The following is a 1,153,433-nucleotide window of genomic DNA, read 5'->3' on the forward strand; positions in this document are numbered from 1 at the left end:
GATATCATTGCTTAGCTCCATCCCAACACTTCTCACATTGTCCTATTTAATCTCTGCTTACTCTCCTGTTTTTCCCAATAAAGTTGTGAGCTCCTTGAAAGCAAGGGCTGCTATGTCCCTACAGGGCTTAGTAAATGGCAGGCATCCATTAAATGTATGTAACAGGACCAGGACTCACCCCCAGTGCAAAACCTAAGAGAGCTCCAAAAAACTCAGCAATAACACGAGTAATGGTTTAATGAAATGTTTTTTGAAAAATCAGGGACTTCCCCGGCGGTCCAGTGGTTAGGACTCTGCACTTCCACTGCAGGGGACACGGGTTCAGTCCCTGGTTGGGGAACTAAGATCCCACATGCCACACAGCTCGGCCAAAAAAAAAGGGGGGAGGGGAGAAAAATCAAAATCAGGATCAGTCACAGTGCCATGTTAAGCCATAACAGAGCCTGAGGCCAAAGGAAAAATCAGCAACAGTGATCCCATCTTTTTTTTAACATTTATTTATTTATTTATTTATTTTTGGCTGAGTTGGGTCTTCGTTGCTGCCCTAGGGCTTTCTCTAGTTACAGCGAGCCGGGGCTACTCTTCGTTGCGGTGCTCGGGTTTCTCATTGCGGTAGCTTCTCTTGTTGCAGAGCACGGGCTCTAGGTGCGGGCTTCAGTAGTTGTGGCATGCAGGCTCAGTAGTTGTGGCGCAGGGGCTTAGTTGCTCCGCGGCATGTGGGATCTTCCCAGACCAGGGCTCGAACCCGTGTCCCCTGCATTGGCAGGCGGATTCTTAACCACTGCGCCACCAGGGAAGTCTCCCGTCTTTAAAATATTGATGTTTTGGTCATACTAGGTTTTTTGCATTAATTTTGATTTCTTTAAAATATTTCATTAAAATATTACTTTTCTTGATTATTGAGGTTTTTTTGTGTCCCCACCCAACCCCCCTTAAACTTTGCTCCCAAGGTGAGCGGCTCACTTGCCTCATCCTAGTTTAGGTCCTGGGTATAATTGAATAAATGGTTGAGTTCACACACCAGTGTCTACATTTTACAGATGGGAAAACTGAAACCAAGGTGCAGAGAGATGGAACACTTTATTCAAGGCCACATAACTAATTGGTATCAATTCTTTTGGAATGGGAACACAGACTTTGTAACTTCTGGTATCTCAAACTTAGTATCTTAAAAATGGAATTTATGCTTTAGCTAAGAATGATGAATAGCAAAAATAAATGAAGTTCACAGGCAGGACAAAAATGTGAACCAATGGTTTTAAAGGTTGCGCTAAACATGGTTTTAAAGGTTGCGCTAAACTATGCATTATCAGCTACTCACATATGATAATATTGAAAAAACATGACTATTGTCATCATTTTAAAAGAATTTATAATCATTAATTCATTCAACAAACATTTATTCAGTACCTACCGTGGAGATTTCTCCTTTTTTATTATTTTTATTTTTATTTATTTATTTATTTATGGGCTGCGCTGGGTCTTTGCTGCTGCGCGCGGGCTTTCCCTAGTTGCAGCGAGCAGGGGCTACTCTTCTTTGCTGTGCGCGGGCTTCGCATTGTGGTGGCTTCTCTTGTTGCAGAGCACGGGCTCTAGGTGCGTGGGCTTCAGCAGTTGCAGCACGTGGGCTCAGTAGTTGTGGCTCACGGGCTCTAGAGAGCAGGCTCAGTAGTTGTGGCGCACAGGCTTAGTTGTTCGGCGGCATGTGGGATCTTCATGGACAAGGGATTGAACCCGTGTCCCCTGCATTGGCAGGCGGATTCTTAACCACTGTGCCACCAGGGAAGTCCTCCTTTTTAATTTTTTTAAATTTTACTTATTTTTTTTTTAAGATTTTTTTTTTTGATGTGGACCATTTTTAAAGTCTTTATTGAATTTGTTACAATATTGCTTCTGTTTTATGTTTTGGTTTTTTGGCTGCAAGGCATGTGGGATCTTAGCTCCCCGACCAGGGATCGAAACTGCACCCCCTGCATTTGAAGGTGAAGTCTTAACCACTGGACCACCAGGGAAGTCCCCTTTAATTTTATTTTTAATTTTTTCAATTGAAGTATAGTTGATTTACAATGCTGTGCCAATCTCTGCTGTACAGCAAAGTGACTCAGTTATACACATACAGACATTCTTTTTTTTATATTCTTTTCCATTATGGTTTATCACAGGATATCAAATATAGTTCCCTGTGCTATATGGTAGTACCTTGTTGTTTCTTTTGCATTTTTTAATAGAATCCCTACTAGGCCATAAGATGACCCCAAAACACAGGTAATCAATTAATTGTTAGATTAGCCTCTGGATAAACCAGCATTAATTGAAATGAATATATATATATGTACATACATATAGTTGCTACTTTCAATGAATAATGGAAAAGACAAATATAGCAACATATGTTAAATCAATAAAGCTTAAAGTCGTAAGAGACATTGTTTCTAGGAAATTCTTTGTGTTTGCCTGAGTCATCTGAGGTTGGTTATCTCAGTTATTTCAAGCAGGTTGTTAATGAGGTCACGGCCATTGACCAACAGTCCTAAAAAGCCCCTCAAAGAGCATGTCCTGCTAACAATGACTCATTCATTAAACAAACATTCACTGAGCACCTACCATGTACCAGGTTGTGTGTTAGATGCTGGGGATGCAGAGATGTGGAGTCAAAGCCTGTTTGGAAGTGGGGTGTAAATGGGAGAAGGTCAATAGGCAAGAGTTCAGAGGTCTATCAAGAGGGTTCTTGGAAGACCTCTCAGAAGGGCAAGGAGCATGCCAGTTTGGAGTTGGGGTGTTTGAAAGGGCCCAATAGATAACTCTCCCCGACCTGAAATCTGAATTACTTATAAAATAAAACAAAGAAGTTGGCAAGTAGAGACAAAAATATTAACTTTATCCCTGATATAGCAGATATTGGAGAACGTAGCTTAAATCTGCTAAAAAGAGAGCTTCCCAGTCAGAATTAGACTGACCCACCCAGCCAGCATTCGTGGACCAGGGCAGACCTTGCCCATTTCATGGACAGAGCCTGCCTCTGGAGCACTGGAAGAGAATGGTGGCTCACTGGGGCAGCTTGTACCCAAAAAGTTGGGATTAGACAATGCATGCCCACATATTATGTGTATGGTATAAACTGTGATGTAAATGTGTAAACGTGTATAAATGAACTTTAATCTAATCCTTAGAGGTGGTTAGTTAGCATTTGAATCCATATTCCAGAGTGATTTAAGCACTACAAATGTCATTATTTAAATCTATACCCAGAGGATTTGTTAATAACTATGTTAGAAATAATTTTTCATTGGTGAAATGACTGGTATTTGATATATATATGGCAGGCTAGAAAGATTATACTGGCCCAACTGTCCTCGCATGACAGAAGAAGTGAGGGAGCTCTCTGGGGTCACTTTTATAACGGCACTAATCCCATTCATGAGGGCTCTACCATCATGACCTAATCACCTCCCAAAGGCCCTACCTCCTAATACCATCACCTTGGGAGTTAGGTTTCAATACATGAATTTTGAGGGGGACACAAACATTCAGTCCACAGCAGGGACACAAGTTTGTAGCATCATCTCCAATTTCAGAGTACACAGGTAGGCACAATTCACAGAGAAGTATTCAATCTATAAATATTTATTGAGTCATTAATATATAAATACCAAATTTATAGTAGTAACTCTAGGTGGGAGATTGTATTTCCAAAGATACCCACCACAAACACAAATTTCCAAGGGTAAAATCCTTTTCTGTATACTATGTATATAGTGCCCAGAAATGAGGGGTGCCTTAACATATGTTTCTTATGTTTGGTAGATGATTGACCTCTGCTTAGGAAGTGCTTGGCATGTGGTAGTTTCTCAGTAAATACCTGCTGAATAAATGAGGGGATAAATCTAGATGCATAATACCCCCTGTGTGTTAGTGAGCCATTGCTGTGTAGCAAATTACGCCAAACGTTAGCATCTTAAAACAATAAACATTTCTTATTTCACAGTTTCTGCGAGTGAAGAATCAGGAAACAGCTTGGCTGGTTCGTTCTGGCTCAAGGTGTCTCACAAGGTTGCAATTGAGGTGTCAGCTGGGATTACAGTCATTCAAAGCCTGATGAGGCTAGAGGAACTTCTTCCAAAAATACTCACAATGTTGTTGGCCAGAGGCTTCAGTTCCTTATCAAGTGGGCCTCTTCATAGGGCTGCTCACACATGGCAGCTGGCTTGCCCCAGAGCAGATGATGATGATTCGAGAGGCCACACTGCCTTCTATGACTGAGTCTCCAATCACTGTCACCTGGGCCTTATTCTATTCATTAGAAGCAAGTCACTACTAAGTCCAGACCCCATTCCAGGGAAAAGGATTACACAATATCAGGGGATCACTGAGGACCATCCTGCTGGCTACCTACCACACCTTGTGAATTGTTAACTGACTGTGCAAATAGCAGCCTCCGAATGCTCAGACAAATGTGTTCTTTGCTGTGAAAGTGGTTATAAACTGTTTATCAACCTTTCTCTCATAGTTCTGCAAACATGGTAACACTATCACCTCTTTGTTCTTCCAATGCAAAGGGCACTCCAGCAGGTAAACGGATAGTGATAACAATTACATTTGCGCTGCAAAGATTCCAGGTAGGTTCAGATGAATTGCTTTGAGGCAGTTTTTGGTTCGTGTCTTTGAAGCACAAGATTGTTCCTTGACTAGAATAAAAGTTTAGTTTGTACTTCTCAAGCCCATCTTCACCAACCCAGCAAAGCTAGATACCAGTTTGAGCATTAAAGAAAAAGAACTATTGACTCTGATAATCCATTTTATTTAAACTCTTGGTCTGAGATGACCCGTAAAAACAAGCAAAGTATCACTATAATCAGGAATTTCTGAGTGAAAGTGATCGGTGTTTGCCAAAGAATGAAATGTGGATTTGCTTCAGGGAAGGAAAAAAATTTTTTCTTGGTTCTAAAACACACACACTTTTTCATGAAAAAAATCAAAGTAAGAAAAACTAAATGCTTTTTGCTTGTTAGTGAGTTTGCTAAACAGAGATTTTGGCTGAGTTAGCTAGAGGCAAAAGTGGTCTCACGTGAATATTTTCTAGTTGGTAAGCCTATATGGCCATTTGATGGGTTAGAGATATGGGCCTTTTGTCTATTTTTAGCCCATTACTTCTGCAGCCTCAACCAGTGCCTGCGCAACTTCACTCTGTGTGATGAGTCTCTTCATGCCAATTCCAGATAAAGTTTCAGAAGAAGCAATTAAATGTTCATGGTCAGTATACACGGTAAAGTGGAAAAAACAATTTTCCTCTTACAGATCATTTGAATAAAACTTGATATCAAACAAACAAAGATGACTGAAAGGAAATTTTCCCAATTATGCTGTGGGTATGAACATTTTCACAGACTTTCCCTAAAAACAGTTTTGCATGGCGGCTGCCAAACCTGGCCCAGATGTTTCACATCAGATGGTATCTTCACGGAGGCCAGCAGAAACTCTAGCTGAATTTCCCGAAACTCTACACCTCCAAGACCAAATCAATCTTAGTCCTTAGAGTTTTGTACTACCTTGGCCAGTTCTGTGTGGCTGGTAACCTTAGCCACAAACAAAATGCTTTTAAATCATTTCTGTGTAATAATTAGATTAAGATTTGTCCTTTGAAGTCTGCTTCTAGTTGGCATTTTGGATATCACTTAACAAATTTAGACTCTGCTTTTGTGCTCATATGTTGGGCCATGTGGCCATAGGACCCATTAAATTTTTACTTCAAGGCTGCATTAGTGGATAGGAGCAAGTTTATTAACACCAGTACATCTATGGAGAAAGGTGCTTTTATCGGGTAGTATTTTCTCCTTCTCTTAACCAGCTCTCTTTTCTATCAAATGTTTAAATAACCATTCATGTTGGCCTAGACTAGTACTTCTCAAACATTAATGTACATATGAATCATGAAACATCTTGTTAAAAACCAGATTCTGATTTAGTTAGGACTGCGGTGGGGCTGAAGAGTCTACATTTCTAATGTATTCCCAGATTATACTGATATTGCTAATTCCAAAGCTACTCTGAGTCTCAAGGGCTTAGAGCTAAACCATTTAAGGGCAAAAATTGCTTTGCTTTAATAGAAACCCAGTTCTTCTTAGATGAACGGCCCTAGGATTGAAAAACAACAGCTTTTTACGTAAAGAATCTCTCTCTCTCTCTCTCTCTTTCTGGCACAAGGCAAGCTCTTGAATTTCCTTTCAGCTAAATCGGCTTGAACAAAGAAAATACTGTTTGAACCACTTTAGATCGATAAACACATTCCTTGTTTCTAATGACTGTAGTAAGTAATGGAAATCGGATGGACATTTTTAGCAATTGCCTTTTCTCTTTAAAAGGTCAGCACATTAGCTGTGGTTTATTTACTTCGTTTGAAGTGACCTCCAATTCTGCTCAGGAAACACTCTACAAGCTACTTTAAGGTAATTAATCATATTGAATTTGTGACTGGTTTTTAAAAGGCTTTCTAAACTCAGTACATTCTCAAGGACTTTCAGTGTCATTTCACCTCTCTCTCTCTCTCTCTCTCTCCTAATTGGCCCACATCCTACAGACTCCACAAAGCTTCCCATACTACTAATAATTTAAAATACACACACAGAGAACGCCCATTTCTTTAAGGATGCTCCGCCTAGCTTCAAGAAGCAAACTAGCTAAGAGAGTAACAGAGACAGGGGATGCCACATCAGCTGTTGGAGGACCAGCAGGCTAGAGAAAAATTCCCTTTGCTTCTCACTGGAGAGTTTCAGGCAATTCCAGAGGATTGGCCACACTCTGTTTGAGACACACGATTTAATTTCACAGAATATGTTCCGTTTTAGGTCTTCCTTGAAGAATGTAGGGTCTGCAGAGAGGGAAAAGCAAATGATTCCCACTGCATCTCTCTCCTGAATGGGATTTATTTGCCAGGATCTTGTTGAGCAAATACCCAGGACAGAAATAATACAATTTCATAATTTCTATCTAAGTTACGCCAACGTCTTGGCAGGTCTAGAACATTTAGTTTTTTCATTACTCTATTATTCTTTGAGTTGTAATTTCATGGTTGACTACTTCCCTTACTTTAAAAAAAAAAAAAAAGGTAGTAGCTACCTTTCTGCTACATTACCGTAGATAGAGGAGCCTCAGGAACCACATTGCCAGGGATCAAACCCTAGCTCCTTCATCACTAACTATCTGACCTTAACTTCAGATGACTTAAGTTGCTTTACCTCAGTTTCCTCATCTGAAAAATGGGGATAATAAAAGTTCCTTCTCGGGCTTCCCTGGTGGCGCAGTGGTTAAGAATCCGCCTGCCAATGCAGGGTACACGGGTTCAAGCCCTGGTCTGGGAAGATCCCACATGCCACGGAGCAACTAAGCCCGTGCGCCACAAGTACTGAGCCTGTGCTCTAGAGCTCGTAAGCCACAACTACTGAGCCCACGTGCCACAACTACTGAGCCCACGTGCCACAACTACTGAAGCCCACATGCCTAGAGCCTGTGCTCCGCAACAAGAGAAGCCACCACAGTGAGAAGCCCGCGCTCGCCACAAATAGAGAAAGCCTGCACGCAGCAACAAAGAACCAACACAGCCAAAAATAAATAATAAATTTAAAAAAAAAAAGAAAGATGATACACTCTCTTAAAAAAAATAAATAAATAAAAAATAAAAGTTCCTTCTCTATGAGGAGCTTGAAGGAATACAACTGGCTCAGTAAAAATGCTCAATAAAAGTTATCTATTATTTTAATTCCATTCAACACAATTAACTACAAAATGTCCAACATGGATCAGTGCAACATAACTACCAGGTTCTGTCCAGGTAATTCTAAAAACAACTTGTCAATTGTCTGCATTAAGTCAATCCAATAGTTTGGTGGTATGACAAGGCAATCACGTGTGCCCATAACATCAGATGATAGCAAATGGAGTGGTCTCTACCCACCCTCCCACCCATGAGAACATAAGTGATAAAAATGCTTTGAAAAGTTGAATTCCCCACACTGAAAAAACACATACACAATAATAATTGCTATAAACTACTAATATATTACAACCCTGGATTTTATTTTTAGTTTCTGGTTTTCTAAAACCCTGTGTGGTACAGGTCAACCAATATGCAAGTGTGTATTAGGTCCACTGCCCTGAATTAGGTACAACGAGAACTTCAAAGGTGATATAAGACAAGGTTTCTGCCCTCAAAGGTTTGGCAATCTACACTGGAGAGATCAAGTTGTCTGCAGTTCACTGCAAGGACGGAGAGAGATGCTCCAGTACAGATTCAGAGAGCCATGGGGGGTTTCATAATGATCAAATGTCAACCGAGGCATCCCTATTTAGAACTAAGCTTTACATTTTAAAGAATTCTCGTTCATCCCCACAATGGCCATAAAAGTGTGTGTGTGTGCGTGTGCACAAATTTGCTGCCATAGTCCAGTCTAAAGCCACTATTTTTTTTTTATATTCATTCAACAAATATTGATCGAGAGCATATCACATGCGCTAAGAATTGTGCCCTATTTATTCTAGTCACAATTATACACACAAGTCCAGAGTCCTTCAGGCAGCGGCCTTTACAAAAATGAATAAATTGCGGTAAAAATCTTTCACTCTTCAATTACACAAAATATCCACGTAGGCCAATTTGAAGGTAGAGGATTTGTTTTAGAAACAGGCATCAAGACTCTGGTGGAGAAATCCAAAGTTTCGTTATGAATAGATGTGAACCAAAACCAAGAAACGGGGACTTCCCTGGTGGCGCAGTGGTTAAGAATCCTCCTGCCAATGCAGGGGACACGGGTTCGAGCCCTGGTCTGGGAAGATCCCACATGCCGCGGAGTAACTAAGCCCGTGCGCCACAACTACTGAGCCTGCGCTCTAGAGCCCATGAACCACAACTACTGAAGCCTGTGCGCCTAGAGCCCATGCTCCACAACAAGAGAAGCACCGCAATGAGAAGCCTGCGCACTGCAAGGAAGAGTAGCCCCCACTCGCCGCAACTAGAGAAAGCCCACGTGCAGCAACAGACCCAACGCAGCCAAAATTAAAAAAAAAAAAAAACAAAAAACCCAAGAAATGATTCTCAATACCTTTTACAGCAAAAGCAGAGTTGGTTGCCTATCTGAATGTTCCAGTGTCGTTCCATTGATATTCATTTTATTTTTTTAGTATTAATAGCTACTACAAGAAAATAAAATCAGGGTACAATGAGACCCTTACTGCAGGAGCACTGTAATAATATCCCAATTTGCTGGATACTGTGAGTAAAATCACCAGGCAGCTGAAGAGATGGGGCCATTTTATGTTCAGCTATAGCACACTCAACCTTTGATATGAGATCTGTTTGTGAAACAAGAAATGTTAGCTTAAACCCCAGGGCCTCTTAAACCCTTGACCTCTCTCAAAAATGCTGCAGGATATATTGAGGCAAATAGTTAGGTAAGTTCAAAATAGAAATAAATGCTCCATGAATGCATTTGAACCCTTGACATTGCAGCCCTATTGGTCAGGGAAGATCCTGCTATTTTCACAGGGAAATCCTTTCTCCCTTTAAATCACTTTGGAGGTAACATTATTTTTTCCTTGTCACTCAAAAATTTTTTTACTTGTCATAAAATAAAGTGAAAAAACTCTGAGCCCAAGTACATAAAAGCCTTAAATGCATGAGCTTTATCATTATCTTTCCTACCATAGTTCTGTTAGTCCTTAAATTTCATGGTGCTGAAAATATCCTTTTTGCATTTCTTTTCTGGATTGTTCCCCCTCTGAGCAATGGTTACCAGAATCTTTTAGAATGACATGTATTTGCTAATTGGATTAAAGGCGAGATAATGGAAGAGATTTTTTTTCAAATATCACTGTGACATTCTTAATCTGGGACACAGATGTTCCCACATCTTTTTGCATGTTTGTGTTCAGTGATTACACTAAGAAAAGGTTTCAGAATCTTCCAAATTGTTCAAATTCATCTTCCACACAGTTGGAAGCAGGAAGCCATTAAGATGAAGGCCTTGAAACTTACATGTAATAAACAGGAGGTAAAGGAAGGTAGAAAAGGGAGGGAGGAGTCCAACTTGTTCTTAGTTGATGTTTTCTATATTTCAGCTCTCAAAATTGTCCTTTTGTTTAATTCATTTATTGAAGTAGTTAATGCTTTTTATTATCCCATGCACACAGATAAAAATATTAAAATGCACTTACTAAGTGGAAGATGAAAGATAATTCTCATTTAGGTGGTTACACTACCTTCACTGTAGGTAGTTCTTTTACCTAAAACACCATAAAAAGGCAGTTTATCCACTAGGGAAAAAAGGTGCGAAATTTAAAACACATATAAAACCTCTTATCCTTCACAGTAATTGTGTCTCTTAACTTTCATCTTTCATCCAACAATGTTTATACACATTTTGTAGGCCATTGGTATTTGAGAAAATGGGAGGAAAATGGTTATTATCGAAATAGAGGTCTTAATGAAAAATATGGTTTCAAATGTTCAAATTATGTTTAAAAAAAGGCAAAAAAAATCTTATTACAGTAGCACCCTTGTTGCAAGTTTCAACAAATTTAGTCTTTAAAAAACCTTCAGTAATAATAACAAGAAGGATTCTTTGACTGAGTTTATCAGTGAGAGTGATTAATTTGGCATTATAAAAACCTCACATTTTCCATAACTGTTACTTGGAATCAAAGATGTGCAGGACCTCTGTCTACATTTGAGGTTATACAAAAGCCTTGGTGTGCAGAAAAGTGGAAATTCTTGGGTCCTGCACCCAGAGATTCCAATTCATTAAGTCTGGGGGGTTTGCCTGTGAATCTGCATTTTTAACAAAGAGCCCTAGGTGATTCTGATGTTGGTGGTCCAGGGACCATACCTGGAGAAGGGCGGTTCTGTAGCTCTTTTGAGATTGTAACAATGAACACAGCACAGCCCTGCCTGCCATCCTCTGCTTGCACAGCTGTTACTAAATATCCTCCAACAAAGATCTTTAGGGAGATGACTTTCATATAGTTTGATATCTTGAAATACATTCTGAGTTATCCTCAATTATGACAAACACCTTTGATTTATTCACTAAAATCCTCCTGAAATTAGTGAACATGCAAGGGCATATCTGGTAACTCTCTATAACCACACTACACATTTGGCCAGAATCCTCTGGTTAGATAATAGAGGTGGAGCTGCCTATTCACCCAGTTTTGAAATCCAAATGAAATGTTAGAATTCAAATGAAGGGCACTTAGCCTACCACCATTATATATTGGAGAAGAGATTATGTCATTTAGAGCAAATCCTAAAAGACAGTGCCCATACATTAAAAAGATGTGGAAGGGGTAAAGAGAAGGGGTTGAATTTAGCCCAACATCTGGTTATTTTGACAACTGGTATATAGTGTAGTCTTTTTTGCTGAATTTCACCAGCTCCCGCTTGCTTCTGTTTATCTTTCTAAATAAATTTAGATGTGTCGATGCAAGCAGAATTTGAGACAGCTTCTGGTGAATTCTAGATTGCCTCTGAGAAGTTTATCCCTCATCACAAACACCTGGAGGTGGGAGAGGAGCCAGAATGCTGCCACACCCACAGGATGGCTTTTCTCTACCTGCATGAATGCTAGACCAGCTCTACAAAGGAGGCTAGACAAGAGCTTACAAATGAGGCACAAGGCAGAGTTCCTATGGGAGCTAACTATTTATTTCCTCCGTCCTTACCCATCTTTCTTCTGTTGGCACCCTGCAGAAGGGAAGGTAAGTGTGGTAGAATGTGTTGTTTGTTTACAATTCTTCCTTCTATTCCCTTTACTGTGCCATAGCTTGACTAGGCAGATTATGCTTCTCTGTCCCATTGACCTTGAGCTTGGCCATATGACTTGCTCTGGCCAAGGGAAAATGGGTGGAAGTGATCATGAATGTGTTCTGAGCTGAGATATTAAAAGGCACTGCAAATTTCTGCCAGGCTCTTCTTGTACTTCTGTCATTCACCATGAGAAGTGCATGCCCCAGGAAGCTGCTGATTGCAGAATGAGACACATATGGAATAGACCTCAGTCTGATTCACAGCCTTAAGCAGAGCTGCCATAAGTGACCCATAGACACATGAGTGAGAACATAAATGATGTTTTAGTAAGCCACTAAGATTTGAGGGTGGGGGTGTTTCCTATGCAGCAGCATCATAGCCTTAACTGACTAATACAGGAAGGTAACTGCCATTTACTCAGGACTCACTCCTTGCCAAGCACATTAGTTCCTTTAATCTACAAAATTTCCTGCTGAGGTCTGTTAATGCTTCCATCTTTCATGAAACATCTGCCCAGAGAGGGCAAGGACTCACAGCTAACAAGTGGATGAGCCAGAAATTCACATTCACATGTCCAAATGCAATGATTATTCCATGGCTTTTTCCTATCTTCCTGCAGTTTACACCACGGGTGATAGCAACAACAACATAAAAAATAATTTCACTCTTTTATGAAGGGCTTTACAGTTCAATGCTCTTTCATGTATCTTTTTTCATCAATAAGAAAATGTCCAACTACTAATTGGGGTACTCAGTTCTGTTTAGTTCTGCTCTAGATTGAATCATAGCCCATGAGATTTGAAATGGCTAAGTCTTCAGTTCGGAAAGTATTGTGCTTTAGAAACCACAGGAAGCCTTAAAATAGACTGGAATATTCTGAGGTTATAGGTATGAGAGAAAATGTACCAGATAAAAACCAGTTGAGCCAGTGTTTGGAGCTTTTCTTGACCAAAGCAGACAGACTCCATAGAAACTACTCAGGATCCTCCCTGTGAGACCGCTGCAGGAGACAACCACTCAGAAAGCACCACCAGTATTGTTGCTATCCACACTCAGAAGGAATGATATTTTCCAACTCTGGCTGCACATTAAAATCACTTGGAGAACTTAGGGAAAAAAAAAAAATCTGGGTCCTGCTGACAAACAAACTGAATCAGTATTTCTGGGTGAGAGGTTGGGCATGTGTTTTTTTTGTGGGGGGCAGGGAATTCGTATTTTTTAAAGTTCCCCAGGTGATTCTAATTGGCAGCCAGAGCTGGATCCCACTAAGCTAGAAGATGGGACACAGAAAATATATTTGCTGATTTTTTTTTTTTTTTTTTTGGCAGCACGGCACAGCATGCTGGATCTTAGTTCCCCGACCAGGGATGGAAGCAGAGCCCCCTGAAGTGGAAGCTTGGAGTCTTAACCACTGAACCACCATGGAAGTCCCTTTGCTGATATTTAACATTAAAAACCAATTCCATTCAATGGCTCACACCTGGAGATTGGAGCGAGCCGTCAGCTTTGTCTTTGAACTACCCACCCACTCCCCTATCATCATTCTTTACCATTTCTCTTTCCTCCATTGAATATTTACTGAATGTATATTTATTTACTGAAATCCATATCTATGTCAATTCCTAAAGTGGTGTTTGACAACGGCTAGACTGTAAAAGTCTATAGAGTTTGTTAAGGAATTCACTGTTATCTGCTAACAACAGGAGATATGTCAGTGCCTTCACTAGCCAAATAAATAAATAAAAGCACAGACTGTCATTTGTATTGATTCTATACGTGGTTCATACTCTCCTATGAAAATTGTGGAGCACTGACATTCTGGTTTAATTTGCACATTCAAGTTCCCAAGGATTAGCTGTGATTTGCATAGCCCCAGACTGAGCTGGGTATGCTAACTTGCTCCTGCATACAGAGACCCCTTGTGGCACTTATCTGATTACCTCCTAGGTTATGTGGGAAACTTTCTATTTCTTTTACAGTAAGACACACAAGTCCCTTACTGCACTGGTGGCAATTGATTTCAATGCATTTGAATGAAAATAATATCTAAGATTTATGGAGTATTTTCTTTTCTTTTGAATTTTTGAATTTTATTTATTTTTTTATACAGCAGGTTCTTATTAGTTATCTATTTAATACATATTAGTGTATACATGTCAATCCCAATCTCCCAATTCATCACACTACCCCACCCCCCCGCCACTTTCCCCTCTTTTTTTTTTTTTTTTTTTTTTAAATTTATTTATTTATTTATTTATTCTTTTTTTTGGCTGTGTTGGGTCTTCGTTTCTGTGCGAGGGCTTTCTCCAGTTGCGGCAAGCGGGGGCCACTCTTCATCACGGTGCGCGGGCCTCTCACCGTCGCGGCCTCTCTTGTTGCGGAGCACAGGCTCCAGACGCACAGGCTCAGTAATTGTGGCTCACGGGCCCAGTTGCTCCGCGGCACGTGGGATCTTCCCGGACCAGGGCTCGAACCCGTGTCCCCTGCATTGGCAGGCGGATTCTCAACCACTGCGCCACCAGGGAAGCCCCACTTTCCCCTCTTGGTGTCCATACGTTTGTTCTCTACATCTGTGTCTCAACTTCTGCCCTGCAAACCGGTTCATCTGTACCATTTTTCTAGGTTCCACATATATGTGTTAATATACGATATTTGTTTTTCTCTTTCTGACTTATTTCACTCTGTATGACAGTCTCTAGATCCATCCACGTCTCAACAAATGACTCAATTTCGTTTCTTTTTATGGCTGAGTAATATTCCATTGTATATATGTACCACATCTTCTTTATCCATTCATCTGTTGATGGGCATTTAGATTGATTCCATGACATGGCTATTGTAAATAGTGCTGCAATGAACATTGGGGTGCCTGTGTCTTTCTGAATTATGGTTTTCTCTGGGTATATGCCCAGTAGTGGGATTGCTGGGTCATATGGTAATTCTATTTTTAGTTTTTTAAGGAACCTCCATACTATGGAGTATTTTCTATGTGCTAGGCACTATTAGTGTTCTACATGCATTAACTCATATAATCCTTAACTCTATGAGGTAGATGATTTATTAGTCCCATTTTACAGATGAAAAAACTGAGGCACAGAAAAGTTAAGTAAGGTACCTAAGGTCACACACTTATTAAGTGATAAAGCTGGAATTTGAACCCAGAAAGTCTAGTTCCAGAATCTGGATTCTTAGCCACTAGACTATACCACACCCCCTAGTAGGCAGGGGATTGGTGGAGTACATTTTGGGAGAGGATGTAGAGTAACCGGTAGTCTCATCACTGCTAGTGGAAGTGCAAACTGGTACAACTACAAACAAATTGACAGTATCTGCTAAGGCTGAACATATGCTTACCCTATGACCTAGTAATTCCTGGGTACATACCCCCAAACAGTCCATACTTGTGTTGACGAAAGGACATGAATTTGAATGTTTATAACAGCACTACTTGTAATAACACTGAACTGGAAACTACCCAAATGTCCATCAACAGTGGATAAATTCTAGTGTATTTATACTGCTATGCAGCAATGAGAATAAACAATCTATAACTACACAGAGTAATAAGGAAGGCTCTCACAAACATAATGCTGACTGAAAGGAGTCAGGAAAAAAGAGCACAGGCTGTATGATTCTATTTATATAAAGTTCAAAGGCAGGCAAAAAGAATCTCTGCTATTAGGGGTCAGGCTATTGGTTACCCTTAGAGGGAGAAGTTGTGTCTGGAATGAGTATTTGGGGGAGGGGCCTTCTGGGGTTGTGCGTAAAGTCCTCTTTATTTATTTGAGCCGCAGGGCTTGCAGGATCTTAGTTCCCCGACCAGGGATTTAACCCGTGCCCCCTGCAGTGGAAGCACGGAGTACTAACTACTGGACGGCCAGGGAAGTCCCAAGTCCTCTTTATTGATCTGGGTACTGGCCACAGCAGGACGTGTTTAAGTTTTTAAAGTTCAGTGAGCCGTACACTTAGGTTATATGCACTTTTCTGTATGTATACTATATATCAATCAAAAGTTTGAAAGGGTACTGTGATCAAATATTACCTAGAGTTAGGAGATTTCGTTAAATATTTAAAAATAAATAGTGCATATTTAAGGAAAATAGTCATTCCAGGCAATCAAAGAGTAAGTTTCTACTATCTCTAGTTCTTCCCTGCTTTCCTACCTCTTATCACAAATGCCAACCTGTTAATAATAGTAAGAGAAAATGATCAGCTCAGTCAGGTATATGGAACAGGTTCAGTCTGCTCGCCTCCAGACAGGAGTTCAAAGGCAGGGTGACTAATGAGAGTTGCATGAAAGTATGGTTGCTAGGAGGCATCAGAACAATGGGTCCCTGGCTCACGCCCTTTGCATCTCCTGGAGCACCCACTTCCAGGGGTGTGGAAATAGGTTTCTTTTGTAGAAATCTTCAAGAATGAGGAAATTGAGGTCTAGGGTATGAAGCGACTGACTCCACATGACATTCTGCCGAAGGGCAGTCCCTCTTAGTAGGGACTCGCGGGTGGGAGCGGCTCACCGTAAGAATTCTCACTATCCCTGCACACCTGTGGAATCAACTCATCAGCCACCCGTTACATATTTGAGAGGTACAGCCCAATCCACAATGCCCCATTTATCCCCCTTCTGCCTTTGAGAGAGAAAGACTTCATTAACTGTCACAAAGGCAACGCTTTGCCAGGGAAAGCACTAACTTCTGTTTGCTTTAAGAAGCATGCCTATAAAAAACTTTCATCACTACAGATGCCTTCAGCCAAGTTCTTTCCGGTAAGCTTCACAGGGAAGAACTTTTGAATCTAGATCAAAAATTATAATCAAAACAGCCACAAATTCACTTCTGTTATCAGGTAAGACAATGGTTCCCCTCCCTGTCCCAGCCCATGAATCTGGCCACCTTACCAGGTTTTCTTTCTCTTCCTCTGTGCATGGCACAGAATTATGGATAATTAAATATGAGATAACTTTGGCAAATACTTTTCTTACAATTCTGCTGATTATTCTCAGGGGTAAAATCATATTTAAAGGAACTAGGTTAATTTAATTACTGAATTCACTCATCAATCATTTAGTGAATTTGCTTCCAGGTCTGATTTCCACTTGCATTCTATTTTTTTTTTTTTAATTTATTTTTTGGCTGCATTGGGTCGTCGTTGCTGCGCGCGGGCTTTCTCTAGTTGTGGCGAGCGGGAGCTACTCTTCGCTGCGGTGCGCGGGCTTCTCATTGCAGTGGCTTCTCTTGGGCCGAGCATGGGCCCTAGAGTGCACTGGCTTCAGTAGTTGTGGCACGTGGGCTCAGTAGTTGTGGTGCACGGGCTTAGTTGCTCCGCGGCATATGGGATCTTCCCGGACCAGGGCTCGAACCTGTGTCCCCTGCATCGGCAGGTGGATTCTTAACCACTGCGCCACCATGGAAGTCCTCCAGCTCCATTTTTAAATCTCCAGCTATTTTCAGAATCAGATTTATTCCCCCCTCATTCTCCCCATCACCGCTCCCACTCCCGCCCTCTCTCTCCATTATAGACTCATCACTACTCACCTGAAGTCTTTCTTTCCCACAAGGGCTTAGTGGGACTGAAGCTCAGAATTCCAACATGGCTTCTGTGGTGGGAAGAATTTCAAAGACTTCCCTGTAGATGGGTCTGGATATTTAAATATTGTAAAAAGGCCTCCATTCCCTTCTGAACTACTGCTTGGGGACATTGCTCACCACCTCATTCCAGTTGTGTCCTTGGGTTGGAAGTGAGAACAGTCACCAACTTTCAAAGCCTTTTCAATGCCCTTAAGACAACAGAGCTGAGGCTTCCAACTCCCATCATTTCTGCAGACTCGATTTACTAAGGAGATACCAGGGGGCATGAAGCATCTGTAATAGGGAAGAACCTCTTTAGTTAATCACTAAAGAGGAGTTGCCTATAAGCTTAAATTATGCATAATGGCCCATCTCTGGGAACCCTGCCCCCCAGGTAATGAGCATTAAGCTAAAATACCTTTGCTCAGCTCACAGTAAACATCCTGACCAGGGCCACCTGGGAACAGCTGCAGGAAGAAAGAAATTAACACATCCCCTCTGGAGTCTGGCCAGAACCAGGATTTTACCACCTCCCTTTGTAGTATAAAAGAAGCGTGAATTCCAACTTGGGGAAGGTGGTTCTTTGGGATTCTAGTCCATTATCTTCTCAGTCTGCTGCAACTCATCTCTCCATTCACTGGTCTGTCATGCGGTGACATGAGCTTTGGTAACAGGTCCTCATGAAGCAAGGTGTCCTAGCTGAGTCCCTAACCAAGAGTCAGTGTCAGCAGAACCACCAGGCTACAGATACCTGCCATCCTGGTCTTACCTGAGTTGATCTGAGGTGTTTTCATTTGGGGGCCAAAAGAGGAGGAAAGACCCCTGGAGAGAGGGGTGAGGGAAGACAAATTCTTGGCCTGGTGTCTGCCCTGTGTCTGATCTGATGAGAGCTCTGAGACCCCAAAAAGGGAAGGGTTAGGGCCTAATGGCTGAAGGGGTTCCATTCATCAGAGGTTGGGCCCAAGAAGGGGTTATGTGATTACTATGCAGAGGAGATAAAATATGAAAAAAATAATTACTCAAGATAAAGTAAAAAAAAAAAAAAAAGGGGTTACGCTCTCCAGCCCTACTCTGCCAGAGACCATGACATAGCATTGGCACCATAGGGCCTTAGAGTGGGCACTAATGGAGAATGGCAGTTCATAGAAGAGAAATAGGTGGCTACCTGGCAACTATCAGAACTAGGTACTTAATAAGGATAGCTTAGAAGAACGTGGGTAAGTATTTTCTTGAATACCTGTAAGACACTTCCCCTGTGAAGTCCCAGGGATATCAGAGGGATTTCTTAGGGGTAGTTGTATGGTCAGGCCACTCAAGATGGCTGTTCTCTCTCTCTCTCTCTCTCTTTTTTTTTGGCTGCGCCGCGCGGCATGTGGAATCTTAGTTCCCTGACCAGGGATAGAACCTGTGCCCCCTGCATTGGAAGTGCAGAGTCCTAACCACTGGACCGCCAGGGAAGTCCCAAGACGGCTGTTCTCTTGCTCTCTGTACACCCCTGCCCGACTAAGGCCAGCTTCAACTACACCCTACTCACAGGACTGACCCTCGTACGTACCTGCCCCAGGTCCCAGCTAATAACTTATCCAAGGGGCGGTGAGGGGCGTGGCCCTCTACTGGTTTCCCTGGTAACTAATGAGCCCACCTGAGGTCAATTCCTGAATTCCTCCCCCCTCCCCCCGCCCCCAGCCCAGGAGCGAAGCCTGCCGCCATGTCCTGCCCGCCGGCCGCCGCACACGGTGAGGTGTCGCTCCAGGACCTTGCTTCAGACAGGTAAGCTCCCCCATCCGTTAAACCATGATGTCTCTTGCTAACCCCGCCGGGCCCTTTCTTCCGTCTTAAAGCTGGGCAAGCGCCGGCCTTGTAGGCCTGCGGGGTGCAGCCTAACAGCGGACAGAGCGGCCAGGAGACCGAGGAAACTCCCGTGAGCGCCGCGATGTCGGGAAATACGGGGTGGGGAACGGAAAGCCGCGGGGGCCGCCTACTACCACGTGGCGCCCGAAAGTTGTGTGGGTGATCTCGGGGCGGCTTCCACTAGTTTGGGGGGTCCTGTGGTGGCCGTCCTTGCTGACTGGGGCTGCCGAGAGATCTGGACAACAGTGCCTCCAATGGCTCTGCTATCGTATCAAAGTGAGCCTTTTGTAATTGGTTAAGCTAGCTTTCTAGAAGGGATTGGTATTTCTCTTGTGCCTTTGGGATGTAAATGATCCACCTGGGCTCTCTGGCACGTTAATCTTCTGTGATCTCTAAGAGTAAAGGAGAAGAAAGAGCTTTTAGGTAAACTCTGGAAATAATAGTGTTATAACTGGTAATTCCCCGGCGCCACTGCGCGCCTCCCCCCAGCCCCGTGTCCATGTCCTGCCCGCCGCCGGCCGCACACAGTGGGGTGTCGCTCCAGGACCTTGCTTGAGACAGGTAAGCTCCCCCGTCCATTAAACCATGATGTCTCCGTCGCCGACTGTGGGCCCTTTCTTTGGTCTTGTACCTGGGCAAGTACAGGCCTTGTAGGCCTGCGGGGGTGCAGCCCAATTGGTAGAGCCAGCGGGGAGACCGAGGAAGCTCCTGTGAGCGCCGAGATGTCAGGAAATAAGGACGCGCAACGGAAAGTTGCAGGGGCGTCACCTAGCATGAGGGGCCTGAAAGTTCCAGGGGTGATCCTGAAAGTTGCAGGGGAAGTCCCGGGGTGGCCGTCCGCTAGTATGTGGGGCCCTAGGGTGGCCGGCCTTGATGAATGGGGCTGCCAAGACAGTACCGAAGGACTCAGTCACCCCAAGGCCATGGCGGAGATATTGGCGCCATTACGGTGGGAAAACGAAGTGGCCGCAGCTGTGGGCTGGCAGGTGCGTTTTATACCGAGAAAGGCCACGGAGGCTGAGCTAACAGCTGAGGTGAAGGTTGACTTGAACGCTGATTCTTTCTCCTCTGAAAGTGAGGCATGTGCATGTGAGTGACTGATAACGTGTTATTGCCTATTACTGTTGTTTAAACTGAATTGGCTTTTTAGAAACTGAAAAAAAAAAACTCTGAAAATGTCCACGATGGGACTCTTTTGACATTCTAAAACTGGTTTTTGCATATGCCCTTAGAGGAAGTTAGCTTTCTAGAAGGAATTGGTATTTCTCCTCTTCCTGTGCCTTTGCAATGTAAATGATCCACCTGGGCTCTCTGGCATGTTAATCTTCTGTGATCTCTAAGAGTAACGGAGAAGAAAGAGCTTTTAGGTAAACTCTCTGGAAATAATCGTGTTATAACTGGTAATTCCCCGGCGCCACCGCGCGCCTTCCCCCAGCCCCGGGAGGAAGCCTGCCGCCATGTCCTGCCCGCCGGCCGCCGCACACAGTGGGGTGTCGCTCCAGGACCTTGCTTCAGACAGGTAAGCTCCCCCGTCCATTAAACCATGATGTCTCTGTTGCTGACTCCAGGCCCTTTCTTTGGTCTTGAGGCTGGGCAAGTACAGGCCTTGTAGGCCTGCGGGTTGCAGCCCAACAGTAGTGGAGGGCTAAGAGTCCTTAACAGGGCATAAATGTTGATGTGACATCATTTGTTGAGGTAAGCCACTGAGATTTTGGAGTCAATTCTTGTTGCAGCATAACCTAGCCTATCCTGACTGGTACAGGGATTCAGTAGCCCATTAGCACATTAAAGGACAGGAGAAGTTTTTCAGTAAAGACATCTGCTTGGTGTTATTTAATCCTATGGGACCATGGCGCACGTGGGGAGTGAGGGCTTGCATCCTGGCCCACCTTGAGTCTACCTCCTGCCACCTCCTCACCTCCCCCGATGAGTTCTTGACCGCCCCCTCTCCTCCATCCACTGGAGCCCCAGCCTTGCCTGGCCTCCCCTCTCCGCCCTATGAGCACTGCCACCCTCTACCCTGGCAGCGTCCAGGTAGCACTGCGAGGAAGAGGTGGAGTGGTGTGGGTAGGATAGGATAGGGGTTCGGGGGGACAAGGCCCATGTCTTACCTGACACAAGTGCCAGGAACGTTGCAGTGGGGGTCTGGGTTGGACATGTGTCCCACTCGGAGTCTCTAGTGGGGCATGCCAGGCTGTCCTCACCCTCGGCTGGCAGCGCCACGGTGGGTTCAGGAGACAACTTGGCAAGTGTGAGCCTCTAGCCCATCTCTGATCCAGGTATGGAAGTTGCAGTCCTTTGAGGGTTGGCCATCTGCCATGGGTTGGGACGGTGGGCTGTGGGAAGGGGGATTGACTTCCTGACTGGGGCGGGGACCCCGCACAGGGGCCCAGTGGCTGGTGGGAGGGGGAACTTGGCAGCTAGCAGACCACGTGCATCTCATCACAGAATGGGATCCTCAGGTGCCTGTGAGGATTCGGTGTGATGTTAAATAGGAACTAAGAGAGAGTAAGGGGAAGTGGGAGGGAGAGGGAGAGAAAAGAAAGAGAGCAGAGGCAAGGAAATATATTTTAGGACCTTAACGGCACTCTTTTCCTGCTTTTTGAACAAGTGGCCCTGCATTTTTATTTTGCACTAGGCCTGACAAATTATGTAGCCACCCTGGCCTACAGAATATATTTTCAATAGTTACAATGAAAGGAAAGGGAGCCATGTCCACCATCTTGCCACAGACTGGCCTGGAGACGGGGGCAGTGCCCACTAGTCTACATATCTATAAGCGTATAAGTAGCCCCTCTCAGCCCACACTTAAATATTTTGCTTCTGTTTCCTGTTGGCTCTGGGACCGCATGTTGCTGCCTGCTGTAGGACCTGGGAGCAAGGATTTGGAGTTGTTCTTGTTGCTGGTCCTGATCCTAAAACTTGAAGTTCTAAATCTCATCGTTTTGCATTTAGAACATTTTGGAGCTTGTACCAGCTCCCTCTTGCCTTCCTGCCTTCAGCGTGCATGTGCCTCTCGTGTCTTCCAAGCCAGCTGGAGCACATCGGCTAACATTCAGGCACAGGCAGAACTTTCTCGCTTTAAATGGTCTTGCCCCACAGGTGGGTGACAGCAGAACGGAAGTGTTCATGAGACTCCCCCAAATGTTGGAGTAGCATTTGGTGGAGGAGGAAAGGAAGGAGAAAGGGCACCACATTTGTAAAGTAATGTACAGTTGTTTTACCGTTTTGCCCCTTTAAGTGTTAAAGTGGAAGTGTAGTGAGTAATCTAATAATTAACCAAAACGCACACTTCCATGGACAAGCCTGAGTGGAACCTGAAGGTGTCAGGCAGTGGGAGAAAAAAAATACAACCTTTCTGCTTTGAGAGAGGTAGAGGCATTTCCCATTCCAAATTAAAAAACAAAGCAAAATAAAAAACTCCAAATGAACTTCAGTTTCAGGATTCATGGGTAGCTCAGGAAAGAACTGTTGGGTCAGCTGTGCTGAACGTTTTCTTCGGTTACGCCCATCAGTGGTTGAGCTCATCAATTTTGGAAGGCATCCTAGTATGTCTCATTAGGCTGTTTGAAACTATTGATGTCAGAATATAGCACTCTTATCCCTTCTCTTTTCATTGCTAATTAATGAATTAAAAGTCCACCATAAGAGTGTTAGAGGGCTTCCCTGGTGGCGCAGTGGTTGAGAATCTGCCTGCTAATGCAGGGAACACGGGTTCGAGCCCTGGTCTGGGAAGATCCCACATGCCGCGGAGCGGCTGGGCCCGTGAGCCATAATTACTGAGCCTGCGCGTCTGGAGCCTGTGCTCCGCAACAAGAGAGGCCGCGATAGTGAGAGGCCCGCGCACAGCGATGAAGAGTGACCCCCACTTGCCACAACTAGTGAAAGCCCTCGCACAGAAACGAAGACCCAACATAGCCATAAATTAAAAATAAATAAATAAATAAAAATTTAAAAAAAAAAAAAGAGTGTTAGAAGCTATAGCCTAGGAAGAAGGTGGTCCTGGACTGTTGCCTAGTTGCATCTGATCACATCCAGTGCTGCCAGTGCCTGGCCATCAGTGTGTATTCTGAGGGAGACAACAAAAACCCACCGGTGAGACATCTGGAATGCTTGCTAAGTTTAGAGGCATCCATTAACAGACCCTTGCTTTTAGCAAAATGGAAGTTTGTTATTTAGAAATTTTGTTTTGAATTATTAATTTATGTAGAAATAAGAAATGCTTGGATTTTTAGCCAGGTCAGCTTGGGTCCGCAAAATCATTCTCCTTATTTTAAGATGAGGAAGGACCATCTGTTTGTCCGGAAGAGAACTGACCAGTTCTTGAGTACCTTGTAAAGTAGCAAATGATGAACCATTTTAAGTGGGATGGTTTAGTTAAGTCTACAGCCTATTCAGTATTTTAACTCTCTGTTTATAGATAGGCCATAAGGTGAAATGAGAATAAACCCTAGTTCTGGTGACATCTGGCTGTTCATAGCTCTTGCTTAGGACCTTTAATTCTAACCATAATAACTTCTACTTAGTGCTTACTATAACCCAGGAATCACATTCATTGCTTTCAATATGCTGGGCTTTTTGTTGTTGTTGTTTTGTTTTTTTTGTTTTTTGGCCACGTTGTGCTGCTTGCAGGATCTTAGTTTCCCAGCCAGGGATTAAACCCGGGCCCTCAGCAGTGAAAGCTCTGAGTCCTAACCACTGGACCACCAGGGAATTCCCTCAATATGCTGTTTTATCTTCACAAAAATCTTAGGAGCTAAATATTATCATCCACATTTTAAAGATCAGGAAACTACCCTTTAATAGGGTTAAGAACCTTCCCAGGGTCCTACAGCCATTAAGGAACAGAGGCATGTTTGCAGACTCCTAAATCCAAGCTCTGGGGTTTGAAGAAAAAGGGAAAAGGCCATATAAAGTGTTGAATTCTAAACTCTCAAATGGTAAAACTTAGATGATCGTCATAGGACCAGTCCTTCTGACATATTTGGAAACCTGGCAGAATCCACCTTGTTCAGGAGGAAGGACACACACACACACTCACACAAAGATACACTTTTATACATATGCACACACACACAACAGCCCTTGGGCATTCATACCAGGGCAATCAGCAGACACCCATATTCTGGGATCCTTCATGCTCAGAGCCAAGTTAAAAGGCAGACCAAGTGGATAAACGCTCTGAACACCAATCTATAAGGGCAATAACATTCCCAATGGAAATTAGAAATATGGTACCATTTAACTCAGACCTCCACATGTGACTACTTCTATAACCATCAAATTATAAATCAGTCTCGCTCATAGAAAGGAAAAAAAAATTATCTTGGTGCCAGTTCCGCTCCCCCATTAAGAAAATGTTGCATTAATACTGAAAGGATATCATCAGAAGTACACCTAATTCTTAGTCTGCCTTGAGCTCCAACATATCTTGGTCCAGACCTGTTTGTGCTATGGGTGGTCTACTCCTGGCACCAAAGTGCCAGAGTCTCGAGCACTATGCCTAGTCTTCCATTCCAGCTACACTGTTGTCTTCATCTCTCATGTGTGGTCCAACGCATGAAGTCCAGTGCTTGTTTCTGAATTTGGAGAACAGATCTTGGTTGCCTCGCTGGCCTTCAAGCCTCTCCCAAGTTTGACTTTACATACTAGATTTCCATTTTGGCTTGGGGTAAACTACTTTTCTCTTCTTGTTATTTGGGCAGCAGTCATGCTGCTGAGTCCATCATCCTGGGCCTGGCCTGGCCTGGCCTAGCCTTTGGCCACCTGGGGCCAGTAGCCTTCTCTTGCTTCCCAAGCATCCCAGGAATGCTCCTGGGGTGCCCCTGCTTATTGAATGTTCAATATCTGTCCTCTCCTCTGAATGTACACTCTTTATTCACCACTCTTTCCCCAGCACCTTGCATGGGGCCTGCTGTGTAGAAGGTGATAAATAAGTATTTGTTGAATAAATAAATGAATGGATATTTATTTACTTACTTTGCAGGTACATGGCACTTACTATGTGCCTGGGAATGTTGTACAGATTGTATACATATGAAACTCATTTAATTTTTTTTTTTTAACTTGCTGTTTACTCCACTAGACTACTTGTTTCTTGAGGACAATTTGTGCTGATCTCTAGTACAGTGTCTGACAATAAATACATGTTGATTACATGAAGACATTTATAGTTTTAATTGTTAAAATTACATTTCTGAATCTCTACTGGAAGCAACATGAGGACTCACATATCTTAATTTGTCAATTCTCACATTTAAATGGGCTGTCATGGCCAAATTATCTTAATTTGATTTTCTTGCATGAAAATTTCTGCTGCTGTTAAGTTTCATGTTCTGTTCTTTTCTTTTACTGAACTCTATTTGTCAATATCCTTTGCTTTGGGTCAGATTTACATTGAAAAATGTAAAATAAAGGACATTTTTTGGGGAAATTCTCTGCAGGTCCAGTGGTTAGGACTCTGCACTCTCACTGCCAAGGGCCTGGGTTTGATCCCTGGTCAGGGAGCTAAAATCCCATAAGCCCTGCAGTGTGGCCAAAAAAAAAAAAAAACAAATAAAATTTTTTTTTGGAAGGAACTTCAGCAGCTGATTGTAAATGATGTGGAACATGGAACTTCAAAAGATGCTATGTTTTCTCCCATTTTTTTCCCATGATTGTTATATATAACTTCTAGATCCCATCAATCTGGAAGATTCTTTTTCTTAGAGAAATTTCTCTGCTGGCAAGACACACTCTGCTTCATCACAGGTCAGGTATTTTCAAAATGTGTCCAAAAAATGTAATACTTCAGGTTGGTCGCTCAATGAAACACCACTTTGCTTCCCTTGCAGCATGTTTTTTTTTTTTTAATTTATTTATTTTCTTTATTTATTTATTTTTGGCTGCGTTGGGTCTTCCTTGCTGCGTGCGTGCTTTCTCCAGTTGCGGTGAGCGGGGGCTACTCTTCGTTGCGGTGCGTGGGCTTCTCATTGTGGTGGCTTCTCTTGTTGCGGAGCACGGGCTCTAGGCGTGCGGGCTTCAGTAGTTGGGGCACGAGGACTCAGTAGTTATGGCACGGGCTCCAGACGCGCAGGCTCAGTAGTTGTGGCGCACGGGCTTCATTGCTCCGCCGCGTGTGGGAACTTCCCGGACCAGGGCTTGAACCCTTGTCCCCTGCATTGGCAGGCAGATTCTTAACCACTGCGCCACCAGGGAAGCCCGCAGCATGTTTTGCCTAGGATATTCAAACACTGTTTTATTCAATTGAAGTTAGGTGTTCCCTTCCTACCCTCAAAGTGTGATTTCTGAGAGAATATGAGGGTGTTGAATTAGTTCTTGGTCACTGCTTTGAGACATTGGAAGGAAGGTAAAAGCTTGAAATCAAGGACTATGATTTTGGAAGATTAGCTGGAACCTGCCTCTTCTCTTCCTCTTGAGGAAGAAAGTTTTGAAAGGGTAGTAATATCTTATGGGGCCAGGAGCCTTTTAGTTTTTGCTGGAAACAAAACTTCTGAGCTTTTTTTTTTTATTTAAAGGTAGGATTATAAGAGAAAAATAAACATGACAAATATTCCAGCTATCTATTGCTGTATAATGAATTACCCCCAAATTTAGGGTTATTTTATACATATTAAAATTTCATTTTGCTCTCCATTGTGTGAGTCAGACATTCAAGGAAGGTTCAGCCAAACAGTTCTCTCTGGGATCTCTCACACAATTGCAGTCAAGTGTCCACTGTACCTACAGTCATCAGAATCTTGACCGGGCTGGACATTCATGATGGCTGGGCCACAAGTCCTGGCTATCAGCTAGGACTGCAATTAGGGCTGTCCACTTGAGTACCTATACCTGGCCTCTGCATGTGGCCTGGGCTTCTCAGAGCATGGTGGCTGGGTCCCAAGAGAGAGAGATCTGGAGAGCAGGTATTAAGAGAGAACTAGGCAGAAGCTACAAGGCCTCTTCTGACAAGGCCTTGGAAGTCACATAGCATCACTTTTCTAAATTCTGTTGCTTCCAAATAATGCCAGCCCAGATTCAAGACAGTGGAAGGGGAGAATTAGACCCTACCAATTTATGGGAGGAGTGTCAGAGAATTTGTGACCATCTTTTAAAGCTTCCACAAGGTTAGCACTGGACAGATGAATGAATGAATGTATGTGCTGCGCAGCTTGTGGGATTTTAGTTCCCCAACCAGGATCGAACCCAGGCCCTCAGCAGTGAGAGTGTGGAGTCCTAACCACTGGACTGCCAGGGAATTCCCTGCATTTATTCTGAAATATTATTAGGTCCAAAATTAAGACAGTGTTTTTATCATGAGAAAGGGTCTGCTTATACTAACTTCTGGGCATAACGTAAAAGGAAGGAAAGAAGAAAAATAGAATGAAAGGCAGAGCTGGCATCTACTCACCTGGAAGGATCTACCTCCCCAGATATCTCCTCCTTCATCTATTTCCATACTTGAAATCCCTCCAATGAAGGCTTTTCCTTCTACTGGATCTTGAGGAATTTCTCTCTATAGAAAACACTCATTGTGATACAGACAACACTTACAGATGAATAGCATGTTAGTCTTTTAAAAATATCACCCCTTGGGGGTTAGAGTGGGAGTGAAGAGGAAGCGGAAACTTTGGGTGGGGGAGGTAATGAAGGCGTTCGAGATTTTCCAACAGTGATGACTGAGAACAAGAGCCTCCATACTCTGGAAGTGGAATATAAGACAGACTAGGAGTAGGAGGAGAAAAATGAATGGTGAGGTAAAAAGATTCTAAAGGTTAACCTCACATTTCAAAATGCCCAAAACTGGCCCTGTATGGTAAGTTGACAGGTTGTCAAGAGAACTTATCCTGACCCACTAGGGAACGTGTAACAATACTGATCCTCCTGTGTACCAGGCATACATTCACATATTAATCATTACAACAGTGCTTTACAAGAATAGTGTTGTTATATTCATCTTACAAATGAGGAGGACAGAGCCACAATGTAGAAGGAGTCTGGGCCCCTGGATAGCCATGTAGGAGGCTGTTCAAGCAGAACACTCCTGTTAGACTGTGATGAGAGTGAGAAATAAATCCACTGAGTATTCAAGGCTTATTTGTTACAAAACCATTGTTACCTTTAACTAATACAGCCTTGGTTAATTCTGCATCTCCACTAGTCACAAAGATAACATATTCCGGGCTTCCCTGGTGGCGCAGTGGTTGAGAATCTGCCTGCCAATGCAGGGGACACGGGTTCGAGCCCTGGTCTGGGAAGATCCCACATGCCGCAGAGCGGCTGGGCCCGTGAGCCACAGCTACTGAGCCTGCGCGTCTGGAGCCTGGGCTCTGCAACAAGAGAGGCCGCGATAGTGAGAGGCCCGTGCACCGCGATGAAGAGTGGCCCCGCTTGCTGCAGCTGGAGAAAGCCCTCGCACAGAAACGAAGACCCAACACGGCCAAAAATAAATATAAAAATAAATAAATAAATAAATAAAGATTACTGTTAAAAAAAAAAAAAAAGAAAAACCAAGGGAAAAAAAATTAAAAAAAAAAAAAAGATAACATATTCCCATTGGTAATAATACTCTAGAGGTGGGGGGGAGACCTGGAGAGGAGGAGAGGTGCAGAAGAATGTCTTAGGAAAGGCATATGTATAGTTTTAAAGTCTCCCACAATGCAATCCCCTCCCACCTCCACCCCTACTCCCCAGGTAACTTGTCTTCTGCTCACCCCTAGGGTTACAAACCATTGCACTTAAGGTTTTAGAGTAGGAACACCACGTGAGCAGAGGTGTGCAGTTAAGAAAATGAGTATGGCAGTGTGATGTTGGATGTATTGGGGTGGTGGAGTGGTGGGTGGAAGCAGAGTGACAAGTAAGGATTTTCCGGGAAAAAGTTGTAGGTAGCTCTAAAGTACCAGATTAGAGAAGGCCATAAAGAGTATGGGTGCAGTAAGAATCGGGAAGATAGAAACATACACAGGAGGACATGAATGGACTGACTGGATGGGGGGCCTAAGGAGAGAGAAGAGCTTTTGAATTTTGGGGACTGGGAAAATGGTAGTGAAATAAACAGATTTACAAGAGTCAGGCTTGCTCAATATCCTCGTTATATCATATACGTGAATGATTTTGGACAAAGGTTTTACAAATCATTTGGCTAAAAAGGAAGGCAACAATCAGCCTCTACAACAGCTGAAGGAATCCGGTTAATCTCTTCCACTAAAAAGCTGGAAAAAAACACACTTTTCCCTCTAGGGGGCCCAATAGACAGGACCCAAGATGAGCCACAAGACCCTCATCTGATCCCTAAGAGACACTCCTATATCCCTTGACAAAGTCTGGATTTTAAGCTGGTCCAACACAGTAGCCCCTCCTTACCGGCCCCCAGAGCAGTGGACCTGCCCTTCTTGGATGCTCTGGATGCCCGGGCCTCAGCCCTCCACTTCGGCTTTTCATATCTCTGCAGTAAACACTTTCCAAAGCTCCCAAGCGGCCCTCCAGAAGTCTCCCCCACAAGGCTAAAAGTGAAGGAGGTTGTGGTCCTTCGGCCCTCAAAGCACAGCAAGAGTTCTCTCCAAAGAAACTTATTCACAAATCTCCTCCCCTCCCCACACCCTGACCTCTTATGATGCCCTTGTTCTGGTTGAAGGTCCCAGAGCCTTAGAAACAAAGCTTGAACACTTCCCCTGTAGTTTCTGCTTCTGGGGTTTCGTCTCCAACTCACTTTCGTATCTGATATCTGCAGTTCTGACACCTCAGCTGAAACTGTGGTGGGAAAATTCCATTCTAACCCACTGTTACATAGATTACACTATTGTATTAAAGCTAGACAATCATTGATTTTTTTTTTGAATTTTATTTTTTTATGTAGCAGGTTCTTATTATCTATTTTATACATATTAGTGTATTTATGTCAATCCCAATCTCCCAATTCATCCCAATCATTGATTTTTAAAAATCATAATTCCTGCCTTCAAAAAAAAACCACCTCAGCTGACATTTTACAAAGTCCAATGTCATTTAAGACTCCAGCTTCTTCAACTCAGTTGTATCCATATGCCAATAGTCAGTGTAATTTTTCTCTGATCCTTGGCAATTTCTTAGCCAGAGATCACTTTTCATCATGTAACAGTCATTTCTAAGCCATCCCTGAGATTTGTAGGGCCAAGTACAGTGACTTACATTTTTGCATTTCTTACTCCAACCAAATTAATCTAAATGGAGAAGTCCATTGGGAAACAAGTTCAGAGGAACAAAAGCAATTTCAAGTGGCCTGTCTGAATCAGCTCCAGTGCCAGTGCTACGTTGTGTAGACTCCTTTACCAGTGGAATGTTTAATATAAATTGTGGTGTGTTCATAAAAGTCGTGCTTAAACAGGCATTTTAATTACAAGAAGGAAGAATGTTTATCTCGGTATTTCTTTCTTAGTGGTTTTTACATAGTCCACTTCTTTTACTTTTTGGCCGTACCGCGAGTCGTGTGGGATCTTAGTTCCCCGACTGGGGAGTGTTAACCGCTGGACCGCCAGGGAAGTCCCCCATAGTCCACTTTTTAAAAGAGACCATATCTTACTTTGATAATCAGTATATTTACACATGTATAGGTTTACATACAACACACACACACACATATAAAGAGTGAGAGAATGGGATAGAAAATTCAAATGGTCTTTACAGTGCCGTCCAATAGAAATATGATGCTAAACACATACTGTAATTTTAAGTTTTCTAGTAGCCACATTAAAAAAGTGAAAGAGGTGAGCTTAATTTCAATAATATATTTTATTTAACCCAATGTATCCAAAATATTATTTTAACATGTAATCAATATAAAAATTATTAATGAGATTTTACATTCTTTTTTTTCATACTAAGTCTTTGAAATCTGGTGTGTTTAATACACTTAGGGCACATCTCAACTTAGAGCAGCCCCATCTCAAGTGCTCAAGAGGCACGTGGGGACCTCCCTGGCAGTCCAGTGGTTAAGAGGTCCAGTGGTTAAGACTGCGCTTCCACTGCAGGGGGCGTGGGTTCGATGCCTGGTCGGGGAACTAAAGAGGCACGTGTTTATATTGGCTACCAAATGGGACATCACAGCTCTATAATCTCAATGATGAGCTCCTTATCATACGTGAATATTAAAGATCTTATTACGCCTTGTTGATTGAACATGGATTTGTTTTTATGTGCTTGATCAAAATTCTGGGAAAATCCAAAAATTTGCCAAAAAAAAAAAAGAACTCAGTTATTTCAGTAGAACATTCTTGTATTTGTCATCCTATGAAAGTTATATTTATGAACTGAACCTCCCATTCCTTTTAGTGATTTGGTAAATCCCAAAGCAGTGTCTAGATAAACAATAAATTGCATCTCAACCCTAAAGGAGAATGGATTCGTGCACATCATCATGTGATGTATGGAGACCACTGCTCTCTATTATTTATTGGTACTTATCTCTTGAGGTAACACCTTCAAATCAATAGTTCTTTTCTATTTTTAATGTCCTTTTGCCATTAATCTGTTCTTATGTCCATTTTTCTTACTCAACAAAGATTTGTGCAGAGGCTTGAGTGTTGTTATAGGTTTTTTTTTTTTTTTTTCCCTCTGTAGGAGCAGATTGTATTTCATTTGGAGTGTGTTAAGTCACATCAGGCATTAAAGACTGGTAGTGTACCTTCATTTTAGAAAAAAGGGAAGTAATTCTCAGGTGTGCTGTATGAAAAATAAAACTCGGGTCTTATGTCTCTTTTTATATTATTGTGGTAAAAAACACATAACATTAAGTTCACCATCTTAACTGTTTTTTTTTTTAATATATATATATCTCTATCTTAAATTATTTATTTATTTATTTATGGCTGTGTTGGGTCTTCGTTTCTGTGCGAGGGCTTTCTCTAGTTGCGGCAAGCGGGGGCCACTCTTCATCGCGGCGTGCGGGCCTCTCACCATCGCGGCCTCTCGTTGCAGAGCACAGGCTCCAGACGCGCAGGCTCAGTAATTGTGGCTCACGGGCCCAGCTGCTCCGCGGCATGTGGGATCTTCCCAGACCAGGGCTCGAACCCGTGTCCCCTGCATTGGCAGGCAGATTCTCAACCACTGCGCCGCCAGGGAAGCCCTCTTAACTGTTTTTAAGTGTACAGTTTCAGTAGTGTTAAGTATGTTCACATTGTGGTACAGCCTTTTGCATTTCTGTACTTTTTTCGTGTACATCTTGGTCAGAGAAGCAAGTAGCCTCTCACCCTCTGTAGACCGGCTGATCTGTTGTCTAAGACCTCAGACATGGTTGAATGGAGAATTTAGAATTAGGTCATGGGCCTCTAAGAAACCAGGGAGGCATTAACTCCATCTGACTCACTATGCAATGGAGATAGACAAGCCATCCTCTCTCGTCGTTATGAGGTTACAGGATGGGGTATTATCTTTACTACATTACTGCTTGAGTTTCAGAGCACTCTGTGCAAGGGTCAGAGTGATCACCTGTGCCCCTAATGTTTCTCCTGTGTTACTCTCAGTCAGCTTGCAACCTTTAGCTTTTAGCCGTCAGTAGATTGGTGAGACTCATCTGATGGTGACAAAGCCAGAATATACACATGTAATTTCAAAAGCTCAGATCCTTCAGTTAATCCACATCTTAATACCAACTGTACAGAGGGACCCAATAAATGTATTTTTAGGTACTAATGTTCAGAAATTTGCATGTTAATAGGTTCCCACGTTAAACAGTGTTGGCTCTGACAATCCTAAAGAGTAATTTTCACTGCTAGAAATCTTACCGGCCAGTGAAGTAAGAGTTGTTCCTATTTTTGACATGCCAGTGATCAAATGATAGATATGAAACTGTATGAATTTTAGATTGCAACTGGTGACCTCAATTTTGCAATATCACTACATGATTTCTTAGTTTTCTAGAGATATTTTATTGTTATTAACTTTTTCTTTTGAAAAATTTTAAACCTAATAGAAAAGTTGCTCGAATAATACAGTGAATTCCTGATGGTCTGTACCTAGATCCACCAATTGTTAACATTTTGCTACATTTGTTTTTTCTCTCTCACTAGACATGTATTTTCTTTATTGAGGTGAAATTTACATAGCATAAAATTAACCATTTTGAAGGGAATAATTCAGTGGCATTTAGTACATTCACAATGTACTAATCTCTATCTAGTTCCACCTCTATCTAGTTCTAAAACATTTTAATTACCTCAAAATAAAACCCATATCCAGTAAGCAGTTACCCCTCATTTGCCTTCCCCCCAGCCCCTGGCAACCACCAATCTGCTTTCTGTCTCTATGAATTTGCCTGTTTTGGGTATTTCATATAAATGGAACCGTACAATATGTGACCTTTTTGTGTCTGGCTTCTTAGCATAATATGCTGGAGGTTCATCCACAATGTAGCGTGTATCAGTACTTTCACCACAGATACTTTTCATTGAGTTGTCAGTTGAGTGTGGGGCAGCCTTCTTATCACCTATGTTCTCCTGGTCCCACTTCTCCCCACAAACAGACTGGATAGGATCTAGTGTTCTTGAAACTGAGCAGGATTCTGTGGGACCTTCCTGGGGACAGACCCCCCCCTGCCATGTCCTCTACCTCTTGTTTGTAAAAAAGCTTTAGCCTCCCAGGCCTTCCCTGCATTCCAAAGAGCAAACTGAATCAGAGAAGTGAGAAAGTGCAGAAACAAAAAAATAACAAACAAGACAAAATAAGAATAGTTTAGCCATAAAATAAAGTCAAGGACCTTTAGTTCCTCCTTAAGGGTTATAGATAATATCCTGAGCTGTATCCTTGAGTTGTTTTGCAGATACTGAAACCCCACCAAGTGGAAGAACTTAACTGCATGCTGACCACAAGCATGTAGACTCCAGACTGGTTGGAACCAGAAGGTTGATTTTTTTTTTTTTTAAATGCTGTGAAGGTTGATGATGTTAACTCCCAAAATATCACCCAGTGACCTCATATCCAACCAATCAGAAGCATGTCCACGAGCTGATCATGCACCCTACAACCCTCAAACCTAATGTTGCCTTTAAAAACCCTTCCCTGAAAGCCATCAGGGAGTTCAGGTCTTTTGAGCATGAGCTGCCCATTCTCCTTACTTGGCCCTGCAACAAATGCTGTACTTTCCTTCATTACAACCCGGTGTCAGTAGATTGACTTTGTTGCAAGTCAGGCAAGCAGACCCAAGTTTGGTTCAGTGACAGTCTCTTAAGTCCCGTAGTTCCTTTTAAATCAAGTGCCTCTCTGGGGAAAAAGTGGGTGTTTATTCAAGTACATGTGTGTCACATTCCATAAACTTATTTAATAGTTTAAATGGGCATAAAGAAGAAAATACCCAAAGATAACCACACTAAATAGCTATATCACTCTGGATATGTCACTTAATCTCTCTTACCCTTAGTTTCTTCACAACCAGACTGGATCCAAGCCCTAAGAGTCATTGTAATGAAAATTGTATGATTCTATTCCCCAGACATTCTGGCTTACCCATTCATAAATCTATTAGTCCAGAGAGCTACTTTTCCTCTGTGGTATATCAGAGTAAAATTGGTATTGATGAACCACTGGGTGTGTGACCCTGGAGGTTACAAATTATAGCTTGGATGAGTTTACAATTCAATTGGAGCTAAGAGATAGATGAGCATGTGACAACCGGGATATTTATAATTGGAGGACAAATCTTGTTAAGAGAGATTAAATATTCATTGTTGAACCACATACATACCCTGTAGAAAACTGGTAAAAATGACAACAAGAAATATCAGACTGCCCTCATCTTCACATGTCACTACCCTCTTTGATTTGATTGCTCATCTGTGGGTCAAATGGCTACAGAATGCTTCTGGAAAGCAAGTGGCATTTTAAGATTAAAGTTTACCTAGCTGGTACGCCAGACAGATCATTCTCTCTTGAGTTTTAGTGCTGGGTTTGTTTTTATTTGTTCCAAAATTTTATTATAAAACTTTTCAAACACAGCAAAATTGAAAGAATTTTATAGTGAACCCCTATATACCTACCTCCTAGAGTCTACCATTAACATTTTCCTGTACTTGTTTTATCACATATTTATCCATCCTTCTATCTGTTCATTGATCCATCTTATTTTTTGAAGGATGTCAAAGTAAATTACAGACATCAGTATGCATGTCATTAATTAGAGTTTTAGTATTTGTTTATCGATTTTTTCTTTTGATGTAAAATGTGTGTACAATGAAATATGTAAATCTTAAAGTATACATTCATTGAGTTTTAAAAAATTAATTAATTTTTGGCTGTATTAGGTCTTTGTTGCTGCAGGTGGGCTTTTTTTAGCTGTGGCGAGTGGGGGCTACTCTTTGTTGCAGTGCACGGGCTTCTCATTGAGGTGGCTTCTCATTCCAGAGCTCGGGCTCTAGGCACGCGGGCTTCAGTAGTTGCGGCACGCGGGCTCAGTAGTTGTGGCACGTGGGCTCTAGAGCACAGGCTCAGTAGTTGTGGCGCATGGGCTTAGTAGCTCCACGGCATGTGGGATCTTCCCAGACCAGGGCTCGAACCCGTGTCCCCTGCATTGGCAAACGGATTCTTAACCACTGTGCCACCAGGGAAGCCCCACATTCATTGAGTTTTGACAAATGCACACACCTGGGTAATCCAAAATCCTATCAAGCCAAATAACATAGCACTTATTTTTAATTTAATTTTTAATATAAATATGTTGTTTTTAAAAATATGATAGCATGACTAGTCTTAAACTGAAAGACTGCAGTCACCTGCCCCTTACTCCCAATCCCATTTTCTGCTTCTCAAAAGCAACTACTTTCAAATCTTTTACATGCTTCTTCTGGTAATTCTTTATATATTCCTGTATAGAATGTTAGTACTTCTGTTTCTTAAGTTTTCAAGTTTAGAATTATCTATCAGTTAGCTACTACAGAAGAATAGGATTTAGCTATCTCAGACAATTCCCTAAACATATACTTTTTCTTCCCTCCACCCCCAATATTTATAGCATAGATTTGGTTAAGTTAATATTGAATGTTTATATTATTTTAACTATATAAATATTGTTCATAGTTGATAGTAGATATGATCACATTCTATATCCTATGTAACTTTGGTTTTTCCCCAGTTACTTATCACCTATTTTTTGTTTGCTTTTTATATGTCTCATCAATTCATCTCTAAACTCTCTAAGAAAACTTAAAAATTCCTTTCAGTGTGGTTTAACACATTAAATAGTGCATCAGTTCCATTTTCTCTTGGAGGCATTGCTCCAGTCTGTATTATTTGTTCCCTAGGCCCATAGCAGGGCTGCCCCCAGGACCCTCCTTCACCTCTTCTAGCCTGTGTTGGATTCCTTATTTCTGGGTCCTACATCTTCCTCATGGTTTCTTCCCTCCTCTTTTTTTTTTTTTTTTTTTTAATATTTATTTATTTGGCTATGCCAGGTCTTAGTTGTGGCATGCGAACTCTTAGTTGCGGCACGTGGAATCTAGTTCCCTGACCAGGGATCGAACCTGGGCCCCCTGCATTGGGTGTGCGGAGTCTTAGCCACTGGATCACCCGGAAAGTTTCCCAGGTGATTCTTATCAAGTAAATTTGGAAAATGCTGCTTCAAGGACCGGTGGACACTAAACACTGAGCTTTTGAGCCATTTCGATGGCCTCACAGATCCATATGTAATGTTGGAGGGGAAGACGCCTTGGAGGTTGTGTGGCACAATTTCCCCCTTTTACTGATGAGAGAACAGAAGTAATTGATTTGCCAGAGTCGTGTGGTCTGCTGGAGTCAGAGCTGGAACTAGAATCTAGGTCTCCAGATGTTCTATTTTTATTCTTTCCACTGCATTTATGTGTGTTCTTCAGACTGAATGGGTGGGGAAAAAAAAAACCGTGCAAGTGGTATCTGGTGTACCTACCTCAATCCACATTTGATTTTGAGGCAATAAAAGGTACCACTTACTGAGTGCCTACTATGTACCAGGCACTGTACTGTGTGTGACTTACATGTTAAGTTTAAACCCTCACAATGAACGTGTAAATATTATGCCCATTTTAAGGATGAGAAGAGTAGAAATATGTTCAAGTTCACAAATGGTAAGTGGCAGGGAGGGGGTTTGAAATAGGGTCTGGCTTCTGGGCCATGTCCTTCCCAGCCTGCAGTCCTCAAAGACAGAATGTCCTGCCTACACATGCTGCTGAGGCAAGGGCTGGGGGTTCTAACACTGCACCAAAACGGAGTAATGAGCTTCCACTGGCATGTGACCCAGTCACTGCTGCCATGGCTCTTCCTGATGATTGGGAGCATTTCTCCACCACAGCCCCCTTCTTCTGAAGGTTGCCAGTCCCCCTCAACCCCCTGCTGTGGACATGATCTTCTGGTTCTTACAGCCATCATAGCAAGGATGGGAAAAGTCATCCTACCCTTTGCCTCTACCCTAGCCACATCTCCATCCATAGCTCCAGTGTCTAAAGCTCTGCCGGTTGGACTCCCAGGTTCTCTGTTCGAATTGCAGCTGGGGAAGATTCCTCGCATACAAATTTGCCATTCCTTGAATTTGGAAAGTACATCCGCTGGAGGAACATGGTGAGGTGGCCATGCCTCTGTATTTGGCTTGGCAAACATCTAGGAGACCTTTCAAGTATTGGGGGTTGGTATAATCTAGAACCTAGTCATTAGTTTGGAATTCAGTGAATATTTTCAGGAAAATGAAATTGTCATGTTCTGATTCATATACACACACACAACTCAGGAAAATGTGTGTGTCTGGAGGGGGTTGATGAAAGTCTTAGAATTGGTATTCTGTGTTCAGAATAAGCAAGGTTATCCTTCTTCCACTTCATAGAAGGATGGGGAGCTTAGAGCAAATACAATTTCTAACCTTGACCCACACCCCGATGTTTTATAAGTGGGTAAAATCAGGTCAGAATCTACAAAAAGCGATCATGGAAATTAGCCTTATGAGAGAAAGTCAAGAACAGCATGCAGAGGGGTAAGCACCAAAAGTGGGGGCAACCACAGCTCTTTGCCTTTGGGACTGGGTAAATGGATTGACCACGGGGATAGTCACCAGGACAGACCAGCAGCACCAGCATCAGCATGTCTTGGGAGCTTGTTAGGAATGCAGATTCTTGGGCCTCACCCCAGACCTACTGCATCAGACCCTCTGGGGTTGGAGTCTGGCAGTCTTTGATTTCACCAGTTCTCCAGGTAATTCTGATAGTGCTTTTGGACAGTAGTTCTCAACTACTGGTATGTCGGCCTTGTACCATGGGGGCACTTTGGGAAAAAAATGGCATTCTGATTTAATTGGTCTGGAGTGGGCCTGGGCATGTGCACACTTTAGAAGCTCCCCGGGCGACTCTAATGTGCAGCCAAGGTTGAGAACCACTGCTTTAAGGACTGACATCCTCGATCCTAGGCCCAGCTCTGCCCCCACCAGCTATGTGACCTCAGACACTTCACATATCTGCACCTCAGCTTTTTTCTCTCTCAAAAGGCACTGGGAAGCCAGTTGTTGTCATTGATCTCTAGGACACTGTCCAGCTCTAACAAGCCTGGGAGCACTAGCTGGTGGTGACCCCTAAAGCTTCCTTCTAAATCCCTGCCTAGTGCTGCTAACTGGCGAGTCATGCCCCTAATGGGTGGCATCCAGGACTGAAAGGGCTGACTGACCGGCGGCTGAAAAATGACATCCCCAAGGAGTTGATATGAAGTGTCCAGCTTGCAGAAATGACCATCTAGAAAGGCCTCAGTCTCTTATCATCTGGAATGATACATCAGTGGGAAGAATTTCACTTTATTTCTGTAAAATTGTTCAGAGGCCAAAGGTTTTTTTTTTTTTTTTTTTAAATTATTATTTCTGAGGAAGGCTTTGCCTTGCCAAAATGTGCTCCATGGATGGGCAGTGTCAGCATTACCTGGAGCTTGCTAGAAATGCAGTTGCAAGCTCCACCCTATACCTACTGAATCAAAATCTGTATTTTATCAAGATCCTCAGGTCATTCGTATGCACATTAAAGTTTAAGAAGTGATACTTGGAGCAGGTAGGAGACTTTTTAGTTTGGGGCCTGTTATAGACTGAACTATGCGCCCCCCCCCCATTCATATGTCAATGCCCTAACCCCCAATACCTCAGAATGTGACTGCATTTGGTAATTAAGGGTAACTGAGGTCCTAAGGGTGGGCCCTAATCCAGTATGACTGATATCCTTATAAGAAGAGGAAAAGACATCTAGGAAGCTAATGCACAGACAAAGGGCCATGTGTGGACACAGCAAGAAGGTGGCTGTCTTCAAGCCAAGGAGAGAGGCCTCAGGAGAAACCAAACTGCAGGCCCCTTGATCTTGGACTTCTAACCTCCAGCACTGTGAGAAAGAAATTTCTGTTGTTTAAGCCACCCAGTCGTTTGTTGTGGCAGGCCTAGCAAACTAATGTAGGGCGCCTGCTAGAACATAAGCTTCAAGAGATTTTGCTCACTGATGTATATCCGCAGTATCTGGCACATAATAGGCATTCAAAGAATATTTATTGAATACAAAATAAAATGACAAATTCCCACTCATTTGGCATAATCCAGGGACATATTCATAGAACACATCTTTGAGAGGGAATGTTTATAGGGTGTTCTGTTCATCTTTTCAAAGAAATAGTATAAAATGCCAAGGGATATTCTTTTTCCAAATAAGGCCTTCAAGAAATCTGGGAATTTGCACAAAATCTCCAGTACTTCTCTTCTCTTCTCTACACTAACCTCTGCAGCACATTTTGCTGTGTGACCAGTATCTTTTTAATCTCAAAGAGGTCTCTGCATTCTCAGATTTTTTTCCAGCTTCATTGAGGTATCATTGACAAAAAAAGGTTTTGTATATTTAAGGTGCACAGTGTGATGATTTTATATATGTATACATTGTGAAATGATCACCACAATCAAGCTAATTAACACATCCATCACCTCACATGGTTACAATTTTTTGTGTCGTGAGAACACCTAAGATCTACTCTCATCAAATTTCAGGTATCTGATGCAGTATTATTAACTATAGTCATGATGCTATACATTAGATCCACAGAACTTATTCATCTCATAACTGAAAATTTGTACACACTGACCAACATCTCCCATTTTCCCCACCACCCCCCAGGCCCTGGAAACCATCATTCTACTCTCTGATTGTATGAGTTCGACTTTTTTAGATTCCACATATAAGTGAGAGCATACAGTATTTGTCTTTCTCAATATTTGTCTGGCTTATTTCACTTAGTATAATGTCCTCCAGGTTTATGCATGTTGTCACAAATGGCAGGATTTCCTTCTTTTTCATAGCTGAATAATATTCCTTTGTATATGTATACCACTTTTCTTTATCCATTCATCCACCAGTAGACAGTTAGGTTGTTCCCATATCTTGGTTACTGTGAATAATGCTGCAATAAACATGAGAGTGCAGATACCTCTTAAAAGTAGTGATTAAATTTCCCTTGGATGTATATGCAGATGTGAGGTTACTGGATTATATGGTAGTTCTAATTTTAGTTTTTTGAGGAAACATCATATTGTTTTCCATAATGCCTGTACTAACTTATATTCCCACCAACAGTGTACAAGGGAATTGTACTCTTTTCTCTATACCCTCACCAACACTTATCTATTGTCTTTTTGATAATAGCAATCCTAGCAGATGTAAGGTGATATCTCACTGGTTTTGATTTGCATTTCCCTGATGATTAGTGATGTTGAGCACCTTTTCGTATACCTGAGGGCCATTTGTATGTCTTCTTTGGGAACATGTCTATTCAGGTTCTATGACCATTTGAAAATCAGATTATTTGGTTTTTATGCTATTGAGTTGTATGAGTTCCTTACATATTTTGGATATTAACCCCTTATCAGATATATGGTTTGCAGACATTTTCTCCCGTTCCATATGTTGCCTTTTCATTTTGTTTATTGCTTCCTTTGATGTAGAGAAGCTTTTTGGATTGACGTAGTCCCCACTTGTCTACTTTTGCTTCTCTTGCTTGTGCTTTTGGTGTCATATCTGAAAAAATCATTGCCAAGACCAATGTCAAGGAGTTTTCCTCTAAGAGTTTTATGGTTTCAGGTTTTATATGTAAGTCTTTAATCCATTTCAAGTTAATTTTTGTGTATGGTGTAAGATAGGGGTACAATTTCATTCTTTTGCATGTGAATGTCCAGTTTTCCCAACACCTTTTGTTGAAGAGACTCTCCTTTCTCCATCGTGTATCCTTGTCTCTCTTGTCAAAGATTAGTGACTATATATGTGCAGGTTTATTTCGAACACTTTGGTGGAGTCTTTAGGGTTTTCCATATATAAGATCATGTTATCTGCTAACAGAAATAATTTAACTTCTTTTCTGATTTGGATGTCTTTTATTTATTTTCCTTTCTAAATTGTTCTGACTAGGACTTCTAGCACTATTTTGAATAGTAGTAATGGCGTCAGGGCCGCTTCAGCATGCACAGACTGAGGTCAGTGGGCCTTCCTCTGAGGGCATGGACAGTCTCCCACTAGGTCCCTGAGCCAGCAGGACTGCTCCTCAACCTTGGCTGAGAGGGGCTAGGGGCTGCTTCGGGGTCCACAGCCAGGATTGAGATTGGTGGGCCTGTTATCCAAGGCATGGGCAGTATGGCTCCTTCCAGGTCCCTTAGTGGGTAGTGCTGATGGCAGGACCAAGGCCACATAGGACTGTGGCCAAGTCCACAGGGAGACGGGGCTGTTTCTGGGTCTGTATCTGGGATCACAGTCTGCAAGTCTGCCGTGGTGGCGTGGGCCTGCCTTCTCAAAATGGCCCTCCTCAGTCTGGGGCTCCACCAGGGTTTTGCAGCCTCCTACCTGGATCCCAAAGCTGCCACGAAGGCACTTTTGTCGGTGGATGGCTGCCAAATTATTGTTGCTGTGGGGGAATATGTGTAGGGGAGATCTCCCATTCTGCCATCTTGCTGACATCACCCTGTTACTCAAAAATTTTTTACAAGGATGGTTAATGCCTCCCCAGGGAGAAAGGTAAGCCTTGGAACTATTTGCTCACCAAATGCCAGGTTATCTGAAATTATGGAGATAGAAAACATACACAGTACATGGAAGCAAATAAAGATTGTTTAACTGTAGCTGAAGCCCACCCAGCTTAAATGTTCTCTTGGTGAAAGGCTAGAAAAGGAAGGAAGGTACTCCCAAACTCAAGTGTAACAAACTTGTTCAATAAACTAATCCCATTCGTACAATGGAATACTACACAGCTGTGAAAAAAAATTGAGGCAGCTCTAAATATCTTAGATGTTACAACTTACTAGATATAGAAAAAAACCCAAACTTTGGGGGCAAAAAGGGGACATATGAACTTATGTATACTTGTATATATATAGAATATACCTAGAAGGAGAAACAGGAGTGGTTTACCTCTGAGGATAAAGTCTAGGGTTCCAAAATAGAAGGAAGAGTTACTTTTCATTACATGCCCTTGTGATCTGTCTGCACATGTTACTTTGAATTTGTATTATGTTTTTAATTTGAAATTTACTTATGTGAAAAGAAATAAAAATTTGACAAGTTATTCCAGAGCTTGAAGCAAAGTACAGTTCCCAAGCCCTCTCTGGAACAGAAAGAAAAAAAAGATACTTTCTTCTCCTCTGGTGCGCCTGCCTTATGATACTCAATCCCCAAAGCCATACTTAGTGCCACAATGACACTTGGCCTCTGTGTCTTGTTAGTGTTGCAGGGAGGGAGACCCCTTCCAGGGCCCACTAACATTAGTAGCACTTTTCTTCCATTCAGTCAATCCTTTGACCAATATTTTTTAAATGTCCAAATATCCATGACTGGAATCATTAAAAAGAAATCTAAAACTAACCCTTCATCTACCTGTATGGTCAGGCCACTCAAGATGGCTGTTCTCTTGCTCTCTGTACACCCCTGCCCGACCAGGGCCTGCTTCCCCTACACCCTACTCACAGGACTGACCTTCCTTCGTACCTGCCCCAGGCCCCAGCTAGTAATTGTTCTTATCGAAGGGGCAGTGAGGGGCGTACCCCTGGGCTGGTTTCCCTGGTAACTAATGAGGCCACCTGACGTCACTTCCCCTATAACTGGGAACCTCCCCTTTCCCCTGGGAGTGAAGCCTGCCGCCATGTCCTGCCTGCAGTCTGTCGCACACAGTGAGCGGGGTGTCCCTCTAGGACCTTGCTTCAGACGTGTAAGCTCCCCCATCCGTTAAATCATTAATGTCTCTGTTGCTTCAGTGCAGCCGAACACCACCCAAAAGCCCTCCCACCCCATCCCCACCACTAGCTTGAGAAAATGTTATTTTTTGTTCATATTTTCCCTCTTCCTGAAATCAGTATGTTTAGGCACTTCCTTTTCAGAAGAGATGCAACTCATCCCCATGAGGGTTCGGAGGGCAGCTCCTTGGCAGCCATACCCCCTAGAACACAGGGCCCTAAACTTTGAAATAAGCAACAACTGAAAAGGCTCCAGAACACCTGAAATAGCAGTTGTCACCAAACCCTATGTTAACATTCTGGACTTTGTTCCTTAAACCAGTGATTTTTAAACTTGAGTGTGTGTCAGAATCACCTGCAGGGCTTGTTAAAGCACAAATTGCTGGGCCCCAGCCCCAGGGTTTCTGATTCAGTAAGTCTGAGGTAGGGCCCACTTCTCATTTCTACCAAGCTCCCCGGTGAGGCTGCTGGTCTTGGTCTGGGGACCACACTTAGAATCTGGAAATTGTAAGGAATTAGCCTAAGGTACTGATCTTCATTAAAATCTTTACTAACTGAAATGTATGTATTCTTAACATCTTTATCATAAATATAGTGCATATTCATTAGAGGAAATTTGGTTTAAAAATGAAAAGTAGAAATTAAAATATATCACCCAGAATGCCAATATTCTGACCTAACCACTCTTGACATTTTTTGGGATCTACAATTCCTGATAAGCCTGATTATCGAGTTCCCCAGGCCACTGCAGATGAGAAGCTGCTCTCCAAAATGTCATGGGAGTTCGGAGACAACTGATAATGTGCCCAAAGATGGCCTTGGTGAGAGGCCGCTGGGAGTGAAAGCAGGGAGAGGACAATGTGAGTGGACGGAACTATATCAGCACGTGATCAAATTACGCATGGTCTTCACCTTGACCCCGTCATACGCACAGGGCACTGTGGGACCTCTAAGGAGGAGAATCCGTCTCAGCCAGCAAGCGTGGGCAGGGAAGAAGGAGGACTTTCTGAAAGAAGGGACTTGAGCCTCAGCCTAAAGGGAGAGTTGGAACTGAGGCGGCAAAGAGGAGGAGGAAAGGTATTCCAGGTCCAGGAGACAGGAGGAGCGAGGCCTGGAGGCTCCTGTGTGCAAGAGCCTAAGCAGAGCTGTATTTCAATCAGAGACGTAGGGAAGGTTAGAGGGAAAAGTTTGAAACTCGGAGGCTGTGTCACTGAGCTCTCTTCTCAAGCTTGGGCTTTATCCTTCAGGCAACTGGAAGCCATTGAAAGATTTTCAAACAACAATATGACATTAGCCGGTGAGTATTTCCCATGGACCATCAGTGAATGCAGAGTGGAGATGCGGCTTTGCCAGTGGTCTAGGTAGAGGGGGTGGTGAGCTCCAGAAATGGGGCAGTGGGAGTAGAGATTGAAATGAAGGAGAGAAATAGGTGACAGAATCAACAGGGTTTGAGGGCTGACTGGGTTGGGGTGCAAGAGATGGCGCTGTGGAGGCTGGTTCTCTGAGGGGCTGTGTGGTTGGTGGCACCTCCACCCTGGGACAGAGGAGGATGGAAGCAGAGCCTGCTCTGAGGGGAAGAAGATGTGCTCAGGCTGAGTCATGGTGAGGAGAGGCTGGAAATGATGTCCCCCTGGGTGAAATGATTTTCCATATTCTCTTTTAAAGAAAGCAGCAGTGTAGATCACACTTAGAAATCATTTCATTTTTTTTTTTTAAAAAGAAAAGATTTGGGCACCCATAGGAACTAGCTCCAGTAGTTTTCAGAAATTATGGTCTGTGAGTGTCCTCATTCCCTGAAAAGTCAGATAAATGAGACATTGCTATGATATAAATATGCCTGCACATGAAGTGAATTACATTAGATGGGCAGCTTGTCCATCGATCTTTTCTAAGACTCTTTGGGACTTAGAAGTTGAGTATTTTATGCATCTGAATCTCTACAAAACTGTTTTGGAGAAGCTTTGACCTTAGCTCAGCTTTTCAATGACTTGCTTGAGGGCAGAGGTGAATGTAATCATCTTCTTAGAACACAGGTGGATTTCCTAGAAAAAGAGCAGCAGGGAACACCATGAACAGAATTGCCTCATGCTCTTGGGACAGTCTATTCACCACCCAGGTCACTTGAGAAAAGAAACCCAAATCCACGTCCAGAAAGTGAAAAGGGAGGGAAAGGCAGAATTATCAGAGCCTCCAAGTGCTTCTGCTGGTTGAGTCCACTTCAACCTTCACCACAAACCACTGATAAATGAAAGTGGGGCTTACACACTTCTATTTGCAATACTATGGGATGTAAAAAGTCTGAATGAGTTTGTTAGCATCCTAATCGATGGTTTTTTACATTTGGTGACCTTCAGTGAGGTGTTTGAAATGTCAGTCTACCTGTTAGGCTTGCTGCCAACATGAACCCCCAAATCAACCCAACAGGATGTGTAGCAAGAGCCGAGCACATGTAAACTCCCTGCTTGTGCTTTTCTTTTGTTAGGTGAACTGAAATTGAACTAGATTTCAAAAAGTAAGATTCCATGTAACTGTCACTAGGGTGTATTGAGAACTAGTCACTGTTGTAAATCCTTTACGTTTGCAAACTCATTTACTCGCACACACAATCCCATTTCACAGATGAGATTGTGGAGGTGCAGAGAGGGTCAGTGAGTTGTCCAGAGCCACAGCCGAGACGTGGAAGAACTGAGATTCAAACACAGAACTCTGGAGCCTGCATTTTTAACCCCCATAATATACAGCCTCTACCACAGAGCAGAGACCCCGAAAGAGGAGAATGGGGAAGGGGATAACACCATGCTTTCATACTGGGGGTTCTGGCAGGCGCTGGGTGGGCATGGCAGGGGATACAGAGGTGAAGCAGGCCATGCCTCCAGGAGGTCACTGGTTTGTAAGAAAGGGTGAGGCAAAGACAACAAAGCACGCCACCAAAAAGTAGAGCAAGGAAAGTGCCGTGAGAGAAGCACAGATCAGTGTGGACGTGGGATCAAAGGAGGAAAGAGTTCTTTTTTCATCAGTAGAAGCTCCCTGGAGGAGACAGTGTCAGGCAGTAATTCCTTCCGGCTGCAGTGCATGCCAGAGGCAGGCAAGCAGCAAGAGGAGAGGTGGAAGGAGGGGCTGGGGCCTTGTTTTAGGGGGCACAGCCCTGTCCCCGCCCTGCACTCGAAGCCAGCACGCCCGCACACGGAGCAGGAACTGAGCTGAGCTCCAGAGGGCGAGTTTCCAGGTGGGAGAGTTGGCTCTGCTGTCTCCTGGCCCGGAATCTTACCGCTCCCTTGCACTTTTGTCTTGTTGATACATGTTGCTGCTCCTGGCCCAGCCCCATCTGTGCCCTGACGCTTCTCCTTCTTTAGAATTCTGGCCAAGCATGGAGAAAAGCCTCTTTCTTGGCTTCTTTTGTCAAGTAGGGGCATGCTGTCACTTTGAAAAACTGCATGTCCCAATCCCAGGGTACTCTGAGTTTGAGTTTCATCTCTAAACTCGGGATAATGAGTAATGACTAAATGGGTATTGTGTATAAAGTGCCTAGTACGGTATATGGCACACAGTAGATACTCAATACATGGTAGCAGTTATTAAGATGATTTAGGAAGATAATTGTGAGCAGCATAAGGATAGCTAGTAGGGGAAAGGGAAGCGAAAATAACACACTTATCGAGAGCTTACTGTGTGCCATGCACTGTTCTGAGGACTTTATATTTAAACTCAGATCTTACAGCAACCCTCCAAAGTAGGTACTATCATCCCATTATATAGGTGAGGAAGATTGAAGCACAGAAAGATTAAATAATTTTTTGAGATCATACAAGCTAGGAAGCTGTAGACAAAGAATATGAACACAGGCAATCTGGCTCCACAGCCCTTACTCCTTATTTTTTGTTGAGGTATAATTGACGTATAACATTACAGTTGACTCTTTTTTTTTTTTTAATAGACTTTTTTTTTTTTTTCTTATGGCTGTGTTGGGTCTTCGTTTCTGTGCGAGGGCTTTCTCTAGTTGTGGCAAGCGGGGACCACTCTTCATCGCGGTGCGCGGGCCTCTCACTATCGCGGCCTCTCACTATCGCAGCCTCTCCTTGCGGAGCACAGGCTCCAGACGCGCAGGCTCAGTAATTGTGGCTCACGGGTGCAGCTGCTCCGCGGCACGTGGGATCCTCCCAGACCAGGGCTTGAACCCGTGTCCCCTGCACTGGCAGGCAGACTGTCAACCACTGCGCCACCAGGGAAGCCCAGTTGACTCTTTTTTTAAAAAATTTATTTATTTTATTTATTTACTTTTGGCTGCGTTGGGTCTTCGTTGCTGCATGCGGGCTTTCTCTAGTTGTGGTGAGCGGGGGCTACTCTTCGTTGCGGTGCATGTGGGCTTCTCATTGCGGTGGCTTCTCTTGTTGCGGAACACGGGCTCTAGGTGTGTGGGCTTCAGTAGTTGTGGCACGAGGGCTCAGTAGTTGTGGCTCTTGGGCTCTAGAGCGCAGGCTCCGTAGTTGTGGCGCACGGGCTTAGTTGCTCCGTGGCATGTGGGATCTTCCCGGACCAGGGCTCGAACTTGTGTCCCCTGCATTGTCAGGCAGGTTCTTAACCACTGCACCACCAGGGAGGTCCCCATTACAGTTGACTCTTGAATAGCATGAGTTTGAACTGCACGGGTCCACTTATATGCAGATTCTTTTTCAGTAAATATACGCTACAGTACTACACAATCCGCAGTTGGTTGAATCCAAGGATGCAGAACCTTGGATACAGAGGGCTGACTGTAAAGTTATAGGTGATTTTCAACTGCATGGGGGGGTGGGGACCCCTAAACCCTGCATGGTTCAAGGGTCAACTGATTAGTTTCAGGTGTACAACATAATGATTTGATATTTGGGTATATTGCAAAATGATCACCACAATAAGTCTAGTTAACATTTATCACCATAGTTACAAATTTCTTTTTCTTGTGATGAAGACTTTAAAGATTTACTTTCTTAGCATCTTTCAAATATGCAATACAGTATTATTAACTGTACTCACCATGCTGTACATTACATCCCCACGACTTAATTATTTTATAACTGGAAGTTTGTACCTTTTGACCTCCTTCACCCATTTAGCCCCTCCCCCAGCCCTTGCTCTTAATCACTAGGTGTACCACCTCTAAGCAGGGAGGCCTTTTAGAAGGGAGGATGGGGAGTTCACATGAGCCAAGAAGGAGACCTGGACTAATCTAGTGCCCAAGGGCATGCAAAGTGGGAAACAATGAAAGACACAATGCAGAGACTATAATCTAGCAAGCTAATTTAGTAACCAACTGCAAATAGTGAATGTTGGATGAAGAGGCAAAACTCATTTCTACGGTGTATGATTTTCACAAATCATGAAAAGATAAAAATCAGTTGTATGTTACCAGGGGATTGGGGGGGAGGGATAAATTGGGAGATTGGGGCTGACATATACACGCAGTACTATATATAAAATAGATAACTGATAAGAACCTGCTGAATAGCAAAGGGAACTCTACGCAATACTCTGTAATGGCCTATGTGAGAAAAGAATCTAAAAAAAAAACCAGAGTGGATATATGTATATGTATAACTGATTCACTTTGCTGTACACCTGAAACTAATACAACATTGTAAATCAACTATACTCCAAAAAAAAAAAATCAGTTGTATGTCCTAAGAAATTACATCACATCCTGTTAAGTTTTCAAGAGATATTTGAGAAACTTGAAACATCTTATACAGTGGATGGAAAATCAATCTGATTTTGGACTGCCATTGTTGAACTATGAGAAGACACATGAACCTCTACTTCGTCCTTCTTCAACCTAGAGGTTCTACTTCTATGGTTATGCCAAAGCCATCCATGTCAGAAGTGTCTTCTGTCTTAAAGTCTTAAGTAAGTGAAAATTAACAATATGCATATCTGACTCCAATATGGCATGTCTGTCTGAAAGTCAGTCACAACTCTCCACACCTTCCAAAGAATGACTCCCTCACACGCCCTCCACCAGTATCACTCACCAACAACTCTTCTCTCTTCCTTCTTAAATTACAAATTCAAAGTTATTTGCTTTAAAATTGTTGTTTATTACACATAGAAACATGTTTTCACTGTCCAATTGATCTATTTTTCTATCTGCAAAAAGTTGTTTCAGTATCTTGGGTTGGGTTAAGTATATCATGATTTTTTCCATTGAAATTAATGGAAACTTTTTAAAAAAAATTTATTTAGTTTTGGCTGTGTTGGGTCTTCGTTTCTGTGCGAGGGCTTTCTCTAGTTGCGGCGAGCGGGGGCCACTCTTCATCGGGGTGCGCGGGCCTCTCACTGTCGCGGCCTCTCTTGTTGCAGAGCACAGGCTCCAGACGCACAGGCTCAGTAGTTGTGGCTCACGGGCCTAGTTGCTCCGCGGCATGTGGGATTTTCCCAGACCAGGGCTCGAACCCGTGTCCCCTGCCTTGGCAGGCAGATTCTCAACCACTGCGCCACCAGGGAAGCCCTCTGCAGCTTTTTTTAGGGAAACTACTCTGTTGTGATTATCTTTCAACAACAAGCTATTGGGAAATCATTTAGGTTGGTGCTTATTATGAAAACACTGTTATTAACATTATTTCATAGTCTGCATTCCTGAAATCTCATTTATTATATTTGAGAAGGAAACAGCTGAGCAAAAATTATGCTGAGGATTTAGAGGTTAAACCAATGTAATATTTAGTGATAATCATTAAAAAATTAAGGCCTCAGGTTCACAAATTTCATTGGCATTTCACATTATAAAATCACCCTATTTATACCATAGAATCGCTGGGAGAAAAAATGGAGATACCCTATTCCACAATGTTGATAAAAGCTGTCATGTGGCATGATACAAACCAAAAGAGACTCCAAAAGAACAAGCAAGCCAGTTCAAAACCTTGGTTCGATCAGTTTAAGTATCTGTGGAATATGATAGCCAAAGCCAATCAGAAATAACTTCTGAACAGGATGTTTGCACATTCCCCATTAAAGAACTGATAGAGACAGCTTTTCCCCAATAAGTCACTTGGAAGTTCATGGCTCTATTTGTACTTTTGCTTCATGATCCTTTCCCTTCCAGTTGCCTGCTTTGCTTTCCTCTTGAGCATCTCCAGGGATGGAAATGTACCTGAGAAAGAAAAGGAGAAAAAATTGAGACACATCTTTGAGTGGTTTCAAGGTTTAACTGAAAGATTTGCCTCAAGAGGAGGTGGCAAGACATGGACGGTGTTTGTGCACTGTGCATGGAGCTCACATATCTGTGTCCTCCTGGACTCTGTTCTCGTGGGCACCTGGCTCTATTTCTTCTGTTGGTTGCATTTATAATCCTTAGTATTCAGACAAAGATGAGGCTGAAGAGTTTCACATGGAGTTATCAGATATTTGTATCTACTGTATATCTGCTGTGAGACTCTCTAGCCTGTGCGGGATGTGGGGATGCAGGTATATAGGACTTGTTTTCCTACCCTCAAAACACTTATAGTCTAGCTAAGGAATAAAAAACTAAGTCATACTGAAGTTTTCGCTTTTGCTTCTTTTCCTCCCAAATTTTATAGCTTAGAGGAAGCCTTTTTTTTTTCAGTGGCCCTGGGCCCTCAGCAGTGAAAGCGCAGAGTCCTAACCACTGGACCTCCAGGGAAGTCCCTTAGAGGAAGCTTTTGGATCATTGGGTTTAGCTGTCCCCTTACACCGATAAACTCTCTGGGCCTCAATTTTTTTTTTTAATTAATTAATTTATTTTGGCTGCGTTGGGTCTTCGTTGCTGCACGTGGGCTTTCTCTGGTTGCAGCGAGTGGGGGCTACTCTTCGTTGTGGTGCGCAGGCTTCTCATTGTGGTGGCTTCTCTTACTGCGGAGCAGGGGCTCTAGGCATGTGGCCTTCAGTAGTTGTGGCACACGGGCTCAGTAGTTGTGGCTCACAGGCTCAGTAGTTGTGGCGCATGGGCTTAGTTGCTCTGCGGCATGGGGGATCTTCCCGGACCAGGGCTCGAACCCGTGTCCCCTGCATTGGCAGGCGGATTCTTAACCACTGCGCCACCAGGGAAGCCCCTGGGCCTCAATTTTATTAAGAGGCTTACTGAAGGTCTCATAATTGATAAATGATGGCAACAGCACCCTGGGCTTTTTGGTTCTCAGAGTAGTGCTCCCTTTCTGTCCCTCAGTGCCTCTCGATGAATAATCTTGAAATACTTTGTTCACGCAGCTTCCAGGATGCCAAACTGTCTTGGCTTTCCTCCTACTTCACTGAGGGCTTTTTCTTGGTTACCCCTGCTGATTCCTTTTCAACTGCCCAAACGGTAAATGTTGGAAGGCTCCAGGTCTCTCTTCTTGCAGCACTTCTCTGTTTACCCTCCCTCCCTTCCCTGGTGATCTCGTCCAATTTATAGCTTTAAATATTACCTGTGTGCGGATGCATTTCCCCCTTCATTCTAGATTTACATATCCATCTGCTCCTACCTGGCATCTCTATTTGGATGTCCATGAGGCATCCTCAAACTTAATATACCCCCAAATTAACCCTTGCTCTTCCCCCCAAACCTGATCTTCACAGAATCTTCCACAATTCAATAAATGGCAACTCCGTTCTTCTCTATTCTCATTATGCTTTTATTTTTCTCCTTTGCATTTATCCCGTATGACATTATCATGTTTTACATATTTATTTGTTTATTATATTAGTTAGACTATTGTCAAATGACTATAAGCAAGAAGAAACCTCAGAGTACCATGGCTTGAAGAATATAGAAGTGAACAGTCTACACCAGTGGAGTATCTGCTCCAGTCATTCAGAGATCTGGGATCCTCCCACTGTGTTGCTCTGCCACCTCCTACAGCACTTTTCTCACATGCATGATTGAAGCTGGGTTACTACCAGGTTCAGGTCGCTGCTGGCTGAAAAGGGGAAGAGAATGTGAAGGAGGCACAGCCAAAGTCTCAAAGCCCAATTTAGGAAGTAGCGTAAGTCACTGCCACTCACACTTCATCAGTGAGAACTTAGTCACATGACCACACCTAACTCTAAGGGAAACTGGGAAATATAACTTAGCATCCCATTTTCCAAGGGAGGGGTGGAAAATGGATTTTTGGTGGACAACCATCAACGTTTCTTATCTGTATCCTTTCTCATTAGAATAGGAGCTCAATGAAGGTAGAGATTTTTGTTGGTTTTATTCATTTCTGTATTCTGAAAACCCAGAATAGCTCCTGGCACATGAAAAGAGCTCAATAAGTATTTGTTGAATAAGTGAAGGAATTGCGGCTGTGAAGGCTTTCTTCCTGGACTTTATAGGAGAAAACATATCTCCCCTAGGACAACCTGGCATTGAATTTTTTTACTTTATCACATGAGAGCTCAGTAGAATACTTCACTCAGGGAAATGGGATCTAAGATTTCTCTTACTGCGTCTCACTAGTGAAGCAGTTGCAAATTCTTCATCCACTAGTATCATACAGAAGCAGCCCCACAAACGGTCCCCCTGTATATTGAAAGATGACCAGGGCTAAAGGAAGAGGAGTGTTCTCCTTGGTTCAGTAGGGAGTCCTAGAACTAAGTCCTACAGTGATTCGGGATGGCAGGAGTCAGAAGAAATTTTTGCATCAATTAAGGACTGTTGGTTGAAATCTTTATCTGTTTCATGTTTCCGAACTCAATAATTTTGTATTAACAATACAGCTCCCTGCTCCTAACCATAGGGGATGTTTGTGCTGCTAATAAACTAAAATTGAAAGGATCCCAAGAGCCTGAAGAGTGGCCAGAGAAAGTCTCTGATGGTCTGTGAACTCAAGCTCCTGTCCCTCATACCGCCTCCCTTCCCCGGGCTGACAGAACCCTTCCTCACCTCACTCCCATTCACAGATAGAGCATATTCCCACAACACTTGCCCTTCAAATGTTCAAAATATAGCCTTTTAAAACTTACTGAGTAACCCAAAGCTCCTTGCAGTAACCTTATAGGGCCAGTCGTATTTTACCAAAAGTTTCCTAGTGCAAACAGATGCCTCTGATGTAAGGGTTGGCTCTTTCGGGCTCCAACAGTGGAAGAGAGGAAATAACCATGAAGCCCAGGAACAGAAAAAAGTTTCCTTCCTTCAGGAGAAAAAAAATCCCAACACCATTTTCAATTTAAACTGAGTAATGGAACAAAACATGGGACTGCGACATTTGTCTCTTTAACAGCCTTTATTTATCTATGTTTGTACTAACATTCTCAATGGGTGTTGTTTTAGCTATCAGCTCAAACCCAAAAAATTAAGCTCTAGTGTTAAGCTGGCTAAAGTCATTTAAAACAAATAATAGTGAGGTGTTCGGGGGTGTGATTTTTGTTTTGCTCTTCACATCTCAAAATGCAAAGATTGAAACTCCAAACCCTCCATGTGATTTTTATAAATAGAGCCAAGTTTGAGGCATCATCCCCGCCTCCTTTTCAGAGAATATGTTGCTAAGTCACAGTATGTTGATGAGCTCTGGTGTGGAATCCATCTTACTAAGAAGACCAATGGCAAATTTGTTTTTGGAAATTACTGAGTTAACTTATTTATGGTCCCGAAGCCTTCTTTTCGGGTCTTTTGGAAAATGGTAAATGCTCCAAAACTCTTTAAAGATACTGACAATTTAATTTGTATGCCTCCCTTGTTGAATATTCTGGGGCACTGCACAAAAATATTAGAGAGGAAAGCAGCAGTGAATGAATAGAAAGAGATTCAAGACAGGGTTTTTTAAAGAAAGGAGAAATTAAAAACGCACACAAGAGGGAGACGCAAGAGGGAAGAGATATGGGGATATATGTATATGTATAACTGATTCACTTTGTTATAAAGCAGAAACTAACACACCATTGTAAAGCAATTATACTCCAATAAAGATGTTAAAAAACAACAACAACAAAACAACACACACAAGTCAGCAGACCCATTATCTGTGGTTAATGTTTGCTTCTATCCACTTCCAAATGATTTGATTATCTTTTGGCCTGTTTTTATGTTATGCTTTAATAATTTGATTATCTATTCTTTTTAATCCATTCTTTCAAATGTTAAAAAAGATATGCTTGCATGAGAATATTGTTTCATTTGTCTTTGTGTTTGAATTTCATGAAAGTCCTGAAAAACACTGCTCAATTTGGGGGAGCTGAAGGAAGAACCTGTCATGCAGACCCAGATCTACAAGAAAGAATACACTGGTTCCTTGTTTAGTTAGAAATTTGTTAGGACAATTTTGAAGGAAAAAAAACCTAACAGCTTCTATTGAACATATTGTATTTCTGGAAATACAATTAGCATTACCCTTTCTGAGTTTCCTTTTCATGCTTCAGTTTAGATTTTGGGTAGTAAAGGCTGTATGTTAGCCATGAAAGGAAAGTCTGTGTTCCCAGTTTCCAAAGAGCACCTAAAAGTTGAACCTTAAAAAATAAAGTATCAATCATGAAATGTCCAGAATGGGCAAATCTATAGAGACAGAAAGATTAGTGGTTGCCTAGACCACGGGATGGGGGGTGAAGGGAGATGGGGAGTGACCACTAATGGGTGTGTAGTTTCTTTTGGAGGGGAAGAAAATGTTCTAAAATTAGATTGTGGTGATGGTTGCACAATTCTGTGAATATACTAAAAAACATTGAACTGTACACTTTAAATGGGTGAATTGTATGGTATGGGAATTATATCTCAATGAAGCTGTTTTTTTTGTTTGTTTTTTTTAAAAAAGCATGAGCCATGACAGGCTTAAAGCAATGCTTTGGACAATGCTAAACACACAGACACACACAGACACACACATACATTTTTCCTGCCTCCCCCCCTTATCAACTCCATCCCTGGCTCATGAAAGCAGGACAGATCTAGGCATCCACTAGGCTGGCCTGAATGGAAAGAACAGACTTTCTTCAGCAAGAGAGATTGAAAATAAAAAAAGGAAATTTGGATCATTATTGTTTCCATTTGTGAGAAAATCCATTGTTTACCTCAGTCACCACACACATTTCTTTTTTTTTTTAATTAATATTTATTTATTTATTTATTTATCTTTGGCTGTGTTGGGTCTTCGTTTCTGTGCGAGGGCTCTCTCCAGTTGCGGCGAGCGGGAGCCACTCTTCATTGCGGTGCGCAGGCCTCTCACTGTCGCGACCTCTCTTGTTGCGGAGCACAGGCTCCAGACGCGCAGGCTCAGTAATTGTGGCTCACGGGCCTAGTTGCTCCGCGGCATGTGGGATCTTCCCAGACCAGGGCTCGAACCCGTGTCCCCTGCACTGGCAGGCAGATTCTTAATCACTGCGCCACCAGGGAAGCCCCACACACATTTCTTAAATGCTGAATGCAAAAGTCTGTGAGTCCCCTCAGAAACATGGGTGATAGACAAAGTCTCACCCCATAAACCTTTGTTCACACCGCTGCTTGGGCAAGTGACAGTGTGTCATTTATCTCCAGGGATGGACAATAAAGGATTTCAAAATGTTGGAAGTATGTTTTGAGTTTTATGAGAGAAGCTAGCATGTGAGTAGGGAGGACTTCTACAGACGGGTATGTGGAATTCCCTGGTGGTCCAGTGGTTGGGACTCTGTGCTTTCACTGCCGAGGGCACGGGTTCAATCCCTGGTCGGGGAACTAAGATCCCATAAGGCTCACAGGGTGGCCAAAAAAAAAAAAAAAAACTACCTGGGTATGAAATGAAGAAAGTTAAGAAGGAAGCAAAAGGAATCCTCAATATTTGATCTGCTTACAGCTGGTCAGAGTTGAAGGAAGGTACAATGGCCCTGTTCCCCCCTCATCCTCTTTGCCCCTTTTGGGATCCTAATTCCAGAAATGAGGAAGGTTAGCTGCTTTGGGGTACAGGAGGGTTTGTTTGTGTGTGGGGGGTGGTGTTTATGATGGTGTGTGTGAATGCATGTTAATTCTGCACTTACCGCTTCTGTCACAGCCTGCCTCAGGGAGGGAATGAAAATCACAGACTGCTCAAAATGTTCAAGGTAGGATAATTTTAAAAAAAGAATTCCTTGAATATTGACTGGACATTTGATAAGGAATTAGTGTTAAACATTTTTAAGAAGTGATAATGGTATCATGATCATATTTTTGAAAGAGTCCTTACCTTTCTGAGATATACACTGGAATATTTATGAGTAAATATTCATAAATGAAACAAATATTTTATTATAAAATATAACAATATTATATTTTGGATTTGCTTCAAAAATTTAGGCAAAGAGGAAGTAGGCGGGTGTAAAGGATGAAATAAGACTGGCCAGGAACCATTAATTGTTGAAGTGAGTGCAACAAGTGAAGGGGTTCATTATAATGTTCTGTCTACTTTTATAAATGGTTGATGTTTTCTATGAAAAAAAAGATTAAAAATTTAGGAAAAATAGATTTTCACAGACATTCAGAACAAAAGTTCTAAAGATGCTAAAGATGCTAAAAAGGGGGCATTTAGTAGAAATGAAACATTTGCCAAAATAATATTCTAACATTACAATAAAAGAACAGTTGCCAAACATGAATGGTAATGCTACTTTATAATCAAGTTCAAGTGGATGACAGTATTCTAGCAGTGTCTACCTCTGTCACCCATTTAGAAGGGAGTTGACCCAAATAGGAAGTGGCCCCTCTCAGGCTGATTGGGAGTAGCAGGCTGACGCCGGGCAGTGCAGAGCGCACTGGCCTGGCGGCCTCTTGGACTGCACATGCTGCCAATCCAAGAGGAGTTTCCCAGCTGAGAGCAGGAAGAAGGGATTTAAGAAAAGAATGGAAAAACAACCTTTTTTTAGGCTGGAAATGACTCTTTTTTTTTTTTCTTTGACAGGAAGGACAAGAATTAAAGTTAAATTCTTGCCTACCTCAACAACATAAATGTCCTCCCTCATAAAATTTTTTATTCCTTCACTTCGCATTCATGCAATTTGACCTTTCTATAGTGTGACACATATTGGGATTTCAGCTCACTAGCATGAAACTGATGAGGGCCTTCTATTAACTGGAATTTTGCTACATTTTCTGTTCAAGAGAAGTTTTAGACTACTAACCAAAAAAAGGTATAGGAGGATTTGTTACTTTTCTCAAAGAAATTTTGTACATTTTTTACACCTAATTTGCATCCACAGTTATAGTGTTTTATTTATAACTATACTGTAGATCAGGGGTCTCTTTCTATACATAGTTTGGGCTCTGAAGGCCCAATGGTCTCAGCTGCAGCCACTCAACTCTGCCATTATAGCAGCCTTGCACAATATGTGAACTAATGGGTATGGCTGGGTTCCAATAAAACTTGATTTACAAAAACAGGTGGCAGGCCAGATTTGACCTGCAGGCCATTATTCACTGACCCCTGATAAACTTTATCAATAATGGGCCTGTATTAGTTTCCTATCACCACTGTAACAAATTACCACAAACATAATGACTTAAAACAATGCAGATTTAGTATATTACAGTTCTGGAGGTCAGAAGTCTGAAATGGGTCTCTCTGGGCTACCATCGAGGTAGTAGGAGGGCTGTGTTGCTTCCGGAGGCTCTACAGGAGTGTCCTTTTCCTTGCCTTTTCCAGTTTCTTCAGGCTGCTGGCATTCCTTGGCTCATGGCCCCTTCCTCCATCTTCAAAGCTAGCAATGGCCGTCCGTCTTTCTCACATCACATCACTCTAAAACTTCTCTCTCTCTTCCACATTTAAGGATCCTTGTGATTACATTGAGCCCACCTGGATAATCTAAAATAATGTCATTTTAAGGTCTGCTGATTAAGCTACCTTAATTCCGTCTCAATCTTAAGTCTCTTTTGCCATGTAACATAATGTATTTACAGATTCTGGGAATTAAAACATGGACATCTTTGGGGGAGTCACTATTTTCTCTGTCACAGGGCCAAATAGGAAATAACCCATCCACTTAATCACACTCTGGTTAGGTTTTTGCTCATTCTTGGCAGTTGGCTTATGTCATTGGCAAGGATGAGGGTACATCAGCAGAGGAAGAGTTAACACTTCCAGTTTTAAAAACAGGACAGCTAGTTCACTGTGATACAGAGGACTGTGTGTGCATCAGTGGGTATCAGAGCACACTGGGGAAGCAGCATGGGACACAACTGAGAGCATGGGTTCTGGAGTACAGTGATTCACATCCCTGCTCCAGCACTTACGAGACCTTGAATCAATTACTTTCCTTTTTTGTGGCATCAATTTCCACATGGATCAAATGGGAATAATAACACTTACCTTGCAGGGTATTGTGCATATTAAATGAGATTAAATAGGAATGAACCAGCACAATGCCTAGCCTATAATTTAATGCTATTTCTGCAGAACAATGGGATTCTACTTTGAGTCAAACCCTGTCCCTTTGAACACAATAACCACTTGGAGAAAGCATGCTATGGCCTAATTTCCCTGCAAGGCCAATTTTGGTTCTACCCTGACTATAGCATTATAATTGGGTCCTAATTATGAAGTCCAAAGCAACATTCAGGACTTCCCTGGTGGTGCAGTGGTTAAGAATCCGCCTGCCAATGCAGGGGACACGGGTTCAATCCCTGGTCTGGCAAGATCCCACATGCCGCAGAGCAACTAAGCCCGTGCACCACAACTACTGAGCCTGTGCTCTAGAGCCTGTGCTCCACGACAAAGAGAAGTCACCTCAATGAGAAGCCCACGCACTGCAATGAAGAGTAGCCCCCGCTCTCTGCAACTAGAGAAAGCCCGCGCACAGCAACGAAGACCCAACACAGCCAAAAATAAATAAATAAATAAAAATAAATAAAATAAAGCAACATTCAGAGGGCCTTAAAATAGCACTATACATAAGCACCTAGTTAATTAAAACCTCAGGGTGATAGTACCTCAAAATATTTACTCAAATTACTCTGGCAGACCATTCACTGGGGACACTGCTGAGGGCTTGCCAAGTACAGCGTTCATCATATGTTAAAAATAGATGTCAGAAGGCCATTCAATAAATGCAGCAGCTTTTATAGTCTTAAGAAATGACATTAAATTGGTTTAGCCAGGGTATAGGGTAAAGCTTGTTCAAATATATCAGCAGAATTATTATTCTCATTTTGAGAGTCAATCATGAGATGTTGTCAGTAAACAAAGTTTCAGCTAATTTGGTACATAATACATGTCCTCTGCCAGTAAGGTATTTGTAAATATCTCATTGGCATCTCAATTATTTGTGTTTTAGCATTTTGCAGAACCTGAAAAAAAAAAAGGCAAAATTAGTTGCCCAAGGCTACCAAAAAAACCCAAAAAACCAAAAAGCAAACTAATGGCAAACCAGAGAAGTGTTGGCTTGCAAACTGGCCCCAGACACAGAGGGCAAGGAGAGACCTAAGAGAGGCAGCCTGCTCCAGATTGGTAGGTGGCAAGTTTAACAATAAGCAAGGGAACTTAGCTACGAGGCTTGTCTTGGGCAGCCGCAAGACAAGTAGATCTCCACAGCTGCCCACCACAATCTTAAGTTTATAGAGGACTTAACTGGATTTAGTCACATACACAATCCAGATGTTCTCATCACCACATGGCTATCTCAAGGCTGTATCCTTGGGGCAACTTCTGGGAGTGGGGGAAGGCAAGTGGAACATACATTCCAAGGGCAGGGGAGGAAGTGAGGAGCTTCCAGTTGCCCAGATCCAGCTGGAGGGTCAACCACCGGTCACATGTTCTTGATTACCTCCCCCAGTAAGAAAGGAATCCTAAATCCCATTTTGATGCCCTGACCACTAACATACTCACTTGTAGCATTAAGTGAAAATAAATCATTCCCTCATGGAGAACTTCCATAATCTCAGGAGAAATATTGACATTGCATCTGAGTCATTTTTCTGTGATCTGTCTGAATATCAAAATCTGAAGCCCTCCGAGCTGCTCCAGATGCACACCTATTTTGTTTTTATCCCGAACAGCAGCTGGAATGAAGAGATCATTCTCAAATGCAAACAATTTCAACATTCATATGGTTTTCATGGCAGTTCATATAGAAAGGAATTTTTTTCTTTGAAGAAAATTATTCCAACTACGAATAGCTTTCTCCTTCCTCATCCCTAGGGCTTCCCATGTTTTTTGAATTCTCCACTTCAGAGTAAATCCTTAAAGTGAAGCTGACTCATGTACCCCATGATTAACTGTAACTTCTTTTCCTTTCTTCCTTCAGATCCTTTCCACAATGTGAATATTTCCTGTGGCAGCTAGCCAGAATTCCTCAGCCAGCCAAACTAAGCGAAAGATGATGACCAATTTTTAGTAAGTGAATGGTCTTTGAAAGCAATTTCAGGGTCTCCAGTGAACTTGGATATAGGCTACTGTCTAATTATATTTTTAAAAATCTGCTTATAATAGCAATAAAATGAGGACAGGGCACAAATTGATAAAGTGGTTGTTGACTGCTTCACCTAGCTATTTAAATCAGCATCAATGGTTTTGATGATTTGTTTATCAAAATAGATTTATAAAATATAATCAAAAGTTATCTTATGTCCAAGGAATGTATGTAATTCAACCAGATTCCAAAATTTAAGCCCTTGGAAGAACTGGCCACAGGCATAAAAGGATGTCATTTCCATGCTGTGAACATTGAATTTGTTCCTTCTTCATATTTACCACTATCATTTCATAACCATATCTTAGTCTTGTTTCTCTTAGCTGGCACATGAATTTAGAAGTATGCAACTCTCAAAAGAAAAACACATTTTTTAATGATAAAATACCCATTGGTAGTGAGAATACGAAATGAACCCCAGACACTTCTGATGGAAACTAGAATAGCCTCTCTGCTTTTTGGCAATAGTGTATTAAAAGCCTTAAAACTATGCATCATCTTTGATCCAGGTATTCCATTTCTTGAAATTTATTCTAATGAAACCATCAGCAAGGCATGGGAAAATGTATACTTTTGTACAAAGAGGTTCATCACAGATTGTTTATAATATCAAAAAACTAAAAACAGTCCATCCCAAAACAGTTAAATACATTATAACATGTTCATATCATGTGATACATCTACCCACTAAAAATTATATTTTAAAAGAATTTGGTAAAATGATTTAAGATATAGTATTGAGTTAAAAAATAAATTACACACAACATGTACAGGTCCCATAACTGCAGGGAATCGGGGAGTGGATCTTAGGCATTGGCAGAACTCAGTTACCAGAAACAGGACATAAAGTTGAGGCTAAACTAGCAGCCATGGTGACAGGCTGAGTCCAACAGAGATAGGCTACATTTCCTTAAATCTCTCCTGAAGATGTCAGAATTGTTCTCGTTATACTCCCGAATTCTTGTTCCATTCTGTTTTCTCCCCCCTCTGAATTTATTTATTTATTTATTTATTTAGGCTGCATTGGGTCTTTGTTGCTGTGCGCGGGCTTTCTCTGGTTGCAGTGAGCAGGGTCTATTCTTAGTTGCGGTGCGCAGGCTTCTCTTATTGCGGAGCATGGGCTCTAGGTGCGTGGGCTTCAGTAGTTGCGACGCACGGGCTCAGTAGTTGTGGCTCACAGGCTCTAGAGCGCAGGCTCAGTAGTTGTGGTGCACGGGCTTAGTTGGTCCGCAGCATGTGGGATCTTCCCGTACCAGGGCTTGAACGCGTGTCTCCTGCATTGGCAGGCGGATTCTTAACCACTGCGCCACCAGGGAAGCCCCACATACCATTTCTAATCTTTTTCTTTATTTTTGGCTGCATTGGGTCTTTGTTGCTGCGCGGGCTTTCTCTAGTTGCCGTGAGCAGGGGCTACTCTTCGTTGCGGTGCATGGGTTTCTCATTGCGGTGGCTTCTTTTGTTGCAGAGCTCGGGCTCTAGGCACGCGGGCTTCAGTAGTTGTGGCACATGGGCTCAGTAGCTGTGGCTCGTGGGCTCTTGAGCACAGGCACAGTAGCTGTGGCACATGGGCTTAGTTGCTCCACAGCATATGGGATCTTCCCGGACCAGGGCTTGAACGCGTGTCTCCTGCATTGGCAGGCGGATTCTTAACCACTGCACCACCAGGGAAGCCCTTATTCCATTCTTATGTAGGCCAATTTATCATCTCTTTAGTGCTTCCTTCCAACCTGTGGCTTCGGGGCTTCCCTGCCACCTCCATAAGCTTATCAAAGGCCTTTCTGAAACAAAGACATTTCCTTCTTTTAGAGAACTTGGGTACCAGCTGGAAAACATATTTTTGCTTGCCCCACTGCACATAGATACCTTTTGTGTCAAAACCTAATAGAAAGCCCTTAAAATGGCTAAAATGAAAATGACTGACAATTCTAAGTGTTGATAAGGCTGTACAGCAATTAGAACTCTCATAAGCTGCTGGTGGGAGTATAGAATGATAAAACAGTTTGGAAAACTGACAGTTTCAATAAATTTTAACACACATCTATCTTTTGACTCAAGCAATTCCACTGCTAGATATTTATTCAAGAGAAATAAAAAAAACATATGTTCCTGGAAAGATTTGTACAAGAATGATCATAGCAGCCTTAATCATAATGGCCAAAACTTGAAACAGCCATGTGTTTTTCAACAGGAGAATGGATAAACAAATTGAGGTAAATCTATACGATAAAATACTACTCAGTATTCGTAACATGGGTGAATATTACATTATGCTGAGTGGAAAACAAATGGACACAAGAGTACATATTGAACAATTCTATTTCTATGAAATCCTAGACCTGGCAAAACTAATCTATGGTTATAGGCATAAGAAAGTGAGGTAAGATAAATTTTCTATATCTTTTGCTGGATGGTGGCTACATGGGTGAATATAACAGAAAAAAACTCATCTAACTATGCACTTACAAACTATGTATTTTATTATATGTAAATTATATCAATTTTTATAATCAGAAAAAGAACCACCCCAAAATATAACCTGCTAGGACACATTTGGACCTTAAAACGAGTCTTTAACCCCCATAGGGGAAAAGGTGGGAATTAATTTTTGGGTTTTGCTGTGTACCAGGCTCTGTGTGAGACCCTTAACATAAAATAAACAGACTTTCCCCTGAAATACTAGGTAATTCCAGGAATCGAATGCAGTTCTGTGACATTTCCTATCAGGCCCTTTCAAGAGTAAGCATTTCAGGCATTTTAATGGCAGATGGAACTTTTAAGGAATTTTCATTTCTAGGTGGACTAATAGTTTTCCCAGTAGTTTATCTTGAAAATGATGGTAATACCCATCCAATTTACTACTACAGTAAAGAAAGTATTTCTACATAAATGCCTGATGAATTTTATTTGTCCCAACAAGATTATATTTGTCAGTTGAAGGGTGTAAATTGGGATTGAAATGCTAAATTTACATATGACAATGGTAAGTGTTCCACCAACTTGAAAGCACACCAAACAGAATAATAAATTTTCCTTTGAACCACAACAAATCCTTTAATAAAATTTTATTTCAAGAATATAACAATCCAGGAAAATTCCAGATGTTCATTTTAGAAAGCCAAAACGAAGAATAGAACAAGAATAATCCAGAAAACAGAAGTTGCTCTTTGGGAGACAAAAAAATGAAGTGTTCAGGCAAAGAAAAATGGATTTAGGTTTTCTTAAGAGATAAACAGAAGATGAAAGGCTGTTGGTGAATAGAATCTATTATCACTGTACTTGTTGACTACACAGATATGACCCTTGGCTCTTTAATTTAGTGCGAAAAGACATTTGTGATTTCAAGGAATTTACTTTTTACTGTCATTACATATTTATATGATATCTTTTGGAAAGAAATTAAAAATTCTTTACTCTCAGCTGCCAGTACTTCTCTTTTGTCCATAAAAGGAAGTCTAAACTTTAAGCCTGCTATTTGAAGTTTTTCATAATCTGACCCAAAGTTATCTAACCCTTATCTCCTGCTGCTTTTCTACACTTGCACTTTGGTCTAGCCAACCCTATTTACTTGATGACTCCAGAGTGACTTACTGATTCTCACCTCCAAATTTTGCTCATGCCATTATTCTTGGTAGGATGGAAGCAGAAAGAGCATGAATTAAGTTATCATTCCATACTCAGTTACTAATTAGCCATGTGATCCACTCATTAGCCACGTCTGTAATCTTGAGCAGGTCTCTCAATCTTCCCTAACATCAATTTTCTTATCTCTAAAATAAGAGTACTATTATCTACCTCTATTTTGATATTTTAGTACTTTATTTTGAATATTAAATGAGATGGCTGATGTGACTGACACATCATACATAATAAATACTACTTCCCTATCAGGTTTCATCCTCACTTCTGCCTAGAATTCATCGTCATCTTGATGCTTTCCTAAATTCTATCCTTCCTTCAGAGTCCAACTGAAGTCCCACATCTGGAAAGCTTGTCAAACCACCCTTTACCACTCAATTGGCCCTTAATACCTTACTGTCCCATATTGCTGAAAACTTCCCAAATTTGATGCAATACACGAATATAAATATCCAAGAAGTTCAAGAAATTCCAAGTAAAATGAACGTAAAGAGACCCACACCAAGGCTCATTAGAACCAAACTTTTGAAAGACAACGGAAGAATTTTGAAAGACAAAGGAAGAATTTTGAAAGCAAGAGAGAAGTGACTTGTCACAAGGGATCCTCAATAAGATTATAAGCAGGTATCGCATCAGAAACTTTGGAGGCTAGAAGGCAGTAGGCCAATATATTCAAAACGCTGAAAGAAAAAACTGTCAACCAAGAATCCTATATCTGGCAAAGCTTTCCTTCAAAAGTAGGGGAGAAATTAAGACATTTCCATGTAAACAAAAGCTGAGGGAGTTTGTTACTACTAGACTTGCCCTGCAAGGAATACTCAAGGGAGTCCAGCAGGGTGAAATGAAAGGACACTGTATAGTAACTCAAAGCTGTATGAAGAAATAAAGATCTCAATAAAGAAAAATACATGGGCAATTATAAAATCTAGTATTATTGTAACAGTGGTTTCTAACTCCACTTTTTTTTTAAACATGGTTTAAGAGACTAATAAGTTTAAGAAAAAACAACTATTGGTCTAAAAATTAGTATTATTGTACTTTGGTTTGTAACTCGAAATTTTGTTTTCTACATAATTTAAGAAAGTAATTCATTTAAAAGAATTATTAATTTATGTTTTGGGGCACACAATGTATAAAGATGTAATTTTGTGAAATCAACAACAAAAAGGGGTGGAAACAGCTGTAAAGGAGCAGAGTTTTTTAATGTTATTGAAGTTAAGCTGGTATAAATTCAAATTAGAGTGTTATAACTTTAGGATGTTACATGCTATTCCCGTAGTAAGTATGAAAAGTACCTATAGAATATACACAAAAGAAAATGAGAAAGGAATTTAAGCATTTCACTACCAAAAAAATCGACTAAAACACAAAAGAAGACAGTAATGCAGGAAATGAGGGATGAAAAATCTATAAGGCATATAGAAAACAAATAGCAAAATGATAGAAGTAAGTCCCTCTTTATTAGTAATTACTTAAATGTAAATAGATTAAACTCTCCAATCAAAAGATAGAGATTGGCAGAATGGATAAAAACACATGATCCAACTATACACTGTTTACAAGAGACTCACTTTAAATCCAAAACCACAACTTGAAAGTGAAAGGATGGAAAAAAGTATTTCATGGAAATAGTAACCAAAGGAGAGCAAGGGTGGCTATACCAATATCAGATAAAACAGACTTTAAATCAAAGATTACAAGAGACAAAGGAAGGACATTATATATAATAAAAGTTTCAATACAGGAAGAAGATATAATAATTATAAACACTTACACACCTGATGACAGATCAACAAAATATATGAAGCAAAAACTGACAGAATTGAAGGGAGAAATAGTTCTACAGTAATAGTTGGGGACTTCAATACCCCACTCTCAATAATGGACAGAACAACCAGACAGATGGTGAATAAGGGAACAGAGGATGTAAAGAACACAATAAACCAACTAGATCTAAAAGACACATATGGGGGCTTCCCTGTTGGCACAGTGGTTAAGAATCTGCCTGCCAATGCAGGGGGCACAGGTTCGAGCCCTGGTTCGGGAAGATCCCACATGCCGCGGAGCAACTAAGCCCGTGCACCACAACTACTGAGCCTGTGCTCTAGAGCCCATGCGCCACAACTACTGAAGCCCGTGCACCTAGAGCCCGTGCTCTGCAACAAGAGAAGCCACTGCAATGAGAAGCCCGTGCACCACAACAAAGAGTAGCCCCTGCTCGCCATGACTAGAGAAAGCCCCCGTGCAGCAACGAAGACCCAATGCAGCCAAAAATAAATTAAAAAAAAAAAAAAAATGCTGAACGTTGTACCCAACAACAGCAGCATACACATTCTTTCCCAATGAACATGGCATATTTTCAAGGATAGACCATATGTTAGGTCACAAATTACGTTTCGGACTTCCCTGGTGGCGCAGTGGTTAAGAATCTGCCTGCCAACGCAGGGGACGCGGGTTTGAGCCCTGGTCGGGGAAGATCCCACATGCCGCAGAGCAACTAAGCCCGTGCACCACAACCACTGAGCCTGTGCTCTAGAGCCTGCAAGCCACAACTACTGAGCCCACGTGCCGCAACTACTGAAGCCCACGTGCCCTAGAGCCCGTGCGCCACAACAAGAGAAGCCACCAGAATGAGAGCTTGCCACAACTAGAGAACGCCCGCGTGCAGCAATGAAGACCCAATGCAGACAAAAAAAACAAAACAAAAAACAAAAAAAATTCCTAAAAAAAACAAAAAAACAAATTAGGTTTCAGTAGATTTTTAAAAATAGATATCGTATGAAGTATCTTCCCCAACTACAATGGGATGAAGTTAGAAATCAGTAACAGAAGTAAAACTTGAAAATTCACAAGTTTGTGGAAATTAAACAACACACTCTTAAACAACCAGTGGAAGACAGAAGAAATCACAAGGGAAATTAGAAAATACTTAGACACAAATGAAAACAAACACACAACATACCAAAATTAATAGAATGCAGCAAAAGCACTACTAAGGGGAAATTTAATTATAAATGCTTACATCAAAAAATAAGATTTTGTGCTCACTTCAGCAGCACATATACTAAAAAAATAAGAAGATATCAAATCAACAATTAGCTTTACAATTTAAAGAACTAGAAAAAGAAAAAGAACAAACTAAATCCAGAGCCAGCAGAAGGAAAGACATAATGAAGATTAGAGCAGAGAAAAATGAAATAGAGAATAGAAAAACAATAGAGAAAATCAATGAAACCAAAAGTTGGTTCTTTGTAAAGACCAACAAAATTGACATAGATAGACGGACTAAGAAAAAAGATTCAAATTACTAAAATTGGAAATGAAAGTGGGGACATTTACTACTGATTCTACAGAAATAAAAACGATTATAATTACTGTGAACAATCAAATGCCAATAAATTTGATAATGTAGAAGAACTGGATGAGTTCCTAGAAACAAAAAACCTACCAAGACTGAATCACCAGGAAATAGAAAATCTGAATAGACATATAACTAGTAAGGAGATTGAATAAATAATAAAAAAATCTCCTGACAAAGAAAAGCCCTGGACCTGATTGCATCACTGGTGAATTCTAGCAAACATTTAAAGAAGAACTAATACCAATCCTTCTCAAACTTTTCTAAAAAATTGAAGAGGAGCACACACTTCCTAGCTCATTGTATGAGGCTGGCATTACCCTGATACTAAAGCCAGACGAAGACACTACAGGAAAAGAAAACTATAGGCCAGTATCCCTTATGAACACTGATGCAAAAATCCTCAACCAGATACTAGCAAACTGAATAGAGCAGCATATTAAACGGATTATACACCAAGACCAGGTGGGATTTATTCCTGGAATGCAAGAAATGGTTCAACATACAGAAACTGATTAATGTAATACACCACATTAATAGAATGAAGGAAGAAAACCACATGATTATTTCAATTGATGCAGAAAAAGCAATTGACAAATTTCAGCATTTTTCATGATAAAAATATTCAACAAACTAGGAATAGAAGGAAACTACATAACAAAAGCCATGTATGAAAAACCCACATCAAACACCATACTCAATGATGAAAGACTCAAAGCTTTTCCTCTAAGATTAGAAACAATACAAGGATGCCCGCTTTCACCACTTCTATTCAACATAGTACTGGAATTTCTAGCCAGAGCAGTTAGGCAAGAAAAAGAAATAAAAGGCATCCAAATTGGAATGGAAGAAGTAAAATTATCTCTGTTATCAGATAATATGTAATATGTAGAAAACACTAAAGATTCCACACACACACACACACACACACACACACACACACACACACACACACACACACACACACACACACACACACAAACCTGTTAGAGCTAATAAATGAATTGAGCAAGGTAGCAGGATACAAAGTCAACACACAAAAATCAGTTGCATTGCTATACGACAGTTAAGGACCTGTCAGCTTACTGTCAGTCGAATCCACCAAGGTTTGCCGGGGGGGCGGGGGGGGGGAGGTGGTGAGAAGAAAAAAGAAGAGGAATAGGGCAAATTCATACCATATATTTCATGCAAAATCACATCTATTTTTAAATAGAAAATTAGCTCCTGTGTGGTTATTATTGAAGATTAAGGTTATGTAATCCAGAATCCTGGTATAACCCTGGACCACATGTGATATTTCAGGATCCCCATGAACTAGACCTAGCTCCACATGGGGATTTTTGTTTCCAGTCCCATTTCCCTCTCATATGCATGACAGAAATGGATGGCATGACAGATATGGCCATTCACTGCCCTGCCAGATTATTTCTATAAAGGTTTCTAGTAGGGCTAACTAACAGTTGTTTTTGGAAGTCTTAGTTGGAGATTGCTGTCACTGTGTCTACCTTGTTAGAAGGGTCAAGTACCCAGAAATGGGTCCTTTGATCCTGCAAGTAAAGGCCACAGACTCTAGCATGGTGTGTATCAGATCAGCTCAGTTCCAGTTTCTGGACCTGACAAGATCATTATTCAAGAAAATGATTTTATATCTGACTTACAGTGATCCAGTGATTGGACCAAGATGGTAGGCTGAAGTCACATGCCAGTCTCCCCCCTTCCATCCTCAAAGCTGTTGAAATGACAGAAAAGATACACGCACACAGTTTTAAAAATGATTAATGCATGTCAATGCTAGAGAATAGGACTCTCTAATCTGAAAGACTTCAAGCAAATGAGACCAAATAGAAAGCAGAACGCAAGAATAAATTAGATATTTTAGAAATGAAAATTTTGATTGTTAAAATTTTCTGCCCTGCATTTCCTGGTTACTCATAAGAAGTCTTGATAGGGGAAATAAAGGGTCCCAAGCCCTATGTTCCAAGCAACAGGTACCTCGCAGTTAAAAGCACAGAGAACAGCTCTTTATAGATGAAGATAAAGATCAAGTAGAATCATTACCAAAGTTTGGATTTGGAAACTGGCAGTTCTGAAAGAATGAGGCAGGTCTGACCAATTTGCTAGCCCAGCAGGAAACAAGATGTTACTTGTATAATGCTTGAGTGATTAGCAAATCACACCTTCCTAGCGATGAAAAAAACATCATGAGATTCCATACAGTCCAAACCAGACTTAAATTATGACAAATGCCAAAACTATATTGGAAGCCTTGAGAGAACCACCTGACTTTTTCATACAGTTAGCAGTCCCTAGGCTTTTCAAGTCTTAGCTGGAAATATTAGAAACAGAATTTTTTCTGGTGTTTTGAAGTTTGCCTACCAAAATCACAGAGTGATTCTGGTGCTTAAAAAAAAAAAAAGTTTAAATGTGATCCTGTAAAACAAAGTAGCGTGTAATGAAATGATTTTAAATAGTCTAGTAAATTCATTATCTGCCTGCAATATTTGGCATGATTACAACAAAGCTGCCTTAAAATGCAGGATCTATAAGAGAAATATGGAATGGTCAGGATTCAGAATTATCTAATTTCTTAATGAAGAACAAAAGGGCATTTGGTTGAGAAACAACAGTGCCTTTGAATTACAAATTAACTCAATATTAGCTTATTGTGGTTTTAGTGTATTTAATATTTCATCACAGTAGGAAGTCTACCAGGCTTGAGACAGGAAATCCGAATTCTACTTTCAGATCTGTTGCTACATACCTCATGACTTTGGACAAATCAGTTAATCTCTTGGAGCCTCAGTTTCCTCATCTGTAATATGGACTGGGCTAAAATATTCTCAAAGGTTTCTTCTAGCCCTAAAATACTGTCGTTCCGTTTCTCCCCTCACCCCCAGCCCTTTTTGATCCCCATACCTCCCTCCTCTATTTCAGGCTCCCTAAGCTACTCCTGCTGCCTGTACTTTCCCCACTGCCCAGGGTTATTCTCTGTGACATCTGCCCATCCTAGACAACAGCACCTGCCCCTGGCTTCTTCCTCAGGGACACTAATCAAAAAATACTCTCATGTGTCCCAGAGCCATGCTACCTATGGATGTAAAAGACTGAAATAATTCTGAGGATTTGAGCTACCGTGGCCAGGTCAGAGTGGGTGAAAGATGGAGCTCTGCTTGCCTATTCCACACTGCTGTAAGCCTCCTCTGAGAATTGAAGCTTGTGTGCTTGCTTCCAACGAGGGTCTATCTGTAAGGAGGGTCCTGGTGGTTTTAGAGACTAGGGAAGGCGGATGCTTGCCTTGCTTTGAATAAAATCAAAGGGAATGACTTTCCCAACATGCATAAAAATCATTCTATCCAGCCGCTTCAAATTTTAATTTACATTTATGGGAATGAGACAAAGTATATGCAAATGCGTGTATGTACATAATTATCCATTATATAGAGTATTATAATACATAATTTATACATCTATACTTACAAAAGCAACTAAACACACAACATAAGTGGTTTCTTTTTTATTTTTGCCTATGGGGGGCGGGTCTCAGCCAAAACCCTTCTGTGTTTGTCTAATTCCCTCTCTTAGCTTTCTTCTCCCCACTGTGGGCTGGGAAGGGAATTTGCTGGGCAGTGAAGACACCGAGACATTAAGAATAAAAATTACTTCCTAATCCCATATATTGCCCCTCCCCTCAATTCTCATGAGTCAGTGGGCAGATTTATCCTATAACCCTGCTGCCACGACACCCACCCTGATGTGACCCTGACGCAAGGTTACAAAAGCACCATGTGTGACTTTTACAAGCTCTCCTGAAACAAAAATCTTCTCCCTCCAAATACCGAATTACCCTGAGTATCTCTCTCCTGGCTGGATTGACATGGTGGTAGCTCTTGAAAACCTAAATGTCAGTGTGTATTTGTGCACATGTGTGTGTTTATCATACAGCCTGAGTGATTGCATCTTAAATGTATTTTTTTTAAGATTTTTTTTTGATGTGGACCATTTTTAAAGTCTTTATTGAATTTGTTACAATATTGCTTCTGTTTTATGTTTTGGTTTTTTGGCCACGAGGCATGTGGGATCTTAGCTCCCTGACCAGGGATCAAACCTGCACCCCCTGCATTGAAAGGCGAAGTCTTAACCCCTGGACTGCCAGGGAAGTCCCTGCATCTTTTCTTTTAACACACTTAAGTGAGAGATGTCTCTGGCATATAGGCTAAAACTTGATTTTCCATTTTAACCAAAACCCTATCTCTCTCCTGTCAATATCTTGGCCCACGTGTTGTTCTTGCCAAGACAGAAATACTGAGTCGGAGAAAAACCAAAGTCAAGGAAATTCTGCGTCGTCTCCTTTGGAACTCCACCTCCCAACCCCCACCCCCGTGTCTAGACATTGCCGCAGGCTTCCCAGTTACCACCCTTTTTTCCCGCCACATTTCATTAATAATTGTACAAGTCAAACAATAGCCAATCTGGCAATTATGCACAAGTTCAAATGCTGGAACACGTTACCCTGCGTCGCCTGCCAAATCACACTAAAATTTGGATCAATGAAGGTGCTGAAAGATTTTTCAAAAGTTTGTCCTGCCTTTCTTCCTGCTTTTTGGGCAGATTTCTAAAAGGAACTGGAGTTAGTGGTTCTAAAAGCACATCAACAACAGCAGCATGAAACCTGTCTCCTTGTGTCTGTTTTTCATAGTGAAACCAGAGTCTGAAACCCAGAATCTGGGGGCAGGGAAGAAAAAAGGGGAGTGAGGCACAGAGTACACACACCCGGAGATAATTGCATCAGAGTGAAAGAATGAGCACCACACCCCGGGCAGTCAGCTTTCTGGGATCATTTAATCATGCTGTGTACACCTGTGCTATGAGGGCAGTGCAGCTGCAAAGACAAACGCTGTTGGGCTGAGAGGCCAATGTTCCTGTTCCCCCCTAGATTTATCTACTTCCAAATGTCCAAGATTAGCTGCAGAATTTTTGAGGAATGAAGTAAAGCAGAAGCAGGACTGAGTCTGCTGTGTGCTCTTCCAGAGTCAGTCTCGGGACCAAAGCTTGTCTTCCATGCTCCTCCATCCTGTGCTCGGGCTTCCAACTGCCCAGAGGACCTCAGCAACCTGTGGCCGTGGTGTCCTTCAGATCCTTTGTGCATGGGGTGAGCTGCATAGACAAGGGTCTCCAGTGGCCTCCAGAACTCAGATTCAGCCCCTAAAAATAGCATCAGCTCTGTCCATACCTCCTCCTCCTGGGTTTCCTTGCTTCCAGTACTCCCAGTAGATATTACTAAGAGGTGAGAACATGAACACTTGCAGGAAGCAGAACATCATTCATTTCTTCATGACTGATTTCCATTGAAATCCTGGAGAAGAAAGAGAAAGCAAGTCGACTGAAGGACTGCTTTAGGCTGAAGTCGGATTCTCATGAAAGTTCAGTCAGGGAGACCTTACCAGACAATCTCAAAGGCCAATTCAGACCTGAAATGCTTCAATTCCTTGTCTTCACACCTGATTGGGGTTTGGATCTGGATTGGGAGCAGGATGTAATATACCAAGGTCATGCTGGGCTCCGTATGCAGGTGATGGAGCCTGGCTGCTGAACCTCTTGGGTTCAAAGGACATGGTTGGTTGCTCGTCTCTCCAGAGATTGGGTCTACCTCACAGCTAGAGGCAAAGACTCAACATTTGAACAGGAATCCTGGGCTGGTTCTAAGATTGGCCTCGATGATCTCAAACCTACCAGAAGGACCCAGCTGTCTCTTCTCTCTAGGGCAGTTAAACAGAAGAGGGCCTGGGGCTGGCCTGGAGCCTCTGAAAGCAACTACCGGCAGTATCCCCTTCCCTCATGGGAGTCCACTTCGATCTTCACACTCACCTATTATATCTAATACACTCTGTCTCTTCTTTCAGTGGCTTTTTCTCTCTACAATAGGAAAAGCATGACATTACTGGGTAAGGACACAAAGATGAAGAGAACATGAACTTTGTACCCAAAGACCTCAAAGTCCAGACAGTAACAACCACTCTAAAGTGTGACAAGTCTATAATGGGGATATGAACAAAGTGCTGTGGGAGCAGAGGAGGAAAATTACTGACTTGACTTGGAAAAGACATCATAGCAAGTCCCTCTCTTCCTACAAGCTCCTACTTATCCTTTGAGATTAATTCACCTGTTACCTCCTCCGTCTCTTCTCCCCTCTATCACTTTCTGAGGCTCCCTCAGCCCTATGCAGAATGAATCCAACCATGGTCCCACAGCACACCTTTTTTTTTTTTTTTTTTTTTTAATAACATCTTTTTTTTTTTTTTTTAACATCTTTATTGAAGTATAATTGCCTTACAATGGTGTGTTAGCTTCTGCTTTATAACAAAGTGAATCAGTTATACATATACAATATGTTCCCATTTCTCTTCCCTCTTGCATCTCCCTCCCTCCCACCCTCCCCATCCCATCCCTCTATGTGGTCACAAAGCACCGAGCTGATCTCCCTGTGCTATGCGGCTGCTTCCCACTAGTTATCTATTTTACATTTGGTAGTGTATATATGTCCATGACACTCTCTTACCCTGTCACATCTCACCCCACCCCCTCCCCATATCCTCAAGTCCATTCTCTAGTAGGTCTGTGTCTTTATTCCCGTCTTGCCACTAGGTTCTTCATGGCCTTTTTTTTTTTTTTTTCCCTTAGATTCCGTATATATGTGTTAGCATACTGTATTTGTTTTTCTCTTTCTGACTTACTTCACTCTGTATGACAGACTCTAACTCCATCCACCTCATTACAAATACCTCCATTTCATTTCTTTTTATGGCTGAGTAATATTCCATTGTATATATGTGCCACATCTTCTTTATCCATTCATCTGTCGATGGACATTTAGATTGCTTCCATGTCCTGGCTATTGTAAATAGAGCTGCAATGAACATTTTGGTACATGACTCTTTTTGACCTATGGTTTTCTCAGGGTATATGCCCAGTAGTGGGATTGCTGGGTCGTATGGTAGTTCTATATATTACATTATTTTTTGAAATAATGTCTATCAAGTTCTTAGAGTAGGAGGAAATTTCTGCAAGCTAGTTGAAGTGGGAGTCGGGCCCACCAGACGCCTGATACATGCTGGCTAAGGAGCCTCCTGAGAGAGAACCTAATCTTGGACACAAAGAACTTCAGCCAGTGGGAAACCTTGGTCCAAGAGCCAAAGGATGGGAAGCAATCCTGAGTACAAAATGATGTCTGTCATTCAGATTTCCTTACCTCCAGACTCCCAGTGGAAACTCACAGCTTCAGGAGCTGGAAGGCCATAAATGGAAGCCAGAAGAGTTGCTTCAGTAAGAAGCTTTAAAGGATTCAGATATCAGCTGCATGCCTTGGAAGCCTTCTAACAGACTGAAACACAAAGGGGAGACAGGCATTCTCCCCTTCATTGGACTACAGCTCTGGAACCACAGGAGCTCTGATAAGCCTGGCTGAGCAGCAGTGGCACCTGGCAAAGACTTCAATGCCTAGAGTAGAGAGACAAGCACGCCATGAGACAAGATAGCTCTGTGGGGTAGCATTTGCCAAATTGTGGGGCCTGATGCATTCGTGGGTCATGAAATTAATTTGGTGGGTCATGACCAGCAGTTTTTTGATAGGCTAGAATAGGATGAAAAGCAGCATAGTTCCTCACAAGTAGTAAGTTTTACCTAAGTAGGTATATACGTATATGCCAGTGTGTGTGCATGTGTGTGAGTATCTGCAGCTATGTCCTGGGTCATTATGTAAAATATATCTCTACCTGTGGGCCATGGTTTAAATCACAAAGGGTTTGTCTGTGGAGCAGAAGTGGTATCTAGTAGAGTAGTTATCTTGTATTTAAGTTCATGAAGATTCCCAGATGTAATCAAGTAGGGCTTGCAAGGGTTCATTATGGTAGCCAGTAGCACATGTGGCTATTTAAATTAATTAAAAGTAAAAATTCTGTTCTTGAGTCATACCAGCCACATTTCAGGCACTCAATAGATACCTGTGGCTAGTGGCTACTGTATTGGACAGTGCATATGTAGAACATTTCCAACATCTCAGAAAGTTCTAGTGGACAGCACTGGCCTTGCTCTAAACCGAGTGGATCAGAATTCTCCGGGATGGGCATGGAAACCTATATATTTTTAAAGTTCTACAGTGATTGTGAACCGCAGTCAAGGTTGATACCATTCTTGACCCCAGGCAGCAGAAAATACAAATATGGAGCTTGAGAAAGAGGTTAAGCTGGAAATTTTAGAGCTGGAAGCCATCAGCATGTTGACGGTAGTTGAAGCAAAAGGAGTAGATGAGCTCAGTCCTGGAGATTGGAAAGTAAGGAAAGAGGACCAAGCACAAAACCCTGAGATGGAAAGAAGAAAAACTAATGAAGGAGCCTAAGAAGTGGAGGTCAGAGAACTAAGAGAGAACATCAGGAAGCATGTTTTTAAACGCAACCAACAGAATATCCTTGCTCACATCAGCTTAAACAATAAGGAACCTAATTATGTCATGTAACAGTAAGTTCAGAACTAGCATGGACTCCAAGCATAGTACATTAGGGCTCCAACTTCACTTCTCTGTAACTTGTCCAGAACAGTGTTGGCTTCCTCCTCAGGCAGGAGGGAAAATGGCTGCAGAAGTTCTCAACGAAAACATTCGTTGTTAAAGAGAAGAGAACCACCATGATTGGCTTAGACTAATCATATTTCAGTTTGAATGAATACTGAGGTGTTCCTGTGACCATGACAAAAGAAAGACAATAGAAATGAGTATCAGAAAAGCCAGGGAAGAAAGTAGGGTTCCGAGTAGAGTCACAATGCTGCCTTGAGGTCAGAGTGCGTACCTCGCGCATAGTGGAACTGAATGATTTTTAATAAAGCATATTGTTTGGTGGTTGATCATGATGAATTCACCTTATCCAAGTGGAACCAGCTCAAAATTCTAGCAGGTCACTCAAAAGAAAGAGATCAAGAAACAAAGAGGATCATAGTAAAAGAGGACAAGGAAAAAAGAAGGGAAGGTCAAGAGCAAGGAGAATCAAAAAATGCCTTGAGTTGCCGTTAACAACATAGAAGGCCTCCCCCACCATAGCCAAGAAAAAAAAGTAAAAATAAATCAGCCAGGGAACACATATTCCAAAGATACAGAACTAAGAGCAACTATAACTTGGGACTTAACGGTAAATTTAAAGAACTTCAGTGTTTTGTTGTACTTAGTGTTGTCAAGGCAACCCCATAGCCTTGAGAACTTTGGCAAAGTGCACCTTGGCCAATGGAGAAACCATCTCTCAGAGGCCTCAGTTGGCCATTGCCTACTATGCAGATGCGTTCCTTGATGCTATTCTCAGAACAAATTTTCCAGCAGATGCTAAGTCAATGAAAACACACTGAGAATTGTAAGATAATTTATTTTCTATCTCTTTTCACCTGTACTCAGTTGAGAATACCAGCTCATAGCTGAGGCAATATATTACAGAGGCCAGGGGCTACTCCACCCGTATTTCATAAAGTACCTATGGTGCCAATTTTAGCATTGCTGCTGTAAATAACAAGACCCTAGAGTCATAGGAAGTGATCTCATCCTCTGACACACATCCAAAGCTTACAGAAGGCTAGTGTGTCCTTATGGATCATTGTGTTACTGATGTTGCTGAGCTCACCAAAGCTCACGTGGTCCAGCTTGATTTCCTCAGGGCTCCTCTGTACATGCTCCCCACCCTTCTCCATCTGGGAATTGCCTACACTGTTTCCCAGGGACCAAAACCTGAGAACCATGCACTAGGAAATTTGGTAAGAAGAGGGGGAGCCACGTCATCTCCACTGACATAATCAGGTAGTTTCATTGTTGGGGAAATTTAACAGCAAAGCACACTGGAGGCATGAATTGAGAAAATTCTCCTTCTTAAAATCTGTCAGCAGCTTTTCATGGTCTTTGAAATAAGTATCAAATTTCTAACATGGCTTCCGAAGCCCTCAGGGTCTGCCAGCCCCTCCAGCACATTCCATACTGCTCCCACTTCTCACTGTCCTGTCCTCTGGTTCCTTTTGCCAGAAGAGGCCCAGTTCCCTCTGTTTGAAATCTTCTCTACCTCACGCCCAGTCTTGGTTTTTTGTTTTGTTTTTGTCCATGCCCCACGGCAGGCGGGATCCTAATTCCTGGACCAGGGATCCAACCCCAGCCCCCTGCAGTGGAAGTGTGGAGTCTTAGCCACTGGACCGCCACAGAGGTCCCACACCCAGTCTTCATCTAGTTTATTCTTTTTTCTTAAAATTTTTATTTATTTATTTATTTTTGGCTGTGTTGGGTCTTCGTTTCTGTGCCAGGGCTTTCTCTAGTTGTGGCAAGTGGGGGCCACTGTTCATCGCGGTGCGCGGGCCTCTCACTATCGCGGCCTCTCTTGTTGCGGAGCACAGGCTCCAGACGCGCAGGCTCAGCAATTGTGGCTCACGGGCCTAGTTGCTCCGCGGCATGTGGGGTCTTCCCAGACCAGGGCTCGAACCCGTGTCCCCTGCATTGGCAGGCAGATTCTCAACCACTGCACCACCAGGGAAGCCCCCTAGTTTATTCTTAATAATCCTCAAAAGCTTAACTCAAACATCACTTCCTCAGAGTAGCCTCCCTCCCTTCCCAGATTAGATTGGGGTTCTCCACTATACCCTTTCCTACTATCTGTATTTTTCTCCTAGGGCATTTACTCAATCGTGTGATTAGTTATCTTGTGTGTTAGCGCACTCAAAGTACTATGAGTGTGGTGACCATGCCTGTCTTGTTCACTATCCTCAGCTCTCAGCCCAGACCTGGTACATAGTACCTCAATAAATATCTTGCTAAGCAAATAACTGTGGGAGTGAATTGCCATTCCTTATATCGTTAGCGCTAAGGCAGGATGATCTGTGATGTATATTGAAATAGAGCAAAAGTTTTTTCTTACGCTATTTTCTTTTTTTTTTTTTTTTTTTTAAAGAGCAGGTGATATACAAGCTGGCTTTTTATTTTTATTTATTTATTTTTTTAAACACTATTTTATTTATTTATGGCTGTGTTGGGTCTTCGTTTCTGTGCGAGGGCTTTCTCTAGTTGTGGCAAGTGGGGGCCACTCTTCATCGCGGTGCGCGGGCCTCTCATTATCGCGGCCTCTCTTGTTGCGGAGCACAGGCTCCAGACGCGCAGGCTCAGTAGTTGTGGCTCATGGGCCCAGTTGCTCCGCGGCATGTGGGATCCTCCCAGACCAGGGCTCGAATCCGTGTCCCCTGCATTGGCAGGCAGATTCTCAACCACTGTGCCACCAGGGAAACCCCTCTTACGCTATTTTCTATCCTATTTCTCCCCTTTGTTCAAACACTTTTTAATAACAGTTTTATTGAGATACAATTCACATACCATACAATTCATCCATTTAAAGCATACAATTCAATGGCTTTTTGTATATTCACAGTTGTGCAACCAACACCACAAACAAGTTTAGAACATTTTCCTCATCCCAAAAGGAAACCCTGTAGCATTAGCAATCACTCCCCATTTTCTCTCAGCCCTATGCAACCATTAATCTACTTTCTGTCTCTATAGAGTTGCCTGTTTCGGACATTTTATATAAATGGAATCCTACTACATGTGGCCTTTTGATGACTGGCTTCTTCAATTAGCATAATGTTTCAAGGTTGTAGCACATATTGATACTTCATTTCATTTTTATCGTCAGATAATATTCCCTTCTATGGATTTACCACACTTTATTCATCAGTTGATGGACATTTGGGTGGTTTCCACTCCTTTTTTTTTTTTTCCCAATAAATTTATTTACGTATTTATTTATTTTTGCCTGCGTTGGGTCTCTGTTGCTGTTCATGGGCTTCTCATTGCGGTGGCTTCTCTTGTTGCAGAGCATGGGCTCTAGGCGCATGGGCTTCAGTAGTTGTGGCACATGGGCTCAGTAGTTGTGGCTCACGGGCTCTAGAGGGTAGGCTCAGTAGTTGCGGCACATGGGCTTAGTTGCTCCGCGGCAGGTGGGGTCTTCCACGACCAGGGCTCAAACCCATGTCCCTGCATTGGCAGGCAGATTCTTAACCACTGCGCCACCAGGGGAGTCACGGTTGTTTCCACTCTTTAGTTATTATGAGTAATGCTCCTGTAAACATTAATATACAGTTTTCTGTGTGGACATATGTTTTTATCTCTCTTGGTACATACGCAGGAGTAGAAATTCTGGGTCATATGGGAACACTATGTGTAACCTTTTGAGGAATTGTCAAACTGATTTCCAAAGCAGCTACACCATTTTACATTCCCACCAGAAGTATATGAAAGTTCCAATTGCACCATATCCTCAAAGAACTTGTTAAGATCTGACTTTTTGGTTATAGCCATCCTCATAGGTGTGAAGTGGTATCTTATTGAGGTTTTGATTTGCATTTACTTGAAAGCTAACGATATTGAGCATCTTTTCATGTGCTTATTGGCCATTTGTGTATATTCTTTGGAGAGATGTCTATTCAGATCCTTTACCCATTTTTAATTGGGTTATTTTTTATCATTGAGTTGTAAGAGTTCTTTATATATTCTAGATGCAAATCCCTTATCAGATATATGACTTGCAAAATTTTTTTCCCATTTTGTGGGTTGTCTTTTCACTGTCTTGATGCTGTTTTTTGAAAAACAAAAGTCCAATTTTGATGGGACCAAAATGATCTACCTTTTTGTTTGTTGCATGTGTCCTCACATGGTGAAAGGGACAAACTGGCTGTCTGTAGCCTCTTTTATAAGCGCACTAATCCTATGCATGAGGGCTTTGCCTTCATGACCTAATTGTCTCCCGAAAGCCCCACTTCCTAATACCATCACCTTGGGCATTAGGTTTTCAACATATGAATTTGAAGGGACACACATATTCAGACCATAGCAGCTGTCATTCTGTTTAGTCCCCTCTAATACGGATCAGTTCCTCAGCATTTGTCTCTTAAGATGTTGACATTTTAAAAGAATACAGACCTTTTTCTTTTTTTTAATAGAATGTTCCTTAGATTACAGTTATACCTTCCCATCCAGGTACTGTAAGTGTTGTGTCCTTAGGGTATCACATCCATCTGATGTCCATCTGACCCTCATTTGTGATGTTACTTCTGATCTCATAGTTGAGGTTTTACCCAATTCTATTTAGTTACTAATATTCTAAAATTTTAACATGTATCTTTCCTCTATTCTAACTGTATATCTTCAAGATTTTCCCTGTCAATAATTTGATATTTCACCTTGTGTCAATTCTTGTTGTTTCTAATTAATTTATTCAACTTCTAATAATATTGTTCTGGTCCTCAATTTGTTTCCTTAACTTTGACATCTCCCTTTTTAGCCACATCTGCTGTTTTAGCGTTTCATCTTGGTTTTTTGTCTTATTTTCATTTTCTCATTCTCAGTGTTGCCAGCTGTCTGGACCTTCTGTTTTCTTTGACATGTATGAGCGAATTTTTACCCTCTTCTAACTTACCTAAAATTCATTTATCTTCCTCATATAGCTCGAGTTTGAGGTCTAAATATGGTATTCTATATACTTTTCTCTATACTGATGATAAGGTCATGGGGTAGAGGTAGACGGTTCAGCTGGAGTTAGGTGCTCCCTTTGTTGGGGGACATGAATTCTCTTTAAATAATTTCTTCTGTGTTCTACCCTAGGAGTTCAGACCTTATGCTTGGAGACATAACCAATTTTTAACATGTTGTATCCTTAGGCTTGGAATTATGCCCTCAATTTTTTTTTTTTTAACATCTTTATTGGAGTATAACTGCTTTACAATGTTGTGTTAGTTTCTGCTGTATAACAAAGTGAATCAGCTATATGTATACATATATCCCCATATCCCCTCCCTCTTGTGTCTCCCTCCCAGCCTCCCTATCCCACCCCTCTAGGTGGTCACAAAGCACCAAGCTGATCTCCCTGTGCAATTATGCCCCCAATTTTGTATGAATCCATAGTAAATGGCACACTCAAGATTTTTTTTTTTTGTCTCTGATGAAACACAGGTCTTTTTGTTGATTTTTCCTAGGGTTTCTTACTTTCTTCATCAGTTCACTTCTGTCTAAACTGAGAGTTACTGATGAGAATTTGGGTTTTTGTCGATCACTGTATTCTCCCCCTGTACCACTTCAGGTGATTGTCAGTGGAGGTGGGAGTGAGGTTAAGAGCAGCGGTGTGGTGGTAAATGTTTGGCAACTGGCTCTCAGAAATAAAAATCCCTAATGTATAGTGTATGCCAATTTCCATAGTATAAATACTCCCACCATAGCCAATTTCAAGCTACCAATATGACATTACTGAATGTGGAGTTGGAACACATAGCACTGTATAGCATAGCACATTATACAGTATTTCCACCATATATAAAAGATACAATAGATGCAAATACCCTCAAGAGCATAAGTAATAATAAAATGAAGTAAAATAATTAGGAAGTGATGTTTTTTGAGTATTTATGAGCTTTGTTTTAAATATAATTTACTTAATTGTAAGTTTATATCATTATAGCATTTAAATTTTTTTTAATTAAAAAATTTTTTTAAAAGCATTTATTTATTTATTTATTTATTTATGACTGCATTGGGTCTTCGTTGCTGCGCGCGGGCTTTCTCTAGTTGCGGCGAGTGGGGGCTACTCTTCGTTGTGGTGTGTGGGCTTCTTATTGAGGTGGCTTCTCTTGTTGTGGAGCACAGGCTCTAGGCACATGGGCTTCAGTAGTTGTGGCGCATGGGCTCAGTAGTTGTGGCTCACAGGCTCTAGAGCACAGGCTCAGTAGTAATGGCACATGGGCTTAGTCGCTCCGCAGCATGTGGGATCTTCCTGGACCAGGGCTCGAACCCATATTCCCTGCATTGGCAGGTGGATTCTTAAGCACTGTGCCACCAGGGAAGTCCCATATTATTTAATTTTTAATAGTTGCTCTGTTTAATACCTGGCTTGGAAAAAATCCCTGAAAATTGGACTATCAGTTCTCGTAAGCCACTGTGAACTTGCTCCAGTACATCACTGAGCCAGAATATGAGCCCCGATTATCCATTTCTTCCTCTGACCACCATTTCTTTCTTTTTTTCTTTTCCTTTTTTTTTTTTTTTGGACAGCAGGTAATACCTCTTTTCTTCTATGATTGATTGCTGTTGGTAAATTTTTGCTATTTTGAAAAAATCCCTTTTTGTTCATATTAAGGGAAAGAGATTCTGTGATTGGTTTCATCCTGCCACCTTACTCTAGCTCTCTCTCACTAAAAGTTTCTTTGGGTCTTTTTAGGTTTCATGTATTATTTAGAAGCAAGAAGAAGATAATAGCATCTTAGACAGTAGCCATAAGTCTTCCTCTAAGTACAGACACTACTAACTACAGTTGGAAAAACGGTAAGTAAGCACTCTTTTGAGGAAAGTTAACAAAGAAACAATTGTAGAACTACACAATTTCAAATAGACAATATTTGAGGATAGTAATAGAAATAATTCACTTTGAAGAAAGACTGATGTTCCAACACATGGCAAATAGCCGGCCTCTTATACATTCCTTTGAAAGGAGACTTCAAAGGATCAGATTTCTTGAGAGGTGTTTCAGTGTGCCGAAGAACATAAGGGAGTTGCTCAAATATATAATGTATTTCATGTATGTGTGAGTGTGTGTGCATGTGTGTGTGTATACACATATATAATTTTTTCAAAATTTCATTTTCAGGCATTAGGGGCATTTTAAAATGATTCCTTATTAAATGATTTCTTACTGAAACAAATCATAGAATTCTAGTCAATATTTCCAATAATGCAGTTCTTCTTAGCTCTGGCTGGACATTAAAATCACCTAGGGAGATTTTTAAAAACACAGATGCCAGGATCCTACTCCAAAAAATTCTGATTCAATTGGTCTAGGGTTGGGCCATGGCATTTAGTATTTTTGAAAAGCTCCCCAGGTGATTCTAATCGGCAGCCAGGGTTGAGAATCCCTGTCATAATGTAACATTTAGTGTCATATTAATACTCTAGAGAATCTACTAAAGTAAATATATTAACCCCCTAAGATGGATGGTAATGAATAGGAAAATTTGTAAAGTTCCTGAAGATGTTTAAAGAAAAACAAGATAATAATCACAATGTTGTCCAGGTCTTTTTTGCTTGGGCCTCCAAATGTTTTGTAATTTAAAACAACTATGCAATGATTTATGGAGCAAAGTTTTATTAAATGCAATAATACCTTGAAGCTGAAGACTAAAAAATATTATGTTTTCAGTTTTTCTTTTGGAAGGTCAGAATTGTCCATGATTGGGATATCAGCATGTCCAGTTATTCGTCAGGCTGAGAAAGATATAATGAGCCTTCTATAATAAAATCCCATTGATGTGTTTTAGTTAAGATGGGAGTCAAAATGTATCCTTTCTGAGGAAACTATTTCTCAGGAGCACAAATTAAAATCATAAATAAGATCTCTAAAAGATTTAAGCAAATAAACTTCCCCCAAGGGATTGACTACAAGGGAATTAATTAGGCTTATCGGATGCCATAATTATCTTATCACTGAAACAGGGTCCCTGAGGATGTCTTCTACTTTCTAGCTTACATTTAATTATTGTATGTATTTAAAATAATATAGATTTTGGACAACCCTGGTGGTGCAGTGGTTAAGAATCCGCCTGCCAATGCAGGGGACATGGGTTTGAGCCCTATTCCGGGAAGATCCCACATGCTGCAGAGCAACTAAGCCCGTGCGCCACAACTACTGAGCCTGTGCTCTAGAGCCCACGAGCCACAGCTACTGAAGCCCATGTGCCACAACTACTGAAGGCCGCGTGCCTAGAGCTGGTGCTCTGCAGCAAGAGAAGCCACCACAATGAGAAGCCCGCGCACCTCAATGAAGAGTAGCCTCCACTCACCACAACTAGAGAAAGCCCGCATGCAGCAACAAAGACCCAACGCAGCCAAAAATAAATAAATAAATAAATAAATAAATAAATAAATAAATAAATAAATAAATAAATTTATAAGAAAATAATAATATAGATCTTTTTCTCTATTAATCAGGACCTTTTCAGTTGCAAATAACAAATCCAATTTAAACTACAGTTAAGGAGAAAAGGAATTTATTGGTCAAATAACTGAAAAGTCCAGAGGCTGACTTCAGGCAAGGCTTGATTTAGGGGCTCAAACGATGTCATCAGAAGTTGGTCTTGCTCTTTCCACCTCTCTCTGTTTTCCCTCTAAGTAGACTCCATTCTCAGGTGACTGTCTCCTCATGGTAGCAAGATAGCTGCCAGTAGCTCTAGGCTTTAATACAACTGTTCAGCAACCCCAGCAGAACACTCCTCCATCCCAAGAAATTCAACAAAGACCATGGAACTGAGTTATATTGGCTCAGATTGGCCAGACTTTGGTCATGTGCCTTTCCTTAAACCAATCCCCATATTCAGTTGGGTGCATTACTCTCACTGGCCAGGCTTGTGTCACATGTCCATCCCTGGTTGGTACTGGAGTGGGTCAGCTGTACCTGAATTACAGGGCTGAGGGTGGGGTACACGGTGGTTACCCAGGGAGAGTCAGATTGTTATCAGAGGATTTGGGGATGGATACTGAGCAAAGAAAAACAGGTTTGCCACAATTTAGAAAAACCATTTCAAATTAAATTTCCCTGCCTCTCTTTCCTCCAATTTCTCATTTACCTGTAGCCAGTGAGGTTTTATGGTATCTTAGAAATTATCTCATTTTTCAAAAGTTAAACATATTATCCTATAGCATTTTTGTATAGTGAATAAACCATCTTCTGATAAGAGTTAGGCACTTAAGTAATAAATGCTGTAAGGGTTGTGCTATTAGTAAACTTCATATTATCAGTTTTTGTTTTTGTTTTGCTTCAACCAGCACTATAAGTTATTTGGTACGAGAAATGCAAGTTTTTAAAGAATAAAGTAACATGGCTGAAGACACTGCTTTCTAAACACTCTTTAGCCACAGAGACAAAAAGCCCTATGTCCAAGTTTCCCTTGAACCCAAAGTAGATGTCTTGAGATTATTTTCAAACTAAGAGAACCCCTTCTGAATGAAGATATGAAAATATACTCCTTCAGAAACACCATCAGCTTCCACAGTTCTGAAGTGGACTGTTAGAAGTGAGTTAGTGACCAGTATTGAAAAAGTTCATGGTTTGTGTTTTGTTAATCCAGGTTGTCATGGCAACCAACTGGTTCTGCATAAAGCCTGAAGCCAGCGGACTTGTAATGGAATACATTCCTCCGAGTGAGTCAAAGCCTTGTTGAAAAGGAAGCAATCACACAGTTATGGAAATAAATTATAAACTCCTATGAACTGCTCAGGGTTGAAATAAGCAACTTTTTTTGGAATCACATTTCCGCCTCTTCCTACATATTTGTGATGATAAGTAACTTGGCAATGCTTCATTTCTGATGGGACTGCCCATCACATCCTTGAGAAGAGGCATAGTAATATGTGACCTGCCTACCTCACAAGGTTTCAGTGAGGATCAGTTGAGAAAGTGTGTGTGAAGGGCTGTGAAAACTTCAATGGACTACACTAAATGACTAGTGCAGTGGATTAAGAGTCCTTAACATTCAAAAATGGAAGTTGCAGATATTATTTTAACCCACCCCCGAGCCATTAGAGATTACTTCCTATGACACACATACTAATATTTTGTTCAGTCTAAAAACCCAAATGATGAAACTTCCGCTGTTCCCCAGGCATCCTACTCCACCAGAGGGCCAGAAGTTTATGCCAATCGAATACAGTGTTTAACAGCTTGGACTTTGGAGTCAGACAGACGTGGATTCATATCCCAGCTCTGCTGCTTTGTAGTTATGTGAACCTGGCCATTTACTTCGTCTTTGCATCTCAGATTCTCATCTATGAAATGGGGGTAATGGTATCTACTTTATAGAGCCGTGAGGAAGATTCAGTACAATAATGTTAATAAAATCCTCTAGCAATCTTTGGCACAGAATAAGAGGTGAATAAATGTCAGATATTGTTATTAGCTTTACTCCCATTGGGGCATGACCATCTTTACTTTCTTGCTAATCCTTCGATTATTTGCTACCATATTAAATTCATTTTCCTACTTGATCTAGTCTGTTGCTTTCAAATGCTACTTCAATACTTCCTGCTATTTTAATCCCCGCCTTTTGTTATCTCTTTGATTAGGACAAACCACTGACTGGTTTATTTTCAAAAAGTAAATTCCATAATAAAGATTGTTAGCATTTGTAGATACTTATTATCCACTATTATTATTAGCTCTGTTGGGCCCAATTCACCACCATCTTCTTATAGGACCTCATGGGCTCAAAAATGAGAACGTTCTTAAAGTATCCGTAGGATAGCCCGCTTCTGACGGGCTGTATAGTAGGGGTCAGCTATGACAGCCACACCCTTCCCCGTACCCTCACCTGGCAGGGAGCTGGGCTCGGGTGGTCCACAAAGCCATGTTGCACAACTTTGGCCATGAGTTTCATCCGCCATTTATCCATCACTTGAACAACCTTGTTACATTCCTGCAGCCTGAGCCTATCTGAGCTCTTCATCATTTTAGTGTTGTCAGCCTGAGCAGACCAATTTCTGCTTCTAGGAATGTTCCTTTGAAGAGCAGAAATTTCAGCATACTCTCAAGTGCTCTTCAAACTCCAGAATTGCTGAGGTCCTTGAGCTGATTCTTCTAATAGACTCAGAAGAATGGTATTTGGAGCTGCAAATTTGCATTGGTCAGTTTTTCCAAGAAACGTGGTCCTTCTTTTGGATAATTAATTTGGAGAGGTTGGCATTTCCTTCCACCTGGCCACATTTGTTTTCTCATCTTCTTGGAGACTGACCTTAAAATAGTTTCTCCATCTCCATCCTTTCAGCATTTTTGTCTATGCTCTTCCAGCTTCTTCATTAATTTTAATACCAGGCTGATTTTTCTTTGCCATAAAAGGCTTTTAGCTTCTTTAATAGCTCTTTGACTCTTTCTGAACCTGCTTTCCCAGCACAGAGTAAGGTTTAACAAAAGGTTTTTTTTGTTTGTTTTTTTTTTAAAACAAGCACACAATGTCCCTTAGTGACAAACAGTGTAAGACACTCTTGGCCTCTTCTTTTAGCAGCAAACCTCAGTAGTTGGGGGTGGTTAACAGTAGTCCATTCCCAGAACAGATTTTTTCCTCCTTACTCGAGGACACCTTGAGGACCTCATGTTCAAGCCAGAACTATTTCGGGTGGAAAGGAGATAGGACATCTGATACCTTTGTGTCTGGTAAAATCCTTCCCAACTAGCACTAGATTCTCATCTCTTCTTTGCAGTTGCTAATGGTTAAGATGCTAGGTCTACTACCCTCTCCTTGGTCTGCACTCTGAACCTCAGACCACTTTCTTTGGAGCCGGGCATCTCTTTAGTTAGAACCACAATCTGAAGAGAAAATGCTTTTGATTAGAGAAGCAATTTTAAAAAAAGACTCCATGTGCTCCAAAATGATTTTATTCCATCCGACCAACTAGCCTGGTTTCTATTTTGAAAAATGTTGGTTGTAACATAAAAATGCAATAAACTTGCCATTCTCAAAACACCACAAACTGTTAAGGCAATAATATATATATTTTAAAAATGTGATTATTTTACTATAAGCCAGGTTGCTTTTTTGTTTTGTTTTTTAAAATTAATTAATTAATTAATTTTTGGCTGTGTTGGGTCTTCCTTGCTGCGCTCGGGCTTTCTCTAGTTGCGGCGAGCGGGGGCTACTCTTCATTGTTGTGCGCGGACTTCTCATTGCGGTGGCTTCTCTTGTTGCAGAGCATGGGCTCGAGGCATGCAGGCTTCAGTAGTTGTGGCACATGGGCTCAGTAGTTGTGGCTCGTGGGCTCTAGAGCGCAGGTTCAGTAGTTGTGGTGCATAGGCTTAGTTGCTCCGTGGCATGTGGGATCTTCCCGGACCAGGGATTGAACCTGTGTCCCCTGCGTTGGCAGGCAGATTCTTAACCATTGCGCCACTAGGGAAGTCCCAAGGCAATAATATTTAATGAGTGATTTATATGATATTGGTAAACTAGGGGTACCTAACTTCATTGGAGTGTGGTTTTCATTTTATTTTATTATTATTTTTAAAAATATTTACTTATTTATTTACTTTGCTGCGCCATGTCTTAGTTGCGGCACGTGGGATCTTCAATCTTCGTTGTGGCATGCGGGATCTTCTAGTTGTGGCACGCAGGATCTTTAGTTGCAGCGTGCAGGATCTAGTTCCCTGACCAGGGATTGAACCTGAGCCTCCCGTATTGGGAGCACAGAGTCTTAGCCGCTGGACCACCAGGGAAGTCCCTGGAGTGTGGTTTTTATTTATTTATTTAATAAATTTATTTATTTGTCTATTTATTATATTTTTGGCTGCGTTGGGTCTTCGTTGCTGCGCGTGGGCTTTTCTCTAGTTGCGGGGAGCGGGGGCTACTCTTTGTTGTGGTGCGCGGGCTTCTCATTGCAGTGGCTTCTCTTGTTGTGGAGCATGAGCTCTAGGTGCTCGGGCTTCAGTAGTTGTGGCACGTGGGCTTCAGTAGTTGTGGCTCGTGGGCTCTAGAGCACAGGCTCAGTAGTTGTGGCGCACAGGCTTAGTTGCTCCGCGGCACGTGGGATCTTCCCAGACCAGGGATCAAACCCATGTCCCCTGCATTGGCAGGCGGATTCTTAACCACTGCGCCACCAGGAGTGTGTTTTTTAAATTGCAAAGTTATGAAGATCATTTAGCACTAATTTCCTTGCTAACAGAGCTGAAATTTTAATGCAGAGAAGGGTTTCTCAACCTTGGCACTATTGACATTTGGGGCTGGATCATTCCTTGTTGGGGAGGTTGTCCTGTGCGCTATGGGGCGTTTAGCAGTATCCCTGGTCTCTCTCCACTAGCTGCCAGTAGATTCCTCACTCCAGTGGTAATAATCAATAATGTCTTTAGACATTGCCAAGTGTCCCCTGGGGGGGCACAGTCACCCCTGGTTGAGACCACTGATGTAGAGGACCTGGTAGAATAGTTTTTCCCTTGCTTGCTTTTCTGGACTATGAAAATCTTAGAGACCAATGAAAGATGAGAACACATTAGGTCTTGGAATGTGCTATTTTGATTCTGTTATTATAAAATCCTTAACTTTTCTCAGTTGAGATTTTGAGAAAAACAATTAAATTTCCAAATATAGCTACAATATATAAACATAGGCCCCTGGCATGTCTCACCCCTCTGCTAATGGGTCAACAAGAACAAAATTTTTCATGAGGTTTTTCAAGAGTTTGCAGGGCCCCTCTCTGGCCTAGTTCACTGAGGGCCAGGGTAAGACTACTCATTAGCAAAGTGAGTAATGCACAGGCTTATTAGTTGAAATAGTCAGCGAGGGGAAAAGGAGAGTAATGTTTCCTGTGTACTGTTTTCTTTTTTAAGGCAGAATATGCAGTAGTCTAATGAGTGGCCATATCCAAGTTGGTTTTACAAATTAGCAAGTTGGGTCTTTGCTGTCCAGTACTTGCTTCCAGACTCATCAGGATTTCCACAGACCCTAAAGTGAAAGGAAAATGGTGGCCTTCCAGGCATTCTCTCTGCTCTAATAACTGCTCCTCTCTTTGCTCCACTCCCTCTTTTTCATCTACCCACTGCTTTTTCATGACTTGGGCTTCATTGCTATTCTGAAGGGGTGGGGGGTGGAGAAGGGCAGACAGGGAAGCAAATGTGAATTAGAATCACCTGGAGAGCTCTTTACCCCACATAGACCCACAAAACATCTCACACACTCCCCACACCAACAGGGTCCCAGCTGGAAACAGGAGGCACACTCAATTAGGAGTTGAGGAGAGTTTAAAGAAGGGACCATTTGCAGAGATATGGTCAGGGTTTAGGGAAATCCCAAAGGAGAGCTCAGTACAGCAGGGCAAGTAACAGCAGGAAGCCGGTACCACTCCTCACGCAGGGCAATGAAGGGCAATGAAGAGAGCAGTAAGCAGAGCCCAGAGATCGGCCGTGGGAGCAGCCATCTTGTGGGAGCTGTTTCTTCCACCACACAAATCAGCAAGCCAGGTTGACCTGGAGAATAAACCCCCCAACCTCACTCTCCCCCACCCTCCAACTTCCCACCGCTACCTCCCTTTGGCTGAAGCCAACCAGAAAAGGGAGGGCGAGGGAGCCTGGTGATGTAGTCCACACGGGCATAGAGCAGGGTCGGGGTGGATGGAGGATGGATCTGGGGAGCAAACAGAAGATATCCAGCCTGCACTGCCATCACAAGGAACATCAGAAGCCCTTGGAGTGGGCAAAGTTGTCATTTGAAAGGTCTCCCCAGTAATTCCTCTGTATCCCCTGGGGTTGAGATCAGCTGCCTTAAAGCGTGATGGACCTTTTCAAAGCTCTCTAATCTCCTCCAAAGGGTTCCATTGCTGGACCACCCAGAAGTAGACCCAACTTCTACAATCACCATTCCATTCCCTGCCTTTTCCATTGTTCTGATTTCTACACAAATCTGCAGGAAAATCATCTGCCAATCTGTTTTCTCCTCACTTTAGTGTTCGCAACCACTTAAACTCCATGTTGTAATCTTGTATAAAGCAAACATTTCATTTTGCACTGGAGGTCAAGAATAGTCCTAGGGTGCTTCCAGGACAGGATTTGGGGAGTGAGCCTTTCCGAGTGGGAAGTGAGCTGGGCAATGCTAAGAGTTGGGGCTGGGTAGACGACAAAGCCAAGACTAATGCTTTCACTGTCCATCTGCTTCTTAGAAAAGCGCAGGCATCATTAGCATGTGAGCAAACTTTGTGTAAGCTTCTGGGGGTTCTTTTGTTTTTGTTTTGTTTTGGCTTTTTTTTTTTTTTTTTTTGACAAGCACGCAAAGTCACACTGTCTTCTGGAAAAGCTGCCATTTCAAATTAGTAGCACTACAAAACTGTGAAACCCTAGAGAACAGGAGAATTCCATTTCATTTACCCATCTAAATTTGAAAAATGTCTCCCAAAGCATCTTCATTATTTAGAAATATCAGTGACAATGTGGTTTCTTGCCAGCTACTAAGACAGTTTTACAGGGCATGGTTTATAAGCTAATTTAAATACATCAGTCTTTCCACATAGCAAAATAAGTAAATCTCACAGAGAAAATGGATATGGGGAACTAGTGTTTGTATCATCAAAACACAGTAGAGAAGAACAATGGGGAGGGGTGTATGAATCACCCTTTAGTTTACACTTACATTTACAAAGGTACTTATTTTGTGATAGTTATACCTACATAACTCATTAGTGTCCATTCATAAGTAAAGCATTTATTTGATATGCATATTTGAACTTTACAACTATTGTATTATGTGTAAAGCAAGAAGCCAAGTTTACCCAACTTCAACACCTTCAATTTTAAAAGAACTGGAACTAACAAATATAGACAGACCATGGAGATATGGCAGGTTCAGTTCCAGACCACCACAGTAAAGCAAAGATCACAATAAAGCGAGTCACATGAAATTTTTAGTTTCCCAGTGCATATAAAAGTTATGTATACACTACTGTAGTCTATTAAGTGTACAATAGCATTATGTCTAAAAAAATAATGTACATACCTTAATTAAAAACACTTAGACTAGACTCCTTCTGTTGTCCCTTCAAATGTCAGCAGATGATGACTCTTGGCCTCTGGGATCAAGTGCTATGACATTTGCAGTCATTTTAAGTTTGGGATTTTCGACATCAGCCCTAGAGACATTTTATTTCTTCTGCACCACTGCCACTGTAAGGAAACGGAAAACAGCAATGCCTGAGTTCAGAAGGTGGATTCCCTAAGGTCCAGACAATAGAAGTTGGTGGGGGGATGGGGGCGGTGAGGGGGATCACACACTTCAGTCAATGGAGGATTTTCTCTAAACATGAGTAAATATCCAGTAATCACTATTATAAAGCTGATTATAATTTTCTTTCAATGGAAAACAACCTAAACAGCAATCAACAAGTGATTGGTGAAATTATACATTTCTAGGCAACCATTAAATATTATTATGTTTGGACAATTTTATTGACATGGAAAGTTGACATAATGTATCATGGAGTGAAAAAAAATGGGAGGTTACACCACAGCATGTTTGTCTAGCAAAGAGTATATACATGAGTGTTGGTATTCACAAAGAAATGCCTAATTTTCTTTAAATGGAAACAATCTAAACAACAACTAAATGCAATGCCTGACCGTAGACTGCATCCTGTACTAGAGGTGAAAAATGCTATAAAAGACATTATTGGGTCAACTGGCAAAACTGAAACGCAAATGGTAAATTAAATAAAAATATTGTATCAACATTAAATTTCCTGATGTCGATAACTGTACTATGGTTATTTAAGAGAATATTCTTTTTCTTAGGAAATGTACACTGAACGTTTCTCCAAGTTTAAAATGATTTCCAAATAAAGAAAAACATTTAAGGCATATTTAAGAAGTTCATAGAACCTCTGGGGCGTGGGGGAACTAGGAAAATTGCCCAAACCACCAGTGGTCTGCTGCAGCCCAGAGCAGGCTACTTCTCAGACAGACCCCGCAGCTCCCACAGATGGCAGTGGGGACTGCATGCCCAAAATTCAGCCAGTGCTGCCTCCAAAGAAGGTGCCAGAAATTGGGTTCCTCATATCACCTGCTCCCACACATTACTGGCTTTCAGATCCAAGTCTTAGCCAGGTGCATCTGGTCGGGGGAAAGTCGCTGAACTTTGGGAAAGCAAATGTATGATTTCAATCTTTAAAGAGTCAGCATCCATGGAGGAAGTTTTCCAAACATAAGGTGGGTGTTCAAAAGATGCCAGGTGGCCACAGATTGCACAAATGTCACCAGGAGAAAAAAGTTATCCTCTAACGAGAATGACTTTCGTGGAGTCACCTAGCCCGTGTCTGAGAAGCCTTCCTTGTGCTCATCCACTCACTTCCTTACAGAAGCAGCTGCCTAAGGCTGGCCCTGACACAGCAGCCATGACCTAGTCACTGTGCCCTCAAATCTATGCCAGAAATGCAAAGAGAGCTCAATGAGACATCACTACATATCCACCAAAATGGCTAAAGCATAAAAGGAAGGCTGACATACTAAGTGATGCTAAAGATATGGAAGAACTCTCACCTGTCTCACGTTGTTGGTGAGAGTGTAAACAGGTAAAACCACCATGGAAAAGCAGAATCTATGTACACTCTATGACTGAGCAATTCCCCTCCTAGTATCTAACCAACAGAATTCTTATGTCCACCAGAAGACAAGCACAAAGTATTCATGGCATCGTTATTCATAATAGCCCCAAACTGGAGACAACACAAGTGTCCATCAATAGTAAAATGGGTAAGTATTGCAACATGTGCAAAATGGAATACTACACAGCCATCAGGAAAAGAATGGACTACTCTTACACACAATAATGTGGATGAATCTAGCCATGAATGTTGAGAAATAAATGGCAGACACAAAAAAGCACATGATTCCATTTGCACGACGTTCAAGGACAGATAGACAAATATATGACAAAGTGTTAGCAGTTAATCTTAATGTGAGGGTGAGAGATACTGAGAAGGGGCATGAGGGAGCCTTTAGGGTAACAGAAGTGTTCTTTATGTTGATCTGGGTGGAGATGTTATGGGTGTACACCCATAAAATTCAAGCTATGGACTAAGATCTGTGCACTTTTCTGTGTGGAAGTTACATCTCAATTTTTTAAGAAAAAAAGACTACAAAAATAGAATCACAGATTTTTAGAGCTTTAAGAGACCTTTTCTATTAAAAAGAAAGAAAGAATCATCATCTGAGGAGTATGAAGTCTGCTAAAGCTCTGAAGTGACTTTGGTGTCATGCTATGATCTGTGCCAGGTTCAGCTGTCGACACCATTTTCCTGACTCTGCCTCACCCCTTTCCATCCCTTCAGGAAAGTAACTTTTTGCAATTAAGCCCTAGGAAACTAGCTGAAAATGGGTGTATGGAACAGTCCTGCATATTTTCACAGTGCTTTGCCATTCACAAAGAATAGGGAACCTCATTTGATCATTGCAACAACCTTGGCAGGCAGGCAGGGGTGAGCGTTCATCTTCATTACCACATGAAAGATCTGGAGCTTAGATAGGTTAAAAGGTTATTTAGACTCAATGCTTCTGACTCCTAATCTAATGCTTTTTAGTGGTGTTCGTAAGTGCTGATTACTATACAATAACTAAATACAGCAAGTCATCCTGGATTGGATCCTGCGAAGAAAAAAATGCTATAAGGGACATTATTGGAACAATTTTAGTGAAAATTTTTCCCTGTAATTTTTATTGGTGTATAGTTGATTTACAGTGTTGTGTTAGTTTCAGGTGTACAGCAAAGTGAATCAGTTACACATATACATATACATATATCCCCTCCTTTTTAGATTCTTTTCCCATATAGGTCATTACAGAGTATTGAATAGAGTTCCCTGTGCTATACAGTAGGTCCTTATTAGTTATCTATTTCATGCATACTACTGTGTATATGTCAATCCCAATCTCCCAATTTATCCCTCCCCCCCATCCCCTGGCAACCATAAGTTTGTTTTAATTTTAGTGAAATTTGAATACAGACTATATGTAGAGGATAATATTGTATCCACTACTTTTAAATTTCTTGATTTTGATAATTGTAGTTTTATAAGAAAGTTTATAAGAAATGCATGTGGAAGTACTCAGGGTGAGAGGTCATCAACTGGTCAACAGCGTGTCTACAACTTACCCTCAAATGGTTCTTTAAAACTCATATCTAGGGGGCTTCCCTGGTGGCGCTGTGGTTGAGAATCTGCCTGCCAATGCAGGGGACACGGGTTCAAGCCCTGGTCTGGGAAGATCCCACATGCCACGGAGCAACTAGGCCTGCGAGCCACAACTACTGAGCCTGCGCGTCTGGAGCTTGTGCTCTGCAACAAGAGAGGCCGCGACAGTGAGAGGCCCGCGCACTGCGATGAAGAGTGGCCCCCGCTCGCCGCAACTAGAGAAAGCCCTCGCACAGAAACGAAGACCCAACACAGCCAAAAATAAATAAATAAAACTCATATCTATATATCTATATCTATATCTATAGCTATATCTATATCTATATCCAGAGAGAGCACAAGTGTGTAAAAATGTTAACAAAACGTGCATATGTTATAGGGAAGAACAAAATCTGACTACACGTTGGATCTGTTTCTTTTACTTTAACCTGTTTCCCATTGCTTTTGTTCACTAAAAGGATACTGTCTATACATAATGGCCTGCCTCGGGGAACCCTGCCCCTCTGCCTGAATGTTAAACCAAAGTGCCTTTGTTCAGGGAAGCATCCTGACCCTGTCCACCTGTGGATGGCTGCAAAAAGAAGAAATTAACACATCTCCACCCCGAGGTTGGCCATTCCAGGAGATATTGCAAGACTTAATGGCCTTTTTACTTTACTTCCTCACCTCCTCCCACTCTCTGTTCTATAAAAGAAACTGGCATCCAGTCCCCATAAGATGGTTCTTTTGAGACACTAGTCCGCCATCTTCTCGGTCTGCCGGCTTTCTGAATAAAGTCATATTCCTTGCCTCAGCACCTCGTCTCCCGATTTATTGGCCTGTCGTGCGGCGAGCAGAGCGAGCTTGGACTCGGTAACAAATGTAGGTGAATGGTGTATTAGGATCTGTTGTACTGTTCTTACAACTTTTCTGGAGAAATGAAAATTTTTTTCTAAATTAAAAAAATCTTTAAAAATTCAAGAAAAAATATGTCTTTCAGGTAAAATCAAGTTGTGCCTTCTGTTGTGCACACCCCATTAAACCACAGTCATCTTGGGCAGTGCAGAAGAAAATGACAAAATTGCACCCCTAACAGATTTATTCATTGCTTCATTTCATCACCACACAAGCAAAATAATCTTTCTCTGATTAAGTTAGCATAGTCTATGGGACTTCCCTGGCAGTCCAGTGGTTAAGACTCCATGCTTCCAATGCAGGGGACACAGGTTCCATCCCTGGTCCAGGAACTAAGATCCCACATGCCATGCAGTGTGGCCAAAAAAAAAAAAAAAAAAAGCATAGTCTAGTGAACTTAATAGAAGCACTTGCTTTGCTGGGCACAGATGTAGTTTTCATAGAATACCTTAGAATATTCTATTGTAAATCCTTGAGGGAGGGGAAGAGTCTGCAGCCTCCTGATCCTTGCTGCATTTGTTGATGACTCAGAAAAATTGCAAGCCCGTGGTACACTCGGGGACACTGAATCCCAGGAACAGGGACTCCATGACCCAAGTGTGTCTTGGCAGCTCCAGAACTGCTGAACTTGAAAGGGAGCTAGGACCCTGTCCAGTACAGGAAAATGGCTGATGACCATGAAGCAACTGTACAGCCTAGAGAAGACTCAATAATTGAGGTCAAATTTCCCTCCACCCCGGGTGTCCAAAACTGAATTTATGTAAATAATAAAATGATGTTTTTATATTTGAATGTTTTTTTTTTTAATTAATTAATTAATTTATTTATTTATTTATGGCTGTGTTGGGTCTTCGTTTCTGTGTGAGGGCTTTCTCTAGTTGTGGCTAGTGGGGCCACTCTTCATCGCGGTGCGCAGGCCTCTCATTATCGCGGCCTCTCTTGTTGCGGAGCACAGGCTCCAGACGCGCAGGCTCAGTAATTGTGGCTCACGGGCCTAGTTGCTTCGTGGCATGTGGGATCTTCCCAGACCAGGGCTTGAACCCATGTCCCCTGCATTGGCAGGCAGATTCTCAACCACTGCGCCACCAGGTAAGCCCCTATTTGAATGTTTGAACTGAGAGTCATTCTGATTACATTAAGTAACATGTATTAAAACGGAAGCTACGCTAAGCACGTTATAATGACTATCTCATCTTGTCCTCACAACACCTCTGTGATTTAGGTAAAATCATTCCTATTTTACAAATAGGGAAACTGAAGTTTAGAGGGGTTAATGACTACTTGCCTGCAGTTACACAGCAAGTAACCGGTGGAGCCGGCTGAACCCCAGCAGCCTGGCTCCAGGGCCTAGGCTCTTAGCCCCTCTATCATGCTTGGAGGTGGCTATTCATTACCCATAAAGCCAGTCCATTGCCGGTAGCAATTCCCACTTTTAACTCCCAGCTTGCAGAACAGGGCCTGTGATTTATTAAAGGAAGATGATACTCTGTGGTGTAACAGAAATGTAAGAAGACTATCCCAGCCCAAGAGAGCACAAGAAAATCATTAATTCCATCCCTTTCAATAGGCAGCCAAACTCTCCACACTGCAGATGACTAAAAGAAGAGCTAATGTGCCCAGGAGGGTGAGTGGGGCGCTTCCAGACGACACTGGTGTTCTCCACTCCCCCCATGGATGTGTAACTTAGGTAAGCCTGTCAAAGTCACACACTGCGCCTCATCCAGGGCCTGAAAAGAGGTGGTCCCCCACTAAAGGCAATTTGCGAAACATAATTAATTGCAGATTCCTTCTGGAGCTGCTTAAGCTCCTTGATGTCTCAGATGTGTGGTCAGGATGGAGCTCTCCTTGGCAGCTGAGGATCCTTCCGCCTCCAGCTGGAGAGGAGGTCCAAAGACAGAAACCAAGGACATCACTCAGATTGAGTTTGGCCTTCCCAAGACTTGGTGGGGTGGACTCGGATGCATGAATGCGGCTTTGGGGAGCCTACCCTTCCAGGAGGTCCAAACCACACAGATCACAGCAATCCACTGAAAGTAATTTCTTCCTGATGCACTGACGGAGCGTTAGTGACAGTGTCCATTTGACTCAATGGCACGCTGGGTGGGGAACTGATGCGAAGGGCCTTTTCTCTCAGTAAAAGGGGCAACATGATAAGCAAAGGACATGTCCAGTAACCGAATGGGAAGGTTTCCCCAAGATAACATTTGCTTTCTGTTCAGAGAATCACATAAGCTTTGATTCTGCTACTGTACTGTTTCTAATTATATTTATTATCTCTTATTATCAAATCACAAAACTAGTATGGATAACCGCTATCTATAAATTTAATTCTCCCCCAAACCCTAAGACATGGCTGTCATATATCCCATTTTGCAGATAAGTAACCAAGTTAATGTAAGCCTGAAAAGATTTTAATTTTAATCAAGGTCAAATCAAACTTAGAAGCAGAGAACATCCAACAACGTGGGTGAATGTCATAGATATTGAACTGAATGAAAGAAGCCAGATAAGAAAGAACACATACTATATGATTCCACTTATATGATGTTCAAGAACAGGCAATACTAATCTATGGTGACAGAAATCAGAACAGTGGTTACTTCTGGGAGGGTGGTATTGACTGGAAAGGAGTATAACAGAGCCTTCAGGGATGCTGGAAACATTCTAGATCTTGATTTCAGTGGCAGGTGTATACAAATGTACAAATTCATCTAGCTGTGCTTTTATGATTTGAGCACTTTACTGTATTTAAATTATCTCCCCAAAAGCGTTCACAATTAATTTATGACAAAGGAGTCAAGAGTATACAATGGAGAAAGTATAATCTCTTCAATAAACGGTGTTGGGAAACCTGGACAGCCACATGCAAAAGAATGAAACTGGACTCCTTTCTTACACTGTGCACAAAAATCAACTCAAAATGGATTACAAACTTGGATGTAATACCTGAAACCATAAAACTCCTAGAAGAAAACGTGGGGGGTAAGCTCCTTGACATTGGTCTTGGAAATGATTTTTTGCATCTGACACTAAAGGCAAAGGCAACGGGCTTCCCTTGTGGCGCAGTGATTAAGAATCCGCCTGCCAATGCAGGGGACACGGGTTCGAGCCCTGCTCTGGGAAGATCCCACATGCCGCGGAGCAACTAAGCCCGTGCACCACAACTACTGAGCCTGTGCTCTAGAGCCCGCGAGCCACAACTACCGAGCCCGAGTGCCACAACTACTGAAGCCTGCGTGCCTAGAGCCCGTGCTCTGCAACAAGAGAAGCCACCCAATGAGAAGCCCACGCAGCACAACGAAGAGTAGCCCCCGCTCTCCACAACTAGAGAAAGCCTGCCGGCAGCAACAAAGACCCAGCGCAGCCAAAAAAAAAAAAAAAAAAGTTTCTGCATAGGAAAGGAAGCCATCAACAAAATGTAAAGTCAACCTATGGAATGGGAGAAAATATTTGCAAATCATGTATCTGATAAAGGGTTAATAAGCAAAGCCCTGAACTGACAATCAGCCTTTATTTAGATAGCTGCAAGCAGATAGTTTTTATACCAGTTACCATAAAAATTCAGTTAATCCATACTTGTCCTGTTTGTTGACTTCATAACATTGCCCTTAAAAAGAAAAGAACAACAAAATCCAAAAAGTTTCCTGAAGCCTTGAAAAGTTTGCTTTAGTGGTTCCCAAGACTATTGACTTGTAGACTTGGAACTGTCAATGTTTATTATAGGAAGTTACATTTGTTAGAATATTTGTTCACTTAAAATTACAGCCTCTGATTGCTATGAATGATTTTATTCAACCTCCTTTGATTACCTAGATTGCCATGAGTGTGATCTAATGCTAAATAATCTAATCGCTCCAAAAAAGACTGTGTATTCCATGGAATTAAGAACATAGTTAAAGGCATTTCTCCTTGAAAGGACGTTTAGAAGGCAAATGAAGTGACCAAATATATTCTCCTAAAACACACAAAAAAATCTTGAAGCTGAGGGATGAGATAATTACTCCTGCATTGCATGGCTACCAAATATGAGAAACAGGCTGGAGCTCAAGCCTTCTGGCTCCTGACCTCATCATCTTTCCATTGTCTTGTGGCTCCTTGGATTTTTTAAAAAAATTTTATTGAAATATAATTGATTTACAATGTTGTGTTAGTTTCAGATGTATAGCAAAGTGATTCATATATATATATATATACATGTATATTCTTTTTTTTTTACATTCTCTTCCATTATAGGTTATTACAAGATATTGAGTTTAGTTCCCTGTGCTATACAGTAGGTCTTTGTTGGTTATCTATTTTATATATAGTAGCATGTATATTTTAATCCCAAACTCCTAATTTATCCCTCCCCCACTTCCCCTTCGATAACCATAAATTTGTTTTCGATGTCTGTGAGTGTATTTCTGTTTTGTAAATCAGTTCATTTGTATCATTTTTTTTAGATTCCACATATAAGTGATATCATATATTTGTCTTTCTCTGTATGGCTTACTTCACTTAGTATGATTATCTCTAGGTCCATCCATGTTGCTGCAAATGGCATTATTTCATTCTTTTTAATGGCTGAGTAATATTCCATTGTGTATATATACCACATCTTCTTTATCCATTCATCTGTCAATAGACATTTAGGTTGCTTTCATGTCCTGGCTATTGTAAATAGTGCTGCAGTGAACGTTGGGGTGTGTGTATCTTTTCAAATTATGGTTTTCTCCCGATATATGCCCAGGAGTGGGATTGCAGGATCATAGGTTTGCTCTATTTTTAGTTTTTTAAGGAACCTCCATACTGCTCTCCATAGTGGCTGTACCAATTTACATTCCCACCAACAGTGCAAGTGGGTTCCCTTTTCTCCACACCCTCTCCAGCATTTATTATTTGTAGACTTTTTGATGATGGCCATTCTGACCGGTGTGAGGTGATACCTCATTGTAGTTTTGAGTTGCATTTCTCTAATAATTAGCAAGGTTGAGCATCTTTTCATGTGCCTTTTGGCCATCTGTATGTCTTCTTTGGAGAAATGTCTATTTAGATCTTCTGTCCATTTTTTTGCTTGGATTATTTGCTTTTTTGATATTGAGTTGTATGAGCTGTTTGTATATTTTGGAGATTAAGCCCTTGTCAGTCCCATCATTTGCAAATATTTCCTCCCATTCTGTAGGTTGTCATTTCGTTTTCTTTATTGTTTCCTTTGCTGTGCAAAAGCTTTTAAGTTTAATTAGGTCCCGTTTGTTTATTTTTGTTTTTATTTCCATTACTCTAGAAGATGGATGCCAAAAAACATTGCAGTGATTTCTGTCAAAGAGTGTTCTATGTTTTCCTCTAAGAGTTTTATAGTATCTGATCTTACATTTAGGTCTTTAATCCATTTTGAGTTTGTTTTTGTGTGTGGTGTTAGAGAGTGTTCTAATTTCATTCTTTTACACATAGATGTCCAGCTTTCCCAACACCACTTGCTGAAGAGACTATTTCTCTCCATTGTATATTCTTGCCTCCTTTGTCATAGATTAATTGACCATAGGTGTGTGGGTTTATTTCTGGGCTTTCTATCCTGTTCCTTTGGTCTATATGTCTGTTTTTGTGCCAGTACCATACTGTATTGATTACTGTAGCTAAATCTATTTTATATTTAAAATGCAAATGTGCATGGAAAAAAGGTCTGCTTCAGTGTAATAAAATTAGATATTAACAGAAAAGCATGTCCTTCCCCAAAAAAGTTTCTCATGTGGAAGTTTAAAAACACATTTTTCATTATTTCTTGGGTTATCCTACTCCACCCCTGCTCCTACCCAAGACCCCTCCTCTGCAGCTACAGAGGACGGGTCTTTGAACACTCCATGCTTTGTCAGTCTTCAGTGTGCCTTTGCAAATGCTGGTCCCTCTTATTGGAATAGTCTTTTCTCTCCTCTCTACCTGATGAATTTCTATGGCTCCTTTCATATCTAGTACAATTATCATTTCCTCAGCAAGCCTTCTCCCAAGCACCTCAGGCAGAATTCAGTCCCTCAGCTGGGTTTCCTTGTACCTCTCTGGGTAATTATTTATTTATGCTTGTCTCTCCACTGAACCGTGAGCAGCTTGTCAAAGGCAGGGTCTGTGTCATGTTCACTATTCTGTCTCTAGTGTCCAGCATATTGTAAGTGATCAATAATGTTTGTTGTATGAATAAAATAATTTCTTGAGCTGCAATGTTAATTAAGAACACATAATCCTAAAAACAAAAACAAAAACAAAAAACACATAATCCTAAGTATGCCCACTGTGGAGGGGCAATTATGAACTCTACACATCTGGGGATGCCAGAGCCATCTGCAGAAGCACCATCAGATCCTCAGGGTCCAAAAACTCCTGCCCACTCCGTCCTGCTCTGTGATGGCAGGTCATGAAAGGAAGGCTTTCAATTTCTTAGAGTAGAGCTTCAATGGGCCACAACAATCTTTTATTTTTCTGCTATTGACCATCTCCCAAAGCCTATTTTGTATGAATTGAAATACCATGTTCCATCAAAAACTACTCTTCTTAGGGGGTAGACGATAGAAATAAGAGAGAAGGGCTAGGAGGAGAAAATCCCAACCTTTCTTACAGAACACTTTCCCTACACCTAACATCCTTGGAGATTAACAGGCTCTCATCTGAAGGTCCTTGCTAGGTTTGTTTGTTTTTTTTAAAATAATTTTTATTGGAGTATAGTTGCTTTACAATGTTGTGTTAGTTTCTACTGTACAGCAAAGTGAATCAGTTATACATATACATATATCTCCTCTTTTTTGGATTTCCTTCCCATTTATGTCACCATAGTGCATTAAGTCAAGTTCCTTGTGCTATACAGTAGGTTCTCATTAGTTATATATTTTATACATAGTATCAATAGTGTATATATGTCAATCCCAATCTCCCAATTCCTTCCCACCCCCGTTGCTAGGTTTTTAAAAGTAGGAGCTACTGACATTTCACAACTGCAATTTGTCTGAAGATGTACAGTCTCCCATGCCCACCTTCCTGGCATTCAGAAAGCTCAAATGATTCCCATTCTCTGTAGCCCATAAAGCAGAGGGCAGGAAGGTGTTCTGATAGGAAACTCAATGCCAGACCCCTCTGGAGCCAGGAGCCACAATGAGGAAATCAACCCAGGTGGAGTTTTTTAAAGTTCACAAAGATGAGAAAGGGTTGAGAAAACATGACCTTTAAGAAAGGAAAAAAGAGAACCAGACAGGTATCTTTGCATAACATCATTTCAAATGACTGTGGAAAAGCCTCTGAAATAAAGAAGTGTTGAGTTAAATGTCTGAGTCTTAAATATACTAAATTATTTTATCAGTCAAGATCCCGGCAGAAAACAACATGCAAACTGGGTAAGTCAAGACATGTTTAATAAAGGGTTTATTCATAAAGAATTGGGGGCCCTGGTGGTCCAGTGGTTAAGACTCCATGCTTCCACTGCAGGGGGCATGGATTTGATCCCTGTTCGGGGAACTAAGATCCCACATGCCACGTGGTGCAGCCAGAAGAAAAAAAAAAAAAAAGGATTGGGAAAGCATTACAGAATTCCACAGGAAGGAATTCCGCAGGGACTACTTACACTGACCCCACTCAGCCCCCATCTCTTGCTAGTGTCGCCCACTGGTTGGACCCAAGAGGAAGCCAGAGAGCAAGGAGGTCTATGGATGTAATGCATGCAGGTCAACCTCCTGGGCCGCAGGATGGGGAAGGATGGAGAAAGCAGAGAGTGGAAACTAGATAATCAGCACTGCAATGAACACACATCTACTGGGACTCTCCCTTCTTCATCTCCTTCTGCCCAAACTACCTGCTCATTTCCTATACATCTTACAACCCTTTATTTGTGTTTGCTGTCCAGTCTCTGGGTGTCAGTGCCTTTCATGTGCTTTGACCATTTGATGGTATCTCCCTAAGCTTGTCCATTGTGATAACCATAGGCCAGCGTGGCTTGGATGAGGAAGTGACGTTGGAGTCGAGAGAAGAAGGTATCTGTGCAAAGATCTAGGGGAGACCGTTCTATGCAGAAGGAAACAGCAAGTGCAAAGTTCAAAAGTTCTGTCCCTCTGAGACCGGTGGGAGTTTGGAATGCCTGGGGGACAGAAAATGCATCCCAAGGTCCAGAGCTGAATGCTTAGTTACTTGTCAATTATTGGAATGATCAGACCCTTTATCCCGCACATAGGCACATGGAGTCTATCATTGGATGGACCTGTTTCATTTGTGAAGTGCCAAGCTTGACTGGGATCTTTCCGGAGCTCACCTCCTGCTCTAAAATGGTATGACTCTTCTTCACTCAGGCTAAAATTGTAACTCTCACAAACTCCTTGGGGAATTTTCTTGCATTGTTGCCTCTATGTGCATACATGGAATCAGTAATCACTAAACATTAGTGACATTCGTTTTTTTTGAAAAATACTCAGTGGGCCTCTGCTGTGTGTTCACTACGGGCCCAGTGTGGCTGACACCGTCAGTGCACCAACAGTAATATCTTTGGCACTCACCATCCCCTTGCACACTGATGACTTCCTCCTGCAAGCGCCTGTCACTCTCCTGCAGGGGCTTTCTCCTGCCATGGGAGCACACCCAGCCTGTGTGCAAGGAAGGCCAGAGTGGCACTGAGTTGTCCCAGGAGCAGCCCTGGGCCATGATGAATGAATGAGAGTGGGAGGGTCAATTCCCCAGCTTCTTCCCCCTCAGGTGGGACAACTCTGAGGTGTGCCCCATACATTCTTCTAGAGCTTCTCAGGGTAGTGAAGGCCCAGTTGTCCACAGAGGTAGCTTACTCTTGCATTGGCTTCTCTCCATTCCCTGTCTCACTTCCTCACGGCCTGACTGGTGCTTCTCCCAAATAAATGACTTGCACTTGAATCTTATCCTCAGATCAACTTCTGAGGGAGCCCCACCTAAGACAGCCAGTTACAGTGGACGATACCAAGGAGTGTAAATATTTCCCCAAGCATAAAGAGCTCACCATGTAGTTACTAGTTTTTTTTTTTTAAACTAAGGAATTACTGTTTTTTAAAAAATAAATTTATTTATTTATTTACATATGGCTGCATGAGGTCTTAGTTGCTGTGCGTGGGCTTTCTTTAGTTGCGTCGAGCGGGGGCTACTCTTGGTTGTGGTGCACGGGCTTCTCATTGAGGTGGCTTCTCTTGTTGCAGAGCACAGGCTCTAGGCACACGGGCTTCAATAGTTGTGGCACACGGGCTCAGTAGTTGTGGTGCATGGGCTTAGTTGGTCCGCAGCATGCAGGATCTTCCTAGACCAGGGCTCAAACCCGTGTCCCCTGCATTGGCAGGCGGATTCTTAACCACTGCGCCACCAGGGAAGCCCTGTAGTTACTAGTTTTTAAAAGTAGACATTGGAATTCCCTGGCAGTCCAATGGTTAGGACTCCGCCTTTCACTGCCGGGACCCGGGTTCCATCCCTGGTCGGGGAACTAAGATCCCGCAAGTCACGTGGCATGGCCAAAAGTAAAATAAAAGAAAAGTAAACGTTAAAGCCTTGAAATACAACTTTTGATCTAGCAGTCCAACTTCTAAGAATACATCTGATGAAAATTATAGTTGGATAGAAACTTAGACACCAAAATGTTCATCTCTCATCAAAGCATTGAAAATAATAGATAAAATTAGAAGATGTAAAGGTCCTATGGTGGGGAAGTGAATAAATAAATAATGGTACATCCATACAACAAAATACTATGCAGTCATTAAAAACCACGTTGTAGAATAATACTTAATAACAAGGACATGGTTCATGAGGCACAATTTAAAAAGAGTTACAAAACAATATATCCAGTACATACAACTTTTATTAATAATAATATATGTGCACAGGAAACAAATCCTAGAAAGCTAAAACACCAAAGGATTAACAGTTGCTAGCAGTTTCTTGTCTCTGAGTTTATCTATATTTTCCAAAGTTTCCATAAATAACATGTGCTTTCTTACAAAGTCTAAGACAGCATTTTGCAGTCTCAGCACTGTTGACATTTTGTGCTGAATCATTGTTGTGGGTACTGTCCTGTGACAACCAAAAGTTATCTCCAGAAATTGCCAAGTGTCTCCTGGGAGCAAAAGCATTCCTGGTTGAGAACCACTGGTCTAAGAGAACCTCAGATCATAAAACAATGATAGTAGTTAATGACCACGAAGTGAAATAAGATTATTCAAAAGTTGTTTCAGATTTGCATGAGTTTTTTTTTTTTCTTTTTCATTTTGAAGAAACCAATGTCATGTCAACATTTAACCTAAAGTAATATTTCTTCCAGAAGATGGGGCCACTTCCTCAATTGTGTAAAACAGCAGCAAATAAGAGGTTCCAAGGCATCATCTGTTCAGTTTTTAAGAAGTTTAGACTTTAAAAAGTTGAAGACTTGCCAGCCTCATGGGATGTTCGTTTCCCATCTGTCCTGACACTGGACGAAGAACGTGAGATAAACAGAGCCCCCTGAAATGTTCTATATCAAAGACTTCCTAAGTACCATTATGTTCCGTGATTAACTGTGATTCTACGTATGGCCACAGATGCAACAATACAAGAAAATTCCCCAAGGGGTTTATAATAGTTATGAGTTAGCCTGAGTAGAGAAGATTCCGTCAAGACATGCTCATTGAGCACCTACTGTGTGCCAAGCACTGTTCTAAGGCTCTGAGGATACAGAGGGGAACATGATGCTCAAGATGCCGACCCTGGAGGGATCCCCCATTCTAGGGAGGGGGGCAGATGATAAACACGGGCACATCTATGCCAACAAGCTAATTCTGGGAAGAGAACTAGATCCTGTGGAAGAGAGTCGCTGGGTGGCAGGGAGGGAGGGCGTGACTTTATCTGAGCGGAGTGCAGAGGTGGTGGCATGTGTGCAGAGATCTGGGCCTAGACTGGTGAAAGCCCGCCTCCAAAGCCCTGAGCTGGGAATGAGTTGGAGTATTTGAGGAACAGAAAGGGAAGCAGCTGGACCAGAGCGAACAGAAGGCGAGGGAAATGGGGGGAGTGGGAGGCCAGGTCAGGTGGCTCCTTTGGAGGTCTTCACGGGAAGTTTGGGTTGCACTTTAATTGAGAAGGTGCTGGAGGGTGGGAAGCGGGGGAGGGACAAGATCTGGTTTCTGCGTGGGGAAGATCCCCTTGGGCCCCAGCTGGGAATGAACCGGAGCAGGCCGAGAGGAGTCCTGGGAGCTCTGCTGCTGGGCCTCCGCAGGAGTCCAGGCGAGCCCAACCACGTTGGAGGGGTGGAGGTGAAGCGCTTGGATTTGGAAGGAGATTCGGGAGAAGAGTTGGCATCCTGTGTGGGCCTGGCAGCCCCGGTGCACTGAGCCAGCTATGGGCGAGCAGAGGCCCGAGTGGAGCTGGGGGCTTGGCAAAGCGCTTGGGCTGCTTGAAGCCGAAGCTCCAGGGAATGAAGCAGTGACTAATGACAGACAGCAAGCATGCCAGGGCCTTGTAAACCCATTTTTATTTTTAAATAGGCTAACAGCCAGGAGGTAGGGCATTTTGTAACTTCCTTGGGACTCAGAGCCAAGTGGCGCCAGGAGCTGCTGGCTTTGGAAGCAGCACAGAGCAGAGGCCAGAACACGGCGGGCTTCGGGGGAGATCCTCATATTCTTTCCTGAAGAATCCCTATTCGATGGCTGATGCCTGAAAGTCCACCATTTGCAATGTCTTTTGGGTTTAGGTTTTTAGTTCAGGACAAAATGCAAATTCCCTTCCAAAAGGCAAAGCAGAAGGCAGTGATGGAGACTGGGCCCTAAGGAGCAGTGTGACTATGAACTTCAGTGCTGTCAGAAGTCAGATGGGACAGAAGATTTGTTCTGGGTTAGAAACAGCCTTAGGGCTGTGGCATTGAAAGTCCTGACGGTGACGGCTGGGTGAGCCGGTTTGGATGGGGTGAGGGGAGCTCAGAGAGGAGGAAGCCGTCATTAAGGCCTGAAAGAGTGGGCAGGAGGGCAGGAAGGCAAATATGGCCACATTTCCTGAGGCCACTCTGGACTCCTGTGTCTGATCTGCAAATTGGAAGGCCCTTACCTCTTCCTCCCATGGCTGCTGATCCAGCCCAGACTTGGGGCAGAGCAGGAATTTCTCTCGGAAGGATGAATCCTGAGGGGACCCTAACAGGAAGCTTTCCCAAGCTCCTCTGGGTGAATAACGTCAACACTTAATTCAAAAACCAACTTCCAGAGCATTTACATGACTGAAATAGTTTCAACAGCTATTGAAAACTCAATCAAAACCATTTTGATAGGCTGTTAGCCTATTTAAAAATAAAAATAGTTTTCTCACTGAATTTTATCCTTCTAAGTAATCTTTGGTTTTTCTTCTTTTAATTCACTAACTTAAAAAAAACTCTCACCCTTGGAAGGCATTAAAATGAACATCATTGTCATTTCTGTCTCAATTACATTTTCTTCTACATTTCACCCTACCTGTCCAACTGCAGGGTACAGAAGCCCTGGGAATAGAGCTCAAAGAATCTAGATTTTTATTCTATTTATGTTTTCTTCCCTCCTTGTTCCCTGGCCTCTCACAGTTTTATTCAGTCTTTCATTTATTGAATTTCTATTATGCATCAGCTACTGTAGGAGAGGCTGGAAAGGTAGAAAAGTTAGATATTTGGTCTCTGCCCTTGAGGACCTACTAACAGTGGGAAGAAGGTACAAACAAATAATTAAAAAGCAGAAAACAAGCACTATAATTAAGATATGCCCAAAGCACTTGAAAAGATATGTACTAAATTTTTATTTACACTTTAATTTACTAAGTAAATAAATCCTATGTTTATTGTCACCTATGTCATAATCTTTTTTGCTTAAAAGACAAAAGAATTCCATTCACCCAAAAGCCAATTATATCTATTTCTTGTGTTAGAGTGCCATCTAGTGGAAAATGTCTGGAATGACAATGCCAATTTTTTCTATTTCTTATGTTAGAGTGCCATCTTGTGGAATTTTTATGTAATTGCAGAATGAATTTTTATTTTTATGTTACAGCGCCACCCAGTAGTTTTATCATGTATTTGCAGAGGCTATACTTTTCTTATTACTCAGTTAAGAGTGTCACCAGGTAGAGTTTTCATGTAATTGCACACAGATAATGTTCTTCTTATTATTCTGGTTAGAATGTCACTGGATGGAATTTTCCTGCAATTGCAGATAAATTTTTCATATTTCTCAGGTTAGAGTGCCATCGAGTAGAATTATCGTGCAATTGCAGAACATGTTTTTCTTACTGCAGGTATCTTCTGCTTTCTGAAAGTTATTCTTACACCACTTTGCTTTTATGAGAGACCTACATTAGTACCTAATTTTCAGTAAGCAAAAGAAACCTGAAGAGGATTTTTGCTTTTACAAAAAAAAAAAAAAAAAAAAAGGCATTACTGACTGTACTAATGTTGGTCTTTTGTTAAAGTGGCATAACTCTAACTTTTAGAAAGCGGGGATTGTCTATGCTTTTCCCCATTTCTGCTTACAAAATGTTTCATAGGAACTTTACCTTCAGATAGCGGGGGAAACCTGTAATAGGGAAAAAAGAAACACGTGTTCTGCACTTATATGATCATTCCACCAGGTGGCACCCCAGAACGCCATCTGGTGGAAATACCATGTAATTGCAAAACAGTTTTATTGCTGAAGTTAGGGTGCCACCTAGTGGAATTTTCCTGCAATTGCAGAACAGATATGTTTTCAATTTCTCATGTTAAAGTGTTACCTGGCAGGATTATCCAGCAGCTGCAGGAAAAAAAAAAAAAAAAAAAGTTTTTATATTCTTGTGAAAGAGTGCCACCTAGTGGAATTTGTTCTTTGTTATAAAGTACAGCAGTGGTCCTCCAACTTGGCATCCGAATCACCTGGAGAACTTTTTAAAACAAAACTTTCATGTCCCCATGCTCAGAGTTTCTTATTCAGGAGGTTTGGGATAGGGTGTGGGGATTTGCATTTCTAACGAGTTTCCCAGTTTATGTTGATGCTATTTATCTGGGACTGCACTTTGAGAACCACTGAAATACCCACTCCTTAAATGTTAGTTTCACACATACCTGGGATTTTTTTTTCCTGTGTAATTTCTAGAATTGTTTCAGTTCTGAAGATCTGTAGGGATTGGAAACCTTTGCTCTCCTGAGTCTTTCCAAAGAACTCAGGATACCTGTTGACTAAATCTACCAGTTGCTTTTGATACCAGTTTTTGCGAACTTATCTAAGCCACTTTACAATGTGGGATGAATTCTGTTTGTTTTCTGTATCCCCCAATCCTAATAGAATAGGCTCTCCCTACATATCTGTTGGATGAATGAATGAATTTAGGCCTTCAGCATTGCCAGGTTGTTAGGATAAATGTGGCAGCTTCCCACAAGTGAAGTAGGAAGACAGTTTGTCAATTTCCTTCTCCACAACTTCCCTATTATATTACAATGAAAGAAGCTGCAGACAGAAATCTGTCAAAATCATTTATTCATATGCAGGCACAAATCCTGCCCTACAGCCTGTTCCTAGAAGCAGGCAAGGGCCTGCTCTGTTTTTTAGGCACTATGACAAGCTCCTTCCTGACGTGTTGATCCAAGGCAGAGCCAATGAGACAGCAGAGTCTCCGTAAGAGGCGAACACAGGACCGCTAGTCCAAAGGTGTTAGCCCTCTGGCTTGTCAGACACTTATCCTCTGTTCATGCAAGGGGTGGGTCCCTCATCATCATTTTAGCTAATCACATGTTTTGAACACCACTCATTTCACCAATTAAAAAGTATTCCTTACACTTCTTAGGTGAATTATTAAGCTCTGGTGCAGATGGAGATAGGATATTTGCAGGTCCTCTAAAACATGGAATCCTTATCAGGGTCCTTTGAATGTTAATGACCTAACCTGCAGCGTGGCTCCCTGATTAGAGTGCTTCACAGGTTAACTGACTGCCCCTCTGGTAGAGAAGACTAAAGTTAATTTACAGACACATTTATAGCACTTCATTTATGCAGAATTCTGTGAAAGTAAATTGCAGACAGTATAAATCCAGGAAACCTGAGGTTTTCTTCATGCATTTATTCACTAGCTCTTTATTAAAAGTCTAACATATGGGATTTTAGGCTAAAAGTCAGGAATTCTGAGTTCTGGTCTCAGCTCTGCCACCAACTAGCTGTGTGATCTCAGACAAATTACTTAACCTCTCTGGGCTTTAGTTTGTTCATTTGCAAACAAGAAACCTGAACTAGCCATTACTAAAGCTATCTCCAGCTCTAAAATGTCATGATTCCATTCTTTCAGAAAATGCTAGGACGCATTTGCAATTCCAGTTACCCTCTAGCCTTTCTTGGCCTCAGTGAGGATTAAACCCTGATATCCCAAAGCATCCACTGTATGTAATGAATTAACTTCTCTCTTATACTCCTAGAATAGGAGTCATGTACTCTCTCTGGCAGAATGGAGAAGATAGTCACTCCCATCATTTTCTGTGTTCTGTGGTCCAGATGAGGAACCAGGGGTGAGAAAGACTTGCAAAGTCCTCTAAAGGTCATCCAGCACAGAACACCCAATGGGGTGCCACAGATGAGCTATGCCAAGATACCAATTTGCTTGCCTTCAGTGGAGGCTGGAAGTCCCGCGGAGGCCCAGGTTGGTGTAAGAGCCACCTGGCCCATTGATTCCACCGAGCTGCATAAGTAGCACTGTTTTCTCCCTGTGGTGCGACATGAAAAGTGTGGTAATCACGTCTCTGTCGTAGAGTGCTTGGAAATGTGCAGTTTAGGCCACGGGAATCATGGTCCTGACCCTAAATGATGCCCGGCGGAGATATAAAACAGAGGTTGCCAAGCTGGTGAGGGGGAGGGCGGCCAAGTCAAGGGGAACTCTCCTCGCTCACTGGGGCGCCGTGTTCCCAATCTTTTCTCACTGTAGCAGACATCTGTTCTATTTCTGTACAAAACTTGGTGGCTCAACACAACAAACCTTTATTACTTCCCAGTTTCTGTGGCTTAGGAATCCAGAAGCAGCTGAGCTGGGGGTTTGGGGCTTAGGGTCTCTGGTGAGACTGTGGGCTGGGCTGCAGTCATCTGAGACGGGAGGAGCCGTTCCCAGCTCCCTGGCTTGGCTGCGGGCTCCACGTGGGCCTCCCCACAGGGCTGCTTGCCTGCGGCAGCTGGCTTCTCCCAGAGCCACTGTGACCCAACAGACGGGAAGAAGCCTAGTGCCTTTATGACCCAGTCTCAGCAGTGACAGATCACGGCTTCTGCTGTGCGCTGACGGTCATACAGACCAACCCTGGTGCAGTGTGCGGGAGCAAGACTCGAGAGTGTGACTGCCAGGAGGCGGCGCCACTGGGCCAGCCTGGGGGCCGCTGCACCTGCCTCTGCAGACTCGGATACTGCAGCCGCCAGGGGAGCCACGTGCACATCGCGGTTGAGAAGCACGCCCTGCCCACCAGGCGGATAGCATCCTCTTGAGGGAAGGGAAATCTTGTTGCCCGCTGCTTTCTCCAATTCCTCTCACTTGCCCCTCTTTCAATATTCTTCTCTCCAGAGAAGTCACCACTTTCTCCCCTTTCCAGCCAGACCTCCCAACCCAGGCGCCCCTGTCCCCCACTTCTCTCTCTCTTCCTATTTTTCTTATCTTCCCTCCACTTTCTTTTTCTTTCTCTTTCTCTCTTGTTTATTCATTTTCCAGAAAGCCCAGGAGGATTTAATTTTCAAAATGATTACCAGGAATGAGCCCAAGAGAAATGATGAAAACAAAAGTACTATGGCCCTTTGAGACTCGAGTTCTTCTCTCTGAAAAGACACTCTTCTTTTAGAGCCTCAAAGCTGCCAAGAGGAGCAAATAGCTTTTCCCAGTGAAATATTTTATTTAAGGCATGGAGGCTCATTTGGGGGAAATGCTGAGATGCGGGAAAACTTGCGTCCCCGCGGCGAGTAAGCACAGCTGATTCCATTCCCCGCCCGCCTCCAGGAAAGGATTCACAGGGACCCTTCTATGAGGTAGTCCCTCCTCCACTGCGCTCTGTTGCCTTTAGAAAAGTGCAAAATTCCTTTAAATCCAGGCACTTTGGAAACTTCGCACAGCTGAGACTGATAAATACTGCTCAGGCACAGGATTTAAAGCAGAGTTTGAGCTGCTCCCCTATCAAGCCGCATCAGTATCACCTGGGAGCTCTTGGGAGCGGCAAAGTCGGCCCGGCCCAGGAGTCCCGGATGTGAAACCTGGGGGGCGGGACCACCAAGTCCATTGCAAGGAGCCCGCGAGGGAGGTTGGCGCGCGCTAAATTGGAGAAGCACTGGTTTGAGAAAAGCATGGGTCGAAAGTACACATTGGGACCCTGCCATTAACGGAGGGAAAAAGCGGGGAGACACCAGCAGGTAAGACAGAAAAAATAATGGGATGTGACATGCTTAAATTTTCTAGGTATGAAAAGATACATGGGGCTGGCGTTCTTTCCCTTGCCTCTGATCGCCCCCCCTCCGCCCCCGCTTTCCGCTCCATCCCCCCTGCTCAGGCACCAGCACACTAACGGGAACCAGCCCTGGTTGAGTGTGGGGGGTTGGGGGGGGAAGGGGTTATTTTGTTACCACATTTTGGAGCCAACAAGCTTTTAAACCAGAGAGCCGCCGGCTGTGAAGCAATGCTCGAGTGCGCCACTAGGGGTCGCCAGCAAGTTGCCTATCACAGCCCAATGCCAGCTTTTTTTTTTTTTTTAGTAGATCTTTATTGGAGTATAATTGCTTCACAATACTGTGTTTCTGTTGTACACCAAAATGAATCAGCCATATGCATACACGTGTCCCCATATCGCCTCCCTCTTGAGCCTCCCTCCCATCCTCCCTATCCCACCCCTCTAGGTCTTCGCAAAGCATCGAGCTGATCTCCCTGTGTTATGCTGCTGCTTCCTGCTGGCTATTTTACATTCCGTAGTGTATATATGTTGATGCTACGCTCACTTCACCCCAGCTTCCCCCTACCACCCCGTGTCCTCAAGTCCATTCTCTATGTTTACATCTTTATTCCTGCCCTGCAACTAGGTTCATCAGTACCTTTTTTTTTTTTTTTTTAGATTCCATATATATGCATTAGCATATGGTATTTGTTTTTCTCTTTCTGACTTACTTCACTCTGTATGACAGACTCTAACTCCATCCACCTCATTACAAATACCTCCATTTCATTTCTTTTTATGGCTGAGTAATATTCCATTGTATATATGTGCCACATCTTCTTTATCCATTCATCTGTCGATGGACATTTAGGTTGCTTCCATGTCCTGGCTATTGTAAATAGAGCTGCAATGAACATTTTGGTACATGACTCTTTTTGACCTATGGTTTTCTCAGGGTATATGCCCAGTAGTGGGATTGCTGGGTCGTATGGTAGTTCTATTTTTAGTTTTTTAAGGAATCTCCATACTGTTCCCCATAGTGGCTGTATCAATTTACATTCCCACCAACAGTGCAAGAGTGTTTCCTTTTCTCCACACCCTCTCCAGCATTTATTGTTTGTAGATTTTTTGATGATGGCCATTCTGACCAGTGTGAGGTGATGCCTCCTTGTAGTTTTGATTTGCATTTCTCTAATAATTAGTGATGTTGAGCATCTTTTCATGTGCCTCTTGGCCATCTGTATATCTTCCTTGGTGAAATGTCTATTTAGGTCTTCCACGCATTTTTTAACTGGATTGTTTGTTTTTTTGATATTGCGCTAGCTCCATGAGCTGTTTGTATATTTTGGAGATTAATCCTTTGTCTGTTGTTTCATTTGCAAATATTTTCTCCCATTCTGAGGGTTGTCTTTTTGTCTTGTTTATGGTTTCCTTTGCTGTGCAAAAGCTTTTAAGTTTAATTAAGTCCCATTTATTTATTTTTGTCTTTATTTCCATTACTCTAGGAGGTGGGTCAAAAAAGATCTTGCTGTGGTTTATGTCAAAGAGTGTTTTTCCTATGTTTTCCTCTATGAGTTTTTTATAGTGTCTGGTCTTACATTTAAGTCTTTAATCCATTTGGAGTTTACCTTTGTGTATGGTGTTAGGTAATGTTCTAATTTCATTCTTTTACAAGGCCAGCTTTTTATAACAAATAGTTTTAAACACACTCTTTAAAATCCTGAAATGCAGTTCATAGATAATAGTACCTAACTACACACATAATTTTTAGATTTTTTAAAGACTATAATATAACGAAGAAATGAAAGCAAAGTAATGTGTTACAAACTAAGATGTATACTTGGACGACTACATTAGAGCCACAATGAAGTGGTTGGATGCTTGCACCTGAACGTAGAATCACTGACTGTGGCAGCTGCGGGTGTAGACTGAAGTGGGGTGTTAAATCACTCACTTGAATACCACTAGCAGCATTGCCACTGGTGATACGAGTTTTCTGCAGTTGTAAACAAGTCTTGAAAAACCTGGAAGAAAACAAATTATTGACACAATCTTTCCTCAGTTTACTTACTAAATACCTATGTATTCCTGGAAGATTCATTCAAAAGCTATTTTTTATTTCTCTGTAGAATGGAGGTAGGATCTAGGTCCAGATATTATATACAGGTTTTAGATGCAGGATTTCACCTACATAAATGTCCAGAGGAACATTTGAAAGTCATGTGAGAAATAGAAAATGTTTCCATCACACAGGATGTCGGGAATCTAAGTTCAAGGGTATTCCCCCCCATCATTGTGACAACAAACCCCCAGCCGCAGAAATGCCCATGGTAAGCCATAGGGAGCAGCTCGGCTCCCATTGAGAATCACTGGGAAGGGAGGAGCAAAGGCAAGACAGGAGAGACTAAGGAAGGCACATGTAGGCTCAGGACGGGCCATGGACCATAGCCGTGTGGCAGATGCAGCGACCCGGGGGCCTACTCGGGCGAGGGTGCACATGCGCACTGTTGGCAGTCAGTGTGCCAGGGAAACGGCATTCACTTTTTGTCCAAGTCTCACTTTTTAGCCCTCTACCACCACCCTTGGAGTCAACAAAATATTTAAACATCTGGAAATCCTTTTTAAAAATATATATGATATAATGTTCTCTTTGGGCCCCAGGGGGATTCCTGAAAATGGATTTAACGCTTCCTAAGGGGCAAAGAGTATTATGAATCAGATCCCTGAAATGTTTGCATATTGTTGGACCCAGCAATTTCACCTCGAGAAATTTGTCCTAAAAATAATAATAATAATAATTTGGATGAGGTGATAGCTACAGATATACTCAAGCATAGTTTATGATTATAAAAATGGAAAACCATCTAATTGTGCAACAATGATGGATTGGTGGAATAAATTATAGCTACAGTGGAATATTAGGAGTTAAAAATCAGGTTGTTAAAAATATTTACTCACCCGTGGGAAGGGGTTACAAACTATTAGGTACCTTCTGACCTCATTCCTATAAATTTTTAAAATGTGTAAATGTGTAGCAAAAGTATATTGCTGGGGGGGGTGATATACTGACATTAACAGCACTTTGTGTGGCCTTGTATGGTTGTAGAATATTTTAATTTTTTTAATTTTGATTTATCTGTAGTTTCCAGAATTTCTACATGGAACACGTTTCTTTTGTAATAAGAAAAATGCTAGTTATAAAATGATGAGAAACTACTTTAAGAAAGAATCCTATTATAGCTATTTGGTAAAGTCCCTAATTGCCCCTCCCTTGTGTTTGGTAAATCCCGATTTTCGTTTCTTAAAGGTTGGCAAGTTTCTTAAGACTGGCAAGCTTTATCGACGGTTAAGCCAGTTGTGCAGACAGTTGGCAAGGCCTGGTGGATTTTTTTAAAATTAATTTTTATTATTGGAGTATAGTTGATTTACAATGTTGGGTTAGTTTCTGCTGTACAGCATAGTGAATCAGTTATACATATATCCACTCTTTTTTGGATTATTTTCCCATATAGGCCATTACAGAGTATTGAGTAGTTCTGTGCTATACAGTAGGTTCTTATTAGTTACCTATTTTATATATGGTAGTGTGTATATGTCGATCTCAGTCTCCCAATTTATCCCCCCCTTCCCCCCTTGGTAACCATAAGTTTGCTTTCTACATCTGTGACTCTATTTCTGTTTTGTAAATAGGTTCATTTGTACCATGGTTTTAGATTTGTTATAGGAGATATCATATGCTATTTGTCTTTCTCTGTCTGACTTACTTCACTCAGTATGACAATCTCTAGGTCCATCCATGTGGCTGCAAATGGCATTATTTCATTCTTTTTTATGGTTGAGAAATATTCCATTGTATATATGTACCACATCTTCTTTATCCATTCTTCTGTCAATGGACATTTAGGTTGCTTCCATGTCCTGGCTATTGTAAATTGTACTGCAGTGAACATTGGGGTGCATGTATCTTTTCGAATTATGGTTTTCTCAGGGTATATGCCCTAGAGTGGGATTGCTGGATCATATGGTAGCTCTACTTTTAGTTTTTTAAGGAACCTCCATACTGTTCCCCATAGTGGCTGCACCAATTTACATTCCCACCAACAGTGTAGCAGGGTTCCCTTTTCTCCACACACTCTCCACCATTTATTGTTTGTAGATTTTTTAATGATGGCCATTCTGACTGGTGTGAGGTGATACCTCATTGTAGTTTTGATTTGCATTTCTCTAATAATAAGTGGTGTTGAGCATCTTTTCATGTGCCTCTTGGCCATCTGTATGTCTTCTTTGGAGAAATGTCTATTTAGATCTTCTACCCATTTTTTTTTTAAAGTTTTTTTGATGAGGACCATTTTTAAAGTCTTAATTCAATTTGTTAACAATATTGCTTCTGTTTTATGTTTTTGTTTTTTGGCTGCAAGGCATGTGGGATCTTAGCTCCCTGACCAGGGATCAGACCCCTCACCCCCTGCATTGGAAGGCGAAGTCTTAACCACTGACCTGCCAGGGAAGTCCCCCGCCCATTTTTTGATTGGGTTGTTTGGTTTTTTAAAAAATTTGAGCTGCATGAGCTGTTTGTATTTTGGAGATTAATCCCTTGTCAGTTGCTTCATTTGCAAATATTTCCTCCCATTCTGTGGGTTGTTTTTTCATTTTGTTTATGGTTTCCTTTGCTGTACAAAAGCTTTTAAGTTTAATTAGATTTCATTTGAGGCCTGGTGGATTTTCATGAGTGGAGAACCTGATCCAGAAAGAAGCTTTGAGCTGCAGGATGAGTTCAAAGGCCTCTGAACACCCCGATCCCACCTGCCATTGGACATCTGCCTTTGTTTAGCCACGTTGTTCAATTAATGACCTTTGGCTAAGTACTACACTGACAGAGGTTCTTTCTGTTTATGTAGTAGCTCTTGTTGGTGGCCCTAAACAGTAGTTAACTATTGACTATAAAGATAGCAGTCACCTCTTAAACCTGCTGAGTACCCAACTGATTCTTTCTCAAAGTGGACCTGGAAAATAGAAGTTTCTAGAAGTTGCTTTACTAATGAGGATAGTGAGGCACCAAGACGTTCAAAGATTTGCACACCAACCAAATTCTAGTAATAGTGCTTGTTATGGGTCAGGCACTGTTCTGAGGGCTTGACAAATATGAATCTGTATAAGCTTCATAACAGCCCAATGAGATGAATATTGTCATTCCATTCCTTTTAAAGGTGAGCATGTCCAGGCACTGAGAGATTAGGCAACTTGCCCCAGGTCACACAGCTAGTAAGTGGTTGAGTCAGGATTTGAGACCAGACAGATTCCAGAGTCCAGATGCTATGCTGCCTCTCCACAAGCCTATTATTAGGTTTCCAAAGGCTGCTTCTGTTTGGAAATCAGCCAAAGAAAATGACTGACAATAACTTAAGGCCACACTAATCAGCCACGGTCTGCGTGATGGGAGAACAAGGCCAGACTTAGAAGAATGTGCCATGTGATGCAGTCTGTGGTTTAGTGAAAGCCAACCCAGGGCGACGCAACCACAGATGGAAGAAAAGGTTTGCCCTACTCTTGTCAGGCCATGCAGAATAGGGCAAAGGCAGCACCATAGTTGAACTGCAGATCTGGTGGTCCCAGCATTTCATGCTTAAATTCTCTTCAACTTGAGCACACCCACATTTCAATAGGGAAGAGTTTAGAATCCTTTTTTTTTTTTTTACATTTCTACATTGGCTATTAGAAAGAGATGATCATACCCACCATTATTCACACATCTTACCATGTTTCAGGAAACCCATGCTTCCAAGAAAACACTATGGCGCCTCTTTCAATGAATTTCCCTTGGGGTCCTGTCATGGGTGGGTACATCTTATCTTCCATATGTACAAAATGCAAAGCTAAAGTTAAAATACTTCTTTGACTTCTCACTGTTCTTAGGACAAATGTCTAAATCCTCAGTGAGCCTAAAAGGACCAGGATGATCTACTGCCAATCTTGTTTCCATTTCTCAAAAGCACCTTTGACCTGGGACTCTGCCGGGCATGCCCTGTTCCTGCCTCAGCTCAGCTGGTTATTCAGTGCAGCCTGGTTAGCAGATCACATCTGAAAGGCTTTTCCTCAACCTTTCCTGATCACCCCCAGCCCTCCATAACACTCTTTATAATGGAAATGTGCACTGTGTATGTAATTTATGCATTCAATATCTATCCCCTTCTCCCCCAGACCCTAACTCTATGACAGCCATCATGTCCCTGTCACCTACAACTCCAGTGTCTGGTTTACAGGTGTTCAATATGTATTGTGAAATGAATGAGTATTCATAAATGTTTGCAATTGCCTGACATAAGCAAGCCCTTCTGTAGCTTCTATGCCCTGTAGCAAATACCAAAAGGTGAAACGTGAATTTTCTTAAAACAACTAGAGATAATTGTTCAACATGTAATCCCTGATGTCTGGCATCTATACTGCTCTTTTTGTAATGAGAAATTTTCAAACATCTGCAAGAGTAGAGAGAAGAGTACAAGGAACCCCTGTTCAGGCACCACCAGGTTAAACAGTTATCAGCTCATGGTCCATCTTGTTTCCACCAGTGTGGCCACCACTGTCACTGGATTATTTTAAAGCTACTCCCAAGCATCGTATCATCTCAACTGTAAAAACTTGAGTATGTATCTGTGACTCTTTATAAAAGTACTTTAATAACATTTGCATGCCTAAGCAATTCTTTAATATCATTACATCCAGTCAGTGTTGAAATTGTCCAAGTTGTCTGATAATGTTTTTTTCTAGTTGCTTTTTTTGGAATGCAGCCAGGATCCACAGGTTGCTTTTGGCTGATAAGTCTCTAAGTCTCATAACATGTGACGATTCCTGCATCCACTTATTTTTTCTTTTATCTTGCCATTTGCTTTTTAAAGACACTAGGCCATCTCTTCCGTAATACTTCTTGCATTTTTTGATTTTACAGATTCCATCCTGTAAGCTGGCAGGAAGCCGGAAGGCTTGATGGGATTCCAGTGTGATAGGAGGCAAGAACATGCCTCAGGTGAGGAGGCACCTGAGCTTCTCTTGGGGCAGGAGCATGGGCTGCTGGTTGACCAGATGTTCTCAATTTGATCCTACTTTATAAAGTTCCCCAATGGCTAGATCCATCATCTCCTTGAGGGTTGCAAGATGGGGATATTAAAACTCTAGGATTCCTTCTTTATTAGTGAAAACTTTTCTATAAAGAACTTTCGGGGGGGGTGGTGGAAGGATAGGGGGAAGGGATAGTCAGGGAGTTTGGGATTGACATGCACACACTGCTGTATTTAAAATGGATAACCAGTGGACCTACTATATAGCACAGGGGACTCTGCTCAATGTTAGGTGGCAGCCTGGATGGGAGGGGAGTTTGGGGGAGAATGGATACATGCATATGTATGGCCGAGTCCCTTTGCTGTGCATCTGAAACTATCACAACATTGTTAATCGGCTGTACTCCAATATAAAATAAAAAGTTAAAAAAAAAAAAACTTTCCCCTATCAGCTATTGGTTTACCTTGAAATTCAGTCTGTATAGGAGAGGGAGGATAAATCCTCAATTCTTTCCCTTTACCAGTTTTCAGAGTAATTACTATTGGGCGGCTCTTTGCTTCTAGGTCTTCCAGTGGAGAGAGTTAGGATGTATATTTTTTAAGGGGAAAATAGTCATGAGTTTATACTGTTATTTCCAATTCAAAATCAGTACCACTAAGCTTCTTTTACTTTCATTTTATATTTGTGTCTCTTTTGTTTCACGTTGAAAATCTTGGTTCCTAATGACATCAACATAATTATATATTCACTTTATCGGTGTGTGTGTGTGTGTGTGTGTGTGGTCTCCAATAACAATGACACTGATAACTGAAAACAATTTAAGCCTTTTTAGGGAAGTTCTTTTTTTCTGGCTTTATTACTGTGTTGTTCAGGTCATTCCCTGTGGGGTTAGGTCAACAACTTCGTATTTGGTTAAATTCATTTGTTGCATTTTGTCACCATTTGTGTTGCATTTTGTCTCCATTTGTATCCATTTTGTGTTATGGTTATGGAAAACATTTCTGTGGCTCCGAAGTCAAAAGAGCCCCTAGCCATAATCCTTCCGACAGGGAATCCCCTGGTGGTCCAGTGGTTAGGACTCTGCGCTTTCACTGATGAGGGCCTGGGTTCGATCCCTGTTCGGGGAACTAAGATTCCACAAGCCACGCAGCTCGGCTCCCCCCAAAAAAATAAATAAAAATAGTCCTTCCAACAGCATGGAGTCTAGCACATCAAAAACACTCAAATATTCATTGACTTTTATGATCTGTATATATGATTTTTCTAAGTCATCCACTGGGGGGATGGCTCCCACCAAGAAAGCCCAAGGCATGGTAAGGACCACGGTTTGCTCTAAAGTTCAGCTTGATTGAGAAGTTTTAGGGTGCTTTGTAAAGGAAAGGTCAAAAGGCATATTTCAAGATCCCTAATCTAAATCCTCCGGCTTCACCCAGAGAAGCTGGTCATAAACTGGCCAGGCTGGAGTGCTGGAGAGAGGAGTCCCTCATCTCCAGTTCTACCCAAGCTCTGAAACCCTCCTCTCTTCTTTTCTTTCTTTCTTTCTTTTTTTTTTTTTTACATTATTATAGAGACTGTCAAAGTTTATTTTCCTTTAAGAAATGAAATGGATCTTTTTCTATTGAGGTATAATTGACATACTATATTAGTTTCAGGTGTACAACATAATGATTCAATATTTATAGATATTGTGAAATTATCACAATAAGTCTAGTTAACATCCATGACTATACATAATTACACATTTTTTCTCGTGATAACAACTTTTTTAATTAATTAATTTATTTATGGCTGTGTTGGGTCTTGGTTTCTGTGCAAGGGCTTTCTCTAGTTATGGCAAGTGGGGGCCACTCTTCATCGCGGTGTGCGGGCCTCTCATTATCGCGGCCTCTCTTGTTGTGGAGCACAGGCTCCAGACGCACAGGCTCAGTAATTGTGGCTCACGGGCCTAGTTGCTCCGCGGCATGTGGGATCTTCCCAGACCAGGGCTCGAACCCGTGTCCCCTGCATTGGCAGGCAGATTCTCAACCACTGCGCCGCCAGGGAAGCCCAACAACTTTTTAAGACATCTGTTCTCTTAGCAACTTTCACATATGCTGTATATTACATCCCCATGACATTTATTTTATTTTTTTATTTTATTTTTTATTTATTTATTTATTTATTTTTTTAAAGAGAATCCTAATGTGATTTCTTTATAATGTGTGTGTTCCTTATCTTATCCTAGTGTCTAAATTCTTCTCCATGGCTGGACCTCCAAATAATATTCCTTTACGTGCTAAGGGGTATCTAGAGAGTGGGATAGGTTTAATAACTACCCTAACCCTAACACGTACCCTAACCCTAACCCCTACCCTAACCCTAACACGTACCCTAATCCTAAACCGTACCCTAAACCGAGCCCTAACCCTAACACTAACCCTAACCCTAACCCTAACCCATACCCTACGCCGTGCCCGAACCCCTACCCGAAACCATACCCTAAGCCGTACCCTAACCCTAACCCTAACCCTAGGCTACCCTTGACTGCTTCTGCCTCCCATAGATTTCCTAAGCACTAGTGTTTTAAGGAACAGCTTAAAAAGAGAATCCTAATGTGATTTCTTTATAATGGTTGTGTTCCTTATCTTATCCTAGTGTCTAAACTCTTCTCCATGGTTGGACCCCCAAATAATATTCCTTTACATGCTAAGGGGTATCTAGAGAGTGGGCTAGGTTTAATAACTACCCTAACCCTAACACGTACCCTAATCCTAACCCCTACCCTAACCCTAACACGTACCCTAATCCTAAACCGTACCCTAAACCGAGCCCTAACCCTAACACCAACCCTAACCCTAACCCTAACCCATACCCTACGCCGTACCCGAAGCCCTCCCCGAAACCGTACCGTCAGACGTACCCTAAGCCTAACCCTAAGCCTGAACCTAACCCTAGGCTACCCTTGACTGCTTCTGCCTACAATAGATTTCCTAAGCACTAGTGTTTTAAGGAACAGCTTAAAAAGAGAATCCTAATGAGATTTCTTTATAATGGGTGTGTTCCTTATCTTATCCTAGTGCATGACATTTATTTTATAATGAGGAAAAAATTAATCAATAGTCAACCTAAGAAAGAAATGGAAAATTTCATTTGAGCCAACCTGAGGATTATAACCTGGGAGACAGCCTCTCAGAGAGCTCAGAACTGTTCTGAAGAGGTAAGGGGGCAGGGAGGCCAGTATGTCTGTGATTTTAGAGAAGGGGTACATGCAATCAGACACACATCTTGGCAGAAGGTTACTGCTGTTCATGAGGGAAGAGATATCTTAGTTAATGGTTTTAGTGCTTTTCCAAGTATGGGAAGATGCAAGAAACTGGGTTCATAAAATTTTCTCCTGAAAATATCTAACTACCTGAGGGCCAGTTCTGCCAGTTTTCCCAGAGCACAAAATGCCTCATCCTGTTCTTCACCCTGAATTCCTTTTAGGGTATATTTTAGGTCAGTGACTGCAGCAGCTTACAACTTGATTCTTGTAGAACTGGATGGTGGGCAACATTCTTTATTTTACAAACCCCTCCCTTTCGGTCTTAATTTAGATCAAGGTTTGGGAGGCATTTCATGACCAATTTGGCCCATGACACTAGGAATGCTCATTCCCAGGTAAGGCCAGGATTTCATTGATAGGACTCTCCATGTGCTATTAGTGGATTAGGCCCTGTTGACAGTAGCCCAAAGCCTCTGGACCGCCTGTCTTACTGGTCTGCTATGGTCCAGGAAATGGTTCCCTCTCGTTGCTTCTTCCCATAGCTAGAGTTACGCTATTACCATCATTGATCTTAAGAGAACTATATATCAATATTTGGTGAATCATTTCAAGTCACCTAGTCATTGTTATTTTTATCACAGGCTCAGTCACACATCTGGTGATGCAAGAAACAATCATTTTGTAAAATAGGCAGGATATAAACAATATAGCTAGTGACATTAATAAGGTCATATGTAAGTATTTAAGCTAAGAACTTCCATTAGGTATGGCCCCGTATCTCCCCAGGTCATGTGACCTGGTCTGTTCTGTACCCGTCGCTATCTTTAAGGGAAATGATATATTGGCATTGTACATAAAATTCACCAAAGATGTATGCACATCCAAGGTGAGTGGTGGGTCATCATGATCCCTTACAGAATTGAGAAAGGAATGTTATCTCCAAAGGGGTTACATGGCTGGTGCTAGAAAAAGAAAAATTGATCTTTATGGTTGAGCAGGTATTTCTGCCATTAGGGAGTTCAGGTTAATGCATAAATGCAGATGCACAATGCACACAAGAGGGGAGGCAGGAGGCCCAAACGGGCAGAGAAAAACCAATTTGTTTAAATTTTTCTTGTCTTGCCTTAAAATATGAATTTTATTTCATCAAATCCTAGCTCACAGTAGATAGGGAAGACTTACAACTGTCACATGATCTCTAAAAGACAAGTTAGCAGCAGAACCATTTATAGAAACCAGGTGTTCTGTCTTTTGGCCTCCACCAGGCATATTAATCTTCACCATCTTGTGTATTGAGCAAAGGCTCAAAGTTGCAGCACCGGCAGGGCTGGACGCTCAGTAGGATTGGCCTTGCACGATCGTGTGTGGCTCAGCTGGGGTGCAAAATCCAAGAAGGTCCTTTTCCCGCGGGGCCTGGAAGTGTGGCCTCACTTTCCCACGCAGGCACCCTCAGGTCTCCGGCTCCTCACCTGCCGGCTGCTTGGTGACGGAAGGATCCCGCAGCCTCGCCCTCTGGCTCTGACACCCAATGGGCGGCCGCGGGCCTCTCAGGTGGGCGGGGCACGCCCTGGGAGCCGTTCTGGTTGGCCCGCGGCCCGGCCAGGCACATGACGTCTCCGTCGCGTTGTGCTGGCGTGAGTGGTAGCGTCCGCTCCGGGAGCCTGAAGGAGACTTGGAGGCATCTGGGCCGCGCTGCTTGGGTCGTTGGGAGTCGCCGCTGCCGCCACTGCCCGCACTCCATGAGGAAAATGCTCGCCGCCGTCTCCCGCGTGTTGTCGGGCGTCGCCCAGAAGCCGGTGAGGTGGCGTGAGCGACCCGGGGTGGGGCGCGAGTGGGCCCGAGGCCGGAGGACGCCAGAGGGCAGGGCGAGCGGGCTGAGTGGGCCGGGCGGGCCGGGCCTCGTGGAGCCGCGGGCCTTTGTCCTGCCTCCACGTCGTGCGCTCCGCTCCTGGCCGCGAGGGGAGCGGTGGCTCGGCCCTCGGGCGCCGACTGAGGGAGGGGGAGCTTTACAAGGTCCGCGTGGAGGTCAGGCGCGGCTCCCGGTGCCGGCCTGATCGGTGCGCTCTGGAAGGGCCCGTTCGTTTACCTCCGACAGAAAAGGGGGCCTTGGGCTTCCTCGAGTCTCCAGTTGACCGCCTCTTCCCAGCCCACTCATTTTAAATCTTCCTCTTGACCGGGAATCCGGAGACAGAGTGGCTCGATTCAGACTTCAGTTTCACTAGTTACTAGCCCTGTGACCTTGAGTAAGAGGTTTTTGTTTTTTCTTAAAGATCCCCGTGCTCAGTTTCCTCATCTCTAAAATGGAGATGAGAGTACTTACCCCGTGGGGTTGTGTTTTTTTCTTAAATGAGGATGAGAGACAGTGAGGCTTAAACGAGTGACAAGTATGTAAACCTTTCCCAGTAGCGCCTGGTACATAGTAGGTGCTACCTGTGTTAAACATTGTTATTATCATTTAGGATCTCTGTTGCCTTATTGATTCTCTGCAAGATCTGTCCATTGATGTGAGTGGGGTGTTAAAGTCTGCTACTAGTACTGTATTCCGGTCAATTTCTCCCTTTATGTCTGTTACTATTTGTTTTATGTATTTGGGTGCTCCTGTATTAGGTGCATGTATGTGGACGGGTGTAAAATCCTGTTGTATTGATCCTTTTATCATTATATGGTGTCCTTTATCTTTCTTTATGCTATTTGGGTCCACCACATCCTGCCCAGTGCCCCCAGGGTTTGGGCCCCATCAAGAGTCCCCTATATGTACATCTCACTACCTCCGCCCACCCCACTTACCAGTGCACCTCCCTGCCTTCATTCAACCACGTTCCCTGCTAACTGCTAAGTCCTGGCACAGCTCGGGCCTTGACAAGCGCATGAAGTGCTCCCAACGTGGTGGGGAACACATGGACTGGGGATCAGGAACAAGTCATAGAAGAGGTTCTAGCAAAGAATAAGGGCAAAGGGAGACCCATCCGGTGTAGGAGGGGTGCTTGGGGTGCTGAGGGTGGCAGAGGGGTCACCTCTGGGGCTGGGGTCACCATCTCTGAGTTGAGTAGGCAGAAGGTTGGGGAGGGGAGACCTTACAGGGAAGCTGGAAGTTCTTGGGAGATTGAGAAGATGGGCAGAGGTTCTTAAAGGCCCTGGCTAATCTTTTTTTTTTTTTTCTTTGCCCGCACTGCATGGCATGCAGGATCTTAGTTCCCTGACGAGGGATCGAACCCCTGCCCCCTGCAGTGGAAGCACAGAGTCCTAGCCACTGGACAGCCAGGGAATTCCCGGGCCTGGCTTATCTTCAGCCAGGGTAGGTTTAGTATTGCTGAATTCTTTTAGTTTTTGCGTGTCTGAGAAATTCTTTATTTCTTCTCCTATTCTAAATGATCATCTTGCTGGGTAGCGTATTCTAGGTTGCAGATTTTTCCCTTTCAAGACTTGAGTATATTTTGCCACTCCCTTCTGGCCTGCAGCATTTCTGTAGAGAAATCAGCCGATAGCCTTATGGGGATTCCCTTGTAACTAACTTTGTTTTTCACTTGCTGCCTTTAAAATCCTCTCTTTAACTTTTGCCATTTTATTATAACATGTCTTGGTGTAGGTCTGTTTGGTTCATCTTGTTCGGACCCTCTGTGCTTCCTGTATCTGGATATGTTTCCTTCTTTAGGCTTGGGAAGTTTTCAGTCATAATTTCTTCAAATACATTTTCAGTCCCCTTTTCTCTTTCTTCTCTTTCTGGAATCCCTATTATGCGTAGATTGGCACACTTTATATTATCCCATAGGTCTCTTATATTGCTTTCATTTTTTTTTCACTTGCCTTTCTGTCTGCTGTTTTGATTGGGTAATTTCCACTATTCTATTTTCGAGGTCACTTATTCTTTCTTCTGCATTATTCATTCTGTTATTCATTGCCTTTAGCTCAGCTTTCGTCTCAGCAAATGAAGTTTCTAATTTTTCTTGGCTCCTCTTCATAGTTTCTAGTGTCTTTTTACAGTAATCTGCATTTCTGTCGATAGCCTTTCTTAAGTCCTTCAGTATTTTCATTATCTCCTTTTTGAACTCGGTATCTACTAGACTGAAAAGGTCTGTTTCATTGTTTGTTCCTTCAGGGGAATTCTCTTGGTCTTTTAACTGAGAGTGGTTCCTCTGCTTCTTCATTTTGCTTATATTTTTCTTACTCTCTGAATTTAGGAGAAACAATTATCTACTGTAGGCTTGGAGGGCTACTTATATGCAGGTGCCTCCCTGCGTAGTTTGTGTGGGTTTAATATTTTTTTGGCATGAGGGCTGTTTTTGGTTTGGATTCTTGCCGTCTCTTTCCTCTGCGTGTGCTGGTCGTTATCCCCTTGATAGGGGATGTGCAGGTGCGTGGCCCGCCTGTGCTCCCGGGGAGGGTGGGGGCAGTGGTTGGTGCCCAGTCACGGGACCGTTGGCAGCTGCAGTGGTCTGCGTCCGCCTCTGGAGTCCGAGATGGCAGTGGCGGCTCGAGTCCGCCCCCCGGACCTCGTGTAGGTGGTGCCCTGCTGCCTGAGAGTGCACGCACGGAGAAAGAAGCTCCTATGGCGGTCCCACCCCTCTCTTCGTGCACCCCCCAACAATGGCCCCTTGCCTTTCTGGCGGGCCCAAGCTTCTTCCCGTATTCCCTCAGTTATGGTGCACCACACTCCAGTCCCCTCAGGCTGTCTCCACGTAGCCAACTCCAGTCCTCTCCCTGGGTCTGACCTCCGAAGCCCAAACCTCAGCACCCAGCCCTTGCCCAGCCCAGTGGAGGAGCGTCTCAAGCTGGGGAGTGCAAGGTCGTGGTACCAACCGTCTGTGTAGGTCTCTCTCCGCTTTGCTTTCCACAAACCAGTTGCTGCACTCTCCTCCGAGGTTCCGAAGCTACACCTCTGTCCTGGGTGATATCTCCACCAGTGAGGGGACTTCTCAGGGTGTAGAAACCTTTTCTTTTTCACAGCTCCCTCCCAGGGGCGCAGGTCCCGTCCCTATTGCCTTCTCTCTTTTTTTTTCTTTTTTCTTTTGTCCTACCCAGTTATGTGGAGATTTTCTTGCCCTCTTGCCCTCTTGTCTGAGGTCTTCTGCCAGAGCTCAGTAGATGTTCTGTGAGAACCGTTCCACATGTAGATGTATTTTTGAGGTAGTGATATTTGTGGGAGAAGGTGAGCTCCATGTCCTACTCCTCTGCCATCTTGATCCGAATCTCCCTCACACTTCTTTTTTTTTAATTTTTAAAAAACATTTTATTTATTTATTTATTTGGCTGTGTCAGGTCTTTAGTTGCAGCACACAGGATCTTTCGTTGCGGCTCATGGGCTTTTCATTGCGTGTGGGCTTCTCTCTAGTTGTGGCACATGGGCTCCAGAGCGTGCGGGCTCAGTAGTTGCGACATGCAGGCTCTCTGGTTGTGGCATGCAGGCTTGGTTGCCCCGCGGCACATGGGATCTTAGTTCCCCGACCAGGGCTCGAAGCCACGTCCCCTGCATTGGAAGGTAGATTCTTAACCACTGGACCATCAGGAAGTCCTCCCTCACACTTCTTTTTTTTTTTTTAAGTTTTATTTTTATTTTATTTATTTATTTATTTTATTTGTTTATTATTTTTGGCTGCGTTGGGTCTTCGTTGCTGCGCACAGGCTTTCTCTAGTTGCAGCGAGCGGGGGCTGCTCTTCGTTGTGGTGCACGGGCTTCTCACTGCGGTGGCTTCTTTTGTTGAGGAGCATGGGCTCTAGGCGTGCGGGCTTCAGTAGCTGTGGCACACGGGCTCAGTAGTTGTGGCTTGTGGGCTCTAGAGCGCAGGCTCAGTAGTTGTGGTGCATGGGCTTTGTTGCTTGTGGCATGTGGGATCTTCCCGGACCAGGGCTCGAACCCGTGTCCCCTGCATTGGCAGGCAGATTCCTAACCACTGCGCCACCAGGGAAGCCCCGAAGCTCAGGTTCTTGATGTCTCATCGCAGAAAGAATTCAGTGAGAGACAAAGTGATAGGTAAGAAGTGGATTTATTTAGAGAGAAACACACTCCACAGAGTGTGGGCCATCTCAGAAGGTGAGAAAGGCCCCCCTCACACTTCTGATATGACTTTTGGCTTAACTTTCACTTAACGTGGCTCCTTTCACCCATTATATCAGTGAATCTTACTATTTTTGAGATTCATAGTAATGAAATGGGAGAAAGTATGTAAGTAGCTTTCTGACAGTCAAAATCTTTGACCTTATCCTCTTGCTTTTTATTATGTAGAACTGTCATTCTTTGTTGTCGGCAATTTAGGATGGAGAAAGAGAATTTTTCGTTTTCTTGGTTACTGTTGCTTGACTGGTTTGGTCGTTAGTTTTCAGTCTCCAAAATGCAGTTTCTGTAGTTGTATCTGGAAATTTATTTTGCAAGACAAGATATATATTTCTGGCCCCACAAAACAACTTAACTGTCAAAAATAACATATCTATTTCATGATTGCCAGACATAACCTTTTGTTTGTCACCTCATACTTCTCAACTTCTTCCCAAATTTCTCAATTTTCTTCACTTATTCTTAGATGTATTGGACTCTCTCAATCTCTAACTTAACTGAAGCATTTGTCTCTAGCATTTCAACTTTTTTCTCCAGCAATGTCATGGTTTTTGTTGGCTTTATCGGATAATGGTATATTGATGGGTGAAGAGATCACTAGATAATAGCTTTCTGCCTATTGGCTTGTACACTTAGTAGATCAACCTTACCCCTTCTCATCAAGATCAAGTCCATTGCTACAAGTTGGATGGTAAGGTAACACAGTGTATGAACATATCACATACTTTTTGTGGGATCTGAAGAATGTTCTTCAAGTCTGCATGAGAAGAAGTCATATTGGTTTACATATGTGTGACGTGGCAGAATGTGGCTAAAGTAGTACAGTACTCCTAACTGATTAAATGTTTGTGGTCTAACCTGGACCTTAGCCATCACATAGAGTACTGTTGCTGTGAGCAGAGTGAAAAGGAAACATTTCTGGCAGTTTTTTAACCCCCCCGCCCCAAGCAGTGACAGCCAACTGAACATCAAGAAGGGAGCACTGGGGACTTCCCTGGCGGTTCAGTGGTTAAGACTCTGCACTTCCAATGCATGGGGCGTAGGTTTGATCCCTGGTCGGGGAACTAAGACCCCACATGCTGTGCAGCGTGGCCAAAAAAAAAAAGAAGGGAGCACTAGGACTCTTCGGTGGCCGTGCGGGTTTGAGGAGGCAGCTCGTGGGGGTGAGGTGCTTAAGGTGAGGTAACACAGACCTTGGAGCCAGATTTGCTGGGTTTGTACCCCAGCCCCAACAGTTAAGTGCTCTATGGCTTTGGGCAACTCAGGTAGCATGAATCTCATCAGCACAGAGAGAAAGCTTCACTGAAAACTCATTGCAGGTTCCACCCCCTCAACTCAGATGGCAACAGTGCAGTCAGAGGCCTGCCCTTCTAAGCCTCAGCCCCATGTAGCAATAGGAATTGAGGTTAAAACACAGATGCCACTAATCTGCACACCAAATGGCATGAGTCAATGACACCAGCTCCGAGATCTGTTTTGAGCCCAAGCAGTGGTCCAAGTTGCACATAGGTCACCTTGGTTGATCTAACAACAGATCAACTTCAGAAAGAGGCATTTTTGTCAGAATTTCACCCACTGAAAACACAGCTGGCTAATCTGTTTTTTTCCCAGTAATAAATGAGAAGCATTTATTTTATCTTTTTTAATTTTTGAATTTTAATTTTTTTTTTTATACAGCAGGTTCCTATTAGTCAGCAATTTTATACACATCAGTGTATACATGTCAATCCCAATCGCCCAATTCATCACACCACCATCCCCACCCCCCCACGGCTTTCACCCTTTGGTGTCCATACGTTTGTTCTCTACATCTGTGTCTCAACTTCTGCCCTGCAAACCAGTTCATCTGTGCCATTTTTCTAGGTTCCACATATATGTGTTAATATACGATATTTGTTTTCCTCTTTCTGACTTACTTCACTCTGTATGACTGTCTCTAGATCCATCCACGTCTCAACAAATGACCCAATTTCGTTCCTTTTTATGGCTGAGTAATATTCCATTGTATATATGTACCACATCTTCTTTATCCATTCGTCTGTTGATGGGCATTTAGGTTGCTTCCATGACCTGGCTATTGTAAATAGTGCTGCAATGAACATTGGGGTGCATGTGTCTTTTTGAATTATGGTTTTCTCTGGGTATATGCCCAGTAGTGGGATTGCTGGATCATGTGGTAATTCTATCTTTAGTTTTTTAAGGAACCTCCATACTGTTCTCCATAGTGGCTGTATCAATTTACATTCCCACCAACAGTGCAAGAGGGTTCCCTTTTCTCTACACCCTCTCCAGCATTTGTTGTTTGTAGATGTTCTGATGATGCCCATTCTAACTGGTGTGAGGTGATACCTCATTGTAGTTTTGATTTGCATTTCTCTAATAATTAGTGATGTTGAGCAGCTTTTCATGTGCTTCTTGGCCATCTGTATGTCTTTGGAGAAATGTCTATTTAGGTCTTCTGCCCATTTTTGGATTGGGTTGTTTGTTTCTTTAATATTGAGCTGCATGAGCTGTTTATATATTTTGGAGATTAATCCTTTGTCAGTTGATTCATTTGCAAATATTTTCTCCCATTCTGAGGGTTGTCTTTTCATCTTCTTTATGGTTTCCTTTGCTGTGCAAAAGCTTTGAAGTTTCATTAGGTTCCATTTGTTTATTTTTGTTTTTATTTCCATTACTCTAGGAGGTGGATCAAAAAAGATCTTGCTGTGATTTATGTCAAAGAGTGTTCTTCCTATGTTTTCCTCTAAGAGTTTTATAGTGTCCAGTCTTATATTTAGGTCTCTAATCCATTTTGAGTTTATTTTTGTGTATGGTGTTAGGGAGTGTTCTAATTTCCTTCTTTTACATGTAGCTGTCCAGTTTTCCCAGCACCACTTATTGAAGAGACTGTCTTTTCTCCATTGTATATCCTTGCCTCCTTTGTCATAGATTAGCTGACCATAGGTGTGTGGGTTTATCTCTGGGCTTTCTATCTTGTTCCATTGATCTATGTTTCTGTTTTTGTGCCAGTACCATATTGTCTTGATTACTGTAGCTTTGTAGTATAGTCTGAAGTCAGGGAGTCTGATTCCTCCAGCTCCATTTTTTTCCCTCAAAACTGCTTTGGCTATTCAGGGTCTTTTGTGTCTCCATACAAATTTTAAGATTTTTTGTTCTAGTTCTGTAAAAAATGCCATTGGTAATTTGATAGGGAATGCATTGAATCTGTAGATTGCTTTGGGTAGTATAGTCATTTTCACAATATTGATTCTTCCAATCCAAGAACATGGTATATCTCTCCATCTGTTGGTATCATCTTTAATTTCTTTCATCAGTGTCTTATAGTTTTCTGCATACAGGTCTTTTGTCTCCCTAGGTAGGTTTATTCCTAGGTATTTTATTCTTTTTGATGCAGTGGTAAATGGGAGTGTTTCCTTAATTTCTCTTTCAGATTTTTCATCATTAGTGTATAGGAATGCAAGAGATTGCTGTGCATTAATTTTGTATCCTGCAACTTTACCAGATTCATTGATTAGCTCTAGTAGGTTTCCGGTGGCATCTTTAGGATTCTCTATGTATAGTATCATGTCATCTGCAAACAGTGACAGTTTTACTTCTTCTTTTCCAATTTGTATTCCTTTCATTTCTTTTTCTTCTCTGATTGCCGTGGCTGGGACTTCCAAAACTATGTTGAATAATGGTGGTGAGAGTGGACATCCTTGTCTTGTTCCTGATCTTAGAGGAAATGCTTTCAGTTTTTCACCATTGAGAATGATGTTTGCTGTGGGTTTGTCGTATATTGCCTTCATTATGTTGAGGTAGGTTCCCTCTATGCTCACTTTCTGGAGAGTTTTTTTTTTATCATAAATGGGTGTTGAATTTTGTCAAAAGCTTTTTCTGCATCTATTGAGATGATCATATGGTTTTTATTCTTCAGTTTGTTAATATGGTGTATCACATTGATTGATTTGCGTATATTGAAGAATCCTTGCATCCCTGGGATAAATCCCACTTGATCATGGTGTATGATCCTTTTAATGTGTTGTTGGATTCTGTTTGCTAGTATTTTGTTAAGGATTTTTGCATCTATTTTCATCAGTGATATTAGTCTGTAATTTTCTTTTTTTGTAGTATCTTTGTCTGGTTTTGGTATCAGGGTGATGGTGGCCTCATAGAATGAGTTTGGGAGTGTTCCTTCCTCTGCAGTTTTTTGGAAGAGTTTGAGAAGGATGGGTGTTAGCTCTTCTCTAAATGTTTGATAGAATTCACCTGTGAAGCCATCTGGTCCTGGACTTTTGTTTGTTGGAAGATTTTTAATCACAGTTTCAATTTCATTACTTGTGATTGGTCTGTTCATATGTTCTATTTCTTCCTGGTTCAGTCTTGGAAGGTTATACCCTTCTAAGAATTTGTCCATTTCTTCCAGGTTGTCCATTTTATTGGCATAGAGTTGCTGGTAGTAGTCTCTTAGGATGCTTTGTATTTCTGTGGTGTCTGTTGTAACTTCTCCTTTTTCATTTCTAATTTTATTGATTTGAGTCCTCTCCCTCTTTTTCTTGATGAGTCTGGCTAATGGTTTATCAATGTTGTTTATCTTCTCGAAGAACCAGCTTTTAGTTTTATTGATCTTTGCTATTGTTTTCTTTGTTTCTATTTCATTTATTTCTGCTCTGACCTTTATGATTTCTTTCTTTCTGCTAACTTTGGGTTTTGTTTGTTCTTCTTTCTCTAGTTCCTTTAGGTGTAAGGTTAGATTGTTTATTTGAAATTTTTCTTGTTTCTTGAGGTAGGCTTGTATAGCTATAAAGTTCCCTCTTAGCACTGCTTTTGCTGCATCCCGTAGGTTTTGGATCGTCGTGTTTTCATTGTCATTTGTCTCTAGGTATTTTTGGATTTCCTGTTTGATTTCTTCAGTGATATCTTGGTTATTTAGTAACGTCTTGTTTAGCCTCCATGTGTTTTTTTTTTTTACGGTTTTTTTCCCTGTAATTGATTTCTAATCTCATAGCGTTGTGGTCAGAAAAGATGCTTGATATGATTTCAGTTTTCTTAAATTTACTGAGGCTTGATTTGTGACCCAAGATGTGATATACCCTGGAGAATGTTCCGTGCGCACTTGAGAAGAAAGTGTAATCTGCTGTTTTGGGATGGAATGTCCTATAAATATCAATTAAATCTATCTGGTCTATTGTGTCATTTAAAGCTTCTGTTTCCTTATTTATTTTCACTTTGGATGATCTGTCCATTGGTGTAAGTGAGGTGTTAAAGTCCCCCACTATGATTGTGTTACTGTCGATTTCCTCTTTTATAGCTATTAGCAGTTGCCTTATGTATTGAGGTGCTCCTATGTTGGGTGCATATATATTTATAATTGTTATATCTTCTTCTTGGATTGATCCCTTGATTATTATGTAGTGTCCTTCCTTGTCTCTTGTAACATTCTTTCTTTTAAAGTCTATTTTATCTGATATGAGTATTGCTACTCCAGCTTTCTTTTGATTTCCATTTGCATGGAATATCTTTTTCCATCCCCTCACTTTCAGTCTGTATGTGTCCCTAGGTCTGAAGTGGGTCTCTTGTAGACAGCATATATATGGGTCTTGTTTTTGTATCCATTCAGCGAGCCTGTGTCTTTTGGTTGGAGCATTTAATCCATTCATGTTTAAGGTAATTATCGATATGTATGTTCCTATGATCATTTTCTGTAATTGTTTTGGGTTTGTTTTTGTAGGTCCTTTTCTTCTCTTGTGTTTCCCACTTAGAGAAGTTCCTTTAGCAGTTGTTGTAGAGCTGGTTTGGTGGTGCTGAATTCTCTTAGCTTTTGCTTGTCTGTAAAGCTTTTGATTTCTCCATCGAATCTGAATGAGATCCTTGCTGGCTAGAGTAATCTTGGTTGTAGGTTCTTCCCTTTCCTCACTTTAAGTATATCATGCCACTCCCTTCTGGCTTGTAGAGTTTCTGCTGAGAAATCAGCTGTTAACCTTATGGGAGTTCCCTTGTATGTTATTTATCGTTTTTCCCTTGCTGCTTTCAATAATTTTCTTTGTCTTTAATTTTTGCCAATTTGATTACTGTGTCTCAGCGTGTTTCTCCTTGTGTTTATCCTGTATGGGACTCTCTGCGCTTCCTGGACTTGGGTGGCTATTTCCTTTCCCATGTGAGGGAAGTTTTTGACTATGATCTCTTCAAGTATTTTCTCTGGTCCTTTCTCTCTCTCTTCTCCTTCTGGGACCCCTATAATGTGAATGTTGTGTTTCATGTTGTCCCAGAGGTCTCTTAGGCTGTCTTCATTTCTTTTCATTCTTTTTTCTTTATTCTGTTCCGCAGCAGTGAATTCCACCATTCTGTCTTCCGGGTCACTTATCCGTTCTTCTGCCTCAGTTATTCTGCTATTGATTCCTTCTAGTGTAGTTTTCATTTCAGTTATTGTATTGTTCATCTTTGTTTGTTCTTTAATTCTTCAAGGTCTTTGTTAAACATTTATTGCATCTTCTTGATCTTTGCCTCCATTCTTTTTCCAAGGTCCCACATCATCTTCACTATCATTTTTCTGAATTCTTTTCCTGGAAGGTTGCCTATCTCCACTTCATTTAGTTGTTTTTCTGGGGTTTTATGTTGTTCCTTCATCTGGTACATAGCCCTCTGCCTTTTCATCTTGTCTATCTTTCTGTGAATGTGGTTTTTGTTCACAGGCTGCAGGATTGTAGTTCTTCTTGCTTCTGCTGTCTGCCCTCTCGAGAAGCATTTATTATTTCAAAAAAAAAAAAAAAAAGGAAGGGAGTTGTAGAGAATATCTTCCTTCTGGTGCTGTTCGAATCATAAAACATCCCTCAAATCTTTTGTTTTTTTAAGTCAGGGAATGCTAAGTATCTTTTCTTTTGTCTTGTACATTTCTCACTAAGGTGTTTATCTCATGCTTTGTGTAGTTTAAAATATTTTTCTTATAGTACCGTTTCATAGGGAAGTGATTTGCCTGAAATAGGAGTTGAATCATAGTTTTATTTGAAGAACAATTCTGAAAGTAAAGCATTAGCTTGCTCAGCCTATGTGGTTGTGACTAAGAATAGCATAAACATACCCCACAGATTATCTAGTCTCTTCAATTTGGCCATTAACTTCATTATGTTTTCACTGTAATTTCTTTGAAAACAAAGTGACTAAATAGACGGGTTTCTGCAGTTTGCCTTCAGATGGGGGTACAATCATGTTTCATTGGCCAAAGCATGGATTCATTTTGGAGGATAAGATCCCAACACAGTGAACAGAATGGAAGATAGCCCATGAATGTGTTAGGGCTTTTAGAGTTCTAGGACTGCATCCTGATAACTGATTAATAAGGATAACAACTCAAAAATAACCAACAATAAAAAGCACTGATATACTTGTATATTTTGATCTTTCAAGGCAAGCAGAGTGCTGGTGGCATCCCGTAATTTTGCAAATGATGCTACATTTGAGATTAAGGTAAGAGGTGTTTTGCTTCGTGTTAAATTTTTTTCCACAGGTACACTTTGATGTATAGTTTTACCTTTGCAATAGAGCATTTTGATATTCATGCTTTTCACCATTTTATTCCAAATATTCTAGAATCGAAGATTCAGAGAAGTTTAGCAAAAATTAGAATTTACTCCTTTTATGTAGCAGCTTTTTGGTAGTTCGGAGCAGGAGAGCAAGCTAAAAAAATTAAAGACCTACTCTAGGACTTAAAATGTGATTTGGTAACATGTTTGAATAAGAAGATTCTTAGAATGCTTCTTTGAAAGTTTGTCTTTCAACCTATAACTCAGTTGACTTCTAGGGGTTTTCAGTGAAAGTCATCTTAGAAAGATTTCCTTCCTCCAAAACCCCATCTCATTGCACAGTGAGTTTTATGAAGGAATCAAAAGCAATCTGCAGCATTTCTGATGTGCTCGCCTGCTGGTTTTCAAGTTCAGTATTTGCTGGTTTTCGATTTAAATATTTCGAGTTAGATCTTAGAATGGGTTGGCAGTGTTTACATTGTAGTGACTGAGAGATAATTGTCTGATTCCATTTCAGAAATGTGATCTTCACCGGCTGGAAGAGGGCCCTCCTGTCACTACAGTGCTCACCAGGGAGGATGGGCTCAAATACTACAGGATGATGCAGACTGTTCGTCGAATGGAGTTAAAAGCAGATCAGCTATATAAGCAGAAAATAATTCGTGGTTTCTGTCACTTGTGTGATGGTCAGGTGGGTGGTAGTTTTGTAATAAAACTGTGTTACTTAGGAATTGAAGTATGGTGTGTGTTTATTGGCTTTTACCCTGTTTTATCTGTCTGAAGGATTTGAGGCTGGTATTTTAGAATAAAAATGAGAATGCTGAGACCTGCTAGGAAGCGATGCTAAAGAATTTACTCATGTATCACATTGCTGACTTCCTGTGCCATTACAGCATTATGATCACCTGTACTGAGTATACTTTTGGGGGAAGGGTTTTTGTTTTGTTTTTTGTTTTGTAGGTTTAGGCCAAGGTTTACAAAATGAAATGCCTACCAGGGACCAGTTAGGTAGAATAAATGAGTGAAGGCTGCCAGCTGTATGAAGAATCGAGAATGGTGACAGGGACTGGTGGTGAAGTGGAGCAGACAGGCCCCACCCGCAGGGGTAGAGTCATAACCGGCTGGTAGTACAGCCACTTGGTGCCATGTGGAAATACGGGGCTGCTGCTTCCTGTTGCTGACGTCTTCGAGAGAAGACAGACGTCTCCATTTTCATGTGAAATTCCCCAATATTTTAATGTTCACATTTGATTCAGGATTTTTTCAAATTACCATACAGGCTTAAAAGAAACAATGTATCTGTGGATTGCCAGTTTATGGCTCTGGCTTGGGCCTTGCCCTCTACGCTGTTTCTGGTGAAAAATAGAGGTATTTGTTGTTATTAATGAAGAGTTCTACTAGGCCAAATGTTTCATAATAGTCTAGGAAATCTTTTAACTAGAAATGTGTACTGTACTGACTCATTGCCACTTCTTTCTTGAATGCAGGAAGCTTGTTGTGTGGGCCTGGAGGCCGGCATAAACCCCACAGACCATCTGATCACAGCGTATCGGGCTCATGGCTTTACGTTTACTCGTGGGCTTTCTGTCCGAGCAATTCTCGCAGAGCTTACAGGTTTGCTATTAATTTAAAAAAAGGGGAAATTAAGTTTTCAGATCTCCTATTAATATGCTAACCGTTTATAGTTAACATTGAAACCTTTTTGAGGGTTAAAAAAAAAAAAAACTGAAACCAAAAAAACCTCTCTCTCCCTTTTGGTGCTCTGGTACCTCTATTGTGCTTTTGAGTAAACTGACCATTTTTGAGGTTATCTGGCCTCTCAGGTAAAAGGTCAGCTCTATAAAATCAGAATAGTGTTTATCAGTCAAGCATGCCAATAGAAATCTAACAAAGAAAGTAAATTGAGTATAAGTATTTCATTGGGTAGAAATTAAATTCTAGGAATCTTCTCAATAGTCCCTTTGTCCCCCTTGACTGTTATACCAGTGTAGGAGAAATCGAAAGATGTTTGTAACTGGCCAAAACAAAAGTCTAGGGTACCACACTAACATCTGAAGAAAACTCAGTGATTAGAGAGCTGAAAAAGTTGGAAAGGTCAAGGACATGGGACTGGTCTGACCTTCATTATAAAGGGGCCAGGAGACAAGGAGGACTTGTCTATGTATTTGCATAGAGGGACAGGTGCTTATGTAGTTGAATCGGTTTCTGAGTTTTAATGGTTGAGCCTCTACGTAAATACTCAGGGTGTAATTTTGTTTGTTTTATATATTTGGTTTGTGATGTGTCATGTTTGTGTGATGCCACTTCTAGGACGAAGAGGAGGTTGTGCTAAAGGAAAAGGAGGATCGATGCATATGTACGCCAAGAACTTCTACGGGGGCAATGGCATTGTGGGAGCTCAGGTAGTTGAGGGCTAGGATTGTATGATTTTCTGGATTTGGCCCTGGCCCACATCTGTGCAATATTTTGTACCCCAGAGAACTTCCCTCTGAAGTACTTCAGTACTTGGGGGGCACAGTGTGCTTTAAATGACCTCTTGCTTCATACCCTATCATTTGATCATTTAATAAATAGATTTGGACAGTGATTTAAAATGTTTCCTTTTAGGTATTTGTTATGTTTTATAAGTAAGCAAGAGCCTCTAGCAGTAGAACTATACCTTTGCCTTTTAATTGATATTTAAGTACATTAATTGCTTTGTCACATCCTCTTGGCCACACCTCTCTCCCTGCTGTAGACAGTGCTGGCACTGGTACCAGACCAGGAGAGGCAGGTGGTCAGGATCTTAAGGGCCTAGTTTGAATCTAAAGCCAGCTTCTGTGGTTATACCGTCCTCCTTGTTCTCATCAGTTAGTAAATAATCAACAAGTAACAGTATAAGATCGTATCTAGATTGTTCGGTTTACTTTCTAATATATTAAGGTTCTAGCATCTGGGTTTTTTTGTTTGTTTTGGGTATTTTTTTAAATTCTTGGTTTCTTTTTCTTCTTTTGGCTTTTTAGTATTTATTAGCAGTTGAATCTCTGAATGCATAAATGTTATTGCTAAATGGTTGACATAGAATACGATAGTAGTTATTCGTGTTACTTTGCCAGTTTGTTTATAATATTGGGGGTAGGGTAAGCAGAGACAGGGTTGGGGTAGGGACAGTGTCATTTCTATCTCACATTCTGGTCAGGAGTTAACATTCAGAGCATTAACTTCTTCCCTCACGCATTTCTGTGGTTCCTTTCTTGGTTGTCCTTAATATTAGGTGCCCCTGGGAGCTGGGATTGCTCTGGCCTGTAAGTATAACGAAAAAGATGAAATCTGTTTGACTTTGTATGGTGATGGCGCTGCTAATCAGGTGAGTATGTGTCTCTTAACTTTGCAATAATGATTACAGTTTTATGTCCAAAGTGTTGAATATTCATAGTTCAGTTTGTGGCAAAGTAGTATATCGCTTACTAGTTGAAATGGCCATTTATATGGCAAGCTAAAATTTGGTTTTGTGGCCACATTAGAGATTTACATCCTGGCATTGTTTCACAAGTGCTTTATATAGGTGTACTCCTGAGAGTACGCTCACCTCTGCTCTGCCTCATTGCTCCACAGACTCTCTGGGGAAGGACTGATTTACATTTTAACCCTTGGCAAACCAGTTCTTAAACCAGTACTGTAATGTACAGACTCATTCTCCTGAATGCCAAGGCGCTGTCAGACTCCTCTCGTAGTTTCTGAGCCCTGACCCCTGCTCTTCTGTCATGGTCTGAGTAATCACCAGTCTGTGGCTGACACCCTGCGAGGCCCTGCTCTGGATGCTGATTCTCAGACACTGGTTCACTCTGGTTATCCAGAGGGTCTCATAGAATTTATAATAAAGCACAAAACTAGGCAGCTGTAGTACATTCTTACATGTTGATCTTTTCCCATTGTATTCTCTACTGCTGCCTTGGCCCTACAGAAGCAAGTAGTAGTACTTGGTTTGTCACTTCCTTAGCGGCAAAAGAGATGATGCGTTTGCTGCGCCGTGCCCCCCCACCCCCACCCCAAGCGCACACACTCCTTTGCTTCAGAAGCTTAGTTGTGGGTGAGGCGTTTCATCCTATGAAAGCTTTCTCTGCTGGGTAGAGCAGCGGCTGTTGTGGATGATGAAGTCTAGAGAAAAACAGCAAAATGAAACCACTTGAACTTTTATACATACTTCCAGGGTCAGATATTCGAAGCTTACAATATGGCGGCTTTGTGGAAATTGCCTTGTATTTTCATCTGTGAGAATAACCGCTATGGGATGGGAACATCTGTGGAGAGAGCGGCAGCCAGCACTGATTACTACAAGAGAGGCGACTTCATTCCTGGGCTGAGGGTAAGGACACCTGTTGTAGACCCTCATGGCCTGATGCCCGGGCACTCTGTCAAGTGCCCTTGAAAATCTCAGACAGATCAAAGAGTTCTGTTTTCTTAGTGGATGAACAGGTCGTGTAAGATGAAAATGGTTTTAGGCAGTTGGATTTATGCTCTGCCCCTTTCCTTTTTATTTTTAAAATTGTATTGAAGTATAGTTAATTTACAATGTTGTGTTTAATCTTTCCCATTTATTAATAGGTAGATGGAATGGATATCCTGTGTGTCCGGGAGGCCACAAGGTTTGCAGCTGCCTATTGTAGATCTGGAAAGGTAAGATTTTTCTTGTAGGCCTCTAGGCTAGAGATTTCTAATGACATTTATCTGTCTTAAAGTTAAAAGAATGCCTCCTGTGTCGATTGTAGCAATTTAGGAGTAGCTGCTAATTGAGGTGTAAAAGATAGAAGCAGGGTCCAGTTAAGCGAATCGGGTCCCTTCATAAATAACATGGTCTTGATAGCTCACGTCTTGGGAAACATTCCATGTTAGCCCCATTTGGGGTAAATCTTTCCTTCCAGTGCTCCCTCAGCATTCTGCCTCTGTCTTCATTGTGACAATCTGTTTTGCCTTTTGGTTTGGTTAATTATGTGCCTCTAACTCCCCACCCCCCCCATCAATCATAAGCCCCTTGAGTGAATAGACTGGGGACTCCTACAGTGCCCTGCACAGAACTTTGCTTATGTAAAATAGGCATCCAGTATAAGTTTGTCTTCTATAAATTAAATAATATGTTTAAATTATGTAGTCTTAGTCACGCTGTTTCAGTCCTAAGAATCTTGACCCTTACAGTTATAGCAGTGGAGGGAGAAGGGAACAGTGAGATTGGCCTAAAAAGAGGCTTACATGCCATCTGAACTGGTGGAGAGATGTTCTTCTCCCTAAATCAGTGTTCCACAACCCAGAAAGCAGGCCCCTGAGGTTTACCTTTCAGTGACTTCCCCCACGCACGTGTTTGGGCAGTAATGCAAATAAGATTTGGCTGGCAGTGATGAAAATGGAAGAGAGGGTGAAGAGGGGAGGGAGCTGTAGAACGGTTGAACAAGAAGAAAATGAGATGACTAAGATGGCAGGTTGGTGGCAGTGGGCTCAGTGGTCTGTATCAGGACTCTGAGACTAGGGGTCCACGCCCTGGGTGGCGGGTATCATCCCCCTCTCTCCCAGTTCCTGAAAGAATATGTGGCGTCCAACAGTATGTGGAAACAGGATCAGTAGTTTATAGTGTGTGTTGACTTTCTCAGCCTGACCAAAGCCTGATCTTGGAATTAGGGGAGGGTCTGGAAAAACCCCTTCATCACCATCCCCTTAGCCTAACCAGCCGTGCTTCCAAATGGCTACGGGATGATTGATTAACAATCAATCAATCAATAGGTGACAGTTACTGAGAGATGATATGTCAGGCAATGCGCTAAGCACTTAGGTATTACCTTTTTTAATCGGCGCAACTCTGAGCTGGGTTAATTACTGTTTTGTAGGTGAGGAAACTGAGGTATGTCGCTACTATACAGTACAGCCAGAACTGGAACCCAAGCACTTGGATTCCATCCCCCGCCCTCTTTTAACTACTACACCAAACTGCCCAAGGATCCTAGATCCACCCCATCCCCTCTGTTCGAAGTTGTCTTCTAAAAGGGGGCTGGCGTAGCATGAGCAAGCTACCTCGTGGTAGCCGGACTCTCCCAGTCGCAGGATCAGCACCTGCCAACTTTCTGTTACACACTAGCCAGATCTCTGTGAAGCAGGATTGGTTGCCGTCCGCTACAAAACACTGCATGAAATGGGTGTGACGTAGAAATTCACCTATCCAGCCTCTCTTCATGTGTGCTGGGAAGTGGAGAAGTACGAGAGGACTAGAGGTTAGCTTTTGTTAAGGTTTATGTTAGTATTTTTCTCTAGCCTTGATCAGAATGCTTATAGATGATTTCACCTGTGACCGGGGGAGTGGGCGGAAAGGCTAGCATATTGACCCTGAAGATAGATAAATGCCACCCCTGCTTCCTGATAGGCTTTTCTTCATTAAATCTATGGTGTTCTTAAAGAATTATATATCAAATGCAATTCTGGTGAAATAGAACCCATTGACATTACATAAAGAATTGTCTGCCTTTTTGATTCAAAATATGCTGCAGGGGGTGGCTTTTATTAATAAGTTTCTGTTAATAAGAAGAAGGATGAAACATGCAATAAATAGGTAATAGAAATGAGAAGAGATAATCATCAGTCAGTCAACTAAGAAGAAATTCTTAACAACTCAGATCTGATGAAGGTATTTGATCCTGAAAGGATGTACGTTTGAGGCTGTGGCCATTGTTTCACGTAACCTTCACTGGGTTCTGTTTTAGGGGCCCATACTGATGGAGCTGCAGACTTACCGTTACCATGGACACAGCATGAGTGATCCTGGAGTCAGGTATGGTCGTGGGAAAACTTGAGTGTGGTATCCGAAGTGGATGGGCTTTGAATGGTGCTACTTACATGAAAAAGCAAAGCATTTCAGTGTTTGCTTTTGAAGCCAGACACCAGTTGGCTTCATGCATTGATTTAGTAGTTAGTCTGAGCCTGAAAGCCATGCCTTCCAATAAATTGGTTCCAATATAGAAAGCATTCTGAAAATTCCTACAGTTATCTAGTGTGTACATGTTAGTTAGCATGAGCACCAATAAGAAAACAATTGCAGAGAGGAATTGTTGCATAAAACAGGACTGATGGTAGAGTAGTATACTTGGGGGCATTTACCTTTTGTAGGCATTACCCCAGATTCTCTCATGGCATATTCCTCTTCTGGCTGGTATGGAGCAAGACCAAGTAGCACATGGGATATTCCATATGTTGAAATAAATCAGTCAAAAAAAAGGAGTTTTGTCACCTGGTAACTCTGGCATGTAATGCTGCAATCCCGGAGTGTGGCATAATTAATTAAGAGTAGATTTAGTCAAAGTAAGCCGTAATAAAGTCTTTGAGTATAGAATGAAGGTCTAAGGGAAAATGTTATGAAGAGCAACTTATATGGAAGAAAGCACTTGGTGTAATTCTGTTCTTAAAAAAATGGTAGAGCCTTTCTTTGCTTTTAGTGTTATTTCAAATGCTGTAGGACAAGGGTCAATTCTACAACCAAGAATCGGAAAACCTCTCCAAGTTTTTGCCACCACACTGCTCTGTGGTCTTAAGGGAGAAAGGCAAGGCACATATTTTTTCCTGCTTAGCCTTCTGCTGCCTCAAAGGTTATAGCTATCACCACAGAAAACCATCTCCCCTGCCTCCACACACTTAAAGAGGCTCCACCACTACCTTCATGCCCTACCTCTAGATCAAAGCAGCAAATAGAAACTTGGCCCCTGTTGTCAGAATGCCAGAGAAGCCAGGTGAATTGCCATTGTAGAGTTTTCTATAAAGACAGAGCAGCTCTTTCTTTCTTACAGAGTATTAGGATGAGTTTTTGTATGTTGAAAGTATATAATTCTGCCCTTCCTACGGTGACCTAAGTACTGATGTGCTCCATTTGTCTCAGAAACATACTGCTGTGTTTCACAGACTGTCTTTGCTATACCGGCACTGGTCTTATCTACTTGTAACTCTGTTTCCCTCCCTATAGTTACCGTACACGAGAAGAAATTCAGGAAGTTAGAAGTAAGAGTGACCCTATCATGCTTCTCAAGGATAGGATGGTGAACAGCAATCTTGCCAGTGTTGAAGAACTAAAGGTACAGTGACTCTTGATGGTTTAAAAGTCTGCCTTTGAAGGTTGGCTCTCCTTTTTGAGCAGTTTTTCTCTACACAAGAAGCTGCCACTCCTAGGTAAACTAGGTAAGTACATGGGAAAGTACATATTGTATTGGGTTGGCCCGTAAGATGGCATGGGAAAACCCGAACGAACTTTTTGGCCAACCCAGTATTTTTCACGGGACATTAAACTCCTCCACCATCAGTTCTTCTTTCCTGAAAATATACTTGATTTTTAATTCATAAATGTTCCCTCGCCAGGGTATATGTCTAAAATGTTGGCATCTGTACTCCAGAGTACTCCTTCGTGGATCGTTGTGTCATTTTTAAAATAACATTTTCAATAATAATAGGTATACTTCCAGTACTAGTAGAAGCGTTAACAACTAGCAACAGGTTCCCAGTAGAACAAGTTGGTACCTAAGCTGCTGTCTGTCTATTCAGAACATCTCTTGAACTATAAATCTGATTGATTTTTAGGAAATTGATGTTGAAGTGAGGAAAGAAATTGAGGATGCCGCCCAGTTTGCTACAGCTGATCCTGAGCCACCTTTGGAAGAACTCGGCTATCACATCTACTGCAGCGATCCGCCTTTTGAAGTCCGGGGGGCAAACCAGTGGATCAAGTTTAAGTCCATCAGTTAATGCGAGATGGTTACACATTCAGTGGGCTATTCGGCAGCAACTGTAAGGAATGCTTTGGGTTCTCAACTTTGTTAAGGAGGAAAAAAACCTATAGAAAGAAAGTGTAGATTTAGATAGATAGTGTAATTGCATGTGGTTTGTACAGTGTTGCATTAAAAGGTATGACGTCTTTTAATGTTAAATCTTAAGGATAGTATGGATCTTATAAAGGTTATTTTAGTTATGTAGGTCTAAAATAGGTAATAAGAGTTTGCTTAACCCTCCTTCAAATTACTTCTTTAAAATAATTCTATTTGGTTTAGTTGTATACTAGTTTAACAAATACTTTTTTAGTTACTAAAAGGAAAAACAATTCCTTATATGCCTGTCCAACTCTGCCACCTTTTTGTGGGGCGATCATTGTCCTGTCCCTCCCAGTGCCCAACAGCTTACCTGGTGTACCCTAACGTGCACACACGCCCCCATTTGTGTGCATGTTGGTGCTGAAGCCTGTTCACACTGAACCATCATTTCTCCTTAATAAAACACAATATTTATTATAACCAGGCAGGGGTGGAAGGACAATTCGATTTTTAAATAAGACTACTTCATTTTAAAGGCCAAATAACTTAGTTTTCTCCATTTATGCATTCAGTATAAATATGAAGCTATTTTCTTAATAGTTTTCTATTTACATTCATATCAAACATTAAATACAAGGCATATTCTTATCAATTTTATCTTTTTTGAATTTTAAGTGCAATTCCAGTTAATAGTAATAATGTATGCAATGTATAATCTAAAACAGTGATTCCCAGCCTAGTAATGTATGCAATGTATAATCTAAAACAGTGATTGATTCCCAGCCTAGTAATGTATGGAATGTATAATCTAAAACAGTGATTGATTTCCAGCCTAGTAATGTATGAAATGTATAATCTAAAACAGTGATTCCCAGCCTAGTAAAATGTATGAAATGTATAATCTAAAACAGTGATTCCCAGCCTTTTTGTTATTTTAAACACCTGTTGTTTCACCTTTCCAGCAAATATTTTTCCATTGAAGTAAATTAAACTAAAATTCATTTTTAAGGATTCCCTAATACTCTACTCTGGGATGTCAAGACCAGGTTTTACAGTCACTCTTTCTTTTCACAATACATACAAGTTCTACTCACCTTGAAAACATGTTGATAAATAAAAGGTTAAAATTTTTTCCATAATTCTTTAAAACTTCAAGTTCTTAAATTGTTCATTGAACATGTGGTGTTTCCCTTGTGTACATGCAGCAGAATTCGTGTGTATGTTAACAGAAGCTTTAACAACAAAGATGTCAGCTCTTTGCTCCCTCTGTCCCCTGGCTTAGCTGATTGATTAAGCCTCATCTTGGGTTGCCGGGGCCCCCTGAGCCTGTCTTCTGTACTGGGAGACTGCAGTCCAGAGCCTGCAGAGGAGACCACCACTACGAAACAAACAGGAGTCTTCTTTAGAGTCGTAAGAGAAGATAACTTCAAAGCAACACAGCAAAATACTTCTTTAGGAGCCCTTATGGCAAAAGCTATAGTATATACTTCCAGACTTGTGTAGGTTTGCTGTCTAGTCTTAAAAATGCAGTCCCTAACTTAAAAACTTAACTAAAATAGCAATATGTTCTCTTCACATATAGGAATATGTTCTCGTCACATATGGAGGTGATACTTGTGCCTTAGCAGGAGTGGGACATGGCCTGAGAGGTATTGTACAGGAGTGCTGGTGCATCTGTGCAGAGCAGGCTATTTAAGATGACATGGGGATGAAAATGCAGGGTGCAAGTTAAAGAAGGAAGGGTTTGGGTGTAGCCCACTGGCATCTCATGTCTCTCTTCACTCCACTCCCAGCCAGGCCTGTCTCTTGACTTTTCTTACTGGGCCTTTAGCTTCTGCCCCCTCTCCGCTTTTCCCCAACTTTAACCTTGGAAAACTCCAGAGTTTGGAGTGAGGTTGGTAGTTTTTTTCCTGACTAAGCCATAGAAAAGGGAGTTAACGTTAATGAAGGGGGGAAAGTTACCAGCAATTTGTTTTCTACTGCTTTACTTAAAAGCCTAATTACACCAAAAAAGTCATCTTCTGTTCCACAAAGTGTTTGTTTTGAGGCTGTTCTTACCGTAGTCTAAGGTACCTTAGGTCTTCCTTAGTGATATCATTAAGAATATCAGAAAGTGTATAACCTTCTTCAAGAATCTGAAACAAAGATCAAATACATTAATAGCTAAGCAGCTCTGTAATGATAGCACAGGAATGGTTTGTTTGGTTATAAGTTTACCTTTTCAGTTGTTTTCGTATCCGCTCCTTGCAGTTGCAACCAATCGACAAGCTCTGTATCTGTTCTCTGCCCGTAAGACCGAGGAGGGGACGCTGAGTTCTCTGTAATCTCTGTAATGATTAGAAATTTATGTTGTATACTGATGTGTAACAGCAAAACTCTTCAAGTAACAAGTTGGATGAAATAAACTTTCCAGAATGTGATGTGAAAAGGAAATGGATTAAACCTGGCTCAGCTGCTCTGCTACAACACTGTGCAACAGTCCATAGTCCTTGGAGTCACTTTACAGAGATTAAAAATATTCCGTACCTGTGATACCTTTAATATATCGAACTTCAAACTAATTATCTCCTACTTTAAATGTGTATTCCCATCTTTAAAATGCCTTTTCTAAGGAATCATATCCCTAACTGCACTGGAATTCAAATGAGGAAATAGGTTTTAATACTGAGATTTGGCCTCACAGCTTATCCATTCCACATTCCAAGAGGCAGCTGTAGCCCTTTTGGGCACCAAATGCATAAGGCTGGTTGACTGAGGTATAATTTATGCCGTAAACCACCCTTTTTAGGTATGCAGTGCTAAGAACTTTGACAAGCAGAGTCACGTAGCCACCACCACAGTCAAGATAGAGATATTTCTATCACGCCAGAACGTTCTCGTGGCCTTTTATCATCAATTCCACACCCCCCCCCCCCACCCAGTTCTGATTTATTTTCTGTCCCTGTAGTTTTGCCTTTAATAGAATACTGTATAAATGTTCTACATGTATGGAATCATAATATGTAGCCTTTTTGAATCTGGCTTCTCTCACTTGCATAATGCATTTGCGATTCATCTGGTTGGTTTTGAATGTACTGGTAGTTCCTTTTTATTATTGACCAGTATTCCAGAATCTACTGGAGTACTTACTGGTCTGATCGAGAATAACCTCAACTGTTTCAAGGCTGACTAGAATACTAGCCAGATTTTGAATGGTCTCACACACACATGTCAGAGCAAGTGGAAAATCACTCACCATTAGATTTGAATTGTAACTGCAGGTGATACAATTCTTGAGTTTTCTGTTCTAGGGTTTGCCGTAGAAGATTCTGGTAGTCTCTCTCTTTTTGAACTAGATGTTCCAAAAGTCTGGTTTAAAAAAAAAAACAAAAAAGCCATCCTCCAGAGAGAGCCTAATACCATTCAATTCAATTCAAACATTTGTTGAACAGAGGCTTAAAAAAAGAAAAAAAATGGCACAATCCCAATGGTCAGTCTAGTTTCTTCAAAGTTGTGTGATCAAGTTCCAGCCTGTACGTGGGCACCTTTCTTGTGCTTCCTCCCCTTGTAAACAAAGACCAACGCTCAGGGCATGGGTATATTTTGTCTCAGAATGTATCATGAACCAAAAGATGACCTGATGGTGATCAGTAGAACTCAGCCAACTTGTCTCCCTAAGTCAGGTCAAGTCGCTGAAACTAGTGGTCAGGCCCTTCCCTCCTCACCAGAGACTAAGCCAAGGAGAGAGAGAAGCCCTGCTGCTGTTGGAACAGCTAGGGGGAAGGAGGAACTGCAGGAAAGACGCTGCTTGGAAGGTGGGAGGGACAACACTTACCCAAGACCGCGCTAAACGCTTCACGGGGCTTGGTCTCACAGACACTACTCAGGACAGATGTGTTACCCTCATCAGCATCACTCAGGGCAAAAGGTGCCTTCCTGCTGTGCCCAACAGCAGCTAAGGCATCTCTATCCTACAAGGGCAGGCATGTCTGTAGGAGCTGTGCGTCTGTCAGCCATTTGCAGTCAGGTGCTGGCTGCTGTCTCATTACTAATTCTACTGAGATGGAAGATAACAATATTGACCCTGGAAGGGAATAACCTTTGAACCCATATATAACATTTTATGAATTTGGTGATTATAAACCTTACCAGAAACACATTTTGAAGAAGTGCTAAGTACTACTATCAACTTTCACATGTGTCATTTTTTCAAAACTTAAAAAAGCTTTGCCACCACTACCAGTTAATTAAAACTCTGGGCCTTTCTAAAAAGAAATGATTAGATCTGCCTAAAATTAAACTTCAGAGATCCCTAGGGGTGTATACACCTTTTCTTCCGAAATAGGTACGCCTGACACTGTTTGTCCCCGTTAAATTTTAGCATTCCCAATGACCACTGGGCAACAAGGCATCATTTGGAACCAGTACCAACTAGTTTGCTAAGCCCACTGACGACGTGGTTCCCCAGAGCAAATGGGAATCATTTTGTTCATTTAACAAATATTTTTTTGAACACCTACTATGTGCCTGGAAATGAACAAAAGAGCCCAACTCTTGTGGGAACCTCACGGCAGTGCCAGGGTCCGCTGTCTGGGAAGGCGGTTCACTAATGCCTGCCTAGGGATCATGATAAAACACAAGGGAGAGATTCAAAGAGGAGAGGGCAGACTTCCTTGGGGTCAGGGTTATGGGATACCTGTCCATCGACGCAGGTGCTAACTGACCCCCAACTCGGCTACTTCGGCAGGGGCGGGCCGCAGATGTCCCCCCGAGTTGCTGGACCCACACACCATGTCAGGGAACCCATCTCTGTAGAGACAGAGAAAACTCCGAGATGCTGCTGCCTTTAGTATGGCTTGTGGCAAGGCACTCTACGTCTCTGACTCCTAGCATTAAAAAAAAGGGAGGCATCCTTCTAGTCCCCCAGCTGAAGCTGAGACTGTCTCCTTGCGCAGTTCCTTGGGGGTAAAGATGCTTTTCTGAGACCTGGGTGAGGCACTCGACCACTGAGTTGCCGGGCTGGTCCGGGTCATTGTCCCACCCCTGCCCACCTGTTGGTCTCCTGCCTGAGCTTGCTCAGCTGGAGGCTCAGATGCTGCTGGTGGAGCTGCTGGGGCTGGGCCTCCCGGGCAACTGCTGGAACGGGCCCGCTCCACCCACACGCCGCCTGCGCCTCGCTGCCGCGTGGGTCTGCCGGGCGATAGTGCTCTTCCGCCTCATCCGTGTCCTTATCCACCCCTTCGGTCTCTGAGGCGGCCTCAAAGTGGGCTCGGAGCTCTGTGGAATCACAGAAGAAAAGGACCACGGTTCAACAAGGCCAGGGCTTGGTGCAGCTTACGTCCCGGGCCAGCAAACGAGGCTGTTCAGAGGCCAGCCAGGCCAATGCGACGCTCCATCAGGGGACTGCTGACTTTATAAAACGGAGGGGAGACTATTTCACTTAGCTCTGCAGTGAAAAGATGGTCCCCACCACTTCACAGATAAGGAAACAGACTACAGGGTGTTAAGTTAGTTAGCCAAGGGCAGTTTTAAAAAGGGACAAGCAGGCTTCCACCCAGGCCCGTGTTTTTACTACAGACACTTTCCTGCTTGGACTGGGGAATAATGAAGTCCTGGGGTTTAACAAGCCACTCCCAGAAGCTGAGCCTGGGCAGAGTGCATTCAGGGGAGCAGGCAGAGGATGACAGGGAGGGAGCAAAGTAATGTAGTGGCAGTGTTAACCGAAGCGCTGCATAACCTCCCTTCCTAGGAAGAAGGCACCGCAGAAGGAGAATCAACTTGGGTATTAGGCTGCTCTAACATTTCAAAAATAGAGCCTATAAAAGCCAAAGATTTCTGCAGCTACCACATGATGATTCTGAGAGAGGAGACTGAGCCGTTAAATCGTCAACCAACTAGGAGGCATTGCTGAGCACACAAGATGATGCACTGTAGGATCCAGGCCGTCAGGCTCGGTGCTCCTTTGAGATCCTGAGTTTAGTCTACCTGCGGTGCGTGCTCCTCAGTTATGCCTGGGGGCATGTAAAAACACATCACCAGGAGATGTTCTTAGAATCACAGAATCTTGGCCCTAAAGGGGTCTGTGACATCATTTACTTAATTGCAGGGACGTATATAGCCAAGATGGGAAAGGGAGAGCAACAATTGGTGAGTACAGAGGACCTGTCTGACCTTTTCCATAGCCACCTGAAGTTGACCTTGACCGAAAAGAGGGCCCTTACCTGGGATGAGGATGGTGACTGCAGCCTGCACCGCTCGACGGATGATGTTGTCCATTGCAAACATCCAGTGGGGCCTAATTAAGTGGTTCCTCAAAATTTTATTTACCTACAAATCACAAAAATCCAGATTTCTGGCCCATTGTACTTTTAAGAAATAGTTCTTACTAATTCGAATTTGCTTCTACTCTGAGATAAAGGGTTAACCATGCTGCCCTGAGTTTCTACCTGACTTATGTTTCTTCTGGACTAAGTCTTCCTTTAAGCTGACCCCAAGTCACACGGGGGTCTAGGGGACAGGTACAGAGATCGGAGCTACCACATGGGCCTCTTCATTGTTTATTCAACGAACATTTATGAAGCATCTATGAAACCTCAAGCTCTGTGTTGGGGACTTGAGACACAAAGCTAAGCCAGACATGATCTTGGGCCTGGAGCAACTCACACCTGTCGGGCAGACACATAAGCTTAAACCCCACACCTACCCAGCTGGCAGGTGCCACTCGTTCCCAAATCCTACACTCCTGCTCTCCATGGCCAAATGCAATCAGACCAGTCACTTGTACACACATATTCAGTGTTTAGAAAACTGCTGACACTCGGGATTCAGGCGTAAACAGGTGAGAAGAGATGGAGACTACGGGAGATGATGGCAATCGAACTCCATGGTCTTGGCTGTGAGCCACTTCAGTGGGCTTCCTACCTTCTGGCATGTTCTCTAGGGCCAAATGGAGCACTTACAGCATCCTGAAATCCAAAGAGTACCAGATGAATCTGATTGATGGACGAGCTGTCAAAGTCCAGGTCCACCTTTAGCTTTGATATCGTGGATGCCATCACCCTGTGCTCCGGGCAGTGGATGAAGTCTCTCAGGATCGCAATTATTCGCTTGATGTGGCCGACTGAGAGATGCAACTCTTCTGAACTCTGATCACCAACCCCCCACCCAAAAAAATCAGTCACTGAGTAATTCAGAGAGAGGGAGGGAAAATCCAAGAAGTACTGTGGGCAACGAGATTAACCAGACTGTCCATTATCCCTTTGCTGATGGAACTGGGGACTTCCCAGGTGAGACATGGCCTCTGGTCCTGGCATTTCCTCCATATCCTTCCTGTTAGAGGATTATGTGGCCCCCCTCTCCTCTCTGGCCCGCAAACAACAGAACTAAGCCCCTCAAGGAATGGTCTGCCATCCTGCTTAACCCCTTGTAAACCACCCTCCACCCCCAACAGGCCTTGTCAGAAGACACAGTTATAGTGGGCAGTGGCCTCTTGCTAGAAGGACCTTTTCCCATCCAAAATGAGTTAAAACTCAAATATTTCCATCCGTAACCTTTCTTCCTAAAGCGGCTGTTCTCCCAGCTTCTGCGGGCAACTGGTGCAGCTGGGGGTTAACTGGGCTTTGTGCTGCCATTTGGCTTGCTTTCCACCAGGAGGCAGCACTGCCCCATCAGTGCCTGGTTTTACCGCAGTGTTAACGCAAATGCAAATTCAGGCTTCAGAGGAGTCTATTTTTTTTTTGTATTTTCTTTTGTTTTGCTGGAAAAGGGAAGGACGTTGGGAAATACTTAGGGTGGTTACTGTAACTGTGCAAATGCTCTAGGGTAGCAGGAACACCAGGCCCATTTGGACCTCTTCTGGGACCTGGCCTTGGGCGGAGGGGGTGGGACTGCAGCTCCCGCACTCGGCCTGTACCTGGGCCACGCACTCCTGCAGGTTGGAAGCCACCTGGTTCCGCTGCTCCCAGAGGATCCTGTAGAGGATGGCACGGCGCTCGCTGTCCTTGCGCAGCAGGAAGAGGCCCGGGTCCCTGTCCTCCAGGGACGAGGCTGCGCTCTGGTCCTCTGAGGCCGAGCTCTCATCAGGAACACTGCGGACAAACGCAGGCGACAATCCCCCGCCTCCCAGGGACACCGTGGGGGAGGGGCTAAGAGGTGGCTCCTCCGCAGCCCCTCCCTCAAGAAGATGCACCAGTGTTGGGGGCGAGGGGAAAGACGGGGAAGGGAGGAAGGGCGAAGGAGGGGGGTAAGAGGGAGACAATAAGGGGTGACAGGGGCGGGAGGAGGAGGAAGCAGGAGGGAAGGGGAAGCGACGAGGGGGAGAGGAGGAAGAGGAGAAGGAGAGGGGAAGGGACAGAGAGTGACCTCACTGCCCTCCTCACTCTCACGGTCAGTGGCCGCCCCGGCTGCCCTACTGTTCGTGCAGAAAGGAAGGAAGCGAAAGCCCTTCATGGCCATCTGGATTACACCTGGGAGGGACTCTGTCCCCTGAGGGGTGGGTGGCCGTACCTGAGCAGGTGGCTGAGCCGGTGCGTGGGCGGCGGGGACTTCTCGAAGAACACGTAGGGCTGGGCATCGGAGTCCGGGGAGACCGAGCCATGCTCGCTGTTGCTGTCGCCCCCCATCAGCTCCCCCGCCAGGGGCAGGGTCAGCGTGGCGCCCCGGGGACCCTCTGTGCGGGGCAGCCGGGGATGGGGAGGGTGAGCCCCAGGCAGCCCCTTGGGCCACGTGACCCACCCAGGGGCCTAAGCCTGCGCTGCTGTAACTGGGGGTGCAAGCGATCACCCAGGGAACCTGGGGAGGTGGAGGTTCTGCTTCAGTGGGTCCGGGATGGGCCCGAGACGTTGCATTTCTAACCAGCCCTTCGGACACGCTGAGACAGCGAGTCGCTCTCTGGGTGCAAGATGCTGAGCCACCATGTCCCAGCTCCCGACCCCATCCACACCGGGACCACTCATATCACTGCCCGGTAGGACTTACTGCCCCAGAAGGGGTTGCTTGCTTCAGTGGCCTGCAGGACAGACACCCTTTAATCAAGGTCGGGAGCAGCACAGGGTGACAGGCCAGGCTCTGCAAAACCCCAGCCAGGGTACCGCCCGCCTCCCTCCCTGGCGCAATCCCAAAGGAAGGCTTTAACGGGGCATTGGGAATGTGAGGGTACGTCGCTGTCACCTATGGGGCTCCCTGTGTCTCCGTGCCCCACACCTAATGCACCAGCCCCACCGCTCTTCACAAAGACGGGCACCATGTGGGAAGCTCAGCGCTCGGGAGAGCTGTCACCCCAGCCATCCCGGTAGGCCTCACCTGCCGACTTGAAAGCAATTCGGTTCTTCTTGCCCTTGTTCACCTGCCTTAAGAAACCCTCTTGGAGCAGCCCAGCAGCGGTGACACGTTTGTGGGGGTCAGGCTCAAAACAGCATAAAACGAAGGCTCTGGCTTCAGCTGAAAGGGTTTCTGGAATCTCAGGGTGAATCTTAAACATCCCCACCTGCATTGAAGGGAGAGGTGACCGATGGAACAGTGTGGTCTCGGGCAAATCCAGGTGTACATACCTTCCACACAAAGCTCCTGTACCTGCCATCCTAGGAGGGGCTGATGATGGATTCCAACAATGGCCTCAATGACTGGTATCCACGTCCTGGCCCCGGCTGGCCTCTGGGGACTTTGCTTTGCCCAGCAGATTGTGGGGGAAGTGATACTGGTGGGGGGTTCAGAGTCTAGGCCTTAAGAGGCCTCGGGGCTTCTGCTCTAGTCCTCTTGGAGCTCTGAGATCACTACGCAGGGAGGACGCCCAGGATGAAGGGCCACGGGTGAGAGGCCCTCCGAGAGCATCGCGCCCCAGCCAAGCCACCACACCAGTGAGCCCAGGCAAGAGCAGCGCAAGAGCCAAGCATCAGCCCACAGAATTGTGAGAAGTCAAAGGTGATTATTTTAAGCCTCTAAAGTTCTGGGGTCGTTTGTTACGCAGCAGAAGGTAACTGAGATGAGTCTTGGATGACAGGCTGCAGCAGAGGCACCTGTGGTCTGTTCCTCGATACACAGGGCCACCGAAAGACACCCGCACACGTCTCGGTCTCTGCGCGTTCACAGCCCAAATCTCCAACCTCCAGCTGTAAACCACAGGCAGAGCAGAGCTGGAGGCTGGTAACTCAGGGCCCACGCCCTCATCCCCACGGGGCGCAACTGGCTGAGGGAGGCGGCGCTGCCCTTTCCTGTTCAGGCTCCTGCTGCAATTTCTGCTTCAGCTCCACTGCTGGCCAGCTCATCATCGTCCTGCTACAGGCTCTCTGTCCCTGCGCCCTGTAGGGGAGCAGGAGTTGGGGCTGAGTTGTCACGTCTCACTGTGACATGGGAATGCTTCCACGAGCCCCGCTCATCCATCCTGCATAACTGTTCCCGTCGGGGATGGCTCGCCATTCATCTGAGGCGTTGTCATCTTTAAAGTTCAGGCTTCTCCTCATCGTTTCCAAGCCCACCCAATGAGCCAGGAGTGGAAGCCATTCTGTCCTCCAGATCCACCCCATTCCCAGCTCCTCGGCAACCATGGGGCTGGTGTGGCCTCCCCTGCCCCCTCAGTGAGACCGGGGCACTGCCGAGAGCAAACTGCAAGCCTCCGACTTCACAGCCTGAAGTCCCTGGACCAGGGGCGCACCAACCGCTTCTGACACGCAGCTCCTCATGGGCAGGATGGAGAGTTTGGCATTGAGGGGAGGGGGAAATGGGGTATTACTATCCACTGGGCACACATGGCACTTAAACAGATGAATAATTTCTAGCGATCTGCTGTACAGTACTGGACCTTGAGTCAACAATACTGTCATGAGGGTAGATCTCATGTTGTGTTCTTACCACAATAACACAACATTTTCAAAAAACAAGTTTTGGATTTTGAGAACACTAAACACTGGATAGAATTCAACCCACAAGATCTGAAATGCAGGGCACATTCCAGCTGGCACCCCTCGCCTGAGGGGTGGGGACATAAGAGCACTAGGGGGGTCCAGAGACAAAAACTCAGGACAAGAACTCAGAGAGGAAGGGAGTAGCTTCTCCCCGGGCTCTCGAGAAGAAAAGAGCAAACATGGGCACTATGTTATTTATTTTTTTTTAATAAATTTATTTTTGGCTGCGTTGGGTCTTCATTGCTGCACGCGGGCTTTCTCTAGTTGCGGCGAGCGGGGGCTACTCTTCGTTGCGGTGCGCGGGCTTCTCACTGCGGTGGCTTCTCTTGTTGTGGAGCACGGGCTCTAGGCGCGCGGGCTTCAGTAGTTGTGGCACATGGGCTCTAGAGCGCATGCTCAGTAGTTGTGGCGCACGGGCTTGGTTGCTCCACGGCATGTGGGATCTTCCCGGACCAGGGCTCGAACCCGTGTCCCCTGCATTGGCAGGTGGACTCTCAACCACTGTGCCACCAGGGAAGCCCACCAGCTGGTATTTATTCCGAGGCCTGTAACTGAAGCTGCAGGAAGATCTTTGCCAGCCCCAGGTGGCTCCATCCTAGACAGACATGGAAAGGCTGGAAGGTCACTGCTGCCTGCCAGCCGCGGTGTTCAGGGTCTTGTTGGGATTGCAGGCGCCAGGAGACACTCGTCAACTTGAGATCTTGGCTTTAGGGCTACCTGACAGCCGCTGGGAGGGTGGGAAACTCAGAGAACCTTCTGCAGGGGCTGGGCTGAGGAGTGCACCAAGGCATCACAGCACAGGGCGTTCAGAACCCGCTGAACAGGCTGCACCCAGCTCATGGGCAAAGCCCTGCACTCGGGCCTTTGAGTTCCTTCTGCCGAAGAGACTGAGCCAGAGGGCCTGGCAAGGATGCAGGCGGTGAGGCTGCGGGGCTGACGGGACTAGGAGGCCACCAGGCTTGGGAGAGAAGCAGGAAGAAAGGCCTCTGGAATCACGTTCCATCAGGCTGCTTCCATGTACTGTGACCTTGTCATCCGTAAGCAGTGGCCATTTAGGCTTCTGGGACCCTGCTCTCTTCCTTCTTATCTTTGGGGCAAACAAAAGTGCTCTGTGGAAGGTCAGTGCTGGTAACAACCTCTGAAGGCTACAGCTGCTCTTCAACTTCTCCAAGCGTCCACGGAGCCAGAAGCCACAGACCTGACCTTGGATACACTGGCTGTCCTCGCATCAGCTTCCCTTGGGCTCGCAAGCAAGCATGTCCCTTCCCAAGGGAGCATGTCCAGCGTAAAGCCCCACCCGTAGGGCCAGTCAGTACCATGTGGGCCTCAACACACAGGTCACCCTTTCGGTCAGCTCTGGGAAGGCTTTTAGAAGGACAAAGGAGACAGCATCTGATACCCAAAGTTCCTCCTCTCCAAATCTAGACAGAAACCTGTCCTCCAAAGACACTCACCCAACGCAGCCCTTGAGCCTTACCCAGTGTAAGAGCAGGTACAGATTAACTGAGAAGCTTAACTCCCTCAGTTGGAAAGAAAGAAAGAGACACCCCCCCACCTTTCTCAGAGCATTCACTTTAGAAAACCTGTCATTCTAAGTTCTGTGTCTCTCTTCGAGATGCATGTAAATCTTTTTAAAAGCCAAATAAGCCTCTTGCCAGAAATATCTTTCTCAAGGACCTGGGAGCCATCTCTTTGAAATGCCACCACCGAGGAAGGTGGCGCTCCGATGTCCGGGTTTCTGTGGGAAAGCAGGAGCCTAACTTCAGTGGAGCCTTTTGCTCCAAAACTACCTCCTGTCCTAAAGGTTTGAGAAGTTGATCTTTCCTTTGGGTAAAGCCAATTAGCTAACACAAATGGTCACCCTAGTTGTCAGGGGAACCTCCGGTGAACTCCTGTGACCAGTGGTGCTGTCTAGTCCTTGCACCTGAGGACTAGCTAGCATTTCTCTTCAGAACATGGATATAAAGGGTTGCATCTGCTTGGCTATAGGAAAGGCTGAGTTCCGCTTTCCAGTCTCTTAGCGGATTGCCTGTGACGCACATCACATTCTGATTTTATGCTTATTCAAAAATAAAACAAAACAAAACAACCTGTTTGCTTTCTCTTCCACCTTTGTGGAGAGGTTTCTGGATTGGGAGATTTTTGATTTGAATTATATCTCTCCAACACCAGCAACCTAAATCATCCAACATGTCTTACTTTGAACATTGCTGCCTGCGGTTCACCGAGCTCATGGAACGGAGGCCTGCTGGTGGCCATCTCAATGATGGTGCAGCCCAGGGACCAGATATCAGCCGGGGCACCGTACCCACGAGGTCCTCGATCAATAATCTCGGGCGCCATGTACTGCAGAGTGCCTATTGGGAAAAAATACAACAAAGATGGTGGGCACCATATTGTTTAAAAACTAAGTGGACCATTAGTAAACGAGTGTGTGAACTTTAACTCTCATATTAATGACATACGGGGGCTGGTCTCATGCGTAAATGATGTCATTGCATCTCTTCATTGACCAGAGACATGCAACATGCCTTTCTTTAACACTAGTCACGTTGACAGAGGATCACTCAGCCCCTCGAAGGATAAATGGGCCCAATTTAATTCAATCAACACATATTAGTGCATGGCAGATACAGGGGGACCAGAATGTAAGAAATGTGGTGCCTGACCTTTAGACGCTGCCTAGTGGAGGAGACGTGGTGACGAGGAGGGTGGCGACAAGGAGGGTGGTGACGAGGAGGGTGGCAGTGGTGATGCTGAGTGCGGTAAGTGCTCTAACAGGTAAACACAGAAGGCGCTGAGAACATGGATGGAAGAGTGCTTGATTCTGCCTGGTTTGAGTCAGGGGAAGCTCTAGCTGTGTCAATTTGGGTCTCTGAGAAATATACCAAGTCAGAATTAGACATACAAGAGATTTACTGGGAGAAGGGGTATGACGGACGGATAAAGGGGGAGGGAGCAGGCTGGGCAGGGGGAGCTGTCAGACTGCAGCGCGGGTCTGACACCCGCGAAAGGAGCGGGAAGGAAGCGTCTCTGATGGCAGAGCACCTCCGAGACAGCTTTGGGCAGGCCGCCGGGGAGGCCCTGACCCACAGCTGCCCACTGGAAGAGTGCCGCACTGGTTCTAGTACCCTCACCATGCTCGGTCATTGGCCAGGAGCAGGCAGGGCAAAGCATGACCTTGCCATGAACATGGTGGCCAATCCAAATGGGTGGTGGCTGGGCTGCCAGTGAAGTAGACTCCTGCCATGAGGCTCGAAGAGGTGGACAAAGGAACAGGAGAACTTTTAGGCAAGGTGAAGAGCTCGAGCCAAAGCCCGTGGGTGTGAAGTATAGAGTGGACCCAGGAGCGCTGTGTGTTCTGAAGGCTCTGGCTTTGGACTTTCTCCTGTGGATCACGAGCCACCAGGGGCTGCCACAGGGAAGGTGGTGATCGGGGGGGGAAGGGGTTGCTGGAGAGATGGGGCAGGGAGGTCAATCAAGGGCTCTAAGAGTAAAATCTTTGGTTTTCCTTGAAACTAATCCTGAGGAAAGAAGAAAGAGGAAAGGGGAATGTGGAAGCAACAGCAGCAGATGCTATGTGCTGGCAAAGAGGTTTATAATAAACAGCGAACTCAGAAATGATATTGGCCATGGTGTGAATAGAGAACACCGATGGCGCAGAGAAATTCCAGTCTCTGCCTCAAGATCACACAACCAAAGTAGGTTTCCTGAGTCTTGATCAATGAAAACAAAGGGCTCATTGGTTAAAATAAGCTTGCAGATGCTACCTACTACATCACCCTCCTCTTGAACATCCAATGTCTTATCAGCTTCTTTCCTATGAGCATTTTAAAGGCTCTAGGACAGCTCTGACCAATAGGATGTTCTGCAATAATGGAAATGTTCTATTCTGTGCAGTTCAGTATGGTAGCCACTAGCCACGTACGACGGTTGGGCTCTTGAAATGTGGCTGGTGACACTGAAGAAATGAATTTAAATTTAAAAATTTTTTAAACTTTATTTAATTCTTCCTTATTTAAAGTTAAATATACATTAGGTTGTATCAGTGAGTGCAAGAAATCAGCAGGGCAAAAATGATGGCTTTGGTCTCCCGAGCTGAAAGCCTGGTGGGGAAGTGTTCAGTTGGCTGCAGGGTTGGGCAAGATGGAGGCTCGTAACACTTGTTGCAGTGTCAGGAAATCTCAGAGCCCCAGGAAGGGAACTTTCAGTGACACCACATCCCCTACAGGCTCCTACTACAGTGAACAACAGAGAGAGAGAACTTGGCAGGGAATGTGCCTTCTAACTAACCCATAATTCATTAACTTAGGAAAGACGTGACACTGTGCTGTTTATTAAGCTGTTATCTCTCAGCTCTGCTACGCTGGGTCTGGGACTGTGCAAGCCACATTTCTGCTTTGCCTGCTGCTCCCTGGTGGGCTAGGAGGGGGTGGGGGAAGAGAGCGCGCCTGCGCACAAGCGACAGGAAGGAGAGGTTAGTTAGCAAGCGTCACTTTGGACCCTCAGTTGGTTCCAGTAGCAGCGCTTGGCTCATTACCAGCTTTTTTGTCCCCCCATACTTCCAGAACCGGCCTCATCTTGACCCCTCAGAGTTACGTGCTCCAGCCCAGTGGCACCCCCCCCCCCACTGAAAGGTTTGAATCCCACACTCCCCTTTGCTCCCTCAAGCCCTAGGGATGTAGGTTGCTTTCTGATAACTCAGTCCCAGGAAACAGTTCTTTCAACTAAATTCTCTCTGTAAAAATAACTGCGGTGATTTCAATTTTCCTGCCTGGATCCTGACTAATATAATTACTAAAAGTTAATTCTTAAAAGAGCAAGAAAATAAACTTAGAAAGTTATGCAGCAGTAGAAAATAGCACTAAACCAAATTGCAATGGCTTATTGATCCTGACTGAATAACTGTCCTTAGTACAACTGTTTCACAATTGGAGGATTAGTCTGCTTAATGCTAAATTTGGAGATTTTCTTTATATGGAACCATAGTGAACATCACTCTTTCTAAAGGTAGGGACTTAGCAATGACATCCACATTAGTTATTTACTGCTACATAATAAATTACCCCAAAGGAAAAAGGAGCTGGAAGAATCAGGCTCCTGGACTTCAGACTATACTACAAAGCTACAGTAATCAAAACAGTATGGTACTGGCACAAAAACAGAAATATAGACCAGTGGAACAGGATAGAAAGTCCAGAGATAAACTCACACACCTATGGTCACCTAATCTATGACAAAGGAGGCAAGAATATACAATGGAGAAAAGACAGTCTCTTCAATAAGTGGTGCTGGGAAAACTGGACAGCTACATGTAAAAGAAGGAAATTAGAACACTCCCTAACACCGTCCACAAAAATAAACTCAAAACATATTAAAGACTTAAATGTAAGGTCAGACACAATAAAACTCTTAGAGGAAAACATAGGCAGAACACTCTTTGACATAAGTCGCAGCAAGATCTTTTTTGACCCATATCCTAGAGTAATGAAAATAAAAACAAAAATAAACAAATGGGGTCTAACTAAACTTAAAAGCTTTTGCACAGCAAAGGAAACCATAAACAAAAAGACAACCCTCAGAATGGGAGAAAATATTTGCAAATGAAGCAACCAACAAGGGATTAATCTCCAAAGTATACAAACAGCTCATGCAGCTCAATATCAAAAAAACAAACAACCCAATCAAAAAATGGGCAGAAGATCTAAATAGACATTTCTCCAAAGAAGACATACATATGGCCAACAAACACATGAAAAGATGCTCAACATCACTAATTATTAGAGAAATGCAAATCAAAACTACAATGAGGTATCACCTCACACCAGTCAGAATGGCCATCACCAAGAAGTCTACAAACAATAATTGCTGGAGAGGGTGTGGAGAAAAGGGAACCCTTTTGCACTGTTGGTAGGAATGTACATTGGTACAGCCATTATGGAGAACAGTATGGAGGTTCCTTAAAAAACTAAAAATAGAACTACCATATGACCCAGCAATCCCACTCCAGGGCATATACCCAGAGAAAACCATAATTCGAAAAGATACATGCACCCCAATGTTCATTGCAGCACTATTTACAATAGCCAGGACATGGAAGCAACCTAAATGTCCATCAACAGAGGAATGGATAAAGAAGATTTGGTACATATATACAATGGAATATTACTCAGCCATAAAAAAGAACAAAATAATGCCATTTGCAGCAACATGGATGGACCTAGAGATTGTCATACTGAGTGAGGTTAAGTCAGACAGAGAAAGACAAATATCATATGATATTGCTTATATGTGGAATCTAAAATAAGGGTACAAATGAAACAAAACAGAAATAGAGTCACAGATGTAGAAAACAAACTTATGGTTACCAGGGGGTAAGGGGGAGAGGAATAAATTGGGAGACTGGGATTGACATATACACGCTACTATATATAAAACAGATAACTAATAAGGACCTATTGTACAGCACAGGGAACTCTACTCAGTGCTCTGTAATGACCTATAAGGGAAAAGAATCTAAAAAAAGAGTGGATATATGTATAACTGATTCACTTTGCTGTACAGCTGGAACTAACACAACATTGTAAATAAACTATACTCCAATAAAAAAAAATAATTTATTGCATGCTAGGAAAAAAAATTAATAAATTATCCCAAACGTTAGCAGTTTAAAACAACAGTTATGATCTCACACAGTTTCTAATGATTGGAATGTAGGAACAGCTGGGCTGGGTAGATCTGGCCCAGGGTCTTTCATTAGACTGCAGCCAAGGTGTTGGCTGGGGCTGCAGTCATCTGAAGGCTAGACTGGGGCTGGAGGATTCACTTCCAAGCTCACATGGGGGTTGGGAAGAGCCTTTGTTTTCTCACCACATGGGATCCTCCATAGGGCTGCTTAAAATATGGCTTCCCCCAGAGTGTGTAATCCAAGAGAAAGCAAGAGGAATGCCACACTGCCTTTTCTGACCTAGCCTCCAGGTCACACACCACCACTCTGTCCTAATCTATTCACTACAAGCAAGTCACTAAGTCTGGGCAGTGTTCAAGGGGAAGGGAATACAAACAAGGCTGTGAATACCAGGAGGTGAGGATCACTGGGGGCCATCTTGGAGGCTTCTGGCCACAACATGTGACTTTCAATTAGCACTCAATGGCTTACAAAGCATCTCCATGTAGAACTGTCCATCTGACTCTCACAACTCCATAAGGACGGGCAGAAGAGGTATGATGTACTGTTGTTCCCATTTTACATATGGGGAAACCGAGGCTCAGAGAAGCTAGGGAATTTGTTCAAGCTAAAGCCCAGGTCTCCTGTCTTCAACTTTGGAGCTACACACCATGATATCCCTGATCTAAGTAATGGATCCAGGAGAAGCACAACTGAAGAAAAAGCTGCCTGATTAAGAGCAGCTGATGTAAGAATTTCCAAAGCCATAATGTGACTTCTTTCCATATAACTTTCTTTCCATATTAGGCCCAGGGCGATAATAGAAAACTGGGTGCTCCATTCTATTTACTACTGTATTCATAGGGAAACCATCCAGTCACAGCAAGCAGCCAACAAAGAGAGATAGATCCACACAACTATTTCCAAGAGTCAAGGGACCATCCCGGGGCAGCGTGCACATTGTGGGTGTACATCAGCTGTACCAAAAGACTGGCTTCTGTGGAGAAAACCAAGTGAAGATGCCATGGGGATGGGGGAGCAAATGAATGGAGAAATCCTGGAAACGTTGCTCGCCTTAAATCTGGCTCTCTTAGGGGTTTCCTATGGTCCCTCAGGTATCTACACGGGTGCAGTGGTGCAGAGTTCAGGACAACGTGATCAGGAGACCCACAGGCGTCAACCCAGTCCCCTTGGGACATGAAATCCATTGGGGGCTCCTGGACAAGTGCCCAAGAAGGATTTTCAAATTATCAGCAAAGACAAGACATGACACGGGACGATAATTTAGGAGTTTTGACTGAGGGGCCAAGATACGACCTGGATACCAAGACAAGGGGTGAGAGAGGGACCACAGATGCATGTTTCTACGGGGGTCTCAGAAAACTGGTTACACAAGCCGTGGGCCCCCAGCCCAGGGGCCTCCCACCCAGATCAAGGGTTAAAAGGGGTGAGAGAGCAGAGCCTGCGCTGGGAGGTCTACCCTCTCTCATTACAGGTGTTGGGGATGAGCTGCCCCCAGAAGGGTGCGGGCCCATGTCGACTCAAGCAACTCAACATCCGCCCAGGATAAGTGCACTTGAAAGGAGGCCACACATGTTTGCACCTTCTACAGTCCCCTTGAGACAGTATTAGAGCCCAAAGTTTCAAAATTTAATATTAATAAAGTAGCGAAAAGAGAAATAAGGTACAGCTTTCCATGCCCCTGGGGTAGGCTCCTCACTGGGCCCACTCAGAGCCGCATATGTATGTGTCCCCTGCTAAGAAGCCGCACAGAGGACTGGTTCCCATGGGAGCAAAAGCAGCTGACAGCAGCAGAGTGGGGACCATATGGTCTGGGAATATCACCACACCCTCTTTGACAGCGGGTAGAAAAGGGACACCAGATGCAAAACCCGTTGTAGAAATATTGCTTTAGGCTCTTTTTTGTTTTTTTGGGTTTTTTTGGCCATGCAGCTTGCGGGATCTTAGTTCTCCAATCAGGGATCAAGCCCGGGCCCTTGGCAGTGAAAGTGCAGAGTCCTAACCACTGGACCACCAGGGAGTTCCCTGCTTTAGGGTCGGCCTGTCTGTCTATCCATCTATTTATTTATTTATTTTTGGCTGCATTGGGTCTTTGTTGCTGCGTGCGGGCTTTCTCTAGTTGCGGTGAGTGGGGGCTACTCTTCGTTGCGGTGCGCGGGCTTCTCATTGCGGTGGCCTCTCTTGTTGTGGAGCACGGGCTCCAGGTGTGCGGGCTTCAGTAGTTGTGGCACATGGGCTCAGTAGTTGTGGCTCGCGGGCTCTAGAGCACAGGCTCAGTAGTTGTGGCGCACGGGCTTAGTTGCTCTGTGGCATGTGGGATCTTCCCAGACCAGGGCTGCAACCTGTGTCCCCTGCATTGGCAGGCGGATTCTTAACTACTACGCCATAGGGTCTTTTTAAAAGGGAATCCGGCCCAAAGACAGCCTTCCAGGCCTGGTTCCCTCAGTAGAAAAAGATGGAGGGGTAGTTATAATGTGCAGGGTAAAAGATCAGGGTGAGGAGGCAAGGGGTAGTCAGCCAAAGGAGAGGCCCCTGTCCAGGACACGGGAGTTATATTTAGAGGGATCCGGCAGCAAAGAGTTAATAGCAACCATCAGCCAGACCCAGAGCACAGGAAGCCAGCTTAGAACAGTGCTAGTCAAGTGACAACTTTCTGCCCCTTTCCTCTCCTGCCCACAGCTGGTGAGTAGGGAAAGAGGTGAGGGAGGGAGCAAAGACCGACACCCCGACCAGCGGGGACGGGGAGAGGAGTCTGCCCTTTAAATGAGGACGAGCGTGTGGATGAGTACAGGCAGAGCCCGGAGATACTGCAGGTTCGGTTCTAGCCCACCACAATAAAGTGAATATGGCAATAAAATGAGTCACGAGTTTTCTGGTTTCCTAGTGGATGTAAAAGTTATCTTCACGCTATACTGTAGTCTATTAAGTGTGCAGTAGCATTATACCTAAAAAAACAAAGTACAGACCTAAATTAAATAATACTTTATTTCTAGGGACTTCCCTGGTGGTGCAGTGGATAAGACTCTGCGTTCCCAATGCAGGGGGCCTGGGTTCGATCCCTAGTCAGGGAACTAGATCCCATGTGCATGCCGCAACTAAGAATTCGCATGCCACAACTAAGGAGTCTGTGCGCCACAACTAAGGAGCTGGCAAGCCACAACTGAGCTGATGAGCCACAACTAAGGAGCCCGTGAACTGCAATGAGGGAGCCCGCCTGCCGCAACTAAGACCCGGTGCAACTAACTAAATAAATAAATAATACTTTATTGCTAAAAAGATGCTCACCATCATCTAACAACACAGGATTGCCACAAACCAATTTGTAAAAAAAAAAAATGCAGTATCTGCGAAGCACAACAAAGCAAAGCGCAATTAAACAAGGCACGCCTGTATATCAGCCAGAACCCTTTCAATGACTGGATTCAGACTTTGTTTGCTTCTCAAAGTGCCATTAAGACTTTCTCTTTCTTTCTCCAAAGACGACATACAGATTGCCAACAAACACATGAAAAGATGCTCAACATCACTAATCGTTAGAGAAATGGAAGTCAAAACTACAATGAGGTCTCACCTCACACCAGTCAGAATGGCCACCATCAAAAAGTCTACAAACAATAAATGCTGGAGAGGGTGTGGAGAAAAGGGAACCCTTTTCGCTGTTGGTGGGAATGTAAATTGATACAGCCACTATGGAGAACAGTATGGAGATTCCTTAAAAAACTAAAAATAGAACTACCATATGACCCAGCAATTCCACTACTAGGCATATACCCAGAGAAAATCATAATTCAAAAAGATACATGCACCCCAATGTTCATTGCAGCACTATTTACAATAGCCAGGACATGGAAGCAACCTAAATGTCCATCAACAGAGGAATGGATAAAGAAGATTTGGTACATATATACAATGGAATATTACTCAGCCATAAGAAGGAAGAAAACTGTGCCATTTGCAGAGACATGGATGGAGCTAGAGACTGTCATACAGAGTGAAGTAAGTCAGGAAGAGAAAAACAAATATCGTATATTAAAGCATATATGAGGAATCTGAAAAAATTGGTATAGACGATCTTATTTACAAAGCAGAAATAGAGACACAGACATAGAGAACAAACGTAATGATACCAAGGGGGAAAGGGGCGGGGTGGGATGAATTGGGAGATTGGGATTGACATATATACACTATTGATACTATGTATACAATAGATAACTAATGAGAATCTACTTTATAGCACAGGGAACTCTATTCAGTGCTCTGTGGTGACCTAAATGAGAAGGAAATCCAAAAAAGAGGGGATATATGTATATATATAGCTGATTCACTTTGCTGTACAGTAGAAACGAATGCAACATTGTAAAGCAACTATAATCCAATAAAAATTTAAAAAAAGAAATAGGGATTGATAAAATTTTTTAAAAAATTCTCTTTGTTATCTAAGTGTGGCTGGAAGAGTCACGGGAAAGGACCATTGCCCTGGGCAGGCGTGAGAGACAAAAATAAAAATAAAAATTACACCTTTTGAGTCCGACAGGCTCAACATGTTAGTTATGCACATAAACTTGATTCTCTCAAAGGCTCCTGCGAGCTCTAATGACCAGGGACTTCTAAGTGCAAATTAGCATTTAGTTCACTAATGCAGACTTCAGTTGCACTTGCTATGAGCCAGGTACTGGTTAAAGCACTTCATCAATATTAACTCACTTAATCCACATAAAAACCCTCTGAAGTCGGTATTATGAGCATCTCTGTTTTATATACTCATGAAGAAACGGAGATACAGAGAGCTTAAGTAACGTGCCCAAGGTCACACAGCTAGCAAGTGGTTGAGCTCCTGTCCCGAGTTCCATTCCTGGGTATCCACCGGAGAGGGATGGAAACATCTCTCCACACAGAGGCTGGTATGTGGATGTTCACGGCAGTATCATTCACTACAGCCAAAAAGGGGAAACAATCCAAATGACCATTAACTGGTAGATGGATAAACAAAATGTGGTCTATCCATACAATGGAATACTATTCAGCCAGAAAAGGAATGAAGTACCGATACACACTACATATAGCACAGGTGAACCTTGAAAAGATTATGTGAAGTGTAGGAAGCTGGATACAAGGGACCACATATTGTATCATGCCGCTTATAAGAAATCTCCAGAGCAGGAATATCTATACAGAGAGCAGGTCGGTGGTTGCCTGGGGCTGGGGAGGGCATGGGGGTTGACTGCAAGGTGGCACCTTTTGGGGGTGACAGAAATGTTCAAAAATTGGATTGCAGCGATAGCTGCACAACTTGGAAAATTTACCATAAATCATTGAAATGTGCACTTTAAATGGGTGCATGTTACAATATGTGAGTTAAACCTCAATAAAGCTGTTGCAAAACCAAAAGCAAAGGGGGCTGACCCTGGCCATAATGGCCCTTCCTCCTGTTCTAGCTGGTTTACACCTATGGTGAAAAGCCTTCAGAGGAACACAGGAGGGGAGGACTTCGGGCCAGGAAGTTGTCTGAAGCCTTTGTCTCTCCTTCCAGGCTCCAAAAGCCTCCGGGCATTTGCGTGGAAACGCCCCACTGTGCCCACCCGTACCCAATCGGACTGTGGCACCAGCAGCTGAGATTTCTTTACAGAACCGCTCTGTTTTGCAAAGAGTAATTATATGCAGGGGAATTTCCTACCCCAAATGACACCCCTTCTTTATTATCCTCCAAACACCCCTGCATTATTTCGCAATGCAAAATTCATGCCTCCTCAAGCCAATTACTTGGGAAAATGTGATACGCAATGATGAATTATACATGCGTTTTCTTTATGATTTTTTTTTCTCCTTGGGGATGGTAATTATGAGATAAATTGTTGGGGGTTTTATGTCTTGAAATAACTCCTTGCCATATCAGAGCCCCTCTTGCTACATATTGCTAAGCTAATTGGTGGCTTCCAAAGAGAAGGACAGAAGTCATTTTTAATTAGGCTAGTAAAAAAATATGCCAGTCATACATACATACATACATACATACTCACTGATACATACATGTTGAGATATATATATTTATATCAGAAACAATGAATGAAAATTCAATACACTCTTTGGGAGATTCCAGTGGGGTCCTTGGTGTAATAGTTCCCCATTTTGAGGTGCATGTATCTCCTCTGGTGTTACAACTGAGAAGTCATTTCTGATGCATAAAAGTTCTCTTTAGATAGAGAACGAGTCTCTATTGTGGGCGTCCAGTGGCTGACATAACAACAATTCTCTTGTTGAAGAAAAGTCTTTCAAAGCTGAGACAATTATTCACCAAAACTAAGGGCAAGTCTGTCCACTCTACAGTTTGGTGTTATAGGGATAGAAAACAATCATCTGTCTTTTATAACTTATATCGGAGCTATAATATTATAAGCGCTGTTTCATAATTCCATCAAGCAAGATCTTTGTGATGCTTTCATTACACCCTAGGGGGAGCACAAAGCTTTACTTAAATCAAAATCAGTACTTCTGGGCTTCCCTGGTGGCGCAGTGGTTGAGAATCTGCCTGCCAATGCAGGGGACACGGGTTCGAGCCCTGGTCTGGGAAGAGCCCACATGCCGCGGAGCAACTAGGCCCGTGAGCCACAACTACTGAGCCTGCGCGTCTGGAGCCTGTGCTCCGCAACAAGAGAGGCCGCGATAGTGAGAGGCCCGCGCACCGCGATGAAGAGTGGCCCCCGCTCGCCACAACTAGAGAAAGCCCTCGCACAGAAACGAAGACCCAACACAGCCATAAAAAAAAAAAAAAAAAAAAAAATTAAAAAAAAAAATCAGTACTTCTCTCCAAGGATCACAGTTTCTGTTTTGCTTTTAAATGGGAATTACAAAAAGCCATAGGTAGCTTTTGAGCATCATTCTACTCACTGGTCGTGTAAATGGAAAGCTAGCTGGCAATTTTATTCTACCCTTTGAATCCAGTCCCTCTCAACACATAAATGATTCCATCACTGACACATGGAAAAGAAAATTCAATTGCTCAAACCCACTTAGAATACCAAACCCATCTTAGAATACCCTAAAAGAATCAGCCTCTCTTGGAAACATAATCATATTAAAGCACGAGGTACCAGAATTCCCTAAAGTACAGGCTATTTTTATAAAAGACCGATAAAATGTTCTACTACGTTGTCTGAGGGATACTGTTATTCAGAATTACCCACGATTCTGAATAATGTGCTACTAACTTAGAAGAGATGCTGCCATTTTGCTGACTGGTTAGAAACCCTCGGAAAACCTCAAGCAGACCACAACACCTACTCAACCTTGGAAGACAAGGAAGAAAGTAAGGCAATCTTGTTGCCACAAATAGCTAAGTGCATCATTATGACAGAGTTCAAACACTTTGAAGTTGGGGACGATACACCGTCCACTTCAACTACCAGTTGTCCACAGTGCACACAGGTGCTTGGTGAGTAACTTCCAAAGGACTGCAGTTGCAGCAAGCCTAACTCCAGGATGGCGACCCCACGCCAAGCTCTGTTCTGCTTACCAGCAAAAGTCTCTGTACATGGATTCACTCCTGCAAGACGTTTAGAGGTGCCGAAATCGGAGATTTTCACCACTCCGCTATAGGTATTCACCAGAACGTTATCACCCTTCAGAAAAGGAAGAACATCAAATGCTTAAAAGACAGATTTAAACAAACTAATGTAAAACAGACTTGGACCTTAAGAAATGGTCATGTGTCTCTAGGAAGACTAGACTCTGCTCAGTCCTCTCCCCTCCGTGAGCTGGTCCACCTGCAGACACTCCAGCAGCTCATGTGATCTGAGATGCAAAGTGAAATCTAATTGGCTCAGACAAGCAAGTACCTTTATGTCTCTGTGCACAATCTGGTTTTCGTGGAGATACTTGAGGCCTTCCAGGATTTGCTTGGTGTAGAACTTGATGGTGGGCTCCTTCATCGGCCCCCATTTTGATCGCAAAAGAGCCGAAAGGCTTCCTGGAAACGGACACAGTAAAAAAAAAACAACTCATCAGGGAGATGAAGAGTCGATTATAAGGGTTCAGGGAAACACAGTGAAGTGATGTTTCTAACCTAATGTAAGCACTCGTGCCCACATCACTGTATCTGGGCTAAGTGCAACATCTTTCCTCCCTCTCTGTTGCCTGTTTCCCAGATGCACAAGCAGCGCGGCCAGAGAAGGGACGGGACGTGAACCAGCATATCAGCCCGACCAGAGGTGCAGGGTGGAAAGGAATCCCTTGTGACCCCCGAAACACAGCCAGGCCACCTTCGGGCTTAGCTCTGTTCAGCTGCACAGAATCAGGAAGAGAGCGCAACAGTGCTCTCTGAACTCTGAAGGGCTGGCCGGACACTGCACATCCTGCACGAGAGTCCAGCCATTGGGCTTGGGTCAAAGCCACGTTTTATACCTCACCCTGAAATCAGAGGTGGACAGGGGCAGAGTGAGGGGCCCTTAAGGGAGACAGGGGCCCGAATCGGAGGAGGTTGGGGCTCTCTGTCCTCTCTGTGAGAAGCTCCCAATGCCAGGTCCCGGGGGCAGGACTGCCTTAACACCCACCCCGCCCCGACCCCAATTATACTATTAAACATTGAACTTTGGGGCCAGAAGAAAACCTCCCTTCACTGCCTTCTGACCATGTGTTTCAGAGATTATTGTCCAGGCGCTCAGCATCAGCTGTCGCCCTTACACAGTGCTATGGGACCTTGCTATGCCTCAGTTTCCCCATCTGTAAAAGGGGAGGTGCACATCTATCTCCAACTCTGCGGTCATCCTCAGACCTCACGGCTGGAACACCAATCAGTATTTTCTGCTAGACTATGAGCAATCTGAGGGAAGAAGAAACTGTACGTTATCATAAATGTAACCCTCAAAATCTAGCCCATTGCCTGGCTCTTAAGATATATAGTTAGGTTTTTTTTTTTAATTTTATTTATTTATTTATGGCTGTCTTGGGTCTTCGTTTCTGTGCGAGGGCTTTCTCTAGTTGCGGCAAGTGGGGGCCACTCTTCATCACGGTGCGCGGGCCTCTCACTATCGCGGCCTCTCTTGTTGCGGAGCACAGGCTCCAGACGCGCAGGCTCAGTAATTGTGGCTCACGGGCTTAGTTGCTCCGCGGCATGTGGGATCTTCCCAGACCAGGGCTCGAATCCGTGTCCCCTGCATTGGCAGGCAGATTCTCAACCACTGCGCCACCAGGGAAGCCCTATAGTTAGGTTTTTAATGTAATGGCAGACTCTTAGTAACTATGAGTTGAAAGAATGAATGAATACAGATTTCTAACTAAAGTTTTTATATTTGCATTCAGATTACTATTAATTTTATCATTATTTTCTTAAAATGAGCACTTACTGATTTCTTGCTCTCTGCCTGGCACCGTTTTGAGAGCTTAACAAACATTATCTCACTCACCCCATCCAACAAGCCACTAAGATAGTGTCATTATGACTCCAATAATTACTATTCCAACTATGATAGTACTTATTAATAATCCAATTTTAAAATTCATTTATTCAGTCAGAAAACTGAGGTCACACAGCTTGCAGATGGAGGGACCAACTCAAACTAGATGGCTGGGGTCTTCCCTGGTGGCACAGTGGTTAAGACTCTGCGCTCCCAACACAGGGGGCCCGGGTTTGATCCTTGGTCGGGGAACTAGATCCCACATGCATGCCTCAACTAAGAGTTCGCATGCCACAACTAAGGAGCCTGCCTGCCGCAACTTAGACCCAGCGCAACCAAATAAATAAATAAATATTAAAAACAAACAAACAAACAAACAAAAAACCAAACTAGATGGCTGGCTCCAGATCTGAGGAACTCCTACCCTCGTACTCTACTGCCTGCCTTTGGGGATCTTGTGGATAAAGCGCTGGTGTTCGATTTCACTGTCAACATGTTATTTTGCAATGTCATTTAAAAAAAACCTCTGTTTCCTCTTCTCCAAAGCATATTTCAACTCCTAGACTGTGAAGGCCTCAAGGCCAGAGACTATGCTTTATTCATCTCTATGTCTCTAGTGCTCGGCCCAGCAGCTGGCACTCAGTAGATCCTCAGTGAATACTTGATGATTGAATTATCAGTCCAGGAATAGACTGTTTATGTGACACTGGAAAATCTGTATCCAACTCCTCTGGGAAACAAATGGTCTCCCACACCTAAAATGTCTGTCATTTTTTAACAGCAGGATGAATAACGATGTTCATATTATGTTTTCATCAGTGATTTTCAGGGTATGAGACCAGAAGACCAGTGACTACTCACCCCCAGGCACCTGCTCCATAAATATCTTAATGTAGCCGTCCTCGGAAACAGAGCCCAGGTACTGAACAATATTGCGGTGCTTGAGGTTCTTGTGCAGGGCGATCTCCTCATGCAGAGGCTGAGAGTACCTGATAAGAAAAACAAAGCCAGTGTCACCTGCCAAATCCCTGGAGCTTGGAGTCCATATATCGCACCTCACCAGTACCTGCCCTGCTGCTGGCCATCCCTTCTTTGTGGGAATGTTCTCTCCCTTGGCTCCCATGAGACTATTCAGCTTCCCATCTGTAGAACAGGGGATAGTAATACAAAGCATGCAGGGCTGCCGGGGGCCAAAGTGTGTCAAGTTTCTCAGGCACCCAGTGGAGTGCCTGGTGTGTGGCAAGTACCCAGTGAACGGCTGCTGCTGTTACTATGGCTATTGATAGGGCTTGAACTCTCCAACCATCCTTTGTCTCTCTCAACAGCCTCTCTTCCTCTGCTCCCCCATGAAGGGAGCTGTTCCAGAAGGTTCTGTCCTCAGCTGCCTTCTAGTCTCATTCCGCAGACTCATTCCAGACTACAGCAACAGCCACCTAATGGACCTCCCAGCCTCAGCCTCCGGTCTCTTCAGTCTATTCTCCCCTGGCCACCATATTTCCCCTTCCTAAAACACACACCCCATCACATCACTTCCCATCCTAAAGTCCACATAAAGACCACATTGTTTAACACGGCACACAAGGACCTTCAAACTCAGGTCAGACTACATCTTAAAAAATGTTTGCCTCATCTCAAGAGCCCCCCCACTGCCCTACATCCTACAGTCGAGTCACAACAGACAATTTGTTCTTCTCTCCATACACTCTGTGCTTAACAGCTCTGCTTCCCCTCAGCATAGAATGCTCTGGCCTCCTTTTCTGCCAGACGAACTCCTACTCATCCCTCAAAGGCCGGCTCAAAGATGATTTATTTTCTCAAACTTGCCACAGCTCATCCAAGAAGAGCAATTCATTCCACTCCTATGCTCTACAAACACTCTGTGAACCTCTGTATTACGGCACTTGTCACTTTGCTCTACCAAACTGGGCACACCCTAACATTAGGACAGTATCCTACTCCCCTTTCAGTCTCCAGTGCCAGCCCAGAATCTGGCACAGAGAAGGTGCCCAATATCCTAACTTCAGCCTGTAAATTTAGGGAATGGGACAAAACAGTCTCTAAGGTCCCTTCCAGCTCTAAAATCCCAGGAACAACCATCAGCAGTGAAGAGCTGAAATGACTAATACAACCAACTGAAGGAGGTGGTTCAAGCCAGCAACTTCCCCCCAACAAACAACTGCAACGCCTTATCCATCATGAGAATAAGAGACAGAATACTGGAAGAGGAACTCAAGAGACTGGATCCTAGTCTTGTTTCTTCATGTCCTTGGAGAAGTCATTTAACCTTCTTAGCCTTGGAAGAAGTTGGATGAGTTCATTTCAGACCCTGCTTTATAATTCAAATATCATAACACACAATCCCATTAAAAATGAATGGAAGAACAAGCAAACGAATGAACGAATGAATGACAAAGGGTCTTACAGCTGCTAGAAATCACTTGTAATCCATCCCTAATAATTCACTGACACCTGGATGGAGGGATGTTTGCACACAGCCATCAGTGTCCAGCACTGAAGGCAACGCTGCAGATGTGGTCTGAGCACGCCGGTGGAGCATGGAGCTATTATTTCTTATACTGTGGCCATTACTGTATATGTAGCTTCTCTACAAAAACACTTGACAGTCAACACGTTCTTGTTTAGAATTAGGAGGGGTATGAATTTAAAAAGGAATAAACCTTTAGTTAGACTCTTAAAAAGTGTAGGAGAAATAAATTGGTAGTACTTGTGGTTTAAAAAACAATAGTCCAAAATCTATGGGTGAGGTTGAAGGGTAGGGTATTAATAAAATAGTCTGTATAGCAAAAAACTAAAAATTTTTTTTTTACCACATTTAATTTTCTGTAATGATACATCTGAATAAATAATAGCCATTTCAAATTGTTACAATGTGAATTAAAGCACTGAGTCATATTTTAAAATATCTGCAAACAAACATCTACGTAAAAATGTAAAACTTTATTTCCTCCTGACGGGTGGAAATAAAACTACAGTCTTCTTTTAAAATGTGACTCTGCAATCCACATGCCTCTAAGTGAAGTTGTTCCATTTTCTCCATTTATTTATAATATGTAGAGCACAAAAGCAGATCACCCTTATTAGAAGAGAATTACAAATTTTTTTGATGACATAATGCTTTCATTATGCACCATCAGTGGTGGGCACGGGAATTGGGGTATGGAGGTGGCAACTGCAGAAGGCGGAAGGCCCGCCCTGACTTGCCTGCTGTCTCTCTCTGGAATTTCTTTGATGGCTATTCGCACTTGATTGCTCAGATCTCTGCCGGCATACACGATCCCATATGTGCCCTTCCCCAGCACCACTCTCTCACCATTCGCATCGTGGTCATACTCATACTAAGGAAAAGCACCAAGATAAAAAAGCACACAACTTGTGGTGGAGAAACCCCATAAAAGCCCAAACATTGTCCTGCAATTTTTAAAAAATTTATAAATAACATTATTTGAGTACCAGGCAGGTCACATTTCTTGGGTTATGTACTTTTCATTAAATAATTGCTTTCAAGGGGTAGCGTTCTCAGTTACTCATATATTCATAACATGATTTTATGAAATAGAATGCAAGAAATTTAAAAATACGGCTCATATGTAACTTAGTGGGCTCACCTTTTGGAGAACTCCCCTCACTTTGATGCTGCGATTTAAAACTGCTTCTAAGCATGCCAAGTACCCCAAATAGGTGCCTTCTTACATGATCCCTTATCAACTTGCCAGGAAAGCAACCACTTTCCATAGCCCAGAAAAGAACTGAAGGTAAATAAAACTAAAATTTTCTTAATAGAAAGTACACATGCTGCCCCACTCCTGCTTTTAGAGGTACAGATCTAGCATTAAACACATACTGCAAAATTCCACCTGTAATTAGTATTGCTCTTTTATTCCCCCAATCTTATCATCAAAAATTGTACAGCTGCATTCCACTTGGTTCTTCTCAATGATTAAAACAAATGTAACTCTAGACTGAGCAATATTTATTTAAAGCAGAGGCAGCAAGGGATTCTTTCTGTTATTTTCTATGCCCCCTATACCTGCTTACAGAAGTGCACAGAACGCGTGTGCATGTGGACGTGTCCCTTCCCATCCACTTCTAGGGATGCTCACGACAATTAAGGTTACTAGTGGGTCTCATCACTGTCTGATTTAACCAGACATCCGCCTGCTTCATAACAGGCTTTTATCTCCCACCTTTCTCTGTTACCTTCAAAGTGCATCACTCAGTTCGTTTCTACAACAAACTTTGATTCTAAGCTAAGAATTCGAGTACCTGACTCAATTATTAAAATGAATCCCTTTGATATTTTCTGAAAGAAATCTCAAAGAATTAATTTCAGCCCACTTGAAAGTATAGTAAAATCTCACTAAATTACAAGGACCTGAGTTAGTGGCAAGTCATAATAATTGTGCAAGGTTTAAACACATGCGTAGTGGTGCAGTATCTGTGGACTACCACTGTACTGTCCAAAAGAGCTTATGATGACCCTTTCTGAATATTAAGAATATTAATTTCTTAATATTACCATATTTAATATATTATATGCAAGTAGATATAACTAAAGTCATTTTAGGCATAAATGAAAAAGTCTGCTTCTATTTGCCCAACTATTTCTCTTGTAGTTTCACAAACATTATTCATTAGCATAGAAAAACCTTTTCCATCGGTTGTACACAAAGGGAATTTTAGTCTAGTCCACGTCAGATTTTCCTTACACATTCTGCTTGATAGGATCCCAAAGTAATGAGGTGTTTCTATAGAGATGCATTAAATTTAATCTCTGACAGTCATAAATAGTGATAGCTAGCTCGTTCATTAATGAGTATTTTAAAATATACGCATAAAGAACTTTCACACAAAAAATGGGACATTTTCTTTAAGCATCAAAGACACAGTAAATAACTTTTTCCATGTCCTAGGTCTTCTGTGACTCACCTCTAAGGTATCCCCGTCGGTCTCTCCCTCCAGCTCCACTGTACTGCCCACTCCGCTGGCTATCATCTCTTTGACCAAAGAGCAAAACCTAGAACACCAAATGTCACAAAGATGCCGCTAATTATGATCACTCCTATTCCTTTCCTCTAACTTGGCCTTACTACATTAAACTGTGATTAAATAAACCAAGCTTTTACAAGTTATGGAACAATCACTCCACTCCTTGATTTGACATGGTAGTGTACTGGTTATCTAATCTAGTTCAAATACCTATATGATACTTGAATGCCCTCTATACAATATCGCCACCAACTGGCTGGCTAATTGATGCGTGAACACCCCCAGTGACAGAGAACTCATTACCTCACAAGGCAGCTCATTCTTTGGTGAGAAATGCTTCACTTATATTGAACTAAGACTTTTTTTTTTTTTTCAAATTTATTTATGGCTGTGTTGGGTCTTCGTTTCTGTGCGAGGGCTTTCTCTAGTTGCGGCAAGCGGGGGCCACTCTTCATCGCGGTGCGCGGGCCTCTCACTATCGCGGCCTCTCTTGTTGTGGAGCACAGGCTCCAGATGCGCAGGCTCAGTAATCGTGGCTCACGGGCCTAGTTGCTCCGCGGCATGTGGGATCTTCCCAGACCAGGGCTCGAACCCGTGTCCCCTGCATTGGCAGGCAGATTCTCAACCACTGCGCCACCAGGGAAGCCCGAACTAAGACTTCTTTGATGTGGGTCTCATCCATAGACTGCTTAGAATTAGTCCCTTTCTACATAACTGCCCATTAGAAATGTACATAATTTTATTATATCCCTATAAGTCTTTCCTTCTTGTTCCCTCAACGTTTCCCCCAGGACTTGTTTATGAGTCACTTCACTAACTTGTAATTCTTCAAAGGTGTCCCTGTATTATTCTTCAAGTCTGGTCCCGGGACCAGTGTTCCAGGGGTGATTTAATTAGTGCTAAGGATAGTGGGACCATCACCTCCCAAGCTGCCAGCACTCTAGCTCTTAGTGAGAAATAAGGTCTTGTATAAGGGGAGAGGTGAGAAGGAAGTGTGTAAGACGGCCTCATCGTTCTGTTGACATAGACTAAGCTTAATATCAACTATAACCCATAAATCTTTCTCACAAACGCTGCTGGGCCACGTCAGCCACTCCCTAGACTTGTGTAGCTGTTTATTCACATACAAATGACTTGACTCAGAAGATTTGTATTCAGTATTCTCTCTTAAGGTGGCAGGGAAGAATATTGCATACTTTAAGATAATTTCCAAAAAACACTAGAATGTTCTTTTCTCTAACCCATCCCACCTCTGCTGCTTCTAATTTTTGAAAGCTGGGACATGCCAACAGTCAGGCTTCTTAGGAGACATATGGTATGCATGCAACAGAATAACTAAAATTTAAAAGACAGTATCAATTGTTGTTCAGAATGTGGAGCAACTGGAACTCTCATATGTTGCTGGTGTAAGTGTAAATTGATAAAACTACTTTGGTATCAACCAAAGCTGAATGTAAACCTATCCCATAACCCAGTAACTCCATTCCTAGGCACATACAGTGCAGAAATCAATGAATATGTTTACCAAAAGGCATGCACAAGAGTGTTCATGGCAGTTTTATTCATAATGGCCCCAAACTGGAAACAATCCAAATGTTTGATAAAACAGATAAATTGTCATATATATTCACACAATGGAACACTACACAGCAAAGAAAAGAATGAACTAATACAACATGGCTGAATCTCATAGATATTATTTTAAGAGATACAAGTGAGAAATAAAAGAGTACATACTTTATGAGTATATTTATTTGAAGTTTAACAACAGGCAAAACTAACCACTGGTGATAGAAATCAAAATAGTTACATTAGGAGCGGGTTTAATGACTGGGAAGGGGCACAAGGCACCTTCTGGGGTGCTGATATACTTAACACGCTCGTCTGTATATTACACCTCAATTAAAAAATTATTTAAATGTATGGCAAGAAAAGGCACTGAGGACAGAATGAGAGACAGAAGGTAAACTCTGTAGTAAAGGGATGTTCTGCTTGATATTTGGCAGCATTTTCCAACTCTAAAATTGAAGATTGTGACCCAAGGGTGCCCTGGTCTGATATTTAGTCTGATTTCTAAATACGTTGTTATAATGATTGTCTGAGACACACTGAATTAAAATGTTCTCAAATTACATGATGCAAACTCTCTCAACAAACTACAAATAAAGGAATCTTCCTCAACCTGATAAAGGTTATCTATGAAAAACCTACCAGTAACATCATGCTTAATGGTGTAAGACTAGACGCTTTCCTCCTAAGATCAGGAACAAGACAAGGATGTCTGCTCTCGCCACTTCTACTCAACATTATACTGCAGTCTAGTCAGGACAATTAGGCAAGAAAAAGAAAGAAAGACATCCAGTTTGGAAAGGAAGAACTATAACTATCTCTATCTGCAGATGACATGATCTTGTATACAGAACATCAATAAAAAACTATTAGAACTAAAAAATGAGTGCCAGTTTGCAGGATCAATATACAAAAATCAAGTGTATTTCTATACACCAGCAACGAACAATCTGAAAATGAAATTAACAACTCCACTTAGAATAGCACCAAAAAGAATAAAATACATATATATTTAACAAAAAAGTATAAGACTTGTACATTGAAACTCCAAAAATTGTTGAAAGACATTAAAGAAGACCTAAACAAATAGAAAGATATGCTATGTTCATGGGATGGAAGACTTAATATGGTTAGGATGGCAAAGCCTCTCAAATTGATCTGCATATACGAAGCAATCCCTGCCAAAACCCTAGTGGCCTTTTTTTGAAGAAATTGACTAGCTGATCCTAAGATTCACATGGATATGGAAGCACCTGCAATAGTCAAAACAATTATGAAAAACAAGAACCAAGTTGGAAGACTCACATTTCCTGATTTTACAGCTTAGTACAATACTACAGTTATCAAGAAAATGTGGTAATAGCATAAAGGATAGACATATAGATCAACGGAATAGAAGTGAAAGTCCAGAAATAAATGCTTACATTTATGGTCAACTGATTTTCTAAAAAAGTGCCAAGACCATTCAATGGGAGAAGAAATAGTCTTTTCAACAAATGGTGCTGAGACAACCACATATCCACATGCAGAAGAATGAAGTTGGACCCCCTACCTCAGACCATTTAAAAAAAAACAAAACAAAACTCAAAATGGATCAGAGACCTAAATATAAGAGCTAAAACCATAAAACTCTTTGAAGAAAATAAACACCAGAGAAAACCTTGGGTTAGGCAAAGCCTTCTTAGATACGACATCAAAAGCACAAGTGACAAAAGGAAAAATAGATAAACTGGACTGCCACAAAATTTAAAACTTTTGTGCTGTAAATGATACCATCAACAGAGTAAAAAGATAACCCACAGAATGGGAGGAAGCACTTGCAAATCACACATCTGACAAGGGCCTTGTATCCAGAATATATAAAAAACTCTTAAAACTTATTAACAAAAATACCAATAACCCAATTAAAAATGGGCAAAGTTCGGAGAAACTTGGCAAACATCACTTTCGCCAGGTGAGCCAAGTTAATATCACCAGTAATGAGACAAAGATATTGTATGTCTCCCAATGTGATGTACTGAGGACAGGGCATCACTTCTATGGTATTCCTACCCCAGATGCATAACACTAATATAATCATGAGGGAACAGCAAACCAACCCAAATTGAAGGATTATACAAGATAAACTGCCTGTACTCTTTGAAAGCATTAAGTCAAGAAAGACAAAGACTGATGAAGAAATGTTCCAGATAAAAGGCGGGGCTATACAGACGTGACAGCTAAATGTTAATATGTAATCCTGGTTTAGATCATGAACCAGAGAAAAAATATCTTTCGTTTCACTGTAAAGGACATTAGTGGGACAATAAGTAAAATTTGGCTAAGGTTTGTAAATTATAGAACCATATCAATCTTAGTTTCCTGATTAGATAACTGTACTGTGATTACATAAGTGAATGTTCTTGTATTTAGGGAAGCACGTACTGAAGTGCTGAGAGGTAATGGAGCATTATGTCTACAACTTACTCTTCAACAGTTCAGAACAAAATAGTCATCTGCATATAGAGAGAATGTAAAACAAATGTGGTAAATGGTTAACAGTGGGGAGTTCTGGGTGAACTTTCTTGTAGGTCTGAATATTTTCCAAAATAAAAAGCTAAAAAAATGTTTTAATTGGGCAAAGGATTTGAGTAGATAGTTCTCCAAAGAAGATATATAAATGGCCAATTAGGTCATGAAAAGATCCTAGGTATCTTTAGTCATTAGGGAAATGCAAAACACAACCACAATGAGATTCCACCTAACACCCACTAGGATGGCTACAATCAAAAGGACAGACAGTAACAAGTATTGCGAGGACGTGGAGAAACTGGAACCTTCATACATTGCTGATGGGAATGTAAACTGGGAAAACAGTCTGGCCGTTCCTCAAAGTTAAATAAAGAATTATCATAAGACCCAGTAATTTGGCTCCAAGAGAAATTAAAACATAAGTTGACACAAAAACTTGCATGTGAATGTTTATGGCAGCATTATTCACAATAGCCAGAAAGTGAAAACAAACCAAGTGTCTTTCAAATCATGAACAGACAAATCAAATATATCCATACAATGGAATATTATTCAGCCACAAAAAGGAATGAAATTCTGATACATGTTACAACATGGATGACACTTGAAAACATTATGATAAATGGAGGAAGCGAGTCACAAAAGACCATATATTGTATGATTCTATATATATGAAATGTCAAGAATAGGCAAATTCGTAAAGACGGAAAGTAGATTCAGTGGTTGCATAGGACTGGGATTGGGGGGGTGGGGTTAGGTTGAGAGAAAATGGGGAGTGACTGTTAATGGATACTGTGTTTCTTTTGGGAGTGGTGAAAATAATCTAAAATTACATTGTGGTGATGGCTGCAAAACTGTGAATATACTAAAAAAAAAAAAAAAAAAGACCTAAATATGTAAGGCCAGACACTATCAAATTCTTAGAGGAAAACATAGGCAGAACACTCTATGACATAAATCACAGCAAGATCCTTTTTGACCCAACTCCTAGAGAAATGGAAATAAAAACACGAATAAACAAATGGGACTTAATGAAACTAAAAGCTTTTGCACAGCAAAGGAAACCATAAACAAGACCAAAAGACAACCCTCAGAATGGGAGAAAATATTTGCAAATGAAGCAACTGACAAAGGATTAATCTCCAAGATTAACAAGCAGCTCATGCAGCTCAATAACAAAAAAACAAACAACCCAATCCAAAAATGGGCAGAAGACCTAAATAGACATTTCTCCAAAGAAGATACACAGATTGCCAACAGACACATGAAAGAATGCTCAACATCATTAATCATTAGAGAAATGCAAATCAAAACTACAATGAGATATCATCTCACACCAGTCAGAATGGCCATCATCAAAAAATCTAGAAACAATAAATGCTGGAGAGGGTGTGGAGAAAAGGGAACCCTCTTGCATTGTTGGTGGGAATGTAAATTGATATAGCCACTATGGAGAACAGTATGGAGGTTCCTTGAAAAACTAAAAATAGAACTACCATACGACCCAGCAATCCCACTACTGGGCATATACCCTGAGAAAACCATAATTCAAAAAGAGACATGCACCACAATGTTCATTGCAGCTCTATTTACAATAGCCAGGACATGGAAGCAACCTAAGTGTCCATCATCAGATGAATGGATAAAGAAGATGTGGCACATTTATACAATGGAATGTTACTCAGCCATAAAAAGAAATGAAATGGAGGTATTTGTAGTGAGGTGGATGGAGTTAGAGTCTGTCATACAGAGTGAAGTAAGTCAGAAAGAGAAAAACAAATACCGTATGCTAACACATATATATGGAATCTAAGGAAAAAAAAAAAAGGTCATGAAGAACCTAGTGGCAAGACAGGAATAAAGACGCAGACCTACTAGAGAATGGACTTGAGGACACGGGGAGGGGGAAGGGTAAGCTGGGACAAAGTGAGAGAGTGGCATGGACATATGTACACTACCAAATGTAAAATAGATAGCTAGTGGGAAGCAGCCGCATAGCACAGGGAGATCAGCTCGGTGCTTTGTGACCACCTAGAGGGGTGGGATAGGGAAGGTGGGAGGGAGGGAGACGCAAGAAGGAAGAGATATGGGAACATATGTATATGTATAACTGATTCACTTTGTTATAAAGCAGAAACTAACACACCATTGTAAAGCAATTATACTCCAATAAAGATGTTAAAAAAAGAAAGATTGAATTCTATACTTTAAAATGAGCAAATTGCATGGTATGTGAATTATATCTCAATAAAGCTGTAAAAATTATTTTTCATAAGTTAAAACTTTAGGAAAGGCAGTATAGCAAATAAATATTTTTCACAACAAAGACCCTTTAAAAGTGATTCACCATAATTAGATTGAAAATACCTGAATCAGATTAAAACTCACCTACTGCACTGGTCTTCAGTGGAAAAGTAGATTTGAAAGTCATCAGAATTATCATGGACGTAAAGAAAACAACACTGTTCATCAAACTTGGATATGCTGCAAAAGTTCAAAACGTAAGAATGCTTATTATATATAAATTTTGATATCAATTTAATTTTTTTGAGAAAGATCTAGAAACAGCTTTTCTTCAATTTTACAAATTTGAAAGTTTCATTAATGTTTTAATACCCCCCCGCCCACCAAAGTGACTTCTATTTCTCTATGAAATTTAAATAGGAGGGGCATTTATCTTGCTGATGTTTGAGTTTGTATTCATCAACAGACTTTAATATGTAGCAAGAACTTACTATCTATTCAATGTTAAGCAAAGCATATGGGCAGCAGGAATGGGAATAAAATATGGTTTCTGTCTTCAAGAGTTTATAAGGTCATTAAAAAGGTATTTGTGAAATAATTTATTGTGATATCAAAGGAATTTCTAGACTTGAAAAATATTAGGACACAGTATTTGTGGCCACACAAGGGAAGTGGAAATAAACATGGCATTTTAGCTCAAGAAAGGCCTTTAAATGTTATCTGGTCCATCCCCACCAAAGGCCTGGATCTGACTCTACAGCTCCTTGAACAGGCAATATTCAGTTTGCCTGGAATATCCAGTGACAGAAAATCATCATATTCCATCTCCTGATGGATTTCACTGCTAGAAAGTTCTTTACCTGCACTGTGCCAAAGCCTACGCAATGGCCCTCATTTTGCCAGGTGGCACTATGCAAAAGGCTAGATTCTATGATTAGCCCTTCAGACAAATGAAGCCACTTTATCTTGCCCTTTCTAAGTCATCTCTTCCTGAGATTATAGCTTCTTTGACCATTCCTTACATGTTATGGATTACATGACAAATAACGAGTTGAAACAGCAACAGTACAGGGTGATTTAAAATGAATTAAAACTAGCTTATACATGAGTAACTTTTCAAAACCAATGTTTAAAGGAACCACCACAGTTAGTTGGATAGCCTTGGGAATGTTCAACACATGCTCTTCATGTCACATTGGTTCCAGGGTCTGATTCACCCCAGGCCCTTTGCACATCCCTGTTGATGGCTAAAATGGCAGCAAGAGGTATCTCTATGAGAAGGTACAAACAGAAGGTTCTTGACTACATGTTATCATACAACTTAGTTTCTGAGTAGTACATGTTTGAAAATGTTTAACACCTTTTGAATTATATTTTCTGAGCAGTATTATTCAAATATGCTACTGTGTTCTTAAATGATTTCTCTCCCTTTAAAAGTGATGTAAACATTACTCCAATTTAAACACTGATGTGTCTAGGAAAGGATCATGCTGCATCTGGGGTAACAGGGATTCATTCATTGGCCTGTGGTCTGAGAATCAGAGAAAAGACAGAGTTCTAGTCCAAGCCCTTAATATGATGGAAACTATGAAGATACTGAGTCCTAGAGAGGCTGAATGATTTGCTCAAGGTCAAACAGCAAAAGAGGGATTAGAACTCAGATCTACTCCAGAGTTCCTCCCACCCTTGGGTGTGCTGGCAGGGTCAGACTCAGAGTGCAGCCACACAATTCAGGCCCAAATGGTCAGCGCTCCTGAACCAAACAGCAAGTGGCAGGCCTCTCCTGGGAATACACCACCTTACTCACCTGCCAATAACAATGCCCTTGGCTCCATTACTCTGCCCAGGAGATCCCAGCCAAGTATCATTATCAAGTAACTCCCAGCTTCAGTTCTGGGGGTCCCTGAGCACATGAACATCATTGGCTCAAAGAAGAAACACTTTATCTTTCTACACACATAACATCTTGTTTTAAAAAAGTTTGAGACAAGAGAATTTCGTCTGTTGGATACGAAAACAGCTACTCTGCTATAACAAGCCAAGAAGCCCTTACTAGCAGCACATGATGAACAAGCTCGGGCAGGGCAACGAGAGAGAAAATAGTCTGTTTTGGATTCTGTTAAAAATGAGAACACCACATATTATAAATAAGTAGAAACAAAGTGATAAAAACAACATCATTATTTGTATTAAAACAATAATTACATTTTCTCTTATGTTCTTACCTTATTCCTCTAATGGAAGAGGCTGTAAAATTCCATTCATGAATTTGTTTCTGCAGGAATCAAGGACAAAAGTCAGTAGTTTGATGTTTTCCATGCAAAGAATCATTTTTGGTTTCATTCTATGGTCAATCGCTTCTGCTATTTTTTACTTTCAATAGAATTTAGCAGTTAAAGCAAGATATTTCGCATAACTTGGAACACCAGAAACATTTTCTAATCTATTGTAAAAATTCATTTGTGTCTCTAATCCAGTTTAGAACAAATGATCTAAATTTGAAATAGAAACAATAGGCATACAGTACATACACAGTGAGCAGCCTTTCATCTTCTGTCAACGTATCAGGAAAACTCTAAGATGAGTTTGGGAACAGCCCACTGAAGTTGAATGACCCACAAAAATGTTTGGAGAGGCAAGAATGTGGCAGACACCAGTCAGTGTTCACCGATCTTTCTTTCTTTTTCTCCCTGGGCACATAACTAGACTACATTTCCCAGCCTCCTGAGCAGCTAGGTGGGGTCATTTGATGGAGTTCTGACCAATGGGATGTGAACAAGAGTGATGTGCTCCACCTGTGGGCTTGGCTCATTAGAAACCTCCACAGCAATCCTCTCCTCTACATTCTCTTTCCCCATCCACTACCAGATGGAATGGGGACCCTGCCAACCTGGACATGACATGAGGCATAGATGAACTTTTATCATCACAGATAAACTGATATTTGGGGGATGTTTGTTTTAGCATCTAGCCTACCATGACTAATACAAAGACTAACTGGGATTCCAATCTGTACAAGACGCACTTAAAAAATACATATAGGGGCCTCCCTGGTGGCGCAGTGGTTGAGAATCTGCCTGCCAATGCAGGGGACACGGGTTCGAGCCCTGGTCTGGGAAGATCCCACATGCCACGGAGCAGCTGGGCCCGTGAGCCACAATTACTGAGCCTGCGCGTCTGGAGCCTGTGCTCCGCAACAAGAGAGGCCGCGATAGTGAGAGGCCCGCGCACCGTGATGAAGAGTGGCCCCCGCTTGCCACAACTAGAGAAAGCCCTCGCACAGAAACGAAGACCCAACACAGCCATAAATAATAAATAAATAAAAAAAATTAAAAAAAAATACATATATAACTCTGTCCTCTCCCTCCACCACCATCCCTTGCTCTTAAACTATGAACAAAGCTAAGCCTCAGAAGGAGTGTCTGAATTCCCAGTTTTAGAAGGGCCATAGGCTACAATACCAATACATTACAACAACAGAGAATCATTTTAAATAAGCAAATACATTAGGTTAGCCTGAGGAATGCCATAAATGACCAGCTAAGCCTCCCAGAGAAGAGAAGTGTGAGAGCCAAATGACTGAGCATATGGCTCAGGAGAACAGCCATAAGCGATCGGGTGACAAGTTTCCTGCCATCCTGGAGCAATGGCAACAGGCACAGCTGGGAGGATGGTTCCCAGTGGGAGAAGATCCATCCAGACATGTTGATGAAACACCTATTATGCACTAGGCAACGAACCAGCAGGGACATGACAGAGAATGACAAAACCCCTGCCCTCATGGGGCTTACAATCGAGTGAGGGGAGATAGATAATAAATCAAATAGTAAGTGAAGAGCATGGTGGAGGGTGAAAAGTACTATGAACACAAATAACACAGCAAAGGGCATTAAGGTGGGGCAGGAAGTCATGAGCTTTCAAGCAGAAAGCTAAAGGGGGTGAGGGAGTGAGCCATGCAGATTAACTGGGGGACCAGTTCCGGGCAGAGGAAACAGCAAGTGCAAAGGCCCTGAGGCAGCAGTGTGCTTTGCAGGTTTGGGGACCAGCAAGGAGGGGAGTGAGACGGGAGCGGAGTGAGTGAGGGGGGAGTGGGAGAGGAGGTTAGGGAGATCATGCAGGCCTCTGGAGGCCATCAACAGGACTTTAAGCCTCCCCTCTGTGTGAGAATCACTGAGAGCTGTGAAAGATGAAAGTGGATGAAAACATGAAAGCTATCACATCAGACCCATCTTTATAGAAAGACTCAGTGTATTTCAGAGGAGGGATGTGTTCCAAGTCACTGAAAGAGAGTAGTGGTGGAGAACGGGAGTCTGCTTTGGATTCAGGTACAGAAATATGAACGAGGGCAGATTCGAGAGAGCCTGCAAGAGGCTGTATGTATATAGAAAGCTCAACCACACAAGTTTTCAAAGTATTCCCGGACGGTAGGTTTACTCTAGGGTAGCTTTAGGGAACTTCTCGATTCAGGAGGAAGATTTACTGGTTAAGAAGTAAACCACATGGAGGGACTTCCTTGGCGGTCCAGTGGTCAAGACTCTGCACTTCCACTGCAGGGGGCACGGGTTTGATCCCTGGTCAGGGAACTAAGATCCTACATGCTGCGTGGTGCGGCCAAAAAAATTAATAAAATTAAATTTAAAAAAATTAAAAAAAAAAACAGAAGTAAACCACACGGACCTTCCCTCCGCTTTCCCTTTACATCATAATCAATAGGCATTGGGTGGGGGGTTCCTGCTTCATAGGTCCTACAGATATAAAAATATAGAAGTCATGCATGGGCTTGCAGAGCAGTTGGGGAGACACTTTGGAAAACGGATAAATAAGCGATAGGATATACTTCGCACATGATACAGACAACTGGGTAGCCAACAGACGTTCAATGGAAGGATGGAAGGAGGGAAGGGTGGTTAGAGACACCTTTGCAAAAGTTAGGACTTGGGTAATTGGAAGAATGAATTCCAGGGAGGGAGAAGGATGAGAACAAAAGAGCAGATGTGAACTCCTGCAGGGCCAGCTCAGGGGACTGTGAGATGACAGATGAAGGTCTGGCTGGGGCTGAGGGTCGGGGAGGGGGAGGGGGAGGAGAAGGAGGGAGGAGAAGGAGGGCAGGGTTATATAGGGGCTTGACACTTAATAAAAGAGTTTGACTTTTATCTGGAAAGTCACAGGATCCAATAATGATTGGGGAATATCAAGAGGGCCACTACAAGTGTTTTTTTAATTATTACTAAACTTTTAAGCTGAAATAGAGCATACATTCAGAAAAGGGTACAGTGATCATCTCAATAAATTTCCACAAAATGAAGAGCCACTGTAACCAGCATCTAAACCAAGAGACAGAACATCAGCAGCAGCAGATTCCCTCAGACCCCCTGTTCCCAGTCACTGCTGTCGACCCAAAGGCGACTGCTATTCTCACTTGTCCCACTGTGGAGAGCGTTGCCTGTTCTGGAATATTATACAAATGGAACCGTGAAGTCTGTGCTCTCTTGTATCTGCAAGGGGAGTCTTTCATGAGCTATCTGGTGGTGTCCTGGCGGGTCAATCAGGAAAGCTATGACTGTTCTCCTCCTGTCCCGAGCCTCCTGTAAGGCAGCATTCTAATCTTTCCTGAGAGGGGATATTTCACCAAATCATGATGAGGAAACAGATTCAAGATTTTAGCTTTCCACAGTGCCAGAAGCCCCCAGTAACAGTGCATTGGAAGCAGAGCCGGGCTGGGCTCTGGAGAAATGGGCCGGGAAGTCAGAGGGAGGGGACTCCTTCAGGATCCCCGAGGTGCTGACTCAGCCTCTGCCCTCCTACCCCCAGGATGCGGACTTTCAGGGAGGGGGGATTTTTGTGTTAAAAGCATAGACTTTTTGTGTGAGATGTTCCAGTCGCTAACATAAGCATAAAAGGCACCTCCCAAAGAGCTTTCCAAAACCAGCAGCCCTACCCGTATGGATAGCAATGGTGGCCGCAGTGCACCTGTTGGTGACTTTGGGGCCCACGAGAAGCTGAGGGAGAAACACCGCATTCGCTCCTGCTCTGTGCAGTCTGCCCGCATCGCTGTGCTGGGCGAGCTCGCACCAGCTTGGGAAGCCATTGTACACATCTCTTCCTAACCCTATGCTCGGTGACCTGATGTTGGTTGCGTGAAACTGGCCATGATGGGAGTATTTACACCACAGAAATCAGTAAACACTACAAATCGGTCCTCTGCTCCCATATCCCCTGGAGAGCTGGTGGTTAAACACTGACCAGCGTACGTTTCTGAGTCCCCGGCTGATGACGCAGACCTTAACCTAATGTTACAGCGGTGCTGTCTGCAGGTGAGCGTGTGCCTGTGTGATTGCTCCCCACCACCACAGCCCACCGGGAAGAACCGCAAGTCTGTGCAGAGAAGTTATCCTTTCCCTCCAGGCTAATCTGCTTGCTTCCACAACCTGCAGAATTTCGAAAATGTAAATGAAGGCAAAAGCAAAGCCTTCCTCTCAAAGAAAAAAAGGCAATTTATATTTCCCTCAGACATTTGCTCTGACAACTACCAAGCACTGTGCAAAACATTTCCTCAGTCAAGGAAAACTACCATTTGCTGCTTATATAGTTCTTTCTATTTCTTATTACAGACTATATACAAACAAAGTAAAACATTTACAACTAGTGAGATACTATATGTACCGATGGAAATTCCCATTAAAGACCTGCAACCATTATAGGTTTGTAGAATTCCATGAGAACAAAACCATTTTGCTCTAAAAGTATGAAGAGTCACTTTAATATGATTAGTTTCTTCCATAACTACTTGTCAAAATATGAGGTGTTCACACCACTCAGAATGGCCATCATCAAAAAGTCTACAAACAATAAATGCTGGAGAGGGTGTGGAGAAAAGGGAACCCTCTTGCACTATTGGTGGGAATGTAAATTGATACAGCCACTATGGAGAACAGTATGGAGGTTGCTTAAAAAACTAAAAATAGAATTACCATATGACCCAGCAATCCCACTACTGGGCATATACCCAGAGAAAACCATAATTCAAAAAGACACATGTACCCCAATGTTCACTGCAGCACTATTTACAATAGCCAGGACATGGAAGCAACCTAAATGTCCATCAACAGAGGAACAGATAAAGAAGATGTGGTACCTATATACAATGGAATATTACTCAGCCGTAAAAAGAACAAAATAATGCCATTTGCAGCAATATGGATGGACCTAGAGATTGTCATACTGAGTGAAGTAAGTCAGACACAGAAAAACAAACATATGATATTGCTTACATGTGGAATCTAAAAAAAAAAAAGGCTACAAATGAACTTATCTACAAAACAGAAATAGAGTTACAGATGTAAAAAATAAACTATGGTTACTGGGGGGTAAGGGGGGGAGGGATAAATTGGGAGATTTGGATTGACACATACCCACTACTATATATAAAATAGATAACTAATAAGGACCTACTATATAGCACAGGGAACTCTACTCAATACTCTATAATGGCCTATACGGGAAAAGAATCTAAAAAACAGTGGATATATGTATAACAGATTCACTTTGCTGTACACCTGAAACTAACACAACATTGTAAATCAACTATACCCCAATAAAAATTTAAAAATGAGGTGTTTTGTTACCTCTATCAATGGAATAGTGAGGTTACAGATGAGAATTTTGAAAATTCTCTTGCATCACAGTGGCATCAATGACACAAACAATGTAAGCAAGGTTGGCCTCTAGTACAAGAAGCCCAACACTGAGGACAGGGTGCTTCATGGCAGTGGTACCTGGAGGGTGGAACATAAGTAGGGCTTTGGGGGGTGGGGGCCTGCTAATGTTCCCTTCCCTGGGTTGCACTGGTTACTTAGGTGTGTTCACTTGATAAAAAATCCATCAAATTGTACATTTATGAGTTATGCACTTTTGTGTGTGTGTTATACTTCAATAAAAGGTTAAAAAAAACCCCAAAGAGGCAAATTTAATAGAAGATACATGCATTCTTCAAATGAGATATATCTGTATGAACACTATGTATGTATCTTATTCTAGCTCCTTCTCTTTTGCTCAAATATTTAAAGCACACAGTGCAGGAAAAATACCCCAGCACATTACGGCGGCTCATCTTCACTAATGGCTACTGACTCTCTTATCAATGAGGAGAAGGTTGCTTCGCTGTTAAATATTAGACAAGGTTACTGGCTTACATTTGTGTTACAGACTTAATGTTTGTGTCTCCACAAATTCATATGTTGGAGCCCTAGTCCCCAGTGTGATGGTATTTGGAGATGGTGGCCTTTGAGAGGTGATTAGCTCACCAGGGTGGAGCCCTCGTGATGGGATTAGTGCCCTATATAAGAAGAGACAGGAGAGAGTTCTGTATCCCTCTTTCCATTATGTGAGAACAGGGCAAGAAGACCACCATCTGCAAACCAGGAGGAGGGTTCTCTCCAGAACCTGACCATGCTGGCACCCTGATCTCAGACTTTCCAGCCTCCAGAACTGTGAGAAACAAATTTCTGTTGTTTGAGCCAGGGGTCCCCAAACCCTGGGCTGTGGACCAGTACCGGTCTGCGGCCTGTTAGGAATCCGGTTGCACAGCAGGAGATGAGTGGAGGGTGGGCGGGCGGGTAGGCAAGCAAGCGAAGCTTCATCTGCCACTCCCCATAGCTCACATTACCGCCTGAATCATCCCCCCCGCCCCCCAGGTCTGTGGAAAAACTGCCTTCCACAAAACCAGTCCCCGGTGCCAATAAGGTTGGGGACCACTGGTTTAAGCCACCCAGTCTGTGGTATTCTGTTACAGCAGCTCAAGCAGACTAAGGTAACTTGAAATATCATTCATGACTATATATTTTTCATATGTACCTTTATTGAAGTATAAGTGATATAGAAAGAACTGCACCTATTTAATGTGCATAATTTGATGAGTTTGGACATATGCCAACACTTGTAATACCATCACCACAATCAAGGTAGTAGATATATCCAACACCTCCCAAAGTGTCCTTGTGTCCCTTGGGTTTTGTTTTTATTTGTGTGTGTGGTAAGAACACACATGATATTTACCCTCTTAACAAATGTGAAGTGCACAATCCCATATTGTTAACTATAGGCACTGTGCTGTACAGCAGCTCTCTATGACTTATTTATCTAGCGTAACTGAAACTTTATGCCCATTGAACAATGGAAAGTTGTTGTATCATGACTATTTCTGATAAAGTGTTTCCAATATGATTCTGAGTCTCTCCTTATTCTCTGATGTTGTATTTTATTTTTGAGGATATTGCTTATTTTTACCTGATTAAGACATAATTGCTCACACTCTTGTTTCCAGGGGGAAAAAAATCCTTCTTTGCCAAGTTGATGGCAGAACTCTCCCCACACTCCATGAAAACACAGACATAGCAAATAGATCTAATGCACTTGTCAAAGGTGCTACCTCTTTTTATTACTACAAAATATTTTATTAAGGAAAAAATCTGATGAAGTACTTTAGACAAATACAGATGAAAATGTAGCTGTTACCACAAAACATGAGGCCTGGCCCAGCATTTGTGTAATATCTTTAATGGGCAATGAAAATGTTTCCTCTCCTATATTGCTGGTGTAAGTATAAATTAGGATGGTACGAATTTGACAGTAGCTATCGTATTTTAAACATATGTAGTCTTGAAGCCAGCAGGTCCAATTCTGGGACTCTTTGCTCCTGAAACATCTACATGTGCGCGGTAGGGTGTAACCGCCAGGATGTGCACTGGCGTATTTACCATCAGCTAGAATGCAAAACTGAAACCTAAATGTGCATTAGCAGGAAAGTGGTAAAATAAATTGTGGCTCATCCATACCCGGAAATGCACCACCATGATATGGGAATATAGGGAATATCACATTTTAAAAATCGGGTGGGTCAGTGTGTGCTATGTGAAAAACTGTCCATGATGTATGGATCATTTAAAAAGAGTAAGTTGCAAAATAACAAATCTCACCATATGATCTCACATTAATGAAAATGCTTCTTCCCCCTATATATATGTATATTATATATATAATGGATATATGTATACACACATTATACATATATAACTGAGCTTAGAGAAAGGTATAGATGGACATCCATCAAATCATTGGTGACGGGAATACATACCAAGTTTGGGGGATTTGGAGGGACTTTCACTTTATTCCTTATCCACTTCCTTCATGGTTTAACTCATTTTTTTCCACAAGTTTATGTTCATTCGTATATAAATACATATATATATATACACACACACATATATATACACATATGTATATACACACATAGCTATACATATAATACAAATATATATATTTGGAAAACCCTGCTTCCTTTCCTCCATCTGTGATTACACTCTCTCATATACTCCCGTAACTCAGAAGCTAGGCATGGGTGCCTGTTCTTTCAAGTACAATATAGTTGACTCTCCTACTTGAAAACTGAATTTTTCATTAAATAATACAGAATAAAGAGAGAGCTGTTTATGATTGTTTTCTTACCATTTCCGTGGGTGAGACGTGCCACAGAGAAACTGTCCTCTCCTCAGCTTCACTGTTTATAGAGACATACGAAGGCTGGTAGACTTTGGTTGGTTCTATCACCAGAACCTAAAAGAACAGATTTCTGTAATGTGTGGGAACATGCCACATAGGTTATCTTGCCCAGTGAGGAAGTGGGAAGCTCTGGACTCCACAGATTCTCTACGTGTACCTACTATGCAGCAACCCTGCTCTAGGACCAGTGGATACGGCGGCCCACAATCCCTTCCCTATGGGAGGTCTATGCTCTGATGGGGCAGACAGTGTAACCAACAGACAAGGATATGCAATAACATAACATACAGACCTTTGAAGAAAATAAGGCAGAATAATGGTGAGGAAGGGGTGGGGGACACTTCTTGAGACAGAGGGGCCAAGAAAGGCTTGCCCGAGGAAGTCACAGAGAAGAAAGGAAGGCTACAGTTTTTGAGAGAAATTAGGAAGTAAACTTGAGAATCCACAGGTAGGTACCCAAGTCTGCAAAAAATGCAAGAGGATGAAGAGTGAGGTGACAGTCCATCAGTCATATTTTATTTTGCTGGGGGAGAGGGAGGGAGGGAAGGAAGGAAGGAGAGGAGGAGGGAGAGATGAAGAGGAACGGGGTAAAAAAGGGGGAGAGAGATAGAGAGAGAATGAATTTCCAAAGCAAATGTTTATTGCTAAACTGGGGTAGAGATTACATGAGTGTCTGTCCCATTATTTTTTTTTTGTACCTTTCAATAGGTTTGAAATATTTCATAATTCAAAGAAGATTTAAAAACTTATTACCCAGGCACAAAATCATTATCATAATCATTTCAAACAACGTAATCTTTTACTCGATGTTTCATGAAATTCTGAACACTGAATGTTCACAAAATCTTATGACATAAACACGAAACACAATTATCTGAAGTTCAGTTTCTGGGATGCTTAGATGTCTTACTTATGACTCCTTATAAGATGATCATAAAACTGAAACAAAAACTCAATGAAAAGCTAAAAGCGGTTTTGCTTTTCAATAAAGTTTTAAAAAGTAATTAGTGGCATTGGAGGCAAACCAAAGCTCAACAGGAAACAGCTGTGAATTTGAAAATTTTACTATTAGTGTTGCATTGTTGTGGAATCAAGTTTCTCCTCCTCAGCACTATGGACATTTTGGGCTGGATAATTCTGTGTTGGGGGCAGGAGACTGTCCTGTGCATTGTGGGAGGTTTAGTGGCATCCCTGGCCTCCACCCCACTAGATGCCAGTAGCAACACCTTTCCCACAGTTATGACAACCGAAATGTCTCCAGACGTTTCCAAACGGCCTCTGGGGGACAAAAATCACTCCTAGTTGAGAACCACTATTTTAGAGGATATAGCCAGCTTTTTCTAGTGAGTTGATCTCTCGCTGGCTGATTCTACATAAGATTGATGGCTCTCTTAACATTTTCAGTTACTCTAAGGGTTTCTTCCTTTCAGAGTATTCAATAATTAGATAGTACCAACCCCAGTTTCTTTTTTTTTTTAATCTTAAAAAAATGGATTTAGCATCTCTTACTGGAAATCTGAGTCCATTAGTAACTTCATTTGTTGCCTCAAAAATTATATCTAACCAGAAGTTCAGCCGTTCTTGCCTGGGTGAATGTTCAATAATGGGTTTCTTGAAGCGCTGAATTAATAACAAGTTCTGAACTAATGATCGCAGGTACCTGGAAAAATCATGAGCACCAATAAATTAGATTCCCAAAGAAACGGAATTCAGTTCTACTCCCTTTAAAAGAAGTTTCCCAAAAGCCTTATTTCTTAAATTCATAGTGTGTAGCAAGTACTTCTTAATAATTTGGCAACCACATACTTAATTAAAAGAAACCCAAACGGGGCAAAATAAGCTTGTCCAACAAACATACAACATTGCTTTTACCAACATTGGGCTAAACCTCAGTTTTGGTACATTGTGTTCAAAGCATAGAGACTGGCAAGCATTTGCTATCTTAATTAACAAGAGCAAGTGGTTTGAACCTCAAAGCAACTGCAAAATGACAAAATTTCAAACTCAGTATCTTCTTCTTTTCTAACTACCCTTTTTATTTTGAGGTAATTATATATTTACATAGTTATAAGAAACAATACAGAGAGATCCCATGTGCCCTTGGTTTACCCCAATGGTAACATCATGTAAAATTCTAGAATAATATCACAATCAGGATACTGACATTGATACAGTCAAGATAGAAAATATTTCCATCCACAAGGATCCCTCATGTTTCCCTTCTATAGCCACGCCAACTTCCTTCCCATCCCCATCCCCTCTTTGACCTCTGGCAATCACTAATATTAAACTCAATGTACTTTCTTTTAAAAAAAATTAGATCTGACCTGGTAGATGTTGAATTTATAAGGTCTTCAATCTCACCACACCTTTACTATCTTTAGGCAAACTGAACTCTTTGAAACATAGTTGCCAGACAGTGGTAGTCACATCCTCTCTGGTAGTGAATGGGGTTGGTGGGGAGGTGTTTCTGCTGATAGTATCAGAGTATTATTTTGCCCTTTGAGGATAAAGTCTGGAGCTATCCTGGGAAGGCAGATCAGCTAGGCTCTGACTGACTTGCTTGGGTACTGTGTAGTAAAGGATGAATTCAGCAGGACTGGGTTGCCCAAGTATACATTCCAAAGAAAGGTGTGGCCCTTGACTGGCTTCTGAGAGATCACTTCTAAGCCCTTGGGATATTCTGCCTGCTAAGAGTCTCTGTCTACCTGGGGCCTTGCACCAGGCCAGCTAGTTTACGCTAACAGTATGATTCATGGTGGGGACCTTGGGCCATGCTGTATCAGTGTGATCTCCAGAGAGGCTGGGGACTCAGTGACTAAGGTCAGCTATGTGGGTGCTTCATGGCTACATAATTGACCCCCAATAAAAACCCTGGACACCAAGGCTTGGTGAGCTTCCCTGGTTGACAATAATTTGTACATGTTGTCACATATCATTGCTGGGAGAATTAAGCACTGTCCATGGCTCCACTGGGAGAGGACAACTGGAAGCTTATGCCTGGTCTCTCCTGAGCTCTGCCCTATGTGCCTTTTGCCTTTGCTGCTTTTAATCTATATACTCTTACTGCAATATACCATAACCATGAGTAGAATAGCTTTTCTGAGTTCTGTGAGTTCTTCTAGCAAATCGTGAACCTCAGGGTGGTCTTGAACCCACAACAATAGGTACCAACACTGTAAGTCAGTCCAGGTTCTGATGTAACAGGAATGTATTCACGCCTCAGGTCTCCTCTGCAGAGTCAGCTCTGTCTGGCTCAGATGCAACAATGCACCTTAAAATTAGAATTCTGCAAACAGCAGCCACTCCAGGAGGGCTGGAAGCTCAGCCTGCCTCTGTGTTCTCTCAGCCTCAGAAAACTTTCAAGAGGTTAATAGGGTTTCAGGGTCAAATTTAAGTCCTCCAGATGGGAAAGAAATACAGTCAAACTAGATATGAACGCTGAGATTCCTACCCCTGAGAGTCCAGATTGGCCCACTGAGCTGAGAAATAGAAGGGGACAGACGAACATGGATCGTTAAAAGTAAAAAATTTTAAATTATGTAAGTAATCCAAATGCATTTTAGACAAATCAGAAAATAGAGTTAAAAAAGCAGATTACAAACTTCTTAACCTGCTACCTCCCTGAGACAGCCACTATCAATATGTTGGAGCAAATCCATGACTCACCATTTTCTCATTATACAAATATCTACTGAGACTCTATTATGAAACTGTAGCAATCAATAATATAACCACAACTCTAATGGAGCTTAATGTCTACTGGGAAGTCAGCTATTGCCCAACCCTCCCAGACCCTCCTCTGAGTCACATATGAAACAGAGGTTTTTAATTAAAATGAGTCCATATAAAACAGTAGTTCTCAAAGTGCGGTCCCCAGACTAGCGGCAGCTTGTAATTTCTAAATGCAAATTCTCAGGCCCCACCCTACACCCTTTGAACCAGAAATCCGAAGGGTTAGGCCCAGCAATCTGTGTTTTAATCAACACAGGTGATTCTGATAATGTCAAAGTCTGAGCACTGATATAGAAAAATATACCCTGCATCTGGCTTTTCTTATTCAGTGATAAACCATGAACACATTTCCATGTCTCCAAGTATTCTTTCTTACACATTTTAATGGCTGTATAATGTGCTAACCTAGGGCCACTGCTGGGCCACCATTTTCTTGATCATATCTATAATTGGTGTTTTAGTTCCAGTTTTCATTTGTGATGAAAATCATTTTCTTGGGGTACTTTTAGCTTTACTATCTGCTTTCTCACAAATGCACAATATGTACTGATACCCAAGAATGTTCTGCTCTTGAGGACCTACGTGGCCTGAAAAGATTAACAGGGCTGAGAGTTTTGTCTTGGAGACATAGCATGTAGGGATACATTCTGTGTGTGGGTGTCTGTCTGTCTGTCTTTCCCTCCCGTCACATAAAACCAAGCGAGGCCTCAAGAGTTGCTCTTTCTGCCCTAACTTTGCTTTAATGAAGAAGTCAGAAGGAAAAACATAGCAACTGCTATTATTTTTGGCATTCACACCTTTTCCTCCTGGGGGAAACCTTTCAGAACAAGATCAGATATTGACATGGGTGATGAAAACACATAGACCTGACTCACCAGACTGGAGGTTTCAGTTTGAACAACCTCTCTGCTGCCTGGACAGCTTTCCCAACATCATTGGCCAACATGCTGACGTTGAAGAACTGACCCACATCCCAGTAATTGTTCATTTTCTCCAAGCTCCCTTTTCTTCCCAACAAACTGTTCAGCCGGACACCTTAAGAATTTGAATTTTAGATAAAGTTATGAAAAGTCTTCCTAGTTTCCACCATATTATGTAAGCCTTTAGAGGAGAAAATGGGCATTTTATTCGGGCTACTGCCTCAGGTGTGCTATCATACAGTAACTGTTCCTTTTGAAATATAATGTTAGTTATTTGGACATAATTTTTAATGCTGAAATTGTGTTACCAAAGCATATCAACAACTGCAGTCATAAACAGCTTTACCTATTTTCCTTAGCTCCATGGAAGTTTCAAATTGCTGTCCAGCAACTATCAGCAAAACTGCAAGGTTGATTCCTGAATAAAGAGATGGCTGGAGCTCAAACCCTTTGCAATACCTGTAATTACAGAACCACCAAATTCCTATTATATCATTTTATTATGGTAGAGGGAAAAAGGGCAAATACTAGCACAAACCAACCTTCTCATGAACATTTTTACTACTCTAATTTATTGTTTTACAGCTATCCTCCAGCCACCCATGTTTACTAACAGCCACATGTAGCAGTCAGATAGCTTCTTAAAAATGTCATAATAGGGACTTCCCTGGTGGTCCAGTGGGTAAGACTCCACGCTCCCAATGCAGGGGGCCCGGGTTTGATCCCTGGTTGGGGAACTAGATCCCGCATGCTGCAACTAAGAAGCCCGCATCCCGCAACTAAAGATCCCGCGCGCCACAACGAAGATCCAGCAGAGCCAAAATAAATAAATACATACATACATAAATGTTTTTTAAAATGTCATAATAGCAACACAGTAGCTAACACTAGAGAGTTTTAAAATCTTTCTTCAGAGGGTTTAGAGTTTTAAAATAAAAGCCATGATCACCGTATAAAGTAAGGAAACTATATTAAAGGGTACAAAAGAAATTTAAAACCTATTATAATTCTACTCCCAAAAGTAGAACACAATTTGATGTCCACATATCATTTTTAAAGTTATACTCCATTTGCACATTGAGCATTTTTTATTTCGTGGCAATCACAACAGGAATAGGCTCTTTCTCTGCAGGCAGTCTGTTTGCTTATATCATGAAATGGAATTATTTTTTCATGTATGAAACAGTACTGCCAAAACCCTGGATCGCAAAGAGCAGTGGCATATAAAGTGAGAGAAGGGGGCTTCCCTGGTGGCGCAATGGTTAAGAATCCACCTGCCAATACAGAGGACACAGGTTCGAGCCCTGGTCTGGGAAGATCCCACATGCCACAGAGCAATTAAGCCCGTGCGCCACAACTACTGAGCCTGCGCTCTAGAGGCTGTAAGCCACAACTACTGAAGCCCGCACACCACAACTACTGAAGCCCGCATGCCTAGAACCCGTGCTCCGCAACAAGAGAAGCCACCGCAATGAGAAGCCCGCACACCACAACAAAGAGTAGCCCCCGCTCGCCACAACTAGAGAAAGCCCGTGTGCAACGAAGACCCAACGCAGCTAAAAATAAAATAAATAAAATAAATAAATTTATTAAAAACATAATAAAGTGAGAGAAGGGGCAGGGATCTATTACATTAGGATAAAGAACAAGATCCAAAGCTGTGAATACCATTTTTATACCAAAAGGTTAACCATGCCTTTTTTAATTCTCTTATTTATTCTTTTTTCTATGCATAAAAATTTTCTTTCTCTTCCATGAGCGAGTATGAACATCATGATCAGGAAAAAAAGAATTTGATCAACGAAGTAATGATGTAAAAATTTCTTTTTGTAAACCAGGACTGATTTTATCAGTCGTGTGACAACAGGAGGATCAAACACCAACAAAACATTAAATTGTGGAAGGGAGAACTTATCAGTTAAATCTGACCATAAATCATAAAATCAGTTAAAATCTGATTTTATGAGCTTTGGGGCATGATACAAGTACCCTCAGAGGGACTAGAGGATATCAAGAAAGTCATTCCAACCCTAGTCAACAGAATTCCAATAAAATTGAAACCTCTCCCCCACTCCCCCGGGTATGTCTTGGGGATTTTAAATTCCATATCCTACTGTATTTGATTTTTCATTTTCTTTTACTATGAAAAGTTATCTGGGAAGAGGGCAGAGAGGGTGACTTCTCTGTGCTTCTTATTCACAAATGAAACAGGCCCGGCTTGGGGACAGACAAGTCTTGAACTCGGAGTCAGGACTGCAGTCCCAGGTTTGTGTCTGACCAGCCCCGCGACCTTGGACCAGCCCCTGCCTCTCTGAGCTGCGTGTTCCACATCCCTATCTGAGAGCAAGGTGACCCTCATGGTCTCACCGGAGCCATCATGCCCTGACCAGAAGACTACGCTTTATTTGCTCCTGTATCCACTGCCACGACCTTCTCAAGTGCATGCAGAAGGCTCCTCTGACTTCCTTGAAGGAGCCACTGGCAGTAATTTCCTGACCTGGAGGTTGAATTCTTGGCCATGATGGTGGGAACACAGCTTCCTATTTTGGCTGTACCAAACTTTAATTTCCCTTCCTTTCCCTTCCCTTCAACACCTTGAGTGATTTCTCTTGAGCATACAGTGCACTGGTGCTACTGGGGATTAACTAAGACTAAAACAAGGTCCCCGCCCTCTAAGAACCTATACCATGATGGAAGTGATAGTATTTTCACTAATTGTGTGTAATTTTCATGAGTGTGGTAACCTAAAACCACACAAATCCAAGTCTAGAGGGACTCACAGAAAACAGAGAGGCTTGAGATGCGGCATGAAGATGGATAGAATTGTAACAGTAGTGATTTAGAAAGGGAACCCCCAGCATAGAAAATGGCAGGAGAAGAGATGGGAGTTTGGGGAGCTCCTAAGGAACTTCAATTTACTTGGACATATATCAGATAGTGGGAAACAGGGCTAGGGGCAGGTTGGAGAAAGTCTGCAAAGTGCCTAGAATGGTGATCTAAGAGTTTGAAGTTTTATTTAATAGGGAGTGGAGAGCCATTTTGGATCTTTGAGCTTTAGGAGGAGTAAACTGTCAATCTATGAAGGACAGACTTTAGAGACACCAAGCAGAGAGCCTACTTGGGATACTGTTCTGGCAAGAGAGCAAAAAAAAGTGGCGCCAATTAGGGGTGGTGGTGATGGGAAAGGATGGGTAGGGAGTGAGGGAAGACTCACAGAAGGACTGGAATTGGGACCTGACTGTATGGGGAGATAAGTGAGTGAAAGTTATCAAACATTAACCAAAAGTGTATGCCTAGAAGGCTGAAGAATGGTTGTAAGAAAGCAAGACAATGGAAGCCATCCCTTGTGGAGAGGAGGAAACGACTTCAGCCTTAGACATGTTGAGTCTTAAATACCAGCACCATCTTGAGGTAGAACAGGTGGGCGAAGAGAGGGGTGATGTGGGGCCAAAGCTTAGGATAGAGGGTGGGCTGGAGATCAACTAAAGGTTCCAAGGTGTGGGAGTGACTGGGATCACCAGGGAAAAGTGTAGATGGAGAGAAGAGGGAAGAGGACAAAGTCCAACGTGTATGGAAGGAAAACAAAGAGGAGGCAGGAGAGGGGGAGAGGAAGCAGTTAGAATTAAATGAGACTGCAGCAGCAATACCAAGAACTCTTGTGATGGAAATGGATGGTGTAGGCTGTTGGCTCTACCTTTAAAATATATCCAGGTTCTGACACCTCATCATTTTCATCACTACTACCCTGGTTCAAGTCCCCATCAGCTCTTCTCTGAATTTCTGCAGTATTCTCCTAACTGTTCCCTGCTTCTGCCCTCACCCATGTGATAGATTATTTAATAACCACAAAGCCCTCCCATCCCACTATGCACACGCCTTTGCCATGTCTCCCACCCACAGACTGGAGTCTATTTCTCCACCCCTTTGAATCTGGGCTGACCATGTGATTTGCTCTGACCAAGAACATGCGGCAGAACTGACCTTATGTGAGTTCCTGAGCCTTAAGAGGCTTTCTGGCTTCCACATCCACTCTCTGAGAATGCTGCCCACCATGTAAGAGAGCTGGTCTACCAGGATTAGAACTACCCGTTAGAGAATGGAGGCTCACCACCAACAGCCAGCACCAGTTGTCAAGTGTGTATGAGGCCATTTTGGACCTTCCAGCCCTGCTGATTCTCCAGATGACTACAACTTTAGGAGTGAGCTCAGCACTTAAGGAGTGAAATGAGCAGAGGAACTGCCTGGGCAATCCATAGAATCATGAGAAGTCATAAATCACTGTTTTAAGCCACTAAGTTTTGGAGATGCTTGGGGGGTTTTTTTGGTTTGTTTTTTTGTTTTTTTGGCCAAGCCGCGTGGCTTGCAGAATCTTAGTTCCCCGACCAGGGATTGAACCCAGGGCTTCGGTAGTGAGAGTGCAGAGTCCTAACCACTGGACCACCAGGGAATTCCCTGGAGATGCTTGTTATGCAGCAAATGATAGCTGACACACCCCCTAAAATGTATTCATAACAGTGAGAGTACTCTGGTTAAAATGCATGTCAGATCTTGTCACTCCTCTGCTCAGAATATTCCAGCACTGTATCATCTCACTCAGAGTAAAAGGGTCTTCTCTCCCATTTCCTGCCACTCTCCCCCTTGCTCCTGCCTCATCATCCTTGAGCATGCTCAGCATGCTTCCTCCTCAGGGTCTTTGCCCTTGTTATCCCCTCCTTCTGGAACACAGTTATCTGCAAGGCTCATTCCCTCATCACCTTTACATCTTTATTCACCTTCACTTACCATCCTATATAAAACTGTAGACAACTCCCAGTCCTCCTTTCCCTCGTCCCTGATTAGCTTTTCCCCCTCACCATCAGCTGACATCCTATATATTTTACTGTATTTGTTTGTCTGACTTTCCTTACCAGCAATGCAAGGTCCATGAGGGCATGGATTCGTATCTGCTGTGTCTTTATCCCACCATCTAGAAAGTTACTGGCATGCAGTAAACCCTCAATAAACATTTGTTGAATAAATGAATGAGTAAGTAATGAACGGCTCATTGAGAAGATAATGCTACGACGATGGTGGAACAAGGTTCTGGAAGGAGTAGCTGGGAAGGAGTAGCTGGGAAGGAGTGTGCTGAGCCTCCTCGCCCCTATAAATGAGTGAACTTGTGGAAAGAATGTCACCAGTAGAAAAGCCTATTTCTAACGGTTTCCTTTTGGAAAAAGGAATCTGGAAATTCCCAGACCACATTTATGGCATTTTTTTCACTGCCAGCAAACAGGCAGACACACATATGTAGGGAAAAGACCTGGATCCTTAGCCTGTGCAATTCTATCCTTTGCAAAGATGCACGTGCTACTGACTAGGGCTGAGGGTTTACCACTCAATGGCATTGTCTCGGCTGGCATCATCTTTGCAGTCCGAATCCAAGAAGATGTCCTTGTATATCCTCCCGCAGAGGCAGAACATGTCGGGGGCCGGGTGGTCACAGCTCTGCAGAACCTGGAGCATGACCTGCAGAGCCTTCTCACGATCGCCTGTGCTGTTTCTTCTGAAAGATTCATGTGATAAGATGACAAATGTCTGAATCAAGACACGGGAGTATAGATGCATTCATTCTGTGAAAGGCTTGTGCTTTAGCAGGAAAAAAATCTAAATTATATTTCATTTTTCATATTCAAATGAAAGAACTGCTTAGGATCCACACCAGTAAGTTTCATTCAATCATACTCTGTCCTACCTGATCCTTCCTCTTTAAATTACACCTAGACTGTAGATGAAAGCATATGCAGATCAATGTATTTGGAAAGACAGAAAAAAAATAATATGGCAGCCTCCTGTCGTTGGATGGGAGAGTAAGGATTTCAGAAGCTAAGCCTGAATCATGAGGATGAGACAGTTTGACACAAGGTTCTTTTGGAAAAGTGGCAGGTCCCCAAATTCAGAAAGACAAGATGAATTTAGAAATGTACTCTGGCATTTCTTGACCTGAAATGCCTTGCCATCTTCAAACGGGGAAGGACTCTAGTAATTCCTGTTATACTCATCGGAATAAAAAATTATTTATATATTCATAAATCACAGTCTTCTTTATTATTCCATTATATGGTAAAATTTTCATTTTATGCACAGGAAATGGATTCCTTAGACAGTTGTTAAAATAATTTTTTGCCACAAAATAACTTGAGTTTGCGGCTGTGAAATATTAACAGTGTTCCGTTGAAGGTTTGGAAGCACAGGTCCATCAGAAGTGAGGACTGATTCAATCAACTATGGCTAATGATATTCATATTGTAATATAAAATATTAAACATTATAAAAAGAAATGAAACAACGTCTATGTAATACTGCTGTGGAGAGATCTCCAGAATATCCTGTTAAGACAAGAAAGCAAGATGTTGAACACTGTGCACAGAATGCTACCTTTTTATTAAGAAAAGGGGGGGATGTGAATAAATATATGCATCTGCTTTCATTTTTTCAAAATGGAAGATAAAATAAAAGGTAACAAAAATGGCTACTGATAGGTGGAGGGAAAAAACACAATGAAGGGGGCAGGGACAGATAGAGGTTACACTTCTTGGAATTTGACTTTGAAACTACTGATACATAAGATTTTTACATAATTATAAAAGAAAATGAAATAATTTTGTAAATGTTGCCTAAAGACACTTTGCCAATGAACATACCGTCTGAATTTGCGGCTGGGGCAAAACAAAACAAATGAACCTGTGCATCCGGTTGATGGCTTTACCCACAAAAGAGAGAAACTAATTTATCACATGGCTTAAAAACACAGCAATTTGACTGTATTTTCCTAAGAGGATATAACCTAAGGAAAAAAATATAAATGCAAAGAAATCTTAAATAGTTTCCAGTAATCATACTGTTAGTGATAATACTAATACTGGTATTTTGAAAATGTTATATATTTACAGTATAGAATACAACAAACAATGATGTTAATTTAATATCATGAGGAACCAGATTTTTCAGCATAAGAGATACAAATACAAAATCACAGAAATAAAAATCCTATAGTCCTCAATTTGAATTGAAACATCAGTATGAATTCATGAGGTGGTTTCCCCAGCACTGTCTACCAAAAAGGCCCAAAGTAATGACCAACTGAGTAGCAATGAGAACCTCCAAGCCCTGACTGGGGTCTGTAAACATTATCTCTCACTAAAGAAACCAGGACTCCTTGAAAGAATCGTTGATTCCAGATATGTCTAAGATGATGCTGGAACATCTTAACACACAAAGAAGCAAAGAAGCTACTAAACTCATATCAAAGACTCAGGAGCCAACCGGAATCAGTTTTTGGCCAAAGAGGGGACAACTTGAGCGTTAAGAAGAACAATAACTATAAAGTATTGAAACACATCAACTATCACTAAAATTATGAGTTCATAATGATCTTATAAAACCTCACTGGTCACTCTTGGAGGATGCTAACAAACGAATTCATTGTTCTTGAAAACTGATCAAGGCAAAATTAAGCATATAGCTTCCTTTTCCCATACAAACTGTACACCAGGGTAACCAAGTCATTGATGAGTGAACATTTCTCTTTATAAAGTATTTGTGCTAATAACTCAGGAATTAATTATAAAATTCAAATATCACCATTTTACAACCCCTAATGAAATAACGGATCTAGGCAATGATCGCAAGGGCCACTAACATCACAAAAAGAGAAAAAACAGATAAAGTACACAACTATTAAGTATTCTTTAAAAAAAAAATCAAACCAATCTAAATAGATATTTCTCCAAAAAAGACATATGGATGGCCAAAAAGCACATAAAAAGATGCTCAACATCGCTAATTATTAGAGAAATGCAAATCAAAACTACAATGAGGTATCACCTCACACCAGTCAGAATGGCCATCATCAAGAAGTCTACAAACAATAAATGCTGGAGAGGGTGTGGAGAAAAGGGAACCCTCTTGCACTGTTGGTGGGAATGTAAATTGGTACAGCCACTATAGAGAACAGTATGGAGGGTCCTTAAAAAACTATAAATAGAGTTATCCTATGATCCTGCAATCCCACTCCTGGGCATATATCTGGAGAAAACCGTAATTCAAAAAGATACATGCACCCCAATGTTCATTGCAGCACTATTTACAATAGCCAAGATGTGGAAGCAACCTAAATGTCCACTGACAGAGGAACGGATAAAGAAGATGTGGTACATATACATGATGGAATCTTACTCAGCCATAAAAAAGAAAGAAATAATGCCATTTGCAGCAACATGGATGGACCTAGAGATTATCATACTAAGTGAAATAAGTCAGACAGAGAAAGACAAATATATGATCGCTCATATATGGAATCTAATTTTAAAAAATGATACAAATGAACTTATTTACAAAACAGAAACAGACTTACAGATCTTGAAATCAACCTTATGGTTACCAAAGGGGAAACATGGGGCAGGGAGGGATAAATAAGCGTTTGGGATTAACAAACACACACTACTATATATAAGATAGATAACCAACAAGGACCTACTATATAGCACAGGGAACTCTGCTCAATATTCTGTAATGACCTATATGGGAAAAGAATCTGAAAAAGAATGGATATATATATATATATGTATAACTGAATCACTTTGCTGTACACCTGAAACACAATATTGTAAATCAACTATACTCCAATATAAAATAAAAATTAAATTAAAAAAATCAAACCAGAACCTGAAATAAGCATCCAGATTTAACTACCAACTTATGGGTATTGGTGGAGGGAGGGATTTACTAAATTACACCAAAGGGATATGATCAGCAAAATCCAGAATTTTGGAAATTCTGCAGGACAAATGGCTTCTTTAACAAATAAATAATAAGGAAAAGAAAAAATAAGAGAAGGAGAAAAGTTGATAAGACTTAAGAGTCATATCAACCAAACACAATGTGTAGACTTTGCCTGGATCATGTCAAACCAACCCACTGTATTAAAAAAAAAAAAAAAAAAAAAAAAGACACAGACAGGTAGACACACACACACACAATCTGGAAAATTTGAAAACTGATATTAAGGAATTACTGTCAATTTTTAGTATGATAACATAATCATGATTATGTTTTATAAAAGTCATTAACCTTTAGGGACACACACCGAAATATCTAGAGTTGAAATGGCATGTCTTTGTTTCATAATTAACCCAGTGTTGCAGTAGAGGGAGTGGGTGCGAGTGAGCGGGAAACAAAACTGGCTTGTGATGATAATTACTGAAGTGGATATGGGATAAACGGGGGTTTGTTATATTATTCCTTACTTTTGAATGTATTTGAAATTTATATAATAAAAAAAGGAAAAGGTACTCATCCTGACTCAACAATTCTACTTCTGGAATCTATAATATAGAAATAATTATACACACACACACACACACTCTCAAGAATTTTTGAACAAATGTTTATCATGGCATTGTTCATAACAGTGAAAAACTAGAGACGATCCAAATGTCCATTAACAGAAGAGTGGTAAAATATATTTTGTAACAACCAAACTACGGAATATCATGCAACCCTTGGAAAGAGGCAAATCCGTATGTAATTATGTAGAAGAACGTCCATAATAGTTCATGGGAAAAAAAATTGCTGAACTAAATGAATAGCATGATCCCACTCTTTGCAGTAAACTCTATTTACATATAAGTTTATGTGCAGAGACAAAAGTCTGGAAGGATACACATTAAATTGTTCAAAAAAATCAGTGTTGAGATTTGTACAAGGTGTTCTTGTGTTTTTTTTACTAATAACTATTCTAATAAAGGAATAAAGAGATTATTCTTTTTAGTTTCTTGGCAATTTTACAACAGGCTCTTTTTTGCTTTCTTTCCTGAGGACCTGTACCTGAAAAGACTACTACGTCATCCAAGAAGACAGATTAGTACCTAAAATACCTTTCTCAACTGGGGTCCTGCTAGAGAATTAAGCCCTAGAGAAAATTATTTGATTATTTGAGTGACTATTTTCTCCATTCTCCCAAGGATGGTACACAGCTAGCCCCATTAAGGATGAATAAGAGAGCTCATTCAATTGATACAATGAAGGCCTTAGGGCATTAGGGCTTAATTCTCTTGCAGAACCCAACCTGGGCTGAGAAGGGCTAATCCAGACACTTGGCATCCTTCTGGAAGCCTGCAATAATTAAGCCTCTATTTCAACTCAGACTTTTTCTATTTTCTACCTTGGTCTTGTTCTAATACGTTGGATCCTTCCTCTCTTTGGCCACAGAATCCAACTTTACCAGCCTACGAACAAGACCTGTTGATAAGCAGCTCACCCATGATATTCTTTAATTTTTAAAAGCCAACAGCTACCAACTCAACTCTAATTTACTAAAGCATTCATATAATTTCTAGAGTCTGTGGCGAGAAAATGAAAAAGATTGAAACTTTAACGAGGTACAAAATTTCTATACCTGTTATGAGCCAACTTTTGAGGTGCAAAATATTCAGGATTCTGAAAAGATGTACTTAACTCTTTTAAATGCTTAATTATTGATCTGAGTTCAGGTTTGTTTGGTTGGTTTTCTTTAGACCAGTTACATCAAGATTTCCCTTGAATTTTTCCATTAACTTGAAACGTACCCCTGTTACTCCAAACAAAAGGTCTTTTGAGGATAAACAAAACAAAAAAATCAAACATTTGCAAAGAGTGAAAAGCAAAGGGATTTTCAGCTTAAAAGCCACTCTGAGACAGGTTCTAAATAGCTAATCCCTTTAGTGGTTAATAATCAGTTTTCAGATCCCAAAGTATCCAAGAACAAGCCTATAGATAAATACTCCTGTGTGTAATCACTCCAGCCACATCCATTTCTGATAACAAGGCCATTTCACAATTTAAGAGAGGAAGTTAACTAAGACAGTGGGGTCTCAACCTTGCCTGCGTATTAGAATGACCTGGGGAGCTTTGAAAACCTTGGTGTCCAGGCTGTACCTCAGACCAATTAAATTAATCTCTGGAGATGGGATTCAGGCATCAGTGTCTAATCCTGGACATTCTGATTCAGTAGGTCTGCATCATTGCTAAAACCACTGATCAATTCTCAGCCCTTCTCTTCTCTGACCTATCAACAGCATTCGACAGTTGAGCACTCCATCCTCCTTGGACCACCTTCTTTATTCGGCTTGCAGGATACCATACTTTCCTGATTTTCCTTCTACTTCAGTCTAATTTTCTGGTTCCTAGTCACCTCTCTGATCTTTCAACATTGGAGTGTCCCTAGGCACAACGCTTGGACTTTTCCTGTTCATCAGAAACTACATCAGATCCCTTGGTGATATCATCCAGTATCATGATTTTCCAAACCATCTATATTCTGATGACACCCACATTTCTCTCTGCAGCCTAGAGTGCTCCCCTAAACTCCAGACTTACATATCCATTGCCTTCTTGGCATCTCGCTTGCATGTCTAATACCTCAAACTTAACATGTCCAAAATGAAACTCCTGACTGTCCCATCAAACCTATTCTTCTCACAGTCTTTTCCATCTTATTAATAATGGCCAATCCATTCTTCCTATTATTCATGCCAAAACTTTGGAGTCATGCTTCATTCCTCTAACACCCTTTGTTCAATCAACAAAACCTGTTGGCTTTTATTTTAAACCATATCCAAAACTGGCCTATTCCTCATGAAATCCACAAGGACCACCCTGGTCCAAGTAACCATCATTTTCTGTGTCCACCCTTGCCCTTCTGTAATCTATTTTCAACACAGCAGTCCAAGTGATCCTGCTAAACTCTAAGTCAGATCATGTCTCTCAAAACTCTCCATACAAATCATATATCTGATAAGAGGTTAACATCCCAAATATATAAAGAACCCATACAACTCAAGAGCAAAAAAAAAGAACCTCAAAATCTGATTTAAAAATGCACAGAGGATCTAACAAACATTTTTTGAAAGAAGGCATGCAGATAGCTAACAGGTACATGAAAAGATGCTCAACATCATTAGTCATCAGGGAAATGCAAAAACAATGAGATATTACCTCACACCTGTTAGAATGGCTATCATCAAAAAGACAAGAGATAACAAGTGTTAATGAGGATGTGGAGAAAAGGGAACTCTTGTGTACTGCTGGTAGGAATATAAATTGGTACAGCCATTATGGAAAACAGTATGGAGGTTTCCCAAAAAATTAAAAATAGAACTACCCTATGATCCAACAATTCCACTTCTGGTCATTTATCCAAAGGAAATAAAAGTACTAACTCAAAAAGATATCCACACCCCCATGTTCATTGCACCATTATTTACAATAGCCAAGACATGGAAAAACCTAAGTGTCCATAGATAGATAAACTGGATAAAGAAAATGCAGTGTGTGTGTGTGTGTGTGTGTGTGTGTGTATACACACACACACACACACGTTCACAATTAACTATTATTCAGCTATAAAAAAGAAAGGAATCTTGTCATTTGCAACAACATGGATGGACCTTGAGGGCATCATGCTAAGTGAAGTAAGCCAGATAGAGAAAGGAAAATACTGTATAATCTCACTTATATGTGGAATCTAAAAACAAAAACAAAACTGAATTCATAGGTATAAAGAAAAGACTGGTGTGCCAGAGGGAGGGGGTGGGAGGTGGGCAAAATGGGTTAAGTAGGTCAAGAGTACAAACTTCCAGTTATAAAATAAATAAGTCTTGGGGACGTAATGTACAGCATGATGACTATAATTAATAATACTGTATTTGTATATTTGCAAATTGCTGAGAGAGATCTTAAAAGTTCTCATAAGAAAAATTTTTTCAACTATGTGAGGTGATGTATGTTAACTAGAATTACTGTGATCATTTCACAGTATATACATATATTGAATCATTATGCTGTACACCTGAAACTAATATAATATTATATGCCAATTACATCTCAAAAAAAAATCCCTCCAGTGGCTCCCATCTCAGAGCAAATGCCAATTCTCTTATAATGCCCTACAAGGTTCAAGGTTCTATAAGATCTGGTTTCCAGTTATTTCTCCAACCTCATCTCTTAACATCCACCCTTCTCCCCCCACCATCAGCTACTCTGCTCCAGCTGCACAAGCCGCTCTGATGTTTCACGTGCTGATGCCTCTACCTGGAATGCTCTTCCCCCACATGTTTACACAGTATGTTCCCTCATCTCTTTTTTATCTTTTCTCCAAGTTACTCTCTAGTAAGTGAGGTCTTCTCTGAGCATTCAACTTATAACCGCAATCTCCCTGTCCCACTAGCCTTCCTTATCACCCTAACCTGTTTTAATAATTTTACTTATTTTTAAATTATCTCTCCCCATTTGAGAATATAAGCTCCAAGATGGAAGGATTTTGTTGTCTGGTCTGTTTTCTGCTGTGCCCCAGTGCTTAGAACTGGATCTGCTCAAAAAAAAAAAAAAAGTCTATTAAATGAATGACAAACTGAGCAGGACTAAATGTACTGACATGGAAAGATCTCCAAGCACTGATTGCTAAGTGAACAAAGAAAATAACAGAACATATCCTGTATGGTCTTGTATTTGAAAAACCCTGCAGTATGACATAGTTTAATAGTATGTAAACACATACAAAATTGTCTGAAAGGACATACACCAAACTGACAAAAGAGGTTACTTCTGGAATATGAGTGGGATCAGAGATGAGAGTTACAAGGCACAACTACTTTAAATGTTTTTTTTTTGATTTTTCACAAGAATATATAAACATATTCATATATTATTTACACAATAAAACGCACAGAGTAAAAACAGAATACTGGACTGGGAATCATATAAAGCTAGAGTCTGGTTATTTTCACACATGTACTACCCATCTGAACTTGGAGCAAGTTAATTGCCCTTTCTGTGCCCCAGTTCTTCACTTGGAAAGTATGTTTGACTTTGCTTACCTCACAAGGTTACTGTGAGCTACAGGTCTGCCAGAGCATTGATTTGTCACTAACCATCCTGTCTGCCTATCCATCTTTTCTATACTGTGTGCCTATGAGAGAAAGTTCATGGGGTGGGAGACAGAGTTCCAAAAAAACCTTTCTTCTAAGCCAGCCCTAAGAATTAACAAGTAAAAGGTCTCATTAGACCAGTGTCCTTTCTAGAACAAACTGTTTCTTAGGTTGCCCATCAAAAACCTTTTAAGAGACTTCCGCTTCCAATTAGGATGTAGAAGAAGGTGAAAGGCCTTCAACTCCTTTGGTAACAATAAAAATCCAGACAAAACAAAAATTATACTGAATGGAAGGAAGAACATCCTTGATTAAATGAATTCTAGAGAAAAATGAACCTTTCAGATGTGAGCGGAGAGCCGCGATAGCTTCCATATTTGGGTGCCGCGTCTAGGTACTGATGAATGGAAGAGAGAGCCTTTCATAGAGAAACGTCACAAGGACAAGGAGAAAATCAGCCAAGCTTTGAACAATATTATGGGCTGATGGGACAGAATGGGATCTGGAAGGGCCCCCAAGCAAACACAGATCACTTAGTGTAATAATTCTCACACCTACCCCCTGAATTTTGCCAAGGAAGCCACAGTGAAGGAAAGGCTCAAAAGTAGAAGGATACCACAAAAATTGTCACAGCACTCAGATTTGGGGCCCTGCGAAAGCTGAATCTGAAGATTTCAGAAATATCAGCAAAAACCTTCTCTGCTCAAATACTGACAGGATCAAAAAGGCAGCAGAGGGGCAAGAGGTTGGGGTTTGGGCTAATCACAAGTAAACTAAGTCTAACTAAAAGGAGGGCCCAGGAGGAGCTTCAAGATGGCGGAAGAGTAAGATGCAGAGATCACCTTCCTCCCCACAAATACATCAGAGATACATCTACATGTGGAACAACCCCTACAGAACACCTACTGAACGCTGGCAGAAGACCTCAGACCTCCCAAAAGGCAAGAAACTCCCCACTACCTGGGTAGGGCAAAAGAAAAAAGAAAAACCAGAGACAAAAGAATAGGGACGGGACCTGCGCCAGTTGGAGGGAGCTGTGAAGGAGGAAAAGTTTCCACACACTAGGAGCCCCTTCGCGGGCGGAGACTGCGGGTGGCAGAGGGGGGAAGCTTCGGAGCCACGGAGGAGAGCGCAGCCACAAGGGTGTGGAGGGCAAAGCGGAGAGACTCCCACACGGAGGATCGGTGCTGAGTAGCACTCACCAGCCTGAGAGGCTTGTCTGCTCACCCGCCGGGGCGGGCGGGGCTGGGAGCTGAGGCTCGGGCTTCGGTCGGATCGCAGGGAGAGGACTGGGGTTGGCGGCGTGAACACAGCCTGAAGGGGGCTAATGCGCCACGGCTAACCAGGAGGGAGTCCGGGAAAAAGTCTGCAGCTGCTGAAGAGGCAAGAGACTTTTTCTTGCCTCTTTGTTTCCTGGTGCGCGAGGAGAGGGGATTCAGAGTGCTGCTTAAAGGAGCTCCAGAGACGGGCGCGAGCCGCGGTTATCAGCGTGGACACCAGAGACGGGCGTGAGACGCTGGGGCTGCTGCTGCCGCCACCAAGAAGCCTGTGTGCAAGCACAGCACACTCTCCACACCGCCCCTCCCAGGAGTCGGTGCAGCCCGCCAGGGCCAGGGTCCCGTGTTCCCGGGACAACTTCCCCGGGAGAATGCACGGCGCGCCTCAGGCTAGTGCAACGTCACGCTGGCCTCTGCCGCCGCAGGCTCGCCCCGCCTCCGTACCCCTCCCTCCCCCCGGCCTGAGTGAGCCAGAGGCCCCGAAGCAGCTGCTCCTTTAACCCCGTCCTGTCTGAGTGAAGAACAGACGCCCTCAGGCGACCTACATGCAGAGGCGGGGCCAAATCCAAAGCTGAACCCCAGGAGCTGTGCGAACAAGGAAGAGAAAGGGAAATCTCTCCCAGCAGCCTCAGGAGCAGCGGATTAAAACTCCACAAACAACTTGATGTACCTGCATCTGTGGAATACCTGAATAGACAACGAATCATCCCAAACTGAGGAGGTGGACTTTGGGAGCAACGATATATATATTTTTTCCCTTTTTCTCTTTTTGTGAGTGTGTATGCATATGCTTCTGTGTGTGATTTTGTCTGTACAGCTTTGCTTTTACCATTTGTCCTAGGGTTCTGTCTGTCTGGTTTTTTTACTTAAAAAATTTTTCTTAATAATTATTTTTTATTTTAATAAACTTATTTTATTTTATTTTATCTTCTTCTTTCTTTCTTTTTTTTCTCCCTTTTATTCTGAGCCATGTGGAGGACAGGCTCTCGGTGCTCCAGCCAGGCATCAGGGCTGTGCCACTGAGGTGGGAGAGCCAAGTTCAGGACACTGGTCCGCAAGAGACCTCCCAGCTCCACGTAATATTAAACGGCAAAAATCTCCCAGAGATCTCCATGTAAACACCAAGACCCAGCTCCACTCAACGACCAGCAAGCTACAATGCAGGACACCCTATGCCAAACAACTAGCAAGACAGGAAAACAACCCCACCCATTAGCAGAGACGCTGCCTAAAATCATAATAAGGTCACAGACACCCCAAAACACACCACCAGATGCAGACCTGCCCACCAGAAAGACAAGATCCAGCCTCATCCACCAGAACACAGGCACTAGTCCCCTCCACCAGGAAGCCTACACAACCCACTGAACCAACCTTAGCCACTGGGGACAGACACCAAAAACAACGGGAACTACGAACCTGCAGCCTGCGAAAAGGAGACCCCAAACACAGTAAGTGAAGCAAAATGAGAAGACAGAGAAACACACAGCAGATGAAGGAGCAAGGTAAAAACCCACCAGACCTAACAAATGAAGAGGAAATAGGCAGTCTACCTGAAAAAGAATTCAGAATAATGAGAGTAAAGATGATCCAAAATCTTGGAAATAGAATGGAGAAAATACAAGACACGTTTAACAAGGACCTAGAAGAACTAAAGAGCAAACAAACAGTGATGAACAACACAGTAAATGAAATTAAAGATTCTCTAGAAGGGATCAATAGCAGAATAACTGAGGCAGAAGAACGGATAAGTGACCTGGAAGATAAAATAGTGGAAATAACTACTGCAGAGCAGAAGAAAGAAAAAAGAATGAAAAGAATTGAGGACAGTCTCAGAGACCGCTGGGACAACATTAAACGCACCAACATTCGAATTATAGGGGTCCCAGAAGAAGAAGAGAAAAAGAAAGGGACTGAGAAAATATTTGAAGAGATGATACTTGAAAACTTCCCTAATATGGGAAAGGAAATAGTTAATCAAGTCCAGGAAGCACAGACAGTCCCATACAGGATAAATCCAAGGAGAAACACGCCAAGACACATATTAATCAAACTATCAAAAATTAAATACAAAGAAAAAATATTAAAAGCAGTAAGGGAAAACCAACAAGTAACACATAAGGGAATTCCCATAAGGTTAACAGCTGATCTTTGAGCAGAAACTCTGCAAGCCAGAAGGGAGTGGCAGGACATATTTAAAGTGATGAAGGACAAAAACCTACAACCAAGATTACTCTACCCAGCAAGGATCTCATTCAGATTTGATGGAGAAATTAAAACCTTTACAGACAAGCAAAAGCTGACAGAGTTCAGCACCACCAAACTAGCTTTACAACAAATGCTAAAGGAACTTCTCTAGGCAAGAAACACAAGAGGAGGAAAAGACCTACAATAACAAACCCAAAACAATTAAGAAAATGGGAATAGGAACATACATATCAATAATTACCTTAAATGTAAATGGATTAAATGCTCCCAGACACAAACTGGCTGAATGGATACAAAAACAAGACCCGTATATACGCTGTCTGCAAGAGACCCACTTCAGACCTAGGGACACATACAGACTGAAAGTGAGGGGATGGAAAAAGATATTCCATGCAAATGGAAATCAAAAGAAAGCTGGAGTAGCAATTCTCATATCAGACAAAATAGACTTTAAAATAAAGACTATTACAAGAGACAAACAAGGACACTATATAATGATCAAGGGATTGATCCAAGAGGAAGGTATAACAATTGTAAACATTTATGCACCCAACATAGGAGCACCTCAATACATAAGGCAAATACTAACAGCTATAAAAGGGGAAATCGACAGTAACACAATCATAGTAGGGGACTTTAACACCCCACTTTCACCAATGGACAGATCATTCAAAATGAAAATAAATAAGGAAACACAAGCTTTAAATGATACATTAAACAAGAAGGACTTAATTGATATTTATAGGACATTCCACCCAAAAACAACAGAATACACATTTTTCTCAAGTGCTCATGGAACATTCTCCAGGATAGATCATATCTTGGGTCACAAATCAAGCCTTGGTAAATTTAAGAAAATTGAAATCGTATCAAGTATCTTTTCCGACCACAACGCTATGAGACTAGATATCAATTACAGGAAAAGATCTGTAAAAAATACAAACACATGGAGGTTAAACAATACACTACTTAATAACCAAGTGATCACTGGGGAAATCAAAAAATACCTAGAAACAAATGACAATGGAGACACGATGACCCAAAACCTATGGGATGCAGCAAAAGCAGTTGTAAAGAGGGAAGTTTACAGCAATACAATCCTACCTTAAGAAACAAGAAACATCTCAAATAAACAACCTAACCTTACCCTAAAGCAATTAGAGAAAGAAGAACAAAAAAACCCCAAAGTTAGCAGAAGGAAAGAAATCATAAAAATCAGATCAGAAATAAATGAAAAAGAAATGAAGGAAACGATAGCAAAGATCAATAAAACTAAAAGCTGGTTCTTTGAGAAGACAAACAAAATTGATAAACCATTAGCCAGACTCATCAAGAAAAAAAGGGAGAGGACTCAAATCAATAGAATTAGAAATGAAAAAGGAGAAGTAACCACTGACACTGCAGAAATACAAAAGATCATGAGAGATTACTACAAGTAACTCTATGCCAATAAAATAGACAACCTGGAAGAAATGGACAAATTCTTAGAAAAGCACAACCTTCCGAGACTGAACCGTGAAGAAATAGAAAATATGAACAGACCAATCACAAGCAATGAAATTGAAACTGTGATTGAAAATCTTCCAACAAACAAAAGCCCAGGACCAGATGGCTTCACAGGCGAATTCTATCAGACATTTAGAGAAGAGCTAACACCTATCCTTCTCAAACTCTTTCAAAATATAGCAGAGGGAGGAACACTCCCAAACTCATTCTACCAGGCCACCATCACTCTCATACCAAAACCAGACAAAGATGTCACAAAGAAAGAAAACCACAGGCCAATATCACTGATGAACATAGATGCAAAAATCCTCAACAAAATACTAGCAAACAGAATCCAACAGCACACTAAAAGGATCATACACTATGATCAAGGGGGGTTTAATCTCAGGAATCCAAGGATTCTTCAATATATGCAAATCAATCAACGTGATACACCACATTAACAAATTGAAGGAGAAAAACTATATGATCATCTCAATAGATGCAGAGAAAGCTTTTGACAAAATTCAACACCCATTTATGATAAAAACCCTCCAGAAAGTAGGCATAGAGGGAACTTTCCTCAACATAATAAAGGCCATATATGACAAACCCACAGCCAACATCGTCCTCAATGGTGAAAAACTGAAAACATTTCCACTAAGATCAGGAACAAGACAAGGTTGCTCACTCTCACCCCTACTATTCAACATAGTTTTGGAAGTTTTAGTCACAGCAATCAGAGAAGAAAAAGAAATAAAAGGAATCCAAATCGGAAAACAAGAAGTAAAGCTGTCACTGTTTGCAGATGACATGATACTATACATAGAGAATCCTAAAGATGCTACCAGAAAACTACTAGAGCTAATCAATGAATTTGGTAAAGTAGCAGGATACAAAATTAATGCACAGAAATCTCTTGCATTCCTATACACTAATGATGAAAAATCTGAAAGTGAAATTAAGAAAACACTCCCATTTACCACTGCAACAAAAAGAATAAAATATCTCGGAATAAACCTACCTAAGGAGACAAAAGACCTGTATGCAGAAAATTATAAGACACTGATGAAAGAAATTAAAGATGATACAAATAGATGGAGAGATATACCATGTTCTTGGATTGGAAGAATCAACACTGTGAAAATGACTCTACTGCCCAAAGCAATCTACAGATTCAATGCAATCCCTATCAAATTACCAGTGGCATTTTTCACAGAACTAGAACAAAAAATTTCACAATTTGTATGGAAACACAAAAGACCCCGAATAGCCAAAGCAATCTTGAGAAAGAAAAACGGAGCTGGAGGAATCAGGCTCTTGGACTTCAGACTATACTACAAAGCTACAGTAATCAAGACAGTATGGTACTGGCACAGAAACAGAAATATAGATCAATGGAACAGGATAGAAAGCCCAGAAATAAACCCACGCACCTATGGTCACCTTATCTTTGATAAAGGAGGCAAGAATATACAGTGGAGAAAAGGCAGCCTCTTCAATAAGTGGTGCTGGGAAAACTGGACAGCTACATGTAAAAGAATGAAGTTAGAACACTCCCTAACACCATACACAAAAATAAACTCAAAATGGATTAAAGACTTAAATGTAAGGCCGGACACCATCAAACTCTTAGAGGAAAACATAGGCAGAACACTCTGTGACATAAATCACAGCAAGATCCTTTTTGACCCACCTCCTAGAGAAATGAAATAAAAACAAAAATATACAAATGGGACCTAATGAAACTTCAAAGCTTTTGCACAGCAAAGGAAACCATAAACAAGATGAAAAGACAACCCTCAGAATGGGAGAAAATATTTGCAAATGAAGCAACTGACAAAGGATTAATCTCCAAAATTTACAAGAAGCTCATGCAGCTCAATATCAAAAAAACAAACAACCCAGTCCAAAAATGGGCAGAAGACCTAAAGAAGATATACAGATTGCCTACAGACACATGAAAGGATGCTCAACATCATTAATCATTAGAGAAATGCAAATCAAAACTACAATGAGATATCATCTCACATTTCCCAGCTTCCCTTGCAGGTAGGTTGGGCCATTAGACTGGATTTTGGTCAATGAAATGTGCTAAGGAGTAACAAACATCACTTCCTGACCAGACTCATACAAATCTCCCTGGTACAGTCAAAAAGTGGAAACAACCCAAATGTCCATCAACTGATGAATGAATAAATAAAATGTGGTCTATCAGAACAATGGACTATTAGTCAGCCAAAAAAAGGGAAGAAGTACTGACACATGCTACAACATGAATGAACCTTGAAAACATTTTGGTAAGTGAAAGAAGCCAGTCACAAAAGATCACATATTATATGATTCCATTTATATGAAGTGGCCAGAATAGGGAAATGCAGAGGCAGAAAATAGATGAGTGGTTTCCTAGGGCTAGGAAGTGAGGTGGGGGAATAGGGAGCAACTGCTAATGGATTGCCAAAATACATTAGTGGTTTTTTTAGGGCTGGGGAGAGAGGTTAGTGGAAAATGGGGGGGAGGGGTGGCTGGTAATAGGTTCACGGTTTTGGGGGCAGGGATGATGGAAATGCGCTAAAATTGATTATTGTGATGGTTATACAACTCTGAGAATATATTGAAAACCACTGACTTGTACACTTTAAATGGGTGAATTGTATGGTATGTGAATTATATCTCAAAGCTGTTACAAAACACACAAAACATCCCTGGCAATTCACCACAGTCTCTCTTGTCGTTTGTCTGAAAGGAGATCTCAGGAACTAAGAGAGGGAAGAACGTGAAAATGGAAAGAGACTAGATTATCAAGCAATCACCTAAAGAAGAGATTGCCCAACGAGGATACACCCACCTTGGAACGCTGCATAAGTGGGAAAAAAAACTTTAATTTATGTTAATTCGCTGAAATTGTGACGCCATTTGTTATAGCAGTTACCCTACCCTGACTAATACCAAGTCAACAACACTAAGAAGGCACGGGTTTCCTCAGTGAGAAAGATCAACTCCCCACTGAGTGTGCATCGAAACTTGCTTAACAGACACCTGGGATCCCCCACTAGGAAGACTTCCATCACCACTGACCCTGACCTAGCGTATGCAGCCCTACAGTTTTCTGAATTCCTGCTTTGGGCCCTGCCTTACTTCAATGGTTATCTTTGAATGGTGGTATTACCAGTAATTGTTTTTATATTTATCTGTATACACTGAATATGTATGACTTAGTTGTCTTTGGTTTTACACATATAGAGAAAAAATACAGTAGATCTGCTTTCTACTACCAAACCCTTAACTGTAGCACCCAGGTACTCATTATATGGATCTCCTCCAACTATATACCACAGCTGTGATCATTTAGTCATTTATTCTTTCATCCACTCAATGAAACTTACTGAGCACCTACTATGTGGTATGGGGTAGACAATGGCCTAGTATACCATGGCCCCTGCTCCCCTCTGGCTTACAATCTAGGAGGAGGGAATGGTAAATACTAAACGTGTAAACACAGAAAAGTGAGTGCTACGAAGGAAAAGAGCAAGTGCTGTGAGAATGAATAATAGCATCATTTTTAGATTTGGTATTCTTTGCAATATCAACCTCTCTCAGAAAAGGACATTTAAACTAGACCTTGAAGTGCCATTTGGGACAACATGGATAGACCTAGAGGGTATTATGATAAATAAAATAAGTCAGAGAAAGACAAATACTGTATGATTTCACTTATATGTGGAATCTAAGAAAACAAATCAACAAACATAACCAAATAGATATAGACTCACAGATACAGAGAACAAACAGGTGGTTTCCAGCGGGGAGGGGATGAGTGAAATAGGTGAGGGAGATTAAGAGGTACAAACTTCCAGTTCCAAAATAAACGAGTCATGGGGATGAAATGTACTGCATAGGGAATAGTCAACAATTATGTAATATCTTTGTACGGTGACAGATGGTAATTAGATTTATCATGGTGATCATTTTGTAACATATAGAAATATTGAATCACTATGTTGTGCACCCGAAACTAACAGTGTTGTAGGTCAGTTATACTTCAATTTAAAAAACATGTAGACACTGGGTGGAAACACATCAAAATGCTAATGGAGGTTATCTCTGGGGGGTGGGGATTATGGGTGATTGCTATTCTTTATGCTTTTATGTATTTCTAGTTGTCTGCAATGCACATGTATTGCCTGTAAAATTAGAAAGAAGACAATAAATGTAAAAAATAAATAAAAGATAAAGGTCAATAAGCAAACAAACAAGACTCTGAAGGATACACAGACTCAATTAGGTAACAATGAGCGTTCAGACCGAGGAAACAGCTTGTGCAAACACCCACAGGGGAGAACAGTCTGCTGCTCTTGAGAGCTGAAGGCAGGTGAGGATGGCTCTAGGGCAGTGAACTAGGAGGAGCAGGATGGGAGGCAAGGCAGGGCCAGGTTTCTCCGTCAAGGGACTTCTACCCAGAAGAACTGAGAAGTTAGTCACTAACTTTCACATTTTACTCCAAATGGCTTTCCAGATCCTAGCTCTTCCCAAGAAGCCTTCCCCAAATACCATCACTGAAGATGACATAACACTGGTGGCTGGGATTCTCTGCTGGGAAATAGAAAGGCAATTAACATTTATCCAGCATCTCCTATGTCCCAGGAACTGTGATAAGTTTTTTTTACTTATGATATTCTTATTTAATTCTTAAAACCATCTCATTAATTCCCATTAACCTCATTTCTTCCACAGTGGTTCAGTCCATGGTTTTGTGGGCTGTAAACAGCAGAATCGTTTTGAAATATTTCTCAAACCCCTCCAAAGTTAAATGCTCTCTAGACAACCAACTCCTGGTCAGCTAAGAGCTATGGGCAACATATATACAATGGAATATTACTCAGCCAAAAAAAAAGAAAAGAAAACAGAAACAGACTCAGATTTCGAAAACAAAATGCAGGGGGAGGGATAAATTAGGAGTTTGTGATTAACATACACACACTACTATATATAAAATAGATAACCAATAGGGACCTACTGTATAGGACAGGGAATTCTACTCAATATTCTGTGATAACCTATATAAGAATCTGAAAAAGAATGAATATATGTATATGTAAAACTGAATCACTTTGCTGTACACCTGAAACTAATACGACATTGTAAATCAACTATACTCCAATAACATTTTGAAAAAAGAGCTATGGGCAACTTTTTGTCTAAATTATTAGTAGTTTTTCTTATTTACTTTAAATAGCCATAATTTCTACAGACTAAGCCAGTAAGTCACTTCACATTTGCTATGTTGACTCCTCTGCAATCTTCCCCCGCTGCAGGGGTTACGATGTGATGATCTAACATATGTATGCACTGTGAAATGATTACCACAATTAAGTTAGTTAACACATCCATCATCTCACATGGTTACTTTTTTGTGCGGTGAGAACGCTTAAGATCTACTCCCTTAGCAAATTTCAAGAATACAATACAGTATTACCAACTGTATAGTCACCATGCTGTACATTACATTCCCAGAACTCATTCATCTTATAACTAAAGTTTGTACCCTTTGACCAACATCTCCCCATTTTTCCCTATCCACCAGCCCCTGGCAATCCCCATTCTACAATCTGGTTCTATAAGCTTGAAAATTTTAGATTCTGCATATAAATAAGATCATACAATATTTGTCTTCCTGTGTCTGGCTTATTTTACTTGGCATAATGTCCTCCAGGTACATCCATGTTTTTACAAATGGCAGGATTTCCTTCTTTTTTACAGTTGAATAATATTTCACTGCATATACACACACACACACACACACACACACACATTTTCTTTAGCCATCTGTTGACTGACACTTTGGTTGTCTCCATACCTTGGCTATTGTGAATAATGCTGCAATGAACAGGGGAGTGCAGATATCTCTTCGAGATACTGATTTCATTTCCTTTGGATATATACCCAGAAGTGGGGTTGCTGGACCATATGGTAGTTCTATTTTTAATTTTTTGAAAAACCTCCACACTGTTTTTCATAATGGCTGAACCAATTTACATTCCCACAAACAGTGTACAAGTGTTCCCCTTTCTCCACACTCTCACCAACACTTACCTCTGTGAGTTCTTTATATATTTTGGATATGAACTGCTTATCAGATATCTGATTTGCAAATATTTTCTCCCACTCAGTGGGTTGCCTTTTCGTTTTGTTGATGCTTCTTTTGCTGTACAGAAGCATTTGAATCTGATGTAGTCCCAACTGTTTATTTTGCTTTTATTGTTTATGTTGCTTTTGTTGCCTGTGCTTCTGATATCACAGCCAAAAAAAATCAGTGTCAAGGACAATGTCAATGAGTTTTTCCCTATGTTTTCTTCTAGAAGTTTTATGGCTTAAGGTCTTAGATATAAGTCTATAATCTATTTCAAGTTAATTTTTGCATATGGTGTAAGATAGGGTCCAATTTTATTCTTTTGCATGTGAATATCCAGTTTTGCCAACACCACTTATTGAAAAGACTATCTTTTCTCCATTATGTATTCCTGGTGCCCTGTCAAAGATTAGTTGACTGTATGTGCGTGGACTTATCTCTGGGCTCTCTATTCTGTTCCACTGGTCTATGTGTCTGTATCATTTTGTCAGTATCATATTGTTTTGAATACTATAGCTTTGTAATACATATAGTTTGAAATCAGGAAGTATGATACAGCTTTGTTCTTCTTTCTCAAGATTGCTTTGGCTATTTGGGGGTCTTGTGCGGTTCTACACGAATTTTAGGATTGTTTTTTTTCTATTTCTGTGGAAAATGCACAGAATTTTGATAGAGATTCTGTAATCTTTTTATATCACACTAGGTAACCTCCCCATTTGAATTAAGAAGTGAAAGGAGGGGATAAATGAAGAAGGAACCGAACTTTTATTAACAGCCATCTAGCTGCCAGGGGCTGTGCAGGCCACCTGCATGTGGTGTATCTCATTTATTCCGCACCATAGGGATCTCCAACCTGGTTTACAGATGAGCAAACTCAGGCTTAAGGAATTTAATTACCTTGTCAACATCATATTGCTGGTAAGTGATTCAAACATCAAAATATATGCTCTTTTCACAACCAGAATGACTCTCTATAAAGCAGTGGTCTCATGCAAGGCTGATTTTGTCCCTAGGGGACACCTGGCAATGTCTGTAGACACTTCTGGTTGTCACAACTTGGGGGTCAGGTTGCTACTGGCACCTAGTGCGGAAAGACTGGGAGGTTGCTAAACTTCCTACAATACATAAGACGGCCTCCCAAACAGAGAAGTACGCAGCTCTAGTTGGCACTAGTGCGAAGTTGAAAAACCTGTTATAAAGTAATCAACTCTGAATTTTACTAAACACTATTCTTTTTTCTACAAATATCTACACTCAAACAAACCCTGTCTCATTCAAAATCATCACCTCAGAGGACCATTACTTATCCCAGCGATGTTTTCATGCTAACAGCACTTTTATCAACATTGCTTTATGAAATTTCTTCCTCTAAACTATCTTCCTTGGTGGCAAATCTCTGTATTTTCCTAGTAGTTTTGATATTTGGAAATGGTCAAAAGTTTTCTCTTAAACTTGGTAAAAATACGGGTAACCAAGCTACACAGTAATAGTCACAGCCTCAGCCACAGCCAAACACCTGCTTCATGCCAGGATTACTCCCTGGAAAGCTTACTGCAAGGTAGATGTTAGTATCCCATTTTACATATGAGGAAGGTTATGGCTTCAGGAGATTTAGTGGCTTGACCATTGCCATAAGACTTAAGTATAGGAGCTGGAATTCAAACCCCAGTCTGTTTGCCTTCAAAGCCCACAGTAATGATATTGATTTCCTATATACCGTGTTAGCTGACTGTTAAAGCAATTCTGAAGGAAAAAAATACCCCCCCAATGATACAATGATATTCTGAATAATGGCAGCATTGTCCAAGGGAGAGCACTGCAGCATGATTAATATGAAGAGAACAAGTTCACCTGTCTGTATAAGTTCAAGTATGTAATACATACACACGTGATTACATTTTGAAATCACGCGTTAACTTGAGTCACCCCTAACGAGCTCTCTCCTTCTTTAGCACAAAGCCCTTCCACTGACACACAAATAAGTCAGTAAATGAAGGAAGGACAAAAGAAAGGGAACTAAAGCAGTAATTTGACAGAAAAGGAAGATAACATAGGCTCAAAGAGGCCAGCGGGGAGGAAGGAGGACAGATGGAATTGGTAAGTTCTTTGGATAAATATGTTTCAAAAGGAAAATATGTATTATTGGCCAGGCCACTGCCCAGAAGATAATAAGATGGTCCACTTCTCAGAAAAAAAAAAAGCAACTGGTCTTTTGGTATAAAAAGTGTTTATTAGGAAAGTGGTTTCAATATTCAGCTACTGTCTAATGCTCTCAACATACATGAAAAAGTAGGACATGTAACAGTATGGCCCTACAATTCCAAGAGGCCCATGGCTTATTTTAGTTGCCCATTTGTTTGTTTAGTTGCAAACAAAATATAAGCTAAAGCTTTCTGGGAAGAGTTTCGTTGATTATGCCATGATATTATTAAATTAGTGTATGTAGAGCACTGTGCTAAAATTGGGGAGTTCTGGTCCCAGAGCTCTTATTGACCAGCTATTTTATTTTGGACCTTTGCCTTTCTTTCTTCCCCTTCTCTCAAATAAAGGATTTAGACTACATCAGGGGTCCCCAACCCCCAGGCTGGGGACCGATACCGATCCGTGGCCTGTTAGGAACCGGGCTGCACAGCAGGAGGTGAGCGGCGGGCAAGTGAGTGGAGCTTCATCTGCCGCTCCCCACCGCTCCCCATCGCTCCCATTACCGCCTGAACCATCCCCCCTCCCCGCCGCCTCCCCGGTCCATGGAAAAACTGTCTTCCACGAAACCGGTCCCTGGTGCCAAAAAGGGTGGGGACCGCTAGACTACATGATTCCTTGTAAATTCACAGATTTTGTGTTTCTCTTCAATCACCACAAATATGTATCCTTCTTTTGCAACATGGTTTTAGGTAGCTGAAGGCAAATGAACTATAAAAGTAGGGCTATGTAAACCAGACAGAGAAAGACAAGTATCACGTTATATTGTTTCTATGTGGAATCTAAAAAAATGATACAATTGAACTTATTTACAAAACACAAATAGACCCACAGACACAGAAAACAAATTTATGGTTACCACAGGGAAAAGGTGGGGAGGGATAAATTAGGAGTTTGGGATTAACAGATACACAGTACTATATATAAAATAGATAAACAACAAGGACCTACTGAATAGCACAGGGAACTATACTCAATATTTTATAATAACCCATAATGGAAAAGAATCTGAAAAAGAATATATATATGTATACACATATACATATATACATGTATATGTGTATACATATATATATGTGTGTGTGTGTGTGTGTGTGTGTGTATATATATATATATATATATAAAATCACTTTGCTGTACACCTGAAACTGACACAACATTGTAAACCAACTATATTTCAATTAAAAAAAAAAACAGAAAAAAAGTAGGGTGATATCATCATTTTCCTACTCTTTACAAACATGTAATAAAAAATGGCTATTTATATAAACATATGGCGAGATCATACAGTCAATATAAACAAAAGAAACCAAAAAAAGGAGGCTGGTGGTTACTGCAGAGACAACAAGCTCTCACCGTCCCTCCACCTGAGCAATGACCTGGCTGGGCAGCCCAGAGGCCAAGGATGAGCTGACTGCTGTAGGTTCTGTAACAAGCCTGCAGACCCTTTGGTGTGGGCTGGATTCAGTAACTTTCACCTAATATTCCCCCCACACACGTTTCTAGGGCCCACAGACTATCTTCCTCTCTCCATCACTCCCCTTAACTCACTTACAGAGAGACACATCATATTCCAATAAACGTGTCACACATTCAGTTTCCCTTCCACTTGCTGAGTAATTCAATGAGTTCAATTTTGCCAAGGCTGGCAGTCTGGACCCAAAGATGCAGGGAGTAGAATATGAGTACACTCCTGCTTTGAGACAGGCAAGTTTTGTTGTTTTTAAACCCAGGACTTTGATTCTGTTATTCTTCTTCCAGGCCATGCCTCTGCCTGCTGCCTGGATCCCTGGTCAGGATCTTCTGGCTGCATTAGCATATCTAATAAAATCCTGTCTGTAAAAGTAACAGCAAATAAAAACTGTTCATAAAGGTTCCATGCCATTGGGAGGCAAGCAATTTAACGGCTCAGTGGAAACTTGAAGTAGCTTTGAATGGGCTTCTAAGGCAGTGAAAGGGAAGCTATCAGGAAAAGATGCCGACTCAAGGCAGCTTTCCTAATACAGGGAGCCCTTGCCTAATACAGGGAGGGTCAAATCGTTCATTACCGTCAACTTTTAGTAACACTGATGGCCATCATTTGTTCCACTTCCTAAGAGTTAGTGGTCAACTGTAAGGCAGGAAAATTCATTATTTGTCCATCACTATATTCCCCTTTACAGAAACACGGTGTCTCCATAAACTTTCCCAAAACTGTACATAATGCGAAATCCTACTGTGACTCTGCTGACAGCTGGCCAAATTATACCTAAAGCAAAGATGTGAAATTCAGGATCAGATTGCATGTATAAATGAAGCAAATATTGCAGTTCTACAGAAAATCCCTCGCTGGTTGGAGAAAATGAGGTTCTTGGCACTGAGGAGGCTAGCCAGCTTCAATATACATACTTGTGGTGATTGTTCGCCCGGCAGTGAAGAGAACCACTGTCTAATAGGGAGCCATCAGACTAGAAGGAAAAGACCCATCATCAGAAAGGTGGCTGTCTGGCAAGCAATCCCAACCATTCTGCTTCCAAATGGGAAACATATATCCTCTAGGAATCACTTCATCCTGCCACACCCGGTTCTCTTAGATACTGATTTTCCATTTCAAAACATGTTTTATTCTTTCATTACTTTGAGTGGATGGTAATCAGATTATTTCATTCTGCTTGACAACCATTACCTCTGCTAGGTCCGGGAAAAGACTTGGTGGTGAGTGCTTTAAAAGGCCCTCTTAGTTTTAATTTAATGAACCATTTTTTAGAATAGCACTTAAAGTGTGCCAGGCATTTTTCCAGAAACTTCACCAGTGATAAGTCATTAATCCTTGTTAAGTCAAGGATCGACCAAGTATAATTTAAGTATAAATAAAAGCAGAACCCACTACTCTGGGGGAAGAGAGTTACAAAACTTTTTTTTTTTTCAGGCTTAAGGAAGATGCCCTTCCCAATGTTCCCCGCCTTGGGATGCTGAGTTTAAAGACTGCTGGGACGAGAGAAGGCACATTTTCATAGAGACCATGAAGCCCCTCCGCCAAAAGGAATCCAAATCCTGACTACCACTATTTGCCGGTATCTAGTACAGCAGGACACAAGCACGTGCTATGTACCCAACAGAAATGTGTCCATATGTGTGCAAAAATCATGCACAAGAATGCTCACAGCAGGACTGTTCTTAGTATCTCCAAACTGGAAACAACCTAAAGGTCTATCAGCAGTAAAATGGATAAATCACTTGTGGCATATCCACACAACAAAATACTCCACAGCAAGGAGAAAGAATGAACTAGTCACACACCCAACAGCATGGACGAATCTCACAAACACAATGCTGCGTGAAGGAAGCCAGACACAAAAGAGTACGTACTGTGTGATTCCATTTATACAAAGTTGAAGGACAGGAAAAACTCATCTATGGAGACAGAGGTTACAATATATCAATAATGGCTGCCTATGGAGGGGTGGGGACTACCTGCAAAGGGGCACAAAGGTACTTTCTGGGGGGGGGATTGGAAATGTTGTATATTTTGATAGGGGTGTTGTTTACATGTGTATGTCTATTAAAACTCATCAATTTGTATAAAGATCTACGCATTTCACTGCCTGTGCATTTTACATACTTCAATATAAAAGAGAGATGTAGCCTCATATGCATTACAAGAATCCTGAAGCCATGGGCTTCTGTGTTGCTGCTGTCAGGCAGGTGCTGCCAGTGGCAGGTCCACAATCTATAGCTTAACCCAGCTGCTGAAGCAAAGAAAAGCCTCTGAGATATCAGACCCCAAAGTCCTCTAACTCGGGTTACCATCGACCCTCACTTTATTCATTTCCTGAGGAAGATGTTGGCCATGGAAGGTTGATAAGAAGGTACCAGAACTCTTTGGTTCTCAAGCCATGTTTGAATATCTTCTCAGAGGTTTTTGCCATGTGATTCAAACATGACCAATTCCTGGCCCCAGCAGAGGACAGGCCCAGTGGGAAGTGTATTTGGGCGTGGTTCTCACCATGTTCACCTAATGCCACCCCTCTTCCTGTATCTTGCTGGGGAGGAAGAGTGACGGTAGGACTAAGACATTTAGGCAGCTTGGATTTCGTGAAATTGGATGTGTCAAACTCCTAGTTATCCTCCAAATCTATAGTAGCCAAGTCTGAATGGGCACATGGCCACCCAACTAGCGACTACATTTCCCAGCTTCCCTTACAGCTAGATAGGGGTCATGTGACTATGTTCTCACCAATAGAATGTCAGTGGAAGTGGCATATGCAAATTCTACTTGCTTTAAAGGAAACTGCTTGCCCTGGGCTTCCACTATTTACTCCTTTCATTAGGCTGGAACACAGAGTAGCAGTGACCTAGCTTCAACTAGAAGAGGACAACACTCCTGGGAATGAAAGAGCTACAAAATGGTCAGAAGCTAGGACCCTGAACAACTTCTGGAGCAGTACTATGCAACTAGTCTGGCCCACTCACCTCTAGACTGCTTTGTAAAAGAGAAATTTCAATCTGATTTAAATCACTGCATTTGGGGGCTCTTTACTACAGCATCTTAGCTGACACCCCTAGCAATAAGCTTTTGAGGCTCATGGTCTCCAGGCAGGAATTTCCAAGTCTCACATACTCTACCTAGCCCAGTAATTTGTATTCCAAAGTTCAGATTATACTAGTACATAAAGACTAGTCTTTCCCCACCATACAACGTTAATCCTGTTGTTAAACCTGCCCCCACCCACCCAGCCTACAAGACACTCTCAGCTCCTTATTTGTGTACACAAGGTCCTTTCAAGACACAGTCCCACCCTCCACACTCTGCTCACTGCAGACATTTACTTCACCTACATCTCATGTTCTGGATGTTCCCAGAAGGCAAAATGCACATGAAGAACTATCTGCTCACACTTCTGGCCAAGTGGAATGGCCTTTTCATCACTCCCATCCCACACTCTATCCCACCCATGAGGCAATTTTTTACTAAACCTTAAAAACCCAGCCCCAGGGCTTCCCTGGTAGCACAGTGGTTAAGAGTCTGCCTGCCTATGCAGGGGACACAGGTTTCATCCCTGGCCCGGGAAGATCCCACATGCCGCGGAGCAACTAAGCCCGTGCACCACAACTATTGAGCCTGCGTGCCTAGAGCCCGCGAGCCACAACTACTGAAGCCCGTGTGCCCAGAGCCTGTGCTCTGCAACAGGAGAAGCCACCGCAATGAGAAGCCCACGCACCGCAATGAAGAGTGGCCCCCATTCGCTGCAACTAGAGAAGGCCCGTGCACAGCAACGAAGACCCAGCACAGCCAAAAATTTAAAAAACCAAATAAATAAATTAATTAAAAAAAAATCCAGCCCCACCCAGGTGTCCACTCCTCTGATGAGACGGGGCTGGGAGATGCTCTCTTCAGCTCCTTGCCTGGGTGGGCAAGTCAGGCTCTAGGGCCAGCAGAAATCCTCGTTTGAGGGTCCCACCGAGTTCCCTGCTCAGAGTGCTGCAGCTGAGCAGAGCGGCTGCTTGGGACTACTGCTCGGGCACTGCAGAAAGCCTTCTTGGAATCTGACATGTTATCACTTTGGGACTGTTGGCCAGCTGCTCCTGACTTGGCCACATGAAGGCTCAGACTGTCCCAGTCTCTGAACTGAAGAGAACAAACACTATTAGCATATCTCTCACCACCATGAATGCAAGGTATTTCAATGAAGAGTATCAGGAGGACATCTACAAATCCCAGACTGGCATGTGCAAGTTCTGAGGAATGCTGGAATAACCCAATGTATCTGGGTGACCTTTGGAGAAAGCTGAGACAGAGCTACAACAGGGCAGTGGCTGACACCCAAATCATAGCCCATGTTCTCCACCCGTGTGGCTGACAGGGTCTTGGTGTTCCGGCCGGCTGTCAGGCCTGAGCTTCTGAGCTGGGAGAGCCAAATTCAGGACATTGGTCCACCAGAGACCTCCCAGCCCCATGTAATATCAATCGGCAAGAGCTCTCCCAAAGATGTCCATCTCAACCCTAAGACTCAGCTCCACTCAATGACCAGGGAGCTACAGTGCTGGGCACCCCATGCCAAACAACTAGCACGACAGGCACACAATCCCACTGATTAGCAGAGAGGTTGCCTAAAATCATAATAAGTTCACAGACACCCCAAAACACACGACCGGACGCGGTCCTGCCCACCAGAAAGACAAGATCCAACCTCATCCACCAGAGTACAGGCACTAGTCCCCTCCACCAGGAAGCCTACACAACCCACTGAACCAACCTTACCCACTGGGGGCAGACACCAAAAGCAACGGGAACTATGAACCTGCAGCCTGCGAAAGGAGACCCCAAACACAGTAAGTTAAGCAAAACGACAAGACTGAGAAATACACAGCAGATGAAGGAGCAAGGTAAAAACCCACCAGACCAAACAAATGAAAAGGAAATAGGTAGTCTATCTGAAAAAGAATTCAGAGTAATGACAGTAAAGATGATAAAAAATCTTGCAAATAGAATGGGAAAAATCCAAGAAACGTTTAACAAGAACCTAGAAGAACTAAAGAGCACACAAACAATGATGAACTACACAATAAATGAAATTAAAAATTCTCTAGAAGGGATCAATAGCAGAATAACTGAGGCAGAAGAACAGATAACTGACCTGGAAGATAAAATAGTGGAAATAACTACTGCAGAGCAGAAGAAAGAAAAAAGAATGAAAAGAACTGAGGACAGTCTCAGAGACCTCTGGGACAACATTAAAGGCACCAACATTCGAATTATAGGGGTCCCAGAAGAAGAAGAGAAAAAGAAAGGATCTGAGAAAATATTTGAAGAGATTATACTTGAAAACTTCCCTAATATGGGAAAGGAAATAGTCAATCAAGTCTAGGAAGCACAGAGAGTCCCATACAGGATAAATCCAAGGAGAAACACACCAAGACACATATTAATCAAACTATCAAAAATTAAATACACTTCCCTGGTGGTGCAGTGGTTAAGAATCTGCCTGCCAATGCAGGGGACACGGGTTCCAGCCCTGGTCCGGGAAGATCCCACATGGCGTGGAGCAACTAACCCCCGTGTGCGATAGCTACTAAGCCTGTGCTCTAGAGCCTGTGAGCCACAACTACTGAGCCCGTGTGCTGCAACTACTGAAGTCCGCGTGCCTAGAGCCCATGCTCCACAACAAGAGAAGCCACCACAATGAGAAGCCCGCGCACAGCAACGAAGAGTAGCCCCCGCTCGCCGCAACTAGAGAAAGCCTGCACGCAGGAATGAAGACCCAATGCAGCCAAAAATAAATTTAAAATAATAATAATAATAATAATAATTAAATACAAAGAAAAAATATTAAAAGCAGCAAGAGAAAAGCAACAAATAACATACAAGGGAATCCCCATAACGTTAACAGCTGATAGTTCAGCAGAAACTCTGCCTGTCAGAAGGGAGTGGCAGGACATATTTAAAGTGATGAAGGAGAAAAACCTACAACCAAGATTACTCTACCCAGCAAGGATCTCATTCAGATTTGATGGAGAAATTAAAACCTTTACAGACAAGCAAAAGCTGAGAGAGTTCAGCACCACCAAACCAGCTTTACAACAAATGCTAAAGGAACTTCTCTAGGCAGGAAACACAAGAGAAGGAAAACACCTACAATAACAAACCCAAAACAATTAAGAAAACGGTAATAGAAACATACATATCAATAATTACCTTAAATGTAAATGGATTAAATGTTCCAACCAAAAGACATAGACTGGCTGAACGTATACAAAAACGAGACCCGTATATACGTTGTCTACAAGACACCCACTTGACACCTAGGGACACATACAGACTGAAAGTGAGGGGATGGAAAAAGATATTCCATGCAAATGGAAATCAAAAGAAAGCTGGAGTAGCAATTCTTATATCTGACAAAATAGACTTTAAAATAAAGATTATTACAAAAGACAAAGAAGGACACTACATAATGATCAAGGGATCAATCCAAGAAGAAGATATAACAATTGTAAATATTTATGCACCCAACATAGGAGCACCTCAATACATAAGGCAAATACTAACAGCTATAAAAGTGGAAATCAACAGTAACACAGTAATAGTAGGGGACTTTAACACCCCACTTTCACCAATGGACAGATCATCCAAAATGAAAATAAATAAGGAAACACAAGCTTTAAATGACACATTAAACAAGATGGACTTAATTGATATTTATCAGACATTCCATCCAAATACAACAGAATACACATTCTTCTCAAGTGCTCATGGAACATTCTCCAGTATAGACCATATTTTGGGTCACAAATCAAGCCTTGGTAAATTTAAGAAAATTGAAATCGTATCAAGTATCTTCTGACCACAATGCTTTAAGACTAGATATCAATTACAGGAAAAAAACTGTAAAAAATACAAACACATGGAGGCTAAACAATATGCTACTAAATGAACAAGAGATCACTGAAGAAGTCAAAGAGGAAATCAACAAATACCTAGAAACAAATGACAATGAAAACACGACGACCCAAAACCTATGGGATGCAGCAAAAGCAGTTCTAAGAGGGAAGTTTATAGCAATACAATCCTACCTCAAGAAACAAGAAACATCTCAAATAAACAACTAACCTTACACCTAAAGAAACAAGAGAAAGAAGAACAAAAGAAACCCAAAGTTAGCAGAAGGAAAGAAATCATACAGATCAGATCCAAAATAAATGAAAAAGAAATGAAGGAAACCATAGCAAAGATCAATGAAATTAAAAGCTGGTTCTTTGAGAAGATAAACAAAATTGATAAACCATTAGCCAGACTCATCAAGAAAAAAAGGGTGAAGACTCAAATCAACAGAATTAGAAATGAAAAAGGAGAAGTAACAACTGACATTGCAGAAATACAAAGGATCATGAGAGATTACTACAAGCAACTACATGCCAATAAAATGGACAACCTGGAAGAAATGGACAAATTCTTAGAAAAGCACAAGCTTCCGACACTGAAACAGGAAGAAACAGAAAATATAAACAGGCCAATCAGAAGCACTGAAATTGAAACTGTGATTAAAAATCTTCCAACAAACAAAACCCCAGGACCCGATGGCTTCACAGGCGAATTCTATCAAACATTTAGAGAAGAGCTAACGCCTATCCTTCTTAAACTCTTCCAAAATATAGCAGTGGGAGGAATACTGCCACAGTCATTCTATGAGGCCACCATCACCCTCATACCAAAACCAGACAATGATGTCACAAAAAATGAAAACTACAGGCCAATATCACTGATGAACATAGATGCAAAAATCCTCAACAAAATACTAGCGAACAGAATCCAACAGCACATTAAAAGGATCATACACCATGATCAAGTGGGGTTTATCCCAGGAATGCAAGGATTCTTCAATATACGCTAATCCATCAATGTGATAAATCATGTGAACAAACTGGAGGAGAAAAACCATATGATCACCTGAATAGATGCAGAAAAAGCTTTTGACAAAATTCAACACCCATGTATGATAAAACCCTCCAGAAAGTAGGCATAGAGGGAACTTACCTCAACATAATAAAGACCATATATGACAAACCCACAGCCAACATCGTTCTCAATGGTGAAAAACTGAAACCATTTCCCCTGAGATAAAGAACAAGACAAGGTTGCCAACTCTCACCACTATTATTCAACATAGTTTTGGAAGTTTTGGGCACAGCAATCAGAGAAGAAAAAGAAAGAAAAGGAATCCAAATCGGAAAACAAGAAGTAAAACTGTCACTGTTTGCAGATGACATGATACTATAGAGAATCCTAAAGATGCTACCAGAAAACTACTAGAGCTAATCAATGAATCTGGTAATGTAGCAGGATACAAGATTAATGCACAGAAATCTCTTGCATTCCTATATACTAATGATGAAAAATCTGAAAGAGAAATTAAGGAAACACTCCTATTTACCATTGCAAAAAATAAAATACCTAGGAATAAACCTACCTAAGGAGACAAAAGACCTGTATGCAGAAAACTATAAAACACTGATGAAAGAAATTAAAGATGATACAAACAGATGGAGAGATATACCATGTTCTTGGATTGGAATTACCAACACTATGAAAATGACTTTACTACCCAAAGCAATCTACAGATTCAATGCAATCCCTATCAAACTACCACTGGCATTTTTCACAGAACTAGAACAAAAAATTTCACAATTTGTATGGAAACACAAAAGACCCCGAATAGCCAAAGCAATCTTGAGAAAGAAAAACGGAGCCGGAGGAATCAGGCTCCTGGACTTCAGACTATACTACAAAGCTACAGTAATCAAGACAGTATGGTACCAGCACAAAAACAGAAATACAGATCAATGGAACAGGACAGAAAGCCCAGAGATAAAGCCATGCACATATGGTCACCTTATCTTTGACAAAGGAGGCAAGAATATACAATGGAGAAAAGACAGCCTCTTCAATAAGTGGTGTTGGGAAAACTGGACAGCTACATGTAAAAGAATGAAATTAGAACACTCACTAACACCATCCACAAAAATAAACTCAAAACGGATTAAAGACCTAAATGTAAGACTGGACACTATAAAACTCTTAGAGGAAAACATAGGCAGAACACTCTATGACATAAATCACAGCAAGATCCTTTTTGACCCCCCTCCTAGAGAAAGGGAAATAAAAACAAAAATAAACAAATGGGATCTAATGAAACTTAAAAGCTTTTTGCACAGCAAAGGAAACCATAAACAAGACGAAAAGACAACCCTCAGAATGGGAGAAAATATTTGCAAATGATGCTACGGACAAAGGATTAATCTCCAAAATATATAAGCAGCTCATGCAGCTCAATATCAAAAAAAAAACCCACCCAATCCAAAAATGGGCAGAAGACCTAAATAGACATTTCTCCAGAGAAGATATACAGATTGCCAACAAACACATGAAAGGATGTTCAACATCACCAATCATTAGAGAAATGCAAATCAAAACTACAATGAGGTATCACCTCACACAGGTCAGAATGGCCATTATCAGAAAGTCTACAAACAATAAATGCTGGAGAGGGTGTGGAGAAAAGGGAACCCTCTTGCATTGTTGGTGGGAATGTAAATTGATATAGCCACTATGGAGAACAGTATGGAGGTTCCTTGAAAAACTAAAAATAGAACTATCATACGACCCAGCAATCCCACTACTGGGCATATACCCTGAGAAAACCATAATTCAAAAAGAGTCATGTACCACAATGTTCACTGCAGCTCTATTTACAATAGCCAGGACATGGAAGCAACCTAAGTGTCCATTGACAGATAAATGGATAAAGAAGATGTGGCACATATACACATTGGAATATTACTCAGCCATAAAAAGAGACGGAATTGAGTTATTTGTAGTGAGGTGGATGGACCTAGAGTCTGTCATACAGAGTGAAGTAAGTCAGGAAGAGAAAAACAAATACGGTATGCTAACACATATATGTGGAATCTAAAAAAAATTGGTTCTGAAGAACCTAGGGGCAGGACACGAATAAAGACTTAGACGTGGAAACTGGACTTGAGGACACGGGGAGAGGGAGGGATGGGCTGGGACGAGGTGAGAGAGTGGCATTGCCATATATACACTACCAAATGTAGAATGGATGGCTGGTGGGAAGCAGCTGCATGGCACAGGGAGATCAGCTCGGTGCTTTGTGACCACCTAGAGGGATGGGATAGGGAGGGAGGGTGGGAGGGAGACGCAAGAGGGAGGGGATATGGGGACATGTGTATAACTATGGCTGATTCACTTTGTTATACAGCAGAAGCTAACGCACCACTGTAGAGCAATTATACTCCAATAAAGATGTTGGGAAAAAAAAAACAAAACAACCCAGCCCCAAAGACCCCAGAGAAGCTTATTTAAAACCCCAAAGCAAAATGCCTTCCTCCCTCTACTATGCTTCAATATTCATTAAGATATTTATCATTCTGAGCTGTATGGATTTAGTTACATGTCTGACCTCAGAGCTAGAATATATGTTCCAAAGACAAAGTCCCTGAAGGTTAAGATCATGCCTTGTCCATTTTGTTTACTTTAGCATTCAGCTCAGGATCTGGCTCATACTCAATGAGGGCTGAATGAAAGAAGGAAACAATTTAACAGCTGGCACGTTTCAAAACTCTATACGCACATTATCACTCTCACCTATTCAGTGCAAATGCATAGTGGAATTTAATGTTATGCTGGTCAGCCAAATCAGACGTCGGCAGCATTTCCAGTGTTTCTACCAGCTTCACCATTGCATCATAGTCCTGTTGGCAAGAGGTCCCAAGGTGAGAAAGACAGGAAACACCGCTCTTCGCAGGTTATTTTGAACGAACATGAGACTGCCTCAGCATTTAAGTACAAGCCTTTCCCTACAGGCAGCATTTAGTGACGTTAAAGCCCTTAAAAGAATAGCAATGAGATTAAAAACAACAAGGTGGATGAGAGAGAAGTCAGAGAAAGAATCACTGCTATCAGAGGTCACAAAAGGACCGAGGAAAGGAAGTTAGATTCAAAGACGATAAAAGAAAACAAATGAGCCCAGCAGCCAGGAAAAGCTACCACATTTTGAGTGTGGGAGAGTTAACACCAGCAGGGCTGTGGGTTAAAATGAACGGGACATAAACATGTAGGAAATCTTACAGTTATTTGCCATGTAAATGGGGGGAAACATCCCAATCCTTCCTATTTTGTCAGAAACAATCACATTCATCTAAACTAGAATTTCTCAACCTTGGCACTACTGACATTTGGGGGCTGGATCATTCTTTATGGTGGGGGCTGTGCTGTGTATCGTGGGATGTTAAGCGGCATCCGTGGCCTTGACCCACTAGATGCCAGGAGCACTTCCCCCTCTCTCCTCGAGTTGTGACAACCAAAAATATCTCCAGATACTGCCACATGTCCCCCGCTTGAGAACCACAGCTCTAAACTGCATAATTACCCAGGGAGAAATTGCTACCGTGTTTGTCTCAGCTGTGTCCCCTCCGAGCAGTGCCATCTGCTACCCTTTCAGCCGGGCTTACAATCGTTTCGGGCCAACTCGCTGACAGCCAGCCACAGTTAGCAGATGAGGATTTCCCACTGAAATCTCATGTCTGTTTTGTGGCTTTACACCTCGATGCTGCTACCCAAGGAAAGGGAAGGCAGAGTATTGCCAAGAAGCTTCCGGCTCACCCTTGAGCCCGAGAGTCCCACCAACGGAAGGTTATAAAGAGGAGGGATGCGTGAAAGCAAGGGCAGAAGGAAGCCAGCAGCTCAACAGAAGAAAAACTTCAAAAAAGGTCATTCCCATTCTCTTGTTCCATGGGGCATAATTTAATCATCATAATTCCTAATAGCATCTGCTATTAAAATCAATTAGATGCATCTGTTTATCACCAGGGGCACGTTCCCTAAGTGGCTGACTCTGTTCTCGGTTCAGGTCGTAAATGGAAGTCTCTCTCATTCAGATTTAAAGACCCGTGGCCAACAACCTCCAATATGGCTTTGTAGAATTCTGCAGGTTATGTACGTTGCCCTGCATTCCTCCAATGGAAAGGAAGGAAGGCAAGACATCCTTAGAAATGGCTCCACAGCATTAAACTTGGAGGGAGGAAACGACTGATTTCCTCCATGGTACCATATTCTACAAACCCTGTCTCAAGAACTCTCCAGAAGCCTCTGTCACTTGTCTTAGAATAAACCCCTGCATTCCCTGGGTCCTGGACTTGCCTCTGCTACTCCTGCTCTCCCTTTCACTAACAGGCAGTGGTAAACAAAGAAGGAAGTGACAAAGGCCTAAAGGAAGTAGCAGAGGAGTTAAGAGCAAAGAGGACAGAGCCGGTTGCCTCAGTTTGAATCTTGACTTTGCCAACTGCTGTGTGACCTTAGGCAAGTTACTTAACTTCTCTGTACCTCATGTTCCTCATTTGTGAAATGGGGATAATCCAAGCGTACACCCCATAGGCTTATGAAGAGGAGTAAGTGAATTAGGACTTGCAAAGGGCTTGGAACAACGCCTAACACAAAGTGCACATAAACTGTTTAATTCTAATTCCTTTTATTAAGCAGTACTGTTTCTGAGATTTTGCTGGAGTGGCCTTCTGATATGACAAAACCTTCTTCAATATTTCCACCACAACAGATATGCGAGGTGACCTATGACCTAGCCACATCCCTATTTTGTCTGTAAAACAGCTACCTAACCATACATCCAGTGTAAGAGTACTTCATATGAGAAATTCCTCATGTCAAGGAAGAACTGTGATAGCCTCAGACAAGCATATTTCATACCTGGATATCACGATAGGACAGCAGTAAATTAATGACGATGTCTGAGGTCAGAACCTCGGTATTGTCCATGCGGAGTTTGATGCGAGCCAGCTCCTTCGCCAGTTCATCACCCTGGTATTTCTCTCTGGCTCTCCGGATGTCATTTAACAAGGCTTCTTTGTAATAAGCACTGGAGAGGAAAACAAGAAAACCTCCAGTCACATCCATGTGCATCCAGGACTGTGTTGCCCTTAGCAGCTCAAACAAACTTGGTTCTCGTTGACAGGACTTAGGCTAACACATGGGGGCCTCGCCCAGACCTCAGACTCCCTGCATCAGCAAACAGGAGACACGTCCTACTTGTGAGTGACATTCTGTAAAAACTCACCACTAAACAGTAACAAAGAAATATCAGTTCATTATGACCTTGAAAATATTTTCAAACTTGACCCCATATGTATCTGGATGACCCACAAGACTTGCTACCCACCCCAGCCCATCCCCCTCTCTCTGGTATTTTCAAACACAAAGAAGACAAGAAAGTACCTTACTTGAATAGTAATTTCCCCCACGATGAAGAGATTTTCACAAAGCTGAACAAAACTCCAAAGCCATGAAACAGAGTAAAATGAGAACTTCTTTAAAATGTATCTATCAGGTGTCCCCAGCTAGTAATCACAAAGCTTTTTGCAGCTGGTCGAGAGCCAGAACCTGGATGTGTCCACGAGCAATCCAAGAAGCCGTGCCTGGACGCTTATGGGCAACCTCGGCCTTTTACCCCCTACGCCCCTTGTCATTTTTGACAGCCAGAGTGCTTTTCTAATGTAAGACGTAAAACTTCCTTCATGTGGGCGTCTAGATAATAATAGGGATGTATGACAACATTTCGAACAGTTTAAATCCACACTGGAATGTCTCACCATAGCCCCTCAAAGAACCAATGCTAGTATCTGGTATTTGGTTTAAAATCTTTAAAAATGACCGAATTTGGTATACAGAGGCCAACTTATAATGACCATAGATTGACTTAAATATGTTGTCTACGCTCCAAGTAATTTTTTTTTTATGGAGACTGGGCCTTGCCAAGCTGTAATACTGTCAACCCATTAAGCAGTTGAAATGTTTTAACTGTAGACAGTAAAATTAGGCTGTTTGTTAAAAAGAATAAGTTCAGTAAGTAATATTCTTCAGAGAATGAAAAACAACACCTAAGAATAACAAATGTCACTTTTAATAGTTATAAAACTATGTCAAAAAAAGTGTTTACCGTACACAGCCTGGTCCAATGCTTATAATAAGATCTCAATGAATATTTCAGGAATTAAGTGATGGCCCTCAGAAAGTGCTCTGATAAAATTATCAGTGCATTGCTTTAATTTTTATTTCCTTATTTGTCTATTGCTTATTACCCCAATGATGAGCAAATTAGCAGATTCTACTAACGTTTAAAATTCTATGATTAATCAAATGAGTCATTAAGTTGGGTGACAACCATTGTCCATTTGCTGGACTATAAAGGCATCAAAGCTATGAAAGTGTTATTAGTTCAGCCTGACAAGTAAAAATTTATACTATAGTTTAGACTTGTTTTCAAGGGTAATTCTGAAAAATAGTTTTAATAAACTAAGAAACCTAATAAGAATGGTAACTTGTAAGTAAATGAACAAAACACTGAATTAAATATGGCTTGGAGACATCATATACGTAATAAACATGCAGCCATTTCTGCCTCTGGTAACCAGGGAAGATGTTGCTAATCAATGTGGACTTAGAAATGGCTTCAGGGACTTCCCTGGTGGTGCAGTGGTTAATAATCCGCCTGCCAATGCAGGGGACATGGGTTCGAGCCCTGGTCTTGGAAGATCCCACAAGCCGCGGAGCAACTAAGACCGCCCGCCACAACTACTGAGCCCGTGCACCACAACTACTGAGCCCTCACGCCACAACTACTGAAGCCCGCGTGCCTAGAGCCCACGCTCCACAAAAAGAGAAGCCACTGCAATGAGAAGCCCGCACACCGCAATGAAGAGTAGCCCCCACTCGCCGCGACAAGACAAAGCCCGTGCACAGCAACAAAGACCCAACGCAGCCAAAAATAAATAAATAAATAAATAAATTTTAAAAAAAGATTAAAAAAAGAAATAGCTTCAAACCCCTTTTCCGCACAGGGCTCCGGGTAGCCTTTATCAATCTATCAAAGTTGGCACTTGAGCTGAAAATTTATCTGCCATCCCTGTTACAGATGTTTTAAACCATAAGCACCATTTACCCTCTCACCAACCCTTGCCAGCTATCAGGTAGTTCAAGGAGTGGAATCAACTAACAGGTACTTCAAGTTCTCTGAAATTAAACCAAATCAAAAGAGTTGTTTTCCTACTGAAACATACATGAAGTGAATAAGAAACAAACTTGAATCTACTTGTTGCAAAGACCTTGCTCATCTAGCAGACTCAAGCTAGCCTACTTCCTTGTCAGACCTGAAAAGATGATACTGAGAGAGTTCTCTCCCTGAGCTTCACTAAAATGGTCACTGTGCAATAAGACAATAGTTAGCAAGGGGGGACTGAAAGAGGCTTTCCAGGGGTGTGCTGCAAAAGGTCCCCCATTTGCTTTCTCTGTTGGCATGCGGTCACATATGTCTGGGTTTCCAGTCTTCTTTTCCCACTACAATCTGTAGCAGAAACTCTGTGTCCAGAGAAGAGGTGATAGGATAGAAAAAGACAACAGACTGTTAGCAAGTGTGCACCTCACACCAACCCTACAGTAGTAACGCTCCACAGTTCGGGGAGCCACAACGCGAGCCACAGGGACGTGTGGTCCCTTACATTTCATTTTAAGTCAGTTCTGCCAGTGCTTCGGACTTTCATTTGTTTTGGAAGGACAAATCCTTCTTGAGACGTAACTTTCAGGAGTAAATCCTTTAAATTGGCCACAGGCAAGAAAAAAAACTCCCCAAAACTGGATCCTTTGGTTAAGTAGAATAATTTTTCTGCCTTCAAGTTTTAGAACAGGGATGTGTTAAGGACTGGTTTCTTGAGCACCGAGGCTCAAAGAGGTGAGCTGAGTGTTCCAAGGCTACACCGTGAAGAAGCACCTGAGCCGGGATTCAAACCCAAACTTGTCAACTCCTGAATCACTACTCCAGACCTTCTCTGACATAAATCTACCAAGAACACGTCACAGGACACGCTGAGGTCAGGACGGCTTCAGCTTGACTCAGTACATCCCGACTTTTACAGCACAAGGACTTATGGTTGGAATGACTTTGCTGACGCATTTTAACAACCTTAACAGCTGATTGGTAGTAGGGAGGAAATCACATTCAGAAATGACCTTGAAACACAGAATCTCAGAGTTGAAGGAGCATGAAAGAAAATCAGTGACTTAAGTTCCTTATTTTCTAGATGAGAGAACAGCTACAGAAAAGTTATTTGTCAAGGTCACACAGGGAGTTGGAGCCAAACACAAGCTCAACCCTGACCTCAACTCCAGTTTTATTTCTTTTGGTTACACCTCAACGGCCCAACTTAGTGAGACAGTAAGGAACACTGGATTCCAGGATGACTTCAAAATAATTGGTCGGGGTTTCCCACTCTCTGGGCACTAAGGTCTCTTGAAGTTACGTCACCTCCATGGACGTGAAAGGAAAATTTTGGCAAAGCTCCCAGTGTTGTTGACGGTTGATGGGAATTACCATGAGGTCACATGGATGTCCTTGAGGAGGCTAGTAAACCTGTCCACCAGGGGCACACACAGCGGACCCAGGATGGTGTCCCAGTTGGGCTGCATGTACTCCGAGGCACGTCTCTGGGCGTCACTCTCGCAGCAAAAATAATCAGCGCATGGTGTCATGATGTACGGGATGAAATAATAATTTCCACTAGATGCCTGGGAAGAAGAAACAAAAATGTTTCACGAAATAATTGATGCAGAAGCACAGCTGTGGACTTGGGCAGGTGGAACCTTGGTGGGACAGGAAAGGAGAAAATGACTGACGATGAACAACTTGCACAATATGACTATGAATCTATCATACGCAAAACAGGAAACCACTCAATTTCACAAGCTCTAACACATGGACATACGACAAAAATTTGGTTTCAAACACTGAACTGATCTATATATGTTTCTGAACTTCATCAGCAAAGATTTTAGGGTTTTAAGTCTCAGAAATTACATCGTTTCATTACATATCCTCCCAAATCAGAGGGAACTTCAGCCCAATGATAACCAAGGATTACGATGTAAAGGCTTATTTTCTTTCTTTCAGCATAGGTGGAAAAGCCTTGTTATTTGATAATTTAACCACAGGTGAACTATTTATAAACTTTGTTGAGTAAAAACTGTTTTGCAAGAAGCAGATATTAATAAATATGATTAGTCTCAGAGATGTTTTGAAAAAAAAGGATCTGTTTAAAAATTTTTATATTGTCAAACAATACTCAAGTAAAAGAGTATCTTTTTTCTATGGAATAATCATGATTCATAGTCAAATTGGAATCCTTTGTAAAGCATAAACACTACCTTTAAATAGCATTAAGCCCATGCTCAGTTTTTAGCATATTTGGAGGACTATAATATGTTTTTATATGACATTCTTCTATCATAGTCAATCATTTGTCTATACTGTCATAAAAAGCAACTAGGTTAAAATTTCAGACTTTCTAATTCCTTTATCTTCACTAAGTTTTAAAGAATTTACACGATGCCAGAAATAATTTTGGCATAATGCAGACATAACCTTGGGAAGTACACTTTCACCAAGAAAGAGAAGTCAAAGAAACAACACAGTTTCATCTAAATTAAAAAGAAATTCATTCATCACAGAGACAACTGTCAGAATGCTACAATCTCAGATCAAACAGAAGTCTTGGGAAAACTTTCCACATTGGGGAACTAGCTTGAAACAAATATGTGACAGATATTTTAAAGTTTTCCTTTTGAATAAGATTTGCTTACACAAGGACAGGTGGCATTCTTATTTCTATCTAAATTCAAAATACAAATAATTGTCCTGCAATTCTCTCCCTCTTTTGTACCTTCTAGGGCATCTATAGCACTGTCAAGACATGTCTTTAGGCCCTAAAATAATTCGTTAAGCAAAAATGACTAGCGCTGCTCCACTCAACCATATTTGAGACGGTCAGCAAACTTTTTCTGTAAAAGGCCAGATGGTAAATATTTCTGGTTTTGTGGGCCATATAATTTCTACTGCAACTACTCGACTCTGCTGTTACAGCATGAAAGCAGCTGCAGACAACATGTAAACACATGAGCATGGCTGTATCCCAATAAAACTTCATTTATGGGCACAAATTTGAATTTCATATTTTCACATGTCCTGAAGTATTCTTCATCTTCTGATTTTTTTCCAAGCATTTAAAACTGTAAAAACCAATGTGAGCTCACAGGTCATACCAAAACAGGTGGTGGGCCAACCCTTGTCTAACACTAAGCTTCCTGATGTTTCATGATTCCTGATAATAGGTTTTATGAGAGTACTTACCCTGCTGCAAAATAGCAGCTGGACACTGTCCCCGTGGACACTAGATATTGGGGTTAAACACCTCAAACTACAAATGTCAGTCTGTTACAAAGAGAAGGAGCAAAATTTTTGGTGTGTTGGTGATAACTGGGGAATAGGAGGAACAAAGACCCTTCCCCCTCTGGTAATATCTTCAAATTCTCAAAGACAGGTTCAAATTGCCCAGCAAAGTAAGGTTTTGGTAGGTTAGAGACGAATTTCTCCATCATCTATAACAAGAAAGCCATGTTGCTAAAGTTAATTAAATTAAATGCCATTTATACACTCAGAAGTTAAACTGCTTGTTCTTCTACCTGAAATTGGTCGAGTTTATGGTAAAAGATTTCCTAGTTCAGACTAAGAGGGAGAAAAGAGCTGTGTGAATCAGTGAAGTCCAGAAGGTAAAAAAAAAAAATTTTTTTTTTCTTCAAAATTTCTCTATTGAAAAAATAGAGTTTGCTATTTTCAAAAAGTTAGAGCTAGGCTGGAGGTGTGTGGAGCTCCTCAGATCCCCTCCCCAGAAAAACAAACATAACTCGTAACAAATATTTTTAAAAAACCATTTAAAGTCTCTATAAATTGTCTTAAGAACATACAGCAAATGGAGGAACCTTTACTCGAGAAAATCGATTAAATCTTGATAAGAAGACTGAGACTCTAGTATTTGAGCTATAACCTGCTCTTCCCCTACCCTCGAGCCCAGAGTGACAAATTCTATTCTGGATGGGTACAGCCAAGAAGATGGGACCCCCTCCCACCCTCAGCTTCAAGTCTAGGGTGGCAGTTTCTCCCTGGGAAGGTTAGGCCACCAGCATCCTCATTCACCACAGCCCTGTCCTGTAGAAGCTCTATTCCAGGCAAGCATGGTCAAGAGGACCAGGGCTCCATTTCTCCACCGCGTTCCCACTTGTATGGCAGAAGCTCTATCTTAGGTGAAACAGGCCAAGAATACTGGGCCCTGATCATCTATGTCCCAGCTCACATAGGGCAAAGGTTCCATGGCAAGAGAGGCAAGCTGAGAAGATCAGGGACTGCTACCCTTGCCCAGCACCCCGCTCATAGCAGGGTATCACTCTGAGAGAGGCAGGCTGCTACCCCCACCCCTCCCCAGCTCTGGAGCAGTGGTGCAGAGGCTCTGCCTAGGGTAGAGGCATGCTGTAAGAACAGACAGCTTTGCAGCTCTCCCTAAGGGGACTGACTTTATGTGAAACATAGCATGGAGAAGTTCAAACCTACAGGCACTGTCAAAGACAATGGAGATTTTTATGGCAAGAAATTAAGAGGAGGCTGGTAGCTCCATGATAGCAATGGGTAAAAGGTAGACAAGCTAGAAGTTTAACAAAGAGAAACAGGGGAAGAGAGAGTTATGAAAGGCTTCCTGCGGTCAGAGTGAACCTTAAAGACCAGCTTTAAAAACTACCCCTGCAAAGAAGCCCAATGTTAATGATATTAGACTGTGGAACATTTATGTCTCTGGTGATTGGCAAAAACAATAAAGCAATCAGCTAACAATTAGGGGAGACTAACAACTGGATGTAATATCAATAGAGGAAGATCAGTCAGAAACTTAACAGGGAAACTGGGAAAAGATATAGTCAAAGAGAGCCCAGCTATAACCACTGTCATCCCCAGGTGGGGATGGGAGGGTTAGGGTAGCTGTGTGCATGTTCAAGGCTGCACCTTCTGAGGTGTGACATCAGAGGCTGCACACTGGAGGAAATAGACTTCACTGAACTAGTCCAGCGAAGTCACTAAACAAATAAACCAGCAAACAGGAACAAGTTCCAGAGGCAGGAGGGAGAAAGTCAGTATCCAGAGTTGCTACATTATCTAAAATGTCTAGTTTTCAGCAACAAAAAATACAAAACATGCAAAGAAACAGGACAGTGTGATCTGTATACAGGAGAAACAGCAGGCACCAAGTAACTGCCTTTGAAAGGACCCAGGTATTGGACTTTGGAGACAAAGACTTGAAAACTGCTATTATAGATATGTTTGAAGAACTAAGGGAAACCATACTTAACAAATTAAAGGTATAACTACAATGCATCATCAAATACAGAATATCGATGAAGAATCAGGAATTACCAAAGAAGAAGCAAATGGAAATTCTGGACTTAAAAAGCATAATAACCAAAATTAAAAATTCACTGAAGGGGCCCAATAGGAAATTTAAGTGGAAGAAAGAATCAGTAAACTTGTAGACAGATCAATAGGGATTATGCAAACTGAAGAACAGAGAGAAAAAAGAATGAAGAAAAATGAACAGAGCCTCAAAGAAATGTGGGACACCATCAAGTGCACCAACAAACACAACTCATAATGGGAGTCCTGAAAGGAGAGGAAAGAAGCAGAAAAATACTGAAAGAAATCAGTGCTGAAAACTTCACAAATTTGATTAAATGAATCTACATATCCAAGAAGTTAAATAAATTCCAAGTAGGATAAACTCAAAGAGATCCACACCCAGATACACTGTAGTCAAAATTGTGAAAGACAAAGTCTTGAAAACAGCAAGAGAAACAAGTGTCTTATTGTGTACAAGGGCAACCCAATAAAATAAACATCTGACTTTTCATCAGAAACAATGAATGCTAGAAGGCAGTAGGACAACATATTCAAAGTGATGAGAGAAAAAAAAGTGAACCAAAAATCTTATATCTAGCAAAACTATCTTTTAAAAATGAAGATGAGGGACTTCCCTGGCGGTCCAGTGGTTAAGACTCCGCACTCCCAATGCAAGGGGCACGGGTTTGATCCCTGGTTGGGGAAATAACATCCTGCACGCCGTGTGGTGCACCCTTAAAAAAAAATCAATCTAAAAATAAAGGTGAATCTAACGTCACTGAAAGTATACAAGGTTTCTAGAGAAAATTTCAACACTGTAATAAAGGATCTGAAAGAAAATCTGGGGGGAAATAAAGACATTTTCAGGTAAACAAAAACTGAGATAATTTGTTCCTAGCAGACCTGTCTTACAAAAAATATTAAAGGAAGTTCTTCAGGCTGAAAGCAAGTGACACCAGACAGTAATTTTAATTCACATGATAAAAATAAAGTATGCAATATAGTTAGTTATACAGGTAATTGTAAGAGACAATATAGTTGCTAATTTCTTCTTTCTTAACTGGTTTAAAAGACAATTGCATAAGATGATGTATATAATCATATGTTGGGGCCTGTAACATATAGATATGTAATATATTTGACACTAGAAGTACAAAAGATGCAGGTGGAAACAAAGCTGTATTGGAATAAGGAAATAGCACCATTTGGTAACTTGAATCCACAGAAACAAATGAAACGAATCAGAAATGGTAAACAAACAGGTTAATGTAACTCTATAAGTACTTATTTTCATTTCTTCTCTCAGCTTTGTTAAAAGGTAATATTATACAGAGTAATAATTCTAATAAAAATACATACAAAGATTACAACTAGGGGCTTCCCTGGTGGCGCAGTGGTTAAGAATCTGCCTGCCAATGCAGGGGACACGGGTTCGAGCCCTGGTCTGGGAAGATCCCACATGCCACGGAGCAACTAAGCCCGTGAGCCACAACTACTGAGCCTGCGCATCTGGAGCCTGTGCTCCGCAACGGGAGAGGCTGCGACAGTGAGAGGCCCGCGCACCGTGATGAAGAGTGGCCCCCACTCGCCGCCACTGGAGAAAGCCCTTGCACAGAAACGAAGACCCAACACAGCCAAAAATAAATAAATAAATTAATTAATTAAAAAAAAAAAAGATTACAACTAAATAAACCTGAGTATCCATAAGAGGTAGGTAAGTTGAAGGTGCAGGAATCCAACCTATTTGGATAGAATTGTTACAGGTTTTAAAACTATTTCCAAAACAGATATTTCTACTGAAATCTTGACAGTCTTCCTTTAGCAAACCTATTCTACCCAAATAGCACAAAAGTTAACTTTGCCCCAGTCCTGCTCTAATCCTCAATAATGAGGTGTGAAAAAATAAGATTTTGACAAATATATGCTCTGTGCTGTCACAGGTTATGGCTCAAGTGGGCGGAGCAGCAGTGGTGGAGGCTGGTGAAAGCCTGCCCACAGCTGGAGCGGATCTGATCCTCTGAGCAAACATTTAGCCTCAGTTTGAGAAAATAAGGAGAAAGAAAGGGAACACATGAACTCTGAAGACAACTGAACAAGTTTAATGAACAGGACTGAGGAGACAGCAGGCATCTGGAGCCTTGGGAAAGTAAAAATACTTCCTTTGAGAAAATCCTTCATAAAGTGTATATAGAAGTTTAAGAAATTTTACAGAAAGAAATTGGGGCTCATGACTACATTTTAAAAAGCAATTCATAAACTTCCAAATGAAAGCACAGGCTCTTGAGTGCAGTACTTTTGTTCTTACAAAGAATAGGCCCAAACATCTTCAAATGATGGAACACATTCAGTCTTTTGTTGGTGGGGGAGACCCAAAATTAAAAAGAAAAACATTGATTAGCATAACACATGTTCAATAGCAAACCATGCTTGGATATTTGTAATTGTTACATTTATAAATGGAAACTTCTCAAGAATCCAGCTCATTAAAACAAATTAAACAAAGGCAGCTTAGTTTCCTACATAAAGGGGCATTAGAACCAGTATGCTAGGCACATAACTATGTAAACCCTTATTCTAAACATTCTTCAAGTATTTCCAAAAGGATGATTCTGATACAGTAAGTGAAGTCAGAGAGCAGAGTAAAAGCCACTGGTCTCTGACACTATGAGGGTAGGGAGTGGAGGAATCTGTCCTCTGAAGTTTTTAGCTCTAAACTTAGCAACTGAGATTTCCCAAACTACTACCATCTACAAATATCACCACAATGAACAGTTCATCCCATAGCATCACTAGGTTAAATAATAGGTATCTTTAAAAGAGCTCTCATTACAAAAGTGTGGTTATAAAAATGCCATAATTTTTAACGCCTGCCTAATATACCAACTGGTGAATACATATAATGTACTTCATCATTCTCTTATTATTTAACTTTGTTTTGAAATTTCTTACTATACACTGAGATGAACACCTTTGCATATGGCATCTTTACACTGTGGTCTTTTCCTAAGAATAGCTTCCCAGGAGTGAGATTACTAGAGCAAGTTTAAGGTTCTTGATATGTGTGGCCAAGTTGCTGTCAAAAAGGATGGAGCAATTTATACTCCCACTGGTAGTGTACGAAGGCACTTCAATTTCATCACTGTCTCAGGAGAGCTGGGTAGTGGGGTTTTTTTTTTCACATTTGCTAAGTTAGGTAAAAAAGAAATAACTTATGATTATTGAAATAGGAAGTCAGTATCATCTCAGCTCAAGCATAGCAAGATAGTGGAGAATTTGTATAGCCAAAGATTGAATCCCAACTCTGCTCCATACTAGATGATGACCTCGGAAAATGTACTTATCCACTTAAACCTCAGTTTTCTCATGTTTAAAATGAAGACAATAATACTGTCAATTTCTTTAAGTGATAGAGGCTTAAAGACAGTCATGGCACACAGTGGACATCCAATAAAAGTATTAGCTATGTTAGATAGTTCTAGACCAGACCAGACTGGGAATTCTGAACCCAGAGCCCATTAATTCTTGGGGGTCTGTGAGCTTGAATGAGAAAACAAAATTCCACCTCTGTCATCATTTGCCTTTAATTGAAATGCAACAGAGCCTTCGATCAGGAATGTAGGTAACCCATTCTTGTTTTAGCAGGACATGGGACTTTGTCACTAATAGAAATCACAGAATTTTTCATGTCATATTACAGTTCCTGCAGAGGTCTCAAAATAACTTTTATACTTATCACTACTCCAAGATTATGACAGTTTTTAGACTTGCTGCTTCATTTTATTATTTGAGACATTAGTAAAGGAGGACATAGATTACAATATACAACTTTAAAAATATTTTTGATAACTATATTTCAGTATAAATATAGTCATACTGAAATATAGTTGGTCTCCTTTGTAATCCTTTGTATTTATTTAAGCACTTTAAGATACATTCTGAGAAGGGGTCCATAGGCTCCTCCAGACTGACAAAGGAGTCCCAGGCCCCCAAAATGTAAGAAACCCTGCTCTGGACTCCAAGCAGATGTTTCATATAGAACAGCCTACCTGCAGCCCTAAGACATCAGAGATTCTTCAGTGGGCTTCATATATGAACATTTCCATGATAATAGTGTGAGTCTCATCCATAAACAACTGTCTGGATTCTCCAGGACAGCCCAGGAGAGCAGAGCATGTTGGGGTCTCAACCTAATTGCCCATCAGGTTCAACCATGGCCACTAACCAAGAACACCTGGGACGCACCGCCCAGCAGGCTCCTCTGCAGGCGCCCTGTGCAGGAAGGCCAGCGGCCCAGGAAGGCCAGCACAGAAACACAAGTGAAGGGGCCTCATTACACCAGCACTTAGTTTTGTTTATGGCTAGCAGCAGCTCACATAGTTGGTTAAAAACAGCACAAGTTTTATAAATTAATTCTTTGGAGCAAATAAAGTGTGTAAGAATTTATCCCAACCAACTCATGATGAGACTTTCAGCTTGACCTTCCACGGAACATTTTAAAAGTAATGATACAAACATTTAATCAGTCAACAAATGGCCTACTCAAAAGAAGGGGGAAAAATCTAAGGCAGATGGAAGGTGGTTTAATACTACCCATGAGAGAAGCTGATTTCTGAGCACTTATGGAAGAATGCATATCTTGATTGCTGGCAGATTCAAGCTTTGGAGCTTATATCTTGTAATACAAATGGGCTGCAAATCCTTAGTGAAAACTAGAATTTAAACAGCATAGAAAATTGTTCCCAAGAAAATTTAGGGAGCAAATGCACAAACCTAAGACAATTCAAAAATTATTTAACATAACCATGTCTGACAAAGTCAATTTATTAAGGAAGAAAATCTAGGTCAGGTACCATTCTAAAAAAAAATGATTACAAGGTACAATTCTTTGTCTAGTCAGTTAAAGGAGAATTTTTAAAAATCAGCATGCATGCACATCAGGGAAATGCATTTTTTTAAAGATCAATGCAAATAGCATTCTACATTGCTATCTTTCTATATTGGCCTGGTCATAAGAGGAACAAATGCATATACAGAAGCTGAGTAACAATTTCAACTGGATAATCAGACTACTGTGCCACTGAAAGGTGAATGAAGATATCCCTGCTGGAAACATGCCATGTAGCACCAACTGAGCTATTCCAAGAGTCCATCTGCTTTGTTCAAATAACAGAATGGCTATCATAAAGTCAGAGAATTATTTCAGAGCTGGCACAAATCACAGTAATCACCTTATTAATAATCATCTCATTTTATAAGGGAGGAAACCGATTCCCAGCAAGGTTAGCCAACTGGCCCACAGATGACCACAGAGCCAGGCAAATCTCATGTCCTCCCCCTCCCTTCCTAGACTTCTTGTCACTAACCGTCAATCCAGCTTAATTCTGAAATATCCTTAAATAGACACGGACATGACATACAAAACAAAATGCCCAACACCAACAGATGAGTGAATGGTGAAGTTTATGGTATGTGAATTACATCTTAAAGAAAATAAACGGGTATCATGGGACACTAAAGACTTATTCAGTTGGTAGGCAGAATTAAATATTTATATCTCAGTTCTGACATTGGCCCTGTGAAATGTGACATCACTCCTGTGATATTCAAGAGGTACAGAGAAAAGTTTTATGGTTCACACCTCCAGAGTACTCCAATTTATTTACTTATTTATTCAGAGTACTCCAATTTAAAAGAGAACACAGACCACAGGCATGAAGGGGAAAAAAAGACAAAAAAGACTTGAACAGAGAATTTAAGAAGAGGTAGAAATAAAAAATAGCTATACAAATGAAATAAATATTCAAAGGGCAGACATTTTTACATAAATCACATTCAATGTGTAAAATAAAATTCTCCCTCTCCATCTACTATGAGAGCTAGCTTTCTTGTTTGAAATTGAGTCTTAATTAATAAAAGTGGTAGAAATTCTGATTCTGAATTCAGAAAACCCAAAGGATATGGAAAGTAGAAAAGAAATTTAATTGCCTTTTTACCAAAGTGTCCCTAAGCAATCTACATCATCCTCGGTAATTTTGGATCCCAAGCCAAAGCAAACTGAAGAACTGAGGAAGGCAAGAGGGAAGGACCAGGAGAAATTCTGTTATTCTAAACTTGAGGCCTCAGTGTGCTTGTAAGCCAGGTAAAAGACTTCCAGTATTGTAGACAATACTCCCAATACTGCCAATGTCTGTTTCTCAAAGAATTTCCACTTTACTGGGATCATAGAGATAACTATTTTGATGGGAACAATGAGCTTCTTTTAAGTCTCATTGGCTTTCCAGAGGAAAAAAATAATTACCTAGTCCAGAGGTCAAGAACCAGATTAGTTTTTTAATAACGTGTCTTTTAGTAACATGATCCTAGCTTGGAAATTTAACTCTGCTTTTAAAAAAACATCTCTGATCTCTGGCTTTAGGACATGACAAATGAAAAGTAAGGTCTAGTTTACTTTGAACAATTTCTTCTACAAGTATTGAGTGGAAAACCTCATCTTCTGCTAGTAATTTTCCTGGGGGACAAGGAAGGTTTATGTCCCCATGCTTCCTCTCTGGTGAGGCTACGCATAGCTTCCAAATAATTTCCCACCAATTCAAAGGAAAAAATTATTTCTGTGCATCTCAGCTTTTGAGGTACATGCTTAGTCTTGGGGTATATGTGATTTACATATTTCTCAAGTAAAATGATTATAAGGTGGTGGACACTCAGGCGTACACCCACATCCCCCCTTCAAGGAAGGACGTGCTGCCCCAGCTACCAGGAGCATTGTAGCTCTCACCCCTGCTGTCAGCCCATTCTGGAACTGCCTCAGCTGCAGAGAGCACTTCACTCAATGTCACTCTCCTTCCAGTGAGGGATGGATACAGGAGAATAAAGGCCTGGCCATCCCATCCCAACTCAGAACTACTCCAAAAGGTCATTCCAGCTCAGAGCTCCCCAGGGGGAATCGGCCAAGGCTGCCACTGAGCCTCCATCCCAGTTGGATTTCTCTCTCTTCCCAGTCCTGCTTCCTGCCCTCCTCTCCCTCAGAGGTGATCCCAAGGGCACTCCTCAATAAATCTGTTCACTAAACTCAGTCTCAGAGTCTACTTCCTGGGGGGAATCAACCTGCAAAATATAACGTAACTTTGAAAGTATGGTTATATTTACAAAGGAAATTAAAACAAACAAAGAATACCTGTGGACTATGTACAATAATAACAAACTACCGGGAAGTTCCAAGGTTTAATAGATAAAGTAGTCTCTTGGGGTTGGCTACATTTTCACTCTTGTTTTCATAAAGGCTATATTTTCACTCTTGTTTTTGATTGTTCATCATATAAATATGTCTTCTGAAGGGATAAAATGCTGAAAGGGTCTATCTTTGTTATCTCTAAAGCAGTAGAAGATAGTCTAAGAATGAAAATGTATGAAAATAATATATGAAAAGAAGTCATTTTTATGGATCTCTGATCAAAAACTGAATTATATTTTAACTCAAATACTGAATTATGAAGCAAAATATGACGTGTTAAAGATTTCTGTGAAAGGTATTTCTTTTTAAAGTTTTTAAAAAAATACTTATTAATTTATTTATTTTGGTTGTGCTGGGTCTTAGTTGTGGCAGGTGGGCTCCTTAGTTGCAACACATGGACTCCTTAGTTGCGGCATGTGAACTCTTAGTTGCAGCATGCATGTGGGATCTAGTTCCCTGACCAGGGATCGAACCTGGGCCCCCTGAATGGGCAGCGTGGAATCTTAACCACTGTGCCACGAGGGAAGTCCCGAAAGGTATTTTTTAAAAACAAATCTTGAAAAGGAAATTAAGAAAACAATTTCATTTACAAGAATATCCAAAAGAATAAAATATGCAGGAATAAATTTAACAGAGAAGGTAAAAGACTTGTACACAGAAAGCTATAAAACATTGCTGAAAGAAATTAAAGGGGACCTAAATAAGTGGAAAGACACCCTGTGTTTTTGGATTGGAAGACTTAATATTGTTAAGTCTTAAAGTGATAAACAGATACAACGCAATCCCTATCAAAATTCCAATGGCCTTTTTTGTAGAAATGGAAAAGTTGATTCTCAAATTCATATGGAACTGCAAGTGGCCCCAAATGGCCAAAACTGTGTTGAAAAAGAAGAACAAAGTTGGGGGAATCAGATTTCCTGATTTCAAAACGTACTATAAAGGTACAGTAGTCAAAACAGCGTGGTACTGGAATAAAGGTAAACATACAAGTCAATGGAATAGAATTTCAAGTCCAGAAGCAAACCCTTACATTTATGATCAGTTGGTTCTGACAAAGGTGCCAAGAAAATTCAATGGGGAAGGAATAGTCTTTTTAAGAAATGGTGCTGGGACATCTGGATAGCCACATGCAAAAGAAAGAAGCTGGACCCCTACCTCACACCAGACACACAAATTACCTCAAAATGGGTCAGAGAAATAAATGTAAGAGCCAAAACTATAAAACTTTAAAAGGAAACATAGGAGTAAATTCTTCGTGACCTTGGGTTAGGCTAAGAGTTCTTAGATACCAACACCAAAAGCATGAGCCATAAAAGAAGTAATTGATAAAGTCTCTGATAAGAGCCTTGCTTCCAGAATATACAAAGAACTCTACAGCTCCATAATAAGACTAAAAAATCCAACTAAAAATAAGCAAAAGACTTGAATAGACATTTCACCAAAAAAAGACTATGAACGGCTAATAAGCACATGAGAAGATGCTCAACATCATTACCCACTAGGGAAATACAAAACGACAATAGGATACCACTCCATACTCACTAAAATGGATATAATAAAAAGACAGACAATACCAAGTATTGATGAGGATGTGAAGCCAGACCTCTCATTGCTGATGGAAATGTAAAATGGTACAGCCACCTTGAACATTATTTTGATAGTTTCTTACAAAGTCAATCATATATTTACTATATGATCCAGCAATTGCATTCCTAGGTATCTACACAAGAGGAATGAAGACATATTTCCAACACAAAGACTTGTACTTGAATGTTTATAGCAACATTATGAATAATAACCAAAAAGTGGAGACAATCCAAATGTCCATCAACTGGGGAATATATAAATACAACGTGGAATATGCATACACTAGAATACTTTTCAGCAATAAAAAAGAACTACTGATACTTGCTACATCATGGGTGAACCTCACAAACATCATGCTAAGTGAAAGAAACTAGATGCAAAAGACCACATTATTGTATCCTTCCATTTCTATGAAAAGTCCTGAAAAGGTAAATCTATAACACATAAAGCAAATTAGTGGTTGCTTGGGGCTGGGATGGGAACAGGCATTGTCTGGAAACAAGTATATTTTGGGGTGATGGAAATGCTCTAAAACTGGGTTGTAGTAATGGCTGCACAACTCTTAAAAATCACTGAATTGTGTGTACACAGGTGCATTTTATGGTATGTCAATTATACCTAAATAAAGAGTTTAAAAAAAAAAAACACGAGACTATGAGCATCAGCTGAAAAAAAAGGTGAGCACAAAAGGTGATACTGTGTTTCCGAAGAACAGAAGAGCCCAGAAGGGCTGCAGGTCTGGTCCAGCCCGAAGCCTAGAGATTGGCTTCCCATCCTTTACATCCCTGCAAAGCAACTTCTCCTAGAAATGGAAGCAAATGTAGCCATCTGTGATGGCTAATTTTGTGTGTCAACTTGACTGGCCACAGGGTGCCCAGATTAAACATTATTTCTGGGCGTGTCTGTGAGGGTGTCTCTGAATGAGATCAGCATCTGGGTCAGCGGACTCAGTCAAGTAGACTGCCCTCCCCACTGTCGGGGGGCATCATCCAATCCACCGAGGCCTGACCAGGACAAAAGGCAGAGGAAGCAGGAATTTGCCCTCTTTTTCCTGCCTAACTGCTTGAGCTGGGACACCTCATCTCATCTTCTCTCATCTACACCATCGGCTCCCCTGGATCTCAGGCCTTTGGACTTAAACCGAATTACACCACTGGCTTTCCTGGGTCTGCAGCCTGCGGATGGTAGACTGTTGGGCTTCTCAGCCTCCATAATTACATGAGGTAATTCCTCATAATAAATATCTCTATCTCCCTCTTTCTGTATCTCCAATTGGTTCTGTTTCTCTAGAGCAGGGGTCCCCAACCCCTGGGCCGCGGACCGGTACCAGGCCATGGCCTGTTAGGAACCAGGCAGCACGGCAGGAGGTGAGCGGCAGGCAGGCAAGTGAAGCTTCGTCTGCCCCTCCCCATCGCTCCCCATCGCTCGCATTACCGCCTGAACCATTCCCCCCCTGCCCCCGCCCCCGTCTGTGGAAAAATTGTCTTCCACGAAACCGGTCCCTGGTGCCAAAAAGGTTGGGGACCGCTGCTCTGTAGAACCCTGGCTAATACACTATCCCTCTACCAAATGAAGCCGAGTTCCATACATCATCAGGCACGATTCTAGAAACATAAAATACTCCCTGAAGACAGAGATCTCAAAGCATCTTGGTTTCCATATATTCATAAATCACTTCAAGCACCCAGCTGCATGTTCAGTGTGTGGCATTTAATCTGTACCTGACTCACAGGACTTTATAATTCACCAGCTACAACTATGTTGTAGCTCTCTTTTTTAAAGCTATCCAATTATCACAGACCCACAATTTCATCAGATTCTCTCTCAAAACCTCTGGTGTTACACGATCCATACCCCTGCTTCCAAGCAGCATTACCTCCATCCATGTGGAGGGGACAAGTGAACAAACTCTTCTTAAAAGTCAGCTGATTTACTTTGACATTCTATTTCAACGTTTAATCACCATTACTTGTGAGATGTCCATTCTGCTGACCCCAACCTTTTTTCAGTTTGCCCTACTTCCATGACATCTGGAGTAGAAGTAACCGCTTCCCTGCTTCCTGAAAAGGGATAACATTTGAAAATGACCATGAACAATACCTCCTGAGGTTTGCTTCCCTTCAACTTTTCCTCTTAGGTGCTATTTTCAACCCTTCCAGTCACCTCTGCTCCTTTATTTTGTTCTCCTGAATGATCTAAATTTTCACACCCCATCAAGCATGACAACCAGTCCTGGGCACAGAATTCTAAAGTAATGCCAAATACAGCAGAGATATTCATTGCCAAATCGTTTAGAATAAGTTTGTTCCTAAAAAACAAACAAAACAAACAAAAGCCTAGGGAGAATGATGCTGCGGTAGAATTACCAAGAATGTGAAGGAATTCCTGGGTGTTTAGACAAGGGAGAACATACCAGAAGGGAGGGTATGTAGTAGAATGGTAACAGAATGACACTAAGTCTCCCGGAGAACAGGATTTCTAGACTCCGACACAACTAACAGTCAGGATGTAAAAATAAAGAGTTTTCTTCCTTGCACCTTTCCTGAATGTAATTCTTGTTTTAGGGAATAACTGTTTCCTAGACATTCCTTGTATTAAACCCAAGTTACGTCTTTTCACTTGTACAACAAATATGGAAGACGGACAATGAGTGCTGGAAGTTATCTATGAACGAAACGACAGAGTTCAACCTTTTCATTTTACTGACGAGGGCACTGAGGATTGGGGTGGCGGATGGAATGACTGCCCAAAGTTACTATGAGACAGAGCTGGGAATACACCCTGTGCCTCCCAGCCTCAGGCCCAATCCCCTTTGACTGGATTCCTGTCTCCAAGAAGGAGGTAGTTTAAGAAATCAAGATCTAGAAAGAACAGGAAAGAGCCATAAGTGGGCAGTATTAGCATGTAAATGGGACAAAATGAAGCGACAAATCTTCCCATTTCTTTTCCCAAGAAAACCACCTTGATGCCTTATTTTCAGGTCAGCTTATTAAACCCACACTCCAGTGGTAATGACATAAACTGTACTTGTTTTGTTTCTAGAATTTCATCCCCGGGCTTGGAGGAGGAGAGTCAAGGCTTCCACCTCCGGCAGGGAGCTCTGCCTGGGTCCTGGGGAAGCCTGGGCCCCGCGGCTGCAGGGTGGGGCCTTCTGTGGAGGGGGGACGTCACGCCAAGCTCCCGCTCCCCTGCGGAGGGCGCCTTCGGGAGACCTCTACCTCCTGGGCCCTTTTCTCCCTCTCCCTCTGGGAACTCCAACTGGACTAGGAAAAGAGGCAAGAGGCCCTGCCCTTCTAGAAGGGTCAGTGGCTGAGGGCCAAAGGAGAAGGAAGAAAGAACTGTCCTTAGTCTAGGTCACAATTTCTCGGAGGATGGGCAGTTTTTTGGGGGGGGGCATTCAAAGGTACAGGATAACCGTGGCACTATTTCCAAGGACATGATCTTATTTGAATGTTTTTAGGGTGGGGGAGGGTTTCATGATACAAGTCAAACCAACACGGTGTTATCACTATGTCACTGCAGGAACTTTTAAGTCAAATCAGGAGACTCTAGCACATAAATGGAAAGAAGTGGAATTCCATCCCGCTTCTTTTCAGCTTGTGGCAGGGAACTTTGGGCTAGGCTCCCACCTTAACTCCAGTATAAGTTCATGTCTCTGTTGTGAGGGAAACTTTGGTGGGAAGTATGGAGGTACTGGCTCCAGCAGAAAGAATCCTGGTGGTCCACAGGAACACCGACCCAGCTCAGAAGACAGCCGGGTGGTTCCAGGCTCAAAGTCCTAGTGTGTAACGAAGAACAAGTACACCTGCCTGACCTTGCCCTCTGCCCTGCACCCTGGGCAGCTGAGTGGGGCTGATCCAGCTGGCAGCTTGAGGGGTAGGGGGTTCTAGGTGTCCCCCTTAGAAACACAACCAACAGGTACAATTAGACATCACTTGGCTATCTGTGGGATTTTCAGGCAAGCATTTTATATGTTTACATTCACAAAGTTAAAAATCTGAAAATACAATACTTACTGTGTTTTTTTGAGTTACTATATCCTGAAAAGAAAAGATAGGATCAATATAGCTTTTTTCCAAAACAGTTAATTTCCATAAGCACTAGTAAGCACTTTGTCCCCATGCCATCATCTGGCACCCATTTTAGAGCAAGAGTTAATCATCTGAAACCTCCCCCATAAAAAGCTTCAAAAAGAATGGGCCCCTAAGAAATGTAAAATTCATGTTCTAAGGAAAATTTATCATGATTGGTTAGCTTTGGAATTCCTGGGGGACATATATGGTTATAAGGATTTTCCCATAGCAATGGCAATGCTTCTGTCCAAAGATATTTTGAGATTCAAGTTCAGGGCTCTGAATGCCCTGCACCTCGCCTTCTCAGTGACAGCAATGAAGCGCATGGGCAGCCCATGGTAACCTCGGGCCTGGAACCATTTCTTGAGTCATCAGTGTGAAGGCTGCAGGCCACCCCCCGCCCAAGTCAGCCTTTCTACAGAAGGGGTGTTGCTGATAGGATTCCTGACACCTCACTATAGGTATTATATTTATATATATTCACTGTAGGAATTTTCAAACTCAAACTCAATGACAGCAATTTTAGTCGGTTAACTTAGCATAATGGTTATGCAGCCCTTGACTGTATCATTTATGCGCTGCAAGCCATTTGCTGAAAAAAGAAAACATAATTAAACAGCTGTCCCCGTAAAATGTGCTTTACGTATTCTGAGATTTCTATTTTCTGACAAGTGCAGATCGCTTCTTCTGGCGTCAGATATAACTGAGTACCCATTTCTGTTTTAGGAAGTATTTTTCCGTATCATTAAAAATTAAAACTTATCTAGGTCATGGGACTTTCCAGAGGAGTTCACTAACGCACAAATGAGGAAAAAAATTTATTGAATTGGGAAAAAATACATTCTAGTTTCATGTTTCTCATCAAAATACAGCTGAATAATCTACCCTTTCACATTTTCTAATTCTAAATATTTCTAGGCATAACCACTTTAGTGAATATCAGTAAAAGAAAAAAAAATCTAAATATCTAAAGTAATTTAGATTGGTTTATAGCCCTTTGGGAAACTATTTTACAATGTAAAGTATAATAGCAAAACAGTTTCTTCTTCCACTGTCACATGAATGACTCTTAAAATACAGTACTGTGCTAGGACGAGAGAGGACACACCTATGTAAGGTGTATGTGATATATTAACACATACAGGTTACACATCTGAGATAGGTAGTATTTCTACCAGGAAATAATGCCAAATTGTTACAGAACCCAGAAACATCTGGTTAATATTAGACCTTAAGAAACACAAACAAAAATGTCCAATTTGCCATCACAAAACTGTGTCATTTATATACTAGTGATTTTTAATGCTAAGGTAGCTAAACATTTAGAAATGACGTCCATGAAAGCTAACTCTGAACCACTGGTTCTCACCTCTGGCTGCACATTTGGGAGGTTAAAAAAAATCCCCTAGAGACTGTGACATAATTGATCTTGGTGTGGCCTGGGTACTGGGATATTTACAAACCCCCCAAATGATTCTAAAGTGCAGTCAAGGTTGAGTAACACTGCTGTAAACAAACTAATCTTTTATTCCTGAAATGATTTAACATAGACCAGGATTTCCTGACTAATGTTAAGATATTAAGCAACATTAATATTAGCTAAATTTTGTAATAACTCACATCCGACCTTCACATTTTACAAACAGGAGCATTTTTAAAAGTACAGTTATCCAAAAAAGCTTGTATCAAATTTGCAAAAATACATTTAAAAATTCTCAATAATTACTGAGCTGTGTATGAACACACAAGTTTTCAGTTTTGCTTGGCTTTAAACTGGGGAGAAAAAAATGACAGATTAAATACTGATTACATCTGTGCTAAACGTTTCTACCCATTTTGGTAACTGTTAAACATCTTCCTATTATTATCCAAGTTGAGATTTTTTTTTTTTAATGTGCAGGTTTGGATCAAATTGCCCAATAGAGGATTCAAAGTGCTGTGTTTGCTTCAACAGAAACTAACAGGAGTTTTTGCCTTCACTTCCCCAATGAGCTTAGAAATATTCAAGTTGCCTGCAAACGCACATCTCTAGCACATACGCTCACAGAAGCCAGGAAGTCACCTGCGTGAGCTAGAACCTGGGGTGGGAAGGAAGGAACTGCACAAGCAAATGTTTATTGTTTTTCTCCAACCTCCTCTGCTACGTGTACATTTCAACTGAACACACAATACTGCTTTCCCAAAACAAAGTATTCAGGAGAAGGTGAACAATACTCTTTACCTTCAATGAAAGAGCAGTGTCAGCATCGGTGTCGTGGTACAGGATCACATTATTGGCCATGTCAAAGCTTTCACGGACTCCAAGATGGTAGAAGAGGGAAGGTTGTCTGGAGACATCGCTCATGTCCACCACGGCAACATCTGAGATGAACAAGGAGGGGACAAGGTCGGGGGAGAGAGAGGTGATCGACTTAATCTGCTTTCTGATGATTGCCAACGGGGAGCTGCTGCAATTTGTATTTCTACCATCAGCCTTTTAGGTAAAGCAGAAGTAAGGAATGATCTGACTAAAATTACCCCCATGAACTGTGGAAGAAAAGCAACAGGAATAAAAACTAAAAACCAAAAAACCCTTCCTTCTTCAAAGTGCTGAGAACATAGTCTCACTTAAAAATTGCTGGTGGATTTATTTTAAATGTTATTTTTATTAGGAAATTTATCATATCCAAAGAATATATTTAGCTTATATATAAAGCATTAAGTATAACGAAATGAAAAACCATGCACGCACCATGCAGCCCAAGACACAAAGCGTTATCTGTACAGTCAGAGCTCCATATGCCTCCCCCTAATCACAGCTCTCCCTCCTGCCCAGAGAACGCCTCCATCCTGATCTCTGCATTTATCAGTTCCCTGCATATATCTGTAGATGCATCTTATATATTATTATAATTATGAATTCCTAAACAGTATATTGTTTAGTTTTGTATGTCTTTGAACTTTATATAAATAGTATCATACTGTATATATTCTTTGACTTGCTGGTTTTTGGTGTGAAACAACCAACTTGTATGTCTAGCTCTAAGTTCATGCATTTTCACTTCAGCACACATGATTTCTTCTTTTCCTATTTCAAACTGTTGTAATGAACATTCCCACACCATGCTCCTGGTTCATATGTCACCATCAACTGGATGGCACAGATCACATGCCCCTGGAGTTGTGTCCTAGAGAGACTTTAACCAAAACAGAGGGGCAACACAGAGCATCAATAAAGAACAAACTTAATTTGCCTAGTAGCATTGAACACCATTTCAAATCTAGTCATTTTCAAGAGAGTATCAGAGCTCCAAGTTTGACTGGACTTTCTCCACGATGTACAGCAGAAATTTGGGGAAATAGTGCCCAAACTTATGCTTGTGCTGCTGTGACTCACAGGAAGTCACTGAAAATCCCAATGAAACAGAACAGAGGCAAGGTGAACAGGGACGTGAAGAAACAAAAAGGCAGAGAGAGATGCTGCATCAGCACCAGGCACAACTGGGAGACCTGAGACCGAGCCTTGGTAAGTCCTGGGTGGGCCTTTTTATTCCCTAATTTATGGGTTGCCTGCTCTATGCCAGGCACTGTGCTTGGTGCCAGGGATAGAAGTATGAACAAGGCGTAATCCCTTTCCTCAAAACCATGTTTAATACAATGGAGGCGACGGGAAGGGAGCAGTGGTTAGAATCAGTGTAAGGAAGGCTAAGATGAGAAGAACAGTGACAGAGGCACCCCTGGGGGGCACCGAACCCACACGCAGGTGGAGGGCAGTCAGGGAAGGCTGAAAGCATGTGAGCTGTCTGGAGCCTGAGGGTCCATATGAGGCAGGAAAACTGGGGAGAAGATGAGCGGATGGAAAGGGAGGGAAAAAGCATTGTAGGAAGAGAAGGCAGCAAGTACAAGCCAGAGGTCAGGGGGGTGTACATGTTGGGGCCACTGCAAATCATTTCACAGGACCAGAACACCTAAGAAGATGAACCTGGAAGGGTTAGTAGGTGCCAGACAGGTGAAGGGGTCTGAAGGCCATGTTAAGAGGGCTGGACACTAGCTTGAGACAATGGGAAACCTATGGTAGGGTGTGGGGTTTTTTTTACTTTTCATTATGGAAAATTACAAATATATATGTAAAAGTAAACAGAATAGTATAATGGAACCCCTGTAGCCCCCCACTTCCCTCAGCAATTATCAGCTCAGCCGGACTTGTTTCATCTCTACTGCCGCCCATACCACCCCTTCCATATTATTTTGAAACAAATCCCAGGTGTCATATAATTTCATCTCCAAATACTTCAGTATGTTTCATTAAAAGAACTCAAAGAAAAAAAAAACAACAAATAACCATAGCATGAATGTCTCATCATTATTTTTAAAAAAATAATCATGAAGGGCTTAAACAGGAGACTATCATATCCAAATTTACCCTTCAAAGGTTACTGCTCAAGAAAGGACAAATGTATATGCTGAGGAAACACTTTTTACAACCCAGCCTGGTTAATTTATCTCAAATGGATAACTGTTCCCCAAAGACATCTGCTCAGAGTCAAAAACCACACTGCAGCTGAATAAATTAGACATTCTGCCCATATGAGTTTTCCCTGGACTCTAGTACCTTCTCAGATTAAAAAGAATGTGTTTCCTACTAATGTTATTAGGAAGTGGCAACACAAATGCTAATTCCAAGGCCGTGGGGACTTCTATAATTAGTGAACAAAGGACAGGAAGCAAATGGAGGAAGACAAAGGAGAGTGGTGGGAAGGGGCAGAGCAGGGATGAAGGATGGCAGCCCCCAGTCATGCAGACCATTTTCACAGGAAACCTGCAACTTGGTGGAGTAGCTTGTAGCCAAGTAGATTAAATGTTAATCTGGTGACATGAGTTCCTGCTCTCCTCTGCCCTCTCAATGTTCTGTACTGAGACCTGTACACTGGCCTCACCACATCCACTAAGGAGCCCCTCCGTGGCTTCACCAAGGGTTGGGATGGAGATTTTTCTTGGTGCCTCATTAAAACAGGACAGATTGAAGCAAGATGGCTACTGAGTGACTCAGGGGGGAAATGCTGGACACATGATGGATTCCAGCCCTGAGCAGGACAGCACGGGACTTCATCACGCTACCTCAGAAAGGAAATCCTATTCAAAAGGCATGGTTGAGCAAAGCTTTTACACAGTGAACTGCTAAGGAAAAAAGGGCAGAAACAAAGACATGTTTGCTGGAAAATGGGCAAGATAGTTTCACGTCATCTTAATTAATCTTTGCAACAACACTCTGAGTACTCCCCAGTCCCGGGAGCGCGCAAGGGCCGCTGTGCCTGCACACCCATATCAGGGGGATAATGGCCAGCACACGCTGAGGAAAGAGGCAGCAAGCATCCAAACTAAAAACAGCCACTCAATTCCAGAAAAGAGGGTGGAATAGACGGACTTGAGCTCATCTTCTCTCACAAAAACACCACAACCACAACTAACTGCTGAACAACCATTGACAAAAAAGACTGGAAGCTACCAAAAAAGATTTTTTACATTCAAAGACAAAAAAGAAGCCACAATGAGATGGTAGGAAGGGCACTTTCAGAACATAATCAAATCCCATACCCACCAGATGGACAACCCACAAACTGGAAAATAATTATGTCGCAGAGGTCCTCCCATAAGAGTGAGAGTCCTGAGCCTCTGAGTGAGGTCTCAGAGACCTCTGGGACAGCATTAAATGCACCAACATTTGCAACATAGGTGTCCCAGAAGGACTAGAGAGAGAGAAAGGGCCTGAGAAAATATTTGAAGAGATTACAGCCAAAAACTTCCCTAACATGAGAAAGAAAACATTCAACTTAAGTCCAGGAAGCGCAGAGAGTCCCATACAAGATAAACCCAAGGAGGAACACACCAAGACACATATTAATCAAATGGACAAAAATTAAAGACAAAGAAAAAATATTAAAAGCAAGAAGGGAAAAGTGACAAGTAACATACAAGGGAATCCCCATAAGGGTATCAGCTGATTTTTCAGCAGAAACTCTGCAAGCCAGAAGGGAGTGGCACAATATATTTAAAGTGATGAAAGGGAAAAACCTACAACCAAGAATATTCTACCCAGCAAGGCTCTCATTCAGATTCAACGGAGAAATCAAAAGTTTTACAGACAAGCAAAAGCTAAGAGAATTCAGCACCACGAAACCAGCTTTACAACAAATCCTAAAGGAAATTCTGTAGGTGGAAAAGAGAAGGCCAAAACGAGAATCAAGAAAATTACAAATGGGAAAGCTCACCAATAAAGGCAAACATAAAGTAAAGGTAGGAAATCATCCACACACAAATATGATATCAAAACCAGCAATCATGAGAAGAAGAGAGTACAAATGCAGGATACTGGAAATGCACTTGAAATTAAGAGACCAGCAACTTAAAACAATCTTGTATATATACAGACTGCTATATCAAAACCTCATGGGAGGGACTTCCCTGGTGGTCCAGTTGGTAAGACTCTGCACTCCCAATGCAGGGGGCCAGGCCTCGATCCCTGGTCAGGGAACTAGATCCCGCAGGCATGATGCAACGAAGAGTCTGCATGCTGCAACTAAAGACCCTGCATGCCACAACAAAGATCCCGCGTGCTGCAAATAAGACCTGGTGCAGCCTAAATAAATAAATAAATAATAAATAAATAAATATTTAAAAAATAAACCTCGTGGGAACCACAAACCAAAAATCTACAATAGATACACATACAAAAAAGAAAAAGCAATCTAAACACAACACTAAAGACAGACATCAAATCACAAGAGAACAAAAGACGAAGGGAAGAAAAAAAGACCTTGAAAAACAAATCCAAAACAATGAACAAAATGGCAATAAGAACATTCCTATTGATAATTACCTTAACTGTAAATGGATTAAATGCTCCAACCAAAAGACACAGACTGGCTGAATGGATACAAAAACAAGACCCATATATATGCTGCCTACAAGAGATCCACTTCAGATCTAGGGACGCATACAGACTGAAACTGAGGGGACAGAAAAAGGTATTCCATGCAAATGGAAATCAAAAGAAAGCTGGAGTAGCAATATTCATATCAGACAAAATAGACTTTAAAATAAAGAATGCTACAACAGACAAAGAAGGACACTAAACAATGATCAAGGGATCAATCCAAGAAGATAACAATTGTAAATATATATGCACCCAACACAGGAGTACCTCAATATGTAAGGCAAATGCTAACAGCCATAAAGGAGAAATCAACAGTAACACAATAGTGGGGGACTTTAACACCTCACTTTCATCAATGGACAGATCATCCAGACAAAAAATCAATAAGGAAACACAGGCCTTAAATGATACGTTAGACCAGGTGGATTTAATTGATATTTATAGAGCATTCCATCCAAAAGCAGCAGAATACACTTTCTTCTCAAGTACACATGGAATATTCTCCAGGATAGATCACATGCTGGGCCACAAATCAAGCCTCAGTAAATTTAAGGAAATAGAAATCATATCAAGCATCTTTTCCGAGCACAATGCTTTGAAATTAGAAATCAATTACAGGACAAAAAGTGTAAAAATACAACACATGGAGGCTAAACAATATGCCACTAAACAACCAATGGATCACTGAACAAATCAAAGAGGAATTCGAAAAATACCTAGAGACAAATGACAACGAGAACACAACAGTCCAAAACCTATGGGATGCAGCAAAAGCAGTTCTAAGAGAGAAGTTTACAGCAATACAAGCCTACTTTAGGAAACAAGAAAAATCTCAAATAAACGACCTAACCTTACACATAAAGCAACTAAAGAAAGAAGAACAAACAAAACCCAAAGTTAGTAGAAGGAAAGAAATCATAAAGATCAGAGCAAAAATAAATGAAATAGAGATGAAGAAAACAACAGAAAAGATCAATGAAACTAAAATCTGGTTCTTTGAGAAGATAAACAAAATTGACAAACCTTTAGCCAGACTCCTCAAGAAAAAAAGAGAACTCAAATCAATAAAATTAGAAATGAAAAAGGAGAAGTTACAACTGACACCACAGAAATACAAAGGATCATAAGAGACTACTACAAACAACTATATGCCAATAAAATGGATAACCTAGAAGAAACTGACAAATTCCTAGAAAGATACAACCTTCCAAGACTGAACCAGGAAGAAATAGAAAATATGAACAGACCAATCACAAGTACTGAAATTTAAACAGTGATCTAAAAGCTTCCAAAAGGGACTTCCCTGGTGGTCCAGTGGTAAAGAATCCTCCTTCCAATCCAGGGCATGGGGATTTGATTCCTGGTCGGGGAACTAAGATCCCACATGCCGCAGGGCAACTAAGCCTGGGCACCACAACTACTGAGCTCGCGCACCTCAACAAGACAGCCCACGTGCTGCAAACAACAAGAGCCCAAGCGCCCTGCAGCCCACATGCTGCAACTAGAGAGAGAAAACCTGCACTCCACAACTAGAGAGAAGCCCGCACGCCACAATGAAGAGCACATGCCACAACGAAAGATCCCGTATGCCTCAACTAAGACCCGACACAGCCAAAAATAATAATAATAATAAAGAAAATTAAAAATAAATAAATAAAAGCTTCCAACAAACAAAAGTCCAAGACCAGATGGCATCACAGGTGAATTCTATCAAACATTTAGAGAAGAGTTAACAGCTATCCCTCTGAAATGCTTCCAAAACATTGCAGAGAAAGAACTCTGCTCATTCTATGAGGCAACCATCACCTGGATACCAAAACCAGACAAAGATACCACAAGAAAAAAAAATTACAGGCCAATATCACTGATGAACAGAGATGCAGAAATACTCAACAAAATACTACCAAACCGAATCCAACAATACATTAAAAGGATCATATACTATGACCAAGTGGGATTAATCCCAGGGATGCAAGGATTCCTCAATATCCTCAAATCCATCAGTGTGATACACCACATTAACAAACTGAAGAATATACAGCTTCAAGATGGCAGAAGAGTAAGACGTGGAGAGCACCTTCCTCTCCACAAATACATCAGAAATACATCTACGTGTGGAACAACTCCTACAGAACGCATACTGAACACTGGCAGAAGACCTCAGACCTCCCAAAAGGCAAGAAACTCCCCCATGTACCTGGGTAGGGTAGAAGAAAAAGGAAAAAACAGAGACTAAAGAATAGGGACGGGACCTGCACCAGTGGGAGGGAGCTGTGAAGGAGGAAAGGTTTCCACACACTAGGAAGGCCCTTCGTGGGCAGAGACTGCAGGTGGCGGAGGGGGGGAGCTGCAGAGCCACGGAGGAGAGCGCAGCCACAGGGGTGCGGAGGGCAAAGAGGAGAGATTCCCGCACAGAGGATCGGTGCCGACCAGCACTCACCAGCCCGAGAGGCTTGTCTGCTCACCCGCTGGGGCGGGTAGGGGCGGGGAGCTGAGGCTCGGGCTTTGGAGGTCGGATCCCAGGGAGAGGACTGGGGTTGGCGGCGTGAACACAGCCTGAAGGGGGCTAGTGCGCCACGGCTAGCCGGGAGGGAGTCCGGGAAAAAGTCTGCAGCTGCTGAAGAGGCAAGAGACTTTTTCTTGCCTCTTTGTTTCCTGGTGCGCGAGGAGAGGGGATTAAGAGTGCCGCTTAAAGGAGCTCCAGAGACGGGCACGAGCCGTGGCGATCAGCGCGGACCCCAGAGACGGGCATGAGATGCTAAGGCTGCTGCTGCCGCCACCAAGAAGCCTGTGTGCAAGCACAGGACACTATCCACACCTCCCCTCCCGGGAGCCGGTGCAGCCCACCACGGCCAGGGTCCCGTGATCCAGGGACAACTTCCCCGGGAGAACGCACGGCGTGCCTCAGGCTGGTGCAAAGTCACGCTGGCCTCTGCTGCTGCAGGCTCACCCTGCATCCGTGCCACTCCCCCACCCCCGGCCTGAGTGAGCCAGAGCCCCCGAAGCAGCTGCTCCTTTAACCCCGTCCTGTCTGAGTGAAGAACAGATGCCCTCAGGCGACCTACACGCAGAGGCGGGGCCACATCCAAAGCTGAACCCCCGGAGCTGTGCGAACAAAGGAGAGAAAGGGAAATCTCTCCCAGCAGCCTCAGGAGCAGTGGATTAAATCTCCACAATCAACTTGATGTACCCTGCATCTGTGGAATACCTGAATAGACAACAAATCATCCCAAATTGAGGAGGTGGACTTTGGGAGCAACGATATATATATTTTTTCCCTTTTTCTCTTTTTGTGAGTGTGTATATGTATGCTTCTGTGTGTGATTTTTGTCGCTATAGCTTTGCTTTTACAATTTGTCCTAGGGTTCTGTCTGTCCGGTTTTTTTTGTTTGTTTGTTTTTTAGTATAGTTTTTAGCACTTGTTATCATTGGTGGATTTGTTTTTTGGTTTGGTTGCTCTGTTCTTTCTTTCTTTTTTTTTATTACTTAAAAAATCTTTTTTTACTAATTATTTTTTATTTTAATAACTTTATTTTATTTTATTTTACTTTTTCTTCTTCCTTCTTTCTTTTTTTCTCCCTTTTATTCTGAGCCGTGTGGAGGACAGGCTCTTGGTGCTCCAGCAAGGCGTCAAGGGCTGTGCCTCTGAGGTGGGAGAGCCAAGTTCAGGACACTGGTCCACAAGAGACCTCCCAGCTCCACGTAATATCAAATGGCAAAAACCTCCCAGAGATCTCCATCTCAACGCCAAGACCCAGCTCCACTCAACGACCAGGAACCCACAGTGCTGGACACCCTATGCCAAACAACTAGCAAGACAGGAACACAATCCCATCCATTAGCAGAGAGGCTGCCTAAAATCATAATAAGGCCACACACACCCCAAAACACACCACCAGACATGGATCTGCCCACCAGAAAGACAAGATCCAGCCTCATCCACCAGAACACAGGCACTAGTCCCCTCCACCAGGAAGCCTACACAACCCACTGAACCAACCTTAGCCACTGGGGACAGACACCAAAAACAACGGGAACTACGAACCTGCAGCCTGCGAAAAGGAGACCCCAAACACAGTGAGTGAAGCAAAATGAGAAGACAGAGAAACACACAGCAGATGAAGGAGCAAGGCAAAAACCCTCCAGACCTAACAAATGAAGAGGAAATAGGCAGTCTACCTGAAAACGAATTCCAAATAATGAGAGTAAAGATGATCCAAAATCTTGGAAATAGAATGGAGAAAATACAAGAAACGTTTAACAAGGACCTAGAAGAACTAAAGAGCAAACAAACAATGATGAACAACACAATAAATGAATTTAAAGATTCTCTAAAAGGGATCAATAGCAGAATAACTGAGGCAGAAGAACGGATAAGTGACCTGGAAGATAAAAGAGTGGAAATAACTACTGCAGAGCAGAAGAAAGAAAAAAGAATGAAAAGAACTGAGGACAGTCTCAGAGACCTCTGGGACAACATTAAATGCACCAACATTCGAATTATAGGGGTCCCAGAAGAAGAAGAGAAAAAGAAAGGGACTGAGAAAATATTTGAAGAGATTGTACTTGAAAACCTCCCTAATACGGGAAAGGAAATAGTTAATCAAGTCCAGGAAGCACAGAGAGTCCCATACAGGATAAATCCAAGGAGAAACACGCCAAGACACATATTAATCAAACTATCAAAAATTAAATACAAAGAAAAAATATTAAAAGCAGCAAGGGAAAAACAACAAATAACAGGCAAGGGAATCCCCACAAGGTTAACAGCTGATCTTTGAGCAGAAACTCTGCAAGCCAGAAGGGAGTGGCAGGACATATTTAAACTGATGAAGGAGAAAAACCTAAAACTAAGATTACTCTACCTAGCAAGGATCTCATTCAGATATGAAGGAGAAATTAAAATCTTTACAGACAAGCGAAAGTTTAGAGACTTCAGCACCACCAAACCAGCTTTACAACAAATGCTAAAGGAACTTCTCTAGGCAGGAAACACAAGAGAAGGAAAAGACCTACAATAACAAACCCAAAACAATTAAGAAAATGGTAATAGGAACATACATGTCAACAATTACCTTAAATGTAAATGGATTAAATGCTCCCACCAAAAGACATAGATTGGCTGAATGGATACAAAAAGAAGACCCATATATATGCTGTCTACAAGAGACCCACTTTAGACCTAGGGACACATACAGACTGAAAGTGAGGGGATGGAAAAAGATATTCCATGCAAATGGAAATCAAAAGCAAGCTGGAGTAGCAATTCTCATAACAGACAAAATAGACTTTAAAACAAAGACTATTACAAGAGACAAAGAAGGACACTACATAATGATCAAGGGATCAATCCAAGAAGAAGATATAACAATTGTAAATATTGATGCACCCAACATAGGAGCACCTCAATACATAAGGCAAATGCTAACAGCCATAAAAGGGGAAATTGACAGTAACACAGTAATAGTAGGGGACTTTAACACCCCACTTTCCCCAATGGACAGATTACCCAAAATGGAAATAAATAAGGAAACACAAGCTTTAAATGATACATTAAACAAGATGGACTTAATTGAAATTTATAGGACATTCCATCCAAACACAACAGAATACACATTCTTCTCAAGTGCTCATGGAACATTCTCCAGGAGAGTTCAAATCTTGGGTCATAAATCAAGCCTTGGTAAATTTAAGAAAATTGAAATTGTATCAAGTATCTTTTCCGACCACAATGTTATGAGACTAGATATCAATTACAGGAAAAAATCTGTAAAAAATACACACACATGGAGGCTAAACTATACACTACTTAATAACCAAGTGATCACTGAAGAAATCAAAAGAGGAAATCAAAAAATACCTAGAAACAAATGACAATGAAAACACGACGACCCAAAACCTATGGGATGCAGCAAAAGCAGTTCTAAGAGGGAAGTTTATAGCAATACAATCCTACCTTAAGAAACCGGAAACATATCAAATAAACAACCTAACCTTGCACCTAAAGCAATTAGAGAAAGAAGAGCAAAAAAACCCGAAAGTTAGCAGAAGGAAAGAAATCATAAAGATCAGATCAGAAATAAAAGAAAAAGAAATGAAGGAAACAATAGCAAAAATCAATGAAACTAAAAGCTGGTTCTTCGAGAAGATAAACAAAATTGATAAACCATTAGCCAGACTCAGCAAGAGAAAAAGGGAGAAGCCTCAAATCAATAGAATTAGAAATGAAAAAGGAGAAGTAACCACTGACACCGCAGAAATACAAAGGATCATGAGAGATTACTACAAGAAACTCTATGCCAATAAAATGGACAACCTGGAAGAAATGGACAGATTCTTAGAAATGCACAACTTACCAAGACTGAACCAGGAAGAAATAGAAAATACGAACAGACCAATCACAAGCACTGAAATTGAAACTGTGATTAAAAATCTTCCAACACACAAAAGCCCAGGACCAGATGGCTTCACAGGCGAATTCTATCAAACATTTAGAGAAGAGCTAACACCTATCCTTCTCAAACTCTTCCAAAATATTGCAGAGGGAGGAACACTCCCAAACTCATTCTACGAGGCCACCATCACCCTGATACCAAAACCAGACAAAGATGTCACAAAGAAAGAAAACTACAGGCCAATATCACTGATGAACATAGATGCAAAAATCCTCAACAAAATACTAGCAAACAGTATCCAACAGCACATTAAAAGGATTATACACCATGATCAAGTGGGGTTTATTCCAGGAATGCAAGGATTCTTCAATATACGCAAATCAATCAATGTGATACACCATATTAACAAATTGAAGGAGAAAAACCATATGATCATCTCAATAGATGCAGAGAAAGCTTTCGACAAAATTCAACACCCATTTATGATAAAAGCCCTGCAGAAAGTAGGCATAGAGGGAACTTTCCTCAACATAATAAAGACCATATATGACAAACCCACAGCCAACATCGTCCTCAATGGTGAAACACTGAAACCATTTCCACTAAGATCAGGAACAAGACAAGGTTGCCCACTCTCACCACTATTATTCAACATAGTTTTGGAAGTGTTAGCCACAGCAATCAGAGAAGAAAAAGAAATAAAAGGAATCCAAATCGGAAAACAAGAAGTAAAGCTGTCACTGTTTGCAGATGACATGATACTATACATAGAGAATCCTAAAGAGGCTACCAGAAAACTCCTAGAGCTAATCAATGAATTTGGTAAAGTAGCAGGACACAAAATTAATGCACAGAAATCTCTTGCATTCCTATATACTAATGATGAAAAATCTGAAAGTGAAATTAAGAAAACACTCCCGTTTACCATTGCAGCAAAAAGAATAAAATATCTAGGAATAAACCTACCTAAGGAGACAAAAGACCTGTATGCAGAAAATTATAAGACACTGATGAAAGAAATTAAAGATGATACAAATAGATGGAGAGATATACCATGTTCTTGGATTGGAAGAATCAACATTGTGAAAATGACTCTACTACCCAAAGCAATCTACAGATTCAATGCAATCCCTATGAAACTACCACTGGCATTTTTCACAGAACTAGAACAAAAAATTTCACAATTTGTATGGAGACACAAAAGACCCCGAATAGCCAAAGCAATCTTGAGAACGAAAAATGGAGCTGGAGGAATCAGGCTCCCTGACTTCAAACTATATTACAAAGCTACAGTAATCAAGACAGTTTGGTACTGGCACAAAAACAGAAATATAGATCAATGGAACAGGATAGAAAGCCCAGAGATAAACCCATGCACATATGGTCAACTAATGTATGACAAAGGAGGGAGGAACATACAATGGAGAAAAGGGAGTCTCTTCAATAAGTGGTGATGGGAAAACTGGACAGCTACATGTAAAAGAATGAAATTAGAACATTCTCTAACACCATACACAAAAATAAACAAAATGGATCGAAGACCTAAATGTAAGCTGGACACAATAAAATTCTTAGAGGAAAACAGAGGCAGAACACTCTTTGACATAAATCTCAGCAATATGTTTTTTGATTCACCTCCTAGAGTACTGAAAATAAAAACAAAATAAACAAATGGGACCGAATTAAACTTAAAGGCTTCTGTACAGCAAAGGAAACCATATTCAAAATGAAAAGACAACCCACAGAATGGGAGAAAATATCTGCAAACGAAGTGACCGACAAGGGATTAATGTCCACAATATACAAATAGCTCATGCAGCTCTATGTCAAAAAAAACCAAAAACCAAAAAACCAATCAAAAAATGGGCAGAAGATCTAAATAGACACTTCTCCAAAGAAGATATACAGATGGCCACAAACCACATGAAAAGATGCTAAACATCACTAATTTTCAGAGAAATGCAAATCAAAACTACAGTGAGATATATCACCTCACACTGGTCACAGCTGCCATCATCAAAAAGTCTACAAACAATAAATGCTGGAGAGGGTGTGGAGAAAAGGGAACCCTGCTACACTGTTGGTGGGAATGTAAATTGGTGCAGCCACTATGGGGAACAGTATGGAGGTTCCTTAAAAAACTAAAAATAGAACTACCATATGATCCAGCAATCCCACTCCTGGGCATATATCCAGAGAAGACCATAATTTGAAAAGATACATGCACCCCATTGTTCACTGCAGCACTATTTACAATAGTCAAGACATGGAAGCAACCTAAATGTCCACTGACAGACGAATGGATAAAGAAGATGTGGTAGTGGACTCCCCTGGTGGCACAGTGGTTAAGAATCCATCTGCCAATGCAGGGGACACGGGTTCGAGCCTTGGTCCTGGAAGATCCCACATGCCGCGGAGCAACTAAGCCCGTGCACCACAACTACTGAGCCTGCACTCTAGAGCCTGTGTGCCACAACTACTGAAGCCCTCGCGCCTAGAGTTCGTGCTCCACAACAAGAGAAGCCACCACAATGAGAAGCCCGCACACCTCAACAAAGAGTAGCCCCTGCTTGTCGCAACTAGAGAAAGCCCTTGCACAGCAACGAAGACCCAATGCAGCCAAAAATTTTAAAAAAAGAGATGTGGTACATATATACAATGGAATATTACTGAGCCATGAAAAATAACGAAATAATGCCATTTGCAGCAACATGGATGGACCGAGAGATCATCATACTAAGTGAAGAAAGCGAAAGGCAAATAGCATATGGTATCACTCATAAGGGGAATCTAATTTTTAAAAATGATACACATGAACTTTTTTATAAAACAGAAACAGACTCACAGATCTTGAAATCAAACTTACGGTTACAAAAGGGGAAACATGGGGGAAATGATAAATTAAGAGATTGGGATTAACATATACACACTACTATATCTATAAAATAGATAACCAACAAGGACCTACTGTATAGCACAGGAAACTCTACTCAATATTCTGTGATAACTGATGTGAGAAAAGAATCTAAAAAAGAATTGATATATGTATATGTATAACTGAATCACTTTGCTGTACACCTAAAATTAACACAACATTGTAAATCAACTATACTTCAATAAAATTTTTAAAAAACAGGACAGATTGATATTGCCACTCAAAAAAAAATTCCAAGTAACTCATGTTCAATTGTAAAAACACCTCAAACCCAAAGTTGACATTTTTGCCTGACATTTGTCACTCGGGCCAATTGATTGAGCTTGCTTGCAGAATTTCTACCACAATATTTGACCAGCTTACTTTTAGAACTTTTAAGACACTAAGTTAGTAGATTATAAATGATAAATATGATAAAACGCCAGACTGGAATTTTTATTATATATGCAGAATTGAGCTTTTTTCCCTAAAGGGACTATAAATTTCCTAAAAGCTTTAATCATCACAGCAGTCACTTGCTTTGCCGTTTACAAAACACTTCCATAGACATCTTGGTTGAATTTCAGAACCACCCTGTGAAGCAGGCAGCATTGGTAACTGGCTCTACTTTGCAGGTGGGGAAACGAAGCAGAGAGAGAGTAACAGATTCGCCCAAGGTCACATAGCTAGGGCATGGCAGAGTCCTGTGCTCTCCAGGGCCCAGATGAGGCTTACTACTTATTGGACTCACTTTCTGAAACTGAGCCACCAGGGGGAGGGAGGGGCAAAACAGTTTATTTATCAATCTTAGGCAAACAGATCACAGAAAAAAAGGAAGAGGTCAAATTCAGATTTTCATTGACAAATGCACCCTGTGCTCTAATTACCTTCTAGTTCCCCCTGACGCAGGCCAGTCTCAGGGGAAAAGCCTGCATAGAATAAACCATCCTCCTTGACCGTGGACCCCACATACACCCTCTACCTATCTTGGCTGAACAAACCTTAAGAAGTGATACGCCATCAGGGACTGCAAAAAGCCAAGGTTAAAATCTATTCTTAGCAGGAAAGTATCTGAATTTAAAAGCAAAGTGCCCTTCAAACAAACAATTTAAGAATCAATTATAATGATCTCACTACATGTTTATATAAAACAAGAAAGACGGATGATGTATAGGATTTTAGTTCATTAAAAACTTTTGAACATTATTTTATTGAAATGTCTTAAAAGGAGTAAGTAAAATTATAACTTTCTACTGTGGTTTAAAAGTATCTGATTTCCAAAGCAAAGCATTAGTCAGTGAAACGATATGATGGCAAATGATTTACCATCTAGTAATCCTGAGATTGTACTGGCTCATGCCGGTCCTTAAATATATTCCAGGTTATCTGTAAGCCTATCTTGCTCCCAGCAGAAAATAAGAAATAACGAATATAAGTAAGGTTGGCTGTGCCTAAATGAAAACAACTAGATTTTAGAACAATTTTCCTGCTAAAGACATTGTTAAACAAAAAAAAAATCTGATTGGATTTATGGCAACACTGGCCATCTAAAAGCTACCTAAAAACAACAGAGCCCAGATTTACTGGACAGGAGGTACCTCTACTAACTCCTACCAGAATTTAGATCTTACTTCATCCACTGCTGCTCAATTCCAACATACTTGAGGGCAGGTCAATGGAAAGAATGCTGTGAAGTGGAGGAGACAGCCTACGAATTCAGTGTCAGGAAGTCAGCAGATCCTTACCAAGTGCCACGTGGGATGGGTACTAGTTGCTTGGAGTATTAAGTTTCAACTGGGAGTGGGGTTGGGGAAGAGTGGGGACATCAGTAAACTGTATCCGGTCCCCCATATTTTGCTTTCTAGTATCTTTTCTGGTAAGAATGACCTAAAAATAAATCATTTTTATACTTTATAAGTATGATTGAGATATGTCCATTTACCAGTTTTTTCCAAAAGAAAGATGCCATATATAAGCAAACTATGTTTACTCACAGAGGTGAATGGATTCACTGGGCTTAATTTCAGACCACTCACAGTGAAATATTTGTGATATAAAGTACAGCATGATTTAAGTCACGTACGTGTTGCTCTTCCAACTAACAAGACAAAAAGAAATGTGCAGCATTATACTGCAAACTAGGGTGCATTCATCACTTCAAATGGTAACAGTATCGTCGTCATCATCCGTGATGTCACACTTCACAGTTTCGCCTCCGGGTTCCCTGGGAGCCTTTGACTATACTACCTCATACTTTCATCTTCGGCAGCTTCCTTCAACTCTTCTATAAAGGGATCTGCTTTGACATGACTCTCTTGGGCAAACTTTTTGCAACATATTTCTTAAAGGCTTTCCTAACCAGCAGCTAATGACCTCCTCTTCTAAAAGCTCTGTGTCATACATCACCTTCAAGATGTGGGCAGCTTTAGAGAGGAGGAGAACTTGCTGTACTGCTACTGCACACTGCGAGCTGTGATGAGGGTACTGCTGAGCTTTTCTGTTTACAGTGGCAAAATTGTAGGAAATTTCTTAATTCGTTCTCTAATCGTCTCATTAAAATGACCACCAGTCAACACAAGAGGACCCTTGGCTTTTACATCTACTTCAACAATAATGCCCTCTTTCTTTTTAACAAAATCAACTGCTCCTTCAAGGTCATCACTAGGTGCCGGGCCTTTTGCTGAGTTGTCACCCATTCTGCGCTCTAAGCCTCCCAAGTGGCGTCCATCCCCACAGCCTGTGGAGGGCAACTGAGTTCATTTGGTGGTGGTGATGGTGGTGACTTGTTGCTAGATATGGGGCCATTTTTCTTTCTCTTTAACCCTTCTAATTTCCTTTTTTCCCCCCATGTACCCATTTCCTTTTTCTTAGGTGGTTCTTTGGAAAATGAATATGCAGACCTTATGATCTGCATCAAGCATGCCTCGCTAGCCACAGGCTTTACAAAAATTACTTAGCAAGGACAAGTATTTTGGATGCAAGGTTTTCATTCTCAGGACAGAGAACACGTTTTTTAATGAACCCACCCAACAAGTCTTGAAACTTTAGCCTTGTGAGATCCAACGACAATCCAATGGTCATTCTAAACATCAAAATGGTCTTTGCTCCCAGCTCACAGCCAACATATTCAGAGGGATACACTGGAGGCCAATCAAGCACCTTTATCATGTCAACCATCTCCTTTTGTTCCATTTATTCTATTTCTTTTGCCCCCAACCTTAATAGTCACACAGAGTATCAGGTATGGACAGAACTGGTCTGATACAATGCAGCTGGCATTGAGGCTATTTTTGCTTACTGGTAAGCTTGATAAGAGGCAGAGATATTTTATTATATTCTGGTTACTACTGCTGCGTGAAAAAATCACCTCAAAATTTAATGGTACAAGTTTGAGTTCTGGTTCCAAGTAAGATGGAATAAATACATCCCACCCTGTCTCTCCATGAATGTAGCTATAAAAACTAGAGAGTGGATGAAATAGCTATTTTAGGAGTGTGAAAAGTAAGTGGTAGCAAGCAGCCTGGAGAAGACGACTAGATTTCAGAGAACCACCAGATCAACAGCAAGTTTCACATTTTCCCCCAGTCTCCCCCAGCCTGGCCTAAAGGCAGCCTGAAACCCAGAACTGGGTGTTAGGTGCGGACATAGAGAGCATCAGGAGAAACCCTCTAAAAAAAAGGCAGGAAAGGGGCCCCTAATGCTCAGAGAGAGTGAGGGAAATTCTCTGCTGTCTTCCTCTTCCTTGTCCTCTTGTACCCCCAGGCCCCCGGCAATCCCGCAGTGGTGACAGCAGAGACAGTCAGTGGCAGAGCGGGCCCACAGGTGCCTGGAACTCCGAGAGGGGAATCTTTTGCTCTGATTGAAGGAGCTGTTGTCCCAAGGGAGGTGGCGGTGAATCTCCATTGCTTTTTTTTCTCCTTCTGAACACCTGGCTTCAGACATGGGCCCAGTTGTGGGAAGTGTGAGGTCGAATGGAATAACTGGCCACAGGACTGAAAAGGGAGCCCCAGTAAACCAGAAAGCACAAAGCTGAACAGCACTAAAAGGGCTTTGAAATCAGAACTGACACCACAACTGAAACGGACCTTGGCAGCTTGAAACAACTAGGCCGACTGCCTGCTAAAGCAAAAATATCAACAGACTCCATAGGATAGAAACAAGGGCCAGAATCTCATAACATAATATTCAAAATGCTCAGGATAGGCTCCTAAATTACTTGGCATTCAAAGACGCAGGAAAATTTCAACTCACATGAGAAAAGACAATCGACAGACTCCAATGACAAGATGACACAGACATGAGAATTATCTGACAATGACTTTAAAGCAGTTATTATAAAAATTATCCAAGAAGTGAGGGTAAACACTCCTGAAAAGAATGGAAAAAATAGAAAGTCTTAACAACTAAAGAGCCAAATGAAAATTTTAGGAACGAAAATTTTAATAAGCAAAAGAAAAAACTCACTAGAGGGGCTCACAAGAAGAATGGAGATGACAGAGGGTCAGTGAACTTAAAGATGGTTCAACAGAAATGATCCAGTCTGAACAACAGAAAAAAGACAAAGGGTTTAGGCCCAAATGCAGAAAGATCTCCTAGGGACTTCCCTGGTGGCACAGTGGTTAGGAGTCTGCCTGCCAATGCAGGGGACACAGGTTTGAGCTCAGGTCCGGGAAGATCCCACATGCCGCGGAGCAACTAAGCCCGTGTGCCACAACTACTGAGCCTGTGCTCTAGAGCCCGTGCTCTGCAACTAGAGAAGCCACCGCAATGAGAGGCCCGTGCACTGCAACGAAGGGTAGCCCCCGCTCGTCGCAACTAGAGAAAGCCCGCACGCAGCAGTGAAGACCCAATGCAGCCAAAAATTAATAAATAAATAAATACATTTCTTTTTTTAAAAAAGAAAGATCTCCTAGAAATCAAGACCCTCTTCCAAAGACCCATAAACCAATAGGAAAAAAGGGGGGAGGGTTATGGATAGATAGCACTAAGAAAAAAAGGGAAATATGCTCAACTTCGCTCAGAGTAAGAGAAATACAAACTAAAACTAATTTAGATATCATCCCTCAACCATCAGGTTAACAAGAGTCTAAAATACTGGCAACCTATTTTGTTAGTGAGGCTGTAAAGAAAGATAATGGTATAACCCACAGATAGGAATCTGACACTATTTACCAAAATTACAGGTGCATTTATTCTTTAATTCACAAATACCACTTTTGGCTACCTAATCACAAATACACCCATACATGTATTAAATGGCCCATGTATGAAGTTATTCATCGCAGCTTAGTAGCAAAAAACTATACATCCAAGTATCCCGTAAAAAAGGTATTGGTAGAATAAACAATGATACATCCACCCAATAAAGTACTATTCAGCTATAAAAAGGAATAAGGAAGATTCCCATATTCTGATTTGGAAAGGTGTCCAGGCTAAACTGTATTTAGTCTGGTACCTTTTGAGTAAGAAAGGGAGAATAAGAATGCCAGATAGTACATATTTTCGGCTCTGTGGGCCACACAGTCTCCACCCATTGTAGCCCCAAAGTGGCCACAGGAGAATGGATGCGTTCCAATAAAACTTTAGTTACAAAATAAAGGCAGCCAGCTTGCAGGTTGTAGCTTGCTGACAACGGACATAAAGAAACACTGCAAGGATAAATAAGAAACTAAAAAAACTTAGAGGAAACAGCACAGAAGGGATAAAAACAGATAAATTGGACTTCAAAATTAAAAACTCATGCGTTAAAGAACAGCATCAAGAAAGTTAAAAGATAAATCACCGAACAGGAGAAAATATTTGCAAATCGTGTATCTGACAAGGGATTATGTCTCCAGATTATATAAAGGATTCTTACAGCTCAACAAGATGTCAAATAGCCCAAGTGAAAAAAAGGACAAAGGATTTGAAGAGACATTTCTGCAAAGATATACAAATGGTCAATAAACACATGAAAAGACATTCAACATCCTTAGTCATCAAGGAAATTCAAATCAAAACCAAAATGAGGTAACACTTCAAACCTACTAGGATGGCTATAATTTAAAAAAAAAAAGACAGAAAATAACAAGTGTTGGTGAGGATGTGGTGAAATTGCTGATGGGAATGTAAAATGGTGCAGCTGCTTTGGAAAATTTTTCTGGAAAGGAGTTCCTCAAAAGGTTAAATATAAGGTGGATGCAACCCAAGTGTCCATCAATGGATGAATGGATAAACAAAATGTGGTCTATCCATACAGCAGAATATTATTCAGCCTTAAAAAGGAAGGAAATTCTGACACATGTTACAACATGGATGAACTTTGAGGACATTATGCTAAATGAAAAAAGCCAGCCACACACACACCCAGAACACTGTACGATTCCACTTACAAAACGTACCTAGAGTAGTCAAACTCAGAGACAGAAAGTAGAATGGTGGTTACTGGTAGCTGGGGGAAGGGCAGAGTGGGGAATCGTGGTTTAATGGGTACAGAGTTCTCGTTTTGTAAGACGAAAAAGTTCTGGAGATTGGCTACATAACAATATGAATGTACCACACTACTGAACGGCACACTTAGAAACAGTTAAGATGGTAAATTTTATGATGTGTTTCTTTATCACAATAAAAAACTTTTAAAAGAACATTAGAGTTACCATATGACCCAGAAATCCCACTGCTAGGTGTATACCCAAGAGAAATGCAAACACAAGTCCACACAAAAACTTGTAGCATTATTCACAACAGCCCAAACTGGAAATAACCCCATCAATGGAAGGATGGAAAAATACAACGTGGTGTATCCATACATCAATACTATTCAGCAATAAAAAAAGTAATGAAGGGGCTTCCCTGGTGGCGCAGTGGTTGAGAATCTGCCTGCCAATGCAGGGGACACGGGTTCGAGCCCTGGTCTGGGAAGATCCCACATGCCGCGGAGCAACTGGGCCCGTGAGCCACAACTACTGAGCTTGCGCGTCTGGAGCCTGTGCTCCGCAACAAGAGAGGCCGCGATTATGAGAGGCCCGCACACCGCGATGAAGAGTGGCCCCCACTTGCCACAACTAGAGAAAGCCCTCGCACAGAAACGAAGACCCAACACAGCCAAAAATAAATATAAAAATAAATAAATAAATAAAAGATTACTATTAAAAAAAATAAAGTAATGAAGTACTGATATATACCACAACATGGATGAATCTTGAAAACACATTAAGTGAAAGAAGACAGTCACAATGAACCAGCATTACATGATTCCATTTATATGAATAAACAAATCTCTAGAGACAGATAGTTGTTACTCCTGGCCAGGCTGGCAAACAGAAGCGATCATACTCTGAGGTGCTGTCGGCATTCACTTGTCTTTTTTGATCCAGGTGCTGGGTTACATGGTGTGTACAGTTTGTGAAAAGTCACAGAGCAGTACACAAGACTGCACCCTTTCCTGTATATATGCTATACCTCAATAAAAAGAAAAAATCAAGAGCTCATCACAAAGCGGGGTTTTGTGCCTTCTCCTCACCTCCTTCCTGCAGCACAGGACCAGGAATGGAGTTAGCATGAATCTCCAACCTCAAAACTTAGGGAAAAAAAATTTTTTTTTTACCAACTGCAGAACTATAACACGACCCTACAACATGATGATCGTCCAAAGGATCTGAGCCTCCAGTCTTTACTATTTCACAGAGCACATTTCCTTCCATACTGAGGTTCTGGAGTGTTTACTGCTGGGAGCAAGAGGAAGGCAAAGACATGGGGGACTGACATTTACTGCGCACTTACTAAGTTCAGGGCACTTGCTTGAATCTCTACCTCGAGGTTTTTAAAATGGGGGTCAGAGATGTTAAGTAAGTTATCCAGGGTCACACAGCCTATAAATGACAGGGCAGAAATTAAAACCTGATCCGTAGAGCCAGTGTCCTTTCCCCTCTGCCACTCGTATTGCTGGGCGCAGTGGGACACAATGATGGAACACATGTTGGTAAAGTTTCATCACGGATCTCTTTTGTCAGTTTTTACTCCAGAAGGCAGAAAGGCAATTTGCCTAAAGGACAACCTGCATTTCATATACGTTCCTGGATGGTGAGATGAAAGAGAGGCAGCCATGGTCCTGCCAGCTAGACTCCAAGTCCCTGGAGTACTCATCCTGGGGCAAGACCCATCTCCCAGATGTCTGAAGCAAGGTGTCAGGCTTGGTTTATCCAAAGTCACCTGTGTCAAACTGAATTTGAGATGAATCACAGCCCTCAATGTAAAAGCTAAAACTATAAATCTTTCAGAAGAACACGTAGAAGACGAGCTGCAAAACCACAACCTGGACGTAGGCACAGATTTCTTAGACAGGACACAGAAGGCAAACTTAACAGGAAAAGAGCCTAAATTAGATTTAATCAAAGTTAAAATTTTCTGCTCACCAAATGTCACAAGTAGATGAATAAGCAAGCCACAGTCTGGGATCAAATGTTCACAAAGTATACTTCCGACAAAGCACTTGAATCCGGAATACATAAAGAACTCTCCTAATTCAATAATAAGCTGACAACCCAACTAAACGGGTAAATGGCTTGAACAGACATCTCACAGAGGAAGATGCCTGCATGGCTGAACAGCACATGAAAAGGTGCTCAACATCACTGATCATCAGGGAAAGGTGACTTAAAACCATAAAGAGAAACCACCACACCCCCCAACTAGCAGGGCCAAAATAGAAAAGCTCAGCAATACAAAGTGCGGTGAGGGCAAGAAGCCACGGGAACTCTTGCGCATCAGTGCTAGGAACGTAAGACGGTACCACTTCGAAAAAAATTTGGAAATTTCTTAAATAGTTTAACATACACCTACCCTTTGATCCAGCCATTCCACTCCTAGGTATTTACTCGAGAGGAATAAAAAACATTTGCCATCAAAAAGACCTACATACAAATGTTCACAGTAGCTTTATTTATAATAGCCCCAAACTGGGAACAACCCAAATGTCCTTCAACAGGAGAATGGCTAAACCACCTGTGATATATTCATGTGATGGAATAGTACTTGGCATTAAAAAGGAACAAGCTACTGGTAACAGCAACAGTACGGATGAATCTCAAAAAAGTCACGCTGAGTGAAGGAAGCCAGACACTGAAGAGTACACACTGTCTGAGTCCATTTACACAAAACTCTAGAAAAGGCAAATCTAATCTAAAGTGACAGCCTAAGAGTCATCGCCTGGGGCCAGGAATGGGAGTGGAAAGGGGAATGAGTGGGAGGGGACATAAGGGAACTTTCTGGGCAGATGGAAACTATATTGTGATAGGATTTGCTTACCTAGGTTTAGTCGTTTCTCAAAGTTGTACAACTAAGATTTGTTGCACTTCAATGTATATACATTTTTACACTAACAATGTTGAAAAGTATAATCAAGTACGGGGTGGGGAGTGGGTAGAGGTCAAGAAGAAATAAAGATGGCAGAATGTTAATAATTGTTGAAGCTGCGTAATGCACATGCTTGAAATTTTCCATAATAAAAAAATTGAAGAGAAGAAAAAGAATCATCTACATTGAATGCTCCCACTCTCCCCCTGCCCCTCCGTGTCCAGTTCTGCCTGGCCCCTGGGCTGCCCTCCCGCAGCCCCAACTCCTGAGTGAACTCTGCTTCCTGCCAAGGTCTGCCGCTTGACTCCTTTCTGCTCTACAACTCCCCACCACCAACCAAGCCCCTATAACCGCCAGGCATTTTTGCCAAGCCCTGTCACACCCAATAGCTCAAAACCTGTTCAAGGGACTGGGAAACAGGAAGTTTTCCAGATTGCTTTCCAAGAGTTCAGTCCTCTCCCGCCTACACTGTCTGACCGGGATTTAAATGGCACCTATCTCAAAGCCTGATACTTAGAAGGTTTTAAAAGATAGTTTATGGCTTGTATTCCCAAAATACGTCTGTAAGTTGATGGCTGGGAACTGAACATACATTTTCCCGCATAACAAATAATATACAGCCAGTAATGCAGCGGACCAGTCCACAAATATCTATCTACCCACTCTATGCACTCAAGGCTCCAACAGCAATGCCTCAATTCAATGCTACAGGTGCAATGCTTCTCTCATCAGCCAGTTCACGTGACTAAGAGCTGAGGAAAGTTCCAGGCTCAATGCTGAGTCAGTAGCAGTAAAAGTGGTTCAAAAGGAAGGAGGCTCAGGGAAGGGCCCCTCTGGGCAAGCCAGCAGCCACGTGCAGCAGAGGACAGCTGAGGTCTGGCCAGGGGCTCGTGTGCACGGGGCCCTGGATGTACAGTCATTGTTGCCTGGGCCTGAGCCGGCCGGCAGGGAGACAGGAAGAGTGGGAGAAGGCTTCTGACTTACAGCCCCATCTTTAATCTCCTACCGCACTTGCTTGAAATAAAATCACATTTGTAACATAGAAAATAAACATTATAGAACATGTGGACAAACAACAAGAACCAGTCTGCCCAGCACACGATCCAAACCACTGTTTCCATTCCAGTGTGTCCGGTGTGAGTTCTTCTAGTCTCTTCTGTTAGATATGTACCACTCAGAAATGTGTCGTTAGGATGTATCTTATTGTTTAATAAAATCACAATCGCACTATGCCTGGCCACTGTTTTCAACTTGGTTTCTAGAGGAAACCACATTCTGATTTCCTTTTGAGGGTCCCCAACAAATTTTGCTTCATCTCGACAGGAGAAACCAAGTGTCATCTGTGTCCACTGAGAGTTATTCTAAAAAGGAGCTGGACACATATTCCTAGGAAACACTCAAAGGGTAGCAAAGAAAACTGCATCTGGTTCCCTGCCATCGAAGAGTTCACTGTCTGGCAGAAGATCAATCATTAAATCAATAATTATTTAATCACAATTGTGTTACTTGCTAGGAAAGAAAACCACAGTGTGCGTACAACTGACGAGGGGGCGGGAGAAGTTCGTGAAGGCTTCCTTGAAGACCTGAGATGTGAAGGCTGAAGGAGCTTTGGGCAGAGGAGGACTGCCACGTGGCGGAGGGTGCCAGCATACGGTGGCTTCTAAGCAGATGACATGTGAGCTGGAGGAGAGAAGCCAATGCTTGGACCAAGATGGTGGCAGGCATTTCTAGCAGAATGCACAGCAAGCTGTATTAGTCAGGACGAGCTAGGCTGTGCTGCCACATCAGACAAATCCCCCAAATTTCAGGGGCTTAACTGCCATCTTGAACACACAACCTTCAAGTTTGCCATGACGGAGGCAAACTTCCCTGGTAGAGAGAAGGGAAGCAGGTTTGAGAACCATCTGGAAGCAACAGGCTGGATTTGGCAATGAGGGAGAGGGTGGCATCAAGAATGACTCCTGGGTTTCTGACTTGAGCTGCTAAATTGATGATTTCACTCACCAAAGTTTACTTACATATGGGAAGGCAATGTCTAACTATTGCCCTTACATTCTGCTGGAAATATTGATAGATTTGGCCAGTCTCCCGACCATGTATATAGATGGCACACAAAACGTGCATTCTACAACCACCACAGCCATGTGTCCACAGGACTGTCTTCCTTGGAACTTCATGCATTTTCCAGAATGGTGAGGAAAGAGTATGCACCAAATTATTAGAAGTCTTAAGGCATCTTTAAGTCTCTCTCTCCCTCTCTCTCTTTTTTAAAAAAATATTTATTTATTTATTGGGCTGCGCCGGGTCTTAGTTGCGGCATGCGGAACCTTTTTAGTTGTAGCCTGCAGGATCTAGTTCCCTGACCAGGGATTGAACCTGGTCCCCCTGCATTGGGAGTGTGGAGTCTTAGGGTCTTCCCTGGTGGTCCAGTGGCTAAGTCTCTTTCTTAAGCAGGAGCCAATGCACCTGTGGATTAAGCCCATTAAAGTCAGCTGAGAGATACATTCAGGCATTTCTAGCAGAATGCACAGCAAGCTATATTAGTCAGAATGAGCTAGGTTATGCTGCCACATCAGACAAATCCCCCAAATTTCAGGGGCTTAACTGCCATCTTGAACACACAACCTTCAAGTTTGCCATGACAGAGGCAAAGAGAGATGGAGGCGGCGTATCATCTAACTCTCAGTCGCTTTCAAAGTGACACTTGTTGATGCTGCTCACATTTCATTGGCCAGCACTCGTCCAAAGAACCCCAGCTAACTGCAAAGGAGATTAGGCAACGTGGCAGACTCTACGGAAGCCTGGTGGGCACGCTCTATGCCACACAACGCATCAAGCGAACGAAGAATCCATGAATAACATCTTAGAAGGTGAAGCGAGACACAACCCACATGAAGGGCAGAGAATGGAACTAGAGCTGGCCGTATTTTAAACCATTATATATCCTTTTTTGTTGCAAAAATCCCAATATTACTGTTGGATAAAAACTAACAGAATCACTCCAGTATCATTTAATACAAAAGGAAAAAATTACCTAGCCTCCAAAACCAGTGAAACCAGGGAAGAAGCTAGAATGTCTCCTCCCATGGCTGATATGAACCTGATGGCCCAAGCATTTCCATTCCATTCTCTTGGCCCACAGCAGCACAGTGAGGGGCCCCACGATTGGCATATATTATTACCAATGACAGTCCATTACATGAGATGATACCTGACCTGACTTTCTCTTGGAAAGGCATGCCCTAGGAGACAACTTGCTAGCAGTTGGGCTATATTTTCATAACCCAAGTTGCACTCTCTTACCACTGTAAAAACCACCCCCAAGCCTTAGGAGCCTGACTCAATAAAAGCTTCTCTCTTGCTTATGCAAAATCCAAAGTGGATGATCCTGGTCCAACAGCTATCCTCAAAAGAGTGGTTCAGGGATCCAGGTACCTTCCATCACGTGCCACTGCCATCTTCTACAGCCAGCCTCCAGGGGCCCCACGGAGACCACAGAAAGGGATTAGAGAGTATTAGAAGATCTACAGATATGCCAACGCCTTGGCCCAAAGTGATAGACATCACTAATACTCACATTCCATTGGCCAGAACTAGTTATATGGCCCACACAGACTCAAAGCGTGCTGGAAAACGTAGTCCCTGCTTCCCAGCAACAACTAGGAGCATCGGTCTCCTGACCACCTAGCCACCTCTGCCACACTTCGTATCCTCCAAATGACTCTTGCCAGAAAAGGGGAATCTTCAGGACAGAGTAAAGTCAAATAACTAACCTGGAGACTGATGTCTTGGTCTTTTAATCAATGTTCAGGAAATGCAAGGATTTCCTGTTGCAGGTGGCAATACCTCCCAACGTTTAAAATCACTGTGAACATAGCTGAAGAAAAAAATCAGAAGCAGGGCCCCCGAGTCAGGAAAGTAGCATGTACGTGCGGTTCAGAGAGGAGGGAGGGCAGGCAGAGCGAGGCACATCAGGTATGGGAAGCTCACCTGAGCCCCAGGGCCTGATCAAAGGGGCTGTTCTTGTCATTGCAGCAGTTAATAGCTAACTCAATAACCACAATAAGTGTATTCAACTACAGCATCCTGGGAGAATAGTTTCTGTGGTCAAAATGTTTGGAAAGCATGAGACAGAGTTACCCAGGTTTCCTTCCTGTAGGATGTCTGAGTTTTCCATACATTCACAAGCACTGAGAACCTCCAGGAGGGAGACACAGCATGCACCTGAGGAAGCAGAAGAGGCTGCTCTGTGCAAACACACCCAACACACACAGTGCACCAGCTAAAGTCGTGACTATGAATTCTGTTCAAGTAGAGAAATGGGCACCTCAACAAAAAGTGCCAAGGCATATCCAGAAGAGGCGGTTTCCTCTAAAAAAACAAAAAAAAGAGATGTTTTGTTCTCCAAATCCTAGAAGTAACCGAGTGATTGACCCTCACTTGCTGAATTTGATAGCTTTACTGAATTCAAGACTCTCATCTGTGAGGATGGATGCTGGATGTTAAAAAAAAAAAAAAAACCCAAAAGAAACAAACAAAAAACCAGGACCTTCTATGGGCCAAAGGCACACCACCTCTGCTAAAAGTAAAAAGAACGTCCCTCAAAAAATTAAACACAGAATACCGTTTGACCCAGTAATTCCACGTCCAGGTATACACCCAAAAATGTGAAAGCAGAGACTTGAACAGAAATTTATCCACCCATGCTCATTACAGCATTATTCACCATAGCCTAAGACATCACGCTAAGTGAAAGAAGCCAGTCACAGAAAGACAAATACTGTATGATTCCACTTATATGAGGCATCTAGAGTAGTCAAATTCATAGAGACAGATGGTAGGACAGTGGGTACCAGGGGCTGGGGGAGTGAGGAGTGGCAAGTTATTAAGGGGTACAGAGATTCTGTTTGGGATGATGAAAAAGTTCTGGAAATGGATAGTGGTGATGACTGCACAGCAGTGCGACTGTACTTAATGCCTCTGAAATCCACACTTAAAAATGGTTTCAACAGCAAATTTTATGTTACGTACATTTTACCATAATTTTTTTTTAAAAAAAAGTCAATGAGCTGCTCCTCAGCCCTCATGGCTTACGGCGGTTTTCTTTCACAGCAGTGCCCGCGTGCCCCCTTGCATGGGTTGATGGCTCTCCTGCAGCCCATCAAATCACCCAGGCACTGGTGACACATAACCTCCTATTCAGACCCACAAAGGACCACATAAAACTGCACGAGATGGAAAACACCATCCAACCCAGCCTTGACTTATTATGACAACAGGAGATAGGAAGTGCTTAAATTTCACACCGACGATCCTCTCCCCCCCCGAAACACACCTGGGACAGTTCAATAGTTCTTGGAGAGCAAGGTTGTAGAACTTTTACAAAAAAGCCAAAGTGACAGATTTATATCTTTTTGGCGGAGACACCAAAAAGCTGTGAATGGCAGAGATCAGGGGTGGGGGCGCAGTGCCTGTTTAAATCCATGAACCGACTTCTTGGAGTTTCATATCTTGTTTGTCAAACCTATGAAAAGAGCTTATTAGTTATGATGATGTACTGAAAAATGATTTATTCAAGACCAGGCCAAGGTCAACCAAAGGAGGTACATACTGCAGCTGAAAATCCTAGGCAATCAGGACCCAGAACAAGAAAAGGCCATGTGCTCTTCGTGTAGCTCTGGAATTGAAAGCCCAAGATTTCTGCCTGAATGAACCTTCACACCCAACCAGAAGGAAGGGGTCCTGGTAGTAGATGAAGGCTTGTTTTACACACACACACACACCCCCCAGAGAAGCAAAGCCACTGCACGCCAATTATCAGAGTCGGCACCAGCAGGCAGGAGGCTACAGCTGTGCCTAATGGCCAAATGGACATTTAACCATTCAGAGAAGAGTCTGTTCAAACTCCATTTTCAGCAGAGAATGAACAGAAGTCGAGAAAACCGAGTGGTTCCAGGTGAAATGGGCTCCTGAACAACTTTTCTAAAAAAGATGTTGCGCTGAAGAGTCTACTCTGAGTGGTCAGCAACATCCGGGGAGTGTTTTCAAAGGCCCAGCAGCCACTTGTTTGAACAAGCCCGCTACCCCACCCCCCTTCCAGCTGGGGAGGATTTGCTCTGCAGAAAACAGATCCGGGCAAAGAATGGATGGTAATAAAGCTAGCTTACCATCTCACCAGCACGGTGTAGCCGCCGCCATTTACCGTCTCACGAGCTTTTGGGGTTAGCGCAGGCATGTTACTCCTGTTTGACCAGTGGAGAAACCAAGGCACAGGGTGTCCCAGGTGAACTACTGTCTCACAATGCTTGTGACTATCACCCAAGTACCAGAGGCTTGTCACATAGCTTCCAAAGGTTCGGTAAGGAAAACAGCCAAGCAACAATCCGTTCCACACCTGGAGGAACTCGTGCCAACCAAAAGTACTGATTTAAGGCTGGGTTCTTCTGGCACACTTATTACAGTGAGCTGAGGGTCCCGTTCCAGCAACGGAAGAGATCCTGAAGCCGGGAATGTTTGTGCATTACAGGATAACGTATATCTGTCAAACTGGTAGTAGAGCACAGCCCCACTGTTAATCTGTGTTAAGTGCGCAAAAGAACACCGGGGCATTTCTAAGAGACGCCCCTCCCCCCATCCCCCTCCCCCACTGTAATAGACCATTACCCACTCTTGACTGCAAAATGGAATCATGTGGGAAGCATTCGACAATCCTGAGGCCTCAGATTGTGATGTCATTGGTCTGGGATAGTCTGGGCATTAGGAGTTTGAAAAGCTCCCCCAGGTGATTCTAACGTGTAGCCAGGGTTGGGACCCACAGGAGTGAGAAAGTAACAGTTGAATAAGTAGCGGGGGTCGGGGAACTCAGCCTCGACTGGGTTATAGGCTGTTTCTTGGATCATCTGATGTTTAAGAAAACTGAAGGGGCCTCTGTTTTCTTATCTGTAAAAGGGTACAAGGCTACCTACTCTCCCCTCCCCAAAAGGTGGGGCGGTCCTGTCGAAAGAGTCAGCCGGTGCTAGGATGGGGAGGAGGAGCTGGTGCTTCGGCGGCGTGGGCGAAGATAAGGAAAACTGGGAGGAGTGGGATGGGGGCGAAAGGGGTCACCCGCCTCACCTGCGTCGTAGAAGGCGTCGAGCACGGCTGTCTCCCCAAAGTCGAGCTTCCCGAAGGGCACGGAGGTGAGGTGGGCGCCCTCGGCCTCGCAGGCCCGCAGCAAGCACCGCCGCGCCCCCTCCTCGGGGCCGCCGGCCGCGCCGCCCTGGGGGCTCTCGCCGCGCACGTACACTGCCCGCAGAGCCCGCCGCGGCCCGCCCCCGCCCTCGCCTCCAGCCCCCTCGCCCTCGGCCGCCCCCTCGGGCTCCAGCGGCCACGCCGGCCCCGCCGCGCCCTCGTCCCCCGGCGGCAGCGGGCACTGTGCGGACTCGGACGCCGCCCCGAGCGCCCCAGCCGGGGGAGCCCCGCCGCCGCTCTCCATGTGGCGGCCCTGCGCGCCCTTCCTTGTCCCACCTCCGCGCGAGCGGCCGGCGGCTGTGGCACCTGCTCCTGCTACGCGAGAAGGGAGCTGGGGGACCCAGCGCCCGCCGGTAGCCCCGCGACGGGCAGGCGGCGGCGCCCCTCGGCTGCACGCAGAAGCTCCAGCCCCGCAGCCCCCGAGCGCCCTTTGAAGGCTCGGGAGGGAGGGGCGGGGGCTAGGGACGTCAGGGCGAGCGGAGGGCGGGGGGAGGTCTGGGAAGGGCGGCGGGGCAGGAGCCCGCAGGGCGCCCCCTGCCGCCTCCCACGGACAGCGCCCTAAGAAGGGCGGATTCACGAATTTCAGGGTTTTGCTGCTGTTGCCGTCCCTCCAGCCTTAGGAGTCCCATTTTTTTCCTCAAAACAATTTGAGGCTTTTCAAGCAGAGTAAAAGCTCTTTCAAAGCGCCGGTTGGTTGTAAATCTTCAATTCCAAACTAAATACAGATGTAGTGTTAACGCAGAATCGAGATGAGAAGATGCTTATTTAAAATACCTCTGAGTTTGTACTCCTTGTCCCCAGTTGCCAAGAGCATGGCCCTCCTGAGCTCATGCCCTGGAGACCCGCTTGTCCTGACTTTCACTGTGACCTTGACAAAAGCACCGTGATGCACCAGCATCAAATTTTGTTGGCCTGGAAAATAGACTCCAAGTAGCCTGCCTGCCGGATCTAAGAAATGCTGTGAACCCAAAGGGCTCTTTACTCTGGATCTTACCCACCTCACGATTTTAGGCCCAAGTATTAAAAAGTAGTATTACCACTGCAGGTAGTACTTGTATTTATTTAAAAGATAGGATGCACTGGACGTTGTCACAAGGTTTTGGGGTTTTGGTGGTCTTCATTTTTAATAATAGTTTTATTGAGATATAATTCACAAACCATCCAATTAACCCATTTAAATAGTTTTCAGTTTACCCACGGAGTTGAGCAGCCATCATCATACTCAGTTTTAGAACATTTTCATCACCCCCAGAAAACCCCAGTACTCATCAACAATCTCTCTCCACCTCCCCCAACACCCCTCAGCCCCAGGCAACCACCAATCTAATTTCTGTCTCTATAGATTTGGCTGTTCTGGACATTTCCTATAAATGGAATCATACAAAGTATGGATAGAGGTTTTCATTTGTTCTGGGTATATACCTAGGAATGGGATTTCTGGGTCATATGGCAACTTTATGTTTAAGCTTTGGAGAAGCTACCACTGCTTTCCAATGTGGCTCCACTGTTTTATATTTCCACCAGCAGTGTACAAGCATGCCAACTTCTCCACACTCTCACCAACACTTGTTATTGTCTTTTTGATTATAGCCATCCTAGTGGGAGTGAAGTGATAGCTCACTGGGATTTTGATTTGCGTTTCTCTTAAAGACTAATGATGTTGAGCATTTTGTCGTGCGCTTATCCTCTATTTGCATAATTTCTTTGGAGAAAAGTCCATTCAGACCTTTACCCTTTTAAAAACAGGGTATTTGTCTTTTTATTATTGAATTGCAAAAGCTCTTTATATATTATAGATACAAGGCCCTTATCAGATATGTGACTTGCAAATACTTTCTCCTCTTCTGTGGGCTGTCTTTTTACTTTCTTGATGGTGTCCTTTGCAGCATATCACAAGCCATTTTGACACAAGCAGGATAGGACTTACCTTATAAAACAACACTTTGCCTTCTCTTCATGTTTCAGCAATAATATAGTCCATCCCTCTACCTCACCCCCAAAAGAAAGCAGAAATCGCCAGCATAAATCTTTGGAGAAATCCTAATTCCTGTCCTGGTAGAAATTAGCAATTTCACAAGTGATATCAATGTGCAACCTCTTTTGTAGTCAATGAATGGAAAATGGGCTCTGAGGAAATCTGTAAAAACACACAGGCCAGAATTAGGAAGAGGAAAGCTAGAGAAAACTTCCAATACTTCTAAGATTTTTTAAAAGTACGATGCTATAAAAGGACACATTTTCTTTGTAACCTTGTAATGCATAATAATAGTAATTTTCCTAATGTGCCTGTTCATCTGAGATTATTTCAATGACTGGCACAGCCTTCAGAAGGGCAGAGATGCCCAGTTCACAATTGCTTGCCAATGTCTTGCTGTTGCCCGCACTGCAATCTTCCTGTTTCTTCCAGCTCTCACTGGGCCCTGCTGACTGAGACTCATAGGAGTTGTGAATTCTGGCTTGAATAATATCTTTCTTTAAACACAACCCCTGCTGAGTAAAGAACCTGGCTAGCAGGCGCCTTCCTCGCAGTTGGCATGCACAGCCCACCTTCTCATTGTTTCTAGTAATTCGCACACCTGAAACATGCCCCAGTCCCTTCTCCCAATGTCCTTCCTACCTCCCCTGCCCCAGCCCCACTGATGAGAAAATTGCAGAATGCTGGATTAGTCTTTTCCGTTTAGTTGAACAATTGTCTGTTCTTACCTCTGCCTTGCCCCTTACTAAGTGCACATCCTGGAAAACACTTTGCCCCAGTGCAGAGGTGTCATTTGGACTGGCACAGGGAATTGAAGAATAGAGTGGAGGCACTGTAGCTAAAGAGTAAGATTAAATCTAGGTGTTCTTCCCATTTCCTCCATTTTATTTTAGGTTGGTAATTCATACCAGTTGTGGTCCCACTAGTTAGTTCTTTGACTCACACTGTAAACACTGTAAATATTTTAGTTACCATTTGAGTGGCAATTTCATTACTTTTTTCCTAAGAAAATACAGTGTACCCAAGGGCCAAGCAAATAGTGACAAAAGGGAAACAACCAGGTTGCACAATAGTATATGTATTTGGAAAAACTCTAACATATGTAGTAATTCAACAAGGATTTCTTGAGCATCTGTTGTGTGTCAGGCACTGTCCTTGGTGCAGAGGTTATCATAGTGAACTAGACAGCCAAAGTCCCTGCCATTATGTTATAAGTAGATAGACAGATATGTCTATAGACAGATATACCTGTGTATAGATGCTATAAATATTGTATGGACATAGATTATTGTAATCTGCCATAAAGTACAAGAAAAACAAACAGGGTGGATGAAACTCATAAGAAGCATTAAGCATAGATTATACGTAAAATACTAGTTTATGAAATATAGGTGAAACTCATAGCATGTTTTTTTAAAAAATTTATTTATTTTTGGCTGTGTTGGGTCTTCGTTGCCACACACGGTCTTTCTCTAGTTGCGTTGAGCGGGGGCTACTCTTTGTTGTGGTGCGTGGGCTTCTCAATGCGATGGCTTCTCTTGTTGCAGAGCACGGGTTCTACGTGCGTGGGCTTCAGTAGTTGTGGCATGTAGGCTCAGTAGTTGTGGCTCGTGGGCTCTAGATCGCAGGCTCAGTAGTTGTGGCTCGCGGGCTCTCGAGCGCAGGCTCAGTAGCTGTGGCGCACGGGCTTAGTTGCTCCGCAGCATGTGGATCTTCCCCGACCAGGGCTCGAACCGGTGTCCCCTGCATTGGCAGGCGGATTCTTAACCACTGTGCCACCAGGTAAGTCCCCATAGCATGTTTTAATTATACACCATGAGTGAGCAAGTAGATTGTGAGAAAAAGGTGGACTTCATAAGATTTAGTAAAAATAATAAGTTATTTCCCTCTACGACATGTTGCAGATGGAATATATGATGGAACAAACAAGACTATCACTCACAGATAGATAGGGATGGAAAGACCAAGTCATTAGGTATGAGCATGCAATCTCTGAACTCACAGTTATGTCACCCCTAAATCAACTGCCCATTCTGGTCCTACATGTGCCCTCTACCTTCTCGAAGGTATAGAATATAGTTATAATAACTGTTTTAATATCCTTGTTTATGAATACTATTATCTGTTTTATTACTGGATCTTTTCCTGTGGGTTGATTTTTCTCCTCATTGTGGGTCATTTTTTTCCTGCTTCTTTGCATGCCTGGTAATTTTTTATTAGATGCCACACATTGTGAATTTTACCTTAATGAGTACTGTGTATTTTTGTATTCCTATAAATATTCTTGAGCTTTGTTCTGGGACACAGTTAAGTTACTTGGAAATAGTTTGATCCTTCTGAGGCTTCCTTTTAAACTTTGTTTTAAATGGGATCAGAGCAGCCTTTAGGCTAGGGGTAATTAATCCCTACTACTGAGGCAATGCCTTTCTAAATATTCTACCCAATGTCTTGGGATTTATGAAGTTTTTCCATTCTGGCCAGTGGAAACAGAAACTATCTGGGCCCTGTGGGACCTCCAAAGATTGTTCCCTCTAATCCATTCAGGTAGTTCTTTCCCCAGCCTTGAGTGTTTTCTTTACACACAGGTGCTGGTCCGTACTCTACTGAAGATTCCCGATCTACACACCTCTGGAACTCTGTGCAGCCTTCTCCTCCCCAGTACTCAAACCGTGGCCTCGTTGGCATTCCAGCTCCATAAGCTCAACTTAGAATGATAACCGGGCTCCCCTCGGCTTCCCTTTCTCTGTTCTATGGCCTGGAAACTCTCTCAGGCCCGTAAGCTGGGAAATTGCAGGGCTCTATTTGTTTCCCCTTTCTCTGAGATCTCTGTCCTGTGTTGTGCTCCTTGTATGATTTTTGCAACTCTTTCTGGAAACGTCTAAAATTCTTTTAAGATGAGAAGACTTAAAAGTTTCAACATTAAAAAGAAAAGCATTTCTCCCTTCTCCACTCTAGGCCTGCTCCAGGCTGCCCACTTGCAGCAGGAAAAGGAGGAGCAGTGTTGGCTTCTCCCCTCTTCCACCATGCTGGCCACCTCTCCAAGATGGGGGTGTGTAGGGAGAGGAGCTAAGGCAACCCCACTAATGGGTTTCTCATGCTGGGACCATACCCGGTCCAGGGGAAATGCATACCCTTCACCCCACACTTGTCTTCCATGTCCTGAAAACTTCTTGGGAACATACGTAGCAAGCCATCTTTTTTTTTTTTTTTTTTTAACATCTTCATTGGAGTATAATTGCTTTACAATGGTGTGTTAGTTTCTGCTTTATAACAAAGTGAATCAGTTATACATATACATATGTTCCCATATCTCTTCCCTCTTGCATCTCCCTCCCTCCCACCCTATATTACTCAGCCATAAAAAGAAACGAAATGGAGTTATTTGTAGTGAGGTGGATGGAGTTAGAGTCTGTCATACAGGGTGAAGTAAGTCAGAAAGAGAAAAGCAAGCCATGTTTGAGTCCTTTCCCTAGGCTCATGGTGAGTAGTAGGCAACCCCCATTGGCAGAGATGAACTCACCAGCACACCAATCTCTCTCCAAAACGCTCTTCTAATTTCCAACTCTCTTTTCTGGGAATGCCCAGCCTCACTGAAAATGAGTATTTTGTTTCTGGTACAAGACCTTCCAGAGTGCTCTTTTCTCTCTGCCTTCAACTTTCTGCTGCCAGTAACATTCCAGATGATACCTGCTTCATCAGCCTAGGGCCTGGAGTGAAGATGACGATAACATGAACCAAAGCCCCCACTTGACTTAAAATGGACATTGAAGAAGAACTTGAAAGAGATAAGGGTGTTAGCCATGCAGATATGTACAGGAAGAGCATTGCAGGCAGAGGCAAGGGTCAGTGCAAAGGCCCTAAGGCATCCTAGCATGCTCAAGCAACAGCAAGGCCAGAATCTCTAGATATTTAGAATCTCATCATCTCATTTTTTAAACACAACTAGTTTCTAGAAAGTTCTTCCATATATTTAAATGAAGTCTTCTCTTATAACTACCACCCATTTACTCTAATTTAATTCTTCCACATGGCAGCTTTCCAAGTACTGCCCTCAGGTTTCTCCCACCTCCCACACCCTTCGATCATTTCTGCATGACATAATATCCAGGCTACTCACCACCTTGATGATTCTCCTCAGGAAGAATCCCTATTTGTCTCTATTGCTGTTCTGTGTGTACAAAAGACTTTTTTAAAATTAAACTTTATTTTGAGATGATTGTAGAAATCATACAGAGATCTGGTGTACCCTTTAACCAGTTTGCCCCAATGGTAACATCTTGCCAAACTGTAGTACGCTATCAAGGATACTGATATCAAGATATCAGGACATTGACATTAAGACAGTCAACATACAGAACAGTTTCATCAACACAAGGATCCCTCCTGCTGCCCTCTGACTGCCACACCCATCTCCCTTCTCACCCCTCATCCCTAACTGCTGGCAACCACTAATCTGATCTCCATTTCTATAATTTTGTCATTTCAAGAATGTTATATAAATGGAACCATAGAATATGTAACCTTTAAGGATTGTCTTTTTTCACCCAGCACAATTCCCCTGGGATTCATCCAAGCTGTTGCATCAGTAATCCTTTCCAATTACTGCTGAGCACTATTCCATGGTATAGATGCACGACAGTTTCTTTAATCATGCACCCATTGAAGGACACCTGGGTTGTTTCCAGTCCTGGGTTATTATGAATAAAGCTGCGATGAACATTCATGTACAGGTTTCTGTGTGAACGTAAGTTTTCATTTCTCTGGGATAAATGCCCAGGAGTGCAAATTCTAGGTCATATGGTAGTTGCCTGTTTAATTTTTTAAGAAACTGCCAAATTGTTTTCCAGAGTGGCTACACCATTTTACATTCCCACCAGCAATGTACAAGTGATCCAGTTTCTCCACCTCCTTACTAGTATTTGTTGTTGTCACTTTAAAAAATTTTAGCCATTTTGATAAGTGCGTAGTAATATCTCACTGTGGTTTTAATTTGCATTTTTCCAATGGATAATGATGTTTAACATCTTTTCATGTGCTTTTCTGCCATTTGTTTATCTTCTTTGGTGAATGTTTGTTCATATCTTGTGCCCATTTTCTAACTGGAATATTTGGTTTTTTACTGTTGAGTTTTGAGTGTTCTCTATATATTCTAGATAGCAATTCTTTGTCAGATATGGGGGTTGCAAATATTTCTCTCCCAGTCTGTAGCTTGTCTTTTTATCCTCTTTAACAGATAGACCAAAAGCTTTTAATCTTCTAAAAAAATTCTTTTCCATTATGGTTTATTACAGGATACTGAGTATAATTCCGTGTGCTATACAATAGGACCTTGTTGTTTATCCATACTATATATAATAGTTTGTATCTGCTAGTCCCAAACTCCAAATCCAATCCTCTCTCTCCCCACCTCCCCCTTGGCAACCACAAGCCTGTTCTCTATGTCTGTGAGTCTGTTTCTGTTTTGTAGATAAAGGCTTTTAATCTTGATGAGGCCCAATTTATCAGTTTTTCCATTTATGGATGGTGCTTTTGATTTCAAGTTAAAGAACTCTTTCCCTAGACCTAGGGCTCAAAGGTTTTCTCCTCTTTTTTTCTAAAAGTTACATAGTTTTACATTTTACATTTAAAATCCATTTTGACTCCCTCACCCTGCGTTCTTCTAAAAGGTGCTCGTCCTTCCTGTGTTTACGCCTCTCCAAACCAGACTCCCTAGAGCCCTCAAGCACTCTCTATATGACTTGGCTTCAAATTACTTATGTACAATATCCAACTCGGCGTGTATCAAGAATGATTCATCATAGCCCTGTTAAGTAGGTTGCCCCAAACTTGATCCGTATCTGCAGGTTGAATCAGACTGGAAGCAAGAATACCTTGGCATTCCCACTTGAATCAGGAGAAAATATCAGAGACTGGGACTTATACCATTGGCACTCCTGAGGCCTTTGGACTCAGACTGGAACTACACCACTGGCTTCCCGAGTCTCCAGCTCCCATAACACAGATTGTTGGACTTCTCAGTTTCCATAATCAGCCATGTGGCTGATAGGGTCTTGGCGCTCCGCCCTGCTGTGAGGCCTGAGCCTCTGAGGTGGGAGAGCTGAGTTCAGGACATTGGACCACCAGAGATCTCCTGGCCCCACATAATATCAATCGGCAAGAGCTCTCCCAGAGATCTCCGTCTCAATGCTAAGACCCAGCTCCACTCAACGGCCAGAAAGCTCCAGTGCTGGACGCCCCATGCCAAACAACTAGCAAGACAGGAACACAACACCACCCATTAGCAGAGAGGCTGCCTAAAATCATACAAAGTTCACAGACACCCCAAAACACACCACCAGACATGGCCCTGCCCACCAGAAAGACAAGATCCAGCCCCCCCAATCAGAACACAGTCACCAGTCCCCTCCACCAGGAAGCATACACAACCCACTGAACCAACCTCACCCACTGGGGGCAGACACCAAAAACAACGGGAACTATGAACCTGCAGCCTGCAAAAAGGAGACTTCAAACACAGTAAGTTAAACAAAATGAGAAGACAGAGAAATACACAGCAGATGAAGGAGCAAGGTAAAAACCCACCAGGCCAAACAAATGAAGAGGAAACAGGCAGTCTACCTGAGAAAGAATTCAGAGCAATGATAGTAAAGATGATCGAATATCTTGGAAATAGAATGGAGAAAATACAAGAAATGTTTAACAAGGACCTAGAAGAACTAAAGACTAAGCAAACAATGATGAACAACACAATAAATGAAATTAAAAATTCTCTAGGAGGAATCAATAGCAGAACAACTGAGGCAGAAGAACGGATAAGTGACCTGGAAGATAAAATAGTGGAAATAACTACTGCAGAGCAGAATAAAGAAAAAAGAATGAAAAGAATTGAGGACAGTCTCAGAGACCTCTGGGACAACATTATACGCACCAACATTCGAATTATAGGGGTCCCAGAAGAAGAAGAGAAAAAGAAAGGGACTGAGAAAATATTTGAAGAGATTATACTTGAAAATTTCCCTAACAGGAAAGGAAATAGTCAATCAAGTCCAGGAAGAACAGAGAGTCCCATACAGGATAAATCGAAGGAGAAACACGCCAAAACACATATTAATCAAACTATCAATAATTAAATACAAAGAAAACATATTAAAAGCAGCAAGGGAAAAGCAACAAATAACATACAAGGGAATCTCCATAAGGTTAAAAGCTGATCTTTCAGTGGAAACTGTGCAAGCCAGAAGGGAGTGACAGGACATTTAAAGTGATGAAAGGGAAAAACCTACAACCAAGATTACTCTACCCAGCAAGGATGTCATTCAGATTTGATGGAGAAATTAAAACCTTTACAGACAAGGAAAGTTAAGAGAATTCAGCACCACCAAACCAGCTTTACAACAAATGCTAAAGGAACTTCTCTAGGCAGGAAACACAAGAGAAGGAAAAGACCCACAAAAACAAACCCAAAATAATTAAGAAAATGGTCATAGGAACATACATATCGACAATTACCTTAAATGTAAATGGATTAAATGCTCTAACCAAAAGACATAGACTGGCTGAATGGATACAAAAACAAGACTCATATATATGCTGTCTACAAGAGACTCACTTCAGACCTAGGGACACATACAGGCTGAAAGTGAGGGGATGGAAAAAGATATTCCATTCAAATGGAAATCAAAAGAAAGCTGGAGCAGCAATTCTCATAACAGACAAAACAGACTTTAAAATAAAGACTATTACAAGAGACAAAGAAGGACACTACATAATGACCAAGGGATCAATCCAAGAAGAAGATATAACAACTGTAAATATTGATGCACCCAACATAGGAGCACCTCAATACATAAGGCAAATGCTAACAGCCATAAAAGGGGAAATCAACAGTAACACAATAATAGTAGGGGACTTTAATACCCCACTTTCACCAATGGACAGATCACCCAAAATGAAAATAAATAAGGAAACACAAGCTTTAAATCACACATTAAACAAGATGGACTTAACTGATATTTATAGGACATTCCGTCCAAAAACAACAGAATACGCTTTCTTCTTAAGTGCTCATGGAACATTCTCCAGGATAGACCATATCTTGGGTCACAAATCAAGCCTTGGTAAATTTAAGAAAATTGAAATCGTATGAGTATCTTTTCCGACCACAGTGCTATGAGACTAGATATCAATTACGGGGAAAAAAACTGTAAAAGATACAAACACATGGAGGCTAAACAATACGCTACTAAATAACCAAGAGGTCACTGAAGGAGTCAAAGAGGAAATCAAAAAATGCCTAGAAACAAATGACAATGAAAACACGACGACCCAAAACCTATGGGAGGCAGCAAAAGCAGTTCTAAGAGGGAAGTTTATAGCAATACAATCCTACCTCAAGATACAAGAAACATCTCAAATAAACAACCTAACCTTACGCCTAAAGTAAATAGAGAAAGAAGAACAAAAATACCCCAAAGTTAGCAGAAGGAAAGAAATCATAAAAATCAGATCAGAAATAAATGAAAAAGAAATGAAGGAAACGATAGCAAAGATCAATAAAATTAAAAGCTGGTTCTTTGAGAAGATAAACAAAGTTGATAAACCATTAGCCAGACTCATGAAGAAAAAAAGGGTGAAGACTCAAATCAACAGAATTAGAAATGAAAAAGGAGAAGTAACAACTGACACTCCAGAAATACAAAGGATCATGAGAGATTACTACAAGCAACTATATGCCAATAAAATGGACAACCTGGAAGAAATGGACAAATTCTTAGAAAAGCACAACCTTCCGAGACTGAACCAGGAAGAAATAGAAAATATAAAACAGACCAATCACAAGCACTGAAATTGAAACTGTGATTAAAAATTTTCCAACAAACAAGAGCCCAGGACCCGAAGGCTTCACAGGCGAATTCTATGAACCATTTAGAGAAGAGCTAACACCTATCCTTCTCAAACTCTTTCAAAATATAGCAGAGGGAGGAACACTCCCAAACTCATTCTACAAGGCCACCATCACCGTGATACCAAAACCAGACAAAGATGTCACAAAGAAAGAAAACTACAGGCCAATATCACTGATGAACGTAGATGCAAAAATCCTCAACAAAATATTAGCAAACAGAATCCAATGGCACATTAAAAGGATCATACACCATGTTCAAGTGGGGTTTATCCCAGGAATGCAAGGATTCTTCAATATATGCACATCAATCAATGTGATACACCATATTAACAAATTGAGGGAGAAAAACCATATGATCATCTGAATAAATGCAGAAGAAGCTTTTGACAAAATTCAACACCCATTTATGAAACACACCCTCCAGAAAGTAGGCATAGAGGGAACTTACCTCAACATAATAAAGGCCATATATGACAAATCCACAGCCAACATCGTTCTCAATGGTGAAAAACTGAAACCATTTCCACTAAGATCAGGAACAAGACAAGGTTGCCCACTCTCACCACTATTATTCAACATAGTTTTGGAAGTCTTAGCCACAGCAATCAGAGAAGAAAAAGAAATAAAAGGAATTCAAATCAGAAAAGAAGTAAAACTGTCACTGTTTGCCGATGATATGATAGTATACATAGAGAATCCTAAAGATGGTACCAGAAAACTACTAGAGCTAATCAATGAATTTGGTAATGTAGCAGGATACAAGATTAATGCACAGAAATCTCTTGCATTCCTATACACTAATGATGAAAAATATGAAAGAGAAATTAAGGAAACACTCCCATTTACCACTGCAACAAAAAGAATAAAATATCTAGGAATAAACCTACCTAAGGAGACAAAAGACCTGTATGCAGAAAACTATAAGACACTGATGAAGGAAATTAAAGGTGACACAAACAGATGGAGAGATATACCATGTTCTTGGATTGGAAGAATCAACGTTGTGAAAATGACTATACTACCCAAAGCAATCTACAGATTCAATGCAATCCCTATCAAACTACCAATTGCATTTTTCACAGAACTAGAACAAATAATATCACAATTTGTATGGGAACACAAAAGACCCCGAATAACCAAAGCAATCTTGAGAAAGAATATCGGAGCTGGAGGAATCAGGCTCCCTGACTTCAGGCTATACTACAAAACTACAGTAATCAAGACAGTATGGTACTGGCACAAAGAAAGAAATATAGATCAACGGAACAGGATAGAAAACCCAGAGATAAATGCACGCACATATGGTCACCTTATCTTTGATAAAGGAGGCAAGAATATACAATGGAGAAAAGACAGCCTCTTCAATAAGGGGTGCTGGGAAAACTGGACAGCTACATGTAAAAGAATGAAATTAGAACACTTCCTAACACCATCCACAAAAATAAACTCAGAATGGATTAAAGACCTAAATGTAAGGCCAGACACTATAAAACTCTTAGAGGAAAACATAGGCAGAACACTCTATGACATACATCACAGCAAGATTCTTTTTGACCCACCTCCTAGACAAATGGAAATTAAAACAAAAATAAATAAATGGGACCTAATGAAAATTAAAAGCTTTTGCACAGCAAAGGAAACCATAAACAGGACAAAAAGACAACCCTCAGAATGGGAGAAAATAGTTGCAAACGAATCAACTGACAAAGGATTAACCTGCAAAATATACAATCAGCTCATGCAGCTCAACATCAAAAGAACAAACAACCCAATCCAAAAATGGGCAGAAGATCTAAATAGACATTTCTCCAAAAAAGACATACAGATGGACAAGAAGCACATGAAAAGCTGCTCAACATCACTATTTATTAGAGAAATGCAAATCAAAACTACAATGAGGTATCACCTCACACCAGTCAGAATGGGCATCATCAGAAAATCTACAAACAACAAATGCTGGAGAGGGTGTGGAGAAAAGGGAACACTCTTGCACTGTTGGTGGGAATGTAAATTGATACAGCCATTATGGAGACCAGTATGGAGGTTCCTTAAAAAACTAAAAATAGAACTACCATACAACCCAGCAATCCCACTACTGGGCATATACCCTGAGAAAGCCATAATTCAAAAAGAGTCAAGTACCACAATGTTCACTGCAGCACTATTTACAATAGCCAGGACATGGAAGAAGCCTAAGTGTCCATCAACAGATGAATGGATAAAGAAGATGTGGCACATATGTACAATGGAATATTACTCAGCCATAAAAAGAAACGAAATTGAGTTATTTGTAGTGAGGTGGATGGACCTAGAGTCTGTCATACAGAGTGAAGTAAGTCAGAAAGAGAAAAACAAATACAGTATGCTAACACATATATATGGAATCTGAAAAAAAAAAAGGTCATGAAGAACTTAGGGGCAAGACGGGAATAAAGACACAGACCTACTAGAGAATGGATGTGAGGACACGGGGAGGGGGAAGGGTAAGCTGGGGCAAAGTGATAGAGTGGCATGGACATATATACACTACCAAATGTAAAATAGATAGCTAGTGGGAAGCATCCGCATAGCACAGGGAGATCAGCTCGGTGCTTTGTGACCATCTAGAGGGGTGGGATAGGGAGGCTGGGAGGGAGACACAAGAGGGAGGAGATATGGGGATATATGTGTATGTATAGCTGATTCACTTTGTTATAAAGCAGAAACTAACACACCATTGTAAAGCAATTATACTCCAATAAAGATGTTAAAAAAAAAAAGATCCACAGAGAAATAAAACTTCTTTAAATATTTGATAGAATTCTCCAGTGAAACCATTTTGAACTGGAGATTTCTTTTTCCGAGCTTCAGAATTACAAGTTCATTTTTTCCAGTGGTTATAGGATTGTTACGATTGTCTATTTTATTTTGGTTGAGTTTTGATAGTTTGTGGTTTTTGAGAAATTGGTCCATTTCTTCTAATATGTTGAATTTATGATCATAAACTTGTTCATAGTATTCCCTTATTATCCTTTGAATGGCTATAGGATCTGTAATGATGTTCCCTGTTGCATTCTTGATTTTGTGATTTGTGCCTTCTCTTTTTATCTCTGTCAGCCCTGCTATTTATTTAAGTAAATATAAATATTTAAGTCTGCTGATTAACCAAAGACATTCTTCATTTCTGTTATTGTGTTTCTGACTTCCAGCCATTTGAATCTTTCTTATAGTTTCTGTCTCTGCTGAAGTTACCTATCTGATCTTGCATGTTGTCTACTTTTTTCATTAGAGCCTTTAACATCGTGATCATAATTATTCTAAATTCATTCTCTGATACTTCCAATAGCTGTGTCATATCTATGTCTGGTTCCGATGATTGCTTTGTCTCTTCAGACTGAATTTTCTTGCCTTTTGGCATGCCTTGTAATTTTTTGTTGAAAGCCAGACATTTTGTATAAGGCAGTAGATACTGTGGTAGTGTTGAGGTTTGTTGTCTCTGTGGACATCAGAGACACAGAATTCCTCTAGTGATCTTTTTTGGTCCCCCCTCTTGGTTTTGGGGCTTCCCTTTGTGCTGTTCCCAAGACAGTCTATCTCTTGCAGCTCTCCCTGCTGTAATCCACTGTTGTTATTCCTGGAGATTTGTTAGTGTGCTAGTGGGGCATGGTGGAGAGGTGTCTCTAATATGCTAAGCCTCAGTTTCATCAAAAGTGCTTCTGTCCCTCCTCCAGGGATAAAGCTTTCCTTCTCTTTCCCCAGATGCAGTGGGTATCCAACGGCATTCTCAACCAACAGCCTTGAGGCCCTTTTCCCTGAAGAGTAAATCTTTTTAGGTGAGATGGGAATTGAGGCTGAGTGGAATTGATTCCTCCACCTGCAACGGCATTTCACCGGTGTCCGTAGACCATGTCCGCCCCCTGTAGAATAAAGCCTTTTTCTCCTTAAGGGATAAGGATCTGACTGGAATTCTCAGTGATTCCTGAGCCAGCACTTCCAGCCTGCACCATGAATTTTCTCTGGATTTTCCCTGATCCTCCCTGTAAGAGCCAGGAGGGGTTCTTAGAGGAAATGTCTGTAAAGAGGTTTAACCCCTCTCCCCAGGAGCGTCATACTCTCAAGCTAGTCCACACTAAGCCTCAAGCAATTTGCTAATTCTTCTAGGTTTATATTCTTTTCCATTTCTATAGTATCTGATGGCTTCTGTCCCTGGTAAGCAAATGCTCAGGTCCTGTGTCTCAAGAAAAGTGCCTGTCTCTCTCCAGAGTTTGAAATGGCTGTTTGCTCTGAAAACTCAGTTCTCTTTTACTTTCCAGTCTGTCCAGCTTTTTTCTTGTTGTAAGCACGGGAAGGACATCCTGCAGCTTTCTGTGTCTCTGAGCTGAAACTGGAAGCCCTATTTAACCATATTTGACCTACAAATGTCAATTCCATATGGTTTAACCTAACAGACCATGGCATAGTTTCTGGATAGTGCACCTTGTTTTGCTGCAGCCAAAGTCTAACTAGAGATTTCCGGAAAAGATTGCTATGGGTTATTCTACACACAATTCATTGAGAGTGAGATGATCCCCCCATGACAGTGGTCCTCAAACTTGAGCATGCATAAGAATCATCAGGAGGACTTCTTAAAACACAGACTGCTGGGTCCTTCTCCAGAGTTTCTAAATCAGAAGGTCTAGGTCAGGGCCCAAGGATTTCCATTTCTACCACTTCCTGGTTGGTGATGCTCTTTTGGGGATCACACCCCAAGAACCCTATGGCATGTCTCAGAGGCTCAGGGCTCATCTACATGTCCTACTTATTCATCACTTTGAGGGCAAATGGTCAGCTCTGAGGGGCAGCGATTAGGTTCTCAGCTGACTTCAGAGAAGTGTCAGGAGTGAAGGATCAGGAATACGCTCACCCTTGAATTCATTCTTTCTCCAGAGTGAAGCTAAGTAAAAAATAATGCTTTATGTCTTAAAACAGAGGTAGCCACGGTTTTCTAATAGTCGATGAAAGGCTTAGAGTTAGTGGTGTACAGACCATGTGAATTTGTTCTAAGATCCATGGTGATGTAAGCACACTCCTTTGGGTCCAGGTGTTGGCCGAGACTCAGGTACAAGTAAAGCGCCTCAAGGCTTTCTTCATAACTGTTTTCTTATGTCATGAATCCCCCCGAATGCTACAGTTTTGTGCTTAGAGTTTTAGTAAAGGTAAAACTACACTGCTCAAATTTATAGAATAAATTCCATTTGGCATCAGTCACAATTACCAATCCATCTATTCAGTCAACAAACATGTATCAAGTGCTTAGTATGCACCTGGCAATGTTTTAGGTGCTGGGGACATAGCAGTGAAGAAAATAAAGTCACTATCTCATGGCGGCTTCATTCTAGGGAGAGGAGACAGAAAACAGACAAGTAAGTAGGTGGGGTGTGTGTGTGTGTGTGTGTGTGTGTGAATGAAACAGAATGAAACAGACTCTCCTATGGGACAGTCTGAGGGAAGATTGAGGCTAAAGTTGCTCTTGTATTTAGCGGGTTAGGGATGGCCTCTGTGATGAGGTGACATTTGAGCAGTGACTAGCCAGAAGGAAGAGACCCAGACTTGATACCCATGGAGGTTTAGGCGACTACAACTTTAGTGGCAGATGGGTGGTTAGTCACTTTTGTATACTATACTAACGTTAATTCAATTATGTTTACCATCAGGCAAAAACTATTCTTGCTAAAAATCTCAGGTAACTCACACTCCACTTCTAGGGATTGTCTTAAGGATAAATTGGAAATCTGAACATAGATTTATGCCCAAAGATGCTCATCATAGCTTTATAACATAAAAAAAATTGGAGTTAACCAAAAATGCCCTTCTTTCCCTGACCTCCCCACGCTCAAGGCTCCCTTGGGCACTTCTGCTCTGCAGTTCCAAAGCCCCTGGACTTCCCTCTGTGGTCATGCTCTCTTCCTGTGGAAGACTTGCCTGCTTACCTGTCTATTTTCTCCCATTTGAGCTCCCTGAGGACAGGGTCTACGCTGCATTCAGCACCCATCACGGGGTCCGGCACATCGTAAGCACTCAATACATGGTCCAGAAAAGACTGGTTAAATGCTCTCTGGCATATCTAGAGACAGAGTATTATGCAGCCATTACAAATCATGTTTTTGAAAAAAAAGCAATGACAAAGAAATGATAATACTAAGTATAAAAACCAGACTATAAAACTATAGACACAGAATGACCTCCATTACGAGACTCCAAAATTATTAAAGGCTGTATCTGAATGACATTCGGACAATTCCTGCCTTTCTATTTTTTTTAAATTCAAAGCATTTCACATCTCTTTTTATTCTCTAATAATCTCACTGCCCAGACCATGCAGACACATTGGCCAGGAACTGCCCCCGCCCAACCACAGGAAGGCCAGAGGGTACAATCCTACCAGGTCCCTGTGGTGGAGATGTGGAAATATTAATCTGCCTTTCTCTTTATCATTTTTATTTTCTACTTTGGGTATAACATTAGCTTCATAATCAGAAAAAAAGTAAGTTAGTTAAAAATACTCAAGGTGACTGACAGGGTCTACATTTGAACCTACACTCATCACCCTGGCCCTTTAAACCTTAGAGGATTCGTTGGTACGATCCTTGTCAACAGGCCCCTCCTTAGCATGTGCTGTCCTCCATTACCTTGAAGGTTCTCATGCTCCGCTTGGCCTCCCCGTTTTGTCTTCCTCATCACCCCCTGCCAGATTCTCAGCACTAGATGTGTCCCTTCAAAAGTGGGGCATTTATCCTTCCAGGCCTGAAGTTCCCTCTGAGATGTCTCTCTCTCTCTTCATTCCAGATTCACTTCCTCCAAGGAGACTGCCCTGATTGAGAACAAATAAGAACGTTTCACGAGAGCCTCCTGGGGCCAAGGCAGGGGGGCAGGTGGGTGTTTCATACAAGGGTCCCAGTTCACCTACCTCCTGTCAGCATTCGACAGCAGAGCTTCAGCCCCAGGCAAGTTCCTGGTCCTCTCAGATTAGGCCCCAAACTAAGAGAAGAGAATCCTCTCCCTTTCTCCTAAGACATCTCTGTTTTTCTCCTGGGGAATAACCTTGGAAATGCTATTGACTTCTTTGTGGTTTTTCTTTTTAGCTTTAAAAATTGGTTTGAAAACGCTTTAAAACTTTTTAAAAAAATTAACAAATTAATAATGAAGTTTTGCATTTCCAGGGCACTTTCTCATCAAAGCGCTCAAAGTTTGCCAACAAATCTTGGTTTCTTGGAGAACTAGTCATATTCTATAGGGGTGAGAGAGAAGGGAAGCATTCACGACTTAAATGACATTGTTTATCTGTATAATTTAATTAAACGTGTTGCCATTTAAAGAGAACTGCCCCATGAAGCTGCTTCTCTAGGAACTCAACTCTCCTTTTTTAGTCAGTTTTTTTTCCCCTCTATTTTTTTCCTTAGAAAATTCTAGCTACAACCTACTAGGTTACCTTGTTCTATTGTTTGGTTCAAATATTTTTATCACCTATTGCTCCAACAAGAAAAAAAGAATAGCCCATTTTACTGTGAAACCTGGATTCACAAATACGATTAGCACACGCTTTCATTTATGGAAAGAGGCTGCCCTCACAGCCACTCCGATTTGGGGTCACTTAAAAAGGCATGAAATAAAACTACCTCTGAGGAATCTGCATCTGCTTCATGGATTCTCCTTGGCTTCACGGGCTGCCCTCTGCTCCACGTGTTCGGAAACCCTAGGGACGGAACTAGGAATGACAGCAAAGGTTCATCGCCTTAAGAGACATGACCCCTCTCTGTCCTTACACCAGTGACAAACATTTATTTCTGGCCGCGAAAGAGTTTCCTCTGCCTAGGTCATTGTGTTTCCTCATTAGAGCCAGTTTTGGGAACGGCATCTTCTTCCCCTGGCTTGGGTCAAAAGCGCCAAGCCTTCCCTCTGTTGGACACTGCAGTCAGCCACGCTGAGCACCTATCACCCACACACGCGTTGCTTTGTTACAGTTTGCATTTGTACAAAACCAAAGAGAAAAGCTGTTTACCAAACCCTCTTGGTGCTAAAACATCTTGACATTAATTTGTGCTAAAATAACTAAAGGACTAAAACCTAATCTAATACAAAAAAAGAGACCATGATGACCTCAGGTTACAATACAAAGACCTTTGTGGGACCTGGGGATTATTTTTATACAGACCATGGCAACTGTAAGCAATAAATTATACACCCTGTGGTTTTCCCATCAAGGAGCTGGTTACGAAAGGAAATAAAAGCCTGCTATTAGTAACCAAAGACACACATGTGATGATAGATACAGGCTGTCTTTATGGGAGAAACAAATCATGTGCTTGAGTATGCTGTCTAGAGGGCTGTGGATGAATAAAAATGGCTTTACACAATTATTTGAATAATAATTTAATGATCTTTACACTAAAAAAGAATTTAGACCTAACCAGAATTTTCTGCTTAAATATGAATGTAAAAGTGAACAACTTAAAAATGGAATTCACAGCTACAGATTTTACTGGATTATTTCTCTTCACTTGGGAAAGATGAGAAGGGGGGGCACTATATTCCATGTCTTCTGAAGACATTAAGACATTTCTCTGAGAGTAACCGAATTGTGGAAAATGGAGGAAAATGACTTTAATTCCAAGATATCATTCCTCTTGGACCATGACAACTTTGAACAAAAATATTTCCACAAAACTTCATTTTAATCATCTTCTTTACAAAGCACAATACTTAAGACTTTTCTAAATACAACTTTAGAAAATGAAGCAAAAAAATAATCTCCACAGATGCTGGTCGAGTCCATGCTGAATGCAAAAGAATTTTTTCAAAAGTGATACTTCCAAGCTGTTCAATATTCTTCACAGGCCCGTTTTGTAAAGAGTAAAGATGGTGGCTGTTCAGGCAGCGGCTCATCCAGTTCCATGACTGTAGAATCCTCTTGCTGGTTAGCCCATAGGGCAGTAATGAAGCTGCATACGCCAACTTCTCCTTCTAGAATTGCTTCTCTCTCTCCTGATACAAAGAAAGCCAATGGCTCTATTTTTCAGGTCGCCAGTGCCCCACGAGGGCACTCCAACCTCTCAATTTAATTTATTCACAATCTTTCTCTGTATACACATTATATAAAACTATACCATTAGGGATTTTCATGATGAGTAAATGAGAAATCCAAATGTCAAAGAATCCAATCCTCATTCTTATATTCGGTGGTGGGAAATTTCTAAAGGCTTCAAGTTTAACGTAGAAATGCCTAGAACAGTCAAGGGGTATAGGAATGTTTTATGTTGCCCTTGGAAACTTGGCGCTCCTGGCCCCAAGCACACTGAGGGCAAGGCTGCTGGAAAGGCAGTATGTCCAGATATGAGAGTGAAGGGTGTGAGGCTTCTTTCTTTACACACTCCCTTCCCTTAACTGTGCCATCACCCTGGAACCGCACCTGGAAGACCAGGATGTCCGCGGCTCTGTAAATACTCTGGAGGAAATAGCGGCCTCCAGCAACAAGGTTGAATAAGTAGGTAAGAGGAAGGCGGGGGAAGGGAGAGAGGCAGAGACATTCATTTGTAATACTTTCGATGATCAAGAACGTGTGATGGTTTTTTTTTTTTTGCATCACTCCTTCAGTGTTATCAATTCTCATTCTTTGTGGTTGTACAAATCTACTCACGTTTAGTAGTTTCACTCTAAAACTCAGGAAATGGACAAAGCAGCTTTGTAGAAACACATAAAACACCTTCAGGGGCCATGAAGGGACCACCCCCCCAACCCCTAATCCCCAAACTATCTTGCGATACAGTATGCTCCCCTTATTTTCTGCTAAGGATGAGAAAACAGTTACATTAGTCTAAAGCTGAACTCTTCATTGGCTACAAAGATAAAGTGGACAAGCAAACACCAGTTTCCTCGGGTCGGAAAAAGCAATTCCATAAATGCAAGAGAGAGCCAATGGCTACGCTTCAACAAGCGCCTCCCCCCTTTCTCTTGGACCTGAGGAAGGGGTTACAAGAGAGCAAGGCAAATGAGATCATGTGAGTACAGTTTCAACAACAGCACACACGGATAACCTAGTGCAGGAAATAATACAACTCCCCCCCCGCCTGTTTTCATTTGCATTTTACTTTTATTTATTTTTGCTTTAATAATGCATATTCCGTTCACTCAAAAGGTGCAAAGGACAGGAAGCAGGGGTTTAACTTGGCTGATGAAAAATCAAGCAGGGGTGACATTTCTAGTTCATGAACAACCTAAAACTAGGAGAACTTAAAAGTCACAGCTGGTACCAAAGAGCACGCCCAACTTCACAGCTGTCTCCTCTTAGGACCTTTGGTTAGGCGAGAGAAGCTTTGAAGACAGTGGCCTCTAGTAGACTTTGATAAGTGACTAAAAAAAATAAATGTGTGTGTGTGTTTTTTAAATCATGGTAGCTGCATCACAAAAGCTCCAATCAAGAGGGTGGTAAAAAGAAGGCACAGATCATTGCAAATACCAGATTTTCTCTTTCTCTTTTTGTAAATATACCATCATATATAAGCTAAAATTTATCTTAGGGTGGTGGGGTTTGCTGGCAGGAGAAGGGACAGGTTGGACCTAAAATTGCATATGTAACAGACTCCTTGAGGGGGACACAGAGCGAGGCAGCTTTCCGCCTAAAGCAAAAGAATGGGATGCTCGCTCCGGACTATGTGTAATACAAACACTGGGGGAATCTGTGGCAAAACACGATTAAAAAAATCATAAAATTATAAAGCTTGTAAACGAAGACTCTAAAATTACATTTTATTAATGGAAAATATCATCAAAATAGTACCACTATGGACTAAACTGCCTGAGTTTTCGTTTCGCGTGAGATCTCATAGTAAAAAAGCCTTTAGCACAATTTGCTCTGTTTAAGTCACAACCAGTGCCAGACCCAGGACTATACCATGGGGAAGAGTCTCCTCTTGGATGGAATTTGTGTTGTGCTATCAAGACTTTTGTGCTAATCTTTGAAACAGGGACATGTTGAGGCAATTTTTCATCTTTTGGCACAAGGTTATTTTGGCTGGGGCGGAAAATTTGAGTCTTGGACTTGGGATGAATAATGCGACATTTCATTTATCAAGTATTCATTTTGATTGAAGAGCTTTCTTTATGTCATTAACTTCCATCTATAAAGGAAAAACAAGAGCCGAACAAAATCACAATGAATTGGCTGGTTGGATAAAAGCTGAAAGATAAGCAACCTGGTTGATTGAAAGCAAATAACCAACCTGACAATTTGAAAGGGGAAATGGGTGAAATGACATCTGAATGAAGAGTTGATCATGATGCCAGAAATTGACATAAACCTAAAGAATAGGCACACCAACTCGAAGCACTAGGAAAGGGTGGATGTTTGAATTCTCAGGCTACCAGTATCCAAAATTTGTCAGAAGCAACGATACAACAATAATTCCAGTTTCTTGGCCAGAGGGTGGAGCAGGGTGTCCTGACACACTGGACCACTTGGCAGGTTTGGAAGGCAGCTGTGGTTGGGCCCAAGGGGGTGTCTATCAGCACCCGCAAAGTGATGACAAGCCGTTACCTATCCTTTAAGCACCATGGATCCAAGTCACCACCAAGGGCCCCAACTGCATGAGAGCTGAACGCCTACCATCTCCAACTCCTATACACTCTCTACCCTTTGGTAAAGGCTGAGTTAGATCAGAGAGAGGCTGGAGAAAGGGTGACAGAGCTCTGATGCCCTGCAGGACTGACACGGCTGTCAGGGAGAAGTAAAGGGATAAAGAGCAAGTGCCACGTGTGGTCGGCTGTGGTCCTTGGGGTCCCAATGGCGGCATGACAGAAGCGCCAACGGGGTCTCCCTGGCGCCATATGCCCTCTGGCAGTTACGACAATGAGGCCTCTGAAAACTGAGGGGAACTTTTCACAGAGGAGATGTTTCAGATAAATTCCAAATGAGAAACCCAACTTGGGGCACGTTTGCTAATGCCTCCCTTCCCCAAGACTTCCTGGATCCCAGGAGAGGATGTGAAGGGAGGCTATATAGTTCTAAGAAAATTCTCACAGGAAGCGCATCGAAATTGGTAGAGAAGTAACTATCATTTATTTTCTTTATTTTTTTTAACATCTTTATTGGAGTATAATTGCTTTACAATGGTGTGTTAGTTTCTGCTTTATAACAAAGTGAGTCAGCTATACATACACAAATATCCCCATATCTCCTCCCTCATTTATTTTCAAAATAAAGCCCGGACTCTGCTCCCACCCCCAACTGAGCCTCTCACGGGGTAACAGGACCCCAAGGGACCCACCTGCAACCGAAGCCGGATTTTCTTCTCTTCATCCAACTCTGACAGTAACTGCTTAATCTCTCGTCTGCAAAGCAAATGACAAAGTTAAACAAAAGCCTAGACTTCCCCAACAAGAGATATGAAGTCTCTTATCATTACAAAATCCATCTGATCCTTTTACAAAGAAAGTGTGGACAGAACATTACATTATATTTTCTTTGCACGGCTATTGCTTAAAGCCTGTTGCAGATGGAAAGGCCATTATTTCTGGGCTCCCCAAATATGTAGCCATCAAATAGTAGGTCTGAAATGACCTTTGAAATCCCTTAGTGCAAGTTTCTCCTAAAAGAAGATGGGGAAACTGAGGCCCAGAGAGGTGGCCTGACTTGCCCAATGATGACACTCCAGGTATCCAGGCTCATATTCGGTCATCTTCCCTCTAACTAGTCCTTTATTACAGAATCACTGGTCTTTACATGGACTTACATAATAATATTCATTGCAGACATTTTTACCACTCCATATATATTTCTTTTATTTTCACAGAGTTTTACATTACTGAAAGGTTAGTGGTATGTTTTCAGAGATTCTCACAAAATCGTGCAAATAGTAACACCTGAAAACTTGGAGGTAAAAGAACTGAACTAACGATATGGTAATCATGTCATAGAGAAAGTAGACACGAGTTAGAACACACAGTCCAGTGCCCTTCCCAACAGTAAACAATGAAGTAGAACAAAACTAATCATCTTGCAAACTCAGGCTCTACACTTAGGACACTGCAACCATCCTAACTCTGGTCAGAGAGCTGTGCTCCATTTTAGGGTATCAGACACTCCATTTTACGCATACATTTTTATAAACTGGACTGGAAAATCAAAAAACAAACACCGCAGAACCAGCACAATAAACAAGGTAGACGTTATGTAGCATTTGCTCACTTCAGATGAGCACCATGATGGTCCCTGAACTTGGGTCAGTGTCCCAGCACTGCTGTCAACACGTTGGGCTCTCTGACATTAACCACCTGTGCTGCGTTCCTGCATTTATTCAAGCACACGCTATGCTCCAGCAGTCCAGGTTGGGGAGTTAGCTGGGGAGGGAGGTGCGAAGAAAGTCACTAAGTCTTGAACTAGTAAAAAAGGGTACACGTCTACGAGGAGGGAGGAAGATGGGGGAGTTGATGGAGAAGAGCCAGGACAGAAGCAGGGAGGTGAGAACTGCATGTTTGGGGATGAGGGGAATCAGCACAGACTTGAGCCGAAGGCTGAAAGGAAAGTGACGTCAACAGCTAAGGTGGGAGACTGGGGGGGACCCAGTGCTCCTGGGCATGAAGGCCAAGCTGAGGAAGGCTGTGAAGGGCAGGCCTTGGAGAGGGGCCACTGTGATGTCTGATTCAAGAAGATGTTGGCTGGGGAAGGACAACTGCAGCCACCCATGCCCGGGTTCACAGTGGAGAGAGGAACAATGGGGTGGAGTGGCCCCAAGGCACTGGCGATTCTGCACTCAAGACTCAGGCACAGGCCATTTCAGAAAAGTTCCGGGCACTTTTCAGAGCGAGGGCCCCAAGGGACGAAGCCCTGGATCCAGGAGTGTCTGACCTGTTTTGTTCAGGAGGCTGAGAACCAGGCAGGGGACACCTGTCGCCTGGACATGGAGGGGGCCTTTGGGTACCCAAAGCTATACTGTGCCGGGTCAGATACGAGCTGGGGACTTGGAGGAGTTAGCGGCAGCCTGTCTGGCCCCTCAAGACCCGCTCTAGTCCCATCCTGCGGTTCTGCATATTTATCTGATGAGCCTCTTCCCGGCAGGGGGTGAGTCCAAGAGGCCCCCAGTTCATACGACACCTCCAGCCTGAGTGGAGCAGAAGCGAATAGAGCCGCAGTACTCAAAGTGAGTTCCATGGACGCCTTGTCCTAGGATGCTCTGGGGAAATGGACTCCGTGATTAAGTACGTTTGGGAAACACTGCATACGTTATCCTCCATCTTCCCACGCACAGCGAAGGCTCTGAGCAGCCCTTCGGAGAAGAAAGTAACTTTGTTTAACCCAATTATTCCCCAAAGTACACAAAACACTTCAGGGCCCTCCAGCTGCAGGCGTCCTCCCGAAGGTGTGACTGCGGGTCTGTGGCCCCATTGCCCGCCACTGCCCCGGGCAGCTCCCGATCTGGGTGGCCAGGCACCAGGAATGCACTGACCTGCCGGGCCGCTCCACGTGCCTGTGAACCTGCCCGTGCTGTGCCCTCTGCTGGGGTGCTCTGCTCTTGGCAATGCTAGGTCGGCTTTCGAAACCCTACTCAGGAAACACCTCGAGATGCCTACCCCGTTCCCTCCAGAAACAGCCAACGGATCCCTAAACTCTCTGCGCCTTCGTTTATTCAGATAAGTGCCTCCTGACTTCTAATCCTTTTACCATTATTTTTTAACTGCACACAGCATCCTGGGTGATATGCGTGTGATATTTATTTTGGCTTGCAGGTCCCTCTCCCCATCTAAGCGCCGCTTGAGGATCAGAGATGTGGAGTGCGTGTGTGCAGGCACGCACGGAGGCTGCTCGGGTCTCCTGGTGAGAACATCTTGCTGAGTGTCAAGCCTCAGTTTTAAAGAGTCCCTGCATCTTTTGCATACATTGTACCCCTAAATGCAAGCCAATTCCTTCATGGGGCAGCTAACTGAAGGAACTGCAATTTTTCTGGTGCTAGAAGAAAAGCTGGCTGTTGGGATTATTAAGAAGGGGTGCATGCACATACTGTGTCTTCTGGGGATTTGAAGATCTTTCTTTTTCGCAGCCTGCTGAGCACGTCCCTTGTAGCTGACTCCTCCCCCTATGCCCCGGCGCCAGCCCGTGTGCAGCTGGCCCAGTTTACACGTGGAGCCGAGCTAAATGAAGCTCCTCGGGTTCACACACCCGCTCCCACCCCTGCTGCCACCATCCCCAGGGAGGCGGCCCATCCTCGGGGACAGGCTGGGACCCAAGGTGGCAGAACCAGGCCCTGACCCGGTGGAAAGCAACCCCTGGAGGCAGTTAAAGAAGGGGCCGCAGACACTCACTTCTGCTGGTCCTTCATGGTCTCGATGATGCTCCTCAGCTCCCGGACCTGTGTCCTCAGCTCCTCCACGGCCGCCTGGCTGCTGGCTGTAGGCTCCATCTTTGGTTTTCCTTCCGCGCCGAACAGAGACGGGGAGTTGGCTCTGTGTCCAACTGTTCCCAAAGAGGACGACAGGGGAGAGGGTGCTGCTGAGGACAGAGGGGCCGGCCCGCCACTGCCCGCAGCCATGGTCCCCGGCTTGGGCGGCAGCGATGCTTTGTTGTCGGACACCTGCGATGAGTGAGGACAGGGATTCAGGCTAGGGATTCGTGTGCTGCACCTCCCCGTCCTGTTTACGAAAACCCGCTATCTACGTCACTGTCCCCGCAGCCCTCCGTATACTCCACTCACTCATTCCTTCATCCACAAGCCCCCAAGGGCCTACTTGGTGCAGGCATCCCCTTATGAATTTTAAATTTGACCACCTTTCTGAACAGGTAGTTCCTGACTGGTTTAATGTACACATCCAGAGGCCCATGTACCCGCTAGGCTCTGCAAACCCTGAAGTGAGCAAAACATTTTCTTGGCCCTCAAGGAGCTTAGAACCCAGTGAGGTGCAGACAGACAGACCAACCAACACACTGTAGATGAGGGGGGAGCGTGCATGCAGGGAGGGAAGCACACAGAGCCGCAGAAGTATATACAGAATACACAGAAGGGACCAAGCATCCCAGAGGGAGGGCATCAGGAAGGAGCCGACAGCCTCATCCTGGAGGAGGAGGACCAAGAGGTGGTCAGAAAAGAGTAAGCGGGGGGCGGGGGGTGGGGGAAGTTCTAGAGGAGGGAACGCGCTAGGAGAGGCCTGGAGACCCGAGAGTGAACTGCATTCACGGGAAGCCAGAACGTCAGGGGGACAAGAGAGAGGTAGGGTGCACACAGGGGGCTTGCGGAAAGGGTTAAAAAGACTGCCTGCTGAGCTCAAGATCACTGTGGCTGCAGAAGGGCTGAAGGGCTGGTGGGTCTGGAGGTCTAGACAATTGCTAGGAGACTCTCATACAGTGAAAGCTAAAAACGGTGAGGGTCTGACTCAGGAAGCGGCCAAGAGGATAGAGAGAAGACAGCTTTGAGAGATGCGGCAACGGCAGGCTCATCCAACCAAGAGACGCAGTCCCTGCCCTCCCAGAGCAGACACCCCAAGGCCAGGAGGATGTGGTCCTGGACAGGCCCTAGCGGGTGAGGAGGAAGTACGGATCAAGGGCCATGGGTGGGGATGGAGGAAGGAGGCATTAAGGTTGACCCTTTCATGGGAGGAAGAACAGACTGAAGGCTCAAACAATGATCTCAGTTTTGGACACATGGAATTTTAGGAGCCGGAGGGATGGCCAAGGCGGAAGGCCAATGGGCAGAGCCAATGACTGAAAAAGTGAGTTGGGCCAGAGAAATCACCAGAGGAAGTGCAAGCCATGGGGGTGGATGACAAAGAATGAGAAGAGGCGCAATGATAGAACCTGCGGACGCCCCAAGTTGAAGAGGTGGAGGGAGAGGGGAGAGCCCTTGGGGACTGGGACAGAGTGCTGGGAGAGGGGATGGAGCCAGACCAGGAGAGGGCCTGGGTCATGGAAGTCCCCTGCAGGAGTTTCCAGAGGATGCTGAGAGGAAAATTAGGGGGGAGCCCATTTGGTGGAGCCAAGGGAGACTGAAATCTGATCAAGGCAGGTTAGCGCCTGCATGGGACGTGAGGGGCGTGGCCTGCAAGTTTAGAACTCTTTCCAAACACTCGGCTGAGGAAAGAAGATGGGAGAAAGGGAGAGAGTGTTCGTGGAGAAGCCTCAGGAGGAGACAGGATCAAGGAGGCGTTTTGTTTGCTTTCAAAGATGGGGGAGACCCTGAGCTGGAAGGTATCTTGAGGGTAAGAGCCAAGGCTGAAGATGGAGGAGGCAGGCAGGGGAAGCCTGATGGAGAAGTGTCCTGAGGGGGCATGGAGGGCACAGGGAACACAACGGTCATGGGTGGGGGGAACAGGGGCACACAGCAGGCCTAGGGGAGGCGGCAGCTGCAAGGAAAGGTGAGATCACAGGTGGGGTGCGGTGGATGGGGGCAGGTAGTAGACAGGACATTGGGGGGTGAAGCGGGGGAGGGGAGGGAGCTGAGGCTGCCGGCGCCCAGGGCGGGAGCCAAGATGGGGCTGGGTTGGCACAGTGAGGAGGCAAAGTCTGGATTCAGGCTGTGCTACAGGGAGAAACTGGGCAGAGTCAGCCAGAAGCAGATGGGCCATCATTCCCAGCCTTTCTGCTCGCCTTTTCTCTGCCAACTTATCATTGAGGAAAATCACTTTCTGCTGCCAGGGAGAGCGATCCACCATCCTGTGCTTATTGTTAGCAGGAGTCATAGTCAGAGGGGCGAGGGACTGACATTTACGGAGCGCTGGTTACATGCCGGATGCTGGCTGGACAACTGAAATGCGATTAGTTGGCACACAGGCTTGACGGAGCAGGAAACTGAGGCTTAGGGATGTGGCTGAGGAATTCCCCAAGTCTCACAGCTCATAAGCGGCAGAACTGAGATTCAATTCCCTCCCCATCAGCTGGACCCTCAAGCCTGGTACCGTGACCGTGGCTGCCTGAGTCTGAAGATTCATGCTCTCCTGACCTGATTTCCTTCGCTTCTTTTCTATTCCCGGGTTCATACTTTTCCCCATTTCCCACCTTGCATTCTCACGCACCTCCCGCAGCCCACTGATGTCCTCACACTGTCTGACTTCCAGGCACTTTTTGAATCAACGCTTCTCTTTGCATTTCCTACGTGACTCGCTCCCCTGTCCCATTTCAGCTAACAGGCACTTGTTATAAGCCCTCACAGACTATAGGCCACCAAATGTCCTGATCAAATTAGTTCAGGTGGAATTTCTAGAAGCAATAAACAACAAGACATGACAACTCCAGGCAAGTGAAATAGGCTAATGGGATAGAACAGTGCAAATCAGAAACGTGATGAGCCACTGCCCACCAATAGATGTCACTATAGAGACACCCTAGGGACGTCGGAGAGGCTGCAACTATAGGCATTCCTATGGTCACCAGAAAAAACGGATCTAAATCCAATTTCTGTAAATGGAAGCCTTTTATAAAGGAAGACTGCTTCAGTTTTGTGAATAATTACAATCGATCTGTTTTATAGGATCATATTTTTGCTGACTATATCAGATTTTTAAGAAAAGCTATACATGTAAATTCTTAAATCTATCAGAAGAAAATTCCACATCACCTTTGATTTCTTTGTGTGAATTCGTGCTTCGAGTGCTTTAAAAATGACTTCCATTTTCTGCTTTTAGACAGAAGGCAGCTGCTAATGTTTACAGAAAATAATTCCAATTGATTGGGTTCTCTTAGCACGAGAAAATGGAATTTTAAAATCTTACTTCACAATCATAGGACGAACAGAACTCGTACAGGGTCCCCTTCAGAAGCCACATGCAGTTGCTAAACAATGTGTTCTTTGTTCCTCACAAGTCAATAATAAAAGAGCTATACCATCCCCTGGGCGTGCAATGAAATTAATGTTTTTAAACATTTTAAACATTAAAATGACTATAAATTTATCCTAATAAATGAATCCAAATGAGCTTTTCTTTAAGAAATCCCATTAGTTATTCAAATTCATGAACTGCCAACCATAATTTGTGACACCACCAGATTTGAACATAAAAGTCACAATCTGTGGGCAGAGGGCACAGCATTTAATATATTTAATGTAGTCTTTCTAGACACCTCTAGGTTTTTAAAGTTGTTTTGGTTCTTGTGATGGTGATGGTGGTGGTGGTGGTGGTGGTGTGCGAGGGCATTGTGTGTGTGTGTGTGTGTGTGTGTGTGTGTGTGTGTGTGTGTTTGACGGTATGAAGAGGAGATCAAACCACAAGAGAAAACATGGGATTCTCCCCAGTTTTGGAGACTGTCACATTCCTTAGGGATTTTGATTACCAAAGTAATCACTGTCACCAAAGAATAATAAAAATTTGTGTTGCCTGTTGCAATGGACTGAATGTTTGTGTCCTTCCAAAATTCATATGTGAAAATCCTAACCCCCGCTGTGATGGTATTGGGAGATAGGACCTTTGGAAGGTGATTAGGTCACGAGGGTGGAGCTGTCATGAACGGGGTTAGTGCCCTTCTAAAAGGGACCCCAGAGAGCTCTCTCACCCTATTTCCTCCATGTGAGGACACAATGAGAAGTTGGCAGTCTACAACCCCGAAGAGATCCCTCATCAGAACCTGACCATGCTGGCACCCTGATCTTGGGCGTCCAGCCACCAGAAATGTGAGAAATAAACTTCTATTGTTTATAAGTCACCCAATCTATGGCGCTTCATTTTAGCAGCCCCACATGACTAAGACATCTGTTTATCCTTGTTTGGTTTATAACTCATCATCAGAGCATACACGTAAAGGTAGGGATCCCGTGCTGTCGGGACACCCTCGCCACGGCTGGCCACTCACTTGGGATATGGTAACAGTCTTTGAAGTTTTCTTTGACGCATCCACTCCTCTGTGTGCAAGCGAAACGTGTTCTTCTTTATCTTCTTCAGGACTTGGGGAGTCAAAGATATCAGGGCTTGAAAGGGAAGACTGGATAAAGCCAAAAGAAAATGCTCTTGTCAGAATTACACCTTAGCTGACATAGCTTTTGTTAGCATAATGCAGTGTGCCTTTCAAAGCACTTGACACTTCTATTTTGTTTGTCTCCTCATTATAACCATGAGGCAGAAAGTGTGCTATTATCTGTGTGCTAGAGAGAGTGGCAGAACTGGGACTAAGATTTCCTAGACTAGGGATCTTTCTTTCTATGGGATCCTTCCACTGATGCCCGTTGGTCATTTCATCCACGTGAGCATCTGTCATCCATCTTTTCCTGCTCAGAGCCTCTCTCTTTTTTGTAAACATTTGCTGCCGTGTGCCAAGCACTCAGCTTGGTACTGAACTTAACAGTGACATGCCAGACATGGTCCCTGCTCTCACAGGGTTGACAGTCCAGTGGGGAAGGACACACAGGTGGAGAGGACGTTGCCTCTAACCTGCCTCTCCTCCATTCCCTCCTGATCCTTTTCCAGAACCACCAGGTCTATTGCATAGTGAAGTGTCTAAAAGGACTTGTCTGAGAGGAAACCATTTCTGGGGGCAAAGGATCACTACCCCTGCGGATCAGTGACCAGCATTTCTGCAGCCCCAGAGAACAGCCCTGCCTGCCAGCACAGCAAGCTCAGGTCTAATTTGGTGCCTGCTGCTAAAACGCTGCCCTCATTGTTGTGGACAATCATTTTCCATTTTGGATCCCATCTTTGCTAAGGTGTACTTACAGAATGGCAGCATCTCTTGGTAAAATATGGGGATAACACTCCTACTCTTTCTGCCTCGCTGTGAAGATCAAAAGCTGGATGAATGTAAACCAATTCACTGGAATCACTTGGTCAAAAATGATTACTGTACTAGAATTTCCCTATTTTAGAACAAAGCAGAGGAAAATAAGAGTTCCTGTGGCAAGGAATCTTTTTAAACGAAGAATCTTCCAGAGATATCTTTAGGTGAGCTCATATTCAGCCTTACCTCTATGCCTTCTATCCCTGTGGTGGGAAAATAGTCATATTTCGAATCACCCTTGGCACCATTATAGAAAAAAAATCACACTTACAAATACTGTTTGTTTTCTTCTGTTTACTTACTAAGCAATACATATAGGGAAGTTTAAAGCAATGTTTTAAAATGAAAAGGTCTTGTTTGTTAATCTTCATTTAATCTGAAAATCCAATTACCTAGAATAACACCCGCCTCCAACCAAGCTTTCTTTTAATCTAAGCTGAACTACCTTACAATGCCTGTATCCTTTCATTTTGAGATTTTATTCCAAAAGACAGTTTCCTCCTCCATAACCTATGATTCATGAGCTGCCAATCAAAGCTTGCTCTTTGAATTTGATAAACATAAACAGCTCAAACTAGGTTGAGAGGCCCCAGGATGGGGAGTCATGACTAATGTATTTCCTCGATCGTTCCCTTCAATGGCCTTTTAGGAATATGTCCATATCCACCAATCCCATTTTGCTATGAAAAACCTACAGGTGCTAACAGGAAGAAGAGTAAACATGAATTCAATGTACATATCCATATGGGGATGGATAGGAATGAAGGGAAGCGAGTACAGTAATTATACTTCTTTAAAGCACAAATGTATCCTGTTGTTTTAAGTCCACAAGTAAAATTGTTCCATATCAAATGTCAAACTTTGAGCCACCGTTGCCATAAGCTTCCTGCGGTCAGGGACCATGTACCTCTTATTCCCAGTTGCAGCCTTCGTACCTGGCACAGAGCTTAGCCTATAGGAGATGCCCATCAGTATTTGTTGAATGAGTGAATGAATCAATGTGTGATCTAAAAGTGCAGAGAAGATGAGATGCCTTTACCAGGTCTCCCCCAAATATATACAAACTCCCAGACATGGGATGTAGGGACCAAGGGTGGGATGGGGGGTGGTAATTCAAATTTCTCTGTATTTAATTCTGATGCATCAAGGCCCTCTAGATCTTGAAAAGTTAGGAAGGATTTGGAGGGGAAACAAAAATGATGAAGGATTTATAGAGAAGATATGGGAGGTAGGATTAAAAATTTAAATACAGAGATACTAAGAAGCAATTAAATAGGCTATGCGTTTATGAGGTGTTTGGGAGGGTGTGGAGAGGTGAGAGGGAAAGGGGAAAGAAGGTGGTATTGACACAGTACTCTATATAAGAGTGAAAAAGTAAGCCACTGTTTCAAGTCTTTCTCCCCCAAAGATGGCAATACACAGATATGTTTCCTACAAAGAGGAAAAATAGGACGACTCAAACCACACTTCCAGAGCCAGTGGATATGAGAGAAGAGGTTCAAAGGAAGTGGCATTCTTTTTCTTCTAAATGATGACCCCTTAGGTAGAATTAGTAGAAAGTGTCCTGGGAAACCTGAAAAAGGTTAATGCCCTGGTATCTGGGTGAAGGTCCTAAGGCCTTAGTCCTGCATTCCCAGCAAGGACAAGGCAATTCGATACATAGAGATAAATAGACAGACAGAGATATACACACACACATACACTGCTTGCAGAAGCACCAAGATTTTTCTACAATGACATTCACTTCAGTGTTTATGATGAATGGAAGCAACATAAATGTCCAGTGACAGCGCACCGACTAGATAAACAAACGCTCGTATATTCCCAGGCTAGAACTCTAGGCAGCCATTCACTGTGACGTGACGGAAGGATGTGTAATGACAGGGGGAAGGTGTACAATGTAAGGGGGAAATGCAACTTCTAAAGCCACGTGTTCTGTGTGATCCCATTTTTGAAGAAATAGAGGATATACAGCAAGAGGTTAACAGTTCCTAGCTTGGGGGAGCAGGATTACTTACTTACTTCTATTACTTTCTTCTTTATGCATTTCGTGCTTCAAATTTGGTACAATAAATGTGTTACAGGTTTCTAATAAGAAACAAAGTTATTCAAAATGACCCAAACAAAAACTTCTAGGGGTTATCCGGAGCGTTCTGACTGTTGTCTCCTGCATGACCAGGTGCCTCGTATGTTTAAAACCCATCTCCTAAAGGTCTGTGGGGGGTTCCGTGGAGGGATGCCAAGGACGGGGCTTTGAGAGAAAAAGGCTGGGCCACTGCCAAGTGCTGTATAGTGGCAGATCCCTTTCTTTTGCTTTTTTTTTTTTTTAAGTAAAGTTCTCTTTTGTTCACAGACCAAACCAGCCTTGCTCTCCTTTCCCACCAGAAAACATGCCATTTTGTTCTTACCAATTTCATTTTGGGTTCAAACAAGAATCAGTCTGGAAGGAGAGAGAAGGAAAGTGGGACTAGGGGTTCCCCACCTCGCTGGCAGATACACAGAGAACAAAATGAAAGAAACACTGCTTGATTCCAGAAGACTCTCAAATCACTTCTGGTCAGCAGCGTATCTCATGACCTCCCTCTCCCAGCGCGTCCTCGAATCAGCTGCTTGCAGAACAGTTCTTAGCTAGAGTCCCCGATCTTTCCTGCCTTCCAGCTGTCAGGAAGCGAGGAGGCACTTACGGACGTCAGGGACTGGGACGGAGGCCTCCTCCCCGTGGCTTTTGGTCTGCTTGTGGTTGGGTGACTGAGCTTCTCAGTAGATGACACCACGGAATCAAACCCTTCTAGGTCTAAAACAAAAGTAAAACAGATTTTTTAAAGAGCATCAACAGGAGTAAGGGAAGGTTCTTATAACATGCCATAAGCACCTCTTTTCCTTAATAATCATCCTTTACGTCTGGATTACGCTTCATCATTTATGAAGGCTGTTTACATCCTTTGGTTATCCCATCAACGTGATTCAAACTGAATGAAAGAAATCACCTCCTCCTCCGTCTAACAAGCTATTATGGAGGAAAGAGAAACGTGATTCTTCTTTCCCCCTTCAACAGTCAACAGCTATATTCATACATCTTTAAAAGCTACAGAAAGAGGAGTAAAGGAGGAATCCTCTTTCTTCCACAAATCCAAGTCCATTTTGGTAGATAAAACATTCTTGCAGTCACAATACAATAAGCAGTTATCTCAAGGTACAATATCCTTGTGCAAGTGAATGCTGGTCGTTGATTCCAGAAGACAAGAGAGGGCAGCCTCCTTCTCTGGCTGTACAGCAATACTCTGACCATCACCCTACCATTAGATTCTTAACCCCCTGGAGACGGAGAGCAAGCTTCTGTTTCTCCAGATGACTCACAGAGCCCCACACCATTCTGTTTCCAGAAGCATCGCTCAATGGAGAAAATATCTTCTTCAGTCATCAGTCTGCTCACTCACTCACTCCATTATGACTGAGCAGCTACTCTGTGCCACACACAGAGCTAGATACTAAGGCTACCCCGGTGAGCACGGCAGAAACGAGCCTGTCCTCAGAGAGCTCCCAGCTCTGTGACTGACATCTCAGATGAACGGAGCATCTTTCAGCCAGATCGTCACTGCACCTGGCATGTGTCCAGGAGGAAGGCCTTTGCCTTCACTTTGCCACCTCCTTCAACAAATGATCAGGCCAAGGGAGTCACCTGGTGCTACAGAGTTCTGGGGATTTACAAACCAAGTGTAGATCTGTGTATGATGCACAGATGGATGGCTGGCAGATAGGGGGAGACCCTGAGACTCATTACTGCTGGTGAATGGGGACACGCCATCTCTTCCTGACAGGGAGACTGCTTCATTCGCCATGCCAGGCGCTGCCTTCCCAAACCATTCCCATTCTCCCTCCTAACAGAGCCCCGGTTCTGTTTCAGGACAATGTGCCCAGCAGAGGCACGTCTGGTCTAAGCCAATGATGGCAATCCTGTTCCTCTTTGCCAGTGATTGGTTTAGAGGTAGCCACGTAGCCCAATTTGGATCACTGAGAAATAAAAGGAAGTCTACTGAGAGCCACTGGGAAAGAGATTTCCTCTCTGTCTAGAGAGAGGCAAGTGAGGCGAAGGTCATTTGTGTTGCTGCTTCCTCTTCCCTCCTGCTTGGGAAGCTGTTGTGTAAGAATAGGATGCCTGGAGCTGTGGACAGGCTTAGTGTCCTTATAAGAAGAGAAAGAGACTCGTGCCCCCTCACCCCCTCCACCATTTGAGGACACAGCAAGAAGACAGTGCCTGTGAACCCGGAAGACGGCCCTCAACAGACACGGCATCTGCTGGTGCCTTGAACTTGGCCTTCACAGCCTCCAGGACTGTAGGAAATACATGTCCGCTGTTTAAGTTCTGTTATGACAGACCTGGCAGACCAAGACAGGCATGAATTCTGAGCTAGGTTGTCTGGGTTCAACTCCCAGCTCCACCACTAGCCGCCACCTGTGTATCTGGCACGTTTCTAGCCTCTTCCTGTTACTTCTTGCAGCAGTAGTTTTCAGCCTTTTTCCTGCCATTGTGGAAATGACTAACACATGAGATGGATGCTCTTGGAGATCTTGAGGATAGCAGAGCAAAACAAATGGAAAGAGCTTGGGTGACTGACCGCCCCAATGAGCCACTCACCAACCCTGAATGACCAAGTGTCCAGGCTTCTCACCGTGTGAAATGAATAGCCCCCTGTTATTTCAGCTAATTTTAGTCAGATATTCTTGATTTGCAACTGAAAATATCTTAAACTGCCATAATTGCAAATATGCTGGCTCAGGACAGAAAAGATAAAAATGATGTGTGTTTTTTTTCCCTCCTTATTTTGGGGAGAGCTCTTTTGTTGAGGGTTATCATACAGGGTCTGGCTGTGTGACAGCTTTCTTCTATTAATGAACAGTTAGGTGTTGCCTGCAAACTACTTCCTTTAGTGGAAATATGCAAAACTAAGCACAAGTCACTGGTCAGGACAAACCATTACATTACACCTGGGATTATATTACATGACTTTATTTCAGCACCTGGTGAATGAATAATTATTCAACATGAACTCATTTTATCAGGGCAAAGCAACTGTAACCAAAGGTTAACTCTCTGAAGAGACAGCACAAGAAAAGTATCAGTGGTGCTCTGAGGCTGAGGAGAGAATCTTATTTTCCTAAAAGATTCCCCTTGAGACCCCACCCCAGGACTCACCTCTACCAATTCCATGTTGTTTGAAATCGAAATTCCCAATTACACACTTGGATTGATGCCAAAAGCCATTATCTGACATTAATGTCCCCCCAATTAATTTTTTAAAATCAACTTTTCTCTGATTACAGAAGTAATATGTGCACAATGCATAATTTTTAAAAGCCATAAAATGGTAACAACAAAACAAAGTCAACTATAATCTTGCCACACCGAGATGAGTACTATTAGTATTTTGGTATATTTCCCTTCAGGCTTTTTTCTATAAATAGATAGCCTAGTTCACATGATACATAGTATTTCATTCTGCTTATTTCACTAAACATTATATGCCATGACGCCAAAAATCCTTCATAAATATTTTGATTGTTGTAGAATCTTCTATTGCATTGCAATTCATGATTTAGTGAATCAATCCCCTATCGTTGGGTAATTGTTTTCAAATCATTCCCCCTCTCTCTGTTGTTGTTGTTTTTTTTTTAATTAAGGAAAAGTGCTGCACAAATATCCTTGCATGCACTCTACATCCGGTGAGTTTAGCGGGTTCCCCTGCTGGGCCCTGGAAGTAGGAATAAGGCCCAGGGCAGGGAGGTCTGCTGGTGGGGAGGTGGGCGTGAGGGGGCTGGAGGACATGAAGCACACGGGGCGGGGGAGGGGGTGTGCCAGTGCTGAGGGCCTTGGCTGGGCGCTGCCAGGGGCTGAGGCCGACCACCTAGGTCATGGCTCCATCCTGGAAACAGAAGCCAGCTCAGGAGGCAAAACCGGAGCAGGCTGAAGTGATGAAAGAACAATTAAAGGCCTGCTGGCTCCGGTTCTCCACCTTGGCTGCAGAGTGGAGCCACCTGGACAATTAAAAAAAAAAAAGGCTCCTGCCTGGATCCCACCCTGGGACTGACTGGATTAGTCTGGGGCGCCGTCTAGGGCAGGGCAGGCTCTCCGTCTCCCCAGGTTTATTAGTTTGTTAGTAGCCGCCACGTGCAGAAGCGCTGCTCCGGAAGAGGCTGGGGGATGGGGAGGGACACGCCAGGACTTGACCACGCGGAGGAGAGGAGAGGGCGCCGGGGCCGAGGGCCATCGGGTGAGCAGCAGGTGACCCAGCGCCGGGCCCGGTGAGGCATCGGCAGCAAGGCTCCTCACAGGGTGGCCCCCCTGCCGACCTGGTGTGTGAGCAACAGAGGCGATCAAGTGGCAACCAAAGGCTTGGGTGACCACTGGTGACGAGTCAGAAACACGGCGGCTGGAGTGAGAAGGAGGCACTCGAGGGGGCCGAGCATGCAGAGCGGGGCGGGGGAGGGGAGCGGATGGGACGGCCGCAGGCCCCCCTGAAGATGGACTCAGCACATCCCCTGGTGTGCGGGGACAGACAAGGTCGCACCCAGGAGACTTCTGCCGGACTCCATCTGGGCTCCCTCCCCACCCTCCTGGGCCCCCTGAAATAGGGAAGTCCCAGGGGGAGCTGAGGGCTTGACCACGTGTGAGACAGGGGTCTCTCCTAAATCATACTTTCGAAATGACTCAGAGGTGGCCTGGTGTCTGTGTGACGCACTTAGACTGTGAGCCCCAGGAGGGCAGGGACCCATCTTTGCGCTCTCATAGTCTAGCGCCTTCCTGGGGCAAACATGCTTGACATTCTGTGAATGAAGGAACAAATGAACAAGCCCACGAATGAACCAACTCTCTCAAGAAAGAACTCTGATTGCAGGCGTGCAGCTGCAAAACAGAGGTGACTGCTAGCGGGCAGTGAGGCAGCAGCTTCGGGGTGGAAGGCAGCCTTCTATGCCAGGGCTGCAGAGAAAGCCTGGCCGGCCCAGTTCGTTTTACTGGCTGAGGTCTGCACTAAAAAGCCCTGCACATGCTGAAGCCTGGCCGCACTCAGCGAGCACACTCAACCAGAGTCTCCATGACAGATGGCCCAGAAGACTGCCTCATCTCTGTCACTCAAGAGTAAGAGGAGAGGGACTTCCCTGGTGGTGCGGTGGTTGGGAATCTGCCTGCCAGTGCAAGGGACACGGGTTCGAGCCCTGGTCCGGGAGGATCCCACATGCCGCGGAGCAATGAAGCCCGTGCACCACAACTACTGAGCCTGTGCTCTAGAGCCCGCGAGCCACAACTACTGAGCCTGGGTGCTGCAGCTGCTGGGGCTCGTGCTCTGTGGCGGGAGAGGCCACTGCAGTGGGAGGCCTGCGCAAGGCAGCGAGGAGTGGCCCCCTGGCTCGCTGCAACTAGAGAAAGCCCGCGTGCAGCAACAAAGACCCAACACAGCCATAAATAAATAAATGAATGAATGAATAAGTAAGTAAGTAAACAAATAAATAAAAGAGTAAGAAGAGGGCCGAGTCCTGCAGGGGAGCCGCACTCTTAACCTCCTCATGCAGACTCAGCTACAATGAACTTTCTACATTTGAGCTCAGAAAAAACACTTTTGGGAAACAACAGACAAAACCAAAGTGCCGGAAAGAAAAAGACACACCAAGGATGAGGTCACTTGATGAAAAGGGAACCTCAGACCTTGAACTTCGACTCACTTCTGCTTTCTGACAGTGAAGGGGGAAACTCTTCAGCACTGTAACGTAAATTTTCAGTGGCACAGAGCATGCTCTCATGACTGTGGTCGCAGTAGCTGAGATTAAGGCAGAATTTCCATGACTAACCCGTTGTGGTGCAAAGAAAATGTCCCAATTTTCATGGTAGTTTTGAAATGAATCAGGCTGAAACTTGATATGAGCTTTCTCGCCTGGCTAGGAATTTTTCCCTTTAATAAAAAATGGTTTTAATGCCCATAAGCCAATCCAAAACTCTGAAGTGGAAAATGTTGGGTATTTTTTAAAAGTTAGTTTCATAAGGATGAGAGGCCCTTGGCTTTTCTGATACTTGGAAGACAAACCCTCTACAGACATACAGGGATAATTCATGTTGGACACGGAGTCAGCTTGGAAAGGCCTTTGACTCTTCATGGCACACAGAGTTGCCCATTTTCCATGAATTTCAGTCACAGCCTATTTAGTTCAATTAGAAAATGTGGGCTCATTTTCCATCAATGGGAGGGATGGTACCAGTGACCACAGGTGACCTAAGACACATCCACTGAAAACCAGGAGAAGAAATAGTCAAAAGTCTGAGATGGGCCAGCTGTCACCAAAGGAACTGTTTGTGAGCTCCTAAATGGCTCTGTTTATTTATTGTAGTTCGCTGCTCTGGGCTTGAGAACGAGTCCTAGAATGGAAGTTTCCTACATTTGAAGCCTGGCATTGTCGCTCCCTCCCAATATCTCTGGAAACCACCTCATCTCCTGCATGTCTCTGTCAAGGATCATTAAGTCTGCTGGAACTTCTTGCTTGGAACTGCTGTAATGGATTTCTCACTCCAAGTCCTGTACCACTCCACAGGCTGGCTACCACCAGAGAGCCAGCTACCACCAGAGACCGTAAAGTGCAGGCCTGAGCACGTCCCTTCACTGCTTCAAGTCCTTCCTGAGTGCCAACGAAATCCCAGTGCCTTAGCATGGCCAACACACCTCTGTCCCTTGGGTGACTTCCTCCTCTCCCCTTCCCCTCCTTTCCTCCCTTCCCCTGGAGACATCAAGGCTTGGCTTGGCAACTAAGACCTCTTCCAAGAATGCAGCCTGCACCCTAAAACTGACCTGAGCACTCCCTAGACACTCATCACACCAATCTCCGCATTTAGCACCCTGAACTAACAGTCTTTGCTGACCTATCTGTCTCCCTTACCCGCCAGGGAAGAAGCCGTGGCTCTTACCTCTGTTTTTCCCAGGCCTAGCATCATACCTGGCTTGCAGTGAGTGTTCAATAAATGATTATTGAATAAATGAACAAACAACCTTTCTGGGCTTCAGTTTTCCCACCAGAAAAAAAGGAGAGAGTTATCTGAGCTATCAGCTTTGCAGGGTTATTCTTTTGTAAATGAGAGATTATGCGAAAACCCTTTCAAATCACGCAGGTAGAATTTTGTTTTCAGACACCATTGATGGAGTTGTGGGATTTGGGAGCAGAGATTTAAGAGCAAGGCTAACTGTTAAAAAAAAAACAAACCCGTGAACAAAATTTTTTTTTTAAGATTTAAGATGACAAAACCCTAAACCCACAGGGCCGCAGGTACCTTCTCTACAATGAAGAAGCATCTCAAGGTAGTCTGGACAGGAGGAAATCTCACCCTGCATGTAAATCCTTTGACTAGCGTGGAAAACCTGTGCAGACTACAAAGATGGGCCCATTATTAGGGGTCAGTGAACACCTGTGTTAGCTGAGTCACCAACTGAAAAATTCTCATTTGAGCAATGATTAGATTCTGCAGGAAAATAAGCCCTCCAAAATGTGTATGGATATAGCAGATTTGCTGCTGCGTTTTCATTTATCAATCAGGCGTGAAGTTTTCAAGACACAAGCTGCTGGGAGTAAACAAGTTTGGGCTACCGGTGGGCCACCCGACCGCTCCACCCTTCGCACGTGCGTGCTCATTCAATCCTCACAAAAACCCATGCCGCGCAGGCTACTCTATTCCACAGAGGGAGAGATGGAAGGTCAGAGGTTAGACAACTTGAACAAGGTCACAATCAGAAAATGGCAGGGCCCACACTCAGATTCATGCTGGTGGAATTCTTTCCACTACAGAGCACTGGACAGACAGCAGGAACATCTGATCTTCCTTCTTATCCAACTGATAGTGAATTCTGAGAATTGTTTCTACATCAATAACAAGAAAAGATGCCAGGAAATGTAGTGTGTGTGTGTGTGTGTGTGTGTGTGTGTGCACGCGCGTGCGCGTGTGTGAACAAACCACTCTATGTTCTGATAACAAGCTGCCTTTGTTCTATTTTATTACAATGTGTTTTTAAAAGGACCAAAAAGGGGGCTGGCTTCTTTAAAGAAATCTCTGGCAAGAAATGTAAGGTGTTAGGCAAGTAAAGGAGGAATGTTTGGCGATTCAGTACAAAGCAACTTTTACATGGAAACTTGTAGCTCAAGAATAAGAGAGGGAGATAGAGTTTATTTACTCATTCACTTAGTCAAACATTTATTAAATATCTACTGTGTGCCAGGCATAGTGAAAGTTCTGAGAATAAAAGTACAATCGCTTTACATCAGCACTATCCATTAAAACTTGCTGTGAAAGGTCCTTTTTGACCCACTTCCTAGAGAAATGGAAATTAAAAAAAATAAACAAATGGGACCTAATGAAACTTAAAAGCTTTTGCATAGCAAAGGAAACCATAAACAAGATGAAAAGACAGCCTACAGAATGGGAGAAAATATTTGCAAACGAAGCAACTGACAAAGGATTAATCTCCAAAATTTACAAGCAACTCATGCAGCTCAATATCAAAAAAAAACAAACAACCCAATCCAAAAATGGGCAGAAGACCTAAACAGACATTTCTCCAAAGAAGATATACAGACTGCCAACAGACACATGAAAGAATGCTCAACATCACTAATCATTAGAGAAATGCAAATCAAAACTACAATGAGGTATCACCTCACACCAGTCAGAATGGCCATCATCAAAAAATCTACAAACAATAAATGCTGGAGAGGGTGTGGAGAAAAGGGAACCCTCTTGCACTGTTGGTGGGAATGTAAATTGATACAGCCACTATAGAGAACAGTAGGGAGGTTCCTCAAAAAACTAAAAATACAACTACCATATGACCCAGCAATCCCACTACTGGGCATATACCCTGAGAAAACCATAATTCAAAAAGAGTCATGTACCACAATGTTCATTGCAGCTCTATTTACAATAGCCAGGACATGGAAGCAACCTAAGTGTCCACTGACAGATGAATGGATAAAGAAGATGTGGCACATATATACAATGGGATATTACTCAGCCATAAAAAGAGACGGAATTGAGTTATTTGTAGTGAGGTGGATGGACCTAGAGTCTGTCATACAGAGTGAAGTAAGTCAGAAAGAGAAAAACAAATACAGTATGCTAACACATATATATGGAATCTAAAAAAAAAAAAGGTTCTGAAGAACCTAGGGGCAAGATGGGAATAAAGACGCAGACATAGAGAATGGACTTGAGGACACGGGGAGGGGGAAGGGTAAGCTGGGACAAAGTGACAGAGTGGCATGGACATATATACACTACCAAATGTAAAATAGATAGCTAGTGGGAAGCAGCCACATAGCACAGGGAGATCAGCTCGGTGCTTTGTGACCACCTAGAGGGGTGGGATATGGAGGGTGGGAGGGAGACACAAGAGGGAGGAGATATGGGGATATATGTGTATGTATAGCTGATTCACTTTGTTATACAGCAAAAACTAACACAACACTGTAAAGCAATTATACTCCAATAAAGATGTTAAAAAAAAAACTTGCTGTGATGACGGAACAAGCTATATCTGTACTATCCAATATGGTACCACTGGCCCCATGTGGCTACTCAGCACACGGAATACAGCTAAGTGTGATGATTTAAATTAAATTAAATTTAAATAGCCACATGGGGCTAGTGGCAATGAAGATCTCTAACGTGATCCTACATCACACTATTTCTTCTCATATATGCTCCGTTGCTTCATTCAGCCCATATTTCCTAAGTGAGTCCTATGAGCCAGGCTCTGGGCTAGGCAAGGGAGGGGATGCAGGGATGAACAAAACAGCCATGGTCCCTGCCCCACGGAGCTCAGAGCCCCCTGAGAGGGACAGAATTTTACAGACATAATTACAAATTCTGCTAGCTACTATGAGAGACAGGTAAAAGATGAAATTAGCAATGATAGCATGGTGACCTAATTTAGATCAGCGGAAGGGTTCTGGGAAGGGGGTGGGGCACATCCTACTGAAGTCTAGCGCTGAGAAGTGAAGAGCTTCACGTGCATCCATAGCAAGCAGTATTAAGGGGGGAAAAGTAACATTTCACTTTTGCATTCATTTTTTTCTGATATTGGCTACTCTTTTTTTTATAACATCTTTTTTATAGTAATTTTTTTAAATAGTAATCTTTTATTTATTTATTTATTTTTATATTTATTTTTGGCTGTGTTGGGTCTTCGTTTCTGTGCGTGGGCTTTCTCCAGTTGCAGCAAGCGGGGGGCCACTCTTCATCGCGGTGCGCGGGCCTCTTCACTATCGCGGCCTCTCCTGTTGTGGAGCACAGGCTCCAGACGCGCAGGCTCAGCAGTTGTGGCTCACGGGCCTAGTTGCTCCGCGGCATGTGGGATCCTCCCAGACCAAGGCTCGAACCCATGTCCCCTGCATTAGCAGGCAGATTCTCAACCACCGCGCCACCAGGGAAGCCCCTATAACATCTTTATTGGAGTATAATTGTTTTACAATGGTATGTTAATTTCTGCTGCATAACAAAGTGAATCAGCTATACATACACATATATCCCCATATCTCCTCCCTCTTGCGTCTCCCTCCCATACTCCCTATCCCACCCCTCTAGGTGGTCACAAAGCACCGAGCTCATCTCCCTGTGCTATGCGGCTGCTTCCCACTAGCTATCTATTTTACATTTGGTAGTGTATATATGTCCATGCCACTCTCTCACTTCGCCCCAGCTTACCCTTCCCCCTCCCCGTGTCCTCAAGTCCATTCTCTACATCTGCGTCCTTATTCCTGTCCTGCCCCTAGGTTCTTCAGAACCTTTTTTTTTTAGATTCCATATATATGTGTTAGCGTACTGTATTTGTTTTTCTCTTTCTGACTTACTTCACTCTGTATGACAGACTCTAGGTCCATCCACCTCACTACAATTAACTCAATTTTGTTTCTTTTTATGGCTGAGTAATATTCCATTGTATATATGTGCCACATCTTCTTTATCCATTCATCTGTCGATGGACACTTAGGTTGCTTCCATGTCCTGGCTACTGTAAATAGTGCTGCAATGAACATTGTGGTCCATGACTTTTTGAATTATGGTTTTCTCAGGGTATATGCCCAGTAGTGGGATTGCTGGGTCATATGGTAGTTGTATTTTTAGTTTGTTAAGGAACCTCCATACTGTTCTCCATAGTGGCTGTATCAATTTACATTCCCACCAACAGTGCAACAGGGCTCCCTTTTCTCCACACCCTCTCCAGCATTTATTGTTGTAGATTGTTTGATGATGGCCATTCTGACTGGTGTGAGGTGATACCTCATTGTAGTTTTGATTTGCATTTCTCTACTGATTAGTGATGCTGAGCATCCTTTCATAAACATTGCTCACTACAGGCCCAAATTTGCTGTTGAAAATGATTTAGTAAATAAATAATGTATTTATTAGAAATCAGACTTACGCTATCATTCACAGGAATGTAAATAGGCACAGCCTTTTTGTAATGCCATTTGGCAATATCTATCACAAAACGTAAATGTGTACACCTTCAGATATTCCGCTTCTAGAAGTTAACCCACAGCAATGTTTGTGTACGTACAGAATGACATATTTATGAGGCCAGTGGTGTTCGAACTGTTTACCAGTGTACCTCCTAAAATAAATTTTAAAAACTATGTACTCCCCCCCACAGGTTAAGTTGACATCTAAAATTTTACACAAGTTTTAGTCACAAAGGATATAATTTCTGCTATATTCTAAATATTGATATTTTAAAATATAACTATTGCTGTCTTGAATATATTCAATATAAATTTGAATACCACAGCAATTTAATGACCGCCACCATGCACTTTTAAAAAATCATTAATAAGCTTTTCTCTAACGGTTGGAAATTCTGAGTCATTCCTTTCCCTCTTTGAATTCATATTTCCATCATACTTCCACCACTGAATTTTATTCTAACGTAATGTTTTATGCTTTTGTTAATTTTGTCCGTTTTTAATTTTTTCATCTTTTTCTGCTATAAGAACATGTATATAAATTGAAAATTACAACTTTTTCATTTCCTGAAATCATAAGGCTCTAGGTGTAAAAATTACTTTTTTCTGGATTGAGTTATCCTTACAATTATTATTACTATGCAAATGATCAAAACATATGTATACACACACTACTCATTTTGATAAGGAATTTAATAGCATAACAAAGTAGAATTTTATTGGGCTTCTCCCACAATCACTTTAATTGTATTTGTATGACTCATCACCAGAACGACACGGTTTGGTATCGATTCTATTCCTATTTTTCATTTTATAGATGTAAGTGCCAAGAAACTTTGTTAACACAAAAATAAGTAGATAGGAATGGAAAGAATTTTGTTATCACAATGTCACTTAATTCTGTGAAGTCCTTCCAAGTTACATACCAAAAATCAGACAGTGGTCTAGCATCATCAAGAACTATTTTTAACTATCTATCAATGAACAACTCAGTGGATGCCTCCTTCAATTCTGATAGAAGCAAAGAATTAGAAACCAACCGACTTGTAAAAGGAGTTTTTGTCCAGTCAATTGAGTCTTTCAGTTTCTCAAGTCTAACACCAATCTCAGAATTGTCTCTGAGTTTGCACCAGGGGTTTTTATACCCCTGGAGTGGGCAAGAGATTGGCTGTGCCGTGTGAGGTGGGAGAGGGTGAATGGGAAAGGGGAGTGAGAAAGGAAAAGCAGCATGGCACCAGGGCTCTCAGGAGATGAGTCTGAAGAAAGAGCACATAAGAAGATGAGGCACTGTCCGTGGCCTGGGAAGTCTCCATGGTCCCCCAAGGTTCATGTCGTCCTATTTGCAGATCACTGTCCTAGGGTGATCTTTGCAGCATTGCTCCTAGTGAATTGGTTACAGTAGAGTCATGCAATGGAATATCATGTAGCCTTTAAAAGTATAAGGTTGACCTACGTGACTTATGTGGAAAGATGTCAAACATACATTATTTAGTACAAAAGAACAAGTGTGGACTAGAACTGTACTGTATTAACACGATCACATTTTTAAAACATCCAACCATCCATCCATCCATCCATCCATCCAACCATCCATCCATCCATCCATCCATCCATCCATCCATCCATCCAACCATCCATCCATCCATCCATCCAACCATCCATCCATCCATGCATCCATCCAACCATCCATCCATCCATCCATCCATCCATCCATCCATCCATCCAACCATCCATCCATCCAACCATCCATCCATCCATGCATCCATCCAACCATCCATCCATCCATCCATCCATCCATCCATCCATCCATCCATCCATCCATCCAACCATCCATCCATCCATCCATCCATCCATCCAACCATCCATCCATCCATCCATCCATCCAACCATCCATCCATCCAACCATCCATCCATCCATCCATCCATCCAACCATCCATCCATCCATCCATCCATCCATCCAACCATCCATCCATCCATCCATCCATCCATCCATCCATCCATCCAACCATCCATCCATCCATCCATCCATCCAACCATCCATCCATCCATCCATCCATCCATCCATCCATCCATCCATCCATCCATCCAACCATCCATCCATCCATCCAGTCACAGAAAGACTTCTAAAGGTGTGTACAACAAATTAACAGTGATTACCTCAGGGAGAGGCTGAGATACCAGGGGACTTTCACTTTCTAACTTCCTGAGTTCTTTCATTTTTTGAAAGTGAGCACCTTTTCCCTTTGTAATTGGGGGGTGGGGAGCAGCTCTTTAATATAAAAAGCCAACTGAGCAAATCATATGAAACGATATCCGATACAGCTGTCAAAATCTCAGCTGATTTATGTTACGTGTTCAAGAACTTTCCTATTTTCCAAGAACAGTAGTCACGGTAAGAATGTAGGTTGATACTTGGTTCTTCTCTCTATCCGAACTGCAGCTGTACCAACTACAACTCAGAAAGCGCCTGTTTTGTCTCAGCCACGCCACACCATGTCTATATTTTACAACAATCCTCTGAGGTAGGTGGGCATTAGTAACTAACCCTGTCATAAAGAAGAGGAAAATGGAGCTCAGAGTCACTCAACCTGGACTGCAGAGCTAGGAATTCAAATCCGAAGCCACCCCAAGAACTGGTATGCATTCATGACAAAGTTATCCCCAATGCATACATAAAGTGCCAAGAAAAAGAAGGTCAACATTGCTAGTCTCCCAGTAAGCCAAATGTGTTCAATTTTTAAATTGGAGATTATATCCTTTCTAGCAGGCAATGGCATTTGTTTTTTAAAATGTGCTTCATTAGTAAAATAAAAACCAGCAGTCCCTCAAATGAAAAGGCTTTTTTTGGGGGGGGGGGATTGGGGGTAAGTGAGTCTGTGAAATTCCAAAGATCATGAACCACCTCAGGAGAAAGGACTCACGCCTGGGGAGGTGGAGAGTGCCACTACAGGTCATCGGGAAGCTAAATAAAGATTCTCTGGCTTGAAATCAGGCCTCCCTGTTCACTGACACCTCATCTTTAGCTTGTCACCACCAGATCCAGCTTCCTTCTAATGGGGCCCCCAACCTCACTCCACAAGTGCTCATCACTTTCCTCATTTAATGAACCAAAGGCAGTGGGAAGCAGAGTGGGCTGAGGTTCCCAGACCACGCCCTAGCAAGAGTCCATGGCTAGAAGGAGTCTGAGAACTCAACTTTCCTCCTTCAGAAAGGGCAGTTTGTCTACAGTGCTGTTAGTATGACAAAGGGGTACTTGAGCATGGTTTCCTGGCAGGTTGTGTATCCCTCTGGATATTTACAAGTCAAAGAGAAGCCATAACAGGGCTCTGCCGATCCCTGAATCCACAGCCAGTGGGTGGAGGGGGCATCAAAGGCCAAGTAAATGCCACGTGCAACCTGAGAGCTGACTGTCACCTGTTCCCTTCTTGCTTCCACATTCATTCGCAGCTCAGAGGCCTCAGTGGGGCACACTGCGGATGTAACACAGGTTACTACATACGTCTCTTTGCTGTGTATAGACTACTTTGAACCCACTAGGTGTCCCTCTGCATTTGTATTCTTAAAGCTGAAAATGGTCTCAGAGTGTAGCAAAAGCAGAAGTGTTTAAGCAGCTGGGCTGAACGAAGAATGCCACGGCCCTGACCACAGAGAGGGAGGCGACCAAGATACCAGGGGAGGGCACACCACCCCTGCACACAGGTGAGCTTCTGGGGCTGGCCACAAGTCCACACAGCTAGCGGGCACTGTGACCCTCTCCAAGCCAAGACCCATCTGAAGGATGCTTGCTGCACACCCAAATGCCCCCCACCCAATCTCACCAGTCACTCGCTCTTGCTCAGGGCAGGCTGCTGGCTGTGGGTGGCTTGGGCAGGATGGCACTGTTCGCTCTCTGTGTTTTAGAATAATTCACACCCCCAGATACATCACTCCCAGGAGGTTATGCAACACTTATGATCGTCAGCCCCACTTGGATCTGTTTAACCTCCACCTGTGTTTCTACAGTTATCATGAAACTTTTCTTACTGGCACTTTGAATGTTTACTGCTTTTGTGCTTATTGGATGTGATGGGGTAGAAGTAGTTTGTGGAACCCATCAAAACTAAGCACGAACCTAATCAATGCGACAGACTGCCAAAGGCCAGGATTGCCCTGCTGGGGGCCAAGCAGGCAGAGGTGAGCACCTCAGTTTTGGTCTGGACCGATGTTTCTAACTGTGAAGATCTGTCAGTGGAACCCTGACAGATCAGACTCTTGGAAGTGCTGAGAAGGACAAGGGCTTGCCATCAACCCATCTTCTCTAAGACTGTGAGGTGATTTGGAAACCAATGCTGCTGGCCAGATTGACCTCGTTTACTCAGCACAAACCTAGGCTGTGAGCCCTAAGAATCTTAAGTGAGAGGTCGGGAACCAGGGGAAGGGGCACTGGATGGGGAGGCCCAGGCAGAGAACCTCTTCTGAGCCAAGGCTAAGGGCGGGGAGGAAACCAAAACCGGTCAGAGGGACTGACTAGGTTCAAGACCCAGCAATCACAAGCTCAACCTGTTTCACTTCCTTGGTATAAAGCATTTGACCCTAAGCACAATCTCTTTTGCTATCACCACACTTGAGAAATGCATAGTGCTTCTCAAATCATCCTGATACAAACTGAAGTTTGGTCATGACTGGTGTCCCTGGATAGGAGCCAGAGCTCCACACATGCACACCCCACAGCCTCATGTGCAGATTCGATGGTGACATAGCAGGGACCACATCTTCATCTCCTCTGCACGGGTAACGCCAGCCACCTTCCTGATCCCAAAGACCATGTCTGAAGGTCACTGGCAAAGGGACACTGTCTGTAAGAGTGAGCTGTGGCTCTCAAATGAAAGCTCTCACGTCAGAGCAACTAACCCCAAGAGAGCCGAGAGGTGTGGCTTGTTCACACACACGCTCAGCCAGCAGTCCTTCTGGAACACTCCAAATGTCACCCATGGTGTTCTTTAAGACAGGCAGGACACAGTATATGTTGTCCTATTAAACCCGAGAAATTGCTCAATGACCTGAAATGTTACAAGGCCCAGTAACTGGCTGTCTAATTCCAAAAGGGGAAATTTAAAACATAAAAACGGGGACAGAAAAACCAACAGCCCAAAGCCTAGGATCTAACTCTTCCCCTGAAATCTGTCCAAGAAATCCCAAGAAATGGTTTCTTATGGTAAAAGGCAGAAATTTCAAATAAGTTAAAAATTTAATCACTTGTTTATAGAGGTTTGGTGTCATATTGACAAAAATTTTGTGTTACTGGTCACTATTAAATTGCTTTATACTATATACAGTCTTAAGCTTTACCACACAGATTTCTAATTTAGCATTGATTAAATTTCATGTTTGTTGTTGTCCTTTCATTTAATATCCATTTAAACACTGGGTATTAAATCTTGGCAGAGTATCTAATCCCAAACATAACACCCTTTCTGTATGAAAATCAGATGCAAATGATATCATTTTTTTCCAGGGCAAGGAGAAAGAGGATGAGCGTTCTCTCAAAGGTCGTGGCAACTCCCTTGGTCCGTGCTTAGGTGAATAACTTAAATATATTTACTTTTTTGTATATAAACTCACCAGTTTCCAAAAGCTCTGAAACCATTTTCACACTGCGTTTCATAGAGATTCTCAGGAAATTAGATGGGCCATCCCAGGACCACAAGGCTGCACTCAATTGAGGGGACGCTGTCCCTAGCCCAGCTGTTCCTAACTCACCACTGGATTCTTGGCACTGACTGGGCTTCCTCAACTTCAGTGCTACTGACAGTGGCACCGGATCAGTCTTTGCTGCAGGGGCTGCCCTGTGTATTGTAAAATGTTTAACAGCATTTCTGGTCTCCACCCACTAGACGCCAGCAGCATCCCCACTCCCACCTCCACCCCCAATTTGGGACAATCAAAAATGTCTCCAGACATTGTCAAATGTCCCCTGGGGAGAATGGTTGAGAACCACTGATATAGACCAACCTCATATACTGGAAAATTTGGGCTCCACGGGTCAGGGGGAACTAGACTAGTTCAAATCCAACTCTGTGATTTACCAGTTGGTTAACCTTGCCCAATTTACCTGACTTTCTTCATTCCCTGTCCAGTCCCTGTAAAACGAGAGACATGACACCTCCCTCACAGGGCTGGTGATGATGAGAAATATATAAAATATACCAAACGTCTAGTAGGCACCCAGTGACTATTAGTTCCTTCTTTCCTTTTGCTTGCTCGCTCCCATTGCTATGATTTCACCACTATAACCTCAGGACAACAGTAGAGGGAGATGAAGAGAGGGAGCGTATGCTCTTCATTGCACTGGAGGAATGATTCTAACACTAGGACGTTATACCCACAGTTATGTTACTCAGAAGGAACTATCACAAATTGTACCTCAAAGAGGAATCAAAGATTATAAAGGCCTGTTATACCCCCAAATATTCCTAGAAAGCACTCCTAAGTCTTCCAAACGCTTTGTGATTATTCTATCACCATAGCTGTGACGATAGGTATCAATGCCCAGGTGGGCCCCAATTTAAGAAAACTGTGTAAAACAATACACTTGTTTAACACCTTGAAGGAACTTACTTGTATTACAAAAGGATTCCACTACAAGCTTTTAGAGAGCTTCCTTAACACATCTAAAACATAATCCTATTTATAAAAGATTGGTTTATAGACAACTCAGAAAGACCAACATAGTGGCTATTAAATAAATATACAAAGCTGTTTTATAAAGTGAGGCAAAGGTGTGTATACCTTTTTTTTGACATTGAGACCTCAAAGTGAATGCTCAGAAAATTTCAATTAGCTCTCTTTTCTTTTCAATAGCTTTACTGAAGTATAATTTAGATACCGTAAAGTTCATCCATTTCAAGAGAACAACTTAATTAAGTTTTAGTATTTACAGAGTCGTGCAACCATCAGCACAATCCAGCTTTAGAAACTTTCCAGCACCCCACCCAAAATCAATTAGCTCTTAATAGCACTCCCAGGGCATAGGTACGGAAGTGCTTTTACATTTCCTGGTCTGAATGAACCACAGGCCCAGAGGCATCGGTGAGAGATCCGAGGACAAGTTGAAGTTTGCCTTCAAAGCTTCCAAACCAGTTCCACATCCTAAGACCATAGACTGTAAAGCTGGTAATACTTGGCCCCAAACTGACTGGCATGTGAAGTGTGGGTCTGCGGGGTCAGTTGAAAAGATAGAGGGGAAATCAGCTTCCTCAAGTGAACAGGGGTGGTGTCCATGTAAAGAGATGGAAGTGGGAAAGGTATGATGAGATTTGAATAGAATGGAAAACAAGAGTCAAAACAAAGAAGGCAAGCAACTGAAGAGGAATGAGAAGGGCTTTTTTTTGAAGTCAATTAGTTGAAACTAGACAGCTCAGTTCCCAGGCTGCTTCGCACCTGGAGGCCTGTTGCTATGTGCTTTAGTGTGAAAGGAACAGAAAATCTCCGTAGCATTGAAATGTAACAATAAATCCCACCATGCCGTGGGAACTACAATATACTACATAATAAAAGTAAATGTTATGGCACTTGACTTCTCGGCCTCTAATCTCCCATTCAATCGGAACAGAGATTCTTCCGTCAGCAAGAGAAAACCAGACAATTTAATTTTCATTTCTATTCATGTGCAGGCCTGTGTTGGAGCTCATCCATGTTTCCTATTATGTTACTTGAAATATGGCCGCATAGTTTGATACAAACAGTATCTCAAACTGACATCAACAAGTTAGCTTTGGACCAACTGATTTCATTCTAAATTATCTCGGGCTGACAGATGCTGGTAGTTGCCCACACGAGATCTGAAAAAGCCATGTTCTCTAATTTAATATGATAATAATTTAAAATTATAGCTTTATTAAGAGGAAACACAGATTTATTTATAGCTAACAACGATGATTTCCAATGGCTTTCAAGGCTGTATTCTGTTATTCGCGGTGGCCCGCATTTGGATAGCTTCAATTGTCTGAATCACTAACAAAACATTCTGGTACAAATAATTTCCTTCTTGATTCAAAACAATGAACAAATGCTACAAAAGCAGATATACAAAAGCAGCCCTGAAGAGAGCCAGCCCCTTGGCAATGTCCTAATCTTGACCGACCCATCTGCAAAGAACATTTCTGCATCTGGACCTAAGACACTTTGCTTAAAATCCTCTCCTCCGTTGGCCCCTGTGATGTTGCAAGAGCCCACTTTTCCCTTAGATGAGGGCTTTGCACAAGGTTTAGTCTTGAGTTCTAGGTCCTTCTTTCTCTTTTCTCATGGTAAGGATTTTATTTATCTTCTTGACTTTATCACTTTTAAGCAAACAACAACATTAATAATAAGCATCTCATCAACTGATTTTACATAATTCTGGAAGACAAGGTGAGGAAGCTTAGAGAGACGTTAGAACTCTTTATAGAGAAAGAAGCTGAAGCTCAGAGAGTTGGTGTAAGTTACAGAAGGTCACCCAGCCAGGAAGCAGCAGAATCAACAGCACTCAAACCCAGGTCTGCAGACGCCAAGCTCTGCCCGCCTCTCCGGCCTCAGCCTCCACCTTCAAGTCCTCATCCAGCACTGACGTGGGATGTCCAACCAAATCTCAATGTCAACATGCTTAAATTCATCACGTTTCCCCCCAAACCAGTTCCTCCTCCGGATATGCTTGTTTCTACCCAAGTCATTTCCCCTCCACCAATCAGTCACCCAACCCTAAAACCTCAGAGCTAACAAATCATTCTCTCCTCCTCCCCACTCCCAAATCCCATCTGTTCCCGAGGACCAGCGATCATTCCCTCGCATTGCTGCTTGCGCAGCTACCCCTTGTTTCACCATCCTCTTCTGAGCAGCTCCACTCTGGCTCCCTCTCACTACCTCTCAGGCGAACTATCAAATAACCTGACTCCCTGACACCCACCTTCCCTTCATCTGATTGGTCCCACAAAGCTCCATCACTTATTATCTGAATTTTTAGACCCGATCATGTCACTTCAGTGTCAACCATCAACAGCTCCCGCTGCCTGCAGAAAAAATGACAAATCCATCCCTCTCAAACTCAATCCAGCCCCGACTTACATTTCCGGGTCAGCACCACCCCTCCACGTCAGCGCAAGCTCTCTGCTGCAGCCAGGCCGACCTATGCTCAGGTATCAGCCCTCCCCCTGTGATTTCCCTGCCTGCTTCTGCCTCTGCCTCTGCCTCTACCGAAGCGAATCCAACTTCCAGATCCAGGTAAGTCTGTCCCCCTTCATGGAGCCTGCCCTGACATCCTGGGCACCAAGGAGCAGCCCCAACTCTGATCAGTCTTACTTTCTACCACTCCGTCAGCATTTAGACAGACCGTCAGTGTTACACGTTCCATTTGCCGTCTTAGGGGCCGCAACAGACCCAAAGCCCCTGGAAAGCAGGGCCTGTGTATAAGTAGTATAACCTTGCACTTGAGCAGTAGGTACTCAAGGACTTAGTGGTTGCTTACAAGGCTGCCAGTCATCATTTCTGGCAATGCAAATAATATATACATTAAATTATTAGCTTCAGGAATTATAGTCTTCTGGGATTAATGTCTTCTTGGCAAAATGAGAGTGAGCCAAACCTCAGCATCTCTTTCTGGGCGCCCAGACACATACACAGTATGAACAGCTTCCATAGGCTAACCCTCCCCCATCAATGTCCCCAACGTTTCCAAACTAGCTTGTCAGACTGCAAAACCTTGGATTAGTGTTTTGGTGACAGCCACCTCAGCCATCTCCAGACCCAAAGAAAACAAGGCTCAGAGGCCAACGCTCTTCACAAGCAAGGCACAGCCCTGTGCATCCTGGAGGTGGGTGACACCTCCCTTCCTGTGCGGGGCCCCGTGTGACCCTCACTGTCACTTCGCCAACGGTCCAGCCTGCCTTAAAATGGGGCCCAAATGTTGAACCACAGCAGTAAAACCAGAACTTAATCAGGCTCATTCTGATGATTCCTTCCCATTCACAGCCAATCGCTGCTCTGCTCTTCTCTGCCCTTTAACCAAGTCCAAAGCTACAGCAGGCTAGTGTTTCTATTATTATTGCATCAGTCCAAGCTGTCAGAAGCTCCTGGTCACGCTTCCTGACTGGGCTTCTCAAAGGCTAAGTGAGGATGTAAAACAGTTTCTAGAACCAGGGCAAATACTTTTGGTATTTACGGTCACGACATATCCTACTCCCAAGCTGTCATAAGATCAGACCAGAGACTGCAGGTCAGCAGTTGCAAAGATGCAACTCTATTAGCAGGTTCAGAAGAAAACTGCACCCAGAAAAAAGTAACCCCAGGTGATAAGAACGCTCATGTTGGGCGCCCTAGTGAGCGTTCTCTTACAAGGCCTGCCAACTGTCGGACATTTGTTTCTAAACTGAGCGGCCAATGCAAATCATGCTGGAACCTTCCATGTCAAATCAATCCTTGATAGTGGCTGCCAGAGATTAGGGAAGAGGAGGGGGGAGGGACGTGTGGTTAGTGGTTATAAAAAGGCAACATGATGGATCCTAGCAGTGAGGGAAATATTCTGTATCTTGACTGTGGTGGCGGATACACAAACCTACACATGTGACCAAACTGCAGAGAACTAAAGACACATAAGTACCACTACAACTGAGGAGTCTGGTGGGGTGTATCAACGTCAATATCCTGCTTGTGACCTTGCACTACAGTTCATAAGATGCTACTGCTGGAAGAAACCGGGCAAAGGGTATGTGGTTCTCTCTGCACTGTTTCTTACAACTGCATGTGAATCTCTAATTATTTCAAAATAAAAAAATTTAACTTATGAAAGGCAAAGTCCAAAATGTATCCCTCTGTGTCATGTAGAATATGAGAGAGTGCTAACTTCTGACCATGACAGGTACAAACAAAAGATGTAAAGCTGAAAGAAATGGGGTCCCTGAATCTGGATTTCTTAAAAGGGCTGCCACCCCGTCAGACCAACAGAGGCCTCAACCAGCACGCACTTGACCGCACTCCACCCACGCACATCCCCCCAAAGCCCTCTGCCTTGTTTACCCACGGACTCGAGGTACCCTCCCATCTGTCACATGGTGGTATCTTGACCTCGGGAAAACTCACGTTCGGAACTAAGTGGCAATTACCGCACCAAAGCTCATTTTTAACTCAAAGTCAAAACACTCAGTGCTGTGTCTACAGTGAATTCTGCTATGCTGTATGTCCATCCATTCACCTTTTTAGACTAAATACATAAATTGCTGGAAAATATGAATATAAGTGCTAATGCCCACTTCTCCAAAAGGTCTGTTCAGCATTTCTTTTCGTTAGACCTTGCAAGGAATTTTTCCTAAGGCCGGGGAGAGTAAAAATCCCAGGCGTTCTGTTTTAACGTGGAAATCACCATCACTTCCCATCTTTACAAGACTGCGACATCTAAAACCAACTGAGGGTTGTTAGCCTTGCATTTAAATGGCTGTGTTAGTTCTCATCAGGCTGGTGGAAGGGGCAAACCAAGCTCTGTGGTTCTTTTAAAGTTTTGCAAAGAGAAGCGAGAATGCTCTCCTTACTCACCGATGTCATTGCTGCGGTCCGAGAGGTCCTTGTCCAGGATGCCAGATATCGAACTGCCCGCCAAGTCGATCTTTGGACCGTCACCCCTACATTAAAGACACAAGTCCGGGCATTTAATAATTGGCGTGTGTCCTTGCCATTTTGTCAGCTTTCTCGCTGCACACAAGTTAAGGAGTGTGCTGCATGGGGGATGGGTCACACTGTCGCCTCGGGGTGACCAGCGGGAGCTGACAAGCTGTCTAGCCACATGGGCCTTGGTGCAAACCGGCCGACAGACTGGAGGCCTCCTCTCCCACACACATTTTCAGAGATGGCTATTTTAATAACGACTGTTCAGCAATGCACCTTCAGCCACAAACCCTCCTGTTGGTCCACAGGGCACGACGTGGGGCCCGCTCCTGCCCCATGGCCAAATAAGCACCAGCAAACGATAAGCAGGAGCTTCCCTTTTAAGGAGCCAGGAATTTAGCCAATGTTGCTTGTCAAAGGTCGGCTACTTTTAACCTTGAGAAAAAGGGTTTCTGGCCTGGAGCGGAGGCATCAGCCAGGCTGTTGACAGGCACAAGGTGTCAAGTTGAGATCTGGCAGCCTGGAAGCTGGCGCTGGGGCATGGGCCTGTAAAATTAGACAGCTGTTGGGTGGGTGGCCCTGTGCCCATCAGGACACGAGAGACTTCCCTCTCTATCTGGGCTAGGAGCAGCCCTTTGGGATGATGCGGACAGGCCCCCAAGACGATGAGAGAAGCAGCCCACTCATGCGTGGGCAGAAGGTTCCTCCAAATCCCTCCGAACGGGCAGCTCTGTGGACCCTTTCAGGCGGATGAGCCCTGAACAAGATTATCCAACGTCTGTGATGGCAAGTGAAATAGGAAAAGATCCTTGACCTTAAAATGAGAGATTCTTGTCCATAAAATGAGAGGGAGAAGCCAAGTAGTTGTTCCCGGGAGAGCAACAGAAATAGTCCATCTCATAGCCCCCCTGTGCTCACCAGGCAGCCAAACCACACAACGAGTAACAGATTTATTCCAGGAGCACTTGTCAAATACCCACCACGCTGGGGGTGATGAGTGGGCCAAGCCAGGTCGTACCTACTCTGCAGGGTCTCGTGGTCTAAATGGGAGAAAGAGACAGACAGACAAGCTGGAGCCCACACGGCATAGGCTGGGTAAGATACAGGCACATCCAGGTCTTAAGGGAATCAAGAACTGGGTCAAGACACAGATCTGCGGGGCGGGCTGGGAGCACACAGAGGAGGCGGCATTACAGTTGGGCCTTGGAGGAAAAGGGACAGAGGACATATCAGTAAGAGGCATGACGGAGCAAGGACCCAAGGGTAGGTGGGAGTGCCCAGTGTGGCCGGGCTAAAGTCTGAGATCCTCACAGAGCAGTGAGAGGAGAAAGGTTGGCAAAGGTCAGACGGTGCTGGGCTGAGTCCCTCGGGGTTCAGTTTGTCCTGGAGGCAATGGGGACAGAGGAAAGCTGAAGCTGGCGACCTGTAAAGCTGGAGGTAAGGAGCAGACTTCTGGGTTCCCCACCCAAGAAGGGGTGATGGGGGTGGCATTCAGCGAGACATGTGTATCCTTGTGACAGTGGAGAAGGCCCAGTAGACAGAGGTGGCTTCCCTCAGCTCCCAAGTGAATAAGACTGACTCTTAACCTCAAGCACCCTCGGCCAGAAGACAAGCAGAGGTGAGAACTCCAGGGAACCAGGGCTGGGCCGAATGGCTTAGTCTCCACCAAGAGAAAGTACAGCTCTAAGACTGTGTATGTGCCTTAGGAGACTGCCTCACCTCAACCTCCCAAGGCTGTGGGACCCCCGGGCCAAGTTTCTGTAGCAGACCCCCTCTCCACCACCCACCCCGCCGGCTACCAAAGCTCAGGCCCCACGGGGCACACTCCCTTGGACAGACACCGAGCCAACAGGAGTGGCAGGATTAAGGATGTTTATTTCAAAACACTTTATTGGCAGGGCCCGAGCATCTGCTAACTTGAATGTAAACTTCTGAATCAAATGTTTTAGAAATGTGGTATTATTAGTAAGAAAGCATTTTCTTTCTTTTTTTTTTTTATTCTTTAAATTTTTGGCTGCACTGGGTCTTCGTTGCTGCACGTGGGCTTTCTCTAGTTGCGGCGAGTGGGGACTACTCTTCGTTGCAGTGCGAGGGCTTCTCATTGCGATTGCTTCTCTTGTTGTGGAGCACGGGCTCTAGGCGCGTGGGCTTCAGTAGTTGTGGCACGCGGGCTCAGTAGTTGCGGCTCGCAGGCTCCAGAGCGCAGGCTCAGTAGTTGTGGCACACAGGCTTAGTTGCTCCGCGGCATGTGGGATCTTCCCAGACCGGGGCTCGAACCTGTGTCCCCTGCACTGGCAGGCAGATTCTTAACCACTGTGCCACCAGGGAAGCCCAGCATTTTCATTTTTAAAAGTTCTTGAGGGCTCTTAATCTTATTACTTAGTATCTACAGAGCCTGAAAGATTTGGTGCTGTCATCTTCCTGACTCAGAGACTGAACTCAAGTTATACTCACAGCCAGACAGCTCTGTCCTTTTGGGAACACACCAAGGATTAAAATTTACGAAAACACATGTTCTGTCCAGGGAGAGAGGTCCCTCAGGCAAAGAAAGTCCAGTTAATTCCACTGACCTTTTTTTTTGGCCAAAGGTGAGGATGGTTGGAGGTGACACCCTGGTGGGCAGCTGGGGAGAACGTCATTTGGGGGGGGTTGGAGGTGCAGATGGGGGAAGGAGCTTTGCACGTCAGTGAACCATGTGTATCTCAGAACAACTCGGCTGCTTCTGAACATGTGGCTTATTCGTGCATTTTGGTAACTGTGGATCTTGGAGCTACCAGTTCCCTCTTTGGTTTGATACCTGGAAGCTTCTAGTCCAATGTGAGCCTCTCTCTCTCGATGGGGGCCGTAGAGAACTCTATGCCCATTGCGGTGCTCATCCGATCTTGGGCTGTATTACTTTTCTGCCCTTATTTCCCCTTTATTGTCACTCTTAACTATTTTATTCTTTTATATGCATTTTTGAAAGTTACCTCCAAGCCTTTGGGGAACAGGGCAGGGTAAAAAGAAGTAATTTTTAAGAACAGGGTGTATATCAATAGTATTTAAAACGTTCATCTGGGGGTCTATGCTAAAGAGATAGTCTGAAATACCCAAATGGGTTTTGCGGATCAAGATGTTTATCATAGCATTATTTGTAATAAAGAAAATTGAAAAGAACTGGAGTCTTTCATAAATAGGGGAACAGTTGAATAACCTATGATATTTGATGGACTTTTATACAGCCATTAAAATGATACGTATAAACAGTTCATGACAACAGGGACAGATGCTTATGTTACAATGTCAAGGCGACAAATACAAGTTAAAAATGACATACACCTCACTGCACATGCACCCACATGCCCTTCTGATATATTAGGAAGAGGGATTTTTCTTTTAAGGCTAGAAGAACATGTATTTATAGTGGTTATTCCTGGGGAGTCTGATGGGTGATTTCTAGCACCAGCCCAGCACCTGGTACATGTCAGGAGCTGAAAAATACTTGTAGAATTAATGAATATTTGCCTTTTTTTCTGAAATGGGAATGCATTATGTATTTATAATAACTGCATTATTCTCTAAAGACATAACGTTGTATGACATTCAGTATGACCGCACCTATGTAAAACCAATGAAAAACAAACCAAAATATACACAGGAAAAAGATGGGCAAGAAACAGTCCAAAATGTTAATAGCAGTTGTCTCTGCGATAAGCCTATAGGTAAATTTTTCATTCCTTTTAAAGTTCACTCTTTTTTTTTAAAACTTCACTTTTAACAACAGAGATTTGTACAATTCAGGCAGCTTACGTTCGCTCTCCTTTCTCCCCAACAGTATCATCCAGGTAAAAGATGAGATTGCCTGGCCCCTACCTACAAACTCTCCTTTAAGGATCTCCCCGACCACAGGTGCCTCTGTGATCCCCTGTGACCACACCTGGAACTCACCTGGGAACCATTTGGGGGGGATGGAGTTACAAATCCTACACTGAGAGGTCCAGGTCATGAGGGATCCCCCCACCCGAAGAAATAGGAAATAGCAGCTGTGAGTGACCCCTCCCCAGATTCTAAAGCGCCAGCCGTATTCTGAAAGGAAGGAGACTGGGGTCCCCCCATCTCTCTAAGTAAGTCCTGATCCCTCATGCCAAGAGCAGACACAGGCTTTCGGCTGAAATTATCTTCTACACAGGGCCAGAAGCAAGCCTATTTTGAAAACACAGTAGGTGTAGTTTAAAAAAGGTTCTGATCCTTCCAAGTAGGGAAGCTGCAGCTGGTGTTTTGACAGTGTTCAGACTGTGGGTGTGGAAGCATTTTACAATGTCTATTTGTAAATGCCTTTCACTGTATTTATAGACGTTTACAACAAAGCTAATGAATTTCAGTTCCGAAAAACAGCAGAATTTCTGAAATTCTTCAAAGCACACGTTTGGAGCAGGTGACACCCAATGAGGCTGCAGCTCTCGATGGTCCCTGTTCTCCTCCAGTCTGCCCAACACATGGGTACCATTTTGGCAAAAAAGATGTTACTAAATTCAACAAAAGAGGAAAAAGCTCATACTTTTGTAGTTTACTAGCTCCTGCGAGGGTTTGGTTTTTTTTATGGTGAGTTTCTATGCCCACAGCTGTTAAATAAAGGGAGAAAATAGAAGAAAGCAGGCACATCCCCATATAGCCAAATATCGGAACATGGCTGCCCTTACTCATCTCTGATTGTTAAATCAAAATAATGTTATTTTCTTGTATTTCTTCAGCAGGTTTGGTTATGGATATTTAAAACACGTGACTTGGATAGGCAACTAGCAACTAAGAGTCTCCTTGCTTCGCTGGCCAGGGACCCTAAATCGCAGGGAACAGGTTGACCAGCCCAAGGACACCCAGCAGGAATAAGTGGAACCGACAATCCCACAGAAGTAACAGCAGCACCTACGCTTTACTGACTGCCTGCCACAAGCCAGGCACTAGGATAAGCTCCTTCCACGTATGATTCAATCGCCCCAACTGCCCCTTGAAGTATCTACTCTGCATGGCAGACACGGAGCTGCACCACCCAGAGCCCCCTTCTGTGAAGGGCTGGTCGCCCCCGCCGGTGGAAATGCTGTTGGCCCCTCCAGGGACCACCTCAGCTGCAGAGAGCCTCCTTGGCCTTTCCAGGGCGGCCCACACTTCACGGTATAAAAGTCTCAGCCATCTCAGCCCAACAGAAGACAACTCGGAGGGGCCATTTTAGCCCCAAAGCCCCCATGGACTTGGCCGAGGCTTTGGGGAGCCAGCATCACAACTTTTCTCCCTCTGCCCAAAGCGGCTTCCTTCTCCCTCCCCACAGGCACTGAACCCTACACAGATCTTGCATACTAAAATTTGCTTCCTGGAGAAGCCCACCTGTGCGGCCCTGCTTTTCATTATATAGATCAGGAAACTCAGGCTCAGTGAGATGAAGTCACTTGCTGCCAAAAGGTCATAAAACTAGTTGAATGGTGGGGTCTGGATTTGAACCTACTAACTCTGCCTCTGGAGCCCAAGCTCTTGACCGCTTCTCAAAGCTGCTTCACTCAGCCTCCTGGTCCTGGAGACGGTGAGTCACCGAGGATGCCAGGCAGCCTGTGTCACCACAGCTCACTGCCAGCTGGGTGAATTGCCTTTGCTCCCCGAGTTAAAAAGTACTATTAATAAACAAAAATCCCATACCCGACCCACCCAGAGGGGCCTACTCTTTCCACTGAGACCTGAGACGTGAGATGGGGCACGTGAACAGTTGGAAATGTGGAAGATGCGCCACGTGCATCCCTTGAGAACATGAGCTCAGCAAGTGGCATGCCCCAATTTAGCCCAAGTTGGGACAGTTAAGACAAGACGTGTGGCCTGGAAAAGATGCTGAAGTGCACAGGAAGCCGAGGCAAGCAAACGAGTAAGTAAATAAATGAACAGCAGCATTAACAGCAGCAACTAAAAACCACCAAAAAGACCCCACACGCTTCTGGAGGTGACTGGGGGGTGAAGGGGAAAAAGAGTCGACTGATTCCTAGCAAGCAAAAGATCCCAAGTCCAGATGATGAATCTTTTCGGCAGTCTCCGCTCCCTGCCCTCAGAAGGATCTATTACCATAATGTAAATGTCTGGGTTTTAAGTGCCTAAAAATTGTTATGGGGGCAAGAAAAAAAAAAGGCTAGGAAAGGAAAAAGAAATAGAAAAGCCCCATCCCCTGTACTCAGAAAACCACTGAGGTGCACCCTTTGAATCCTCCATTTTTCCCCAGCTTTCACCCCACCTGGGAGTTATCTACTCATAGGGACGATGACAGATGGCAGATGTGAAGTTTCTAGAGAAACGACTAGAGATCCCCTCTCTTCTCTCTTGCTCCAACCCCGCAACCTTGTTTTATCAGCCCCTTCTAATGTAAAACCACCCTGTCCTATTGCTCACCGCACTCATCCTGATCCAATCATGCACTGAGGATGTGAGGTCAATGGAGATGAACGCTCCCTCCCTGCTTTCCTGGCTGCCCGCTCACAATGTCTCAGACTTAGGCTCTATTAAAACTGGGTATCTGTTTTTCTCTTTCTGACTTACGTCACTCTGTATGACAGACTCTAGGTCCACCCACCTCACTACAAATAACTCAATTTCGTTTCTTTTTATGGCTGAGTAATATTCCATTGTATATATGTGCCACATCTTCTTTATCCATTCATCTGTCGATGGATACCATATGCTAACACATATATATGGAATCTAAAAAAAAATGGTTCTGAAGAACCTAGGGGCAGGACAGGAATAAAGACTCAGACGTAGAGAATGGACTTGAGGACACGGGGAGGGGGAAGGGTAAGCTGGGACAAAGTGAGAGAGTGGCATGGACATATATACACTACCAAATGTAAAATAGATAGCTAGTGGGAAGCAGCCGCATAGCACAGGGAGATCAGCTCGGTGCTTTGTGACCACCTAGAGGGGTGGGATAGGGAGGGTGGGAGGGAGGCACAAGAGGGAGGAGATACGGGGATATATGTATATGTATAGCTGATTCACTTTGTTATAAAGCAGAAACTAACACACCATTGTAAAGCAATTATACTCCAATAAAGATGTTAAAAAAAAAACTGGGTAAAGATTACCTGGCTCAGGCCCCCATTTTATTACGGACAAGGGTCCTGGGCTCTAAGGCTGGGAGTTATGAGCCCAAGGCCACACAGCTAATTGGTAGCAAAGCTAAAACTGGATGGAAGCTTCTTGACGCCCAGCCCCATCTTTGCCCACCACACTTGGGGCGGTAATAATCAAAATGCACATGTTTGATGCTTCTAGAGATTTTTCTCTTGCAAATAAGCAACGATAAGAGGGCTCCGCCCATCTGTGGAGGGAGCAGAGATGAAGCCAGTCCTTCAGAAGCGTTCTGTGAGGGGCCATTACTGCCCGGGGAGGTTGAATCCTTCCTTCAGGAAAGGACAAAATTGCACCAGCAGTGAGCCCAGTTTCCTTTGCTCATCAGCGGGAGGGCAGGAGGAGCCTCGCTCCCCTTTCCCAGAACTGTGGATCCAAAGGCTCTGCCGATCCTGTGGCGCCCCTCCACACCCACCCCACGGCCTAAAATGTCCCAGGAATCACAGGCATTTTTTGACTACGGACTTCCCGTCTAAATGTGGGGCAGCCTGAGCGAGGCCAGGGGCGCAGGAAGCGGGAACCAGAGTGGTTTTCCTGGCAGCTCTCCCCTTGCTCTGTGTCCTTGTTTGGATGAGCACAAACAGGCTTGGCTATTTATAGTTGGTGAAGACACGTTGGAAGGTGATGGGACACTGCCCACTCAGTTCCCCTCCAAATTTCTGTTCTCTGTGCAGACTCTGCAAGTGTGGGTGGAAACAGGCCTCCGTCTAGAGCCCATCCAGGGCACAAGCCCCAAGCCCCTAAGGCCAAAGGACGATGACACCCGCAGCTCCCATCTGCAAACCCACAGCTGGGCCTCTCAGAGGGGCAAGGGTCTTTTGATGCCTGGAGGAGGGGATGCCATCAGTGCACAACTCTGAGAAAGTTTGTGGGGTGTCACTTGGAGGAAGTGTTCAAAAAAATAGCCCGTGGGAAAAGCATTATACGAACCGATTAGTACCTGTGCCCGTGCGGGGCGTTAATATCCCCTACTGATTCCTTGCCTGCTTCTGGCCATCACTGGCAGGAAAATCAATGTGGCTCAGTCTGAGCTGAGGCTAAACCCATCACTACTGTTGTTGGATCTTGCTGCAGGGAATGAAATTTATTCTAGGTGAGGATGGAAAGACGTATGGAGAGAAAGTTATACATACAAATGAAATGAGGCCAGCCAATAAGGTAGACATTTCTACAGTGTGACAAGGTATTTTCCCTTGTGGGATTCCTATGCTCCATAAACCACCCACCGTCCCTCAGTCCCTAGCCTTCCCTGAGTGCTGGCTACCCTGACGCTCTCGCGGCTCTGCTTCCACTCCCTAGAGACCTCTCGATGTGCGGTCTGCACATTGTGTTTCCTCGCTCCCTTGGGGCTGCTGAGCATGACCTGTTTGTCACCATGTGGCAACTCCTCTCCCAACAAGGTCACCCACTGAGCTCTCTCAAGGGAGGAAAAAAGATTGGTTGAGGGCCTCACAAGTGCCAGGAGAGGAGCTAGGTGCCCTAGGAGCGGAGACGGAAACTGAGACACAGAGAGGTGTGCACCTTGCCTGAAGCTACAGGGTAAGGAAGCAGAGGGGTGGGCTTTCCACACTGGTGGGCCTGGCTCCAAAGCCCAGTAAGCAGTGGGTGGGCAGGAGGCATGTCTGGCCTGGTTACCGTAGCTAACTACCACCCAGGAGAGGGCCTAGCCAAATGGAGGCACTTGATGAATTTCTGAAATAATGAATGACACCACACACAGCACACATACAAACACGCACGCACACACACAGAGCACACACATACACAGTCCTCTCTTATCACTGGATCCATATCTAGCACCCAATTTCCACCTTTCCCCCACAGCCGAGTTTCTCACAAGACAAGTCTACACGTGCTTGGTTGCCCGCCTGTTCTTTTTTCACCTCAACCCTGAGTCTGTCTCTTGCCCCCAACTATCGTAGAGGAACCACTTGACTGGGATCACCAAGGGCCAGCTAGTGACCAAAGCCCCTTCAGTCTTCCCGGCTCTCACTTTGGTGGAGGTTCTCATAGTGGGCTTGGCTAACCAGCGGCGGCAGCAGCCCCGGGAGCTTGCTAGAAACGCAAATTCTCAGGCCGGAACCCAGACCTCCTGAATCAGAAACTTGGAGAGCAGCGATCTGTGTTTTAACAAGACCGCAGGTGATGCCAACGTACACTCAAGTGTGAGAGCCACTGGCCAGTAGCTGCTCCACCCTCCCTCCTCCTAGCTCCCACGGCCTTGCAGTCCACTCACCCTTCTCCACAGCTCCTCGTCCTTCCTCCACCCTGTAAGTAATGGTTTTCCCCACTGTTGCCTGTACTCTCTCCTCTTCTTCTCTGTAATCTCCTGGAGTGATTATAGCCATTCCATGCCTGTAACTACCATCTGTGAGCCAATGACACCCACCTCTGGAAGTTCTAGCCGAGATCTCTCTCCTGAACTCTCCAAAGACATGTCTTGGTCCTGACTTGTAGAAAAGAAGGGAAACACTCAAACACCACATGCCACATCCCTAGGAATCTTTGAAAAGACATTTAGAATACTTGAGCAATCCAAACTCAAAATGATGGCTCACCACCCAGGTACACATTCTATCTGCCTGCTTAGGGAACATTTGTGTGCACCCTAGCTATCTTTCTTTCCCTGTTTTTTTTTTTAATTAAATGATTGATTAGCTTAGAGCTAATAAGAGCAAAGGTCTTTTTTAGTGCGTTCTTTTGGTGGGCATGGGGACCACACACCTCACAGAACCACCAGGACCTAGAAGTTTACTTTCTGCTAATTTGTATCCTGAGGGGCTTGAAGCAGCTGGGATGCCTTCCTAAATCTAAAGAAAAATTAACTTCAGTGTGGGTAAGTTGGTCTCCAGAGAGACATCTGCCCTTCCCTAAGCACTTAGTTGATGTTTGGCATACAAATGTTTACTTAATCTTTGCCTCAAGCTAAAATGTCTCAGGGCTCAACAGTCACTAATCTCCCAGTGTTTCTCTGGTATCCAGGGCTCCCTCTTCATTACAAGGAAAAAATGTGCAATTCCACTGTCCCTCTCCCTGGATCCGTGTTCCAGTTCTCTCCGTATAGCCTTCAGCCTTTCATGCGAAAGGTACCTGGTGTGTTTAAGATTTAAAGCAATAGGCCATCTGCAAGTGGCACAGGTCTGGGAAGCCACTAGGCCTCCTGCCCACAGTCTGGTGTCCAAGACCCAACTGCCCACCTTCTCACTGAGATTCCTCATCTGACACAGGCTTCCACATCTGAAGTCAGTGGACAGTGCCCTCTGCGATGCTTGAGCCACAGTAAGCAACTCCAGCCATCTGGAACCTCTTGACTTAGTGACCTGCTACCACCCTGACTATTGAAACTTTCTTATCACTGACTGTCATCAACTCGCAGAACACCCCGACATCCACCTGGGAGGACACTGGCTTCGAGAACATCAGCCTCACCTCATTTCAGCTCTTGCCATCTTCCTGAGCCTATGACAGCCAAGTGGGCAATCCATCCCCTCCCTCCCCTGGTCCCTTCAGCCCTTATGACCTTCATTCATCCTCAGTCATCCACATTCAGGGCCCCTCCCTCTGTGGATATGTCCATCTTCAGACCCACTCCGCCTCTGAAGTTGTGGGCACCAACCTCCCCTTCCTGACCAGCATCTCCTGTACTTCCGGCCATCGACTTTTCCCACTTCCGGCTTCCACTCCATCCCTGCTCAGCTCACCTCCTCTTACTTCTTTTAGCTTCACTTCCTTCCTCTCAGTCCCAGAGCCCCTGTCTATCACTCAAGCCCCGCCTCCACCAGCCCCACTCGTCCCCGCCCTGCCAGTGGCCTGCCCCTCCACTCAGCGCTGGCTGCTCTGTGCTGCAGCAGACAACAGGCACGGCTCCCTGGCAACTTGGGCCAAAGGTCCTGCTCCCACTTGCCCGCTCTTTGGGAAGAAAATGAGATTATTTACAACTTGGGGTGGCCATGTTTGGGAAGATTAACAAACCTGTTCTGGTCTCTTCAGCCTGCTTCTACCTCTTTCCCTATCGGGTTTATTTTCTTTTGAAGGCACACACCTGCTCTGCCCCTCAGGTTTCTGGCTCGCTGCCTCCCGCTGCATGCAAACTGCTAGGGCTCAGGACAGCCTGCTTCTTTCCAGCTTTTCCTTGGATTTTTTTTTCTTTTGGACCCTTCTCCCAAGTTTCAGGGCCTCTTCTCATGGGGGTTTCAGACCCCATCTTTATTAAATCGATAATACACATTATGAGACATATAACATCACGTGTCCATGTGTGTGTATACAACACACACACACAAAAGTTTAGGTATATTCTGTCATTTGAAATATCTTTATGATCAAATATCAAAACAAGTGAGTAGGCGCTATACTTTTGAGACTCCACTTTCTCAAGTGTGAAGATAGAGGTAGACAGAATGCTCTTTGTACCACGACTACCTTAGTTATATGGTGGGCTGGACGAGACCAGCAGACGCTGTCTTTATGCTGTGAGATAATAACTGATCCATCCCCAAAGCACAGACTCTCAAACAAAGGCACTTATGACCTAGGGGAATCTCCTATCATCATTCAATTTTTAAGTTAACTCTGGTACTAAGTTTTTTTGGAAAAAGTCTCTTTCTTTCTGTTAAATTTCTACCTACATTTACTATCTGGAAGTAAGTATGTTAACGGCATGCTGCTACTTGCTCAGATGGACACAAAATTGCGCGGGTGTCCTAATTCCTTTAGACATGATTCCTGAAGACCAGGATCTATAATGGCCAAGCCCCACCATTACTAAGATCCAGAACAGTGCCTGGTATACAGTAGTCCCTCAATCCATTTCTGTTAAGTAAATGCATCTAAAAATGACTCCCCTCTTCCTAAACTTAGGTATTCCTTTTTGTAAAAGATGCTAGTTCCTGTTTAAATAGAAAGAAATTCATCTCTTCTGGAAGCCACATTTGGCAGCGAGCTTTCTGGCTGGTGAGAGGAAGCTTGAGCCCAGACATTGCAGCTGGAGTGGCAATGCCTCATGCCTCATTCCCAGTAAGAACAGCAAATGGTGACTGTGCGTCCATGTGTTCAACCATCCGTCTATCCATCCGCCCATCTACCCATCCCGTCAGGTAAATCCTGGCGAGGATTTGGGTTTGCACAGCAGACAATACCCCTTTTTGGAGGACTACCGACACAAAACTGTTTGACGTTAACACTCCTACCTCAACTACCTTGGCGGAACAAAACAAGTTCATAAACTAGTATACGTGTTGGTTGTCCAATGTAATTGCTTAGCAAAAAATATGAAGTGCATGAGATACTGAGAAACAGCAAGCCTTTCTTCGATCTTCTTAAATTTTTTTATGTTGAAATCCATGGCACACTAGGTGACTTAGAACATAAGACGCACATGCTACAGAGCTCGTACAGGGGCTGGGAAGGATGACAGGAGAGCAAAAGTGAACAAAATGTAAGCACTGGCACCTCCCCCCCCTTTTTAGGAGCCATGGCATTCAACAAGTGTATTAAATGAGCCACTACCATATGCTCAACCCCGTAAACCATGTGGAGATGACAAAACACACTCTTGATCTGCTTTAAATCTGGTAAAGGAGTCCGGGGGTGTGAGCATCCCAAGTGGCACAGCATGGGGCCCCGCACCAGGCTAAACACGGGGTGTCAGGCGTTTGGAGGAGAGAGCAATCGTGAGAGATGAGGGAAGGCTTCCAGAAGAGGGGCGTGCTAACTGGGCACTGAAGTCGGGGAGCACTAACGGACGCATGAGAGGCAGCCGGGGAAGGAGGGTGGCACTGCCAAAAACCTGAGATCCTCACAGCGTGGATGTGGACCGGCAGCATCAATTCCCAGACCTACCGGATCAACGACCGTGGGGGTGGGCCCAGCAATGTGTTTGAACATGATCTCCAGGTGACGCCAATGCACGCTCAAGTTTGAGAACCACCAAGCTAGAGCAGGCACCGTCCTCCCTTCAACTGGCTGTGCAAGCGGTCAGGGCAGGTAGCGGCTCCTCAAATGCTCCCAGCCTTGCCCGGGTCTGCCACCTCCAGGGATTGGCAGGAAGGAAGCCTGGGGCTTGCCTCTCGCTCCCTCCTTTCTGCAAACCAGTGCCCTGGGAGCTTGGGAGGTCGGGGACTGCCCACCCTCTCCCAGGCTGCTCAGATGCCACACACAACGTAAAGCAGCGTAAAAGCAGTTACGCTTCCCACTGGCTTCTGTACAAACCCCTCTCACGCATCTTCCTTGGTGGCTCGTCTTTCTGATCCACAGCTGGATCTCGGGAGAGCTGGAGGTGCGGAAGAGTTCAGCAGAGGCGGGAGGAAAATGGGGCTTCTGTGAGCCCAGAGGGTCGGAGGTTATCATTCACTCCCTGCTCCCGTGCAGGTCTAATCGATGGCTCGCAAGGCCTGCACCTATCTCCTAACGAGACGGCTGAGAGCAGCCTTTGAAGGCGCAGAAGCCATTGGAACTGCACTTTGCTTTGGATCGGATCATTAGAGCAGCAGGAATATTCTGGAAATCGTTATTGACTTCATCGAAATGCCTGTGGTCCCTGGAAGACTATAAGAATTTGGCAGAGCGTGGCTTCTGTTCTCCTTTCACCCACCACAAAGTGATGTACGACCCCTGCTGCTCCCTCCTCCCTGTTTGTGGAGCTCATGTTCTCTTTGGAAGCACTTAGGTTTACATAACCTTTTCCTTCTGAAGTGCGAGCTCTGGGCTGACCACGCTACTGAAGTGGCCCTTGCTAAGGTCATTGGGGCTGTCAAGTGGCCTCATCGTGCGTGTGTCAGTCAGCAGAAGAGGACACAACACGTAGGGGCCTGACCCACTCAACAGTGGCCCTGGTCCCGTTAGTTTCCCCAGGGGCCATCATAGGGGAGCAGTTGTTTGATTGGATCTTGGGGGACACCTGCCGAATGACACAAGTGAGCCAGCCGCTCCTCCAATGGGCTCACATACCTGAGAAAATTTTGTGTTATGTGTATTTTACCACGATTTAAAATTTTTTTCTAAAATGTAAATGAGCTATTTTTGTTTCACTCCAGTATACCCAGTTTGATACACAATCATAAATAAGACAATGAAAGTAAAGTTGATTTACAGGCCCGGGGCTACATACTCGGGAATTACATCCTTCCATCCTTTTAGATGCATTCCATGATCATCCACAATGTACAGACAGGGAAGGTGAGGAGAGAGGGGCAGTGACCTGCTGGGGCTCCCACTCCTACTATGACGTGAGCCCGGAAGCCTGCCTGACTCTAGCACGAGGACACTGAAGCCCCATGAGATTCTCACCATGCAAACTTAGCTCAGAAGAACGAAAATTCGCTGAGTGACTGTGTGTTGACAGGTCCATGTGAAGGCCTCTAGGCCACCGACTGGCTCCAGTATCTTACATCAACACGTATAATATGCACGTAACGGTAGAAAGTTCCAGCAATGAACTTGTGGAGAGAACGTGACACTTCCTTGTCCCTTGTGGTGGGCATCTCAGGTCTGGAAGGCACAATGTGCAACTCTGATTCCGTATCACTAACACAGGTGTCCAGCCAGCCAGTAAACAAATTTGAGTTTTGCCAGGCCCGTCTCGGAACTCGTGCCTGAACGAAGCATGCCCCTTGCCTGTGAGGGTCTCACAGTTCACGGACATGGCCACTAAGACAACGTTTGCCAGACTGGGTCCTGGGTCCCCCAGTAGGGCTGCGCAGGCAAGAGCAGAGGGAGCCTGGGAGTGTGGAGGGAGCCACCCCAGAGCAGGGAGAGGGCCAGGGGATGGAGCTGCCAGTGAGACGCACGCACCCAAGCCAGCAGGACATCCAGGGGTGAAGGCGGGCATGCCACCCGCACTTCCGGTCGGAAGGGCAGCTGGCCTTGCTCTAAGGAAGCACAGGGGGAAATCCCCACGCGTGAGCAGGGCCTAGATGCCACGACCTGGATTCTCATCTCTAATCCTGAAACCCACGCTGCGCCCCCAGCCTCACACCCACTTCTGCCTGAGCATGGGAGCAAGGACCCAAGTGGCTGGAGTCCAACGTCCTGCGGCTGCCCTGCCCCCGCCCCCGCCCCCAGCGCCAAGAGCGGAGCAGTACCTGGTATGGGTCAGGGGACCCGCTGGTCGCTCCGGCCTCCTCGGGGGCAGCGCACCTGGTCTGCTGAGAGAATTGGTCTTGGGTGGCCGCGGCTTTTTGGGCGGTATGGCAGGAACAGAAGCCTTCTGTAAATCCAGCTTTGGCTCTCTCTCTGGTCTTTCTTTAAGTCATTGTTTAAAGAAGCATAAAGAAGACAGATAGAACTAGTGTAAGTGACAGTACTGAAGACTGCTTGTTTTCTGCTTAAAAAAATCACTGACGCTGTTTGCCAAGGTCAGGATGGAAGGCGAAGAGCATCATCTATTCTTGATCAAGTTAGAAAGAGACCTATACAATCACAGCCCACTGTTCACCTTTGCTCATGCGGGTCCCTCTGCCTGAGGGCCCTTCCGGCCATTGCCCACCCTTGGAAAACTCCTACTCATGCTTCATTGGGCCTACTCACATTTTGCCTGGCTGAAATGTGACACGGTCATGTTCCCTTCTCAAGAGCTGGACCCGCCCTCAGAGGCAGACTTTCCTACTCCCTCTCCTGAGCTGCAAAGGACAGCCCTTTATAAACAGGCTCCACTTGAGTACTTGCTGGGTGTCTGCATGCTTGGCACGGCCTGCAGGCAGTCAGCCCCCAAGGGCAGGGCCCACGTCTGGCCATCTCTCTAGAACCCGCGTGGTGCCTGGCACTGAGCAGAAGCTCGGTAAATGGCTGATGGGTTTGGTCAACGGCCAGCGGAACCTGTTGGGTGTGGGGAGGAAAGAGGCCTGACGTCTCCCAGGTCAGCTTGTGTAAAGCACCAGGAGCCAACAATTAGTTCTGGATTCTTTCTGTGCACAGTTTCACCTTGGAAGGTAAACTGGGACTTCACAGGTATTTGGTTTCCGAGGGTTTTGGGTGTCGGAGCTATTAGAATGAAGTTAAAGCCAGATCTGGTGCCATACTGGGCAGTGCTTGGTGGCAGCTTCATGCTTCATGTCCCCATGTTTCTCTGTAAAGACAGAGCTTCAGAGAGCTGCCCACTGGACAGGCAGCATCCCTGTGCTCACTCGGAAGCTGGAACTGTGAACACGTTTTACTTGCAAACACACACTCGCGTCGTCTGGGTGACCAGTCAGATTGGCAAAGCTTTAAAAAGCCCATCAGGTATTGTACAGACACCACTGGGCTCATCCCCACAATATCTCAGTAAGGGAACGTGCTCCATCCAGGAATGCTGGGAACTCTTTTACTGGTCCGCAGGGACCAGAGGAGGCACCAGAGGAGGAAGGGCTCCGCTAAAATACAAAGGAGGGGGGATTCCTCCTGCCTCCTGGGAGGGATGGAGCTCCAGCAGCCTGCAGAACGAATGGGAGAGAGGGTTCGTGCCCACCTACGAGGGAGGCCAAGTCTCAAGGTGGGGCTGGTTTGCTGTCTTCCCTGCTGCTTCTGACCAGGGCTTCTGTCTCCTGACCCACTGCGGCACAGAACAAGGCATCACGGGAGGGGAAGGAAGCAGAAGTGTGTGGCCACTTGGCCAACCAACTAGGGCGGCTGTTCACACGTAAGCCGAGTACATATGCTAGTCAGCGTGGAACAGAGCGGGCAGTGTCCTCATCACAGAGCCTGGCTACGAGCCCAAAACCAGCCATGTGTCTTCCGTGAGGACAGAGGCGGTGTTTGGTTATGTCACAACACGCACACTTTTATCAAAGAACTATTTGTATGGTACACACTCAATAGCTATTTTTTCATTGATCTGTGACGCAGACCTGGCCTTCACAATGAGCTTCCACAACTCAAGTTTTAACTGTTCACTGTGAAAGAGAGAGGTGTAACTTCCTAAGAACTCGCAATGTTGGTAAAACTTCTGGCAGGCTGATATAAAATATTAAATTTCACAATAAAATTTCATGAGGCCACCCAGGAGCATCTCCAAATAATTACATGCATTAATTCAGCATTTCTCTTGTGACTTACAAATAACTGCTTTTTAAAAATGGAATTCGCTCTGCCTCCTGTTCATAATAATAACGTAACACTTTCCCCGTAAAATGTGTGATCAATCAAACCTTAGACACCTAATAAAATGAGTCCTTCCACAGCATGCAGATTTCTTTGGGAGGGACACGCAGACCATAGGAGTCAAACACATTCATAAACCTGACTGCGTGATATAGGTTACGGCACTTCCCTGAAAATGACATTTTTGACCCCGGTAAGGGGACTGTGGGCCCTGGGCTGCTTCTCGCAGTTTTGCCATGCCACCCCCTCCCTCAACGTTCCTGACCGAGGACATGTGTCTGCAGTATAGTAGCCAGAGTCCAAGGCCCAGCAGTGACTGACAGCTTTCATTTGTCTGGATGGGAATTTCTCTAAGCCACACCCACCCATCAGCAGTTAATGAGCACCTGGGGCACTAGGCTGGCTGGGAACCTTGGCCGGTACAGCGGGGCCCTCTAGGCACTTACAGTCGGCATGCGGACTTCAGGATGCTGCTGGTGTGGGGAGGGCGGTGATGGCAGGAAGACTGGGGTGGGAGAGCCCCAGTGTGTTAAGTGACTAGGCTGGTTGTTTTTCATTTGATGAGAAATGCCGGCCCAAAGAGGCACCACATAACCCTCTCTCCTATTTCTTTAGAAACAGGAAATTTAAAAGCAATCAAAACAAAACCATAATCACCATATTCCAAAGAAAAAGCAAATTCTGTGGGTAATAGGGACTAGCCCTGTGACAGACAGCTCTGTCTCTTGCCGTTCTAGAAGTGTCAACGAAGACTTGATCTCATACCTTTTTCTTCTGTTCTATTTGGAAGCGTTTCTGGCCTTTCAGGAGGTATCTTTTTAATTTCATGTTTTCTTTCAGTGGTACCTGGCGGGGAAAGGATGGCAACGATTAGGAAATGTTTCCCCCATCCATTTATTAGATGCACTAGCATTTTAAATATTTATCAGGTACAGCAAAGTCAATAGGTTTTTTTTCTTTCCTAAGCTGAGTGCTGGTGTTATCTGGCAAACACAAGCTGCGTAGAAACGGAGCAGAAGCCATTTCTGGCATATGTCATTAAGTTTGCCTGCCTATGCATCCTTCATTTACAAGAACACCACTAATATTTATTGATATTTAAATCTGCCTGCCTATGCATCCTTCATTTACAAGAACACCACTAATATTTATTGATATTTAAATCTGACTTCCTTACGCATCAAAGTAGTCACAGGAGACCACTTGGTGTGGGTGGGGAATGTATATAAATAAATAAACAAATCCACGGGCATGAGAAGATCGTTGTTTTACGCCACCAAGTTTGGAGTGCTTTGTTACGCAGCAATAGTAACTAGAACGTGTATTTTTTTTAAATTGAAGTTTAGTTGACTTACAATATTATATTAGTTTCAGGTGTACAACACAGTGATTCAATATTTTTATACATTACACACCATACAAAGTTATTAAAATATTATTGGCTATATTCCCCATGCTGTACATTACATCCCTGTGACTTATTTATTTTATAACTGGTACTTTGTTACCTCTTAAACACATTTTTAAGTGGAGGGATGTACAGAGAAGATACGGTGGTTCTCCCTAGGTCCTTTGCATCTGAATCCCCATGTATTACATTTTCCCAAATGTGCCAATTCACCCTTCCTCTTTACACGCCTGGACCACAGCTGCTTCCCGCACCAGGGAACTTCATCAGTGTCAGCGGCCTCAGGTCCGTAAGTGTACTTGGAAAATAGCTAAAGCATGAAACCCATCACAAGTACTCCTCTGATTTATGGACTTGGTTGAGTGCTTGACAAACTCCTTATATGACCAACCCTATGGATGTGTGCTTGGTACTAAAATCTCAATTACACAGCACCAGAAGCCAAAAGAACTTAAAATAAAATCCACTGAACACACACTTTACCTTAACTCTTTAATGACTCACTACAAGTTAAACACTGTATCTGATTTCTATCAATTCTGTATCTGATTTTTTTCGTCAAATAACCAAACACAAGGAAAACAGGAATATCTACCTCCCCATTACAAAGCAGTTCCCAAGATTATACAGCAGGATAAATGAGCAGTAGTAGTAATCTAGGAAGATTAAATGCCATCATGCTTTGCCCCTAGAGATCCAGCACAACCTTTTAAAATTGTCTTAAAAGGATAAGAATTTGCCTACCATGCTACAATCTGGTCTCCTAACGCTAATGAAGAATTTCAGTACCACTCCTAGAGACAGAGGAGGAACTGACAGTCCTACTACCATGAAGAATCCAACCCTAGTTACATTCTAGGCCACCTGAGCCTGGGACCACTCAACTCACCTCCTTGGTCTCTAACCTGTCACCAAGGCTTCTAGGGGAAAGGATCTTCAGAAAAAAAGCAAATCAATAGTCTGCTTTAATTTCAGCAAAATAAAATATTTATCCAGCCAGAACCACTAGGTGGCAAAATTAAACTGCTCAACACAAACAAGGATGGGGGCTGAGCAGGAGATGTAATTAACATCCCATTTGGGGGCTTAATCTCTGTAATTCTCAACTATGCTGAAGGGAATGGGAAAGGAATGTGAGGTCAAGCTGATTTTTTTCCCCCAACTTGGTGGGCCAAAAGAACGGCAAAAAATCACTCCTAATAAATCTGCTGAATAAACCAATCTGGAAATGTATTCATACTTTAAATGCTACAGAAATATCATAACTATGCATGTGTAGAATTAAAAATATCCCTACTCTTCTTCAGTTTTAGTTGTTAATTTTTTAAAATGCCACTTAACTAGTTATTCACGGAGGAATTTCTCCCTAAAATTTGTGTTAACAATGATAAAGAGGAGTTCTATTGGGAACTAGGAATGCTCATCTTTATGTATGAGACGCCAGTGTACAATGAGTTACCAAGTGTCCAACGACATCAAGTCTTCCTATAGTATTCAACCTTAACATCTGAGCCACACAGGAAAAGTGAATTAATTGGATTCTTTTCCAGATGAGAAAAGAATCATGAGGGAGGGAAAGTATTGCTAGAAAAACATTTTTTGTTGCTGGGGGCAAGTGAAGTAAGTACAAATTTTGGTTAACCACCCGGGACAGAAATCGAAAATTCAGCACTGCTATACATGCCCAGTGAAGTTGTGACCCACGGGAAGCAGCTCTTCCCAGGCTGACCCTCGACGGGCAGGCACAGGCAAAGCAGACAACCAGTTCCTCTCTCTACAAAAGGGGTTTATTTAAAAAATAAAAACAAAGCAAACAAAACTGGTTTATTCCGAAACAAAGTCTTTCTGGTCATTCTCTTTGGGAGGCTATATCAGGGATACATTTTAATGATATGTTTCTTTGTTAGGGAAAACAGTAAGAGAAAGACAGTGTGTTGACGGAAGTGAAAGGTACATTACCTGCCCCTTGCTTGATGACGGGAGCCGATGGAGGAGGTGGCTTCTTGGGTCTCTGAAAAATTAATCAAAATGATACCACATGAGATTGTTGACAGGCCTGGCCTCTCACATGAGGACCACAGACAGTGTTTTCTAGATGTAGTTTGGACAGTCCAGAGAAGCTCTCCAAAAAAACTGAGCAATTCTCTCTCCAGGGATGTCAGGTTTTGGCACCTTTAAACAAGCACCAAAATAAATTCAGTCTGCAAAACAAAGCTCTGATGGACAAATGAAATACCATTTCCCCCTTTCTAAATTTGTAACAGCCTTCTGGAAAAGCGCGGCTCAGCAAAAATGGCCTGAAACCAGCAAGCACAATGGTACTCCTACGCTGAAACCGCATTTGCAATTAAGATTTAATCTGCTGAATAACCAGGCGATTCAGAAAGAGTCACTGGGATGGCTCTAAATTAGATCCGCTCTGGATGTGGGACCTGCAACAAAATGCAGGCTGAGGGGCCCCTGTGGCTGGGTAGGGTTCTAAGCTTTCTGCCCCTTTTCACCCCAAGGCTGGTAGGCCATTTGCGAGGTTCCCCCACAGACCAGTCATACCCTGGAAACTGGAATGGAGTTTCTTTGCATATCAGCCACTATTTGTTTTTCTCTCACACCTTATCATTCTGGAGGGGATGAGGCAGCAATGCAATCAATGGCATCTCCTTGCTCACCCAGGATTCGCTGTAGGTGGGAGACAGGCTGGGCTTGGCAAATGTCCTAGGGCCGAGAGTCCAGCTAGGGCACAGTTCTTGGGCACCATTCTTGCACAGGGGAAAAGGGGACCAAAGGCAAGGAGAGAGCCATCTCATTATCAACATCATTAAGGAACGATGGAAATGGGGAGGGTTTGAGCATATGATCCATGTTGCTGCTGACACCTGTCCTGACCCTCTCTGGGTATCATATACTTGTGACTTTAAAAAAGCTCCATGGACTCTCTTCTGCATGCTGAAAAAGTACTGATGTGACCAGCAAAAGCACCCGACCATCCTCAGCCCGACCCACCAGTGCCTCCCGGTGCCTGATGCAGTACCAGGACACAGGAAGAAATGGTTTTAAGTAAAACCCACAGAATACGAGACCCACAAAGAACTGTCTCAGGGAGCATCACAGCACGTAGGCTCTGGATCTGACATTTCAACTCTGCTCTTTACTAGCTGGGTGATTTGGCCAAGTGACCCCAAGTAAGAGTATAATATGGTGGGCAAGCAGCGGGGCTTCAGAATGTGGCTGCCGTTACACATCCCGGCTCTTTCAGTTTTTAGCCGTGGACCCTGGGCAAGTGACCTCACCTAGATGAAATTTCTCATCTGTAAAACGATAATATTACTTCCCTCTTAGGAGGAGGCGGTTTCACAGAGGGAGTCAGTAAGCACTGCCTTGCCCAATCCTCGTGACAACTCTATAAGGAGTGATATTATTATGCCCATTTTGCAGATGAAATAATTGAGGCTTCAAGAGATGAAGTCATTTCCCCAAGTCACCAGGCTAGTAAACGGGGCAGGGGGCCAAGAGTCCAGTCCAGGGCTATCTGCCCCACAGGAATGCTCTTTAACCACTGTGAAGGGGCCATCCTGCCAGAGGGCATCCACAAGACAAACCATCTCACGGCCATAAACCACACAGAGTTTACAAAAGCACAAGAAACTGTAGTATGTCAACATTAAGGGGAAAAAAAAGGGTATTGAATTGCAGCTACAGTATGAGCTCAACCATGTTACAATATATTCAGAAAGGGAAAAAGACTGGAAAGAAAGAAATTTATAGTGCTGATCTCTTGTAGGATTATGAGTGCATATGTGTTTCCTTCTTAATATTTTTCTGTACTGTCTATATGCATCCAAACTTCATTATAAAAAAAAGAAAGAAGGACGTTCCAAAGGCCACCTCCGCATGGGTACAGGCCCTCCACCCTGAGCTTACGACTCTTCCCCTGTTGCCAGCCCCTTCCAGCTCTCTACCCTGACTCCTTTTTCCTTCCTCTCTTCTCTATCTTTGTAGAAATTAGACTGGGGACAGATGTGTGTTTACCTAATGAAGTTGAAACCCTGCCAATTAACCTTCCTTTACCTCTGGATCAGAGTAATTTCTTATGCAGGAAACTGCCAACACCCCGTGGCCTAATTCTTCCCAGCTCAGCCCCAGCAATGCCCACCCGCTGGACGGCTTCCTCACTCTCAGTTGTTGGAACATTTTTCTAACCAATTTCACATGAGCCTCCTCTTACCGAGGCCGTTACCCCAGCGACCTTGCCTCAAACCACAGGGCCTCAAATAAAAAAAGACAATTACAAGTCATCATATTTTCCAAGATTACTGTGCAAAGAAAAAAAAACCCTTAGTGTTGTGTCAGATTTGGCATGTAATACACGAAATGCAACAGGGCAGGGCGGAGGGGCACCGAGAGAGGGGACGGGAAGTATTGTGCTCCCCAACAGCGTGTGGAGAGCGTGGTCATGCCAAGTGCCTGCTCGGAGGGCGGAGGAAGCAGGCAGGGGTGTGAGGCTATGTCGGGAGCCCTAGCAGCTGCGGAGGCAGGTAGGGCAGTTTGGAGAGGAAGCAGCAGTTTGTGAGCTGTCTGTCTTGCATTCACCAGGCCTGATCAACGCTGGCCAGGTGCCTGCTTTGCTTAGTAGCAGAGGAGGTTTACAAGTTGTCCTGTTTTTTTTTTTTTCCTTGACTGACTTTGGCCCTGATTCCATCAACCTTAGCCTTCCTGCCTCCTTAGATGAGAAATGATGCCACATTTTTCAAAGGAGATGTCTTTTAAGGTAATTCGGAACAAAAACCAGGGTCAGGGTTCCCTGTAGCTCTAGACCACCCCACAAACGATTAATAAAGTATTCACATGAGCTGACAATGATCTTTTTTCTTTTTCATTTTTTTGGCCGTGCCTCGCAGCTCACGGGATCTTAGTTCCCCAACCAGGTATCGAACCTGGGCCCCGGCAGTGAGAGCACTGAGTTCTAACCATTGGACCACCAGGGAATTCCCCTGATTTTTTTTTTTTTCTTTTAATGTCACAGGAAGACAGGGCAGTGAGAACTGAGAAGGCAGCGTGGGTAAATCGGTAGCAAAAATATGGCAGTAGAAAATTCATCATGGGAGTTCATGATTCTCAAACAAAAAGACATAAGCACATCATGTAATTGATTTTCCAGGTTAAGCAGTAGGTCAACGCTTTCTCTGTTGAATTTACCAGCATTAACTAGCTCCTGCAGGTGCGCAGACAGAAACATCCTTTCAACTCAGTCAAGTATTTTGTCATGAATTTTTTTTTTAACATCTTTATTGGAGTATAATTGCTTTACAATGGTGTGTTAGTTTCTGCTTTATAACAAAGTGAATCAGCTATACATATACATATATCCCCATATTGCCTCCCTCTTGCATCTCTCTCCCACCCTCCCTATCCCACCCCTCTAGGTGGTCACAAAGCACCGAGCTGATCTCCCTGTGCTATGCGGCTGCTTCCCACTAGCTATCTATTTTACGTTTGGTAGTGTATATATGTCCATGCAACTCTCTCACTTTGTCCCAGCTTACCCTTTCCCCTCCCCATATCCTCAAGTCCATTCTCTAGTAGGTCTGTGTCTTTATTCCCGTCCTGCCCCTAGGTTCTTCATGACCATTTTTTTTTTAGGTTCCATATATAGGTGTTAGCATACGGTATCTGTTTTTCTTTTTCTGACTTACTTCACTCTGTATGACAGACTCTAGGTCCATCCACCTCACTACAAATAACTCAATTTCGTTTCTTTTTATAAGTCATGAATTTTTTAGAGGCACTTGTTCTATTTATTCTCCTCCCTCCACAGTGAAAATAAAACACTCCAGCTCCAGGCCCAGGTGGCATCATCCTGCTCAACTGGCAGGTCGGTGCTAAGAACAGGGGACGTCAGAGCTCTGAGTGATCAGAGGGTCCCCTTTAAGCTGAGAAAACTGAGGCCTAGAGGGGCCATGTTAACAGCTAGGTGGGAGCTAAAATGGGCCCAGAACTCACATCTCTCAGTGTTCAGACTGGCAATTCATTAAAAAAGAGCCAACATGAAAATGTTCTTAAGAAAGTCAATGGGCGAACGTTTTCTGATTTCTGGGAGAGCAGAATGCCTTCCATGGCCTTCACACGTGCAGGGCACACAGGCCTGGGTGCACGTGTGTGTACATTTCCCTGCGTGTAGATCTGCTGGCTTGGACACAGAAGCAAACACCATTCTTCAAAGGATATACGAACTAGATTTCATTTCTTACCGTTATTACCGGGAAGGAAATAGATCTGAACGTTCTGGAGTGAAGACAGCAGCAAGGCAAGTTTTGCCTCCTGCTAAAGGATTTCGTAATTGATTCTGCCCTTTGTTTGGCAAGTCTGGCCAGCCCCGAGCGAAGGAGCACGTCAGTTGGCTCAACTGTCCTCCCTGGCAGGAATTATGATTTGCCACTTGGCCTCTCAAGCCAGTTTGCCTTCAGAGCTCTGGGCCCAGACATGTGACTTGTTGAAAAGGGTACCCCTCAGGGGGCTTTGTGAGAGGAACATGGTAAGGTTCTGGAAGCGATTTTCAGCTTGATTTTGAGTCTTGGGAAGCCCTCCTCCAGGCATCTGGCTAAGTTCTCTGGAGGTGTCTCTGTGTGAGGCCGGACAGGGGACACAAACGGACAGTTCCTGACCAGGGTACCCCTCATGGCTCTAGAAACACACAGGGGCCTCCACTCTGCCCTTTTCTCTCCTGTCCCTGGCGGATCGGCAGCACATGTGAAGAGTGCATCTGGGGCTGGGCCCCTCTGCACCCTACAGAGTCCCCAGCACAGGAGATCACCGGGGGCTACCACAAAACCTGCTCTTGGCAGGGTCTCTCTCTCTTCCTCTCCTTGGCCTCTGGGCTGGTGGCCTACATGCATGGTATCCCTCTTGGCTGGACCCATCTAGACTGCTGGCCTGTTGGGTGGTCACCCAGGCTTTGGTGTTTGGTTTCTCTCTAAGATGCTCTCTTAATTCACTCCCTTGGCTTACCTCTTCACGCCATCTACCACACCCTGAAAGTGGTGCCTTGACTCCGTGCCCAGACCTCACACCCGGATGGATGGATCTGGGCTCCCCTTTGTCTGGGAAGACAAATCTGACAAGAGACCTGGCTTCTTTCTGCCCCTCCCTCTACTCTTGCTCCTCTTTCATACTATCACAGGAAAGAGCAGCTAGTAAGAGGGGAGGGACAGAAGGAGAGGAAGGTACACCTTGTCACCAAACGACCAAAGGACAAGGGATTCCTGAGTGCCAACCATATACCAAGCATGCTGCTAAGGACTGAATATTTGTCCACTGAATGGACACAAAATTCTTATGTTGAAACCTAATCCCCAATATGGTGGTGTTTGGAGATGGGGCCTTTGGGAAGAGATTAGGTCATAAGGGATTTCACTCATGAATGAGATTACTGCCCTTATAAAGTAGACCCCAGAGAGTTCCCTCACCTCGAGGACACAGCAAGAAGACAGCTATCTATGAACCAGGAAGTGAGCCCTCACTAGATGCCAAATCTTGGACTTCCTAGCCTCTAGAAGTGTGAGAAATTTCTGTTGTTTATAAGCCATCTAGTCTATGGTATTCTGTTATACCAGCCTGAACTGACTAAGACACACACTGTTAGACCCTATGAAGGAGAAGCTTGGGACGCAGGTCTGCCTTCAAAGAGATTACAGTTCATATGGCATGATGAGAGAGAATCACTTCAGGCAAGAGTATATTGAATGAGGTGCTCAGTTGGGAGAGTAAAGGCTATAAGTACCAACAGAGAAGGGAGAAGGAGTGCCATCCAGGCCATGTCAGGGAAACTCAGCTGGGGCTCTGTCATGAGGCCATACTTGGGCAATATCAACACCTTGACAATCCCCATCTCTGCAGGTGAAATTACCCAGAAAATTAAATGTACAGACAAATAATGTCAAAGGTGAGTTTTATTCATAATGTTGCTTATTATAAGCACAAATTTGTTCCTTTTTGGAAGACTAAAAACAGGGAAATAATTCATTGGGCATCTTCAAAAATGAGAAAGAAGAGTGGTTCTCAAAAGGCTGAAGGATGTGACTAGGAATAAAGAAAATTTTGGCTGAGGACAGTGCTATAACTGAGTTGTCAGATGATGGGGGCTAAGGTAAGGGGCCTCCTTAGAACTTAGTAAAGAGAATGTGGTCTGAGTTAAAACCAGCAAAATTCACCTACAGTGGATTAGCCATTACGGGAATCAAGCAAGAGACATCCTTTCGTAGGCAAAGAGGGAACTTACCTCAACATAATAAAGGCCATATATGACAAACCCAGAGCCAACATCATTCTCAATGGTGAAAAACTGAAACCATTTCCACTAAGATCAGGAACAAGACCAGGTTGCCCACTCTCACCCCTATTATTCAACATAGTTTTGGAAGTCTTAGCCATAGCAATCAGAGAAGAAAAAGAAATGAAAGGAATCCAAATCGGAAAAGAAGTAAAACCGTCACTGTTTGCAGATGACATGATACTATACATAGAGAATCCTAAAGATGCCACCAGAAAACTACTAGAGCTAATCAATGAATTTGATAATGTAGCAAGATACAAAATTAATGCACAGAAATCTCTTGCATTCCTATACACTAATGATGAAAAATCTGAAAGAGAAATTAAGGAAACACTCCCATTTACCACTGCAACAAAAAGAATAAAATATCTAGGAATAAACCTACCTAAGGAGACAAAAGACCTGTATGCAGAAAACTATAAAACACTGATGAAAGAAATTAAAGATGATACAAACAGATGGAGAGATATACCATGTTCTTGGATTGGAAGAATCAACATTCTGAAAATGACTTTACTACCCAAAGCAATCTACAGATTCAGTGCAATCCCTATCAAACTACCAATAGCATTTTTCACAGAACTACAACAAAAAATTTCACAATTTGTATGGAAACACAAAAGACCCCGAATAGCCAAAGCAATCTTGAGAAAGAATATTGGAGCTGGAGGAATCAGGCTCCCAGACTTCAGACTATACTGCAAAGCTACAGTAATCAAGACAGTATGGTACTGGCACAAAAACAGAAACATAGATCAGTGGAATAGGATAGAAAGCCCAGAGATAAACCCACACACCTATGGTCGCCTTATCTTTGATAAAGGAGGCAAGAATATACAGTGGAGAAAAGACAGCCTCTTCAATAAGTGGTGCTGGGAAAACTGGACAGCTACATGTAAAAGAATGAAATTAGAACACTTCCTAACACCATCCACAAAAATAAACTCAAAATGGATTAAAGACCTAAATGTAAGGCCAGACACTATAAAACTCTTAGAGGAAAACATGGGCAGAACACTCTATGACATACATCACAGCAAGATCCTTTTTGACCCACCTCCTAGAGAAATGGAAATAAAAACAAAAATAAACAAATGGGACCTAATGAAACTTAAAAGCTTTTGCATAGCAAAGGAAACCATAAACAAGACGAAAAGACAACCCTCAGAATGGGAGAAAATATTTGCAAACGAAGCAACTGACAAAGGATTAATCTCCAAAATTTACAAGCAGCTCATGCAGCTCAATATCAAAAAAACAAACAACCCAATCAAAAAATGGGCAGAAGACCTAAACAGACATTTCTCCAAAGAAGATACACAGATTTCCAACAAACACATGAAAGGATGCTCAACATCACTAATCATTAGAGAAATGCAAATCAAAACTACAATGAGGTATCACCTCACACCAGTCAGAATGGCCATTATCAAAAAATCTACAAACAATAAATGCTGGAGAGGGTGTGGAGAAAAGGGAACCCTCTTGCACTGTTAGTGGGAATGTAAATTGATACAGCCACTATGCAGAATACTATGGAGGTTCCTTAAAAAACTAAAAATAGAACTACCATACAACCCAGAAATCCCACTACTGGGCATATACCCTGAGAAAACCATAATTCAAAAAGAGTCATGTACCACAATGCAGCTCTATTTACAATAGCCAGGACGTGGAAGCAACCTAAGTGTCCATCGACAGATGAATGGATAAAGAAGATGTGGCACATATATACAATGGAATATTACTCAGCCATAAAAAGAGACGGAATTGAGTTATTTGTAGTGAGGTGGATGGACCTAGAGACTGTCATACAGAGTGAAGTAAGTCAGGAAGAGAAAAACAAATACCATATGCTAACACTTATATATGGAATCTAAAGAAAAAAAAACGGTTCTGAAGGACCTAGGGGAAGGACAGGAATAAAGACACAGATGTAGAGAATGGACTTGAGGACATGGGGAGGGGGAGGTAAGCTGGGACGAAGTGAGAGAGTGGCATGGACATATATACACTACCAAATGTAAAATAGCTAGCTAGCGGGAAGCAGCCGCATAGCACAGGGAGATCAGCTCGGTGCTTTGTGACCACCTAGAGGGGTGGGATAGGGAGGGTGGGAGGGAGACGCAAGAGGGAGGGGATATGGGGACATATGTATACATATAGCTGATTCACTTTGTTATACAGCAGAAACTAACACACCATTGTAAAACAATTATATTCCAATAAAGATGTTAAAAAAAGCAAACGTATTAAAAAATAAAATAAACCATGATAAATGTCAAAAAAAAAAGATACATCCTTTCCTATAAAAGTTTGGAACGTACAAAACTCCCGCCGAACGATCTTAAGGTTGGCACTCAACTGTAATGGAGAATGTGGGAAATCTACTTGCTTGAACCGCGATATGTCTGGAGATGGACAATGGATGGCAAGGGGCTGATCAGCCATGAAAACAGAGAAAAATGGAGAGTTGCTGAGGTCACAGGTGCGGGGCTCTTGCCAGCATCCTCTGGGCTTAGGTGAACTCAACATACAGTTCCCTTGGCTCACTCTTCCCCCTAGTGCCTGAGGGGGCCTCAAGTTGTACCTGCAAGACCCTTCGTGAAAATAACTAGCTCCTCTTCTTTTCATTCCTTCCTCTCCCGGAAATCACCAAGTAAATGTGGTTTCCTATAGAATCTGGCTTTTAAGGAATCAGGCTGAGAGGGAGCAAATGCCCAGGGCAGGCAGACCTATGTGCTTCAGACGGGCTGAAATTTCAGTTCCTGTTGCGATTAGTAAGCTGCCAGTTTGATCCCCGGGTAAGTCTCTGTGAGTTTGCAAATGTGAGCCCGCATCACAGTTACAGGCATCCTTAGAAGTCTCTGAGGGCAGGGTTCTGTATCCCTGAGGCCGAGAGGCAGACCCTCCACTGTAGAGCATTCACTGGGGAAACGCCTCTGGGAATCTCAGCAATGCCCTGGTTTTCAACATGGCACAAGCTCACAAGAGCCCCTCAAATCAGCGCATGCAAGAACAGTACCATCTTCTGGTGATTTGAACTCTTTCTTTTAAAAGAACTGGATCCTGAGACTTTCTTAAAACACTATCTTTCAGAAACATCATCTTTCAGGATACCTGTTCTATTGTTTTTTTTTTTAAATGACAGGAAGATGTTGTTTCTGCAGTTCAGAGAGTCCAAGTTCCCTGCTTTCCTTCAGTCCTGACGACAGAGCATGCACGTCGCTTCATCAGAGCTCTCAGAATATTTCATCTTTCCATTCTAATATTCAATTTTACTGTCGAGGCTCAAAATAAACAGGCAGCCACTGAATCTAGGTTCTCACACAAATAGCTTATATAATTGCTCTAAAATCTGCACCAAGAGATCGACTGGTGCTCTCTGGGAATATCTTGGGGAAAAGCCCCAAAGCCCTTACTACCCCGGTGAGAGAGACTCTGCTGAGCACTGTGTAGTAACCACCTGAATCTGCACCGGAGCAGAGAATACACCTGCTTCGCCAGAACGCTTCGGTGATGCCTACTGATTCAAGAGGTCTGCCGTTGAATAATGCTGTTTGCCCCTGTCTACCCTAATCGTCACACATCGTCCTCTTTTCCGGATGAATGACTGCAACCCCAGCTACTGGCAAGACAAGATGACATCTGCTGACACCGATGGCAGAATAATGTTTCAGACTCTGTCATTCACATAGTACATTTGTGTTAATGATTCTAATCATCTTTACACAGTCAACTCAGCACACAACAGCCCTGTCTCCAGTCATGCTGTCACGAACTCACCAACATTCCAGGTGCAGTTCTAAAGGCTGGTGTAACAACCAATGCAAAGCTGGTTGGTGGGTTTTATAGGCCGGAGGGGATGAAAAGGATATAATACTTTGAATCTTCTAAAAGCTAAATGTCACATTATACAATCGCTTCTCAGCTGTAGGTATTAGTTTGTCTGACAGGTATAACTACTGTTTCCCTAAAATTGAGTTTTCTGCTTCTTAGGAACAAGGTTAAAAGACCTATCAAAGAGATGGTGGTTGCTTGTCTGGGGTGGGAAAGATGCCCATGGGCCCCAAAGAGCGTGCGTGCCTCAGTGAGCAAGCCAAGACGAGTCCACTCATCACTGACAACTTCACTCTCTCAGCGGGAGTCCTCCGGTAATACCTTATGTAACAGAGCAGAGCTTCTAGAAAAGTATGCCATGGAGTCTCTCTCACTTGAGTGAATTTATTGCCCCCCTAAAATATGGCTGGGGACTAGAAGGCAGGGTGCTACAACGTAGGCAACCACAGGCTTTGCCCATTTGTTAAAAGAATTATCCAGATTTTACCTCAGCCTTCAAAATCATACTACCTCCATCAGGACCAAGAAGGCGGCAAATGTCTGGTAGGAGGGCGTGCTTGCTAAGATGCCTTGGCCAAAGGGAGAGGCATCACCATGAAGGTCTTGGTATCCAAATGCTTTGGATGTGAACACCTTTTACCAGGCTCGCAAAGATTAGGGAGAAGGGTGAAACGGGTAGTCTGGGTGGCCCCCTGCTGCCCAACACTAAGCCCACAAGGACAGCGACCACGTGTGTCCTCTTCACTTCCCGTCAACCAGCATGGCAGCCAGCCCAAAGAAGGGACCCAATAGATACAAAGTGAATGAATGAATAAACATAAAACATCACTGTCAGGCAGCAGATCTGCCCCCCTCCCAAATATGCAAAATGACATGAAGGTTATGCCATCCTGTACTTGCTTGTCTCTGCAAATATATATTATAAGGCACTAGATTTCTTTTTCAAGGCTATTCATCAAAGTTCTTAGATGCATTTGGATCCCCAGGGAAGCTCACCAAGACACCAAGATAACTCTGTGCTGATCTGATGAACTAGAGTCAGATTTCTATCATTACCGAACAGTTTTAGCTGGAGCCTTCCAGCTAAAACTTGTGCTAATAGTCATTATTACAAAGACCAGAATAGTTAGCACGTATGGGGCGTTTGCAAAGGACCAAGCGCTGTGCTAAGGAATTCATATGCATCATCTCAGTTAATCTTCTCAACAGTTTAACAAGGTAGGTATGATTATTCTTGCAATTTTATAGATGAGGACACAGTCGTTAGTATTTGTGGGAGATTGCTTCCAGTAACCCCCCACAGACAGCAAACTCCACAGATGTTCAAGTCCCTCATATAAAATGGGAAAGTATTTGCATATAACCTATGCACATCCTCCCCTATACTTTAAGTCATCTCTAGATTACTTATAATACCTAATACAAGGTCAATGCTATACAAATGGTCGCAAATACAATGTAAATGCTATGTTAATAGTTGTCATTGCACAGCAAATTCAAGAAATTCAAGTTTTACTTTTAGGAACTTCCTGAAATATATTTTTTAGTATTTTCGACCCAAGGTTGATTGAATCCACAGATGCAGAACCCGCAGATACCGAGGGCCGAGTGTACTGAGGAAACATTCAATGAGTTGACCTTGAACAGAACAGCTAAGTGACAGGGCCAGGATTCAAGTCCAAGTCTATTCAATGTCGCAGCCTAGAGTCACAACCACCGCACTCTATAAATGTTTGCTAAACCTCATTCCTGTGTCTTACTGTTTTAAACATTTACTATATAGTCATTACTAAGTGCTAGCGTCTGTTTTTCTGGAGGATGAATTCTGTCAGCTGATAACCCACCATGGCAATCATTATCAACAAAAATGGGTCAAATGATTTTGCTTGGTGGAAAATGTCTTTACTGAATGGTGAGCCCTTCTCTGTTCTGTGGATTTATTCTCCTCCGAAAATATGGCTGGAAACTAGAAGGTGGGGATGTCATCACTTAGACAGATACCTGCATCTACACTAGAGCTTCCCAAACTGTAATGTGTAAACAGATCGCCTGAGGATCTTGATAAAATGCAGGTTCTGAGGCACCAGGTCTAGGGTGGGGTCCGAGCATTTCTAACAAGCTCCAGGTGATGCTGATAAAGTGTGGTCCACGGACCAGCAGTAAGTCTCAATGATCTAGAAAACACTGGGAAGCAGAATATAGATTCTCTGAACCTCAAACTTAATTCCTAGAGAGAATAACAGATGTGGAACAGAGCATCCTTCAGCTAAACAATACAAGAAAGAAAGCTATCAAAAAGCCTAAAAGGTGTGGCCCTTGGCTTCAAACCAATCTACAGGCCATAATCTTGGTGGGTACCTACACCATCTGGCTCCTTGAACAATCATATCCATTCATCTAAGCAGTGCATACACCATCAATGCTGTTTAGTATCCTTGGCAACCAATCCACCAGTATTGTAGTTACCTTTCCCGAACCTCAGCTCCATGGGAATGGTGATGGGTCAAGGTTCATGGTCCAGTAATAGAGCCCCCATGGGCATGAATAGAATGCAGGCTGGGAAAGGTGGGCAGAAGTCACATGAAAGCCTGACCAAAGAGCCCTGAGGTGTAGAACTGGTTGGAAAAGACCAAACTGCTGCCCCCTTAGAATGTAAAGTGCTTCCGACTTTTCAACATTTTTTGTTACATTGTCATCAGAGAAACAATATGCCTGGAGTGAGGCAAACAAAGATGGACTGGCTCATTTAAACCACAGCATTGTAAAATGGGTTCCCACAAAGAAAGAAAGCACAGATCAGAGGTGTATACACACACACACACACACACACACACACACACACACACACACACAGGCATGCATGTGTATTCATGTCCACATACACACACACACACACAACACACACAGAGTTAGGAAGATTAGTAGGCCTCACCCTGTATCCTTAGCTTAACAATGTGCTTTTCAGCCACTTCCACAATATTGGCCACTTTACCCCCAAGGACATGCGATGCAGGATGCAGGCCATCCACTTACTAATGGAGCACCTAATGGTTCTTGCTGTTTATTTGGGTGCTTAGACGTTCCAGGTACTGCACCAAGTGCTTTACCCACATTATCTTGTTTAGTCACACAACAACCCTTAGAATAAGGCGCACTGATGAGGAAACTGGGGCTTGTTGAAGTTAACGGACTTGTTCACACACATCAGGTATGGGGCAGCCGAGGGCTCAGAACCCGGGTCCATCAAACTAAAATGCTAGGGCTTCCCTGGTGGCGCAGTGGTTAAGAATCCGCCTGCCAATGCAGGGGACACGGGTTCGAGCCCTGGTCTGGGAAGATCCCACATGCCGCGGAGCAACTAAGCCCGTGCGCCACAACTACTGAGCCTGCGCTCTAGAGCCCGCGTGCCACAACTACTGAGCCCACATGCCTAGAGCCCATGCTCCGCAACAAGAGAAGCCACTGCAGTGTGAAGCCTGCTCACTGCAACGAAGAGTGGCCCCCGCTCGCCGCAACTAGAGAAAGCCCGCACGCAGCAACGAAAACCCAACGCAGCCAAAAATAAATAAAATAAAATAAATTGATTAAAAAAAAAACAAAGAAACTAAAATGCCAGGGCTCTTCAACAATAAACTTCCCCACCCCACATCGCCAGCCCCGTCATGGAAGCCACAATTCTGACAGCAGGCAGCGCACTGAGATCCAAGCCACAGAGACTTACATTCCCCTCCTTTTCAAAGTCCGGCGGAAGTAACTTCACGAAGTTGTCAGGGAACACTCCGCGTCTGCCATTGAGCTCTCCTTCCCACCAGCCTACATCGATGCAGTCCTAGGAAACAGGAGAGCAGAGTGAGAAATGGGGTAAGCACCCTACAGGGAGCTCTGACACCCTTTCTAGAGAGATGGAGGAGCTTTCCTTGAGGCTGCTATCAATGGTTACTAAGACTAAATCAGCACAAACCCCAAAGTCGGATGGGAGAACAAAAGCTTAAGTGCGCTAGAGCTGTCCGCTGGGACTCAAAACCCAGTGTTGCTTTTGGATGCCTTAAGATCAATAAGATCTTTTGTTTTTCCCTTAAAGATAGGAGGATATGTATTTTCTTCATTTTAATTTTACTGAAATAAAATTATTTCATTAACTGAAAATGTGGGTTAGAAAACATCACACGCACAAATGTTCTCTCTGATTAGCCTGTCACAAAGCTTGTCGAAATTAAGAAGGGCTTTGCAACAGGCAGCCAAGCGTAAGAAAACTCACACTCTATGCAAGCTCATTAATGTACCCTCTCCTTTCCGTGCTGATGGGGCACAGTTGTCATCATGAAGAGCCCTTCCCCCCACCTTACAGAACTTAATGTTTGCTTACTAAATGAATGAATAAATCTCTTCATTCTTCCAGATCAAACCTGCTTCCCTTTGAATAATCCCTATTCTGTTCACTCACTTGTCAAACGTTTATTGAGCACCTACTCTGTGCCAAGTGCTAGGGAGAGAGTGAGAGCTCAGCCTTTGCAAGCTTCCATCCTGAGCCTAATGGCCTCATGGCTCTCCCAGGCATTCAACCTCATGCCACAGAACCACCTCTATTTTTCCCTATCCCCAACTGCTTGGAAGTTTGATTTGCTCTAGTCTGATAATATATCTCGCATTTGTCCTCTGGGTCCAACTCCACTTCTCCCACCCCAATCCAAGACCCACCTGTCCTGCTGTAAACCTCCTCACTTGGGCATTTCTTCCTTCCCAGTGTATGTACAACATACACACCACTGTCAAGTACAGGTCCTTGAGTAAAAACCCAATTCTCAGACTGTGGTCAACAATTTCCAGCTAAAGCCTGAAATGAGCGAAGGCTTTCCAAAAAATGCTAGTAACACAGAGGACTTTGAAAATAAATGCTCAGGAAAGTGAGGAATTCCTGCTCAGGGCCCACGGAGACACACTCATGGCCCTCCACAATACCAGTGGGGCTGGGGGAGGGGGGAGGAGGCCTCAAGCAGCAGATGTGCAGCTGGCCTAGGGCCTGGTGATAAGCCTCTGGAGGCCCTGGCTTATGTGACTCACTATGTGCCTTGCTAGAGCATCCATTCCGGCAAAAAGAGAAACACATCTGAAGTTTTCACCATTATACCCCCAGCCCAATGCACAATATAATAAATATTTCTGGAATCAAATAAGACTCTTTCTAACCCTGAGTTCTGTGATCTCCCACAACCCAAGACTAGGATTACTGCAGGACAAGATAGCCTCCATCTACCCCAGCCTGTGAGGATTCTATGTAAGTTAACACAGGGCCACCTCAGGTGAGAAGTAAATGCTCACCATCATCTTTTACCCCAGTGGTATCTGCTATAAGGATAGACTGACCTGAGTCCTTAATCACACTATAAATTCTAGTCCCAACCAACACCAAAAGACAAAGACACTTGAAGCATCAAGTTCAGATCTACTCAGAACAAATCAAGGTTCAGGAGACTTACAATATGAAAGAATGCTTATCTTTCTTGGAAAATGACAATGAGGAGCCCAGGTAAGTATTCTGGCCCTGCCCATGTCACATCACCCCCTAAACAATCTGGCAGTAGTCCCTAAGAAGGGATTCATGAACAGGGGTGGTGGTGGCAGAATCGTATGGCTTCTGAGGTTCTTCCGTCCCTGAGAAACTGTTATGTCATCGACGATATCAGAAAAACTTATGAAGGAGTAGGGGGTGGAATTTCTTTACTCCTAATCCTTAGAAATTAAGTCTTTCAATCCAGAGCCTCTGTTTCTGAGGAAATGCCTGGCATAATTTTTTTTCCTCTTCTTTTTCTGGACAAGTCCCTCTCCTCTTCAAAGCCCAACTTGAAACTCACCTTTAGGAAAGTGACTATAATGGAAGCTTTACCTTTTCTCTGACACTCAGAACTGTGTTAATTTGCATTTCACGATATCCCATTCAACAAAAAACTATTATATGTAAAGTATATTTAAATTCATTCTGTAGGCACCAAACATTAAACATGCAAAAGAACATGATCCTTAATTTCAGGGAGCTTAGAGATTTGTGTGAAACACACACACGCACGCATGTGCACACATAACATACAAGGTCCTTTTTTGATAACAGGTATCAACCATGAGATCTAGTACCAAAGAGGAGAGAATCATCAACAGCTTTTCAAATAATCTTAAATCTTTTCATGTGTGAAGGGTTTGCTTATGTGAGGAGTGGACTTTTCTCCACATTCATTTCAGATCATCTGATACAGAATTATGTCCATAAAAGGCACTCAAATATTGTTTAGTGCTATATTTCTTTTGAAGGCTTTCTTTCAAATTTTCTAAATGGTTCAAGGCTATGCTTCCCATCAGCCTTACGCAATCAATAACCCAAGAACCACTGTAATGAAGCCTCCTGCTTCATATGCGAGAAAAACAACAAAGAAAATTTTAATAAGCAAAAGCATATCCAGAATAACTTCAGAACTTATGCACGCCTACAGGGGAAAACAGTGCATGTGACATTATATTTATTATACCTCCCATCAGTGGTGAATAGCTCGAACGGCTCATCTATGTTCTGCTTTTTAAGGAAAACATTAACAGTGCTAATCATTGTGTAATTCAAGGTAAGAGAGGGGAAGCATGAAGATAGAACACAGTATGTCTAATTGTTCTGACTGGTATAAGAACAAATACAAAGCTCACGGATGAGATAAGTATGTTGAAAAAAGAAAACTGACAGCGTGACTTAGAATACTAAGAAAAGTGAAAGGGAGTCTGCTGCAGGACAGAAAATAGCCACAGGGTCAAGATGCCTGGAGTGGGACAGAGATTTAGAGAACTGAGACTTTTTTTCCCCTAGCAATAGAAGCTAATTTAAGGGAAGCAGGAAGAATTCTGACAGCAAAATGAGAAATGAAAATAAGTCATCTTCAACCAGACAAAAACCAGACAAAACCAGACAAAAGAACTAGGCTTTTGGTGACAGAGATGAAGAGAGAATTATTTGTATGAGGGCTCTGCTTCCAGAAGTGTGAAAGAACAGCAAATTCAATTTATTTAATGAGGACCTAAAACATGCAGGATAGGAGAGGAATTCAGGGGGAAAAAGAAAATCATCATGTCCTTATGGGGCTCCCAAGCTCAGAGCCTAATGGGAGAGGCAGACACAATGAATCAACACGGCACTGAAACACCGGCAGGAGTGCTAGGCTGGATTAACAACAAGTGGGACCAAGAGAAACCAGGCAGCCTGAAAGGAGAGAAGAAGGGCAAGAATCAAGGTAATGAGAAAGGTCAAGGGTGGGATCACCAAGTGTGAAGGAAGGGAAGAGGGAGAGTGGGAAGCTGGGGTCATAGAAGAGAACATTCAAGAATTGGCACTTAGAGAGAAGGCAATGTTTGGCTCCCAGGAGGTTCCAACCAACCTCTACTGAAGAGTCATGTGAGGGGTGAGGCAAGATGGCAACCATGAGTGATGGGGGGAGAATGGACAGTCAATGGTTTGTGAGGCCGGAACATCATCAGGATGGAGTTAATGTCCCCAAGGAGGATGGCAGGAGGTGGGTGAAGGCAGGACAATGAGGCAGTAGGTGACCACTAAGGAGAGAGGCAGTGTTGGTAAAATACTGGAAGATTCTAGGGTGACCGTATAATTTAAGAGGGAGTGTTGGCAAAATACTGGAAGATTTTAGGGTGACCGTATAATTTATTTCCAAACCTGGGACACTATTAATAATTATACCACAGGCGTAACCCATGATGGTTATGCCAAGATCTACCCTAGTGGATTTTGAGATTCCAATAAGGATGAGGAAAGGGCAGCGTTTGCAGGTGAGGGGATGACCTTTAAATGAGGCAGGAGTTTGCAGTGGGAAAGAGTAAAAGATCAGCATGTAGACGAAAGTTTCCAGAACAATGATGATTAGAAATAAGATCTATTCACATGTAAGCAGAGGAAAGTAGACCTCGGCCTTTATCAAGAGTCAAAGAGTATGGAAAGAATTATATTTCTGACATAGAATGTTCACTCTTCTATGATTAAGCCCTCAAAATGGTCAAAATGGTTTCTCTATGCCTCATCGCCAGGCAGATATTAGTGTAAAATATATTTTTCCTTGTAAAATACAAATGATGTTTTTCCTTTTAAGGAATGAATAAACAGAGCCTTAGGTGTGCTGTACTCCAACCTCTATGTTCTGCACTATCTTGGGTTAGCCAAGATATCTCAGAGAGAGGAGGAGGAGAGCGAACTTGGGCCATCTGATATTTAAGTGGTCCACTAGTGATAAAAACTCTGGGTCTCAGTTCCCTGATACACAGGAGAAGATGTCTGAGGCGTAAAGAGCAACACAACTGCTGCTGGTTTGTCGTCATTACTGTGATTCTAGGGGCTGGTCCCAGAGACCCGGAGGGATAATGAGGCCAGGAAAGTGTCTTAATTAAGCACACACACATCTGTCATGTGACTCAGCACCATCTTCCGGTGAAAGCCCCTGGCAGCAGCTCACACACTTGGAGGGCTCAGGGGAGGGATGTGAACACCACAGGGTGTGTCTGAGGAGGGAGGTCCGGCCCAGACCTCAATGTCAGGCCTTAGTCCGCTCCATCATGCCACAGGGGCCCTGGGGAATGTGGCGGAAGCACTCCACCACTGCACACAGCTCTCCGCTGGGGATCAGCTGAGAGCCGCTCCCTGACATCCAACCTGGCGGCAGGGAGTCACCTGTGAGCTCTGCTGTGTCTGCCTCTCGTCTAGGCACTTTAAATCTTTAGAAAAGACAAACTTGCCACTTGTCTTGTAAATTGCAAAACCCGGCTGCAACCTCACTTGGGGCTCCATTTTGTCAAGAGTGCAAAGCAACATCTTAGACCAGCGTTTCTCAAAGCTGGCTGCACATTTAGAATCACTTGGGGCTTTTTTTTTTTTTTTTTTTACTGAAATCAAGATGCTTCCTTTTTAATGTGGGGTAAATCATGTGAATTAAAGAGAAATTTAGGAAAATTTTTTTAAGGAATAACAATTTCAGGTAGGCAACTGTAAGGAAGATAACAACCATGCATGCCAAGGCTACGTGATTCCTCCACAGGCCCCAAGGCGAGAGATCGATGCCCTGGTTTTCCAGAAATTCTTTGCCAGTACATATTGCATAGCTATAGGTACTGTTTGTTGTTACATTGAGTCCTGGGCAGAAGTTCTGTCCGAGAAATTCATTATGCTGCAAAGCCGCAAAGCCATATCGAGGAATGCTGAAGTACTGAAGCCACGAGAGCCAAGGCACAACGGTTCTGAGATTTACCAACAGCCCTGAAAATATCATCATAAACAGAAAAGAGATGGTCGTGAGGAGCGTTGCTATGGATACCACGCTCTGACCTACTACTATGGCCAGTGCCATTGAACTGGCTGAATAAGCCACCATCATCACGGTAAACATCATGATGAAGAAGGCCTCCACCTGTGGTTTCAATCCTAACAGGAAGTATGTTATACTAGTAAATATAATACTTGGTAACATCCTCATGGGGAGTAAATCAGATAACAGTGTTCCAAAGAAATAAGATGACACTCTGTAGTATCCACTGATATATTCATGTATGAAGAGCTTCTTCTCGACCACCAGGAGCTCCACGGCTGACACACTGCTGAAACACTGGTTGGTGGTCAGGAAGAAGAGCACCCCGGCTCTGTTCTGGATTCCTGTAGGATCATTTTTTAGATAGAAAATGGCACCTGTAACCAGTCCCAGGATGACTGTTACAATTATCTGAGCTATAGAAGCCTGGGGATTACCCAGTAAGTTTTTGAACGAACGCCTGGAAATCCATCTGAGCTGATGACAGAAGGAGGTGGCATAGGTGATCTCCTTGTAGACTGAAATATTCTTCTTCTTCTGACCCCCTGAGAGTTGATCTAACTCAACTTTTGTTTCCTTGAAGAAGGAGGAGTTGGCATAAAACTCGGTTAATTTTCCTATGAGCGGAGTATCTTTCTTGGAAGGCTCTTCAGTCTCCTTGGCTTCACCATCTGTGTCTCCTCTGTTTAACACCACGGCACAGGAGTCTCCATTAATGACGTCCAGGAAGAAGTCTGCAGGGTTATTATAGGGCTCACAGTGGTAACCAGTGGATGGAAAGTAACCCAAGGCCTCCTGAGCAGGCCCGTGGAACATTAATCATCCTGAGGCCAACAAGGTAAGGCTATCAAAGAACTTGAAGATGGAATAACGAGGCTGATGAAAGGAGAAAATGATTGCCCGTCCTTGTTTAGACATCCTCTTCAGAAGCAAAAGGACAGCATTTGCTGTGCTTGAATCTAAGCCAGTGGTGGGCTCATCCAGGAACAAGATGGATGGATCAGTAATAAGCTCCATTGCAATACTAGTCCTTTTTCTTTCTCCTCCAGACACACCACGGATAAACTGAGTTCCAACCTTGGAATCTGCCACTTTATCCCCACACCAATTACATTACAATTCCTTGGGTGGGGGGGTGGTGAGATCGAGAAATCAGTGCTTTTTAAAGGTCCCTAGGTCCTTCCAATGTGCAGGCTGAGAATCAATGATTTAGACCAGTGCTTCTCAAATGTTAATGTGTATACTATCCACTTGGGGATCGTGTGAAAGTGACAATTCAGATTCACTAGGTCTGGGGCTGGTCAGAGCTTCAGCATTTCTAACAGGTTCCCAGGTGATGTCAATGCTACTGGACCACACTTGGAGTAGAAAGGTTCTCAAAAATGGTAAGCTCCTTGAAAACAAAGGATCTTTTTTTTGTATCTCTGTATCCACCAAATACCTAGCACAGTGCCTGGAAAATATTGATTATGAACACACGTTGGCTGAATGGATGAATCGATGGATGGCCCAATCTCCCCCCACAATACTAATCTACTTCCTGCAATTTCCAAACATCCGAAGTGACGTCAAGTTGAACGAGGAAGAGGCAGGTAAGATTAGCTACACAAGAAAGCTTCATCTATTCAATCAGGCTTACCTGTTGGTCTGTACTGAATATTTGTTCATAATTGTGGTAACAACTTAAAAAGCACCTTTAAAAGATAGGTCACATTTTCTACGACGTCATAAGTGCCCTGTTTGAGTTTGGACAGGAACGTATAGCTCAGAAATCGCCATAGCAAACCCCAAAATGATGGGTTCACCAGCTGGTCCTCTTGAAAAAGAAAAGCACTCTGCTTGGTCACTTCCCCTGGTGGTCAGCTGTCCCCACACTCCCTAGTACCGATTTCCCAGAAATTATCCAGCATGGCTGTTTTTCACGACCTTCTCTGATGACTGAAATATCATTAGAGGAGAAAGTGAGTGTTGTTTGATTTCGGTATGGCTGTCAAGTGAGCCTCTGAGTGCCCCGAGGGGGGCCTCACACCCTCAACATCCCACAGCAGTACGAAAAGTGCTGTTTAATGTTTACTAATGAACGCCTTCTGCATGGAGCTTCAGGGGGACTGTTGGGAGGAAGCTCCACGGAAGCCGAAGCCCATGAGCACTCAGTTCTACCTCTGCTTGTTAACACCTCCCCAAGAGATGCAATTATTCTGCATGGCTGGGATTTCTGCTCAGAATTTCCAGCATCCCATAAGGCAGTTACTCGAGCAGGCTCGTCAACATCACAGTTTATGAGGTAACAGGAGAAAAAGAGAACCACGGTCTATCTCAGCGTCAGAAGAAATGCCTGGCAGACCACAGTTAATGAGGGAAGCCGAGGAGACCGTCCCAGGGACAAGCCCACTCAAGAAGATGTCACATTCCAAATATCAACATCTGGGATAGGTGAGGTTTAGGCAGTCATTCACTGTTTTGTGACACTGGGAAGTCATGACCTCAAAGAGATTGTCTACTTGTAAAAAAAATCCTGACTTTTGGCAACAACTTACAGGCTCTCCTATACTAACTTCTGACTTTTTCATTTTACATATTGTATAACTGGTAACAAAAAAATTGGATGAGTAACACACAAAAAGCCGTAATCAAGCTTCCTTTTAGTTATGTCGATGTTAATTAAAGCATGTCGTGATGCCTGAACACAGTATTCAGAAATGACCACATGCCTTTTACAAGCTACCCATACCATACCCTCACATTTTCCTGCTTCTTCGTACATCTGGTAATTTGTGACTGTATGTTCTCAACAGCCGTGCACTGCACGCTACATTGTCGAAGGACTGAATTTTGTTGTCTTCCTTGCAAGAGTGTGGAGTTTCGTTACGGTGGGCATGTTACTTGCAGGTCAGCTTGACCTGTCAAGGCTTGGTTTTGCGCTTCATTTAGGGTGGGTCTGGGGTAGCGCTATTCCTATGGCTGACTTTTCTGAGTTGTCACTTGGATGCCAAGTGTGTTCAACAAAGTTTTTCCATTCTGCTTGGCCAGAACTCCAACATCTCCTATCACTGGTGACCTCTGGGATATCCACTCAGCTCACAGCCCACCCACACACCCTCCTCCCCCATACTTATTTTCTGCCGGGTCTCGTGCAGTCTTGCCCTATTGATGCACAGCCTAGTATTTGGCCAAAGACTCAAGGGACCCTTATACATAGACTTTTGGAGCTCTTTCTTTGCACAGCTCGTGCTCCTCTGCAATTCCCTGCCCTGAAAGTTCCATCCACCTCGGCAGCCGTGAGTTACAATCTCCGTTGCTTCAATCCAATGAGTCTTCTGCTCTCTGTTTAGGCTCCAGTGCCCTGTGCTGCAGTTTAGAAAGTGCCCCCAGGCAAAAAGCCAGGGTTGCCGTGGAACTCACCTTATGCTTCCGTTCTCTCAAGGACCACAGCCCTGTGCTGTGCATCGTCCAATGCCTCAAAACAGCTGGTTCATGTATTTTGTCCAATTTTAAAGTTGTCTATGGCAGGAGGGTAAATCTAATGCTCTTTACTCCATCATGGCCGCAACTGGAAGTTATATTCTCACTTTAAAAGATTGCTTCTTTAATTAGAGTGAATTTATTTTATTCTAGATAGAACTTTAAGCTCTATCTTTGAAAGTCTGAGCTATTTCAAGGTCTAATTCCCAGAAGAGGTCCTAGAGAAAGAATTTCTGAAATGAAGACACGTACAAGAGTTTTTAATTATCCTGGAGTTTCCTTTGCTAGTCATATACACTCTTCTCTAACAAGGAAGGCGGAATATTCCCTAAGGAAAAGTAGAGTTACTGTTAAACATCTTTATATGGAAAAGGTAAATACAATGCAGTAAGGTAGTGCCACCCAACCTTTTCCAGATAATGGCACACCTATAAAATGATAATATTTTGATGACATGCTGCTGGAGGCCTGACGTTGTTGGACACCATCAACTGGGAGGGGGTGGGGGTCTTCCACCCACCTAAGGCCCTTCCCACCCACCCAGGAGAGCTGAGGGGATCACTATCCTATGCTCCTATAACCCACTCAGAGCACAGGGGTTAGCAAATGCTACAGAAGTAACGTTTGAGTCCAGATGTCACCAAGAAATGAGAAAAAAGTTGAAACCCAATCTCAGTCCCCCGAAAGAGAGCAGAGGTTTCACAGGCATCTTGAGAGGCAGGCAGACAGGAATCAGGGAGGCCTGAGGGGACTTTAATAGGAGACAACCCAAAGCGGAAGCTCCAAAGGCCTCAGGGCTCATAGATTGTTTCCCCCTTAGAAAAAGATGTTTCTATCTGGAGCCTCTTCATAGAACAGCACCCAACAGATGCTGCCATACTGGCCCAACTCCAGGGTCATCACTCACATTGGACATGTCCTGGAGTTGTGGGACATGGCCGTATGGTTTGTCACAATGTATATATAAGAACTGCTTACTGATTTCATTATTTCATTTGCAGCTTATACAGTCCTAAGTCTTAGGAAATGTTTATGCTTTTAGCCTTTTTTTTAATAGTAGAATGAAAGACTTTCTACCCCCTTAAATTCTACTTCAAAAATCAGTAATCATGTGAAAAGGAGACGTTTGCAGGGAGGGCCTTTCCTGGGTACTTGTAATCTGGCTTTAAGAATGACCAGAGACGTTAACATAGGAGGGCAGGTGAACAACTCACACACCAAATGCAAATCATCAAGGTGGCACTTTTGCACTTTTTTGTCCATTTAAATATAATCAAGCATGTGAATTATGTAACAATATGTTTTCACAGAAACTTCTCATTTTCTACTTGTTACGTCATTTACATTGAGAAGACCACTTAATGCTAAATTTTAGAAGCTGTTTCTAATGGCGCCTTCAGCTCATCCAAAGCTTATGGCTAATGGCATAATTTACCTCTCAAGGCTGTCCATCCTACAGCTGAGATTTCATTTTCATTTATGTTTAGGGAAATATATCGATTCTGCATCCAAATACATGCCTTTCTTCCATTAAAAGGATACTAGATATAATACAAAATCATTTTGCTTCATTACAAACACAGTGGCATTGATAAAGCATCTTTCATTATGTTTTAAGAGCTGTTCTTAGCTCCTGCACCACCTCTAAGAGATACAAAGAAGGCTGTTAGGGTGAGGGCGGAGGAATCTTCATTTCCCAAATAAGCATCAGGAAGGAATAAGAAGTGAAGGGCATAGCCATGATCATTATGAAGGTCAAGAACATCCAAGCCAGCTGCAGCAGCTGTTGGTGAATTCTTACCTTCCATCTCCCTTTTTTTACGAGACAAATCTACATTTCTTTTAAGTCTTTCTTTTAGGAAAGCTTATTCCTTGGCGTGAAAATTTGTTTGGAGTCTTTTTCTCTATACACAGCAAATTTAGCTTCTAGGCCTGTGCAGTGAGTGAAAAAATATAATTCCCAGGTCAAATCTCAGTTCTCAGGCAGCTCATCTAAGTCCAGGCCTGACTAGTGGAATATGGCTACACTTGTTTGCCACCTTGGGGAGAAAGTGGCACAGGGGTACAGAGGTGGGGTGCAGGGGACGGCTCTGCTATGGGAGATTCATGGTCTTGTCTTACAAAGTATTTTCCCAGGAAGACTCAGAACAAAACCAAGGTCCTTGAAATTCATCCAATTACGTATCAAGCAATTATTTACTAAACACTGGGGCTCAGATGACCTTGTAAGAAAAAGAGACCAACCAGCAACATTCAATAGTATCTTTGCAGAGCAAAAGTTGTAAATTTTGCCGAAGTCCACTGCAGCAGTTCTCTCTTTCATGGATTGTGCTTTTAGTGTCATGTCTAACAACTCTCTTCTCCTATGTTTTCATAAATAACTTTTTAATGTCTTATGTTTTCTATGCAGATCTGTGGTCCATTTTGAGTCAATTTTTGCATAATGTGTTAGATTAGGTTAGGGCTTTTTTTTTTTTTTTTTTTTTTGGTCTAGGTATGTTCAATTGTACCAGCACCATTTCTTGAAAAGATTATCCTTTCTTTCTTAAATTTTCTTTGCACTTCTGTTGAAAATTAATTGCCTATATTTTTATGGGTCTGTTTCTAGACATTCTATTTCAAGGGCTAGCAAACTACATCCCATGGGTCAAATCTGGCCTGCTACCTATTTTTGTACAGCCCTCAAGCTAAGAATAGTTTTTACATTTTCAAATGGTTTTTAAAAATCAAAAGAATAGTATTTCAAAGAATATGAAAATTACAGGAAATTCAAATTTAAGTGTCCGTAAATAAAGCTTCATTGGAACTCAGCCACGCCCATTCATTTACACCTATGACTGCTTTTGTGTAGTTGAGATAGATACTATATAGCCCATAAAATATAACATATTTTCTCTCTGACCCTTTACAGAGAAAGTTTGTGAAGCGCTGGTCTAGGATATGAGGATCCTTACCCATGCCAAATCTCGGGGGTTCTCTGAATGCCGCTATAAAGAGAATACTGTAAGGACAGAAGCCTTAAATAGAACCTCTGAAAGCCCTGAGGAAGGCAGAAAAGGAATGCATTTAATAGCCAGCTACCCTTTCATACTAGGACTAAAATATAAAAGCCTTAAGTAAAACTATTCTTAAAAGGATGACTTTTACTGCACCATGTAGTTAACTATAAAATGGGGAAATTTTAAGTCTAAAAGGTATTTACTTTTAATGATATTTTCTTAAATATCTCTATGAGTCATAAACTGAGAAAAAACATTTGTAATGTGAAAGATGACAGGTTAATGTCACGAATATAAGGTATTTTTATAAAAATCAATTGGAAAATGACACATAACACTTTCAACGTGAGTAATCATTTTTAAAAATGCATATGCCTATCAGAGTAGCAGAGATTAGAAAGAATGATAATATCCGGGCATGACAAGCATAGGGAGACATTCTCATAGGCTCCTGGGGGGAGACTAAATTGGCACAATCTTTCAGAACATCACTTAAATGCCTTTAAAAGGCACTGAAGCATCAATACACATTTAGCAATTGATCATCAGGAAATAATAACAACTGCTAACATTTATACAGAACTTACTATGAGCCAGGCATTCCAAGTGCTTTACCTCCTTTAACTCAGTCTTTACACCACCAGGAGGTAGGTACTGTTATCATCCCCATTTCACAGATGTGGAAACAAACTAAGGCACAGAGAGACTGAGCAGCCCGTCCAAGGTTACACAAGTAGCAGAAAGTGGTAGAAATAATTACGTTCATGAAGATCTACAAACAAGGTGATGACTACATGCAACATGGTGTAAAATAGGGAAAAACCAGAAACAAGCCAAGTATAAAAGAGGATCGTGGTACTCCATACACTGGGATGCTAAGGAACCATTTAACCGTGCTGCCAAAGATAGGCATGATATATTGGGGGCAAAGGGGGTAAACAAAAGAGTGTATATGATATGACCTTATTTTTATTTTTAACTGTAATTGTGTGTGTGTGTCTCTGTGTGTGTATAAAGTCTGGGAGAACAGAGCTCAAATATTAAGAGCGGTATCTGACGGTGATGCAGTCACAGGTGATTCTGACTTTCCTTCGTATTTATCTGTTTTGTTCTCATTCTCTAAGAGTAAGTTTTACTTATTTAATTTTAAAGTGTTACTTAAAAGTGCATCCCATGCCATCTCAGAAAAGTATATTTTAATAAAATGCAAATGTGAATGTAAGACCTTTGCGATACTTTAAGAAGATAGGGGCTACACAACTATTGAATATAATAAACTACTTTCATCCTAAGAAAAGTTAAAATAAATAACACAGGGGCATTTCAGGGAAAGTACTGACCTTAATTTCAGGAGAGTTCAATATACCAAGAGAGAACTCCCAGTCAATGGGCATTTGTCTTTTCTTCTTCCGATCATAACTTATCACAGCAATAGCTGTAATTTTTTATTTCTAAAGCACTTTCAGTCACAACATCTCACTTAATCCTCACAACAGCCCTCTCAGAGTAATAGAAATAGAAAGAGTGGAGAGAGAAAACAGAAGGAGTTTCTCTAATTCCTTAAGACACCTGCAGAGTTTTCTGTGTGTTGCAGGAAAAAAACATCCCAAGATGCTGTAGCAAGGATTACTAATGTCCTGCCACTAAAGCACAGCACTTGGGAGAGAGATGACAATTAGGCTGAACGAACACAGGGTCCCTTTAGACAGTTTTATATAATTTGAAGAGGCATGTAAAGCTGAGAATCTGCATCAACTGCAAACTCATCTGTCTATGAGAAATCTGCAATCATCAAAATTTCTGGGTGGCACTGTTTTGACTGTCTACTGGTAAACTAAAGCGAAATGTTCTCCCACCGCCAAGTCCTACTTTCACCAACCTCATCTAATTTAAAACTGTGTCTCTGTGATGGTAAACAAGCTCAGGAGGAAGAGTTTGGGTGTTTTGTGTTTTTTTAAAAGATTTTTTGATGTGGACCATTTTTAAAGTCTTTATTGAATTTGTTACAATAGTGCCTCTGTTTTATGTTTTGGTTTTTTGGCCCCGAAGGCATGTGGGATCTCAGCTCCCTGACCAGAGATCGAACCCACACCCCCTGCATTGGAAGGCGGAGTCTTAACCACTGGACCACCAGGGAAGTCCCAGGAGAAAGAGTTTTGATCAAATGTGTTTCTGGTGTCAGGAATCTTCCCATCGGTCCTGGTGTCCAGGTTACTTTAAAGAGGAAGACAAAACAGCAGCAAACTGTATTCCTTGGGATTTCTAATGCTCTGAGGAGGAGATATATTGTGACTGCTGTCCCCAGTAGGGACATATGCAGTCTAACAAGACAGGCTATACTGCAAGAAATACATCCTATGACATAAATGACTCATTTGCTGAACGCTGACATTTTTCAAATGTGTGTAAACCCAGATGATCCCAGACCTACACTTAACTTCTTCATTTACTCATAAAACATGTCCTTCTAATGGGTCTGTCAGTGTGTCATCATTTTCAGGGTGACACCTGCTAATTTACTCCTCATCCCTGAAACCACATTTAATCCTACACTTTAGCTCTGCTAAAAGCTTCAGCAGTTGAGAGAGAAAGGGTCAAGGCCAGCAATCTATATAGCTGATCGGCTTTCTTATACCAAGCTGAGAACCCTTCATGAGATTTCTAAAGCCACTTTCCTGTGGGGAGAGAAGCAAGGAAGTCTGGAAGCATTTTTCTCAGGAATAAATGTTTCAATTAATAAATTAATGGGAGGGAGGCAGGAAGGGAAAATAAACATTAGAACAAACAAAAGAACATATCATCACAGAATGACTTAGGAAGGAGCTAGGGATGCCTTTTCTTTCTTTCTCTCTTTCCCCCCCTCCCCACTCTCTCCCTCTCCCCCTCTCCCTCTCTTTCATGGTGACAGCAAGCAGAAAACTAACCTGGGTCCAGAAGAACAGAGGAAAGCAAAATAGGCTGGGCATGGGAAGAAAGAAGTGGGAGAGGAGGGCTTTAGGCACAAAAAGAAGCAACGTTAGCCCTGAGCTGAGCTCATCATGTCCTCTGCACTACCATTCCATTTCTGTAGATGTGACAATGGAATCAGAAAGTCCTGGATGATCCTGACCCTACGAGGTCAGAGACATGGACACAAAAATGTCGGAAACAGATGGATGGGGGAATGGCGTGGTAATATTGTTTTCCTAATAAAATAATGATAATGTCATTAATTTAAAAAGAAAATCGCACAGGCACGTGCCCTAGATATACCCAGCAACAGAGCATGACTCAATAAGTAGACAAGAGTCACCTCGGGGAGTGACTGAGCCGCACCTACCGCAAGTATCCACAGCCCCACAGGAAACAGAGCAGTCCCGCCCTGCCAGCCCCCACGTTCAGGGTCAGGAGCCGCCCCTGCCCTGGCTCGGCCGCTGATTACTGTGAGGCCCTTGGGAAAGTCACTTCCGAGCTCTGGGCCTCTGTTCCTCCTTTGCCATCTGGACAGAACACCATGGTCCCGCCTAGCTCCCAGGGCTGCTGTGAGCATGCGTGAGGAGAAGGCGGGGTGCTGAGGGGTCCCGGACTCTTGCTGCCAGTGGCCCAGAAGGGTCCTGCACTGGGAAGCTCTGGTCCTGCAGGAGCTATTACTATTTTTTTTTTATGATTCAGATTTTTAAAAAAATTTATTTAATTTTATTTATTTTTGGCTGTGTTGGGTCTTTGTTGTGGTGCGCGGGCTTCTCATTGCAGTGGCTTCTCTTGTTGCGGAGCAAGGGCTCTAGGCGCGCGGGCTCAGTAGTTGTGGCTCGTGGGCTCAGTAGTTATGGCTCGCGGGCTCTAGAGCACAGGCTCAGTAGTTGTGGTGCACGGGCTTAGTTGCTCCGCGGCATGTGGGATCTTCTTGGACCAGGGCTCGAACCCGTGTCCCCTCCATTGGCAGGCAGATTCTTAACCACTGTGCCACCAGGGAAGCCCGGAGCTATTACTATTAAGCTAAATGCTCAACCACTGTCTGGGAGAGGAGGAAGGAAAACACGTTGAGGGAGAGCTGGAGGAAGCTGGTGAGTTAGTATCAGTCCTAACTCTGCCCTCACAGCAGCAGGTCTAGCTCAGACATTTGGGGTCCCTGGTTTGATACATCCCTAAGAAAAGGCAAAATTCCTAGTTGGTATTTTTTCGTAGTGGTGACCGTCTACCTTTAGCTACTCCACTGGGTTCCCTCTTTCTTGAGAGATGCATATATCGGTTTTCTCCCCCGAACATCAATGCTGTCCCCTTCTCCTTCCTTCCAACTCCACCACGCCGTGACTTTAGTCAATAACATTACCTTTCTCTGTGTTTACCTTGATGTTGTCAAATAGGCTTTAAAACCATGAAGAAATGGAGGTTTCTCTTTGCTTTGTAACGGGTCAAAGACACAGCCACTCAGGGGAGCCTTTTGATAAGAAATACCCGAAGATCTTTGTTTACAGAGGGGTCACATGAGAAGCCCTTCCTCCTAGGTTACCGGGGGCTGGGAGGAAAGGGCCATTGCTCTGAGGCCAGGAGGCTGTTGGCCAAGGGCAGGGGCATCGCCCCTCTCCACAGCTGGGCCCGCCCTGCCCCAAGCGGCAGTGGTCAGGGCAAGGCACGTGCTTCACAGTAGAGCCTCGCCTGACCCCACCAGGCTGCTCTCAGTCCTTCTCCAGGGAGCTTCTCGGGTTGGAAACCAGACCCAGAGGCTTCTGAACCCTTTCAACCATGCTCTGAGCACAAATCAGGAAGGCAGGGATGGGGGCGGCAGGAACACAGACGAAGGAGCTATTTTTGAGTGACTGGAAATAAATGCTAAACACAGGTGTGTTCTGCACCCGTGGACATGTTCCCAAATCCACAAGAATTCTATTTTATAAATAAACTAAAAAAGAAACCATTCGGGTTGCCACATTTCATCCTAGTTTCCAGGGACACACACAAATAGTTCGGGCCTTTGCGCATTATTTCAGGAATTGAGGAGGGCGTATAGGCACCCACTAAAGGTGTATGACTCATTTTCTAGAAAGCTATACGAAGTGACAATCTAGGGCTAAAAATGAGGGCAACGTCTGCCCTGTGACTCCTGCCACAGCTCATAAAAGCAGGGCAAAGGGAAACCACCTTAACCGACTATAAAATGAAATCACCACCCGAATTTGGGGTAAATCAAGAACGTCTACAGCAAAAGCCATCAAATTTAGAGAAGAGCTATTTCATCTCAACTCATAATACAATAAAGAGGCATATCAAAGTGCATGTTAAACAAATTGTGGCAAAACTATTCACTCTGCAATATGAAAAGCACACAGTCATCTAAATGAACTTCTGGGCGATACCTAAACTCAGAGCAAGAGTAAGACTTTTCTATAAAGCAGGGTTTGACAGACTCAGATTCCATCCTTCTCACCTTCAGCAGGCAAAATATTTATGGCATGTTTTCTTTCCAAATTCTTGCTGAAATCTCACCCATTGCGAATTCCTACCCACTGCAAATTCTTACCTATTTTAGGTATATATGTTTTTACTACTGTTATCTACTTTATATCACGGCATTCCAGCCCCAGCTACAAACTGGGCCCAGCCACAAGAGCCCTTGCATTCCCATTTCTGAGGTCAGAGAAAGAGCAGAGATGAACTGACAACTCCTAGGATTACAGGTACCACTGATGGACCCCTCCCTGCGAGAGGCACTTATACACAGCATCTTAGTACATCCTCACGGCTGCCCTGTGAAGTCGGCTTTAGGGCTGAGGAAACTGAGTCTCAGAGGGGTTAAGTGACATGCCCAAGGACACACAGCTAGGAACGGTGGAGCTGGGACTCAAACCCTGGTGTCTCTGAGCTGGCAGCCCACATGGCACTTGTCATTTTAACATGATGGTTCCAACAAACTGGAATGCTAGATCAAGGCTGGCAGATATTTTATGAGAATGGAAGTCAAAATCTGCAGAAGTACAAGGAGTACAAGAGACCTGATTTCACAGATCATATAAAACAATAATAAAAACAAAATGATAGAGCCTAAGGGACTTTTTTTTTAAGGAACAAGCTCAAAATGGGCCCAAGCACATGACGCAGCATGAGTTAAGACTGGTTGTATTATTAGCTATTGAAAACCAGCTACGTGGGTAAGCAGAGGCATCCTTGGTATCGGGAACATGGTCTGGGTCAAGTTAGGGAGGAGGCACTGGTAAGAAGGGGACAGCCTGGGAGAGTTCGTGGAGAACAGCAACGTGAACAAGGCCAGGAAGTCAGACTGTGGCCTGACCACGTGGCCGGATATCTAGCCTGATCTTACAGTGAAGGAGAGAAAGTTACCAAAGCCCTTCGCTGGAACAGAGAGGTTACACGAGCAGAGGCTGTTATGGGATGATAAAAGGCAGGGGCTAGGGTGATAGGGATGCAGCAGGTGGAAACGAGCTGGGGAAAGCACCCCTCCATTGGTCAGCCCAGGGCTCTCCTCTGGAGCATGCTCTGTGGAAGGTGCTGGAGAAAGGAGGAGGGAGGGGGCCCTGGAGGTGCAGACCAGGGCCTGGCTCTGCCAGGGACAGAAGTGGCAGGGAGGCAGGAAGGCAGGATCCTCGGGGGCTGGCGCTGCTGGGCTTGGGAGTGAGGGCAGGGTGAGACCAGGAGGAGCAAGTGTCAAAATGACCCACCCGGGCGCTCTGGCCTGAGGAGCACAATTAGTGTGCGAGCCAGGACAAGGGACCAAGGGGACAGGGGGGATGCCAAGTGCTCGTTTTGCAAGTGTAATTGTAACATCTGCAAGCTGCTTCACAGGCCCAACTGCTTCTAAATACATTCAGCTGTGGAGCCGGGGAAATCAGATGCAACCCTCAGGACACTCCTGAAAGCAGCCTTCCACCGCCGCCCGGTTCCTTTCTCCCTACTGTGTAGACAGGACCAGGAGAGAGTCCCTCTCTGACTAAATAAGCTCTTTAGAAAACTTCAATTCCTTTTATTGGACTGGATGTCAGGCTGGGAGGGAGGAATGAAATCATCAGAATGAACGTGTTCTCATCGTATATAATCAAATGACAAGGACTGGAATATAAGATGTTAAGGTAGAAATAGATGTGTTCAGACAAGACACCATCCATGGTGGGCTTTTCTTTCCCCCAAACCTTAGTCAATGTTATTGTACATCTGGTTTTCAACTGAAAAGAGGGTGTCCCCCCAAACAAAAACAAAAACAGGAAAGTGAGCCCCCCCATTACAAAGAGTGGCAGTTGTTTAATCCTCTGGTCACTATGTCATCACGGGGAAAAGTGCTCTACCCCTTCCCCTGTGGTAGTAGAACCAAGTCTCTGTGCCAGTTATCAGAGTATTTGTATCATGCTTCACAGTCATTTCATGTATTTGGTTAAGGGTCTGATTTAAAATAGGAAATGCACCGTGCCTAGGAAAGCATCCCGGAGGAGGCCCGCCCGCAGGACAAGGGGAAGGGTGGCAAAGAAACAACCGCTTTGCCTCCTCGGCTGAAAAGAACGAGAAGGGCAACGTTTCCCCTCCTCTGATTTCCTCCGGCCACATTCAACACCTACAGAGATGTACTGAAACAAGTTCATGGGAGAATATTTTACAGGTGAAAAGATGGATGAGTTCTGGGGCCATCAGCAAAGCAGGGAATACTTTGCTAGCCCAGAAAGGCGCCCTAGCATTGTCCAGCACACCACTTTCGATGGAGAGGGTGAGAGCGCCAAGCTTTCTCCCTAAAATAATCTGACCTTTGGCAAGCTCCTTAACCTCTGGGGTCATGCATTCCCTGGCATCTATGGTTCAGGCTCTCAAAACACACAACCTCCATAGCCATTTCTTATAGGTAACTGTCCTTGATTATAAGGTCATAAAGGGAAATCCTACCAATCACTTATGGACACACTCGGGGATGGGGGATGGGGGACGGGCAACACCATGGTCCCTTGCCTCTCAGTAATGGCCAGAGACAGCAGGACCCAGGGCCTGCCTCCCACCCTAAGCCCCTGTTCTCTCTCCCCTTTCCCTGCACCCTCCACCCTGCCAATGCTGTCCAGCCCCGCATGAACCCAGGCAGCCACATGATCCCCCAGTCACGCCTGCCCGTGCTAAGGGAATTCCACATTGCTTGCCACTTACCTGGATACAAGACTAAAAGCACCTTATACATCCTAAAGACTGCTCAGCTTTTCGTCATATTCAACCATCACAAAAACCCTATACTTCAGAGAAAAGGCCATATATTCCAGGAATTACTTAAATAATGGATCTTTCAACCACCCACTTGGTGAGTACCACTGCATGAAAGCATACACAGCACATGGTCCAGGCCCTGTTAAGCTGTGTCACTTCACACAGATGTAGTCTAAAATCACTGCCTGTAGTGATAATAAAATCATCCGAGCTTCTCAGCCTCAGCAAGATGGGTAAAATTCTCTCAGGCACGCTACCTGTCTTTGATCTGTACAGTAAACATTCTTTAAGCCTTTTCTGCCTGTGAGGTATGACCTTGCCTTTTGAAAGCCCCTCCTTGGATACCTCATGGCACAGAGCTTTGCAGCCAGGGCCGCTGTGGAGGGCGGGCTCTCTGACCAAGCAGGCCGCCTTCCACCTTCCGGGTTAGCCCTCCTGGGACAGGGCCGTGCACATCTGCAGCCGGCTCCAAGGCAAACGGAATCTACTGGAGTTTCAAGTTCATTCATTTACCTGGCTACATTTGGCTTAGCCTGATTGAAAGATGTAAGATTCTTCCTTGGGAATGCAGGATCATGAAAATTAAGTGCTTCAAGGGTTAAAATATAAGCGCGTACTATCCAGTCAAGACCTCAAAGCGGTTCGTAGTTTAGAAGGCAGGAGGGAACCTTTGTTTACCTTATTGATGAGAGTGACTATATCTCCTTCTTTGATTGTCAATTCATCGTCGTTCTGTGCCTCATATGGAAATATTACTTTGCAGTAATCCTTGGCTGTAAGAAGAAAAGAAAACACAACCTTTAAAATGCTTTATCTAATGAGCTGGCCCAGAAGGAGATGTTACATTAACTTCAGAGAAAAGCACGCTTAACAGAGAGAACACAACTACTCCCTAAAGAAAGAAGGGTCACCCTCGGAAAACTACCCAAGATTGCTCATTTTTGGTTCATGCATATTTATTCTCATTTTTCCCTCAAAAATCATGTGACATCATGAAAGCGATTGACTGCTTTGCTTCTCTCAGGCAGAAAAGCAAAAAAGGTTTCCTTGGTCTCAGAAAATAAATGTGCATTTTTGAATACTCTTTATTTTACATACCATTTTTTTTTTTTTAGATATTCGCCATGTATTTCTTCTTTAGGTCATTTTTTTAAAATTTATTTTTATATTTATTTTTGGCTGTGTTGGGTCTTCGTTTCCGTGCGAGGGCTTTCTCTAGTTGCGGCGAGTGGGGGCCACTCTTCATCGCGGTGTGCGGGCCTCTCACTGTCGCGGCCTCTCTTGTTGCGGAGCACAGGCTCTAGAGCGCAGGCTCAGTAGTTGTGGCTCGCGGGCCCAGCTGCTCCGCGGCATTTACATACCATTTTATATATTCTTCAGGTGAATGCATAAGTAGACATAATCTACAAAGAGCAAAAAGCTTAAGTTTTGCCCTCACTGTCTTCTTCCACACATCACTGAATCAGAAACAGGGTATCTGTATGTTGCAAAGCTGACATGGCACTCAAAACAATGAGAAAGACTCCATTACGGTCCATCTTAAGAGCCAGATGTCAATGGAGTTGTATGTGAACATGTGTCAACCACAAATGGCCAACAAATACTGACCAAATGCTCTTCGCACACGTGTTGGGGGGGCGAACTTTTCAAATATGTCCCATGGTCTCTCTGTGGGAACCTGCCTACTCAGGAACCTACGACTGTTCATCAGCAAGGAAATGCAGCAGCTTTCACCAAACAGAGAAAAACACTAAGGCCACTCAAAATCCATTCAAATATGCCCTGAATTATATGCTTCTGAAAGTCTACCTGATATTAAAACCTTCTCTATTTACACAAAAGCACCTGTTTAGAAGACACTGAAAACATTTGTAAGGTATTTGGGAAATTAAGACTTAGAAAACAGGTTTAATGACACAGGACAGAAGGTGGAAAGAAAAATTCAAGAGAATTAGTATCTACCGGGAGAGGTATTTATTAGTGTGCATCAAAGTCAACAACGCTAATGGCTTTGAATGGCCTTAAATATTGCCCAACGATTAGGCCAATTCCTGCAGACAGATTACAGCCTAGAGCTATATACGTAAGTATCAATTACAGTGCCCCGAGTACAATTTTTATCACGAAAATGTGGGGTTCTTTTTATTATGGTTAATGTCACATCAATCAAAGAGAGTGATATATAAAATCAACGCAATAAAAAGTCTATAATACAGACACACTGTGGTCTAGCGTTGGGATATGACAGAGAATAGGGAGGGGAGGAGGGAGGAAAGGGGAGAGGGAAAGAGAGGGACTTACTTTGTTTACAGATGCTTTTGCTTTCTGTCCAATGGCTTGAAGATATCAGTTACACCCCCTATCCTAGTGCCGGAAACCTTCTGTCTTAGGTACTCTGGGAAGCTGATGCCTTTTGCTCCTTAATTCATGCTAAGAGGCACTAGTTCTAAATCCCATCAATACCAATCCGCCCATATATTCCTAAGCCCACATAGTTCCATATCTCTTAAATTCGTTACAGCAAACCTCCCAAATTCTGAATTGGCCCAAATGTTCTAAAGGGAGGGAAAAAGTTAAGCATCTTTAAATTGGATAATGACAGCTCCTTACCAATTTTCCTACTGACTGTGCTAGTGAAATATGACTACCCAACCTCAAAACTTACAGCAACACTGAAATAAATACAGTACTATTGAAGAACTGCCCTGCAGAGTCCTGGTTTTAAGAATAATTTGTTGAATCAAAATCATGGAAACGTTTTACACAGAAGATAAGACATCCGTGGCCAACAAAGAAGAGGTACAAGTCATGTTTTTATTCCTTTCCATCAAAAAAAGTCAATTACATAGAGAATGGACTTGAGGACACGGGGAGGGGGGAAGGGTAAGCTGGGACGAAGTGAGAGAGTGGCATGGACATATATACACTACCAAATGTAAAATAGCTAGCTAGCGGGAAGCAGCCGCATAGCACAGGGAGATCAGCTCGGTGCTTTGTGACCACCCAGAGGGGTAGGATAGGGAGGGTGGGAGGGAGATGCAAGACAGAGGGGATATGCGGATATATGTATATGTATAACTGATTCACTCTGTTATACAGCAGAAACTAACACACCATTGTAAAGCAATTATACTCCAATAAAGATGTTTAAAAACAAAAGTCAATTAAGTGTGGTAGACATTGTTGGTTAACTTCCCGGCCACCATTCCCCATCCCCTTCCCAGTTCATAGAATCCTAATTTGCTCAGGCATTATACTCAGGAACGAGGAACACTCCCACAGCCTTAGGGATGACTCAAGTATGTCTAGGCAAATATTTTTTATAATCATTTTAAAAATTGAAGTATAGTTAATTTACAATGTTATGGTAGTTTCAGGTAGACAGCAAAGTGATTCAGGTACACACACACACACACACACACACACACACACACATTCTTTTTCAGATTCTTTTCCCATATAGGTTATTACAAGATATTGAACATAGTTCCCTGTGCTATACAGTAGGCCCTTGTTGGTTATCTATGTAGTAGGGTGTATATGTTAATCCCAAACTCCCAATTTATCTCCCCCACCCCCCACCATCCCCTTTCGCAACCATAAGTTTGTTTTCTATGTCTGTGAGTCTATTTCTGTTTTGTAAATAAGTTCATTTGTACCATTTTTTAGATTCCACATATAGGTGATATCATATTTGTCTTTGTCGCACTTACTTCACTTAATATGACAATCTCTAGGTCCATCCATGTTGCTGCAAATGGCATTATTTCATCCCTTTTATGGCTGAGTAATATTCCATTGTATATATGTATATATATGTACCACATCTTCTTTATCCATTCCTCTGTCGATGGACATTTAGGTTGCTTCCATGTCTCGGCTATTGTAAATAGTGCTGCTATGAACATTGGGGCGCATGTATCTTTTCGAATTAAGAGTTTTCTTCTGATATATGCCCAAGAGTGAGATTGCAGGATCATATGGTAACTCTACTTTTAGTGTTTTAAGGAACCCCCATACTGTTCTCCATAGTGGCTGCACCAATTTACATTCCCACCAACAGTGTAGGAGGGTTCCCTTTTCTCTGCACCCTCTCCAGCATTTATTATTTGCAGGCTTTTTAATGATGGCCATTCTGACTGGTGTGAGGTGATACCTCATTGTAGTTTTGATTTGCATTTCTCTAATAATTAGTGATACTGAGCATCTTTTCATGTGCCTGTTGGCCATCTGTATGTCTTCTTTGGAGAAAGGGCAAATTTAGGTCTTCTTAGGCAAATAATATTAATTTCTCTCCCCTTTGTTGGTGATTGGTTGAGGGGTGAGCATGTGATCCACTTCCAGCCAATGAGACGTGAGAGGAAATGTGCTGGGGGGGGGCGGTTAGATTTTGTTCCCAGATAAAAAAAGATACATGAGGAAAATAGTTGCCCCTACCTTTTTGCTTTTAACACTGTTTCATCCTTGTTGGAAGATAGTACACAATTTGGTGCTGTTGCAGCCACATTTCACCCATGAAAGGAAAGCCAAAAAAATCAAAGAGGAGGTGACCCTAAGCCCTGACATTGTTGAGACGTCTGTTGAATTAACCAACTTCAGGGCACCTGTCTCTGGATCTCCTATTATCTGACTTAATATAACTCTATTGCTTATCATTACTTTGTGGTCAGGTAGGTATTTATCACTCAAAGCAGAAGGTTCCCTGACATGAAGGAACTCAGTAGAAGAAAGAGGACACTTCCAGTAACCTCCTCCGAAACACTTCACTATAATCTGCCTCCCCCACCAAACCTTCTTGCAATGTATCTTTGTCATTCCCTTTTCCCCCAACTCTTCCCTTGCTACCTTAAGACCTGGTCTCCTAGTAGGAGGTTCGTAAATGACTATGGAATTGACTTGTAACCAACATAGAAAACATTTACAAGAAAGTGCCAACATGCCTTTAAAATGTTTCACGGGGCCATTTTGTTTTATGCCCACAGTTTTCCTATAAGCTAAAGGAGGGTAGGTGTCCCTCTGTCTTTTTAAAAAAACAGCTTTAATGATGTATGATTTATATACTATAAAATTCACATATTTTAGTTGTACAGTTTGAAGAGTTTTAATACATTTATATACTTGTGTGGCCATCACCATAACCCAGTTTTAGAACACTTCCACCATGTAGCTCTGCTGTTTTATATGTGAGGCCTTAGACACAAAACTATCTATAAAGCACCAATTTTAGATAAAAGGAAGAGATAAAGGTGCCAGTGGCTACCATCAACTACCTCTCTCTGCAAAGCAGGTTCCCATACCATACCTCGCCCCTCTTTGTATCCCCAGAACCTGACACAGCTCCCACTCAATGTTTCTTGATCATCCTCTAGCAACACCTAAAAAGTAGAGGAAAATCTGTGGGATAGCAAAGTAGGAAGAGAAGATTCTGGGCTAGAAGTCAGGATAGTCAAGACTGGGTTTGGTCCCCCCTGGTCTTTCCCAAGCACACAACCTGAGGCAATCACACCGTAGCTCTGGACCTCATGTCCTCACGTGTAAAAGTGAGGCCGGCCAAGGAGCGCCAAGAGGAGAGTTTGGTTAACTTTAGCAGGACACTTTCAGCAAAGTTAAACTTATTCCAGAACTCTAGTATAAAATAACTAAAAACAGAGCTGTCTGGTTAAATTAGAGAGTGGGGCTGGTCCATCTCCCACCCAGGTCCCCAGAAACATCCCAGTGAAATGCTGGAGGTGTCAAGGAGCACACCGGGCTATACCTACGTCCTCGCCAGCTCTGACAGTTCGCAGCTCTAGTCATGAGCACCGTAACTCAGAACATTCCTGACCAAATATGGCAACCCTTCGCCTCACATTTTAAGTTATTATGATATATTTGAAAATAAGAATTTGTTTTTACTTCTGAGGCATTCGGGCCCTAATTCAGCAGTACTGGAAAATAAGAACATTATGTTGGTTTGGATGTTCCAATGGTTTTAAGATACTCAAAAAAAAAATTCAAATACAAAAAAGTTTATGAACTCTGAAAATACGATTTTAACTTTATAGTATATGGAACGAAGATGTTGCCTACTTTAATTCAAACATTTATTGAGTCACCACCATGAAAAAGATATTGTCAGTTCCTGGGCCTGTGATATACAGGTCAGTCCAACCACGCCCTCCCACCCTCGCATGGAAGTGACAACCTAATGCCTGGAGAAAGGCGAGGGGAGAAGAACGACAGTAAGAAAAGACAAGTACACAAATAAGCATCAACTCACTATGACTGAATATTGTCATGGTGTTTCAGAGAAAGGCAAGACTGCATGCAGGACAGAGATCACAAAAGAGGAGGCATTTGATATGTCTTGAAAGAAGAGTATAATTCCAAATCCTTTTTGAACGTGGGAAGATTATAAATTTTAAATGAATAGCAGACAGAGATAGAGAGGAAAGGACTGAAGTTAATTTTTGGAGGCAGGCATTTTCCATCTATTCATCAATTAGATGGATTTAATTAGTCCAAGATCAAATAGGAATGAATACACACACACACATAAAGAAATAAAGGCACAATTTATCCAGTAATTAAGATGATTTTGCCTCTATTTTTTCTTTAGAAAGATTTAAAAATACTAATAAATTAGCATAAGACTGAAACCTTAAGTCAGTTCTTAAGCTTTTTTGTCTTAGAGTCCCTTAAGAATCTGATAAAAAAGCAATGACTCTGTCTTTCCAGAAAAAGGAAAACAAAAACATAGACACATTCAAAGGTACAGAGAAAATGTGGTGTACAATATCAGAAGGGTCAAGGACCCTGAATCTCTTGCCCAGTTCCCAATCAAGAGCCCCTTACTAAGTGATGATTGGCATTCCAATTTTAAGATACGCCAAGAAGTCCACTCATAATTCACACCACCTCCAAAAAAAACCCCAAAAAAACAAAACCCAAAAAACCCATTATGTCAATCTCTAAATTTCTAGAAATTTACATGAGATTAAAAACAGATTGTTCACAGAATTGAAATCACATGACCACATCTGATGACACCCTTCAGCTGGCTTTATAATCTATTCATACAAAAAACAAACAAACAAACTTAAGAAAATACCCTCACCTTAAAAAAAAAAAAGCAGAAGAAACAGAATAAACATATCAGCAAAGAGAACATATAAACACACACCAAGAAAATAACATTAAATTTAGAACAATTCTCTGGGCTCAATTTAGGACATGAAGATCAAAACCCCATGTGTCACAAAGTCTGGTAGGAAGCCTTCCAGAGCTTTCAGCAGGGATGGAAAGTACCAGGTCATGCCTGGAATTGAAAATTTTCTTTTCCTTTGGGACACTAGAACAAACACATCAAGCTCAGTGGTGTCTACTTTCACCAACATCAAAATCTGAAAATTCTTTCATTAAACTGACAAATATTATCTGAGACACTACTGGTTCATAAGCCCTTACCCAGAAGCCCTGGGGACAGAATTTTTCAGATTTTAGAAAGGAAATACATTGCACATGCCATATAATATGTAACATCCCCAGCTGGAGTCTGGGGCTGCACCCAACCATCAAATACATTAAAATTTTGCAGCAAATGGATGATTCGTCACCCCAAGTGGGATAAATAAAGACTATACCTAGATGCGCATTAGTCCAGGACAAGTTTTATCACCCAAGGAGTGATAAAACCTTTTGGTTTTCGGGAGTTTTTTGTATTTTGGAATTGCAGTAAGGGTGTTGACTTCTATCATGTTCTGGGGAAAAGAGAATAAGTTAAATAAGACTAGTTTTCTGGTTCTCAGGGAGCTTATAATCAAGGAGAGGAAATAAGGCATGTATACGCAGAGCTCTGGACTAGGCAGCAGTGAGGAGAGAATGAGAGTGATGTGTTTGGCTTAAAGCCTCAGAGATTCAGAAATGGGGAAATTACTTCCCACAGGAGAGTCTCAGGGTCCCTTCTGGGAAGAGCAAAATGGCACTGGCCCCAGCCTGGACAATGTTCTAGGACTTTGACCAGAGGAGGAGGAGGACGAGGGGTGTTTCTCAACCATTCCCGATGACAGGAATGATGTAGGGCACCTGTTTCTTCTATGCCTTCCCAGATCCCTTCCCTAGGGATTCCAGTCCCCAGGTCTGAGGTGGGACCAGGAATCCAGCAGCTAAACCAGCACCACGTCCCCCAACCCCGGAGGATTCTCATCAGCAGGGATGCTTAAGAAACACGAGTCTAGGTTAGGGGTCCTCATGCTTGAGTGGGCATTGGCATCAGGTGGAGGACGAGTAAAAACAGAAACCCCAGGGTTTCCGATTCCACAGGGCTGGAGCAGGGCCCGGGGATTTGCATCTCTAACAAGTCCCCAGGGGATGCTGACGCTGCTGGTCTGGGGACCACACTGATCTAGCCATGGGTATTAGCAAAATGTCAATGCCAGGAAGGAGCAAAACAACCGTGGGCACCTGGAGGGTGGGCCAGCGTGGCGGCAGTGCCGAGGCTGTGTGTGCCGTATGAGAGATTTAAGTGAGAACCGCAGCTCTGCGTCAGTCTCAGGACCCAGGGCTCGCGGGGAGGGGTGAGATGAATACATTTGTTCAATAAGTATCAACTGAGTGTCCAGTGTGCGCCCGACAGCACAGATATAGGAGTGCCCTCCTGGGGCGTACGACAGTCTACACCAGTGGCTCGCAACTGGCGTGACTTGGCTTCCCAGGAGACACTGGCAATGCCTGGAGACATTTATGGTTGTCACAACCTGGGGGGAGGCGGTAATAAGTATAATTGACATCTAGTGGGTAGAGGCCAGGAAGCTGTTAAACATCCTACAATGGACACAGGACAGCACCCCAGCAAAGAATGATCTGGTCCAAATGTTAATAGGGCCAATGTGGAGAAAGCCTGGTCTCTACCTAAACTCAGACAGGGAAACAAAACACAATGCATTCGTCACTACATTGTCAACTCCGGTCTTCACAAAACGCCTTCCTCCACGAAAAAGCTGACTGTGACCCCTCTGGTCTTGGATGCTGCTGGGAATATGACTTTCAAATTATTTTACAGCTATGAGTTATGCCACTTTCTATTCTCTCACTTAAAAAAGAGAAAACAATTTGTTTTTAAAGAAATCAAAATCTGACAAGCAAGGGAAGCTTTTCTGTTCTCTAGTATGGAGTAGATCATGGCTTGTCTCAATGGCACCTTCTCCTGCTCAGATGAGGAGAAGCGCTGAGTCTTTGGGAGGAAGGAAATCCACCAGGAGAGTAGAAAGGGAGTTCACTTTTTTCCTCCAAGCGGGCTGTATTTGAAATCCAGGTCATCTGCAGCATGGGTAGGCTGGGCACCCTCGCAGAAGGACCCCCCACTCTGAATCTAGACAGCAAGGTCTGTGCTGGCGGCACTCGATGAAAGGTGCACCCTAGGGACAGAGGGGGACCTGAGACACCGAGCCTGGGGGCTTTAGTACATAACAGGTGTGGGAGGCGCTAAAGGGCTGGGTAGGAAACATGCTTCACATTGGATGTGCCCAAATTCCCAGGTCTGAGGGTGAGTGAGCTTTGGAGAAGATAAGTGAGCAAAAAACACCTATCCTGGCAAAATAGATTAAAAGAGTTCCCAGGTAAGGCTGAGAAAAATCCCAACATAAGGGAGTCGACCCTTTTTTCTCCTATTCAAACATGTGGTGACAAGGCAAAAATTAGCTCAGACTGAGAAAGTAAAAATCTGCAAATGCAGATACAAACGCAGATAGAGCCAGCTGCAAAATGAACCGGAAATAGTATTTCTCCCAAGCACACACACTACAGCTGGAAAGGGTCCTAACAACCCCTTCTCTGAGTGACGACTGCTTTCTTACTCTCTGAGAAACTCTGTCCTCTAAGACCACAGACTATCAGAAACTTTGCTTTTTTATACTGTATTAGTAAGAATGAAATGTTTCACCCTTGGCTGAAAGAAACAAGTCACTGTGACACAGAGAAGAAGCCTTGAATCCCCACACAAGTGCAGGGCCTCATGTAAGGGGTTCTGGACACAGCCCTGCACGTCTATCTTAACTTGGTGGTTCCCAAAGAAACAGGACCTGGGTCCAGCTCACAGACCAGACCTGATGTGGCCCGACTCACACAGCCCTGTTTTGCTTGGGGCCTATCAAAACACTGCTGCTTCGTTTATATTTCACTCACTTCCATTTGTCCTCCAAATCTGTAACTGCTCAGTTTTGTCATGTTTGGTGTGATGCTCCACAGGTCCTCCTGGGCAGTCTCCTCGTTGCAATGAGCCCATAAACTTGACTTTGTCAGACTAGACTAGTTTGTCCCTGGTGCTCTTGGGCTGACTGGGCTGGGGCAGTGGCTAGAAAGAACAAGGGTCTGTCAAGCCCCACAGAGCAACCATTGCCGACCCTCCAGAAATCCGAAATAAGCTCTAGGGTCAACAAATGTGTTCTTTTCTTCCCGGTGACTGTGAACTTGGGAAAGGAGACCCGTGGCTACTATGCTGCTTTTACAAGACTCTGTTAGATATAGAGCCTGGTAAATTGAAACCATTTCTAATTCTCCATCTGCCCAACCACCACTGTTGCCAGTGCCCACTGAGTCCATGGCACTTTCCCGGACTGGATGGTGGGGATGTCAGGTAGAAGACACAGCCCCCTCCGCGAGGGACCAATGACAGCCACAAGGCACTATGTGTCACCATCACAAGGGACAACTCCTAAGAAGCAAGTCAAGGGACAAAGTGATCAGAAAGGTGGTACAAGTGTCTGGTGATAACGTGAGGGGAGGTTAAACAGAGAAAGTTTAGCCTTTGCCCCACAGCCATCATTTATTCAGAAGCCTGACCTGCCTTTGTACAAATTCTGTCAGGGACTATTTTTTCCCTAACCCACCTGCTCAACTGGTCCTCTGCATCTCTAAGACTGAACTGTTTGTTCAAGAAGACGCTAAATAATCATTTCTCTGGGCTATTTCTCTATCCCACCAAGGCCACAAATCATCTGCATCAACTGTAGTAAGAAAGAGGGAAACTCCAGATGTGGGGAGTTGGAAATACCTCAGAGCACTTCATTTATGAATACTTAAACAGTTTTCCTCTTGTTATGAAAATTACGGCAATCTGCTCCCCAACCCACATTTCCGATGAATTTCAGTATCATAAAAGCTTCACTGGGGGAGGGGAGATGATGTTAGTTGTTTAAATAAATCCTGATCAGCTGAGTTTCACTTTCTCTCAGAAGATATCAATCCACATGAACATTTTTTGAATCATCATAACTTACTCGTGACGTGAGCTTGTATTTGAGCGCGCTAAGGAGACAGCTATGCGGGAAGGGGCTTCTCTCCTCTGTACCGCTGGGCAAGTTTCGTTACGGGTGTGACTTCCATCCAGAAGGAAGGAGGCTGTGTTGTTCCCAAGCTCCGAGTCATTTCTAAAAGTGGGTCGGCACTCTCTGTCCTTCCACCTGAACTTGGGTGCTGCATCAAAATCCAGAAGCAGCGAAAGGTTCCAAATGGAAGGGGCTTTCTAGTGAACTAGGGTGCCTCGTGGAAATCATGGGAGAACCATTACCCCAGAATTTGCTCTTTACAATGAAAGCCAGAGAGTGTGTGAGGGGTGAGATTAAACTGCAGCAGTTCTTACTCTGGGTCCATGAAACACGTCTGTCAATAAACATCTCTCAAGTCTTCACTGACAGTGATAATTCTTCCCGACCTACCACCCCCTTACACACATATTTATATCCATGGCATCTTTGCCAAATGACATCTTCTCATATTCCTAACTCAGTTGTTCGCATCTTCCTTTTGTCTCTCCCATCGGCTGTTCAATTCTTTGAATGCAGAAAGCTTTCACTCTGAATTGTAAAGCTTTCGGAATTGAATCAGAGAGTGAAGATGCTGGGAGAAACCTGAGGGCTTCACTCTAGTACAACCCTCGGACTTCACAGACAGTGCAGACCACGAAGAGCACAAGGCCAGAGAAATAAAATTATCTATCCAAGCTCACACAGCTAGCTAATAAGACAGCTAGTCCTAGAATCTGTGCTTCCTAACTCTTAGCCAAAACACACCACCCAGCCCTGTAAAACCACTCTTTATTAACAACTCACCCCCGCTCTGTGATGCATCTAGAGATGGACGTAGTTAATAGATACTTGTAGGCGTGAACAAGGCTTGGGCTAGACTCAGGATCCTCCCACATGCTCAAGGGAGCTGAGCGTGATGAACTGTGTTAAAATCCAGGCCCAGGAAGCCCATCTTAGATCCCAGAATTACTTTCGAACTACGCTGTTCAATATGGTGGCCCCCTAGGCACATGTGGCTATTGGGCACTCAAAACGTGGCTAGGCCAAGTTGAGATGTGGCATACGTGGAAAATACACGCTGGATTGTGAAGACTCATATGAAAAGAGAATGAAAATATCTCATTTAATAATTTTATATGGGTTACATGTTGAAGGGATAATATTTTGGATATACTGAGTTAAATAAAACATATTTAAATTAAGTTCACCTGTTTCTTTCTTTTTTTTTTAAACCTGTTTCTTTTCTGGTTTTTAATGTGGCTACCAGAAAATGTAAAATCTAGTATGTGGTTCACACAGTACTTCTACTGGCCAGCTCTGCTCTAAAACACCTTCCACCCACACCACCTAACCCTGCCAAAAAAGACTTGAGTCTCCTGCCCGCAGACATTACAGAGGGTAAAAAAAATATATCACGGATGTGCTCTTATCCTAAGGTCAGTTCTTGAGGCCTGAGGATTGATTAGTCACTTAAGCATGCCCTGCAGACTGTCCTGTTTGGTGCCACAACCTTACAAGGGACACTCAGGTTCCCCCTGCTTAGTCTCCCCCAAAAGCAACTCACCGGTCACCCAAGGTTCTATTTACTCTGCAGAGAGAGGAACAACCTATAGGGAATTTCTCTTTCACTTCTCTTGAAACTCTTTTCCATTGAAAAAATTTCTCTGTTTCTCGGATTATTATTTCCGCAAACAAGAGTGAGGTTGGTGGAGGCCACTGGTTGTCACACGTCACGAGGACAGACTGTCCCAGGGACTCCGTTCCAATTACCTTGGAGGTTTGATGCGTCTTCCCCTTCTCCTGCCCATCCCCCACTCCACCCATCCCAGCAAACTTGCCTAATAACCTGGATCATTTATAAACTTGTCAACAGCCAGAACTACAGAATGAGCAGTTGAATGGAAGGAAGGATAGGCTACTGTCCAACAAGAGGAAGTGTTATCAGAAGTGGTTTAACTGTGAATTCTTGAAAAAAAAATTTCAGGCCGCTTCAAGAATCTTGAAGGTTTTAGTGTCTAAAGGTCGGTTTAGCATGCAAAACCTACAACCCGCGTGAATAAATGCGGGGCCAGTTTGGCTCTGGGAACATCTAGAAGCTCAGAACCCTTCCTGAAGGGCGGGCCCTCGACTAGGAGCAGCAGCAGCACCTGGGAATTTGTTAGAAAAGCAAAATTTCAGGCCCCACCCCAGATCTGCTGACTCAGAAACTCTGGAGGTGAGGCCCGGCTCTCCAGGTGATTCTGGGACACACTGCTGGATCAGAGCATTAGACTAGTGCGCTTCCCGCCTATTAGCCACAGTCTGACTGTACCATTAACAGACTGAAGGCATGCAAACCTCATCCGAACCTTAAACATTAAGACAGAGCTCCAGCGGCTGCATCTATAACATCCATGAACGTATTTATCTAAACCACCATTTCGGGCTTGGCAAGTCCCATAAATTCATTTTTTAATGCCTAAGGCAGTATCCCTTATTTGCTCTCAAAACTACCTGTTTTGCACTACAAAAGCAGTTCCTGGTATATTTTTCTGCAACAAAAAGAATAAATCTATGCTTGCTCTTATATTAATCATAGTTACATATGTATGATGTATCTTCTCTCAACCTTTGGCTTTCCAAACTAGATTAGTAGTCTGTCCACATTATCCTCATAAGGAAATCTGAAGCTGGAAAAAAAAAAGTTAAAATCCCTAGAAGGAACTGAAGCACTTATTTCTGACTAGAGCACGTTCAGAACGTTCCAGTTATTGGAAGAATGACTAAAGGAATTGGAGAGTTGCCAGATTTAGCAAATACAAACACAGGATGCCCAGTTACATTTGAATTTCAGATAAACAGCCGATACTGCATGGGACATACTAAAAACAAAAAAAAAGTATTCATTGTTTATCTGAAATTCAAATGTAACTGGGCATCCTGTATTTTATCTGGCTACTCTAGAACGGGGAATACTGACCTGTGGGAAGGTTTGGGGGAGACAACTGTCCTCAAATACTTAAAGGACTGTTAGGAGAAAAATGGGCTAATATCAATATAGACCCAGAGACTAGAACCCATGGGTAAAAATGACAGGAAGAGCATATCCGGCTCAACAGAAGAAAGACATTTGTAACTATAGGAATTCAAGCAAAGATGTGCTGAGGAGAGTGGCAGGAAAGTCAAGATTTGGGAGTGTCTGTTGAGTGGTTAGGCTAAAAGATAAAGCCTCTCTGACCTGAAGGCCTATGAATCCCTAAATTGCTTGAGTTGCCATCCTCTAGAATCTTCCTGCCTCGTGAACTATGCAAACTGCTCTGGGTATACACGGATAAGCCCTGGCTCTGCGCGTGGGCGAGAAACAAACGGCAAGAAAGCATCTTGGACTTCCTTGGTGGCGCAGTGGTTAAGAATCCGCCTGCCAATGCAGAAGACACGGGTTCGAGCCCTGGTCCGGGAAGATACCACGTGCCGCGGAGCAACTAAGCCCATGCACCACAACTACTGAGCCCGTGTGCCACAACTACTGAAGCCCTCACGCCCTAGAGCCCGTGCTCCACAACAAGAGAAGCCACTGCAATGAGAAGCCCGCGCACCTCAACAAAGAGTAGCCCCCGCTTGCTGCAAATAGAGAAAGCCCACGCACAGCAACGCAGCCATAAATAAACAAACAAACAAACATATAAATAAATAAATAATTTTTTTTTAAAAAACGCATCTTGTTCCATCGAGGAACTTGTGCCCGTCCTACTGGTAGAGCCTAATGAAACATATTTGTGAGCATTTTTTCCCCATGTACTTTAAAAAAGCCATTAAGATTATGTAAGGATTTTTCAAAAGCGTTTCAATGATGATAAAACCCTTCACTGCTTTCAAACATAAAACAGATACATAAGGAAACTCACCCTTTGTCCTGCTGTCCATTTCTGTTTTTGACGAGTCCGGAGTTGCTGCAGTCGGAGGTAACTTCTTGCCAATAGTCTGAGGGGAAAAAAGATGATCTTTACTCATCAAGATGATTCTCTCCATCAAGCAAAGGAATAAAAAGAATCAAGATCATGATGACGAAATGCTCCCAACTGGTCCTAAAAACCTCATACTTAAGTTTTGGTACTGCTCTGTGTCTTGGCTGCCATTTTTCCATTAGGCCTGGACCTCAGTGACAGATAGGTGGGAAAACCAGGTTAAAAAGGCTTTATCCTTGTAGGCACTCCGTATCTCTTATTCCCATTCTTCCTTGGTTCTTATTAGAAGGTTGATTACTTTCAGCAGAGAAAACAGGGACATTTCCACTCAGTTTATGAGAAGCTGACTCAATCTATGGCCCAGAGGAGGTGTTCAAAGTGTCTGCAGCTTGGAAGGAACGGTAGGAAGAGGGAAGGCACAAAAAGACAAAGAAGGAAGGGATGGAAGGATAGAGGGCCAGAAGGACAGACAGATGATGGGCAGGTGGAAGGACAGGCAGAAGTCAGAGTGTCCAGGGCAACTGCGCCTTGTCGTGTCTCCTTCTAGCCATCCAAAAGCCAACTTGCTCCAAAGGTGGAACAAGCAGGGCCGGCAGCTCCCTTCCTTCCCACCAGCCTTTTAACCCTCCAGGGCTTTCAAAAAGGCCAATGCTGCAGACCCGAGGCACCTATTTAGTAGTTAAAAAAAAAAAGAGGGCTTCCCTGGTGGCGCAGTGGTTGAGAATCTGCCTGCTAATGCAGGGGACACGGGTTCGAGCCCTGGTCTGGGAAGATCCCACATGCCGCAGGGCAACTAGGCCCGTGAGCCACAACTACTGAGCCTGCGTGTCTGGAGCCTGTGCTCTGCAACAAGAGAGGCTGTGATAGTGAGAGGCCCGCGCACCGCGATGAAGAGTGGCCCCCGCTTGCCGCAATTAGAGAAAGCCCTCGCACAGAAACGAAGACCCAACACAGCCACAAATAAATTAATAAATAAATAAATTAAAAAAAAAAAAGAGTCTGTTTTGAGTTCATTTTCTTCCTTTCATTCATAACTAATTCTATTATCATCCATTATTTATGAACCATCCACAGAAAAGACTGGATATTGTCTCTAACTAAAGATATTCCCCCAAACACAGGCAACTCAGCGGCTCAAAGCAACAAAAATGAAAAACGAGACGAGCAGCAAAATGATGTTTCCAAAGGTGAGGTCTGTCCCCACTCCTGTCCTTGGCCATCACGTTTGTGTGATGGTGATTAACGCCCGAGGAAAACGTCGACTGATACCAGGGAAACAGCTCTCAGAACCAAGCAGCTGCGTGAATCTCCCCAACAATGAGGAGTTTCCCCAGTGAGAATTTCGGCCACTGGGAAAACCAAACATATCTGCTCCTTGAACACATGAAGGGGAATGAACTGCATAATTGACATACTGGCACGGTGGAATTTTTCTTCAAATACGACTGATTCACCACAGTTTTTAATTTGAAAAAGTTCTTCATGCTTCAAATGTTGAAACTAACATTAAATATGAATAAATCACAGAAAGAGGGTAAGATAAATCTAATCCTCAGCCCTTAGTGAATTTTTAAAAACATTTGTGACAGAAAGCCTTTACATTTTACACGGTGACGTTTTTATTTAGTGCTGCAGGGCTTTCTACATTGGATACAAAATGAAACCCAAAATATTATGCCGCTCCTCAACCGCCACTAAGTACTCAAGCTAATAACACTGTGTGATTCCGAGGAAACATCAAGGAGGAAAAAAGCTTGTTGTTATTTGGCCATAAGGTCACATTTGATGAAAAACTGTTCTTAGAATCATCTTGAAAAATCAGGAATTGACAGTAAAAACAGATGCACTCATAGTGTCATTCGCATCCCTGCTCGCACTTCCAACAGCATCTCCATCACTCTCTTTGTTTTTCCCTTTTGTGGACCAGAATAAAGCATCGCTGCTGTTAACACATTAGGAAGAAGAAAACAAAAACGATTAATCCTTTAGTTATTGCTGACAGTAGGGAGAGGAAATCAGGAAAACACAGCGGTAAGCACTACGTCCAATCCTGACTTTGCTGCCGTTCCTGAAAAAAAAATCAGACATCCAACGGTTTGGGCCTTAAGCCAGATGCCTTCCTTTAGAGAAACTTTCACAGGTTGTGTATTGTTACGACACCCCCTTACTTGGTAACAAAAGGAAGTGTTGCCCTCCATCTCTGATGTCCTGGTTTACCAGTGCGTCCAAGCTAACAGACATCAAGAAAGGCCACCAGCTAAATATACTTACTTCTGAGCAGAAAGACATAAGAAAGCAAAGCTTACTCTATTATTTTTTTTCTTGCTATTTCAGAAAATATAGCACACTGGTCTCTGCGTGGATCCCAGCATCGGGGGGGGGGCAGTGAAGCTGATATTGCACTCATCTTCTGGGGATGCTAGACCTTAACTCCTTTCTTCTTCCTCATGGGCCTTGAGGAAGGTCTAGAGTAAGGCCAGTTCCTCCCTTCTCAGCCTGGTCTTCCAGGCGTCCCAGAGATGAGAGCTGTTCAGGTGTCTCTCTCTTCTCTAGGACCCAGACCTAGAGAAGTATGGTTCCCAGACCTGCGGCACTAGCCTCACCTGGGAACTTTGTTAGGAAGTCAAATTCCCAGGCCCGCCCCAGCCGTTCTCAATCGGAAACTCTGGGGATGGTGCCCAGCAGCTTCTGTCTGAACACACCCTCCAGGGGATCCTGGTGCACGTTCAAGTTTGAGAACCACCAACCTAGATGTAGGAGGGATTCCGTTAGCATTAACCAAATCCCTTTTCTGGGATTAACAACTCGGGCGCCTATTCTCATACCTAGACAAATTATAAAACATCTTTTTCACTCTTCTTCCTCTCTTCTCTACCTCCTTCCACTAAATGCCTTCCCCCTTCTCTATTGTCACTGGCATAAGAACTTGTCATTGCTACTGAATAAGTCGGTTCAGAGAAGCAATGAAGCTTAGTAGAGCAGACAATGTGACAATATCACTGAGGGAGAAGGAGGGGGAGCAGAGGTGGCCAAGAGACCCTTCACTGAAGGAGTACTGAAAGGATGAAAGGATGAATGGATGGATGGATGGATGGACAGATGGATGAATGGACGGTAAGACCGCTTTGAACCAAAAATGGAAGACTGTATCTAGCCTCTCTGGGCTCAGACTGCCGTGAAGGCCAAGTGGGCAGATCCCCATGACTGTGTCGACCTTCAGGGACAGCCAAGCCCTGCTGCTCCTCTGTGGTGCTTCCCTTTACTGGCATTTGGGGTGGGACATTTCTTCGTTGGAGAAGACTCTCACACACTACAGGGCAGCTGGCAACACTAGCTCCTGCCCACTAATAGCCTACGGTGCTCCTTCCTCACTGCACCCACCCCAAACACCCCACCCCTTGCCAAACACCCCATTTGAGAAGCTCTATCCCTTGCCCTTCCTCTAAATATAAGAACAAAGACAAAGGTAGTGAATTACTGCGTTCTCACCAGGCTTCCAGCTTCCCCTACCTCTGAAAACATGTTTGGTCCATTGGGCTAAATGTGAAGAGAAACCCCAGCTTTTAAAGGGCATGCGTCACGAGAGCAATGCCAAGTTCCCGTACACACATAGGTCCTACATAGCTGAAGGGCAGCCGCAGTGCAGGCCTATGTGGACGGACACATTGGGGAATCACATCCATGCATCTCTCATCCACCTTGCAGGCAGTAAAGAAGGACGCTAAGCTTGCAGAGGCTATGGAAGAGCATTCGGGATCTCCACTTGCGGCTTCCTTGGCAGAGCTCAGAGTTCCTGCCTTCCTGGGTGTCACAAAGAAGGTGTTATCCAGGACAAGCACGGGCCACACACTTAGGGGTTGTGTTGACGCTGCTCAGGACGCAGCTCCTTCACCTCCTAAGAGATCTGCAAACAGGCCCATTTTACCGCATGCCTTCGATGGAGGGACTCTTGGGCTCTGCTCCATAGCTCAGCCCAACATGTCCTCTTCTACTCCATGCCGTGGCTAAAGACTTCCTAGGACCCACATCTGCGATACTCTGCTCTGACTGCCCCCCAACTCAGAGGCTGCTGCTTGATCTGGGAGTGGATGTACATATGGAGCTGAAATGTATGAAATGTATGTATGAAATCTATGGAGCTGAAAGCTCTACAGACTATTACTATCAACCCACTTCAACACACAGTAATCACCAAGTTGGTGTCAACTTTTGTCTCTCCTGTCACACCCTAATCTCCATTTAAAACCTGATTTTTAAAAATTAATAATTCAAAAAATTCTTCCCTTTGAATATGTAATACCAGAAGTCCCCCTGCTGTTAGCTCTCTTGACAAAAGTACTAAGTAAAGTTTTGGGGGGTTTTGTGTACAGTAGGGGCATCATATATACTCCTAGCTCTGTAAGATCTGATAACACAGCCCCAGGACAGATAACCCACATATGATTTCAGTTAGTAGAGCTAGTAATTTTTTTTCCTTTCTGTGTCAAAATGAAGAAACTAATGCTTGTAGGAAAGACAATCACTGGATTGGACTCCAGTGGAATCCAGTTCCCTAATGACTAATATATCTGTTTCTCTTCACAACTGCTGGAGTGTGAGACCAGGATCCTGCTCAAACCAAGTGCAAAATCACGCCTCTGACTTTATTCTAATTCAGATGCAAGCTCCTTTGAGTGTAAAAAAGTTTCCAGTTACAGGACAATGTTAAGGAGAAGAAAGTTTACGTCCTATCTCTGAAAGTCTCTTCTCAAATAATACTACAGAAAACTCTGAAATCACAAAGGCAACCAGGTTCGCTGGGTAGGGGGAGGAGTGAGAGAGCTCCTTGCATCCTAGCAGTTGGTGAAGCCCCCCTGTTGGTAGACCAGGCTTTCTGACGCCTATTCTAGAAGAAGGTGATCTTCTGAGAAGCTATACGGAGACATTACTCAAGTGCTTACACAAAGCCAAACACAAGACATGACTTTTCAAAAAGCTGGTAAAATACAAGATAAAGGATGGCTCTTCGAAGGCACGACTTTGACTACATTAGTATCTGACAGTATCTTCCCTTTCTGTTCAGTACAGATTTGTTAAATACCCATTCGATGTGAGACAGCGAAGCAGGTGGAAAGGCAAGAGGACGCTGAACATCGCTGCACACACTGAAACAGCAATTTGCTGGGTTCTCCACAGTGCTGTTTTGAGGGGTGCCCAACCATTCAGCATGGTTACCCAAATCCCGGTCAATATACAGGAAACAGAGAGACACAGGCTACGGGAGAGAGCGATGAGAAGAGAAACAAAACAGTGTCTGTATATGACCATATCCACAACCTTTCAGCTTTCCTTTTCCACCACAAATCAGAGAGCTATACAAACTGCTATTAAAAGTCACTGCCAACTTTTTATATTTATTCTTACATGCTCCTTTCATGAACATCTATGACTGATGGTATTATGAAAAGTCTGCTTGGTGCTCAGCAGGGAGCGGTAGGAGCAGGGCAGAAGCCCCTTATGTAGGCAGCTCCTGTCTGAGCCAGAAGAGAACTGGTACAAAAGAGTGTCCATACAATGGAGTGCCTGCGTACTTCTAATGGAAGGCTTTTCTACTCGCTGGGAAATTTACATTAGCAATTGTCAATTCACCCGCCTTTGGTTGGCCCAGCTTAAACGACTTGCTATCGACAGAAGATATGCCAGAGTAAAATACAACTCCAAATTCTAAAAATCAAATGCACGGTCCAGTGAAAGAAAAAATATATTTGTAGCTCCATTCTACGGACAGAGGTTACCTCTGCAATACCTCACATACCACTGTGTTAATTCTGACGTCTCCAAAGGGGTATGCTTCATATAAGTAAGTCTCCTTTAAACTTGGCTATAAGAAAAGATAAAATGTAAAAAGTTGTCTTCTGATTATGAAGTTGGGCTTAAGACTTACAGTTATTCATATAATGTTTATTTCCCTGGTTGTCTTGAAATGTTAGTGATAATTCAAGTTACATTAAACCTCCTTGCCCAACCAGAGTTAAAGACCTTGTCAGATTCACAGCTGCTTTAGAAGTATTTGTTAGCTGTATTCCACTTAGAAGTTTAGGCTTTTCTCCTCCTTTCTCTTCCGAAACAGTGCACTCCTTGAGGGTAGGACCTAGATGTTAATTATTCTCTTATCTCCACAAAGTGAAGGGTTAGGAAGTGTTTGTTGAGTGGAGCCAGGAATTTGGGGGCACCATCCCCTCACCCTTTGCCCTACCATGAGCGTCCTACCACATCACAACAGGTAAATGAAGGGAGCTGTCCTCCTTGACAAACTAGACTCCTCTTGGAGCCCCACTGTTCGTCACTGTCATGTATCAGCTCTTCCAGCCTGATCTCTGGTGACAGCACATTGTCCAGGATGTCTTCCTAGACCTCTCTGGCCCCTGCCTTACTCCCCTGTTCTCATGCACATGACCCCAACCTCCGATTAATTATTGGTTGCCATAAAGAAGAATCCAATCTCAGCCATGTTTCTGGTGGACCTTTGTCTGCCTATGATGTCCAAATACTCTTCGTAGCCTGCTCCCTCAGATTTTCTCAAGTTCCTATTATGATCAAAGGACCCTCGCTTGGAGGGGTCATTATCATCCAGGTATGTGTGTACATACACACACACACACACACACACACACACACACACACTCCCAAGATGTTCCGCCAACCAACCAACTAAATACCAAAACACCTAATGCCACAATCTGGTAAATTTGGGAAACACAGGATGCTTGGTCTAATCCTTGCATAATAGCATATTAAAGGCTCTGAGAAGTCCTGCAGTTACAGATTAATTTTATCCTTAACATTTTCTCAGTGTTTTCTAAACTTATCCACACAGAAATCCTACTTCTTATGATACCTATCGACACATCACGAGAACGAGCAGTCCACAGAAGAGGTAGGTGAAGGTCACCACTTCTGCTTCCTAAATTCTCTTGGCTCGTCCTCTCTGGCTCCTAGACTCACAATGTGGAACCCACCCTTGACTACTCTCTTACTGCACCTTCCCATATCAAACCCACCACCCAGTCCCTGCTTTCAGCTTCATCCCTTCCTCTTTGACCCCAGCCTATGGGCTTTGTTACTAACACAGGAACTATTTCCACAGTTTTCTAGACGAGGATCCTATTCTCCAATTCAAGCCACTTCATTAGCTCTCCTGTAGACTCAACTTTTAATCACCCTCCACCATCACCCCTTACCATATCTACTTCAAAACACTCAGAATATATACTGCTTCTCAATGGCTATTCATGTAATTCCCAAAGCCCTGAAGACATTCGAGGGTTTACTTCTGATTGCTGCAACTTGGCAGATCTCTCAATGGCTGGCATCTTTCTCTTGTGCTCTTAAGATGAATAGCCAACTTTGACTATAAGACACCTACTTCCATCTTAGATGCTTCCATTAGATCTTCTAGGGTTTACTCTTTCTCTCTGTCCAATAGATACTTCAGTATCTATCATTTTACTGAACATGTATATATGAAGTCTGTTTTATATTTGTATATTAAACACACATGCACACTCTCTCTCTGAGACACGTGTGCCTCAGTAGAAAGATGTACCTAAGAATTTGAGCCAATTTCTAGAATTGACCATGCACTTTAACTTCTGCCAGGATCTGATCATTTGGTTCATTTGTTTGCTTTTTGAATACCTCAGGAGACCATGCCCTAAAAAGCTGGAAAGAACCAGCCGACGCATGCATTCACAGGATGAATAGGATTTTCTCTTTGTCAAAGCAAAGTAACTTTTTGAAGGTGTAGTAGGGGCTTCCACTTGTGCCGGGGAAATGCAGTGCTGAAGGAGGAGTCAAAACCTACTTAAGTGCTCAATGAGGTGGAGGGTGTACATTCAGACAACATTAAAATCATAGAAGGCAGCTCTCCAAACGTCTGACAGTATATGAAAATGCTGTTTCTATTTTCCCCCCACTGTTCCCAAGAGAGGAGCCTGCATGCTATTTTGTTGTCGGATCATCTTATTCACAGAGGATAAACAAGCCAGAGTAAATTTCCATTTCATATACTACTTCGGCAAAACACAGTTCGCCAGTACGCTTTCAAAAGACTACTTTCTGCTGTTAACGACAGATAAAAGGAAATCTCAAGCCTTTCTTCTACCAGAGGATTAGTTTTATCTTTTGATTAATAATGCCTTCCTTTTAGATGCATTTGGAGAATTTAAGAAGAGTGTGGGTAAGGAAGAGAGAAGGATGGTATGGGAGCAGGGAATATCATGGGGCCAGTTTGAGTTCTGTTCATCCAGTGCTTTAACATGAAACTGGCTGTATATACACGGACCAAGTCCTAATTTTCTAATAAAATAGTTGTATGAATTCGATTAACATACAAAGATCCTTTCCAGCTCTACAATATTTTGACTTACTCAATCCCAACACAGTCCAGGCTATTCCCCTTACCTGGGATGGCACCTTCTCCTCCAGTATATTTGAATCCCATCTCACCTTTAAGGTGCAACTAAAGTCCAGCTAGCTAAATGTTTTCTACTGACATGCAGCCCACATTTGATCATGACATTTTTCTGTGTATGAGATACTTGAGGGCAAAGCCACGTTTATTCAGTTTTCCTTTCTGCATTTAAAGTGAAGCCTTGCCTCAATCACTCTTCCTCCGTCCCTCCCTCCCTCCCTTCCTTCTTTCCTTCCCTTCCTTCCTTCCTTTCTTTCACTCACTCACTCACTCATTCATTTATTCAGCATTCTTTTTTAGAACTACTATGAGCCATGATCTATGCTGGAAGCTGCATATACAAAGATGAGATGGGCAGAGTCCTGGATCTCAAATGAGTTCAAAATTTAGCAGTGGAGACAGATTAATTAACGAGGCATCACAGTCCAAGGGATAAACACTACAATAAAAGTGTGCATAGAAAAGAAAAAAGGAGCCATTAACAAGTCTACATGGGGAAATAAGCCTCACAGCAATGATGCAGCTTGGGTTAAATTCTGAAGGATTAGTAGGAATTTGCCAGGTAGAAAATGGTGGAGAGAGTATTCGAGCTAAAGAAAAGCAGGAGCAAAGGTGAGAATGTAAGCAGGGAATGGGGGCTTTGCAGCACAGAACGGGGCCAATGGAAGGGGGGATCCTGTAGGTGGGGTGAAGGGAGGAAGAGCTGCTTGGGCCAGGAGGCCAGCAAGGTAAATGGAAGCCAATGTTACTGTTTGTGCTTTATCTTAAAGGCAACTGGTAGTTAGCAGAGGTGTGGCATGATCACATTTGTGACTTTAAGACCAATGATCTGGTGGCATTGGGAGGAATAAAGAAGAAAGGAAAGGGCATGTGAAAGTCAAGGAGATAATTAACTAGGAGGTTGACGCAATGATCCAACTGAGGCAGTGAAACTAAGGATGCGGAAGAGAGGCTGGAGAAACACGTAGACTGCCGCCAACCTGCCCATATTCCACAATCACGACAGGGATAAATCAGTGACTGTGAATTGGTGTGAATATAGATGGAAAAATACCCAAACTCTGTTATGTTCTTGAGTCAACATATATGTATTCTACAGAGGTACTAAGTGCCAATGGTGTACAAAGAACATTAAGTTCAGACCCTGACCAGAGAGGCAAAAGAGCTAAATAGGCTCAGGGAAGCATCATGGAAAATCTATCCTAATGAGAAGAATCACAGTGGATGTGTTTCTCAGGTCCCTGATGCTGGTGTGGTGACATTAGTAAAAAAGTAGTAGGCCTGTGATAGTTTTGAACAGTTAGCTTACTGTTAAAACACCAATCAATCTACCATTTGAAAACAAAAACATTTTTTTAAAACAGAGGCACATAAGAAGCTCTGGACACATAAGGAAAAGCATCTTTCTAATCTGACAAATTTCAAGTAAACAGTTTAGTCAAATATGTCTCCAAAAATGTCTTAAGCTAGAGACAAAAATGGGAAATTTCTTTTCCCCAAAAGAAATTTCCAGAGAAGCTTTTCTCTCCTTCAGAGTAAGGAAAGGAAATGAAACAGTTTCAATCAGAAAAGAGGTAAAACTTGGAGCAATGCTTTGTTGCTTGGTTTTCAAGTAAAATTGCTACTTAAAAGGCTAGGGCATACAATGGAATATTATCCAGCCTTAAAAAAGAAGGAAATTCGGACACATGGTATACAGCATGGATGAACCCTGAGGACATTACACTAAGTGAAATAAGCCAGTCACAAAAGGGCAATACTATATGATTCCTCCCATATGAGACACCCAGAGTAGTAGAAATCACAGAGACACAGAGTAGAATAGTGACTGTCAGGGGCTGGGGCAGGAGGAATGGGAAGTTGTTGGGTACAGAGTTTCAGTTTTACAAGATGAGAGGAGTTCTAGAGACAGATGGTGGTGATGGTTGCGTAACAACGTGAGCGTATTTAATGTCACTGAATTGTACACTGAACAATGGTTAAAATGGTAAATTTTATGTTATGTATATCTTACCACAATTTTTAAAAAGGCTTAGGGTATACTCCTCTTTCCCTACAAGCCTCTCTTTATGTAGGAATATTGACTAAAATGGCAAAAAATTGCTCACGAGGCTCTGATATCCTGCTATTCAATATTCAACCACAAAATAATCAGGGGGTGCATACAGCATGTAATGAGGTGAATTAGAGAACAAACCCATCTTTGTCCAGAAACTCACCTCAGTCTTACGGGAAACACTCCTTACACTTCTAGGAAAGATAACCTACTGACCCCATAAAGACAATCTCTAAATCTGGCTAATGCTAAATAGCTCTGGCTTTAATCCTGTATGACTCATTCTTTACTTTCATCAACTGTTCCACAGACTCCCAAAGAATAACACTTTTTCCTTTTTTGAATCATCCGGACTCCCCAATTTTATAGAAGAACAGAAGAGAAAACAGGATCAAAGGTTAAAGACTCAATGATATTATCTTTATATTTTATTCTTACTAGAAAGAACAAGTTCACATCACGTACTTATGCAAAACAGGGACTTCCAAAGTACACTCAGAGGTCAGGTACACATTACTTACATCTTCTAGACGTCCAGCGGAATACCTAGAAAGATGACCCCAAGGTGCTCCAAGAATGGAGATTCTCAAAAAGAGATCAAATTGAACTCAGGGCACTTCAATGACTAGTTACTAAGACATTTAACAATGAGGGGTGAACCCAAATTGTGTGCCTTCCATAAAAATATCCTAGATGCCAACTGTTGGAATTCTCTCTCACCTCCCCCTGCTCCTACTGAACTTGCTTTGAATCTCGAGAACAGCACTCACCACCCTCTGCCTTGTGATTATGGCTACTTATGTATGTGTCTGTTTCACTGACGGGGACTTTAAACGCTGCAGGAGGGCAAGGGCAGTGTCTTGGTAATCTGTATTCTTTGATGTGCCTTGCACACTAGAGGTACTAAATATTCATAATTTACTGCGGTCAACAATAAATTCAACATTCAACCAAAACATTTAGATTTATGGGGAAAGTACTGTGTGCAATGCATTTTCTAGGCACGAGTGATATAACAATGGAACAAATCAACCTGTTTCCTCTTTCACGACAGCATCTGGTGGTAAGAGGGAATTAGTATTGAGTAGGAATTCCCCTCTAAGATCAGACTTACCAGCTATGTGATCCTGGGCAAGTTACTTAACCTCTCTAGACCTCAGTTTCCTTGCCTGAAATGGAGATAATAGGTACCTCATAGATTTTGCTAAGAAGATTAAATGGAAAAAATGTATATAAAGTGCTTAACCATTACTACTGTTATTGAATTTTACCGAATAAAAACAATCATCATAATGCCTCTTTATGAATCTAGTTACAAAGAATGACTGTTTCAATTACAACATCTTTTAAAAACAGCAGGTTAACTGTCACTCCTTTGCTTGGGGACTGGAGAGCATGAAGCAACTTTTACAAGACAGTCGCACAGCAGAGACGGGCTCAGAGGAAAGTGATAATTCTGAAAAAAGATCAAGGAAGAAAAGCAACAGCCATTGCCATATAGTCGCTGCTCAGGAGGCAAGGCAGAAAAAAACAAAGAAAAGAGGAGAAACGACAAGGCCCAGAGCCGACAACCCACAGAGCTTTCAAGTCAATAAAGCTTCGGTTAAGGTGGCGCCCAACAGTGAGTGGCCGGAAGACTGTTCCAGAAGCCCCTCAAGTACGAGCCCATGCCGACTGCTTCTGGCCGCGTCCAAACTGTTATCTACTGTTAACGATGGAAAAACAACAAGGCGTGTGTCTGGGGAAAACGGCCTGTTGTCAGAGAACAGAAAGCCTTTTACTGAGCATTTTGATACTCAGGAGCAAACGCACCACCACAGAAAATCACCCCACGCCATCTTTTACAAAGCTTGGCATCCATTCAATAATGGATGAAGAAATCCTAAATTGCTAGGCCAAACAGATACTCCTCCCAGGCAGTTCAGGAATCGGGGCCAAATGAGACCATAAACTCACGTGATACAGATTTCTAAAGCCACTAGTGGAAATTACTGACGGACACTTAGATGTGAAAAGCTGGATTCACAGGCCTCTACCTGGAAGGGGCCAAGACTTCCTGCCAAAGGCTGCTCTTAAAGGCTTCTTTCAATACCAGCAAGGAAGGGACAATTGGAATTCTGTTTGGATCCTATAGGTAGTACATTAAATTCAACAAACCTTGAGGAATGCCTACTGCTACACAGCCCACAAGGCAAAACAGCTTTCCCACGTTATTTTTATCTTTACGTTTTCAAGAAAGTGCCGTGTTCTCGGCTATAATATTGGAAATTTAAACGTAGTGTTGACAGGAGTCAATGCAACCACCAGATTCCAGATCTCCCAGATCCTCTAGGTATCTAGAGCCTCAAAACGGAACATTCCACAGCCTTCTAAAGAAATGTCTACTGAGAGTTTGTAATGACATGGGAAGTTATATATAATGCTGAGTGGAAAAAAATACACAATTATGTGTGCGAAAAAAATTATGCGTGTGGTATGATCTCAACCGGTTAAAAATGTATGGCAAAAGGAGTGAAAGTAAATATGAAAAAATGTCGACAGTGTAGGCCCCGGGGTGATTCAATTATAGTGCTTTTTACTTTCTTTTATATTTTTCAACTTTCCAGTGTTTCTACAAACCAGTGATTACTTTTACAATCAAAGTTTTAAGAAAATAGCACACACTAACATAGGTGGAAAGGATGGCCCACCTCTTCACATTATTAATGCCTTTCTTCAGGTCTGACTTGATTTGCAACACCTCCTAACTAGAAATCACATGCAGCTTCCATTAGCGTGTCATTATATTTCCTTTTCCAAGTCATTAGTAAGGATGTTAAGAACATCAGATGTAAAATGAGTCATGATGGTAACTCACAAGATACCACCCATATATATAGAGCATCCCCGGTCATTTATCATCACACTTTACTTACAGTTATTCATCAGTTCATATCCTCAGTGATTAAGTGGATGATATAAAGTCACTTTCAATTAATGTTGTTCCAAATAAAGTATTGAGTCATTTTATCAAATGTTTTCAAAGTCAAAAAATATATTTCCTGCTCTTCTAATTAAACCCATGAATTCCGATTCATACATGTGAAGTTGAATTTACTTTGTAACTATTTTTACGTGAGTCCTCATTTCCCAGTATTTGAAGAAGTACTGGTTTAAGGGGTGTGACCTATCTGTGCAGGGTCCACAGCTTAACTGTTCTCAGTTTTCTACCAGTTCTCTAGTTCTTCACAAGCAAAAACTCTTTTAAACACAAACCAAAGGAATTATTACAGTTTCTCAAATGGGAGAAAAACCAAGTGTGATGAGAACCAGGCCCCCCAAATTTTGAGGTCCACTTAACGTGAACATACTTTGATTTTGCTGCCTTTCAAAAATCAAGCCTGACTTTTTAAAAAATGAGATTCAAAGGCTTCCCTGGTGGCACAGTTGTTAAGAATTGCCTGCCAATGCAGGGGACACGGGTTTGAGCCCAGGTCCGGGAAGATCCCACATGCCGTGGAGCAACTAAGCCCACTTGCCACAACTACTGAGCCCACGTGCCAGAACTACTGAAGCCCACGCACCTAGAGCCCGTGCTCCGCAACAAGAGAAGCCACCGCAGTGAGAAGCCTGTGCACCGCAACGAGGAGTGGCCCTCGCTCGCCGCAACTAAGAGAAAGCCCGCGACAGCAACGAAGACCCAACGCAGCCATAAATAAATAAATAAATAAATAAATAAATAAATAAATAAATAAATAAATAAAAATTTAAAAAAAAATCTAAAATGGGATTCAAGTTTGGGGTGTGGACAGATTGAATAACTGCACTTTTAAGAGGAACCTTTTTGTAGAATAACTTCTGGTCTGTTGGAGCAAAAATTCAGTTCAGTCTGTGCTTGGCTGCCATTTATATTCATTCATTCATTCATTCATTTATTCTAACTTTAGTTTCGTAGCAAGTGTCTGGAGGAAAAAGAGTTCTCTTAAGGCTATAAATTCTCTTTGGGATGCCTGATGAGTTTTAGGCAAAGCACATCTTCACCATATGAACAAATGGTATGTCTTTCACTACTCACTTGGCATGGTCTCGCTTTCCTGTACTGAAATATTCCCCCATTCTCTTCGCCTTTCTCTGTAACGTATACAAAGACTCCAAACCACACAAAATAGAGGGGAAGAAAACCCTCATTTAAAAAACAAAACACGAAATCACCTATTTTAATCATGTGTTTCCTTAAGTGGCACTTTTTGTGGTTATATGTTATTTTCTAAAGGCATATTTTGGTTTTTTATGGGGGCGTGGGGAAGACAATATGCACAGAAAATATCCCAATTGATGCATTTTCTGGTCTTGAGAAATCCCTTGCCCTTTTCTATTACAATGGAGAACGTTCATTTCAGTGTCCTCCACGTTTGAGTTCCTGAGAGCAGCAATTCCTCCTTGTGCCTTCCAGAAAGATGTGCTATAGACTCAGCACAGGGAAAACAATACACATTCACGGAAGATGGTGACGAAGGAGGACAGAGACCAGTGATGGTACTTCTGGAGTTTATAACCCGTTCCCTACTCCTGAGTTATTATACTTAATCTATTTCAGACAGGTGGGTTTCAGATGGCCATCTACAGGGGCTTTCAGGGAAAGATTTCCACACCCTTCCCATCATAGGACAAGGAAGAATTTATCAGTGCTCACTATTGGCTACTTCTCCCTTATTCCCAGGCTGGCACCATGTCTCAAATTAAAGGGGGCTCCCCTTTTTTCAGCCATCAATGGCACCAGAGAACGGTCAACCATCAACCCCAACATAATTCTTCATCTCCTCCTCAACTCTGTTTAGCCTTCTCTCTTTGCCACAGTGACCATCACTGTTCCACACTCCAGACCAATCACCTGAGTTCTAGTTTCCTGACCATCTTCATTCATTGCCTCTGTCATCGCCTCTTAGAGTACCCCTGCCTCTTTCTAGTCATTCAGTTTCATGACAAGACGATCAACCCATGTTAGATCTTCGTTTCACATAGAATTTCTAGACTAATGTCAGGGTTGGGCTACCCACGAACGCACTGCTCTCTGGCCCCATAAAACCACTTTTAGTACTTGGAAACTGTGATGCCTCCCTGACCTGGCTATGTCTCTTTTGGTTTCTCAGGATCTCTTGTCATCTCTTATCTGGACTGCTTTTCTCCTCTCCTGCCTAATGACCTATGACTGAAGGCTCTAGTCAGAAAAACCTGGAGTTGTTTGAGCTCTTGGGCAATGAATACAAAAATTACACCAAAATGTCAGAGATGCTATAACCCTTGACTGTAAGCACAGTAAGGTCACCCATCAGTTACACTCTGCTCACCGCTATACTGCAAATCGACAATGTGACATGCGTCGCTTAGGCAGACTACTTCCATGCATGGGCATAGAGTTACCTACCAGCTTTGTAATGTTTCAGCCTCTTCTGAGTCAAAAATAGCAGTATCTGTATTCACATCACTTGAAAAAACAGGATTCTATATTATGAACAAGTCTACTTTCTCTGCTTCTAACAACACCTGAATGCAGACGGGACTGGGGTTTGAAGCAAAAGAAACTAAATCTAAAATTGAGACATATAAGACAGAAAACGTGTCCAGCTCTCCCAATGCAGTAACTGCTAAGCACTGTACCAAGAGGACGAATTTGGACAACTCTAGGATCTAAAGTCTTGACATTTTACATCACTACTTCTCTTATTATCAATTTTGTTAATTGTCTAGAAAAGGTACCCAAGAAGTTTCAGAAAAGCTGCCTCTAGTGAAGGAAAAAATGAGAAACCCAACTAAGAAATCAAAATAAAAAGAACAGACTGAGCAGATGCTACCAAAACAAATGGAGCAAAACATATTAAAATCACTGGCGGGTGAAAATGCTTAGCAAGTGAAAGAAGAAAAAGAAAATGAGGCAGTAAATCCATCTTTACCACTTCTAACTTCCTCATCTTAAATGAGCAAAACAGAAATATAGCATCTGAATGATAGAGACTCCAAATATCTGCCTTCAATTTTCCAAACATTGCCTATTTTATTCCTAAAAGTTCAAGGATGAGTTTAATTGGGGTGACACTCCTGAGTCACAGGCCATCTGTGAAATGGCTTAACGATAGCCTTTTGATGAAGAAGTGGCTTTTAAGGCAATTCTGGAAAACTCTTAATTTGTAAATTGTTCATTTTATAGCCCAAGTTGAGAGAGAAATCTCTATTAGAGGTGTCAGTAGGGGTTATTGTACTTATGCTTCCATGTGTTTCTAGAGCACTTATGGGTATACATTTATTTAGGATCTGGCCTCCAACATCAAGAGCCTGAGTTGAGAATAAGGCTGTCATCTCATAATTTTTAAATGGCCTCAGATGCCACAGAAAAATACAAAACAGGTTGCTGACTAACTGAATGATCTCTGTGATCTAAATTCTTTCAACGGCAGCAAAGACAGACCACCATGCAAAGTAAGCTGGATAGCTTGTTTTAAAGTTGCCAGCTTTCATAGAGCATTAAACTTAATCCATCCCATTGTTCTAGTTGCCTAGAACATCATTTTACAACTAGGGAGAATCTCTGAGAGAAAAAGACAAGCTAGGTACTGAAGCATGATCATTTTAACGGCCACACAGAAAATTTTAAACCCTCAAATTTCAGGAGTCACAAGCATCTGCAAACTCTAGGATTATAAATATTATGAAATAATTGTTAATACATGAACAAAAGAGGGCCACGATGAAATACTTACAGATACCTCAGCCCACCCCACTGAAGAACGTCAATTGAAGCAAATGAACGTGTCGGCAAACAATGTACAAAAAGAAGTACTTTCATTTCCTGTCCCCAAGGAATTCCAGAGCAGAAGTGAGGAGAGCAAATCAATCATAAAACTGGCTTTCCCCACAACGTAAGATGAAACGAGTACTATCATTTAGAATTAAAAGAGCGCAAAAGAGAAATTCACCTTTTCTCAAAACAATGGTTTTGAATCCGCTCTCCATAAACCTGTGAGGGGCTAAGTGAGACGCCGCAGTCCTGTCACCCTTAAACCTCTGAAGCCAAGTGACACCAAGGCTCTCCGCTCATCTTTTTTCCAGGAGCTGCAGGAACAGGGGAACTAGTCCTTCCTTGAAACAATCTGCAATCTCTTGGGATCGTGTAACTGACCTGCTAGTTCGTGGGGGTTCTCAGACAGAAGACCTCTTCCTCCACTCCTCATTCTAAGATGAGAAGAATAATATCCTTTCCTATTAGTGATAGGCAACACGAACACACGTTAAACACCAATTCCAACCACAATGAGATACCACTTCACACCCTTTAGGATGGCTATTATTAAACAAAGAAAAAAAGGACTTCCCTGGTGGCCCAGTGGCTAAGACTCCACGCTCCCAATGCAGGGGTCCCGGGTTTGATCCCTGTTCAGGGAACTAGATCCCACATGCCACAACTAAGAGTTCGCATGCCACAGCTAAAGATTCCACACACGGCAACGAAGCTCCCACGTGCCGCAACTAAGACCTGGCTCAGGCAAATAAATAAATAAATAAAAATTAAAAAAAAACAAAAAACAGAAAATCTCAGGTGTTGGCAAGCATGTGGAGAAATTGGAACTCTTGTGCATTGCTGGGGGGAATGTAAAATGGTGCAGCCACTGTGGAAAACAGTATGGCGGGTCCCCCAAAATTAAAGAGAATTACCAGATGACCCAGTGATTCCACTCCTGAGGATATACCCCAAAAAAACTGAAAGCAGGTGTTGGTATGCCAGTGTTCACTGTAGCATTATTCACAGTAGTCAAATGGTGGAAACCACCTAAATGTCTATCAATGGAGGGATGATTTTAAAAATTGTGATATATCCATACAATGGAGTGTTATTCAGCCTTAAAAAGGAAGGAAATTGTGACACATGCTACAACATGGATGAGCCTTGAAGACATTATGCTAAATGAAATAAACCACAAAAGGACAAATATTTTATGACCCCACTCTCATGTGCGGTCAAATTTGGAGAGACAGAAAGTACAATGGTAATTGCTAAGGGGAGGGGGAATTTGGAGTCAGTATTTAATGAGTACAAAGTTTCAGTTTGGGAAGATGGAAAAGTTTTGGAGATGGATGGTGATGATGGTTGTATAACGATGAGAATGTATTTAATGCCACTGAACCGTACACTGAAAAAAGAGTAAAATGGTATCATATTATATATATTTTACCACAATAAAAAGATTCTATATTTCTACAAGAGTAGACAGAAACCTTTTATGGGGATTTCCATTGGGAAGTAAAGCTGAGTGTGGGATTGAGAAAGTCTTAGTTTTGTTCTGCTGGAATTTTTTATCATATACTTGGGTTATTTTCATTAAAAACAAAACCAACCAGAATTAAGTCAGCTTATAACCTGGAAGTTCCTCTTTTAAAAATTCAGCCAGAGGAAATAATCAGGGAAGGTACAATAATGTATATATAAGAATGTTGTTTTTAATAGTAAAATTGTGGAAGCAACATAAATAGTTACCACACAGGGACTGGTTCAATAAATGGTGGTGCATCTTGACAATGAATGATCACACAGCTCTCTGACAGAAAAGGGGGACCCATAATATGTTAAGTTTTAAAAACAGGTGACATTTAATATGACCTCATTATTGTATGAAGAGTGAGGTGTGTACTGCATGCACATTCAGGCTCAGATAAAAGTCTGGAAGGATACATAGAAAATGCTGACTACGATTACTCCTGGATCAGGACAGGAATAAAGACGCAGGCATAGAGAATGGAGTTGAGGACACAGTGGGGGGAAGGGTAAGCTGGGACGAAGTGAGAGAGTGGCATGGACATATATACACCACCAAATGTAAAATAGATAGCTAGTGGGAAGCAGCCGCATAGCACAGGGAGATCAGCTCGGTGCTTTGTGCCCACCTAGAGGGGTGGGATAGGGAGGGTGGGAGGGAGTGAGATGCAAGAGGGAAGAGATATGGGAACATATGTATATGTATAGGTGATTCACTTTGTTATAAAGCAGAGACTAACACACCATTGTAAAGCAATTATACTCCAATAAAGGTGTTTAAAAAAAAAAAGGGCAATTTCTATTTATTTCTTCATATTCTTTGAGTTTTTATTATTATAATAATTTTTGCAAAGAGCTCCTGTAGTCAGAAGTAACAGAGCTATTTCCACTTTGAGAAACAAACAAGCAAAGGGTTTGGGGGGCACTCAGCAGTACAACGTGTAGTTTACAGGTCACTAACTTTAAGGGGCCACCCTTCCTGTCCCATTTCCAGGCCCTAGTCTGACGGAGCCAGAGAGGCCATCACCAAGACTCCCACGTTTCACAAGTTACACTCCATCAAGCTTTCACTCATTTCCCAAATGAAGAGTCACCATCTGAATTTTGCATATAAGTACCTAATTCTGAGTTTTACTTTTCAGAACTCAGATCAGTGACACCCAGCAATAATAACAATCAGCAAGTTTCAGATACCTTTCAATAGGAAAATTCTCTCAAGCCACTGCAGAGGAATATATTTTTATTTTAGCCAGCTGCTCCCTTCTAGGCAAGCAACAGACACCATTCAAAAAATTTTCAAGAAGTCCTCCTACTCTTAAAATAATGTGTTAAAACAATGTGTTTCCTTTCTGTCACGCTATTTTCCTTTTTTTGAAATTTTGAAAATATTATAAGTTAACGGCGACAGAAAAAGACATAGATATATTTTACAGATACCATCAACTGTCCCCTTAAAATTTTTTTTGCAACAAGAAGCAGCAATGTGGAAGACATATGACACATTGTAAGCTTTACTTACCCTGTGGTTTATTTAGGGAATTTTATTTTGTGTTTGGAAAATGACAGACTTCTGCTTTTAGGTAGACAAATATGAACAACTCACAGAGAGAAAGCAGAGCACCTATTACTAGCAAGCTTTTAGAAAATCAAATAATTTAGCGTCTCTATTTTACTCTGTATATGAGCAAACGAATATAAATGTCCAGGACTACAAAATTAGCCAAATATCTTTAACTCAATAAAAAGCAGTTCAACAGCACCCAGAAGTCACTACTCACAGCTTCTCCATTCGCAAGGAAAACTCCAATGTCCATGCCCCCCAAGAGTGAAATGCCCCAGGGCTGGTTTGCTCTGCGAGGACGTGTTCTCTCCTAAGCTAACCTGAAGAGCAAGCTGGATTTGTTTACCGCACAAACATCTGTAATTGCTAAACATCTCGGTGACATGGGGTAACAGTTACTGCTTATGCAAACTGCCCATCCAAATTACTCTCTGCAGTATGAGCGCATGAAAACCCAAGACACAGAGAAATTGGAAACATCTGTAAAAATTAATGGCCGAATTAACCAAAGTTGGGGGCTGGTTAAAACAGCTAAATCGTTCCAGTGCAACATTTGATTTGAGAAAATAATCCTCCACGTTATAGGTTGCTCCTTAGCCTATCCACAGCCCCCCCTCCGTGGGAGGTCCTCGCTGGCAAACACTTCATTGTAACCTACCAATGCAAACCCATCACAAATCTTGTTAACAGAACAGTATAGATAAGATACAAGTTAAGAGAATTTATTCCATCTCTAAAAGCAAAAAAAAAAAAAAAACAAGAAAAAAGAAAAAAGAAGAAAAAAGAAAAAGAAATACCTCTTCTCCCATCATGCAGGCAGCCTCCTCTCTTCAGTTTGAAAAGGTCCCAGAACTACCCTGGAAGCCTCCCACTTCCTTCCAACAGCCAAAGGCATGGAGCCTGAAGGACCCAGCCTAACCCTGAGTCATACTTGGGACCAAATGAGCAACGGGGAGAACAAAGCTCGCATTTGTTTATGGCTCAGGAAGCCAGGGCCGATTCATGGCTTGGGTGGCTTCGAGAAAAGTCCTCCTTCCTCGCCTGTGTCGCCACAGGAATCTAGGCTGCCTCCTCGTACCCACAGGTGTGACCGCTTGCACAAGGAACACACTCAAGGAGCGTTTATTTGGCAGGACCCAGCAAGCACTTCTGGTTAAAAACATCAGAGAGAAAATAAAAAGCCCACTATCTTTCAATAGATACCGTGATGGGGAGCAAGAGCTGTCTAAAATATGGTTTGTATACGAAATGCCCATCGTGAAAGTGCCTGTATTTTAAAGAAATAAAATTAGTTGTACCACACAAAAATTACTCATTAAAAAAAGAAAAAAACTGAAGAAGGAAAAGCAGCCATGCCTTTATAGAAACACTTCCCCTAGGAAAAAAATAGCAAGATTGCTGCCAGCCATGTCATCGGTAGTAACCTAACAGATCGGAATAAAGTGTTTGAATAGCAATCTTGTTTTTCGCCCACATGAGATACCATTTTAATTACCATTGTAATGAATTCAGAGCCCAGTGGTTAAGAGTTCAAAACTCTATACGCAGGGTGTCTGAGATCAAATTCCCAGCTGGGCCACTTCCTAGCTGAGTGATCTTAAGCAACTTATTTGGACTCTGTTCACCTCAGTTTCCTTATCTATAAAATGGGGATAATAGCACCAAGATACAGGGTTGTCTGGAAGATTAAATAAGTAATATATGTAAAGTGTTTATAAAAGTGCTTGGTACACAGGAAGCAGCCTATGAGCTACTATTACAAATCCAGGACCACTTCACAAAGCAGGATGCCACGTCAACAGTATCCTCACCTTACCACAGTCCTCATGTACAGAGACTCTGATAACCGGTTTTAGTTATTAACTGTTAAGTTAATTTAAAAACCATTTATTCAATATTTATTAGCCACCTGCAGTGCGTAAGGGGCTTTGAATAAGATGCTGTCCCAGTCCTCAAGAAACTTGCAATCTGCTTGGATAAATAACACATAGATCTGTTTATGTGTCACGCAAGAAAACAAATGTGGGAAATGTCACTTGGCTGAAAATGGCAAGTGTGATCCAAGTGCCAGAGAATTAGCATTTTGAATTTAGAGGACAGATAAGAAATCACCTTATCAAAACCTAATTAGGATGGGAGGGATGAGACAATCATCTGTGCCGAAGAATTCCAAACAACGAATGTAGATACTCTGCCCTAAAGGAGGTGAGCTTAACTCCCCACTCCTTAAGAGTGAGGCGTGTATAGTGACTTCTTCCCAAAGAGTTGATGTAGAAAAGGGGAAAAAACAGACCAGCTTTACAGTGGAGAGACCTCAGCCGGGTGACCAAGGTCAACATCAACAGTGAGAAGTCATCTTCAGACCATGTACCCTTGATCTGATGGGATGAGAACGGCACTTCACCTCTGTGGTTCCCCCCGCCCCAAACCCATCACTTCAGTCTTATCATGAGAAAAACATCAGACAAATGTCAACTTAAGGACATCCTACAAAACTCCTCAAAATCGCCAAGGTTATCAAAAACATGGCATGTCTGAGAAACTGTCACAGCCAAGAGGAGCCTCGGGAGACAGGGCGAGCAAATGTAATGTGGTCTCCTGGATGGGATCCTGGACAAGAAAAAGGACTTTAGGTAAAAACTAAGGAAATCTGAGTAAAGGATGGATCTTGGTTAAGAATCGTGTAGCAATATTGGCTCACTAATTGTGACAAATGTACCATATTCATGTAAGATATTAACAACAGAGGAAACTGGCTGTGGGGTATGTGGGAACTCTGTATTATTTTCACAACTTTTCTATAAATCTAAAACTACTCTAAAATTAAAGGTTTATTAGAAAACAAATTAGGAAGATGAACCTGCTGAATGTACATATATACATAAATAAATATATCTATGTGATTTGTAGACACACATGATGATGCTCATGAGTGTGTATATATATATATATATATATATATGTATGTATGTATTTAACAATGCCCTCCCAGCTTAATTTTTTTAATCTCTTTATCCTTAGCCTAGCTATGAACATAGATAGTCGAATGCTGACTCCTGGCTTTTTGCTTTCCATAATACACAAAAGAGTTTTCTTTGAAAGGAAACTTGGCTCTTCTGTCAGTTCTGCTGCCAACCCAGGCTACGGCAGCCCAACTCAAAGAGTGTGCATGAGGTGGGCCCATCTGCCCCTTTCCAAGAGCTACTAGCTACAAGAGCTCCAAGCCAATTCGTCATCAACCACAGAGCCCCGGGGCTGGCAACTCTCCCAGCTACTTCCTCTCCCATCTCCACTCCACACTGCCTGGCACCTCCCCAGTTCTCTCTCTAAAGTGCCAATCTGATCATGACACTGCCCGTCGGAACCCCTCCACCAACGTGCCAGCCCACCCAGAAGTGCAGCCTGTGAGTGGGCTGGCAGAGACCTGAGGGAAGAGGGTCAGGCTCCCCTCCAACTCCCTGCCCCCAAGTCCCCTGCAGCCCAGCCAAACCCAGCCCTCGTCCATCACCACACTCTCCCCTTGCCCATGTGCACGCTGCCAGTACCATGAATCCCCAGTTATCTTTTAACACTTTGCTCAAATATCACTTTCCTTGAAAAGATCTCCCTGACACGCCATCCCCTCCTTCTAGACCTCCAGGAAAGTGAGCAGCTCCTTCCGCTCTATTCTCTTTGATGCTTTGGACAGAGCTCTGCTGGTCCTTTTCCCCTGCATCATAATCACTTTTAATACGTACCCACTTCTCTCCCATGTAGGGACAATCTGAAGCGCTAAATGAGAGGCCTGTATGTGACAGCTGATCCAAGGTGTGATGTGGGAGAGGAGGTGTTAACTCCATTCCAGTTAACTACACCAGACCCCCGCAAACAAATAACCTGCCAGGCGAAAAACGTGCACACGTTATGCTAATACAGCCTCCAGACATGCTACCTAGCCAATCCCCTTCCAAATGAATTGCCATTCCTTAGCTCATTTATCTAGAAATTCCAGAGCTGCCACTGCTGGTCCATAAAATACATTCAATAAAGCTTCAGTGAATGAAGGAACGAGCCAATTAATGAACAAATGGAAGAGGAAATCTATAGCCAGACTACAAGCAAACCCCAAACAGAATGAGTCTTCCTTTATGATTGCGATTGCATTAGGACAAAACATATTCATGCATCCAGTCACAAAATATTTATTGAAGGCCAACTATAGTTTTTAACAATGATTTCCAAGGAACTATAAATACAATGGTGACTAACAAAGACAAGGTCCAAAATCATGGCACTTACTTTCTTTTTTTTTAAGACTTTATTTTTAGAGCAGTCTTAGGTGCACAGAGAAAGAAAAGGAAGGTATAGAGATTTCCCAGATACCCTGTGCCTCCTCGCATGCTCAGCCTCCCCCGCTGTCAACATGAGAGTGGTACGTTTGTTACAGCTGATGAACCTCCATTGACTCGTTATCACCCAGGGTCTGTAGTTTACCTTAGGGTTCACTCTTACGTTGTACATTGTATGAGTTTGGATAAATGTATAATGATATGTATCTATCATTATGGTATCATACAGAATACATACAGAGTACTTTCACTGCCCTAAAATCCTCTGCATGGCACTTACTCCCCAACGGCCAATACTGAAGGCTTGGTGATGTCAAACAAACAGCTACCACAGATGGAGCAAAATTCATTTTTCCTTCTCTGAGTTTTAAAATTTCCGTAATAAAACGTTAAAGAAATGATCCCGGAGACTGCACTGCTATTTATAGGCACTCCTGTTCTAATAACCAGAAGGGCAACAATAATAACTACTAACGTTAATCTAGTGATTATTCTACACGAGGCACTTTTACCCATTTTTTGAGTTACTTAATCCTCCTAACAACCATATGGGCCAGGTTCTCTTGTTATTCTGATTCTACAGATGGGGAATCTAAAGCATTGAGTGCTTAAGTAATTTGTCCCAGGAAGAGGCAGAGTTGGGATGTGAACCCGGGCAGTCTATCCTGCATGCTTAATAACTATATTCCTAAAAACACAATTTTAAGGCCTCCTGGGAATGTGATTCTTGGTGACCATCTGGCTGCAATTAAACATTTCATAGAAAATACACTATGCTGAATGTTTTAGAAGGTATATATCAAACATACATAAAACAGTAAACAGTACCTAATATGTCAAAGAGTAACCCTGTATACTATTTCTGGTTCCCTTTTCCTACCACCGGCCCTCTCCTCACTTTTCCTAGATAAGGAAAGATAACACATAAACCCAAGTCTGAAAATCCCAGACACTTCATTCAGCTCAGGCGACCAGTGGGCATCTCAACACCACCTGCTCTTTAAAAATCACGGGTCTTTCAACTGCTCAAGAGATGTCACAAAATCTTATCTTTCAACCACTATGAGAGACATCCAATACTATGGGTCTCAGATAATCATGCCAAGGTTCGACCCAGTTGTGTTTCATTAGTCAAAGTATGTAGCATTAGCTTCTGGGATTCCCCAGAGCTTATTTCTAGTCTTCAAAGGATTAGAGACATAAATCTCTCATTTTTAAGGAACTAAGATCATAACTTTCAATGTTTACATGTTTTAATTTTACATCAGTATACAGCTTGACGAATTTTTACTAGTATGGATAAAAAGACTGCCTGAGGTACATATGAAGATATCAGAATTTCTCTGGCTGCAATTTGGCTGATTAAAAAAATTGATTAGTAGCTCATTTATATATGATTTTAATTCTAATTCTCTGTTACAAGTAAAAGCTACAATGTTGATATTATAAAGGCATTAATTTGGATGACTGTGATTCTATAAATGAGATTCAAGATGATGAGAGCTGAAAAAGCGACTGTCACAAACACAATGTCTAGTTGTGGAACATAGTAGAAAACAGAGAAAGAAAACAGAATCATTTCAAGAGACAGAGATCAGAAGTCACTAATGGAAATCAACTAAGACAGGAAGACCATGGAACTTCTTGAAGGATTTCTTTGTAGGGACTCCAATAGTGTAAACAACCAACCTGGAAAAATACCTTTTCCAATCTGGCTGTTTGAAGAGCCCAGGCCAAAAAGACTGCTTTTCTCAATAATTAAGGGGGCCAAGACTAGCTGTGCCTAGGGCACTTAAGCATGGAATAAGCTCGCATCCGAAAGCCAGGATTATTCTACATAAAGACATATCAGCTTAGGTAGGTCCTGGGACTCACCTGAGCATCTGGAATTTACCCACCCATGTGTAATACCTGACACTCCTTTCCCAGAGTATTTGGCCAGGAGTGATCATCTGAGTGGCTCACGAAAAGGGAAGGAGTTCAGAAAAAGGGTGAGGCCAGGCTGGGATTGCAGGGAAGCAGCCTGATGAGGAAGTTCTCTCTCAGGTCCACCGCTGGGAGACAAGATATAAGCCATATTCATGAGAATAAGGTCCTGTCTGGGTTGCCTTCTTACAGTCTCCCAACCCAATCTCTAGGCGGATGACTCCAAAACCTACATCTACAGTTCTCTCCCCATCACCAGACTTATTTATCCAACTGCTTGCTGGATGCCTCCACCTGATGGTTCCACAAGGACCTCAAAATCCAGCTAGTCTAAGACTGAACCCATGACCTTCCTCCCCAGATATCTTTCTCCTCCAGTGCTCTCTTATCAGGGAACGATACTGCCATCCACCCAGCTGCTGAAGCCAGTTGCCCAAGGCATCCTCTTCAAGTCTTTCCTCTCCTTTATCTCCCACATACTATCAAACTTCTTGATTCTATCTCCAAAATATTTCCCCCAAACATTTATGATAATAATTCAAAGATGTTAGAAAAGCTGTTGGTCTTATCTTGATGTTTCCTTCCATGTGAAAGGGAGACCAAATGGACACTCTCTGGACACACTTGGCCTCCGGGCAGAATTGAACACTCTTGGAACTCTCTATCTCCCTATTCACTTTCTCCTGGGAGAGTGAAATGACTTCTCTGATACTTGAATTTAGGAAAAATAAACTGGGCATGCTTAGCTCAGCTCTTCTCTTTCCTCCTCTTGGAAGTTGGCCTTCTCTGCTGTTCCTCAAGGAGCTGGCCCTTCTACCTCACATGGGTCTGCCCGAGTCCAGCATTGCTGAGACTGGGTGGGTGAGTCTGTCTAATTCTGGAGATCAACTGCTAGGCCCATTTGGCTCTCACACTAATCTATATCCTCCAACTTTGCCTTCATCAATAACAACACTGTAATATAACATAGGTAGAGAAAGATGTACAAATCATAAATATGTAACTTGAGAAATCTTTACAAAGTAAAATAAGACTTACATAAATAGATATACCATGCTCATAGATCGGAAAGGTGTCAATTCTCCCCCAAAAGTATCTATAGTTAACGTACTCCCATTCGAAATCCAGGAGGTTTCTTTGCGGAGGGAGGTGGAGATTGACGAGCTGATTCTAAAATTTATATGAAAATACAACAACGCAGGAAATCTTGAAGAAGAGGAATAAAGATTGTGGACTTACACTACCAGATGTCAAGACCGACTACAAAGCTACAGTAATTAAGGTAGTACAGAATGACCACAAGGACAAACAAACCAACAGAACAGAGAGTCTGGAAATGGACCCGCACATACACAGCCACTTAAATTATGACAAAGGTGACCTTTCTGATAAACAGGTGATCTGCAGAAAGGATGATCCTTTTGATAAACAGTGCTGAGTCAACTGGATATCCATACTGAAAAAGTGAACAAAAATAATATTTTGATTCTCCATCTACTGACTCATTAACTGGTTTAGAATCTACATTGAGGAGGGGGATTTACTGGTAGAGCCAATACAAGTTTCTGTTAACCTCTCCCCTGAATTCTAGTTATCCTGTATTCTGTAATCCACTCCTCCCACTGAAGCTTGGAATACTTTCTCTAAACCATCTATGTGATCATGTCACTCTCTTGCTGAGAATTGCTCCCCATTGATGGCTCCCCATTGCCCTCAAAGTCAAGTCCAAACTCCTTAACAAGTCTCACCAGGTTCTTCCTGATGTGGGCCCTGCTTTCTTCTCCATTCTCATCTTTCCCCACTTCCTGCTGGAGCCTCGACACATGCTCTGTGCTATTTCCTTTTCCCTTCGAGGCATTTATACATGTTGCTCTTCCCACCTTGACAACTCTATGCTCCTTTGCTTGATGAATGTGTACTGGACCCATGGTTCTCAGCCTAAACATCACTTCCTGTAGGTCTAAAAACATCACTTCCTACAGGTCTAAACACCACTTCCTGTAGGAAGTAGGTACACACACATGAATATACACTCTCCAGCCTCCCTAACAACTCGCTACTTCCTGCCATGCCCAAGGGCTCCTACGGCACAGTACTGTGTTCTCAGCCTGGTCACGGCATTCCCCACACTGTATTATTATTGCTTGTTTACTTTTCTGCAGCTCCCTGAGGGGCAGTGACCTGGTCTTGTTTACCACTGTATCCTCAGTACGGAGCATATAGTGAGTACTGAACAAATACTAGCTGAAATGAGTTACATTTACAATTTCCAAGTATTTTCAGCTACGTAGCATTTTGTAAAAGTCCTATGAGGTAGGACAGGCATAAAGAGCATTCCCATTTTACAGATGGTTCAATTGAGGCTAAGTGACTTTGTCAAGGTCAATCAGCTAGGACAATGGTACCATGCCCTTCTAATCTTATGATATTTAACTTGGTTCATCTTTAGCCACAACGCATTTTCCACTGTTTTGATATAACACATACGTACCTCTGGGCTTAGTTTAAATGGTACATTTTTCCCCAAGGTTCTTTTCTTTTTTCTTTAACCTTTATCAAGGGAAATTTCCAACATATACAAAAATAGAGTACAGTGTACGGAATCCCCATGTATGCACCACCTAGTTTCAACAATTATCAACTCATGACCAATCTGGTTTCCTCTGTGCCCCACCCACTCTTCCATCTTCCAAATTACTGGAAGCAAAATCCCAGACATTAAATCATTTCACCTATAAATATTTCAGTTAAATGGTACATTAAACACATCATTCACAGGCATGTCAGGTTGGTAGTATTAAAAAGACTCATAAATGGGGTCCTTCCTTATAGCTCAGTAAGAGAAGCAAGAATACTAATTATTTCCTTGTTGGTCGGGGGACTGTTACAGATACACCAGTATCTCTCCTGGTGTATAATCATCAGCATTCAACCACTCTGGGTAGGGTGATATGGATTAAAGCACAGGTAAAATAAGCACAAAATTTTCAACTGACTCAGAAAAGTGGATCTCAAAACTTTGCAAACTTGAACGGAAAGTATACTAGGATGCTTGCAGCTGTTAATAATTATCATAGACCTTTTTTCCCTCATGCGAGTTATCAAACCAGTCATGTCAACAGGTCAACTGTCCCAGCCTGAGTGGAAGACCTGCTTGGGCTTCACCTAACACAGATGCTGCCACATGAGATCCAGTTTGTGCTTCTGCAAAATCGAAACAGCGAGCTCAACTCTCATAGGAAACTTCCTTCCTTAAACATAAATCTTAGACACAAAACCATCTCAGAAGCGATGAGAACCAGGTCGTACACAAGTAACACATTATCACACTCATCAGCTCCCATGCCAGGTTGTGCAATAACATAATGGATCCATAAATCTATGTAACTATCCATGGCGCCAACAACAGGGGGGGGAGAGAGTTTTGAATCCTCTTAGATGCTATAAAAATTGTCCGCAGCCAGTAAAGCAGGCTGGGAAGTTTAAGTTTTCCCCAGAGGCTTCACAATGAGAAGCAGGTTAAGGGAGCTGCCAGCACATGGTTTCATTCTGCAAACAAATCATGAATCAAGATGCATACACACGCCGTACATATATATATTACTCTGATGAAGTTAACATTTCTTGTCTCTAAGACCAATGCAATAAATCTTCTGTTTCACAGCGGTGCAGTGAACCATACAACTACTATATTTCCAACTATATAACTGTTATCCCACCCGGTTCCCTCATTTTATAGATGTCTGTATTCTTTAAAGTGCTATATTAATATAGTTTGAATATTATTCCTTTAACTAACACTTACTGAGCACCTACTATATGCCACACACTGTTCTAAGCACATAGCATACATCAGTGAACAAAACAAAGAATAAACATAATAAAAAATAAACATGTTAGAAGGGGGCACATGCTAGGGAAAACAAAAAATGCAGTGCAAGTAAGCAGGATGGGCCAAGGGGGCAGGTTTCAGAATGAGCAGGTGTCAGGGAGGAGAGGCAGGCAGCCACAGCCGGCAGGTGGAAACAGAGTGTCCAGGCAGAGGACACCACCATGGCAAAGGCCCCCAAGTGGGAGCGTGCGTGGCATGCTTGAGGAGGAGCGAGGGGGCCAGGATGGAGCAAGCAGGGAGAGAGCAGTGAGGGAGGAGGTCCAAGCGGCAATGGGAGTCAGGTCATCCCAGCTCCTGGGCCTCAGGGAGGATTTTCACTTTGGTTCACAGGGGAGCCTCTACAGGTGTGCGAGCGGAGGAGTGGCATGACCTGACTTCGGGTTTCAAAGGCTCACCCTCCTGGCTTTGATATTGACGCTAGACCGTAGGAGGAAGGGAAGAAGCAAGAAGACCACTTAGGAGGCCACCGCAGCGATGGCGAGAGCAGGGGGAGAGCAGAGGTGATGACCACTTAGGAGGCTGCGCGGATGGGGTCGCCTGATGGATCAGCCACGGGATGGGAGAGAACGAGGGGAGTCAGGGACAACCCCAGGACTTTTCTTCTGAGTGATGGGAGGGGGAGTGGCACTGCCTTCACCTGAGATGGGGAAGGCTGTGGGCAGAGTGGTCTGAAGGGGACGAGGATGAGTTCAGGTCTGGACAAGCTGCTAAGAATTTAGGACCTCCGAGTGGAGATGTTCAAGATGGCAGTTGGACACGTGGCTGTGGAGCTCAGAGAAGTGTGCTGAGGTACAAACTTGGGAGTATTATATTTGTCGCTGATACTGCTATTAGTAACAAGCCAATTTATTATTAGTGGTTAAGACAAATATTAGTATCAATAATGAAAGTTATGCACACACAATGTCCTTTTACACAGAGAAGAATAAGACTGAGAATCATAAAACAAACAAAAGGAATTAACTGTTTGCTGACTGAGTCAATGGTCATGTTCATTTCAACCACTTGAACAAAATGAAGAAAAACTGTATTCATCGTTCCTTTCCAAGATGGGAACTTGCTCTTTTGTAAATATTTATGGGAATCTGAAAGTGACCATGTGAAGCAGAAATGAACTCACAAGCTGGGACACTAACTAGATAGTTTTCAGATCTTGAGAAATAGCAAATCGACTAGAGAAGCTTCCACAAAACAAGAGTTTAAATGAAACAGTCCTTCCTTTTTAAGTATCTGCCCTTTCTGCCTTATTCATCTCTAAGGGTATTAAGCATCCAAAAAGTTTCCTTTCCCGATTCTGTTTCTAATGCATGATGACACTGGGCAAGGTTGCTGGTGGATGGCGGGAGGGAGGTGGGTGGAAGTTCTACAGCTGCAGACGATGATGCAACTTTTAAAAATTCATCTGACAGAGAAATGAAAAACATTTAAAAGCCGTCGATAAACCTGCAGTAGAGATGTTGCCCATGCCCCATCCCCGAAGCCTGCTGGCACAAACGTCAAAGCAAAAATTTCAGCACTAAATCAAATTAACAAACATTCTTTAAGCACAGCACGAGTGTAGCTTATTACAATCTGGAAAATTCCACAGTATTTATCAAATCCTAAGCAAGGCTATGATGCTTAAAAGTGTACCACAGTAGACGTCACTGACAGCCACAAGCACAATGGCTCTGGGTGTGTTGCTGTGGCAACCACGTACTCAGCAGCAACACGCTGTCTGCTTCTCGCCAACCCAGAACCAGGGGCAGGAGAAAACAGCCAGCTTCCTGATGGTAACAACCCAGGGATTCACAGCGAGGGCCATCTCCGTCACTCACACACGCAGGAGACTTCCTTTCAGTAGTCTGAAATCATTACCACCAAATACCTTGAGAAAAAAATGCACAACCCCTCTCTCTACTGCAGAACCAGTCAACACGCCCAAGCACAAATCACAAGAGAAACATACCAGGAGAGAAGAGAGATTGAAAAGTACCAAGGTTATGTGTTTAGCTGGGTCCAGGCATGAGTGGCTTTTCTGAGGAGGAAATACAGAAGGGCCGGTCTATTTGAAAAGTCATCCTGAGAAACATTCCATAGAGAGGAGATCAGTAAGAAAAGCAACAGTAAACTAGAGCATGAGCCTTTCGAGGAAAGCTGTTCCTATATAGAAGGAGAGCTGCACACGAGGACAATGAAACCTCAGAAGAGGCATAGGAAGTCGTAGACGCCAAGCCCTACAAGGTACTTTTTGGATACACCACATTACGTTGAAATAAAACAGAAACTGTCGAACATACCTTTTCCACAGGCAGAAAGTCATTTTCTACTTCAATCGACCTTGGTCTTAGCTTTATTGGCTTGTCTTTGAAAATATCTCCAAAGCCCACTCCCTTAACTTTCTTCGGCTGGATTGCGGCCGTTGCGACTGTCCCGTTGGCACCCTCGGATTTGGTACTGCTCGAGTCACCCCCATCACTCTCGGAGCCTGTGGTTTCCCTTAAACCTGTCAAGAGCGGGGATGGGGAAAGAAAGAGCTCAGAAATCAGCCATAGCTGTGAAGCACTTCATAGCCAGCCAGGAACCACTGCTAAAAGTGTCACTGGGTATGGGATAACTTGCACTGCGGTTTTTCATTTAGCATGTGAATATGTTGCATGGGGGCGGCTCTGAGTTTTGTTCCATCTCCCCACCCCCCAGCTTTTTTTTTTTAACATCTTTATTGGAGTATAATTGCTTTACAATGGTGTGTTAGTTTCTGCTGTATAACAAAGTGAATCAGCTACACATATACATATATCCCCATATCTCCTCCCTCTTGCGTCTCCCTCCCACCCTCTGTGCCCAGCTTTTAATATTAAGAAGTGAATCAAAACTTTTCAGAAAATCTAATTTCAAAGCAGATCTCTTCGTAAATGTGACATTTCACCTCTTTTCAGCCAGAGCCTGGTTCTCAGCCAAATTTGTTTTGCTGCAGTCTGTGCAATAACAACTCTTCCCGCCCCCTCCTCGCCTCCCCACCTAGTCAGTACCACATACTGTACCTCCCATTTCTATGACTCATGTCAGTTAGCAATTAGCAATGAAAGTAACATTTCCTAAAGGGAAACTGTAAAGTTAAAAGCCATTTAAACAAATTAGCAATTAAAGAAACCACACAAAATTATGACTGCCAAAGAATTAAATCTCTTTCGATGGCTTCACAAGGAATAAATGCACGCAGACATGTTTCTCGAGGAAAGCATTAAACCAAACTTGACATTGAAACACTTTCACTGGCAAGATGATTGTATTTGTTAAAGAGGGAAAGGAAGCTGCCCTCCGGGAGGCCAGAATCCCCCAAGCCTACAGTTCTTCCTCCCTCCTCTGACACCAACGTCTCCCCAGAGCTGAACTCCTTTCCAAAGAAGGACACTGGGGACGTGACACCTTTCCTTTGACCTCCGGTGGCATGTGTTGGAAGTCATCAAATAGATATCAGCAAGACAACATGGACACTTACCTCCCCAGATTCTTTTTTTCCCCAGGCTCTGCCCATAGTCATGTTTCTAAAAGGAAGAGCCTATTTGTTTCTAGTTAATTTCTGGGTGTACGTTCTTACTTTGATGGTCAGTACATTAGTCATGCCATCAAAGGGCAGGATTAAAAGGATATCTTATGGAAAGTTCCATTAAGCCTGTCTCTAAAAGCCTCTAGATGTGTAGAATAGCTCCTGAACATTTACTATATGTCTCCTGATGACAATGATGCCCTTGGGATGAAAGTATACCATCAAATTTTGTTCTCTATTAGCCACACTGTGCATTATCTTCCTACACGTAAGGTGGCCTCTTAGTACATAAGAATGATACACCAAATAATTGCTCACATAAAATGTCACAAAATGTTGAAGTCATTCAAATAAAGAAGTCTCAGTACAGGAAGAAACTGTTAAATGAAAACAGAAAAATATAGAAAGGTCATTATAAATTGCTAACAAGTTTCAAAATCAAATCCTTTAAACAATGGCTGTGTTTCTTGTTGCTGCTGTTTTCAATAAAATGGTATTTGTAAGCCAAGAAGGAGGGGGCGGGGAGGAAGATCCCTGGTGTACATTTTAATTAACTAAAGAACAGCATTTATGAGCAAGAACAGAGGGAAGAACGATGAGGAACAGCCCACAGCAAGGGGGTCGGCTCCAATTTACAGGGCTGGATGCGAGTGTGCAAACATGGAGAACCTCCCTGGATTAGCTATCCATTCGTGTGTTTATCTGTTCATTGTTTTTGGAAATACCCCTGCTGGAGATATAATTTTGGAGTCTAAATATTGTGTCATTTCCCCTTTAACATGTTCTCATTTTGCCGTATGGATTCTTTCTGTGTGATAAATGGCTTGTATATTCTTTTCTGGTTTGGAAAGAAGCATTTGAGAGCGGAATAAAGAAATGGTTAGTGAACAGAAAACATCCCTGCTCCCCTTCCCTGCCGCCGCCACCACCAGCACCACCAGCAGAAGGCAGCAGGGCAAATGGATTCGGGCAAGTCTGTTTTAGTTCTTCAAAGAGAAGAATTTGAAGGGTTCTTTTATCATACCTCATTAGCTAGAAACACAATATTTTCAACCACTGCCAACCTGATTTCACTGAGCTTCTGGTTTTAGGGATTTGCCACCTTCCGGGCTCATCTTAATAATATCATATTAATCACTGTGAGAAATACTCTTTATGTTACACAGGGAAAGGTTGCACGGTCATTCAACCACACAAGCATGGGCTGGGAAGGAAACACATGGCAGATTTTTCTTCTGGATATTCTGGTAGCTTGCTTCTATCACTTTTAAGTACTATGAAATTAAATGTCTGAATACCTGGGTTGACGAAATAGCTCAAAATCTAGTTCCTTCCCTTCGGAGGAAAAGAAAGGTGGCTTTTCATTTTTGGTGCTGTATCTTTTAGCCACTGGTGCTCATAACACACACTATTATGTAAACTATCCCTGTGTCATGCTCGTAATGCCAGGTGACACTCGAGGGCAGTGCAACCCAAAGTGAGGTCTGTGGACTGGAGCCAAGATCATGAAGGGCTCGTTCCTGGTACACAAGAGAGACAAGCACAGAAAGTGTCCGTGTCTGGAAATGCTTATAGCAGTGTGCGCTGGTGCTACTTCCGGACGTGCGGCCAACAGACGCGTCTGGGTGAACAGGGCACAGACCAACGTCGGTCGGTCTGCCTGCTCCTGCTGGGAGGGGCGGGTGGTGCAGCGCATGCGCAGTGAAGGCAAGCCAGCAGTACCCGGTGTCTGTCCGCAGGGGAATGGAAATAAAAATACACTTCACTGCAGACAGTTTGAGAAGTGTGGCTCCGGTGTTCACGCGTGAACCTTCTCTTTCATCACTGTGTATACGTCTCTATGTACGCATATGTGTACATGCACACTAAGGTGGATGCTTTTCCTTCGCAGTGAAAAAAGAACAAAGCTTCCTCAAGTTTGCTTTGGCCACTCATATAACTGGCCAAATTACACAAAAGTCATTGCCAATAATTTCCTTAATATTCCAGCCCGTGAGCCATTTTTGTTTATTTTCAAGTTTACACTCACACGTGTAGTGCTTACTGTGTGGCAGGACTGTTCTAAGAACTTCACGAGATTCATTCATTAACCTCATTCATCTCCTTCCCCTCAACTTTTGGCAGCTTTCTTTCACAGCACAAAAGGCTACACACTGGCCCTGCCAAAAGAAGTCTGCCGTGCGGTGATTGGCTGAATGAGCAAAGCAAAATACCATTTCTGGCACGGACTTTTCTTACCAAAATCTTACTTCTTTGAACCCCGCAATGAAGAAATGACTTACTGGTTTCCAATGACCCACTCAGTAAAAGCAATAACCACGAGAGGTTGACATCTCCACAGGAAGCCATCTTACACCACCCCAGAGGCCCAGAGATACTGGTACAAACACATATGCCATGACCAATGTTACTGATCCCTTCTCTGCACGCATGGTTCATGCACGCATGTCACACACATGACAGAGGCACAAAGCAAACAAGACAGCGCCAGGGGCTGGTGATGGGAATGCTCCTGCAGCACACACCAAGGAGACGGCACTTATCTCAGGCAAATAAGTCCATGTCCTTGGATCAGAAATTCACACAGACACTTGGCAGAAGCATGAGCAGCTCAGGAAAGTGCAGCTGCATCAAAAAACACAAGAACCCAGATCTTATCTTTACAATTGCCTCCTCCTGTTACGGTCACTCACTGTAATAGCGTCTGTGGCCCTCCGTCTTTCCCGGTGCAGCTCGGTACAGAATTGTCCCTTCAAAGGTAGTCTTTCCTGACAGTGAATGAGAGAAGAGAAGGGGAGAGAAAAACAAGAGAGAGGGAGGGGGAGCAAATGATGGCAAAAGAAGGAAGAGGGAGAGTCTTTAACTGAACTTGTCTTCAATGAATCCACTGCAAGAGCTTCATCCACAAAATTAATTAGAAACCATTAGGCAGAATTTAAGAATGTTACAGAATGAGCCCGAAGTCCCCATGCAAGCATGATGGCAATGAGCGCCGGAATTAGGGCTCACCTCTGCAAATGCCTGGCATGTGGATTATGCCCAATTTAAACCTGGAAGCCACTTCAATATTATACCTCGAGAGTAGGAAAACCTCAACCAGAGGAAATCCAATCAATCAGATTCCTTAGTTAACTCATTCTTCTCCTTGGACAGTGTGACCCGAACATAATATAGATTTTGGTCCATTATTCTTTATCTTCTACCCTTAGAGCCCAGTATGATACAAACTGATATTCATGACCCCAAGAGTCTAAACAAGGCACAAAATCCCTTTTAAAAGATTTTTCATTCTTAGTATCTTTAAGCAAGAAAATGTACAAGTATTCTAGAGGGGGACTTTTACCAATGAAGTTTGAAACCAATCGTGGCTTCCATGTCAATGTAAGGGGTTTTCTGCTTAGCACCAAAGACATCAGAAAACCCTATTTCCTGAAACATCTTAATTGAGGTTTTGCCATATCAGTCATGAGACTGTACTTAAGCATGAGGACATAGGACTCACCCAGTGTCAAATGCAAATTATCTTCTTTTTTGTTGTTACAAGTAGAGGTTATCAATAGCATAAGACTGGACACATGGCTAAAGCCCAAATCTCTCTGGAACCATGAGTAAGTACATAGACTACACACACTCTGCCCCAGTTTGAGGGTGCACACACACACACACACACACACACACACACACACACCCTACAGAGAGTACCATCAGCAGGTAAAATGGTTTGATAAAGACAAGCTCAATTAATATATGCATTACTCTAAGTTATCCAAGAAATTGGTCCTATTATGGCTGTGAGCTAAATATCGAACTGGAGGCCAGTTACATAGCTCCCTCATAATAAGTCTGAGGGATGAAAAGGTAGGCTACATTTACAGAGAGACAGAGAGTGGAACTGAGTGAGAGAGAGCAACTTGTCTCACTTTTTAGAAACATTCTTCAGGAAAACGGGAAATTCCATTAGGGACCATCATGTCAACTTCTGGGCCATGTCACTCCTAATAACATGAAAGGGATTGTAAATGATCAGATCAACAAATTAAATGGAATCAGGTATTGCCAATTTCTGTGTCCTACAGACATGGTGGTACACCACTGCTTTGAAATCTGCCCTTTTTGACAGATGTGCTCTGTCCAATTAAAGCAAAACCTTAGATATTCAAATCACTGGCTACATAAGGATAATCCAAAGAAACAAGTGTTTCAAATGTTCTCCTTAGACTTGTAGCTCTTGAGGACTTTGATGACAAAGTGGAACAAGTAACAGTGGCTAGTTTTTATTTGGGTGAATTTTTATTCTGCTTAACTTCAATCACTAAGGTAACATTACTCCCAAGAAATACAGCTGTTTTGTGATCCAGGCCCCCCAGAAGTGAATGGCAGCAGTCCTTCTGGTGTCAGAAAAAAGTAAGAAAAAGAAATCAGTATTTCAAGAAAGTTCCTCCAAGTACAAGAGAACCTCCCTTTCTTCTTCCCCAGGACCAAGTCTGAGAATCACTGAGGTAGACATGGCCCTGCTATCTCTGAATGGCCAAGCATTTCTGCAAAATACCCACCCCCCACCCCATCCACTGGCAGCAAGAGGACTGGAAATGGAACCTGGGATGGGGATGAGTGAGGACACACACGTTTCATCTAGAGAACAAGAGATGGGCAATTGGAAAGTCCATGAATATGAGTGCTGTTTATTTTGGGGGAGGGAGGAATATTCTATTGTCACTATTAAATATTAGTACTTGAAGGCAGCAAACACTGTAAAAGGGAAGCATTTTAAAATTTCAACACAAAATCATATGCTTACGCTAGCATCTAATTTTGCCTGAAACTCTATTTCATCAATTTGCTAATTGCTCTTCACTGCCAACAGAACCTCATACACAAAACAAATAACATTTAATATTAAAAAGTATAGAGACACCAAAGCGTGTGTGGGGGGGTGCCAGCCTGGCTTTAGCTCTTATAGGCAAGGGGCACAAGCAATCCATTTCTTACAGCTAATGAAATAAAATATTTCTATATCATGGGAGTGGTTTGCCCTAAGTTTTAAAAGGCCATCTCCATCTTTGCCTTCGCTTGACAAGTCACTAAAGTATCTGAACCTAAAATTCAAACATAAGGAATTAGGAAAATAAGAAAGTCAATTCAAACTTAAATATCATGGCTATTAATGGTTATAGAAAGAAAATGCAAACTTTCTCCCTCTGAAAACTATGGGAAATAGCTTAAAATGTTTCTGTAGCTAAATGATATTTTTCTTTAAAAAAAAAACAGGAATACTTTTCAGTTTTACAAGAATTATTTTATAATCTAAGAAATGAAATAATATCAAAAAGATGTTAGAAACAGGAAAGTCACATTTATATCTTAAATGTGAAGCAAAGTATGTATGAAATTGAAACCGGACAGTAGTCACATCTGGATTTCTTTGCCTCTACATCCAAATAAATCTTACAGATCAAGATATTTTCTGATTATAATTTAATGCAATAATATCAATATAATTTGTAATTAGTTCTATTTCACATCATTTAGTCAATACTCGCATGTGCAAAATTATAACTGAAAAGGTAATTAACTCATCATAGTCTGTGATCATAAGAAGAAATAAGTTAAACTGTACTCAGATTTGAAATTTGTCAGATGCTCCGTGAAAGGGTAAACGACAAGCCATAATGGGAGCAATACTAAAGTATGTGCAAATTATATGCAGGAAGGCCTGCATGTAATGGTGGCTTCATCGCTCAGAAGCGAGGCCACACCCAGGACTTCATCTCACTGGGCTTTAGTGTTCTCATCTGACACCAGGCTAGATGAGCTCTCAATTCCTTTCCATCCCTAACATAAGATCCTGCCTGCACAATTATTGCAAACCCTTGGATGTTTTGTTTTTTAAAAACCTAATTTACTCAGCATTTTTTTTTTCACTATTGATCTGTTACATGGGAGCCCATTTCACTCTTTTTTAAAAAAAAATTCCCTGTTTTGGTACCATTTTGCAAGCCCTAATGAGTGCATAGATCTGGGTGATAATCATCAGTGGCTGCTAATATTCAAAAAGAAAGATAGCCAGACATTATGAGCCTCCAGATAGACTATCCATCAACACCTATGAAGCAGTTCTGTCCCTCCACCCCAAAAAATCTCTCTCTCAAACCTGAGTTTAATCAAGGCCCTACATGCAATTATCAATTTATAGGAATATAGAGTAAATGACACAGCAGAGATGAAATCAGCAAAAGGCAGGCTGTGGGAAACTAATGGACAAAGGACCTCAGTTTCTTCAGCAAAAAGTAGCAACGAAAAGAGGCGACATGGAAGAAGAATCAAGAGAGTTGAGACATATCAACCAATCACAAGGTATGTACTTTCTTTGGGTGCAGATTCAAACTAACAAATTGTATTAAAAAATAGAATACTATTAGGGGAAAGTGAACACTGACCATATAGGTAATTACTTTGAGGAATTGCAATTATTATTATTATTATTATTACAATTTGGAGTGATAACAGTATTTAAGACACCCTTTTATTGACACATATTGAAATATTTATGGATGAAATTATATGATATCTGGGGTTTGCTTCAAAATAATACAGGGGGGGATTGCGCAGTGGTATAATTACAATGAATTGGCCACAGGCTGCTAACTGCTGAAGCTGGGTAACAGGTACACAGGGGTTCATCATACTATTCTCTCGATTCGTGTATGTTAGAAAATTTCTATAATAAAAAGTTGACAAAAATCTTTTTGAAAAAGCACCTTTAAAGTTCCATAAATGCTATGAAAGGTAAAGATGCTTTCAAATTTAAATATACAGCAAAAAGTTTCTGCCACTACCTGACAATGAATTTTCTTGTTTGAGATAAAATGTTTAAATCAACATATCAACCAACACAACTGCTGTAACTCTATCCTTGATAGATTAGATTACCCTGAACAAAGATCTAAAGTTTAGAGATTTTCATAACCAACTACCATATATAAAGATACATCAGGGTAAAAGAAAAGCAAGTTCAAGCAATTTGTACCTTTCATTCAAAGCTAAAAATGCCTCCTCAGAGTAAGAAGGATTCAGCAAGCATTTACTGAACACCTACAATGTGTCAAGCTGTCGCGGCACACTTCCTTATAAATAAAATGCAATGTTTCTTCAATTGCATTCATCCATTGGTTAACGAAACTCAACTGAATAACTATCCTCAAAAACCTTCTGAAAGTAACAATGTGAAGAGTACAAACATCAAAGAAGTGTGTGCACATACAGGGGTAGGTGTGTGTGTGTGTATAACAAAGAGATGTATAAGGATACACTGTTCACAAAGTTTTCTTCATATGTACCAGGATACAGATTTTATCTGTCTTAAAAAAAAAACCTCCCCCAATGTCTACTAGCATTTAAATTGAGAGGATTTTTATATGATGTCACTAGGATCTCTAAAAATTACCAAAATGGTGCAAACATTAGGAGTTTGACTTACTCCCAGAGCCATGTATTTTTTTTATATAAACTTATTTATTTAATTAATTTAGTTTTAGCTGCATCTGGTCTTCGTTGCTGCGCGTGGGCATTCTCTAGTTGCGGCTAGCAGGGGCTACTCTTTGTTGTGGTGTGCGGGCTTCTCATTGCGGTGGCTTCTCTTGTTGTGGAGCACGGGCTCTAGGCACGTGGGCTTCAGTAGTTGTGGCACGCGGGCTCAGTAGTTGTGGCACGCAGGCTCAGTAGTTGTGGCGCACGGGCTTAGTTGCTCCGTGGCCTGTGGGATCTTCCCAGACCAGGGCTCGAACCCATGTCCCCTGCATTGGCAGGTGGATTCTCAACCACTGCGCCACCAGGGAAGCCCCAGAGCCATGTATTAATTAAGCAGTCTCTGTGAAAACTGTAATTTATGAAGGGTATTAAGTGGGCTGGTCTAACAAAGACCTTTATTAACTACAGTTCAGCTCATACCAGAGTAAAAACATAGATATCTTTTGTGCATTAACTACATTTGTCTTTCTCAGTTCTATGATAAAAGTAAATACGCATTTACTGTAGTTATACTAGATGTTATCCCTGGGGGAAACTGCATGAAGGATTCATGGGACCGCCCTGTACAGTGTGTTTTATTTGGTTTTGTTTTGTTTTTTGGCAACTTTCTGTGACCCTATAATTATTTCAAAACAAAAATGTGTTTCTTTTGTAAAGTAAAGTACACTGAAACTACTAACACCATTCTCTGGGGACAGGGAATGAGCAGATTCACTCTAAAACCAAAGGTTCCAAGTAGACAAATCCTACCAGTATACATAATTTCTGCATGTGATCTGATCTAATTACATATATTTTACCATCAGAGTGTAAACAGTTACTGAACAGCCTGTGAGAACACTGAGAGATGGTATTTCTCTCTCTTTCAGGGGATTATTTCAATTTAGCAAGCCCTAGGGACATTATAATCACATCTGCTTCCCTATGAAGCCCTTTGTGACCACCGCTGTCCCTACATCCCCATGGGACCGGCCTCTCTCTGCCTGTGTATCCCACTTGTCCTCAGATACCCGGCTAGCAGAGCACGTGTGGCACTTTCCTGAACTGTCGCTGATTTGTGCACACCCTTTCCACAGGGCGAGCTGACTGAAGACAGGGACCCTATCTGATTTGTCTCTGTATATCTTCAGTGCCTTGTACAGCATCTTAGTAACAACAGGGGCCAAGTAAAAGCTGAATGAATGAAGAATAGAAGAAAAGAAGGAAAGCAGGAAGGATGGATGGATATGGACAGACAGATAGAAAGATCAATAGATGGGCCCCCTTCTCCTTAATTGCACATACAGGAAGATTACAAAAGCCATGTACTTATTTCACAAGCATCCATCCTTGTTAGGAGAACATGCCTCTCCAGAGACCTCAAAAACCCCCTTGACAAGGGACAGTTCCTGTGGTAACTAAACATGGCTGCCGGAATTATTAGGCTCTCCTAGTTCTGAAATGGCAGGTTTTAATTGAATGAGCGTTGGGGACAGCAGTCTCCATGAGAGAAACAGTCCCTTCAGAGCATGTGACAGAAGGCTAAGTGATTGGGAAGACCATTCCACTCCGCCTCCTAACCTCCTGCCCCGGGAATTCCAGCAATGTGTGCTTTGAGCTAAGGGGTCAAGCAGGGTCAAATGTCCACATTATTGACTTGGAGTAAGAGGAGACAGTTTATTTCAACAGTTCCAAAAATACAAGAGCATGACTTCTCTGAGCTCCAGCTCTGAAAGCATACCTAACATGGCAGGATATCAAGAGGTCAAGGTTCTCCCGAACATGTGGTCCAATACCTCTCCAGATCTCCTTTTCTGCATGAGTACAGGAATCCCAAAGTACTTTCCAAATGCAGAGACAATGCTTCAGCGAGCACAGTACTAATCGGTGTGTAAGCAGCCTCAACTTACTAACTGGCTACGTCCCAAGAATTCATCATGATTAACCATGAAAGTGACCACTTAATAGAGGGTCTTCTATAGGTGAGGTGGCTTATATACATTATTGCTATTGGAACTCATAACACACTTCCACAGAAATAATGGTATAATGACCCGATTTGGTCCTCCCTCCAAGAAAGCCCATTTAATCCACAATATCCTTAAGATACAGTATTCTTATTATAGGATCCAGTTACCAGGTACAATACTATTCTAGTATATGAAAGGAGACACTATGGCAGTTAGAATTCTAATGTACAATTTGGAAGCCATAGAAGTCCCACTACCATGGGGTCAAGGACACTTTCTGCCCTCCCGGCCATACTCATCAGTTGGCCCATGTTAGCAGAGAATCTCCTTGCCCCAAACCAGAGAAGGCAGCAGGAGCTTCAAGATGCTTCCTTTGCCCCAAAATCACCTCCTGTCTTTCCTATCATAGACCCCAGGATGGAATGAGGTTCAGGGATGGGGAGCCCCAGACTTTGGAAGCCACTGAGCCAATCAGCCAGTGCCACTGAAACACCAAGTGAAGGAGGTGGCCTGAGCACGACTCCAGAAATGGCTTTACCTCCAAATTAGGGATTTGCCCAATCATGCTACTGGTTAAATAAAAGGGACACAACTAACTTGAAAATACCACTCAAGTCAGATTTTTCCAAATGGAAAAGAAAGCTGTTTAAGAATTATTTTGACAGGACTGAGCTGTCTTCTTGTTAGAAAGGAAAGTCTGCAGCCCCAGGTAGTGCCGAACCGCTAAGACACAGTCGAGCCTCTACGACATTCACACCCATGACCTTGGCTCAAGACGGCACAAGAGATACACAGACGCCCACGTAGGAAGTTGGGTTAGCGACTGGGAGAACAAAGTTTCCCGGTCCTGACCTTTTGTTCCGTGAGCTGGAAAAGGCAGCAGAGAAGCTGGAGGGAGGAGAGCTTCAGGCCCTGGAGAGAGAAAGACCTGGAGTTCGTTCTCACCATCACAGATGGACATGCATGCTCACCCAAGGTGGGGCTGGGCCCTCAGCTGGCTTGGCACACTTTCAAGGGAGCTGGCACACACACGTCCTGAACATTGCCCTTCTCCCCATCAATGATTTGTGTGGGGTGTGTGTGTGTGTGTGTGGGTGTGTGTGTGTGTGTGTGTGTGGGTGTGTGCCATTTTCTCCAAGTTCCTCGAGAGATGCTGAGAAATATTAACAATCTCATTTGGTTCATTTTAAAAATAATTATCAACTCGCAGTGAGTGACATTTTAGAAGTATACGGAGGCACAGCAACATGGGCCATCCACGGGGGACTATGAAGGCTGACAGTCACCTATCCAGAGATGTTCACAGTGTGCACCTGCACGGGGTAAAGGTATGCACGTCACACCTTTACAATGATAAACCTACTAAACCACGGTGGGTTAAGGCAGCATGACCAAGAAAATATTCATGAGCTTCTGTCACAGTCGCTCAGCACAGGCAGTGGAACTGAGGGGAGGCTGGAGCGGCACCTGTGGGTACCCCCACCCCTGTCCTGCATGGTGGGAGGACTTCCTTCCTTACTTGACTTGGAGAGCTGCTCATCCTGGGAAATGCCAAGGTCGTCCGACTCCCCCGACAGCTCCTTGATGAAGTTGGAAGGAAACATTCCAGTCTTTCCATTGAGAACACCTTCCCACCATCCTTCTTCTACCTGCACAGATGTGAACAGAACAGAGGCAGGGTTCAGGTTAGATGTGGTACTTGCCAGTTTTCTCTCCCATCTGTACAGTGCCGAGTGCAAAGCCCACACAGGGAGAGCTGCAGGACCCAAAGCTTACAGGTTAACAGGGAATGAGAATGTAGACTTCACAGGGTCTCGAGATTCAGACTCAGGAAGGGGGGTTTAACCTAGGGACCATAAACGCAAGTGGAAAAGAATTAACACTTCACTTCCACTAACATCCAACTGAAAATTGGCATTTCCTTTGATTAGGAATATACGTAACATACCAGAGTAATAGAAGGACCTGTGACGTGACACCAACCAAATCGTATTTTCATATCACATCATAGATACTGTGGGTATTTCAAGATATCGTTTGCACTCATTGCTACTTTGAAGTGGTGGTAGTTATCACACCTGCTGGGAGACCTTGTTATTTAATGTATTAATAAGGAATTATTTATTATTTATAGTAAAGAAGTACACATAGATTAGTATACCAAAATTTGCTTTTAAAATAGCTTGATAGCTACTTTAATATAAATGGTTCCTTTTGTAACCTTATGTGTTTTATTTTATGCATATAAAACCATTATTTAAAAACTGAGAATGGCTTTCCCAGACTACCAAACCTAACTTGATAGCCTAACAAAAACAGTTAAGAATCTGTGGAATAAAAACTCAATCAGAAGGTAGAAGGACTCCCTGCAGCTTTCTTGAAGGTTCTAGATTACCCTGAGATGAACTGATATGGGATGAAGGGAGGTAGGGAGGGCAGCCAGACTGCAGTCATCTGGGTGGGGGAGTTGAAGGCTGGATCTGGGGAGGGGTGAGAATGAACAAGGCAGGTGTGGATTTGAGAATCTGTGAGGGATAAGCTGGTCTTCAGCAACCAATTGGCTGAGACGAGGGAAGTGTAAACAAAAAAAGTCATCCCCAAATTTTGTGATGGAGCCACTAACAGAACAGCAGAAGTCAGCATAGTGAACTGGCTTCTCGGAGGAAAATAACAGGGCATTTTGAGAACAAGGAAGCACTTACTTACCAGTATGGTGTAGTATAATAGAAAGAAACCTAGAAACTTTTTGGAATTTTTTTTGGCCATGTACATGTATTACTTCTTCAAATCAATAAACACAATTTAAAAGCTTAAAAAATTAAAACAAAAAACAAAAAGAAAATTAGAGTCAAAAGCCCAGGTCAAATCGTATCTTGTGACTCTTCGAATGTCCTACTAACTGAACCCTGGCTTTCCTATCTGTACAGTGGGATAATTAGTACACTTGATCAGTGTTAGAAATAGATGTATTATGATTCTACACTAGGGGCTAGGGACACAGAACTGTACAGGACATATCCTTTTTTTTTCCCTCAAGAAGTTGACAATCTACCAAGGTAGAAAGGGCACATGGTTTAAAGATGGTGGAGGGTGGGCATGACCAAAACCTAGCAATGCAAGGTAGATAGAAAAGAAAACACCATGACTTAGCACAAACCAAATGTGTTACACAAAGTTGAGCTCGCCGAGATCTGGGATGCTAAAGGAAGGCTTGGAGAAAAAAAGGCATCAAAGTTAAGGTTGGCCTTGAAGAGCAGAAATGCCAGATATAAGTAGGGGAGGGTGTGTGAGAGAGACATTCAGGAGGTGCTGACACAGCCTCAGAATGGAGACAACCAGAATGGCATTTTAGAGCACGATTTAGGGAGCTCATGGGATACAGACTCACAGAGTGGCCATTATATCTGTGTGATCACAGAATCTTTGGGAAAGAATCCAGACAATGGCACCCGTGCATGACTATCCTTATTCAATACCAAATCACGGCATTGCACAACGTTTCCGTTGAAATCATTCCATGTGTCTATGTCAACTCAACCGTTATGTATTATCCTTTCAAGGAGCTTTTTATAGGATTAGAATGGTTAGGAAGATTCACCATAAGCCTGAATATAAATAGTCACAGGATTTGTAGCATGGGGTCCTTTGTGCTTGCCCTGAATAAGGAACCAGAAAATGACCTTCTTTCTCCCAGAAATCACAAGGCAGGAGGGAAAGACCAAGGGCACGGACCACAAATGAGCAGTCCCTGGCGTAATCCCCGACAGCGCAGGGCAGCTGGGCCAATTCCATTTGATTCAGTTTGACAGTATCTAAAACGCTCCTGTTCCCAGTAATAAGTGGCTCCAGCCCGAGATCCCTGAAGGAAGTGCTCCTGATGTGTGGGATCGGCAGGCTGCCTGCTGGGAAAACAGGGGTGTGTTCCCCTCGCCACGTCCCCACATGCCCGCATCCCTGTCACAGCACAGTCTGAGAGGAATGGCCAACAGGGAACCGGCAGACGTCTATCATTAGCCTCACGGCGCGCAGAGGAGCAGACAATCAAACCACGGCTCATCGCCTGGGGGGCACACTTCCCATTACAGGCACCACGGAGCGGGCGGGGGTCTGTCCCCAGTAGCAGAGAGAGCTGTTCGGTGCTATTTCTTCCTAAAGACTGCTGCTCTGGTTGCAAGATTCAGGCCAGTGATATGAGACAAATGATCCCCAGCCCCACACTATCCCTCTTCAGCGATATTCTAGTTCAACTTCCTGCATAAAGATGATGACACTGAAGGCCATAGTGATTACACTCACTCATGAATGGATGGATGGATGAATGAATGCATGGCAAGGAAATCAATTGGGGGAAATCCTCCATGGGGGCCTATGAAGCTCTGATTCCCCCACAAAAGGAATTTTCCTTCCTGTGAGGAGCAAAAGGGACCAGGAGACCCTGACTATATTGCACACTGTTCTTAATTAGGTAACACCACACTCAGGTCTGTGTGACCCTCCCGATTCCACCAATATTTAATGAGCACCTATTCTGCACTGCCCTAGGACTTCGGGACAGATTCACTGGTGAACAAAACAGATAAAGACCCCATCCTTGAAAAGCTTCTACAATAAGAGTGGAACATACAGAGTCTGCACACCACCTGCTTAGAAATCAAGTTGCTTATGTTTATGTTTCTATATTTAAAGAGAGAAATGCATCCCTTTGTAATAAAGTGAGGATTATGGATGTTACGAAGGGCTTATGATTTCCTTCCCAAGGAAAGCATTAGAAGGGGACAGACACCTACCTTCTCCCCACCAACACATACTCATCAACAGGCTTCTGCAGGCCTTGGCTCTAGGTTGAGAACAAACCCCTGTGATCCTCGGAGACCAACCCAGCCAGCTCTGGAGCCCATGGCTATGTTCCAGGAGAGAACCCCACCTTCAGCCCAGAGCTGGGAGCAGGGCAGCTTTACATGGTAGTGTTTGAGGAAGAAAGATGCAGTAAAACCACTTAAACAGTTTGTGTCTGTGTGCCCTGCAATTCTTAAGTCTTCACAATCACCAGCCTCTAAGTGGTTCAGGGCCCAAGGAAGTAGTTTCTAGTTCTTAGCCCTGTTGCAAGTTGGGGAAGAGGCTGGGTGAATTTCAACATCTCCACCTCCACCCAATCTTACAAACATTATCTACATCTGTAACGCACTGAACAGGATGTCTGTGAATACAAAGATGACCTTGCTGTCTGGGGTATCTAACTACCCAGAATACAGGCACACCTATTTTATTGCACTTTGCTTCACGGTGCCTCACAGATGTTGCTTTTTTTTTTTTTAACAAATGGAAGGTGTGCGGCAGCCCTGCATGGAGCAAGTCTATCGACGCCACTTCCCCAACAGCATCTGCTCGCTTCGTGTCTCTGGGTGACATTTTGGTAATTCTCAAATATTTCAAACTTTTTCATTATTATTATATTTGTTATGGTGATCGGTGATCAATGATCTTTGATGTTACTACAATGACTTGAAAGCTCAGATGATGGTGAGCATTTTTTAGCAATTAAGTACTTTTTAATGAAGATATGTACATTATTTTAGACATAATGCTATTGCACACTTAATAGACTACAGGATAGTGTAAATATAGCTTTTATACGTACTAGGAGACCAAAAACTTTGTGTGACTCACTTTATTGCAATATTTGCTTTATTTCAGTGATCTAGAACCCAACCCGCAATATCTCTGAGATATGCCTGTAGTTCCTACTTATCACTGTTGAAGTTTTACCTGTTAACTGTACCAAGAAGGGGAACAAGATTCATCAAGTCTGAAGTCTACTTCAGGGTACAAGCAGCAAGACAGAAAAATCCATTTAAGGGTTGCTATAGCTTTTTACATCCAATTGCCCTTTGTTACCCAAACCTCAGTCAGAAGCACACTGAAGAGGTAGGTGTGAGGGAGGAGGGAACATGGGGGAGGGAGAGGCACACAGGCAAATGGAGTCAGCTTCATTGTTTCAAGAGCTGTTTTACCATTCTTTCCAAAAAGAACAATGGACAAATCAAGCTCTAAGGAGAGGCCCACACCTCAACATTACTAAAATTTTCCTCAAAATTTATTCATACTTGGTAGGTTATACGTTTCTGGGAATGTATCCATTTATTCTAGGTTGGCCAATTTGTTGGCATATAATTGTTCATAATAGTCTCTTATGATCATCTATATTTCTGTGGTATCAGTTGTAACCTCTCCTCTTTCATTTCTGATTTATTTATTTGAGTTCTCTCTCTCTTTTTTTCTGAGTGAGTCTAGCTAAAGAGTTGTCTGTTTTATTTATCTTTCCAAAAAACCAGCTCTTGGTTTCACTGATCTTTTCTATTGTCTTTTTAGTCTCTATTTCATTTATTTCTGCTGATCTTTGTTATTTCCTTCCTTCTACTAACTTTGGGCTTAGTTTATGCTTTTTCTAGTTCCTTGAAGGCATTATGCTAAATGAAATAAGTCAGACAGAGAAAGACAAATACTGTATGATCTCACTTATATGTGGAATCAAAAACAAAAACAAAAACAAACACATAAGACACAGACTCATAGATATAGAGAACAGATTGGTGGTTGGCAGAAGCAAGGGGTGGGGAAGGTGAGCAAAATGGGAGAAGGGGGTCAAAACAAATTTCCAGTTATAAGATAAATAAATCCAGAGGATGTAATGTAAATAATTACCAATACTATACTGTATATTTGAAAGTTGCTAGGAGAGTAGATCTTAAACGTTTTCATCACAAGAAAAAAAACTGTAACTATGTGTGGTAATAGATGTTAACTAGACCCACTGTAGTGATCATTTTGCAATGTGTACATATATCAAATCATTTTGTTGTACACCTAAAAGGAATACAATGTTATATGTTAATTAACTCTCAATTTTAAAAATATATTCAGAAATAGTTAAATGAGAATTTCAGTACCAGTCCTTTTTCCTACCTGTGAGAGGTAGGGGAAAGCATTTTGGAAAATTTTTTAAACTAGAAAAATATCAAGATAGTTTTTTTAAGTTTTTAAAATTGAGATATAATTCATTTAAAGGTACAGATCTTAATGGTACAAGTTGAACAGTTTTGACAAATGCATACACTCGTGTAACTTATAGTTCTACCAGCATACAGAGCATTTCCATCATTCCAGAAAATTTCCTTGTGTTCCTCCCCAGTCAATCTACCTCCAAGCAACCGCTAATCTTATTTCTATCACCTATGATTGGTTTTGCCTTTTTTAGAACTTCATGTAAATGTGTTAAGACATAGTTTTACCTTTTGAATATTGCTGAAAAAAATACAAATTGTTTTTAGAAAACATCCTTTTCTATTTGTGGAATTAGTGGGAAAAAATATTTTTGAGGGAACCACTTCCTGAAGTCATAAATACCTACATTATTTTCTATTTTTATTGCTTTAAATAACCATCCCTGTTGATCTGGGGACATGGAAAGCTAGTCATGCCAACTATAAACAAGTGTTATCTTGGTTCTAAATGCCTGAGCCAATATTTTCCCCCAATTCCTATGTCCTTCATTGTCTAATTACCTCTTCCAGGCAGGGCCAGAACATTCCCACACACAAAGGAAGTTGATTTTTATCCCCTCCCCTTATTCTTTTGAGAATAAGCCTAGTCCACATGAGGGGGTCCCTCACAAGAGAAACCTGTAGGGTCATCCAGAGGGAAATGACTTAAGAAGAAAAATAAATGATTTCTATTTAAGACTTAAGCAAACTTTGTCCAATGAGACAGAGCAACATCCATGATTTTCCTGACAGTGGCAAGGGTTTCTGGTAGGGCTCTTACAGACATTCTTCAGCAATGCTTGAAAGTCCTGTCCTTCAATACAGCTATGGGCTAGTCTACAGGTCCCCAGATTCCTAAATGACTCTAGGCTATCCTTACTATCATTCCAGCTTGAAAATATGAGCAAATAATAAATCAAGCCAGAAAGATAACCTTTCTGATGAATCAAGATCCTGAAGCTTTATCCTGTAACTATTCCCAGGTGAGTGAATTGTCTATGGGGACGCGTTCACCTTAGAACAGCCACACGTAAGGAAACTTTGAGGGGGGTGTTCCTTTAAAAGTTCAGTGTGCAGATGTAGAGAATGGACCTGAGGACACGGGGAGGGGGAAGGGGAAACTGGGATGAAGTGAGAGAGTAGCATTAACACATATACACGACCAAATGTAAAACAGATAGCTAGTGGGAAGCAGCCGCATAGCACAGGGAGATCAGCTCGGTGCTTTGTGACCACCTAGAGGGGTGGGATAGGGAGGGTGGGATGGAGATGCAAGAGGGAGGGGATATGGGGATATATGTATATGTATAGCTGATTTGCCTTGTTATACAGCAGAAACTAACACACCATTGCAAAGCAATTATACTCCAATAAAGATGTTAAAAAAAAAAGTTCAGTGTGGGCAGCAGTGTCATTTTTCCCTCCACCCCATTTGATTGCATCTGCCAGCTCCTGCTTCCTGTACTACACACCTGCTCCCAAAGCTTCACAGGTCATCCCCAACCTCAGAGCAAAGCTGTACTAACGTCCTGCCCTCCTTCCTCGAGACTAGCCTAGCACCTTACACAATACAACTGTGCTTGGTGAGTGAATCCAAATACTCCTCACCTTCCACATGTCCAGTTGAAATGGCACCTATTCTAGGAAGCATCTTCTTCCCTCTCACTGAGTACCTTTGTTTTCAAATTCCTCTCTCATTTGTCAGCACCATTATTCGCCACTCTAACAGTATCTCGGGTTATTAGTCACCTTCTTAGTTGAGTATATCTTACCCTCTCCGACTATACCAAGCATGTTTCAAAGCAGAGTTCTGTTCAATAAATCTTTGGATCTCTGTAAACACAGTTTCTCTCACCAAGTAAGCACTCAAATATTTGATAATTCCCATAGCTATGCCAATCTATTATAAATACACTTAAACTTGCAAAGATGTTACTTTTATGTGGTTGTCGCCTGTTTTGTATGCCAATGATTCTAATCTAATCATCGTTGCTTCTAAACGTGGCTTCCCCCTCCTTAATATGAACGTCCTACCATCTCTGTGCATTAGGAAATCAGAGATGTACACCCCAAAGTTATTTGGAAAAATAATTGTAGAGCAGCCTGGGCTCTTTAGATTATCAAATTACAATTTAAAAAATCTTACATTAATGTTATCTTTTTTTGAAAAGGGATACAAACCCTTCTAAAGCAAAGGGTGCCTTAATGGGTAAGAATTTAGGTATGCTTTGATCACCTATTAATCAGCTTTTAAAGGAACGTGACTTCCCGTGGGCAAGCACAAAACAAAAAGGCCTCCTTTTGCACATGCGAGAACTCAGAGTTCTTACACCAAAAATGAAAGGAGGACAAATTGCCCATCCACACCCACAGAGGTTGTCTGATTGAGTTAAAGTTTTGAAGAATTTCAAGGGCCTCTTTAACTCCTGCTGAGAGAACCAAATCTCTCTCCATGGCACAAGAAGTAAGATGCCTAAGTTTCTAGGAAATGCAAGTGACCTTTCTTTGCAAACGACAAGGCCAAGTTAAGCTCTAAGTCAGAAACTGAAGCCTTCAGTCTCTAGCCAGCCTGACTGGGGACCACTGGGAAATACCTCAAAAACTAACCACAAAGAACAAACAACAGCCAGAATCTCTGAACACCCCTTGGGCCACCACGAGGAGAGACTGGATGAGACCAAGCTCATCTAGCACAAGAGGAAATGCAGCGCCTTTCCCAGGCTCTAGATAACATAGATAGGAAAACAAAGAGGTTTCAAAGCACTTTAAAACAAAAACCAAACCCCAAAAATAGGCCAGCAAGCCAGTTTCAAAACTTCAGCGGCCCTCAAATGCCACTTCTCCTGGTAACCCAGTCCATGTGCCATCTCTGTTCTTACCATCAGAACTTCGCCTGCACTGTTCAATCATCCCCATGCTGGACAAAAATGTCACAAGTGTGTATTTACAATGATTTCCTTAAAAATGCCTACCAGGGATTTAGCCTGTTAGCTTTCCTTTTGGATCGGCAGCCCAGTCCCATTAAGTTCACAGTGACTTTTTTTTTCTCCCTGCAGACCAGCCGGGAGGCAGAAGCGTGGTGAGCGCTTCCTGAGCAACCTTCACTTCGCTCACCCCGCTCATCCCTGGACCGCCCCACACTCTCCATTTCTCCTCTAGCCACGCTGCAGAGACCCATCCAAGCTGAGCTGCTAACTTCTGCCAGAAGGGCTGTTCACCCTACCAAGGGTCACGGCCGTGTCCACCCAAACCTGTTTCCGTCCACTGCTCTTCCTGCTAGCACACAATTTGGTTAAAGAGTACAAAATGTGTAGGTTTGAAGAGAAAAAGCTAGTGGTGAGAAGGAATAGGATAATAATTTGAAGGTTTAAAAAAAACGGTGCCAAAATAGGTGTAGAAAAAGACAACTAAAAGAGATTAGGGGTGAGGGAGTGTAGAATTTTAGAAGAATTATTAACCCTGATTGTTTCACTTATGTTGTCCTCAATCCACTTTAAAGAAGCCAGTGGGAATAGCAGAGGATGCATCATGGATGCAGAGAGGATAGAATTCAAACCAGCAAATCCATAGTTAAGGGAAATGCCCTGGCCCTACGAGGCTGTGTTGACAAATGGCAGACGAACATACATTTTTATATTTTAAGCTAAGATTACATGTTAAGATATATGTATATCATTTTTTAGGATTCTCTACTTCATTCAACTGTTCTAAAAAACCGGTCCATACCTTCAAAGTCTTCCTAGGAATTGTCTCTTGGGGTGGGAGGGAGTATGGGCATTTGTGTGTTGTATAGCTTTGGAATACTGTAGAATTAATCTATTAATCAATCAATAAAAATATATATACACACCTACACAATACAATATGTTATATTTTTATTGACCAATAGATTGATTCTATAGTATTGCAAAGCTATTACTATGGTCTTATCTCAACCTGCTCCTGTGATTTAAGGGTTTTTGTTTATTTGGGGTTTTTGTTTATTTTGTTTTTAGTCTTCAGTGGAATTAGACAATAGCTACTCAATGGCATTTAAATAACACCCATTATAAGAGAAAAGGACAGATTTTATATTATACAGTGACAATGGCCCAGGATCTGCAATATGACAAGTAAATTTCAACAATAGGGAAATTAATTTTTGATGATATAATTTAAAAAATATGGATTAGAAGGTAAACCTTTATGTTTTCTTTTACACAAATAGCATAGGCTACACAGTTAATTTTCCTTTTTCCTGCTTGAAGCAAGCCCAGAATGAAGCCTAGCACAGAACTGGCAGGGATGGAAAGGAGGCTGGGACCGTAGATGGTGGTGAAGCTCTTCTTCCAGACAAGGAGAATAACAGCCCTGCAATCATTCCTCTCCTTTAGCGACCCTCGTTCGGCTTCCCTGGAGCCAACAGGCAGTTGAGAATGGGCAATATTTCCCAGAAATTTATTAATAATTTTCCTTACCTTAATTTGTATTTCTTAAAATATTATTACAACATTAAAGGAAAAATCATCTCCTATGACAGAACCATTTTCAATTCTGGGTCCCTTTCCATCTTTGATCACATGCACAAAGATAGATTTTAGACGACTGTATCCTACTGTATGCAAATCTGTGGCTGATCTATTCATTTATTTTGAAAAAAAACTTTTCATACTTCCATTTATTCATTTACTTATTCAGTAAGCATTTATTAAAGTATATGTTAGGTTTCAGGCACTGTTCCAGGTACTATGAATATAAAGATAGGTAAAAACCAGATCCCTACTGTCGAAAAGCTCTCAGGTTAGTGGAATATAACATAATTACAACGCACAGCATTGTAATAAATACAGATTTAAAGGCCTCTGCGTTTACCATCTTAATGGCTTCACGATCTTCTAGCTGGATAATATAACTTAATTCACACAACTATTCCCTTTCTTGATGACTTTTCATTATCACAAGCATTGCTGCAATTAACATGTTTCACATATTTTTTTTCTGTTGACCATTTCCCTGGATAAATTCCTAGGAGTAAGATTACTGAGTCAAAGGGTATTAATTCAGATTTTTAGAGCTATTGATGTGCTTGTTAAGTAGCTTCATACAAGGATCATAAAGATATACAAAGTCACCAGTTCTTCTAAGCATTGCCAAGTCTTACCACTAAATCTGTTTTAGGATTTTCAAAAGGAGGTACCCATTATTGTCTTAATTTGATTAATTAATAGCAGGGCAGAACATTTTCTCATGGTTAAGATTTTTATTTCCCTTTGTGGGATGTGTGTTTATAGCAGATCTATCTATACTTTATCATTATTATAGTAGCTTTCTAAAATATTTTCATATGTTACATACATAATAACTTTTCATCTTAATTTATTGCAAATTTTTTTCCTGTTTGTTGTCCTCTTTGTTTAGCTAAACTTTCTTCAAATCATACCAAAATTTTAACTCTCTTTTATTTTTAGTCACAACTGTTTATTTTTTCCTCTGGAATTTCTTCCATGGTGTCAGTCTTAAGAACTGTGTCCTTCTACCATTGGCACAAATGTTCTACTCTGCTGTGCATTCATTTTTAACTCATTCAGCTTTCAACAAATGTCTCCTATGTGCTCTGCTTGGCACCAGGAATAAAAAAATGATGAATGAATGACATACTAATACAAATTATCCAAAGCTGGGAAATAGGCAAAAGGGGTTACTGCATGTCCTCCCAGTATCACACTGGGAACCCCATTAATTGATTCTCTAGCGACAGGTATCTTTGCTTGACACACTATTTACTATTTATGAGATAGTTTACAACTCTCTTAGTGTAGATGTTAACAGGTAGAAAACCAAAAGCAAAACAAATGAGTCTTGTCAGATAACCATGAAAATAAACTTTGACCAGCAGAGATGCAAGAGATTCATCCCCTAGAAAAGATAACCTCAGAGGTTACAGTTTCACTACCCTGCAGGACGCTATGTAGTTGTGCATCTAACTTAGCAATCTTAATCAAGTTTTTTTCTCTTTCAGTCATTATAAATACTTTGCTGTTTCACCATTCTCTTTGAGCCAGCCTTACCATCTTGCAGATGCCCTCATTAGTGAGTTAAATAAAGCTTTGATGCATGCTCACTTCATGTTTATATGAGAGCCAAGAAATCTGGCTGCTAGCATCAGCCCTGCCACTTCTACCCACGTCATAGTTCACTTAACCCTTTACCTCCTCCTTGACTTCTGGCTTCCTTTTTTTGGGGGGTGGAAATCGTGGGTTTCTGTAAGGTTGAATGGTATTCAGGAAACCAAAGCAATTGGAAAACTGTATTTCTATATACAGATACATATGTTGAATCAGAATGAATGATCAGATTCTAAGTTCGAAGCCCAGGATCCCCCAGGCCTGAGGGAGTGGAGCCTGAGAAGCCCATGCCAGTGTCTGGTGGGACACTTCACCAGCAGGGCTGGCTCCGAGCAGCCAGGACCACACAGGAACAAGGTTATGTAGTGCAGTGGAAAGAACAAGGGTCTCTAGCCAGGTGGACCTGGCTTCAACCCTCAGCCCTGCCTCTTCTAGGGTCTCTTGAGCCTCTTTCTTTTTCTACAAAATAAAGTGGTTACGATGAGTCAATGGGCCCATGCGTAAAGAACCTTGTCACTACTGTCACATACTAGGTCTTCAATAAATGCCACTTCTTTTTCTTTCCCTGCTGGGTGGCAGGCCTCTCTGGAGGAATTTCCTCTGGAAGAGACTGAACCAGGCGATGTCCAAGGTCTCTTGAGTTCTAACGCCCCCCACAGCAAGGCCAACCAGCCAGGGGTGGGTTCTGACAGCCCGTGCGAGGCCACCGCGCCCACCCGCCTGGCACACGTACCTCTCCTACCACCTCTATGATGTCGCCAACTTTCAGCTCAAGCTCATCATCGTTCTGGGGCAGGTAGCTGAACGCCACCTGGCACCGGCGCCTCCGTCGCTCGCCTGCATGGGAAAAGCAAAATATTCAGATACAGCTCTTGTCTCAAAATTAGATTTTAAAGAGAGGCATCCTAGGCATGCAGGCAAATTAAGCTGACTTGTTTCAAATATGCTCTCTGGGACATGGCTAGAGGCATGGCAGCTCTGGTCTCTGAGAGAGAGGCAGGAGAAAGCAGAGCAATGCTTCTTGGTCTTTTAAAAGCTGCTGGGTCAGAAAGGCATGGATATGAGAAACCAATCCATTGGTGCAGAAGGCAGAACCCCACCCCTGAAGCGCTGGAGCCCAGGGTTGCCTTAAACGGTTTTCCGTGGATAGGGCTTTGTATTTGCTGCTGGTGACTTTTAATGAAAGCTGATGTGATATGGCAGAGGAAAAAGAATGGTCTGCTTCTAATGCTAGCAGGGCAGAGGAAATTTTTCCCAAATGTGCAAAGGAAAAGATAAAGTATCCTGGCCTTTTTCTTACTAATCATCACCCTTTTAACATCCTGGAACTCAGGCTGATAAGCAAAGGCTGATTTACATTTCAGCCTCCTCTTGGTACCATTTCAAATGCCCCACAGGGGTTCAGCAAATCCACTTTTGTCCTCTTCCCTCTGTCCCAGGGGATCCATTAGCAGGATCGCTGGCTGCTTACACAGAACCAACCCAGGCACATCGAGATAAAAACCAGGGCCACACTTCACTTGACTGAAGGACCCTCAAGGTCACAGCATCTCACTCACCCAGTGTGGCCCAACCGGGAGGTCCTGGCTTAAAGCGGTTCAAGTACAGATGCAACTAACTGTCCACGCCACAGACATGCACTGTGGGGGGAAAGAACATGCATGTGGTGTGTGTGTGACGGGGCTCGGGGAGCGGCGGGGCAGAGACAGACAGACGGCAGTGGAGGTCCAAGCTGGGAAGAGGTGGATAAGAGAGAGGAACCGAGACCAGCGTTGCTCAGAAGTTTGCCACTCAAGGCTGACCACTTCACCTCATCCCTTCCTGCCACCGCATGGCCTTGAAAACCAAAGGGATCAACGACTTCAAGGAAACACATTTAGAAATGCTTACATTATTTTTGGATACTGCCTACAGGGATTCTTTTCCTTTTCTAACCTTTCCCTGAGAGAGCAAGTCCCCGCAGGAGTGATCACAGGCCACACTGAGACCCCCATGCAGGGTGACATCATACAAAGGGGCAGGCCTTTGCTACATCTGACGTGCTCACTGATCAATATTTATCAAAAGCCAGTGGCCTAGTTCTCTCTGTTCCATTTTTTTTCTGCCTGAACCTCACTAAGGAAGAACAGAGTTGAACAGAGGGAAGAGGGCAGAAGTTCAGAATCAATATCTCGTCTAATCACATCTTAGGCGACGATGTGAATACACTCCACCCCTTTGTGCGAAATCACGAGCCGGCTGGTCTCGATGAGAGCAAATGCAGAGCTCTCAGGCCAGTTCCCAGGTGCTAACTGCACCGTCAGCAGGCAGAGTAGGGCAGCCCAGGGCTCTCCCAGGGACAGAGGGCTCACCCCAGATGGCTCTTCGCAGGCGGGAAGTCAGGAAGAGCGGTCTCCAGGGCAAATAACTCCACCGCTATTCCCTGGCTTCCAACACAAAGGAAGGCAAAGCAAGCCCTCTGTCATAAAGGATACAGATTTCTCATTCTAGCCAAGAAAGTCTAGATGACGAGGTGATCTCGGCACCTGTCTCCTACTCCCTGTGACTCCCCTGCCCTCATGTACACCTCTTAAGATGAAGTTGTATAAATCTTTAAGAGCTTTATTTGTTACATGTTACGTTCAAAACAAACTCTGCAGATACAATCTGAATACGAAACAAGTAAACATGACAAGTGTCTGAAACTCGACACTCATAACCACAGAGGTCACCAAAGTCCTGACCAAAGTGACTTAAAAATAACATCTAAAGACCTACTGTGAGCTGAAGTCATAAAACTTAGTTAAATGTAAGTTCGTATCTTCACAGAACCCTCTGTAAAAAGTAGCATCTAACCCAACACTACACAAAGGGTGAAGGAGAGGCAATATATTCTTCGAGAAAAGACTAACCCAGCAGAGTCAGGACCTAGAACAGAATAATATTTCTCTCGAACCAAATCTTTCCATCAGAATTCTGTAGCGCCCTGTCTGGAATCAGAAAGAACAGCACACTTACTAATCTCTCTCTGCCAGGCTAGTCAGTATTTCTTAACTACCTCTAAGGTTATTCAACTGGTGGCACAAAGACCTATAAAGCACACTGCCAACATACAAGACCAAGAAAAGTGAGCCCGACAGGGAAGTATCCAGAGGTCACTGGTGGAAAAGGTCACCTGACACAACCCCAAGCAGAAACAATTATTCCCACCGACACTGGGATAGTTTGTGATCTTTTCTAAAGCACCCCTGATACCCATCACCCTAACTTATCCTGCCAACCACATGAGTTAAAAAGAAAAGAGCCAGAATGAGCAAACATTTTACAAATGAGGCAAGTAGGGCTCAGTGACTTACCCCAGGTCACCAATCTAGTAAGTGGCAGTATGTCCTTGGCCTGAGTTCAGAGCTCTCACTCCAATGCTGGATGAACCAATTTAGTTCACACCTCGTCCCAAGTTCTCTGCAATCTGTACTTAGCTGCTTCCCACAACACTGCATAACACAGCCTTAGGGCTTCTCCACGGCTTTCACATTACAGATAACTCCCAAACTCCTGCACTGCTGCTTTCCAGTCCTCGACTTCTGCAAATTACTGTTTCAATCTTGTTTGCCAGTTCCACCCAATGTAAAACCCAGTTCGGGGGGAATATTTGACGTTAGGAGACACTGCATTTCAGTGGCTTCTGTCCATCTTAAATTTAAGGGAATTTAAGGATGTCATTTGCCATTTTTTCCTTTCTTGGTATTTCACTGATGTTTACTAGTTGGTCTTGACCTTCCTTGAAGAGGTATGTAGACAACAATGTCATCCCCTTTCAATAGCTGGTATAAACTGGAGGAAAAAAATGCATGACTTGCCCAAGGTTGTGGTTCGGAATCCTTTCGTTTAAGCTACCACCCTCACGCCCAGAGCCCCATCCACACGAACTCAAGTTTTAATACATTTCATCGGGCTTTTTTCTTTTTGCCACTGTGTGTGTTTTTTAGGCAGGACCACTTAACTCCTTACACATAATTGAAAGAAGTAACGGACACGAGTTTTATGGACATACAAGCAAATGTATATGGGCACATGCACATGGCTTACCAAAAAAAGTATGACTGAGGCAGACTTCATAAGGCATACTTGACACGTCTCTCTACTTTACTGCCATATTGTATGACGGCCACAAAATACACATGCATGAACATGCATTCATATAGAGGAACACAGGCAAACACAGGTGACAAGGCAGGCACCCTCAACTCCCTCATTAGATCTCGTAACCACCTTCCATTCATGACCAGCTTTGTTTAATAAAATAGTAACAGCTAACATTTACTGAGCACCTACTGTGTCCCAGAGACTACTAAGGACTTTATATGCATTAGTGCATTTAATTCTCACATTGAACCTCGAGGGTAGATCTTGGACCCTCCCTTTTACAGACAAGGAGACTGAGTATTTTACCAGAGGTCTTACAGCTAGAAAGTGCTAGAAGGGTCAGGGATTTCAAGTCAGGAGATGCAACTCCAGAGACTGCCTCCCCTGTCTGACTGTTCTTAAGAAGAATCCTTGGCTATGAGTCTTGAGACTGCAGAAGGGAGTAGCTGGGCTAACATGGGACATGGTTAAGTTGTGAAACCAGGAAGTGACAAACCACAAATCAGGAGAGTTTCCTTACAGCTGCTGGCAACTGGGGCCCATATTTTAATGAAATAAAGCTGGTTGGATGGGGAGGAAATGTCGTATATTCACATTCTCTAAAAATGAAATAGCAGAAACTGCAAAGGATGCCATGACCCAGCCTCAGAAACAGCACACACATCTATATTTTAGAGCCTTCTGGGGTCTTACAACATGTGAAAACTTTACTAGGTCAATTCATTCAATGACCACAAAAATATAACAACAAATAGTGCAGTGGCTGAAAAAAACCTTTGGGTAAACTGAAAAGTTTCAACACTCATACAGTCTATTTTTTTTTTTCATCTCACATCCTCCTTGACAGAACAAGAGTATAACTACCAGGGTTGATATTTCCAAGAAACTCACTAAATTAATCAAATGGAGCCTCACCACATGCCTAGGAAACACAGCAGTGTCCTGATGTCGTTTTACAAAAGAGAAAACATTTATAAAAGCAAAGAGGAACATCAGAAGAAGCCCCTAATCCTCAGGGTTACTTCTGGCATTTTCTCCAGACATGGCCTGGGGTCCACCTGGGTCAGAATGTTGACCTGCAAGGCAGACCTACAGAACTGCACTCTCTGAGGTTGAGGCCAGGGGCCTGCATTTAAACCTGACTCCGCAAGTGACACTGCCCACAAAAATCTAAACCTCAACAACGAATCAGAGCCACTAATTACACGTGAGAACAGGAAAATACCTTGTTGGGAACAAGTGGTCTCCCTTTGGAGGACACTAACCAGTGGTTCTCAATCTTGGTTGCACCCTGAAAGCACCTGCAGAGCTTTCATAAAACTCCCCATAACGTCCTAACAGCAGCCCCTGAGGAACAAGGTCTCCATACAAAAATGGCTTCTTCCAGGGCTGGGGCAAAGAAAATACAAAGTGAGACTGGAATATGTGGTTATGACAATATTAACGAAGCACTCTAAGGCTTGAGGGGTCACTTGTAAAGGACACAAGGCTCAGCTTGGTGGGGCTTCCACTGGTCAAATCTGGGACAACAACAGCATGTACTAAAGGATTTATTCATTTCAAAAAAAACTCATGAGCCCATAATGATACATTCACTAGGTAGGTTGAGAGCTAGCTAGATGAATGGATAAGATTAGATAGGTAGGTATGGGCCAAGAGGGGAAAGCTCTTCTTCACAAAAGAATGTCAACTAATGCATGTAGAAATGATAGAAACACATAATCACCATTTTATAACCATCATGGCAACAATTGTTTCTGGCAAGAATCAATGGTTGCTAAAACCACTGGGTGAAATCCTGTTGGGGATTAGGATATTTAGAGAGTCTCAAAGTATCTCCCCACAGACTATTCATTGATTACAAAAGGAAATGGTCTCCTGAGTATGGAGAAACCTGGCAGACACAGCCTCAAAGTTCATGTCATCAATGATGGGACAAATTAACATCAGGTGCCTCCTTACGTGATGCACTGAGAAGGGCTTAACATCACCTACAGAACGCTCCCGCCCAAAATGTTTAACTGAAATCTGACCGTGAAGAAACATGCAAATCCAGATCATGCAAATCCAAAATGAGGGACAGTTGACAAAAACTGACCTGGTTTAAAAAAAATCTTTTAAAAATCAATATCGCATAAGATTTTTTAAAGGTTAGGGGACTGTTCTAGATCTTAAAACAGTAAAGAGATTTAACAACTAAATATAATGCAATCCTTAACTGGATTCAGGGTTTCTTTTAAAGGTTATAAAGGACATTATTGGAAGAAATGGGGGAATTTGGATATGGACTAATACTAGATAATAGCATTATATTAATGTTACATTTCCTGAGTGTGTTAATTCTATTGCAAAAAAAAAAAATTCTATTGCAGTTACATAGGAGAATGTCCTTGTTCTGAAGTATTTAGGGATGAAGTGTCTTGATATCTGTAATGTACTTTCAAGTTGCTTAAGGAAAAAACAAAAGGAATGTGTGTGTGTGTGTACACATACATACAGTCACATATGTATACACATATACATACAGAAAGAGAAAGAGAGAGAGAAAGCAAATGTGGCACGATGTTAACAATGGGTGAATCTAGATGGGTGTCCATTGTACTATTGTTACAACTTTCCTGTACATTTGAAATTTTTCTAAATCAAATATTTAGGGTGAAAAGGAAAAAAAAACAGATGCCTGGGCCCCACCCCTAGATTCTCTGAAGTCACCGATCTGGGGTGCAGCCTGGGCATCTGAATTTTAGGAACTCCCCAGGTGATTCTAGCATAGAGCCAGGGTTGAGAGACATCTAGACAGGTCAGTTGTCAAAAAATAAATGGGACTCTTCCAGACCATGCTATACAGGCCCTATATTCGGCTTCTCCCCAAAGGGAAAAAAAATCATACTTATTTGGCCATGTTATCCTAATACATAACCCAGGTGAATGTTGCTGTGCTGGGATTTTCATTTCACAGGCCTTTGGGACAGTTGTACTAAGCAGTCTCCAGCTCTGGAAATGTGTTCCTGGGGCCGGGGGATGGAAAAGATGGTAGTCTCTGCTATCATTAATTAGCAAACACTGCCAGGGGTGCAGCAACTCCCCAAGTTACTGAGCAGCATTCCGGATTCTTGAAGAAGCTGTTTTTTGAGTTGGAAACATCAATTTATGCAAGGGGCCAGGTTTCCTATTTCAGGATGGAAAAACAATACAAAGGGAACTAAATAAAAGTGGAGAATCACCCATTTTACTCAGGATATCCAGTACATTCTGGGTGCAAGGGAAGAGAAAGCTGAATCACTGACTTTGTGGACCCAGCATCATACCCTTTCCCGGAAAAATTCCCATGCATCACCCTGTTTCCAATGTAATGTAACTCAGACGAAGGGGAGGGCACTTCAGAAGCTGATGGCACGCCAGGAAAAAAGGAACTCGTGGGTCTTTCCTTACAGACCTCTCTTGGCTGTGGCTGGACTGTTGCAGTGGAAATGTACAGTATTTAATTAGCCAGCACTGTTTGGTCCCTGGAGATGCGCCTGCTCGATTCTCCAAGGGATGTGTATCATCAACATCTCTGCAGGGAAGAAAACAGTAAATCCATTTGCCTTCTCCTTCAAAGGCAAAGTTCATCTGAAAAGAGGTTAGAGCTATGCCAGTGCTCATTTGCTCCCAAGTCCCACCAGAACACAGGAGGAAAATGTAGACCCAAGAGGGAACCATTTAGTAGGGCCTCTGAGTCACAGGGGACAGGGAGGGAGGTGGGTGAAGTCAAAAGTCACATAAGGAAAATCAACTGAATCTTGGAGATGAAGGAAATGAACATTGACTAGGTGTCTGCTATGTGCCAAGAACCGTGCTAGGCACGTCGTGTGCGTCCCCTCAAGTCCTCACACCAGCACTATGAGGTTAGGGGTGCTGGCCCCATCTTGATGGATGGGCCCAGAAAGCCTGGATAACTTGTATGAGGCCCATGAGTAAAATAGGTTGTGGTCTGCAGCCCTCTTCTTCAACCAACCCAAGATAATACCAGGAAGACAGAGCAGGAGTGTGTTTCCGGGGGACTCTGGATACCAAGCGAAGGATGAGGACTTAATTTTATGAGATCCTGCCCAGAGGACGTTTCTGGGCAGAGAACTGGCAGGAAGATGTGAGGAGGGCAGTGATCTAGGGAGAAGTGCCTGATGCGAAGGGGTATGCAGAACAGCGTGGGGGAGGGAGCCCAGAGGCAGGCAGAGGGCCCAACAGAGGACGATGAAAGAGAAAGTCTGAAAAACATGGTGGGAGGAATCAGATACGCAGGGAAGGAAAGGTAGACACACAGTATCATCATCAGGTGACACTGGGGGCCAATGACCCTTTCTTACTTGTCTTTGACCCCAGTACCTAGCTCAGTGCCTATTAGAGCAGACATGTGATCCATTCTGGATAAATGGATGGATGAATGAACTAATGAGCACCTAGTCCACATTCTGTCTGTGAGTCCCTGATTTTGTGAACACAAATTCCCAAAGGAGCACTGAAGAAGGACCAGAAGGGTGGAAGAAAAGAGTTAAAGCCTCAACTTGATGTTAAGCAGGGTGCCCACTAAAAGCCAATGCCAAAATGGTTAAGATGGTATATTTTATGTTATGTGCATTTCGCCAATTTAAAAAAAAAAAGCCAATGCCACCCTGACCTATTGCAGGGATGGGAAGATGGTGGCCCCTGTAGTCTTGCCACTGTGCTGAAGGTGTCTCGTTCTCCACCAACACGGTAGCCCGAAGCATCGGTGATACTAAACAGTGCCTGAGATACTCCTAACTGCTCTCTTCTTCCAAGTTTATGGTCCACTGTCAATTATACTTAACAGTAGAGCAGGGCTAGATCCCAACAACAAATGATGTATGTTTGATTTTAAATTTAGTCCTCTTTAAGACAGAAAATACTTGTTTCAAGTAGGAAGAGATATATGTGTAAGCATGTTCAGGGAAGCATTTCTTCTAATAGCAAATGCATACACACACAGAGACCCACACAGGAAACATCCTGAATGTCCACTGTGAAGGAATGGCTCCATTAATCATGGTTTATCCAGGCCATGGGAAACTCAGCAGCCAATTAAACCGGGCAAGCAGCTCTATGTGTACTGCTGTGTAAAAGGTGCCCATCGTACATTAAGTTAAAAGACCAAATCACATAATATGTATATGATCCCCACATTGCAAACGCATGCACGCTCACACACACACACACACACACACACACACACACACACACACACACACACCACCTCCCTCCCTCCTTAACTCCCACCAGGGACTCTTTTATTTACCCTATTATCCAGAACCTATCAAGAGTATGCAACAAATGCTTGTTAATGAATAAATGGATTCATTCAACATTCAGGTGATATGTTAGGGCCTAATACAATTAAATGAATGAGAGAAGGAAAGTGTGTGTGCACGAACACACTTGTGCAGGCACAGAAGATGGTATGGAAGGGCACACACACACATACACTCTCTGCCGTTGGGGCCCCTTCTCTGGGTTCCTCTAACGACCATTGCTTTTCTCTAGCACCGCCTGCATCCCACTGTATTTGAAATATCTCTGCGTGTCAGTGTATGTTTTTCTCCACGCCTTCAGCTCTGACGCCTCTAACGCTTTCATGCACACCTTTTTCAACAAATGCAACTCATTTACCGACACCCACGTGTGCCTCACGATGGTTCTGAGGATGCTGTCTCATCACGAATGCCCACTCGCCATCAATCTGTGAGCCCAGGTGCCAGGTATCTAGAAACAGAGGGAGGGACGCAAATCCCTGATCTTCCCTCAGTCCTAGAAACTTCAGAGTCTAATGCCTTGTTTAAAGAAGCCACTGAAAGCAGTCTTAAAGTCAGCCAATTAACACACGACCAAAAAAAAAAGAATCAAGTTTCTACTGCAAGCGAAATACAGAAAGGGGCCATCCATTTAACAAGCTGAGTTTCTGCTAAGAGGAGCTACACATGGATATTTTCAATGTTAACGCTGTCACCTGATATTTCCACAGAAGCCACATAATATAATATGGGCGCCAGGGGCATGAAGAACTCCTCCAACCACAACGGCCTCCACCTCAAACTGACTCATAAAACTGGTGTGAATTAGCCGCCTGAAAGGAAACACGAACTCTGATTTTCCAGCTCATGGACACGGGGTTCATAACGATAGCATTAAGGCACATAAAGAGAATCCTGGGCCTCACAACACTGAAAAGACAGATAACCCAGTGGCCCCAGCACTGCGACCGCACCGTGCAGCCCACTTGAGCTCTCAGCCTCAGTTTTTCTCATGTATAAGATTAGAATGATGAGAGCAGACCTACTTTACAGAAGGGCTTGCTGCCACCTGACTCCTGCCCTTTTTTCCAATTGTCTTTACATGAACGAATATGCTAAAAGGCAGCCTTGTTCACTATTTATACCAGTTCAACCAATTTTCTGTTTGCCAACCTTCCCTTCCCAATAGAGTGAGATAAAGGAATCACACTGGAGAACAAACTCAGCGGCATCTCTAAACATCCTCCTGGTTTTCCCCTCTCCTTAGGCTGGTCCCAGGGTTTGGTTTGGTCTTTCAGCACAGTCCTTAATCCAAATGACCAGACCCACAGCAGACCACACTGGGGGACAATTCTCCAAAGCATCCCTGGCCCGATTCCCCCAGCGCAGGCCGCCATCTCTCTGGGGGAGGGAGTCTGGAGTTCAGAGGAGAAAATCTGATACATAAAGCACACTGCTTTCCTCTGCTTTAGCAAGGCTGATTTGGGCAAAATGCCCAAAAGAATTCAACATTATTTATAGAGTTTTGTTTGATCTACTTTTAAATGCTCCATGCAGAGTCATTCAAGTGAAATAAGAATACAGAATTTCAAAGGGAAAACTGAAGGAAAATTCTAAATATAAGTGATTTGTTGAGCATAAACAAGATTTCTCCTTTCTATCCAACACGCTCCCTCTAACATCTCTATTTTTAAAGGCCTTCTCAAACTTTGTTGCTGACAAATGGACCTATCAGACCCCTAACTTTTACAGTGAAGCGGGGAGGCAGAGGGAACAAGACGAGGGGAGAGTGAGTGATGGGGAGCGCTCACGTGCACGTGCATATCAAGAACAGTAACAAAGGTCTAGGAAATTCCAGAAACCCTCATCTGGGGTCCACCTCTCTTGCCTAGAGAATTCGCAGGGGAAAATACCCACCATAAACAAATCTAGAGGATCCCAGTTCTCAAAATCAGTACCAAAAAATGGCCCTGGGAGATTCAGAGAATGACAGAAAATTCCATGTATCTTTCTCTTTAGGAAGTAGGGGAAAGATCTTTACTGCAGGTAATCAAAATATTTGCTAAATTCTGACTCATTTTTAATATAGTTTCCTTTCCCATCCCTATCAGAATAAAGAGGGGGGAAGTGTAAGTTTTATAAATTTTCTTGATGGAAATGGGGGTTTTCATCCCAATTCCTTCTTCTGTATCTAAAAGCAGAGATTCTTAACTGAGGTTTGTGGATGGATTTCAGGGGGTCTCAACACAGATGGGAAGAAAATTACATCTTTATTGTCACTACCCTCTATCTGAAACCTGGTCTTTCTTTCCACTCTGCATATAGACAACAAGCCACACTGGGATTAGCAGCACCTGTAGATTTTATTTATTCCCTATTACGTGGAGAGATATTTTCAGTTCACATCATGGTCATTGCAGCTACCTTGAAATATCATTTACCCTCATCCCTACTTCAAAATTATGATCGCTTCTAGACTCACTGCTGGATCTTGCTATTTAATGCATGAATAAAGGAATATGTATTGCTTAAGTTTTTGCAATATTTTGATACCTGTATTTCAGTATAACTGTATTCATTTGTAATCCTATGTATTTTATTTTATTCATTTACAAACATTATTCTGAGAAGGGGTCCATAGGCTTCACCAGACTGGCAAACAGGTTCCCAAGCAATTTTTTAAAAAGTTAAGGGCTTCCCTGGTGGCGCAGTGGTTGAGAATCTGCCTGCGAATGCAGGGCACACGGGTTCGAGCCTTGGTCTGGGAGGATCCCACATGCCGCGGAGCAACTGGGCCCGTGAGCCACAATTACTGAGCCTGCGCGTCTGGAGCCTGTGCTCCGCAACAAGAGAGGCCGCGATAGTGAGAGGCCTGCGCACCGCGATGAAGAGTTGCCCCCGCTTGCCGCAACTAGAGAAAGCCCTCGCACAGAAACGAAGACCCAACACAGCCATAAATAAATAAATAGATAGATAGATAGATAGATAAATAAATATATACATAAATACATAAATACATAAATTAAAAAAAAGTTAAGAACTTCTAATCCCTGCTCTCAAGATGATGGTTTGCAAGGAAACTCAAAGGTGCAAGGGGGAATTATACAGACACACACACACACACACATAAAATAAAGCAGTAAACATGACATTTGGACTCTGTCTGCCATAATGTTTCACAGACTTTGGAGCAGCACATCATGACAGAAGAACCACATTGGGTGGGCTTCCCTGGTGATGCAGTGGTTACAAATCCGCCTGCCAATGCAGGGGACACGAGTTCGAGCCCTGGTCCAGGAAGATCCCACATGCCGTGGAGCAGCTAAGCCCATGTGCCTCAACTACTGAGCCTGAGCTCTAGAGCCCATGAGCCACAACTACTGGAGCCCGTGCGCCTAGAGCCCGTGCTCCACAACAAGAGAAGCCACCACAATGAGAAGCCCGTGCACTGCAACGAAGAGTAGCCCCCGCTCACCGCAACTAGAGAAAGCTCACGTGCAGCAACGAAGACCCAACGCAACCAAAAATAAAATAAATAATAAAAATAAATACATTAAAAAAAAAAGAAGAACCACATTGGGCAACTTGACAGGTCCTGATCCACGAACAGCCGTGTGGCACAGTGTTCAGGAGGCTGCTGGCCAAGTGCCCTCTTATTACCAGGGTCAGTGGCTGGCAAGAGCCCTGCTCTGTCATCTGGCACCTTGGCTCAGCTGAGCTCAATGCCCATTGCTCCCTTCCACGAAGGCCAGCACAGCTAATTTGCAGGCTGCCACCTGCCACCGCCTCAATGTCCCCCCTCCAACCAAGCCCTGCGTTTCAAACCAGTAAAGTTATAGAAAGCATCACAAGGTCCCCCTGCCGCCCCAGGATAAAGAGGTCACTTGGGCTTCCGTGCACCCACAGACCTCCAGATACACCTCTTCCTCCCAGCCCTAGTCAGCTGCACTGTCTTCTTTGCGTGCATATCCCCAGTGCCTGCTGGGCAGTCAGTGCACGAATGTTCCATGAAGGGAGGGAAGTTTGTGCCAGTGTTTATAACTGCACAGGATTTGCCTGGATGGGCTGCCTGGCTTCCACCGAGGTCCCATCTTTGTGGTATCACTGGAGGATGAAGGACCCTAAGGTCAGCAAGTCCAACTGAGACCAGGGGCATCTGACCAGTTCTTAAAAAAAAAAAATTAAAATCCAGAAAAGAGCAATACCACTTTTAGGAAGCTATGCTCCAGATAACTTACATGAAATGTACAAAGATATATGCATAATGCTCAGTGCTACCTTGTTCAGAAGAGTGAAAAACCAGAATCATCCTAAACGTCCGTCAATTAGGGGACTAGTTAGTCAAGTCACAGTGTATCTACAGGTGGACTATTAAACAGTGGCACTGCTCTAAATGAACCGCTATGCCAAGAGTTCCAAGAGTCTCTTCAACCTAACGTCACGAACTGCAATACACTATAAACAGCATGATGCTATCTGTATTTTTTTAAAATACCAATATGCCTGTATCACTATGTGCTTAGATTAGGTCGTACCATGTGAAATTGACACTTCTGTGGTCGAATCTCTGCAATTTCTTATGGTTCATCCCAATAGACATGGGTGGAGATCTTCTGAGGAGATAACCACGAGCCAGGTCTCCTCTGGGGAATATGAATGAGGAAAGGGATTTTAAGTTACTTTTTGACTTTTGTTACCATGACATTCTTTTATTAATTTTTCACACTGAGCATGTATTATTTTTAAAATAAGTCTAACAAAGAAAACTTAGGGTGAATCTAAAACAAAATGTACAACTTAAATTTTAAGAAAAGAGCAGTGAGGTCTATACAACACTATAGCACAAAAGCTGCCTTACAGAGCAGGCGATTTTTTTTTTTTAACATCTTTATTGGAGTATAATTGCTTTACAATGGTGTGTTAGTTTCTGCTTTATAACAAAGTGAATCACCTATACATATACATATATTCCCCTATCTCTTCCCTCTTGTGTCTCCCTCCCACCCTCCCTATCCCACCCCTCTAGGTGGTCACAAAGCACCGAGCTGATCTTCCTGTGCTATGCGGCTGCTTCCCACTAGCTATCTATTTTACATTTGGTAGTGTATATATGTCCATGCCACTCTCTCACTTCATCCCAGCTTACCCTTCCCTCTTCCCCGTGTCAAGTCCATTCTCTACGTCAGAGCAGGCGACTTTGTTGTGATCAGAACAAAACCCGTTACTGTGGGCTTCCTCTAGGGGCTACAAAGAGTTTTGTTGCCAAGGCCCCTCTGGAGGAGTGTCATTCAGAAAAGGATGGGTTTCTAGGCAAATGAGCAGTGCAGATAAAGGGACTCGGCTACCTGTAAGGAAAGGTTTTTTTTTTTTTTTTAAACTTTTTTTTTATGTATGTATGTATGTATTTATTTATTTATTTATGGCTGTGTTGGGTCTTCGTTTCTGTGCGAGGGCTTTCTCTAGTTGTGGCAAGCGGGGGCCACTCTTCATCGCGGTGCGCGGGCCTCTTACTATCGCGGCCTCTCTTATTGCGGAGCACAGGCTCCAGACGCGCAGGCTCAGTAGTTGTGGCTCACGGGCCTAGTTGCTCCGCGGCATGTGGGATCTTCCCAGACCAGGGCTCGAACCCGTGTGCCCTGCATTGGCAGGCAGATTCTCAACCACTGCGCCACCAGGGAAGCCCTGGAAAGGTTTTTAAAGAGAATTTTTTCCCCCTAAACAAACAGTTTATTGATACACATAGTTATCTCCTTGTTCAAGGCAAATAAAGGTTTTTCTCCTTTACTGAAGCAAGTCCTACTTTCCTTGGAAATGCGGGAGAGTAGCAAAGGTACATTTTTAAAAATGGTATCTCACACTCAGACTTTTCATTTTCCACACCGATCTGCACCTTTACTCTCCCCCTGGAGGGAAATGAGTGTCATGAAAAGTGTAAATTTTGAAACTGTAAATCTAGAAGGTGTCAATCTAGAAATTTGGAGGCAAGAAAATGAATGTAGATTCATTCGTGGAATAGAGAAAGGAAAAGCAGAGGGAGAGAAGTAGAGAGAAATAAGTGCGCATGGATTCCTCCAACAACGCTGATTTTTGCCTGCACCGCTTGCCTCAGCACTTAAATATCTTTTTTTTTAGAATAAATTTAATTATTTACTTATTTTTGGCTGTGTTGGGTCTTCGTTGCTGCGCGCGGGCTTTCTCTAGTTGTGGCGAGCAGGGGCTACTCTTCATTGCGGTGCACAGGCTTCTCCCTGCAGTGGCTTCTCTTGTTGTGGAGCACGGGCTCTAGGCACGTGGGCGTCAGTAGTTGTGGCATGCAGGCTCAGTAGTTGTGGCTCGCAGGCTCCAGAGCGCAGGCTCAGTAGTTGTGGCGCACGGGCTTAGTTGCTGCGTGTCATGTGGGATCTTCCTGGACCAGGGCTTGAACCCGTGTCCCCTGCATTGGCAGGTGGATTCCTAACCACTGCGCCACCAGGGAAGCCCAGCACTTAAATATCTTTACGTCAACAGGCTTCATGATCAAGTTTTCTATATACTATACCTAAGTAAGTCTCCTTTTGCAAGATCAAACTTCCTGGAGGGCAGGAATTGAGTTTTCCTATCCGTCTACATCAGGGCTTTGCAAACTTGTTCTGTAAAGGTCCAGAGAGGAAATATTTTCGGCTTTGCAGGCCACACAGTCTCTGTGGCAACCAATTAACTCTGTGGCTGTAGCACAAAAGCAGCCACAGACCGTATGTAAATGAAGGGGCATGGCCATGTGCCGATAAAACTTTATTTCCAAAAATAGGTAGCACCAGATGTAGCCCATGGGCTGGGATTTGCCAGCCTCTGGTCTACAGAAAGGAGAGGTCAGGGTCCAAATCAGAGACCAGGGATGATTTTTCTTTTAAGGAAGAGCAAGAAACATTGCTAAGTTTGCATCGTCAGCTTAGAAGCAAGCCCCTCTCAGACGCCTTCCCTGACGACCTCTGAGGCAGGGCTAAAGTGCCCCCATCACCACCACCATGGGACAGCACGGCACCCAGAGCACAATGCTCTCTTCACCCTGATCCCACTGTCCCCACTGCCCCTGCTGCCCGGGACTCTTGGATTCTCAAATCCTAGACTCCTGTGAGCAGCAGCTGAGACGGCCGCCTTGTAGATTATGAGAGGTTAGCCCAGAGCCCAGCCCTGAACAAGCCTTTAGTAATAATCTCAAAAACAAAATGAAGTATTGATGGGAAGAACTGAAGGCTGGGATGATGCTGCCAATGAAAATGAAGAAGCAAGCAGGAGTGCGAGTCCGACAGGCAGGAGAATCTGAGGCTCGGCCACGTGGGGACAGCTGGGGACTCCACGGCAGACAACCGAACCCCGGGCTAGGTCCAGCCAGGGATGGGTGCAGGGGCGGGTGGGCAGCCCTAAGCCAGGGTGGCACAGTGAGAGACAGAGATGGGTCTGCCCTGGGCATCTGAAGGAAGAGAGCCCCTGTCCTCCCCCCACTAGGTATAACCAGGGACGCCCACTGCCCTATTTGCTGGCCACAACACAAAGCCAACTCAACGAGAAGCAGGGTGGAGGGAGAAGAAACCTGGGCCCCAAGGAGTCTGCTCTGCCTCTGGACTTCCTGTTGTACAAGATAGACATTTCCTTACAACCTACGCCAGGTGAAACCAGGGTGTCTGTGACTTGCAGCCACGAGACCACTAACCAGAACAGGGTGGCTGAGAGTGGAGGTGAGGGAAGCAAGGAGGGAGGTCCGGCCCAGAGGTGAGGTTTGGGGACTCGTGTGCTTTGTGGCAGTGGCTGAGCCCAGGAATGAGTAGACAGAATCAAAGATGCCAAAGACAGAACCATAAAAATAGCTTACACTTGAGGAGTTGGCAAAATATAACAGAGAAAGAGGTAGAGCAGGGATGAGAGGGGTAAAGACATAGAAGGCAAAACAAGTGTTTTCAGAAAGAGGCAGTAATCTAAAGTGTTGTGGAGTCAGGCAGGGCAGCATGGAGGAGGGAGTCTTAAAGACAGAGTAGATTTCCCCACCTGATGTGACTTGTTTTAGAAAACAAAGTGAAGTGGAGGTAGCAATGTGCCAGTTTGGAGCCCAGGCCTCAAGGGAACTCGGATGTTTCCACTTGCTCTGGTGCACCTCCACTATTGCCATATGAATGTGCTCAAGCTAGCCTGCTGGAGCATGCAAGACACACAGAGCAGGACTGAGGTGCCACAGGCCTGCAGCTGAAGCCGAACCAAATGCTAGCGGCCCTCCAGAGACATGAGGAAGCCCGGTCAAAACCATAAAGACTACCCAGCTAGCTCCCAGTTGATCCCAGATTCAGAAGCCATAAACGCTTACTGTTGTTTGCCACTGAGGTTTTATGGTTATTTGTTATGCAGCATTACTGTGGCAAGAGGTAACTGATACAACAATGCCTGGCACAGAATAGGTCCTCAAAAAATGTTTAAAATACACACACTTGGAAGCCCTCCTGCAAGGCCATGAAGATGAGCCAGCTCTGCCTCTCTGCATCCCTTCCTGTCCTCCTGGGCACCCTGGCGGCTGGCACCCAGAGGGATGAAACCAATACCCCTGCCCAAGCCCCGCAGCCTGCCTTCTGCCTGGAGCCTCCTTACGTGGGTCCCCGCAGGGCCCTGTTCTTCAGGTACTTCTACAACGCCAGCTCCAGGCTCTGCAAGACCTTTGCTTATGGCAGATGCAGAAGGAAGCGGAACAACTTCCTGGATAAGGAGGACTGCATCAGCACCTGCGGTGGCTGCAACAGGCCCCAGAAGAGCTGGGCAACTGTGCTCCCCTGAGATGCTGAAGTCCTAGGAGGTCCCCCACAGGGCTGGGCTGTGGCTGCTTCTGAAAGATTTGAGTCTCCTCCTCTGCTCCCTTCTCAAACCTACCCTCCTCGGCAGAACCCTGCCGCTTTCCTCACTGCATCCCCACCTTCATCCCCCACGCCACCATCACTGCACTCCTCGGAGGGGGCAGGAATGGAATTTCTGACATCCAGTTCTGAGCGTCAGTGGTGGCACAGGTCTTTTCACTAAAGAAGCCCCTTTCCCCACAGTGATGTTGCATATTATCTGTCAGTGGCTTCGACCTCTGGTCTTATATTTAATAAATTCATTTTCTAATTAAAAAAACACCACACACACACACACACACACACACACACACACACACACACACACACTCAGGAAAGATAAAGGCTGCAAATACACTATCATTCTTCTATCCTGGTAAGTTAAGTGTTTTTCCCCTTGACTGTTTCTCCATATTCATCCAGCCCCAAAGGGTAAAAGAAGTTTCTAGAAAGATTTCTTTTTATAAGTTTCTAGAAACACTAATTTTAAAGGCCAGGAAAAGGTTACTAATTTCCTACTTGTTTAGTATGTTTGTCTTTAGCTAACAAATGCAAGCGGAAAACAAAGCAGAAGGAAAGTTTTCCTATCCCAGAATTCTATCACCCAAGTCATCCTTCACTCCTCAAAAAACACACAATTCAATTGAGGTAGGGTAACATATATGACATGTCAATGGTAATTATTAATTTTTAAAATTTCTTAGCTGATGGTAGGTAGAAGGGTGTTGAGTATTTGCCATATCATTCTTGATTCTTTTTTAAAATTGTGGTAAAACATACATAAAATTTACCACTCTAATCACTTTTAAGGGTACAGTTCACTGGCATTAAGCACATTCACATTATTGTCCAACCATCACCACTAGTCATCTCCAGAGCTTCTTTTATCATCCCAAACTAAAATTCCATATCCATTAAACAAAACTCCCCATCTCCCCACTCCCTCCAGCCACTGGTAACCACCACTCTACTTTCTGTCTCTATGAATTTGACTACTATAGGGACCTCATTCTAGTGGGATCATACAGTATTTGTCTTTTCATGACTGGCTTCTTTCACTTAGCATAATGTTCTCAAGATTCATCCATGTTGTAGCATATATCAGAATTTCTTCCTTTTTAAGGCTGAATAATATTCCATTGCATGGATAGAGCACTTTTGTTTATCCATTCATCCATTCACAGACACTTGGGTTGCTCCCGCCTTTTGCCTATAGTGAATAATGCTGCTACGAACATAGGTGTATAAATACCTGTTCAGGTCCCTTCTTGAGCTGATTTTATATATCTTTATTAAAACCTTATTTTGAAATATGAAACAGGCTAAAGGACCTACATCACTCAGCTAGCAGTCTTCAGGCATCATCTAACCAAGTTGGGGGAATGGAATTGGTACCCACAGTTTGCAATTTAACCCAATTTGCCATGAATGATTTTATCCCACACCTACTGAAATAAAAATGGAGATGATACAAAAAAGCCTTTGGGGGAGGTAGGATTCTGAAACATGCTAATGTGAACGCAAAATGAATACACATCTCACCACCCATTCAACCCCGCACAATCAAGCTGAGTAAAGAACCCGCACTGCCGTACAGTGGGCAAGAACGAGTGGCTTACCAAAGGCAGAAACACTGTTTTAAATTCATTACCCAATAAAACCACCATGGGGCTTTCTCAGCAAAGAACCAAAATCCTCTAAAGCTCTCCAGAAATTTCTGATAGGGCATGTGGGAACCTGATTCATCCAACAAACATTTGTTGGCTATAGGAGCTCGAATGGGTTGTGGAGAATACGTAGAATGGATCCCAATATTCCTTCCTGGGGACCCTGGATAGCGTTTGCAAAGAGAAGAGTGGGATCCTTTAGCTTTTTAACATTCCAAACGGCTTAATAGCCAAAATGAGGGCACACAGGTTAAAATGTTTCACAGGACTATATATAAACAGTACCATGACCCTAATCTGAAGACCTAGTTATGTGCTAACGCAGATATGGAAATTTGTCATCCAAAGAGTCAAAAATTTTTAGAAAGGGTCCCCAGATTTAAAAAATACTGAAAACTTCTCAATCAACCTTCCAGTCTGCAAAGGAAGAAACTGATGCTTCAAAGGTGAAATGACCTTCGCAAGATTGCTAATGGCTGTGAGAGCTGTGAACTATCCGAATGCCTCATAAGTCCTCAAATGAAGGTCTCTGACTCATCCTGGGCAGAAGCATAAGGGAGAAAAAGGTACACAAATGGTTTTCCAGCCTCAATGAACTCACAGTCAAGTTCTAAGCCACCGAAAATGGATAGGATATTTGTCAACTGTTATCAAGTCTTGCTGGTTACCCAGACCCCATCTGCCTCTGGCAATATGCAGTCTAAAGGTTGAAAGGGAGGCCATTCGAGTCTGTCTGGTTTGGTTTGGTTTGGTTTCAATACAAAGCTGACACTCTTCAGCTCTAATAAATGATCACTTTCCATTTTCCACTTCAACTTGGGCTTTTGATAGAATGAGTCCATACGTCAATATGAACAGATCGATACAGTTCATAATTTATGAAGATGTAGGCAGAGGGAGAGATTGATTGTGCGCAACCACCCAACTGAGGCTTGCCTCTCTTCCTCTCTTCCTTCTTGCTGCTTAGGTTGGTCACTTTTTAATTTATTAACACCTCCACCTGAGATGATCAGCAAGGAATGAGAAAAGTGAAATAGCATCCTACATAAGCCTTTCTAATAAACCGCAAAAGGGTTTCTGTGGGTCTAACGTGGATTTCAATGATCCGTGTTATTCCAGTCAAGCCTCCACAAATGTAAATAAGAGCTGGTGACACACATTTAATATACGCAGATATATGCACACCCCGGGGCCTAGTTCCAGAATGGGATGGAGCTTAAAGAGTAAGACATCACAGAGGGAGGATGGAGAGGGGGCCAGGGGGACAGGGAAGGAAGAAAGGAAAAAGAGAAGGCGGGAAGGAGGCTTTTAAGCACAACTGTGAATTGCACACAAATTCTGTGCAAGAAGGTCAGGGCTATAGAGCCGAAGCTCAGGAGGCGAGGGTGAAGTATGTTCTGAAGCGTACATATACGCGCAAAACAGAATCAGAACTTCCAGTGCTGGCTCATCTGGGTTTGCTAGTCCCTGTCCACACACTGTCAGACACACCGGCAACTTAGGTACTTCTTCTCTTCCTATATAACTTCAAGTGTCTTACTGTTTATCTTAATGATTTAGACAAAGGTAAATTACAAAGGAAGCTAATTTCTTCAAAAGAAACAAGCTACTCCCAATGATATTATCAAAGGGTTGCTTTAAAGCTTTTTAAAAGTTAAACTTAAAACGACTGGTATCATTTTTTTTCCTAAACAACATTTTTTTAAAAAGAGAACTATTCACAATAGTTCTTTTTTGTATGTGTGTGCTTTACTCTGTCAAATACCAGGATCTAGAAAAAAGGGTTAAAAGAAATAAGGGGAAAACTCAGTAACAAAACCTTGGGAAATCTGATTTTCCTTTGCAAGCAATGACAATACTGAAGAATCCATCCAAGGGGGAGTGGGGAAGAGGGCTCCCTGCTCCAAAGTTCCAGCATCTTCAGCGAGCCAACAAGAGGTGGCTACACAGACAGATTTTACTTAAACTGAAATCTGAAAACATGATACTAATCACTGGTAATGCATAATAAATATGGGGTCCCACACAAGCAAAATTAACATATAATCACATAATCCAACCATCTCTTTTGATGAGTATCTTCACTTTCTCTCCCTGGCTCTGTCGATGGTGATGCTGAGCACTCAAATATCAGAGGAAGGAGTCCAGAAAGGAGGGAAGAGTGGATGCACTGCTGGACGTAAAATAAACTGAACCCTATACAGTCGCATTCAGAAAACCTTGGGGAAGGGTGTAAAATCAAACACAGATTAAAACGATGACATAAAATCTAAATCTTCCCATGCCCCAGATATATTTCATCTCATGTTATACTAGGAAACATGAAACATTTAGGAGCCTTCATGCAAACACACTTACCCTTATAACTTAATTCTACTTTCAATCTTGTTACTCAAGACCTGGTTCAAATTTCCTCCTCTGGAAATGTATTTTGCTGTCTCACTCTCTACTAATGGCCCATTATCAGGCCTAGAGCTAAATGTAGTCCTTTTTCTCATAATCCACTTTCCAAACCAGATACTGAGTAAGTCTCCTCTCTCCTCAGTACTCAGTAACCAAAGACAATTTCTCTGAATCACAGAATTTCAACAGTTTCTCCCTAAATATATAACTTAATAAGCTTGTTCTCCCTCTGATAGTTTTCCTTTTGGTATTTCATTTTGCAAAAAGGTTGGGGTGTTTGAGAACTACATACAGTTGACCCTTGAACGACGTGTGGGTTAATCTGAGTATAATTTATAGTCGGCCCTCTGTATCCGCGGCTCCTCCACATCCACGGATTTAACCAACCATGGACCATGTGGTACTGCAGTATTTACTGTTGAAAGATATCTGTATATTATGCGGACTGCACAGTTCAAACCCACATTGTTCAAGGGTCAAGTGTACTTTCATCCAATAATTAAAGCTGGTTCCAAGATGAATACAATGTGGCTTCTTCCTTCAAGGAGTTTACAATCTAGGAAAGAAAATCAAAATCTAAACACACACACACAAGGAAGAAGAAGACTGTAAGTGTACTATAGAATGAAATGCAGTCAACAGTCACAAGTGTCCAAAAATAATCATTAAAGATCAGCCACTCACTAAGGCTTTTCTGACACTATTACTTGTATTACTGCATATACTTCTGTGAGATGAAGGCAGCAAGAGACCTTCCGTGTCTGCCTCTATTGGTGACTTGGGCAAATCATTTCTCACCTCTCCCCACCTCAGTTTCTTTATATTTAAAATGGACTGGTAATGATGCTTCTCTCACCACCCTTCACAGGGTAATTCTAAGAAGTGAATGAGTCACTGAGTCTCTCTCTCTATGTAAACTGTAAAGCTCTATGAAAGCCAAGGAATTTTTAAATCAACTATACTCCAATAAAATTTTAAAAAATAAAATAAAATAAATAAAACTAACGAGAGGAAATCAAATAAATTAATCTTACTGAAAAAAAGAAGTCAAGGAATTTTTGTTTATAAAATGTCATTTGTTCTGTCCATCGACAGACGAATGGATAAAGAAGATGTGGTACATATATGTAATGGAATATTACTCAGCCATAAAAAGGAACGAAATTGGGTCATTCGTAGAGATGTGGATGGACCTAGAGACTGTCATACAGAGTGAAGTAAGTCAGAAAGAGAAAAATAAATATCGTATATTAACGCATGTATGTGGAACCTAGAAAAATGGTACAGATGAACTGGTTTGCAAGGCACAAATAGAGACACAGATGTAGAGAACAAACGTATGGACACCAAGGGGGGGAAAGCGGGGGGGTGGTGGTGGTGGTGGGATAAATTGGGACATTTGGATTGACATATATATACTAATATGTATAAAATGGAAAACTAATAAGAACGTGCTGTATAGCACAGGGAACTCCACTTTGCTATACAGTAGAAACTAACACAACATTGTAAAACAACTATACCCCAATAGAAAAAAAAAAGAAAAAAAAATGTCATTTGTTCAAATATAGAATTTTGTAATTTCTACTCATCCACCTTCTAATAAGTACTAGCAATTCTCCTATATCAAAGGGGAATATTTTTTTCATTAACAAGAGTATTCCACAAATGGCTGTTATGACAGAAATATTCCAAAGTTAAATTCTTCTGTGGATTGGCAATAAGAAAAAAATATGAAGGGGAAATGATCCTATTTACAAAAGCCAACAATAACCACAATCTACACAGGAAAAGGATTATAAGGAGTAAGCAAGGCAGCACAAATAAAACCATAACTTGATTAAACAGTAATATCCTATATGTCAGTGAATCACTAGAATCAGCTGTTTAGAATTCAGAAGGGGATACATGTTTTAATGTGGTGATATATTTGCAAGAATTGGACCCCTGTGACGTTTGGGGTAAAGGGGAGAGGGGGAGAAAAGAGTTTCACTTATGCACCTGTATATAAAGACAATTTATATGACACAATACAAGACTTTTAAACAAAAAAAGTCAGGAAAATGTCAGTTCTTTCTAAACTGACATACTTTTATGTAATTCAAATCCAAATACCAATGGAATTTTTAACTTGATAACATGATTTCAGAATAAACAAGTGAGAGCAGCTAAAACATTTTTGAAAATGAAGAGTGATAATGGGAAGGACAAAAGCCATACCACAGAGGAGGAACCAAGATGGTGGAGTAGAAGGACGTGCTCTCACTCCCTCTTGAGAACACCGGAATCACAACTAGCTGCTGGACAATCATCGACAGGAAGACACTGGAACTCACCAAAAAAGATACCCCACATCCAAAGACAAAGGAGAAGCCACAATGAGACGGTAGGAGGGGCGCAATCACAGTAAAATCAAATCCCATAACTGCTGGGTGGGTGACTCACAGACTGGCAAACACTTATACCACAGAAGTCCACCCACTGGAGTGAAGGTTCTGAGCCCCACGTCAGGCTTCCCAACCTGGGGGTCCGGCAACGGAAGGAGGAATTCTAGAGAATCAGACTTTGAAGCCTAGTGGGAATTGAATGCAGGAATTTGACAGGACTGGGGGAAACAGAGACTCCACTCTTGGAGGGCACACACAAAGTAGTGTACACACTGGGACCCAGGGGAAGGAGCAGTGAGCCCGGGGGAGACTGAACCAGACCTACCTGCTAGTGTTGGAGGGTCTCCTGCAGAGGCGGGGGGTGGCTCTGTTTCACAGCGGGGACAAGGACACTAGCAGCAGAAGTTCTGGGAAGTACTCCTTGGCGTGAGCCCTCCCAGAGTCTGTCATTAGCCCCACCAAAGAGCCCAGGTAGGCTCCAGTGTTGGGTTGCCTCAGGCCAAACAACCAACAGGGAGGGAACCCAGCCCCACCCATCAACAGTCAAGTGGATTAAAGTTCTACTGAGCTCTGCCCACCAGAGCAACAGTCAGCTCTACCCACCACCAGTCCCTCCCATCAAGCCTCTTAGATAGTCTCATTCACCAGAGGGCAGACAGCAGAAGCAAGAAGAAGTACAATCCTGAAGCCTGTGGAACAAAAACCACATTCACAAAAAGATAGACAAGATGAAAAGGCAGAGGGCTATATACCAGATGAAGGAACAAGATAAAACCCCAGAAAAACAACTAAATGAAGTGGAGATAGGCAACCTTCCAGAAAAAGAATTCAGAATAATGATAGTGAAGATGATCCAGGACCTCGGAAAAAGAATGGAGGCAAAGATCGAGAAGATGCAAGAAATGATTAACAAAGACCTAGAAGAATTAAAGAACAAACAAACAGAGATGAACAATACAATAACTGAAATGAAAACTACACTAGAAGGAAACAATAGCAGAATAACTGAGGCAGAAGAACGGATAAGTGACCTGGAAGACAGAATGGTGGAATTCACTGCTGCAGAACAGAATAAAGAAAAAAGAATGAAAAGAAATGAAGACAGCCTAAGAGACCTCTGGGACAACATTAAACACAACAACATTTGCATTATAGGGGTCCCAGAAGGAGAAGAGAGAGAGAAAGGACCAGAGATAATATTTGAAGAGATTATAGTCAAAAACTTCCCTAACATGGGAAAGGAAATAGCCACCCAAGTCCAGGAAGGTCACAGAGTATCATACAGGATAAACCCGAGGAGAAACACGACGAGACACAGAGTAATCAAATTGGCAAAAATTAAAGACAAAGAAAAATTACTGAAAGCAGCAAGGGAAAAACGACAAATAACATACAAGGGAACTCCCATAAGGTTAACAGCTGATTTCTCAGCAGAAACTCTACAAGCCAGAAGGGAGGGGCATGATATACTTAAAGTGATGAAAGGGAAGAACCTACAGCCAAGATTACTCTAGCCGGCAAGGATCTCATTCAGATTTGATGGAGAAATCAAAAGCTTTACAGACAAGCAAACGCTAAGAGAATTCAGCACCACCAAACCAGCTCTACAACAAATGCTAAAGGAACTTCTCTAAGTGGGAAACACAAAAGAAGAAAAGGACCTACAAAAACAAACTCAAAACAATTAAGAAAATGGTCATAGGAACATACATATCGATAATTACCTTAAACATGAATGGATTAAATGCTCCAATCAAAAGACACAGGCTTGCTGAATGGATACAAAAACAAGACCCATATATATGCTGTCTACAAGAGACCCACTTCAGACCTAGGGACACATACAGACTGAAAGTGAGGGGATGGAAAAAGATATTCCATGCAAATGGAAATCAAAAGAAAGCTGGAATAGCTATACTCATATCAGATGAAATAGACTTTAAAATAAAGAATGTTACAAGAGACAAGGAAGGACACTACATAATGATCAAGGGATCAATCCAAGAAGAAGATATAACAATTATAAATATATACGCACCCAACATAGGAGCACCTCAATACATAAGGCAACTGCTAACAGCTATAAAAGAGGAAATCGACAGTAACACAATAATAGCGGGGGACTTTAACACCTCACTTACACCAGTGGACAGATCATCCAAAATGAAAATAAATAAGGAAACAGAAGCTTTAAATGACACAATAGACCAGATAGATTTAATTGATATTTATAGGACATTCCATCCAAAAACAGCAGATTACACTTTCTTCTGAAGTGCACACGGAACATTCTCCAGGATAGATCACATCTTGGGTCACAAGTCAAGCCTCAGTAAATTTAAGAAAACTGAAATCATATCAAGCATCTTTTCTGACCACAACGCTATGAGATTAGAAATCAATTACAGGGAAAAAAACGTAAAAAACACAAACACATGGAGGCTAAACAAGACGTTACTAAATAACCAAGAGATCACTGAAGAAATCAAACAGGAAATCAAACAATACCTAGAGACAAATGACAATGAAAACACGAAGATCCAAAACCTATGGGATGCAGCAAAAGCAGTTCTAAGAGGGAAGTTTATAGCTATACAAGCCTACCTCAAGAAACAAGAAAAATCTCAAGTAAACAATCTAACCTTACACCTAAAGGAAGTAGAGAAAGAAGAACAAACAAAACCCAAAGTTAGCAGAAGGAAAGAAATCATAAAGATCAGTGCAGAAATAAATGAAATAGAAATAAAGAAAACAATAGCAAAGATCAAGAAAACTAAAAGCTGGTTCTTTGAGAAGATAAACAACACTGATAAACCATTAGCCAGACTCATCAAGAAAAAGAGGGAGAGGACTCAAATCAATAAAATTAGAAATGAAAAAGGAGAAGTTACAACAGACACCGCAGAAATACAAAGCATCCTAAGAGACTACTACAAGCAACTCTATGCCAATAAAATGGACAACCTGGAAGAAATGGACAAATTCTTAGAAAGGTATAACCTTCCAAGACTGAACCAGGAAAAAACAGAAAATATGAACAGACCAATCACAAGTAATGAAATTGAAACTGTGATTAAAAATCTTCCAACAAACAAAAGTCCAGGACCAGACGGCTTCACAGGTGAATTCTATCAAACATTTAGAGAAGAGCTAACACCCATCCTTCTCAAACTCTTCCAAAATTGCAGAGGAAGGAACACTCCCAAACTCATTCTATGAGGCCACCATCACCCTGATACCAAAACCAGACAAAGATACTACAAAAAAAGAAAATTACAGACCAATATCACTGATGAATATAGATGCAAAACTCCTCAACAAAATACTAGCAAACAGAATCCAACAACACATTAAAAGGATCATACACCACGATCAAATGGGATTTATCCCAGGGATGCAAGGATTCTTCAATATACACAAATCAATCAATGTGAGACACCATATTAACAAACTGAAGAATAAAAACCATATGATCATCTCAATAGATGCAGAAAAAGCTTGTGACAAAATTTAACACCCATTTATGATAAAAACTCTCCAGAAAGTGGGCATAGAGGGAACCTACCTCAACATAATAAAGGCCATATACGACAAACTCACAGCAAACATCATTCTCAATGGTGAAAAACTGAAAGCACTTCCTCTAAGATCAGGAACGAGACAAGGATGCCCACTCTCACCACTATTTTTCAACATAGTTTTGGAAGTCCTAGCCACGGCAATCAGAGAAGAAAAAGAAATAAAATGAATACAAATTGGAAAAGAAGAAGTAAAACTGTCACTGTTTGCAGATGACATGATACTATACATAGAGAATCCTAAAGATGCCACCAGAAACCTACTAGAGCTAATCAATGAATCTGGTAAAGTAGCAGGATACAAAATTAATGCACAGCAATCTCTTGCATTCCTATACACTAATGATGAAAAATCTGAAAGAGAAATTATGGAAACACTCCCGTTTACCACTGCAACGAAAAGAATAAAATACCTAGGAATTAACCTACCTAGGGAGGCAAAAGACCTGTATGCAGAAAACTGTAAGACACTGATGAAAGAAATTAAAGATGAAACCAACAGACGGAGAGATATACCATGTTCTTGGATTGGAAGAATCAACATTGTGAAAATGACTATAGTACCCAAAGCAATCTACAGATTCAATGTAATTCCTATGAAATTACCAATGGCATTTTTTACAGAACTAGAACAACTCATCTTAAAATTTGTATGGAGACACAAAAGACCCCGAATAGCCAAAGCAGTCTTGAGGGAAAAAAACGGAGCTGGAGGAATCAGACTCCCTGACTTCAGACTATACTACAAAGCTACAGTCATCAAGACAATATGGTACTGGCACAAAAACAGAAACATAGATCAATGGAACAAGATAGAAAGCCCAGAGATAAACCCACGCACCTATGGTCAACTAATCTATGACAAAGGAGGCAAAGATATACAATGGAGAAAAGACAGCCTCTTCAATAAGTGGTGCTGGGAAAACTGGACAGTTACATGGAAAAGAATGAAATTAGAACACTTCCTAACACCATACACAAAAATAAACTCAAAATGGATTAGAGACCATCCATGTAAGACCAGACTCTATAAAACTCTTAGAGGAAAACATAGGAAGAACACTCTTCGACATAAATCACAGCAAGATCTTTTTTGATCCACCTCCTAGAGTAATGGAAATAAAAACAAAAATAAACAAGTGGGACCTAATGAAACTTCAAAGCTTTTGCACAGCAATGGAAACCATAAACAGGACAAAAAGACAACCCTCAGAATGGGAGAAAATATTTGGAAACGAATCAACGGACAAAGGATTAATCTCTAAAATATATAAACAGCTCATGAAGCTCAATATTAAAGAAACAAACAACCCAACCCAAAAATGGGCAGAAGACCTAAATAGAGATTTCTCCAAAGAAGACATACAGATGGCCCAGAAGCACATGAAAGCTGCTCAACATCACTAATTATTAGAGAAATGCAAATCAAAACTACAATGAGGTATCACCTCACACCAGTTAGAATGGGCATCAACAGAAAATCTACAAACAACAAATGCTGGAGAGGGTGTGGAGAAAAGGGAACCCTCTTGCACTGTTGGTGGGAATGTAAATGGATACAGCCACTATGGAGAAAAGTATGGAGGTTCCTTAAAAAACTAAAAATAGAATTACCATATGATCCAGCAATCCCACTACTGGGCATATACGCAGAAAAACCATAATTCAAAGACACATGCACCCCAATGTTCATTGCAGCACTGCTTACAATAGCCAGGTCATGGAAGCAACCTAAATGCCCATCGACAGATGAATGGATAAAGAAGTTGTGGTACATATATACAATGGAATATTACTCAGCCATAAAAAGGAACGAAATTGAGTCATTTGTTGAGACGTGGATGGATCTAGAGACTGTCATACAGAGTAAAGTAAGTCAGAAAGAGAAAAACAAATATTGTATATTAACACATGTATGTGGAACCTAGAAAAATGGTACAGATGAACCGGTTTGCAAGGCACAAATAGAGACACAGATGTAGAGAACAAACGTATGGACACCAAGGGGGGAAAACCGCAGTGGGGTGGGGATGGTGGTGTGCTGAAGTGGGCGATTGGGATTGACATGCATACACTGATGTGTATAAAATTGATGACTAATAAGAACCTGCAGTATAAAAACAAACAAACAAACAAAGGGAAAAAAACAACTAATACTAAAATTTCTTTGGGTTATTTGTATGGAAGTATGTTAATATAAATGTTTCAGACACTACATGAAATTTCTAAATATCTTATGTGTTCTGGTATAATGTTATAAGTCATAATTCTAGTTATTACTTTAAAATGTATATCTCAGAAATAACTAAATTTCCTTGTCAATTGCATTATTATGAAGTTTCATCAAATCTTTACCCGTGGTCATTTTTAAGTCTTTTGTCATTTACAGAGAGTTCTGGGTGTACTCTGATGCTTTTGCAAAAATGTTCCTATAAAAGGGTTTCATCTTCAAGGAATTCATGGAAAAGACTCTGACAAGTACAGGTTTCTGGTAAGTGACTGTACTGCTGAACTGAATGAATAAGCATTTTCAGTACTCTAATGGAAAACTGATGAATTCATAAAAGTGGTAACAAAAGATCAAGATGAAAAAAAATTAATTACATGGGACTGAGTGAACTGATGAGGATGATTATAATTTTTGTGACTTTCTGTTAGAATAAAAAAAAAATCCCACAAGGACTCAGAGGCAAAAAATATACAAATCAACTTTCACTGCAAAGTAAAGGAGCTATTACAGTGGAGGATTACTGGACTGAATGTCAATATTATGACATAGTATGAGTGTGTTTCGTGTCTGGTAATTGCAATCATTGTTGCTTTTGTTGTGGTCTTCCAAAAAAAAAAAGAATTGAAGGAGGGGAGGGAGGGTGTCTACTATTGCTTTACTCACCACTGTATCACACCACTTAACATAATGGTTAGCACAAACTGGTACTCAATAATATTTTTGAATTAATGAACAAATAAATAGATGAAGTTTGATTATCTAAAAAAAAAAGCCATACCATATATTAAAACATATTTTAAAGCCAGCAGAGCTAACTATATTGATACAATTTGGTAATTTGGTTAGACAAATTAATGGTATAGAATTGAAAGTCCAAAAGAATTTATATGATAAATGATGTATCACAAATTAATGGGGGGCTGGATTATTTAATAAATGGTTCTGGAAAAGTGGCTAGTGCAAAATAAAAATCAATTTGTACACTAACCTCATACTGTATATCAAAATTTCATATCAATTAAAAATTGGAAGTAAAAAATGAAGCCAGTATAAAGGAGACAAAAAATTAGGTGAGAACTTATTCAGAGAAAATCTCCAAAGAAAACATCAATATACGAATCTGCATAACAATGTACTATTTCTGTACATCAAAACCAATTGTAAATAAAATGAAAAGCTCACAAACCGGGAAGCACAATCTGCCATGAATGACAAAGGAATAACACACTAATCAGTAAGAAAAATACACAGATCTCAATGTAAGAGCCAAGAATACCAACAAACAACAGAGGAAAAAAAATGTTCAAGCACCCTATTAATCAAAGAAATTCCAGCTAAAAACACTAAGAAGCACTCTCCCCACTTCTGGTGGTGGGGTAAGCCTTCAAGAAATCGATTTGATAACAACTTAAAGTCCCATAAAATATGTACATGCTTTTGTCCAGTGATTCCACATCTAAGAATCTTTCCTAAAGAAATCATCAGAGCTGCAGATAAAGATTTAGGAGCAAAAATGGCCAACGTAGAGTTACTGACAATGGCAAGAAAAACTGGAACCATAAATGGATTCTTTCCTTTCCAGCAAAGGCTCTGACTATGAAGCACAGAACCTAGAATATAAGAAGTTTGGCTTTTGATTTACAGGAAATTCTTTTTCTTTTTTTTTTCCTCGAGAAATGAACAATAGAATGCCACCGTCAGTTCTCTACCCTTCTCAAATCGATTACCTAATATTTAGGTCATCTCTAGCAAAACAGTGTCTTCTTGATCCCTCAGACTCACCATCTCCTAGGCAACTGATTGGATGAGGAAAAAATAAAGCTTCACTGAGAAATATATAATTTGTAAAGACTTGAATAAATGGAATGACACATCTTGTCCCTCAGCTGGGAGGAGGTAATGGCAGAGGACGGAAAAGAGAAAGAGATGGACAGACAGATAGGCACAGCCAGATGCTGCATTTTAACACTAATTTGTGCGGTAATCTTTCTTCTTTTAAACAGCTTTACTGAGATATAATTTATATACCATAAAATTCACCCATTTTAAGTGTACAATTCAATGGTTTTTATGTACTTACAGAATTGTGCGACCACGACAACAATCTAATTTTAGAACATTTCTGTCACCCCAAAAAGAAACCTCATGCCCATTAGCAGTCACTTTCCATCCCCACACCCAGCTCTGGGCAAACACTAATCTACTTTCCATCTCTAGGGATTTGTCTATTCTTGACATTCATATAAATGGAATCATATAATATGAGATCTTTTGTATCTTCCTTCATTTACCACAGTGCTTTCAAGGCGCGTCCATGTTGTAATATGTATCAGTACTTCATTCTTTTTTATCACCAAATAATATTCCATTGTATGGATTAAACAACATTTTGTTCATCCATTCATCAGTTGATGGGCATCTGGGTAGTTTCCATTTTTTGGCTATTAGGGATAATGTTGCTATGAACATTTGTGTACAAGTTTGTGTGTGGACATATGTTTTCATTCTTCTTGGGTGTGATATGCTGGGTCATATGGTAACTATACTTAAAACTTTGAGGAAATGCTACACTGTTTTCCAAAGTAGAGGTACCATTTTACATTCCCACCAGCAGTGTATAAGTTATTCGTAGTATTCCCTTATAATTCTTTTAATTTCTCTAAAATGAATAGTGATGTCCCTTTTTTAGTTCCTCATATTAGTAGTTTAAGTCTTCTCTCCTTTTTTCTTGATCAGCGTAGCTAAACTTTATCAGTTTCATTGACCATTTCAAAGAGCCAACTGAAACTTCTGGTTTCAGTGATTTTCTATACTGTTTTTCTATTCTCTATTTCGTTTATTTCCACGCTGATCCTTATTATTTCCTTCTTTCTGCTTGCTTTGAATTTAGTTTGCCCTTCTTTTTTCTAATTTCTTAAGGTAAAAAGTTAGGCTATTGACAATCCCACTTCTAGTATATATCCAAAGGAAATTAAATCACTGTGTCAAAGAGATATCTGCACCCTGATGTTCACTGCAGCATTATTCACAACAGAAACAACCTAAGTGTACATTGATGGAAGAATGGATTTTAAAAATGTGATACAAACACATGCACACACATGCGCATGCACACACACAGAGGAATATTATTCAGCCATAAAAAATAAGGACAACATGAATGAACCTTGAGGGCATTAGGCTAAGTGAAAGACAAATCTTACATGTTCTCACCACCACCACAACCAAAAAAAAAAAAAAAAAAAGGTAATGATGTGAGGTGAAGGATGTGTTAAGTAACCTTATTGTGATAATCATTTCACAATATATATGTATATCAAACCATTATGTTGTACACCTTAAAATTACAGTGTTATATGTCAATTATATCTCAATAAAGCTGGAAAAATAAGTTAGGCTATTGATCTGAGATCTGTTTTCTTTGTGAATATAGGCATTTGCAGCTATAAATTTCACTCAAAGCATTGCTTTAGCTGCATTCAATAAATTTTCAAATGTTGTGTTTCCATTTTCACTCATTTCAAAGTATTTTATTCTTTTCCTTTTTTAAAAAAGATTTATTTATTATTTATTTATTTATTTTAGGCTGCATCGGGTCTTAGCTGCGGCACACGGGATCTTCGTTGAGGCATGCAGGATCTTTCACTGAGGCACGTGGGCTTCTCTCTAGCTGTGGCGTGCAGGTTTTCTCTTCTCTAGTTGTGGCGCGTGGGTTCCAGAGTGCGAGAGCTCTGTAGTTTTGCGGCACGCAGGCTCTAGTTGAGGCGCGTGAGCTCAGTAGTTGTGGCACGCGGACTTAGCTGCCCCATGGCATGTGGGATCTTAGTTCCCTGACCAGGGATCGAATCCGCGTCCCCTGCATTGTAAGGTGGATTCTTTACCACTGGACCACCAGGGAAGTCCCTCAAAGCATTTTAAAATTTCCCTTGTGGACTCTTCTCTGACCCACTGGTCATTTACGAGTATGTTGTTTAATTTCCATATATTTGTGAATTTCCCAAATGTCCTTCTGTTGTTGATTTCTAATTTCATTCCACTGTGGCCGGAGAACATACTTTGCATGATTTTAATCCTTTTAAAATTATTGAGACTTCTTTTATAGCCTAGCATATAGTCTATCTTGGAGAATGCTCCGTGCGCATCTGATCACTGGTTGCTTTGTGGAAACAAAACTTTATTAGTTTCCATGTATCAATAATTTCTTCCCAACACTCTGGGGCCTTACTAGCAGTTCATCATTTTTAATAACAACTACTACTATATTCAGGGAGTGACTCCCCGCCCTACTTCAATCTATTACCACCCTCTGCCCCTAAATTTATTCTCTCTCCTAATTTTTATCCTCACAATTTCCCTAAGGAAATCAACAAGAGTAATCTCCTTATTTTACAGATTAGAAAACAGAGTATGAGAGTTGCCCAAAGTCCCACAGAAACTTTGGGGGTGTAGCAGAAGGGGGGTCTGGACTCTGCCTACAGCCATTTTTCCTGCAACAAGGCCCTGCTGCCACTGAGCTTATTCAGGTCTCCAGAGAAACACTAATGGACCAAGCAGTTTAGTCCTCCTCTAATGTGCTTCCCCCGCCACGTGCACACACACACACACACCCAGGGGAAGCTTTAAGCTGTTCTTTCTTTCCCTTTCTAGGTGGGGACAAAAGGGTGGCCCACGTAGCACTGTAACTGGGCCTGCTGTCAGCTTGACAGTGGGTTAGGAAGATGGGCCATGAAATGTCCTCATTGTTCAGGGCATAACAGTCCCAGAGCTTCACAAGCACAAAAAGCCACAAGTCCAAAGACTAAGCTGAGCCTGCAGGTGACATGGGGGTACCAGGCTGTGATGACAGACCAGTAGGACCAATCTGTGTAATTAAAAGAGAATAAGGAAACTTCAGAAGAAAAGGCCCCTTTCCAGGGATTTCTCCACAAGTGAGGACAGCTACTGTCCCAGTACAATACCTCTAATTAACTATTTTCAATTAACCTACCAGCTCTCTTCCGAGAACACTCTCCCCCTTTGAAAAGGAGAAGCCCATGTGGGCCTTAGCAAAGGTCAGTCCCCCAGACCACAGGCGTGCCCTTTCAGGTCCCCTGGGCAGAGACTCCATGGGTCCCTGTATCAGGCCAAAGGCTGGGTCACTATCAGGGACCTCAGCCACCTGAGGAATTCTATGATTCCAGAACTCTGAAACATCAGGCTACATGGCTTGTCCTCATAGCTCCACAGGTGGGTTCAACACCTGAACTCAAAATGGCCGTCTCTTTCATGCGGAAGGGGAGAGAATGAACAAAGCTCTTCTCCATGTCCAATCAGGTTTTAATAGTATCAGGAAAAGCTAAGATTCCCTGCATTTCTATCGAAGCAGATAGAGAAGGCAATGGGAATGTTTTGACTACGGGGGACCACCATTCTGTCATCATTATAAAATCCGCCCCTGGATTCCCAGGTTCTGTCCTGACTCAAGTCCCAGGTGGACCTGGCCTCGCAGTTCACTGGGTCTGCCCACTCAGCCCACTTTTCCTGCCAAAGCCCAGCCCAGGGGGACACTCCTAGCTACAAGGACCCAAAAAACGATCAAGGGAAAAAATCTCTTTCAGCTTGTCACTTGAAAAACTACCAAAAAGACTGGCTCTCAAGTTTTAGATTTGGGGAATATTCTCGTAGCATCATCTAACTTGTTTTTTCACGGCCATGGGCTTGAGAAGCATCATCAGTCATTTCTTGCAGTGCCAGCACCACCATCTATGCTCACTCACTCTAACATTACCTGTGCAAGGTAGACTCTGAAGATGATCCTGGACATGCTTAGACAGCTCCTTGCTCTGCACTTTAAAGCCCAGCACACCCCAAAGCAGAGTCCTAACTAGTCTTCAGTAAAATGTGGTTCAGTGGTCAAAGAGAAGCAGGTTTCCTTACATAGGACATCTAAGAGCCTGCAAGACGCTAATTCATTTGTTAGTCTCTAAGAGGGTGCTAGTGCGTGCAGCTGTACCCAAAAGTTATTTGTCCAGACAGCCAACTTTCTCTCTCTCTTTCTCCCCCTTTTGTGGAATATTTTATAGGGCTACAATTCTGCACAACATGCGCTGGGAAATGCTGGTCAACATCTATCTGAGCTTGTTGCATGGTCTCCTCTGCAGTAGATGGAAATATACAACAGCACCCTCTTTTATTACAACATGCCTTATACATACAAACTTGGGCACACCAAGGTCCAACTCAGGACTTGTGAAAATAAGCACTGCGTACAATGGTGCAATGTGGCTGAACCCAGAGCTATCCTTGGAGCCTGGTGTATTGCACAGAGCTTGTACAATTCCAGCATTCCGCACCATGTGAATCGTAAACTCCTCTACGGCATGAGAAAACTTCAGTTATCCCCACTTATATGGACTCTCTGACTTTTAAAAGGTACCTAAGGCTTTATGCCAGCAATATAAAAACAAAATAAAAAATCAAGTCAGATTTACAAGTGGGTTATGCACTATGCACAGTGTTTAGAACTCCAAATCTTTTTCCCATAGAAACAAAGTCATAAGTGGTGATTAAGTTCCCAGACTAACCCATAATGTAGCTAAAACAAGGCACATCTGCAATGTCATCAAGTAAAAAAAATTTTAAACAATGAAATTAAAGAAGAAACAAATTTATTTATCAAGAACACTTATGCTCGGTGGCACACCCAGACGGGGGCAGGGGGGCAGCCCGTGCCTAAGCAGGAAGGAGCATCCTGTAGAGAAGTGACAAACGATAATGAAGCCAGCAAAGTCAGTTGGCTCTTTATTTCACCACCTGCTGACAACTGAAAACAACATCAGTAATAAAATACTGCTCCTTTGAGGAAAACTGGGTTCAACAAGAAGTGAGGAAGTAGTTAGGGGTACTTGGAGCTATTAAGGAGGAGACCATGGCTTACCAACATGGATTTTAGTGTAATTCTTTATTGTGTCCAAATTAATATCTATACCTAGAGTCGTGCCTATAGGAGTCTTTTTTTTTTATGCTTATCAACAATGATCCTGGTCAGTAGGGGTAAAACAGATGGAACAAGGATGGAGAAACAGATTCTATGAGTTCAAGGAGCAAACATTAGAAGAGAAAGGAAAGGAGCTAAAGAGAACATGTGTATAATGTGAGAGGCCGTGGGTCTGAGATGGAATTGCATGGACTGAGAACACTAAATCAGAGGAACAAAAGGCATCCTGCCCAAGACTCTCCCCGGTAGAAAGAAAAGGTGGGGAGGAGGAGGAGTTTCCTAGGAGAGCCACCAGGTGGAGCCACCATCACAAAACCACTTCAGGGATGGTCCTCTGGGTGGACTTGGGTGGAAGTCTAAATCATTATTCCACGCGACACTCATGACTCCACTGTTAATGGCTTATTATTAAGACACAGAGATTAAAAGGAGGTAAATATAATAGAAGAAAAATTCTAAAAACAATTTTGTCAATGACCCACACACTAAAAATTACAGAAAAAATATGAAAGCAACATCCCTCTAGAATGGCTTCTTTCCACCCATTTCACAACCACCCCTAAGCCCAACAAGCAGTACTACTCAGATAAGAAAATGGACAAGGGCAACATACTCTAACATCAATTACTGGTCCTAACACAGGCTCCTAATAAAACATGTCAGAAATGCAGCCAAGGATCATTTACTGTACAAGACCTCTTTATGGCCCCTTTACTCTCAAACTTTCAAGAATGAAGGCCCACGGGTGCAAAAAAAACCCCCCAAAAAACCATAAATGCACATACAGATACATTCACACAGGCATATATATTATTGAATGACTATATATGATATTCATCCACGTTCACTGCCAGATGGCAGGCTTTATTTTTATCTTCCCATGGGAAAGAACAGCTCAGGTGATAGCCAAGAGCTTCCACACAATAGTAATGCCTTCTCTTAACTCTTACTCTTCTATCTGTCCATAAAAGCCAGCAATCTAGGTAAAAATGATAGATGATTTGGAAACTTGAAGAAAAATCTGACCCAACACACCACATTTTCCGATTCCTAGTTAACTGGAGGTAACTCACATTTGCTTCTCCAAAAAGAAATGTGAAAGGAAAAAAGTCTTGTTTCTAGAAACAAATCCCCAGATCTCACATCTACCTTAAACAACAAAGCACTAGAAAACCAAAGTGGTTGACATTTTCTTTATCAAGGACATACTTTTTCCATCTTTTGTTTACAGTTTCATTTCAAACAAAGAGCCCACAGCCTATCAAGATCCATGCCACTGTCTCTGAGCCAACACAAGAGTGCCACGGCAGCACGTGCACATTTATGTACACACGCACACACTCACTCACTCACGTTCTGATGAACAGGCCAATGGATATCTCAAGGATATTATTCCAAGTTGCTAAGTAAATGCTAAAGACATGAAAGCTCGAACAAACGTTTCCCCTTCAGTACAGTCAAGGGAGGGAGGTCACTATGGCCAGATGTGTTTAGGGATTGAATGACAAGTGCTGAAACTATGAGAGAAAGAAAGATAAACAGTAGGTAAAATTCTTCTGACAGCTACAGGCAGCAGACCAAGATGGAGAGCCCTTCTGTGCGCAAACACTAGGCCCATAGTATGTTGAGGGGCATGTATGTATCACCCATCAACACACAAAATGAATTCTGGAGAATTTCTGCACTAACTCTTAAAGCAACAATGTGTCACCAGAGGCAGAGCAGCTGTTGGTCTCTCTGTCAAGGAAAACTTTTGAATTAAACCCGTCTGAAGGACTAAACACACGAGAAATGAGCCCCAAAGAGTCATGTTCTACAATCACAGTCATATCCACATACCAACTTAGAGAGCAACTCTCCCCCATCTCAACTTGAATCTTATCTCCTAGCGTCAGTGCTATACCTGTTACAAATAATATCCTTTAAGCCATCAGATCTTTCAGCACTAATCTCTGGAAGGGGCAGTAAAATGCAAATGCATAACAAACCTTAAATAAAGATGGTAAAAGCAGATTATCTTTCAGAAGGCAGATGCCAGAGTAGCAGAGCGACTTAAAAAGATGATTATAAAATACATTGTATATCAGGAGAGCATAACAACAACAACAATAATAATAGTAGCAAAGAATAATAAATGTGCAAAATACAATAGAGACTTACCAAACACTGAATTCATGATAAACTGGAAATAGAAACAAGGACATATAAAGCCAACCAGAAACACGCGGAGTGGCTTCACATTCAGAATGACAGAAGTAAATAAGAGACATATCCCCACCTTGCCAGAAAAATGATATAAGGAATGTGCAGCACTTTCTCAACATTTCCCAAGTGATACAATAGATTGGAACTGCTTAGAGGCAGGACCAGCTGGTGTTTTCTAGTTTTTCTATCTGCCCCAGCACCAAGCACAGGGCCAGGGCCATAGTAGGCACACAGTAAACATGTGTAATTGAATGTCTGTTAGTACCCACCCCAAAGTGAGTAAGGAATAACGTCCAAAATTATAGGCAGCAGGAGGGGTTCAGAGAGAGGCAGCTTCCCCATGAGGTCTGCTAACAGTGCAAAAACTGGGAAACTACAGCCCTGAAATAGAAGCTGATCCTCACACAGGCCAGCAGGGTATTGATTCCAGCCTGGACACTTAACCTATCACATGGATAAAGTTGACTGGGGAACCCTTATAAGGATGAAACCAAAAGATTTTTTTATTCCATTTTACTTCAAGTAGAAAAGAGCCCATATTCAAATGAACAAAATCCTCCTTGCTCATTTTTAAGGATATATTTATTGTATTTGCTGTTAACTGCTAAAGTACCTATTCTGTTCAATTTTGGTTTGAAACTCGAGGTATGAATATCTTAAAAAAAAATCTTCCATATAGCAAAGTTCCAATTTAGAAGGGCCCATCACTCTCTTATATAGGTTCAATGATAGAAGAAACAAAAGAATAAATCATTCTCAGAAGGAAACAGACAATCTTTTTCTTTCTGGTTCATGAGAATGACTTCTGGCTCTAAGAAAAAATTTTAGATTTTCTGGCTGCAATTTGTCAACATTCTGGAGTCTGGGATAACTTTAGGATATACAACATCCATGCTGCAAGTTTAAATTAAAAAATGACCTCTTAAGCCTTGGGGAAAGCTTGTCTTAACCAGGAAGCTCCTTCACTGTGACTTGGGTAAAGCCCAGAGAAGTGGCCAAGGGTGAGAGCAGACACAACTGTCCTTAACAGTGCTACTGTCTGGAATATATAGCTGATGGCTGCCAAGCCAACTGGATGATCTGCTCGCTCTCTCTCTCTCAATTTCAGTCACATCTTTTTTCTCAAATAAAAAGCCTGTGGAGTCATTCCAGTACCTCCCTAAATCAACTCTGTAGACATTTGCAAAGGTTAAAGCTGAAAACTGAAACGAATCGGTCCCCAAACTAATGTTTCCATGGTCCTGGCCTTTTCTCAAGGCTATGAATAGCTTCCTTCAAATGTAGAATATCTTTTGACCTTATGCAGGTGCCTGGGGAGGGCGAGCTCATCCCACACTGTGAACTACTACAACCCATTCACCCCTGCTGCAAAGTGAGGCATGTCCCCAACGCAAAAATCGCTGGACACAATTGGGCAAACTTCTTCAGCTCAGTGTATCTCAAGTTCAGGACACAATGAAATGGTTCAATTTCAGACTTTTCATAGAAATAGACTTCAATCTTTCTTTATTAAACCACTGCTAAGCCTGCATCAAATGATATGGCCCATATAAAGTGAACAGTCATCTCATCTTTGATAAAGATGAAGAAAAAGAACCTGTGTTAATTCTACCAAATTCACACAGGGTCCAAGGCTGAATCACAAGGTGGACTCATATACTATAAGAAAATCCCATGTTAGTGAATCAAATTAGCCTGTTACTAAACTCTGAAAGCAACTTCCCTCCATAACAACAGCAACAGACAAAAGCATCCAAGAGATTTCTAGGGACAAAGCCTGATGGAAACAAAGGGAAGGAGGAGGCTTCGGTCATTTATGATAACTCATAAAACTTGAAAAATTAGTTGGACGGAAGTGTTAACAAGTAACTAGAATCATCCCACAGATTTAGCCTCTGATCCTTGTTTTAACGGGGAGAAAAAGTGGTTTTTCATTGATTTGGGGTGGGAAAAAAATGTAGCTTTTGAGCTCAGCACAATGAACTATTTATGTGGCCTGACAAGGCCAATCAATCCAGCCTGCTGTTTATTATAAGGAGCAGTAGGATATTGTTAGCTCTGGTGGGTGGGGGCGGGGCCAAAGACGGCACTGGCCCTGGTACACAATTCTTCCCTTCAGCTGGAAATTTATGTGTGGCCCAGGTGACCCGGGGGTCAGTATGAAGCCTGGGACAGAATGAAGATGGTTTGTTATGTGTTTCATATTTACAGGACGCCCCCATGTGCTATGGTCTCAGAGCCACTGGCAGATTATGACCTAAGAGTAAGAAGTTGGTCATAATCAGGCTGTAGGCCTAAGGTGGAGGCTTAGAAAGAAAACATTAAGTCAGTAAGCCGGTCCCTTTAATGCCATTTTCTGGTTAATGAAAAATTCTGTAGGGGACCTCAAAGGTCAGATTTTTCGTTGTAAAGAGACAATTATCTAAAAAGTTCGATTCCTTCATTGATTTAAAGCTCTCAGGTAATTTTATCGAACTTATCTGGATAATCACCTTAATTCCTTAACTTAATTAATTCCTTATCTTGTTAAATTAATGAATTACCTTAATTCTCTTATTTGCTTTACAAAAACAAGGCTGGCCAGAGAGGCCTTGCCGCTGGTCTACGTGTATGCCATTCCTCGGCCCACTGACCCAAGCAGCATCAGGAGAAACGGGAGAGGCTCAGATCAGCAAGGGAACTCTAGCTCTCCAAGTCCAATAAGGGCAGGCCTCAGGAGTTCTGGAACCTATTTGCAAGAATGCAGGAGGTGCTCTGGGGGATGACTATAGTTTTAGAGCTAGGTAGGCCTAAATTCTTAAAATGGGAAATCCCCTCCATTGGCAGGATGGGGTTTAAAAAAAAAAAACCAAGAAAAGAAAGAAAATCCTATAGCTGCTAAACAGCGTGGGCCTCCAGCCAATATTTCATCTGAATAATTCAAAAAAGGAAATGTAACCAAGGGCAGCTGGAGGGGGTAGAGGAAGAAGCAGGAAGGAAGAGAGACACAAAGCTGAAGTCTCAAGCACTATGATCAATGGACAGTTTATTGGACAAATTCTTATGCCGTCTAAAATTGATGAAAGATTAGCTGTTCTTCCCTGTGGTTATGTAAACTTGCCTTTTTTTTTCTTTTTAATGGAACTCTTTGCTAATACATTTCCGGCTCCTGCTTTTGAACAGCTCTATGTTTCTCTTTAAGGAAGTAATAAGCCCCTGAAAAGCCTGCAGCTGAAAGCTAACCTGCCTCGGGCGTGCTTAGTGTGCACCCGGCCTGGTCCATGGGGAGGGTGGGCTCAGGAGAAACTGAGGCAATCCAGATTCCATTTTAGTATAAAATTGAGTCGGGGTGTCTCTGCCATCTTATAGAATCTCTCCTACCATTTCACACAACAATGTCACAAAGGGCAGATAGGGGAGAAAATAAAACTCCAACAAACTGATACCTGAAAAATCTGCCTTGAGGCCTAAGAAGGGGGAAACAAGATGGTGAAAGGTTTCCTGGTTAGACAGATGGATGGATGAGCTATATCTCTGTAAATACTGCCTCTTAAACCGAGAGAGACAAAGCGGAGCCCAGCAGTTAGAGAGAGAAAGACCCTGCTAAAGCCTGCCCTTACATTAAAAAGAGAGCGTGGCCAGACGTGCCCGGCTCAGCTGGCACCATAGTGTTCTCTGAAGTCACCTTTCAGCCAAAAAAATAGATATGAAAGCGAAAGCTAAAGTCCTAGAAAAATCATCGTTTACAAATTTAGTCTACTTTCCCACTGTCAAAAAAATTTTTTTATTAGTTCCCTTTAGTATAGTTATTGTATCATTACTTGCCGTGTGTGTGAGTGTGTATGCACCCAAAATTTATACAAAAATCAAAACCAAAAGGGAAAACGCCATTCAATTTTCCAGCAATGCAAAATTTGATACAGTTCACCCAGAAGTTTCCAGTTTGGGTTTGTGTGTGGGGAGGGGCTCTTTCTTCTTTGCCATACCTCTCTTGTTGGTTCTTAGAATTGTTTCAGAAGACAGCAATGCATTTCCACTGGACACTTCGTGCATGGGCTTTTCTGGAGCTTTGCTGGAGAGAGGGTCTTTCTTCATCTCTTTCTTTATTTCCTGTGAGGACAGAGAAACGGAAAACAAGATTGTAGTTTAACATTTTAGAATGTCTCTGACTATGTTAAGCTTCAGCTTTCTGGAAATGAACTATAGTGACCTCAACTCAGCATAACATTTTATTTTATTTTAACATCTTTACTGGAGTATAATTGCTTTACAATGGTGTGTTAGTTTCTGCTGTATAACAAAGTGAATCAGCTATACGTATACATATGTCCCCATATCCCCTCCCTCTTGCGGCTCCCTCCCACCCTCCCTATCCCACCCCTCTAGGTGGTCACAAAGCACCGAGCCGATCTCCCTGTCAGCAAAACGTTTTAAAAACACCATTTCCTATATGTTGTATTTTGTTTTCCTTACATTTATTAGACAAGCACCTGGTCCTATAAAATATAATAATATCCAATACAATGCAACCTTCTGTGACTATGGTCATTCCAAGGGATCAAAAAGGCCACCATACAGCTCCAAATGACAGCCTGTACTATTTTTTGAACAATGACAATCTTTGGCCAAGCAGAATCGCCCCTCAAAGGCCTTCTGGTTTCTATTCTTCCCAACAGGGGTTTAAAGAAGTATATTCCCAAATCACCATTGTGCTCACAATTATGCTAAACCCAAAAGAGGATGATTTAAGTTCATTTACAGTTACCAAGTTCCTCTGGCTTTTTAATCCCTGAGAGAGAAAAATATAAAAGATAATAAAATAAAATAAAATAAAGACTATCATTCTAAGCCAGGGGTCGGCAAACTAAGCCCACCACGTGTTTTTGTAAATAAAGTTTCATTATAACACAATCCCCTTCATTTCGTTTAGGTATTTCCTATGGCTGCTTTGATGCTACAACGGCAGAGTTGAGTAGTTGGAACAGACATCCAAGCCAAAAATACCTGGCCCTTTACAGAAAAAGTTTACACTAGGTGGTCTCTTACCAAAGCTCCATTAAGATCTGGATTTTTAAAACCTGATGCCTGATACAATTATTTCAAATGATTGATATTCGAATAATTTACATAATTTTTTTCAAAAGCATTAATAGCCAGAAATGATAGTAACTCACAAAGTGCAGATCTGGGCAGGGGAGGTTCTGGGCTTGTCTGCATCCATGATCACACTGACTTGGGAAAAAGAGAAAGCTAGAGCCAAAGCACGGCTGGGTGGCAGGAAGGGCTCAAAGATGAGAGATGTGTTCTCTAGAAAGAGCCTGGGACAAGAATTGGACATGGGTCCTTCTATGAATGAACATGAAGATGGAAAATTCGGTGGGAGGCCACAATTTGGCCTGGGCAGAGGTGGAAAAAAACAGAACAAAAGCTTGTCAAAACATAGCCACTGCCTGGCAGCTTCCTACACACCCGAGCGTTAGTTACCGTATCCAATTCCCCGATTGCTGGCTCTGTTCACAACAGCCTCGCCCTCTCTCCCTCATGAGGGCCTCACCGGAAACCAGCAACTGCGGTTGGTGCTCTGCTGGGTTGAGAGTTTCAGCTGGCGCCCCAGGCCAACCCAGCACAAAGCAGTGTGCATGCGTGTGTATGTACACGCACTCCCACCTCAGCAGCCCCGGCACCTGCTAGAACAGCAGTTGCTGGGGGTTTCTGCAGCCTCACAGGCAGATGGCATCAGGGGACAATCTGCAAACATTGCCAGCCTGAGCCGCATGAAAGGATGCTTTCTTAGTGATGGCTGCCAGCCTGCTATGGCTCTAGAAGTAAACAAGGCACCATGGGGCCTCATTCCCCAGTGGTTGCTTCTTTGGGGGTAGAGCAGTTGCTCAAACATCACTCTCCACTGTAGGGTGGGTATGGCTGTGCAAACACAAATTTCCCACCTAGACACAACATAACACAGTGATACAACATCCAATTTTGCCAAGGAGTAATTCAGTGAAATTCAGTGGGTTGCAGGTGACATGGTAAGCACTTGCTTAGCACTAACCACGAATGGCATGCAGTTAGGCAGGGGTGAGGGGGTGCAGATGTTTGACAGACTGGGGTGGTCACTGGAGAAGGGCTGAGAAGCCACGGTTGTCAAGAATGTTCACACCCAAGGCTTCAGAGCAGCAACCGTGAGCTTTGAAGGACTGATCTCATCATGCAGGTGCTTAAGGGCTGAGAAACCAGCAACAGGAGAGAGGTTGGTTCATAAGTTTCAGATTCTGTTGTCCCCCCAATGATTGTTTCCATTTGCCAGATACATAAGCCTCATGATGACCTAATTTCTTAAGTTGCTTGTTAGATTCAAGCAGGGAGGAGAAAACTTAAAATATGCCCTGCATTTTTCCAAAGAAACCAATCAGACACGTAGGCATGGCGGTGCGTCCTGCAGACTCTCCATCTGCCCAACACCCAGGTACACCAGGCTCAACGCAGTCCTACCCAAACCCAACATCGTCCCTCCAACCGGCCCCTTCTCTGGGAGAGACGGGAGCTATCTTGCTTGACAGCACATCATCAACCCACTTACCCAGGCTGGAAAACTCAGTGTTAACCTTCATATCTAACCAGCCACCCAGTTGGGCTCTATCTACTTCCTCAATCTGTTTCTCTTCTTCCTCCCAAGCTGCCTTAAAAACATGAGTACCAGGCAAGGAACCTGAATAGACATTTCTCCAAAGAAAATATACAAATGGCCAATAAGCACATGCCAAGATGCTCAAATCATTATTCACCAGGGAAATGCAAATCAAAACCGCAACGATATACCCCTTCATTCCCACTAAGATGGCTAGGTTTTTTCTTTTTTCTTTTTTTTGTAAAGGAAAACAAGTGTTGATGAGGACGTGGGGAAATTGGAACCCTTGTACATTGCTGGTGGGAATGTAAAATGGTGCAGCCACTGTGGAAAACAGTATGATGGTTCCTCAAAAAGTTAAACACAGAATTACTGTATGACCCAGCAATTCCACTCCCAGGTATATACCCCAAAGAGTTGAAAGCAGGACCTAAACAGATACTTGTATGCCAACATTTACTGCAGCATTATTCACAATAGCCAAAAAGTAGAAACAACCCAAGTGTCCATCAACAGATGAACAGATAAACAAGATGTGGTATACACATACAATAGAATACTGTTCAGCCTTAAAAAGGAATAAAATTTTGATAATGCTACAACACGAATGAACCTAGAAAACATCATGCTAAGTGAAATAAGCCAGACACAAAAGGACAAATATTGTCTTATTCCACGTATATGAGGCACCTAGAATAGGCAAAATCATAGAGGCAGAAATTGACTAGAGGTTACCAGGGAGTAAGGGGATGAGGGGATGAGAGTTAATGTTTAATGGTTATGGAGTTTCTGTTTGGGGTGATGAAACGTTTTGGAAACAGACAGTGGTGACGGTTGCACAACATTGTGAATGTAATTAATGCCACTGAATTGTACTTTTAAATGGTTAAAATGGCAAATTTTATGTTATAGATATATTTTTACCACAATAAAAAATACACATAAATACCAGCTTACATTTGAGAGCTTGCCATGTGCCAAAGCTTCCTCTAAGAGCTGCACCTGGATTGCAACTTTTAACCTGCATAACAGCCCTATTCACAGATGCACACGCCAAGTCACAGAGAGCTAAGGAAACCTGTCCGAGGTCAAACAAGTAGGCGCCAGAATTGGAACTCAACCTGTCTAGCTTCAGAGCTCATCTCTTAACCACTCCTCCCCCCAGGTCCTGCCTGCCTCCAGTCCATCCCCTCCCCTCTCAACCTCCACACTGCCTCAAGGGACACTTTCCTAAAACAACTGTCTGCTCTTGTCACTTTCCTACTGAAACCCTCCAGTTACTTCCAAAAGACCACAGGGCAAGCTCTTTCCTTCAGAAAGTTTTCAAATTGCACAGCAAGCCACATGTCCCTGTGTACTCACTTCTGGCTCAAACTATCTGACATACATGCTGACCCCAGGGTACCAATTACCATGCAAACGCAAGGTAGGAGTGCATTTTTTGAACACCCTGATGTTCACAGACATCTGATGTCATGGACTCCTATTGGTAGGCTCCAAAAATAGGTGACGATGCCAGTAATGACACAACCTTACACAGGCAAGGGCTTATATAAATTAAAGTGCTTTAACAGATCTTTTTTCGCTTGCTCCTCACAATAACACTGTCATTTTGTTACTGAAAGAAATCCTGATTTTTCCAGACTGATATATTTTTGCAGACAAGAATCATGAGACTCAGTCAGAGAGGATGCAAGATCATCAAAAGGCTACAAGGCTAGTAGGGGGCAGGGCAGGCCATGGGACCCAGCTGCGGGCCTTCTAGGCAGAGCTCTCCTGTTTACACCTCACCTCCCAGGAAGAACCAGTGTCATGGCTACAGCAGGGAGAGTCAAAATCACCCCACTGGTGGCTCCAGTGGAAAATTTCACTTTCCTCCACATCTAAAGAATCTAATTTATTGCTTTATCCGTAAGCCCACAAGTACAAACGCTGAAATCCTTGAAGACCCGTATCATCCACACAAAAAAGCTCTTTGCTGCAAAAGAGGGCGGACTTGGCAGTGCAGTAACTCCTGCCTGCCTACAGCTGCCAGCGTCCCTGTACCTGGAGCTCTCCGAGGTTCTGATCCAGGTCATGGGACTCTAGACTTCCTGGGTATGAGCATTCCTTGCCCCCAGCCCTCAGTCTCAGCTTTCTGAACACAAGGCCTAGACTTTTAACCATTTGTTAAGAACATGGATCCTACTATCTCAGTGGTAGAGACTACACCCTGGTCCAGAACTGTGGGCCACGGGGGCTTACAGAAATTCATACCTGCCCACATATATAAATCAGCAATGATTCTACTACTTGCTTTAAAACACAACAGAATAGTCGGGGTATCAGCAAACCTCTTTAGGAGGTAAAGGAAACCCAGTTTATCTCAAATCTAATGCCTTAACAATGGAAACTCGGCTTGTACAGTAAAACTGAGGCCATCAATAAACTATCGATGCTCCAATGACACTCAAGCTGTTGTCACAAGGACCCCCCGAGTGAAAGGAGAGGGGAATTCACACCATTTCTGCTTCCCAAAGCAGTATGCTGATCAGAGTCTGAGATGGCTTACCCACACCTGGAGGCCAAGAAGCTCCAATAATGCCACTCTAGCAAAAATTCTCTGTGACACATTTAGCAGCCTGCAAACGGCAGCCTCACTGGGCAAAGGCATAATTTGTACACAACTGGAGCTAAACTAGCATCGTCTGTTTTCTGATCAGCGGAATTGCCTGGATGTGGCTGGTAGCCAAGCCCAGTCAGCTACCTCTTTGCCTCTCCCTCCCCCATCCGTTACATACTATACAGGTGCTAGAGGGTTGCCTCAGCTGAACCTTAACTTCTTTCAATTAACCAAAATACTACACAGTAAAACATCAGTGAAGGTCTGGTTGGGGGGCCCCTCCCTCCTCTCATCCTTTATGTTTTCTACCAACCTTGACACAAGTTAAGACAGAGGTATCAGAGTGGACAGAAAGAGCGCTGCTGTGAGTCAAAAAACCAGAACTAGTCCTGGCATCATCATTTATCAGGTGAGTGACCTTGCGGGCAACAGTGAAAGCCTCTAAGCAGCTCTTTTGTCATCCCTAAAAGAAGTCTAATGCTAAATGCTTTGGCACCATCACAGAGGTGTCTTCAGGATTAAAGAGTGAATTGGAGAGTAGTATACAAATTGATTACTTATTGTCATTATTAATGTCATCATTAAATAGTAAGTGCTACAAAAAAAAAAAAGATATACACCTAATAACACAGATGAATGTTCACAGTCAGAATGCTGAGTGAAAGAAGCCAGACCCAAGAGATCACATACTGTACAATTCCATTTATGTGAAGTTTAACAACAGGCAGAACTAATCAGTGGTGAGTGATCTCAGAATAGCAGTTACCCTTGGGAAGGTACTGACTGGGAGGGGTACAAGACAACCTGCTGGGAGGATGAAAATGTTCTACAGTTTGGTCTGGGTGATGGTTTGCACAGGTGTACAAACACCTAAAAATTCATTGAGCTGTATTTCTAAGATCTCTGCACTTCACGGTATGCTATTTCAATGTAAAAAGAACAACATAAATGCGTAAACCAGAAGAATACAGATTCTTTTCAATCGAAATGTGCTAATATTTCATCCTAGGAGGTCAAAAACCGGAAAAGCTAGTGCTTGGGTGTTTTAATATTCATCTCAGGGGGTGGAAAGCCTTCTGGGATCAATATTAAGGGGATAAATGGTCAGAACATGCCAGATGCACCCTACCAAGTAGGTGAACCAAGGGGCATCTCATCTAATTGACACACTCAGCTGAGTGGCTCGGCTCCCTCCAAGGCGCCCTTCCTCTCCACCTCAGCTGCTTTCCTCACATCTCACAATAATTCCTTCTCTCCTGCCACCAAGAATACAGGCACACAGAGCAGGCTGGTGCCACTAATACCAGGGGAGCTCGGTGCTGCCCTGACCAGCAAGAAATGCTGGTCCTGGGCTTCCCTCGGCATTAGAGTGAGGCTGGGCAGGGTCCCCTAAAGCTCAGGGCTGACGCAGGGCAGGGAAAAGAGGCATCGTTTGTCAGCCTGCCCTCAAACATGGTCTGTTTCTTTCTGAAGGGTAAGGTTTCCTTTAGAGCTAGATGTGGGTGTGGGATCACTAGTACTAGTGCCCCCTACACTAGTTCATGGAAAATCTTTCTGCAAAATTACCATTGGCAGGAGATAAAAGGAAGTCACTAAAAACAAACCCTTACCCCAAATCTACTGATCAAGAGAGTTTTGAATAGATACAGAATCCTGGAAGAGCACATCGCCACGCCCACCCCCGCCACACACATGCATGATATCTTTCTGCCCGCTCCGCACACAAAAGGCAAGTTTAAGAAGCAGCCACCCCATGAACATTCCCTGCTCGCAGAGACTGTGCTTTCCCAGCATTTGGCTCCCTTCACAATAGGCTAGTCAGTCTCAAAACACCTGGGAAGACACGGCAAGTATCCTGAAAGTAATAGTAGACACCGAGGGAGCTTCAGCTCTATCTGTAAGACTCCATTTCTTTAAAAAAATACATCTCATTATCACAATATTTTTTGAAATACCCATGCTGCTGAACCACAAAATGCACCAAGTTCATTAGAGAGAATTGTAAAGAAAATGTATATAAAATATCTGAAGTAAATATGGCAAAATATGAGGATATGATAAAGCAGAGTGGTATTTGTTATTCAGTTTCTGTCTTTTTCCAATGCTTGAAATATTTCATAACTTCCCCTGAAAAGTACATAGTGAAACCACATTGATGTCTCATATCACAATGGCTTTCTTACATTTCCAAATTTCATTGCCACTTAGAAAAGTGCTCTGACATATCATCATAAAGACACCTAAGATATTTTCAGCTCAAAAACTAATTTTTTTTAAAGTAACAGGATACCTATTGTTATGTCTCCATGTAAATCTTCAACTGCATTATCTACACTATCATGTATTTGTAGTATTATCTCCCAAGAATCACCAATAGCACAAGCCCAGGCAAGAGGCCCTTGACCTGCAGGATGGGAATGAATGCTGCAAAGAGCTCAGCCAGTGCTAGATTCCGGACAAATATAAGACCAGCTACCTTCATGTTCCGAAGAGATGACATAGCTTCCTGATGTAAGACACAATTACCTGATGACAGTCAATGCCTTTATATATGCCCATGCCCTGCTAAACAGCTAGATTATTACCATTCGATCAAAGGGTATCAATACTAACCAACTGTTTGTACATGCTTTAGTGAGCACTTAAATATTTGTCAAATGAATGGCCAATTTCGCAGAGTGTTATGGGCAAGATAGCTATCTACAGGCAAGGGGGAGTATTTCAATTCAGCCCAAAGCTATGACAACATGGAAATCTGTATCATCCCTACAATGATACAACTGGTGCTCACTGGATCACAATCAACTTCTCACCTAAGAGGATGCAGATCTGGCTTAAGAGTGGTAGGAAGAAGATAGAGTAAGAAAATTCACACAGTGCCTCATGGTTTTAAACAAGCAATACCATTTCTTTTTAGACTATGAATATTAGATATTCAAAATAAATTTACTCATTTAAAAAGTAAACCTTAAAAACACTAGAAGAAAACATGAGAGAAAGATTTTACAATCTCAGAGTGGGAAAGACTCTTTGACACTGACACAGAATCCAGAAGCCACAAAAGAAAGGGTTGATGAATTACAGAAAACTATAAATACAACATAGAAAAAAAAAGTTTATCAAGAAAGACAAAAGTCAAAGCATGAGAATATTGCCTGTTATAAAGACAGACCTCTTTCCACAAAGTATCAGCAAAGAGATCAATAACCCAACAAAAAATAGCAAAGGACAATTCATAGAAAAAAAAATGACTCAAACACGTGAAAAGATGCTTAACCACGCTCATAAGAGAAATGCAAATTACAGTGGGATTCATCTGACCATATGTGTGCAGTACTCACTACAGAGAACGACCCTGAATCCTTTTGGCTATTTTCTTAAATGAAAATTGTAGCATTTACACCTTCTGTGTTAGAATGTTTACACAGCATGTAGCACAGTGCCTGGCATACAACTGGTACTCACACAGAGAATAAGTATGAGAGATACAGAGAACAGCAAGCACAAAACTCTCCAGAAGTTGACAGTCTACATAGAGAGGGATGTAAATAACTTCTTAATTAAGAGATACCTTTTTTTCTTGATATTAAATATCATAAAGTTTCTCAATGGACGTCTCTGATACCCAGTGGATTTCTTACTCCTACTGATGCAAGATATAGTTTTTATCTGTCATATCGGCAACAATCAAAAAAATTGGTAATATAATGTTGGCAATGATGTAAAGAAAGATACCCACTCATACTTTCCACTGAGAGTATAAACTGATGTATAAATTGGTACAACCTCTGTGGGAAGCAATGTGGCAATTATCTATCAGAAATTTAAATGCCTACACCTTTTGACTCAGTATTTCCACTTCTAGGAATTTAAACTGCAAATACACTTGCACATGTGCAAAGTGGCATATGTACAAGATTAATGGTTACAGCATTGCTTAACTTAGCAAAAGACTGAAAGAATGTAAACGTGTGTCAGTAGAGAACTGGTTCCATGAATCCACACCATGCAACTCTCTCCAAGAATGAGGCTGGTCCATAAGTGCCAATAAGAATATACACCGAGACATGTTACTAGGTAAAAAGCCTAATAATGTATGCAAGCATTTGTGTGAGTTTGTATGCATGCCTCATTTTGTAATACAGAACAACAAACTGATAACTGAGGCTGCCTTCAGAGGGGGAAACAGGGTGGCTGAGAGACAGGGAAAACATATTTTGTCCCTTTTAATTGGTACCATGCGCCTGTGTTAACTATACAAAATTTTAACTGACTTAAAAATTAATAATTAAAATGTGTTTAGTATTTCCCAATCATTAGACTATTGACTGCTACTTTTTCTGCAAACAAGGGATAAGTTAACACTGCCCCCTAATATAATTTGGTTATATCATTTCCACTGCTAATTTGAAAGATCCCAACATAACCAGTCACAGTGAGAGCAGTATATATGAACAGATACAAAGCTTTAAAGAAAGCTCTTCAGTCCACATATTTCATCAAGAAGGGGACACAGGAAAGTTAAGATGTGGGAGAAATCATGCCAGGCCCAATAATCAATTGTTTTTTCAATTATTTCATACAAAATTCAATATTATGGAAATATAATTATAATTAATGGCATGACAACAACCGATAAAGACAAATAAAATGCATATAAAGAGGCGATATTAAATCTTTCTTGTAGTTTTATCATGGGGAGAATACATTCTGCTTTGGTGCCCAGAGTTCAAGTTACAAGAGTTAAACAGTTTGGGATTGGTTAATTATACTCAAAAAGGTTAATTAAACAATGTCAAATTGAGCTCCCCCAGGAGTGGGCACTTTCTCCATCAATCTCTTCCAGAAAAAATTTTAAATGTTTCTGATAGCATCATACCTACTCCATGAAGCAGTACTATCTGCAACACATAAATTATTGGGTGTTTTGCTAGGTAAACAGCTCGCTCTTGAAGAAAAAAAGAAGAAGGGACATCCAAGGTCCAACAGCCATTTCTTCCATCTTTTTTTCCTGTCATCTTTTTAACAGCTTTGATGATGATTAAGAGCCTGTGCGTCTGTGGCCCTTTGTTGGATTCCTGGCCACAGCACTGACCACTGTATGAGTCCAAAAGTCTCTCTCTCAGCTACTTTCTAAGTGCCCCAGGGGTAAGAAATAGGTCTCACTCATCTTTCATCCCCAGACACTCAATAAGTCTTGGCCAGCAGGCACTCAATAAATGTTAGCCATTACCATTAGCTCTATCATTCTTTTAACCATTATTTGAGTACCTACTGTGTGTCAGATATAAATGAAAACAGTACATGCATCTAGCTGAATGTTAATTTTTACAGTCACAACCACTTCTAAGACTAATAATCTAATGGAAAAATACAAGGCAATCTACCTGAGAAAGACTTCAGAGTAATGATCATAAAGATGATCAAAGAACTCGGGAGGAGAATGGATGCACAGAGCAAGAAATTAGAAGTTTTTAACAAAGAATTACAAAATATAAAGAAAAACCAAACAGAATTAAAGAATACAAAAACTAAAATGAAAAATACCCTAGAAGGAATCAACAGTAGATTAAATGAGGCAGAAGAACAGATCAGTGAGCTAGAAGAAAGAGTGGTGGAAATCACTGCTGGTGAACAGGAAATAGAAAAAAAGAATGAGGACAGTTTAAGAGACCTCTGAGACAATATCAAGCGCACTAATATTCACATTATAGGGGTCCCAGAAGGATAAGAGAGAGAGAAAGGGCCTGAGAAAATATTTGAAGAGATAATAGCTGAAAACGTCCAAAACCTGGAGAAGGAAACAGTCACCCAAGGCCAGGAAGCACAGAGTACCATACAGGATTAACCCACCAAGGAATACACCAGGACACATTGTAATCAAAATAACAAACATTAAAGATAAAGAGAGAATATTAAAAGCAACAAGGGAAAGCAACAAATAACATACAAGGGAACTCCCACAAGGCTATCAGCTGATTTTTCAGCAGAAACTCTGCAGACCAGAAGGAAGTGGCACAATATACTTAAAGTGATGAAAGAGAAAAACCTACAACCAAGAATACTCTACCCAGCAAGGCTCTCATTCAGATTTGATGGAGAAATCAAAAGCTTTACAGACAAGCAAAAGCTAAAAGAATCCAGCACCACCAAACCAGCTTTACAACAAATGCTAAAGGAACTTCTCTAGGCAGAAAAGAAAAGGCCACAACTAGAAACAAGAAAATTACAAAACGGAAAAGTTCACTGGCAAAGGCAAACAAACAATAAAGGTAGGATATTATCCACACACAAAGCTAGTAGGGAGGTTAAAAGACAAAAGTAGTAAAATCGTATATCCACAATAAGCAGTTAAGGGATACACAGAACAATCATATGTAAAATATAAAATCAAAAGTAGTAATCGTGAGGGGAGGAGAGTACAAATGCAGGGTATCTAAAAGCTCTCAGAAATTAAGAGATCAACAACTTAAAACTAGTGCATAAAAATATATACTCCTATACAAAAACCTCATGGTAACTGCAAAACAAAAATCTATAATAGACGTGCACACAAAAAAGAAAGAGGAATCCAAATATAACAGTAAAGATAGTCATCAAATCACAAGAGAAGAGAACAAAAAAAAAGAGGGGGGAAAAAACCTACAAAAACAAATCCAAAACAATTAACAAAATGGCAATAGGAACATACATATCGATAATTACCTTAAAAGTAAATGGCCTAATTGCTCCAACCAAAAGACACAGACTGGCTGAATGGATACAAAAACAAGACCCATATATTTGCTGCCTACAAGAGACTCACTTCAGATCTAGAGACACATACAGACTGAAGTGAGGGGATGGAAAAAGATATCACATGCAAATAGAAGTCGAAAGAAAGCCAGAGTAGCAATACTTATATCAGAAAAAACAGACTTTAAAATAAAGATTGTTACAAGAGACAAAGAAGGATGGCAGATAATGGTCCAGAGAGAAAATCAATAAGGAAACACAGGCCTTAAATGACACATTAGACTATATGGACTTAATTCATATTTATAGAGTATTCCATCCTAAAGCAGCAGAATACACATTATTTTCAAGTGCACATGGAACATTCTCCAGGATAGATCACATGCTGGGCCACAAAGCAAGCCTTGGTAAATTTAAGAAAACTGAAATCATATCAGCAAAAAAAGCATGCTTTTATCAGCAAAAAAGCATCTTTTCAGACCACAACACTATGAGGCTAGAAATCAACTACAAGAAAAAAACTGCAAAAACATAAACATGTGGAGGCTAAACAATATGCTACTACACAACCAATGGATCACTGAAGAAATCAAAGAGGGATTCAAAAAAATACCTAGAGACAAATGAAAATGAAAACACAATGATCCAAACTCTATGGGACACAGCAAAAGCAGTTCTAAGAGGGAAGTTTATAGCAAAACAAGCTTACCTCATAAACAACAAAAATCTCCAATAAACAACCTAACCTTATACCTAAAGCAACTAGAGAAAGAAGAACAAACAAAACCCAAAGTTAGTAGAAGGAAAGAAATCATAGAGATCAGAACAGAAATAAATGAAAGAGAGAGTTTAAAAACAAGAGAAAAGATCAATAAAACTGGTTCTCTGAAAAGATAAACAAAATTGATAAACCTTTAGCCAGACTCATCAAGAAAAAAAAAGGGAAAAGGCCCAAATCAATAAAATAAGAAATGTAAAAGAAGTTACAACCAACGTCACAGAAAGTCAAAGGATCATAAGAGACTACTACGAGCAACTATATGCCAATAAAATGGATAACCTAGAAGAAATGGTCAAGTTCTTAGAAAGGTATGATCTCCCAAGACTGAACCAGGAAGAAACAGAAAATATGAACAGACCACTTACCAGTACTGAAATTGAATCAGTAATTTTAAAACTCCCAACAAGCAAAAGTCCAGGACCAGATGGCTTCACAGGTGAATTCTACCAAACATTTAGAGAAGAGTTAAAACCTATCCTTCCTAAACTATTGCAAAAAAATTGCAGAGGAAGGAACACTTCTGAACTCATTCTATGAAGCCACCATCACAGTGATAACAAAACCAGACAAAGATATCACACACACAAAAAAAGAAAATTACAGGCCAATGTCACTGATGAACACAGATGCAAAACTCCTCAACAAAGTACTAGCAAACTGACTCCAACAATACACGTAAAGAATCATACACCATGATCAAGTGGGATTTATCCCAGGGATGCAAGAATTTTTCAGTATCCACAAATCAATCTATGTGATACACCACATTAACAAACTGAAGAGCAAAAACCATATCATCTCAATAGATGCAGAAAAAGCTCTTGATAAAATTCAACGTCCGTTTATGATTAAAAACTCTTCAGAAAGTGGGCATAGAGGGAACATACCTCAACATAATAAAGGCCATAAATGACAAACCTACAGCTAACATCATACTCAACGGTGAAAAGCTGAAAGCATTTCCTCTAAGATCAGGAACAAGATGACCACTCGCACCACTTTTATTCAACATGGTTTTGGAAATCCTAGCCACAGCAATCAGAGAAGAAAAAGAAATAAAAGGAATCCAAATTGGAAAAGAAGTAAAACTGTCACTGTTTGCAGATAACATGATGCTGTACATAGAAAATCCTAAAGACACTACCAGAAAACTACTAGAGCTCATCAATGAATTCAGTAAAGTTTCCTAGAGTAATGGAAATGAAAACAAAAATAAACAAACGGGACTGAATTAAACTTAAAAGCTTTTGCACAGCAAAGGAAACTATAAAGAAAACGAAAAGACAACCTATGGACTGGGAGAAAATATTTGCAAACAATGTTACCGACAAGGAATTAATTTCCAACATATACAAACAGATCGTACACCTTAATATCAAAAAAGTAAACAACCCAATCTAAAACTGGGCAGAAGAACTAAATAGACATATCTCCAAAGAGGACAACAAAATGGCCAATAGACACATGAAAAGATGCTTAACATAGGGGAAATGCAAATCAAAACCACAATGAGATACCACCTCACACCTGTCAAAATGGCTATCATCAAGAAGACAAGGGACAACAGGTTCTGGCGAGGATGTGGTAAAAAGGGAACTCTCATACACTGTTGGTGAGAACCTAAAGTTGGTCCAACCACTATAGAAAACAATATGGAGGTTCCTCAAAAAATTAAAAATAGATCTACCATATGATTCAGCAATTCTACTTCTGGGCATATACCCAAAGGAAATGAAAACAGGATTTCAAGAGATATACTCACTCCCATGTTTATCACAGCATTATTCACAATAGCCAAGATTACGAAACAACCGAAATGCCCATTAGTAGATGAATGGATAAAAACTATGTGGTGCATATACACAATGGAATATTATTCAGCCACGAGAAAGGAAGATATCCTGCCATTTGCAACAAGATGGATAGACCTTGAGCACGTGATGCTAAGCGAGATAAGTCAGACAAAGACAAATACTGTATGATATCACTTATATGTGGAATCTAAAAATTCAACAAGGTCCTACTGTAAAGCACAGGGAACTATATTCACTCTCCTGGGATAAACCATAATGGAAAAGAACATATAAAGAATGTACATATGTGTATAACTGAGTCATTTTGCTATACAGCAGAAATTAACATTATATTGTCAATTAACTATACTTCAATAAAAAATAAATTAAAAAAATAAAAATAAAAAAGTTAAACCTATAAAAAACAGAGAGTAAAATGATGGTTGCCAGGGGATAGGGGGTGGTGATAAGAGTGACAGTGTTTAAGGGTACAAATTTGTAATGAGAAGTAAATAAGCCATAGAGACCTAATCCATAGTATAATGAATACAGACAATAAGACTGTACTATAATTATGTAATGTGATAAATATCGCTACACTGGCCACCATATTACAATACACAAATGTATCAAAGTAACACGTTGTACACCTTAAACTTACACAATGTTACACATCAAATTTATTCAATTTTTAAAAGGGGGAGTGCTGGGTGAGGACTGATTACTGGGCAGTCCTGTAGCCAAGCCTGACAATTACAGCACGCTCCGCCCACAAACCGTGTACATTCCTAATGCTGCCCTTCCCTTGCTCCAAAAGGTCAACTGACATTTAAAAGAGGAGAGACAAGGAAAATGACCATAGAGTAAACTTCCAGAAGGGACTAGTGTGAGAGCCAACGATTTGAAAGCCACTCCCAAGTAAAGAAATCCTTGAATTTTTACCAACAAAAAAGCACCTGTTTACTGGTTGTTGAAAGATTGTTTACACACATTTCCATCCAGGATCACTCAATTGTCAAGAATACATTATTCCAAGCCTGTGACAAAACAATGTCATTTCTTGCTCATATCCTGATTAAAGCTTTTAGACAGCTGGGCATTCTCATTTCTCAGAACTGTAGGGAGCTATGCAAATTTCCACGCAGCAACTCCAAGATCATTAATCTAAGGAAAGCATGTGCCAACAGAATACCAGATTTTATGTTGTTTCAGTAAAGAGGAGGAGGGGCAGGTTAATCTAATTACCCTGTGTGTGGTCACCTGACTGTGGTTAACAAAAAGATCAAATGCTAAACTGTACAATCAGCAGAAAACTGCTAAGTAATGAGGCATTTCATATTACAAAAGGAGTGGGAAGAGGGGGGTGAAATTCTTACATTTCTTGGAAACAGATACTGTAGCAATAAAAATAATCATACCAAGCTTACAGGAATGATAGGTGGAGCATTTTAATTATCACAAGGAGTTAGAAGCATAACTATAAATCAGTCTCTCTCTCTTCCACCCACCCACACACACACATGCACATGCACGCGCACATGTGCACATGGCACACACAGTCAGTAAGACTGTAAGATACTTCTAGCAAAGGATGGCTAACTAGGGCCGAAGTCATCAGCAATGAGAAACAGGTGGGCACTCATAATTAGACTCACTGTACAGCCATGACCACGCATTTGGCACTCAGGCCCCACTACTGATATTTCTCTTTCCATTAAGGAGCAGCTGGGCTTGGAAAGGTAGCGGCACTGGCTCAGGAAGCTGACACTTCAGCTCAAGTTCTGGCTCTGACACTGCTGAGGGCGTAACCTTTGGTGCCTCACTTTTGTTAGCTGTCAAATGGGAGATTAAAATATTCTGAAGATCAAATGAGATCTTGTGGATAAAGGCACAGCCTCTGGGTCCCAAGGTTGTCAGGCTCTGATTATCAGCAGGAGAGGGAACCCCACCCACCAACCTGTACAGGGCCACATACTGAGGGGTGATGAGTATTAAAAGGGAAAAACTTCCTAGTATAACAACTCCTAAGTGCAGTTGGTCTGGCAGAAGTCTCAAAAATGTACTTCCAGGACTTCCCTGGTGGCACAGTGGTTAAGAATCTGCCTGCCAATGCAGGGGACAGCAGTTCGATTCCTGGTCTAGGAAGATCTCACATGCCGCGGAGCAACTAAGCCCATGCGCCACAGCTACTGAGCCTGTGCCCTAGAGCCCGCACGCTGCAACTACTGAGCCCACGTGCCACAACTACTGAAGCCCGCGTGCCTAAGCCCATGCTCCGCAACACGAGAAGCCAACGCAACGAGAAGCCCATGCACCGCAACGAAGAGTAGCCCCTGCTGGCTGCAATTAGAGAAAGCCCACGCACAGCAACGAAGACCCAACACAGCCAAAAATAAATAAAATTTTTAAAAAAATTTTTTTAATGTACTTCCATGCGCTCTCTCTCAGAAAGCTATTAGGAAGTGTGTTCTACCAAATCAAGCGAGTAAAATGAGAGAGAGAAGGATCCAGGACCCAGGGTAGGCAGTAATGAAGGAGAGGTGATGGGGATTTCCTGGCTGACCACCAGGCAGCAGCTTCAAGAGCGACCAGTTCAGCTGGAAGGCACTGGTACTTTTCCAGGCAGGGGAGGGGAGGAGGGAGGAGTAGAGGGAGGGAGTGAGGCGGTGAGGGAGAGAGGAGAGACAGAGAGAGGGACTAAGAGGCATTTCATAGAACTGTTTCGTTCAAGGTATGAGAAGATTTGGATATCCTAGGACAACTCAACAAACAAACAAAATTATTATCTCTAGGGAAAATGAAAAGTTATATAAGGAAATTAATTACAGTATATTCATGCTTCAATAAATGTCAACATCGCTATAGTAATGAAAACACTGAATAGAGATTAAACCAAAACCTAAGATATGAGCACATACAAGGAGGATGGCATATGGGGGTGGTGGTGAAAGAGCTAAATTCTTCAACTACCATCATAGGTAACAGATAATGTCCTATAAGTGACAAAGCAAGAGATAGCAGCACTTGCCTATTATTTAGAAGTAGAGCAGCAAATACTAGAAACAACAGCTCAAACAGAAAAGTGATTGTCTGTTAAAAGTAAGACAAGGACATGAGAAGGGACAAGGAGCTGCTGTTTACTCAAATAGGAGTTTTAAAGCATATACACACACACATACATACACACACACGTATATATTATACACAAATATTATACATATACATTATATATACCATATAACTTTGATTAAAAAGTTAACAATTTTAGGGCTTCCCTGGTGGCGCAGTGGTTGAGAGTCTGCCTGCCAATGGAGGGGACACGGGTTCGAGCCCTGGTCTGGGAAGATCCCACATGCCGTGGAGCAACTAAGCCTGTGAGCCACAGCTACTGAGCCTGCGCATCTGGAGCCTGTGCTCTGCAACAAGAGAGGCCACGATAGTGAGAGGCCCGCGCACCGTGATGAAGAGTGGCCCCCGCTTGCCACAACTAGAGAAAGCCCTCACACAGAAACGAAGACCCAACACAGCCATAAATAAATAAATAAATATTTAAAAAAAAAAAAGTAAAAGTCTATAAAAAAAAAGTTAACAATTTTAGAGGCGTACATGCTTGTCCCCCCAAAATAAATCAAACAGTAAAAGAGGGTATAAAGCAAAAGGTAAAGGTATACCCATTCCCTCGAAAAATCTCATTCCTCCTCCCCTAGGAACCATTAATGAGTAGTGTGTGTGTGTGTGTGTGTGTGTGTGTGTGTCCCCAGGTGCGTCCCTACTTGTTTTTAACACAAATGGACTCTTAAAATATGCAGCGTTTCCTCTGTTGAAGCAGCACAGAATCGAATCGAACTCTAGAGTATACCAGTATCAGAGTGGACGATCTGGCTGTGAGGGAAAGGAGATTACAGAACGTGGAAGTCTGACCAATCAGAAATACCCAGATTAAAGGGCGCTAAATCAGAGCTGGGAGCAAGGGGAACCTGGGGAAATGGGAGGGTGGGAAATCAGAGGGCAGACACCTCCTTGGGGACACGCGGACACTGCCTCTGCCTTCCACTCCCCCAGATGGACGCATGGGGAGCCACGTGTTCGTCACCATACCATAAACGGAAGTACACCCACTGTCACCGCTGGCTCTCTGGCACACTGATGGAGAAAAAGACTTGTGGCACATCAAACTTCGGCTGTTTCTGAGGTCTGGCAGAATCTCCACTGCCACATATGCCATTGGGACTCAGGGGGTAGAGACTGGAGCATAAAATATACACCTCACGTCAATATATACCTCATCTGCTCCTGCCCTGAGGCCATCCCCCTTCTGCTAAGTTTCTGTATCTTTGGCTGGTTAAATGGATAACTTATTTGAAGCTGGGGCTGAAGACAGTCCTCTTTCCTCCAGGATATAACCCACATAAAACCATGCAGTTGTCTCCAGTCTTCAGCAATTACAAACAACACCACGTCAAGCATCACTGTGTCTGTAACTTTGCACACATACACAAGTGTAACTGGGGACAAGTTCCCAAAAGGTGAAAGCTCTGGGTCAAACATTTGGTGCATCCTTACTTTTAACAGATAAATTAAAACTGGCCTCCAAACAGTTTGTCTCAATTACACTCCCACCAATAGCATGAAAGAGTGCTGGTTTCTCCATATTGGGTATCTTTAAACTTCTTAATGTTTGCCAGTGTGTTAAGAGAAAATGATATTTAATTTACATTTCTTCAATTAGTAAAAATAAGGTTGATCAGCTCTTCATATGCTTACCATCCATTTGACTTTCTTTTCCTGTGATCTCCTAGATTTAACTCTATGGCATTCAGGACACAGTAACAGAAGAATAGAAGAAAGGGCATGCAACATCACTTTTAAATCCTTTTGCCAAGGTTATTAAGTCTCAACTATGTGCCAGGCCCTTCATCATGCAGTGGGGTTCAAGATGGCCCCTGATCTCCAGGGCCTCACCACCTAGCAAGGCTGGTACCCCAAGTAGAGTGGGCATGCACACCAGCTCTTAATCACCGGGTGACCTCAAACGAGGTACTAACCTCCCTGAACTGAATAGTCCTTATACTAGTTTCTTATCAACAAAGTGGATTTATTCTCTTAAAGTTCTGGAGGCCAAAAGTCCAGAAACCGTCTCACTGGGCTAAAATCGAAGTGCTGGCAGGGCCGAGTTCCTTCTGGAAGCTCTAGGGGAGATGGTTTCCATGCCTTTCCCAGCTTCTAGGGGTTGCCTGCATTCCTTGGCTTATAGGCCCTTCCTCCACCTTCAAGGCCAGCAGTGTAGAATTGTCAAAGCTCTTTCTTTCTGACCTCTGCTTCCATCGTCACAGACACTGATCCTCCCACTTCCCTCTGTTTATTTAAATTTTAGTTGTGGTCAATTACACATAACAAAATTTACCACCTTAACCATTTCTAAGTGTACAGTTCAGTAGTGTTAAGTACGTTCACATGGTGTGCAACCAGTCTCCAGAACTTTTTCATCTTGCAAAACTGAAACTCTGTACCCACTAAACAACAACTCCCCACTCTTCCCTCCCCCCAGCTCCTGGTAACCACTGTTCTACTTTCTGTCTTTAGGAGTTTGACTACTTTAGATACCTCATATAAATGAAATCATACAGTATTTATGTTTTTGTGACTGGTTTACTTCACTTAGCATAATGTCCTCAGGGTTCAACCACGTTGTAGCATGTGTCTTCTTCTGAATAGTATTCTATTGTATGGATATACCACATTTTGTTTATTCATGTATCCACTGATGGACATTTGAGTTGCTTTCACCTTTTGGCTATTGTGAATAATGTTACTATGAACATGGGTATACGATATGTTTTTGAGACCCTGCTTTCGATAATTTTGGATGTACACCCAGAAGTAGAACTGCTGGATCATACAGTAATTCCAGTTTTAATTTTTTGAGGAACCGCCATACTGTTTTCCATATTTACTGCACCATTTTACATTCCCACCGACAGTACACAAGGGTTCCAATTTTTCCACATCCTCACTGGTTCTTGTTACTTTTTTGTATAGCAGTCATTCTAATGGGTGTGAGGTGATTTCACTGTGGTTTTGATATGCATTTCCCTAATGATTAGTGGTATCAAGCATCTTTTCATATGCTTATTGACCAACTGTAAATCCTCTTTGGAAAAATGTCCATTTAGGTCCTTTGTCCATTTTTAATCAGGCTATTTGCGGGGGAGGGGGTTGCGGTTGCTGAGTTATAAGAGTTCTTTATTATTCTGGATATTAGCCCCTTACCAGACATATGATCTGCAAATATTTTCTCCCATTTCATTTTATTTTCACTCCGTTGATTGTGTTCTTTGATGCACAGATGTTTTTAATTTTTATATAGCCCAATTCATCTATTTTTATTTTTGGTGCCTTTATGCCTCCGTCTATAAGAACCCTGGTGATTTTAATCTCCCTATCTTAAGAGCCTTCACTTAATCATAGTTGCAAAGTCCCTTTTGCCACATAAGGTAACATATTCACAGGTTCTGGGGATTAGAATGTAAATGTCTTCGGGGAGCCATTATTCAGCCTATCTCATCTTTTAAATGAGAATAATGGCAGTATATAACTCAAGGGTTGTTACGACAACTAAATAAAATAATACATGAACTGAGCTTAGAACAGTGCCCGGTAAATGTTAGAGGTTATTATAAAACAATACAAAGTGCTACAGGAGAGTAAGGGTACGGGTAAGAATAGAAGCTGGGGCCATTCATTCTGCCCGGGGAGAATGAAATACCTTCCCGAAAGGGATAACATACCAATTTGGTGATAAGAAATGAGTAGGATTTGGAGGGTCTGAAAAGGGAGGCCAAAAGGGAAAATTCTGAACTTTTTTCCACATTCTTACACTGGCATTAACATCTCAGAAATCTTGTTTCTTTCCCAAGAAGCCACATCTGCTTTCAGACAGGAGCTACACGGTGATTGATATACATATATATGTATATGTATATATACTTTTTAATTTACTTATTTATTAGGAAACACAGCTGAATTTCTGAGTCTCTCTTTAATAAACAACTCACAAACTTTTTCCCAGCAAACTATTTTTAGAGTAGAAAGGGATTTTTTTAAAAGGATCGGCAGCAGCTCATATTTATAAAATTTGTCCTTAAAGCTTAAAAAGTGATCTAAAAATTTGGTGACAGCCCTGCCCCACCCTCATCCCTCAACACCAGAAAAGGCAGGCATAGCATGCTTGAGACTCTGGGTTTTTAAAGCTATCCTCTGCTTGGCAGCTCTTCTCCCTGGAATGTTCACAGTAAATAGCAGGTAGATGCAACAATGAAGGAAAATAATCTCTATTGCAGTTATTCTCATTTCTCCTTTCATACATGCTGGGAAGCTGCAATAATTAAACGGCTGAGATGTTGAACAATTTCTCAACTTGCCCTTGTCCTCTCATGATCAACCTTCTCCCTGCCCCCACCACTGATAAGAGAAACTTAGCTTCGGTTCCTGCAGAGCTTCAGTATTTCTTCCGTGGAGGTTAATTTGCTCTGAACCCAGGGCACACTGGGGAGCCCGACAAACAAGCCGTGTGGTTTTCGGTCACACATAGGAGACGTGTTGATAACAATGCATCGCACTTTTATCAATTTTCCAATCGACTGCAATCAAACACGAAACACATGGACACATAAAACACACATGCTGGTTGCAACTTACGAGATTTTTACCCAGCCACAAACACAGATGCAGAGAACTGCAGGATTTATTATCCTCCTGAGCCAGCTTGTTGTTCTCCGTCCACTTGGGCCAATCAGCTATAACCATGCCAGCTCAACAATAAAAGGCACCGCCAAAAGGTTCAATACATAAAGGGCATGCTGGTGACTCTGTTTTAAGGCTCCATGATATGTTGCAGGGGAAAAAAGTGCACGGTAATACGTAGGGTTCAACCAAAATTAACAGCATCGTTTTATAGTTCATACCCCCACCTTATAAATGAGAGATCTGAACTCAATACATGTTGTCCATGACCCCAGTAATCACTCAGAGTGAGGCTAAAATCCACCCAACGTAACTGACTCAGCCCCATAACCAAATAGCATGTATCATGGGCATTCCCAGACGCACGGAACAATTTTGGCTGGCATCTGTCTTTGGGCTCAGACAATATGAGCAAAGAACTGTGTTCTCCTTGAAGGCAAAGAAACAAAGATACAAAATACTTATTTGTGGTGTCTATGTTTGGAAGAAACAGAATATGCTGAATTTTCAACATGAAAGATGTTCACAATAGGAAGATTAAAATGAAGCCAAAGTGTTCCAAGACTGATACCCAATTCTGCATTTTCTGATGAGTAATCCCATGGCCTGATTTATGAGTCAACACAGGAGTACAACATTAATTATTTCAGACACTTCCAACATCCACAAAAGCCTAGATGTGACTGTTGAAGCATTCGGGTTGAAATGTCGGAGAGAACTCAGCATTTTACATCTTGTTTTCCTGTCGGCCCAAGTTCAGTACAGAGTTTATTAATTAGTAAGATCCATGTAAAGTTTCCTATCTTGAAAACAGATAAACCTCTTGTTAAGTAAAAAGAGGCTCTCCACTCTATTTATAATTTATTTTCATTGCAAATAATCACTGCATGTTTTTGCTCCCTTTCAAATCAATATTATTATTGATTTAGCATCACTTGGCAAACAAACAGAAGGAAACAAAAGTCTTAAGTACCTTCTAGGCAAAAACACCCAAAGCCACAGTGCTATTTGTAAGGCTGACGTTACTCATGACATAAATGCCAAAATGAACATGGGGCACTTCATGTCTTTCTCAAGTAGAAGATGTTTAATACAGTGTGTGCTTGTAGTAAGTCAAAAGATTGAACTCTCACATTCCAACGTGACCATGGAGTAATACAGATAAACAAAACCCCTAGGAAAGTCTCCAAACAAGGCAGCCATTGGCTTTAATCTTCTCTCTAATCGATATTATGAAGCATTTCTAAACGGCAGATAAGACATACAATATCATATAATCAGAGATCAAAATCCAGAATGTTATCCTTTCCAAGTTCTTAGGTTGAAATCAGACTATGATAATAATCTCAGCCCACAATCCTCCTCGCCCACTTAAAATGTAAACATACAGTATAGACCAAGGGTTCTGACCCTGGGATTCACAGACAAACATCTAAATGTTAAAATGGGCAAAAGTTATGAATAATAGTTCACCAGAGAAGAACTACATATGGTCAACAGACATATGAAAATATCAACTTAGTAGTAACCAGAGATGCAAATATCAAACAATGAGATACACTGCAGGAGACACTGAATTTGTAAGGGAGATTCTAACCAGGGAATGGGGAATGGAGCCTTCTCCTGCGCTACTGGTGGCAGTCCAAGTTGGCACACTTTGGCGAAGACCAGTTGGCAACAGGGATCATATGTCTTGGGGAAAAAAACGAAGCAAAAACCACTCATGCTCTAAACCCTGTAACTCGACTTACAGGCACTCATCCAAGGGAAGTATTTGCAGATGTGCTCAAAGGTGGATTTAAAGGATCACAATTTGCTCTTTATGAAAAAATTAGAGCAATCTAAGATATTAACAATTGGGACACAATGAGGTAGGGCTTTGTGTTTTCAAAGTCGACCTCTGAGAGTAGCCGGGATGCCTAGGACCCCTCAAAGGCTATGGGGAGGGTGGCCATGGACCGTGACCTTGAGACGATCGGCCTGGGTTCCCCACCCCTACCTCAATGGTACAGCTCTGCTTCCATCTGACTTGCCTTTGAAGAGAGGGTTCTGCAACTTCAAAAAGCTTGCAAAACATTACCAGTGTTGTAGAAAATGAAGTGATACTATGTTAAACTTAAAAATTGGTTATAGTGAAGACTTGGTATCCAGGTAAAATGACTGTTATTTCTTTTAAGAGTGTATCTTTTTAGTGCACTATTTTTAATTTTTTTCCTTTGCTAAGCATTTGTTTTATTTTAGTTGTTTTATTTATTCTAAAAATAAAAATATTAATCGTTTTGAATACTTTAAAAAATTGGTTACAATTTTGTTATGTGTATTTTACCACAGTTAAAACCTTATTTAAAAAATTGGCTGCAAAACACCACCTACAGTATGATCCCATTTTTGTAGAAAAATAATACTTATCCATGTTTAAGACAAATGACTGGAAAGTGAGAAAGTGAACTCTCAACCATGGTTATCTCTAGAAGGTGGGATGAAGATTATTTTCATCTCACGTTCCTTTCTTCATTTTATAAATTTTAAATATGTACATTAAGAAAGAAAATACCTGTATTGGTGGTAAAAAAAAAAATTAAAGAAATTCAAAACATTGATTAAAGTGGAAGAGAAAAAGAGGGAAAATAGCTCAGGAAAGTTACTCAAATTATTTTTGATGACAGTGTCCTTTTTAACACTCAAGGTTATTACCGACAATAAGAGAGTCCCTTCTGCTTCTGAGAGCGATGTTAGGAGAAATCCATTGCTAGTGGTGAACTCAAATAGCTGAAGAGCAATCGTTCAATAAAGGGAGTCCCCAGTCACCTCTAACAGCTTTGGGAAGCTTTGGGACCGTCAAGGCAGAAGCAAGGGGGAAAAAATGGAAGGAGAGAGGTCAAAGGAAAGATAGCAATCAGAAAACTCAGGCCAGAACAGCTCGGGGCCAGTTTTTTAAATTTTCAAGGGGAAAATTCTAGACATAATAAGGGATATTTTCCCAGCTTCCTGAGTCACCACCCACACTCCCTCATTTCCTCTCCTTTGCAACACTGAACACTGAACATGAAAATTAACAGGAGCTGTAATAATGACTCCCAGGAGGAATAGTTTCTGCACAAGAGAAAGTCAAAGAAAGCATTCAGAATTCTGGGAATATCCCATGGAGATGGGTGAGGGTGAAAGCAATGCAAAATGATAAGTGCGGGGGTGGTTTGTCAGGGAAAGGGTGGGGCAGGGGGTGTGAGCTCTAAATTACACACAATTCCAAAACTTCCAGCTCTCTCCTCCTCCTCACCTTCCCCCCCCATGACAGGTGCCACATGACCATGAGGAAACCTACTCACCGGGTGGGGCTTTGAGGCGCACCTATTTTTGTCTGCTTGCAGCATTTTTTGCACTGGTCAGAAACCAGATGTAGCTTCGACTCAGCCCAGCTCACTCTGCCTGACAAGAGTTCCTGGAGCAGCCTATTTACTCCAGGAGAGAGAGAGACCCACACACTGACACACAGAGGCACAGACATACAGACAGACACAGACCCACAGACAGTCACACACAGACACACATAGAGGTGGACACAGACACGTACAGATGGACACACGCAGACACACACAGATAGACACAAACAGGCATAGACATACAGACATAGACATGTACATAGAGAAATATAGACAGACAGACAGACAGACAGACACACACACACACACACACACACACACACACACACACACACAGATACACAGAGAGCAGAGACACCCAGAAGAAGAGATCCTTCAGGCTCCAGAGGCGATCCATCGTGAAGGTAACCTTAATAGCTGTGTTTCCTTCCTCTCTCCACCTCTAGCTTACCAAGCTGTCACTCATTCTAGGGGCTCCTTTGTCCTAGATCACAACTTGCTCCTTGGAATTCTACCTCATTTCCAATTATTCAAATTGAGCAGAAAATGTATTTTTCTTTTCTCTAACTGTAAAGCCACAGGGTCATGTGCATATCTGAGTCATCCACATTCACTCGTCTTCTTTTGCCTGCTGCTTTCACAGATGTCAGGTCCTATCTCTGAACTCAAATGCAAATTTCACCCAGCAATTCACAGTCCTGTGCGCGCGCACACACACATCTATGCGAACCATCATTTTCAGAACAGCTAAATGAACATCCAGGGAGGGTCTGCACCGGCGTTTCCTCCCCAGGCCCCAGCTGATGGCACTCCCATGTGAAAGGCATGTGGCTTTGGGAAGCGGCTTATGTCCTGAGAACACCCTGTCACCCACTGCTACTCTTCTGTACAAAACAGAGTTAGCAGCTGTTCGTCAGCGTTCGCAAAGGCTACACGACTTGAAGAGGCAGAATCCTCGGAAATCAGTCACTGTCGCCAAAGTCAAATGGTCCTCATGGATCAAAAAAAAATCTCCCCATAGTCCTAACTGTAGGGTCTTTTTTTATTGTCTTTTTAAAGGGTTTGACCCTGATGTTATCTTTCTCCCATTTTCTGCTATAAATAAAAGTGCTTGATTTCCTACTCTGTAGTGTGTGCTTTGGTTTTTACATCTTAACTTTTATAAACAACCATTTGAGCAAAGTGAAACAAATTTTCAGAGTATATCCTTTTGGTAATCTTCAGAGATGCTAACTTGGTTAACTCTTAAACCTGAGGAAATTCTAGTTCATACTGTTTTCCCCAATAAACTGAGAAAATGTGTTAAAACCTCCAAAAACGAATCTTCAACTTTACATTTTAAAAGCTATCTTCTCAAATTCTAGAGAAATCCAGAAAGGTCCTGGCTAGAAAAAAGTAATAATTGCAGGGGCCATCCTACTTTGCAAAGCTAGACCTCAAAACACACCAGACCTGCCAAGAGGCCGTCTGAGCGGCGCTCCACCCAGGCTTCTGAAGGAGGGGGCGGTGAGTAAAGCCGACAGCTGAGCAGCTATTCCCCCGCTCCCCTCCCCGAAAGCCTGAAGGCAGTGCCCAGCCAGGCTCCCTCCGTTCCTGTCAGCCTGGCTGAGGTAAAGCACCACGCCACTGGCAGAAGCTCCACCATATGCCAGGAAAGGGACAACATCACGGAACCAGAGAAGGGTTTCTTTTCTTTCACATTCACTTGGCTTCTCAACGACTGAAATATTGGGCAGGCTTGATTTTCTTCCAATTAACTGCTCTTATTCAGCCTATAAGTCTTTTGGGGAAAGTTTCACCTCACATTTTCAACTACTGATTTAAACATCATGCCTCATTCAATGTTGCTCATGAAATATTAGCACTGTACCTTAAACCGACATGCCTGCTTACTCGAAATCCTCATTACTGGGGGAAATTTAGTGTAATTAACTCCAAATAGAAGAATTAGCTGTATTAGTCAAGTGTTGATTCTGGTCCATTAATAAACCACACAGCAAATTAGTCCTTGGTCTGTTCGGAATACCTGGGCCCTTGATGGTGCCATTCTGTGTTTTAGGCACCTCTGCTCCACGTTTATTCACCTTTTTCAGAGACCCACTCGCCCCTATCTGTGCTTCTTAATGACCCAAAGGCACTGAAGATCTGGCTTAAATGGCCTTAAAGAAAATTACCTTCTCAGTTATAGCTAGGAAAGTATCTTAGCAGCTGTTTTCACTGAAACGGCTATAATATCAAAAGATTTGCAAGCTACCTCACATTTATTATCCCCCATCGATATTTAATAATTTCACTCTCAAGCACCGCAGCCTAATTTACCCCTTGCACACTGGCAACAATAAGACGGTGTCCTTCTCCCACAGTGTCCTCGCGGAGCTCAGCTGATATTCAGCAGCAACATGATTAGCCCAAAGGATGAGACAGAGCGGGCCAAGAATTCTTCCCCCCGAAAAGGACTGATTTAGCTGCTTCCATCAGTTTACAGAAAATAAAGACCTCAGAAGACACTTTCTTCAAAATGATCTAAAGTCAGAACTCTCAAAATACCACACACTTATAAGCAGTCATACTTCCTCGGGGTGGGATTTGGAATCCCCCTGCTGTTGGAGGGAGTCTGATACAGAAATGTTTTCTGACCTGGGCCTGCAGATCCCTGCTCAGGTGGTCTAGCAAGAAGATGCTGGGGGGCTTCCCTGGTAGCGCAGTGGTTAAGAATCCGCCTGCCAATTCAGGGGACACAGGTTCGATCCCTGGCCCGGGAAGATCCCACATGCCACAGAGCAACTAAGCCCGTGTGCTACAAATACTGAGCCTGCGCTCTAGAGCCCGCTAGCCACAACTACTGAGCCCGAGTGCCACAACTACTGAAGCCCACGCACCTAGAGCCCGTGCTCCGCAACAAGAGAAGCCACCGCAATGAGAAGCCCACGTACCGCAACAAAGAGTAGCCCCTGCTTGCCGCAACTAGAGAAAGCACATGTGCAGCAACGAAGACCCAACACAGCCAAAAATTTAAAAAAATTTTTTAAAAAGAAGAAGATGCTGGGGGAGAAGGGAAAACACCACCTCACAGATGCAGCTCTGTGGAGCACACACTCCCAGAAAGAGTAAGGGTAGGCGAGGGCCTGAGGTGGCCACGAGGCAGTGAGGGCCCTGGACTGACGGACAATAGAGTTAAGTGTAAATCTAGCTTAACAGCCAGGCCCTTTGAGCCAATCCCTCTATTAGTTGTCACAGGAGCCCTTGCCATCCTGACTATTTTAATGTACCCCTGATTTATAACAAACTGCCAACCACCTGCCACCCAAACCTGTACTGAAACAGCACACGGCCACCACCAAGGCTGCAAAGGCCCATCAAAAGATGACTGATGCCCTCCATCTCCCCTAAGCCAGTAATTGTCCTCAAGCCTTTTGGGGTAAATGGAAAAGCTAAGCCCTCGAGGTCCCACAGCCCATTCCCTCCCCATTTCGCTAAGGGCCGTAGCTTCCACCACCAGCGGGCTGGGGCTGTGTGGGGAAAGAGCCTGCTGCCACCGGGGCCCTTCCAGGAGAAGCCGCCCTGCCCTAGCTGAGGCGAAAACCCTACGCGGGGGAGAGGAAGTCAAGAGAAAGAGCTGGGGCTGAAAGGTTGTAATGTTCAGCTCAGCCCCGCGTGAAGGTAAATGCAAGGGTCCCGCGCCTGCTGGCTTTCTGGATCAAGTTCCCTCAAGGCCCTAAGGACCTGGGGCTCCTGTTCATATCCCCCGAGTCCCCTATTTCCCTAAATGACTCAGTAACCCCGGTCCAGCTACGTGAAGCAACTTGAATGAGCTGATGTTCCTTATACTCAGAAGGGCCTATCTAAAGCCTCACTCATTAGCCAAATTTCACCAACCCAGCGAGCAAGCACTCCCACAGCAAGGCGCTGCATCTGGACGTCTGGACGTGATCCTCGGCTGCAGGAGCCTTAAAAACACAGGTCCTCCAGCGTCTTGTTTCACTAACCTGGAAGTGATCGCCGGGGAAGAAGGGAGGCCCCGAGCAGTGGCTCTAGAAGGGGAGTTCCAAACCAGCAGCATCCCCGGGGAATTGCAGAAATGCAGATTCTCTGGCCTCACCCCAGACCTCCTAAATCAGAAGTCAGAGGGGTGGGGCCTATAGCAGTCTACGTTCCACCAAGCCCTCCCGGAGGTGCTGACGCCCATGCTGGCGTGAGAACCACTGTCCAGAGGAATAAGAAGGTTGCCCGCACCGCAAGGTTACAGGAGGTCTAAGACCCTCGGAAGTGGTGAGCTGGATCTGAACTTGCAGGAATGAGCACTTTTATAGCATGCTCCTCTCTACCCCCTACCCGCCAGGAAAAAAACTGGTTCTTGCCAGGAAATATTATAGCCATGGAAAGCTCAAAGCACATGGCAGTACAGAAAAGGAAACGGGAAAATTCTGACTCCCCCTCTTAGAAGCATCCAATTCCTCCTCGGTCTAATGACCCTGGCAAGAGGGCAGATAAGAGGCAGATATGCGAGGCCTGATCTCCTCACTTACTTCCCAAGGACCCAGGAACGAGGGAGACCAGTAAATATTTAAGAGACTACGATCCTTGTGACAAGTGGGAAAACTGAATTGAAAGCCTAGTACATTCTGAGGAAGAGACCATCACTCCCATGTCCATGACCTCCCATCCTGGAGGAGTGGTGAGCTATAGACTATATAGGCAGCAGGGGCTTCCAGGAGTGACACGTTGGGCTCCTTGCAAGGGAAGAACTAACCAATGGAGGTTGGAAGGTTACGGAGGACAGGATTCTAACAGAAGAGAAAGTTAGTACACACAGGTCCAGTTTTTTGCCACTTTCTATTTCACCACTGCTTAGTAACAACCTGTACTTCACCTTTCGGTGACATTTTCATTCACTCATCTCATTCAACAGTGAAGCTGAAATTCAAGAAGATGGAGGTGAGAGTTAGCAAGATGCTCTAACATCAGACACTGGGGTCCAGATTTCCCATTATCTGCTTGGCTTGAGGTCCAGTTTCCAGGAAAATGGTGCATTAAATGACCAACTACACTGATCAGCATTTATACACACTTTCTAAATTTTAGCAGTATATCTATAATGATTGCCTTAGGACAAATTCCAAGAAATGGAATTACTGGCACAGTGGATGTGAAACTATGCACAAAGATTTACATACAAAGATGGCCACCATAGTTTTATTTTCAGTGGCAAAAAAGATAGGAAACCTGATGTCTGCCCTGAAGTGGCTGGTTAAACAGATTGTGGTATATTCTTACAATGGGACTAAAATGTTCTCAGAAAAGATTTAATGATTTTTGGGAAATTCTCCTAATATACTAAGGGAACAAAGGATCAATATAGTAAATACCATGTTTCAGGGCTTCTATAAATCTAAATGGCATAACAATCCCCTGGAGATCTTGTTAAAATGCAGATTCTGATTCAATAGGTCTAGGGTGGAGCCTGAGATTCTGCATTTCTAATGAACTCCCAGGTGATGGGATTGTATTTCTCCACATTTTACAATCAGAAAAAAATGTATTTTTTAAAGTTTTCAATGAAACTCTACATGAAACATCCAGAAAAGGCTGATCTATAGAGACAGACAGTAGGCAGTGGGACTGGGGGGTGGGAAAGAGAACTATAAATGGGCATGAAGGGTCTCGTTGGGGTGGTGAAAATATTCTAAAGCATTTTATGGTGATGGTTGTACAGCTGTGTACATTTACTAAAAATCATTGAAATGTATATTTTAAATGAGCGAATTACATGATATGTAAAATATGCCTCAATAAAATCATTTTTAAGTGTTTTTTTAAATGACCAGGCAGATTTTTTTAAATGATCACATAGCACTTCTAAAAAAACTGAAAGAATTTTAAAATAATAATAATTTGAGGGAAGGGTAAGTGGGGTGTTCATGTTTAATGGGTACAGAGTTTCAGTTTGGGAAGATGAAAAAGGTTTAGAGATGGATCATGGTGATGGTTGCATAACAATGTTAATATATTTAATGCTACGGAACTGTACACCTAAAATGGCTGAAATGGTAAACTTTGTGTTATGTACAATTTACCACAATAAAAATGATAATAATAATTAAATACCTAAATATGAACAGGAGCTGCTTTAAAGTATTGCCAAAGAAGGGTTTCTTTCTCTGCTTCCTTCTTGAGGCCCACAGTATGATTCCTGCAAGGGCCCCATCCTGGCTTGGTGCTCCCACTATAGTGGGTTGAATGGTGACTGTCCCCCCAAAAGCTATGTCTACATGCTCATTCCCAGAACCTGAAGATGTAATTAAGTTAAGCATCTTGACTCACGACCCTTTTTCTCATTGCAAATCCCACTATTTTTTAAAGAATTTCTTTCTTTGAAAAGCATTCATTAGGATGATAGAATAACAGACCCCAGATCTCTGAACAGCTCTCTGAAAATGGGGAATAAAATCAGATGAGTGTATTTTAGATGTCTATTCGTATTCATTAACTCAGTTTTGGAAAACAAATGGGCAAAAACTGTAAACACTAAAAAAAAAAATTCTCATCTAATTTTACAAATTTTACCACTTCTAAAGCTGGACATTTGTAACTAAAATAACTATCTCCATATCCTTAACTTTCTATCCCAAGTACATCATGCAATCAATTCATTGGTTCCAATTTTCCATGGGTTACTTCCAAGACATTAGAGAACTCAACTTCCAAAAAAACCCTGCTGGCATTCAAAGACCAACAGAATTACTAAATCTTCTTACTGGAAAATCCAGGCCACTGTTCCCCCAAATGGGCTTAAAATGAACATATATCAATTATCTGACGACCATCTGGTTGCCAGCAAGAGACTTTTGGAAACCGGGCTTAAAACAAAAATGCAGAAACCAGCACATAGTTCAGAAAATCAACAAGATTCAATACTCAAATCACATCTCCCTCCATAGTTTTTTTACCAGCTTTTGGATCTCTGATTCTGGAAGCTTCATTTTCCTTAGTTGCTATTCCCTTGACTTCTTCTCATGGTAAAATTATAACGACAACTTACTCTGAGATTCTTTGAAAAGACGATGATGTGAAGAGTAGGTTTGTTTTCTATTCTTGTATATCTAAGAAACGTGGTACACAATTAAGCTAAACTCAAAATAACTGTTTAGCTGGTGGCTTTCTGTTATTCGAAGAATGTTATCACCACACAAAGAGGAAATCTCAAATCCAAAATGTTATTTTAAGAAACACTCTATCCTGGGGTGGTTCTATTTGTAGGCGACTGCCTCTGGGGTATAATTCAAGGGGCACTGAAAACGTATCTCCCCAAAAATCCCTCTCCCCCATCCCCACTCTCCAGTCTTCCAGAGTTTGAAGTTTTCAGCATGAGATTTAATAATGGACTCAAACAGTGCTAGAACCAAAAGGAGCCTTAGAATTCATCTGGTTCAACTCCCTAAATACACAGATATGGTTATGCGACTTGTCCAAAGTACGGTTCACTCTGTAACAAACATTTCGTGAGCACCCAACCAGCACCAAGCACAGCGCCAGGTACCAGGCAAAGGGAGATACCTCCCCACCCTCTGTCCCGCTCTCTCTAAATTCATAATCTAGTCTAATGAGAGACAAAATTCAATACCAGAGCTTTAAGAAAAAAAGGTGCCCTCAGTCACAAGAGCAGAAGGGAAGGTTTGCTGGTCTTTGCAGGTCAAGTTTTTGGCATAAAAATTCTCAAACTGCTCAGGATTATTCTCTTAACTGGAAGATGAGGGTGCTGTGGCATGAAATTATTAGGAGCCACAAAACACTATATTCTAAATGGGGGCATAAAGTAAACCCCAGAGTCCGTTGATAGATGAATGGATACACAAAAATGTGGTCTATCCCTACAATGAAATATTCTTCACCCTTAAAAACGAAGGAAATTCTGACACATGCTGCAGCACAGATCAACCCTGAGGACATTCTGCTAAGTGAAATAAGCCAGTTACGATAGTACACATACAGTATGATTCCACTTATATGAGGTACCTAGTGTAGTTAGACTCAGAGAGACAGAAGGTAGAATGGTGGTTGCCAGGGGCTGGGGGGGAGGAGGAACGGGGAGTTGTTCTTTAATGGCTACAGAGTTTCAGTTCTGCCAGATGAAAGAGTTCCGGAGATGAGCTGCCCAGCAATGTGAATACACTTGACACTACTGAACCATACCTTTAAAAATGATTAAGATGATAACTTTTATGTTATGTGTATTTTACCATAATTTTTAAAAACTGCACCTAAGGAGATGAGCCAAATTCAGTTAAAGACAATTTTTTCCACCTCAAGCATCCAATTTTCTCTGCATGTCTGGGGCCATGGTGGGATCCAGGAGGTCTGAGTCATAATTCTAAATAAAACAATGAGAAAGGTGCTGCCTGCAAAAGAATCAAGGTCAGGAGTGGAGGGGAGAGTAAGGAGGAGGGAGAACTAATGAAATGAGATTGGCCAGCCGCTGGTGATTGCTGGAACTGGACGATGGGTACAAAGAGGGTCATTATACTATTCCCTCTACTCTAGTGCACATGTGAAACATTTCTAGTGGTAACCCATAAAAGTGAAAACCTGGTTAAGAGAATTTCCTTCTCTGGGCAAATGCAAGAGCTTATCCCTTAGATGTCTAGTGTAGCTGGTAATCTTCATTCATTCTGTCCCTGCAAGGCAAAGCCCCCGAGACATTGCAATCAATTTCAGAGTAGCAACAGTGTGAGCTAACACTACTGTCAACATGCCTAGCTTTCTTTTTACCCTTTTGAATAGGATACACTTATATCATTCAAATCTCTAAAATAAAACACACACACACATACACACACACACGCACAGACACACACAATCTAGCTCCCACTACCCTAGTTTACCACTACTGCTCCTAATTGTAATTAGTTTCTTGCATATCTTCCAGTTTCTTTAAGCAAGTATCATATGTTAGTATATGATTCACGCTCTCCCGATCCTTGCTTTTCTCACTTAACAATATATTTGGGAGGTCTTTCCATGTCAGTAAAAAGTGTTCTCATTCTTTTTTCTGGCTGTGGAGTATCCCATATAGTATGGAGATGTACTATAATTTATTCTTCCCAAGTTGATGGGAAGCTTAGTTGTTCCCAATATTTTCCTATTATAAACTAGATCATACCTATGCTATGAGCAAAATTAATTTTATTAAAACAAGGTCGCTCAATATACACTGGGACTATTATATACCTCCACAGTGCGTTACTATTATTCTGGACTAGTACTTTTCTCTTCTCCTCGGATCTTTACCTGTTCCAGGTGTAGCCTAAGCTTAAGCTAAGCTTGTCCACAAGGCCTTTCCTGACCCGCTGGCCCATGGCGAGCACTCTTTTCTTCTTAATTTCTACACTACACATCCTCGTTCAACTTTGCATGGATTGTTGTTTATTTTTTGACTGTTTGGTGCAAATGAACTGTGTGGCGCTGGAGGCCATAACTATTATCTATACTACCTACTGTCTGCACAGCACCTAGCAAGGTTTTAGCAAATAGAGCATACTCAATAAACACAAACCGATTCACTGGAATCAGTAAATGCTTCCCTTACTCATAATTCGTAGGTTTTCTAGACCTGAGAGGTCCTTCAGAGAAGGGTTCTAGCCAGTTTTGCTCTGTGAATTACTGTAAAATCATAATCAAGTTGTAATTCACTGCAAAAAAAAAAATTAAAATCCAACAGATTGAGTCCTCCTGGCATGCTCTGCACACAGAACAGGAAACATCATGACATTCGGGAGGTGCCCGACATCTCAATTCACAGGCACAAAATGATACTTAAATAGCATCTGTAGTGGTGACACAGCCAAGATATACAAGAAAGCTACAAGTAACATTTATGGGGGGTAGAGAGAAGCTCCCACACACTGTTAGGGCAAAATATCGGCATAATTCTCAGTCACATTTCAATTTTACTCCGTAATCTATTTCATTCATTCAATCAGTCTATACTGAGAGTAGCTGCAGAAGAGCTCTTTGAGGGGGTGACTTCTGAGCTAAAACCTGCAAGACGAATGGAAGCTGTAGACCAGGCGAGGACACTTCTCCTGGGAGGCTGCCAGCTGCAGGCAGAGGGACACAGATGGCAAATTGGGTTCCAGTATCATTGCTGTTATGGCTTGAATTGTATCCCCCAGAAGACGTTTAAGGTCCTACTCTCCAATACCTGTGAATGTGACCTTATTTGGAAATAGGGTCTTTGCAGACGATCAAGTTAAGATGAGGTCATTTGAGTGGGCCTTGATCCATATGACTGAAATCTTTATAAAAAGGAGAAATTTGGAAATGGAGATGTGCATGCAGAGAGAACGCCATGCGAGAATGAAGGCAGAGATCAAGGGGATGTATCTACAAGCCAAGGAATGTCAAAGATCACCAGCAAACCCCCCAGAAGCTAGGATAGAGGCCTGGAACAGATTCTCCCTCAGAACTTCAGAAGGAATCAACCCTGCCCACTCCACAATCTTGGATTTCCAGGCTCCAGAACTGTGAGACAATACATTTCTGTTGTTTAAGTACCCCTAGTTGGTGGTACTTTGTGACAGCAGCCTTAGCAAACTAATACAGTGGATATTAGGTACAGGAAATATACCACACCCAAAGGTGCTTTCAATTAATTTTAGCAGCAGAATCCTTGTCCTAAATAAAATTGTACCTGGAACCCCAGTATGTTAGGAGATTAAAAGGATGAAAAGGATTACTCAGAAGGAAATATTTCATTGCTTGTTAAATCCATGAAGTACCCACTTCCTCTGATCCCAGGAGTTCTTTGCAACCCTGTTTGAAAAGCACTTAAAAGGAAAGTAAAAAAAAAAAAAAGAAAGAATGAAAGAAAGGAAAAAAACCCTCAAATCAGGCTGAAGCCAGAAAACCTAGGTGGGGGACAGGGCGGTGGTTTCTATCATTACACTATTAAATCACCGGCACCATTTGTGAGTACCTGCTCTAAGCCAGGATTATGTCTGTCCCTCACATAGACTCTGAAAGGCAGGTGTTGTGGTCCTCTCTTTAGTGATGGGGGAAGCAAAACTGGAGGAGCTGACTTGCTAAAAGCACCTATATTCATTTGCTAGGGCTGTCGTAACAAATACCACAGACTGGGGGGCTTAAACAACAGAAATTTATTTCTGACAGTTCTGGAGACTAGAAGTCCAAAATCAAGGTGTCAGCAGGTTTGGTTTCATCAGAGGCCTCTCTCCTTGGCTTGCAGGCGGCCACCGTCTCGCTGCATCCTCACATGGTCTTCGCTTGGTGTGCGCATCCCTGGTGTCTCTCCGTATCCTAGGCCCCTTCTCTTACAAGGACACCAGTTAGACTAGCCTCATATGAATTTGGGGGGGGGTGTACAATTCAGCTCATAACAGCTCCTTAAGGAAAAAGTCACAGAGCCCAAATTCCATCCCAGAACCATTTGGCTCCAAAGGCCATTTTCCTTGGATCACACTGTCTGCCTCTAAAAGGTCTTCTTTATTTGCTATAAAAGAAAATCTATTACTTGAACAATAAGAAAAATAAAGTTCTCCGGCTTGTTTCTTTTTTAAGACTCCCTGCTGAGGTCTAGGCCATGCCTCTGGAAGCTCCCCGGAGAGCAGTGTCACCGGGGCCCCGGGTGTAAGCCCTGGAGGGATGAGGAGAAGGCAGAGGAGAGCCCAAGGAGCCCCGCTGGAGGCCAAACCTAAACAGACGTCAGCTTCCACCTTCAGGGCAGGGGCCCCATGCCCCAAGTTCCTAGGTCATCTCCTAGCATTAGCTACAGCACTGGACAAGGGGGTGCAGACCAAGAGTTGCCCCAATTTCAGGCTCACTGTCAGGAGAAGTCAGTCTCCTCAGCCCTGCTTTCCTCTCTGTATCTCGGCCTCAGGGTGGCTCACCCCAGGCTGACTCAAAAAATTCTGGCCAAGACTGCAGTGAGTGAACATTTGAAGTGCCCATCAGAAAGCCCCCTGACTTCTCAGAAAATACAGGCCCCTCACACTGTTACCCAGGGCTGTGGCAGCTGCTGCGCCCACCAGGGGTCATGGAACCATCTTCAAACATCGGCCAGCCTCCGCGGCTTCAAATACAAAATCAGTAAAAGATGGCACCTTGCTGTGCCCTCCCTTGGGCAGGAAAGCAAGGCCCTTAAGAGTGAGGCAACAGAGACCTTAATGATCACCGTCCTGGGGGCCAAAGGGGGGCCGTCCAGGGATGGTCCTCTTTTACCAAGCCCCGAGACCCCATAAAATAAGGAGGATTCTGAAGTGAGCAGCCAACGCAAACACGTGCTAGGGCGGTGAGGACTAGAAACCAAAGGTTGGTGAACATTTGATCAGGGAGACAAAGCTGGTCACAAATAAGATAATAAAACAACAAAAGGCGCAAAATGCAGCACTGACCATAATTATCAGGTTTTTAAAAGGACACTACAAAAAATTATCAACATGGAGTGGACAAAGACGGAGAAGGGAGAAACATCAGAAAAGACTTTACAGAAGAGGTAAGGGGAGTGAAAATGGTTACGAAATGAGTGTATCACATTATATTTACATTTATTATATTGACATGTTACATTTAGTACATTGTACCAAATGCTAAATGACATGCTCTTCTATTTCAGAGACTCACTGAGAAGTAAATATTGCAACCTCTTTAGTAACAAAGGTCCATTTCTAACCACCTCAATTCTAATTGAGACACTCCATCAACCATCACCAGAAAGTCACCTACCTGGGTACCGTCTCCCAGCTTTACACATGTACTTCTTACTCCACGGTTGACAAAAGTAAAAGCCAGTTCCAGACCAATTCCAGGAGAAAGCCAGTAAATAAATATCCCCCTTGGTTCCCCCAAGGCCAGGAACCAATCCCTAGAATGGTCACTAGGGAGACTATGGGCTCCTCCTAACCAATTATGGCCCTTCCCATTGATGAGGTTCAACCGCAGGGTTTATTAATCCATAGTTTATGCCAGGCAGAAAAAAAAATGCCTGCTGGAAGCAAGCCAGGATATATATGTATGTATGTATGTATGTATGTATGTATGTATGTATGTATGTGTGTGTGTGTGTGTGTGTGTGTATATATATATATATATATATATATACACGATTGGTAGAAGGGCAATTAGCAGTATCTATGAAAATTCTAAGGACAGACTCTTAACCCAACAACTCCACTGCTAGGCATTTATCCTACAGGTGGACTCACATAAATAGGGTGCTTTGTTGCAGATGAAAAAGAAAGGCTTGAAATGACCCCGAATAGGGCACCAATTATACAGAATAAGGTGCAGACACAGAAGGAAACTTTAACTGAAAAAAGCCAATTGGATCAGACCTTGCATACTGTCTAGTTTGTGGGGTTTAAAAAAAAATTTTGTATGTTTTTATTGTTTGTAGTTGCATTAAAAATATCTAGGGAATTAAAAAAACAAGGGGGGAGTAAAGTAGGGAATATTTAAGCTCTTCTGCACTGCTTCAATGTTTTTACCACGAGGTTTTTTTTCTTCCATTTTAAACACGTATAAGAAAAATACTTGAGCAATGAGAATTCATGAGAACATAGCCCTAAATTACTCTCAGCAGTGAACAGAGTGTTAAAGGAAGACTCACTGATTGTCAATGGGCTGTAATCCCTACTCAGGAAGTAGCCTGATACAGTTAAGAGTGGTTTTCATGAGCAAGGCCTGAAACCTAAATGGTTTCTCATTAATCATCATTTAATCAGAAAACCAAAGAACTTTCCACACTCCATTCTGCAAGCTGAGTGCATAATCAAAATTTTACCAATGCACTTTCCATAATTTTAAGGGGCAAAAGTACGTAATATAATCAAAATACAATCCAGCACATTATGACTTGGATACCTTGTTCATTAGATGCTAAAATTTCCTTATTTCTATAAGGAAAAAAAAGCTGTGAAAGGCTTAGATGCACACACATGAATCCTCAACAAAGCTCTGCATGTAACAGCAAAAGCAAAAGTAGAAACAAAACAAATGTACACAACAGGAGGCTGAGTGAATAAATTATACTGTAGCCATACAATGAAATGCTCTGCAGCTCTATATCATAGATATAGAAAGATATCTGCGGTGATTATAACAGCATTTGTGTCACAGCCCTATTTGAAAAACGATACACATATTTATACACACGTGTTGGAAAAGGTTAGAAGGAGTGAAAGCATAATGTGAATTGTATCAACAGTTATCTCTGGGCAGTTGGGTTACAGGAGATTTTGTATGTGCATATTTCAGCTGATCTCTATTCTAACTTTTCTATTAAAAAACATTTTTAATTGTGTGATTTTTGACTTTAAAAAATGCTGGCTATCTTATCCTTCCTTGGGATAAGAACCCAATGTTCTTTTGTGGAAGTGAATTCCATGTGAAATGTGTTGCTTGTCCTCTTTTCTGCCCCTTTGTGGGGCTTCCAATAGTTTTTCTGGTGCTTTAGAAACTAGAGAGAGAGGGAAATGACAGGTCTAACCAGGGGCAATTGTGTCGCAGGGTACATTTGACACTGCCTGAAGACATTTTTCACTGTCACAACTGGGGGAGGAAAGGAGGTGTGTGCTATTGGCATCTAGTGGGTAGAGGTCAGAGATGCTGCTAAACATCCTACAGTACATAGGACAGCCCCACAATAGGCTTAAATAGCCAAAAATGTCAACAGTGTCGAGGTTGCGGAATCCTGTGTTGGGGTTAATGAATCTCCAGGTGATGTCCTAATGCTCCATAAACAGCACCCTCGAGGTATAAACTAGTGTATGTAGGATGCATAAACAACAAGGTCCTACTGTACAACACAGGGAACTATACTCAATATCCTGTGATAAACCATAATGGAAAAGAATATGAAAAGAAGAATGTCTATATGTGTATAACTGAGTCACTCTGCTGTACAGCAGAGATTGGCACACCATTGTAAATCAACTAGACTTCAATTTAAAAAAAATAAAATTTAAAAAACCCCACAGCACCGTCGAATAGCTGCATAAGGCGTGGCTGGCAGGGTAGAAAATGCTGATGGAGGCAGAATATCTGCGTCGAATCAGGGATCAGCTCCTTTTCTGGCTGTAAAACCTCAGGCAGGTGACCACATCGGCCTGCTGACCTTGCATCCTCCTTCCGAAAATGGAAATACCACCACCCACGCCACAGGGCCAACAAGAAGTTTCAACACAATACAGTAGGAGAAAGGGTTTTGTTAATAATAAAGCACCAGGCATTTGTGAACAGTATTATCACTTCGGGCTACTCATCATCTAGATTCACCAATGAGCTCACACAGAGGATTTCAATGGGTCTTCGCCTAGCACACTCCTACTGCCCTTAGTCACACATCACGGCGGTGATTTTCACTAAAGACTGGGACTGGAAAACATCAAGAACGCTGTTTTTATACTACATGTTCCTTGACCTAAATTGTGAAGCAGCAGAACTTAGTGGTCAAATGACAAGATCTGAAGTTTCAGAGTGAAAGAATTTATCAGGACTCCCCTGGTGGCGCAGTGGTGAAGAATCCGCCTGCCAACGCAGGGGACACAGGTTCGAGCCCTGGTCCGGGAAGATCCCACATGCCACGGAGCAACTAAGCCCATGTGCCACAACTACTGAGCCTGCGCTCTAGAGCCCGCGAGCCACAACTACTGAGCCCGAGTGCCACAACTACTGAAGCCCGCGCGCCTAGAGCCCGTGCTCCGCAACAAGAGAAGCCACCGCAATGAGAATCCCGCGCACCACAACGAAGAGTAGCCCCTGCTCGCCGCAACTAGAGAAAGCCCACGTGCAGCAACAAACACCCAAAGCAGCCAAAAATAATGTATATAAATAAAGTAAATAAATTTTTTAAAAAAGAATTTATCATCTGAACCAGGACATTTTGGAATGAAAAGGACGCTATCGATGTCAATGCTAGGACAACAGGCAGACACCAGGACAGTCCCCTGGCAAACAGGGACATGAGCTCACTCTAAAGGTAAGGATATTCACAGTGCCCACCTCAAAGGCTTGTTCTGATGACTAGATCAGATAAAAGAGGCAAAGCACATAGTACATACTAGTAAATGCTAGCTATGGTTTTTTTCCTTTCTCCCTCCATTCATCCAGCAAGTACTAAGTGCCCTGGCATGACGCTCCGCTCCAAGAAAGGAACAGTAAGTCATTCTTTTTTATTTTTTTTAATAAATTTATTTATTTGTTTATTTTTGGCTGCATTGGGTCTCCGTTGCTGTGTGCAGGCTTCCTCTAGTTGCGGCGAGCGGGGGCTACTCTTCATTGCGGTGTGCGGACTTCTCATTGCGGTGGCTTCTCTTGTTGCGGAGCACGGGCTCTAGGCACGCGGGCTTCAGTAGTTGTGGCTCGCGGGCTCTAGAGCACAGGCTCAGCAGTTGTGGCGCACGGGCTTAGCTGCTCCGCGGCATGTGGGATCTTCCAGGACCAGGGCTCGAACCCGTGTCCCCTGCATTGGCAGGCGGATTCTTAACCACTGCACCACCAGGGAAGTCCCAATACAGCCACTCCCTATCCCCAGCAGGGTGCCTCCTCTTGGGCCACAGTGTGTGTGTGTTACAGTCCCAGGACTTTTCTTGCACAAACACAGTCATGACACATGCAGAATTAAGCACCAACCCACAGTGAGCACCACAGGTCAAGAGCTTATCTAGTCCACAATGACTAAAGGATTTTATTATTATCCCAAAGTCCCTGATTCAGGGATGCTTCTGCAGTTTGACAAAATTCACTATCATTTCATTTCACCAAGGGCATTGATTACTCAAATTTTGTAACAGCATGTAATGTTTAAAAGCCCAGTAAATGCTCTCTTTCATTTCTGCGGACATCCCATTACAACGAACTGTGTACAATTTGTCCACCTAGACAGCCTTGCAGAACACACATGTTACGAAAGCTGAGTTACTCTAGCTTGCGTTTGTATTGAGATGCATTTATGTCTTTCGCCAAGAATTAAGCAGTTTGCTTCAGTGTGCTAAAACAATTTTCTCTAAAAGTTAATACCCCCCATGAGAGGTAGATGTTCCTTATTTCACACAAAAGTTCATTGGCTTCTAGGGGCCTGGGACTCTAATTACAAGTTCCCTTCCCTCCTTCCCATTCACACCCCTCCCCCAAATTTCAGTAAAATTGGTCTCAATTACTATCACCATAAATCCTCACACCTGAATGTTTCCATATCCAACTTCGGGGCCTGGCCCTTTCCCCCTCCTCCTCGTTGTTCATATTTTGCCAGGCCCATGCTCAGCCAGCCTCCTTTTCTGCCCATTTCTGACAGCCCTTACAGAAGCCTTGTTCCATTCCTTGGGTGGTTGTTAGATCTAAAATACCAGTCAGGCCCCATCACTGGAAACACAAAATATCGATCTAAAAAGAGAAATTCTATCAAGTAAGCTGGATGTGCATAATTCAGAACAAATCGTGGGCATATCTGTTTCTGTTGTACTCCATGCCTGCCTGTCTTGATTCAAAGAAGCTTAAATCAGTGGTGTGTGTTTTGATTTCATGGTTACACAGATATGTTCAGTTTGCAAAACTTCAACAAGCTTACTCTCATGTGTATTTTATATATGTATGTTATACTTCCACAGACATTTTAGAAAGTAGCTTACATCGTGTAAAGCTCTATGTAAAGTAAGCATATATTACATATCACCTACACTAGTGTTTGTCAAGCTGTTTCCAAAAGAGTTCCGGTTGCTGTCAATTACTGGGCCATGCAATCAATTTAGAAGGTCCACATTATGTTTAGTGTCATATCTCTTTAGGATACTTCTGTCTGTGATCGTTTTTCAGACTTTCCTTGTTTTTGATGACCCTGAAAGTTTTAAGGGGTAATGGTTATGTATTCTGTGTCACTTCCTCTTTTGGGATTTGTCTGGTGTTTTCCCAGTGGTTAGATTGAGTTATGTATTTTGGGCAGAAGACTGCAGAGGTAAAGCGCCATAGTCAACACATCATGTCAAGGGTACATATTATCAACATGACATTGATATTGACTTCCATCACCTGACTGAGATAGTGGTTGTCAGATTTCTCCACTATGAAGTTATTCTTGTTTCCTTTCTTCTATAATTTAAAAGGAAGTCATTATGCATAACCTAGACTTAAGGAATGGGGATTTAGGCTCTCTCTCCTTGAGGTCAAAGTATCTACATAAATTATTTGGAATTCTTTGGCAAGGGGTATTTGTTTATTTGCCCCATTTATTTACTTATTCAATCTTCTTTCCATCAATATGGACTCATGGAAATTTACTTTATACTTTAGGTTTTAATCCAATACTAATTTACTTTGTTATTCAAAGTATTTCAGCTTTGGCCACTGGGACCTCTTCAGTTGGCTAATTTGTCCCTTTGACATACCTCCCTCAATGTAGACTTTTTAAAAATCACTTTCTGGCACTACAAGATGCTCTGTCTCATCTTGTATATTTCCTGCTTCAGTCCTGGAATCATTTTTCCAAGGAGCCTTGGTTACTTTGCTAGAGGATGTTTTTAGAAACCTAAATCTGACTGCTAGGTGTGCTTTTGCTACTGGAGATTCACTTCTTCTAGGTCCTGTCAGCTGCTAGAATATGAAGCATGTTAGTACATGTGTGTACTAACCTGTATATATACATATATCTATAAATACTTAATATATGAAATCATCTGAATCTATTTTCAGCTAAACATGAGTTCAAATTAATGTCTTCAACTATAAATCATTACCCCAAGAATCATTCTAGCCTATTCACTTCTATAACCTCCCGTCCAGTCAGTGAGAAACTTGGCTCTCCCATCTGCCATTCATTTACTTAATTGTTAAATTCCAGTACAGATGTATAACAGTATCAGAATTTCTAACCTGTACCCCCAGGGGAAACAGCTTCATCAACTAAAGTACAGCACTTATGTGCAGTTTCTTTTGCCTTTACTCTTACAGATTCTACTCATTTCCAAAGTCATTTAGGGCCACGCTTTACCCCCATCCCCTTCACTAAGATTGTTTTATGCAATTATAAAACAACTAGGGCTTCCCTGGCGGTGTAGTGGTTAAGAATCTACCTGCCAATGCAGGGGACACGGGTTCGAGCCCTGGTCCGGGAAGATCCCACATGCCGCGGAGCAACTAAGCCCGTGCGCCACAACTACTGAGCCTGCGCTCTAGAGCCTGTGAGCCACAACTACTAAAGCCCGCGCTCCCCGACAAGAGAAGCCACCGCAATGAGAAGCCCGCGCACCGCAACGAAGAGTAGCCCCCGCTCGCCACAACTAGAGAAAGCCCGCACACAGCAACAAAGATCCAACGCAGCCAAAAAAAAAAAAAAAAAACAACTAGACTAGCTTGTCACAGTATGCATTCCTTCCTAGGATCACTCAACTACTTAAATGATTTTTAAAGTTTGCATACATTAATATTTACTCTTTGTTCTGCAAACTACTCTGGGCTTTCACAAATGCATGTCATGTATCTAGCATCGAAGTATTATACAGAATATTTTGACCACCCTAAAAATTACCTGTGTTTCAGCTAGTCAACTCTCCTTCTATTCCCTAAACCCCTAGCAACCACTGATCTTTTCACTGCCTCTACAGTTTTGCCTTTTCCAGAATTTCCTATAATGTGGGGTCATACATTATTGTGCCTTTTCATACTGGCGTTTTCCACTTAGCAATATGTATGAAAGATACATCCAGACCTTTCCATAGCTCAGTAGCTAATTTCTTTTTATAGCTAAATAATATTCCAATGAATGTACTATAGTTTGTTCATCTATTCACCTACTGAGGGGCATCTTGGTTTTTTCCAGTTTCTGGCTATTATGAATAAAGTTACTATACATTCATGTACATGTTTTTGCATCAACCTAAGTTTTCAAATCAGTTGGGGAAATATCTAGGTGCATAAGTACTAAGTCATATACATTTAGCTTTATAAGAGTATGTTAACTTTTTAGGAAACTGCCGAACTGTCTTCCAAAGTGGCTGTACCATTTTGCACTCCCATAAGCAATGAATGAAAATTATGGTTGCTCTGTAACCTCATAAGCAGAGGTGAAGTGTTGTTCAGGTATTATTTTTAATTGGGATATATGTATTCTTATTTCTAAGTTTTAAGTGTTCTTTTTAATATTTTAGACACGAGTCCTTTATCAATGTGTTTTTGAAAATATTTTCTCCCAGCCTGTGGCTTGTATTATGTAGAGAACAAACGTATGGATACCAAGGGGGAAAGAGGGGTTGGGATGAATTGGGAGATTGGGATTGACATCTATACACTATTGACTCTATGTATAAAATAGATAACTAATGAGAACCTGCTGTATAGCACAGGGAACTCTACTCAGTGCTCTGTGGTGACCTAAATGAGAAGGAAGTCCAAAAAAGAGGGGATATATGTATACGTATAGCTGATTCACTTTGCTGTATAGTAGAAACTAACACAGTATTGTAAAGCAACTATACTCCAAAAAATTTTTTTAAAAAAGGAGTGAAATAAAAACAGTTGAGTTCAAAAAAAAAAATTTTAGAAGGTCCTCACCAGCATTTTGTGTGTGTGTGAGGGGGGGTAAGAACACTTCACTTGAGCCTACCTTCTTAAAACTTAAGTGCACAACACAGTACTGCTGCACAGCAGAACTTTACAGCACATTCATCTTGCATAACTGGAACTTTATACCCACTGAACGGCAACTCCCCATTTCCCTCTCCTCCCAGCCCCTGGCAACCAAGGTATGGAAACAACATCCATCCATTGATGGATGAATGGATAAAGAAACCATGGCATATATATACAATGAAATATTATTCAGCCTTTAAAAAGAAGGGAATCCTGCTATATGCTGACCAGCATTCTTTGAAAAGAACAGAGAATGAAAGAGTGCATCACACACAGTGAAGGCAACTACTGCTTCAGGAAGTGTTTTGCAGCTACATGTATGCGTACATATATGCACATGTGTACTGTATGTGCACATGTATGCTAAGTTGCCAGACTGTTTTTTAACTGTAAGACATAGTCAAAAAAAAAAAAAAGCCTTGGGGCTTCCCTGGTGGCGCAGTAGTTAAGAATCCGCCTGCCAATGCAGGAGACACGGGTTTCAGCCCTGATCTGGGAAGATCCCACATGCCGCGGAGCAACTAAGCCCGTGCGCCACAACTACTGAGCCTGTGCTCTAGAGCCCACGAGCCACAACTGCTGAAGCCCAGGCACCTAGAGCCCGTGCTCTGCAACAAAGAGTAGCCCCCGCTCGCCGCAACTAGAGAAAAGCCCACGGCACAGCAACGAAGACCCAATGTAGCCAAAAATAAATAAATAAATTTATATTAAAAAAAAAGCCTAAGAGGGAATTCCCTGGTGGTCCAGTGGTTAGGACTCCACGCTTTCATTGCCGAGGGCCTGGGTTCAATCCCTGGCTGGGTAACTAAGATCCCGCAAGCCGCGCAGTGAGGAAAAAAAAAAAAAAAGCCTAAGGAACACTGAGTACACCAACAAATAATACGTGGATTTGGAAGCCAGAGAGACCTGGGTTCTGATTCTGGCTGGTTATGACCTACCTAACCTCTGTGAGCCTCTATCTCACCACCTCTAAAATGGAGGTAATACTATTTACTTCCCGGAGTTGGTGTTAAGGAATCAATGAGCTGGCAAACAGTCCACCAGAAAGCACTTAGACACCATCCCCACCCCTGCCGCCATTTACATGGTGCCCTGGGCTAGGTTCCGGAAGGACGTTTAAAGGAAATATACAAAGATGGGCACTGTCAACGCCAAGCCCCCATCACAGGACCCCTTCAAGCCTCTCAGGAGAACAAATCATCACCATTTGAGAGCCGCAGGGTGGGGAAGCTATTGCCCAGCACACTGGCTGATAAATCATCCAGCTTTGGATTCTGACCAGAGGGAAAAATCACTTTCCAAGATAAGAGTGTTTTCCCATTATTCTTGGCAGGAGGTGGGGAAAGGCAGAAGGGGAGGAAGGCCTTGGTAAAGAAATACGCATTTGTTTTAAGCAAATCACTTTGAAGACGGGTGGTTTTCATTTTGAGAAAAAAAGTGATGCTTAAAACAGAGGGTGACTCCTGATACCAGCCATGGGTTTGCCAGGAGAGGGAAGCGGGGCCCTGGGGTCTGGAGTGCTCCCAACGTGCCAGAGCAGTGACGGAGGCACATGGGGTGGGGAGGGTCTGGCACAGAAAAGAGGGAACTAACTTTATCAGCTTGCAGTCGCACACTACTTAAAAGGCATCCACTGTATCAGTCATCCAAAGCCTCTATTCATTCAACAAATATTTGTTGAGCATCTACTATGTGTCTAGAACTGAGTTAGGCGCCGGGGATACAGTGGAATAAGACAGACAAGGCCTCTGCCCGCACCAGGGCTGAAATTCCAGTGAAGGAGACAGCAAGTGCCAAGTAAATCAATGAGGCAACAAGGGATTTACAGGCTGTGATGTAAGCGCCCTGCAAGAAATAGATGTGGTGATGTGCCGGGAAGGGAGAAGGAAACTGAAGATGGAGGAAGTCCCTTTAGATAAGATGGCTCAGGAGGGCTTCTCTGAGTAACACCTGAAAGCAGAGCAAGAGCCAGCCAAGCAAGAGAGCACCTCAAGTGCCTGGGCCCAGCAGCAGGAAGGGGCTCAGCAGGTGCCGGGGTGGCCAGGGCGGTGGTATGGTAGAAGGAAGTGGCCAAGTGGGAGGGTGACCACGACGAGGCTGGAAAGATAGGCACGGGCCAGATCATACAAGGCACAGCCGGCGGTAGGCAAGAAGGTGGATTCCAATGAAGAGCAACAGAGAGCTACTGAAGGTTGGTACATTGTGATACATGACTTTGATGTTGATTAAGGAAAAAAAGGCACTCTTAAATCATTGCACACAAAGTGTACAGATGATACAATGTCTCCAAAATCAACGATAAAAATTATCACTGTGTTAGAGCTCATGGGTACAGTTATTAAGGAGTCTTGCCAGTTAGAGACAAACTGTTTTAGCCTAAATATGAGATGAAATACATGGAATTCAATGGGGGCAAAGGGGTGGGAGAACTTGTAACTGACAAGGGAACACTATTATTAGCAATTAACTCACAGTCAGCAAATATAAAGCACATGGTGAAACTAATTAACAAGACAGGCTCTAGAAAATCCCCCTAAACAAGCAAACACACATAATGGTGGGAAGGCAGCTGGGAATTGACCCATGTGCATGGAGGTTGCCTGAATCCACGAACAGGATGACTGAAACAACTGGACGTAAAGTCATCACAAAGTAGCTCTACACCTACTTCGGAATCAGAAATCAGATAAATTGCTGAGCAGCGTTCTTCAAGGTTTATCTTTTCTTTTTCTTCTCCCTTGCGCCGGCTGAACATAGGTATTGATAACGTGGAAATTCAAAGCTGAACCAGAAATGGCTCTTCTGAATGATCACTCTCCTTCTAGGACTCACAGCACAGCCTCCCCAGTCCCCATGATCTCTAAGGCAAATAGATCTGTGAGACATGAGCGTGACCCACTCACACCTTCTCCCCGACACCTCCTTGTTCTGGGGAGTCATGTACCCATGAATAAAAGGGCAACCAGGCCAACTGGCCGACCTCAAGATAAACCTATGACACCAACCAAGAGAACTCGACATCCACAAAGGCTGCCCCCAAACAAGCTGGGGACAGCAACATGGGTGGCATTTCAGAGCCCAGCACACTGCTTGCACTGATGGTCTAATATCTCACTGAGGAAGGAAAAGGGGTAAAGGAGGGCAAAATACATCGCTTAGGGAGTGCTGACCAAGTGCCAGGTGCTTTCACACTCATCACTCCAAATAATACAGCAATCCCATGAAGTGCAGTGATCACAATTTTCAAATGAGAAAAGTAAGACCAGGAGAGATTTTTGTTACTGGCCCCAGGCTACAGTTAGCTGAGTGAGGATTTGAGCCTTGCCTACCACCTGGGCTGGCATCGAGCAACAGGCCAGTGGTATGAAAAGACCCCGATCTAACTTTCTGTCCTGCCTCCCTGTCATTCTCCTCTCCTGCCCCCTTACTCCTTCCCACCACAGGAAAGCTGGATTCCACACCTGGCTTCATCCCAGCCTCCCAACTCTGTCAGCTGCCTCAGAAATGTTACCTGCTCCCAACCCTTCACAGGGACACTTCACCCGTGAAAGGGCCACCTGCAGGCGTGGGGACTCGGGGGTGGGCTTGGCTGACTGGGGTTGTCTCGTGTGCCGTGTCCCCTGGAAAAAACTCATTGATAGCGGTCAGGAGAAGGAAAGAGCCATCCCGCCAGATGACAGGCCTGTTCCAAATCTTTATAGGTGCCGCTACCAAAGGGGCTCAGCCAAAAGCCACTTCTGTCACTGAGGAGGGCTTGGGGAAAGAAATTCCCTTCCTCCGCAAGCAAGAAAACTGAAACACCCGGGTCCAAATGGAACACGGTGTTGCTCACCATCTCGGAAGGACTGAGCCAGGACCAAATTCCCCATCGTGCCTCCCTCCCGGCCTACGAAGCAGTCGGGCAACAGGCTACAAAAGAGGCAGACATAATAACAATCGAAACAGATGTATGGCCTACTTACAATCTCAGATGCATCGGCAGCACTCGGGGCTTTGGCTGCGGAAAGCTCCATACCGCGGAGTATGAAATGGTGAGAGCAGGCTGCCTGTGTCTGAACTCTGGGCAGGAGTGTGTGTTCCCTGCTCGCCGAGAACTGCAAGTCTCTGTGATTCACTTGGCAGCAGAATTATTCTAAGCATCCTGTCCCGTACCCAGCCCACCCGCCCCTCCCGCTACACATTCACACTGGGTGGGTTTTTTTTTCTTTCCTCTCTCTGCGCTTATTTCTGTCACAAATCGAGTGAAATGCGTTTTTTTTCAAAATGAATCCAGTCTCTGGCACTTGAGAGTGTGGAACCTTTATGACCCCGGGGAGAACGAGGAAAAAGAGCCACCTAATTAGGAAGAAGTTGTAACTAACATCAGAGAGGAGAGCTGGAGAACCACAAAGTCTGCAGTCACAGCAAAATGGAGATTATTCGAGACAGCTGAAACACTCCACCCAGCCTCCAGGAGGGGACATGCACGGGAAACAAAGGGCATATGGTGTTTGCTTTCTTCAACATCCGTTCTCACCATTAAGAGCTGCACCAGCAAACGCTCAGTACTTACATGAGGACAAACCTCACTCCAAAACAGACTTGAAAATACAGCTCATAATCAAATAAATGACTGTGCAAAGCAGAGGCCTACCTTGATTTTTCTACTACATATAAAGCAAAGTTTAATAAAGTCCAGATAACTGGCAGAATGTCTATTTGGCTTAGTGAAGTGTGAATTATACTTGAAAGAAAGTCAATTTTTGTTAATTCCAAGTTCATATAGTAACTCGAAAACTGACATATTCAGGACAGGATTTTATTTTTTTTCCTCCAGGAGAGATTCCAAGGGGCTAACTTAATAACTAGATAAGAATGATGTTCTATTATTTACTACTAGTGACATTTAAACATTTCTATCCTAAAGCAAACAGGTTTTTCTAAAGAGACTTAAATCATTAATATCCCACATAAGTTAATGTTACCACCATTCCCACTACTGCCCACACTATTACATCATCCAAAGGTAAACTTCAGAGCACTCCCTGACCAGACGGTGATGAACTCCTGAACTGGTGAGATCTGAATTGATGACACTTTTCACAGAGACGTAAGGCTAGGGTCAGCTTCAAAAATGCTCAGGTACCATTACTCACAAGCCTACCCAGCAGAGTCCACTCTTGGTCACAGGTGCCCACCTATCCCCCATAGAGCCCATTCCCAGCTCCAGAGTGGCAGCCTAATTAATTGTAAGCCAATTATTGGTTCAGGGTGGGCAACAGGAACTAAGCTCACCCAATCAGACTGCAGGAAAGGGCTCCTCCTACATACCAGCTATGAACAAGGAAGCAGAGGGCCCCGCTGCCAAAGGATGCCATCCTACAACTGCCTGACAACCACAGAGAAACCAGCCCTTGGGTGAAACTACTGCCAGACCGATACCATGGCGGAGAGACAGCAAGAACACAGGTCTATGATGTCACATTAAGCAGCTGATCACACTGCCCTCAGGGTCCACCCTACCTGTAGCCTCCCGATTACTGAGATAACAAATATCCATGTTTAATCCAGTCCCAGAGAGGTTTCTGTTACATGTGATCTAAAGCACTGCTGACAGGAACGGTCTGGGGAGCCAAGAGCAAGAGTTTGTAATGTGGCAAAAGAGACTCCTCTAAAGTTAATAAAACACTCACGGAAAACATTCCGCTTAATGTTAAAGAAAAGGAAGAAATTACAAACATGAGTGGTTGCCTAGGGCTGGGTGTGGAAATGGGAGTGACTGCAAATGGGCACAAGGTTTCCTTTGGGGGTGATGGACAAGTTCAAAAGTTAGATTGTGGTGATGGTTACACAACTCCGTAAATATACTAAAAACCACTGAATGGGACACTTCTAATGGGTAAATTTTACAGTATATAAATTAGATCTCAATAGAGCTGTTTAAAAAAAAGGGGGGGCTTCCCTGGTGGCACAGTGGTTAAGAATCCGCCTGCCAACGCAGGGGACACGGGTTCGAGCCCTGGTCCGGGAAGATCCCACATGCCGCGGAGCAACTAAGCCCGTGCGCCACAACTACTGAGCCTGCACTCTAGAGCCCACGAGCCACAACTACTGAAGCCCACATGCCACAACTACTGAAGCCCGTACGCCTAGAGCCCGTGCTCCGCAACAAGAGAAGACACCGCAATGAGAGGCCCGCGCACCGCAACGAAGAGTAGCCCCCGCTCGCCGCAACTACAGAAAGCCCGCGCGCAGCAACGAAGACCCAACGCAGCCAAAAATAAATATAATAAATAAATAAATTTATTTTAAAAAAAAGCTACATGGGAGCAGATGCTCATTCAGGAGAAGTCACAGGTTGAAGAGACTTTTCCTCCATCCACACCTGACGGCAGCACGCCCCTGCTTAAAATCCTTCCTTCAGTGCTTCCTGATTCCCCATAGAATCCAAGTTCCTTACAAAGGGACGCAAGGTCCCTGTCACCTCCCGACCTCACTTTCCCCACTTCCCATTTTACTCGCTGGCGAGGCTCACTTCCAGAAACTCATCAAATTGTTTCCCCTCTGCCTCTGCTCACAAGGCACCTGCTTCCTCGCTCGCTCTAGCTATCCTCTTCACCCGATCTAGTCCTTCCTATCGTACCCCGGCTCTTAGGTCCCCTCCCTTTGGGTTCCCTGAGCAGACTGACTGCTTGTCACAATGGGTGAAAAAGTATGTTTCTGGGTCTATCTCTCCCACCAGGCTAGACTCCAGGGCCTAGAACAGCACTCCAGACATGACAGACACTTGATGGACACCCACTGAACTGGTCTGAGCTTTCTCTTTGGGGAAGGACACCAGCTTCTCCTATAGGTCCCTTGTGTCATTGACGTTGGGGGTGGGAGAGCCAGAGGTAGGTCCCGAGTGTCCTGGCTCCCACCCACACCCACTTTCCTAGAGCGACTTCAGGCTCAGAAAGGGACACAGGGGACCACAACATGTACATGCCACCCTGTAAGAAATCCCTGTCTCCGACCATGCTGAGCACTTCTGCTTCTCGGCTCAAACGCTCCCTGATGCAGAAGGTAATGGTGACAGTGCACAACATCTCTCTCACTGTGTACAAGCTTTCAAGAAAAGGAAGAGCAGGAATGTCCGACTTTTTTTTCTGATTATGGAATGTCCCTTATTTTTTTTTAACCCTTAGACAAGGTAAGGAACTGGGGTACCGAAAGTCACAAACACAACAAGAATGGGAAACACTTGGTTTTAAAGCAAGACTACACATTTTAAAAAGGACCCAATAGATGCAGGAATGTTGGCAAGATCGTCTCCACCTGGTGTCTGATCTTCCTGCAGCTCTCAGGGGAAAAGATTAATAGCAAAATTTAAGAAATGTTAAAAGGCCAGTTCCTGGAGAGTCTCGGTGTTCACAAAAAAGAAAAAGTCACTCTGTGAAAGGAACAACCTGCAGAAACCCACCGTGGAGTTGGTGCTTCATCACAACAAAGATATGGCCCAGCCCTCCTGCTTGTCCCGGCTCTCGCTCTCGGAACACCACCAGAAATGAAACTCCAACACAGGAGAGCAAGGAAAGAGCTGAAACAACACTTCAAATATTCGCAATGGTAATTTCAACTCCTACCTCATAATCATGACTCCTCTTTCCCATATTTGGGCCCCAGCTTCCCTGGACACACTCCGGGAGCCTTCACAGACATTATCTAATGCTAAGCAGGTCAGCAAACCAACCATTAAGTACTCTCCTTTTTCTCTATGCTCCCTGATTTAAGCCAGTCTGGGCACAATCTTAAAGAACTGGTCAATTCCCTTGGCGGGGCCGGGGTGGGGCGGGGTGGGGCGGGGTGGGGCGGGCTTTCTCAGAGAGTTTAGATCAAACAAGAAGCCCTTGGGATGTCAGATAGTTTGTCTTTAAACATCTCAATCTGATTCCAACAGTGAAGTTTTCAAAGCTGTCATTATCCCCCTTCTCCCCCCACAAAAGAAAAACAAAGGTGACAGATTTATTACCAAATCACTTCAGTAGCTTTTTTTCTCCCTAAATACCTGCCTAGCCTCAGCCCCTGTGACTCTAATCCAATCAGTTTGGTGTGTGGCCTGGGAATCCATGGTGTTCAAACTCCCCCAGGTGATTCAGGGGATCAAGACAGCCCCAAAATAGAGGGCTGGGTGAAAAGGGTCAGTTACACCCTTGCTACTAAAAGAAGCATCAATCTCGGCCTTCCCCCATTCACCCAGCCTAGACCCCCTGAATCCAAATCTGCATTTTAATAAGATGGGAAAGGATGGATCCGGAAAGCTGGAAGGCACGATAGAGTTTGAGAAGCTTGGGCTACACCATCACCTGGCTTCACAATCTCCTAGGCTGTTTTGTTTGTTTCCGCTTCACAAGTGAGAGAAGCAGCAGTGGGAGGTCACCATCAGAATTCACATCCCACGGTTTGTCAGGATCTTACTGATGAACGACAAAAGGGCCAAATCCGGCTCCCTCCCTCCCACCCTCCCAGAAACTATTAGATTAAATGTAAAGGGAGTCAAAAGACTAGACACAGCCTGTTTTTTCAATAAAAGCAATACATTTTTCCATTTGTGCTGGCAGCGTCAACACTTACATTACTGCGCATGTTTAAAGCTACCAGCCACATTCGATTCCTACAAGGGCACAGCAGCAGGACCTGCAAAGTCTTTGAGTATTAAAGAGCTCTGCGTGGACCCAAAGCACGCCAAGGTGAATAATTCTTAGGACTCATGAGAACTATTAATTGCATCCATTCTTAAAAATCAATATACTTCAAGAAACTTTTAAAAAATTCATATGCTTATTTCTCTTGTTCAAATAACATCATAAGGCATTCACAGGAAGTCGTGGTTCCAAGTGAATGTAGCTGCGTATTAAAAAAAAAAAAATCTCTCAGCAGCCTAACACCCAGCTCAGCAAAGATTTCTAGCAGGTTCTTAGAACCTGACAGATTATGGTACCAGGTACCCCTCATGCTAATTAAGCTCCACATTGTTGTTGTTGTTGTTGTTTTAATGTAGCCAAGGCCACCCAGACAATCCTGTACCCCTGCACCATAGTACAGTCAGGAGCGAGAGAGCATGGACTCGAGTCAAACCACCAACAGGTTCAAATTCAGCTCTGGCATTGACTATTTGTTCTCCCCTGGGCAAGTTACTTAACCTCTCTGGTCCATGGGAAATGCTGTATAAGAGCAGACCTACTAGAGAATGGACTTGAGGACACGGGGAGGGGGAAGGGTAAGCCGGGACGAAGCGAGAGAGTGGCATGGACATATATACACTACCAAATGTAAAATAGATAACTAGTGGGAAGCAGCTGCATAGCACAGGGAGATCAGCTCGGTGCTTTGTGACCACCTAGAGGGGTGGGATAGGGAGGGTGGGAGGGAGATGCAAGAGAGAGGGGATATGGGGATATATGTTTATGTATAGCTGATTCACTTTGTTATAAAGCAAAAACTAACACACCATTGTAAGCAATTATACACCAATAAAGATGTTAAAAAAAAAGAAATGTTGTATAAGAGTTTGCTGTTTTTCCCTCCCAGTATGTAGTACCATAAATGGTACAGATAAGAGAACTATGTACACAGGAGGTGCTCAATTATTACTACTGGTTAGAGAACACTCCACCCAGATTGCATTTCCTTCAACGAATGTTTCATTACCCAATACGAGTAACCTTCTGGTTGTAACAAGAGAGGTGCTTGCGGGAAAGTTTTTTTTTCTTTCCTCTAATGGCAAAAAAAAAAAGAAAGAAAGAAAGAAATCAATGAATATATAAAGTTCTCCCCCTCAAATCGTGTACTTAATATGGTTTATTTATATTATGACTTATTTATTCTCAGTGGATAAGCATTATTATAGAAAAAATTATGAAAAGCATTTGAGCAGGTGAAAAATGCATTCTACAAAACAGGAGACTGGTACCAATGACATAACACTTACTGAGATCACAAATGCTGCTTTCCAGAACGTTCTGGGTAGGCAAATGCCAGACAACTGCCTTCACAGTATTAATACTACATAGTAATATATGTAGTAGTAAGACAGCAGAGGGAATTGGGATGTTGAAACTGTTTAAGCTACCCATTTTCATCTGTTTTTAAGCACTCATAACAAATGAACAAATGATAGATCATTCAGTGTATTTATTAAATCCACTTCCCTGGGCAGTTTCACTAGCCAACACTTTAACGTAAACTGAGTTACCCTAAGAATTAAACAATAGTGTTCCTTTTTTTTTTTTCCCCACCAGAGGCTCACTTTCAGAATACCCATCCTTCCAGTTAGTTCTTACGAGGCAATCATGCGAAGTTGGGCTACTGGTGTTCAGATACCAAGGCTGACCTATAATACAGCTGCAATCTCCATCAAGTCAGGTAGCCTCTGTGGGCTTCAGTTTTCTGTCTGTAAGACAGGAATAATCACTACCTGGGGTGGGGTTGGGGTAAGGATTAGCTGAGTTAATGCACATTCCCTACAATTAGGAGAGGAGTAAGTAATACACCCTTACTGGATAAATAATAAGGCCTCTACTCACAACAGCAAATTCACATTCCTTTTCACTCTGTGCCAGGTCCTGAAGTGGTTATAAAAAAGGTATAACAGGCTCTCCCCGTCCCCCAAAATGGGGGGGGGGGAGGGGAGAGGAGTAATTACTGTCTGTGTTTAAAAAAGAGAAGAAGAATGTGAGCAGAAGGGAACCCACCCACTACTTCCTCCCTGGGTTAGCCTTGACAGTGACTCAGCTGCAAGGGTCACGCTCATCAGCAATATCTCCCTAGCGCTGTGACCTTCTAAAGCTGAGGGGATCCAAGCTTGTTCATGCCTCAGGGCCTTTGCACTGGGTGTTCTAGACTTAGATGGCCCGAGTAATGGCAGGAACCTCCTCATCACTCAGGTGTGAGCTACAATGTCACCTCCCCCAAGAGGCCTTCTCTGATGACTCTGGCTGAAACAGCTAACACACTACACCGGTCAGTCAACACTATCCTTTCCCCCTCCTGTATTTCTTTGTTGCATGTTTCACGGTTTATGGTTTGTTTGGTTTTTTTTTTTTTTTTTTTTTTTTGCTTGTCTGCAGTTAGGCTCTCTTTCCTCTGTTAGAATGTACGCTCTCTAAGGGCACAGACCTTGTGAAGCACGTTCCTAAAATGGCACCTGGCACATGGAGGGCACTCAGTGGACAGAGCTAGGTAATACATGTGTTTGATAGTTTCAACAGCTGTGTCATATCTGCATCTGGTTCTGATGATTGCTTTGTCTCTTCAGACTGCATTTTCTTGCCTTCTGGCATGCTTGTAATTTTTTGGTTGAAAGCCAGACATTTTGTATAGGGCAGTAGCTACTGAGGTCAATGAGCCCTTAGTGTGGGGATTTATGTTAATCTAGTCAACAGTTGGGCTATGTTGACGTGTGTTGTTCCTATGGACATCAGAAACTTCAAATTCCTCTAGTGATCTTCTTGTTTTTGGTCCCCCTCTTTGCTTTGGGGATTCCCTTTGTACTGCTCCCCAGAGAGAGCCTGTCCCTAGCAGCTCTCCCTGCTATGATCCACTGTTGTTACTCCTGAAGGCTTGTTAGCATGCTTGGGGCGGCGGGGGGGCGGGGGGTTGGGAATGGGTTCTCGAATATCCTAAGCCTCAGTCTTTGGAGTGCACATGGGGCCTGGGCCTGTGTCTGGAAGGTGAGGGTTCGCCTTCACAAGCGCTTCTGCCCCTCTTCCGGGGACAGAGCTCCGCCACCCCTTTTCCCCAGCTGCAGGGGGTGCCCTCCAGCGTTCTTAGTCCACAGCCTTGACGCCCTTCTCCATGCAGATTAAGACTTTTTTTAGGTGAGGTGGGGGGCTGGGGGCTGAGTGGAATTCCTTCCCCCAGCTGCAATGGCATTTCACAAGTGCCCTCAGACCATGTCCTTCCCCCTGCAGAATAAGCCTTTTGTTCCTTAAGGGACAAGGGTCTGAGTGGATTTCTCAATGGCTCCTGAGCCAGTACCCCCAGCCCACACCGTGAGTTTTCTCTGGATTTTCCTCAGTCTTCCCTGTGAGAGCCAGGTGGGGTTCCTGGAGGGAAAGCCTGCAAAAGGGTGGGACCCCCTTCTACCCCAGTGCTGCCCCCAGGAGCTTCGCACTCAAGCTAGCCCACACTCAGCCTCCGGCAATCTGTCAAAACTTTAGCTTCATCTTTCTACCTTACTGCTATGGTGTCTGGTGGCTTCTGTCTCTAGTAAACAAAAGTCTTGTGTCTCAGAAAGTGCCCCCCTCTCTCTCCAGATTTTGAAATGGCCGTTTGCTCTGCGAACTCAGTTCTCTGTTAATTTCTAGTCTGTCCAGATTTTTTCTTATAAGCGTGGGAGGGACGTTTTTGCAGCTCTCTCCATCTCTGAGCTGAAACCAGAAGTCTCTTTACTGGTTTTTAAAGAATCAAAAGTAAGTATGAGAAAATGGTAACATTTGATAAAACTAGGTGGTGGGTAGGTAGATGTTGTTTATATTCTCGTGTCCTTCTATTATTTTAATATTTCAGTGACATTTCAAGATCAAGGTGTGGGTGGCCACGGTGGAAAACAGCACTACTGTATAAATAGACTGAGATATGTATACAACATCTGGTTCTTGTTCAACAATATATAGAAATCACCTGAATTTTAAAAAACAACCATCATTTTTGGCAACACTTCAGAAACTGTCATGAAAATATATAAATCACCCCAATACCATTAAAATTTAGTGTTAAAGAACTAAAACAAGAAACTAAAATAGAAAAATTAATGTCCTGAAAGAGAACAATTTGTGCATGTTTATAAATCAAAGTACATGACAATATTACATGTTAATTGGTTCACTGTCCTTTAAACTGATAGCCAACCATTATTATTCATATTCATGGGAATTTGAAGTTACTAATGCATGTGCCTGTGGACCATAGGTCATTCAGCAAGTGCTGGATCCCAGGCCGCAGTATATCAGGCAACACGTGGGAAGCTAACATCGCAAATCTCGGACTGCCACGCCTCCCCTTACCTGCATTCCTAATTTAATATAACCGTTAATCGCATATAAATGAAAGCAGCAATGGCTTGGTAAGATCCATCTCATGCAAAGAACTTTCCCTTTTACTTAAATAATTCACTACCTTAGATAATAGCAAGTAAATTATATGCTATGAAAATAAATGAACCATTAATGACTCCAAAACTTCAGATTAATCTTAAGGATTGTATATTAAAGTCAATTAAACTAGATGAATATTTAACACACTTCTTCTCTATACTTACGACCATTCTAGCCACTCTGGGGGAAAAAGTGGGTAGACATGAATAACCTACCAATCTCTGCCATCACAACAGACCCCATGATGGGTTACAGGGCTGAGAGGAGCCTGCGTGACCACGCAGTCTGGGAATGGCAAATGCCTGGCACAGGCGAAGAAGGGCCCTACGGTACGTTGCATTAGCAAAGAGGGTGACTTTTAATTATTTTTATGCTTTAGTATTCACTTGTACATGCCAATTAAAAGGAAAAAAAGGAAATATCATTTTTAGTAAAGTGGATGCGTTTGGCTTTTATTATGATGAATGAAGACAGGCCTAAGTTTGCCTGTAATGAGCCTTAAATGGGGTGACTCCACCAATGATGAATCCGTAGCTTTAATTACCATGTGTGGCTCTGTTAGATGTACCCCAGGTAGAACTGGAATCAGGGTGACCAGTTAGACAGCTAAATAACACACTTTCCCCTGCCTGAGAACCATCGCTTGCCAACTGTGCTATGTCATTACCAGAGCTGTTTACACATCAGCTACATCCCTGCATTGCAACAGGCTTGAAATTAAACTGCACCTCCAGCTCGAGGGCTGGGGGTGATGTTCGGCTGACAGTTGGCAGCACCCTAGACTGATGGTCACCTTAAAATACCTGTTAATGGGGCTTCCCTGGTGGCGCAGTGGTTAAGAATCCGCCTGCCAATGCAAGGGACACGGGTTTGAGCCCTGCTCCGGGAAGATCCCACAGGCCCCGGAGCAACTAAGTCCGTGCGCCACAACTACTGAGCCTGCGCTCTAGAGCCCGCGAGCCACAACTACTGAGCCCGAGTGCCACAGCTACTGAAGCCTGCGTGCCTAGAGCCCGTGCTCTGCAACAAGAGAAGCCCCCGCTCGCCACAACTAGAGAAAAGCCCGCGCGCAGCAACAAAGACCCAACGCAGCCAAAAATAAAGATAAATTTTTTTAAAAAAATACCTGTTAATGGAACCCATTCAAATTCCAGCTCTAAAAAAAGGATGAGTTAAATTGAATAAAAAATATCAGAGGCTAAAAGAAAGGTATATGGATTTTTAACCACCACTGACAGGAGAAGCTCACACTATAATTGCACGGATTATATGTACCAAAGAGATCATCTGTCATGTGACATTTTGAACCAAATAACAGAGTGTTCCCTGAAAAAAAATATCAATAAGCACAAAGAAGCAATATCTCAACAGCTGAAACCACACAAACCTGACATGCTCCAGGTTCAAATGTGTTTCAAAATTCATATTATGTGCCACCAGAGCCTAATGTCATAATTATTCATTTAACACAGAATAGCCGAAGCTACTTTCATATGGCAGATGTACTTTTTTTGTAGTCAGGTTGGCAATTATTCCAGTTTCAAGATTCGGAGAGAAAAAAGTTGTGCACACACTCACGATTTTGCCACTGAAAGGAATAGTTAAAGACTGAATACAAGCCAAGCTGTGAGCAGTTACAGAATGACAGCAATAAACCTGATTCCTTTTCTATTTGTGCCCAGAAGGCCTCAATATTACAGTGTGACTACAGGTCTAGCAGTTTTAACTTGATAATAATTATGGTGTTAAACACTCATAATGTATCTTTTGCCCATAATCTGCCAAACTATTGATTTGGATGCCGTTTCTTTACTATGAATCGTATGTGGTCAGAAAACAAATCCTGAGTAACCGAAGCCTTCAGCAGCTGGCATCACGCTGCAGACAATGAGATGCTGTCCAAACACGCACGGCCTTGCTAAGAACATACTCACGTTTTAACACATCAATGCCAATTATAGTTTATTATAGTCATGACTAAAATGCACATCTATGGTAAATCTTTTAAATACAATCTGAATTTATTCTTTTCTTCCATGATGTGCAAAAACCGGTCCTTTTTCATTGTAACCTGGCCCCCCACTGTACTGAAACTAGTTATCTCAGCTCTTGACCATGGCCTTGTTTTACAGCCAGGAAAATTACAGCCCTGAGAGCTTCAGCACGGCCACCAATGAGCTGTCCTGCCTCCTTCGAAGAAAGGCTGGGCCTAAGAGGAGACAGAGGTCAAAGTGTCCCCACACCACCTGGGAACGGAGCGGCGTCCCAGGTGTCTCGGGGGAGCGAGGTCCACGGCTCCTCGGCTCCTCGCTCTGGGCCTCCATCTGGGACCACCTGCCTCAAGAAAGCCGGGGCAGGATGTGGTTTGGCTCGGATAACCTCCCGGCTCACAAACGCAGGCCAGCCCTCTTTGTTTTCCACCCGGACACCCAGACACAGGATATCATCCCTTTGTCGGTTTTCTTGAGAAAAACCTGGTGGTCCCAGAGGGAGGATGACAACAAATGAAACACTCCTTCCTTCATGACGAGCAAAACAGGCAGCGAAGGGCGAAAAGGGGCCAACGTCATGCACCTCATTCCACAAGTAGCTAAATACATCCGTGTGTGGCTTTCGTGTTAACGTATGCAGTGACCACATATTAAAGAGACATTCACATTTTCACCTTTACTCTCCCTGAACCTCCCTCAAGAACTTCTTGTCTCATGTTCCTCAGTGGCAGAAAGATGATGAAATTTACCCCTGAGCCTGGGGGCAGGGGGAAACACGTTATTTCAAATCCCCTTGGGAGTTAAGAAACTAAAGTGAAACGAAACATCTCCTGGGCAGCCCTTGAGGTGTGCTGCCCACATGTCCCTTCAGGACAGACCTCGTGTCTTCAGCATCTGCCCCAGATCCTAGGTTGCTTTCAAGCTGAGGTCGCGCTCCCCTCAGCAGCCCCTGCCAATCACTGCCCTGGGGGGCAGGCGGGGAGTGCCAGCGCCTGGCCACTTCTGCCTGTTTCTGCCCATTCTGCTCCTCCGTTGGGCAGCCTTGGCTCAGAAGCTCCCTGCCAGGCTGACTGGGACGAAGGGCATCGCAGACTGTGGCCCTCCCTGCACAGCTCCCCCGCCCTTCCATCTTCCAGGGCTTCTACTTCCCCCACCACAAAGAAAACCTGCACCCCTACCTCCAGCTCAGCACCACTGCCCACAGCATCCAACTGACAAACACCATCTCTGTATTTTTCCAGTCTCTCAGAGTGGTTGAATACGTCTATTAATAGCTAATATTTGTTGACTGATTAATAAGTATTAAACACTCCTCTGAGTTGCCCTACACGTGTGATCTCATGCATCCTTCCAAGGACACTAACAAAGAGGTATACCGTTGTGGCCTTCCCATTTTTCACGGGAGGAAATAAATGGATACCTGGGCATAGGGATTAAACAGGTTCCCCAAGGTCTTGGGGCTAATAAATGCAGACTCCGGCTTCTAGATCACTGGGCACAAACTGCTCCAGGTCAAAGCCCGCTGAGTCCCGGGCACAGACCTCAGTAAGGACGTGCTGAATGTGGCTGACCTGACCAGGCTCACAGATCACAGCAGAAGAGGCTGAATGAAATGACTTAGTAGAAAGACAAGGGCACAACAGGCTCTCTTCCAGCACACAATGTATTGTGGGGAAGGGGGAAGATCAGCTTTTCAATATTACCCATGCTACAGACGTTTTATATATATATATATAAAGAAACCTTAAATGAAAATATGATTTTTAAAAGGTCATCATCAGGACTTCTCTGGTGGAGCAGTGGTTAAGAATCCGCCTGCCAATGCAGGGGACATGGGTTCGATCCCTGGTCCAGGAAGATCCCACATGCCACGGAGCAACTAAGTCTGTGTGCTACAACTACTGAGCCTTTGCTCTAGAGCCCGTGAGCCACAACTACTGAGCCCGCGTGCCAGAACTACTGAAGCCCGCACACCTATAGCCTATGTTCCACAACAAGAGAAGCCACCGCACCACAACAAAGAGTAGCCCCCGCTCACCACAACTAGAGAAAGCCCATGCACAGCAACAAAAAGACCCAATGCAGCCAAAATAAATAAATAATTTTTTTAAAAAGGTCATCATCAAATAAAAGTCGAATGGACGAGTTGAAAATCTAAAACGGAGAAGTTTAGTTATCATGCAATTTGTTCACGTATGAAAACTTTTATTCTAAAAATTACCCTTTTTATTTTAAACGACTACGATTGATTCCATTTCATGTTCTTCAATAAACTTTGGAAGATGGCATACATTCCTTAAGGGCTCCTTAAATAAAGATTTTATACAATGCATCAAATTTACTTTGTGCTATAAACTTGGAATGTTCTGCTTCCTGTTTTTGGAGACGACAACTTTTTTTTCACCTCGAATTTATCAGCCTGAAGAATTCGTACATTTGGCGGGCATGTGAACCTAATTTTTTTTTCAATTCTAACTCTTACAATGTGGTTTAAGAGCTCCAATACTACTGATCAGATTTTTTAAAACCTTAGAGACATTCTGTACTTAAATGCATGAACATAATAGGAGAGTGTTATATTTTGCGGTTAAGCATAGTAGCAATTTTCATTTATATGCCCAAACCTGGACTCATTCTGGAAGGGTGGGGGGGAAAGCCCCTACCCTGAGCTCCCATTATACCAGGTGCTCATCATTATTAATAACAATATTAATAATGTGTATCTGGACTTAACATACATTATTATTTATTCATCCTTGTGTTCCCAGAGCTCCCCAGTACCTGGCACGTAAGAAAATAACTGCAGCCCTTACAAAAACTCTACCAGGATCTGAACTGTCTCCTTTCACAGATGAGGAAGCTGCTTCAGGAACTTCCCTGGCCGTCTAGTGGTTAAGACTCCTTGCTTCCACTGCAGGGGTCGTGGGCTTGTTCCCTGGTTGGAAAACTAAGATCCCACATGCCGCGCAGCACGGCCAAAAAAAAATTATAAAAAAAAAAGAAGAAGAAGAAGAAGCTGTTTCAGAGGCAGAGGAACCATCCGAGGCTGCTCCGCTGCTCGCCATGGGCAGCGATCTGGGCCCAGCCACCTCCCCCCACCCAGATCCCCCCCTGCAGTTCATGCCCCACGCTGGGAGCCACCTGGGGAGAGGGTCTGGGCCCAAGTGACCACTCTCTCCCCCTGACCTGGAGCACCTTCTCCTCCTACCTTCCAGAACATTCACTTGCCTGGCTCTTCTCCTCCCCTTCTGACCACTCCCTGTCAGTCTAAATGCTGGTTTCACTTTCAACACTGGATCCAGGACCCAAGACTCCTCTCTCCTCTGACCACACTCTTGCCCCTGGTGACCTTGTCCAGTTTGGGCTTTGAAGGACCCCCAAATTCCTATCTCTAGCCTGGCCCTGCCCCTTGAAATCCAGACTCACCTCCTCAATCTGCTTCCCAGGGCTCAGTACAAAAACCTTAGGGTCACCCTTCTCTCCTCTCTCCCTCTCTCACAATACACATCCAGCCTTCTCAGCAAATCCTGGGGGCTCTAACTTCAGAAATATCCAGAATCTGACCACTTCTCCTCTGGTCTCACCTGGATTCCTGCATTGGCCTCCAAACTGCCCTCCCTGATTCCACCCTTGCCCCTTGCAGTCTGTTCTCAACACTGCAGCCAGAAGGAACCAGTGAGAGCATCCCCGGCCACATCACTCCACTGCTGCCGTGAAAACTTCCCGTCTCACTCAGAGTCCCAGGGCTTACAGCGGCCCCGTGACCTCTAAGCCCATCCCCTGCTGCTCTCCCCTGGGTTTCTCCCCTCCAGCACAGTGGTCTCTGTTGTTTCTCCAATGCACCAGGGACTTTCCCTCCTCAGGGCCTTTGCACGTGCTATTTATTGCCTCTGCCTGAAAGGCTCTCCCACAGATCCCCACAGGGCTCCCCTCCTCACTTCCTCAACTCTTGACTTAAAGGTTACCTTTTCAGTGAGGCCTTTGCTGGCCTCCTTATCACAAACTGCAATCCCATTCCCAACATTCATATTCCCCCTCCCCTGCTTTTTTTCCCTCCAAATACTATATAACTTATTCATTATATGTAAGTCACACAAGAGCAAGGATTTTTGTCTGATTTGTTCAGTGTCTTCCCTGGTGCCTATAACACAGTGAACACGCAATAAACATTTGATAAATGAATGAAAGAAACTCAGAAAGCTTAAATAACTTGCCCAAGGTGGGAGAGCTCAGCTCTGAACCCAAAACCAGTGCTCTGAGTCATCATCTGTGATAAAATAAAGATGCTTTATCACTGCACACTCAGATACCTACAGACCTGATAAAAATTCAAACCAAGTTACATAGCAAGGGGTCCATTAACCCAGCTCATTTGCTGCTTTCATTGACCTGATATTCTCTTGGAAGACTAGGGGGATTTAAAAAACAGCAGTTTAGAAAAAGTAACATACACCTGGGAGCTACCCCAATCACAAGAAGCTGAAGGATGAATGCACCTCAATCCCTGAGGAGAAGTAAACAAATCAGATCAAAATACATAATTTTCCATTTTAAATAAACTTTTAAAAATCTGAGAAATAAAGAAACCAAAACCCCTACTATTAACATTTTAGCATTTTTTTCCCCTGTACACACTTTGGTAGTTTGGGTAACATGCTACATATACAATTATGTACCCTGCTTTTTCACTCATAGCATACGTATTTTCTATATTTCTGCATACATCCTTATAGCCCCCAAATTTAAGGCTATGTGGTATCTTGTCAGCAGGCAATGAAGTCTAAGCTGGTAAAAAAACAAAGAACATAAACATCAATTCAACATGGAAGCCTGAGACCGCTGCTCAGCATGCCATCTTCAAATCGACTGCTAGCTCCACCACTGAGCTTGACCCAGCTGCATTTCCCAGGGGCCAGGAGGATCAGTTCCTTTGGCAATCCTCAGGCCATATCGCTTCTGGAAGTCACAACTTAAGACCACGGGCTATTTAAGTGGCCACTGCCACCACTGTGCAAAGAGTAAGGGCTAAGTTTCCAACGGTGCCAGTAACCACAAGTGTGGGGAAACAAGCAACAAAGATAGTCACCCATTCAACAAACATGGAAAAGCACTGCTGTGCGCCAGGCACCGAGGACACAATGCTGCACAGAGGCCATGGACCTTCAGTCCAACAGGGAAGAGGGACATCGTCAAATAGCCACAAAAACAGATTTTAAATCCCAAGAGTGACAAGTGCTACTGAGCAAAGAAATATCGCACCACAAAGGCTCACAGAAAACGGGTATTTATAAGAGTCAGGAGGTTGAGGATGGTTTCCCAGGCAGAGAAGGCATTAATGGGGTGCAGGGAGGGGAGGCGGGAGACAAGGCCAGAAAGAAAGGTGGGGGTCGGCAGCCCACGGGCTGACCACGTTCAAGAGTTTAGTCTCCAGCTTAAACCAAGGGAAAGGCCAAGGAAGGATCTTTAAAGTATGTGCAGTACCTGGGGAAAGGGATGTGATCAGATTTGTATTTCACGATCGTCACTGGAGCCTCAACGTGAGGCAAAAGCAGGACGGCTGTCAGAGCAGTCCCAGGAGGAGTTTGCCCCAGGAGACCTGCCAGGCAGTGTCCTATACCCAAGCCCTTTCATCAACACTGTCTCCGAGGCCCTCCACCTCCTCTCGCCTGCACCCACTTCTTTCCTCCTCCACTCTTCTCTCCTCCCGTTCTGCTTCTCTCATTGGCTCTGCCGGTCTCCAGGCCAACCACAGACAGGTCAAATGGTGACACCTCCCTGTACCTGCACAGTGGGCGGGGCTCCCCTAAATCCCAGCCGTGCCCATCACAACACAATGCAGATGACAGAATCTGACCACGGGAGAGATGACTGGAACACCCAGGACAGGCTAGAGAACTATGGCGTAAGGAAAAGAGGATGGTTGTTTGTTTGTTTGTTTTTATTTAAAGATTTGTTAATGTGGACCATTTTTAAAGTCTTTATTGAATTTGTTACAATATTGCTTCCATTTTATGTTTTTTGGCCACGAGGCATGTGGGATCTTAGCTCCCCAACCAGGGATGGAACCCTCGCCCACTGCATAGGAAGGCGAAGTCTTAACCACTGGACCACCAGGGAAGTCCCTGTTTGTTTGTTTTTAATTTAATGGAAAACAAGAACAAGAGTTAGGAATCCTAAAACATACCAATGCTGGGACTCACGAGCAGAGATACAGGTGGGTCTGGGGCACAGCCTGGATGTCAGGATTTTATAAAGCTCCTCAGTGGATACTTAGGTACAACCAAAGGTGAAACCCAGTGGCATTATTTTTTTAACTTTTTATTTTGAAATAATTATTTACTCACAGGAACTTACAAAAATAGTGCACAGAGTCCCATGAACCCTTTACCCAGCTTCCTCCAGTGATGGTATCTTATATGACTATAGTACAATATCAAAATGAAGAAACTGACATGGGTACAATACTGATAACTACACTATGCATCTTATTCAGTTCTCATCCGTTTTTGCATGCCCTGATTTGTGTGTGTGTGTGTGTGTAACTCTATACAATTTGATCCAACGTATAGATTTGCGTAACCACCATCACAATCAAGATACAGAACTGTTCCATCTCCACAAAGTAACTCCCTTGTGTTACCCTTTTATAGTTCCACCAGACTTCTCCCCGCCCTGTCACTGTCCCACAGCAACCAGTAATCTGTTCTCCAACTCTGTAATTTTGTCATTTGGAAAATGTAATACAAATGGAATCATACAGTATATAACATCTGAGATTGGCTTTATTCCCAAAGCACAATGCCCTTGTGATCCATCCAAGTTGGTGCCTGTATTCATTCCTTTTTATTGCTGAGTAGTATTCCATTGAATGGATAGACTGGAGTGTGTTTTTCGTCTTTTGTTTTTAACATCTGTATTGCAGTATAATTGCTTTACAATGTTGTGTTAGTTTCTGCTGTATAACAATGGAGTGTGTGTAACCATTCACCCACTGAAGGACATTCAAGTTGCTTCCAATTCGGGGCTATTATAAATAAAGCTGCCGTGAACATTCCTGTACAGGTTTTTGTGTAGACATAAATTTTTATTTCTCTGGAATGAAATGTCCAAGAATACAACTGCTGGGTCACTTGGCAAGTGCAAAGTTAGTTTTATAAGAAGCTGCCAGACTATCTTCCAGACTGCGTGAACCCTTTTACATTCCCACCAGCAGCGTCTGAGAGAACCAGTTTCTCTATACCCTTGCCAGCATTTGGCATTACTACTATTTTTTTGTTTCAGCCATTCTAGTGCTCATTCTAATAGATATTAGAATACATAGTACTATCTCATTGTGATTTTAATTCTCATTTCTCTAATGGCTAATGATGTTGAACATCTTTCCACGTGCTTATTTTCCATCTGTATATCCTCTTTGGTGAAATGTCTGTTCACATCTTTTAACCATTTTTAATTGGATTTTTTGACTGCTTACTATTGCATTTTGAGAGTTCTTGATTCATTCTGAATACAAGTCCTTTGTCAGACATGTGGTTAGCAAATATTTTCTCTCAGTCTGTAACCTGTCTTTTCATCCTCTTCACAGGGTTTTTCACAAAAGTTTTTAATTCTGAAGAAATCTGACTGATTTTTTTTTCTTTAATGTTCTTTTGGTGTGATGTCTAAGAACTCTTCACCTAGGCCTAGGTCCTGAAGATTTTCTCTTGTGTTTAATTCTCAAACATTTATAGTTTTATGTTTTACATTTAAATCTATGATCCATTTTGAGATAATTTTTATAAGGTGTAAGGTTTAGGTAGAGGTTCATTTTTTGCCTCTGGCTGTTCAACTGACCCAGTACCATTTGATGAAAAGACTCTTTCCTTTATTGGATTGCTCTTGTACCTTTGTCAAAGATCAGTTGGGCCTATTTGTGTGGGTCTATTTCTGGGTTCTCTATTCTGTTCCATTGACCTCGGTATCTTTCCCTCCACCAATACCACAGTGTCTTAATTACTTTAGCTGTTAAAGTAAGTCATAAAATCGAATAGACGCCTTCTACTTTGTTCTTCTTTTTCAAACTTGTTTTACCTATTCTAATTCCTTTGATTTTCCATATAAATTGAAAAACAAGCTAGTCTACAAAAAAACACTTTACTGGGACTTTGACAGGAACTACAGTAAACCTATAGATTTGGGGAGAACTAACATCTTTACCTTGTTGACTTTTCCAATTCACGAACACGGTATCTGCCTCTCCATTTATCTCGATCGCCTTTGAATACCTTCACCAACATTCTGTAGCTTCAGCACACACATCATGCCCATGTTTTGTTAGATTAATACCTAAGTATTTCAATTGTTTTAGGATTGATTATAAATGGTATTGTGCTTTTAATTTGTGTTTCCATATGTTCATTTCTAGGACAGAGAAATAATTTTTGTGTGTGGACCTTGTATCCTGTGATCTTACTGAATTTACTTATTAGTTCCAGGAGTTATTTTGTAGATTTTTGGGATTTCCTACGTAGAGAATCATGTCATCTGCAAACAGGAACAGTTTTATTCTTCCTTTCCAATTCGTATGCCTTTTATTTCTTTTCTCAGCATTGTGCTGACTAGGATCTCCAGTACTGTGAGGAATAAGACTAGTGAGAACAGACATCCTTGCCTTGTTCCTGTTCCTGGGGCGGGGGAAGCATTCAGTCTTTCACCACTTTTAGCATGATGTTAACTGTAGATGCTCTTTATCGAGCTGGGGAAATTCCCCTATATTCCTACTTTGCTGAGAGTTTTTATCATGAATCTGTGTTGAATTTTCTCAAATGATTTTTTTGCATCAATTTATAGGATTATGTGATTATTTTTTCCTCCTGTAGTCTGGTGATATGGTGGATTACATTCAATGATTTTCAAACAATGAAGCAGCCTTCCATACCTAGAATAAACCTCACTTGGTCACAGTACATAATTCTTTTTATATGTTGCTGGATTTGTCTTGCTACTACTTTGTGAAGGATTTTTGTGTCTATGCTCTTGAGGGATGTTGGTTTGTTGGGTTTTCGTACTGTCTGTCTGGTTTTGGTATCAAGTTGTAATGGCCTCATAAAATGAACAAGAAGGCATTCTCTCCTCTTGTATTTTCTGGAAGAGATTATGTAGAATTGGTGCCTGTTCTTTAAATGTTTAGTGGAAATCTCCAATGAAACCTTCTAGTCTTGGAGATTTCTTTTTTGGAAGCTTTTAAATTATGAATTCAATTTCTTTAACAGTTATAGGACTACTGAGATTACCTATTTCATCTTGGATGAGTTTTGGTAGTTTGTGATATTCAAGAAATTGGTCCATTTCATCTAAATTGTCAAATGTATGTGTATAGAATTGTTTGTGGTATTCTCTTACTGTCTTTTTAATAGCTGCAGGATCTGTAGTGATAGCCCCTGTTTTATTCTTAATATTGCAATTTGTATCTTCTTTTTTATCTTTTTCAGTCATCTTAAAGATTTAACCATTTTACTGATCTTTTTAAAGAACCGGCTTTTTCATTGATTTTCTCTGTTGTTTTTCTCTGTTCAATGATTCCTGCTCTTATCTTCACTACTTCCTTTCTTCTGCTTGCTTTGGTGGGGGCAGGGGGTCTTTTCTCTTTCTAGTTTCTTCAGGTGGGAACTTAGATTATTGATTTCAGATCTTTCCTCCATTCTGACTTAAACATTTAGTGCTATAAAATTTCCTCTCAGCACTACTTTAGCTGTGTCCCATAAACTTTAATATGCTGTGTTTTCATTTTCATTCACCTTGATGTATTCTTAAAAATTTCCTTTGAGACTTCCCCTTTGACTTATGAATTATTCAGAAGTGTGTTATTTGATTTCCAAGTGTTTGGAGATCTTCCTGTTATCTTTCTGTTGTCAGCTTCTAGTTTGATTACATTATGGTCAGAGAACATACTCTGTATTATTTCCACTCCTTTAAATAAATTGAGGTCAGTATTATGACCCAGGGTATGGTATAACTTGGTAAATGTTTCACGAGTACTTGAAAAAGATGTGTTTTAGGCTGTTTTTTGAGTGGAGTGTCCTATAAATATTAATTAGAACTGCCTGGTTGATAATGCTGTTCAGTTCTTCTATATCCTTGCTGATATCTTATTTAGTAGTTCTTTCAAATGCTGAGAGAGAGATGCTGAAGTTCCCAAATATTATTATTGTGGATGTGTCTGTCTTTCAGGTTCTATCAGTTTTTGCTTCATGTACTTTGCAGCTCTGTTGTTTGGTTCATACATATTTAGGATTGTTGTGTTTTCTTAGTGTAATGACATTTTCATCATTGTGTAATGTCCCTCTTTGTCTCAGGTAATTTTCTTTGCTCTCTAGTCTACTTTATCTGATATTATATATAGCCATTCCTGCTTTTTTTTAAATTAATGTTTACATGGTATATCTTTTTCCACCCTTTTACTTTTAATGCACCTATAGCAATATATTCAAAGTGAGTTTCTTGTAGACAGCACATGGTTAAGTCACATTTTTTATCCATTCTGTTATCTCTATCAATTGGTATATTTAGACCATTTACACTTAAAGTAATTATTGATGTTAGGGCTTAGGTGTGCCATTGTATTATTTGTTTTCTCTTTATTTCCTGTTTATCATTCCTCTTTCCCCTTTTTCTTGCCTTCCTGTGAGTTACTTGTACATTTATCTATAGACTTTTTGAGTATATCTCATTGTATAGCTTTTTATTGGTTTTTAGTTTTTTTAGCCGTTTGGGGTTTTTTTTAGTTATTACAATATACATATGGAACTTACCAGAGACTACTGGTATCAATGCTTTCCCATTTCAACTGAAGTGTAGAAACCTTACTTCCATTTGGGTCTTCATTGCTGCATGCAGGTTTTCTCTAGCTGTGGTGAGCGGGGGCTACTCTTCGTTGCGGTGTGTGGGCTTCTCACCACGGTGGCTTCTCTTGTTGTGGAGCACAGGCTCTAGGCACGTGGGCTTCAGTAGTTGCAGCAGGCGGGCTCAGTAGTTGTGGTACACGGGCTTAGCTGCTCCGCAGCATGTGGGATCTTCCCGGACCAGGGCTTGAACCCGTGTCCCCTGCATTGGCAGGTGGATTCTTAACCACTGCGTGACCAGGGAAGTCCCTCTCCCCACTTTTTAATATTCTTTTTTAAAAATATTTATTTATTTGGCTGCGTCGGGTCTTAATTATTTATTTGGCTGCGCCAGGCCTTAGCTGTGGCAGGCTCCCAGTTGTGCCATGTGGGATCTAGTTCCCTGACCAGGGATCGAACCCGGGCCCTCTGCATTGGGAGCACAGAGTCTTAACCACTGGACCACCAGGGAAGTCCCCTCTCCCCACTTTTTAAACATAATTTCTCATATAGTATCTCTACATATATTGACATCACACCAGATGATATTATAACTTATGCTTCAACCATTAAACATAATTTTAAAAGCTAATAAGGATAAAAACAGCCTATTGAACGTACTTCTATTTTTACCCATCCACTGTTTTTGTTTTGTTTTGTTTTGTTTCTTTCTGGAGTTCCAGGCCTCCTCCTGTTATCATTTACTTTTCTGTTTAGAGAACTTTCTTTAGCCATTATTTAAGGGTGGGTCTGCTGTTGACAAATTTTCTTTGTTTTCCTTCATCTGAGAATGTTTTTATTTTCTCTTTATTCCTGAAGGATATTTTCACCAGATGTAGAACTCAGAGTGCAACGTTCTTTTTGTTCAGCGCTTGGAAATGCTGTGCACTTCCTTCTAGACTCCATGATTTCATATTAGAAATCCACTGTCATTAAAATCATTCTTCTGCTATGGGTAATACATTGTTTCTCACTCTCTGTTTTTTCTTTGTCTAAAGACAAAGAAGTTTTGAGAAGTTTGATTATTATGTGTCTTGGCATAGATTTCTTTGGGTTTATCCTTTTTGGGTTTTGCTCAGCTTCTTGATTCTGATGGTTTATCCCTTTTGCCCAATTTGGAGAGTTTTCACCCATAATTTCTTCGAATACTTTTTATTTCTATAGTCTTCTCTTCTCCTTCTGGGACTCCAATGACACAAATGTTAGACCTAATGTTATTGTACCAAAGGTCTCTGAGGCTCTGTTCATTTTTTTTTTTTTAGACTAGTTTCCATCTGTTGTCTGGACAACAGATAGACAGGGTAAATTTTATTGATCTGTCTTCAACTTCATTGATTCTTTCCTCTGTCATCTCTATTATTAAGCTCATCCAGTGAACTTAATATGGTGATTTATTTTTCAGTTCTATAATTTCCATTTTTTTAATACCTCTAATTTTTGCTGAGATTTTCTAATTATTTGCTTGTTTCAATAGTGTTCGTAATTGCTCATTAAAGCATTTTTCTGATGGCTGCTTTTGTCAGACAGTTCCAACATCTGAGTCTTCCCAGTGTTGGTATCTGTTGATTGCCTTCTCATTTAAGTTCCAATTTTCCTGGTTCTTGGTATGACAGGTGATTTTTTTTTTTTTTTACTGTATCCTGGGCATTTGAGCTATTATGTTATAAGACTCTGGATCCTATTTAAATTTAGCAGGCACTGACCCTATTTAGATTAAGCATGTAGATCCTGGGCTACTTTTGTGGGCTGTGATGCCGATGACAGTTTAGTTTCCAGAGCCCTTGCAAGGCTATTCTGGTCTTCTTCATTTGTGTTACCTAGAGGTCACTCTGAAAACCTGGGTGGCATTTCACACTGTAGTTTATTTTCTCAAACTTTTTGGCACATTAATTCTGGTCAGATTCATGTATGTGTTGGTCAGGATTTTGCTCAAGATTTCCTACACGGGTTTAATGAATCCCTTTCTCCAGCTCCCTCCTCTGGAAGATCTTCCCCGCGATCTAGTGGAGAGGGTGAGGGGGGCCACTTACTACTGCTGCGCCCAGGGCAGAGGGTGAGAGTCCAGACTTCCCATTTGGTCTCCACTGACAATACGCCAGTAGGGAAGGAGCAAACTGCCCCAGATACAGTTTGCTATCTGTATTTTAAGCCACACACAACCAGGCTGGACTCTTATCTAGAGGCTCGGGAGGACAATCCACTTCCAAACTCACTCAGGTTGTTGGCAGAATCCAATTTTTGAAGCAGGAGGTCTGAGGTCTCCATTTCCTTGCTGGCTGCCAGCCAAGGTTTGCTCTCTGCTCCAATAAAGTTGCCTGTATGCCTTCTCACATGACCACTCCATCTTCAAAGCCACAAGTCCTCCTCACACTTTCAATCTCTCTGACTTCCTCTTCTGCCACTAGGCAGAGAAATTTCTCTTCTTTTAATGGCTCACGTGCTATGATTAAGCCCACCTGGATATCTCTCTTTTGTAAAGTCAACTGCACCATATAACATCACATTCACAGGTTCTGGGGATTCAAGGAGTGGAATCTTGGGGACCACTGCTAGAAATTCTGCCCACCTCACTACCACTGGGTAGAAGGCAGCGTTTAGTCCAGTGTTTAGTTAATCCAGAGTATCTGCAATCAGAATGTATAAATTCTAATGGACTCACATAGAGCAGTTTACATATTGGTACGTTGTTTTTGTATTTGTGGTACACATTTTTTTTTTTACAATTTCCAGCATGGTTATGTTTCCTTATACATTCATAAAGGTACTTTAGAAATAACATAATATTTTCAAATGTAGAACTACAGGTCACAGGCTACCAAGCCTGCTTGAGAAAAGATATTAAAGAGGATGACACTGCCCATCAGTCCCATTGTACAAAAGGAGTGCCCAAGCTTCATCAAGCAGCAAGTCACATGAACTTTTAAAAATATTCCAAGGCCCCTACACCAACTCCTGCCCCTACTCCAAACTTCTGACGATGCAGTGTGCCTGGAGCAGGGCCAGACTGGACACTCAGTGGTTTAGGGCCCCCTGTGGGACCACCACACTATACAAGTTTTAAGTGTCCAGTAATGATCACAGCAACATCTTACATGGTTTAGATGTTGACCTGTTAGAAAGCTGGGGGTTGAAACACATGATTCCAAAGTCCCTTTCTAAGCTCAGATTCGATAATCCGGTCATTAAGAAGATAAAACTGCATTATGCATAATCAGCAAGATCAATTCGGTCAGGGGACCGCTCTCCCTGAGTCACAAGACACCCCTCCACACACACACACACACACACACACATTTCCTGCGCTGCAAGTGACAAAGCCTGAGGAATCTGCCAACTGGTGTGGCTTTTATTGGCAACACACTTGTCTTTAATTACTCCGGACCCTTCCTGGAGTACCATTTTTTATAACAGCATCTAACAGGCTCCAGTTGTTAGTTTTAAGATTTTGTTCCCTAAAAGAAAACTATATATTGAAAGTTTAAAGAATAATTCGAGTTGGAATTGGTTGTTTGCAAGGGCCCCATGGATGGGGAACAACTAGACAGTCACACAACTGGATTATTTACCACTCTTAGAAAAGACAACCAAGATCCTTCTGAAAAGCATATCCTAAACACCGCAAAATAACAAGCCTCCTTACAAATGAGTAAAATGAAATATTTTCCCGAATTGACTTGCTTTCAGAATTCATAGGACAAACAGCACCAGCCCATAAATCCAGGCAAAGATTGCTCTTTTGAGCTGAAATACCTGATTTCTGAAGAGAATCCTTTAAAATGCAGAAAACAAGTTCACAACCATGATTCTGAATATAGAATAGCAACCTGGAAATCTCTACTTGATGCCACTTGTAAAGTAACTTTGTAATTTTTTCTTAACTCAAGACTAGCAGGGGCTTCCCTGGTGGCGCAGTGGTTAAGAATCCGCCTGCCAATGCAGGGGACACGGGTTCGAGCCCTGGTCCGGGAAGATCCTACATGCTACGGAGCAACTAAGCCCGTGTGCCACAACTACTGAGTCTGCACTCTATAGAGCCCGCGTGCCACAACTACTGAAGCCCGTGTGCCTAGAGCCCGTGCTCCACAAGAGAAGCCACCGCAATGAGAAGCTCGCGCACTGCAACGAAGAGTAGCCCCCGCTCGCCGCAACTAGAGAAAGCCCGTGTGCAGCAATGAAGACCCAACGCAGCCAAAAGTAAAAATAAATAAAATTTTAAAAATGTGCAAAATATCGACAGGACACTCAGGGAAGGCAGGATGCAGCGGGTAATAATGGTGAGGGGCTTAACCCCATCAGAACAATTTGGACACCCAGATAGTGCTGCCTGCTTCAGCTCAGGGTCTAGCGCCAGTCTGCTCAAGTTCCAAAGTTTTCTGCTCCTCATAGCTTGTAAGTCTTTTAACCTTAAGATGCCTCAGTTATCTCTTCTAAAAAATGGGCATGATAAAAAAAAATGGTACCTATGCCATAGAGTGGTGTAAAGGATTTAATGAGATAAAGCATGTGAAGGGCTTAGGCTCATTCCTGCCTGGCGTTAAGTGTTCAACAAATTTGATTCCTTATACACAGACAGACATGAGCAGATTATACATAATGCATACAAAGCCAGGCAGCCAGCAAGCCTGCAAGAGAATGTTGTCATTATTATTCCATAAAGTAACACAGCAATCAGGGCCAAAAGATAACTGTAGGTTCATTTAGCGTGTTCCAACAGAGCTGCCTGATGAATCCAGTCAAAACCCTCACAAGTGGCACTTTAATCAGGATCATATTTGCAGAACAGTGTCTAACATGTGCGCCCCAGAGTAAAGTGTGACCAAAGGCCAGGTCACAGGAGCTAACACTGTCCTCCTGTGGAAGAAGTTACATTCGTAACGATACCTTGTTCCATTTCAGGCGTCTCATTTGTGCTCACAGCCTCTGGTGCCAGCACGTCGCAGACGCCCGGTAAACGCTCCCTGAGGAGTTCGGCAGACCCCACCCCCGAGCACATCACCGCGACGTCGTGAGCAGGAGGAGGCTGGGCACGCTATGAAACACACCTGGAAAACGCGCGCCACCTTTCCAAGAGAGACAAGTACCTTGAAGACAATATCCCATATACTTCACAAAATCAGTGGCCCTTGGGGTGAAAAAGCAAAGTGAAACTGGATCCAAGAGATCTACTTCAGGGTCTCTGAGTATAGAATAGCAACTTGGAAATCTCTCCGTTATGCCACTTGTTGAAGTAAATTTGTGATTCTTTCTGAAATCAAGACAAGCAAAGTAAGCATGAGCTTTATCTCAGACGTGCAAATATGCAAAAGCCTCACCTTCCACCTCATCGATGAAAAAAATGACCATTTTCACCAGCCACTTTACACAAACACAAAAAAGGCTCTGGATACGCCAGACAGAGATCTAAAACACCTAGCAGATTAAAGCTGAGGCAATAGGAAACCGAGCTGAAAACTGTTACACTCAGCATAAGACCTGCAACTACAAGTAAACACACCTCGGCCTCCGACAAAGGGGCCTGTGGCTGCGGCACGTGCTACGCGCACAGAGCGACTTAAAGATCAACAAGCACATTCTTTTAACCCCTGCTGCAGCTTCCTGCTTTCTACTCGAGAGCCTGGGTCCCACTGCCCCTCACCAAAGGTCGCCCCCCAAAGCAGGCAGAGCCGTGCGTGGCGGTCCAAGCCATGGGTTCAAGGCCTCTCTGCCTTTTGAAATTCCGTCGTCTGTCTGGATACACGTCAGGAGAACTCAGGAAAAGGCTGCTAATAAATCCTTTGCTGGACTCATGGCCACTGTTGTCTGCCTCTGAGGTAAGGTTCTGAAAGGGGGACACTGGTCAGTGAATCCAACATGGGGAAAATGAACCCCTGTGAAAGAGCCCACATCTGCCTCTCATTGCTGGCTGTCTAGGTGGTAGTTTCAGGTCTCAGGAGGGCAGGCATTTTGTTTTTAAATGAATGACTTTGAGGATTTCATCCTAGTGCCTCCTACTATTATATACCATATTATGGTCTATTGTGGTCTATGCAGAAAAAAATACCCAAAACTTGGAAATGAAGCCAAAAATGATCATCGTGTGAACTTTTAATGTCATGCTGATCCATTTCCTAATAAGTGTGCCCCCCGCACCCCGAAGGGTCATCTGATTCCCTCTGAAAACATAACCTGATTTAACCAACACTTTATTAGGACATTTTACAACTCTATAAAAGTCCGAGGATAACATGTAGAAAAACAATAAGGTATGCCATAGCCTCTTTTTCTTTTCTGGTAGAGATGATAACCCCAGAGGTTAAGACTTTACTGTCCTCTAAGACATGAACCCATTTTGATCTTCTTTGTCCTTTTTTTAAAAAATTTTATTGAAGTATAGTTGAATTTACAATGTTGTTTTCATTTTGATCTTCTTTGAACATTCCTTTTTCCAGGGACTTTTTAATCAGTTCCTCACATCCTCACTGAATCAGTTTTGTGATTATGCTAGTTCTCTCATTAGATGAGTTCAATAAAACTTTGACACATGCTCTCTATTGGCATGTTTTTAACAATCTAAGAATGAGCCTTTGATAGTTCATGGGCCCAACAATCAAATGATCCCTGGGACATTGAGTTCTGTGCTTAAGGACCCCTCAGTGGTCATACTCAAAGGTCAACCATGCAAAGACCACCACACTCAGGCACAAATGAGGCCCCAGCACAGGTGGGACACCCCACCTGCACAGAGGCCACAGATTTAAACAGAGAAAAACATATATGTTGAAAGTGAGGGAGGGCAGTAATTCCACTCCTACACGTATATACACAAGAGAAATGAGTGCCTGTCTCCATAAAATACCCAAACTGGAAACAACCCAAATGTCCATCCACAGGAGAGTGGATAAACCAATTACAGTTTATTCATAAAATGGGATACTATACAGCAAGAACAAAGTACTGCTATACACAACAACATTTTGTTGTGCAAAAGTAGCCATATATAAAAGAGCACATATTGTATGATTCCATTTACATGAAACTCCAGTACAGGCAAAACTAATCTATGATGACAGATTACCTATGAGAGGGGGAATGACTGGGAAAAGGCATGGTGGAACTTTCTAGAGGGATAGAAATAAAATTGATCTGGATGATGCTTACAGAGGCACGCACTTACATTAAAAAAAATTATCAAGCCATACAATTATGACTTCAACATTTTACTCTATGTAAATTGCACCTGGAAATGAATAAATTTTTTAAAGGAGGACGGATAAAGAAAAATGTATTCTAAAAGAAGTGGATGAGAGAGAGGTATAGAGAAGAAAGGGAAGAGGGATTTTAAGATTCTTCTTCTACATGTACAGTAAATAAATTAAATAAGAACTAACTAAATAAAAGAAAAAGAGGAACAAACCCAAAAGGCCATGGGGCCTGGTTAGGTACATTTATGGGTGCCAACAAATCTCAACCCCAGAGGTGGCAAAGCCCAGGCATCTTCTTAACGATGGGGTGGCCGGACTGCCTGGTATTTTTCCTTTGAGAAATTGAGACAATACAGAGTTGCAGGTGGATACTGAATCCACACACTTTAGGAGATCAGGTTCATTTGGGACACTGATTAAGGATCCGATAAATGAATCAAGAAAATGCTTAAGGTAAGCTCTCTGACAGTGGTAACTGGCATAAAAGTACACAAATAAACAACGGGATGCCACAAGATTACCCAATTCAGTCTGGGGACAAATGATTCTTAAGCTAAATAAGGCATGTGTAAACCCACTTCCAAAACTGTGAACTTATGCCAATATGATTATTATTACCTAAAGATGTATTTTCAGCTTCTAGAACTCTCTACGGCAGTGTTCTTTATTGTTAAACTGTACGGCCTCCACCTACTGGATTTTCAATAATAGGCCTAAAACATTCCCAGTGGGTGAAGACTTGAAGATAGACTCAGCCATCCGAAAGAAGAGAAGTTTCTTTTTCTGCCAAGTCTAACAACCACAAGTGGTACAGCCCCAGCCGGTCCTGTCACATCCTTTCTGGCCCAGGGGGAACAAGCACCTCCCAAGCATGAGACTTCCCCTCCCTGGAGGTGCTCTAGCCTAGGTGAGACAAGTGTTAGGCAAGGGCAGGGGCTTTCAGGCCAGGGGAGAGGGTCCCTTCCTTCACCACAGGGACAGCGGCACACTCGGAAGGTGGCCGGCCACATGCTAAGTGATTTCCACGCACTGTCTCCTCTAATCCTCAGACTAGCCTGATGAAGTAGTCGGGCTCGGGAGGGGGGAAAAACCCAGATGGCACACTCGAGTTAGGTAATATGAGGTGGGATTAATAAAGTGACTTTTACAAAGTAGGTGAGGTAGAGAGACGCTCCGGGGCGGCAGCTGAGGGCTGGAAACAAGGGAGCCCCAGGCCTGCCGGGATGAGGGGAAAGGAATGCACAGAAGAAAGGGACTTGATGGGAGCAGCCACCACCTGGTGGAGGGACACAGCCAGACCCAGGCAAGCCTAGAGCGGGGAGCCGGCGGGATAACCCCTGACCTTGCTGGCCTCCCTCCCGCCATCTCCCACCAGCCTCCCCTTGAGACAAAGCCCGTGGGCCACCGTGGGGCAGGACCCGCTGCCGTGGCCCACGCTGGCCCAGCCCAAGGCTGAGCGAATGGAGAGGGCTGGATAGAGGTCCTGGCAGTGAAGCACATCACTCCCCTGGTCACAGTGACGAGCTCCTGTTCCCCGGCGCTCCTGGGGCTCTTCCCGCGCTGCCCTCCCTGCCCTGGCCTCCACAAACACTTATGGTGCCCCGGCCCTGAGCAAAGGCCAACCTTGAAGTTTCAGAGTCTGTGGATTTGTGGTTTGGAATAAGCCAACAGGACACATTAAAGGCTTCCAAAGCAGGGCCCACCTTCTAAACTGGAGCTGGAGTCCCTTCTCCTTCCCACGGTCCTCCTCCCTCTTTCCGACAGTCCTCCCCTCCTTCCCACGGTCCTCCCCTCTCACTCCTTCCTCCTTCATCTTCACTGCAAGCTTTGCCTCTTTTATCCAGAAAAGTCCCCCTTCCAACCCAGAATTTGGCTCAACTTCAAGGATGGTCCTTGTCCCCAAACTGGGGATTTTGTTTAGAAGGGCAAAAGAATTCACCCTCATTTACACATCAGTAGACTCAACCCAAGGGGACCCAGATGTGAGGCTTTCCTCCTCTTAAAATGGGAGAGAGAGGGCTGCCAGGTTCAACTGTAGTCCAAGAAGAAATGTCTACCCTCCCACGACTGTTCACAGAAAGCAAGGTTTATCAGCATGTAACCCACAAAACTCTCCCCAGCTTTCTGCACACCAAGAAGAAAGAACAAGGAAAAAGTCAGCAGGATCCTCTGAGGCAAGATCCTGAAGAAAGATGAAACTGGCTTTCTATTTGTTCTAGACTGGGGGCGGGGGGCAGGGTACCGGTAGAGGGCCCAGGGGGTGAAGCCTGGAGCATATCACTGTTCTTCCTCAACAACCCCCTTCCATAAAACCCTCCCATGTAGCCCACATGGCTCTTTAAGGGGGGCACCTGCTTCTCTGGGCCCAGCGTCCCCTACACCACCTGCCCCCCACGGCCCCAGGTCTCAGGCATGGTCTGGTGCCACCGGAACTACATCAGGGGCCCCGGGGATTCCTGCACGCAGCCCTCCCCACCAAGAACAGGCCCACCTGGTCCAGCGCTGGGCGGGAAGGATACAGTCCAGGGACTTTTTAGACCCACTTGGTATTTCCCTCTGGGATCAGCCTGCAGGTGATTTCCCGCCCCCCCCCCCTTTAACCTAATTCCCACTATTATTTACAACTGTGTGGTATGAAATTTCTTAACATGACTGAGTTACATTTTTGTAATTAACCCTTCTGCAGAGAGCATAAATTTCAAAACCTTACTGAAAAAAATAGATTTTACTCAATGCTTCATGGCCATAAAGGGGAAAAGGAAAATAATACCATTCCTATCAAAAAAGCAATATGATACAAAGGTAGAAACATGGCAGAATTGGAATTCTGCATTTAGTCTGACTGCTACTTGATTTAAGTGGTCAAAACTGAGTTTCACCTCCATTTTGAATGGAATGGTAAAGGGCAAGAGTCTTTGAAACTATCAAAGCATATAAACAAGTCCACAAATAAAACAATTTGACAAGCTTGACATTTTTCCAGCATTTTCTAAGTGATACACAGTTTGGAAAGAGAACATTCCGGGCCTTAAGAAAGTGATTTCAAAACAAGTACCCCCCGATATCAAGGGCAAAGCTATACGTGCTCCTCTTGACAGCATCCAAGAGGTCAAGCTGTCATCTCATCCTCTTAAAGAGTCCCATGAAATTCCTCCGCAAGTGCCACCACAGCTTTGGTCAGTAGAACCCACACAGGAGACAGGAAAAGGGTTTCGCTTTGTACTCACTCTTACAAAGTTGTCAGGGAACAAACCTCTCCTGCCATTGATCTGTCCTTCCCACCAGCCTCCATCCTCCTTCCTGATGTTGGTGATGATCTCACCCACGGTGATCGTCAGCTCATCATCGTGCTGGGCCTGGTAGTCAAACTCCACTATGGCCTCCACTGGAAGGAACAAGGACCAAACAAAAACAAGAACAAAACAAAACAGCACTTTAGATCAGATGTTGGAGAAGTCCAAAGCCCAGCAGCCCTGGAAGGTCAGGAAAGTCATATTCAAGGGGCTTCCCCTCTACCAATACTTAAAATAACAGGGCCACACACGGTTGCCCGACTTTGGTTAACCTGAGGCCTGTAGCACAGAAACCACAAAGTGCTGGTCTGCGGTCAGGCACAGGCAGAGTGGCCTACAGGTCTCAGGGCCAGCAGGGGCTTCAGAGGGGAAACCACACAATGACAGAAGGCCAACAACACTTGTGCACCACCCCGCCCCCAGACGGAGTCCAGCATCATTTCCCCAAGTGCAGAGGTGGCAGATAACTACAGGCGCAGCTTTGGCTCTCAGACGCTCTCTCCTTCACCAAGGCTAGGTGATGCTAACCTCTCTGGGCCTCAGTTGTGCAAAATGTGGGTGATGATCATTCCCACCCTACAGAGATAATGCCCGCCTCTCAGCGACAACTCGTGTGAACACAGCCGATACAGAGGGCCCCGCCAGCCCAACCAACAACTCAGACCGCTCACATCTGCGGGCACAACTGCCTTCACGACAGATGGCTTCTTAGGCAGCAATACCATTTTAAACTGTTCTCCCAATCCACGGTGATTTTGTATACTTGGTAATAGATGGAGGCAACGGATGAGGCAGACGGGTCTTCTGGTACCGATGCAAATTAGCAGGGCCAACCAATCCAGAGGCTGGTTAGTTTATCTATACATGGATTAAACAACTCATGTAGTCTTTGGGCCTTGCCTCATGCCCACCTCAATCAGTCAATCTCCTGTCCTTTTCCTTTTTTATTTGCAGCTTGATATGAATGAATGGATGGACGGACGGACGGACGGATGGACAAAGGGCAAATGAATAAATACAAGGGTAGTGAAAATTAGGTGTAACCCCAAGCAGCAAATTAGCAACTTAGAAATTACAGTAAAAGAATGGAAGTTGAAAAGTTAAGTGAGCTCTATAAAGAACACATACGCAAGAATGAACTCAAAATGAATCATAGGCCTGAACGTAAGAGCTAAAACTGCAACATTTTTATAAGAAAGCATAGGAGAAAATCTTAGTGACCTTGGGTTTGGCAAAGATTTCTCCAATGGGGCTTTGGTGGCGCAGTGGTTAAGAATCTGCCTGCCAATGCAGGGGACACAGGTTTGAGCCCTGGCCCGGGAAAGATCCCACATGCCACGGAGCAACTAAGCCCGTGCGCCACAACTACTGAGTCTGCACTCTAGAGCTCGCGTGCCACAACTACTGAAGCCCACGCTCCTAGAGCCCATGCTCCGCAACAAGAGAAGCCACTGCAATGAGAAGCCCGCGCACCGCAACGAAGAGTAGCCCCTGCTCGCCGCAACCAGAGCAAGCCCGCGCATAGCAACAAAGACCCAACACAGCCAAAAATAAAAATAAAAAATAAATAGATGTATATAAAAAAAAGATTTCTCCAATAGGAGACAAAAAAAGCCCAAATGACTTTTACAAATTCAATATATTGGGGTAGGTTTTCCAGGAAAAAGGTTGGTAGGTGAGTGGGCTCCTTGTCAAATGCACTTTGCATATCCATTAGGGATAAATTCCCAAAGTGTTTCCAGATCAAACGACCCCATCCACCCAGACTGGTGTGCTCACCTTGTCCACTCATAATGTCAGCTAACCCAGACAGTTCATAAGCAACTCAAAGCAGAAGTTCCTTTCCGAGATTATTTTTTCATTCCAAAATTAGCTGGCTGACTCTGCTGTCAGAAATCTGCCCAGGCTGAAGTTGAGCTGTGAACCATTTTCATCACTTATCAACAGAAAGGAGAAGCCTAGGAGCATAAACAAGGCAACCTTTTCAGATTTCTCCTGGTTCCTGACAAGTACAAAGGCAGAAACACTCCAATTTTCTTGTATCATATTCTCACCCCAGCAGTTAAAATGAGTCATCATAACAATCAGAACCAGGTCGATTAAAAAGCAGCTTTCTTCAAATTACCTAGACATGGATCTATTGAAGCTTTGCTATCGGAACGGAGATTACAGTAACCACTGTTTATGTGCCAGACACTTTTCCTGCATTATCTCACTTAATCCTCACAGTATTATGATGCCCATCTTCCCAATTAAAGAACCTGAAGCTTAGCAAAGCAGTTAAGCTTATTTTCTGAGCCAGTGCCCTCCAAACTGGGATGCACTCACTTCAGCAATTAGTTAACATGATGAAAAAAAAAATGAGAACATCTATTCATTTTGTTTTCATTTTAAAAAGAGAAAAATTCAACTTCTCTAACGTTCCATTTGCAGAATGACACCAGCTCCATCATCCAGCCTGTAGGTCAGGCAGTCAGGGGTGCTCGGAGGGCATGGAGCAGCCTGAGGGACAGCTGCGCCCCTAGACAAGGGTGCCGCCAGTGCCAGCTTTCAGCTCCATGCGGCGCCCTGCAGTTCTGGGAGGCCTCTTGGTAGAGCCTCTTTATGACTATTACCCCTTTTAACTAAAATCACCCTCACTAAATGGATGAGAGACTTGAGAAGATTTGGGTAAAGAAAGTAGGGGTTGTAGATAATACTCAACACACGACCAAGTCAACAAGAAAATGGTGGAGCTGCCACTTCAGCCCCTGGGTGGGAACTCTTTGTCAGCCATGTTGGGGGGTGAACACGAGGACAAGCCAATCAGCACAAAACACTCTGAGTTATCAAGATAATTTGTAATATGGGTTTTCTCCCACCCTTGATATAGGTTTAAGTTACCTAATTATAATATGGAACTATTGGGTTTAGCAAGATATTTAAAACTATGTACCTGAGCCATGAAGACAAATGTCCATTTTTCACCAATGTCTAAAATCATATAATAGTCAATCTTATGCTTTCCATAAGTTCATTAAACCTAATAATAAATATTTAGAAGCTTCTTTTGGGTTTTCTTAATCAACTAGTACAGCAATATATGTACATGATCTATAAATAAATATATGTATGGAGATAGTCATTTTTTTAAACAACAGGTATTATTTTTTTTTTAAGAAGAAAAGGCTTGGAATACTGACCTAGGCTCCCCAAGGCTGATCCTATTTTAGTACTTAGAGATGAAAGCTCATAGTTTTTCTGATGGGGACAGAAAATCGCCCTAAGTGGAGTTGGAGGGAAGCAGCACATGGGGCCTGCCTGAAGGAGCGGGGGGAGGAATCTGGTCAAGGGTCCATCTCGACGCTGAACTTAAACCCTGTGTACTCTGGAGAACTCAGAACCCCATCCACTTCCAGCACACAACCTTGCTTCTCCTTTCCTCAACAGCAAGTCTCATTTTCTGCATTCTGCACGTGGGCTCTATCAAGGTAAAGCTGGAAGAGGGCAAAGGAATCTGCTTCAAGAAGATAGGTCCTAAGAAATAAACAGCTGCTGCCTGTTGTTGAAAACTGGAGAGAAGCACATCCTGGGTTTGCTTCCATCTCCCTCTTATGAGGAGTCCAAGAACACAGCTTAACTGATGGCTGCTAGAAGTAAGGCTGGGGATTAGGGACTGGGGACTCAGGGATATATAAAGCATAACTGCATAATTTTCAAGTCTTCCCAACATCCTATTGAGCTGGTCTTTCCTGATCTACCCTTCCTTTAAACTCCTGGACACTTCATCACATGCACTTCGCCTGCCTTCTGGGCACAACCCGGCCCTACGTGCCTCCTAGCTCCTTCCTGGCTCATCCAGCCCCCAAGCCTCCCTGGGCCCTGGTACTGAGGCAATTCCACACTGTGGTGGCTGCATGGGTGTCTCGCCCTCCCAGTGAGCCTCTAAATGTCTTCTGGGTACAGATCTCCCTTAGTTCTGTCGTGACCCCTACGAGCATCCCTGACATACAGTAGGTACTCAACAAAGCCTTGAGAAACTGATGGTTCAGCTTGCATATGCATTTTATAATGGCAGATAGTTCTCTGCCCAACAAAGATGCTACTAAAATGCCAAGTGTCAATCACATTTTTGCAAATTGAGTCAGATCTTCAGTGCACTAAGGGAGCTTGCTATTTAAAGGATCCTGCGGTTAATTCTTTTGTAACATGAATAATCACTTCCTGCTTTACCTTTCCTGTCAAGAAGAACTTTTACATATCAGGTTTCTCTAAGAGAAGGAAACCTATGTATGGCTTTATTAAGAGCTCACAAAACATGAGGCTATGTCTCTCCTACCCCTTCTAAGGGCTCTTCCTGTGTCCCTTGTAAGCCTTTGAAAGGTTTAGAACTTTGCTGTCCACTAAAGTGTCACCTGCCACATGTGGCTATTGAATACTTGAAGTCTGGCTCGTCCAAATTGAGACATGCTGTAAAATACGCAGCAAGTTGCAAAGACTTATGAGGGAAAAAAAAGAATGTAAAATATCTCGTTAATTTTTATATTGATTGTATGTTGAAATGATCCTATTTTAGATATGCTGGGTGAAATTCTTCAATTTCATTTCAAGCATTATTCAAATTAATTTCACTTGTTTCTTCTCCCTTTCTGAATGTGGCTACTAGAACATTTAAAATCGCTTCTGTGGCCCGTATTATGTTTCTATTTTACAGAGATGCTTTAGGATAATACTTGACAGACAGGAGCTCTAGACCTCACACAGCACAAACACAGTCGAAATATTCACAAGAGCCCATGAGAAAGTGTGTGGCCCCAAAACCCATTTCCTTGCCTTCAGGAAGCTGCAGGTAGCTGCAGCAAGGATAAAACCCGACCTACAATTTTTTTTAACAGTACCCTTTGGGAAACTACCTCTGGGCATGAGCACAAAATTAAAACATTAAGCTAAATAAAATATAAAACAGAGGTGTAATTAGGCCAACAGTAAACAAAATCCCATATTTAAAGACACCATAAATTACAAAACTTAAGGATGTCTCCCTGTCAGAAAATACCACCCTCCAGCTGCCTGCCTCCACAAGTCGGCTCCAGCTACCATCGCTGCAAAAGCCAAAGCTACAGTTAACCCGAGGGCACAGAGAGACAGAGGCAGAGCCAGAGGAGATAAGAGATCTGCCTCGAAATGCAAAATGCTTCAACCTCCCCATCTCCGCCTTCAAACCTGCTGGGATGTCTCCTCCCCCCAGAGATGAAATGGGTGGTTTTAACCGTCGGTTGGCTAAGCCAGCTGCCAAGCAGCTTCTCACGGGGGCAGACTTCTCACAGTGGCGGTGGCATTTCAGAGGCCCCGCTCTGTGACCGGCCCCTCCCCACCTCTGTGCACTGAACTTGATCTCTCCCGGGAGCTCACCACAATGCGTGAGCGTTCACGGCGGCTCATTCCAATCAGACTATGAGCTCTTGCTGGGAAAAGCCCTTCTCTTTTTCAGGATTCCACCTCCCTTGGCCAGCATCAAGTTTTATTCCAGTCCTCTGATTGAAGAGAGCAGATACAATGAAGAAGTAATTTTTCTTTTTTTCTTTCAGGATAGATTTTTTTTTTAATTGGAGTATAGTTGCTTTACAATGCTGTGTTATTTTCTGCTGTACAGCAAAGTGAATCAGCTATACGGATACATGTAATTTTTCACCAAGAAAGATTTCACCAAAAAAGATCACAACTGCTGGTCATTAGAGATAGAAAGCACATGAGTTATCATCTTGTCAAACCCTTTTCTTAACTTTACAGATGAGGAACTGAGGCCTGGAAGGTTCCATGACTGAGGCTTACAGAGCTAAAGAATGGCAGCATCAAGACTAGGACTAAGCTCTCCCATCTTACAGTCCAGGTGAGAGAAGGGAAAATCTAAAGGAAAAAGGAAGGAAAACTGAGACCATGAGGTCCAGACTTCCACACCGTTGGCCTTTTTTCCTTCTTTCTTTCACCCATAGCATAGTTTGCAGGATACCCGGAAAAAATTACACCGGTCAGGAACCTATGTTCAAATCTACAGAAACAGAAAACAGATGAGTGGTTGCCTAGGGCTGGAGTGGGAACGGGGCCTGACTGCAAAAGGCTACGAGACGTCTTTGGGGGGGACGGAAACGTTCTAAAATTAAATTCTGGTGAGAGTTTCAGAATGCTATAAATTTACTAAAATCATTGAACTGTACACTTAAAATGGGCAGAATTTTATACCTCAATATAGCTTTTAAAAATACAGAGTTTGTGTAATGTATATTTTGGAATTATGAGTGTAGAGATTCACGCATCGAGGTGGCTGCCTGTATCTGTGTCCCAGGGAGAAACCATCCGCACTCGGGGAGGGGAAGCCGTTTGGGGGACTTTCCCCTCCCTGATGAGCTACAGTCTGATGGGACTGTCCATCAACATGCCCTGCCCGCTGCCAGCACAGGACTCAACTATGTGGCACAGCAGCAGCTGTGACAAAGACTGGAACCGGCTGCGGCAGATCCCCCAGCAGGGCCCCCAGATGAGGCAGGGATCCCCGGGGCTGCCTGGGTGCCATCTTTCCCAGACCTGATCCTCCAGCTTTTCCTTCCACCCTGTAAACCAGCCCGTAGCCTTCCAGTAAATCCTCTTCCCTATTTTAGTTAAAGGAGAGTTGGTTTCTGTTGCTTACGGCCAGAGAACCCTAATGGATACACTCAAGCATCAACTTTTTTTTTTTTTTTAATTTTTTGGACTTGCCGGCAGCATGTGGGATCTTAGTTCCCCGACCAGGGATCGAACCCATTCCCCCCGCAGTGGAAGCACGGCGTCTTAACCACTGGACCACCAGGGAAGTCCAAGCATCGACTTTTTAAAAAACCAGACCCTTCCCAACACGAGTCTGCACGAAGCCCAGTTCTCATCAGCTCATTCTTTCTCGGTAGTGTCAGGGCTAAGGGTTTGGGGATCTGAACTTCCCAGGTGAGGACCACAGGCGCTGCAGGGCTTTCAAGTCCAACAAAGCTGACCTTGACACCAGCCATGTTTTCCTTTGGTGTCTTCACAAACACACCACTAAGGGGCACCAGGCCAACAAGGGGGTCATTCCTAAGGCCTGAAACTTAAAAACTGAGTGTTAGCTCCCCCGAGGAAGATAGGCTCAGAACGCAGACCTCAGTGAACAAAGAGCCACTGGGCCTGAACTCTCTCCCTGGGTAGGAGGCAGCAAACCGTTGTCTATGGCGGGCCAGGAGCAGCTCCCAGAACTGGGCATCAGCAGGGAAGTGGAAAAGAGAGAAATCAAGATGAGAAAGGAGAAACCCAGCTGTGAGAGACGAATGAGGCCCACCACCAGCTGCCACAGCCAGCACTAAGGCCACTCCTGTCACACTGCTTTCTAGAACAGCCCAAGGAACCCGGGCCTCCCAGCCCATCTCGCCCCCTCTTGTCATCTCTAAGTGTCTTTACAGAGGATGTGAGGTGGAAGAGAAAGAGCACAGGCTTTGGAGCCTGGGAGGCCTGGGAGTGAATTCCAGCTTAGACATTCACTAGCTGTGTGACATGAACCCGGATACCTTGCTTGAGTTCACCTCCTTTGTGCTTAAAATTGGGAGATGATCTATCCACTGGGTAGCTGCAAGGAGAAGGGACGATGCCTGTAAACTCCTGTACACAGAAGCTGCTCCACGAACGACAGCCACTAGTCCCACCAGCCCTTCTCATGCTGTGCTGTGACGGTTTCCCTGTGCCCGTCCTCCCTGTCTGCCCCCTGGAATGGGAGCCCTTAAAGGGCATATCTGAGTGTCCCCACCCCTCACCTGGCACAAAGTAGGTGCTCAGTAAATGATGGTGACTGAGTACATGTCCGGAGAAAGTGTGACCCCCCCAAAACAGAGCTTATCACTCAGCACAATGAAATGCAGTTGCCACTGGGAGCCTAGTTGTTTGGCCGGAAGGCTAGAGAAAGTCCAAGATCGGGATGACCAGACAGCCACAGAACAAGTATGGCGCACTGGGCCAAGCCTCTTGAGTGCTACTGGGATCAGCCTCAACTCCATCCCCACCTCTGCCATGACCGGACCACTGCCCCTGACAGCAGAAGGGCACTGGATGAAAGCTGAGAACGGGATGCAGGGCCAGGGCTGGGCCGGGCTGCCCCGCTCCCTCAATGGGGAAGCTTTTCACAAAGCCAGGGGTTAAGTCCCTCACAGCCTGCGCTAGGAAGCCTACACCTCACCAGGGCCTCACCCAAGGAGCTAAGAACAATGAGTTATTAAACACTTCCCGACTAAAATTAACCCTTGCACACCTCATGCACAGCTCTCTTAAGAGCATGCATTAGACAGACTGGATGAGGATAAGTCAGCCAGAAAAAGACTCTTTAAATGAAAAAGGAAACACAGAGAAAGTGTGCAGATGGTTTTGCAGGTTAAAAAACAAAAGTGAAGACTAAAGACAATTGATTAGAGTTAGATAAGCCTGTACAAAGAAGGACTCTGCATAAAGTCATGGAGGGGAAAATAAACTGCCTCTTAGAAAACCAATTTTGTAAAAAGTCAGTTAAATCAAAATGGTTTAGCCACTTAAAGAAAACAGAACCTTTTTTTAAGCAAAAGAGAGAAAGCACATGAATGTTGCTTTCTATAAATATTTAACAGTTTTAAGTAATAAAATGGCTTGAGGATAAGTAGAGATGCTATTTTTTTTCCCTGACTTTATAATGACAGCCTGCTTCTCAGACTCAAAGGAGATCCAAAGATAGGTGCCTGATTCCAGAGTGACCCCCTATTTTCCCCAGTGAGAAGATCCAAAAGGTTTGGGGCCAACCAAACTTTAAAAGAGAAGATGAAACAGTCAAATGTCTGCTTGTACTATGTATTAATTTAATTAGAGATTACATAAAATAAAATACTCAGAAAATATTGCTTTGGGGACTTCCCTGGTGGCGCAGTGGTTAAGAATCCGCCTGCCAATGCAGGGGACACAGGTTCGATCCCTGGTCCGGGAAGATCCCACATGCTGCGGAGCAACTAAGCCCATGCGCCACAACTACTGAGCCTGTGCTCTAGAGCCTGCGAGCCACAACTACTGAGCCTGCGAGCCACAACTACTGAGCCCGCGCGCTACAACTACTGAAGCCAGGGGCCCTAGAGCCCGCGTGCCACAACTATTGAGCCCACATGCCACAACTACTGAAGCCGGAGCACTCTAGGGCCCCTGTACCGCAACTACTGAAGCCCGCGCGCCTAGAGCCCGTGCTCTGCAACAAGAGAAGCCACAACAATGAGAAACCCACACGCCACAAGTAGAGAAAGCCCGCGCCCAGCAACGAAGACCCAATGTAGCCACCCCCCCAAAAAAAAACAGAAAATACTGCTTTTCCCCCAACACCCACTCTTTTCAGGAACCGATTTTATTCAACAGACGCTACATGGATTGTTGAAACACGATTATGGATAAGGTATCTAAAAGGTTTGCTTGAACTTCTTTATTAAAAATTAATTTATATTAATTTATAGAGCCCTAAAGTGCAAGATCCTCTGTAAGAACTGTAAAAGAATACATGATGGGGGCGGATGGGAAACCGGCTTCAGAGTTGGACACGTGTGAAAGAAAAAAGGCAAAAGCCTTTCCGTTGATTTCAGTGTAGCTAAGCTGAATCAGCTTTAAGAGGCAAGAATGTTTAGAAGAGTGGAGAACAAGGTCAAAAGGAGGGAAGTGAAGAGGATTCCAGAGAAAAACATGGTCAGTCTGCCCGGGGCGGGTTGGGGGCGAGGGCTGAGTCACTGCCTGGCTTTCTGTTAACAAGAAATGTACTGTCTGGTAAGGGAGAAAGTAGACAGAGAGGTGACAGGAAACCACAGCGAACCTTTGCTGCCGAGTTAGTGCCCCTCTTCAGGCTTTGTTTATACCCCAGGTATAATAATCCTGCTAAACTGTGAGCCCCTGGAAGGCAGAAGGGAAGTGTAAAGCTGAGGCTGTGGGTCTCCTAAAAGAAAAGTCGCACTGCCCAACGTATCTTCCTCCCTCAAGTGCTGAGCTGACTGGCCCCATCAGTCACTCAAGAAATGTTTGTTGTTGAGTGGGGAGAAATTTACCAGGGTATTTTGACAAGAAGCTGAGAATCCAAGAAGATGGGATCTGAGACAAAGGCACAGGGCTGAGAGCAGAAAATAACAGCAAAACAGCAGCTCTTCAAAGCAGTCTAGAGTTTCAAACTGTCAGAAGCATAACTACTTTGAACTCCCCAACAGCCAAGTGGGAGATAACACCTAGAGCATTTGCAACACCATAACGTGTAGGTTTTTTGGGCTGGCACATGTCATGGTTTCATACATGATGTTATACAGTAATTGTGACTCTTTCCACACTATAACCACCAACAGTTTCCAGGTCTTTTTGATTGGCATGTTTAATAGTAGGACAACAATTTGAATTGAAAGTTGCTAGTCAAGTATCCACTTCAAGAACATTCTTAATCAACTAAATTATACTTTGTCACGATATCAGAAAACCACTTAGTAAGTATGCATCGTAGATTAACAAAAAATGGAAGTAAAGTTAAAATCCAACATTGTTCTTTCCTTTGAAGGTTATAATTTAAAGTTGGACAAACAGAAAAAATACCTAAATAAACTGGACTGAGGCTTAAAACTTTGGAAACCTTTTCCAAAACTGAAACAGGAGGTTAATAAAAATAAAGAAAACTAAAAGGATCAACTTCCCCACATCAACAGACTTCTAGGATGATCTGAGTAGATCAATGTGTAATTTTTTTTCAGAAATAATTACATTGTCTCTAAATATTATTTTTCATTTTTTAAAAAATGCCAGGTAGCCTTGGAGAAATGGCTGATTCCAGGTCTGGGCAGGAAAGGTGACAAGACTGAAATGTTTTGGCATACAAACATCTTGTCAAAAACAAGAAACATCTTGTCAAAGCAAGGAAGCCATCAAAGACAGAGTCATGTCAAAAGAATTCAGAACTGAAGGAGAAAAGGCTCCCCCACTCGCCACAAATGGGACAATATGACTATCAGTAAGAATAACTGCAGTGGATTGAAACACATCAAATAGGTTCCATGTCTCAAATTGATACATGTTAATGTGAATCTATGTTGCAGAGTGATTTTTTTTTTTTTTAAATCAAGGCTAGGGAATCGACTCCCTGTTCTGAAAAGTGGTAAATTCAGGGAAAGAACCAAACATTTATCCTGCTTTTTCCATATGAATTCAGGATAACCGAACTGTTGATGAGGAGAAACTTCTCTTTACAGGAGTATTCTGGCCAGTAAGTGAAGAACAAATGAGAGAATTAGACAATCGACATTTCGCAACATCTAATGTAATCAAGGACATGGGCAATGGTCACTAACGGCTGCTAACATTACAAAAAGCGAGACAACCAGGCTTCGAGAGCCTCATGAGGGAAGTACGCACCATTCCCATACCGTGCACTTGCCAACGAACGGAACCTAAGTCAGATCAACCTCTGGACTTACTGCCAGTTTACAGGGAGGACAGGGGTCCAGGAAGATGTTCAATGGCTCCCGAAAGTACAGTCAACCAAATCCAGACTGTAGGAAACTGCACAAGCAAACACGACTTAGTTTCTTCAACAACAACAACAACAAAATTGCAAAGGAAAAAGAAAAGAGACGGGAGAACCTAGATTAAAAGAGACTCAGAGACAAGCAACCAATTAGAAAGTTCAGACTTCCAAATCCAGATTCAAACAAACGCCTTTTGAAATATTTTAACTATGTGTAATAATTGGACATTTGAACTGGCTGCCTGATGATAAGGAAACATTGTTAGTTGTTTTAAGTGTAAAAATGATACTGTGATTATGGTTTTGAAAAGAGTCCTTATCTTTAAGAAATACATGCTGAAACACTTCCGGATTGTTAAAATGCTCTAAATGTGCAAGGAGAAGAATAATGTTCTACACTGAACCTAAAAGATGAAGAGAAAAATCTTAATGCTGGTGTAACCTGAGCTGGTGTAATCAGTAGTTTCACAAGTGATTCAGCTACCCATGTTATACATAGCAATGCACCTGAAAAGGAAGATGGGGTTTATAAAGGCAACAAGACATTAAAAGTGTGTGTGTGTGTGTGTGTGTGTGTGTGTCTGTGTGTGTATACCTGAATTTGTTATTAAGGGCACTAAGTATCTACAGATATTTTTAAATAAACAATTGACCCAAAAGTATTTTTCCTTTTTAGTGCTACAGTTTATTCTCTGTGAATAATTATAAAATATACCTCCAGTAACCAAAACTGTGATTCTCTCCCTGCAAGACATGCTTTGTAAGAGAAATCCTGAGGCAGCTGGGACGTAAACTGTTGACTTTGGAGGGTGTACAATGCTTAATCCTAATTCCTTTGTTAAGATATACTTTCAACTACTTAATACAATAAGCAACAAGCACCATGAAAAGTGTGTTTTAAGACTTGTGGTTGCCAAGGGGGAGGGGGTGAGGGAGAGGGATGCACTAGGAGTTTGGGGTTGGTAGATGCAAACTATTACATTTAGAATGGATAAACAACAAGCTCCTACTGTGTAGCACAGGGAACTATATTCAATATCTTGTGATAAACCATAATGGAAAAGAATATTAAAAAAAGAATGTATATATGTATATAACTGAGTCACTTTGCTGTACAGCAGAGATTGGTACAACACTGTAAATCAACTATATTTCAATAAAAAAATAATAAAATAAATTTTTTTAAAACGTATGTTCACAGAAAACTATAAGACATGGATGAAAGAAATTAAAGATGATACCAACAGATGGAGAGATATACCATGTTCTTGGATTGGAAGAATCAACATTGTGAAAATGACTATACTACCCAAAGCAATCTACAGATTCAATGCAATCCCTATCAAATTACCAGTGGCATTTTTTACAGAACTAGAACAAAAAATCTTAAAATTTGTATGGAAACACAAAAGACCCCAAATAGCCAAAGCAATCTTGAGAAAGAAAAACGGAGCTGGAGGAATCAGGCTCCCGGACTTCAGACTATACTACAAAGCTACAGTAATCAAGACAATATGGTCCTGGTCACCTTATTTTTTGATAAAGGAGGCAAGAATATACAATGGAGAAGACAGCCTCTTCAATAAGTGGTGCTGGGAAAACTGGACAGCTACATGTAAAAGAATGAAATTAGAACACTCCCTAATGCCATACACAAAAATAAACTCAAAATGGATTAAAGACCTAAATGTAAGGCCAGACACTATCAAACTCTTAGAGGAAAACATAGGCAGAACACTCTATGACATACATCACAGCAAGATCCTTTTTGACCCATCTCCTAGACAAATGGAAATAAAAACAAAAATAAACAAATGGGACCTAATGAAACTTAAAAGCTTTTGCACAGCAAAGGAAACCATAAACAAGACGAAAAGACAACCCTCAGAATGGGAGAAAATATTTGCAAACGAAGCAACTGACAAAGGATTAATCTCCAAAATTTACAAGCAGCTCATGCAGCTCAATATCAAAAAAACAAACAACCCAATCCAAAAATGGGCAGAAGACCTAAACAGACATTTCTCCAAAGAAGATATACAGATTTCCAACAAACACATGAAAGGATGCTCAACATCACTAATCATTAGAGAAATGCAAATCAAAACTACAATGAGGTATCACCTCACACCAGTCAGAATGGCCATTATCAAAAAATCTACAAACAATAAATGCTGGAGAGGGTGTGGAAAAAAGGGAACCCTCTTGCACTGTTAGTGGGAATGTAAATTGATACAGCCACTATGGAGAATACTATGGCGGTTCCTTAAAAAACTAAAAATAGAACTACCATACAACCCAGAAATCCCACTACTGGGCATATAGCCTGAGAAAAACCATAATTCAAAAAGAGTCATGTACCACAATGTTCATTGCAGCACTATTTACAATAGCTGTAAATATTAAATAACACTATTTACAACAGGACATGGAAGCAACCTAAGTGTCCATCAACAGATGAATGGGTAAAGAAGATGTGGCACATATACACAATGGAATATTACTCAGCCATAAAAGAAATGAAATGGAGGTATTTGTAATGAGGTGGATGGAGTTAGAGTCTGTCATACAGAGTGAAGTAAGTCAGAAGGAGAAAAACAAATACCGTATGCTAACACATATATATGGAATCTAAGAAAAAAAAAAAGGCCATGAAGAACCTAGTGGCAAGACGGGAATAAAGACACAGACCTACTAGAGAACGGACTTGAGGATATGGGGAGGGGGAGGGGTGAGATGTGTCAGGGTGAGAGAGTGTCATGGACATATATACACTACCAAATGTAAAATAGATAGCTAGTGGGAAGCAGCCGCATAGCACAGGGAGATCAGCTCGGTGCTTTGTGACCACCTAGAGGGGTGGGATAGGGAGGGTGGGAGGGAGATGCAAGAGGGAAGAGATATGGGAACATATGTATATGTATAACTGATTCACTTTGTTATAAAGCAGAAACTAACACACCATTGTAAAGCAATTATACTCCAATAAAGATGTTTAAAAAAAAAAAAAGAGTCATGTACCACAATGTTCATTGCAGCACCATTTACAATAGCTGTAAATATTAAATAACACTATTTACAACAGGACATGGAAGAGACCTAAGTGTCCAACGACAGATGAATGGATAAAGAAGATGTGGCACATATATACAATGGAATATTACTCAGCCATAAAAAGAAACAAAACTGAGTTATTTGTAGTGAGGTGGATGGACCTAGAGTCTGTCATACAGAGTGAAGTAAGTCAGAAAGAGAAAAACAAATACCGTATGCTAACACATATATATGGAATCTAAGAAAAAAAATGGTCATGAAGAACCTAGGGGCAACACGGGAATAAAGACACAGATCTACTAGAGAATGGACCTGAGGATATGGGGAGGCAGAAGGGTAAGCTGTGACAAAGTGAGAGAGTGGCATGGACATATATACGCTACCAAACGTAAAATAGATAGCTAGTGGGAAGCAGCCGCATAGAACAGGGAGATCAGCTCGGTGCTTTGTGACCACCTAGAGGGGTGGGATAGGGAGGGTGGGAGGGAGGGAGATGCAAGAGGGAAGAGATATGGGAACATATGTATATGTATAACTGATTCACTTTGTTATAAAGCAGAAACTAACACACCGTTGTAAAGCAATTATACTCTAATAAAGATGTTAAAAATAAATTTAAAAAATAAAATAAAATGGCTACACAAAAATTCACCCGTTTTGATGTCTTTTTTTAAATGCACGCTGATATCACAGCTGTCACATACAACCTAAAAAATTGTTTCGAATGAAGTTAAAGACAACTAAGTGCTACTAGAGCCATCTTATGGAAAAAACTGAACAAACCTTTTCGCCAGCCCAATACATACCACATTTTCTTTACCCATTCATCCATCGATGGACATGTAAGTCGTTTCCTTGGCTATTGTGAATAATGATGCAATGAACATTGGGGTGCAAATATCTCTTTGAGATAATGATTTCATTTCCTTCTGATACATACCCAGCAGTAGGATTGCTGGATTATATGATAATTCTATTTTTAATCTTCTGAGGAACCCCCCCAAACTGTTTTCCATAGTGGTTATACCAATTTACATTCTGATTTTGGGTTTCTTGAATTGGTTTTTTATAAGGAAGGCTGTGGTTTTGGTTGTTTAGGTGTAAAAGTGATATCGTGATTATGGTTTGTTTTTTTTTTATAATTTTTTTAAAAATTTATTTTATTTTTAGCTGTGTTGGGTCTTCGTTTCTGCGCGAGGGCTTTCTCTAGTTGGCGGCGAGCGGGGGCCACTCTTCATCGCGGTGCGCGGGCCTCTCATTATCGCGGCCTCTCTTGCTGCGGAGCACAGGCTCCAGACGCGCAGGCTCAGTAATTGTGGCTCACGGGCCTGGTTGCTCCGCGGCATGTGGGATCTTCCCAGACCAGGGCTCGAACCCGTGTCCCCTGCATTGGCAGGTAGACTCTCAACCACTGCGCCACCAGGGAAGCCCCCGTGATTATGGTTTTTGACAGAGTCCTCATCTTTAAGAAATGTGCTGAAACATGGCAGAAATGTGGTAGGTCACCTGCCTAGCCCTCGACGACTCACTCTCTCTGCAAGCTGGCTCTCGTCTGGCGGGGGCAGGCCTCAATAGGCATCTCTGCCTGTCCCTTGCTGGTACTACCCACGCCCCTGCTGGCCCTGGCCTTACCCAGCCCTACTGAATCAGAAGCTGCAGTGTAACAAGATCCCCAGGGGACTGACACACACAGTGTCATTTGAGAAGTGCTAGTCTATACCACATGAACTCCTTACCCAGGGGTCAGAATCACCTGTGCAGCCTCCCCTGCCTCTCCGCTCAGCCTGGGCCACGTCAGAATTGCGGGGGGAGCACATCTGGTTTGAAGACGGTCCCCCAGGTGACTCCACACCTCCACCACTCTCCTAAACCCCTTTTTAGGAAGGAGGAACATAAGTCTACATTGAATGGCAGGGTCAGGGGATGCTGGCAGACCCTGGGCCTGACGATTTCTGAGGCATCTTTCATGGCTACAAGACTACAGGTCCGCAGAAGTACCACTATCAAGACAGCAGCGAGCAGGATCATTAATGCTGGGCAGACCACCCTTCCTCAGCGTTCATTGGGGGAAATTCATTTCATTCTCACTTCAAATGAAACAAACAAATACAGATGCTCAACCAGTCCCTCTCCCTGAAAGAAATGGAATCCCAAGTCCTTATCACAGATCTAATCGCACTGGATTGCCACCTGTGTCCCCTCAGTGAAAGCTACAGGAGGGCAGAGAGCACATCTGCTGTGTTTGCCCCTACAGACCCAGTGCTGGCCTAACACCTGGCATATAGTAGGAATATAATAAATAATTGCTGAATGAAAATATACTTTTAATTTCCTGGTGCCCGTTGCCTTTATCCTCATCACATCATTTAACTATAACAACCACTCTGTGGCAGATTATATTTTCCAGGATGGCTGCAGCAGACTTTCCCATCCCTCTTGCTCTTCTAGGATGTGACTCCAGCCATCAACAAGGGAAATCTAATCTCGCTCCCTGGGCCTTTGAATTTGGGCAGGCTTGTGAGCACTTTGACCAGGAGAGTGCAGGGAAGTGATGCCGAGTGACTTCTGACGCTGGGTGACAAAAGGCTAATATGCAATTTCCAACCCACTTGCTGGAATACCCCAAAGACAGCCATGTTGTAAGAAAGCCCAGTCATACAGAGGGTCTACACGTAGGCATTCACCACTGAGTTGCTGAATCATCCCAGCCCAGGCCAACACGTAAGTGTCAGAAGCTTCAGATGATTCCAGCTTTCCCGCTATCAAGTCACCCTGTCTTCAAGTCTTTCCAGCTGAGGCCTCAGACACTATGGAGCTAAGACAAGCCATCCCCACCATGCCTTGTCCAAATTATTATTTTTTTTTTATTTTATTTTTGGCCGCGTTGGGTCTTTGTTGCTGTGCGTGGGCTTTTCTCTAGTTGCGGTGAGTGGGGGCTACTCTTCGTTGCAGTGCGCGGGCTTCTCATTGTGGTGGCTTCTCTTGTTGCGGAACACGGGCTCTAGGCGCGTGGGCTTCAGTAGTTGTGGCTCGCGGGCTCTAGAAGCGCAGGCTCGGTAGTTGTGGCGCACGGGCTTAGCTGCTCCATGGCATGTAGGATCTTCCCGGACCAGGGCTTGAACCCGTGTCCCCTGCACTGGCAGGCGGATTCTTAACCACTGCGCCACCAGGGAAGTCCTGTCCAAATTCTTGACCCACAAAATCCATGAGCATAATAAAATGGCTGTTTAAAGGTGCTGAGTTTGGAATAATTTGTTACACAGCAGTAGTAACTGACACATACTCTATGACGTGTCTATTGTGGTTCCAAATTTATGAAGAATCTGGTTCCCAGAGAGATCAGATAACCTGTTCAAGGGTAGGGAGCTGATATCCAAGCCACAGCCAGTCTGAATTCAAAGCCTGTCTTCTTGCCCCTGTTCCTGCTCATATTTCTTCAATCAATGAAGATTTTCTGAGACGTAAGCTCCAGACACTGTGGCTGCACAGATAATAACGTGAAGACACCAAAGGGCACACATGAATGCAGGTAGTATGCCCAAATGTGAAACCAGGCCAGATTAGGCCAGCCTGCCCGCATAAATCCTTAGCTGACATTTTCTTGGACAGAACAGCTCTTTGATCCAGTACGTATTTATTGAGAGTCTGGGGGATACGTATTTATTGAGAGTCTGGGGGAAAAGGGGCACTGGGCTGGACAACATGAATATGAGTCAGGGGCCCAACACAGGAAAGGATGAAAAAGGAAGGAAGGCTATTTCCTTCTCTGACGTTAGATAAAAGAGGATAAAGGGGGATATGTGTTCCAACAGCAATATAAAGACATAAAGATGAGGGTACATGAGGGAGCTGACACCTTCCCTCACATAGAAATCAAGGTCATCTGTTGGTGACAGTCAGGTGTGAGAAGAGAATCTGAGGAGCTTGAGAAAACAGTCTAGAATAAGCTCAGTGCAAAATGCACATGGAATTTTCTTTTGCATAGTGTGTGTGTGTGTGTGTGTGTGTGTGTGTGTGTGTGTGTGTGTGAATTTACAGAAGAAAACAAAGGAGTGGATGAGAGGTCAATGGAAGCATTGGTGGGTGGCTGTGAGGACCCAGCAGAATGGGTAAGAGCCCCTTGCCCCACCCCTGCCACCTCTCCAGAACCCACGACAGGGCCAGAGACAAGCATGGCATGGGCGCCCTGGGGCTTGCCCAGGAAGGAGAGAAAGGATTCAGAGTTGAGCTTAGTGGCCTCCAGTTACTGATCTAGGGGGAGTGGGGGAGCTCGATGCCGACCAGCTGCCAAGACGGCAGGATACAGGCTGGGAGGGGGTGGTCACGGAGTAGGGGAGATGGTGGCAGCTGGAAAGGTTATGATAATCCACCAGCTGCATAGGGCTGGGGATCCAGAGGCTGAAAGCACACACCCTGTGAGGACGTGTGCAGGGAGTTTTACAGACCCAGACAAAATGGCAGACAGTACTGAAGCTCTAAAGGAAAGCAAGAGACAAGGAAGTAGCCAAGAATGGGCACGGCCTCCTCCTTCCTTCTCCCCTCCCAACCTCTCTCATCTACACAACATTCCTTTCCAGAATTCCCATCTCAAAAGACTCTCCAGAACATTGTCACCATGGAATGGGAGACTGCCTATCCACACAAGTCTCCTCGTGTTAGTGGCCTTCGGGGGATCTCAAGGTTAAACCTCTCTTAGAAATGACAGCTCTTTCTCCAACACACCTAGAACTAGCACTACATGAAACAAATAAGCCTCCATGAATGCTAACATCCCCTTGGGGTCAACCACATCACAGGTCTGAAATCAGTATCTATTGTGTAAGTGAATGTTGCCTTTGAAAGAAAGTACATGTTTGGGGAAACTCAAAGGCCACCACCACATGGTACAGGTTTGACGTTGACAAGCTCAACTGCATTTACACCCTGCTTCCAAGCCCAGCCACAACTGGATAGTCCTGCTCCCCATCACCCCACACACTCTTCTCCAGAGGGCATGGTGTATATTCTCACCCACGAGCCTTGCTTCTTATTCCTCGCATCACAAAGCGCCCTCCATCTTCACGGCTGGAGGTCAACTTCAAGCCCCATCTTGGGACACCCACCACTATATTCCCAGACTTACTAACTACAGCATTAACTACCTAAATCACTTCTAACTATCAGACACTGCCTTGAACATCTTTTGAAATATTGTCTTAGACTGGGGGTTGGTAAGCTTTTTCTTAAAGAGTGAGAGAGTAAATATTTTAGGCTTTGTGGGCCATATATGGTGTTCCAACTACTCAGCTGTGTCATTACAGCAAGAAAGCAGCCTTGAACAACACGGAAATGAATGGGCACGGCTGTGTTCCAATAAAACCCTATTTACAAAAATAATCAGCAGGCCAGATTTCGCCTGTAGGTCATAGTTTGCCAACCCCTGTCTTAGACTGTTATTTTAATTCATCTCATAAATTGTATGTCGTGCCACCCTAAAACAGATTTAAGTTCCTATAAAGGAAGTGAGCCGGTAGTCAATATTTTCATTTACACTTACCCCTACCTGGCAATAGTGCTACACACAGAAGGAACAGACACATTTTCTGAAAAAGCCTTTGAGTATATGTTGAATGATGGGCCACATATCACAACTGGACTCCTCATTTGGCGTTTAAGTGTGTACACTGATGGCGCAAATATTAATTTCTAAGTACTAACTTAATCAAACTGTGTGCCATAAAGTATTTTTTCTAACGGTCAGCTCTTATGCCAGATTTTTTTTTTCTAGTCGTTTCTACAGATGGCTTAATACCCTCATTCTACCAGTGACTTATCAGACTGGCACATTCCACGAGTTATTTGACATCAGTGGCAGGACTTCAGCAGGCTCTCTGCAGATGTGCACTTCGGCATTCAGAGTTTCCCCCATCATTCCACGGGAACATGGAGAGAGAAAGATTTGCACAGGTAAAAGGGAAGCTTTCGGGGGGAAAAAAGGAGATGAAATCTATTGCCGCTGTTCCCCACAGAAGCAAACATGAAATAATTACGTGTAACCAAAATAAAATTAACTTCACAGTGGGTTAGTGACAGTTCCTGTCAGATGCTTCTAGCTTACTTCTAAATCAATAACTGAGAACAGAGAGAAAAGAAAGTAGACATCTTATGAAGAATTTCAAATACGCAATCAACTACATTGCCCCCCCCAAAAAAATCCTGCTTTTGAATATGTTAAGGTAGATCCCATAGCTAAAAAATAATTATGCTCTTTCAGAATGAAATGATAAACGGGTCCCAGAAAGCCCGAGACTTTGCTTCTTGGCGATAGTGACTTCACACCCATACAGTCCTCACTTCCTTTTATCACCTCAAACGAAGGCCAGAGCAGCACAGGCAATGCTCATCAGCTTAGTGAAAAGTTCATCCAATAAATGACTCAACTCCAAACTCTTCCTCCCTAGCCTTCACTGCCTCTTGAGAGGTCCAGGTGCATCGATGGGCTGCTCGTTTCATCCTCCTTCCAAAGCCTTCTGACTTGGGGGACGGGGGTATGTGTGGGGGGGTGGAGCACGGTGAAAGTGACGGTGCTACCCACGGGGCAAGGTGGGTTCTGACCTTGATACAAGCTCAAGAGACCGCAGGATCCGCAAGCCCGGGAAGGAAGGGACCAGAGGTTTGGGAGCAGAGGGGAGATACAACCATACATGTGGGTTCTCGGAAGATACCTGTGGCAGGAGCGGGACCCATGGGCAGAGGCTGCAAGGGGCAGAGAAAGCAGTTAGACGGCCAAGCAAGAAGGGGGATGAGGACCAGCGCTGAGGCTGGGGAATCTCTACAGACACAGGGTGCTTGATTAAGAGGCATTCCTGGGATTAAAAAAAACAAAACAAAACTATACAAACAAGGACCTACTGTAGAGCACAGAGAACTATACTCACTCAGTATTTTATAATAACCTATAAGGGAAAAGAATCTGAAAAAGAATATGAATATATATACACACACACACACACACACACACACATATGTATATATACATATATATATCTGAATCACTGTGCTGTATACCTGAAACTAACATAACATTGTAAATCAACTATACTTCATTTTTTTTAAAAAAAGGGAAAGAAAATGTTCATAATACTTTACTGCATTTAAGAGGAGGTTAAAAATCTATTTTAAAAAAAGTCTACAAGGACTTCCATAGTGGCGCAGTGGTTAAGAATCCGCCTGCCAATGCAGGGGACACGGGTTCGAGCCCTGGTCCAGGAAGATCCCACATGCTGCGGAGCAACTAAGCCCGTGCGCCATAACTACTGAGCCTGCTCTCTAGAGCTCGCGAGCCACAACTATTGAGCCCACAAGCCACAACTACTGAAGCCCACGCACCTAGAGCCCGTGCTCCGCAACAAGGGAAGCCACCGCAATGAGAAGCCCACGCACCACAACGAAGAGCAGCCCCGCTCGCTGCAAATAGAGAAAGCCTGCGTGCAGCAATGAAGACCCAATGCAGCCAAAAATAAATAAATAAAATTTGTTTTAAAAGTCTACAGAAACAAATGGCATTCTAAGAAATATGAGTGAAAGCTAAAACAGTCCTATTTAAAGATAAAATGACATCTTTCCTCCACACCAATACCAAACTTCCCGAATTCTACCTTTGCAACTGTAATAAATTCCTTTTAAAAAAGGGGTGGGGGAGGGAAGATGCTTTCTAGATAATCTGAAACAAAGAATCAAAGGCCAGAAAAATAAATCAGAGAGTCACAGAGCTAAAGGAAAATTATAAAGTTCAGACCTCGCTTCAAAAAAAAAGTCTCTAAGGAGGCAGACTTCGCTCCAAAACTTTTCTCATTCAAGATCAAAAGTTCTCAATGATTTCTTAGGTATTCCATCATCACATCCTAACACATTCCACATAGGTTGTGGCAGGTCCCAAGAATTCATGCAGTAAAGCAAAAATATATTGAATAATTATGATCGGAATAAATACAGTTAAAATGTGAAGAGCCAGGAAAAGTTAAGGTATCAGTAGGTATGATATATGACACCGTATAGAGACCTACCACTTGGTCAAGCCAATTTGGCTTTGAGTTTCCTAAGAGCCAAATCAAAAAGGGAAACATGATCAATTACATAGTTTACAGTGTTTATGGGGTGGAGGTGGCAGAACCCATAGAAAAAGGAAAACAAACTGGCACAAAGAACTTCACATGTAGGCCTTCATATAGCACTGTGTTTTCAAGCCAAGGGCAATCACAATAGGCTTTTTTTTTTAAAATGGAACAGTACTGAATCAAAAATATCAGAGTACATTTCACGTACAGAAGTAAATGTTTTCTACGAGATGAGTATTTCAATCGTAACTAAGGATGAGTGTGTGCACCAGGCTGCAATGCAAAAAGTATTTCTTACTGGGAGACATGGTCACAAAAATCTGAAAAAGAGCAAGAGGAGATAGTAAGTGGATTTAATTTCCAGCCCGGCCTGCACCTGTTCCCTCCTGTCTGGCTCTGGGTGGTAAGGAATGAACCTCCCCTACTGCACCGCAGTCCTGACTCAGCTTGACCCTGTGAGGGTCATGGTCCTGACCCATCCTCCACCGGTCCCCTCGGCCTTTTGACTCTGTCCAGTGGTCCTGCTTGGAACCTTCTAGACCTTCCCCCAGTGGCGGCACCTTTGGGCAAGTATGACAGTCTGGCTCCCTCTCTCCTGCTGGCCCCTCAGCCTTCTGGCATCCATCTCTGAATACCCCTCCCTCTCACTGCCCCGCCACACCCCAATCTCTCTTTCTTCTGTGGAAGCCTTCATCCCACAGGGCATGATGGGAGAAACAGAAGAGTAACTTTTCCTGCCAGCTCCAGCCTGTATCTTTCTCAGTTTCTCCACATTCCTTTTGAAAATGTGAACCAATTACTTATACACCCATGTTTATAGCAGCAATATTCACAACACCCAAAGGTGGAAGCAAGTGTCCATGAACAGATGAATGGATGAGCAAAATGTAGTCTCTCCACACAAAGGAATGAAGTTCTGACACGTGCTACAACATGGATGACCCTTGAGGACATTAGGTAAGTGAAAGAAGCCAATGACAAATGGACAAATACTATATGATTCCACTTATATGAGGTACCTAGAACAGGCAAAATCACAGAGACAGAAAGTAGAAGAGAGGTTATCAGGGGCTGGGGGGAGGGGTAATGGAGAATAACTGCTTAATTAGTCTGTGTTTGGGATGATGAAAAAGTTCTGGAAATAGAGAATGGTGATGGTGTCACAACATCAGGGATGTACTTGATGCCACTGGAGTGTATGGCTGAAATGGTAACCATTATGTTATAGATATTTTGCCACCATAAAAAAATACATGACCTCAGTCCAATCATGAGAAAATCCAATGTGAGGGACATTCAACAAAAGTGTCAAGGTCAAAAGAGACAAGGGAAGACTGAGGGACTGTCAACAGATCACAGGACACGAAGGAGAAACAACAACTCAGTGCAAGATGGGACCCTGAGTAGGACCCTAGAACCGAAAAAGGACATTAGTGGAAAACCGGTGAAATTAAATAAAATCCTTAGTAAGTAGTATTACACCAATGTTGATTTCCTGGTTCTGATACCAGTACTATGATCATGTAAGATGTTAACATTAGGGGAAGCCGAGTGAGGGATCTATGGAAACTCTCTATACTGTTTTTGTATCTTTTCCTTAAGTCTAAAGGGAAATTAAAAGTAAAAAACAATTTTTTAAATCAATCCATACTTTAAAAGAAATAGATAGTGTAACATACAGATGTACAGTCATTAATCCTTACCCTGAAGGTGGTCAGTTCCTATGTGAAGAACCCAAATCAGAAAAGAACACTCCAAGGATGGGGGGATGGGTGGGCAGCATTTGAAAGATTAAGCAGAGTCCATCTGCATGGGAGCTGGTCAATTAGCATAATGGAACCGAGCAATTATCTCCCTGTTCTCTGGATGGAGTGAAACATTGTGCTGGCAACTCCATCTTAGCAAGAACCACATAGAAGAATCTAAGAAGACCAGCAGTCCACCCACTTCAGCGGGGAGGGGGCCAGGACTCCATCAGGGCACATGGTCGGCCATGAAAGGAGGGCCCTGTCCCCTCCCAGGGGGCTGGCGGAATCCTCCCACTGGAGCACCATCACATCTGCCTTGACTGTCTCTCGCTTGGCCAGAGAGCTCGAGCCTAAGGAACAGAAGGAGGGCTCTCCCCGTGCCTGCCTGCTAACAAGTGGATGCGTGAGTGGCCCAAACTGGTCTGAGACTTGCTCTCCCTGTCACATATCTCCCAGTCGTGGGACTGTGGGAAAGAACGCACAAGGCTCCCATCAACTGTTTCCCAAAATAATCTGACAATTCTTCAAACGTCAAACCAGTTTAGGTCAGTTCAAAACAGATCATTTCTTAGGATTCCTGAGAACACATTTGCCGTTCTGTGAGCATGCGCCAGGCCGGGTCTACACTCTCCAAAGCAGAGCCCTCCTGGGACGGGGTCTCAAGCTGGGCTGCTGCTCCCTCCAGAAAGCGCCGTTTGGGCAGTGACAAGCCTCCCCTGGGCCACCAAGTGTCCGCACCGAACCCCTCGGGCTTGTCGGTGCTGGAGTGTACTGGATGCCCAAAATGTGACCCAGGTCTCCAAGTTGACGCAACAGTGAAATAAATCACAAAGCACACGACAAAAAAGCCCAAGCTTTTGTTTTCTCTGGGGCCAGATGTAATCAACCCCATCTTCTATTTTCTTCCTCCCAAGGGGCAAATTCATCTGTCATTTCCTGTCCCCGTCCCCCTGCTTCCTCATTCCTCTCTTGCTGCTCAGCCCAGCTGTTCCCAGCCATCCCGACTCCCCACTCTCCTTCAACGCCACCCCAGACCCCAGCAGCCCTGGGAGGGTAGCCCTTGGTGACAGACCCAGCTGGGATCATCAAAACTCCAGGAGGGGCCTACAAAGAAACAAGGTATCTGACAAACTTCACAGCCTGCCAGGCTGAGGGAAGCCTCCTTCTCAACTTCTTCAAACTCTGCAAAGATGGAAGCTGTCTCCCACGCACACTGCCACCTAAACAACTGCCCCTTTGGCCCTACCTGACGTGGAGATCAAGAAAAACAATGTCCCCAGTGTGGTCGGCAGAGCAGTGCCCACCCTCCCCCAGATGCTCACATCGTTACCCCCAGAACCTGTGAATACATGGCAAAGGGACATTAAAGTTGCTGATGGAATTAAGGTTGCTAATCAGCTGACCTTAAAATAGAGTCATTAGCCCAGATTAACCAGGTAGACCTAATGTAATCCTGAGGCTCCTTAGAAATCTAAGTTGGGGGCAAAGAAAGGGTGAGAGTGATGCAATGTGAGAGGGACAGGACCCACTGTTGCAGGCTTTGAAGATGGAGGAAGGGGGCCATGAGCCAAGGAAGATGAGCAGTCTCTAGATGCTGGAAAAGGCAAGGGAATGGAATTTTCCCTAGAGTTCCCAGAAAAGAACTGGAAACACACTGATTTTAGTCCAGTGAGAGCCACATCAGACTTCTGACCTACCGAACAGTAAGACGATAAATTTGGGTTGTTTTAAGCCAGTAATTTTGTGGAAATTTATTATGGCAGCAGTAGGAAATGAATACAACTGGTTACCAAATGTCATAATAGTAGCTTGTTTCAGGCCTAATGAATATGTGATTCTTACCTAAGTAAACCTGTCTATGCAAAGTCCACAGCACTTCTAGTTGCCTCTCTTGAAGGTCTGGCTCCATGCCACTGGCTGCCATTGGCCTCCATTCTCTTAGGCCTTCCCTCCAAAGAAACCAGTGCCCGGGGACGGCAAGCACACGTGGTTTCGTGTCACAGGGCAATTCTAAATAGAACAGTTCGCCTGTGCCATTTTTATGAGGTATCTGCTTGACACAGATCTTTAAAAAGAAAACCCACTCAGAGTTATTTCTGTAACTGAAGGTGGGCAAGAATGGGGATAGTAAAATGAGATTATTACTTATGAAATGAGCAATGGAAGTTAAGCCTATTCTTAACCTATCTTTGAATTCATCAATTCGCAACTAAGTATAGTGATGACAATTTCCATTTGAGACCACCCCAACCCCACAGTGTGTGGGTGTGAGTCTCACTGTGGTTCTCCGATGGCCTCGAAACTGGTGCATTCCAATCTGTTCCGGTTTTTGGTTTGACCAGTGCTATAAACTGAGCCAGATTTCACTCTTTTCGACCTATTTTTTCTGCAGCAAGTACCCTAAACGCAAGCGGAATTCTCCCAAATAGAGGATGGGGGTAAAGAAGGGGAGCCACATGGCGGTCAGCCTCTATCTTTCCATAGATTTGGATCCTCTTTCCAACTGGCTGGGAATGAAGGTTCAAACTCTAACAGCATCCAACTGACTACGGTCTTGCTCAGTGATTCTTCTTCCCCAGGCTTGAAAATAATTAGGGCTAACAAAGGCTGGCCTAAAAATAAAAAGCCATGCTTTCCAGTGCCAGAATAGTGAGGCCATTTAAGCTCTGTTTTTAGCAAGTCTCAGTTACCTGGGCAGCAGCATATGGCTCCTATAATTCTCCAAAGCATGAAAGCATTAAAAGATTAAAGTGCCTGCCAAAAGTGGGCTGGGCCCCCAATGAGTGTTCACATGCTCGACCCCATTGGTTTCCACAGGGACTGGCCACCACGCTGCCATCTCGTCCCCATTAACCACAGTTAAACTATTAAGCCAAATGACAGGCGTTTCCACTACCAAATTATGATATTGGAGACTTTATGTTTTTGACAGGAGGGCATTTTCTAAGCAATTACTCCAGAGAGAGGAAGAAAAGCATCCTGAAGCAAAACGCCAGGGACTGGGGTCAGGCTAACGAAAAAGTCCAGCAAGAGGAAAAGCGAAGAAAAACATCCCGTGGCTCAGGGCGCACAGGGGACCGGCGACACTTCCCTAAAATGCAGGATGAGAGCCCTGCAGAAACGAGCCCGCAGGCTCCCTTATCGCAGCTCTACTCTGCACAGCCCAGGGCACAGGCACGCGCTTCATCATGCCCCCGGGCGGAAGTGTGGCAAGCCTGAATGCGGACCACAACTGAGAAAGATCAAGGAGATTTCTTCTGTGGTGGACCCGGGGCAAGGAACCTTGGAGGAGCAGTAAAGCAAGCCAGCCTGCCAGCTGCCCTAATGACAGAGCGCGCCCCCCACCAGGAGCCACCACTGGTCTTCTCTTGACAAGTTCAGTGCGACACAAATGTCGCTAATGGCTGATCAAGAGCCACAGGAAGATTCCTGTGTGTGCAGTCGAAGGGGTCTGGGCACAAGTGCTGCTGTGCTGGCAAAATTCTACGGAGACCGCGTCACGGATCATTTTGATCCATTTCTTGAGGTCTTTCAAAAGAGATATGCTTTCAAACATGTGAATACACCTTACAAAACGACGGGCGAATGGCAGGGAAGACTCTGAGAGGCGTTGACTCTCTCCATGGCTCCTACCGACGTGCAATGTGTGCAGGAGATGTGAATAAGCGATACCATTAAAGATCAATTTCTGGCCCAGTTTGGGGAAACGAGACTCTGGCTTGAGAGTCATACATCATCCATTGTTTATACTCATTCAACAAATATTTTTTCTTTTGCTGCTCATTCTGGCTGAGACACGAGGCCAGGTGCAGGGGTGCCAGCGTGGAGGAGATGGCCATGGTCTTTACCTTAGCGCCGAAGGAACTACAGTCTACGGAGCATGATTTCTGGGGTCCTTGTGGTCCCTGGTGGGGCTTCCTGAGCCAGCACGTGCCCTGTGCCCTCTCCTCAAGCGGTGACCCTTCTCCTGCACACCCGGAAGCATTCACATCCCAGTTAGGGGTGGGGAGGGAGGGAGGAAAGGGAAGGGGGATGATGTCTGGCTACAACAAATCGGATTTCCTTGTGTTTTCCAGCAGACCAAGTAAAGCGAAGATAAATAAGATGTCTCATGATCTCTCCTCAAAAATAAATTACTCATCCCCAATTGGCGGTTTCTTCCCGTTCATAACTACAAACTCTGGGAAGGGAACTTATGACTGCAGCGTGCATGAATTATGCCAGCCCAGCGTGCTCTTCCCTTCCACCTCCTAAGCAAGAACTTGTCAGCTCCAGGCTGAGAGCCAAGATTTCCCAGGACAGGGCCTGGGACAACATGGACAGAAGGGACCAGACAAAGACCTAGCAGAGCCCAAGGAGGGCAGGGAAGTGATGGGAAGGCACCCAGGATGGCGCTGTTGGAGCCAGCAGACTAAGTCTCATGGGGCCATGAGACTTGAAGACTTCAAAGTCATCACCACAGAAAGTTTCCCCTACCTTACATACCAAAATCGGAGCACCGAAATTTGGCAAATTATCGACTTAGCACACACACCCCACCCCCAGCCCCCGTTATCAGAAGGAAGCAATCGATGGCAGAAAAAAAAAACAAAGAAGATTCCTAAAACAAGCTGCCAGCTGAGGGGGGCTGAGCTAACACAGAAATCAGATGAGGCCCTGCTCCACCCCCCGCCCCTCCCCCCTACACCCCGACCTGCCCCCCCACCTCCTCAACAAGCGTGGGAACTTGCTTTCCCACAGCACTCCCCAAACTGGCCCTGGTTTTACTTCTCTATATCCCACCCTAAATGGATTGATTCAGAACTCTCCAGTCATGCTGTGCCTTTAAATATCTTTTCCTACCATGGAAGGTTCACCACCTGAGTGCTCTTGACAGGACAATCTATTTTAAAACAGCGGCTCCCAAGGCACATTCAGCCAAGAGCCAACACACACGGGTCAGCAGCCAATGTCAACAATGGTCTAAAGAAACTGCAGCAGACACTGGTGGTGTTTCGTGCTCAAATTAAATCTCAGGTGAGTGGGGAGAGCCTGGGATATTGGCAACTACTGGTATTTCTTACTCATGGGCCAGGCACACACATGGTGGGCCCAAGGGTATCAGATGAAAACCAACATATCAACACTGCTGGGTGTGATGGGACATTCAAAGGAGAGTGACCTGGGGTCCATCATTAAAGAGCAGTTCCACCTAAAGGCTCACACAGTCCTGGTGACCTGCAAATTTTCAGCAACTCCCTCTGTAAGAATGATTCAGCCCCACCAAGTAGAGACAATCTGGTTGTAATTTCACGAAAGAATTCAAACTCTTGAGGTCAGGGGTGTTTGAAGGCCCACTCAATGGTCTCCTGAGGGCACCCAAGAGGGTAAGGAGATCTGGAAACAATGGCACGAGCCTGATTATCTCTACCAACTGGCTGTCAGTCCTGGCTCATGTCTGGGAGGCAAAAGGGCATGGTAGGGAACATGGCAAACTGAACCCACATGCTCGCCATGTGAACAGAGCTGCCACCACTGCAGCCAAGCAGGAATAGCAACCCAAGCTTTCCACAAGACCCAGCATTTCAGAGTAGCCAGGGATCTAAAATGTTATGTGAGGACTTCCCTGGTGGCGCAGTGGTTAAGAATCTGCCTGCCAATGCAGGGGACACGGGATCGAGCCCTGGTCCAGGAAGATCCCACATGCCGCGGAGCAGCTAAGCCCATGCGCCACAACTACTGAGCCTGCAAGCCACAACTACTGAAGCCTACGCACCACAACTACTGAAGCCCGCGAGCCTAGAGCCCGTGTTCCGCAACGAGAAGCCACTGCAATGAGAAGCCCACGCACCACAATGAAGAGTAGACCCCGCTCGCCGCAACTAGAGAAAGCCCGCGCGCAGCACCGAAGACCCAATGCAGCCAAAAATAAATAAATAAATAAAATGTTATGTGAAATCTCAATCTGATTCTCAAACATGAGTGGTTCCAGATCTGTAAAACACCTCGGGCCACTTTGAGACAGCTGGTGTGGCTCTCACAGCCCCTAATGATCCTAAGATTATTTTCTACACTGAATTTCCGGGACATCCCCCACAGCAAAGACCCTTCCCACAACCTTGTTACTCATAAGCCCAGTGTTCTCAGCCCCCACTCTCAGTCCACACAACTGAGTCCAGCACACCATTTTAAGATGCTCTGAATTCATTGGAGAGGTAAGTATTGATTTGTTTTTATGTTATTTCTACATTCTGACAGAAGAAGACTTTAATCATTTCAGATGATTCAAACTGGGTTATTTTCCGAAACTTCTGTGTATCTCTTAACAGTGATATAAAAACTTGCAGTCTTCCACCAGAGAGATAAATTCAGGGACTGGCAAATAGACCCCACCATAGTTCTCCTGGTTCCCCCTTCTCTCCTTGCTGTCTTAGTCAGTTTGGGGTGCTAAAACAAGAATACCATAGACTAGGTGACTTAAACAAACATGTATTCCTTACAGTTCTAGAGGGTTACGCTTCAAGATCAGGGTGCCAGCATGTCAGGTTCTGGTGAGAACCCTCTTCCTGGTTCCCTCATATGGTGGGATGAGTGGGGGGAAGGAAGGGTGGGAGAGAGGTGGGCGGGGGAGGGAGAGGGAGAGAGGAAGCAAGCTCTCTCCTGTCTCTTCTTACAAGGGCACTAATCCCATTATGAGGGTTCCACCCCCATGACCTAATAACCTTCCAAAAGCCCTGCCTCCAAATACCATCACATTTGGGATTTAGGGTTTCAACATATGAATTTTATAGGAACAAAAACATTCAACATTCAGTTCATAGCACATGCCAAAAAAATCTGTGAGTGTATGTGTGTGTATGTTTTTGTCTCTGTCTGCTTCTCTCTGTATCTCTCTCTCTCTCTCTCTCTCTCTCTCTCTCACACACACACACACACACACACACATACACACACAGAAAGCAGATGTACACACAAGATGGAGGGTCAAAAGGTACCGGGAAGGTATTTGATCAGTGCACCTACTGTGTGCATAAAACGTATGATGAGGGGGTCTTTATACATGAGGGGGTTCTGGCAGTGTGCCAGTGTGGCCTTTTGTTGTTATATATTTGTAACTCATTTGAGCCCCTACTCTGTGCCAATAAATACATTCACCATTTATTTAATCCTAGTGATGCTAGTGGCTCTGTTAGCTTCTCCGAGGAAACTACAAGCAGAACAGCACTTGGAAATGGGCTTCAGGAAAGGAATGCGGCCAACGGAAGATGCACAGAGGACACTCACTCGTGACAAAGGATGTAGGCCTCAAAAATAGTTTGCGTCGGACTTCCCTGGTGGCACAGTGGTTAAGAATCCACCTGCCAATGCATGGGACACGGGTTTGAGCCCTGGTCCGGGAAGATCTCACATGTCGCAGAGCAACCAAGCCCACACGCCACAACTACTGAGCCTGCGCTCTAGAGCCCATGAGCCACAACTACTGAGGCCACATGCCGCAACTACTGAAACCCACACACCTAGAGCCCGTGGTCCACAACAAGAGAAGCCACCGCAATGAGAAGCCCGTGCACCGCAATGAAGACCCAATATAGCCGTAAATAAATAAATTTTTTAAAAAAAGTTTGCTTTTGTGATTATTTAGACATGTGAACCCCAAGAACCACAAAGTATGAGAAAACAAAGTCCCATCTTCAGCAAGTTCGCCAGCTCTGACAATTTAATACTTTTAAAATCTATCCACAGGCATGAGATGGGCAAAAACGCAGTCATATAATACAGCAGAGACTAATCATTATCTCCCAGTATCGCCTTCCTCCTTTTAGAAATGGAACACTTCCCTCCCTCCATGGTAGACGTAATAATGTCTCCCCCCCCCCAATATGCCCACATTTTAATTCCCAGAACCTGTGAGTATGTGACCTAACCTGGCAAAAGGGACTATGCAGATGCGATTAAGTTGAGGCTCTTGAGATGAGGAGATTATCCTGGATTACCTGGGTGAGCGCAGTATAATCACAAGGGTCTTTAAAAGATGGAAGAGGGAGGCTGAAGAGCCAGAAAAGGAGACATGATGACAGAGGCAGAGGACACCAAATGTTGGGCAGAATAGGAGCAGCAGAAATGTTTACACTCTGGGAACACACATTGTGAAAACCAATTAGGTATTCTCTTCTAAAGCTCACATCCTCTCTCCTTCAATGAATATAGCATTCTCTCCTTCATTCATTAGTTTATTCGTCCACTCCTTGGTTGGGAACATGCTGATACAACCACTCTGGAAATCCAGCAACTTGCAACCCAGCAAAATCACTCCTTGTCATACACCTTTCAAAAACGTATTTCACATGGGCACCTGGAGACATTGACCAGCATGGTGATAGGACGTCCATTCATAGTAGCAAAAATGGGAAGCAATGCAAAAGTCCATCACCAGGAGAAAGGAAAAAGACACAATGGCACATTCAAACAATGGAAGATCAGACAGGGAAAAGAAATGAAGTATAAAACGAGAGACAGCAAGTCACAAGTCTCTGTGCGGTTTGGATGCCGGTTATATAAAACTAAAACCAAGCAAAACCAGACAATATGTTTTTAGGAGATACATATGGAAATGATCAAACTATTTCTTAAAAAGAAGGGAAAGATGATTTTTTAAAAGGCTCCTGATGCTTGTCTCCTCTAGAGAAGGCAGGAGGAGAGGACGGAGCCAGAGCACATGTGGAGGGATGGGTGCATGAGTACGTATTTTATACTGATGCTTCACGCTGTCCACACGACATGTGGTCTGTGTGCATCAAATATCCGATCAGCTTTCAAAACCGGTTCTAATGCACAGCACCCCCGTGAAAAGGTCTCAGAGAGCACTGTGTGAAGGAAGGATTCTCACATTGGTTCGAATAGAGAAGAGACGAGAGAACCAAGTGAACTCAAAAGACTGCACCACAGCATGTGTTCCTTGCCGCCTCGTCAGCAACAATGGCATCACTGAAACATGTCATCGTGTCTCTTATTAGTGTTAATTTGAGTTTTATTGGGTTAATTTATCCTTAATTTGTGAATCTGTTACAGGTTTATACTTCCAAATGAGCTAAAAGCAAAAGGAGTCTGTATCTAGTTAAGTACCTATTTTTCAAGAAGCATCATTATTGAAAAGTTTAAGGTAATTAAAAAAGAATGAAATTCTGACACACGCTACAACATGAATGAACCTTGAAGACACCACACTAGGTGAAAAAAGCCAGACACAAAAGCACAAACACTGTATGAGTCCACTTAAATGAGGTCCCTGGAGTAGTCAAGCTCACAGAGACAGAAAGGAGAATGCTGGTTGCCAAGGGCTGGGGGGAGAGGCAAACGGGGAGTTGCTGTTTAAGGGATACGGAGTCTCTGCTTTGCCAGATGGAAAGAGTTCTGTGGATGCATGGTGGTGATGGCTGTACAACAATGTGAATGTACTTTATGCCACTGAACTGTCCACTTAAAAATGGTTAAGATGGTAAATTTTATGTTCCATATATGTCACCACAATAAAAAAAAAAGAGTTCAGTGGTAAATTTTCTGTTATGTATATTTTACTGCAATTAATAAATAAATAAAAGCTAATAAACATTTTTTAAAGTTCAAGGCAAAAGAGGGCTTCTTGGTAAATACTTCCCTGGTAAAGGGAACTTCAGCCTTACTCATTTGAGAAAGCCTGTTCTCTTTGGTTTCTCTAGACCTGCAGTGAGGAGGGAGTTTCAGAGACACTGACTAGCAACTGTTATCTCAGAGAGTTGTCTTCTAACTTGATGTGTGTTCCTCAAATGGATATCTTTCCTTCTTTGTGGAGAAACAAAACTTGTTCAAACAAACACCCTTTGGTTTAACTGCTTATTTCATCATGTGGTTCGTGAAATGATCCCATCACAATCTCCCACCCGATTAGGGAAATGAAAGTTACCGAAAATGTGTCATTGAGGGGAACTTCAGATATCTCCGAGTCCCTCTGGTTATCAGATCTCACACCTAACAGGCGCTCAATAAAGACTTGTAGGATCTAACTGAATTCCAATGTACGGCAGTACTGAATCAAGTGTCTTGTCTGTCCTGCCAGTGCAGGCCAGTTATGTTCATAATTTGAAACTGAAACAAAGGGAGAAAGGATACGGTACCCTTTAGCTACCAAGGTTTCCTAACACGTGTTATTATAAAGTTTAGAACTTTCAGAGACACTTGGCCTTGAAAGGGCATCATAAATATTCAGCTCCTTTTTGGCCAGGTACACGAGCAGGTTTGACATGCGCACGGTGGTTGAGGAACGAATGCTTTACACAGTGCTGTGCATTAACAAAACTGATGCGTCAAGAAGGCAGGCTTCGAGATGGTTCTCCCAACCTGGATCCTGGGGTTCTAGCCACCCTTATCTGATGCCCTTTGAAGCCAAAAGCCCAATTTTTTCAGGGGAGTGTATGACAATGACACAAAGCTAAGCTAGGAAATCACAGGACGGTTATTACAGCCACGACCTTTCCCTCGTCAGCATGGGAGTTGGACCCATATCCCAGCCAAACGTGAAGTCCCATTGAGGACACAGGGCCTTTGGGACACAATTCTCCCTGTGGTTCTGGGAAACAAAATCCCTTTAAAATGCCAGTCAGGGTGTGAAGTGGAAGGAGGGAGGGAGGGAAGGGGGAAAGAAAGAGAAGAGAAGGAACCAAGTCCTTGAGGGTTTTACCTTTCACTGTGTATTCCCTATTCTCATGCCTGAGCACTGAACCAGGATTAATCATCTCAAAATGGCGTGAAGAATACGAACGCGTTGTGGAATAGGAAAGCCCCACCAGCAGTCTCCTTCAGAGATGTCTCCCTCTCTCCCCTCTCTCCCTGTCTCTGTCACACACACACACACACACACACACACACACACACACACACAGCATAGAAGGGATGATAAGCCATATGAGCAGAGTTTCTTGAACTAAAACTGAAAGCAAACACGGGAATGGCAAGTACGCTGCCAATGCACATGTAATGACTCTCATGGATTTACCATCATAATCATCAGCATGGGCCATTCCAGTCATTTGGAGGCTATGGAAACAAAGAATGGATGTGGAATGTCACCCTGTGTACAACCTGATTTCCTTAAATAATAAAAAGGAAAAGAGTGTCCATGCCATCCTTACTTATAATATCAAGATTATGGAAGCAACCTAAATACTCAAATGGCAGGGAAATGGTTACATAAGTTAAGATTCAGGAACTCACATATTCAGCTACTACAAACACTAGCTTCGGAGATGACTATGAAGTAAAAAACAAAAAACAAAAAAACCCAGGATGTACAATTATATATACTACATATATTAATATTATCCATATATTATATTATCTTCAAGTATATAGTAAAAAGTCTAAAAAGACACACACCAAAATAAACTGAAAGTGGTTGTATTGGGGCACTGTATGAGTGCTCGACTTAAATTCTCCTGCTTCCAGACTCCTCTGACTTGCTAGGGCTCTTAGGCATCAACATGGCCACCACCATGACCTCCCCTTAATACTCTGCAGTGTGGCTGGGACCAGAAGACATTATTTAAAGAAGATTTTATTGAATCTAGAGGGTAACAGGAAGGGAAGAACTAGGCATACAGCAAAAAATAATAATAATAAATTTTCCTGCTTCCTATTTTCTAAACTCTATTATAGAATCACTATATATTTATAACAAAATTTTTTTTTCAGGGTTAGAGAATATTGGAACTAGAATAAGACACACCCATCCGAGAATCTGCCCCTCCCCTCGGTCAGGGATGGAGCCCTCTACACCATCGTAGAAGAGGTTATCCTTTAAGACAACCACCCTCAATGGCGGGGAGCTGGTCACCTGGTCCCTGATGGGGGGGGCAGAAGCCCTTCCCGCACATCCTCATGTGGCCATCTTGACCTTAGACTGCACTGAATACACGAGCTTCACCCAGCTCCACCAGCGCAAAGGAGGTGGTGCTATCAGCTGAAGATGCTGAGGCAGGGGCAGTACCATGTGGGCAGGGCCTAGAGGGAGAAATGGGAGGGCTGTGAGACACGGGGGATTTCAGGAGAGAAAGGGGCTTGAGGGAGAGAGTGTTGGCAGAGGGGGGCAAGAGACCACAGAGAGGGAAGGGTGGTGTTCAAGGGAGAGAGCTGGGGGAGGGAGAGATGGGGGAGAGGAGAGAAGAGAGAGGGTTTGAGGGAAAGAAAGAGGGGGGGAGAGAGGGGGAGAGAGGGGACAGAGGGGGATGGGGAGGTGGAGGGGTGGGAAGAGAGGGAGGAGAAAGAGGAGGAAGAGGAGGGACTTAGTAGGAAGGGGGAGGAGCAAGCAGGGGGGTGAGGAGGGGAGAAGGTGTGGACAGAGGGACCTGGAGGAGAAGGGGGACAGACACGGGGATGGGAGAGGAGGGGTGGGGAGGAGGTGGGGGAGGGTATGAGAAAGAGAGAATGAAGGAAAGGGGGGAGGGGCAAAAAAGGGGGGCCGAAGGGAAGTGGAGAGAGAAAGAGCAGGAGGGAGGGTCAGGCATGGGTGGGGGGACAGTGAGGGGAGAGAGAAGGTTGGAGGGAAGAGAAAGTTGGGGAGAGATGGAAAGTGGGGGTACAGAGAAGGTGTGGGGAGGGGTGGGGGAGGGGGCAGAGAGAGGGTGAGGGGGAGAGAGGAGAAAAAGAGAAGAGAGAAGGCGGGAGGGTGGAGAGAGCAGACAGCGGACACAGCAGCCACAGTCCCCTGCCCCCTTCACCGCCATCACCCGGCTCCAGCAGTTAACTCACCAGGCCAGGCGGTGGCTGTTTTTCACAATGTCTTCATCTTTTCCTCCATTTAAAAACCCATAGGTTCCCTAAAAGAGCCAGACAATGTCACAAATGCACCCTGCCCCCTGTCACAAATTCATCGACCCCTCCAAGTGCCCCCAAAGTCACATCCACACTTTTTTAAGTGTTGCCAACTCAAAAGGAGAAACCAAGTTCAGTCACACAACTCAGGGTCTCAAAGGGTAAAAACAGCCGTTACTCACTCGGAAGCATATCGTGCCCGGCAAGGCCAGGAGCCACCCCTCCAGGGAGCCCTGTGAGGGGGACTCCAAAGGTGGCCGGCTCATCCTTGAAGGCTCTAGCAACACCTCACACCGATCGCCCCTTTGTCAAGAGAAAGCCAGGAAAAATGGGCACAGGGCACCTTCAGGTATGTTGGCTTATGGCTTTAAAGCATCCGCATGTATAGTACCTGCCCCAGGAGTGGCCCCCAGACATCCCCATCCCCGAGAGACAGGGCTGCATTCTGGTCAGGACTGTCCCAGCACCTAGCATTCACCTGGCACCGAAGAGGCCCTCCTTAAACACTGACACAGGACTGGAAGCGGGCAGTCCCTCGCCTCACAGATGTGGGAGAATAGCAGCCACCTGTGTGTCTCCAGGGGGCGACACCCTCCATGGGGCTCGGAGTCACCCTAATGGGAATCTGGAACTGGGATCGAATCAAGTCACTCTGAACACGAGGTTGGAACTGTGGCACGTGCCCCGTGAATGACTGCACAAAGAAAGGGGGCAGGGGCAGGGAGGAGAGATGGCAGAAGGGCCCACCGGGCAGCTGGCCCATCCCTGGTTCTGGGACTCCTTGGGGCCTTTGGGCTGCACGAGAGGCCCCTGTGGTCCCAGAATAAACCCCTTTTTTCAGGTTAGCAGGCTCTGCTTGGCTTCCTCACTTGAAGAAAGTCCTTACTACACACACGACATCAAAGTGGGAAGACACCTCCTAACTCAGTTCAGAAGTGAGGTCGAGATCGTGTAAGATCCAGGATCAAGTTTCTACCAGTTCAGAACCCAGCTCAGTTGAGATCAGGAGTGCACAGCAGAATTTCCTGGAGAACGCTTCCACAATCCACCTGTCTCCCCATCAAAGTCGGATGGGGAGAACCCAGGCACAGGGTTCCGATGCACATCCCCAGGGGAAAAGATCACCAGCTAGAAAGTCCTCCCATCGTCAATTAATCAAGAAGTAGGGGGTGGGGAGGATAACAGAAATACCTATCTGCTGGTATAGGCACCACGTCTCCCTGGAAGAATTCACGAAATATCAACAGTATATGGGGAGGGTCACTGGGTAGCCAGAGGACTGGGATGGGAAGGAGACTTTTTAGTAATCACTGTTCACCTTGTAAATGTTGAGTCACGTATAACCTATTCTAAAAACTAACTCTAAAAAACAATTTAAACACTTCTCTGGCAAGCAGCTGCAGTGTCTCTGCCCAACAAACATGAAACAGGGCAAACTGCAGCCCCTTTCAAATTGTTTCTTCAATTGGTGACACACCTACCTGCCTTCTCCCCTCTCGACCCCCCACCCAAAGCTAATTACTTTCATTTCATTTCTTTCCCGACAAAGGTAGCAATTAAGCCAAAAAAAAAAAAAAAGGTCACTGTCAATTAACAAACACGTTGTCCAACCTGCCTTAGGTACCACTGATGAGCTAATTGACAGACGTATTTGGGTTGGCACCTCTGTGCTCCATCTAATACTTTATTGAGAACAAAGGGCCACTGAGAAATCACTGGTTAAATGGTGAAAACTGTCCCATTTTGTTCAAGTTGTCAAGAGGTTTTTTTTTTTAATTTTTTGTGTTTTTAATGATCAAAATAGGAGAAAGGCAAAGCCTGTTTACAAAGTTATTCAGGACCAGTGAATTTCGCAAGTGAGCACGGAAACTACTCAAGCAGAAGGTAGCCAAAGGTAGCATCCAGAAGGGTCTGGCACAGAAGATGCGGATCCACGGAGAAGCTGGCTGTGGGGCGGGGAAAGCGAAGCCAGAGCAGACTTTCCCAGCTCTCATCCAAAACAAGGTTCAAGCACCTCCTTCTAGCCCCAGGCACAAAAATGAGAACTAGCTGGAATAATTAGAGAGGACACTAAACTAATTAAAGACTTTTCACACAGGGAGTGGGTGTGCAATGGATAAAACTGGTGCACCCCCAGAGGACCAGACCTAGAACTGGGCCCCAAGTCTTCCAAGTCTAGAAGAGTCCAGAAAAATCCAGCAAAAACACAAGGGCTGATGTTTGAACACTGACTGGTAGGAAGCTGAAGTTTAAAGAGCTGGTATTTTCAACTGTTTATACGTGCTGCACTTGGGTGCTTAAGGACTTAGATTTGTTATGCAAAATGAGTAATTAATCAGCACTAAAATATTTATAGTATTTAATCCAAGACACTGAGGAAGAACCAGCAGCATGAATTGAATAGCACTTCATCTTGCTGCTCTGTCCCCTGCGCCTGGGGACAGACCAGACTCCTGCAGTGGCCCCACCACTTCCCGGGCCACTGCAAGGAAATAAGCTGAGGCCTTTACTGGGCTTTTCTTGCCAACTGAACACCATTCAGGAAGGACAAATATCCCAGGATTTTGTTGTTGTTGTTGTTATCAGTGTTTTTTCCTCCTGAGCCTAACTGTAAGCATAGTTTACCAGTGAGGTAAGGTCCACGAGCTCCATTTGGCTTTGTTTAAGTGTCCCCTAATGTACAGGACTGCCTGTAAGATATTTACCCATAAAAGAACAATCAAGTTGAAAACCAAGCACTCATCATCAACCAGTTGCCGGTGTAACTTTGCCAGCTGAAGGAACAGAAGCAAAGAAACGTGGCACTCCATCAAGTCTCCACGTCCACGTGTGGATTCCAGAGACCAGTTTGGCACCGCAGTCTTTTCTCCCACATTTGAAATATTCTTAATGGAGCCCAGTAACTGCCAAGGAAGTTGCCCAAGCAACTAACTCACAAGTGCTTCAGGATGTAGAAAGAAAATCAGAATTCCCCCACAGGATGAAAGGGATGGAACCAAGGGAGCTGCGTGGAGGGACGGAGCAAAAATGAAGTACCCCCGCAAAGGAAACATCAGCAAAAACCATTAAAAAACAACAAAACCATACTTTCTCTTTTCCTGTATTCCTTTGGAATCTTAACTGGGATCCTTGGGCTTCTACCCATGTGTTCCCCAAAATGGCTGAGTGGTCCAGGAACCCCTCCAGGGGACACGGATCCTAACCTTCCAGTTAGAAATTCACAGGGAGGGGTGATGAAAAAGTTTTCGAAATAGATAGTGGCGCTGGTTGCACAACACCGTGAATGTACGTCATGCCACTAAGCTGTGCACTTAAAAATGGTTAGAACGGCAAATTCTGTTATGTATGTTTTACCATAATTTTAAAAATGAATGTGGGGAAGATCCCACATGCAGCAGAGCAACTAAGCCCGTGCACCACAACTACTTAGCCTGCGCTCTAGAGCCCGCAAGCCACAACTACTGAGCCCACATGCTGCAACTACTGAAGCCTGCCTAGAGCCCGTGCTCTGCAACAAGAGAAGCCACCGCAATGAGCAGCCCACACACCGCAACGAAGAGTAGCCCCCGCTCGCCACAACTAGAGAAAAGCCCGCGTGCAGCAACGAAGACCCAACGCAGCCAAAAATAAATAAATAGATAAATTTTTAAAAATAAAAATGAATGTGATATATAAAAAAAACATTGAATTGCACACTTTAGATGGGTGAACTGTATGATATCTGAGTAATATCTCAATAAAGCTGTTTAAAAAAACTTACCAGGGAAACAGGCTGTAGAAAGTGCCTCACTGGGGGGAAGCAGGAGCCTGATATTTATTGAGCACCTATACAGGTGGCTGGTTCTCTCATATTGAAACGGAGCTGGGTTCTGCAGCTGGGGGCTCGTGTCACTTTGCCTCTCTGAGTCTCAGTTCCATCATCTGATGGTGTGGGCCATGACTGCCAAGGGCCCTACCAGCATTTTGGTTCCAGGGATCCATGTGTGGGCGGCAAAAGGACTCATCATCTGTCACCCAGCATATAAGCACATCCCACTAGGAAGGCAAAACATCAGGGGAGCCACACATGGAAGAAGCAAGTTCAACAACTTCATGACCCAGGTATGGACAGAAGGGGGTCAAGAGCTGTATTAAGACACTTTCTACTCAAAGGACAAAACGGTGATGGTGAAGAAGTACCAAAGAGTCCTGCTCTCCAACGACTTCTTGGTTCATTCATAAAACAAAGGCTGTGGCCACAGGGGAAAACCTTATGTTCCAGAGCAGCTGAGGATGAAGGAAGGAAACGATGCTTTGACCATCTGTGTAACGCCCAAAGCAGGCTTCCCCAGCACTCGGGGCCGGATAACCGTGGTGGGGCTACCTGTGCCTTGCAGGATGTGGAGCAGCGTCCCTGGCCTCTGCCCACCAGATGCCAGTAGGCTGCCCTTTCCCCACCAGCTGCCACCTCCAGACACTGCCAAATGTCCCCCTGGGAGGGGGGGAGCAGAATTGCCCCTGGTTGAGAATCACTGCCAGAGAGAATTTGCTATCTTAAACTTGCAGCTCTTTGTTGAAGCCACGTGACACATGTGGCACTACCCTTCTCACCCACTGCAGTGCAGGCCACCGTGAACTGTCAGCAAACAGACCTTGTCATCACGCTCTGCCTGGGGGATTTTGCAGAAGTGCACACACACTCCTGGCAGCCAACAGCCTCAGAGAATTTCAAATAGCAACTGTACTTGGGTGAAAGGGTTATTCATTAATTCATTCATTCATTAACATATGGCACTTACCGTATGCCAGGCAAGGAGCCAGGGCAATGTAGTTGGGGACACCCAGTCAGAGATGAACAGACTTAATACAAGACGAAGTGTTATACAGAAACCTTTGGAGCAGGCCTCAAAAGATGAATAAGGGGTGTGGTAGGCTGAATAATACTCCCCCGCAAATGTCCACATACTAGTCCCCAGAACCTGTGAATATGCTACCTTCCATGGCAAAAGGGACTTTGCAGATGTGATTAAGGGTCTTCAGATGGGGAGGGTGTCCTGGATTACCCGGGTGGGCCCAGTATAATACAACAGTCCTTATAAAATGAAGGCAGGACTGTCAGAGTAAGAGAGAAGGAGATGTGAGGACAGAAGCAGAGGTTAGAGTGATGAGGCCACAAGCCAAGGAATGCAGGCTGCCTTTAGAAGCTGGAAAAGGCAAGGAAATGATTTCTCCCCTGGAGCCTCCAGAAGGAAACACATCCCTGCCAACACTTTGATATCATCCCAGTAAAACGCATTTTAGATTCTCTGACTCCCAGAAGTGTAAGATTATAAATTTATGTTGTTTTAAGCCACTGGGTTTGTAGTCATTTATTAAAGCAGGAAGAGGAAACTAATACACGGACACTACAAGGCAGAGAAGACAGTGAAATCCATTCCCCATCAAGAGAATGACGTGGGAGAGGCTCAGAGGCCTGAACAAGCATGGAACAGAAAAAGGCAAGGGTGACTGCTCAGCTTCATGAAACCTTTGCTAAGGCATTCAGGATGGAAAGTACCTGCAGAACAGTAAAGGCATGGTGTCAATTCCAGAAACATTTGGGACTTGACTGTCCTTTGGAAGGGGCTGAGATAGGGGGAGGGGGAAGGAAGAAGAGGCAAGGCAATGAGCAGAATACTGATGGAAATGACAGGAAAGGTGGTAATACCCTCAAGGACATGGGGAATAAATGAGTCAAGATGGGTGTTATGGAGGAGAAATGCTGAGCTCAGTTTGCAGCAGGCTCCGTTTGAGATGTCTAGGACACACCTCGGGGAAGTTAGCTAGAAGGTGAAGAATAATAATGAACTCAACCAATCTTAATTTTAGGCTTACCATGAGCCAGGCACAGGGACACAATGACCAAACAAATGCAGCTCATGCCCTCCTTAAACGTGGAAGAGAAAGGCAGAAAAATCAGTATCAGAGTGATACACTGAGAGAGACTTGACTGGCCCATTGCTGGCTTGGGAGGTGGAAGGGAGCCATGAGCCAAGCAATGTGGGCAGACTCTAGAAACTGGAAAAAAACAGAAAAGGGGTTCTCCCCTAGGCCTCCAGAAGGAAGGCAGTCCTGCCAACATCTAGATCTTAGCTTGATGAAACCTTGTTGGACTCTGAACTCCAGAACTTCATTCAAGATAATAAACCTGTGGTGTTTTAGGCACCAAGTTTGTGGTAATTTGTTACAGCAGCAATTGGAAGCTAATACAGGCAACCAGGTATAGAAAATCACAAACAAATATCAAAGACCCTCATAATGCTAATAATATATTTTTAATGCCCCTTGTAAAGATGATGGAGGGGGGCTTCCCTGGTGGCGCAGTGGTTGAGAGTCTGCCTGCCAATGCAGGGGACACGGGTTCGAGCCCTGGTCTGGGAAGATCCCACATGCCGCGGAGCAACTGGGCCCGTGAGCCACAATTACTGAGCCTGCGCGTCTGGAGCCTGTGCTCCCAACAAGAGAGGCCGCGATAGTGAGAGGCCCGCGCACCGCGATGAAGAGTGGCCCCCGCTTGCCGCAACTAGAGAAAGCCCTTGCACATAACCGAAGACCCAACACAGCCAAAAATAAATTAATTAATTAATTTAAAAAAAAAATTTAAAAAAAAAAAGATGATGGAGGGGAAAAAAGGGGTGATGGGAAAGACCTGTGTGATACTCCAAGTGACTAACACCGAGATGGGCCAGCTAGTGTCACTAATGCCCAGGTGCTGGAGGTGGTCTGGCTTGGACTGGATTCGTGGATGAATCAACACTGAACTGTTCTAGTAACTCCAGGAGAGGTTTGTTCTGAACTAGGTGCACATTTTTCTCCTTCTCTGAGGTCTTATGTCACTTATAACGGCATCTTATTTTACGACCAGAGTGCCCATGTACCCGCGCCCTCTGGACCTCAGCTTTCTCCTCTGCAAGGCAATGAGGTTCTACACTTGACCTTGACCATGCATCAGAACCCTCTGGAGGGCTCATGAATACACAGATTTCTGGGCTCCACCCTCAGAGTTCCCCACTCAGTGGGTAGAACTGGGGCCAGAGAACTGGTATCTCTAACAGGATCTGGGGAGGCTGAAGCAGCTGACCAGGGGACCACATTCTGAGAACCACAGCATTAGAGACCCTCCTTCTCTCACACTGAAAGGATTCCAGTACTTTGCTGCCCTGCATCTTTCCCATTAAGGGCCGTGCTGCTTCTTGGTTCTCAGCAGCTTGTTCTGTTCCTCTGGATCTATCCCGGGTAGAGCGTGTGAGTTGTCCGATCTCTGAATGCTGAACAACAGTTCCCAGACTGGAGCTGGCCGATGTTAAGGAAGCCACCCCCGAATATACCTAGACAGCCACTCTCCCCACCCCACCACCTCCTACTCGCTGCCCCCACTCATCACGTACTTGACAAGACCACTCCGTAATCATGTCAGAACACGGACAAAGCAGGAACTTGTCCAAACCACCAAAGTCACCCACCCAACGTCCCTGGGTCCTGGCTCCTAGAAGAGACTGCTGCTTCTTCACCAATCTCAGCCTTTGTCTGGTCTTCCCCGCTTCTCGGGTGAGATGACTAAGACTCCTGATCAGGACTCACCCCTGCTTCCTGACAGCATCCAATCCAGAGCGACGCCCGGCTTCCTTAAACGCTCCCCAAAGCACCAGACACAGGCCCCACTGCTACGTGTGGTCCTTCCTGACGCCCTCTCGCTGTGATGCCCCGCGGGTCCCCATGGTACACGGCTGTTCCACTGCAGGTGCTCCTGAGGGGGGCGGGCAGATGGAGGGCAGTGATGGCTCCTAGCCAACTTGCACATTTCAATTCAAACACAGTCTCCTCAAAGACACTGTCCTTACCCCTCTGCAGCCTAAGTCAGATCCCCCCTCTCTAATGTCCTTTCAGGAGACCTAGCTGGGCTTATAATTACACATCGTTGTAAGTACTGCACTCAAGCCTACCTCTCCCAGTAGACTGAGAAGCCCAAGCCGGCAGGTCTGTGTGTGCTGTGCGCCTGCCGCTAGCACAACACTGGGCACAAAGCAGGAGGTCAATAAATATCGGACGGATAGATGGATAAATGGATGAATACTGACCACTGTGTGCAACCGACTTTAAAACAATTACAGGGACTTCCCTGGTGGTGCAGTGGTTAAGAATCCGCCTGCCAATGCAGGGGACATGGGTTCGAGCCCTGGTCCGGGAAGATCCCACATGCCACGGAGCAACTAAGCCCATGCACCACAACTACTGAGCCTGCGCTCTAGAGCCCGCAAGCCACAACTACTGAGCCCGTGTGCCACAACTACTGAAGCCCACGCGCCTACAGCCCATGCTCTGCAACAAGAGAAGCCATCACAATGAGAAGCCCGCACACTGCAACGAAGAGTAGGCCCCGCTCGCCGCAACTAGAGAAAGCCCACTCGCAGCAACGAAGACCCAACACAGCCAAAAATAAATAAATAAATATATTAAAAACAACAACAACAACAATTACAAATACGAAGGTTAATCAGAGAATGTCAGTAACACAAAAAGAACTGAAGCCATCCGAGAAGAAACAAGCAAGGTCTGTGCAACCAGGAGGGTAGCAAGGCTTTGCCCCAGCCATGATGGATGGAAGGGGGTAAAGTAAAGGTCATGATTGATAAAGGTGGAGTCTTTTCTTCCATTTCTAACTGGAGTCTGTTTGTGGAGGCAAACATGTTATACTCATTTTAGCTTTAGCTGATTTAGCATAAAGCAGTCTAGCACCACCAATATGATACAGTGCTAACGACAGTCCAAACTTTGTTGTTACTCTGGAATTCTTTAAATGGAAATCCTTCGCTGGGCTTGCAGATCCTCCACGACTCACAAATTTCAGTGGTAATAATATTTGTGCAGTTGTAATTACAAGACCCTTTCCCTGCATCTGGCACTGAAGGCATCTCCCCGCAAACTCAGATGGCACATTCTGACTGGACTTTTATAAGAGGCCATTTCACAGCTAACTGGCTTCATTTCAGTGTTAGGGATTTGATGCTTTGCAGTTGTTTTTCAGATCAAAGACTATGTAATACAGCTTTACTGTGTTATCCATCAAGGGAAAAATCCTTATCAGACCCGGTAAGAATGGAAGTATATCAAACTGATAAACTGGACAAATCTTCTGAAAACCAAAGAGATATGGGAGACTGGGGAAGGGGGGGTGTGCCTGTGTGTACACACACACCTGCTTCAGAAATAGCACTGTTAGGCGTCTCCACTGGAAGACATACAGAATAAATTGTTAAATACCTGTACTTCATCACAAATACACTCCTGAAGATGCTTAAGAAAACAGCATGTGATCTTTAGCCCCCAAACTACTACCAGCATCTCAAATCCCACTCTAAACATTTTAATGAACTAAATGACAGCATCCATCTTACTCTTAGTGCCTCAAAGTATTAACACCTGAAATAAATGAAAATCACTTTTGGTGCCCCCCCCCCTTTGTAATGGTTACAGTAAAAAAGATTAAGCCTGAAAGGACTATAAACTGCAGAAGCACTTTCTAATTTTCCTAGGAGGTTCTTGATAATGAAAACAGTTCAGACTTGAATGATAAACAGGTCTGTTTCTTCTTAAACAGAACTCCGTCCTCTCCCCACTGAGATACAGAAAACAGAGTCCAGCCATGGGAGAAGACATTTGGATCTAACATCTTTTTTTTTTTGTACAACCCTTTAGGTGACCCACCCAAAATGAAAGGTGATCAAAACAGCATTTTTGGTTACCTCAGGAGAAACCAATCTGTTGTGAAAGTAATGGGTGATGTTTAAAGTATATACTTTGTTAATGAACTAAATCATCTTATTAGGTGCCAAAGCAAAACAAGAGTGCCAAGCTAAGTGTTTTGCCTTCCACAGAGTAGGAGGGTTTCCTACCTCCTCATTCATTCACTCATTCATTCACTGATTCAATAAATATTTATTTAGGGTCTGCTCTGTGCCATGTACCAAAGAAAACAGTGCTGAGCAAAACAGTGCAACATAGCAATGTCCCCATGGTCATGGAGCTTACAGTAGGAGACAGAAATGTTAAACTCAAATAAATATGTAATACTGCCAATTTTTTTTAAGGAGAAAATGTAACAGAAAGGAACTGATTTAGACTGGGAGTGGTGCAGGGATCAGAAAAGGGCACTGAGAAAAAAGTGACATTGAAGTTGAGAGGCCGTCAGATCGTCACCACTTTGGAAAAGGAAAACCATTTATGGCAAATGACCACAAATGGGATTTGAACTTTGCCTGTCAACAGCTGACAGGGTTAGACCTCCCCCCTTCCAGTGCATCTGTCTTCACGAGCCTCCCAAGACTGCTGGCTGATCACTGTCTGACTCACCTACGTAAATCCTATGACCTGAACACAGAAAGGTCTCACTTCATTATGATTTATTATAACCTACAGTCTTCCTATGCTTGGCCTAGAAACACCCTAAAGTAATCTGCCAGAGGCATGAAAACAGACTGGCTGCCAGCAAGAATATTACCTGGGTGAGCCAAACATTAGCCCTGGCAATCTCAAGTCCATTGCCCAGTAAAGTGCCAGGTCCTCTGGGCAACGTGGCTCCAATACTCCTGGGTCTATACCAGATGGGACCCAGGGGGCCTAACAGTTAGTTGCCTACTTGGAACTGATCTTCGACCAATAAATCAAGGACTAAATCACCGTTTCCAGTTCCCCAAGCCTGCAGACTTAGAGGATGTGGGAAGTGGCCTTTGAGCATCACCGAGCGGCGAGCTTGCCAGGCTGGAGGAATGCAGGCTGGCAGAGAGGGGGTCAGGGCCGGGAGGAAGAGGGATGCTAAGGGAGGCGGGTCAGGCGCTCCAGACCCGAGGACCGCACGCCAGGCCGGGTACTGGGGCGTTTCCCGCCCCCCCACCACGTCATCCACCCGCAAAGGCACCCGGCCCCCGGCCGCCCCGAGACCCCGCGATTCCGGCTTCCCCTGCGGCGAGGCCAGGTGGGCACAGCAAGCCCTGCGCAGGGCCGGAGCCCACCAGCTCCCGGTACCTGCGTCCCCAACGCAGAGAAAGGCGCGCCGGGGGCGAAAAAATGGCCAAAACTCTCCCCGCCCACCCGAAAAGCCAACCACACCCCCCGCATCCCTCAGCCCCAGCTGCCCCAGGCCGGCCCCCGCGATCCTCCGCCCAGGCCCCCGCGGGGTTCCCTCGGCGCCGCGCGGGCTCGGCAGGGACGCGGGCGCGAGTGGGAGTGAATGGGGGGTGCGCGACGCAGGCAGGGTGCCCACCGCGGTGTCACCCGCTGGGGCCCTGCTCCCGGGGCGCCCTCCTCGGCTCCGCGGTCCCGGGACAGGCGCGCCGCCCCCAGGCTGAGGTGGGCACCCGGGCGCCCCCCACTCACCCATTGGCGTCGAGCCGGGCCGGGCCGCCGAGGCAGCGTGAAAGTTAGCGGAGGCGGACGCGGGGGTCGGGGCGCCGGGACCCGGGCGCGGGAATCGGGAAGCCGGGATGTGGGCGCGGGGATAGGGACGCGGCGGCGTCTGGGCCGGCTTCTTCCTCAGTAGCGGCGGCCGCGGCGGCTCAGCGCCGCCCGCTGCTGCCTCTGCTGCTGCTGCCGCTGCTGGCCCGGGGCGACTCCTGCTGCTGCTGCATCGCGGCCCGCTGCGCCCGGCTGCGCCGGGTTTCCTGCTCCCCGCTAGTGGAAATTGCGAAAAAAAAAAAAAGCGCCGCCCAGCCCAGCGCCCGGCAGCCGCGGCCGCGCCGCCCGCTCTCCCCTCCTCCTCCTCCTCGTCGTCGCCGCCGCCGCCGCCGCCGCCGCCGCCGCCGCCGCCGCCGCCGCCGCCGCGATGCTCCTGCGGCTCCGCCTGCCGGGGACGCGCGGCCGCCGGGGCGGGGGCGGGGCCTGAGGGGCGGGCCCTTCGAGGGGCGGGGCCTTCGGGGGCGGGGCTGGCGCCCGGGGCGTCCCTGTGACTGCTGCGCTCCGGTGCCCCCCTTGCCGCCCAGTGGGGAGGGACCCAGCTCCGCGAGGCCGCCCCCCACCCTCGGCGGCTCGCCTAACGCCACGGGAAATGCCGCGAGACTCCTCGAGACCAGAGGAGGGGAGGGCGCGTCCGAGTGTAGTGGCACGTGGGAAAGGAGATGGAAGGAGCCGACCCCGAGGGTGCGACGTGAGGTGGAGGACAGGCTGGGGGAGGGGAGACCATGGGAAGGTGAGGGGTCGAACACCTGCTGAGTGATAACAGGTAACCCCGGGGTGTCGAGGCAACCCAGAAGAAGGCTTCACAGAGGGGGCTGTTGGGAAGGAGAAGGGGTTCATCCCATGGAGGGAGAGAAACGCTATTTCCCTTCAGTGCAGCGTGGGAACGGCAGGCCAGGTGCGAGTTCGGCTTGTAGGAGGTGGTGGGATGGAGTTGCAGAAAGAGAAGCGAAGCCGGTGGGCTGCATCGCCCCACACCGACCCTCATAGGGACCCCTAACCCCGCACGCCAATGCCTGGGTCAGGTGGGTTTCATTGCTCAGCAATGTTCCCAGGCTCTCATGTTCCCAGGAATCCACTGAGGCAGTTCCTCCCCAACAGGAATCATTGTGCCATATTGACCCCCAGACCTGGGCCGGCTACCCTTGAGTGGGCACTAAAATGAAAACGGAATTTGTGGTAATTCACAGGTAACTCACAAGCTCCTTTTGGGGTCCATTCACTACCACACCTTTCACCATACTCTGACAGCCACCACATTCATTTACCGTCTCGTTATTTCCTTTTCCCTTTCCACCATCTGGTGGTAGGAAGAGATAGTGAAATAGATGGGAGACATTCAGGAAGAGAGAAAATAAAGACAATAAAGAAATTAAATTTTTTAAAGAAATTAAATTATTAGCCCCTGAAAAATGGAGGAGGCTGAAGGTTAGTGGATCCACAAGTGACAAATAAAAGCTGACCCCTTACCCAATATACGCTGTCTCCATGCCTCACCTATAATGTTGGGGCAACTCTTGTAAATTGGTTACATCCTGGGATTTCTGCAGAAAGATGTCCTTATAAGTGTTTCATTAGCTTAAAAAAAAAAACCTCAAAGTCAGGGTCTTACCAACAAGAGATCAGTAGCATCATCTTTCTAAATACTTTGTGTGTGTGTCAGAGCAATCTAAACAAGAGACTAATCAAGGGGCAGAAGACCCATCCAACACAGCTCCTGAGAAGGTGGTAGTGACATCACTGACAGACTCCTATGGAAGGGATTAAAGAACATGGAAATTAAGAATCTGAAGCGTTGAAGGCACAGATGAATACTCAGCTAGACTTGCTCCAGGCACCATGGCACCTCACTCATTACATGCCTTGCATATCAGGGCGATGAGACCTCGTGATATATGATCTCAGAGCTGACAAACACTGAAACTCATAGAGCCTGACTAAGGCCCACTGTTACTGGGACTTTTATTCCTTGAACCCCACCCTAAAACAGCAAACTGGTGGCTGAACTCTGTAGGGCAAAAAAAACAAAACAACAACAACAAAACATCAGCAGCGTGTCTTATGTCCTGTCTTAATCTAATTCACCTCTGTCCTACTTGGAGAAGACAATCTTCTTTACTTGTTCTCCCAGCTTCACACGGGCAAAGAGGTGACCTGAACTTTTGTGTCTTGTTTTGGCTCTGGTCTATTTCAGAACATATGTTTTCCTTCTTGACCCAGAGTCCTGTGTCCCTACTCCTTGATCTGGGTATGCTTCCTACATGGACAAATTTGTCATTTTATCACAGAAGAAAAACTGACAGCGACAATATTTTTGAAAATTCCAGAGCTGTGCTCTCATTTTAATGCCTTAAGTAAACTAAGTTGTATCAGTTCTATCCATAACACTATAGACTTTTTTCATTTTAAATTGCTCTAAATTATAAAGATGGACATTCCTTCCCCTCCACCACCCCCCACTTATTGTTTGGTTCTTCTGAATTATTCCTATTGTCCTTTCATTTCTCCTTTGAGAAACTTTTGCTGACTAGCACAGGAAAGTTAAAATCAAGATTCAAATCCAGCTGCTGACAAGAGTAGATGTATAATTCCTCATCCTGCCTCCCTCTTACAAAAGTATTTTTTAACAGAATAGTTAGTGCACTATTTCAAATTATGTGAATTCATCTCATGAATATGACTAGAGAAATACAATCGTATTTAATACGTATTTAATACATCTTTGTCCCACTGAACTCCCATTTCTACCAGAGTAGATGAGGCATTTGGGGGAATGGAGAGTAGCTGAACTGTCACACTTAAAAATGCCATCACATGAAAAGGCCCCACTGTGTCACTCAGTGGGGATAACATTTTGGGTGCAGTGGAAGGCATTGAGCCTCTGCCTGTGTAGCGCTCATGGCCTGTCACGCTCTCGCTCTTGGACTTGACATCTGTAATTTGCATGTGATGAATGATAATTTGCTTTGATAACCTTTAATATCATCTTTACATTAATATAAATTACATGCAGAGTGCTTTACAAAAGACAGTCATTATCTGGTGCTTCTGACGAGCTTTATGGAGAAATGTAGAAACCTCATGGTACCAGAAAATAGAAAGTGATCAATAAAAATGACGGGGCAAGTCAAAAGGGCATCAAAAGAGCTCCCAAAGGCCAAAGCTGGAACAACCCAAGGAACAAAATAAATAACGATTTTATTGGATTATAACCCAAAGAATAAAAGTCCTGTCCCTATGGATATAAATAAATAACTGACTAAATAAGTAAATACGTCAGGGAGAGGGGCCAAGTCTTCCTTACTGAGGAATTCCAATTAATAAATGGAAAGAAATGAGGGAAAGAGAAAATCACCATTGAGAACACCACAGTCATGTTTAATGTGGACATGACGCCCCTCAAATTCTCAAATGGGTGGGCGCAGGTTTAAGGAGAAACCCTGCAGACAGCATGTTAAGCAAGCAGTCAAGGCTCCGTGCTCACACTTTTGCGGCAGGCTTTTCCCGCCTTCCTCTGCATCATGCATACTGGGTTAAAGGTCACCTGCCCAGATCAAGCCACAGAGATAACTTCTTGCTCTATCCGGTTGACTCTGCTTGATAACCACTCATAGAATGACCCACTCATTGCCCATTTTATCTTTTTCATTGAATCCTTTGCAATACATCTAAGAAAACTGGTTTTACCAGCTCTACGGAGATAAAAACTAATCAACTCAGAGAAGCAGATCGTTTACAAAACTAAACTATGATTATTTTTACAAAGTTTGTAGGAAAGGCTTGCTTTGTAAAGGAAAACACAAAGGAAGTAAGTAGATGAAATGTGCCCTCCCACCAGACCATAAAACAGGAATAGGTGTTCTTGTTAACAAATCCAAAGAATGCCTGAGTAACTGCCTTCAAAGTTGACCAGTCAGAGGAACTTGCATCTAAAACACACAACAAGAGCCCCAGTGTACAGACTAACTTGCCAAGAACATCTTCCATCCTTTTCACAGCACTGCTTTGTCTAAGAAAATAGGAAATTGGGAGAACAGTCCTAGGAGATTAACAAGCAATACGGTTTCTACTATTTTCTACCTACTCTACCTGGCCTCCTTCCCCCCAAGATTACAAGGGGTCCTGTGCAAAGAAGGGCATTTTCACAATTAAAAAGTGAATCAAGTGATATTCCCAAAAAACTTCCAAAAGCATTGGACATTAATTTAAGATCATGTGTGTGAAATATGCATTGTGATAAATATACACAACTTTAAATAGAGTAATTGGCGTTTAACATCAGAATAAACCATCCCGGCAGGCCAGTTTTTTTAAATAGGAGCTAATCAACAATAGGGGGCTTTATGCCATTTGCAGCAACATGGATGGACCTAGATATTGTCATACTGAGTGATGTAAGTCAGACAGAGAAAAACAAATATATGCGGATTCCAAAAAAAATGATAACAAATGAACTTATTTACAAAACAGAAACAGACTCACAGACTTAGAGAATGAACTTATGGTTACCAGAGGGGAAGGCTGGGAGGCAGGGAGGGATAAACTGGGAGTTTGGGATTGACATGTACACACTGCTATATTTAAAATAGATAACCAAAAAGGACCTACTGTATAGCACAGGGAACTCTGCTCAATATTATGTAACAACCTAAATGGGAAAAGAATTTGAAAAAGAATAGATATATGTATATGTATAACTGAATCACTTTGCTGTACACCTGAAACTAACACAACATGGTTAAAATCAACTACACTCCAATATAAAATAAAAAGTTAAAGAAAAAACCAATAGGGGGGTTTTGATCTTACCAGTAACGAAGATTTAAAAGTAGGGATTGCTCAGAGGCCCCATCACAGACTGGTGTTCTATTGGAGCCCCGGCACTCCAGACAGAGGGAAGGACGCGTGAGAATGCTCAGAGTCTGGGGAACAGATGATCTTGCAAGGCAGCTTGTGTGGAAAGGGCGGGAGTGTGGCCAAAAGTCTGACTGGAGGAGGTCTCTGCGCCAGGCCCAGTGTGAACAAGACCCTGCCGGCCATGGGAGGAGCACAGGTTTCCAAGCAGACCGATTTCAGGAAGGTAACTGACCAGCCCGCAGAAGCGGGGCTGGAGGAAGGAGAGCCTGAAAATAGGAGGCCATGGACAAGCCAGAGATATTAAAGGCAAGAAATGTGATGGCGTTGACACTGACTGCAAGGAGAGGTCACATTCTAGAGTTGTTTGGGAACCACATTTGACAGATCTGGTGAGGCAGTGGATTTGAGGAGAGGGTAGGGAACACAGATGGAGGATTTGAAAGAAAGGTTTTGTTAGCTGGTTTGGAAGCTGAGTAGACGGAGAGATCAATCAAGTGGAGGAGGAAGCCATTGGGGGTGGGGAGGAGATACTGAGTTCAAATTTGAATCTTCTTAAGAGTGAATACAAAAGGGAATGAAGCAGTGATCCACGCTACAGCATGGATAATCCTTGAAAACCTGATGCTAATTGAAAGAAGCCAGATATAAAAGGACACATAATCATGTGATTCTGTTAACATGAAATGTCCAGAACAGGCAAATCTAAAGAGACAGAAAGATGATGAGGGGCTGGGGGAGGGGACTGGGGGAATTGGGGAGTAACTGCTAATGGGTACAGAGTTTCCTTTGGGAGTAACAAAAATGTTTTAAAATTGATTGTGGTCATAGTTGCACAACTCTAGGAAGATACTAGAAAACTGTTAGATTATATACCTTAAAATAGGTGAATTGATAGTATGTGAACTATATCTCAACAAAGACTGTTATATATTTGAAAAGAGTGGGACTTCCCTGGCGGTCCAGTGGTTAAGACTCTGTGCTTCCACTGCAGGGGGCTCAGGTTCGATCCCTGGTCTGGGAACTAAGATCCCCACATGTCACTTGGTGTGGCCAATAAATAAATAAATAAATAAAATAAAAGAGTAATAATGGGGGCAGAGTTTCAGTTTGGGAAGATGAGAAAGTTCCAGAGATGGATGGAACAATGTGAATGTACAGTACATTCACATTGTTCCATCTGAACTATGCACTTAAAGATGGTTGCAATGGTAAATTTTATGTTTATCTTACCACAATAAAAAAAAGAGAGAGTTACTGCATTTACGGGGCCTGGTGGGGATGGTTTTCCCTGTGTTTTGCCCCCTCCATTAACAGCCCCACATTACTTCCCAAACAGGACATCAGTATTGCAATAACCGCTACCCCATCACCCTTAGTGTCACCTCTTCAGGATTCAAGAGAAACCACAGCCAGTGACCTGAGCTGAGGGTGATGAGCCACGGCCACACCCCGGGTTGTGAACACAGCCAACCCAGATGGGTCCTCAAGTCCCAGACACCACAGGACTTAATTGAAAAGCCTCTGAACCAGGCGCCCAGTTACAGGTGTACCTTGTTTTATTGCACTTTGCTTTATTGCGCTTCACAGATACTGCATTTCTTACAAATTGAAGGTCTGTGGCAACCCTGCCTCGAGCAAGCCCATTTACCCCCTATTCCCAACAGCATTTGCTCACTTCATGTCTCTGTGTCATGTCTGTGTAATTCTCACAGTATGTGAAACTTTTCCATTATTATTATATTTATTATGGTGATCTTTGATGTTACTAGGACTTGCTGGAGGCTGATGGTTAGCATTTTTTAGCAATAATGCGATAGCACACTTAATAGACTACAGTATAGTGTAAACGTAAGTTTTATATGCACTAGGAAAACAAAAAATGTCTGTGACTCATTTGATTGCGATATTTGCCTTATTGCTGTGGTCTGGAACCCAACCGGCAATATCTCTGAGGTCTGCCTGTAATAAGGTAGCGTGAAACCCTTTTCTGGCACAACTTCTTGTTATATAGAGCCAGTCAAATCAAGTTCCTCTCCTCAAAAATAATTACAGGCCAGCCAGAGGCAAAAGTGGGAAGTAAATCAAGTTCATCTTTGTTTGGCTTTTTGTCTGTTTGTTTCTACTTTTTTCACTTTTTTATTTAAGTATAGTTGGTTTACAATGTTGGGTTACTTTCAGGTATACAGCAAAGTGATTCAGTTATATATATATATTTTTTCAGATTATTTTCCATTATAGATTATTACAAGGTACTGAATATAGTTCTCTGTGCGATACAGTAGACCCTTGTCGTTTATCTATTTTATGTATAGTAGTTTGTATCTGTTAACCCCATACTCCTAATTTATCCCTCCCCCCCCCCCCGCTTCCCCTTTGGTTACCATAAGCTTGTTTTCTATATCTTTGAGTCTGTTTCTGTAAGTGGTGTTGGGAAAGCTGGACAGCCTCATGTAAATCAATGATATTAGAACACTCCCTCACACCATATACAAAAATAAACTCAAAATGGTTTAAAAACCTAAATTTAAGACATGACACCATAAAACTCCCAGAAGAGAACATAGGCAAAACATTCACCGATGTAAATCGTAGCAATATTTTCTTAGATCAGTCTCCCAAGGCAAAAGAAATAAAAGCAAAAATAAACAAATGGGACCTAATCAAACTTAAAAGCTTTTGCACAGCAAAGGAAACCATCAAGAAAACAAAAAGCCAACCCATGGAACGGATGAAAATATTTGCAAATGATGCAAATTTCCAAAATATACAAACAGCTCACACAACTCAATATTGAAAAACACAACCCAATCAAAAAATGGGCAGAAGACCTAAATAGACATTTCTCCAAAGAAGACATACAGACGGCACACGAAAAAAATAATCGCTAATTATTAGAGAAATGCAAATCAAAACCACAATGAGGTACAACCTCACATGGGTCAAAATGGCCATCATGAAAAAGTCCACAAATAATACATGCTGGAGAGGGTGTGGAGGGACTGCACTGTAAGTTGGAATGTAAATTGGTGCAGCCACTATGGAGAACAGCATGGAGGTTCCTCAAAACACTAAAGATAGAGCTACTGTGATTCAGCAATCCCACTCCTGGGCATATATCCGGAAATGAAAACTCTAATTTGAAAAGATACATGTGGGACTTCCCTGGTGGCGCAGTGGTTAAGAATCCGCCTGCCAATGCAGGGGACACGGGTTTGAGCCCTGATCCAGGAAGATCCCACATGCCGCAGAGCAACTAAGCCAGTGCGCCACAACTACAGAGCCTGTGCTCTAGAGCCCATGAGCCACAACTACTGAGCCTGTGTGCCACAACTACTGAAGCCTGCACACTTAGAGCCCGTGCTCTGCAACAAGAGAAGCCCCCGCTCACTACAACTAGAGAAAAGCCCACGCGCAGCAACGAAGACCCAATGCAGCCAAAAATAAATAAATAAATTTATAAAAAAAAAAAAAGATACATGCACCCTAATGTTTGTAGCAGCACTAGTTACAATAGCCAAGACATGGAAACAACCCAAGTGCCCATCAACAGACAACTGGTTTAAGAAGATGTGAAAAAAAAAAAAAATATATATATATATAATGGAATGAAATACTACTCAGCTATAAAAAAATGAAATAACGCCATTTGCAGCAACATGAATGGACCTAGAAATTATCATACTAAGTGAAGTAAGTCAGACAAAGACAAATATTATATCACTTATATGTGGAATCTAAAAAAATAAGACAAATGAGTCTATGTACATGTTTGTTTGGCTTTGAGTCCCCTGTTGAAGTTTTTTTCCCTGGGCTGCAGGGGTTCTTAAGTGTGGTCCCCAGAGCAGCAGCTGCTATAGCGGCACGTGGGAACTTAGCAATGCACACTGTGGACCCCTCCCCAGGCCTTTTGAATCTGGAACTCTGTGGGGGCCCCAGTGATCCAAGTTTGAACCAGCCCTCCAGGGAATTCTGATCCAGCTCAAGTGTGAGAACCTCGCTGGACCTCAGCTCCCTGGAGCCCAGATGACCTGTGTGGTCATCTGACAAACTGGTTGATCCTTGAAAAGGGTCTCAAGGGAGCTACCAGCGACACACACCTCTGAGTCGGGAAAACGGATTTGGTGCTTATTATCATTACAAAAGTAGTAACTGTTCATTATTTTTTTTAAATTTTTAAAAATAAAACAAAGATATAGTATAGAAGGTGAAAATCTTCCGTAAGTTCACAATTATTGGTTATTACAGAGATAACTGATAATCACTATTAACTTCTGATGGAATATTCCTTCAGGCATTTTCTAAATGTGTAATGATACTAAGATATATGAAGATTTCCACACACTATAATTGTATTTTTTTTTTTTTTTTTTTAGTTTGTGACTCTCTTTGGTGCTCTGATGATAGAAAATGAGAACCTTGGGGAGGAAGGACTTTTGTCTTGGAGGATTCCCAAAACACCTTTTCCTTTTCTCATAAATTCGATTGTGAAATATTAAACCTGTCTGGAACAGAACTTTTTGAGAACATATTTCATAACCTTCTGGGAATAAATTAGAATTCCTGATAAAAATGCTTAAGGAATTCTCTGACGCTCTTTAATGAGGCAAAGCTCTTTTCGGGGAAACTAGCTACCTCCCCAGCCACCCACCCTCTCAGCTGACCTCAGGTCGTAAGTGTAGTGATCTTTAGCCTGACATTCTTCCTCCCCCACCCCACCCCGCATGATCTAAGGACGATCATCTATCTAACCAGTCGCTTCCCAGAAAATGTCCTGAAGAAAAGGGAATCTTTAAAGGAACATTGCCATGTGTTCATAATTAAATTTTCGGAGAAGTTTTATATACGCCTCAGTCTTTCCTAACTGTAAACAACACCAGTAGCCTATCAAGTAGAGACCAGACCTTTTCTCAGCGGCCAAATAAAGGAGTAAAAAGGTTCAACCTCACACAAAAACACAGTGTGTTACCTATCTTTTGAAAATCTACCTTAAGATAATCACTACCGTTTATGGAGAAGCAGGGAGCTCTGATACTCTTCTATCCTCTTTTACATTCTCATGACCACAGTGTAAGATGTTACTATCCCTGTTTTACAAGTGAGGAGACTGAAGTTCAGAGAAGCTAAATGCCCCATGTCCCTCAGCAGGGAGGTCTGGCAATGTAAAGACAGCTGTGTCTGATCCCATTAGAAACTACAGAGTTGTCTGAAGTTGAACAAAGCGATCCAATGTTTTTCATGGTTTAAAATTCCTATTCAGTGGCCTTAATATAAAATGTAAATGGATCCTAAAGAGTGTTTTCCTTGGTATGAAATTTGTGTATATACAAAATGTTTATGACATAACACCAAGTGATAAAACACAGAATACATATCTTCACATACCCTATACTTAAAATTGCCTTTTAACTTAGAAAATACATTAAAAACTAGGGCAGCAAATACTCCAAAAGGTTAAAAGGCCATCTTGGAATCACGTGGCTGTATTTGGTCATTTTTCCTTCTATTTTCTGAACCAGCAGAGGATGGGGGCGCAGCCACTGGCCTGGGAATGAATGATTCAGGCTTTACCCGGGACTAACTGGCTCACGGTCTTGGGAGCTTTCTGAACCTTTCTGTGCCTCAGGTTCCTCACCTGGAAAATGGATTGGCCTGAGGCTATAATGGACTAATGCTTGCAAAGTGCTTAGCTAGTGTCTGGCACTATTCCAGATTTTCTTTAAGGAGCATCATTTTAGTAACAAAAAAGGTTGCTTTTAAAGGTTGTTATACTTTTACGATTTCATAGTTTTCCTTATTTGAATATCTTAGAATAAATAATGACTATAATTGAACAAATAAACATTCCAAAATTATTATTACAGGACCTTAAAGTGAGCATCTAATTTGACAATTTGTAGCAGTCTTAAGAAATACGCGCTTCTGGTTCATCTAAGCACACTGGCTACATGTGTCACCATCTTTCCCTCTCAAATCCCAGGAAAATGATGACAAAGGAATAAAGAAGGACTCCACCCACAAGGACAAGGAGAACAGGAGAGGAAACAGCACAGGACTAGACATTTCAAGGCGCTGCTGGGGTTCAAACAGCAGCCTGGGAGGGGTATCAGGCTTAGCAGGAAGCTGCCAAATAGAGGTCTTCAGCGGACCCCAGGAAGCAAGCACCTTGGATGAGCAGAATTCAGGCGAGAGTGTCGCCGTCTGCACACTGAGTGGCTGGACCCTCGGTCCTCTCCTGACCCTGACCCGCTAGACAGTAACCCCGACAGGATCCAGTTCCTGGAACCCTAGTGACCAAGCCTGGCGCTCCTCCCTGCCATGGGTGGGGAATGGGAGGCTCCTTCTCCAGAAAACCAAAGGGGCCTAGAGGAAAGATCCCCGGATGCAGATGTGCAAGAAAATGAAACCAAACACTAGTTCCCTGGAGGTTGTGGAAACCAGACACGTGGGCGGTTGGGATTCACAGCGGCTTCCCGTTAAGCTTTCGAGAACACTTTGCCACTGTAAACTGGGGCGATTGGTGGGAGAATCTTCTCAGAGATTCTTGAGAACTGCCGCAGCATCCAATTCTGGAGCTTTGGGCCAAGGCGTTCAAGTGTCACCTCTTCTGACCTTTTGGGCAGCAACTCTGACCTCTATCCTCACCACCCACTCCAGCTCTTCCAACCCCCAAGCAAGCCCCTAATTCTACATTCGACTTCTTATACCTGAAACATGCAGAGTGGCTTCTGTTCTCCTGACAGACCCAGACTGATACAGGCTGTGCAGGAGGCCTTCCTCTTCCATCCTTGGTCCTCCTCCAGCCCACTCTGGGCACTGGAAGTATGGATGGCTTTGTGTCAAGTTCATCCACTGGACGGCACTGGCAGGGATGAACAGCAAGAGGAGAGAGAAGTCAGGACATATAGTCCCTTCACGCCCTCCCTTCCGTGTCACCGATTGGCTGTGTTCTTGTGCTGAAGACCACAGCTCCTGCCCCCTGCCCTCCCGTGTGGAGACCCTCGGGGAGTTCCAAACATGACTCCCTCCTTCTGCCCTTTGGGCCACAGCATACTGATCTAATCTTTGCTCTTTCCCCTGAACCCTGCCCACATCTTCATAAATGATCCCTTATTAAACCTTTCTCCATGGCCCAGTTTAAGTGCAGCATCTGTTTCCTGCCAGGCCGCAACTGACACACTGCTCCATCACCCCTCACCAGAGCCCCTGCCAGGCTCACAGGATGGCCAAAAGGCTTGTAGGTGTCTTGGTGTTCAATACCAACGGTCAAAGGTCACCAGACATTTGAGAAATATTTCCATGTGAAGGAAAGCGACAAATACATACCAAAAAGAGGAACTAAGGGAAAAAAATAAGTATATAGGGAACAAAAGAAGAATTCATCAAAAACCAAACACTAAAAGGTTGAAACAACCTAAGTGCCCATCAACAGATGAATGGATAAAGAAGATGCAGTATGTGTATATATATACATATACACACACACACAATGGAATACTATTCAGCCAGAATAAAGAATGAAATCTTGCCATTTGTGACAACATGGATGGGACCTTGAGGGTATTATGCTAAGTGAAATAAGTCAGACAGAGAAAGACAAATACAGTATGATTTAACTGATATGTGGAATCTAAAAAAAGAAAAGAAAAACAAAATAAGTGAACTAAACCCAAACCAAAACAAACACTTAGATACAGAAAACAGAGTAGTGGTTACCAGAGTGGGAGGGGGGGAGGGTGAAATGGGTAAAGGGGGTCAACTGTATGGTGATCCACGGAGCACGTTGTAGGGTATACACAAGTCGAAATACAATGTTGTACACATGAAACTTATATAATGTTATAAACTAATGTTACCTCAATTAAAATGTTTTTAATAAAATAAAATAAATACTATATAAGGAGGAAAAAAAACCAAACACTAAAAGATTCTCAAAATGTGAAGAGACGATATTATATTCATGAAACAAGGACAGGACACAAAGAAAAATAGAAAGAGAGAGAGAGAAAGAGGGAGATAAAGAGAGAAAGGGAGGGGGGAGGAGGGGGAAGAGGAGGCAAAGTTGTTGCAATCAAGAGGATGAGAAAGATCTTGGAATACAAAATATTATAGCCAAAATTTAAAAAGCTGAATAAAAGAGTTGTTATATAAAGTCAAGGAAATTTCCCAGGAGGTAAAATAAAAGACGGTGAAATAGAAAATAGAACAGAAGGGATAGGAAATATAGAGGATCATTCCAGAAGGTCAAATATCCAACTTATATGTAGTCCAGGAAAAAAGTAAATAAATGGAAGGACTGAAATTATCAAATTAATAATTTTTAAAAAGACCCTAAATTGAAGGCCAATTGTCTCCACATGGAAGGGGCCCATCAGGTGTCCAAGACAATGAATAAAAAAAGATTCACACCAAGACATAGTCTCATGAAATTCAGAATACCAGTGATAAATTCTAAAATCTTCCGGAGAGAACAAGCAAGTTGCTTAACAAAGGGATTGAGGATCAGGATAGTATGAGACGTCTCAATCAGGTCTCTAGAAGTTGGGAGATAAAAGAGCAATACCTTCCACATTCTGAGAGTTAATGACCCTCAACCTAGAATTCTACACTCAACCAAACCATCAATCAAATATGAAAGTAGAAGAATGACACTTCCAGACATGCGAGGACTCCAAATGCATGCCTCCCATGTACTCTTCCTTCAGAAACGTCAGAAGGATGTGCCCCAGCAGAGAAAGGAGTACACTAAGAATACGGAAGACACGAGACCCAGGAAACTAAGGGTGCCACCCAAGAGAGCAGTGACAGGACGATCCCTGGATGACGCTGTGTAGCAAGGCCAGAGGGCAATCGGTTCAGCTGAAACAACATGGAGAGCTCGAGGAGGGAGTTCTGATTTCATTGACTATGTGGAACATGTTATTCATAACCTTTGGCAGATCTGGTGGACGACGTGGTAGGGAGAATAATGCCCCCACCACCACCAAAGATGCCCACATCCTAATTCCCGGAACCTGTAAATATGTTAGGTTAGATGGAAAAGAGAAATTAAGGTTGCAGATGGAATTAACGTTGCCCATCAGCCAACCTCGGGAAGGGGCGAGGAGGCTGGATTATCCAGGTGGGCCCAATGTAATCACAAAGGTCCTTAAATATGCAACAGGGAGGCAGAAAAAGAGTCAGAGTGGTGCAGCGTGAGAAAGACAGGACCAGCTGTAACCAACTTGGAAGATGGAAGGGGCCAAGGAATGCAGGCAACCTTTGAAAGCTGGAAAAACAAGGGAATGGCTTTTCCCCTAGAGCTTCCAGAAGGAATGCAGCCCTGCCAACACCTTGATTTTAGCCCAGTGAGACCCATTTTAGACTTCTGGCCTTATTACAGCAGCAATAGGAAACTAATACAAAGGATTTGAATGAGGCCTAAAAACTAAGCAAATAAGAAAGTCAAGACAGTTATTAACATCAGGAGAAACAAGTTGTAAAAAAAAAAGGAAACAATCTATAGTATAAACTATGTGGTTCATTTAACAAACAATATGTGGTCATAAAATGTAAAGCAATTAATATATTAACCAAAAAATATGATAATAATATAGTGGGTGACTTTGGGGTGGGAAGTTGGGAAGAGTAATGGAGGTGATTCTAAGAGGAGCTCAACAGATAGTGCCTAAAATTAATGTCAAGAAATAGCAGTATAGGCATGTTATTTATTTATTTTTTGCTGCATTGGGTCTTCATTGATGCACGCGGACTTTCTCTAGTTGCGGCAAGCAGGGGCTACTCCTCGTTGCAGTGCATGGGCTTCTCATTGCGGTGGCTTCTCTTGTTGCGGAGCACGGGCTCTAGACGGGCGGGCTTCAGTAGTTGTGGCACACGGGCTCAGTAGTTGTGGCTCGTGGGCTCTAGAGCACAGGCTCAGTAGTTGTGGCACACGGGCTTAGTTGCTCCGTGGCATGTGGGTTCTTCCCGGACCAGGGCTCGAACCCGTGTCCCCTGCATTGGCAGGTGGATTCTTAACCACTGCCCCACCAGGGAAGCCCAGGTATGTTATTTAGATATAGGGAGGTAAATCCAGAAGACAGAGGTGTAAGATTTGAAAGTGGATCCCCCTGGGGAATGGAACTGAGGAATACAAGGGAGGAAAGCAGGGGTCCACTCATAGCGAGAGAAGCCTTATTTAGGACAATTGTTTACACTGTGTGTAGAGCACTTTCCCGTCCCCACTGTAACAAATTATTACGAACGGAGTGGCTTAAAGCAACACAAATTTATTATCTTACCATTCCCGAAGTCAGAAGTCCAAAATGGGGGTCACTGGGCTGAAATCAAGGTGTTGGCCTGGCTGAACTCCCTCCAGAGGCTCTACGGGAGAACCCATTTCCTTGCCTTTTCCAGTTCTAGAGACTTGAGGCTGCTGGCGTTTCGGAGTTTGTAGCCCTTTTCCCGTCAGCAATTACATCTCTCTGAACTCTGCTTCCATCATCACAGCTCCTTCTGTAACTACCTTGTCTCCCCGTTTTGCTAATAAAACCCCTTGTGATTTTATTGGCCCACCTGGATAATCCAGAACAATCTCCCCAGTGCAAGATCATTAACTTAATCACACCTGCAAATTTCCTTTTGCCAGGTAACATAGTCACACTTTCCAGGGATGAGGACGTGGACATCTTTGGTGGAGTGGCATTATTATGCTTACCCCAAAGCGTCTCTGTTACTTTAATTAAAAAAAATTTTTTGTTTTTGGCCACGTGGCTGGCGGGATCTTAGTTCCCCAACCAGGGATGGAACCCGTGCCCCCTGCAGTGGAAGCGCCAAGTCCTAACCACAGGACCACCTGGGAATTCCCTAAAAATATTTTTTAAAACATGCACTCTTTGACCCAACAATTCTCCTTCTAGGAATTAATGCTAGTGAAATAATTAGTCATATGTACAGAAATTTATGTTCATAGACACTGTTCATGATGCTGAAAAATTATAAACAAATACATGTTCATGATAAAAAGGTTTAAGGTACAGCTATAAAGACTACTATGTAGCAATTAACTATCATGCTATAGAGCTTTATGATGAATAGCAAAAGATGTTCACTGTATGTTGTGAAAAAAGAAAAAGACAAAATAGTAAGTTCACTACTATCTAATTTTTATTTTTTAAAAGTGTGGGTGTATTATGTGTAGAAAAATGTGTTTTTGTTATGTATGTATGTATGTAAATATGTGTGTGTGAGTTTATGTAGGGAGAGACAGATACAGAGAGAGTAGGAAAATGTGAGTGTGAGTGTGTGTGTGTGCACGCACAGTGGGTATATATGTGCCAAAGGCCCACAGGACTGAGACCAAACTGTTAACTCTGGTTACCACTGAGTGGTAGGAATACATACAATAAATTTTCATTTTCTTCTTTATGCCTTCTCCTACTTTCTAGGATATTGTCCCCCATCAAGCATGCATTACTCTTAAAACCAGAAAAAAAGTTATTTTCATTTTGCATAAATAACTTTTAAAATGAGCATCTGAGGCCCTAGAGACTAACTATAGCAACAGCTGTGACCAAAGATTACACATGTAGCAATTAGCACAGCTAAGAAAAGATGTCAACAACCTTTATTAACACTCTCCAAACATGGTTTAGCTATCCATGCTCTAGGAGTATGTTGAAGCCATGACTATAAATCTCCATATATTGTTCTCTTTCAAATCTTGTTTTATGCTAAGGTCTGCTAGGCTAGAACATCTTAGTGGGCACTGAGTCTCAACTGGTTTCCAGGCCACAGTCGAAAAAACAGCTCGATTCCCTTCCTTGCCCATTAGGTGGGGCAAGAAAGCTTTAGAAGAGTCCCTACCAGCTAAAACATGAACAGGAAGAGACCAAACTGAAGAAGAACACTGGTACAAGGGCTCAGAAGTCATCTCTGTCCATTTGGGAGGCATGTGTGCTAAAATTTTTCAAGGATGAAAACTATTTCCAGAGAGTTTTCTAGAGAATACCAAATTGGGAGTCTGTAAAATGTGTTTCAGTACCTGAAGATCATACCAGCTACCAAAACAAAACAGAAACACTCACAGACATAGAGAACAAACTAGTGGGGTTACCAGTGGAGAGAGGAAGTGTGGAGATAGAGGTAGAGTATTAAGAGACATAAACTATTATGTATAAAATAAATAAGCAGCAAGGATATATTGTACAACACAGGGAAATAGAGCCATTATTTTGTAATAACTTTAAATGTAGTATAATCTATAAAAATGTTGAATCACCATGTTATACACCTGAAACTATTATTGTAAATCAACTGTACTTCTAATTAATTAGTTAATTAAAATATCTCTGGTTGAAATGCAAATTGAAACAACACTGAGATAGCACGTTTATGGATCAGACTGGCAAAAATTCAAAGCTTGTCAACACACTCCACTGGCCAGGCTGTGGGAAATTCCAACTGGTACAACTCCTGTGGAGAAGAGCGGGCAGTATCTAAGAATATTCCGTATACAGTTTACCGTCCCGCCCAACAATCTCACTTCTTGCAATTTACCCTGAAGATTCACCTCCAACAAGATGAAAATAAATATGCACAAGGTTATTGATTACAGCATTATTTGTAATTGCAAAATATCAGAGACTACCGAAATGTCTGAACACGAGTGTGGTTGAATAATGGCATAGGGACAAGTGGAGGACTGCAGCTGTAAAGAAGGAGGAGGACAACCTCACAAAGTGACAGGGAGTGACTTCCAGGATTTCTTAAGTGAAAAGAGCCAAGTGCAAAAGAGGATATAGAAGATGCTTCCTTCTGCGTAAGGAAAAAGGGGAAGTAAGAAAACATACATGTATCTGCTTGTCGTTCCCAAAAACACAGGCAGGAGAAGCTGGAAGTTGGTCACCTACAAGGAGTGGGAGGGAACGTTGTTGAAGGAATATGGGACGGAGTGACACTTCTCTTAGTGTGTCCTTCTGTATAGTTTTGATTTGTGGGAGTATGTTAATATTCTATATATTCAAAAAATCAAATCAAATGAACAAGGATGAAAAGGGAAAAAGCCAAAATTGAAAGCAAATTGAAAAAAAAAAACCCAACTGTATTTCAAATGATGTTCCTTGTATTATCCTTGCAACTTTTCTGCAAGTGTATTTCCAAATAAAAAAGTTTTAGATAGATGGAGAGACAATTGGTTGAAATGTGTGATAATGCCACTTCACACCTACTAGAATGGCTAAAAATACAAACAAAATGACAGGCTGGCAAGGACGTTGAGCCACTGGAACTCTCATACTTTGCTGGCGAGAGTGAAAAATGATACAGCTACTTAGAAAAACAGTTTGGTCATTTCTTATCATGTTAAACATATACTTACCATTTGACCCGACAATCTCACTTCTAGGCATTTACCCAACTGAAATAAAAAGATATGCTTACAGTAAAGACCTGTACTTAATCTGTAATTGCCAAAAGGTAGAAGGAACAAATGCTCATCAAGTAGCGAATGGATAAGTAAATTATGGTACATCCAGACAATGTAATACTACTTAGCAATAAAAAGGAATGAATTAGTGAGATATATACAACAAGGATGAATCATAAAAGCATTATGTTAACTGAAATAAGTCAGACACAACAGGCCACATACTGCATGATTCCATTGATATGGCATTCTGGAAAAGGTAGAATTATAGGGATAGAAAACACATCCATGTTTGCTTGGGGTGGGAGAGGAGACTGCCCACAAAGGGGCACAAAGGAACTTCGGGTGGCAATAAAAGTATTTTATATTTTGACTGTTGTGGTGATTAAATGACTGTATAGGTTTGTCAAAACTATTGAACTGTATGCCTTAAAAGGGTGAATTTTAGGGACTTCCCTGGCTGTCCAGTGGTTAAGACTCCGCGCTTCCAATGCGGAGGCGGGGGGGTGGGGTTGATCCCTGGTTGGGGAACTAGGATCCCACATGCCGTGCGGCGTGGCCAAAAAATTTTTTTAAAAAAGGTGAATGTTACTGTGTATGTCATACCTTAGTACACCTGACTTTAAGAAAGAAACTCTGCCTGGGTCTGAATCCCATCTCTGGCACTTATTAGCTGGTGACCTTGGGCAAATTACTTACCTCCTCTGTGCCTCAGTTTCCTAATGGAGACAATAATAGTACCTACCTCATAGTCATTCTGTGAAGATGAAATGAGTTAATACATGGAGAGTGCTAGGACATTGCTTGACACAGAGTAAGTGCTTAGTACTTGGGAGCTCTTTTTTTTTTTTGGCTGCGTTGTGTCTTCGTTGCTGCGCGCAGGCTTTCTCTAGTTGCGGCGAGCGGGGGCTACTCTTCGTTGCGGTGCCGGCTTCTCATTGCGGTGACTTCTCTTGTTGTGGAACATGGGCTCTAGGCGCGTGGGCTTCAGTAGTTGTGGCACGGGGGCTCAGTAGTTGTGGCGCACGGGCTGAGTTGCTCCACGGCATGTGGGATCTTCCCGGACCAGGGCTCGAACCCATGTCCCCCTGCATTGGCAGGCGGATTCTTAACCACTGCGCCACCAGAGAAGCCCGTGAGCTCTTATTCTTAGGGTCAGAACAGACGAGTCTGAGTCTGAAAGCTTGGCTGCCAGTTCCACCACTCAGTAACTACATAAGCTTGGCAAAGTCATTTAACCTCTGGTAATCTCAAAGTTGTGGCAATGTTACCCCCCACCTGCCTTGCACACCACACTGGGTATTTACAAAGATCAGATGGGATAAAGGTGAGATCAAGTAATGGCTTGGTCATTCAAGGATAGATTTTTTTTTCTCCAAAAATGGGAGAAAGCAGAATCTGAGAGGACTGCCTGGATTCTGAGTCTCTCTGTGAATCCGGGGGCTGTTAACCGAGATCATGAACAGAGGAAAAACACTTTTGGGGTTCATTTCAGTTTCAGACAGGATGAGTTTGAGATAGCTGTAGGACATTCAGGTGGAAATTTCTACGTGACAAATGGAAGTAAGTGTGTAGAGCTTGGGGAGAGAGGTCAGGGGTAGAGATAACTTTTTTTTAAAACATTAATGAACACATGATATCAAAAGACATGCATATAAATTAAATCATCCAAGAAAAATGTGGAGGGAGAGAAGAGAGCCAGGGAACGGGCCCTCAGGATCACCAGCACAAGGGGGCAGACAGAGGGTGAGAGGCCTCAGAGGAGACAGAGAAGAGAGGTCCAGGGGAGAAGGCCGGGAAGGGAAGAGAAAAGAATTGAATTCAACAAACACCAAAACAGCTGGGGGCTCTGGAAGACAGACAAAAATGAATGAAAACAAAGCAAAGGTGATGGAAAGAGTCAACAATTGAAAAAAGAGCCCAGATAGCCAGGTGCTGCCCTGAGGGTTGGGAGGTTTGGACAGAGCTTCAGAAAAGAGAGATGGTGGAAGGGGAAAATTATCATAGAATGGAAGGATCTAAGTCTCCAGGCGGAAGGGGCCCAACAGGAGCTCAGCTAAACAAAGGACCCATTCAAAAGACCCATCGTTGATAACTTTCAGAATATCAGAGAAAAAGAGAAAATTCTAAATCTCTCAGAGGTTAAAAAACAGTTCACATATATGGGAGTAGGAGCCAAAGCAATGGAGAAATGTTTTTAAAATAGAAAGAAAATTATTTCCAATCTATTCTAGATATTTCATATAAGTAGAATCATATAATATTTGTCCTTTTGTGACTGGCTTATTCACTTAGCATAATGTTTCCAAGGCTCATGCACGAAGTAGCATATATCAGCACTTTATTACTTTTTATGGCTGAATAAGATTCCATTGTATGGATACACCACATTTTGTTTATCTATTCATCTGTTGATGGACACTTGGGTTGTTTCCACCTTTCGGCTTTTGTGAATAATGTTGCAACTACAAGCTTATAAGTCCCTGCTTTTAATTCTTGTGGGTATATACATACCTAAGAGTGGAATTGCTGCATCATACGGTAATTCCATGTTTAGCTTTCTGAGGAACTTCTAGGCAACATTTTTTCACCATAGTTGTTAAGAGACCATTCAATTAGTCGCACTGTGTTCCCTGCAATCCCTTGCAGAATATTGTCATCAGCAAGAACTTCACAACATTGGAATCAATTTCTTCTTTACTAAATATTATTTTAAGTGTCATTAGAAGGGATTAAAATTTGAGGTAAGAATTTACTTTACAAAATTACCTGTAAAGTTTAATCTAGTTTTTAATAGCTTAAATGATATGTACAGCAAAAACAAGCTCTCTTAATGTTAAATAAGTCACGGTTTTAGAAGACATTTTTAGGGGACTTCCCTGGTGGCACAGTGGTTAAGAATCCGCCTGCCAATGCAGGGAACATGGGTTCGAGCCCTGGTCCGGGAAGATCCCACATACCGCGGAGCAACTAAGCCCATGAGCCACAACTACTGAGCCCATGTGCCACAACTACTGAAGCCCGCGTGCCTGGAGCCCGTGCTCCGCAACAAGAGAAGCCACTGCAATGAGAAGCCTGCGCACTACAACGAAGAGTAGCCCCCGCTCGCCACAACTAGAGAAAGCCCACACGCAGCAACGAAGACCCAGTGCAGCCAAAAATAAATAGATAGATAGATAGATAGAAGACATTTTTAGCTTTCTGAGAATAGGATTCTATCCCATGCCCTCTAAAATACGTAAACTTGAATGTCATACAAACTGAAAACACATTTTAAACATGTATGTGACTATCTGCAAAGGTTGAATATACATAAATAAAATATTATCTCAGCTACCAAAAATATAAAGCTCAGAAAAAAAGACTAATAAAAAATAGCAAGTTAGTTGACACTAAATATATATGAGCAGTGTTATTATGAATGAATTTTTCTTCCTTTTATATACTATTCTAAGTGAATTTAAATTATATGTAATTATAAATTATTAGAAATCAATAATTTTTGTTAAAAAGTTAACACATAAATAAGCTTATCCACATTTGATGATGTGGGAGGGACTCAGGCAGTAAAATCCCTCTGGACTAAGGAGAAGTAGGTAGTCCTTGGAGGTAAAGCTTGTTTACATGAATTTTTAGTAACAGATATACAATGGATAGGATATTCTTACCACTTTTTAAAAAAAATGGCTTTATTTTATAAAAATGATACAATGTTCATTATATTCAACCAGAATACAGAAAAGCACAAAGAGTCACTCATAATCCCACCACTTAAAAAACCATCTGTGTTAACAGTGGGTGGGCATATGTCCTGACCTCTCTATTCATGTACAGACACTACTGATGGTGAAAACTGCTATACTTTTTATCTTTAAAAGTTTTAGTTAACTTTATTTGAATGCTACAGAAAAAAATTAGAAATGAAACTGAAGGTGCTGCTCAACTTCAGATTAATATTTTTTCATCATAAGGTCTACTGGTTCCTAAAAGACCTAAGTAAGCCAGTGATTCTCAAACTCTTGAGCGAGCATCTGAATCCCCTGGAGGGCTTGTTAAAACAGACTTCTGGGGACTTCCCTGGTAGCGCAGTGGTTAAGAATCCGCCTGCCAATGCAGGGGACACGGGTTCGAGCCCTGGTCCGGGAAGATCCCACATGCCGTGGAGCAGCTAAGCCCGTGCGCCACAACTGCTGAGCCTGCGCTCTAGAGCCCGTGAGCCACAACTACTGAGCCCACGTGCCACAACTACTGAAGCCCGCATGCCTAGAGCCCGTGCTCCGCAACAAGAGAAGCCACCGCAATGAGAGGCCTGAGCACCGCAACGAAGAGTGGCCCCTGCTCGCTGCAACCAGGAAAAGCCCGTGCACAGCAACAAAGACCCAACACAGTCATACATACATACATACATACATAAATAATATCCGGTTTAAAAAAAACCAGACTGTGCTGGGCCCCACCCCCCGAGCTTCTGATTCAGTAGGTCAGGGGTGGGGCCAAGAATCTGCATTTCTAACAAGTTCACGGGTGATGCTGATGTTGCTGGTCGGGGAACCATACTTTGAGAACCACTGCATTAAGGTCAAGAAAAAGACTGAAAAACTTAAGGTTGGACACTAGGGTTTTTTCTGTTTTATATAATACAATCTTAGACACTGTAACTTGACATGACACCTGCCCATGAAAGATGAGGTGGTTAGTTCTAAGAATTCATCCCATTTTCCCCCACCCCACCTCACCCCACCCCCAGCCCCACCATGTTCTGACTGATTAACGTACTTCCATTTTTGTCACGATTTATAACATTTACATTCTATTCTACAACTCTGATTCCTCAGTTTTAAAACCTTAGTTGTATATTTTAATGGATTCAGAGCTAATAATCATTCCTTTTGGTGGGACTTCGTTGGGGAACCTGGTATCCTCTCTCGTCTGGGTTCCCATTAAGTGTCCAGAACTGGTGCTCACTGGACCAAAAGGTGTATCTTATCCTGTGAGCTTTGGCTTCCCCAGGCTGCTCTGCGACCCAGAGAACGCCTTGTCCTGGTGAATCTTTCCCCTTTCCCTGAGGTCCTGAGACAGAAGCAAAGCCTTCACCTTCGCAAGGATTTTCCTTGACTCTCTTCTGCATGACCTGGTCACCGCACCAGTCCCTTTGTACATACCGGGGCTCCCCATCACTCCAGTTTCTTCGCTCAGTGCTACTTAAGGGGTGGAGGGGGGCTGCAAGTCGCACCTCACCTTGCTGCATTGGCATCTCCGTGCTTCCTTGTTTGGTTGCTGCTGGCGAATCTGTGGCTGCCGGTTACTGAGTTTGCCAGATAATGGAAAAGGAGAGTTTCTGATCCAGCTTTACTTTTCCTGCTTCCTTCCACCTGAAAGTATCCCCATCTTTTTTCTAAAAACTACTGAAAAATGTAGGATTTATTGGGTAAAAGATGGTCCATATGATGCATCTACATAGATTATTATAATGTAAATATAATAGTTTTTTCCAATAGAAAAAAATGTATCCTCGAAAATATTTATAGTAGTTTTCTCTGTGATAAGATTATGGCTGGGCTTCCCTGGTGGCGCAGTGGTTAAGAATCTGCCTGCGAATGCAGGAGACACGGGTTCGAGCCCTGGCCTGGGAGGATCCCACATGCCGCGGAGCAACTGAGCCTGCGCTCTAGAGCCTATACTGTGCAACAGGAGAGGCCAAGACAATGAGAGGCCCGCGCACTGCAACGAAAGAGTGGCCCCCGCTTGCCTCATCTGGAGAAAGCCCATGAGCAGCAACAAAGACCCAATACAGCCAAAAATAAAAACAAATTAATAAATAAATTTAAAAAAAAGATTATGGCTGATTTTTTTAAAAACTGAAATTTACATTGACATAATTGTAGATTTACATGTAGCTATAAGAAATAATCTGGAGATCCCATGTATGCTTTACCCAGTTTCCCCCAACCCATCAAATTTTAAAACCAGCAAAACCACCAATGGAATAGTGCCTCTTGAGGTCTGTGAAACCAATAAGAAAGAAATGTGACCAGGGGATGCTCAACCAGGAATGCCAATTTCTCTCTCAACCTTCAGTATATTATGTTCGGTAAAGCATTTCACACTATAGGTTGCAGTTCTTTGTTTTTGTGAATCTCTTCCCCAACAGTCGATTAGGTGTCTCAGAGCAGGAACTGTGTCTTATTACCTTTGTCTTCCAGGGCCAGAGAAGGGCCTACCACACAGAGGAGGAAGGTGAGAAGGCAATGATATGTGACTTATCAAAATAACTTTTCTTCTAAAGTCTTACGCATTCAAGAATTCAAATTCTTTCCAGTCAATAAAAAGTGCTATGGATAACCTTTTGTTCAACCTCCACACAAAAATTAGATATTTAATTCCTAATAGACATAGTCTATTTGTCACTCATTCATGCAACTAATATTTCATGAGTTCCTACCATTTATCAAGTAGGATGCTGGCAGCTGGGAATGCTATGGTGAACAAAACAGACATGGTCCCTCTCCTTATTTTATACTTTAAATTATAAAGCAAGCCCTTCTTTTTAGCCATTAGATCTTATGCACTCAATATTTTCTAAATACATCCATGCTACAAATAGGTATTTTGCAAATAACATGCTTTTTGCATTTTGAGACAGTGCCAAAAGTATATTCAAATATGCCTAAATAGGAAACCGGTTGTGGAATGATTAATATTGAATCAACCATCTTACCCTTAAGTGCTACAATAAATAAAAATAGAGCTAGAGAACCAACTTTGTTTAGTCAGTTACATTTCTTTTTTTTTTCTTTTTTTGGCCGTGCCACGCCGTGCCACGCCCAGCACCATGTGGGATCTTAGTTCCCTTACCAGGGATCAAACCTGCGTCCCCTGCATTGGGAGTGCAGAGTCTTAACCACTGGACCGCCAGGGACGTCCCCAAGTTACATTTCTATGTTTAATGTCCATTTTCCCTATCAGGCTGTACGTACCATAAAGGCAGGCTCTATGTGTCTTGTTCTCTTGTTCATTGCTGTAATTTTAGCACAGAATCTATGCAATAAATATGCGTTAACCTAATGATGAACTATTCGAGGTTTATAACTGTTCCTCAGAGTATGGGAATAAATGAAATAAATTATTTTAAAATTTAAGGCAGATGTTATGGGTACTTAACACAATACAAAGTTGTCATACTGCTGTGTGCATGCATTTTTTTCTTGCCATAAGTGGAATGTAAAAAAAAAAACCTGACCTATAGAGACAGTACACAGCATAAGACAGGCCATCCATCTAAATTTATTACCCAATTTTAATGCATCAAGCACTCTTGCCCCCTTACTGCTGACCCACTAAGGAAATGGCTACTCTATCTTTTAAAGGCATGTTTAAAAAATTAAACGTTTGCAATAAGATTTTTCATAATCCAGTCATGAAAAAGTTAAGTTCTTACCAGATTTTGATGCAGAAAGTTCTGTCTTTGTAAGTGCAGAACAGTGGTTTAAACATCAACAGGTCCTACCAAGGGCTGTAATTCTCACACGAAATTCAAATAATGTTCTCACAAACTGGCAAGTAACTGCTTCAAGCAGAAGGAGCAACAGTATTTTATTTAATTACAATTAAACATTTCACAAAAGTTTAATTGGGAATGTATATGTACTATTAAGCAGAACACAGAAAACATAAAGAAATAAGGTATTGAGACCTAAAATATCACTTAAAACCCTACCAATGTTATCTTACACATAGTAGGTACTCAATACAACTGAACTGAAAATAAACACTTTATAATATGTGCTTGCAAAATGTGTAATGCTGTAGTAGTAAAGTACAATTTCTGAATATGAGATTTTGTCTGTCAGGTTTTTTTAAAAGCCTTTAAAAATATGATATGCATGAGCTTACCCTGAGGGAAAGTAAGATGGAATACAGATTATAAAATCTTTATGTATTTTCCACAATAGCATTTTGAAGTTGGAAAAGAGCAAATAGTTGTGGAAAAAAACTGAATAAACCAATTACTAAAAATTCAGTGCACTCATAACTACCTGATGGAAAATTTGAAGCACCTTTTCCTACGTCTTCTTATGTCATAATATGAAATGTATGAATTATATAGACCTTGATCTTCAGAAGCTTAAGAAAACTTCAAGTTGTAAGCCAAAATGTCATCAGAAAAAGAAAAATCTGGTATAAAAATTGCTACTACGTAAGGCCACTGTTTAAAGTTCTTTCATGTACAGACACTATACAATTCAGGTACTTTTGTTTTTGTTTTTATTACATAAGCAAAACTTTCAACATAGAAACGTCTGGATATAACTCAGTTCTCTATGAAACCATGCTCAGAGAAAAATGCATCAACAAATAATGCCCTTTTGAGACTTTTTGCAAAAGAAGCTGTAGTTAATACAACTTTTAAATTGAATACTGTAATTTAAAAGCAATTGTTAAGTGTAAAAAAGTTGCAGCATTCCACTACGGAAAAATAAAGTTATTTTATCAAGATAGTTACAGTATTAGTGCTTTAGTGCCAATTCTAACTCTTGACAAAAAGATGCTCCCAAATATCATCCTGTAGTGTCATTTCCATTTGTAACAATTCCAGATTAGATTGCTGGGGCAATGTTTGTATATTCCTATTGAGAGAAAAAAGAAATACAGACTTCAAAAGAAGCATTGGTTAAAACATCTGAGCTAGAGTTTTGTTTACATTGCAATTTTCAAAATATTTTAATTAATGTATTACCACTTGCACTCAAGATCCCCACAAAGCTATATGGATTCCGAAAGACACAAAGTAACAACAAAACACATCAAAGCGGATATCAAATGATAAGTCAGTAGGACAAAAAATATATATGGCACTTGATAGGCTGGTATTAGTAAGTTAATGAAAACAGAATTCTGCTGTTTGGGCAAGTTTCACTGGGGACATCACTGACAAAAAATCAAGACTCTTAAACCTTAGTCCCTCAACAACAGAGCCTGATGTGACACACGTACAACCTCAAATGGGTACTTTATCTTTGTCATCATATGGTATCTAATTCTAAAACTATATGGACTCTTCTAGCATGACTGGTAACAGCAGAGAAAGCTATTAGAGGGGGAAAAGCTTTCCTGCTTTTGGATGGTTACCTACACTGTACGAAGATGTATGGCTTCAATAAACACAGGAAAAGGAATTCACAATAACAATAAGACTATGATTAAAGAATAACAAATGTGAATTCTATACTGTGATGCTAGGCAAAATGTTAAATTACCAACCACAAACTGGACATAGGACCATGCAACCAATAAAAGAGCAAAAATGGTAGAATGACATGTTTTTCTGGGACATTAAAAAACTTATTAATACATATATCCTTACCTTTTACTAGGATCTTACATTATTAAAACTGAAAGAAATTTAAGAGTTGATTTATTTTTTGGCATTTATATTAGTATGGAAACGTTTAATTCCAAACAAAAACAGTACTGATAGAAAATTCTTCTTTCTATTTTGGTTAATGAAATGTTCAAAATACATGCAAATATATTTTTGTCAACATCATTCCTTTAAACAGAGCCAGAATACATTGTATCCTATTTCTTTACTCATTATATAATATAAACATCATTTACATTAATCTTCAAATAAAATATCTGTTGCCTACTAACAATTGTAAAAGGAAACGCTAACTATAATAATTCTGAAAAACTTTTTCAACTGAAATATCTTGTTTATAAAAATGTGGAATTATTCTGAATCACATTCACCCTTGACATGGCTTCTTCTACACTATCTCTCGGAGGATTGATCCCTGCATTCTTCCAATTATTTGAAAACCTATTTTAAGCAGAATGCTGAACTAGACATATGAGCATCACCCTCCTCTAGGTTTTCATAACTTGACACTTGAGTCAACTGTTTCCTTGTTGATCTTCCTGCATCTCGCCTCCTCCCAGAACCTGCTCACCCAGCCATCAGCCTCAAACACCACTTTCTCCTTCTCAGTCTAGGAAGATGTCCTACTGTCACCACATCACATCCTCTATATTCTACCCAGATTTCGAGGTCCTCTATAATTTGCATACCCCTGTCTCTACCCAACTCCACATTCTACTCCCAAAAATGGATCTTTGGCTGCAGCCCATTCTAAGTCCTGCTCTCCATGACTCAGCTTAGAACCTACCTCTTTGGTGAAGAGAGTAGAAATCACAGTACTTAGCGTACATTCCCTGACCATTTCTAACATACTGATCCTTTCCACCTCTCTCTAGGCACTTACCATCTGTGAAAATAAGCTCTTCAAAAATATGGCTGTGCAGAAAAGAGTTAATATAGCATACCTGACCGCTATCGTTTGAAAGTCCTGATTATAAGGTTGGCCCTTGGCTGGCATCTAAGAACTTAGATTTCAGGAGGGTTCCCACCACTGATGAGTGCATAAATTGTGCAAACAACATGGTCTATGCTAAACACCTGCTTTCTTGCTCTGGGTATGGAATGTGGTATGTGCCTGGCAGGGGGTGCCTACGTGACCAGTGCTGGGCGCTGAGTCTCTAACAAGCCTCCCTGGTTGGGCACATCCTGTGTGACTCCACTGGGAGGGGACTCTTGGAAACCTGCACCTGGTGTCCTCTGGACTCGCCCGTGCGCCAATTCCCTGTGCTGATTGTGCTGTGCAGCCTTCCGCTGGAACATCACAGCTACGAGCGCCACCACATGCTGAGTCCTCTGAGTCCTCCTAGCGAATCACTGAACCCGGGGTGGTCTTGGGGACCCCTGACACAATTGCTGCTGTTCACTAACTCTTTAGAGCTATGGCTGTGTGTGTGTGTGTGTGTGTGTGTGTGTGTATGATTAGATTAGAGTCCATTCAACAAGCATTTTTAAAGACAGACTATATGAAAGGCAATAGGGGGAGACGTGACGCTAATGAGGCACCCTCTGTCCTCAAGGAGTTGATCGACTATTTGGGGAAATAGGAAGGTAAACAGCAACAGTTAGAGACCAAATGAAACAAGAGCTAAAGAGGGGGCTTTGGTAAGGCTTTACAGTGGGTCATAAAAGGAAAGCAGGGTTTAATAAGAAAAGAATGGGGATCAGGAGGCTATTTCTAGCCAAAAGAACGTCAGGAACAAAGACAGAAATACATGAAAACGGGCTTCCCTGGTGGCACAGTGGTTAAGAATCCGCCTGCCAACGCAGGGGACATGGGTTCGAGCCCTGGTCTGGGAAGGTCCCACATGCCGCGGAGCAACTAAGCCCGTGCGCCACAACTACTGAGCCTGCGCTCTAGACCCTGCAAGCCACAGCTACTGAGCCCGTGTGCCACAACTACTGAAGCCCGTGCTCCGCAACAAGAGAAGCCACCGCAATGAGAAGCCCATGCACCGCAACGAAGAGTAGCCCCCGCTCGCCACAACTAGAGAAAGCCCGCGCGCGTAGCAACAGAGACCCAATGCAGCCAAAAATAAAAGAAATAAATTTTTAAAAAATACATGAAAACATATATTATGCTCCAAAAAACAGGGTGCATGGAAAAATGTGGTTAGAAAGGCAGCTTAGGGCTGGACCTGGCTAACAAGTCTGGTCTCTTTTTTTATAGGCAACAGAATCCTTGGAAGGTGTCTGCACAAGAGTGATATGACTCAGACTGTGTTTTGGGACAATAACTGTGTTACTAGTGAAGGGACGGATTAAGCAAATCACAGGAGGCAAGGGAGAAGGTTAGAGGCTCCGAAGATTCCCCAAACAGACCAGGAATACCTAAGAATGTAGCATACAGTAAAGGTGGCATTTTCAATCAGTGGGGAAAGGACAAATTACTCAATAAGCGGTGTTAGAAAAATTGACTATCTACTGGGAAAAAAATCAGATCCTGCCCTTATATTGTATCGTAAAAACAAATTCTAAAAGGAACAAGTATTTATATGTTGAAAAAAGTAACCATAAAACCACTTAAAGGAAACACAGTAAGGAATTTTTATAAGCATAAACATGATAGGAAATCTAAAAGCCATATAGGATTAACTTGACAGGTTCATGAAAATTTACAAGTTCTGTAATGTAAAAGCCACCATAAACAGCCAACTAACATGAAATAAATAGGAGCAAAATATATGATACGTTAATACCCTCAGTAAATCAAGAGCTCTTAAAAATCAGTAAGAAAAAGTACCAACCCTCAACAGAAACACTGGTAAAACATAGAACTAAGGAAATTGAGGGAAGAAATACAAATGACAGATAAAATATAAAAAATATGTTCGCATCATTAATAACTGAAGAAAGGCAAATGAGAACTTTCTCCTGCTGTTAAACTGACAACAGATAATAAAGATTAATAATGTGGAGTGCTGGCTAGGGTGCAGGTAAACAGGCACTTTCATGTACTTCTGGTAAGAACAAAAATGAGTAAAAAGGGAGCTATGGCAAGGTACCAAAATGTCAATGGGCACAGTGGTTTAATGGAAATAATGAAAACCTGTAAACGATCCTGTAGTCATCAACAGACGCTTGGTTAAGTAAGTCAGTAATCATCAAACTGGGTTACACATACCCTTAGGGGTATATGAAGACTTTCCAGTGAGTATGTGGGTACAGACAGTTTGGAGGGAATCAATTTCCAGATCTTCAAATTCTCGATGTTTGCTTTCCAAAATAACCTGCCTGTACAATCAGTTAAGGCTGATTCCCTACCTCCCACTTTTACACTAGGAAGATACACCTTCTCATCCTGAATCTTAGTACTTTGCATTACCTGGGGACCCCCACCAAAAGAGGAGGAAATTGGAAATACTGGTGACGGTGCCAAGAAAGTGAACCAACCCTAGCAGCTAGTAATAAATAGCATACTTCTGCAAGTCAGATGCTTTCCATTTCTTTGCTTTCGTTTAATTATAGGAGGACAAAATCAAGCTGTCAGTAAAAGAACATTCAAAATACTTTTTGAGGATAGATCACTAAGTGACTTTTTGGCCTATAATTCAGAGTGAGTCCAAAGAACGGAGTGGCATTGCTATAATAAAAGTTCTTTCATTCCCATCTATACAATCATATAAACAAGGTTTCTCAGGACTTACATTTATAAAAAGAAAAAATGGAATTGATAATTGAACACTATTATTCTACTACTACTAAGTAATATTTATCTATGAATACCCGAACTAATTGAAAAGAGAAATGCATTTCCAATAAAACTTTTGTCTGATCAATACTTAACAAAATCTGTAATACATTTACGTTATTTTGATCAACTGTAATGGTCATTCAATCCAGAGGAAATATTTAACACCTAATAGTCACAGAAATCTATTAATATTATGTGTCAAATTTGATTTGGTGAGCAATAAAAGACTTTCAAAGATAAAAGTCTATGGGGCAAACAATGGAATCCAAATTCAAGGCAAGAAAAAGGAATGATGTAAAATTTCCCACTTGTTAAAACAGCTCATCTGCATACTTTAAAAAATGGATGTTAGTTACCAAATTCCTGTGGTGTGCAGGTTCACCGAAGAGATTTAAAACAATGATGTAACAGTTTTATTTAAGACTCTCTATTTATAATATGCCAGAAATTCTACCCTTTATAACAAGTTAAACTTATGATTAAAAAGTATTAGATACCAACCTAAAAATGTACAAGGAGGTAGATAATTTTTCATAATTTTAGGGTATGTAAGCAAAAGAGGTTTGAAAAGCACTGAAATAAATAAGACATCCATAGAGTGGAATGATATGCGGCTATTAAAATGAATGAATTGGATGGAGCAATGGATGAGTGATACAAATAAGAACACCTGGGACAATCGCAGTCAGAAGGAAAACTGGGAGGGTTAGTACGACAAGTTTCTAGCTTGGCTGGCTAGCTGTGAGAGCTACAGACCCTGAGGAGATATCAGTGGTCTGGGGAGGAGAGCAAGTGCGATTTTATTTTTAACAGCTTTACTGAGATATAACTCACATACCACACAGTTCACCCATTTAAAGTGTACAACTCAATGGTTTTTAGTGTATTCACAGAGTTGTGCAACCATCACAATAATCACTTCTTTTGTGCCCCAGCATCCTTCAGCTCGAGGGACACAGCAGCAGTATAACAGGTCCTTGCTGATTCATCTGATCTGGGTTCCTGTTCTGTCTTTGTACCCCATGACTTTCATGGTTTTTTTCAACCCCAAAAGCCATGAATCCCGGTCTCTAACTTCCTTCTCACAGTATCTTTCTGCTCTCTCCTTTCCCCCTTTCTATCCAGGGGCAGAGCTGTGGCAGGCCCCGAGCTGACAGGTACCTGGGGACTACTGGAGAGTCTAGGATGCTGAGGAACTCCACGTTTTCCTGACCAAACACACAATTGCTAAAAGTTTTTCAGAGGCAATGTTCCCAGCGGGGGCTTCATGAATTCTGAATAGGTTCTCCATCCTAGTCTGGTACATAGTCAGACCCTCAAGAGTTTCTGAAAACTTTCTATGATGAGCAGAGAATATTTCATGGGGGTGCTTGTGAATGACAGTGGATAAAAGACAAGCTTCTTTCCAGGGGGTAACAGACATTTCTTCCATCTCCTCATCTTCCACCCCAAGCACAGAATCCAAGAGAAAGGAAACATAATAAAATGGAATTTGGGTGCCAGAATGGGGTTAATATGACAAGTGCATGATGAATGAGGAGGAAGCATTTTAGTTCTGTACTTTACTAATACTGCTTGGGAATCTTACTACTTTGTAGGGAGCTAGGGAGCTACTTCAGTTTTAGGGTAAGTGGACAAGAGGACATGTCAGGGGCACATCTAGGATCTCCCCAACTCTTCCCGGAAGCTGTTTGGCACTGGACACAAGAAGCACATGTCTGATGGCACAGTAACCAGACTGTACTATAGATGAACATTATAAGAAATTCAAGCCATGACTGATCAGCCCAGACATTTCAATATGGTGGGGGAGTGAGGAATCCAGACAAGACCAGTCTAAATTTTCCTGCTGGACTTTGAGGCATGTGGAAATACATAGGTTCATATCTAATTTCAGGTTCAAGAAGTTCCAGGACACCTAGATTAATTAATTAACCATGCATCCTTAATCTAGTTGGTGGTCTAATAATGAAAACAATGAACTCCTTAGTAGGACAAAAAGCCAAAGCAGGGTACAGATGCTGCCTGGACTAAGACTTCTCTCCAGGGCAGGACCTTCAAAGTTCCCCCCCAAAGCTAAAGCTTGGGATGAAGCAACACTGGAAGAAACCAAAGATTCCAGGCCTTCACCTCTTTTCTTTAGGGCATGAAAGCCAAGGTAAAATGGAGTAATAGGTCTAAATTGTCAGTCTGTACATATGGAATGGGATTCCAGGGTAGCACAATACTACTAGGACAGCTCTAAGGCCAAGTAAGCCGTAAGTACCTTAGTTCATGGTTTGCAGGGCAGAAATAGAGACACAGATGTAGAGAACAAACGTATGGACACCAAGGGGGGAAAGTGCTGGTGGGGGTGGGGTGGGGGGATGAATTGGGAGACTGGGATTGACATGGATACACTAATATGTATAAAATAGATAACTAATAAGAAAAAAAAAGTACCTTAGTTCAGACCTTGGCAGAAACAGAGCAGATGTGATGCCTCATTCCTTTCCCTAAAGGTTAGGAGAGTGTGGAGCCCAACTGTTCAGAAGGGTGCTAATAGTAGGGTGCCTGATTTCATGCCATGCTCATAGAGGTGGGCCTAGTTCAAACACAAATCTATACAAAGCCTGGCTATGCCTTGTTTGCAGGTACTGACAGTAGCCAGGCTGGAAAAGCTCATGTCAAACTAGCTACAACATGAACATCTATGAAGCAGCATCCAGAATGGTAGACCCAAGAAAAAGAGTAGTAGACACTGGTTCTTTAAAAATCTAGTGTGTGGCGATGACTTCTAAAGCTCTCAGTTGGCAGCAAAAGGCAAGAGGAAGGCGAGGCTGTGATCTGCCCAGGACCCTAACTGCAACTGCTACATTCTAGATACAAAAAGCCTAGGCCCTAAAGCCTGGAGACCCATAGCAGGTTGTGGCTCTTTCTAGGACACACTTGTTATGTCCTACGATGAAGGCTTGATGTCTGGTTTCTACTGGTTGTTAAGTGAGGCTGGCGGGCAATGTGGTCTGGAAGAACTGGGCAGCCAGGAGGAATGGGGCAAGCTGAGGCAAAGAAAAGGATGAGGAAATGGAGCAAGTTCAATGAGCATATAGAAACTGCAGGCTGAGGCAGACAGTCAAGTAAGCACTCAGGAGCCCCAAATCATCTAAAGAAGAGAGGTAAAAATGGAGCTAAATGAAGCTAACAATCAAAGTTCAGCACAGAGCTAACAGAAGAAAAACACACAATATGTACCTGAAACCCAACCTCGCAATTGAGGAAAAGGCTTGCCTCACCCTTCCTCCTCAAGTGGGGATCAATGACCAGCTTCCTTGAGAACAGCCGGGCTGCCACCTGTGACTGGGGATGAATGCCTAGAAGATCTGCTGCAAAGAAACTTGCCACATGAGACAGGAAGAGAAGCAGCACCTTGGTCCAACATAGGGAGGTGTGTGAGAGGGGAAAATGACTCCAGTTACATTCATGTTTTTAAACAAGAGATAGCTTTCCTAACACCAAAAGTGATATACACAGTGAAACTGAAAACCTCTTTTAAGGCACTCAGTTAAAATTGAGGGGTGGGAGAAGTTAGAGAAGATATTCTATTCAACACTAAAACTTCAAAAAAAAAATCAGTTGTCAACTCCATTCTACTGGTCCATCTTTTGAAAAATAAGTTTTACTAAAATCACTAAGTAAGCTCAGTGTAAAGTCTTCACAAGCATGAATATTTATGGGAACACTGAAGGTTAGAAAATGTATAAAACCACAGTTAGATTATTTGATAGCAACACTAGATATACATCATCTACTCAGAAGAAAATATTAGCCCCAAATTATTAACAAAAATGAGTCAAAAATTGACAAACATGCCTCAACAAATGTAATGCTATTGTTCTCATTTAAAATATAATTTGAAGACGTTATTTTTATATGATATTTATGCTGCATTTTCAAATACCAACATGGTGAATTTAAATAAAATCAACCCACAACTAAAAGAGTATGCAATCCAAATTATCAAGTAATGAAACTTTTTATTAATAGTTAGAGTTAGCATATAGTAGTGACGGTTGCACAGCACTGTGAATGTAATTAATGCCACTGAATTGTATAAAGATGGTTAAAATGGCAAATTTTATGGTATATATATTTTATCACAATTAAAAAACATAAATGAATGGGAAAAAAAGAAAAGTTAGTGTATTTTTAATTATGTACCCTTTTTATGTAGTCAGTTCAATATTTTTTGGTACCTAGAAAATTCACATTGTATCAGGCTAAAATATATCAGCCAAAAGTCTTTACCTGATTTTCCATTTCAAAGATTAACCATACAACAGAAATTCTAAAGTAAAAAGTTCAAACAGCTAGCATATTCAAAGTATTTGAGGTATAATAGCTAAGGCGTTCTTCAATTATCATGCAATAAGAACACTGATATCTAGGTTGTTTCTTAAGTCAAAATTACAGTACAAACTGAATTTGTCTATTAAACATAGATACTTTAGGAGTTTAAAAGTCAGTCAACATTTTTAAATGATCATAATCCAACTAACCTTTTTTTTCCTCAGTAATCTTTCTCTGAATTTATTAGTGATAAATCCGCTTGGACCAGCAAACCGTAAACGCTGATATTTAGCCTGAATGCACAAGCTCTTCTGTACTAGGCCTGATTTATACTGGGGCTGAAATGTGCCACCTCTAAGGTTGGTCTGTAAAGGAAAAAAAAAATTAAATGTTAAAACTATAGCTTCCAAGTCTATTTTATTAGTATAAGAAAGGGGAAAAGGTCTGGAACTTAGAGCTGCCCTTAATTCTAGGTACTACAGATACTTAAAGGGAAAAGGTTAATGATGGTAATAAAGCATGTTTTCCTCAAACTAGCTTCCTAGTTCATTTTGTATAATAATAACTTAAAAAATATTTTATATAAATGAATTTTTAAAACTATTAAGTTAAATTTTGAAATTCTTGAAATTTATCATACTAAGAAAAAGACAACTTTAAAAACCTCAGAATTATCCTTCTGATTCATAGTGAAGTATATCAAATCCCAACTGGGTGGGGGAAGACATTAAGTATCAACATCTATTTAAGAATCAAAAACTCTCTTGGGACTTCCCTCGTGGTCCAGTGGTTAAGAATCCACCTTCCAATGCAGGGGACGAGGGTTCGATCCCTGGTTGGGGAACTAGGATCCCACATGCCGTGGGGCAACCAAGCCCACGTGCTGCAACTACTGAGCCTGCGCTCTAGAGCCCATGCTCCACAACTAGAGAGAAGCCCATGCACCACAATGAAGAGCCTGTGTGCTGCAATGAAAGATCCCGCATGCTGCAACTAAGACCCGACACAGCCAAATAAATTTAAAAAATTGAAAAAAAGAATCAAAAACTCTCTTAACTTTACTCTTGCCAGTACCTTTTTTTAAAAATATTTATTTATTTATTTGGCTGTGCCAGATCTTACTTGTGGCATGTAGGATCTAGTTCCCTGACCAAGGATCGAACCTGGCCCCCTGCATTGGGAGCATGGAGTCTTAGCCACTGGACCACCAGGGAAGTCCCTCTTGTCAGTACTTTTGAGTCAGTCTTTCTTTACCATAAAAATCCCACTACAGCACATATTTTCAAGATAAGAGCTATACGTAACAAGACATTTCCTGACCTGCATACTGCCCAATATTACAATAGACATAGAGGACAATGAATATTTGTGTGTGTCCCATGTGGGACATGTACAAATGGTATCTTACAAAGGAGTAATTATAAAAATTAAGTAGATTCTTCTTTCCACAATGATTTAACAAATGGGCATGTTATGCATAATGACACACAAAAGTTTATTAAAAAGTATTTATGCCAGGCCTATTTTCCAATTATTTTCTTAAGACTACAAACAATTTCAGGTAAAACAGAATTATAATGAGACACTATAATTTTGTTAAAACTATCTGCACCAACTTGATATATCAGGGCTAATCTTGAGATTTACATTGCCCATTTTTACATATCTAATAAGGTGATTACTATCTGGCTTTGAATTAGTACAATTTACGTAAAAAGTAAATTTTAATGAAAGAGCTCCTTTTCTTAGGAAGGATTATTTCTTCCCCCTGCTTTACTATAAAGAATTGTGAATTTTGAAACAACCATATAACATTACACAGCTTTAAATGATTGCTCAAGAGGAAAGGTTAATGCACATATTTTGAACATTTTTTAAATAAGTTAATGTTAAAGACCTTTCCCTTAAGGAGAATGGGTAACAGGAAATAGATCTTATAACAGTCTTAGAAAAATTACTACAATTGACTATATCTGACCAATGAGAAGTGCAACATGTAGGAAACACTTAAATCTGAATGCCCACCTACACTGTCTCTAAGTTATACAGACGTTACATTTTTAGTTGATTTTATGCCTCATTACTTAAGAGATTAAAAGATGGTATAAAACATGTTTTTTAAAAAAATATTTATTTATTTGGCTGCGCCGGGTCTTAGTTGCAACACGTGGGATCTTTGTTGTGGCATGTTTTAGTTGCGGCATGCAGACTTCTTAGTTGTGGCATGCATGTGGGATCTAGTTCCCAGACCAGGGATCGAACCCCGGGCCCCGTGCATTGGGAGTGCGGAGTCTTACCCACTGGACCACCAGGGAAGTCCCAAAACATGTTTATACAGTCAGTCTATGGCCCTAGCTATTTTTGAAAACCTAATGTCACACATGCTTTTAGGTACATGAACCACTGGCTAAAAATGTTATCTATGCAATGGCTACAAATTGTGTTACTCCCACTGAAAAAACAAAATCTTTTTTTTTTTTTTGGCCCCACCGCGCAGCTTGTGGGATCTTAGTTCCCTGACCAGGGATTGAACCCGGGCCCTCACGGTGAAAGGGTGGCGTCCTAACCACTAGACAGCCAGGGAATTCCCTGAAAAAAATCTTTTGACATCAAGAATTTTGACTCAGGAAGCCAAGGTATTAACAGAAGATCACTCAAGTACACTCCTAGTCTATGGTTTGGAGATCATTTATACTACCTTTCTGCTCATACTAACGTCCTCCTAATGAGCTAACTACTCTAGCCAGACTGCCTGCTACTTTCACCAAAAAAAACTCAGGTTCCTGGGCTTCCCTGGTGGTGCAATGGTTAAGAATCTGCCTGCCAATGCAGGGGACACGCGTTCGAGCCCTGGTCCGGGAAGATACCACATGCCGCAGAGGAACTAAGCCCGTGCGCCACAACTACTGAGCCTGCACTCTAGAGGCCGGGAGCCACAACTACTGAGCCTGCGTGCTACAACTACTGAGCCTGTGCGCCTAGAGCCCGTGCTTCTCAAGAGAAGACACCGCAGTGAGAAGCCCGCGCACCCTGTGCACCACAGTGAAGAGTAGCCCCCGCTCGCCGCAACTAGAGAAAGCCTGCACGCAGCAACAAAGACCCAAGGCAGCCAAATAAATAAATAAATAAATAAATAAATAGGTTTAAAAATAAATAAATAAATAAGTAAATAAAAAATACAAAAAAACCCCAAAACAGGTTCTTTTCTTTTCTTTTTGGGGGGAGGGGAAAGAGACACTGTAGAGTGGAAAAATATGAAAAAAGGACCTATCATAAGCACGACATTCAGTCAAAATGGATTTAAAAAGCACCTCAGCTTATGAGAGCAAGGAGAGAGAAACACAATACTTTGCACTATAATTCTTATTCCATATGTCTGGGGGATGAAGTGTTCTGGAAAAACAAACATGTTCATTGATTAAAAGTATCACTGACATCAGACATAGCTGTACAAATAATTAGAATGTGATGAAATATGCTTTAACAAAGCATGTTGGACCAGAGTCTTTCTCTGATGATCCAGAAGGCCTCTGAGGGTTGTGTGTCTATGGGAAGGGTTTTTCAATCACTGAATCCTGGAGAAGGCTCTACAGCTATGCGCTTACATCTTAGAGGTAAAGAGGCAGGCTTAAAGGGAAGGTCTGGGACCTTGCCCACCTCTCCACCTAGAGCCACTCCATCTGGATCTGCTTTATGCGTTTGAGTTTCCATGTAATATTTGAAAAAGGGTTCCACTGGTAAAAAAAATATTTGAAAATCAAGTCCTGAGGAAAGGGGTCATCATTAACCTGATTACAGTTAACTATAATCCAGAAATACTAATTTAAAGCTACTATTTGAAATATAACAAAAAGAGCTTTTAATTTACTAACACTTAGAACATTATGTTCAAAGAAAACACCCAAAGCTAGAATTAGATGGAGAATAACACTCTACCTTAAAAGTTCTTCTAAAGCCTCTTGTATTTTGATGGTTTCCCTCAATTCCAAATGGTTTGTGAGTAATGACGTCTTTTCTCTGCATAGTAGGATAATTCTGCATGAAAAAAGTATTAGTATGGTTAATATACTTTAAATTTTATTTTTAAAAGTTCATTTTACCATTCAAAAAATACATGTTTTTTGTTTGTTTGTTTGTTTGTTTTTGGCCACACTGTGCGGCATGTGGGATCTTAGTTCTCCGACCAGGGATCAAACCCACTCCCCCTACATTGGAAGCACAGAGTCTTAACCACTGGACCACCAGGGAAGTCCCACAAAAATACACGTTTTAAATGCATGGGATTAAGAACACAAAACATGTAGCATGTAGCTTAGCTGTATGAACATACACACATCTTCCTTCATGTAACCCATGCTAGATTGTGAGGGGTTGGTTTAATTCATGAATGTGCGAAATACGAAATACATACTCCTGTATAACACAATGGGTGACTTTTAGAAAATGGACTGTAAATCTAGTATTTATTCAGGCATCCAGAAGAGAAACAAACCCATTATTACTAGGAGTTGCTAAAGAGTTGCCACTGTCTGAGAACACAAATTCTCAATGCTATAGGAGGCAGGTGCTGCTGAATCAGGTACCTGCTTTGAGTAGATGCTCCTGCCATGACTAGGAAAGTGTCAGAAGGCAGAGTATTAAGACTGTAATTACAAAGAACCTGAAACCTTTGATGGGAGCAGAAAAGATGGGGCCCATTTTTTTTTTTTTAAGAATGCCTATGTTGCGTTCTAGCAGAACTGACTATTCTGTGAAGATTAAATGTTAGTATGCATATGATAACATTCTTGGTACAATATTTACACGTTGTGGGCATCCACGCAGGCTGATTTTCCTCCATTCAGGAAGCCATTCGATCAAATAGGAAGCATCTTTTCAGTCAGCATTAATATGGGTCACACTTCATCATCAGGTGAGGGGACGGGATCATTGGTGGTGGGCTCCTGGGGGCTGCTCTGTCTATTCCATTTACCAGTGCACCCCGATGGGATGTGTGCAGCTTAGTACCTAAGCTTTGTCTCAGACTCCCAACTCACACTCTATACTCGACTTGGGGTTTGGACTGGGAGTCAGTCCTTGAAGCCAGCTCCCACTTAGATCCCGCCCACAGGGACACTGGAGGGAGACTGGAAGGCTGGAAGAGAGGAGGCGGGGTTGCTCCTTCCTGTACGCTTGTTGTTCTGCTTTTCATCCTGGCAGTGGTCCTTTGGTTCAGCCTCCAGTTTGTTTGTTTGTTGTTTTGACACAGCCAGCTCCAGCTGGGCAGCCCCCACTCCTCGGAGGTCCACACCCAGCTCACAGCGGCCTTTCTCTAAGCTTCTAGAGCTCTACGCTTTCTTCCCTAAAGGTGGTGGTTGCTTCCTTTGGTTTTTTAATTATTTTTATTTTTATTTATTTTGGGCTGCGTTGGGCGTTCGTTGCTGCATGCGGGCTTTCTGTAGTTGCGGCGAGCGGGGGCTACTCTTTGTTGAGGTGCGTGGGCTTCTCATTGTGGTGGCTTCTCTTGTTGCGGAGCACAGGCTCTAGGCGCGTGGGCTTCAGTAGTTGTGGCACGTGGGCTCAGTAGTTGTGGCTCACGGGCTCTAGAGTGCAGGGTCAGTAGTTGTGGCGCACGGGCTTCGTTGCTCCGCGGCATGTAGGATCTTCCCGGACCAGGGCTTGAACCCATGTGCCCTGCATCGGCAGGCAGATTCTTAACCACTGCGCCACCAGGGAAGCCCGATGGGGCCCAGTTTGAAGACGGTTTCTTTCTCCAAAATGAATAGTCTTATAACCTTCTATTTATTCCATTTGCTATGGAGTCTGTACTTCTCACAAATCTTCCTCTTTCACACCTTTATTTCTCTCCCCAGTTTAAGAAAAGTCATATAAAACCCTTTTCCTAGTAGTCATCTTGAGTTTATGCTAAGTCTATACATTTGAATAAGTGCATAAAGACACATGTAATGAGATGAGACTTTGGGGGACCTTGAGAGGGAGGGGGTGTATTTTGCACATGAAGGGATGTGAATCACTGGGGGCCAGTGGGAAGACTGTACCAGGCGGCTTCTGACCAGACTACCAATCATCCCCACCTTCCAGTATCCAGGCCCTTACGCTATTCCCTTCCTTTGAGTGTGGTCTGTATCTAGTGACTTGCTTCTTACAAATGGAGTATGGTCGAAGTATGGATGTCACTTCTGAGATTAGGTTACAAATCGACTCTGGCTTCCATCTTTCTAGCTGTCACTTGCTTGCTCTTATGGAAGCCAGCTGCCACTCTGTGAACTGCCCTATGAAAAGGCAAATCTTTAGAAACAGAAAGTAGATTAGTTGTTAGCTGTGGGTGGGAACACGGAATAAATAAATAGGCCTGAGGGTTCTAATAGGGGTCACGAAAATGTCCTAAAACTGGATTATGGTGATGGTTACACATCTTGGTAAATTTACAAAAAATCATTAAACTGTACACCTTACATGGGTGAATTTTATGCTATGTAAAATATACCTTAATAAAGTTGTTTCAAAAAAACTTAAGAAAGCTAGTACTATAATAAGTGCAATAAAATCCTGATAAATCAAATGAGATGATCATTTCTTTGGTCATAGTAACTATTAGCCTCAACAGAATCTTAACACTGAAAAACAGAATCATAACACTTACTTAATGAACAGTTACAAACATTATGAAAAATATTGGTGATCCCTGTACCTACAGATTCATGTGAGAAGGAAAATGGAACATACAAAAATAAAAAAGTTGGAACTGCAATCTTACCAAGTAAGGTTTCTGAATAAATTTTCTAAAATTTGATTTTACCAAACATGTAGGTTTTTGGAATCCATCAACATGGGTATTCTTCAACCTTGAAAAACTGGAATGCTGATCGCTCCTAATAAAATGAAAGAGAGAAAATAAGAATCTTTTATTAGTTTACATTTATCCAACAAATAAACAAGAGAAATCAAATTACACCCTTTGGAAACAATTTAAGCAGCGCAACAGTAAAAAAAAAAATCTCAATGATCTATCACTACTAAAATTACAAATAATATTTACCAGGGCTAAAACTCTCATTTATCAAAAAACATTATTTAGCCAAGTTGGCAGTTAGCGATAGGGGGAAAACCATATTCCTAGGACCAGGGTTCTTAATCTGGAGTCCAAGGACAGGCTTCCTAGGGCTGTAACCCCCGAAACCATACATATGTAGAGCATATGTTTCCTGAGGGAAGATAGTCACGGCTCTTGAGCCTTTGGCAGCACGGGACAGCCCCCCTTGCCAAGAGACTCAGTGGTGAAAGCTCCAGAGAAGAGGCGGGTGAGCGGCTCAGGCCTGCTCACTGGCAGAGCTGGGGCCTCTGATACTGCTGGCTCCCCTCTCCTGTTGTAGTGAGGCCCAGAGGCCACCAAGGGCTATTCCTGGCCAGCCCTACCTGGGAGGGAGCTCCTTCCCTGGGCTTCTTTCTCCTCTAACCCCGGGGCCTCATTCCCACAGCCCTTGGGGGGGGGTCCTCTCCCTGTCACATCCCACCTCTCCCTGTCACATCCCACCTCTCCCACAGTGGTCCTCAGACCCTTCCTGCTCTGTGGCGAACAAACGGCTCACGGCCTCGGCCCTGCTACACTCCTCCCACAGGACCCCCAGTGACATGGGGACAAAATCCACACTCCTCCTCACTGGCCCCCAAGACTCTTCCGGCGCACGCCCTTGCAGCCTTGCCGGCTGCTCCATCCCAATCTCTGCAACACCCACACCGAGCTGCGGGAACATCAGCTCCATGCGGCTCTCGGCACACACCACAACCTCGCCTGCCTCCACGCACTGGCCCATTGGGTGCCTTCTGCTGTAATTTCCTTCCAACTCAGATCAACCTCAAGATTTAGCCCCACCTGCACCTGTTCCAAGAAGGCTTTCCCAGACCCCTCTGAGGTGGACTACGTGTCCCTGCTATGTGCACATGTGGCACTTTGGGGTCTTCACAAGTGTTTGTAACTACTGGTGTACCTTCTCACCAAGCAAGGTGTGATCCCTTCACAGGAGGCACTGCGGATGGTTCGCTCTGTGGTCCCAGCTCTGACCCCAGAACCTGACATGGAATAGCCACTCAGGATTTTTTGAAATGTTAAAAAACCCCATATTCTGTCAAAATGTTCATGATCTGATAGTAAGTCAAAAGAGTAGGGGGCGAAGTCATATACCGAGAATAATTTCACTTGTTTAAAATATACACATATATGCCCAGAAAAAAATAAACGATAGGAAATGTACTAAATATTAACAGTAATCATCCCTGACTGGTGAAATTAAGAATGCCTTATATTTTTGTTTTTATACTTTACTATATTTTTCCAAATGTTCACCATTAGCATGTACTACTTCTATAAACAAAACAGTAGACTCTAAAAAATCCTCTTGGCAAAGCATATATCTGATGAACGGGTAGTACCCAGAATATATAAAGAACTCTTACACCTCAATAATAAAAATATGATAATCCAATTTAAAAATTGGCAAAGGATTTGAATAGATATTTCTCCAAAGAAGACACACAAAAAGCACATGAAAAAATGCTCAATATCATTAGTCATCAGGGAAATGCAAATCAAAACTACAAGAAACTACTTAAAACCCACTAGGATGGCTATAATCAAAAAAACAACAACACCGGTGTTCATAACAGCATTATTCATAATAGCCAAAAGATGGAAACAACCCACATGTCCATCAACAGAAAAATGGATAAACAAAATGTGGCGTATCCATACAATGGAATATTATTCAGCCTTATAAAGGAATAAATTATTTTAATGAAATACTGACACATGATACAACATGGATGAAAACATTATGCCACGTGAAATAAGTCAGACTAAAAAGGACAATTATTGCATGATTCTACTTATATATGTATGAGGTATTCAGAATAGGCAAATTCATAGAGATGGAAAGAATAGAGGCATCAGGGGCTGGGGGTTGGGTGTTACTGTTTAACTGGTACTGAATTTCTGTTTGAGAAGATGAAAAATTCTGGACGTGGGTAGTGGTGATGGTTGCACAACACTGTGAATGTACTTAATGCCAATGAATTGTATGCTTAAAATGGTGCAAATTCAGTGTTCTAAGTCAGTGCTTAGAACACTGACTAGAACATAGACATTAATATATAAATATTTGTTGAATAGATGAATAAATGATCTTTATAAAGTTAACTCTAGTTCAGTAGATTACAGATTGTTACAACAGCAAAAATAAAAACTGATGTTTTCTATAACTTGCCTAGCTAAAAAGAAAATCTAGGCAGTTTGATGTCCTCTTGAAGTCTACTGATACTATTTTGAAGCTGCTTTATCACACACACATCACGCCCGTATAACACAGCACCTCAATGACAGTGGAGGGAACTTAGTAATGCTGGTGACAAGAGGGAGAAACAGTGTGTCAGCAGGAGACATGGAGACTTTAGGATAAGAGACTGGTTGAAAGTGGGAAAAAATAGAGAACAACAGGGTCTTAGAGACAAGACAGAATGCCCTGGTGTGAGGCTTGCTTGGGAAAGGTTTTAAGGTATCAGGGAATAAAAAGTGATCAAGATCTAAATGCATTACAATTTCAGTATCTTCTGTCCTGTCTACACCTTTGGAAAGTTCATTCATTCAACAAAGATGAATTGAGCCCAAGGCAGTAGGAATACAATGGTGAGCAAACAGAGACACAGAGTCTGCATACAACTTTTAAGGGGAAAACAAAAATCACACAGGAGGGAAATAGCTACATCCTATGATTTATAATTTCCTCATATTTCATTTCTTCTGAATTTCTATGGAAATCTATACACTGACTTGATTAAAAAGGTTTATGCAAAAATATTAATGAGGTCAATTTTGATAAATTGAATTTTTAAGATAAAAGGATAAAATGTTTTTCTTATGTTAACAAGGAAATTGAATTAGGATAAAGTGAGAGATTAAAGCTTCCATATTATTTTTTTAAAAGGATGAACAATAACAACTGCTGGTGAGGATGTGTTAAAAATGGAACCTTCATACACTGCTGGTGGGAATGTAAAATGGTGCACCCACTGTGGAAATAGCCTGGCAGCTCATCAAAAAGTTAAACATAGTTATCATATGAACCAGCAATTCCAATCCTAGGTATATACAGAAGAGTAGTGAAAAATATAGCCACACAAAAACTTGCATACAAATATTCACAGCACCATTATTCATAATAGCCAAAGAGTGGAAACAGCCCAAATATCCATCAACCGGTGAATGGATAAACAAAATGTGGTGTATCCACACAGTGGAATGTTATTCAGCCATAAAAGGAATATTCATGCTACAACATGGAGGAACATAAAAAACATTATACTACATGAAAGAAGCCCGTCACAAAAGGCCACCTGTTATATGATTGCAATTATATGTCAAGAATAGGCAAATCCATACAGACAGAAAGTAGATTAGTGGCTGTCGGGCTGGGAGGATGGAGAAATAGGGAGTGACAACTAATTGTACAGGGTTTCTTTTTGGGGTGATGAAAATGTTTCGAAATTAGATAGTGGTGATAGTTGCACAACTTTGTGATTATACTAAAAACTAATGAATTCTTCGCTTTCTAAAGGTGAATTTTATGGTCAGTAATATCTGAATTAAAAAAAAAAACACCTCATGGCTCCACCATGCCACACCAGCCATCCAATACGAATAAAACAGTTCAACAGATCCAGAAAAGGACACCTTGCAGGAAGACATTTTTGCACCCTACAACGCCATGCTCAAAGCTAACATTAATAATACTTAATGCTGACCAACTTCTCTGTAGCTTACATGCATCACTTTACTTAATCTTCACCACTACCGTGAGGTAAGTATAATTCTTATCTCTATTTTACGCTGAGGAAACAGAGATTAAGTAACTTGCCCAAGGTCAGTCACATAGCTAGGTATCTACAGAGCCAGGAGTTGAACTCAGGTGTTAACTCCATTGCTCAAGCTCTTCATCACCTCAAAGGGTAAAGATATATTCTGAGGCCTTACATGGTCTTTATAATATGTTGATTACCTTAAATCTGTTTTAAAAAACCTTTTTCTTGGTACATTGAGTTTCTCACACTTGCTGAGTAGTCAAGAAAAGCATGACTGAGAGCTTGTGTCACTAAAGAGCACAGTCATGCCGTGTCATATTAGGAAACTGGAGACTCACCCACCAAGGGACAAGATTTTAACTATTTTCAATTGTTTCATATGCCTCAGCACACAGTTTTGCTATCTTTTAATTAGTCCCAAACTTATTGTCAGTATCAAGTCCAGTTTTAAACAAGCTTGACCTAGTTAGCCATAGACATGACTTATAAGTCTCGTCAAATATTTTAATTTTTGAAACTAAGGACTATGGAAAGAGAATTAGCACTGGCCCTTCCTATTCATACATTCCCACCTTCTGGGAGATCCAAATAGTTTGAGGACCCTTGAGTGAACTGGAAATTTTTTCCCATTAAATTATATCTCATAATCATATGAGGTCCCAGAGTTGCCATGAGTTCTACATAGTTCTCAGGACTAGGGATAAACTGGGACCAACCTAGAATACTCAGAGCCCCTAAAAAGATGTACAGGGTTGGGAAAGAAAAACAAGGATCTACTGACAATCAATTTGTCACTCATGGCATAAGTACTTCACATGTGCCAGTTCATTTAATATTTCTAACCTGTCCAACATAAATTGGTTATTCTCATTTTATAGAGGAAAAGGCTCCAGAAACTAGGCAAGTTTGCCCAAGAGCAAACAGCTTGGAAACTGGCAGAAGTAGGATTCAAACTCAGGTCTCTTCTGCATTTTCTACTACATCTGCCTCTGTTTCACGGACAGACATCCACAAAGAGTTCTGAAAGAGGATGGCACTGACCTCAGGAAATTTTGCAACATTCAAAGACTACCAGAATCTAAAGGGCAGAATGTGTCAGAGTTTCAATTAGCTCGAGCCAAATAGTCCATAAATTTGCTGGTCTTGGCTCCTGCTAATATTAAAAAAGCTATTACACTTCTCTCTAGATTACAAAGACCTCAAATACTCACCTACCCCATAATTTTTATTGTTTCAATGAAATAGCATATGATGACCACTGAATAACTTTGAAACATTTTAACAGATTTCACTTAAACATGTAAAATGGATTTGAAGAATTAAATTCCTACACTAAAGTGAAAATTACCAACACACACAGAAAATTGGAAAATATGCTAAAACCAAAAGCTGTCTGATAACAGGATGTTTTTCATCTACTGATTACCTCTCTGCAGCACTAGCTATGTGAAAAATGTGCTCATCTTCATTCTGTAACCGTTCTTTTCTCCTTCTTTCAATGTCATGTCGTAGGTCATTTGGATCTATTATTTTGACCAGAGTCTGAGGAATTTTGACAGAAGACAAACCATTCACATTACTGTTAGTTGCACAAAGACCGTATCGAACAAGAACCTTAAGTAAAAGTCCTAAATAAGTTACCTTGTACTCATCCTGCTCATGCTAGTGTAAACTGATAAAAATATTTTGAGACACAATTGACAATACAGAGTCAGAAAAGTTCATAGCACTGAACCAAGAATCCCACTTCTGGGACTCTATACCAAAGAAAAGTCTATCTACCCAAGTATATTCAAAATATTATATTTTAAAAATAACCATAAAATGAAAGTAACTTAAGTGTGAAAAAAATTTAAAGGAGAAGGGAAGAATAATTTTATGGTAAATTTAAGTCATAGGAATAATGTACAAGCATTTAAATTATGATAATGTAGACTACGTGGAAGTAACCATGGAAGAACACTTACTGAAAAAAGTTAATTAAAACTTACAAAGCCTCAATTATAAAAAGGTCATTGGGAGTTCAGAGATTTTACATAAAAGGAATGTTACTATAGTTTAAGTAAAAAGATAAAGCATCCAAAACTACATGTACTGTGATAGTGTATGTTAAAATGCTAGACATAAGACTGCAAGGAAAGATGATCAAATAATATTTTGTCTTAAGTGGTTGAATTAGAGGTGATTTTTAAAAAATCCTCAAATTTCCTATAAGTTTATTACAGTACTTTGATAAGCAGAAATTTTCTGAAAATATCATTTATTCAATAAACTAACCTATCTCCATAAGTACAATAAAACTGTAACCATTCACAAGTGAAAATAATATATTCTATCACAAATGTATTAAAATCTCTCCTCTATAAAACTCTTCACTCTCAATGAATAAATTAGCAGTTCTTTTAGAACTTGATATATTTCTTCTAAAACAAGAGCCAGTTTTCTTCCCCCTGGGCTAGTTAAGATAGTTTTTCTAATTAGCAAAGAAATGGCGGGGAGGGAGGTGGTATGGGTGGGAACAATAAAAAAAATTCAGTATTATTTCCATTATTTTTCTAGTTCATATTCCATAGAATCTTTCACACAATCTTCAGTAAACAGAAGAGCAGTGTCAAATGAAACTAAGTTCCTTTGCATTCATTCTACATACAACTTAAAAATATACCCCACATGACTGCTTTGGAAAAAATAGGTATCAAACATACTTTCTGCAAGCTTTACAGTGTGAAGTTTTGGAATGAACATTAAACACTATAATTTTATGTCAATTTTACAAAGCTGTTACCCTTAGGGATTGTCTCTCTTAGGGCATATTTTTGTCTTTTGCCAGTGTTCTCTCTGCAACCTTTTGATAACTAGAGTCACTTGGAGAGCTTTGTAAATTTCAGGTTCCTGGGTCTCAATCATTCTTCCTCACCCACTTTAACTACCTTTTTTACTCCCAATGACCAGTTCCCTTTCCCATTAGTATACCAACAATAAGATAATCTCTCATCAAAAATTATATTCACTTACCTGTTCTGAATCATATACCATAGTTTGTTTACTCTGAAGCTCGGCCAAAGACATATCTATTCTCCTAAAATAATAAAGGCATGTTACAATTAAATAATTATGTTATACACTGATACCTTGATTCCATTATTACAGAATGGATTTTGAAATAAAGCTGGTGTGTCTTGGAGGAAGAAAAAGAAATCTGCTACCAGGTGGTTTTTCACCTATATGGCAGTCTCCCAGGACATACATATCCTGTAAACAACATCACAGTGACGCCTTAGTGGTTCTCAAATCACTAGTCTGTGTAACCTTAAACTTGGCTCCGGTGATCTACCGCATTCTAACATTGATTCAACTCAGCTCACAAGACAGGGCGCACCACCTGTTTGGACAGGTGCCAGCAGAAGAAGACATAGGTTCTCATCCGGCTGCCCTCAGAACAGCCATTTCTGACCACATGAAGCAACCCATGATTTCAATGGCTCGACAACTGTCTTTCATCTTCCAGTGATAACTTCAGTAGGCAATTACTACAGACACAGCAGAATCAAAGTTAGGTAGGTAAATATTTTCAAAGTCCTACACATTTAAACAATGCTAGTCATGGCTTCAATACAACCTAGTCTATCAAAGTGCACTGGCCCAGTACCTGCTGGGGTTAGTCCTGTTTTTAGGCAGGAAATGCAGTTCTAGAGTCTACAGCAAGCCCAGGAGGCAGGCAGCACCTTCCCACAACCTGTTCTGAGGCTCATTCCCATGAGTTAAATGAGCATACAATAATCACTCATTACCTGTGAATTTCTGGATCTGAGTTCAATTTAAATTCATTTACATCTGCAGCTTGTGTAACTTGCATTTTTGAGAAACGCTCATGTAGAGTAATTCCAAGTGATGGAAAATAATCTGCTGCAAAAGGGAAAAAAAGTTTTATCTCAATGTAAAACTGATTCCACTTAAAAGATTATATATAATAAGCACAGGAAGAAGGGACTATTAAAAAACATCCAACCTGTTTTCTCTTGAAAACATATGGGACCTAAACTTATTCCACAGACTAATTTGTAGTACTCACACGCTTTCCCAAGCCCAAGCAACAGTAAATGGATTTATGAACCCAAAGATTCTGTTCCTATTTGACATGCCTGCTTACTTGCCAGGGGGAAAGATAGTGGCTCTCTCAAAGAGAGGACCTTTCTTCTCCAAGGTAAGATCTTCCTACATCTGGGAAGTAAAGCTGGTATAGAGCTCTACTCTTCACCTAGAGTAAAAAATAACTCCAAAAACAACCCTGAAGCACCAAAACAATTCTGAACAAATGCTAAATGTTATGTCTACGTATCACAGAAGGCCTCCTAATGCCCTTTTACTTTAACATTAACTGAAGTTCATGAAGACATTCTGAAAGCGGCTATGCTACAAGCTTTTAACAGAATAAAGAGAAAGATAATACATTTGACCCATGAGAATGCTACTTAAGCAATCCTTTTCCCTAACTTACTGTTCCTGTTCTGGGACAATCTCCTGAATTTTTCTGCAATACCAGCTCCCTGTCTGCTAAGAATCACACTTCTTTTGGGTAAGAGGGGCTGGAATTGAGAAGGTGAACTGTTTCAAACTGCATGCTTTAAAGTAAATATATGCCTTAGTTTGAGGGCTGCAGAGAAAATAATTCATTTGCAAAATATGTTTTATGAAGGTAAAAAAGATTAACACAGTTATCTAGTAAGAAATATAAAATTATAAATTTTGAAATTCTCGAAAGACCCCAGTTTATAATACCCACAACTGCCTTATTTATGCAGCATCAATAAGGAAAGTTATTTTACATGACTAAATTTTCCAATTAATGGAAACTGGCCAGAAGCAAAAGCAAAACACAACAGCTCAATGTAAACCTTTGAAGTATTTATTATGCAATGTCCTGATGTCATAATGTATAACAAATCAAACTGGAATCTTCTATTGATCACTTAGCATCATCCTTATGGCACAAAGTCCCAGTAATGCCCTCAGGGGCTTTAAGAATACGACCAAATGACCTATACTTCCAGATTTCTTGAGTTTCTTGAGTTTCATATCTGGTTTTTGTTATTTCCTCCTTCCTATTCAGTTATCAGTTATTGTTTCTTTCTGCTCTCAGTACACCTGTCTTTTGCAGCAGCCAACCTCTTCCTTTATAACTTTCAATTTGTAATCTACTATGAGTTGAAGCATCAAGTTATTGGAACTACATATAAAGAACAACTAGGCTTGAATTAATACGTGCTACTCTCTTCAACAGATTTCCTAATTAATGATCTAACTTATAATGAAATATTAATTACTACTACAATATCACAGATTATTTACCTATGTCTCATGAAAAGTCAGTACATTATTTTTGTGTTATCCCTAATGTATGTGCGAAATATACCAACCTTTAACTTGATGGATTATAGTTATGATTTCCTGAGCAAATTCTCCTGTAGGTTTGTTTTCAGTATTCTGAGTTGAGTCAAGATGTTCAAACACTGGATGAAAGTTTTCACTTTTCCTGCCAACAGCAACCAAATCATGTGACATCTGTCTCTCTGTGGAATAGCTAGAAGCAACCCTAGAATAATTTGTAAATGTTTAACTAAATTTGAGACTGTTTTACTGAGAAAATAACTTTAAAAGTTAATCACGATAGCTATAAAACTAAAAAGATGTTTATCTTTTCTTATAATTAAGGCACTAAATTGTATGCCATAAAACATGTACAATAATGAGGAGAAAATAGCTATAGGTACACGGTTTTGAGTTCTCCTTTTCAAATCAGAGATCATTAAATATTTGCCACTTTAATAATAAAATCCTCAAAGTTCTAAGCTAAACAATTTTTACTTCAAAAAATACAGCAAGGCACTGAAGACACTCAATATGCAAAAAGTAATCAGATTATTTTCTACTCCCAAATGTCCATTAAATTGTAAAGCCAGCAAACTTACACTATCTTGAAATACTACCATACTTTAAAAGCTGATATCAAACATAATAATGTCTCTGACTTCATAAAAGTCCTTAAACCTCCATGTCAGTAATGAGAAGCTGAGAACAGTATTTTGAAATCAAATTCTGTTGAGATTAATTTAATCACTTACAAAGTCTCACTGAACTCTTAGTTGTTATCAAAGTTATGATCATTAGGAGCAATGATAGTGTTTACCCTAAATATATCCTTAAAGAAATACTACCATTTATTATATAACCCCAACCATCTTACCATTTTAATGCTTTCTGAATCTTTACAACTTTCGTTAAGAGCTTTCCTGACCTTTAAGTACCATTATAAAGCCATGATTATGATATATAACTAACAATTATTCATGCCAAACAAAGGGGCTCAGAGCTTACAAACATTATCTCATTTAATCTTTGCCAATAGCCCTATGGGGAGGTGCCATGATATCGAGACAATGGATGTCTTGGTTGTTTTGCTTTTCATCCCAGAGGTTAAGCATTCCTATGAACATAATCCTTCCAAATGTCTTAGTGGGAAAGTTTACTTTATTCCAATAATGCTACTCCTGCTTAAAACTACTCATATTCTTCATCTGGAGGCAGTTTATGCGTCACAGAAGAAAATGCCTCATTATTTATATTTATTCCTCATTTTGGACCCAAAATGGCACTAACCAGCTTATACCCATCTTACTCCTCTGCATTTAACTCTGAATAGCTTTTGGCTCTTCCCAAAAAACAAGTTTCAGAGTTGACGTGTGAGCTAGGCTTTGAAGGTTGGTGTGTTTTAGACATGTGGAGATGAGCTGAAAGACATTTTACGTTTATAGGTTAACAAAGGCAGAAAACACACCCAGGAACTTTGAGCTGTGTGATCTGAGCAGTCTGGGGAAAGGAAATAGAAGGGCAGGAGGTGTGAAGGTAAGACCGCCACACTGCCAGCCTGATGTGACAGGATTAGCTGATGGGAGAGGGTGGGAGGCTCAGTTCTGGCCGCCAGAGGACTGCCTTCTATCAGGTGTCTTGGAAGGGCGTTGCGGTTGACAAGGCCAGTTAGGGGACTTTTGTGAAAAAAGTAATGAGATGCTGAATTAAGGGAGTGTCAGTCTCCCTAATCCTTTTCCCTCAACTCCAAAAACTCTAAATGTGTTCTTAGGAAGACATGAGCAAACTAATGACTGGGAAAGTGCTTTGTGATCCTTATTAGCTGGAAGAAAATCGAGAAAGGAAAACTTTACATGTGTCATACAGATTTTGTTATCTATTATAAGCTTCCAGAGGGCAGGAATTATCCATTAGTTTTGGTGGTTGGGTTTTTGTTACTGTTGTTTTGCCAGGCAGTTGGTTTTGTGGATGGATCTTAATTGTGTAGAAGAGGAAATTAAGGTTTAATGTAGCTTTTTAATGTTTTCTTAGTTATTACACACAACACTCAAGTGAATGTCAGGGGAAATATCCTTAAACAGAGAAGGAAAACCGGGGTGGAGTGGTGGGAGGGAACAGAGAACCTGGACGATTTAATCAGACCGGAAGTAGATGTAGTATTAGAATACAGGTGTTGGCTATATTTTAATTCTTAAAACTGTCTAAAATGCATCTCAAATGAGAACGTTTGATCTTTTCAGCTTAACTACTTGTATTGGGGGTATTTCGTGAAATTGTTAACTTGTTGATCAGTAATGTCATGGGAAATAGTAAAAAGGAAAATATGAACAAAGAGGTGATTAAATTTATAAATGGAAATACCTAGAACATTTTGCATTCTAAAGTTCCTAGAAACTTTTCCTTATAGCAAAAGTATAATTATTTTTAAAAGACTAAATTTCAGGTTATACTATTTTCATGTGTATTTTCTCGAAGGATGATCACTGATTTTTTTTATTAAAAATCTTGTTGTGGGGTGTCTCTAGAGTACATTTTTTAACTGATAACAAGTTTAAACACTAAAATTTCAGGAATTAAGTGTAGCTTCAGAGTATACCACAGCACTCCTATGAATTGAGAGTTGGACTTGGAGGGGGGGTGAGAGTTATGCCAGTAATAAAAAATTACAAGTAAATTTTACTAATTATCTGGTGAAAAATTAGAAGCCTTTATCAGCTGGTTCTGTCTTGGGAGAAACTGAGACTGCAATAAAAACCATTATCAACTGATTTCCCCTTATAGATAGATCATTTTTATAGTTCCATTTAAACATCTTATTTTTCTCCTGTAAAAAATTTTTTAAAGCTGTTTTTTGGGTATGGAACAGGCCTTTTGTACCATTAAACCCCTTTAAACAGAGAGCATTTGGAATTCTTTTGTTAGTGGAGGTTGTTGCAGGGCCATTCTAGCTTCTAGCATTCTAGCTTCTAGACATTTCACTAAATGTCTCTTACTAGTTATCAGATACACAGTGAGAAGCTTGGAGCAAATTAGGAGGAGAGAAAGGATATGGGCCTTCTAATGAAAGTCTTTCTGATGAGTCAAGGAAACCACATCAGTGGCATCAACCTGTGGCATAATCACTCGTCCATGTTTCTGCCTTGGCAGGGAGTCGTCTCGACAGGGCTGGTTTGAGAGCAGGGAGCATGAAAAGTCAGACGGAAGCTTTTCCTCTGAGAAGTTAAAAACAGGCACTTAAAACCATCTTGTTAGAGGGGTTTAATTTTTTAAAGAATATCTGTAAGCCCCTCATAACCTTGGAGCAGTTTTGGATATATGGCTGTTAGTGATGTAAATAAATAAGTAAATACATACACGTGTACACCCACACCCCGAAATGTATCCATCTGATTGATTTTTGTTATATGAAGAGGTATTATTTTTTTCTGGTGGTGCTGCTATTATTTAAGACATATCTCAGGGCTCTCTTTTGGATTTATCTTCAGAGCCTGAAACATCATCATGAAGAACCCTAGCAGCTGTAAATCTCAATTCTTTGGATGGTGGAGTCGCACACCACCTCACACATCACTCCACTGTGCCGTGGTATCACCAACATCATCCCATGGTCTATAAGACCAGAGGAGAAGAAACCTAATCCTATGTGGATCCACAGTCCCAGGGCACCCTAACAGATTGTCTCACAGGGTAGGTCTTCAAAAAATACCCGCTGAAGGAATACATGATAAAATGGAAAATGACTTGGACAATATGAAATGGTGAGTTTCAGCTAAAAAGATGACAGACTTAAAATTCTGAGGCCAATTTAATTTTGTTTTTTAACTTTCTTAGCTTACTTAAAAATTTTTTTCTTAATTTAGACCAATTTAAATTTAAAATTTTTCATTTTTTATAACAGAAAATCTCAAATATATACAAAAGTTCAGAGGATCCTATGATGAACCTGTCAAGCCAGCTTCAATAGATATCAACATATGACCAATTGAAGCAGACTTGCAGAGCCAGGAAGAACTACCGGTTAATTTGGGCCCCAAAGGCATGGCCAGGTGACCTGCCCAATGTCACAGAGTTGCTCAGTGACCCACTGGAAGACAAAAACCTATGCATCCCAACATCAAACAGAATGTTTATCTCCCTATACTAGGACCCCTAAGACACACTAAGAGAAGCTAGAGTGAAACACAGGAATGAAAGGGAACCTTCTCTCAATTAATTTTTCATTTTAGAAAATGTATATGAGAAATATTAGGGGGGAAAAAAACCTTAGTTTTTTTGTGATACATAACAGCAAGGTAGCAGGTATGTGTATCACAAAAATATCTCCACCACAGCTTATTTTGCCTCCAGCCAAATGCCCATCAAAGGTAAACTTGTGTGATTAGGCTACCTTCCTTCAATGCTCGCTGTGGTTTTTCACTCTTCTGCAGCCTAGACAGCAGCTGTTTCCTCAGAGCATGTGGGCTCCAGTGTCTTCTGGGGCTCATCACCCACCTCATCCCCCTTTCAGTATGGGGAAAGACCGGGTGGGTGGGGTAGGGAGGCCCTCTCTATATCTCTTCAGTGAGAAATAAAGGATTAAATACAAATGTGGCTGAGGCACTCAGTCTAACATCAACTTCACTAGTCAACCTTCTCATCCTAGATGCCTAGTCCCAGCACCTGAGAAGTCAAAGGAGCCTCGGTCCAGGTCCACCCGCCCCAGCTTACTCTTCTCCGGAGACTGGCAGGCTCTCCTCCTCCCTCTCACCTCCTTCCTAGCCTGACCAAGGTTCAGTCTCTCACCTACTCCACCCAACATTAAACCAAAACTCCCTTCATCTGCCCCAAGACTTCCAGATGTATACAACAGTTAGTGTTTGGGGTTCATAACAACCTTAGTACAGATTTTCATATTGTGACTCCCTAACTTCATTCTGAAATATATAATTATGGCTCTTGTGTAACTTCTACCTCTGATAACGCAGCTTCTGACAAAGTAGGTCACTAGAATATCGGCTTTGTGCCTACCTACTGCTATTCTAGATGCAAATTAGAATCTAGAAAAATCACTAGGCGATAACCGTATGTTTTCAACTGCATTGATAACTGGAAGAGCATATATCAATACTTGACCAAAGCTAAGAAAGTAAACAAATGCATAAAATGAACCATCATAGTCTTTCCAAAAAAGTGCATAAACCTCTCTAGATTTTAACCAACAAATAACCTCTCTGCACTCTATGATTATTTTAATCTTGTTAAGCAGAGGAAAACCTAATTTATGTTAGCAGTTGAGAACGTGGCTCTATTGAGGGTATTAACTACCTTTGTTTTATGGACATTTCATCAGTCCCCACATAACTAAATCCAACCCCACAAAATTCTTCCACAACTCATTCATCAATTAATGATTATAATCCTAGAGGAAGATTTTTGTTGACTATGATGCATTGCCATACTGAAAAGGTGCATATATTTATTAAGTTATTTATTCTTCAAGTCTTTGAATAGAAAGGACTTACAGTGAAGCTCTTTATTACACAAGCCGTTCTACAGGTCCTTGACAGGTAATTCAAACATGTACTGACAGGCCCCACTAATGGGCCTGAATTTTATGAAATTCATAAAAGGACAGTTTATAAATTTAAAACAAAAGTTACAGCAGCCTCAATTTTAGGAAGCTCATTTTGGTGACACAGGATGAAGATCAAGCTTCTATTTCTCAATATCAAATTATAAAATTAACAGTGTTTAGCATCTCTAATGAGGTCTACTAAAATAAAATCCTTCAAAATTGGTACTTCCAGCATTCTTTAAAAATGTTACAGCCAATTTATTAATTCTAATTTAAGTATAAAACACTTTATTAAATATTTAAAAATTCAAGATTTTTACTTTTACTTAAATTTTTTTACTTTTATTTAAAAATTCAAAATTTTTGTGATTTGATTGTATTACTTTTATTTTAAAATTCAAGATTTTTGTGATTTGATTGTATGTAATTTTACCTCAAAAGGAAAAAAACTGTAAACAAATATTAAATACTGAAATATTTAAAGGGGAATGTACTCATATCTGCATTTCACTTTGAAATGCAGCAAAAAAATAAGATGGAATGATAGATGAACAGATATGTGATTACAGAAGTAGAGTAAAATGTTAACTGTAGACTCTAGGTGGTGGGTATATAGGTATTGACTGTACAATTCTTTCAACTTTTCTGTATGTTTGAACATTTGCATAATATAACGTTGGAAAGAAAAAAAGCTTAAGGTAACATACTTAAACTTGATGCTTACAGCAGCTTTTGTGCTCTTAAGACTAAGAACTAGTAGGAAATATAATAGCACAAAATGACTTAAGACATATTATATGAAATAAAATACAAAATTATTAATACAACATTATGACAACCATGTATACATAGAAAAATAACAAAAGGAGCTGTACTAAAAGATTAATAAAATTGTCCTAGGATAGTAGGATTATGGGTGATTTCCCCCGCCCTTCCATTTGTCTGACTTTCTGTAATATAATCATATTTATAAATTCTTTCTGTGTACATATATATATACATACGTATATTTTAAAATATTTTTTGCAAGTACAATGAATGTAAGAAAAATATCAGGGAGGGGGACTGCCATATCTAACTTTAAGGAAAGAAGCAAAATATATTTTGTTTAAAAAAAAAGACTGTGGGTTTACCTCCCCCACCATCATATTTTGTTCCCTCTAGTTTTTGATTCAAATACAGATATGAGTCAATGGTGAACATAAATACACCAAATCAACATGGTCCTTCACTTTTTAATTCACATACTGGTAGTGTATTAAGGTAACAAACAGACTTAGCTGACACATCCAAGTCTCAGTGCCTTATTATTCTCAGAATTCATAAAGAGGTAATATTCATAATAGAAAAAAGCATGCAATCCACTGTAGGAGAATATAACCTATTACAAAAGTAGTCTTTTTGGTTAAACAATCAAGAGCTAAACCAAATGTCTTATAAATAGGCCTCTTTCTAGACTCTAGCCTAATTTCCTCTACCTCGGAGAAGCTAGTCGGTTGAGCACCACTCCTTTTGAGACGGCAGCAAGAACCACATTAAGTCATCCACCTCCTTGAGTCACAAGGGGACATGTGGATTTGAGCCCCAGGCACGGACTTAGATAAGTCACTTCATCTCTCACTGCCTCAATCTCTTCCTCTATAAAATCAGGGTCTGCTAAGTTCCCTTCCAGGTCAAAAATTCTCTGAATTTCAGGCAACAGGGAAAACAGGCTCTGAGAAACTGAGCAAGGAACAGGTCTCCTTGAGCACCACCCAGCCTATCCGTGGATATAAAAATCTGGCAGCATAAAAACATGTAAATTCATGAAGAGGAACAACTCCATAGAATGCCCTTCACCCAAAAAGCATCTTGAGATACAAACGTGGAAACGAACAGACATGACGTCACCCCATGTTACTAATCACGGGATTCATCCCCATTAGAGGGCTTTTTTGAAAAATCCAGGCAATCCCCGCCCCCTAGCTCGAACTCCAAACACATCATTAATTCTATTTTCCAAGCTTCAAATAAAGGTGGCAGAAACAGTTATTGCATACCATTAAGAAAAAAACAAAGATAATACCTGGATGTTTTCTTCACATCTACTTTAACTGTGAGTGATTTCTTCCTAAGAATGGCAGATGAAGGTTTCGAGTCAGAAAGTTTTTTACTCTTATCAAGTCGGTTATGGGAAGAGTTGCTCTCTTTTCTGCCAGCCCCTTCTTTCTTTATTTTGTCCTTCCGTTTGTCATTACAGGGTCTCAAACCAACGTCGCTTTTATTTGAATGAGTGCAGGCAGTGCAGTCTTTCTTAGATGGCTTAAAAGGCTCTTTGACTTGCCCACCTTCAGTCTCTCTCCCTCTTCCAGCATTAAAGCAATCGGACTCTCTATTTACAGGGCCTTTTTGAGAACCGAATTTTCTATCTTCCTCCTTAGAGTACTTCTGAGTTCTTCCATCATAAAAGTCCTGGTCCCCATCTGAGGTCTTACGATGTTTGTGGCGATAGTCACAGGATGCCTTGGCTGCTGAACTGGTCTCTGGTAATTCCCTCGGAGCGTATCGAAGAGTTTGGGGTCCGAGGTTCCACTGATCTTTCTTCTCTTGGTAAGAAGGGAGAAAATGCCTGGACTTCCACTGTGGGCTCCTGGCAGGCTCTCTGTTTTCATACCTCTCCACGTCTTGAGGTCTTTTTGATGTGTGTCCATATTTTCTGAAATCACGATCCTCAGGATACCTGTGTTGACATAAAGCAGTTTACACTTGCACTAGAGAGAAGAAAGTGAGAATTTATGTGTGTGGAATGTTGGGCAACATGGCTTTAAATGCAGAGCACAGTAGCAAGTTAACCTACAATCCCTGAAGCCAACTCATAGATGCACAAGGCACTTAGGAAGATAGCATCTTTTTTTTTTTAATACTCTAGCCATCAACATGATTTACTCTAAAAATAAACACTTCACTACTACCAGTAGACCAAAACTACATTACAATGCTTTTAATCTTTTTAGACAAAAGCTTTTCAAGGTGGTTATCTTCAACCACAAAGTAAACAGACTTTTTAACTTGAGTCTTTATATCAAATTACCCAGGTTTAATGTTTTCCTATACCTCGTCTGAAAAGAGCTCCTTTTCTCAAAATCTTCAGAGCCTCTTCTAAGTGACTGAGAATATTTTTCGTCTTGTATCCTCTGGTGCCTCAATTCATCTTCATGCCACTGTCCTTCGAATCTAAAAGAATCTGCTATTGACCTCAGAGGTGGTTTCCCTCCTTTTCCACTTCCTCTAACTCTGTGGTCATCAGGAAAATACCTTCCTTGCACTTTCTGGGGATAACAATTCCTCTGGTTCTCCTTGTAGAGTACACCTTCTGAGTATTTGGGCATATACTGAGATCTTCTGTTACTATCATCCCCTCTTCCTGGTAAATATACTTGGGGAGGCTTATAAGTATAAAAATTTTCTAAAGAGTTTCTTCTTATGTTTGGGGAAGATGATCTATGTTCATAAGATCGGTAATGTATAGTTTCACGAGAAGGAATCCTTGGTTTACTCTGTCCATGTTTCTCATTGTCCATTCTCCAAGTGACGGGTCTTTTTGGATCCTTCCTATATTCATAGCCATAATGCTCAGGTCTTTGCTTGTAGTGTTCAGAATTTCTAGGTACTGGTGATAAAGACCTATGTAAACAAATACAGAAAAGTTTAGCCCATTCAAAGACAACAGACTAAGTTTGTCTTAACATGACTTACCCAAATAAAACATTTGCTTTTCCCTGCTTCTTCCACTCAAATTAAATTCATCAATTTGCGATATTTGCATTCTAAATTGTTCACTTGGGAGTCTGATCATGCTTCCGCCCGATTCAACAAGCATACTCTTTTCATCTGAACTAATGTACCCCATGTGCATATCAAAATGAGCTGAGCACACCCATATTGCTGGAGGAGGACCAGCTTAGGTACGCAGCAGGATCTATTTTGGAAGATTGCTGACAGCAAAGTTCTGGCAAAAGGGCCAGTCAACAAACGCTTACATCAGGTTCAATGGTCAAGTAAGAAATAAGCAGAAGGAGGGCTAGATTCACACAAGTAAATATGTAGGAGAGTCTCTGGAAAACTGAACATAATCTCTGAAATTAAATTAGATTCCAAGAGTTTATGATGCACAATAAATCCAAACTCAGACCCAAAACTGACCCCACAGTTTCCCCAATTGATTGTCTATTCTCTCTACTAAGTTTATATCAAGGAGCAAAAACTACATCCTTAAACAGCAAGTGGAGGGGGTGGGAGGAAGAGGGCCTTAAGATGTGGACCTCATGCTTAGTCCCTCCGTAAATACTACTAACATAAATAAGTTTTCTTTCCCAGACCTGTCCCCTTACATATAAAATGAAAGGTGTGCTGTTGAACCAGAACTTGTAACTTTGGTGAATGTGTGCTTTAATGCAGCTATAATGCTCTCCAGGGACAGCACATCCTTTCTGTAACTACCTTCTCCAATACCTCATCATTGCCAACATGGAGGCTTTCATTCCAACTGAGGAGGAAGGCTCCTAGGAGTGTCTGGGGAAACAGCCTGAGTTACCCAGACTTCAGGTTAAGAGAGAGGAGTGACACTATCTGGAACACAACAAAGTTCAAATTGGCACCTGGGGACCTTTCCTCCCATCTGACCTGTCCAATCTCCCAATTTCCTCCCTGAGGGTTTAATGTCTTCTAACCAATGAGGCAGCTACCCTTGCAGCTTTTGTTATCGCCCCCTCTGCAGCAGCTGCCACGGAGTTGGAGTAACCAGGAGTAAAAGCCTTTCCTTTTGGTGACATGTCTGGGTCCTCCCTACGAGAAAGGAGGCTGATTTATCTTCCTCACGTACATACTGGGATTTATACACTGGAATTGCCAATATCTCCCTTTAGAGTCACCAAGCTAGATGTGCTGGCAAGTGCATTATTTAGCTGAAGTAGAAACTCTGTCATCCAGCTGGCTGCACCGCTTCACAGGAAGAAGCAACTGGAGCCTCTGAGGACTTCCTGGAAGACTTCATCTCTTCCACTGCTAAGGAGAAAAGCCGGCAGCCAGAAGCTGAGGTCTTCCAGACTGATGAAAAACTCAATCTCTTACTTTAATCCTTACCTCACATGGAATACTGCTTTGGTATTATATTTCATCTCAGCGTTCTATTGTACAGAGCCCCTTTCTTCTGAAGGAGATTGCTGGAATGGTGGCTATTATTTTCAGTTCTCCTAAAGGGACAAAAGAGACCCAAGGAGTCTGTTGGGAGGCAATTCTCCTTGGATGTCTTGTGCTCTGCATGCCTCCTGAGCTTTTGTTCCAAGGCAAACTGCCAGGGAAGATGGGGATAGGGCTTCCCTAAGGGGCAGAGGGCCAATGTGCTTGCTGTCTAGGATAACAAGATAATGTCTCCTCCAAGGCAAAGGCTGGGCAGGGCTGCTTGCTGTCCCTAATGGGGCTCGGGTTCCTCAGCTATGTCAGCAGCGCCCACCCTCAGGGGACTAGAGGTAAGGGGAGCACAGGAACATGAAGCTCAAGTCGCCTGCTGCATATGAGTAATACAGGCTTTTGTCTCTGATCCAAAAGTGCCCTGTGACACACTAATGTGCTAGCTTGAAAGTCGGGTAAGATATCAGACCCTTTACAGTTGGTGACAAAGAGTCCTGAGAAGGCATCCAGAAATCAGGCACTAAGCTTGGCAGGGTCTTTTGTGCCCCTTCACCAGAGCCTACCACAAAAGGGTGAAACAAAATGACCTCTGTGAGGCCCTCCATGTTCAAGCCATTTGCTTCTTTGCATTCCCTTTTCTTTCTGAAGTTCCTCCCCATTACAATTTGGTCTTGTGAACTACAAAGTGAAACCTGTTGAAGAAATTACTGATTAGTCATTGGAGAACCATAAAGAACAAGCATCACGACCAAGCCGTATTAACATGAAAAATCTTGATCTGTCTTTTGCGTATGTAATTGTAGTCCTCTTTAAACTTCTAAAATGTACTAGTCACTTTCACAGCTCTGTACCTTTGCTCTTGTCATCCCCTTAACTGGAATACTTTTCTTCTCTCTTTCTGCATTTAAAAATTCTACCCATCATTGGGAATTCCCTGGCAGTCCAGTGGTTAGGACTCCGCACTCTCACTGCCGAGGGCCCAGGTTCAGTTCCTGGTCAGGGAACTAAGAGTGCACAAGCTGCACGACAAGGCCAAAAAAAAGAAAAAAAAAACTTCTACCCATCCTTAAATGGCCATCTAAAATCTCATCTCTTCTTTGAAGACTTTCTTGGTATCCCTCCTTCCCCTCCACAAAAGCAGAACTATTCCCTCCCTGTGGATCCAGAATACCTTGTCCCAGTCAGTAGCACACTTTTCCTACAGTATCATAGTTGCCTATGGTGTCAATCTCCCCAGCCAGGCTGCGTGCTTGCTGAGGCCCTGTACTCAAATTTGCCTTTGTAGCCCCAGAACCTGCCTATAGCAGGTATACAGTAAAAACTGGTTAAATTGTTCCAATCTAATTATATACACTATTGATACTACCAACAAGCAAAGAGGAGAGTTGAATTATAATTGAGTTGTTCAAAATTCTATTATTCTGTCATGAAGAAGAAGAAATAGGAAACTCCCAATTTCTTCAAACATATTGATTATGAAAATAATTAAACTGAATATACACTGAAGAGTTCTAAACCACTTACTGATGCAAAATATATAACACTCTCAAAGGTGTTTCTCAGTCTTCCTTGCTGTGGCCATTGCATTTCTTTTATTATGGATTAATTCTAGCTGCCAGCCATAATTAAAGAAAGCTGTCAGGTCCTAGAATGTAGAAATACAACGTTGATCACTATAAAGCACCTACTGTGAATAACCAAGTCCACGAGCTTATTAAAATAGGTTCTTAACAATACTGGTGAATTTCAAAGTTGAAGCACATCCCAAACCCATGCTTACTCTGCTAAACTAAGGACTGCTCACCTGTGCCTCCACCTGGGGGATCTAGAGCGTGACCGTGCCATCCTTTGACATGTGAGCCACTATCCACTTTTTACACTGCAAAGAAACACAGTATTAGCAAGTTTGTAGAAAGGGCCTGCAACATGCTCTAAAAACAGTGAATGCCACTGACAAAAAGTAATTTGAGCCCTCTGTGCCTCAGTTTCCTCATAGGACCCACCTTATTGGAATGTTGTAAGGATAAAATGAATTAGACCAAGGGTCAGCAAGCTTTTTCTGTAAAGGGCCAGAGAGTAACTACTTTAGGTTTTGCAGGCCATATAAGGTCTCTATAACATTATCTTCTTCTTTTAAAAAAAATGCTTAAAAAATATAAAAACCATTCGGGCCACACAAAAACAGGGCCCAAAGGGCCCCAAATGCGTTGTAGTTTGTTGATCCCTGAGTTAAGTCATGAAAAGAGCTTAGAATATTGCCTGGCACACAGCAACTGCTAAATAAGTGTTTCAAAAAGAGGAAAAACTTCCCCAGAATTCCTCTATCTGAGCACAACCACTACGACCCCTTCCCAACTTTCGCTGTTGGTTATGTACATATAATCGCAGTTACGTTCATATAATCACAGTCAACATCTTTAGGAATACTTGATATATCCTACTTTTAAAACTGTCGGATAATAAGAATTACAATGCCTAATTATCACACTAAATTGCCACCTAACTTCTATCAGATAAATATACCAAAACTTAATTAAGCATGATTAGACATTTACTTTGCTTCTGATTTTTTGCTAAAACAAATAATGTCAAAAAAGTAAATTTTAAAAGACATATAAACTTGATTTTTTTTTTAAATGAAGAGCCCAGTTTGCTTTTTTTTTTTTTTTTAAAGAAATTCACGTTCTTATTTATTTATTTATTTATTTATTTACGACTGTGTTGAGTCTTCGTTTCTGTGCGAGGGCTTTCTCTAGTTGCGGCAAGTGGGGACCACTCTTCATCACGGTGCGCGGGTCTCTCACCATCGCGGCCTCTCTTGTTGCGGAGCACAGGCTCCAGACGCGCAGGCTCAGCAACCCTGGCTCACGGGCCCAGTTGCTCCGCGGCATGCGGGATCTTCCCAGACCAGGGCTCGAACCCGTGTCCCCTGCATTGGCAGGCAGATTCTCAACCACTGCGCCACCAGGGAAGCCCTAAACTTGATTTTTAAAATATTTTTCAGTCTTTAAAAGAAACTGATAGGTTTAGGAGCTGAATTTAAAAAAAACATGATTTGGGTATAATCTTTTATACTATTATTTACATTTCAGTACTCCTCAGTTTTTTTTTTAACATTTTTTTAACATCTTTATTGGAGTATAATTGCTTTACAATGGTGTGTTAGTTTCTGCTTTATAACAAAGTAAATCAGTTATACGTATACATATGTTCCCATATCTCTTCCCTTTTGCGTCTCCCTCCCTCCCACCCTCCCTATCCAACCCCTCTAGGTGGTCTCAAACCACCGAGCTGATCTCCCTGTGCTATGTGGCTGCTTCCCACTACTATCTATTTTACGTTTGGTAGTGTATACATGTCCATGCCACTCTCTCACTTTGTCACAGCTTACCCTTCTCCCTCCCCATATCCTCAAGTCCATTCTCTAGTAGGTCTGTGTCTTTATTCCCATCTTGCCCCTAGGTTCTTCATGACCATTTTTTTTTTCTTAGATTCCATATATATGTGTTAGCATACGGTATTTGTTTTCCTCTTTCTGACTTACTTCACTCTGTATGACAGACTCTAGGCCCATCCACTTCACTACAAATATCTCAATTTCGTTTTTTATGGCTGAGTAATATTCCATTGTATATATGTGCCACTTCTTCTTTATCCATTCATCTGTCGATGGACACTTAGGTTGCATCCATGTCCTGTTGTAAATAGTGTTATTTAATATTTAGAGCTATTGTAAATAGTGCTGCAATGAACATTGTGGTACATGACTCTTTTTGAATTATGGTTTTCTCAGGCTATATGCCCAGTAGTGGGATTGCTGGGTCGTATGGTAGTTCTATTTTTAGGTTTTTAAGGAACCTCCATACTGTTCTCCAGAGTGGCTGCATCAATTTACATTCCCACCAACAGTGCAAGAGGGTTCCCTTTTCTCCACACCCTCTCCAGCATTTATTGTTTCTCGATTTTTTGATGATGGCCATTCTGACTGGTGTGAGATGATATCTCATTGTAGTTTTGATTTGCATTTCTCTAATGATTAATGATGTTGAGCATTCTTTCACGTGTCTGTTGGCAATCTGTATATCTTCTTTGGAGAAATGTCTATTTAGGTCTTCTGCCCATTTTTGGATTGGGTTGTTTGTTTTTTTGTTATTGAGCTGCATGAGCTGCTTGTAAATCTTGGAGATTAATCCTTTGTCAGTTGCTTCATTTGCAAATATTTTCTCCCATTCTGATGGTTGTCTTTTGGTCTTGTTTATGGTTTCCTTTGCTGTGCAAAAGCTTTTAAGTTTCATTAGGTCCCATTTGTTTACTTTTGTTTTTATTTCCACTTCTCTAGGAGCTGGGTCAAAAAGGATCTTGCTGTGATTTATGTCACAGAGTGTTCTGCCTATGTTTTCCTCTAAGAGTTTGATAGTGTCTGGCCTTACATTTAGGTCTTTAATCCATTTTGAGTTTATTTTTGTGTATGGTGTTAGGGAATGTTCTAATTTCATTCCTTTACATGTACTTGTCCAGTTTTCCCAGCACCACTTATTGAAGAGGCTGTCTTTTCTCCACTGTATATGCCTGCCTCCTTTATCAAAGATAAGGTGACCATATGTGCGTGGGTTTATATCTGGGCTTTCTATCCTGTTCCATTGATCTATATTTCTGTTTTTGTGCCAGTACCATACTGTATTGATTACTATAGCTTTGTAATATAGTCTGAAGTCAGGGAGCCTGATTCCTCCAGCTCCATTTTTCGTTCTCAAGATTGCTTTGGCCATTCGGGGTCTTTTGTGTTTCCATACAAATTGTGAAATTTTTTGTTCTAGTTCTGTGAAAAATGCCAGTGGTAGTTTGATAGGGATTGCATTGTATCTGTAGATTGCTTTGGGTAGTAGAGTCATTTTCACAATGTTGATTCTTCCAATCCAAGAACATGGTATATCTCTCCATTTATTTGTATCATCCTTAATTTCTTTCATCCGTGTCTTATTATTTTCTGCATACAGGTCTTTTGTCTCCTTAGGTAGGTTTATTCCTAGATATTTTATTCTTTTTGTTGCAGTGGTAAATGGGAGTGTTTTCTTAATTTCACTTTCAGATTTTTCATCATTAGTGTATAGGAATGCCAGAGATTTCTGTGCATTAATTTTATATCCTGCTACTTTACCAAATTCATTGATTAGCTCTAGTAGTTTTCTGGTAGCATCTTTAGGATTCTCTACGTAGATTATCATGTCATCTGCAAACAGTGACAGCTTTACTTCTTCTTTTCCAATTTGGATTCCTTATATTTCTTTTTCTTCTCTGATTGCTGTGGCCAAAACTTCCAAAACTATGTTGAATAATAGTGGTGAGAGTGGGCAACCTTGTCTTGTTCCTGATCTTAGTGGAAATGGTTTCAGTTTTTCACCATTGAGGACGATGTTGGCTGTGGGTTTGTCATATATGGCCTTTGTTATGTTGAGGAAAGTTCCCTCTATGCCTAGTTCCTGTAGGGTTTTTATCATAAATGGGTGTTGAATTTTGTCGAAAGCTTTCTCTGCATCTACTGAGATGATCATATGGTTTTTCTCCTTCAATTTGTTAATGTGGTGTATCACGTTGATTGATTTGCATATATTGAAGAATCCTTGCATTCCTGGAATAAGCCCCACTTGATCATGGTGTATAATCCTTTTAATGTGCTGTTGGATTCTGTTTGCTAGTATTTTGTTGAGGATTTTTGCATCTATGTTCATCAGTGATATTGGCCTGTAGTTTTCTTTCTTTGTGACATCTTTGTCTGGTTTTGGTATCAGGGTGATGGTGGCCTTGTAGAGTGAGTTTGGGAGTGTTCCTCCCTCTGCTATATTTTGGAAGAGTTTGAGAAGGATAGGTGTTAGCTCTTCTCTAAATGTTTGATAGAATTCGCCTGTGAAGCCATCTGGTCCTGGGCTTTTGTTTGTTGGAAGATTTTTAATCACAGTTTCAATTTCAGTGCTTGTGATTGGCCTGTTCATATTTTCTATTTCTTCCAGGTTCAGTCTCGGCAGGTTGTGCATTCGTAAAACTTTGTCCATTTCTTCCAGGTTGTCCATTTTATTGGCATAGAGTTGCTTGTAGTAATCTCTCATGATCCTTTGTATTTCTGCACTGTCAGTTGTTACTTCTCCTTTTTCATTTCTAATTCTATTGATTTGAGTCTTCTCCCTTTTTTTCTTGATGAGTCTGGCTAATGGTTTATCAATTTTGTTTATCTTCTCAAAGAACCAGCTTTTAGTTTTATTGATCTTTGCTATCATTTCCTTCATTTCTTTTTCATTTATTTCTGCTCTGATCTTTATGATTTCTTTCCTTCTGCTAACTTTGGGGTTTTTTTGGTTCTTCTTTCTCTAATTGCTTTAGGTGCAAGGTTAGGTTGTTTATTTGAGATGTTTCCTGTTTCTTAAGGTAGGATTGTATTGCTATAAACTTCCCTCTTAGAACTGCTTTTGCTGCATCCCATAGGTTTTGGGTCATCGTGTCTCCATTGTCATTTGTTTCTAGGTATTTTCTGATTTCCTCTTTGACTCCTTCAGTGACCTCTTGGTTATTAATTACTGTATTGTTTAGCCTCCATGTGTTTGTATTTTTTACAGATCTTTTACTGTAATTGATATCTAGTCTCATAACGTTGTGGTCGGAAAAGATACTTGACACAATTTCAATTTTCTTAAATTTACCAAGGCTTGATTTGTGACCCAAGATATGATCTATCCTGGAGAATGTTCCATGAGCACTTGAGAAAAATGTGTATTCTGTTGTTTTTGGATGGAATGTCCTATAAATATCAATTAAGTCCTTCTTGTTTAATGTATCATTTAAAGCTTGTGCTTCCTTATTTTCATTTTGGATGATCTGTCCATTGGTGAAAGTGGGGTGTTAAAGTCCCCTACTATGATTGTGTTACTGTTGATCTCCTCTTTTATGGCTGTTAGTATTTGCCTTATGTATTGAGGTGCTCCTATGTTGGGTGCATAAATATTTACAATTGTTATATCTTCTTCTTGGATCGATCCCTTGATCATTATGTAGTGTCCTTCTTTGTCTCTTGTAATAGTCTTTATTTTAAAGTCTATTTTGTCTGATATGAGAATTGCTACTCCAGCTTTCTTTTGATTTCCATTTGCATGGAATATCTTTTTCCATCCCCTCACTCTCAGTCTGTATGTGTCCCTAGGTCTGAAGTGTGTCTCTTGTAGACAGCATATATATGGGTCTTGCTTTTGTATCCATTCAGCCAGTCTGTGTCTTTTGGTGGCAGCATTTAATCCATTTACACTTAAGGTAGTTATCGATATGTATGTTCCTATTCCCATTTTCTTAATTGTTTTGGGTTTGTTATTATAGGTCTTTTCCTTCTCTTGTGTTTCTTGCCTAGAGAAGTTCCTTTAGCATTTGTTGTAGAGCTGGTTTGGTGGTGCTGAATTCTCTTAGCTTTTGCTTGTCTGTAAAGGTTTTAATTTCTCCATCAAATCTGAATGAGATCCTTGCTGGGTAGAGTAATCTTGGTTGTAGGCTTTTCTCCTTCATCACTTTAAATATGTCCTGCCACTCCCTTCTGGCTTGCACCGTTTGTGCTGAAAGATCAGCTGTTAACCTTATGGGGATTCCCTGGTGTGTTATTTGTTGTTTTTCCCTTGCTGCTTTTAATATGTTTTCTTTGTATTTAATTTTTGATAGTTTGATTAATATGTGTCTTGGCGTGTTTCTCCTTGGATTTATCCTGCATGGGACTCTCTGTGTTTCCTCGACTTGATTAACTATTTCCTTTCCCATATTAGGGAAGTTTTCAACTATAATCTCTTCAAATATTTTCTCAGTCCCTTTCTTTTTCTCTTCTTCCTCTGGGACCCCTATAATTCGAATGTTGGTGCATTTAATGTTGTCCCAGAGGTCTCTGAGACTGTCCTCAGTTCTTTTCATTCTTTTTTCTTTATTCTGCTCTGCAGTAGTTATTTCCACTCTTTTATCTTCCAGGTCACTTATCCGTTCTTCTGCCTCAGTTATTCTGCTATTGATCCCTTCTAGGGTATTTTTAATTTCATTTATTGTGTTGTTCATCATTGCTTGTTTCTTCTTTAGTTCTTCTAGGTCCTTGTTAAATGTTTCTTGCATTTTGTCTATTCTATTTCCAAGATTTTGGATCATCTTTACTATCATTATTCTGAATTCTTTTTCAGGTAGACTGCCTATTTCCTCTTCATTTGTTAGGTCTGGTGGGTTTTTGCCTTGCTCCTTCATCTGCTGTGTGTTTCTCTGTCTTCTCATTTTGCTTCACCTACTGTGTTTGGGGTCTCCTTTTCGCAGGCTGCAGGTTCGTAGTTCCCGTTGTTTTTGGTGTCTGTCCCCAGTGGCTAAGGTTGGTTCAGTGGGTTGTGTAGGCTTCCTGGTGGAGGGGACTAGTGCCTGTGTTCTGGTGGATGAGGCTGGATCTTGTCTTTCTGGTGGGCAGGTCTGCATCTGGTGGTGTGTTTTGGGGTGTCTGTGGCCTTATTATGATTTTAGGCAGCCTCTCTGCTAATAGGTGGGGTTGTGTTCCTGTCTTGCTAGTTGTTTGGCATAGGGTGTCCAGCACTGTAGCTTGCTGGTTGTTGAGTGAAGCTGGGTCTTGGTGTTGAGATGGAGATCTCTGGGAGATTTTCGCCGTTTGATATTACGTGGAGCTGGGAGGTGTCTTGTGGACCAGTGTCCTGAAGTTGGCTCTCCTACCTCAGAGGCACAGCAGTGACTCCTGGCTGGAGCACCAAGAGCCTTTCATCCACACGCCTCAGAATAAAAGGGAGAAAAAATAGAAAGAAAGAAAGAAAAAGGATAAAATAAAATAAAATAAAGTTATTAAAATAAAAAATATTAAGAAAAAAACTTTTTAAAAAGTTAAAAAACAAACAAACAAAAACGGATGGACAGAACCCTAGGACAAATGGTGAAAGCGAAGCTATACAGACAAAATCTCACACAGAAGCATACACATACACACTCACAAGAAGAGGAAAAGGGGAAAAAATAATATATCTTGCTCCCAAAGTCCACCTCCTCAATTTGGGATGATTCGTTGTCTATTCAGGTATTCCAGAGATGCAGGGTACATCAAGTTGATTGTGGAGATTTAATCCGCTGCTCCTGAAGCTGCTGGGAGGGATTTCCCTTTCTCTTCCTTGTTCGCACAGCTCCCGGGGTTCAGCTTTGGATTTGGCCCCACCTCTGCGTGTAGGTCGCCTGAGGGCATCTGTTCTTCACTCAGACAGGACGGGGTTAAAGGAGCAGCTGATTCGGGGGCTCTGGCTCCCTCAGGCCGGGGGGAGGGAGGGGTACGGATGTGGGGCGAGCCTGCGGCGGCAGAGGCCGGCATGACGTTGCAGCAGCCTGAGGTGCGCTGTGTGTTCTCCCGGGGAATTGGTCCCTGGATCACGGGAGCCTGGCAGTGGCGGGCTGCACAGGCTCCCGGAGGGGAGGTGTGGAGAGTGACCTGTGCTTGCACACAGGATTGTTGGTGGCTGCAGCAGCAGCCTTAGCATCTCATGCCCGTCTCTGGGGTCCGCGCTGATAGCCGCGGCTCGCACCCGTCTCTGGAGCGCCTTTAAGCAGCGCTCTTAATCCCCTCTCCTCGCACACCAGGAAACAAAGAGGGAAGAAAAAATCTCTTGCCTCTTCGGCAGCTCCAGACTTTTTCCCCTGGACTCCCTCCCGGGTAGCCGTGGTGCACTAACCCCTTCAGGCTGTGTTTACGCCGCCAACCCCAGCCCTTTCCCTGCGATCCGACCGAAGCCCAAGCCTCAGCTCCCAGCCCCCGCCTGCCCCGGTGGGTGAGCAGACAAGCCTCTCGGGCTGGTGAGTGCTGGTCGGCACCGATCCTCTGTGCGGGAATCTCTCCGCTTTGCCCTCCGCACCAGTTGCTGCGCTCTCCTCCGTGGCTCCGAAGCTTCCCCCCTCCGCCACCCGCAGTCTCCGCCCGCGAAGGGGCTTCCTAGTGTGTGGAAACCTTTCCTCCTTCACAGCTCCCTCCCACTGGTGCAGGTCCCGTCCCTGTTCTTTTGTCTCTGTTTTTTCTTTCTTCTTTTGCCCTACCCAGGCACGTGGGGAGTTTCTTGCCTTTTGGGAGGTCTGAGGTCTTCTGCCAGTGTTCAGTGGGTGTTCTATAGGAGAAGTTCCACGTGTAGATGTATTTCTGATGTATCTGTGGGGAGGAAGGTGATCTCTGCGTCTTACTCTTCCGCCATCTTCTCCGACCACCTCTTGCTCAGTTTTGATACTATAATTAAGTAGTGCCCAACTTACTGGCTCCAAACCCCTGATGGCTTTCAAAATTACTGCCATGGGCCCATGAATAATACATACAGCCACCATACACAGACTACAGAATGAATAAGTATATGTCTCATATATTAGAACCTCTATTTTGCAAATTTCTGAAGATACTATGGCCACTGTTAAAATATAAATGGCTTCTTGTCACTATGTAGTTTTTCCACTGACTGATACAAAAAGTACAACTATAACTATGTGGACATTGGTTTGAAAAGGGATTCCTCATAGTCAAACATTTGCAAACCACTGTTATAATAAATTTCAGAAGGAAGTAATAGTATATAAGATCAAACGACTTGAACTAGATCACTCACCAGAAGTACATTCAATTCAATTCATTTAGTTATACACTGCTTCTTTCCAAAAAGAATGTGAGGCTAGGAAGAACAATTAGGTCAGATGTACTATGAAATTAAGACACTAAAGGGCAAAGTGTTTTCTTAGTAACTACAAATATAAAAATGTTCATTGCAGCTCTATTTACAATAGCTAGGACATGGAAGCAACCTAAGTGTCCATCGACAGATGAATGGATAAAGATGTGGCACATATATACAATGGAATGTTACTCAGCAATAAAAAGGAACGAAATTGAGTTATTTGTAGTGAGGTGGATGGACCTAGAGTCTGTCATACAGAGTGAAGTAAGTCAGAAAGAGAAAAACAAATACCGTATGCTAACACATATATATGGAATCTAAAAAAAACCAAAAAAAAGGTCCTGAAGAACCTAGGGGCTAGACGGGAATAAAGACGCAGACCTACTAGAAAATGGACTTGAGGACACAGGGAAGACACATGGACATATATACACTACCAAATGTAAAATAGATAGCTAGTGGGAAGCAGCTGCATAGCACAGGGAGATCAGCTCGGTGCTTTGTGACCAGCTAGAAGGGTGGGATAGGGAGGGTGGGAGGGAGGGAGATGCAAGAGGGAAGAGATATGGGGATATATGTGTATGTATAACTGATTCACTTCATTATAAAGCAGAAACTAACACACCAATGTAAAGCAATCATACTCCAATAAAAATGTTAAAAAAAAAAAGTATTCATTTAACAAATGTTACTGAGTACCTATTATTTGGCAGGCACTGTTCTGGGGAGACAGCAGTGAAGAGAAACAGGAAAAACTTCCTGCCCTCCTGGAGCTTACATTCTACTGAGGGATCTTATAATTTAATTAAAGAAGCTTTGGGTATATACCTATTAAATTGAACAAATATAATAAACCCAAAGGTTGTGGGGGAGACACCAAATACTGTTGGTGATGATGAAAAAGTATATCTTTCCCAGAGGGTAATTTTTTTATCCATTTTATTTTTTGCAAAACACTTACTGAAATACAATTCACATACCGTACAATTCACCTATTTAAGTGTACAGTTCAATGTTTTTTACTATATTAACAGGGACGCATAACCATCACCACAATCTAATTTTGGAACATTTTCATCCCCTCTAAAAGAAACCCCACTAGCAGTCACTCCCCATTCCTCTCTTTCTTAGATTAGCCTCTGAGAACCAGTAATCTACTTTCGGTTCCTATGTATTTACTTACTCTTTACCTTTCATATAAACGGAATCATACAAATATGTGATTCTTTGTGACTGGCTTCTTTCCCTTAGCATAATGTTTTCAAGGGTTTTACCATATATCAGTATTTCATCCTTTTTACGGCTGAATAATATTCCACTGTATGGGTACACGACATTTTAAGATTCATTGATCTCTCAATGGACATTTGGGTTGTTTCTATTTTTTTGGTTATTATGAATAATGCTGCTATGAACATTTGTGTACAAGTTTTTGTGTAGACACAGTTTTTCGTTTCTCTTGGGTATAAACCTAGGAGTAGAAATGCTGGGTCATACAATAACTCTATGTTTAACTTCTTGGGAGACTGCCAAACTTTTCCAAAGCAGCTACATCATTTTACATTCCCACCAGCAATGTATGAAGGTTCCAATTTTTCCACATCCCCACTAACATTTGTCATTGTCTGTCTCTTTGATTATAGCCATCCAAGTGGGAGTGAAGTGGTTCCTCACCACAGTTTTGATTTGCCTATCCCTAATGATAGGTAACCTTGAAATATGTAAGAAATTATGAAACTAATCATGCCTACTTTCTTTTAAACTAATAATTTCAGTTTAAATGTATTATTCTAAGGTAATAATTTAAAAGAAAAAAGCAGCTATAGATACTAAGATGTTTATATAAGCTTCATTTATAATAGGAAAGAAAAAAATCCACCCAAACTAGTTATAACCCAAATGCCCAACAATCAGTAAAAGATTAAACAAATTTAAAATACATACATCTAGTCACTCCCTACCTTTCTCCTAGCCTTATATATGTCTTTTCCTCCACATATCCTATTAGTCCACCACAGCAAACTACTTGCTTTTCCCTGATCAGGCTGTTCTGTTCATATCACATAGATGGCTTTCCCTCACTCTGCCTGACAAATCCCTATTCTTTTAGGACTGTTTGACCATAATCTTCCCTGAAATTCTTTCCTTGACTTTCTTTCTTTCCCCCTGAGTTTCTTTCTTCTTGGGAATTCTGAGTTTATTCTGCAATTATTTCAATACATTGTGATTATTTGTTTACTTAATTATATTTATTTCAACAGGCAAAAGACTCCAAACAGCACATCACAGAACAGAAAACTCAAATGACCTATGGACATCTGAGACGTTCAACTTCAATAGTAACTGAGTAAATACCAATTCAGATCATAACCATGCCACACCTGTCAGAATGACAAAAAACAAACAAACAAAAAAACCCTGAAGTTGCATATTCCAGAGTGTTGGTGAGGCTGTGGAAAGATGGGGACTCTCGTACACTGCTAAGGAGGTGAGTATACACATTTATAACCACTTTGGAAGGGGCTGGCAGTACCCGTTAAACTTGGAACACACTCATATCCTACGACTCAGCAGTTCCACTCAGGGATAGACCTTAGAGTGGTGGTTCTCCAACTTTAGTGCACTGCAAAATAACCTGAAAGGCTGGTTACAAAACAGAATGCTGGGTTCTCTTCTGGGGTGGGCCCCACTTCTAGCAAGTTCCCAGGTGATGCGGATTCTGCTGGCTCTAGGACTATAAAACTACTGATTTAAAGGGAAAGGTGTAGGTCACTTGGGAGAAAATGTTTACAAGTGAGATTTACTGGTTATGTGAGAAAAAAGGTATTACTTAGAATATTTTCCTCTGCTAATATTAAAATTAGCTTTATTAAAATTGAAACTAGTAGATAGCCTCATCCACCACAGGGCAGACAGCAGAAGCAAGAACTACAATCCTGCAGCCTGTGGAACAAAAACCACATTCACAGAAAGACAGACAAGATGAAAAGGCAGAGGGTTATGTACCAGATGAAGGAACAAGATAAAACCCCAGAAAAACAACTAAATGAAATGGAGGTAGGCAATCTTCCAGAAAAAGAATTCAGAATAATGATAGTGAAGATGATCCAGGACCTCGGAAAAAGAATGGAGGCAAAGATCGAGAAGATGCAAGAAATGTTTAACAAAGACCTAGAAGAATTAAAGAACAAACAAACAGAGATGACCAATACAATAACTGAAATGAAAACTACACTAGAAGGAATCAATAGCAGAATAACTGAGGCAGAAGAACGGATAAGCAACCTGGAAGACAGAATGGTGGAATTCACTGCTGCAGAACAGAATAAAGAAAAAAGAATGAAAAGAAATGAAGACAGCCTAAGAGACCTCTGGGACAACATTAAACGCAACAACATTCGCATTATAGGGGTCCCAGAAGGAGAAGAGAGAGAGAAAGGACCCGAGAAAATAGCTGGAGAGATTACAGTCAAAAACTTCCCTAACATGGGAAAGGAAATAGCCACCCAAGTCCAGGAAGCGCAGAGAGTCCCATACAGAATAAACCCAAGGAGAAACACGCCGAGACACATAGTAATCAATGTGGCAAAAATCAAAGACAAAGAAAAATTATGGAAAGCAGCAAGGGAAAAACGAAAAATAACATACAAGGGAACTCCCATAAGGTTAACAGCTGATTTCTCAGCAGAAACTCTACAAGCCAGAAGGGACTGGCATGATATACTTAAAGTGATGAAAGGGAAGAACCTACAACCAAGATTACTCTAGCCGGCAAGGATCTCATTCATATTCGATGGAGAAATCAAAAGCTTTACATGTGTTTGCCAACAAACACATGAAAGAATGCTCAACATCATTAATCATTAGAGAAATGCAAATCAAAACTACAATGAGATATCATCTCACACCAGTTAGAATGGCCATCATCAAAAAATAGAGAAACAATAAATGCTGGAGAGGGTGTGGAGAAAAGGGAACACTCTTGCACTGTTCGCGGGAATGTAAACTGATACAGCCACTATGGAGAACAGTATGGAGGTTCCTTAAAAAACTAAAAATACAACTACCATACGACCCAGCAATCCCACTACTGGGCATATACCCTGAGAAAACCATAATTCAAAAAGAGTCATGTACCAAAATGTTCATTGCAGCTCTATTTACAATAGCCAGGACCTGGAAGCAACCTAAGTGTCCATCGACAGATGAATGGATAAAGAAGATGTGGCACATATATACATTGGAATATTACTCAGCCATAAAAGGAAACGAAATTGAGTTATTTGTAGTGAGGTGGATGGAGTTAGCGTCTGTCATACAGAGTGAAGTAAGTCAGAAAGAGAAAAACAAATACCGTATGCTAACACATATATATGGAATATAAGGAAAAAAAAAAAAAGGTCATGAAGAACCTAGTGGCAAGACGGGAATAAAGACACAGACCTACTAGAGAATGGACTTGACAATATAGGGAGGGGGAAGGGTAAGCTGTGACAAAGTGAGAGAGTGGCATGGACATATAAACACTACCAAACATAAAATAGACAGCTAGTGGGAAGCAGCCGCATAGCACTGGGAGATCAGCTCGGTGGTTAGTGAACACCTAGAAGGGTGGGATAGGGAAGGTGGGAGGGAGGGAGACACAAGAGGGAAGAGATATGGGAACATATGTATACGTATAACTGATTCACTTTGTTATAAAGCAGAAACTAACACACCACTGTAAAGCAATTATACTCCAATAAAGATGTTAAAAAACAAAAAAACAAACAAACCCAAAACAATTAAGAAAATGGTCATAGGAACATACATATCGATAACTACCTTAAATGTGAATGGATTAAGTGCTCCAACCAAAAGACACAAGCTTGCTGAATGGATGCAAAAACAACACCCATATATATGCTGTCTACAAGAGACCCACTTCAGACCTAGGGACACATACAGACTGAAAGTGAGGGGATGGAAAAAGATATTCCATGCAAATGGAAATCAGAAGAAAGCTGGAGTAGCAGTACTCCTATCAGATGAAATAGACTTTGAAATAAAGAATGTTACAAGAGACAAGGAAGGACACTACCTAATGATCAAGGGATCAATCCAAGAAGATATAACAATTATAAATATATATGCACCCAACATAGGAGCACTTCAATACATAAGGCAACTGCTAACAGCTCTAAAAGAGGAAATCGACAGGAACACAATAACAGTGGGGGACTTTAACACCTCACTTACACCAATGGACAGATCATCCAAACAGAAAATCAATATGGAAACACAAGCTTTAAATGACACAGTAGACCAGATAGATTTAATTGATATTTATAGGACATTCCATCCAAAAACAGCAGATTACACTTTCTTCTCAAGTGCGCACGGAACATTCTCCAGGATAGCTCACATCTAGGGTCACAAATCAAGCCTCAGTAAATTTAAGAAAATTGAAATCATGAGATTAGAAATCAATTACAGGGAAAAAAACGTAAAAAACACAAAACACATGGAGGCTAAACAATACGTTACTAAATAACCAAGAGATCACTGAAGAAATCAAACAGGAAATCAAAAAATACCTAGAGACAAATGACAATGAAAACACGAAGATCCAAAACCTATGGGATGCAGCAAAAGCAGTTCTAAGAGGGAAGTTTATAGCTATACGAGCCTACCTCAAGAAACAAGAAAAATCTCAAATAAACAATCTAACCTTACACTTAAAGGAACTAGAGAAAGAAGAACAAACAAAACCCAAAGTTAGCAGAAGGAAAGAAATCATAAAGATCAGAGCAGAAATAAATGAAATAGAAACAAAGAAAACAATAGCAAAGATCAATAAAACTAAAAGCTGGTTCTTTGAAAAGATAAACAAAATTGATAAACCATTAGCCAGACTCATCAAGAAAAAGAGGGAGAGGACTCAAATCAATAAAATTAGAAACGAAAATGGAGACGTTACAACAGACACCACAGAAATACAAAGCATCCTAAGAGACTACTATAAACAACTCTATGCCAATAAAATGGACAACCTGGAAGAAATGGACAAATTCTTAGAAAGGTATAACCTTCCAAGACTGAACCAGGAAGAAACAGAAAATATGAACAGACCAATCACAAGTACTGAAATTGAAACTGTGATTAAAAATCTTCCAACAAACAGAAGTCCAGGACAAGATGGCTTCACAGGTGAGTTCTATCAAACATTTAGAGAAGAGCTAACACCCATCCTTCTCAAACCCTTCCAAAAAACTGCGGAGGAAGGAATACTCCCAAACTCATTCTATGAGGCCACCATCACCCTGATACCAAAACCAGACAAAGATACTACAAAAAAAAGAAAATTACAGACCAATATCACTGATGAATATAGATGCAAAAATCCTCAACAAAATACCAGCAAACAGAATCTAACAACACATTAAATGGATCATACACCACGATCAAGTGGAATTTATCCCAGGGATGCAAGGATTCTTCAATATACGCAAATCAATCAATGTGATACACCATATTAACAAATTGAAGAATAAAAACCATATGATCATCTCAATTGATGCAGAAAAAGCTTGTGACAAAATTCAACACCCATTTATGATAAAAACTCTCCAGAAAGTGGGAATAGAGGGAACCTACTTCAACATAATAAAGGCCATATACGACAAACCCACAGCAAACATCATTCTCAATGGTGAAAAACTGAAAGCATTTCCTCTTAGATCAGGAACAAGGCAAGGATGTCCATTCTCACCACTATTATTCAACATAGTTTTGGAAGTCCTAGCCACGGCAATCAGAGAAGAAAAAGAAATAAAAGGAATCCAAATTGGAAAAGAAGAAGTAAAACTGTCACTGTTTACAGATGACATGATACTATACATAGAGAATCCTAAAGATGCCACCAGAAAACTACTAGAGCTAATCAATGAATTTGGTAAAGCTGAAGGATACAAAATTAATGTACAGCAATCTCTTGCATTCCTATACACTAATGATGAAAAATCTGAAAGAGAAATTAAGGAAACACTCCCACTTACCACTGCAACAAAAAGAATAAAATACCTAGGAATAAACCTACCTAGGAAGACAAAAGACCTGTATGCAGAAAACTATAAGACACTGATGAAAGAAACTAAAGGTGATACCAACAGATGGAGAGATATACCATGTTCTTGGATTGGAAGAATCAATATTGTGAAAATGACTATACTACCCAAAGCAATCTACAGATTCAATGCAATCCCTATCAAATTACCAATGGCATTTTTTACAGAACTAGAAGAAAAAATCTTAAAATCTGTATGGAGACACAAAAGACGCCGAATAGCCAAAGCAGCCTTGAGGTAGAAAAAAGGAGCTGGAGGAATCAGACTCCCTGACTTCAGACTATACTACAAAGCTACAGTAATCCAGACAATATGGTACTGGCACAAAAACAGACATATAGATCCATGGAACAGGATAGAAAGCCCAGAGATAAACCCACGCACCTATGGTCAACTAATCTATGACAAAGGAGGCAAGGATATACAATGGAGAAAAGACAGTCTCTTCAATAAGTGGTGCTGGGAAAAATGGACAGCTACATGTAAAAGAATGAAATTAGAACACTCTCTAACACCATACACAAAAATAAACTCAAAATGGATTAGAGACCTAAATGTAAGACCAGACACTATAAAACTCTTAGAGGAAAACATAGGAAGAACAGTCTTTGACATAAATCACAGCAAGATCTTTTTTGATCCACCTCCTAGAGTAATGGAAATAAAAACAGACAAATGGGACCTAATGAAACTTCCAAGCTTTTGCACAGCAAAGGAAATCATAAATAAGTCAAAAAGACAACCCTCAGAATGGGAGAAAATATTTACAAATGAATCAACGGACAAAGGATTAACCTGCAAAATATATAAACAGCTCGTGCAGCTCAATATTAAAAAAAAAACAACCCAATCCAAAAATGGGCAGAAGACCTAAAGAGACATTTCTCCAAAGAAGACATACAGATGGCCAAGAAGCACATGAAAAGCTGCTCAACATCACTAATTATTAGAGAAATGCAAATCAAAATACAGTGAGGTATCACCTCACACCAGTTAGAATGGGCATCATCAGAACATCTACAAACAACAAATGCTGGAGAGGGTGTGGAGAAAAGGGAACCCTCTTGCACTCTTGGTGGGAACATAAATTGATACAGCCACTATGGAGAACAGTATGGAGGTTCCTTAAAGAACTAGAAATAGAATTACTATATGACCCAGCAATCCCACTACTGGGCATATACCCAGAGAAAACCATAATTCAAAAAGACACATGCACCCCAATGTCCATCGCAGCACTATTTACAATAGCCAGGTCATGGAAGCAACCTAAATGCCCATCAATAGACGAATGGATAAAGAAGAAGTGGTACATATATACAATGGAATATTACTCAGCCATAAAAAGGAACGAAATTGGGTCATTTGTAGAGATGTGGATCCATCTAGAGACTGTCATACAGAGTGAAGTAAGTCAGAAAGAGAAAAACAAATATCGTATATTAACGCATATATGTGGAACCTAGAAAATGGTACAGATGAACCGGTTTTCAGAGCAGAAATTGAGACACCGATGTAGAGAAAAAAACGTATGGACACCAATGGGGGAAAGCGGCGGGGGGTGGGGGTTGTGGTGGGATGAATTGGGAGATTGGGATTGACATGTATACACTGATGTGCATAAGATGGATGACTAACAAAAAAAAATTCAAACTATTCACTCAAAAATGGGTGAATTTTATTGCATATAAATTATACCTCAAAGCTGTAAAAAAGTTAGCTTTGGGGTGATGAAAGTGCTGTAAGATTAGAGCAGATATTATGGAGATGGTTGCACAACTCTGCAAACATACCAAAAATCACTGAATTGTACATTTTAAACCTGTAAAATATATCTCAATAAAGCTTTTTTTTTTTAAAGTTAACTTTATTTGCATTTGCTTTTCGGGTGCATCAGCTAGTAATGAACAGTAGTAGCTCAGGGGCTTAATGCATAAGAGAGGAGAGTTAATTTAAACCCTACCTAGAGTCTGAGCTGAGATGGTTTTTACATTTTTTAAGTGTTGTTTAAAAAGAAGAAGAATATGCAACAGAGACTGTATGTGGCCCACAAAGTCTAAAATATTTACTATCTGGTCCTTTACAAAAAAGATTGCTGAGCCCTGATTTAAACTAACTTACTTGTGACTAGCACAGTTAATCAAAGGAAGCTTTAAGACAGAGAGGGCAAGAAAAAAAAAAAAAGGCAGAAACACCAGCAGGGTTTGTGACTGGGGAGAAGGAGATGTCAATTACAAAAGAGAAATTCATTTATACTCCTCCTTCGAAGTGAACTGTGTAGGGGCAGTGAGTGAATTTGTGTGCCCTTGAACATGGAAAGATGACTGGACAGCAGGGGCATCCACTCCCAGGAGGATGCTGAAGGGGATGCTGGTGTCAAAAAAGGCCACCCCAACCAGGACAGAACTGGACACATCCCCTCACCCAGCTGAAAGCAATTCTCCTCTTCTTCCATGACATCACTTCCCCCTCTCCATTAGGTCCCTCCCATCACCCTACTACCTCTCTCTCCATTTACAACCAAATTCCTCAAAGGGCTGACTGTATACCACAGTCATTCTCTCCCATTCTTCTCCTCCCATTCTACTTGGCCCCTCACCAATCTAGCTTTCCACTCCACCAAACTGCTCCAGTCAAGATCGCTAACGAAATCCATGTTACTAAATCCAATGGCTATTTTCCCTCCTTCTCCTGGATCTACCAGCAGCACCTGATGGTCAATCACACCTTCCTCCCAGAAACATTTTCTTCACTTGGATTCCAGAATACTACACTTTCCTGGTTTTCCTCCTACCTCTAACAATGCTTTCTGTCTCCTTTGCTGGTTTTTCCTCACCTCCCCCCTCATCAGCCTGACCCCTAAATAGTGAACACAGTCTTCCTCTAAATAGTGACTTTAGTCTTTGACTTCTCATTGTCTACACTCTCTTCCCAGTCTGCACTTTCCTTCAGTCTCATGGCTTTAAATACTCTCTATATACTAACAACCCCCAAATTGACATCTCCAGCCCTCACCTATCCTCTGTGTTGCCGTCTTCCACATCCAAAAGCCTATTGGATGCTGTAAACATGTCCAAGAGCAAACTCCTGACCTTCCTCCAAAATCTGCTCCTCCCAAGGTCTGTTCCACCTCAATAAATGGCAACTCTATCCTTAGAGTTTTCAACAAAGAGGAAACATAACTGTCCAATAAACATACAAAAAGATATTCAACACTACCTACTAGGAAGATAAAAATAAAACAAGGAGATACCATTTCATACTCATTAGATTTGCAAAAATTTTAGTCTGATGATCCCCATGTGTTTACAAGAAAGTGGAAAAAGAGAATTTCTCAACTGAGGAAAATTCCTCCCCAAAAAAACATGAAGCAGAAGAAAACTCTAACTGTATACTCTAAACAGAATTAAATATATCCAAAAGCATTTAGGAATATATATTTTTTAAAACTCACCTTGAATCAGAAATTTAAAAACTAAGAACAGAAACATACCAAAAAACATAGTGATATGACAGAAAAAAAAATTAATCGAACTAAGGGGAAAGAATGGGAGAAAAAGACTAAATTATCTCAGAAGTGAAGAATATATTACAAGGTGCCCAAGGGAAAATAAACTCAAAAGAAATGATGCAGCCACTTTGGAAAACAGTCTGGCAGTTCCTTAAAAAATTAAACATAGAGTTACCATATGACCCAGCAATTCAAATCCTAGGTATACACCCAAAAGAAATAAAAATATATGTCTGCATAAAAACTTGTACACAAATGCTCATAACAGCATTATTCACAAGAGCCAAAATGTAGAAACAACTCGAATGTTCATTGAGAGATGAATGAATAAACAAAATGTAGTATCCCTGTACAATGGAATATTATCTGGCCATAAAAATATCTGGCCATAAAAAGGAATGAAGTACTGACACACAGTCAAACAGGGATGAACCTTGAAATCATTATGCTAAGGGAAAGAAGCTAGTCGCAAAAGACCACATATTGTATGATTGCTTTATATGAAAGGTCCAGAATAGGCAAATCCATAGAGACAGAAAGTAGATTGGTGGTTGCCTAGGTGCGGTGGGGGGAGGGGGGCATTGGGGGGAGTGGGCACAGGGTTTCTTTTTGGTGGGATGAATATGTTCTAACACTAGACTGTGATGATGGTTACACAACTCTGTGAATATACTAAAAAAACACTGAATTGTAGACTTTTAAATGGGTGAATTGTGTGGTATGTTAATTATATCTCAGTAAAGCTGTTACCAAAAAAAAAAAAAAATCAACTGACAGAGATCCCATACTAAATGTGAGTTCAGCATTTACAAGTGCAAAGAATTGCCCACGAAAGCCCTTACAACAAAGACGCCACGCTGGCAGCACAGAACGGGACCAAGTTAGAGCCCACAGAACAAGAGGGCGATCAGCAGTTCAGAGGAAGCCAGACCTCAGGAGAGGAGGGCATGGCTTATTCTCCCAGCCACAGCGGCTGGGTGCTGTCACCAGTTCCTCAGTAGGGAGGAGCTGGAAGTGGATACAGAACCCCAATGTTGCCTACCATTATTCTACTTTGATTTCATGGATGAAATGTATTTCTCTCACACACAGAACAGGTTAAATAAACAGGGGAGTAAGGGCATTTTAAAAGGTGTAAGTACAAAGGTTAACCATTAGAACAAAAATAAAAACCTTCCTCTTTTTAAAATAAAAGAGCAAAAACTACACCTCATAGCAAAAAGAAATAGCAAATATAACAAAATACACATGATTATAAAATATTACGATAGACCAAATATATCAGTCCTAACAATAAATGTGGTGGGCTTATTAACTCATCTACTAAAATAAACAGGTACAATTTGGCTCACAAAACAAGGAGTTGTATAAAAAACATATCTAAAACAAAGTGATTGTGAAAAGTTAAAAATAAAAGGATGGCCAAATTATACAAGGCACCTGGAAACAAAAAGAGAGCAGGGGTGGCAAACCTGGAATCAGGCAAAGCACAATTCAAGCCCCAAAGCATTCATCATGCCAAAGGAAGACACTTTTTAATGCTAAAAGCCACAATCCTCGATGAAAAGAGAACAAATAAAAATACACGTATTTACATGAATATAACATTGCAACCACCTTTATGAAGCAAAAACTACAACAGATGCAAGGAGACACAGATAGAAACACTAATAATAGGAGACTTTCATATACCACTCTCAGTGGTATATTAGACAGATTAGGTAAGCCAAAAATGAGATAGAAGATCTAAACAGCATAATCAACAGGGTAAATCTTAAGGATATTTATCAAACTCTACTCTCTGATACTAGAGAATACTCTTCTGAAGTGCCCACACCACATCACCAAAAATAATCATATATTAGGTCACAAAGAAAACATCAGTAACCTCCACATAATAGAACTATTACAAGCAATACTCTCTGATCATAATGCAATAAAACTAGAATTTACTAATAAAAACAAAAAAGAGAAATTCCACCTAGAAATTTTAAAACCTCTTATTAAACAACTCCTGGGTACTCTAAGGTAAATTTTTAAAGAAATAATGACAATAAAAGCACTACATATCAGATTCTATGGGATGCATTTAAAGCAGTGATCAAAGGAAAATTCATTGCACTAAACATATTTATCAATAAAAATGAAAGAATAAAAGTAAATAAATTTATTTCCAAGGTAAAAAAAAAAAAGAAACTAAAAAATAACAAAGAAAGCACAAGGAAGGAAACAATAAAAACAAAAGTAGAGGAAGAGAATAGAAAACTAGATCTAAGTAATAATTCAAAATTCTGTAGTTTTTGGAAAAATTAAAATGGATAAACCACTAAATAACTTATATAACTTGCCTAGGAAAAAACAGAGAAAGCACAAATACACAAAATAAGAAAGAGCAAAGGGGAAATAACCATTGAAATAGAAGGAAAATTTTGAATCGTAAGAGATTATATCCAATAAATTTAAAAGCCCAGATGTAAGGGATAATTTGTTAGAAAAATAGAGATTACTAAAACTGACCACATTAAAAAGCTTAAACAGACCAACTTCCATAAAAGAAACAGAGAAAGTTATTAAGGAAATATCCCATAAAAAAGCATCAGGCCCAGATCGTTTCACAGGGGAATTCTACCAAACCTTCAAACATCAGATTGCCTCAATACTCTATAAATTATTCCAGAGCTGGTATATCGCGAGAAGGATCAAGCCTACAGAAACATCAACCTTTCAAGGAGATGAACCAGCGAAGAAGACTGAGAAAGAACACCTCTGAGGAAGGAGGGAACCCCAGAGCATAGAAGGATGTTTCAAGAAAGGAGACTTTTATGGCAACAGCTGCATAGAGACCCAATAAAAGCAATGAAAAGTGTTAACACATGGCTTGAGGACTAAGTGGAAGGTAAGGAAACTGAGAAAGCCAATTAATAACAACACCTTCTAACAAGTTTGTCTGGCATAGGAGGAGAGAAACTGGCTTGCAGCTGGGTGATAGGGGTCTAGGGAAGAGGTTTTGAAATGGGAGCAACTTGAGCGCCCATTTTAATGTTGATAAGGAGAGGTTTAATGTTGGAAAGGAGAGACTATGTGCATGGCATTGGGGACATAATGTAGAATGACAGTCATAGTAGGAATGAGTCTAGGTCCAATTAGTTCAATGTTTCCTTTGATTCCTAATATCAACTCCAAATAATGTAGTCAACCTCTCCCAATATTCCACATTTACATATTACCTTCTTCAAAGGTCCAGACTGAATTTTTATCAGCGGTCACATTTTATGTTAATTTGGCAAACATTGCTGAGTGCCAGTGACTGCTAGAGGCAAGCCATACAAAGTTGGAAGAGTCCTAGTTTCTTTACTAGAGAAGCTCAGTCTTCACTAGCTAAGAAGGATCACATGAGTATCAGTACTTCCTAGTTCACTAAGTGCTTTGCAAACACTATCTCAAGCCTTTAATCCTCACAAGCCTTTGAGGAAGCTGGAATTACCTCCATTTCACAGGTGAAGAAACCAATCCTCAAAAAAGTTAACCAACCTGCCCCAAGAGAAAGACTTAAAATCAGCATCCAGGTTCTCAGACTCCAATACAAACACTTCCCCACCTTGCAACTCCTACCTTCATAAAGATGACTCTGAAGAGACTGCCTGGTCATTTGCATAGATGCTCGGTCAGCAGAATTGGACTTTAGTACACTTGAGAACAGTTGACATCCTGCATCACATCTAAAATTGCCGTCTAAATTTGGAAAGCAGCTTTTATGCTCCCTAGCTGTCTGGATATTCTGTAGCCTATAGGGCACAAAGACTATGTTTTATTTATCATGATCCCAAGGACTGTGTTTTATTTAGCTTTTTATCTGTCCCTCTCAGCTTTATATATAGTGCCTTTAAATATTTTCTCCTTCAACATGTGTGGATTCATTCATTCACCTAATTTCATAACTCTGATATCATTTTCAATATAATCTAGGGCAGCAGTATAAAACTTCAAATTTAAGGGGTGAAAGAGTGGGGGCAAAGGGTATCACAGAACAGCTTTTTGAATTCAGAAATTTACATTAAAAAATCAAGATGCTTATGTGCTCTGAAATTTTTACAAGATGGCAATAATTAGCAATGAGACAAAGTATGTTTAAATATACTCTCCATAAATGTCTCATTTGACCCTTAAAATCACCCTGTAAGAAAGGTAAGGCAAAGGCACTATAATCTCTAATTCAGAGTTGAGGAAATAGTCCCTTAGAAAAGGTAAGTGACATGTTCAAGGTAATCAGATATACTGGAATTCAAGGAAGTCCTGACTTCAAATCTGTTCGCTTTATAATGCCTTTGCCTCACTTAGATAACCCTTCTTTACTAAACTGGTAAAGGTGAAATAGAAGATGAGAAACCAAATTGCCATCAACAAATAAGAAGGAAAAAAAAAAAAAAAAAGAGGTGATAGCCAGAGAAGGATACCTGTACTTGGTTGGAGAAGAACATAAATGGCCCCAAAGTGTTCTTATAGAAATCCTTTAAATGTTGCCTTTTGTTAGGGTGGGGAAAAGGACACTCACAGATTGTTGGTGGGAGTGCAAAATAGCACATCCTTTCCAGAGGGAAATTCACATTAAAAAACCCACCAATTCTATCATCTAGGAATGTACACTAAGGAAGTAATCACGGACGTGCAGGTTTTACAATTCACCAACAATGTGTTTAAGTAGTGAAAAACTGAGAATAAAAAAACCGACTAAATAAATTACTGCAGCCAAATAATGGCATGCTATGTAGTCAGGAAAAAAAAAAACGGTTACCAAAAAGAATCCACTTTAGAAAAATTCATGCATTCGTCTCTGCATAGAAAAAGACTGGAGGGGCGTCCCCAGTGTAACCATATTCACAATGGTTACTTGAATGGTGAAAGAGTGCACCTTCTTCACTGTGGTTTTGCATATTTTAGAAATTTGGTATATAAATATGACTAAATGTTTCTAATCAGACATTTTAAAGGCTTCTGGGGAGGGTGTGCAAGGGCAGGGCTTTCAAAAGAACATTTTAGCAGCCATTTTAAAAAATACCACATGAAAAAATAAAGCATTCTATACCGTTATCATTAAAACACCATTGAAAAATAAAGCACTCACCATGAATCCACATCAAAACCTTTTCTTTTCAAATTCCAGTCTTTCATTCGTACCAGTTCGCACACAGAAAAACGTTAAAAAGGTTACCTGGCCAGAAGTCTGAGAGACTTTCTTGATTTCTACCTGTAGTTTTTACTTTGTTCCAGAAAAGAAAAGCAGTCACCTAAGAGGCAGCTCGAAAAGCACCTCGGCAGGAAAATATTTGGGAGGATAAGTTTCTCTCACATTTCTTTCCCTCCCGACCTACCGACAGGACAATCCTGACAGTGCCCGGCCCAGTTTCCTAATACACCCTAAAGAAGCACAGGAGATGCGCCAATATTCAGTATACGTTTCTAAAAAGACAAGTTTTACTTTACAATGCAGGATAAAGAGCAGCCTTCACTACTCATTCTGGACGTTACCGGAGAAGATGCCGCTGCGCGGCAGGAGAGCCTCCGAAGAAGGACAAAGCGGGGGCTCCTCGGCTCGGGTCCCGCAGGCGATGCGTCCGGAGCCGCCTCTGGGAAAAGGGCACCGTCCCTGGACACCGCCCCGCCCTCCCCCCGTCTCCATGACAGACGCTCCAAATCGCCGGGGACCAAAGCCTGCGGACAATGGGCGAGGATCGGGGGCCTCGGCAGCAGGTGCCCGGGTCGCCGCGTCTAAAATAAGGCACCGGTCCGGTGGCCAGAGACAGGGGCAGGGGAGCAGTCCCCCGGGATCCCGAGCTGGGCCTCCGCATCCTCCCCCCCGCCCCACCCGCCACCCAAGAACCGCCCCTCCCAGGCGACGGACACGCCCTCCCCGCAGGCCGGGACCTCCTCGCGCCGCCCGCCCCCCAGGGCCGCTCACCCGTCCGGGAAGTTCCCGCAGCCGCCGCCGCGGCCGCCGCCGCCGCCGCCGCCGGCCCCTCAGGCCTCGCCCCTCACACGGCCGCCGCCTCCCACAGGAGCCGCACCGCAGCTCCCTCAACTGGGCCGCGGGACCCGGAACCACTTCCTTCCGGAACCGCCTCGCCCCGCCCCCCGTCCTAGCCACGCCCACTGCCCGCTGCCTAGCGCGGAGCCCGCTTTCCCACCGACCTCTGCTCTCAACTCTTTCCCAGCGACGGTTGCCCCGCCCGGGAGTCTCCGGCCAGAGCGCCTGCGCCCTCTGCTGGCCGTTCCCACCTCTGCCTCTCTGTCCAGGGCGCATGCGCCATCTGCCGCCCGCCCGCCGGGAAGGAAAGAACACACTGGGTCCATGGATCCTGAGTGTTAAGGGTCAGAGATCGGAGTTCACCCCTCAGTCAGAGGCAGGAGCTTGGTCCCGTGGGCCTTCCAGCGTTGTGCAGATGAGCGGAGCAGATGAGCCTCAGCCTTCCAGCCCCTGGCTTGTCCCTCAAAGCCCTTCCAGAGCCAGCCTACCTGAACCGAAAAGGCTGTGGCCTCTCTCCTGCCTACTCAATCTCTAACTATTCCCCATGGCCTCAAATCAAGCTTGTACCCAGAAAACAAAACCTCTCCTCTGTACCTCCCGAATAGGTTAATGGTACCAACATCTCTCCACCGTGCAATTCAAAATACTGACTCATTTTTACCTACTCTTTTGATTTCTCTCCTCCCACACTCCATCCAGCACCCCAAAGGTAGTATATCCTCACTCTTGGAGCTTTCTCACTTGACACTTTGATGTTCTTTTTACCCCTTGCAAGATTTCTCTTTCAGGGTCCACCCCATCTGGTGGACCTTCTACCCTCCCTTGTCACTGTCGTCTACTGACTGCATTAGTTTTCCTCCCCATCTGAATTACTGCCATCATCCTGATGAAACCAACACCCATGACTACGCCATGTTTCCTTAACTTCCTCGGTCCAGATGACTTTACCTCTATTCTACTTAATCCACCCATTTCCAGGTACCCATTCTATAAAATCTAGACATCCATCACTTTATACTGCTTCATAGCTAAAACCTGAAGTTTACCAACCCCATTTATTTGGACTCAGTCCTCATCCTTGTAGTCCTATCTCTCCCTTAGTCCCAATATACTTGTTCTTCAAAAACCACAGAGCTCTCACATCCCCTGAACCTTCTACCTGACTGAAGCCCATGGCCTTTGACTTCAACCACTCTTGTAAGCAGAGCCCCTTGAATTGCCCTTTGATACGTCCCAACATCAAACCACCACCTTGAAACACTCCAGTTATCTGCATTTTCCATCCCCACGTCTATGTTTCCAAGCACTACTTGGGAGGAAAAAGCCACACAACTATAATAGAATGATACCACTACAAATTTATGGAGACTCACCACAGTGGACAGCCTTGGTGCCTCTTAGAAATCCTTTTATGTGACCACTCTCATTTCCAGTAATTGTTGTTACTAACCCTTACCACTCTCTTTAAGCCCCATACCAGTGATCATTTCCCTCTCTTCATACATGATTTTTGCTTCCTGTTTTGCAGAGAGAAATTCCCCAGCATAGTATATAAGGCCTTTCATTATCTGGTTCATACTTACCTCTCTAACTTCTCTCCTCTTTGTGCTCAATGCCCTGGCTATACTGAAATGTTTGCTGTTTAAGATGAATACTCCATTGCACATATTATCCCTTCTGTCTGGTTAAAAGGTGTGAGACCTTTTAATCTGCTTCAGTTCAGGAAGGTTTTCTTCCATTCTACTTTCAAGAATTGTTTCTGCTCCATTTGTTCTGGTCTCTCTTTTAGGAAGAGCAATTATTTGTGGTAAACGTCTGTTTTATCGTTTTCATCTGTTTACCGCTTTTCAGCATTCTGGTAGACCTCCACTCTGCTTTCAATGTTACCGATAAGATTTCCAAAAGCATTATTTCTGCCTCTGTTTTTACTCAATTTCTATTATTGATAATTTTGTTTCCTTCCGTCATTTCCTTCTCTCCCCCCCACCCCATCCTTCTCTTTCAACTCATCCTATTGACTTTCCATCTCACCCTTTCATTTCCTTATGAATTTCTGTTCTAGTTTTATAGAAGGCCTATCTTCTTGCAAAAGGATGGTAAACTGGTCATAAAATTCCTCTTTTGGATTCCGTAGTCAGTCATTTTCATAAGTATGCTCTTCTTTCTCTTCCACGATTAGGTTTTATATTTCACAAATATATATATATATATATATATATATATATATACACACACACACACACACACACATACACACACACATATATAATGAAGTATACAAAATATACATATATATATCAATATATTCTTTTGATTCATCTTTGAACAGGGTGATTTTTGTTCAGACTTATTACTGGTTAATAATAAGCACAAGGAGATGGGCCTCGCCCTATATGCTGGTTCTGTGGGCAGAGAGGTTAAGTAGTTTGCATAAGGTTTCATAGCTCTTGATTGTGTATATGAATAGCACACACATACATAGGCAGAACAAGCCTAAGAGAAATGAAATATTATCTGCCTTTCCATTTATTTTTTCTTTGATTTTCATGCAAAGCCAAACCTGCTCTAGAATGCCAAGTACGCTTAATATAAGGGCTCTATATTAGTAAGAATAAATTACGCTATGATAACAAACCCCAAATCTCAGTGGGTTATAGCAACGAATGTTTATTTTTCACTTATATTTCAAGTCCATCATGGGTCAGCTTTGGTTTGATGCTATCTGAGACATTACTGGTGTCATATACCAGAAGAAAAGGAGCAAGAGTGGGACCATACATTGGATCTTAAAACTTCTGCTTTAAAGCTGAATCAGAAAGTCTGGGGGTGGGGCCCAGCATAGTTTCAACAAGCCCTCCAGGAGATTCTGAAGCATGCTCAAGTTTGAGAACCACTTCTCTATGGCTTGTATTTCCTGTAAACCAGAAGATGGACATAGAGACTTGATAAAATTGAGTAGTTTTTAAACTACTAATTCTTAAACCAGAAAAAAAGAAGTCATATTAAAAGAGAGCAAGAGAGAGAGAGAGGGAGAGAGAATGAATATCAGGCTTTGATACAGACTTAGATAAAGTGCCTATTGTCATTGTCATTTTTTGGAGGGACACTGTTTTCTGGGGAAACCTGCCAGCTGCCCTGATATGTATCTCCAGCCATCCTTCTGTATAGCTTTCTTTTTTAAATGCTGATGTGAGAATAAGATAATTAGGAAGAAGTAGGACAAATAGCTTTCTCATCCCTTGACAATGCTGTTGGCCCAGATTTTTCTCATAGTTTTTGTCTAGATGGTTTGTATTATGTTGGTCATGGCTTCAGCATCTACATTAGTGCTTATAACCCAGGACTGACAGACCAGGTGAATTTTCTCTTTCCTTAAGTATCTGACTTTGGCTATGCTGCTGAATACTGTCAGTGAAATTTGATGTATAATGCTTAGCTGGCCCTGATTCCTCCCCTTTTTCTTCCATCCCATGATACAGGCACTTTTTTGTGGACGCTGTCCTTTCTTTACCTTTAGTTTTTTTTTTTTTTTAAGTTAAGATTCTTTTTTTTTTTTAAATTTATTTCTTTATTTCTTTTTGGGTGTGTTGGGTCTTCGTTTCTGTGCGAGGGCTTCCTCCAGTTGCGGCAAGCGGGGGCCACTCTTCATCGCAGTGCGCGGGCCTCTCACCATCGTGGCCTCTCCTGTTGCGGAGCACAGGCTCCAGACGCGCAGGCTCAGTAATTGTGGCTCACGGGCCTAGTAGCTCCGCGGCATGTGGGATCTTCCCAGACCAGGGCTCGAACCAGTGTCCCCTGCATTGGCAGGCTGACTCTCAACCACTGCGCCACCAGGGAAGCCCTACCTTTACTTTTTAAAGGGCTTTGTCAACAGTGGAGCACAGACAGAAATGATTTATATTAGTTGAAAGAAAATGTTTTTAGACAGGCTTATGCTGCAGATTCCTTTTTGCTCATTCTAGTCACTGCCTTTATGTCTGTTTTCCTACTGAGATGGAGGACAAATTCCTAAGCAAGATTTGGTAGCTGCTACCAGTCCTCTGGTTCCATAATTATTTCTGATGAACTCTTTTGTAACGCAGTATGTGAAGCAGCTTGGCCCTGGTTCTGAAAGCAATACAGTGTTTGTGGTTTTAAAACAAGGTGTCACAAGTCAGCAATTATTTTGAAAAAAACTTTTTTTGATTGATGTGAACTACCTACATTGATGCAAGGCAAAAAAGGAATGGTGAGGTTAGGTTTAAAACTTAATCTTACTGCAAAATAATTGTTTAAAAGTTCATTACTCACCTTATTTAAATCTTTAGTGTTCCCCCGGAAGCTCTTGCCCAGATCCTTGATGGATTCAGTTCACATATCTTTTCCTACCATAAGCAGGTCTGGTTTTGTGTCCTGGCACAACCCAGACACAAGTTCAAAAGTCACTAAGCTCTCAAACCTTTCATCTGGCTGATAAATTTGCTTTGTTTAACTCCATATTTGTTAGGTACTCCACAACTTCTTCTTAAATGTTCACACCAATTTTCACTCTCCCTTAGACTGGTAGGGAAAGAAAACATAATGGACCCTGAGGTAGATTTCCTAACAATACAGTCAAAATATTTATTGCTCCTCTCTTCCCAGGCCCTCTACTTGAAAATTGAAAATGACAAATGTGGATCCCACTATATTTCCATTGGACGGCTCTGGTCTCAGCCAGTCATGGCATAGCAGAGACAACTAACTAGCCACCAAATTATTGGGTTGGCCAAAAAGTTTGTTCTGGTTTTTCCATAAGAGCTTATGGAAAAACCCAAACGAACTTTTTGGCCAACACAATACTGGTGCTCTCCCTTAGATAGAATAGCACTATCCCTGGTAAGAAACAAAGCAGCCAGGGACTATACTTCCCAGCATCCCTTGCATCTAAGTGGGGCCATGTGACTAGTTCTTGTCAATGAAATGTGAGTGGAAATGATACGTGTCCCTTAGAGGCCAAGGTGGTTGGAAAGCAGTGTGTCTTCTCCATCCTCTTTCCCTATTCTGTCAGCTTAATGCAGAAAAACATGACAAAATTGGAAGATGAGGGAGCTACAAGATGGAAGGGGCCTAGTCCCTGAATTACCACTCAGAAGAGAGTTGTAATAAAGGATATCTGTTTTGGACTTCACAGGAGGGAGAAAAAAGTTCTATTGTATTTGAGACATTGTGCATCTTGCGGGGAGGGTGGGGTTGTTATAGAAGCCAGCATCACCTTCACTAATACACGTGGTCATCTCCTTCCCTTTGGCCAGTGATTAGCTTAGGGGTCGGTGTAAGACCTAGTACTGGTCCATGAAAAGCATAAATCTTCTGGGAGCTTCCAGGAAAGAGTTTCCCCCCTGATAGAAGGAGGGAGCAGTACAAAGGGCAGCCTGCCACTAACTTTTTCACAACTTTGACACAGTGGCATTGAGGATGGGATGCTGGTGCCAGAGCAGCCTTCCTAAGAGTCAAGAAACTCAAAAAAGTGCTGCCCCAGAATCCTGATGTCATTTAGCTGTCTTTGGAGCTTGTTACATATTATGTGTGATTAATAAATAACCTTAATATTGAAGCTACTTTGCGTCGTGTGTAGTGGAATGATCAAAACTAGTACACTTATTCTCAATTTTAAAAAATTCATTCAACAAAGATTTATTGTGGGGCTCCTCTGTGGCAGGTGCCATTCTAGGTGCTGAGGATCCAATGCAAAGACAAAAACCAGGGTCCTTGAGACCGTCATCTCATGACAGGATGTGGGTCTGGCAGAAGGATATGTAGATCAGAGGCCATGGATTTGAATCCAAAACTTTTCTCAGTAACAACTGTGTTTGTTCACTCACAAATATTTACTGAATACCTGTGTGAGGGAGTAGGAATATGGCAGCCCTGCTGTCAGGAGGCTTACAGTGAGGGAGATAGACATTACTCCAAGAATCACACAAATAAATGTCTCACCGCAAACTGTGATAATATGAAAATGTGTAACAGCAAACCTGGCCTCATCACCCATCACAATTGCAAATAAGAACTTGTTAAATTATTTGTCTACTGTCTCTCTTCCCTGCTAGACTATGGGCTCCAGGAAGGTGGGGACAATATCTGGTCTCGTTCTCTGCTCTATCCTCATCCTTAGCAAACTGCTTGGCACAGAGTAGGGAGTAGGTATTCACACATAAGTGCTTAATAAGTGAGCATTTATGACATGGGTTTCCTCCTGGATGAGGGAAAAAAAACTATCCTACCAACTGTCCATGTTCCCAGATGGAGGGTGCAGGTATTCTGCTGGAACTGAGCAACAGACAGACCAAATGCCCTCAGCAGAAGATGCCCAGGGATTTGCAAAGTCAGCAACAACTCCTGGTGAGGGAAGCTGGTTGAGCTCAATTGGGAAACCTGCAAATATAACTAGGAGATGTGTCGACTGGCAAGAGCCTCTAGGGGGTAAGTCTGTGTGATTTCCCAGGCAGGAACTTGGAAGTATGGTGGGCCAGGGCAAGCGCAGGCTCCAAAGGAAACCTTGGGTTTGGAGCCCAGCTGTGTACTTCCTGGCTGTACATGACGGGACTTCACCTGTCTTGGCCCTCATGGTAAAGTGAACATGGCAACAGCAGTGCTTATCTCAGAAAGCCCTTCTGAAGGCTAAGGGAGAGAATGCGTGGAGAGCTCTTAGCACACTGCCTAGCTGGCTCGGGTCCGGTTCTCCAGGAACAGGCTCTGAGACCAGTTAGCACACAGGAAGGGCGTGGGGAGTGCTGGGGGAGGGGGGCAGGGGGGTGAACGAAGCAGCAGCCAGAACTTGGGCTGCAATACGTTCTCGACAAAGGCCTCAGGTGAACCCACAGGGAGCTCTGAAGCTGGGACAACCCTTCTGAGTTGTCCTAACCTTGAGGCAAGGGTCTTCCTATACCTGAGCAATCCAGTCAGGGCCCAGCCTATCCACAGGCTGCCCAAGTGAGGGGATTTAACCTTGGTGAGGCGGCCTCCTTCAGTCAAGGGCAATTCTTAGAAAGGAACTCCACCGACATACCTCAGCAAACTGTACCTCCAGCATCTGGAAGGAGACATCCGGAAGGACAAATATCTCAGTCCTAAAAGGGAGGGCCGTGCAGGTGGCACACCATGACATCCGTGACACTAGCATTTAATGTGAACCTTTAAAGCCATTAGAGCAGCTGCTTAAACTTTCCCAAAGCTTGCTGAGGACTTAAGGCATCCTCGCTGTCAAAGTACAACTTCCAAAAGGTTAAAAGCATAATTGTGATGTAAATGTACAGTGAGCGTGTGGCAAAAATGTGTTGTGGAGGTTCAGAGCGAGCCTCCCCCAAGTGTGCCACATTCGCATGAGGATTATTTTCAGCTAAGGGTCACTGAGACCCTGCGGATTCAAGGGAAACTACTGCCCTCCTTTGACTAACTAGAAGAATTTAAATTGTTGTTGTTTCTTCTTGACCAGAAAAGAGTTATTAGCAAAAATAAATTTTATCCAAGTGGCCCCATCTATATGGCAGGAGAAACATCTAATTATTGATACCAAACATCTGCTCTTCTTCTTATCATTCTTTGGGTGACGCTCCTGTCCTGGGAGGCCCCCAGCCGCTATCCCATTCCTCAGCTCGGATGGCACAGGGACCTCAGTTTACCTTTCTGTCTCCGAACCGTTCATAAATGTGGGGTCTCTGACCCTCTCATGTATGTGGAGTTCCCATAGAGATGAAATTAAATTTGACTTTCTCCTGTTAGTCTCACGTCGATTTAATTCTTAGATCAGCCAGAAGAACCTGTTAAGGGTAGAGGTAAATTTTCTTCCTCCCCGACAGTGTTTAACTCATTAAGGAGCAGGATGACAAAGCTGGATCAAGGGAGGATACAGAACCGATTGTGACGCACACTTGGATGTAAGTATACACACAGCAACACACACATATATTTAGTGGAGCAAAGAATGCTGGAGAAGACTGCAAAGTCAGATACAAAATTGCTTAGTGCCCTACAGGGACAAACAGGAATAACCTTTGGAGGTAGCTTTTCTATAGGACAAAAGTCATCTGCAACTTTCTGTCTACAAGTGAATAACTCCGGAGACTGGGTTCTAGGTCATAGCACACAGGCAGTCATAGGAAGTCACATCCCCTGAGACTCAGTGGCCCCTTGGGCTGCTTGGTTGAGACCATGCTGTCACAGGGCTTTGTAAGGGCACACTGTTATCTTTCGGCCTTATTTCCATGTTCTGGATAATTTCTTACCATCGGTGAGCATTGAACACCTCATACCAGCCATCGGAGCTGTCACCATACAGGGGTGGCCCCTGAGAAGCCTTCAGAAGGCCAGTTCCACTGAGCAAATGGGAGTTGCTTCTTTCCTCCCAGTGATGCCAGCAAGGTTCAGTTTGTTCTAAAACAACCATGAAGACCCACTGCAGGGGCTGCATTCAACCCCACAAGCTCTTCGAACATCTACTGTGCAGGACCTAGCGCCTTCCTAGCTATCACCTCTTTAGTGACAACTTTCTGACTGTCTCAAAGATAAGCCTGCACGCGCTACTAGGAAAATGCGATTGAAAGACAAGTACAACCAACAGAGAGCTGTGGGCTCTTGATTCGAAAAAGAAGTTTCTTTAAGCAAAAGTTTAATTCCTTCGGACTCTATTCCTTACATTTTGCATTTCGTGAGATGGGGAAAGCTTGCCTTAATACTTTCTTGGAAGTCCAGAAGGCTGGCTGCTTTAGACCTTTCCCCTAGCACCAACCATCCCTCAGGGCCAACCGAAAGAATTAAACTTGGCATTTCCTAACTGCTGCACAGAAGCTTCTCACTTACTTACCACGGAGCTGAAGGCACTCACCACTCCATGTCTCTCATTGGCCTAAAAGGCCCACATTGGGCATCTGATAGAAAGCCCATGTTTGGCATCTGATCCAATATTTATGCACACAGAACGTGAAACAACACAAAACAGCCGGCGTGGATTGAGTTAGATAAACACCACCCTAATTTGGCCTGTTGGAAACTAGGGGGAAAGGGGGAGCAACTGGTTCAGGGGATACTATTTTCAAATCCCATGGTCTTGCTTCCAGGTACGATGGGAACTTGAACCAACAGTAAAGCCAAGCTCTGCTGCTGTGAGTAGACACATGGATAATAACCCTTGCAAAAGCGAGCTCAGATGAAAAGTTCTAGAATTAGATAGTGGTGATGGTTGCATGGCTGTGAAGAAATCAAAGATAGAGTTGTATACTTTAAAAGGAAGGAATTTTTATGGTACGTGAATGATATCTCAATAGTTTTTTTAAATAAAAAGAATCAGAACTACAATTCTCCATGGGGCTTCTGGCCCTTCTCCGCTATAAGCAGCTGCTCTAGCAAAACAGCTCTGCTCTCAGGGGCAGGAGAGCCTGTCAGCTCCCCTGGGGGCACCAAAGCTGTGGCCCCGGGGTCAACCCCAGCTCTGCCAAGTTCCGGCTGTGTGTCCTTGGGAAAGTAACCCTCTCCTACCTACCTCACATCCTGGACAAGTCTTAGGACCACCTCGCATACAGCAGGAACTCAGGACGTGCCGACTGTTAAGGTTCATTCCTGCAGGAGAAGCTTAAACCACGGCGAGTAGAGGCCACTGCTTCCCACCTCCTGAGATCACAGCATATCCCGGGGAGGGGGAGGCATCAGTTGGAGGTCTTTGGAGGTTGGTACCAAGCCTCATGTCTAAATTTCCCCGACTTAAACCTTGAACCATAACTGGCACCCACACCTTGGACCCCGCTCCTGACTTTATCATTTCCTCACTAACTTCTGGGTCCTTATCCCCAGCCCACCAGAGATGCTGAACTCGGTTGACCCTCAGGAGACACTAAAGCATGTGCTCTCTCTCTCCAGGAACAAATGATCAACCCACCTTGGTCCCATCATGCACTAAATTCTCACCTCGCTTGGATATGTCGCTGATCTCTATTTCTATTCCAAATTCTATTTCTCTATCAGACTACACTGTTTTAGGGAGTTCCCTGGTGGCCTAGTGGTTAGGATTCCGTGCCTTCACTCCCGTGGCCTGGGTTCAATCCCTGGTCGGGGAACTGAGATCCTGCAAGCTGTGTGGCAGGGCCAAAAAAAACCAAAAAACAAAAAGACTATACTGTTTTAATTATGGAAGTTTTACCATATATTTGATGGCTTGTTGGGGGAAGCCTCCCTTTTAAAAAACTCACTTTATAAGTTTCTTAGCTTTGTGTTCATTTTCTTACATGACCTGTACAATTACATCTTTTTTTTTTGGCCACGCAGCACAGCTTGTGGGATCTTAGTTCCCTGACCAGGGATCAAACTTGGGCCCTTGGCAGTGAAAGCACCGAGTCTAACCACTGGACTGCCAGGGAATTCCTGTACAGTTATATTTTCAAGTTGCAAAACAGAAATCCCATAGAGTGGAACTTCATTTAATTTACACAAATGTGAGGGTGGGTCACCTACTCATCTTCTTCGGGTGTGTAGGTTTTCCCATTCAGGGGACATGGCGTGTCTTTCCATTTACATCTATTCTTATGTCCCCTGGTCAAGTTTTAGACAAAGCTTGTTCTTTCTAGGAATTTTAGAGTTTTTTTAGGATCCATTTTCTGTTTACTTTTAATGTGTAAGAAAACTATCGATTTTTCTTCACTTAGTGGTTAGCTCCCCTGTGGAACTATTCTGAGTTTCCCAGTTGTTTCCCATGGATTCCCCACAAAAAGACTATCTGTAAAGGTTTCTCTTTTCTAATGTTCCTAAGAGCTCTCGCTCCATTTTCTTATATAATTGTGCTTTCTGAGTGATGCTAAAGAGTGGGGATGCAGGTCACTCAGTGTTGTGCCCCAATGTAATGGATATAACAACTCTAGAAACAAGCTAGTTCTTTACACTTGCTTTCCAAATGAAAAAAAATTACAAAAGCATTTGACTAATAGGAAACCTGTATATACTAAGAAAAATTTAGAATGTTCACAAAATAGAAATTGCTCTTAGGAGTGACTAGACATTCACTATGACACTCTGGCCAGAGCTCATGATGACACAAGCTACTTATAATGCTGCTGTCAAAGGCCAGCACGTGGAAAAAATGAGGATGTCCACTCGTGTGCCCTCACCAGAGGCTTTGTCATCAGAGCTGGGGACAGCTGCGTTAACTAGGCCCTCGGCTTCGGAGGTGGCAGCCCAGCAGTTACCACAAGGATCTGACATCCCCATTCCAGTCCTGGCCCTCCTGGCTCCTGGTCTTGGCTCATATTGTCTCCCAGGCGGTAGACAAGCCATGATTTAGATACAGAAAAAAAGTTGGTGTGGGTTTCAGCTTACTGGAAAACAGGGATCACCATTCCCATTATAATTCTGTTTAAATGCCAGATTGCTCTACGGAATGTTTTTGGAGATTACACTAAGGTTAACTGCATCTTAGCTAGCTAGCAGTCCCTCGCATCAGTGGTATGAAAGTACAGCAACTTTACTTACAAGTTCATCATGTCCTGGGACAGCTCATCACTGAAGCTTATTTCCACAGTTGGTTTCACTTGGAACTGGCAATAGAGGAATTTTAATGAGTTAGACAGGGAAAGGACCACCCACACAGGATTTAAAATTTTTTTTCCAAATAGGTTTTCAAAAATCTGGTATCTGGTTTGGTTTCAGCACATTTTTTTCATCGAGCCTACAGAAGCAAACAAAGCACTAGCACGCCATCAGACTCTTCAATGAAAATGTATTTCACGGTAACACAAGGTACACATCGTGCAAATGAGGCATCACCAGGATCACAATGGTGCTGTGAGGTACAACGGATTGCAAGAAAACAGACATTTAGCAAAATAGGGCTATAAGAAAGATGGCAAGGCGTTTTTTTGAAAGTCAGACCATGCTATCATTTTCTATGTGCTTGTCATAAAAGGGATTTTCCCCAATATTCATCAAGATCCACGGCACTGTATTATTGGAGGCATGTATTTTATTTAGTATATACACATACACAAACGTACACAGTTTCCATAACTAATACAGTCTTACACTGTAGCTGGTTTTAAGAGCACATGAACAAGATTACTATGGAGACTGTTTTGTATCTCCTGGTTGCAAACCTCAGTCAGAATTATGGATCTTTCCAAACTCTTTATTGTACAAGACAAAAAAAAAAAGGTTTCAAAGAAGAAAAGGTTATTTTAATCTGAAAGTCACATTTCACCACAAGAAATGAAGAAAACACATTATTATATGGCATAAAACGTGTAAAGTATACATTCTACCGTCATTTGTCCCCCGTCCAGATGTTTTTATGTTCAAGCCTGTTCAAGTGACATATTGGGTCCAGTTCAGGGGCCCCTGTCTCAGAGCACTATGCTTTTCATTTGTACCTGGTTTTATTAGAGTAAACAAACAAACAAAAGCCCCAAGAGCCAAGAGAAAAACAACAGCAACAACATGAAAAGCAACCACCTGGGCAGGAGGTGCACAATTCATTCAGTCCAGAAGCCACTTGAAGGTCTGGAGTGACTACAGCTTGGAGGATTTAAGGTACAACATGAAAAGGTCCTTGGAGATTCAGGTGCCCAAGTCTGGAGGAATACGCCTAAGAGAGCAAACAGACTTCCACGCGGTTCACTGGCTCCCTTACTCAGCCAGACTCACTCCGCTAGCCGCCCAAGGAGCAATGGGGGGCAACACATTTTGCAGGTGGCTAAGTCTAATAATAAAACACGGCTTCTTGATAGTAACTTCCAACAAAGAAACCCCAGAGATGGGGGAAATGTTCCAGAATTTCTTCTCCTTCTAAACACAGACAGGGAGATATGCAGCCCAAGTTTTCAGTATATGTTTAAGTAGAGTCTGGGTAAATGTCTAGGATATTTACAAGAAAAGACATCTAAATGTTTATATGCTCCAAGTCTGGGGATAAGAATGGTTATAAGGTGACTTTCCAAGCCGAAATCACACGGGTTATTCAGAGGATCACTATGATAATAGAGTACAGGAAGTGCTTTATCAGCAGCTGAAGCTCATAAATAGAAATGTAACATGGAACTCTGCTAAAGCCCGACAAGGCCAACGTCTCAAGGGTCTACTGAGAGTGGCCAGCATTTGACATACTAAGTAGGAATACAGTTACATTTTGATTTAATAGTTTGGAATCCAGCGGTTAAGGACGACAGAAGCTTCTTCAGAGGGCCGGCAGCTCAGATTTGACTACCAGCAGCTTCATGGGTTCTCCAAACGCCACCTGTGGCAATTCAAAACCAAAATCAGGTGAAACCAATGGAGAGACAGTATTTTGCAAGTTGTAGCATCTATTCTCTCTCACTAAAATGATCACAGTGTGGGACTTTCTACCTTCTTGGTAATTGCTTTTTCCTTGGCTTATAGAGTCTCTCAACGGAAGTGCTGCAGCATTTTGTGTAGGACTATTCTTTTAGGGGGTCAAATTTTCTTTACGCGGGACTGTCCTAAAACCTGCAGGACGTTTAATGTCGCAAATGCCAGTGCTGCCTCCAGCCACTGTGACAACCACCCACAACACCTTTCCAAACACATTTCCAGTGGGGGCGTTGCCACCTCTGGCTGAGAAGAATTTGATAACTAGACTTATATGACAGATGAAAATATACAAGCAGTATGAATACAATTATTTAGTCAAGATTTTTTTTGGACAGGGATTTTGCACTTCTTTTAGTTAGAAATGTAGGAAATAGATTTGAGAAGCCATGAACACTCTTCTAAGTTTTGTGGATTTTCTGGTCCTTAACTGATAGTGAGGTCAGTGAACCGAAGGGTGCAAGGTATGCTAACAGCAAGAGAAATCTCTTACTAAATATTAATCCATGTAACTGTCAGGGAAAGAGAATACTCAGGTGAATTTTTTAAAGTGTCCAAGAAGGCAGCTGCTCTTCCAAACCAGGGATATGGTTTATTCTAAAAACTGCCTGTCATGCATTCCATCTCATGTGTGAAAGGACCACAACTGCTTCCCCTAGAGCCAAGAGAAGCAAACTCCAAAAATGCACTGTCTACAGCCAACAGCTGAGGTCAGGTAGAAATAAGTATACGAGACATTGTGACCTCGGCCGTGTGACCTCCCCAACCTGTTTCCTCATTTGAGAAATAGAAAGGTTGGACTAAATCATATCAGTTATTGAAGTTCTATTATAGGAGTGGAATATCATAAAAAATAAGGTGACTGAGATAATGCTGAGAATAGAAAAATTTAAGTCTAAAATGGGAGGAGCAATTGGAACTAAGTTATGAAAGTATTTGATGACAGATTCTAATTATGTTTTTCATCATTCAAAAATAAGCCCCAAACTGAAGCAAATCCAGTATGAGGTGAGTATAACTAAGTACACACAAATCCAGTGTTTATAACCCATAGATATATCTTACTCAAACAAGAAGCTTCTAGAAGCACTTCGGCAAGAAAAAAAGGCCAAAGGCGGGGAACGCTTCAGGGCACAAACTTCAGTTCTTCCCCCCCTTACTCCTTCAGGTATGAGCCAAGAACAGATGTTTGCTTTGAAAGAATCCAGAGGAAGTCAACAGAACAGCAAACCATTTAGCCCAACACTCACCAATGTATACAAGTGATTCTAGATAGGATGTGGGATGTCACTGAATAAAACTAGGGGGGAAGTTCATTTTATTAACACTACCTTGCACCACTATTACAGCATTCTCTCTTTGTCTGTAAAAAGTTGCTACTTGAGACAGATGGTTGGTCAAACTTTTAGCCAGTGCTTCTACATGCACCCCCTGCCCCGAACAGCAGGGGTGGGCACGCTGGGGTGGCGCAGAAGGCTCTCAGATGAGGATTCACTTGAAATCCATCTCAATTCTTGTACATACCATGAGTCCACATTTGTTTGCTTTTTGTAAAAATAAAACTGACTAGGAGGCTGAGTGACGTTTATCTTATCTTCACAAACCCCAGTTGGAGAGTTACAGATTTAGACTATCATCAAAAGACTGTACCTTTCATTAAAGAGATGTTGTATTTGTCAACAGAAGGTGTTCAGAGTATTTTCTTGGCCAGGACTGTTAAATCCTTCGATCAGGTTTTTGTTACAGTCATCCAGGCTGAGATTTTCACTGGATCTCTTGGGGAAAATGGGGGGGCCAGTGAAATCTAAGAGATCTTGAAGTGCTCGGGCATTACCAGTTCCATTTTGGTCCAGAGATACCCCAGGAATCATTTCACTCACTGGTGAAAATTCTGGGATAGAGATAAGCTCTTCTTTTGAAACAGGACTGGAGGGGGAGGGGGAGAGAGGGAGGGAGAGAGAGAGATGGAGAGATAGACAGACAAACTATTAATTCTATTTGTCATATTTTGTTATACTACTCTTCTTTTCTAGAGAAGATGGATTTAGAGCCAGAGTTTGTGTGTAACACATTATGAAAGATACAAGTTAGTTCAAGTCTGAGACACTGACAGAAGGGAAGCGGATTTGAGACAGGAGGGAAGGGAGCAGGGCACAACCTTTAAAAAAATGACATAGCCCTTGAGGATACAAAAACTGGTTAGAACCGATTAGACCCAGGATGGTGGAAGATTCGACTTCCCTTAGACCCTGAGCCTCATTATACCCTCATTATAATTCATTAGCATATGCTAAAGGACAACGCACAGGCGCCATGAGAGTTCCGAGGCTGACCATAAAAGGCCAAAAAGTAGGCGGTGGCCCAATTCCTGGAAATCCCCACCCCCTCTCCAAAAGAGTTGGAATAATCCTCACACTTGTTAGCGTATGAAATTACCCAGCCCATAAAAACCAACCCCGCCATATTTCAGGGTCACTCTTGCCTTTTGAGACTGACCGTATTCTGTCTATGGAACGTGCATCTCCCAGGGCCTCTCACCTTCTGAGATGGCCTGCACTCTGTCTCTGGAGTGTGTATCTCCCTAAATAAACTGGCTTTCCCACTTAGTTCTTGGGGCAGAGCCCCCTTGTCTGCCCACTTGTATCCCTCACAAGCGTTCTATATTAATAAATCTACTTCTTGCCTATCACTTTGCCTCTCGCTGAATTCCTTCTGCGCTGAGACATAAAGAACCTGAGCTTCATTAAGTCCTGAGACCAGGTGTGCGATTTCAATTAAAATACGGTGGGTTTGAGTCCCAGCCCATGGGTTCAAGTCCCATCTGAGGTGTGTGGTTTCAGATTGAGCATGGCTGCGAAGGCCAAGCTCACGCTGCCCATGGGAAGAAAGTAAAAACCCGCAGGCACCAGCGCACTACTACAGAGAAGCCAAGCACTTCCAAAACCCTTAAAATGGGAAATGCAAACAGAGCCAATGCCAGAAGCTGAAAGTGAGCTGAAGGTGGGGGGGGGGGGTCTAATCACCACGGGGTGCCTTGGTGCAGCCTCTCTCTATCAGCACCGCCTCTGGGGAGCAGCTTTCCCTCCCCAGACCTCACTTTCCTCCGCTGCAAAATGCAATCAACAAGCGTTTCTCCCCCCAGGCGACCACACGGGGAAGACTTTGTGGGAGCCACCTGGAGGATATGCTCAGCTGAGGCCAGGAACGTCGTTAGCAAGGACCCCCGCCACCCACCCGGCCACCTGCAGAGCCGATCTCTCCCACGGCGCCCTCGCTAAAGTGAGGCTTCCACTCCCCCGTCCCCCCCACCCCACCCCCGCGGGCCTCGTCTCTCTCTCTCTCCTCTCCCTAGAGGTGGAAGGAGGAGTTTCTCGTAGTGTGTCAACCAGAGGCCTAGCTCAGATGAGTGGTGGGCTGGGATCTGAGGTCCCCTCACCAGGAGTCTCTCTGAACAGCCAGAGTAGGGCTGCTGTCAGGTTTGTCTGGTTTTTTTTTCTTCCTCCATAAGAGCTTAGAGAAGAATCTAGAAAAACGAGTTGAACTGCAGAAGCTCAGATGATCTGTCTCCCTCACACTGAGCCTAGTTAAGGGGCAGCAGCTGACCTGACGCCACTTCTGGTGGCCAGAGCCTGGGCAAACTGCTTCATTAGTGGGAACACCCGCCCCATCTCCGCCTTGCCCACCTCCATTCCCAGGGTTTGAACAGCTGGTCAGAGCAGGCGGAGGACAGAATGGCGCCACGAGCTTGGGCGCTGCCCCCAGGAGTCACCCTTCTCCAGTACAGAGGTGGCCACACCAAGAACGCAGTGCACACACAAAGCTCCTTCACTTCCTTGAACCATGGCCAGTGCCAGGTCTTGTCCCGCTCCCCCACCCACCCAGAGGCAGAAAGAATAAGCACAACTGCCTCAACATGGCGGCGGGAGGTATTGTGTTATCCTTTAAGACGCCCCAGCAGTTCCCTGTCCCCCTGGGGGCAGAGTGGCACCACTTACAGGAAGTCTGCCACGACAGTGGCGGGTGGTGGCAAGGCCTGAGGAGGCCCTACTCTCAGGCTGCGCAGGACTCGCTCTCCTGGTGACGGAGCAGCTGGACCCTGGGTTTTCCCATATCTGGCTCAAGGCCAGGGTGCACGAGCTGGGATATTTACAGTCAGTGTGCCCTGGGAAAGGCTCTGCTCCCCACCTGCCTCCCCCCAGACTGAGGCTGAGTATTCACAGGCAAGGAGAGAAGTGTAAGCTCCGGCAGGCTGGAGCTCTGGCAGAGCTTGTGCAAAATACTGGCATTCCCTCCTGTCACAGAGAGGACCCCCAGCCCGACTGCCCTGCACTGCACTGTTCCAGCGCCTCTGCCCCAACCCCGGGCTAACTGAGCTCTCCTTTGGTCCAGGATTAATTTGCCAGGCAATGTTATCCACAAACATATACCAGTTAAGAATTCCTTAAGTTGTTAGGATCTGAAAGCAAATTAGTTCCTTTATCAAGTTTCCAATGACAAGTTTACTTAAACATGAGACACTGGACACAGTGAGTGGGCCCTTTTGGTGCCCCACCCAGATCCCCTTTACCTGTGGTTGCGCCCACCCCCCAGCTGCTATGGGCTCACAGCTGCTACCCTTCCTCTGGACAATTGCCTTTGGCTGATGGGAGCATCCCCACCCTGGGTGCTCCACAGTCGATGGCTGACAAACACAGTGCCATGAAGGCCGCCTCCCTTACTGCAGTCAGACCTCTCTCTGGTGGAAATCCATCCTCCAGAGCTCCACTGGGACCAGCTGAGACCAGATCCTTGCTTAGTGACTCCCCCTGCCCAATCCTGCTTCCCTCCCTCCCCTTTCTCCTGAGAGCTCTCTTCTGATAAATCCCATGCCCTAGAATCCCTGTCCCAGGCTCTGTTTCTAGGGAACTCAACCCAAAACATGGATATTAATTATACCACTGTTAGCTTTCCTGAATGGCAACCGTGCCTACTATAGGTGTGTACAAAGATTTGGGTGTGGAAAAGATGAAGAAATCAACTAAGAGGTGGTGGAGGTATCTGGGGAAGACATGAGGCTCAAATGCAAAAGCAATGGACTTACCTCACATCCATAGACTGAACTTCTTCGGTTGAATCATCCAGACTGTTTGATTTCCCATCAAGGGTGTCCAGATGAACAAGTCCCCCACCTGGTTTAAGTCCATTAGCAAAAACATCCTGGGGGAAAGTCTCTGGGGCAGCACGTTCCACACCATTAACTTCCTGGCAGGTGTTCAAGCCATTGATTTCTGATGGAGAACACAAAGTCATTCTGTCAATCATAAAATATCCCAAACAATGAAATAACAGGGGAAATATCTATAGACGCAATGAATCCTCTACTTTACCAACAATGCAATATCTTTTGTAAAAAGAACCCCATGTAGTCACCTTCCCAGCGGGAAGAGATGACAAATGACATCATCAGTGTCTGTGCAGGGCTCATGACCCACCCGGGGTCATATGCTGTCATATGCTGTACAGGTCCCCAGGCTCTTGAGCCACAAGGCTAAAGAGAAATGTGAAGAGTGACTCTGAGATGGGTATGCGTTTTCTGACTTTGGCTGCCACGAAATAGTCCAACCTGAGGAGCTTTAAGTATACATGATAGAAAAGAGCTGGACTATCCAGAACTCTGGAAGGCAGAAGAAACTGCCGTAGAACAGCAGGGTCAGTTCTTCATAGAACCTGACCAGCAATTAAGCTTCCCGGAAAGCAGGCCGGCCAGCAGATGGCCTGGCTCTGGCACTGGGATTATTAGAGCAACTGAGGAACCCGCCGGTTTCCAAGTGGACCTGACAGACCTGTGCTGGAGATGGAAACTCCACAGGGGAGGGGAAAGTGCACAGGCCCCTTCCAGTAATAAAGCTCTTAGGACCCGTGGGTGCTAGCCCCACAGGAAGCGCCATGAGCCCTCACCTCCTGAAAGGAAGAACCTAAGAACCAGACCTCACGCTCACCTATTTTGTTGGGGACAACTGGTTTTGTCTTATTTTCCACACACACAGCAGGCTGAAGCTCCACTTTCGGGTCTTCTTTCTGAAAACAAATAGAGGGAAGGTTGGCTTTATGTAGAAAGATAAGTGCTTTTGAAAAGTATCAGAGGATATTTGGAACCATGCTGGGCCAAGTGTCTGTTCCACGGTAATTCTTTGAATTTTCTGAGGTTAGTACAAATCAGCTGTGTTTCCCTTATTAATATGCCACCATTCTCTTTTTTTATCTGTGGACTATAATGCTTCTCCCTGCATCCCTACCACCACTTCCCTGAGGACATTTTTTGTTATCACCCCGTCTCTGAAATTCCTCTCTTAGACTCCTCTTTCCTTTCAGGGACCTACAGCCTCCTTAATCTAGCCAGGAACAAAGCAAGGAAGAGCCCATTTTTTTCTGGGTAATCCTCTCTGAGACCTACAACGTCACTGAATATATCCCACCATTCTGTTCTTCTCAGTACATGAATTATGAAAATGGTACTCTGAATGCCTACCTTCACTTCCAGAGACACATCACTCTTCCTTGTTCTCTTCATAATTTCATCTATTCTCTGGGAACCAAAAAGAACCAGGTAAGAGAACTACAAGACCAAAAACATATACAAGTAAGCCAGGTCTATATGCAATTTCACATTCCTCACAAAACTTGTAAAAAAGAAACATCAGCAGAGGATAATGTGTATCGAAAGGTTTTCCATTGATTTTGCAGACATACACCTCTGCCATACGAACAAGGTCAAATGCTTAAGGAGTGAACTAGTAAGTATCTAGAATCAACAATTTATAGCCCATCTTTCTCCTTCCTCTCCTTAAGTTACCTAGAAATCACCAAATCACTACCTGTCATTCAAGAGGACCACCCTAAAGAAAGCCAAGCTGAGGTGCAGAAGGGGAGGCTACAGACGGGACACCATGAGAATGGAGCTTTATAATCAGCCTCCTTAAACCCTTTACCCGTCATTAAACGGCCTAAACACCCCCATTAAAAGACAAAAACTGTCAAACTGGATTAAAATAACAAATCCTGACTAGATGCTGTTTATAAGAGGCACATTTATAAGGACACACATAGGTTCAAAGTGAAAAAATTTATCATGCAGGCGCTAATCATAAAAGGGCTGACAAAGTAGACTTTAAGAAATATTACTAGAGCTAAAGAAGGACGTTTCATAATGATAAAAGGGTCAATTCAATGGGAAAATTTAATAATTTGAAATATAAATCCACCTAACAGTAGAGCTTCAAATTATGTATATAAAAACAAAAATGTATAGAACTGGAAGGAGTAATGGAGAAATACATAATCACAGATGGAGCTTTCAATACCCCTCTCTCAGTAAAAGAAAGAACAAGATGACAGAAAACTAATAAAGACACAACAGTATGATCAACGAAATCAACCTAAATAACAATTTTAAGAGCACCGTACCCAACAACTGCAGAACGTAACTGGACTCACTTCCTGTCCCTGCCTCACCCTAAGTACTCCTGATCCCTTAGCCCTTACCTTCTTCCTCTCCAGTCGCTCCTGTTCAATCTGTAGCATGATCTGCTCTCTTTCTAGACGCATCTGTTTAGCTGCCTCCTGGGCCTTTGCTTCTGCTGCTTCCTTCTGGTAGAAGCATGTAAAAGAAGGGATAGGCTTTACTAAGCTAAAGAAAACGCTCGTTCATTCCCTGGGGGTTGCACCTATTCCTCCATCTCATCATCCACCCCAAAGTGGGTGCTGCTCCAATATTCAATGTGGATTTACACAGCCTGCTCTATGACACGGCAGACATGGTTGGGTCTCACTCATATGACCTCGGTGCACCATGCAAATCACCTGCAGACAGTCTGCATACAAGGTCAAGGTCTTTTTGTGTCTGAGGGTAGTCTCTGGCCATGAGTATGCATGTGGCTAGAAATTTCAGGAAGTTAATTTCCCCTCAGTAACCTTCAACCATAAGGGGCAGGACTTGGAAGACAAATAACCTAGTTTCCTCACCACTCAGGGGGATAATTCTAAGGCATGGTCCACAGTCTCTCAGAGAGTTCCATAGGGAGCAAGTTCCAGCTGCCCACAGTAACCCACTCACCAATGTGCTTTCCTCTCACTTCCCTACCAGCTTCCTGCGATCATCTCCCAAATAAACTACTGGCACCCAAGTTCTCAGCCAGGGTCTGCCTTCGGGGGAACCCAAACGGACATACAGCAAATATTACCAACTTCACTTCTGTTGCCCAAAGTAACTCATATTTATTAACTAGCCCAGCTAAAGAAAAACTTCAAGTAAACATTATGAGTCATCCAAATTTAACTAATTTTACCTAATACTAACTAAGGCCCTTAAGGAAAGTCTATATAAAGACCTGCACAGTACCTGCTTTTCAATCATGGCCTTTTCCTGCTTTTCTTTTTCTTGTTTTTCCTTTTCTTGCTCTTCTTTCAACAGCAGCTCCTCCTTGGCCCTCCGCTTGGCCTCCTCTGCCGCCTTCCTTTTCTCTTCTTCCTCCTGCCGCTTCTTTTCCTCTTCCTGCTTACGGGCTGCTTCTTCTAGGCGAGGTCTTTCCTCCTCTGCCTTTCTTTGCAATTCCTCTCTCTCCAGCCTTTTCAGAACATAACTGATGTTAGAAGACAACGACGAAGTGCCGAAAAGGTAAACTACCAAGAGCTGTGTGCCAACAGCAGAGCATAGCACGTGACACTGTCACAGACACATGCATGTGAGTTAGCACCCACCTAAGAAAACGACTCATCCTTCCCAGAAAGCTGCTCCAGTCCATACGGTTACCAACAAAATATTAACCAGGGTGGACTTTAAATTCTGTGATACCCAGAGTAATAATGTATTGATTTGTGAACAGACTGTAATGAAGACACAGATGTTCCCTAGCCAATTTACAAATGACCACAGACCCATCATTCTTATTTAATGAGAATTCCTTAAAAGCTGAGTAGGATAAATATTTAAAACCAACTTAAACGCACTACCAAATGTAAAATGGATAGTTAGTGGGAAGCAGCCGCATAGCACAGGGAGATCAGTTCGGTGCTTTGTGTCCACCTAGAGGGGTGGGATAGGGAGGGTGGGAGGGAGACGCAAGAGGGAGGGGATATGGGGATATATGTATATGTATACGTATAGCTGATTCACTTTGTTATACAGCAGAAACTAACACACCATTGTAAAGCAATTATACTCCAATAAAGATGTTAAAAAAAAAACCAACTTAAGCTAGAAAAACAAAACAAAACAAAAACCTCGAAGTGTCTCAGTGGTCCCGTCTGTGCCAGTCAGCAATTTGAGAGCAGTCACTAGGAGCTCAAAAAGTTCACTTTGGTTTTAATTAGTATGTGACTTCTGAAGCAGCAAATGGAAGAAAATGCTCAACAGAAACTTGACATTTAAGGAATTAAAGCATCTATTTTCCATTTATTTTGGCATTCTTTAAAAAAAAATTTTTAGCTTTTATTCTTTGCTAAATGAAAATTAAATGGCATTTAGACATTTTTCATCCACAGATGAATGGTCAGCGATGTAACGATAAAGAGCTTAAGCAGTGAGGGAAAACTCTGTAAAGTCTAAGTGCTTGTTTTTACGTTTCTAACGTTCTTCCTGCTCACGTGTGTCACTTTCCTCTTCTATGAAAAAATGTGGATAACTATACTCATTTTGCAGTGAGTTACTGACTGGCAATGTGCCACACGGGCAAGACCAAGACTGCATTCTGACTGTGCCACTTGCTGTGTGACCCTTCCTTGGAAAGTCACTCAACATTTCTGACGCCCATTTAAAAAAAATGGGAATAGCTATATTACTGGCTCCTCGACATCACTGTGGGAATTAAATGAGATAATGCATGGGAAGCACTTAGCACAATGCCTGGTCCTGGGCAGATTCTCAAATGCTAGTTTGTTTTACAATTTAAAATGAACGCTCTCTTCAATTCCCAGTGTCCTTTTAAGCGCGTCTATAAACCTGTATGTTTTTCAGAAATTACCTTTATTTGGAAGCATGTATCACTGGCTTACTGGGGCGCTGGTATATTGTTATAAATGATCAAGACTTAAAAACAACATCCTTCCACCCTAACGGTTGGCTTCAGGAATCACGGAGGCAATTAGCCTATGCGCCACCAAAGAAATATTTTAAAAGGTAAAAAAATACACAAAGACATTAGCCTAAAACTACAATGGGACATGACAAGTATTCTATGTTCGCAGAGGGTGCAGTGCCTAAAAGCTGGAACAACTGAAATTACTAACAAATATTCTGGAGAACTTTGGAGAAGAGCATTATGGGGTCTAGTCAGAAAGAAACTCACCAGTTCTTAGATTCCTCAATGAAAGACTAGGATGCCCAACACAGGATTATAAAAACCGGATGTGTCAATAACAAAACTTCTCCCAAGGTTAATCAGAGCACTGTTTTAGTATTTCTCTCTCTTTTAAGGAGCCAGTTGTGACTGTCTCAGAGAAGTTAATACACAAAGGAGACGTATATAAATTGACCCACAAGCTACTTCATCCTTAGGATCTGAAAAGCCACTCGGTTTCTTCCGTTTTACCATGAGGACTTCAGAGGTGCCCGATGCATAGCCATGCAGTAACGCATCCTCTTAGCCCCTAGGTCTCCATAATCCCCGTCATCACCCACAGCATGAATTCCTCCCCACAGGCCCATAAGCCCCTACAGACAAAATTCCCTCCATTTAACCACACTCTGCTTCCCCCAAAGTAGCTAAGAACTGGCTTTCCCTGTGTGAAACCAAGTCTCTCAAAATTGTCTCCAAGAATAAACATTCTTTCTCTCCCTGCTTAACGAACCAGAGAGGACACGGCTGTGTCATCTCCCTGGTGCCCCTCTGCTGCAGGCAGCCCAACCCCACTGCCCTTGCCGTCATACTGGCTCCCTCCGGAGCTCACCAGACCCACGTGTACTCCTGTCACCCACCCCAAACCTACCCCCCTTCCTCACCAGGTAGAAAGTACCAGAAAACTGTGCACTGTAGTCATCATTCAGTGGCTGCATCCCTCATCCCTGTTCCCGGCCACCAGTGAGGGTCTTCTGTGTAACGACCCCCATCTCTCAACCTCCAGACCTCGGCCCCCTCTCGTCCCACCCTCTCACATTTGCACCATGTCCCTGACACATGTTCAGTCTCGGCTCGTTCAATCTCCGGATGAGTATGTGGGTTTCACTTTCTCCCTTCCTTACGTGCTTAAAAGTTTTCATTTAAAAAAGCTTAACCTTCAATGTCCTAACCTTCCCCTTCTTTGACCTGCCCTCACCCGTCCCTCGCCGCCTTCTCTCCTGACCGGCCCCGGGCAGCTCTGTGCCGTCCCTGCATCCACTCCCTCTTCTCTCAGGGCGCCCAGGCTGCCCAGCCACTCCTGAGCTGTGGGATGGCATGGGGGCCACTCTGGGCCCTCCTGGGTTGTCAACACTGGTTGGAGTAAGGCCCAGACAAGGCCGACTGGTCATCTTTCCCTGGGCCTCAGCCGCCACGCCAGCCATCCATCCTCATCTCCCAGACCCCCAGGGGAACAGTCCAAACCTCCACTTCTCCACCGTCTTCCACATCCTCCTTAGTCGACGGCATCAGCAACCACTTTACAGAGAAGACCGGGGCCACCTGATCTGCGCTTCCTAAACTTCACTCCTCTACAGCATTCCTGCTCAGAAAATGTCCCCTTTCTTCTGCTTAGATGCAAAGGATTATAAATGCCACCAACCACACTATTAATTCCACACTCTCCCGCACCCGAGTTCCTTCCACCGTTCCCCTCTCTTCCTTCCATTGCTTTGCCCTTCTACACGGACCTTCCCACAGCCTGCAAAACACTCAGGCCTCAGGCATCCCAAACAACTCTCCTCAGTCCCCTCTCCCCTACATTCTGCTGAGATTCAGGGCCTCCGCCCTCTCACCTCGGCCAAGCTGCTTATGTCTCCACCCCTCTCCATGATTTCCCCCCAAACCTCCATTCATGTCCTAAACCCCAAGACCAACGGCCTTTCCCCAGCCTCGACACGTCTCGCAGGTGCAGGAGGCATTCGACTTCCCTCCTGGGAGGGCCTGGCTCTCCCTTCCTGACTCGGCCGCCACCCCCCGTGCCGGACGGGCGCTGCCTGCCCAGCTCTTACCCCGACAGCCCACCACCCGGAGGCCCAACCGACGAGCTGCCAGGGCTGAGCGGTGCCAGGACCTCTGCCGGCAGGGCCGGGCCCGGGCCACCTCTGGCACAGACACCGAGCTGCAGCCTGGCTATGCGACCCTGCTGATGGAGGGTGCCTAACTCAACTACCTTTCCACTTGCGCCCACAGCAGCTATCTTAACTTCTCAACGTGACTCATTTTGGAATCCCAGTAAGATCTCTTTGCTTCTAGTTTCTGCCAGTGCCTTCCCCGGGGCGGACCCAGGGTCTAGGGCTTCTTGCTCCAACTCCAAGAATCCTGATTTCTATCTTGGGCCATCCACGAGCCCAGGTGCCGTGCCCTGTTCTGCATGCTTCCAGGAGACCCCCAGGGTCACTGCTAGCGGGGACTGGACCAGCATTTGCCCTTTCTCCGGGCCCAGCTGTCTGGACACCTTGTCAGCCCTTCTGCTCTGAGCAGTCTCGTCCCTGACTCGGATGGCATTTTCCTCACCAGTTTGTGACAGTGATTGGCTTTCCACGGTTTGGCTCAAGTATCTTTATTTTCTCTATATTCTCTCATCTGGCAACTACACTTATGTGGCTTCAACTACTGACTCTTAAGCACAAAACAGGCGTGAGGATGATCTTATTCCAAGAGGTGTCCGCTGTGTTCCAGGCCCTGGTTGTGTGGTACTGTACTTTCTCACCTCCCACGTGGTGCTAGCAAAGCTTCATATTCTGGCAAGAGAGGGGAAAACTGATTTTGGGTCGAGTGTATTGCTCTCATTTTTACCTAGGCCCCAGGCTTCAATTCCATTTCTAATCACCTGGATATCTTGCAGGCACCTTAAAACTTAGTTTATCTACAATCACATGGCTTGTTTTTACCCTCTAAAATCAATTCCTTCTGTCCTTCCTTTATCTGTCATTGGGTGTACCATTCTCCTAAGTGCTTAGAATCAAACCTTGGCGTCGACTTTGAATGGGCCCATTTCGGTTGAACCCGCCTTCTCTCCTCTAGCTCCAGCTCCACCACACTGCGCTGCCTTCTCTTAACCCGCGATTGCAATGGCTTCTCAGTTGGGCCTCTTCCTCCTTCTCTACCTTTCCTGTATGTTTACTGAGCGCCAGCACCAGTGATCCAAAGACTGTATCCCGGCCTTTTAAGGTGCTTAGTTGGGGGAAGTAGGCCTGTGAACAAATGAGGAGGCTCTGTGATCAGCCGACCAGCCGGCCTGGGTGGGTGAAGAGTGGGAGAGGTCTGTTCTCTCCCAGGGGCAGGGCTGGAAAGGCTTGCAGACAGGGAGCAAGGCTTGACCCGAGTCGGAGAATGGAAAATGTGTCTGGTGACAAGGAGCTCGAGGCCACGGGAGGCAGCGTGAAAGCAGATGAGGAGGTGTGGAGCTGCAGGGGACGGGGGTCAGAGCTCAGGAGGGGAGGAGTGGCTGGAGGGGAAGGGAGACGAGAGAGATGCTAGAGGCGGCCGAGACAGACCTGACGGGGGACGGGATACTGAGGAGGAAGGAGAGGGGAAAGTTGAGAGCTGGCTCGGACACTTCTGATCTGGGTGCCTGGAGACATGGAGGACAGAGCTTGTGAAAGGAAAAGGAAGTCTGCGAGAAAGACACTAAGGTGTGCTTTGGAAATGCTCAATTTCAGATGCGTGTGGGACACACTTAAAGGAAAGCATAAAGCAGTTGGAAATACTGCCTGCAGGTTCTAGACCAGTGCTAGCCAATAGACCTTGCTGTGATGAGGGAAACGTTCTAGAGATTTGTGCAGTCCGATATGGTAGCCACTAGCCATGTAGCTACTGAGCATTTGAAATGTGGCCATACGGCTGGGGAACTGAATTGGACTTGATCTTAGTGTACTTCCATTTCGGTGGCCGCCTGGGACTAGAGGCGGTGGTACTGGACAGCACAGGCTCAGGAGGCATCAGTACACATGTGTGATTTAATGCCTCCCTTGTACCAGGAAGTATTGAAGGTTTACAGAGCAAGATGAAATTGGCTTCAGAAATAGATGGTAAAACGAGGCAAAGAAAAGATGAGGGCAGAAAGGGAGATGAGAGCAGAGTTGGGTCAGCACCCCAAATGCTGAGCATGAGGACGCTGTGTGAAATGCGAGCCCCAAACTTTGAAGCCAGAGGAAGCTGGCAGCGCGATGGGGGCACGGGCAGGGCAGGAGGGCGCAGCGCTGCTCGGGAAGGGCTTGTCAGGTGAAGCTGGCCAAGGACTGAGGGCTGGGCGCCCAGGTGATGCGTGAGGGGCTGAGCGGGAGACAGAGGAGACTGAGAAGGAGAAGCCAGAGAAGCAAGGGCAAGCGCGACACGGTCAAAGCCAACCAAGAAATGGATTAGGAGTCTGGCAATTAGGAGGAATGCTGAGTGTGAGGTCTGCAGACTGAGTGTGAGTAGAGGAAATAGAGACAGGCAGTACAGTCAATTCTTTGAGGAGCTGCGCTGTGAAGGAAACGGGACACGCTGCTGGCTGGAAGGCAGAGAGCTGCACCTTCCCTAGCACAAGCTACAGGCACGCGACTCACCTGCTCAGGGCCTGCACATCCCAAGCCCTGTCACTGAGGTCCTGCGACTCACCTTCCTCTCCTGGGACCTCCCTTCACATATCCTGCGGCCCACCCAACCCAGCCCAAGCACACCACTCAATAAAAAGACCTGCTGCTGTTGACCAAAAGGTTGGAGGTGGGAAAATCATCAGAGAAGTCCAGAGTTCGAAGAAGGAACCAGCCAGACCTCCCCGCTACCCTTTCAAATAAATAAATCAGCAGAAGTGTAATGACAGACCACAAAAGACTTGCCAAGGTCACTTAAGGATGAAGAATATTCTATTACTGATTAAACTCAGCGCCATGGCTGAGTGAAGCACGGCAACATGGCTGGCTCCCTGTCACGTTAAATCCTCTCAACAGTACTGGACTGTACTCTGTGATTATCCTAAGAGCTTCCTTTATCAATTTAATGATAAAATCTACCTTGCCCTTCAACATGCATTTCTCTCTGAATACTAAGACCAGAATAGGCAGAACTGTCTGTATTTTGACCAAGTGCCCCAGGGGCCAATGCAGTGGTTCTCAAACCCTGGTGAGCTACTGAAGCAGGACACGGCCTGGGCCTGTGTATTTTCACCGCAACCCCTGACTGACTCTGACACCCTCCGAAGTTTAGGGACCACTGCCATGACATCTTCTTTCGTGCTCCAGGATGGGAGTCCCCGTACCTCGCGTCTCAAGGACTATGAGGTCAGCTTCAGCCCCAGCTAGGAGCCTCTGCTCAACCCTCCTTTCTCTTACCTGGGGGTGAGAGTTAGAATAATTTGGGGGGAAAAACATGATTCAGGAAGCAGAATCAAGATGTCTACATCCGGAACCTCCTGTCTTTTCAGGGAGAACCTCATTCTATAAACAAAACTCAAACTCCTTTGATAGCTCTACGAGGCCTGGCTGGTCCTAGAGTCCATGCTGAGAACAGGGGCTGTCGGTAACCCTGAGATCCAGGAGCTGGGAGCTTCCGCGTGATCTGAAAAGGTCTGAGCACCCCCATACCTGTCTTGCTCTTCCTTCTCCAGACGTTCTTGCTCCTCCTGTTCCTTCTGCAGCCGGGCCTGTCGTCTCTTTTCGGCCAGCATCTTTGAGGCCTCTCCTGCATCAGTGGTGCCCGCTGTGGGCTTCCACGAGGCTGCGTTGGAGGAAAAGATCAAGGGAAATGAAACAGTGACTGCACTCACACGGCAGCTACCACTTGGAATTGAAAAATCCAACCCAGTGGGTGATGGGAAATGCTGCCAGGACCAGCACAATCAGCCACCAAGCAGAGAGGCTGCAACAGGCTGGCTGTGACCCTGGACGCATTCCACCACGGAGGGCAGTGGAAAGGCGACGGGGAGAGACAGGGTCACCAGCAAGTCCCAAGGCAGCCACCACCGCTGCGCCGATCTGGGTGAACCCACCGCAGCTGTCACGGAAGCTTCAAGGACTAAAGGAAGACCCGCTCTGTGGGAAGGGCAGATGCTGGCTGGATGCAGCTGAGCACCCCCGTGGGCTTCCACGGCTAGGAGCAGCGTCAGCCCCTCGGTCTCCTCTGCCAGGAGACCCTCAGGAGAGCGAGGGGAAGGACTCGGGGCGACAAGCAAGCCTGAGAGAGTGGCACGAGGGCATGGAGTTGTCTCCGGGAAAAATCCCCGTCTCTTCCCCAAACCCGAGACTGCCGCGTGGATGGAGTCAGAGGGAGAACCGGCGGGGCGAGGAGGGCCTACCTCCACCACCCTCGGCCTTCCCTGCCGCGGCCTCATGCTTCTCGGTGGCGTGTCTGTCTGCCACGTGCTTCTCTGGGGCCTCCTCCCCAGGTGGGCCGGCTGCCTGCTGAGCCAGGGCGCCCTCCCTTTCCTTGTTGCTCTTCTCTTTCTCTGCTTTCTTCTTGGGTGTTTCCTGGCCAGAAAAGGCGGGGAAGCGGTACTTCACCGGAGACCCTGGGTATGGCGGCTTCACGTTCTTTGGAGACTGTGGATATGCTTTTGAAGTTGCCCTGGAAAACCAAAACCACGCCAGAAGATGATTACCGGGCCTGACCACAGAACCCTCTGTTCCAAAGATACCTGGTTCCAAAGAGTTGAACAATTTCATCCTTCAAGGGGAACAAATGTAAGGCGGAGCACACACTCAGAAGTCCCTGAAGTAGGACTTCCCTGGTGGCGCAGTGGTTAAGAATCCGCCTGCCAATGCAGGGGACACGGGTTCAAGCCCTGGTCCAGGAAGATCCCACATGCCGCGGAGCAACTAAGCCCGCACGCCACAACTACTGAAGCCCGCGTGCCTAGAGTCCGTGCTCTGCAACAAGAGAAGCTAGTGCAATGAGAAGCCCGCGCACCGCAACGAAGAGTAGCCCTCACTCGCCGCAACTAGAGAAAGCCTGCGCGCGGCAACGAAGACCCAACACAGCCAAGAAATATAAATAAGTAAGTAAGTAAGAAGTCCCTGAAGTATTATCACCCTAACAGGAACGTATGGTATCTAGAAGATGTCCCTGGTGGAAGGGACAATATTTTAGGAAGCCCAGCCGATGATGTCATGTCCGAATTTCACTTAAGTTTGACGACAACATAAGAATAAAGTGTTAGGCATTTTCCTACCTCCGCTTTTTAGAGGAGCACCAGGGTTGGATCTGGCTTCAGCATATGGCAATGAACGACCCTGCTCCCATTTTTTTCTATTATGGCAAAATACAAACAACATGAACTTTACCATCTTAACCACTTTGAAGTGTACAGTTCAGTGGCATTAAGTACATTCACTCTGTGGTGCAACCATCCCCACCGTCCATCTCCAGAACTCTGTACTCTTTAAACACTAACTCCATATTCCCGCCTCTCCCCAGCCCCTGGCAACCACCTTGCCACTTTCTGTCTCCAGGAATTTGACAATTCCGCATACCTCATAGAAGTGGAATCATACAGCATTTGCCCTTTTGTGTCTGGCTTATTTCCCTCTGCATAATGTCTTCAATGTTTCTAGTTCCTTTTTTTTTTTTTAATTCACCACTACTGAGGTATAATTGACGTCTGGTTCCTTTTCAAGTTCTGAGAAACAAAGTCAGCCAAGAGGTGGGGACAGGGGGTGTCTTTTTGGAGGTTCCTAAGGTTTAAAAGACTCTCTCCTGCTACTGGGAAGATGCAAAAGGTGAGGGCAAGCCCGTGTCTACCCAGGAAAACACCACTTTGTTAAAATGCAGGACCCTGTCTTACATCTGTTGGAAGAAGGTCCATTACAGGTGTGCTGGCCTAGGCCTGGCTCCTGGTGACGTAGATAACAGCCTAGCTTCAGTTGCCGAGGGTACCCAAAGTTCGCACAGGGGTGCGACATTTGTACAGAGTACTTTTTAGGAAGAACATAAAGTAATCTGTTCGTAAATTACGCATTGTCACTCTCAATCCTGTAGCAGGCTGAACCATATGAAATTGCTAATGTTCAACCATTTTTGATCTATAAAAACAGAAATAAAAATGGCAACTCAACGTAATATTAAAGGCCAATTTCTCACCAGAGACCTAAAGAGTTTCCTAATCAGATCCTGGTGGTAAGGAAAAAATATAATCAGATCAATATTAAACTTGGTCTTGAGCTGGAAAATAATCCTCAAGTGGTATGTGGACTGGAAAAGATGCAGGCCAGTTTTCCAATGATGCTCTCATGGTAAAAGCCCAGCTCCGGGTGCCAAGGGGAACACGTTTTCTCAGTTAATGCCAGGCTGAGGGCCACACAATGACCCAATGAATACGACTTGAACGTGATCTGAATTTTAAAAATTCAGTTATTTCAGCATCAACCATTTTACTGATATGGAATCAGTCCAGATCCCACTTCCACGGTGGACTGTCCACCCCTCTCTGGCAGTCTGCTCCCTAGCTGGACCACTGTGACCCCAGAAAGAATCACTTCATACTCGCCACACCGACTTCCCTTGTGCCACCATTCTGTTAGGCCTGGAGCCACACAGAACCCCCGTGACACCTCGTCCACGTGGACGGTGCCTCCTCTTTGCAGACTGTTCTCCCTCTGCCCTGGGGCTCAGCCAACTCAGGCCCCACCATTCCCGAGGGACCTCTTGACAAGCAGGCGTTTCTATATAACCTTGGTTTTCTACTTTTGTTCCTAGACCCTAACCAAATAAAAGCCAGGCACAGAATCCTCTTGCTTCCTCCATATACGTATGCATGTGTACCAGGGTTTCTCAATCCTGCCATGACATTTGGGGCTGAATCATTCCTTGTTGTGGAGCTATTCTGTGCACCGTTCAGCAGCATCCCTGGCCTCAACCCGCTATAGATGCCAGTAGCAATCTCCACTCCCCCCGACCCACCACAGGTGTGACAATCAAAAATGTCTGCAGACATTGTCAAATGCCCCCGCAGGGGCAAGATCACCCCCAGCTGAGAACCACTGAGGTGAGACATACATATAGCGCCCCCACGCCCCTTCTATCTGTATAAAGCAGGTAAAAGTGGTGCTGCTCTGGTTGAGGGGCAGTGTCCGAATCCCCACGCCCCCCGAGGCCCGCCTGAGAGTCTCCTGAGAGCCCTGGCTTGAGAGGGCATCATCAGTGCCTTCTGTGTTCAGACAGCCAGGGTCGCACCTGGATCCCTCCCCCAGTGATCTGGAGCTCACACTTCCTCTAGCACCCTCCAGAACTGTGTCCACACTTCCTGAGGGCTGTCTGCACACCAGCCCCTGTGCTGCTAAGTGTATTTGTGTATGTATGTGTGTATACGTGTATGTCTCTTTTAGTTGTCAAAAACTGGTATGACACAGGTACTATTATTAGGGTCACTTTATGGAGGTACGAAGCGGGCTTAGAGAGGTTAAGTAAGCCACAGAACTGCGGTCTGTGCCCACGACTCCCTGACTCCACTTCTTCCAACTTGGCCCTACTCCCTGTGTCGCAATGGTGGCTAAGCCAGAGCTTGGGGTCACCACGATCCCCAGATGTTCATTTTAGACCTGGCACAGAGTAAGCACACAACAGCTGTTATATCGGTGTTAGTGAAACATATAAAATAAAAATCCGAATTATCCTCACAGACAAGAACGAACCAAAAGCAGGAGGAAGAAGTAAAACGGGGGAAACCACAAGCCCCGCTACCTCATGATGACAGCGCTCCATTAAGCATCGTTTTCCAATCAGCTGCAAAAACCTGCATTTAGGTTCAAACAGCCTGTACCACCGTACAGCAGGGGATCTTCTGCTTGGCAACACTCTCCTTCCACGCTGTCGTCTAGGGCCATACTGCTGCTATAACCACCAGGAGGGTGTCTTAAAGGACCTGGTCTAATGCACTGAGGCGATCAAAACACATCACTTACTCCCTGGAATGTCAAGTGCATGCTCTGTGCAGCTCCGGTCCAACCACTGTGCAGGGACGGGCAATGGCAAACAATTACTCCTGAATGTGGGATTTGGAGAGAGAGGCAACAGGAAAGACTGCTATTTTATGGTAGATGACGCGGACAGAAACACCTTCTCCTCCCGTAAGCATTCCTATCTTGACTCATTAAATAGGAAATTCTGCTATTGAAAGGACTGGCAAAAAAGCCGTTTGCTCTTCTTCCTTGCCCTCAACCTCCTCCCCAAGGAGTGAGGCATGACTTCTCTGCTTGGTGAGACAGAGCAGAGGTGCTGGGCACCCACTGCCCAGTCCATTTGAGTTCTCTCGGGCACCTGCCTGCAGCGAGCGCACATCTGAGCTTCCCTCAGTGGTGCCTGAGAGGTGGGTTCCCCCCGGGGTCCTGGTGCAGGCGCCTCTGCTGCGCATGGGCAGACACGCGAGGAGCTCTTCTGCAGACCCCACTCCCACCAGGAGGGTCCCCGGGGCTGGACTAGGGGGAGTGGGTAAGGGGCCTGAACTGGCTGCAGGCCCACTTCATTCTATAGTCTTGCCTTAGTAGCAGAATGCCAGCATCTGGATCCCAACACGACCCCAGGGTCTGGTCTAAATGGCTCACTCACGGAAGGGAATGAGCCCGATGCCAGTCACACCCTCAGTCAGTGTGCCCGGAGCCTGTAAGAGGGACATGCAGGGCAGGACTACAATCCCAGGGGGAAAAAGCTGGTCTGCCCTGGGTGTGAGAGGTTCTGACAGCCTCAGACCTACTCAGCCCTGCTCAGCCTTGTTTCAACTTGCCTTAAGAGAACAGTCACGCGTAGGTTCTGTTCACACCACAGACTGTAAGGTTCTGTTCTAAATAATACTGGGCCAATTATCCATGAGCACACATCTAAAAATAATTGCTACCTGAAAAGTAAGGGTGAATTATTTGGGATAAAACTCAACATACTAAGGAGTCCATCTACATTCCCCTACCCCAGCCCTTGCCCAATAAACAGAATAAATGAGAACGCACACACACACACCTCGTACACACAATACAAACATGACCTTCAAATTAGAGAAGTGTAGGTGAATCATTGATTTTTTTAACAGCGAATGACCAAAATACAGAATACAATCTTAGAAGTTCCCTCCAGATCCATAGAGTTTCCTGCTCAACCTGCCTCACTACTTCCCTACGTGGTTGTAGCACCTTGCCCGCAAGAGCTGCTGAGCGTGGGAAGCTTGAACCGGGCAATGCTGGTCTGTCTGGCAGACCCCCGAGGCTCTCTGGTCTCCTGCTCACACCACTTACTGCAAGCCAAACGAAGTCTGGCAAAGCTACTGTTTCCCCAATTTCCTAGAAATAGATATCTTGGCTGATGAAAGAAATTAAACACAAATCAATCAGGGAACTCACTGTGCTTTCATAGAGTTTTGTTTTTAAGTACCGTCTCATCTATTTAATAACGGTTTATTTGGTCACCACAATAACCCAGTGAGGAAGGTAGGAAATTACTATTAACCATATTTTAGATAAGAAAACCAAAATCCTAAGTGCTTAAATGACCTTTCCCAAGAGGTGTAAACAGATGAGAGAGTCACGTCACTTGATTTTTCATCTTGCTTTTTTATAGCTTTTCCACTCCAAGTTTTAAAAGTTCAATACTTCCAATGATTAAACATCTAACAAAGGGAATTCACAAATTTTGTTGGGGTGGTAGAGATAGGCCTTCCTGATGCACAAGGCAGGATTATATAACCTTTTGAGGTTCCATGACTGGTAGGAAATATGAACAGACACCTCTGTAAGTAGAGCAGCAAGAAGAACTCTCGGGAGAGGGCTGTCATGCTTCTGAACATGAGTTTACTGCAAAGCAGATCCCCAAAGGACTTTTTTCACCCCACATCTTGGAATCTAGTTCTATTTTTTCCAAAGCCCCTTAACTCCAAGCACAGTGAACACAGCCCACTCACAAGATGGGAGGGGTCTGTGGCCTCGTCAGCACAGCTTGGCCAACATTCTGAGAAGTCTATTTGTCAATGGTCCCATTTTACTATTTACTTTCCAGAGAGAAAAAGAGCAATTTTATACCACAGAAACCTGTGGATACCACCTTAACCCAGTGATCAAAGTTACCATCACCAGTAATGAAACAACTTGACATCATGGCCTCCTGATAAGATGCGCTGAGAAGGAACCAACATCCCTTACACGGGATTCCTGCCCCAAATGTATAACCTGAGTCTAATCATGAGGAAACAGCAGACTGACTCAAACTGAAGGACAGTCCTCAAAAAAAAAACCAAAAAGAAAACCGGTCTGTGCTCTTTAAAAATGTCAGGGTCATAAAGAAAGGCTGAAGAACCGTTGCAAGTTAACACAGTCTAAGGAGACAAGACAACTAATTGCAATGTGGGACGCTGGGTTGGATTCTGGACCAGGAAAAAAAAACTGTTCCAGAGGATCTCACTGGGACAACAGGCAAAAGTTGCATACAGTCTGTAAATTAAGTAACAACATCATGTCAAATGTTAACTTTTCTGATTTTTCACAATTGTACTGTGGTTATACAAAAGAATGTCTTCATTCTTAGGTATAAAGGGTCATGATGTCTGCAACTGATTCTCAAATGGTTCTTGGAAAATATGTGTGTGTGTGTGTGTGTGTGTGTGTGTGTGTGTGTGTGTGCCTATGGAGACTATGTGAGAGTGAGTAGGGGATGGGAATGATGAAGCAAGTGTGGCTAAATGCTAACAGGATGAGTCAAGTTCTAGTCTTGCAATTCTTCTATAGGGTTGAAATGATTTCAAAATAAAAAGGTTTTAAAAAATTGGTCTAAACTCAAATTATCCTCTACTAAGACGGACAAATACAGGGCAAGGACTGGGTGAGCAGATAAGTATGGCTGTGAGGAGGGGTATAACTTAACATTTTCAATTATCCTTTTCAAGAAAATTTTCAGGTAAGAATGTAAAAGCCTATTTGAGAAGGATGGTGGTAACACAAACAATAGTTAAATTGTCACTGCAGGGAGCCCTGATCCACTGCAGATGCTCATCTGTGGGCAGGGAAAACCATGCCACCCATCTACAGAGAAGCCTATGAGAATGGTGCTCGGCAAGGATTGATTAAATGTCCTCAACCACCAGAGAAATAGGCTGGCTCCAGGAGCCTGTGATTCTGAGAGGGAGGTGCTTATTTGGGGCCATCCATACAACTTCGCCTTAACTTCTTCCCTCATGTGGACTGTCTGTTTTGTTTCTAACGCATGATAAAATGAAATTAACCTAGATTCCTGATACAAAATTGATCTCAGGTAAGCTATCTCTGAAAGTCATTATCTTTGGCAGCTTATATTTTCTAAAGATGGCCACAATAATATCTCCTCCCATCCCACATGATCTTCTTGAGTTTATTTTTCCGTCCCATTGAATCTGAGGTGGTCTCACTGCTTTGACCAAGACAGTACAGCAGAGAAGGAACACTGTGCCAATTCGGGGCATAGTCCTTAACTGGGGTTAATGGGCCATCATCCTTAATGGGCCATCTTGGACCTTAAGCTTAGTCGAGCCCTAGGTTGTAATTTAACTGTAGCACCAGATGACATTGAACTGTAATTGCACGGAAGACCCCAGAGGTGAGAACTTCCCAGTGAGCCCATGTCAACCCACAGAACCACCACACAAAAGACCCTAAGAGAGACCCTCCCGGTAAGCCCAAGTCACAGAGCTGTGAGAATTAATAACAAATCGTTGTTTTATGCTACTAAATTTTAGAGAGTCTATTACAGCAGCAAGGGATAACGGACACATTCCCCATCATAATGACCAAACTAACTTAGAATACATTTCTAAGAACCTGAAACCATGAGAGAACATTTCACACTGAAGAACTAGGGGTACAGGCAGCACCTACACACAGAGGGCAGAGACAGGCTGGGTAAATGCACTTGACCACACTTGATTTCCTTTCTCTAGGTTACAAGAAGAAAGATATGCTCCATCCACATCTTTGAGAGTCTTGCTGAAGCTAGTTTTTTAAAACCCATACAAGTACCGGACAATGCCAACCAACAATGAAAATAAACTTGAACACTTAAAAGAGCAAAGCCATTAATATGCACAGCCGCCTACAGTGACTTAATTGATCTGAGATCCGGGAGGGGAACAATGTGCTGTCAGAGCCATTCATCACATGGCCCGTCTGGGTTTCTGGATGGGATTTCAAAGTGGCTAGACCCCCGCCCCAGGCCATTCAAAGCCATGTCACTTCCAGTGCGCTTTAAAGATCACACACTTGGTCTGCACAGAGGGAAAGTTGAAAATGCCACTTTGCTTGGGGCTTATTTTGTGTGACACTATTTTCAAAACCAAGTGTTTCTTTTTCATCTTTCTTTAATATTGAGTATACAAAAGAATATTTATAAAATACGAAAGGTATGAAGAATGATAAAACAAATGTTCACACATGCACCAACTAGCTCAAGGGAAAGACATACTATGCCAGGATCTTCCACGTGCCCCTCCCTGAGCCCATCCCCAACTTCCCACTCAGAGGCCATCATCACTCTGCATCTTATGTTTGCCATTTTCTTAAAATCATTTTACCACATTTATATTCTTAAAAACACACTGGTTTTCCAACATCTAGGAACTCAGTATACATGGAATCAAACTGCTGACATTCTTCTACAACTTCCTTCTCGACACTACGTTCCTGAGATCCACCCACTGGTTGCAGGCAGCTGCAATCCACTCTTTTTCACTGCTGTATAGTTTGGTTGGATTTTCAGAATATACTTACAGTCTACTTGACTTTCCGCATTTCTCAGACCTGGCCCATACCCAGTGTGGTTCAGCCGCTAATTTTCACCCCAGGGAGAAACTAAATTTCTTTCAGAACATTTTAAAAATCAAGAAACGTTTGCTATTCCTTAGACCTCTCAACTTGGTAATTCTGATTTAGAGGTGCCCGAGCAACTTCTATTGCCAGGGCACCTCATAAAGAGAGAAGGATTCTGGAGTTTGACAGTACACAGGCAGTTCAGCTGTGTTAGTGTGTGCTATTTTTCCTGCCTGTGTTAGAGACAACATGTATGGGGCTCTAAAAATAAAAGCCAGTCCATTAATTTCTCTTTGTTGAAAGTGGCAGGAATACCGTGCAGCATGGTACAGAAACCAGCATCCCTCATCGTTTAAAAATTCCCCAAGTGAAATATACAGCACAGAAAAGAGAATGTTTAAGAAACTGATCAGAGGGAGAATAAACTGATGAATGTCCCAGAAGGAACGAGGAGGCAAAGGGCCTGAGTTCTCAGGTAGGTTTGGCCCCAGCGTTGCCCAGACCTGCCCGGACCACTCTGCCTTCCAGGTCCGCCTTTCCCCCCTGGCTAGCGTCCCACAGACTCATGTTGAGCGCAGACTGTGCAACAATAAACTGAGTCAGCCCCCACCCTTGGGGCAGCCTAGCAGGAGATAATCAAGTACAGTGAGGCACAGATCAATTCGGCCTGCTCCCTCACCTCATGCAGGGCGCTCTGCTCAAAAGTCACCTCCTCAGAGAAGCCTTTTCTGACCACCTGATGTAGCTCCTCCCCTCCACCATCCTCTGCCATCTGACCTGGGCTCATTTTTCTTCACAGCACTTATCACCACCTGATATTATATTTGTTGTTCACTGTCAGGCAAGCTCCATGAAGGCTGAGAAGATCACTGGACACAGAGTAGGTGCTCTATGGGTGCCTGATGAACGAATGACTGACCCAGCTATGTTCTGTTAGCACAGTGAAGGGGGCGAATTCAGCTTTGGCTAGCTCTGGAGAGGAGGACAGCTGACTGAGTCCTGAGGGGTGAGCAGTTCAACGTGGGCAGCTCTCTCTTTGGAGCAGGCCTGGAACTGTCCTCATCTGGGTCCACATCTCCATCCCACCTCTCCGGGGCCCGTCCAAGTGGAGACTATTTTCATTCATTTGGGGATTCTCTGGAGCATCTGGCACAGTGACTTGCATTCATTCATTCCATGAATACTTATAAAGCTTCTACTAGGTGCCCATTACTGTTCTAGATAGAGTAGAAATTCTAAATATTTCTCTAAATTGAACTGAATTTTTAAAAGTCTGGGATTGTGTTTGAGTATCTTTGGTCAGAGAGAGCTTTTTAAAACTCAGATGATATGTCCTTTAAAATATAAAATAGTTCCTGAATCACACCTTCAAGATTTTCAACTTCAAAAAAATAGCACAGAGCCCACTGCAAGCTTGCTTCCAAAAACTGAATTCTCATCTCTGTAGAGGGCAACAACCCTCTTGGTTCACCTCAGTGAAATTTACAATGATGATGCAAGGACCATGAGTCAAGATCCAGGAAAGAGAGGGTAGAATCTGGGAAAACCCCAGTACGAATAGGTTTTTCTCTCTGTTAATGTCAATGTCCCAAACTGACATCAGAGTACTGACATGCAGATGGAAGGCTCAGAAATAAGACAAAGACAAACAGAGACCTCACAGCTCACTTAATGGATTTGGAGTTTGCAAGAAAGCAATACCATAACCAAAGACAGGCAATATAGGCACAGAAAGAATGCAATGGACTTAAGGAAAAAAAAAAAAAAAACCCAAGATGCTATTAATTCAGTAATGTGCTACAGAAAGATTTTCTTTATGGAAGGCACATACATCAATAACCAGTAGTAGTAGTTTATAAAAACCATAGCAATCTCTGAGCAAAACAATGTTAGTGAAAGAGTCTCTGTTAGGAAGCAACAAATCAGAAATAAGAGCTGCTATCACCTCGAAATATTTTTTAAAAATTCCCAAGTGTTAGAGGGCAGACAGCAGAAGCAAGAAGAACTACAATCCTGCAGCCTGTGGAACAAAACCACATTCACAGAAAGATAGGCAAGATGAAAAGGCAGAGGGCTATGTACCAGATGAAGGAACAAGATAAAAACCCCAGAAAAACAACTAAATGAAGTGGAGGTAGGCAACCTTCCAGAAAAAGAATTCAGAATAATGATAGTGAAGATGATCCAGGACCTCAGAAAAACAATGGAGGCAAAGATCGAGAAGACGCAAGAAATGATTAACAAAGACCTAGAAGAATTAAAGAACAAACAAACAGAGATGAACAATACAATAACTGAAATGAAAACTACACTAGAAGGAATCAATAGCAGAATAACTGAGGCAGAAGAACGGATAAGTGACCTGGAAGGCAGAATGGTGGAATTCACTGCTGCAGAACAGAAAAAAGAAAAAAGGATGAAAAGAAATGAAGACAGCCTAAGAGACCTCTGGGACAACATTAAACGCAACAACATTCGCATTATAGGGGTCCCAGAAGGAGAAGAGAGAGAGAAAGGACCAGAGAAAATATTTGAAGAGATTACAGTCGAAAACTTCCCTAACATGGGAAAGGAAATAGCCACCCAAGTCCAGGAAGCGCAGAGAGTCCCATACAGGATAAACCCAAGGAGAAACATGCCGAGACACATAGTAGTCAAACTGGCAAAAATTAAAGACAAAGAAAAATTATTGAAAGCAGCAAGGGAAAAACAACAAATAACATACAAGGGAACTCCCATAAGGTTAACAGCTGATTTCTCAGCAGAAACTCTACAAGCCAGAAGGGAGTGGCATGATATACTTAAAGTGATGAAAGGGAAGAAACTACAACCAAGATTACTCTAGCTGGCAAGGATCGCATTCAGATTCGATGGAGAAATCAAAAGCTTTACAGACAAGCAAAAGCTAAGAGAATTCAACACCACCAAACCAGCTCTACAACAAATGCTAAAAGAACTTCTCTAAGTGGGAAATACAAGAGAAGAAAAGGACCTACAAAAACAAACCCAAAACAATTAAGAAAATGGTCATAGGAACATACATATCGATAATTACCTTAAACGTGAATGGATTAAATGCTCCAACCAAAAGACACAGGCTTGCTGAATGGATACAAAAACAAGACCCATATATATGCTGTCTACAAGAGACCCACTTCAGACCTAGGGACACATACAGACTGAAAGTGAGGGGATGGAAAAAGATATTCCATGCAAATGGAAATCAAAAGAAAGCTGGAATAGCAATACTCATACCAGATAAAATAGACTTTAAAATAAAGAATGTTACAAGAGACAAGGAAGGACACTACATAATGATCAAGGGATCAATCCAAGAAGAAGATATAACAATTATAAATATATATGCACCCAACACAGGAGCACCCCAATACAAAAGGCAACTGCTAACAGCTATAAAAGAGGAAATCGACAGTAACACAATAATAGTGGGGGACTTCACAGGTGAATTGTATCAAACATTTAGAGAAGAGCTAACACTCATCCTTCTCAAACTCTTCCAAAAAACTGTGGAGGAAGGAACACTCCCAAACTTATTCTAGGAGGCCACCATCACCCTGATACTAAAACCAGACAAAGATACTACAAAAAAAGAAAATTACAGACCAATATCACTGATAAATATAGATGCAAAAATCCTCAACAAAATACTAGCAAACAGAATCCAACAACACATTAAATGGATCATACACCATGATCAAGTGGGATTTATCCAGGGATGCAAGGATTCTTCAATATACGCAAATCAATGTGATACACCGTATTAACAAACTGAAGAATAAAAACCATATGATCATCTCAATAGATGCAGAAAAAGCTTGTGACAAAATTCAACACCCATTTATGATAAATACTCTCCAGAAAGTGGGCAGAGAGGGAACTTACCTCAACATGATAAAGGCCATATACGACAAACCCACAGCAAACATCATTCTCAATGGTGAAAAACTGAAAGCATTTCCTCTAAAATCGGGAACAAGACAAGGATGTCCACTCTCACCACTATTATTCAACACAGTTTTGGAAGTCCTAGCCACGGCAATCAGAGAAGAAAAAGAAATAAAAGGAATACAAATTGGAAAAGAAGAAGTAAAACTGTCACTGTTTGCAGATGACATGATACTATACATAGAGAATCCTAAAGATGCCACCAGAAAACTACTAGAGCTAATCAATGAATTTGGTAAAGTTGAAGGATACAAAATTAATGCACAGAAATCTCTTGCCTTCCTATACACTAATGATGAAAAATCTGAAAGAGAAATTAAGGAAACACTCCCACTTACCACTGCAACAAAGAGAACAAAATATCTAGGAATAAACCTACCTAAGGAGACAAAAGACCTGTATGCAGAAAACTATAAGACAGTGATGAAAGAAATTAAAGATGATACCAACAGATGGAGAGATATACCATGTTCTTGGATTGGAAGAATCAATATTGTGAAAATGACTATACTACCCAAAGCAATCTACAGATTCAATGCAATCCCTATCAAATTACCAGTGGCATTTTTTACAGAACTAGAACAAAAAATCTTAAAATTTGTATGGAGACACAAAAGACTCCAAATAGCCAAAGCAGTCTTGAGGGAGAAAAACGGAGCTGGAGGAATCAGACTCCCTGACTTCAGACTATACTACAAAGCTACAGTCATCAAGACAATATGGTACTGGCACAAAAACAGAAACATAGATCAATGGAACAAGATAGAAAGCCCAGAGATAAACCCACACACCTATGGTCAGCTAATCTATGACAAAGGAGGCAAGGATATACAATGGAGAAAAGACAGTCTCTTCAGTAAGTGGTGCTGGGAAAACTGGACAGCTACATGTAAAAGAATGAAATTAGAACACTCCCTAACACCATACACAAAAATAAACTCAAAATGGATTAGAGACCTAAATGCAAGACCGGACACTATAAAACTCTTAGAGGAAAACATAGGAAGAACACTCTTTGACATGAATCACAGCAAGATCTTTTTTGATCCACCTCCTAGAGTAATGGAAATAAAAACAAAAATAAACAAATGGGACCTAATGAAACTTCAAAGCTTTTGCACAGCAAAGGAAACCATAAACAAGATGAAAAGACAACCCTCAGAATGGGAGAAAATATTTGCAAATGAATCAATGGACAAAGGATTAATCTCCAAAATATATAAACAGCTCATGCAGCTCAATATTAAAGAAACAAACAACCCAATCCAAAAATGGGCAGAAGACCTAAAGAGACATTTCTCCAAAGAAGACATACAGATGGCCAAGAAGCACATGAAAAGCTGCTCAACATCACTAATTATTAGAGAAATGCAAATCAAAACTACAATGAGGTATCACCTCACACCAGTTAGAATGGGCAGCATCAGAACATCTACAAACAACAAATGCTGGAGAGGGTGTGGAGAAAAGGGAACCCTCTTGCACTGTTGGTGGGAATGTAAATTGATACAGCCACTATGGAGAACAGTATGGAGGTTCCTTAAAAAACTAAAAATAGAATTACTATATGATCCCGCAATCCCACTACTGGGCATATACCCAGAGAAAACCATAATTCAAAAAGACACATGCACCCCGATGTTCACTGCAGCAGTATTTACAATAGCCAGGTCATGGAAGCAACCTAAATGCCCATCGACAGACGAACGGATAAAGAAGATGTAGTACATATATACAATGGAATATTACTCAGCCATAAAAAGGAACAAAATTTGGTCATTTGTTGAGACGTGGATGGATCTAGAGACTGTCATACAGAGCGAAGTAAGTCAGAAAGAGAAAAACAAATATCGTATATTAATGCATGTACGTGGAACCTAGAAAAATGGTACAGATGAACCAGTTTGCAGGGCACAAGTTGATACATAGATGTAGAGAACAAATGTATGGACACCAAGGGGGAAGGGTGGGGGGGAGATGAATTGGGAGATTGGGATTGACATGTATACACTGATGTGTATAAAACTGATGACTAATAAGAACCTGCTGTATAAAAAAATAAATAAAATTAAAAAAATTTTTGGAAAGAAAAAAAATTCCCAAGTGTTCATTAAATCTGTGTATTATCCTATGTTCTCTGAACCAAACTGATGCACCAAACAAGTTTTATATGATTCTCTCTATATAAAGAGTTTCCTTTTTTCTAAATTAAAATCATATTTCTCTTTCTCTCTCAATACTACTGAACATGTTTCCATTCTACTGCTGGAATGAGTTATTTACTGAGTCGTTCTTGTCAGTTACTAGCAGCAAAATGTTTTAAAGACCTAAGTCAGTGGTCACACAGTGTAAATTTGTTTTCCAGTTACACAGTTTTTCATTGGCTTCATTAAAAAAAACATACAGCTGATGGTGACTGATAAGTTATTATTGCCTCTCTGTTAAAGAGACAAGACGAGAGAGGGTCTGAGAGCGAGTGTGGAGCACAGGGGCTCCAGAGCCCAAGCGCAATGCAATCACTTCACTCCAGATGCAGCTGAAGGAGAAAGAAGGGGAATGCCAGAAAAGCAGAATGGGACTAATGGACCTGAAGAAAACACGCCGAATGGTTCATCTCGGTAAATCAGAGTCCAGTATTTACCAGGCAGCAAAGCCCTCAAGAGCACATCATTTATCTAGAAGATACACAGCGCACCTCGGCGGGCCGGCCACGCCTCGTGGGGGAGCTGGAGGCACACGGCACAGAGCCCCCCAAACTGCTTTAACCATCCGACTATGGTGAAGGGGAAAGATGCTTACTTGGGTGTCACAGGAGAAGATGACCTCTTAGAAACGCCTGCTGGAAAATCGCATCTTCTCAGAGGGGACATGAGGCCCACGCTGGGAACGGAAGTTGTTGTTCTCGGCCCCCTCTTCGTCTTCTCCGTCTGTAGGGGACACAGAATAGGACGGCCATGGCCCATGACTGCCATTACTTCTACAATTTCTAAAAATACCCCAGATAGAAGCAATGCACAGCTTTCTTTCAGAAGGAACCATACGGAGCTATACTGCTTCCCACAATGGGAATCTTTGCAGAGAAGCACCAGGGGGTCATCATATTTAGGTCATTCAGTTAAAAAAAAAACAAAAAACCTCAGCCTTAAAACATAAAGACCGCCTTCTCCTTGTTATCTTACAAAAAGCTAACAATGGAACCAGATTACGGTCCTGGACATACAGAAGCTGGAATGAGTACAAAGATATACAATCACTATTTTTAAAAAAAGCTATAGGTGGGTGCAAGACAGTGAGCTGGGGACCCTTACAGTGTACCCAGTTTAACGGGGACTGCCACCCCTCCATCCCTCTATGTCTTCCCCATGGCCTGCCTCACATGGGCCTCTGTGACTGGCCCGCGGCAGGCAGTCTGCAACGGTGGTTCCCTTCTCTCCCGACTGTGATTTTCCGCAGCAAATCCTCATGCAGCCCCCATGCCCACATACATTAGCCCCCTCCCACAGGAATCCACCCAGCAGTAAAACCCTAGGGTCTGAAACATTCACTTCTCCTGTGAGAACCTTGGGATCACGCTGGATTAAAAAACTAAATATGGTGTTATAAAATAAATGCCCAATGGTAATGTGGTGTTTAAAATGAGTCCACATGTCATTTGATGCTCCTTGCTTTAACAGGTGGAGCTCAGTTCCCTTCTCCTCAACCGTGGGTTTGGTCTCTCTCTCTCTCTCTGATCTCTTGCTCTAGGGGAAGCCAGCTGCCATGTTATCTGGACACTCAAGCAGCTCTCTGGAGAGGTCCATGCAGTAAGGAACTGGGGCCTCCTGCCAACAGCCATGTGAGTGAGCTGTCCTGGAAGAGCCCCAGCCAAGCTTTCTGACGACTGCAGCCCTGGCTGCCGTCCTGACCACACCCTCATGAGAGACCCTGAACCAGAACCACCCAGCTAAGCCATCCTCAATTTCTGACCCAAAGAACCAGTGAGGTAATAAACGTTGGCTTTAAGCTGCTAAGGTTTGGGGTAATTTGTTACATAGCAAGTGTAACTAATGAAAGTAGTATGGCATGTAAAATTTCTAAACAAATATACACAATCGGGGGTACCTGCTCAACATCTGCCTTACTGATAGTGTTACCATGACGACAAAAATGTTTAAAGGCCACTGTTGTGGATGAAGGTTGACCTAGAACTTCAGTTCTAGTTGCCTGTAGAGGCAAGACTGGCCCAGAATCAGACATCCTTAAAGAAGCAGAGAAAGGGCCCTCGGAACATTCCTTCTGACGCCCGTCCTCTGGAGGACAGGCTATAACGAGGACAAGGGCTTTAGGAATCTGTTCCAAGGCACTAAGATTTAGGAGGGTGCAAAAAGTTAAATGATTTTCAAAGGTTGGGTGCAATTTTAAACCAAATCTGCCCCTTGAGCAGTCCCTGGAGATTGATGGAAATAGACCCCAGGTCAAGTGCAGGGAGTAATCACACTGTCAGATAAACCAGTCCCGAGGGGTGAGTGGGTATAAACCTACCGGCGAGGCCTCCGCTCCTGCAGGGGCTCCTTTCCCAGCATCTCCTACGCCAGATGTAGATGTCGTCTTCTTCTTCTCGGCATTTCGAGTGGGAGATGACTTGTAGGAAGATTTAAGGGGGCCAGCAGGAGCTACACGAGGACAGGCATGGGATACTAGAGAGTTATAGTATAAAACCCAGAGACACAGGGAGCATAGACAGAAAAAGTAGGGGGAACAGAGGGTTGGGAAGAACACCACATTTCTGTTAAAACGTGACACGGGCAATCCACATTCTCAAAATACCACCATACTTTTTCTAGTGTACACAGAATAGACCGTATCTTAAAAGACCCCCATACTCAATGCTCAAGAGTCCAGTTCATTTCAGAAGTTCAAAATCTGGGCTTTGGAGCCAGATGGACCTAGCACCATCACCTAATAGCTGGATCACCTTGGGTAGGTGACTTAACCTCTCTAAATGTCAATTTCCTTGTACAGGAGAGAGTTAACATAGCAGACCTGACTGCTGTCCTTGGAAGGGCCTGTTCACAAGGTTGACCCTTGTAAGCATCTGGAAACTTGGATTTCAGGAGGGTTCTCACCATTAACTGATGAGTAGCTCACTGTGCCTGACCTGTCTGTACAAACAACATGACTGATCTTGCTTTCTTGCTCTGGGTATGGAATGTGGTATGTGCCTGGCAGGGGATGCCTACGTGACCAGTGCTGGGCGCTGGCCTCCCTGGTTGGCAACATTTCACGCGTGTTGTCGCAGCTCGTTGCTGGGGGACTCAGGCACATCCTGTGTGACTCCACTGGGAGGGGACTCTTGGAAACCTGCACCTGGTGTCCTCTGGACTCGCCCGTGCGCCAATTCCCTGTGCTGTGCAGCCTTCCGCTGGAACACCACAGCTACGAGCGCCACCACATGCTGAGTCCTCTGAGTCCTCCTAGCGAGTCACTGAACCCGGGGTGGTCTTGGGGACCCCTGACACAATTAGTGTCAGAAGCAGGAATCGTGAGAAAGACCCTGATTCCCTGATGCATAGTGAAAGCATTGTTTGGTAAAAGGAAGGAGAAAGGGGTGGAGGGTGACAACCCTCTGGTGCCTGGTGGCTATGGAGCCCCCACCAGAGGAAACAGCAGCCAAGCTGCTGTCTGCTGCGAGAGGTGAAATACCTATGGAATCTGAAGATGGCCCATGGAACTCCAAGTGCTGGCTTGCTCGATCCCCTGGCTGCTTTGGGCCATGCTGGCTTAAGTGAGGGAAAGAGTGCAGCCCACGTGACGCCTTTAGTTTTCACTTTCTCCTCCAAGTGGAAGTGGGACACAACTTCCTTGCTTTTTACCACCAGTGGTTTGGCTGGAATTTAAATTCTGAGTAGTAGAACCAGAACAAGTCTCCATACCTGGTGATTTTTGCATAATGGAGCCTCTGGGAAAAGGGAGTTGTAAAAAGAGAGGCAATCTCCAGACAGAAACACACTTTTGAAGTTTTAAAAATCAACCTGGAACCACTGTAGATACAGAACACCCCTCCGTGGGGCCCTAACCTGAGAAAACATCACAGATGCTGGCTGGACCATCCAGGTCACAGACAAATGCACACAGGAAAAGGCTCGTTCTCTGATGGGACCATCCAACACGGAGCTGCTGGTGGGCTCTCGACTTCTGATGTGGAGCCTGACTGCATTTCTAACTTGTAATTCCTGCCAGAGCTGCACGTTGGGAAAGGGCACTCAAGGGAGTGTGACCCCTCTGTCCACCCCGAAGAGCAGGCTCGACCCCCTCTGGGGGATGCACCACTGCTGACGAGACAAGACGTCTGGTGTTTGACTTTCCAGATTGGCTACGGTTTGTTAACAACAGACCGAGAGCCCGACTCTACTTCCCTTGCCCTTCTCCCTCTACACACACCTCAGAAAGGCAACTTGTTCAATGCACCCGTCCCCGAAAAGGGACTGATCTTTTCTAGGCTGCTCACTGGATAAATGAAGAGGATGGAAGAGACGGGGGATGATGCAAACCTATTCTGAAATTTTTTGAAAATTCAGGATTTTGTCCTAGTTTCTGAGCATGATGTATCATTCTGCTTAAGTTGGACACATTTTTTTTTTAAATAAAAATGCTCTTGTCCTTCTTGCATTCAACGCTTCTAGATGAAAGGTCCATGTGAGAGTAGAGGATGACTGAGAAAATGTAAAGTCGTGATTATTGAAAGGGGCATGCTGATAACAATGGAGAAAAACAACAAAACCCAGCCCCCCTGGAGTGGTGCAGGGGAGGGCCAGGGGACGGGCATTCACGATCTTTCTCTTCCAGAACTGTTTCTGGGAACTCTCCCCTCTTGCTGAAGGAAAACCACACTGCCTTTGCAAGCTGCTGCCAGCGCTTCAGATTGAGACAGATTGCAGGTGACAGCGTGACCGTGAGATGGCAGGGGTAGGCCAGCTCCTGCGCAGTCCCCGCTCAACACCTCCACACGCAGTCCACACTCGGCAGGAGGTGAAGCCAGGGTCGCTGGCAGAACTGTTTGGAATGGACCGCCTCAGGCAGTGCCTCTGAAAGCGAGGACTGAGAGCGGTGGGGGGGGGGGAGGTTGGGGTTGGGGAGGGGCTGTGAGCCTGGACTGCCTGCCCAATGCACGTCCTGTGTGGGGTGCCCGAACATCATAAACTCTGTTTCCAGGGGACACGTGTGCTCTCGGGGACTGTACTTGTACCATCACGACACTGCCTCAGCCCTGGAAGGCTTCGGGCCAGCTTCATCTTACTGCCCAGCGCTGGCTGGGCCTGAATTGATGCCTCAGGCCAGGTAGAAGAGGTTCATATGGAAACTTACGGAGGAAGCCAGCTGGCTTTCTAGGACAGACCTTGATAGTGACTGGTCTGTGTCTTAACTGTCTAAGTCCAGCACCCCTACATGGCACAAGTGAGAGCCATACGGTAGGTTGGCCTCAGCCTGCTATACGAGCTCCTATTGATAATAATTCTGCCATAAAGACACCGTGGCCAAGGACCAAGGGGGTGAACTGTGCAGAGAAGAACAGAAAAAACACAGCAGGCCTAACTGCTCTCCCTGGAAAGGCCTGCTTACCACACTGGCCCCAGCATCGGGGAACTTGGATTTGGGCAGAGTTCCCACCGTTAACTGGTAAGAGTGGCTCACTGTGCCTAACCTGTTTGTACAAACAACATGACTTACGCTGAACACCTGCTTTCCTTCTGAGTTTGGAATTTGGGTACATACCTGGCAGGGGGTGTCCACGTGACCAGCCCCCACTAAAAACTCTGGGCACTGAGTCTCTAATGGGCTTCTGTGGTTGGCAACACTTCATACATGTACTAATTCATTGCTGGGGGAACGTGTCCTGTGTGACTCCACTGGGAGAGGACGCTGGGAGCCTGTGCCCGGTCTTCCCTGGACTTTGTTCCTTGTACCCTTTCCCTTCACTGATTTTGCTCTGTAGCTTTTTGCTGTAATAAATCATAGCTCTGAGCTCTCCTAGAGAATCATCGATCCTGGGAGTGGTCCTCCTGACCCATTTCTCATTCTCAAAATGGGGATACTTCCTACTTCCCAGGAATTTTTTGTTTGAGATAGAATTCATATATCATAAAGGTGTACAATTTAGTGGGGTTTAGTATATTTACAAGGTTGTGCAACCATAACTACAGTCTAATTCCAGAACATTTTCAACACCCCCAAAAGAAACCCTGTGCCCATTAAGCACTCACTCCTCTTCCCCCTCCCCTAGTCCCTAGTAACCACTTATTTACTGTCTCTCTGGATTTGTCTATTCCAGACATTTCATAAAAATGGAATCATAAAACTTGTGGCATTTTCTGCCGGGCTTCTTTCACTGAACATAATGTTTTCAAGGTTCATCATGTAGCATGTATCAGTAATTCATTCCTTTTTATTGCTGAATAATATTCCACTTTATGGATAAACACATTTTGTTTATCCATTCATCTGTTGTTGGATATCTGGGTTGTTTCCACATTGTGGCTAATCTGAAGAATGCTGCTGAGAATACTTGTATACTTCATTGTGTATGTTTTCAATTTCCTTGACTCTATACCAAAGAGTAGAATTGCTGGTTCATGTGGTAACGCTAACATTTTGAAAAACTTGCCAGACTGTTTTCCAAGGCAGCTGCACATTCTACATTCCCACCAGCAATGTATAAAGGTTACAATTTCTCCCACATCCTCGCCAATACATATTACAGTTGACTCTTGAACAACACAGGTTTGAACCGCATGGGTCCACTTACACGCAGATTTTATTCAATAGTAAATACTACGGTACTATTTGTGGCTAGTTGAATCTGCGGATAGGGAACCAAGTATACAAAGGGCTGATTATAAAGTTATATGCAGATTTTTGACTGAGGCGGGCTGGTACCCCCAACCCCTAAATTGTTCAAGAGTCAACTGTATTATCCTTTTTTTGTTTGAATTTTAGCCATCCTAGTAGTGGGAAGTAGTATCTCATTATGGTTTTGATTTGCATTTTCCTAATGACTAAGGATGTTCAGCATCTTGTCATGTGCTTATTGGCCATTTGTATATATTCTCTGCAGAAACAGCACAACTACTTGGAAACAGGTAGAACTAGGTAGAGGACAATATGTCATTTATATGTTACCTCACTGAACGCACTATATCTTGGGAACTGACACGGAGACCAGACATGCCCTAATGTGGACACGGCATTACTCACTTGCAAACAGGGAACACTAGTGCCCATTAATTTTTTTTTTTTTTTAGTCCCCATTAAACTTGCCATGATGGTTTGATCTGCTTTGGTCAAAGAAGGGCTTTGATGGTGTGGCCCACTGTTTCTTGGACGTCACTGTGCAGGTCTGGCGGGGCCTGAGAGTCCACCCTCCTAACAAGCTCCCAGGTAATACCAATGCTGTTGGTCCATGGACCACCCCTTGAGTAGTGAGGCTCTAGATACCTGTTCTGACTGTGTCCATCATTGTGCTATCTCATTTAATCCTCATGACAATTTAAAATAACTCCACTTTAGAGATGAGGAAACTGAGGCTTAGAGAGGTTAATTAACTCACCCAAAGTGGTAAGAGCTAGTAAGTGGTAGAGCTGGTTATGGGACTTCTGAGATTGCAGTTTATAGGCTACTTTACCAAACCGTCTATTTAAAAAAGTCTACTAACCGCCATAGCTCATGAGATGGATTTTTTTTTTCCTAATCCACATGCCCTCAATCATAAAATAATTTACTCACCTCTGTGACACTTGAAAGAAAAGAAATATAGCAACAATAAAACACTGGTGGGTAGAAAATGTTATTAACCATAGAAGACATTTCATGAAGCCAACAAATGTGAAGCAAGATATAAAAATTCAGGAATAACTCAAAGGCCAACCAATACCATTTGGGGCATTTTCCTCAGTGTCACCAGCTTGGCCTCTTTTACCTGAGTGACTGGCCTGCTCAGAGAGCATGAGTGCACTTCTGCTTCTGGCTAAAGAAGCCTGTGTGGGTGTCAACAGTCGCATAACAAGAAAGGTTTCCATGGGACTAAGGTGCGTGCGATGAGCTGAGGGACGGAATCAAATGAAAATTTTAAAAAGCAAAATTAAAACAAAACAAAATAAAATGCCTAAAACAACACAGTGCATGATGCAAATCAACTTTTGGGTGGCAGAACGAATGTGGAAAGAAAAAATATTGTAGCAAAGGATGGCTTCGGAGCTCGTCATAGTAAAAGAAAACAGACGCGTGTCATTTAGAGCTTGGGAGAGTGTGTTACTTCTCTTGGGGTGCCAGAATTCATTCAACATGCTATTACAGAATTAGAGTATCACCTGTACCACCCGAAGAGAATTAGCCCATATTCCAAGATGTCATAGGGACTCAAGAAACCATTTACTCACCAAGTAGATCTAACATTGGAGAAAAAGATTACTCCTACAAAACACTTGTTTTAGGCCCTCTGTTAGGAAATATTTCATAACACACTGATTTTGTTAATGTAGAAATATGCATCCTTTCATACTTTTCCCACGCAATAAGGGCAAAAGTTAAATAAGAAACATTAAAAAAAAATAGCCAACTAATTATCAGCTTTAATGGAAGTAGTAGTATCCATAATCTAAAATTCAGTGACTGAAATGTTATTTTGATGGTTTCGGAACGTATTATAAGATAATGGATTAACTTTTCAATGACTTCGTCTTCTTTGGGTATCCACTAGCCAGTAAATGGCTTGGGAATTTCAAATTTTCAATTAATAATCCACAAGCAGATAATTCAGTTGCCAAAAATATATAATAACATACTGATTACCTTTACACATTAATCAATGCAAATATGAATTTAACATCAACTTGTAACCATATGAATTAATGAAAACCTATGGGATATACTCACAAATGGAACAGCTATACAGAATTAAAAGCATGTAGATGTTCTCTCATCCAGCTCCTAGTTAATTCAAGGTTTCCAGCGCTTACCCATGAACTGCATCAGAGAGCATCAACACTGACACTTCTGGGGTCTCTGCCACACATGACAGACCTCTGTGCTGGAGGCGCAAGGTCAAAGCCAGTGGAAAAAAACCAGGAACGCACACTGGCCTCTTCAGAGTCACAAACACCCTCCTGCTCACCCCCTGGTGATGACTCGATGAGTTACGTACTCTACTGGCACCTGACACTTCTTCAGTGATGCTTTAAGATACGCATTTAATGCATGGAGAGCTTCCCTCCCTTCCTTAACCTACAAACTCTGAAAGGTAGCAATTCGGACTTTTAGTGTCTTCTCTGAGCCTCCATTAGAACATGGGTGATTTTATATCTATTCAGTTTCTGGAACTGGCACCCGTCCTATACATACCATCTCTCACCTCAAAACAGAGCGCCAGAGAAGGCCACCCATCCTTTTGCCCTTTTAAAGATTTCGTATTAGTTCAGAACTTCTGTTTTCAAAAGAGAAACGGGCAGGCTTACAAACCACAGACAAGAGCAGAGCCCCATTTTTTTCACTCATCTAAGTCTCCCGCGTACCTCTGCCTCATCAATCCCGCCGTTTCTGGCTAATCAACAATATCGCACCAATAACTGGGCAGTTACTTTTTTAACAATCACATCTGCCCACTGGTCAATTAACCCCAGGCCAGGATAACGTCTACATGCACTGTGGAAAATGGAAGTCTCTTTCAGACTGAGAGCATAGCATTAACTCCTGTCCCTATTCAACAATGACCTGGTTGTGAAGAGTGCGTTGCCACATTCCAAAGTCCCATTAGTGAGGCCCTGGGGCTCCCACGCACAGATCGCAAGGCTAGGAGAATGGGGCTATTTGCGGAAGGCTCAAGAGGGGCTCTCCCAAAGACCAACGTTAACACGCTCACGCTAGAAAGAAGAAAACTGGACAGACCAGGTCTACACGTTCACTTGCCTCGGTCTGGGGAATAGGACATTGTTGCGGTGGATGAAGACAGGCGCTTACTCATGGGAGGCTCCGTCTGCTTTGGCAAATTCATGGTTGATGTTGAAAGTTTGTCACATGCTGCAGAGAAATGCATTAAAGACATTGGTATTCACACCACTCTAGACTAAGAAACACATTTCCCAAAGTGTCTTCCTGTCCTCATCCACACGCCTCCAAAACCACTGTGGCACAGCACACTGCTTCCAGCTCCCTGCCCTCCACTTGGCACGTCTGGGAATGCCCGGGCCACAGCAGCCATCCATCTGAAGCAAGTTCTTCTCTTCTATTGCTCGACTTTGTGTTTCTCTTTGACTCCAAATGTTCAGCCTCACTCAACTGTTCAACTAAAGCCCTGTTAATCCCACCAGTCAACCACTTCCTTGTGTCCAGGGACTTTTAAGTAAACTCAGACCACACAAAAACAAAACCAACCTGGACCCAGAGACAAAGCACCACTGCAAAATGTTCTACGATCTGACTGAGACTGGGTGAGCTGAAACCGGCCTTTTTCTGAGGTTATCTAGAGCTCAGGTTGCAGAGAGAAGTAATTTGTAAAGCAAGGAGCTGTATTTAAAGCAGAACAACCTTTAGCAGTTGGTTTCTTCCTTTTATCAAGAGATGGGGTCACAATGGCCCTTTCTCAAAGGCTATGACTGTTTACGGTTAGGATTTTAAAATGTGGTCCTGGGTTTGGTACTCTTAATTTCCCACCATTACTTTAGACGGGCTTCTAAGTGAAACGACTGTGGCAACCCGAGAGGTGCTCACAGTGCCAGCCAAGCCATATCCGAGCTTGAGGCAAAAGGAAAGATGTGTGGCCCCGGCTCTAAAGGAAGCAAACTCATCAATAATATTTTCAAAATCTACTCTTCTACTCATCTTGTTTTCAAATGAGAGAAGTGTCATGTTTGACAATTTCTCCTGACCAAGTGATGACCCTAAATAATTTTTAAATAACTTAGACTGAAGTAAAATTATAATACAGTCTGTTTGGGTATAAATAAAATATTTAAACTTAAAACAGTATGAGCTTTAATACACCTACTTTTCAACGTTTCAGTTTGAGTATTTTAATGTTCTGGGAAAAATAACCACTAGAAATTACATAAAACCATGTCTCTAGGGGTACACATTTCCCCTTTTGCCTCAGGCTCCGACATGGCTCAGCATGGTACTGGTCTTTGCAAATTCAATATTTTGTCCATCATAGAGTGTTCTTCATTCATTTTGATTAAAATATTCTTTTATCTTGATTACTGAGATTTCTGCCACTCCCTTAAACTAAGTGCTCCAGTTGAGTACCACACTCACCTCACCCTGTCCCAGGGCCCTGGGTACGATTCCCAAGCTGTCATTATCAACTCTACCTGCCCCTCTCTGTTGGGGGAAGGCCAGTGCCCATATGACAGTGAACGTGGCCCAGGCGGCAAAGTCTCTGCTACTCAGCAACACCAATAAAAATTATTCTTTGTCAAAGAAACGCTGGAGACCAAGGATATTTATTCCTACTGCTATAATTTGACCTTCTGGGTGGCTGGGAAATATTGTATCCCTTTTACATCTTGTTTTTTCTTTACCAGTCAAAGATGGGTTGAATTTCTAAAGTCCCTATTAAATGGGAGCAAGGTTTTGCTAGTTCTATTCTTGACCTAGACCCTAAGAATTTCCCAGGCCTGTATACAAAACAGAGAGCCTATCAGAGAGAGGAAATCAAGAACAAAGCCAATTTATCTCCTTGTTTGGATTCACAGTGTTAGTACTGGTAAACTCAAACACCTCTCCAGGAATCCATCACATTAATACCCAAAACTCCGTGTAATTATAGGTTCTGGTAACCAGAAGTGATTGAAATACCCTACTACTTAATGCCTAAAAACCAATGATACACGAGAGCGTTGAAGATCTAAATGCACAGAAGTCAAACACTGACAAGACTGTCAAGGTAGAAGTTAGTGAGCTAAGGATGAAATGTCTCCAGGGTACTAGGATGTAAGGCATGCACGCTCCACGATGACGAACAAAGAAATATGGGCATGTCATTCACTTTCTAGAAAAAAGTTCTAAGGGGTCAGACTAAGAAATCAATTGTAAAAGTGCTTGAGACAGACACAGTGATGGAGGAGGGTGACCGGGACAGTCATCACAAAATGCCACGGCACAGTGATGCTGGGATATACCGTTGGTGGACTCAGCAGCGGCGGCAGTGGTCCCTGGGTCCGGAGGGAGGGTGCTGGCTGCTAAACCTAGAGGAGGGGGTGGGATATTTCCTGATTCACCTACACAGCAAAAAAAAAAAAATCAGAGCAAAGACAGGTAAAAGAAAAAAGTCCCAATTTCTGGTTGACTCTAGTTTCTATTAGGAAATTAGAAAAAGTAACTGAGATGGGCTGTTGACGTCTCAAAGAAAAAAAGGAAAAAAAAGTATATTCACTGACAAAAGGTTAAAAGCACAATACAGCAAAGTCAAGAAACTGTACCACTCATGTAAACCCATTTGCTCTCAGAAAGAGCTGGTATACAGCTCCTGCATAATAGAATGGCAGACACAGAAAAGACACTAAAAAGAGGGCAAAACCACCCAGGGACTAGTAACAATCCATACATTAAACATTTGAAAATTTAAAGATGAGTATGAACTGGATAATGAAATAAATAAGTCACCTTAAAACAAAACTGAAAGAGCAACAGAAATAAATAATGTGGAGGGAAGAACCGCAGCCCCTTTTAGGGGGTTACTGCTGCTCAGCCTTTCCCCGTCATGCTGCAGCCATGACTGAGCCTGCTGTCATTGACCTTCCCTGAAATCAGGTTACCTCTGGGCTTGCTAGGTGGATCCGGTTAACCAGGCTCTACATTCATTTTCTTTGTTTTTCTTTTGTTTTACCTCAAAGCCCAGTTACTGTATCAACTGCTGTTTGTGAGCAAGAAGAATGAACAGATCCCCTTCGCAAGAAATGCATACACAGGAAGCTTGGCAGCTTTAAACATCACATCCGAAAAAGGTACCTGCAGATCGGTACAAAGCATCCCCCAGATCCTGCGGGCGCCAGTCTGCCCGTGATCCCCCTCCTGCCCCAAGATCTCCCCACCGGGCCCTGCGATGCAGGGACAGCCCTTCACTCACCATCGCGTCCTCCGGGCCCCGCGGCCAGTGAGGCTCCCCACGAGCACTTCTTCTTCAGCTCCAGCTGCTGTGTGCGCTCCAGGGACCTGCGCATCATCGCCTCGAGCCGCTCCTGCCGTTCACGCAAGAGACAGCAAGATTAACCACCCAGCCCCGCGGCACTGCTGCACCTCCGCGCGGGGGTGAGTCACCAGACGGGGCTCTCCGCTCAGCATCCAAAACCCAGGCTCGCGTGCTCTCCCCACCACACCAGCGCCTTCTCAGTGGGCGGGGAGTAAACAAGGCGGCTAGTGCTGGCTCCCAGCCCCAGCACCTCTCCCCTCCCACGGGAGAGGCTGCTGCCGCAGCCAGGCCTTGATTTGTTTAAGAATAATGCCAGACAAGCATTAACTCCTTGAGGTCTGTCCCATCCAGTAGAACTGGAATTGTGCTCTAGAACCAACTGCATCCTCTCTTGTTGACAAGCATCAAGGACTATGATTTGAGTAAAATGAAATATAATTTGAATTTTAATAGCCTTAAGCATAACTTTTTGGGGGGATACACCATGACTTTGAAGTCCATTTTGCAAAGTCCCATTTTCCTCTTAGTACTTCTTAAAGGGGAATTAATTGTTCTCTACATTATAACTCTTTTCTGCTACATAGTATCTGGGGATAATACTGCATATTTCAAAATACAAGAGACAGAAGTAGAGAAACTGGTGTCCACAAAATCAAGCATCTATGCATTCTCAGAGTTAGACGGTGGCGGGGCGGGGGAGAGGAAGAACTAAACAGTTTTTAGCCAGAAGAGAAAAGCAACAACCAGGCTTCTCTCCTAACAGAGCATTTATCAAAAGCACGCCCCTGCATTAACCAAATTGTTCTTTTCATAAAGTTGGGCCTGACTGCTGGCAAGTCTTTCCCTGGCACTGGAGTGAAGCTGCCCTAATTCTGAGCTCCGCACCACCTCAATGACACTGCAAATACCAAATCCGCTCCCTGCCTCCACTGGAGAAGGCCCACAGGGTAAGCGGTCACACGGACACCTTTTCACCCTCATAAAACCCCACCCTGAGGTGCTCCTGGAACTGGGCTAATCCTAGCCCAACTTCAAAACAAAAAGATACTATTTTCTCATGGCTTAAATAAACAAGCAAGCAAAATTAATTTAGGGCAGCACCAACTGAGTGACCGTGACTTAAGGATCGGGGAAAGGCTCCTTTATTTCACTCACTAGAAACACAGAAAGGTCACTTAGGAGGTGCCTGGATCTGTCCCTTTTGTCCACACCAGAGGGATGAGGTGAGCATTCTCCACATCTCAGCCTCCTCTGCATAATTTTTCTCCGAATAGCACTTTGCTAAAAGACAGCTTCTCCAGGGACCTGTGAGCAGAAAGGGGATTTCTTTCCTCCTGTAAGTCTCAGATTTGTATTTGCTATTAACTGCGCTCTAGTTTTTGGCTGAGACTCTACAATGAGTGTGCATTTCCTGGCAGAATCCTGTTCTCAAGACCCTGGCCCATTAAATTCTGACAGCCAGCCCCAGCGGTTTGTCTGAGAAAAGATGAGGGCTTGGAGGAACTAGAACTTCTTGACTATTTGAGGACTGAAGTCTGATCACTCAACACTGGGGCTCGATAGTATTCCTTTATATGGATTTAACATCAATTATTTAACCAATGACCTAATTTTTTTTATATCTTTATTGGAGTATAATTGCTTTACAATGTTTTATTAGCTTCTGCTGTACAACAAAGTGAATCAGCTATACGTATACATATATCCCCATATCCCCTCCCTCCCACCAATGACCTAATTTAAGTGTTGAAATCTTTCACCTCAGAGTGAATTTAGTATTGAGTGGGTTATGGGGTATTGCCTACCTGCCAGAAAGACCTCACAAGACAGTCCTTGGGCTTCCCTGATGGCACAGTGGTTAAGGATCCGCCTGCCAATGCAGGGGACATGGGTTCGAGCCCTGGTCCGGGAAGATCTCACATGCCACAGAGCAACTAAGCCTGTGTGCCACAACTACTGAGCCTGCGCTCTAGAGCCCGTGAGCCACAACTACTGAGCCCGCGTGTCACAGCTACTGAAGCCCGTGTGCCTAGAGCCCGTGCTCTCCACGCAACAAGAGAAGCCACTGCAATGAGAAGCCCCCGCACCACAATGAAGAGTAGCCCCGGCTCGCCGCAACTAGAGAAAGCCTGCTCACAGCAACGAAGACCCAATGCAGCCAAAAATAAATAAATAAATAAAAAATTTATTAAAAAAAAAAAGTCCTTCATCTACTAGGAGACAATGAGAACAAAGAACACCAAGACTCACAGCCAACTGTATCACTGAATAGCTATCTAGGGGCATAATTTTAAGGGAATGTTCATCCAAAGCCAGACCTACTCCGGAGCCTTTCGGTTACCTTTAGAAAAAATACCTCTGTCATCTACCCCCAACCCACTGAGCTGCTCCAAATTCTACCATTAGAGATTTATTCCTTTGAACTGTACATAGAGGCATAATTTTAAGGGAATGTTCATCCAAAGCCAGACCTACTCCTGAGCCTTTCGGTTACCTTTAGAAAAAATACCTCTGTCATCTACCCCCAACCCACTGAGCTGCTCCAAATTCTACCATTAGAGATTTATTCCTTTGAACTGTACGCAGACTTACGAAAATGATGCTATCCCTGAGAGAAGACACAGTCACTCTGTGTCACCCACTTTTGGAGAGATGATTAAAAATAGGTGGTAACCAAGCTCTATGGTAAGGGGACTTATAAAACCCAAGCTGTCAGAATCGGATGTTTCAAACATGTCAAAACCAAAACTGGTTCACTTTACTCTTATTAGAGGTTAGTCCCATATAGTCCCGTATTACCTAGCATGTGTGTGTATCTCTTTCTGTTCCTTCATGTGATGGAATGCAAAGAATCCTAGTTTGGAATCAGCAGATATGAATTCAAATCCCACTTCTGCCTGCTACTTAGCCCCATGACCCTGAGTTAATTGTTTAATGTCATCTTTGGGCATCGGTTCCCTTGTCTGTAAAATGGGTATGATATTACCTATATTACAGATCATTCAAGTCTACAAGATAACAACTAGCATAGTAAGTCCTTAACCAATGCTAACTGAACCCAAGTTTGAAGAGGAGGATTGTTAACATGGCAGTTAAGAGCAGTGGTTCTCAAATGTGAGTGAGTCTGCATCAGAATCACCTGGAGGGTTTGTTAAATCACCAGTTGCTGAGCCCCACCCCCAGAGTTTCTGAGTCAGCAGGTCTGAGGTGAATGTGCTGACAATGCATTTCTCGTAAGTTCCCAGGAGATGCGGCTGCTGCTGGTGCTGGGATGGTGCTGAGAACCACTGGTTAGAGGAAAGGCTGAGCACGAGAGAGCGTGTGCGAGAAAGTTCAATCACATCAGAAGAACGGTATTAATAAATATCACAGCTGCATACTGCATACTGCAATTCCTGCCAAGTTCTGGCTCTCCTGAGGATCATCTGATGATCAACAGAGGATGGGGAAAGGGCAACGCAGATTATTGTCCCTACAATGTCCTCTATTGGGTGGGGCTTAGTGGAAGGAAGGAATGAGGGCAACTCACCCTTGACCCCTTGAGCTCTGGCCCTAGACCTGCCTGGATGAACTTAGAGGAGATCCATGACCAAGGTGACGCACTGAGCTGGCCGAGCAGTATGAAAGGCCTCCAGCAGGGCTTGGCCTGGCCACTGTTACCCAGACAACTGTCTCAGGCAGGAGTGGAGGGCTGACTGTGCCTTTTCCACTGCCCTTACTACATGTGTTCTGGGGATGACAGCATGGGGACAAGCCCCCAAATGGTCCTAAGCAGGGCTCCGTGGAGGGCCCTTCTCCCTGCAAACACGTCCACATCTGGCCAGAAAGCCACGTAATCACCATGCCCCATGCCAGCCAATGCCCTCTGAGAGCAGTCAGCGCTCAGCTTAGTGAAGTTTTTGCTTAGTTGAGTTCAGAAAGTTCTCATTTTTACACTCAGCCTGGTGGGTTTTGTTAGGTATCAAGCAAGAAGATTATGAGAAGTTGTGATGTGTTCAAGTAACTTACAGAGATGAAGGTACTCTTTGAAAGAGGTCTTTCCTGGTTTTCTGTTTAGCATGAGGAACATAGAGGTGGTTTCACCAAATACCATTTTCCAGGGCCCCTAGTCATGAAGCTATACTTCCCTGAGTGGAGAAGGGGTGAGCGCATTGTGCTGTCAGCCTTAACCCAGGCAGATGACAAAAGCTTGTTCCAGAAGCTTGATTCTTGGGAGCCGTGTGGCATGTGAAGATTGGAAGAACCCATCTGTAGGAGAAGGCGGCCTCCAGCGAGAAAACGAGCTCAAGGTCAGAGTGTCAACTGGACACTGGACTCCCCCTTCCCAAGGACAGGCCTGACCAGCTTCCAGCCCTCGACACCTCTGGGAGCTAGGCCGGCTGTGAAGCCCACTTCTGTGTTGGTGGAGAGGAGGCCTCCAGGCCGAGTCTGGGGCTCACCCACACAGATGTGAGGTGTTACCAAGAGCGACATCATGGAAACAGTCCTAGGCACATGGAGCCAGGGCAGGGCTGGTGGGGAGGTGAGGAGTCAACAGGCCTTTTATGAGCTCCTAATATCAGACCCAGAGAGGCAGGAGTTTGTGGGCAACGCAAACACTTTCCAACAAGCTACAGAAGCAAAATGGAATGAACCATCTTCCTGCGGAGGCTTCTCCCTGGTTGACAGAGACAGGCCCTGACAAAAAGGACTTAAATCTGGCACTGAGAAGAGGATGGAGAGTCTCCACAGCCATGTGCCAAGCAGGCAGCAGCCCTCCCAAAGATCTCCAGAGAACCATGGGGGCAAATGCAAAGGCTTTCCTTTGGAAAGGACTCCTGCAGCAGAGACCTATCTGTCCTCTCCAAAGACCACCCATGAGAATGCCAATCGGACCTCTGCATTAGCAGAGCACTGATGATGAGGTGGTTAACAGGCCAGCCTGCGTGGGGAGAGTCCCTAAGCTCCACCTGGGTCTCCGGGGGCTCAGAGGGCAGGAGCAGGTGGTGGAGGGAGCCCACTGCTTCCTCCGGTTGCTCTACACCCATGGAGGCCCAGCTCTCAGCCCTGCCCTGCCGTGTCTGGGGAGAAGAGGGGCGCAAGCTCGATGTGTGTTTGTGCTGACCACGGGCAGGCAGCCTGCCCCACTCCCCACCATCACCACACCAGGGGTGAAAGGGAGCACACAAAGCAAACAGGAAACTGTCCGAAGCACAGCCACTAACGAGTCAGCTGCATCAGGACCAATCATCTGGCATGCCATCCCCTCATCTGTCACACGGGTCCCTCAAAGGTGGACCCGTGTGACACTGTCAGGTGTGGCAGAGGCTCAGGAAGCGTCTCCTGTGACTTCACAGCACCCCTTCCTGGAAACGGCAGTGACACACATTCCCTGCAATCAGCAATCCCGCAGGAGGTCAGGAGTGGAAATGGAGAGAGCAGGGAGAAAAGAGAGAAGCTGTGAGTCAAGGAAGGGAGGATGGGAAGAAAAGGGGCGAGTCCAGCACTCACGACAAATACCCAGGCTGGGAAAGGAGAGATCCGCCCCGTCACTGAAACAGCCCAACGCACTGTGGCTTTTCTCTTGGTCTCTACACTCTGTGCCTTAATCTTTCCTGGGTAGCTCTCTCTTGACATTGCTTCAGCCAGGGTCAGCTGAAGTCACTGAAGGGAAGCTAACATTTCTGAGCGACTACTCTGTGCTAGGTGCTTTGCTGGCACTTGCGGAAGTCACCTCCTTTAACTCCTATGACCACCTCTGTTTTGGGCTGAGGAGACCGAGCTAGAGGTGTCTGAGACTTGGCCCTGGCTGCCAGCTGCTTAGGGGGAGGGCTGGGATTTGCACCAGGAGCTGACAAAGGCAGGCAGTGATCGGGCTGCGAGAGCAACAGCGACTGTGGCTAAGACCCTGCTCAGGCCTCCATTCACTAAGAGGAACAAAGAAGCCGCCATTTAAGCCTGTGCTCTGTGGGCAAAGATGGGTTTAATTCTGTGTATGTGAGCATGTTTGTGTTGTTTTTTTTTTTATTAAAAAAAGACAAAAGGGTAAAGACAGTGATAACAATTCAGAGATTAAAAAAATACTGAACTTATACCAACATCTCTGTATCTTATAGTGTTGGCGATTAACAAACCTCTATATTGTTCATACTAAATGATGAGTCACACTTTGTTATACAGCAGAAACTAACACAACATTGTAAAGCAATTATACTCCAATAAAGGTGTTAAAAAAAATAAAATAAAAATACATTTAGTAAGATTTTAAAAAAGAAAAAAAATCTAAAAAAGAATGAATATATATATGTATAACTGAATCACTTTGCTGTATACCTGAAACTAACACAACATTGTAAATCAACTGTACTCCAATTTAAAAAAAGAATTTAAAAAAATACAATTAAAAAATCAAAAAAAAATAAATAAACAAATTCTTCATTCAAGGGTAATTCATTCAAATATCATCCCCATCTATTATTACTTACAATAAATATTTACCTTTTTGCTTACTAATCATGTATTAAAATTTGTAATAAGTTTATGCTTTTACAAGTGGTAAAAAATAAAAATAAATGATGAGTCACTATACCTTATGAATAAAAAATGATCATCACCTGATACAAGGCTATGATTACACCCTTAAAATACACTTGTTAAGAAAATCTATACCCCAAATATGCTTTCTAAATATATTTTCAAAGTTTAGTAATAAAGGACTCTGTCAGGGTAATTACATTCCATTTCTTTTTTAAAAGATAACTGGAGAGAAAGGATGATTAAAGCAAGAACATGCATTAAAATATAAACAGACTAGCACGTCTGTATGGGAAGGTAGACTATTTGATTTTCCAGCAGTGAGTACAAGGTCATGCTGTCCTCCACCCTCACAGCCCGTCCTCCAGCCTCGTGTCTGTCCCGGAAGCACAGACTCCCAGCTAAGCTGAATGGACCTGTCTCTCTGTTCCTGTTCTAGCCCTCACCTCCTCCTCCCGGAGCTTCTGCCTCCTCTTCTCCTCCACGGCAGCCCTCTTCTGCTCCTCTCGCTGCCGCTGCTCTCCCAGCTTCCGCCATCGCTCCTCAATTTGCTTTTCGTACTGGAGCTTGGCTCTCTTCTGTTTCTCCAGGATCTGCTGCTCCCGGGCAGCTGGGGGAAGGAAGGCAGAAGAGAGGTGTCGTTACCAGAGCACCCCACACCATTTGGATTAATACCAAAAACGCAGAAGTAAGAGTGACCCCCAAAAAAGAGCCCGGTGGGATCATAGGCTGAAGTGACTGAGATGAAGGGTTCTGGCGCCTCCGCCACTAGCTGGGTGACCCTGGACATATTAACCACGTCATCTCTCTGCCTCAGTTTCCTCCTCTGTGAAGTGGGGATGTCGCATGTGCAACATCACGTGCTGTGGAAACCGAATGAGACAACGCACGGGAAGTGGACAGTCACTGCCCCCGCACGTGGGAGCTCTGCCTGTCATTGCCATCAAGTCAGACTCGTCCTAATGGCTAGGCCACACGCAGGATTGAGAAATGAGAGCTATCAGGGTATCTTCACTCGGGACACGTTAGCTGTACACGCACCACGCACCAGACGCTGAGCTGGGGGAGGGTAAACAGAAGACGATGAACAGGATCAGCCGGCCTCCTTCCTGAGACGTTTACTAAGGGCCTTAACTCCACCTGGCCAGGCAGGCAAGGGTTCCCTGGAGGATGCAATGTCTGAGCCGACCAGCAGGAGGCACTCAAGGAGTAGGATTCGAAAGCTCCTCATCTGTCTCAGTGCCCTGGGGAAGCCACTCCACCTACCTCGTGGCACCCTGGGGGGAACAGGTTGGACGAATCTGTCCATAGCCTGCAAGAGGTACGACAGCCTTTCTCAATGGGTTCCCTGTCCTAACACAGAAATGGCCTTCGGTGCCAATCTCCTCCATTCCCCCGAGGATGGCCCTTCTAGCTGCCCTGGGGAGAGGCCGCCTGAGCGGGCGGGGGCGGCGACTGTCTCTTGTTCTCCAGCATCCTACCCACAACTCTAGCGCAGTGCCAGTAACAGAGGTTCAACGCATGCTCAATGAGTAAATCAACTGTCCGGAGAATTATATAACAACTGTGAACGGGCCAGTGGCAGTGCGGGTTTGCTCCCAGTTTTCCATGTTCACCTAGCAACTGTCCCAGTTCTCTTCCCATTCAGTCACAAATTTCTAAGGGCCTTGAGAAAAGACATCATCACATCTCCACTCCCTTAGACCTAAACAGCCAAAGTGCACAACTTACCAAGACATTTTTCTCTTTCTTCTCGTCTTTCTTTAGCTAGTCGTTGTCTCTCATCAGATTTTAAAAATCCATCCATGCCTACAAGAGAGAAAACACAATGAAAGACTTCACTCTCCCCGTCCGCTGAGTGCCAGGGACCCCCTTGGCCTGCACCCTGGGTCTGGCCACATGCACACATCATCCAACAGCAGTGACACACACGGCCCGATCCTGAGAGTCGAGGGGCAGCAGCCACGGCTGCCACGCTCCCCCACCAAGCTGGGTTGGTAGTGGCCCAATGCCAGCCCCAGAGAACCAACCCTTTCCCTAGTCCTCCATCCCCAGGCCTGGCCTCACAGGGGTCAGAAAGTGCAAGAAGTGACAGGTCTGGCAATGTGCAGAAAAGCCCACTGGGCCTCCCCCCGTCCGGCTCCCAGGGGAAGGCAGAAGCACAAAAGTAGACACAATTATTACACAGACAGTGAACATCTGACTTTCTGGAAGGAGCCAACTGCTGAGGGACATGTATGAGCTCCTCGGGTGAACACTGAGAAAATACAACACTCAAGTTTGATTTCGTTTCCGCTAAGTTTGCTCCCATGTCAATCTTAGCATTTTAGAATCACAAAGAAGGAATATAACGTACTCCTGTTTACAGTAAGTCCCCTACATACGAACGAGTTCTGTTCCGAGAGCACGTTCGTAAGTCCAATTTGTTTATAAGTCCAACAAAGTTAGCCTAGGTACCCAGCTAACGCAATTGGCTATATAGTACCGTACTGTATTGGTTTATAATACTTTTCATGCAAATAATACATAAAAAACAAATACAAAAAATAAAGAAAACATTTTTAATCTTACAGTACAGTACCTTGAAAAGTACAGTAGTACAGTACAACAGCTGGCATACAGGGGCTGGCATCAAGTGAAGAGGCAGGAAGAGTTACTGACTGGAGGAGGGAGAGGAGGTGGGAGGTGGTAGAGGTGAAGGATCGTCAGTAACAGGAGATGGAGGGCAAGCTGCAATGTCACTCACACCTGATGTTGATGGAATGCATGTTCACAACTTTGAAAGTTCGCAACTTGAAGGTTCGTATGTAGGGGACTTACTGTACTTGTTACTTAAATATCCACAACAAATAAAATGGAACAAATGGCAATTCCCCCCAAGTCTGAGAAACATTCCAGGAGCTCTGCATCTCCACCCATCTTCTACGGGACCCTAAAGTGCTTTCTGAATCAAAGATTAAATGATCTTCATGGCTGTTTTAGGATTAAAAATAATTTATTGCACTTGGTCACAACTGGTCATTCATGAGTATTACTTACATAATGGTCAAGGACCACATTCTGGAGAAATCGGCTTTAGTGTTACTACAACTGGATTCACCTTCCCAGCGCCTGGGCCCTCCTCCGTGGTAGTGTCACAGCTGACTTCATAGTGTGCCTCGCTGCCACAGTGAGCTGTGCCCCTTTTAGGGATGTTCCTGCCACTGCCCAGGAGAGGGACGTGGAGCCTTGGACCGCAGTGCAGGCAGCAGGAATGCAGATAAGGATGGACGTGATAAACAATGGTTTGTCACGATTCCCCACGAGCATCTAATTTTGCAGCCTGGATTATGCAGCAGGTATATTAAAGCTCAAGAGAGAAGTCCTGGAAAATAAACCTGACTACAAGTGCCACTCCCCATGTTTGTTTTTAGTCAACTCTTTTTTTTCTTTTTTGTTTAAACTGAAGTATAGTTAATTTACAATGTTGTATTAGTTTCAGGTGTACAGCAAAGTGATTCACTTATATATATATATATATTCTGTTCCATATTCTTTTCCATTATAGTTATTACAAGATACTGAATATAGTTCCCTGTGCTATACAGTAGGTCCTTGTTGTTTATCTATTTTATGTATAGTAGTGTGTATCTGTTAATCCCAAACTCCTAATTTATCCCTCCCCCCATCCCATTTGGTTATCATAAGTTTGCTTTCTATGTCTGTGAGTCTATTTCTGTTTTGTAAATAAGTTTATTTGGGTTTTGTCAACTCTTAATCATTACAACGCTACCGACGACATGAACGGCATTGAGAATTTAAAGGCCCAATTTCTCAATCATCACTGCTGGCCCCCCCAATCTGACCCCTTTTCCCCACATCCCTTGCACCTTTTAAAACCCCACTCACTTTCAAGACCCCACAGTTTCTGGCTGGCAGAACCCTAACTTCATTCTGCTTGGCTGCAGAGCGCTCTCAGTCTCCCTGCAGGGAGGGAGGGGCTCCCGAACCAAGGGCGGGTCTGCATCTCTGGGTCGCCCGCTCGGGCCACACCCCACCCCCACAGGCCTCAAGGTGCACACACAAAGCTCAAAGGCAGCCATGTGGTCAGTGGAAGGGGAGCAGGGAGACAAAACCAGGTTTCTCTTCAATGATCCTCCAAACATTCTCAAGCTCTAGTCTCTACCTTAAGCGTTTGATTAATAAGGATTTGTTCTGTGTGAAAAGCTACAAAGAGAAGCCTAGGCCACCTGGATAGATGCTGGCATCAGCACCCACATCAACGGCTCCAGCGTGACCTGTCACCCTCTAGATCTAAGATACTGCCCGAGAACCACTGCAAGTGTTGTTCAAACAGAAGAAAGAAAGAAAAACAGGGAAAAGGGCCAAGCACATTTGAAACTGGCCATGTTGCCTTGAGGCTTTACTAACAGAAGGCTGTTTGTTCCAGGGACATGCATGATTTTAGGCTGCCCCCTTGTGGGCACTTGTAAGAGTCACACCTTCAAATCATTTCCTTTCCAGAAGATCTTCATTATCAGGCTCCTTAGTCATCACCTGCTTCGTCATAACGGGAGGCTACAATCTACGAACCAAGTCCATTGCTTGGATTTACTCGGCCCAATCACCCCATGATGACGGAGATACTATTATGATCCTCACCTTATAGGTACAGAAAGGGAGGCACAGAGGTTAACTTGTTCAAGGCCACACCATCAGAAAGTGGAGACGCCAGATTCCAACCTGAGAACCTGACTCCAGGACCCACACACACTCTTAATTACGGCTTTCCCATGCGGCTCTCTGGCAAAGGAGGAAACTAACAGCTCTATCTTAGCACCCATGAATGAAACCTTCATGGCTTTCTGAGACCCAGTATTGTACGCAGGGAACAAGTCCCATCCTTGTCCCAGGAATGTGCATGCAAATTTGGAGAGAAGTGCAAGTCCAACTCATTAGAGAAGTACCAAGTAGGCACTACTGTGAGCCAGGCACTGGCCAGCTGGGCACAGACGTGCTAATTATTTGCTTACCCTTCAAACTGATGGTTTGGAAATGTTTGGGCGCTGGGTGGGGAAAGGGGGTAGCCAGATGACGCTGGGGGCAACAGGGCCAAGCCATTCTTCTTTAGCCCCACTGAGTGGGGTGGAGTGACCCAAACAGCCCAAGGTGGGCAGCCTGGAGTCTATGCTGTCATATGGCAGCCACAAGCCATGTGTGTCTGTTTAAATTTAAGATAATCAAAATTAAACGCAATTAACAGTTCAGTTCCTCCATCACACCGGGCCCATTTCAAGCACTCACTAGCCACATGAGGCTGGTGGCCACCGTACCGAACAGTCGTGGACCAGGAGCCTCCAGGCTCAGTCTTGTGATTCTCTCCCTTCACACGTAACTGCTCTGGGACACCGATGAATAACGAAACTCTCAGAGTCCAATCAGGGTTGAGTTTTGCTGGGTGAGTAAGGCTGGGGTAAGGCTTCCTTCCCCCACACAGCATCTGCCTCTCCTGATTAAAAGAGAACTATCAAGCAATCATTTCCAGAACATCCATTTGAGGAGAAGCCAAATAATTAACTTACATCTCCAACTTCCATCTTGTGATCCCTGATGACCCTCCAGGGACCCCTGCCAAGAGGCCCTGGGCTCATCCTGAAGGAAGAAGGGGTAGAGCACAAACCAGACAGCCCCTACATGTTAGAGGGCGTGGACCTGACCTGTGATTACCACTACAGCAACACAGCTAGAGCAATCAAGGTAGACTATGATTAACAGACCCAGGGCAAGCGACCTTAGTACAGGAATGCTAACAATACCAGGAGACCTCCTCTAAAGACATGGTATAGTCAAGAGTTAATGCTGAATTCGGTTCACAAGGCACTCTTCTTTCTGGATGGCCCGAAATCCTAGTGTTGTACCCAATCGTCCCTTGTCCCTTGTATTACGTGTGCACACGTATTGTCTCTCTTTTATTAAACCAGACATCCATTTTATCCTTGAACCCCATGAGAGCAGATGGAGAAGAGATCAGTGCTTGCCAGGCGTTAGGGAAGAGGGGCAGAAGGGAAGTGGTGGCTACAAAGGGGCATCATGAAGGGGCCCTGCAGTGATGACTGTGCCGGCGTCTGCAACCCTAGCTGTGAGAGGGACGACAGTGCCGCACGTTAGTACTGCTGGGGGAAACGGGGGAAACGGTACACGGGGTCTCTCTGCAATGACCTCAAAGTAGAAAGTTTAATTCTTAAAAATCTGGCCCAAGTGTAAAGCCCTGGGAGGGACCCAAAGACAAAGGGGGAACAGGGGACATGTTCCCAGAGGTGTCCTACCTACCAGAAGGACAAGGGGAACCCATGTCAGAGCCACCCCTGGCCCAGTCTTGATGTAGAATGCTTCCCAGGGCAACAGCGCTCAGGTAGTGTGCACCCCTGAAACGGAGGCCTTTTCCTGGGCAATTCATCCCTACAGGAAATGAGACTCAAACAGGGATAACGAGCAGCCAAACAACTATTTTATGTGAACAGAACAGCATAAAATTTCATACTTCACTGAACTGCTCTTGCTTGGAGTAACTTCCCGTTATCCTTGGGCTGTGGCAACATATTTTTAAAAACTAATTTAAAAATGTATTTGATTAGCTTGGGGTACTCTCCCACTAGAATATTAATGAGCTGATATTAGTCAATTATTCATGGTATGTAATAACCGTTATCGAAATACAAAGTTTTTAGGGGAAGCCAGCTGCGTTCAACTTTTAAAAATTGATTGCATTAAATGAATTTTAAAGTAACCTCCCCAATCACAACTCACATCCATGCAACTGCAATGTCCAGACAAAAGAAAGGGAACCGGGAATGAAGAGCTCATCAAATAGGAAGTCCAATGCCTGCCAGCCCCCTCCTCTGGGGTGCCTGTCCTTCTATGGGCCGGTAGGCAGGGATGCATTCACACCTCCGTGGTGACTCGTTTGTGCTGTGATGATCTGTCTAAGGGCATGGAGACCACTGCTTCTCAACTGTGGCTACACAATGCAATCACCTGGGGAGCTTTAACAGTTACAGGTGCCTGTGCCTCCCTCCCAGAGACTGGCCTTGTCGTCTCAGGTGTGGCCAGGGCGCTGGTGCTCTGAAAGCTCCCGTGTGCTGCGCATGTGCAGCAGCAGGACTGAGAATGCTCCTCCCACTGGAACATGGGTCAGAACCACCCAGAAGGCTTGTGAACCCAGACTGCTGGACGGCACCCCCAGAGTGTTTCATGGAGTGGGCCTGGGGCCGGCCAGAGAATGTTGTCCAGGGCCCACACCTTGAGAGCCGCTGTTCTAGACTATGCTGATTCTGCAGGGCAAGGCCCTGCCTGTGGTTCCTCTCTGGATATCCAGAGCCCTGCTAAGTGTGGACTCAAAGACTGGGCCCCAAAACATGTCTGCAGAAGGAAAGATCGGCCACCTGCCTGCACCCCCCACACACACAGCGTTTGCCATGGTTGTTACTGTCCCACATGCTACTATCTGAGCCTGTTCATCTGCTCCTTGCCCTCAAATCCCCAGCACCTTGCACATGGTATTCAAATGTTTGCTGAATGAATGGCCATGAATATTACATCCCATTGATGGAAACCTCCCCATTTGTAGAGCATTTAAGCATGTATCAGAAGTGTCCTTAAAAACAAGGAGGACTTCCCTGGTGGTGCAGTGGTTAAGAACCCGCCTGCCAATGCAGGGGACACGGGTTCGAGCCCTGGTCAGGGAAGATCCCACATGAGGTGGAGTAACTAAGCCCGTGAGCCACAACTACTGAGCCTGTGCTCTAGAGCCCGCGAACCACAACTACTGAGCCTGCGAGCCACAACTACTGAGCCCATGTGCCTAGAGCCTGTGCTCCGCAACAAGAGAAGCCACCACAATGAGAAGCCCGTTCACTGCAATGAAGAGTAGCCGCTGCTCACTGCAACTAGAGAAAGCCCGCGCGCAGCAACGAAGACCCAACGCAGCCAAAAAATAAATAAATAATAAATATATTTATTTTTTAAAAAAAACAAGGAACATTTTAAAACATCTTTGTAGACATTATCTTGCTGGATCTGTGCAGGAAATTCAAAGGTAAAGAAACGAAGGCAGCTCCCCACATGCCCCACCCCCATTGAAGCTGAAGTGAATCTTTCCTTTAATTTCCATCACTGCTCTGGGGTCCTTCCCTCTCTAGTTCATGGTCCTCAAGCATAGGAAGCTCCAGCCTTATAGGCCCTCTCTCATGGTCCCTCCTTCCAGTCCAATTAGGATATTAGCCTCTCGACGGCAGGGCCCATGAATGTCCCATTTCTTCTTGTAGCCCTCAAAGAGCCTAGCACATGGAAAAGAAGAAGTAAAACTGTCACTGTTTGCAGATGACACAATACTATACATAGAGAATCCTAAAGATGCCACCAAAAAACTACTAGAGCTAATCAATGAATTTGGTAAAGTAGCAGGATACACAATGCACAGAAATCTCTTGCATTCCTATACACTAATGATGAAAAACCTGAAAGAGAAATTAAGGAAACACTCCCATTTACCACTGCAACAAAAAGAATAAAATACCTAGGAATAAACCTATCTAGGGAGACAAAAGACCTGTATGCAGAAAACTATAAGACACTGATGAAAGAAATTAAAGATGATACCAACAGATGGAGAGATATACCATGTTCTTGGATTGGAAGAATCAATATTGTGAAAATGACTATACTACCCAAAGCAATCTACAGATTCAATGCAATTCCTATCAAATTACCAATGGCATTTTTCACAGAACTAGAACAAATCATCTTAAAATTTGTATGGAGACACAAAAGACTCCAAATAGCCAAAGCAGTCTTAAGGGAAAGAAACGGAGCTGGAGGAATCAGACTCCCTGACTTCAGACTATACTACAAAGCTACAGTAATCAAGACAATATGGTACTGGCACAAAAACAGAAACATAGATCAATGGAACAGGATAGAAAGCCCAGAGATAAACCCACGCACCTATGGTCAACTAATCTATGACAAAGGAGGCAAAGGTATACAATGGAGAAAAGACAGTCTCTTCAATAAGTGGTGCTGGGAAAACTGGACAGCTACATGTAAAAGAATGAAATTAGAACACTCCCTAACACCACACACAAAAATAAACTCAAAATGGATTAGAGACCTAAATGTAAGACCGGACACTATAAAACTCTTAGAGGAAAACACAGGAAGAACACTCTTTGACATAAATCACAGCAAGATCTTTTTTGATCCACCTCCTAGAGTAATGGAAATAAAAACAAAAATAAACAAATGGGACCTAATGAAACTTCAAAGCTTTTGCACAGCAAAGGAAACCATAAACAAGATGAAAAGACAACACTCAGAATGGGAGAAAATATTTGCAAACGAATCAACGGACAAAGGATTAATCTCCAAAATATATAAACAGCTCATGCAGCTCAATATTAAAGAAACAAACAACCCAATCCAAAAATGGGCAGAAGACCTAAATAGACATTTCTCCAAAGAAGACATACAGATGGCCAAGAAGCACATGAAAAGCTGCTCAACATCACTAATTATTAGAGAAATGCAAATCAAAACTACAATGAGGTATCACCTCACACCAGTTAGAATGGGCAGCATCAGAAAATCTACAAACAATAAATGCTGGAGAGGGTGTGGAGAAAAGGGAACCCTCTTGCACTGTTGGTGGGAATGTAAATTGATACAGCCACTATGGAGAACAGTATGGAGGTTCCTTAAAAAACTAAAAATAGCATTACCATATGATCCAGCAATCCCACTACTGGGCATATATGCAGAGAAAACCATAATTCAAAAAGACACATGCACCCCAATGTTCATTGCAGAACTATTTACAATAGCCAGGTCATGGAAGCAACCTAAATGCCCATCAACAGACGAACGGATAAAGAAGATGTAGTACATATATACAATGGAATATTACTCAGCCATAAAAAGGAACAAAATTGAGTCATTTGTTGAGACGTGGATGGATCTAGAGACTGTCATACAGAGTGAAATAAGTCAGAAAGAGAAAAACAAATATCGTATATTAACGCATGTATGTGGAACCTAGAAAAATGGTACAGATGAACCGGTTTGCAGGGCAGAATTTGAGACACAGATGTAGAGAACAAACGTATGGACACCAAGGGGGGAAAACCGCGGTGGCATAGGGATGGTGGTGTGCTGAATTGGGCGATTGGGATTGACATGTATACACTGATGTGTATAAAATTGATGACTAATAAGAACCTGCAGTATAAAAAAACAAACAAAAAAAAACAACTAATGCTAAACTTTCTTTGGGTTATTTGTATGGAAATATGTTAATATAAATGTTTTAGACATTACTTGAAATTTCTAAAAATCTTATATGTTCTGGTATAATGTTATAAGTCATAATTCTAGTTATTACTTTAAAATGTATATCTCAGAAATAACTAAATTTCCTTGTCAATTGCATTATTATGAACTTTCATCAAAACTTTAACTGTGGTCAGTTTTAAGTCTTTTGTCATTTACAGAGAGTTCTGGGTGTACTCTGATGCTTTTGCAAAAATGTTCCTATAAAAGGGTTTCATCTTCAAGGAATTCATGGAAAAGACTCTGCCAAGTACAGGTTTCTGGTAACTGACTATACTGATGAACTGAATGAATAAGCATTTTCAGAACTCTAATGGAAAACTGATGAATTCATAAAAGTGCTAACAAAAGATCAAGATAAAAAAAATTAATTACATGGGACTGAGTGAACTGATGAGGATGATTATAATTTTTGTGACTTTCTGTTTGAATATAAAAAAAAAATCCCACAAGGACTCAGAGGCAAAAAATATACAAATCAATTTTCACTGCAAAGTAAAGGAGCTGTTACAGTGGAGGATTACTGGACTGAATGTCAATATTATGACATAGTATGAGTGTGTTTCGTGTTTGGTAATTGCAATCATTGTTGCTTTTGTTGTGGTCATCCATTTACAATGCTTGGTGTCAGTTTATTTATCTCTTGTAAAAATAAAATACAGTGTGTGTGTGAAAAAAAAGAAAAAAAGAGCCTAGCACAGTATTCTGTACACATTAAGTACTCAATAAACGTGGAGGTCACGAGCACCTACCGTGTGCCAGGCCTGAGTGTTAAGACACATATTTGCTTATTTCCCACAATCCTATGACAGCATCAGGTCAAGGACAATCACTCCCACAGCCTCTGTATCACCTGACCCACTATTTAAACTTCAGAAGCCTCGGTTTCCTACACTTCCAAGGGACATAGGACTCTAGCTTGGGGGAATCACCCTCTCGGAACGCATCACTGCGCTGTGAGAATGCCAAGTCCCACAGCGGGTCCCGGGGAACGGCTCCCATCAATCAGGTGCAGCAGAGTTCCAAGCCAACATCAGCATCAAGGGCCAGCCTTGGAGTGTACACTGTGGCCCTCCAGCTGCCCTCTCAGGAGAGATCTCAGGTGAGGACCACCCAGCCAAGCCCAGGCAGCACACAGACCCCTGAGAGAGAAGGTGGCATTCGAGACCGCTGAGTGTTGGTGTGGTTAGTTACACAGCGATGGAGCCGGAAAACCAGTCCACTGATGAACCACAAGCCAACAAGCAGCACTTTCTGATCTCTCAGCGTGTGGGACCCAGATGATGCCACAGACTAGTTGGCTCAGTCTCACCTGCTCGCGACCCTGGCCCTCAGCCACCTACACCGAGCCTCAGCCAGAAGTGTTCCAGTGATGGCTTGTGTGCTTCCCACGGTCACCACACCCCAGAGTGGCTTCCGCCACTGCCCCAACAGCAGTGGGCGACAAGGAGCGACCCCAGCGCCTTGACGGTGACCAGGCCCGACCTGCAGAGGCTGCCCACCAAGGCCAGGAAACATGAGCCAGAGGACAAAGGGGGTAGGGCCCCGTGGGCCTCACTCTGACTGAGACAGGAAGGCGACAACAGAGGACCTGTCTGCCCTTCTTTCTGCCGGTGACACGCTCCGAGCCACAGGGAGCCACGTGCCCTCTCTGGACACAGCCCGTGGGTCCGAGCACCCAGCTGTGTTTGGCTGCACAGCCACGGTCAGCTTGACGATGTGGCACCTTTCATGTCCCCCCCTTTCTCCCATGGCTCACCCCCTTCCCTCCCCGCAGCTCGGTGGAGGCGTTCCCCTCAGGAAAGCATCGGTACATGTAGAAATGGAGGGAAACTGAACACGAACGCTCACGGCAGCATTATTCACAGTAGTGACCGCAATGTTCTGGTATTAAACAGTGGCGACAGTTACACCACATGGAGAATGTACTAAAACCCAACCCACTGAAATTTACACTTCAAAATGGTGAATGTTATGCTATGTTATGTGAATTATACTGCAATAAGAAATTTTCAAAAAGAAAAAACCAAAACCACCTCAGGGAGCGTTCAGCAACAGGGTTTAAAATCCATAGCCTAGTTAATCTCATCTGTGGCCTTCTTCCAAGTCTCCCAGGTTACTGGTTTTACTTTTTCCTCTCAAATATTCAGAGGATATATCTGGTTCCAAGAAAGCAGCTTTTTAAAAATAAATTTATTTATTTATTTATTTATTTTTTTGGCTGCGTTGGGTCTTTGTTGCTGCATGCGGGCTTTCTCTAGCTGCTGCGAGCGGGGGCTACTCTTCGTCATGGTGCGCGGGCTTCTCACTGCGGTGGCTTCTCTTGTTGTGGAGCACGGGCTCCAAGCACACGGGCTTCAGTAGTTGTGGAAAGTGGGCTCAGTAGTTGTGGCTGGCGGGCTCTAGAGCTCAGGCTCAGCAGCTGTGGCGCACGGGCTTAGTTGCTCTGCGGCATGTGGGATCTTCCAGGACCAGGGCTCGAACCCGTGTCCCCTGCATTGGCGGGCAGATTCTTTTAACCACTGCACCACCAGGGAAGCCCCAGCAGTTTTAATATAACATAAATACATGTGGTTCATTTGACTATGTAAAAATCATCTATATCCCCATAAAGTGTCTTTGCCACACAATCTCAAGAGCTTTGTTATATTGTGTAAAACTGGGAAGCAAAAATGAATGTTGACAAGTCTGCTGTTTGTGAAAAAAATGGAGGTAGAGGATGAAAACAATTTGTCAATAAATAATAAATGTGTTGTGATAAACTGTTATTGTGATTACATGAAATAATGTATGTGAAGAACTTTCCATTGTAATAAATGCTCATTAAATGTTCACAGCCATTATTTTTAGGAGGGGGGTTATACTTCGAGATTAAAGAAACGGAGACTCAAAAAAGTCAAGTGACCCAGCCACTGTCATATTGAGTGGGCGGATTCTCCTTATCTCTCTGACCCTTAATCCACTGTGATTTCTCCTAGACTCTGCTGTTCTCCTGGGGGAGAGGAGGCAGGATCAGATTCAGATCAACGAAGGGCAGGAAGGTAGAAATTCCAGGCAGGGGTAATGGTATATGCAAAAATATGTTAGAAAATAAGAGGTAAAGCCTGAAATCTCACTGAAGTGCAATCCTACAAGTGGGAACTGAAAATCAATTGACAGAACCTAGAACCTTTTTCATCTTTGCATAAGGGTATATTGTTTTTGTTCAGAAAGCATCACATATTCCTGCCTCATATTTTTCAATTAAAATCTCAAAACCAATTACAATCCCATAGGGTCACTAAATTTTCCATTTAAATTTCTTTCACTGTGGAGCTAAATCTCAATTCCTAGTAGGTCCTGCTGGCATCCATCCGTACTTCAGGATGACTGCTGTAATGCAGTGAACTGTGATGAAAAGCCACAGCACTAACAGGTCAAGAACATTCTTATCTGGAAACCTGATTTTTCTCCAAAATGAAGTTCAAAACCATTAAAGGCACTCTCTGAGAATATTAATAAATCAATCCTCAATACTGTTAATACCAGGGCTTAATCATACCAGCGTACGATGCTCAAAAAACCCTAAAAAGTAAGTTTAATGCATGATTGGCAATTTCAAAATCCCAAATCACGGAATTTCGAGTGGAAGAGCTCTCAGGGGTCCAATTCAACCCTCTGCCCTCTACTTGCTTCAAGACAGAGAGATGGGTTTGCTTCTTTTCCTCCGCTGGAAACAGAATTATCTTTATCTTCTCAGCTTCCTCCATTCTGCCATCCAACATGGTGGATCAGTTCCTGGGCTATTGTTATACAGATGAAGAATGTAGGCAGAAAGGGTTTCAGGACTGCAAGAAGTGAATCAGCTTTGATACATCGACATTGGAAAGGGGAGCAAAAGCTGCATGAGGGGGCAAATGAGAGAAGGAACTGAGAGATGGGGGACAAGGGAGTCTGGAGCCATGTTAGGCTGCCTCTGGGGAGAATTCTGCCTGGGAGGTGAGCACAGGAAGGGTTTCAGAGACTCTCAGAAGCGGGGGGTGGGGAGTGGGGGGGGTGTGTATGCGCGCGTGCGCGAATAGGCAAAGAGCTGTAGGTTAGAATTCAATCCTCTGACACTTTTCTAATCTCCAGTAAAGATCTGAATTGCTTTTGTTCTTCTTTGACTACTGAATTCTATTTCTTTGGCTACCACATGGTGTTCTAGTATTTATTTGGGATATTTATTTCAGAAACAAATACCTAGGCAGGAACTAACCCCAAGATAATTGCAAGGTTACAGAGACCCTTCAGTGGCCATTTATTCCATTTTCTGTCTCTGATAAGAGCAGAACTAGGTGGCTTCAACTGCAATTTGTGGTTTGGGAAGATGTCATTTCTCCCAGTAGCTTACCTGAGAATTTTTGGTGGGGGGCCGAGTAGGGAGCATGAATTCAGTGATGCTCAAGCTTTAACACATATCCAAAGAATTCCCTGGAGGGCTTATTTTAAAAAGGTTGCTGGGTCCCACCCCAAGAGCTTCTGATTCAGTGGGTCTGGGTGGGGCCTGAAAATCTGTATTTCTAATAAGTTCCCATGTGATGCTGACGTTACTCTTCTGGGGACCATCCTTTGAGAACCACTGATCTAATCCATTTCTCACCTACTATAATCTTCTGAGTTGGCTTAAGTTCTCTTTTCATTGGAGAGAAAAAGTCACTATTACCCTATCACCATCAAATTCATTACTTCCAATGTGCCTCTTTCAAGGATGATGTCATAATTTATACTTCTTAAAGAGGCAGGCCTGGAACTAGCATTTATGTTCAAAAGCCATTGACTACTATAGGATAAAGGTGTAGATACCCAGGTATCAAAATACATTTTTAAAAAATGTATACAGATACCAAAAAGTCCTTGAAAAGTGGAGAAATAGGGAACTACATAAGAATATACACAAATCTAAACTGCTATTATGTTTTTATAAAATACGCTAAATTCCTAGAAGTTTCCTTTAAAACAGCTAACTGAATTAAATTTCCCAGAAAAATGTAGATGTGATAAGAGTATTACTAAATGATTTAAATGCTTCCTGAAAGATTTTCTTAAATCACAATTACACAGCTAAGAGAATGGCCAGTTGTTTTTCTTAAAATATTTATTTATTTGGTTGCATCGGGTCTTAGTTGCAGCAGGCGGGCTCCTTAGTTGCGGCTCGAGGACTCCTTAGTTGTGGCTCACTGGCTCCTTAGTTGTGGCATGCAAACTCTTAGTAGTAGCATGCATGTGGGATCTAGTTCCTGGACCAGGGGTCAAACCCGGGCCCCCTGCATTGGGAGCGCAGTCTTAACCACTGAACCACCAGGGAAGTCCCAGAGAATGGCCAGTTTTTTGTTTTTGTTTTTTGAAGTGCAGAATTGGGTGAAGTCCAAACAATCACGAAGAGTATAGCACTTTGACATTGGGTCAAACAATAGTGGATCTCGGATTGCATCCTCCTCGGCCTGGAACCTGGAACCTGGCACATAATCGTCACCAATCCACACCAATTTCATAGGGTTACTGGAAGAAGGAAAGCACAACAGCGAAGTCCTATAGCAACTGCTCTAAGTCTCCTCCTCTGTAAGATGGAGAAACAGTAGTGCCTTTCTTACAGTAAGGATGCAATGCAAGCTCACAGGCACTGCTGAACCGTATCTAGCACACAGCAGGAGCACAGCAAATCAAGCTAGTCTAGCCTGCCTGTCCCTAGTTACTGCTCTCCCTCTTCCGCTAATGGGGTCTCCTGCACACAGGCCTGAAAACCAGCCACACTACTTCTCCTAACGTGGGTGATGAGACAGAGTGCATACAATGCTGCCAGGCTAAAACCACGGTGAGTATTCCTTTTCTATAAAAATTACACTAGAAACAGGTATACATGCCGTTGATTTCTCATCTTCTGCAAAGGTTATCAGTTACCAACCATTATGTATGTGTACACATGCAGACATGCCCCTTCCGGTAATTCAGTAGAAATGAGATCCTGTCTTTAGTAGGACAAGTAACTTCTTACTAAAACAAGAATACATAGATGACATTTCACAAACACTAATTGTGAAGGCAGTATATGATGACGCTGTTCTTCACCATTTCAACAGTAAATTGCCTAGTTATATTCATATACACGTAATCAGCCAACCCAGGAGCTCCTGCCACAGCAACTCAAACTCCCAGAAGCAAATGAAAGCACACCAAGTTATAAAATTCAACTGCACCCAGTTTGGGGAACTGTACAAATGTTCATGGGCTAGCCTGTTTTCTTCTAAAGGTACCATTTATTAAGCACCTATCTCCTGCCTGGCATTACACTCTCCAAATGTTATTTAATGTTCACAATAATCCTAGGAGGTGAGACATACCCCCATTTTGCAGATGAAGAAAGTGAGATCCACAGAGGTTAAGACCTCTGTCCAAAGTCACAGCTGCTGCGTAGCAGTGCTTGGATTTGAGGCCAGTCTGGCTGACTCCCAACTGACAGTCATCAACTCAATACTGAGAGGGAAGGCCACCTGAAGGAAAGAGCACTGACCTAGGGATCTAGGTGCCCAGAAACCGGGAGCTGTTCTTACTGGGATGCACAAAGGAGCGTGGTAAGAAAAGGAGCTCTGCCTGGATTCTGTCAAATCCCTGCTTAGCAGGCACTTGATAGTGTGACCACTGGGGAAGTGTCCAAGCCTCAGTTTTCTCACAGATTAAATAGGGATAATAATACTACATGTGTCATAGAGTAATGTGAAGCTTAAAGGAGAATATCTGTAAAGCTCTTCGCACATACTAAATGCCTAATAAATATTACCTAACGGTATCACCATCGCCGTCGTCATTGGTTTAGATATGGCCCTTAAGTGAAAATGTAAATACAAGTGCTTAGGGCATATTAAGCTCTCAGAAAGCATCAGTGTTCATCAATATCACTGTCACCATCCCCCCATCCACCAGCACGGCTACTACTACAGTCCAGAACTAGCCCCGATCCCCCTGATCTTTAAACCCTGCTTTCAAATCAGCAGTGTCTGCAGCTTGCCCCGAGCCCTCCCAGGCAGGCTGGGCCCCTGACTGTTGGAGGACTACCGTGCTAATGAGGGGGAGCCTGGGCCAAGACAATGTATGCATTTGTTAAACTTACCTGATGGCACACTTGAAAGGTGTGCATTTTAGTGTATGATACCTGTTTTTAACGCTACAACAATGGCAACAACACACAGACAGGGCAAAAATTCAGTGCTGGCTGACCTGCCCTATTTCATTAGTGCCCAAGGCTGCAAAGAACAACCCTGGATCTCCCAGGCAACCGCATCCTCACTGCGGCTCCGTGAAGGGGTGAGAGGACTTGGACTCCAAGGGCAGCATGGGATGGGAGACAGGAGGTACACCTCACCAGGGCTGGCGTGGGAACGGAAGTCACCTGCAAAGGCCCAGGGGCTGGCTCGAGCTGCAGGGCTCTTAAAGGGCACCTGATGATTTCGGAGAGAAGGGGTCTAACAAGCCAGCTCCTTCGTTCTGGACCCTGCCTTGACAGCCGTTCTCTTCCAGGGTCACGTTACCTGCCTTTCTCATGCCTTTAACTGTCTCCACCCTACACCAGGTCCCAGCTACCACTGTCCAAAAAGGCCTGCCTCTTTCTACAGCCACCAGAAGAACTGCCTCCATTTGGATCACTTCCCCATTCCTATGCAAAGCTCCGTCCTGGGGGCTTCTCGGAGGCTCCACCTGCGTGGCCTGTCCAATAGTGCCCCAGTCAAGGGAACTGCAGTAATCGCTTCACATCTCAGAGCTGCGGGCTCCTCCTCTACAAATAGGAGCATTACTACCTACTTCCCAGGGTTGCGGTGGCAGCGGGCAGGGGGGCGCTGTGAAAACACTCAGCAGCCGGAGTCACGGTTGGCTCCCTTCTCCTGATGATACCTGAGGACACAGACCAAACAAGCTGTGGCAGCCGCGCACTGGGCCCGGGCCCCAGGCCACGGGATCCGAAGTTCCACCCTTCAGTCTCCCCAAGAACCCCACAAAATTCCCCCAGGAAACCCCCTACAGCTTCCGAAGAGGTCCCCGTTTCCATTCTAAGACTTGCTCTGCTGGGCTGACAATTCACTTAGAAGGTGAGGTGAACAAAGCCAAAGGTAGCTAAAAGAAGACAACCAACAGCTAGAAAAATTCAACTCGATTAATTATCTACTGAGCACCGAGATGCAGAAACTTCCCTTCCACCCTGTCTCGTCATCTGGGAAGCAGGAGTTACCTGGACTCCTGTGTTTCTACAATAAACTTAATACACATATGTATCATTTCAAAAGGACCCAATATGCACATCATACTCTGTTCACAACATGACTTGTTAGTTAAATGAAACCTATATAATTTCCCCTCTACCCTTCTGAGTTCTTGGCTGGGACCCCCTGTAATACAGACAGAAGTTTATTAAATATATACGTCACGTACACATAGGAGATTCCGAGGAAAACAATAACACTCTCCAAGATGGCCCGAACCACCACCTTAAATACCATCTGCAGCTAAAGACAAAGGAAAGATGTGTGTGTGCGGTGGAGTTCATGGAAGGTGAGAGGAGGAAGTGCTTGGTAAACACAGGTTGCCCTGCAATGCAGATAAGCCTCTCAGATAGCTGTCTTCCTAGTACAGGCACCCACTTTCTAATGCAGATTTCCGTTACAAAACGGTAACTTTTACTGTTTTCAGAGCTTCTCTGGCGTCTGTAGTTTCTCAGAATAACCCTATGCCAAAGAGGAGTAGCTGGGTGGCTCCATGCTAAGGGCCAAACTCCCAACCTTCTCTCCTCCACCTCCAGGCTCCCCTGCTCTGTGCGCCTCTCATCATCACAGGACCACCTGTAGCCACAGTCCAGGGTGATGACCCAGAAAGAGGGAAGTGGGGGCTGGCGCCGGAAAAGGGTGCGAACACGGACAGCAGAGCAAGTGTAGAGGTTTCTACCATGGACGGGGCACGCAGGACCAGGCGTCTGAGGTTGGCCTCAGGGTCCTTTAGAGATTGAGAAGCTCTGACACAGGGAGCTTTGGCATGAGCATCCAGAGGCTAACCTGCTCCAATCAAGGGGTAAGGCTCCAATCTGCAGACAGAACGACCTTTGAAAAGCCCTCCTATCCCCCAGCAAGTATGGAGAAGAAGCTGGGTTCAGTGCCTGAGCGAGCGTGAGTGCTCTGGAGCCAGGCGGGCTCAGGTTCCACTCCCACAGATATCCTGGAGCACCATGGAGAGGGAGACGGAGGGGGACAGGAGGGAAGGGGGGAGGAGGGAGGAGGGAGGAGGGCGGGAGAGAGAGAGAAAGAGACAGAGACAGAGGGTGTGTGTGCACGCACTGCGCTCAGAACGCTGCCTGCTGTGCTCGGTAAAGGTCAGGCATCACTATTCCTAAGCCTAACCAGGACTGTCCTTCAGTGGTGGGCAGAGGCGGGTTCCGGGGTTGCACACCACAGGGGAAGTGGTTGTTTACAGTGAGGACTCAGAAAGGCCTTGGACATCTGCAAAGAGCGCCAGACACGGGGGAAAAAAGATCACTCTTCTTATTTGCTTTTTTCAGCAACAAAGTACAAGAAATTTAAAAACTTCTCTGAAACTGTGGACCGAATCCAGCAGGTAAAAGCTGGTAAAGAGAAATTAACTGTAGCATTCCCATTATTAGTACTGCCATTTGATGTTCTCTTCAGGGTGGTGTGTATGTTTCATGATGATGAAAGTAAAAGATGTGTAAAGGATCCCAAAGGGTCACTGGAGACCCTTCTGGCCAATTTTCATGCCACTCCTGGCCCAGGTGCCCATCAGATCCCGAGTCCCTACTGTGAGAAGAGCTCCGCCCTTGAGCAGGAGCGAGGCAGGCCAGAAAACCCTATTCTGTCCTTGTTTCTGGAGTGTTTCCCACACTGATATGTGCCAGGTGTTGGGGGTCTCTCCACCCTCCCTGTTACAGGGTTGGCAGGAGCCTTCAGGCCCCCCCAAGAGGACAGCCCCTTGTTCCCAGGCTGCCTGCTTCTCCTCGGTCACCTCACTAGGGTCTAGACCTGAACTTTACCACTCCTGAGCAACGCAAGCATCCAAAGTGACCCTCCTCCCACTGCAGGCCCCTCTACTCCCAGGCTCAGCTCTGGGCGGCTCAGCCCCACGGCGGAGATGGCCCCAGTTATGCCAGCATAAGGGGCCACTGACAGGGCTACCGGAACTGAACCGGAGGCATCAGTGCGGTGCTCGAGGCTGTGGCTCCAAAAAGATTCCTCAGTTTTAAAACAAAATACAAAGGGGAAATAAAGAGGCTAGAAAAAACCATCACTCTTTGTACTGCAAACAATTTGAAGGCATATTAAGAATTTTGAAAGGTGAATTTTGAAAGAATTTTGAAAGGAACCTCCTGTTCCTTTTCTCCCAGAAAAGCATGCCTAGCAGGGTTGCTTGGCCCCGTCCCAACCTACAGGCCCTGCATCTGGCGTCCTTAAACAAGGACCATCTTCAAGGGCACTTTGAGGCCTTGAGGCAGAAACAGCTTCCTGGCTCAACTAGATTCTTTTTAAGTCGCAAGGGCAAAGCAAAATGTGTGCCCTCACTCAACGTCGTGCAGGGCAGTCTGGCATGCCTTTGTAACAGCCTTGCAGAGACTTCCAGCTTGCTAATTAAATTTACCCCACTTCACCCCATCTAAATACCTCTTTGGAAAAACAAAAGGCACATAAATCTTAAAGTTCTACTTATTGCTGCTGGTGGACAAGTTTATTTTGAAAACAATAAGATTACAGATTGTGATGCTGACAAGAGAAAAGGCAAAACGTGAATCTTGTTATTTGTTTCTGGGAATGATTTTTGCAGAGTAAAACAACAAGGCCTTCAGAGGTGAAGTCCCAAGGTTTACGGCTATGTGCACGCTTCTCTTTGGGTTGTTCACGGAAAAGGCCCCTGCCATTCAAGACAACGCCCGACAAATGCCCTTCTGTGCTCTACAGCTATGTCTGAGCATGGCTGCCTTGCCTGCTGTGGCTGTCACTGTTTCTCTCCTTTCTCATGGCAGGAGGATAGAAATATACATGTATTTTCAAATCCTGCATGTTGTCTTTTACCTGCAAATACCATCACCAAAGAATAACAATATGCTGCTGCTATTTAAGCATGGTAGCCCATCACAGCAACCCAGTTTTGGATTAACATTATTTTAAAGCTTTTATTTTAATTAATTTATTTTATTTTATTTTTGTTTTTGGCTCTGTTGGGTCTTTGTTGCTGCATGAGGGCTATCTCTAGTTGCGGCGAGCGGGGGATACTCTTCACTGCGGTGCACGGGCTTCTCGTTGCGGTGGCTTCTCTTGCTGCGGAGCACGGGCTCTAGAGCACAGGCTCAGTAGTTGTGCCTCGCGGGTTCTAGAGCGCAGGCTCAGTGGTTGTGGCGCACGGGCTTAGTTGCTCCGCGGCATGTGGGATCCTCCCGGACCAGGGCACGAACCTGTGTCCCCTGCACTGGCAGGTGGATTCTTAACCACTGCGCCACCAGGAAAGCCCCTCACATTATGTAAAATTAGCCAGATTGTCACACTTTAAAGGTCACTACACACATTTCTATTACAGCTGACCCCAAACCAGTGCTTACATGACCACTGCCTTTAAAAACAGCAGGCTATACGATCCTTACACTCTAGTACAGGGGTTCTCAACCAGGGGCGATCATGTCTTCTAGGAAACACTTGGACATGTCCAGAGACATTCTGGGTTGTCACACACTGGGGAGAGGCATGCTACTGGCGTCTAGTACACTGAGGCCAGGGATACTGCTGAACATCCTACGGTGCCCAGGCTGCCCTGACGTACACACTAAAGAGTTACCCAGCCCAAAAGGTCAGTAGTGTCGAGCTTGAGAAACTCTGCTGTAGTAAGCTGCGCTGCCTGTAAGAAGTAGAAAAACCTCCTCTACACTGAATACAGCTTGGTTCCTGCCACATCAATACACAGTAGTATGAAAAAAACTAGAAAATGATAAATACAGAATAAACATGATTCCCATTTGGGCAAGTTTGTTAAAAACCGTAGCAATTTATAGTAATATCCACTGTATTTTTTAAATTCTTCTTCAAAAATAGAGAATAAATATCTGACAGGTGTTTGACAGCACCAACAGGCACAACTTGTTCCCCTGGGTAGGCTAAAGGCATTAATAGCAGTGGTAAGGGTTTTGTGACAGTCATCATGGAACAAACTGTCCCAGTGCCTCTTTCCTGGATGGAAGCACAGTGAAACCACGGTGCTAATCCACAAGGGAGGCAAAGGCAATATAATTACAACAAATGTCCTGCCCTTATGGGGGGGGATCAGGGAAGAGGGGGAGAAGAGAGATGGATGGAGCAGCTCTGATTCCTGTTAAATCCCAAAAGCATTTGAAAAGTGGGTTTACTTGATTTGATCAGCACTAAAAGGAAATCTTATGTATTTCATCAAAGTTATTTTAAAAATACAGCATTTCCCTTTGGGCACTTTTTTACCATAAAGAATCAGTAAAATGTAGGTTGCCTCACGACTGCAGCCACTGTGTCCCTTTTTATAGTAACAGGAAGGACGTCTCTGTTCCCAAGGCAACCCAAGGTTTCACTCATCAATATGGCACCGAGCACTTTCATGGAGCACAGTATCGATCTTCTGAGGTTTCAAAATTGGAGTTCTCTGGCTAGGACAGGGTATGAAGGTCCCCCCTACACCACAGCTGAGATGGGTACCAAACATAAGAAACAAGGACAAAGAGCAGGCATCGGGTAAAACACTTTCTGAAGTTTTCCTCCAGGTGATCATTCAAGCTGATAACAAGGCATTCGGTCCATCTGGCTCCCAGACCTTCACTCTTTGCAGAGAGGCGTCCACTGGGAACATGTAAAAGCTAAAGGCAGTTCAAGTACAGGGGAGCCCTGTGGCACAGCCTGGTCCTTCTTGGAGCCCTCTCCACACTGCCCTTTTGCCCTGACCTTCACATCGCTGAGGCCATCCCTGTACCCAATCCTGTCCTCCCAGCCCACCCAGGTGGGTCCAGGGCCTGATGCACAGAAACCCTGTCCCCCCATGTGAGCTACACAGTGAATGAATAATCCAGATGAGGGTTCATGGGGATAAGAACAGGAGCGGAACGGAAAGGGAAGAATGCATTCTAGCCCAAAGAGGTAGATGCTACACAAATAGGCATCTGTGATAGAAATAGCAAGTGGTAAGTTTGGTTGTTAAGGAATTTGGGGAGCTTGGAAAATAGCTAAAGAGACTAACGATGGTGATGACAATGATGATGATGATGACGATGATAAGCAACATCAATCGTGCTAGGCCCAGTCCTAAATATGTTACATTCTAAGCTCATTTAAGTTGCCCAACCAATCTATGAGGTAAGTGCTATTATTGACCCTGTTTTCCAGGTGGAGTAATTGAGAGGTTAAACACTTTTCTGGGGTCACACAACTGGTAAAGGCAGAGGTTGAGATGCAAACTCAAGCTGTCTGACTCTAGAAGTACAGACAGGGGGCTTGATAGCTGCCTAGAGGTGAAAGGCAAGGCACTGCCTTAAGGGCACTGAATGCAGAGGAAAATATATTCCACGTTCACAACAGAAACCTACAATACGTACTCAACTCTGAGCTTCTAACTCACCTAAGGAAAGGACCTTTAGGACCTGCCTCAGACAAGAAAACCACAAAGCTAGCCCTCTGTATTTTCAGAAATTACAATATTTCAGACACATGTGACTAACCGCTGCTGAGCAAAACACTTGAGGAATCTTTTCACCTCTCTGCAAACCAGCTAGTCCAGGCTCAAAAATACATAGAATAAATCAACTCAAGGGTTTAAGAAGGTCAAGAGGGCTTCCCTGGTGGCGCAGTGGTTGAGACTCTGCCTGCGAATGCAGGGGACACGGGTTCAAGCCCTGGTCTGGGAAGATCCCACATGCAGCGGAGCGACTAGGCCCGTGAGCCACAACTACTGAGCCTGCGCGTCTGGAGCCTGTGCTCCGCAACAAGAGAGGCCACGATAGTGAGAGGCCCACGCACCACGATGAAGAGTGGCCCCCGCTCGCCGCAACTAGAGAAAGCCCTCGCACAGAAACGAAGACCCAACACGGCCAAAAATAAATAAATAAATTTTTTAAAAAAAGGTCAAGATTCTTTAAACTTATGGATTCAGCAACTAATTTCTACACATTAAAGCTCATGTACATATATGATGCATTATTATGTGACAGAAATATACTAAAAATAACGTCCCGTGTAAAAGTAGTTCTGCGTTTGGAAGCCCAATAAGAAGACACTTCTAGCCAAGTCTGAGCAGTGCTGCTGCACGGCTGGTCCAACTCAAGTCTGGGACTCTCTGTAAACTGTAGGTAGCTACCAGTATTTTAAATAGCATAGAATTGCCCGTAAAGAGGCAAAAGGGAATCTTTGGGGATGATGAAAGTGTTCTAAAACTTGATTGTGGAAAGAGCTGCACAACCACATAAATGCAAACTGTTCAGTGAGAATGGGTGACGTTTACAGTACATAAATTACACCTCAAGAAAGCTATAACAGGAAGAAAGGGAGGGAGGGGGGAATAGGGCTGGAGAGGAAAGGAACAGAAAAGCAACCACCAGGTAGGAAGAGTAAGCATTCTTTTGTAAAGACCTGTTTCAGCTACATTGACATGTACGTTGTTATACGTGTTTCTAACTGTGGAGTTATTCGTGATCCAAAAATCTGTAAAGCCCTGCTTCAGGGTAGTGACACCTAGAAAAGTGCTGTGTAACCTTGATGGGAACCCCGGGGATCTCGTTACAATGCAAGTTCTACTCAGTAGGTCTGGGGCAAGGCCACAGTCTGCATCTTGAACAAGTTCCTGGGTGTTGCCGATGCTGCTTGTCTGTAGACCCCACTCTGAGCAGCAAGGAGTTGGGATATAAATTGAGGCTGTGCTGGCAGGAATACACAGACTTAAGACTGTCATCACCAGAAGGATCCTTAGAAAAATCTAATACATGTTTCCCGAATGGACATGATCATGAGAACCGTCTAGGGGTTCTTTTTAAAAATACAGATTCCTGTAATCAAGACAGTGTGGTATTGGTATTGGCATAAGGACAGACACATAGATCAACAGGACACAGCAGAGAGTCCATAAATAGACCAACACATACACGAGCAGCTGAATAGTTGACAAAGGTGTCAAGGTAATGCAATGGGAAAAGAATAGTGTTTTCAACAAATGGTGCTGGAACAAGTGGGCATCCATATGCAAAAAAATGAACCTTGATCCATACCTTGCATCATATATGAAAACTCAGAATGGACCTATACAACTTGTAGAAGAAAACATAGGAGAAAATCTTCATGACCTTAGGGTAGGCAAAGATTTCTTAGAACACCCCAAAAAGCTCAAACTATAAAAGAAAAAAATTGATAAATCAAACTTCATCAAAATTTAAGTCTTCTGCTCTTCAAAAGACACCATTAAGAAAATGAAAAGGCAAACCAGACAAAGAGAAAATATTCACAGTACAGATGTGTGACAAGAACTTATACCCAGAATATAATGAAAAATTATTTGTAAAAACACCCGAATTTAACATAAAAAAGAAAACTACTGACCAATCTTACTTGTGAATAAACATGTATAATTCTGAAATAAAATATAAGCAAACAAAAAATTCTTACAGCTAAATAAGCAAACAATTTTAAAAAATGGGCAAAAGATGTGAACAGACATTTCACATGCCAAGAAGCACATGAAAAGATGCTCAATCTTCAATCAGCAGGAAAATGCAAAGTAAAACCACAGTGACAAATCACTATACAACCACTGGAATGGCAAAAAAAATTTTTAATCCAACAAAAAATTGACCATACCAAGTGGTTGCACGGATGCAAAGCAACTAGCCCTCTCCTACACTGTCGGTGAGAATGCCAATTGGTACAAGCACCTAGGAAAAGTGTGGCAGCTCCTTTCCCAGTTAGAGCATTCATGCATCATACGACCCAGCAAGCCCACTCCTAGGGATTTACCCAAGACAAATGCAAACATGTGTCCACAAAGCAGTTTATACCTGAATGTTCACAGTATCTCTGTCCATAATGACCCAAAACTGGAAACAAAACAACTGTGCAGGGGCTTCCCTGGTGGCGCAGTGGTTGAGAATCTGCCTGCCAATGCAGGGGACACGGGTTCGAGCCCTGGCCTGGGAGGATCCCACATGCCGCGGAGCGGCTGGGCCCGTGAGCCACAGCTACTGAGCCTGCGCGTCTGGAGGTCTGGAGCCTGTGCTCCGCAACAAGAGAGGCCGCGAAAGTGAGAGGCCCGCGCACCGCGATGAAGAGTGGCCCCCGCTTGCCGCGACTGGAGGAAGCCCTCGCACAGAAACGAAGACCCAACACAGCCAAAAATAAATAAATAATAAATAAATTAAAAAAAAAAAAAAAAAAAAAAACAACTGTGCGTTAGCAAGAGAATGGCTAAGTGGCAATGCAGCAAAAACACTCGTACATTCTCAGTGAGAGAACTACTCTTCAGCAATAAAAGGAATGAATTACTTATATATACACACAACATGGATGAATCTCAAAAACATACTAAGTGAAAGAAGCCAGAGAGAAAAGAGTACACTCTACATGACTCCATTGATATGAAATGTTAAAAGTGGCAAAACTAATCTACAGTCACGGAAAGCAGATCAGAGGCTGCCTGGGGCTGAGGGTGAAGCGTGTCTGCAAGGGGCTGTGATAGTGAGAAGTGTATACATTCGTTAAAGCACAGCTATCAGTACACTTAAAATAGGTGCATTTTCTTTGTATGTCAATTATACACACAAATCTATGTATAATAAATATATATATACTCAATAAAACTAATTTAAAACATACAGGTTCCCAAACTCTTCAGACCTGGCGAACTGACATCTCCCAGAAGGAGGCAGAGAACCTGAATTTGTAACAAGCCGCCCAGATGGTTCCTAGGGTTGGACAACAGAGGGAAATACTACTTTACTTTAGTCCGCTTCATGGGGGCAGGAAAGGGAGGCCTAGTGACATGAAGGTCCCAAATAAATAGTTAGTGAGTGCCTCTGCTCACAGGAATGAGTATATACCAATAAAACGAAGAGGGGACAGGGCAGGACGGAGGGGGAGAAGAGAGCAGCATTTAATGGGCCATAATAAAAAGCAGTAAGTAAATTATTTCCATTTGAGACAGTAAGAGGCCAGTTCACATTAATAAATCATTTAAATATCATTCTGTCTACATCTCAACCTGCTTCTCAGATGCTTCCCTGGGTCTGAGAGCTTGAACAGGACTGTTTCCCAGGTGACTCTGCCTTCCTGCCACACCGATCTCCTGTTCCTTGTTGGAAGGAGCCAGGGTCTCTCTCACCTCCAGGTCTTCGCACAAGCCCTGCCCCCAGCCTGGAACGCTCTCTCCCCAACCCCAGCACACACTTAGTATTGTCAGATGAGTAGCTACTTCCTGCAGGAAGCCTTCCCTGATCTACCCGGGTCTCCCAGGAGGGACAGTTCTACATGCTTCCACAGCCCCATCCGTCTTCATCTTTGCAGCTGTGGTACTCCAGCTCCACACACCCTTTTATCTTCTCTACCACTGTTTCCCCAGCACTCAGCCCAGAGCAGGCTCCCAGGAAGTATCTGTTGTCTGAACACCTCAGATATCATTCTATTCACACATGTGTGAGACCCTTAAGTCTGGTGTCTTCTACATCACTCTCTACTTATTGAATAAAAGAATTCTTTTACTCAGGGAAAACAATAAAATACCTATATTTGTCACATTTGGTTCTGAGGGCAAAATACTTCTGGGGCTCTTCAGGGAGTGGCAGACCCAGACACTGACACCCCAGAACCAGCCAGGTCTGACTGGGCCCCCCCTAGAAAAAGCATCATTAAAGCCACTGAGGCAACAGATCTGTGTCACAGCCACTGGCTGCCAGTGGAGACAAACTTGGACCTCATCGGGACACGGAGAACTGACTGGTAATGGCAGCCCTTCCCTTGTCGACCCCGCCGGGATCAGTTTTAGGAAAGCTACAAGGGCTTAAACCAGTGGCTCTCAAACTTGAGCTTGCATCAGAATCACCTTGAGGGTGTGTAAAAACAAAAATGCTGGACCCCACACCCAGAGATCCTGAGTCAGTAGGGCTGGGGTCTGGCCCAGGAATTTGCACTTCAGACAAGCACCACACTCTGAGAAGCCCAGCCTTAAAACGCTTTAACCACAAAGACATTTGTGATCTCGTTTATCAAGAGGTATTTAGGAAAAGTCTTGGTTGGAAGACTTCAGTGCTTGGAAGATGAAGGATCCGAGATCCTTTTGCTTTTCCATTCAGCCATCTGCAGTGTGTCTCCCCTCCCGATCACAAGATGCTGCCACGGCACCAGCATTATCTTCTCGCGGGAGAGCAGGCAAGGCGGAATGAAGAGGGGAAGGGCAAAACAGGGAGGAGGAGGCTCCCTCCTCATGCTCATTTCTCTTGGATGCCAGAAAGATCTCCAGTGGTCTTCCCTTTAAGTCTCCTTGGCTGGTACTGGGTTACATGGCTGCACGGGAGGCCAGGAGAGTGAATACATGGCAAAGGGGAATGGAACCACCAAGAGCGACTCAGGCTTGAAGTGACTCAAAGCCTGGCCCTGGTGCTGACTACCCCAAAACCCCAGCTCTGAAGAAAGAAGGAACAGCTGCTGGGAAGGCAGTCAACAGCCTGCCCCGCCGCTCATCCTCCTGTGTGGATGCCCCGCCGCCGGCCAGTGGTGTCCCCAAACAAAGCCTGGACCAGCATGCTGCTGAAAGCGAACCTGGTCCCGGGCACCAGCTGCTGAATAAACTTAAACAGCTCTCTCAGCCTCCTTTTTCCTTGTAAATTGAGATTAGTCCTGCCTTTGCCACAGGGTGGAGGGAAGAACTAAATAAAAAAATGGTCTGTCCACTTTTTTCTTTTTCAGACTGAGCTCTGGAAAACTAGGGCTGTGTTGGCTCTGTCACACATCACAGGCCGGCACACAGGCACTCATAAACGTCTGTGGAGTGGGCCAAGAGCTGCTTTTAAGCGCGTGTCCTTAGATTCTGTAAAGGCTGTTTGTAGAAATACCTTCTGGGGATTTTTACACTAAAAGAGATGCTGCTGAAATAGAAGCTAGAAGGAAACGAGGACTAACATAGATGACAAGGAGAAAAGACTAGCTGCTGTAAAAATAGAGCAAAGAGCGCTACCAGGTTGTGTGGACATTCAAAAGGCACTGCCATGGAGGAGGGGGGTGCAGGTCAGCAGCCTCGCCCACACGACATGCTGCAGGGGTGACAACCCGACTGTGTCTCTCCTACTGACCTTGACCGACTGGCAGCTGTCTGCCTGGAGCGTGGGATCAGGAGAATGTTGAGGCCACTTCCAGGTGGTGACTTGAGTCTGGCATGGGGCAGATGGGATAGAGAAGTGTCAGCATACGTGTCACACGTTTTTTCTCTCCCTGGATGAAATAACTGAGGGATGCTATTTTGGCCAAAAGAAATTGCCTGGGACTTCCCTAGTGGTCCAGTGGTTAAGACTCTATGCTTCCATTGCAGGGGGCGCAGGTGTGATCCCTGCTCACGGAGCTAAGAGCCCACATGTCACACGATACGGCCAAAAAAACAAAGACAAAAAGGAAAGAAAAAGAAATTGACTGGCCTGGTCTTTGTGGTCATTTGAAGGGGCTACAAACCAAACTCACCAGTCTTTTCCAGGCATAGAACGGCTACACAACAGCTCTGACCCATGGAAGGCAGCGTGCTATGTGCTTCAAATGTATTTTTTTTTAATATATATATTTTTTTAAATTTTTATTCATTTATTCATTTTTTGGCTGTGTTGGGTCTTTGTTGCTGCGTGTGGGCTTTCTCTAGTTGCGGTGAGCAGGGGCTACTCTTCGCTGAGGTGTGCAGGCTTCTCATTGCAGTGGCTTCTCTTGTTGCGGAGCACGGGCTCTAGGCGTGCGAACTTCTGTAGTTGCGGCACGCGGGCTCAGTGGTTGTGGCTCACGGGCTTCAGTAGTTGTGGCACACGGGCTCAGTAGTTGTGGCTCACGGGCTCCAGAGCACAGGCTCAGTAGTTGTGGCGCACCGGCTTAGTTGCTCTGGGGCCTGTGGGATCTTCCCGGACCAGGGCTTGAACCCGTGTCCCCTGCGCTGGCAGGCGGATTCTTAACCACTGTGCCACCAGGGAAGTCCCAAATGTATTTTTCTAATCCTTAATACAACCCCAAGAAGCAGGTGTCATTCATCCCATTTTACTGACAGTAAAGTGAGGGCCTGAAAGATTTTTTTCTAAGACAACACAAGGGGCTGAGGTTATGTGTAAAGATGCCTCTGGGAGGTGCTCTAACGCCTGGCTCCTGGCCCCTGTCCTCCTGGGGGTCTGAAGGACGAGCTTGCAGTCTCCAGCTGACTCTGACATCTAGAGCCAGGTCAAAAGTGGTCTCCCAGGCTAAAACTGATACAAAACCTCTGCCATCAGAATGATCACCATTTTCTGTTTTAAGAAATAAGCAAACCCCCAAACAGGAGCTTATACTATTTCTCTCAACCAAAGTGCACAGGAAAGGCAGGACAGGTCTTGTTCTTAGAGTACACCACACTCTGTCTCACGTGGCTCAGAAATTCCACAGAGAGGGCCTGCTAGTACTCGCTCCATCGCAGCAGCAGGAGATGGGACGGAAGGGGAGACACACACAGCAAGCCTGCGAACGGACACTGCTGCTGCTCCTCAGCACCAAGCACCACTAGCAGATTCATTAAGTAGGACCCTGACTACCCCTTTCTGTCAAGGTTATTTGTTCTGAGCAAGATGGTTTGTCCTGACTAAAGCTACCAGTGGCCAAGAGTAAATGATAAAATGTTTTAATTTGCCCACAAGAAATGAAAATATCTATAACTCCCAGCAAGAAGCTAAGCTTAGCCAAATCTTTCCTGCATTGTTGTTTATAAATCAACATGATGTTTTATGAAAATTATTTAATAAAATTTACAGTCTAAGGAAATGAGTAAAATGTGCATGTCACCCAGCCTCTGCTTCCCCAGCATTAACTGCCCATCTGGGCATGATTGTAACATCAACAGGGCTCAGATTCCATTCACAAGGCTTTGGCTTATTCCTTGCAAAACCTAACCTGGTACCTTGTATACAGCAGGCACACAATACAGGATGCCCCCTTAATACCAGCTAACATTTACAGAGCTCTCACTCTCGGCCAGGCACCGTATTAAATGCTGTGCACACATTCTCTTGTTTAAATCTCACAACAAGCTATGCAGTTGGATTTATTACTCTCCCCTTCCACAGAGGAGGAGAGGAGGCTTCCAGGAAGGTGAACTGACTTGCTCAAGGTTACCTAGGTAATAAAGGGAGCAGAACCAGGATTCAAACCCAAGGCATCTGGCTGAAAAAGTGAGCAAAGAGCTATGCTGAATGCAGACTACTTATGTCCAAGTGCAACCAATATTTTCTCACCAGCAGCAACAGTGATTAGCGTGTTACACACTGATACAGTTGACCCTGGACAGCACGAGTTTGAACTGTGCGGATCCACTTACACACGGATTTTCTTTTTCAATATTAAATACTATGGTACTATGATTCCATGTTGGTTGAATCTGCAGATGCGGAACCACGTGTACGGAAGAACTGCCTATAAGGAGGAACCATGTATACAGAGCGTCGACTACAAGTTATTCTCGGATTTTCAACTGTGGGGAGGTGAGCGCCTCTAACCCCTGCCTTGTTCAAGGGTCAATGGTATTTGCAGATTTTGAAACTGCTCTACCATTAGTGACTATTAAATACTGTTTCTGTTAGAGAAGAAGCAAGTGACTGAATTTACACATCTAGAATCTGCTCATTTGATTTCAGTCTCAGCACTTGTTCACACAGCAAGGCCGATCCAACCCAGAGCAGCTTCCGGCCCTGTGGCTCTGACTGGCCTGGCTCTCAAGGTCCTTGCAGCCCAGCCAGAGAAAAGCAAGCCAACCTGGGAGGGGAAATCGGAGGAAGGGGGTCAAAAGGTACAAACTTCCAGTTACAAGATAAAGAAGTACTAGGGATGTAATGTACAACACGATGGCTGTAGCTAACACCGCTGCACAAGACACAGGAAAGCTACTAAGAGAGTAAGTCCTATAAGTTGTCATTACAAGGATTACATTTCTTTCCTTTTTCCCTTTTTTATTTGTCTTTATTTTATCTACGTGAGAAGATGGATGTTAGATGAAACTACTGTGGTAATCATTTCATTATGTATGTACATCAAGCCATCATGCTATATGCCTTAAACTTATAGAGTGATGTATGTCAATTATTTATCAATAAAACTGGGGGGGAAAAAAAGAAATCCAGCCTCACAGTGACAGAATGAAGGCAGGTGACTTAGAAGGGCATTCCAAGGCTCAACAATGGCTGTCTGTCCATCTGTCGGATGAACTCCTGTAGCTGTGCCCCATCTACCAACTCATCCACTTTGAGAGCTACTTGAGAAGGATTTACAGCTAACCTGCTAATATGAGAAGAGGAAAGGAAGGAAGGAAGGAAGGAAGCAAGGAAGGAAGGAAGCAAGGGAGGGAGGGAGGGAGGGAGGCAAAAGAAAAGCAAGGGGAGGGGAGTGGAGGGGAGGAGAAGGGAAGGGAAAGGAAGGGAAGGGAAGGGAAGGGAAGGGAAGGGAAGGGAAGGGAAGGGAAGGGAAGGGAAGGGAAGGGAAGGGAAGGGAAAGGAAGGGAAAGGAAGGGAAGGGAAGGGAGATGACAAGAATGCAACAGGGAAAGAAGGCAGAATGGGTGGCTTATACTATAATTTCAGGGGGAAAATCACTGTTAAACAAGGATCTAAGAAAGCTGGCCCCTAATCTGTAGAGACAGAGTACATTAGTGGCTTGGTTCCCTAGGGCTGGGGGTTGGGAGGAAATGGGGAGTGACTGCCAATAGGTGTGCGATTTCTTTCGGGGTGATAAAAATATTCTGGAATTGATTGTGGTATTGGTTGTACATTGCGCAACTCTGTGAATACGCTAAAAAAACCCACTGAATTGTACACTCTGAATGGGCAAACTGTATGGTATACCAAAAAAAAAAAAAAAGAAAGAAAAGAAAGCTGGCAAACTATCAGAAAATCACAATAAAACCATCCCTAAAGCATAAAACGTTAAAAACCACAAGTACACAACCAGAATGAGTGAAAACCAGAGCACCCTGGTAGGTATGAATGGTATGTAATAACAAAAGTGGATGAGTTTTATTGTTTGCTTCAAAGCACAGCAATCTGAAATCAAACATTTAAGGCATTTATTGTAAACAATCTGTTTCATGTTTGGAAACACAAGTCGTTGCAGAATATGGGATCAGAACCAGAGAAGGAAGAGAACCAGTTCCAAGCCAGGGAAGGACATCTGACAAAGCAAGCATGGGAGGTGCGACAAAGCAGCAAGAAGCTGCATAAAAGCCTGCCTCATCCTACACAACCAGGCTTCCAGAGCATTCCTGATGAGGGTGACCCATTTGTGAGATTATTCAACATCCTGTTCCATAAAACGAGGCCTCATAAGTAGCTGAAAATATGTCAGGTAGCAGGGGAGCCTTTCTGAATTTTGGTCCTAAAGCCTTGCAGTGGGCAGAGTATTGTTGCTAAAGCCTGAGTGGCATTTTAAGGATTTGGTACAACGATCCTTCTTTTTTAAAGAGTCTCATACTAATCCTGAAAGCTCCCTTCCTTACACCCAAGCCACCTTTAAGGTACTCTCTTTCCCTCTGTGGTTCCTAAGCGGTCATAAAAATCAGTGACTGGTGGGGATGACTGCACAACCTTGTGAACATACTAAAAACCACTGAACTGTACACTTCACAAGGCTGAAATTTATGTTATATGACTAATACCTCAAAATAATTTTTAAGCTGTTTAAAAAATCAGGGCAAAACACAGAGTTACCATATGACCCAGCAATTCCACTTCTGGGTATATATCCCAAAGAATTAAAAGCAGGGTCTCAAGAAGATACCTGTACACCCATGTTCACATCAGCACTATTCACAACAGCCAAAAGGTGGCAGCAACCCAAGTGTCCATCAACAGATGAACAGATAAACAGAATGTGGTTTATACATACAGGGGAATATTATTCTGCCCTAAAAAGGAATGAAATTCAGATACATGTTATGACAATGGATGAACCTTGAGGACACCATGCTAAGTGAAATAAGCCAATCACGAAAGGATAAATACTGTATGATTCTACTCATAGGAGGAGATATCTAGAATAGGCAAATGTATAGAGACAGAAAATAAAATACTGGTTACCAGGGACTAGGGGGAGGGGATAATGAGGAGTTATTATTTAATGGTTACCGAGTTTCTGTCTAAAATGATGAAAAAGTTCTAGAGATAGATAATGGCAATGGTTACACAACATTGTAAATGCACTTAATGTCACTGAATTGTACACTTAAAAATGGTTAAAATGTCAAAGTTTATGTTATGTATATTTTACTACAATAAAAACATAATTCAAAAAAGTCAGAGCCCTTGGGACTTCCCTGGTGACGCAGTGCTTAAGAATCCGCCTGCCAGTGCAGGGGACACGGGTTCGATCCCTGGCCCGGGAAGATCCCACATGCCACAAAGCAACTAAGTCCATGCGCCACAACTATTGAGCCTGCATGCCACAACTACTGAAGCCCACGCGCCTAGAGCCCGTGCTCCGCAACGAGAGAAGCCACCGCAATGAGAAGTCCGCACACCACAACAAAGAGTGGCCCCCACTCGCCACAACTAGAGAAAGCCAGAAAGCCTGCATGCAGCAACAAAGACCCAACGCAGCCAAAAACCCCACAGAAAACCAAAAAAACCCACAAAAGTCAGAGCCCTCACATCTAAGAATCCATACTTGATATCTGCTTCAAGGTAATAAGGTAGTACAAAAAAAGACTTCAGAAAGTGAACACCCTTTTGGGACTTCCCTGGTGGCACAGTGGTTAAGAATCCGCCTGCCAATGCAGGGGACACGGGTTCGAGCCCTGGTCCGGGAAGATCCCACAGGCCCCGGAGCAACTAAGCCCCTGCGCCACAGCTACTGAGCCCGTGCACCTAAAGCCCGTGCTCCGCAACAAGAGAAGCCACCGCAATGAGAAGCCCGCGCACCACAATGAAGAGTAGCCACCGCTCGCCGCAACTAGAGAAAAGCCTGCACGCAGCAACAAAGACCCAACGCAGCCAAAAATAAAATAAATAAATAAATAATTTCAATATGTAAATTAAGCTCTGAGTGGGAGAAAGAGCAGCACCATTCCTGTGCAGAAGCTCGAGAGCATGGCCGAAACGGGCCCCAAGTAATTATTTGCTGAGTACCTGGCAGTGCTGTCCTGGTAACCATGGGGCACCTAAGGGTAAGTGACCGTGGTGACTCCCACGTGCACAAAGATTGTCTCCAGTCCTCCAGCCAGATTTAACTGTTTGCTCATCTATGGCTTCATGGTCCATTTTCATACTTCCATTTACGGTACTTTTCAGTGTTAGACTTGGATTATAAGTAAGTTAGAAAAAGCATAGCTCAGTAGGTCACTAGGTCCTCGAACGGCAACACCAGCAGTATATATCAATATAAGTACATTATATACAAAAATATATTTTTATGCTCATAGTCGTCTTGTACTCAATACACAGATGATGACAATGACACCCCTGACCTCATGGAGCACAGCTATGTCTGTGCAAGACACCGCGCTCGGCACTTTCCGTGCACTACCTCATATAATCCTCCTGTCGACCCTGTGACGAATTTGTTACTATCCTCTTCTTATAAAAAGCTGAGACTGGAACAGCTGAGAAACTAACTCATGGCTCCACAGCTAGTTAGTGGCCACACCAGTACCTGATCAGATGAAGGTCTTAAGTGGTAAATTCTTAAAATTTTTTTAAAATTTTACTTTATTGTGGTAGGAACACTTAACATGATATTTACACTCTTAATAAAGTTTTACATGTACAATATGGTACTGACTCTCAGTACCATATTGTACACCAGATATCTAGAACTTATTAATCTTGTTTAACTGAAACTTTATGACCATTGATGAGTAGCTCTCCATTTCCCCTCAGCCCCTGGCAACCACCATTACACTCTTTGATGCTATGAATTTGACTCTTTTGGGTACCCTCATGTAAGTGGAATCATGCAGTATTTGTCTTTCTGTGACTGGCTTATTTCACTTATCATAATGTCCTCAAGGCTCATCCATGTCACATATTGCAGAATTTCCTTGTTTTATGAGGCTGAATAATACTCCACTGCATGTGCATACCACATTTTCTTTATCCATTCATTTGTCCATGGACGTTTAGGTTGTTTCCACAGTTTAGCTACTGTGAAGAGTGTTAATATCTCTTTGAGATCCTGATTGCAATTCTTTTGGATGAATACCCAGAAGTAGGACTGCTGGATCATATGATAGTTTTATTTTAGTTTTTTGAGGAACCTCCACACTGTTTTCCATAGCGGCTGCACCATTTTGCAGTCCCATCAACAGTGCACAGAGGTTTCAATTTCTCCACATCCTCACCAGTGTTTGTTGTCTTCTGTTTTTTTGATAACAGCCATCCTGACAGGTGTAAGGTGATTTCTCATTGGTAAATTCTTAACTGAAGAAAGAGGTGAAGAGGCTACTCTATGGGCGACTGGTGCAGAAAGTTAGAGAAGGGAGACACCAACATCCAGGAGTAAGCGCCAGACAAGAAGTCACATTAGGAGGGTAGACGGAACTGGGTCCCATAGAAGGTCCCAGGTCTCTTTACAGAGACCAGGGGGTTTTGTGGGAAGGGTGCCGGCTGGGTGTGCTCTGCCTGTCCACAGAGGCCACAGCGAGAGGAGAGGCTTTAGAGGAGAGGTGTTTGCATGAACAGGAAGGACTTCTTGCCCGGGGGAGAGGGTGCCCCTCCAGCCTCAGAGGACACGGAGTGAAGATCCACCCTCTGTCCTGACAAAAGTTAACGCGCACCTGCTGACGGGGGCAGCTCAGCCCACGTGGTCTCTGCAGGTTCCCCCGACCCGGAGTCTGCACAGGGCGACTCCAAGCGGCCAGGCTCTCGGCCTCCTTGGTCCAGGATGACGAGGAGCAAAGAGAGAGCAGGGTCCGAGCCCTAGAAGGACACGTCGCAGCAGGAACGCAGGCAGCCGAGTTTCTCCACCACCTGAACACAGCAGGCAGAGCGGCAGACAGCCGGGAAGTCACCGGCACCGCAAACGCCCGGCCCCAGCCCTGCTCGGCCCGTCCCAGGAGCTCCTGCCCGGAGATAATATTGTTCTCAGAAGACCGGCTCCTTTGGGAGCCGAGCGCTGACCAGCCGGGTCTCGGTCAGTGACACAGAGGTTTTCCCACAAGGGCCGGAAAAGTCCTCTGCCATGTGGACGGCAAGGTTCCTCACGCACATGCCACACCCCAGAGGGTCAAAGTAACGCCAAGCCACAGGCCCCCTGCCAGCACCCCAGCGCCTGGAAAGATAAGCCTGAGGCCTCGAAACCCGAGCGCCCTCCTGAAACCAGGTGCGCCCAGCCGAGGGCAGCAGGCACGAACCGAGCACAGGAAGCGGCTGCTTGCGTCCCCACGCCCCCAGGGGAGCCACAGCCCTGGCTGCCTTTGTCTAACACTCGCCTTGGTCGAACTGCCCGGCCTTCCAGCCCCAGCTCCCAGCGCCAGGACCTCTGCACCCACCCCGCCGTGTCCAGGGGCATCACAACTTCGTTCCTACTCGGCCGTCTCCTTCCTCGGAAATCCCGGCCTCCAGGTTCCAAGGCGGGTTTCGGCCTACACACGCAGCATTTCCTGAGATCAAGGACTCCTGACTTACCCTGGAAGGTCTTCCTTCTGCAGGCGAGAAGCTGCAGCATGCTGCTACATGAACAGAGTCCAGGGAGAAGGAAAACCCGAGTCTGTGCGAAAGGTCCAAGTTCATACTCCCCAGAAGGCGGCCTGTGGGACTGCATTGCCCTCTCTCATTTACATACACGGTGAAGTCATTTCCAACCAACGCCCTCAGGAGTTGAGGCCCACATCCCCTTCCAGGGCATTACTCACTTATAGATTAACTAGCTTGGGAAAGAACAGTGTGCAGAAGCTACAAACCAGGTTCTTTGCTCTGGTCCTACTTTTATTTGGGAGAAAACCTACCCTGAGCCAGAGATGGGACTGTAAGCACAGGCTTTCATTTACGTCTTTACTCTGCTCGCTTCTCTGCTGAAAACTGCCCTCAGCCATTTCTTTCTTTCTTTTTTTTTTTTTTTAAGTTTTGGTTAACTTTTTTTCTTTTTGGCTGCATTGGGTCTTCGTTGCTGTGCGCGGGCTTTCTCTAGTTGCGGCGAGCGGGGGCTACTCTTCGTTGCGGTGCGAGGGCTTCTCATGGCGGTGGCTTCTCTTGTTGCAGAGCACGGGCTCTAGGCGCAGGGGCTTCAGTAGTTGTAGCGCACGGGCTCAGTAGTTGTGGCTTGTGGGCTCTAGAGTGCAGGCTCAGTAGCTGCGGCACACGGGCTTAGTTGCTCCGCAGCATGTGGGATCTTCCCAGAGCAGGGCTCGAACCTGTGTCCCCTGCATTGGCAGGTGGATTCTTAAACCACTGCGCCACCAGGGAAGCCCTGCCCTCAGCCATTTCTTACCATCCAAGGAGCACTTATTGAACCAGCTACTCTACGACTTGTCTCATGAAAAAGTGTACAGTTTGACCAAGACAGAGGCATGTAAAAAAATATTTATAATATAATACTGATAAGTTGCAATAAATCTGTATCAGAGCAAAGGAGGACACACTGCCTGGGGGTGGGAGCTGTGGATGTGCCCCCCATATCCCCTCCAGAATGACTACAATTAAAAAGACTGACAAGATCGGGTACTGACAAAGATGTGGAAGAACTGGAACTTTCATGCCTTCCTGGTGGGAATACAAAATGGTAGGCAGAGTAACAGGCCCCCAGAGATGTCCACGTTCTGAGCCCTGGACCCGTGAAAATGTTACCTTTTATGACAAAAAGGCCTTTGCAGATGTGATTAAGTTAAGGCTCTTAAAATGGGGAGATTACCCAGGATTTTCCAGGTGGCCCCCATGTAATCACAAGGGAGGTAGGAAAGCTAGAGTGAGAGAGAGGAGATGTGACAATGGAAGCAGAAGTTGGAGAGAAAAAGATTGGAAGATGCTATGCTGCTAGCCTTAGCGATGGAGGAAGGGGCCACGACTCAAGGGATGCGGGCAGCCTCTAGCAGCTGGAGAGGGCAAGGGAACAGATTCTCCCTTAGAGCCTCCAGCAAGGCTTTGCTGACACCTTCACTTTAGCACTTCTGAGGTCCAGAATTATAAGATAATGAATTCATGTTGCTATAAGCCATTAAATTTGCAGTAATTGGTTATAACAGCAATAGGGAACTACTTCCAACTGTTTGGAAAACAGTTTGGCACTATATGCAAAAGCTGAACATATGCCTACCTTCTGACCCAGTAATTCAACTCCTAGGTATGCACACAACAGAAACGCATGTATATGGGCACCAAAAGATGTGTGCAAGCATGTTCATAGCAGTTTTAGTCAAAAGAATAGAAAACTGGAAATAACCCAATTGTCTATCAGCAAGAGAATGGATAAACCAAATTGTAGTATGTATAGTCACACAATGTAATACTACTCAGAAATAAAAAGAAATGAACCACTGGGACTTCCCTGGTGGTCCAGTGGGTTAAGAATCTACACTCCCAATGCAGGGGGCCTGGGTTCGATCCCTGGTTGGGGAACTAGATCCCACATGCATGCCGCAACTAAGACCTGGCATAGCCAAAATAAGTAAATAAATAATAATTTTTAAAAAAAGAAAAGAAATGAACCACTGATGTCTGCAACATCATGGATGAATCTTACAGACACAATTTTGAGTGGAAAAAAACAGACACAAAAAAATGTATATACTTGAAGAAAAAGTTCTGGAGATGGATGGTGTTGATGATTGTACAACAATATGAATGCACTTAATGCCACTGAACGGTAAGTTAAAAATGGCTAAAATGGTAAATTTTATGTTATGTATATTTTGCTACAATAAAAATGTACATACTACAAGAATCTATTTTTATAAAGCTCAAAAACAAGCAAAACTAATCTATAGTGAAAAGAGGTGAGAACAATGCTCACCTTTAGGGGATACTGTCTAGAAGGAGGCACAGGGGAGCCTTCTGGGTACTGGAAATATTTAGTTTCTTGATCTGAGTGTTGGTTACATGGGTGTATATGTAAACATTCATCAGACTGTATGCTTAAGATCTGTGCACTTTAGTTTCCAAATGCCAACCCCAAGTTTATTTGCACATGATTTAATTTACTTGAATTCGTGTTATCAACACCGTAATGGAAATGGAAGAGAAAAGAAAAACCCACCAAAAGTGTGTGTGGTCAGGGAAGGCTTCAGGGAAGAGGTGAGATGTGAGCCAAGTACTGAAGGGTGAACATGGTAGACACAGACAGGAAGGAATTCTGGACAGAGGGAAGAGCACGTGTATGGGCGGCGAGGTGCGTGCAGATGCAGAGTGCGCCAGACACTACCAGCTGGGGGTGATCACTGGCCAGAGACGGGGGGCTGGAGGGGTAAGAGGGAGCCCCATCCCAACACACCCAACCTGGGAAACCCCAGCAGCAGTTTGGACTGTGCTTATGCTAGGCTGATGTCAGAGGAGGTCAAACTAGACTGCAATGTGATGAATCCATGACAGGGAGGGTGACCTGGACAGAGACCCCTAGGCTCTTGTGATAACAGTCGGGACCTAGATGACAGGGTCTGACCCAGGCATTGGCAATGCGGACAGGGTCGTGAGAGATGGAGGCAGAGCCCCCTGCCTTGGTTGTAATGGGAGTGGGAGAGGGGAAGGCTGGTAAGTCTGCTGGTTAAGCCCACGTGGCTGGTGATCCCACTCACCAGAGGGGAGAAGACCAGACTACCCTTTCCCCTGCCTCCTGGGCTGGCAGTGGAGGACCACAGTATGTCAGAGTTGGAGAGCATTAGTCAGATGACCTAGTGTGCCAGTGCACTCACAAGCAACCAAGTTTTTCGCCCAGGCCAGCACAAGGCCACAGTGTGAGGAGCAAGCTGGACGAGAGAGCTAAGGCTCATCGACTTCAGCGAGCAGTCCTAGAGAAGAGGGAACGGACTCCTTCAGCTGTGCTGCTCATGTCTCCCCAATGCCCTCGCCAGCCTCACCTTCCACCACAGGCTTCTCCTGTGATCTCAGTCCCTGCCAACATCCCCCTGTAAAAGTTCTCCCCACAGCCCATCCATATCCTGCATAGCTCATGATTTCATCTCATGATCTGATAATGCCTTATAAGTCAACCTGGTTTCTCCTCCAGCCATGCTGTGTGACCAAAACTGAGGCAGAGACGGAGAGGGCACCCCAGGGCCCCCAGGAGCCAGAGATACGTCTTGGCTAGTAGGTTCTATCACGGCCCTACAGACCTGATGTGAACCACAGGAGCTAAGTGCCAGTTCTGGAGGCCTGTGCACATCTGAGAGGGTCTGAACGACAAGTACCAAATACCAGAGCTTGTAGAGGAGAAACCAAAAATAGATGGGATAAATGAGGAGCTTGGGATGAACACACACACTCACACACACACACACACACACACACACACACACACACACTACTATGTATAAAATAGATAATCAACAAGGACCCACTGTACAGCACAGAGAACTCTATTCAATATTCCGTAATAACCTATATGGGAAAAGAATCTGAAAAAGAATGGACATATGTATAACTTATTCATTTTGCTGTACACTTGAAACTAACACAACACTGTAAACCAACTGTACTCCAAAATAAAATTAAAATTAAAAAAAAATAGATGGGTATGAAGGAACTTGTTTGAGGCCCGAAACACACTACTACTTATTTCTTTCTTTTTTTTTTATAAATTTATTTATTTTATTTATTTATTATTTTTGGCTGCATTGGGTCTTCGCTGCTGCGTGCAGGCTTTCTCTAGTTGCGGCGAGCGGGGGCTACTCTTCGTTGTGGTGCACGGGCTTCTCATTGCGGTGGCTTCTCTTGTTGTGCAGCACGGGCTCTAGGCGTGTGGGCTTCAGTAGTTGTGGCTTGTGGGCTTCAGTAGTTATGGCTCGCGGGCTCTAGAGCACAGGCTCAGCAGTTGTGGCACACGGGCTTAGCTGTTCCGTGGCATGTGGGGTCGTCCTGGATCAGGGCTCGAACCCGTGTCCCCTGCATTGGCAGGCGGATTCTTAACCACTGCATCACCAGGGAAGCCCAACACACTCCTTATTTCTGATCTAACCTGGCAAGGTCAGTGAACATCTAGTTAACTGCACAGTCCAATTCAGGAGCCACTACCACATGTGGCTATTTAAATTATTTAAAATCAGATACAATTAAAAAGTCAGTTCCTCAGTGCTCAATAGCCACACGTGGTGAGTGGCTACCATTTGGAACAGACATAGAACAGAACAGAAAGTTCTACTAGACAGCACTGCGTATAGTATCTCCTGCTTGAATTGGCCTGATCATAAGAGGCACTCATCCTGAAATCACCTTCACACACCTTTACATGTCATCTTTACACACCTTTAAAAAAGGGGGTAAGAATCCTTTTAATTTTTAACTAATAAAGATAAAATTATGTACCACAAAGGACATTGAACATTCCTTAGTAGAAAGGCACCATGTCTTCTTGGGTCGTTCAGTTGAAACAGAGAGAAAGTAAAAGACAAGTAAGAGAAATGAAAGCTGAACAGGGTAGAGTGAAACAGTCCATTTCACTCCCTTGACTGTTCTGCTATAAAAAGAGTTAATCTCGCCCCAGAAGATTAGGGATATGTAGAAATTAATGGACCATTAATAAGAAGCAATTATTCTTTAGAAATAATTCGTGACTGACAAAAACAAAATCAAGTGAAGTGGAAACTTAGGTGGGTGAGGAGGGGAAAAAAAGGAGGGCAGGAACATGTTTTGCAGTAAGAAAACTGCAATTACAATAAGTAATTTTTTTTAAGTGCAATTTCATTCCTTATACCTTCTTTTTTTTTTAAGATTTTATTTATTTATTTATTTATTTTTGGCTGCGTTGGGTCTTCGTTGCGGCGCACGGGCTTTCTCTAGTTGCGGCGAGCGGGGGCTACTCTTCGTTGCGGTGTGCGGGCTTCTCATTGCAGTGGCCTCTCTTGTTGCGCAGCATGGGCTCTAGGCGTGTTGGCTTCAGTAGTTGTGGCTCGTGGGCTCTAGAGCGCAGGCTCAGTAGTTGTGGTGCACGGGCTTAGTTGCTCTGCAGCATGTGGGATCTTCCCAGACCAGGGCTTGAACCTGTGTCCCCTGCACTGGCAGGCGGATTCTTAACCACTGCACCACCAGGGAAGCCCCACAATCAGTAATTTTTTAGAGGGCTTTTCATCTGAAGATGTAACTAAATCTGCTTCAATAATATTGGTTACCTAGCTGATGAAAATGAACGAAATTTTGTTCATAACACATATCTACACTGGGGGAAAATTTACCCACATGCAAGGAAAGCTTCCACTGAAGGCTGTCATAATATTTCACCACGAACTGTCACCCCTGACTGGTGCTCAAGAGAACCGAACACGCACAGTTAATAAGGTAGAGAAGAGGAAACTCTCCTAAGAGGAGACCCGGCCCCCATGCACACGGATGTTTGCCTCTCTAGTCAATGGAATGCTGAAAATGCATGCCTAGGTGCTAAGGGAGGAGAACATAGGGGAATCTTGTGTGTGTGTGTGTGGTGTGGGGTCTTTTTAAAAGTAAGCACAGCAGGAGAATCCTGTTTTGCCCAGTTTATGATTCAGATAGTTATTTCAAGTTAAGGGCAAATATTAAGGTGTTGTTTTGAAACAAAGACACAGAGCACTACTTAATAAAGGACTTTTGGTGCCTGGTGAAAAATTCAAGCTGCAGGGGCGTTTCCTGCTCTGTATTTATTAATTTCAGGTATTCATTTATGCATTCCTCTCTCCCTCCTTCTGCTTATATAAAATACAGCAGAAATGAATATGAAAAGTGTGAGAGAAAGAGAAAAACAAGAGTGGGATAGAAAAATGGAGCTAAGAAGGAAGTTAATCCAGTAGCTCTACCATAGCAATTGGGGTTGCACACTGGTTGACCTGCTAAACCAACAGTTAACTCTTTTTTTTTAAAATTTTTTAAAAAACTTATTTATTTTTATTTTTGGCTGTGTTGGGTCTTCGTTGCTGCATGTGGGCTTTCTCTAGTTGTGGCGAGCGGAGGCTACTCTTTGTTGCGGCGCACGGGCTTCTCATTGCAGTGGCTTCTCTTGTTGCGGAGCACGGGCTCTAGGTGCGCGGGCTTTAGTAGCTGTGGCTCGCCGGCTCCAGAGCGCAGGCTCAGGTAGTTGTGGCACGCGGGCTTCAGTAGTTGTGGGTCGCGGGCTCTAGAGCACAGGCTCAGTAGTTGTGGCGCACGGGCTAAGTTGCTCTGCGGCATGTGGGATCTTCCCGGACCAGGGCTCGAACCCGTGTCCCCTGCATTGGCAGGCGGATTCTTAACCACTGCGCTACCAGGGAAGCCCCACCAACCGTTAACTCTTAAAGACTCAGTGTCAAAGGCAAAGACAGACCAACTGCTCAGGAGGGGGACAACTTGGTCTGGGCAGGGACTTGTCCTTCAGGCCCTGAAAGCGAATTCGGGTTAACTGGCCCTGCCCAGTAAGTCCCCCTATAGCCAGTGCCAGCTCTGCCACATCATCAAACCTAGGATGCGGGAGGCGGGACCAGCCCCTGAATTCACTGGAACTGTCCAATTATGTGGTCTCCAGAGTTAGGGGGTCTGTCCTGTCAGCCAACCAGAACTTGTTGATCATAATCAGAGTGTGGCTTCTGTGAACAGGAACTAGGAAAGCACAACACTAGCCCTGGGGGGAAATGACCAGACCTGCCCTCACAGAGCCCACCCCGACCCAGCCCAGCAGACCCCAGCCCGCACACGGGGTTCCCCACCGGACCCGACACTGAACCCGGGAGAGCCTGCGCTGGCTAATACCGCTCTCCTCCCACTGTTCCATCAGTATTATACCACGCTTTCCCTCCGTAACAGCCCAACATTTACCACGAAGCCAAGCCCGCTCCCTTTCCACAGCCTGCCAGGTCCCCGAGACAATCCGTGCCAGGGCCTCGGCACGTGCCCACCCTGGGGAAAGCAAAAGCAGCTTCTCTCCTCGAGAGCCTGAGGGTCCAGGGCGGTTTTGCCTTATTGTAGGGGAGACCGTCTTATCAAAGCATCTTTTCATTTCCACACAAGAGATCTAAGATAGACTGAATACCACAGCATACATCCTGTTCTTCATACCACACTCAATACCACGGTGCCCTATGTGACCAACAGAACTTTCTGCCATGAGGAAAATGTTCTAGATCACCGCGTCCAGTACGCGAGCCACTAGCCACAGGTGGCTACGGGGCAGCTGAACCGTGAGTAGTCCACGCAGAGATGTGATGAAGTGTAAAGTCCTCCACTGGTTTTGGAAGACTTGGTGCAAAGAATAGAATGTCAGATATCTCATTAATAATTCTTTACACTGATTACATGTTGAAATGACAATATTTTAGATATACTGAGTTAAATAAATTGTATTATTATATTAATTTCCCCTGTTTCTTTTTGCTTTTTCAATGCAGTTACTAGAAAATTTAGGAGTACATATGTGACTAGCATTCTATTGGTATTAGCCAGCACCAACCTATACCATTATTTACTAGTTTTCTTTAAACTGAATTTTTTTTCATTTTTTACTCATTCTGAAAATATTCATGAAATTACAGTTTGATGTATTAGTTGTATTTTTACAACACAATTAAAGAATCCACAGGACCATTAATCTAAAATTGAGAAGATAAGTTTGTCCACGTGTAACCTAAACCCTCTTGTGTACCACACCCTTTGGGAAATGCTGGCCCAGGACAAAGCTACTCAGAGTGTGGCCTGTGGACAGATGCCAGCCTCCTTATTGTTCATTATCGTCCACAATAAGGACATAAATTGAGAGCATGTATTTAGAAACATTCATAGCAATTTGACAAAGTAATGTGATATCCATTGATATCTTGGAATCTGGTATCTAATCTGATATTTTAAAATTGGGACCTGTATTTTACATGTGCTTTATATTTTGTTTCTAGTAAGTCCTTTAAATTGTATTTAAGAGTTAGAGACACACTGGGCTAGAGTATAAGAGAATCTTCCATGGGCCTTCCAGAGTGATGACCTAAGAGCCGCAGTCCTCAGTCACAGCCAATGCAGTGCTCTAAGACAGGAAAGCATACTAAGGAGATCTTCCAGACCGCAACATAAAGGCTGGCACAGAGGGGATGGGGGCTTAATTCCTGGCAAACAAGAAATTCTGTTAAATGAAACTTCTCTTCCTCTAAGCATTTTTGTTGATAAAACTTTTGCTGTAATTCTAAGAAATGAAGGTCCTCATCACCTCTGTAGAGAAGAACAACTGTGTGCTATAAAAAACGGCACACAAAATCCTTATAAAATGTGTGTCAATAGTACTGAGCTAGATCTTGAGAGGGGTACAGAAAATGCGGGAGGCGTGACCCATGTGCAAAAGGAATTTGTTATAATCTATCTGGAATGGCACAGAGGCATGGAGATTAAAAATACTTAAGTCTAGAGTCAAACGCACTTGGGTGTGAGTCCTGGCTTGCCACTTACTGTGTGACCTTGACCAACTTACTGAACCTCTCTCTTTTTTTTTTTTGCCCTGCCACACGGCATGCAGGATCTTACTTTCCTGACCAGGGATCGAACCTGGGCCCTGGCAGTGAAAGGGCTGAGTCAGGGAATTCCCTTACTTAACTTCTCTTAATGTCTATGTACTTACCTGTTACAGTAGAGAATCTCCAAAAGGGGAGATTCCTCCTTTCCCAGTAGGCGCTTACCATGCCTCATCTCAAGAGGTGGAGTCTATTTCCCCTCCCCTTGAATCTGGGCTGGCTTTGTGACTCGCTTTTACCACCAAATGCAGCAGAAGGGACATTCTGGGACTTCCAAGTCTGGGCCATAAGAGAACTGGCAACTTGTACTTCCTGGCTCTTGAAGAACAGCTGCCACACTGTGAGGAAGGCCAGGACAGACTCCTTGTGGAATATGAGACACCCGGACCATGAGAGGCCATCTTGAACATTTCAACCCCACTGAGCTCCCAGCTGACAGCACACGCAGCAGGAGAACCACTCAACTGAGCCCAACCAACCCCCTGAATGGTGAGAAATAGTAAGTTTGGAGTGTTTTGCTACACAGGAATAGAAAATTACACATCTCTAAAATGAGAATAAAAACAGTATAAAGGATGGCTATGAGGAATAAAGTAAATAACGTATGACAAGTGCTTATAATGGTGCTTGGGACATAAGTGCTCAACAATTAGCAGCTGTTACCATTTGAGGAGCTAAAATGAACACATGTGCAATATATGACTGCAGACTACTTGGGAGGTTCCATTCAGGTTCTCAGTGCCCTGCAGGCCCTGAGCAGAGGAATGCCCAGGAGGTGAAAAGACAAGGCTTTGCGGTGAAAGCAAGTATTGGACCTGAAGGATGGAGCGTGCAGAACGATGGTCTCTAAATCCCTGATGCATGGAGAGCCACCCGAGAACTTCCGGGCAACCACAATATGTGCGCACATCAAGGGCTGAAGCCTAGAGGTCTCCATGGAGACAGTGTAAATGGGTGGCTGCCAGGACCTGGGGAGTGGATGACGGGTGAGGGGGAATGGGGAATGACAGCTAATGGTTATGGGGTTTCTCTGCGGGATGACGAAAATGTTCTAAAATTGATTGTGGTGATAGCTGTACAATTCTGTGAATATACTGACAACCACTGAATTGGGCATTTTAAATGGGTGAAATGTATGGTATGTGAATGTTGTCTCAATAAAGCTATTATTACATAAATGGGCACGGGGAGGGTAAAAATTAAGAGGCTGAGATGACAAAGGAGCAAGAAACGTTCCATAGGGTTGTCTGGGGGCTATAAGTCGCCAGCTTATTTGGCATGGAGGGGAAAAGCGGTTATTTTCAGATAGTGAATGAACTCAGAGCCAGCCAGGAGCTATGTACCCTGGGGACAGACCCTGCCGTTCCAACGGATCATGGGCACTTGGCATGACTGCTGTTCCCTCAAACACTTTGCAGGGGTGCGCCTCACTCATACCTGTTTTCCTTTTGCTTAAATCACAACCTGAACTCCACTAATCACAAGGTTCTTAAAAAGAGGAAAACTTCCTAGGCAAGAGGAAAGCTACCGCTTCCCAAGAGAGAAGCAGACCAAGGCCTCCATTCAGACAGACCTCAGAGGCGGATGAAGGGGATCCCGAGGCCCAGCCTGCCCCGGAGCCTCAGGTGCTGCGCCGGCAGACTCGTCACTGGAAGGTGGTCACCTTAGACGTGAGGTGGGCGGTGAGCAATCCCTCCTGGGCCACGGCGCCCCAAGGGCAGCCACCCTCGACCACTGCCTCTTCCTTCTTCTGGTGTAACTTGTTCAAAAGAGGCTAGAGGGCAGGGCCATGGAAAGTTTCCAAATGATCAAACTGCTGCCAGAGTCAGCTCAGCATGCCAACCCTCCCTCCCCCACCCCCCAAAACCAGGCAATGCCATCATAAGCATCACCATACTACCTGCCCTGTGAGCACTTACTATGCTGAGCCATTATGAGTTCTACCTTGTTAAATCCTCCCAACAAAGCCCACTAGACTATTGACCAGCATCCCCCAGAAAACCACATCTCTCGTCTGCCCAAATCAACCCTGCAAATCCTACTGTGTTATAAATCAATCAGTATAACTACTACAGAAGGCAAGATGTTCTTTCAAAAAGTGAACCATGGCACAAGATGGGGCATCTGAATGAGAGGAAAACATCCTTTAATTGTGGAGAGGGAGAAGGGATAGAGATAGAAATGACAGACTTTGACCAGTTGGGTCACTAGGGTCAGTAGATCAGAAAAGAAACAGTTGATGGTCAGACTTTCAGGAATGTGCCCTGAAGGTCCTGCCAAGTCCGAGTCCTTCAGTGCCATCATTGCACAAAGCCAGAAGCCCCAGACCAAATACAACTTTGTTTCTTTCTCTCCTGACCTTGGCCCTTCTCACTGCCGAAGGGACTTGCAATGTTAGGATGCACGCACAAGCTCAATCTGCTCCTCTTGGTCCAAACAGCTTTAGGATGAGAGTGGTCAATAACGGTTTCAGGGGATTCCCCGGCGGTCCAGTGGTTAGGACTCCGCGCTTTCATTGCTGAGGGCCCGGGTTCAGTCCCTGGTCGGGGAACTAAGATCCCACAAGCCGTGCAGTGCAGCAAAAAAAAAAAAAAAAAAAAAGAATGGTTTTAAATGCAACTTTGAGAAAGGATGAAGAACTCTGATTTCTTGGGGCCCTACTCTCAGCCTTTCCAACTCGGCCCCACCCTACTGTGGCCCCTGGGGGGAGGCTCTCCTGAACTTCCAGTCTGCACCCTCCATTCTCCTGATCCAGGACGGGGGATGGAAGACAGGCAGATGGAAAGACAGCAGGGAACCTCGTCTTACCTCAAAGCAATTCCCTCCTTACCAGGGAACCATGGGCAAATGGATTGAACTCAGTAAACAGTATTTACCTACAGAAAGCACTGGAAAGTTCAACAAGCCTCAGGAAACATGCTTTGTAATTCCACTATCTCAAACTCCTCCACCGACACACTTCTTTAATCCAACTCACGAGTATTTACTCAACCCAGTGGAGCTGCTCCCAGCATAATGCAATTGTCAAACAGCAGTTACACACCTACTGCGTGCAAAAACTCTAACAGAAGGGACAATGGCTAACCAGCTTCAGCATTTACTGTGTGTCAAGCACTGCTTTACAGATGTCAATTCCTTCATCTTCAAGGCAGTGCTTCTATCCCCCCCCCCACGGTGTTCTTAAGCCCATTTTAAAGGTGAGAAAACTGAAGCTCAGCGATGTCTCCCCGAGGTGAGACATCAGGAAGGGGAGAGGCGGCATTCACACCCAGGCAGTCTGGATCTCGATCGCCCGAGCTCCAATGACAGCAGGAGACACCAGCACAGGGCCCTGCTCACAGTGGGCACCCAATGAACATCTGCCGAGAGGAACTGGGAGGTTAATGTCGTCACACGGGCAGAATAAGAAGAGTGCTTTCCTGCAGGTGCCGCGGGCACAGGCAAGACGAGTTCCTTAATTCAGACTGAGAGAAGCCTAGAGGAAGTGAACGCCCGAAGGGAAAAGGGGAGAAGGGGGCATTTCAGACTGAGCGGCGCCCAGGACCTGTGTAACACCGAGGCAGTCTGACAGCGGTGACCTGGTGACTCTGCCCGCCCTCTAAAGGTCCTGAGGCAGAACCAAGCAACAGGCGCTTGCTTTCTCATTCCTTATACTGTGATATAACACAAGCACTGAAGAGAACAGCACATCGGGTAATTTCACTTCTGGGAGTAATTAAAAGGAAAGAAAGAAAGCATCACTGGTGGGTAATGGGGAAAAATGCACAGGATTTCAGTATTGGAAGAACCTGTTGCTAGAGGAAACAACCAGAGAGGTATTCCCCTGCGACCTTCTACAACAGCTCCCAGGAAAACCACTTGCCGGCCCATATCGCCCAGCTGTGCCGCCGTGAAATTGTCCGAGAGCCTAAACATCTCAGGCCTCTTTGTCTTTTCTGCCCCTCACAGCACTCAGCACAAACTTAGGATCAATGGTTGACTCTCAAGAAATGCAGGTTCACTCTCATCAAGAATGGGTCCCAAATGATAAGGCCTTGGGCAACCAAGAGCAATCAGTACCAAGATGGATTATAATACAACCTCAAAGGGCTTCCCTGGTGGCGCAGAGGTTAAGAACCTGCCTGCCAAGGCAGGGGACACGGGTTCGAGCCCTGGTCTGGGAAGATCCCACATGCCGCGGAGCAACTAAGCCTGGGCGCCACAACTACTGAGCCTGCGCTCTAGAGCCCGCGAGCCACAACCACTGAAGCCTGTGCGCCTAGAGCCCGTGCTCCGCAACAAGAGAAGCCACTGCAATGGGAAGCCCACGCACCTCAACAAAGAGTAGCCCCCGCTCGCCGCAACTAGAGAAAGCCCGCGCGCAGCAACGAAGACCCAATGCAGACAAAAGTAAATAAATAAATATTTTAAAAACCCAAAAAACTCAATAATCAAGACTTCTCTGAGGATGACATTATTTTTCTAAGTACCTAGCCTCACAAAACCCGCTTTGAAAGAACAAACCATGGTACTACCTGGCACCTAAATTGAATACTCCAATTTTTCCACATCAACTCTTATGCACATAGAAGTTTATGGAATATATATATATATTTTTTGGCCGCATCGTGCGGTTTGTGGAATCTTAGTTCCCGGACCAGGGATTGAACCCATGCCCCCTACAGTGGAAGCACGGAGTCTTAACCACTGGACCACCAGGGAACTCCCTGAAATATTTTAAACCTTCACACAACACATCTTTCCATATTTCTAATTTCAAATGAAGGAAAAGAGCTTTAAGCTATTTTTCTACAATAAAGTTTCCAACTAGAACTTAATAAGGATGTCCCCTTATTAAGTGCCTTCAAATAAATTAAAATATCACAGATAGTTCAGGCCCAACCATACAGCTCCGCCCTGCCTCTAAAACATCGAAACGACCTAATTGTTTAAACTCTCGACCAAATAAAAATGTGAACTTTAACAACCTCCCTTTTCCAATGTTATAGTCTACTAGGTCCCCCTCCCCCAAGGCTGGTTCTGATGGATGGGTGGGTTTTGGGTTTCTCCCTAGCATATGCAGCCGAGTTTCTCAAACAAAAAGGATGAAAACAGAAGTACATCTTTTTAGTATTTATATCACTATCCTGTGATATTTGTTAAATTCTGCCTTCAAAACAAATGCGTGATGAAAAACGCAAACTGGGAAAGATTTAAGCCACCTCCTCCTTCTCTAAATGATGCAAATGAAGGCCCAATCAGAACATACCCCCTCCCCCATGAAAACCATGTTTTAAGCGACTAAAGAACATTTCCGTTTATTTCTTTCCCTTCCTTGGTACACCTTACATAAAATAGACGCAGATCTTCACTACGTGATAATTCTCCAAATCCTATACTTAAGATCTGTGCGCTTTTGTGGGATGCACGTTATACTGCGGTAAAACACGCCTTAAAAATAGCTCACACTAACTTAAAAAAAAGAAAAAAAAAAGGTGTTGCCAGGAAAAACATGAAATCGGTTTCCAAGTTGCTTACACACCCGCACTACCTGCAACCACTTTACAAAACGTTAGAGGATGCGAGACCAGCTTATCTAAAATTCTGCCAAATGTCCTCAAAATCTCTCCCTGCTTCGCTCGTTTCCAGGCAGCCAATCCGGGGACCGTCCCTCCTTAGCTCCCAGCAGCTGCAGCCTCTAGGGCCGGGGGACTCATCCGTCGCGCTGCCACGCGAGGGAGCCGCGACCCCGCCAGACCCCTGGGCAGCGCACCCGCGGCCGCCGGGAGCACAAGCGGGCGGCAGGAGAACCCGGCCCGGGGCTCGCAGCTGGCCCCCCCTGCCAGTGGGTGACGCGCCGGTTCTGCCCCCCGGAGACGCCGCGAAGCACGAAGCTGGGCTGCCCCTCGCGCGCGACGCCCGAGACGCAGATTGGGCCCCGGCCACCCCCCGCGCCCGCTCGTTCGACCCCAGTGCCCCCCACGCCTGCTGCTCCGCGATGCGGGGCCAGCCCCCCGGGCCCCTGGGGCATCAAGCGTGGCCCCAGTTCCCGCAAGCCAAACACACCTGCCACCCATCCTAAGCCACTCCCAATCCCACCCACTCACTCAGGCCACTCGAGAGGGTTCCCTGCCACCGGCACCATGAGGGGCGCGGCCCCGGGATCCCGCGCCCAGGCGACCCCGGGCCGAGAAAAGGACATTAGCTCAGTTCCGCGCCCCGCCCCCCACGGCCTCGCGCTCCAGAACCTCTGCCTCTTGCGGCCCGCCTCCCCCCGCCCGGGGGGCCTGAGGCTCCCACGCTCCCGCCGCATCCCGGGAGCCCTACCTGAAGGCCGGTGGTTGGGCGGCGAGGTCCGCACCGCGCCTGGTTCGGCCATCTTCCCGGAGAGCGGGGGGGCCCGCGTAGCCCCCTCCGTCCCGGCTGCCGCCCCGCAGTCGACGCCGCGCTCCATCGGGATGCCCGGGCCGCACAGGCGCACTGCCCCTGCCTCCGCGCCGTATCGGACCTGCGCGCGTCCGCACGCGCACGCGTCCCCCCCACGGCGTGCACGTGCGATGTGCGCACCGGTTCTCAAGCCGCGCACGAGCACCGCGTGCACACGCGAGGTGCACACAGGTCCTGAAGCAGCAGGCGCCTACCTCGTGCACTTGGCAATATGCACACCAGCCCTCACACAGCACGAGTACACGGCGTGCATGTGCAATGTGAGCACTAGTTCTCACAGCGCTCCCACACACCGCGTGCACGTTCGATGTGCACACCAGTCCTCACAGCGCGCACGCACACACGGCATGCACACGGCTCCTCATACAGTGCTTACACGCAGCATGCACACACAGCGTGCACACACCGGTGTAAACACACGTCCCCACACAGTGCATACACTCAGCATTATATACATGGGATGTAGTTTCTCACACAGGGTGCACACACATCCTCACGCAGTGTGAACACAGCGCGCACACACCATGTGTACACACCTGCCCACCCAGCACGCACATGTTCTCACACGGCTTGCAGAAGTTCACACACTAGGCATCCACATACCTACGTATGCTGCAGCTCTGGAAACAGGTCCTATTAGGGCCTCGGGCAGGCGCCGCTTGGGCCAGTGCCACGTGTGCAGATGCCTCCCTCCAAGCACAGAGGTGCATGGGTGACAGGCGCTAGGTCCTCACCGCAGCGAGGGGCTCCAGGAAGCCAGACTGGTGGACCTTCAAGGAAGAGGAGGGGCACGCAGTCGGCCTTCCAACCCTGCCCCCACTCCCAGGCTGATTCCCCCCGAGCGCTACTCAATGGCTTCTTCCTTCCTGGTGTGCAAATAATGCACTAGAGAAATCTCTGCAAGGAGAACATCTCTGGGAAGACAAATGAGAATGCACTGAACGTGTAGCCTTGGGAGTAGGCGTCTGGACAGGGTGTGGGGGCCTGTGGAGGTGTGTTTCCCCTGGATGTCCTTTTACCCCTGCCAGAAGCATTTAACTTCTTTTCAAAAATATACATATTGAAAAAGACATCTTCGCAGAGCCAGTTCAAGCCTCCAGGTGTTTACCCAGATACAGCCTGCGGAGTGATAACCCACCCAAGGGGAGCCCCAGGCTGCATGTTTCTCTGCTGGGCAGTGACCAACCCCCGGGTTTTAACTTCCACCCCTGGGGGAGAAAAATGCAAGGTTAAAAAGCCGAATAGAGCTGAATCAGGGTACAAGGTTTCTTTTGAGAGGGTGATGAAAACATTCTAGAATTACATTATAGTGATGGTTGACTCTATAAGTATACTAAAAGCCACTGTACATTTTAAACGGGTGAACTTTATGGTGTGTAAATTATACAATTAAAAAAAAACCCCAACAAGTTGAAGCCCTCAGTAACCGACAACCAGATTCTTAGTGAAAAGCTTGGGAAGAGTCCCTTTGTTGGCACAAAAATGTGATGAACGTGTTCATGACACTCCCAAAGGTGTGCTAGGAGTAGGGCGCAGCTATGGTGAGAAAGCCAGAGGGCGAGTTTAGACACAAATGAGCAGAAAAGCGGGCAAGTTGGGGCTGGCCCCTTGGCTGTAATGAAAACTGCTTCCAACCCAGTAAGATTGAGACAAGTTAATTAGGGCTTGGGAGCTGTTTTCACTTTTTTTTTTCTTCTTTTGGTTTTACAGACCTTGGGTACGAGCTTATAACTCATCCACCTCCTGAGCTCAAAGCTTGCTGACTTGTCAGAGTAACACCCCTGCCTAGTTTGATTCTATTTTTTTCTCTTTTGATTCTATTTTTTCTGTTTATTTTCTATTCCTACTTGCATTCCTCTCTTCAATCATATACACCTCCTGTTTAACATATTTTTTTAGTTCTACTTTCAAACATAGAGTGAAGATATGCATGGTTTAAATTTATATAAATGATAAGGCACACCAGCTATCATTCTGTTTTTCCTTGCTTGGAATTGTTTTCAACATCTATCCATTGCAACTGTATACAAATCTATCAGAAACAGATTAACTGGGACTTCCCTGGCAGTCGTGCTCTCCGGACTTTGCCTTCCAATGCAGGGGCTGTGGGAGCTAAGATCCCACATGCCTGGAGGCCAAAAGACCAAAAACATAAAACAGAAGCAATATTGTAACAAATTCAGTAAAGACTTTAAAAATGGTCCACATCAAAAGAAAGAAAGAGATTAACCATTTATTCTGGTTTACTCTTCTGTAAATTACCTGTTCAATCCTTGTCTTCCTTTCTATGGGGCTACTTGTCTCTCTTGTTGATTTCCAGGTTTTTTGTATTCTAGATAATCCTTGTGGGCTTAAATATTTCACGCTAGTCAACTAACCTTTTCTAAGATTAGCAAAACGTTAATTTTATGCCAAAATCAATCCATTTAAAAAAGCTTCTTATACGGAAATAACCACAAACTTACAGAAAAATTGCACAAATAAGAATTTACAAAGAACAGTCATACGCCCTTTACTCAAACTCACCTGACATTTTACCCCATTTATCATTTGTAATCCTAGCTCTTTTTTTTTTATCCTTGGTTGTTTTGCTTTCAGGTTGCATACATATACACGGCCCTTTCCCCTTAAATACTTCAGTGTGTATTTCCTAAGGATGTTGTCTTTTTAAATTTATTTTTGGCTGCGTTGGGTCTTCGTTGCTTTGCGTGGGCTTTCTCCAGTTGCGGCAAGCGGGGGCTACTCTTCGTTGCGGTGCGCGGGCTTCTCATTGGGGTGGCTTCTCTTGTTGTGGAGCACGGGCTCTAGGCGCGGGGGCTTCAGTAGTTGTGGAGCACAGGCTTAGTTGCTCTGCAGCATGTGGGATCTTCCCGGACCAGGGCTCGAACCCGTGTCCCCTGCATTGACAGGTGGATTCTTAACCACTGCGCCACCAGGGAAGTCCCCTAAGGATACTGTCTTACACACCCACATTAGTTATCAACTTCAGTAAATATAACATGGATACAATAATTTTACCTAATTGGCTGCCAGTTTCTCCAGTATAGAGGTACTATTTTTCTCTTGCAACTAATCGGCAATCTGTGGGGAGCCACTTTAAGGCCAAGCAAATATTCTACTCCTTGCCAAAACTTCTTCCTAAGGTTTAACATCCATTGATAGTTCTTGATTCAATCTTTCCCATGGTTACAAATAAAACCTATCAATTTTCACCTTACGCTTATGGTTTGTGCTTTAAGAGGTCTTGGTTTTGTTCTGGATACAGATGTAAAAGGTCAAATTGTAGGATGTTTATTGTAGTCCCTCAACTCCGGTGGAGACGAATCTCAAGGGGGAAAGAGATCAACTCAAATTGTAGTTAGAAGGAATTAACGAGGCTCATAGGTCTTAATTATATACTTCCCTACTCACAACATAGTCTACATTTTCCTCATTAGTTTATAGATTTACCTTTAAAGCAATTTATTTTCTGTATATGGTGTGACAGAGATCCATATTTACTTTTCTCTGTAAAAATGTAGGTTTGTCCAGCACCAACTTTTAAGTACTCCATCCTTTCCCCAATGATTTTGAAACCACTTTTATCATATATCAGATTCCCATATGTACATGGGCTTGATTCTGAGCTCTTTATTCTGATCTTTTTGTCTGTTACTGCATCTATTATTTATTACTATGGATTATGGTGTGACAATATCTGATGAAGAGTTCTTTGCTCTGCTTTTAAAATTGCCTTAGAAATTCATAATTTCCATATGAACTTGTTCTAGAATCAATTTTTCTATCCCCCTCAAATCCTGTTGGAATATTAATCAGACCTGGCATTTTTATGACATCATACCATCTATGAACAGTGTCTTTCTATTTAAGCCATCTGTTTAACAAAATGACATTAGTTTGCTGGGCTTTTGCCATTAGGCTAACTTCCTAAAAATCTACTTAGAGTTGAACAACTTTTTTTTTTTTTTTTAGCCTCACTGCGCAGCATGCAGGATCTTTGTTCCCTCGAACCCGTGCCCCCTGCAGTGGAAACACGGAGTACTAACCACTGGATCACCAGAGAATTCCCTGAATATCTTAAAATCTGTTATACCATCTAGTCGTTAAGTCTAGTGCAGCAATTCCCAATTTTTTTGCCTCAGAGCCCCTTTACGGCAGGGGTTGGTAACCTACGGCCTGTGGGCCAAATGTAGCCCACCACCTACTTCTGTTAATGAACTTTTCCTGCAATACAACCACACTCATTTGTTTACGCATTGTCTCAATTGTGCAACACTGGCAGAACTGAATAGCTGTAAAAGAGATCACATGGCCTACAAAGCTTAAAATATTTACTATCTGGTCCTTTAGTAAAAGTTCACCAACTCCTATTTTACACCTAAAATTGAGACTCCCAAAGAACGTCTGTAATCTGCTAATGGTGGTGAATGTTTAGTTTTCCAAAACTCAATTTTTACTTGAAAGAGCATGTGTAATATTGCAACAAACACTCAGTTTTCCTTGAAATGACAAGTTCACTTGTGGGAGTATTGATGTGCTAGAAATTTTTTAAAAGATTTGTTACTTTAACAGTAAGCCTAAATAACATACTTTTAATGAAAAGTAACAACCCCCTCCCAATTTGAGAAGTGGCATTGTTTCACATTTTTGCAAATCTCTTTACTGTCTGGCTTAATTGAAAATTGAGTCTCGGGACTTCCCTGGTGGTCCAGTGGTTAAGAATCCGCCTTCCAATGCATGGGAGTCGGGTTCGATCCCTGGTCAGGGAACTAAGATTCCACATGCTGCGGGGCAACTAAGCCTGCGCGCCGCAACTAGAGAAGCCCGCATCCTGCAACGAAGATCCCGAGTGCTGCAACTAAGACCCGAGGCAGCCAAATAAATAAATAAATATTTTTAAAAAAGTAAAATTGAGTCGCATATCTGCTTTTGTATTCAGTGTGTTCCAATATGTTTTCGTTAAAGCACACGAAGAAAATCTGGCCACTATGTAGTTGGAAAAGGGAGAACTATCTTAATGGCTTTTCAGGTAACCGTGTATGCTCTTGACACTACACGCAATCCTGACAAATGGTAACTTCTTAAAGTTAGTTGCATTGTGGAATCTAATACTGAATCAGTGATCTTTTCATACTAGTACGTTAAAATCCACTGATCATTTAGAAAATACTGCTTGACTCTGCTACGATCTTCCAAATGTCAACACATTTCATTCTACAGTATTAAAAAGTCACATTCATTAGTACCACCTCTGATCTCTTCACTGCGAAGCCGTCAAGCTAATGGTGGCAACATCAGTTTTCCCAAACTCTTAATTTTTCACTTGAAAGCTGAAATCTTATCACCTGCAACAAATGCTGTCAGTTGTTTTCCTTGAAGTGACAGGGTTATTTTGAGAAAATAACCTGACCACAAACCCAAGTTTGAATAACCAGTTTGTCTGTTGTTCTTTCAAGTAAAAATGGTATTCCATGAAAAACGATGGCCAGTTCAGTGTGCAACTCAATAATCGCACGAATGTTTTTCCGTGAGGCAACTATGGTACTTCACAGCACGCAGATGTGTTTCATGGAGCACGTTTTAACCTTGTCACACGAACTATTAAAAAGATGTGTACTCAAGGGTTGGATTTAATAAGATTAATCATTTTACTGCTTGTCAGGGACATTCTTAAGTAAAATTCGCTTTTTAAAAGAAATTGTGAGTTTCTATGTTTGCTTTTGGTAGATAAACTATCAAGTTAGGAAAATCCCGATTATTCTTAGATTTCCAAGAGATATTTAAAAGCATAAATATGCATTGAACTTTATCAAATGTGCAAAAATCCAACTAATTCTATACCTGACAGTCCAGTGGATCAAATCAGCATTGAGACTTTACTCAGGTTTTGTCCCCACTTTTTGATCTGCCATTACAGGTTGTGAACCGAACAAAGCCTGGATTGGAACAGAAAAGACTGGCTTTTTAAAAGTGAGCAAGTTAAAAAAAAAAAAAAAAAAAAAAAGTGAGCAAGTTGACCAGAGGATAAATATCTACTTCACCTATGTCTCTGCACAGTATAAAATAAGGTCCAGTGAATGGGATTCTGGAAATTTGAGATCATTCTGGACAATGGATTTACCATTAGAAAATGTCTTCAGCACAGGTTTGTAACAAATTCACTTGCCCAGAAAATGCAACCCAGTATCTGGAGTCTGACCAAGCGGATTCATTCAAACAACCAAAAACACAAAAATAAAAAACAGGTTAAGTATACATTTCCCTCATACATCAAAATTTTCAGAAAAGAATGATCATGAATAAAAGTTTAGTTAAAAATGTCATAAACAGTTTGAAAAGAATCAACTGCATACACTGTTGAAAGTTATTTCATATTTTATTTCTAATTGCAATAGTTTGCATCTGATTTCTTGACATAATTCCAAATGATGGGAAAGGAAACCTCCAAATTAGTACCAACCAGCTGTCATGAATCTATGGTAAAAGGACTCATTAAAGACTTAAGAATGAAAGATGACCAGAGCTATCAATATTACTAATTATAAGCTTTCTCTAAAGAAATATAGAGCAAGTTGGTACTTTGCAAAATACCTTTCTTTAAGCAATTTAGAGACTTCCATCTGTTAGTCTTATGCTGAATTAAATGAGGGTGGTAGCAATTATTTTAAATATTGTGTCGACATGAATATACAAATATATACTCTACACGCTTCTTTTATTATAGGAACCAAAGACTGCAAGTAAAAGAAATGGTAAATAGAGAACAAAAAAGACGTGCATATTCTATCTTACACAGTCCTGGATATCAAGTGAATAGCGGCGGACACTGCTCTAAGTGGATCACACATACGAACACACATTATTAATCTTCCCAACAATTCTGTGATTCTGCAGGTACTCTTCTCATCATCTCCATCTTACAGGTGAGGAGCCTGAAGCTCAGACAAGCTGGAGAAGGTGCCCGTGGTCACCTGCAGGTAAAGGGCAGAGTGGGGGTTGCGGCACAGGCTGCCTGACCCCAGAGCCCATGTTCTTCACTCTCTACCACATGCCTCCTAAGCACTAGGCAGCTGTGGAGGAAGAGAAGACACAGTCCAACACACCCTCCAAATTCCTCGGTTCACTCCATACCTGAGAGGCTAGTGTCTTATCACACTTATAGTAAGACAATTCAGATTTTGTTCTTTTCTAAAATGGGAAGAAAAAAGCAAGGATGGTAGTTGAAGGTAAATAAAAAACACAAAGTGGTATGTAAAAGCTGTATAAAGGAAACTTCCTCTTACTAAGCAGGACAGAGATCTAAACATCTCACACCAATACAAATCTTTTTAATCTTTATGACAGGTAACATAAAGAACTTACTTTCATTTCAATGTCAAGCCACAGTTAATACTGGATGTTGTTAAATCTGTACACAATACAAATAAAGTATAAATCCAGCTAGGTATTTTATTTGAAACATGCTTTTACCTATTAGATTACTCACTTGCTCTGAAGTCAATACTGACAGCAGTTTGTATCTATTCAAGATGTTATGCAATGTCCTATAATTTAATATTTACACAAGATAGATGAGATTAAGTTAAACTACAAGTCACCAGGAGTTCTGTAAGCAACTATACTTACAGCCATGATTCCACAGATGTGGTGAGTAAACCAATGGCCACTCCTTAATAAAATACAAGAATTTTCATCATGCATAGTTTACAGGCTCCTTAAGAGGTGGTCTCTTTGAGAGGCTGGATTTTCAAGAAAGATTCAACAGTCAAACAATTAAATCTTGGCAAGTCTTTTTTTACACAAACACTTGGTTTGGTTATTTAGCCACCTTAGTAATACAACTTATTTATATACTCGAATTGGAAGTGGAATAAACACTGCATGAAAAATGCATGCCTATCAAACTCATTAGTAATAACTATTACACTCTCTTAGCAGTAAGAATCATTATTCTTGGATTTCAAAGACTTTATTTTCTTTCAGGGCATACTTTATAGCATTGTATTATAGGAATCAAACAGTATAACAACAAAAAAGGTTTTTTTTCTTAAGCACCACTTCCATTCCTCATTTGAAATATAATCAAATCAATGAAACTAATTTCCACATTAAAGACAAGTTAGTAAAATAATTCCTCCAAGTAGTGTTGCATATGAACTACAAGTTTACCCCAACTATTTTAATCATTACAATTTGAGATTTTCTAGGGTACAACAGCACTAGATTGGGCTGTTACTACCTAGGCAAGAAAAAAAAATGTCACCTGCAAACACGTGAATTGGGGTCAGTAAGAATCTTTAGACAAACCATATTGTTAGAGGAGGTTAAGTAGAAAAACTAATGTTTGAGTTGCACCACCCCTACCATGAACTGTAGCACAGATGCAGTCAAAACATTCTTGGTAAAACAATGTGGAGGAAAGATCTACATATACCACAAATTTACCAAAACACTTTTATGTTCAGAAGCCTAAATATCTTAGGAGATTTAGATTACCGAAGAAGATGATCACTAAGTCAATTCTTCAAGGCTGGTTCCTTATGAGTATTAAAAACCAGTCCATGGTCTCAGATGCATTCCACCTAGGTTAAGTGTTCAGGAACTCCACAGAGTAAGAAACATCAACTGCAATTGTCCACTCTTAGTTTCTGTTTTTTGATTTAATGTTTTATAGTACCTCAGATTTTTATTCCAGAGTTTGCACACTTAGGAAAGGAAATTATACTAAGCATGGGATCAAAGATGTGCTTACTAAAAAAAAAAAAAAAAAGATGTGCTTATTTTCTGAAGCCATGTGAAGGTTTAATCCTCTGTGTATTACTTTTCAATACTGAAGAGTTCTCTGGAGACCAGTAGAATAAAAGTTTCACAAGCTACATGAAGGATTTCTTTTACAGTTGCATACCACTTCAATGTGGCTAGTTAGGTCTAACTAGCCCTGCCCTTAATTTCATCTTACTAGAGTTGATAATGAAAAACTAACAAAGGGTAAATCTAAATTCCCAATAAAATACAAGCAAAAAACACCTGTACACACAACAAAATACATCCTAAACACAAAGTAAGGGTATAATATACTCTGCAGCATGATACTGTCTTTATTATATTTCTTCACTGTATGTAGTTCTTCCATTCAGAAATTGGAGACCATCTTTTCATTAAGTTGTTATTCCCTCCTCTTTCCCCAGCTTAGGGATACTTTCCCAAAGGCTTAATTTGTACAAACTGTTATGAAATTAAATTTTCATTTACACATAATTTAAGTGTTTATAAAGCACTCAAAATTGTAGCTCACACGTATATGACTTCTGAAAATAAAACGACACTTTGAACATAATCTTTTTGTTCTGCAAAAATATTCTACATACATGCATATGATCAAAACAATCTTTTGTTGTTTGGGAAATTTCCTATGCACAGTAAGTTAAAAGAAAAAAAAGTTGACAACTATATCAGTATCTCCAATGTTAAGATAACTGGGTGCCACCTAGTGTTTGATTTCTGCAACTACCAACTTTACAAGTTCAAAATTCCTATTAAAACTCAGGTTCTAAAAACCACCTTTTTTGTTGATGTTTATAGTGGCAAAATAAGATCATGAAAAGAATGTATACAATATCAGAACTAGTATAAAAATAGCCACATGCTACTTAAATATGAAAACCAGACCAGTCATTTTTGACTTCAAATGCAGATTTCTGCCTCCATTAAATTGTACCAAAATCTCAAGGGAACATCCATCTAAGTAACTGGAATATACAAAAATTCACTGTACAGTAAACAGGCTAGTCAAAACTAGGGCTTAATTATAATTCATAATGCGTGTACGGCAAATGGTTTATTCAAAACATCCATTTACTTACTGGAAGTGGTCAAAGTGGGAAAGGCAGTAACGCATTTTTTTTTCTCTTTTAGAAGAGCAGATGTGGTCTTTTACCCACAAGCTCCGTCACATCAAAAGAACAAAGTGGGTTTAACATTTAAGAGAATTCAGCATTACCAGTTTTTAAAGAAATACCTTAGAAACAAATCAGTCTGCTTTAACAAATTGCACTCATGCTAATGAAATTTTAATCTTCTTTAACGGGTCACAGCCAAAATCCAAATTGTTGAATAATCCTCAAAGAAAGTGGAATGTGAAAGGTTGAGTTCGACTTAGATCTGGAAGGAAAAAGAACATCAGATCAACCAAAAGAAGAATTTTTATATTCCAACAGTCTACCACATGTAAGGGACACATGCACCCCCTTAGGCTATCTGGGAAACAAATCCAGTTTGAAGGAGGAAATCCTGAACACTAGGGTTTTCTCAATTCTGGTCTGCTGTCATTGAATCTTTACAACATCCTTCAGAATGTTATACGTTATGCAGAATATTCTCAATAAAGTTTACTATCTCCTTCCTTTTGTGCTACTGATTAGAAATTTATTTTGGGGGTGGGAAAAGACACAGGGAGTGTTACTTCCTTGAGAAACGGACAAGTGAGATACCAAATTCTCCTCCCAGTCAACCTGGTTATAGGAGTGAAGGCTAGAACACATATAAACCATTTGGAGAAACACCTTAGGGAAGAAGTAGGGTTCTCAGGTGATAAACAAAGCGACCTTTACGAAATGTCCAAGATAACTCAAATTCCTTTAATAACTACTATCTTTACTATCCCTTACTGCCAGCCTCAGTTCTGAAGAAGCACTGGCACAAACTGAGAAATACTTTTCTTAGAAAAGCTTAACCCTATCTAGATCCTCACCCTATCACCTCTGTGTATGTGGCTTCATATTGAGGTATGTACTCTGACTAGATTCTTAATTTCCTGAAAAAGGTCTTCTACCCCAGCTAAGCTGTCAAAATGTTGGGATCACCCCTTAACCTATAACACAGTAGCTCCACGTCAGGTTCTTGTCACAGAATATCATCGATAAATCTACTGTCCAAGTGTCATTAACAGCTTAGTCACAAGAATCCTCTGGGCTCAGGGGTTTCCAAAGGGAGATAACATAAAAAATAGAATGATATGGTTCTGAAGAACCTAGGGGCAGGACAGGAATAAAGACGCAGATGTAGAGAATGGACTTGAGGACAGGGGGAGGGGGAAGGGTAAGCTGGGATGAAGTGACAGAGTGGCATGGACATATATACACTACCATATGTAAAATAGATAGCTAGTGGGAAGCAGCCACATAGCACAGGGAGATCGGCTCCGTGCTTTGTGACCACCTAGAGGGGTGGGATAGGGAGGGTGGGAGGGAGACGCAGGAGGGAGGACATATGGGGATGTATGTATATGTACAGCTGATTCACTTTGTTATACAGAAGAAACACACCATTGTAAAGCAATTATATTCCAATAAAGATGTTAAAAAAAAATAGAATGATGGATTTATTTCTTATCCCTTTTCATTTTTCTATTTTAGGGTATGCTCTGAAATACAGTACTGTACGTTTAAAAACTCATAAATGCAAATACACACTGGAGATATGTACTCAAATTTTCTTTAATTCACCATGTATTCTAAAATGGTTTGGAGATGCATCAAAATGTAAGATGGACTGAAGGATGAATAAAAGGTATAGACAGATATGTGATAAACCAAGTACAGAAACGTTAATTATAGAATCTCGGTGGTAGGTATCACTTAATTCAGACTTCCCCAAGACTAGCCTTTGTTTTTTTTCGGTTGTGTTTTTTGTTTTTTTGGGGTTTTTTTGGCTGCACCGTGTGGCTTGTGGGATCTTAGTTCCCTGACCAGGGATCGAACCCAGGCCCTTGGCAGTAAAAGCACAGAGTCCTAACCACTGGACCGCCAGGGAATTCCCAGTCTTTGTATTTTTGAAAAGCTCTGGTAACTCTGTTGCACAAACAATCCCGGTCAGGAACAACTACTCTAGGTATACTAAAATTTCATCTTTGAATAAAATCATACATTAGTACTATTATTTTTAGATTTATATACACAGGTGTTTCTGAACTACATTTTTATTTAAAAGGGTTTAAAAAGAAGAGCCCAACCCAGATTTAAGAGTAACTTATAATACCACCAGAGTTATTAAATAGATTTATATTGTCAGAAACTAAGTTTAAATTTCATTTAAATATTTTAACAGCAGAAGGGCAATGAGGCACTTATTCTTGTGAGCATTACTGCTTTATTGTGAGAAAAAACAACGCATTTTCCTCAAAATTAACACACCAATTCCAAACCAAGAGTCTGCCAATAGTGCACATCCAACAGATAAAATAATATAATTGGCAAAAGGCCTCAATTTTAAGAGGGCGCTTTTTTTTTTTTTGGTGGCCACGCAGGCATAGCTTGTGGGATCTTATTTCCCCGACCAGGAATTGAACGCGGGCCACCACAGTAAAAGCGCCAAGTTCTAACCACTAGACCGTCAGGGAATTCCCTTTAACAGGGCTTTTAATGTTATGTTGTAATTCCAACGCTTCATATGAAACTGGTTCAAACAAGATTACTCTTCTAACATACTAGTGTTTCAATTAAGAGAAGGCACGTTTGTATAACACAGGGAATATAGATAGCCAATTATAATAACTATAAATAGAGTATAACCTTTAAAAATTGTGAATCACTGTGAACTTCCCTGGTGGTCCAGTGGTAAAATTCCGTGCTCTGAATGCAGGGGGCCCGGGTTCGATCCCTGGTCGGGGAACTAGATCCCACATGCATGCCACAACTAAGAAGTCTGCATGCCACAACTAAAAAAAAAAATCCCACATGCCTCAAGTAAAGATCCCGTGGGCCACAACTAAGACCTGGCACAGCCAAAATAAACAAATAAAATAAATATTAAAAAAAAAATTGTGAATCACCTTACAGTACACTTGTAACTTACATAATATTGTACATCAACTATATCTCAATAAAAAAGGCCAGTTTCTTTGATAAAATCTTGTATTTCTCATAACTGTCTGCTAAATTTCTTAATAGCTATCTCTCTAGACACTCTTAACTTAAACAAGTTGAGATTCCAATGCCTAGCATTCATATTGCCAAAGCAAATATTGACCTTTTTAAGAAGAAATACTGAAAAAGATGATAAAATTCTCAAAGCATAAACAGTTTGACTAGCACAAACAAAAGTTGAAAAACTCAAGGTGAAAAACGCTACTTACATCATCAATGTCTTCATCATCATCTCCAATGTCATCAAACTGGATTTCATCATCATCTCCAGGACCAAATGTATCAGTTTCATTGATTTTAGCTAAAGAAACAATAACAAATATACTCATATAATATAACCAAGATGTTAGTAAAATGAATAAACTGCCCACTAAAAGAAGTGGTTGGATATCAAATGTTGAAGTATAAAAGGAGACTCTTACAAGTCAAACTTTTAATTTAAGTTTCATTACCAAAAAGATCCTCTTAACTTCTACCTAACAACCCTAGTATATAGAACAGTATTTTACACAACAAAATCTCTAAGTCAAAATGGAAACAATTTTCTTTTGCTCACAAAGGTATTTTTAGTGAGGCAGGCTCTAATTACACAAATTCTAAAGCTATTACAACTTCCAGCTACACTTCAGAAAACGTCTGAGCACATGCTAACAAGCCACAAATCATCAGATAAACTCATCAATCAGAAAAATTTGGTCAAATCATGCTTATCCCTAAATAACAAAAATGAACCAGGAAGCGCTAGTCCTATTCCCAGATATATTAGCATTTCCTAGATTGGAAATGCCAAGTAAATAATTTCAGCAGGATTTTCATGCTCAAGTAAAATTATACTTTTCTTGATAATATGCAACAGAACCAAAAAATAAAAATAACTTCCAAGCGAAAAATGTAGGCTTACAAAATAGTACGTAAAGTCACTTCCTCTTTGATGAGGTCATGAGAAACTTATTTTTATTTAAGTTTTATGCGTTAAGAACGCATAACTTTTGTACTGCAGGGGAGAAACAAAAAACGTTGATTTAACAAAATCCTATGGATACTATGACACTAGGGTAAGATGAACTGAAAACTGACTTTTTAATAAAAATCGACAACAGTACCTAATTGTTATCCTTGCTTCACATTTAAAGTAGATGAATAATGACAGTCTCTTTAGAAAGGAACTTTGAAATAAATACTATAACAAATTTATTCCGTTGACTGGCATTAGGCAGAAGTTTAGGGCTTATAAAGGATAATTCCTCACCAAAAGTATATTTATTAGGAACAGAATCCCAGCTACTTTTTTCTTAAGGTGTCTAGTATTATGAAGCACAGGCAGGCATACTTGGAATGAATCACGTAAACTCAAAACTAAACATGCAAAATCCACAAAATTCTACCAAAATTCCTTCATCTAAATACCACCAGGTAATAACACCATATAACAGGTTAATGTAATATCTCAGACATTACCATGTTCTGGAAGTTCGCCATATGCCTTCAGACTTCTAGCCTCATCTGCATTGTATTTTAAAATTACATCAGCTTTATTATCCTTAAAAAAGAGACAAATAAGATTTACAAATGATTATGCCAAAATATTATCCGTTATTTCATAAATTAGTTTCAAACTGGATAAAAAATTAAATTTCACTGTTGTGTTATAAACTCCTCTCCTTTTTCTAAAAATTTTAAGTTTTCTCCTACCCTCTGAAAAACATCCTTGGGTTTAACCCAGTATAAAGAAGCTTGCATGCATAAATGAATAATGATCAACAAGCTTAGGGAAGACAGTTATAGATTTCACTTCAATAAGAGCAGAACTGTACAGACCCAATCTTTTGGATTATTTATAGTTACCCTTTGATTAGAAGTCTTTTGAAATACAAAAATTCCCTGGGACCATAATTTACAGGTGATTAAATACTCTAATTCAAAAATTGAGACTGGTGTAATGACCCAAGGAAATTATTATACCTTTCCAGGTATCAGTGGTTCTTAGGGTACAAATCCATCAGAATCGCCTATGGAGCTTTTACACCTCCTGAAGGCAGATAAATTAGGATATGTGGAGTGAAGCCCATGACTGTGTATTTGTAAAAGATATGGGTATTTCTGATGCAAGTGTCCCACTGAAAACTAATGCTTCAGAATGTTCACACTTCCCCATCCGAAAGGAATCTGACTCAGTTAAGGAAGAAAAAAAGGGTTGAAGCTGATTGTTTCAACTTCAAAAATTCTTAAAGGCAACGTTAAGTGATCACAGTGATCCAAGAATTGTGTGATTCAGACCAGCACTTCTTAAAACGGTAATGTGTACAGAAGCCCAAGGGGATTCTGGTTAAAATGCGCATTCTGATTTAGGAGGCCTGGGGTGAGGTCCAAGAATCTGCGTTTCTAACAAGTTGCCAAAGCTAGTGATGCTACTGGTCCCTGTACCACCCTTTAAGTGGCAGGGGCATAAAAGAAGGATCATGGGAGATTAAGAATTGGAAAACTTAATGTGGCTGTCATTTTATAGTATGAATGTTACACCATTCAGAACCTTGATTTCCTTATCTGTCAAACAGGGAACTAACTAATTCTTCCTACTTCTGGAGTTATCTTTAGGATCAAAAGAAGAAAATGGACATTAAAATGGTATGAGTTTAAAGCAGGCTATCTCAACCTCAGCACAGTTGCTATTTTGGGCCACATAATTCTTTGTTGTAGGGACTGTCCTGTGCATTGTAGAATGTTTAGCATCACCCCGGTCTCTATCAACTAGATGACCAGCACTGACCCCTACCCCCAGGTGTGAAAACCTGAAATGTCTCCAGACACTGCCAAATGTCCCCTGGAGGAAAATAATCACCCATGGTTGAGAACCACTGATTTAAGGTAAAGATTTTAATTCTTTATTCTAGAACATATATTTTAAAAAATCAAAGTACGATCAAAGTTACAAAAATAGAAACACGATCACTCAAAATGTAAATACATGGTGATGAGTTCCAATAGGTGGAAACCAAATGGATTTCATAGCCCTACCATGAGTAGAGTCTCCAGGTTGAGATCATGAAGGGCAACTACCATTTTCTTCCTAAGTGCTCATCTAAATTTAGAGCACATACTTTTATCATGGTTTGTACTGCAATTACTTGTGTGCCTGTCTTACCCTCTCCACTACCAGGCCATAAGCATTTTGTGAGATGACAGCTTGACTCATTCAGTTGTATCCCCTAGAGTAATGGTTTCCAGATTTTGATTTCAAGACGTATAAGTTAAAAAAAAAAAAAAAAAAAAAAATGGGGGCAGGCAGTCCAACATAAAGTTATTTTTATCTTGCCAACTAAGAACACCAACAAAACCACCACAATACAGTATCCCTCATTCCAAAAAAGGGAACTTTTTAAATATCAAAAAGGGAAAAAGGACTATTTAGCTTCATGAAAAATTCACACTGTCTGTGATTCTTCTATAGTGAAAATGCAGACTCCACAGACTGGCATTTGGGAACCATGATCCCTGGGGTACCTAGCACAATGCCTAAGACAGAACTGGCCCTTAAGAAATGTTTGTTGACACAACGGTGAATAGCATACTGGCCTGGAACTGGTCAAATATGGTTATGACTTATGTTCTAAACATTAATTGCTCATAAAATTCAAGCAAGTAAACAATGAAAACTTTAATTTTGTTTTTACCTGGTAGTCCCGTAGACCAACCAATATAATGTCTGAGGTATTTATCCAGACCTATTAAAGTCACAAAAGGTTACATTTAAAATAATAATAATCAACCAAGAGCAATGTTGAGTCAGTCTTCCCATAAAATACACATACTATTCACCCAACTGTGAGTAAAGTACCCGTATTTAGAATTAGGGGAAAAAACTACAGTAAGCAGCTGAGCCACTTACAAATTTTCTATAATTTGGGATATTAGAAAAATAACAATCTTATTTAACTACTTGACAGTTTAATAATTCCAGAGGACCAATGATTAGTTTAGAAATTAAGGGATTCTTAATACTGAACCCCTCTAAGTGGTTAGTTATCCATTACAACATATGAGAACAGTAAATTAGGAATGTGGTTTTATCTCCCTCCCTCCCTCCTTCCCTTCCACCCACCCAAATACACACAGGAAACGGAACTCCTTTAGTTTGGTAACGTGAGCATTAACAAGCCAAATTTTTAAAAAATCATAAAGCCAGGGTTGGAGCGACTTTTAACCAACCTGATCAATAAATCTGCCTGAACACCTACCCTGATGAGAAATTAATCACTACTTTCCAAGGCAGCCCATTCCTGATCTCAATTCAGGAAATTTAACATTAATAGAACACTTATTTACTGTAATTCATATTCAAATTTTCTTAACACTCCTTACAGCTACTTCCCCCACCTTCAAAACAGAACCCAAACAAGGGCCACCTACTGCATTTAACCATTGCGTCTCTTTAATCTCCTTTACATTGAAATAGCCCGCCCTGCTGTTATTTTTCCTTTCATGACATTAACATTATATATATTAGGAGTCAGGCCATTTGTTTTGCAGTGTGTCCCTCAATTTGGACTTGTTAATTGTTTCCTCATGATTAGATTCAGGTTAATCATTTTTGGGCAGGAATACAACATAGGTGATATAAATGAGTCTTTAGACAGATACCTGTATAAAATTACCATCAAAGATCTTGCTGTTTTGACTTAGAGGTAAATCACTGTTCTACTGAAATCTTTTGGGAACTTACAAAAATGAGGTCCTCGGCCCATAAAAACCTTAGAGCCACTTTTTCCCCTTAACCATAATTTTATATTAAAGTAAAACAAGTCTCCACACTTACCTTTTTTCTCAGTTTCCCTCTGATGTGACATAACCTCTTTACACCATCAAAACACATCGCTTCTAATCGTCCATTTCCCAACATTTTGATTACTTGAGCATACTCTGGAGGAGGGAAAAGTAAAGGGTATAGGATATTGCTGAATTTTTGATAAAAGCAACTTAAAAGTCCACGTACAATTGATTAGTACAGGTGTGTTGCTTAGGAATAAGTATATGCAGTAAAATAAGTACAAGGGAGTGATAAAACACCAAGCTAGTTAACGGGAGAGCCAGAACCAAGACTGTGTAATGCTATTTCTATGACAAGCTGTCCCTGCTATCAGAAATATTTTAGTTATCTACTCATTTTGAGTTAAGTGGACTGTCCACTGTCTTCATGACTGTATGCTCTGCTTCTGGAGATCAAGGTGGCCTGTCCCAAAATGTACACTAAAATGTATCTCATCAATCTCTCACTTTGGATCCTCGCCCAATTTTGGTCTCCTTTCCCTCAGAGGAGGGTTAGCCTTTAGAGGCTAACTGCAACACAATTTTTGGTACACTGGCAAATAAAAAGCAGCTTATATGTTATTAACGTCTTTGTTAAATTAGAATATCTTAGTGATTATTCTGAAGTTTTTGTAAAGCTGGAAAGATGTTCCCAGACAAAATGGCAAACTTTTAATCAAAAATCTTTCCAAAAGGGTACCCAGGAAGTCACGCTACTTCACTGCCACTTGAAAAACTGAGATTATGAGCAGTGGCTTGCACACGGGCCGTCTCTCCTGTCATTAAATGACAGAAGACCAGAGGTGGGGGTTGGGGTCACTTCAGAACCTTTAGTTTACTCAAGTTGTATGCAAGACTGATCCCCAAAGAGGACATTCACCGATCTGTAAATACACTGAAACAAAACTTTCAAAGGCTCAACTGTGGTGTTGACAAGTGGAAATGAGTTACTCAGACTACAGTGAACCTAGCACCCACCTAGGGCCTCAACATGGTTGGTCGATTTAAAGGCAGCCTCTCTTCCAAAGTGGGGGGAAAACATGAAAAAGAAGAAGTAATGGCAGTCAAAATAAAGTCAACTGCTAAAGGAGGCAAGAATCAAGGGTAAGAAATAAAAGGGTCTTTTGGCCAAATAACATGTTTCATCTTTAGTGGCTTATATATTCACGGCATGAACAAATCTACCAAGTTCTATAAAAAGATAATTAGAAAAAGTTCTTTGTTAAAAACTGCTGGAAATTACTGGAATAACTAGAAAAATTTAAATATGGACTATATACTAGATAAATAATATATTCACATTAAAATACCTGAGTGTGATAATCCTACTGTAGTTATGTGAGAGAATATACTTGTTCTTAAGAGACACATGATGAAGTAGTAAGGGAAAAGTATCATGATGTCTTCAACTAACTTCCAAATGGTTCAGGAAAAACACACACACACGCACACAAAGATTAAGGGGTTAAAGGAATTCATGGTACTTATACTGCAACGTTTCTGAAAGTTTGAAATTACTCAAAATAAAAACATGGGAAATGGGGATATATGTATATGTATAGCTGATTCACTTTGTTATACAGCAGAAACTAACACACCATTGTAAAGCAATTATACGCCAATAAAGATGTTAACCCCCCCCCCAAAAAACCCCAAAAAACTCTCAAAAAACAAAAACAAAACAAAACAAAACATGGGAAACTAGTGTTTTGTATCTGGCACTTAACAAAAATCTTAATCGGTTTGAAAAGGTCAATTGTTCAGTTTCATTTTATTATATTTTATGAATTTACATGCCTCAGATGCATTCCTCAAATACCCATGGTCTACTGAACACACTATGTAGCACCATTCGCTATCAAAAAAAGGCTACTAAGTCGTGGAATTGTCAACCATAGCTTTTGAGGCTTAATTCCCTCCGAACTGTTCAATTCATTCTTAGTTATAACATGAGTGTTCACATAAAACAGTGAAACATACACATTTACAGAAATGCCATCAATCCTCAGCGCACGCTGAGTATACCAAGAAATAACTACCAGAAGAAAGGCTCTGGAGAAGTGTGGGGGATGAGAAATGGAGAAGAGCAAAAGGGGACATGCGATCTTTTGCTCAGGATTATGAACAGTATCTCTTTTATGTTGAGAAATTGAAAATCCTTACTTAAGAAAGAAAACTATTACTGAAAGAAACCTAACTTATGAAAATGCTTACCTTGCCCATCTTCTTTGAACACCAGCTCTCTCTTTTCAGATTCATTCTCATTCTTACCTCTGCGTCTATTTTTACCTCCTTTACCTAATGGTTTTAAAGAAAAAGACATTAATTATCTGCAAAACAGAAAAAGAAACTAAACTAGGGCTTACAGAATGTTCTTTAAAAGCCACTTAAATTATAAGAGGTACAATCTACTATGTGTAAAATAAATAAGCTACACGAATATATTGTACAGCACAGGGAATATCGTATTTTATAATAACTTTAAACGGAGTCTAATCTACAAAAATACTGAATCACTATGACGTACACCTGAAACTAATATAATGTTGTAAACCATACTTCAAACAAACAACAAAAACCTGAAAAAAAAAGAAAAATTAAAAAATTCACCTAATTTGGTCATGTATCTCCAATCATATTAAACATATACATATTGTCACTTCCCTACCCCCCTTCCTGGAAATCCCTTTTGGGATATCGCTGACATAAAATACAAACAAACCAAAAGGAGGCATCATAAATATAACGACCACTTGGCTGAGTACACTGCTCAGTAAACTCCTCCTACAGTGGCCCACAAGGACCAAGGAGGGATATATAATGGATCATGATAAATTTTATAAAATAGGGTCTCTCTTGTACCTGCTCCCCCAAATGAAAGGTCTGTGTGCAAACAGAAGATAACTGGGCCGGGGCGGGGAGGGGTAAAGTTTTAGCAACTGGAAAGGGACACTGATTTTGTGGCAGTAGAGGGAGAGCAACAAGTCTGGCAACCCCGAGAGTTTACATTTTGTCCTACAGCTGTAGGACACATCAAGCAAGTTAAAAAGCAAGGTACTAATTGCCTGAACTTGGAAGTAACCAAGATGTCCTTCAGTAGGTGAAAGCATAAACTGTGGTACTTCCATACAATGGAATACTATTCAGCAATAAAAAGAAATGAGCTATCAAGCCCCCAAAACACATGGAGAAACCTTAAATGTATATTACTAAGGGAAGGAAGCCAATCTGTAAAGGCTGAATAGTATGATTCCAACCATATAACATTTTTGAAAAGGCAAAACTATAGAGAGAGTAAAAAGATCAGTAGTTGCCAGCTGGGGAGCGGGGAAGGAAGGACAGGTGAATAGGTGAACAACACGGGATTTTTAACGCACTATGGTACTGTAATGGTGGATACATGTCACTATATATTTGTCAAAAATCCATAAAATGCACAACACAAAGAATGAACCTTAATGTAAACTATGGACTATCTATAGTGGCTCATGTAAGATATTAATAATAGAGGAAACTGGGAGGGTGGGAGTTGGAACTCTGCAATTTCTGCTCATTTTTCTATCAACATAAAACTGCTCTAAAAGACAGTCTATTAAAAAACAGTAAAAATCAAGGTACACTAGGAATGCAATCAGCAAAATCTAGCCAGGGGGTGGGGGACGACGGCGACAACATGGGGACGAATCCACAAGACAATCTGTTTTCTTCAACAGATACATTATGAAGAAAAAAACCCCCACAGATGGATGAAGAACCTACAGGTTAGAAAAGACTTAAAAGATATCAACCAATGACAATGTATAGCCCACATGTGGACCCTGATTTGGTGTGGATGGTGCAAGTTTAGCTGTGAATTAATGATGTCTGCGGCCAGGAGTTGAGCACATGGAGGTTCATTATACTAGTCTGCTTTTGTATATGTTCAAAATTCTTCATAATGTAAGTTTAACAACAGATACAGCAAGCTGAAGAAGAGTATAAAGCTACCATTGTGTAAAAAAGGGAAATTCATATTCATACTTGCTTATATATAAAATATGTCTGGAAGGGCACATACAAAAAAGTTAATGACTGCCTGTGAGAAGAACTCATTGGCAAGAGGACACACTTAGGAAAGACATTTCATTCTACACTTTTTGAAACTTGAATCGTGAATTTTACTATTCAAAAATCTTAAACAGTTCAACAAAAAATAGAGGTGTGACATGATCCTTTGGGTGGGAAAACTGGTAAGAAGGTCACTGTCCTTATTACACATAGAATGAAGCACACCTAGCCTGACCATGAAGAGGAAGGGACAAATAAGAGGACTACTTCTGACATGGAAACAAGATGGGAATTGTGACCATATGTGGAGGGAGGAATAAAGGATACATGGAGCTTTCACAGAACTTCTCAGGATCTCAATTCCAGCCTCTATAAAATGAGGGAGTTAGAACAGAAGATTCAAGTGCCTCTATATTCTTTCTACCATGTAGGATTCTAGAATTCTTCTATCTACGGGTGGCCTTAAAAATCTGTACCCTCCCTCCCATTTTCCATACTTTAAATAACGACACTGCTGATCATTTCTCAACTCTTTTTCTGACTTTTAAAGGGCCACTTGCACTATTCTTGACCTTTCATCACCCCTACCCCTTCACTATGCCTATCCCTTTGGAGCTTCATTAAGTCCAAATTCTCAGCTTCTGCTTACCTACTTTCTAAGGAAAAATTTCTCTCACCTACCACTTCTATGCTAAGAATTTTACCTCTCACCCTACTATTTCAACTAAGCTTTGGCCTCTTATTTCTAATGTGAGGCTCAGCACACTTCCAGTGAATGGGCTACTGTCATTCAAATTTTACTCAAAACTCAAATTACTTTCTTTTACAAAGTTGGTCCTTAATAAACATCCTTATTTCTGTTAGTGGTAACATAACTACCTTAAAGAATATAAATCTTTCAACCTATAAACATGACAGCAATCTACCTCTCAATACTCCTCTTCAATTTCCCGATACTTCAATCCAAGCAGACTTCTCGCTGTCCCAGTAACTCGCCCTTAAACAAGCTTATGCCTATGAGATAGGCACTATTTTGTCGTTATCTCACAAGAGAGAATGAAGTGAGAGCTGGTATTTGCATCAGGTAATATCACCCCAGTGACTATGCTCTTAACCAGTATGCGGTAATGCCACCCATTTACTTGTCACAATCACCCTATGAGGTAATAAGTCATTTATGCCCAGTTTACCAGTGAGTTTACTGAAGCTCAGAGAAGCAACACACTTACTATTAGTGACTGGGGGTGACCAGATCCAACCTAATCCTTTTTTGTTCCTGGGCCCCACATTAGGGTATCTCTCCACAGCATTTTGTTCCCATTCTAGAACCTAAACCACATTGGCAGCCATTCCAAAAGACAGAAGAAAGGTGTTAAGTGGTAGCGATACTAAGGGACTCACGGGAAGAGCCTGGAAGCAGCAAAAACAGGTTCACAGCCCAAACAGAATAAAGAACGTGTACCTGGCCACTGCAAAGACAGACTCTTAACTTCTTGAGTCATGTGCACTTACTCTGTCCCGGGGGCAGTCTCACAATGCTCTGTGCTATGTTCGGCAGGCCTCTACAATGTCCTGACCCACCCAGAGTCCTCAGAGCTCATTTCCTAGAAAGAGAAAAGTATCCTCTGCTTCAAGCCACCAACCATGCCAAATCTTCAAAGCAGAGTGGGCATTAGGGCAAGTATCACACCTACTTTGTTTACTGAGTTACATACTTAGTTGGAAAATTCTTTGAATCAATCACTCAAGAGTAGTCCATACATTCCTAAAGGACTGGTGATTTTAAAACTAAAAGTAGTAACTTCTTTAAAGTGTGGGAGCACCTTACCCCAACTGCTCTTCATAAGCGGGCCCAAGGCTATCTTTTTTCCCTGAGGTAATAAACTGATAGAGTCTAGAGAATTCTATAGGAAATAAGCTGGTAAGAATCAGTCCAAAGCAAGTCATTCAACACACCGTTAGTGGCAACTTATACCCTTACATGTGTAAGCATCACTACGATTATATTCACAGGCTCTGGCTTTTCCAATGAATAAAAACAGAAAAATAATCATGAATTTATTTCACATTAGTAAACCCCATCTAATAAAACTCAGGAGTCTTGAAAAGTACTGTTCCTCTAAGTAAGATAACAACTAAAGATAACAGATGGGTTTTACAACTATAGGAATGCTAAACACCAAATTCAGAATGGTGGCTACCTCCTGGAAGCGATGAAGAGAGGGAGGGGAAGGGGACTGGGGAGGGGAACATAGAGGGCTTTAACTGAATCTGTGTTGTAATTCTCAAGTTCAAAGTAACGGGTTGATTCCCAGGCGTTCTCTGCGTTATTTATATTTTTTTGTATGCCTCAAGTGTTATTTATAAAAGGATGATTCATTGCTTGTCAATTTACCAGAATTAACCATACCCTGATCATCCCCTTCCCTATTTTATTGCCATGTAATGAAATGAACTTTAAAGGAGGTTAGTGAACTAGATGTGTTTTAATGTAGTTCAGTCCCTGTTGGAACCAAAGGAGAGCTTATTATTCACCCAAGGGTGGAGTCAACAGAAGGGAGGTGACTTAATCCAACAATTATTTACTGAGCATCTACTAAGTGTCAAGTGCTGGCAACCCAATGTGGCTTCTCATTGCAGTGGCTTCTCTTGTTGCGGAGCATGGGCTCTAGGCGCGCAGGTTTCAGTAGTTGTGGCATGTGGACCCAGTAGTTGTGGCTCACGGGCTAAGCTGCTCCGCGGCATGTGGGATCTTCCCGGACCAGGGCTCGAACCCGTGTCCCCTGCATTGGCAGGTGGATTCTTAACCACTACGCCACCAAGGAAGTCCGAATCGCTTGCTCACTTTAAAGTGGCTAACTTTATGTGATGTGACTTTCACCTCAATAAATTTAAAAATATAGTATACGATATTAGGTATATTATATACGTACACTCTATACACCCTTGAGACAATAGGGTAAATTTGAAAATGGACTGGATGTTGGACGATGTTAAGAAATTACTGTTAGAAATTCAGCATTGATACTGCAACTGTAAATATGTCCCTCTGCCATTTGGGCCACTGACACCGCAAAAGCCCACCCTGAGCTGTGGGCCTCCGGGAACCCCATCCAGCCCGAAGTTGAGCACCTGTGCTGGTCCTGCAGCTTTCCTCTTGGAGCTTCCCCACCCCACCCTTCCCCTTGGCCCGCTGCTGCCTGTTAGGCCCTGCCGCTGGGAGGCTGCAGAGGGCAGGCTGGAGCAGAAAGGGGATCTGCTTCTCGGTTTTACTGGCATAAACTCAGCAGCAGTCTTCTCCTGGCTCTAACTGCTTTCAGTGGTTGCAGATGATTTCCTTTTGCTTTGCCCCAGAACCAACCTCACAGGGTCCTCAAAGACCCTGCTATCGACAGCGCTCCCTCTTTAGAGGTCTGGGCCCCTCTTCCAAGTTTTGTCAGGTTTGTTTATTTGTTTCTTTTTCTTTAATTGGAGTATAGTTGATTTACAATATTGTGTTAGTTTCAGGTGTACAGCAAAGTGATTCGGTTATACATATATATGTATATATCTAAATTCTTTTTTTCCGATTCTTTTCCATTATGGTTTATTACCATGAATTCAAAATATTGAATACAGTTCCCTGTGCTCTACAGTAAATCCCTGTTGTTTTTGTCAGTCTTAACAATAACAACCTCTCTCCTTTTCTCCCTCCAGTTCTAGGAGCCATAGCTGTTTCTAGCAATTGCTACCTTAGGGTGGTTCCCTTTTTGCCTTTTCAGCTCTCCAATACATGGTTAACCAACCTTTATATTATAATGATTTTTTTTTGATGTGGACCATTTTTAAAGTCTTTATTGAATTTATTACAATATTCCTTGTTTTATGTTTTGGTGTTTTGGCCGTGAGGCATGTGAGATCTCAGCTCCCCAACCAGGGATCGAACCCGCACGCCCTGCACTGGAAGGCGAAGTCTTAACCACTGGTCCACCAGGGAAGTCCCCTATTCTTTATATTAAATTTTGTCTGTGAAAATAACTTTTATTGCTATCTTTTGACAGGACCTGACTGATGCATCAACTGCAGACAGTTATTCATTATATTTGCTTTATAGCTTATTGTATGTCTGAAATCTTTCATTCTAATATTTTCATTTTACCATTTTAATTAGCAACCAAAAAATATAAGGTAGCTAGGAATAAACCTGACAAAAGATGCACATGAAATGTAAGGAGATATTAAATAACACCTAAATAAAGGAAAGATATACTACATTCATGCATGGGAAGACAAATATCCCTAAAGATGCCAATCTTCTTCAAACTAGATACTACTTCTCTAATAGTAGTATCTAGTTTGTGTCTTCTCCAATAGATACAATCTTCTCCAATAGATACTACTATTGCCCTTCAGAACTTACAGTCTAGTGAGGAAATCGGAAATCTCATAGCCAGAAATAGAGGTGAAAATAAGATACCTATTGAATGGATCCAGTTACCATCTCAGAGGGGATAAAAGATTATGTAGGTTACAAGAATACCATGACTTTGAAAACACTATTTTGTCACCCCGTCTTTACCAGAATAATTAGCAGTAAAATACTCGCTACAAAAAGGAACTGCAACCCTCTTCCACCTTAAGAGAAGATCTGAGTAAAGTTATTTTCTGGAACAACTGAATCAGAGAATACTTGAACTTGAGGCCTGCCAGACTCAACAGAGGGGACATATTAGAAGTAAGAGGTTTAACTGAAATTTTTATGTTGAACAATGAATGGGATGCCAAACACTCCTTCCATTCCATACCACCTAGACTGCTGGGAGTCAACTTTTACCTGCAAACAGCAAATTAGAGGATTCATCTCTGCCGGACATGCACCAGTAGGCAACCATATCTATATGTAGGGTGTACATTAACATTTTTTCTTTCAGTCTTAAATGCAAATGAATTAATGACCATCACAAGATACTTATGACCTCTAACATGAAAGACAGGTAACATCCACACCAACAGAAACAGAAAAAAGAAACCCTGAAGAAATAGTCATGTTCAAGAGCAAGAGTAACACAAAAAATATATATGTATTACACACACATACCTCAAAATATATATGTATAGACACACAATTAGCATTTTCAGAGACAAAAATATTTCATAAAATAAAAACAAGATCCCATGAAAATAAAATATTCACAGAAGAAAAAAAAAAAAAAAAAAAAAAAGGAACTGCAAGTAAGAGGGCAGTGAGGTGGAGTGCCCTGAGAGCGCTGCACCAAATCTCGCACAGAACTGCAACCAAATACACCAAGGAATAAAAAGAGCAGTGACAGCTACAAAGAGGAAATGAGGTAGAATCCCTGGAACCAGCTGTGAAGTAAAAAAGAGAACAGAGTAGGCCTGGGTCAGGGCAGGGGTCTCAAAGATGACTAATCAAAGGAAACTTGGGGGTTGTGAAATACATGCCTCTCCTGTAGGAAAATACCTTTTCCCTGTTTCGACTTCCACAATTTCCTTTGAGAAATTGTAAGAATACTGAAGACTGAAACACCGTTAAGTCCTAAAAAAAGGAGAATTTCTTTAGGACTGTTCTGCTTTTACCTAGATTAGGCCTTCCATTTTGCAAATTCCAAATAAAATTATCCTCAAATCTGATAGTTTGTGAATGTTTGTCCTAAGAATGGAAGGAACTTAAAGGTCTTTACTCCCATCACAATATATACCGATCTGGAGCAAAAGTTGAAAACTTGGCTAAATACGGAACAGGTGTTCTGGGAAAAAGAAAACCCCGTAAAACGATGGGTAAGAGTAAGTCTCTAGAGAGGAACCTTAATGCATCAAGGTTTCGTCCACTATTTACAAAAGAGAGAGGGAGTAGTCTCAACAATACCCAACAACTGCCCGTAAAGAATTCCATGCAGAAGTACCTGATGGCCACTTAAAACAGGCATCACCCTTTGAAAGTTAAGAACTGCCGGGAAGGCCAAAGACGCCCATTTGCGAAGCCCAGGCGGCCCCGGGGGAAGTCTCCCCACAGGTCCCTATAGTGCCGGGGTCAGTCTGGCGCGAATCTGGAGCAGAGGCACACGTTCTCCCGCAGGAGGCCCTACAAAAATGGCGTCGGCTCCACCCCAATGTGACCAAACTGGAAGACAGGAGTAACTTCCCAGCTCCTCTCCCGAGCCCAGAATCGCGTCCGGATCGCCCAGCTGCGTGCAGGCAGGGCGGAGAGGAAGGTTACTGCCGCCTAGGCGATCCGGAGGCCGCGTGCAGAGCCGGGGAGACCGGGCCGAGCGGAGTCGTGGTCCCAGGGTCTAGGCGGCATTACCTTTATTCTTAGGCATGGCGGTGACGACGGCCTCGCTGCGTCTCCGACTCCTATCTGGGTGGCGGCGGCGACTCCTCCGAGGGGCGACGCGTGGGACAGCGTGACACGAAGCAGGCGGGGGAGAGCGGGTCGCGTGCGCGAGAGAATCTTACGACCGAGTTCTTCCGAGATCAGCCTGCACCCACGCTGGGCCGCGACAAATGGCGTCGCGGCTGCTTGCGTCGCTTTTCCCCGCCCCCCAACGCCGGCAGGGCCCGCCCCCCCTCCCGGCCCTACGGCGCAGGCGTGGCCGACTGACGCCTATTGTCAGAGTGGAGGGAGACGCGGTCTCGGAGCGTTTACCGCGGTTTGCCAAACCCCGCGGGGGACTGGGCCGTGAGCAGGGAGAAGGCGGAATCCGGGAGGGAGTGGGCGGGGCCCAAGCATCACAGTAAAGGCGGGTTCTGGTGGCGCCCGCTGCTGGCTGCTTTGTGGCAAACGGGCGTCTCCAGGTTTGAGCTGCGGGCTCATTAACTCTAATCTCAACAGCTCAGTCCTAACTTGGCCCAAAGCGTAATATTTGCATGACACTTCTTATTACTTTATAAATATCTGTGTTTCCTACCTCACTGTAAACCTTATTTGGCAGAGATCACATCTCTTGCTTACTATTAACAGCATTTAGCAGAATGTCTGGCACATAGTAAGTGCTCAACACACAGGAAGGGAGGGGAGAAGACAAACTCAGTGTTAGGGGCTGAATTGTATCCTCCCAAAATTCGTATGTTGAATTCATAACCCCCAATACCTCAGGATGTGACTTTGGAGATAGGGTCTTTAAAGAGGTAATTAACTTGAAATGAGATCATTAAGGTGGGCCCTGATCCAATATGACTGGTGTCTTTATAAGTAAGCAGAGATTAGCACACAGCACAGAGGGGAGCACCGCATGAGTAAGAAGGCGGCCATCCTAGAAGCCCAGGAGAGAGACCTCAAAAGAAACTGACACTGCGGACACCTTGATCTTAGATTGGTAGCCTTCAGAACTGTGAGAAAATAAATTTTTGTTGTTTAAGCCACCCAGTCTGTGGTACTTTGTTTATGGTAACTTCAGCAAACTAATACAGCTGACTATGCAGGATGAATAGCTTTATTTTTAAGTAAGCTTATTTTAAATAAATCACCTTTCTGAAAACATTGGCATTTCAACATTTTCTCTCTAAGGAGGTGGACATACCTAAGTGACAGAGAAGTAAAGTACAATTGTCAAACAAAGTGGTTCTCTACCAGGGACATTCGACAGTGTCTGGAGACACTTCTGGTTGTCACATCTGGGGAAGGAAGGCCGTGTTGCTGGCATCTCGTGGGCAGAGGCCAGGGATTCTGCTAAACATCCTACAGTGCACAGCACAGGCCCCTCACCCCTAAACAAAGCATTATCCAGCCCAAAACATTATTAAGAGTTGAGGATGACAAACCAATGACAGATGCACTTCTTAGAGGAAATGGAAAGATCTGGGTTTCTCTTTCCATTTGCAGTATTTTGCAGTTTACACAATTGAGGATGAAAAGATATCTATAAAATTTATTTAAATTTTACTTCCAGGCCAAATAATTGTGAACTTGGGCTTTGGAGTTAGAGAGACCCGGTTCAAATTCAGCTCTGCAGCAACTTATTACTATATGATCTTGGACAAGTTATTTAACCTATTTATAAGGCTCCGTTTTTTTCATCTTTAAATAGGGTGTGGGAATAGAACTTACCATTTGGGGTTATCGTGGGAATTAAATTGATATAATGCATTCAAGTGTTCAGTAATTGTGCCTAGCACGTGGCAAGTAATCAGATTCCAAATATTTGAAGTTTAAATATTTAAAAATCAAAAGTGTCTGTCAATTACTCAATATAAAACACCAAAGGAGAAAAAAAACCAGGCTTCATTTCTCTGTTACAGGATGGCTCCCAAACATGACTGATCATCAGAATCATTTGGAAGGAGGTGAGTCATGGGGACATCTGGGGGAAATGTGTTCTAGGCAGAGGGAACAGCAAGGACAAAGACCCTGAGTGGGAGCATGCTTGGCATATTCAAGAAACAGCAAGAAGGCCCATGTGGCTAGAAGGCAGTGAGCTAGGGGAGCTTGGGGAGATGAGATCAGAGAGGTAGGGAGACCAGATCACTGGTTATAATCCTTAGTAGGTTTTGAACAGATCATTTTTGCTTCTGTGTTAAGAAGAGACTGTAGAGGGGCAAGGGGGGAAACAGACACCATGCAGGAGGCTACCCGAAATAGTCCAAGCAAAAGACAGTGGTGGCTCCGACTAGGGTACAAAGTTTCTTTATGGGATGATGAGAGTGTTCTAAAATTAGATCATGATAATAGTCACACAACTCTGTAAATATACTAAAAAACTTTAAATGGGGAAACTTTATGGTATGTAAATTGTATCTCAATAAAGCTGTTTAAAAAAAAGAAATGGGAAAATGGGTCTGTCCAAGGAAAAAACAAAGTAATTGACAAACAATACTGAGAGCTTAGCTGAGATTGGATAACATAAATCTGCAGTGGTATCCTTTTGCATAATTGTATGGTTTCTTCCAAAATAGTTACTGCTCAGTGGATGCAGTATAAAGGCAAGGATGTAAGGAAATTCAGGGTGTTTCTGAGATAGAAGTTCAGGTGATCAACCAAGAAGAGAGGCCTCAGAAGAACACAAGCCGGCCAGCACCTTGATCTTGGACTTTCAGACTCCAGAACAGTGAGAAAATAAGTTTCTGTTTTTTAAGCCACCCAGGCTGTGGTATTTTGCTGTGGTGGTCCTAACAGACTAATGCACCATCATAATATAAAACTACTAAAAATGTCAACTGTGAAGAAAAGGGCTAACCGCAGGCCTACAACCCATTCCCTTTCTACCAGGAATCAAGACCTCAATCAAATTTTCATTTTATTTCATTTTATTTATTTTGGCTGTGCCACGCAGCTTGCGGGGATCTTAGTTCCCTGACCAGGGATCAAAAACGGGTCCCCTGCAGTGGAAGCTTGGAGTCCTAACCACTGGACCTCCAGGGAATTCCCCTAATTTCCATTTTAAAAGTGCTAATAATATTTACTAGCGGAAAGAAAACGAAAAATTCTTCTCTCTCAAAAGCTTGTAGCAAGACGCACTTGGTCTATAGAGATGGCTTATTGTAAAACCTGGAAGTTATGGATTTATGAGGCATGGTTGGCTGGAGAATGGGGCTCATCATTTAAATTGTGTAATTAATGAGGTATAAAAAGAGGACGTTGCAAAACCAAATGACTCCCTTTGTTTATACAATGTCTCCGAAAACACTGCCCAGAAGGAAACTGTCCTTTAATTTTGAATTCAAAATGCACCGTAATGAGGGAGAAAAAGGGCATTGTGGAGCTAAGTCTGGTAATGTTGGACTTCTCCAAGAAAAGACTGTTTCACCTGTGCCTAGTGATCACCCTGTATCCTTTAAATCTTTAATCAAATTTGGTACTGGCTAAGATCTATGACTGATATGAGTCTGATCTGACAAACTCTTTAGGTTAACCAAGACTTTGCATAGAAAAATTATTTTGCACTTCTTATTAACTCAGAAACATTCCTGTTTTAAGTTCTATCAATCCAATTTGATAAATGTATACTTTAGATAGAATAATTTGATAATATGAAGGATTAACAGTCATATAATTGAAATAATCTCATAAAGGGACATACATGAATTTATTTGAAACTTTATTATATAAATTTTCATTTCTTTTAAAGATTACAAAACCTGTTCTGTGACAGGAATACAAGCAATATTGTTCCAGGATTATTCATGGATACATCTGAAAGAGCTTTGATTATACATTAATAGTATGATTTGAAAACTTCCCAGATTAGTCTCTTAAGTAAAACAATTTAAAGTATTCAGTGATATTTAATCCTTTACAAGCATTTCATAATTATGGCAGCAGGGCCAAGCATCTGATGCGATTTAACCACCAATAAAAGGTACAATACATATGAACTCATGATATGGTGCCTTGGGCTTCTGGCATGCCTTACTAGAGAGAAACTAGTATAAAGTAAAATCATATATAATAGTAGAAAAATATTTGTGATTTTTTTCTTTTTTAAAAACTGTTTAAGTAGATACCCATCCCTTTCCCACCCATGGCCAAAAATGCAAAATAATTACATCCCTTAGGTGTATACCTTCCCTTTTGCTTAGGGTAAGAGTTAAGATAAACATAATACAGGTATATAATTTTAAGAGTTAAAAACTCATCACCCATAATCATTAAGGATGCTAAGGAATGGCAATACCTTGAAGCTTTCTTTAAAAATTAAAACACAAAGCCTTAGATGGTAAACTACACTTAGAGAAACGCAAACCAAAACCTTTATCCTTATGCCCTTGCTTTGTATTTAAAGGTTCTATTTTAAGTACTTGTTTGAAAAACTCAGTATACAGTTCACTCAGTACTATAGTGATAATAGGAGTAAAGATTTTCACTTCCATTAGATATTGAACTAATCTACTTAGAGAGGACTATTATAGCGACTCTCTTCTCACATACGTTTACATACATTGTACTCAAATGGTATGTGCTCTAAAGAGGTTTTCTTGAGGTTTGCACCTCTGAACTTGTCTCTAAATTTTCCTTTCCACTAATCTCTATTCAATGTCATATACTTTGCTAGTTGCTCTGGGAGAAGTCATGGACATTTAAACAGCTTATCATGCACTTCAAGGTTATATGGCAAAATAATGAGGAAAGTGCCTTAAGAGGTAGGAAGTAGGCTCTCATCCCAACCCTTGGTATGCCCTGGTATGAACAGTTAAAAGACTGGAATCAAAGTGGTAAATGTGAGACTGATAGTAATACAAGGCTTAAGAAAATTAAGTCGACTTAGTTACTAGAATTCTTTGAAAACATTCAGTCACATTGGAACCAGTTACAAGTCACTCGATCACACAGAATACAGCAGTGTCAAAAATACATAAAGCGCACTGTAGATACAAATTCTTCTTGGCCATCCATATTTAGTTATTATCATTCTGTAGATTCTTCACTAGAAAAAGTGGTTAAGCGTGGCTCTGCAGAATACCACACTCCCAAGAAAGCGAGTTTCATTCCTTCATTAACTGGTCTCCACCAATGGTCACTTGGGGAGACCAGCAAAATGTAAGCAATCTGGAGGTGAAAAGAGGACTATTTTCATTAATTGAAATAAAAATGCTGAGTTAAGTCAGCTTATCTGTGAATTAAATAAGGCTCAAAGTATACATCCAGTTTGTTAGTCACGTGGAGTTGGATCTTTCGGAAGGACAGAACTCTAGGACTGGATTGAAACCTCCTGGTTTAAGCACCAAGGTCAGCCATGGAACCCATCATATTTGTTAGTCACAGAAAGCAGACCTTTTCTGACCATTTACATTCCTGAGATATCTGTCCTAATGCCTTCATAAATCTCAAATGCTGGATACCACCATAAGAGAGAATTCTCTCAATAGTAAAGCAGCCTGAAAAATTTTAGCTCATTTATAAAGGCCAGGAAGTAGAGAAAATCAAAGCCATGTTGAAATGTGTATTGCTGACTTTCACGGTGATGCACATCTATACCAAGCCCCCAAATCTTGAACGCTTTTCTGCTCTCACCTGAGGCTGGACGTACCCCAGCCTCTTTCTTACCCAACCCATGCTGCCCATTCATGAAACCTTTCCTGGGCTGAGGGTACAGGGCACAGCTAACAGGCTAGCCCCACCTCCCATGATGTCCCCTGGTCCCAACAGCAACCACTTCTTAAAAATAGATGGGAAATGGTTGGCCTGAACCTGCTCTTTGCAGCCCAGTGTGTGTGAAATGTAGAATCTCTACTGCATACACACCACACCCTCTCCAGATACTCACTAAGTGACTTTTCCCACACGTCAGTCTCCAGCCTCACAGCATCTTGATTCTGTGCCCTGTCAAAATTATTATATTTTTGGACTTTTGGGGTTGCTTGTGAATAAATGAATCCATATCAAATCTGTTAAAGTGAAGGGTCTATTGTACTTAGAAAGAAGACATATCTGTAAATTAGGAGCTGAAATGACTTACTTATACAACAGGTTAAAAGGACAAAAAACTTACCTTAATTTAGCATCATCACTTGAAAGGGAAGATAGAAAACACATGGTAGTGTAATCCATATTTTCCAGTATATGCTTGGTAACGTTAAGTCTACCATTCTGGATATTATTTCGGATTATAAGCTAAGAGGAGGTTTGTAAAAGTGGCCTGATAGTTTAGTTCCTTCTTTCATATTGAAATATCTTTCAGATTGAAATAAAACCTCCTGGGAGAAGCCCTGGTAACCAGCAGCACTAACTGGGAAATCGCCTCACTACCACAACTATAGGGGCCAGGAGGAACTGGACTTGGAGAAATTAATGAAAAGGTTATCCCAGCACAAGCGTTACATTTAGAGCACATTGTTGGCCCAGTTTGTCTGCTCTGTCAAAGGCAATAGGAACACCAGAATCACAGATGAAATAAATTATACTCATGAACTGCTTTTTAGGCAGAAAGCCTTCAGTTTTGTGAACATATAACTTGCTTTTCTCCAATAAAACTGGCAGCTGTACTAGGCAAAGAAGGCATTCATATACCAGTAGAGGACTGCCCCAAGAAATATATAGTTTTTGAACAGCTCAGTTTGTGGTCGAGTGATAATACGAGGGGAAGGCAGCACGGTGTTATGAGGGAAAAAAACTGAAAGGGAAGTTAAGGATTCTAGTCTTTGCTTTGGGTCTCAGGTTCTTTACCTGCAATATGAGAAAGTTGGACTAGATAATTTAAAAGCATTTACACATTTACTTCTGGTTCTAAAAGACGATGATGGGCAATACACCTAAGCACTTATGGAATAGTGTTAGTGTCAAAAATCTGAAAAATGTTATCTTTTTTCTGCCTAGAGTTACATTAACATTTTAAAAGTGACAAGAATTTGGGATGACCATGGATGGTTGGGAACACTTAATAGAGGAGAAAGAAAAACAAAGCTTTCTTTCCAGGCACTGGAAGCAGCTGTTAATAATTAGCATCCATATACTCAAGAATATTTAAAAACTTTCTCCATCTAGATCTTCTGAAATCCCTCCTCCTATACATTTTTTATTTAGAAGATAAACTTATATTTGCTTTCTACGCAATAATCATTTTGTCACTTGGGCAAAAGGCATGATAGATTTTCTCTTTTCCTTTAATTGCACAGAGGAGAAATTAAAGAATAACAAGTGGCTTCCAAGATATTTAGATAAACCATGCTTTCTTGGCTTTGTACTCTCAGGGGAAGATTTAAAGCTTCTGGCAGGAAAAAAGATTTCTGATGTAAATGGCTTAGTACATGACTAGGAAAGATCTGTTCAGGCACAATCTTGATGAGATAAGTTAAATCACCTTTTCCTTGCTCATATGTTTTTCATATTACATGCTGATGTATGCTAGGTAGCTTGGCAAAGATACAGGTAATAATGGATGCAGAAGTTTCTTTAATGATATTGTGGAAACTAACAAATTAGATGTAGATAATGAATACTCTAATCTAAGCAGATCCAGTGACCATTATGAAAACTGATCATTTCTGATGTTAAAGAAAGCATTATATGAAACTAAGACAACACTGTAAATCAACTATACTCCAATAAAAATTTTAAAAAAAAGAAAAGAAAGCATTATATGGCTATAAATCATCAGGAGGAATTCAGAAAACACTCAATGCCGAACATTCACTTAGCCTACCTCAGCTATGATTGTTTGATCAAGAATGTTTTATTCCCTAGAATAAGAAAGTTTAAATCCAATTTCATAGAGAGGCCTGTGGCCTTTATTACATTCAAATTAGTGTTTAATATAGAGCATCTTAATGGGATAGAATTCATTATGATTTATTTTCCCCCAAAAAGCATACTTTTCCTGCAGGTATACAAGAACAGGTATCCTGTTATTCATGTGCTAAATTCTGCAATTTGATCTATTTAAACATGAAATATTCAATGGGACTTCAATGACCTGTTGCTAAATTTTCCTTCGCCAATCTCTTCACCATGCCTCTTAAAGGCCTTTGATGTATATTGGGAAAAATCCCAAATTTATGTCAACTACTAAGAATGGATACTATTTAAGATTAAAAGTGCAAGGACTACTTCCTTAATTAAGGAAAAAAGACCCTAAGGAGTTGCAAAGTATATGGACTAACTTCACAGGTGTACTCGATGTCATACCACACACATATGATAACTTTGTTTACCATAACAGCTCTCTAGGTTAGCCTGACAGAGCACCTGACTTTAAGAAACAAACGAACGAACCAGTGAAACAGACATGGGGAGAGATATGTACATTTTGGAAGTATTACATTCAACGGCTGTTCTACAATCTGGCCATTTTTAGGGCTGTCCAACAATACTGTTAATCCAGGTGAACTATTTAACCAGATTTAATAGTCAATTGATTAATAATAGATTCCAAGTTAAACAAGGCATGTATACATTAAAGAAAGCAGTACAGAAATGTACTGTATATGAACTGTTTACAAAAACATACAAAATGTTGGATGGCACAAGGGATACAGTGCTAATATAAACGGATTGTTTAAGCTAAGTGCTTAACATAAACTGTCCATCCCTATAACTAACAAAGAATATTTAAGGGACATGAAATATTTTCTATAAAAATAATGCTATGTGGTGTAGAGTACTTTATTCAGTGTATTTTTAGGTGGTATTCATATGTTCATTATTCTTCTTGTTGATTCAGTGAATATATCCTCATCATGTTTCCATTTGCAATTCATCCGAAGCTCCAGGAAAATCTAACTTGCTAACAATCATCTAAAGTGAGAAGAGACGGAAGCGGGAGCAGCAGCAGGAGCAGCAGCATTGTGGGTACCAGCTGGGACAGTGTGTGCTTGCAGGTGTCTCTCAGGTGTGTGCTACCTGTCGCCAGAACTTGTGCTATCAGCTTACACCATGGTACCAAATATCTCACTGAGGTCACTTCACAGGGCTGTAGAGGTGATTTTTTTAATACCTCTCCGCTGAGCAAGAGTAGAGCGGCCTACTGGTTCCAAAACTGGTGACTGATTACGGTTTAAAGCAGAGTATGTAGCTGCCATGGCACCCTGAAAACAGGAAAGAAAGGTCACAAATAATGACAATGGGTAGTCACCTGTACACAGAATATGAAATGATTTTTTCCCAGATATTTTCTTCATATGCAAATTTATATAGATTTTGTTAGGCTCATAATGAAAATAACCACACAGGTCAAATCCTCTGCTTTAACTAAAACTGAAGAGGCCAATGTGGGAGGTTGAAATTATCGATGAGAGAGGACAGGGGTGGGCTCATAACAAGCAGTCCTTACTTTTCTCAGGACTATTAAATTTGTTTTTCCTTTGCAATCCTTTACCATGAGAGTCAGCAAGGCATGCTGTTTTAGAATTTGTATTTTGCCACTGCTGACAACCTCAAGGAGTCTGCTTTGGGTTGTGCGTAAGAAAGACAAGTACATAGAAAAGTTAGGAAATCCATAAAGTTTATCTGACTGATAAATTCAGAAGTCGTTCCTGAACTGGTTTTATTATGCTATTTTGGCATGCCTTGACCTTTTCTTTTCTAAATCACCCACTATAAGAGAATCCCACGCAAGAACTGGATGCAGGTTGAGAGGCAAAGTGAAAGGGCAAGGTGCTGTGGTACGGAGAGGGCGTCTCATAGTCTCTCCTGGAGGACACGTGGCACACAGTGCCCAAATGGTCCGCTCACCTTGACTAGATGCGGTGCGTCCTGTCTGTTTAGTTGGTATTGCGGCAGTTGGTCCCAGTGGACGATCCAAGGATGTCTGAGCACAAGGGCAGCAGTCAGTCTCTGATGAGGGTCCACATGAAGCATCTTTGACACCAGGTCCTATAATGGGAAAAAGAATAATAAAATAAACTTAAACCTTTGTTTTTCTATAGCACCTGATACCGTTGAGTATTCTGCCTTGGCTTCTATGACACTATTTTTTCCCACTAGCAGACCTTTGGGTGCAAAGCAATTTGGTCAATATGACAATTTGTTTAAAAAAAAAAAAAGCAGGGGCTTCCCTGGTGGCGCAGTGGTTGAGAATCTGCCTGCCAATACAGGGGACACGGGTTCGAGCCCTGGTCTGGGAAGATCCCACATGCCGCGGAGCAACTAGGCCCGTGAGCCACAACTACTGAGCCTGCGCGTCTGGAGCCTGTGCTCCGCAACAAGAGAGGCCACGATAGTGAGAGGCCCGCGCACCGCGATGAAGAGTGGCCCCCCGCTTGCCACAACTAGAGAAAGCCCTCGCACAGAAACGAAGACCCAACACAGCCAAACATAAATAAATAAATAAATAAAAGAACGTGAATTTCTAAAAAAAAAGAAAAGCAAAAACTTAGGTCTTTGTTTTCTCCTCCCTGAGTAACAGTAATTTTGGTGTATTACAAAGGGTAAATTTACCACATTTTATGTATCTTTAAGGACTTTGGCTCTTTTTTCCCTCAGATATTCTGAGTTTTCTACATTTTTGTGGGTTTATTTCTAAGTAATTTTCAGCTACTTAAGACTTTTTTGTGCTATTGGTAATGCTGAAAAGCAGTACATAACTGTCCAATAACAGGAATTAACTGGAGGGCTCTAAATGCTCCCCTCAAAGATTACAGAGTTATTTTTATTTTTTTTCTACTTCCCAATTTTGTGGGTATTCACCATATTACATTATACTTGTAATCACAGGTCTTAACTGGACAAATTAGCAAAAGTTATTAGTAATCACATGGCATTCATAAGATAGGCTACGAGTTGGATGCAATTTTTTGTGCTCCATTTGTATCTCATCCTCACCTGCCTTGCACTCAAAAAAGCATAATAAAATGCAAGTGAATGAGAACCAAATTACAAAAATTATAGAGATAACCTCGACTTGCTTTAACTTACTAAAAAAAGCAGGCAGTGTGTAAACTCTGATACTTTCTACGGTAACATTACTTGATATGCCTGACAACCGATCATGACAAAGTTTGTGGTGGACTCCAATGGATAAGAACTACTACTTCACAGAGTGACCTTGAAAAAGGAAAATCTGATCACTACAATGCTTAGTATTTTTCAACAGTTCCCCAATACTTAGAGTAAACCCCAAATCTTGAGCATGATCGACAAAGCCTTCCATAATTGGGGTTCATCGGCTACCCTCTCACGTGTACCCTGTACTAGTCATACCAAACTCCTTGAACTGCCCTGGAGGCATTCTGCCATTCCCATGCCATCAGGACCACGCATGGGCTGATCCCTCAGCCTGGGATGGACTACATCCTTCTGCTTCCCAAAGCTGCCTGGCGAATCCCTTCATTGCTTTTGGAAAGCTTTCCCTGAAATCTTTCTGATCAAGCATCATCCGTGAACTTCTTTAGCATAGAAAACAGAGCCTTGTAACAGCACATGTGACACTGTACTGTATATTTTTGGCTATCTCCCAACTAGACTGTGAGCTCTCTGAGATCAGGAATTCCATCTGAGTCACATTTTTATCCCTGGAGCCTTCACTTACTAAGCGCATTGTAGGTGCTCAATACATGAATTAAAAAGTAAACAAGTACCCAGAAAAATGAATTATCTGGTTTAAAAAATTTTATTGTTAAACAAGGGGAAAGGCTAACATATCATTTTAAATACAGTTACAAAACTAAATATTATCTACACAGACATTAAGCTGGTCAACTGAGGCTTCATCTCTATGCCAAAAGTATCTATAAAAATTTCTGACATACCCTATTTACTAATGCAATCACCTCAACTCAAGCATCCACCTCTAAGAAAAATGAGCAAGCACTTTTTACCAATATGTATCTTCCTCATCTCCTCTATGTTTTACTTATTTTGAAATGAAAAACTTTGCTCTTCTTTTTAAAAAATTTTCTCTAAATAAAGTGAAACTAGAGCAGAGTTAGAAAGCAAATCAGCGTTATTCAGGGGATGGCAGGTCTTCCAGCGAGAAAGGCTTTCCAAATAGATTTCAAGCAGACATATAAAACTAAATTACTGTCTACTGTGAGAAAGATTGACCCCTTGCTTCATAATATGGACCAAAAATAGAACATGGTGTAGTTATTCTAGGGAACAAGGGCTTTGGAATCAGCTATTTATTTTGGAGCATCCACATGTGCCTGGTGTATAACTGAGGATAAGTTCACACTAAAATTCTGGGCCTTGGTTTCCTACTGTGAAATGGTGATACTACCACCTATGTTACAGGGTTGTTAACAGGACTAAATGGGATAATTTAGGTAAAGTGCAGTGTGAGGCACAGAGGAGACACACAAATCATGAAGACCACCACCATTATTATTCATCATGTTCATCAGTAAAAAGTAGCTTGAGATATATAGATAATAAAGCCAAACCAATATATTCTGGGAAAGAAACAAAATTAGTGGTCAATTTTTGAGTTCGAGTTATTTGGTAACATCATTTCAATACAACTTTATAAACAGGTTTCTAACTGATATTATTTTTTCTCACTAGAGATTATGAAAAATTATTTTCTCAAAAGCTTTTAATAGGAAGCCATACTTACCTTTGCTGTGTCTGAAACAGAATTCCAGTAGCCACCACTGAGTGAGAATTTTCCACTTCCTATCCGTGCCAGTATTTCCTCTGGTGTATCATCAGGGCCATTTGCAAATGGAGTGTAACTAATTTATAATAGAATTAAAATGCTAATGAATAAAACTTCTTTTTTGGTTGGTAATTTTTATATTTATTTGCAGTATCCAAAAGTACTCTAAGTAGTTCATTTAATGTAATACTTTATTAAAACCTCCTAAAGTAAAAAAATATCAACAACATGAAGCTTCATAAAGCACCAGGTCAAGATATAAGTTATGAAATATTAATTTAGATTTAAGATACAATAATATATATGAGATATGACACATTATAGAATAAAATATTTAAAACAGTATATGTTTATGACATAACTAGACCACAAAAAAGATATGGAAAAAAATCAACTTATGACCTCAAGACGTTAATAATAGTGCACTATAGAAAACAGTAATGATACAGCTATAAATGTGAGAGAGAGAGAGAGAGAGAGAGAGAGAGAGAGAGAGATAGGATTGTATTATTAAACAAGATGAGAAAATATGGAAAGATATTACAACATAGAGATTAGAAAAATAAACCTAGATAATTTAAACAAAATATTGATAAATAAATGCTTACAACATACGGTACATACTCACCCAGTGAGCATTGTATAGAGGAGGACACCAAGACTCCATATATCACAAGCAGCATCATAGCCTTGTCGTTTTAAAACCTAGAAAAAGTAAAAATTAGTATTAACACATTGCTGTTTATTATATAGATTTGGATAGGCTGTGAACTGAATTATATCTCCTAAATCAATGCATACAAGAAAAACAGAACATGATTAACAAACAAGGCAATACAGTAATCCTATTCTAGAACCTTCTACTACTAATAATTCATATATATAAATTTAAATTTTTTTTGGCATTTTAAATCTTTTTTTAAAATTAATTTATTTTATTTATTTTATTTTTGGCTGCATTGGGTCTTCGTTGCTGCAAGCAGGCTTTTCTCTGGTTGCAGCGAGTGGGGGCTACTCTTTGTTGAGGTGTGCAGACTTCTCATTGTGGTGGTTTCTCTTGTTGGGAGCACGGGCTCTAGGCGCACGGGCTTCAGTAGCTGTGGCACACGGGCTCAGTAGTTGTGGCTCGTGGGCTCTAGAGCTCAGGCTCAGTAGTTGTGGCGCACAGGCTTAGTTGCTCCGCGGCATGTGGGATCTTCCCTGACCAGGGCTCAAACCCGTGTCCCCTGCATTGGCAGGCGAATTCCTAGCCACTGTGCCACCAGGGAAGCCCCCGGCATTTTAAAGCTTATAACTTTATTTCTTTCTTGGTGAACTAACAACTGCTTGGGACTCTGGCCATGGACCTATGTCAGACACGTTCATAGGTGAGAATTGTATAAATTTAAATTTTGATATTCAAATTAATTTACTGAATGCTGCTGTGGCACACAGTGGACCATAAAAACAAATTGAAGGTAAATTTCTTATTTAAATGTATTTATATTTTGTATGGGGCTGCAGAAACGATTAACATAAAACAATTAAGAAAACATATAACTAAGTATAAATGGTATAGTGCAAAACTGTCCTTTTATATATATATAATTTGATTTACTCAAGCATTTAATAATCACTGACTATTATCAGGCATAAACCGTGACAAATACATTGTGACCACCTAGAGGGGTGGGACAGGGAGGGTGGGAGGGAGACGCAAGAGGGAGGAGATATGGGGATATATGTATATGTATAGCTGATTCACTTTGTTATACAGCAGAAACTAACACACCATTGTAAAGCAATTATACTCCAATAAAGAAAAAAAAACTGTGACAAATACAAAACAACTGTTTTCCTTAAGAAAATCAGAATCTGGCAAAGGAAATAAACATATACGTAGTTAACAATTCAACATGATAAGTATTCTAACAAAACTATATGTCTAAAGGATATGAGTACAAAGATGAGGAAGCAATTCATTCTTGATATGGGGAGAGAGGGAAAGCTAGGAGGCAGCCTGCTTGTATTGGGCCTATAAGTAAGAATTCAGGAGGCAAAGTGAAGAGGTGGAGGAGGGCAGAGGACACTCAAAGGGCAGAGGCAAGAGAGCAGAGCCTGCTTAGCGCCAGGCAAGTTCAGTGTGGCCAGATTTCCAGACAGGGGATACTAGAGAGACTGAAGGGCTTTTTTTTTTTTTTTGCTGCCCCGTGCAGCATGTGGGATCCTAGTTCCCCGACCAGGGATCGAACCCACGCCCCCTGCATTGGAAGCGCGGACTGCTAACCACTGGACCGCCAGGGAAGTCCCTGAGGGGCTTTTTAAAAGGCTGTTAAAATTATTTATTTATTTGGCCGCGCCACACGGCTTGCGGGATCTTAGTTCCCCGACTAGGGATCGAACCTGGGCCCCAGCAGTGAAAGCGCTGAGTCCTAACCACTGGACCGCTAGGGAATTCCCTGAAGAGCTTTTTATAAAAAACTTGTTAAGTAATCTAGATTTTTTCCCCTGCAGGCAATCAGATGTTATTGAAGCATTAAAGAGGAAAATAAAATAAGTGGATGTGTATACCAGAAAGATAACTCAAGGCATAGAGGAAATGCTGGCAAGAAGAGAGAATGGAGACAGGCCACCTCATAGGAGGCAATTTGTAGCAAACTAAGTGAAAGGCTGTGAGGATCTGTACTAAGGCAGGACATAAAGGGGAAAAGACACAAAGATAAAATGGGAAGGACTTAGTAAAGATTGGATGTATAGGGCTTCCCTGGTGGCGCAGTGGTTAAGAATCCGCCTGCCAACGCAGGGGACACAGGTTCGAGCCCTGGTCCGGGAAGATCCCACATGCCGCAGAGCAACTAAGCCCATGTGCCACAACTACTGAGCCTGCGCTCTAGAGCCCGCGAGCCACAACTACTGAGCCCGTGTGCCACAACTACTAAGCCTGCGCTCTAGAGCCCATGCTCCGCAACAAGAAGAGCCACCGCAATGAGAAGCTCGCGCACCGCAACGAAGCGTAGCCCCCGCTCTCCGCAACTAGAGAAAGCCCACGCACAGCAACAAAGGCCCAATGCAGCCAAAAGTAAGTAAATAAAATAAATCTTTTAAAAAAGAAAAGCATTAAAAAAATATATCTTACTGTATGTTATATGGCAAAATAAAATTAAAAAAAAAAGATTGGATGTATGGGGTAAGGGAAAAGGGGTCTAAAATATTTAGGAATCAGAGTGGAAAGGATTTGGCAACAGACTGAATGTGGAGAAATAACAGAGAAGGAAGATTTCAGGAGGACTTTAAAGTTTTAACCCAGATGACTAAACGGTAAAGAGGAGACAAAGAGTTAAGAGGTCAGTCTAAGGACAGTTTGATCACTGAAGATTTCCTGAAGGAGAATTTAGAGGCAGGGTCTAAAGCAAAAAACATTCCAAAAAAAAAAAAAACATTCCAATGTGCCAAGGCATAAAAGCTACATGGTGATTTCAAGAAGCAGACTGCTTATATGAAGCAGGAAACAATCATGAGGAAAAATTAGATGGCTGGATTAGGGGGCCACGCTTGGACACCAATGTGTGTCAGAGGCTGTGGATATGTGGACAAAGAAGAAAAAAATCTGTCCCTCATCAGTTCTAGTATCTCTGGGAGAACAGACTCAAATAATCTTTAAAAAATATTTTTCTATCTAAAAAGTAACAAAATTACAAAAAGTTTGGAAAACAGAGGGGGGAATCCAACTATCTTAACATTATCAACTATTACAATTTTTGTGAAATATCTAGCACATGGTAAAAGCACAGACTTTGCAGCCAGGTTGCTTGGGCTCAGATCTAGATCTGACCGCAGGCAAATGACATCACCCCCTCACTGTGCACCTGGTTTCCTATAAAATGCAAATAAAAGTACTCACCTCACATAAGTTATAATGAGAATGAATTATTATATACAAATCATATCTCTGAGGATGAAATCCGTTAATATATGTGCCTGGCACATAAGCCCTATATTAGGATTAACTATTGTAGTTACAATTTTTTACACAGTGATAATCAAAAGGCAAGAAATTCTGAGGGCAAAGCAGTGGATTTTACAGTTGCTACAGTGGGGAACTGCAATTTCTTAGGAAAAGAAGCAACCTGATCAAAGCAGTGCTTGAAGAAGACTTCAGCAGCTTTGTAGCTTCTTTGTGGACTGATCACAGAATGACAAAAGGAAGCAACGTGCACCTAGGCTGTGGCAGTCATCTGGGGGTGTGGTGAGGGAAGCAGGGGCTAGGATGGCAGTTCTGTGAACAGAAGAGCCCCGAACCGGTTGCAGGGGATAACAGAGATGGTAACTGGTTATACAGCTAAAGACAAGAAGAGCCCATGATGTTTTAGCCTTAGAAATACAAGGAAGATGGTGACCAAACCAGGAAATTCGAAGGGTGTTAGGAAAGGGGAAGAATAAGCTAGTTTCCATTTAACTCCATGCACTGACAAGCATGAAAGTGTCAGCGATAGTAGTTAGCTACAGATGTGTGATTATGCAGAAAGACAGAAGTCAGAGCAGGAAAAGCATTATAGGTAGTACTGGATTGATGACAGGGTGAACTACCAACAGAAGAAAAAGGGCTGACATTTTATTCTAATTATTTGCTCAGTAACTCTTCAATTAAACAACTATTAACTATTCTATATTAAACACAGTAAATGAGTTTTTAAATATACTGAAATATTGCAAGCAAACTCTTTCACAATTACCTCTGGTGCAACAAAATTTGCAGTATAACAAGGAGTCATGAGAAGGCCATTTTCTGCTCTTAGCTGTTTGGCAAAGCCAAAATCACAAATTCGAATAGATTCTGGATTGCCAGATTCATCCACATAAAGAATGTTGCTAGGTTTCAAGTCTCTGTGAACCACCTAATTGAAATACAAATTAAAGAGGTGCATTAACAATACATTTCCATTATGGAAAATTATTTATTCACAAACTGTCAAGCAATGCACTTAACAAGATGATGGGTACCAACCTTTACACTATCCCAACGTTATAAAATGCTGACAGTGTAATATAACTGCAACACAGAACTGGGGCAAGGAGAGGAGGAAGAAAGAACAGTACTTACCTTCCCCCTCTTTGTCCAATTAAGTAAGCGGATTAAGGAAAAATGCAAATAGCAGTAATATCTGTCTCCAGGTTATTCATCGTTCAACAAATATTTATGGAATGTGTATCATGTACCAGGGTATTATACAAGGAGCTGCAGATACTCTGGTGAACAAGACCTGTAAGATCCTTGCCTTTATATGCTAGGAACTTAGTAGTAAGGGAGGCAGAGAATAAATAGGTGAGAGATGGGGCATAACTCGGGCGGGTCAGGAAGGGTCTCTAGAGGAGGTAACAACTGATCCAAGATCTGAAGAACAGAATGAACAAGCCAGAAGAGTGGGGGTAGTCATTCTAAGTAGAGGGAATGGCATGTACAATGGATGAACACAACAAACATGTACAGACAGGCTCAATGAAACAGGCATGGGTTTTAGGAGTAAAAAGGAAAAAAAACTCCCAGATTTACGTAAGTACTGCCTACTTGATATCCAAGTAACAATGTCACAAACACAAAAAGATACCATTCCTTTAGAGTTTGTATTACTTTCCCCCTTTAATCACCTACTTGAATACTTCTTTTATCATAAGCCTCTCTGACACTCCTTATTAGACTTATGTGTTTCCTCCATCACCAAATTCTGAGTCTATGTTCTAATCAATAACCTCAGTTTTAGGTCCTAACATCCGGAACACTACTTCTCCAGACCATTTTAATAACTAATTACTGCTGAGGCACTGAGAAAAGAACATAGAAGAGTTAGATGACTGCAAACTCACAAATTCTTCAGTGAAAACTGAGTCCTACCAATTTCCAGTCCCAGTACTAGGCAAATCTTGAGCAGCTACAAGTCAAGAAGCTCTAGAATTAAATTAACACATTTCATTTGTTAGCTTCTAGGGGCAAAGAAAACGAGAATAACGTATTGAAAATAAACTCCTTAAGAAGAGATCTCTTATTCTTTTCTTGCTTCCCATTCCTCCTCATTCCTCTGCTGTTCTCCTTTCCTCCCTCCCCTCATCTCTCCTTTGTTCCCCTTCTCTCCCAGGCTTCTCTTCTTTTAAAAATATGATTTTTTTTTGCCATTTACTAAAAATCTATATGCAGGAAGAAAGGAGGAGAGCATCCACCATCCAGAAACCAGGTGGCTATTTGGCCTCATCTGTTTGAAGGATTTCCTTTTATAAGTGAATACAACCCATGACTCTCTGGTTCACTTCTAAACTCGAAATGGGCCCAGTTCTCAAAAGTACACAGTGGCCTAGCAAAAACAGTGCTACGTCTTCCAGGTCACAAAATCTCACTCACTTCTTGGGAAGCATAAAAATTTAATGTTTATAAACAAGCTAAAATTTCAAAGTAGAACTTCAAGCTCATGACATGTACACACTGCTATATTTAAAACGGATAACCAACAAGGACCTACTATATAACACAGGGAACTCTGCTCAATATTATGTAACAACCTTAATGGGAAAAAAATTTGAAAAAGAAACAGATACATTTATATGTATAACTGAATCACTTTGCTGTACACCTGAAACTCTCACAACATTGTTAATCAACTATACTCCAATATAAAATAAAAAGTTAAAAAATTAAATTAAATTAAATTAAAAAAAGAAAGAAACAAAAAAGAATTTCAAGCTCAATGGGAGAAGTCTACATAGAGGAAGAACAGTAGGATAATTAAGCTAATATATTTTTCATTACATGCATAAATTAGCTTCTACCTTTGTAATTTCAGCTCAAACATTAAGAAAGAAAAGGTAAGAAAAAGGGTATTTGGTATTTTATACCAAATTTTATAAGATATTATATATATATGTGTGTGTGTGTATATATGTAAAACGTTAAAAAGACTTACCCCTTGTGCGTGAAGATATTCAACAGTTTTGGTTATAGTAAACAGGACAGCACTGGCCTCTCGTTCAGAGAAAAATTTCTGTCTAAGAATTTTATCCAGCAATTCACCCCCTTTCATAAGTTCTGTCACTACATACACATATTTTCCATCATCATATACCTGTAACATTTAACAGCAAAATGTAAAAAATTATGTGAATCTTTACATGTGCTCAGCACACAGTTTGGCATAGTAAAGAGAAATTAAAACTCACTTTATAGTCAGGGAAAATTTTACTTATCACAACCAATGAAGGATATAAAATTTGCAAACAATTTTATACACATAAAGATATTAAAATAGGAATTGATGAGACTGAATGTCAGAAAAATAACCTTTAATTTCCTTCCGTGAACCTTAACTCATGGCAATCAAAATAAGTATGGGTATGGTATCCGAAGGGGCACTGAACTTCTGCTCTTAGGGTGTGTTCCTCTTGATCTTTCTACCTACTAATGATGAGAGGGACTGGTAGAAAGACATGCTGCTGTGATTTTCCTGGAACTTCTGTATTTATACATACAGTACAAAGAATTATTCTGGTTTTGATTAAATCGAAAGACAAGCTGTGGCAAGAATTAAGTAGGAAGATTAAGTAGCAAAGAGAAATTCCATTCAACCACGCAGAAGCATACCAATTTACTCCTAATGTAGAAAAAGAAAGCTCACTGTAATTTTGGATTTGTACTCTAGGCAATCCCGAACTGAAATAACCCTCTCCTTAAACTTCAGGCCCTTTTATTCCCCTCTTCTCATAGAGTTACTGCACACCTCTGCTTAGCTCCCTAAGAGGTACCATGTATTAGGGCCCCAAATATGGAGAAAACAAGGTACCTGCCCTCAAAGTTTTTATTCTAGTAGGGAGAAACAGACATAGAAATACGAGTTTAAAAAAATGTTGGAGATGCTGTAACAAAAGTGGGGATAATTTTAGAGACTTTGGAATTTGAAATGAAGGAAGGAGCAAAGATGTAAAAAATAGCAACAGCTTAGGGAGTTCCCTAGGCAAGGCTGAGAGAAAGTGTTTTCTACATTCCCTTTTTAATTTACTTGGTTGGATTCTTGGAGGTTATATTAATTAAAGAGTCACTTAAGTGAAACATTTAATGGGACTAAGTTAACATTCTCCTCTAACAATGAACAGTGATAAATTATTCTGAGGAAATTAGAGTTTCGGTTAGGAAGGAGAAGGGAGGATAAACGTTGGAATTCACAGAACCTCAGAGGTGAAAGGTACCTTAGGAGTCCTCTGGCTTAGCTGGCCACATGCCACTTCTGGTCTACAATACCCAGACACGGCCTTTGAGCCTATGTGAGCACCACGAGCAAGAGAGGACTTAATGCTGCCTGAGGAGTTCGCACCCTTTGCCAACACCTCTGTTATGATGAAAGCTGTAAGTAGCAGGGAAAGGAAACCTCACTTGTCTGGGGGGTGGTGATGGGCAGGGCAGGATTCCGGAAGGAAGTAATGCCTTAGCTAAGTCTTAGATGTGTGGTAGTTAGCCAGGCAAAAAAGGGCAATGGCATTCTCAACTGAGTGAATCATAAATTCAAAGACAGAGCAGCAGAAGAAAACGAGGCATGTTAAAAAATTTTGTACATACTTGAGCATGGCTGGAGCATAGGGTGTGTGAGGAAGTGTGAAAACTACTACAGACAGAGGAATGCAGGGACCAGAGGTGATGGGGAAGATGAACTGTAGGCAGGGAAGTAACACGGTTAGATATAAGGGACAGCTCTCTCTGGCAGTACTGTGGAAGACAGTTTGGGGAGCCTATGGAGCCTGAGACTAGTCAATCCTGAACATAATTAATACCCAAGTGTTCCAGTAAATACTGATATTAAAAGCAATAATGTAATACTTTTCTTCTTAAAGGCAGAAAAATTAACTATATAAACATTTTTCTCTATAACTGGAATTATGCTATATATGTTGGCCTCTAATTTATTTATTTTTTTACTCACTATATCGAATTCTTTGTCTACCACATGATATTTGAAAACATTCCAAATATGAGTTAGACAACTGAGTCAAATGATCTACGTTAAAGAATCTACTTACATCCTTTAGAGTAATAATGTTTGGATGTTGTCCATAACGAAGAAGAATTTCAATTTCTTCTGTAGGGTCTCTCTTGCTTTTATCAATAATCTAAAAGGCAAATATTTATCATAAAATCTCATGAACTATACAGTATAAACGTTAAGTATTTACAGCTACAGACTTAGGTGTTATTTTGTGTAAACACTGTATTTATAAGCCATTTATCAACCATTTTTATTCAAGTATCTGGCCAGACTGTCTAATCAAAATTTGAAAGCCAGTCTTGATATAGATGGCAAGGCTGTAAAGTAAACTCTATGCCATGAGTCACATTCAAACCAGGTCTGTCTAGTTTAAGTTTTTAGCAAGTTTAGGATTTAATAAAAACTCAAAAGCCTCAAGAAAAGGTACCAAGAACACAGTTAACATATCTTTCTTCCAGCCTTCAATGTCTTACACCTTTGGGAACTCAGTTAACTTAAAAAAAAAAAAAAAAAGATTTATTTATTTGTTTATTTTTGGCTGTGTTGGGTCTTCGTTTTTGTGCAAGGGCTTTCTCTAGCTGCGGCAAGCGGGGGCCACTCTTCATCGCGGTGCGCGGGCCTCACTATCGTGGCCTCTCTTGTTGGGAGCACAGGCTCCAGACGCGCAGGCTCAGTAGTTGTGGCTCACGGGCCTAGTTGCTCCGCGGCATGTGCAATCTTCCCAGACCAGGGCTCGAACCCGTGTCCCCTGCATTGGCAGGCAGATTCTCAACCACTGCGCCACTAGGGAAGCCCCCTCAGTTAACTTCTAACCCGTATCAATACAGATAATTAAGAGCAAGATGTATTTATAATACCACCATTAGCATTTGTTTATTGAATTTACTTTCTTTAATAAAATGCTTCAATGGAATATCCCATCACTTGTAAGCTACTTATAAAAATTAATAGTTAAGTAGAACAAATTTTATTTTTGAAGCTAGGCAGAAAGCTAAGCAGAATACCATACCTAGAATTCTACTTGGCTAGAATGAAGTTTAATTATTACAATAAAGCCCTTTAAAATACTAATGTAGCTTTCCAACTCTTTTATGTCAGCTGCTTCTTAAAAATACTTCTCTTAACGTTTTAATCTGTTAAAGTAACATTATATTTTTAAAAAGGCAACAAGGACTTCCCTGGTGGCACAGTGGTTAAGAATCCGCCTGCCAGTGCAGGGGACACGGGTTCGATCCCTGGTCCGGGAAGATCCCACATGCCGCGGAGCAACTAAGCCCGTGCGCCACAACTACTGAGACTGCACGCCACAACTACTGAAGCCCGCATGCTCTAGGGCCAGTGTGCTGCAACTGCTGAAGCCCGCACGCCTAGAGCCCATGCTCCGCAACAAGAGAAGCCACCGCATTGAGAAGCCCACACACTGCAACGAAGGGTAGCCCCTGCTCGATGCAACTAGAGAAAGCCTGTGCAGCAATGAAGACCCAATGCAGCCAAAAAAAAAAAAAAACTGGAAAAAAAAAAAAGAAAGAAAAGGCAACAAGTTTTGCTTTCATTTCATCCAAAAGGTAGTCTGAAGTAAATTTTGTGACCTTCATACTTTCAGTTTTAAAACAGCTTAGTAATTATGTATGCAATAAATACCCAAACGCTTTAGCATCCTAGGAAAGAGCTTGCAACTCTCAATATGAGCCAAATCTGCTATCTGAAATGGATTTAGTTGTGAAAACAGTTCTTTATTTGGAGAACAGGGAAGTCAAACATACAGGCGTCCACTGTGATCAACTGCAAATGGTAGTGTAGAATCAGGCAAATGGATGATTAAGAGGAAAGGTACATGGAATAGACATGCTGACTCAAGGGAGATGATTTGGGGCTAGTCTTTTGAAAACCAGAACACATTGGGAGGTTTTATTTTATTTTTTAAATTTATTATTTACTTATTTTTTGGCCGCACCACGTGGCTTGTGGGATCTTAGTTCCTGGACCAGGGATTGAACCCGTGCTCCCTGCAGTGGAAGCGCAGAGTCCTAACCACTGGACCACCAGGGAATTGGGGAGGTTTTATTTTTGGCAACATTCTCTCTGATCTGCTAATCTTGAGCCCAGCTTACATTATATCCATAACTCTGCTTGTGAATCTTAGATATGTAGTAATTTCAGTAGAATCAAGTGCTGGGATTGGTTTTAGGGATCTAATTTAAGTCACAAGAATCCACATATAGCTGGAAGATGTTCTCAAGGTTGTGGTATACTGCTCCTGGTTTCTATAATTTGAAGGGGGCCTCAGGACATTTCTGCTTTTTTCTGATGTGTTTATGGAGGCAAGATACATTCTTAAATTGCCTACCAAGTACATTATTCACATTCTCTCCTTTCATGTGTGCAAGTTGAAAATTTCTATGTACCCCAGATTTCACTGAGTAGAAGAGCAAATTAAAATGTATTTCTATGGTTCATCCTTATAACTGACAGAATGCCTTACAGACACTGACGACTTTTTAAAACAATTACATCCAAGTTTAAAATAGCAGCAACAATTTTTGTGTGTGTCCTCCCAGATATTTGCTATGCATAAAGCACATTTATTTTTATTTTTACACAGTAAAATCATACTAGATCTAGATAAATGGACAGATCGGTGGAAGAATAGAAGTAATAATAATTAATGCCACTCTCCCCACTAACTAAACACGAGCTACCCATAGTTATAGACTAGTTCTAAGGCTCAAGTTAAGTTGAAAGCTTTAGACATGACTTGAATTGTTTGTGATGGGAGAGCAGAGGCATCCATCTCAAGAAGTGAAAAGGCAGAAACTTGAATATAGTATTTGTTCACTTATAACTAAAGGTTTGGACTCGAACTTTATCATAGAGGTATGTGCCTTGGTTTTTGGCTTAGAAAATGCTTACTGTCTTAGGATGCTTGACGAACTTAAAACAGCTAATGATAATATATTTTATGACAGTGGTTCTTATTCTTTTATTGGTTCACAGATCCTTTTAAATGTGAAGGACGGTATGAACATTTTTGCCATAAAAATGTAAACATACAAAATTTGGCATATAATTCCAAGGAACTCCCTGACATCTTGACCATAAACGGGGGACTTCTGAGAGTAAACGGGGTGCTATTAAAACCAGGTCAGGTGTAAAGTGGTATTGCCCTCCACAAACCGGATGTATGCTGCCTTACCTTTTGAGCTCATAGGAGGATCTATGGTTCCAGATTAAGATCCCTGAAGATCACTAGCCAGACATTTAAATTACCTTACCTTTTTATAACAAAAGGCACACTTAACAAAGAAGAGTGTAATTTTTAACTGGTACCAGCATGCATGAATAAGAACTGTTAGAGGTGCATTTTAAATCTAAAAACACTTACCTTCACTGCAAACTCCATGTTTGTGGCTTTATGTATACATCTCTTGCAAACGGAGTAGGAGCCAACCCCAATATCTTCTTTTACTTCATATCCATCAGTAAACTGAATACTGTTCCTGTGTAACTGCTACAAACACAATTATAAATTGATGAAGAGCTCTGTAATGACTTTGGTACATTACATAATAGGGAAACATGTTACTCAGCATGCACTGTTGGCCTTAACTATAAATATAAATGAATTTAGTAAAAATAAAAATGAATCTTTCTGCATATATTCTTCTACAACTGTGCATTTCTGAAGTGTCTATGATACAATGCACAGCAAGAAATATGCCTTTTTAAAAAGCTTATGTTAAAAAGAAAAAACTGAATATGTACAATAAGAAACACAGAGCTACGTGATAAGGGGCCGACAGCCTTGCCAGTGGTTAGGCCCCATTCTACTCCCCAAATGGCTATAGGTCTTTGAAATACCTTTGCAAACGGGGAGACATTTGAAACCTCTGGTATAGAAGAAAAGATTTAGGAGGATTCAGAATTAGAACATCTGGATTCTTCTCTCCGATGCACCACATAGAAATCATAAACATACATTCTATAGAATTCATCACATGCTTGTCATAGTAAAAGGGACAGACTATTTCAACATGAACTTTGTTCAAAAAGCAGTGCTTAAATTGGTTTTCTAGAAAGTGGAAAGCAAGATAACTGACTTGTGAAAAAAACTTTAGCGCAAAAGCAACTTAAACATCAAGCAAATTCAAGCACTAAGTATACCCTAAAAACAATTCAATGCTTCAAAAGATATATCTAGTTCCCTCTATGATTAAGAAGATGAATTGAATTTATCTTTCCATGATACTACGATGGGAAGACATAAATCTAATGGTTTGTACTATTTGTGTTCCTCTAATAACATTTAATTTAGCAGTGCAGTCGCCTGCTACAAACACACACACTCAGAAACCTGCTTCTGTAGCTCCTTTTTCTCCCACTCTGATCAACAGATGGGATAAGGAGGGAGGTACCCTAAGGCAGTACCCATAACCATTTCTTCCTAATGACAATGGGGCTCCAAAAGAACAAGGACACAAAACTTGGAAAACTTAAAATTTAAGTTTATTTTTATTTCTTATATATTTCTATGGCAGAGGTTGGCAAACTATGGCCTGTGGGCCAAATCTGGTTCACTACCAGTTTTTTCTAAATAAAGTTTTATTGGCACACAGCCATGTTCATTCATTTACATACAATCTATGACTGCTTTTGTGCTACAACGGCAGAGTTGAGTAGTCGCAACAGAGATCCATATAGCCTACGAAGCCTCAAATATTTATTATCTGGTCCTTATAGAAGAAGTCTGCTGACCCCTGTTCTAAAGTATCAGTGAACTAGGAGACCTCAGCTCACCATAGCTGATCTAACAGAGACAGAGGATGAAACAAGTTAGGCCCAATAAACATTCTGAGGCACAGGAGACAAGAGAGACAACAAGATGGTGATATTTATCTCAACTCTCTTAGAATTCTACTTTCAAGTCAGATAGGTATCCAGGATTCTGGCGCATGCAACCTTTTCAAAGGTATATGAAAGGAGTTTCTAAGAGTAATGTCAATGATATAAAATGTATTTTAAGCTGCTCACTTAAGGTCAGCAGATCAAATCTAACATAATTATCCACACAATGAACTGTACCTTACAACATTTCAAATTTAAGATTACTTAGACATTCACTCACCTGAACAATTGAATGCACACCAACTGTCTGCATAGCTTGGCTTTCATCATCTGAGGTAATAGCAACAAAACTAAACCCCCGAAAAAGCTGATGTGCATTAGCACTAGGTGGAATGCCAGGTGAATCTGAAAAGAATAATAAATCACTAAGAAAGTAATTGCTTTGAAAGGTAATTAAGGGAAGAACTGTCTACATTATGACCGTTCTCACTTATTCTGGAATTCTACTTCTAAGGTATCCAGTGTTTCCAGGATAACTAAGTAAGGCACTGTATCAGATCTGTCCTGATGGCTTATTGCCATCAAAACTCTAACATCCTAGTCCCTCAGAGCCCAGAAAATTGCTAATTCATTCGAAGAATATACTAAATTAATGAATTACTGGGTTAATATTATTCTAAATTAGCACTGTCCCAAAGAATCTCCTGCAGTGATGGAAATTTTCTTTATCTGTGCTGCCCAATACAGTAGCCCCTAGCCACGTGTAGCTACTGAGAATTCGAGATGTGGTTAGTGTGACTGAGAAACAAAATTTTTAATTTTAATTAATTTAAATTTAAATAGCCACATATGGCTACTGCCTACCACATTGGACAGTGCAGCCCTAAATAATAACCTAACAATGCTATGGCTCCTGGTTAGGGGGAGATACAAGGTTGATCTGCAGATAATTTAGGAGAAAGGAATTTAGTCCAGTGGTCTCAATACATAATGTCAGAATCTAGAAATCAAAACTGAAGATAAAATTATTATACATATAAAAGATCAAATTTATATATATATGTAAATTATTATATATATATATATATATACACACTAGGACAATCATGGTACGTAGTCCTTAAAATATGTTTTATGACATGACATGTATTGTTATTAAAATTATTTATGTGGAATCTAGTGGCATTAACAAAAACAGAAAAATACTTTCACAATACAGTTAATGCTCACTATAAAAAGAAATAATAAAAGTATAATAAATGTGTTATTCATAAATATAAACACATAATTAGGCATAGTAATATTTATAAACATACTATAAAGGCTAAAGGCGAGCAAAAAACAGGTAAATCTACTTAAACATCAACTCCACATAAAGTTCTCTTTTAATATCAGCTTGATATTCTCAGCAATATATATTGTTTAGTGAATTCTACATCAATGTGACAGTATTATACTGAAGACTTCTGCTAAGAGAACCTATCTGGGCAGAATATAATATAGAACTGCTCTATTCTAAGATTTTTCCTCTATCAGGACAAATTGTATTGAGAAAGCAAAGTAAAACATTACCATATATCATCAGTTCTATGCATATCACTGTCTATACCTTTGATAAAATTCTGTTCATGTGTTAATCCAAATTTCTAAGGCTGCCTTATAAAAATAAACACCCGTCAATGCTTAATATAGATCGTTAGACTTTTGGCTGTAAAGCTTTATAGCAAGGTTTGAATGATACACTCTATGGGAAATACACGCAAGTACATTTTCTATTTATTTGCTTGTCAATGATAAACCTGGGATCTGATACACCTAAATGAGAGAATATTAGAGTGCAAAACACACCGTTATGTATAATACACACACAAATGAATGAAATACAACTTACCATTTCAAAGATCACTTCTCTATAACAGTCACTGTTTGTGCAATTTTAGGATAAAGCCTGATACAGGATATGAATCATTTTGAAGTTATCACACCTCACATAAAGTTTAAGTTATGTTTGGGATTTGAACTTTATAAGTACTTCCAGAATACCATATAAAATTAGAATTTTAAAGGGCACTATTTATGCTGTAGTATTTCATGTGAACATAGCTACAGGTAAATAAATGCACAACCAAATAATTTTTTCACACAAATTGTATCAAAGTTTAAGGCACAACATAATTTGCTAAAAGATTTAACAAGGACCTTAACTTCTATAAAATGCCATAAAGGATTTACTAATGATCTAGTTATTGCAGCAGGGGTAGTGTATGAAGGGAAGAAATGAGGACAGTATATAGAGTTATACTAGATAAGATTTTCTGATTGAACAAGAAAAAAATATATATTGTCTTATATTTGGTTTTCACGTTTTCTCCTTACCTTTGGGAGTTTTTGCAGTAAACTCAGGATCAAAATAGAAAGTATCTTCAGGCCTGCCAGTTGCAGGTTTAAAAGGTGGATGAATTTCTCTTCTATACAGTTTCTGGAGGAAAAAAAAGAGACTTAGACATGTGTTAATTATAAAAAAAATTTCAAGCAAGTTTTCATTCTATACTTACATTCCAGTCTATTGTTGAGAAAAATGAATGTCTTTTAATTTCTTCAACTCCATCTGGTCCTGCGCCTATCAAAAATTGGCTAGTTTTGATTAAATGGTAATTTTATTTCAAGGATAAATATATATATTGTTTATTCAGTCTTCACTTTTAACATTTGTCCTACTATTTCATAATCCCACAACAAACACAAATATCCATCTCCCCCCTAGAAAACAAACACCAACAAACACACAAAAGAAACAAATTAATTAAAAATTTTACCTAATCTGTTTGCAGGATTTCGTTTGAAAAGCATTCGTAAAAGACTCTGGGCTTCAGGACTCAAAAACTGTGGCATCCCAAGTTTGGCTCTAAATAATAAATCCATATAATATTTTATGTTTTGGAGGTATCTGTATTTTATTTTTAAAATAAACTTTTCATTTTAAGATAATTATAGATTCAAAATCAGAAATAATACAGAGAGAGCCTACGTACCCTTTACCCAGTTTCCCCCAGTGGTAGCATCTTACAAAACTATAGTGTGATATCACAATCAGGATACTGACATTGACACAATCCACTGATCTCATTCAGATATCTCCAATTTTCATTGCACTTATTTGTGTGTGTTTAGTTCTATGCCATCTTTTAAATTGAAGTATAGTTGATTTACAGTATTACATTAGTTTCAGGTGTACAGCATAGTGATTCAGTATTTTTGCAGATTATATTCCATTTTAGGTTATTATAAGACAACGGCCATAATTCCCTGTGTTATATTGTATATCCTTGTTGCTTATTGATTTTATACATAGTGGTTTGTATCTGTTAATCCCATGCCCCTAATTTGTCCCTCCCCCCCTTCCATCTCCCCTTCGGTAACCATTAGTTTGTCCTCTATATCTGTGAATGCTTCTGTTTTGCATATACATTCATTTGTATTATTCTTTGATTCCACATGTAAATGATATCATACAGTATTTGTCTTTCTCTGTCTCACTTATCTCACTTAGCAAAATGCCCTCAAGGTCCATCCACATTGCTGTAAATGGCAGAATTTCATTCTGTTTTATGGCTGAGTAATATTCCATTGTGTGTGTGTGTGTGTGTATGCCAAATCTCCTTAATCCAATCATCTGTTAATGGGCACTTGGGTTGCTTCCATGTGCTGGCTATTGTAAATTGTGCTGCTATGAACACTGGGGTGCATATATCTTTCTGAATTAGTGTTTTCCCACCAACAGTGTACAAGGGTTCCCCTTTCTCCACATACTCTCCAACATGTGTGCTTTTTTTTTTTTTTTGGCCACACCGCGCAGCTTGCGGGATCTTAGTTCCCTGACCAGGGATTGAACCCGGGCCCTCGCAGTGAAAGCACGGAGCCCTAACCACTGGACCGCCAGGGAATTCCCATCCAACATGTGTTATTTGTAGACTTTTTTTTTTTAACATCTTTATTGGCGTATAATTGCTTTACAATGTTGTGTTAGTTTCTGCTGTATAACAAAGTAAAAATATGGAATGCTTCACGAATTTGTGTGTCATCCTTGCGCAGGGGCCATGCTAATCTTCTCTGTATCATTCCAATTTTAGTATATGCGCTGCCAAAGCGACCACTATTTGTAGACTTTTTGATGATAGCCATCCTGACAGCTGTGAGGTGAAGTTCTATGCCATTTTATTACATTTCTAAGTTCCTGTGTCCACCACCACAGTAAAGGTACTGAACAGTTCAACACCACCAGAATCCCTCAAGTGGCTCCTTTATAACCACACCCACCTCCCTCCCTCCCCAATTCCTAACCTCTGGTGACCACTAATCTATTCTCCATTTCTATAATTTTGTCATTTTAAGAATGCCATGTAAATGGAACCACACAGTATGTAACTTTTTTCACGCAGCATAATTCCCTTGAGATTCATGCAAGTTGTTGTATTAATAGTTCATTCCATTTATTTATTTATCTATCTATCTATCTATAATATCTATATTATTTATTTGGTTGCACCAGGTCTTAATTGCAGCACGTGGGCTCCTTAGTTGCTGCTCCAGGGCTCCTTAGTTGCAGCAGGTGGGGTCCTTAGTTGTGGCTCACGGGCTCCTTAGTTGTGGCTCGCCGGCTCCTTAGTTGCAGCACATGAACTCTTAGTTGCGGCGTGCATGTGAGATCTAGTTGCCTGACCAGGGACTGAACCCGGGCCCCCTGCATTGGGAGCGTGGAGTCCTATCCACTGCACCACCAGGGAAGTCCCAATAGTTCATTCATGTTTATTGCTAAGTAGTATTCCATGACAAGGATATTCCACAGATTATCTATTTATCTGTTGAGGGACATTTGGATTGTGTCCAGTTTAGGGCTATTACGAATAAAACTGCTACGAACATTTGGGTCTAGGTTTTTGTGTGAACACAGAATGTTAGCCCCAAATCTTCTAATGAACTTTTTCATTTTTCAGAATTTTGTGAAAAGCACTACTGTAAAAGTAAGATCATCTGAGTCTTAGTTCTGGGTCTGTTACTAAGAACTTTGTGACCTTGGGAAAGCCAATCCCCTTGAGCCTGTTACCAGTTCTTCATGAGCAAGGGGATTGGATGTTAGATTAATGGCTGCCAAACTGTAGACTTGGAACCCTTTCTCAACAGGAATTTAAGAAATCCAACATTTAAAACATTTAAAAGAACATGTGCTTCATACACCTATTTTTTTCCTCCCGTTCCCTTTAATAGCCCTGCACGGAAGAGGAGCTGGTGGGAAAGGGGTCTGTGGAACATCTAAGATGTCTGTGGCACACAGTCTGAAAACCACTGGCCTGGATGAGCTTGAAGGTCTGTTTCAGCTCTAATATATAATTTTACTCTTTTTCTCAACCTACAAATTAAGGAAACCAATGATCCTGTAAGTATGAAAATAATAACAGAGCTGGAGAAAATGGCTAGCAGAGAAATTTCTATTTCAGAAATAGATCCATTTATTATTCAGTGAGTTGTTATTGAAGCTACTATGTGCTAGACACTGCTTAGCGCTGAGGATACAGAGATAAAGACAGCCCCCCCACAATCAGTGGGGAAGACAGATATAGATAACGCTAGTACATTAAGAGACAAATTCAGAAGGACACATGTAAAGAGTGCTAAAGGAACAGTAGGGGATATCTATTTTAACATGGGAGATTGTAAAAGGCCTTAAATGCAGTTAAAAGGTTGAGAATCTATTCGTTTGGCCAGTGTCCCCCAATATTTTACTAAATAATATTAATTTCTCTAGACACTTAGCAACAACAAAAAAATGTTTCATGATCCAGTGAGTTTGCGGAATGCTATCTATTATACCCCTTGTTAGAGACATAAAATAAAATACATTGCATATAAAAGGCTGATAAATTTAGAGTAATGAAATCAGTATTTTTCTAAACATTTGTTTTTAGCACCTCTTCTTCAGAGAATACCTATTAACATCTTATAGAATTAGCGTTCTGTTAAACAACAGAAACGAGGTGAAACACTGCCGTATTTGGTAACAGGAATATAGCAGAGGTCTTTAAACAGTGGACTAACGGACCAGATTTATTTTCAAGAAGGGAACTCCAAGGGAAGTATAGAATGATCTGGAGTGGGAAGCGGTGGTAGGCAATGGGCAATCTACTTAGAAGCTTGGCCCTATAGTATGGGTAGGAGATCTGAGAACTGTAAGCAGTGCAATGCAGAGGAAAGGCTGGGACAGTGAAATATTTTTGAGAGTGAATCTGGTGAATACCTTTGTATGCAAGAGAGGAAGAAATCAAGAATGATTTCTAGGTTTCTGGCTTAGGAAATAGGGTACATGGAAATGCTGCTAATTGGGAATACAAGAAGAGGAAACAGAACAGCGAACAAAGATAAATTTAGTTTAAAATGTTAAGTCATGCATGTCATATGTTTTGGGAGAAACATGCAGGTGAGTAAATGGAAATAAAGGTCTGGTGCCTGGTAAATTAAGGTAAGAAAGAGTGATTTGGGTGTAATTAAAATGTTCAATAGTTATTGGAAAGACTGATGTCAGTCAGGAAAATGAGTCCAGGTGGGGAGAAAAGCATATCAGAGATGGAACACTGGGTAACAAGAACATTTAAAAGGTGGTCAGAAAAAGAACAATTTGGGCATTAAAAATAATGAATGCAATTGGCTGAATCACACTGATTATTAAATCCCATTACTTCGTTATAGTGAAAAAGGAAAAAGAAAAAGTCACAACTAACATAAAAACCCAACTCATTGGACATCACCCCCACTGGGGCTCATCTTGTTTGAGCCTTATTTCAAGGTAACTAAATAGCCCTAGTTGATGAGGAAAAGTTCATTGTTTTGGAAAATACCAGCTAATAAGTGAAGGAATAACAGTAATAGAAAATACACAATTTAAAATCCTTAATAAAATAACTGTTTCAAGTAATGATTATCAGTGGATGAAACTATTAGATGAAAGCCTGACAGGGAACTTTACAATGGAGGGATCAGCTGTAACCATGGGAATTCATCACTTAAAGTGGGGCAACATGGTGCTGTAAGCCTCCTGATGTGATGCAATAGGGTGCAAAAGCACGAGCTATGAAATAACGTTGCCAAAAAAGTTTAACCAAAAATGGGATAAAGTAACAAGTGAAAAAATATCACAAGGAGAATAAAAAAACTTCACACTCCTGGGAAAAGACTAGTTATTACGTAACCATGGTAACAAGAGAGGCGCCAGAACCATTCAATTGATCAAAGACAACTTGCCTAGGTGAACAGAGTTTTTTGTTTTTTGTTCTTGCAAACCAACGAATCAGTAACTGCTCTTCATCTGTGAAAATTCGCCAAATAAGAATGAACTGACGCCAATAACCACACCTGAGTGCCAAGAGTCCCACCCAAGTAACCACACTTACAGATGATGTCAATTCATTTTAGGCCCTGAAAACCTGCCAATTCTTGAACTCCACCCTTCCCCAAAACCCTATATAAGAACAGTGGTCTACTCTGCTTGGAGAGATTCTACTGGACCAGCACCGCTTTCCCTACTATAGTAAGCAATACAATCACCTTTATGCTTTTTGTTTCAGATATTAAGAAGTGGTCTCATCTTTTAACAAGATAAATTCAGAAAGTGAAATTCTATAAAAGTGACATGGTTTCTACAAGTAAATGGCAGGGGAACAACAGGGATACACTGTTCTAGATGAACAGAAGCTGAAGAAATACAACCAAAGGATATGTGCAGACTTGATTTGGGATACAGTTTTGGAGAAAACCTGAAAAATCTGGTTAAGGATTGGTATTAGATGACTATTACCAGTTTACATAAGAAAATATCCATACTTTTTAGCAAGGCAAACTGCAGTAGGTGAGAAATGACATGTCTGGAATGCTTAAACTATTTCAGTAAAGAAGAAAAAAAGAAAGGAGGAATAGACAAAGCAAATGTGGCAAAATCTTGATGACTGTTGAATGTGGGTGATTGGTATACATAGGTTCACTGTATTATTCTATTTTTGCGAATTTACCCTTGAAATTTTTCATAATTAAAAAGAGAAAAGCAGGCAGAGAAGGAATGGTCAGGCAAAAGAGACCAAAAGAGGAAGGGTTAGAGAGGTGGGAGAAGCAGATGAAAGTAGGAAAAACGAAGGGGGGAGGGGGTGGCCAGCAGTGTCAAATACTCCTCAGAGAGACCCTCCTTAACTGTCTCATCTAAAATGATTCCTGCCCCTGCCCTTCCCTCACACTTCAAGAGTACCCTGGTTTATTATCCCCACTGCTCCTATTACTACGGGAAATTATTATATTTATTTGTTTAAATATTAATTCCTTGTCTCCCCCACTAGAATGCAAGCTCAGTGACACCACAGAAGATCTTGTCAGTCTTGTTCACATTGCATCCTAAGTACATACAGAAAGACCTCAATCATCTGTTGAATGAATTGCGTGAACAAATCATACAAACAGTCACCTTTCTAACAATCTGCCACTAGTTTAAGCAACCAGGAAATTACTGATGACCATAGTGAGAGAAGTTTCAGTGGAGCTGTAGAAATGAACGACAAACAGGCTATGGGATAAAAGCAGCCAAAAAAAAGTAACAGAAAGCACGGACCACTCTTTAAAGAGGCTTTGTGTTGAAAGAATGCAGGAAGATGCTGCAGGAACTTGAAAGAAGGGCCAAGTCAAAGAAATGGTTTGTTTTTCTCAACACTAAAGTGTGTGTATTAGCTGAAAGGAAGGGGCCAGAGTAGATGGAGTGATGAAGGTTCAGTGAACATTCATTTGTATAGCAAATATTTTTCAATGTTTTTTATTGTGAAGAATAACATAAAGCGCAAAAAACAAAACCAAACCTCCCAAACCCAAAACCAAAGTACACAGCTCCATGATTGACCACAAAGTGAACAGTCATCTGGCCAAGAAATATAACATTGCCAGAACCCCTCATCCAATGTAACTACTTTCCTTATTTTGCCGCAGGCTTCTGCCATCTAAATAGGGACCCTAAAAACTATGCTTTAGTTTGTCTGCTTTTAAAACTTTATAAATAGGATCATCTATGTAGTATTCATTCTTTTGTGTCTGAATTGCTTTTGCTCAACAATCTTGTGAGATTTACCCCAGTCATTGTATGTAACTGTGGTTTGTTCATTTTCTTTCCTGTATAGCACACTACACCCACGGGCAAAAGGCTTCAGCCTATTTTTGTATGGCTTTTGAGCTACAAACGGTTTTTACATTTTAAAAGTGTTAGAAGCAAATAATAAACAATACAAATATGTGACAGAGACTGTGTGTGGCCTACAAAATCTAAAATATTTATAGTCAACCCCTGCTGTATTCCACTGTATGAATATACCACAATTTATTAGTCCATTCTTCTGTTAACAATCTAGTTTCTACCTTTTGGCTACTATAAGTAATGCTGCTATAAATATCTGGGCACTTGTTTCTTGATGTGCAAGTACCTTGATGCATAAAAACTGGGTGCATGCCTAGGAATAGGATTACTGGATGAGGTTATACATGTATTTGACTTTAGAAGAAATGCCAAAAACTGCTTTCCAAAGTGGTTATACGAGTACTTACATTCCTTCCAGCTATGTATGAAAGTTGCCACTGCTCCACAGCCCATCAGCACTTTGTATTGTCAGTCTTTGTACCCTTAGCTACTCTGGTGGGTATGTAGTTGTAGCTCGCTGTGGTTTTAATTTGCATTTTCTGATTAATGAGGGCAAGCATCTTTTAATAAGCTTATTGGCCATAGGATATCCTCTTTTGTGAAGTCCCTACGTCTCCTCATGTTTCTACTGGGCTGTCTTTTTCTTACTGATTGACTGGAGTCCTTGACATATTCTGGAAACAAGTCCTTTGCTGGTTATATGTTATAAATTTCTTCTCTTTTTCAATGGAATATTTTGATGAGAAGTTATTAATTTTAATGTAGTAATAATTTATCAATCTTTTCCTTTATGGCTCATGCTTTTTGTGTTGAAAGACTACTTTTTCTACACCAAGTTCATGAAGATTCTTCCTATATTCTCTTCTAGAATCTTTCTTCCCTTTTCCCACATATATGTAAAACAAAAAATATGTATATATATATTTGTAATATACTTGGAAATGATTTGCGTATGGTGTGAGGTAGGAGTTGTTTTATCTTTTTCTGTATGAATACCATTTTTTCCAGCATGATTTATTAAAAAAGCCTGCTATTTCCCTACTGCTCTGCAATTTCCAATGGTTGTAAACCGAGTGTCCATATATGTATAGGTCTGCTACTGGCCTCTCTAGTCCATTGCACAAGTCTATTTTCTATACTTGTTTTAATGCCATATTGTCCTAATTATAGTTATAGCAAGGTTTGATACTTGGTAAAGCAAGTCCTCCTATCTTGATATTCTTCAAGAGTGTTTTAGCTATTCTTGGTCCTTTGTATTATCATATAAGAATCAGTTTATTAAGTTCCACACAAAAAAACTGTTAGGATTTAAATATGATTTGCATTGAAACTAGTTATGCTGTCCAATATGGTAGCCACTAGCCACATACAGCCACTGAGCACTTGAAATGTGGCTAGCCCAAACTGTAAGTGTAAAACCTGCAGTGAGTTTCAAATAAAATGTATCATATCTCGATCATTTTTTAATGCTGATCACATGTTGAAGTGATAATATCTTGGATATACTGGGTTAAATAAAATATATTACAATTAATTTTAGCTGTTTCTTTTTACTTTTTTAATGTTGCTACTAGAAAATTTAAAATTATGTATGGGGTTCACATTATATTTTTTTATTAGATAACACACATCCTTTATAACACTTGGGTCTGTCATAATGTGAATATGGTACAACCTTCCAAGTTACTTCGGTCTTTTAAAATTTCCTAACATTTTCTAAGTTCTCTGCATACAGTTCTTGCATAACTTCTGCTAGAGCTATCCCTAGGTTTGATTTTTTTTATACTATTGTAAACAGTATCTTTAAAAAAATTCCATTTTCTGTTGCTAGTATACAGACATGAAATAGATTTTATTTACTGACCCTTTATCCAGCAACTTTGCCAAGCTCTCATTAATTCCAATGATTTATATGAAGATCTGGATTTTCTACGGACACAATCATGTCAACTAAATAATGACAATTTTTTTTGGCCGTGCCGTGGGGCTTGCGGGATCTTAGTTCCCTCACCAAGGATCGAACCCAGGCCCCTGGCAGTGGGAGCGTGGAGTCCTAACCACTGGACCACCAGAGAATTCCCAATAATGACAATTTTATTTCTTCTTTTTAAACCTTAAACTGCACTTCTTTTGGATGCCTTACTGTACTTGCTAGTACCTTCAGGACAATGTAAACAGAAGTAGAATAATGGGCATCTTTTTCATATTCCAAATCTCAAAGGTAAAGCTTTCAATAGTAACATGAAGATAATTACGAGTATTCTAGATCTATGGGGTTTGCTCGTATTTAAACCACATAATATTGATGTCATAATATCAATGAATTTCTTAGTTATTTCTTATACTATAGCTAACACTCTAAAAATCTCATTTTTTAGTTTGAAGCATTTATTTTTAAATCTCATCAAAACACATCCACTAGGGAGTACTTACTTAAGAATCATAGTCATTGTTTCTTTTCGATCTTTTCCCTGGAAAGGTAGTGTACCAGTGAGCATCTCAAACTATAAAAAGGCAAAATAATCAGAGGTATTAGTCAGTAGGTATAAAATCTCAAGGCTAGAAGATAAAAAGCATCATCTTAATTACAACCACATCTTCTAAAATTGCTATATAATAAAACAAGTGATTTATATTTCTACTATATTCACTAGTGAACTTCAAAAAAAAAAAACAAAACACCCCAAACCTTACCATTAACACACCGAAAGACCACCAGTCCGCACTCTGAGTATGACCTCGACGATTAACTACTTCTGGAGCCATGTATTCCACAGTTCCACAAAAAGAATACGCTTTCTTTTCATGGTCAATAGACTCTTTACTTAGGCCAAAATCTGCCAAAATAAATATCAAGTTCATAAATATCCTACGATAATTTGCACACGTGAAGTTTAAACTCTGAGTTCCAAAGTTTACATTAATAGTTCCAATATTTACATTAATTATTTAAAAATTCTAATTCAAGTTTTTAACACAATGTATTACTTAATATTTATACCATGATCAACCTTAAAGGAAATTAATTATATAGAGTAGGAGAGACTATTTTAACAAAATGAGGATTTTTACCTGTTAACTTGATGTGACCTTCTTCATCAAGAAGTATGCTGAAAGAAAACAAAGTTAGAAAATCTTTTCAAACCATTAAAGAGAGATTTTTTGAAGCTAAAACTGAAATTACTTTGTTAAGTATCAGATCATCACATTCATTCCAAAATATTGCTTTAGACTCTGAATAAAAAGGCGAAGGTAAAGGAGGAGAAAATTTATTTTTTTGGACACACAAATATAATGAATCCCAAAGGCAAAGCCTTATAACTTGTATTAATGAGCCAGGGACACTTGAACACTATGAGGAAAGGAACCAAAACCTATATTCTAAGTTGCTCTTAGTGCCTTTCTGCAGAGGTGGCCTAACTAAACTCCCTAGTGCTTGCACAATAGACAGAGGTCTGGATAGTTAAGTCAAAAGTGTTAGAACTGTCATTTTAAAGGCATCTGACTCAATCATTCTTTACTAGCTTTTTTTCTTTTTCTTTTCTTTTTTCTTTTTGGCTGTGCTGCGCAGCTTGCGGGACCTTAGTTCCCCAACCAGGGACTGAACCCAGACCCCGGCAGTGAAAGCGACGAGTCCTAACCACTGGACCGCCAGGGAATTCCCTCCTAGCTTTTTTTCTGACACAACTTACACAGTCCTCTTCTCCTCAACACACCTTCCTCATACTCCTTGTTCTTCTTTGACCCATCACTACATTGTATATATTATCCAGTGTTTTCTCTCTTTTTCAGTAAACTGAGAGCTCCTTGAGACTTTGACCTTATACATCTTGTAGCTCACTGTCTGGCAGAGCACAGATAAATAAGAAATGTATATTGCATGAATGGGGCCAGTCTACAAAGGGCCGATAGAGCATTCCAAAGAGTTTGAATTTCTTCTTAAGGGCAATGAAGATCATAAAAGGTTTACATGCATGGAAGGTAACGATAATCAGATCTGCAATTTTAGAAAACAATTTAGAAGGAAAAATAAAGAATATTTAGTGTGCTCTTAGGTATGAGTTATGATAAAGAACAACAACTGGAGAAGACACTCAAGTTGCTGGCTTTAGCAGATACTTGAGTGGAGAGTAAGGTCGTTAATTAAGGAGCTATAGAAAGGGGTAAGTACTAAGCTGTTAAGCCAGTTACTGCATTTCTGGATGGGTATTTTAGTATACTGACTTGAAAGGTCAAGTAATAAGGTCAACTATTTCACTCATATTCAAAACTATTCCATAGTATAGGCATTTCCTTACTTTTAAAACATTTAATTACTTTTAATTCCTTACTTTTATTTCCTTACTTTTAATTCTTTTAATTAACTAAAAAAATGTGCAAGCCAAATTTTGTTATAATAAAATTTTACTATGTCAAAAATACTACCAACCTTCCTATATCATCAGTTCAACTATGATTACAATAATGTTTACCAGTGAGGGTAATTCAGTAGGGACACAGTGTTCAAGTCTCTTTCAGTACAAGGGACTTGTTATGAAAAAAATACTGATCTTGATTATGCTTGACTAGAAAGCAGACCAACACATTTAGGGACTATAAAGGGAATTGTTAGGTATGGTGGGAATCATCCTCCCTTCTGTCTAATCAATACCTGGAAGACAGTTCTAAAAACAAAACAAAACAAACCTCAAATCATTCTTGGTAATTTTGAAAAAATTAAAAAAGAAAACATGGCTAAAAGGGCATTACTTATACTTCCGATAGCAAGTGCATTCTAAGATAACCATGCCCGTCCTTTATCTTTGAAAGAAAAAGTCAACTGTATTACTCTCAATAAGCAAAGTTCCCTTTCAATTATTAATAATTATTTTTAGCCATATTTATTATAACAGAGTTCTAGTTTAAAAGAATCTGGAAAACCCCTCATAGTGCATAAAACAATTGGTCTAAAAATTTAAATTTCTCCTAAGCTCTACATGATGATATCACTTGGATCATTTAACAATTAAATGTTGTTTCAGTTTAATAGTGTAGTCTAGACATTTACGTGAAAAATCTCACTATAAGCAATCTTACCCACATTGGATCTTATTTGATCTTTGAGACAGGATCCATGCTTTATATATAATTTTATAACCAACATTAATACAATGGTCTACAATAAATACATTCAATTAAATGATATAAAACACAAACGCATTTTTATTATGAATGTTTAATCTTATGTTCACAGTAATTTTTTTCTTCTAAAGACTATATGCTTGAATATTCATTCTCACCAGGAATTATATTTTATGTTGTGATAGTTAGAAATTGGGAAAATGATGAGAAAAACTCAGTCATTATCTGGGGAATAAAATCAGAACCATATGAAACTTATCCGAAAACAAAATACCTGAAAAACAAATGTAAAATATGAAAGTATAACAATTTCTAAATGACCACTTAACAGGATTCCAAAGGAGTATTTCCTTTGTTTCCTATTGTAATATATAATTTAAATTTTGCATGTAACATTTTAATGTAAGTAATATCCAAATTCTTGATAAAGATGATAGTTACACAACTCTGTGAATATACTAAAAACCATCGACTTGTATACTTTATTTTTAATAGCTGGATATTTAATATATAATATAGGTCCAAAGATCAGGACACAAAAATTTATGTACAGTATTTATTTAATAAAGTTTAAAACAAATGAAACCTATATTGTTTAAGAATGCATACTTAGGTGGTAGAACTATTTTTTTTAATTAAAAAAATTTTTTTTAGTATAATTAAAGGTTACTTTCCATTTACAGTTCTTCCCAAATATTGGCTATATTCCCCGTGTTGTACAATACATCCTTGAGCTTATCTTACATCCAATACTTTGTACCTTACCGCTTCCCTACCTCTATATTCCCGCCCCACCCCCCAGCAGCCACTAATTTTGTTCTTTTTTATGGCTGAGAAATATTCCACTGTATATTTATAACACATCTTTATCCATTCATCTGTTGGTGGACAGCTGGGTTGCTTTCATATCTTGGCAACTGTAAGTAATACTGCTATGAACATTGGGGTATGTGGACTATATCTCAAAAAAGCTATTTTTAAAAATTCTTGATAGAACAAGGCTCTTGTTTATATCCTTAAAAAAGGAGAAAAGAAAACCTTTCTTTCTCAAAGTGGTAGATAGTAAACACCAACAAATTAAAACACAGAAGTGTGTACAATTTAAATAATATTAGCTTCTTGATAACCACTACTATAAAAGTAAAGGGAAATTTGCTTAACTCTCATTAAAAATTTGAAAGCATGTGGAGAAGAAAATTGTCAATAAATGGTATTTGGAGGAAACAATTAGCTCCATGCCATCCCTCACACCAAGAAATTTCTAGATGGAGTTCAAAGTAAAAAAAAAGAAACCATAAAATTAGAAGAAAAAAATCTTATCATGAGAATTGAAAAAGCCCTTCTAAGAATAAAAGTCACAGAAGAAATCACAAAAGAAAAGATTGGTAGATCTGAGAAAAAAATACTTGTGTAGGTTAAAATAACACAAAATTAAAAGACAGGGTGGCGCAGTGGTTAAGAATCCGCCTGCCAACGCAGGGGACATGGGTTCGATCCCTGGTCCAGGAAGATCCCACAGGCCGCGAAGCAACTAAGTCTGTGTGCCACAACTACTGAGCCTGCACTGTAGAGCCTGTGAGCCACAACTACTGAGCCCGAGTGCCACAACTACTGAAGCCCACACGCCTAGAGCCTGTGCTCCACAACAAAGACAAGCCACTGCAATGAGAAGCCCGCACACCGCAACGAAGAGTAGCCCCCACTTGCCACAACTAGGGAAAGCCTGCGTGCAGCAACAAAGACCCAACACAGTGATACATACATACATAAAAAAATAAATAATAAAATTAAAAGATAAACTAGAAAAGTGTATTTGCAGCATATGTCAAACGGTTAAATTCTTAATTTGTATAGAAAGGTCTCTTACAAATCAATGGGAAAAAAACAACACTCCAAAAGAAAAATGAGCAAAGGCCATGAACAGAAAAATCACACAAAAATACAACTGCCAATAAACCTATGACCATAGATTTCCACTTCATTAAAAATCAAAGAATGCAAATGAAAACAAGGTAACGTTAACAGATATTTTGATTAAAAGATATTTAAAAGTATGAGAACATAAAGGGTTAGCAGAAATGTGAAGCATAGGCATTCTAATCCAATGTTTGTGGTAGTTCTATGAAATAATATTATTTTGTATTACCCCCTAAATAATTATATTATACTGTATTCAACTTAGCAGCATGATTCCTTACTTTTCTGGTTTTAAGTCTCTATAGATTATTCCCAGGCTATGTAGATGGTCTAAAGCAAGCGCAAGTTCAGCCAAGTAGAATTTGACATCTTCTTCTGTGAACATGACCTAAAATAAAATAATAAATTTTCTGTCTTTATTTTCTTTTTGCATTTGTTATTTTTATTTAAAGTTCCATCCTACAGTTTAAATATCAAAAAACTATAAATATGCTAATTACACAATTCACTTATGAAAGAAATTTGCAAAAATGACTGAATCAGTCAACTAATGACTTACTAAATGCTAAATATGCACTGTGGGGAAAATAATTTTACATTTTGTTAAGTAACAACTATATTCAGATTGTGCCATTGTTGCTCCATCACAGTAACGTCTTAGAAATGAAAAATGATCTTTACAATGCAGGCTGAATTTCCACTACTGATTGTTTAAGGATATCTTGTTGTTAAATTATTGCTTCTGAATAAACTATAACTAAAAGAAGCAGGACAAAAGACAATTTATCAATTTAAAATCTACTTTCCGAATAAATTCAGAAGTTAGGAAAAAAACTCTTTTTGGCTCTGATTCGTCAATATAAGAATCTTGTGCCGCTTGACAAAATACGACAAGCATAATATTGAAATATAACAAAGCTTTAGTTGAAAAAGGATGCGTATAAATAGATTTAAAACAGAGATTAATTATATACCTCTTTGGATAAGCGTGTAAACAAATCTCCTCCCCTGAGAAAGTCCAATATAAGATACAACTTCCCTTCAGTTTGAAAAGCTGAATGAAGAAACGAAAATTTCCATTTAATTCATAGTTTAATTTGGGGGGCTTACATTAGGTCAACTCATTCACAAATGAATACTATTTTAGCAAATTAATGACTACATCACAGATCTAAACTGATTTTTATTTAGAAGTTAACCAATGATTCCTCTTAGTTTCCACGTAGAAATGTTAAATGCAGTGTTTCTTATTATGGAACCACTAAAACATTTGTTAGATTTTATTCAGGCAACAGTCTCTCAGGAATACAATAGTTCTAGAACATGGGGTCAATAAGAAAAATTCCCAACAGAAAGACTTACTTAACCATGAAACAAAATACAAAATACCATGTCACTTAACTACAAAAAAAGGTGGATTGGTTAGCTTCAATTACACAGAATAAGAACATCAGGACGTCGATATTAGGGATCTTTCTTGCTTGTAAGTTAGGCTAACACATATAGACTATAAAATACTGGTACATTATTATTAATTATTATAATTTTAAAATGATTATTATTACCTGTTCCTATGGCTATCACTCAGAAACTATGTTTAAAAGAAACATGAAGCTAAATGCAATAAAAGCTTCTAAAATTTATCTAAGAAGTAACGGTTTAATTTCCATGACTTTACTATATGTATCTACTAGACACATACAAATATACACAAATAAATATTTATATACATTAGTATATCTGAATGCACTCAGGGAGTGGGAGAATGAGGTAAAGGGATGAGATGGGAGGTTGTTCATAACTTACCATAATGCAACTTGACAATAAAAGGATGGTTAACTTCTACCAAGATATCACGCTCCATTTTTGTCCGAACACGGTCTCGAACTATAAAATATTACACATATGGCTATACTGTAATAGCTTCCAGAGACAATCTTTAAAACAAAATCTCTTTGGTGACTATTTTAAATAAAATTTTGCTTATATGTATAAAAGTGTGACTTCACATATAAATAAAATTATTTATATGTATAAATAAAACTATTCATTACTCTTGAATTTTCAAAATTAATAACTATTATGTTACCAGAAGAAATTGTATATATTTATAAAATCTGTGCTTTACATTAAAAAATACAGGGAACATATCAGATGTTGGCTTTAACATCAGATTTCCAAGTATTTTGGTCAAAGTTATGAAAAATAGCCAAAAAAGGAGCAGCTTTTTAAAAACAATGCATTCCAATGAAATGGTAAAACACACACAAAAAATGAAATAGGTTTTAACACTTCTCCCTACCAACCTTATCAACTCAATTCAACAAACATTCATTAAGCATCTAAAATATGGGGCAGACATGGCGAAGGATAGATATACCCCAAAAGGTGTATTTTGAGGGAGGCAGGAGAGGAGAGATACTGAGAGGAAGTACTGTGGTGCAGCTGAAAGAGCAAAGGCTTTTTGGAGTTAGAAACATCTGGATTTGGATCTGTGTCATCTTGAACAAGTTACTTATTTAAACTCTCTGTGCCTCTATTACACCTCTCATCTATGAAATGGGGGATAACACCACTGTATCTTTGGGGGCTATGTGACCATTTGAGATAAGGTTTGTACATCGAGAGCCTGGTATATAAGAGATATTCAATTAAACAGTAGTTATAGCACCATGAATATGATAAAGGGATAAAATGATGTATTGCCACCAATAAGTAGTACAAGAATTCAGAAAAGGGAAAGATCAGTTTTACTTGTATAGGAAGGCTAGAGCAAAGAGGTGGGGTTAGGGACTTTTAGAGTGGAATTTATATGGGCAAGAAGGACTGGACCGAGAGAAGAAAAGTCCAGGTATCGAGTACCAGTGCAAGCAAGGACATGGAGGCATGCATGAATGAGCAAGAAGGAACCTAATCAGTGTGGAAACTGGGGGGGTGGGGTGGGGATGGGAGTGGGGGTGGGAGGGGTGGCGAAGTAGGGAGGATCCAGATTCCTGACAATTTGGAATGCCAGGATGAATTTACATTTGACCCAGTAGGCAAAGATCTCTTTTACCAACCAAATATTTCCTGAGCAAACTCTACATGCCAGGCACTGTGAGATACAAATAAAATAATCTTCAAGAAGCTAATAATCTGGTGGGAATGACAGACAAGTAAACTGATGATTAATTATCTGATAAGTACTCTCTTGGTAGCTCAATGGATTTAAGAGGTGAAAATGATCATTCATTCAAGTTTTTTTTTTCTGTTGCATAATAAGGATAAATCACACAGAACTTCTATTTTTCAGGCCAGAGAGACTGAATGGTTCTGCCACAGATTAAACAGAAAGAATGGAAAGAGAGTCTTTTTTGGCAGTGGGGGCGGGGACAGAATGATGAGTCTTCTTGTCAATTTAAGGTGACCACTGATACCTAAAACTCAGAACTAAGCCCTCTGGGAAAAATAAACAAATAAACTTAAAAAAATCCTACGTTTCCCATTCTACCAGTTTTCCACTCCAACTGGGAGATTTTGGTGCCAGTGACTGAAAATAGGCAAAACAGGAAAAGGAATCAATTGCTCTTGATATCAACACAGCTCTTTTTATTGACTTGTTTTGTGGATGTATCAAATTCAGGATCAATCTCTGATTTTATCTTGTCCTATCACTACCACTCTGGTGCCTTATGTCCAACAGGCCCTTTCTATTATTTGTGTGAATGAGGTTCATCACACAATTGTCAGGCCTGCTGACAATTCTAGTCTAGTCTAGCCCAAAACTGCCCTTCTTTCCATCGCTACCCATACAATCTTGGATTATGTTCCCATTACCTTAAAGCTAGATTCCAAATTTCTACCTCTTTCAATAATTATACAAAGCTTATTTAATAAGCAGCAAAAATATCCATCAGTATATTTACTGTATATCCCTCTTCTATTATTGTACCACTATGAAAAGAACAATTACTTGGGAGTCAAGAGCTATAGTTTAGTGGCCATGCTAATAACTAGATGAGTTACCTTGGTCAAATCCTTTCATTGCTCAGGGGCTTCCTGCTTCCTTCTCTATAAAATGAGAGGCTAGAACCAGATGCTTTTCTTTCTATTATGATTATCTTGTGAGATAGTTTCCTTACATGCAACACTGATGAGACCTTGTTTAGTTCAAAACGAACAGTAAGATTCACTCACTAAAGAATTCCTTCCTTCTGTCTGAGATAGGACTGTGTAATAGTTCTAATCTGGTTTCTTTTATGTATATAAAGACCTAGTGACAAATATAAATCATCCTACAATCAGGAATTTTGATTAGGATATTAGTGGTTCAGAAGAAGGCATGTTTTACATTGGTTAAACTCTAAACCCCTGAAATAGAATTTGTTAACACTGACTCATGTTGGCAAAGCAACTTACATTCCGCTGAAATAATTTTTATTACATACTAGTTATTACATTTTAAATTCTACTTGACTTGAACATGAGAGTGAATAAGAAGAAATGCTGTTTATGTTTCTAGAATTATGTATTAAGAAAATGCTTTAAGCAATAGTTTACAAAACCTTTTAGGCCCACAGACTACTTTATTAGGACAAAAGTCCCCATAAACTCAACTTAACACTTTTGACTTCTTTTTGACCCCATTTATTATATTAATAGAAACTTTAAACTGGAAAGAGACTTCTGGTTAAACATGGATGTTTTACTTTCTACTTTCTTCTAAAACCCTATTGAAATTACAATAATGGAAAAATTATGCATAAACTCACAAGGACAAAAAAGAGAAGCAGTAGCAGAAGGTGACTTAAGTGGTAACTCACACAGCAGATCAGAGAAAGCTAAAATCTAAGCTTAAAGAAAGGAGGCCAATGAGAAATAAGCAAATTCTTGCCATAGAACCCATTCTAATCAGCTTTTTGGTACCACACTTTTTTTTTTCTTTAAAAAAAATTTTATTTTATTGAAGTATAGTTGATTTACAATGTTGTGTTAATTTCTGCTGTACAGCAAAGTGATTCACTTATATATATATACACACACACACACACACACAAACATATATATATATATATATATATATATATATATATGAATATAGGTACCTCACTCTTAAATGAGGAAAAGATAGCAAAGAATTCCCAGGAATTTAAGGAAAGACTCTAAACATGAAAAATAGCTACCAAAATAAATAGAAAAATATAGACCTTATGTAGATCCTGATTCAAACAAATTGCAAAAAGAAAAATGAATTATAACAATAGGGACAACTGGAAACTTGAGCACTGATCAGATATCTGTATATTAATTTTTCAGGTATAATCATAGAATTGTATTATTTCTTTTAAGAGTCTTTATCTTTTAGAGATACATACTAAAATATTTATGGAAGAAATTATACAATATCTGGGATTTGCTTCAAAATATCAAAAGAGGGGAAGGGAGAGAACACAGATAAAAAAAGATTGATTATGAGTTGATAAATGTTGAAGGAAAAAGAAGGGTATACGGGGCTTCTCTATATTTTCTGTTTCTTTCTGTAGATGTTTGACACTTTCCATAATAAAAAGTTTTAAAAAATGGAATAATTAGAGAACAAGGAAAATCTAGGAAATTAAAAATAATGGTAGAAACAAGAAGTTAATAGAAGGGTTGGAAGATAGATGATAAAATTTCCTAGGAAACAGGAAAAAAAGACAAAAATGGAAAATAGGATGGAAAAAAAATTAAAATTAAGCAACGACCCAGGAGGTTCAAAATATCCAAAGAGTAGCAGTTATAAAATGGAGAAGAAATGACAAAATACTTCCCCAGAACTGAAGAAATGAGTTTCTAGATTGAAAGAGACCACCCCATATCTGGTATGATGAATTTTAAAAATCCACACTAAAGAAATACCATTATACAAATTTCAGAACAACAGGGATAAAGAGTAGCTTGATCCTAAAGACTTCTAAGGAGGAAAAGCAGCTTATACACAAAGGACTGGGAACCATAACAGTAATAAATTTCATAACTGCAACACAGGAAACTGGAAGACAATGGAAACAATGCCTTCAAATATCTGAGGGAAAATTATTTCTGATCTAGAATTTTACGTCCAGTCAAATTATAAATTAACTGAGGGGCAGAATAAAGGCATTTTCAGACATGTAAAGTTACAAAAAATTTACCATCCATCCAGCCTTTCTAAAGTAGCTACTAGAAGATGTGTTTCACCAAAACTAGAAAGTAAACTGAGAAAAAGGTAGGTACAGAATTTAGGAAAGGAGATCTAATACAGCAAAGATGTGAAGGATATGTGACTTCAGTACAGGAACAATCTGTATAAAGCATTATGAAAACATTACTAGGAGGACATGAAAAGGGAAACTGTGTGTGAGAGAACTAAATCCTAATCTTCCATGGTAGGAAGTCAAAAGATTATGTCTCCAAATGAAAACAATCAAAGAATTACAATATAAAAATACTGAATGTGGAGGTAAAAGGCAGAAGCAGCAGCTAAAGAGATGGAAGTCACTGTCTCTGGGGGTCAAGAACTGGGATAGGGAGAAGGGTAGGAAAAGCACTGCTATTTTATAAGACTCTATACACATATTACTTTGATAAAAATAAAAATAAAACTTAAGAACACACCAGCAGTCTATAATTCCAATATGTCAAGTAGCTTCACTTTTCTACGGTCTCTTATATCGCTAACATCTATATAATTTTACATACTTGTGGTAGCCAAATTCGTTATAATCTTCACTTACAAATTTTTATTACATTCATTTTTGTGATTATATTTGAAATATTTCGTTTAAATAATACTCTATTAAGTGGTATACCATACTTTTCTAAACATTCAATATTTATAAGATTTCTAAGTTCTCGATATTGTAAATAATGTTGCAATGAAAATTTTCAAGTGCACAAAATCCTTCTTCGAGATTATTTCCTTAGGTTACTTTAGCAGCAATAATGGCTCATGGTACTTATTGCAAAACCGCTTTCTAACTTATGTTGCCTTTATATGAAATAACTCATTATTTTATATGCATTTATCAGAAAACTGGAACATTTTCCCAAATGTTATTTATTTTATCCCCTTGCATACAATGTATTCTAAAACCCTTTAGGTGGAGGTTGTAAAGTTATTTCTTAGGAACTCCTAACTCAATCATTCCTTTTACAGTTATTAGTTGGAATTCCATTGTAAGGAAGAGCTTTCCCTTGTTCTCCATTAATTTATGGATTAACTCATGGATTCTTTATTCAGTGGGTTGTAATCGATCACTGTCATTATTTATTGCAATGTTAAAACTGTCCTAGATTTGGCCAGTAGGAGCCTTTTAATAAATTCCTTATATATTAATATTTTGTAATATTTGAGGCAAATAATTTCCTGATTTCCTATTTATACTATTTTTCATTGTATAAAAGGCCAAAATTTTTTGTACTGTCAATTTGTTTGTAATTTGTGCTTTGCTCAATATCTCTTCACAAGTTTCCTAGGATGTGTTAAGTTGTAAAATTCAGTTAGATTGTTTATTATGGTATATGGTTTAAGAGAAGACTCTAGTTTTTTTGCAGGTTGTTCATGAGTATTTCAAACAAAATTTATAAAATCAGTATTTAATTTCCCATTGTTCTAGACACCTGCTTTGTCATACAGCACAGCACTTACTCAATATTTTTGTAACAAATACATGAAACTTTAATATATAATACTTTTGTACTGTTTTGTTCCACTGGTTTATATGCCTGTATTATTTTCCCCCAAAACACAATGAATTATTACTGCTTTTAATAAGCCTTAAACCTGATAAAACTTGTTCCTTTCTCATTCTTCTTTTTTAGAATACTCTTTGAGGCATATGTTTTCAAGTGAAATTTTCAATATTTCAAGGAAAATGCAACAGGAATCTTGAGGATATGGAGCTAACTGGATGACCAGAGGAATACTAAGAGTCTTAACAACCTTCTCTAAAAGGAACTGGGCATGTATTTCCTTTCCCAATATCTTTTAGGTTTCTCAGAGTTCATAGTTTCCTTTACATATACTATGCACAACACAAATCCTGTTATATACATGAAAAAAACTACTTTTGTTGCTTTTGTAAATGAACTCTCTTAAATAAGTTCCATCTATGCAGCTTTATAACATGGAATTCATGAGTATAAAATTATAAAAGTAGTGATGTAGAGTAGGGCACTGAGGATATAATTTAATTTCCTGGCCCTAGCAAGAATCAAGTAAGTAGTATGCCAGGGGGTGGAGACTGGATAGGAAAGAAAATACATTCAGGAAGGGAGCAAGAGAACAGAAGCAAAGGATGGTGTTTATAGAGGGAGGTGAAATTTCTTGAAACGATGATAATATCCAGTACGAGTTACTAATTGGGAAAAATAACATCAGAAATAATAAGTGATCATCACAGATACTCCTTCCAGAATATTTTAAAACCTTTAGAAAATACAGGTAAGTTGAAGAGGAAAAAAAGAGATGTCAGGAATCAACACACAAAATAATTAGAGGTTATGTGGTAAAATAACTGATACTACTTTAAAAAAGGAAGATCTAAGTATTTAAAAATCTATGTACAATTTTTTCTAAGTGACTGTTTACCTATAAGAGACAAATCTGACATTAGATTTTTCAAAATCAGAGGCTTAGAATAAAAACTTATTTGGAGACCAGAAGTCAAAATGATAAAGTCCTTAGAATAAAAGCTATTTTGCATCATAAATCAGTAAGTTTTCAAAACATTAAAATAATAATATGAACTGGAAGATGCATCAAACCTAGTTTTAAAATTCTAAACTTCTACTTGCCTAAAGCCCAAGAAGAATTTATAATACTTCTTTTAAGGCATGGCAACTCCCATTCTCACTAGTCATATGATTCCTAGCCTCGTAGGAAAAATCCACTAAAAGAAAGTCTAAATTTAAAGACAGTAACGGGAACAGATTCTGAATTTAAGTGACTGGCCTAGGAGTCACATGAGACCTATTCAGATTTTTCAGTTTGTTCATACTACGCGAACACTACAAATAACAGTAGCACTTACCTTTCAATGTGGCCTTCTTCAATACTTTCATGGCGTAAAGCTGTCTAGCATCAGAGCCTGAGATTTTTTTGACTAAGAAAACCTGTATTTAAATAAGAGAAAATAAGTCTTACAAAGTATCAGAAACTAAACTATTGCTAAAATAAGACCCCCTACTGTAATATAGCTTATTATTAGAAAGATTCTGATACATTAACTATTTTCCTTAAAATATTACCAATTATAAATACAGTGAGTTGTAAACACTGGTTATAACTTTGGGTGTCAATATAAGTGAATACATTTTTTGTTGTTGTTTGCCAATTCCCAAAGACCATGTAACATGTAAGACAGAAACAAAAATCTTTAAATCATGAAGCAATTAGAGAAAAGTCTAACATGTTTAAAGTATAACACAGGTGGTGATTGCTCTGCTTCTAACAAAACAAAAATTGTGATTCCATAAAAATTGTTATACAGAAGTTCCCCTTGACCACAATTTTCTGTTGATTCAATTCTGTTGACGAATAAGTCTTTTCTATGTATGAAAACTCCACAATTTCTCATTGCTGGGCAGAACAATTTATTTTTATTTTTTAATTGAAGTATAGATGATTTACAATGTTGTGTTAGTTTCTGGTGTACAGCAAAGTGATTCAGTTATATATATAAATATATATATATTCTTTTTCATTATGGTTTATTACAGGATTTTGAATACAGTTCCCTATACAGTAGGACCTTGTTGTTTATCTATTTTATATACAGCAGTTTGTATCTGCTAATCCCAAACTCCTAATCTATCCCTCCTTCATCCTCTTTCCCCTTTCGTAACCACAAGTCTGTTCTCTGTATCTGTGAGTCTGTTTTTGTTTTGTAGATATGTTGATTTGTGTCATATTTTAGATTCCACATACAAGTGATATCATAAGGTATTTGTCTTTGTCTTTCTGACTTCGCTCAGTGTGACAATCTCTAGGTCCATCCATGTTGCTGCAAATGGCGTTATTTTATTCTTTTTTATGGCTGAGTAGTATTCCATTGTATATATGCACCACACCTTCTTTATCCATTCCTCTGTCGATGGACACTTAGGTTGCTTCCATGTCTTGGCTATTGTAAATAGTGCTATGAACACTGGGGTGCATGCATCTTTTCGAATTAGAGTTTTCTCCAGATATATGCCCAGGAGTGAGATTGCTGGATCATATGGCAACTCTATTTTTAGTTTTTTAAGGAACCTCCATACTGTTTTCCATCGTGGCTACACCAATTTACATTCCCACTAATAGTGCAGGAGGGTTCCCTTTTCTCCACACCCTCTCCAGCATTTGTTATTTGTAGGCTTTTTAATGATGGCCATTCTGACTGGTGAGAGGTGATACCTCATTGTAGTTTTGATTTGGGCAAAACAATTTAAAACACATATACTGAAGAAGTTTACTCACAACTATTTAATGTAAATTAAGTCAGAACCCTGCCTCCCCATCTTTCAAAAATCAAATATACACATATACCTAAATATTAAGAATACAATTCCCAGGGGAATTCCCTGGCGTTCCAGCGGTAGGATGCTGCTGCACTTCCACTGCAGGAGGGGTGTGGGTTCGATCCCTGGTTGGGGAACTAAGACCCCGCAGGCCGTGTGGTGTGGCAAAAAAAAAAAAAAAAAAAAAAAAAAAAAAAAAGCAAGCAATCCCCAGGTATGTTACTGAGTATCTTGATTTTCCAAATATTTTTGGCTCTTTTCAAAATATAGTGTGGGATTTATGCAAAATGAATAAAGTCTGCTCTAAATAACTCACGGTCATGCTATAACTTGTCTAATACAATACAAAACTATCAATAAATCCCCTCTACTCATTTTGACCATTAGTTTCATGATCTTTTCCAGCAAACCTTTACACAGACTTGCTAAATGGACCTGAATTTCAACTTTTTTTGTCCTACCCATTCTTTCCTAGCAGTGCTATTGAGCTGCCACAGATGGTAAGAAGAGACTCTATTACAATCAAGAATTAACTCTAGGGTCAGCTCTCTATTACCTGCACTAGCACACTAGGCTATTAGCACAAAATAAAAAAATGATTCATTCAACTGATTCTAGGGCAAGGCAGAGTTCCTCACTTCGAGAAATTGTGCCAAAGACAATGGTCAGTGACCTCAAGTCCAGTGAAAAGTGCCACAATGTGCACAGAAACCCTGATGCAGGGTGTGTTTCTCTCCCTAAATCACCCCCATTGTCCCCCTTCACCGTGGCCCACGGTGAAACTTCCTTTTAGCCAGTTAGCAGTGAGCCAACCTAGGGAGCGAAAAGTGTATTCTCAATCAGGGTTGTTCCTAAGATGGAATGATGTTTAAAAATTAAAGGCAATCAGAGATTATGAATATTTTTGAACTGAAATAAATTCTAACTAGGTGGGGATAATTAGGATTTATCTGATATTTATTATTCATTCTTAAGATTCCCTAATCAAGCTTCTTCGTACTATTCTACAAGAAAAATTCTCCTCATGGGTTCAAACTTTCTTCACCCTACTTTGAAAGCACCCTCTTGATACTTTTCAGCACATCTTAGTTTTTGCAAAGGACCTTCACAAGCATTTGTAACGCATCATCATGATAATTTTGGGAGGCAGGCCTACTAAGCAATGCCTATTTTATAGCTAGGGCTTTGAGATGTTAAATAATTAACTTAGTGTCACAGTGGAGGTATTGGGATAAGAATCAGGCCAGCCACCCAGTTCTGTGCTTCTGCTCAGGGCACTCAATCTGTTGCCTCTGGCTGGTCACCAGTCATGTGCAGCAGGAGCAGCAGCAGTCCCAGATGCCATCAGATCTTCCCCCACCAGCATTTCTGACTTTTCGAATCCCCCATGAAGCTATTCTAGGCTGTGACAGGTCATCCCTGTTTCCTTGGCTGAGACTGGCTTCTGAGGATGAGTAAGAAAGGAGACGCCCTATTTTTAACGTTTGCTATTTATAGTAAGGTATTTAAGTTACTTTTAAAGAAATAAAGGGAGAAGCATGCTAACTCCTGGAAACTTCAATATTATGTTCCCTGAAAATATAATGTGTAGAAATAAATCCATCTATTTTGGTTTATCCATAATAAATTGCATGATAATACAATCTCATAGCAGATATTATGTGCTTGGCCTTATATCATTTAATTCTTACTACTACCCTATGAGGGCAGGACTATTATTTACTCATTAATTCTTTCCAGAACTATATGTTAGGTACCGTGCTATTGGTTCCATGCTGAGACATGGTTCAAGGCATACATGGCCCCTACACTCGTGGAACATACAGTCTAGTGGGAGAGATAGCCAATAAACAAATAATTACACAAACAAAAAACTGCAATTGTGGTTAGTGCTGTGAAGATGAGGTATGTAATTTCTGAGAGGGTAAAAATAGACGAATATGACCTAGGTCAGGATGGCTGGGAAGACTTCTTTGAGATCCTAAGCTTGAGAGGAGCCAACCAGAGGAGGAAGGGATGGGGGTGGGGCAGTGTTTTTCAGGCAGAGGGAACAGCATGTGCAAAAGGCTTTTGCTTACGGATTAAAAAAGAAGGCCAATGTGGCCAGAACACAGGCAGTGAAAAGTATATAAAGTGATGTTGATGAGGTAGCTAGGGGGCAGACTGAGGGGCTCCTCAGCCATCTTAAGGATTTGTCTTTCTCCTAAAAGCAAAGGGAGGCCTCTAAAGGGTTAAGCGGATGGAGTATAAGACTAGCTCTTGTTGGCTGTCATGTATTGATAAATAATGGCTTGAGGCAAGAATAAATTTGGGAAGCCCAAGGTAGGAGCCTCCTTCAATAGGCCAGGGAGAAATGGTGGTGGCACAGACTGGAGAAGTGGCAGGGAGAAGGAGAGAACAGGCATGATTTGAGAAATCTTCACTAAATCAAGAGAACTTGTGAATGGATCAGATTGGTGGGGGTGGGGGGAGAGCGAAGGGCGGGGACTAGAAGGATATGTCAAGAATGCCTCTCAAGTTTCTGGCTTGCTTAACCAGAAGTCATTCATAGTGATAGAGAAAAATGAAATAGAGGTTTGGGGGTTAGGGGAAAATCATGAGTTTGGTCTTAGATACGTTGAGTTTAAACTGACTTTGGGGCATGCAAAGAGAAAAAAATAAGTAGCTGTACATACAGTTCAGAGCTTAGAGTCACAATCTAGATTGGAGATCTGTTACATCAGCTGTATGTGGGTTTTATTAAGATAGTGGGCATAAAGAAATTAATTAGTAGGGAGTATAGAGTGAGAAGGGAGCCTAGAATGGAACCTTGAGAACTTCAATACCTAATGACTGCCTAGAAGAGGAAAATGGGGCCCCAAGAGGTTAAGTAACTTGCTCAAGTGCTCATAGCAATTAAGTAGGAAGAAAAAACAAAACTAGAATCCACGTCTGGCTGACCTAGAGCTCAAACTTGCAACCATTATCTTCTTTTGGCTACTTAATCTATATCTGGATTAAAAATATCACTTTGGGCTTGAAAGAGGTTAACAGCTGTAACAGATTACCTATGTTAGCCAAGAATTGCTAAATAATCCCATTAAAATACACAAGAGAGCAAAACTGGTGTTGTTTTGAAGCTTGCAAAGCATATCTTCAAATGCTTCCTCACAGAGAGATGGCAAGGAAGCACTGCACTGTGAAAGCTGAATGCAATCTCAGAACGTTCCTCTTGCTGAGAAATGGACTAGATAGATCAAGTGGTAGTGATTATAATGCTGTACTTCTCAAAATGGAGTACAGGAAGCGCTCCTGAGGTATGCAGCAGGGGGACAAGGAATACTTGAAAAATGATAAAGATGTTGCAATTTTAGTTGGTGGATTTGGGAAATAGTTGAGAAATATTTTTGGATATTAAAAACAGACACCGATATCATTGAACAGAATGCAGCCTTTGAGTTCATTTTAAAGACAAGCTATAAGTCCCCCAAATTTCGTACGTGTAGTGGTAACCCCCCACCCTATTTCCTTGGGAGGACCTAGTCGCTTTCTGCTGGTATTAGGGGTACTCTGGAGGAAAGATTGAGATGCACTGTTATAATGTACTGTAAGATCACCTTCCGATTCTACATGAAGACTCAAAAAGAGGCCAGTGTATCATGGGAACATTTTGTGATTTTTTAATCATTCAAGAAGTGCAATTAGGGAGGTCATATAGTCTTGAAGATAAAATGAATATGTAGTGAACACTGCCAAGTTATGAAAGTTCCCATTGTACTTCTGAATGACTTTATTCACTTTGTCACACTTATTGATAGTGAGAATTGTAAAAACACAGGAAATACCGCATTGTAGGAACATCAGTAGTATTTCATAAAATATTTCCGTTCCCCATTTGTATGAAATATACATGAATTCCAAAAAGCAACTTTTTAAAAAGCACATATTCATGACTTACCTTTCCAAATGATCCCTGCCCTAATACTTTTAAAAGTTCAAATTGGGAAGGATCTGCCTTTTCATGTCCTTCCTTTACATGATGTGTGATTGCAATTTCTTTGATACTGCCTTCTTCCTGTTGATGCAAATATAAGGGGATAAAACAGAGTTAGAGCTACTTCCTCTGGCTATAAATCAAACAATGTAAATTTATTGTATCATATTAGAAATCCTCAAATTAACATACACAAACCACCTTTACTGACCCACCAAGTAAAAAGAGAACACATGCCAAGCAAATATACTTTCAAGTTAAATGTCAGAGAAAGAATAATACCAGCCAACCACATAGGCCAGTTTAACATCTACATAACATTAGTTCTGAATATTTTCAAGTTTTCACTCTTCCTACTGGAGATAATCAGAATGATTAGTTTCATGGGGTGAGGGCAGAGGGTGCAAAGAAGTCTGAAAACAGATCAGAGTAATCTGGTGTGCTCTGATATGTGATTGTATTAGGTAGAACCAACACTATACACAACAAAACCTGATTACTGGGGAGAGGGGTTGAAAAATATTCCAGGGTCAACGTGGAGATTTCTATCCTCAGCAAGGCCGTTTGAATTAGCCTGCTGAAGTTTACTGTGTTTGAAATATCTAAGTTACTTTCTGTTTCTAGGACTACCTGAGATCTGAGATGGGAGAAAGGAATAACTCTAAAACACAAAATCAAAAAAGATTTAACATTTGGATGGAGGATTAGACAGAAAAAAAATGTTCAGCATGATGGAACAGTAGAAGGTCTTAGAGTTAAGAGAAGGCTACTTAAAGAAGGTGGATGCTTTACTATACCTGAGAGAAGGTGTCAGAAGAGAAAGGTTGAAAATACATGTAAGTATACATAGAATTTCAATTACTTAATTACCCTGAGATCAGCAGATTAAGTACACCTTATTTATTCAATAATCAAGACATGTACTTTATCAGCCCAAAACTACAACAATAAAACAAAACCCAACAAAACAAGAAACATAAGCCTGTCAAAGACTATCTTCTCTTTTTTTTTGCCTATAATGTTTTTTCTAGTGCATACGTACTATTAGTAGAATCTAAATGTGTTATACAAACATAAATAATTCATTATTTTTATTACCATTGTATTCCATATAAATGCTGAACTCAACATTCTCTGAGACACTCACAGAAGGCTGGCAATATAAGGAATTACAAAGAATTCTCAAAAAGATATACCAAGGATATCCTAATGTGGTAGCTTTTGAAAATGAGTAGTAAAAGGAAAAAAAGCTCCTATAAGAGGACAAAAAAGAAATCCAGGCCCACCAATTTACTCTGTAAGACAGAAGCTGTAGTTGGTAGAATGTTCTACTACTAAGGTAGCTTAATCATTTTGGACTTTCTTGGAACTCTGGCAACAATAATAAAACAATCCCCTAATATGGTTTAGTCTTTTATTTTGTAATTCCATATGTATTATCTCATTTAATTCTCACAACGATCCTGTGCAATAGGCATTAGGGTAGAATCAAACATTAGCTCACTCCTTCCTGGGCACCCCTTCTCTCCAAATGAGACCAATGTGTACAAGGGCTTGAGAGTGATAGCTGTTCCTAGGCGCATTAGGAAAGAAAGGAAGCAAATTACCAAATTCTTTAAAAAAAATAAAATAAACTTTCAAAGAACAATGTATATGTGGGATTGATTAAGTAAGAAAGATTTAGATTAAAATCCAGCAAATATTTATTAAACACCTAACATGTATCAAGCCCGGGTTAGGTGTTTTTTCACCTTTTCTATTAATGCTTCATGCAAATCTTTTGACTACATATCAGTATTAGAGAGGGCTGATGATAACACAGAGTATACCCCAAAGCAAGCAAAAACATTTCAGAACTCTCTACAGACTCCCCCATTCACCATTAGAAATTTTAAAAGTAAAATAGTCTGAATATTCTACAGTCTGAAGTTTAAAGAGATCAAGTAAAGATCACAAGCTAGTAGCTGGCAGATTTAGGGCCCAATGCCAGGTTTTCTGACTTCTAACAACTTCTAAAACAAGGATCTTAGCTTTACACCACATTGAGACTGTCACAGGCTCTTGGTGGTTCCCCATCCAAGATCAATGACAGGAACATACAGACTTATTCCCCTGGTCTTTGTAACTGGTCTGTATCTCTTAGGTCAGTTAGCTAAACTGATTAGTGAAGTGGTCTCTGAACTTTTGGTAGTACACCATTATTAATTAAAAAAAGATAGCATATACCCAATATTTGTATACTTATTGGCTTATATATACTTTTTGTATTACTAAATTATATATATACTTATAAATTATATACTTATAAATTATATACTTTTTGTATTACTAAATTATATACATTATACATGGAAATGAAACTATAAAGAAGTTCTCCTCTTTCTTTTCTGTACCCTAAAGTGCTGTCTCATCAAACTGTGAAGACTAATGGATAACAGACTTGAACTCATGAGGCTAAGTTCATGGGTTGGATTCCAGCATGTGCCAGTGTGCCTCCTGTGGGAAAAAACGAACTGTTCAAGAGCCTAACTGAAATCTAACGGCCATTTATGCCCTTATATCATGACGCTGTGAAGAACTATACCCTGTAATGTTCTATATATTTTACCACTTTTCTTTCTTGGGTTAAGTGGGATGTAATTTATTAGGCTGCAACATTATTTCATCTTATATTTCATAGCAAATACCTACTACAATTGTCTGTCACAAATAAAGATGCAACACAGGCAAGGAAGGACTACTGAATTATAACCGTTCTGCATTTTGTCAGAGGCATACAGCATCAAGCCTTACTCTCACAGTGTGAGCTACAATCAGGCCATGGATCTCAAAATAAACAGCAGTTACTATTCAAGAAAGATTTCATCTTTGATGACTATCCTTCCTTTCATGTCAAAAAATTACTAAAAAATGTAGAGTCTCCCTTTGATCCCTTCATTCAATAAACACACTTAAGCACCTATTATGTATCAAGCATGGTGCTGGGAATACCTTTCATTCTATTTCCAGTAACATCGTCCTGCTGTAATCCTTCATTACCTTTCCTGTAGGAAACTGAAACTAGCTTGGTCACTCCTAATGCCCCTTTCTGCCACCGCCACTCCAATCCATCCTCCTGACAAATTCATTTTCTGAAAGTAGACAGCTCCAGTTACATGACCAGACTGCTCAAAAACTCCTCCAAGTTTTTCCAAATTAAATGCACTGCTTTACCTTGGCATTGGAGGCCTTCTACAATATGGCCTCAACCTGCTTTTCTGGTATTATTTCCCAACATTCCCTTACACGTAGCCTTCTGTCAACTTGGGTTATTTCCTGTTCCCTAAATTTTTTGTTTTTAAAATCAAAGTAATACATGCACATGGGTAACAAATCAAATAGTGGTAGAATAGCTTATGGTGAAAAGCAAGTCTCTCCTCACCCCCATACCTAAGCTTTAAAAAAAATTTAATTCTTTCTGCACTTACTTTGATCATTTCTTAGTTTATTAACTTTAAGACAATACCTATTGATTTAAAAATAAGATGAGGGACTTACTTATATTATGCCCCTTCCATCCATCACCTTCCTCCCCACTGTTTGATAATTATATTAATTTCACAGAAACCTCTTGTTTTTTCTATAAGTTTTAGACAGAATCCTAACTCTTCACTTTGTAAAAGGAGGGTAATAGTGCCCATACATTCTTTCCCTCAAACTTCCCCCCACCTGCTAATAGCTTATTTTTATTAATATTTAAGGTTATTAATATTAAGAAAATTAACATTCTCTCCTGTAACCACAACCAAATCCTTCATGCTCTCCCTACAGCTTGATTCTAAAAGCTGAAAGCCTATATAAGCAGCAGCATTTTCATGACAATATATTGCTCAAACGCAGGCTAGGAAGTATATTAAATTTCCTTTCATATGGGCCCCTAACAGTGACTTCTGGGACAATCCAAGGGGACTTGAAATCTTAGATTTTTACCATACTTTCCATTCTTCTGAGAGCTCTCTCTTACCCTCCCATTAGGATGGGTTGTTCTCTAGGCCTTGCTGCGTAGATATTATCTCGGGATATATCTTCAGTGCTTTCCTGGTTGAATCCACTATTTTCAGTTTCCCATGTCTCTCTCTTTCTTAGACTACTCCCTTGTAACTTCCTAAGAAAGGTGATGTGGAAGAAAACTTTCTGGATCTTGCACATCTGAAAATGTCTCTATTTTGTCTTCACATTTGTATAATTTGGCTTGCTACCAAATTCTAGAATAAAAATAATCTTGCTCAAGAATGTTGGCGCCATTCGTCCACTGTCTTCTAGCAGTCAGCACTGCTGATGAGCTGGATGATGCTAGCCTGATATACACTTTTTGGTACGTGACCTGGTTTTTCTTTCTGGAAGCTTTAAGAATTTTCTGTCCTTGTATTTCTTAAATTCCACACTAAGTGAGATAAATATGGTCTCCTTTCCTTCAGAATGCTAGATGCTTGGTGAACCTTTATAATCTAAAGACGTGAATTCTTTACCTCTGGGGGAATTCTGACATTTCTTTGATAATTTCCTTCCAGCCACTCTTCAGGGTTTCTCTTTTTGCAACAACTCTATTAGCTGGATATTGTATGTCTGGAATTTAATTTTCATCTTTTTTTCTCCTATTTTCTGTCTCTTTTCTGAGAGACGTCCTTGACTTTATTTTCCCACCCCCATACTGAATTTTTTATCCTGGCAAATCTTATTTTAAAATAAATCTTCAAGTGCTTCTTTTCTCAATATTTCTTTCTTTTTTTAAATAGCACCTTCCTCCACTCCCTACCTCTTCCTCCCCAAAATGGATGCAATCATTCCAAACCTCCTTGAGGATAGTAACTAGACTTTTAAAAATCTTTTTTCTAAATTGGGATGCAGAGGATACAAAAAATGTTCTCGGAGGTGGAGAGAAAAGATCAATGCCTATGGCCCAAGTTGCAAAAACTTGCAAAAACTATCCCCAACACATTTTTCTGCTCCTTCCCAGTTGAAATTTTTACTAATCATATCAGCAAACCATTTTCTATCTACTTTTATGTATATGTGAAGTCACAGTAGCATAATAGGCACAATATCCTTGATTGGTATCTTGATCCCCAAATTGTGCTTTATGTCACCAGTCTTTCCAAGTTATGGGACCATGAATATTTTAGAAATGAATTTGAGGTTCAATTAGGACATAATACTAATGCTTGGGCAATCTTGGACAACAGATAGGAAAGCAACAATGTGCTCTTCTAGCTCATACCTGGAATCCAATGAGATGGATGCAGAGAGGGATATCGAATTTCTGAAGACATTGATAACCAAGGACAGATTAATATTTGCATGTGACAAACCTACCTTAGGTCACTAAATCACCTGTTACTGAAATAAATCTGTCACATTACAACACAGAACTACAGTCTGATAGTTTGTAAAGTTGTGTTTTTGCCTGTAAGTACACAGTGAAGCAACTGTAATTTTATGGAAAAAGAATTTTATCAATGAAGTAGAGCAGAGATGTAAGTTATATCCATTATAATTACTCTGTGAGGCTCACATTTTTACATTTTCTGGCACAACTGTACTTTAACTGATACATGGATACCTGCCCAGTCATTACCACAAAAACTTACTTTGTGTATTTTAAAAAGTTATAAAAAATTCCATATTTTTACTTTTACAAAGTCTACGTTTATTTGCTAGATAAAGGTCTACCTGTAGGCAAAATTGTGAGGCTGCCAGCTGGTCTACATCACAACCCTGTATCCGTCATCTACACTCCCAGCACTTTCAGACATTTGGTACTCACAGTTGCCAAACTCAGAGGTGTTCAATACTCTCAAGCTATGAATGGTAATTCATTCGTTCATCCATTTAAACATACATTTATTGAACACCTAATACATGCCAGGCACTCTTCTAGCTGTCTGAGATATACAATAAATGAAACAGACCAAAATCTTTGCTGTTTTGGGGAGAGACCTAATAATAATAATAATAATATGGCTCTTGTACTTTTGCTTCTTCCTGACTGCCTGGTCCTGATGGAAGTGTTTCTGATCTATGACATATTCTCTTAGGCTCTTTCCTTTTTGTTAGAAGGCAATTCAGATTATGGGCCAGGTACTGCACTAGGTATTAGCAAAACTGCGATACAGAAGAGTATCTGCTCTCTAGGAATTTACCTAGGGTTTCAAAGATGTACTATCGGGTAAATACTTGTTGAGATATGACCCTGATAGATAAAACAAGGTCAGTTCAGTTAAAAAAAAATCTACGGGACTTCCCTGGTGGTGCAGTGGTTAAGAATCCGCCTGCCAATGCAGGGGACACGGGTTCGATCCCTGCTCCGGGAAGATACCACATGCCACGGAGCAACTAAGCCCGTGCACCACAACTACTGAGCCTGCACTCTAGACCCCGCAAGCCACAACTACTGAGCCCGCGTGCCACAACTACTGAAGCCCGCGCACCTAGAGCCCATGCTCCGCAGCAAAAGAAGCCACCGCAATAAGAAGCCCGTACACCGCAACGAAGAGTAGCCCCCACTCGCCGCAACTACAGAAAGCCCGCGTGCAGCAACGAAGACCCAACACAGCCAAAAATTAAAAAACAAAAAAAACAAAAAAACAACTATAATTTTAGGAATTTGTAAAGAGTATCATTTTAGACATCACAGAAAAATGGCAGAAGAAAATTCATGGACAGGTGGATCTGTCGTTGTTCCTCCAGTCACAGAGAAAGCCACCTCATTTGTTTCCCAGGACCAACAAAAGGTCGATAGGTTCCATCTTAAATGGTCTTTGAGGTTCACCCCTTACTGGGAAAAAATTAACTCAATGTTTCCTTTTCAAGTTGAAAGGGAAAAAATAAAATTTTGTTCTTAAAATGTTTTCAAAAAGGATTAAAGAAAAGGAACTGAAACAGACACTGCTTACCAGAGTTATATAAAACCTAATACTGTAACATGCAAATATCAAGAAAACAAACTGGGTGACATTAATTGATTTTAAAGAATGATTCAACATTTGGCATTATGCCCTGCCTTGTATACATAATTTCCTTTTTCCTCCCCTCCCTTGAGTCAGGAAGTGTGTTCTTAAGGCATCTGTATTTTTTAAAATGTTTTTAATGTCAGAAAATATTGTTGAAGCTCAAAATAAAATATTTAAATATTCCTTAGTAAAAGCCAATAAATAAGTATTTTCTACTCATGGATATGTAACCATTTTTTGGCCTATCATAAAAAAAAAAGACCTGACAAATGAAATTATAAGATTTTATTTACCTCTTAAATATAATCCAAAAGTAAAGTAAATAAAGCATCGCTTTCTATATAGATAATTATAGTTCAATAATATACTTTTTAATTTTAAAAAGATATGTTAATTTTTTTTGATGATCAAGATACATAAAAATTATTTGGCTGTGACACATAATTAGTCTTGTTATTCAAGCTGTGGTGAGAAACCACATTTTAATTTATTCTAGATTACAATTTGACCAAATCCAATTTACTTGATTTGCTAATGAATAATACGTTCAGAATTTTTCATTTAGCCAAATTCTTTAAGAGAGTATTCTAGGCCAGCTTCTTTTTTTTTTTTTTTCTAGGCCAGCTTCTTGAATCTATGTTTGAGAAAACAGCTTTGCTGGTTCTCCATACTAATATTTTCAATAACTGCTGGAAAGAGCACTGAGTTTTCTCCCAATTGGGAATCCCAATCAACAAATTTAATTCCCTTTAAAGAGCAACAGGATAGCACAATTCTCATGGCAAAATATCAAGTAGATTTTGGCAGGATTTTAGATTAAATACAATGCAAATTATCATTCACTAAGCACATTTTAACAAAGTTACGCTTTGAAAACCGTGCCTACTGTAAGATAAAATTACTTGCTTAAAGCTAAATATAATTGATTAAAAACTTCAAATTTCTAAAAGAACCAATTTCAACAAAAATCAGTTTTTAAGTTCTTGACTGTTTAAAATAACACATTCTCCTACTCATCAAAATGTTGCTTACATTGTTATTACATAGTAATCTCCTAAATATTAGTAAGTTCACAATTTTGTTCACGCCTAGTTCAATACTGAGAGTTACAGTCATCTGTTTTATTATACAAAATTACAAACACTAACAAGATTAAAAATTACTTTAGCACTAAAAAGGCAATGTAAAATAAGTTTACAAAATACACAGAGTTGAAATAGATAATATAAATAGCTGGCTTACTTTTAGTAGACAGAAATATTATTCTTTAAATGTTCTATAAGAACTGGTTTTGAATTTTGAAAAGCTTCTTAAAAGAACATATAAAGTGAAATAATTGTTTAATTAGTATAATTATACTTAGCTCTAATCGAAACATTTTAGTCTTTAAAGAAGTTGAACAAAGCTTACCTGTATAGAGCGAACACGAAAAGACAGAAATTTAAACATGGCTATGAAACCATGATGGTGATAAAGAATTTCTAACGGTAAAACTTAAGTTAGAAAGGGAAGGCCAAGCCCCTGCAAAGTTTTCCCCTACCAGCTGTTCCGGCAATTAGAAAATTTCCTGTCAGGCGGGTCCTGAAATGCTAGAGAAAGAGGCATGACAATTTTCCTGTGGTAAAAGAAAGGAGAAACGTAATGGCGAGGGCACTAATGTAGCTGATAGGTAGAGAGGCCAGAACAGGAAACCAAAACAGATTTGCTGATAGCAAAATCCTGTTGAAATGTTCGTACTCCTGGTTCCCAGAAATCCAGACAATTTTCACAACCCGTGAAACGAACATTATTTTATTTCAGAATCCTGAGATATGCTGGTATTTCTTAACTATACGACACTTTAAAAGCAACTGAAACTAGTCAGCACAATCAAAATAACAAGTCATCAATTCACATGTGAAATTTTACCCTTCGTAATGTTTATACACACACTCCAAAGGGCAGTTTCAAGACTATTTTAAGGTTATATATAGACATGTCATGGGTGTTCCCTGTCAATGAGGAAGAGTTTCCGAACTACGGGAAGAAAATGACCACATGCAAGAAGCTTTTTGATTGTGATGTAAGGACAAATTCTTCCTGTCTTCAATGAAAGTGAATTACATCTAAATTCACATTGGCTATAAACATCAATTATCAACCAGGTTAAAGACGTCAAAGCCCACAGTTAAAACTCACATTCCTAGCTGATAAAATCTAAATTAAAAAAAGTCCACTCCCTGGGCTATTAGTGAGCAAAAGGAACATTTACTGAAGAAGTCAACCTGGAAAAGAAGGAGGGGTCAAGCTACCAGACAATCCCTTACTCCATTTCATCCTCTAATAGCTTCCAGAAGTTATTCTAAGGTATTTTTGCTTTGGGAAATATTTTTGAAAGTATGCCAATATTCAGAACATGATCACTGAGATAGCGGCATTTAAACAAAACCAAAGGACAGAAGCATCGAGAGCTGTGGGAAAATACTTTATTTAACGTACACAATCTATGTGGAACCAATAAAACCCTCAAATGTTAATCTACATACCCTATACGAATTTAATAAAATCACTGAATTTTCAAAACCTGAAGAGCCTCTAAAAATCACCAAGCTTGCTCCAAGCTTGAAGAACTATGATCAAGGCAGGCACGTATTTGATGACGGAGCTATCTATCATGGGAGCTCAGTGCTGCTGTCCTGTATTGAGCAAACATTAGAGGGTCCATTAGGTGCTACAGGTACCATGGGAAAGGCCAGGGCTCTTCCTGCTAGATCAAATTTTTATGGCAATGTTCTATAAATGACCTAACGCAAGTTGAAGAATAAAAAAAAAACCTGCTTGGGACTTCCCTGGTGGCGCAGTGGTTAAGAATCCACCTGCCAATGCAGGGGACACGGGTTCGAGCCCTGGTCTGGGAAGATCCCACATGCCGTGGAGCAACTAAGCCCGTGCGCCACAACTACTGAGCCTGCGCTCTAGAGCCTGTGAGCCACAAATGCTGAGCCGACGTGCCACAACTACGGAAGCCCGTGCGCCTACAGCCCGTGCTCCGCAACAAGAGAAGCCACCGCAATGAGAAGCCCACACACCACAAGGAAGAGTAGCTCCCGCTCGCCGCAACTAGAGAAAGCCTGCACACAGCTACGAAAACCCAACGCAGCCAATAAATAAATAAACAAACAAACAAATAAATAAATTTATTCAAAAAAAAGACTGTCAAGAAGAGGCAAACATCATGGTTACTACAGAACCAATTAAGGGGTACAAAATAAAACAGGAGTGTCTCTGTACAGAGTAGTCATCAATTTTACTCAAGTAATACTTAAGAACAGAAGCAACCAAATAACCTTTTTTGAATTTGAAGGATTAGTCTAAATTGGCTTTAATGACTAGTGATGCTCAGGTTAACAATTCACATTTTACTGTGAGTTATGCTTTTTAATATTACCCCTAAAAAATGAAGCAATATTTCAGATACCAAAATCTGAACTAAGTCTCCCTCAGATGAAATGATACCTTAATTAAAACAGCATGGTACTGCTGTATAAAAGATAAGCAGAGTGACAGAAAAGAATGTGACACTTTACATCTGAGGGAGATGTTAGGCTATCTGGCTACCTGTTCAGCAAATGCAAGCCATAAAGGAAAACACTGATATAGGTTTGATTATAAAATTCAAAAACTCCTCTACGTCAAAAAGCACCATAAACAAAGTTAAAAGACTAGCTCACATGATTAGAATCCCTTATATACAAGATATCACTGAGCAACTGCTTTACTTGGGTGTCAGCTATCTCCGAACCAGAACGAACCCGTATCTCATTATAAGCAGTTGAAACACTGAAAAATGCCTCAGTGTTCCTTTTGTGTGTGCTCAAATATCCATACCATGTCTAAGTATCAGAGGTATCCCAGGAGTCTTGTCAGGCTTAGAAATATTTTGGCAGTAAACCCCAGTGTCTATGAGAAATGTTTGGATATTTTGTCAATTTTGTATGAGTACAGAAGGGACATTGCTTATGGCATTTATTAGTATTTAAGCACAACCCACTGTCCCTATCAGATTAAGCTTCAGAACAGGCAAACAGCACATAGGAGGAACTCAAATAATGGCTGCACAATTGAGTATCATATACTGAAATCTGAAATGGACACTACTTGTGTGGTTGTGCACATGAAACCAGATATTATTGTTGATATTTTCCTGCCTCTAACCTTTTTCCTGCCTCTAACTTTTAACTATCTTTAAATTTCTCTTATTAAATTTTCAGCTAGTTTTTCATTTTTGTCTTATTGGTTTTATCATTTGCCTTACTATTTGAAAAGTAATTTTATTATAAAAACTATGCATGTCCAGTATAGAAAACTTAAATAATAAAGATAAACAAAAAGGAGAAAAACAAAAGAGGGAAAAAATCCACTATGTTGGTGCTTTCTAGTCTTTTTCTGTATATACACACATATACACATGGACCATAGCACACATATTATCACTTTTTTCTCTGTAGAGGGCCAGAAAGTAAATGTTTTTGACTTTGCAGGCCATATTGGTCTCTGTCAACACTGCCACTGCAGCGTGAAGAGGAATGGGTGAGGTTGTGTTCCAATAAAACTTCATTTACAAAAATATGGGGCAGGTCTCAGGTACAGTTTGCTGATCCCTACTTTCTATTATTAAATCATCCTCAATGCATTATTAATGACTGCAGAGCATTCTACTATACTAATCCCCTATTGTTGGGTATTTGATCTTCTATATCACTGGGATGTCCCCATCTTTTGTGCACATTCACAATTTATTAGAAATAATTTCTGGAAGTGGCACTGTATTTCTAGAGGTAGAGTATGCAGCATTTTAATGTTTCTTGATCCTAACGTATTTGCCAAGTTGTCCTCCGGGAAGAACCTAAAAAATAATGAGAGAACCACACCAAGACCTCAGGCAGGGGTAAACTACAGCCAGGCAGGACCAGTCAAGGGCTAAATCTGGTCATGCCCATGTCTATTTACATAAGAGCTCCTGCTGGTTTTTTCCCTACATAATGGCTACAGCTGACTTGAGTAGCTGCCACAGAGCCTAAAATATTTACTACCCAGCCCTTTATAAACAAAGTTTGCTGACTCATGGTCTTGAGTCCTCCAACAGAATGAGCAGCAAATGCAAAAGCCCTGAGATTAGGAATCGGCTTAATGAATTCAAAGCACAAAGGAAAGACCTTGGTGGCTAGAATGTGGTGAACACCAAGGAAAGAGAAGGAAATGGGGAAGTAGGTTCGGGCCACATTAAGCAGGGCCTTACAGACTATCAAGAAGTTTGGATTTGGATTTGATTTCAAGTGTAATGGGAAGCTAACCTTCCTCATTTTAGGCAGCGGCATCAATACCAATCTCCCAAACCTGTAAGTCCTTTCGGGCTTTTTCCTTTCTAATCTAACTTCCTTCCCTTCATATTTAATCCATCAATAAATTCTACTGATTTTATCTCTGAAATAAATCTCAAATCTGTCTATTTCTATTTTCTCTGACACTGTCAGTACAAACCATTATCATCTAGTGCCATCTAACTGGTTTTCCTCCTTCCAAATTTTTCCTGTGCAATCCTTTCTCTTCATGGCAGCCAGAATAATTTTAAAACAGAAATCAGGCTTGGTCGTACCCCTACCTCACATTCTTCAATGGCTTCCCATCCCAGAATAAAACTCAAATTTCTCATAGTCTATGGAACATAAAGCAAACACTAATAAATGCTACCTTGATCCTGACTTGGGAATATATTCAGTAAATCATTCAAATATGATATCAATATTTGGTTTTAGACATATTTTAATCATTAATATCAGACTACTTCCTCTTCACTAAAAGAAGAATGAATATTCAATATTATAAAATGTCTTTTTATTATCTATTAATATAAACTTAGTTTCTCTCCTTTGACCTACTGATTTGATAGATCAATAGATGTCCTAATATGCTTGTATTCCTAGGAAAATTCCATAGTTTTAATATGTCTGTATTTGATTTGTAAATTTTTAAAAGGATTTTTGTATCTGTATTCATAAAGTGGCACAGTTTCCTTTTCTGTGTTAACTTTCATGTTCAGGGCTATGCTAACTTTATAAAACGGACTAGAAGGCGATACAATTTTTTCCTATGCTTTAGGATAATCTATTTCTTGAAAGTTTCCAAGATTTCTCCTACTGGGGCCTGGGGCCTGGCACTGTAGTGGTGGGGGACGAGGGGATGTTTGTGGCGGTACGTGTTCTTTAATAACTTAAATTTCTCCCTTGCTATTGGTAAAGTCATAGTTTTTCTATTCCTTCCTAAATGATATCGTTTAGATTTTCTTAGAAAACCACATATTTCAGCAAGACTTACATATCAGTATAGAGATATATTTAGTATACTATTATGTTTTTTAAATCAAATTTAAGGAAAATTTCTAGCGTATCTAAAAGTAGACTGAATAGTATAACAAACCCTCATGAACCCACCACTCAACTATAACAATTATCAACTCATGGCCAATCTTGCTTCATATACTCACTGCCCCCCACTCTCATAATTACTTTGAAGCAAATCCTAGACATTATATCATTTCATCTGTAAATATTTCAGTTATTATGATATTTTAATCTCCTTCCTATCTGTGGTTATATACTGTTTTGCTTTCCTAATGTTGTGCATTTGCTTTTTTTATTTTTCCTGTTTTCTAATTCACTGATTTTGGAATTTAAATTTAAATCCTTTCTCTTGCTATTTATGGGTTTACTTTGTAGTTCTTTTTCTAGCTTCTTTCACTGAATCCTTAGTTCCTTTATTTGAGTTCTCATTTATTAATAAATTTTTCTTTCAAGTATAATTCTGACAATATCATATAAGATACTACTATATGCTAAGAACCATGCTTTACATGAAATTACTTCAGTTAATTCTCACCACAATGAGATAAGTAAATACTATTATCCACACTACAGATGAAGAAACTAAGGCTTAGAAAGAAGTTAAGGAACCTGCTGCCCAAGTTCCCACAGTTTGGAAGTGGGAATGGCTGTGACGTTGGTGGGAGCATAGACAGGCAATTCTATCTGGGGAAGGAGCATGTATATGTATGGCCAGTGGCTGACTTAGGTCAGAAGCCAGGAGGTGTTAAACCTTTTGATAAGACCCTGAAGGAAGACAGCTCAATAGAGGGTCCATAGCAGAGTTTCTGAACACTTTTTCTACACCATACGTTATATTTGTCTGGCGAAACCCAAACCTTGGTCAAACCCAATTATCAACCATCTTCATGACTCCATGATGGCTGAACCCTGCTGGAGAAAAATAAACTGCTATAATAAAAACTTAAAATTAACATGTTCTTAACCAATTCCTTCAGGTACAGTTTTTTTTGTATGAATCAATTTTTCAGACACTAAAGGGTTTAATATCTAAGGATTTCCATTTAAGTACAGGAGAATTATTCTGTAGCACACATCCATCAGTAGATAATGTTATAAAGTGCTATGGTTCTAAGGTTTTAAATCAGAGATGGGAAATAAGTTTTATGATCATCAACCTGAACCAAATGGTAGTGGCTTCCTAGAGCGCTGAGAGGGGTTGCTTCTAAGGCCCTGTGTCAATGGAAAGCACGCTATATTCCACTCACAATATCTCCCCTGAGCATGACGAGAGGGCGAGGGGGCAGCACCACCGATGTCCCAGCTGGAATCTTGCAGTCAGCAGCAATACACCCTAGGTGGTATTGCTGGTCACCCTATTCACACATTTTTTTTCCTGCTTAGCCTGGAGTTCTTTTTTTTTTTTTTAATAATTTTTTTTCCCCTCTTTCTATTTATTTATTTATTTTTGGCTGCGTTGGGTCTTCGTTGCTGCATGCAGGCTTTTTCTAGTTGCAGCGAGCGGGGGCTACTCTTTGTTGCAGTGTGCGGGCTTCTCATTGCGGTGGCTTCTCTTGTTGAGGAGCACGGGCTCTAGGCACGCAGGTTTCAGTAGTTGTGGCACGCGGGCTTCAGTAGTTGTGGCTCACGGGCTCTAGAGTGCAGGCTCAGTAGTTGTGGCGCACGGGCTTAGTTGCTCCGTGGCACGTGGGATCTTCCCGGCCCAGGGCTCGAACCCGTGTCCCCTGCACTGGCAGGTGGATTCTTAACCACTGCGCCACCAGGGAAGCCCTGGAGTTCTTTTTACTTAGTCATTTTTGTCTAAAATGGTTAAATTAAGAGACTCATTTAAGTACAGGAGTTACAACTTTCAATACACCAGTATTTCAGGTTGACTCAATAAACTATTCATACTTCAAGAGAACTTAGATGAATTTTCTTTCTTTCCAATTATGGTTTAGATCAGTCAAATTGAAAAAATGGGTACTGTGATAAGTAGACTAGAGCAGAGGAGAAGCAAATTTGGATCACAGGGATCATATGAGTTAGGCAAGCCACGATTTTTTTTAAAAAGGGGGTATTTTTTTTTAAAAGCTCTTAGGGGTGGAGAAAAGGGACACTAGAAATAAAAAATAGCCCTGAAAGAGGGCCAAAAATGTAGTAAAGGAAAACTTACATGCTTGGAAATTTTGCCTATTATACACATACTCTATTTAATGCCACCATGCAGTGCTAATTATAATGCTATTTAATCTCGGAAATATTTTCCTAAGTGGTATATACTTAAATCTACTAGAGCATATCTTCTCCATGCTCTAAGTGCTAAAATATACTTTCAGCTAATGAGAGTTAGAAAAACAGACAATACTCTACATAATTAGTAAGTGTCATTAGTGTATCACTCCACAAATGTTCCCTGCCAATGAGCAAGCACTCTACTGTACTTTCCTGTTTTGAGTGGGTTCTTCGCTGTCTATTGTCTACTCCTCTAGGATTTCTCGTTTTCTTTTTTAAATTTATTTATTAATTTTACTTATTCTTGGCTGCCTTGGGTCTTTGCTGCTGCACACGGGCTTTCTCTAGTTGTGGCGAGCGGGGGATACTCTTCGTTGCAGTGAGCGGGCTTCTCGTTGCGGTAGCTTCTCTTGTTGTGGAGCACAGCCTCTAGGTGCGCGGGCTTCAGTAGTTGGAGCTCACAGGCTCAGTAGTTGCGGCACACAGGCCCTAGAGCATGCGAGCTTCAGGAGTTGCAGTGCGTGGGCTCAGGAGTTGCAGCACGCGGGCTCTAGAGCGCAGGCTCAGTAGTTGTGGCGCACGGGCTTAGTTGCTCTGCGGCATGTGGGATCTTCCCAGACCAGGGATTGAACCCATGTCCCCTGCATTGGCAGGCGGATTCTTAACCAGTGCGCTACCAGGGAAGTCCAGAGCTTCTCTTTCTGTAGTTTATTTTGTGTTTAACCTGTGATGACTGCAAGAGTTATGCAAGTGTGTGCTGGACTCACAGCTATGAGTATCATTTTGGATGTTCAAATGCAAGTTTTAAGGGAGCTTGAGGGAACCTTCAAAGAAATGGAGGAAACCAGCAGACAACAGGGAACTGGTGAAATTCCCTGGATATTGTGAAGGCTGTCATACAAATCACTGCTGCCTTAGGGTTACTATATGAACAGTAGCTACGGCATGCGTAGCAGTTGGAAGAAACTACTGCTAAAGGCCCATCAGGAGATTTGAAAAGAATGGGGCACTGCTGGTGTACTCCTGCCTGTGACCTTTATAGGGGTGCTGCTCTTTAACTTGGCATCCAAGGTCATCTACGAGCTATCTCCATTTTATCTTTTTAAACCGCTACTACTTTTAACAAGCTTTCTCCAATTCCTTGTTTTTTAATTAATTAATTAATTAATTATTTTTTTTGGCCGCATTGGGTCTTTGTTGCTGCGTGCGGCCCTCTCTAGTTTGCGGCGAGCAGGGTCTACTCTTCATCACGTTGCGCGGGCTTCTCATTGCGGTGGCTTCTCTTGTTGCGGAGCTCAGGCTCTAGGCGAGTGGGCTTCAGTAGTTGTGGCTCGCGGGCTCTAGAGCACAGGCTCAGTAGTTGTGGCGCACGGGCTTAGTTGCTCCGCGGCATGTGGGATCTTCCCGGACCAGGGCTTGAACCCGTGTCCCCTGCATTGGCAGGCGGATTCTTAACCACTGTGCCACCAGGGAAGCCCAAGTTTTCTCCAATTCTTGACAACTGGATGTGACTCTGATACAAGAGCTACAAAGACTGCATTGATAAATATAGTGTTTAGGACTGTAGTAATATAATATTCACAAAGTTAATGTTATGAGTCATTAATGTATGCATGGTCATTAGAAATAAACAGTAAGGGGAACAGAAGGGTCAAAGGACCAAATTAAGAGAAAGTCAATTCACAGTTTTGTCTGAGGCCAGGCCTACTGTCAGCCAGAAAATTACTGGATACCACCCTAGTTCCTAAGAGGAACTAGGTGAATAGTCTGAGAGAGTAAGATCAGCATCTGGGAGGAAGAGGACAGGAAAATTAACACTTACTGGGCTCTTCCTTTGTGCTAGGTACTTATTTATGTCCTTTAATTCTCAAGCCTCAGAAGAACCTTTGCCTGCTACTGTAAGAACCATTAAGAGAATTATTTCCCCACTAAGCAAGAAACTGCTTTAATGATTCTTGGATGATTATGGAGACCTAAACAGCCCAGACTCCCTATTTCCTCTGCATGGATCATCAGAGCATGGAGTCCTCTGGCCAGCTGAGAAAGGATAGAAAATTCTGGAGTCCAGGAAGGTATCTTGGCTTGAGGCGCTATACAGCACCCTACCTTCTGCTATGAAGGCAGTCTCTCTCCCAGCCCTACCGGAATAACGGATAAAAATAATCAAGTCTCTCCAGCAGGGAACGGAGAAAACAAAATACACTGGCTGGAGCAAGTTAACTGGTGAGAAATTCAACTAATTATACATAAATATGAATTAACACGCAAACATTCCTGGGGAGGGAGATGGTGGAAGGTGATGACTAACTGTTATATTCTGGTATGGATCAATTTAATTAGATAAATTTCGTATACTTCATGAGTGGAAGAAATAAAAATTTTACTTCAGGTGCATAAAGACAAGAAAGGATTGAGCTTTCAGAAAGCCAGAAGAAAGGAAAACAGCATTAAATTCTAGAAGATGAAAGAAAAGCAGATCTAGGATATAGGAAGGAGGCAGATGGGAGGGCAAAGAACAAAGGGAAGAGAGGAAGAGATGAGGTGTGAAGAAGGGAGAAAAATCCAGACAGAATGAAATGGCTCTACCACAACTAGAAACCAGGAGACATGTTCAAGAGAAATCACAGGGTCAGCTCCATATGTCAAGAAGGTCTGAGTGAAGATTAAAGGGTCAAGTAACGATGCAAGGCTTATATAACAAAAAAGTTGCAGTACCCAGTGTTCTCGATACCCTTTCAGCTCTATTCATTGTTCCCTCTGGTATTTATATGATAGCTAATAACCTTATACTATTTTCTCCTGACTCAACAATTTCAGATATTACCTTTAGACATCCTATTATAGTTGACTTAACACTCATATCACACATTTTAGTTAAATCAATATTGAGTCTTTACAAATATTATGACTATGTAAACACTGTTCACTGCTTGAAGTAATATACTCTAGTTACATTTCTTGTGTACAATGTTTCTATTTTTGTTAAATTTATAGTTGCTTTGTTTTAAAACTTGCTTTCTTTTCCTTGCACCTATCTCAAATTCTTCTCACTCTGCCTCTCAAGTGGATTTTCAATACTCAAACCTACTGGACAATTCATAACTTCTTTTTTTTCCCCTGAAGACAGCCCTCCTGGAATCATCTGTCTGCTTCAATCTGGACTGAGTACTCTCTAAGCCTACTGAATGAACTAGTCTTCTGAAGCATCCTTTATTCATCATAATGGGAAGGAACTTTCTTCACTGTGCTTGTAAATGTTGGGTCTTTTGTTTCCTGAATCTCATGTCTTTCCTTTAGTTAATAACCTTCTACTGTTGGCAGAAGAAGGTATTCTTCTTCCAAAGAATAGGTACATGTCTGAAAATACCTTCGTTGAAAATCATTTTCACTAAGCATTTCAAAGGCACTGCTCCTTGACTTTTAACTTTCAATGTTGAAATGTCGTATATTATTCTTATACCCAGGCCTTTATTTTATAAATTTCTTTATTTTTTATTTTTGGCCGCGTTGGGTTTTCGTTGCTGTGCTTGGGCTCTCTAGTTGCGGCGAGCGGGGGCTACTCTCTGTTGCGGTGCGCGGGCTTCTCATTGTGGTGGCTTCTCTTGTGGCGGAGCATGGGCTCTAGGCACGCGGGCTTCAGTAGTTGTGGCACGAGGGCTCAGTAGTTGCGGCGCGCGGGCTCTAGAGCGCAGGCTCAGTAGTTGGGGCGCACGGGCTTAGTTGCTCCGTGGCATGTGGTATCTTCCCGGACCAGGGATCGAACCTGTGTGCCCTGCATTGGCAGGAGGATTCTTAACCACTGCGCCACCAGGGAAGTCCCCCAGGCCTTTATATATGGTATAAAAAAAATTTCTAAATGTTTGTCTTAGTGTGTTTGGGCTGCTATAACAGAATACCATAGACTGAGTTGCTTATAACAAACAGAAATTTATTTCTCACAATTCTATAGCCTGGGAAGTACAAGTCCAAGTTGCCAGCAGATTCGGTGTCTGGCGAGGATCTGTTTCCTTGTTCATGATAGCCGTCTTCTTGCTGTGTCTTCACAGGGCAGAAGGGGTGAGGGAGCTCTCTGGGGTCCATTTTATAAGGGCACTAATCCCATTTATGAGGGCTCTGCCCTTCTGACCTAACCACCTCCCAAAGGCCCCACTTTTAAACTTCATCACATTGGGGGTTGGGTTTCAACATACAAATTTTGAGGGAACACATCCAGCCCACAGCAAAACTTTGAGGATCTTCTCTTTATCCCTGGTGTTTTGATATTTCATAATAACAATCCTTCTTGAGTAGGGTGGTTCCTCTTCTTTTTATTTTATTTTATTTTTTTGGTTATTATTAACAGGCTTTCAGTAGGCTGTTTTAATCCGGAGACTCGTGGTCCTCATGTTGGGGGAAAAAAATTTTTTTTTTGGTATTTTAGTATTCTACCTAATCTAAGAGCACGATTAGCACTGTACCATTAAGAAAGAGAAAGTGCTCCCAATTAAAATGTGTCACACCTTCGATTATAACAAACATTCTGATTTCAGAGATATTAAGATGTGGGGGGGGAAACATGTATCTTATGGTATTTCTTTCCTAATTTCTTCCCCTCCATTTCCCCATTGTCTTTTTCTGGAATTCCTATTACGTAAATGTTAAATTGCTTCTCTTTCTTTTTCTCTCTTACTTTCTATTTGTCTTGTTCTATTTTGGGGGAAGTTTCCTCAATTTTAGCTTCTAAATATTCTACTAAAATATAAAATATTACTATCACATTTTTAATTTCTAAGAGTTTCTTCTTTTTCTGTTTTTTAAAAAGTAGCATTCTGGGCTTCCCTGGTGGCACAGAGGTTAAGAATCTGCCTGCCAATGCAGGGGATACGGGTTCGGGCTCTGGTCCGGGAAGATCCCATATGCTGCAGAGCAACTAAGCCCGTGCACCACAACTACTGAGCCTGCACTCTAAAGCCTGTGAGCCACAACTACTGAGCCCGCGTGCCACAACTACTGAAGCCTGCACGCCTAGGGCCCGTGCTCCGCAACAAGAGAAGCCACCGCAATGAGAAGCCCACGCACTGCAACAAAGAGTAGCCCCTGCTTGCCGCAATTAGAGAAAGCCCGCGCGCAGCAACGAAGACCCAATGCAGCCAAAAATAAATAAATAAATAAGAGTAGACTTAAAAAATAGCATTCTACTCTTGTTTTAGGAAATCAATTTCACCTCTTAGCACTCAAAGGATATTAATTTATTTTTTCTTTTTCCTGCATTGTCCGTTTCCCCCAAGATCTTATTCTTTCATGTTGGAATCCTTTCTCAAGTGTCTGGTGATATTTGGCTTTTAACTCATTTTTAAGAGTGAGGCACTACGAAGTGGACCAGATGTTGTGGAGCTTGTCAACTGGTAGGCTTTCCTGTAGGTTAAATGGCCAAGTAGCCAGCCTTTACATTGAAGATCTCCCAAATGTCAGTATCTGAAGGTCTTTTATCAGGGATCATTCAGTTTCTTCAGGAAAGACGACTCCACTCTCCTGTCTGGAGGATATGGTCCTGGTTGGTGAAATGGGGAGGGGAAGGGGATCATTTCACCATTGAGGAGTAGGCTTTCACTTGATCTCCCTGTTTCCAGCCCCGTGTCTCACCCCACTTCCTACTATACCTGGGGTTCCCCATGTATGGAGCCTCTCTGGTTCATTTTTCTCTATAAAATACTTTCTGTCTCTTCCAGGGGTAGAAGAGGGGTTAGAGTAAAGGCTTTTCATATCGACATTCAACCAATCTCTATTTTCAGCCTGTGCCATACCTCCACTTTCCACAATACTTGGTGACCCCATTCTTGAGCTCTTCTGGGGCTTTGGGGCCCTAAATAAGGCTTGCTTCTTGATGATATACTCCTCACCAGCACTTAGGTCCTATAACTTCATCTTGTTATGACTCTTTTATCTGCTTTTCATATTTATATATTGTGGTTCAAATAACAGAAGTCTTCTAATTTCAAAGACCGTGTTTCCGTTTCTTATTGTCCTTGTTGTTTTGGGTGGTAATTTCCCAGAGGAGAAGAGGACAAGAACAGCTTTATTTTGCCATTTTAAAACTGCAAGTTTCCCTTATGTGTTTCTGTGTCTCTAACAAGTTAGCAGAGTTCTTGGCACCAAATAGACATTCATTAACTACTTCGTTAATGAATGATTAGATGTAGTCAGAGTACAGACTAAGCTGCTCTAACAAAAAAATCCCAAAATACAAAGTCTCGAGCAAGGTAAGTGCCTATTTTTCTCTCTTGGAGCATTCCATAGGCACGAGGCTAGGTTAGAGTGAAGAGGTGTCGCTAGATCCTTAGGTCACTAAGGATCCAGGTTTATTCTCTCTTGTTATTCTCTATCTGCCCTATAGTCTTGTTGAGGCCAAAACTGGCTAATCATCACACTCTGCATTCTAGCCCATAGAAAAGGGGTCAATCAACCTACAAGAAAGCCTACCAGTCGATGACCTCCATACATACAGTTAGCATCTCACAGTTTCTATGGGTCAGGAATCTGGGCCAACAAACATGTGAGCTTGGAAGCAGATCCTTCTCCAGTCAAGGTTCAGATGAGACTCTAGCCCTGGCAAACTCCTTGACTGTAGTCTGTGAGAGACTCTGAACCAAAGAAAGCCGTGCCCAGATTCCTGGCCCACAGAACCTGTGAGATAATAAATGTATGTTGTTTTAAGCTACTAAGCTTGGGGTAATTTGTTATGCATAAAATAACTACTGCGACATCTCAACTTTCACTATTTAAATGATGAGTAATTGACAAAAACTTTTTTTTTTTTTTAATTTTATTTATTTATTTTTGGCTGTGTTGGGTCTTCGTTTCTGTGCGAGGGCTTTCTCTAGTTGTGGCAAGTGGGGGCCACTCTTCATCGCGGTGCGCGGGCCTCTCACTATCGTGGCCTCTCTTGTTGCGGAGCACAGGCTCCAGACGCGCAGGCTCAGTAATTGTGGCTCACGGGCTCAGCTGCTCCGCGGCATGTGGGATCTTCCCAGACCAGGGCTCGAACCTGTGTCCCCTGCATTAGCAGGCAGATTCTCAACCACTGCGCCACCAGGGAAGCCCGACAAAAACTTTTAACTGTACATTAGAGGAAAATACAATTTAAAAGTATAAGGCTAATACATATTTGACAATCTTTTGGATTTAATACCATTAAAGAAATATTAAATATTAGGTTTTTATCTTATACTCAATTCCTATAATGTGGAATGATCTCAACAACTTTACCCACATTGCTGGTAGTATCTTAGTCCTGCACCTTTTCAACCTACCTCTAGAATGCAGTTCACTTCCAGATGTAAATGTTGCTAACGCTGTGAGTACTCAGAGGGAAAGTATGAACCATGTATGTAGAATACCACAATGGAAAATTATTTGATTTTAGACTTCAGAGAATAAAAAACTTAGAGGTTTTCCTTCCAAAGGAATTGTTGCATAAAGAAAAAAGGTGGCTGATGGCAAAAAAAATCAATATTAATACTTACTGATTGTTTTTACATTTGCTTAAATGCTAATAAATATATACCATAGACCAATGAAGTAAAATGACCCAAATGGTTTGGGAGATGCAGAAATCTAGACCAAATCTGAAGGCAGCCTCGGGCACTAGGCCCCATGCTAGCCAAGACTTAATTCACATGTTCCTTTAATTAACAAGCACTGATGGAATACCTACTGGGTACTGGGAGCCAGATACATGGATGTAAAACAAGGAGTAAGTCAGACATGGTCACTGCCTCATGTAGCTCACAGTTTAGTAGGAAATACAGACAAGTAAATAAGCAATGGAATCTAGTGTGGTGTTGTCACGTAGGGTACACATAGGCTGCTAGGGCAGCACAAAGGAAAAATACTCAATTCAAGGTGGAAATGAAAGTGGGAGCTGTGTCAGGAAGACACCTCAGTTGAAGTGACAGCAAAACTTGGACCTAAAGGATGATCAAGACTTCATTGGAGGGGAGTGGTAATGGAAAAGAATTCTGGGAGAGGGACTATCACCTATGAAGGCTCAGGAGTAAAAGAGAACCTGAAACATACGAGTGATTGGACTTTCAGTAGAGGGTGGAAGTGTGCAAAGGTTTCATTACGCAGGGTTTGTTAGGTCACATTGCAGAGTTTGGACTTTATTTAAAGGAAGCATAAAACATATGAAGGGTTTTGAGAAGAAGAGTACAATGATCTCACTCTTCCATAACTGATGTTAAAAAGCACATAGAAACATCTAATTTTTTTTACATACTAGCAATAACTAGATGGAAGACACAGCAGATAAGAATTCCCACTTACAATAGAACAAAAGCTATTAAATGTCTATGAATTATCTTAATAAGAAATGTACAAAACCATATTAAGAAACCATAAAATTTTGATAAAGGATATAAAAGAATATCAGAATAAATGAATGTTCTTGGAAGTGAAGACCCAATATTTATTAAAATAATTTTCCTCATGTTAATTTATAAATTTAATGCTATTTGGATAAAAGTCTCAATAAAATTTTCGGGAGTGTTTGATAAACTGATTCTAAAGTTCATCTAGTAGATGTACAAGACTACAACTTTGAAAGGTAAAAAAGATAGGAAGGCTTGTCTTGCCACATATAAAAAACATATAATAAAAGTACAGTAATTGAAAAGGTATGTAAAGTCAAAACATTCAGGGATGTTGTGGGTTGAACTGTGTCCTCCAAAAAGGTATGTTCAAGTTCTAATCCCCGGTACCCGTGAATGTGATCTTATTTGAAAATAGGGTCTTTGCAGGTGTGATAAGGTTAAGATGAAGTCATACTGGAATAAGGTGGGCCCTAATCCAATGACTGGTGTCCTTATAAGAAGAGGGAAATTTGGACACAGACCCACAGGGAGAATGCCATGTGACAATGGAGGTAGAGATTGGAGTGATGTGTCTACAAGCCAAGGAATGCCAAGGACTGCCAGCAGACAACAGAAGCTGGAACAGGCAAGGAAGGATCCTCCCCCAGAACTTTCAGAGAGAACATGGATCTGTCGACACCTTGATTTCAAACTTCTAGTCTTACAAACTGAGAGAATAAATTTCTGTTATTTAAGCCACCCAGTTGTGGTATTTTGTTAGGGCAGTCCTAGGAAACTAATACTAGGAGTATATGGCTATTTTACATCTGGTAAAAGAGGGATCTCAAATGAGTGGGAATGAATGGGTTTTATTTATTCAATAAGTAGAGATTAGGACAACAGGCTATCCATTTGGAAAGAAAAGTTATATTTCTGCATCATAACAGGTACTAAAATTCCAAGTAGACCACAAATCTAAATGCAAAAAACAAAACCATAAAAGTGGTAGGTGAAAATGTGAGAGGATATTTTTATAAACTTGATTCAGGGAAGGATTTTCTAACTAAAACATGAAACCCAGAAGCCAGAGCTGACCATTTAAAAATGAAAACTTCTGTACACATACAATGAAAGACAACATAATCAATGTTAAAAAAAAGTAGGGGGAAAATATTTGCAAGATATATTATAGACATGGAGTTAACATCCAGAATATATACAGAGATCATACAGACCATAATGAGACAGTAAGTAACCCAAAAGAAAACTGGGCAAATACAAAGGCCAATAATGCATGGACACTTCACTAATAATCACATGAGATGCAAACTGCAAAGAGAAAGTATGATTTATTTAGTGTGGCTCAAATTAAAAATAATTTCTGATAATATCTAGTGTTGAATAGGGTATGGTCAAACAAAACACTCACATATAGTGAAGTTTTTACAACTTTTTGGTTTGGATGGCAATCTGGCAATGCTTATTGAGATTTAAATGTTCATATCCTTTGTTCCAGCACATCCTTTTCTAAGACTATGTCCTACTGAAACACAAGTTCACAAAAATAAATAGGGGAAAATTACATTAAGTACAGGACATGCACAAAACAGAATACTATGCAACCATTTAAAATGAGGCAGATCTACATGTATTGTCATAAAAAGATGTTCAAGACATATTAAGTGAAAAAAGCAAGTGGCAGAGTATATATATTTTGTAAATATCAATAATAATTGTCTTATATACAGAACAAAATGATGATAGTAACTGAGCTGCTAACAATGGCTTTCTTGCAAGAGGAGACAATTTATTAATTCATTTATTTAATATTTAATGAGTGCCTATTACGTGCCAGGCACTGGTCTAGGTGCTGGGGATTCAGGACTGAACCAAAAACACAAGATGAGGAAACGGTGAACAATCATTTTCAACATTAAATATCTCCAAAAAATAATGACCTTTATATTTATTTCACTAATAAATCTATGGTTAGTTTGCTTTTTTTTTTAAGCTTTTTTTTTAAAATGAAAAACCTTCAACAATGTAAAGTAGTTTGTCTTGTTTTTCTCTTAAAATCAGTCTCATCAAACAGTTTTTTAAAATGTCACTGCCATATTCAAGAATGTATTTTGGTAAAATTAATGCGAAAGCATCAACAAGTTTCTAACACTGTAAAATCATTACTTTGCTCAGTTTAAAAATAAGAATACTTAAATTTTATGGTATCTGATTTATCTATATCCCTTATGATACAATATTTTACTTACAGTTTGTGGATTAATCTCCTCCTCTCCCATAGGTTCATCCATAATTTGCTGTCCATTCTGTGAAAAGTATAGCAAGTAGAAAATTACCAAAACAGCTCTCACATCAGTTTAAGTCAAATGAAGACAGATAAAACCGTATAGGAATATTTTCATCCCTAAAGGGTTCTAATGAAGTACAGAACCACCATTTAAGTATGCAGTTGCCAATTTGCAACAGGTTGTGCTTCAAAGATTAATGTGTAAATTGATTATTTAAAACTATAAAAATATTTTTTCCATGGAAATGATATAATAAATGATGGTTACCTTTCCAGGTAAGCCCTTGAGTTTAATAGTTAAATGCACTACAGTGGTCTTATTTAAACCTCACCAAACATTGTTTATAATACATTCTGTGTCAAAACACATTCTAAATTCCAACTCCATTGATAATCAGGGCAAATGATTAATTATTTGGGGGAAAATTAAGCTAGGTCTCTACATCAAAGAGATTCCAGATGGATTAAACGTTTAAATGTCAAAAAGTAAAATTATACAAGTATTAGAAGAAAATATAGGTGAGTACTACTTATGAGGTAAGGAGGCAGAAATCATAAAGGAAAAAAAAATGACATTTGAATCCATAAAAGTTTAAAACGTCTTCTGCCGGACATCAAAAAGATAAAGACAAATTGATTACAAAAAAATAAAAGCAACATATGACAAAGGGTTGGTATCCTCAATACATAAAGAACTTCATTTTACAAACCTGTAAGAAAAAACAATGAACCTCAACAGAAATGAGCAATAAGGGAAAAAAAGAGTTCAGCCTTAATACTAATCAAAGAAATGCATTTAACCAAAAGATACCTTTGCCTTTCAAATTGCTAACAATTTACAGAAAAAATAACACCCAGTGCTAATACGGATATGGGGAAAAGAGCACTCCTGATATACTGCTGGAGAAAGTGTAAATCAGCACAACCCTTCAAGAAGGCCATCTAAGTCTGTATTTAAAAAACAAAAAGAGACACATAAAACTTTGAAATGTCCCATCATTTCAACTTAAAAAAAAAAAAGGACAAGTGTGCAAAGATGTACATATAAGAATGCTCACCATAACTTTTTCCAAAAAGAACTCCAAATTGGAAACCTAAATTCCTAACAATAGAGAACTAGTTAAATATATCATGGTACATCCATATAATGGAATACTATGCAGTCACTAAAAATGATGATAAAGATGTAAATTTATTGACATGGAAAGACAGTCACATGTAATAAGTGAAAAAAGCAGTTTACAAAACAATATGAATTGTAATGATCCCATTTTAAATAAATATATACATGTTTTAATGTATATATTTGTATGGGAAAAACTCTGGAAGGATATACACCAAAATGTTAACAGTGGCTATCTCTGAGTGGTAGAATTTTAGACAATTTAAATTGTTTGTTTTGCTTATTTGGATTTTCTAACGTGTCTACAATGTCTATGATGAATACGTATTATTTGTGTAATTAAAAACAAAACAAAACAAAACCAAAAGTCAGGTATACGTAATGTCTTCTCTAGTTCCCTCACTGGGAAAAGGAGTAAATGCCCCTGACCACTTGTTAATTCAGCAAATGTACAAGGATCTAAGCTAACCATCTTTGGAGAATTATCAACTGGAAAATAAAAGGTAGCCCACCCATTACCTCACACTGCACAGGAGACAGCTGCTCTGAAGCTGAACTCCTCTCTCTACTCTCCCTATCTCTATTTATTCACCCAACCATTCATCCATCCATTTCATTTCATTCATGCTATGTTCTAGGCACCAAGCTGGAGATGAAAGGTTAATGAAACATGCCCCTATCCTAAAGATCCATCTTACAGGAGCTCACAGGTCTACTGACCCTTAAAAAGGGCAACTTTCATTTTCAAACACTCAGAGTACGTTCCTAGGTTAGGGAATGCCCACACAATATTACAAAGCACAGAAATGGTGCCAAAATGCAGAAAAGGGGGAGGCAGGTATAAAATCTTTATTTTCCAAAGACACTTTCAGAGGCTATGTATTGCCCACTTCTTTGGTAAGGACTCAAATAACTCCAGGATACATCCTCCTCTTAAAAGCCACAACCATTTATTCAACTGAACACTGATCATTTTTATCCAAACATTCCAGACAAACCTTAAACTAGCTCTTAAGATCATTGGTTTTGGAGTCAGACACCTAGATTCAAATTTCTGCTCTTACACTAATTATGAAGCCTTGAACAAGTTATTTAAACTATCTAAGCTCTACTTTCTTCATATGGAAAGTGGAGATTGAAAAGTCTTATCTTCAGAGAGTTGTGAAGACTAAATGAGATAATGACATAAGACCTGTCACATAGTAAACAATCAAAGTTAGCTGTTTTAATTATAGCCAAAATTCAATCACTCCCTCTGTGGCCCACCAATCTGCTACTTCTCCTGCACTTGCTCTTAGTAAATGGTATCATCATTAATCTAGTAGACCAAAGTAGATTTTCTCATTAATTATACACAGTGTTCTCTTCCGATTGACACAGATCTACTCAATGGCTCCCCATTATTTGGCTTTTAGAACCCTTGGTTTAACTTGAGCTACATTTATATTTTCCATGGGAATATAATTTGAGAATCATCTGCTCCTTGTAATTTTCAATGCAAAGTAAGAATCACAGCTTATAACTTACTTTTTCGTGTGGTAGAAACAGCACTAAAATCAGAATTGGTAGACCAGGGGTAGAGTCCTAGGTCTGCCACTTAAAAGCTTTATGATTTGGGGCAATTCAGACTTTCTCCTAACCTATTACTTGATCTGTTCAAAATGGGGATATTTGCCCTGTCTACTCAAAGGGTTGTTGTTAAGCTCAAAACTGAGATAACTCCTAAGAAAATACATTATAAACTGTAAGAAGCTGTGCCAACGCAAATTACTATTATTAAGGTAAGGTAGCTTCATGAGGATAAAATAATACTGCATAAAGACCTTTTGATCTTAGAATCAAAAAAAGTTTAGAATTGGTAAGGGATCTTGAAAGTTTTCTGTTCCAAATATACAAATATACTCATATCATATGCTTAAGTTCTTTCTATCCCATTCTCACCTATATTTGAACACTATTGGGACAAGAAAGAAGTATCTCACCAGGCAGCTTACTATACTATCTCAGAAAAAGCACTGGCTGCTCGATAATGCTCTTCTTCATACAGTAACTTTCTTCAAATGCAAATTCCCTTTAAGAGGATTACTAATACATGATGACTAACTTGCCTGTACTCTATCTACAAAGTCACAGAAGTAAATCTACAGCTATGACTATAAACTACCCCAAGTCTGTTCTTTTCTAGATAACTCGAGGTCCTTCAAACACTCCTTTTAGAAGATGAGACCACTTTCTTTTCTGAGCATGCATCCAATTCATCTGAAAGGGTAGTAAAGAGAATTGTGTGCAATTAACATTGCAACCTTGATATGACCAATGCAGAGTAAAGTAAAGGGCATATCACCTCCCTTGTCCTACATAATAAACTTATATTAATGCAGTTCACATATGCATTATTTTTGGAATGTCCACAACACATTGCTCGGTCATACTATTTTGTTTTTCCTGTTTTCTGTCTGTTACATTCTTGTTTTCTTCACTTACACTGCAACTAAGCCCTCTATCCTCTATTCTGTACTTAGTCTCATGAATAAAGCCTTACTTTAAATTTTTGATTCATCTTTTTCCAGTTCTGATTCATTGCTACAACCTCTATAGATTAGACTCCAAATCTGCCAATCAGCTACTTCACTATTTTCAGCTTCATGTAATCCATAAATTGTACAATGTATTTTCTTTTCTGAACTTTTCACCCAGCTAACTAACAGCGATATACTAACAAAACAATCTAAGAAAAAAGTTAAGTGAAACATGATCTAAAGGTATTTTATGCTCTACTTTTTGCAAAAACATCTACTTCCTTTCTGAGTTTACCAAAGGTTTAAAATTTTGAACAATTTAATTTTTAAAGCAGGAAAATATAAAAGCTAATGTTATCCTACATACCAGTGAAGCTTTACCAAAACCGACCCAAAAAAGCACCTTTATTTCAACAAACCTTTTCTATCACTTTGCCAAAACAAGGATTCAAATGCTATCTAATAGAAATGAGTATAAAGTTACCTATGCAGCTAAGAATTTTCACTTTTGAAAAACGACTCTCGACTTCACTAGAGATTAGGTTACATGGACCACCAGTCTGACTCAATATTGTAATACTTATAGTTCCAAAAGTTCAAGGAATAATACCAATTAAACAAGAAAATTTATTTCTCTAATTTTAAGAAACACATAGAAAAAAACATGTGGTCTGAATCTGGCTAGTAGCGGGTTTAAACCCCAGTTCTGTCACTTACTACTGCAGTTACCTGACCTTGGGTAAGTTACTTAACATTTTGAGCCTCAGTTTCTTCATTTGTAAGATGCATATAATATCTAATTCACAGGGATGCTGTAATTAAAAGGACCCACCAAGGGACAGTAGATGCTCAGTAAATGCTACATCCTGTCCCCTCTTTGGCCTCAATTGTATAATATTTACATTTCTACAGTTAGCTTCCAAAGTGCAATGCAATAAAGAAGTACAAGAGAGTGTTGAGATACCTGTTTCACCACTTACTACAGCCAATTTCCTGCCAAGCAGGGTGGAAGAGATCATTCATATGTGTGATATATTTTTATACAATGTGGCTAAAGAGTGAGTACAAATGAAAAAGAATAGTTTAAACGTGAGGCAAATGTATTTATCCTCTCTCATCCCACCATAATGCCTTCCAGCCAAAAAATCGCAGATCTTGGCAGACTGTACATATGCAAATATTATGTGAAATACTAGAAAAGGTTAGGAAATGCTAATCAAGCTTTACTCTGGTAGTCTGAAATGTGTAAAAGTCAAAAATTAGAATAACGTACAATATGGGCCTCATCAGAACAAATCAGAAAAAGGAGACTGTTAGCTTGAGTTTCAGCAGGTATTGTTTTCAACATTAACTTCTAATGTTGTGGTATAAAATTATCACTTAAGATAATTTTCCTGCTCTTAAGGGGATAAACAATTCAAGTCAGTAATTCTGAACAAAGGTTTCAGGACTTCTAGAATATCCCAAAGTATTTTAAGGAAAATTTTGCAATGTTAAAAATAAGAGTAGTTTTCTAAATAAAAAAAATTTTATTTTAAGCAACCCTATTAAACAGATTGTTTTGCTGTAATGGCATGTTACAACCACGCACATTTCCAGGCTGTTTGGCTGTTTGATACCTCTGAAAAAATGCACTGAGTCCAGCAGGAGATTGTCTTGTATAAGTCCACTAGGACTAAAAAAATGATCTGTGATTCAAAAATGCTACCTTGAACTTAGTAGGACATATCATCTACTGACATCCTACTACCTGGAAATGAAATGTATATACGAACACTGGGAGAAAAGAATTCCTCACAGAGAACAGCCTAAAGTAACAGGAAGGGAGGAGGAAAAGAATGGGGCCAGAGCCCTAGTGTACTAATTTGGAGACCCAGGTTGTAGATATGAGCAAGAATCATGCCTTTTTTTTTTTTTTTTTTACTGTCCTCAAGTTTCCACAAGTGTATCTGCCTTCCGAACTCCCTGATATCAGCAGTGGTTTTCCTGTCCAAAGTGTATGCCATAGGACTTCCGTGAAGGTGCTGAGGATGAGGCATGAGAAACCTCTCTAAAACTTCAGTTAAGATACCATCAAATTGTTCAGAATCCAAAGAATCTTCTATGCAATCACATTGAAACAATAAGAAACAAGCATTTTATATTCTTAATAAGGAATGTATATAATCCTTACCAATGTGACAGGATTAAGAATCAGCTCCTCATTTATCCTAAGGAAATATCAGAGATGTGCATAAAGACTTATGTACAGTGATATTCATCATACTCATTATACTGAAAAATAGAAAACAATCTAAATGACCAACAGGGGACTGGTTAAATAAATCATAATACATCTATTCATATGTAGGAATACTATGCAATGGTTAAAATCAGGGCCTCAAAGAAAAATTAATGATGCAAAAATATGATTGCAATATATTAAGTTAAAAAGGATACAAAACTAAATAGTATGATCCCAATTTTGCATACCCCCCTCCCAACATGTGTGCATGTAACTGGCAAAACATATATAAAATCTTATCAGTAGTTACCTGGGTCATAGGATTTTCTTCTTTGTACTGTATTTTCAAAATTATATGCATTTATTATATATTATTTTATAAAGAGAAAAACAATCAATGTAATTAGAAAAATCCATTTATTTCTAGTTAAGGTGCCCTTACATGTGCTTTGCTATTCCTCTAGCAACTAAAGGTCTGCTAGTACTCAAGACTATTCTATTTTCTAGACTAGGGTAGGAATGACCACTGGTTATATTTACATTATTAAGTTTTAGAGGAAACTTTCAGAAGCTTTTTTTTTTCCTCTCTGATGGTTTCCTGTGGTTGTGGCCTCAGAAAATAGATACGTTTTTAGGCCTGAATCCATCTCATTTTTTTGGAGTGTACCCCTAAGGGGAATTCTGCTTATGAAACAAGAGTATGTTGAGATAAGAATTAAGAAACGAAAACACGGTAGCCAAAATTAAATCTGCACTGTGAATAGCAAGTATTGGAACTGACACTGCAGAAAACAGAATCCATGCCAAGGAGGACAAACTTGAGTAAATGAAAAAAAAATGAAAGAAAAGATTAAAAAACGATGGAGGACAGACGTAGAAATAATCTATGAATAACAGATGCTCCTAAAGAAAAAAACCCAGCAGTTTAATCAATCAAAAGTATAAGAAAACTTTCCAGTTCCGGAAAAAAATACCTGAGACTGGAGACTGAGAAGGTTCAACAGAGATCATCAACACCAAGACATGTCCTGGCAAATGTTTTTAAATTTCAAGGATAAAGATATAATCCTACAAGCATACAAGCAGAAAAAAATAGGTTATTTTCAAAGAAACTAAAATCAGATTGACCTCAGATTTCTCCTCTGCAACAATAAAATGCCAGAAGACAATGAAGTAATGACTTACAGAGAGTTAAAAGGGAAAAGTTATGATCTAAGAATTTTATACCTTGTCCTACTTTTTCATGTACAAAGATCACAGGAAATTCTTCTTAGTTCTCCAAAGTCTTATAAAATTTCACCATCCTGGTAGTACCTTTTTTCATAAACTGTTCAAAGGTATGTCTTAGACCATTGAAAGAGAATCAAAATAAGAACTCAAGAATACTGAGGTAGGAAAGAATTGGTGAAGTATATTGATACCAACTTAATATCTAGAAATAACTGAATAAAACAATTAACCCCAATAGAGGAGAAAGGGTCAATAATGAAGAATAAATAACTGATATAAGTATATAAACAATATAAACCTTTAGAAAGTTAAAGGTAAGATTTGTAACCTCAGGATAAATTAATGTGGACTCAAATTAAAAGAGGCAGTGGAAGAAGGGAGAAACTAAGATTCTAAATTCTCTGTCTTTCCTAAAAAGATATTTTAAAACCACTACTTTTAGTAACTACCTAATAAATATAAATTTTGGAATGCTTTGAAAAAGCATACAACAACCGAGAATTATACTTATTTATTGCAGTCCAAATCAGTGGAGAATATAATAACTGGCAAAGACTGTGAATAGTACTTTATGCAGGCATCACATTCAACCCTAAGCACGGAGGTAGGTATAATTACCCCTATTTTACAGATGAGGAAACCGAGGCTCAGCAAAGTTAATTTGTGAATGGCAGAAGCAAGATTCAAAGCCAAGTCTTTCCAGCTCCATAATTCTTTCTTCAATATTTCATAACCTCTTCAAACAAACGAATCCATAAGGCAGAAGAGAAAAAACCATAAGGAAAAGAATAAAATACTTAAAATAAGATGACAGAACTAATTCCAAAAGTAATAATGTAAGAAATGTAAAGTATCTAATTAAAACAAAGTGTCTTACTGGATATCGGATACTATTACAGAATTATTGTTTTTGTAAGTGATGATGGTATGTTCGATGTTTTAAAAAGTCTTTATCTTTTAAGAAATATAAATGTAAATATTTATGTCTGAATTGATGTATCTAGGAGTAGCTTCAAAATAATCCACTGGAGCCAGGGAGGGGAAGAGAGAAAGTAGTGTGTGTGATGGGGAGTACAGATGAAACAAGACTGGCCATGAGTTGATAATCTTTGAGGCTGGGCTATGGAAACATGGTGGTTCATTATACTATTCTCTCTACTCTGGTATGTGTTTGAAATGCTTGATAATAAAAATTTTAATAGTCTTAGGTTATATTTTTAAGAAGCTTAAAAAATCCACACCAGTATTTACTGCTTTAAAGAGAAAGCCAAGCAAAAACAGATAAGAATAGAAAAGCATAAAGAAAAAGAAGAAAGCAAGTGTATGTATTATTAAGGCCAAAAATAAAATGTGAAGCAAAAACCTTACGCTGATTAAATAAAAAGGTGATTTGATTTGGACTAAAAATATAATTAGTACTTAATACATACAGTAATAATAATTGCTATCATTTATTGAGCAATTACTGCACACCAGGCAACTACATCTTCGATGCTTCTAAGAACTCTGTGAGGCATTATCACTAATTTACAAATGAGGACATTAAGCCAAGATGGGTATGTCAACCTTTTAAAGCACTGTATCCTCAGCCCCTAGCAAAATGCCTGGCTGGCATACAGTAAGTGCTCAATAAATATTTGTTGAATAAATGAAAAAGTCTAATATCCTGACTAAAGCAAATAAGTAGAGCTTAAATTCAAACCTAAATCTGATTCTAAAACCCCTACTCTTAATCACATTTAAATCTTTTCATAATATACATAGTAAGAATGAAGATGTTTATTTCCTTCTGTGTATGTTTCTGTTTGTCAGATTTTCTACAATCAGCCTGTGTTACTTTTTTCAAACAAGTCATTAAAAATAATAAATGCAAAATAGTACTGAACACTTAATCACCGACTAACCTAACCACAAAACACAAAAGGAGATGTTCTGGGGACTAAAACATGAAATAAATGGACACAAGTGGAAGGGGAAATTTTAGCACACTAACATCAACTAGCATAATGAATAAAACAGGACAAAGCACTTGATGTAACTTACATTAGAATAGGTAGATATTGAACTTTATAATGTAAAAAGAATATGGGTTCAAGTTATCTATGAAAAGTTATAAAAGACTGACCATGTTCTAGGTCATGAAGTAAATCCAAAATTCTTAAAAACAGGAACTGTGCAGATATTTTCTGATTATGATAAAAAACTGAATAAGGAAATAAATCACTCATTCAGAAATCAATATTATTCTAAATAACTACTGGCTCAAGGAAATAAATAATAACAGCTATCATTTATGCAATGCTTATTTTGTTCAAAGTACAGTGTTGGCTATGTTGCATATATTCTCTCATTTAATCCCAATTAATCATTAATAAACCATGAGGGATGTTATTATATAGAGAAGAAAAAACTTAGGTTGAGAATTAGTAACTTGTCCAAGATCACAGAGGTATTAAGTTTGCGGATAAGACAACTGGACCCAAGTCTGAAATCCAAAGCTCACACTACTACACAGAAATGATGTCATATTACTGTTAGAATTCAAGTATAGGCATCTAGCTGTGCTCATTTTTCTCTATTTATAAAATAAAATTTTGTAATAAAAAGTGGAGGAAACTACAACTTTCCTTAACACATGTTCTGAAAATGTCTGTTTGTTAAATACACTACACTAAGAAGGTAATGGTTCGTTTTTCTAACGTATCATTGATCCGACATAATATTTCAAATTGCATAATCTCCTAAAAGAGACTCCTTTGAATATATTCATATTCTCGAGAGGGCAATTAAAAAGGAAGAAACCAGAAAATCAGTTAAAGTAGGGAATATAAGGTAAACATGATTGCCACTAAATTTATTTCTAAAAAGTCACTATTTTCTGGTACTTATCTGCAATCCATAAGAGTTCAATGGAATCTTAGCCAGCACGGATTTGAATCCACCACTAACTGTGGGCAAGCCCTTAAAGCCTCTCTGATTTGTGGTTCCTTCATGCATAAAATATGTGGATATCTAAGGGCTCTTCCAGCTTGAAAATGTTATAATCCTGTGACTTTAAGGATTAAAAGTATTTAAAATTTTGTGGAGTTTTTACACCTGAGGAAATTACTAATTCTGTATTTAAAGCTGTTTTGTACGTTATTTCTAACTCTAATTCCTTCTTTCTTTTCTCCACCTAAAATACAGTTTTATCTATATCCTTCAGTGGTACCTTTGTATTCAAGTGTAAACAAGGATAATACCAAAGAATGGATTGTAACAAATGCTGTCACCTGAAAGAGAAGTACTAACAAAGAGAAAATAAATGAAACATTGTTTTTCTGTGCAGATTAAGTAACCTAAAGCAATTTTATAATTTCCACAATCCAATCTTACTAGTCTTATTTTACTAGTAAAGTGTCAACTTATTTTTTAAGCTCCTCTGTGTACTCCCAGTGCTATTTCTGCCTTCCTAACACCTTCAAACCCCACCTCTTAGTACCACATGGAGTTGGCAGTGTTTCCCAAACCTGTGTGATGATCAGAATCACCTAAGATTCCTGTTAATAATACACTACCTGGCCTTACCTCAAACTGAAACTGAATCAGAAGTTCCAGAAGCCCCATGGCTCGGTATTTCATTTTTTAAACAGGCACCTTAGATGACTCCTGTGATTAGTTAAGTCTGGGAAATCACAGTGTAGAGAAAAGATCATGGGCTTTGGAGCCTGACATACCAAGTTTCAGAACCTGGCTTTGCCCTTTATTATAGGTGTGACTTTGGGCAAGCTACTTAACATGAGTCTCAGTTTTCTAATCTACAAGATTTGAATACCAGTTATGCCGGAGGTTGTAATAAAGTTTAGTACGCTTAGCCATGCTGGGTGCCCAGTAAGTGTTAGCTTCTCCTTCCTCCTGCTCATCTTGCCAGAGGAATTGACAAATGCAAATACTTGAGAGTATTCTGATGAGTCCCTTACCCTAATGGATCCACTTCCATTTCTAGGGCTAAAAATCTGAGTACTAGATAATTCATTAATGCATTACTTGGTTTGGCTAATTTAAGTCTTAGGAAAAAGTCTAATAATTTCTTCTGGTTTCCAGAGGCTTAGTGAAGTCCTTCTATCTAAAACAAATACACCATGATGCTGAGCTTCAAAGCCCAAGCTTTATTTGCTATGTGACTGTGGCAAAATTACCTGAACCTTTGTTTCCTCATCGGCAAAACAAGTGGTGCTTAAATGTTTGATGAACTGAACCCAACATGTGTTACTGATAACATAACTGTTAACTAAAAGTCACTTTAATTAAACTTACACACAGTCTTACAAACATTCTTATGAACAAAACGACAGCAATAATAGCTTGCCAGTAAGTGAAACGAGACAGAATAGGACTTGCTCAAATACGCAATAAAAAAGAGCTTAACAGCCAAGCAATATCAACTGTACCTTAACACAAAGTGTATTAGACAAGTTTGGAACCGAACTTACTTAGGAAAAAACTATCCAAATTACTCACTCATTAAATATATATACATATATATATTTAAAAGTACCATAAGTATAAACACAACCAGGCAGCAAGGTTTATTTTTGGAAAAATGAGAAACATAGTTTATAATTACAGCTCCATAATGAATTCTAGCTGTATATGTATTAAGCATAAACACTATTAATAAGAGCATTCTACTAAAAATTGTTAGTATTAACTGTCCAGATAAGCTACAAAATAAAAGAAACCTAAAGAAATTAGAAAAAAACTAAAAATCTGGGAACATTCATTCAAGACAGAGGAAAAGCTACCCTCAATTTTTAAAAAATAAACAAGAAAATAACAAACCTCAAATCCTACTGAAAGTAATTTAAAGAACCATAGCTTTTCTCACAACTTATTTATTCTTTAATACAACTTTTTTCTTTCATTTAGCTCCTGCCCTTTGCTTATGTTTATTTCCAGACATTTAATATTTTTACTGCTATTTTGAATGAGATCTTTTTTCCCATTATCATTTCTAACAAGGAAAACTATTAATTTTTAAATATATATTCTGTTTAATACCACCTTATTAGACCATCACTAGTTTTCACAAACCTTTTTAGTGGTTTCCTTAGATTACCTAAGTAGATGATTATATCATCTATGAATAGTTATCTTTTATCCTTTTTTTGAATACTTTTTGATTTTCTTGTCTAACTTCACTAGCAAACTCTTCTAGAATGTAAAAGAGAGGTGAAAACAGCAGGCACAGTTTTAATGAGATTGCCCATAATATGTCTCCATCAAGCATGATGCTGGCTACTGGTCTGAGACTATTTTTTAATAATGTTAAGGACACACCCTTTTATTCCTATTTTACTGTTTTTAATTGAGAATAGACACTGAATTTTATCTAATGCTTTCTCAACTTTTCCCCTAACTTTTAAATTAGAAATGATTATATATTCACAGGAAGTTGCAAAAATAATAGAGAGGTCCCATATACCTTTAACCCAGTGGTTACATCTTACACAACTTCCTGTCAAGACCAGGAAATTTATACTGGTACAATGCCCAGACCTTACTCAGATATCACTGGTTTTACAGGTTCTCGCGTGTGTGTGCGCGTGCGTGCTCATTGTTACACATTTTATCACATGTATAGGCTCCTGTATCTACCACCAGAGTAAAGATACCAGTTCTTCGCCATCAGGATCCTGCGTGTTGCCCCTTTACATCCACCTCTCTCCCACCCTTCTTCCTAACCCTGGCAATCACTAATCTAGTCTCCAATTTTGTCATTTCAAGAATGTTATATAAATGGAATCATATGGTATGTAACTTTTTTCCACTCAGCACGAATTCCCTGAAGATTCATCCAAGTTGTTGTGTGTACAATAATTCATTCCTTTTAGTTTAGTAGTATTCCAGTATTCCATGGTGTGAACATACCACAGCTTGTTTAACTATTCACCTGTTGAAGGACATTTGGTGTCTAACTTTTGGATATTACAAATAAAGCTGCTATGAACATTTGTGAACAGACTTCTATGTGGACATACATTTTCATTTCTCTGGGATAAATGCCCAGGAGTGCAACTGCTGGGTTATATAATAAGTGTATGCTTAGTTTTTAAAGAGATGACCAAACTATTTTCCAGAAAGGCTGTATCATTTCACTTTCCCATCAGCAATGTATGAAAGATCCAGTTTGTCCACATCCTCACCAACACTAGGTACTGTCACTATTTTTCATTTTGGGTATCCTAAAAGGCATGTAGAGATATCTCATTGTGGTTTTAATTTTCATTTCTCTGACAGCTAACCATGTTGACGTCTTCTCATATGCTTATTTGCTATCCATATATCCCCTTTAATGCAATGTCTGTTTATCTCTTTTGTCCAGTTTCTAACTGGACTATTTGCCTTTGTTGCTGTTAAGTTTTGAGAGTTCTTTATATATATTCTAGATACAAGTCCTGTCTCAGATATAGGTGTGCAAATACTTTCACCCAACCTGTGGCTTGTCTTTTCATCCCCTTAACAGGTTCTTTTTCATAGAGCGAACATTTTGAATTTTGATCAAGTCCAATTTATTATTTTTTTCTTTTATGGATTGTGCTTTTGGTGTCTAGTCTATGAACCCTTCACTCAGCCCACAGTCCCGAAGATTTTCTCTTGTACCTAAGTTCTAAATGTTTTAGAGTTTCCACGATCCATTTTGGATTAATTTTTGTATAAGGTGTGAGGTTTAGGTTGAGGTTCACTGTTTTACCTATGGGTGTGTAATTGCTCCAAGCACCACTGTTGAAAAGGCTATCTATCTTTCCTTCATTGAATTGCATTTGCACCTTTGAAAAAAATCAGTTGGCCGTACTTGTTTGGGTCTATTTCTGGGTTCTCCATTCTGTTCCACTGATCTATGTATTTATCCCTTCACCAATACCACAGAATTTTGATTACTGAAACTATTTAGTAAGTCTAAAAGTTGGGTAAAGTGATTCCTCCCACTTTATTTTTATCCTGTTTTGGATATTTTAGTTCCTCTACCTTTGCATATAACTTTTAGAATACCGTTGTGTTAAACCTATAGAAGAATTTGGGGAGGACTGACATCTTTACTATGTTGTGTCTTCTAATGTATGAACATGGTAGACCTCTCCATTTATTTAGACCTTTGATTTCATTTAACAACATTTTTTAGTTTTCAGCACACAAGCCCTACACACGTTTTGTTAGATTTATACCTAAGAATTTTTTTAAAGCAATTACAAATGGCACTATGTTTTTCATTTTGGTTTCCACACATTCATTGCTAGTATATAGAAACACTATTTTTGTATGCTGATCTTGTATCTTACAACTTTGCTGAACTCACTTATCAGTTCTAGATTTACGTAGATTCCTTGGGATTTTCATTGGAGACCTCATGTCACTTGCAAATAGAGACATTTTTATTTCTTCCTTTCCAATCTGTATGTCTTTAATCATGTGTTTTGCACATTATTAATATTTTTCTTCAACTTTAATATGGTGGACTACATCAATTGATTTTTTGAATACTGAACCAGTCTTACACCCCTGGAATACAACCCACTTGGTCATGCTGTATACTTCTTTTTATATGTTGCTGGATTTGTTTTGCTAATATTTTGTTGAGGATTCTGTGTCTATGTTCTTAAGGGATACTGATCTGGAGTTTTCTTTTCTGTACTGTCTTTAGGTTTTGGTATCAGGATGATACTGGCCTCAAAAAATGAGTAGTGATATGCTTCCTCTTCTATTTTCTGGAACAGAATGTGTAGAATTCATGTTATTCTTGATGTTCCAGATCCTTCTTTTATCATTTCCTTTCTGCTTGAAGAACTACCTGTAGTCATTCCTTCACGGTCTGTTACACATTCTCTTAGCTTCCCTTCACCAGAGACTGCTTTGATTGCACCTTCACGCTAGAAGGATATTTTCACTGGGTATAGAATTCTGGGTTGCCAGATCTTTTCTTTCAGCACTTAAAAAACAGTGTGCTATTTCCTTCTGGCTTCCATGGTTTCTAGTGTGGGATCTACTGTCATTTGACTTATTATTCCCCTATAGGTTAATAGTTCAGTTCTAACTGCTTTTAAGATTCTTTGTCTTTTAGTTTGATTTAGAAACAAATTTTAACTGTGGTAAAATACACCTAACATGAAATTTACCATCTTAACTGTTTTTTAGTATAAAGTTCAGTATGTTAAGTATATTCACATTGTTGTGCAACCAATCTCCAGAATTTTTCATCTTGCAAAATTAAAATTCTATACCCATTTAACAATTTCACATTTCCAAAGGTTTGATTTTGATGTGTCTAGGTGTGGATTACTTTAGTTTAGCTTATTTGGAGTTCAATCAGCTTCTTGAATCTGTAGGTTTACATCTTTTGCCAAACTGGGGAAATGTCAGGCATTATTTCTTCAAGTCCACCTTTTTTCTCTGCTTCTCAAACTGTGGTGACATGAATATTAAATCTTCTGTTAATGTTCCCAGGCCCCTGAGACACTCTTCATTTATTTTTCAGTTTATTTTTACTCTGCTATTCAGATTGAGTAATTTCTATTGCTCTATCTTCAATGTTATTGATTCTTTTCAGTCATCTCCATTTTTTTTTTTTTTTTTGGCTGCACCGCATGTGGGATCTTAGTTCCCTGACCAGGGATCGAACCCGTACCCCTTGCAGTGGAAGCACAGAGTCTTAACCACTGGACTGCCAGGGAAGTCCCTCCATTCTTCTATTGAGCCCATGTAGTAAGTTTATTTCAGTTATTGCATTTTTCGGTTCTAAAGTGTCCATTTTCTGCTTTATTTCTTTTCTGAGACTAATTTTTCATTTGTTTCCAATGTGTTTGTGGTTGCTCACTGAAGTATTTTTACGATGGCTGTTTTAAAATCCTTGTCAGACAATTCCAATATCTGAAGCATCTCCGTGCTGGTATCTGGTGCCTTTTTTCTCATTCATGATGCAATTTTCTTGGTTCTTAGTATAAGTGAACTTCAGCTGTATAATGGACATTTTGGAGATTTTAAGACTCTGGATCCTATTTAATCTTTTTTAGCAGGCAGTCTACCAGTTGAGGTGTAGTGTGAGGGCAGGGTGAGTGTGTATGTTCAGCTTCCTGCTGGGCTCCGCCAACACCACCCTGGCAAAAGTGGAGCAATGACTCACACTACTTTTTTGCAGATGGGTGGGATGGAAGTTCAGCTTCACTCTTGTTCCCAGTGAAAGTGGGGCACCAACCCATACCACCTCATCGCCTCTGAGTAGGGGTGCAAGCTCAGCTCCCTGACAGACCCCACTGACAATAGGGAGAGGGGAAGTGGAGGGCTGACTCACACTGCTTCATTGCTGCAGGGTAGAGTGGAGTTCAGCAGAGTTCAGCGGAGTTCAAGGTAGACTTCAGCTCCCTGAAAGGCCCAGCTGACAACAGGAGAGGGGAGAGGGAGAAGCGGGGTGCCAATCAGCCCTGCCATCCACCACTCTGTTCCACCTTGTAGATGCCAGATGGGGGTGGCATCTGGGCCCTACTGCATCAGCGGAGGGGGGAAGCAGCGTCGACCAGGCCACCTCCAACCATCTTGTTCTGCCTTGTTGATGCTGGGTGAGGGTGGACCTCACCGACACAGGGCGGGGGGAGGCTTAGTGGGGACTAGTCCTGCCTCACACCACCTTGTTATGTCTCATTGCTTCCAGGCTGGAGTGGAGGCTCAATTGGCTGCTGGACCTCACTGACACTACCCTAGTGAGAACACCACCTCCTTCTGTAGGAAGTGGGACAGGGGTGGTGGTGAGGGAATATCAGGTCCCTGCACAACCTGCCAAAGCCACCGAGCAGGGGGAATCAAAGTGCTGTTTGTTTTTGCTAGGCGGCGAAGGGGAGAAGGGGAGAAGGGGAGATTAGGTCCCTGATCTGCCCAGCCAACACCAATGGGTGGAGGAATCCAAGCGCTGCCACTTGCTTCTTAGAAGTAGGGTGGGGTTTTTCTGTTGGTGTTTGGCTACAGTAGGGTGGGTACTGCCAGAAAGGTTTACTGTTGTTAGCCCACCCTTTCTTTAGTCATCTGGCTAAAGAGAACAGGCTTTTCTTGGAACCCTTTTTGTCTGCGCCTGTTGGTGGTTCCAGGTTGGAGGCTTTTACAACACCCTGTCCAGGATATATGGGAGGCAATAAGAACACCCAGGGAACTCACTATTGTGTCATTCCTTTAATCCCAAAGTCTGTAGGCAGTCTGCTTTCTAATTTCCACCTTTCAGAGTGTTCCTGTACTTGTTTGTTGTGATGTCTTAGGTGTTTTAGTTGTAAAGGAAGACCTAGGAGGAAAAGGACTCCACCATCTTGGCAGAACCAGAAGTCTCCGCCAAGTGATTAATTTTTATGTTGAAAGTAACATTTTCTGTGTGTGTGTGTGTGTGTGTGTTAAAAGAAACTTTATTGGGTGTTTGGGGTAATGACATTTATTTTCTAGGTTTCCACATTATGGTTAAAAATGCACTGTGGAAAACTGCTATAACATCATAGATCAGAACTTTCCCCTAAAGTTCCAATTATGTTTCTATCATTCCTGGCTAATTTAGCTTGCTTCATGTTATTCAACTGCCTGTCCACCTCAGTACTTTCACACTATAATATTCCAAAGGAAAGAATTCTATCTCATTCATTATCACCTAGTACTATACCACACAAATTCAGAACAGCCAGGGGGAAAAGATCACTTTAAAACTCATTTTGAGCTCCTCTTTTTAATAATCCAAGGCAAATCTTACTTTTAACTTGCCTGTGACATTTCTCTCTTTAAGTAACCCCCCTTACTGCTATCAACATCCATTGTGATAGTTATTCTTCTTGAATTATACCAAGAGCCAGCAGGAACTTGAAGGAAAGAAGGCCAACAGGGGTTTTGCTTTGCATTTTCACTTCTTTAAATGAAACACCTGTATATCTCACTTTAAGAGATGGAACCTTGAAAATTCATTTATTTGTTGACTTATAATTACAGAGATTCTAGACTTTTTGTTTTGACTGACCTTCAATTAATTCCTGTACTCTTGCTTTAAATAAGAAACTATACAATAGTATAACAAGACTGAGGAGACTGTTAGGAAAAATATCACTGCCTCAATTTTTGCTTTCTTCGTATAATTTTTTTTATAATTAATCTTTTAACTCTTTGTTGTGTTCCTCTAGAAACTCTGCTCTGGCTGGGAGAAGGTGTGGCCCAGGTGAAGTAGGGCTCTATTCACCCAACTGGAAAGCCATTGTTCTAGAAAAAGCTTTTTATTTATCATATCTAAAAATAAAGGAAATCTTTTAAAAGTACAAACTGAAACTAAGTTTTCTGAGAACTATGTATATAACATGACACAGATAAGGATCTTCTATATCAGCATTAGAGCGAAACTCCATTTAAGTCCCTAAATCAGCAGCAAAATAAGCACGAGAACTATGGATACAAGCAGACAATAAGCACATTAAAACATCCTTCACATTCCCAGTCATTAGAGAAATGTAAATCAAAACCACAATGAGATACCACTTTCAAACACACTAGGGTGGTTATAATGAAAAAAACAATAACAAGTGTTGGTGAGGATGTGGAGAAACTGAAACCCTCATGCATTGCTGGTGTGAATGTAAAATGATACAAACAAGTTGGAAAACAATTTGGCAGTTCTTCAAAATATTAAATATAGACTTACCATATGACACAGCAATTCCACTCCTAGGCAAACACCCAAGAGAACTGAAAACATGTTCACATAAAAACTTGTATACAAATGTTCATAGCAGCATTATTTATAATTGCCAAAAAATGGAAACAATCCAAATGTCCACCAACAGATAAGTGGATAAACAAAACCGCTATAACCACACAACAGATTACTCAGCCATAAAAATGAAGCATTGACACATGCTACAACATTGATGAACCCTGAAAACATTATGTTAAGTGAATGATGTCGACACAAAGGCCACATATCATATGATTCCATTAACATGAAATGTCCAGAATAGGCTAATCTACAGAGACAGAAATTAGATTATTAGTTGCCAGGGGCTGGGGGAAGGAGGGAATAGGGAGTAACTGCTAATGAGTATGGGATTTTGAGGGTCATGAAAATGTTCTGGCATTAGATAGTGGTGATGGTTGCACAACTCTGTGAATATACTAAAGACCACTGAATTGTATACTTTACAAGGGTACAATTTTGTGGTATATAAATCATATCTCAATTTTTAAAAAGATTAACTAGGGCTATTTAACCTAAGAATTAAAAAACCCAAAGCGGGAAAAAAAGTCATCAATGATCAACGTTTAAATTTCCTTTTCTTTTACTGTAGCAAGGTAATTGGCAACTTTTTCAGGTTGTGCCAGATCCTGTTTTCTGGCACTCTGAGGGAAAGTCAAATAGATTTTTCTGAAAAGAAGATGCAGATATAAAGAGGTAATGATTTAATAAGCTGCAATTAAAAAACAGAGCAAAAAAAAAAAAACAGAGCAGTTACTCAAGCACACACCTAGGGGCTTCTGTATGGAGAGGTGTTAAGTTACATCTGGGCAAACCCCCTTTTTCAAGTACAGTAGTTTTTGTTTCAAATTCTCACTTGTAAGATAGTTGTTTAGAAATCTCAAAAAAATTTCCCATACGATGTTACATACGATGCTGTTTCTCAGGCCAGCTCACAAAAGCTTATTTTACCCATGCTGTATTTGGAGAGTAATATCAATTTTGCTTTTCTAAGTCTCCCTATACGTTCCCATGAAAACATCTGCTCAATGCAAACCACCTGGGCCCTTTCGCCCTTAGGAGGAGATGTCAAATAGACGGAGTCACTCACCTCTATGCTGTTTTCAACCAGAGCAGGGCAGTCTAGTGGAAAATCAGTGGGATTGCAATCTGCGAGACTTGGTGTTTGAACCCTGCCTCCTCCACTTAATAGCTGTGCAACCATGAACAAGTTACTTAACCTCTCTAGGCTTCAGTTTCCTCACCTGTAAGTTGAGGTTAATTACATCTACCTCATTCAAGTAGATATACACAAAGCGTCTAGTCAGAGAGAGCATTCAGTATATGTTAATCTCCAAGATGAACCAATCTACTTTCCCAGTATTAATTAGCACAGTATAGTGAACAAAATGCACCACTTCTGATAGCTAAATTTCCCCAATGCTTCGATGTTATCACTTGAATGAGAAATGTCATTGCAAAGTTAGTAAAGTTGTAGAAAGTGCAGAATGGTTATTTGAGGGGCATGTACCACTTAGGAGGGCTTATCAAAATCTTCAGGGTAGAAGAGAGACAAGACGAAGCTGATTAAACATAATTTGAAAAAGCATATTAAATATATTTTTCATTTAGAAAAAGCTTTAGCCTATTAATTTCAAACTACAAGTAATAAAAGGTAGAGTTGAAAAACACTGGTGTAGAAAAAAAGGGTTCAGTATGTGCTAATTCTATAATCTAGAACTGTGCTGTTCAATGTGGTAGCCAACAGCCACAGATGACTAATAAAATTTAAATTAATTAAAGTTAATTTAAAAATTCAGTTTCTCAGCCATACTGGCCACATTTCAAGTGCTCAGTAGCCACACATGTGGCTGGCTAGTGGCTACTGAATGGTACCCATCTAGAAGCTGGGTTTTTTTTAAGTGACTCTTTCCTATATTTTATATTCTTTTCAGGTAGACTCCTCTGCTCCTAAACGTGAAGAAGTGAAATAACATCCTGGGTAACTGAGGTTTTTAGTAGAGATTCTACAAGATTTCTGGAGTAAAGATTTCTCCCAAAACACTGCACTTGAGGTGCACTTCAATCTATTAATGTCAAAATGAACTTTTGTTTCAGGCTATCATTTGCCATCTGCTTCTAACACATATCAAATGACTGAACCAAGTTTCCTATAACAAGCTTTGTGGGCCAAAGGATTAGAGGCAAGCTCACAGAAATCTAGATGACCAGGTCAGACATGAAGATGAGACCATCATTGTATGTAAGATTATAAAAATCAATTAACATGGTGGATAAAGCAATTAATTTTTAAGGTATGTAAGAAACCATGGATAGAGTATTAGTTAAGATGAGCAAATCTGATTTAAGTTATGCTACTGCTGTAATTCTATTTATACTAATAGAGGGGAAGACTGATACGAAGTATAAAAGCGCTTTTGGATTTACACATAAGTGTAGGGTTATCTAATATTCAGGAAACTAGCACTATTTCATGAAAAAGCAAAACAAAACACAAAAATACCCTCCAAAAGACAATGTGGAGAGCTGACTCCAGGTGGGGCAGTAGGCTAGCTTCCTGATCTTTAGTTCGTTCACATTCCTTTCTAGCTGACACCTTCAAGAGAATAAGGTAAATATTCAGAGTAGGTAATGCCAGTAATTGAGCTATTCTGTTATGGTATGCTGAAGCATAAAATCACTGTTTGTTAGTAGGTAATACGCCCCTCAAATACCCCTGACTCCAGAGGTATGTGTATATGATGGGCAGAGATCAGAAAAAGGGTGAGGAAGTCATTTTACATTATTGGTAAGCTGTAAGTGTAAATTTTTTTTTAAAGATAAAGTAACAATGTTCCCAAGTTAAAAACAGCTGCAACAAAATATCATTAACCCTAGCTGTTTTCTAGTAACTTCAAGTTTGAAGCAATTAATTAAAAAAGAATGGGAGAAGTAGACAGATTGACAGCAGCATAAAATAGCAAATGATAACAGTTTTTAAAAACTATGAATATTAAAAATAAATTACAGAGTAAGTCCATGAGGGGGCCGTTTAGTAGGGGCAATTAGCTTGATATTAAGGTAGAATATGACCATTACCTTTCAAAACACTGAATTTTAAAAGTTTAAATTATTTAAAACTTTTATTTAAACTACTGCATTTAAATTTTTAGTCCACTATTAAGATGGAAAATTGTTACACAAATTAATTTAGAAAGACTCCAATTCAAAATGAAACAAAAACTCTTGTTTGACAGTTACAGAAAAAAAGCTTTGATACAGTCAATTAAACATAACAGCTTGTTTCCAGGCAATACTGGATCATGTTACTGTAGTTATCAGACTTTCCAAAACTGTGTTCTGCAAAGCACTTGTGTCCTTTGAGACTTCAATAGATGGTTCATGAAAAAGGGGTGCTGACATCAAGTCTCAAATGCTGTGAGCTATTTCCTTTTTGCAGATTCATCATGTACATCATCTTAAAAGTCCTAAGATGTTATGCAGTAAAGACATTGGTCAGATCTCATTTAATTCCACAATCCCCAAATTTATTTGATTATGTCACGCTCCTTTGGTTTTTCTGGAGGGAGAAGATGGTTGTTGGGGCACAGACACATTTTGAAAATTTTCAGAGACTTCTCAGTTGAAAATACCATGTGTACTATTGAAAGTTCCTTAAGTACCAGTATCACATAACAGAACAAAATCCAAAGGATTGTATTTCTAGACAGGAAAAGCCAGTCACTCATGGCATATTCAAATAACCAAAATAAATGTGTTTATAGTAATGGGGAGGGAAGTATGCCATATTAATTTCTGCCCCTAAAAAATGAAATTAACAGAACTGATCCTAAAATATAAAAAGGTGTGCACATTTTGTTTTGGTACTTTTTAGAAAGTAAGTTAAAATTCTACCTATTGGTGCTATATATTGACTTTATTTCTTCAGAGACACACTTCCTTCAAGAGGTTGACATATAGGGTATATCATATTTCAACAATTATAAGACACCATCGTGTGTGAGATATACTATTATCTTATATATCACTAAGGGAAAAAAGCCACTGCTGATTAAACAACGACATGCCGTGGACTGTGAGAGGGCTTCCAATTTGAGCAACGTTGAAATATGAACATGCTTTCTTTTCTTCCTTCTTCCACACATATTCTTCAAAATGTTTTTTATGTGTTTCCCCCCTCTAAAGACAATATTGAAGAGGGGAACAATATAAAAAAGGATAAGATTCAAGAGATTTCTGTTCACCTTACCCTTACAGTTATATTCAGATATTATAAAGGCTCTCTTTAAACAGATCAATCAAACAAACCATTTTTAATTGTTCTGTTTGATTCTGGAAAAATTACCCTAGAGGAAAAACAGAGAACTTCCTAAGACAGTGCTGTTTGAGAGATGATTCATTATAATTATTATTTATTAAACACAAACCATGTACTGACCCAAGTGCTTTACATATATTATCATTCAATTCTCACCACAACCCCATGAGGTAGATATTATTTTCATGCCTATTTTACAGATTAGGACGTTGAAGCGTAGAGACATTAAATAACTTGCATAAGATTACAAAGATATTAAGTGGCAGAGACAGGGCTCAAACCCAGGTCTTCATGGCTCCAAAGTTTATGTTCTTTAACACTTTGCCATACATCCAAATTATCCCACAAAGTAAAATAAGTAAAATTGAAATATTTAATTGCTAGTAACTAATGTATTTGCTTAAAATAGCCAAATGTATTAAATGATAGTTATGTTCTATATAGATACATTTTATCCTGTTTTACACAAAGAATATAGTATATTTGTATTTGTTTTGTTAACTTGACACATTTTACTTAACAATTAAAATTTACAGTTGTTTTATCTTTGCTTCTATGCTATTTGGTATTAAATTGAAAAACCAGAGTATCTGAGATTTGATAACTGTTCCAGATTAACGAAAGAAACAGGAAACTGTATCAACTCCTAAAGATGGGGGGGGGGGCGCGATAAATTTAATGCCAAGTATTAAAATGCAACTGCTTGTTTTTTCTTTCTATTACATGAAATGGGGAACGGGATGTGTAAAATATACATTTGCTCGATTGTATTCCAATGCTTTAAAACTTGTCATCCACCAAAACACATAAACAACTGAGCACTATCACACTCATGCATTACCAAGAGACCACCAAGATGTCACTGTTGTACACTGTAATCTGAACCACTGGGTCTAAAGCATCCAGTCTGCACTGGACAAACTGGGCCACTTGACGTCATCCATCATTCACAGCCTGGAAGATCATATGTCCCTGAACATGGAACTCTAGAGCAAATCTTGTCAATGATCACAATGGTATAAATTTTTTAGTGGATGATAAATTAAAAAAAAATCTTTAGAACAACTCTTCTGCAATTCAGACTTCTGATAAATGATCTGCTATATTTTTGATCATTCTATAATTTACTGAATGTCATGTCCTTGGTCAAGAGTGCACATCCCAATTATGCCACTCTTCTTATATAAAAATAAGATATACTCATTGTGATTTCCAGAAACATACTAATGAAAAGGCAAAGTCTGCCTATACTTGTTTCTTTAATTGGATAAGTTTCTCTCTTTATCTTGAAATTTAAATGTATCAAAGAAGTATCTCATTTTGGATTAACCCCATCAGTATAGGATCAAGCTGCCAAAATAATGCAAACCTTCCTAAATTCTAGTTTAACAAAAACTGATATTATAATCACTGAAAACAACAAAGTGTTCAATAATGTGTCACAGTTACTCGACAGTTGACATGTAACAATACCTGTCCTCTCCTCAGATCTTCACTTGGGGGAAAGAAAAAAACCTGAAAGGTGGTAAAAATGAAACAGGAAAAGGAAAAGAAACTTAATAAAACATTTTTTTTCAAAATCAAAGATCACACTTTAATAGAATGTTTTTCCCTACAGATGAAACATAAGAAACCTAATATTGATACAGTGGAAATATTACAGAATCCAATAAAATCTTTGAGGTTAAAAATGGTTGCACACCCACTGAAGATGGTTTCCAAAACAAGGGTCTCGTTTTTTATAAATAAAATATTTATACAGTTAATATTTTTCAATGCACTATGGAACTTGTCATTTAAAGGAATTCGAAGTAGCTATTTTTATATAACACATTTCTATAAAGCAAAAAGAACCTCCTTAATTTTATTATTTTTGAAAATTGTTCATATTTACGTTTACTATAATTTATCTTTACTAAAAATGAGAAAAAGGTGTCACTTTATTTAGGTCAGGTTTATGATCCAGTAAATGTCCCTAACAGCAGTGGCAAGAGTTTGTAGAAAAGAATAGCCACAATCCCTTGATATCCATCTCCTAAACAGTCAAATATTCAAAAACACACTAGCGTCTTTAACTCATTAAAGAGTTCTGAATTCACCTGGACTACTTAGGAAGCTATTTTGTTTTTAATCTTGTACCAACCTTGACTTTGCTTACATAGTACTTCCTTTATTATTCTAAATTTGCTTCTTTAAACATTTGGCATAGTTCTAGCCTATCATGTTCTGACCCATGTTTGAGTTCAACCACAAGGGTTTTTTTGTTTTGAGCACCATGAGACCCATGTGAGGTCAAGAAGACATGTAAAGGAATGAAGAAACTGCCTGTACTTTTAGTGAGGTACTCAGTTCTTTTAAGATTGCTCATATTTCAATGTAAGATTAAAATGCTAAGAACAGAGATAAAATTGATAATTACCCTATTCCTGACCTTCATAATTAATTCATCAGTCATCTAGGGGGCCTATACTATGTATGCACCAGGCACTGCGTTAAGAGCTGAGGATACAGAGAAAAAAAAAGAAGTCTCAGCTTTGAAGAATTCACAGTCTCCTAGGGAAGAGACCATAAATGTAAATTTCTATAGAGATCAACCCTGAAATCTTTTAGCCTGAAGAGAAACAATCTGGTGTTTTTACTCAAATGACTATTTTTTAAAAATAGTAAAATACAACTATTCACTGATAAGAACTTACTGGGGAGGAGATGGCGTAATGCTAAGCATAATATTAAGTCCAATATCAGACTTCCGAATGAAAATTTTCAACCTTTTCCTTACTGGCTTCAGTATTTCCAAATTTGCATCAGAAGTAATTTACTTGAAACAGCTGAACAACCAAAGGCAATAAATATCTAAAGGCAATTTGTTAAAATCTAATTTTAATAAATCTAGGCAACACTGGCTCTGATTGACATACCTTATGCCAGAGAATCAAGAAAATTACTTGAAAATGGCAAATTGTGGGAACCTATCTTCCAGGTTCTGGAAACCATGACAGTAACTGAAATAACTAGGCTTTAACAAATGAGACATCTTATAATACCATAATTGTTTTTGAAAAATACTTGACCTCTAACTACCGGTTTACTTATTTATACTCTGATTTTTTTCCACAAAAGATTTGAAACAGCTACCCTAGCATAAAGCAAAGCACATGAATTATATCCACCTGGCTCTGAATTATGGCTCCACCATTTACTATTTATAATCTTTGTGCCCTTAACTTTTGAGATCAGTTTCTTAATCTGTAACAATGGGGACCATAATCCTACTCTGTTGGGCATAGGAAGGATAAAATGAAATAGCATGAGCACAGTAAGCACAGTATCTGGCATACAGTAAGTGCTAAATAAACATTAGCTTTGTGCTTTCTTTATCCAATTGTATGCTATATAGAAAAAGGATCAGGTGGAATTTTAAATGACTTTTTTTTTTTACACACTGATGCGTGCCAAGCAGAAATGTGGACTGATTACGAGTTGCAAATGTTAACGTTTGCATCTAAAAATCAGGCTCAAAGCAAATTCAATTTCTTTCCACAAGGTCGGCACTCTGAGGACACATTTTAGCTATATTACTTAATATAACCTTTTAGTTATATTACTTAATGCAAAAATTTTTCTGAAGGAAAAAAATGAATGGAAAGAGCCCGGGGAGCACTACGTTTCATACTATCCAATTCCAAAGATGATTAAACATTCTAAATTTGATTTTCTTACCAAAAATTCACAGTATTAGACTGGCTAACAATTTTAAATGAAATTCTCGTAGATTTCCTTTAAAAATCTTTTTTTCAGGAAACATCTATTAATGTGTTTTCAAAGAGCAGCGTTTCGTTTAGGTTTTAAAAATATGATCCAAGTCGCAAAATACTAAGCACCAACCGTAAGCACTATTACAATTCTGCTTGCGATAAAGAGAGAGCAAGTAAACATTTTATAAAGCAGCGGAGGTGACTAGGGAAAAAGTGCAAAGTGATCTGAACTGATCTCCGTCCGCCTCCCCCTCTATTCTACCCGAGAATGCAAGTGTCCCGCATCTCAGATCAAACTGAGCCTCGGTCTTACTGACGTAACCAGTAACCCTATCCACCTCTCACACTGCGGAGGCCGGCAGGGCAGCGGCTGCCGCCAAGTACACCACTCATCAGAGCCTGCCCCATTCCACCCCCGCGCTTCAGTCATGCTTTCCAGAAATGGGGTCACTCACTCAGTAACTATTACACACACGCAGCCTATCATCCTGTAATCCCCCAAAGTCCGCTGTGGGGAATAGAAGACAGCAAAAAGTCAAGAAGGAAGAATCACAGACGCGCCACCATCAGGAACTGATTTTCCGCTCCGGAGAGGAGCGCTGATGCCCTGGAATGGGTCTTGTCTGGATTATTTTCGCAGACCCCGAGTTGGTTCTGGGACAGGGGCGGCTGCGAAGAACCGGGAGAATTCTGTTTAACCCTGTTTAGGTATAGTGTTTGGGTTTGGGTCACTCGGGTGGGTATCTCAGGGACGGTCACCAGATCGCGGACAAGGAAAACCAGAAACCCCTTTACTGCGGCCGCTGATCTCCTTGAATAACACCCTCTCACCTCCATGGACAGGAAACTCAAGTTAAACTCGCAGGGACGGGGTCCTCGAGATCAGGGACCTCAGAAACGGGGCGGGGGGGGGGGATGGAGAACCTTAGGCTTCCACTCTCTCCTTTACAGCAGCAGAAACCGCTGCGGCAGATGCGGGGGGGCCAAAAATCCTTGGCTGTCCCGCACCCCTTACCCGAAACCCTCACAGGTCGCCACCCCTGCCCTGGGCCGTTCCTGCCCCCGCGCGCCCGGCTCCCCGGGGCAACCCTCTCCCCCGGCCGGACTCGAGAGTCCCCTCTCCCCAGCGAACCCAATCCACACCCCTCCCGCATCCCCCAAAGTCACCAGGGTCCAGGGAAGCCCCCGACCAGGCAGGGCCAAACTTCCCAACTCCTCGCCAGCCCCCGCTCCGCCTCCCGCTCCCCCCACGCAAAGTTGATGAAAATCGGCTTCTTGCAGAGCCCCGGCGCCCACTCCAAACCCCACGCGCCACCACACCACAGCCCCCCGAGCGAGGGAAGGAAGGGGAGAGTGCGGGTGGGAGGAACAGAAGGGCAAACAGATCAACCCCAACTATCCAAACCGGAATCCCGAACCGAGGGGAGACGCGAGCGGCAGAGGAAGGGGCCGAGTGGTCGGCTCCCGGGTGGGGAGCGAACTGGCGGGGGCGCGGGGAGGGGGCGCGCCGGCCCCGGCCGCCGGGCTGCACTCACCTCAGCGCTGTCGGACGGGCTCTCCACAGCCATCTTCTGCCACGGGTCCGCCAGCTGCGCCAGCGGCATCTTCCCCCCCGGCCCGCCGCCTTCACCGCCTCCTCCCTCCCCGCCCGCCCCGCGGCCGGCCCCGCTCCGTCGCCGCCCGAGCCACACGGCAGCAGTGGCGGCAGCAGCTGCAGCAGTAGCGGCGGCTGCCCGGGAGAGGGCTCGGCGCCGACACCGACCCTCGAACGCCGCGCGCCCGGCTGGAGACGCCCGCGCGCCGACCGAGAGCCTCGCGCCGCTGCCGGGCACCGGGTCTCGCCCCTTTCTTCCTCTCCTCCTTCCGCCGCCGGGACTACAGCTCCGCCCCCCCGCCGGTTCCCGCGCCCGCTCCCAGCAGAACAGCAGCCCCCGCGCGCTCCCCTACTTCCGCTCACAACATGGCGCCTAAGCGATACCTGTCTCTCAGAGCGAGGCTCGGCCGCCGCCGCCACCGCCGCGCGCACCCGGGGGCGGGGCCTGGGAAGACACGCCCCTGGCCGCGGCGCTCCGCTAGTCCCTCCTTCCTCGCCCCAGCCTCTGCTTCTGGGCCTCGCCTTCTTTCTGGAAGGGCGAGCGGGAGAGATCTGGGGGCGTCGGCGGGAGGTGGGGGAAAGAGGGAAAAGGGAGGAGGTGCGAAAGGCTGGGAGTTTCTAAGTGCCGCGAGTCCGAGCAGGTTGAAGGCTCCTCGGGGATGCAGAGGAGTGGTCCCCGCCCAGCTGGGGAGAGAGATGGGCGAGGCGCAGGGGGCGCAGTACAGTGCCGAGGACCCGGGGAGGGGGCGTCGGGTCTTTTCGGCGCGATTCTTCCATGGGTGCACGTGGGCGCGCCGAGTCTATGGGCACATCCCGTAGTAGCCCAGGACCCGCCCTCTCCCAGGGTCACAAGATGGGCATTCACCTGCCCCTCCACCCCCCACGACGGGGACACGGAAGGGTATGTGTCCCGGAGCCGCCTGGGGGTTCGGCTCTCGGTTTGAGTCAAGGCTCTCCAAATTGACGCTCTTGTGTTATATTTTTAATATTTGGAATTAGTTTGTCTTGCATAAGTCGACCCCCCGCCCCAAGTCCGCAGAGCCCTCGGGCTTCAGGCCCGACCCTCCAAGCGCGCCCCCTCCCCGGCTCTCCGCTGCCTAAATCCCTCACGAAGGAGAAAACAAGGAGGTTCTTTAAGGCTGCCCCTCTCGGCAGAGGTTGGGGAATTATTTATAAATATCTTGTTGGCAGGAGCCCGGGGTTCCTGCTCTTCTGTTGACTTTAAATAAAAGATTAGATTAAAAATCAGGCTGGCGGTGGGTGGAGGAGGGGGGAGAGGGAGGGCTTCTAACTCCTCCCGCCCGAGATAGGGAAGCCCTAGGTTAAGGAAACCCAACCCCCAGAAGGCAACGGAGGGCCGAGGACGGAGAGAACTTGAGGAGAGAAGCCTGGGCGTCTGGAGTGGGTTGGGGGGAGGGGGCGGAGGGTTCGACCCCCTGTTCCCCGCGCCAGGTGCCGCGGCGAGCTCAGTGCGTCCGGGCAGAATTGTGTAAAAGTCCCCAGGCTGAGTGGAAAGCTACCGCAGCCACCGGCTAACCGCCCTACAAGGAGAAGAAAAAAAGTAAAGGGAAATCTCCAGGCCGGCCAGTGCCTCCATCCCCTCAGGCCTCGGCCCAGGCGTCCCGGTCCTCCCACGCCGGGCGACCACAGCGCGACCCCCGCTGCGCTCCTGGTGCACGCCTTTTAACAGCTTCCTTTCATCCTCTCGGGACCCGCACACCTGGAGAGCCCTGGCCTTCCTCCCTAACGCAGGTGTGAGGATGAGATTAGAGCCCCACACCTAGCCGGCCAGGTCTGCGCGGGCGGTGCAAGGTTTCTGTCTGGGCCGAGAGAGGCAGGTGTTAGGCTCTCTCTGCTGCCTTCGCCTGCGCGCCCCTGGGCACAGGCTCGAGGCCCGGGCTGGAGCCTCGCGGCCACCTGAAGAGGCTCCATCTGTTCAGGGAGCCTGAGGAGGCGGCCGGAAATACTCGCTGCGCGCCCTCTCCCGCAGCCTTGGACTCAGGGGGACAGCTCAGGGTTGAGCAACATCTGGGCAGGCTCAGCGTGGTCTGTTGGGTGGGGGTGGGGAGGACTGAGCTCGTGATTTTGTCACCTCCCCCAACATGCTGATTCAAGTGCTGCAAATCCAATCTGGACCCAAAACTCAGCTAATTTGGCAGCCACCGTCTCTGTAACTCCTGACGGTAAAACCAGCTTGCAGAAGTCTGAAGATAAGGAGTTGTGTATTGTTTTTCATTTATGTACAAAGTGTCTAATTTATCTTTCATTTATATTGCAAAGCCACGTTACCATTCCTTACAGCGAAAAGAAGTTGGTCAATTTGGTTAGTTTAAGGTAAATTAGCCCCCCAACGGTGATCAATTATTCCAATTAACATTCTTTCTTTAGTAAAAACATACATAGTTGAAAAGAGTTACTGTGTCTAACACTGTCCAGCGCTAAATACGCCGCTCAAAGGGTGAACTTACCTTTTAAAAATAAATCAAACTGTATACTGAAAAGTTGATTTCGGTATCAATTTTTATTCATTTCCTTTTACCTTGAGAACTAGAGGAATAACTTTTAAAACAGCGAATTGATCTGTAAAAGTGTGAACAGTGGTCACATTGCAGGAGTTAAGCATTAAATGAACTTAATAATGGGCTAAAGTACCACTAGCACAGCTGTCTCGCACATAGGATCAACTTGTTAAGGATGTGAATTGATTTGGGAAAACACTATCCTCCTTCCTTTTGCCCAAAAAGAAAAGAAAGCAAATTTTTTTCCTTTTGGTTAACAATAAACTTTTTTCGTTTTTTCATTTATTAAATCCAAGAGTGGTGCAACCACTCACTCTGGCTGGGAGAATTTGGGAAAATCAAATGAGGCTGGGGGATTTTTCTTGCAGGTGGCAACAAAAAGAGTTATTTGAACATAGAAGGTGATATTGCCCTGAGCAGGATTACTCCCCCCACCCCGCCCCCCGTTTAAGAAAGGAAAACTCTTAGGTATTCAAAGAATAGCTGCCTCTAGAGAGCACCTGTGCAGGGTAATATGGGAGCCACTAGCCACATCGTGGCTCTTGAGCACTTAAAATAAGGTTGGCTGGTCGCTACCGAGATGTGCTGTAAGTGTAAAGTTCACACCAGATTTCAAAGACTTAGTACCAAAAAAAGAATGTAAAGTATCTCATTAATAATTTTATAATGACTATGAGTTGAAATATTTTCAATATATTGAGTTAAATAAAATATTTTGTTAAAATTAATTTCCTGTTTCTTTTCACTTTTTTTTTAATGTGGCTACTATAAAATGTATACTTGCATACGTGGCTTACTTGTCAAGATTGGCATTATAGTTCTACAGGACAGTGCTGCGTTAGAACTTTCCTTTAACATTGAGCCTTTTATATATTCCTACAAGCCCTGTAATGTTAAGTGATATCCTCACATTCCACTGTCTTTTTGGGCTCCTCTGTGCAAAATCAGCAGAAAGGGCGGATTCAGTTACCTACTGACTCTATACCCCTCCCCCCAACACACACACACATAAATCTCTCAGTCAGAACCAAAATATTGGAAAGTTATTACTTGAAACTACAGCAAAGGGAAACAGCAAACCTCAGTCGAAAATCTGGACTAGATTTCCAAGAAATGATTCCTGCTGTATGACAGGACAACCAGATTTAACCTCCTCTGTCCCCAACAATTTCCTGCTATAATTATAACCTTTGTATACAAGTTTAAATGGGCATTTACTTAACAAAATAACATTTGTTCAAAAAATGGAGTTACATCAGTCTGGAAAAGTTACAAGATGACTAAACTATGGCTCATGGCACAATCTCTACCTTATATACATCCAATACTCACAGCTATAGGTTTGTCCCTATAGAAAACAAAGTGTAATCATCAGTGCCCCTCTGAAACAAGTGTTTTCCCTCTACATTATCTGAAGCATTTTTACTTTTCATACAAAAAAGAAAAAGTAATCACTAGAGACTATTTAACTATTTCTTTCCAGTGAGAAAGAAAGATAAAACTTAGGCTCAAATTTTATCTTGCATAAGACAATAATTAAACAAAATATGTGGTGACATTTTTTCGTGTGTATGAATTTCATCTTTTCTTTGAAATTTCCCAAGTAAAACTTATTAAGAATATCTTCCTGAATGACACACATCTTAAGAGACAACAAATACTTCTACACCTATTCGAACATTTTTTTTGCAAGAATTCAAATTTTGGAAAATGTAAGATCTTCTCCAGATTCTCCTGCAGATACAAAGTTCAATGATTCTGGAGTTGCATGTGATGAGAGATGCTAATAAAATCTGTAAGGAACTAAGGGGAAGACAATCTATGATACAAATACTTGAAACGTTTAACATTCTTCAGGGTAAGGCGGTATGGGATCACGATAAGAGCAGAGCTAGGCCTATGTCCAAACTCCAGTTTCCTTTACGTCTCTAAGCTTCAACTCAAAGGCCTAAAGCAGGGTCTGGTACATAATAGTTGCTCAGTAGATACTGGCAAAATAAGCTTTGTTTTCCTCATCTGAAAATAGGATAGGGACTTCCTTGGTGGTGCAGTGGTTAAGAATCCGCCTGCCAATGCAGGGGACACGGGTTCGATCCCTGGTCCGGGAAGATCCCACATGCTGCGGAGCAACTAAGCCCGTGCGCCACAACTACTAAGCCTGCGCTCTAGAGCCCGCGAGCCACAACCACTGAGCCCACGTGCCACAACTACTGAAGCCAGCGCACCTAGAGCCCGTGCTCCACAGCAAGAGAAGCCACTGCAACGAGAAGCCCGTGCACCCCAACGAAGCGTAGCCCCCACTCGCCGCAACTAGAGAAAGCCCGCGCACAGCAACGAAGACCCAACGCAGCCAAAAATAATAAATAAAATTTAAAAATAAATTTAAAAAAGGAAAATATGATAATAACACCCACCTTGTAGAACTTTGAGGAAGATTAAATGGAAATAATGTCTGGGAAGCATAAAGCACAGTGCTTGCCACATAGAAAGAGCACTCAATAAATGGAGCTATTGTTATGAGCTTCAGAAAGGGAGTATTCCTGCATACATAATGCAGTTCAAATACTTCACTCCTAAAAGTTATTTCTTTCCATTTGTTGTATGAGCATTTCATTATGGTATAATCTATTTCTTTAGGGCACTCTTGTATCACACACACACAAAAATGATACTGTGAGTAACTTCCTGTGGAATTCAAATAAAAGAGCATGTAGGGTAACGTACTGTTCTGTTTTTCAAGCCACATATGTTGAAATGCAAATGATTACAGGTCAGTTGCCTCATAGGCTATGATCAAAACTTTGTTTACGTAATGCTCAAAGGAAACTAACTAATGTATGATTCAAAGTTAACATTACCTGACTCATACTTATGTAGGGAGGACTTGAAGAACAGGGAAGTATGGAGGAAAGGTCTGTGTCAGACATGCTTTAATGTTTTCTTTTATTGGTTTCCAAAATGTTTAATCCTTAGAGGTGTCAGTTTGTTTCAGACTTGTTAGAAGGGAAAGAATTATGGGGCTTTGAGACTTGACAAGGAACTGAGAAGCCATTCTTGGAGCTTTAATAAGCTACTGTTTTCCTTCAGCTTTCATTCTACTAGAACAGAAAAGACCCACTAAATGTTCTTGTTTATAAACACTAATTCATAAGAGGGAGATAATACATTAAAATTTCATTTTCAAACTGATATTAAAAATGACTGCTTTTAACATTAACCAAAAATCGCAGTATAAAGTACTCCTTCAGAGGATAAACATTCCCATTTTATAACTATCAATTTAGTCTGGTTGGTTAGAGCAGTGGTTCTCAAATTTTTTTTCAGTCCACAAACCATTTTGAAACAAAAACCCAAGAACCACCAGTTCCTACTCACCACTATGGAAAAAAAACAAAAAACAAAAAACAAAAACCCAAACTTTATGGAACTGTTGCTTTAGAACGTGGCTGTTACTGTGGTTACGTTTCTTATTTTTAAAGTTTATATTTGTGCTTTTGAATGTAGATTTGTGTCTGCAGCTAGAAAAGATTCTTTAAAAAATATGCTAACTTTTTTAGTGACTTGCATTTAAGATCAGTCTATGACCAGACCTCAACTGGGGAAGTGACTTTGGGGAAAGCTATGGCATCAAATGGAACTTGATTCCTTGACCACCGAATGAACCTCAGATCTCTATGTTTGGGAAATCTGAAGCTTTAATCCCAAAGATGTGTGAAAAATTATGTGAATGGGGCAGTGTCAAATCAGGTCTGGTGCTGGAAAAACTGGTTGTGGATAATAATGCCATATTTGTAAATGAAGTACATTTTCATCAAACAACACTTCACTTATGATTTCAGTAGCTTGTCTTCAAGTCATGTTCCTGGTGACTAGTAAATAAAATAAATACTTTGGGGAGGTATAAATATTAAGGAATTCCTTTATTTTAAAAAATCAAATTTAAATAACTTACAATTGCCTACTAAATAAGGAATGAATTCTATAGATTACACAAAATTTAAAGAAACCCCACCGAATGAAACTATATGCAAATGTTGAGTGTATGTGTAAGCCAATTAATAAACCAATTAGAAGCTGCATTGGCAGTTTTGGACACTTTACCATCTTATCTAATGATGGTGATGTTGACAATAATAGACATTTATTTCGTACATACTATGTGTCAGGCACTATTATAAGTGTTTCATGTATATTAACCTTTTTTTTTTTTTTTTTGGCCGTGCCATGTGGCACGTGGGATCTTAGTTCCCAGACCAGGGATTGAACCCGTGCCCCCTGCATTGGAAGCACAGAGTTTTAACCACTGGATCGCCAGGGAAGTCCTATATTAACCTCTTTAATCATCATTGCAATCCTAAAAATACTAAATACCTATTAATAGTAGCTAACAGCTATTGAGTACTTAAAAACTGTTAAATGGTTTGCATACATTATCTTGTTTCTTTCTAACAATAGGTATTTGTTAGCAAAAGTGTTTTATTGTGATAAAGAATGAATGTTTTTCACTATAATTAATTCCTTCAAAAAATTCAGGAAAATGCCTGGGGAAAATGTACCATAAGATATAGTCAAATAAGTACTTAAAGCATCCTTATTAAATATATCTGCATGTCATGTTGCTTTCTTATTCTTTATTTCACCTTGGTGGAGACAGCAAGATTCTGTGAATATCATTTTGAAAAAAAGAAAATAAGTTTTAGTTTCTCCAAAGAGCAATGTAAGGCTTTTGAAAGGATGCTAAAGGAGATAATTTTCAAATGAAAACTTTCCCTTCCATAGTTCATCATGAGTCTTTAGACCACTGTTTCAGGCTGAATTCTGCCCACCCTACCTCCCACTCCCACAATGATATGTTGAAGTCCTAACACCCAGTACCTCAGAGAGTGACCTTATTTGGAAACGAGGTCATTGCAGATATAATCAGTTAAGATAAGGTCATACTTGAGTAGAGTGTGCCCCTAATCCAATGTGACTGTTCACCTTATAAGAAGAAGGCCATGTAAAGGCAGAGGATTGGAATAATGCGTCAACAAGCCAAAGGTTGCTGGCAAACCATCAGAATCTAGGAAGGGGCAAGGAATCTCCCACAGGTTTCAGATGGAACATGGCCCTGCTGCCACTTTCATTTTGGACTCCTAGCCCCTAGAATTGTGAGCAATAACTTTCTGTTGTTTTAAGCTACCCAGTTTGTCGTGCTTCATATGGCAGTCCTAGCAAACTGATACAACACAGAGAAGATTTTCGCTTATACACTTGCATAGCATTTTTACTTCTGAAAACACTACATCTTCTACTAAGGAATTTCTAAAATAGTAGGTGCATCTCTGTAAGTAATAGGGCAAAAAATAATGATAGAGAAGAATTTGAAATATGTTTTAAAATGGACTAGGAATAGAATTTAGAATTTAATTTCTTCAGGTTAAACACTTACTGCTAACAAAAATAATCCCTGATTCTTATTTATAGATCTCTGGAATCCAGACGATTCTATATGAGCAATCCCCCCCCCCCACAAGTATAGTATGCACTCACTGTTATTTATTAAACTGAAGTGAAAAAAAAATGCTGTAGCATCCTAAATCTGTCCTTCTGTCTGGGAGGTCTGTATTTGAGCCATATAGTTTTTCATTTAGAAAGTAACTTGCCTCTACTTCTCTTCCTGTATTTCTCAAGGTAGTTTTTGGCATTATCATCTACTTAGTTCACCAGATTAGAAATCAAGGGTTTATCCTGTCATCCTCCCACACTTCCTCTCGCCTCCATCCCCTACGTTATTTGACAGCTAGATTTTGTTGATTCTCCTTTCTAATCTATCTGGATTCTGTCAAACTCTCCTATTCCACCACCCCAGAGTTTGCCATATCCGGCCTATATTATGACAGCTCCCTTTAGAACCTTGCAGGCTTTCACCAGTTCTCCACACTATGGCCGACAGTTGCTTCCTAAAATGAAAATCCCATCTTATTTATCCCCTGCTTAAAACCCACAGCGGCTTTCCTTACCTCAGGATGAAATCCCAGCACCTTTGCATAGATGCAAGACACCTGCCTTTTTCTCCAGTCATTAATGACAATTAAAGAGAAATAATTAAGGATTTATCATGCCTTTTCTTGTATAAACAGTATTTCAGGCCAACCATGTAATATTAGTTGATGAAAGTTCTTTACAGAATTATTATATCAAAGGAATGACAGACTTAGAAAAGTGCCATTTTGAAAACCATAATGAAGGAGCTGATTCAGGCAAAAATTGTAAATGAATGAAGCCATTAGATGAAAGGTGGATGGAGAACTTGAAATTGGAAGGATCAGGCTATCACCACCTGAACACAATGACCAATCTTAGCATCAAAAAAGATGGCACAACCAAGCACTGTAAGCCTCCTCTGTCAGGCAATAGGAAGCATGTAAGACCACCTATGAAGTATTCTTTCCAAAAACCTGAAATGGAATTCAATTAAGCCTCTAGAGCTGTGCTGTCCAATATGGTAGCCACTTGTCACATGTGGCCATTTAAATTTAAATTAAATACGATAAAATTTTAAAATTCAGTTTTTTAAGTCCCACTAACCACATTTCACGTGTCAATTTTCACATGTGGTTAGTGGCTATGGTATCGGTACACATTATAGAACATTTCCACTGTGGCAGAGAGTTCTATTGAACAGTACTGCTCCGGAGCTAACTTCTGTCTTTGGGGAAAAGGGGGTTAGAGAAAGAAATTAAACGACACCAGAAGCAAACAAGTAGACAAATATAAAGAATGTGATATATTCTGCAAGTTTAGTTGATTCGGTTTCTACAATAAATCAATGGAATGAATGAAAAGGGGGAGGGAGTGATGCTTTATACTGAAAGAGACAACCGAATGTAATGTGTGGACCTTGTCTGGATCCCGATTTGAACAAACCAACTGTCAATATATTTTTGAGATAATCATGAAAATGTGATTATGGATGGAATTTGGTGGTTTTAAAATTTTACTGAACTTTGGTATCCCATTCAGCTCTTGAAATGCCCATTTCCCTGACTTTAACATCTTCAGCAGCTTCAAGTGAGAAGAAGGACTCCAGGTCTGGCCACAAGACATCCTGAGTGTAATGAGTGAGGAAGCGGGGCGCAAGGCAGAAGCAGGCAAATGTGAACATCTGGAATGGCAGAAGGGTTGTCTCTTCTCTGACAGCAAAAGGACAGCCACAGCAAACAAATCCCTGAGTGCAACAGAACTTTAGAACTACTCTAAGTTTGGAGCACTCTCCTAGGGATGTCTGCTGTCTGGGAGCCAGGCAGGGCAGTGGTTCTGAGAAGGATTGGAGGCAGATTGTGTTATTAATGGGGAATAATCAATTTGATGTGAAACCAAGAGACCAGAATTGAGGTCCAGGATCAGGAGATAGGGCTGGTGTGAATGAGAAAAGAAGGTGAGTCTGGGGTTGGAACTTCCACCATGCTATTCTAAGCCGGGATAACTGGAAAAATCATGCGAACTCCAGAATCCTGGAGACAAGAGGGTCAGATGAGCAGATTGGTCTCCTCTTTCCTCCACTGAGGAAAGGCTAAATTCTAAAACGCTTTACCTGACAGTGGTCCTTATAAACAGAAGAGTAGAGAACCATTTTCAAACCCCACTTGCTAGATTGGTTTCCGTTAGTTCTGGACTGGGCAAAATTGGTTTTCTTTGGTTCTCTTTTTCCTTCTCTCCCCAAAATATGGGTTGTGTCCGAGGTCCTATCTTCTACAAAGTATTTTAATTGTGATAACAAACAAAATTTACTATCTTATCCATTTTACAGTGTATAGTTCAGTAGTGTTATGTATATTCACATTATTATGCAACCAACAGATCTCCAGAACTTTTTCATCTTGCAAAACTGAAACTCTGGACCTGTTAAACAACTACTCCCAATCCCCCCTCTCCTCTATGGCCACTGCCATTCTACTTTCTGCTTCTGGGAATTTCACTACTTTAGATCCTCATATAAGTGGAATCATATAGTATGTCTTTTTTTGTGACTGGTTTATTTCACTTAGCATAATGTCCTCAAGGTTCATCCATATGTAGCATGTGTAAATTTCCTTCCTTTTTAAGGCCAAATAATATTCCACTGCATGTATATACAACAATTTGTTTATCCATTCTTCTGTCAACGGACACTTAGGGCTGTTTCCACTTCTTGGCTACTGTGAATAATGCTACTATGCACATGGGTGTGCAAATCCAAAGTTCTTTGATGACGTGGTAGATTGCAAAATGGCCATAAATTATTCCCTTTTTTTGTATCCATGCCCCTTTGTGATGTGACTTTGCGGTTTCTCCCATCAAAGTGCAGAGTTTATTTTCCTATTACTTGAATCTGGAACAGCCTGATGACTAGCTTTGGCCAATAGCATGAGATGGAAGCAATGTGGTACTGGTTCCAAGTCTGAGCCTTAAGAGGTTTTACACACATCTGTTTGCTCTCTTGGAACCCATGTGAACAAGCCTAGGTTAGACTATTAGAGGATGAGAGAGCATATGGAGCAGAGATGAGCCATCTCAGATGAGGCCTGAAACATGTACATTCTATATAATGGATATGTAGCAATTATGGAGTCATACAGTTTGAATGGTGAGTTTTATCAAAATCCATTTCGACATAATTCCAACAACTGTCAGCAAAGTTGACTTGGCAGCTGTACTGGCAGATACTGAGTGAGCCCACAAGAGACCAATATAAATGTCCAGCTGAACCCAGACCAAATTGCTAGCCTGCAGAACTATGAGCTAGATAAACAGTTGTTGTCTTAAGCATTTTTGATTGGCTATGCAGCAATAGACAACTAATAAATATTACTTCTCTTTCAACTATATTCATTCTTCCTTGGAGATCTAATCCAATTTTATAGGGACTTCAGTGATCACTTCCATACTGAATGACTCCAACTCACTCTCCCCAGCTTTGACTCTGATCTTTTGCACAGCTCTACCTTGAATTTGGAACTCCATATTGGATACTCCATCTGGATATCAAGTTAACACTCCAAACCGAATATTTCGAAACCTGGGTTTGTCATCCAATATTCAAGCCTTATATCCTCTATTGAAGTTTCTATTTCTGTTGGTGGTACTACCATTCTTTCAGTCAACCATACTTGAAACCTCAGTGCCATCTCTGATTCCTCTCACTTCTTCCCTTAGTCAGACGATAGTTTTCAGTTATTTTTTGCCATATTTCCTCACTTTATATCTATAGAACTACGCACTCATCAAAACTTCCTCACTGTTCTCACATCTCTGGCCTCTGCACCCTCCAATTAATCTCATACAGTGATTTTAGATTCATGCTTCTAAGATACAGAGTGATGAGTTCACTTCTCAGGTTTATTCATTACCAGCATATTTTCCTTATGTCTACTGATTTTAACATCTGGGTCATCTCCACTGATTCTCTCCACTGATCGTTTTTTGTTTCTCTTTAGTATGGATCATGTTTTCCTATTTCTTCCTATGTCGAATAATTTGGGATTGTATCCTGGATACTGTAAATGACATGTTTTAGAGATTCTGGATTCTGTTCTGTTCTTCCAAAGGATCTTCTGGTTTGTTTTTGCAGGCAGTTAACTTGGCTGAGCTCAAATTCCAAACTGTCTCCCCCATGGTGGGCAGCAGCTGAAATCAAAGTTCAGTTTTGTTTTGTTTTGTTTTTTAAAACCTTACCTGGGCTTCTTGGAGTCTGCCCTGTACTTGTGTACTTCCAAGATCACCCAGAGATTTAGGCAAAGTTTAAATACAGAACTTAAATTACTCCCTTTCTGTCTTTCTCCATTCACAGATTCCTCCCCCCACCCCTCCCCACTCCAAACTGTCCAAACTGTTCTTCGATCCAATAAGAATGCAGGTTTAGCCGCCCTCCTTGGTGAAGACTGAGACTTGCCTTCAGGCAAAAAGCTGTAAAATGAATATGGGAAACTCACAAAGAGTTGATGTTGTCCTTCAAGTGTTGACCCCTACCCCCCAATACCTTCCTTTTTGTTTGCTTTCCAGTGTCTTCAGGTAAGATTAAAAAAAAAATCTTGTCCAGCATTTAGAGTTGTTATCTAGAGAAGGGTGGTCACAAAGGAGCTACTCTCACATTATCAGGAGCAGAATCATTCCACAGACTTAAAGTCTTCCATGATTCTCCACTGAAATCTGTGGACCAAATCTAGGACTTGGTATCTATTACAGGTTCTCCTTAAAGGGATCACCCGTGCTTCCCCACTCCTGCTAAGCACTTTCCTGTCTCTGAGCTTTTGTTCACTTTGTTCCTTCCTGTTAAATGCCCTTCTCATCTCTGCCTATCAAAATGTTATCCATCTTTAAAGTGCCCCAGGACTTGGTCCTAGGTCTCTGTTCTACTCGATCAACACTTTGTCCCTATTGATCTTATCTAGGTCCTTGGCTTTAAATACCATCTATATGCTAATGATTCACAAATCTATAGCCTCAGCCCTTATGCCTCCACTGAGCTCCAGATTTGTGTGTGTAACTGTCTACTCGATATTTCCACTTGAATGTCCAACGGGCATCTCAGACTTAACATGGTCAAATTAGAATTCTTGTTTATCTTCCTCCTCAGCCCCATTCCCTCTGCAGGCCTTCTCAATAAATGTCAACACTATTCATAAGCCAAAAGTCTAGGAATCATCTCTAATTCCTCTAGTCCCCTGCAATCCATCAGGAAATCTTCTGGCTCTATCTTCACAGTAGATCTTGAATCTATCCACTTCTCTCTAGCCCTCTGGCTACCACTGAAATTTAAGACAACATGATCTCTCACCTGGACTCTTCCAGTTGCCTCCTGAGAGGTGTTCCTGCGCCTACTCTTATCTCCTTACAATCCCTTTTCCACCTTACAGCCACAGTGAACTTTTACAAATGCAAACCAGATCATGTTACCCTCTTGCTCAACCATTTAATGCCTTCCCAAAGCACTTAAAGTCCAAAATCCTTCCTATGGCCTACATGGTCTTACGCAATTTGAACCCTATCTACCCCTTTGACTTCATCCCCTATCACTCTCCCCGTTTCTCATTACACTCTGCCTCCATTGGCCCTGTTCTTATATCTTGATTTCACCACTCTCAAATCTTTTTATTTACTCATTGTCTGTCTTCCCTGTTGGATTGTACCTTCTGTGAGGGCTGGGACTTTTCCAATAAAATTTTTTTGGAAGAAGGAATGAATTCAGCATCAATGCACTTTCTCCACAAAGCCTTTCCTGTACCTCTCTGATGGCAATATACTCTCACTCTCCTTGAATTTTATGTCCACATCTCTTTTAGCATTTACCACTTCCTGTCTCATGTTGTGGTCATTTGTGTATGTGTTCTATTGTCCCAAATTAACTGTGATATCAGAACGGGCAGAATCCCTGCCTGGTTCATCTGAATACTCCCCACATGGCCTACTATGAGGCTTTGCACAGAGTGATGTTGATAAATGTTGAGCAAAATGAATAAATAACCATGTCAATATTTATTTCTATTGAAGGGGAGTATCATTAACACTAAAAGCAGTGCCAACAGCTGTCTTTGGTTAGGCTACTGCTAAATTCCTTTGGAATTAACAAAACATATTTCACTAACATCTATTTTATGAAATGTTTTAAGTGGTTTGTAATGTTTTAGCACTTAATTAGAAATGGTGGAAACTACTGAAGTATTCTGACTGAGATACATTTGAACAAAACTGCCTGAAATGTTCATGCAACCAATATATCTAAATGTTCTAAAAACATACCAATGAGTCATGACTAATTCAGCCAGCAGAATTTCGTGGGTACATTCTATATAATGGATAGGTAGCAATTCTAGAGTCATGCTCATAAAGTTTGAATGGTGAGTTTTATCAAAATCCATTTCAACATAATTCCAGTCCCTGAAATGGAAAAGTTTTCACTTTAATTATACAAATCTCAGACCTGAACCTTAAATAGACTGCTTTTTATGATCTCATCTTTCTCCTTGGCTCCATTTTACCTATTCTTTCTAGTTTCCCAGCCCTTGCTGCTGAACTATGCTTTTCCCTGGTACTATTTCAAGCTTCTACTCAGCATCTAAACTCATTCACAAAGCTCATTAATGTCATAACAGCTTCACCTCAGAGAGAAATACTTTTTAATGTATTTTTTCATCTCATAGAATGATTCACAAGTTTTACTGCTATAGTTTGCTCGTCATTTTTAGCTCTTTTTACTTGCTTTATTAACTTTTTGTACAGTAAGACCAATGTTTTCGATTGTGGATTATTTATTTGGGGGGGGGGTGACTGTTTCCTTATTTCCATTTTCTCTACTTTTGTATTCTGCATGTATTCTGTTGTATTTTGCTCAGGTTCAACAAAGAAGAGTTTTAATAAATTGACAAGAGAAATTGAAGCAAAGCCAACATGGAAAAATATATGACTGAAAACTATGTGACCAAGGTAAATGAAATGTAAAGTTAAGATGCTGCTAATCTTGAACCGCAAAAGACATTGCTCATAAATGACACTGTGGAACAAAGTATTAAATAATTCAAGACCACTGATGTCATTGTTATCCACACAAAAACATTGTGCAGATGATGAATAATCTTTTCTCTTTTCAAGTTATTTCGTGTAAGAGATTTTCCGTATTCTACTCATCTTTTTATCCCAGCGGTTAAGCTTTTAGAGTAATGCACAAAAGTCTAGGTAACATGGAGTGAAGCCAAAGTATTGCTCTTTTGTATTTATACCAGGGGAGGCTTATCAGTTAGGATGTTTTTTACTGCAAAGAGCTGAAGACCTAACTAAAAGAAGCCTAAGGAATAAGGAAATTTGTTATTTTATATAAGGAGAGAACTAAGGGTAGACTGATTGCAAGGTTAATTAATTCAGTGACTGACAATGCTATTAAAAGCCCAGGCTCTTTCCATATTTTTGCTCTGCCATTCTTAGAGAATTGGTTTGCTCCTCAGGCTTGTCCCATCGTGGCTGCAAGACGTCCACAACAGTTCCAGCTGTCATACGGAGACAACAGAAATTTATGTTCTCATAGTTCTGTTGGCTAGAAGTCCAAAATCAGTTGTTGGCAGGGTTGGTTCCTTCTGAAGGTTCTGAGGAAGAATCTATTTCGTGCTTTTCTCCTAGCTTTTGCTGGTTGCCAGCAATCCTTGGCGTTCCTTGGCTTACAGATGCATCCCTCCAATATATGCTTCTGTCTTAACATGGAGTTCTCACTTGTGTGTCTGTGTGTCCTCAAATGGCCTTCTTATACGGACACCAGTTATTGGATTTATGGCCTTCCTAATCCAGTATGACCTCATCTTAACTAATTACGTCTGCAAAGACCCTATTTCCAAGTAAAGTCACATTCTGAGGGTCTGGATGGACAGGAATTTTGGGACACCATTCAATCCAGTACAGTGGTTAAATGCTTTCTAGACCCATATGACCCTTGACAAGTTAATGGGAAAGAAAGAATTTTTCTAAGGGAAAGTCAGAGTAGCCTGTCTGAAGGCAAGTGATATGAAGAACGTTATAATGAACTTCTTTCATTATTAAAAATTTACACTTCCATACGTAAGTGTTTAACACATTCCTGTACATACAACTCTGTTAAACCTGCTATTTTATTTTTGAAGGGCTCCTTTTCTATTCTCTGAATACTTTATAGGTATTGAGCAACTCTCTGTATAATGTCCATCCATATACATGTGTACATGTGTGAGACTACATGAATACTGTAGGTAGCAGACAGCTTGCTTTGCAGTGAATGATTAATGACAAATATATATTTGATGAGGTTTCAAAGAAATTATATTAAAAGAAAGAAAAACAGAAACAGAAAATCAGCAAACCCTGATTTGATAATATTTAACAATACAATATAATTTCCCCAAGTATGTCCAATCAGTTGTAAAGTTCTTGATGCAATCTTCTCCAAGTCTTCTTCCCTCCATAAATATAAACTCAAGGAAACCCATTCTTAAATATCTCTGGTACTGTTATTGCTCTACCCTTAGATATTAAGATGAACACAGATTTTAACATGCTGGACTCTCAGGGTAAAAACTGGCCAGTAATTTATTACGGTTCCGTGGAAAACTGGTGAACTCAGACCACTTCCCAGCATTGCTAGAAGGGGCAGGAAAGAAGATAGGTGAGTAAGGAACTAGTTAATGTCATAGAAAACTCCTTTTTGGTCTTTGTGACAAATATGGATAATATCATGTTCTTCCCCTGTCCAGAGAGTCTTAGAGGAGTTGGTGGATAAATTGCCACAAATATAAAAGCACCCTGTTCTCTTATGCAACAGTCATCACACTTATAATTACATATTTATGATCTTCCCCATTCTAATGTAAAGCCCATGAGACCAGGGACTAAGCCTGTCTTATTTTTGTGTCCCCAGAGCCTGGCACAGTGGCTGGCAAAGAGAAACAATGAAATATTTGTTGAAGTGAATTGAAATAGAAAAGGTCTTAACTCCTTATGGGTATGGATAACTTTACTACTAAATATTGAATGAGATTTCCTGGTACCCGCTGACTGTTTAGATGATGTATGGGGCTGACACTGCAAGGTATTCCCAAATAACCATTCTTCCCATCTTTAGTTGGAAACATGGCCATCCAAAATGAAGACTATACTTGCTGGTTTCCCTTGCAACTCGGTGTGGCCAGAGGGATATTAGAAGAAATGATGTGTGGCAGTTTCCAAGAATCTTCCTTAAAAGATGGCCAGTGTGTGATCTTTGCTTCTTATCTTATTTTCCCTTTCTTTATCTTGCTGCCTAAAGCACAGGTATGGAGCTCTACCCACTATTTTAGACCACACCCTAGAGTTATATGGAGCTTGGGTTCTTGAGGACTTTGTGAAGCAGGGCTGCTGTAGCAGCCCTGGATTGATTACTTCTTCTTTTTTAAAAATGTATTTATTTATTTATATTTTTGGCTGCATTGGGTCTTTGTTGCTGTGCGTGGGCTTTTCTCTAGTTGTGGCGAGCGGGGGCTACTCTTCGTTGCGGTGCACGGGCTTCTCATTGGGTGGCTTCTCTTGTTGCGGAGCACGGGCTCTAGGCGCGCGGGCTTCAGTAGTTGTGGCACTTGGGCTCAGTAGTTGTGGCTCGGGGGCTCTAGAGCGCAGGCTCAGTCGTTGTGGCGCATGGGCTTAGCTGCTCCGCGGCATGTGGGATCTTCCCGGACCAGGGCTCGAACCCATGTCCCCTGAATTGGCAGGCGGATTCTTAACCACTGCGCCACCAGGGAAGCCCTTGGATTGATTACTTCTTAATTTTTATGTGAGAGAGAAAAAAATTTTAACCTTGTTTAAATCACAGGTATTTTGAGTCTTTGTTATTTGCTAGTAATATAATATAAGGTAATCCTTCACAACTGGTGTACTCATATACAATATGATCTACCCTAACTTGAAAATCTTTAGACATAATTTTAGGATGATACAGAAAAAATAACCTACTTATTTTATCAAGTCCGTATGCCACATTTATCAGTAAGACATACTTTTTTGTGGACAGTATTATAAAAGCTGAACAAGGAGGTCATGATGCAGTTTCCAGAAATTATTACCTTACAAACAAGCTCAGGTTATATGAGAAATCATTAACTATAAAATATATAAAGAGTAATCAAGAACAGAGGTATGGACTTCTCTAGCTGAGTTCTGGTTATCTGTCTGAAATAGTTCATGCCTCATTTCCTACTAGTATAAATCTTTCAACTGTCATTGTCAGGCATTAATCAAAGATCACACACATACCGATAATTCTTCTTTAACCAAAGACATGATTGGTGCCTCCAATTACAGTAAACTTAATAATAATATATAACTAGAAAAACAGTCAAACATTGCCAAGAGATTGACTATGGAATCTGTCTGTCTGGCATGATAAAGTTGTTTGATTCTTATAGTTTAGAATTTGTGGGAATTTCATTTTATTTACCTTGTGCAATCCTTAAGAAAGTTTAAGTAATAATGTAGTATAGAAATATTGAGGGGAGCACATATATCTTTATCTGCCCTGGTGTGGGAGAATGCTAAAGGACATAAGTTGCACTAGGGTAGTAGTTCATCAACATTTTGAGGTCAGGATCCTTTGAGAATTTGATGAAATTTATGGATCTATCCCAAGAAAATACCTATATTCAAGGTGGCAGATATATATTGGAATTATCTCCTTAGCACCTTTCTTCTGGAAATTGCCTTTCCATCTACTTGGTTATCATAGGAGCCCCAATGCTGGTACAACATAAGCTCATCCCTGGCTGCATCTTATTGGTCAATGGATGATCACGTGACCCAAATCAAGCCAATCAGAGTCTGAGCCCAGGACTTTTTAGAACAGGAAAGGAGAAAGAGGGCCAGTCTCTCTTCAGATACCTGAAAAAGTAAAATGTAAAGCTCTGAAGTAGTTATTAGCCATGTTTTCCAACACATAGAGAAAGTCAGTTTGCAGCAAAGGAGAAGAATAAAGCCAATGAGCAGAGAGAAGTATGACAGAATTCACCAAATGTATATTTTATTTTAGTAATTTCTAAGGCACAGCCAATCACATTGCTGACTTTGAATTCTGTGAGAAATCTTTATCCTAACTTCCTCTTTCTGCTTGAACAACTTTAGTTTGAGTATTTTTAACCTGCAATAGAGAGAGTACTATCCAGGACACACAGGTACATGTGAAACTGTTCCTTCAATATCAGGGCATTAACCAGGGCTTAAGGACTCCGTGTATTAGTGTAATTACTCGTGATCAAATGGATTTTGCTAATTAGACATGAATCAGCTATTAAATGAAGTAAATTCAACATGTCTCATATTTACAATAGTCTGATTAGTCTGATAGCAGGTTATGTTATCGTGTATATGTATGAAACAAAACTTTGTTTCATTAGCAGTATCCTACAATTCACCTTTCCCCTATTTCATACTTCTCCATCCATATTTATCAAGATTTTTAAAACGTTTTAGGTGCTTTTAACATTAGCGTATTGATTTTCCTTTTGAATATAAAATGAGAGAGAAAAGAAACAATAGCATGCCACTTTATTTCCTCCTGCTCTAGGAAGCAATCAGGTCCCAGCAAACTATAAAATAAAATTTATAGGAGTCCGTTTTGTGAACCAGAATGAAAATTTTATTAATTTAGAGAGAGGTGTAGACTTTTCTAGTGACTTGAACCACAGAGTCTTTTCTCCAAGGTACTCCCTTCCTGGTATAGCTAGAAACTATCTTATTTATCAGCAGGCCATACTGATGAGGATGGAATTACAGAGAAGAAATCAAATGATAAGAGATAGACTATCCAGGCTTTGCTATATCCTAATGAACTACTCTTCTCAAAAACAGAATAGTAGTCTATGGGAAAGCTGTAGACATCCTTCTCATTGCATTGAAAAGATTTTTTCTTGTCATCTATTCTGCTGGATGGATCCTGGCTATCTTCTTGAATTTTATTAATTTTCATCAAAGACATTGCCTTCTCTCTGATTTTTGACTGATTCACTGTTCATGTAGTTCCTGGATTTTACCTTTACCTTCTGGGTCTGGAACTCTTTATTACTCGCCAGGTCCAGCAGGTTTGACCAGGAGAAGGTCCACAGAAAGCTAAATATTGAATGCAACTCCAATTCCCATAATAAGAATTTAATGAAACTAAAAGAAAAATATGGAATGACTTATGCAAATTCTAGGGTCACAGCCTGAGAATAAGCTTGTAACCTAATTCTGAAAGGAGAGACTAAGCTCTTGGAGGATGGAATAATTCTCTCCAGCCAAGTCTGTTCCCATTTCATTTACACGAGGTCTCCCCTTTTATAAATAGGTAGATGTGAGAGAGTTTCCACACTAGGAGATACTGCCTTTTATTATGTTTGCAATAGAGTAGGAGCTACACATAGTAGTTCATCAAAGAGATTCTGTCAAAATCTGGAGGCCCCCATATTTTCTGCTTTAAAATATTCATGCTTCCTTTCTTACTATCCTCTTGCTTGCATAAATGCTATCGTGTTTCCAAAAGAGAGCATTTATAGGCTTTAGAAATGTACATGGGTTGTGACATTTGTAGCCAGGGTCTGACATTTAGATGGGTTCATATTCAAAACATGTCTCTCAAAATTAGCATAGGAGCCAAGGAAATATAGTCAGAGAAAGGTGACGATACACACACTTCCGGGTTTTACTTCAGGCATTAAGTAGGAATTGAATTGATTGAAATAAAAGATGTCTGCAACAGGGTTCTTGTGAGTAAACCATCTTAGAAGTAGATCTTTCAGCCCCAGTCAAGCCTTCGGATGACTGCAGCCCCGGCTGATATCTTGAGTGCAATCTCAAGAGAAACCAGGAGCTAGAACCTCCCAGCTAAATGACCGACAAATCCCTGGCCAACAGAAACTGAGATAATAAATGTTTATTGTTGCTTTAAATTGCTAATTTTGAGGTAATTTGTTATGTAGCAACAGAAATTGATTCAGCCTATAAGGTACATAATCTTGCCCAAGGCTACTTCTCTGACTGCATCTTGTACCACTGTTCCCATTGCCCACTGCCTCTAGCCATGGTGATCTTTTTAGTATTTATTGACTCATTAAGCATGTCGCCTCCTTGGAGTCTGTACTCTTACTGTTTCTTCTACCTGGAGTGCTATTTCCCCAGCTTTCTACATAATTCACTGCTTCAATTCACTCATGTACAAATAAGAAGATATATTTTAAAAATCAATAGTTTTTCCTCTTTTCTAGCAATAAGTACCTAGAACAGGAAATTGAAAAAATCTATTCCATTCATAATATTGAAAAAAACCCACATGAGATTCATAACAGAAAGCTAATAAGAAAGGTTCAGAACTACCATGAAAAGGCTAATAAATTCAAATTGAAGGCCATAAAACAAGATCTGACCAAACGGAAAGACACTTTAAATCTTGTAGGAGACAAGATAAAAAACTCGATTTTCTCCAATTAATATATTAATTCAATTAATTCTAGTTAGAATGCCAGTAGGTGAATTTTTGTAAGTTTTTTTTTTAACTGAATAAAATATCCTTTTTCTCTTGGGTGGAAGAATAAATGCCTGAATGTCTGAGAAGAGTCAAGGCATTTTTTTTTTGAAATATCACAATACAAAGGGCAACACTTTGCCAGATGAGCGAACATGTTATAAGGCCCAATCAATACGGTAATTGAATAAGAATAAACAAATATTTCAATGGAAAAAAACAGTCCATAAAAAATTCCAACACACGTAAGAATTTAGTAATGACGAGTAATTGTGGGAGAGAATGGAGAGTTGTGGGAGACAACAGAGAATTGTACGAGAAACATGGAATTATGTGAGAGGGAATTTTGAGGACTGAGAATTATGAGAGAGGGAATTGTGGGAGAGACAAGGAATTGTGGGAGAATTGTGGGAGTGAGAAAAACTGTGACAGATGTAAGGAATTTTGGAAGAGACAAAGAATTGTGGGAGAAACCGAAGGATCATGGGAGAAAATGGAAAAATGGGGGAAAGGCAGGGATTTGTGGTAGAGAATGGGGAATTATAGGACAGAATGGGGAAATGCGGAAGAGATAGAATTCTGGAAGTAAATGGAAAAATGTGGGAGGAATAGGGAATTGTGGGAGAGAATGGAGAATTGTGGGAGACATAAGGAATTGTGGGCAAAACCAGAGAATCCCAGGGGAAGATAGAGAAACATGGAAGAGATAGGAAATTGTGGGAGAGAGTGAAGAATATTGGGAGATACAAGGAATTGTGGGAGAGACAAGAAATTTTGGGAGAAATCAGAGAATTTAGGCAGAAACTAAAGAATTTGGGGAGAGACAGGAAATGTGGGAGAGAACGGAGAATTTTAAGAAGAGAAGGGTGACATGTGGGAGAAGGATGGACTATTTAATACATGGGGTAGGCATAACTGGCCTGTGCATCTAGAAGAAAATAAAGCGAGACCTTATACATTGTACACACAAATAAATTTAAGATGTATTAAACACTTAAGTGGTAAAAATAAAATAATAAACGTCTTGTTAGAAAGTCTAGGAAACTACACATAGCAAGTGGTTTTCGTAACCAAAGCTGAACTCAGGTATATTTGACTTTATAAAATTGTAAAAATGTCCTTAACTTTAATGGACTAACAGTATATTTGGAAAAACATTAGCAACATCAGACAGACATAATAATAAATTTAATAAAAAGAACTTTTAAATTCAATGTAAGAATGGGTAAAAGATTTAAAGAGGCAATTATTTCAAAACATTCTTGAAAATAATTAACCTAAGTTCTTGAAGGAACACACATTTTTTATTGAACGATTGAAGAACATTTAAAAAGTCTAGGGACTTCCCTGGTGGTGCAGTGGTTAAGAATCCACCTGCCAATGCAGGGGACACGGGTTCGATCCCTGGTCCGGGAAGATCCCACATGCCGTGAAGCAGCTCAGCCCATGTGCCACACAACTACTGAGCCTGCGCTCTAGAGCCCACGAGCCACAACTACTGAGACCGCATGCCATAACTATTGAAGCCCACGTGCCTAGAGCCCTTGCTCCGCAGTGAAGAGTAGCCCACGCTCACCGCAGCTAGAGAAAGCCTGCATGCAGCAACGAAGCCCCAACGCACCTAAAAATAAATAAATAAATTAATTTTAAAAAAATAAATAGAAAGTCTAGATCAGCTAACACTTTAGATGCTTCAACAAGGTTTTTTTGTAGAATAGCCAATTTGAAGATAAGTATCCAAAACACTTGCAGTTATAGATCCTAAGCTTTCTGCATTTCTATTTTATACATATAATTTCTCTGCCTATAGAAAAAGAGGCCAAAGTGCAGATCCAGATGATCAACATCAGATGAAAAGATACTCTTCGCAAAGGGAAATGCAAGTTAAGGTAACAATGAGACATTGCCCAAGGAACAGGTACAAAATTTTAAAGTATCTATAACTCTTATTGCTGGTTGGATTCAGGGGAAAGGGCACTCTCATTCACTGCTGGATGAAATTTGACCTGCTACAGCTTTTTGCAAGATAATCTGGCAGCATCTATCAAGACTAAAAATATCCAAGCCATTTGATCTAGTCATCCCTTTTCAGGGTATCCAGCTCTTAGGAATTAAGAGCAATAATTGTGAATACACACACACACACACACACACACACACACACTGCTTGTACTGGCAGAAGATTATCAAAGAAAATGCCCATCAATAAGGAATGGTTGAATAAATTATGGTATACCCACCCAATGGAATATTGTGCAATCAGTCATTTTAAAAATGAATGAGAGGTATACCATTTTACTTGGAAATTTTCAAATGGTGTTTTTGAATGAGAAAAGCAAGATGCAGAAAAGCAGTATAATATAAATCCTTCTTTCTAAAACAATGACCAAAAAAACCTCTTAAATGCTGTATGTGCAGGTGTGTGTGTGTGTGTGTGTGTGTGTGTGTGTGTGTAAAATATGAGCTCGGAGAAAATATGTATGGATAGAGACTAAGTTGCTATCACGGATTTCTTGAAAGGGGGATATAGGCCGGGGAGGCAGGCGAGAAATGGGGAGAGGGAAGCCAAGTTGAATGGGAAAAGAAGAAGAAAAGACTGCACCAAAAATCCAAATGTGTATGATATGATCAGATTTATGCATTTTTGTAAAATTATATTTGTGAGTAGAAACATAAAAAAGCAAATTTTTTCAATGTGAATACTGGATTAAAAAAAAAAGTAAGTGTTCTGAGCTCAGGGCATTATTTGAAAACATTTTTATAAGGTGAATTCTTGCCATGAAATTCTTTTCATTTTTGTCCTTTCCTTTTCCTCTTTCACTACAAGCTGAAGGCCAGAAAAAAGCGGTAATGCAAAAGTTCTAATTGAGTTCTGGTTCTCATAAATTTTCTCTAAAGAAAGAGAATTATATTTGCCAGTGTGTCCTGAAATTTTCCACAGAGATGCCCTTTAGCAGAGGACAATAAATTCATACTTTGCATTTTGCTCTTTAATATTTGCATGCTTGTGATATTATAAAAATATTGAAGGGCTTCCCTGGTGGCGCAGTGGTTGAGAATCTGCCTGCCAATGCAGGGGACATGGGTTCGAGCCCTGGTCTGGGAAGATCCCACATGCCGCGGAGTGACTAGGCCCGTGAGCCACAATTGCTGAGCCTGCGCGTCTGGAGCCTGTGCTCCTCAACAAGAGAGGCCGCGATGGTGAGAGGCCCGTGCACCGCGATGAAGAGTGGCCCCCACTTGCCGCAACTAGAGAAAGCCCTCGCACAGAAACGAAGACCCAACACAGCCATAAATAAATAAAATTAAAAAAAAAATATTGAAATTACTTAGTCAAATTATTGAATGTCCTGTTTGATATCAGTTAGGGTCTTGCCTGGAAACAGATGGCACATTCAAACTGGGTAACTGAAGAGGGTGTGACAGGGGGACTATTTACAAAAGCATTGGTGGGGAAACCAGGAGGGATAGTGCATCACCCTGCAAGTAGTAATATTGAGAAGCTGTTACTACCTCTAGGTCTGGAGAAGCAAGGGGAGAGAGTGGCCGTGGGGACTCAGCTGTACGAAGTGGGCTGTCTGACAGTAGCCAGCCTTCAGCAGAGGGATGGAGCCGACCTGTGGAGATCCTGTGGAGACAGAGCTGAGGGAATCTATACCCTCTAATCTTCTGTTGATGCTCCCCGTTCTTCAAGCTCAATCAGAAACCAAAAGACAAGAGAGCCCATTGATGCAGTCTATATAGGTCAGCCTCTAGGAGCACAGAATTGGGTAGAGAGGGATAGAGAGGGGATCTGAAGGGGCAAAGATTTCATCACTCTTTTCCACAACCAATTTCTTCAGATAATTTGATGGTTGGTAAAGACAAATCATAATATTTAATCTATGGCTTCAGTTATCCCATGAACTTGGCCTTATACTTATGGGTATCCATCAGTATATTTGAACAGCTTAGCGTGAAGCCATATGATACTGTCATGTGACTTAGATGCCACTCAACACACAGAAGAGAAGCTCCTGAGTTTAAGACTCAAGACAAGTAAGCTCTGGTAGGAGTTGGGAAGGAGAAAAGGGAAAGAAAAATTTTAGTTTTCTCAAGGAGGAAGGAAAAGCTTGGGGCATAGGGCAAGAGGTTCAGAAGATGTATCTCACTAATATAACTATTTTGCCTAAAGTTGGTTATGTTCAGATGTATGTATGTAGACCAAAGATTATAAGCCTAGGAGTTAGAATACCTGGGTTCTGGATCCCTGCTACTCCCTATTTCTGGCATTTCGGGTAAATCATTTACTCTCTCTGAGCCTGCTTCATTCTCCATGTAAGTAGAGGGTAGGACTAAAGATTGAAGCTTCCATTCAGTTCTACAATGTGTGATACTATTATTTCACCCAAACAGACACCTTAAGATGACTTGATAAAAACCTTAAAGCTGAGTTGGAAAAAAAGTTCAGAACATTCAGAACAAGAGTCTAATTAAAATTATGATTTCAAGCAACTTCTAATTTTCCCCTTAGGATACCTCACCATAGAATTGAGCAGGCCGCTAAGATACAATAAGCCTCCCTATTCAATGAACACTAAGTTCAAAGCATTATATCCTTAGGGAACACTTTCATTAGGTAATGACAATAGAGTACTTTAGGAAGAGGCAGTCAAAAGCAGGGGATAATGTGGTTTTACTGTATTATAGCTGAAAACCATTGAATAATCCCCATCCTACTTCTTGTAGTATCACATAGAAATCTTAAAAGAAAAACACTAGTAAGAATGAAAAAAATACAAAGATGGAACCATGTACACGATGGTCAATTGCACCCCTTCCTATTTAGCAGAGGGAGTGACTCTCTCAAGGTCACCCCTAAGTTATATGAATGGGTGTAAAAACTGTAACAATATTGCAGTGGTATGCTGAGGCAGTGGCAATGGAATTCGCAGTTTGACTTTTTCTTTCTTTCTTATTTTCTTATGCATTAAATGTTCTTGGAGCATTTTTATAAATCCGTTCTCTCTCTCTCTCATAACTGGAGGAAAAAACTAGTATCTACAAAGATTTTTTGGTGATGGTACTTGCTACCCAGAGTGTCTCTTAATTTTAGAGCAACATTGATTTAGATCTACTAGATCAATTCATACCAACAATAAAAAAGGAGAGAGTCCCCCCCAAATAGGGGAGAAGTAGAAGCAACTTATACTTTATGAAGATATGAACATGAATAACTTTATTTTAGAGATACAAAGCCCTGAGAGTAGGCAATAATATCTAGAATCCTAGAAAGCCAATATTCTATGACAGTTATTCAGTGCTCCACGGAGGAAGATGTTCTGTGATAGAATATGTCATAGCCTGTTAGTCAATGTTATATGGGGGATTAAGAAAGGTTAGGACCTGTGATTTGGTCCATCTGCTGGGGGCAGGGCAGCAGGTGTTGGGAAAAGAGAAATCGAGTTTAGCAGATAAAGTACAACATCCAAAGGGAGTGGTAAAATCATGTTGTAATTTCAGGCAAGCAACCAGCACTAGGAGTTTGAGGAGAGAAACCTGGGAGTTCTAATGAATAGGCTGAATGCATTTAGAAGGAATCTGGGGAGGAGAGAAATGGATGAATCCAGGTAGACAGGCAGTTAAGGTAAACAGGTAGCAGGGCCACCTGCTGGAGTTTAGGAACAGGATTGTATTGGTTTGCTAGGGCTACCATAACAAAGCACCACAGACTGGGTGGCTTAAACAACAGAAACTTATTGTCTCACAGCTCTGGGGTCTAGAAGTCCACAGTCAAGGTGTTGGCAGAGTTCCTTCTGAGGGCTACGGGGGAAAGGGTCTGTTCCAGGCCTCTGTCCAGAGCTTGTAGATGGATGTCATCTCCCTGTGTTTCTTTACATTATTTTCCCTGTATGCATGTCTCTGTGTCCAAATTTCTCCTTTTCATAAGGACACCAGTCATATTGGATTAGGGCCTTCCCCAATGACCTCATTTTAATTTGATTATCTCTGTAAAGACCCTATGTCCCAAATAAGGTCACATTCTGAGGTACCAAGGGTCAGGACCTCAACATGATTTTGATGGGGGGGAGGGGACACAATTTAACCCATAACAAAGACTGAAAACCATAAGATGAAGCCCTAGTGCTAGAAGGGATGGGGGGTTACCAAGATAGCAATTCAGACACAGTCCAAGACAGAACTTGGATGTTAAAGTGGGGGCACATGGTAGGCAGAGTCTTGGAAATGAGACAATTGTCAGAACTGGAGTCTGGGGCCAAGCCTGATGGATTCTCAGGTACCTGAATTGAGGTACAAGAACTACTGAAGGACGGGATAGGATTGGCTGTCCAAGCCTGCATGCAGTCAAGAGGAGGTCTCAACTTCTGGGAGAGGGAGGCCAGCAAAAATTGAGGTTCCATGGGGCTCCAGGAAGAACTGGGAAATTCCATGGGAAATGGAAAATCAAAGTGGAAGGCATTGACTTTTTATACTCCCTAGTGAAGCCTGTGTAGAGATGTTTTGCCAAGACTACTTGTTCCCCCTCCTTGCCCCAGTGGGTGTAGTCAGAACCTGATTATCTCTGCTCCTGATTTCCTCAAAACTGGAGTGCGTTAACCCTAGGTTCTCAAAGGCATGTTATGGACAGGTACTTGAAGCCACAGGATAAATAGGGTTCATATTCCTAGAGCATCACTTTAACTTGGAGATTATAATGGAATCAGATGCAAAGTTAGTGTGAATTTCTATAATAAATTATGAGATGAGAGAAATTTCACGCTTGCAGAGTACAGGGGACTATTTGGGTCACACCCATGTCTCCTTGACACTCATCGTTCCTGTACAAGCCAATTGGTGTCTTATGTTACTACAAACACTTGCGACTCTGCCTGCGGGCTTTCTCTTGGTCAGAGTAGCAGTTAACAAACCTGGGATCCATCCTAAGCCAATGATGAATGGGAGTTGAAATTTCAATACCTCTGCTTCCTTGACTTTGGGTGGGGGCGGGAAGGGAAACTTTGATTTATGTTCTGTACTGTTTCCCAAAGGTCCCCTGTGGGACTGAGCCCTCGGCCCACAGAGGTAACCTGCTCATTAGTGTACCCTGGATTGGCTTCCTTCCCTTTTTAGCACACTTCCCCCACTCTCCCATTGGTGCTTCTTGGGCTTACTTCCCAAATAACCACTCAAATCCTAGTCTCCAGGTCTGCTTCTGGGGCCACCTGCCCAAGATGCTGAATCTGGTTTGAACCAAGTCCCCAGACTCTAGGGTGGGTAGGGTGATGGTGAAGTTTTAAGAGTTTATATCCATCTGCCTTTAAAGGAACTTTGCTGGTAAATTAAGAAATACTGGCTTAAGAGACAATCGTATTGCACTTGAAACTGTTAAACCAGGGGTCCTCAACCTTTTTTCTTCCCCCAACTCATCTGTGAGGTCCCACATATTATCTTCAACAACTCAGGTGAACTCTGACAAAAACACTTTAGGTTATTCTCCTTTCTTTACCCTCCAAACACAGAAACCTAAAAGTAGCAAGAACCCCAAAGCAACACACCAGCCCACACCGAACCCCAGGGCCCTAGAAACTCACCACGGATCATCGAGGACTTACCACCATGATTCCCCCAGAACTAGCTTCGTTCCCCTGAGTGTGATTTACCTTTTATTTGAAAGATATGTATATAAAAAAGTGCTAGTGGTTTTCTGTGTTGCTAGAAATGGTTCTTTTTTTTTTTGGCTCTTATTTAAAAATGAGAATTACAAAACAATCTCCCAGGACTCTTTATTGCTGCTTAATAAAACACACTTCGTACCAGAGATGTCTCTTGACTTGAGCTCAAACAGTACAAACTGGTAAGTGGGAATTATTCCATTATCCTTCACCCTGCTCATGCTTTATTACTTAATAACACTGCTTTACACGGCTGTAAGTGAGATTACAGTGTCAGGCTAAAGAGGTGGCACATTCAGTTGCTGCTGCTGCTTCTGTGAATATCGCTCCATGATCTATGCACTTTTTATTTCAATCTTCCTTCACTATTTCTGTAAACAAATTTTGGTAGCATATAAAGGAATACAATAAATAAGTGAAACAATAAACAACCTGCTCTTGGAGTAAATTGAATGCTAGTAGAGGCATGTTTCTATCGATAACTTAAAATGTTTATAGTTTACATCATTCTTTATTAAAAAGCACAGTGATAATAAACTGTACCAATTTAGTCTTCCTGCCTCTCAAAGGGGTCCTTAAGATAAACAAGCAGGTATGTTTGAAAAAAAATTTTAAATAACAGTAGTAGAATTGCTAAGAAAGACATATCCAAAGTGAACCTACAGGGATGCTGGAATGGTTCCTATTTAATTTTCTATGTTTTTACTCATATTTCTACACAAGAATGGTGAATAATAATTAAGGTACTCCTAAGGAAACGAACATAATTATTGATTTGCAATGTTACTTATGGAGAAGCCACTAGCAAAATTCATTTATATCTAGGGTTTACTTTTGTCATGTTTATAAAGTAACCTCATGAAATTAATGCTATCATAAGTGGATTATTCACCTCACTTGTTTACTGAAACACTGATTTTTTTTGGATGAACCTGAACTTGAAGGGAATGGTAGGGCCCTTTCCTCATTTTTCGTTAGGTTTAGAGAGTAATCCAGCTTTAAAGATATTTCTCCCCCTCCTCCTGCAAGAATTGAGTCTCCGGGCTCTAAGCTTTCACTTTTGGCCTTGGAAAAGGAATATGTATATATTATGAGGTAATTTTAGTAATACATTAATTATTTATAATCTTTAAAATATAGTTGTCTTTTCATGAGGCTTTGTAGTGATTTTCTCTTGGAACTTGATCCAGACTCTGGGATCATGCAAAAAAGCTCTCTGTATTCTGGGATTTAAAAAAAAGGCTGGTAAGACATTTGTAATAAGTAGGATGTATGTGACCTTAAAACTACAGGATTCTAATTGTCCTACTGTGACCACTTTGATTTGTTTAGGACATTTATTAAAGGTCAGAGAGATGCCTACTTCTAGGTGTCAATGGAACCAGTGCTGATTTGAAATTCAAAAGAAATTTGAATATTGTAATGACATCATACCCTCTCTTCAGTAAAATTGGCTTTCTCTCCTTCCTCCCTACCCTATCCTGACTTTTGATGGTAGAAACAGTATTATAACACCTAAGAGCATTAAGAAACAAAATTCCTAATACTACTATTATCATCTCTATTTGTTGCCTTCTACTCTTTGCCCATACACATTTATATTTTTAAACATAGTAGCAATCACAGTATATATACAGAATATCGTATTCTGCTTTTTTATTGCCAATTCTTTTTTGAAAAGAGAGCTGGAATTTCTATAAAGAGATTATAAAATAGGACTAAGGAAGCTACATCACTCTAGCAGAAAAAAAAAAAGGGAACATGTGTTGATTGCGTGAATTTCAAGCTTTTCAAAAGTGATGTAACATTTACCTTAGATTCTTTAACCATAGATTTGAACCCAACCATCTTGGGTTGGAAAAGGGTATGGAATGTAATTAAACTAAAATTTGTGAATGAAAGTAGAGCAGCATTTGCTTTCTGACAGATTGCTAATTAAATGCCACGGAAGACTTGCATATTTAATTTTAGCCATGTAAAGAATGTGCAATAGTTCGTAGGCAAGAGTTTGGGCCAGGAAAGAAACAACTATATTTTTAGATCATTTTGCTATCCTTGTTAATTTATTATCCTCTGATGTAGCTGAAGTGTAGAAATGGAAAAGTTCCTTGACTTGATCCAGAGTTAGGGTTTTGCCAGGCAAAAGGGCAAGATACTTGAGGATAATGGCAAAAGAATGGTTGAAGTGATGTGCCATGAGTTCTAGACAGAAGAAGGAAGGAGATGGAGACAGGGGAAGGCTGATAGATGAAAACAAAGTAGAAGATGTCAAGGGGCTGGAGGTCTCTGTAATAAGAACAGACGTAATGGTAAAAATAGAGCAAGAGAACTGGAAGAATGGAGGGTTGTGTTCAGCAGGTTTATTAAAACTGAAATAAATCTGAAATGCAAGTGAGTTGGCCTATTTAAAAGTTGTTTTGGTTTTGTTTTGGTTTTTGTGTTGTAAAATATCAGGGCTCGAATAGAGAATAAGGCATGGGAATTGAAATCCATTCATTAACTCACTCCTGCATTAATTCAACAAATACCTTGCTAAGACCCACCCTAGGTGCCAGGTGCTATTCTAGGGACTGTAAATATAGTAGTGAAGAAGGCAGAAAAAAATATTTTGATGGTTTGGAATTTACACTCTAATGGAGGAGCTAGGCACTTAGCAAATAAATAAGATATCAATTGGTAACAAGAAAAAGAAATTATAGCAAGGGTATAGAGTCATGAGGGCGGGGGAGCTATTTTAAACATGACGGTCAGAAAAGTGAAGCGGAGGGAATGCGAGGAAGAACACAAAGGAAATGAGGGAAGAAGCCAAGCAGATATCTGGGGAAGGGACGTTCCAGGCATAAGAACAGCAAGCGCGCAGGCCTGGAGAGGGGAAAAAGCTTGGCAGGCCTGTCCCTAACATTTGTGAAGCCCAGGGCAAGAGTGCAAATCGAGGCTCATGAAATTTATGTCTAGACATTAAAAGTTATAAAACATATGCTATCATCCAAACTTGACCAATATACCTCCATATTGGCCAGGGAGGACAGGTCTAGATTTAGAATTCTTGGACCCCTCAGGGTTCTACACAAGCACCTGGTGGTACCCGGTGAGCCAGCCTCTGGCATCTGGTCCCAGCCAGAGGTCAATCCCCCTTTCTCTTCCCATCCCAGGATCCTCCCATCACCATGAGGGGTCTTGCACCATGTGAGTGGACATCCCTGCCTACAGGTCCAAGTTCTGTCCACATAACCCCAAACAGCTGCCCTCTGATGGCTCCTTGGAACTAGGGATGTGCACACTCGTGACACAGTCTGCTCTTTGGGAAGATGAACCAGGGCAGGGGCCCATGCTGTTCCTGGAAGCCAGCTCTTGGCCATTTGGGCAGCCTATCCTGGGGTCCTGGGCACCCAGAATGTGGTCTAGATGGGGCACAGCCCCTTGACCCCACTGACTCTGCCCTGTAGGGAAGGGTGTGGCTGGAGGAGGGTCAGAGCAACACCCTTGAAATCACAGAGGCCAGGGCAGTGGCCCCTTTCCCAGGACCTAAGGGTGGCGCTTTTGCTTGTCATGCTTGACGAGGAACAAAGAGACGAGTCCCTATATCCTCAGGATTTGAACTGTGATGATGGAGGAGATATGAAACTTCCGTTCTGTGGAGGGTCTATAAAAAGTAAAGGAAGGAAGAAAAGAAAATCAGAATGTATGGAGCATCTGTGCCGAGCTTGGCTGTGTGAAATACACTTTGGCTCGTGTGATCTAATGTAATCTTCCAAATAACCCTGGGAAGTAGGCTTCGTACTCTCCTGCATACAGTTAAGAAAAGAAAACAAGGGAGGTCACTTCCTTGCCCAGAGTCACACAGCCAGTGAGTCATGGAGCAGAGGCTCAAACCCAGGGCTCTGACGCTTTCTAAAGCCCGTATTCTTTCCACACCACCTTTGAAAGACATCCTCAGAGAGAGACTTCATTTGGAAGGAGAGCGAACAGCAGTAAAGAAAGAAAATCCTATACTGTTCAGAGAGGAAAATGGCTGCAGGAGTCCCTCATCCAGGGCTGGTTCCTCTCCCGAGGTCTCTAGAGCTCCTGGGAGTCCATGAGGATAGTATGTTAGTTTACGGTCTTGAGGTATTTTTTTTTAAACTAAGGTAAAATTTATATACAGTAAAACACACAGGTCTTATATGTATAATTTGAAGAGTTTTGTTTCGCAAATGCAAACACCCATGTAACCACCACCCCAATCAAGACACTTCCTCAAAATATGTCCCTCATCCCAGAAAGTTCCCTGTGCCTCTTTCCAGGCACTCTCCTCCCATGATAGGCAACCACTGTTCTGATTTCTATCACTGGGGATTCGTTTTGCCTGGTTTAGAACTTTATGTAAATAGAATCACGCAGTCTGTATTCTTTTTATCTGGCTTCTTTTGCTCAGCATGTTTTTTTTGTTTGTTTGTTTTGTTTTTGTTTTAGATTTAGCCACATTATGGGATAAAAGGAGTTCTCTCCTTTTTACTGTTAAGCATTCCATTGTATGACTATACCACCATTTGTTTATCCATTCATTTACTGATGGGCATTTGGGCTGCTTCCTATTTTTGGTCATGATGAATAAAGCTGTTGTAAATATTCCTGCACATGTCTTTTTGTGAATGTATGTATTCATTTATGTTGGGTCTAGACACAGGAGGGGAATTGCTGGGTCATATGGTAAGTATAGATTTCACTTTTTAAGAAACTGCCAAGCTTTTCCAAGGTGGTTACATCAGTTTACACTCCCACCGGTAATGTATGAGCTTCCGTTGATAAACTTATTTTTAATTTAATGTATTCAATTTTGAAATATTCCAAACATAAAAAAGAATGAATAATACTAGCTGACAGCCTTGTATCTATCATTCAGATTTAATACATTAAAATTTCCTGTATTTGCTTCCCATCTTAGTAAAGGAAATATTACAGATGCACTTGAAGACTCTCTTCCCATCTCCTTCCCCTTCCTCCTCCCTGGAAATTAGCATCACCCTGAAGTTGGTGTGTATCTTCCCACATCTGTCTATTTTTAAGTATATGACAGAATATATGAACTATTTTCAATATCTCACCAAGTCTAACAAAGATGGCATATTTTCCCGTGATAAGTCTGGCCACAGTATTTGAAACAGCAGCCATCTCAATGAGCTCAATTTAATTCTTATTTCCTATTTATTGTTGTTTATCGATTCTAATACCTATAACAGGCTGTTTATGCCTGCAATTAATAGAAAATGGGAAATATTAATTTTATTTTAACAGGCAATTTACAAGGCAGATGAAAATCCTTCAAAGCTTGGAATCCTTGAAGGAAAAAATAATGAGAAAGTTTTTGGTGATTGCGCTGGTGGGAACTGTAGAGCTGATGTAACCCTCCCATATTACAGATAAGGAAACTGAGTCTCATACCGATTGTGACTTGCTAGGTTTTTACGGCTAAAGAATGCCAGTACCAGAACCAGGCCTTCAGATGTCCATTCTAGAATTCTCTTGACCATAGCATGCAGCTTCCATGTCGCTGAAGGCAATCAAAGATGGAGAAGGAAGAAAGAAGAAAATGTGATGTGGAGCGGGGAGGAAGGAAAAACTTCATAAAAACAAGACGGCAGAAATGTGGTATTTTAAGGAAGAGGTTTGCCCTTCATATGAATGATTCTTGGATTTTGGTGTATATTTTTGGTAGCAGTATGTGGTGAGTCACTAACAAAGAGCTTAAGACAGATGAGTTAACATAAATGGACCAAAATAAGCTGTGGTCTCTAGGCTGAGCAGCTGTTGGCCAAACCTGCCAACAGTTTATTTCCCAGAGACACTTGCAGCAGGTTAAAGTGAGCAGGCGGTGAGTGCCACATTAGAAAATTCCGTACTGTTCAGAGTTTCCTGTGCCTGAGATGTGGCTATCCAGGGGGAAGAGGAAAACTCGCAGCTATTTATTGAAGCCCCACTTTGTGGAAGAGGGTCGGCAGGGCTGCAGGCCCCAGGGGGGTGTGTTAGTGGAGGATAAGGCGGGGCACGGGAGGCAGAACGTCCTGGGCTTTCAGCCCTGATGCGCCACTAGCTGTGTGACCGAGGAAGATTCCTTTAGCTTCTCTGTGGCTCTGTTTTTCATCTTCTGAATGAGGGGCTTGGATTGGATGACCTCCTAAGTCCCTTCCAGTTAAAACATGTATAGTTCACATTTATTGAGCGCTTACTTGGTGCCAGGCACTTCATGAAGTACTTTACCTATGGATCTTTCCCCTCCATTAAACCTTCGAGGCTGTTTCAACAGTAGTCCCATTTTGCAGAGAAAGAAACTGAGGCTTCAAGAGGCTAAGAGACTTGCCTGAAGTCATGTAGCGATGTCATGAGCAATGGCAGAGCCTGGACTCAAATCTGAGACTGTCTCGGAAACCTGGCTTCTTAATCACCATTCTGCATCGTCCCTTCTCTCTGGGCAGGAAATTAGGAATGAGTTATCGTCACATCCTTCTCCCTCTCCACAGCTTTTATCTGCTTCTAATTGTTATGCTTTCATTATACTGCAGTGGATTTCCCGATCCTAGCTGGAGTCCTATACTGCATCCACACACTACACTGTCGGTGAATGGCTTTAAAGATAGTAAATCACATTCAAGACACACACCTCACACAGGACAGAAATAGTGTTGAGCAGGGCACAGCAGGGCTGTTTGATTCACAGCATCATTGTCGTCTTGAATATTTTGTACATACTCTCTACTGGACACTCTGTACTTGGTGTTCCTGCTGATGTCACTGGCAGAGATGTCTCCTGAGGAGACACCCTGTTTGAAAAGCCAATTCAGTATCTTCCTCTATCCTGATTTAATATGATAAGGCCATGGCAATGGCTGTGATAGTGGCAGCTCCTTTGTTCCCTTTCATAAATGACACGTAATTTAAGCAGCTTCCGGCACTGCCTCTCTTCCAACGAGAATATCAGACATAGGAAAAGCACCTCTCTTTCTAACAGAAAATAAAACGAACTCTAAGATTGTGGGTGATTTTATCTAACCTCTGTTCAAGATCAGCCTTTAGTTGGTGACTAGAAATCCTGTTAAAATCCGTCAGGATAGTTATAACTGAAATCACACTTTCCATAGTTCTTTCTTTGATGTCTACATATATAAAAATGGACAACTGAAGCAATATCTAATAATTCAAACCAAAACAGAACTGCTGGTTATATTTATTGGGATGTTTTAAGACACAGAAAGTTTGAGCTGAAAAGGGAAGGGAATATACACTCAACCTTCTAAGTCAAAAGGCAAGCAGTAAAATACAGCAGATTGCATTAATGACCTTGATTCTTCACCTCTTCCTTTAGTCACATCCATTACCACATGACCTTGGAATTTCTTTCACTAAAGAGTCAATTTTCCCGCCCTTGAATATAGGTTGGCCTTGTAGCTTTTGGCCAATAGAATGTGGTGGAAGTGACGCTATGTCAGTTCCAAGTCTAGGTCTCAAGAGACCTGAGTGTTTTCATATGCTTGCTCTTCTTCTGTTTGCCATGAGAATATGCCCCGATTATCCTGCTGGAAAATGTGACATGAGGAACAGAGCTGAGTTGCCCGTCATTGCAGCTGAGGTTATCCCAGATCGGCTGAGCTGCAGCTGACTGCAAGACCTCTGAGCTCAGTTGAGATCAGAAGCACTGCCAAGTCTAAATTGCCAACCTACATATTTATGAACTAAATAAATGCTTGTTGTTTAAAGACCTTGAGTCTTGGAGTGTTTTGTTACACAGCATTATGCAGTAACTGATAATTGACACAGACTGTGAGACTTTAGCTGTCAGAGAAATATCCAGGAAGTACTTAAGGGTTGGGAGGATTGCAGGGAGTAGCAAGAATCAAACTGAGATTTGACACAAATTTGAAGTCTTTCCAAATCAGCACAGTTATGTATACCACTCCAACAGTCATTCTGCATGCATATACCGAGTCTATGATTGGTAAGACACTATGCTAGAAGGAATACCTAAGGAATGGGAGCCCAAGAAAAGCAAAAGTACATGACAGACATGATTCATAGAGGTTGGCCATGGGAATGAAGTGGGTTAAATGGCTGAGGATGTTTAGGGTGATGGAGAAGGGTGAAATCAAGGAGCTGGCTCTGGGGCCAAGGGTCAGGCAGAACAGTGACAACAGGATAAAGTTAAAAGCCTCGATAAAGAGGACGGCATTGAATCTCAGTTATGAAAGGAAATACCGATATTAGATGTGTGTCTGTGTGACTAAGTATTAAAATAGAAAATAGGTAAGATTAACATAAGAAAACATAGCAAAGCTGTCAGTACACCCCTGCCTTGAAACTGTCCAGTTGAATGGGCTCTGGACAGTTTCTAGCTGCCAGTATCTGCATCCCTGTACCCGAGGGCTTTTTTTCCAGAATTGTGAAAGGTCACTTTACAGGTCAGAAGTGCTGGGAAATTAACATCTACCTCAACATCCCAGCAGCAATCCTCAACCAATGACTATGGCAGCTGGTACATAAACACCCCAGCTGTCTCAGCTCTTGGGTGGGATAATTCTGAAGCATGTATTTTATACCTTTCCCATAGCTTGCCCACAGAATGAAGCTCTAGTCACCTATTGTGGCAGCTGGCTTAACAACATACCCTACCCTTCATCTGTTGCCTTCCCTTCCCTTCCCTGTCTCACTTCCCTACTCACTCCAAGGCCACTAGCCTCCTTTCTGCTCCTCTTCCTGCCCAAGAGCCTTTGCAGTTGCTGCTCTCTCTCTACCTGAACTGCTCTTCCCCTGACATATGAACGACAGACTTTTTGTCACTTACGTCTCAGGCTAAATTTCACCTTGTCAGAGAAGCCTTGCCTGGCTACCAAATCTAATGCAGTTTCATCATCTGATCTTAATTCTCAGTGTCAGTCACTGCTTTCACTCAGATGTGTTTCTTGCTTGTTGGTTTTCAAATGCTTTTGGCGAGAGTGCCAGTTGGCATGACCCTTTTGGGAAGGCTGTTGGGTAGTAATGTCCATCAATAGGAGAATGCATAAATAAATTGTGAAATATTCTACAATGGAATACTACACAGAAATATAAAGAATGAACTGCTGCTACACACAGCACATGGATGAATTTCATAGAAATTAGGATGAAAAAAACGGAGCCAGGCACAAAAGAGAACATATTATATGATTCCATTTCTATGACATTCATGAACAGGCACAACTAATCTATGCTGGGAGGAGTGGGAATAGTGGTTACCTCTGGGTGGGAGGATATTGCCTGGGAGGGAGACTGAGGTCCTGGAAATATTCTATATCTTGATGTGAGTGGTGATGACATGGATATGTACTTATGTAAAAGGTCATTTAGGTGTATACTTAAGATCCACGCACACTCTATATATGTCATACATTAAAAAAAAAAAGTAAGTTCCATGGGAGCAAGGATATTTTGTGACTTGGGCACGACTGTCTGACACAGAGTATGCCATCAGTAAGTACTTCTTACTTACTAAGTGAATAGATATGGATTTGTATTAAAAAATTTTAACCCCAAAATTAAGTAGAGTTTTACTGAATATCTCTATTCCACGTGCTGTATATAGGAGAGGAATCAAAGGTAAATCAGCTTCATGAAAAATACACGATTATATAAAATGGCAGCCTGTGATAAATGCTATAAAAACAGATGCCAAACAAAGCGGTAGCAGAGCTAGAAAGAGAGAGCCATTTCAATTTTAGCTTTGGGGGAAGTGAGATTTGATCTGGCCCTGGAAATATTTTTGCAGGTAGGGCTGGGTGGGAAAAGAGACAAAGAAGGGGGTGGGTGGTGAGTGGCAGGGAAAAAAGACTCTGGAACAGAGAGCCCAGGGCACGTTCGGGAAACGGAGAAACTTGAAGCAGTTGAAGTCAGGGGTGGAGAGTCCTGGGGGAGGGAAAGATGAGCGTCTGTCCAAGCAGGTTGGGGCCTGCTCTGAAAGGGCCTGGACTACTTTGCAAGGAGATTGGCCTTCACTCCACCTGTAGGGATGAAGTTTCAAATGTCTTAAAGCAGTAGAGTAACTTTGAAGACAGAATTGTTATCCTCCCTAAATTAATATTAAAAAATATGTTCACTTACAGAAAAATCTGAAAAGCCAGTCCAACACAAAGGACACACACCTGATATAATCACTACGATCGCCTTCATATGTCAACTCTGAAATACTTTTTAAAAAATGAGATATAATTCACATACCGTAAAATTGGCCTTTTTAAAGTGTACAATTCAGTGCATTTTAGGATATTCACGCGGTTGTGCAACCATCACCACAGTCTAATTCCAGAACACTTTCATCATCCCCCCTCCCCAAAAGAGAAACTCCCATAGTCATGAGCAATCACTCTCCATTCCTTCTTCCCAACCCCTGACAACCACTAATCTACCTTCTGTCTCTATGGATTTTCCCAGAGATACTTTTCTATGTATACACGTGCAAAACATATACACACACACACACACACACACACACACACACACACACACATATATACTTCTGTCCCACCCACAAAAATCGATTTGTAAATACTGCGAAGTGAGCTGTGTTGACTCTTGAATATATATATCTTGATTCTTGAACATATCAGATTGGCTTGTGAAAAATTAGCCTGGGTGGCAGGGCAACAATGGATTGGAAAAAGAGGTTGGGGGCAGTGACACCGCTTGGCAACACCTGCAGTAGTGGGGCAAGAAGGTCACGCGGGTACGAATGAGGACGCCGGCAGCCTAGTGAATGGTGTGGTGCGCCTCCAAGATCCCCACTTCAGGACTCGGGCATGCGGTAGCTCAGCTGCAGGAAGTGCTGGTGGCTGGTGGATCTCAGCTGAGTCTCCTTTGGGGCCTTGTACTCACCAGAGGAGAGCTCCCAGCCCCAAATCACATTCGTTCTCTGTGACAGCTTACGTCCAATGATTCATCAATGGTGTGGCGGGAGGGCAGTGCGGGCCATCCCAGCTCTAGAGCTCCCTAAATGCTGAGGCTTTTCTTGTGACTGTATTTCAGCCCAACTCCACTCCTCCTTCTCCCCAGTCCTGCTAACCTCACTCCTCCCCAGGTGCTGTTCCTAATAAACTTCCTGCACTGATCTCTCTTCCTCAAAGTCTGTTTCCAGGGGACCACACTCGTGGCAAATATTTAGGCTAGAAATGGAGCTGGCATAGGTAGATGTCTTCATGGAGCAATTGAGTGGACAGAGCTTGGTGACTGATTAGAGATATGGGGTGGGAAGGGTGGAAGAGTTAAAGAGAAGGAGCAAACCACATACACATATATAATTTCTACATTAAATATACACACACACACACACACACACACACACACACACACACATACTTTATATATATGTAAATACATAATACATTCTCAGGCACTTACTCAGGGTTTACTTTGTACAAGAAACACTTTTGGAAGCTGAAGGTGCAATTTTTTTTTTTTTTTCCGCACCTCACAGCTTGTGGGATCTTAGTTCCCTGACCAGGGATTGAACCTGGGCCCTCACGGTGAAAGCGCCGAGTCCTAACCACTGGACCACCAGGGAATTCCCACAGATGTGGTTTTTTTATTTGTTTGTTTGTTTATTTATTTATTTATGGCTGTGTTGGGTCTTCGTTGCTGCACGCGGGCTTTCTCTAGTTGTGGCGAGCGGAGGCTACTCTTCGTTGTGGTGCGCGGGCTTCTCATTGCGGTGGCTTCTCTTGTTGTGGAGCATCGGCTCTAGGCATGCAGGCTCAGTAGTTGTGGCTCGCGGACCCAGTTGCTCCACGGCATGTGGGATCTTCCCAGACCAGGGCTCGAACCCGTGTCCCCTGCATTGGCAGGCGGATTCTTAACCACTGCGCCACCAGGGAAGTCCTAGATCTGGTTCTTTTGTTCAATTAAGCCACAGTATGTTGGGGCAGACAGAGAGTAAACAACTAATTCTAATACAATTTGTTGTACAGCCTGGTAAATGATAGGGAAAAGTGATGAGGAAATATTAAAAGACGCCGCCAATGTTTTAAGCCGAGGTGTCTTGAAAGATGGTAAAGCCATCATGTGACATGGAGAAGGCAGATGAAAGACGTTGTAATTAGAAAATAAATATCAAGGTTAATATGTCCTCCAAAGAGTTGGAAATATGGGTTTGGGACTCCTGAGAGAGGTCATGGATAGAAATACGTATTTAGGTGGTATCTATACAGAAATGACAGTTAACGCCTTGGGCGTAGTTGAGATTGTCAAGGGAGATCATGTAAAATGGAAACCTGAGAAAGATCTACAGCAGAGCTGAACTCAGGCTGCCAGTCCCTATGCTAACACCCATGGCAGACATAGTTAATTGAACATAGGGCCTCAGAATCCTTCTCAACATATGGCTTCAGGGAGTCGCTGCCAACAAATCCATTTACCCTTTCTGGTTTCTTCTCAAAGTCTAGGTGTGGTAATCAGGAACAATTGTGGGCATCCAAGGAAGGTGAGCAGCTCTGGTTATCAGGGGCAGAGAAAGCACCCAGGAAAGCAGGGGAAGTACTAGAAGAGGGGGGAGGGGGGTCCCAGAAGGAAGAAGAGTGTTTAAAGAAGGAAATAATAACATTTATCAAATGACTAAGTTGAGGACTTGCGGAGACAATGAGATTTGAAGGGGGAGGCCAATGGTGACCAAGGAAAGTGGTTTCACTAGTGGTTTGCAAGAGAAGAGAGAGGAAGGAAGTCTGCGTAGAGAATGGGAGGAGTTCCAAATGCTCGTCTGTAAATGGACTGCCTTGAACCTCCCTGCGGAGCTTATTAAATACGCATCTCTAGGACTCATCCCAGAGCCATAGCCTCAGGGTGTACTCTGGCCTCGCAGGAGCTCTTCCGTCAGGATTATCTGTGTGGCAGCGAGAGGCTAGAAGCTACAGGTGGGTGCTCACTGTGCAGATGCTGCTGATGCCCCTTTCACGCGCACTCAGCGCTCACCGTTCAGTACACACTGCTGGTGTGATACACAGGCACATGTACTCTCTGCCTGAGTTGAGGACTTTCTCTGGCAACTGGAGCATGCTGGCCTGCTCGCCAGAAATGCCAGAGAGGTAATTTCCTAGGGAGCAGCCTTCAACCAAGAAGGACAGAAGTTGGTGGATAAATAGCTCAACTTGCTCACCTCTCAGGTGGAGTAACTCAGGGCTAATTTTATATCATCTCCCAGTAGTCCCCAGTAGGTTTGAGCCAGAGATGTCCAGAGGATGCTCATTTACATACTCTGTATTGGCTTCTTTCCCTCTGTCTCACTTCCCTACTCTCCTGTTGGTGTTCCGAGATCACCTCTTGCCTAAACTATTAGTACCCATATCCCGGTCGGTCTCGGAGTTGGCTCTTGGGGGAACCCCAAACTCACCATCTCATTTCCTCTTCCTGGGCACATAGAACAACTACATATTCCAGTGGCTCTTGCAGTCTGCTTGAGCCCAGGTGACTAGGCTCTGACACACGGGCAAAAGTGCTATACGTCACCTCTGGGCCTGGCCACACAACTCCTGGTGTGATCATCCCTCCCAACCCTTCCTCTCCATGCTGACTCCACAGGCCATGTGTTTAAGATGGCAGCATCACAAGATAGAAGTTGCCTGGATTCCTGAGTCAGTGACTGGAGGGGACCTACTAAGGAGAGCTGTCCCACTTGTACCAGATTGTGACATGAATGAATGAGAAACAGAACTTTACTACATTAATCACTGAGTTTTTTTTTTGTTGTTGTTACAGCAGCTAGCATTAACCACCCTGATTAATATACCTGCCCTCTCAGTCTTCCCTCACTCAATTCTCAAAAATTACTGCTCTCCATCCTTCTTTAAAAATTTCCATTCCCTCAGCATGGCTAATAACATAGCTGAAAACGGCCATGTGTTAAATGCAAGACACAATTATCTGATGAAGTACACTCAGTTGTGAACAAGAAGTACCAAATTAGCTCCCCAAAGATAGTTTTCTTTTCAAATGGATTCCTTATTGGTAAGATCTATGAAGGAGATGTTCCTTAAGTATGCTGAGCCTTCTCATTGTCTTTGCATAATCACTGGCCCAGCCTGTTCCCAGCTTTATCTGTATTGTCCACAAGAAAGAGGGGTCAGCCACTTCTAAGAGATTGCTGAACTCTGGCCTCTGCAATAAAGCCCAAACTCCTTAACCTGGCATTTCCAGCCATCCCTGGTTGGCCCCAACCTGTATTTCTATCCTGATCTTTGCGCCCCGCTCCCCCTCCTCCATGAAACCTCTCGAGAATCGTACTTTTGACAGGGTGTGCTTTCCCAACTCCACACCTCGGCTCCACTCTACTCTCCACTTGGAGTGTCCTTTCCTCACTTCTGCTCCTTTCTAGATCCAGCCCCCACTCACAGGCCTGATTCCAACTCTATCTCCTCTCTAAGGCCCTGAAATCCCATTTTGCCTTCCCTTTTGTTGCTATGATGCAATTGAATTTCAGCATTTGCTGCTTATTATTATTTACATCTTTTTATGTGTTTATGTCCTCTCTTCTGAACTAGAAGTGAACTATTTAAAGAAAATATTATGCCTTTTTCTCTTTCTAATCCCTTTAGCTTTTAATATATAGTCAGGGACGTGATTACTGAAGATAGATTGAGATACAGCAAATTGAACTTCTTAAAGATCACAAATGCAAAGTCTTGTTCACACAACATGATTTTTTAAAAATTATTATTTGGAAATAATTGTAAATTAACAGAAAAGCTGCAGGAATAAAAATAGTATAAATAACATCTGTAAATACCTTACCTAGATTCACTTATTCACTTACTGTAAATATTTTACTGAATTTCCTTTATATTTCCATATCTCTATCTATCATCTATCTATCTTTCTGTCATATTATCTTCATACACACACACACACACACACACACACACACACTCATGCAGAGTGTTTTCTGAAGGATTTGAGGGTAAGTTACATGCATCATGAGGCTTTACCCTTAAATACTTCAGTGTGTATTTCCTAAGAATAGGGCTAATCTCTTACCTAATCACAAGAGAGCGATCAACTTCCATCAATTTAATACTGATATAACACATTTGTATCAATAATTTGTTCTCATTCCAATTTTGTCAAGTAACCCAATAATGTCCTTCATGGCATCTTGTCCCTCCAATACTGGACCCACTATAGGGTCAGATATAGCACTTAGTTGTGTCTCTTTAGCCTCCTTTAATCTGGAACATTTCCACAGCCTTTTTTTGTCCTTTATGACATGATTAGTTTTCAAGTTAACACACCTCCCCCTTTTAAAGAATGTCAGAATTTTAAAAAAACCTCCTAGGTTGGCAGGCTATTTTATATACATACATCTGGATGGATGTGGAGTTTTTGAGTAGTGTCATAACCAATCCCAGTGCAAGACTCCAAACTTGAACCTCCTTTTATTCTCATTCTGAACTTATAATCAATGGCAATAGTTTTAACGCTGCCATACAGGAACCTTTGCCTTATTTTATTTACAATGCCTTTCCACTTATTCAAGTGGAGTTGGAGTGGAAGAGGAAATCACAAATCTCTTTCTCCTCCAGCTTCTGCTGGGCTGCAGGCTGCATGGGAGGAAAAGTCAATATAGGAAGTGAGAGAGTAAACTGAGAAGTTGAAATCAAAGTGGTAGGCTGCTAAGTCTTGGCTGTGGTGTATCTCAAAGCATTTTTACAGACAGCATTCAGCCATCGTTAAATAAAATCCCTATGCTGTGGAAAGGGAAGGCATTAGTAATTTCCGTTGTCTATGAGTGGAAACAGAGACACTGACAGGCGTAATGGCTTTTCTACTTTGAGTCTGAGAGGCAATGAGGAATCATGGAAAGAGGGCCGATAAAGGAGTGAATCTGTTCAGGAGATTTGAATCTATTTATTACCATCACTGCCAAGGAGTTATATAGCTCAGCAAGTCATATCCTCTCTGAACCTTGATATCATTATCTGTAAAATGAGGGTTTGGAGTGACTAGACTCGCCCCAAGTTTCCTTCAGTGATTCTAAAATTCCATGATCATGAATTCCAGCACACATTTAATGCACACCTATGGAGTGTCTACTGTGTGTTGAGCACTGCAGGGCAGTAGTGGTGGAGGGAAGGCATGTCAACAAAGAATTGGGAGAAGGGCCACAAAAGGGGCAAGTTCAAGATACAGGAGTGTTACAAAGGAGACAGTAAGCAACTTTCCCCGGGGAGTTGCATGCTTCATAGAGGAAGTGTCTGACAGTGGTTGTTGAACTGAGTCTTGAAGATGGAAACAGAGCGTTCCAGGCAGAAGATGCGTGGCTCTTTGCGGACTGCACTTTGGATTTGAACACAGTGTGCTTGAGGTTAAGTGAGGGTGGTGAGGCTGGAAAGGTAGCCCGGCAGGGCCAGATCTAGGAGGGCCACTTTTCCAGGTAGAGAAGAGTTTGAGGGGTGGGGTGAGACTTGAGGCCAGGAGGTCTATTGCAGAAGATAAAGGATAACGGATTGAGAGACGCAGGGGAGATAAAGCAGCAGAGTGGTCGGAGACATGTTTAGGAGAAAGAATTGAGAAGGCTCACCAACTGAGGGTGGAGGGAGGGAGAGAAAGGGCTGCCACAGGACTTCCACGTTTCGGATTTGCGCAGTGGACTGGACTGTGGTGCTATTAACTGCAGTCACAAGTCCCCAAGGAGAAGCAGGTTTGGGAGATGTACGAGTTCACTGTAGGATGTGTTGGCTTGGCCTAGAGATGTGTATGGGACACCCACGTGGAGATGGCTAGCAGGCCGTTGTGTAAACAGACCTGGAGCTCAGAAGTCTGGGCTGGAGACACATCTGATGGTTAACAGGTTACAGGTGTGAAGGATGTCACTCAGGGAGGGTGTAACTTTAGGAAAGGACTGTGCCTGAGAGGGAGGGACAGGAGTTCTGTTGTCTTATTAGGTCTGGATTCATACTGCTGAGACCTTCTTAGCAGGTGACTTTGGGCAGGTAACTTTGAACCTATCTCTTCATTTTTTAACAATGAGCCCAATTTGTAGACTTATGAGAGTTTGAGATTAAAAAAATCCAATCGATGGAACTTATAAGAAGAGCAGGAAGGGCACCCCAGGAAACACCATTAAGCTGATATTTAACAGACATAAGATGGCTCCTGACTGTAGGTTTCAGGAGGAGCCATTTGCTAAGTTGCCACATTAGTTTGTTACCAGTTGCTTAATTTCTCTGAGCCCTGGCTCCCTTTTCTTCAAAATGGACATAATAACTACTCTTCTGGTTATCTCAGAGAATTCTTTTGAAAATCAAGCAAGATAAGGTTTGTGTGAACACTGCAAACTGAGATATAATGTTAGTTATTATCAAAATGAATGGAACAAAGAGACGTGACCAATTCCTCAGCATATTTTGTGCTGTTACCACCACGGAGTGTCTGTCAGCATCAATACTGAGCAATGTTCTAACTAGTCAGTGGCAGAACGGCAATAAAACCCAGGGTCTCTGACTCTGGGCCATAGTTATGCTAATCCCTGTATGAGGCCATCTTACTGACCTGGGATTTACCCAGGACTGTGGGGCAGAAAGAAGTAGAACCGTGGACTGAAAACCTTGTAAGACCACCAGGGGCTTGGGGTCTCCCGTGATGACGACTTTGTCTATTCTGCTTTTCCTCCAATCAGGAAGTGTAAAAATGTGATCACAACTCCTCCTAAAACTTCAAGTTCCCTTTTCCAGGTGGGGAGAGATAACCCCCTCTGCATAAATAGTAGCATTATTGCAACAACACAGAAAGCCTGCCAGCACCCAGAAAGCCCTCAATAGATGTTAGTTCACTGGGCAGGCCAGATACAGTATTCAGAATGGAAGAAGTCAGCAGTATCCACTGGGTGAGGCAACCTCAGGTCCAAACTAGTCCACGATTACACAGGGACTAGGCCAGATTCTGGTCTGGGGGCAAGGATGGGCGAGATTGACAACCGGAGCGCACCTCGAGGTTGCTTTTACTTCCATTTTCTCCCAAAGCGGCTAACAAACCATGCGAATGATATACATGAGATAAGAATGCAACGATGGAGATGCAGCTCCCCTTCACTTCTCTTGCTTTTCTTAGTGATCTTGGCAGCATGAAAACAGTAAGATGTTTCCTAGGTCAGAGGAACCCAGAGTTGTGGGCCCACAGCCTTTTAAACTCCATCCATGTCAGCATCCAGAAACAACTTGTACAATCATGTAAGGCAGTAGACTGGCACTTAGCAAGCCCCTCACTCAGGCCTGTATTCTTGCTGGAGCATCACAGGGGCAACTGCCTCTTATCTGTGCCTACACTGTGGGCCCTAGGAGCTTTCCATTTATGGTTACTTACAGGTTTTCTGTAGCAGGCCTGGCGATGGCCTATAGCACAGAGCTAAACCCTCCATCTCCTTCTTTCTCTTCCACTCCTTCCCTTCCTCCCTTCTTTCCTTCTTACCTTCTTTCTCTCTTTTTAAAAACAGACTTTATTTTTTAGAACAGTTTTAAATTGGGTTTTGTCTGATGCTTTTCTCATGGTTGAACTGGGGTTATAGGTTTGGGGGAGGAAGATCACAGTGGTAAAGTGCCATTTTCATCACATCATATCAGGGGTACATACTATCTACCTGACTGCTGACTTTTGACATTAATACTGGTCATCCGGCTGACACAGTGTCTGCCAGGTCTCTCCACTGCAAGGTTACTCCCTTTTTCCTTCTTTCCATGCAGTCCTCTTTGGAGAGGAGTCACTCTGAACAGCCTACATTTAAGGAGTAGGAAGTTAGGGTCCACTTCCTACAGGGTGGGGTATCTACAAAATTTATTTTCAATTCTTCTGCATGGAAGATTTGTTTCTTCTCCCCATTTATTAATTTATTCAATCATTTATTTACATCAGTATGGACTCATGGATATTTATTTTATACTTTGAGTTATAATCCAATACTACTTTCTTTCTTTTGTTATTCAAACTGTTTCAGCTTTGACCACTGCGAGGTCTTTTAGTTGGCTCCTTCCTTCCTTCCTTCCTTCCTTCCTTCCTTCCTTCCTTCCTTCCTTCCTTCCTTCCTTCCTTCCTTCCTCTCTCCCTCTCTCCCTTCCTTTCTCTGTCCTTCTTTCTTTCAGCACTTCCTTATTTTCTGGCATTACAAGTCTCTTTTTAAAAATAATTATTATTCATTTATTCACTCAACCAAAATGCAGTGTGAGCTTACTGGATACTAGGCAGAGAAGATTCAAGAATAAACAGGGCTTGGATTAGCGCAAGATGGTGGAGTAGAAGGACGTGAGCTTACCCCCTGCTTAGGAAAACACCAAAATCGCAACTGACTGCTGAACAACCGTTGACAAAAAAACGCTGGAACCTACCAAGAATGAAGAGGGCTTAGCTCTTCCTTCAAGGAACTCTCAGTAGGGGTGGCAGGAGGGAGGAGAGACAGGCAAGAAAAGATACAAAGACATGACACCATGGTGAGTGCTTTGGCAGAGGATGGAAGTTCAGAACGTCGGTCTCGGTTACATGGATTCACTTCCCTGCCTTCCTCCTGAGCATTTCTGACTGATTGTCTTAGGAGAACCTTTGGCTCCACACCCTGGGTTAGTTTCTCTTTCTTCCCTTGGTATCCAGTCAATCGCTGCACTTTCCTAGGCAGGGCGGTATTATAGAAAGAGCATGGCACCCACCACAGATCATCTAGAATGACACTTAACATATATATAAGGTGGCTCCTGACTATAGCACAGAAGGACTAGGATAGCCCTTTATTAGCCCTTGGCAGTTCCTGTGGGCATGGAGCAGCTTATGATTATGGAGAACAGGAAGGGAAAGTGAGTGAAACCTGCAATAGCAGGAATTTGATTTTAGTCCCTCCCAACCTGCAGCCTTATGGGGGTCCCAGGAACCTGCTCTCTCAGCCTCCAGCTTCACATTTCCGAAGTCCGGCTCCTGGCCAACCCTTGGTTAATCGATACCTGAGCAGTAATTATTTTTAGATTGCCCACTATACGTCTGCCACTCAGTGTTATGCGATCATGTAATGAAATCCATGCCCTAGTGCATTAACTAACCTTTTGAAAAAACCTTTCAATAGCATCTCCCCCTGCCTCCCCCTTCACAAAGAGCTGGCAAAAAGCTCCTGGACTTGAGTGCTAAATGTCGAACCATTAAAAACGCTGGTGAAAGCTATGAAGTCATCAAGTATTGACCTGAGAGAACATTTAGCACCATCCGATTTCTCCATCCTGACATCAACATGAAACGGACCTTACATGCCAATGAATCACTTTCCCTATTTAAGTTCACAGGGTTTGTCTAAAATAGCTCCCTTGGTACAAAAGGAAAATTCAGCCTAGGGATTATAATGGTGAGTGGTAGACTCAAGTTCTATTGCTTTCATTATAAGAAAAGGAGGGCTTACTAAAACTGGATTTTTTTGGGGGGGGCGGCGGGAGAGGGATGATAGAGTAGAAGTGTCTTCTTCTTCACAGAAGCCATTAGGAAATTAGAAATCCAATCTCACTTGTACTACATTTTCTTAATACTCTATGTTCTCCAACTATAGTGTGAGGAACTTGTTCAAAATGTAGGTTCCAGCCCCTCACACAGGTATGCTGATTTAGCTGGTATAGCAGATGATGTGGGGTCCCTGCCTATATTTCCTCAACCCTTACAATTCCAATGCACCCAACCTGACCACCAGTTCCTAGCACCTTCATCTTTTTGCCAGAGGGCCAGAAGCACCAGGGAATTACCACCAGCCAAGTGCAGCTTCAGTCTATGACTGAGGAGAGTTGGTGTCCAAACACCTCGACTCCCTCTCCTCTTCAGTGGCAAGATTCTGAGGTGAGTGTACTATGTTGTTTCCAAAGTTCCCAGTGGGATGAAACTCCAGTTGCCCACGGTAGTAACTGGCATGAGAGGACACCTTTTATTGGCTGCCTTCCCTTACTAGTGTTTCCTGGGACCACCTCCCCAAATCAGCTTTCTGCAATTGAATCCTTGTCTCAGGGTCTGTTTCTGGGGGAGCTCAGACTAAGATAGTTGGTCTGGAGTTGAGCCCAGTAATCTGCATTTTTAACAAGCACCCTAGGATGATTTGATGCACATGGTACAACATAAGACATTTTGAGAAGCTCTGCTTTGTGACTTTTATGATAATTAAATGTTAGGACACTAGCATTCTTTACTGGTCTACCATTTTCTAGAGCCTCTGCAATTCCCTTGAGTCTTATGACTATTGCTTGGGGGGAGAGAGATGGAGAGGGAGAGGGAAGGATTACCTGCTTGATCTCTTTCCTCCAGGGTTCAGGCTGGGGTTGGAAGTGAGAAGCCGGATGGTGTCTGGTTAAGTTTCGTCAGGAAGTCAGGGGGTATGAAGGGGACTTGGAGAGGAACTGAAGGGGACCATTCCTGAAAGAGCTGTTTCAAGGAAGCACCACGAGTGGACAAAGAAAAGTTGAGGAATGAAATAGGACTGCTGAGTGTTGGAGCACTAGGATGGTTGGGTCACGACCTGGAAGTGCTGAGTAAAGATAAAGTCAGAGGTGAAGGGACAGGCCAAGGGCATAAAGAGAGGCCTGCTCAGGGCTGATCACATGAATGCTAGTGGTTCACTCTGGAATTTCCCATCATATGTCCTTGATGTTCCCTGTTGGGCTGGGGACAGACCAGTATAGATGACCCCTGAGACAGACTAAACATGAGATCATAGTACACACACACATGCCACAGTGCGTGCCCCACCCCCACCCCCACAAACACCCATTTGAAGGAATTGGATACTGAGACAACTTTGAAGAAGACATCATGCAAAGAAGCAGAACTTTGTTGGATTTCCTTATACTTATTTTCTGGTTTAGGGTTGTTTTCATTTGACATTACGTGTCTTTTCACAGTGTGATGCCTTTAATGATCTTAAACTGGATCTGGAACACACCCTTCAAAGAGCTCAGCAGGAAGCAGCCACATACCCGCTGAACTGCTCTTTGTTCTGAATCCAATCCGGAGGGTCCATTCCAGCCTGTGAGCTGGCTTCTGTTCCTGCTACTAAAGCTCCCAGGTGAACACCAGCTCATCTGACAAACACCCTTCCCCTGCCAAGCCTTCACCAGGTCCCCTTTTTGAAGGAGATGTACCCTGTCCCTTGTGCCTCCAGATACTGGCTGGGATTGGGTTCCTCCTAGATCCCACTGAAATCAAGATGCTCTCACTCTTATTGATCTTGCCCAGAGCCTTTTGCTCTTGGGCTTCTGCCTACCAGATTATCAGATAACCTTGACTGTTGGAGCCAGCAGGCCCTGGAACATTGTGATATAGATTGCTGGCCATGTTCCTTGGGACCGGCCTTATGGACCACTCAGAATATTTTGCCAAGCTCTTCTGAACCCTGCTATGTTGCTCCAAAATTCCAGCAAGTTTTGCAGCTGAGCCTGCATGGTTAATTGGAAAAAAATACTTTAAAAAGTAACAACTACAAATGTAAGCTCTACCAACAATATCCATCTGTTTTTTCATTGGTGTTTCCCAAGCCCTTTGAACAGTGCCTGGCACAGTAGGCATTCAATCGAACTTTGTTGAATAGATGAATGATATGATGTTGACAAGGAAGAAAAGGAATATGGCATGTCACATAGGGAGCTTTTCAATTAGCTCAAATATGTATGTGTTATAAATGGAAGGGGGACTAGACATAACTTTTTAATGAAGAGTTTCAACTCAGTGGGGATAGAGACATGAAAGTGTTTTATTTAGCTTTAATCTCTGTTTCCAACTGTGCTCTGTCTTATTGCCCTTCCCGTTTTCTTAATAACATCTTGGGCAGATTCCATAACTTTCTGGTCACTTTTGATTATTAGAAGTCCAGTCCAGCTTAAAATTTCAATTTCAACTTTGATCTCAATCGCTCATTTCCTCTCCTTGCCCAAACCTAAGGTTGAGCTGTGTTGGAGTGGCCTGATCTAGCTCTAAAATATATCCTTCACTTAATACAAAAATATACCTTTCACTTAATGGGATGCTATAGTTACTCTCTCTTGGTTGTTATGGCTTTTTGCGTGCACACCGCCAGGCCTCTGTACCCTCTGGTGGCAGCTTTCCAAATGCTGGCTTTCTTATGGGGCACATGGTGAATTCCTTAGGGCAGTGGTTCTCAGAGACCCTTTCTTTGGTCTGTGAGATCAGAACTATTTGCTTATTAACACTGAGATGTTATTTGTCTTTTTCACTGTGTTGGCATTTGCAATGATAATGCAAAAGCAATGGGGGATAAAACTGCCTGTCCCTTAGCATGAATCAAAGCAGTGACACTAAGCTCTACTAGTAGTCATGGTATTCTTCATTGCTGTCACTCTTGGTAACAAAACAAAACAAAACAGAATCCAATTTCAATTAAGAATCCAATTTCAATTAAGAATGTCCTTGACGAAGCAGTAAAAATTACTGTGTTAAATATTGACCTTTGAGTACACGCCTTCTTAATACTCTGCATGATAAAATGGGAGGTGTGCAGAAAGCACTTTTGCTATATACCGAAGCATGATGGTTATCTTGAGAAAAATTATGTGTATGGTTGGTTGAGTTGCGAGCTGAACTAGCAACTTATTTTCCTGGAAAATCATTTTGACGGGAAAGAATTCCTGACAGACAAACTCTGGTTATTTAGACTCAGGTATTTGTCAGCCATTTTCTTGTAAGTGATTGAAGTAAACCTGCCACTTCAAGGAAAACAACTGATACCATTTGTTGTCAGTGATAAAATTTTAGGTCTCAAGCAAGAATTAAAATTTTGTAAAACTTGTATTCATCATTTTTGAGCATGAAAGCTTCCCAGTTCTTAAAAAAAGTTCTGGTGAGCTGACTGGTGAGATCACTGGTGATATTAACAAATGTGACTTTTTGAAATTATATAATGAAATATGTAAACATTTGGAACATCTATATAACTCAGGGAACCAATATTTTCAAATTATCAATGCATGATTTTACAAAATCATGTATGGGTAAAAGATTCATTCAAAGTACAAGATAGATGGATTTTAATGTAAGAGTATGAAAAGTTCATCGTTGTGGTTTCAGATTTCACATTGTAACTAACGTTTAAGAAAATATCTCTTATAGACTTTTACTGTGGTATCAAAGAAGAGTACTTATAATTACCTGAAAAGGCCATTAAAATATTCCTTTCTTGGGGACTTCCCTGGTGGTCCAGTGGGTAAGACTCCGTGCTGCCAATGCAGGGGGCCCGGGTTTGATCCCTGGTCGGGGAACTAGAGCCCACATGCATGGCTAAGAAGAAGAAGTCCGCATGCCGCAACTAAAGATCCCGCATGCCGCAACTAAGACCCAGCGCAGCCAAAGTAATAAATAAACAAATAAATAAAAACAAATAAATATTTTTTAAAAATTCCTTTCTTTTCCAACTACAAAGCTGTATGAGGCAACAGACTGAATGCAGATGCAGATGTGTGAGAATACAGCTATCTTCTAAGTCAGAGGTTTGCAAAAATGTAAAACAATGCCACTCACTAATTTTTTTTTTTCCCTTGGAAACTATAGTTATCTTTCCATAAAGATAGGTTCTTTATGGTAACCTGTAGTGGGCTTTAACGTTATTTTTAAATGAATCAATTAATAAATATTAAACATTACCAGTTTTAAGTTTGAATTCAGTAAATATCAATAGCTATAATGCACATAAACAAAAGCTCCTTGGGACCTCAGTAATTTTTAAGACTGCAAACGGATCCCGAAACCAAAGAGTTTGAGAACTAGTGATTTAGGGCTTTGACACTTCAAGTCAGTTCACGGACCAGCAGCATCTGCATCACCTGGGATCTTGTTAGAAATGCAGAGCCCCATCCCAGACTCAATCAGAACCTGCATTTTAATAACATGCCCAGATGATCCACGGGGGCCACATGTACTATTTTAGAAGATGCTGGAAGGCCTCCCCACTGTATAGGTCCCCGATGGAGGAGGTCTGGCTCAGCCTCTTTTTCCTCCCTCTCCGTCAGCTACCACCATTGGGTGTCTGCCCCAAGCCTCTTGCCACTGAGGGTCCCTTGATCTAGTGGGCAGCCCTCTTGAGTGGGATGAGGTATGATTGCTTAAGCTCAGATATCTTCTTCCTCAATGTCTCCTTGGCCTGCAGGAAATGTACTCATTCTTGCCTTGCCAGACTGTGCCATGCAAGCACATCCACTGCCAGCCTTCTTCACCATCCTTCCAGGGTAGGCTGTTCCAGCATCCACCTTGCTCTACCCTGTTCTACGCCTCCAGGCTAGAAGCAGGCTCCAGTATCCACGCTCACATAAACCTCCAAACTCCCAACACTCTCTCATCTTTAGCATGTGGAGCTACTCACTACTTCTCTGTCCTCAACTTTAGGTCCAAAGTCCCATCCAACATGCTCTAATTTATAAAAGAACAAACACAAGCCTGTAAAACTATTATCAGAACAATTTTAACCCCAAATGAATCAAAGCTAACTCTTTTGGGGCTAGGTTTTTCAATTTATCCTGGCTCACAGAGAATAAAATGGGATTAGCCTGACTGCTTAGGTCTGATGTGGTCGTGTCGGTGGGCAGTAGAGAGAATGCAGAAAGGTCAGAACACATCTGGTTAAGAGGAATTGAAGGCAGAGATAAGTGAGGGGATCAGCAGAGAGCCACAAGCTGCTATAAATGGATTTATGTCTTCTGACACAGAAAAATGACAATCCAAGAGAATTTAGACAAATGCAGATGAAATTGCTGAGCCACAGCTGGTAATTCTGAGGAACTGTGGGGAAGAGGAGAGCTCAAAGACTGGAAGAGGGAAGATGTCCGAATTTCCCCAGACCTCTCACCTCAAAATGGAAATTGAGTTTGCTCAAAACTCTAGAATGAATTATTAAATTGAGTGGTTTATGGGTACTCAGACAGGGAAAAGGGGGTGGCCAGCAAACAGCCCGGCATCACGAACTCATGCCCGGTGAGTCCCCAGATCATTAGTGCTCTGGCAGATTAGGGGCGTGTTCCGGTGTCGAGACTCCACGACCGGATTTTAGTCCTGTTTGTCACAGTGATTTATAAAAATCCATTTCCTGATAAGATGGAGAATTATGGACTGGATGAAAAACAGTTGGGGGTGGTGTGCCTATGGAACTGGTTGAACAACTCTACCCAGAGAGTGCTCATTAATGTTCAATCTGAAGTGGATCTCCAGCAATAACAGTAATAATAGCAATTATCATAATGATGACAGTAACAGTAGCTGTCACTTACTGAGTTCTTACTATGTGTCAGGCAGTGCTAAAAATGCTTTATTTGTATTAACCTACTGAACCTTCACAATTAGTCCAGGAGATGGGAGCTATTATTATGGCTGGGTGTACAGATGTGGAAAGTGAGGCTCAGAGCAATTAAAGCATTTGTCTAAGGCCACACAGTAAGTGATGGGGCTGGTACCCAAACCCAGAGACTGGCTTCTCAGCAAGCATGCTCCATCCTGTTGAGGATGCATGTAGATGTTGGAGGATAGATTCAGGATTCGTCAATAGAAATCCTGGCTCCGGGAAGTAGTATTTTATTTTTTCTGTACTTAGGTCGCTGTTTTGGGGCATATGATTCAAAACGGATTTGGGGGACCTCCCTGGTGGTGCAGTGCTTAAGGATCCGCCTGCCAATGCAGGGGACACGGGTTTGATCCCTGGGCCGGGAAGATCCCACATGCCGTGGACCAACTAAGCCCGTGTGCCACAACTACTGAGCCTGCGCTCTAGAGCCCATGAGCCACAACTACTGAGCCCTCGTGCCACAACTACTGAAGCCCACAGGCCTAGAGCCTGTGCTCTGCAACAAGAGAAGTCACTGCGATGAGAAGCCCACGCACTGCAACAAAGCGTAGCCCCGGCTCGCCGCATCTAGAGAAAGCCTGCGCACAGCAACAAAGACCCAACGCAGCCAAAAATAAATAAATACATAAATTTATAAAGAAAAAAACAAAAAAACAAAACAAAAACAAAAGGAATTGGGATGTGAGTGGGGTGTGAGTGCAGTCACCTCAGGCCCAACCCCTGGGACCTAATGCTCAGGCACTGCAGTTGGTCCCTATTTGCCCAGCACAGGTTTTTCTCACTTTCCGTGAGCAGACAAGCCAAGGTGGTGGGAAAAACCGGAGCTGTGGCGTCAGGACAAGCAGGTATGTGTGAGGATGTAGTCAGTATCCTCCCAGGAGCTGTCTTTTCTTAAAACTTATCTCTGATTGTGGTGTGAAATGCTATGACCTCTATTTAAGATATCTATCTGCAAACGGGTGGATTGGGGTGCCCCTTTCTGAGTATCCCCCTCCTCCCTGAATTTCCTCCAGAAAGGTCCCATCACATTGGTGCCTGTGTGGGAACTATTTTTTCCTCAGTCTTTTATATCAGAGCTTCTCATTAATGTGCATGGGACTCTCCTGGGGATCTTGTCAAAATGCAAATTCTGATTCCTTAAGTCTGAGGAGAGGCCCCAAACTCTGCATTTTTAACAAGCTCCCAGAGGATACTGGTACCTCTGGTCAGTGGACCCACTTGGAGTAGCGAGATTCCACGTCACCCTTCAGAGCTCGGAGCCTATTAGTAGCTCAAAAATGCTTAGTAACCTGTAAATTGACCTGGAAATGTCTCCTATTTAAGAACATTAGTTGTTAGTTACCAGGCTAGAGAAAACACTGTAAAATATAAGAGGGGGTGGTTTATAGAAAAGGATACTTTATTTGTAATTCAGAGCAAGATTTGACTGACCTTCTGACTTCAGTCATTTGAGGGTTCAAAGATGACTGGGCTCATATAGAGAATCAAACATCGCTGTCACATAGACGGCCAACACAAGGCTTAATTCCCACGACAAAGATGGAAAGACAAGCATGATAGAGATTCACTACACACGTGATGAGTCAGTGGTGAAGGAAACCTGCTTGGATGATGACATCAAGTCATCTCAATCTAGTATATTTATTTAAAAAAATTAATGTATAGGTGGACCCGTGCAGTACAAACCCATGTTGTCCAAGGGTCAACTGTATATTTATTACACAATCTATATAGTTCCTTTCTTCCCAGTACTATCTTTAAAAAGGAGAAGTTTTAATCAAGACAGTCCTTTCCTCTTTGTCACTCTGGAGGTTATGGAAAATATTATGGTTTTTAGCTAAAAAAATTTAAAATACGAGATCTAAATTTGGTTTTTCAGATTTTTTTTCTTCAGAAAAGTTATAAATATTCTCATTTTCTACATCTTGCACAACAGTCTTCTTATCCCTTCTAAAATTAGCCAGGCTCCCTCTCTGCTGCCCCAGAGCAAGAAAAATGGAATGGGCCATGTAAACATTCTAAAGCCTGGTCAAACACACCGGAAATGAAGGCTTGTGAAGACTGACAAAGAAGAAAGATGCAGAGACACACCCAGAGCAAGTCCATTGTCCATTTCTAGATTATTCTGAAAGCAAACCCATTTTAGGGTGAGGGTAGGAGGGGGAATTAAGAATGAGAAGCCAAAGATTAAGTTAGAAGCTCTCTCTTGTTGACAACCTTTTTTCGGACACAACTTTTTAGTGTGCCAAGATGATTATTGATATATGTCTAGGTTTTCGTAGCCCTCGCTGACTTGTGTTTCCTCTCTGTGGCCTTAATGAGTTCACCCATGAATGTTAATTATAACTTTAGGAAGGTAGCAACATCCACAAGCAGCAAAACGCTAGATAAGGGTACGATAATACATCCCTGCCAAGCTCTGTTATTTAATATCCCTTTGCCTTATGAGATCAATTTCTGCCCTGGTGTAGAGATTTCTGTAAAAGGTCAGTTCTGATATTGGGAGGGAACATTTAATCAAAAATAGTATGTGAAAAGATAATGCAGAGATTATATCAAATAAGAACCTTCATTCCCTCTGACATAAACCAACCATTACCAAAAATATTGAAACGCAAAGCTATTGTGTGCTGAGTCATATTTAGAGAGTTAATATTAGCTGTAAAGTAGCTACTATACAGAATATTATAATGTAAAACCATTGTGTTATATTTAGGGAATTAACATCATCCATGGAAAAAAAGAACTTATTTTTTATATCATCAAAGTTAGCAAATACTCTTGTTTCATTCAAGGCAATGCACCATTTAATTTTTTTTAAAACATTTTTATTTTTATTTATCTATCTTTAAAATTTACTTGTTTATTTTTGGCTGCGTTGGGTCTTCACTGCTGCGCGTGGGCTTTCTCTAGTTGCGGGGAGCAGGGGCTATTCTTCGTTGCGGTGTGCGGGCTTCTCATTGTGGTGGCTTCTCTTGTTGTGGAGCACGGGCTCTAGGCGTGCGGGCTTCAGGAGTAGTGGCATGAGGGCTCAGTAGTTGTGGCTTGTGGGCTCTAGAGCGCAGGCTCAGTAGTTGTGGTGCACGGGCTTAGTTGCTCTACGGCATGTGGGATCTTCCCGGACCAGGGCTCGAACCCGTGTCCCCTGCACTGGCAGGCGGATTCTTAACCACTGCGCCACCAGTGAAGTCCCCATCATTTAGGGTTTTTTTTCTTTTTTTTTAACATCTTTATTGGAGTATAATTGCTTTACAATGGTGTGTCAGTTTCTGCTTTATAACAAAGTGAATCAGCTATACATATACATATGTCCCCGTATCTCTTCCCTCTTGTGTCTCCCTCCCTCCCACCCTCCCTATCCCACCTCTCTAGGTGGTCACAAAGCACCGAGCTGATCTCCCGGTGCTATGCGGCTGCTTCCCACTAGCTATCTATTTTACGTTTGGTAGCGTATATATGTCCATGCCACTCTCTCACTTTGTCCCAGTTTACCATTCCCCCTCCCCGTATCCTCAAGTCCATTCTCTAGTAGGTCTGCGTCTTTATTCCCGTCTTGCCCCTAGGTTCTTCATGACCATTTTTTTTCTTTTTAGATTCCACATATATGTGTTAGCATATGGTATTTGTTTTTCTCTTTCTGACTTACTTCACTCTGAATGACAGACTCTAGGTCCATCCACCTCACTACAAATAACTCAGTTTCATTCCTTTTTATGGCTGAGTAATATTCCATTGTATATATGTGCCACATCTTCTTTATCCATTCATCTGTCGATGGACACTTAGGTTACTTCCATGTCCTGGTTATTGTAAACAGAGCTTCAGTGAACATTTTGGTACATGACTCTTTTTGAATTATGGTTTTCTCAGGGTATATGCCCAGTAGTGAGATTGCTAGGTCGTATGGTAGTTCTATTTTTAGTTTTTTAAGGAACCTCCATACTGTTCTCCATAGTGGCTGTATCAATGTACATTCCCACCAACAGTGCAAGAGGGTTCCCTTTTCTCCACACCCTCTCCAGCATTTATTGTTTCTAGATTTTTTGATGATGGCCATTCTGACTGGTGTGAGGTGATACCTCGTTGTAGTTTTGATTTGCATTTCTCTAATGATTAATGATGTTGAGCATTCTTTCATGTGTTTGTTGGCAATGTGTATATCTTCTTTGGAGAAATGTCTATTTAGGTCTTCTGCCCATTTTTGGACTGGGTTGTTTGTTTTTTTGATATTGAGCTGCATGAGCTGCTTGTAAATTTTGGAGATTAATCCTTTGTCAGTTGCTTCATTTGCAAATATTTTCTTCCATTCTGAGGGTTGTCTTTTCATCTTGTTTATGGTTTCCTTTGCTGTGCAAAAGCTTTTAAGTTTCATTAGGTCCCATTTGTTTATTTGTGTTTTTATTTCCATTTCTCTTGGAGGTGGGTCAAAAAGGATCTTGCTGTGATTTATGTCATAGAGTGTTCTGCCTATGTTTTCCTCTAAGAGTTTGATGGTGTCTGGCCTTACATTAGGTCTTTAATCCATTTTGAGTTTATTTTTGTGTATGGTGTTAGGGAGTGTTCTATTTTCATTCTTTTACATGTAGCTGTCCAGTTTTCCCAGCACCACTTATTGAAGAGGCTGTCTTTTCTCCACTGTATATGCTTGCCTCCTTTATCAAAGATAAGGTGACCATATGTGCGTGGGTTTATCTCTGGGCTTTCTATCCTGTTCCATTGACCTATATTTCTGTTTTTGTGCCAGTACCATACTGTCTTGATTACTGGAGCTTTGTAGTATAGTCTGAAGTCAGGGAGCCTCATTCCTCCAGCTCTGTTTTTCTTTCTCAAGATTGCTTTGGCTATTCGGGGTCTTTTGTGTTTCCATACAAATTGTGACATTTTTTGTTCTAGTTCTGTGAAAAATGCCAGTGGTAGTTCGATAGGGATTGCATTGAATCTGTAGATTGCTTTGGGTAGTAGAGTCATTTTCACAATGTTGATTCTTCCAATCCAAGGACATCCACCATGTAATTTTTATTCTTACTGTTGGTAAAATGCCATTGAATTTTTAAATATATCTCATTTAGGTTCAGCTGCATTATGTTTTCTTTTAGCAGAAAAAGAGAGACACAAGTGCAGCAAACATTTCATTTTTAAATGTAAAATCCTCAAGTGTTGCTAATGTAAAACCATGCCAAAATTATTTGTATATGTCCACTTTTCAACAATTTCTTAGGAAACATGTATATTCTCCCTATCTGGTACTAGTCCCATCTTCTGCCCCTCTTAGTCTCACACCAGTTTCCATCACTGGGTGCAGCATAATCAGAGCCTTGAAATGGCTACTACAAAATCCTGCAATTAGGCCTGCAGAGGGACAGGTGGGTGTCTCCAGGGGCTGAGAGTTCTGGAAGCTACACAGTGAATTCTACCAAGGAAAGGGCTGCGCATGATGCATCCCCAACACAAGCCCAATGCCTGGAATATAGTGGGTACTGAATAATGTTGATGGAATAAATCCACAGTTGCCTCCTGCCACCAGGGGTCCCAGACTGGACTGGAGGAGAGAATAGAGGCGAGCACTACATTGTGTAAGTAAGGACTCCTAGGGTAATTTACCTCAGGACTCCAAATATTTCACCTGGAGTCATCTTCCCAGTTTACATTGTGCTTTCACATCTCTTATCTGATTTCAGATAATAGTGTACTCCAAACTACCCTCCACAGAGCCTTCAGAGTAATTTTTTTTTTTTTTTTTTTGCCACAGCGCACAGCCTGTGGGATCTTAGTTTCCCGACCAGGGATCGAAACTGTGCCCTTGGCAGTGAAAGTGTGGAGTCGTAACCACTGGACCCCCAGGGAATTCCTGTAATTTCTCTTAATATGAACCTAAACTTGGCGCTCTCCTGCTTGAAATCTTTGAGAGCTGACTGGCTGACCTCAGGATAAAATGTAAACTTCTTCACAGGCATGCTCAGTCCTTCTATATGTAATCTCTGCTCCCCCGATGGTGGTTGCCCACCCTCTCTTCTCCTTAGACATACAGAACTCTCCAGACACAGAGAACCCCCTGCTAGTCCCACATTCACACATGCATTCTGCCTTCTCTTCCTGCTGTTCCCTCTAGAATACACCCTCATCTATCTGGACTGTAACATCCATCCATCCAGTTGAACTCTAAGAACTGATGGGGCTATGGTATTGGTGATGGAGGTATGTGGCACCATTGGCTGAGGGTACAGGGACAGGAGATATGTTTAGAAACTCTGCACACAGGATATGAGGAAGGCGTTGGAATGGTTGGACTTAGGACCAATCTGGAAGTTGGTAGTCAAAGCGGAAGTATTATAGTGGCTTAAGGCCAAGGGAATATTTTTGAGTAGAACTGCTTCTTCATACTGAAGTCTGGGAATCCCAACCAGGAAGTCAGGTTGGGATGAGGGGGCATATATGTTGTCTTAGTTGGGGTTCCCTCAGAAGCAGACCTTAAGACAGAATTTAAGTGCAAGTAGTTTGTGTGCAGGTGATCCCAGGAAGCACTGGTAAGGAAGTACTGAGAGAGTGAAGGAAAAGAAGCCAGTAGAAGGAGTATTACTGAGCAGCATACCGATCGATGCACCTGAGAAACAATGGGAGATAATGTAGAATATGCTCCCTATTCTACCAGTGAGGTAAGGGAGCTGGGGAATTTATCCACCAACTTCCCTTAGCCACTGGTTGAGGGCTGTTTCTGAGTGTGTTGCAGGGGGAAGGGTATTAGCTACCTACACACAGGCTGAGAGGGTTCCAGCAGCCTGAGAAAGTCCCTAAGCAGAGTCACAGGTGCTTGTATTTGGGAATCATTGGGTCAGCATGTATAGCAATGGTAAATTCCAAGGGGATATAAGCAAGGCTCTTGATACCATCTGCTACGCACTTGTACATGGTGGTTAGATGAGACAGGGAGAAAGAAGGGGACACCAATCTCAAAGACAGCAGTCCCAAGAAAGTTCAGGCAAACGACAGGGATCCATAAGGGTGGCTCCTTATGGAAGATCACGGCCAGGCAAGGAGGGGAATGATTATCAGAGCCCTGGGTTAGGTAACAGGAGTTCTGGGTCTGAGTCCCTTCTCTATCACCTTCCATCTGGGAGCCCCTGGCCAAATTACTGGAGGCCTGTATATCTCCATTTCCTCACAAGTAAAATGTGCCATACCTGCTTACAGATTATAGAGAAGAACGAGTGAAATAACTTACAGGAAGCTCTCAGAAACCTGTGCAGGACCATAAAATTGTCAAGAGGAATGAGATGATGAGGAACAAATTAGGAAGCAGTTTAACTCTAAAATGACTTTTTTTTCTTTGTTTGCAACTAACGAGCTTCAAAGATGTCTTCTATGAAGGCAAATGCCAATGTCAGGTGAGCAACCAAGCTTGAACACTGAGTTGTAAACATCTGGCTTGGGTAGGGAGTATGTGGACATGATGCAGAAGTTGCTTCCGGCAGCAAGGAACTGACTAAGTACTGCCCCTGAGACCAGCAAAGGCCACTGAGTACAACACGGACAGGTGACACCTGGAGGAAAGGTGCTGGCGTGAAGAGGGAGATGAGGATTTCAGATTTTTTAAAAGGGGGACCTGAACCTTAAAAGGAGTGAACTGTAATTCAAACGCTAATACTTCTCACTTAACTTCTCCAAATCAGTCATCCCGATTAGACTTGTTAAACAAGGCATCAACTAGATATGAACTTTCTCCTGAAGTAAAGGTCAGAATTTTTGTTGTCAGAGGGTAGTCACAAGTCTACATAAAATGCAAGTGTGCTGAGATAATCCTTGTACTGGCTCTTGCTGAGTATAATTGCTCCTGGTGCAAGTGTGAACTGTCACAAAGGGAAAATAAGAGGGTTGTCGCAGCATCTTGGGGATGGCTGCGATTTTCACCAGGATGTCTAATGTCTTTTTCCTCAAGGGATCTTGATAATGGTATAATTTTCGGTGAACACTATTTAATGGAAAGAATTTTGTGAAGGTTTTCACAAGATATAAAGGCTCGACTTGCTGGTGCAGCCCATACACTGGGATTTTCCAAGTGTGGTGTAATAGTGCTCTGAAGAAAACCAGTGAATGAACTAATGAGGGAGGATGGTGCCTGTGATAACAGAGAGAATGCTCGACCACAGTTTTATTAGAGTCAAGTAATATAAAAATACCGTAGTGGGTCTATCTGGGAAGCCCCTAATTCCGAGAATAGGAAGGACGTCACTAGTATTTTACAAATAATCTCTTTAAATAGAATTTCCCCCACTTTATCAGATTCCTCTCCCTCCTTATGCAAAAAGACTTTTATACATCACTTTCTATTTGCCCGTTATTTCCCCATCATTTACTAGTTTACCCCATTTCATTTCTGACTGGTAAACTGCCAGTAACATTTGGCTTATTTTCAAACAGGCAAAAGAAGATACTGGAGTTTGCCAAATGATGATGCATTGTAACTCACTGCAATCAAAAGTCGGAACTCCAGGCAACTATTGCTGGGCTATGAGAGGTAAGAGCTTCCAAACAACAGGACTTTATTTCACTGAATAGTAGCCTTTTCAGTTCTTTAGCACTGCCTCCACACCTCCTGGAGCACAGAGAAATAAGTCGGTGTTGATTTACACAGATTTCCTAAGTTCCCGTCGGCCAATTCTAGGTTAAGTCCTTTTCTCCTCTACTCTCCCAGTTAGGTACCTATAGGGATGCCTGGGTTTAGCAAACCCACCTAGAGCCTCTCCTCCTGGCCCCTCCATAAATATGTGGAGGGACCCCTACGACATCCTTTTGTATCTGTTAGCTTAGTCATTGCCTCACAAGAGACAGAAGTTCCCTTCAAGTTTTCATTTGCTTCACATGAAATAATGTATCTTTACTCCAAAGATATTAGTCACCTACTCATTATTTCTTTCTGGAGCTTCTCTCTGAAGTTACATCTATTTCTCCAAGACTCTCTTATTCATCTATTTGGCCCAGAAGTATAATGAGTAGTTTAGGAGAAAACGATCACTACGGATACAACGAGTGTATTATGTGCCTCTCCTACCTCACTCTCTGGAGGTTGACCTTGTTGGAGCTTGCAGTTACTAAAGCAAACACTGTGAGGTTTTGTCCCTTGACCTAACCTCTGCCTTCCTCTCCAGTCTGATCCATTGCTACACTTTCCTTGGCTCTCTGTCCTCCAGTTTCCTGAACTGCCTTCAGTGTCCTGAATTTGTCATAGCCTCTGTTTCAGTTCTGTCCCATCTGCTTCTTTAGGGTAATGCTAGTTGTTCAAAAGATGCTAGGAAGAACATATGTCTGCTACTGTCTTAGTTTGGGTTCCCTTGAAAGCAGACCCTGAAAACAGACTTGGGTGCAGGTAGCTTATTTGGGAGATGGTCACAGGAAGCACGAAGAACATGTGCCTCACTGACCTGGTTACCCTGTGGGCAACGGAGCTCAGCGCCTCTGGGGGCCCTTTGAGGAACCGTGCAGCATATGCACCTCAGAAATGTCTTCCCAGTGTTGGATGCTGGAGCGTTTATCCACCCTCGTTCCCATCGCTTGAGGGTTTTCTCTGGGACAGTAACTGCATCCTCCCACCCTAACTGTGCTTCTGGACCGCCCTGGAAGAAACAGCCTTGGGAAAAGTCCTGAGGCAAAAAAGCAGAGAGATGTGGAAGGCTATGAGGTGGGGCGCTTGCAGCATGCATGGTACTGTCCACACAGCTGAAGTGGGATCAATGGTGGGCTGAGGGACATGGTGCAGAGCACACAAAGTGCTTTACCTTTTTGTGGCTTCTTGATGGTTGCATACTGTTGCCTGCTACGGACTGGACTCTGTGACAGGCATAGGATACAGAAGGAGGAACAAAACTGCATGGTCCTACCTCTCATGAAACTTAGAGCTGGTGGGGGAGAGAGACATTAAACAACTAGGTAACACATTTAGTTATGAGGTATGATATCACCACAAGGAAACTGATGTGATGGGGAGTGTGGGCAAGGTGATGAGGATGGGGCAAACCGTGTAGGGCTTTGTAGAGAATATTAAAAATTTGGTTTTATCCCCTAAGCAGTATCGGTAACTACTAAAGAGTTTTAATCAAGGGAGTGACATAAAATCAATCGTCATTATTCATAGGCTGTGTACTTGTGAATACTGATAGGGTCCAAAATTTATTTGTAACCTCCAAATCAAGACTCTCGGTGCTTTACTGGTCATTTGTGGACATGGGCAGAGAGGTGAAAAGTTTGAGTTGCACGACATGCATGTCCCCAGCTGAGGTTACATAAGGCAACACGTTGCCTTCTTGTTCCAGCTCTCACACTGTAAACAAGTGTCCTTTTTGCAATATATTTATTTAGTGCCACATTTTTCATATTTTTGAGATTTTTTGTTGTTTAAAATAGTTCCCAAGAAGATGTGGCACATATATACAATGGAATATTACTCAGCCATAAAAAGAAATGAAATGGAGGTATTTGTAATGAGGTGGATGGAGTTAGAGTCAGTCATACAGAGTGAAGTAAGTCAGAAAGAGAAAAACAAATACAGTATGCTAACACATATATACGGAATCTAAGGAAAAAAAAAAAAAAGCCATGAAGAACCTAGTGGCAAGATGGGAATAAAGACACAGACCTACTAGAGAATGGACTTGAGGATATGGGGAGGGGGTGGGGTGAGATGTGACAGGGTAAGAGAGTGTCATGGACATATATACACTACCAAATGTAAAATAGATAGCTAGTGGGAAGCAGCCACATAGCACAGGGATATCAGCTTGGTGCTTTGTGACCACTTAGAGGGGTGGGATGGGGAGGGTGGGAGGGAGGGAGATGCAAGAGGGAAGAGATATGGGAACATAGTGTATGTGTATAACTGATTCACTTTGTTATAAAGCAGAAGCTAACACACCATTGTAAGGCAATTATACTTCAATAAAGATGTTAAAAAAAAAAAATAGTTCCCAAGCTAATGCTGAAGTGCTGCCCTGTGTCTCTAAGCACAAAAAAGTTGCGATGTGCTTTGTGGGGAAAATACATGTGTCAAAGAAGCTTCATTCAGCGTGGGTTACAGTGCTACTGGCTGGGAGTTTAATGCTAATGATTCAACAATATATATTAAATAAGGTGTCTTTCAACATAAACACAGATTAAATAAAGTTGTGTGCTGATTGGTTGATGAAAATGTGACCAGAGGCCCACAGGAACCTAAGTCTGTATTTCCCCTAGGAGCAGTGTTTCAGTTTTTGGGAATTCAGTGTTAATAGCAACTTCTAGAACATAACTACTGCGAATAACAAGTAAGGGCTCTAAAACAGAAATATAGATCAATGGAAAAGGATAGAAAGCGCAGCAATAAACCCACACACGTATGGTCATCTTAACTTTGATAAAGGAGGCAAGAATGTACAATGGAGAAAAGACAGCCTCTTCAGTAAGTGGTGCTGGTAAAACTGGACAGCTACATGTAAAGAATGAAATTAGAACAGTTTCTAACACCATACACAAAAATAAACTCAAAATGGATTAAAGACCTAAATGCAAGGCCAGACAGTATCAAACGCTTAGAGGAAAACATAGGCAGAACACTCTATGACATAAATCACAGCAAGATCCTTTTTGACCCACCTCCTAGAGAAATGGAAGTAAAAACCAAAATAAGCAAATGGGACCTCATGAAACTGAAAAGCTTTTGCACAGCAAAGGAAACCATAAACAAGACCAAAAGACAACCCTCAGAATGGGAGAAAATATTTGCTTGCAAACGAAGCAACTGACAAAGGATTAATCTCCAAAATATACAAGCAGCTCATGCAGCTCAATATCAAAAAAACAAACAACCCAATCCAAAAATGGGCAGAAGACCTAAATAGACATTTCTCCAAAGAAGATATACAGATTGCCAACAAACACATGAAAGGATGCTCAACATCACTAATCATTAGAGAAATGCAAGTCAAAACTACAATGAGGTATCACCTCACACCAGTGAGAATGGCCATCATCAAAAAATCTAGAAACAATAAATGCTGGAGAGGGTGTGGAGAAAAGGGAACCCTCTTGCACTGTTGGTGGGAATGTACATTGATACAGCCACTATGGAGAACAGTATGGAGGTTCCTTGAAAAACTAAAAATAGAACTACCATATGACCCAGCAATCCCACTACTGGGCATATACTCTGAGAAAACCATAATTCAAAAAGAGTCATGTACCACAATGTTTACTGCAGCTCTATTTACAATAGCCAGGACATGGAAGCAACCTAAGTGTCCATCATCGGATGAATGGATAAATAAGATGTGGTGTATGCAATGGAATATTACTCAGCCATAAAAAGGAACGAAATTGAGTTATTTGTAGTGAGGTGGATGGACCTAGAGTCTGTCATACAGAGTGAAGTAAGTCAGAAAGAGAAAAACAAACACCGTATGCTAACGCATAGATATGGAATCTAAAAAAAAAAAAAAAAAGTTCTGAAGAACCTAGGGGCAGGACAGGAATAAAGACTCAGATGTAGAGAATGGACTTGAGGACACGGGGAGGGGGAAGGGTAAGCTGGGACGAAGTGAGAGAGTGGCATGGACATATATACACTACCAAATGTAAAATAGATAGCTAGTGGGAAGCAGCCGCATAGCACAGGGAGATCAGCTCGGGGCTTTGTGACCGCCTAGAGGGGTGGGATAGGGAGGGTGGGAGGGAGGGAGACACAAGAGGGAGGAGATATGGGGATATATGTATATGTATAGCTGATTCACTTTGTTATAAAGCAGAAACTGACACACCATTGTAAAGCAATTATACTCCAATAAAGATGTAAAAAAAAAAAAAACCTCCAACAAATAACGGATACCCAGAATAAATAAAGAATTCCTACAAGTCAATAAGAAAAAGAAAGACCACCCAACAGAAAAATGAGCAAAAGACTGTAACACAGACTTCACATTAAAAGGTATCCAAATGGCCAATAAACTTATGGAAAGGAGCTCAACTTCATTAGCCGCTAGGGAAAGGTAAATTAGAACCACAAGAAGATAACCTTCCTTTTCAATCCGTACGGCTGAAATTTAAAAAAAGGCGGCTAATACCAAATGGAGCAACTGGCATTCTCGTATGCTGCTGACAGGAGGGTCAACTGGTACAAATACTTTGTAAAACTGTTTGGCAGCATCTGCTAAGCAAAGGTTCTCAAAGTGTGGTCCCTGGACCAGGAGCACCAGCATCGCCTGGAACTTTTCAGAAGTACAAACTCTCGGGCCTCACCCCAGACCTACTGAATGAGAAACTCCAGGTGAGTCCCAGAGATCCGTGGTTGAACAAGCCCTCCTGGTAATCTGATTCATGTGAATTCTTGAGAACCACTGTGCTAAAGCTAAACGTATGCGTACCCTGTAACCCAGAAATTGTACTCTTAGATAGAGGTAACACAAATGTGCACAAATATTCCTCAAAAAATATGTACAAGAATGTTCACAGTAGCACCACTTATAATAACCCTAAACTGGAAACAAGCTAAATGCCTTTCATCGGTACAATGGATAAATAAACTGTGATATGGTTACTTCATAGAAATCCATATAGCAGTGAGGATGAGAAGTCTACAGTTTCATGCAACAATTCAGATGAATAAAAGAAACCAACACAAAGCAATACATCCTGCATGATTCCATTTATATAAAGTACAAAATTAAGTCAGGATAATGGTTGTACTTGGGAGAGACCAGTGGGTAGAAACTAGACAGGGGCTGGAGAAGGGTTTCCGGATGCAATTAAGGTTCTGTTCCCTGATCAAGGATTGTTTACACTGGTGTTCAGTTTATGAAAATTCATTCAGCTTGTAATATTCATTGTAGACTTGTAATATGGGTACATTACTGTGTCTATATACAAAGGTTTTTTTAACTTGATTAAAATAATTACTTTCAAGTTGAAAAAACAAAACAAAACAAAACACAAGTGAGGGCTCTGTTAAGCGCTGGCTGCCTCCACCTTTAAGGCACTGTTAGAACACGGTATGCCGCAAGGTAAACGGATCAAGAGCATTTATTCAATTAAATTCAACTCGTATTATGACAAAACTTACCAAATTAGACATCTGAAGTATGTGCATTTTATCATATCCCAATCCATACTCATTAACACTGTGAATTTTAAAAGTTCCAAATGAAAAAGCACGAGTGTAAAAGGAGAGGTGAGTTAGGAGTTTGTTGCAAACATCCAGGTGACAGATGACAGTCAGGTGGGTGAAAATGGTGGCAGTGGAAATAGAGAAGAGTGAATTCTTTCCAGGTACATCTTGAATGTAGACCAGGCATGACTTGGTGATGGATTGGATTGGGAGGGGGACTGGAGGCGGTTGGTGGCAAGGAGAGAGATGTGTCAGTCATGGATGGCTCAGCGGGTTTTCTGCTTGAGCCAAGGAGCCATCTGCCAAAATGGGAACATTTGGAATTCGATCAGATTTGGGAGGGAATATTTGCGTGTCCTTTCTGGCCATGTCATGAGCTTCTAGTTGCTTAGAATGCAAAGAGAAACAGTAAGGTTTTTGAAAGAGACTGTCAAGTAAATTGATACTTTCAAGATAATGTGTTGAGAGCTGATGTAGAGGAAAGCACCCAAATGTCTGACAGTAGAGAGAACAGGCTGGCCTGGCTGGGTGTTCAGACATGGCTTCCTTGGTGATTTGGCATCTGAGCTGAGACTTGGAGGATAAAGTCTAGTTGTTCAGCTGAGTGTGGGAAGAATATTTCAGTGGTCTCATGTTTAGATCTCCAGCACTTTACATGTATTGTTGTGATGGCCTCCCAACTGGCCTTTTTGGATTCCTCTTCTCAATTAATTCTATACATCATTTGCTGATAAAAGTACAGCTATAGTCATACTATCCCTCTGCTCAGAAACTTTAAAATCCATGCCTGACATTCACAACCCTCTAAGGCTTGGTCCCAAAGACCTTTCTAGCCTTCTCTCCTACTGTCAGTATATGAAGATGCATCATGGCGCTCCTAGGACTGGGTGATATTTGTAAAGCAAACAAGAAAGACAGGGCTGTGCTGAAATCTTATCAGAAGGCTGGTATCAAGAAGGGATGCCTGCCATATATACATCAGGCTAGCACACCTCGATGAGACCACCTAAAAAACCATCTCCCAGACTCCCTTTCTCTGGAAGAATAAACTGAACTCTGGATGACTTAAATGGGAAAAGGTTTAATGAAAAGATTTTGGGTAGCTCACAAAGTATCTTCAGGACAGCTGGACCTTAGCTCAGACCTTGGCTGATGCAGCCCAAACTACCAAAAGTCACACCTCAGTGTGACATTCTTCTCGCTTCCAGTCAACACTGGATGTCACAGCTTGTGTCACTGCACCAGTGGCATTGGATGCTGCCACCTCTGCCCTGGAATCCAGATGTGACTACCACTGCTGCCAATGCTGTTGCCACCACCATCAAAATGGATTCTCCACTGTCCCTGCTGCTCTGTTTTTTTAGCTCCCGACTCCAAGTCTGGGAAGAGTGTGTGCAATTGTTGGAGCGGTCTCACATGGGCAAGTAATGTGAAACAATAAGTGTAATAAGACATTATCCACCTTGAGGCATCTTTTTCCCATTGCCGTACTTATCGCTTCCAAAAAATAAACTGCACAACTTGGTCTACATAATACCAGATGATCTCTAAGGTCCTTTTTGCCTCTGAGAGTCTATGATTTGCTCATTTTCTACTGCAAACTACTTATTCAGTGGGGGATTTATTCTCCAGGGCAAGGCTATTACAAAAAATATGGACATCTTTCTTGGTTCATTTACTTCTCAATTTTATGCTACCAATTTTTGTTTCAAACTAGAATGGAAGAGCAGCTTCCACATTTCTTCAGAGCAACAGATTGCATTAACTTAATGTCTCAGTATTACGAGAGAGCCAAAGGGCTGTGTCAAAGATATTTAGTTGTTTTCACTCTCATAATTACACTGGTTTTAGCAAGATGGGTGTGATTTCTCAGGCACTCTATTACAGTTGGGAATATGAAACTGCTTTTCAAAATTGCTAAAAGCACCTCAGTGTATCTACAATACGATAATACTAATCCTAGCTTGACATAAATGCTAGTTTTATGGCTGCGTACTCTGTAAAAAGTATATTTTAGCCTGAAGAAAATGCCAGTGTTCAGATAGTTTTGACTTTATTTTGTCTCTCTTGGTCTGTAATAATCATGTTTAATTTTGACACATTTAGTTAGATAAACCCCAAATGCTCTGTTACAGTAAAAGAACTTGGAGCTGAACTAAAAGTTCAGTAATTTGTTGAAGAATTGCATAATCTACTGGGGAAATTTTAGTCCTGTCGACACTGTCACTTAATCATATCAAAATGTAAAAATCGCTGGTCACATTTCTATCGGGTCTTCAGTGGAGGATAAAGTAACAGAATTATAAAATCTCTGATTTGGTAAGGATTGTTAATGTTCATCTTTTACAGTGTTTCATTGAATTATTATTAGGTTTTCTGTGAAAAAAACTTGTCCTGAGGTCAAAGAAGTATGGGTAATTCTGCATTCTCTATCTCTCTTGTGGAGATTCATAGTGCATGTTACTACTTTAAAGGCACTGAGAAATCCTGCAATAGAGAAATCTGTTCAGCTTTGTAGCATGCTTCTTAAATTTGGTCATGGAATTTGGTTTTTTTTGTTTTTTTTTTCTTTTTACAAAAACATGTTGACATAATGAGATAATCAAAGGTTCCATACAGTTTGGGAAACACATCTATCATAGCCTCCTACCCCATTCATAACATTCTTGTCAGACATATGGCCATCCAGGCTTTGTTTGATGGTTACCTTGGCAAATTCAAAGAGAGCATTAAACAAATAGACCTGGGTATTCTGGTGAGCAACACAGTGACTCTCATTACTACACTGGGACCTTCAAAGAGAGAACTCATGTAAACAATTAAGTTGCAAAAGAATAATTTGATGAGCTAAAACATAAAGCCAGCCATTTATCAGTGTAACTTTTATCAAACTATCTCACATTTTCTTAGGAAGACTGTCTTGAGAAATTGAGTACTGCCCTCAACGTGTCACCTCATAGTATTTGGTTTTAACTTGACTTTCTTTTGACATAACTACCGTACTACACTTAGTTATAGTTGATGGACATCAGTAATGTGCTACAATATTGTGGTGCTAGTGCCAAAATAGAAAATTTCTATATGAGTCAAGAGGCATTTTCACAGACTTGTAGCCATAGAGTGATCGTTGCCACCACATGCCACATTTGGAAATGGAAGGTGTGGCGCTACCGTATGTTTTTTGCCTTGGGGCCAAGCCCTCTCCCCAGTTCTGCGATATGGCTTAGGCCTGGCCAGTAGATGCAGTCCTTCCCCCTGACCGAAGTGATTGGTTCAGCAACGAGCATGTGACCCAAGGCAAACCAATGAAACTCAATTCTGGAATTCTCTTTTGGGAGACAGTTCTCCACGGGTCTCTCACATTTTTGCACATGTTGTGAGTGAGGCACTGAATGGCCTTTGTTCCAGACTATCTTTTCCAGGAGGTTTATGTAGCCAACAATCTTGGAAGATTAAGATACTGTCTTCCTCCAGAGCAAAGGACAGGCAGGCTGCCTGTCCTGCAGAGTACAGGTAATAGTTCTCTCCAGACAGTTATAAAATATTCAGGTTCATCAAGCTCAAGGCTCCTCTCCTATAATACAATCCCCTGTGTACAGGTGTCACTGGGCCTTCTTTGTATTGCACTGTGGGAATTGGGTCTGGGGAACCAACACAAAAATGCTGATACTCTAGTTACTGCTATTGCTGTGAGTAATAAACTATCCCTCATCTCTGACCTAGGACTCCTGTGTCTTCTCCCAGCATCCATGAAACTGTGGCAGGATAAATTGTTAGTTTGCAAAGAGTGTAAAATCTCAGACCCTTCACAGTCCCTGGCACTTTGGTTGCATCCCTTGTTTTCCTGCTGAAGTTGCTGGGGGGAGGGGGTATATATAATACTTGAACTTGCTGGCAGCCATCTTGCCACCACAAGACGTGAGCTTGTCTGCCTTGGAATGGAATCAACACAGAGGAGAAAGTAAAGCATAGAAATGGGGACAGAGGGTAGAGGAACCATTATTATAGCTGCCACTAATTCATCACCTACTGCGTACCAGGAGGCATTAGGCACTGTTTGTACTTTCGTTATCAAATCCTTCAGGCAATCTTAAGAAGTTGGTATTTTATCCCCATTTTACAGAAGCAGCAGCTGAGTATCAGCAATTAGGCTCTTCTTAAATGTGGACAGTAAAGAGAAATACAAATATCATTCTCTTTGCTTTTTATGTAGGTCTTTTCTATTAAAACATTAAATAGGGACTTCCCTGGTGGTACAGCGGTTAAGAATCCGCCTGCCAATGCAGGGGACACGGGTCCGAGCCCTGGTCCGGGAAGATCCCACATGCCGTGGAGCAACCAAGCCCGTGCGCCACAACTACTGAGCCTGCGCTCTAGAGCCTGCGAGTCACAACTACTGAGGCCCGCGTACCTAGAGCCCGTGCTCCGCAACAAGAGAAGCCACCGCAATGAGAAGCCCGCGCACCGCAGCGAAGAGTAGCCCCCGCTCGCCGCAACTAGACAAAGCCCGCATGCAGCAATGAAGACCTGATGCAGCCATAAATAAATAAATTTATTTTTAAAAAAAAACATTAAATAGTATAAACATTAAATGATTTTCCAATAATTATTTTAAAAAATATGTTAAAGAGTAATATTCAAAGGAGGACAAAGTCTTGGGTTTAAATGGCACATTTCTCTTATCGTAAACTGAAACCATTATCCGCTCCACCAAAACCGATGCTTTTTTTTCCCTCTTAGAACTCTTAGGCTCAGAAGTGCAAAACCCTTGGACAATTACTGTACCTTTTTGTGCCTCAGGTGTCTCATCTATAAAGTGAGGCTTGGCAAGAGTACCCACCTCATAGGCTTGTGGGACTAAACGAGTTGCTATGTGGAAAGTGTTCAGAACAGTATCTGGTACATTCAAGGTCGCAATACATGTGAGCTACTTTTGTTACTGTTGTTATCATTTGAGGGGGTGACAGTGGGTGAGGGGACGAAGGAGGAGGAGGAAGAGGCATAGCGAAGGACTTCAGAGAGCCTTGTTTACTGGGAGAATATCCCTCCCACCTCCCCGCTTCCTTTGTTCCTTTTCTTACTCCCACTTGAAAGAGAAAAACGAGCAGAAAAGAATATAACTTTATCCAACATTTTGATAACTTCCCTCAGATCAGCATCCTAAGGTCCAGGCTCTAGGTTTCTCTTTTCTATGTCATTAATATTCATAACTTTGCTGTGCTCTTCAGTTTTACTATTTGTTCAGATACTTTTTGCTTTTAACATCTTTATTGGAGTATAATTGCTTCACAATGGTGTGTTAGTTTCTGCTGTATAACAAAGTGAATCAGCTATACCTATACATATATCCTCATATCTCCTCCCTCTTGCGTCTCCCTCCCACCCCTCTAGGTGGTCACAAAGCACCGAGCTGATCTCCCTGTGGTATGTGGCTGCTTCCCACTACCTATCTATTTTACATTTGGCAGTGTATATATGTCCATGCCACTCTGTCACTTCGTCCCAGCTTACCCTTCCCCCTCCCCGTGTCCTCAAGTCCATTCTCTACATCTGCGTCTTTATTCCTGTCCTGCCCCTAGGTTCTTCAGAACCATTTTTTTTCTTTTTAGATTCCACATATATGTGTTAGTATACGGTATTTGTTTTTCTCTTTCTGACTTGCTTCACTCTATATGACAGACTCTAGGTCCATCCACCTCACTACAAATAACTCAGTTTCGTTTCTATTTATGGCTGAGTAATATTCCATTGTATATATGTGAATATTCTTAATACTACTGAACTATACACTTAAACCTAATTAAAATTTTGTCATATTTTAGATTCCACATATAAGTGATATCATAAGGTATTTGTCTTTGTCTTTCTGACTTACTTCACTCAGTATGATAATCTCTAGATCCAGCCATGTTGCTGCAAATGGCATTTTTTCATTCTTTTTTATGTCTGAGTAATATGTCATTGTACATATATACCACATCTTCTTTATCCATTCCTCTGTCAATGGACACTTAGGTTGCTTCCATGTCCTGGCTATTGTAAATAGAGCTGCAATGAACACTGTGGTACATGACTCTTTTGGAATTATGGTTTTCTCTGGGTATATGCCCAGGAGCGGGATTGCTGGGTCATATGGTAGTTCTATTTTTAGTTTTTTGAGGAACCTCCATACTGTTCTCCATAGTGGCTGTACCATTTTACATTATCATTAAAATTTATAATCATTTCATACAGGTAGGAAGCATTGGTGAGTCTGTAGTTAAGAGACTTGATTATTTCCCCAAAGAAAGTGAGGGTTGAATATCCCTCGTCTGTTTAAGGAGCCCTTCCTCTCCTCCGTTCCTGACTCCCTTCGCTCACAGGGACAGAGCAGTTTAGATGTATTTACACATGGTTTCCTCCTGTATGATTCTGACACTTTAGCAAAAAAAAAAAAAAAATTCTCACGAAGCTTAAACAATGTGAAATAGACACTTCTTTAGAATTTCTTAAAAAAAGAATCTACTCCTAAAATACACAAGTGTATATTTCCCCACTCCTTAGTTTATTTCTTAATAGTTTAATACCAACCTTATTAGCAGCCACTGATTCGAATGCCAACCTTGTTCACCCCAGTGTTCCCTAGGCATTGCATTCTTTGAGTTTGGCTTTTTCTTTTCTCAAGCTCTGGACTTTTCTCCAGCTCCTCTCTTAGGTCAAGAGGGCAGGGGCGGGTTGGGAGGGAAAAGGGGGGGGCGGGAAGGACATTTCTGCAGCGCATTCTCATTGCCTGCTGCTCTGCTTCCTGGAAAGATGTTCATTTTGCTAAACTACAAGTGAGACAACAGAGCCCTTGTTCTCCTATTCACATCGGTTTCATTCTACAAGGGATTGGAGATGATTGCCTCCTTAATGCTGCGGCAAACAAGCTGGGAATAATGGGAAAATCTGGGATGGGACCAGTCTTTCTTATCTAGTGATGGGTATATGTCAAAAACCAGAACGAAAACAAAGATGAGCAATGATATCACTAATAACATAGTTTGGCAGTGCTCAAACTTTTTTGTCTCTAGTCTAGTGTACAAGCACTCTTAAAAATAATTGAAGCCCCCAGAATGTAAATTGATACAGCCACTATGGAGAACAGTATGGAGGTTCCTTAAAAAACTAAAAATGGAACTACCATATGACCCAGCAATCCCACTACTGGGCATATACCCTGAGAAAACCATAATTCAAAAAGAGTCATGCATATATACACTACCAAATGTAAAATAGATAGCTAGTGGGAAGCAGCCGCATAGCACAGGGAGATCAGCTCCGTGCTTTGTGACCACCTAGAGGGGTGGGATAGGGAGGGTGGGAGGGAGGGAGATGCAAGAGGGAAGAGATATGGGGATATATGTATATGTATAACTGATTCACTTTGTTATAAAGCAGAAACTAACACACCATTGTAAAGCAATTATACTACAATAAAGATGTTAAAAAAATAATAATAATTGAAGCCCCCAAAGAGCTACTGTTTACATGGGTTATAAATATCAATATTTACCATATAAGGTACTAAAACAGATGATATTTAAAATTATCAATTCATTTAAGATAACATTAATAAGCCATTACATGTTAACATAAATAACATTTAAAAAAAATAACTCTTTTCCAAAACAAAAGACATTTAGTGAGAAAGTAGCATTGTTTTTTTTTTTCTGATATAATGTAATCTTTTTCTTAGCTTGAAGTATAGTTGATTTACAGTGTTGTGTTAGTTTCAGGTGTACAGCAAAGTGATTCAGTTATACATATATATATATATATATATATATATATATATATATATATTCTTTTTCAGATTCTTTTCCATTATAGGTTATGACAAGATATTGAATTTAGTTCCCTGTGCTATACAGTAGGTCCTTGCTGTTTAACTATTTTATATATAGTAGTGTGTATATGTTAATCCCAAATTCCTAATTTATCGCCCTCCCCAGTAGCACTGTTTTCACATTTTTGCAAATCTTTTAATGCCTGGCTTAACAGAAGATTCATGGATTATCTTATCTGCTTCTGTGATATCACACATCGTGTAGCTTTTGGAAAACTTCACTCTACATTTGGAAGGAATGAAAATGAAAAAGATAATGTCTTAGTATTACTATGAAAATAGTTTTGACCTTGCAGACCCCCTGAAAGGGTCTTGGGGACCTTCAGGGATCTCTGGGCTCTACTTTGAGAACGGCCGGCACAGATGAACTTATCTTTAAAGTGAATTCAGGCAGTTAAAAGTCACAGAGGAACTAAAGGATGACACTAAAGGCAAAATCAGATTCTGTATAATTAAGGAGGAAATGATTTTTTTCTTTCTAGGTGACTTCGAGAAATAAGATTTTGAATAAATCAAGGATAGGGAAAGCCACTATACCAGCACTGTTCAACAGAACTTTCTGCAGTGATAGAAATGTTTATATCTGTGCTGTCAAATACTGCAGCCACTAGGCACAAGCGGCTACTGAGCACTTGAAATGTGGCTGGTGGAATCGAAAATGGAATTTTTAATTTAACTGTTCAATTGATTTAAATTTAATCCGAAATAGCCACATGTGGCTAATGGCTACCATACTGGATGGCACAGTCCTAGACAGAGGAACTGCCTGGAGGAAGCCACTCCATCAAAGGCATGAGAAATCTTCCCATTGTAAAGAGACATCATTTCCTTTTGGAAGCGACATCACATGTCGAAAGAAGCCTCCACTCCCAAATGACCTTTAAGGACACGGTCGATGACATGAAAATGAGGCTACAGTTGGCTTTTCTGGTGGCTGCCACCACTCTCCTTTTCACAAAGGAGTTCATGATTCTTAGAACCTAAGGGTAACTTCTCATTGACTAATATTACACAACACCATCACTTCCCAGGGTGCACTCTTCTGCCATAATCCCAAATACAGTGTCACTTGAGATGATTTGACTCTGTCAGGGATGCCAGGATCAGGGCATCCCCAGAGGGTGGCTGTTCCCACCCTGAAGGTGGTGGTCCTGGTCAGGGTTGGGATTAGGTACTCCTCTTGCCTCACCCTAGTCCTGTCGTTGGTCTTGGTGAGATGTGTAAGGGAGATAAAGAGGTGGTATACATGATAACCCCGGTACATTGTCTCAAACACACTTGGGCCTCAGTAAGTGTTAACTTCATTGTTTCTTGGGGATGGGGAGCCTGGAAAGCAGGAGGTGGAGCCGGAGTTGGTGAACTAACTGCCGCTGAAGTTCTTGGGCTGTGAAAGGCCCAAACCTGGGGTCCTCATCCTGGATCCCAGGCTGGGATGCTCCCAGGACAAGGGGTTGTGTGTCACTCTAAGGCACATGCCTGCGAGCCGGGGCCTCAGGTTCCGTATCTCTAAAATGTAAGGTTCGGAGATCAGTGACCTACCCCCACCCAGTTCTGAGAGCTGTTCCTTTGCACCACAGTGCCACCACCCCACGAAAACTATTGAACTTGATGATCTGTATACGTTTTTCTAGAAAAGAATAGTTAGCACACGGATTGCTGGCAAGGAACTGCAGCAGTGCTTCCGCTGTTTGAACCCATGTCAAGCCCTCCCTGTGGCACTTGCAGACAATTAAAGTGAGATAATTACCTTGTGGTTTTAATCAGGGTAGCCAGTAGAGGTAATTCGCAATAGGTCCCGCCCTTTTTTGTCTATGTAATAATTACCCTTAATCTAGGTCTTGATAAAAGAAGAAGCTGCCCTGGAATGTCAGCCATGAGAATGGAGAGGAAGTACCCTGGAGAAGATTCAAAGGGAGATAAGAGGGTCCTGAGATTGGCTATACAGGAAAAGGAGAGGCAAGAGGCAAAGATATTGTAGGGCAGTGGTTCTCAGAATGTGGTTTCTGGACCAGCAGCAAAGCATCACCTGGGAACTTGCTAGAAATTTCCTGCCCTTACTGAATCAGAAACTCTGGGGCTGGGACCCAGTCATTTGTTTTGAGAAGCTCTCCATGGGACTCTGATGAACGCTGAAGGTGGAGAATCCCCAGTGCAGGGGATGCTGCTGGTGCCCCACCTCCACCCCTTTCCCAGGCTGTGCACCCACCTGCCAGCTGCCAGGAATATTGGTTGCTGGCTGCTCCCTGCTGGCCCCATCTCCATCTCTGGAGACTTGCCTTTGGCCAAACAGGAGCCCCATGGCCTGAGAGGTTACAGCCCCCTGCCCCTGACCCCAAGGCCCAGAGTGTGATATTGGGGTACAAAAGCTGGCCCTTTAGTCTCGAGGAGTGACAATGTGTGGTGCAATTTATGCTCTGGAATTTACCTGAGACCTCATCCTTGCCTGGCTCTTTCCCCACCTTCTTCTGCCTCCCCTTCTCCATAACAGGCTTTTCAGAGAGCAGTCCTTCACTCCATCATGAGCATCTGAATCCCTGTCTCAGGCTCTGCTTCCAGGCAAAGTAGGTGGGAGGCTGGAAAAAGGCTCCCAAGATGGAAATGAATATGTAGAGAACACACGACTTAGAATTACTCAATCTGACCTTGAGTTTAAAAAAATATTTTTTCAATGAGTAATACATTTACACGCTTCAAAAATCGAAAAGTATAAAATATGTGGTGAAAGGCCTCTCTCCTAACCCATTTCCTGTCTGCCCATTCACCTCCTTTCAAAGGTCACCACAACCGTTAATTGCTTCTGAATTATTCCAGGGATTTAAAAAGTGCATATACGAGTAAATACAGATTTCTATTGTCTTCCTCATCCCTTTTACACAAAGGAAAAACTTCTGTACTCAGTGCCTGTATCTTGCTATCTTAAAGGCTGAGGGCTGTATTGTGGGAGAATCTCCCCTTTACAAAAACCTGATGTCTGGAATGACACATTAAAAAAGCACATAAATTAGGAGGGGATGGTCTTCTTTTAAAAATGCTTCATTTAATAAGAGGTTTGTCAGAGTTCTCCTTTAGACAGAGAACTGTTAGGTCTCAAAAATATGGTTTAATCTAACAAAACTTAAGTTACCTTTATCTTTGCAGGAACACATCTAGTGTTTTATATAAAGCAAGTCACTCCTATATTGTTTTGTATTTATCACACACTGTATTGGAATTCGTAAGAACCATTTAAACATTAATACTACTGCGCTGAAATTTTGTTATAGTGAATGGGTGTTGGTTAGGGTTTGGCGATCCTATCGTTGAATAAACATTTTTTGCCAAAATGGTACTTATTTTTTATGAAATTCAATCTGGAATGATCCTTGGGGATCTTGAAAGATGTAGTTCACTTTTTAGAACCTGGCTTTGGAAAATATTTTGGCTTGGCATTCTAGATATTCGGTTTTTAATCTGAACAATCTTTTCAACTCTTTTTACCAGTTTTTCTCTTTCATTTGTTATAATCCTATAACTAAAAGAATAATTAAGGTTTTCTCCCAGAAGGAAGGAGGTGTTTTAAATATTTTAAAAATCGATTTCTTAGAAACAAAAAAATTTGTTTTTCCTATTTCTGAAGAAAGCCTAATTTAGAGCTATTCTTGTGATATTCTGAGTAGTTTTCTGAGCGTTTTCTCCCTTTTTGACATATCAGATTTATATGGCATAAATTACAATTTCAGGTTCAAAATTTGTCGTCTAAGTTCACTTAAAGTAACACTTTACTGTTAATTTCCACCAGTGTTACACCTAAACAGATTGCAGATATAGAGCAGTGTTACCAATACTGTTTCCACAGAGCAGGGAAGTTGTGAGATGTTAACTGAATGGAAGAATTTGGTCTTTATAACAGATTAGTGGGTCTTCACTATCTCAGTTATCTTGGAAATTGGGAGTTAAAAATCCTCAGTCCTGGGCTTCCCTGGTGGCGCAGTGGTTGAGAGTCTGCCTGCCAATGCAGGGGACACGGGTTCGAGCCCTGGTCTGGGAAGATCCCACATGCCACGGAGCAACTGGGCCCGTGAGCCACAACTACTGAGCCTGCACGTCTGGAGCCTGTGCTCCGCAACAAGAGAGGCCGCGATGGTGAGAGGCCCGCGCACCGCGATGAAGAGTGGTCCCCACTTGCCACAACTGGAGAAAGCCCTCGCACAGAAACGAAGACCCAACACAGTCATAAATAAATAAATAAATAAATAAATAAATAAAAGAACGTGAATTTCTTTAAAAAAAAAATCCTCAGTCCTATATATCACCCCTTGAAAGTGCAAAATAAAAATAGGAGTTGTTGCCGCTTTAGCATATGCAGGTGAACGTGAGTTCAGGTAAGAAAGGAATGTGTTACCTAAGGCGAGAGAGAAGACTCTCATTACACTGGGGAGGAGTTTTAACTGAAAGGGCACTTTCTAAATTTCCGGATGAGCCCGGAGAAGTGACAGACAGGGAAGAGTCACAGACTTTTCTCAACAGAATTTTGTGGCAAAACATGGAAAACAGGGAAAGCATTTCATGTTTTACCCATGTGCTCAGTTGTGCCAATATTGGCCGAATGTTGCATAACAACACAGTAGCTGTACTTACCGCAGCTGTCGTTTAAGGAATGTGGCAGATTTGCTTGACTTAAAAATTCTTCCAGCAAAAATTCCATTTTTACTTTAGGAATTTTCCTTAGGAATTGGGGCAAAGGCTCAGAGAAACGCAGAGTTGAATGCCCACTGCTATTTACCTGTCCCATCCGTCTCCTTTGCTACTTGGGGAGGGCACAGCTGGGGCGGGATCCCAGGGGGTTGGACGGGGTGGGAGGTGGGGAAACTACGTGCTTCACCCAGGGTTGCAGTCTGTGAAGCTGGTAGGCAAACAGAATCAACTCTGTTGAAGTTGGGGAGGGAGGCGCTCACCCCCAAACAAGACGAATTGCAGAAACAAGGCCATCTGCGTAATCAGGACCTAGGAAGCCAGTGGCGGGAAAGTGAGCCTGCAGGAATTGTGGAGCCCAAGTGCACTTTTTGTGCAGTTTCCTTGCAGGCTCTCCTGGGCAGCGCATGCCTCTAACTCTCCCTTCTCTCCCTTTCTTCAGAGCTCCCTTTTACCAGTTGACCTGGTGTGGAACTCTGAAAATCTAAGAGCTCACCCATCTGGAATGTTAAGTGGCAGCATCTAGATAAGAGGGTTTGGGTTACAGGAGAGAAACGAGGCTGCTTTTTCCTTTTTTTTTTTTTTTTTTTAACCTTCGATCGACTTGGTTTATTAAAGAATGTTGTAAATTATACATCACATACATTTACCATTTTAACCATTTTTCAGTGCACAGTTCTGTGGCATGAACTACATTCACATTACTGTGCAACCATCCCCATCATCCATCTCCGGAAATTTTTCATCTTCTCAAACTGAAACTCTGTCCTCCCTTAAACCCTAACCCCCAACCCCCTGCCGCCAGCCCCTGGCAACCACCATTCTCCTTTCTGTCTCTAGGTGCCTCACCTAAGTAGCCTCATCATTTTGGGGAGCACAAAAATCCTTCACTTGGCTCTGTACTTGCTGGCTGAGGGGCTTGCATTTGAATGTAGACACTACTGATGGGGAGAGACATCAGGACAGACGCGAGTCTGTCCAGTTGGGCAAACGCTGAGCGAGGACACACAGCACATCAACAGCGTGCCTGCGTGCCCATGCGGACCCGGGCAAGGGCCAAGAGGAGGGTGCCATTTTAGACTGGAGCTTGGGATGGAGAGTCTCTATATTTCAGTTACTCACTGGTAGACAGAGGAAGTTGAATTTTAAAAGCTGTTTAATGAGGGAATGGTGAGGGCTGGGCAAACACGATTAGTCACCGAGCTCCCAGCCTAGGTTATTTATTCTCTGGAGAAGCCCAGCGTTTGTGAGTGGGATGGATTGCCGACTGGGAAGCTGAGTAAATTTGACCAAGAGGCCTAAACCGAGGGGGAAACTGGTCTCTTTATGAGCTCTATTGACACTGAATAGAAACGTGGGCTTAATTCCAGTTTGTTTCCTAGCAAAATAAATACACAAATATCAAGGGAACTTCCTTGTTTTCAGAAAGAGGAAAGAGTTGAAGTTATTATGAGTATAAAAGGCAAATGCAAAGGAGATGAGTGGTTTTGAGGATACGATAAAAATATCTTGGGAGGCAGTTCCACGTAAGTGTAAAAGGATACTCTGAAATCTTTCCTGGCTGCAAGGGCGAGGAGGAGTGAATTACATTCCCCAGAAAGGTTGTGTGTGGGATTATATTTGCGGATATGCTGGGCTTGGACACCGGACCAAGTCACAACATAAACCTTAGAAAAAACTCGTTTGTTTTTGCTAAAATCACAACAAACTCATCTCTCTTAACATGCCAACATTAAAATCTAGAACCAAATATGCATGAAAATATTTATCGAGTGGATGAGTGAACAATACGTATACTTCAGAACTATAGAGTTCCCGGTTTAAAGAAATCTTATGCATTTTAAGATACGTTGACAAAGCCCCTATTCTTGACACTATGTAGCTCTTAGATCTCACTGCTGCGTTTACTTTCATTAAGGATCTTAAGACTATGAAGTGGACCCCTTCTCATTAGGAGCTAAATTGTTAAAACCAGCGTTTTGCCCTTCCAAGCAGAGACTAGTCTGTCCACGGGCAGTGTCTGTTATTACATATAATAAAACAAACATTTAAAAGTGAACTGAGAATTCAAGGTGGGTCCTTTCACACTTCCAGTTTCTTATAGCAGTTTTGAGAATTTGTTATTTACTTAACATTTTCATGTCCTGCTTCTAAAAAATAGCACATGCACATTGTAGAAAATTTAGGAAATAGAAATAGCTGTAACAAAAAATAAAAATCACTGGTAATCCACTATTAAGAGATAAATTCTGTTCTATTCTGATGTATTTTCCCTAGTCTAATATATACTACAAACAGAGATTACAGCCTTATATCTCCCTTTTTCATTTAACATTTCATCATGAGCATTTTTCTCGGCCATTAAAGATTTTTCAAACACGGTTATGATAATGGCTGCATCATTTAATCATGAGGCTGTAACATCCTTTATTTAACTATTCTGCTGGTGTCAGAGATTTAGGTTCTTTCAGGTTCTTGTTGTCAGAAATGGCTCTTTGATGAGCATTTTTTCCCAATAATCTTTGACTTTTCCCTCAGGTCAGAATCCCTAGGATTGGGAATGTACAGTTTTTAAAATTCTTGAAATCTTGTGCTACGTTCTTTTTCCTCAATCACACTCTCACCAGCAGAGTATAAGAGTGCCTGTTAGTATTACCCTCAAAACAGAGTAAGCATACGAATTTGAAAACAAACTTTTCCACTTTGGGAGGTGTAAAATGATTATCTCAGGGTTGTTTGAATTTGCCTTTCTTTGATTGCTACTTAGGCTGAAAAGCTTCAATGTGTTAATTGGTTATTTGTGTTTCTCCTGAAAATTGCCTGTTCATGTCCTTTGCCCACTTTTTTTTTTGTATTTGTTTGTCTGACTTTTTTATGCTTGATAAGAGTTTTTATTGACACTAAAAATAAAGTTCTTTGTCACCAGGAGTAACCAATAGAAAACTCAATAGGAAAACAGAAGTTCATAACAGGAGTACAAATTATAAAGTTCTTGGGAGGATTCTATGGAGAAAAATTTTAAACTTTATTGAAGGGGGACTTCCCTGGTGGTGCAGTGCTTAAGAATCTGCCTGCCAATGCAGGGGCCATGGGTTGAGCCCTGGTCCGGGAAGATCCCACATGCCGTGGAGCAACTAAGCCCGTGCGCCACAACTACTGAGCCTGTGCTCTAGAGCCCGCGAGCCACAACTACTGAGTCCACATGCCACAACTACTGAAGCCCGTGCGCCTAAAGCCCATGCTCCGCAACAAGAGAAGCCACCGCAATGAGAAGCCCGCGCACCGCAATGAAGAGTAGCCCCTGCTCACCGCAACTAGAAAAAGCTTGTGTGCAGCAACGAAGACCCAATGCAGCCAAAAATAAATTTTAAAAAATAAATAAATTTATAAAAAAACCTTTATTGAAGGATCTGAACATATGGAAAGCTTGCTACATTTACACTTAGGAAGGCTTAATACTCTACAGATGTAAATTCTCCCTAGGTTAAGCTATATATTTAGTGTAATTAAAAGCAAAAACCTTTACAGGATTTTTTGGGGTGGGGGACTCAACAACAACTGATTCTAAATTTAATATGAAACAATGAAAGTGCACAAAATCTTAAATAATTTTGAAAAAGAACAAAAGGTGGTAGTGGGGAGAAGGAAGAAACCCATCCTTGTAGATATCGAGACATAATTCAAAATTACGACAATTTGAATAGAATGGTATTGGCACAGGGATAGACAAACTAATCCATGAAACAGAATAGAGACCTTGCCCCCAAAGAGCCACTGATATGTAAAATGGCTTGTTTCACAAATCAATTGGGAAAAAGACCAACTATATTCAATAAACAGTGTTGGGACAATTGGCTCTCCATATGGAGAAAAGTTAAAATTAGATCCCTAACACGGGGAGGGGGAAGGGTAAGCTGGGACGAAGTGAGAGAGTGGCATGGACATATGTACACTACCAAATGTAAAATAGATAGCTAGTGGGAAGCAGCTGCATAGCACAGGGAGATCAGCTCGGGGCTTTGTGACCACCTAGAGGGGTGGGATAGGGAAGGTGGGAGGGAGACACAAGAGGGAGGAGATATGGGGATATATGTGTATGTATAGCTGATTCACTTTGTTATAAAGCAGAAACTAACACACCACTGTGAAGCAATTATACTCCAATAAAGATGTTAAAAACAAAAATTAGATCCCTACATCATGTCCCCAAGTAAATTCTGCTACATTAAAGTCCTAAAGATTAAAACAACAGCAAAACAATGCTTCAAAAGAGAAGAAAATGTAAGAAGAAGATCTTGATGACCTAGTTCATGCAGTTATTATCTCTTGCCTGGATACTGTGGTCCCTTCCAACTAATCTCTCTGGCTTCTCGCATGCCTCCCCCCACAACCTGTTCTCAGCACTGGAGAACACAGTGACTCTTTTAAATTGTGAGTAAGATAAGGTCTCTTTCTTTCCTCACCACAGTGGCCCCCAGGAGGCCCCCGCCCTGCCTACCTCTCTCGCTTCATTTCCTACCACCTGCCCCTGCTCGCTGGACTCCAGCCCCACTGGCTTCCTTGCCAATTGCTCCTGCAACACCGCAAATGTCTGTGCCCTCTCAGGGCCTCTTCTCCGGCTTTTCCCTCTGTCTGGAAAGCTCCTGCCCCTGATACGTGCATTGCTTACTCCCTCACTCCTTCCAGGTCTCTGCTCAGAGTGGCATCCCCCCACCACCCTAGGTGAAGTAGCTCCCTTGTCCCTGTCTATCCACTTAACACTTGTTTACTTTCCTTCACAGCACCTTCATTCCCCACAGTCAATTCTATATTTACGTAAACTCCACAAGGGCAGGCCTTGTCTGTCTTATTTATTGCTGTAAGTAACAGCAGAAGAAAGAACAACACAGACACTCAATAAACATTCATTCAGTGAATGAATGAGTGGATGATCTTGGGTTAGATTGCTTCATTCCTTTCTTCTTTCTCTCCCTCCCTCCATCTTCCCTCCGTCCCTCCCTTCGTCTCTCTTTCTTTCAACAAGACATAAAAAGCACAAAGCATAAGGGAAAAGATCAATAAATTTGTGCATCAAAATACAAAATGTCTGTTTGGCACATGATATCACAAAAATGTTAAAAGCCATATGATGAACAACAGAAGACACTCAAAAATGATGAGTACCCAGAATATACAAAGCAGCCTTACAAATCAATAAGGAAAAGACAAATAACACAATAGTAATGAATATAAAATACGGCTAGGCAATTCACCAAAGAGGAGACACTAAGGACCACCACCCCCAGGAATGAAAGAGCAGAGGGAGAAGGTGAGAATGTTTAAACCTTAGAGGCTTGGAGGAGGGGCCCCACGGGGATTGGACTTTGACCTGTGAGGAGGTGGGGCTGACTGGCTGGTCCTGGTGTCCTTGAGCTCAAAGGGAGCATGAGGGGCTTGTTCTGGGAGCCTTGGAAAAACTGCAGTCTGGAATCTACTACTACTACTACTGGCGTGAATCACCACTGCTGGGGTGAAGAAGCATTACTAGATTAATGCTGACAGGCACAGGAAGTAAACAGGAAGAAGCCTTCACTTTTCTTTCTTCCCCAGACTTCTAGTTTTCTTCTAGAATCCTCTATTGGCAGTCAATATAGGGAGCAGCTGGCAAAGGAGAAGTGCGGTTTACAGAATCTCAGCCTCAGCATCACAAAGTGGTATACAGGAGAAATGGTTTAAGCTGAGGGGAAAAAATAGCTTAATAACTGACACTCCCCATTATTTGTGAGTCAGCTGGGGAGACAGGGTCTTGTCTCTGCAAGGGGGGTTAGATATACCCTCTCCCCAACCTTGACGGCTAGAGCATGACCCAGGACATTTGAATGGACTTTGAATCTTGAGAGAGTGATGCCAAGATTGAGGAAGAGTTGAAAAATTACTCAGGGTTGAAAGAGCCATATTGAGAGTCCAGAGGTGGGGATGTCTAGTGTGCAGGTGTGGTAGGACCAGCAGTGGCTCCAAATAAGACTGTTCTTGTGCCATAACTTGGCTGTGCTACCTACTGTCTAGTTGCCCTTGTACTTGCCTGTCTTATGAGGCCATCTCCAGACTTTCGTTCTCTACTTTAATGACCCAATAACCAGTGTATCCTTTTCCTGCTTATTTGAATTCAAGTACTCCAACTAATAAAAAATACCATGCATGTGAATTTTAAACAAATGACCAGAAGCAAACATTAGAAAATATCAACAGCTATTAATTTGGGGTGATGGGGCTATAGGAGTTTGTTACATTTTTCTTTGTATTTTTATAACTTTTAAGTTCTCAAAAATAGAGGAAATTAAACAGTCATGTGAAAATTACTTTAAAATGCATAAAAGACAGAAATCAGCTAAATATTCAATCATATATTTTCTTATATTTTTAAAAGATGCATTTAACTCTCAAACAGATTTGAAAATGAATTGGTAGATATAGGAAGTGCAGCCTATATCTGGAAATGTTTTCCCAAAGAGTCAATTATCCCAGTGGCTAATTTCCTGGTCCCATTTGCCAAGTAATACTAACTTGAGTTAGCTTTTGAAAGTCATTATGCATTTTAGGGGTATTTTTCTGGTGCTTTATAAATCTTTTGGTAATAGGTTTGCACAAGCTGTATTAGTACCAGCCAGAGCTACACACCGTTTTAAACCCTGAATTCCATACTCTCCTATTGCAGGTTGGGTTGCCCGGGAGGCAGGCTCTGAGACAGAGTTTAGTGGGCAGGATGTTTATTATGGGTGCCCTGCGAGTCAACACCTGTGGAAGGGAGCGGGAGGAAGCAGGAGTGAACAGAGGGAGAAGCTGACTTGCAAAGCAGGCCCCGCGACAGATTAGGCCAACCCCACAGGGAGCGGTGTGACTAAATGGCCCATTGAAGTTGTCCTATGTTGGGCCCAAATGGTCAGGCCTTTATACCCGTGCCAGCACTCCCAGCAGCGGGGGCGACCAGCCCTTCACAGAAGGGGGCTCTGTGTCCACCACATGCTCTAACATTCGAGGAGCACATTTTCTGTGTCAGGCCTGTGCTGGGGCACATTCTCATTTGTTATATCACACCATTCTCAGAGCGCTCTGAGGTACAGGTTGTGTTTTGCATTTTACACATGAGGAAACTTGACGTGTGTTTGTTTTTCCTGATGAAAACCCAGCATGGGGCAATATTTCACAGGTGGCCAACTGCTTGGAGCAGCCTGCTGGCTTCCAGAAAAGAAGAGAGCCAGCTCTTTATAGGGGAGGGACAGAAATTTGGACTTGCTGTTCTGCTTTGAACTTCCTCTTGTCCCCTAGGGTAAGGGTAATCACTCTCTCTCCTTGCTTTCGTTCCCTTTCATTTCAGTTTCTCATTTTTACAAGATGTGTAAGTTAAAACAAGACTCGTGAGAGCTAGAAGGAATGTTCATTTCTCTTTTCCCGTTAAGGTTTTTTTGCAAGGGGTTGGTTCGTCTTGACCTAACAAGCAGGACTGTACCAAAGAATCGATCTCTGCTCCTCTGACTTGTTGCCCCAGAATCGTTTTCCTGCCCTTCATTGAATTTCTCATTAGTCAGCAAGTGGATGGCCTAGCCGCTGGGAACGCAGGGGTGACTCAATTCGTTATCTGATGATCTGGAAAGTTAACACCAGCAGGGTGGTGCTTTAGTATCATCAAGGGAAGCAAATCGGTACCTATTATAACTTCAGAAGCCGTTTCTGCTAGGGAAGCGCAGACACAGCTTTCTCTGTGAGCAATTTGACAGGGAGACTGAAGATAACCAGGTACCAGGAGCAAACCAGTGGGAATGAGGCAACCCCGTGGCAGAGCGGGAGAGAGGGGGCTGGGGTGACTCTCTGGACTGGCTCTCACATCAACGTGTGAGGCCGAAAACAGCTCTCTGGGCCTTCACTTCTTTCTCTGTAAAGGTTCCTCAAAGCTCTGTGTTTCTACAGAGAGTCACTTGGAAACAGAGGCACAGCATTGCTAAAGACACAAAACTTAAAAAAAAATCATGTAAAAGCGTAAAAGATGAACCAAAGGGATTGTATTAGATATTCCTATTCCTTTGCTTTTTAAAAATCCTATGAAACTGTTAAAACGGTCCAGTTCTCTTCTTATTAAGATTTGATGATCACGTGAACTGATGTGGGAAGAGAGGACTGCTCAGCATTTCAGAAAATGAAGATTCAGTCAATTTTCTTCTGGTGAGGGTTATAAAGCTGAGTCTTGAGGTGGCCATCTTTATACTTGGAAAGGTTTTAAAATGGACGTTTTCACAATGAAAGGAGGATTCTGAAGAGCTTGGCACATAATAGAGAGAATGAAAAATTCCTGGATATAGCAGATTGTGGCTCACGTTGATGAAAAATACTTTGTTGGCCCAAATAAAATGATGAAAGAATAATAATTCAGATGATCGGAGGCACCAGAGGTAGAATTAAATTTTTTTCTTTATCCATTTATGTATTTATTTATTTTTGGCTGCATTGGGTCTCCATTGCTGCGCACGGGCTTTCTCTAGTTGCGGCGAGCGGGGGCTACTCTTCGTTGCGGTGCGCGGCCTTCTCATTGCGGTGGCTTCTGTTGTTGCGGAGCACGGGCTCTAGGCACGCGGGCTTCAGCAGTTGTGGCTCATGGACTCTAGAGCACAGGCTCAGTAGTTGTGGCTCACGGGCTCTAGAGCGCAGGCTCAGTAGTTGTGGCTCACGAGCTCTAGAGCGCAGGCTCAGTCGTTGTGGCGCACAGGCTTAGTTGCTCCGCGACACGTGGGATCTTCCCGGACCAAGGCTCTAACCCGTGTCCCCTGCATTGGCAAGCGGATTCTTAACCACTGCACCACCAGGGAAGCCCCAGAATTAATTTTTAAAATACACAAAGATAAAGACTCAGTAGAGACTCTCTGCTACAACAACTCAAAGGAAATGAGGCCTCTACCTTTTATTTAGTAAAAGTGACGTCAATGAGTTCAAGGACGTTAGCACAGCACCCTGCTTCAGACTCCAGCTCCCAGCTTACTAGCTTTGTGTGTCTGGGAAATCTACTGAAACCTCTTTGAGCCTTAGTTTGTCCAGCTATAAAATGGAGAAAATATCAGTACCTATGCTTTGAGGATTAAAAACACCTGCACAGTGCCTGAAACAAAAGAGAAGCTCAAAAATATTAGGAGAATATAAATCTGAAATGAACGCCTTCCTTTTTACAAGGCTATTCTGAAAATGGTAGCAATTACAGAACAGATAGAGAAGCAAACTGAGGACATCTGACTCATGAAACTAAAGTCATCTACAAATTCAATTGTGGAGATTTTAGCACAGGGAAGAGAAGCCAAGAATTGAAATTCTATATTCTAGTCATTATGCCTTTTTACAGCAGAACTCCAAAGCTTCATTACTATTTCCTGTCACTTTAAATATTGCACTAATTACTATGTCCTCTGAGAGTGAATTAACAAAATTCCATCTAGACTCCTGAGTGTAGAAATCACCTTATTTTTATAAAGATTTTAAACCGTTCCATCGTGAGTAGATACACGTGCAGCAGGCTATGCATGTCATTGATTCTCTTATCTTAGAAAAAAGGTTAATCAAATGCCCTGTTTGAGAAAGAGATAGAAAACAGCCCCTACTGTTTGTGCTTCTTTAAAATGCTTTCCTGCCGTTATCAGTTGGTTGACTCAAAATGTGACCTTAGCCTCCTGTGGGCAGTGAACCACACCTTTTCTGTCTAACTCAAGAAACATATATATATATATATATATATATATATGTATGTGTGTATGTGTATATGTATATATATGTATGCATGTATATATGTATATATTATATCTATAATATATATTATAGTTTATATATAATATATGTGTATATGTATATAATATATGTGTAATTGTCCCCCTTTTGACTCTATTCTATGCTGTACCTGTTCTGAATTACCCAGAATGGAATGTTTCTTTTGGCTCCTTCCTTTCTCCTTGTTGTTTCAGTAGTTTGTTGCGTGTAAATATGTATGTATGAGTGTGTGTATGAGTAAAATACTGTGATAACGCTTCACCTCAAATGAATGCAGGGATGTAGCAACCTGACCTTTCAGGAACTTGGGCGAGAACTAATAAATAAGTAAAATGGGCCTCTGAGTGGCTAAACTAGATTGATCACTCAATCCGTGCACAAAAGCTGGTGCATTTTATTGTAGGAAACCCTCCTAGACCCTTATTCAGGACTTACTTATTTGTACTGAACACACAATTCTTATCCACACGATTATCTGCCCTCACTCCTACCCCCCACAGTTCACAACAGATTAGAAGCAGCAAACTCGAATTGCTGTTTTGGGAAAGTACACTCCGGGGTAGGGGTGGGAGTGGAGTGGGGCTGGGGTGTGTGTCACCGCTGATGACTTATAGGAAGGGGGGGAGAAAGAAAAATTATAAAGCAGTCACAAGGACTGAAAAAGCGCAGCAATCTGGGACCATTTAGTCTTGGGAAAAATTGACTCTGAGGGCATCAATTTTACACAGAGGAGAACAATCGTTAGAATTCCTAATTCTTTTCAAATCCCAAATCAACAAAGAAAGGTCAGGTTATGTTTAGAGGTAGAAAATGTAAGACAGTAGGGAATAAGATCTCAAAATATTTCAGTCTGAATTGATGAAAACATTTTAAACAGGTTTGCTGAGGCATAATTTACATACTGTTAAATTCATCCTGTTTAGGTGTGTATAATGCTATGAATTCTAAGAAATGTATACAGTTGTGTAACTACTGTATGTAGCCCTTCAAGTCTGGCTTCTTTCACTCGGCATAATGCTTGAGATTCATCTATGTGAACTGATTAAAATTTTTAAAAATGTTTTGCACCTAAAACTAGAAGAACTTGCTTATCACGTAAGATTTTCTGACAACTGAGATTTGCTCTACAGATAATATAAAAATAGCGAGTTCTCTTAAAATAAATCCACGCTGTGGGAAAACAGGCAGCGGCATTTACCAGTGGTGGGGAGAGTACATTTTCAAACTTTCTTACTCTTTCCTAAGTTCTTCCTTCTCTCCTCTACTCCTTGTCAAACGAACACACCAGAAAACCTGTGGGAAGTGCCCATAATATTGTATGGCACGCAACAGGTGTTCAGTAAACAGTCATTCCTTTCCCTTTCCCCTTTCTATTCTCCGTTTATATCCCACTTTCTCTTTTTTCCTCACACCCTTTAATACTCTCCCTTCAAGCTGCTTTATAGGTCAGTTAAGGTGAGTAATTACGATAAGAGTTGCTTATTATTGCCCCAATTTCCTTGACTTCTAAGAGGTGCTGTACAAATGTTAATCTTTTTCCAAGCCTCTGGGACTTAGTCATCTGTTGAAAAGTTATCCAAAGAGAAACAGGGCTCACAGCTTTGGCCTTTCATACTGTATTTATTTACACATGTGTGTCAGGCCCATTTTAGGATGCCCGTGGAACTCACCCCTCTTTGAAATTGTCCTTGAGGAAGGGGAGGGCTTAGGCCGCCATGTTTGTACTGTGTAACCTTTGGCCTCAGCTGATTAGGCTGGGAGTGGACACCTGATTTGGGGCAACCAATCACAAGCTGGGCTGGTGTAATCAGGTCATCAACTGAGACAAAAGAATCCAGAGAGAGACTCTGTAGTGGATGGAGTCTTGAACTGAAAAGTTATAAGACTTTTCTCTGGGGGCATGAGAGGCCCCAGAATTAGTCTCTGTCCCCAGCATGCCACTTGCTGCCTCCTAGTGGCCTGACAAGACTGTATGTCCTCCTTGGATGTCTGTCTGGGGGCTTGCCTGTTGTATTCTTACAGTTACCACTTTCCCTTATTCATGCAAAAGGGAATGGCTCCAGTTCACTGCAACCAAACAATGTCTATTAGGACAACTGCCTTGCAGTTAGGATATTTATGTTTTTGGTCTTCTGGTGGAAATGTGCTTATATATAATAGAATCTTCACGGAATATTTCAAAATTGCGATGTAATCTGTATTCATTTCTTATTGCTGTTGTAACAAGTTACCACGAATTTAGTGGCTTAAAGCAACATAAATTCATTTTCTTACAGTTCTAGAGATTAGACGTCAGAAGTCCAGAGTCAGTTTCACTGGGCTAAATCAAGGTGTTGGCAGGATTGTATTCAGGCTTCAGGAGAGAATCTGTTTCCTTGCCTTTTTCACAACTTCTAGAGGTCACCTGCATTCCTTGGATGTAGGCCCCTTCCTCACGTCACTCCAACCTCTAGCCTCTCTCTAACTTCTTGCTTCTCTCATCATATCTCCTACTGTCCCCCTTAACCTTCTTGCCTTTCTCTTATAAGGACCCTTGTAATTTTACTTAGGGTCCACTCAGATAATCCAGGATAATCTCACCATCTCAAAATCCTCAGCTTAATCACATCTGCAAAGTTCCTTTTGCCATATTAGATAACACTCACAGGTTCCAGGGATTAGGATGTGGCTATCTTTGTGGGCCATTATTCCGCCTACCACACTGAGGATTTTTTTTTTAGGCTCATAAGGTCAGAGTATATCAGAAGGAAGATTGTATTACTGGAATGTGTGAAGCTGAGTGAAACTGGAGGAGGAATTAACAGAGAAGAGACACAGAGTCTTGTAGATTCTGAGTCCCAAAGGCCAGGAGTGGGGAAGTGGAAATATGTCGTTGCAAGGTTCTTATACTATACATGAAGTGGTATATTACTTGAAGGTAGACGGTGATAAGTTAAAGACATGTACTGTAAATCCTAAAACAAACACTAAAATAACAAAGCAAAGAGTTTTAGCTACTGAGCACACAAAAAAGACAGAATGTAATCATAAGAAAACTCAATCCAAAAGAAGGCAGAAAAAGAGGAAAAAAGGAACAAAGAACAGATGGGACAAATAGAAAACACACAGCAAGATGGTAGATTTAAACCCAACTGTATGAACAGTAAGATTAAACGTAAATGATCTAAATACCCCAATTGAAAGGGAGAGATGATCAGATTAGATAAAAAAGCAAGACCAAACTATATCATGAAGAAGACATGTTAGTTATATTAGTTTGATTTTTGATTATTTACTTGGTTATTTTCTTTTAAAAATGGTTAAGCATACTAAATATAACTTGAAGTGAACACCTTAGGTGTGTTCTGTATTGAAATTTTACTCATCAGGTGAAGTTTAGATGTATATTTATTATTGTAAGACTGTAAGATCTGTTAATTTTAAGTACAAAAATGATTAAGAACCATCAGACAGCTAAATAAAGAAATAAATATACAGAAAATAGGAATATTAAGAAAGTGTGTTAGCTTAGTAACTTTAGGGACTTCATTATATCCTTTTCGAGTCAACAGATGTTTATAAAAATGTAATAATAATGTAAGAAGAAATTCTAAAATCACACATAACAACATTCATGAGATATCATCCTCAGTCCCTACATAATGAAGAATATAAAGAGCATGAAGATAAGAGGAAATTATGTTTAAAAAATGAGCTACATGAAAATATCTCATTTCTCCACCCACCTCAGGTGAAAGTGAGCATTTATTGAATACCCTAAATTATTGTTTCGATACCGTAACGGCAACTATAAATTTTTAACTACTAAAAATTTTATAATGAAATTGCAATTTTAATTAAATTTTGGATAAAAGTTCTAATTTATTCTTGTATCTCAGAAGTTCATTCTGTGATGGTGAGATTTGGTTTCAGCCAAATATCAATTTTAACAGTCAGTCATACGATATTCAGCCAAAACATGCATTCAGTGTGACTCTGTGTGTAGACATTCATATCCTGTTTTCTAAACATTATAATATAAACATGAAATGCCCTAAGTATCTAATATTCTTTTATGATTTTAAATAACTGTATAAAATAGAATCATTAGACTATCATAATTTAATTATTCCCTTATTGTAGGCCATTCAGTTCTTTGCAAATTTCTGAGTGAATATAAATGTTCTGAATGTCTAGTATAATATATCTTTAACTTCATCTCTGAAATTTTTTCCTTCCCAGAAACCTAATTTCCACTCCTAACGTATAAGAGTGCCATTTTCCTAAAGCCTTGCCTACGCTATTATACGTTTTATAATTTCTGACAATTTGATAGGCAAAATTGGCATCTCATTATTAATTTAGTTTGCAGTCTCTTTGCTTACTTGGCCCAATTTCTTCTTTTGTGACATTCCCATTTATGTCCTTTCTCTGTGGTCCAATTGATGTTGGTATTTTTCATATTTATTTACGAGTTCCCGCTTTATACAGTAAGGATATTAACATTTATTCACTAAAAATGAAAAATGTTGACTTAGAAACGCCTTCCATATTCTCATGTGTTAGTTACTTTGATAGGCTCAGATGGAGTGGGCGGAGAGGGAATGCGAGGGTGTTTACTGGGAACATTACTGGTGGGGAGCATGTGAGAGCGGAAATTCGATTCATCCTCCAGACACCTCCAGACTGAGTCTCCTAAAATAATACTGTCAACATGCCTTCTTCTGCTCAAAATCTCCCCATTTATTTTATCAGCCATCTAGCAAAGCATAATTTCATCAGCCAGGCATTAACATTTCTCCATATTTTGGCTCTAAATATTTATATTCAAGTTGTGTTCAACCCAACCCAACTCCATGTATACTAGTGCAATGTTTCAGTGCTGAGGATACAGAAGTGACATGTCTCTATCTTCAAGGTGCTCACAGAGGAGGTAGAAGTGATAAACAGAAGATTGCATTTGTGATATAGACCTTGTGTGGGAAACATTCAAAATGCACCATGGGGGATGAGGGGATGGACAGCCTGACTAGAAGAGAGAGGCCAGGGAATCTTACCAGAAAAGAGGATGGCTAAAATATCTTGATGGATGGATAACTGTCAGTCAGCCGAAGAAAGGTCACAGGCGAGGAGGGATATCATTAGAAGAGGAAAAATCAGGTGAGATTCAGTTCGGGTCGGGTAGAGGAATGTAGGGGGAAGGGGTCAAAGCTGAGCTGGGCAGAGTCCAGATAGCCTGTTTCGTCAAGGGGGTTGCATTTTAACCTTAGGGTAGTGGAAAGTAATCGAAGAGTTTGTAAACAGAGGATTGACCTGATCAGGGTCATGCTTTAGAAAGGCCACCTTGGCTGCATCCTGGAGAATCAATCAGGGGGGAATATTCAGAGTGAATGTAAGTGCCAGTTGGCTTGAGACAGTTTCGATTTACACCTGTTGTCCTGGGATTCTGCCCAGTTTAGCATTTGTCCTAGGTTTTTCATTTATAAATTTAGTATTATAATTACAGGGCTTCCCTGGTGGCGCAGTGGTTAAGAATCTGCCTGCCAATTCAGGGGACACGGGTTCGAGCCCTGGTCTGGGAAGATCCCACATGCCGCGGAGCAACTAAGCCCGTGAGCCACAACTACTGAGCCTGCGCGTCTGGAGCCTGTGCTCCGCAACGGGAGAGGCCGCGACAGTGAGAGGCCCGCGCACCGCGATGAAGAGTGGGCCCCGCTTGCCGCAACTAGAGAAAGCCCTCACACAGAAACGAAGACCCAACACAGCCAAAAATAAATAAATAAATTTAAAAATAAAGTATTATAATTACAAAGCATTAAATTAAGCCTAGGTGAGTTTGGTAGACTTCCATTTTGTGCTTCCAGCTTCTGTCATGGTCTTGTCTAGTAGTGAGAGGCATATTCACTGCGCAGAGGTCTCACTTCATCATGTGGTTAAATCTGCAACAAGACCAGTGATAGCTTACCTCTCTTTTCCTGACCCTTTCCAGATGCAAGGTAGCTAATACCTGCCTTTTAACAAAAGGGAACTTGCAGGTGGCTCCCTGATAAAACCATGTGGGTTCAGACTTTAGCCGCTAGGGGAATCGAAGCCCTTCCCGTCTCGGGTGGTGGTTGGAGAGATATTTGAAGCTACTGTCCCTGCCAGCCTCTTTGTGTGCCAGGCAGTTGCTGTGATTCATGCTGAGAGGCCACCTCTTGGCAGTGTCAATGGGAAATGTAGAGTAGTCTACACTGCTACACTGTCTACACTGCTGCAGAATGTAGACAGAGTAGTCTCAATGCTTTTTTTAAAAATAAATTTATTTATTTAATTGCCTTTATTTTTGGTTGCATTGGGTCTTCATTGCTGCTCACGGGCTCTCTCTAGTTGCGGCAAGCGGGGGCTACTCTTCATTGCGGTGAGAGGGCTTCTCATTGCGGTGGCTTCTCTTGTTGTGGAGCACGGGCACTAGGCACGCAGGCTTCAGTAGTTGTGGCGCACAGGCTCAGTAGTTGTGGCTCGTGGGCTCTAGAGCACAGGCTCAGTAGCTGTGGCGCATGGGCTTAGTTGCTCCACAGCATGTGGGATCTTCCCGGACCAGGGATCGAACGCGTGTCCCCTAAATTGGCAGGCGGATTCTTAACCACTGCGCCACCAGGGAAGCCCAGGCTCAATGCTTTTGCTACAGCGGTGTTGTTGTTTATTGTATAGTGCTAACCTATGTCTATTTCCTCATTTACTGTATTATTTGCTAATGCTTCTTTTTTGTTGTTTTTGCAATAAAACCTTTTGACATCAAACTGAACGGAATGTTAAATGAAAAATTAAGTACTGAGTTTTCACCTCTCAAGTAGGTTGATGTTGAGTATATGACCTGCACAAAGTTGTTGGTGCACATTTATCACCTGCCATGGAGGCCACAGAGACACCACTAACCACGTGGGAAACAGAAAAGCCAAAGCTGCTGAAGAAGCATTATCATCTGCTTCAAGAGGTAATTGCCACTGTGGGGAGACTGCCCGGAGATGGTGATTTACCACATGCAGCTGCAGACGTGTGTCCTGGCTGTTCCTGACATTTGTGGGCCCCAGGCAAGAGGACAAATGAAGGCCCACATTCCATTAGGTTTAAATATTTACGAGTGATAAATCAAACTAGCAAACTGTTAAATAAAATATGTTCTATGCTCCCACCTTGACAAAATACCTTCATTATGACCCCCCCCCCCCGCCAAATGTGTGAAGCTACGGTATTTATATGGAGTTGGCAAAAACTCACAGATGACTGAACTTAAATACTGAGCACATCTGAATGTTGTCTTGATGGGCTGTCAAAGTTTAGGTGAGTAATACAAGTAAAGTAATATGTAATGCATGATTTATTATATATTTGTTCTATAAAATTGTTTTTTCCCTTCATTTCAGCAAAACCACTAATTACATATTTATATTTGCGATCTTCACATAACTTGTTTTCTATTGACAGTTAAGATCTGTAAGATTAAAAACTAAAATCTAATTATATGAAATGTATAAAACTTGAATATACGTTCATCTAAATATGTAAATTAAAGTGAATTTAAAATATAAAAAATTAAGTTACTTTTCATGTTTTCAAAAATGGTGTTTTTCTTCTAAAATATTCAAAATTATCAATTAAAATTAAAAGGGAAATACAAAGTATAATTCATGAATATCATCAAATTTTATGATCAAAATTAAGAAACGTGAATATCTCAATTTAAGTCTGAAATTGAAATTTAAAATCCAACTGTATTAAGGAATTTTATAAAGATATAAAATTCACAATTCTAGGGTTCACTGTCTATCCAGTTACAAATTTAAAGAATCTGCAGCACGCTTCACCCATGTTATAGCTAGATTTATATATACTTACACATAATTACATAAAACTAACTAAATATATTTATGTGTATGGATATAGGTAGACACATACCAATTTAAGAATATTATGAATTGTTGAACATTGAAAACATCACTAATACATAGTAACTCATTAGTACCTTTGGAACCAAGAAGTGGAACAAAAAGAAAAGCAAGGCAATGGATGCTCAGGACTAATTGGAAATAATATGGTTATGCATAAATCTCCGGCGTTCTTGCTATCTGCAAGGAAACATTTGAAAAATTAATTTGCCTTTTCCCTCACATAAGTCCCTGTACCACTCAGCTCCTCCTTGCAGTCTAAAACTGTTTCTGTCTTTGATTTCAGCAACAGCATTTGCATGCAGTTGCTTTTTGTTTCTAGAACAGTGGGGAAGAGTTGTGGAAAAGAGATTCCTGAGCTTTGAAAGGTGTTAGCCTTGAGTGTGGACGTTGAGGGTTGTGGTTCATAGTCTACCAGTACTGAGTTTTGGATCATGAGCGACACGGCTGTCCGCGAGTTTTTATTTATTTTTAATTATTTATTTTTAATTAATGAATTAATTAATGGCTGCATTGGGTCTTTGTTGCTGCGCACAGGCTTTCTCTAGTTGCGGCGAGCGGGGGCTACTCTTTGTTGCGGTGCGCGGGCTTCTCATTGCGGTGGCTTCTCTTGTTGTGCAGCACGGGCTCTAGGCACGTGGGCTTCAGTAGTTGTGGCTCGTGGGCTCTAGAGCGCAGGCTCAGTAGTTGTGGCACACAGGCTTAGTTGCTCCGCGGCATGTGGGATCTTCCCGGGCCAGGGCTCGAACCTGCGTCCCCTGCTTTGCCAGGCGGATTCTTAACCACTGCGCCACCAGAGAAGTCCCACACGAGTTTTTAAATGTAGTTATTTTTCATGTGTCTGTGATGGGCCGGGCCCCCTAAAGTTCATGGCCCAGGGCAGGGATCCTTCGTGTCTACATCTAAGGGTATTTACATATCACTTTGTGGAGCATATATTTTCATATAGGTCAAACGGCTGAACTGCATTCCAAGTTTTCTTGTGCACATAGAAAAAGTGAAACGAGAGCTGTCAATGTGTTGGTTCCATCAGAAGATGAAGAAGTTCACGAAGAGTTAAATGATACATTTTATATTAGTGTTGTCAGACGCTTTGAATAAAAAATTAGTTCATTCCAATTATAATTTGATATTTTCATCCAATTCATGGAATCAAATGAAGCTTTTGGAGATTCATTCTGTCAAAGGTGAAACGTCTGCCATTATTTTTAGTAAATTCATTTTAGAAGTTTAACATTTGAAGATAAAATTGTTTTGAGGGTAATGGTTAAAATACAAATATTGGTGCAGCACAGCATGACGGTAAAAACAACGTTCTTACTAAAATTGAGAAATCTTTAGTATACTTGGAATTTAACAAGGTGCATACATGATTTATAATTAACTGTGTACAAACACGCTGCAATATCCTACCAATCAAAATAGAAGATGCAGTTTTCAGAATTTACAAATGTTTCTATGTATACAACGTTAGAGCAACTGAAATACAACATTTTTATGACAAAGCTGATGCTGGATTAAAAATACTTAACGTGACAGTTTGTGCTTTCTCTTTTTCCTGGCAGTCATCAAGTAGATTTTAGAAATCTCTGAGGCTTCGAAGAATTACTTTGTAAATCAAACTAAGTGTTCCACATTGCCTTTGAACATTGTTGTGATTCCTCTAAATTTTATTTCATTGTTTTCTCAAAACCGTTTGGAAATCTTTAATCAAATCATTCAAAGAATGTTCACATTTGAAGATTTTAGAAAAAGAAAATCGTTGCAAACAGAAAAACAGAGATTTATTTCTTTGAAACAAGAGGGGAACTAAACAAACACATGGCACTTAAGATGCTTGCTTAAAACTCTTCAGTGATTTCCCAGTGGCTTTCCATCAGCCTTAGAATTAAACTGAAATCCTTCAAATCCCAAACAACTGACTTATGAACAGACTTGGAAGAAACTCATTCTCAAGTTAGGGAAAGGAGGTGGGAATAAGGCAGTATGTGCTTAGTTTTTAGGAGATGGTGATACAAGACTGAGACGTGGTCACCAAGGAGGCATAAGATAGAAATGTGGGTGCTGGGATTGGCTAGGAATGCAGGACTGGCAGCAATGTTGCTTCAAGGTTGGCAAGCAAGTGACCTGGTGTTAAATTGGGGTAGTTTGGAGAGCAAGCCTGGGAGTGAGGTGAGACAGGGAATCAGGCAGAGCAGGGACTCCTGCTTACTTGCACTTTTTCTGAATGCTGAAAACCAGGACTAGGGCCAGGCAAGAAAGCTGCCAAAGGCACAAAATGTAAGGTGGCATTCACTCACAGATGTGTGCAAGTGTACACCTGAAACCTTGAGAGTGAGTTCCTCCTTAGATGTTGCACCCTAGTTGCTTCTCTTTCTTGGCTCTAATCCAGGCTTTGTAGAAAGCACTTTCTCTCTACACCCAAACAAGAGTTATCAAATCTAGCTGAACATCATAGTTACCTACGGAGTTATTCTTGGTTTATTTTTTTTAAATGCAGATCCCTACATCTACACTTCAAATATACTGAAGGAGAGTCTCTGAGGAATCTGTATTTAAAAACAAAACTACTTCAGTGGTTCTGATGTATGGTGTCTATAGGATTGACTGGCTTTCCACACTTAGGTGCTATTCCCTTACGCCTGACCTCACAGCTTGATCCTGGTGGGTAAATGGGCGCAGGATATTAATAAAACACACTCTTTGTCATATGCATTCTGAATCAATGGAAAGATAGATGCACGATCCATGTATGAATTAAAGAATAGCATCCTTGTGTTAAAGAAGAAACCACAAAGGAAATTAGAAAATACTTGGAACTGAATGTATCAAGAACTGTGGGATGCAGATAACACAGTGCTTAGATGAAAATTTATAGCATTAAATGGTTGTATTGGAAATAAAGACGATTTTCAAATCAATGGGCCATGCTTCTACTGTAAGAAGCTAGTAAGAGAAGAGCAAATTAAATCCAAAGCAAGCGGAAGGAAAGAAATAATAAAAATAAGAGCAGAAATCAACAAAACAGAAAACAGAAAAAAACAGCGAAAATCAAACCATAAGATGGTTCTTTGAAAAGATCAATAAAATTCATAAGCCTCTGCCCAGACTCATCAGGAAGAAAAGAAAAGATGCAAATTGCCAATACCAGGAATGAAAGAGGAGACATCATTAAAGATCATACAGACATTAAAAGGACAATAAGGAAATACTGTGGACAGCTTTATGCCAATAAATTTGATAAAGTAGATGAAAAGTTTTGAAAGGCATAAATTACCAAAAGCTCACTCAAGGCACAAATTTCCAAAAGCTCAAAAGTTATACTCAGGATAACTTTATAGCTATTTAAAAAATTTCTTTCATAGTGAACCTTCTTCCCCCACAAAAAAACTTTACTGGAGAATTCTACCAAGCACTTAGGGAAATAATACCACTGCTATACAAACTCTTCAATCAAATAGAAGAGCAGCAAAATTTTCCCAACTCATTTTATGAGGCTTGTGTTATCCTGATACCAAAGCCACATAAAGACATGATAAGAAAACTATAAGGGGACTTCCCTGGTGGCACAGTGGTTAAGGATCGCCTGCCAATGCCGGGGACACATGTTCGAGCCCTGGTCCAGGAAGATCCCACATGCCGAGGAGCAACTAAGCCCGTGCACCGCAACTACTGAGCCTGCGCTCTAGAGCCCGCAAGCCACAACTACTGAAGCCCGTGCGCCTAAAGCCCATGCTCCGCAACAAGAGAAGCCACCTCAATGAGAAGCACACGCACCACAACGAAGAGTAGCCCCTGCTCGCCGCAACTAGAGAAAGCCCGCGTGCAGCAACAAAGACCCAACGCAGCCATAAATTAATTAATTAATTAATTAAAAAAAAGAAAACTATAGGGTCTTCCCTGGTGGTCCAGTGGTTAAGACTCGGTGCTTCCACTGCAGGGGGCACAGGTTCGATCCCTGGTTGGGGATCTATCCCGCATGCCGCAAACAAGATATTAGCACACTAAATCCAGCAACGTATGAAACTGATATTACACAATGAAGAAGTGGGGTTTATCCCAGGAATGCAAGGCTGTACCCTTCAATGCAATCAATGTAATTTACCATATTAACATATTTAATAAAGAAAAATGATCATTTCAATAAATGCAAAGATTTTCTGATAAAGTTCAATGCTCATTTTTTAAAATAAAAACTCTCAGAAAACTAGCAATAGAAGGGAAGTTCCTTTATAGCTAAACTTAACGGTGAAAGACTGAATGCTTTCTTCCTCAGAACAAGAATAACGCAAGTATATTTTCTCTGATCATTTCTATTCAACCTTGTACTGGAGGTCCTGGCTAGTGCAAGAGGGCAAGAAAAAAAAAAGGCATAAAGATTGAATAGGAAGAAATAAAACTGTATTTATGAACAGATGAAATGTTCGTCTACATAGAAAATCCAAAAGAATCTACCAAAAAGCTACTAAAACTAAAAGTGAGTTTAGCAAGTTTGCATGATACAAAATGCAGTATACTAGCAATGAATAACTGGAAATTGAAGAAAAATATCATTTAAAATATAAAAATTGGAAATACTTAGGTATAAATCTAACAGACTGTTATAAGATTTTACTGCTGAAAATTATAAACCATTGCTGAGAGAAATTAAAGAAGACCTAATAAATGGAGAGATATGTCATGTTTATGGATTGGAAAACTCAATACTTAGATGCCAGTTCTCCCTGACTTGATCTATAGATTCAACGCAATACTAATCAAAATCCTTGCAGGATTTTTGGATAGAAGTTTTGCAAGTTGACTGTAACATTTGTATTCATGTGCAAAAATATAACAACAACTTTATCGGTAGATAAAATGCTGGAAAACATTTACTGAATGCTTACTGTGCTCCAGGTATTGCTTCACGTACTTTGAGTGTATTAAGAAATCGAATTTTCACAACAACCTTCTAAGGGATATGAAATAGTGTTATCCCCATTTGATGGATATGAAGACACAAAGAGGGCAAGTAACTGGTCTGAGTCCATCAGCTTTTGGATTGTGAGTTTACCACTTACTCAACTGGAACCAGACTCTAGCTGTTCAATTACTTGGAACCACCAGTTTCTGTATCAATTAGCTATTGCTGCAAAAAAATCCACAAATCTCAGTGGCAAATAATAATCAGCATTTAGTTTCCACACGTCTGCAGGTTGGCTGGCATGGCTTTGCCGACTTCGGCTGGGCTCAGCTGGGCAGCTCCAACCGTAGGTTGAGTTCATGTCTGCTCTACATGTATCTCACCGTCCTCGAATTATTGGCTTAGTCATGGCCTGTTCTTCACACGGTGATAGCAGAAGCAAGAAAGGGGACCTCCCATTAGAACTAAGGCCCACATCAATCTTTCTATTTCCACCTTTAATTGCCTAAGCAAGGAGGGAGCAAGCAGAAAACTGCAGGTCTCTCCTTCAGGGCAAGGAAGACCCACCCTGGTATGCTTATAACGGGGAAGAGACAGCAAGCCCTAGGAATTCCCCCCCGTGGGCAGGATATCTCCAGAAAGTCACATGCAAGAGGAGGGGCCATTTCTATCAGTGACACTTCTACCACCTGATGGAAGATCAACAGATGTTAGATTTTTGTCTCTATGTGTGTCTCACCAGGAGAGGAGTGAAGGGTGAAAGCTTCTGTCCACCACTTCCCTGAGGACACAAAAGTGTAAAGGAGAACGTTCTATTTAAGGGCCAAGGAGAAACAAAGAGAAGAGCTTTTTCTCTCCCAGAAGGTGAGAACTGGGTTCTATACTTCATGTCATCCCTCTTCCAGTGTCTATGAGAACTATCAACATAGAAGGGTCTCAAGAAATATTTGCAGTTGAACAATAAGAGAAAGCGTTGTGTTTTTCACCCTTGAAGAAGAACCTCCCAAATCTCCCTTTCGCACTCACTTCCTGGGGGTTCTTCTTGGCTGGGCAACAGAAACACTAGTCTGTATTCTGCGGATTATTTTGGCCATTTGTTTTAGTTGTCCCAAGTTCCTCAAATGTGGCGCAGAGACGCTTATCCTGCTGGGGTTTAGAATTGATTGCAAAACTAACCCTGGCTAGTGAAACTGGCAAATTTCGCTGAGAGAGAGAGAGAGAGAGAGAGAGAGAGAGAGAGTGAGTGTGTGTGTGTGTGTGTGTGTGTGTGTGTGTTTTGTTGCATTTGTGTTTGTGATTTGTGTGTGTGTGTGTGTATGTGTGTGTGTGTGTGTGTGTGTGTGTGTGTGTGCTTTGAACAGAGTTTCCATAGGAAAAAGAAAGGCAAGATGTTGCCCAGCTGTATTGTTCTGGCAGGACTTTTTCACATAATTCTCTATAGAAGTTTCTGCAGTGCTCCTCTCCCTTCCTGGTTTCCTGCTTATATAGAATGGCAAAGGTTTACTGAGTCTTTCCAGCTGTAGCCAAAGTCATCACTGAGGTAGTTTCAGACGTCCATTTTGAGGTGGGAGGGTGGAGGAGGGGAAGTAAGGAGGCCTGTGCCCTTATTATATAAACCACTCATTAGCGGAAGGAATTTGGGGTAGGCAAGTAATAGTGTCTGCTCCAGAGGTTTTGTTACTAGCAATAGCTTCCAGCGTGAGTTTTCTGAGCAATCATGACAGAAATGCTAAGGTCTTAAGGATGGAAATGCGGTTCCCACTCCCATATGGGTTTTCGTCAATGGACTCTACAAGCTCATTGTGCATTAGACCCACCTCCGTCTCCTCTTCACACTCTCTCAACCTCACTTGTCTCCTGGACTCTCTGCCACTTGTGTTGCTATGGCAATCATCTTTGTGTGGGCCCAAGTGGTCCCCTTTCTGGAGGCTGAGGCCTAGACTCTTTGGTTTTTCTCACTGTTCCCCAACTCAAATACAACCAACGGGTGTGGGATCTGGTTTTCCCAGCAAGGTAATGCAACAGGGAAGTACAGGTGAGTTAACTCCACATGGAGTGAACTCTGACCTATGGGAAATGGGAGACAGAGGTGAGCCAGCAGGTAAATTCTGTCTCCATGCCTCCCTTCCATGGACTGTTCTGAGACATGACTGAACTGTGTATAGCCTGTCCGGAGGCATCTAGCATGGCTCAGTGGTTGGCTGTGTCTCTTTGAGAAGCAGTGTCAGCTCAGGAAAGCATCACTTTACTTGACTGTTAACCTTTCCCTGCCTTACTTCCTTTGTCTCCCTCTCTCGCTGTCCTAGGATTGCACCTTCTAATAAAGTACTAACCCTTAAGTTTTGACTCAGGTTCTCTTTTATAGAGGATATAGCCTAAGACAGTATGGTCCACAGTTTCTGCAATCTCCTAAAAGCAAGGTTTCTGCTAAACTGTGTGGCTAATGTGGCCTGGACTGGAGGCTTCTTGCCTTCTACCCCAAACATATATACTTTGGGGTCCACATTCAGGTATGCTCATGGGGATATGACTGAGCTTGCAGAACAGATTCAGTAACCAGCCAGTGACGAAGACCAGAGGCCTGCCCCCCACCTGGTCACAGGTTGGACAGAGGGTAACAGGCAACAGAGGTATCCCACCATGGGGATACCCTGCTCAGTGTTCCTTCTGCACAGAGACAGGGAGTAACAAGGTGGGCAAGAGTTGGAGGTTCCCATGCACCTGAGTACCAGCAAGTGAGAGGGAAAGAAAAATGGGAATGCCCTGTTGGGTGGGCTTACATCATGGGAGCTAGAAGCAGAGGCGAATCCAGGACCCCATACCCAATGCATGAGGCAGGCCCTAAGAGAGGAAGCGTGGAGCTATGTTCTTACATTAGAGGCATGGCCATCCTGCCCAATGGTAAATATGGTCAGATTAACATTTCCTTTTTTTTTTTTGAAAGGAACAAGAGACTAAAATTGACAGAGGAGTAGAAAGCCCATTCTCTGGGGAAATCTGAGGAGAAAAGGATAAGTCGTGCCCCTCTAGGAAGAAAGAATCTCATTTCCTCCTTTCCAAGGAGGTAACTAGAATTTTCAAAGTAAAATCAGGGATATATGCTAGAAACAGTATGTCTGGATTTCAACAAGACATGTAACAAAGTCTCTCAGGCTACCCTTGGGCTAGGGTTTGTCATCCTCGGCACTACTGACATTTTGGGCAGGATAATTCTTTGTAGTGGGGACGGTCTTGTACATTGCAGAATGTTTAGCAGCACCCATGGCCTCAACTCAACTCACGAATTGCTAGAAGTACCCCTCCCCCAGCTGTGACAACCAAAAATGTCTCCAGACAGTGTCAATTGCCCAGGTGGGTAAAACTGGCCCTGGTTGAGAATCAATGCTTTAGATGTCGATGTGCCCCACAGTTTTACCTCTGATCATCCTATTTTCCCTCTCTGTACACTCTTGGTGATTTGTTCACCTCCTTTATCCCTTTTCAGTGCATGGTATTACCATGTTATCAAGTTGCCCAAGTGAGCAAAAGAGTCATTTCTGACCATTCCTCTCTGTTATCACCACCACGCTGAACTAGTCACCACACTTTCAATCCTGCTTCCTTAATAGCTCTTTAAGCATCCACTGTCCTCCAGCCCCAAGACTCCAGATAAGGCCTTATAATTTTTTTGTCTGGATCTCCCTGCCTCCAGTCTTACCTTCTTCCGATCAATTCTCTACATAATGGCAAGAATTATGTTTCAAAAACCCGAATCCTTTATTTAGTTTCTTTCAAAGCTTCCCCATAGCCATCAGGATGTAATCTAAGCTTCATACTTTGAAAGCAAGGCCCTTGGTGCACAGCTGGAAGTAGGATGAGGCAAGCGAGGCACCTAGGGTGCAAAATTTAAGGAGGTACTCACTCTCAAGGATCATAAGGTTAGCACTTGAGAGTGAATATCACCTTAAATTTTACTCCTTAGGTAGCTTGCTTGCCCCAGTCTTGTTGCTTTGTCTTTGCGCAGGCCCCTGTTACTCTCTCTGGTCTCATCTCTTATCACATCGCCACTCAGGTCCTCATTTCTAACACAGTGGGCTGCTTGTACACCTCTGAACTCACCTTATCCTTACCATTGCTTCAATAACACCTGTCTGAGCAGTGGATTATTCCTGAGGCTTCAGGGTAATGATAGAGGGACAGGAACCCAGAAAATATTTGTCTCATGATGAACCCAAACACCAAGAGAGCAGGAAATGTGATTTAAGAAAAATTTATAGTGATAAAATACACCTAATATAAAATTTACCATTAAGTGTACAGTTCAGTGATATTAAATACATTCATACTGTCGTGCAATCATCACCACCATCCAGCTCCAGAACTCCTTTCATCTTGCAAAACTAAGACTATAAACCTACCTAAGGAGGCAAAAGACCTGTACTCCGAAAACTGTAAGACACTGATGAAAGAAATCAAAGATGACACAAATAGATGAAAAGAGATACCATGCTCTTGGATTGGAAGACTCAATATTGTCAAAACGATCATACTACCCAAGGGAATCTACAGATTCAATGCAATTCCTATCAAATTACCAATGGCATTTTTCACAGAACTAGAACAAAAAAAAATTTTAATTTGTATGGAAACACAAAAGATCCCAAATAGCGAAGGTAATCTTGAGAAAGAAAAATGGAACTGGAGGAATCAGGCTCCCTGACTTCAGACTATACAACAAAGCTACAGTAATCAAGACAGTATGGTACTGGCACAAAAACAGAAATATAGATCAATGGAACAGGATAGAAAGCCCAGAAATAAATCCACGCACCTATGGCCAATTAATCTACAACAAAGGAGGTAAGAATATACAATGGAGAAAAGACAGTCTCTTCAGTAAGTAGTGCTGAGAAAACCGGACAGCTACGTGTAAAGGAATGAAATTAGAACATTCTCTAACCCCATACCCAAAAATAAACTCAAAATGGATTAAAGACCTAAATGTAAAACCGGATACTATAAAACTCCTAGAGGAAAACATAGGCAGGACACTCTTTGGCATAAATCGCAGCAATATCTTTTTTGATCCGTCTCCTGGAGTAATGGAAATAAAAGCAAAAATAAACAAATGGGACCTAATGAAACTTAAAAGCGTTTGCACAGCAGAGGAAATCATAAACGAAACAAAAAGACAGCCTACAGAATGGGAGAAAATATTTGCAAAAGATGCAACTGACAAGGGATTAATCTCCAAAATATACAAACAGCTCATACAGCTCAATATCAGAAAAACCAACAACCCAATCAAAAAATGGGCAGAAGACCTACATATACATTTCTCCAAAGAAGACATTCAGATGGCCAACAGGCACATGAGAAAATGCTGAAGATTGCTAATAATTAGAGAAATGTAAATCAAAACTACAATGAGGTATCACCTCACACCAGTCAGAAAGGCCATCATCAAAAACTCTAAAATAATAAATGCTGGAGAGGGTGTGGAGAAAAGGGAACCCTCTTGCACTGTTGGTGGGAATGTACATTGATACAGCCACTATGGAGAACAGTATGGAGGTTCCTTAAAAAACTAAAAATAGAACCACCTTATGATCCTGCAATCCCATTGCTGGGCATATATCCAGAAAAAATCATAATTCGAAAATATACATGCACCCCAATGTTCATAGCTGCACTGCTTACAATAACCAAGACGTGGAAGCAACCTAAGTGTCCCCTGACAGACGAATGGATAAAGAAGATGTGGTATATATATACAAGGGAATATTACTCAGCCATAAAAAAGAATGAAATAATGCCATTTGCAGCAACATGGATGGGCCCAGAGATTATCATACTAAGTGAAGTAAGCCAGACAAAGACAAATATCATATGATATCAGTTATGTGTGGAATCTAAAAAAAAAGTGATACAAATGAACTTATTTACAAAACAGAAACAGACCCACAGACATAGAAAACAAACTTATGGTTACCAAAGGGGAAAGTGGGGGAGGGATAAATTAGGAGTTTGGGATTAACATATACACACTACTATATATAAAATATATAACCAACAAGGACCTATTGTATAGCACAGAGAACTATACTCAATATTTTGTAATAACCTATATGGGAAAAGAATCTGAAAAAGAATATATATATATATATCTGAATATATAACTGATATTCAGTGATATAACTGAATCACTTTGCTGTACACCTGAAACTAACACAACATTGTAAATCAACTATACTTCAATTAAATAAAACCCAAAAAGCAAAAAACACCAATGCCGCTTTCCCCAATCCCCTAGCCCCTGGCAACCACCATTCTACTTTCTGTCTTTATGATTTTACTACTTTAGGTACCTCATATAAGTGGAACCATACAGTATTTGTCTTTTTGTGATTGGCTTATTCCACATAGCATAATGTCCTCAAGATTCATCCACGTTATAGCACATGTCACAATTCCCTTCTATTTTTAAAGTCTGAATAATACTTCATTGTACGTATATACCATATTTTCTTTATCCATTCATCTGTCCACGGACACTTGGGTTGCTTCCACGTTTTAGCTATTGTAAATAATGCTGCTATGAACATGGGTAAACAAGTATCTCTTTGGGACTCTGCTTTCAACTCTTTTGAGTATATACCTTGAAGTAGAACTGCCAGATCATATGGCAATTCTAACAAAGGTGATGTTTTAAGCCTAGCTCAAAGGCTTTCATTTTGACAAAGCTTATACATGTAAAACAAATAAAAATACTGAAATCCATCTTTTATTGTAATCATTGCCATAACAACATCATATCTCATAGCATATGGTTGCTGTGGTGTAATTTACTTTAAAATACTTCAGCAAAGATAGTATGATAGATATTTATGCCTCTTAATTTTAATCTGTACCCTAGGGGCAGTTGTTAACATTTGAGTTCCTCTAATTGAGGATATTCATTCCAGGGATTATCATCTCTTGAAAGACTCTAATCAGAAATCAACATTCCCTAAGCAACTACTATAAGCCTTAAAGCATCTTTATCTCAGATCAGTATCACAGGCTTTGTTAATTAGCCTAATGGATGTTAGAAATAATTTCACATTGATGAAATGAATTGTATTTAAGCAGTGCGGAGTAGCTAGAAATATTGTTTAGGAAGTCCTACCTTGCATGATAGGGGTATAAGAATCTGGTGAGGCCGACAGCCCACAGCCCTTTAGAATGGCACTCAAGCCTTAGGATCCAGATTGGTCCCTTGTTTCATTATTTTGGGGGGACTTGGTTACCTGATTCTGGCTAGAGGTTTTGGTAAATTCAACAGTCCCAGTATTGCACACGTAACTCATGTGAACCTTATATGCAAGGTGCAGTAGGAGCAGCCAAAGGGTCACCAAGACGGGACTTCTTTGAACTTCCAGGACAGACTGTATGGCTGTCTAGGTGTCTCCTTGCTATGAATGTTCACGTAAGTGTCAGAATTTGGTCTGACACTTGCTTTTATTATAACACACTACCTGATAGTGAGATTGTTGGAGAGAAGAACTATTGCCCTCACCTACTTCTAATTATTGAAGGCTACTCCTATCCAGCCAAAAAACCCAAAAACTTGTGACTCAACAATTTGCTCAGGTCAGTTTGCAGTGGGTACCTTAGCAGAAACAAATGGGAGGGTAAATCTGCCTACGCAATCTTCGTCCCAATTTGGATATGCTTGCCTGCTGGTCAAGGAGATCTCACCCAGTAACCCTATCATCCTTTGGCCCTTAGCATCTTGTAGCATGTAGTCCCTGCCCAGTAGAACTGAGGAAAAAAAATCATCACTGTGGAGCTGGTACTCCAACACCTTGATAACTTGTTCCCAAATATTGCCTCCTCAACATCCATCAATAAAGCTCAGATAGATTAGAAGATTACATATACAACATTGTAGAGCAACTATACTCCGATAAAATTTTTTTTAAAAAATTACATATAGATGAAAAGTGAAGGTAGAATATTCTACTTCGTTTTCCTTTTATGGTCCTGGTCTAGGAAATACAAGATGCTAGATGCACTAGGCATAACTGAATAGAAACACTGCATATTAAATGTCTGAAAGAAAGAACAGATATTCCATGGTGCCATAGCGAAGCATCATTGACTTCTTTAAACGGAAAATCATAGAATTTTTATAAACAATTAAATGGAGAAAAAGCAATATATGATTTGAGTAATAGTTAACATTTTCTTTAATTGTTTCAGCTGTGACCGTATTTTACGAGCAGCAAATTACAAAGATGGCAAGTTCATGATATAAAGTAAGAAGATTAATTTTCATATATTGCTCTTAGAGTAAGTCTCATGGATTATTGTTGTAATCAAATATAACTTGAAACCATATCAAGAGAACAGATTTTAATGACATGCACATAATTGCTATTGTGCTGAGTGGTGATTTAGCTTAAACAGTAAATAGATCGCTTAAAGGATATAATGAGTATTACATTTATAGAGTTGAATCAATTTTTGTGTTTTTCTCTTCTCACTCTGATACAGATTATACATCTTGGAGAATTAAGGCTGACAGTTTCCTCCCATCTTTAAACTGTCTCACGTGTACACACAAAATGGCTGGGCCCACTTAACGCTGAGGCTGGGCTCAGACATACCAACCTTCGGGGTTTCATTGTCCCTCATTCATCAACCCTCTAGGGCCCAAGGGGGAGGCTCCTATGCTGCCACTCCCCACTTTGGGTCCCTGTATCAGCGTGAGTTCTAGCATCAACCCAGTGAGTGTGGCGCTGTCATAAGGAGGAGAATAATCTCCTGGGGTACAGGGGAGATTATTAAAAAAAGGGAGAACCTGAAATGTGAGTTACAGTGGGCCCAAGAATGACTCAATTAGGCCCTCTCTTCTCCTTCTCACTCTTGGTTCAGTCTCTTCTCCAAACCACCTTGGAGCCCAGTGCTGGGAAAACACGAAATGAAATTGGATATTCAGTGCACTTGCTTGGCACCAGACTGCTATGAAAAGCTGTCAACGTCAAATTTTCATGTCAATATGGTTTAACAGTTATTTGTCGATAGATTAAGTCTCTGCATACATTTTTTGGAATATCAATTAATACTAATACTAATAAAGCCCTTCCCTGGTGGCTGTCTTGGCACTCCTACTCATGGGTCCCTGACTATACCCTGAGATACCCTCTCCTCCTTCTGAGACTGCCAGTCTAGGCTTATCAACCTTAGCTCAATGGCCCAGAGTCTACAGCCTTAAGGACTCCTTGATGATACCACCTTGGCTGAAAGCTTTTACAAGGACCCCAAGGTGGAGGGTGGCAGGCATAGCAGTACCTTTGAGCAGTATGGAGAGCCTTCACCTTGGGCTTTGGAGGGTTCGAGAATCAGGGACAAGCGAAGCTCAAGTGTAGGTGTGTTTGAGCTCAGCCTTAGCTGTTCAGTGGGTGCTGTTTTGTGTGTGGCAGCGAGTGATTAATTTTGTGCCTGGAGAAAAGCAGATAGAAGAATGAGCTCTGGAATCTGAGTTGCTGGAAGTCCTGGAGTAGGGGATGATAATGTTGGGGTTGAGGCTAAACGGGAGAGAATGGAAGATGAAAGGGTGTCTTTGTTTTGCAATCTACCAGGAAACACCCGATGGAAACACCCAATGAATACATTTCCAGGAAGTGAACTTAATTGCATATTCCAAAGCTAGTATGACATCCTATGGTTAGTGGATTGAGCACTGTCTTTGAAGTAAAATCTAACTGGGTAACTTTGGGATAGTTTCTTAACCTCTATAAGCCTCACTTTCATTATCTACAAAATGAGGATGCATCTGGATTTATTCGGCGAAAGAGCAGACTAAAGCACCTAGGACTGTAGTACAGGGAGGTTGTGGTGGTCTACTACATCCAGAGCCCCCATGAACCATATCTCCCCAAATTCCTGCCCTTGTGTAGTTCCTGCCCCTTGAATCTGGGCTGGCGCTGTGACTCACTTTAATTAACACAGTGTGTTCAGCGCCTAAGCCTTAGGAAGACCTGGTAGTTTCTGCATTTGTACTCTTGGGAGCTCTGAGACACCATACAGGAAGTCCGCCTGCCATGAGGGAAGTTCTCTGAATTGAAGGGAACACGTGGAGACAGAGAGAGGCCTTGAGATTCCATGGAGAGAGGGAGATCCAAGCATCCTAGTGTCCCAGCTGAGCCCAGCCCTCAACCAACCTGCCAGCTGAATCCAGCCACATGAGTGATCGCTGGTAAGACCAGCAGAGGAACCACCTAGCTGAGTCCAGCCCAGATTGTGGAACTATGAGCAAATAAAATGTTTGTTGCTTTGAGACACTGGGGTAGTTTTTAACATAAGAATAGATAACTGAAAGGGTTCATGAATACTATGCAGATATTATTTTATATAGTAAATCCACATCATTCATATGGTATGTGTCCCAGGCCCTTCTTAAAGACGTTCTGGCATTTAAACTCACTCATAATATGCAGTCAGGTAAGATGAAAATATCTGAGTAGCCCCTTCAGGCTTATGATGATTTTTGAATATAGTGTTTTTCTAGTTTTTATAAAAGACCCTGTCACTTCTTCACCTCAGTGCCAACATCGATAGTTGCTGTCACCTGAGGGAAGCTTTCCTTAAGGAACAAGGTTTGCCTCTTATTAAAGCTGTGGAGATGCAGGAGAGAAGAACAAAACCACTCTGAGATGGTTGACAGGTGGTCGGCTAGGCTCATTCACTAGCTAAGCACTTTTCCCCTGCTCTCTGGTTTTGTAGCATGGGCAATACAATTTTTATGAATGTCATGGATATTCGAGGTGACTCAGGAATAGCTGGAACCATGAATGTTAAATCCACAAATGGAAAGTGTAGTAAGCTGGGGCAGGTGTAGTTATTGTCAACCTAATAAACTGTCTTTCCCTCCCCAACCTTCTTCTTGTAGAGAGAATTTATTTTGCTTATGGAAAATCCATTCTGGATGAACTTTGTGGAAATGACCCCTGCTTCTTGCCGCAGGGTTGGGCATGTGATCCAGCCTTGACGTTCAGCAAATGTTGGGCTCCCTTGGTAAGTGTTGGGAGCCTCTGGTGGTTAGCAGTTGGTGAAAGTCATGTGTCCTTTCCTGTTAACCTGACTATCCTACAATGAAAGCAAGTCTTAGATAAATACTACAAAAGGTACATTTATTAGCAAGCAGCCCCAAATATACTATTCAGTCAGCTCTGTAGAAGTTCCATTCTTTTTTTTTTTTTTTAATATTTATTTGGCTGCGCCGGGTCTTAGTTGCGGCATGCGGGATCTTTAGTTGTGGCATGCGGATCTTTAGTTGCGGCGTGTGGGATCTAGTTCCCTGACCAGGGATTGAACCTGGGCCCCCTGCACTGGGAGTGCAGAGTCGTAGACACTGGACCACCGAGGCAGTCCCGTTCCATTCTTTTTAGACACGCAAAACAGCACCTTGCATGAGAGTCCTTTGTAGATGCCACAATATTCTGACAATAGGACAGGTCAGCCCTGTAAGCGGGCCTGGTGACAGGGTTCTTCTTGAAGGGAGCGATGCAGGGCAGTGGGGTTCCATCCCCAAGTGCTGCCTATGGCGTTAGGCTGCTGGGTCTTGCCAGCTTCTCATGCAATGGTGGTACAACTTGTATAGCTTTCCTAACAATTTACTACTTGGATTATTATTCATCAATAACATTTTTCTAACATTCTTTATGTTAATTAGGAAACATCCCATGTTTAGATTTTGAGTGCTACATCATCACATCTTTTGCTGAATATTTTCTGCTGGTCTGTCCAGCTCATACCCTCCACCCTTTCTCTCTCTGCTCTCTGGCCTGGGAGGCTGACCTGTATGGACTGTGTCAATGGGCTCCCATACATACCCTCTGGCTTCCAACTGATTTTGGCCAATGGTGAGGCCAGCAGGTGATTGGGAAGAGAGAAGAGAGTGGAGTTAGTGTATTTATTCCCCCAATTCTATCCCTGCAGGGCCTCCTTAAGCTGGCTGTGACCCATCTTGAAGGTCACAGTTCCTGTCAAGGTGGTACCTTCTACATGACTGTCTCCTTCCAGGTTCTGGTAACTGCTCCTTTCTCTCATCCCTCTGGGCCTAGGGTGGTAACAGTCTTGTTGTTACTAGCTCCTAAGTACTGTACTATCCTTTGAGATTTCTCGACACCTTATCCAAACCTTTGTAAACCATACTTTTATTAAACCCTTCTTGAATTATCCTAATTTGAGTGGGCTATCTTTTTCCTGCTGGGACTTTGGGAAGGTGCTGATTCCTGATTAGCATACTTCTAGCTAATCACTCCTGGGGTGTTGATTCCTGATTATAGGCTTTCAAATGCTAACCACACCTGGGGTGGAGATTCGACTTGATTTATATACATATTTCACATTGTTCATACTGAAACATTTAACAAATAAATTGTCACATTGACAATTTAACACACAGCTTCCTGGCAACAGTGGTTGGTTCAAAGAAGGATCTGTAACTCTAGATGGACCAGTTGGAGCTTCCCCAGGAATTTTTGCTAAGACAAATTGTAAAGAGGCAAGTGCTTTTTGCTGTGATGGCTAGAAAGAAGGGTAAGTAAGTCTTGAACTTCTAATGGATAAATATGCCACCCAGAGAGGAAAGCTTACCAGAGACTGAAAGTCAACAACAGGAAGACAGACTGAGAGACGGATAGAAAGGGATGAATTCCTGGTTACATTATTGGATTCCTGGATCCAGGTATGCCTGAAGCTGAAGCTTTCCTTCTGAACTTCTCAGTTATGAGAGGAAATAAATTTCTTTTTGGTTTGTGTATCTAAGCTAATTTTTTTATTGACGTATAGTTGATTTACAATGTTGTGTTAGTTTTAGGTGTACAGCAAAGTTCAGATTCTGTTCCATTATAGGTTATTACAAGATATTGAATGTACTTCCCTGTGCTATATGGTAGGTCCTTATTGTTTATCTATTTTATATATAGTAGTGTGTATCTATTAATCCCAAACTCCTAATTTATCCCTTCCCCCCTTGCCCCTTTGATAACCATAAGTTTGTTTTCTATGTCTGTGAGTCTGTTTTGTAAATAAGTTCATTTGTATCATTAATTTTTTTAGATTCCACACATAACTGATATCATATGATATTTGTCTTTCTCTGTCTGACTTATTGCACTTAGTATGATAATCTCTAGGTCCATCCATGTTGCTGCAAATGGCATTATTTTATTCTTTTTAATGGCTGAGTAGTATTCCATTGTATATATGTATCACATGTTCTTTATCCATTTCTCTGTTGATGGACATTTAGGCTGCTTCTATGTCTTGGCTATGGTAAATAGGGCTGCAATGAACATTGGGGTGCATTTATCTTTTTGAATTATGGTTTTCTCAGGGTATATACCCAGTAGTGGGATTGCTGGGTCATATGGTAGTTCTATTTTTAGTTTTTTAAGGAACCTCCATACTGTTCTCCATAGTGGCTGTGTCAATTTACATTCCCACCAACAGTGCAAGAGGGCTCCCTTTTCTCCACACCCTCTCCAGCACTTGTTGTCTGTAGACTTTTTAATGATGGCCATTCTGACCAGTGTGAGGTGATACCTCATTGTGGTTTTCATTTGCATTTCTCTAATAATTAGCAATGTTGAACATCTTTTCATGTGCCTGTTGGCCATCTGTATGTCTTTTTTGGAGAAATGTCTATGTAGGTCTCCTGTCCATTTTTTGATTGGTTTGTTTGTTGGTTGGTTGTTTTTCTATATTGAGCTGTATGAGTTATTTGTATATTCTGGAAATCAAGCTCTCATCGTTTGCATTGTTTACAAATATTTTCTCCCATTCTGTAGGTTGTCTTTTCATTTTGTCTATCGTTTCCTTTGTTGTGCAAAAGCTTATAAATTTGATTAGGTCCCATTTTTAAAAATTTTTGCTTGTATTTCTTTTGCCTTGGGAGACTGATTTAAGAAAGTACTGTTATGATTTATGTTAGAGAATGTTTTGCCTATGCTCTCTTCTAGGAGTTTTATGGTGTCATGTCTCATATTTAAGTCTTTAAGTCATTTTGAGTTTATTTTTGCTATCTAAGCTCATTTGAGTTGGGGTTATTTCACTTGCAACTGAGGCTTGACAAGTACATCAAGGGTCTATTTTCATGATATTCTTATTTCTTTTAGAGAAAGGCTGCACCTTTTCAGAGGTACCTGAAATGAGTTCACCCAATGCAGGCCACTGCTACATTCTGACAGAGGAGATGGAGATGCCATCAAAGAAAGATAGTTGGCTACCCAGGCTGGGATTCAGTAGGCTGGCAAGATCATCAGAAACTTGCACATTGAGACTTCAACATTGCAGGTCCAGAAAACTGACTGTGTTAGTATGACTGAAGCTAACCAGCTTTGGGGGTGTTGGCTTCTGCTAGTCAGTCTCACAGAGACTAATGCATAAATCTAAAGTGAATTCACAGGGACTTCCCTAGTGGCACAGTGGTTAAGAATACACCTGCCAATGCAGGGGACACGGGTTCGAGCCCTGGTCCAGGAAGGTCCCACATGCTGCAGAGCAACTAAGCCCGTGCACCACAACTACTGAGCCTGCACTCTAGAGCCTGTGAGCCACAACTACTGAGCTTGCGAGCCACAACTACTGAAGCCCGCATGCCTAGAGCCCGTGCTCTGCAACAAGAGAAGCCGTCCAATGAGAAGCCTGCGCACTGCAACGAAGCGTAGCCCCCGCTCGCCTCAACTAGAGAAAGCCCGCGGACAGCAACGAAGACCCAACGCAGCCAAAAATAAATAAATTAATTAAAAAAATAAAAATTTAAAAAAGTAAAAATTTAAAAAAATAAAAATTTAAAAAAATAAAAATTTAAAAAACTAAAGTGGGGCTTCCCTGGTGGCACAGTGGTTGAGAATCTGCCTGCTAATGCAGGGGACACGGGTTCGAGCCCTGGTCTGGGAAGATCCCACATGCCGCGGAGCAACTAGGCCCGTGAGCCACAACTACTGAGCCTGCGCGTCTGGAGCCTGTGCTCCACAACGGGAGAGGCCGCGACAGTGAGAGGCCCGCGCACCGCGATGAAGAGTGGCCCCCGCTTGCCACAACTAGAGAAAGCCCTCGCACAGAAACGAAGACCCAACACAGCCAAAAATAAATAAATAAATAAATAAATTAATTTTTAAAAAATAGTGAAAAAAACCAATGTGTTTAAAAAATAATAATAATAAAAAATAAAGTGGATTCACAATAGAAAACCTCACTGCTGAGCTGACCAAAAAGTTTATGTCTCTGGCTGGTGTTGTCTCTCTCTTTTGTTGAATCTATAAAAAAAAAAAAAAAAGCCAAATTATTATCCAGAAGGTTAATTGGAGAGCAAGGAATCAGAGCCAGGTCAGCAGGGAGTGAAGGCCCAGGGGGGCAGGGAAGTGAGGGTGAATTGCACGGATATAACGGGAGTGTCCCTAAGCTCTAACTGCCTGAGGCACTCATTCTGAGCTAGGAGTTGTATTCCTTCCCTGTGGCCTCGATAACAAATCACCACAAAATCGGTGGCTGAAAACGAGAGATTTATTCTCTCACGGTTCTGGAGGCCAGAAAATCATTATCCGTGGGCCAAAATCAAGGTGCTGGAAAGGCCACACTCCCTCTGGAGGCTCTAGGGGAGAACACGTTCCTTGCCTCTTCCGGCTCCTGGTGGCTGCCTGGCGTTTCTTGGCTTGTGGCTGCATCGCTCTAATCTCTGCCTCCACCTTCACATCGCCTCTTCCTCTGTGTCAAACCTCCCTCTGCTTCCCTCTTATAAAGATACAAGTAATGGCATTTAGGGTCCACCTGGACAATCCAGGATAATCTCCCCATCTCGAGATCCTTAACATCTGCAAAGTGATTACTTTAATCACTTAATATAAAGTAACCTTCACGAGTTCCAGGGATTAGGATGTGGATATCTTTGGGGGAGGGGCGTTTTTCAGCCAACCACAGGGGTAGATCTGTTGAGTAGAGTGGATGCCCATTTTGGCTGTTCAGAGCCCCTTACTCTAGGATGGCTGTAGAGACACTGACTAATTCTTGCTTTCTGATTCTTCTTTTTCTAGCCTCCAATCTGAGCATCCTTTTTTTGGCTATTAAAATATTTTTTAAGAACAGAAGATAATTGAATCAGCTTTTTAAAGTTCCAGTCATATTCTTTGAGATCCTTCTCAAAATCTTTTTGATGGGATCGGGGTATCCTCAAATATTTTCAGCCACAAGTTTATAGGGTCTGTATAGGTTATTTTTGTGAACGCTAGTCACATCTGTTACTTAACTTCATCCCTTTCTAGATGTGACTAAATGTCACCCCTCCACATATTGACTGCAACAGAGACTCTGGAATATCTAAACACCAAAATCTCTTCCTACACACACACACACACACACACACACACACACACACACACACACACACACACACTAAGTTTCTTACATTTCTGGAAACTTCTGGACAATTCTCCCACTTCTGTAATCCTTTTGGCTTGTTTAGATTTGGGCAGAATTGCATTTTCACCTCTTATTAAATGTCAATACAAATAAGATTTAGCTTGTTTAATGCTCTCAGCCAGCTTTGAATTAGTTAGGACTACAAGTGTATGAAGCAGGCACACTTGATGCGTTTTGAGTTTCTCCTACTTAGTATAGAACACTTAAGGTACCTATGGTACTGGATAGCTTTCAAAACAATACAAGCCATTCCTTCAACTCTGGCAGGCCTGACAGCCATGAGGAAACTGCCAGCATCTGCTTGACAGTTTAAAGGGTAGAAAATGGAACCCATAAATTCGACAAGCTCTTTATGTTCCATGCATGAGGGTTGATGATAAACAAATCTTGATTAAATGCTTATTTGTACTGTTACTGGCTTTCAGAAGAGGAAAATATTTAATTCCACTTTGATTGTAGACTACTCTTCTTGGGACTCCTGCCTTCCTCTATCAACACAGGGCAGATGTGATTCAATATTTAATGTGTAAACACATGGCTCAGCCTCATGGGTGACCACTTCTGGTCACCAGGCCCCCACTGAGTGCAACATCTCCATTCAACAGAGGTCTTTGTATTAGTTTACAAAGGTTGAGGGACTTGTGCAAAAATAAATTTTTTTTCTCTTTGGCTACATACTGTTTTCTCTATTAAGTAAACGACTTAAATCATATTCCAGTTACCTTGGAATACATGGTGTAATAGTGTTTTGCCTGCTGGCAAAAAGCAATGTCCCGAGAAAGCTTATCTGACGCTACCTTCTTGCTTATTAATGGGTGGTACCTCATGACTTACAGGATAAAGACTGAACTCATTTACTTATATTCATGTCTCTCCACCATCTGCCCCCAGGAAACCTCTCCAGTCTTATCATCACTAACCATTTGCTATTACGAAATGATCCCTGAATATTAATTTCTACCTCCTTCTCTCCCTCTCTTTCTCCCTCCCTCCCTCTTTCCAGTCCTTCAATCCCTCTTTCCTTTCTCCCTCCCCTTCTCCATCCTTCTCCCCCTTGCCTCTTCCCAGCACATACTCTTTAGGCAACTACAGTGTGATGGACTCTGTGCTTGGTGTAGGGGGCAGGATGAAGTCAGCCGTGCAGCTCCCAGCACTGTGGGGGAGATGGACATAGCAGCGGTACTTAAGTGTTTATAATGGTGGATGAATCACCCAACTTTACTTGAGGACGTCAGAGAAGTCTTCAGGGAAGCGAGGACTTGCACCCTGAGTTTTGAAGCACAGTCCGGGCTCACCAGGTAGACAAAGGCAGAGGCACAGCACGAATGGAAGAGCAGGGGTAAGAAAGCCCACAGCTTCCCTCCCTCCCTCCCTCCATCTCTATCTACTGAATGCCCATGACCTGGCAAGCACTGCTCGAGTCCCCGGAGATATGGCACTAAAAAAGAAAGATAATATCCCTGCCCTAGCACAATTTTTCTGCTAGTGATGGAACGGCACGTCATTTGCTGAGACCAGCATGTCCCAAAATGTGTCCAGGGGCAGCCTTGTCCCATGAGACATTTCACACAATGTTCAAGAAATGTTGCATTCTGAACACTCCCTCCTGCTGGAGATTCACAATGTACAATTTCACAATCAAGGCCCTGGGAAGTCCTACATCAAGAAACCTGTTATCTTCAGTTACTCAGCATTTCCCAAACGTGTTTAACCAGGGGAGCCTTGTTCTAAGTTGTAGTTCTTATTATTATCACTCCAAGCTAGTTTTCTGAAGGAGTCTTTGCAGGCCCGGCTCGAGTGTTCCACTCTTCCAACCTCTGCCTAGTATATCAATTACCTATTTTCATAATAATGCTGCATAAAAACAGTCACAGAACCTCAGTGCCAGGAAACAATAAACGCTTAGTGCTCGCACAACTGCGGTGGTTGGCTCAGTTGGCTCCTATGTCTGGGGCCTGCCTGCTTCTTGGCTGGGACAACTGGGGTGAACTGGCTTTGCCCTGCTGGTCTCTCAGTCTCCAGCAGACTAGCCCGGGCATCTCTTCCTGGTGGTGCCTGCAGTGTAAAAGGCAAGCGGAACTATGAGAGCCAATTTTCAGGCCCCTGCTGTGTCGAGTCTTCTAACGCCCCAATGTCCAAAGCAAGCCACGTGGCTGAGTCCAGAATCAAAATGGTCAGGGAAGGGGCAGGGGGAAGTTACATGACAAAGGGTGAGGATACAGGCAGGGGGGAAGAATTGGGGCCACTTTAGTAACAGGTCACATCTCCCTAAGGCCCCAGCTCAGGCATCACCTCTTCAGGAAGCCTTTTCTCACCTCCTTAGACCCACACCCATTTTTTTTTTTCCTTCTGAGATTTGCCACTGCACACCCAGTCTTCACTGCAAAGTTTAGCATTCTCTGGAACTCTCTTGAATTTTCAGCTTGCTTCCCATTGGCTCCCCCAATTAGATGACAAATCCCTTGAGGGTAGAGACCATACTGTATACTTCATTTCCTCTGCCACATCACCTAGCACAGCGCTAGGCACACAGGGGACATTTACCAAAGACTAATTCACTGAGGTCCGAAGTCTCATAGATGCATGGGCCCCAGGGCCCCAGGTGAGGCTGTTGCCTGGGGGCTACCCCCTGAACACCCCACACCGGCCTGGTGCTACCACCCAGGTCTGTGCCCAACTACAGGCCCGGACCAGCTCCAGGGGGCTGGCTCTTGTGTCAGACAAACACCAGGAAAGCCGTGCTGCAGAGCCGGAAGTGGCTCTGCTCTTGCTGTGTTCTCAGCCCTCGCTGGGACTTTAACCACTTCCCCTGAACTTCAGGCCCTCCCCGAACCTCACCCCTCCTGTGGTGGTGGTCCTCCTAAATTCAGGTCACTCGGCTCATTCCTTCCTGTCTCACCGTGCTCTTCCTGTCTCTTGTGACTATGGGGACCCGGAGGCCTGGTCTCGGTTTCCCTCCGCAGCCGAGCTGTCTCTCTGCGCCCGCGTCGTGTGGTTGGAGAGGAGCGTGACGCTGTGAGAAACGCACTCTGGATCCGTGCCCCCGGGACCAGCCCCGTGGGCCTCACCTGAGAGCTGGGTCGCAATGCACAAGCTCTGGAACCAGACTCTGCGTCGTACCCAGCTCCCCGGAGGTACAGCCAAGTCTGAGAAGCACCAGCATCGGGTCACAGCTCCCCAGCGCTCAGCTCTGTGACCTGAGCAAGTCATTTCACTTCTCTGTTTTCTCACTTGCAAAGTGAGGGGGTTGGACAAATTGATCTTCTCCCTGATATCAAATTAGAGGTGTTTAATTATGCCTGTGGTAATCTGGATTACTTTCTTTGTCAGATAAATACAGAAGTGTGGGGAGTGGCAGAAAATTATATTCTGCACAGAATCAAGAACTTTGAGAACCGGAAGGAACTTCATTGAACATCTCCTCTAGCTCCCTCCTGTTTTACAGAAAAGGAAACAGGTAGCACAGCCACTTTGGGTCAAGCCCCGCTAAGGAGAAAGCCCATCTCCTGCTGTCTGGACGCTCACTGCACGAAGCATGGTCCCCAGAGCAGCAGCATCACTGTCATCTGGGCATGTGTGAGAAATGCAGACTCTTGGGCCCCAGGCCAGGGCTTCTGAGTCAGAATCTGCACTAACCAAGCCTCCCAGGTGACCTGAATGCACAGCCAAGTTTGGGGAGTGCAGGATTCAATGAGGCAGTCACTGGGAATCCTTGAAGACAAACTAGGCCCAGAACAGAAGTGTCATTTCACAAGCAGTAACCTGGATTTGAATCTCAACTTGCCAGTTTCACCCTTGTGGTTTTCAGCAAGTTACTTAACCCTCCCTGAGCTTCAGTTTCCTCTCCTGTGAAATGTGTAAAGCACTTAGTATGATGGCCAGCACTTGGGAAGTACTTAGGAAATGTTAGCACAACACAACAGGGCTTAGCGATTAAAAGCACAGATTCTGCAGCCAGACCGCCTGGGTTTATAATCCTCGCTAGCTGTGTGACCTTCAGCAAATCATTTCACCTCTCTGTGCCCCAGATTTCCCCATCTGCAAAATGGGACTATCAATAGGGTTGTGATGTCAATTTGATGGGTTAATATTTGTAAAGTGTTTAGACAGTGTCTGGCATATAGTAAGAGCTAAATGTCTGTTAAAATTGTAATATTGTTACTTTATAGACTTGGTGAAAGGAGGAAAGGCAGGCATACATAGATATTTTTAAGCTTCAGTAAGAGAGCAGCCTGTTTCTCCCTCATATAAAAGAAGTTGGGAAGTATGCAGCCCATTGTTGGCCTTCTGGTATCATCAGGACCCAGACACCTGTCTTTTTGCTTTCCCATCCTCATCATATAGACTCTATCCTCGTGGGCAAGGAGGGCTTCTGTGGCTCTAGCTCTTGTATCCAGGTATCAGGGCAGAAGAAGGAAGAAGGGGTTCTGTATTAGTTACGTATCGCCGCTTAACAAGTCATCCTAAAACTTAGGGGTTGGAAATAACATTTATTATCTCAGTTTCCATATTATCTCATAGATATTATTATCTCATAGTTCTATTATCTCATAGTTTCTCACCATTGGGAGCAGCTTAGCTGTGTGTCTGTGGCTCAGTGTCTCACAGGCTGCAAGGAAGGCAGCGGCTAGGCTGCAGTCACCTCAAGGCTCAGCTCAGGAAGATCTGCTTCCGAGCCCACTCACGCGGTGCTGACAGGGTTCAGAGTCCCCCTCCACGCTCAGTTACTTGGGCCTCTCCGCAGGGCTGCCTCATGACTTGGCAGCTGGTTTCTCCCATTAGAAGTCCAGCCTGTGCTCAAGCGAAGGGACTCGTACAAGGGCCTGAATACCAGGAGGTGGGCGTCACTGGGGCCATTTTAGAGGCTGCCTCTGCGCAGGCTCTTTCCAGTGACCCAGCTTCCTGCAAGCAGCCTTCCTGGAGTTCCCACCCAACACTTCTCCTTATAGCTCACAGGCTAGAACTTAGTCACCTGGCCACATCAAATTGCAAGTGAGGCTAAGAAATATAATCTTCCAGCTAGATGCATTTCCACCCTGATTTAAAACCAGTTTCATGGAACGTATTTACAAAACAGAAACAGACTCACAGACTTATAGAAGGAACTTATGGTTACAGGGGGGAAGTGTCAGGGGGAGGAATAGATTGGGAGTTTGGGATTGACATGTATACAATGCTATATTTAAAACAGATAACCAACAAGGACCTACTGTATAGCACAGGGAACTCTGCTCAACACTCTGTAATAACCTAAATGGGAAAAGAATTTGAAATGGACACATGTCTATGTAAAACTGAGTTACTTTGCTGTACACCTGAAACTAACACAACAGTGTTAATCAACTATACTCCGATATAAAATAAAACTTAAAGAAAAATAAAGGCTCTCAAAATGAAAAAAAAAAATAAAATAAAATCATTTCATTACTAAAGAAGAAAGAGGGAATGGCCACTTCTTTTTCTATAGCCTTTCTTTAGAGTGATGGGTCTCAGGTCTGGACTCTAGACCGTCAGCTTCGGCATCATCTGGGAACTGGTGACAAATGCAAATGCTTGAGTCCCAGCCCAGACCTGCTGACTCAGGAACTCTGTGGTAGAGCCCAGTGATCTGTCTGAACAGGCTCCCCAGGGGATTCTGGGGAGTGTGAGAACTACTGCGATAGAGGACAAATTAGCTGCCATTCATATGGATGTTTTAATAAAACATGTAGTTTGTTTACAAGAACCCACAAGTTGGGGTTATCTTTAGTCAGCGTTGGTCATGAACTAGGAGGCTTTTAAAGATGAGCTGGGGATTATCTAATGATTGAAGTACAATCCACTTCATTGGTTCCATCTTGAGATAACAGAGAACTTTATCAGATGGTAAGCTCCACTGTACAGACAAAGCAAAGCAATCCTGAATGAAGTTTCCTGTATGGTGAGCAAAGAACTGTAGGTTCTCAGTGGCTGGAAATTCCTTACCTAAGTATTGATACTAGAACCATAACAGGGTGATGTAATGGACTACTTAAAGAATCAAATCCCGCAAAGCTGAATGTTTTACTCAAAACTCAGGAAATCATAAATGAGGGCAGACTACAAAAAATGGGTGTTATGGTCTGAATTTTTGTGTCCGTCCCAAATTTATACGTTGAAATCTAACCCCCAAGGTGATGGTATTAGGAGGTGGAGCCTTTGGAAGGTGATTAGGTCATGAAGGCAGAGCCCTCTTGAATGGGATTAGAGCCCCCATAAAAGAGACCAGAGAAAACTCCCTTGCCCTTTCCGCCAAGTGACGTTACAGCTAGAAGGCACCATCTATGGTCTATTGAACCAGGAAGTGGGCTCTCACCAGACAGCAAATCTGCTGGTGCCTTGATCTTGGACTTCCCAGCATCCAGAACTGTGAGAAATACATTTCTGTTATTCATAAGCCACCTGGTCTGTGGTATTTTGTTATAGCAGTCCAAATGGTCAGAGACAATGGGAGACATCAATAATCCACAAGTAGATTGTTGGGAGGCAGCTGCATGGGATGGAAAACAGGACATGGAGTCTGCGGCCTAATTCCATTTGAACATGTGCCCAAATTTCAGTAAGATTCAGGACTTCTGAGCTCCAGTTTTCTCCTCAAATGGGGATAGTAATAGCTACAGGTTTATTTGGCAGAGGAGAGAAAATTCTCTGATGTCTTCCATGTGGAGCATGGAACTCAATCCCTGGCACACAGTGGGACAACGATATGATGTGGTTTCTCTTCTTTCCCTTTATCTGAATCATGTGCGGAGAGATGATATGTAGTCACGATACTTTTAAGCAGTTTCAAAACTTAACAAGGAAATAGAGTATTCTAAATTAGGTTCTGATTTCCTTGAAAATCTATATTGTCTTTTGTTTTATTCCATTTCTCCTCTTTAGGCCAGTTTACATCAAGTTACACAATTCTTCCTCCATTTGATGTTTATCGTCAATCTTTATTTTTTCTGTATTGCTGTTGCACCCTTTTTTGCAAATGGATTTTGCCACTTAAACATGCTGGCTCTCTTTTGTTTTTGTTTGGTTTGGGGTTTTTTTAGGCTTTCCTTTTAATTAAATATTCCTGACAACTTCTTGCTTTGGAAGAGCCGACGGGATCAATCAGAATCCATCATTTCAGGTGTGCCTCTACCATAGGAAGGAATATGACCTCATGCTGAGGTGACACGCTGCTGAAAACAATGCTATCTTTCTACTTCTTGTGCGTGTGTGGAGGGGAGCAGAATTCTAGGTGCTTAAATTCTAGCCACCACTCTCCTCCCCACCCACCTCTGCTGTAGCAAGATGGACAGCCCACTCCTCAGCTTCTCGGTTGAAATGCCCGCTGCTGTGGGGAGACTCCCTGCACCCCAACTGCAACCCAAGGAGGAAGCTACTCTTTTTGCTGAACACAAGGCCCCTTCTCTCAGAGTGGGACTAGACGGTGGTGCGGGTGTGCTGGGGAAAGAAGTTCAGCAGTGAACACTTGCAGGCCTTCTGCGTGCACGGGGCCCCTCGTGAGCCAACAACCCAGAAGCTTCTTTCTTTGGCCCTCTTCTCTGCCCTGGCTTCTTGTTTAGGTCTGGCTTTGGCACTTAAGCAGAGCTGGCGTATCCTCTGGGGGAGAAATGGCCTTTCCTTGGGGGCCGTGAGGTGTGGTGCTCTTTTTAGGATTTCTTTGTGGCTAGGACTGTGGAAGAGAATAGTCGTGGGGTGGCCCCGTGGAGCAGTCAGTCCTGGGACCAGTTCTGGCGTATCAGCTTGGGGTCTAGGGTCAGGTAGGGTCTAGTCAGGGGACAGAAGCCACACCAGTATTTGAACAGTAAGGTTCTCCAATGAAGACATCGTTAACTAAGTATAAAATTGTTAACTAGGGAACCAAAAGGGTGAAAGGAGAATTCTAAGATGTCACTGAGGTAGCAACTGCAGGAAGCGGCTCCGACCTGCGAGGCCGAGGGAACAAAGGAAGAAACTGGAAAGAGATAAAGCTAGAGACTTGGGGGAGGAGCCCACGTTGTTGAAACTCAGACCTCTGAGGTGGGCACTGCCCACTGGTGCTGACATCTCCGAGAGGAGGGGCTCGGGGGGCCAGGCACAGATCCCTCCCGAGGAGGGGATGTCTTGCTGGCAGAGCCAAACCGTGAGCAACCGGCAAAAGAGAAATGTAGTTTGCAGAGTCCCAGCACCAGTGCCACAGAGCAGAGCATGGAAGGGCGGGCTTGGGGCTGAGAGAACACGTGAATAACTGCACAACAACTTAACAACTGGCACAAGTCTTTTTTGACAACTGAGCACATCCCAGGACAGTGTCTCAACTTTAAGGTGCATACGAGTCCCCCGGGCCTAAGCTTCTGCATCTCTGACAAGCTCCCAGGGATGCTCTCATTTGAGCGGCGAGATCCTAGGAGGCCTTGAAGAAACTGGCGCTTGCGCCTTCCTGTTAGGTGTGGAGAGCAGCCCTTTGCAGCACTCCTCTCTGGTCAGCTGTGTCCTTGCGCCACCCTTGGGGCAGGCATGTGGCGTGCCCTCCTTTCCCACCTTCCTTACTCTGGGGCTTTCTCATTTCTTTCCTCTGCATCAAATTTGCCAGGACTTCGCTGGCCGATGGGGATTCAGAGAGTTCCCAGGTGAAAGCCTGGCCTCTCCTAAATGATATTAACATTTTAACTTGAGCCATTTCATGCCTTCAGTCAAATAGGAATACAGGAAGGGGCTCATCTGGGCTAATCTCAGGTGGTTCGTCCCGTGTAACTGCAGATGATGCTCTACTGATGACCATCACTTTGTGATAACCCTACAGGGTGTCTACTCTCCAATTTTCTGTTTAAGAGGCGAGGAGGAATCCCAAACTCACACATGATCGCCACACAGGCTCTCCATACCACAGCCATCTTTTCCTAAGGGGATCATCTTACCCAATGAGTTTGAGGAGAAAGTAGATTGTCCCCAAACAGTTCGAATTAAAAGACCACGCTTCATAAATTGAAGGCATAACAAACAGGGTGGTGGCCACAGCCCAGAAGTGGAAATCTGGGAACATCTTGAGGAAACAGCAGCCAAAGAATGAACTCGAAGCAGCCATGGCCAACATCAGCTCTTGGAAGCCTGCTATGGGATCTCAGTAGCTCCATAGCTGGACCTAGCTCCCAAATTCTCTCTGCAGTGGGTATTTGAAGCTGGCCTTACACTTCCTTATCACAAGAGAGCTCTCACAAGACAGTGATTCCAAAGGTGAGCAGGCAGTGAAAAATAAATTCTGCGATTCAGATACGCCAAGGTGCATGCTTCTCATGATGCTGTCCATAGAAAAACTTTCCTCCTGGCATCTGAAATTACAGTGTTCCGATACCTTTCCCCATTCATGTATTAGGAACATTATTTTATGTTTGATCACCATGGCCTTCTGAAACAGGAGCAAGAATGGCTTTTTGTGGACTGATTTTACAAATGACAGAACTGGGCAAAGACATGTTAAATGACTTTCCAGAGTCCCATGGTGGCAAAATAGTGATCTAGTCCCCTGGCTAGAGAGATAAGTGCTCCAAAGACCTTGGAAATATGGCTGCTCAATTCTGGAGCCCAATGTTTTATACCAGGGGTCAGCAAACTTGTTCTATAAAGTGTTCAATAGTAAATATTTTTGGCTCCGTGGGCCATATGGTCTCAGAAGCAACTACTCATCTCTGCCGTTGTGGCATGAAAGCAGCCATAGATGGTATGTAAACAAATACATTTGGCTATCTTCCAACAAAACATGATTTATGAAAACAGGCAGAGGGCTGGATTTGGCCAGGAGGCTGTAGCTTGCTGACTCCTGCTTTATACCAATGGCAAAAGTAGAAAATGTGATCATGCACTTGATTTAATTCTTATAGGGACAGAAAAGAATCTGAGGTAGAAAGGAAGATGGGAGGTGCAGGGGAGACACCGGGGGCAATAGGAGAGTTGGGTGAGAAGGGGGAATAGAAGATAGACACAGGGTGTCGATGCAAGGAGACAAGAGATGAAAAGAAAACGAGAAAAAGAAGGAATACCTGTTAAGACAACTTCAAATTTTTCTGAGACCAGTAAGATAAAAGATAAGTGAGTTTTGAGGCTTATCCAGGGCTGTGTGAAAGCCAATGAAATTTTATCATAGTTTTTCCATGTGAGATGAATTCACTTTCCTCATTTTCTCTTCAAATTACACACTTAATCAGGGCAGGCACAACGAAGTTTGTTGATATCAAATCACTGTCAAGTTATGCCTCTGTAAAAAGAATTGTCCAGCCGACTCTGTCAGCTGGCTAACAACAATTTAGAAATACCTAATTTATGACCAGGAATGACGAAATCTAGAAAATATTTCCTAGGAAAGAAACATGTTTTAGCTGCCCGATAGCAAAACAAGTCCTTTGTTATTAATGCACTGATGCTATGACGTCTTTACTCTTTCAAAGATTAAAGAGTTTTTTTTTGGTAGATATCAAGTACCTGGTATTGCCAAAGCTTTCAGAAGGTTTTGGAGACAGTTCTTATGGTTTTGCAAACATATCCTGCTTCTATGTACTTTGAAAGATGATTTCAGATCTCTTTAAAGAAGCTTTCTTCTTCGTAGTTTCCTTATTGGCTTTATTGCTTTCCAATGCCAGCAAGAATACTATCTGAGCCAGCAGCACAAAGGCTTCAAAACATTTGAAGAAGCAATTCGAGTTGCTACTTTAAAGAATATGTTTTCTAAAAAACACAGGAACCAAGGAGCTGGGAAATTGCATGACTATGGAGAGCGAGCTGAATCAAATAGGACATTAATCATGGCTGCACTGTTTTGTACTCCTCCACTTTCGAGTTCTGGAATATGCTGTGTGTCCAGAAGCCCTGTGGGTGGTGATGCCTCCTTCTGCTGGGGGCGGTGATGTGCAATGGTTATGGGCACAGACACCCTTGGTTTGACTCCCAGCTCTGCCAATTGCTGGGTGGGCAATATTAGAACAGTTAGTCTGCCTGTGGCTCACCTTTTCCATCTGTAAAATGGACATGGTGACATCAGTATCTACATTAAAGAATCTTTTCAAAGACTGAATGAATTAAAATACATATGAGCACTTAGGAGAATGCCTATAGAAAGCACTCAATATGTTATTATTATTATTAATGAGGAATAGAGAAAAACCATAATGAATCAGATTTTCTTTTGAAAGGTTGTCACCTATGGAATAGTGTGTGTGTGTGTGTGTGTGTGTGTGTGTGTGTGTGTGTCTGCCAGGCTGTTAAATGTTAGCAATGTAAAGCTTTATAATGTATACATGTATGCAAAATTGCCATGACAATTTTTGGGCAGAGGTGAGAGCGTAGCTAATGAGGTTCTAATCAAAGCACAGTTATTGCTGATTGAAAGCTGCCATGACTATCAATGTATTGATAGGTGAGATTGATTGTATTTAAGTGTTAAACTTTAGCCCACATATTTCCTCCGAGCTCTAGACCCCTTTCGGATATTAAAGGTACCTCAAACTCAATGTATCCCAAACTCATCTCAAACTTAGTTCAATTCCAGCATAACTTAACTTAGTGAATGCACCATTGTCTGTCCAGTTTTGCAAACCAGAAACGTGGAGTCATATTTGACCCTTCTCTATTTCTCACTGCATCTAACCCACCATCTTGCCAATTTTACCTCCTGCATATCTCTCAAATGTGGGCCTATCTTTCCATTACCATTATGGAGAACCATTGTAATCCAAGCTACAAATATCTCACACAGACTATGTTAGCCTCCTAATTGGCTTGCAACCATCCATTCTTTTCCCCATGAAATCCATTCTTCTTAAAACCCAGATTCAGTTTTATTCTTGTAACTGACATCCACTTAAGCAACCTGCTGGATTTACCAGTGCTCTCCAGTGATACCCCCTGTAAAGCACACTGTCCATGCCCACAGCACACTGCTCACTCATTGCTAGCAGACTACTCTCCAGGACGCGCAGGTACTTCTGCTCCTGCCAATTGAGCTGTATGTTTACTAAGAGTCTCTAACCTGTTTTTGTCAGTTTTTGAAACAATTACCAAATTTAATGAAGTATTACGTAAGCTGATGAAACATGAACACATTCATATTTCAGAAGGTTTTTTTTCCTCTGAAAACTAGATTGGATGCTTTGGGAAGACTCAATAAAGATAGATTGCTATAAAGAAAATTGTTCAATTAAGTATAAGTGAGAACTATGCAAAAAATTTCAAAAAACTCTAGAGTAATTCTGCCCTCAAAATTCTTTGCAAGTGTATTTCAGTTCTTTATTTAAGGAAACTGAATTGGAAAACTGCAGTCAACACATTATGGATAAGAAAGAGGCCAAGGAAAGACATTCATCTAACCCATACTTAAAGACAAAGTCTTGGATCTTCATGGAGAGATTGATGAATGAATGTATATTTCAAATAAAATGTGAAAATTATGCATTTGTCATTTTAAATGATTCTTATTTTATGGAGCTTTTTCAACCAACTGCTTAATTTTTCTGTATGGATTACATAGTATGCCTTGAACTTCATATATTTGAATTCTTCTCCTCTTAGATTATACACCAAAAATCCTTAAAATGGCCAATAAGGTCTGGTCTAGATGAATTGGAACCTCAATGTCACCTTGAGCCTTGCCTCCCCCTCCCCTGACCTGGTACTAGCCAGTGCCGCCTTCTTTCACAGGGACTTTCCATGTGCCTTTCCCTCTGCCCAGAGCACTCACTCCTTCCCTCTTCATCCCTCAGATCATTCCCTGAGGTGGTCAGATCCCTGTGGTGTTTGCTTTCGTTACATCACTTAACTCTTCATCATCACTTTTAGCACAGCTGCAATTTTACATTTATTTTGCGGTTACTTGACTAGTATCTGCTGTATTCATTTCCTAGGGCTGCCGGGACAAATTGCCACAATCTTGGTGATTTAAAAAAACAGAAATTTGTTCTCTCGCAGTTCTGGAAGCCAGAAGACGCAAAGCAAGGTGTTAACGGGGCCACGAAAACTCTGAAGGCTCTAGGGGAGAATGCTTCCTTGCCTCTTCCAGTTCTGGTGGCTCCTGGCTTATGGCTTATGGCTGCACCATTCCAATCTCTGCCTTCCTCTTCACATGACCCACCCTGGGTCTCAGAGTGTTCCTGTTCTGCCTCTTAGGACACTGACTGGATTTCGGACCCACCCTAACCCAGGGCGATCTTATCTCGAGAACCTCACCTTAATTACATCTGCAAAGACTTTTTTTCCAAATAGGGTCATACTCACAAGTTCAGGCAGACGTATCTTTTGGGGGCCACTATTCAACCCACTAGATCTACCTACCCCACTAGACTCTAAGTTTCACAATGGCAGAAATTATTTGTCTTTGCCTATTGCAATGTCCGACACATAGTATGTACTTAGTAAATATTTGTTCTTTGAATGAATAAATGGAACTGTGTAGTCTCTAAACTGATTAAAATTATTAATCAGTCAAATGGAAGTGTTGGACTACTGACACGCTAATATAGATATGCTGACGACATTTTAAAGTACTGTAAACTCATTCATTTCTAGAAAAAATTCTATTGCTCCACAAAGTCAGTACCTGCTATTTTGTAAGTGTACCAAACCCTCCTTTCAAATCAATTAACCACCTATTTCACAATCTTGTAAAATAAAGCTTTAAAATCTAAGATCTAATTCCTTCTGGTTTCTTATTATTCATTTAAAATTTTTAATAGGGTCTATTTACACTAGCCCAGCTAGCACTGAGTGACAAAGAGATCTATGGGGATAATAGGAGAAAAGGAGTGACACGAGGCAACACTAACAGCTAGAAACCACATTATAAATACCCCAAAGAAAATGTCCTTTCAATAGAGTATCGTAGAGTTATACATTTCTGGATGGTGTTATTATTTATTATGATTGTTAGAGCTTCTAGTAATACATGGAAGTTTTACTTAGGGACAAAGGGAAAAAACCCTCAACAACCCCAAAATACACCCCCATCCCAAAAGTTTGAAGCCCAGGCTGCCCATTTTATTTAAGTTTTTGCCTTGAGTTAAATGCGGCACAGCCAGGGTGGTTTCAGCATTGAACTTATACATCCTACAATTAAAGAAAAGTGTATTTATACTCTAAGCTGTGCCTAGATCTCCAGACATTACTTGACACTCTGGAATTTAAGAGAACAAGAGAGGCAGCATAAGTAGTAGAGGTGTCATTATTATTATTATTATTATTATTATTATTACTATTTGCCTCACCACATGGCATGCGGGATCTTAGCTCCCCGACCAGGGATCGAACCCATGCCCCCTGCAGTGGAAGCATGGAGCCTTAACCGCTGGACCAACAGGGAAGCCCCTAGAGGTATCATTATCGATCCCTTTCATAAAGCAGGTCCCTGTCAGGCGAGGTTACAGCTGACTAAAAGTCAAAGTCACTGGATCATGGAGTCCTATCTTCCTCCTGATGAGAACCAACTCTCAATTTCTATGACTTTTTCTATGTCTTTTGGCTGATGGATATGGGAGTGGGCTGTTAGCCTCGTTTTCATTCCCAAGAGCTACAGAGAGGAGGAGCTTGGAAACCAACCAGGAAAGGCTATAGTGTCCATTAGCAGATAATGACAATAGCAATTTACCATTTATTAAGCATCTAGGAGTTCCCAAGCACCTATATGATAGCAAATTTTCCTAACAACCTGATATGGTAGAGATTCCTAGGCTCAATTTATAAACAGGGAAACCAAGGCTCAGAGAGGTTAAGAAACTGGCCCTAAGTCACACAACTAGCAAACATCTCTTAGGATTGGGACACAGCCTGTCTTGCCTCCAAAGTCACATGTTTTCTTTGTTTTAATTAATTAATTTATTGGCTGCGTTGGGTCTTCGCTGAGGTGCGCGGGCTTTCTCTAGTTGCGGCGAGCGGGGGCTACCCTTTGCTGCAGTGCGCGGGCTGCTCATTGCTGTGGCTTCTCCTGTTGCGGAGCACGAGCTCTAGAGCGCACAGGCTTCAGTAGCTGCGGCACATGGGCTCAGTAGTTGTGGCTCGCAGGCTCTAGAGCGCAGGCTAAGTAGTTGTGGCACACAGGCTTAGTTGCTCCGTGGCATGTGGGATCTTCCCGGACCAGGGTTCGAACCCGTGTCCCCTGCATTGGCAGACGGATTCTTAACCACTGCGCCACCAGGGAAGTGCCCAAAGCCACACGTGTTCTACTTTGCCAAGCTGCCTTCCAGAGTTTGCTCTCTAAGGAAAAGGGCTAGTTCGTTGGTGGCTCATTGTTAAAATAGCCTCAGAGAGCACCTGGGTTTCTTGCTTTTCAAACTGAGATATTTGCACCACAAGACCTATGAGGTGACATGCCAGGGTAAGCAGAACCACATAATAAACTTGATGCGTCTTTAATGTCAAGTCATTCATGATGCATATTTGTATAAAAATAAAAATTTTAATATGAAACAAGATTAAAAATATATTTCCTGCTTTTGGAAACTGCTTTGGGCTAAACCATCAGATGTCAGGTACGGGGAACAAAGCAATCACGTTCATCTTTCTCTACCTTTAGAAGGACTTCTATAGGAAAGTTTGAGAACTACTGCAATAGTATGGGAAAACTTAGTTGTGTGGGTGTATCAGTCAGTGATCGGTCAGGAAGACAGTGTCCATTCTAGGTCTTTCAGAGGGAATTTAGTACAGGAAATGGTTTACAAAATTGTTGGCAAGGCACAAAGAGCACAAGGAAAGGTGAAGAAACCCTGAGAGTAGTAACTGCAGGAAGCTACCCCAAAGACTGGAGGAACCATTGCTAGGACTGGAGGAGCAAAAGGGAAGAGGTGGTGTTACCAGAGCTGAAGGGCACATTAGTCAATGAAATCGTTCAAACACTGCTGATGCTTTTGGAATCCTGGTCACTCCTGAAAACACCAAAGGCCACTGGAGCCTGTAGCTGCCCCTGATGTCAGATCTGCTACTTTCACTGTAGCCCTCAGTTGCTGGCAGCCACCAGCAATTGTCCAGGACCACAGCTGCTGGAAAGACAGAAGGCCACCTGCTGTGCCAAAGATACCATCAGAAGCGGGAGAAAAATAACTTCTCCCTTTCTTCCACCTTGCAATCTCCTGTCATTCTCTCCCATTGGCAGAACGCAACCAGAGGCCAACAGGCAAGGGAGTCTGGGAAATGTAGTTTGCAGGTTTCCAGTCTCCTCCAATAAAGAGATGAGTGAAGAAGAGTGGGAATGATCCCATCAGGCAATTGAACAGCCATGGCCTATTACGCTGTTATTAATCTAATGTATTTCCATGAAGGCTTACCTTCTATTTCTTCTCCAAGGATGGTAATGAATATGTATCTCACCTGAGAGGGGTAAATATAAGTATTCCTTGCTTTCCCAAATCCATTTGGCGTCTGCTTTCAGAAAGTGAGAGTTTAGATAAGTTCAGATAGTGAGGGACACCTCTTTCTTTTTTTTAAAGCGACCAGCCTTTATTAAAAGTTCCAGTGTCGAGCCTCACACACAGAGTCAGGGAAGGGCCAAAGCCATCCAGGGGGTTCACTTCTAGATCCAGCAAGTAGTAACATGATGCTCCCATTGAGAATAATTTCCTTAGGCAAGGGTTTCACACTCTCTACCGTACAGTTAATATGTATTCTGCAAAAAACAAACTTTCCATGGGCCAATATTTTCTTTTTGGTAAATGATGTACACTACAGCCTCCTCTCCGTATTTTTGTTTTTTTGGGTTTTTTTGCATTTGCATCAATTCTTTTCCCCTCAGCTTTACTGAGATATAACTGACATATAACACTGTGTAAGTATAAGGTGTACAACGTGATGATTTGATATACATATCTTCAGTTGACCCTTGAACAACCAGGGTTAATCCATGTATAACTCAGTTGGCCCTCTATATTCATGGTTCCACTTCTGCGGATTCAACCAACCATGGACGTGTAGTATTGCAGCATTTACTTTTTTTTTTTTTTTTTGGACTTCGGTGCGATCATTCTTTTTTTTTTTTTTTTTTTTTTTAACGTTTCTACTGGAGTACATCTGCATATAAGTAGACCTGAGCAGTTTTAACCTGCACTGTTCAAGGGTCAACTCTACTGTGAGATGATTACCACATAATGTTAATTAACACATCCATATCTATCACCTCACATAGTTACCTTTTTTTTTGTGGTGAGAAATTTTAAGATTGATTCTCTTAGCAACTTTCAAGTATACAACACAGTATTATTAACTGTATCACCATGCTCTACAGCCCTCTTTGTATAGCTTTGCAATACACACATACATTTGAGGCTTTGAGAAGTTCTGCAGGAGACAACCCAGTTTAACCTGATCTTATTTGATCCTGGAACCCTCTTTTCACTACCAGCTGGCAGGGCCCTATGACCTGCTGCCATGGGGAATCACCACCAGGGAGGGCTGTCTCAGCCAAATAATTGTGATGTGTCCAAATTTTCTTTCAGGGAAGCATAATGTTAGCTCTGAACTTCATTCCTTGGCTCCAGATCTCCTTGCTTTGTAACTTTGGCAAATTATTTTTCACCCTCTGAGCCTTCATCTCTTCATCTACAGAAGGGGGTAAATAATATCTACTTCACAGGCTTATTCTGAAGACTAAGTGAGATTACATGAAAACTCTATGGTAGGGGCTTCCCTGGTGGTGCGGTGGTTAAGAATCCACCTGCCAATGCAGGGGACACAGGTTTGAGGCCTGGTCCGGGAAGATCCCACATGCCACGGAGCAACTAAGCCCGTGCGCCACAACTACTGAGTCTGCGCTCTAGAGCCCGCAAGCCACAACTACTGAAGCCCGTGCGCCTAGAGCCCGTGCTCTGCAAGAAGAGAAGCCACCACAATGAGAAGCCCGCGCACCACAACGAAGAGTAGCCCCCGCTCTCCACAACTAGAGAAAGCCCATGCACAGAAACAAAGACCCAACGCAGCCAAAAATAAATAAATAAAGACAAAGTTCCATTAAAGAAAAAAACTCTATGGTAAAGTATAAAGTATCACACAAACATAAGGACTCCAGGCTTCTCTAAGGTCTCTTTGAGGTCCCCAACTCATAAGGCTACTCAGGATGCCTCTCCGCAGCAGCCCCTCTTGGGCAGAGTCTCCATCCTGCAGCCCTTTCTTCACCTTCCTGTGATTCAGCGCTTACCTGGGGCTTATCACACTCTTCGAGCTGCAGCTCTCAGGTGAATCCTGACAGCCGTAACTGATTCACCTGTCCCTCTTCTCTGTCTCTCTCCGAACCATCCTAGGCACTGTTGCTACAGACATCATTCTAAAATCAGATTTCTGATCTTTTCATTCCCATTCTTAAAATAAAACTTTCATTGACTTCCCTCTGACATCAAATCCATTGACATCAAGTCCAACTGTTCTTAGGTAGACAATTAAGACACTTTTCTAACCTCAAATGCCCCTCACCTCCAGCACCAAAGTTCTAGTCATACAGTCCATCCTTTGTTCTCTATTAAAACTCTAAGAGACCTGGGTTCAAATTCTGACAGAGCCATTTATTAGCTATGTGAACTTGGACATGTTACTCAACCTCTCTGTGCCTCAGATTTTCTCCTGTGGAAAAGGGGATAATCATAATACTTATTTTATGGGATTGCTTTTTAGGATTACATGAGGTAATGTATATTAAGTTCTTAGGACTATGCCTGGCATTGTTAAGTGGTCAAGAAATGTCAGCTATTTACTATTACTATTTTTGTTACTATTAGAAACTTATAATTTTCTTTCTCTCCTCCTGCTGCTTCTTCATCTGGGTATGCCCTTCATCTTAGCTCCACCATTTAAAATCTGACTCATTTGTTTTAAATGTAACTTTAGCAAATTATTTCAGCTCTCTCAGCCTTCATTTGCTCATCTATAAAATAGAGAAAGTCATATATACTTTATGTCACATATACTCATTTATAGTATCATCTCCATTTTGATACACCCTGAATGCTATAACCTCATAAGACCTTGTACTTCATTTTTGGTATTTGTCATATCATGGTATCATTATAATTTGCCTTGTTATTTCTATACATGTGTAGATTGGAGCCTTCTTAAATGTAAACTGGGGCTTCCCTGGTGGCGCAGTAGTTAAGAGTACACCTGCCAATGCAGGGGACACGGGTTTGGGCCCTGGTCCGGGAAGATCTCACATGCTGCGGAGCAACTGAGCCCGTGCGCCACAACTACTGAGCCTGCGCTCTAGAGCCCACGAGCCACAACTACTGAGCCCGTGTGCCTAGAGCCCGTGCTCCGCAACAAGAGAAGCCACCGCAATGAGAAGCCCGTGCACCACACGAAGAGTAGCCCCCGCTCGCTGCAACTAGAGAAAGCCAGCGCGTAGCAATGAAGACCCAACACAGCCAAAAATAAAATAAATAAAATAAATAAATTAAAACAAACAAACAAAAACAAAATAGAGGTAAAAATCACACTTTAAAAAAAAATGTAGGGCTTTCCTGGTGGCGCAGTGGTTGAGAATCTGCCTGCTAATGCAGGGGACACGGGTTCGAGCCCGGGTCTGGGAAGATCCCACATGCCGCGGAGCAACTAGGCCCGTGAGCCACAACTACCGAGCCTGCACGTCTGGAGCCTGTGCTCCGCAACAAGAGAGGCCGCGATAGTGAGAGGCCCGCGCACCGCGATGAAGAGTGGCCCCCGCTTGCCACAACTAGAGGAAGCCCTTGCACAGAAACGAAGACCCAACACAGCCAAAAATAAATAAATAAATTAATTAATTAAAAAAAATGTAAACTGATGTGTTCAGCTGGCACAGTGCAAGGTAGCAGAGTGAGTTTGCTGAATTGAGCTGAAACCCAGATTCATAACACAGGTTTAGTTGATAACATGGGTTAGTGTATTCTATTTGCACATTTCTTAACCCCAGGAAAGGAATCTCCAAAGGTGGAATTTCAGCCTTCACTGAACAGGCTACTGGTGTAGACCAGTGCTACTCAAAGGGTGGTCCCCACACCAGCAGCATCAGCTTTAACTGAGGGCTTTGTTAGAGCTGCCGCATCTTGAGCTCCAGCCCAGACCTGCTGAATCCGATTCTCTGAGGGTGGGTAGGAATCTGCATTTTGACAAGTTGCTAAAGTCTCATGTGTGCTAAAGTCTGAGAAGCACTGTTATAGACAGTTTGAAGGAAGAAATCTTAATTTTCTACATTTGACACTTTATAGAGGAGTGCCTATTTGTAACACCTGTTTAATCAAGGGCAACTTAAGCAAATTTCTTGGAATCTGAGAGCATTTTCTCTAGTTCCCCAAGGTGTGAGGAGCAGTAATTTTTATTAGTTTATTTTATCTGTGGCAAATTTTAATTTAAACAAGAAAAAGAGGGACTTCCCTGGCGGTCCAGTGGTAAAGACTCCGCCTTACAATGCAGGGGATGCGGGTTCGATCCCTGGTTGGGTAACTAAGATCCCACATGCCGCGGGGCAACTAAGCCCGCGCGCCACAACTACTGAGCTCACGTGCCTCAATGAGAGAGCCCACGTGCCGCAAACTACTGAGCCCAAGCTCCCTGGAGCCCATGCACCACAGCTAGAGAAGAGAAAACCTGCACGCCACAACTCGAGAGAAGCCTGTGGGCCACAACAAAGAGCCCGTGTGCCGCAACTAAGACTCAATGCAGCCAAAAGTAAATAAATAAATAAAAATATTTTTAAAAAAAGAAAGAAAAAGAAAAAAGTGTAAGAGAAAAAAAAAAACAAAAAACCCCAGCACCCCTGGTACTTTGTTAATCAAGTCTATAAAACCGTGACTTGTTTTTGCAAGAATGTGAGGCTGTTGACCGTATCCTCCGTAAAAGGGTTCTCCCAAACTGTTAAATGAGAGAAAATATCTTAGGCTGTCTCTTTTTGTACTTTAAAGGCTTTATCCTTCCATATTGAAAATGGGGATTATATATTGCAAACGGTAATGGTCTGCGGCTGGAACCTGTTATAAACGTTGTCTTTTTGGCTGCAGGGAGACATATTGTGACTTCTCGGGCTGTCAGAAAGCCCTTCTTCTTGCAAATGGCAGCACTTCACAGAGACTTTTACATGGTACAGTTTATAATTTCCATGGGTGATCTGTTATTTTAAAATACCAACAGGAAGATTGAGAATGTGTTGACACAAAAACGGCACCAACCAATGCCCTTTGGCCCTCCTAAACTTGAACCAGAAAGCTCCCTCGCCTTTTAAGGAAGATTATAATCTGCCAAAATAGAAAAAAGGGTTACAAAAGGATTATGTTCTATAATAAGTTTAGGACAATCCAGAATTTTCCTCAAGCAATTACAGACTGCCACGTGATTTGTTTACATGTGTTTGCCCTGACTGGGTAATTTGGGCATAGGTTGTTTCTAATAAAAGAGTAGGACAAAGGATGGCTAGCTCTGGAAACACTTGTGCCCCAAAGTTTGATCTGTTCCTGAATTTTGGACCATTTTGGGGTCTCATCCTTTGGTGGATTTCCAGTGTAATAAATTATACAAGGCTTTGTGAAACATGTGTGACCTAAGGATGCTGGACTTCGCTAAACAGATAGAACTAAGTGGGATTAATTGAATTAATATTTGTAAAGCACATTGCATAATGCCTGGCACACAGCAAGTGCTATATAAATGTTTGACAAATAAATGAGAAGCTCTACTTTGAACTAAGGAAAGTTTTATTTGGGCTTCGAGGAAGATTTTGGATTCGAAAATGGATGGATCTCAAAAGAACAGATATAATGGGGTCTGGACTGTAGACTCCACAGTTCAGTTGGCACCAATAATATTTTCTGCTCATGGCTGCCATATACACCAAATGTTGACCTGAAATTCTTTGTGGCAATGCAGAGGGGCAGAAAGCACATTGCACTTGTGGTCTCTTTCTAGACAGCATTGCCACTTATTAGTTTGGGACTTTGGGTAAGTCGCTTCACCTCTCCCTGTTCCTCATATTTCTTAGATGTAGAGGCTCACATGAGATAACAGGGCTGAAGAGCTTTGTAAACTTGAAAGCACTATCCATGTGGATGGTTTTATCTTAAGATATTCATTTCCAGCACAACCCCGAGGGGCAGCCCACATAGATGGTGAGTCACTGGGGTTGAACAGCTAAGAGCTAACACATTTCCCACAGAGGTAGGGAAAGGCCATAGCAGGAATCTCAGGAAACTCCCTTTGGGTGAAATGGCGCGGAGGGAGGGAAGGGAATTCATCAATGACTACCACTAAAACCTTATCAGAAGGGTTATCTAAGATACCTCAGAAGTGTCTTCTTCACCCACAATAAAAGAAGTTCATGGAAATCATCTATTGTAATTGTCCCTGCTTCTTGTCTGTCCAGCATCCATTCTGCCCTCTTTTCTAACAGAACCTTACACTTTTTCAGCCATGTGTCCCAGGGGAAGCTAATCCCATACACATCTTCAGGGATAGCCTGGTTGGTTTACGATTATTCCCATTCCCCTTAAACAGACATGCAACCTAATCTGGCCAGTGAGACAAAGGAAAGCCTACTGGGAGTCTTCTGGAAAAAGTTTCCTCACTCCCAAGAGAGAGCCACAAAAGAGGTAGTCTCTCTTCTTCTTTGGAGTTGCTGTGCCTGGAAGGGATGTCTGGAACTGCCACAGTCATCTCGCTGCTTGCCTGAGGCTGAAGCCAACACCTAGGACATTGGAAGAGAAAGATGCCAAGGGGTGGAAGCGGATGGGGCGTGTCTGTGGGGGTGAAGTTGAAGACACCGTGAGCCGAAATCACCCCAATTGACACAGAACTTCCCATATGTTCTCTCATCAATCATCACAGCCATCTTTGAGGTAGGTGGCCTTAGCCTTGCTACATGGGACGAGGAAAACAAGAGGTTAAATCGCTCAGGGACACCCAACACGTAGGTGAAGATTTATAACTCAAACTGAGATCTGTTCAACTTCAAAGGCTGTGCTCAAGTTGTTGTTGTGGTCTCCTAAACCTTGCCTCAGATGAAAAATGGTCAAGAGGCCGTCTATTTACTGTGGCCATGAAACTAGCAGAGCCTGGGAGTTGGACAGCCTGAGTTGTTTTTTTTTTTTTTTTCAGTGTTGGCTTTGCTGCCCAACATCTGACCTTTCTGGACCTCTATTTCATCATGTGTAAGACAGTTGGACCAGATGTTTACTGAGGTTCTTTTTGGCTCTAAGATCTTTTGAAATACTTGGTAAACCACAGGGAGGGATAAGAGAAAATAAATAACATACATTCGGTATCTTGAGAAAGGGTGCTGGGCAGGATTTCCCCTCTCAGCCTGAGGTTCAGGGTTACAATGCATCAGTGATGTTGCCAAAGAGCAACAGAAGGTTCCATGTGGCACTAAACAGGACAAGCCGAAACCAGATAAGAGTCCTTGCTATGGCAAGAGGGACAGAGCTGAGACCAGAAGAGGGCTGTTTTCTGTATGGTCCTCCTGAGCAATCTAGCCAGTTTGCTTGCTAAGTCCCTGACGAGGAAGTTAGATTCTGAAGGGCATTCGTGCTTTCATTTTCTTCTTATTCCTACAGTGCTTAAAACAGGGCAGGGCATGGTGTACCAGGCACTTTTAAATACTTCTGTTCCCTTCTTATTGCTAGAAAAGTTGTTTCTGTGATACCATCACCAGAGATAGAACCCATCAAGGCAAAGTCCTACCCCTACCTAATTGAGTTCCTGCTATTTGAGGCAGTGTGTTTGCCTATTTGGCCTGCTTTTCTTCTTCAAAGCCGCTTTTCATTCTGTCTGTGAGAAATTTTGGGGGGTGGAGGAGGAGGAGCTGCATGCTCCTGGAGCAGTAGGCAAAGGATGTGGTTCCCCCGGACCAGCACTTCCCAAACGTTAGCAAGCGCACAGGCCCCCTGAGGAGCTTGTTCAAAAGCAGATTCTGATGCGGCAGATCTGGAGTGCGGCCCGAGATTCTGCAAGTCTAAGTGCCCAGGTGACGCCGATGTTGCTGGTCCCCAGAGTAGCAAGGCTCCAGATCGAGACTAGATGGTGGTCACATCTATTCATGCCAAACAACTAAAAATTACCATTCTTGAGAGGTTTCAAAACTTCAACTGTAACACAGCAATGTTCCTAGAAGCATTATTTACAATTGCCAAGGTATGGAAGCAACCTACGTGTCCATCAACAGATAAATGGATAAAGAAGCTGTGAGAGATATATATATACATATATATATATAATGGAATACAACTCAGCCATAAAAATGAAATTTTGCCATTTGCAGCAACATGGATGGACTCGGAGGCCATTATGCTAAGTGAAATAAGTCAGACAGAGAAAGACAAATTCGGTATGATATCACTTATATGGGGAATCGACAAAATACAACAAACTAGTGAATAAGACAAAAAAGAAGCAGACTCACAGATACAGAGAACAGACTAGTGGTTACCAATGGGGGCGGGGGATGGAGGTGGGAAATAGAGGGGTAGGTGGGAAAAAAGGGTTATTATGGGATTACATGAAATCATGTGTGTGAAACTTTTGAAAATTGTTAAGCACTATAGAATTTAAAAAATCATTCAATTAAAAAAATAAAAATTAAAAAACCCTCGGAAAAAAAAAACTTCAATTGTATATTAGCCAGAAAAAGTCCCAGTAACCTAAGTCAGAGTATTCCAGAATGAGAAAGAGCAATTCAGTGACTTTTTTTTCACATGAGAGTGAAGTCAGAAACATCTGTGCACATTCATCTGGATGGATGCAGTGTTCTCCAGTTCCTGGACTGTGGCGAATACTGATGTGCATATCAGAAGCCATGATTCTGAGGGACAGACTGACTTAAAGGTTTAGGGAAACCAAGCAGCTTCCCAAGCTCAAGAAAAACTGCATTTGGAGAAGCTTCAGGCCAAGTTTGACAGGGACTGCCCACTTCCTGCTTCCAGAACTCAAATGGCCAGATTTTCTTGGGTCTCAATCCTGTTGGAGGCTCAGTCTCAGGGCCCATCCGGATGATCTCCAAAGGCCACATCTGTGGCTTTGCTCCCACCCACATCTGTGACCTTCCTCACTTGCCGCTTCCCTTAGACGCTCAATGACTCCCAGGTGCTCCGCGTGCATGCTGGTCAGGGCCCAGCCCGGCATGTAGAAGGACCAGGTGGACGAGCCTGTGTATATCCCTTGGAGGGTCCAGCCCCTGGATGAACTTGTGCAGAGCAGGTTCCAGAGAAGAGCAATCCTTTTGTGATGTCAGGGGCTGGCAATTTGGTTTTCCAAGTTCAATAATGACCTGATTATTTCCAGCTCGAAAACACCCATGCATTATTGGCTTCCTGACAATACTTTTTAGTTGGAAGTTTCTAGGAAGATAGCTTTCTGAGTGTTTGGCATGGTGCATCTTTTTGGTCAGAATGTTACTTTACATGGTCAGCATTGTGACTACAGGATTTGTAATAAATGCCAACTGTGTCAGACTATAAACTCCTGTAATGTCTTCTTATAGTTGAGAGAAGGGGAGAAAAAGAACAGCACAGAGATTTTTGGTTACCGATTGCTGAGTAACGAACTACCCTACAACTTACTGGTTTAAAGCAATAGCTATTTTACTTGCTTATGATTTTGTGGGTCAGGAATCTGGAAAGGCACCGTGGGAATGGCTTGTCTCTGCTCTACAATGTCTGGGTCCTCAGCTAGGTGGCTTGAAAGACTGGGAACTGGATGAGATGGCTCAGTTGGGGTCATAATCCTGGGCTCTCAGTTCTTTGCCACGTGACTGCTCCACATGGCTAGCTAGGCCATCCCATAGTGGTCTCAGAATAGTCACACTTCTTAACTGAGAGCTGGTTTCCCCCTAGATAGTGGAAGCTGCCAGGCCTCTCAAAGGCTTGGCCCAGAACAAGCATATTGTCATTTCCACCATGTTCTACTGGTTCAAAGCAAGTCACAGCGCATGCCTAGATTCAAGGGGAACGGAAATAGAGTTCATCTCTTGATGGGGGTGGGCAAAGAATTTGTTGCCCTCTTTAATCTATCACAGAGAGAAAAGTGGAAAGAAAAATTTTTATTCACGTTCTATCTAGGTTCTTATCAGATTAAGTCAAGCCCAAGCAGTCAACAGAATTAATTCTGTGTGATTCCTCGCCTCTTTCCTCCCAGTGGCCAATTTTTAACTTTGGGGTAGAGTCAGCAAGTGGTCGTTGAACCTTCAGCTACACAGAGTCACTCAGTCTTATTTTTCAAAACTTCCATTTTGCTTTTCTGCCTTTTAATAGCAAGACTTTTCTAGATGAAGGCTTTAAAAAATCATTATATATTTTCTGTTGTTTTATAAAAATAATTTAAGCAATACATAAATACATTTTCACTTGCAAAATTATGACACTATTGTAGTATACATAGTAAAATGTAAAAATGCCTCTTCACTTTGACTCTCCATCTACTCACTTTCCCAAAAGTAACAACTACAAATAGTTTATTGTGGCTCCCTTTCTACTTTTTCTGTACACATGTATTCAAGGATATGTACATATACTCATAGTTTTTTTTTCCCTTCAATGAGATCCTACAGTATGTATCGTTCTGCAAGTTGCTTTTTCCATCTACCAATATATCATGATGATAGTTCCATATTCATATGTTTATCCACTGCTTTCTTTTAAACTGCTGTGTATTATTCCAGTGAATTGACACGGCATAATTTATGTAATGACTCCCTTGGTAATGGACCTTTAGTTGTGATTGTTTTTCAATGACAACAAATGGCAACTGAAATAAGTATTCTTGCATGTATACCTTTTTGTAAATGTGCAGATATTTTTAAGATAGCTGGGTCAGAGAGTATGGGCATTTGCAATTTCAATACTATAGACAGTTGACTCTCAAAATGTGGAGAACCAAATGATATTCCTTCAACATATTTCTCCATGCCCTTGACAACACTGGCTGTTACTAATGTTTGTAATTCTTCCAGGCTGACTGATGGATGAAAATGACACCTCACCATTGTACTTCTTGCCTGTAATAATTGGTTATTTATATTTCTTTCTCTGAAACATCTTCTATTAAAATCATTTGCCAAGCGAAAAGTATGTTCTTTATAATTTTGCTAAGTATTACTGGGAGCTCCTCATATATTAATCCTTTATTTCCTAAGGTTAAATTCCCAGATGTGGAATTGCTAGGGCAAAGGATTTATCTGTTACAAAGACTTTTAACATTTCCTAGTTGAGATGCAGTCAGCTTTCTCAAGTCTTCCTTCAGACTGCACTCTTGGAAGGGAATCATCTCCTCCCACTGATGAGCTGAGTCTCATTTCTTGCCAGTACACAAGCTCTCTACATAAAGGAAATAAAGCTGTGAACTGTACACTAACACATTCTAAGGTTGTTGGTACCCAGCTGTGCTGACTTACTTCACAAATAATTAGCAAACTTCTCCCTGAATGTAGCTGAGCTGATAGGTGGCTCATTGGTCAGGACAAGAGCTGAGAAAGATCTTTCATTCAACGATTATACACTTTTTCTTGTTCCTGATGATTTAGGAGGCAAATATAGACTCTGGTTAGTGACTGAGCCAGTTGCTGAGTACCTACTACGAACCAGGCACTATTTCAGGCACTGCGGCTTATGATTATGATCTGGAATCTCTAAGGATGTGTTAAATTTCTGAATATGGCAGTCCAGTTGAGGAGGCGCTTTCTGATTTTGTGTGTGCATGACTTGAATTTTATGCTTTATGAGGCTGGGTTACAGAACTGTATCATTTAACTGCTAAGTTTAGCCGACTATTTAGCCTCTGAACCTCAACATGGCTCTTGCGTTCTCTACTCACATCAGGTACAGAGATAGTTAAAAGTGTTTCTTTGTTAGACACAGTTGTAAGTGAAAGAGAAAACATTAGTAAAAGTTGAAAAAGCAGATAACTTGTGGTACGTGGACATGCACAGGAAAAAAGCCACTCTGTCGCCTGAGAATTTAGAAATTATCTTCTGCATATAATACATTTTAGACACATTTTAGTAAAAACTGTTTCTACAGAAACAACTGTGGTTAAATGATTTGTTTCAGTTATCTGCAGCCTTTAAAAAATCTAGAACGCTAAGTTTTGTACCATGAGTGACTGAAGAGTTCTTGCTATCGGAGATGGTTTTTATTGTTATTTATTGAGTAGAATAGTGACTTGTTCAGTTGAAACCTCTGAAGCAAATGTGGGTACCCTGCACAGACCTAGCCTGAGTGTGTTTGCTGTCGATGCTCATTAATTGAAGGGACATAGCTAATCCCAGTATGATGCAGGCACATGGGATTTGAAGTATGAAAATGTTGAGTCCTGACCCTCTTCCTAACTGACTGTCACCTTTAGGAAGTCACCTAAATCTCTGAGCCTCATTTTCTTACCTATAAAGTTGTAGAAGCTGGCCACAGAATTTTGTAAAAACCAAACAGCTTTTGGATGGGAAGGTACTTTTTAAACAGGAAAGTGCTCTTCCAATGTGAGTTTGTTACTTTTCCATGATAGTAAAAAGAGGGAAATTGCCTTCATTCATGCATCCATTAACAGTTTCTGATTACCTGCCATGAGCTAGGCATTGGGCTAAGCATGGAATAATGAAATAAACAAGACCTGCTTTCTGCATTGTAGAAGTCGACAGGCCAGTGGAGATGGTGGTCAAGATAACGTCTAGTCCAGTCAATGCTGTGCTGGAGCTGGCTCACTCAGGCTCAGAAGAGCTGTTAAATTTTCAGGAATTCTGCAAGTGGGTTGTTAAATACAGCCATTATTAAAAATTAAGGTATAGTCGACACCCATTATTCACGGATTCCATATTTGTGAATTCACTTACTTCCTAAAATTTATTTGTAAGCCCCAAATCAATACTTGGGTCACTTTTGTGGTCATTTGCAGAGCTGTGAAAAATTTGAGTTTCCCGATGTGCACGTTCCCAGCTGAGGTCAAACAATGCTTTCTTGTTTCAGCTTTCATTCTGTAAACAAGTGTCCTTTTCGTGGTATATTGAGTGCCAGGTTTTCCCACATTTTTATTCTTTTTGTGAGTGATTTCACTGTTTAAAATGGTTTAGGGTAGTGCTGAAGTGCTGTCTAATGTTCCCAAGCACAGAAAGGCTGTGATGTGCTTTACAGAGAAAATACATGCGTTAGATAAACTTTGTTCAGGCCTGAGTTAGTGCTGCAGGCCATGAGTCCATTGTTCATGAATCAGTAAGATATATTAAATAAGGTGTCTTTAAACAGAAACACATAAAACAAGGCTACGCATCAATCAGTTCACAAAATGTTTCGACCAGAGGCTTGGAGGAACCTAACCCTGTACTTCCTCTAGAAGCAATGATTTCACATTTGCTAATTCAATGTTTGCATCGACTTTATAGAACATAACTATCATGAATAATGAGAACTGACTGTATAAACTTATACTAAATATTACACAAAAGGTAATAAATACTCAAAATTCCTCACTTCCTAATGATTTTGCTACATATTGCTATCGTCTGTGTTCTTGAGGTTATTTATGTGTACTGTATCCATGGAGTAGAAATACTACACAACGGAGGGTGCTGCTGTGCATCTCTTTCCAAGTCCCCATGTTCAGTGATAGCAAGTTGGTAGTTTGACATTGGCCACACTGGGAGTATTTACACCACAGAAACTGGCACATGCTACGAATCAAGGCTCTTTCTCCCTAGTCCCCGGCCAGTTGTTAAATATTTACCACTAGACAACTGCCTTCATCTTTCTTCAGGGGCCTGTCCTTGGGCTACTGGAGCCCACTTTCAGACACTAGGAGAGAGCCCAAAGTTATTGGGAGTTTCTCTCTTCCTACCTCCACCCCAGGTCCACTAGGCCATGACTGAATGGTGTTCTCTTGCCTCAAGGTACGATATACATTCCAGGGCTCCCCATGGGATCCACATGAGCTGAGAGCCCCAGATGCCTGAGATAATACCCTTGTCAGACTTCCTCCCCTTCCCCATCCTGCTTCCCTCTTATCCTTACTGGTTTCTTCTGGGAGCTCTTCCTTGATAAATCACGTACATATACACCTGAGCCTCAGGGTCTACTCTTAGAGCACTCCATGTAAGAACAATACTTCAACAAACCGAGAAGAAAGTCCTGGGGTCAGCAATGGGTGTGTAGGCATCTCAGATTGACCCTGAAGATCTACTGGCAGATCTTGATTTTCTGGTTCTAACTCCTTCTTAAGAAAGCATTGCTTTCCAATTTTATCCTTCAATTTATACGTTCTAATGACCTGTAAACAGGTGTGAATTAAAAGTTCTTCAGGGTTTGCAGTGGCAACTTATGGGCTCAATGCATTCACGTTTTGATAAAATATAAAGGATTACTGGAGTGTCCTTTACTGAGCCTAGGTTGTTGGTGGGTTTGCCTCTGCTGAGCTCAGCTAGTGGCCTTGAACTCTGACATGAAATAATAAATCAAGCTTTCATCAAGTTCTTATCCTGTTGAGAAACAAAAACCCTGTAAGCAATGCTGCAATAACTTCCTTTGAAATTCTAATTTGTTTTACTGTGATTAAAAAAAAATGTGATAAGCAGGCAAGAAGTGCACTGTGCTGCTGTACACAACTGGAAGATGATTTTCTAAAGAGTTTCTTTATTTTCTAATTATTCTTGCTATAGAGTTAGCAAGTGCCAGTTCAGATGCAGGGTCTAGGTAATTGTGCAGTAATTAAATGCTTGCTTGGGAAAACAATTTTAGATCACTAAATTGTTTTATTGAATTTTGAAAAGCGGAAAGGGGCATTCAATCAGGTAGAGCCTGCGTGTTTGTCTTGTAAACCAGACTTGTCATAAATTATTCACAGGAGCAAAGACTGAACTTAAAAAGGAAGAAACTTGGGGCATAGGGCAATTATTGCTCCAACAGTCATTGTAGAGTTCAGTAGGCCTCATAAAAGGAGGCCTGTCTCGAAGATTCCTGGCGAGGTTTGGAGGATAAGGAAGAAATGCCTCTTTAGCAAATCCCATTTTAAACTGAGACCACTCACTGACTTAGGGAAGTTTGCTTCCTCTCCTGGATGCCGCCCCAGCTCAAAAGGCCCTGTTCAATTACATAATTTAGAGGAAAGCATAAAAATATGATTTCACAACATATGACATAGGTGACAGAAATATTAGTATACACAGTGGACATCACACGTTAATTACTGCATACAAGAGAAATGCTTCACTGAGGCTTCTAACCATTTTTAATATTTTGCATTTGCCCTGGAATTTTTTTTTTTGAGGAATAATTTGCCTACAGTAAAATGTACACATCTTAAGTGCACAGTTCCGTGAATTTTTATCTATACACTCATATAACTACCACTCAAAGATATAGAACAATTCTATCGCCTGGAAAGTTCCCTATGCTCCTTCCCAAATAACACCCTTTCCCAGAGGTAACCAATCTTCTGACTCCTAACACCACAGATTAGTTTCACCTGTTCTTAAAATTCATATAAATAGATGTACTCTTAAAAATCTGGCTTCTTTTGCTTCACATAATACATTTGAGATTGTTGTAGTATACAACAATACATCAATGGTTCATTCCTTTTTATTGCTAGGTAGTATCCAATTTTAGGGATGTGTCACAGTTTGTTTATTTAGTCTCTCTTGAATTTTTCTGGGTTTTTTGCCTACTATGAGAAAAACTGATTTACACATTCTTGTAAGAGTATTTTTGTGGACAGTGTACAAAACAGGGCTGTTTGGGTACTTATTTCTTTTGGATATATACCCAAGAGTAGTAGTGCTGGGTCTGCCTTTAAAATTTACAAAACACACACATAAAATTAAAATGGATACCAATTGGAAGGGTACAGAAAAAGTGATTGTCTATTAACTGTTTCTGGCAAGGTGAGAACAAAACC

The 1,153,433-nt window shown here is 42.2% G+C and overlaps 8 protein-coding genes, 2 long non-coding RNA genes and 1 pseudogene across 66 annotated transcripts; 3 read left to right on the plus strand and 8 right to left on the minus strand.

The window, feature by feature from the left end:
- The first annotated feature begins 19,014 nt into the window (after positions 1–19,014).
- Positions 19,015–61,968, plus strand: LOC309652964 (uncharacterized protein). Of its 5 annotated transcripts, none has more exons than XR_014258928.1 (5): positions 19,015–19,131; positions 19,702–19,773; positions 20,648–20,731; positions 56,302–56,350; positions 60,521–61,968. XR_014258928.1 is itself a non-coding variant. In XM_082447330.1 (5 exons), the coding sequence occupies exons 1-5, from the start codon at positions 19,070–19,072 to the stop codon at positions 60,594–60,596; spliced, it is 321 nt and encodes a 106-aa protein (XP_082303456.1). In that variant the 5' UTR covers positions 19,015–19,069; the 3' UTR covers positions 60,597–61,968. The 5 variants fall into 5 exon arrangements, 2 of the variants coding, with proteins under 2 accessions (XP_082303456.1, XP_082303457.1); XM_082447330.1 differs by lacking the exon at positions 19,702–19,773 and adding an exon at positions 44,644–44,693; XR_014258929.1 differs by lacking the exon at positions 19,015–19,131 and adding an exon at positions 19,162–19,282.
- Positions 28,735–39,876, plus strand: LOC309653000. The gene is made up of 2 exons (XR_014258965.1): positions 28,735–31,958; positions 32,284–39,876. It is a non-coding gene; the product is annotated as an uncharacterized lncRNA (long non-coding RNA).
- A 63,602-nt stretch (positions 61,969–125,570) lies between the features above and the next one.
- On the plus strand, positions 125,571–148,737 carry PDHA1 (pyruvate dehydrogenase E1 subunit alpha 1). 2 transcript variants are annotated; one of them, XR_014258918.1, is made up of 12 exons: positions 125,571–125,755; positions 137,395–137,454; positions 138,028–138,201; positions 138,998–139,124; positions 139,821–139,912; positions 140,764–140,856; positions 141,700–141,855; positions 142,095–142,166; positions 144,233–144,300; positions 145,483–145,591; positions 146,091–147,061; positions 147,198–148,737. XR_014258918.1 is itself a non-coding variant. In XM_082447208.1 (11 exons), exons 1-11 carry the CDS (start codon positions 125,699–125,701, stop codon positions 146,253–146,255), a joined length of 1,173 nt encoding a protein of 390 aa, XP_082303334.1. In that variant the 5' UTR covers positions 125,571–125,698; the 3' UTR covers positions 146,256–148,737. The 2 variants fall into 2 exon arrangements, 1 of the variants encoding a protein (XP_082303334.1); XM_082447208.1 differs by having other exon boundaries at positions 146,091–148,737.
- MAP3K15 (mitogen-activated protein kinase kinase kinase 15) lies at positions 146,765–294,988 on the minus strand. 5 transcript variants are annotated; one of them, XM_082446935.1, is made up of 29 exons: positions 294,446–294,988; positions 263,999–264,138; positions 261,721–261,744; positions 244,990–245,183; positions 241,317–241,485; positions 239,202–239,308; positions 205,186–205,356; positions 200,161–200,273; positions 199,770–199,929; positions 196,669–196,819; positions 195,106–195,213; positions 186,828–186,877; positions 184,747–184,842; positions 178,219–178,306; positions 176,494–176,627; positions 174,133–174,260; positions 171,715–171,845; positions 171,393–171,498; positions 159,394–159,551; positions 155,597–155,780; positions 154,802–154,964; positions 154,209–154,383; positions 153,256–153,441; positions 152,518–152,623; positions 151,348–151,573; positions 149,553–149,665; positions 148,535–148,644; positions 148,376–148,452; positions 146,765–147,695 (listed from the first exon to the last, which is right to left on the minus strand). In XM_082446935.1, the coding sequence occupies exons 1-29, from the start codon at positions 294,804–294,806 to the stop codon at positions 147,608–147,610; spliced, it is 4,017 nt and encodes a 1,338-aa protein (XP_082303061.1). In that variant the 5' UTR covers positions 294,807–294,988; the 3' UTR covers positions 146,765–147,607. The 5 variants fall into 5 exon arrangements, 4 of the variants coding, with proteins under 4 accessions (XP_082303061.1, XP_082303058.1, XP_082303059.1 ...); XR_014258911.1 differs by having other exon boundaries at positions 146,765–147,053; positions 147,150–148,644; XM_082446932.1 differs by having other exon boundaries at positions 146,765–148,644.
- A 148-nt stretch (positions 294,989–295,136) lies between these two features.
- LOC309652984 lies at positions 295,137–313,067 on the minus strand. Its single transcript, XR_014258946.1, has 4 exons — positions 312,090–313,067; positions 311,391–311,524; positions 310,725–310,795; positions 295,137–298,280 (listed from the first exon to the last, which is right to left on the minus strand). It is a non-coding gene; the product is annotated as an uncharacterized lncRNA (long non-coding RNA).
- Positions 313,068–315,525: 2,458 nt separating this feature from the next.
- SH3KBP1 (SH3 domain containing kinase binding protein 1) lies at positions 315,526–653,362 on the minus strand. 8 transcript variants are annotated; one of them, XM_082447084.1, is made up of 20 exons: positions 652,918–653,362; positions 604,217–604,374; positions 521,537–521,660; positions 478,597–478,700; positions 466,239–466,368; positions 465,572–465,631; positions 457,937–458,011; positions 453,994–454,199; positions 421,156–421,231; positions 406,668–406,762; positions 385,746–385,853; positions 371,818–371,869; positions 369,216–369,296; positions 366,455–366,614; positions 351,168–351,253; positions 328,825–328,934; positions 325,223–325,351; positions 320,752–321,020; positions 317,721–317,784; positions 315,526–316,574 (listed from the first exon to the last, which is right to left on the minus strand). In XM_082447084.1, exons 1-20 carry the CDS (start codon positions 652,919–652,921, stop codon positions 316,533–316,535), a joined length of 2,133 nt encoding a protein of 710 aa, XP_082303210.1. In that variant the 5' UTR covers positions 652,922–653,362; the 3' UTR covers positions 315,526–316,532. The 8 variants fall into 8 exon arrangements, with proteins under 8 accessions (XP_082303210.1, XP_082303214.1, XP_082303211.1 ...); XM_082447088.1 differs by having other exon boundaries at positions 604,243–604,374; positions 652,918–653,057; XM_082447085.1 differs by lacking the exon at positions 465,572–465,631 and having other exon boundaries at positions 652,918–653,051.
- Positions 385,860–405,628, minus strand: LOC309652911 (broad substrate specificity ATP-binding cassette transporter ABCG2 pseudogene; annotated as a pseudogene). The gene has a single exon. The product of its transcript is annotated as a broad substrate specificity ATP-binding cassette transporter ABCG2 pseudogene (transcript).
- A 25,443-nt stretch (positions 653,363–678,805) lies between the features above and the next one.
- BCLAF3 (BCLAF1 and THRAP3 family member 3) lies at positions 678,806–761,435 on the minus strand. 19 transcript variants are annotated; one of them, XM_082447063.1, is made up of 14 exons: positions 761,370–761,435; positions 754,442–754,506; positions 717,435–717,509; positions 713,555–714,124; positions 712,527–713,180; positions 704,958–705,133; positions 703,332–703,446; positions 702,556–702,619; positions 700,967–701,082; positions 695,447–695,561; positions 692,626–692,724; positions 688,899–689,054; positions 687,595–687,768; positions 678,806–679,878 (listed from the first exon to the last, which is right to left on the minus strand). In XM_082447063.1, exons 3-14 carry the CDS (start codon positions 717,473–717,475, stop codon positions 679,849–679,851), a joined length of 2,310 nt encoding a protein of 769 aa, XP_082303189.1. In that variant the 5' UTR covers positions 717,476–717,509; positions 754,442–754,506; positions 761,370–761,435; the 3' UTR covers positions 678,806–679,848. The 19 variants fall into 19 exon arrangements, with proteins under 19 accessions (XP_082303189.1, XP_082303193.1, XP_082303192.1 ...); XM_082447067.1 differs by lacking the exon at positions 761,370–761,435 and adding an exon at positions 749,877–750,020 and having other exon boundaries at positions 754,442–754,466; XM_082447066.1 differs by lacking the exons at positions 754,442–754,506; positions 761,370–761,435 and adding exons at positions 725,732–725,816; positions 742,901–743,055.
- MAP7D2 (MAP7 domain containing 2) lies at positions 754,672–860,419 on the minus strand. 16 transcript variants are annotated; one of them, XM_082447028.1, is made up of 18 exons: positions 860,269–860,419; positions 808,519–808,596; positions 807,234–807,397; positions 800,212–800,323; positions 799,265–799,363; positions 797,055–797,165; positions 795,070–795,192; positions 789,639–789,793; positions 787,917–788,044; positions 772,700–772,968; positions 771,990–772,122; positions 764,667–764,892; positions 763,811–763,915; positions 762,798–762,854; positions 762,268–762,346; positions 761,370–761,556; positions 757,940–758,215; positions 754,672–756,197 (listed from the first exon to the last, which is right to left on the minus strand). In XM_082447028.1, exons 1-17 carry the CDS (start codon positions 860,393–860,395, stop codon positions 757,966–757,968), a joined length of 2,403 nt encoding a protein of 800 aa, XP_082303154.1. In that variant the 5' UTR covers positions 860,396–860,419; the 3' UTR covers positions 754,672–756,197; positions 757,940–757,965. The 16 variants fall into 16 exon arrangements, with proteins under 16 accessions (XP_082303154.1, XP_082303156.1, XP_082303155.1 ...); XM_082447030.1 differs by having other exon boundaries at positions 789,639–789,769; positions 860,269–860,418; XM_082447029.1 differs by lacking the exon at positions 860,269–860,419 and adding an exon at positions 845,015–845,111 and having other exon boundaries at positions 789,639–789,769.
- A 6,326-nt stretch (positions 860,420–866,745) lies between these two features.
- Positions 866,746–888,700, minus strand: EIF1AX (eukaryotic translation initiation factor 1A X-linked). 2 transcript variants are annotated; one of them, XM_082447317.1, is made up of 7 exons: positions 888,466–888,700; positions 880,329–880,412; positions 878,125–878,228; positions 876,983–877,033; positions 874,770–874,851; positions 873,521–873,612; positions 866,746–870,549 (listed from the first exon to the last, which is right to left on the minus strand). In XM_082447317.1, the coding sequence occupies exons 1-7, from the start codon at positions 888,479–888,481 to the stop codon at positions 870,544–870,546; spliced, it is 435 nt and encodes a 144-aa protein (XP_082303443.1). In that variant the 5' UTR covers positions 888,482–888,700; the 3' UTR covers positions 866,746–870,543. The 2 variants fall into 2 exon arrangements, with proteins under 2 accessions (XP_082303443.1, XP_082303444.1); XM_082447318.1 differs by lacking the exon at positions 876,983–877,033 and having other exon boundaries at positions 888,466–888,697.
- Positions 888,701–892,178: 3,478 nt separating this feature from the next.
- RPS6KA3 (ribosomal protein S6 kinase A3) lies at positions 892,179–1,000,787 on the minus strand. 6 transcript variants are annotated; one of them, XM_082447079.1, is made up of 23 exons: positions 978,748–978,839; positions 977,723–977,759; positions 971,870–971,926; positions 945,654–945,770; positions 940,249–940,330; positions 933,023–933,103; positions 932,191–932,270; positions 931,498–931,604; positions 927,251–927,288; positions 926,873–927,015; positions 926,612–926,682; positions 917,781–917,869; positions 917,520–917,584; positions 917,341–917,443; positions 915,245–915,369; positions 913,505–913,630; positions 910,157–910,246; positions 908,056–908,214; positions 905,839–906,000; positions 901,755–901,831; positions 901,085–901,202; positions 898,264–898,404; positions 892,179–897,617 (listed from the first exon to the last, which is right to left on the minus strand). In XM_082447079.1, the coding sequence occupies exons 3-23, from the start codon at positions 971,909–971,911 to the stop codon at positions 897,495–897,497; spliced, it is 2,139 nt and encodes a 712-aa protein (XP_082303205.1). In that variant the 5' UTR covers positions 971,912–971,926; positions 977,723–977,759; positions 978,748–978,839; the 3' UTR covers positions 892,179–897,494. The 6 variants fall into 6 exon arrangements, with proteins under 6 accessions (XP_082303205.1, XP_082303204.1, XP_082303206.1 ...); XM_082447078.1 differs by lacking the exons at positions 977,723–977,759; positions 978,748–978,839 and adding an exon at positions 1,000,349–1,000,786; XM_082447080.1 differs by lacking the exon at positions 978,748–978,839 and having other exon boundaries at positions 977,723–977,765.
- Between the last annotated feature and the right edge of the window lie 152,646 nt (positions 1,000,788–1,153,433).

Source organism: Balaenoptera physalus (assembly GCF_965194825.1).
Source record: "Balaenoptera physalus genome assembly, chromosome: X".
In the NCBI taxonomy this organism is placed as follows: Eukaryota; Metazoa; Chordata; class Mammalia; order Artiodactyla; family Balaenopteridae; genus Balaenoptera; species Balaenoptera physalus.

Excerpts from the sequence above, each read along its gene's own strand:
- LOC309652964 (XM_082447330.1), top strand. The coding sequence starts at position 19,070 with ATGTCCTGCCCGCCGGCCGCCGCACACGGTGAGGTGTCGCTCCAGGAC. Across the intron at positions 19,132-20,647 it reads CAGGACCTTGCTTCAGACAG|CCCCGGGAGGAAGCCTGCCG; the intron begins GTAAGCTCCCCC and ends GCCTTCCCCCAG. Across the intron at positions 20,732-44,643 it reads CAGGACCTTGCTTCAGACAG|GCAACTGGAAGCCATTGAAA; the intron begins GTAAGCTCCCCC and ends TTTATCCTTCAG.
- PDHA1 (XM_082447208.1), top strand. The coding sequence starts at position 125,699 with ATGAGGAAAATGCTCGCCGCCGTCTCCCGCGTGTTGTCGGGCGTCGCC. Across the intron at positions 140,857-141,699 it reads GTGATGGCGCTGCTAATCAG|GGTCAGATATTCGAAGCTTA; the intron begins GTGAGTATGTGT and ends ACATACTTCCAG. Across the intron at positions 141,856-142,094 it reads ACTTCATTCCTGGGCTGAGG|GTAGATGGAATGGATATCCT; the intron begins GTAAGGACACCT and ends ATTTATTAATAG.
- MAP3K15 (XM_082446935.1), bottom strand. The coding sequence starts at position 294,806 with ATGGAGAGCGGCGGCGGGGCTCCCCCGGCTGGGGCGCTCGGGGCGGCG. Across the intron at positions 171,846-174,132 it reads TATGGAGCAGGTGCCTGGGG|GAAGCCTTTCGGCTCTTTTG; the intron begins GTGAGTAGTCAC and ends GTCCGTTTCCAG. Across the intron at positions 151,574-152,517 it reads AGTCACCATCCTCATCCCAG|AGCTCCGAGCCCACTTTGAG; the intron begins GTAAGGGCCCTC and ends GTGATTCCACAG.
- SH3KBP1 (XM_082447084.1), bottom strand. Across the intron at positions 466,369-478,596 it reads TCATAGAGGTGGTAGGAGAG|GTAGAAGAAGGATGGTGGGA; the intron begins GTACGTGTGCCA and ends ACATCTGTGCAG. Across the intron at positions 371,870-385,745 it reads ACTTTGAAAAGGAGGGGAAT|AGACCCAAGAAGCCACCTCC; the intron begins GTAAGTCTCTGT and ends TTAATTTTTCAG.
- BCLAF3 (XM_082447063.1), bottom strand. The coding sequence starts at position 717,475 with ATGGCACGGTCACGCTCTAGATCCCCCAGGTGGAGGCACAG. Across the intron at positions 705,134-712,526 it reads GATGTGAAGAAAACATCCAG|GGTTGCTTCTAGCTATTCCA; the intron begins GTATTATCTTTG and ends AAATTATTCTAG. Across the intron at positions 695,562-700,966 it reads ATAGCTAGTGCTGCAGAGAG|GAGCGATCAGCATTCCAGTT; the intron begins GTAATCAGTAGA and ends TCATTTTATTAG.
- MAP7D2 (XM_082447028.1), bottom strand. The coding sequence starts at position 860,395 with ATGGAGCGCGGCGTCGACTGCGGGGCGGCAGCCGGGACGGAGGGGGCT. Across the intron at positions 789,794-795,069 it reads TGAGCAGGCCAGTCACTCAG|TATCCCATGCCTGTCCTCGT; the intron begins GTAAAAGAGGCC and ends ATAACTCTCTAG. Across the intron at positions 762,855-763,810 it reads AGCGACTGGAGAGGAAGAAG|AGAATAGATGAAATTATGAA; the intron begins GTAAGGGCTAAG and ends TTTGGTTCCCAG.
- EIF1AX (XM_082447317.1), bottom strand. Across the intron at positions 877,034-878,124 it reads GAGGGAAACTGAGAAAAAAG|GTCTGGATAAATACCTCAGA; the intron begins GTAAGTGTGGAG and ends TGACTTTAATAG. Across the intron at positions 874,852-876,982 it reads TTGGTCTACGGGACTACCAG|GATAATAAAGCTGATGTAAT; the intron begins GTAAAAACAAAA and ends CTCTTTTTTAAG.
- RPS6KA3 (XM_082447078.1), bottom strand. The coding sequence starts at position 1,000,417 with ATGCCGCTGGCGCAGCTGGCGGACCCGTGGCAGAAGATGGCTGTGGAG. Across the intron at positions 926,683-926,872 it reads GGTCTTTCGGTGTGTTAATG|TTTGAGATGCTCACTGGTAC; the intron begins GTAAGGTTTGGG and ends GCCTTTTTATAG. Across the intron at positions 915,370-917,340 it reads TACTGCAAAAACTCCCAAAG|ATTCACCTGGCATTCCACCT; the intron begins GTAAGGAGAAAA and ends TATTCTTTTCAG.